Below are 1,153,433 nucleotides of genomic sequence, written 5' to 3'. Positions count from 1 at the left end.
GTGTGCATGTAACACAGAGCAGAACAAAGCAAACCAGAAAAAACACCATCCCCTTCCCTCAAGGTCCTTTAAGTCAAGTGGCGGAAGAGATATGTAAACACATCATCATCTTATAGTGTTACACAAGCAGTCACAGCTACACTAAATTACAGAAGCAGAACATGGAAGGGAGTGATTATTCCCACTGGACGGTCAGGAATGACTTTCTTTGGCTGTCGCTCCAGAGGGGTGCTGAAGGATGAACAAGAGTTTGGAGGGTGCACAAATAGAGGGAAAGCCATCCTAGAAAGTAGGGAGACCTTAGGATTGACCCAAATCAACCCATGTATTTTAAAAACCTGCTTGTCTAAAACTCACACCTAGTTATGACACCTCCCCTTTCGTTTAAGACCCTCAAAGGCTTTCTACTATCTCCAGAATAAAGTCCAAGTACCCTGCATTGGCCAGCCACTGGGATTCCAAAATCTGACTCAGAGAGCTGGGAGGAAGCTCACTGCTCTCCAGGATCTCCAGGCTTTGGTGCAGCAGGTGATGGCGCTCCACACTGGTGGTTCCAGACACCACAACACTGCTCTGCCTTTCACCTGGGAAACTCATTTCTTTGTGAGGAGACACACATTTAATTTCACTCTGATGAAGTCCTCCTTAACAGACCTGAGATGATTTCCTCTTTGGAGCCTTCAGTCCCTTTGTTGATACCCCTATTTCCACACATCTCACACCTGCATTGTACAGTGAATCCCCATGTCTGTCATATTATTTTCAAAACCCTTACTCTAATAAAACAGATAACAGGAAATAGGGAGATAGCTCTTTTGCAAAAGAGAAGTGGAACCAAGAGCTGAAGGAAGCAAGGAGGGAGGTGAGAGTAAGGGGATGAAAAATAAATTAAAATGTGTGATGTCATCTATGCACCAACTCCACACAACAAATGCAATCATTATGTACTGCAAATATGGACTAACCAAAATAAATATGTTTTAAACATCTTTGGTTGTAACTGGGAACATCAATGAGTAATTTAATGATATTTATTACTTTATAATGATATTTAAATAATAAATATTAGAACATACCCTATATCAAATTCATTTATTTGGTGCCACTGACTATCCTGATGAGCCAGAGTAAAGTAGCAAGTTACATGTGAGGCTCCTACAAAACCACTAAAATCGCACTGCTCTGGGCTGAACTGTGTGTCCCCGCTCTTGTATGTTGAAACCCCAGTGCCCAATGTGACTACATCTGAAGACAGAGCCTTTATGAAAGTACTGAAAGTTCATAAATGTGGGCCCGGATATGACAGTGCCCTTGTAAGAAACACCAGGAAGCTTGTCTCTTCCTCTTGCTTCCACGTCACACAGCAAAAAGGTGGCCACCTGCAAGACAGAAAGCCCTCTGACACCCTGCTCTAAGAGTTCCAGCTCCTAGAAATTTAAGAATATTGACTTCTGTTGTTTAAGCCACTCCATCTATGGTACTTTGTTTTGGCAGCCTGAACTAAGACACAGTCTGTAGGAGTCAAAGAGCTTAAACAGTCCATGAGTAAGTGGTGAGACTGATTTTTAAAACCTTTGGTGTGATGCTAAGTACATATAACTTTACACACGGGTTAATCTCCTATCACCATTCTGCAGACAGCCCCATGGCGGCCTGGAGCCTTCCATCAGCAGTCCCAACAGCAGGGCCACTCAGTGACCAGACCTGCAACAGCAGCTGACAACCTGGCCTTCTGACCCTGTCCTGCAAAGAATCCCCTTCCACATCCTGCAGGAAAAGAGACAGCCAGGCAGCCACCCAGCCCGGGGGCTCACCTTGGACTGCCTGTGCCTGGGACAGCTGACATACAGGGACAGTGCTGCAGGGCAGCAGAATGATCAAGACCCTGAAGGCTGCCTCCTCCTGAACAAATTACACAATTTCACTAGATGTCAGCTTCCCATCCTGTGAACGTGATTTCAAACCTTACTTCGTAGGAGTATTGTGAAGAATAAAATACAGAAGCACAAGGCCCACTGCTGTCATACAGTCAAGATCTGGTAATTAGTACTCTGCATGCCTCGATGTCACCTCCCTCAACTCAAAGCAGGGAGAGGGAGGCCATGATGCTGCATCAGCAGTGACCACTCATCCCTGCTTATCTGTTTGTTTGGCTTATTTGTTTGGGTGTTGCTGGCACAATTTCTACTGCCTTAGGGTAACAACAAGCTAACCTCCCTCTGGGGAGCCTTCCCTCCCTACTGTCTGATCATGTTCTAAGGGGTCTTATCTCATCCTCCAGCTCCCAGAGACCGGAGACCAAGGAGGAGAACGGGACTGTTCAGGGACTGGCTCTCATTGGCTCAGGAGAGGCTGTCTGGAGATTTGGGACAGACTACTAAAGAAAGGAATGTTTTCCTTCCCACGGGGTGCCAGGCTGATAGAACACAACCCTGGAGCTCATCACTGAGGAAGAAGATGAGAGAGACATTCCTATTCCACCCTTAAAGCACCTGGGTCAAGCTATACCTAAGGGTAAACTGGACTTTGACGTTACAGGAGACCATAACTTTCCCTCCTCACTTCACTCTGCAGAACTTCGGTTTCTGAAACCTGCAATTAATATACAACACGAATGTTAGCAAAAACTTGACATCTTTCAATGGCCAAAATGATACCTGAAATAAACACAAAGAAGTTAGGACCAGCTGTTTAGGAGGCTGAAGCAGAAAGATCCCACGTTCAAGGCTAGCTTATGCAATTTAGTGAGACATTCTCACACACAAAAACAAAATAAAACTTAAAAAGGGCTAGGGATGTAGTTCAGTGGTAGAGTATATGTCTAACATGCACAAGGCACTGGAATTAGTCCCCGGTAACACACACACACACACAAAGTTAGACTGGCCCAAAGCATCATTTTTCAGGAAACTTCAATGAATTGTTACACAATTCAAAAATGTTTGTTAAAGTAGTGGGATGAGACTGCTTGAGACATTGTTTAGCTTTTTACAATATTTTGGTAAACTGATTCTTAAATCAGTGGACTTGGTCCAAACTAGGTTTTCAGGTATCTTGCACATCTTAGTGAATTGTAGCATTCATGAAATGGGGAGACTTTTTGCAAAATTCTTACATATAAACTAATGTTGCAAACGTAGTATTTCCGATCACACACAAATGTCGGAGGTAGCTACTATTTTCCTATTTTGCTGATAAGAAAATTTAGGTTTAAAGATCTTGTCAAAGTTTTAAAAAGTAAATTATAAAGATGAGATAGAACCTCAGGTGTAGCTTCTTGATTTTCTTAAGTATTACCAAGAAAAGGCATTACTCAGAAACTTCACGTTGGCAAGATCCTCATTTTATGTTCTTATACCATCATGTGTGTGCCTTTCATAAAACTATTTAGCACAACTGTTCATCCTGCACGTGTTTCTGTGACCCTGTGATGTGAGGCTTTCTCCTCCCACAGACTGTCAGCTCCCTGAATGGATACTATCACTGGTTTCACACATCACTGTGTATGGCCTGGCAACAGGAGATACTCTGTAGGGAGAGAGGGGAGCAGGAAGGAGGGAAGGGAAGCAGGAGGAGGGAAGGAAAGGGCAGGGAAGAAGGAAGGAGAAAGAATAGAGGGAAAGGTAGTGAGGGAGGAAGGAGGAGAGAACTGAGAAAGGGGAGGAAGGAGACATGAGGGAGGATAATCCCACTACTCCTCCACCGATCCCAAGCCCTTTCTTGGGAAAATGAGGATCTATAATAGACAGCGTGGTACTATCCTCTACAGAAGGACAGACAGATGAGCTCAGAACCATGCAGGAATGCCAAAGGGTAGATCTTTATTGACTCCTCCCCAAAACCACAGCCCATAGGCAAAAGCATGATTAAAAGTTTCCCGTTTATAAAATTGTCTTCAAAACCCCTGAGTCTTTCATCTCCTCTTGATAAGTCTTAAGGGATTGAGTTAAAGTTAAAATCTCGTGAAAATTCTCTTTCACCTGTGCATCTGAGAGGCTGTCGTGCGGGGTGTTCAGCTCTGTGGCTGGGGCGTCTGCTGAGCTGAGGCCCACCAGGCCCCACTGCTCTGGGGAAGGGGCAGGAGGTGCAGGGGAGAAGAAGGCACTAGAAAATACTTGCACATAAGTTGTCTTTCTGTTTCTCTATGTGAGTTCTCTGATGAACAATAATGTCCCCAAGCTGCTCATATCACACACCTCTTAATCACGTGACAGTAATTTACCATTTTCAAATATAACTTTTTCGAAGAAAAGATCAAAGAAAAGGCAGGATTATAGCTTCCATTCAATAGGAAGAGGTATAGAGCCATAGTCTATGCCATTAAAACTTACGGTCATATGCCAAAGCAAACAATACATCGCTGGTGCTACTACCACAATCGAACTGTGCAAAGGCGGATGGGAACACTACCGAAAACACTGGTGTCCATTCAGCAAAGTCATGGCTTTCCATAGAAACAAAAAGAGTTGTGCTATAGGAAAAATTCCAGTATAAATCAAGAGTAAACATGCCAAGTTCTTCACTGGGTATACAGCATACAGAATTTTTTGATCAACTTATACAACCAATTATATTTAACTATGTGAGAAAATGAATTAAAGTTCCTAAAGTATCACCTTCTCTAGTTAAAACAAAAATCAACCAAGTAAGCCTACCGAAAAAGTTCATCCAAAAGAATTGGTTCCTCTGGACTTATGACAACGGACGGCAAATAGCCTCCTTTCTGAGGTATGCTTGGTGTTATCAAAGGTTTTTTGAAACGCTTATACACAGTACATGTCATAACAAATAAATATTGAATATTCATAGTTTACAAAAGGCTCCTGTTAGGTGACATCTATTCCCAAGGTAAGGTTAGGATGCAACATCTGACATTTTATATAAAGATTATAGCATTTTGCTTAAAAAAACAAACTAGAAACTTCAAGGAAAACCAGTCCACTGGTATTCCTTTGAAACACACATATAAAGGGCTTTACAGTGTTCTTCCTTGCCTTTGGGTGTGTGTTGTGCAAGAGAGGAATTCCGGGTGCAGTAACTGAATGAGGAATTAGAACCTTCTCTCCAAGCTTTTATCTAACTGCATACCAACACATAAGGAAGGACATGATATATGCACAGTAGCTAAAGAGTTAATCTTTAGCAACTCTGCTAAAAATCCTAATGGCAGTCTGCCCATCATTCTTTTAGACAGAGCTTGTCAGAAAAACTAGGGCAGCTTGTCCAGCTCAGCAGTCAACTGATTACTAGTGAACTCAATGGGGCTCCCAGCCAACCTCTGAGATTGCTGCCAGCCCCTTGGGTATTCAGAGGCCAAGTTCCAATGTGGTTTACTTTGCCAGAATCACATGATGTCAGTGCTATTTTCTCCTGACCAGAATAACCAGTCATTCAGGTTACTGCAAGTGGCATCCGTGAGCCCAGCAGCGGGCATTTCACTGCTAGAGGTCACACACACATCAAGGTGCTGCTCCTCTCTGCTCAGCCCAGAGTCTTGGGGCCTCCTGCAGGAGGGCAGCAAATCCAGGGCATCAGTTCCAATGACCCAGACCCTGCTCAGGTACACTACATACCCTGTTCCAATCCAAGACCAGGAATACACAGGCTCACTGGGCCAGGTACACTTACAGGTCCAACTTGTATAAATAATCAGCTGAGTAGGAAAACAACAGAAAACGAGCCCTGGCTTTCATTTCTATTACATTACTAGAGGTTTAATAAGCAGGCCACTCCAATTTGGTAGGGTTCAGTCACTTTATCAAGTGTTTAAAACTGTGGTTACCCTTATCTCTCAGTGAGAGAAACTATTTCCCTCTGCAAAACACAATGTAGAGAATAAAAACAACACCCACTGTTTAATTTTTCTCCCTCTAGGATAAAATACAAGCATCAGAAAGAGCAAATGGACTGGTGCAGCCAATGAACTCCACTGTCAGTCTCAAACATCCTGTACAATACTGAAAATATTTGAAATACTGTTTGAAAGAGTTCTAATTTTTCCCTTGATTGCTAGTTACTACCTCTTATGATATTCTGACTATTTATGAGTCCATTTTAACTTGTTTTTGAAGACTAAATCTTAAAAATGGTATAACATTTAAAAATATTATTGATTTTCTATTTTATCATTGTATTCACAGTGTTTGCCCTTTCATTCTATCAGTAAATAGAGCAGCAAAGTTGTAACTCCTGAAAAAAGAATATGCAACAATGTCAGACTTAGGATTTTCAAATATTTACATTTTTCAAAGAAATCAACTACTGCTTCAGTTATAATATATAAGAGAAAAGCGATTTAGTAATTCTCATAACTGTACTATTACTGTTAAAGATAATACACGTCTGATGAACAATAGAGTGAGTAGATCCACTATTCACTACCAGATAAATGTACTAACCACTCACTTCCTTGAGGAAGCCTTTAAGCAAAGTGACTGAGAGCAAGGTCCTGAAAGCAAAGTGTGTAGAGGTCTACTGATGTTGCTTTACATGTCCCTTTCTGCCACAGCTTCATGGTGGGAGGGAAACAAAATGCTTCCACACCTCTTCACAATAAAAGGCTGCACCTGTGAGAATCTTCCGTGTTAAACTGAGGTAAACTTCTCCAAGACGTCAGTATGTCAAAGAGCTTGCTCAGAAAAAAAGACTGGTGATGGATGGATGGAACAAAGGAACCAACCAAAAACAAAAGATAAAAGGAAAGGAATGTATATTGGTTTCTAGGTAAGAAGGAGACCAAAAGAATTATTTTTATATCAATGCTCCCTAATTTTCATTCATTCAACCTACGAAAAAAGTTTAAGCCAATTTGCAACAACTTCAAAGCCAATGTTATCACCATTTATTCAATCAAATCAGGTGCTATAGTTTGCTTTTTCTGATGGTGATAGCTCATCTTTGACTATTCAACATGTCTTTTGTCCTGGTCTTTAATTTCCTTCTCAGATGCATCATGTCTTACCTCTAGCATAACATCTTTAATGAACTAACAAATGTTTGAAAGAAAGAAGCCTGCTGGATACAAGTTCTCTGGTGCAAAAGGACGAAGCAGTCACCAACAATTAGATTATAGCTGGATAATTGGACAGTTCTCAAGGTGATTGTTCCAAGAAAGCCTGAAAATGCGCAGAGAAATGCATCTTGTTGGTGTGCATTTCTTTCTGACTGGTATAAATCAGTCCCCAAACATCCCAAAAGGAAAACGGCAAGGGAGATTTTTGTTCCTTTGACAGTGAAGAGATAATGCACAAATAAAATTTTTAAGTTGTCTTCAAAATTATTAATATCCTAGGAGTTTGCCCTAGATATCTTTGAGGAATTAATAATGAAATCTCTCAAGGTGACTTTCAAGGCTCTCCATGAGGCAATCTCAGTCTATTTTTCTTATATGGCCTCTTGGTATCTGTGGCCACCTACCACCATGGTTTCTGTATTCCAGCCACAACAGATAATTTATCCTGCATTTTCATGGCCTTTGACTTTTGCTCATGCTGCTCCCAGGTTCAAAATGCTTCTATCACACTTGACAAAACCCCGTCTCTGAGGTCATTTAGAACTACCCCTTCTCTGTAAGACGCTTCCTCCTCCCCCAGAACCAGCTGTGAGCCCCTGCACTGTGTCAGAAGCTCCACATTTATACTCCTCCTAAAGACCAGCCTGAGGAGGCCTTGCATTACTTACTGATCTTATCGTCTCCACCAGACATTAGCACATAAGCATGGAGACATTTGTCTTTGGGGACTTACACTCAATAATCATTTGCTGATTTGAAGTGAACTGATGAGGCTAATTTATTTTGAAGTACTCCAGTGCATTGGATCTCTAGCAGCCGCTCAAAGGCCTCCACTGACCCAAAACCTCATCTACCATAATGTTAATACTTATAATAAAACATGGGTTTCTGAGATAAATAATTTAATTATCATGTGCTCATCAATGTCTCATTAAGAGCCGAACAATTTACCTGTGTATTTGAATAAATATTTTTTTTAAATTGTTGTATAGGAATTCTGTGTGTGTGTGGCTGTAAGCATACATAGCTAGAAGTATATGTTAAAAAGCAGGGGCTAGAGAGCACAGCAATGACAGTGATCTTCCACCCCTGTTCTGGGAACTTCAGGCAAACACAGTCATACTGCAAGCCTCAAGGCATTAGTTTATGAAGCGACAACCACACTTCCAAATTTTAAAATGAAATCAACTTGGCTAAACCATGAGGACCAACACTTTTACACTTTTTGTTCTGCAACTTCAGGAAATTAGTGCTGAATTTCTGAACACTTTGCTTCTAACAGATTAATGGCATTTTTAAAAATGTAAGACCATACGGGACTTCAATCTCAATTGTAGTATATATCAACAATTTTGCATATCTAATATTACCTTGTTTTACAATCCTCATTAAATGAGAGTGTGGTCAACGAGTCAAGGGTGATAAATTTCATATTCACCAATCATGATATAAAAGTCAAGGGCATACTGATGATCAGATATGAGCTGGTAAGAATCAGATCTAATATAATTAATATGAACATGTTGTACCATGCTTCAATTTATATACTCTACAAGTGGGACAGATTAGCTCTCCTAACATTCTCTAAAAAGATAACAAACTATGATTCATTTTTGTCAATGGAACAGTCCATAGTATGCAAAGTTTTAGACCTTCCCAAGGTCATTATAAATCACCCATACACAATCCAGTTCACTTATGAGTCTTGGTATGTTTTGGAGAGTCTTCAGTTGACTCTGAAGATCTCATATAAAAAACTATCAAATAACAGCCTGAGTGCCTTTCCAAATCATTGAATGCAACTCTGTCTATTCATGTTGGTTAGTTCCAGATTCCATGGAGCCTTTATTTTCCTTCCCTAGTTTGCTAATATGGTAGTAATGAGGCATATCAATTCTGGAATCAAAGCACCTGGCTTCAATTCACTGTATGTTAGCTGTGAAGTTTTGGGAAGTCCCCATACTTCTCCTTCATGTATAAAATGCCACTTGCTCCCATGGGACTGCTGTAAAGGTAAAAATCGCACATTCTATGCAACTTTTGTCTTACCAAAAGCATTCCTTTGTCCTACTTTTCCCAAGGCAAGGCCTTTCTCTCCTTACCTTCACATGTAAAACAAACAAAAGTACTCATCAGATTCCAGAGCAGTGGAATTTGAGAGTGAGAAAGCTCTTACTGCATTTTGCCTTCATAATCTCAGCTTTAATTTTTTTTTTTTTTTGGTACCAGGGATGGAACTCGGGTCCTTGCGCTTGCGAGCCAGGCAGTGGAACCACTGAGCTAAATCTCCGGCCCTCAGTTTTAATTTTTATTCCACACCAATATGCAGTGACAGGATGAGGATGGAGAGTGTGGTCAAGAAAAAAAATCGTTAACCATATACTCACTCTGCACATTAGAGATACATAATTTCCCAACACATTTTAGCAAGACAAGTTGCCTTTCTTCCTCAAAACCAAATAAATAAATAAAATATCATCTTCAGGCTATGCTATCAATTTCATCGCTATACATAAAGAAAAAAAACATGTAAGGAGAATGTGATAGAAGAAAAATCAGGAAGGTGAGAAAAATGAATAGAAAAACATGGAGAAAGAGAGAAAGGAAGAAAGAAGGGGAGTGAAATGTGATACTCATAATCCTGCTTCCAAACCACTAACTTCCAGAAGGAAAGTGAATATGCCAGATCATTAAAATGTTTCAAAAATACTAGCCTGCTTGGCCGTCAGAGTCACAGAACCAAGAGAATCATGGTTGCTTAATCACCATGGGCTCATAAAATTGGACCTGAGGTGACAAGGCCCACTGACTGAGAAGGGCAAGAGGGACCTGCGTGGCCAGGGACCCGCTTCAGCAACACAGGAGTTCCAGAGGCTTCTGCAAAGCCCAGGACACAGCACAGCATCCTCGGGCTGTCCACCTCTTGACTGCCTTTCAGGAACTCAGCTTGTGCAGCTATGAGACGCTACTCTGCCATCGATGAATTGGGCATAGTTGTGTCAAACTGCCTCAACATGGCCTAGAAGCAGGAGCTCCCTGGGGAAAGGTTCATCTCCCAATCAAGACTCATTCACTTTTATATATGAGGCAGTATTGTCTGATGGTTGGGCACTCAGGGCTCTGAAGTTAAACTGTCTGTTATTATGAATATTAAATGAGATGATACACATATAAAATTGCAAAGTCCCAGAACACTAGTCCAGCTACTACACGACTGCAGAAGGACACAAATGACTGGACACTGCTCTTCCATAAGCTGGATGTTAGACTGTGAATTCCCTGCACCCAAAAGCAGCATCCCTAGTGCCAAGTCCAGTGCTAAACGAACAAAAAGAAAATCTCAAAAATCTTCCAGTGAGAGAAAACTGATGCCAGGAATGGGGAGGGAGTCAATAATGCACCTGTTATGGTTCCTCTGACTTTGCATTTATTAACATAGATAGGCAGAATTATTTCTTACAGTGCCAAAGAAAAATGAGATTTTAAAAATTGACAAGGTTTCCTTGTATCAGTCTCTCCTATAATTAGATTTTGCTTACATAACGCAATTTGCTGGACTGAACAGTGTGGGCTTCCCCTGCCCGCCCGTTTATGTTTTTAGTGGCTGAGGCTATTGCTGTCAAGTATCTTGAGTGTTCTTCTGTGGACATCGTAAGTTAAAAGAACCTCTTTGATGGCTCAATTTAGAACACGAATTAAATGGAAGCATAGGTACCGCTTCTATCACTGAGAACATTCATTCAGATCTACTCCAGTTTTATAACTGCTGTGATCTAACAAGGCAATTTATTCCATCATGCAATTTAACCAACAGGCTGTTTAACCTTGGATGCTTATTAGTAAAGGAACTATCCTTTCAGGATTATGCTGAATAATTCAGTCCTCCAGTCACAGAATTTTGGTAGTGGGTGAGACCCACATGCTGGAGTACATAGCCCAGTGCTGCTTTTCCAAGTCTATTCTTTTTTCTTTTTTTCCAAGCCTATTCTTATGGCCAAGATTTCCACCATGGTGTGAGGAGATTACATAAAACTAGCTCATAAACTTCTTGGACAAAGACAGATGACTTCTCCTGTAAATTCTTTTTCTGCTGCTGCTGCTGTTTGCTTCTGAATATTTTACTTTAAAAACCATTCCAAATGAGACTTTTGCTGAAGGTTTAGTAGGAACAAGGAAACTGCTCTTAAACTGCTTACTTTTATATACCCATTTCTAAACTACTTTTTTAAAAAGTTTTATACTTTGTCTTCATAAATCAGGTTAGTAAGGGCATCATTTTATCTTGAAGCATTTCGCACAAAAACTTTATAAAAATACAATATGTAAACACACACATGCACATGTACAAACATTGGTCAATTTGAAAATGATCCCTAGAACTAACAAACACACAGTCCCTGGCTCTTATCACTAAGTCTTCTTTCTGGAATCTGTCTTTATATGAAGGCTCAAATAATATATCATACTAATATCTCCCTCAACCATGTTCTAAGATTCATGAAATACTGAGGCTTTGTCTAATCAAATATGTAGTTTTGCCAACAAATTTGAATCACATATGTGCAAAGCTGTGAGGATCTCTCAGATATTGACCAAACCCTGACAACTAATCAACTTCCTCACCTCCGAATGGATCTGTTGTTGTTTCTCTACTTATCCTTACATATAAAGCCACTGAAGTGAAAACACTGCTTCACGGAGTGGGGGGAGGGGGGGCACTGAAAGAAAAGGCTTGTGATGCTGGTGGAAATGCTGAGAAAGGGAAAGGGCCCAAGGAAGTTATGGTTCTTGGACAAACACAGATGCCTGGGGAGAACATTACATTCCAAAGGGCTACTTGAAGCTTTAGAAATTCATGACCATCCCTAGATAAATCTCTCATAAATTCACGGATCTATTAGATATCAAGTGGCCCACATTCCTCACCACTGTGCCAATTAACTAGACTTGACCGTAGATTATACTCCAGCAAGTTGCTGTGACTGAGTCTGTTGTATTATGGAGGAGAAAGTTCTTCCACCAGCAGCAACCCAATGGGCTCAAACTTGGAAAGACAGTCCCCAGGAAACTGATACTGTAAGGCTGGTAGGCTCTTCTGTCAAAAAGCACTGGTGGGGCCGGGGATTTAGCTCAGTGATTTCACCGCCTGCCTCGCAACCACAAGGACCCAAGTTCCATCCCCGGTACTAAAAAAAAAAAAAAAAAGCACTGGTGAAAACCAGATATTCTGGTTGACAGGGGTCCAGGGTGAGAAGCAGGCCTCCAACACAGCCTGCAGAGGGATGTGCATGGTTACTAGCGTGGCTCCTGTAAAAAAGCCTGCTGTAAGAGATGAGAGTGAGAGGCTATAGAGGGAGGGCTCTCACCAACAGGTGCATAGGAGAACTGCTGGATCCTGAGACAACCAAGAAGTCACTGGAGTAGGAGAACACTCGGGGAGCAGCCAAAGTGATTGCACCAGGCATGGGGAGATGCACTTCAGATCTAGTTTCTTCCCAGTCAAAGAAAACCAAAGCCCAAGGGAGCACTGAGAAAGCCCTCTTGCTTCCCTCTGTGTGGTTTCCTGGGAGCCCAGCATCTGTGTAAATGTGCCAAGGGCCAGTCTCAGGGCTGATGGTTTATCACCAAAGATAAGAAATGTGTCCAGAGTCTTCCAAATAAACTCTCTTTAAAATCATGTAAATGTTCCTTCATATTATGTAGTTTATGTGGTTTTTATAAAACTTCTGTCACTTTCTAAAGAATTATTTTTGTTGGGCTCCTTGAAGGATAATCTAATTTTTCCCAAAATCTCCATAAATCTCCTGTGCTTCACATGATAGAAATTTTCTGGCCTCTACGGTTTTGATTTCCCATAGGAAAGAGCCATTTAGAAAAGTCACTTGCATGTAGATGCATGCTGTGGATGCTTTCTGGCTGCAGATCTAAGGCAACACATAGGTATGTTAGTTGAGTGTATTTAGCACCAGAGAATAGCCAAGGTACACCCAGAGAGACAAACACAATGTAGAGCCCTGAAGAGTAACTCAAAACCTACCAACTGGATAACCACAGATCTGTCTTCCACACAGGGTTCAGTCAGCAGCAACACAAGTATTAGTTCGTGCATGGGCTGGTCCAGTGGACCTGCTCTTTCTGAATTTGTGGACCATCAGGTAGAGACTTCCTCTGACACAAGGAAGCCTGCATTGCTAGTTCTTGCCTCTCCATGTTCCCTTGTCTTGGCCTTTTAATGGGAAAGAACAATTGGATGGCAGTAGGATCAAAGAAGGAGCAGAGGAGCCAAGACAGCAGCCTTTAAAGCTGGAAACTTGGTGGGGAGGAAGAAAGGAGGAACACAACAGCAATCACATCTCATACTTTCCTTTGAAAGTAACTATACACCATGCATATCACATTTCAGCCCCCAGTGAGGCAGTGCATGTGAGTCTATAACGTTTGTCCTTTTCTCACTCATCTACATAGTTCCCAAAGACAAAAATGCACCTGCCTTCAAGTGACGCCGTGTCCTGCTCTGCTCCCCACCTGGTCTCCTAAACATGGACCACCTATCTGGTGGGTATGTCAGTCCTGGCTTTGATGAGGGGTCAGCTTGGCACCCAGGTGATTCCCTTACAGACTAAGAACATTCGCTCTCTTCCTGCTGGGTCCCTCCCAAGAGATACCATCAGACCTCTACCTACGCAATTAGTTTTCACAGGTGGCTGTTTTGCCTCCAGTAAAACTACCTTCTTTCTCTTTCTGCAAGTCAAAGCAGGGCAAACGCGCATGAAAACGCCTCAGATATGAAATAAACACTTTCATAAAGGCAGCTCTGATGCAATGCATCATTTCTGATGGATCTGAACAGTGGAATGAACTCTACACACCAGGATTCATGTTGGAGGAATCGTTTCAGGAGGCAGAAGCACAATGAGATTGGCAGCAAGGGAGGGCAAAGGAAGGGAAAGCAGGCCGGAGATGAAGGGAAAAGAAAGAGGGGCCACATTTATGCTGGTTCATCACCTCTAGGGGTTTTCTAAGGTTTTGTTTTGTTTTACTTTGTTTTTTCCTTTAGAAAACTGTTACTATTGAAAGTCTGAATCTACCACACACTGAGCTGGGAGTAGAGAAAGAAAAGATGTTCATAGCCTGAACAGTAATGGCTGGGCCTGTTTGTTTTGTCCCTGTAGCTCGAGAACAGTGTCGATGTGCAACCAGAAAGTTTTGAGATGTAGCTGCTCCCTGGTTCTTTTTCTAGTAAAAAGCTCCCATTTTAGAGGCAGCCATTTCCAAAGGAGGGGAGAAGTTGATTTCGACACAGATGCCTTGAAGTAAGCATGTTTAAACTGTTTCTAGGTCAGGGGTCTGAAACTGTGAAACACTAGGGGTACAGGCCTGATTTCTTTCCCGAGGTCCTGGAGCACTGCGGCCCCGCACACATCCGGCCATATTGTTTAAACATCTGGCTCACTTCACCCAAAAGGAAAGGGCTGATAGGGAGGGCAGCTGTGGCTTTCTGTCTTAACCTATAACATAATTTTATTCGTGCGGCCTCTAAAACAAGCTACTACTACACAAGGCAGTGTTGCTTGTTGCTGCTGTTTTTTGATGTGTTATTTCAGGCGGATGCTTCAATGGCACCTGAGTGGCATCAGAGGGGCTGTATGTCAAGCTGCAAACTGAAAGTCATTTGTGAAAAAATGGTTGAGGAACCATCAGCACTTTCCTAGAAAGAAAATTTCTTCCAGAATTTCCACTTTCAGCATTCTTCTTCCTTGGTCTAACAAAATAAAGTATGCACCCTTATTTTTCAAAGTCTATTAGTCTACCTATATTTTTCTATGAAAAAAAAAACTTTGTTTAAAATATTCAAAAATAAACTCATTCCAAAGAGAGCAAAAGGAGGGATCTGAAAGTGGTTTCCCACAGGCCTGGATCAAACTCCTTCTGCACGTGGAACTAAGCACCAGTGACCTCAGAGAGGTCTGAGGAGTTGTACACGGGTTTGATGTCCAGACTCCTCACATTTACTGCTGGAAAAATCACCCAGATAATTTGTACATGAAGCCATTAGTAAGAATAAGTATAGATCTAGAGGACCAAGTTCATGGTTGGACAGCTTAAACATGGCAAAGGGAAAAATGGAGCCCCGGACAGATGAAGTAGCCTGTTCAATAAAAGTGAAAGCAGACGGTGCAATCTATAAGATTTATCCCAATATCAAAGATTTTCCTCAGGGCTTGGTGGTTACTTATTTTCTCCTGCAACTCATCAAACCGCTTCCTGCTTCTCAGGTCTGCTATCCTAAAGCAGGCAGGAGGTAAAATACAAACACCACCCCCATCTCAGTTCAAGTGAGAGTGAGTTCATTGACATAGGGCAGAAATCGTCCATGGTTGTCAAATATAATAAAGGGATTAGAGTTTTCTTTTGATTTATTTTAATGTGCAAAGAAAGAAAGGAGACAAACTTCAAAGGTTTTGCCTCTAGCCCAGACTTCCGGCCTTAGGGGAGCCAATATCCCAGTGAACATTATAGAAATAGAGAAATGACAATTTAGAATTAACCAAAAGAGAAAAGCAAATAGATTTCCTACTAAGACCAGATATATATTATATCTCAGAAAATCAAATGCTACTTTTGCTTCCTCTCTCTCCTAGGAGTGCTTGTCTGCTACATACTCCTGCCTTGCTTCACTAGTCTGGTCAACACCCAGTCTCAGGTCCAGGGAAAGTCAGTTCCCTACTTAGGTAGTTTGTATTTTAATTCAAAATTACATGTCCAAAAATGACAATTCAAGGAATAAAGTGACTAAAGGAGTATTGTGCATAAAAAAATAGAGGCCAAAAAGTATCTCTACTGTCTATGTACCTCAGAGCATTTAAATGAGGAAAAAAATATTACCATCATTTCTTTAGAAAAGTGAAGGTAATCGGTGCTAAGTTTCTATGTATCTGAGGATTACCCAGGTTATGAGATAAAAAATATTTGCATTATCCATTTAAAGACTGTTTGGCTGTCTCTTCTCCTGCAACACTGAATATATATTCTTCACTGATCTGTTCTTATTTTCAACAGGCTATAATTCTAGAATGTAGAAAGGAACAGGATTTCAAACAGTCTGGAAAGCAGGAAGTTTTAAATTCCAACCAGAGACTCCTAAGGCCAATGAGAAACTTGAAAAAAAAATTGTGGCCCATCCTCCCACCTAAGACAAAGCCACACCCACAGCAGCCCAAGCAGATAATCACCTAATTTAACTTTAAATAAATTATATTCCAAGACTTCCCTCCTTAACACATTCCTGAGCCTGACCTGACACCCTTCTACTCATGAAATTCCTTTCCCAGCTATGCCCTAAGCACCTTCAGTTACAACCAATAGTGTTCCGTAAGTCGAAAGACAGGTGTGGTTGACATCATGAGGAGCTCTGGGAGACCAGCCAAGAGAATAAACCTACAGATCCACTGGATCAGAATTTGTTGATCTGGGTGAGGTATACAGTATTTGGGTCTTGGCAATCGCCTTTGGATAGGATCAAGGCAAAGGTGGACATCTCCCATTGTGAACTGGATATGTAATGTGTACACCCGGGAACAGCAATCTTTCCATCTACAAACCACAAATGGTATCCAGATATCTATCAGAGAAGTATGAAGCTATCAATATTTGTGCCCCTCCAAAATTCCTATGTTGAAGCCCAACCCCAACACAGGCAGAATGAAGCCCTTGTATTTGGAAATAGGGAGCATTTGCACAGGTAATTAAGGTTAAATGTGGTTAGAAGAGTAGAAACCTCATGACAGAACTAGTGTTCCTATCAGACACCAATGAGCTCTTTTTGCCCTGTGACAAACTAGAAAAGACAGCCACCCACAAGCCAAAAGAAAAGGTCTCAGAATGAAATTACTGTGTCAGCACCATGATCTTGGACTTCTCAGTCTCTGGAATTAAGAGAAAATAAATTTCTGTGGTTTAAGCTATCCAGTCTACCGTAGTTTGTTATAGCAGGCCACACTGTCATGAGCACCAGTATTTGGACTACCATGTCCTTCTCGCTCTAGAAACTCATGCATCTTTCCCTGACATCTGAGACACCATTCCTCTTCTATGGTGACTCCTAATTTAGTTCTTTACTTAACAAATGTCAACTGAGCACTAAGTATCTGCCAGGCATTGAGCTGGATACCAGAGATACATTTTTTGATGAGTTTGTAGAGTAGTAGAGAGAAGCTACTCATTTAGTAATGTACAATTTCAATATTCTGAGGTAAGTCTTATCATGGGGAAGTATGAAATCGCCTGTAGGAGTGACAACCAGTTTAGACATGGGGGAGGGGTATCTTATTGCTAAAGGAAATGGCTCAGATGGGCCCTGAAGGATGAGTCGGATCCCATCAGCTAAAGGATGGAGAAGATGATGTCTGGGTGTGATGGGGGTGTACAGAGGTCCTCAGGGCTGACAGCTGTGGGCCACTCACTGCAGACTCCACCAGGGCCCATCTGTGCCCCCAGAGCTTCCCCAGCAGCACCCTTCCTTGACAGCCCCACTGCTAGTCCTCAACATCTCACCCTGATTCCTAGTCATAACTTTTCTCTTGTCTTCTAAATGTTCTGTGTAACTGACTACCAGGTACTGCAGCAGGGCATATGATCAATGGCGCATCTAAAACCCAAGTCTTCATCTGTCCCTCAGATCCACTCCTCCCCCAGCATTCTCCTACTCTGTAAGCAGCTTCAGTGTTCATTCAGGAACAGTCGTCTTCTCTTCCTCAATCTGCCCTCCCCATCCATCCGTCCATCACAAACTTCCCATTCCTAAGTTTCTCCAGAATATATCCATTCCTGTTGTTTCTATTTTTAGATCCTAAACATAAAATTTGAAGACCAATTTCTATGTATTATTAAAAATAATAACTTGACACTTTATTTAATCAAAAGCTACACTAATCCACTAATGGAAAATGAAATACAAAATACAAGCAATGACCCCAACAGTAAACAAGAAATTCTATCATAGAATCCAAACAGAAGAAAACACACAAATTAATAGATTTTAAGCTCTGAGCTTCCCAAAATATAAGAAAAGAAAAGTAGATGGTGTAGTTTCCCAGAAGGCATTTTTCAGAGAAATAGATTGCAGGGGAGTTGAAAATATGTGTGTATATATATATATACATATACATATATATATATATAAAATTTTCTAAAGTATTTCTTCTACAGTGAAGCTCACCTAAGGTTAAATCATGACTCTACAAAGGCAATCTATAGAGTAACATGGTTAAATGCCTATTATAGTTCTCTGAACACTATAAAGAGGTGAGTTGTCCCTGAGGTTATCTCTATAAGTCCAAATGCCTTGCACACTGCTATATCCAAAGGCCTTCGAGGTGTCTCTGGAATGTACTGGGAACACAAGTAAAACTTTTAAAATAAAATTCATGAATAATCGTGTGTCCTGTGTCCTATTTTATAAATCTTTACATACACTATCCTATACTTATGGAAAAGAAAGATAATACAAATTTTTTATGAAGATAAAAGAGCCTGGGTTAAAATGACCTCTCTGACTCTGTTTCCTCCCTTCTCCAATTCTTCGTGCGTTTTGCTGACAGAGTTGTCTTCTAAGAGACCACTTAACTGGAACTGCTGGAAAACTTGAAAGGCCACCCTCCGGAAATTCTTCACTGGCACTTGACGGCTTCAGCAACCTTCAGGCTGGCCTGTTACAAGTCTCCTCCATGCCCCGAACAGGGTAAAACCCAGGCACCATCTTTGTGGGCATTCATGGCCCTGACTACCAGCTGCCACACCATGCCCAGGACCGCCCTTCCCACGCTGGTCCAGCCTCCAGGCCCCTACACCACGCACCTTCCTTTAAGGAAACTGCTCATCTCTCATGCACATTGCTTGAGTCATGAACATCTTCTCTGGATGCTGTGGATTACTGAATTGCTTCTGGGAGCGCTTGTTGTCTATCTGGATGGCACTATCTGCCATCTTCTTTATATGCATCAGACAGTTTTATATTTCTGTTTTCATTACTAGACTAGATTAGAAACTCCTTGAGAATAGCGATCAACATTAATTGGTCTCCATACTTCCCAACCTTTAGCACATGCACAGGCCTATGGCCGGCACTAAACAAATGCTCACTGAATTACATATCTGCAAAATTAGAAGTACTAGAAAAGTACTGATGCTTAAGTACCTCTAAGGTTGCCTTAAGATTTCAACTTTCTACAACTGAAGGACTGGGTACAGTACAATCATTTACTAGACTAGAGATAGAATTAATCTCCATCTTGTTATGTTGGTAATTGTTGCATACAGTTCTTGTTTTAAGAAAATAATATGTTCCAGTTTACATGTGTAGATCATGCTTTGAGGTGCTTTACACTATCAAAAATATTCTATAGACATTTTGTCTACAGACTGAACTTTCATTTTTAAATCTGGTATCACCTATAATATATTTCACTTTGTACAGATTTCAAAATGAGTTAGGCATTTTAATCAATACTTGCCAATAAAAAGACATGGATTTTTTCAAATCCTGTGTCAAATATGAAACTACTTTTTTTCCTGTTTTTAACATTGTAGTATATATAAAACCTTATCTCTGAGGATATCTTCTGAATCTAAGTACAAGGTTCAGAACTGTAATTGTGCTATTTCTTTATTACTTTCTATACTGTTTCCCTACCAAGACTTAGTTTGCCAAATTACAAATCCTTTCCGAAAGTACAACCAACAAATAGAGAGGACAATGAGTGAATTCACCCATATGTATCTGTGAGGCTATGGAGCAATAAAACACATGGGCTAAGAGAATGATATTGAGACATGCATGTTCTTACCATCTGTACACATTGCAGCGGTGCACTGAGCACATATGATATGCCTGAAATCTAATTTTACACATGAAAAAGAAAGGCATTTGTGCCAACCCTCAGCAAGGTTCACATCAGCTTCATAATCAGCAGCTTTATGTTAGCTACATGTAGCTCTGTGTCCAGTTTTTTTCTTGTGAAAAATTACTAAGACATAGAATCAGATACGTTCTTTAACCATGAGATATTGATGTTAACCTTATGCTAATAAAATCCCAGTCCCCCACTGAAACAGAGTACTGGGAACCAAACTGGCTTGCTTTCTCAGGACTCATAATTTTTACTTTAACCACTCCTCAGAAACTACAGAATGGAAGTTAAACTGAATTTTAAAAAAACAAAGTGGCAAGCTACATATACTGATTAGCTTTTACACTGCATATTTTGGAAGGGCAAATTCATTATTTATACAGGTGCCACCTGACCTCTGGAAGTGAGTTATTCACCTTAACCTATTAAAAAGCAGACCATAAACAACAATGAAAGGTATGTGACCTTCCACAGCTGTCTCAAGCCACTGCGTTTCCATCGTTAAGGAAACTGTTAGATGACCCTGTTGTCAGAACACACAAATCTGTCTGAATAAGGGAAAACAAGACTTTTCCTCCAATGGTAAAACAACAATCCAGGGCAGAGTTGTTGTTCACACTGTACAGTGACCACTGTTACTTATCATTTTCTATGTACCTGTGTTTTAGTACCAGCCTCCCAGGAAGCTTTTCTACTGCCTGGCAGCACATATTCAGTTTGCCTGTTGCCAAGGGAAGGACTTTTTCCCCCAGAAAGACAATCTGTGCACACACTAATCTGAAAGACAGGGTAGGTGCTGCAAGTGTTTTAATAGCCTATTATCAAAAATTATCCCTTGGCTATAAAATCCCCAGACCATTGGCTTGAGATCAGCTCAAAGAAAAATGAGATTACAGAATTTAATCTAGTGAAGGGGAGTGAGAGGCAAGTCTTAAAAAGGTTTAGATCACACACACAACACACACACACACACACACACACACACACAGAGCACAGAAACAAGATCAGCTTAGATAAAACCTTCCACACATTTAGCTCATAGAAATCTAACAGGTTCCAAGATTGATTTTAATTTTTAAAAGTAAGCTGTTACTTTGCAGCATTTTAATGAAGAGTAGGGACTATTCAAAGAAAAATTATGTAGTGAGGTGACAGGAAACAAAACAGCATTTTGTCCTAAATTTGCACAACCTAATATGCAGCAATAAAGCAAAATCTATGAGTTCTGGTAAATGTCATGTCCATTACATATGTGGATAGGTATGAGGCAATCTCCATAGGCCCTTCAAAAATCGCACACAGCCACTCTAATGCAAACCAGAAGTCTCAGGCTGCTGGATGAGCACTCAGATTCACTCCCCTGTGGATGTTTAGAGAGAGTCCCCAACCACAACCCAGCCTCTGTGTATTTCAGGAGACCAGGACCTTGGAGGTGGCGCATAAGAAGACACCTCCCACCCCCACCCCCAAAATCGAGCCCAACCCTTTCCCTGAAAGGACCGCAGAGTCCTGTAAAACCTGTCAGTCCCCACAACCTCTACTCTCCTTTCTCCTCCCCCTTCTCCTCCTCCTCCCCTCCCCAAGAGCATCTGCCTGGCCCAATCTCGCCTGGGCCAGCTCCAATAACAACATCTGCTTGGCAGCTTTTCAAGCCCACGGATAGTTATCTAACTGAGGCTTTTGTGCTGTACTGTTTATTCTATGTGAAGAAATGCCTCCTTAGTTGAAAGAGTACTTTAGAAAAACTGTGCAGCTATTAGCAAGTGAAGCACAAGGCTAATAACCCCCACCTGCTCATCAAATTAATTATGACATCTGAGTCATTATAACTCAGAAAGAAAACACGACTGCAAATTTGTCACATGTAGGAATAAACATGTATTAGGACCAGGAAAAAAATCAGACCAAGAGACTCAGCTGGACGAAACACATGCTTCCACCTTCCAGAGACTGGGAATACAGATCCTATCTTTCCAAGTGGTGCTAACAAAGAGGGATGGGTGGTTGGCCAGGCAGTCACACTGTTGCTACATGAAGCAAAAGGAGATAAAGTCAGGAAACAGATAAACTCAAGGGAAATATTTTAAAATTCAATAATAATTTCTTTAAACAAACTAAAATGCCCTACACAACCATCCTGCAGAGCAAAATGCACCGCTCATGGTGAACATGACCCCGTGTCATTCGATCCATCTTAGCTACACTTCCATGGGCCAAGGAGAGGGGTCCCCCACCCTGGTACAAAAGGATATTTTAATGGTGCTTTTAAATTTAGTAAGAAAATACATTAAGTATGAAAATAAAAACTGGTCATGAAGTATTGCATTTTCTAGCCATGAGTGCATAAACTAGCTTTGTTGAAAGGGAAATTCCATTCCGTGGCCATAAAAAATTACATTTAAGTCAGACAATTCCCATTGTAGCTCATAATCAATACTGCTCTGTTAATATTTCCTATTGAAAGTAACAAGTTTTCCTTATACATTCTTCTTCATATATTCTTAGCACTTGCAACTGCGACATATATTTATTAAAATCTTACTCTAAAATTTTGGATCTGTCACGTATCAGGAGTTTTAATAAAGTTAAATTGTTTCAAATAGAACATGAATTAATAGCAAGATGATTCCTTCACCATCCACTATACCCATGACATTTTTCCTAGCTATAATTTGAAGAAAATAACTTCTGAAAAGATATTTGCATGAAATATGATACACTTTTATTTTTTAAAACACTCCTATTAAAAAGTTTTGCAACTATAAATTTAATGCCTCTTTACCTTTCTGCAACTTTATTATTGAAAGAACTTTTTTCACTTCTGTGTAATCTTCTCGATGACAATGTTAGAAAACAGGAGTCCAGGCCTGGGGATACAGGCAGGAGTCCAGGCCTTGCCTCACAAGCTCAAGGTCCTGAGCTCGATCACCCCATACCAAGAAAGAAAGAAAACAGGAGGCCTTTTATGAAAGTATATCACCCTTTTGTTAGAACAACATCAACCTGCTGCACTTTTTACTCTTCCTCCAAAAATTGTTTTATCTGTTTTATAATAGCAAAACCCAGAAGACAGTTAATTGTAAAAACACAATGTATTACATTTCCAAATTCTTTGAGGTTTAATATAAAATGAAAACAAATCTCAGGAAGCAATACAATAATTTTTTTCTCCCAGTAAAACAATTTTGTATTAGAGTCTAGTGCTGAATTGATTTATGTAAATATGCTACTTAACCTCAATGTAAGATATAAATCCAGAGTAAACATAACAATGGCAATCCTGACACTCTTTTGCCAAATCAGAAGATTTAGTCAGCCTAGACTAAAAATGAATAGATTACATTGAGAGCGTCAGTCCTAAAGTCAAGAATACATGCCTCGCCACAGCTGGCCAGGGATGCGATCACTCATTAACCAGCCTACTAGGCTAGAGAGGTTTCTCTGGCTGGGAAAACACTCTCAGCTTTAAACTTCACAGCAAAGCAAGGCACTCTTTTCAAATGGGTGCACTCTCTGGTTTTTTCCTCTTCATCAATCCCGTAAAGAAACTCAGCTTTTCTGTCTATGGTCCACACAGTCCCTGAACGTGGAAAAGGTGTGGGCCTTGAATCTCGTGGTAGGTGGCAAGGTCAGTGTCCGAGGCGGCCTGCTTCATTCGGGAATGAGTTAATGACTCTTCTGAAAATAACTCTCAAGTTGCTTTTTAACAACTAATTCCCACAATTATTAAGTCCTTCACCATGAGAGTTAACATTTATGTGTCCCTCAGAAACAACTGTGGGGTATCGGGCAGCAGATTTTGCTTCCTCCAACATGTTCATGTACAGGTCACAGCCATACAGATCAAGCATGCTGTGCGGAAGGCAGTAGGTCCAAGCCTGAAATGTGAAGGAATTATGCTGTGAAGAAACATCCCTAGCAAGTATCAACAGTGCTGCCAGTCAGACTTGGGAAGTTCTGAAAGCAGGCCAGCAAAGGGCCACACACCCACAGTTCTCAGATCACACAGTACAGAAAGCCTCATATCCACTCGACCTCAGCTCACATCCCCACCCCTACTTCCTTCCCAATGGCATGTGTTCTTCAAAACACAAATGTCCAAGCTTCCTGAAGCTGGGCTGCAGAGGAAAAGTCCCCTCCCGAGAGGCAGAGCAGGAGGCTGCTCGTGCCCTGAAAATCTTTACTACAGTAGGACATAATGTGACACCCACCACAGTTAACCACAGGGAAGCAGTCTTTGTTTTCACCTGATGACATATCATAGATAAGACCCTGACTCAAGATCCTATCAGTGAGCAATGTGCATTTGTGAAAAGTCTGATTACCAGGGCTACCATTTTGTGAGGCTAACTTGTAGTGTCTAAAAGGCTAACGACCCACTGGACTACATCTTGACCAATAACCCAGAGGTGAAGAGCAAAGGCCAGACACAAATTATTTTTCAAAAATTAGACAATTTCACTGGTACTTTTTCATCATAGTAATTTTTTCTTCACTCTCATTCTCTCCCCTTCTCTCTCTGGCACTCTTCCTTCCCTACACACACACACACACACACACACACAAACACACACACCAGGCACACAGGAAGACATCCATTAATATTAAGAACAGTCTTCTGTAATGTTTTTCAGAATTTCTCAGGGGCTTAGGAGGGCTGCAGCCGTGCCAAAATTACAAGCTTTCCTTTAGTCAGAAGGGATGTCTTTTCAAAGCCCAGCCCTCATTTTTCAGTCTGATGTAAGTAAATTTACCTCTGTGTGCTGAGCTGAGCAGCTTTTCTTTGTCGTTTTTGTTTTTTTAATAGCTGCTGCTCTGGCAGAGCTATTCATTTCAAAGGGAAGTTAGAAGCATTCTTCACTCTTTCCCTTTTAGATTATTTGCAGTTACTGGCTCTTCTGAAATTTTAGATTTGAACAGAAACCTAAAGCACAGCACCATTTTAAAACAGCAAATCACCAGCATTCCTGGGATCACATTTCTCCAGAGCAAGTCTCCAACATGAGGCAAAAGAATTAAGGCTAAAATTCACAAAATAAAGTGGGGGCATTATCTTTTTTAAAAAAAATGGGGCCCACTCCATTCTGGTCAAGTACTGTACTCTTTTGAAAACACTGTTTAGAAACACCAGAAGAAAGATAGTGAAGTTATGTTTGCTTCATAGCTGAATTAACTGATTTCATGAAAGTCAAATGGAAGCCAGGTGTAGTGGACACGCCTGTAATCCCAGCACTCTGAGAGACTGAGGCAAGTGGATCGAAAGTTCAAGCCCAGCCTGGACAACAAGCAACATAGTAAGACACTGTCTCAAAATAAAAAATAAAATTTTAAAAAGGAGCTGGAGGGCTGGGGATTTAGCTCAGTGGCACCATGCTTGCCTGCCAATCACCAGGTCCTGAGTTCAATTCCAGTACCAAAATAATAATAATAATAATAATAATAATAATTTAAAAATAAAAAGGGGGCTGGAGATATAACTCAGCGTAAAGGCCCTGGGTTCAATCCCAGTACCCTCACTCACTACTGTACCCTAAAGAAAAGCCAAATGAACTATATCAAGGTGGTCAGCTTTTCAGACACATTGTTTGGGCAACAGATAAGAAAGAGACAAAGAAACATTTTTTTAGATAATTCATTTCATGAGAAAGTCAAATCAATTGTCTCAGACCATAAATCTGATGCGCCCTATAACAATATCCAATGGGTAAATCATTACAGAAGTTCTTAGTTTTCCTGTGCCTCGATCCATTCACAGGGCCTCAGTCTGCACTGGCAGGGTGTGCTGTTGATTCTTTTGTGAGAAATGTACTGGACTGGTCCAAGGTTGTGGTCTTTGTTTTCAGAGAGTGGTAACTATAAATTCTCTACCTGTGTCACGTATTTAAATGAGTAATCTAGAGTTCATTACTTTTATGTTTATCTAACGTCAATGTTTTTAACAACCCACTGAACACACTCAGATTTATAATGGTTCTGGAGTTTTGGCAACTGCCAATCTCCAAGTCATAGCAAGAGAAATAATGAAGGGATATCAGAGCAGCTGGAGTAAACAGTGAAGAAGCACACAGTGCCATGGTTAGGAAACCCTGCCAGCCAGGAAGACTCATTACTACTTCCTGAGTCATCCTGTTTGCCATTGTTACTTTGAAGAGAAATGTCTGTGTACATAAGTGAAAGCCCCATGACACACCAGGGCTTAAGTCCTTAACATCTTAACTTCCTGCTTGTGGGTATTACCCTAAAGGGCCAGGTGGATGAGATACTGTCTTCCATTGAATACTCAGGAATGGATGGGAAATCAAACTTGCAGAAGAAAGATGCTACATTCCAGGGGCAATTTTCAAATGTACTGAAAACAGAAAAATAAAGCAGTGAAAACTAACTCTTTCCTCCCCTTTTTTATCTCCAATTTTTCTTCTACTTGTGTGTAAATTCAGCAACCTCAACCTATTCAATCTTAACATGCCAAAAGACAAAAAGTTACTGATGTTCAAAACCCTACCAATACACCAAAAACTTCCTTGAAATTAGGGGGAAAAGCCCTTCTAATCCCATAATCAAAAATGAAGAATCTCTCAAGTATACATGAGTACTGCAACCAATTACCAATTTGAAATGGATTGTGAGAAGGTCACAAAGAACAACAAAGCAGGTACTGCAGAATTATTTTCTTAATGAAGCAAAAAAAGTTATAGGTTTGCCATCTCAATTTTGATTATAAGGTGACAAGTCAAGCATAAATATTCTTTGGATTTGAGAATGCAGTAGAAAAAAATAGGGAAGGAATGATATTATAACCAAGTCCATCCCAGCACTAAACTATCTTTTGGCTGAGTTATTTAATGATTCTTAGTCCCATTTTCTCAACTGTAAAGTATTTACCCCATCCAGTAGAAACAAGTATTAAATAACATGCTTTAAATGAAAGACCTTGGGCTTTGTAACTTGCAAAAATAAAATATAATTTAAATAACTAAATAGGAAATGTGTTGACACAATCTAGGTGCCTTCAGTGTAGTGTGGCTTGCAGTTTAAGGCATGGAGGGGAGAGGAATGGCTGAAAGGGTGAGTCTACTACTCAGCTCCCTCAGAGAAAGGTAGAAGGCACAATGTCAAGGGCATTATCTATGGACTCAGGCACAGTTCAGTTTACTCCTGTCTTTGCCATTGCCTAGCTAAGTGACCTTGGGCAGTTGATTTAAAATCTCTGATGTCTGATTTTCTCATTTTTAAATGAGGAATAATAGCATTTATCTTGAAAAGGTCTGTGGTAATAGTTTAATAAAATACAATACATAAAAAGATCTCCCCTGTAAAAATAATATTCATGGAAGAAAAAGCTGACTACATTAAAGATTTAGGGAGTATTTTATTTATGGAGTATCTGCTTTTCACATAGGTCTTTAATTCAACTTCATGTAGCCACCTTTTAAATATCTTTAAGAATTTTAAATTGAATTCAGATTATGTACTTTTCTAAAAAGCTCATTTTAGGAGCCAGCGGTTTAGCTCAGTGTTACCACTCCTGCCTCACAAAGCACAAGGTTCTGAGTTCAATCCCTCATACTGGAAAGAAAGAAAGAAAGAAAGAAAGAAAGAAAGAAAGAAAGAAAGAAAGAAAGAAAAGCTCATTTTAGCAAGGCTTGATGGTACATGCCTGTAATCCCAGCACTTGGGAGGCTGTGGCAGGAGAGTCACTGTGAGTTCAAGGCCTGCCTGAACTATATAGCAAGACCTTGTCTCAAAAAACAAAACAAAATAAAAAGCCCATTTTAGCCAGCCATGGTGGCCCGTGCCTTTAATCCCAACACTCTGGGAGGCTGAGGCAGGAGGATGGCAAGTTTGAGCTCAGACTTAGTGAGACCCTGTCTCAAAATAAAAAATAAAAAGGGCTGAAGATGTAGCTCAGTGAAAAGACTCTGGGTTCAATCCCCAGGAAAAAATGAGGGGGGGGGCAGTGGGGAGGAGTGGAAAGGAGAGGAAAAGAAAGGAAGGAAGGGAGGGAGGCGGGCAGGCAGGCAGGGAGGGGGCAAGTGAACAAAATGCTTTTGGAAAAAATTCTCAATTTAGGGATTTTCTTATGGCATTATGAAGAATTATTTTAGTGAGTTGCTATTTGTGATCTGTTTAAACAAAACTGAAAACACATTCTAAAAATAAAGAAAATAGGGGCTGGTGATTTAGCTCAGTGGTTCCAGAACCTACCTTGCAAGCCCAAGGTCCCGAGTTTGAACCCCGGTAATAAAGAAAACATTTTAACTTTCCTAGAGAACAAAATATATTACATGTTGTATTTGGCAGTGATTTCTTTAAAAAAAAAATACCTAAAGTTTGTACTAATTTTGAAAAGGGAAAGTAAATACCCTAACAACTTTATGTTTTGCTTTTTATAATTCAGAATTTTGAAGGAAAGTCCTCAAATTCCCAAAACAAGTATAATATACATGGTTTCCCAGCAGAATTGATTTTAGGCATCTTTGGGCAATACATATATCCATGCATGCACATACACACATGCACAAACACACATACACACACACACACACACACACATTTTTGAATCATTAAGTCATTTGGAAGACTCTCCAGAAGTGTGCCGAGGCATGTTTTTGGTATGTTGCCAAATTATGTGCTTCTGTTTGTGGCTTTCCAATATGGATTAGACAGACGCACAAGCATGTACCATTTGGCAAGTAGCAACAATGGTCTAGCCTGAATTTAGTAATTTAAGCTTTTCATTAGTCCTCTTAGGTGAAAGAAAAGAATTAGCAACAACTTGTTTGAGCTCTATCTTTATATCCCTTTGTCATCCATTCTTGTTCACCTGCCATAGACTAGAAGCCAGAAGAATTTCAGATGTCCTCTGCTGATAGGCCTAAAGCAAGGGCTTCACACACGGAGTTCAAATGTCAAGTACACTTAAACTGAAGCTGAACTTTCGTTCCCTGTTAGGTTAAGGCTGCAACTCCACTGCTCTGACTTCCCCATTGTCCTTGTGTATCCAGGGGCCCTCCTTCTTTCTGACAAAGAAGCAGAGACAGAAATTATCTAAAGAGGAAAAAGGTCACCTGAGACTGCTATACTTCTCCTGTTTTCAAATTACATGGCCAGGTGCTCACAAAGGTGTTTCTCCCGTGACTGTGTCTGGGAGAAGCTATGTCTCTACTGTCTTGTTTCACTCTAAACTTAAGAAGTCAGCTTCTTAAGGCCATGAACTTTGGTGCTAAATTCAGAAACAATTCCAAAGTGAAATTAATCCCAATTCAGCCCAGAACCATCCTGATGTCATTCTAATCAGAATCAAAACACCACTCTTTAGAGTTGTCAGCGCTTCTCCGGGTGACGCAGAGGACACCAGGGGAAGTCCAATGACTTGAAGTATTTAACACTGTCTTCTTTTGTGGGTAAGTATAATCCAGATGCCCAACAGAAAACTTCACAGGAAACAAAAGGGAAGAGGGGTTAAATGCTGACAGTGGTCCACTGTTAATTGAGTTCCCTGTGTGAAGCTACAGAAAGATTATACAGCTGTTGTTATTTGTCAAAACACTGCTAACATGATACATATGGTCAGTCTTACTTTTGAACCTCCAAAGCTGGAGAGTCCAATGGTCTGAAACATATGTGGAAATCAATAAGCAACACTCTACGAAAGGAAGACCAGGGCATGTCCTCAGGTTGACTCAATGGTCAAGGAAAGAGGCAAGTCCCTGAGTGAGAACATTCTAGAACATTTCGTTTGAGAAGCTAGAAATACACGAAAAACAAAAGTAGGCTGGTAAATGCCCAGAAATATGTAAGGAACATTAGTAAAATGTAATGCTATTGACAGTTGGTAATTTAGACCTTTAACCCAGCATGGTTCCTAAGCAGTGACTCTCTCTGAACAAAGAAAAAAATTCCAGTGAAGGCATAAATCTAACCATCTCAATTTCCCTCCTGTACTTCCCAGAAAAAGAAATCTATTCTGCTTATAAGCTACAGGCACACTGATGAGGGAAAAAATGTGTTGATTAACTACAGGAGGCTTTTACTAACACATTTAGACAAGCTAAAGGTCTGTGATAGGTTAAAAAAAATCAACACTATATATTAAGCAAGATGTTAAGAATAAAGCGTTTCTTATCCTCAGGAATCTCCCACTTTAATGGGGTAGGTATTTGCACACATTACACATATATGGAGAGAGACTGATTATAGTTTACAAAGCCGTTTTTACACACATTGTCAAAATTTAGCTTCAGAAAAAAATTGTTCCTAACACCACCATTTCACAGATGGTAAAGCTGAAGCTCAAATCTCAATAACTGCTAATGAAACAAAAATGGAAGCCACATCTCCCCACATAGCCTTATATCCAATAGAGAATATTATATCTAATAATCATTATGAATCCCATTTTTAATGTTAATAAACACATTCTTAAAGTTCTATCCCCTTCCCATCACCTGTCACACATTTTACAGAACACTTGCCTACATAAGATTGAAAGCTTACTGAAACTCCTGCAAGAAAGAGAAGTCAAGACTAACAATGATCAGACTGCTCCACTGAGAAGGAAGGTCAAAGGCACAACTTCAGGAAAGAGTTCTGAGGTGGCAGAGATTAAAATAACTTGAGCAAAAACTGTAAATCTGGTTTAAAATACGTTGCTCATCTACAACTCAAAGCACCTCAGTTTTCAGAATGAATACTGCAACATTGCTCCCAGTCTAAATTTATTCCTCTGCAGAGCCCTTTCATCCTTTTTCTGTAGTTCTGTCACATTATGAGTTGGCTGAAGAGACCATCTTGGACCTCAATGGAAGGTAGAATTATCATAAAGCTCCTGATTATGAACACCCATCTTATAATAATAATGCAAACTCAAGAGGTAAGAATGTTGTTTAGATTGCTGTTGCACATTTCTCACCTAAAACAATCCCTCTTTTCTCATATCTTTTGTGAATGTAATTAAAACACCAAAATACCCTTTCAACGTAAGTAGTAGGATTGCTTTACTAGCAGCTGAAGTGCCCATTCCAACTTTATTAACCTGATCCAAGATGGTGCTTCAAAATGACACACGTTGGGAGTGACAAGTAGAATCCAGTATTTTATTTCCCAGAAAGAGAAACTAATCTTAGTCTTGTATGCCTAGTTTAGTAGAAAGTCAGCTAAACAAGTTATTCCTTTTCAGATTAGTCAGCTTAGGATCTATTCTAAGATAAGAGTTTAACAAAACGCCTATGTTCAAATTCTGATTCCACCACTTACCAGTTGTGCGACCTTCGGCATATGTTTCTGTCCTCACGTGGAAAAAGGAGAAAGGAAGGGCCGGTATTTAGCTCAGTGGTTCCTTCGCCTGCCTTGAAAATGCAAGGTCCCAAGTTCAATCCCCGGTACCAGGAAAAAAAAAAAAAAAGGAGATAGGAAGAGAGCTTACCTCATAGGGCTGATGTAAGGAATAGCCGAATACCTATGTTGTACATACACATACACACACACACACACACACACACACACACACACACTCTCTCAAGGATTTAAAGAGTACCTATAATGCACCACCCCGTCAAGTCTTTAATCAACATTGGCTCATTAGTAAAACTAACCCTAACCATTATTAATACTTCAATTTTCCCTGTTTCCTTTACTCTAAACCTATATTTAAAACAGTATTTCCATGCTCGTCGGCAGAACATATACTAAAACAGTATTTCCCATAAGACGGACGCTATGTTCAGTGCTCAATTTATAAGAGGACTTTTAAAACTTAAACCCCGTGTTGACTAATGGACTCCTGCCCTAATCAGCTTGTTAAGAGTTCCAACCATACCTCAGACAATGTTAGGAAAGGTGGCGCCCACAAGGCAGCTCAAGTGAGTACAGGGAGGGACCTGAGGCTCCCTGGAGGATACATCTGTTTTGTGAACAATGGAACACACTTCTCAATGAACAGCAAAATAGGGGAGAAAATCCTGAGGTTTAGGAGAAGGTGTGAGAGGCCTGAGACACAACTGTAATTGCTTTCTTTGGGGGAGGGCTAGGATTCTCTTTCATATTTTGTATCATTGTGACCAGTAAAAAGGTAAGTCGTTCTTATATTTTTCAAAAATCATTAAACTGTAATACTTTATATGCAAAACAAATTACGGTGATCCACAACTTGCATAACTTCTTTCTAATTGCTTTGCATTGCCACACTACATAGTGAGCCAAAATGGAAAAATTCTGCAATGTTTTTCAAGAAAAATCATTTTTATCCTCTCAAATAATCACAAGAGTAACAAAAAAAAAACCCTTGAAAATCTGTACTGTGCTTGCTAACTTGAGCCATGCCCATGAACATTCAAAAGATTAATCAAAGACTTGACAGTTGTTAACAGTTCAACATGGTTCCCATAATTATCCAATTAAACATATAATGCAAATAGTAGAAGTCTTATGAGTTCCATAGAGCATGAATATCAGGCTGCTTCAGAAAACTATTAACTGTAATGTACTGTCTGTTGAGTCAGAAGAAAGCGAAAGGACAGCTACTACATTTACAGAGGAAGGCAAGGAGAAGAAAAACAGAGTGGGGAGCCACGTAACTCAACTACTCTTTATGTGGTCACATAAACACAACAGACAGTGGTAAAATCCAGAAAACAAAATTTAAGTAACAATTATTGTAAAACCAAAAGAATGCAAAGCAATGACTTTACCCTGTAATTCCTACTGGCTGCGCTACATCCACAGCATACTTCAACCACACTTCTCTCGCTTGCTGCTAAGTTAGAAACATGGATGTAATTATAGTTGTTGGCTTTTGACTCTGTCTATAAACCATGCAGAGATAAACTGCTATTAGTGAACATACCAACTCCATATAATTGTGTTTTGACATTATAGGTAAAAACAGTGAGAAAGAAAACTAACCACAGCAATTATAAACAGCATGCTCAGGGGCATGTCAGGTCACTTATGACCTTGACTAAACTGTTAAAATCACTAAGCTGGGTTTCACACATTCAGATGCACACACATACCACACACCTGTCTTCTTCAGGAAAATGAGGTTAGTGAACATCCTAACTACTAAATTACTAAATTATATATTCCTAAATACCCAAAGGAATATAAAATGTATGCTGTATGGGGGGAAAATATTTGGGTTTTTGTAATCTTACTATATTTTTAAAAACCAAATGTAAATTTTAGAACAACTTTGTGTTAAGTGTTCATTCTAAAAATATTTTATTTTGCAGCTGAATTTACTTAGGGGAAAAGTAGAATTGAGGAAATCTGATTCAGTACAAAAATCTCTGCTACTTCTATTTTAAATGCTTAAACTATCTCCTTACACTGGTAACATTTATGATTTTCATTCAATTCTGTACTTCATTTTAGCTGCTATAGATGGTTATATTATATCCACTTATTTTTGTAACAGTCTTCCTCTTCTCACTAAAGTGGTATCAAAGGATATTAAGAGGGCAAGAAGTGTCCAATAAATATTATCTAAGCATGATGCTCTATGGTTAAACATAGTATTATATTCAACAACTTTTCCTACAATGGGAAAGTCTAATCAGCAACAATAAAAATATGAAACTCATAATATTATACTAAATGTGGTAGCACACAAGTCTAAATTATAGGTGAGGTGATTTTTTGATAAAATTATTCATAGAACTGGCATGTATTTACATGATCTTTAGAGTGTGTTAATGTCATTAAAATAATTCATTGATGTGCACATTTCTTACAAAGCATACATAAGTTTTTTTAATCTCCTTTACTTATTTTGTCTTTTTAATAACCTGATCAGTAAGGCACAAGTATTTGAACACAGGCTCCTGAAGGTGGGCTGACTTGCCTTAAACCAACAGCCTCACGAGGTTTTACCGAGCAGTTCAATCCCCAGCCCAACAACAACAAAAGATGATAATGATAATGGTGATGGCTTCCACATAAGCTTGCTCTGATTAAATAAGACACAATGCCTGGCATACAGCAAGTGCTTAGTGAATATTAGATGTTGTTGCTGTTTGTACTGTTATTGTCATCCTAAAGCTAGTCTGGCCAAGACAATTTTGACATGGTTAAAAGATTAAACAAACAATCACATAAATATCAAACTGAGACAAAGTTTGGCATACATCCTAAAGGAAAACTAAGTGACTCTACTGTATAATTTTTTACTGAGGGGTCATGGGAAATGAGTTGCGTCAGCTGTTCATAAATGTTTTCTAACAAAATGCTCACATACTTATATCATCACACCACTTGCTGGACACAAGTTTAAAGACTTTATTGATTTTTTAAAAAGCTATTCAAATTAAAACTGTGGTAAAATACAACAGTGTACCAGAATCTGTACCCACTTTATCTTGAAGATCAAAGTTCTCCTGCTTTAACTGCCACATTCCAGGCTGGACAGAATAGTTTCTGTGTAACTAACTGGAGAGTCTAGCATCCTGACTGAAAGTTCACAGTTAAGGGCTTTAACATAATGTCTTTGAGAACAATAGACTCCTCATTCAGGGCAAGAGCAGTCCTGATAATGTTCAGTGCTGCATGAACTCAAGTTGATTTGGCCTGGGCCTTCACTGTTCTTTTTATAAAGCATCTCTGAAAGGAAACAACAGGAAGAAAGAAAAAAATCTACCTTCATGTTTGGAGACAAATATATAAAGTCAATATATTTAAATATTCTACACTAGCATCCAGGAGCCACAGAAAAGCTTGCTGCTTGTTGCTCACTGAGGGACAAAGCAGCAGTTCCTCAGCACAAACTGATGCGGATCCAGGCAGGCAGAAAGAAAGCCACACAATTATTTCTTCCTGTAGGCTGGGCTATACTCAGATGAGGTGACAACTGTTTCACATGTAAGCATGATTACAAAATGCAACTTCCAACCCATGGGGCACACAAGACAGACACTTTAAAGAGCTGTTTTATTGGGGAAGGTTGAAGAACAGGGTTTTATTTTTTCATTTTGATTTTTTGGTGCTGGGAACTGGACTCAGAGCCACGTGTATGTTGAGTACATGCTCTTATCACTGAACTACACCCAAGCCAGGAAAAGGCTTCTAAATGGAGAAGCAGTGAAGTTGGAATATGAGCCGGCATGGAAATAGTCATGGGTTCAAAGCCTGACTCTGTCCCTTAAGAGCTTTTTGACTAGACATTTCTTCAACACCCTTAATCTCAATTTCTCCATCTGTTTAATGATGTAAATATCTAGGTCTTTGAGTAACTATAATGATTATATTAAATAATTCAAGTGGGGCCGGGGATTTAGCTCAGTGGTTTCGCTGCCTGCTGCACAAGCACAAGGGTTCGATCCCCAGTACCAAAAAAAGAAAAAAAAAATTCAAGTGGCACACAGGACACTGTCAACATGCTATAGTTATTTTTATATTACTATTCTTACTACCAATTATTAGTACCATATACAATAATAATAAGAGAAATTTCTGCCTTTCTAAAGAGAAAAGGGAGTCATTTCTGGATCCTTCCACAACATTATTTTTTTAAGGTTCACTTTCTTATCTAAAAGACAGGCAATCCTTTAAGCCAAAAAGAAAATAAAACATATAGGAATGAGAGTGGAGGAATGTCTGTCTTCCAAATCCTAGGCTGGTATACAAATCTCATGAACTCTATGTAAATAAAGCCCCCAAAACTCAAAAAATAGTTTTTAATTAAATACTGACTGTTTAAAAAAACCCAGCAAAGAAATTATTGTTGAAAAAAAAATACACATCCTTTGTCACGTATCTGTTTCCTTCAGAGAACTCTTATAACAGAAATAGCCCAGAGTACATTTACTCAGATATACAGAAATGTCAATATACCTGGGGAAAAATCCTAATTTTTCAAATAAATAAGAATAGTAGAGAAAAATTACTCTAAGCCATAAAGAAAACCATTAATATAGCTTGGTGCGAGTGAGTGGGGTGGGAGAGTCTTTATCATAAAGTCCAAGATGCCTACTCTTCAAGAGTTCCATTACTATGTCTCACTATTGACTTGGTAATCCTCTCTTTAATGCTGTTTTATTTTTCTAGCATATTCTTTGTGTCCTGCACAACAAACACATCCAACTTCAGGGTCTCATACAAAAGCATAACAGAGGAGGAGAAAACAACAAATGAGAAAGACAGCTTAGTTCAGGAGGAAAGATTAGTTGGGAAATCACTATAACTTTACTTTGTATAGCATAATTAATAATCAACATTGAGATTTTTCTGAGGTGCTGGGAATTGAATGCAATAAATCAATTTTGAAAGAAATAACTTACAAATCAAAGATAAAACGAACAATCAATTTCAATCCTCTTAAAAATACTGAATAAAACGAGTTTATGAATTTCTTAAGTATGCAGAGGTTATCGCTTACTATAAAACATTTTCCTTTGTTTCTTCTACCTTACTGTGGATAGAGTAATTTTACCATCTAGAATTAGGGTTAAGAAAGAGCTCCAGAGACAAACTATATGTGTTCAAATTCAGGTTCTGAGAGTCAGGTCACTATGTAAGACCTGAAGGTCTTTAACTCATTTATCCCTCATTTAAAAAAAACGTTTTATCTCCATTTGCACAAGAAGACATGAAGCCTGGGCCGGGGATTTAGCTCAGTGGTTCCGGCGCCTGCCTCGCAAGCACAAGGTCCTGAGTTTGATCCCCGGTACCATAAAAAAAGAAGACATGAAGCCTGCTGGACATCAAAATACTTGTTAAAAATCATACACATAAAAGTGAGAACAGGGTTTTTGGCCCAGTACTTTTGGTCTCCAACCTTTTTGACACTGTTTCCATGGCTTTTTCCAACAAGCTCTAATTCATTACACCCCAGTGCTTCCTCCCACGATGGTCCAATACCACACTGATATCTAAGGAGCCCTAGGAATTAATGGGTGTACCCCAATGTCTCATTCCGTTCTTCTATTGTCCGACTAAGTGCAATTATCATTATGAAGCTGAACATGCACTACTCTTTCAAACTTCACTGCATTTCTTGACTTTCTCACTTCCGAACAGGACGCTGACAGTGTCGGTCAGAGCCCAACTGCAAGTGCTCCAGTTTGGAAGAAGGACAGAGCCCAGAGGTTCCCAATGTCCTGCAAGAAAGCTGCCTGCGGCAGCATATCATATCACAGGCTTGTTACTATTATATACACCCTACAAAAATGGTTTTGTCATATAAATGAAAAAAATTATAATTGCTCATCAGAATAATCCATTCTCATGATCTCATATTTTTCTCAAAACCTGACACAATTTTTCTAAGTTATTTCCTTGGAGTATTTGTACAATCCACTACAATTACTCTTGTCATAAAGTATTTAGTGAGCACTTAATGGCAATTCTTTTCAATTAAGAAAACAAGAAAATTCAGGTAATTCTTAAATTATCTTTCACTGCAGTAAAATCAGTAAATGGGTTGTATACATTGTTCTAACACCTGACACTGTGCTCAGTACACAGTGCTCAGTGAATATCTGTTGAATCGTGGCTTGTTTTTGATAAAAGAATGGCTTTTAAATCCCATAATAAAGTGGAAAACTGAGACAGACTTCTTTTTAAACTTCAGTGATCATAATCTTGTTACATCATTATCGACAACCAACTACACAATCCACAAAACCCATGACAAATATGTATGCACACACACATACACCACACACACAACTGTGTCTTCTTACGGAGAATAAGGAGAAATATAAAAATGAGAAACCCTGACTATTATCCTCTAAGAACTTAAGGTATTGACTTTTTATTTGGCTGAGGTGAGGAAAGCACAGAGAAACAGAATATCATGCACAAGGTTCAAATCTATCTGTGGGTGTTACTTTTTGTAAACTTAAAAGAGTGAAAGCCACTTTGCTTATTTGCTTGTTTGGGAGAAGTACTAGAGATTGAACCCAGAGCCTTGTAATTGGTAAGTAAATGCTCCACCATTGAGCTATATCCGTAGTCCTTTAAAAAAAATTGTTTTAAGTGTCTCACTAAGTTGTCTAGGCTTGTCTCAAACTTTTAACGATCCTCCTACCTCAGCCTCCCAAGCAGCTGGGATTACAAGAGTGCACCACTGCACCCAGCTGAAAGCCACTTTTTATAAAAGCTATAATATAGCTATAGTCACAAGATTGCCAGTTTTCATTTTTCTGTAATTATGGAAAAAAACACTATATTCTGAAAGAGGTTATTATTTACAAAGAGCAAAATATATTAGGGAAATTTAATATAGAAAGCTGGGTATTATTTTATTATTGGATGGTGTCACTATATCACTGCTTTTAGCAACAAAAGTATGAATTTGCATCAGCTCATACTTTAGGTCTGACAATAAAACACAGCTCATTAGATAAAAACAATTTTTTTCACCGAGTTGGGGAGCCATACTTGATTTTTAAAACAACAATAATAATAGTGATATAAGCTAAACCAAAAACTGAATTCAACTAACTTCAAATATTTTTAAAGTATTTTTCCAGAATATTCTGTTTTTTGTACTTTCAACTGCCTACAGAATTATCTTCTCAATATAAAATGTCTTAAAATATTCAAACACACACATTTTTTGCCCAAGATTATAAGCAGTCAAAAGACTACACTTAATAAAATAGACATTTTATAAAATACTTGTAAGCAATATATACGGGGTATACACAGAAATCTAAAAGCTAAAATATACATAAATGATTTAGACACTGGAATTCAATATTATTACCCAGTTAAAAAAAAAGTGAAACCGATCAAAGCTATTTGGTATGGAGTGTTTTAGCATCTGGCATAAAACCTCATATTATAATCTTCAATAATTTTTAATAAAACATCAAATTTGCCACCAAAAATACATATTCTCACTACAGTATATATCAGTGGTGGTGAACCTACGGCACGCATGCTACAGCCAGCTATGAGTTATCATTCAGAGTGCCACAGGATTGCCATCACTGGTATAGATCATTGCCAAATACAGTCTACTCATATGAGAAGCAGATTCCTGGTTATCTCTTCATTTTGTTTTGTTTTTGTTATAGAACCCCTGAAAAAACTCTGCTGAAGACTCACCTCCTCTCCGTGACCTTCCCATTATAGTCCCACAGGGTCACCTCCCATCAAGCCCAGCAAACCTAACTATATTTAGTAGCTGATGGGATGATTAGGTAGTTGTATACTTGTTCCACTATCTGTGGCATTTTTGCTGCTCATAAACACTGCAAATGATCATTACCCTATCTTTTCTACTTGTAAATTACTTGGGCAAGGCCATCGATACTTTCACTATTTGTTTAACTCCTTACAATATTGAAAACAATAATGCAGTATTCTTATTTGATAAATGCATCTCTCAACCATTTTTCCACCTTTATCCCAGATGTTTTATATTTTCTTGATACATGTTTAATAAATTCATAAATGCCTGCTTCCTTGACATGATATATAATCATATGAAGCAGATACCAGAATAAAAAATTAATATACTATATTTTATGATATATATACAGACATACATACTTTGGAAAATCTAATGACTCATAAAATGAGCAACAAGAAAAAAGAAATAACAAGATAAGGATCAGTGACTATTGAGGAAAAATTCCCGACACCAAAATAAATTTAAGCATTTAAAATATAAGTGAAATTATTTTTTCATGATGTAACATTTTTAGTAAGACAAAACAGTCAAAATTATTCTACAAAGCATAACTTTATAAATAATGTTGAAATATTTCTTCCCACTTTATTTGTGGAACTATAATTCAGTGCTAACAAGACAGAAAGGAAATATATTTCTAAATTTTATAAATATATAATGTATTATATACCATCATTCAAGCCCATAAAATTGTTTGAGTTTTTAAGTCTTATTTTCCTGTATAGATAAATATCATTGCCTCAAGTACTCTCTGCCACAGACAACAGTTGTGGGTATGTTCATCTTTGTTTCCAATTATGTTTATGCCTGTGATTTTCTTATCACTATTAAATGAGTTATGGAAAATTTAGTGAAGTACAGCATCCTGGATTCTAACCCTAATTTTTACAGGAATTCAGCATGGTTTTATGCTCCTAGGAAAAACTGTCTCCTTAAGTTCCCCCAAGATACTCAAATGGGTCTTATGATTTGCTGTTTCTACACCATTCATTTTTAGGGACTGAACTTTGAGATACTATAGAGCAAATACAGTATCTGAATTCTTGCCATATAGCTATAATATCTGAAAATTTTCCAGATCCAATATTGTTTTCTTGCCACTTTAGGTAAAGAATTGTCTTTAACTTAATCTTCTGCCCCACAAAAGGGAGACCCACGTCTTCCAGAATTCTCAGAGAAAGGTGGTAAGTATTCATTCACAGGCTAAGCACCTGTAGTTGACAGTGTACACATTCAATGAAGACACAAAATAATGTGCACGTACTGTGCTGGCTGCAGTTTAAAAGTCAGAACAATAACTGCAAATGTTTTACTGTGCATCTAAAATGTGACATGTGTCATGTCATTCTACAAAGATTTTCTCATTTTACCAGCAGAACTGCCAAATAAAGTACATACCCACTCTAGAGCTGGGGAAAATGAATTTTGGAAAATAAAATTGATTTAACCAACCACATAGTGAATGGTATTAAACCAGCCTTTAAACCCTCAGCATGGTCTAGAATGTGCTCTATTACTCTTGTGGACACTATATCATATGTTTTTATTTTATTCATTCTTAAACGTGGGAGTAACATTTCTAAACTGTGTCCAAACTAATACATGAAAGAAAACAAGTTATAGCAAAATGATCTGCCAGTTTGAGGAAATTTTCTTGTACTATCTCAGTAACAGTAACCTGATTTTCTCCTAAATGCTCAATATTCACTTTAAATAAGTCACCTTCTTTAATTCATTCACTAAATACCTATCTTCTATTTTATAGTATTCTATGGTATTTCCACTAATTTTGGTTTCATGAACACATCCCCATCTTTTTTCATCTATTTTTCCATCTACGATTGTGCCTTAGAAACATATCTTCAAACTTTTCCCATAACCATCAGACTAGCAATTAGCTACCAGAAATACATGCTTTTAAACTTTTTCTAATTTTGCTAATATCTCTTAATTTATTAATCTCTACTGTATTCTGAAGTACACTGCTATATCTAAGCATGTTACCAGGTACTCATAAATCATAAATTATAGACAAATCTTTGATATTATAAAAGAATTCTTACTTTCACAAAATATTCATTGAAGGAATCTTTTTAAAAACAAATTCCCCTTGTGAATATATTATATTTTGTTTCCTAAAAATTAAACTGAAAAATTTCTTAGAAATAGCTTTTAAAAGAAGGTATGTGGATATGTTTCAAACTTTAAAGAAAATTTATTTAACTGAGATTTACACTGCCCAAAGGAAAATGAAAATTATCAAGCTAATCTGAAATTATAGACATCCACAAGCAGAAGGTAAACTAGTTCCTCATTACTACCTCCAACTTCTTTAAATGTCTAACTTTTAGAGCCAAGCATTTAGCTCAGTTGCACTGTGCCTGCCTTGCCAGTGCAAGGTCCTGAGTTCAATCCCTGGTACTAGAAAAAAAAAAAATCTAACTTTCAGTAAAACAATTTTTTAACAAATTTCAAACATAACCTTTTATGTTACTGGCAATCTGGCAGTACATTTTTAATAGAGCCTTTCTGTTTTCCAACTACTATCAAATCCATGATATTATAGTTGTCTGTAACTTTAAGAGTTTTCTATCCACTGAAAAAGGGAAAATATTCTCATGAAAACTATGGCAATATTTTTTCATTAGAATACTTCCTATGAAAATGCTTAAAAGACTGAACTCAATGAATTTATTTCAACAAATCACCAATTATAATACAAAATATTTAATCATGGAATTGTTTTTGGTTGCTTTAAAAACTACTGCTGCTATGTTTTTACAAAATAACACTTATTGTTATTTATGCTTCTTCTTGCACCAATAGCAGTAAAACACAAACAACCAAAGTGGCTTTGGGTCTCTCTTAGATGGTATCTCACTTGTTGCAAACTGTAAAGTGAGATATTTAGGGATTCTCTCAGCTCTAATTCTCCTGAGTTAAAGACTACTTTCTTAAATAGTAACTTTTTAAATCTAGATTGAACCAAAGGATTTGATTATTGGACTTTGAATTGAGCAACATGAAAACATTACTCAATAGTCAGGTTACACATTTTCTATTTCTCTTTAATAAATAAAATGTACTTTCATACTCTTAACAAGAGTATGCTAAACCTCATTCCATATGGCTTAGCATGAAGGAGACATCCCTCTGCCAAGATAACCGGAAGTCAAATAGCTAGGATGCCAGAGCTAAGAGTGATAGTGGAAGTCTTCCAACCAATCTCACCTGACAGATAAAAAAAACCAAGTCACCGAGAGGCCTACAGTCCCCAGGTACTTGGAAGCAGTAAAGCCAACAATATTTTTTCTCTTACACTTCAGCAAGCTGTTTCAATAACTACGTGGCCCAGAGTAAAATTCTAAGTCAGTAAAAAAAGGAATAGAAGAAAGTAATTCCATTGCCAGGTCAATAAATAATTGAGAGCCTATTTTTTTCTTTTCTTTAATGCAAAGACCTTATGTTCAAAAACTTACAGTTTAAAGTACATCAAGTAAAATCATGTCCATATTGTAGATATGTCTTCTCCCATATGCGTCTTAAGAAAATAACAAACAAAAAAATAATTTATCCTCAGCCACTAGAAAACAAAAACTGAAATTAAAAGAAAGAATGGAGTAAATCTAAATTGTATATTTTTGTTCCTTCTAAAAGGATTAAATAACAGAATTCTAAATGGTTTGTTTGTACTTTCCTTGCAATATGTAGATTAACCATGAAATTCTGTTTGGGACACTTTGACATCTGTTTTCAGTGCATTACAATGAAATCTGGGGACTTGATACATACATTTGCTGTAATAAAACTGTCACTAATCAGTGTTTTCCAAAATATTGCCCATAACTATTACTATTCAGTAGTCTCATTTGCATGATCTAATATTGTTGCTACATCATGTATTTCCCTGACAGTGTGATAGTTGGTCCCAGGCACATGGTCTAAAATGGCTGCAAACCACTCAATAATCTCAGCATCTCCATACTACTCCACACACACATGCAATCTGTCCAAGACATGCACTCACACCTCACCCTTCACAAAATGCCTTTCCTGAAACTGGAACGCCAAGGCTGAATTCATATCCCAAATGTGAAAAACTCAACAACAATAAAGAAGCCCAGACCGAGGAGGAAATTATGCTTCCTGGGGTTTCAACCACAGGAGACATAAACATAATCCTAATTCAGGAATCCCCTCAGCAAATCCATAATGATGCTTTTTGAACAATGAATGTAGAGTCTTTCATTAGTTGAAACAATTTCCATGAACTACAGAACCAGACTAGGCCAGACTTTGAAATTGGGTTTAGTTCATCCTCCCAAGGATTAATAAGCAGCTGTATCCATGACAAATGTCCAGACCACAAGCTCTCAAGTTACTAACACAACCTCTAGATTCTAGAGTGAATATATCTTTCCATTTCATATTGTATATATCTTGTGCCTTGTGTACAAACAACATATCTCAGGGAAAAAAGTCATTCCAAAAGTTCAACATTTTACTCACCAAAAAATAAACACTTACAAAAAACAATCTAGCTGCTGATTCTAAATGAATTCCATCTTTCATTACTATCTGGAGCTACTATACATTCATACTGTCCAAGAGCCCATTATCATTTCATTTTGCCCTCCCATGAACCCACTGGAAACCTGAAATATGTTTCTCTATACATATGTTTTATACTATACAAATGTCAGATATAAAAAGCAGATTAACTATAGGTCCTAATGCTGTGTTTCTTAGTTCTAAGAAGTCATTTCAAATGTTCAAAAAGGGATTAATGTAGTATAACAAGTATATGTGATTACTGTAAGACCAGTGATCCTCATATTACTATAAGCTGCTTTTCCCTTATTTGGAAACCATTAAGTACAACGGAAATTATTATATGATAACTACAAGTCATATCCTAAAGCACCGATGCTTCACCATCAGGAATAAAACCATGTCAGCACCTCTGAGAGACTATGAAAAGCAACCAGCATTTAAGGCCCATGTGTATGCTCCCATTTTCAGGTCACATGAACTCATCATAAATATAAGCAAGGTTTTTCAAATGCATTAGAAAGACAAAACCAAATCCTTCAGCCATCAGCAGCATCCCAGTTTACACATTTAAATATTTTGGATCTACTCAATTTCATGCATACACATTTTTATTTTTTGTGTATCCCATGAACAGAATAGCAACACCAGTATGTTCTCAAAAAGAAAAAAAACATGCCACAGATTATTAAAAATTCTGTGCCAGAATCTAAAGCAGTTAATCAATGTTCTGATTTTGCTTTGTGCACACCCTAGTTAGCCTTTAACTAATAGATAAACAGTGAAATAACTTTTCCTATTAAGTATGGGCTAGAACACCTAGGTATATGGTAAACATTATTATAAAGTGCTGTGCTATTCACAGAATATGGTGCTTTTTTACTGTGCATCACTGTACATGTGATTTCAATCATTCCCCTTCTCGGGACTGTGGATGCAAGCTGTTTCTCCACTTTCCAAACCTGCTGAGCCAAGTGCAAGAGGGGTGCAGGAGAAGCAGCACCAGCTAGCTAGCTACCCAAGGACTGGCACACTGTGCCCGCTCCATGTCTGCACAGATAAAACAACTGGGTGCTGAGCTCCAACACTGTATCTGCAAATCAGTTTGGGGAGAAGCAAGTGTTTTCACCATTTCCCATTTGACGTCCAGTCATTCTGCATAAGAGTGTAATCACTCTATGTAATAAATAACAACTCCTTTCCCCAAGAGATCATTTAATTAATTAATTTTCTTAAAGTCATAAAAAGGGGAATAGGAAAGACTGACTTAAAGGAGAAGAGCTAAATGGCAATAAAATCCAAACAAATCATGTAACTAATTAAACAATTTGAGATTCTGAATCAAGCAAAAGTCATTTTTAAATAAGACATTTTCTGACTTAAAAGGAGTCTACAACCCAGCACTGTGCTCCTCTTATGGAACAACCCACACTAGCCATATCATTATTGCACTTCCGTCCAACCAAAGCTAAAGCATATATAATTCTCCTGAGCACTGGCAACTTAATTTTTTTGTACATGAAGATTTTATGATCTACTGGAGTGCAATGAATTACAATACTAGAACATCTGTTATTCAACACGAAAGTTGAGTTATTTAGAGAGCCACTAATAAAATTATGTTCTTTCTTCCTTTCAAATACTCTTTGATTGAGAACATTATTCTCTGGTAAATCAGAAGTGAAGCATTTCTAAAATTATATAGTGACTCTAATTTTAAAACTTTAAAACTATATACAACTAGCTAACTTCATATGCCTCCATTCAGAGTTTGCACTAATCAACGTCTACAAACCACCATAACTAGGACTTTTATTTTTCTCTCTGAAATGCCTTATCACCCGAAATGTGTATGAACTAACTGATAACCTGTGCTTCAACATTCAATTGTTACTTTTCTTCATTATTGGGTCATTTATCTGAAGTCTAGACTATGCTATATTTCTTCCTATGTGGTAATAATGGTTATTGTTAACACTACTGTTTTTTCCTGACATAAAGTATATGTCATTTATTCCTAGGATAGCCCATAAGTAGGCATTTTAATCCCAACTATAAAATAGAAAATCAAATCATATGGAGCATAAGTGACATAACCAAGGACACAAAGCTGATAAAGGGCAAGAGTGGGGTACAACATGTCAGGATCTAGGCACATTCCTTCTGTTACAGTCTGAAAGTCTGTGTGTCACCAAAATTCCTATGCTGAAGTCATAAACCCAATGTGATCATATTAGGAGGTAGGGGCTTTGAAAGATCATTAGGTCAGGAGGGTAGCGGAGCTCTCATAAATCAGATTAGTGCTCTTTAAGCAGACCCCAGGACCTTCTCCTCCTCACCCTGCCATGAGAGGGCAGAAGGAGAAGCAGGCATCTGCAGCCCAGAGGGAGGTCCTTGTCTGAACTGAACCGTGCCAGGATCCTGACCTGGACCCCCAGAAGTGTGACAAGGAAATTTTGGGGTTTGTAAGCCACCACATCAATGTTATTTCATTATAATAGTCCTAACTAAGACACTTTCTATGCTCTGCAAAACCTAAGGAGGTGTGAACCACATTCAACGCCAAAAGAAATACAAAATTCAGAGGATGACAGAGCACTTTAAATTGAGTATTACTCTCCAATCTATAAATAGGTCATCTTTCTTAAATAATTCCTGCCATATCTAAGCCTCACTTCTCTATTTTTCTAACTTCACTTCTCCAACCCTGGCAACAAGCTACACACACACACACACACACACACACACACACACACAACCAGCACCCACCAGTGACCCACAGTACAGGATCTTAACCTTTTTATAGGGGAGATCATTTCAAGTCTTTTAAGGGAAGACCTGGACAGACGTCTGGAGAAAATCACAGATTTTTTTAATTCCTTACAGTCCAGCTGCTGTTTTCATACCACAGTACCAATGCCCTGTGACCCAGCTCCTGGCTGGCAATGCCACTGGGATGCCAGTGAATGAGGAGGAAGCCAAGAGGGATGTTTCTATCCCACACTGGTATGTGTGGACAGGAGAGGAAAACTGAGTCTGGGGACTAAAGTCAGATTCGGTTCAGTTCCCTCTCCCTTCCTCTTCTGCCCTCTAAAACACTACATCATTAACATGATTAATTCTAAATGCATTTCAATTCCTCCATCTTTCGAGCATTGCTGGGGACAGGGGGGTGGTTTAAAACAACCACCACCAAAAGAAAAAGAAAGAAGAAAACCTCTCACCTGCTATTTGCAGATATTTTTAAAATAAAAATACAAAAAGTAGTTATTTTTTCCAAGGTTCTAGCACCTGCCCCACACTGTCTCTCATCCTGTGTGTCACACACAGGTATAAACAGTATGTGACACAGAAGTCAGGAAACGCTCATTCTAACTTACATCGCCTTTTTTTTCCTCTAATAATTTAAAAATAAAATGCAACAGCTTGGATTTTTACTATTTAATCTGGCAAATATAGGAAAAATCATGAACGATAATGTCATATTTGGCAAAGAAAGGTCTGGTAGGATAAAAATATATATGTTTTAACATTTTAGAAGACATTTACAGTATTTTAAAAATAAAATTATTTCACTGTTTCAAAAGAGAACGGAGGTAAAATTCTCTATTTTTGCACATGAGGTATTCATGAAGAGTAAAAAATAATTTCATATTCATTAAAATAAATGGTTATTTTACCTTCTGGCAGAAGTCCCCTCAGAAATAAAATCTCCATATTTACCAATTGTTCACTACTCTGCCATGAAATTTAGCTACTGAAGTCAATAAGAACAGGCTTTTTTAAAATTATGATATAAATCATAAAATAGTATACATAAAGCTACCACATTATTTTCATGTTTAAAAAATTGTTTTTATCCTGAAGGTTTAGTTTACACATTTTGCCAATACTGGACAAAGATTTATAGCATGAAGTTTAAAGTCATTTGTTTTAGGACTTGTACATCAGTAACCAAACACATAACTAATTTTACCACTTTAACCTTATATACTTACAATATTTTATTGTAAGAGCTGAAAATGTTGAAAAGTAATTATTAAGGAAATCATAAATACAAAAGGCTGAAAAGTCAACCTCAGGAGAATGGAGAGAAGAAAACTGTGATATGTATCATCATAAAACCCAGCAACTGAAAATCTTAGCAGAATAAATTCAAATCCTTCCAAATTCTATAATGCTATCCCCCACCTCCTGTAGCAAGGAGGGCTGAAATTGTATCCCCATCACTGTCAGCGAACAAAAGAAAGTCACTTCTCCAGCCAGACCATGTCAAACAGAAGTCTGGCTACTGCAGAGGGATGCCCAGAATCTACTGGTGTGTAAAGTATGGGCTGGGGCTTTTTTGTCAGCTATTACCATAAAAGAATAAGAGGAAACAGTGACATTACTACACAATAGAAAGGTCAAACAGCTTGCAGCCATTTCATGACCCAGACACGTCAAGGTCAAGGGACTCAGGTAGCAACTTAGCCAGGGCATAAGTTACCACACAAATGAATTGTTTTAACACATCAGCTTTGGTCAATTAAATCTAACAAGGCAAGTTGCATCACGTAGCAGGGTTCCTGACACCAAGGCCAGAAGCTGAGACCGACCTCATAAAACAAGGCTTTTAACACAGCATAGCAAATTTAAGGTAATCCATCCAGAAACTGCAGATGTCAGAATAATAAAATACAAGTTGTCTTAAGAACATTTTTCACACTTTAGAATTCACTAACAGAGGGATATGGACTTCATATTGACAAACTCATGTTATTAACATAGGCCTAAATGTAATCCTCTAATCATGTGAAGTACAGAATACACCCTATTTCAAATAACTTTTTTAACATTTGTGCTCATAATTAGATCTTTATCCAATGCTCTAGCATTCCCTGTTAACACTAATATATTTCTACATGCATTTTTCAATGTAAACACAGAAAATCTAGTTTTTTAAAAAAAAAATCTTGGCTTTCATTCAGTATCAGAATGTACATTACTGCTATTTAATATAATTGGTGCTTATTAAATGCCTTTATACAGCTTTGCAAAAGATATACTTATTTTAAAAATCAACAGAGTACTATTTATTCAGTTTCTTATTTTGAGAAACATTGATGCTAACTAGAATTTTTAAACTGCACATATTTAACATTAACAAATATTTTTCAAAGGCAATTCTTATTTTATTTTGTACTTGTTCTTTAAAAATTCCATTTTCAACTGATTTGTGCTTAATCAGTAACTTACTGCATGCTCTGAAGTGCCTTAAAATGAGATTCTAAAAACATACAACCACCAGGCAACTTTCACTGGTAAAATCACTTCATCCATCACTCCATATCTTCAATTACATAGTCTTTATTCAGAGTTCTTTAATTTGTCTGTGATTCATCAGTGCTGTCCTGTTTACCATTATAAATAGAGAAAATATGTACACCTAAGGGTTTTATTATAAACAATATATTTATGCACAAGGATGGCTTGCTGTCTCTTCTTAGAATATTGCTTTATTTAAATTTTAAATTTTTTTTTTTTAACTATGAGTGGCCTTCAAATTCAGCCTCAAGGTCCTTCCACCTCATTGGTTAATTGGTAGCTATTTCTTCCAATTTTCTGAACAATGTAACAACCAAAATGCTCAACCATTCAACTGTTATTAGTCTCACATCCTGTGAAGTTCAGTCTAATAGAAACTAATCCCGCAAACTCACTCTTTGCTACATGCATTCAGTTTTCTAATTCTCTCCAATTTGATGATTTTTTTCTCTATGCCAAATCCTAACAACTGAATTCAGTTAAATTAACCACATCACATAATTGATGAGTTCAAGGACCTAAGACTTTACTTTAAAATGAGACAGCATACCACGATGCCACAGAAAAGTGAGCCTAATCAAGAGGAAGCGCCTCTTCTTGCCATGCTTGGTGCTAAGGCATGTGCTGTAATAACCTGAGTTTCCAATCACATGACCAGCAGTCCTTGAGATTTCTAAAATTATTTTTCCTCCACAAGGATGGGGGAAAAGAGTTGGAAAACCTGCTTTGAACACTATGCTGGCTAATCATTTGCTCTGCTGTGTATATACACTGAAAAGTTCTTCATGTGGCACAAGTTCTACCCTGATCAACTTCACAATGGAAAACACTATTCTTTCATAAACTACAGAGAAACAACTAACCAAAGCTGGTTTCAGAGCAAAGGACTGCCTGTGCTTTGGCCCATCATTTTCAAATATTTAATAACTGCCTGTTTTAATGAGTGTTTCATATGCTATTTCTGCTCTCTGTAAACCTTAGTTTCAAACAATGCAAGAATAATTCCTTTGATTATAAGGTCAGTTATCATGTAGGCCACAGTGATGATAGAAATCAAAACTTATGTCCATTTTTAAGGATTCCTCTAGAGAATTGTGACTCTTCTTGGGTCCCTCTATCTACGGGTGCTGAAATTCTAACAGGCCAACAGAGATAGCAAGAGGAGGACTGACATAGAACAAATAGTATTTTTTCCAAGCCTACCGGCCAACTTCTTCAGTTTAAGCCAGCAGAACGCATGCTTATGAGGAGAAAGACCTTACTAAGTTGAATATTTTGCACTGTTGTTTCAAATTAGAGTGCCAAATCCAAAAGGAAGAAGTTAATGGAGGATTAAAACTTTAATTTCCTTTTGGCAGCTTCCTCCTAAATTCCAAATTTAGGGAAAAACAACTAAGTACATTTTAAAAATCCTATTAAATCTTTTATAAATATATATTACCTCTGTGCTTGGATTGCTTATGTACCACCGTAAAAGACAGAAACACTAAGAGAACTAGGGCACTGGCAATAGCCTCTGGAAAGGGGTCTTGCCCCATTCTGAATTCCCTGGTACACACGGCAATTGTGTCTAGCTGAGCAACACAACTGTCATCGTCTGTCACTGCCACGCACAACCCAGAGATGACCCTTAGTCCTTAATGAAGAACATGATTTTGATTCTCACACAAGATTCACCACACAAGAGACATAGATAGTAAATCCGCAACTCTAAACAAAAAACCAAATAAATATATTTTTATTCAGAATGTGTAGTGCTACAATATAGGGAAAGGGGATAAAGCAGGAAATGATGTCTAATGCTCTCAGGCTGTTGTACCCACCTTTCTTATCCCCACAAGGTAGTAGACTATGTACTGTTTTAAATGTTTGAAAGTCAGAATTATTGTAACAAATGAGTGATCCCCCCACCCTGGCTTTGAAAAATGAAATCATAGTAACAGCAATGCAAGAGCTTCCTTCACCATATCAGAACACAGTCACCAAGCTTTCCCTGCTGGCAACCAGGGCCTCAGAGTTTAACTCTTGAGTTGTCTTGCAAAGCTATCTGGTGGCAGGGATACCACTGGCAGAGAGTGAACTTCTGGACTCTTAAGGCTCTTTTCTTAACAGTGAGAAAATGACAAAGAATCTTATCTTGCAATATATGTTCCCACAAAGGTCTCATTAAGCCTAGGAGCAATACATGCCAATAAGAGCCCTTCTTTATCTTGTGAACTGTTAAGAACTGTGTATAAGAATGCAAACAAATGTGCACTACGGGTCATGAGTTCAGTCAAGGACAGGGTGCTAGATGGGAAAACCTAACAGGGTTCCCCCAAATGCGACATGCATAGAGTATTTCTCCCACACATAGACTTCATGCCCTCTGAGCATTTCACAATGCAAACAAACCAAATCATCCTGCAGAGCAGCTTCACTTTAACAAGTTATGAAAGCTTATTTCCTCTATAATGGGAAATACCTGCAAATGAAGTGAAATTTATTAAAATGTTAAAATGTGCTGTCAACTTGGCAAACAATTATCTACTCAAGCTTTTCATAAAGAAATAATTGTTACCCAAAGGATTCTGAAACCCAGTAAATGAAGGAGGAAAATAGTTCTTAGCATTTGCTTCCTCACTAATGACATGCGACAACCAGGAAGGGTTCTATTTCAAAAATCATAATAATGATTACAACTTCCCCTGTAAACAAGTCACATTTTTCACAACTTCAAAATATACTTCAGTTATTGTAACATTTAACAATAAAACAACCAAATTTTCCACCCAACAAGAGATCACAATTTTAAGAGCTCAAGGCTGAAGGAAACTGGTTGTTTATGATAGCTATGAGGTTACTGAACTCTGTGTAGCACTCCAAAACATGTTTAATAAGAGTGCAAAGTACAGTCCAAAACTCAGGTAGCCTGACTTGGTTTAAACTCCAATCTGTTAATTTCATGACAAGGGTCACTATCTCTTGAAATCTTTAAAATTTTTTTGGTGTGTTGTTACCTCTCTGTTTCTTCAAAACTCCCCTTGCCTCTGGGATGCCCACCACCCCCGCCCCCACCCCACCCCACCCCTTCTCTTCAGACAGGACACAGTCTGGCAACTCCAGGCCTCCCATAGGCCAGATTTCCTCCTGTGCAGCCCTCTGGGTAGAGCTGCTAATCCTCCTTATTAATTAACGAGATAATGGTGGTTAACCAGAAAGCAATATTAATGCTAACTATCCAGGAAACTTTAAGCAAAATTATTTCAGGCTTTTCGTTGTTTTGCCTAGTATGGAGAATCGGGCACTGGGAATTTGGCAACATTTTCATGCAGAATTGAGAAATCTAAGAATGAATGATTTATATCAGACCTTAACATGTAAGTTTCCTCATTAATGTTTTTTTTTTCACATTTACACTTTGACACATTACTAACTAGAGAGGAGAGTAAGGTCCTCTAACTGTTACTACAGAATTTGGAAGTGTGGAAACTGAGGGAACTAAAAATTGCATAAGAAATAAGCAGTGATGTAACTGAAAGCAAGTCAGTCATAATGGATGCATCACACAATACATCACTACATTCAGCATGTCCTTCACACACTCGTCACAGTACACACTGCATCCCACAGAACACGTGTGTCCCAGGAAGGTGTGTTGTGCAAGGCTTGCCTGGTTTTTGTTTTGTTTTGTTTTGCTTTGCTTTCATGAATGCAATAACAAAGACAATATGGGGAATAGGTACCACCTGCCCAAGAATCATTGGACATCTTTACTATCTTTGGGAAAATGGAGACCACCTTAGAGCTATTTTTCCTGAATCTGTCACAATCTTTTTTAAAAAACTAAAGAAAAAGAGGGGGAAGGGTTTTATATTACCTAAGGTTTGCTGCAGCAAACAAGCAAGCAGCTTTCATTCAGGGATTGTCAAAAACTTTCCAGTGTGCCCACTGCAATGCGGATGCCAACCAACGAATCAAAGGCATTCAGCAACTAGACAAAGAGGGTCTGATGCCAACCTCGGTGCCACTGGCAACCATTATTGGCATCAAACACAGTGTCTGCCTTTTTTTTTCCCCTTCGCCTGGCACTTCACAAACAAAATGGCGGTTCTTGTAGCAACGAAACAGCCGAAGCGCAGCCCTCTGAATCAATAACGTCAAATGATTTTATGGATTTAAACACAGTTACTCCCAAATGATGTGTGCATTTTAGATAAAGTGAAGGGCATATAATTTTATAAACAATTATATTGAACATGACCTTTCACTAATGTAAAGAAATAGTAAAATGGACTGAATTGCGGTCAACCAGACTGTATGCATAGAAGAAGCTGGATAACAAAGACATTGAGCTTTAAGAAAATACTGCCCAGTGATGCAAAAGTCTAATAAACGCTATATCAAAAATGATTTTAAAATGTATAAATTTTTCTCAAAACCATATTAGATGCAGATATAACACTATATCTTATGTCAAAGCCGTAGTAACTCTTTCCACATTTCAGAAAAGATGAGACTGCTGGACATGAAGAAGGAAAATTGAACCAAAAGAGACAGAAGGGGAAAGAAAAGCATGTGAAGTTGGTCAACAATGGAACTTTATTATATGTTGGTCTTTATTTCATCCTCCAGAAGAGATGCAGTATGTGATCTTGTATAAATAAGCAAGAGGACTATTGACATTTTTAGATCTGGAAATTGTCAATATATTGTAACATCACTCCACACTGCAATGCGGATGCCAACTAACAAATCACAGGCATCCTGAGCTAAACAAAGAGGGTCTGATGCCAATCCTGGTGCCAGTGGCAACCATCTTTGGCATTCTCTCTGTTCTCATGTTTTTCTCCTAATCATTTAGAAGTGGAGAGAGAGAAAGTAAAAAGGGGGAAAGTAATTCTGCTGCTCATTCTGTTGCAACCATTACATTTTTCCTTTCTAATTTTTCTTTCATGTTTTTCCTTATACTTTTTTTGCCTAATGTATAAAGCAGACTTACGTAGGTTTTCATGTACTTAGAAGGATAGATAAAAAGTCACGATGTAAGACATGCAATTCTCTGATTAACTACTAACTTATCTTTTAAAAGCCTTCCTTCTTTAATCAATTGCACTGCAAAATGATGTAATTAAACTACAAGTGACAAAGAAAAAGATGTAAGTTTTGAAAGCACAAAAGCACCCTGATGTGAATTTTTTGAAGAAAGAGCTCCTAGATTTCACATCTGGTTAAATCTCACTCAGATGCTGCATAGTAAGGTAGCTAAAGATACAATTATTAGATGCACAGATTAAAATGATGAAAGGTTCAACAGAGGCTGCTGAGAGAACAACAAAATCAGTGTTTTATCTTAAAATATGGCCTCAAAGAGTTGCTTAAAACTTTATGATTATCATGACCCATAGTGCAATGCAGGAGGAGTTTATGCATTTTTAAAACTCTATCTTCACAAATCCAAAGGAAACGTTCTTTATTGTCAGTTCATCACAACTAAGAGTTGGCTGCCTGCCTTGGAAGTAAACACGTGTGCATGCACACCTCAAGGACCATCCTTCCAGCAAGGTGAAATGAGAGCAGCAGTGAGAGCCCCAATCTTCCTTCTCCACAATGAAAAGTTACATGACCCACTTCTTAAAACTTTCCTTCCAGCCTTGACTTTCTCGACATAGTTACAACACATTTATAGTCAATCTAACACATATATACATCCCACCTTAAAACTGTCACCTCCTAGACAGCTGTCAATCAAATTAATTGTCATGTGTTAATGAGCTTTTTATTTCAGGACACACAGGATAAAAATACATTTTCTCTATCATTATCTGGACTTTAGTTCTTAAATACACAGAAACAGTATGTGCACTGTTTCATTTTTAAAAGAAATATAATATTTCCAAATGAGTGACGTCCAAAACCATTATTTCCAATCAGAATACAAATTTTCAAATGACTCATAAGCATATCTCTAACACTGTATCATGGAAATATCAATACAAAAAGCACATAGTAAGTACCTAGATTTCAAAGTCAAAAGAGTAAGTTGTATATTTTACTCTTTTGGGTAACAATAAAGTGCATAGCAATTCATTAATCCCATACTTATATAACGGACATCAACTCACTGTCTGCCACCTGGCTATCTGCAGGCCATTCTTCCCTCCCGCCAGACCATGCTCAGAAATGATCCCCCATCTCCACCATCTGTGACTTCAAACTTCAGGACACTTTTGGTATGCTGTTTTTTAAAGTAATGTTTTACCATGGACTGTTACTAATGTAAAGTCATCTATTTCTTGATACATTGATTTGAAGAAAAGAAATTCTCACCTACTTAAGGAAAATATATTAAAAATAATAAAGAAACATTTCATTAGCTCAAAAAACACTCAGCAACAACATCACCTTTTTTGAATTGTTCAGGCAACATTTATACCACTCTCTGTATGGAGCATTTTAAAACACAGGTATGGTACGTGGTTTCTGCATTCTTTTTGAGATTTATTTTAAACCAGTGTAACCAGTCTACTTTCTGTTTTTGCTCTGTAATGTTTTGTAAGGAAAGTTGTGACTTTCCTCCTTGGAAGTTTCACGAATTTACATTCAAGTAAACTAACAATATAAAGTGTTCCCAAGTCATTCTGGGAAAGTATTATAAATTATTTAACCAAGGACTATCTTCCAATATATCTACAATGAATATTCCACAATCAAAAGTAGGTGCTGATTAAGGTATTAAAATTAAATAAATTCAGGTCTACGTAAGAGACACATAGTGGCTATCTTATGCATTTTGTAATAGTAAACATTAATTCTATTTTCAGTCCAACAGCACTATCTTCCTAAACAAACTTCATCTACCTCATTAGTTAAGAGGCTTATACAAAGATTATTAAAGAGTGGTTTGACTCTGCATAAGGTTGTATTTTCAAATCAGGAAAAGATGACTAGATAATATAAGAAATGTAGCCTAGCACAAAAAGTGAAGTGTAATAAACTGTATTTTTAGACTACTCTTTCTGCTCGCGTGTAAAAACGTGTGTCTTTGTAACCTTTCCTGAAGTATGGCAGCCTTTCCGGGTACAAAACCCCCGTGTCTACCCCGGGGCTCACACACGGCAGTGGACACATGAGTGGGAGTGGGCACACCATCTGCACCCACAGAGGGCAGAAGAGCTCTAGGCCCCGGAGACCACCTAACCGAGCCAGAGATTCCATATGCGGAGGTTGTAGACATTGTTTTTGGGTAGAAGAAAGAACAATGTGCTCCTACCTTGCTCCTGCACGTAGTATGCCAAAAACAAATCAAGCTCCTTAACTGATACTGTGATGTGGTGTGGCTGGACACAAAGTGCTGGGTTTGTGCAATGTGGGGATTTCATGAGCCGCTCTCCATCGGTACTTTCCAAAGGGATGCCTTTGAACAGGATCACCATGACCAGATCCAGACGCCAGACTTTGTCTGCCTGTCGCAGGCAGTCGATTCTCCTGATCTTACCCTTCTGGTCAGGGTTGGACAAGACACAGCACGGGTGCTTCTTGCCAGTCACGGTGAGCACAAAGTCCTCCCGGTACTCCTGGCGGATATCCTTGCGCAGTTTGGCCAGGAGCCTGGATGCCCACTTCTGTTTGATTTCAGGCTTCTCGCTAAGAAGCTCATCTTTGACTGCTCTTTCTTCATCCTTTGACATTCGCTTCTCGTGCTTTTTAAAGTACTTGCGTTTTCGAGCCTGCAGGTTAAACCAAGTATAGGCGATTGCACGGACATGTGGAAGAAGTGCCTCAATGAATGGGTGAAATTCATCCTGTGGAAGGTAGGGTGGGAGAAGAAGAGGTGCACAGTTTAATTTTAAATGCTCAAAAATCAGACCACAATCCATTCCCAATTTGGCATAAAAACTTATGCATGAAAACAGCACTGTTTTCTTATTTAAAATGCTCAAAATAGCAGGACAAGAAGAAAATAAAGTATGCCATGCTGCCCCCTCTCCAATAAAATTCACAAGTTAATTCTCCCTCCTACAAAGGAAATAAGGTTTTATTTTGTATTTCCACTCTGCCCCCACCCCGCCCCCAATACCATGCATTCTGCACTCTTTAAAATATATGCAACCAAGGTGCTTGGCACCTAATTTATATTTAAATATTTGATTGACTAACACTAAGCAGTACCATTTTACACAGAACAGAATAAGGGGTTTTTTTGTTTTGTTTTGTTTTGAAATCAGAGCAGAGCTGTTCAGAAGGCAGGAGCAATGCCACAGTTCATTTCTCTTCTCTGTGGCACAGAAACACAAAGCATATAGATGCTCAGTGTAATGCCACACAGTTCCCGCTTTTGGAGCATGCTCTCAGCAAGAGGCTGCTGGTGGCACAAAGAGCATGCGCCATTAAACTTGATCCATTTTCTTATCAAACGTCCAACATTCCAACACTGAAACAGCACCATTCCAAAAGTGGTAACTAGAGAAACCGGTATACAGTGAGGAAAGTGGGCAAAGGACACAGCTCGGCATAACAGTGTCCTGAACAGTCACTTTCCATACTTTGAGCAGTGCATTTTCTCCCGGCACCACCACCACCAGCACACACACACACACACACACACACACACACACACACACACACACACACACACACACACACACACACACACACCCCAGCACTCTTGTGCTCTCTCACAGACACACACTCGAGTTTTTAAATAGAAGTTTTAAAGTTGAAAACAAAATTTACACAAATGTTCTTCCCATAGCTTTCCTATCGAATATGCAGCCCAACAGTTACTCAATTTGTTAATGGATCACATGAGTATGACAATTATTCTAAATCGCTTAAAAATCAATCTGAGGTGAACAATGAAAAATGGCAACTTGGCACCAACGTCACATTCTTTGTGTCTCTGCATGCTACAGCGGGGGCCTGGCCAGTCAGTTACTGCTTTTGTGGAATCCATACGATTCTTTTGCCACATAGATGGATTATCTGACAGGACTTTGGGAGGACATATTTTTCTGCTGTGAATCTGCAAGTGCACATCTCTAGAGAGCCCATCTTCTGAATTAAGTGGTTTACCTTTAAGGTCCTGCATGTTTCCTGCCTTTCATCAAAGACTTTTTTAAGGGAGAAGGCAGTGAGGAATGGAATATCATTCTACCCACAGATATTTACAGTCACTTCCAAATGTAGTCAGTGCTTCAGTACTTCCTGTCTTAGGTAAACTTATCTTCAAAGCTTAGGCCCAGGCTGATCTGAAAAAGAACACAAGGTCCCACGTACATGCACTATATGCATGTGATGAGCCAAGGACTGAAGCACAGGAGAAGTTCCACTGCAACCATTTTTCGGATCACACTGACTACAGTGTCATCCCAACAACAAAGTAACTTTCTCTACCTGATTTTATCCGAAGTTAGAATTTACATACTCATAATAGTCAGCCTGAACTCCGTGGAATAAATTCTATTTAACCAGCAGATTGAATAATTCCATTAGGTAAAGATGATGAAAGTAAAGTAATGACACTCCAACAAAGAAGGTGTCAAAAAAATTCCATATAACAATGACTGTATTTTAAAGAGGAAACTCAAAAGTTTTAGCACTAAAGACTGCAGCACGTCAGCAGTTTGTAGTTTTGACACAGAAGAGGTGTACAGCCCACCCAATCAATAATGTAGTTATCAAATGTTCTAACATATTGTCCTAAAATGCTCCTATACCAGAATAAGTATGAATCAAAATTTCATAACAATACAGAATGCAGATGATTACATCACAGCACGAGGCATAACCAAATGCCGTAGAGGAAATCATTAAACCGATCAGTAGTTTCCAGCAGAGATTTGAACAATTCAGTTACTATGTGAGCACATTAAACTAGGCCATGGAAAGAGTTAAACCACAATCTGTTCTTTGTGTGGGAAGCCAGCCCTGCTCACAGCAACCATAGCCCACGATAAGACCTCCCTATCTACATACAGTTTCTGATGCCATGCTTTTAGCATTCACTGCAACTACAAAAACTTTGTTTATTCTCCCTCAAAATATATGCAAAAGGAAAGCCTGTTCAAGGAAATGAGGACTTAAAATGTGCTATGGAAACTTGCTTCCTATGATATGACTTTTACTATGATTTATTGATATGACTAAAAAATATGCATATATGCACTCATAAACTAAAACCTTCAGAATGTAAAGAGTCTATGGGAGTAGGTACTTTGTTTCACTCATATTACCCTTGCCACATTTTTTTAATTCAATATTATTTCAAAAAATATTAAGCAATTCGAAAATACTTGAGTACTTTCACCTTTAAGTACTATGTTCAGTGACATTTCATTCTTATTAAAAAGTTAAACATAGTTTTGATAAAATATGCTCTAGTTTCAATATTGGACCAAAACATCATCTACTACGTAACAAATCTCAAAATTTTAACAAACCATTTTAAGCACCCAGAAGGAAAATTTGAAGGTTAAATCTGGAAACTGTTAGCCAATGCCCACGAAATATTGTTGCTTAAGGCTCACTCGAATTTGCTCAAAGAGGCCAGACATTCTTTTTAAATATACAGCCTTCTTTATAGATAAGTTGAAGTAGCAAACTTTTTCAGGCCGCCAATTTGCCTTGTTAGTAACCCCCCTCCATGATTGTAAGTGGAGATTTTCTATATGTCAGAGACATTTTTGCATTAACATGGCCAATTGCCATCTCCCAACTATGACTGTTTTCTAATGCTGAGAAGCCATATATTCCAAATGATTGTTAGTGACAGGACCATGGAGCTCAGTAACTGTCCTCAGCCAAACCAAAAAACGGAAAGAAAAAGTATTCACATATTCAAATGTTCCAACAGAGTAGCACTAAACAATTATACAAATTATTTTCAAAAATTATTTAAGATCTAAAAGCTCTACACTAAGGTAATATACAAGTTTGCTCTTTCAAAATTTTTATTAAAATACACTAACATTTAGTAATCCTTTGTCTTATAAAACTTCTTTTAGTTGAACTCAATTGATAAAATAACCAAATTACAAATTTCAAATATAAACGTAAGCAGCTTAATTTGACTAGAAAAATTAATTCCTATTCATGAAACAATGGTTTCCTTGCAAGGGATGGAAAAATTAGACCAATATGGGGTGGAAGAGTAAATAATACTAGGTGTTCTTAGAGTATCATCACTATACAACAATAAACCATGAAAAAAAATGTTCCTGAAAAACCTGAATGACAACAACAACAAAATAATTCAATGTCATTATACCAATTGAAAGTTATACTATTAAGGGCTTACGTTATATTACCAAAAAAGCAAACATTAAATCATGCCTGACAGTTCTTAATTTTCCTTTTCCATCTGATTTATACTCACGTAAAAGTGCTGATTTATATTGATGTACTGATACTACAGCACACTATTTTGCTGAAAATCAACTTTATCGGTAGCTTCTTTTAAATTAAGGTTCTTTATAAAACCTAGGTATTTTATTGCAATAACTGAGATACTATTTAAAGTTTTCAACAAATTAAGAATGTTACTTTATTCTGTATTTACTGTCTTAAAACATGTTATGTTACAGTTATCAGACACTTACGATACAAAACTAAACTACTGATCCAATACAAAAGTACCGCTCTTCACTTTTGCAATACCTTACATTATCTATAAAGTCAGAGGGTGGTTAGGTGAGAATTCTAAAGGTAAAATTCCTTCTTGGTATAGGCCTTAATTCCCCAAAACAGTTTTAATATAGTAACCGAGATTTATATTATTAAAATAGTAGAGAATATGAGTCATCGTGAATTAGAGTAAGTGTGCACCCTTGAATATTAATGTGATAATTGAATGATTATATTATACATGTCCTGGACACTCTATATGTTAGGATGCTGCGATATTATTTTTAACTTACACAAATTAAGATAAAACTAGTGACTTTTGAATACATATTTAAGAGACTAAAAATGCAATGGAATCACTATCAGTGTTTTCAAAAAGCCAATCCTGGAAATATAAATTCAGAAAAAACAATTATTCAGTACCTTACAGGTGAGAATCAGTGAAGCAGTGCTTGGTAAATGAAAAGCTTACTTCGATTTGTTGTATTTGATCCCAATGTAAGAACAATGTAAATGGATGTAGATTACCAGAGAGAAAAAGAAAATCCTGCTGATGGGCAACAGTAAAGGTAACTTTTACAATTAAAGGCAGTACATTAGACCTGAAAGTTTCATCATATTCATTGACTATTATCATCCATAGCTTTTAAAATACAAATAAGTCAGCAACTCATTTTTCCAGTTTTGTTAAAGTGCACGTTTACTTGCTTAAAATAGCCATATCTAACTTAATCATTCTCAGATGCCAAACAAAATATAAACAATAAAAAAATGTGTCAGCCAAAAAGCTACAGGACTGTATCCAATCACTGAATAAGCCTTATCATTGTTTTCATCTTCATTCACAATTTATGAATGCCTCAGTCCTTTTGAATCACAATGGCTTCTAATTGTCATACAATTGAAATCTTAATTATTTGTCCATTATAAAAAAGCATCATCATTGTGATATTAGATTTTTTTAAGGGAACACACCCAAAACTAGCCAATACGTCTTTAACTGTTTCGTTTTCTGCCAGTGTCAGAGAAAATGGTTATCGATTACCAATCGTGGCGATTACTTTGAGGTAAATCGTCCTAGACCATTAGAGGTTTAAATATTATTTCAAATAACAATTCTAGGCTAAGCTGTTTAGTTAGTTCATGAGTTAGCTCGCTGAGCAGCGGTAAAAACTGTGCCCAGGTAAGTCTGTTCGGTAACGCCACTTTTCCCTTTGACCGCCTGGTTTAAAGTGACATAAGTCGTGTTTCTTAAAGTTAGAGAGCCAATGTGTTATGTCTCAGGACAAGGTGCAAAATGAAAAAAACAAAAACAAAAACAAAAAACCCCTCACTTTTGAGCATGACTTTCTGTCTCAGGCACTGCGCCCCAGCCTCGTCGCGGGAACGGCACAGGAGCGCCGGACCCTGGAGCTCCTCACCATGTGCGCGACCGGCCACCCTCGTGCCGACGTCCAGGCGGCCGCCGAGGTGCGGTCCCGGGAACCCCAAATGCGGCGCCGGGGGCCGGGTGTCCGTGCCCGCCCGGACCACAAACTGGGCTCGCGGGCCGCCTACAGGCGCCCGCACCGCGCGCCCACGTCCCGGCTGGGTCCGCACCGGGCCCCCGAAGCCGAATCCGCTCCGCGCGGGCGGCCGGGGAGCGACAGGGATCGCGCCCAGGCGGCCCTGCCTGCCCACCGACGGCGGTGCGCGGCTCCTGGCGCCCGGCTCCCGGCAAGGGGCGGCAGCGGGCCCCGGGCGCGGACAGGCCGGCCGCTCCGCGGAGAACGGGATGCGCGGGCCGTTACCCGTGCGCACGGAGGGAGCGGCGGCACGAGACGCGCCAACAAAGGCGCGGACCAGGGAGCGGCGGGAGCGTACCTGAGTGAGACAGATGGGCGAATACATCATGACTTCGCCTGCGGACGCGCGCCGGAGATGCCCGAGGACCGGCCAGCAGCGAGGCACATCTATTCACGTCCCAGTCATCCGCTCCCGCAGCCCGGCCCCTCAACTAGCGCAAGCCGGAGCTCCCGCCGCTCCCGCTGAAATCCAATCTGCGCTTCAGCCCCACTGCCGCGCGGGCCCTGCTGCCGCGCTGCCGCGCCGCCGCCGCCGCCGCCGCCGCCGCCGCCGCGCGGGCTGCTCTGCCCAGGCTCGGGGTTGTTTCTCTTTGCAGTGGTTGTTGTTGTTGTTGTTGTTGTTGTTGTTGTCTGGTGGGCTTGGGGTGCGGAGGCTCGGGGCCGGGGCGCAGAGGGCGGTGGCGGGGTGAAATGCTTTTGTAAAAGGCGGGGAGGGGGCGCGGGCGGAGCCGCTGGCGGGGAAAGTTCAAGGTTACAGCCCCGCGCGCTGCGGCGGGAGCCCGGCGCGCCAACCACGGGCCAAACTTTGCGGCGAGCCGCCCATGTGTGCGCGCAGGGCGGGCGGGGGCGCGCGGCGCGGGGCCGCGGCGAGGCGAGGCGGGGCGGCCGGCGGCGGGGGGCGCGCGGCTCCGGCGGGAGGGCCCAATGGCCCGGCGTCCCCGTGCGGCCCGGCCTCGCGCCGCCGCCGCCCGCCCGGAGCGAGGCTCCCCGAGGATTCCGCGCTGCGCTCGGCGCCCGCTCCGCTCGCGGCTCGCCGCTTTTTTTTCCCTCCCTTCTTCGCTTTCTTTCGTTGCAAAACTTGGAAGTTGAAAAATTCACCGGTTCCACCCTCCGGACCCCGCTCGAGCTCTCTCCAAATCAGACTTAAGGATTGTTTTATTATTTAATTACACAATCACCGCTTTACTCCTCCTCCTGCAAGCGCGCATTCCTTTTGCACCAGCCTCTCCACACCCCGCCCCCGCCTTCTTCCTCCTCCCTCCCCCTCTCTCTCCCTCTCCCTACCCTCCCTCTCTCCCTCTCTGCCTCTCTGCTCTCTCCCTCCTCCTCCCCCGCTCCCCTCCCCCTCCGTCTTCCCCCGGCCTCTCTCCTCCCCCCTGGTTTGTTAAAGGTATCTGGCCGGTGCAACAGTAACATGACTTTTTTTTTTCCTCCTCCAAAATAGCTCTTCTCTCCCCCACCCTTCTCGCACCACGCGCACACACACCCCCGCCCCGGAGAGCGGGGTCTCCGAGTCCGCTGCGGACTTTTCCGCGCAGTGGGAAAGCGGCGCCCGGGCCGGCGGGAAGGAGTGGAAAATTCCCTCGCCGCCGCGGCTGGGAGCGACCCGCCCGGGAGCGGGCGAAGGCGGAGCGGGGAGACCGCGCGGGCCGGGCCGGTTGGGCGCGAATAGTGGGCCGCGGCCCCTCCCGCGGGCGGCCCCGAAAGAGCGCAGACTCGGGGGGAGAGGCTGCGCGCCCCGCGCCCTCTCCGCCGCCCCGGCCCCGGCTCCGGCTCCCCGCCGGGTGGGTGGGAGTGGCGGAATCCAGGCCGCCAGACAATGGAGAAAGGGAAAGTGAGGCCGAGCGCCCGCCGGGCCCCGCGGAGGCGGCCGTCGGGCCGGGCGCGGCCCCCACTCCGGCCAGCACTCGCTCCGCGCCGCGCTGAGGCTCAGAGGCTCCTGCCGCGTGGGAGCCGCCCACGTGGGGCATTCGCAGCGACGCCCAGGAAGGGCGGCAGGTTCAAGTCAACCGTGAAATGGTCACTGTTTAAACCAGTCCTGTCCTCATTAGGCGCGCGGCCGCAGCCCGCCTTCCCCCGGAGGCCCCTAATGAGGCGCGCGGGCGGGGGCGGGGCCGGGACAGGTAGGGTCGGCGCAGACCCCAGTTAACCCTCGCCGGCCCGGCTCCGTGCCGGCACCCATCAAGTTGGCAGTCTTCAGAGGTGAAAGACGCGAAACGACACTTGACTTCGTCCGCTGCATACTCATTCCTTTTCCTAAACCTGGGCAGCCTCGTTTTAGATTAGCGCCCTGAGGACCCAGAGGCCGAGTCCCTCTCACCCGGGGTCTGCCGGAGGGGCGGGACGCTGCACGACGACACTGCTCTAACTACCCAACTTTCCCTCTGAACAAATATTCAATTTAACTGGAGTTAATTCACCATAAAAGACGGTCCCCTTAGCCGAACGAACCCCGGTCCTTGAACACACTTCTGAATGCCTGGACTCAGAGAAGCCACCCGGTCCTTGAGCACACCTCTAAACGCCTGGACTCAGAGAAGCCACCCCTCGGGGGTCTCTTTAAAACTCCAACCCCTGTCTCTCCCTCCTCCCCTCCTCATTACACCACCCCCAGTGAAATCCTGGCTCCCGGAAAGCGCTCCTTGCAGCCAAGCCCAGAACCAGCCTCGTCCCTAGGCAAAAGAGGCCCAGTGCGCGTCGCTGAGAAGCCCTGGGCAAGTGTCTCCAGGCGTTGCTCCCCTCCTCCCCATCACTTTCCCTTCCCTACAGAAACCATTTCCTTTTGCCAACAAAACTAGGTTGCATCCAAAAGTTTCTCACAAGCTTAAAAAAGAGAAAAAAAAGAGAAACTGACAACCATTACACAGAAGAATTCACAAAAGCCGCAAGCAACATCATGAGCCAAGAAGCAGCGCCAGATCCAGGTAAGACCCCAGAGACGGAAGACCCTGGGGCTCCCGGGCCCACGCCCGCGGAGCACCCCTCTGGGAGGTGCCCCGGGCTGAACAGTGCTTAGGACTGGGTACACTCTGTACCATGGAGGATACTTGGTGGACTTGGGGTTTTCATTTGTTTCCAAGGAAAGAGGAAAATGAAGGAGTAGTGGTGAGACACGGAAAAGCAAACAGGAGTGAAGAGTGAGCAGAGACGCCCTGGAAGGGAGCGCTGAGGGTGCTCAGGATGTGTGGCTGCGACTGCTAGGCCTTTGAGCCAGTCAATGAGGCTGAACCCGCCCCAGCACTGCTTCCTGTCCAGCCAAAGCCAAGGTCAGGGTAGGTCTTCCAGGAAGAACTCTAATCTTCTGTAACTGAGGGATCGGTGACTTTGGATCCATGGAACATCTGGCTACTCTTTCTCTCAATTCTTGTCAGCCACCTTTGATTTGAAAATAACAGTCCTTTGAATTCCAAAAAGTAGAGAAGAGGAACTGGGAACAAACCTGCATTTTATTCACCGTCCCTTCCTCCTAGCATGCATGTGCTATGGTACTAAAAGTGGGTTCCCAGTATCTGACAAGTTTCTGACACTGTCCAAATGGGCCAAGCACTCAGGTGTCAGTACTTAGCTCTTCTAAACTCTCTCTGCCTCCTATCAGATGGAAGGGGGTAAAGCAGTGGTGTGACAGGCCACTTACGTTCACCCCAGACCTGGCTGAGGAGCTGGAAGAAGTGAATAGCTCCCGCAGCAACTGCAAAATCTGATCTGCTAGTCCCCTAACGAGCTCCCCTCCATCACCTATTCCCTGGCACCTCAGAAGGGGGAAAGTTTCCTTTCTGACAGAAAAGTTTGATTTTTTGTAATTTCTAAAAAGAATGCAGCGCCTTAGGTGACTGAATTTTTCAAAACCCAATTGTGTATTTAAGAATAAACATTGTTACCCAGTTTGAGTCTTTCACTGACTTCCAGAGAGGAGTGTGACATCTCAGCTATCTCCTAATACTGCTTTTCTTTCACCTTTTCAAAGAAACTGCAGGGACAGGTTGCAAGGCCTGGCCAATTTCATACAAGTTTTCTTAGAGCAAAAAAAAAAACAAAAAAAACCCTGTAGTTTTCAATATATTCAATGCCCCTTTTATTTTTTAGCTCTTGCATGTGATTTGCAGGGAGGCTTAATTGCACACACCCTGACTGCATCACCAAAATCAATATTTAAAAACTAAGTACAAAAGCGACAGATGACCTCCTGACCCCAGAAAACAGGCCTGCAAAACTGCAAGTATCCACTGCCAGCTACCTAGGGAACTATCTTCGCATTAACCACACACACAAAACTCATACATCTGTAGCCTGGAAAACACAAACTAATATCCACAAAGAACAACACCAAAATCCACTCAAAAATACATACATAAACAGCCAACAACTACTGAAATTGCCTGAACTTGCTGGGAATTGCAAAATCATACCCAGCTCTCTCAGCCCTTAAAACTACTACTGTCAAATTAGGGTAGCAGTGTTTCCCCCCTGGAGAATTCACAGCAGATTCCTTCTCCACCCCACCCCCAGCCAGCCCTCTGCCTTTCACCAAAATGAATAAATAACCTTGGACTTTTTTCCCTCCTCTGGGAGCTGTTTGGTCTCCCCTGAGGACAAAACCAAATGAGAGAAATGACGCCCTTAATAATGTCACTGCAGAAATGCCTATACCCGAGTATTTTTTTTAAATCCCACTAAGCGTGTATGTCTCCATTTACAAGCAGGGCCAGAGTCCTCCGTGCAGGTTAATCAGTTTTCACTTCTCCTCAGAGATGAATCTGTTTCATGGCGAGATGCCCGACTTCGGAAAACATTTGCTCCCCTAATTACAAAGTCAGCAGTTGGCCTGTAACTTGTACAGGATTTAAACTTTGCAAATCACAGTACTCAGTTGCCTGGCTTCCTTCACAGTGCTACAAAGGTTGCATGCACTCTCTGCATTGTGTTCCCTGCTGTTGTTGACAGAGTTGTAGTTACAGTGTTGTCTTTTTCAAAATAGCTAACCTTTAAAGTAAAACTATGCACCATTTTATTTCTATATGTGAACTGGATTTTGTTACCCATCCACACGTGCTTTGTGACACGTGAAAATGATCGGCTATAAAGACATTTAGAAAGCTCTGTCCAAATGGCCAAGTGGTCCTCATATTCTGGACTTAGTAAAAAAAAAAGTATACTGCAGACCAGCTTAAACTTTCTGTATCCCTTTCTCTAAATCTTCCTTTGAAAATTGCTATTCTGTCTCAAAATCAAAACAATCTATAACAGAATTGTGTCTTTTCATTAAAATTTAAGAAAACTGCAGTTACAAAGAGAAAGCACAACTGGGCCTCTACAAAATACACGTTCAGTAAACTTATCTCTAAATGTATCTAAGACATTTTAACAGTACAAAAGCTAATAAATTTCAAAACAATAGCGTCAAATTGTGTGATGCCACGAACTCCAAAAGCAAAGTTACAGATGTTGGTGACATCACATTCACTCAAAATTATGCTGCTGCCATGTCTGACCATATTAAAATTAAATGGATGCCTATGTCTGTTAGAGAATAAAAGGAATTTATTTTGGACATCAAACAATGAATCTGTCACCATTTATTGTAGGAAACACTCAGCTAATCAATTTCCTATTAAAATAGCTTTCAACAATACTCAGCTTTAAAATTCATCAAGGCCAGTAAAAACCTTTTCCCAGTGCACAAGAATGCAGTCTCAACCAGGGCGATAATTACTGTTCTAATACTTTTATTGCCCAAGCACTCTTTCCTGTGCTCCCATCCCCAGACGGGGATCTGCAGACTATTGTATCAGTGAGTTAGGGTGCGCGGTCTCTGCTCACATGTTATTTAATAGGGACTTTCAGCGCTAGCGCTTTCTCTATCTCTCATACCATTAAGTGAAAACATCAAACCTCAAATGTAAAACTGGAAACCACAACGTTTTGTGTTTCACAACTCTTTGCAGTTTTTACTTAGGCCGCTAAAGGTCAGCTTCTTGGCCTCCCAGTGCTCTTCATCCTACAGTAAATGCTCTGGAAGTCACACTAATTGTGATCTTGATTAAAATTTGAGCTCCTCCATCACCTATACATGCACCCTGCTTATTTACAAGTGCATTCTTTTGTAACCACATAAGCAAGCATGTATGGTTTTCTGGACTTATTCCACTTTAGGGCTGATTTAAATGTCTGCTCAAGTATGAGTTCAAAAGTTAACTTTTTCCTGCGTGTTGGAAGTTAAAGTTTCAAAGGATGGTGCTATAGGATCTGTTCAAAGAAAGTCAGAGTTAATCTTGTGTATTTTGGCGCCTTTTCCCTGCCAGCTACTGTACTTGGGAGGGGGAGGGGACTTGGTGATCCTGTCTGTCCAGTCTCAAGTTCGGGAGCAGTTCTTGCAACCTGGAGAAGATGGCCATGTTCACAGCCCTGATAATAATTCCAATCACGCCACCTCGGCATCTTGTGTCAAAGTCCAAACTGGCTTCCCTGCCCCCTTCAACCTGAAAGCTGCCAAGTGCTCACACACTCTGCATTCAACCAGGACTTAATGGATGGGATATTGTGCATTAAAATGTGTCCCAGACGCACTGGCAAAGAGAGGACAAGGGAAAAGGCAGACACACAGACCCACACACACAGACTTATGCAGAGGGGGTAAAATCCTAGAGCAAAACAGCAGGGTGGGAATAAAAAGTATTAACAGGAGCTGGAAGAAATCCATCATAATCTTTTTTTGAGAAGAGGGGGCCACTAGGCAATGGGGAGGGGTGGGTGAGGGAACTAAACTTTAGAATGAACACCGATTTTAAAAACGCCCACACACCAGTCAGTAATTCTCACTTTTAAAGTGAGAATATGCAACAAAGCTGAACTTTAAAGTGAAGAAAAGAATGCTTCCAGAAAGGGAATGAGCTACACGATGCAACTAAAGAATTATTTGTATTGTAATTTTTTTCCAACATTGAGGGGGTGGGGAAAAGTAAGGAGTCAAGCAGGAAAAATGCTAGATTGCAGTGTTTGGATTCACAAAATCATTCACTGCTTCCCGCCATAAAAGTGTGTCACATGTTCTAAAGTTGCCAACACTTAAAAAATACATGTTTTCATTAGTTCTGGAAATCCAGCACCGTGGCTCAACCTGTAAAGCAGAAATGACCCTTTGGAAAGAGGTGAAACAATCACTTTACAACTCACAAACAGGAAATAAAATCTATCCCCGGGGCGGAAAGGGGTGAAAGGACGGACAGACAAGCAAATAAACCCATCATTTCAAAGCCACATACCATCGCACTGTACGACCCTAAATAAAAGGTCTTGAGTCTGTTAACAACCCTGGGCCGCCGACTTCGCGTGTCTCAGGCACAGATTTGTGGATTTTTCTCAAGGGCTTTTTTGGTGTCTCTTTTTGTGTTTTTAAAGCGATCCAAGAGAAGTCCTACATTGTTTAAAAGTATTATTTCTGCACTGCCACAATTCTTGGCCCGGGGAGGATAGGAGGTCAAAGTCAAGTCTAAGAGCCGACCGGCGCAGGCAGCCTTGGGTCTGCAGATCTGGCTTTCCTTCCTCTCACTTGCAGGCGCCTGTTTCTCCTGGTGGATTTGAACGCCGTCCAGAGATGCGGCGCGCGTGCGCGTGTGCAAGTGTGCGTGCATGTGGTGGGTTGTTGTTTCAGCGAGGCTGCTCGGGACCGGAGCTGTGCCGCAGAAGCGGCCCAGACAGCGAGGTCGCGCCCTGCTCCGGCGCTGGGAGCCGCCCCTGGCCGCGCCCCGCCCCAGCTTCCTCGCCCCGCCCCGCCCCACCCCACCCCGCCCCGCCCCACCCCACCCGGCCGCCGCAAGCGGGTAGCGCGGCTCTCCGCTTCCTCCTGGCGGCGGGAAGGCGCGCGGGAGGCGGGGCGCGCGGGCGGGGGCTCGTGCCTTTGTGCTTCGCGCTGCGTGCGGACCCTAGGGAACGCGGCGACCACGGCCCTGGCCCGGCTGCTTCCCCGCTCCCCACCACGCCGCGCCCAGCTCCGCCAGCCACGTCGGCAGCGGGGAGGGAGGTCGCGGGAGGAGCACGGATTTGTGCTCCCGCGCCCCTTGTGGGAGTCCGCGTATGCCAGTGGGAAAGGGCAGCACCTTAGAATCCATGCCTGGTCCCCAGAAGTAGTAGGCCTAGGCTTCTGATATGTCTGGAGTTAAGGGTCTCAAATGAAGCAGTTTTAATTAGCATTTGTTAAAGCGGAATATAGTGGAAAGGTTTTTTGGTTTTTTTTGGGGGGGGGGGGTTGCCTCGTTTTAAAGTAATCTAATTATTTTCATTTTAAGTATCTGTAATTGCCTGGTAAAATAATGCTTAAGGATCGTTATGTAACTTTGCCTTGAAATTTAAAGTATTAGAAGTAAAAATACAACATCCCCAAATTTACTTAGTACTAACCCACGTGTGTTTAGAAAGGATTTTATTACAGAGATCCTGGCTAATTACGTAATTGCACAACAGACAACAATAGCTTCAAATATCCTCTAAAAACCCTGTTCAATTATGTGATTACCAATGAGACGAATAGCTTCCAATGAATTGTTCTTATCTCTTTACTAAATGTGAGCATGTCAGTATTTTAATCCCAATTATGTTTACACTCGAAGTCTTGGAGAATTTAAACAATATTGTTCAGGTTCATAGTTCCTACAATACACATTATAAAACAAAGAAGACCTTTGGCTTCATTACCAAAGGGGGAAAAAAAAAAGAAACCCCCTCCCCATTAATAAATACACATTTTATTGATGTTTGGCTGTACACAGATGACATGCTCACATTTTCAGTGATAGGTAGGATTTTTCAATTCTAAAAGTGAGTTGAACCACATAGACTTTAGACAATGCACAACTTTAAAAATGAGATGTTTCCACGTTTAACAGTTCTCACATGCCCCTCCAAAATAACTAGCATGCTATTGTATATATCTATGCGACAATATAGCTTTAGGAAGGGAGGTGAATAATTGGAGGAAGATAAAATACATGTGCATCTTCAATTCCACATTCAGCTTTAACTTCCTAGGGAAAATCATATTTAAGGTCTATCTTGCTCCAAGTTAAATAATTTTAACCACTTAGCTAACAGCAGCTATTATTTAGTCTACATAGTCAATTCAAGTGGGTAACAAATAGACCTGTTTCCATCTTAAGAGTTCCCAGTAGTAGCTCATGGTCAAGTGAATCATATTTATAAAATAATTTATGAATTTTATTTATAAAATATGAAAAGTTAATGAACTACAATAATTATCCAGGGTGGCGAGGCAGAGTTTTATACAGGCGGTGTTACCAAATGTGCACACTTGTGTGTATTTGCCCCAGAAAGTCTTCTCTCGTGTTATTTGAAATCCACAGCAGAATTACCAATGCTGCTCTGTCTATTTCATGCACAGGAGAAATGACATTATAGAAAGAATTTAATTTTATTGAGGAAATATCTTAAAAAATGAGAAAATTTCCTCCACTCTCACAGTGACCTGGAGGGTTACAATGTTTGTCATCTGTTAGTGGATTGCTTTCCAAGTGTGTTGTTTAGCACTAAAATGTAGCAATGCATGTCATGTTCAGGCTTTTTTAGCTTATCTTTTTTTTAATTTGCGTGTCATTTGTCTCTTTTGACATGTGACGCTTACAAGAATACTTATTCCTACACAGAGCACTCATCTGTCTGTCAAATATGTACACATATCATCATTAGATGATACTCCAGGTTTATCAAATAAGGCAATGGAGTTTTCAAGTGTGTCTTAGAGAAATCTGTCCTGGTAATTTATAGTCACCTTAATATATTGTTGCTTCTAAATTTTTTAAATGGCAAATGATCGTTGTCTTTTAATCTACAAAATCGGCCAATTTTCTGGTTTTCATTATTTTTTATGTAAATAAATGTAGAAATTAGGGGATGTTTTGAAGTAGGTTCTTCTATGTCAAATAAAGCTATGATTAAACCCTTCCTAAGAATATAATTAAGAGCTAATAAATTTCTATATTCAGCTTTTGTTAGAAATTATAACTTTATTTAAAAAAATAAGTCATTTTTGACCTCAGGCATATCTAATGGAAGTGATTCTAATAAATAAAAAGTATTTTTTCTCCCTAAAATTGCAGATACAATTCATTCCATAGAACTTACTGAAAGTTCCAAAAGTACATACATGCTTTAGATTTTGTGGTTCTTCCTATAGCAAATTCATTGGTAATGCAGTTTCTGTAGGTTTTCTTCAAATAAAGAATTTTTTAAATGTACTAGCAGCATCTGTGTGTGTTTATCTCTGAGAATAATCTATATAATTATTTCTAAAAGGCACACATTATTACAATGCTTTATGTCATAATTGAAGTAATTCCTCTATCGTATCCAAACCAGTAATTTTCACTCATTACCCCAAAGGTGTTTATTTTGTCTTCTCTATTTCTCAAAAAATAGGAAGTGTGTGTTTTTATTTCCATTATTTTATACTAAAGGATATACACTATGAGATTATTATGTCTAGACTATTATTACATAAAAATTTGTGCAAATTGAATGTTTATGATAGAGTGAAATATTTAAGACAATGCTAAATAAAACATGCAGCACTTTTTAAAATAATGAGATAATTATTTAGAATTTATGTAGAATTTTAAATATATATAATATACTAACCAATATAAACATTCACTTTTCTTATTGCCGACAGGCAATAGTTTCAGTTCTTTCTTAATTATTTAAAAACTGGGACATGTATAAATTGCCAGATTGGAGCATTTCGTTGGAGTTAATAGAGGAGTGCTGTCTATCTACAGCTTTTATCAAGGAAAGAAGAATGAACCTCTAGTTTATTGTCCCGTAAGAGGAAAATTCAAACATAAGTCACAAGCCTTGATAACTATTTTTTTTTCCATTGGTTGTGCAGCTGTAGCTGTAATCTGTTACGCCTCTTCTTGAAAGATTGAGTGTAAAAGCAAGCACAGTGTCTTTCCCACCATCCAGAGTTACTGGGCATGCAGAATTGTCTTTGTGGAAAAGACAGAGCTTTGCAGACAGGCTCTTGCGATGGAGTTCAAGCTTCTCCTGGTCCAGAACAGCCCCCTGGGTTGTTTTCTAACCCCTGAGTGTCCAGGTACAAGAATAAACACACACATGCAGGGTTCTTCCTCTCACCAGCAGCACAGTGCACCTGTGCACACATGTCTGATGACATCTGCTAACATCATAAATCTCAAGTGGTTTGTGGTGTCATCGAAACCCTGAGACAGAGGCATGGCTCTCAGCCTCACCAACCCAGTCTATGGCCTTGTTATACTTCCCAAGCTAAATAGAGACAGACTGGAACTCATTCCACAGCCAGAGGTTTTCAAGAGCAGGTTGAAGTGGTTTCCACAAAAAAACCCTGGAGTTGTGACTCAGTGTGAAAAATCTACTCTCTGATTCAAGGATGATGTATCAAGGATGTCTCCTAGCTTCAAAAAGAATCATTTTTATCACAACCAAGAGGACTTCTCAATTTGAAGTAATAAGCATTTTGTATGTTTTTAAGATGAACTTCAATTAAATCTTCATATCTTATTTACTCACTTTTATATAACTTTAGCATTTCATTTTCAGTAAAAATGCCAATAAAAAGAAACAATAAATCTGAATCAATTTCAGCTGTAATGATGACTAAATCGAGCAAAGAAAAAGCAAGTGTTTTCTCAAAAAATTTTCAAGATATTTTGTGCCATATGTAAGGTTTCTGAAACAACAGAATTACTAAGGTATTTTTTAAACCATTAAAAAAAAAAAAGAGGCATCTGGCAATCCAGAAATTAGTGAGCAACAGGATAGAAGAAAGCGCTAGACAGTCTTCTAATCCGTCAGTGCAGTCCTGGCAGAGGACCGTCCTGTCCTGCCTTTTGCTCAGTGGGCCACTTTGAATAAAAACACTGATGTCAACCCCCTGCTCTCAATCCTGAGGCCATTTGCCTTCAGTGTCCCAGATTCCTGTGGGCATATCTAGATTGTCCATTACTCAATGGAGATCAATAATCATAGTTTGTGTCTTTGTTCCATAACTCAGGAACACTAGGTACAACTCAGGAGGTAGAGGAATAATTTATTTCTTCTAGAAATATGCATGCAGGCTTCACATGGGTCCAGACTAGGGCGAGGTGTGCCAAGCAAGGATGGGTCGGCTTTGGGGGTCTTTGTGTTTATGACGCAGAGGCCCATGTGCTAATACACTCCTTCCAATTTGTTGAGAAAAGAATAACTTTCATGTGGGCATTTTGAAAGCTCTAAATAAGCACATCAAATAACAACCCATGATTTTCTGCTCACTTTACATGAAGTTGGTTTGAGTTTGTAGAATGAAAACAGTCTTACTAGAAACCAAAGAAAAATTTAATTAGGGACAATAAGTCAGCTGCCCTTCCTGTCCCACCTCACCTGCTAAAACCAAGCGAGACCCTCTACAATATACTCAGAACCTCAACTGAGCTGGGAGGTTTTTGATACCACCAGGCTTCACGCTGTGGGAATTTTAAAAAAATAAACAACAGAGGGAAAAAGAAGTGAGAGAGAGGAGCAGTATTAAGTGAGGAACTTTTGCGCCCTAGCACTGACCTGGCATGCAGTTAGCTTTTAATGCTGCTACCAGCTCACTGTATGACAAGGGGCCACAGGCACATGCAGAGCGTGGGACAGAGACACAGTTTCAAGAACAAACCAAGTATCACCCTCTCCCCTTTTCTCTCCAGTCTGGTGCCATCTTAACTTACCATAAATATTTTTATGCCACTGTCATTTGGTTTTTGTATACAAACAAGAGTAGAAACATTTTGAATGAACAAGATAAAAAAGATAAAATAGAAATACATCTATAGTGCCTTTACCTAAAAATTATGGCACATTAGCATGTATTAATATTTAGTATTTGCTTAGGTATATTACTACTTGCCTCGTTACAGTCTGTTTTTATGCATGTGGTAGCGGGAATTGAACACAGGGCCTTTGCACTCAGCTACATTCCCCAGTCGTTTTTATTTTAATTTTGAGACAGGACCTCCCAGGTGTGGTGGTGCACACCTGTAATGCCAGCATTTGGAAAGCTGAGGCAAGAGGATCCCCAAAAGCTCAAGAGCAGCCTACAGAGTGACACCCTGTCTCAAAAAAAACAAAGAAAAAAAATTTTTGAGGCAAGGTCTCGCTAAGTTGCTAACATACCTAGTCGAGGTTTGAACTTGGAACCCTTCTGCCTCAGGCTCCCAAAATGCTGGGATTACAGTCATGTACCACCATGCCTGACTTATTTATAATTTTTAAAAAACATTATGTTTGTATATATGTCTTTAATTTATTTGGTGCTAGAGATTGAACTTAGGGCCTCACACATGCTAGGCAAGCACTCCATCACTGAGCTGCATCCTCAGCCCTAGCTACAGTCTTAAAGTGGATAGATTTTGTTTTTTAACTTTTCCACTTGACTTTCTATTTGCATTGCTGACAGTAGTAAATAGTCACAAAGCTCTAAAATGTGAAAGCTATAAGAAACTTTGAAGACTTTTAGCTAAGAGATTAAAAAACAAAACTGGCAACATCTTTTGTTTTCCTTATTATTGTCAGGACTCACTGTCCACTTTTAAGGGATATTTTACTTTAAAATCTAGATGTCCTGCTTCTCTTGCAACATTTCTAGAACACCAGGAGGCAGGAGCAGAGCGGCTGCTGCCCCGTTAGCTAGGGCTTTTCTGCTTGGTCTTCACCTCCCCTGGCTGCATTATAATGTCTGACTCTCCTCAAGTTGGTTACAATCCTTGATCTACAGTAGATCTCTTCTTATAGATAAAAGATAAAAACAAGGTTCTGAAAGCTAAAGCGACTAGCTTGCCCGAGCAGTGCCAGTACCACACAGGAGGCCTTCTGACTCTGAACAAGTGCTCCTAGCATCGCTGCTTACTTCCAATAGGTGGGGTGTGGGTTCCATGCACAAATGAGTGCCACCTCACCAGAACCACAGCAGCCACGAGCTCCTCTACAGACTAATTGTCCCAAGGTGGTTACTCACTGCCTTCATCCTCCAGCCATGATGTACCTTTGATGTCCCCAAGGCAGATGCCTGACCCACATAAATCCTAAACCCCTCACCGGGACCCCTTTTCCTGATTAAAAAACAAATAACAGAATGCAAGTGAGAGAAGATGATCATCTTATGAGGGTAACATCAAATCTTCTCTAAGTGATAAAGTAAGTCTCTAATTAAAAATTTAAATACTTTATTATATTCTTTTTTTTCCGTACAGGGACTCGAACTCAGGACCTTGTGCTTGACAGGCAGGCATGGTGCTGCTCAGCTACATCCCCGGCCACTTTATTATTTTCTTATCTGATATCCTCACAGAGATGTGACAATGGGCCAACATCCCAGTAGACAAGCGCCAGCCTAAAAAACATAAAACATTCATCTCTGTCCAGAGACCATATTTTCTGATCACTAAATCAGGTTGCATGGTACAACCAAAAACATTTTCTTTAAAAGAATCTAAGATTTTGAAAAGTTGTGCAAAAGGTATTTTAAAAAGAATTATTCTGAGCTACATTGTAACAACTGGTTAAAATCACAAGTGTATAATCCATCTTGGAGTGCCTGGTTCATCCCTCTATGTGATACAATTTTTATAAATTTACCTGAAACACAGGAATTGATGACAGTTACTGCCATCCCATCATTGCCCTAAAGGATCCTGCGCAATTTGCAACAGCTTGCAGAGCTTTGCTCTGCAGACAGGACGCCTTTTCTCTTGGTTTTCCTCCCAAATGGAGGGGAACCGAGGAGACGCACACAGCATCACGGAGCCCAAACAGTGAATAATTGAGAGGCTCGTGCATTATGTACACACTGAGTCTACAGTTACCCTCCTGGCGGGCCAGGAACCAAGGGCAGGTCCACATGCAACTGGGCTCCAGGTTCATTCACAGAAGCATCAGTGAGGCCCTGCTTCAGCCAAAGCACTGTCTACTCGTGCACCGTGCACGCTCTCTGCTCCATACTTAGGCATCCAGACCTTGGTACTGAGTTTCCCCGAGGCTTCCTTAGGAGAATTTTAAGTGACTACCTACTGAGGACTAGAACTTCGCCTTTGCTGCAGCCAATTTACATCAAGGGCAGCTAGGGCCTTCATTAAGCAAGGCTTTCCTGGAGCATGGTTTCCCAATCTCGGATTAAAAGGAGTGTCATGAAGAGTGACAATAATCACCGTTTCCTGAGGTCTAACTATACCTCTGTCATTGCTCTGGAGGTCACGCATAACATCTCAGTTCTTTCAGTGACAAGGAGTCTGAAGCTCAGAAAGTTTAGATCACCACTTAAAAGTCATGGCACTCTAATCCCAAAGGCCCCTGCCACAGTGAACCAATCCCTTCAGGCAGATTCACCATGAGGCTGTTGCCTCCGGATGAGCTGGGTCCCTGCGAAGCAGTTGCCTTGGGAAGCTGTGTGCTTGCCTCAAAGAATTTTTATCACTCTCCTTTGAAAATTTCCTTTAGAACCCCAGGCACGCTCTTGTAAATATCAGTGGAGCAGATCTTCCTCCTTTGATTATAAATGTGAGTTTTGGATGTAGTCACAACTCATTCACTGACCTGTGGTAATTTAAAAAACTTAGGATCTGGGTAAACCAGGTTGGGTCGAAAATAAGGCACAACAAAATGTGACAAGATGTTTTTCATTCTCACATATGTTCTGAAAGGAATAGAATAGGGACTTTTACCTTGGACTGAAAGGAAGACACTGGCATTTTGAGTTCAAAACTTGACTCAGCTGCCCAAAACCTATGACTTTGGACAAGATGTGCCATGATTTTTAGCTATGGCTCCCTTTCCTTCAAAAAGAACGTTAAAAAAGAAAGCACTGTTCGGTGTAGTTGTTTGTTTATCTAAAAATCTTCACTTACCAGAATATGTAATACTCTTCCTGAAACAGTGCTTTCTCCATAATTATTTCCTGACTCTATCAGATTATTGTCTCATCCTCATCCTTCAAATGTGGAGAGAGACAATAAACAAGAATATATATGGTCCTTACCAATGACCATCTGAGGGCCACTGGCCTGATGGGTGTGATTTCTTTGCCATCACAGGTTGACAAGCAAGAGGTTCACCCTAGTTCCCTGGCATGAAGAGAGATGGACTGAGAGGAGATGGAGCTGCAGCTTGGAGTTCTTGCAGTCTCTATCTCAGGTTCACTCCTCCATTCTTTTTAGAAGGGCAGGGAATTTAACAGCATCTTAAGCAAGTGCCCCTTTGTAAACACTTATGGAGTGGCTGCCCAATGCCAGACTCTGTGCTCCAGGAGGGACAGAGCAGTGGAGACCAGAGCAGGGCACCCTAAGGTCTACTGTGGAAAGAGACATGAAGTGACAAGAATGGAGAGCGTCGCAGAATTCCTTAGTCATCAACTGAAGATGTTGTAGTCAACAACTGAACACCTTGTATGTACACAGAAGACAGAGTATGAACAGAACAAATGATATTTTACCACAGAGTAAGGAGACCTGGGACAGGGAGGGGAGAGGAATTAAGGGACGGCTAATTAAAAGAGAATCTGTGTGCTGGTCCTTTGGTGTGTCCGGTGTTCATTGATGTCCGGAGCATGGTCTGAGGATCTGGAAACTTCACAGGAAGGTGCTTATCAGAAGAAGGAAAGAGGAGCACGTCAAACTTCTTTCACAGCAGAGTCAGTTGGGGCTACCTAGAGAGGAGAGCAGGTGGGAGCAGCTTCCGGGGAGGTGTCCTGCAGCTGAGGCAGCTCTCCTAGGAAGCACTTTGTATGCTTAAATGCTTGCAGTGGCATTTCCCTTCATGCCAGCTAACATTCACTTCCACAGTGTAACCCTTACTAAGCACCTTAACTTATTGAATCCTGACAACCCTTTAACACATGTACGACACTGTCACCATTGGACAGATGAGAAAACTAGGGCAAAGAAAGAGTAAATAACTCAGTCAGGTGTCAGAGCCAAGGTTTGAATGTGAGCAGTGTAGTTCTAGATTCTTGGCTTACAGCCATGAAAGACACAACCTTTTTCCACCCTTGCACACCCTTTCTCCTGCCCTCACCAACCAGAGTAGCATCACTGAACCTTGGCATCTCTCCTTCTTCCTTTAGGCCCCACAATTTCCTAATGGGGAGGCACAGCTATGGGCAACCTCAGCACAACTATGCCACAGCTACAAAGGCTAGTCAGAACTTAATGACCAAGGAGAAAAGGGCGCCTCAAATGTCTTGGCGTGAGTCTTTGGACCTTACTGAGTGAGCCCCAGGTCTCACTTTCTGTGCTTTAAAACCATAAATTGTGATGCAATAGAATATTACACAGTAATGAAAAGACAATCTTCTGTTAATGCGCACATAGAAAAGTGCATATCATAAGTGTATACCTAGATGTGTTCTCTATGTTAGAATTATCCATATTAAGAAATGAACAGGGCCATGGATTTAGCTCAGTGGGTTCCACTGTGCAAGGTCTTGAGTTCGATCCCTGGTACCAAAAAAAAAAAGAAAAGGACAACTGGCTATCTAGAAGCCACTTTCCATTTTTCTGACAGTTACTGCCCCTACCATTCTTCCTATAGATAAGCACTATCCTGATTTCTAACAATGAATACCTATATTTCTTGTTTTTGAACTTTGTATCTAAAGGGAAGCACACAACATTTACTCCTTTATGTCTGAATTGTTTTGGGCATATCCTGTAAGATTTCTTTCTGCTGTTGCTGATAACACTGTTTTTTAAAAAATTTCACATTGCATATGTAATTTTATTGTATATGCACAACACAATGTATCTGTTCTATATATGAAAACCCATGGATAAATAACAATTTGGGGCCAATAGAAATAATGATAGGAACATTCTTCTACATGTTTTCTGGTATACGAATGTATGCATTCTCTCGGGGCAGAAACCTATGAGTAGAATTTCTGGGATATGAAATATGCCTATGATCTGTTTTAGTAGACAATGCCAAATAGATTTCTGAAGTAGTTGTATTAATTCACACTCCCACCAGCAGAAAGAGTATGACTCCAGTTGTTTCCTATTTCTACAAGACTTTGCATAATTGGACTTTATGTTTCTTTGCATAATTGTAACTTTTTTGTATGTTAGTATCGCAGTGTAATTTTAGTTTGCATGACTAATGAGGTCGAATGCCTAACCATCTGTTTTTTGGCCATTTGGATATCCTCCTTTGTAAATATCTCTTCAAATATTCTGCCCATTTTTAGTTGGGCTCCTCTATTTTTTTTTCTTGACTTGTAGGCATTCTTGATATATTCAAAATATGAATACTTTGTCATTTATATTTATAGCAGATTTCTCTTCTCGCTTTGGGGGCTTATGATTTATTTATTTATTTATTTATTTTTGTGAGCATGTATGTATGTATGCATTTCTGTGGCACTGAGGATTGAACCCAAGGGCCTCTCATCAAGATATATTTGCAGTCCTCTTTTTTTTTTTTAATACATTTTTGAGACAGGATCTCACTGAGTCACTTAGTTGTTCTGCCTCATCTTGCCAGATTAGTGGAATGCAGTTTTATTATTTTAATGCATTACTTTTGTATGTGTATTTGTAAAAAATTATTGAAGTACAATTGTCATACAATAAGCTGTACATGTTTAAAGTGTACAATTTGATAAGTTTTGATATATTATACAACCATGAAACCCTTACCAGAGTCAGGTTAGGCAATAATTCCTATTTACTTCTTGGTAAATCTTCTCTCCCATCTCTCTCTCTCCTGAAACTACTGACCTGCTATCATTATAGCATGGCTTGCATTTTCTAAAATTTTATGTAAACAATAGTGTTTTTTTCTGGCTTTTATCTTTGAGCATAATAATTTTGATATTCATGTATGTTGTGTGTATCAATCATTGACTTCTTTTTACTACTGAGTAATGTTCTGTTTTGTGGTATAACAATTTATCTGTTCACCAGTTGATGAGCAGTAGATTGTTTCTAGTTTGGGGCTATTACAAATAAAGTTGCTATGAGCACTCAAGTACAAGTCTTTGTATGGACATATCCTTTCAACTCTCTTGGATTAATGCCTAGGAATGGAATTTCTAGACATAGGGTGGGTGCCTGTTTAACTTTTTAAGACAATGTGGAACTGTTTTCCAAAAGTGGCTGTGCACTTTTACAATGTATGTGCCCCCAACAGTGTACGAGAGTCTGTTTCTCCACTAACACTTAGGTGGTCCCCCTTTTTGGTAGCCATTCTAATAAGAATGTACTATGTCTCATTATTAGTTTAATATTTATTTTTTGAATGACTAATGCTGTTGAACATCAGTTTGAATGCTGTTTTACGTGCTTATTTGCCATTCTGATATCTTCTTTGGTGAAACATCTGCTGAAATCTTTTGCTTACTCTAAAAATTGGGTTGTTTTCTTATTGTTGATTTTTTAGAATCTTTTGTATACTATGGCTACAAAGCCTTCATCAGATATTTGATTTGCAATATTTTCTCCCAGTCTGTGGTTTTTGTTTACAGTTTTCTAAGAATGGCTTCTGAGGAGCAGATTTTAAAAATGTTGATGGCGTCAAAATTATAGATTGTGCTTTTGGTTTCTTAGCTAAGATATTTTGCCTAATCTAACATTACAAAGATTTTTCTGTTTCCTTTTAGAAGTTTTTTTGGCTCATATTTTACATTGAGATCTATAATTTGAGTCAAATTTTGTATTTAATCCAAGGTATGGATTAAAATTAATTATTTTTCCTATGAATATCCAACACTCCCAGCAGCATTCACTGAGAAGAATTTTTTCTCTCTCTGAATTATCTTTATGACTTTGTTGAGATTCAGTTGTTCATATACACGCGGGTCTGTTGCTGTATGCTCTATTCTGTTCTATTGGTCTTTTTATCTAAATTGGTGTCAATGTCAAATGTCTTAATTACTATAGAGGTTATAATAAGTGTTGAAGTCAGGGAGTGTTAGATCTCTAAATTTGTACTTTTTAATATGAGTACTGTCTTTTGATAAACTATTCCGGAATTTTTTAAGACAAGTTTTCTCCAAGAAACCTTGAATCTGGCTCAGGCAGACACTACAACTTGGATCTGGAAACAACACCTGTGGGTTATAACTTCTTTATTCCTTAGAGCCTAACAATCATTGTCATTCAAATATTTTTTAAATGCATGAACCCCAAAGGAGGTGGGACTGTGGTAGTATTAGCCAAACAGTTGTCAACTATTATAGTAACTGACAGCCACTGAGAATCTGACCTTTTTGGAAAAATATTCTACAGACTTGTTTTTTGGAAGTGGGGAACCCAGGTTAGAGGAAGGAAAAAAAAGGAAGGAGGGAAAAAAGAGAGGGAAGGAGGAAAGAATGGAGAGGGGGTGAGGGAGGGAGGTAGAAAGGGAAGGAACCTTCCAATTTAGAGTAAAACCTAAAAGTTACAAGGCATTGTGCTGAGTATTTTTATATACAGCCAATTATTTTGAACTAAGATGCTTGCAATTATATTTCTAAATACAAGCTGTAGAGCAGGGACGAGCACCCATCTCCGTAGTACTAGACAGGGCCAGCGTCGTGGGCCCGAGCCTGTGCAGGTGTACAGACCTGAGCTTTGAAAGTCTCGGTTGGCTAAAGCTCTGCTCTCACTGTATTGAAAGTCAGGAGTTTTTAGCTTATTTTTGGATTTTTAAAATAAGAGGCCCTGGATTTTCATTTTAACATAGGCATTAACTAGCCAGTCCAAATTTTATGCTTTGCAGGCTCTGATGTAACTTCTCAGTTCTGCCAAGTTTACACAAAAGGCACCAAGAGCAATATATAGGAAGTGACGTTGGGTGTACTTTGTAGCATTTTATTTGTGAAATTTGAATTTTATATAATTTCTAAATATAATGTAGTGTTCTTTTTTTTTCTCAAACATCTAAAACTTTAAAAACCATTCTTAGCTCTGAAATCTACAAAATCAGTGGGTCCTGTTTGGCCTGAGGATAAAAGCTTTGCAGCTCTATCCTGGGGAAACTCCTGCAACTGAGCAGCAGGTAACATACACAAGGAGTTCTCGGCAGAATTTTCATAAATGCTCCAAAGGAGACACAACCAAAAGTTCCCTCAACAATGAGAATACACTATAATTTATTTATATACAACATATGGTTAAAAGAAGCAAGTCATAAAAGAAATGCATGCAGTATGATTTTGTTTATATGAAGTTTTTAAAAAAGCATATAGAAGTGCTGAGACCACAATAGAAAATAACAGCAAAAGAAATAACTGTAAGAAAAAAATCATGTATAATAGATAATGTGAGGGCTGGGGATTTAGCTCAGTGGCACCACACCTGCCTCATAAGTGCAAGGTCCTAAGTTTGATCCCCGTACCCAAAAAAAGATAATGTGAAATAGGAAGAAAAGGCCCAAAGGGGAAGAGAAAGTGGGGTGGGGGAGGAAATAAGGATAAGAAAACAATATGAGAAAGAAGGAAAAAATGGAAGCAAAGTTTTTGTAAATAGGAAGGGGTGGAGGAGTGGAAGGGAGAGGAGGATGGGGAAAAAACAAGAACCAAGATATATCATGTATAGGTAGAAATTCCCATTGATGAATGTGATCATAATGTATAGCTAAAATGTACCAAGAAATTTCATGAATGAAAAAAAGAAAAATCATGGTACTGTTGCCTCTCTGGTGAAGGAGGTGCTTCTGGGTCCTAGCAACATTGCATTTGTGCACGAGCCACGTTACACTGTTGTTTGCTCTGTATGTTCTTTGAATCCCATATTTCATGTGCAGAGTTACAAGTGCACATCTCATCATTTTAAATCTCAGTCTCCTGTTTTTAAACCTGAGTTGGCATTGGATCCCGACTTGGGTGGGAAAGACACATGTCCAGGCCGTGTGCTCCTGACTTCCTCACTCTCCTCTGATGTCCTTTTGAAGACCTTTGGCACCCATCTCGCCCTGAGCTTCACGTTTCTCAAGAAAGGCCTGGCTTTTATACATCCAACTGTTTTTCTTTTCAATTTACTTCTGTCTCAGATAATGCTACTCTTTGCCAAATTCCCTCAAGGTCAAATTCACATTGTTACATGTCCCATTGTCTTGAAGCCTTTCTTGTTTACAGATTCTGTTTTTCCTAATTTCAAAATACAATTATAAATAATTTTAAAACATGGAACTGGGCAGTGAATATCTGTACTTGCCACTTTCCCTCTGTCCCTCTGCTCCTCAGTGTTTGTTCTCTTGTTAATATTTCTACCCTCTGGCCCTCCATGTGTGACTGTACAGTGCCTCTAATCTTGGCAGGGCTACATTGGAAAAAGAAAAGGAAATGTGTACTTGTGGTTGGAAAGGATATGAGTTCAAAAGTAAAATGACTAGAGTTTGAACACCTACTCAACTTAGCAGCTGTGTGTTCGTAGTGAGTGACCTAACCTCTCTGAGGTTGGTGTTTTTTCATTAATAAAGTAGGACAAATAATGATTATTAGCAAGAGTCACTGTGGGAATTAGATGCATAAAGTTTAAACAAGAAAATGATGACATACAACTAGCTTAACACCAGGAACTACTATGCAACTTGTCATAGGCATGTAATAAATTTGAATTTTCTTTTTTCCTCCCTCCCTCCCTTCTTTTCCTTTCCTTCCTTCCTTCCTTCCCTCCTTCCTTCTTCTCTCCTTCTCCTATTCCTACATCCCTCTCTTCCTCCTGTCTCCCTCCTGCTTTCTTCCTGAGCTTTTTCAAGATTTTCTGTCAGCTTTCACCTTCTATGGTAACTCAGCAAGCAATTAAATAAAGAGAGAAAAGCAAGTTAGGAACTGGGACAGTCATATGTAGAAAGATTCTGTTCACGAGTCTGGGGAAAGAGATCCTATCACACTCTTCACTTTACCTGGTCATCTCTTTATACTTCTCATTTACTCTTGAACTCAGGTCTGTTTTCAGTGAGAAATTCAAGATCCACAGTAAAGGCCTCTGCCAGAATCTATACAAGGCCTAGGAGTACTCCATCATGATTTTAGGGCTAAAATCACTTTCATGCAAACTACTTATATCACTGTCTGACATATTGGAAGCATTCAATAAATGTTGAATGTTATTACTGTTATTGCTGTTATTACTATGATTATTATTGTTGTTCAGATCAATATCCCAGAACACAAAATAGGAGTTGTGAGGCTCATAGCTTCCACGCATGCTAAATGCACACCAAGCTACCAAGGACAGAGATGATTGTTCCTTTTAGCATTTCGCAGTTCCTCTGTCATTTTCGCCCATAAAACATTTCATTCTGTCTTTTCTGGAGCAGACATCATTATAATCACTTCTTGTTCACATCTCTGGTATCCCCCATGGCTCTTGCCGTTCTCACTGGTAGAAGCAACACCTCTGAATTCACCACCATCTGCAAATATCATTAGCTATTGTTTATTCCCTCTCCCACACTATTAATGAAGATGTTAATTAAGACCAGAACTAACACTGACCCCAGCAGCAATCCACTAGACATTTATCCAACTGGATAAACTTCTGTTAGTCATTACCCACTGCTCATAGACATTACCACTGCTCCATTCTCTTCATCTGCTAATTTGTAAGAGTCTGGGGGAGAGAATGAAGGAAGCCCAGGATTATTTAAAAATTAATGCTCTGACACTTAGGGTTTTGGGAAAGGGATTTGGTGGAACATCAGAAGGAGGTTGTCAGTAGTATGCATGAGTAAGTGAGTTGGCCTCCAAAAGGATTTGGTAATTGCCTGGATAAGCTTATGAGTTTCTGAACATTTAGCAATGTGCAGTAGGACTGGAGTATGCCAGCACTAATTATAAAGTTTTCAGACCAGCCACTTCTTTTTATGGACGATTAAACTGTGGCTCAAAGAGGTGGAATGACTTGTCCAAGGCCACCTCCCTTGTTAGTGGGAGTACCTGAACTGAAACTCAGGACTCTTAACTTTCAGTCCTATGCTCTTCCTAAGAATTCAGAAGCAAAGGGGATCTTGCTTCATAGAGATTCTATCCTAAGATCCTTAGCATTTGCCTATTAACTCCTAAATTTGTTGAGCACAGAGTCCACCAATTTCATCTTTTTGTCTTCAATGAACCATGTTCCACCCACTATAAGGATTCATTACATACTTAGTAAGGGAGTAAGCATTATGTACCACAATGCACTGCTTTCATGACCTATAAATTAGTATGTAGTTCCAACACTAGCTAAACATTAACATCACTTATGAGAGCTTTAAAAAGTACTAATGGCCACACCACCACCCCTAAAGATTCTGATTTAATTGGATTGAGGTGAGGCCCAGACACTGGTAATACTTTAAAGCTCCCCAGGTAATTCTAATGTACAGATGGGGTTGAGAGCCACCTCAGAGGACAGAGTATTTTTCCAAGGACTCCTACGTGGAGAGGTGCCTTGTTCTGTGGAAAAGGACAGCACAGAACTGTTGTAACTTAGCAGTTAGAAGCAACTGTCTCTCAGGCAGGACACTGACTGCTCCTTGCAACTCTTTGCCTGCTGTAGAGTGCAGACTGCGCTGCCAGCTCAGAGTGATATGGTTCTGGACGTGTTGATCTGGTGGTGGGATTTACACCGGGCAGTTCTGGTAAACTTTAGCTCTGCAGGCAGCAATGTCAACTTAAGAATAGTGCCACATATCCGCTGGTCCAAAAGTGAGTAGCTGGCTCAGTATAAAAAGTGGCCAACTAGAAACAAAGTCAAAGAACAGTGGTGTGTGTGTGTGTGTGTGTGTGTGTGTGTGTGTGTGTAAGGTAGGGGTTCTTACTAAGATATTAATGCCCACTCTACCCTTGCAGTGACGAGAGCCTTCCTGCCATTGGTATGGCAGTGAAACCTTAGTAGATGTAGACTGTAGGTCAAAGACAAAATAATAAAATATAACCTCAGGCTTCTTCCTGGACAAGAGCCCAAAAAGGATAAAGGACAAAGCTTTGGAAGGCTACAGAAGCTGCTATATTTCTAACATCACAGTTTATGGGGATTTCCATTTCAGGGGACACTGCTAAATGACCAAGTACCTACTAGCACTCCTGTCTTCAGAATGGGCAGTACAGAGCCCATGTTTGGCTGTGCAGCTTGTTCACTGACCAAGGGCATCTGATGTATGTGTGGCTGAAATTTCTACTGAGAAGTGTTCCCAAGAAGGATAGACAGCTGTATCTACAGTTCACAGAAAGGTGGTATGTGCACTTTGGAGTGCCCACGAAGGAAGAAAGATGAAACACATTCCTATATCCATGTCCTAGGTAGCAGAGGGACTTAATGAAAAAAAAAGTAGAGAGAAGACCAAGATGGTCAGAGGTGCTGGGAAGGGACTGAAGGATTTCTCCCTTCTGACATCTGCTGTGATACCATGGTTGTTAAGGCCATGATACAACAGGAAAATAGCACAGGAAGCTGGGGAAGTGTGGACATGGAATAATGTGCAGAGCAGACAGTAAGACCCATGGAAAAAGGAAGCCAGAGGTATTTTTAAGTGTTTGTTCTCCTAACAAATGAAACTTCAGCCCCCACTATGGCTCAAGGGCTTGTTCGGCTTCTGGGGAAGACAAAGAACAAGAAGGAATCCCAGCACCAGTCAGGGCAGGCCAGGCACTTCCAACCAGTGAGTGCTTCCAGATGCACGGGTATGTCCTCCCGAACACTGCTGCAGAAACATAGCTTAGCTAGCGAGTGACTCCTTCAGAGAAAAAAAAGAAAATCAGTCATTTTGACAAGGTCAAAATACCAAGAAAACAGCATTCCCAATCGGGAAGTTGTGGGTCAGCACTAAAGTTCACTGAAACATATTCTTTTCTGCTTCTCCTTTCTTAGGCCTTTTGGCCCTGAGGAGATTCTAATGGGGATGGGAAAGCATGTAAGTGGTTGGATATTGATAAGGGTTGGATATTAAATGACGGTCTTCTCCCTCTTGACTTTTGAAAAGAAAGAGCCGACAGGATGGGAGGGAAGAGTGGAGTCCAATAAGCCTGAACAGACTATCAAAGGCAGTGTTTGGGCACAGAAGGAGTAGGCGCCCATCTGCCCGAGATGTCACCATACTGGGATCAGGGAGTAACAAAGTTTCCCTTGGGATCAGAAATTAGGGCAATTTGGAAGACTTGTCCTTTGCTTGTGCTTTTGGAAAGTGTGAAGAGAAAGCCAGTGAAGTGAGGAGGGAGAAAGGATAAAAGGAAGAAAGAAATGAAGGAAAAGAGGAAAAGGGGAGAGACCATTTATGGAACACAGGCTGCACATCAGATTTCGCTCTTGGCTTTTCCATGTACATAGATGCCATTTAATCTTTAGAACACCACTGTGAGGTGTTGGGCCTGCCCATAGTGACTGAGCCATGTGTCTGATTTCAAGCTTTTCCTTTTTCTTCTGAGTTGTCATCACCAACTAAAGGCACATATATATAAACAAGTATGTATGCATATGTGCGATTTAAGCAAAAACTTTAGTGGTGCTGGGGATGGAACCTAGGGTCTCCTCATTTTAAACATGTACTGTCACACCAGGCGTGTCCAGTCCCATCTATGTGCTTCATAACATCAGTGTTTCTTTGCATTTCCCCTATCTCCAAGCAACCAAACAATGGGGGTAAATGTCCTATTTCTGCTTTTATACTCTTCTTGGGCTAAATGGCTCTTCTCCCTTTAGGGCTGCCCATTATGGGTTTTCATCTGTTTGTTACAGGAATAAAATAAAGGGTGAGACCAGGGGAATCCCTTGTCCTGGTTGTGTTGCCTACTGGCATGGTTTGTGTGTGTGGATACCTGGGGTCATCGTTTTGACAACCCTGTACTATCTGACTCTGGGAATTCTCAGATCCACCCTAATGAACAGTTTAGGACTGTTTTTCCCACAATTTCCTGAGTCAAAATTTCCCCTTGCCTGCAAAACTAGAGTCCTCTAGAACGCACACACTGTTTTCTGGCCTTGGGAGAAACATCTCTCCTGTGACCATCCTGCACTCTAGGGGGACCCTACCTCCTGTCCATCAGGCAAAGAGGCCAGGGCTGGGTGTGGGAGGCCCAGGCTTCGGCCTCCTGCCCTGCACACCAGGCTCAGCCCTGCTACCCTGCACAGTGCAGAGGGACACAGCCAAGCTTTCCTTAGAGCAGACGCAGATGCCTCGGGAGGGGTGCTGTCACCAAAGGGCTTACTGGAAAAACTGTAAAAGGGATGAGGCTGTTGGCAGGGATGCTAGCTCCATGCTAGAGCTGCTGCTGACTGGAGTGGCAAAGTATGGATTCTTTCCTTTCTCCATTTCTCAATTTCCAAGGCTTTAAACTCACTCTGTAAAGAAAAGCAATCTGCAAGCAGAGATGTTTATAGTGTTTTATTAAAGTTTGGTGGGGAAGGAAAAAGAGAAAGAAAAAGGCTGGATTTACAGGCAAGGGGGAGGGGGCCGGCGGTGGAGAGAGAGGAAAAGAGGGAGTGAGAGAAAGAGAAGCAGGCATGCATGAGAGTCCCAGGCAGTGCCAAGAAGCAAAGAAAGGGCTGCTTGGGGACTTGGGGAAGTGGTGGGGGGGTGGGGGTGTCACAGCCTTACAGAAAAGGAGCAAAGAGCTGCTTGGGAGGAATGGTTGAAAACTGAAGTGCAAGTGGATTTCAGGATCCTCTTGGTAAAGACTGCTGCAAACAAAATGCAAAATAGGCCACAGTGACCACTCAGCCACTCAGAGAAGCGCAATTTAGAAGGAAGCAGTTAGGAGATGGCACAGAAATAGCCCAACAAATAAATAAATAGGTAATATATAGTTAAATAAACACCGGTCCACTACATGGTGAGAAGAGAGAGAGAGAGAGGGGATAGTGACATCAAGTGAAAGCAAAAACAGGACAAACACAGGCAGCGCGCACACACACAGCCAGACCCCAAGAGAGACACAGAGAGCCACACAGAAAGCAGAAAGAGCTGGGGGTGGTGGTGGTGGTGGTGGTGAGAAACTCTTTAGCCAAATGCGGAGACTTGGCAGGTGGACAGGAGCAGCCGGCTGGGCAGTAACTGCACTCTGTGTCTAGTCTATTGTTGTCTGGGGGGGGGGGGTAGAGGGTTGTTTGTTTGTTTTGTTGTTTGGCCTCTTTGTCTCTTTTGTTCCAAGCAGTTAGTTTGCTTCTTTCCCAGACACTGGGCTGATGGAAAACCTTTATGGATTTCTCTTAAAGGGACAGGATTAGCTAGTTCACCAGGATTATCAGTTTCCCAGACCTAACCGGTCCCTACCTAAATGATTGTTTTATTTTATAAAAGGATTCTATGAAGAATGGAGTCAGTGTTTGTGTTGTTTTGTGCTTGATTAACAAGAATAAACTGGTCAGTTTTACTCTTTCCACTAAGCCTCCTCCCCCAGGGTTGCCAAAACTGCCAGGGAAGAAAGGAAAGACAAAAGAAAAACCCTACAAAGAAAAACAAAAGAACATACATACATAAAGACCTGCAAACACACACTGCTCCCTTTGAAAAAAATAGGCCTCAAAATTAGAAATACGTCTTGAGCAGACAGACAGATGGACTTTGAAGGAAGGACAGTTGGTCCTTCTCTCCCATCCACAGCCAAGGAACTGCATCTTTCCCAGAAGGCCCACCACTGAGGCCTGCGGCACCTGGGGTGCTGGGAACCCCTTTGGGTCGCACCTATGTTTGGCTTTCCTGGAGAACTGATGAGGAACCATTGCTGCCCAGGTGATGCTGTGGAAGGAAGGTGTAGGGAAGGGGCATCCTGCCAGCCTGAGACAGGGAATCCTGACTTCCTATTGTAGCAGTAATTTAAATAGATTGTGGTGCAAAGAAGCTTCTGAGAGAAATGAAATGTTAAATCATCTCCCAGTTTCTGTACCCTTGATTTTCACTTTCTCTCCAGTCGTCCCTTAAGAAGCAGAGCCAATTCTTTTTCTTAATCTATTTTTCTCCTCACTACTTCTGCTTTAAAATCTCCCAGTGAAATCTAGGGAGCTAGATATTAAAATAAATGCGTGCACACATACATGCATCCCATCAAAGGGCCACGGACTTTATGCAGGGTACTTGGCTGGGGACAGGGAAGGTACTGGCTCCTTTGTGAATGAGCCTCAAATACAAATCAGAGTCCAGCTTCTGACCTCCCGTGTGGCTGCCTAAGGGGAGTGCGGGCTTTCTTCCTCCCCATCCCTGAGGAGTTGGAGCTTCCAGAGAGGCAGTTCTGCCAATGGAGAGAAGACTGGAGAAGCTAGGCTGCGGTGCTCTCACAACTGTCTGCACTCTCCCCTTGATTTTCCTCTGCTCGTGCCCTTCCTCTAACAAATGCCCCTTCCCAAGCCAGGATAAGGGTCCCCAGTTGTCCCCCCCAAGCATGGTGTTGCTCCCAGTAGGGTGCCACTCAGAGTGCCCTCGAACCGTCTCTTCTGTACCGGGAGGCCCTCTGTACTGCGGTGGCAGGTTTGGCCATTTCTTGCAGGGACCGGGTTGGAAGAGGAGGGGCGGCCCGGGCAGCTCAGGCGCCCAGTCTGAGCCCGGCCGGGCCTAGAAGACCCGGCGAGTAGAGGTGGCCGCTGCGCACGTGCTTCCCGCGCGGTGGAGCCTTTCCAGAGGGGGTGGTGGGGCGCATCTCCCTCCTCACTGAAAGGAGGGGCGCTGGGGATCTGAGGACATCTTTGCTTTGCGTAGACATGGACGGTTCGCGTCCGCCCTCACGCGAGGTGACCAGCACCCCACTAGCCCAGAGCTAAGGCCAGCACGATTCTGATTGGGAAGAAATTGACGGAGCCTAGCTGAACCTGCCGGCCCTCCCAGGACTTCCGGGCAGGGGTGAGCCACCGACCTGGGAGCCCGTCTGCCATGTGGAAGAAGCGAGGCTACGCGGGGGCTCGCAGCCCGAGGAGTCAAGTCCCAAGCGGGGTCACAACGGCCTCGGCGCCCAGGCCCGGGCGGCCGCACCGCGCCAGCGGGGTTCGTTTCTGCTAGGGCTCGGGGTCTCCTGCGCGCCCCGAGGTCCAGTTTTGCCTGAGCATTGCGCTGCTCTGCTCTATGGGTTTCAATGGTGATGTCCTGAGATGGCGAATTTGGACCCCGAACCTCGCTAATCCTAGACCAAATGAAAACATAACGGCCGCGGAGCAGCCAATCACAGGGCTCCCTCGCGGCCGCCCGGCAGAGCACCCGGAGCCTTGGCGGCGCCCGAGGGAGCGGACGCTTGCGCTCTGCACCCCGCCGCGCAGGCCCGGGTCGGGGGGCTACCAGGGTGCTAGGCTGGGCGCGCTCCCGTGCGAACCAGTTCGACCGTGACCCAAAAGGAGGCGGAGGAGCCGGGCCCCGGGAGGCAGCGGGTGGAAACTTTTTAAAAGAAAAAAAAATCTTAAAAAAAAAAAAAAAAAAAGGAACAAACCTAAACTACAAGCCCGCAGGTCTCAGCCGCAAGGGAGGAGGGAGGAGGGGCGGGAACATGGAGGACCGACGGGGAGGTGCGCTCCGAACCGCCGGCGCTCGGGCTCTGCCGCCGCCCGCGAGGTTTGGACCCGGGGGAGGAGGCAGGGACGCGGCGGGGAGGACCTGCGCCGAGGGCAGCTCCGGCCAGGGCCGGACCGAGGGGGTGGGATGGCCCGAGGAAACTTTGGGAAGTTTAGGCACCGCGACTGGAGACGGCGCAGGGTGAGCAGTAATGGGGAGCGAGCGGAACCCGCGGAGCAAGGCCAGGCCCCGGGGAGACTGAGCCCCGAGTTTGGTCTGCGCGCCGTTGACAGGGTTGGCGGAGTCGGGGCCTCGTCAGAGACGGCGCGGCGGGGCCAGGGTCCCACGGGTCGGTCGGTGTGGACAGCGCCAGCGAGCGAAGGCTCGGGGCGGAACGGTACCGGTCCTCCAGCAAGGGCCCAGTCCCCGCCGTCCCCGCCCGGCCCGGGCCATGCGCAGAGTCCGCGACGCGCATGGCTCCCGCGCAGCACATGTGTTTCTGTCCGGGGCGCCCGCCAGGGAGAGGCCACGCGGGCCTCGCAGGTCCTCGCCAGCCGCTCGCAGGGCCCGGCCCAGCCCTCCCGCCGGCCGGAAAGGGGCGCGGGCACCCGCCGCAGCGCGAGGCCGCCAGTCCAGGCCGCATGCGGCCTGGCGTCGCGCTTGGTGGAGCAGCTGTGGTGCCCAAGTCCTGCGCAGCGCGCCCTTCCCCGGTGCTCCGCGTCCAGGGTGTCCCGAAGGGAGTTTCAGCGCGGACTGCCGCTCTAACCCCCCGGGGGACTGGGGACCAAGTCGGCGGACCGATGCCGAGGGTTTAGCCTCGTCGAACGCCATTCCCAGCGGAACAGCTCGCGGCATTTTAGGGGACGCTGGAAAAGGGAGAGGAATGGGTTCTTCAAAGTGACTCCCAGGGTGCGACTTTCGTTCCCCGACTCCTGCTGTGGGTCGGCGAGCCCGCCTTGGGCCACACCAGGCCGGAGCCCGGGAACTACCTGTTGGGGCCCTGCAGCCGGGAGCGCGAGCCGGCGGCCTGGGGCGGAGGGGAGCGCAGAGGAGCACGCGCCCAGTCCTGCGGTTCCCCAGGACTAAGCGGCCCTGAGTCCAGGCCGGTCCGGCTGCTGGATGATGGGCCGCGGCTCCACCCGGTTCTGCAAGTTCGGAACCCGCGAAGCAGGGTCTCGGATGCTCGCCTACCTTCCCAAAGGTCTAACTACAAAACAAAGTCGGGGCGGCTTCCTGGCTCCCGCCCCTACCTTGCACTCCAAAACCCAGCCCTTCTCCCCGCGCCGAAATTCACTTTACTACTAAGCTCGCGGAATCCCGCCGAGGCGCGGGCGAGCGCACCCGGGAGCTGCCCGAAGCCCCCAGCGGGCTCCGGAGGAGTCACTCCGGTCCGGCGAACACTCGCCCTCCGGGGTCCAGAGCGGCCCGGCTACGGTCTCTGCGGTCTATGGGTGGGGTGCTGGAAGCCGGAGGCTGGGGCCTGGGAGTCCCAGGCAGCCGCGGAGAGCGCGCTCCGGCCGGCCAGGTGGGGCGCGTGTACCCCGAGACCGCGGGCCGCCTGCGCACGCTCTGGGGCGGCGACGCTCGCGGGGCCGCGCGGGCTCCCCGTGTCGAGCGCGCCCCGCGTTTAGTCTACGGCGCGGATTTCTTTCTGCGTTCGGGTAGCAGACTCCACTTCGTTTTGGGAGCAACGAAATTCGAGGAGGGCGCTGCCGGGGACCGGACCGGCGTCCGCGGGCCCCAAAGACTCTGCCCGAGCTCCGCACGCAATCGGCGCTACGGCCGCGAAGAGCCCGGCCGAAAACGAAAAGAGGACGAGCGTTGGGAAACCGGGGCGGGCGCTAGGTCAGCCCGTCTTTAAATGCTCATTTTGCCCGCCGTGGGGCTATGCGGAAACGAGGGTCGCCAGGGAGACTTTATTACATGGGGCTCGGAGTGGCTCCGCGCGCAGACCCATTCGGAAACCGCTCCAGCGCCCCGGCCGGTCCCATCTTCAGCCCCCGTTCCGGTCCTGGCGGCGGTTCCCGCTCCGTGGCCTCGCGCTGCGCAGTCGCCGGCTGTGGGCCGGGACCTCCCCGTCCTCGCCCAGCGGGACGGGTGGGTCTGCCGGTCGGGAAGCCGGTGTTTCTCCCATCGCTTCACGCTGCGCTGCTGCTTTATTTCGGTGCAGTCCCAGGGGCACGGACCCAAGGATAATAAACAAATGCTGCTTATTAGAGATACAAACGCGCAGAAAAGAACCGCGCGGAAAAGCAAGCACAGAGGCCTTGAACAAGTGGTCAGACATTCTGCACTGCCTTTGAAAGTGACTTGTAAAATACAACGGAGGGCTTTGCTCTAAAAACACCAAATTTCACAAATTTATCAAAACATGACCGTGGAGGCTGTTCTTAATTATTTGGTTTTGCCTCTGAGGGTCTGGCGCAGTTGTTGCCACCTGCCCACGCGTGGATGCAAACCGCCTCCGCCGACCAGCCCTTAGAGGTCAAGGCCTCAGGGAGGGAGGGAGAGAGGTGTCTGCTTACTCTGATACCGTTATTCCAGATCTTTCAAGATTTGAAAACACACCTCCCTTTTAGGGAGTGACAACATGGACTTTGGTGGGAGATGCAGTTTTAACAGGCGCGGCCAGATAATTCCTAGATATGAAAACTACGCACCCTCCTGTTCAGGGTGAAGGCCGGTACCTTTTGGGTGCTGACCAGAGAGCCAGGGATAGGGATTCCTGCCCGGGCGAAGGTATAACCGCTCTGCTGTGCCCGTGGCCTTGGGAAAGGGCTTCCCATCTGCTCTGAACGCCTTCCCGTTTATAATGTCAGAAAATCTTCCTGCCTGCAGATATTGGCACGAAGCTGACACGACAGGCGGTGCTGCTTTAAATAGGAAGGGGACCGCGGGGCAAAAAGAAAGTTGCAACCTTCCTACCGGGAGGCTACCTGCTTCCTCTCCTCTGAAGACGGAGTTCTGGCAAAGGAGACTACAAGGAAAATCTCCTCTTCCCAGAAGTGTGGGAAAGGAATCAGTTGTATTCCAGGAACAAATCTCTGATTGATTTTCAAGAGCTGGGATGCACCAAAACACGTCTCCCCAACCAGCTGCCATGGGAAGAAAGGTTGGAGTCTGAACGTTTGCACTTCCTGTGCCCGGGTCTCTCCACTTGGCTTTTGTTCAGATGAAACTGGCTGCTGAGGGAAGATTTAGAGGTGTTTTAGCCCAGGTCTTGTGCGTAGTAGGTTACTTCTGTGGTGATCTGAAAGGCTGCTCCGCTGTCAGCCTTGTGCCGCGCACGGAACCCCCATCTCAGTGAGCAGGGCTGGGGCTGGCTCTGGTGTGGCCAGGGATGATGCTCACTTGAATTATGCCCTTTCACCCCCCTCCACGCACAGTGAGGGCATCTCTCTTGTTTGGGTATGACCATGATCGTGTTGCCAACCGCACCCAAAGAACAGCCTACACCTTCCTTTCCCACCTGCCACCCTAAACTGATGATACCGCACATTGTCCACACACCATTTGTTTCCTAACTTTCTCTACTTGGTCTAAGTTAAGTGTGCTCAGCTGTCTGCAGCCTTTCTTCCTGTCTTCAGTGGCAACTTCTCCTAGGAAGGGCTCTGCCTGGGGAGCACAAGCCTGATAGGCCTCCTCTGGCAGCAGCTGTGACAGTTCTGAAAGTGCCTGGGGTGCTGGTGGTGGTGATGTTGCCTAGTCTTTCCCACTGCTTCCCAAAACAGCTGACCTGTGTCTTGTCATTTTCCAGCTGAAGAATCTGAGGTGCAGAGAAGGAACTTGACTTACTGAAGGGCATGCAGGAAGCTCATGCACGGTCTGCAGCCGCCCCTGGCTCTCTCCATCTGAAGTCTGATGGATTGCTCAGCTTTTTCTGTTAGCACAATAAGCTACTATTTAGTGAGCATCAGCTGTGCACTGGGCCATGTGCTGTGCCAGACATGCTCCATAAGTCATCTCCCCACAGCTCAGAGGAGTCGCATCAGCCCCAACAGGAATGTAAAAGTAAGTTTATAAAGGGAATATACACATAAATAAAAATACGGCACATAATACAGAAGAGCATAAAATGAAAGTAAAAGTGTCCCCCTACACTCTCTTTCCCAGGGGAACATTTTGAATTTCTATTTACAGGGGGCCCTGCATATCTGATAGATGTAATCATTTATGAGTGGGCAGAGGAAGACTCAGGATCAGTCTAAGCAGCCAGGGCTGCCTGTCCCCAGACTCAGCACTCCCCAGGACTCAACCCTAGCTCAGGTGCACGGGAGGAAACAGGAGTGAGTGACCACACAGGCCACAAGGAGGGTCAGGGCAGAGGTGACTTTGGCTTCTTTCCCCTTCCTCCTGCCTTATCTAAGGTCCCACCAATGCTGCGTATTTTCAGGAACTGAGGGCATGAACTTCTTCAGTGCATGTAACCTAATCACAGAGGTGGCTGTGTTCCCTTTGGGCCTCGGAGCCATTGGACAAGTGGCCCTCCACCGCACCCAGTGTTGCCTCCATTCTGTACTGGGTCGGGGACTGGAGGTGGCCTCTTAAGATTTGGATTTCCCTGTGTATCTCTGAGGATGGTTGAAAGACAGAGAGCTGACTGCAAAGAAACACCTCTCTTATGTAAATATTGCAGCAGCTTTTCAAAGGCCCCAGGGACTCTGTGGCCCTTCAGTTTGAAGCAGTGAAGATTTAGGGTTCTTTGTAAAATGGGTGTTTTTGGCACTTCAAGGTTTGCATTCGATGTGGGATTGTGTACAGGGTTAGGGTTAGGGATATATGGATAAGTGGAAGAAGGGTGTTTGTTTACATATCTGCCAAGAATGGGAGCACTGAGTCTTTGGAATCAGGAGATTTTGGCAAGTTCCAAGTGGATTTCTTTGTTGGAACCAAGTTGATAAGGAATCAAGGAGCCATGTATTCTGTATGGGGCAGGGCACAGGAGGTGGAACTGAGAGCAGAGGTATGGCGGGAAGGTGCATAAGGCTGTGCCTTTGGTAGGTGCCCACTCCCAGAGGTTCTCGGTGGATTCAGGGGCAGGTAGAGTGGGCTGGGAGGATAACCTCAGGTGCCGCAAGCTTCCCAGCTATTTAACTTGTTGCTTTCTGTGAATGGAAAGGGGAGGGATAGAGGATGGATGCAACACTTCTCCCAGGAAGTTCATCTTGCCTTTGATGGTTCTTCATTCTGGGAGAATTGCTAAAACCATCCCCAAGTGAGGACCAATGAAAGGTCACAGCTTCGGTCTCCTAGGCGTTGCAGAGCTGAAGGACCCTGTACTGCGTGCACATCTGAGATTGTGAGGACAGAGACTGCTGTCCTGTCAGAAAGGACAGAGAAAATGGCTGTAATATGTGGAGGGGGCTGGGAAGTGAGCTGTTTATAATGAGAAACTGAAAGAAGGGAAAGTCAGACTTTCTTGAAGACCCTGCCAGGCTCCAGAGCCTGCCTTCTAAGTCTGTCAGGACAAAGGACGCTGCGCCCCCTGGTGTCAGGCTGGCAGCCAGTGCCAGCTAGCGGCTTGGAGACCTGCGGGCATCGGGCAGAGAGCAGGGGACCAGCTGGAGAGGGCTATGCATCAGACGCCTTTTCCCCAGTTTGCTATGGGAGTCGAAACTGAAATAGCCCTTGCTTTCTCAACTCTGGAGTCTAAATAGAGATTCCGATGAAGAGAGAGGAAGCGCGCGCGTGTGTGTGTGTGTGTGTGTGTGTGTGCGCGCGCGCGCGCGCGCGCGTGTGTGTGTGCGCGCGCATGCACTGTGTTTTTGCATGCAATTTAGGCTGGCAGAACAGTATCTTTAAAACGAGCCCAGTGGGGTGAGAAGTGCATAGGCCTGAAAGAAAAGACCTGAATTTTGTGTGGAATGCTGGTTTGGGCTAAATCATTCAACATTTTAGCCAAGGAGTTTAGAGTAAGATGTGTTTAAGGCATCTTGTAAGCTTTAATATTGGGACTTATTCAATAATCATTATACTGCACCCTTTTTTCTCAGAACCTTGCAAATGCGACTTTAAAAAATTTATATGCAGGTGAAAATGTTACATGCTTCAGCATTATGAACTTCCTGATTCTGAGCAAAGATTTGAAAAAAGAAGAATGCAGCTCTTTTCAGCAGAGAAGCTCCCCTCTGCCCCGCCCCCAACCTTTTGTGGGGGGAGCTTTCTGCCGGAAAGCTGCAGAGTGAGCAGAACTTCAATCTCTGCTGTTTCTTTTAAAAATAAAGCACTGGAATGTTGTGCTGGAAATTCTGCTACTAAGTGTCGTATGTGGTAGGTGTGAATATATGCTTCAATAGTTCCAGGCATAAGACCAAAATCTTCCCCCAAATTAGCAGAGTTTTTAGCTATAATCTAGCTAACATTTTTCTACAAATAGGTACAAAGACCATTTGGGAGTACATTCTCTCTGAGGGGCTACCTCATTGGGTTTCCATTGAAATGTAGGGCCATCCCTTATATGGCCTGGCAATTGAAGTAGAGCTAGTCCTGGAGAATCGCCCTGCTGCTGAGTTTTCCACTCCTAAAGTCTTTGAGTCTCATTTCTGAGGTGAGCAGTTAGTTATACCTCACCACAGTTTCTTCCTTGTCCCTTCTGTATTGCACTTGAAGTATTATCTCTGTGGAATGGGCACAGTTGTTTTTTTTTGTTTTTTTTTAAGAAATTGATTGTTATCCCAGGAAGAGTCACAGGAGCAGCAACTCTAGCCTTACAGGTGTGGATGGAGAATGCAGCTGTTGTTCTACAACAGTGTCATCCCTCCCATATGCTGCAGGGGAGGAGCAGACCCCTCTGCAGAGATGAGCCAGGCTGGGAGGAGCAGCCCTAGTGAGAGGGCCCTGGGCAGCTGACTCTTACCTTGGGAGGGGGAGACCTTGTGTATGAGCACATTTTGGGGGAGGGGAGAGTGCAGTGACTTAGAGCACTAAGCCTCCCTTTAAAGCTGAGTTAGGGACTGAACCAGGTACCTCCAGAATTCATATGTTGGGGTGCTAGCCCCCAGTACCTCAGAATGTGAATGTATTTGAAGACAGGTCCTTTAAAGGGATAACTAGATTATAATGAGGTGGGCCCTAACCTAGGGTGAATGTGGGAGTCCTTATTAGAAAAGTTTGCAACGCAGACGTGTCCAGAGGGAAGACCATATGAAGACAGAGGGAGAAGGCAGCGGGCAAAGTCTTGGAAGACACCAACCATCCTGATACTTTGATCTCAGATTAGAGCCTGAGGATTGTGAGAAAATAGATTTCCTTTGTTTAAGCCACCCAATCTGTGGTGTTTTGTTATGGAAGCTCCAAAGAATGATATAACTTACTACTTGGAACCAACCAATTATGTGGGGCCATTTGGAGACACAGACCTTTGGTCACCAGATTTTCTAGTTTAAGAATTTTTTTCTCCTTAAGTATTGACAGCAGGGTTAGCTAACTTCCTGTGTGATCTGTGGAATGACACACAGGATCCCATACTTAGAAGTGGCTCATGTTCCTGGTCTCTCTCTGCCCCATACTGGAGAGTGTATCCAGGAGTCCCTCAGCAACTAACATTCCAAGACCTTTTCAATCTTATTTTTGAGACAAGGGTTGCAGAGCTGAACAGTTTGGTCTGAAACTTGTGATGCTCTTGCCTCAACCTCTTACATAGCTGGGATTACAGGTGTGTGCTGCCATATCTAGCTCGGTGTTTGTTTTAATACTCTACTATTATCACCTTGACATTCTTAAATTTTCAAAAAGGGACTTGCTTTTTCATGTTGCACTGATCTCCAGTAATTAAAACCAGCCCTGGTTGACCAAGAACATAAACTTTAAACATTGTGTGTTATGATTTATATCTAAATGTCCCCCCAAAGCCTCATGCACTTAGAGGCAGGGAGTTTTGGAAGGCGATTGGATTATGGGGTGATTTAGCTGACTTGCTGTTAGGAGGTAGCTCTGGTCAGAAGAGGCAGGTCCCTGAGAGCATGATCTGGAAGGGCACGTCTCCCTCCTGTGCCCTTTCTTCTCTCTCTGCTTCCTGTCCACCATAAAGTGAGCATCCTTCCTTTGCCCAGGCCCTTCCACCATGCCAGCAACCATGAAAAGACTGAAATTTCTAAAACACAGTAGCCAAATCAACTGCTCCTCCTTTAATTTATTGACGTTGGGTATTGAATCCCAGCAATGAGAAATTGACTAAGAAGACATGCATGTTGAACTTCAGGGTGTCCAAACAAAATGTGTCCAGTGCTAGAAGTAGCAAGGGACACTGCCTTGCTTTTTTCTTTTTCTTTCTTTTTTTTTTTTTTTGATACTGAGGATAGAACTCAGGACCTTGCACTTGCGACCCAGGTGAGGTGCCTGAACTACATCCCCAGCCTGCTTTGCATTTTTTTATTGGGAACTGGATCAAGACTTCTCATTCCTTGATAATCACTGGGAAAGAAATTATGATGCCCAGAAGTTTTCCAGGGATGGAAAGGCCACAGACGTTCCCCAAGTGTCACCCACTGAGATTCACATGGCCTCAGACTAAGACTTTTACTTCACGATGAGCCCTGAGGGTGTCACAATATGAATATTCTCAAGGGAAGGCCCAATAAAGGACTAGATAGCTGGGGTTCAGGATGAGCTCGCCCTTTGTGTGGTGGCTGGGGAAGCTCTCCCAGGCTCGGCCACCCATGCTTGAGCTGGGCTCTGGGAACCCAGAGCTGAGGATGCCAACCAGGATACCAGGCTGATATTCCAGGGCAGTGGTGCCCTGTGGGAAAATCACACACACAGCAAGAAACAACAGTGGGATGGATTGGTCACCAGTTTCCAGCTAGAGTTTGTAGGCAGGACCCTTGTCCTTTGTTGAACCAGCCCTAGGATTCTTAGATTCTCATTTGAGGCTGAGTTAGGAGGTCTCACGTGGAGAGGAAAGCCTGGACTGTCAGCCTGAGAGTCTTGGCAGTCCTGAGCACTTCACTGTAAATAAATGATGTCCTACCGTCACATGGCGTGTGCCCTTCTGGCTGATTCTGATTTGGAAGGGAAAGCTGTGCTCTTGGTGAGAGGAACAGGAGTAGAGTCATCAGTGAGTAGAGTCTTGGGGATGTAATGGGAAGGTCCTGTTTTTAAGGATATACCTTGATTTATGGAAGTTCACTGAAAAATATTATAGTGGAGTGTTTGGTCAGGAAGTTTGCTCTTCTAGTTCTATTTCTGCCCAGGACTGACTGACTGAAAAGTGTAAATTTTCAAAGAAGTCATTTCTTATGCACCTTATGCAAACTACCTTAGGGGAAAGAATGAAAGACCATTTGACACGCTCTGCATTTCTTGGAAGAAAGTTGCTATATGAATTAATATAGAGCCCTCTTTTTTTATTGCAGGCCTGCAGGACACATGGAAAGACTTTCCCAAGTCATGCTCCCGAGAAAGGAAACGCTGCTGGCCTGTATCAGGGAAGCTAATTTCCCCCTTCTTTTCTGCAAGTTTTCCAAATCTTATGACTCTAATTTCCAGATCAGAAAGTAAGATTCTACGTTTATTATTCTTTGTACTCTGCATATGGAGGGCCCCCATGGGAACACCGTGATGGGCTAAGTACCCAGACTCAGGCGTCTGCAGGAAATCCAGCCACATCTGCTTTGGAGCCTGCAAGCCCCAGGTCAGGCCTTCTCCCACTTTCTCCTGACAGACACCCCCTTTTCCTCCCTACCAAGAAACAGTAGGCTCGGGGGTAGTGATGCAACAGTTAAGCTTGAAATTCTATATGTGGCATTCTGAGTTAAGTTCTGATAGTTCCCTTTATCATATGGAAAATAAGAAAATTAGCTAAAAATGTTAGCTTGAAAGCCATTGATTCAAGAAAAACAGAAGCTTATGCCCACATAAAAACTTGCATATGAATGTTCATAGTAGCATTTTCATAATAGCCAGAGAGGGAAAAGAGTTCCACTGCTGTCAACTGATGCATGTGGCATAGTGATATCCTGGAATATTATTCAGCAAGCAAAAGAAATGAAATATCGATACATGTGACAACATGGATGAACCTTAAAAAACATCATGCTAAGCAAAAGAGCTTGGGGAAAGGATGGGAGTGCTGGAAGGTGACAGCAAGGCAGGGGGGTTCTTTTGGGGGTGATGAAAATGTTCTAAGATTGAGGTGTTGATTGTCTAACTCACTGAGTATATTAAAAACTACTGAATTTGATCCCTTAAATGGATGAATTGCACAGTGTGTGAATTATATCTCAGTAAAGCTGTTAGTATTATTTAAATCTCTCTTTTCCTGAACTTAATCACCTTGGAATAAATGTGACCAGGTTGAAAAACAGATTTTCTAAAAGATAACTAAAATGAGAATGCAAAAAACAATGACTTTTCCTTAGATGGAAAGACTCTGGTTTGCGAGGTCGTGCATACCCACAATATAGATTTTATGTTTTGAATTTTGCAGACTTTTTCCCTTAGTTTGAAAGCATTAAAATATGTTTAATCAATGATACTGAGGTGGATTTTTTCCCCTCATTTTTCTTTCTCCTTTAGGCAATAGCATTCCAACTTTCTGTTAAGGAAACAGCAACCATATTTTCAGTTCCTATGTTTGCATATTGCTGACATTGAGCCATAGGCGCTATGATTCAAGCCTTAGCAATGGGCATATTCTATCCAGTTCACACCAGCACATCCAATTAATCCATTGGTTAACCTTCAGAAATTTGGTGAACCGGTTGTTAAACACAATTGTTAAATTTTAAAGCATATAAACATAATTAAATGAATTATATTAAAACTGAAGGCAATATTCAAACATTATTTCCTAATCATTCAATTACATTTTATTATTGTCTAGGCTCCTCACACTACTTGTACCTATTGGATCTGTACAGTGGAAATTGATATGCTACTATGTATCTCTTCCCAATTCCATGTTCAGTGACTTGCCCTCGATAACTTAAAGTAGGCTATGGTGGCAGTACTTATATGATACAACTGGCCAGTGTTATTTATCTAGGCTTTCCCCTTCCCTTTTCCAAAGAGACTGTTAAGCATTTACCAGCTGCAGTAGGTTGAATGGTGTTCCCCCAAAACATATCCCAGTCCCTGGAACTTATGAATGTAACCTTATTTGGAAAAAAGGTCCTGGCAGCTGTAATTAAGTTAAGGATCTTGAGATGAAATCATCTTGATTTCTCCCGGGGGCCCTAAATACAGTCACATGTGCCTTTACAGGACAGAAGCAGAGAGTGATTGGACAGAGAAACACACAGAGGGGATGAGGAAGCAATGTGACCACAGAGACACAGGCCGGTGATGTGGCCACAAACCAAGGAATTCCTGCAGCCACCGAAAGCTGGAAGAGACAAGAAACAGAATCTCCTCCATAGCAGCTGGAAGTAGCATGCCCTGCTGACAGCTTGAATTTGGACACATAGTGCCTAGAAATGTGAAGGAATAAATCACCGTTGTTTTAAGCCATGCAGTTTTTGGTGATTTGTTATTGCAACCACGCAAAATGAATGCACCATCACTACCCTGCTGTGTGGTGCAGGGATGGGACGAGACCCAAGGCTACACTGTGGAAAATCAGCAGGGGAGGCAGAGTTGGTTCCATCCTTGCCACTGTATCTGTGTAAGAATAAAAATGGCACAGAAAGTGGTAAAGTATGGGTACAAGGGGAGACATTCCTGTCAATGTTGTTTGAGAAACTGGATCTTTTTCACCACTGGATTTTTTTTTTTTCTTTTGGTACCGGGGCTTGGGACCTTGCACTTGCGAGGCAGACAGCAGAACCACTGGATTTTTTTAATTTACACAAACCACTTAATTTTTCATTTTAAACCAAGTTCCTAACTGTTACAGACATGTTAATTGTTGAAATTGCTCATTTAAAAAACTAAAAATATATAACTTACTATAATATGATCAGTTACTATTTAATTTAGGCATAACTATTAAAGATAATCAGCAAAATGTATACCAGTTAGTGAAAATCTGATATCTATCTCAATTCAATGTTTATTTGTTCCACAAACACCTACTGAAAGCATTTTATTCAGATAGATATCCATCCATTTAAGAGCTTACAACTTATATTCCAGTAGTGAGTTTAGTACAACTTAACGTTATTGAAGTCACTAGTGGTACTGTATTAACTTCTCAGTATGTAGTCCATAATTTCTGGATCATTTTAAATTCATGTAATTTCATTATTTTTCCTAAAAAGCATCTGTTTGTCGCACAATTTAAATACTTAAAATTTTGTCTGAGATAACATTGAAGTACATTCACAATTCATACAAAAAATCTTTGGTAAATGAGGTTGAAAAAAATATTTTGTAGTGATTTGCAATGATATTGTAATTTTGATAGTTTTGTACTTTGGGGAATTTTTATTTGTGGACAAACATTTTTGTGAAAAGAGCATGTCACAGAAATTCTCAGAGATAGACATATTATTTTGAACTATTTTAAAAATAAAATTAAAATTCTCTTACCTTCTGCCCTTGCTATTGTTAGTTATTTTTCCAGGTGCAAGAGGTTTCAAGTTAATTTGCTTCTCTGTAATCTTTCCTCCACTTTCAAATACCTTCATTTTTTTTTTTGATGAACCCATTTTGGATGAGTTCCCAGTAAACTTTCTAATTAATTAAATGCAGATAAGTTTAACTCAGATAATATTTATGGTCAGTTTTTTGATAGTTGGCTAACTGGAAGCCCAGCTTTCAGAATTAAAAAGAAATATAACTCTAGAAGTAAGGTTTGGTTGTTGTTAAAAGAGCCCCTTATGAATACTGGTACTATTAACATCAATAAGCTGATACTCACTGGTCTTGAATTAAAATGGAAATGGATTTTCAAATACACATTCAATATATTATTGTTTAGTACTTTCATTTTGTTTTTGTTTTTTTGGTACTGGGGATTGAACTCGGGACCTTATGCTTGCGAGGCAGGCGGCGGAACCACTGAGCTAAATCCATGGCCCATTGTTTAGTACTTTCATATTTGCTATTAGGAGTGCTTATCATAAAGAAGATTATTTTGATTATTCTCAGTAACAAGCAAGTAAACCACACACACAGGCACACAGATGATTCCATTAAGGATGCAGAGCATACACTGATCAAACAATAGTATTAAGTCAAATCTATTCTGTGTAGTCCAGAACAATCCTCTCTTTGCTCTACAGCGGCAGCCATCAAAAGCATTGCTTATCAAAAAGAATCCTCTCATTCAGGAAATGAGGATCATTCAATATGGAAGTTAAAGGAAAACATGAGGAAATAAAAACTTAATTTGAAAATTCCCTGTTTTTATAGCCCCATAAAAGCCTAAAATGAAACTTGGGAACACATCCGGGTTTTCTAAAGACAAAGGCAAACAGATTCAAAATAAATGTTTACAGGAAAGACAAAAGTGTGCTTTATTTCCGTGAACAAAAATCAACTTCTAAATAGTACTCTTTCTTGATGCAGCCAAAGGAGAGTCTCTGTAAGTTTGTTTTTTCCCTAAAGCTAAAAACAAACTCACCACCAAAGTAGAAATAGAAGGAACTGGAAAAATTCCACGATTTGTTTCTTGATGGCAACTTTATGCCAGAGATAGAGGCTTACTGTACACTAAATTGTTTTCTTCATGGGGAAACCCCTGATAGAAATCTAGCTGAATGGATATAATGAAGCAGTTGTGCAGTGCCAGCCCTAAAATGCCTTTTCTTTTTAAGTCAAGTACATCAACATCTGCCCAGGAACTGGAGGAGAGGCATAGCTGAGGAGTTAGGCTCTAGAGACATTTCAGAGTGGCCTGGACAAAGGCTTGGAATGACGACAGTAGCAAGCCATCCTGCATTGGACCCGAATCCAGATTGATGACCTAATATATCTTTCCCAACACCAACTGCCACAGTTTTATGAGCATCAAGAACTGGGTGTCTGCCATCGGCAACAAACACAGCTTCTCCAGAGCACTTCCATCCTTGGAAACTCAAGGGTCCTGGAAGGGCCAGCTGGCCTCACAGCACGTGAGAGTGGAAACTGCTTCAGGGGGATGATTTTTAAAGAAAAAAGGGTACCTGTCACTGTCCCAGGGTATCTTCGTTTCAGAACTCTGAGGCAGAGCAGATATTTCCCTGGATCCTAGCGTGAAGCCAGCGCCATTCAGATGAAGCGACTCTGCTTCTCAGAGGCCCCTTCCAAAGCCTGGCACCAAATTTTATATTTGTAGTTTTCCTTTTAACTGTACAAGCTACAGACTCCTCCCAAGGGGAATTGATAGAAAAATTGTACCACATTTTATCCTGATAAGTAAAATTGAAACAGAAACTCCTTTTTGTCCTTTATGGACATGCCACCACCCCGTCAGCTCACCTTGGTGAGGGAGGCTAGTTTGAGTCTCCGGTTGTCAGCTGTCCTTTTTTAAATAAAGCGGTGGTTCAAAAACTGACTATGGTTTAAATGTATTTACTTTAGCTCCTCCTTGAAAGAAAACTTCATTGTGGACTAATTATTACAACTTCCTATGGATGTAAAGATGAAGAATTTTCACGTATGGTCCTCAGTCTTGTTACATGGTATCACTGTCCCAGTGTTGGCTAAACTTTATTTTATAGCAAAGTCAGTGGGTTTGGACTTTCCTGTGGATCTGCACATTCCTGTGAGACTCAAAGGACCAAGTCATAAAAATATTGTTGTTATTCTGATTACAAAAGTAATGGCACGTATACATAGTTGCATACATCTGCATGCATAAATAACTTGGAATATTATAACTTGCAACATAGAAAGTGAAAATCCTCCACAATCCCATATCGCTGAGAAAAACCATTCACTTTTTTCCCAAGACATACATTAACATTTATTATTTCACAAAAAGGGATTATGCTCTTACAGCCCAGAAGCATATTTCCTAGCTTGCAGTGTGTCTTAGACATCTTTCCATGTCAGTCTGTAAAAAGTGACATTGTTTTAAATCTTTTCTGTGGCTCCATGGTGTTGTGGTGTATGCTGAACCATACTTTCCTTAACCAATTGCCTGTTAATGCACATTTGGGTTCTTTCCAATATTCTTTGTAACAAATTTTTTTTCCAAACATCACTTTATACTTAAACATCTTTCAGCAGTTTGGGGAGTATTTCTTTATGATGAATTCCCAGAAGGTAAATTATTATTGGGTCAAGAGTTTGAGCATTTCATTTTAATAGCTGTTGTCAAATTGCCCTCCAATAATTTTTATGCCCATTTACACCCCAAGCCACACTGTAAGAAAGGGCCTGTTTCCCCAATCCCTTATTGACGCTAAAATCATGTCATTTGGGGATGTCTGATGTGAGTTAAGTGGTTCAGCCTGTGAAGTTGTTCCTCTTTGTGAAAAGCTAACAAAGAGATAAAAAGTCCACCCTTTCCCTGGTGAACTCTGCCTTGGGTGAGCCAACTACCTAGATAGGCAGCTGATTAATTGGAGATTGTATTTCTCTTTTTTTTTTTGGTACTGGGGATCGAACTCGGGACCTTGTACTTGCAAAGCAGGTGACGGAACCACTGAGCTAAATCCCTGGCACTAATTGGAAAGGCAAAAATTCTGCAACCTAATGCTGGCATCTGGATGGGTTTATTAGAGATTACTTGTCAATGAGTATGTAAAAAATTGTGTTAGAATAATTAATAACTATTAAAGAAATATAAATTGGTTCTGATTTTAAGCAATTTAAAAAATTATAATTAACACATATTAATAGTACAGATAACGGGTTTCCTTGTGACATTTCCGTACATCCACACACTGTGATTTGATCAACTCCCCTCTATCCTCTCTTGCCTTTCCTTCTCCCTACACTGCTGTTTTAATATAAACAATGCATTTAATCTAAGAGCATCAGAATGTTTATATTTGCACAGTTCTTCTATCTCATTGCTCATTTATTCAAAGTAGCTTAAAAATAAAAAAAAATTCTTCAAAGGTATATCAACAGTGACCCTATGCCCATATTTAAGGAAGAGCAATGTTCGCCAACACCAGGTCTTAGGGACCTGTTTTAATAATTACTATTGTTTACATCTCCAGAATTAGGGCCATTAGGCATAGACTGAAAAGATATTTTGGGGGTCATCTGGCCAAAGGATGGTTAAACTGCTCCTCAAAGCCTTGGGGCTGCTTCAGGGGATGGGGATGTTGATGGAGGAACGAGGAAGGAGAGGTTAAAGGTTTGTGTTCTTCCAACCCTGATGCCTCCATAGCAGCCCCACCTTCTGTGTGGCTATATATTCTTTTGTCAGGAGCAAGTTAATTTCTTATCTTGCTCATGTGTAAAATATAGTAACAATGCCTACTTTAGAGTGGTGAAGATTAAATTAGAGTGTACTATACATACGAAGGGCCAAGCTTAGTGCCTTGCACAAGCTGAGCATGCAGTAAATGTCTGCTATTTTATTATTTTAGCTTTTACTTTGAGAAAGGACTCTGCTGCTAACTATGTGAGTTTCAAAACCAATTTATTTTTTGGTCATCTTTCAAATAAGGCAGTGAATTCAGAGTTGAATTTTACTTCCTGTTTCTCCAATCCAACAGTTGTTCTTCACATTCTCAAACCCCAGTCCAATTCAGTGGATATTGCTCTGGACTCTGAGGATTAATGTGTCCTCCTGCACAACAGGTGGCTCCATTTAGCCACCGAATGTGACCAGACCAAGGCCACTCCATCTGCAATCCCACTGAGTTCTAGAAGAAACACAGCTGTATAAATGTTTTCCAGGACCCGTTGGAAAAACATCCCTGCAGACTGACCATGAGAATTGAATGTGAAATTTGTAAAATCTTAGCAATATTACCTAAGTGCCATCTTTTCTATAATGAAGAGGATACTTGAAGGGAGTTCAGAAAGAAACATGTATATTTTATAAGCCTGGCTGAATTTTCAAGTCTTGGCTGGACTTCTTCTTCTTCTTCTTTTAAACAGGAAGAATTCATCCAACAAACACGCTCTTATCAGTCCTTTTCTTAGGAAATCTCTTTGTGCAAGGGAAGTTTTTAAGTTTAACTAATAAATCACAGACATGAGGCAGGAGGGAGAGAGCATTAAGCATTTTCTTTTCACTGGTCTAACATGAGACCCAAAACTAAAGTAGAAGCAAAATCTCCCAAAGTCTGTATCTTTTCTCCCCAGGAACTCCTTCCATGCCAGTTACTACTGATGCCTGAGAGCCAGACGTGGGTTTAGGGAGGGGCTGCTCTATGTCAGAGCCGTCCGGGGTCTGTGGTAGACTTAGGAACAAGTAGACATAAAAACTATAGAATTAAAGGCTGAAAACAGCATTTAACGAAACCCCTCCCTCCAGATGCCCTTGATCAAAGTCTACCCTTGCACTAAGACAATCGATCTACAGTTGCATACATAAAATTTTGGCAACACTCTGTCCTCATTGCTTTCAACAGAGGCTTTAGACCCCTGAGTCTGGGCATCATCCCAGAACTGAGATCCAGTCGCATTACGCATACCAGAAGACACACACCACAGCCGAAGCCGAGCAACCACTTTCTTTTAACCTCGCGTCTGTGAGAAATTACTTTCCAACAAAATAAGTGAAACCCGATGTCTTCTCTGGGTGGTTATTTCTGCGCCTATGAAGTCAATAAAACTCTTCAGATTTATTAGACAGCCCTGCTGTGGAAGACAAGACCACTTCCTATTCCCTAGTGGAAATATGTGCCTTTCCTTTCTGTAACCTTCTGACCACAGATTTTAATTTTATTCATTTCTTTTATTTTTCTCAGAAAATTTTTCAGAACTCTCAAAGATAAGTGGCTTGGCCAGCACTACAGTTCCAATCGTTTGCCTCCAAAAGTGAGAAAAAAAACTTATTTCAGGCTCCCTGAGCTTTTCTTCTTCACTGCCTCTTGTAGGGAGACCCTCTTCTTCCCACCTGAAGGAACAGGGATTCTGCTTCCACCGCTGTAAACCCTGAAGTGACAGCTACCAACCAAACTCTTGTGAACGTCCACTAACCTTCCATCAGTGACAGTGACAGTGAAACTTGGTTTCCATTCTGTCCAGTGCAACAGTGTTTGTGGAGTCCCTACTCTGTGCCAGTGCTCTATGGTGTGGAAATGCAAAGATACAGAGGACAGTGTGTATTCTTTCAAGGAGCTTAGCATCTCCTAGAGGAAATGAACGTGTCAACAATTAAAAGTCATTAAGTGTGACAGATTCCAGAAAGAACAGAGTCTTGTGGACTGTGTGTCAACCTTGGCCAGCTATGACCTGGAGAACATTGCTAAAACAGTTCCTGGTGTAGTCATTCTGAGACCCCCACCAGCACTAGCTTGACTAGCTGCAGTGTTGATATCCTTATGTAAATATGCCAAGTTATTTCCACTTAACCGCCATCCTCATTTGCTGATGACTTCCGCTCCATTTACTCATATATCAGGTCTTTTGGAAAGAAGGTGTCCTTGTCTTCATTATTCATTTGGTTTTGGCAGGGGAAGGAAGATATAACAGCATTTGGGCAGTCAGATGACCTTCAGTTTGTTCTTTATGAACTTGGGCAAGGCACCTAATATCAGTTTCCTTAATTGTGTAATGGAACAATATGAATACCTACCTCACAGTTGTAGTGTAACGATTAAGTGAACCAATGAACAGAAAGTACTTGGCACATGGTAATTGACAGAGTTTTGGTACTCACTTTTGTCATGCACTGTGATGGTTCCTGATGTATAGCAGCTCTTGGAGTTTTTTTTAGTTTTACAGAAAATAGAAATTTAAGCTCTTTGAGGGCAATGTTTACTTATTATTGTATTTCCAGCCCCTAGTATAATGTCCACCATGGAGTAGCTAAGAGGAATTAAAGAGAAACTTATCCAAAGTCCTTTCACCTTTAGGGTAAGAGGTTATATTTCCTACTACATACTGCCTACTATATATTCTGAATTTAAAGCTAACCTCAGTTGGGATCTTTCTGCCACTCTTTTCTATGTCCTTGGCTTCAGCTATGCCATACCCCTTGCCAATAGCCAAACATCCAATAAATTATCTCTTAAAGAGAGGTTTTGTGTCTCTCTAAGCAGCTTCGTTTGCCTACCTGGAATGATCTTCACCTTCTTACCAGCCTTAGAAACTCCTGTTCCTTGCACCCTCCCTGGGAAAAGCCCTTTCCACCCTGTTCTCATCTGACTCAAGATCAATTAATGGTTCCCTCTTTGCATGTGTCACAGCACTTTCAAGTCACTCATTAAAGTTATGTATGAATTAATGGAATCTTAAAGTCAAGAACTACTTTATTGCATTTGGAATCCAGACACTGGATCCAGACACTGGAAAATAACAAGTTGGGGAAGAAAAGGAGGAAGGTGGATCCCTGGGACCCAGGAAGGATATGAAGGGAGAATCAAAACAGAGAAAGTGATGAGACAGACAATTATGCAGAAAAGGGAGGAAGCAAACTGCACTTTCTCCCTGGCTCCCAGCTTGCAGTATGAGAGAGGACTGAATCTATAGAGACACAGTGAGGGTGGGTGACTCCAGAGGCCTCCAGGGAGAAACACACCAGTGAACAGAGCAGTGGGTTCTGTGTGCTACAACAGCTGGTGAGTGACTCCAGTCCAGGTGATAGCTGTGTCCCCTGGAGAGCGTGGTTTGTCAGGAACCATTTTAGGGAGGAGCTAACTGAACCAGGACTCAGAGCAGTGTGGGTTGGCTCCATCTCAGGGCTTGCATTGTTGAAATCCCACAGTGACTGGGTGAAGGACAGAGTTAGGGAGCTGTGGTCAGGCTGGCAAGAAAGACTCGGAGTGCTGTAGGCTGAACAACCCAACCCCCAACCCCACAACCAAAGGCCAAGATCAGCCTGAACTGTGGAGTTGAAAGCACCAGAATTGGTACCGTGCCCTATTTCTACTGCAGGCTTGCTGGGATTGTGCAGTGCCCCACTCTAGTCCTACTGCAGACTTGCTGGGGTCATCCAGCCCAGACCTGGGCTCTGACTGCCTCCTCTGTCTACCAGTGACAGCAGAGAAAAGCCCTGAGTTGGATACTACCGTAAAGCTGGAGATCCCAGAAAGTAACCACAGGTGTGAAATTACAGAGAAATCTCTTTTTTCCCTTTGCATTTACTCTTTTCTTCTAGATTGTTTTTATTTTTTCATAAGTGTGAACATTTTTAGTTCTTTTTGATTTTGTTTTGTTCTTGTTTTTGTTTTCTCCTTTTTTCCCCTCTTGTCTTTCTTACCAGTTTCCTAAAGCTTGAATTATCTTCCTTTGTTTTTTCAGCCTTGCTTCTAATCTATTTCTCTTCTTTTATTTCTCAATTTTTTCCCTCTTATCCCTTTTGAATTTTCTCCCCTGAGGGTAAAATCTCTCTATTGAGTGGATATTTACTACACATAGTTTTCTGATTTGTTTTAGATTTTGTTATATAACTATAAATCTTGTATCTGTGTTTAAAGGTGGCAAACTAACATGTATTACAGTTTGTCATTTTCTAGACAGTGCTTGATGCTATTGTTATTACTGGTTGTACTACTTTAGCCAAGGTGACATAGTTGTGATCAGTTGTTCTTCCATATATACCAATACAGAGATTATCTGGGAGCTATAAACAATGCCATAGTCTAGTACCAAAGAACTGGGTGCTAGGCCAAACAGGCAGTAACCTCTCACCCCTGATAAATTAAAGAGGCAGGATTTTGGGACAGACTCAAAAGCCAAAAGGCACCTATGCATAGGAGACATCTCTGAAGAGTAGTCATTTCCTAAAGAAGTCTTGATACTAGTACTGAAGCTACCTACCATAAGCAACTTATGAGGAGCATTGCAGAAAACAAATTTTAAAAAAATAGAAAATGAGAAATCACAGAAGCAAGAAGCAACCCAAGATCTCTAGCTCACCCATGGCAAATCCAGTGGACATTGAGCCACCCAGCTGAACTTTCTGAAATGGTAGCAGTGGAAGTAACAAAGCTGATGAATGAGCCTCAAAAAAAATCAGAAATAATTACAGAGATAACTAAAGAGATGACTGTAATGAAGGACATGGTTAGTGAATCTAGAGTAAATACAGATGATAAATTAGAAGGGATTAAGAAAGTGATAGAAAGGATGAATGCCCAACATAGGAAAGAACTTAATTCCATAAAACAAATTCAAACAGATATCTAGGAGATTAAAAATTCTATTGAAAGTATACACAGCAGAACCAACCAATATGCAGATAGAATATTAGATCTAGAAACAGATTTGCAGTTACCAATTATCAAATGAAAGACTTCTTAAAAATAGCAATGGACCATGAAAAATCAATCCAACAGCTGCTAAATGATGACCAAAACAATAACATAAGATTAATCAAAATCAATGAAAAATCAGAAGACAGCACAAAGAATATAAGAAAGCCTGTTCACACAAGTAAGAGGAGAACACTTCCCAAGCATGAAAAAAGAATCTGATATACAGATAAGTGAGGCATATAGAACTCTAATTAGCCATGATCATAAAAAACTATACCAAGGCATATAATAGTCAAGAAATTCAAAACAACAACGAAGTATTAAAAAGCTTTTTGAGAAAAGAAATAAATCACTTGTAAAAGAAAATCCACCAAAATCACAGCAAACTTCTCAACACAACCCTTAAGTCAAAGAGAGTGTGGAGTGATGTTCTTCAAACCCTAAAAGAAAACAACCTCCAACCCAAACTGATGTACCCTGCAAAATTAGCTTTCAAAATTGATGGTCATAAAGAACACCTGAAGAAAATCATGCCCACCAAACCAGCATTTCAAAAAGTTCTGAAAGATATTCTAGAAAAAGACAATGAAGGCAACAATTCCACAAATCCCAGTAGAATGAACCCACCAGGTAAGGCAAACATTAAACAGAAGGGAAAGAAAGGGAACCAATAACAGAAAAATAATATAAGGATAAGGGAATACATATCAGTTATAATCATCAATGTAAATGGTCTCAATTTACCAGCCAAAAGAAACAAATTGTCAGAATGGATCAGGAGACAATTCAACAATATGTTGCATACAAGAAACACATTTAACTAAAAAAGAAATTCATAGACCAAAAGTTAAAGAATGAAAAATAACTTCATGTGACAGGAGCCTGTAAAAAAGCAGAGGTAGCTATTCTATTTGCAGACAAAGTGGATTTCAAGCCAACACTGATCAGAAGAAACAAAGAAGTTCACTATATCCTTGTCAAGGGAACAATCCAAGAGGAAGAGATAACAATCAGAAATATATATGCATCAAATACCACCACACCCAACTATATAAAACAAACATTAATGGACATGAAAAATCAGATAAGCAGTAATACAATTGTAGTGGGGGACCGCAATACCCCACTGTCACAAATAGGTCAACTAGACAAAAAATCGATAAAGAAATGTCAGAGCTGAACCAAACCTTTGAAGAAATAGACTTAGTAGATAGCTAGAGAGTATTGCATTCCACAACAGAATACACATTCTTCTCACATGGGACTTTCTCCAAAATAGACCACAAACTAGCTCATAGAACATGCTTAAGTAGATGCAAAGGAATTGAAATTATCCCATGTATATTATCAGACCATAGTGCAATGAAATTGGGAATTAATGGCAAAAGAAACCACAAGAACTCCATAAACACATGAAATTTAACACCCTTCTGAACAACCAATGGGTCACAGATGAAATTAAAGAAGAAATTAGACAGTTTCTACAATTAAACAATAATGCCAATATGACATATCAGAACATCTGGGGCACAATTAAAACAGGCTTATGAAGGAAATTTATAGCCATGAATTTCCAAATAAAAAAAACAGAGCAAGCTCATATAAATAACCGAATGTTGAATCTAAGCCTTCTAGAAAATGAAGAGCAAGTTAAATCCAAAGCATGTACAAGGAAGGAGATTATAGAGATCAGAGCAGAATTTAGTGCAACTGAGACTCAGAAAACGATACAAAGAATCGATGAATTGAAGAACTGGTTCTTTTAAAGATTAAATAAAATAGACAAACCTTTATCCAACTTTATAAAAAAAGGAAAGAAAAGAATCAAGTACATGCAGTTAGGAATGAAAATAATGAAATCACAACAGATCCTACAGAAAACCAGATCATCAATACCTACTCAAGAATCTGTACTCTAATAAGAGTACTTAGCAATTAGAGTACTCTAATAAGAAATGGACAAGATTCCTAGATACAATGAATTACCAAAGCTGAATCAAGAAGATATAAAAATTTTAAATAACCCAATATCAGCCAATGAAATTGAAGAAGTAATTTAAAAACTACCAACAAAGAAAAGCCTAGGTCCTGACGAATTCACTGCTGAATTCTACAAGAACTTTAGAGAAGATCTAATGCCACTACTCCTCAAACTCTTTAATGAAATTGAAAGGGAAGCAATACTGCTAACTCATTTCTGGAAGCAAGCATTACCCTGATACCAAAACCAGAGAAGGATAAGATCAAAAAAAGATAACTACAGGCCAATCTCCTTAGTCAATAAGACACTGACAAACAGAATGCAGCAAATCATCAAGACAATTATACACCATGACCAAGTATCATTCATCCCAGGGATGAAAGGATGGTTCAATGTACATGAATCAATAATATACCATTTTAATAGAACCAAGGACAAAAAGCACATGATCATCTCAATAGACACAGAAAAAGCATTTGACAAAATCTAACACCTATTAATGATAAAAATCCTACAGAATATTGGAACAGAAGGTCTTTACCTCAATCTCATAAAAGTAATCTATGACAAACCAACAGCCAACTATATACTAAATGTTCAAACACTGAAATCTTTCACTGTAAAATCAGAAACAAGATAAAGATGCCCATGATCACCACTCCTATTCAATATAGTTCTGGAAATATTAGCCAAGACAATTAGACAAGAGAAAGAAATAAAATGAATAAGGATAGGAAATGAAGTTAAATTATCATTAGTTGTGGAAGACATGATGCTCTATATAGAAGACCCCAAAACCCCACCAAAAGACTCCTAGATTCAATAACCAAATTCAGTAGCATAGCAAGATACAAAGTCAACACACACAAATCAATAGAATTCCTGTATCTAAATAACAAACTCACTGAGAGAGAAATTAGGGAAATAACACTTTTCACAATAACATCAAGGAAAATGAAATACTTACAAATAAATGTAATGAAGTAAAAGACCTTTATATTGAAAACTACAGTACTCTGAAAAAAGAGATCAAAGAGGATATCATAAAATGGAAAGATAGCCCTTGTTCTTGGATAGGCAGAACAAATATAGTGAAAATGGCCATACTTTCAAAACTGTTATGCATATTTAAAGTAATTCTGATCAAAATACCAACAGCATACCTCACAGAACTAGAGAAAACACTCCTAAAATTCTTTTGGAACCAGAAGAGACCTAGAATAGCAAAAGCAAAATGGGCAACAAAGGTAAGGCAGGGGGCGTTACCATCCCTGACTTGAAATTATACTACAAAGCTGCCATAATAAAACAACATGGTACTGGCAAATAAAACAGACTCGAGGATCAATGGACTAGAACAAAAGATGCAGAAACAACTCCAGACATTCTCAGCTACCTTATCTTTGACAAAGGGGCCAGTGAAGAAAGACAGCCTCTTTAATAAATGGTGCTGGGAGAACATGCCAAAGATTAAACCTAGATCTATATTTTTCACCATGTACTAAACTAAAATAAAAATAGATCAAAGATCTAAATATTAAAACAGAAACGCTTAATCTGCTGGAAGAGAGAATAGGTAGAACTCTTGAAGACTCTGATGTAGGCAAAGACTATGAACAAAACCCCAATAGCACAGGAAATATTACAAAGAATCAAACACTGAGATTTCATCATATTAAAAAGCTTTGGCACAGCAAAAGATCACCAACAGAGTGAAGAGACAACCCACAGAATGGGAAAAAGGCTTTACCAGCTATTCCTCAAAAAAGGCCTGATATACAGAATATATAAATTACTCAAAAAATCAGAGCCCCCACATTTAAAGACTGAATTGAAAAATGGGTCTCTGAAATGAATATACACTTCTAAGATGAAGAAGTAGAATGGCAAATAAATATATGAAAAAATGTTCATCATTATTCATTTGAGGAATGCAAATTAAATCAACTCAGATTCCATCTCACTCTGGAAAGAATGGCAATTATCAAGAGATTAATCAATAACAAATGCTAGTGAAGCTGTGGGGAAAAGGAACCCTTGTCCACTGTTGGTGGGAGGGTAGACTGGTGTAACCAATGTGGAAATCAGCGTGGAGATACCTCAAAACACTAAAACTAGAGGTTCCATTTGACCCAGCTATTCCCCTTTTAGGTATTCTCCTGAAAGAGTTAAAAGCATCATTCCACAGTGATATAGGTACACCCATGTTTATAGCAGTACAATTTCTATCAGCTAAATCTTGGAAACAGCCCAGATGCCCATCAATGGATGAATAGATAAAGAAAATGTGGGTTTTATATACAATGGAGTACTATTCTACCTTAAAGAAGGATAAACTTGGGACTTTTTTTGTAAATCAATGCACTTTGAGAACATAATTTTAAGTGAAATAAATTGTACACACATGTTTAAATATCACACTGTTTCTCTTGTGTGAGAAATCCAAAGGGTGAATAAGACCAAAATGGATGATAGATATTAGGAAGTAGGAAGAAAGTGTTCAAATGGGAAGGGACACAGCGAGGAGGGAGGGGGAAAGGAAGGGAGGGAATAACGATAAAAATAAAGAAGAATGGAAGGAAAACAATAGAAACAAAATTTTGTAAAGGGAGAGAGGAAGAGGATTGAAAGGGAGTGGGGAAAATAATGAAGATACATCGTGTACAGGTACAAATTCCCTATGATGACTGTGATAATTATGTATGTCAAAAGTGTACCAATAAAATGAATTTTTTAAAAACAACTATTTTATTCATTGATGTAACTCTAGTTCCAACACAAAGAGAATATACTTTTCTCTCCTGAAGGAAAAAGCACATTAAAAAAAATTTAAGTGAATAACATTGCAAGTGGTATGTAGAAGTCAAATCATGTAGCAGGTAGGAAAAATAACAGATGTTTGAGAATGCTGATCTAGCCCATAGTACAGATGTGTGTTAAATCCGTGAATATATTGATACTTCTTTGACTTTAGGTACAACTGTGCTTAATGACAAAGGTAAGAAATAACTGAGAGGTGCACATTAGTCTCAAGACTAAATGAAACAACCAATCCATGAAAACCACATCACTCCAAATATCCTGTTATGAGTATCCATTACCGCTGCTCATTTAAAATCTCTTCACCTCTTAGAGTTCTATCAATTACTTTGTTTATGTAGTATTTTTCGCCCAGCCAGAAGACCACCCTTTTCTTATTGTGCAAGGCATTAAGGAGTCTTTACCTTTCTATTGTGAGAGAAAACACTAATAAAAAGAGCTTTAATACCAAAAATATCCAAGTCCCTACTTCTTAGTGTGGGAAATCTACAGATTCTTCTCTGAGGGTCTTTAGTGGTATTGCTAGACCCACTTTGTAGAAATTTCCTACTGGATGGGGAGTGAAGTGTTCTAGGTCCCAATACTGACTCTGCTACTAATCACTTGAGTGACTTTTGGGTAGGTCACTTAGACTTTAGTCATCTCCTGAAAAAGTTTGTGAATTTAGAGCTCCTAGGCCATATCTGTGCCACCTCACAGTGTTTAAATGAAATGAGAAATAATGTACCAGGGAAACTTTACATAATGGCCCAGGTTTTCACTTTTTCTTGGAAAGTCAGAAGATGTGTCCACCTCCCTCCTGAATTCATCCTCTCTGCTTCCTTTAGTAGGGTGGCTTTCCTGGACCTCCACAATTCCATCAATTTCAAATTCCCTTTTCTCTGCTCTCCACAGAGACAAAATACCAGCTGCTGTATATCAATGTAGCACTTGCACTGAGGGATGTTAAAAGCATTTAACTACTCAAGTGTGGGCACTACCCTCTACACCAGAGCAGCTCCCTGTTCTGGACGGTCACAGGGAGGCCCAGGAGCCCCATGGACAGCAGGTCAGGGCATCACTCAGTGGGCTCAGCAGAGCGTCTATGGGCCAGTTGGTAAGGCCCAACAGCTGCATGTAAGCCCTTAACTGTTGCTTTCTCAGAGTGGTGAGAAATATTTCTATATCCATGTCTTTTTTATTTTTATTTTTGGTACCGGGGATCGAACTTGGGTCTTTGCAGTTGTGCAGCAGGCAGCAAAACCACTGAGCTAAATCCCCGGCCCCTCCATGTCTCTTTTTGAAAACAAGAACATTAAAGAAAAATGGGAAGAAATAGCAGAATAATTTTTCCTGCCACGGTTGCTTTGTTCATTTACCAACTGGCCTCAGAAAGCATCTGACTTTGATTTCCTGTTACTAACCAATCTATAAACTCTTTTCCAGCCTAGGCATAAGGAGACTAATTTTAGCCATTTTATAAATGGAGTGAAAATTTTGCAAATCATGTTGAAGAGAGGGCATCATACGGAATTTATGGAAGATCTGAAACACTGATAGAAATAATAAATCATCAATAAATTATCCCAGTTTTCCTATTGGACTTTTCAACTTTAAAAGCACTCTGGTACTCTAGTGTTCTTTTTTTTTTATTTTTAATTTAGCCATAGCTATTTTTTCAAATGGAATTAATGATCAAAATCTAGCTTCATTCTCTAATTACAGTAAGACACTAGACAGGAGTTGTTCCAGATACTGACCCATTTTGGCTGGGACAGAAGCTCTGGGCAGTTTTAATGTGTGCTGGCTTAGTACCTGGGGCCAGGAAACAGCTGCTACAATGTGCAGTCCAGCAGGCGCTCTGCTTTAATTATCAAATGGCATTTCAGTGTCCCTTCGGCCATAGCTCTCCATGCTGCAGTACCAAGGTAAAGGCTGACATTCTGTGAACTAAAGGTCTAACCAAGTGTGGGATCACTTTGAACAAAGTGAAAAAGTTAGACCTTGACCCTCAGGAAAGAGTTATGAGGAAAGACAAAACAAGACAAAAAATTCTTTCTAACGGAAGTTCAGAGGCTTAGATATGAATAGGTGTCCATTATGAAGGGGATAGGGAGCTGATTCAGGAATGACTCACGCTTCTAGAATGAGCTGTTTATACAGTGCTTCCTCCTCTTCATTCCAGGGATCCTGCTTGGAAGGTCAAGGACAATGACAATTGAGAAGCCAAGAGAAAACTTGAGAAAGGTGGAGGGAATGCTTGGAACATCACAAATCTCACTCACCTTGAATAAAAGGATACATTTCTGCAACGAGTTCATGCAATTGTTTATGACCCAGAATTTAGAACTTGTTCTTGGAACATGTGCACATGGGAACTCTCCCAGTGTCGTGGACCTCGTATTAGCAATTGTGAACACGTATCTTCCCACTCCTCTGCACACTGATGGGAGAGAGAGCCTATGGCCGGCCGTGTCTGCTTTGTAATATCTTTTGTTTCATGGAGTGTGTAATCACTTCCAGACCAGTGGTATATTTACGATTTACATCGTATTGCAGAGCAAGAAGTCTTAAGGATTTTTTCCCCTAAATTTTCTTGAATTATTATTTTAGATTCATTGCCAGTTTTTTTTAAAGGGGGAAGTTGATGAACTTTTAAACATGTTGTTACATGCACCAAAATGATGGCTCTTTGTTCTTCCAAAGTTTCTTATAGGAAAAACATTTAAAGGGTGCTGTGTGTGTCTGTGGGTGTGTGAATCTGTGTGTGTGTGTGTGTGTGTGCATCTACATGTGTGTGGTATGTTTAAAAACAGAATTGAAAGAGGTAAAAAAGGAATTCTTGAAATTCATATTTTGCATTTGTGTTAGAACAAAAGTTTGTAAATTTGGGAGACTCTTACCTTACATTTGGGGTGGATTTGAGAAGGGGAGCGTCACATTCACTTTTAGTTATATTTGAATAGCTAGAGGCAGCAACTGAAGGGTTAAACCCTAAAGCAAGGAAATATCTCTAAGTCAGAAAATGAAGGGAAACTTGCATATTTCTGAAGATGACATCGGATCAGCCTGTGGATTTCAAGCAATTATGTGATATTATGATTCCCACTGAGTATGCATTAGTTGGAATACTGTTCTTTTTATTCTTCCATGTCCCGGGGTTGTACACTGAAAGAGCCTCGTTCAACTTTGCATGTCAGGATTTTGAAGGAAAAATTATAGTAAAATATGTTTAAAACAGTGGGGCCTTGTGTGAGTGAACACAACATTTTCCAAGGCTTTCAAAATATCCTTTTGTTAAAAGTATGGTTTTTATTTTCCTTCTTTCTTTCTCTTAATTTTTTTTTCTTCATTCGAGCTTTCACCTCCCTGCCTTTTCAGAGAAAAGAAGAGAAGTTTCAAAGGATATCTATAGCACAAGCATACAGTTAGAACCTGGGGACTCATAATGGTTCTGTTTTGAATGAGGCACCCCACATGGAAAATAAACAAGCGGGAGAAGTTCATTTGTGCCTATAACCCCAGCTCCCGCAACTGTGGCAACAGCCTCAGCGTCTGAGGAACTGTCCCCCAGAGCCATCTTGGGAGTAAAATGATTATTAACTGAGCTTTCTGTGAGTTGAAAGATGGTTGTTCATGAAGAGCAGAAGCTTTTCTCAAGTGCAAAAGAACCAAACACTCAGCCCATGAGTTGTTTTAAAAGATGAAGTATTTTCTTACAACGGAACAAAAATAAAATGAGACAAAAAACAGGCACGGTACAGGGCACAGATGAGGGAAGATGCTGCATAAATGTCATATTCACTTTTATTCATTTCTCTCTCAAATGAAAGAAGTTATTTAGTCATCTATAAATTGAATTTAGCTCACAATGATAGAGAATTGAGCTGAGGAGCTTAATCATACAAAAGTTATTTCTAATAGAAAAGAAATCTGCCCCCGGCTGTCCAGAGCTCATATGGAGGCTCCTCACAGTCATGTCTTTTAGCTTTCTGCTCTTCTCTCTGTAGGCCACAATGTCTCTCTAGCCATCAGGTATTGTCTCTAGTCATGCATGAGCAAAGGAAGAAGGCAGGAAGTGCCTCTCTCAGCCTGGTTAGCTCCCTGTAAGGAGCTTCGCCAGGAATGCCACACACCATTTTTATTTACAACTCATTAGCCAAGCCTGGTGTCACATGGCCACACCTACCTTCAAAGAAGCCTGGGAGAAACAGCCTTTTAGGAGAAAAAATAACTGCCTCCAAAGAAGTTAGGGTTCTCTCAATAGTAGTAAAGGAAAAACAAGTATTGAGTAAGACGCCCGAAGTCTGTCATACTCATATAACTTACTTAAGGGCAATGCATCCTCTAAGGTTGACCGACTGCTTCTGTTTAAACTGTTTAAATTGTGTAAGGTTTAAGGCACCACCATGTGAACCCAGTTCTGCAGGGCACTATCTCAAACTACATGGCCAAAAAATGAACGGACTTTTTCACGTCATTGACCTTCCAGTCATTTAGAAGTTTAAGCTATGGAAGTTTTGGGGTGTATAACTAAAGAACAGAAAATTTCACATGCTCTTGAGGTTCTCAAGTGGGCAAATATGTTTTCTTGCCTAGAAACTATCTTTAGAAATGGCTCCATATTCTGCAATTTTTAAAATTCCATATATTGTGGGAGGTTAAACTTTATTTAAGAAAGTGCATATTTTGTGATATTTGTGGGTTCATACATGGAGAAAAGGAAGAAATTGTACACAGTAGCTCCAACTCAGGAAACGCTGTTTCATTTGGGAGTGACTGCTCTGCCCTCAGATCTCTACCACTTGAATTTCTTCACTTTCCTCTTTTATGCTTCTTAAGACTCCATCAATTAAGATTCCTCTCTAAACATGTCAATATTTTTTAATGAAGACAAATTACTCGTCATTGAAAAATACATGCTAACTGCTTTAACAAGTTGCTTTCCTACTGACTATGATAAAACTTCACCAGATGGGAGGTCTTTGTTTATGTGGTTTCCCCTCTCACTTGTGAAATAAAACATTAGGTAGGGCCAGGGATTTACCTCAGTGGTTCTGGCGCCTGCCTTGCAAGTGCAAGGTCCCGAGTTCGATCCCCAGTACCCCCCCCAAAAAAAATTAGGCAAAAAATCGTTGGAACAAGAAAGATATACGGGGTAAAGTGAGTCTCCCTTTCAGTTTTCATTCTGAGATTTCATCCCTCCTTGATGCCACAGTGAGCAAACTTGTTGTGTGTGACAGCATATAGAAATACAGACACACATAGACACACTATGCAATTATACAACAATCCTCTTGTTACCCAAATAATATACACCGTGTACACTATTCTTTGCTTTATAAATTTCAAAGTATCACTGGAGAATGTTTTTAGTCTCCCTATTAAAATAGGAACCTTGCATAAGAGAAGGGAATGCTGTATGTTTAGACATGAAGCATTTTACGTCAATATTTTATTGTTAAAACAATACCAGCTTGGAGCTTATGAAGGAAAACCAATGAGGAAGGAGAAGGGTGGATTGATCTGGAGCTCCAATGCCCACATTATGGCATTATTTTCACCAAGAATGATGTTCCAAGTTCCTAATGACTACACTGACTGCACATCTTTATTTTTCTAAGACAGTCTCCATTTATACCTATTGTCCTGGCATAATTTTTAATAGTTCCCAATTTGCTTCTCCAAACTGTCCCAGTGTGGATAACAAATTTGTGATCATTCCAGTAATAAATAATTGGCAAGCTAACTAGTTAGGATCAGCTGCAAAAATTATAAAGATGGTCTCTACCACTTGACAGTGAGGGCTTCTTGGTTTGGACAGCAGCAGCTTACCTGACCTAATTTCATAGGAGCTTCACGGTGTAGGTGAGCTAGTTACCATTTGTCTGTTTCCTCAGCTTTCTAAAAGGATTAGTAATTGCCTTACAGTGGTGTTGTAAGCATTTGATAAAGAAATGTAGGTGAAGGGCTTATCTGGTTCATATTTAGATTCAATGTCTGGTTCATATTTAAGTCACAATAAATGTAGTTATTTATAGGACTTATTATTTTTACACCCCTCTCCCAACTACTTTATTTTTACACTGCATAAAATGTAACTGATTGAGATTTAAGTTACCAGACATCATCTTCTTAAACTCGATCACAGTATATTCACTTAAGAAGAAACAGTGTAAGGTGGTTGTTAATTTGACAAGCTCATAATCCCTGTTTACCTCCTAGGCCTACAGAAGAGAAAAATCAGAGTGTAGCTTGAAAACACAACAGCTCTTTGAACTTCTGATCTGATTTAGGCTTTGATATTGAGATTTTTGAAAGTTCAATAACATGAGAGGAAGATGCAAGCATCCCACATTCACCAGAGGGAAAAGGATGAGGGACACCACTGTAGCCGTTTTTGTTACACAATCAGAGTTGTAGTCATAGCCCTCTGATAATTGAATTACTACGAAGAGAGAGCTTGGAACTTGGAACAAGTCATCTCTGAAACATCTTTCTGTCAACTGTAACTTTCCCTGAATTTAGCTCCCCCAAGTCTTGCGGTAATGTAAGGGGGGCAGCAGCTGCAGGCCAAACAATGAGCAACAAGTGTTTGTTAAGACAACCTGGAAACTCCAGAGGCCTCTCAGGGAGAGATAAAGGAAGTTTGACAGGGAGAGGGAGTGGGAGGAAGACAGAACTATTGAAAGGGCAGGAACAGGTATTTTCCTTCACAGTCATTTTCTTAAAATTGAATTAGGTTTCTGTGAAAAGCCTTTTGTAAAATAACAATCTCTTTGTGGTTTTACCAACTGAGACAAAGAAGACCATTTATGGGTGTGCTATAATTTTTGAATGCAGGTGAAAACCCCCTACTTGTACTGGTTATTTTAATGATAATAAGAACTATGGTTTGTCACCTGGTATTATATCTTAGCTTAGCTGTAGCTCTGGGTAAGAGAGTCAACAAAAGGCTAGACTTATTTTCACACTGCAGAATTTCCTTGTCTTCCTTCCTTCATATATTTAAGGAAAAACCACAAGGGCATCATTTGGCCCTTTGAGAAGAGGATATGCAAATACAGTGGACCCTTGAGTTGCGACCAGCCTGACATCCGAACAACTTGGGTTACGATGGGAATTTAGTTTTAACTTATAATCAAAGTCTTGAGTTATAACCCGAATGACGGCCACTTGTGTTTCCAAATGGTCTCAGATAGAGATTTAACCCTTAAAGAGTTCTGGAAGGAACATGACAGCATCCTTTCCTGTGTGGGGTTAACTGAGAAATTCTGGACCAATGTCTCTCTAAGGACACTGAGATCTGCCTGGAAGAAAGTGGGGCCTAAAATTACACAGGAGAGACTTTGAAGGCTGTGTAGAGGAGCCTGAGCCTTCAATTGACCAACCTGAGTCACAACCAGCCCTTGGAAAGGAACTGAGTTTGTAAGTCAAGGGTCCACTGTACTTCTAGATTCTACTATTATTTCTTATGCACATAAAACACAGTTTTCTAAGCATAATTAAAATACTAGGTTAAATCTAATAACTGAACTCACCTCTGTTCTATATATTAATGGAAAATTTTAAATGGTACACAGCACCACAAAAACTCCTTTTTACTCAGGTCTATAATATTCTGGATCTTCCACACGAGAAGCCTCACAGAAGCAAGGAAAAGTCAGGTCAACCACAATGACTGAGGCAATGTAGGCGGGGGGGTTACCCAAGGCAAACTGAGAGCCTGAGGACTTATGGCAAAATGTACAAACAAAACAGAGACTGGCTCTTGCCTAATACTTCGATCAGATTTTGATCTAGTAAGCTGGTGACGTAAATAGCAAATGTATTAGGGCAGGTTGGAACTGAATGGAAATGTCTTCCCTCACTTTGAGCTGATTCCAAATTTATCTATGTGAAAAACAAGGAAAGAAAGTAATCCCCCTAAAGTCAGACCATTGAAGCATAGTGGGAATGCTTAGCCTGAGTTTTCATTTGTGATAACGAATTACAGGAAGTGGCCCATAAATGCCAAAAGGTGTTTTTATTTTGCCTACACCACTCCCATGTCTCTCCTTGAGCCAGAATATTGACTGGCCTTGGAGGATGTCAGTGCTTGGGGACCGTGCAGCGGGCTCTGTGTCTGTGGGCTCTGTATCTGTATCCAGCCAACTTCATATCAAAAGTATGCAAAAAGTAGCATCTGTATTAAACTTGTATAGATGTGATGTTATTCTCGTGCCTATTCTGTAAATAACATTTTGCATCGTATAAGTAATCTAGAGATGCTTAGCATATATGAGAGAATGCATGTAGATTATATGCAAATGCTATGGCATTTTATATCAGGGTTTTGAGCATCTGGACTTCAGTGTGCGTGGTGGTACACCAGGTCTCCACCTCTACACAGAGAGACTGCACTTTCTAACCCCTACAAATCACTCTCCACAGGAGGCATTATCACCCCAGTTTCTTTGCGGAGACTGAGTAACTGCAGAAAACCACACAGCCAGGGAGGGCAGAGTGCGGGTTTGGTCCCTGGCTGTTGGAAGCTGAGTACTCACTGGACTGCTTCACCTACGCTCTCACCGTCCACGTTTCCTTCATAGTGAGCATCCCTGCTCCTCAACCTGTATTTTCTCCTTGTGTTCATTTGATTTCCTGTGCTTCAGATGTCACCACATCTCATCTATAGAATAAAACTCTTCTCAGTGGCTTTGGTCACATGTAAGAGTGTGACCTACAAATACTGAACTCAGGACCTTCACATTCAGCTACATCCTCAGCCCTTTTTAAAATTTTGAGACAGGGTCTTGCTAAGTTGCTCAGTTACCCAGGCTGGGGTTGAACATTCAGTCTTCCTGCCTCAGCTTTCAAACTGAGCCACTATGCCTGGCTCACAATCCAATTTCCATGTTAATATTTGTTCCTTTCAAATGGAGTACTACTCAGCCATAAAGAACGAGAAACTAGAGACATTTATAGCTAAATGGATGCATATTGAGGCCATACTCTTAAGTGAAATAAATAGGACACACATGTGTAAATACTAAATAGTTTCTCTAGTGTGAGAAACTGAAAGTGTAAATAAGGATTAAGAAGAATAATTGATAATTTGAAATAGGAAAAGGTCCAACAATGTAGTGGTGGTGGGAGGGGAAGGGGAAAGGGAAGAAGCAAAAGGAAAAATTATGAGAAAAGAAAAAAAATGGAAACGAAATCTATGTAAATAGGGAAGGGTGGAGGGGGTGAAGGGCACACAGGTAATGGGGTAAAAAATAAGAACTAAGCTACATCATGTACAGGTACAAGCATCCAATGATAAATGTAAATGTATTGTATACCTAAAATGTACCAATAAAAGTATTTTTAAAATAATATTTGTTCCTTTCTTTCTTGGTTACCAGTTCTTGCTCTTTGCTCTTCTTATCTTAGTCCATTTGAGCTGTTGTAACATAATACCATAGGCTGGGTGGCTTCAACAACAAACATTTATTTCTCACAGTTCTGACAGTTCTGACAGGATCAAGCCACCAGCATCATTGTGTTCTTGCTGAATGCCCTTTTTCTGACTCCCAGATGGTTGTGTTCTCATTATATCCTCACATGAGAGAGAAATCTATTTTCTCATTTCTCTTCTTATAAGGGAACAAATTCCATCCATGACCTGATAACTTCCCAAAGGCTCATCACCTAGCAGGACGGCATCTCAGCAGATGAATTTAGCAAGATGGTAGAGTAGAAGCAGAACATAACAGCTCTCTCTTCTTTTATTTCTGGCCAGCACAACCCTCTTCCTCCTCCTCCTCTTCTTCTTCCTCCTGTTTCTCCTACTTCTTCTGTTTCCATTTGGTTTTAAGCTCATGGACCTCAGCATATATCCTTCCATTCCAATATGTATTTATGACTGAAGCCCCCTTCAAGCAAGTGTCTGCCATACCAATTCCAATAGGGATGTAGAGATTGCTATAACTAGCACTGTCCACTAAAACTTTCTGCAATGATGGAAATGTTCTATAATCTATATCATCTTATGATAACCACTTGAAATATGGTTAGGGTGACTAAGGAGCTGCATTTTCAAGTTGATGAAATTTTAATTTTATTGTAAAAAACCCCACATGTAACAAGTGGTTAAAATATTGGACAATACAAGGGTAAGCATTCAAGGAAGGTTGGAAGCTGGTTACATTTCTGGATGTCTCAGAATCTCAGGAACTTCCATAAATGGGGCCACACCAGGGCTTCACATTTTACCCAGTGGGAGCCCAAGTGAGTGTCCTGATAAGTGGTCTGCAAAGACCCAGAATCACGTTTACAAATTAATATCTGGGTAGTATGGAGCAGGTGGGGTTTTAGGAAAGGGCTAGAGCTAGAATTGTCTGTTGGGTTGAAAGATGGGTCAAATTATAAAGGAAAACATGAAGTGTAAGACCTTGATCTTGTGACTTACTGTGTGATTTTTGGCAAGTTACTGACTCTGAGTCTTAGATTTTTCACCTATGAAATGAGTAATCCTATAATAATGACAATGTTTTTCTGCATCCCTTCTGTGTGGTGTGGATCTATACCATCATGTCTATGAAATCCATTTTCTACAGTGATGTCTGAGAGATCTCAGGAGATCACAGACATACATGGAGCAGCTGCTGTGACTTTCTGACTACCAGCAAGTGAACACCATGGAGATAAGGGTATCATCTATGCACACTAAGGAGAATTTTTAATCAATAACTCAGGCAGATCAGTAAAAAACTTGTGATTCTGGACAATTAGAGCAACTTAAGACAAGCACAGTATCTAAAGAGGCAGTGAGAGGCCCTTGGGGAAACCAAGCCCATTAGAATATAAGCTTCAGAAGAACACAGGTTGGGGATTTAGCTTGGTGGTTCCAGCGCCTGCCTCGAAAGCACAAGGTCCCAAGTTTGATCCCTGGTACCGAAAAAAAAAAAAAGAAAGAAAAACAAGAGCAAAGGATCAGAATAAAGCAGCTGCTTAATAAATATTTATTGAATGAATAAATAAACACAAAATTTACTGAGTGCTCCTAAATCGATTCACTTACAGAGAGCAGTAAAATAGTGGTAGTAAGGTTTTTTGCATAAAGTGCTAGATGTGCATGTCTACTTTAGCTGGAGAAAAAAAAATAAAGACTTATTTTTCTTCATTTTCTCAAGAGGAAGTAAATTGGGCATCTCTAGTTTGTTTTGACTAGCTTGTCTACTCCATTAAAATCTAAGATTCCTGAGGGCAGAATGAAAGGCACCTGGGTCCTAATAGGTACTAGTTGCTACTTGTTATATGATTGAATTATTTCCTTAAAAGAGTTAATGCCCCAGAGATGTCTTCCAGAAGCAAATGGTTTCCAAAGCAAAGAAGAAGCTTCTGAAGGAGCAGATGGATGTTTGAGAACACAACTGGGAAGAAGGAGGGGAGAGGGCAAAAAGAGATGGAGGAGGAAGCAGAAGAGGAAAAGAGAATTTCCTCCATTTCTGGTCTCCATTCATTTGGAAGATGGCTTCACTGCCTCACTGTTCTTACTGGAATGCAAGTGGGCACTGCCAGAAAGGGTTAGCACTGTATTTTGCTGGACATGGGGCCAGGTTAAAGGCTGACACATAACCTAGATCATCAAGGAATTACTTGGAACAACTATTTTTGGAAAAGAGTTTGGCGTTATCTAGTAAGACATGCGTATCTCCATGGCACAGCAATTTTACTCCTCAGCTTGCACAACTGTGTCAAATGACGCATCCAAGAAAGTTGATAGCAGTACTGCTTTTAAGAATCTGCAAGTGGAAACAACCTAAGTACCTATCAATAGGAATGCAAAAATAACCCAGTGGAATATTGCATAGCAAGAGACATGATATGAATACATGAGCTGCAGCGGCAATGCCAGAGCAATGCAGCAAGCAGAATGAATTAAAAGTCCGGGATGAAAATCCAGAAAAGAAAAAGCAAACAAGAAAAATAAGAGATGTCATAAGGTTTTGTAGAAAGGGCTGCCTTGGTGATACTAGAATTCTTGAATAGTGAATTTCTTGAGCTGATGTCTGGAAACTTCCCCAAAGTGTTTAGCTCAACTTGGAGAGGTGTAACTAAAGGACATTAGCTTAGCCTAGGCTCAGTGAGACTATGTGGAAGTCTTAAGAAAAGGCCTGTAGGCCAGAGAGAGGCGACAAAAGTTGAAATCAAAAGGAAACAGGTGCATTGTTTTTGAAACCTTTATCCATAGCTTAATAAAGGAGGCTTACACCCCCACGAAGTCACTGTTCAGAGTTTGTGGTCTCAGTCATTCGTGGAATTTTCCTTAGAACCTCATAATTGTTCGCAGAAACCCCTGCAATTTCATGGAATCTGCAATTGGTGTGTTTTTTTTTGGCGGGAAGTTTGCAAGTAGCCAATCCGAGAGCCTTATTCAGTTCTCCTTGCTGTTGATTGGCTGTGGCAGACGCACCAGGGTGCCTGTGGTTTAACAAGCTGCAGCACCAGTGTAACTGTCCCCGGTGCTTGTGGTTTTGCTCTTCTTAAAGCCATAAGATTTCTGTTTTGGTGCCGGTGATCGAACTCGGGTCCTTGCGCTTGCGCAGCAGAAACAGGAGGTGAAACCACTGAGCTAAATCCCCGGCCCAAAGCCCTAAGATTTCTAAGATGCTACCAAAACGCCCTGCACCTTCTAAGCCTTTATTAATACAGTGTTTTATTAAATTAAATTACATAACTGCAGGAGACTTACTATATTTAGGGTTTAAACTATAAAATAGGCATTTGTAGGCATTTGTTTTTCTGACCATATCTGAAATTTGCAGTTTTTCACAATCCGCGAGTGCTCTAGGAATGGAACCCCCATGAATTTCGGGGGTTCACTGTATCAGCAATTTATCATCTATGGGAGCTTTAACTGGTTGGTAAATCGGTTTACAATTTTTATTCATTGAGTAACTGTCAAATAAATCTGCTTTAATTGAGGGCCCCAATTGTGAAATAATATTTGTACTATATGGTATTCCTAATAGCCTGAGAAAAAGAATACACTAAGAGACAGAACTAAGAGAGAAAAAGCGGGGCGCCAGGGCGACCAATGCTGGTGCAACCAACAAAGCTTAGACTGGACAGTCCAAGCCACTGATTTTATCAGTAATCAATTGGGGTATAGGTAAGCTCCGTGCAAGGGCAGGAATACAGGAGAGGATGCGAAATAGTACGGTTTTTATGGGAACTAATGTAAGCAAGACTCATAAAGGACAAGACAAAGCATTCTCAAAATAGGAACAGAATAGGCAAAATATATGGTTGTAATTAGAACACGGTCCTTCTAGTTAGGTTTTAGTTGTGGGAATGGAATTTGGGTGCGAGTTACTTTGACCTCAGCACATAGGCTTCAGCCAGACTCACTTCTGAAAACAAGCCAGTTGTGGGGTTAACCCTTCACAGCCTGCTTTGGGCACAATCAATGTTGCAGTCTCCCGCACCTAATACATTGAATATATTGTTGATTACTTTTTTTTGGTGCCCAGAGAAGGTGCTCCATCTGCTTCCTAGGCTGAGAGGAAGGTGGTGCTCTAGAATTAATCATCTAAACAGGGATGTTACACCAAGAGGGGGAAAGAGTGTCAAGGCAGTGTTAGGAATCTGGGAAAACTGCCAGTGCAGTTTGCATGATAAGGGTGGGTAAAACATACAAAGAGCACTGGCCCAGCACTTGATCTAGTTCCTTTTTGTTCATAAGGGCAGTTTACTCTGAAACAAAACTGTGTGATTTTCAAGTTCCTTGAAGAACATTTAAAAATAGTGTTGCTGCAAGGTCGATGCCTGACCACCATGAGCAGGCTTGAGCCCCAGGCTTCCATGGCACAGTGTGCACTCTGAGGGTGCACATGGGGCTGTCTATCTCCCGCCACCTCACGCAGTGCTACCTGTCTTGCCATAGCTCAAGGGGAGCCCATTACAATTTGTAAATTAAAAGCCAGTGGGAAAGAACATAAACTTGGCAACTGCCTCTTGGGAAATCTTACAACTGCAAGATCACCGTGAAGAGTGCTGTAAAAGCCATTGCAGTTCATCCCAGCTCTTCATGATCGTACAGGAGGACATGTGGCCAAGGCCAGGCAGGGAAAAGACTCGAGCTCAGGGCTGGCTGGGGGGGTCATGATGCTAAGTGAAGAACTCAGCCTATTCCTGCTTCCTACAGAGCATGCCACATGCACATTTGCACATTCTTTTAAATCCATGTGTGGCTGGCATTTGGGAAAATATCGGCTACAACCAGATGCCACAATCAGACACCGCAATCCTGATGACAGCTCCTGAAATCCTGCCTTTCTCCCAGGAACATCTACTGTCAGCTCCCTGTCCTGTTACAAGAGAGCAGTCCCCACCCAAGTTGTGCTCCACATAGAAAGAATTTCAGATGTGCGTGTTTGGCAGCTTCCTCTCAAGGCCTTGATGAATATTCAGGTAGTAAATAGCCCGAGAAAAATGCTACTGATAAAATTAGTTCAAATATTTCCCAGAAAACAAATCTGATACCACTGACACTTGATAGTTCAGTTTAGTCCTTAGGAACCTTTGCAGACTGTCCAAGCTTCAAAGCCCAGAGGTCTTGCTTTAAATTGCCTTTATCTTCTCCTTTCCAAAGCTGGTCATTGTCACTTCCTCCTCTAAAAACAAAACAAAGAAAAACTAGACTGTCCATTTAGGAGTGTTTATAAATGACTACGTAAAGCTTAATATTCAAGGTCAGGTGTTATTAATATATATTTGCACTTTGTTTTTGGTTTTGGTTTATGATGACATTTGAGCACCTCATTGATTTATACATGGTAATCCCAGATTATCATTTTCCTGAAATTCTATTCAAGGATTGGTATCAAACCCTCTCTTTAATACCCTTTTGGTCTTTGACTGATCAGTAGCTTCAGAACCCTGTTTTTATCTCCTTCCCACAGTTAACATTATAACTGGGTTGATTTTATCATGTCACCCTCTCTTTTTCTTAAATCGTATTATACACTGAAAACTTAACCCATCTATTGAAAAGCACTTCATAGTACTTCTCTCCTCAAAGCCAGCTGTCCATCTTAGCGTTCAGGTAAAAAGCCTCTGTGAGGCCCTAGATGGCTGCTTTGCCTGTCTCTCCAGTGTGAGGCTATGGCCCTCAGGACTTGCTACAAGTTCGAGGCCAGCCTAAACTACATGGTGAGACCCTGTCTCAACAAACAAACAAAATGAAAGTAAGTGATTTTGACAAGGTCAGACAATAGCATTTGGCAGACTTAGGATCTAAGTTTGGTCTATTTAATTCTGAAGCTCAGAGCTATCACTACTTTCTAACTATCTTTCTCTAATTGTATGATGAAAATTGAAGGTGAGTCATTTTTATGATACTGTCATTATACAAAATGGGAGCTCACAGACTAATATAACATATACAGCTAATATATTAGTTATACATTTATAACTGTATCTGGTATACTTATACAAAGTATTTACCTTGTATATTTCACAATAAAATTAACTTTCAAAAAATCATTTGAAAAGCAGCATATACTAATATGAATAATACAGAAGTTCTAAAATAGTAAGAAGGAAAAAAACCATCACCATTCTTAGCAATTTAAAGAGCACCACAGTTAACATTTTGCTATATATACTTCGTGCCATTTTTCTACAGTTTATATACCTATAATATTCTGTGTATAAAAATTTGAATACTATGATTTCCCCCTTGAGATTATAATAATCAGTTCTTCCAAGGTATTTTCTACTTTTGTTGGTTGTCATACTTTCAAGTGTGGGGTCAGAGGTGCTGAGATCTTAATAAACATGTGCTGATTCATAAGATGAAATCTAGTCATTCATTATTAATTTCATTGGCTAAGGTTTTGAATAGATAACACATACATGTTAAAAACTCAATCATGGAGAAAGATATATAATAAAAATCTGCCTCTTCTGACTGGTAAAGACACTTTACTCTTCCAAGTTTGAGGACCCGAGCTTCCAACTGACTTGTTGGACGTTAGCACCTTTTTAGGAGCATGTGTTCTTGTATTACTGTTTCTTAAATTCTGAATCCTAGAGAACTAAGTTCAGAGAGAAACTTTGTTCTGAGCAAAGATCCAACTTCTGAGTTCCTGTCTTCTGCCTTTGGATCCTCCCAAAGGACTGTATCTTATCCTATAGGACTCAACAAATCAACCACAGTCCCACACAATGCAATCATTTCCACATTATTTAACCAAGACACACATAAGGGTGAGGGGAATAGTTTCAGCATGTGTCTTCATAGAGTAACTCATAAGACTCCACTAGGGAACAAATTTGGTTTTATTGTTACTGCTCTAAGCTGGTTGAGACTCTCTACACCAGTGCTTATAGTTCAATATGATGGATGTGAGTACTTTTATTTTCATGCATTTACTAGAGTGTATAGAAAAATACAAGCACAGAATGAGACAATTTTGGAGATTTGAGAGGAAAGGTTTCAAGTATAGATAGCAAATCTATTCTATAAAATTCCTTGGGATGTTACTAGGAAAGAAGGGTTCCACACAAATAAGTATAGAAAATTCTAGTTAAAAGAAAGTCAGCTACTGTTTTTAACTGTAGGATTTAATAGAACTTTTAATATCAAACAATAAAACTTGAAATTTTAAAAAGCAGAAAGAATCTTAAAAATGACCAGAGCATACAATACTTTTTAAAGACTAAGGTTCCAAAGAGTACACTTTGGGAAATGGCATGGGATTTTGGTAGGTTTGGCACTAAATAGATATGACGTGTGTGTCTCTGATTAATCAGGTAGCTATTTAATTACTGTACAAAATTATTTTTATACCATAGTTTTTCCAGAACTAGGAGAAACAGGTCTAGAAGATCTGGGATTCACATCAGTGTTCTTTTCAACCTGGCTACACTGCTATCGAGTGAGAAGCAGGTGAGGACATTTGGTGCCATAGTATTATTACTCTACAACTCTGAGCCTCAGTCTCTTCACTTGAGATATAAACTAAAACATAAAACTTTTTAATGAATAAATGATCTTAAAATAAGATTAAAACATAAACCAGAGATTGGAGCAAAATATTTATAAGGTTTATAACCAACGAAATAGTAATATCCAGTACACAAGCAGTCATTACAGATCTGTAAGGAATAAACAAAAAAAAAAACTGAATAAAAAAGTGAGCAAAGGATAGAAACCAAGGATTCACAAATTACAAACATATGCCAATAAACACTAGAAGACTTTCTGATTTATTTTTAAAATGCCAATTCAAATAAGATATCATTTCACATATCAGACTGGAAAAAAAAATTTCAAGTCTGGCTAAATGGTCATATTGATTGGTACAATTATTTCAAGAATAATTTAGCAAGAATTATAGAGTGAAACATGTGCTTACTCTACAATGCAAAATGACCACTTCTAGGAATATTTGCTTGGGCAGTGTTTTTCCGCTTCTTTCCCATTGTGACGCAATGGAGAATGATAATACATATGACACACTGAGGGAGATCTGAGAAGGCGGTTCCCAGGAGGGGGGACCCCTTAGGGAGCTGGGGTAACCTCAGGTCCCACCTGGCCTTCCAGTGGGCTGAGAGGCTCCATGTCATCTACCCAGCCATGAGACATTGCTATCCAGCATGGTTAGAAGCTTGGCCCCAGAGAAGCTGTTTCTGTGTTCAAGGAGATAGGTACAAAAATACACCCCACAACATTTTTATGTTACCAGAAAAAGTAAAAAATGAGAACACAACTTCAATGCTCTTCAGTAGGGGAATGGAAAAATAAAATCAGGTATATAATGACACACCATACTGCAGTTAAAGTTGACGGACTTAAATAGTCTAGCTTTTTTGAAATATATACATCATTGTTGGTTTTAGTCACCCAACTGTACAACAGAACAGAAATTATTCTTCTTATCTAACTGGAATATTGTGACCCCATCACCAATTAAATACTAAATGCTATGGATATGCTAATTACTCTAAACTGGTCACTGTACAATGTCTATACATTGTCATCAAAATATCATCTTGAACCATATAAATACGTACATATGGACATTTAGTATAGGTCAATCCAAAATAAAAAATTAATGAACTTGAATTATAGAAACGAATTTCAAACTGCAAAATCAAATAAGAACAGCAAAATGCAGAATGATACCTTTTCTATAATTCTATGCGTATTAATTTATTTAATCTGTTATTTTAGTGAAATTGCTGAGGCAAGCTAACTTTATAAAAAGATTTATTTAGTTCAAAATTTAGGAAGCTGTAAGTGCAAGGTTTGGTGGCTCTATTAGTTTGGACTCTGGTGAGAGCCTAATATAGTGAATGACAGGAGTGGGGGGGACAAGAAATCAATTCACAAAAGAGGAAGCCAAGGAGACACAAGGGTTTCAGTGTCCTTTCTGAAAGCACACCCCCAACTGACCTAAGGACCTTGTACTAAAGGCACACCTGAAAGGTTCCATACCACTTCCCAACAATCCTTGCGACCAAACTTTCAACACACAAACCCTTGGGGGACAGACTCAAACTGCATCCCAGCCACAATATCATGGATGCAAACTTTTCAAACCAACAGAATGATGCATAGCTACGTAGTAAAGATGTAAAAATATAAATAAAGAAGACATCGCTAACTTCAGGGTAGTGATTACTTCTGGAAAAGGAGGGAAGACAATGGGATTTGATGGTGGATGAGAGAATCTAAGAACATTTGTGACATCATATTTCTTAAAATAAATTAAACAAAGGTGACAATAAGTTTATAAGTTAAGTCTAGTAAATATATAGGTATTAATATATTTTTACTATACTTTCTATGTATTTGAAATATCTCATAGTGCAAAAAAAAAAAAAAAAAAAAGCAAAAACTGAACAACTAGCACAATGGTTTCAAGCTTGATCACACTGGAATTACAGAAATCAGAGACTTAAGGGGCGGGGGTCTGGACACCAGTATTATTTAAAAACTTTCCCAGTGATTCTATCGGGTAGGTCAGGGTTGAGAACTGCTGAATTAAAGGATCTCAAGGTTTCTTTTCAATAATATTTTCTGTTTCTAAACATTTTAATTGTACTGTTTTCTCATATGATTTCACATGAACACAATTGTGTGAAAAACAAGATAGTGGGCACTTGAATGTTCACCAAAAGCTTTTTCCTGTATGAAAACCACTTATCTTTTCCTGGTGCTAATGTTCTCTTGTTTCCTAGAATCACATGCTTCTCTTCTCCCATTTAAATTGTTGTTAATCCCTCCCCCTTCCTCCTCCCACCTTTCTGAGTCCATCCCAACCAGCAATTCATCCAAGCTCAACATACTTAAGCTCTGAGTCTTTCATATGCATTGCTTTTGAACATATTAAATAGATCTCCATATGCTTATCCACAGTGATATAGATTTTTCCTTCAGAAAACAGAATACAAAAAAATCATTCCAATGTGTACACTTCCAATATTTTAAGCAGGCATCTAAAACGAAGCAGAAATTAAAAGTAACTTGGACAAGAATTTTGAACATTAAAACATTACAGTAAATTGGTAAAACATAAACCAAATATATAGATGTCTACTTCATATCCAAAAAAGTTACTCTTTCCCTGCCACACACACACAGACAGCTCTCATAATGGCTCCACTTCCATCAAAGTTGGATCACAGGTAGAACAGTAATGAATATGGCCTTTTCCAACACTGTTACTCCCAAAGATTCTTTATTAACCTTTCCAACTTCAGAAGTTCCTATGATGTCATCATCAACCAATCAGACCCTCTAATTATTTGGAGTAACTATTGTTATAGAATCAAAGTTGAGTTGATATAGAATCAAAGAAACCTGACGGTGTCATGGATAAACATATGATTTCCATTAGATTTCTTAAAACACGGAAAAATCCTTCTACCTCTGGGGATACTTATTTTAGATTAGAACTACTAAAGTGCCACTGTGCTGAATAAACACTACCAAAATCTGATCTCGGGACAGTAAGAGAAGAAATGCTGAAATACAGTATCGGTCAACCAGGAAAACTTTCAACACTACTTAACTGTAACTGGAAGACTAATGTACCAAGGGAGGGGGGATAAGGAATCATGCCACAATAACAAGAAAAGACAGACCTGAATTTTAATCTGGATTATACAATTTTCTAAACCATGACCTTCAGTAGATCACTTAGCCATTTTAAGCTTCAGTTTCCTTGTGTATAAAATGGAGAACATAAAATGCTACTTCCATACCCGATCTTGTTGGAGAAATGGTTAACTCCAACACTGGGCTTAAAGGTGAGCTTGAAGGATTTGCAGTGCAAGAAAGTAAGGAAGTTCTCAAAAACAACAACAACAACAAAAAAACCCCAAAACAGTAAAACAACAAAACTGAAACAAACAAAAAGCAGGGAGTATTAAGAGTGGATGGAAAATGCTTCCAATGGCCAAAGCTAGTATAATGTGATCAAAATATAAATCACATGGTATCAGATGCAATAGACTGAATTTTTATGTTCCCCTAGAATTCATATTTTGAAGCCTAACCTGGAATATGCTACGATTTGTAGGTGGAGTTTTAGGAGATGAGTAGGCCATGAGGGTGGAGCTCTTGTGAATAGGATTAGTGCTCTTGTAAAAGATATATAAATGCTTCCTTTCTTCTGCCGTGTGAGGATGAGGTAAGAAAAGGCCTATCTATAAGCCAGGAAGGGGTCCTCCTGGAAGGAAATCTGCTGGCAGCTGGATCTTAGAGTTTCCAGCCTACAGTACTCTGAAAAATGAAATAAATTTCTGTTGTCTATGTACCATTTAGTCTATGGTATTCTCTTACAGAGCCTAAACAGATTAAGACTTTTGATTACAACTAAAAGTAGAAAATAAATATTCTTGAATCCATACAGATATAAAGAAATGATTAGATGAAATTTTTTAAATAAGAGAGTATAGACAAATCTCACATTCCGAAGAATTTTGAATAATATGTGTACCAACTGCCCCCTCAAAGAAGTGGAACATAACTCCTACCCTTTAAGCACAAGTTGTATTACAGTATCCCCTTCTCATTTGAGCAAGGGAGGGAGAAGCGGGAGAGGAAAGAAGAGATGAGGTAAAAATGGAAACAAAGCTTTTGTAAACAGGGACGGGAAGAGGGGTTGAAGGGAGGGGAGGGGAATGGGAAAAAAAGAAGAAGCAAGATTTTCACAGGTACAAATTCCCTATGATGAATATGATCATTATGTATATCTAAAATGTACCAATAAAAATACCGTACCATTTGAGGATGGTAACCCTTCAGTGGAGAAAGCTGATAAACACCCCTGAGCAGTACGTTCAAGCTTAATACAATTGATGGCAAATTACACCGATAGCTGGTACCCTTTACAGCATGTGAATAGTACCTTACTTCTGTGATCCTCTTCCCAAGAACCCATAACCCTGTACAATCATAAGAAAAATCCAAATGGAAGCGAAATATACAAAATGGCTGACCAATGTGCTTCAAAACCTTCAAGGTCGTCAAGAACCAGGAAAATCTGAGACACTTTCTCAGCCAAGAGAATGTCCAGAGACATCACAACTACGTGTAATGTGGTGTTCCGGATGGGCTCCTGGGACAGAGGAGGGATCATAGGCAAAAAGTAAGGAAATGGGAGTAAAAGGTGGACTTCGGTTAATAATTATGTATCAAGATTTGTCCATTAGTTGTGAAAAGATAGAGCATACTAATGTAAGATGTCAGTAATGGGGAACTGGGTGGAGAGTGGACAGGAAGACTGTACACTATCTTCACAACTTTTCAGTAAGTCTAAAGCTATTTTCTTTCATGGAGAAGTAGTAAGAATTAGGTTAAATATGAATTTTTTTGCATTTAGCACAGTGCCTGGCACACTACATATTAATACTGAGTAAATATTATTGGTTAGTTTTATTAATCAAGGTTAATTCACATGCTGCCTCACAATCTGTTTCAGAAGTAGACTCCTGGTATTACTCAGGGGAGCATTAAGAAAGATCTGATAACTCTTACTACCTCAAGTATTAATTCATGTTCTTTTTTTCAAATCAGTGATCTTAAGAATTTTATCATTTTTAATCTTTGCTAGGCAAGTCTATTTCCATCCCTTTTATTTTTATAGCATTATTCTACATTCAAGATAGAACTCTGAGTAATGAATTGGATCATGCTTCTGGATTATTAAACTTTCTCACACTTCTGCAAAGAGCTGGGCAATGTGCCTTCTAATAACTTTCTTCCAACTCTGTCTTCTTACCCAACACGTACAACATGCAGTCATTTTGTGAGAAGTGTGCTGTGTGCACCCCAGCACCCTGGAGCATCTCTCTGTAGCATGCAGCATAGTGTGGCCTACAGAGATGCATTTCGCCATCTGGTGTTTTCTCCCCATAATATTTCTGTGTCTATGTTCACCCCCTTCAGTTTCTTCACTAATCCTCTTTGACCTTGCTTCCAACTCAGTTTCAAAGTTCTTACATGGCCGTCCTCTGGGAACTTGATTCAGATTTGTGTTTGAGCAGTGGCGGCATGGCCCTCCCATGCCAAAGGTATGTGCAGGCACTGTGTGCAATCTCTCCCGGTTTGTCAACTCCTTCCAGGGTGAAGACACCTCCTGCTCCACCTGCTAACCTTCCCACACTCAGCACCAACTCAGCCAAGGGGCTGGGGATTTAGCTCAGTGGTTCTGGCGCCTGCCTTGCAAGCGTAAGGTCCCAAGTTCGATCCCCGACTCAACCATATACAGTATTCCCAGCAAACATTTATTGAAGTGATGTTAATTTGGATGTCATCCACAAAAGTAACTGAAACACTAAGATGTGCCTCCTAGGAGGGTTCATTTCATGGCAAGACAGCTCCAGAACTGGGGTCGCTGAGTTGTCTGCAGAGATAATTCCCAATAATTGATAATGAAATCAAAGCCTCCAATGATTGCCCTCTTTTCCTCCATCAGTTTTTGTGTAATTATAATTCCCTTTCGTCAGAGTTAGTCATCTTTTCTTTTTGTTTCTTATTAGTGGAAGTTATACTATTTTTTGCAAATTAACAAAGAAATTGTTAAACCCAATTTCTTCCATTTTTTTGGCACCATAGAAGAGAGTTTTGAGGTTGAGCTGCTGGTTGCTAAAGTATACAAATAACTAAAATAAAACTTTCATCATCATCCATCCATCCATCCAGCTATCCACCCATTTTCTAGCCATCTTACTTTGATAGATGTTTACTGATTGCTACCACATGGCGGGTATTATGCTGGGTACTGAAGATGCAGGGATGAATAAAAAGCCCTTTCCCTCAAAGGTCTCCTAGTCCAGTGGTAGAGAAAAACCAAATAAATGAGTACAAATGCAACATGACAGGTACTACCAGGAGAGTAGTCATGGACTTCTAATCAGAAGGTCTGCTTGGACAGTAATAATTCCTTAGTAGAAAACAGAGTGTGGATCATTTCATGGGTTTCTTGCAAAATACTTAGAAGGGTAAGGATGGTGCCTGACCTCTAACATTTCCTGTCTTTAACCGAGTAAATCTCTGAACTGCCCCAAGTCTGTTTTCTTCTCTGAACAATACTGTTAGTAATATTGTTATTGTTGCCTAAAGTAGATCAGATTTCCCGGGAGGATAATGTGAAAAAATTTTCATAAGCTTCCAAGGGCTATAAGAATATAATTAATTGATCATTTGATTATTGTATTTATTACAAGGCTCAAGAATATGTTTCCCTTACAAACTGCCCAGCTCCACTCAAATTCTGCAAGAATTGAAAATTTTAGGTGGATCTGCTCTTTCTCTTGAATGATCCATTCAATTAAGCTCTCCGTGTAATGCTTACCAGAGACAGGTATCTGGTGGTGCCTTTACACTCCCAGTTGCTCAGATAGCAGTGAATGCTGGAAGACTGGCCTGACAGCACCATTTTTTTTTTTTTTTTTTTTTTTTGAGACAGGGTCTCTCAATGTAGCCCAGGCTGGCCTCAAAATCATGGTGATCTTCCTGTCTCAGTGTCCCAAGTGCTGAAATTATGTGTGAACTACCATGCTCAGCTTTGAAATACATTAATTTTTTTCAAAAAATTTTTTTTGGTAGCACTGAAGTGTAAAGCCAGTCACATTGACCTTCATCCCCAGCGTTTTTCATTTTTTAATTTTGAGATAGGATCTCACTAAATTGCTCAATTGCCCAGGCTGGATGCAAACTTGTGATGCCCCTGTCTCTGCTCCCAGAGTGCTGGGGTTGTAGTCCTGGACACCACTTCCGGCTGGCCTACAGCACCATTTTAAGCACTGCTCTGTGTGCTGCCCTGTGGCTTCTCAGAGGAAGATTCCTGACAGCAGTTGTGAACAATGTAACATTAGAACACAGTTTTTCAGTCCAGTCAGAAATTGACTCATATTTTGGGGCTTCAAAAAACATAATGAAAAATATCAAGGGATGCTGTATCTTAAGAGAGTCTGGATCCTATTAGAAACAAACAGGTAGTGCTGACTGAGAGGGGCTGGTGTCCACGGTGAATCCAAAGCAAACAGGCCCACAGGACATGAAGCCACACGCTTCTCTTGCAAATGTAAAGCTCCCTTAATCCACACAAAAATAAAACTGGAATGTAAGCCTGCCCTCTCTAAGCGCAGCCTGACCTCTTCCTCCACCCAGCCAGGTCTCCTGTACACAGGCCTACCCGGCCTGCCTCGCTGTCCACTCCCCAAATCTCCCCTTGCCCTCCTGGGCCCCTCCCAGACTCTCCTGACTTTTTTTGCCACCGAAATGGCATCCCAGAATGCCTCACTGGGTGACATCACAGGTAGCCACGGGTTGCTTCTGCCATCCCATCTGTTCCTGCAGGCCTCGCTCCCCAAGCAGGCAAGATAGGGAACATGGCCGGCTGGGGGTGGGGCTGCGCTTTGAAGCTGTTTTCCATCAGGGCCCGCAGCTGTCAGCGTTGGCTGGGAAGCCTGTGATTGTCCTCCCAGCTCCTGTGGCCGGCAGTGCACCATGCCTGCGGATATTAATTGGGCTTTCATTATGTGAACGCACCCAGAGGCTTCTGCAGTCAATTTCTATGTCTATATTGATTCATAAAAAATGCCAATAAATAACAGCTCTTTCCAAGCAGCTTTTAATGTTCTTGATAATTAGTTGGTTTATGTATTTTCCTCCTTTTCTTTTCTCTTCTTTCCTTTTCTTTTTCTTTCTTTCTTTTTAAAACACATTACAGCATAATAGATCACAGAATCTTAGCGACAATGAATAGGCACATTGGCTAAATCACCTTATTACAGTTCCACATAGTTGAAAAGAGGCTTAATGCTGAATTATCAGATTCCAGCTATTGTGGAAACCAAGGAAGAATAATGCTCCAAAATAATCACCATGGTGCCTCTGTGCCCCCCATTGTCCCAGGAGTGGTTGGCACGCCTTTCTCAGAGCTCTCCACAGATCCACAGTCCCCTGAAATGAACAGTGGGGCCAAATTCAGGCCGGGAAGGAGGGAGTCTCTCTACATTTTGGTGTGCTGTGGTTGCAAGATATATTTAGACCTAGGCTTTCAATCAAAAATCTTATATTTGTGTGTAACTCGGAGCAAAATTATGTTATTTGCTTTGGAATGCCCCAAGTTAGGCCCCCAGAATCACTGTATATTACCCCACATAAAATGGAGATGAAAGCATAAATTGCACAAACCTTCAATTTGCTGAAACTTTCCAGAGGAAGAAAAGGTGTTTGCTAAAAGTTAACAGTGACACAGCTGCGCAGAACTCACTGAAAATGTCACTGCCACAGAGTCTCATTCTCAGTAGTGGAATCTGAGGGCCCTGCGGTCCACTGAACTGTTACTGGTATTGAAAAAGAAGAGCATTGCCTGGAGAGAGGATCCAGAAGGGTTCTGGAAGATCACCATTCTAACCTCCACACCATAACTTTAACGAGAAGTAAGTGGAACCGTGATCCCAGCAACTGGGTAGCATTGAAGATCCTAAAGAAGCTCTTCCTCTCATTTCTAGAAAGCTGAGCAAAGAATTTCTTTACAAGACTATTTCCAACTAATTCTCTCTCTTGTTTGTGTTGTTTCTGAACCTTCCTCTATCTCTCTTCCTCTTTAAATAAAAGGCCCACTGCTATAAGATGGGGAATAGTGGAAACATTAAACAAGCAAAATCTCCAACTGCAGAAGCATAACCTTAACAAAGCTGTCGTTATTATTCTCCTCTGCAGATTGTTTCTGCATTGTGATATGCAGTGTTTCTTCTGGTTATTTCTAATACAATATCTGAGGGAAAGCAAGCAAATAGTGGCTTAGGTAAATATGCAAAGATAGCTGTGCATCCACGCCAATAGATAAACTGCTCCTAAACTGCTTCGTGGAACTAGCCAGTGATGGGCATAGAACTGTGGATAGTAAAGATATAAAGTGCTAATTTTGGAGAAAATCTAGATTTCTTGTGTCCAAGAAATTTAAAAATATTGATATAATACTTTACTTCACAAATTGAAAAATGGGTAGAGAATAAAAATCTATTCCCCCACTAAATTCGAGAAAAATTTCACAAGTCTTTAATCCAAAACCAAGGAGGGACCCAGGACCATCTTAAAGAAGACTATTAAATGTCTGTTCAAGAGCACAGGGAGTCATGATACTACCCTTGTGCCAATATTCTCTTTCAATTTAATAGGAAAATAACAAGATAGCTATGAATACCATGCAAAATTTTTATTTCAGCAAAGTGTTCTGGTTTAATAGCTGTACGAACATACCTGTACTAATTAAGGTGTGTTAATAAGGAAAAAAATAAGATTTCATTCAGAGGGCTACAAAGAAGATACAGCAGGAATGCATTGCCTTTTACAGCCAATGAGTTCGAACAGCCAAGATATAGCTATAGGAGAGATGGTGCCCTTGCACTGTTCCTCGTGTTTTCCCACATTGCCTGGATGGCTTGTCAGCAATATAACTTTTCTAATAATGACCTCCACTGATTTAGGGTCCATTCTGTTCCAGCTTCTATACATGCTTAACCTAATATGAGTATTTCTCATATCATTGAAAGGTCTGTTATTGGAAGTGTCAAAAACCAATTTTTCCTTAGTTTTAGTAAGGGCTTTGGAGTGGGGTAAAATAGAGAGATGAAAAGGGACAAAGAAGGACACTTATCTGCATTTTGTGGATTCTTTTACATTTTTCAGTTTAATTTCTCTCTTGACTATCCTGGAGTAATTTAGGGCCTGGGGGAAGGGGATAAACTTCAGAATACCTGTGGTATTTCTTCTCCTTGAAACATTTACAACTTATCCCTGGTCTCCTCTATTCGTTCCATTTCCATTTTCGAATTTTTCAAATAATCCTAGCACCAGCTCCAAAAGTTCACCTCATTCAGCAGTCACTCTGATTTGGAAAACCAGCCCTGCAACAGGCAGAACCTGCTTTAGAGGGGCCATGTTTTCTGAACCTCAAATCAAGACACATTGTCTAAGAAGTTGGGGCTTATTCAAAAGAAAAACTGGTCGAACTATGTAAAATTTAGACGCTCCCAGAAAATCCAAGCATGGAGTTGACATTCTTTTCAGAATCCCAGGGTTACATTTCAGCAGTGCACACCAGACAGCCCGAAAGTAGACAAACTGGGATATTTTCCATGTCTTAACAGCTCTCAGACAGGAATCCTGCAGGCTCTGCCTCTCCCAGTTGGGCCATTTTAGAAGGTTTGCTCCAGGCCACCTGCTCCACGGTGACACCCTTAGCAGTCTCAGCTGCACAGAAACACCGTTCTCAGGAACACACAGAGGTCCAGCAGCTTGAGGGTGAGTGAAGGGTCTTCACAGAGCAAAGTAAGCCATTAAAAACAAAACAGAGCAAGAACAAAGGATTCCTGGGCACTCAAGGAGTTTGCACCATAACAATCATGCTTGGACACATGAGGCTTTAGGCCAGCATCAGCTCAGTGATGATATTCCACAAAGTCATCTGGGGTAGAAACTTGACCCTCTTGACTTGCACTATCTAACATAGCACCCCCAGCCCTAGCATGCGAAATGTGGTTAGTGTGCTGCAATACAACACCCAAGGGGACTGCAAAGCCTTCGGATGGAGAGAAAAAGCATGTAAAATATATCATGTGTAGTTTTAAAAGGTTAATTACATGTTAAAATAATATTTTAGAAAGGTATTATTGGTGTTTGCCCTGTTTCTTTTTATTTTTAAAAATGTGGCTACTAGAAAATTACAATTACAAATGTGGTTGTTTTAAGGCTCACATTCTCTATTTCCATTGTGTGCTCCCGTCTAGATAGTTGGGTGGTAAAACAGGACATAATTTTATAGAACAAAATAATGAATTTGCACTTAATTTTGCAGTTGATATTAACACAGGAATCCTAAATACAAGATAAGAAGATATTTCACACTTTTGGGGGGCATAAATACATTTTTTATTAGCATTGAGTTTCTTAATTAGGTAAAGAATGTTTAAGCAATTAGATAACAGCTTGAAATACAAAGTTACAAATGCTTTGTTTTTGGCTTTTAATTTTTAACATTACAAACAATTGTAAATAATTTATTTGATCTCACTGCCCCGAGAAAAGTTTGAAAATAAATTTACTGAGATTTTAAATCTTTCAACTCAGAAGTTATATTTACACGGAAAAAAACTCACTGTTATACATCTGGTGATTATAGTCATTAACTTGAAAAGAAATAACTACTATAATATTCTGTGGAAGTTTTTTTTTAAGTTGTAATGCATTCTAGGCTGTATTATTTTTAATAGAACAGGAAGGTTTTTGTATGAATTAAGCAACTTGGTAAACAAATATTTAACATTTACTCTAAGTGACAGCAAATTGCCTAAATATACTCTTGGTCTGGGAACCTCACATGTCAGAGTCTTTCACAGCATGTTGAAATCATAAGACAATTTTACCTCTGAGCACATGACAGCTGATCAGCTATAAGAAACAGTACTAGATCAAAAGGGAAAGAACACACATCTTTTCTCATTAGCAAGTTCTAGATTTAAAATGTCAATAACAACCTTAAAGTGTGCTTTTTTAATAAGCAGTATGTTACAAACAGCAGAATGCATTATACACAGTAGCTTTATATTGTTTCCTTAAATCCTTCCATTCACATTTAGGGTAAACTACATAATCTTTAGATATAACAGGTTTTTCAGTAAAGGATAAAATTTATTGCTCATTAAATGCATGGAGATACTATTTCTTAATCAGAAAACTAAAAATTATATGCATTCAGAAATGATGTTTGCTGAAGTCCTTGAAAAACTCCACTTCTTCCTAAAAGAGACATAGCCAAGATTGACACCATGGGTATGTTTTTGCACAGTAAAAGCTACATGTTTTTCCTTTAGGTTTTTTATTGTCTTACTTTGGCTTTTTGGCCTAACTCTGGGTTATTGAGGCATCAGGTAAAAGCTGTAAAAACGTGCATCATACCCACAGTAAGTAACATACAGACCACAGCTGTAACTCAAGTTCTGCCACCAGCTAAGAATACAAGCACCAGAAAACAAACCAACCAAAACCTAAAGCAAACAACCTGCTTATCATATAATAACTATTGAATAATGCAAATATTAACAAAGCAAACCAGGCAGGAGGTCTCCATCTCAGGAAGAAGAAAAGCCAGCAAATAGAAGGTAGTGATTAGGAAATCAGATCGGCTCTTCTCCCTCGTTCATTACTGAGAAAAAGTGGATCAGGACTGACATCTGCTGGCCTTGTTTATGGGATGTACCCATTGAAACAAGGGTCTTGGAGAACAAAACATTCTGGTGGGCTGATATTGCATCATGAGATGGGGAGGAGGAAATGGCTTGGCAAAGGCGATTCTGGTGAGTCACCTGCAAAATGGCCAATCGGCAGCTACTCTTCAAACCAAAGCATAGCCTCAGTTTTTCTTTCTCTTCGATATTTTTACCTTTACAACCGGGAATGGTTTTCTAGTCACCACACGCAGGGACAGAATACTAAGTAGGTGCATTTCTAGTTAGAATGACTCAAGTTCCAAGAAGCAGTAGTCAACTGAATGCTCAATAAATATCACAGGTAATTCCAAGACTTTATCAACAGGCTCATTGAAGAAAAAATTAGTTTAAAAAGCCAAATGTCTGTGCAAATATTGACAAGCTCAGTATATTTCAACAGTACCATGATAAGGGATCAGCTTCTCCAATGTTCAGAGGCAGTGTCCTGAATCTATTTGACTTTTGCCAATCTTTCTTTGACTTCTGTCATTTCCCACCAGAATCCATCTGGCTGCACAGACAAATTGGATTTGTGAGGTTTTATCTTCATGAGGCCTTGCTTCCAACCTCTGGGGTCTTAGTTTTCTCTCCTCTAGGGAAGACAGTTCCCCACTGGCTTGGAAGGTACAAGACATCCAGTACAGTGTCTGTCTTACTTAAGTTATTTTCACAGCACTTGGCAGTTTCTATCACATAAAGAAGCACTCAACAAATATTCACTGACTTAGATAGTTCAGTACTCTATAGGCTCCCATGTTGCTTTTAGGAATGACACTTCTACCTGTTTGGGGTTTTAACAGAGCTCAGCAGTCTAGTATTTAGTTAGAAATACTAGTTTTAAGTGGAGATCGGTTATTGGAACATCCCACCAGTGCTCATTTTCATACCATTTTAATCTTACCTATGAGGGGAAGTAACATCCTAGGATTTTATTAGTAGAGTTAGAACATGGGTCATAGGAGTTCTTCAGAACAATTTTTAGCATGCTTCATCTCACCACTAAAAGTGAGATTTGTGGGCCAGAAGTCTTTTCTCCTCACCCTTTGGTGAATTCTAAAGTACTATATGATTGCTGTTCCTCTCAGTTAAGTCTGTGTGTGCCTCTCCGTATAATATGCATGCATCTCTGGACACAAACAACATTTTTTTTTACAAGACATATGGAAGGAATGAAGCCTGGAAAATGTTCCCCAGAAACAGAAGGGGGAGAAAGCCTGAAACCTGGAGTGCCAGAGCACTACAGAGGCACACTGATCACTCACTCTCTTTCAAAACACTCACAAAAATCACCCCGTCTAGATGGAGCTGTGTCAAATAGGTCAGACAAAGCTGAATTAAACTACATGGCAGTGGGGCTGGGGGGAGGAGCCAAACTAGTGCCTAGGAATCATTAGCTTTAAGGAGAAAATCATTAGCATACGCTTGACACAAGTGTATACAAGTCCCATTTTGTCTCTTCACCCTCTCTGAGCTTCTGTACTGTCCTCCCAGTTCGTGCATAAGAAAAATGAAATAGTTTATATATACCCTTAAAATCTTCTGAACCTCAGGGTTATGCTCAGATTTAAAAAATTAAATCATAAAGGAAAAGATAGGGCTGAAACTATTGAGTACTATCATCTGAATATTTATAATTAATTTCAACAATTTTGTTGGGAGAATGAAAATTTACATTGTGAAAAAAACTGAAGGGGGAAACAAATAAAAGTTATCCTGCTCAAAAACTTTACAAAGCATTTTACTTTTCCTATACCATGGTAAGCTAATAAAGATAGCACCACTCGGCAGATGGTATGGCACATTAGTCTTGAAATGAAATACTAGATGCCAAAACTATTAACTCCAATGTGCTCAGAAATCAATGACAAAATTTTTTTCTCCCTTCCTTCCTTCTTTCTAATATTTTTTTCTCTCTCATCTCATCCTTCAATAAAAGATGATCAACTTGCAAAAAACCTTCAATGCCTTCACAAAGGCCATTTTAAAATACCAGGAGAATTTGAAATATTGAATCTGGATAAAAACACCCTGGCTATTAGTCTTAGTCTTATTTAAAACCATTTCAGCCAACACTTACAGATGGTCCACTTCTGCATTGCTTGAGCAGAATGCTTCTTTTGTCTTGTTCTTGCAGCAGCATCTAAATCCCTCTCCAAATATATAATGTTTAGAGTCACCCAGCTGTCCACTCCTGACGTCTAAGCATCTGTGGCCATGGAAAGGTGCTTATGAGGCCTGGCTCTTTGGGCCACAGTAGGCTCTGTTCTGACACAGTCTTGTCTCTTTAAGAGAGGACAGACTTTTCAGGCAGCCTCTGCAAGCAATGCAAGTCTCCATGCCAGGTGGCAGTGCTCCCAGACCCTTGTTTCAGGGTGTAATAAATGTGGGGCACCCTCTTCCCTGAAATTTCCCATTTTTGGAGTGGTTAACATCCCTGCTTTGTAATTTTTAGACTCTTCTTTCTAAATCTAAGTTTCACTGGAAAGAAAGGCCATCATTCCTTCCTTCCTTCCATCCCCCTCCCCTCCCTGTCTACTCCCTTTCCTCTCCTTCCTCATCTCTCTCTTTATTCCTAAAGGTCTCATAGAATGCATAACTTTTTAACCTTCTCTGTATCAGCACAAGTAAACAGAGACAGGGTAATGCATGTCATAGTTTTTCTTACTAAAATAACAGAATGAAAGAAGACTGTCTTTTACAGAGGAAAGGATTAAACATCTTTGCTTTGTATTAGCTGGCTGTCTTTTAAAGTATTGTCATGTAATTTTAGTGCCACTTAAACTGTCTATAAAGGCAATCTCTCTCTGTCAAATGTCATCATTGTCATAGTCAGAAACAAATTCTACGAAGACAGGGGACAAACACAGATTCCTACGAGACATATTCAAGGCCATGAACCTGCTAAGGAAAAAAAAAATGCCTCAAAGGAATATCTTTAGATTAAAAAAAATTAATTGTCACATTTAAACTCCAAATGTCCTTTATGAAAGAAGATATTTTTAAACTCTGAAAAATAATTTTTAAGAATGCTTACTGGTCTTTCCTTCTATCTCTGGTTTTCACCACACCCATTATATAATTGAAAGAATCCCCCACAGCCAGAAATCAGGAAGGAGACAACCTGGGGTGTGGCAGACATTGAATATTGAAAATCTGTTGGCCTTATTGTTATCTGTAAGTTTCAATAGTTCTTACCAGCCATCAGAAGAGTCAGAAACAGAAGCATAAATAAACATATTTGCTGGTCCAAGAGTTTTTTAATTCAATCAATATTTATTGATCGACTACCAAGTACTGGCACTGTTCTAGGCACAGGGGGATGTAGTGGTGAGCAAGACAGCTCCAAATGAGGGCAAAGACCTCAGAATTCTTGATGGGGAGAACCAAGGCCACACACAGATACATAAGAGAATAAAGTAGTCTACCTCCTGAAATACTCTTACCTACCAGTTTGCCATTTTTTGCTGAAACTCCCATGATTAAACTTATTCCTTCTATTTAGATTGGTTTTCCATCTTTGCTTGGAGAATTTCTTCTCTTTATGAGTTATGACTGGGAGAATAATTTGTTGCTTATCATATAAGCTAAAAATGCATACTTTTTTTTCCCAGTCCTTTCTACAAGAGAATTGGCCCATGATCTAAGCTCAAACAATCTCTCATTTTAATTAGGGAATGAGGGAGTTAAAGAAACCAAGACCATGGAGAATCCATTCTGGCTGTGTGTAGTGGGAATTAGCAAAAGTATTACCTCTCCAGCAGCAGATGTTACACCAGCATCGAATTTTGATGCTGGAGGTGTTGGTGACACAGGCTTCAGTGCCTGGGCTGCACTGGAATATGGGTGATACCCTTGTCATCTATCGTGTGGTGTGATGTTGGCTGTAGCTCTAGTTTGTGGAAGAGACTGTGTTGTTTTCATGCATTTTCTTATTCTTTTGGACTTATAGCTGCACTGCATCTTTTAGTCTTCCTTCTGAGTAAGGTGGGAGCTTACTAAGTTCTAGCTAATGGGTGAGATCAAAATAAAGTATCTATCTCTATAGATCTATATCACTTCAAAGTCTGATCCATGAAGGCTTCCTGCCAGATTCTCCATATTCTTTTTCTCTCCCACTGTTACCTGGCTGGTGATGCCCAGTACAACCTGAAAGCCAGATGCTGAATTAGAACACAGCTTAGGTCCCTGAATGGCTGCGGGGAGTAGAGTTCCTCACCAATTAGATTTTATTGGAAGAGAAATAAATGTCTATGATATTATACCATTGAGATTTCAAGACTTACATGTGTAACAACTATAGTTTCCCTAATTCTAGCTGGAATATCACCATAACAAAACCTAAAATGCATAGCATAGCTAAGCAGTGAGGACAGGAATGACAAAGAAACTGATTATACAGGCTGGAAAGATGAAGATCTAGGTAACGCAGTGGCAAAGCCTTTGATAACACTTGATATAACTCAGAACACAGGCCAACTGCATGCTGACTCTTAGCTCTAGGGGGAAGAGTTGGAAAACAGAATGTTAGTAGCAATTTGCAAAAATGTAGATGAACTCAGGCAAGAATTGGCTGGTTTTCAAGCAAAAATAAAACTGAATGTCAGAAACAAGAGGTGTTGAAAAATTGGAAAAATTGACTCCTTCCAAATCGAAGAGTAAGAAGTAAGATTGAATAAGACTCAGCCTTGCAGTTAAGATCAAATCAAGAGTGAGATTTTCCTGTCTGTTCGAAGATAGCCTCAAGGCAGGAGACAGGCAGCATAGCAAGAGGGCCAGACAGCAAGACAAATCAGGCCTGAGACTTATGAGTAGGGACGAAGCTGTGTGTAAGCAAATAGGTCGGAAATCTACTAAGTTTTTGAAGGAAGTGTTTGCCAAAGAAACTGTAAGCTTGGATTCAAACAAGTCTTTGAATATCAAAATAAGTTTTGGGCTTCCAAGTTTTTCTTCAGAGAGGAGCTCTGAAAGCCATCAGCCTCCAGTGGGAGTGTATTTCCCTTCACCTGTATTAGAAGTGGTCTTGAAGGCAAAAAACCAACAAACCTCTGGATAGTGGAGCCAGGAACCAAGAAGAACAGAAAACAAGGAAGCAGTTCTATGGTGTATTCCAGAATTTTCCTCACTCAGCAGAAGGTTTCTCTCAAAGATTGCCTGGTAAGAGTGGACATTTTACATACTAGTGACCCTGAGTACTGAATATATGGCTTCCTCCTTATGGTAGAGTTGCAGAATTGTTAAGTTAAACCATCACAAGTGGAGGGCTGTATGTGTCTCCACTCACTCTTGTGCCCCATCTGCTGTCAGAATGAGGCTCTAGTTAGAGTGAAGGTCATGAGATGAAAACATCAGCACTCTCATTAGCCTGACTTCCATAGTGACTTCATGGCGCAAAGTAGCACTTCCCTTCCCTCAAACACGAATTGAAATCTGAGTGAGAAACAGACACTGAGATTGTACAGTGTGTCTGCCCATGTAGATGCTGTATCCATGTTAGTTATCACTGATGCTGTCTTATCTTTATTCCTGCTCATTTCCAACAGGATAATCCTGCAAGCTCTCAAATACTTTTTTAGTTTCTTTCTTTTCTGTTTTTCACCACCTTGCTTGATGTATTAAATATTCTACAAATATTAAATTTTCATTCAATGTAACTGGAACAGCCTGTTTAAAACCTCCACATCAGCAACAGAATATAGAATCAACTATTATTCAGTGCAAATAAAATCATTGTCTCTGATTAACTGGCTACTTGTGTAGCATTGTCTTCAGGAAAATATTACATGTTATTGGCAAGTTGTGATGGGGTGAAAGGAAAGTCTGAACTCAGAGGGAAACAAGCAACAAAAGTTGGAGGGGAAGCAATATCTGTTTACTAAATTTTTCAGAGAACGACATTGATCACTAGTAATATAGAAAAATCTAGATAGTGTGGAATAAAAATTTAGAGGCTTTTCAAGGTGGGAAAGTGATAGGTGGTCTTTTAGATTGCAGTTTGATATTTAAGGACCACAAGAGGACATAAGACATTTCAAACAGAGAAAACTTGTGGTGCAAGTTTGTCTGCATAGGAAAATATTAATGCACAAAATAAACACTTTTAGGCAGGTAGAATTGTATCTTCACAGTTGTCTTGTAAACCATTAAGTTCAGTCAGTTTCAGTCTTAGTTGCAAGAAAGAGTCAAGTACAGTAGCTCCTTTCATGGAGGTTTATTATAGATATGCAGATAGCAGTGAGAAAGAATTTTCTAGAAATTCAAGAACATTAGCTATAGTATATAGGTCTTGTGAATCTGGAAATAGAACATCACTCTGAGTTTAAATTTACCTCTAAAATTTGAATCTGTATATCTTTATTCTCATTCTAACCATGAATATATTTTAGCCACTTTTATATATATTTTGCTGTCAAATGTGACTAATTCTTTTCACCTTTCTTTGCTCAATTTTCTATTATCCATAGAGTATGGATTTCTTCCTCATTGGTCTAGAATGGCAGCTAGAAATCCAGGGATCACATTCAACTTTTAGAGGCCAGGATGGAAGATGGGTAAGACTAAAAGGGGGCAAAACTTTTATTTAAAGATTGATTCCTGGAAGCTACTACATAATGAGCTGTTGATATCCCCTTGATAAGCATTTATTCACTGCAGGCTGAGACATATAACGTGCATTTTAGGTAGTCACATATCCAACAAAAAATGGATATTTTATTCAGGAAGGAAGAGTGGAGTTGATTTTGAAAAAAGAGATGAGACAGAATCAAAGAGGGGAACAGCAGTTCTTAGAATAGTATTTATTTTATTTAACAAATACGTAGCATTTGCTAGTTTTTAGACACTGCACCAAAGTTCTTTAAAAAAATATTAACCTTTATCCTTCATAGCAACCCCAAGAAGTAGGTTCTGTATCACCCCGATTTTAGAGATGATGAAACTACGGCCGAGAAAAATTAAATAATGTGTCAAAGTTACACAGCCAGAAAATGGTAAAGCTTCCATTTAAACCTGGCAAGTCTGGCTGAGGTATTGCCACAAAAGGTGGAATTAAAGGAAGATGCTTTTAGTGAAACGCTGGGGAATGTTTAACATCTGGTCCTATGGCAGGAAGAAGCCCCGTATTTGCTGACATTCACAGTGTAAACATTCCCACTATCAATCACGTAGAGAGCATAGACAATAGCAAAATGATCTCATGGGCCGAGCCTGAAGACAGTCCTTTCTCCTCCCTGCTCCCTTTCTCCTCCATAGATTAGAGGTCTCATATTGGTCTTATATCCAGGGTCTCATATTATAGACCCTGGTATGAGACCCTGGATGGCACAGCTCTGGGAGACGGTTACATTGTATCCTTCCTTGGTCCCTTCCTGCGCATGCCTCGATCACTCTACATCCGCCTAGGCCATGTAGGCCAGGTAGCACTATTTGCCCCGCCTTCTCTTCCTGTTTGCCTTTCACTCTGAATAAAGAGCGTGTGGTGCTCCCGGAGCCTATTAGCTCCCCACAAGCTATGGTTCCACCTGGTCCCAGCTAAGAGTAATCTTGGTCTTTGTTTTCCTTTTTTCATCCCCACTGCTCTCCCCGGTTTTGGACCTTATGCTGTATGGGTGGCGGCAAAATGTAACAAAAACACTAGAAAGTAATAAATTTTGAGTTATCTATTGGCTTCGTTTTTAATATTCTTTGTCACTTTATATAATTTGATTTTTAATACTGACTCTCTTTAACAATAGTCTAGAAAATTTTCTACAGATTCATCAACCCATTATTACAAGCAAACCAGCTCCAGAACAGAATTGGACATTCGGTGGCTAGAGACGAAGCCAGGTGGGAACAGAGGAGAAACCAAAAGCAAGTAAGTGGAAGAGCAGGAGCATCAGTGTCTCCTTCCTCTTTGGCACTGCCCATGCCATCTTTATTTCCAGCCCACAGAGCAGCCACACCTGGCTCTTCTCTCCCACAGAAGCAGTCACAGGGTTTATATGTGGCTTGTCCTCCAAAGCTTTGTGTGCTGGAAGCTTGAAACTCACGGTGCAGCTAGAAGCTCTTCACAACAGCTGGCACCATGCTGTATGGACTTCTGTCCTCCAGAGTCTGAGCTAAGTAAAAGAATTTTCTCAATAAGTTACCTAGCTTCAGGTATTTTGTTATCATAACAGAAAACATCCTAAGACACTCTGTGAGGAAATGAGAGCAGGAGCACTCAGAAACCAGACACTTAAATAGCCTGTCAAAGACATATCTTACCTTTGCCCCTTTCACTAAAACAGAAAAATCCAGCAGCTTCTTTCTCCTATTCAACAGCAAGGTTGGAAGGGGAGGAGGGTATCAGCAATCACAGACAGAAAAAAGTAACACTCAAGAAAAAGAGGTGCTGCAGAATGGGGTCTGACATGTAATTAATATCTTTCATGTAATTAAGGACATTTAAAAGAAACATGATTAAGGGAAACAATCATTTAGAGATTTAGGATATGAAAAATTAATGCTGACACAAAGCAATGAATATTCAATATAATAGTTTGGAAGCATAAACAATTTGGTGTGTAGCACCAAACTTAAGCACTATTAACTTTCTATTGTACAACATGCATTTTCTGGCAATTTCTTTTATGACCTGTGGTCACAAAGGGAAGCTACTAGAGTTTCTAGGAAGATACTGAGTCATTTTAAAGTTAAAATCTAACCTTGAGCAAAAATACCGTAAGTTACACAAAATGATACCATCGTTCTCTGGTGTTCTACATACCTACACCCTTGCACCCAAATCTTTTCCAAATGAATAAGCAGATCCCACGTGGTGTTAATGCTTAGAGTCTCCACATTTTGCTTCCTATATTTCCATATTTTCTTATTTTTTCCCATTGTAAGTTTTTGTTTCAGTTAGACTGTTATATTTTGTATTCAATTGTCTTACATTTTGAATCATTTATTAGAAAGACACTAATACTAATTTCAAGGCCAGAGTACACTAGTGTTGATAGGTAGAATAGGTAAAGTTTTGAAAAAAATTGAAGCTCATTACAGTATGACTACCCTTGTCATTGATAATCTCCTAAAAATGAAAAGCAGAAGAAACAGTGCTTACAAGTCAACCTAGCACTGGATGTTGCCAGAAAGTCAAGAGTTACAGAAAATAAAGAGATTAAGGATTATGAACAAAGAGAGGATATTCTTGAGTCTTGAGATACTCTTTTTCTCCTGTTGGTTGATGTACTCATACTCTGTGGTACTGTGGCATTTGTACTTTGGTAGTATTTCATGAACTCCTATTCTGCAAGTACTCCAGGTACTCCTATTCTGCTAGTAGTTCAGGTACTCTTAGTTTCCCAGTACTTGAGGCACTCATTGTCTGGTAGTGCTTCAAGTTCTCCCACTCAGCTAGTACTTTGGGAACTGTTCTGCTAGCCATTTCCTAGTACTTCAGACACTCAAACTCTGGTGGTAGTATTTCAGGTATTTTTACTCTGCTGCTAGTTCAGGTACTCCTACTCCTAAGAGTATCCATGCTCTGTAGGCCACTGTCTGACACAGAAGAGCTTCCATGCTCCTGAGGTCCCTCCTGTGCTCTGGGACATAAAGTTCTTGGCTTTCTTCCTTAGATCCAAGCCACAGATAAATTTAAAAATTTAGACTCATTAATTTCCTTCTCAATTATGTTGATATAGAGAATTCAGAGATAACACATCTCTGGGATTAGTCTTTTGTCTGAGTTCTATTGTATCTTTGACACCCTGCAAATATCAGCATCTTTTTTACTTGGAAAGAATATGTCAGTTTTTGCCAGACCTGTAAGTGACACTTGAAGCATCAAATTAGTGATAAAGAGTCATGAACTATGGTTCTTGTAGATTTCTGTTTCCATTTTGATATTGCTATCAATGAGCAAATATATGAAGATCTTATTTCATTGAGAAATATACTCATCCCCAGTCTTCAAATACTTCTTATAAGGTCACCAGTAAATCAAGACAAAGATAAGTCTTATTGAATGAGCATGTCTGGATATTAGCAATTTTGGTTGGCCATTCTGGATACTGATGTTTTGGCTGGCATCAATTCGGTCTCCACATTGCCTAGGTAAGGAAGATGCACATCCATATTTATGACCCCTATTGTTTGATATATGGCAGAGGTCTGAGTAGAATCCAAATAAAGCTCCTCATGCTGAAGAGTGGGGTCAGATTGGTCAGAGTTTATTATACTCTCATCCCACTTTCCTCCTGCCTCAGAAACTGATCGACTTTGGGAGTGGATGAGCCCAATATGGGGGCACCTGGAAGCATCCAGGAAAAGCGATCATGGCAGGAGAGAACCCATACCTGTTAGTAAGCTGGAGCACTTCTATAACTCTTCATGAGGTATAGAAAGATAGTGGGGCTCAAATTTTGCCCTTGTAGTTTTGGTTTCTTTTGGGCCTTCTCTGATGTTCCTTGACTGGATATCATAGCACGTTACCTTAATGGCCCTTGTGAACCCCTCCCGTCATTTATGTCTCTGTGCAATCACCTCCCACAGTGTATCAATGAAAAATTGACTTTCATCACAGTATGATTACCTTTGTCACTTCTGAGGAGAGGTTATAAAATGCATTATGGCATCTGTCTGTCTGTCCATGTCTGACTGCGTGCCAGGTGGTAGAGGGCAGATGGCTGCCATGTTGTGACCAGCCCAAAGGAGGGGCCTCTGTGGAGAGGCTCTGAAGCCAACAGCCACTGAGGGTCCTTGCTTGGCAGAGGACCCTGCAGCCCCACCCAAGCCTTCAGGTGCTGGCAGCACTGGCCCACATCTTGATGGCAATCTCAGGATGCACTGTAAGTATCATTCTAGACTACAATAACATATTCATGTGTCTCCATTGAACTACTTATGCCTTGAGGTATCCAGTTGATGGTTACACCCCCGGTACTTAGCATGGTGTAAGGAGCCAGCAGTGTCACTAAATAAATGAATAACATGAGGAGAAATAATGAACACGCTTTCAGATGGGACTACTACGAGATCTGCCAGCTAGCAAATGAGTTTGTAGAGTTCTAATTAGATTATTTTTTCCAAGAGTGAGAGATTAAAAATGAAGCCTTGTTCTTTTCCTGCTGCTGTTACTGGCCTCTCTGCCATCCTCCCCATGCCCCAAACTGGTTCTGAGTGAGAAGGAAGAGTGATTTCAGTTCTCTAGGCACAAGAGGCTCAGACCCTAGAGGCCTTGCCCCAGGAGACAGCTGAGGGTAGGGATGGAAAATTCAACTAGAGGAGGGACAGAGCAAAAGTAGAGGTGAACACAGGGGTTTTTACTTTTTTAATTTAAGAACTTTTGAAAAAAGTTTGTTCTGAAAAATGTTTGTTCAGAGGAGGCTAAAAGTTCAGTTGCTGCCCTAAGTGGTGCGGTGTCTGGTTACAAATGTTCTAGCCGAGGCGCCTCCACTTGAGGGCTGAGCCCTGCCCTCTGGGGAGAGCTGTGGGACACGCGACCTCCCTTTCCCTCAGATCCAGTCTGCCTAACTGGCAGCCCCCACCTCCACCCGGAAGAAGACAGGAAGGAAGGTTTTCCTGCTGGCCCCGTCTGCCTCCCCCACAATGCTCTCTGTTCTCGTAATCCACTGACGAAATCTGAATGGAATTTATGAAGATTTAGACAAATCTTTAGATCCAAAACATGAGGTGTCCAGTGGAGTGAATGAACATGGAGGCAGTCTGGGCAGGTGACGCTGAAAGGGAGCTAAAAAATCACAATTTGGGGCCACGCTGCCTAGCAAATTTAAACCTATTTATTTTTCTACATGTTCAGGAGCAAGGAGTAGAGGGGAAGCATGGTCCATCTTTCTCTCATTTCTCATTAAGAACCTTTTTGGAGGAAATACATGGCGCTCAGCTCAGTATAATAAACAGGGCCTTCAGCACGGAACAGAATAGCTTGAGTCCAAATCCCTCATCTGTTATTTCTAATCGCTTAACCACAGACAGTTCAGCTTTTCTGAGCCTCAGTTTTTTCTGATCTGTAAAGTGCAGACACTAGTAATTAACCCCCAGCACTCCCTGAGAATGTGTCAGCTTAATCTGGATGGGGCTTTCAAGGCCAAAGGAAACGGACAGGGCAAGCAAAATTTGGGAATGCTTGATTACATTTAAAGCATATAGAAAAAAGTAAATCATAGACTTCCTACAAGCTTGGGATGTTGTGCTGGTATTTTGAAAGGAAATTTAAAACCATTCCAGGATGCATAAAAACCTGACCTAAGAGAGCCACAAGATGTACTTGTACCGAGCACCTCAAGCTCAGTCTTTTGTTTCTACATTTGCTAAAGAATATTTAGTAAAGCTGAGCGTGTAATGAAAAAAGCCACTAAAGTGGAGCCAGGGCTGCAGATAAGTTGCCAAAAGTAAATAGACTTGCGGAAATCCTACACAGCTCAAGGGTCTGCACCTTTATACAATTACAGAAGTGTTCCCTCCTGTCTGCGTGGTCTTATTATCATTAGTAAAATATTTTTATGATAGATTTATACAGGCTCTCTCTGAAGTCTAGTGAGACCCATGCCATGCTCAGTTTTCATATATGGAAACATGATTGGATGTATTTGCACTCAAAAAGACCAGAAGTCTTTTTGACTTTAACTTTTTTTTTTTCAGTGCTAGGGATTAAAGAGATTGATCCCAGAGCCTTTGCACTGAGATATATCCCCAAACTTTATTTTTAAATTGAGACAAGAAGATTTTGTTAAGTCACCAAATTGCTCAGGCTGGGCTCAAACTTGCAATCTTCCTGCCTCAGCGTCCCAGAGTGCTGGGATTGCAGGTGTGTGCCACCACACCTGGCTGGAAAATTCATTTAATAGTTTGTGACCTTGAGCAGATGGCCTATGCTTCCATTACCTCATCTGCAAATCGGAGTCTTGCCTATTGACAGAATAGTTAAAAAGTGAAATGAACTAATATATATAAAGCATTTTAAAGTTTGATTGGTATATAGTACATGTTCAAAAAATGATAACTGATGCTATAATAATATTAAATTTTGGCCAGTCATGATGGTGCATGTGTGTTATCCCAGCACTCAGGAGGCCGAAGCAGGAGGATTGCTTTGACTTGGAGGCCAGCCTGGACTACACAGGAGGACTTGTCTCAAAAAAAAAAAAAAAACCCCAAGTGATGATGATGATGATGATAATATTACAGTTTAAGATAAGGTATCTTTTAGGAAAATGTTATAGAAGGTTTGGAGCTTGGTTCAAAATATTTGCAAGTGTGTAACTACGAAGGTTCCCTTTGAGCCTGATGCCCAGCCTAATTATTTTAAAGGAGGCCTTCTCTCAAAAATCCTTGAGGTCTGATACTGACTAAATCAGATCCAATAGCTTAGTTTTCTCTTGTTGACTAATAATTTAGCAGGTTAAAACAATAGCCAATACTTGCTATCTCAGTTTCTGAGGGTCAGGTGTCTGACCCAGGCTAACTGGGTTTTCTGTTCAGGATCTCAGAGGCTGTGCCCAAGCTGTCCAGCTTTTTTTCTCCAGGGCAGACTTGCCGGGGAGGAGTCTGTTCCAAGCCCACCCAGGAGGGCGCCAGAACCCACTTCCTTATGGGTTGCACAGAGCGCCCAGTGTGCTGCTGGCTGCTACTTGGAGCCTCTGGCAGCCATAGGTCTCCCATTCCGGCTTTCCCAACATAGCCACTCACCGAGTGAGCCCAAGGAGAGCTGCTGAGGCAATGTTTGCTAGTGAGACAGATTGCAGACTGAAGAGACAACTTACATCGTGTGACATGTAACACATGCTGGAGCGTAACCTAATTACCCATATCAGTTATTGATTAGGAGCAAATCACAGGTTCCGGCTCCACTCAGAGGGAAGGGATAACACAAAATATGAATGCAAGGAAGACACATCGAAAACTGACCCCAAGAGGCAAAGGCATTGCCCACTTTCCGTTTTAATTTCCTGATTCATTTTCCATGCTAACCACAGAAGTCAGGGATGGTTTTATAGTCTATTAATTAGAGGCAAAGAGAAAATGAGGGAAAGTATTGAGTGGAAGAGAAGATAAAAGAGAAAAGTACTTTCTCCAGTGAACTGTGGAAATGGTAATGTCAGTGTTCAAAAGTTGTTTCTGCAATCCCTCTGCCCTGTGACCTGGCTCTGAGGAGGTGCCCACTGCAATGCAGGTCTTGTGCAGGCGGCCTGGGCCTTACCGATAAAAATTGGCCCCTGAGCCATGAGCATATCTGCCTGCTGTGTAGATTCATGGGGAAATAACTCTGACCTCCTTTAAAAACATGCAGAATTATTATCAGGAAACCATCCAACTATTCTCTGTGCGTTCTGAGGAAGGAATGGGAGGAAATAGCCTCAGATTTCAGTGAGAGGAATCTGTACAGACCTAAGGAAAAAAAATCTTAACACCAATGGTAATTAAGCACTGAAACAGGCTATAAAATGAAGATATGAAATATCTATTCCTTAAATTTTTTTTTTTTTAAATAAGCTAGAGACACAGTGCTCCAAATGCAATGAAGTAGAAAACTTTCCCCTATGCCCAGGACACGGTGGCATATCAAAAATAAACTTTTATTAAATGTATTAAAGTTTGTTGCCACTGAAAACTGAGATCCTGAAACCACTTTCCTCAAAGTAATCTGGGATATTATTAAAAATGCAGTTTCCTAGGTCCAGCAAGGGGGATGATTAGATTTGAATTAAAGTCCCTTGAGGTAGGGCCTAGGTAAGTATATCTGTTTTTAAACAGGCACCTCAGAAAGTGTTTATGTACTCATTAAAGTTTGAGAACCACTATAAATGAAATATTGTTCATATCAGAGCTTGAATTCTTTTATTCAAATCTTATCTCTACACCACCACCCTCCACCCTAAATTTCAAAGATGTGAATGTTGCCTCCTCCTTTAATCAGCCAACAAAAAGCATTTTCCAGCCCCCTGGCTTTCTTTCCTAAATACAGCCAAGCAACCAAACTCTAGGACAGATACAATGGCTGCTGCCACACAGGGCCCTGGGGAAATTACATAATAGGCTCCTGGCACATACCACCGTTATAGAATTACAAATGAACCTCGCTCAAGCCTCTGGAGGAGTCCCATGTTTTGAGTAAAACCACAATATCCCTGCTGCTTAGGGCCTGGGGTTAAAGGGGAAGGGGCACTCTTGCAAAGTGTGTGGGGTTTGCAGCCTGAAAAACGCAGGGCACACCTCCTCCCAACCGACCAACTGACCGCGGAGTCCCTCTAAGTCCTGTGTCTTCGAAGACTGCACTTGGATTTCTTCAGGACCCTATTAGGGCCCCCAGGAGGGGTCTCATATGAAGTCCAAGAAATCTGAGGAAAATGTGAAGCTTACATGATGGACTAATTTCATTTCAATAAAATTCCCATATTACATCCAATGCGCCTGGCTTTATTAAGTTTTGTCATAAAAGCTGGGAACTCTTCCAAATTTAGGCTTGCACAATTATTTTTATTGGTGCGTTAACTAAAAATGGTATATTCATAAGTCAGAGTGTACATTTGACTTCATCTGGGAAGCCAAAATGAGCTTTAGGTTGATTTATAGTCATTTTACCCCTGTAACTGAGATACAGGAAAGAGGGGCTGCAGTTTCTGATCACAGCGTTTCTATCCCCTCTGCCAGCTCCACCCCCAACTCTGACATGGATCTAATGAATTTGAATTCCAAATGTCTATCTGAAACCCACAAAGTCACCAAACAAAGACACTGGTTTACTTTCAGACCCAGAGCCATCCGAACTGGGCAAAAAAATAAAAAATAAAAAAATTAAAAAATAGAGATCTGTTGCACTAAAGTGGGACTGAGGAACTCCCAGTGCTTTGAAAGGTTTTAATTGCCATGGAAAAAATCCTTTCAAAGATTTCTTGCCCTTAACATGGGCCCCTTGGAAACTTTTCATAGGGGAACTGTAAAATATTTATACAGCTAGCAGTACTGTTAAAAAAAAAGCAAGCAAGAAAGAAACATAGTACTGAATGAAAAGCAGACTTGACTTGAAGTGAGCTCAGCAGACCTGGCGAACCAGGGAGGGGAGTTACTGTGATCTCAAACCCTGAAAACAGGATTTATCCCAACTAGCCAGGCCTGCAGCTGGCTGTCATAGGTGTCGGGCCCTTACTGTCGCAGAGCCTGCATTTGAAGGGCTCTGCCTTTGCTTTCATGCTCTGCTGCTGCCATTTTGAAATCCTTCAGTTTTGGACAAAGCCCCACATTCTCATTTTGCAATGGGCCTTGCTCAGTATGGAACCAGCCCTGCTCACAGAACTTCCCCAAGGCTGTTGTTTCCAGATATTTTAGGATAATCTTCCATTGCTTCTTCCCTGTCAGCTTTCCTTTTGTTTCTCTTCTGTTCTTTTTTTTCTTTCTTTTCCTTGTAGGAATTTATGACTCCTACCCTTTTACAGTTCTCAGTGGGACAGGCTGTGCTTCCCACCAGTGTGTTTGGCCAGCAGGCATTCTGCTGGAGTAGCTTTATCATAGGAAGCAAGCAATCCACATTCAGAACCCCAGAAAACATGGCACTCAGTCCAGGCCAGAGAGTGTAGAGGTTTGGAGTTAAAGGAACTGTGATGATTTCATTTCATAGAGTAAATTAAGTCCTGAAGAGAGCTAGGAAGTTTCCCAAGGCTACTTCATTTATTAATATCAGGTTAGGGACATGACCTAATACCCACGCTGCTGTCCCATTGTACAGCACCTGCAATTACAGGTCCCAAACAGCTCCCCAGTGCAAATGGACTCCTGTTTCAGTCTGTTCTCAACATTTCAATCGACAGTGGCATTATTAAAGAAAGGGCTGACAAGATAATCACTTTCTCCACGTGAACTCCCCAAACATTTTTATTTCCTCCACTCTATCTTGCACTGGAGAAGATTTGTGGTAGTAAAAACAACAGACGTCAAACGCATGGCCTCCTTGTGGCTGCAGCCTACCCTTCGATGCTGTCAACCCGATAACCCTACAGAAGGGAGGAAAGGATCCACAGGCCCAGAAAACCCACAAAGTGGATAATTAACATCAGAGAAATCAAGATTTGGCTACACCATGATAGCTAAAGTACTGAGGGGCAGGATGAGACTCAGTCCCAGAACTTTCTAATAGGGCAGGATAGTTATAGCGTCTCCACAATCTCGTCAATCAGAAGGGACTCTCTTGTCTCAAGGCTGATTTAATTGCTATAATTCAATTAACATGCTTCCACTAATTATATAAGCTTTTAGCTGACAGTTCAACAGCAGTACCACTGAGAGTAAGCCAATTTCTTTTTTCATTTTTAACTTAGTCTTAAGTTAATTATAAGTAAATTGCATTGGTTTCTTTTTCACATCCTGTCTTCAACTGTTTTGTTGCAGAACACTAGCAGATAATTTACAAGCTTTGGGTCTTGGGCAAAAAGGGGCATTTGTACCATGTGAAATAACTATAGGTTTCATAAGTATGAAGAAGTAGGCAGTACTTCCCTTCCTTCTTTCCTTTCTTTCCTCAGATGACAACTTTTATCAAATGTTAGGTGAAATGAAGAATCCTCGCATCAATTGAAATGAACACTTATTTCCAAATTATGAGACCTAAAAAAGCATCTGATATATGCCAAGGGATCAATAAACATTGTTAGATAATTATCAGTATTAGCTGTTGGATGATCTGCTTCCAGGCATGATACAGAAGGGCTGGCTAGAAAGCCCTAGTGCCTAATTGCAAAGAGTACATATGTTCTTTAACAAGACAAAGTGTACAAGATAAGTTCTTTTCCAGATTGATACATACCTGGAGTTGAAGACATTAAAGAGGAATGCATAGCACACATTATAAAAATGGTAAATCAGGTTAGCTTTTCTACTGTAGAAGATAAGAAGATGGGCTTTCAATATAAGTTATTATATCTGCGCACAAATGAAAGTTGACAAATAAAAATTATCTGCTAAAAAGCAATGGACAGTGGACCCATCACAATTGGAAACATTTCAACAAACCAAAGGATGCCCCACTAGGATTGGCCTAAGTCAATGATGATGAACCTATGGCATGCATGCCACAGTGGGGTTGTTTGTTATTACTGAAAGCTCTACAAGGTTCATTGTCACTGGCCAGCTGCTAACTTGCATAGCAGAATAGATTCATTTTTATATACCTCTAGAGTTCACTTAAAAAACAAAACGTAGCCTTTGTATCAAACCATATTGAGTTTTTAAATATTTTCATGATTCTTGATTCAGTAGAAATCTATCAGTGTGTCATAATTTAAGACTCCAAAGATAATTCATCAGAGAAAAATTAGAATTGCTACTCTTCCCCTTGAGGGTCATTTGTCTCACTTTTTGCCTAATACTTCATTTTATTTAAATCAAAAGTTCTCTTGTGCATTTGCTACTTGATGAGGTTCCAGGAAGTATAAGAATTAGAGAGAAATCATCATATTCCCTCTAAAATTAAATAGACAGACTGATATCAACTCACTTAGTGGGGAAAAAAAGACATTTTAAAATGTAAGTAGTCACCATGCTTTGCAGAATTAGAACAGCAAAGGAGACATCAGCTCATGGAGATGTCCAAACTAAATGTCACCTCTTTATAGAAACTTTCCTGCCTTTTCCCCAAGACACTAGGCCTCTGATTTGGGGGGGTGGGGGGCTACTTTTCTTAAAGAACATTGAGTCCTTGAAATTCATTAATTATGAGCAGCCACTGAATGCTGATTCATCCCAATAGGCCATAATCCCCTGATGCGGGTACAGCTTATGTTTGTTCACTGCCATGTGTCTAGTCTGGAACTCATATGCTTTCTATACACATTCTTATGGAGTGAGAGAAAGAAATCGAGGCTTCCTGTTCACTCTGCCAAGGTCCTTGTATTACTTGGAAGTTTTTCAATTGCATGTGATAAGCATGTAGCGTGAACTACTTTAAATTTAAGAAAACAATAGCTTAAAGGGCAACAGCCTTATAAAACAAAACCTTGGGATGGCAGGTCTAGAGCTATACCCCCACTTTCCACTCAGGATATTCCAAGGAAGGGCTGGGAGTGTCTCAGCACAGGGCTTGTGCTCTGGCTCTAAAGAATCTTATAGTAAATTAGCCCAACCTGAGTCCAGTGATCACAAGGGGTGTAGGGCTCTGCGTTCCTAGTCCCACCAGCCATATTTCAGGCTATAGGGGAGCACGAAGTAGGAAGAAGGGTTAGTGGGGCGTTGGACACAGCAAATAGGGCTGCTCACAGTCATTCATCTTGGGTTTGGAGGAAGATGAAGCATTCCCACAGTTCTGGATTCTCAGTAACGATAACCTTGATATGGGAAGTTTTTAAATTTATTTTATTTCTTAAGAGCTGTATGAGTTAAGGACCCCTACCTCTTGGAGGCCAAGTTAGCATTTGTATCTCTGTCGAGTCTTCCATAAGGAAAGAAGTATGCCCACATGCCAGTAGCAATAGTTTACAATTCAATTCAAAGAGTGCTACCAGTTGTTAGTTTTGATGGATTGACTTGGGAGATAATGCATATATCATGTTTTATTTTGAGGAAAAGTCTGAGGGGCAGGAGTGGCAATAGGGCTGGCATGAACTGTGTCCTCCTACTTTGTTCTTAAGGATGCTTTATTGCCTCTCTACACGAAAGCTCGCAATAGCCAGTCATTCTTCCGGGGCCCTGGGGCTCCCTGCTTTCCTGTGTGCTTGGGATGTTTTCTTATGCTACATCTACACGTGTAAATCAATCCCTTTTATTCAGAGATGTGCACAGTGGGACTGATTCTTTTATGAGTTATACCTTCAGCCCACATGTAGCTACACATGATATATCAATTTTTCCCCTTTTTCATTCTGTGTGTCAGGTCAGGCCTCTCCTCTATTTACACAAGGACAGAAGAAAAGTTTGAGGAAGGGAAAAGGGTCAGTGGGCCCATCATCCTGGCTGTCTATAGTTTTCTCCTGCCATTTCCTCTCATCCATCACTGTCCTCCCCAGAAACTCATCCATATCCCTGGAGCTTTGACTATTTTTCCTTAGGTAGTGTCCCTTTTACAGAGCCTACTTTAAGGTCATTTTATTCTCTGTGAAGCAATTTGGCCAGAACTGTCCTGTTGATTCCAATTTTCATTCTCCTCAGATTCTATTTTCCTTGTTCCCACCATGCAGGGAATATTTGCATTCCTCCTGATTGTGGGGAGCTGGGCAGCAATCTTACACCATACGTATTTTTATACTGAAAGTCATAAGATCCTTCTTTTGCATTCCTTTACCATGAGCCATCCTTCACTTCCCATCCCTCCCAAGGGCACCATGGGGCAGCCTGCAGCTCCACAAGAGGATTCCCAGAGAAGCTTGTGGATTTGGTGCTTCTCTTTCTCATTTTGGCAAGGATAGGAGAGCAGGTTATGCTTGTTTACTAACTTTGAGAGAAACACTTTTAAATTCTTGTCTCTCCAACTACCTAACTCCCAGACACTTCACGCTTACATGTGATGGTAGCTGTAGCTAAAAGAATAAATAAATAAATACACACAGTTCCACAGAATTAAAGGAGGACCTTGGGTGGGAAACACATGCAAGTGGAAACCCTTTTGCCTCAGTTGTTCATCTTTGCTTCCTTCGTGAGGAAGGGTTGTAGTGACGGGGAGTATTTGGGGACTCTGGAGACAGGATCCTCGGTGTCTTCCACCCCAGTGTTCTGCAGAGCACTGTGTCCAGGAGATATTAAAAAAGTGTTCTATAGTTAAATAAGTTTGGGAAATAGTTCTGCACAGAACACATTAGCATAGTGAAGGCTCTGATGCTTTCACATTATATAAACCTACTTAACTTTGTCTAACTCAGCATTCCCTAAAATTATTTGAGCTTGAAACCCTTGCCAGGGTCTATCAGAGGCGACCTGCAGAACCACATTCCTGGGACCCACCCAATTAGAGGACAAAGAAATACAATTCCATTATCTTGAAAGTGACATGCTTTCATAGCTATTAGATACATCAATTTAATTTCCTTCTGAAATCATTGTTCCACTGGCATCCTTCAGAGGCCGGAGGCATGGGGGTCGCTGACACTGGCAGCACTTGGAGGGCAGTTCCTGACATTTTCTCAGCAAGACGTTGAGCAAAAGGGGCAGGCTTTGTGGGCAGGGATAGGAATTGTTTTTAAACATTCTTGAATTTCCAGCTGGACATACCTGGGAATAAGTTTGAGGGATGGGATAGGGTGTTATGCAAGCCCAGTCCTCGCTGAGCTGGCAACACTGGGAGGACTGCAGTGGAGAGGGAGGGAGGGTGGAAATCAAATGGATTAGATCTGACCGGGTGTTGGAGGAACATGGATGTGCTCCACTGCCTGGCTTCTCCTCGGGAGACCCACCGTTTAGCCTGCAGCATGGACAGGCAAAGCACATGCTTGGCACTGGCCTTACTGCTCTGCTGCATGGCACAGATGGCACCCACAAGTTCCCATGGCATCAGAGTCAGGACAAGAGGATGATCCACCCAGAAGGACTGCTAGACCCTGGAGAAGGTGAGGAAATCCAGGGTACAAGCTTGGCCAGTCTGTCTCTAGTGTCTGTGCCACTTGGAACAGAGGGCAAAACAGGGGGGCAATGAGGTCACGTGAGCCCTGCTGCCTGCGCCGTGCCCCATGCATGCACCTGATAGCATCTGGAGAGAATTTTGGGAAAAGGGACAGAAATAACTGTGACTGAATCACTACTTGGAAGAAGTAGAAACTTTACTTACATAGGGTATTTACAATTGGGAACTGGACTGAAATACAAACTAGACATTTAGTTATTTCTCACCAGCTCACCAAGGAAGCAGGGCTTTTAAGAAAGGCCAAACTGAGCCCGATGTGGGGGTACAGGCCTGCAATCCCAGCTTCTCAGGAGGCTAAGGCAGGGGAAGTTTGAGGGAAGCACGGGCAATTTAGTGAGACTCTGTCTCAAAATAAAAAATGAAAAAGGGCAGTAGATCCAGCTTAGTGGTTGAGCACTGCTGAGTTTCAGTTCCCAGCACTACAAAAAAGAAAAAGGAAAAAAAGAAGAGAAAGATCAGATAGACAATAAGCAGCAGAAAGAAGCTACATTTTCTTGCACATTTGAGGTTTAACTGGAATAGAAGTTTGCACATTGCTGCAATCCTTTTATAGCACTCGCAGAATCTGATGGTGGAGCTACATCACCTCCGGGCCCTCGTGTCCCTGTCAGGTGCAGGACTACCGTGCTGCCTCCAGAGGCTCAGCCCCTGCCACTGAGACTTGCTCTTTCCAACCAGGAGCGACTGCAGTGCAGAGCCCTAGTTTCATTCATCTTTTCTTCTGACACTTAATATAATACACATTCAGTAAAGGCTCACTGGAAGGAAGGAAGGAAGGAGGGAAGAAAGAAGGAAGAAAAGAAGGCAGGAAGGAAAGGGAAGGGAAGGAAGGGAAGGAAAGGAAAGGGGGAAGGGAGGGAGGACATTCAGGATCTGCATCTCAGACTCCAGGGGAATTCTCCTGTGTATCTGTTCGGAGCAAAGAACAAAAAGCAAGGGATTCTTGGAAAGTTTGGTGAAACCCACCTTTCTTTGTAGGCACAACATCCTTTCTTCTTTACCTTCTCTATGTGCTCAACTATTTGCTTTCTTTTTCCTCTGCCCTTCTTTTTGGAAATGCTTTGGAAGTGGCGAGGGCTGGCACCCTGGAGGAGCAGCCCTTGTCTTTGACGGTTTCCAAATCTTCCTGAACTATGACTCGGGGTCAGTCTTAAATTTATATGACAATCCTTGGCTTAAAGAAAAAAACCTCTGAGGTTTCTGCTCATAGTTTGAGAATCTTACTAATCTCTGCATGGCTTTCCTGTCCCTTTTCGCACCCTCACCCTTCTGCGCGGCAGGCAGCCTCCTCCCCGGGGGGGGGGGGGCGGGCATAGCTTTCTCAAATCTTTATGATGACACACTTCTTGGGCTTATAATGGAGCTCGGTGGACCTCTCCTCCTACAGCAGTACATCAAAGAGCCTTCCTCTTCCTCGTTGTATCTCATGTAATATGTGTTTGCTGACTGATTGGAACAGATACCTTACATGGTCACACACAGGTCTTCACATTCTCCTGTCACAGCCAGCTCTTCGAGCCTGCTAGATGTCACAGCACATCTGCCTTCCCTCCTCGACATCCCTCTAGCTGCAGAGGTGCCTGGATATCTCATCTCAGAGGGAGACCGCCCAGACACAAGTCCCTTTCCACCCTTCTGCTCTGGCTGCTGATTTGTGCTCCTGTCACTCAGATTCAGAGATGCACCCAATGCTGTGGAAGCCTCTGACATCCTCAAGATGCAAAACCCTCCAGTGGCAAAGTGGGGCTGAGCTCCCATCCTGTCACTGCCCTGGGGACCCACGCAGAGCCCACTGGAGATGGGATCAGGGCTCCCTGCTTTCTGCCCATCCCCTTCCGACGAAAGCAAGGGGAGCTGAGTGTCCGGTGGTTGTCTTTGTAAAGACTCTGCCTTGGTCTCTGGGTCTCAAGGCTAGGAGGAAGTTTCTCTCTGGATTCCCAACTGGGGCCCAGATGTCTATATGTACTCATTAAACTGTAGCTCTACTTTTCATAATCTTACACTAACTCGTAAATGCCAGGTGACTTATCTGTGTTTTTTTCTTTAGCCAGAAAACTCCATGAAGAAAAATTATCATTTGTGTGTGTGTGTGTGTGTGAGTGCACATGTGCATGTGTGTGTGCACTGGGGATTAAATTTATACTAGGCAAGAGATGTACCACTGTGCTACATCCCCAGCAGGTTTAAAAATTTTATTTCGATACAAAGTCTCACTAAAATGCCCAGCCTGGCCTTGAATTTGCAATCATCCTGCCTCAGCCTTCTAAGTAGCAGGGATTATGGGTGTGTGCCACTGCTCAGCCCAACAACGTCTGTTGGCTCACTCCTATATTCCCTTTACCTGCCATGACTAGTATATTGTAATAGTCATAATAATTATGATATTAATTCAGAGTCATGGTGAACGTTCATACTGTACTTTCTTAGAACCAGGTATTCTCCTAAGTGCTTTACTGAGTGCAGATTCAGTCCACACATCCATCTTTAAATGCCATTGTCATCCATATTGTATACCTGGGTAAACCAAGACACAGAAAGGCCATGAAATTGTCCAAGGTTAACCCAGCCAGTCACTGGTCAAGCTTATATTTAAACATGGGACTCTGGCCCCAGAAGTCACACGCTTAACACCGGTACACTCCATGACACTCGCCCTGATGGCACTGGCAGCATCCTGTGCTTTATTACTCTGGGTAACAGGCTCACTGGGAAGCAGGCATGCAACTGGGCTGAGGGGACTAAGAGGACTCCCACTTCACCAGGGAGTAGAGAGCTGAAGTTTATGGGTGGCAAGGGAATGTGAACAGGAGACAAGGGTGGGAGAAATGTGGCTGGGCAGAAACCAGAGAAGAGTGGGGTGTAAGTGGGGAATTTGAAGGAGACAGAGAAATATCTAAAGGAGATTTGTGGACAAATTTCTTAGTGTGGCAGTCTCTGAAATAACCACAGCACCTTTTCTAGAACACCTCTACTATAGATCTATGTTATTTTCCAGTTCATCTTTTTCTTTAAGACTGAGTGAGGCTGTAGAGGAAGAGGAGCCCTTCTACATTATGGGTGGGACTGTAAACCAGTACAACCACTGTGGAGATCAGTATGGAGAGTCCTAAAAAAACTCAAACTTCCATTTGACCCAGTTCTCCCCTTTCTAGGTATCTTTCTAAAAGAGTTAAGGACATATTACAGTGATACATGCATACCTGTGTCTATAGCAGCAACAATTCATAATATAAGCTAAATCCTGGAAGTGGCATATATGCCCATCAGCAGATGAACTGATAAAGAAAATGTAGTGTTTACACACAGTGGAGTATTACTCTGCCATCAAGAAAGGTAAACTTGAGTCATTTGTAGGAAAATGGATGCACCTTGAGACCACAGTGTTAAGTGAAATAAAGCAGACACATAAGCTTAAATATCACAGTTTCCCTTATGTGAGAAACCCAAATTATAAATAAAGAGCAAAATAAAAGATAGATAATAGGAAGTAGGGAGATAGATCTTTCTCAAAGAGGTGGGGGATCAAGAGATAAAGGAAGAGGGGAATGGAGGAAAAGAAGATGAAAAGAGGAATTGAGTTGTACCATGTACAGCACCAGCTCCATACAAGGATGCAAGCGTGTGCTGCAAATGCATACTAACAAAAATAAATAAAAAGACTGAACTGTGTGGAAGCCCAGACATGATCCATGTTTAATAAACAATGAGTGAGTGTGTGAGCTCAGCCTCAGCCCCATGTCTGGTCTCCCGGGGAAAAGGAGAGGACGGCTCCAGCTGGGCAGTGCCACCAGCTCTACCTAGGGCTTTAAGTCGAGTTCTTCCTGTTTTGGATTTGGGGTACATGCATTCAAGAAGATGCAAAAGGGGGCGGGAGAAAGTCATGATGGTGCAGAAATAAGAAGAGAAAGGGAAAGGATGCAGAAAAACCTGCTTCTTTGATTTGTGTGGTGTGATTTCTGAAGTTGCTCCAGCCTCTCTAGAATTTATGCAGCTTCATTAATCACACTTTCTTCTGAAATGAAATTTTCTGCCTTGGAGCCTTTGAACATTGACATCCAAATATATTCTTTTAAAATCATCTCTGAATAAACAGCACTGTTGAGGTAATTGCCCCCACTGTTGAGGATGGTAGGTGGAGTCTGTTTGATCTTCTCATCTTGATAATATGCTGAACACAGGACCGCCCTTGGGAGAACAGAGGGTTCTGGTGTGCTTAGGATCCCCACTGCAGATAGATACCCTGGCCAGGAACCCAGGGAGGAAAAAACGAAGGAAAGAAGGGGGGGGGGGGAGAGGGAGAGAGTGAGAGGGAGAGAGAGAGAGGGAGAGAGAGAGAGGGAGAGAGGGAGAGAGAAAGAGGGAGAGAGAAAGAGGGAGAGGGAGAGCGAGCGAGCGAGCGAGCGAGCGAGCGAGAGAGAGAGAGAGAGGGAGAGAGGGAGGGGGGGGAGTGGGAGAGCCCAAGCAGTGCCATCTAGTGGCCACTCGAGCTTATCTGGGTGTCAGCTTGACCTGGGAGTGCAAGCTCCCCTCTGGTGGCCGCGCCGCCCGCAGTCAAATGACAGAGCTCTGGGGAAGACCTCGCTGCGGTGTGAAACCTGCTGCTGATGGGAGCTGCAGAAGCCAAGACATGTTTTTGTTGTTGTTTGGTTGAGTTTGCATGCTGGGAAGCCCACACAAACAACACAGAAAAATAGAGTGCGTTCTTGGAAAGGCGAGGAAAGGAGGATCACTGGTTTTTGGGATTCATACCAGGAATAACAAAACCTTATCTTACTCGTAAAATCTCCTGGCTTGCTAGTGAACCAAAGCATAAAGAGATCAAATTCATAGTCAAGCAGTCAGAAGTGGCAAAGATGAGATTTAATCTGGCTCTCTGCAGTCTTTTATTCCGATTTAGCTTTTGTTGGGAATTTCCCTTCCAGGAAGGCTCACAGTTTCAGGCCCCCACAGATCTTCGGCCTTTTGGATAACGTTATTGAGATAAGAAGCGCGGACTTGGGACAGGTCGGTGCCCTTCCACGTCACACTTCATGTGGCTCCCGACTAGGGAAGAAATCGCCCAGGCTCAGCGCCCAGGTCCTGCTGCAGTTGTGTGTGTGTGTGGGGGGGGGGGTCTATCTGTGATCTCTTCACAGAGTAGCTTCCAGCTGCTTCTCCTGGAGGCTCCTCCTCCCTTAGCTGGGTGTCAGGACCCTTCCCTGACCCTGGAGCTGCAGCCACAACCCCCTGCCCAGCACCACCTCCTGGAAATGAGTTCCATCCACTCGATCCTGTTTCAAAAAAACGGTTTTTATCCATTAGTGTATTTTAATTGCACAAATAAACTAAATATATTTTCCATAGTTAGGGAATAAGGTTGCTTTTTACATATGAAATGTATTATTATTTTATAACTTATTTACTTGGGTTTGTTCAATTTATGACTCAAGCAGAAAAAGAAATATGAGTTTCTTTTATGTATGAGAGCTCACCAAAATACAGGCATAGGAAATATTGGAATATAAACCCTCTTCAAATCAATAGGTTAATGGTGGAGATTAATAAGATAGTTCTGCACCGCTATATTGTAGACAGCAAGAGAGGCATTTAGCTAAAGCCATAAGCTTATGGTAATAGACCAAGGATATGTTAATTCTGATTCTTCAATTCAGGCACCCAACTACAGTTACATAAGTTTAGAAAAAAATTTTTTTGGCTTGAACAGACTCTGATGGACCACCGCAGGTATGCTAACATGAGGGACACAAAGCTACAGGCTGGGCAGCAAATGAAATTTATTGCTGTTGTTGACTCCTAAGAAAATAGAAAGATTTCCTGACTTTTCAATGAGCAAATGATACCATAAATTGAATGAATAAGAATCTAGGGGGTGACAGTATCACTGACTGATAAAAACAATAGCTGTCAAAGCCATGTGATCAGAATCCTGTTAGTTCTCTAATGTTTCATCATCAGTGTTAAAAGGTTGACAGGAAATCAAGTTTAAGAATGGCTTATTTTTTCCCCTGAAATGCTTTATAATTGACATTTTGGAGAGATGACTTTTGAAAGATTATATTGCAATCACCCTGATTTCTCATTAGCAAGTACTGATTTTTTAAAAATAAAATATAGATAATGTCCAAAAATAAATAAATAAAATACAGATAATGTGGGCATGGAAATAACATTGGGACCTGCTAAGATATTTGTAAAAAGGCTTCTATTAAAAATGAAAAGCTGGGGCTGGGGATTTAGCTCAGTGGTTCCCTGCCTGCTTTGCAAGTGCAAGGTTCTGAGTTTGATCCCTGGTACCAAAAAAAAAAAAAAAAAAAGAAAAGAAAAAGGAAGAAAGGAAGAAAGAAAGAAAGAAAGAAAGAAAGAAAATCTGACAGTATTTCAATGTTAATGTACAGTAATTAAAAATTGAATTAATTCCTCAGATAACTTGGGTTTTAACAGTTTTGAAAATAAATTTGATATAAAGTTGGTTTTAACTAAAAGTGCAATACATTTTTAAAAAACTTCAGGAAGTTCAGTGTCAACAAATTGTTGATGAAAATAACAACTGATTTCTGTGACACTTGGTTACGGTCACTGTGTGAATATGGGTCTCATCAACTGACCGTGCTGCCTCTGATCTGGAGTGTGCTCTATTTTATTTATTTACTTTCTGAAGTGCATGATGTGGAGCCCTTTTCCTAAGGGCAACTCATTCTTGGGTCTCTACAAAGGGAGGTTGGATGTTGAGGAAATGTACTAGGCAGTTCTGGAATAAAAGGATAAAATTATTTGTTGTATCCAAGTGCCAGTGCTTCATTTCTGCTACGGGCTAGGTGGATTTTAGTTCTTTACTGTTCATTATTCTTCTAATTCTTTTTTTTTTTTTTTTTGGTACCAGGGATCAAACTTGGGACCTTGTGCCACAAGGCAGGAGGTGGAACCACTGAGCAAAATCCCCGGCCCTCTTTTAATTCTTGAAGTCATGCACACTCCTGGTTTCTGTGAGATCTTAGATAACTTCCTCAATTTGAAGTTGATTTTCACTGGCAGTCAGGAGTATTTTGTGCTCTTCCCTGACTAAGTTAGAAGTGTAGTCATCCAGGGGCAAGGAAGCCCCCTTTGGATGGTGATGGAGAAAAGAAAACCCAAGGTGCTGTCAATGTTCAGTCGGTTGCCGTGCCCTTGCTCCTATGCTCAAAGCTGAATGCACACTAACTGTAATATTTTGGCTCCCTTCCATTGTGTTTTTGTTTTTCACAAGCAATAAAGATGCTCATAGTGTGGGAGTTGCACTCACAGGTTTGTAGAAGTAAGCAGACACCACACGTTATGCTCTAGTGATGCACTGAGAAGAGCTCCCAAGAGAGATCACTGAGGTGGCTCAAAGGCTGGCAAGTCACTCACTCTGGGACTGACTTCAAGACAGGGCAAGGGCTCTCTTTTGTGCATCCTGCTGTCAGCATGTACTGTACGCAGCTGGCTGGCTCAGTGATGGACACCTGACCAAAGCTAAGCCAATCAGATCCTTCCCCGGACATGTGAGTGTGCGTGTGTGTGTGTGTGTGTGTGTGTGTGTGTGCCTTCCCACTGAACTACACCCCCAGCTCCTTTAAAAAAATTGTTTTAGACAGTCTTGCTAAGTTCCCCACGCTGGGCTTGAACTTTCCATCCTCCTGCCTTAGCCTCCCTCAGTGCTTAGATTGCATAGATGGGCAACCATATGCAGCTCTCAGGACTTTTGAGTAGTAGCTACAAAGATCTTCTACTTGGTAATGTTTAACATATAAAGAGCAGAAACAGCTACCTGCTGGCTGCCGTATTTCCTGCCATATAGAAGTTAGTTTAAGAGAATGAAGGTAACGTGCAGAAATAAATACGGGATGAGCTAGAGAGGGTTTGTTCTGGTCATCTTCATGACCTGGCTCTAACAGTTTTTGAAGCTTCCTGTCCCTGTGCCTGGGTACATCCTGTCTTTAAGTCAGTATATGTTGTGTTTATTAACACTGATTTCCTTCCGACTGGCACAACCTTCTTCCTCAAATAAGTAAATTATTGCTTTTTTAACCTCTCAATGAAATGCAAAACTATGGACAAGCTTATCTAACTAAAGGACAATTGCAATTCAGCTGTCTTCTAGAAGTGCCATTAGAGCCAGGTGCTGAGACAGCCCTGTGAAGTCGATGCAGAGCCCAGACTGGACCCTTCGGAGAAGAAGAGATGGGAATAATAATAATAGGGAATGATGGGAAGGGGAGGGGATCCACCTTTGGAAGAAGAGGCCTGGGAGTGAAAATGATCTTGCAAATGAGTCTGGAGGAGACAATAAATACATTTCACTCACTTCATAATATACTAATTTGACTCCAATCTTTCTGCACCCTTAACAGAGACTGCTCTTTTTTAAGGAAGAAGTCATATTTATTGTAATTTATCTAGGATATTATTTCTAAAAATGCATTGGCTCTGGAAGGACTTATAGATTCTGCCCATATTTTTAGTTGAAAAGTTTTAGTATTTCATAAATAACAAATAAGAATTATTGCTTGGCCATTGGCTAGAGGTATTAAAATGTATATTCTAGGATCCCTTATTTAAAACATGGGAGCTCTAATTTTAGAGCAGTAAAACCTCATTATAACCTACTTATAGTTGACATTTTCAGGCTGCATTGTTCATATTTTTAAGTCCTGGAGAAAGGCCCATTAAAGCAGTGTTACTCACATTAATTCAACATTTAGCCATGTATAATACAAACCCTAGTCTTTTGGAAAATGTCATTAAAAAAGTTTTACCATATATGGACATTATTTATTACTTGAGCCCTATTGTCTGCTTATAATATGCTCTTTATCAGACCCAAATGCCCACTTCAGAGATTTTCATTTTGAGCAACAATTGGCTTCTTATATTGTCCAATGATGCAGGAAAGTTAAATTACAGCCAGTCCATATCATAGAAACAAAATGTTTCCTGCAATTACTGATAAGGGACAGTTCATTTTCTCTCTGTCATCCTGGAAAAAACCTCCTAACAACAATTCATGCTTGGTTAAACAGGATTTCCACATCTACTGCTGACATCTTTCCAAATAATTCAGGGTTGTTAGTACTGTACAGCCCTGGCAAGGCTCAAAAGCAAGCAGACTTGACGAGTCTGCTCAAAGCAGAGCTTAAGTAGTTGTAATTAATAATAATTACATGCCCACTACACTCCAGTTTTATCATATTGCCCGTCAATGCAAATTAAAAAAAAAACATACACAACACACTTGCAACAGGATTAGCGCATTAGCAAAGCCACTCTGCAGATGCCATCTTCCTAAAGTTTAAGTTATCTGAAGTGGTGTTGGTTTATTGGTTTTCATTATTCTCTGTCTGCTTGCAAAATATTTGGATTCAATGCAGTGTGAGCCCAGTGTTGTTCTCGTCCAAAAACCTGCCCCCCTCCTGCCGTGATTCGGATTCGAACCGAGGTTGCTGCAGCCATAAGGCAGAGAACTAACCACTACAGGATCACGGAGAGCCATGGAAGAAGGGAGTATTCAGTTTCCTTTGAGACCCACTGTAATATTAAAATCTGCAGAAACACTGCCATCTATTGCCTAAGTGGTACATTTTTTCATATTGGAAAAGAGAAACCATGTTTTGGTTATTTCTAATTATTTACAGGGACAACAAATAAGTTCCGTAACCTGAAACCAACATCTTCTGACTGATTGGACAAATTTTTATAGGAAGAGATTCACTAGATTCACTGTCCAGAAAATGGTAATCAAGGTAACAATAGGAAGAGGAATTGGTCTGCTTACTCTTAAACAAGATTAGCCAAAGATTTCCCACCTCCGACCACACCACCAACGACATATGGATCTGTGCCACTTTTGTGTTTTTTCTGCCTCCAGTCTTATTTCCAGATGCTTAGGTAACATTAAAAAAAGTACAGCAAGAACAAAATGCCCAGACGCTCAGGAGAATCGAGAAAGCTAGTTTCTCTTAGCAGAGGAAACAGAATAAGCTTTATCTCAACTGAGGAAAAGCCCTCCTCTAAATAAAACTAATGCTCCTCCTGTCAAATAAATAGACCTAAAAGGAAGCATAATCTAAGCAAACAAAATAAAACCTCACATTAACATTAGCAACATCACATAAAGAAGCTAGAGTGTTTTGTGCTGGATACATCTCCAGGCGAAATTTATTATAAACTTCCTTGTAAAAATTAGTCTGCACAAGATATTTCAAGGGCTGAAAATCTTCAATTCACACCGAGAATTCTGTTTCTGGAGAATGGATCATTATTTCAAAGCCCTCTAAGCAGAGTGGACCTGCAGCAGCTGGATAGCTGGCACCGTGGGTGGGTGGCAAGAACCGAATCCCTGGGCTGATTGGCTGCCAATCGCTACAGGGCTTCTGGAAGGGGTGTATCTCTGAGAGTCAACGGTGATGTAAATGGTCATTCATCATCATCCCCCTCTGACTATCTAGAGCCCCTTCCATCTCCCTCCACACTCCCACAAATACCTCTCTTTCCATGGTCACACAGAAAGTTGTTGCCCTTGTTCTTGAGCCCACATGGTCTGTGCAGGTCCAAGGCAAATTATTTTCTGGCCTAAGTAAAAACAGGTGGAGTTGGCAACGTGTCACCCTGTGGAAGGGGCAAAGCAGATCTCTGGGTGGTGAAGGAGATCACTTCTCTAAGTCTGATCAGTTTTGGGCCACCTTCTTAATTTTTGCTGTAGTCACTTAACAGGTGAACAATAAGAGATAATATTTTAGAAAATCAACCCTTAAAGGACAGATGATGGAATGAGACTGCCTGTATTTGAATTCTGACTTTTGCTTACTAATGGGGGAAGGGGTTGAGGCAGTAGCTGGGCTACTTCCTTAACCTCCATGCCTGCTTTCCTATCTTTTTTTCTTTCTTTGGTACTGGGATTGAACCCCGGACCTTGGACTGAGCTACCTTTCCAGCCCTTTGTATTTTTTTATTTTGAGACAGAGTGTTGATAAGTCACTAGGTTGCTCAGGTTGGACTAGAAATTCAGCCTTCCAGAGTGCTGGAATTACTGGTGGTGTGTGCCACCACATCTGGCATTTTCTCATCTATTTAGGGGAGATAATTGTAGGACTTCACAATTTTGTTATTAACTAGGTAAGTGCGTGTCAGTAACTTAAAATACCTCCGTCACATAACATATACTATAGAAATGCTAGTTATGCTATTATAATTTAAATAACTATATTGTGTTGCACCCTCTTAAATTATGTTACATATTGTGTCTGTCAGCCTACAACAAGGCAGCTTTTCCCCTTATGTCGCCGCACTCAGGGACCCGGCTGAGGGAACAATTGTGCTCTAGAACTCACTGCTTTCTGAGCAGTCACATTGCCTGGCAAATGGGAAGAGAACTCTGGAGATCCTAGAGCCAGCTCTAGAAGCACTTTCGATAAATTAAACAATTTGTCTTTATCCTGTCAACCAGCTATTAGGTATTTGGAAATTGTTGGCAACCATTCTGTCCAAGCTTTGCTGCCTATTCTGCAACTCGTGGGTCAGCTGGTTCTATCTATAGTTCACTCTGATTTGTGGGCTGTGCATCATATCACAGCCTCTCCTCAGCTTCCCACCTGCACAGGTAAGGATGAGCCCAGCTTTCATTCTGTTACCTCTTGATCACATAGCCCAAGTACGGAGTTCTACTGCAATGAATGTAAAACAAAGCACAAGACCAGAGAGGAGACCGTTCAATATGATGCACTCGTATGGCTGAATTTATGTGGCATGATAGATTTGGAAATAATGTTTCCAATTTCCTTTTAATGCATAGATCAGAACTATTTCCTGTTAACCAATATGATATTTTAACATTTGGTTTTAGTGTTTTAGTACAAATATCCAGGAGCAAATTCTTCATCCAAATACATTGAAAAAGAAATTTGTTCAACAGATCTAGGTAGGGAAGGCAGAATGGGAGAGAGAGATGGAGGGAGGGAGGGAGAAAAAAAGAGAAATGAGAGAGGGATTTGCTTTTTCTGGACTCTAGCACTTTCCCTAACCCTTCTTTCCATGTAACTTGGGCTGGTCACTTGAATCCTCTGAATTTCTATTTCCTCATTAGAATAATTGTAGGAATTGAACTAGATAAGGTCTCAGATTCTTTACATCTCTCAATGCCATAAACTCAATTTAGAGACATGTATGTCTCTAAACAAACCAATGTAAAATATTGGGAGAAAAAAGAAAGATTCAAAGCAGGGGAGATTTTCAGCTATTGAAGCGTGTTTTTCAAGTTCACAGAAGCTGTCACTTTGTCAGCTTCCAAATGCTGCCAGCCTTATTCTCTGCCTATGGTAACATATTTTAACTACACAGGGATTGGTGGTTTAAGCAGAGTGTAAGAAATAATTTATTCTCCTTTTCTTTTTTAATACTTAATACAATTTTATTTTATGAGAGATCATTACTATATAGGCCAGATACATACATACATTGTAGATCAAATTATTTGCAAACTACCATAGCAAAGAGATCCAAAGATGGCAGGAATTTCTTGCTTGTGAGAAGCATTAAACAGTGGAATTCATTTCCAAAGATGACTGTTGACTTCCCTTTTCAGTCTTTAAAAATAAGATTGATGTTTACCAGCATCTCATTGTTTGAGAGACAGCCTTGTGCTTGACTACAGCATTCTCTCTCTGATGGGGATTTTATGTTCCCTAGTTGTTCAGAATGCATTCTCAGAGGAGCTGGGGCTGACCAGGAGCCCCGATGGAGGAGTCCCCACTTCCCAACTGAGTCCCTGTCTCCAGTGTCACCACTCCTCCCTGTTTTCCCAGATCCAGCTCTGTTTTCTGCTCCTTGTCCCCCTTCTCAGTTTGCCTCCTGCCTCACTGGGCGTGGGGAAATGACAGTCAGATCCATCACTGGGCTGGAGGCCAAGAGTGGCAATCCACTGGGCTGAGGCTGGCCGCGTGCCCAGCTTTCAGACAAAGACAGGTTGGGAACCCCCTGCAAAGAAGGCTCCACAGTCCCTTCCTCCTGGGGCCTTGTCTCCTCTTTCTTGGGTTCTCTCTAGAACACTCCCCCCACCAAACCCAGGGAGCTGTGTGTGTGTGTGTGTGTGTGTGTGTGTGAGAGAGAGAGAGAGAGAGAGAGGAGGGTGGAATGGAAAAGCTGGACAATCTGGTACAGGAGAGGGAGGCGAGGATCACATACACACCATACACACTCCTGGGAACAAATCATATTTTTAGGATGAAAACTAAGTTAACTGCAAGCAGAGGAAGGGCAAGTCAACAGTAGCTCTAGGTATCAAACTTCCACCCACGTCACCACAGTAACAAGCACAGAAAGCTACACCACTGTAGGTTTGACCTGCTCCTTAAGTTTTCCTGTGTGTATCAGAAAATCTTTGATTCTGAGAAATCATGAAACACTGGAGAAAATGCACAATTTTCAGAATGCCTGTAAGCACAAAATGTTTTAACAGTTTACATTTTCAAGAGTAAACTGCCTGGAGTGATTTTCCTCCTTGCTTATTAATGAATTGTTTCACCAAGTCAGAAAGCTTGCTGTGGGGAAAGCTGGAGTGGTGGGGGTGGGGGTGGGGAGGGGTTGTTGGTTGGTGGTTTAATTTTAATTTTTTTTGCCTGAAGGCACCATTAGAAAAGTCCAGATGCAAAGCTTTCTAATAGAATTCCTCATCTGACAGAGCCCTCTGGAATATAGGGCCTAACCTTTACGATCTGGTAGGCCAGGCCTCTGTTTGGAAAGCTCAGGAGGGGGCAGATCCATTAATGATAATAGGCAGTAACAAGGAGGCCCAAGCACAGCTGAAGGCCCCAGGGCAGCAGAGAATTCATGGAGGGAAAGGGAGGCAAGGGGAGATTCTGAGGAAGGGGGTGTGGCAAGGGAACTGTAGAGAACCAGTGAATGTCCCCTGGCCACATTTCTCTCCCCATCACATTAAGACCCTGAGGCTTTAAGAAAGAGAAGTTTTGGCAGGCAGGGGACCGTTAGCCTTCTGGATTTATGACTGAGAAGTTTCTTACCGATCACTTTTACTTATTTATTCAGGGGGTTCTGGGGATGGAACCCAGGGCCTCTCTCAGGGAAGGCAAAGGCTCTACTGCAGAACACTCCCCCAGCACCAAGGAGCTACTTCTCTAAAAGAAGCTTCAACACAGTGTGCTCAGGGGATGATAGTCTTGGATAAATGATTTTATCTTTCTGTGTTTCCTTCCCTTTGTGAAAAGGAAAAATACTATCTACTTCTAGGCTTGTTGTGAGGATTAAATAAACACACAATGCACTTGAAAGAGTGCCTGATACTTAGTATAAGCTTAATCTATATTAATCTGTATTTTGGTTGCTTCAAACATAGAAATGAGCTGCTCGGAGCCTCATGCCACAGTGAGGAGGAGCCACAGAGGTCGGCCAGGGCGGCTGGACACCAGAGCGAGGCACATCTGGGGTCTGAGGACAGGAGGGCGACTGGGAATCCCCATCCCGGGAGACTAGAGAGGCCCCGCACGGCGCAAGGATCCAGAAGGCCCCGAAGCAGAAGTGCACGTGACCGTCAGGCTGACAGGCCTCTATCACCCCAAAGGAGACAGGATCTGCACCAGCTGAGTTAGGAAGTAAGAGTGTCTGAGGAGGACAAGGGGGAGGACGAGGGGGAGGGGGAAGGGGAGGGGGGAGGAGGAGAGAACTGGGGTGCAGGGGGGAGCCTGAGGGAGAGGCGCTGGCAGGACCCATGGGCCCCAGGCTTCTCTCCTCAGGCCTTCGCTGCGCAGTGATCTACCTACAGTGACCAAGCAGGTGCCCTGCTCTGCAGAGCAGGTTCTTGGCTCCAGTTAGGTAGGGTGAGGCAGCTGGTGACCACAGAGTGAAGGCAGGCCCAAGCTTTCAGGTCTTGCTGTATCACACACACTGTGCCTTAGTGCCTGGTGCAGACTGAGCCTACTAGAGGGCAGAGTTAAACTGGGCTGTTGTGCTTAGGACCCAAAGTTTGTTCTTGGGTTAGAGCTGCAGAACGAGCAGATAATTTAAGAGCTCTGTCACTGGTCTCTTTTCCTTATGGTTAGATGTTTTGTCATTGATGGTTTTAATTTTTCCTTTTCTGAAATACATTTCACAGGTACACTTAGTTGGCTCACATGGACTGCATATCCAATTCTGAGCTTCTCTAGGAGTGCCAGGAATCACTGGGGCCACGATTTCTTCTGATGAAAGTGGCTGAACGTCCACATTACATAGGAGAAAAAGACTGTTCCCCAGCTGATCTGACCGGGATAATCTTTCAATTAGAAATACACGGAAATACTGCTAGCACCCCTGATCAAAATTTAATCATCTGAGAATAAGACAGAAAACAGGGAACTAGATAGGACAATGGAATGAACACAGTGCGAATGCCCTACTACCCACTCATGTTTGGTTCTGCTTTGTTCACGGTGCAGTGTATAACCTGTGAATGTCTGTTTAACCTTCTTTGCTTCATCGACTTCTACAAAGAACAACGAAACTTCTCCTTATCTACTACACAGGGGTGTTAAGAGAAAAATGTGAAATATTTAGACTGGTTTGAGAGGTGTTGCATAGAATGCATAACTACAATTATTCTCACTGTTACCATCATTGTGATAACCATTACTGATGCAGAAGATAGAGATTATGTTTACAAGCCAGATTTCTATCCTAGGTAACCCTAGAACCATAAAGATATCTTGGATGAAAAACCTGGACACAAGACAGTTTTCCCTTAATTATCATCAATTCTTTGAGTGAGTTGAAAAAAAAAAAGAGAAAGAGAAAGGGGAAGAAGAAGAGAGAAAACTAGCCTAATTGAATGTAGGATAAACTATTCATTAGCAAGCTAAATAGTTATGACATTTAATAACCTATAGTGCCTCCTGGAAAACCCAGTCCCTACCAAAAGTAATTGAAGTTTGTGATTCTCCAAACTAGTATTTAAAGCAGGATTGGCAAGGCTCTGTAGGTCTGTACCAATTTTAATTGCATTTTTAAAATTCAGGGTGGAGATTGCATTGCTTGACTCATTATTTGCGTAGTGAAATCCCTTTTATGGTGAACTTGCTTATAGTAAAACCTTGCGCAGTGATCTTAAAGTTCAAAGCATGTGGGATCCATCTATATCAAAACCCACCCTTTACATTCTGACCTTTTAACTGATTAATTCCCAGTTGCATATAACCTCCAATTTGGCCTCTAACAAGGTGGTGAACCCCTATTAAGTGCCACAGAGAGCTTCTTGGGGGGTCAAGGTGACCTTCACCTGTGGACACCTCCCCCCCAGTGACCCAGTGATGACTGAATGGGCCCTGGAGGGGCATCACCAAGTGACCTGTGGAACAAGCCAGGCCCCTACCCTCCCTCTGGACACCCAGACACCACTGAACCCCCACAATGCATTTAGTACAGATCTTCTGTACAAAGCATTTACGAGAGGAAACTATGATTGTGTTACACTCAAAAGTATTAATGGGCTTCTCCACTTTCCTGTAATTTCCTATGGATAATTATTTTTAAATTGCTACCATTTGTTGAACATGGATTAATTCAGCAGGCAACGTGCTAAACATTTCAAGGTATTAGCTCATTGAAACCTCAGAAGGACCTGAGATATTATTATTTTCTCCATCATACCAAGGTACAGAGTTGGTTAAGGAACTTGTTCAGAACCAGGCATCAGGGCTGTCAGAACAAAAATTCAGATGCAAGCAGCTGACTGGATCCTACCTGCGTCACTGCCACTCTGCCACAATGCTGTGGACCCCTGTGAAACTTACTGATTGTTCCCTTTGGAAATCACCATGTCTCAGGTATTATCCTATAGGAATCTGAATCTCGGGTACTTTTAGTTTCACGCACTGTAAAAAGAATCATTGATAATGCCTTTCACAGGGTCATAGTGAGGATCCAATGAGAGTGAGCAAAAGATGCAGTTGGTAAAATGTCAAGTAACACATAACTAGGTGGCTGCTGGCTGGGGCCGCCCTAGCAGAGCCCCACAGCCTCCTTGTCTTACAGCTCTGCAGGCTGGAAGGGTCAGGAGGGTTACTCCTTCTGAGGGCCTAAGGGGACTGTGTTCTTTGTCTTTCCCATGGCTGATAGTTTACTGGTAATCCTTGGGATTCCCTCCTCTTCACATGGCATTCTTCTTGTGTGTGTTTCTGTGTCCAAATTCCCCCTTTGTGTAGGACATCACTTGGATTAGGGTGCACTTCACTGACCCTGTTCTAACTCAGGTACTGCTGTAAAGAAAGACCACATCTCCAAATCAGGTCGAATTCTGAGCAAGTACTGAGAATTAGGACTCCAGCGGGTCATTTTTGGAGGACGCAATGCTTAGCAAACATAAGGTCCTATTTTTTATTATTAACAGTAGGATGAATAAATTTATAAATGTGACCATGTGACTTCTATCAGGTACAGTGCTTGGGATCTGTCAAGGGCTGCTGAGCATAACACTCACCCAAGGCCACGCCTGTGATTCAGCCAATCCCAGGTGCAGTGACAGACAGGCAAACCTTTCAGAGATGTCTAAGTCCTCCCACCCCAGGACTCTTCTGCCTAGAGGTGGTATTGGCTTTGTCCCTCCCAGGACCAATCATGGGATCACAGAAGGCAGACTCATAGAACTTTGGGAGAAGGAAGTCAGGTTCATAGCTGATTATGGCAATGTTAAAAATACCTTGGTTAGCAGTGCTGGTGTTTTCTCCTTGGGTGTGGTATCAGTGCTCATTTTTGCTCTCCTTGGCAATCTACATGCTCCCTACCTCCTTCCTCTACACTTGATTATTGTTCCTTTGTGGACTCCCAAACCAATGTTTCCACCTGCAGCTTATCACCCAAAACACATGCCCATATTTCTAACCAGCTGCTCTTCTTCCTTATTGAAGGTCTCAGTCATCTCAGGTCTGCAGCCTGAGCTGAAGTCAGGTGCCTCCTTCCCACTCACCCTTCTTCTCTTGCTGCACCACCTACTCAGGCAGACACTGCCAGTCCCCAAGTCTCCTGAGCTAGATGGACATTTCAGTGCCATCCTCAGCCCCTTTCTTACCACACTGCCCCTTCCCACTCATTCTAACCTGACACCCATTCCAACACGGTCTTCGTTCAACACCTTCAGGAGTCTCTCTTCATCTTGGTTTCCCCATACTTTAGCTCAGCATTTTGCCTCCTAATTTTTCTCTCTAGTCTCACTCTTTAATTCATCTTCCACATATGCAAAGTTATCATTCTAAAATGTAAATCCAATGGCATAACTCTTATGGCAGGATCATGATACCGAGAAAGAGTCAAATGTATGACCCTTCATCCTTAAGCGGGGCTAAGGATGGGAGCAAGACATGTGGAAGATGCCACACATTGATGGTATTAAAGAGAGAGAGGGAGAGAGAGAGAGAGAGATTTGTTTTCATGATGAGATGAGATGTTGGAAAATTCAGAAATGCAAAGTGATGGGGTGGGTGGGTAGTATAGCTGCTATTTCCTTATGTAGGTAAGCATTTAACATTTGTCAAATTTTGTCCCTATTTCCATTCACACTTTAGCTTTCTAAAAATAGTGAAATGTACCAGAACAGTGTAGACATATAGGTACATTATTAAAATTTTTTAAATGAAACTGAGGTCCACCACATTAATAGAGAATGTGATAGGGACCAACCATGCCCTTACTGAACGCTCTGCCTCCCTCCCTTGGGAGTGGCCAGCATCTTCTCTCTGTGAGGATCACTCCTGGCTTTTCCTCATTGCCATCACCACCCATGTGTGCATTCCTTAACCACACACTGCTTAGCTGTGCTTATTTCTGAACTTTGAACAAATGAGACAGTACATTACACATCACTCTGTGGCTGGCTTGTACTCATCACTGTTTGTGAGGTTCATCTGTGTCCACACAAACAGCGGCAGTTTATTCACTTTCACCACTGGATACTGCTTCTTTACCTCACTCATTTGCTGGAATGCGGTTGATTTTTCTGTACTGGAGTTTTTCTGGCAACTTTACTAAACCTTCTTATTAATTCTAATAATTAATACGTACATATACTTTTCTGAGTTTTCTAGGTCGATAATTTATATCATACAAATAATAATACTTTTTATTTTAAAATTATAACTTTGATCATTTCCTTTATTTTCTATTTCCTTTCCTTGTTTAGCTGTGCTGCCTAGGATTGACAGGACAAGTTTGAATAACAGGGTAAAAGTAAAGTACACATTCTTACCATTTCCTTGATTTAAAAGGGAGTGCTCTTAACATTTAAAACATTGAATATAGTATTCATTGTAAGTTTTTACAGACACCTTTCATCAGGATAGAGAAGTTACCTTCTGTACTCTGGGAGGCTGAGGTAGGAAGATTGAAAGGTTGAACCCAAGGCAACTTAGTGACTTAGTAAGACCCTGTCTCAAACACAAAAGAAAAAAGAAGAAAAAAAAAGGCTGAGGATGTAGCTCAATGCAAAAGCCCTAGGTTCAATTCCCAGTACCACTCTCCACTCCCACCCCCTAAAAGGTTACTGTTTACTGCTAGTTGGCATAAAAATTTTTGTTCTTCAGATTTCAGGTCATGGAATGGCTATGAACTTTTAGCAGGTACTCTTCTTTTTTTGACATCTATGAAGTGACTGCATTAGTTATCCCCTTTAGTCTGTTAATGTGAACATTAATTTTCAAGTGTTGAACCAACCTTGCATTCCTGAAACAAACCTAACTTGGTCTTTAATTCTATTGTTTGAGATTGGCTTGCCACTATTTATTGTTTTATGCAGCCAATATTTATTTCTGTTTACTTCCATATTTACTACTTTCTAAATTCTTCTTTCCTTCTTGCATCTCAGAAGTTTGATTTGGGAGCATTTAATTGATATCTGAAGAACAGTGAATTTAAAGTTACCATTAGTCAGTTTGCTAGTAACAAATTAACAAACCATGTAAGTCTGAAATGTCTTGATTGATTTCTTCTTCATTTCTCAGTTACCTACAGACATAGAATCTGAGGTTGTCAGTTACTTTTCCTTGGCATTTTGCGGACAGCCTTGCACTGTTTTTCAGCTTCCTTTGGGAGAAAGATGCTCTCAGACAGTTGCTTCCCTGATGAGTATAGCTTTGCTATCTAGCCCTTTACAAGGTCATGTCTTTTTTGTTTTGTTTTTTGTGTGCTATACTTTTCTTCTGTTTTAGTTTCACAATAATGTATGAATTACACTATTAATTATACTATTTGGGATTAATTAGCCTTCTTGAACTTGAATTGGTACATTTTACTAATTCTGGAAATTATTAACCATTATCTTTTCAAATATTCATCCTACTTAATAGTCTTTTTCCTATTCCTTTGGGTCTCTAGTCAAACCTATGTTATACTTACTCATTATCCTACCATGTCTCTTTGTTTTCATTTGTATTTACTATTACTTTGTTATCCTGTGCTGCTTTCTGGATAATTTCTATAGATTCATTTTATAGTTCACTAAATTTCAATTTTTAAACATCTACTGTCAAACACATTCATTGTTTCTATAGAATATCTATAGATATTATATATAGATACAGTTTGAATTACCCTGAGAAAATTGATATAACTGTCATGCATACAGTAAAATGATTAAAATACTTAATAATACATTTTAAAATCGTACTTTTTTTTGGCACTGGGGATCAAACTCGGAACTTTGCAGTTGTGAGGCAGGCAGCAGCACCACAGAGCTAAATTCCCAGCCCTTAAAATCATACTTTAAAGACTTAATTTAATGAACATAATGAAAATATCTGGAGCAAAACTACCTAGGTAAAATTGCTCTCTGAACCTAAATAAACTTATTACCATATAAATTTGAAGACATAAAAAAGAGTGGAGGGAATACTATAAAAATACTTCATATGCCACTTACTCAACTTCAGTATTACCAACACTTTAATAATCTCATTTAATATTTTTACTTACATATTAAATAAAATTTTCTTAGAAAAAAATTTAAAGGACATCATGTGCTTAAATTACATCATATAATTTGATCTGAAATGACATTTCATCTAGACATACCCTAGTACTTATCATCCATTTTTTGTGTATATGCAAGAACCAACATACTATTACCACATTTATAAAAACCAACGGGAATTCCTTATGACCTGAATTTCTTATTTTAAGATATATTTTACTTCTAAAAGTTCAGTTTAGTTATTTAAAAATCTTCTTAGCCATATTTCACAGTTTATTGTTTCTTGCATATATTTTCAAGTTTATAATTTATTTCTTTGAAAATGTTAGTTTTTTTTAATAGTCTGTGTCTGAAACTTCTATGAAATGAAATCCTCGTGAATCTGTGTATGCTGTGTTTGTTTAAATTATTTCTCATGGTGAGTTATTTCCTTGTAAATTTAGTTAATTTTGTTGTGGTATATCTTTGGCATTGTACTCTTGGGAATTCTTTAGAGCTTGGGATGAAGAAGTGTTCTTGAGAAAGGGTTTGCATTTATTTCTATCAAGCATTTGGTGGCATAGCTAGTCTGGGGGTTATTCTCAATTAAATTCTTGGCCTAAGGATTTTTAAATGACTCAGGGAGTATGAATTCAGGCAGTAAATCTGAGATGAGCTATACTTACAAGTTCTCAGTAGTGGTTTATTTTCCTTTTCTTTCCTTCACTCGCAACTAGTTTAAAAGCAGTGTACTACTTTGCAGTCCTGTTGTTAAGGGTTGGGGACTAAAGAGAACTGGCAGGACTATTTTCAGTTTGTTTTCACTCTGAGGGGATAGCTCCTTGGGATGCTGGTTGTGGCTTCTCCACTTCAGTGGGCTCTGAGATTTGTTATGTACTCCCTGTACCACAGAAGTGGTAAAAACAATAGTTCAAGCTCATCTGCTTCAACAATGACCTCAGGTCCTGGACTGAACATTCTATCCTTTTGGAAGAACCCAGTGATGGATTGAAGATGATGTTTTCCATAAACTAATTTAGACAAGATTTTTAATTGTGCATAGAAGGAAGGCTAATCCAGGTACCTACCCTGGAAATGGAATTCCTCTATTTATTCTATAACCCATCTTGATCTGTCCTGACCAGTGAAGCTAAAGAAAATCTGACAAGAATTGAAAAAGTATATAACTCGTGGTTTGACTGTATGTATAACTACAAACAGGATTTAGAAAAAAGCTGGATCCTTTGCAAACATGCAGTTTGAAAACATGAACCACAGCAAGGTGACTATCAATGAACTGAAATAAATTCTTAGAGACTGAATTCATTGGATGCACAATTAAGTTCCTTGTGTTGTAACTTAACTGTGTCACATATGTCTGTTTTATGTCCTCAACTATATAAATTCTTGCTGGAAGATTTTTTCACCCATTTAGTTTATATTTCAGCATCTACCACAGTGCATGTAATTATTGGATGAACTAAGGCACTAAATTATTGTGACAGAAAAGGTATTTTTATTCAAAGCTGATTTAACTCTATACATTTTAACAAACTGGGGAAAGACTGTCCAATTTCCCATGGCAGTGGCACTAAATTTTGCTGGTGCTTTCTTTTCCTTAAAGAACCTAGTAGGGATGAAGAAGGTGGTTTATGGAGGAGACGCTTCATTATACACAAAAGGACATGAATGAGTCTGACTTTGCAAAGGAAATTCCAAAGCTGAGTGTAGGGATAAGTCTGCAAATAAGGCGTGCTCTGCAAAAGACAATGGTAAGAACTGTGTTTGCTCTTGACAGAGGGGCAAAGAAGAAACAGCACAAGTCCAAAGGTAGATAGGTGTGGTAACTGTATAGCAAGCAAGGTAGTCGAAGGACTTTTCACACCCTCAATATCTGATAGTTAATATTTTACATTAAAGTTCTTGTGTTTCTACAATGTTCCCATCCACCTTCCCAACCCCAGCAAAGCCTGCTACATTTACAGAAGTCTTATGTGGGACAGGGTGGGGAGGGTGGTGAGTGCAAACCAAAGAAGCAGAACTGCACCCAGTTTGGGTCAATGCCAGAGTTTAATGAAGGAGCAACTCCTCTGTGAGCCAATGAAGAAAAGAAGTTGGTGAATTGATATTCAAAGATGATCACCATGAAACTTTAAGTTCCTAAGAAATATTATGGAATTTGAATCCAGCCCTTAAAGGGTAGGATAGTTGCACATAACACTTGTCATTGCTGATATTTATATCAAAAAACAACATTAGAAAGTGGCTCCAACTTTCAAGAATCAGAAGTTTCAGAGTCTTACAATTTCCCAGTCAAGGTTTTATTTCTCCAGCTATGCTTCAAGCAGGGGTTTTCAAACTTAGATGCACGCTGGAATCCCTGGGAAAGCTAAACTACTGATACCGAATGCCAGATATTCTGATTGATTGGATTCCAGGTTGAACCTGGGCTATAGGAGTTTAAAAATCTGCCCAAGTGTGTCTAACGTGCAGCAAAGATTGCAGACCACTGGCATGAAGCTCCAATAGCCTTATGAAGACAAGACTAGGGTACCCAAATGAGATGGTAAAAAGCAGTAGAAAATATGGAAGTGAAATTGTGATCACAAAGAAGTTAAATTTGCTGAATGCATTCTTACATAGTCCCAGTTCATGTTGGAGCTGAAATATGAAAGTAAAAAAAAGAAAAAAAATTGTGGAATCCCTTATATAAATGAGAAAGAAAATCTATTCTCCTGCTCTGCTGTCAGATTAACATTTACATAAACTCAGTTCTACTATTGGAACTGTGTTAACCTGACTTTCCCAGGAAACTCTTACCTAGGAAGCTGAAGTGGCAGAAAATATAATTGTTTGTGTCAAGGACTCCCCCAGATCTATGTATTCTTTCTCCACTCATCTGCCCTTCTAGGGACAATAGAGACCCTGTCTACTGATCCTGTCCACTGGTCTTTCACACTGACATAATAAGCTGCACCCAGTTCTGATAAAGGGTTCCCTACATTGAGTTGGAAGACCCACTTTAAACTAGAACCCTTCCCACCAATCTCATGCCTGTTTCAACTTTCTCTACCTCACTCCTGGACTCTACTAAAACTCTTTTCAGATGGATCTCCTTTTCCTTTGATAAACAACAACTCAGGCTTTGTTACAGCAACTGATCATCAAGTATTCATTTACTGTTTGTTCAGAGATGCTCCTAGGTTTCAGCTCGGAGCATTCAAATATCTTCTTTTAAAACATCAAGTGAAACAGCTATGCTTCATTCGCTGTTGGCTATGTGATATACAGACATGGTAAACCTTCACTACATGGTCAGGGTTGGTATTGCTCATCATCTATTTTACAGAGGTCATGGCACTCAGAAAAGTTTGGAACTGGACCAGGGGTCACACAACTGTGTGTAGAACAGGGATTCCAGTCCAGGTGTTTTTGATTCTCCAGCCTGAGGTAGCTGCATGGCATCACACTGCCTCAGTGAAGCCTGAATACTGGTCAGCTCTGGCCCGCTGGAGTGAACATTTCCTGTGTTTCCCACTTTAATGAGCAGACGCCAGGAACTACCCTCACAGTGCAACATCACAAAGGTACAGGTAACTGAGTTGCTTTCTAGTTTTTTCAACTATGTTGTTATGTTTTAAATCTTCAACAGATTAGGTGGTAGGTAAGGGTTTATCAGATTATTCTTCATTAAATCTTTGTATACTTGATGTATTTTATAATGATGCTCTCTTTTAAAATTTTATTATGAAGCATTTTTAACATATACAAAAGTCAGAATAGCATTCTGCATACTAATGTGCCCTCACCCACCTTGAACACTCATCAGCTATTTGCCAGTTATTCATAAACATTTTGTATATGCCTCTAAAAGATGAAGACTTTCAAAATAGGTATCCACAAAAGGTAAGTAGTTTCCAAAAAACTCACAAGACCATTTCAGGCCTAAAATAGTGGACCGTAGTTTGTCATTGAATGTAAAGCCAAAAGTCCAAATATCCAATTGTTACATAAGAATCACAATATTTTACAATTTGTTTGTATAATTTGCTTAACTTCAGGTGTCTCAAGATTGTTCTCATCACCCATTTAAGTTAGGGTCTGAAAACTCATCCTACCGGGGATATTTCCCGCTATAAGGCAGCTACTCCCTTACTCCCACTGTGGTCTCAGTTCTGAATGTTTTTTTGTGTTACCAGGATCAAACTAGGGACCTTGCACTTGCGATACAGGCGGTGGCACCCCTGAGCTGAATCCCTGGCCCCAGTTCTGAATGTTTTGATGTGAGTTTTCATGAGAATGTTTATATTCAGGAAGCCCAATTTCCTCAAGCATGATCTTATTTCATTCAAGTTCTAGTTCTGAACCTACAGTCCTTTTTCAATTTGTAAGTCTGGATGGATAATATCTTCATAATACCCAAAGCTTCTGGGGGAGGGAGCAGTTAAGAAGCATTATCAATATGTTATTCCAGAATGTCTGCTCCTATTTTTATATTTTAGTCAGTAAGAACTTTGACACATAAATCTGACTTTTTTCCAGCAGCAGTATACATTTCTGTTGTTGTTGTTGTTCTTCTTCTTTTTTTTTTTGCTTAAATTCTTTTATTGGTACATTTTAGTTATACAATACATTTACATTTATCATTGGGTGCTTGGACCTGTACATGATGTATCTTGGTTCTTATTTTTTCCCCATTACCTGTGCACCCTTCACCCCCTCCACCTTTCCCTATTTACAAAGACTTTGTTTCCATTTTTCCCTTTTCTCACAATTTCTCCTTTCCCTTCTCATTTCTGTTCTTATAAACATTTCTTTCTTTGTCCTTCATGATTATCAATGTTTCTAACAACCAATAAAGGAGCTGTCAGCATTAATGCAAACCAACTGATAAAGCACTAGGGGATTATATAGTTAGAGGTGTCAGCTGCTATAATTCTCTAAGTCCACCTTTAATCATTATGTCTGTAGTATTTCTGCATTAAAAAGAAGAGAAAGAGAGGACTGAAAGGAGGGAGAAGGGAGACAAGCAAGGAGGGAAGAAGAGAGGAACCAAGGGAGGAGAGAAGGAAGAAAGCAACAAAAGAAGCAAGGGAGGGAAGGAAGGGACTCGCAGGTGCTTTGAAATGAGGTAATGATACATGAATCTTGTCTTTCTTTCTTCAGCAGTGGTACAGGCAGGAGCTCTATAGGTCACCTGTGAAAACATAATTAGGAAATCTCGCTCCTGGAATTTTATCTTCCTCCTTATTCCTTAGTAGACATGTCTATTCCTGATGAGGAGTCCCAACTTGGTAGTAGCCCCGCAAGCTAAACAAATATCTGCCAAAACATTAGGCAGATGGTTATCAAATGATTTTCACATTCCCTATATGAAGATCACTGTGCACTGCTGACGACAGGACTACCCAGGGACTAAAGCAAACTCACTGGAGGGGGAGGAGAAGAGGGGAAATCCTATTAGTTTGGACCACACATGTGGTTAAATAAAAGCAGGAACAATCATAGCACTGGTCTATATTTAGATCAGTATGTGCTTTCTCAAAGGGACTGAAAGTATTTAGGAGGTGAATTGTCCTTTTCTCTTCACACTGACTGCTTTGTAGCATGGTGCCCATTAGGAAACCTCAAAGCCACCATGTTGTGGTGTTTGCTTTAGAAGTCCTTTGAGGTATCTTCCTGCTCTGATCTCAGAATACTTTGCTCTAGCGCTCTCCCCTCCCCTCTCTCCCTCCATCCCTCCCTCTCACCTTCCCTCCCTCTCTCCCTCCCTCCTTCCCCTTATAAAAGACAACTGGTCTTTCACACTATTCCTGCTCAGAGATAGGACCTCTGCAGCTACTAGTAGCAAAGGATAAAGAACAGGCACTATCCAGTTTGGAACTGTATAACAGACCCTAGGTAGATTTCTTTTTCTGTGCTTAACTTTAACATGAATCTAGTCTGTAATATTGTATTTGAAGATCAAATGAGATTTTCACCAACCCACTACTAGATAGGGAGGATTTATCTACAACCACACTATGATGTTCCCTTAATACCTTTCAAAAATACAAGTACTTACATCCTAATAGGTTTTTAGCTTAAGATCTAATCATCCACTCTTGAATTAAGATGCTTGAATGAAGCCAACTCATTTGGAACTAAGCACTTTAATGTCAACAGAGACATATGGTATGGAGATGGAATTACAAAGGCTCTCTTCTGAGGCATCCATTAAGAAAGCAAGACTAAGACCCCAGCATCCTTATTAGTTTACTCATTTATTTCCCAGTAAATGATTGAGAATAAGATCATCTTATGGAAGTGAAAATGGTCTAATAATTATATGTTTGAGATAGGGTACATGCCCATCTGAAATGATTAAGCTATTTCCTTGCTGTATGATTACTTCTTTTGAGAATAGCACCAAGTTTTCGGCTGAAAGAAAAAAGACTGCATATATTATGCATATTGTACAAAGATATAGATAATGTGAATATAGAGATGCAGGCTACCATCTGTACGAGGAACAACCCATTCCAAGTACAAGTTGCCATTTAGGGCCCCTTAGAACCAACAAAATTGTGAAAATGTTAACTCAATTATAAAGCTATCTTTGATTTCTCACACGGGAAACATTAGTCAGGAACTGTGGAATACTGAACCTTAGAGAAAATTATTTTGTTTGTTTCAGGTGCAGATACTCTGCAAAATAGAAGTATGCTAATTCTGTGCTTTTTCTACAGCTTGGGACCAAAATATCCCAGATAGGGTTGCTCCTTTAACCAGAGATGAAATGAGTCCCAAAACAAAGATCTAGAGCATGGAGTTGAGTGGGGAAGTACATGTACTTTGAGCAAAAATAAACCTTTATAGGTATAACCTTCTGATGGAAGGTTATTTGTTATTATTGTGTACCTTAAATTAATTTGACTGATACAAATGTCCTGTAATTATCAGAGGGCCTGGCACACAGTAAGCCTGTAATACATATACAGTGATAGATTGGATGAAAGAACAGAGCTATATGATGGAGACACACAAGAATTTAAAGCATATGCAGGTCCAAAGTAATAAAAATCTGAGTAGGCATCATGATTTCAACCACAGAGATTTGGGGTTTAATGTGATGCAATTAAATGTTTAATTATCTGTTTTTGAAACTTAAGTCACTCAGGTTAAGTATGTGTGGTTAGGAAAAGTCATGCATAATTCAGTGTTTCCTTGTGAGGTCAAGCTGTGATTTCCTGGGAGGGAGAGCAGACTGGAGTGTCCCACTGGCCAGTGGGGATTTCACTTGAGGACAGGGACTGAATGGACAAATGGATTTACCAAGGGTTTTGGTTACAACATAGGTGAGAGGAGGACATGACAGGTTTCTGAAGGGTGAGAGATGAAAACAAAGACAAGACACAGATTAGGAAATTCAGGGATATGAGCTAATGAAGAAGATGTCTGAGGCAGATTAGTCAGGTGGCAGAATGCAGAATGAACAGATTAGAGAACTTGGAGGCTGGAAACTATTAAGAGTCCAGTTCAGAAAATGTACTACATAATAAGGGCAAAAATCCTGCTAGGGAATAGCTTAGTGGTAGAGAAATTTGCCTAGCACCTGTGAGGCCTGGCTTTATCTTCAACATTATATAAAACACATACAGAAAGAAAAAGAGAAAGAAATTAAGTAAGAAAGAAAGGGCAATTCCCTCACAGTCTACAAATTCAAAGTGATCTTAATAAAAAATGCAAACAAATAATCATTTGTTTCTAATTCACAAGCAAAAATAAACAAGAGGGACATTCTGAAAAAGAATAGTAAAAGGATATTAAAACATAAAACCTAACTAATTGTCAGCAATTTGAATGGGCAGGCAGATCAATGACAGATTTTTGACAGTCAGAAACATAAAACTTTATTCTCAAAATAAGTGTCAAGAGGTGGCATTAATAGTCAGTGGGGAAAATGGTTGAGTCAGTTGAATTGACACCTCTAAACACGCTGAGTTGGACTTGACCTCATATCTTGCACGAGAATAAATTCCAAGTAGATCAAAGCTTAGAATGTGCTAGATTGAACCATATGAACTTTTCTGTAGATCAAAAATTGTCAAAGGGGAGCTGGGGATTTAGCTCAGTGGTTCCGTGCCTGCCTCTCAAGTGCAAGGTCCTGAGTTCAATGCCTGTTCTGGAAAAAAATTGTCAAATTCTGGTGATTTCATATGATCAACCTAATAAAAACAGAAGTAATGGAAGAAATCATATATATATATATTTTTTTTAGTACCAGGGATCGAACTCAGGTTCTTGTGCTTGTACAGCAGGAGATGAAACCACTGAGCTAAATCCCCGGCCAAAAAAATCATAATTTTTTATACTCTTATGCTAAGAAAGGCTTTTAAGCTGTGACAGAGTTTAAAGACCTATAAAATAAAAGATGGCTAAAATTAACTACTTAATAAACTTTTTCTGAAAGACAAAAATCAACACAGTCAAATAAATAAATACAAATAAGGAGAAACAAGTAATTACACAAGCGATTATACAAAATAAGTGTATTGTACTGTATTTATATATTAAATAAATGAAACAAACAAATTTAGACAAATGACAAACTTGGAAAAAGATTTTCAGTGCATAAGATATATGTTTGATTAGTTTTGATAATAGTGAAAAAACATATATTGATACACAAAAGACCAATAACCCACTAAGAAAGTCAAAATGGGTTATGAACAGATAGTTCAAAGACAAGAAAATTAATTGGCTCATATTCACATGTAAAGATATTGACCTTTCCTCACAATATGCAAATGCAAATTAAAATTAAGATAACATTGTTTTACCTATCAGATCACAGAGAACACAGTTTGATTATACATTGTGTTGGCACACTCAAGCATGTCTGGTAGGAGTGTAAATCCACACAACTTTCATGGAGGAAAATTTGGCCATATGAATCAAAATTACTAAAAAGCATCTTCTGACCCAGCCATCCTATTTGGAGGGATTTATCCTACAGATGAGCTTGCTCATGTGTAAAATGACAATGGCATCATTATTAATTGTACAACTGTTTGCAAAATCAAAAGATTGGAAATGACCTGAATGTCCATTGTTGGAGAGTGAATAAATAAATTGTATCAAGGGTCCATAACTGAACACTATACATAAAAAGATGTCCAAATAAAACTGTCACATAAGAAAGAGAAGGCAAAGGACAATGTGGAGTATATATTACTACTGATCTGTCAAAGTCTAATAAGGAATGGATGAACATATATTTTTATAATTATAAAATTTCAATAAAGGAACTAATACCTTTGGTGATTATGGGAAGAGGAACTCTGATGGCCAAGGAACAGGGTGGAAGTCACCCTCTTCATTCTATCTCCTTTGTGCTTTTTTGAGTCATATTAATACTTTACCTATTCACAAATAAATAAAAATGTTAGTTAATTGATGCCACTACCCTTTGAAACAGAACTATTTCTGCTGCAGATAGTTATATACCTCATTTGAAAAAAAGAAAAGCATACAAAATCCCAAACTCAATATAATAAATAACCATAATATGTAATTATCATGTTATTATATGTAATCATAATTAATTTTTAAAAAAATGAATATGTAGATAATCTATTTATAGCACTGCAGTTAATGTGAACATCCTAAAACAGAAATTTGATAATGCCATGCCCTTACTTTAAATCTTTCCATGGGACTTCATTGCCCCAAGGATAATGAACTCTAAATTCCTTAGAATAATGCACCAAGCTTCTCATTGTCCTGGCCTTGCCTTGATACACCAGCTTCATTCCTCACCCCATTCTTATCTTGCTCCATTTACCCTGAACTTGCTATTATCTTTAGGAGCTAAACACCACACCTGACCTTTAAATCCATCTGCTCTCCTGCCCCGTCCATTGGCTTAAAGAAGCCCACCTCCTTCTCCCCTTCTCCCAACATTTTTCTGTGCATGAAGAATTACACAGCATGTCTCCCTGACCTTAGGAGGGGTAAACCCAGTCTTTCCCTTTGTCCTATAACACCCTACACTGCTGGTCCTTACCCCATTATTTAGTAATTGATCCTTCATTTTCCTCCCTCAGTAGACCTTGATTTCTTTGAGGGAATTGTATGCTTGTAACAGTAATGAGCATAGAGCTGACTGTTTATTGAATGAAAGCATGAATGAATGCATCTGCTAAAGAAATACGATGAGATGGCAGTGGGAATTGAAGGACATGGTGTTAAGAAGAAATAATCCAAAAGTAAAACCCAGGACTTGGAGACAGATATGCCATCGCCAATGAATGAACTTTCTAAAATTCAGTCTGGAATTGGTATTTGCCATACTTGGCCTCACAGAGAAGCCTCTATCAGCAGTAACCAGGAGGCCTTCTAGACCAGCACCCTTCTTCCACAATGAAATTTCTTCCAAAAATGTGGTGCTCCCTCTCCATGTTTCCCTGCGCAGCTCCCCACTTCTGTGTGCAGCCCCAACACTGTACACAGGAAGCTAAACATTATGTGTTGTAGTCCAGTGCCTGTACCCTCTTGGCTGTGAGTGGCAACTTTGGATTTTGTATGATCTTAAGTGGGGCTTTAGGGTCACTGTAATTACAGATGTTACAAAGATGTACAAAAGCATTAAGGTATCTTTCAGGACAGACTTATGAGCAACTAGGGGACAGCAAAAGTAATGGGGAAACTGGACTTAAAGGGGTTGATGTGTACATCTTAATGGATGTTTTGTCCCAGGTCATCTCAGACATTCCCCAGAGAACACCAAAGGCAGAGGAAACCAGCTGGGGACCTTTGAGAAACCTGAGAACTGTGCCCCAACATATTTTCTTAAGTATAAATGCAAATTTTGTGTTTCAAATTATTGCCAGTTAAATTAGTCAAAAATCTTAGATACAATCGATGCTTTAGCACTGTTCAGCCTGATATACCATGAAGCACACAGCTGAAGTCTTCAGGAGTTTGAGGAATCAGTAAGAAAAGCACAGGTATATTGGATTTTTATCCTTAGCTCTTGGAGTTCTTGATTCTCAATTGAGAGAAATTTCCATCCCCTAAAAGTGAGAATTTTCTGGCCCCTAGGACTGTAGAACCTCTAGGCTCATATGATAGGACAGTACTCCAAGACACTGGAAATTCGAGGGACTCCAGCACAAGGCCATAGCAATCAGTATGTGAAATTAATTACACTTTTAGTTATAATCATGTGTAAAAGTTCTGCTGCACTTCCCAAAGGCAGAGAGAATGTCACATTTACTTGTTGCTAAGGCTGACCACAGTGGTTCCTGCGTGCTAGCTATGTGGCCTGTAAATGTTATGTCAATATCCTGACAATAATATAGTTTTTACAAAACCCAAGAACATGAAACCCATGATAACAATTTAAATTAGAATACACCTATAGTAATAGCAAGAACAGCTGCAACTACCTAGTAATAAACCTAATTAAATACATAAAAGTTTTACATGGGCATAATCACTAAAGAATAAAAGGAAGACCTGCATGGAGAGCTATACCTTGTTACTGGGTAGAGAAATTCAATATGTAAAGATATTACTTCATTCTGAATTAATTTCTAAAATCCATGTGATACCAATGACAATTTCTAGTATGATTTTTTCCTAATATATTTAATAAATACTCTAGAAAAAAGATACTTCCCTCATTTGTCAATGTCAGGACAGTAATGTTGTAAAAGCAAAGGAAATCTGCAATCTCTCCCCACGTGGAAGGACAGCAAAATTAAGTAGATTACCCCATGTTTATTCAAATCAGTATTTTGTGGGATATATGATGCTATTCAAACAGTTTACATGGCTGAGTCATTGGTGTCTTTCCTCTTTTTTACAACCATTGGTGGGGTCTAGGCTGCTGGAAGTACATAGCATTTTTACAGCAGAAGTCCTGAAAGCAGAAAAAGGCTGTTTCTCTCCCCCCATCACCAATGACTTGCTCTATCCATGACTGAACAAGACTGCGAGTAGAGAAGAGAAAAACGAAAGTGATAAAAATTGAGGACAAGGATGATCAACACTTTACATTCACAAAGAGTTTTCACTTTTATCATCTCATTTACTGATTATAACAACCATGTAAAGTGGACTGGGTGTTTTAATTTAGTCTATTGGACTTATTTTGTCAAAGGAAAGGAAGTACAGAGGCCTCAAATCGTGAATCCAGTGAATGCAAGAGAGAGGTTACTTTCCCTGCTTTGGGCAATGCCATGTTTGGAAAGAGCCAGAACTTCGGTTTGGAAAGGCTTTTATCCAAGCCTAGACAATGCACATTCTCAAGATGGAAAAGGTTAGCGGAGGCTTCATGGTGGTGACAGGAACTGGGCTTTGAACAAAAACAGAATGTGAAATGTTGGGAGGAAAAGGGAGGGTGTTTCCGCTGAGGAAAAGGAGCCCAGAGATCCAAGTCGAGAAAGCACAGCTGATGCAGCTCTGCCAGGCAGTGGCCTCGGGATGCAGGATTTCTGCAGAGAGGATCTCACTCCAGAGTGGAGGCTGGCAGAAACCCTGAAGGCCAGAGGGTGAGGGATCCCATAGACCTGAGCTGTGGACTTGCCAGGGGGTAGACAGCATCTTCGTGACCTGATAGACCATGATTCCTGTTCCAGTTTCTCACTTGCTGGCTCACTGAACCATCTTCTTATGTCTCCAGTTCCCCATTTGTGCAATGCAGTAACATTACCCCATATGAGTGTTACAAAGAAAAGACAATAAATGTGACACAGTACCTGCGAGTGAAATTTACTCAATGAATATTATTATCATTTTATTATAAACATGGGAGTGACATGATCACTGGCTACTAGATAAATGAGAAAGGTCAGTTAGATTTTAAGTAATCCATTAAACATTTTGCTTGGCTGGAAAACCAAATCATCTGTCATAAACAAGTTATGGTTTGTGAAGTCCTTGCGGGCATTTGTGTGACTGTGCAAGGTTTGCTCTAGTTCTGGTTCATAAGGCCAGAATTGGTATGGAAAAAAGATCTCCCTCTTGCTCTCTCTTATCTCTTCCCTTGATGAAATCTAAGTTGTAATCATCTACAAGCTGTCTATCCTGGAGGTTCCTCAATGTTCTGTTTCTAAAAGGGGGCAGGGAAACATGATGGGAGCTTTTGGAGTTTCCATTTAGGAAGAAAACAAACAGAAAGAAATCACATAAATTCACACTCAAGTGCTACTCTCAATGAGAACATATTTCAAAAAACAAACACTGACTAAATCAGAAGGAAATCTGCTCTCTCCGTTCAAATGCTTCTGCATGGCGATAACAGCATGGTGGAAAGAAAATGGCTCATTAATGATTCATGAAAATTGCTATCAGCATTAGCTGAAGCATATTTGTGATGGATACAATGACTTGTTTAAAACACACACACACACACACACACACGCACACACACACACACACACGCCTCCTGCAGCCAGGGACCCTTCTCTGCTGTCAGTGTGGGAGTCACCACTCGAGGGAGCCCAAGTGTCTTTGGTCCTGGCATTACTGTAGTCACCAGGATGTGCTGGAACCTGACAGGGACACATCTGCCCCTATGTTGCTCTGCTACATGGTGAGATAGTGATCGTTGTGAGGGGCCGTCTTGCAATATTGTAGGACAGGTAGCAGCATCCCTGACCTCTACCCATTTGATGCCAGTAGGAAGAGCACTCCACCCTCTCAGTTATGCCAATCAAAATGTCATCGGGACCAAACGTCCTTTGGGGCGGGGCAGTGGGAAACCTTGCTCTAGTTAAGCATACAGAGCTTCTGGGCCCCCTAGATGGTGGACTTCAACAGGAAAGTGTGGCCAAATGAGCAGAGACACCAGCTGTATCTCCTCACTCTCCCGAGAGCTGCCCAGTGAGTGCAGAAAGGAGCGTTCTGGTCGCCTGCAGGCCTGGCAGGTGTTACCAGAGGGGCTACATCTTGGTCAGCCTTTATAAAGAGGAGGAACACCGTCGAGGTTGTCAGGGTGGCGTGAGCTGAAGCAATGATATTGTCTTCAGGTTTTTGGTAGCAGCGCAAATGATTAGTTAATTATTCATTACTATTTGTCATAAAATGCTGAAGGCCTGCCAAGTGGCAGCATGTGGGCAGTACTAAAGCAGAGGACGTGTCTTTTCTTATTTTCCAATGAGAATCAGACATGGGCTGCTTTGAACACACACACAGGACTGTGGTGCCCACCCACGGGATGCACACAGATGGAAGGTAGGGTCTGAGGAGTGGCTGCTCTGAAGGGCCCTATCCTCCCGGGCCTGCAGTTCACATGCTCTCTGCATCCTCCCCCTCTGTGGGCTGTGGAGATCACAAGGCCACAGGGGAAGCAACAGAGGCAGGAGCTTCCAATGTGGAAACAAAAACGAAGGCTCAGTCAGCACTAAGACCCCTGCTTGTTCATGGGGTACACTATTCTTCCAAGAGTAAGGGGCTCTCTCGTTCCTTTCCCTTCTTCCTCTCTCCTCTATCCTCCAAGGCTCTTTCTGTGATGTTTCCTCCCCATTTATTCCCCTTTATGGTTGCCTTTGATATTCATTTTAACCAGATAAAAATATGTGGATGATTAGAGAGCTGGGGCTGAGGTGACAAATGGCAGAGTGTGATTTGCTCCAGATCTGGCAAACATACAAGGGATGGCCTGGCTTTTACCCTATTGCAGGAAACCTGGCAAGGCGTACTCCCTCCCACCTAAAACTCAGCAGGGATTCTGAAGTTTGGTCAATTTCACTGGGTTAGAGAGTTAAATTCCAGAGTTACAAAGATTCACCAGCCCAGGATCAGAGCTAAGGTGGTAAGGCTCTGCCATGTAGGAAGGAGCTGTGAATCCCTAGCCTGGGCCCCAAGGGTGGAAGAACTCACTGCAGCCCAGCTCATATGAATGAAAATGTTTTCTAGGTCTGTTCTGTGAGGAGCTGGGAGCAATTAGTGTCTGCTTTCTTGACAACTCTCACTTAGGATCTAAATAGATTCACCACTCAGTAAGTGCTTTGCACCATGGGCAGTCCTAATGGGAAGGAAAGGGATTTCTGGGTTAAGAGGAACCAGCTTCACTTTTCTCCCAGACCCATATCCTATCTAGGCCACTGAAGATTGTCTTGTTCCCAACACAGCCAGACACTGTAGCTGACCAATTCATAGGTGGATTCAGATACACCAGCAAGGCATTACAAAGCCTGTACCAACTGGGATGCCTAACTGGGAGAACAACAACAACAAAAAAAACCAGAGGACAGGAGAGAAAGAAAATAGGCTCAGGATTGCCAAATGAGCCACCTGTGGCCGCTAGTCCCATATGATGTTTACAGTGTCTGTCCCGAAACTATAGGGTTTTATCCAGTCAACAGTTATTGTTTATTTATTTATTCAATCATCATTCATTTGCTCAATATGCATGCATCCATTCTGTATCTATTGATTAATAGAAATTCATTAGTTTCAAATTTATTTAATAAGTATTGCTGAGCACCTACCACAAGCATGTACTGTTTAGGGTGAAAGAGAAAACCTGGGGTTGGTGAGGCCCTACAGGGACCCAGCACCTGACATGTGATTCAGTACTAACAATAAATGTACACACAGGACATTATGGTCCTGTTTCACAGATGAAGAACTGAGGCTTAGGAAGATCAAATGACAATGTAAGTTTTAAATGATGAAAATAGTAGCCAAATCAGGTCAGAAAGATTCCAAGTCTGCATTCTTCTCAACCATGCCCTTGATCCTGTAGACTTCACTTTACCATAGAAGACTGTTATGGTTTTAATCTTAAATGTCTCCCCCAAAAGTTCTTGTATTAAAGCCTTGGTCCCCAGTGCAGCATTGTTCAGAGGTGGAACTTTTGGAAAATGATTGGGTTGTGAGATCTCTGACCTCAGCAGTGGATTAATCCACTAACAGATTCAAAATCTGATAGCATTTTGGGGAGGTGGTAGAAACATTGGGAGGTGGGGCCTCACTGGAGAAAGTAGGTCACTGGGGTGTGCCTTGGAAGGCTATATCACATCCTTGGCCTCTTCTTCATGCTCTCTCTGCTTCCTGTCTGCCATGAGATGAGCAGATTTCCTCATTTCCATCATTGTTATGCCTTGCCACACTTTCAGAAACAGCAGAGCCAAGAGAACAAGGACTGAAACCTCTGAAACTGTGAGCCAAAATAAACCTTTCCTCCTTTACATTGACTTTCTCAAGTATTTTGTCACAACAATGAAAAGTTGACTAACACAAGGAGTAAACAGCTTTGCAGTAGCAATTAAATAGTGTTTCCTCAGAAATTATATATAATTATCTTCAGAACAAACAAAATAACTTACACACAAAGAACCAAATGCAGGAAACTAACCAATTCAGTAAAATTCTTAACCCAAGTATACAGGCTATGTTCTTACTGAGAGACAGGAGGTCATCAGATACTGGTTGCCCAAGACAGTATTTAGCAAGACTTGAAGAGTGAATGAAGAAAGAGCTTTTAAAAAGGACTTCTCAATTTTACAGAAAGATAACCAATGGAAATAAAATACTTCTGGAATGTGCTAGTTAAAAGAAATATTCTTGTCAGAAAGTCAAGGCAAGGAGATGGCATGGACCTAGGCGTTCAGACACAGCTAAGGTAGCCACTTCCAACAGCTAGTGTAACACAGACCCAAGAATTATGCATTAATTTTAAAAGAGAGATTCATTCTTTGTTCACTGACACACAGCTGGGGTGGGTGTTGCATTTGGCTGGCTGCTCTGTTCTGAGTGTGTGAAAATCACTGCCCATAGCAACTCTCACTTTGTTCCTCTCCTTGGTGCTCCTATCAGGTAAGGGTTGAATGTGAACTACAATCTACTTTAGTAAGAAGCTGGCAGGAATTACACAGAAGGATGGATGGAGCCTGAGAGGGAATTTATGAAAAAGGAGCCAGCATTTGTGAGAGCTTTTTCATGCGAGGTGATTTATAGACATATTTCATTAAACTTCAAAGCAACTTCCAGATGTATGTATGCCACCATCGTGGATAGACAAGAGAAATCAAGACTCTAACAAATGAATTGTCCAAGATGTCAATCAGAAAGACTCAGAATTACAACTCCTCCCTTGTTGTTTGCTCAAGGAAATCACAGGTCCTTTTCCTTTTAGGGATGCTATTATGAATCACCATAAGGAAATAAGCAGTCACTCCTAAAACAAGCATGACTCAACTCATACAGTCTCTTCTAGTCAGAGGTGGAGACGGGTCACTGGTAACTTCTCACTCCTGGTCCTCTTTCTTCCTGCACCATGATCCTACCTGCATGCTCCCCACTCACAAGTCCAAGCAGCAGAAGTGGCAGTGGGATGTGGAGACAGCTCTAACCAGGCACAATTCCCACACCCTGCACACCCTACCCATTTGTGCTCCTGTGTCTACATTTCTTGAGCTTTCTTTCCCCTCTTCAACACTATTTTTGGATGTACATCTTCCCCAAGTTGGCGGACAGGAAAACACTGGACAGGGGGCTGTCAAGGTGAACCGATGAAGGCCCCGAGTCCCTGTGAAACTCCCCCTTTCCCCTTCTCCAACAGAGGCAGATAAGCATATTATCAACCTGACAGCCTGGTATGAAGATGTGGGAGGTGTTTCTCACAGTGCCCCGACAGTGAGACTCCCTGAGCACTGCTGGTGTGGGGATCCCTATAGTCCACTCACTGATGAGGTGTGGAAGCTGAGTAGGGGCTCCCTATGCCAGGGCCACATTCTAAAAGCTCCCTCTCACACCATGGCTGGGCGGACACAGTGCTGAGCATTCCATCTCCTCACTCATCTAGAGAGCTCCTAGATCATGGGTAGAACCCCTATGGGCACTAGTTAGAAGCTACCCCAAGGGTCTCTTCTTGTTCCAAATGAATTTTTGGATTGTTTTCTCAAGGTGCATGAAGTATGCTGCTGGGATTTCAATTGAGATTGCATTGAATCTATAGAGCAGTTCTGGAAGTATGGCCATTTTCACTATATTAATCCTTCCTACCCAGGAGCAGGGGATGTCTGTCCATTTTCTGATATCATCTTCAATCTCTCTTTTCAGAGTGCCATAGTTTTCAGAGAAGAGGTCTTTGATTTCTTTCGTTAGGATGATTCCTAGGTATTTCAGTTTTTTTATGCTATTGTGAAAGGAATTATTTGCGCTATTTCTCTCTCAGTGAGTCTGTCATTCGTGTAGAGGAAAGCTATTGATTTTTGTGTGTTGACCTTGTAACCAGCTACTTGACTGAATTTGGTTATTAAGTCTAGAAGACTTTTGGTGGAGTTCTTGGGGTCTTCTATAGAGAGTATCATGTCATCTGCAAATAATGACAATTTGACTTCTTCGTTTCCTATCTTTATTTCTTTAATTTCTTTCTCTTGTCTAATTGCTATGGCTAATGTTTCCAGAACTATATTGAACAAGAGTGGTGATAGTGGACATCCTTGTCTTGTTCCTGATTTTAGTGTGAAGGATTTCGGTTTTTGACCATTTAGTATGATATTGGCTGTTGGTTTTTCATAGATGGCTTTGATCAGATTGAGGTAGAGACCATCTATTCCAATTTTTTGTAGGGTTTTTATCATAAATGCGTGTTGGAGTTTTTCGAACATGTTTTCTGCATCTATTGAGATGATCATATGGTTTTTGTCCTTGGCTCTATTGATATAGTGTATTACATTGATTGTTTTGCATATGTTGAACTATCCTTACATCCCTGGGATGAATCCCACTAGACCCAGAATAGCAAAAGCAATTCTCGGTAACAGAGACATGGCAGGGGGTATTACAATTCCCAACTTGAAACTATACTACAAAGCTACTGTGATAAAAACAGCATGGTACTGTCAAAGAAACAGACCTGAGGACCAGTGGAACAGATTAGAAGATGCAGAAACAACTCCAGACACACTCAGCCACCTCGTCTTTGACAAAGGAGCCCAACACCCTGACTGGAGGAAAGATAGCCTCTTCAATAAATGGTGCTGGAGAAATTGGGTTTCAACTTGCCAAAGACTAAAACTAGACCTATATCTCTCACCATGCACTCAACTAAAATCAAAATGGATTAAATATCTAAATATTAAAACAGAAACGCTGAACCAGCTGGAACAGAGGTTAAGTAGAACTCTTGAAGATATTGGTGTAGGAAAAGACTTTATGAACAAAAACCTCAGTTGCCCGTGAACTAGCACAATCAACAAGTGGGATCTCTTCTTATTAAAAAGCTTCTGCACAGCAAGAGAAACCACCAACAGTGTGAAGAGACAACCCAAAATGTGGGAAAAGATTTTCACCTGCCATTCCTCAGACAAAGGTCTACTATCTTGAATCTATAAAGGACTTTAAAAAATCAGATCTCCCAAATTTAAAGACCCAATCCAAAAATGGGCATCTGAAATGAACAGACATTTCTCACACAAAGAAGTATAAATAGCAAGTAAACATATGAAAAAATTTTCAACATCACTGGTCATTCGAGAGATGCAAATGAAAACAACACTGAGATTCCACTTCACTCCAGAAAGAATGGCTGCTATCATGAAATCTACCAATAACAAATGCTGGTGGGGCTGTGGGGAAAGAGGAATACTGCTCCACTGCTGGTGGCAGTGTAGACTGGTGCAACGACCGTGGAAGTCAGTATGGATATACCTCAAAGAACTAGGACTGGAAGTCCCATTTGACCCAGCTATTCCCCTGCTGGGTATCTTCCCCAAAGAATTAAAAGAATCATACCACAGTGATATATGTGCACCCATGTCCATAGCAGCACAATTTGTAATAGCTAAAACTTGAAACAGCCCAAATGCCCATCAACTGGAGACTGGATAAAGAAAATATGTGTTTTTTAAAAAAAAATGGAGTACTACTCAGCCATCAAAAATGAGAAATTAGAGACATTTGTAGTTAAATTGATGCACATTGAGACGATACTCTTCAGTGAAATAAATAGGACAAATGTGTAAATACTGAATAGTTTCTCTAGTGTGAGAAACTAAAAGTGTAAATAAGGACTAAAAGGTATAATAGATAATGTGAAATAGGAAGAAAAAGGGCAAAGGGTAAGAGGAAGTGGGAGGGGGAGGGGGAAGGAAAGAAGGGAATGGAATTAATATGAGAAAATGCAAAAATGGAAATAACATCTTTGTAAATAGGGAAGGATGGAGATGGAGAGATGGAGGGGTTGAAGGGAGGGCAAGGGAAGGGGGAAAAAAGAAGAACCAAGAGAGATTATGTAAAGGTGCAAATTTCCAATGATGAATGTCATTTCATTGTATACCTAAAATGTACCAATAAAAGGATATACAGTTAAAAAAAAAAGAAGCTACCCCAAGTGTTCTTGTGAGTGTTATAATGAGTACGTAAAAAAAAAAAAAATGAGTATGTACCGGAAAAGCTCTAAGGACACTGCCCGGCAGTGCAGTGATAACTGTTGGTGGCAGTTACTGTCATTATAGCCTGGCCATGTGTAACTGCATGTCCTCTCCATTTTTCTTTCACTTAACTCATTGGCTTCTCTGCATGCTCTTTGTCCTTGTTTTCTCACACTCTGAATGTATATACTTTTGGTTTGTCATAGTTGTGATCTTTCAATACACTCCTACTTTGATTTCATGATCCCACCTACAAAGGGTAATGTCCCTGTTTCTTGGTTCACACTCTTGAGAGTCTGAAGATTCTACCTAACTGTTCAATGGACTAACTCAGTAAGGGCTGGGTAATCTCTGCTCTAAAGAACAATGGTGGGCGTGGAGGAGTCACTTGGCACAGCATCTGCTGCTCAGGCAGCAGGACTTGGGCAGGTGATTTCCACTGGGGAGGGCATAGTCAGAAAACAGGCAATGGTTAGTGTCTTATAGTGTGGATTCACGACTACCCACATGTCCACAGCAATTCTTTTCAGAACTGTCATTTCTGCAAAAACCAGTGTATAATGTCTAAAAGAATACTGGATGAAGAGCCAGGGAAATGGAAGCCCTAGTCCCCCTGTAATTTGTTGTAAGACCTTGGATAACTCATTTCAACCTCACGAGCCTTAGTTTCCTCAGCTGTCAAAAGCATGGGAGAGGGCAGATGAGGTCTAAATTCCTTTATACTCCAAGATCAAAAGCAGCACAAATGAAGAGGGGTGATGCCTAAAACCTGACTGTGGAGCAGAAATGCCTAGGTCATTGAAACTGATCCATAATTTAAACCATTAATCATCTGAAAAATTCTGTATGTATTGATTTTTAGGAGACAATTATCTATACAGTAAGCATATGTTGAATTAACATAAAGTTGCTACTAAAAAGAATGTGAAAATGAAATACAAACTTCATAACCATAAGAAGTAACAAACTCGAACACCCAGAAGGAAGCTCCCCTGCCTCCATCCCAGGCTCCTAGGGCAGTGAAGCTCAGCTGGTCCCAGCACCCAGAAGGAAGCTCCCCACCTCCATCCCAGGCTCCTAGGGCAGTGAAGCTCAGCTGGTCCCAGCACCCAGAAGGAAGCTCCCCACCTCCATCCCAGGCTCCTAGGGCAGAGAAGCTCAGCCAGTCCCAGCACCTGGAAGGAAGCTCGCCTGCTGCCATCCCAAACTCCTAGGGCAGAGAAGGTGAGCCGTGCAGGTGCCAGAAGCCCCCCCACCATGGAAATGAGAAGACACATAAACAAGCCTCAAAAACAGACTTCCAGATCACCTACAGCAACCCCAAAGGGAAACGAGATGGAACACTCTGATACTCAACCACCTGGACTCTCTGAACTGGCAACAAAAGAGGATCTGGGAAAAATGAAATCAGAAATAATTACTCAGATAACAGCAAAGATTTTGGTCATGCTGCAAGACATGATTAATAAATCTAGAGAGGACACAGATAAAAAAAATAGAGGATCTGAGGAACATGATGGAATCCCAACATAAGAAACAAATGGAATCCATAAAACAGATACAAACAGATTTCCAAGAGATTAAAAACTCCATTAAAAGTCTGCACAGCAGAATGAACCAATGTGAGGATAGAATTTCACATATAGAAGATAAAATTGCAATTAGTGAGGAGGGAAAGAAAAATTGCTTTAAAATTGTAAGGGAACATGGGAAATCAATCCAGCAGCTGCTAGACTATGCAAAGAAGAATAACATAAGACTGATTGGAGTCAATGAAGAAAGAGGAGAGAGTGCCGATGACATAAAAAAACTCTTCACAGAAGTGATGGCAGAAAAATTCCCAAGGAGGGGAAAAGAACTGGACATACAGGTAAGTGAGGCATATAGGACTCCAGCTAGCCTTAATCAAAAAATATCTACACATAGGCATATAATAGTTAGGATTCCAGAAATCCAACAGAAGAATAAAATTCTACAAGCAGTGAGAGAAAAGAAACAAATCACATACAAAGGAAAGTCCATCAGAATCACAGCAGACTTCTCAATGCAAACCCTCAAGGCAAGAAGAGCTTGGAGTGATGGATTTCAAGCCCTAAAGGCAAACAACCTCCAACCCAGATTGATGTACCCTGCAAAACTATCTTTCAAAATTGATGGAGAAATAAGATACTTTCATGATAAAGAGCACCTCAGGAACTTCATGAATACCAAAACCGGCACTCCAAAAAATTTTAGACAATACCCTAGGAAAAGACAATGAGGATCACAACCCCAGGAAACCCAGCAGAATGAATCCATTGGGCATGACAAATTAAATGCAAAGGGGGAGAATCCAACAAAAATAAAAAGTCATGACAAGGCTTAAAACTTTTGACTTCATCTCCCTAATGAGTGTATAATTCAATCTTATTATTGTACTGATTAGTATTTTTCTGATTAGAGTTCCACACCATTCCTTGTGCTATACTGGCTATTTATCATCTTCTTATGTCTACATTTTAATTGGGTTGTCTATTAATGAGCTCTAAGAATTCTTTATATAGTCTGCTCATAGGTTATATGCATTGTAAATATGGTCTGTTTAAGGACTACTTTTCATTTTAATGGTGTCATTTGAAGTTCTAAATTTTGATGGAATCTCATTTATCAAGTTTTTTTCTTTTATACATCATGTTTTTTGTATCCTAGGTAGTTCTTGCCTACCCTGAATTCATAAATAATTTCCCTTATAATTTCTTCTTCAAGTTTTATACTTTTAGGCTTTCTTATTTAGGTTCATAGATCCCTTCAAGTTATTTTCATGTATGGAAAAAAAGGGTTGAGGTTAATTTTTTATATACCGATACCACGTGTTCTAGTGCCATTTGCTGAAGACTCTCTTTCTCGGCTCTTGAGTCGAGTTTATATTCTATAAAATGCTAATGTTAAATAATCTTTCAAAACTCAGTGAACCATATATGTGTGGTTCTATTTCTAGATTCTCTGTTTTATTCAAATGATCTATATGTTTCCTTACACCAACACTGCCTTGATTACTGTAGCTTTAGAAGAAGTCTTAAAATTGGGTGCTAAATGTCTTCCAACACTGTTTTTGTTTTTGTTTTTGGCTTTTCTGGGTCCTTTGTACTCCTACATAACTTTTAAATTTCAATATCCAGTTCTTCATTTATAGCAAGTATACACAGACCTGAATTTTTGTATATACCTTGTGTTTTCTAATCCTGCTAAATTCAAGTACAAATTCTAGGGGCTCCTAGAGATTTCTTAGTATTTTCTCTGTAGATGATCATTTCATCTACATATAAAGATTTTGCTTCTGCTGTGCCAATCCTATCCTAGTTGTGTCATTTTATTGCCAGACTATTTTGGTGGGGACTAGGTTTCAAAGTTCAATGGACAGATAAAAAGTATGCATATCTGCCCTTGTTCCCCACCTTAGGGAGAAAGGATTGTATCTTCTCCATTCATATAAGGTGTTCTCACTGGAAGTATGGAGTACATGCCTTTAATCTGTTGAGAAGGTTCTGTTCTACTTCTAGTCTCCTGATAGCTTTTACCATGAACACCTGTAGAATTTGGTCCAGTACTTTTTCTCCAACTAGTGACAGGATCATATGGCTTTTTCCTTTCCTCTGTTTAAATGATGACTTTTGGGGCTGGATCTTCCAGTGCTGAACCAGCACTGCCATCCCTATAACAAAACCACTTTCTACATACTGCCAGATCTAACTTCTAATAGTTTGTTTTGTTAAACAATTTTCTATCTATGTTCATACTTTTTTCTTCTATTATCTTTATCCAGTTTTAGGGTTAGAACAATGTTGAGTTCCTAAAATGAGGGGAGAAGTGTTCCTTCTTTTTTCTGCTTTAATTGTTTGATATAATTTATCAGTTAAAATGTTTATGAGCCTGCTGTTGTCATATAGGTAGGTTTTCAAGCTAGGAATATACTTTCTTTAATAGGTGCTATTCAAATTTTATATTTCCTCCAGAGTTAGTTTCATTAATTTGTCTTCTAAGTTACTTCTTAGAAGTTGTCAAATTTATTTCAAAACAGATTTTTGTAATATGCTTTGTATATCCTTTTAAATTCTGTAAAATCTGTGGTAATGTCTTCTAGATCTTAATATTGTAATTTTAAAAATGTATAACTGATATTGTGTAACAGGAAGAAAAGGTCTAAAAGAGCAGGGGAATTGGGAGGGGTAGGGGAAGGGAAAAAAGGGAAAGGAAAAAATATGAGAAGAGGAAAAAAATGGAAACAAGGTCTTTGCAAATAGGGAAGGGTGGAGCGGGTGAAGGGAGGGCAAGGGAAGGGAAAAAAAAATAAGAACCAAGAGACTCATGTAATGGTACAAGATCGCAATGATGAATGTAACTGTATTTTATACCCAAAATGTACCAATAAAGTTAATGGGGGGGGGGAGAAGTAACAAACTCATAGTCACTGATCCAGTCTTTTATTTCCGAGGGACGGATGACTAAAGCTCTGAGTTCCTTCCTGCTGCCACTCACAGGACACAGGAGAAGGAGAAGTGTGCGGGAAAGGTGAACCGTTTCTCCCTGAGGTCGAATGTTGGCTGGTCTTTAATCACAGTTGTCCTGTGCTCAGTCTTATTTATAAACAAGCTGCACAGTAAAATGGGAACCACATGTGGAATGAATCCCAGGCATGTTGTCATGGTTTGGGCCAAATCTTGATTTTATAAGAATAGAACTGTGCAGTAAGTGATATGGGGAGAAGGGAGATTACATTTTTTTAAATAACCAAGTTAGTAGAAGACTGGAAAGATAATATTATAGCCATTAATTAGGAGGAACACTAGATTTGCTAATCTTTGGACAGTGGACACCTAAGACAGAACTTATCCATGTAGTGCTTTTTACCAGATGGGAGTAAGTTGAAGGTTTTCCTGGTTCCATGTTTTGCTCTTCAGTCTCCATCTCTTCCTTGTGCTTGCCTCTCCCAGGGCCGTGGAAGTCATCTGTAAGTTTAGTCTGCCACTTTACCAAACCAGTTAGTGATGTTCACTCTCAGCTTGGCCTGACAGGAAACTTGGTACTTCCCAGCCTACAGCATCTCCTGCTAGGACAGACCAGAGAGCGGGACCGAGGCCCAGAAGTGATCAAACCACCCAGGTGAGTCAGGTGGGTGGTGGTCAGGGTCTTACTGCCCCTGGCGACTTGGCAAACCCTCCTAAGCTCACCCCAGCCCAGCAGGTTGCATTTTCCTTTCATGAGCTCGCTTGCTCTCTTTGCTGCCCCCAAAGCTTCTGTAATAGGCAGTTGGACACACAAAAGACTAGTGAGGGCACACAGTCATGCAGCACAATTTACAGTTTATCATGTTAATCAGACTTTTGAGGTCTAGTTTGTGTTCCTTTCAATAGAATCCTTTCCAACACAGAACCTTGCTGATAACAGGATCATTCGAGTGAGCACTGGCAAAGGCATGTGTTTGTGTGCTGAAGCCTCCTGGGCTAGGCTGTGTCACAGATGAAATCCACTCTGCCAAGCCATGGTTGGTGCACTAGTGATTCCCCACCTAACCTTCAGCTCCAGGCCCACAGCGGGACAAGGGTTTGAGATGGAAAGCGCAAGTGTGGAAACACTGCGGCAAATTTACAGAGTGATTTTATGCTGTTGAATCTACTAATTAAATTAAAGCTTGTATTTTATAAGGCATGATCTTTACTTTCATTTTCCTAGTTTTCATTTTTCTTACAACTTATAAAATATTGGTCTGCAACAGATTGAATACAACAAACCAAATTCAAACTAGTTTTCACCGCGGGTAGTCTGAGAAGCACTGCATTAGAATTACTTGGGTTTTTTCAGCTTCCAGAACCATACCAAGCAAACCTTGTTAACACTCATGCTTTGAAAAGAGAATCGGCACTCAGCACCCCACCGCACAGGTGCCTGGCAACACCACCTGTTACCCACGGTAGGAAACTCATCATTCTGCAGTGAGGGCTCTTTAGCTCTCCAAAGCCTGCAGCACAGCAGAATCCCCTCTGTGCTAAGCTGTGGAAGACCCAAGAACAGGTTATGTCTCAGTAGGAGCCCCTGGGACAACCCAGTTGTATGATAAACATTGTTCATAAGTAGCCTGTCACCAAGAAGTATACTTTTGGATCTGGTGGTTGATAATATGACACATGGCCAGGATTCTGAGACTAGAATTAAGTCTTTTGAATTCTGCCCTTGAATAATGCACAGTGAAGAAAGCCATGTCAGTTTAGTAGAGAAGAAAGTTGTCTACTCTTGGGCTTTTCATCACTCACTACTGTGCTGGATTTTTGTAGCTTCCTCTCCCAACACAAGGATCCTGCAATTCTTGTCCCCTACATTCCTCCGTTTCAATTGGGCTGTCTGCCCCACCTCTGGGCCTGCATCCCACTCTGTGCCATCGATCTGGTCTGAAACCAGCTTTTTGTATTTACTACAAGGCATCTGCCACATCTGCTCTTCAAGAGTACTTCATGAAAAAGAATCCGCATGCCTTTAACTCCCTTTTCATTTTATCTAGCACATATCAATTTTTTTATGTTACCAATTTGGCTGAAAAAACCCATAGATGTGTCTTCTAGGTATAAAAGGAAAGACTTCCAACAAAGAGTGAGTAGCTTTTTGTTGGCTGCTATGCCGTTTTCAGTGTCACCTCCCAAGTGTTCCCTTCCCACTGGCTCCACTTCACGTAGGAGTCACTGCAGACTCCTGGGGGCCCTGGACAGGGGATGAGGAGGGCAATGTGACTGTGAGACTTGGGTGTCAACTCTGCACGATGAGGACACTAAGCAAGTATGTTCTGTTCTCAGAGGATCTTTTCCCTGTCATTTACTGAGCACGCATCGCGTGTTTGTCATAGATGGAGATACTATAACAGAATACCACCAGCTACTCATAAACAACAGAAACTATGTTCACAGTTCCAGAGCCTGAAAAGTCATGGTGCTGGTAGATTTCATGTCTCACGAGGGCCCACTTCCTGATTCACAAACGGCCATTTCTTTTTTATCATAATTAAGTTTATTGGTACAATTTAGATACACAGTGGACCCTTGACTTATGAAATAGATTGGTTCCCAAGGGTTGGTTGTAACTCAAGTTGGTTGTAAGTCAATACAGCTGAGACCTGGATGTTTACCTGGATACATGCTACAGATAACAAGAGGCAGATGAATCTTCCATTAACCTAATTAGCCCAAGTTGTTCATATGTCAGGCTGGTCATAACTTGAGGGTCCACTGTACATAATGATCACATTCAATGTACAGAATTTGTACCTGTACATGATATATCTTGATTCATATATTTTCCTATGACTCTCTCTTCCCTTCTACCCCTCTTCCCTTTCTTATTTATGAGAGCTTTGTTTCCAATTTTTCCTCCTTTTCTTGTTTTCTTTTCCCTTTCTTCCTTTCCCTCTCCCCCCTCCCTTGTGCCTCTTCCCATTTGAACATTTTCTTCCTATTTCAAAATATCTATTATATATTTTGGTCCTTATTTACACTTTCAGTTTCTCATTCCAGAGAAACAATGCAATATTTACACATGCGTTTCTGATTAAGAGTATGGTCTCTAGGTGCATCCACTTAGCTATACACGTCTCAAGTTTATCCTTCTTTATGTCTGAGTAGTACTCCACTGTAAAAAAAAACCCCACATCTTCTTTATCCATTCATTGGTTAATGGACATTTGGGCTGTTTCCAAGGTTTAGCTATTGCAAACTGTGCCACTATAAACATGGGTGCACATACATTGCTGTGGTATGATTCTTTTAATTCTTTTGAGAAGACACCCAACAGGGGATAGCTGGGTCAAATGGAACTTCCAGTCCTAGTTCTTTGAGGTATCTCCATACTGATTTGCACAGTGGTTGCACCAGTCTGCACTCCCACCAACAATGCAGAAGGGTTCCTTTCTCACCACATCCCTGCCAGCATTTGTTATTGGTTGATTTCTTGATAGCAGCCATTCTTTCTAGAGTGAGATGGAGTCTCAGTGTAGTTTTCATCTGCCTCTCTCAAATGACCAGTGATGTTAAACATTTTTTCATATGTTTATTTGCCATTTGTACTTCTTCATCTGAAAAATGTGTGTTCATCTGAGATACCCATTTTTGGATTAGGTCTTTAAATTTGGGGAGTTTGATTATTTTCAGTTGTTTATATATTTTAGATATCAGTCTTTTGCCTGAGGAACAGCTGGCAAAAAATTTTTCCCACTCTGTGAGTTGTCTCTTTACTCTGTTGGTGATTTCTTTCGCTATGCAAAAGCTTTTTAATAAGATGATATCCTAGTTGTTGATACTTTGTAATATTTCCTGTATGATCAGGGTTTTGTTCATAAAGTCTTTGCCTACACCTATGTCTTCAAGTGTTCCAACAATTCTCTCAACTAGAAGAGTTAGTGTTTCTGTTTTAATATTTAGATTTTTGATCTATTTTTATTTTAATTTAGTACATGATGAGAGATATGGGTCTAGGTTTAATCTTTGGCATGTTTTCCAAGCACCATTTATTAAAGAGGCTATCTTTCTTCAGTAAAGGTGTTTGGCCCCTTTGTCAAAGATAAGGTAGCTGAGTATGTCTGGAATTGTTTCTGCATCTTCTGTTCTATTCCATTGATCCTCAAGTCTGTTTTATTTGCCAGTACCATGCTGTTATATCACAGTAGCTTTGTAGTATAATTTCAAGTCAGGGATGGTAATGCCCCCTGCCTTGCCTTTGTTGTCCAGAATTGCTTTTGCTATTCTAGGTCTTTCTGGTTCCAAATGAATTTTAAGATTGTTTTCTCTTGTTCTGTGAGGTATGCTATTGGTATTTTCATTGATATTGCATTAAATCTGCATAACAATTTTGGAAGTATGGACATTTTTACTATGTTGGTTCTTCCTATCCACAAACAAGGAATATCTTTCCATTCTCTGATATCCTCTTCAATCTCCTTTTTCAGAGTACTGTAGTTTTCAATGTAAAGATCTTTTACTTCCTTTGTTAGATTGATTCCTAAGTATTTCATGGTTTTTTGTTGTTGTTGTTTTTTTGTACCGGGGATCTAACTCGGGTCCTTGCACTTGCACAATAGGTGGTGGGAACCACTGAGCTAAATCCCTGGCCCATCATGTGTTCAATGCTATTATGAAAGGCATGGTTTCCCTAATTTCATTCTCAGTAAGATTGTTATTTGTGTACAGGAATGCTATTGATTTTTGAGTGTTGACTTCATATCTAGCTATATGACTGAATTTGGTTATTAAATCTAGATAGAAGTCTGGTGGAGTTTTTTGCCTCTTCTATGTAGAATATCATGTCATCTGAAAATAATGACAGTTTAACTTGTTCCTTTCCTACCTTTATTCCTTTTATTTCTTTCTCTTGTCTAATTGCTCCAGCTAATATTGCCAGAACTATATTGAATAAGAGTGGTGATAGTTGACATCCTTATCTTGTTCTTGATTTTAAATTGAAAGCTTTTGGTTTTTGATCATGTAGTATGATGTTGGCTGTTGGTTTATCATAGGTGGCTTTTATTAGATTGAGCTAGGGACCATCTATTCCAATTTTCTGTAGAGTTTTTTTTTTTTATCATGAATGGGTATTGTACTTTGCCAAATGTTTCTTCTGTGTTTACTGAGATGATTATGTGATTCTTCTCCTTGGCTCTGTTAGTATGGCGACTTGTTCTTTTTCTAGAAATTTGAGGTTCAACATCAGGTAGTTTATTTGAGCTCACTCTGTTTTCCAGATGTGAGGATTCACCACTAAAAATTTCCCTCATTGGACTGCTTTCTTTGTATCCCATAAGTTTTGATATGTTACTCTGGCATTATCATTTAATTGTAGAAACTGTATAAGTTCTTCTTTAATTTCATCTGTGACCCATTGGTTGTTCAGGAGGGTGTTATCTAATGTCCATGTGTTTATGGAGTTTTTGAGGTTTCTTTTGCCATTGACTTCCAATTTCATTGCACTATGGTCTGATAATTTACAGGGTATAACTTCAATACTTTGCATTTACTTAAATATGTTCTATGAGCTAGTATGTTGTCTATTTAAGAGAAAGTCCCATGTGAGAAGAATGTGTATTCTGTTTTTGTGCAGTGCAATACTATCTAGATGTCTACTAGGTCTATTTCTTCAAAGGTTTGGTTCAGCTCTGACATTTCTTTGTCGATTTTTTGTCTAGTTGACCTATTTGTGACAGTGGGGTATTGAGGTCCCCCACTACAATTCTATTAGTGCTTATCTGATTTTTCATGTCCATTAATGTTTGTTTTATATAGTTGGGTGTGGTGGTATTTGGTGCATATATATTTCTGATTGTTATCTCTTCCTCTTGGATTGTTCCCTTGACAAGGATGTGGTGACCTTCTTTGTCTCTCCTGATCAGTGTTGGCTTAAAATCCACTTTGTCTGCAAATAGAATAGCTACCTCTGCTTTTTTATGGGCTCCTGTCACATGAAGTATTATTTTTCATTCTTTAACATTCGGTCTATGAATTTCTTTTTTAGTTAAATGTGTTTCTTGTATGCAGCCTATTGTTGAACTGTCTCTTGATCCATTCTGACAATTTGTTTCTTTTGATTGGTAAATTGAAACCATTTACATTGATGATTATAACTGATATGTATTCACATATATTATTTTTCTATTATTGGTTCCCTTTCTTTCCCTTCTGTTTAATGTTTGCTTTGCCTGGTGGGTTCATTCTACTGGGATTTGTGGAATTGTTGCCTTCATTGTCTTTTTCTAGAATATCTTTCAGAACTTTTTGAAATGCTGGTTTGGTGGGCATGTTTTTCTTCAGGTGTTCTTTATCACCATCAATTTTGAAAGCTAATTTTGCAGGGTACATCAATTTGGATTGGAGGTTGTTTTCTTTTAGGGTTTGAAGAACATCACTCCATGCTCTCTTTGACTTAAGGGTTGTGTTGAGAAGTTTGCTGTGATTTTGGTGGATTTCCTTTTACAGGTGATTTATTTCTTTTCTCAAAAAGCTTTTTAATATTCTGTTCTTGTTTTGAATTTCTGGAATCTTAACTATTATATGCCTTGGTATAGTTTTTAAATTCTTTTTTTTCTTTTTTTGCTATTGACTTCCAATTTCATTGCACTATGGTCAGATAATATGCATGGAACAATTTCAGTTCCTTTGCATTTAATTAAGCATGTTCAAAGAGCTAGTATGTGGTCTATTTTGGAGAACATTCCATGCACAGTTGAGAAGAATGTGTATTCTGATATTGTGGGGTGGAACACTATGTAGACATCTACCAAGTCTATTTTTTTTCACAGATTCTGTTCAGTTGTGATATTTCTTTGCTTTTTTGTCTAATTGATCTATTTTTTACAGTGGGGTATTGAGGTCCCTCACTACAATTGTATTAGTGCTTATTTATAAAGTTGGGTGTGCTGGTATTTGGTGCATATATGTTTCTGATTGTTATCTCTTCCTCTGGGATTGGTCCCTTAACAAGGATGTAGTAGTATTCTTTGTCTCTTCTGATCAGTCTTGGGTTGAAATCCACTTTGTCTACAAATAGAATGCCTACCACTGCTTTTTTCCAGGTTCCTGTCACATGAAGTATTTTTTTTTTATCCTTTAACTTTCAGTCTATAAATTTCTTTTTTAGTTAAATGTGTTTCTTGTATGCAGCATATTGTTGAACTGTTTCTTGATCCATTCTGACAGTGTTTCTTTTGATTGGTAAATTGAGACTGCTTACACTGACAGTTATTACTGACATGTAGTGGCTTATCCTTGTCATGTTATTTTACTGTTATTGGTTCCCTGTCTTTTCCCTCTGTTTAGCTGCTTGACCTCATTCTGTTGGTGTTCTTGGAGTTGTGGTGTTTGTTATCTCTTACTAAAATATCTTTTAGTACATTTTTAGAGCTGGTTTGGTGGTCATGAATTTTTTTCAGTCATGGAAAGTATCATTTTGTCGTGGAAGTATCATTTCTCCATTGATTCTGAAAGATAGTTTTGCAAGGTACGTCAATCTGGGTTGGAGGTTGTTTTCTTTCAGGATTTGAAATATTTCACTTCAAGCTCTCGTTGACTTAAAGGTTTGTGTTGAGAAGTCTTCTGTGATTCTGATGGGCTTTCCTTTATAGGTGATTTGTTTCTTTTCTCTACCAGATTTTTATATTCTGTTCTTGTGCTGAATTTCTGGGATCTTGATGATTATGTGCCTTGGTGTACATTTATTTTGGTCATGGCTGATTGGAGTTCTGTATGCCTCACTTATCTGTATGTCCAATTCTTTTTCCATGCTTTGGAAGTTTTCTGCCATTACTTCTGTGAACAGGTTTTTTATGTCCTTTGTGCTGAGTCCTGCTTTTTCATCAACTCTAATCAATCTTATGTTATTTTTCTTTGCACCCTCTTGCAGCTATTGGATTGTTTTTTGGTTTTGGGGTATTTTTTTTTGGTACCAGGGATCAAACTCAGGGCCTTGCATTTGTGAAGCAGGCAGTGGAACCACTGAGCTAAATCCCTGGCCTTTCTTTTTGTGATTGCTAACCACAATCCTGTCTTCTGAGTCTGATACTCTTTACTCACTTTCATTCATTCAACTTTGCAAACTTTCAATGGAATTTCTAATTTCCTGGATATCTGTTTGAATCTGTTTCATGTATTCCATTTCTTTCCTAGGTTGGGCATTCATGGTTTCCATTATTTTCCTAAGCACTGCTATTTTATATATCTATGACTACTGTAGATTTGCTGAGCAGGTCCTTCATTATGATCATCATCTTTTTATCTGAGAGATTATTTCTTCTCTGATTTTCTCTATAGCCTCATTATATGTTTATTTACTTCTGCTGCCATCATTTCAAAAAATTCCAGTGGGTGGCTTCTGATTTCCTCTGTCTGGTTGTCCTGTGGATTTGTCCTGGGTGGGCTGGAGGTCTGGGGTTGCATTTTGCTTCCATGTCTAGTTATTTTCTATTTTTAAAATTTTAATTTGTTTCTGTGTTGATGCTTATAAGTTTTTTTATGTAAGGGAGCTTTACCACTAGTATCCAGGCTTCCCTAGGAAATGTCTATTCCTCAGAGATGTCTTCTAGGTGTAGCTGGCTTTTGGACTTTGTGTCTGTCCCAAGATCTTACTTTCTCAATTTATTAAGGATGAGAAGTTTCTATCTATTTGGGTCAGCAAACAGTCCTTTAGTACTGGACTGTGGTGATAGTTGTGAACACAGACAATCACAGTGCTGTCATACAAGAGTGAACAACTGATTACCACAGGTATGGCATCCTGGCTAAAGTAGTACAATTATCAATAACAATATCCTCAACCATAGCCTAGAAACTGACAAACTGTTATAAATGCTAATTTGGTACTTTTAACCATAGGAGCATGATCTATAGTTATGTAACAATAGCCAGCATAAACGAGGAACTTGTATGCAGTGAGTTTCCCCTTGGCAGAGTGCTTTTACCTTGGGTGGGGGAGACGATTTAAGAGGGATAGGGGACAAAACAGAAAGACAACTGAAAAGAAATATAGTAGAAGCAAGGCTGAAGGACAGAGGATGATCACCCAAGCTTTGGGAAACTGGAGAAGAAGACAGGAGAGAAAGCATGAAGGAGAAAGCAAAAAGTCTATTAAAGTGAAACAGAAAGACTAGTGACAATGTTTATTCACATGAAAATACCAAGAAATCATGAAAGACAGCTGAGGAAAGAGAGAAACAGGATGGGGAAAACAAAACAAAAATAAAAGTCAAAACCTACCCCCCCCCAAACACACACAGAACTGACAGAAAAAGGAAAATGAAACAATAGACAAAGAGAAAGAAGGAAAAAAATTCCTCTGGAGCCCACAGTTCTGTGGTGGGTTCAGGTCAGAACCCAGACCTGTGCCCTGTGACCCTGCCGATCTGCAGCGGGATCAGTGGGGCTGGTCTTGGCCTCCGGGTGTGGGCCTGGGGGCGTCTTCAGCCAGTGGCTTTCTGCTTTTCCCTTGACCACCACCCACATCTCCTCACCCTGTGTGTCTCTGCCTGGCTCCCAGTTGCTGTGGCCCCTCAGACAGAGGCAGGCTGTGGCTGCTCCCATCTGCATACAGTTGGCCCCTCCGGGTCCTTGCACAGCCTCCTCTGTCCCACACTGTGGGCTCCTCTCATGTGCTACTCTCCTTGTCCTACTGCCCTGGCCCAAGGTTTGTTGCACCTGCTAACTTCCCACTCCTTGTCCTCACTGCCCAAGGCTGCTTGAGCAGTCCAGTCCCTCTCTCACACTGGTCCTGGGACATGAGGGGTTGTGCTGTTCCACATGCTATCCTCAACACTGCCACGCTCCCTAACCTTGTTGTGGCTAGAGGTTCCATTTATAGACTATGGTGTGCCAGGTGGCCATCAGGGAGGGAGCAGCATCCTGGTCACTCGCCCCTGTGTACCAGTGAAATTTGCTGCCAGGCCTCAGTGTCCTCTGTCTGCAGGAAAGCAAAAAAGGCCAGGGGCCTTGTACCCCAGATGTATCCTGTGTGGACTGCATTTGCCACACATTTGCAGTCTCTCTGTGTTTGGGGCAACTTCCCAGTAATGGCAGTTTCTGCTCTGCGTGCAGGTGTTAGACCCATGGACAACCCTGTGGGCTGGATAATCGTTTCATAAAATCTTATGAATATGTTTTTGTTGTTGTTTGTTTTGTTTTGTTTTTGTGGAACTAGGGATCGGAACTCAGGACTTTGTGCTGAGAGGCAGGTGCAGTGCCACTGAGCTATAACCCTGGCCCCTCTATGCCTGTTGTGTTTGATCTAAAAGTCTCTTATCTCAGATTGATTTGGGCATCGGGATGCAGGATGCCCTCCCTTTCTGCCAATTTCCTGTGTTTTTAGTTGATTTTCTGAGTAGCTCCAATGTGGCTCCTCCTCTATTCAGCCAGTTCTATGTGGCCATTTCTTATTGTGTCCTTCTTCAGCAGAAGGCCAGAGGAATTTCTTTTAAAATAGCATGAATTCCTCTTTTGTGGGTTTCCCCTCCCAAAGACTACCTCCAAATACTATCATATTGCTGATTAGGTTTCAACATAAGAATGCCAAGGGTTCACAAATATTATTTATAGCATTTGCCCTGGTCCCCCGAAATTCATGTCCTCTCATACAAAATACATTTGTTTCATCTCAATTACCTCCAATTACCTTAACTTATTCAAGGATCAGCTTTTAAAAATTAAGTTCAAAGTCTTGTTTAAATATTGTCTAAACTAGATATAAGTGAGACAGATATGATTCATCCCAAGGCAAAATTTCTCTCAAGCTGTTAATTTGTCAACCTATAGAAGTTATGTCCTTCCCAAATATAATGGTGGAGCAGGTATAGGATGGATATCTCCATTCCAAAGGTCAGAAATTGGAAAAAAGGAAGGAATAACAGTTGCCAAGCAAGTCCAAAACCCAGTGGGGCAAATTTCATTAGACCCTAAAGCCAGGAGCTTGGGGTGGTTTGCTGATGCAAGTTCTCAAGCCAACATTAGTTCCCACTTCTCACTATGATTCCATTCAATGACACTCCCATCTCCCTGGGCTTCCTCAGTCCTTACAAGGGTATATACCAACACACATACTAAATTATTGGATTCTTTAAAAAAGAAAAAAGGATGAATTTCTCAAAGAATTTAGTGATTTAACTTACTATTACCTTCACCATCTCCATGCCTAGGTAATATAATTAGCATGTACCTTGTTTTTAACTAGAATCCACTGGAAAAGGTGATTGAATCATAGATTTTCCTTCATTTTACTCACAAATTCTCTGAAATCTAAAGGATCTAGATCATCAATCAGCAATATTATTGGACATTGACAATTTTTAAAAATGAACTTAATAAATTCAAGTTCAAGAAACACATTTCCTGACTTGTCAGTACAAGTGGAGTCATTTGTCAATAAGAAGAAAATTTGAGAACAACAACGAAGTCAGTTCAGTATCTATGAGACTTCTGGCCTGACTCCCTGAACCAAACATTAAGAGTTCAAAAGGAAGAAATTTTTTTTCTAATTGATATGAATATGACAAAGATAAGATCAATTTCCTGGAGTTTTTCTAGGCAGTTTTTTTTTCCCTTCACCCAGGGAGATCAGATGGAAAAAAACACTCACATGTAGTTGGTTTAATCTAAAGAAAATAATTTTGAAACAGTTCAATATTCCTTTATGCGGTTAGATAATGGAAGATACAGATAACATTCAACTACAGCATCTTGATTTTTCTCCAACTGTGCCAGTGACCAATTCCCAAAGTCGGCTCTGTCTTGCCAGCCTATTGATAAGCTAAAGCATATGTGCCGGGGTTCAAAACCCCATCTGCTACAAAGTGTAGTCCTCTGGCTACTTTGGGCAGGATTTTGATTGCATGAGGATTCTTTCTCCTTGGCAGGTCATCATGCAAAAGTCTTGATTGTTTCTTACTATTAACATTACAAATGGAGGTAGGCATCTGTACAAACTTGAGCTCTTGAAATGAAAACCACCAACCAACCAAAAGACAGCAAGAAACCCCCACAATTTCTGAGAATGAAACCTTTGGGCAAAAATGGGTACTCACAATCTCCTGAACTGTTAAGACACCAGGATGATTTCTCATATTTAAATCTGGAATGTGTTCAGAAGAAATGAAAATATTCCACACTCAAAATGGTAAGAATAAACATACGATAAAAATATCAAGGTTCATGCACTCTGGCTCATGTTTGAGCTGGTAAAGATTATAATTACTTATTATATAAGGAACTGAAATTTCATTGTACTTTAAGGAAGTACCAGAAATATACTTTTCTCTTTCCAATCTTTCTAAGAATAAGCGGGTGAAATAGTACTCCATCATGACACTGCATTAAGAGAAGGAAGTGACTGCCAGCAGAGAAGGGGTGTCTCAGCCGTACTGGAGAGCCAAAGGGATGTTTCTTTCTTTAATTATGAAATAATATGTCTATAATAAAAATAAAAAGTAGTATGTAAAATGATGATAACAGTTGCATAAGTTGCATTTCGGAAAATTGGAGGCTGCTTTTATCTTGTTCAAACTGTTTGAAACCAGACTCCACTCAGGCCTACATGAGAACTCAATGGGTGACTTTTCAAACCCCAGCAGGCTGGAAAGCCTGCTTTGTGGTCATGCTAAAGCCTGCATTTTCCGAAGATGCATCTGTGAAGAACCATGGGGCTCATGCACGCTCAGACCACCAATACTTCACTTTGCCTCCAACTGCCTTTCCTCCCTCCTAGGCCACGAGGTTTCTGTATCCCATTAATACCTTTAAGTCCATCCTAGGGGAGCTGGAACTGAGGATTGCAAGAATTGAGCTCGAACTGAGGAGAGCAATCTTGTCACCACACTTACCTGGCTCATCAATAAACCCTTTCTCTTTTGCAGAATGCATTGTTTTCTGTGACTGGCATACTGTGTCAAGTGCAAAATGCCCTTGATTCAGTAACATGAGACGGGATCCTGTATTACATATTGTTTTGCAGTTGCAGGCTGCTTTTTTTTTAATCTCTCATCAGAGTATTATGGAGGACATTCTATGTCTTTTTGAATCTACCTTATTCCTCTTCCTTGGTAGTATTCCCTTGTACATTATATTGGAGTCCCTCCATCAATTTATACTTAGTGTTTCCCTCCAAATTTTCACTACCATAATGATGCAACAAACCTTACACACATGTATTGCCACATTTGTGAGAGTGGCTGCTGTAGGAAAAGCCCTAGAAGTAGAATTATAGCTCAAGAAATAAAATATTTAAAATTTTGATAAGACTCTTTCCAGTTGTTTAAAAAAGCATATTCATTCCCATCAATAAGGCATGCATTCACAGGAGATATTTATAAAGTATCTTATAGCAACTGTGAGCATTTGCTAACATATTTTATTATCGATGCTGATACCAAATAGTGTTAGACCAAGATAGGATTTCAAAATACTGCCATTGTAAGCCCAGTGCAAAGCTGCTGATTGATTAAAAATATGATTGAATAGAGGCTCAAGTCTTTGACCTAATGAATGAAGAGAATCTGTGTCTAGTTAAAATTTGAGTGGGAGCTGATCTTAATGACTGTGAGTAATGGAGGAAAGGCCCAGACAAGCACCCACTGGCAGTGCTGCTGGAGGCTCTGGCTGTGTAGACACTCCCACAAGCAATGGGATCAACTTCTTCTCTTTTTCTATGGGAAACACCTCATGGTGCTGAAACCCAGAATAAGTGGATGAGAGCATTCCATAACAATGTGGCATTAAGAAAAGTGACTGCCTGCAAAGTATGGGCAACATTAGCTATACCAGAAAGCAAAGGTACACTTTTCTTTCTTTAATTTCTTTCAAGTTTATAATAAAAACAATAAAGTAGTATAAAAGGAGACAACAGTTGCATAGGTTACTTCTCAGGAACTTGGAGGCTGAGTCCAGAATAAAACCCCTACTGAGAAAGAGCTGGAGGAGTAGCAGAGGCCCCCTGGATCTGTGTATGACTGTGGAAGACCATGTGACCACCTTCCTTCTGATAATCTGTCTGTGGGCAAGTCTCTGAGACGTAACCCTTGGAGCTCCAAGCTGCTTTATGCACAGGACTGTGTTTGCACACCTGGCACAGCTTCTGGAGTACCCTGCTACCACAGAGGACCATGTGGGGAATGGAGACAGGAGAACTGAGGTCAGATTCAGACCCTGCCCCTCACTGACCTTTTGTCCTTGGGTCACCTTTCAGTGCCTGACTTCCTTCACCTGTAAGATGGGCTATATAATGCTTTACATACTTTCCAGGTAGAGATCACCTGAGTTCAGAGGTATGAATACAGTCTATAGCACAAATCGGACTTAAAACATAAAGTTTTACTAGTGAAGGAAGCTCTCCCGCAGCTCCTTGAAAACACCATGGGGAAACAAAAAAACAAACTCATTGCCAGTGACCCAAAAAGAAAGATCTAGAATTAGTGGCTATGCCTGCTTAGCGTTGGAGGTGGAGAGTAGACAGCTTTCTAAATAGGAGACACAGTGGAAGATGCAAGTCAGGCCTTCTTCATTTCCATAGATGTGGGGTCCTTTTTTCACCCTCCCTATAACCTGAGATCTAGAAGTTTCACTCAACGCCTTGGGAAAATGAAAGAGAGAGATTCAATACCTTGCCTAAGGTCATAAGGCAAACATCTTGCTCAGGATTCTGATCTAATTTTTCTTTACTCTTAAATCTGAGCCCTTCAACTGTATGTGTTGCTTCTTGACTTCATCCATACCTCAAAGCAAGTGCAAGATCAGTCAGGACATCAGGTCCACAGGTTCAGTCTCCCTTCAAGAGGGCCTCCCTTGATGTCAACCTCAAAAGCTAAGTGCAGGGCCACTCCCGAGAAGGACAGTTGTTATAGCCTAGTGTTTATACACTCACCATCACCCTCCCAGTCTATTTGCATTTTCAGCCCAAAACCCTGTTTTGTTTATTGGCTTCCAGCTTAACATAAGCTCGTATCTAATCAGTGTAGATGTTGAAACAAGTTCCATGCTGGCAAATTCCCAAAGCAAAAGGAGGTAAATGAGAACAACATGAATGAGACAAACAAGAGAACCACCAAGGGGGAACGGTTTAATCAACACTTACAGAAACATGGCTGCCTCCTGCTGAGCTGGAAATAAATCTGTTCTGTGCATGTCCTGATGTCTCTAACCATATCCCTCTCCCTCTAGTACAACATCTTTCTCCTTTTACACCACTCCAACTGGAGGTCATTTTAAAAAACAGAAGTTGAGAAGTCTCATATCCAGGTTTTAAAATACATTTTAAAGAGCAAAGAACAGGAACAGACCCTGCCGGTGCCTTGCCTATCACACCCAGGTGCTGACTGAGAGCCTCATGACTGCGTTTTGAGGATTTTGTCATACTGGGCGGAGGGCCCAACAGACTGGCATGCCAGGTGAGAGAGAGGAAGTGATGGAGAGTTACCTCTAGAAGCTGTCTCCTCGGTGACCAAATTCATGGGTAACTCATTTAATGGACAAATAGAGACTGATATATATATATATCGCTCAGCATCCTAATTCCGTGGCTGGGATAACTCAGAGGTGTTTTATATCCCCCACCAGAGTTCTCAAGCTCCCGTTGCCTGGAGCAGTCACAGGTTTGATAAACCAATCTTATCCTTATCCTTCCTCCTTAGCTCACTTCCCAGTCCCTGCAGACTGTTTCCTGGAATTCTCTACCGGAAACACTGCTTATTAGAATCTTTGTGTCGGTCTCCTTTAAGAGGAATGCAAACCAAGAAAAGAATGACTCATACTCTGGATGAAAAAGAAAATAATCATTAAGAAAACAAGGTTTTGACCCTTCTTTTTTATTACTCTTGTTGACCTTGGACCTCCTTCCTTTTAGAACCTTTTCTCCATTGACTGACTCTCCATGGTTTGGCCATCCACCTGCACACTCAGGGGCTCCCCTGTGCTCAGCCACACCTGCAGAAGTGGTAGCATTCACCAGTTCCCTCTGGACATTACCAGCTAGAAAGTTAAACACGGACACACACAGGATGCTAGAACCGGGCAGGACAGAAGCTAAGACCTCTGCCAGTAAGAAACTCTCGGAGACTGCCAATGAGACTCACTTCAGATAGAAAGGGGATCTTTGGTCCCTAAGACTGCCCCCGTGGCACTTATACAGTCTTTCCCCTCACTTAGTCGTAGCATGAGTAACATTTTAACCCTTGGCTGTCCTGTTACCAGCTGAAGCCCTTCACAGTTGTCTTTCTCCAATGACCCTTCTCCCCCATCTTCTAAGAGTTGAGATATTGACTGGGGAAACTCCCAAAGGAAATGACCACTAGACTCTTCTTGAAATGTCAGCTTCTAGAACATCACTTCTTTCTCCCATAAATACGACTTTTTTGCTCTGAGCTGAACAATTCTTCCTAATATGTGTCTGTCACCTCTACCAAATTCCTTTGCCTGAATCAGAAACAGCTCCCTCTGTTTCTCTCCTTTCAAACAAATCCCTGCTAAAAAATATTGCCACAGCCAAGGGCACAGTTAACCATAAAATCACCATCCCTCTGCCCATCCCCCACGTGATAGCACTGAGGTGGGAGGGTAGACAGTGCTCATGCCCTGCTCCTCAGCCTGGGGTCCTCCCCTGGAGCAGTCAACTGCCTTCAGCAGCCACGGTTCAGGGGAGACCCTGTCCCCAGATGCTCACTGACAATGCCCTGTTCTTGAGAGGAATCAGGAGCACACAGTTTTAGACATTATAGCACTTAGGTTCTCTCTTGATTATATAGAACATAAAGAACTCTTGGGAAGAGTGATACAACACATTACTCAAGTATGTTGTTCTGTGCAAAGCATTAAGGGCCTGAATTGTTTACCTAAGCAGTTCCTTCTAGTTATTATAGGGAATGATGTTTACATCAATATTTAAATATTCTATTTCCCCCAAATGAACCACAATAGCCCCATTTAAAGTTATTTTATGATGATGAAGAGATACTTGGACAATTTAAAACTGTATTCCACTCGCTATACAAACAACTCCAATGATGCCTTAGTTTAACATGTAAATACATATTTAAACAGTTTAAAAACACACTGACTACATAATTTATATTTGTAACTGCCTAAAATAAAGGATTTTATATTTAGTATGCCAAATAATTGGAATTTGCATGCATTTTGAAAGGATGCATTATTCATATAGAAGATAAATAAAATCAATAAATGAAAATTCAAATAGAAATACAAACCATTATGGCTCTGCCCTCAGACAATGATCATCTTGTGCATTAATTACTCAAGGAAAAGACAGAGGGAAATGGCTTTTTTGGACCTGGGCTAGGGCTAAATCATAAACTCCTGCTTAGGTTGTTTGGAAATAAACAGAATTGTATGTTTCTAGCATCCTATTCAGTTTCATTGAGTTTGGACTAAAATTCTTTAAAAATTGAACAACAAAATACATTTGGGAGATAAGATGTGAAGATTCTATTAATCTTAGAGGTAAGATGTTATATTCTACTATTATCATGTCACTTTTTTCTTTGCTACAGGGTATGTGGAATACATTCAGGGCCTGGCTGGGGTTCTGGCAAAATCATGTTTTTGTATCCAGAGAGCACTGCTCAAGCATGTTAGTTCTGGGTGGGACAGAGGCCAAAAGGTGTATGGCTTCAGTATGGCTCTGTTGAAGCTTTATTAATGTCCACAAAGTCATCAGAAGTCAGACTTGAGGATCAGATATCCTGATCAAATCTTGCCACTGATACTACTAACTCTGTAATTTTCATCAATAACCCCTCGAGGCCTTGGTTTCTCACCTGTAAAATGGGTGTTTAATGATAGCACCTACATCATAGGGCAGTTGTGAGGATTAAAGGAAACCTTACTTAGTCTAGCTCTTGGCCATGGAATTTACTCATCTGTTGCAGTAAGAATATCTAAAACCTTTCCTTTCACGCAGTTGATGAGCAAGACCTACAGCCATCTTTTCTCAGCAACAAAGAGCGCCTGCACCTCCTTCTGAAAAATAGTGTGTTAGCTCCCCAAAGTCTATTTCTTAACATATGTTATGAGAAATAGCCTTCATGAACCATTGCCTAAAAATAGTCTACATTTTTCTTTGGCTCAAATTAGGTGGTCTATACACTACAATGAGATGTACTTACAGAAAAGGTATTATACAATTGGTTTTGTAGTACATTTGATGCCAATAGCATACACTGAAGGTTGAAGAGAAAACAGCTCTAGGGAACTATTTTATTTATCATAGGGATGTCTTGAAGATGCTTTTAATTTTACACAGTTTTCTTTTTTTTTTTAATACCTCAGTTTTTCACAAGGCAACATTCAGAGTACTAGAGATATAATAATAAACAAAACAGACAAAAATGCCTATTCTGAGTAACTTCCTCTCTCCATGGAAAACTGGTTTACTTTTATGTAATAGATATGGAGCATCTTCTGACAGACTCAGTGTAACTCTGCCTTGGATTTCAGGAAGTTTGGAGGCCAGTGATTTTGGTTCCTCTGGCAGACATCCTTGTGTACTAACTTTACTTCTGGATTTGTTTTGCCATTTCACCCAATTTTCTCATCTATTTCTTTATTCTGCTGTAGTAAAATATGTCTTTCTATAATAAATTCAATATCTACTGGGAGGAAAAAATTAATAATTTATAAATTCACCTAAAAATTAATAAACAAGTAAATGAAACAATAATATAACATAGGTATGTTCCTACATCTTGAATGGCCAACTTGTTTTGCCTCTCATTATGTTCCTCCTACCGCCTCAGAGCAGTAATGCACCAAAGCTTATTCATTAATTTATTTGATCCCCATTGACCACCTACAATATACCAGCCTCTATTCCAAGCGGACAGATATATGGTTAAGAAGACAGACTAGGTGGAGGAGGCTTCCAGGTAGGTGTGCCACTGCTTCTAGCACAGAGGAGGCTTCCCGGTCAGCGTCCCAGAGCTCCAAGCCCAGAGGAGTCTTCTGGGTAGGCTTGCCATGACTCTCAGCATGGAGTCTTCCGGGTAGGCATGCCACAGCTCCCAGCAAGAGGAGGTGAGCCATGTGGGCACCCGCAGCACACCAACTCCATCCATCAAAATGAAAAGACACATAAACAAGCCTCAGAACCAGACTTCCAGATCACCTACAGCAACCCCAAAGGGAAACCAGACGGAACACTCTGATACTCAACCACCTGGATTCCCTGAACTAGCAATGAAAGAGGATCTGGAAAAAATGAAATCGGAAATAATTTCTCACATAACAGCAGAGATTGTGCCCATAGTGCAAGACATGATTAATAAATCTAGAGAGGATACAGATAAAAAATAGAGGCACTGAGGAACATGATGGAATCCCAACATAGGAAACAAATGGAATCCATAAAACAGATACAAACAGATTTCCAGAAGATTAAAAACTCCACTGAAAGTCTATGCAGCAGAATGAGCCAATGTGAAGACAGAATTTCAGATATAGAAGATAAGATTGCAATTACTGATCAGGAAAAAAAAATTTCTTTAAAACAGTAAGGGACCATGAGAAATCAATACAGCAACTGTTAGACGATGCAAAGAAGAATAACATAAGACTGATTAGAGTCAATGAAGAAACAGGAGAGAGTGCAGATGACATAAAAAAAATGTTCACAGAAGTGATGGAAGAAAACTTCCCAAGGAAGGGAAAAGAACTTGATATACAGATAAGCAAGGCATATAGGACTCCAACTAACCTTGATAAAAAAAAAATCTACACATAGGCATATAATTGTTAAGATTCCAGAAACACAACAGAAGAACAAAATTCTACAAGCACTGAGAGAAAAACTAATCACATACAAAGGAAAGCCCATCAGAATCACAGCAGACTTCTCAACACAAACCATCAAGGCAAGAAGAGCTTGGAGTGACATATTCCAAGCCCTAAAAGAAAACAGCCTCCATCCCAGATTGATGTACCCTGCAAAACTATCTTTCAAAATTGATGGAGAAATAAGATACTTTCATGACAGAGAGCACCTTAGGAACTTCGTGAATACCAAACCAGCACTCCAAAGAATTTTACACAATATCCTAGGAACAGACATGGAGGATCACAACCCCAGGAAGCCCAGCAGAATGAACCCCTCTGGCATGACAAGAAATTAAATGTAAAGGGGGAGAACCCAACAAAAAGAAAAAGTCATGGCAATGACAAGTCAATACCTTTCAGTTATAACCATCAACGTTAATGGTCTCAATTCACCAATCAAAAGAAATAGACTGGCAGAATGGGTCAAGAAGCAAAATCCAACAATATGCTGCATACAAGAAACACACTTAATTCAAAAGGAAACTCATAGACTGAAAGTTAAAGGGTGGGAAACAATACTGCATGCGACAGGAACCCGAAAAAAAGCAGGATTAGCTATCCTCTTGGCAGATCAAGTAGATTTCAAACCAACACTAATTAAGAGAGATGAAGAAGGACACTACCTCCTTGTAAAGGGAAGAATCCAAGAGGAAGAGATGACAATCATAAATATCTATGCACCAAACACTAGTGCACCCAACTATATAAAACAAATACTAACAGACATGAAAAGCCATATATGCACTAATACTATTGTAGTGGGGGACCTCAACACCCCACTGTCACAAATAGATAGATCAACTAGGCTAAAAATAAGTAATGAAATACTATAACTCAATCGAACTCTTGAACAAATGAACTTAACAGATGTTTACAGAGTCTTCCACCCCACAAAATCAGAATACACATTCTTCTCAGCTGTACATGGGTCATTCTCCAAAATAGACCACATACTCACACATAGAACATGTTTAAGTAAGTGCAAAGGAATTGAAGTTATCCCCTGTATATTATCAGACCATAGTGCGATGAAATTGGAGATCCATAGCAAAAGAAACTCAAAAAATTTCATAAGCATGTGGCAATTGAAGAACACACTTCTGAATAACCAATGAGTCACAGAGGAAATTAAAGAAGAAATCAGACATTCCTTCAATTAAATGACAACAACAATACAACATATCGGAATCTATGGGACACAATGAAAGCAGTCTTTCGAGGGAAATTCATAGCAGTGAATACACATATTAGGAAAACAGAAAGAGGCCAATTAAACAACCTGATGCTGAACCTCAAGCTTCTAGAAAAAGAAGAGCAAGACAACCCCAAAGCTCATACAAGGGAAGAAATTATAAAGATCAGAGGAGAAATCAATGCAATGGAGACTAAGAGAATGATACAAAAAATCAATGAAGCCAAGAGTTGGTTCTTTGAAAGAATCAACAAAATTGATAAACCTTTAGCCAACCTTGTCAGAAAAAGGAAAGAAAAGGCCCAAATCCATGCAATTAGGAATGAAAAGGGTGAAACTACAACAGACCCAGCAGAAATCCAGAGGATCATCAATACCTACTTCCAGAACCTATACGCCAATAAGATGGACAACACAGAAGAAATGGACAGATTCCTAGATACATATGAATTACCAAAGTTGAATGAAGAAGACCTAAAAATTCTGAACAACCCAATATCATCCAATGAAATGGAAAACGTAATTAAAAACTTATCACCTAAAAAAAGCCCGGGCCCTGATGGCTTCACTGCTGAATTCTACAAGACATTTAGAGAGGAACTGTTACCACTACTGTTTAAACTCTTCAGTGAAATTGAAAGGGACACAATACTCCCAAATTCATTCCTGGAAGCAAGCATCACCTTGATCCCCAAAGCAGAGAAAGGCCCAACTGAAAAGGAGAACTATAGGCCAATCTCACTAATGAACATAGATGCAAAAATCCTTAATAAGATACTGGCAAACAGGATGCAGAAGATCATCAAGAAGATCATACACCCTGATCAAGTGGGATTCATCCCAGGGATGCAGGGATGGTTCAATATACAAAAATCAATTAATGTAATACACTATATCAATAGAGCCAAGGACAAAAACCATATGATTATCTCCATAGATGCAGAAAAAGCATTTGACAAAACCCAACATGCATTTATGATAAAAATTCTACAAAAAATTGGAATAGATGGTCTCTACCTCAAACTGATAGAAGCCATCTATGAAAAACCAACAGCCAATATCATACTAAATGGTCAAAAACTGAAATCCTTCACACTAAAATCAGGAACAAGACAAGGATGTCCACTATCACCACTCTTGTTCAATATAGTTCTGGAAACATTAGCCATGGCAATTAGACAAGAGAAAGAAATAAAAGGAATAAAGATAGGAAATGAAGAAGTCAAATTGTCATTATTCGCAGATGACATGATACTCTCTATAGAAGACCCCAAGAACTCCACCAAAAGTCTTCTAGACTTAATAACCAAATTCAGTCAAGTAGCTGGTTACAAGGTCAACACACAAAAATCAATAGCTTTCCTCTACACCAATGACAGACTCACTGAGAGAGAAATAGGGCAAATAATTCCTTTCACAATAGCATAAAAAAACTGAAATACCTAGGAATCAACCTAACAAAAGAAATCAAAGACCTCTTCTCTGAAAACTATGGCACTCTGAAAAGAGAGATTGAAGATGATATCAGAAAATGGACAGACATCCCCTGCTCCTGGGTAGGAAGGATTAATAGAGTGAAAATGGCCATACTTCCAAAACTGCTATATAGATTTAATGCAATTCCAATTGAGATCCCAGCAGCATACTTCATAGACCTTGAGAAAACAATCCAAAAATTCATTTGGAGCAAGAAGAGACCCAGAATAGCAAAAGCAATTCTAGGTAACAGAGACATGGCAGGGGGTATCACAATCCCCAACTTGCAACTCTACTACAAAGCTACTGTGATAAAAACAGCATGGTACTGGCAAAGAAACAGGCTTGAGGACCAGTGGAACAGATTAGAAGATGCAGAAACAATGCCAGACACACTCAGCCATCTCATCTTCGACAAAGGAGCCAAACACCCTCACTGGAGGAAAGATAGCCTCTTTAATAAATGGTGCTGGAAAAATTGGGCTTCAACTTGCCAAAGATTAAAACTAGACCTGTATCTCTCACCACGCACTAAACTAAAATCAAAATGGATTAAAGATCTAAATATTAAAATAGAAACTCTGAACCAGTTGGAACAGAGGTTAGGTAGAACCCTTGAAGACATCGGTGTAGGAAAAGATTTTATGAACAAAACCTCAGTTGCCCATGAACTAGCACAAACAATCAACAAATGGGATCTCTTCTTATTAAAAAGCTTCTGCACAGCAAGAGAAACCACCAGCAGTGTGAAGAGACAACCCAAAATGTGGGAAAATATCTTCACCTGCTGTTCCTCAGACAAAGGTCTACTATCTCGAATCTATAAAGAACTTAAAAAGATCAGATCTCCCAAATTTAAAGACCCAGTACAAAAATGGGCATCTGAAATGAACAGACATTTCTCAGACAAAGAAGTAGAAATAGCAAATAAATACATCAAAAAATGTTCATCGTCACTGGTCATTTGAGAGATGCAAATGAAAACAATGCTGAGATTCCACTTCACTCCAGAAAGAATGGCTGCTATCATGAAATCAACCAATAACAAATGCTGGTGGGGCTGTGGGGAAAGAGGAACCCTGCTCCACTGCTGGTGGGAGTGTAGACTGGTGCAACCACTGTGGAAATCAGTATGGAGATACCTCAAAGAACTAGGACTGGAAGTTCCATTTGACCCCGCTATTCCACTGCTGGGGATCTTCCCCAAAGAATTAAAAGAATCATACCACAGTGATATATGTGCACCCATGTTCATAGCAGCACAGCTTGTAATAGCTAAAACTTGGAAACAGCCCAAATGCCCATCAACTGGAGACTGGATGAAGAAAATGTGGTTTTTTTATAAAATGGAGTACTACTCAGCCATAAAAAATAAGAAATTAGAGACATTTATAGCTAAGTGGATGCACATTGAGGCAATACTCTTAAGTGAAATAAATAGGACACAGATGTGTAAATATCGAATAGTTTCTCTGGTGTGAGAAACTGAAAGTGTAAATAAGGACTAAATGTATAATAGGTCATGTGAAATAGGAAGAAAAGGGGCAAAGGGGAAGGAAGTGGGAGGGCTAAGGGAAAGGATAGGAGGGAATGGGATTAATATGAGAAAATGGAAAAATAGGAACAAAATCTTTGTAAATAGGGAAGGCTGGAGGGGTTGAAGGGAGGGCTGGGCAAAGGGGAAAAATAAGAACCAAGAGAGACTATGTAAAGGTCCAAATTTCCAATGATGAATGTCATTATATTGTATACCTAAAATGTACCAATTATTAGAATGAATAATCGATAATGTAAAATAGGAAGAAAAGGTCCAAAGGGGTAGGGGTAGTGGGAGGCACGGGAAAGGAAAGAAGGGAAAGGAAAAAATGATGAGAAATGGAAAAATGAAAATAAAGTCTTTGTAAATAGGGAAGGGTGGAGGGCGTGAAGGGAGGGCTAGGAATGGGGAAAAAACAAGAACCAAGATGCATTATGTAAAGGTACAATTCCCAATGAGAAATGTAATTGTGTTGTATACCTACAATGTACCAATAAAAGAATTTAATACAAAAATAAAATAAAAAATAAAAAATAAAAATAAAAATAAAAAAAATTAAAAAAAGAGAAGGGAATGGAATTAATATGGGAAAATGAAAAAAAGGAAACAATTAAGAAAAAGAAAGAGAGAGTGGCTGAGTGACTTGGGGTGAGTGGATTTTTGTGCTTTGTTTTGTTTTTGGTACTGGGGATTGAACTCGGGTCCTTGCACTTGCCTGGCAGGTGGCAGAACCACTGAGCTAAATTCCTGGCCCAATGGGGTGAGCAGTTTTAACACAGTGGTGGTGGAAGAGCTGAGGTTACACCTGTTCCCATTTACCTCATTGGTCACAATGGGAGGGAAGTGGAGTGGACATCAGGCCTTCCCAGGAGATGCCTCTGTGTGCAGATGAATGGTACACATGCATGTGAACACACAGATAAACACACACTCAAGTACACTCAGAGAAGACCCTAAAATATCACCCGTATCCTCTCTGTGTGGAGGAGTACATGTGACTGATGGAATAATAAATAGTTTGGGTTGGGTTTTTTTAGCCTCTTTAATATTTTATATAGTTTCCACATTGGAAATTATTATTTTATAATTATAAAAAAATGAAAATAAAAAATTTTAAAAGCTGACTTATAAAGGGGTTGTGATGCAGGCATCAAAAGTTCAAAGCTTTTACCGTAGCTTTAACTGTGAAGCAAAACCTACATGGAGTTTTCATTTCATTATCCAAATGCTTTTTTCTTTCTTTTTACCCCCTCCTTAACCACAGATGTCTCTCATGCTTAGAAACCAGGAAAGGCTTTGTCTGAATAAAAACAAACTAGTTTTATGAGACCAAAGGATGTCTTCGGCTTGAGATAATTATTATATTGAAAATTTTTCCTAGATTCAGACAAACTTCAATCATATTCAAAAATTACCTTTCACTGCATTTTCCCCCTTAATGCAGAGCCACACACTTAAAAAAAATAAACTCTTAAGGTAACATTTGCATCACTGATCAAAATTGGCAAAAGAGCAGAAAAATCAAAACCATTAGTTTGCCTCATGGCTGCCATGTTTACCAACTAGAACATGTAGAGAAAATATACAACTGGATGAAATAAATGCTGCTCAAATCTAATGGAATTTAAGATCTTTTGGGAAACAAGCTGGTAGTAACACTCAGTCTGAAGAACACAGGCAGTCAGGACCCTGCTGACTGAAGTAGCCAGAATACCTGATGCTCAGCATCTCACCTCCCCTTTCCTCCAACACTTCAGCTAACTGGAGGGGAGGTGACAACTGGGTGAGTCCAACTGGAAAGCAGGAAATCAAAGAAACTGAGTATCTCATCCAAACCCATGAGGCATGTGATTAAAAGGAAAGCAGATTTCTTTCTGTCTTCCTTCTACACCCCACGTATCACCCACAGCTAACAGCCAGCACCATGGCTTTCCAAGCTAATCATTAGATCTTACGAGCCTACAGATAAAAATATCTTCCTGTTGAATTTTCACTCACAGGCAAGCTCCTCAGAGATGTCAGTACAGTATATGCACTAGACAGAGGGCACAGGATTTCAGGCGCAGAGAAGGCACAGAGTAGTGTGTGGAAGGCAAGCTACTGGGAATCAGCCCTCAAATTGTGGTTTAAATCAGAAACCTCTGATTCTGAGGCCAGCAGAGGTCTAGAGAATATGACACAAGCCAGCCCTGAGGACTCTTGGATTTCCAGATAGGTTCAGAAAGGAGATGTAAAATCAAGAAGACACAATGCATGTATCTGGGCTTCAACTTACAAAAGAATCAGTTAGAAAACTTATTAAAGATCTAGGTTTCCGGTCACCATCCCCAGAGTTAGGTTCCATTTAATAAGGGATGAACATCAGGAATTTGCTTTGTAAAACAACATCCCGAAGTTATTCTGATACAAGTGGAGAAATGCTTACAATTTTCATCCTACTCCATGCTGGTATTGTTTTGATCAGTGGGCTCTTGGAAACAAAACATAATCAGGTACACGGGATTTTTGACTGTACAGATTGGATAGGTTTTCTCTATTCTCTGTCTCTAGTGGAAAAATTGAGAAGCTATGTTACTAAGTGGCACTATGTATATCATGGTTAGTTTCCTCATCCAAAAATAATCATTATAACATCTATCCCCTGGAATTGTGGGAAGGCATAAGTAAGATAACACTGCTCAAGCCCTAACCCTGTCTGATGTTCCAAAGATGATGTTCCATAAATCATTTTTCCTATATGTGTTACTTTTCCCTCGTTGCTGAGACAAAATACTCAACACCTAAAATTAAAAGGGGACAGGTTTACTTGGCTTACAGTTCATAGAGGTTTCAGTCCATAATCGACTGGCTCCAAGGAAGGGTTGGCCCACAGGCATTGCAGAGGAGAAACAGCATGACACACACAAAATAGCAAAAGCAACAAGCGACCTTAACAGAGTCTTTCTGCTCCTTTTATCTTATTCAGACTACCTGGATGAGGGCAGTGCCAAACCAGTCATTCATGTGTAGTGGTTTAGTAATCACACACCCTTAATCCTAGCATCATACACTCTAGATTTACCTACTTAGGACCGAATGAGGCTTTGGGGGGATATCTAGACCCAAACCATAACACTACAGTAAAGAGAATAAATGTCTAGATTGAGGGGAAATTGTCTCTTTTCCTTCAATATGTGAACTCTGAAAGATCTAGAGTTTTTTCTTGGGGATTGACAGAAAATGGTTAAAAGCAACATTAATTTTCATGTAAATATTCATAAATAGAAAACATAACAAATATAGGGTACAGTTAAGTTTATTTAATCATACTGAAGGTAAAAAATAAAAAGGAGAGAAATAGTGTACATGCAGAAGGTCAGCAGGAAGACATTATTCCCTTCTCTGAACCTTTCTCTGACACTTGCCATTTATCTTCCCAACCTTTCGCTGTTTCTGTGTCTACTCTTTGAGTGAAGACATCACAAATTGCCTATCTTTGTGTTCGTTCATTTTTCATTCAGCTAAGAGTAATACAATTTATAGGTAATACATGCATGTGTTAAACAAAATTAAAGCTACAAAAAGGAAGAATATTAAGAAAGTCTCCCTGTAGTGGGCAAAGATCCTCATTCTTCTCCACAGGTTCAACTACTATTCCAATTCATAGACAAATAAATCACATTTTACAAAAATAATAGTAAAGGGCTGGGGATTTAGCTCAGTGGTTCTGTCACCTGCCTTGCAAGCGCAAGGTCCGAGTTCAATCCTTGGTAACAAAAACAAACCAAAACAAAAAATAAAAAATAAAAATAATAGTATGTAAGACTTAACTTTTGTAGTTTTTATATTTTATAAAGTTATATATTTTAGTACCTATGCATATTTCATTTTATACCTTGTATACTGAGTGTATTTTTATATTTTAGGTAAGATCTCATCTCAGTGGATAAGAACTACCCTATCCTTTCTAAACAGCTGTCAGATATGTACTTTAGTTGATTTAACCTCCTGAGAAACACATAGGTTATTTTTAATTTGGCTGGTTTTGCCACAGTGAATGATACAACACTATGAACAGTGTTAATGTGAACACCTTTATATATATGCCTCTATGCATATTTGAGAATGTATCTGTAAGATAAACTCCTAGAAGTAGGAAGAGATAAAAACTGCCAAACTGCTCTTCATTAAAGTTATGCTAATTTCCTCTCTTGCCAACAATGTTATTAACCAAAATTTTACTAATGTTTGGTGTCTTATCAAAATTTAACAACCTAATGAATCAGCATTTCGTATGAATTAAGGAAAGTTTTCATTGATAGAATAAGGACTTTTATAGTTCTGGGACAATGCCTATTTGGACATATAGACACAAAAAGTCAAATCCAAATAAATTTGAACTCAAATGTGGAAAGGTCAAACTACAGAAATACTGGAAGAAAATATGGGAAAGTATCTTTCTGATGTCAAAGTAAGGAAGAATTTCTTTAACATAATCATAAATAAACTAGCCTAAAAAGTTAGTAAATGTTAGGTGAAGAACATCTGATTATTAAAAAGTGCTATGAAGAATTGAAAAGATGCTGAAGTCTGGAAGAAGATAATGAAACACTTATATTTGGCAATGGCTTAATATCTAAGCTATATAAAGAACTTCTGCAACTCAACCAAAAAATGAATAAAAACCATCATGAACAAATATTTCACAATAGAGGCAACATGCATGTGAAAAGAGCTCAATTACTATTTAAAGAAATGCAAATTAAGATCTCAGTGCGATACCATCTTATTCTCAGACAGTTCCATGTGTTGGACGCACAGAGGCTCTTATACAATTGGTAAGAGTATGTGCAGCTACTTTGAAAAGCCACTTGAGATGATTATTCACTATCCCACAACATACTAGGTGCATATTTTATGATTCATTTTTATACCCTGGAGAAAATCTGTGCAAAGAATGTTCATAGCAAAATTTGGAAGCAACTCACATGTTAATTGACTAGACAATGAATAACTGTGTTCTGCTTTTACACAATGGAATACTTTATAGAAATTAAAACCAGCCAAAATGTGGACTTGAAAGCTAGTCCATGTGGTTTTAAACACTGGCTTTGCCACTTACAGTGTAACATTAGACAAGTTGCTCAGTTCTCTTTATCTCCGTTTTCTCAGTTATTGTTCCCTGTGATGAAGATGAACTGAGTGAATCCAGAAAAGCTCTTAGGACAATTTCTGGCACATGGTGAGTGTGGCATACAGCTATTATTACTGAAAGAGTGGAGGCAAGGTTTGGATGGATCTAAAAACAAAATCAAGAAATGGAATTTGTAGCGGAGTTTGACTGCACAGGGGAACGCACGCACTGCGGATAAGTAGAATGGCGAAGGTGGGAGGACCCAAAGGCAAAGTCCCCGGAAGTGTGAAAGGGCATGATGTGCCAGGCCCAGGCCCGCCACTCGCCAGGAGAGCACGTGGGCGAGAGGAGAGGCGAGGCAGGGGCCTAGCGGGAGAAGCACTGGCTAGAGCAGGAAGTCACCTTGGGAGCCCAGCGGGTCAAGGGCTTGGTGGCGTTCCCAACCCACGCCTTTGTGTATCTGAAGGAGGGAAAATCTTGGTAGGATCACCTAGAAGTTTCCCTTTACCTTAAGAATTGCTTCTTGAGGTTTATTGGGGGGAGGGGTCATTTTTGTTTTTTGTTTGTTTTTTCTGCCTTCCTGGCCAGAAGTGGGGTTTTTTGTTTTGTTTTGTTTTGTTTTGGTTCCAGGGATCAAACTCCGGTCCTTGTGCTTTTGAGGCAGGAGGCAGAACCACTGAGCTAAATACTCGGCCCCAGAAGTATAATTATTAATTTCAGGGCCTTCCCTTTCTTGTTGTTTGGGATTCCAAGATAATGAGATGTGGCCTAATCTTTTACATGACCTCCAAAATCTAGGCCCACTTTTTTCATAAAGGAGACCCAAAACACCACAAGTATGATGATGAATGAATAAACTAATCATGATCTTATTTCTGAGCCCATGTTCTAGAAGCTCTTCATTCATTGAATAGTGCCTCAGAATCTCATACATCACTACGGCATTTCATAGTGTAGCTTTTTCAAGTTCATTACTGCATTTAAATTATTATTCTCTAACAAGGGTATGAAGGAGGGCTTCTTAGGTTCCTTTTTACAGGTAGAGACAGGGCCATGATGTGGAAAAAGAGTGTGTCCACTATGAAGAACTTTCACCTGGTTGGCTCTGAATTTAAATCGTGATTCTGCTACCTATTAGCTGGGTAAATATTCCTAGAGTTGGATGAGGCATGATGACCATCCATCACAGAGTTTGGTTAACTTTCCATGAGGCTGTGGCCCATGACAGCATGCCCTGAATGGCTACACTGAGTGGTATTACTGTTCAGGGATAGACCCAGGTGAAAACTTCCCAGGGTTAGGCAGCACACACTCTGGGGTAGGTCGGGGGGAGAAGGAGTCAGGACCTCATTTGTTAGCGCTGCAAGAGATCTGACCAGGCTCCTATTCTTACAGCTTATTCTTTCCTACAGTGTCTCAGGGGATACTGCCATGAGTTTAACGTAAACGGTCATCCTATATTATGCCAATGGCTAGAAGTTACAACGTTTCTTTTAGTTTTGGGATCGCCAGGACTAAGCACTGATGGGTGAAGCAGAAGCATTTTTGGTTCCTAATTGTGATCTCACAAAAGGAAATGACAGTTTTCTACGTAACTCCATCATTAAAGCCTTTAAAAAAAAAAAAAAAAGGAAAGTCCCTGAATGTGCTACATTGTTAATTCTCTCCCACCAGGGCATAATCTTAAAACTTAAATCATTAATTTCAAAGCTGTATCAGATTATGAAATAAATACCCTGGCAAGGATGTCATAACTCCTTTATGTCTTAACTCAGAGTAGGTGTCAGTAAACATTTCTTGGGTGAATATTGAATCTTGAATGAAAATCTGGCTGAATAGACCCTTCCCAGAACCAGCATGTGCTTTACTGTGTCCCGGACACATTACAAACTATGAGAGTCTTTCTAGTATATGTGCTGCTGAAGCAAGCAAGTATGAAAGGCTTTCTTTAATCTCCATGTGGGGCTATTTCCCTTCTCTTTCCTCCTTATTCTTCCCCTTGCAGGCAAAAGTTGTTTTACATTATGAGGAAGGTCTTTTGAGGCAAAAAGATTATTATTTATTTCTCATTAAAGTATCAAAATCAGAGAGGACTAGATTTTTCCTTTGAAGTAGATCAGTTCTTTCAAGTTAGATCAGATTTCACATCAATTAAAGGCACTATCCCTGGGTATACCTGGGCAATACAAGTTTTCTTCAAATATATTCAAAGGTTTGCCTGATGCATGGGAGGTTTTTTTGTAGGGGGAGTTTCCTGGTTTGTTTTTCTTTTAAGAGTTCCTGGTGGGATGTTGGAGTATGATTTTCATTTTCAGTCCTCCATTGAAAATAGTATTTTCTCATGTTTAAATTCAGCAATAACCCAAAACAATAACAACAAAAATCTCTTCCTTCATCTAAGGACTTGGTATCCAGATAACAAATGGCTTTCTTACATTTGACTCAACATTCTCAAAGTTTCTATTAGGAAACTCAGGTTTGTTTTTGTTTTTGGCTCCTTAACATCCTATAGATCAAAGACATCCACACTGCCCTTTCATATTCCTTCAGCATTGTGAATCCACTGTGAGGTCCCTTCCATTGCTGCTGTGTGGGAAGGGCTGGCTTCCCAAGGAGTGGGGGTGGGGGGTCCAAGATACCAGGCTCTTCTCACATTCAGGATGTTCCTAAGACAGAGTGCTAGCAAGCTGACAAGGGAGAATTTCTTAGAGTGTCATCCCATGGTTCTGACCCTTCTTACCACTTCTGAGACCTTTGCCTCTGGAGGAGGGACCCATCCTTCCACCCAGCCGTTTTATCTTAGCAAAGCTATGTGGGCTCCGAGGCCACCTGTTCCTTTCCTTCAGGCATGGACACTTACTTCAGAAGGAAGGGCTGTCTCCTTGTTTCTCCTGGGAATTGCACTTCTGAGGCCCTTCAGATAGGACATGTTCAGTGCCCTGGGCTCCCTCCCACCTGATCCCACTGTGTCCCCCTGCACTTCAGCATTATTCAGACACTCGCTGAGACCTCAACAGCAGGACTGGGGTGCCTCAGTTTCTCCTTTCAAACTGTGGCTGTGGCCCTCCATTTTTAAATTCCACTTTTTACAAGAGCATTCTTCTTAAATCGTTAATGAAAAAGACTTTTAAAACTTCAGGTTTTATCGATGTAGTATCTTATATTGTTTGTGATACAGACAAAAATATCTGCCTCCTGGTCTTTTCCATACACAGCTGATGTTCACCTCCCATAGAGAGGCTGTGGCCCAAGGATGGTCACTGTTGTAAGGAGAATCTAACTAGAGCTTATAGGAAACCAGCCTCAGGATGAAGGGAGAAGGATGCCTGGTTCTGAGATTCCAGAGGAGGCTTATGCTGAGGTTGAGGTGAAGGAAAAATCAAGCTAACCTCATACATCTCAAATATGTCTGCAGGTCTTCATGATCAGCAGACTTTCTCAGCACTTCGCCAGCACTGCAGCAGCAAGAATTTGAAGAGGAGAGAAACAAGCTTTGTGTGTGTGAGAGATAGAGAACTAGAACCCCACTTTACTGCTAGACTACTTGGATTTGGCCAACGCATAACTTTCTGGATTCTTCACTAAAGACCACTTGTCTTTTGAGGGCAAAGCCTACCATTGCAAGCATTGGCTGGAAGCTGAGATGAATCTGTACATTCTTTTGGGTTTCCAGGTGCAGTGTAATTAAGAATAAGAAGGTCTGGTTGAACCACAATGACCCTAATTATCTTTATTGAAAACACAAATGGGGAGGCAATAGAAGCCAGGGTACAAGAAAAGCCTGTTCCTATCCCAGAACTATGTTTAAAGAAAAACTAAGAGCTTGGAAAATTCCATTATTGGTGTATTGACCTGTATTTAATTTTCTCACAGGTTGAGTATCTTAAATTCCTCCTGCTCTGATCCAGGAGTTATCAGGGCATCATGGTTAAGGCTCTGGGATCAACTGCCCGAGTTCATGGTCCACATTCTCTGCTTACTGGATGTGGACTATTGGGAAAGTTACTTCAATTATCTAAGCCTCAATCTCATCACCTATAAAGTGAGAACAATAAAAGCTACTCACACAGCTGTTATGAGACTGATACGAGACAATGTGGCTACCTTGTCAGGCTTTGAAAAGCTGTAAGAGCTTAATGAATATGCTCTACTATTGCTTTATCTAATTTGGATGTTTGCTGTTGACTTTGGCAGAAGTGAACCTACGTGAACTGAACTTCATCTTCAACCTCAGAGAGCTCTCAACCCTGACCTTTCCACCAACTTGGGCACAGTGACCCTGAAAATCCTCAGTAATTGTAGCCAACCTGAGTTTCATAATTCATCCAAACCATTTTCAAAGGGAGATACCATCACAATCGCTATGACATTTCTTCCCCAGAAAAGAGCATGTCTACTTAGAAACACAAAAGACTTGCTCTTCCGGAGAGAGACCCCCCTCCCAAGGACTGCTCATGAACACAGCCAATAACCATTGGCAGGGAAGTAATTAGACACCTTGGGAAATGAAATATCAGTAACTGCACAAGCTTTGTTGTAGATGAACATAAAACGGCCTACACTTCTGCTTAGTGTGTGAGACATAATAACGAGGCCTGTGTATCTCCTTCCCTAAAAACGGAGGTGCTCACCATGTAGACAAATCTTTGTTCATTATAATCTCTCAAGAACAAACTGTAGGATGTTCCATATGCTCAGAGGTACTATTTAATAATTTCATCACTTACAAGGTACCCTCAAAGTCATGAAAATCTGCATGTGGAGTTGACTGTCTCTAAATTGAACGATGAGAATGGAATGTCAAATTTTATAGAAAATATACTTTGAGAAAGAGAATCTTAGATCATAGTCCAAATATCTAGGTTCTTGTTTTTTATCTTGTTAGAAGGAAGCAATGCTGCTGAATGTTCCTTTGTCCAGGAACATATGAGCTGACACAAGACAGGTGCCAAAGGGCACATACATGGAAGTAAAGGTCCTTACAAACAGTGCCTTGGTGTTCAAATCATTTTGGCCACGTCGGTGTCTGGGATGCCATGTCCCAAGGGGAGTTACTCACTCATGGTTCACTGTGAAATCAATCACTGAGATTCTGTGACCTTAGAAAGGCAGTGGAGAAAGGGAGGAAAAGAACTGACACCAAACACAGTGTGTCTGAGACCATTTCCAAATGCTATCTCATAACACGTAAGGCTGCTTATGTGAGCCTCGTAAGAATCCAATCAAAGGGAGGCTGTAAGGAACATGGATTCATCTCCCAGCACCCCTTCCATGAGGTAAGCATTAGCCTGAGGGAGCTGTCAGTAACCAAGCTGCAAGCCTCTGGCCGCAGCAAGTACTTGATCCAGGCTGGACTAAGGAGATTTCACTTGTGAGTTATCCCTTACTGGCAGAATAAGAATCTCTTTGTTACGATTGGCTCAAAAAAGGACAAAGCTTGGGACTGTGGTGCCATTTTTTTCTTCTACCTCTGTCAGGCAACCTCGGGATGAAGTCACACAGAGAGACCGAAGTAGAACTGAGCAATGGCAAAAGTACCAGGAATTTGAAAAGTTTGTTAGAGGACCTGGATCTAACCTTGCCTCATGCTGGGAATATTGCCATAGATCCTCTCTTTTTTCTTAAGCACATCTGAGAGGAATTTATAATGCTTGCATCTAAGAGTCCTAAACAAAAGGTAGAATGATGACATTCATTTTATGAATGAGCAAATCCAGCCTTACAGAGCAAAATTATCTTTCCCTGAAAGTAGCAGTGGTGAGATTTAAATCTAGATTATTTTATCTCCAAAAGTTTTGCTGTTTCTATCCATTACCTCCTTGGAAGTTCAGAAGAAACTACAGAACTCATTCTAGATGTCTTAATTATCCAAGCATTGTAATATGACTGTGTAACATGACAAGGTGTTTGCCATAGATTTCTCATTTGATTTAAGCTAATATGAGTTTGAGTGGAAAAGAACTGCTGACAATAGCTTTGGTAAGGGACCAATTTTGCCTGCACTGAGAGACTCAGTGGTCCGACTGGGCAACTTGGGCAAGCAGGGAGCACAGGGACCAGCAGAATACTAATTCCAAGATTAAGGGCAAGTGGGTACCGCTACTTTTTGAACAAGATGGAGAAAACCTTATAAGGATACTCCCAAGAACAATATCACATGAAGAGAAATAGTTCCTGCCAGCCCAGAATATAGACTACAGAGGAATGGAGGATGAATTTCAGAGAAAGTGGAGGTCTCACAAAGTTCCAAATCACAGGAGGTAACATGGAGTTCTTGGTAGAAGGAGAGACACTGGAAAATAGTGGCTACAGTAGCTACTCCAAGAACTGTCCCCAACCACGAACAGCAAAACAAATACTCATTGTTATGTTGGTCATTGCATTCATTTATTCATTTCCTCCGCAAACATTTAGTAGGCAACTACTATGGACATGTGGGATTCAGCAATTAAAATAGGTTTCTGCCTTCAGAGTTTTGGAGTTGGAGGTCATGTATAGGAGTCATTGGTTGTTCTGTGAGTGAAAGCATGAGGGGGAGGGCAGAAAGTGAACTGGAATGTCAAGATTGAGGAGTTCACAACCACCACTGATGCCAGTAGAGAGACTCTGTTCCTTTGGAGAGCCATCCACATGACAAATACACCTAGAAGGGGTAAAGTCTTATGCAATAACACCTGGGTGAGAGGAAATTTTGACAGGTACCGAAAGCTTGGAGAATGAGGACAAGGATGGTGGAAGAGAAAGAAGAGGGGACTCTGAAATGGAAGTCAGGAAGTTGCCAAGGCAGCCACACCCATGCCTAGCTTCCTGAGGTGGAAGCCCACACGTAACTGACCCCAATGTAATAGGATGTTCGACTTGGGCCCCAACTGCTAGAACAGGGGCTGGAAGAAGTTAGCTCTCAAGGAGTAACTGGTCACTAACATCACATGCTGCTTTAAGGGCTATGAAATTGGTTTATATATTTATTATTTCAGATGAGATTGGAGTGTTGAGGGTGATATGGCCATAGGCTACATATTTATTATTTCATCTGGTCTTCATAGCAACACTGAAAGACAGTTCTGACTACTGAGCTGTATTTTTTTCGGCGTGACTCATGGAGGGAATGGAATCACCAGGCTTACACAGACTAAAACACTGCAGGTTTGGGACCTGAGCTTCACGTTTTTGTGTGTGAAACATGTCTTCTAGCTCACTGCATTTGCTTCTTTTGCTCTCACTCAAGAGGCTTTGCCCCTGGATCCGGAGCTTCTCTCCTTGGGTCGGCCAAGCAGCCTGAGGCTCCTCGGCTGTCCACAGCACGGTGAGGTCCCGGGAGTGGCTTGGAGCCCCGCCTTCATCCAGTGCTCCGCTTAGCCTTGAGGGTGCCTGAAAGGCCCAATTCCATCTCCCCCGCCCACCTTACAGCTCTTCTGCTACCTGGTCCCTTACTACAGAGGCACAGGGGATTATACTTCACATAGTTAAATGTGATAGATTAATAACTACCAGAAATTGTCATTGTCTAAGCTGCGCTTGATGCTATGGTATTGCTGACTGTAACATTTGGCCTAACATGTTGTGATTGGTCTATTCAGTTTTCTTTCCTGGTATAAGGAAAATAAAATAGCCTCAGAGTCATTAGAGCCTCAAAACCTAAACACAAGCCATATCTGGAAGACACCTCTGAAAAGCAATCATTCCACAAGAGTTTTAAACACAAGCAACAAAGATACCTGCATTAAGCAATTTTGAAATATCAACCCAGGAATTAAACCAAGGACAGTACCAAAAACAAAAATGAGAAGACATTTAAACAAGGCACAAACGCAGGCTTCCATGCTGCAAAAAGGAAATTCTGGGGGAAATGAGGTGGAAAAGTCTGATAATCAACCACCTGGATACCCTGAACTGATAGCACAAGAAGTAACAAAGCAGATACATGAAGCTCTAGAAAAATTCAAACCAGAAATAATCTCCCAGATAAATACAGAGATGGTGAGTAGAGTGAAAGACATGATTAGAGACTCTAGAGCAGAAACAGACAAGAAAATAGATGAGATCAGAAACATGCTGGAAGCCATGAATGCCCAGCATAAGAAAGAAATGGAAACCATGATCGCCCAACATAAGAAAGAAAGGGAATCCATGAAACAGATTCAAACAGATATTCAGGAGATTAAAAACTCCATTGAAAGCATGCAGAGCAGACTAAGAGAATCTGAAGGCAGAATATCCGATATAGAAGACAGGATTGCAGTTAAGGACCATGAAAACAGAGATTTCATAAAGATAGTAAGGGACCATGAGAAATCAATCCAACATCTGCTAGATGATGCAAAGAAGAATAACATAAGACTGATAGGAGTCCATGACAAAACAGGAGAAAGTACAATTGACATAAAAAAAACTGTTCACAGAAGTAATAGTAGAAAACTTCCCAGACAGAGGTGGAGAATTGGACACACAGATAAGAGAGGCATATAGAACTCCACCCAGCCACGATCAAAAAAAATCTACACCTAGGCATATAATAGTCAAGATCCCAGAAACCCAACAGAAGAACAAAATTCTACAGGCAGTTAGAGAAAAGAAACAAATCACCTACAAAGGAAAGCCCATCAGAATCATGGCAGATTTCTCAACACAAACCCTCAAATCAAGGAGAGCCTGAAGTGAAGTATTTCAAGCCCTAAAAGAAAATAACTTCCAACCTAGACTGTTGTATCGGCAAAATTATCTTTCAAAATCGATGGGGAAATTAGATACTTTCATGACAAAGAACACCTGAGAAAATTCATGAACACCAAACCAGCACTCTGAACAATTGTATGTGATATCCTAGAAAAAGACAATGAAGGTCACAACTCCATGAAGGCCAACAGAGAGAAGACACCACACAAGGCAAGGCACTAAAGGGAAAGGGGGAAAAATAAGAAAAGATCCAACAACAATAAAACATCATGGCAAGAATGAGTCAATATCTCTCAATTATAATTATCAATGTTAATGGCCTCAATTCACCAATCAAAAGAAACAGCCTGACAGAATGGATTAAGAAGCAAAACCCAGCAATATGCTGTATACAAGAAACACACCTAGCTCAAAAGGAAATTCATAGACTGAAAGTAAAAGGGTAGAAAACTGTTCTCCATGCAACAGGATCCCAGAAAAAAGCAGGGGTAGCAATCTTATTTGCAGACAAAGTAGATTTAAAACCAAAACTAATTAAGAGAGACAAAGATGGTCACTACATCCTTGTGAAGGGAACAATCCAAGAGGAAGAGATGACAATCCTAAATATTTATGGACCAAATAAGAATGCCCCCAACTATACAAAACAAATATTAATGGACATGAAAAACCAAATAAGCACTAATACAATTGTAGTGGGGGACCTCAATACCCCACTATCACAAATAGACAGATCATCTAGGAAAAAATTAACAATGAAATTCTAGAACTGAACCAAGCTATTGAACAAATGGACTTAAGAGATGTTTATAGAGTGTTCCACCCCACAAAATCAGAATACACATTCTTTTCAGCTGCACATGGGTCATTCTCCAAAATAGATCACATGCTAGCTCATAGGGCAATTCTAAGTAAATGGAAAAGAATTGAAGTTATCCCCTGTATATTATCAGACCATAGTGCAATAAAATTGGAGATCAATAACATAAGAAACTGCAGAACACCCACAAACACATGGAAATTGAATAACACTCTCCTGAACAACCAATGGGTCACAGAGGAAATTAAAGAAGAAATTAGACAGTTTCTACAAGTAAATGATAATGCCAGTACAACATACAGGAATCTATGGGACACAATGAAAGCAGTTCTATGTGGGAAATTCATACCAGTGAATGCCCATATTAGGACAACAAAGAGAACCCAGTTAAATAACCTAATGCAGAACCTCAAGCTCCTAGAAAAAGAAGACCATAACAAACCCAAAGCTCATACAAGAAAGGAAATTATAAAGACCAGAGCAGAAATCAATGCAATGGAGACTAAGAGAATGATACAAAAAAAAAAAAAAATCAATGAATCGAAGAGCTGGTATTTTGAAAGAATAAATAAAATCAATAACCCTTTAGCCAACCTTATCAAGAAAAGGAAAGAAAAGACTCAAATCCATGCAATTTAGAATGAAAAAGGTGAAGCCACAACAGATCCAGCAGAAATTCAGAGGATCATCAATACCTACTTTGAGAACCTGTACTCTAATGAAATGGAAAACACAGAAGAAATGGACAGATTCCTAGATACATACAAATTGCTAAAGTTAAATGAAGAAGATATGGAAATTCTAAACACCCCAATAACAATGAGTGAAATTGAAAATGTAATAAAAAATTTACCAACAAAGAAAAGCCCAGGTCCTGATGAGTTCACTGCTGAATTCTACAAGATGATTAAAGAAGAACTATCACCATTACTCTTTAAAATCATCAAGGAAATTGAAAGAGAAGCAAGGCTTCCAAATTCATTCCTGGAAGCAAGTGTTACTTTGATTCCAAAACCAGGGAAAGACCCAACCCAAAAAGAGAACTACAGACCAATCTCCCTAATGAACATAGATGCAAAAATCCTCAACAAGATACTGGCAAACAGAATACAGAGGGTCATCAACAAGATCATACACCCTGACCAAGTTGGATTTATCCCAGGGATGCAAGGATGGTTCAACATCCATAAATCAATAAATGTAATACACTATATTAACAGAGTCAAGGACAGAATCCATATGATCATCTCAATAGATGCAGAAAAGGCATTTGACAAAATCCAGCACCCATTCATGATAAAAACACTACAGAAAATTGGAATAGAAGGTCTTTATCTCAAACCTGATTAAGGCTATCTATGAAAAACCAACAGCCAACATCATACTAAATGGTCAAAAACTGAAAACTTTCATGCTAAAATCAGGAACAAGACAAGGATGCCCACTATCACCACTCCTGTTCAATATTGTTCTGGAAACATTAGCCATAGCAATTAGACAAGAGAAAGAAATAAAAGGAAAAAAGATAGGAAAGGAAGAAATTAAACTGTCATTATTTGCTGATGATATGATACTTTACATAGAAGACCCAAAAAACTCAGTCAAAAGCCTTCTAGACCTAATTGACAGATTCAGTAGAGTAGCTGGATACAAGGTCAACACTCAAAAGACAATAGCCTTCTTACATGCAAAAAGCAGACCCATTGAGAGAGAAATTTGGGAAATAATTCCTTTTACAATAGCATCTAAAAAAATGAAATATCTAGGAATCAACCTAACAAAGGAAGCAAAAGACCTCTACACTGCAAACTACAGCACTCTGAAGAAGGAGATCGAAGAGGATATAAGAAAATGGAAAGATGTTCCTTGTTCCTGGTTAGGAAGAATCAGTATAGTGAAAATGGCCATACTTCCAAAACTACTATATAGATTTAATGCAATACCAATTGAAATGCCAACAATATACTTCACAAAACTAGAGAAAACAATCCAAAAATTCATTTGGAAGCAGAAGAAACCTAGAATAGCAAAAGCAATTTTGGGCAACAGAGACATGGCTGAGGGTATCACAATCCCCAACTTGAAACTATACTACAAAGCTACTGTGATAAAAACAGCACGGTACTGGCAAAGAAACAGACCCAAGGATCAGTGGAATAGATTAGAAGATGCAGAAACAACTCCAGACATACTCAGCCACCTCATCTTTGACAAAGGAGCCAACCACCCTCATTGGAGAAAAGATAGCCTGTTCAATAAATGGTGTTGGAAAAACTGGATTTCAACCTGCCAAAGATTAAAACTAGACCCATACCTATCACCATGCACTAAACTAAGATTGAAGTGATTAAAGAACTAAATATCAAGACAGAAACAGTAAACTTCCTGGAAGATAAGTTAGGTAGAACTTTTGAAGACATTGGCATAGGAAAAGACTTTATGAACAAAACCTCAGTAGCACAGAAACTAGCACAAAGAATCAACAACTGGGACTTCATCTTATTAAAAAGCTTCTGTACTGCAACAGAAACTACTAACAGAGCTAAGAGACAATGTACAATATGGGAAGAAATTTTTAGCAGCTGTACCTCAGACAAAGGTCTACTATCTAGAATATATAAAGAATTGAAAAAAATCAGACCCCCCCCCCAAATTCAAAGACCCAATTCAAAAATAGGCATCCGAAATGAACAGACATTTCTCAAAGAAGTAAAAACAGCAAATAAATGTATGAAAAAATGTTCAACATCATCGGTCATTCGAGAGATGCAGATGAAAACAACACTGAGGTTCCACCTCACCCCACAAAGAATGACTGCTATCAAGAAATCAACCAATAACAAATGCTGCCAGGGGTGTGGAGAGAAAGAAACCCTTCTACATTGTTGGTGGGAGTGCAGACTGGTGCAACCACTGCGGAAATCCATATGGAGATACCTCAAAGAACTAGGACTAGAGGTCCCATTTGACCCAGCTATTTCCCTACTGTGTATCTTCCCCAAAGAATTAAAAGAATCATACCACAGCAATATATGTGCACCTATGTTTATAGCAGCACAATTTGTAACAGCTAAGGTTTGGAAACTGCCCAAGTGCCCATCAACTGGAAACTGGATAAAGAAGATGTGGTTTTTTTTATAAAATGGAGTACTACTCAGCTATAAAGAATGAGAAACTAGAGTCATTTATAGCTAAATGGATGCCTATTGAGGCCATACTCTTAAGTGAAATAAATAGGACACACATGTGTAAATACCGAATAGTATCTCTAGTGTGAGAAACTGAGAGTGTAAATAAGGATGAAAACAATTAAAATGAATAATTGATAATTTGAAATAGGAAAAGGTCCAGAGGTGTAGGGGTGGCGGGAGGGGAAGGGGAAAGGGAAGAAAGGAAAGGAAAAATTATAAGAAAGAAAGAAAGAAAAAAAATGGAAACAAAGTCTATGTAAATAGGGAAGGGTGGTGGGGATGAAGGGTGCATAGGTAATGGAGAAAAAAATAAGAACTAAGATACATCAGGTTCAAGTACAAACACCCAATGATAAATGTAAACATATTATATACCTAAAATGTACCAATTAATATATAAATTTTTTTTTAAAAAAGAGGCTTTACCCCTGGAAGTGGCTGACAAGACACTAATTAATAATCAAGAGCTGTACAGGCACCACAGCTTCTTGTTGGAGAAGAATGGTAGCCAGAGGCCCTACCCAGTCAGCCTTGGAGGAGCACAATTGCTTTTTACTCAGTCATTTGGTTAGTGAGCACTGCCTTGAAGAGAAGCAATTCCCCTGAGAGGACACGTGTGAAGCTTGCAACACAGGGCTGGTCACCTAGTGAGGACTCAGTTACTGCTAAATTCAAGACTTGCCTCCATCAGCCTCTCCAGCCAAGTGTCACTTCGGTCCCACCAGCCACACTGGTCTGTCTCAATTCTCCCAGCACATGTAGGTAGTATCATGGTCCCAGCAACACAGATGAAGAAACTGAGGCATAGTGAGGAGAGGTAACTTGGATGGGTCACATAGCAAGCCAGTGTCATGTCAGTCTGACTTCCCAGCCAGAGATCCATGCCACTGTCGTTCTCTAAGCAGAAAGTGGATGAATAGAAAATTCTAGGGAGAGGCAAGAACATGTGTTCTCCCCATTGTGAGGCTGACATCAATTTATATATGTAAAAGCAACTAGAAGACAGCTGGGTTAATTAGCATTGGCCACTGCTGTCAGTCATTACTCAGAGTTCATGTCCAGTGTGAGTTCCTCAGGGAAAGCCCAGTTCCCATTCTATGGATCAGTTCCTCTTATTATATCCTCTTATAAAAAGTCCTATTTCAGTTTACAGTGACATACCCATTTGAGATTTTAGTATTTCATATTATTCAGTATCCCAATGCCCAGGCCTGATAAAAATCAAACAAACAAATAAAATCTCAACTCGATAACTCTTTCTTGAATGAGTGGATAAGTGAATGAAACATTCCTTGCCGCCCTAGAGTCCTACATTTTTCTCCCTGGTGGGAGGAGAATATTCCTCTTTGTTTCCCTTCATGCCATCCTGAGACTCTCACGCATTTCCCACAGCTAATCTGCATGATGTTTACAGGTGCCTTCTGAAAGCCGCCCACTTCCCCTCTCCTAAACCCAGAGAAGCTGTGTCTCCAAAATGTCAGCCTCTCTTGTTAAGTTTCCTTCTCAAAAGAAGCGAGAAATGCAGACAAGGAAAGTTTTCAGTTCCTCTCCTTATCGTGCCAATTGTATAATGAATCTGTGGGATTGAGTTTATTTCCAAATTTAGACCCACTCTGAGCACAATGGAAGCTTCTAAACTCATCTTCGAGGACGACCTCAAACCCACTTCTGACTTTTAAAGATTACAGATTTTTTGGAGTTTTGATGAGTGGTGAGTGGGAACAGAAAGTTCCAGAAGACATGCTGCCGAGTTTCTGTTCATCATGTCCTTTCCCATCCAAATGTGGTTCTTGGGGACCAGCACACCCTTTCCACTCTTGTGAGCAACCTCTTCATAGGCAAATATTTCCGTTGCCTTTCAAAGAAGCGATTTTATTCTTGGCTCCACAATTCCTTCTAGCCCATCTTCCTGGCTTCCTTGCTGTACAGATATTTTTTTTTAGCAGTCTCTTTGTGATCTTTGCCCCCTTAATCTTCGGGGGTTTTTTTGGTACTGGAGATCAAACTCGGGTCCTTGCACTTGCGAGGCAGGCAGCAGAACCACTGAGCTAAATCCCTGGCCAATTTTTGCATTTTCATTTTCACTCTTTGGAAATTAATCGTTGGCAAGAGTCAGTGTGAGTTTTGATCCTTGGTTTGGTCTTACCTTGGGTTTTTTATCTGTGCGAAACTGGCAATACTTACTTCCCAGGTTAATCATTAAAAATGAGATAATGAATGTGTAACCATTTAATATCCAGCATTTCTTTGCTTCCAGTGAAGCTCCAAAGTGAGAACAACAGGTGGCAGGAGCCCCTCATTCTAATCAGGGATACCGGGCCACCCAGGCAGGATGTGTTCCAACCCCCCTGGCCCTTGGACCCATTTTCTCCTATAGGCAGCCTCACGAACACCCAGGGGCAGGAGGACTATTTCAGAAGAGTCCAGGGGAAGACCCAGGAGAGCCCTAGCCTTCCTTCCTTATCTCCCTCCAGTGTGGAGACTCAGAGCTACTGGGGAGTAGCGGAGGGTGACAGGAAAACAACATGGAAGAGCAATTACCAGACGGGTGGGATCGTGCCCCTCTTCCCACTCTACTGCACAGATTGTGAAAGTCAGATCTACACTGGCCAGGGCAGAAGTTTGGGACTGAATGAGAAATTGAAGTTTTTATATTAGAACAGACTGACAATTCCAGTAGAGGTCCACTGACTCTTTCTTATCCAATACCCTTGGCCCCAATGTATTTAGGATCAGATAGATTTCAGAATTCAGAACTTCTTCAGTTTTTAGAAAGGGCACACCACGTGCATTCTATTGTGCATGAGTGTAGGGAAGCACCCCTAAGCCAATATTTCTGCAGCACAATGTACTATTATCCACCCAAGGCAGGGCTATGAAAAGGACTACAAGTAGCCACACATCAGGTTTTGCTACCTAATGACTGTAGCAAACTTCAGACACGTTTTGACTTCTCAAGGTCTGGGTAATTCAGAATTGCAGGTAACAAATTAAAGGAATTTCCCAAATGGGAGTGTTCATTGTGCATGAAAATGACATGAGAAGATAAAGAATCTGCCCCAAATCTCTCCCAGGGCCAGGAAATCTAACAAACAGAGTGAGTTTTTCCATTCATTTTCAGGAAGTAATACAAAACCTTTTCTCCTCAAACCCCACTGAATTAAATGCTGCTCATTCAAGAAATCAGTTACTTTTATAAGTGTGTATCGTGTCATCTGTGTATTTTTCACATTTTTTACAGGAGACAATTTATGAATGTTAACTCTGTCTCCTCTTCCACCAGACCCTCCACTTCTTCATAAATACTGTACTGGCAGAGCTGCTCAGAAGGGATCAAGATCTTTTCCCAGAGAGAGACATGATGGAGCTTGAGTTGCAGCTTTGCACTTTACTGGGGAGTTTGCTTAGGATGCAGGCAGAAGCAGCAACCAGAGAGCACAGCCTTGAGCATGACGCACTGCTGGTTCACAGGTCAGCATCTGAGACCTGGGGCTGGCGACTGCTCCAGGCAGGTGAACTGACAACACAAACCCCATGCACTCCACCCTCTCTGCAGTGTCACTTGCCCCTGAGAATGCAGACTTTACAAGAAAGATCAGCAGGATCTGGAATTCTTCAAAGCCCCCTTACCCAACCTCCAAGACTTTGTGGAGGGGGTGGGGATGGCAATGCAAACAGGAAGCAGTAAGGATGCTTTGCAGCTTGAGTAGCTATAGCTTTCTCATGGGGACACTGCCTGGGATCAAAGGGCTGGGATTCTTCAAGGGCTTGGTCCCTAACTTGCACCAAGTAAGACTACCTGAGCAAGAAACTGCAGGGGAAGTTACAAAGGTCTCAAGACCAACAACAAGTTGTGACTTCTCTAGAAAGTAAATGATAGAGTTCTAAGCCACATGACTAGAAGCCTGAATTATCTAGAGAAATGGTCTTAAAACACTGCTACCATGGAAAGAGGCAAAAAAAATATATAGTCAAATATGAAAAAAAGGAATTATAGAACCATGCCAGGCAAAACACAAACATTATGTTATTTTTCTGGATATGGTAAGATTTTTAGTATTTATCAGGCAACAAAGTTGAAATGTGATATTTTTGTTTGTATTCAAAGTCATTTTCATGTCCATATCTAACTTTGTACTTGTAGTATTTTATTTTATTTTAGCATTTTTGAAAAGAGACTCCCAAACTATGTAAGTTGCATATGTTACAAACTCTGAATATATCCAAATTCTCACTTTTTTTTAATTGCCACTGACATAGTCTTAGAGTTTCTTTTGACCATTTTCTGTGCTGGCTGGGGGAGGGGAAATTACTGATGGGGGTAGGATTAGGGTGTGTTGCGGGGAAGATACTCAGCTTCTGAAATGCACATACTTGCCACCTATAAGAGCACCTACCAGACAGCAACCATGTTAGTCCTCAGGAGGATGGAACCATTTCCCAGAGCCAGCCCTTCAGAGAGGAGCCCCTTGTCTCTTGAAGATGAAGGGATAGGCTACTGTCAGAGGTTTCCTGCTCATGTCTCCTAACTCTTTGTTGAGAAGAAATGAATAGGATAAGAACCCAGAGATGGTAACACTGAAGGTTTCATAAGGGTCATGACATGAAACAGTAATGCAGGGAGTCATGTTTAGAGAAGCTGTGAAGGTAAATGAATATGGGAAGATGCTAGAAGCATATATTTATTTAAAATTTGAGTGTGTAGATATGGCAGTTAAGCTTGATTTCAACTTGATTGACTTGGGAACCACCCATGGGAGCAGTGAAGCATACTTCTGGGTTTTTTCTAGTGGGTGATGGAGGTGTGGCCTTGGGGGGTTATATCTGGTCCCCAGCCCCTTCCTCTCTGGCACAGTTACTAATCCATTGATGAACTCAACCACACACCCATGATCCAGTCACCTCCCCAGACCCTCACTTATGAGCGCATGAGACTTTGGAGGACATCTAGACATAAACCATAACAATTAGACTTATTCTAAATAGCCTCACTCTTAACTTTTCTTCATTTCCCCTCCTTACTCTTCCCTGAAATCAAAAGGTTAAAAAAAATGTTTTAACTGAACATTTTTTTCTAAAACTTAGGAGAGATTGTGGAGGACATTTGACTGAAAGAGGAGAAAAGAAGTGTTTCCTGAAAGACAAGTTTGGGGGTAGTTGTTAATAGAAGAAAATGAATACAGGCTAATTAGACTTTTTGAGAAGAAAAGTTGGAGTGCTGAAACTCATTCCTTGATTGGATAACAGGAAGAAATAAAGGAACCATTAATCTAGGACAGTTTACCTCAACAGATTAAAAACTTCAGGGAGGGGACCTGCAATGGACATGATATCTGAGGCTATGTGTCAGCCTCTGTCATAGTGGCTGCCCATGTAAGAAATGAACAGACAACTGTAAGCAATGAACAGCTGACTGTTTTTCCTTTTTGACACATGTTAAGCACACGAATCCAAGCCATTTGGTATATGCAGACATTTGTGTAGAAGAACAGTGATTGGTGCCCATGTGAGGCAGCAGGTGACTTGGGGGCATTGATGAGATTATTTGCTAGGAGCCCCTTGAGGTAGAAAGGTGGGGCATGGCAAAGCTGGTTGTGGAAGTAAGTGTGATCAGATCCCACACATGAGCCAAACAATTCTTAGGACCCCATGTGGAGTTCTTGTGGGTTCCTGGGATGTGTGGAAGGAATAAAAGGACACAGAAGTCATGAAGAGTTTGCTACCCCTTCATGGTAGCCCGCCCTGTGTCCCCCAGGGTGCACTTTTATTTTATTTTGATTTTGATTTTCTTTCTGTTTTACTTGTGCCAAGCTCAGTCTGAAGAGCCAGTTTTTCCCTTACTTTTCATTTTTAATTTTTCCTACCTCGATAAATGTGAAACTTTGCCACCATTTTTGCTTGTTTTGTTCAGTTCTTTGTTTGAGATGGAAAGAACCTTAAAACCACCTCTAGAAGGAGACTCTCTAATAACACCTTCTCCCATTTCTCCTCCAAACTGACCACTCCTTGCCCATAAATTTTGCATTGGGAGATCATATCATCTTATAGCACCTCACCTTTCTGGAAATTGCTGTTTGGTCTAGGGTGAGGATTTAATCAAACCAATCTAGTAGAACCCTTCCCACCAATTTAAAATTTAAAATTGTCACTGTCAGTTTCTCTCACATGGTGAGAATTGTGTAGCCACAAAATCCAGGAACCATTGTGTCCCATGTCCCACCTCGTGGAGAAGGCCAATCTGTAGTGAGTGGGGATGAAGCACTCAGGAGCTGGTACATGAGTCCACATCCCAGGTGGTGTTGGCGTCTAGAGCCAGCATGGTTGGCCCACATGCCTCTCATTCCTACACTTTGGTTTCTCTACATTTCCTTGGATCCCATGAACCAAAAAAATCTCCCCTTTACCTGTGCTAGTTCAAGCTGGCTTGGGTCACTAATTACTAATGAAGTCGTCTAACATGCTGCTTAATTAAAATATTTGACTAATTAAGAATTGAAACTGCTTTACTTCAATCCTTTTCAGAAATTAAAGCTTCTTAGTTTGGTTTCTTGCCTTAGAAAGTGAAATGTACTGAATGTAATGATTTATTATTTTCTTGGGGTCAATATTTGGCACACTAGTTATTGAGAACAGTAAGAATGAAGGTATAAAAAACACAGACATCTGATCCCAAGAAAGAGAAGTATTGTTTATAATAAGCATGTGAAATGAGTTTTCTGGGACTGCATTGTCTCATTCAGTAAGCATTTCTTCAGAGTTTGCTCAACATCCAACACTGATCTTGGTGCTGGGAGGGTCAACCAGTAAAACAGACCAAAACCCCTACACTGATAGAGCTTTATAGGTAAAACTTCATAGAGCTTCTACCCTAGACTAATTGTCCTATAGGATTAGGTCAGACACTTTGTGGATCATTTAGAATGCCAGTTAGCTATGTGCTAATCAATTTGGAAATTCAGGCATCTTTGTCATTGAACAGCCACACAATGAATGATTATCTCCCTCCACCTGTTTTCCCCACCCAACATAATATGGCAAAGATTCATTCCTTAAATTCTATCAGTGTAGAACATGCTTAAACCATCTTCTGCTTCTGCTAAACCAAGCTCCATGTCATCCAAAATTTAATGTTAAAAAACTAAGATCTCTCATTTTCCTTTTCCTTTGATACTTACTAATGCATATTTTTATCATTGTCACGGTGCTGCTATCATAGGCCAGTAAAAATCTACTTAGCAAATTGTAGATATAACCTGCATTATGTAGGGAATAAACAGTAGTCTCTGCCCCCCTTTCTCCCCAGCTACTTTTGTGGCCCAGTGTGGAAGATATTCTGTCATGTCAGGAGTAGTGAAACTGCCTGCTCACTACCCAGGCACCAGGCAAAATGTAGCTGGTTAGAAAAAGAATCAGAAGACAGAGGGAGTTGGGGAACCCAGTCCTTGGTGAAGAGGCTCTTCCTGTTTAAAAACTAGCAGGTGTGGGAGGTTTTCAGTGCACTGTTAAGGAAGCAACTTCTCTTCATGTGAAGTTCGTAAAGGCAAACTGCATTTTAAATCTGAGATGTGACTTAAAAGGCTTTGAGTTATCTCCAATTAGCAATAAAAACCTCAATAAAAGAAAGTAATAGTACAGATTGACAAAGGCTGGGATAAAAACAAGGAGGAATAGAAAAACCAGAAAGAAGGCATCAAACAATACACTAGAAATCCACCTGACACTGGAACAGACCATTTTCTTAGACACTTTTGACTAAAGTGTGTGTGTGTATGTGTGTGTGTGCGTTGTGTGTAATAAAAGTTTTACTTTAAACCAGAGTCTTGGAGAAGAAATTGGTTACTAATATCACAACCACAATTGTAGAATCTGTAGCTTTTTTGCATATAACATGTATCATAACTGCACGGGAAACTGTAGGTTTCATTCCATAGAATACAGTCACCTAATTTCTCTCTTGTCTTTATACCAGTTTTAAAGTATTTTTCCCATTACAAGGTAAATGCATTTTCATTGTTTTCTTATTGTACAAAATTGAGGAATTCAGAAAAGTACCAAATTTAAAAAATAATAAAAGCAAAAACCAAGCCAAACCAAACCAAAACTCTTAGTTACTTTCTCGTTGCTGGGACACAATACCCAACAACCAGGACTTAAAGGTGCAGAGTTTATTTTGGCTCACCGTTATAGTCCATGGTTGGCTGGCTCCAGGGCAGGAACAGAAAGGCTGAAGAGCAAAGGGGAGGAAAGCGGCCTATGTCATGGTGTCCAGGAGGGACATAAATGCTTCCGGGTCACAGCCAGTGCTGCCGCTTCCAGCCAGACCCCACCTCCCAGCAGCAAGTCAGCTAAGAGCCCCATCATTCAGTCACCTCCCAAAAGCCCTGCCTGCACTTGCATGAGGCCTCTGGGAGAACATTATTGATTTAACCCATAACAAAAACCCAAACACTGCATTTTAGGAAACCAGCCTCTTTATCCCATTGTGCAGAAAGAATCATTATTAAATATTTGGCATGGGTACTTTCAGTCTTTGTATGTCTTTTTGTTTCTCCTTAGTGAACATCTTACAATATTACATTATAACCTTTTCACTTAATGGTAGGATATCATCGATATGTTGCCCAGTATTATTATTTCAGATGCTTCCAGCTTTAACAACACTGCTTCAGTTACTTGTAAATAAATTTCTGTCCCATTTTGAGACTGCTTTCTTCAATTAATTATGAAGTTAAAAGATGTACCAATTTTGGGGCTGTGGGCATATAGCTTAGTTTTAGGGCATTTGTGTACCATGCACAAGGGCCTCGGGTCTATCTTCAACACCACACACACACACGCACACACACACATGCACACACACACACACACACACAGTCAAATATTTTGATACAGGTTATCAATTTGCCCTCAAAAGAGTTTATGTCATATCTAACAATTTATACTCCCTCCTAGGGCAGTGAAGCTCAGCTGGTCCCAGCACCTGGAAGGAAGCTCCCCACCTCCATCCCAGCTTCTTAGGGCAGTGAAGCTCAGCTGGTCCCAGCACTCAGAAGGAAGCTCCCCGCCTCCACCCCAGGCTCCTAGGGCAGTGAAGCTCAGCTGGTCCCAGCACCCAGAAGGAAGCTCTCCCGCCTCCATCCCAAGCTCTGAGGGCAGAGAAGGTGAGCCGCATGGGCGCCAGAAGCACATCCCCCGCCGTGGAAATGAGAAGACACATAAACAAGCCTCAAAAACAGACTTCTGGATCACCTAGAGCAACTCCAAAGGAAAACGAGATGGAACACTCTGATACTCAACCACCTGGACTCTCTGAACTGGCAACAAAAGAGGATCTGGGAAAAATGAAATCAGAAATAATTACTCAGATAACAGCAAAGATTTTGGTCATGCTGCAAGACATGATTAATAAATCTAGAGAGGACACAGATAAAAAAATAGAGGATCTGAGGAACATGATGGAATCCCAACATAAGAAACAAATGGAATCCGTAAAACAGATACAAACAGATTTCCAAGAGATTAAAAACTCCATCAAAAGCCTGCGCAGCAGAATGAACCAATGTGAGGATAGAATTTCACATATAGAAGATAAAATTGCAATTAGTGAGGAGGGAAAGAAAAATTGCCTTAAAATTGTAAGGGAACATGAGAAATCAATCCAGCAGCTGCTAGATGATGCAAAGAAGAATAACATAAGACTGATTGGAGTCAATGAAGAAAGAGGAGAGAGTGCTGATGACATAAAAAATCTCTTCACAGAAGTGATGGCAGAAAAATTCCCAAGGAGGGGAAAAGAACTGGACATACAGGTAAGTGAGGCATATAGGACTCCAGCTAGCCTTAATCAAAAAATATCTACACATAGGCATATAATAGTTAGGATTCCAGAAATCCAACAGAAGAATAAAATTCTACAAGCAGTGAGAGAAAAGAAACAAATCACATACAAAGGAAAGTCCATCAGAATCACAGCAGACTTCTCAATGCAAACCCTCAAGGCAAGAAGAGCTTGGAGTGATGGATTTCAAGCCCTAAAGGCAAACAACCTCCAACCCAGATTGATGTACCCTGCAAAACTATCTTTCAAAATTGATGGAGAAATAAGATACTTTCATGATAAAGAGCACCTCAGGAACTTCATGAATACCAAAACCGGCACTCCAAAAAATTTTAGACAATACCCTAGGAAAAGACAATGAGGATCACAACCCTAGGAAACCCAGCAGAATGAATCCATTGGGCATGACAAATTAAACGCAAAAAGGGAGAATCTAACAAAAAGAAAAAGTCATGACAAGGCTTAAAACTTTTGACTTCATCTCCCTAATGAGTGTATAATTCAATCTTATTATTGTACTGATTAGTATTTTTCTGATTAGAGTTCCACACCATTCCTTGTGCTATACTGGCTATTTATCATCTTCCTATGTCTACATTTTAATTGGGTTGTCTATTAATGAGCTCTAAGAATTCTTTATATAGTCCGCTCATAGGTTATATGCATTGTAAATATGGTCTGTTTAAGGACTACTTTTCATTTTAATGGTGTCATTTGAAGTTCTAAATTTTGATGGAATCTCATTTATCAATTTTTTTTCTTTTATACATCATGTTTTTTGTATCCTAGGTAGTTCTTGCCTACCCTGAATTCATAAATAATTTCCCTTATAATTTCTTCTTCAAGTTTTATACTTTTAGGCTTTCTTATTTAGGTTCATAGATCCCTTCAAGTTATTTTCATGTATGGAAAAAAAGGGTTGAGGTTAATTTTTTATATACGAATACCAGGTGTTCTAGTGCCGTTTGCTGAAAACACTATCTCTTTCTCGGCTCTTGAGTCGAGTTTATATTCTATAAAATGCTAATGTTAAATAATCTTTCAAAACTCAGTGGACCATATATGTGTGGTTCTATTTCTAGATTCTCTGTTTTATTCAAATGCTCTATATGTTTCCTTACACCAACACTGCCTTGATTACTGTAGCTTTAGAAGAAGTCTTAAAATTGGGTGCTAAACGTCTTCCAACACTGTTTTTGTTTTTGTTTTTGGCTTTTCTGGGTCCTTTGTACTCCTACATAACTTTTAAATTTCAATATCCAGTTCTTCATTTATAGCAAGTATACACAGACCTGAATTTTTATATATACCTTGTGTTTTCTAATCCTGCTAAATTCAAGTACAAGTTCTAGGGGCTCCTAGAGATTTCTTAGTATTTTCTCTGTAGATGATCATTTCATCTACATATAAAGATTTTGTTTTGCTGTGCCAATCCTATCCTAGTTGTGTCATTTTATTGCCAGGCTATTTTGGTGGGGACTAGGTTTCAAAGTTTAATGGACAGATAAAGAGTATACATATCTGCCCTTGTTACCCACCTTAAGGAGAAAGCATTGTATCTTCTCCATTCATACAAGGCATTCTCGCTGGAAGTATGGAGTACATGTCTTTAATTTGTTGAGAAGTTTCTGTTCTACTTCTAGTCTCCTGATAGCTTTTACCATGAACACCTGTAGAATTTGGTCCAGTACTTTTTCTCCAACTAGTGACAGGATCATATGGCTTTTTCCTTTCCTCTGTTTAAATGATGACTTTGGGGGTGGATCTTCCAATGCTGAACCAACACTGCCATCCCTATAACAAAACCACTTTCTACATACTGCCAGATCTGACTTCTAATAGTTTGTTTTGTTAAACAAATTTCTATCTATGTTCATACTTTTTTCTTCTATTATCTTTATCCAATTTTAGGATTAGCACAATGTTGAGTTCCTAAAATGAGGGGAGAAGTGTTCCTTCTTTTTTCTGCTTTAAATGTTTGATATAATTTATCAGTTAAAATGTTTATGAGCCTGCTGTTGTCATATAGGTAGGTTTTCAAGCTAGGAATATACTTTCTTTAATAGGTGCTATTCAAGTTTTATATTTCCTCCAGAGTTAGTTTCATTAATTTGTCTTCTAAGTTACTTCTTAGAAGTTGTCAAATTTATTTCAAAACAGATTTTTGTAATATGCTTTGTATATCCTTTTAAATTCTGTAAAATCTGTGGTAATGTCTTCTAGATCTTAATATTGTAATTTTAAAAATGTATAACTGATACTGTGTAACAGGAAGAAAAGGTCTAAAAGAGCAGGGGAATTGGGAGGGGTAGGGGAAGGGAAAAGAGGGAAAGGAAAAAATATGAGAAGAGGAAAAAAATGGAAACAAGGTCTTTGCAAATAGGGAAGGGTGGAGCGGGTGAAGGGAGGGCAAGGAAAGGGGAAAAAAAATAAGAACCAAGAGACTCATGTAATGGTACAAGATTGCAATGATGAATGTAACTGTATTTTATACCTAAAATGTATCAATAAAGTTAATGGGGGAAAAAAATACAAAAAAACCCCAACCAATTTATATTCCCACCAGTAATGCAATGCATGTAGTACTTCTTTCTCCTAATGCTAGGAATCATGCCTTTTTAAAAACAATTTTAAATGAGAAAAAAATCATTCTTTGTTCAAATTTGAACTTCTCTAAATGTTAGTGAATACATTCCTATATATTTGTGGTCCATTTATATTTCCATTTTGTGTACATTTATTGCTCTTTTAAATGTTTTTGTATCTTTTGAGGATTTTTAAAATGATTACCTTGTACAGGAATCTTTATCATCTTTTTATTACTAGGCAATTCTTCCATTTACTTTTTAAATTTATGCTTACATATACACATATATGTATTTGATATTTTATATAATCAAATGCATTGATTTTTCTCCATAATAATTGAATGTTTCCTTAAAATACCAATTTCATTGTATTTTACTAACAAATTCTTTAAGTACTAGGGTTAGTTCTACTTTTATACATGAGAAACTGACTCTCAGAAAGGTTTATAGACTTGCCCAAGACACACAGTCAATAAGGGGCAGAAGTGAAATTCAAACCCCGCACTAGCACTGCAGAAGCCCACACCCCGCAGTCAGGTAGCAGCTCTGTTTCAATGCATTCTGAATGCTTTCAGGTTCTTTGGCTCCAGTTCTGAGACTGGTGCCCCATTAGTTGATCTGTCAGATTTCTTACTCCAAAACCATGCTGCTTGAATCATCACCAATTTATAAGAAATTTCAATAGGCCAGAGTATCCATTTTTTCTTGGATTTCTTGACTGTTTTATCACATGAACTGTAGAATCATTTTGTTAAATTAGAAAACAAAACTGCCTCTTGCATTCAAAATATTTAATTTATAAATTAACTTTGTAAGTACATTTGCATAAAATTAAACTGTTTTATCTAAGACTAGAGAATGAAGTTCTCTATATTCAAATCTTTCCAGAGTTTCTCAGTAAAATTCATATTTATCTTTCCATAAAGCATGTATGTTACTTAAGGTTAGTTTATTCCTAATTATTTTAATTATTTTATATGTATATTATTTTCACTATAGAATTTCTTCTCATTATGTTTTCTAACTCAGCATTTACCAACATGTCCTCTATGGAATACAAGTTCCAAGAAACTATCTAGAAAGTGTTCTATGGCCTACAAATTTGAGGTGATGCTTCTTAAACTCTGTGTACATAGGGCCAATGAAACTCCCAGAGGGGATCACAGTATGAAAGGTTGCCAAAGTTTATTTCATATAGAAATTTAATTTTGAGGAGCATTTTTTTTGGATGAGGAGCATTTTTTAATTTCAGAGGGTCTACCATTTTAAAGACCACAATCTGCAAAGTTCTGCTCTACATTTGCACCACTAGGAATGTTTTGTGTATTTCTCTGAGGCAGATATTTATAATCACATTTTAATAAAGCATCTTCCTATTTCTAAGCATATTGTTATTGGTAAGCAACTATATGAGATCTTTCCTCTTTTGGAAAATGAATGCAATAGATTCAATAATAGAAGTCAATATTAAACTAACTCAACATGCCTACAAAAATACTCTATTTGATCCATTGATTTATTATGATGTTAATATAATAAAGGGTTCCATTTCTTAACATTTCACTTAGCTTTTTACAACTTTTTTTCCTTCTTTTTCTATCTCTTTCCTCATCCTTCCAGTCTCTCTTCTCCTTCTAGCTTTCCTTGGATTTTAAAGCAAGAGTTGTACCATCTTTATAAAATGACTAGATCACCTCGGTACCTTTCTATGCTCTAGACATTGCAATTCTTTAAAACTATGTAAGAATTTTCCCATAAAGTCAAGAGTTGTAAAACTTAAAAATTAAAGAAAAGTTTAGGTTAACTTTTAAGAGGATTTACATGACAATATGGCTGATTTGGTTTAGTAGTTCTACATTCCATTTTTGGTAGCTCAGATGTCCCTTACAAAGTGTCTGTTCCACCCAGATTTGCAAATGTGCCCAACCAAAGCTGCACAGTGTTCTTTTATTATGAAAAACACCCCCTCCTTCCAAATGCTTTTTTATGCATTCACAGTTTTTTCTCTCTGAAGATCGACTCTTTACTTCTCAGGTCTATTGTATTTCTTCTAACTCACTAATTTATATATTTTTAAAAACTGTTTTTTCCACTTTCCTTGGGTTTGTGTTTTAACTGGATTGTCTTTATAAAAACTTAATTCATTGATTTCTATTTTTAAAAAAATAGCAATCAATAATAAATGAAAAGGTATAGTTTTTTTCTTTGCTTTTGGTTTTGTCCAAATCCCATAAATTTTAATACTAAATATAGCACAGAAGCGAAAAGTGCAAATTCTGCATTCAGATTATTTGTTTCAAATCAGGCTCTATCACTTGCTCTGTGACTCTGACCTCTCTGTGCCTTATTTTGTTTATGCACTGAAGAAAGATAATAATATCCACTTTAGGGAATGTAAAAGGATTCAGTAAAATAATTATGCATAATTACTTTACATATATATGTAATAATATATGCAAAGTCACATATACATATAGTAAGAATAAAATAAATGCCTAATGCCTAAATGTTACTTTTTTATTTGCTAAACTATCTGAAATTTATTTTGAATTCAACTTACCTCAATTATTAGAGTTTTAATTATTTTCATTAATTCTAGAGAATTTGGCTTGTAAAATTTGTGGCAATGTAGCTTTCAAAGTAAATGGATGATTAAGAAAGGAAACTGCATTCACCATGCACTGCTCAACACAGGTTTGTTTTCAAGGCTCTAACCAGGCAATGTGGGAACCTGATATGTGTAGGTTTCTTACCCAGTCCCTCAATTTCTGCACTATGATGCTATGCTAAAATTTTCTGGTATGTATTTTGTTTTTGGAACACACACACACACACAGACACACACACACACACTATCTTCCTAGGCTTATAAACCTGCTTGGCTCTTTTCCAAAAGGTAGCTTGATGAAAATGAGAAAAAGACATTATGGAATAATTTAGGCACTAAACAAATATTCTGCAAGCTCACATATTAGTTTTTATGAGGAAATAGTTTTATCAAAAAGCTTTTTTTAAAAAAAAGTTTTTAACAATTTAACAAAGAAGATTTCTCAAAGAAGTGTGGAGACACACACCTAAAATCTCATAAACCCAGTATGCTGAGAGGCTGAGTCAGGAGGGTGGCAAGTTGGAGCCTAGCCTTGGCTGTATAGTGAGATCCTGACTCAAAATTAAAACCAAAAAGGGATGGGGATGTTGCTCAGTACAAAGTTTCTGGGCTCAACCCCATTAGTATAATTTTTTTAAAAATAGAATATCTTTCCCTTAATGCTAATTCCAGCATGCAACTCTCAAGGAAAACCTGAATAAGGGGTCCGGGTGTGGGTCAGTGGTAGAGCACTTGCCTAACATCCAGGAGGCCTTGGTTCAATACTCCACCCCACATAATAAAAAGGAAAAAAACCTGGAGAAGTGAAAGATGTGGGTCAATATTTAGCACCATTTCATTTAAGGGATGGCTGAATCACTCTAATCTGATGTGTGCTGAAAGGTCTTTCTCAAATATTCCTTACATGGGCTCCTGGATTCTTTTTGTTAAGACAGTAGTTCTCAAAACTGGCTGCTCACCTGAGGAACTTTAATACCGGTATCTGGGTCTCACCACAGCCATGTGAATTAGAATCTTTGTGGATTTGGGGGGATTGAGCCTCCCAAAATGATCCCCAGATGACCACCTGTAGCCGCAGTCAAGAACCACTGGCCTGGCAATGTGTCCTCCGCGACACCCAACAGAAACGCTATGTGTAAGCCACTGCCCTGTCTTGGCTGGCAGCTTTGCATCCCTTCCAACTTAGTACAGAACAGAAAGGCTGAAAGAGCAGCCATGGGGAGGGAGGATCCTGTGGGAGTGAGGGAAGCCTGGAGACAGGAGGCTGGCCAGAAGGACAGGGTGGGGGGAGCACGGCAAGGGACGCTGGCCAGTGACTGCTGGGCCGGGACGTGGTGGGCACAGGAAGGACATGGCAAAAGGCAGGGAAAGAGCACTGCTGAGTCCATGGCGGGGGGGGGGGGGGGGCACCAATGTGGAAAAGGCCAGAAAAGGAAAATAAAACATAGGATGCTGTGTTAAAACATTTTGTTTCCCTGCACACTCAGTTCTTACACCAAACTCTAACACAGGAGCTGTTTCTTGATATGATGGTTAGGAACTGAATGTCTGAGGCCCAGGGTCCCGGATCCCCGTGCTTTCCAAACTTTAACGAAGCCAGGAACACCCCAGGGCTCAGGGAAAAGGTGGATTCTGACTCAGCAGGCCTGAGACTCTTCATTGCCAACCAGCTTCCAGAAGGTACCAAAGCTCTGGTCCCCGGAACACACTTTGAGAAATAAATTCTCATGCTGTGCTGCCTGCGTCTCATCCATGCTCCGTCAGAGCCCGAATCCCATCAGGATCCTGCGAGCAGCCGCACTCGCCTGGATGTCCCAATGCGTGACGGCTAATGGTTGCCCAGCTGGCTGCCCGCCAGGGAAGCAGGCTCTGCTCACTCATCTGTCAGAGTGAGAAGCCAAAGCCATTGGGAGCACCTGCTTGGAGCCTCAGGAAGCCAGCCCTGACTTTAGCCCCTCAGCAGCCGAGCTGCGGAGAGAAGGGATTTACAGAAAATCGCCTGCAACCACAGTCAGACACCAGCCCAGTACACAGCCTATAACCAGCCCTACTTATGCCAAATGAATGGACCTGGGAAATCGAGAGGAAAATAGCTAACACCAGGAGGTGGGGGTTGGAGCATGTTATTATTATTTTTTTAATCAGCACAACATTTGGGATTTATTACAGTGGGTTTTAGGTTTGCCCAGTGTGTGGGCTTTCCCCTTCATTTGGTAGTATTTCAGATTTAAGATCTGAATTCTGTTACCTTCTTTCCTTGATCACAAAAACAAAGGCATTGACTGATAACTTCTTACTCCACGAGAAGAAATTGTATGTCTCTGTTGTCTCAAAAAAGAGCTTGACTCTTTCTGAAAAAATTAAGCACTCTATCTTTTACACAATTAAGCTCCTTGGGCAATGCATGGGAAATTATCTGTTCCACACTTGAATCAAGCAAAGACAAATCTATATTCGTAGCCCTTAATCTCTTGTCGTTTTCTTCCAATTAGATGCAATCTTTTTCCAATACTCTAATTAATACTTCCACATTAACTATTAGGCCTTGTAAGAGAAAAATCATCTGCAATACAGTCATATGAAGCTAAGCAGGATTTTCACGCTCTTGCCCTTAATCTTTCTTTCAATTTTCTGCCATTTAGAAACAATTTTTTCCCAACACTCTAATGAATGCAAATGATATTCGTGATTAGTTAGTATTATGCTAATCTGAGCCTGGAATTTACCTAAATCTGCATGGTGTTGTCTGAGCACCAGATTGCTTTGGGTTTCTGAGGAAAATTACATTAGCCTGCCAGATGCACAAAACATGATAGAGTAGAAATCTGAGCAAATAATCAAGATTACATTAGTTTTGTTTCTTAATGAACAACTGTTGGCATTAGGGATTACAGACAAATTATGGGTTTCCTCTCTGAGCTCAAGAAGCTAAGCAGCTGTTGTGGAGGTCCCCTCTTCCTGACTACCCCTAAATAGATTGGGAGCTGCTGGGGTAGGGGAAAGCATCTAAAATTTCACATAATTTAATTTGTTCCATTACAAAGTAATCATCACTCCAAGGCCCAGAGCTAACCTCCACATTCCCCCCACCAACCCCTCTCTGGAATGTGGGAGTGATTCGAGCGAGGACCTGGGGCAGCTTATGTGTTTTTCTTCTCTCCCAACTTGGGGGATGTGGCTTACAGGCCTTCAAGGTGTACCTGCTTTCTGTAGCCTTGGGCCGCCTTCCAAAAGGGTGCCTGCCGAACCCCTGCAACTTGGGTGACACAGATGGAATGCCCCTGATAAGGACTCTGGATGTGACTCGGGATGTCTGGCTGCAGCCTCAGAAGCTGAGTAAACCAGACACTCACAGAAACGACAGCCATCTGAGCTTAGCCCTGTCCTGGGTTATTTGATCTGTGTCTGTGAAGTCTTAACTATAATGAAATCCTTGTCCTGCAGTGGATGTGTTGTGCTGGTGGTACTGCAATGAGTGTGTGTGTGTGTGTGTGTGTGTGTGTGTGTGTGTGTGTGTGTAGGTAGGGATAATTCAACAGCCTATGGCCCTATTCTTGAACATTTTTCCCTGACATCAGTCAGCAAAACAGCAGGGATTCAGAGCTATGGAGTTTCCTGCTCAATTTATGTGCCCTTACTTACAACACAACACTCACTCATATTCACACCTGGAGAAACTACACTGTCTTCAGGATGAACTACCAGTAGGTACTTGTGCTATGTAGTTCCAAAATAGCCCATCCCTCACCAACCAAACCTTATCACACTGCATGCCACACTTGATGCTAGTCCATAGGTGGGAGCTGAGTCTCTTGTTCATGTAGCACTTGTTGAAAATGCTTTGAAAATGTATTGACAAAATGAGTAGATTTACATAGTTGCCAATATGTGTTGAGAAGAAGAGGAAAGCTGGGTCTATACACCATTGTAAACATGGGTGTTCCACAACCTAAGACACTAGCAACAAGGTCACCACACAAACTTTTTTGTATAGGGGTCAAGCAGCCCTCAATCCCTGGCTCTATGGTGTGTGGTAAGATAGGAATGAAGGACAAGTGTAGTTAATGGACACAGGCATTTCTTGACTTATTCTGCTGGCTGAGCAAGGCTACCTTGAAAACTGAGCTCCTTTTCCTGCCTTCTGTGCCTAGGGCTATGAGCACCTCTACAGGTATACAAGCCTGGTGCTGGTAAGTCTCTGGGACCAAGCCCAGCCATTATTTAGCTGAGTTCCTCATTATTCAGCCCAGGTTCCTCAGCTGTCACAGCTCTCACGGCATCCAGGGGTAAGAGTGGGGATGGACTGGTGCGACATAAGGAAGAGAACAGAAATGAGAAAGGGGAGTAGGAAGAAGATGTCTATTAGCCCCATTTCTAGTCCTTATCCCCAATCCACTCCTTTTGTCCTGCAGTTTCTAGACCTAAGAAAACCAAGAGAAAGGAAGCTTGAGAGAAAGGGAGAACAAGCCACAGAGAATCATAGGCGCAGAACTGCTCCCTCTTTTCCTTGCCAATAATGGGAAAATGAAAAAGAAATAGGTTGGGAAATAGGAAGAGGAAAGTGCCCTTTCTCCACTCTAGTTGCTCTCTCTAGGAGGCCCAGGCCATGTTTCCAGATCTCCACTCACCTCTGGACTGGGGCAGTGAAGCCCATGAAGTCACTGGGAGAGGGAACTCTCACTTCCCTGCTGGAAACATAGCTATCAGAAATATTTGGAAGGTAAGGTGCTGTCTCCAGCTCTGGTTGCTTAGAAACATTATTGCACCTGGTACACTGTGAGTGAAACTGTCTTTGACAGGGCCTTTAGGAAGCACCGTGGATGATATAAAATTTCTATTGAATATCTTAGAATGAGCTTTTATAACTCAACTCTGTAAATGTTGTGTGTTGAGGTGGGTGTCTCTATGAAAGGCAAAAGATTTTATTTATGAATTGTGTGTCCTGAACTCAATTATAGGCCAAGAAACTGGAACCTACAGCAAGTTTAACCTCATCCAACATGTCTTAGGAATGGTTCCCTGTTCACCGATGCTGAGGCTTAGAGAAGCTGAGTTAGGGAAACAGGAAACAGGAGGCTAAGTAAGGTGGGATCTCCATTCTCCACAAGTTTAACATTGAGCCTGCTCCATTAGTAGTAGATAGACTAAAATGGACAGGAGCTCAGAACCTAGAAGAAATCATTTTATTGGAACAAATGGTAAGTGAAGTCTTTGTAGAACTCAATTGAGCTAGTTGTTCACTTGCCTCTAAACCCACTGATTTGGTACCAAAATTCATCTCCCTGGAATGTAGTATCTGTTGCGGTGGAGGGAGTGTGATTTTTGTTTTTTAACCTTATTTTTTGTCTTCTCCTAGTTGTATAACTTATTTATTATAAAGCATTTTATTGCAAAGCACTGTGATTATACTTTATTTGCAGTTAGTTAATATGAATGTGAGGACCAGCCATATGGCAGGTAAAGTGCTTTGTGTGTATGACTCATTTAACCCTTGCCACAATCTTACAAAGCAGATCTTCTGTCTGCATATTACAGTTAAGAGAACAAGCCACAGAGTGGTTAAGTCACTTCCCCAAGTTTACGCAGCTGGCTAATAACATATTTGGGATTTGAGCCCAGGTACTCCGCCCTTAGAAGCCCAGGTCCTTAATCACATTGCTATTCTGCCTCTCAACATAATTTAAAGGACTCTCCAAAAGATATTTTTATACCCTGAACTCTCTCCCATTTTAATTTTAGCTTCCCCTCTGTTCTCTACTCAATAAACATCATAAAATGCAGGATGGTGAGAATATGAAGTTTGTATTCTAAAACAAATATTTACAATTTTTAACTTTCCTCCATTCACACATGGACACATGAAGTGCAGTAGATATTACTTTACATGGTGCCTATGATTTCCTTCTACTAAAAGCTTCAGGGGTGCTGGGACTCTTCAGGAAAACCCCATGCTATTCATCTGCTTTGGTTTTTGCCAAAAGGTTAGTTCTTTACGTTTCCAGTGAGCTATTAAACATTTTCCCCTAAAACTCTTCTGCCTCATTCTACCACATTATTTACAAAATAAGGGTCTGTCCCTAACAGGTGTCACTTTCCCAAGGAAGATAAGAACTGGACAAGGATTCTGAACAGGGACTGAGTCCAGCAGCAATTCTGCTTCCTGTCTGACCTTCTGGAGCTGACGGCTCTTCTGTACCTAGCAAAGCATCCCAGTGGAATGTTCTACAGGGGCGCCACAGACCGAGGCCATGGTCCTCAAAATAATCACTCTCTTTTACTGAATGTGAAAGGCCTTTAAAAGGTGGGGCTCCCATCATTAGAGACTTCTGGCAAGAATCTGAAGCGTCTTTAGGTAAATACTGAATTTCACTCTTAAAGAGAACTTTCACATTCACCTAGTATTTCTCAAACATTGTATCACAACTCATGAGTGAGTCAAGATATCAATTTAGTGAATTAGCACCTTCATTTTCAAAAAAGAAAGTGAAAACCTATTAAAAGAGCATTTCAAGTACTAAGAATAAAGATTGTTTATGAATATTTTTAGTCCCGTATATGTATATGTGTGTGCCAGGCAAAGATGAATGGAAGGCTCAAAAACTTAGAAACCACCACATTTCATTTACTTCTTACACTGAGTCAAGAAAGTAGGCAGGACTCAGAGGTCCAGCGGATTGCTTATGTGTACAGACCAGTTTTGGAACATCCATCTGTTTCTGTGGATTCTCAGGGTGCTGTCTCCACTGCCTCCACTGATTTAAGACAAGAAAATGAACCAAAACAAGACCAGCGATGGCACCTTGTTAACAAAGAGGCAGATGAGCCTTCCGAGTTGACAGGGACAAGAGCAGGATGAAGGAGAATTCAGAGGTCTCCCACCTTTTCAAATTCCTTAAAAGTAGATTCAAGAAAGATACTCAGGAACTCTTTCTATATATTTCACAAAGCCTCTCAGAAATGGTAGGTTCATCAAGAAAAAAGCTTTACCATCTTACTAACATGCCAAGTTCCTCTGCTTTTAGCTAGAAGTATATGAACCCCATGTGGTACTATGTGGTAGTGTGCTGTTCAGAAGATCTCTGTCTTCCATTGATCATGGGGGCTTTTAATCTCAGGGGTGTCCATTATCAGCTGGGTAAACTTGGACTATTTAAACCCTATGAGTGCCAGTGTCTGCTGCTATACAATAGGATTCCATATACTTTTTAGTTTTGTTGCAAGACTTCAATAATATATACAAAGTACCTAGCAGAGAACCTGGCACATAGGTATATACTCATATGGTGGTATCAGAAAAACTCATCTCACAGTTAAGTAAGTGCACTTTGTTTAGGTAACAGTCTTCTGAAATGTAGGTTGGGGATGAGAACATAATCAAAGCAGCATCATTTTGGACAATGTTGGGAACTGGTACCACAGAAGTCATTCCATCCCTATAGGATGCCTGTTTGCCAAGAGACTGGGATGCTATTACAATACAGTATTCCTTGCCTGGGAAGAACAGAAAGCCATGTTTCTGAATGCTCAATAAGTATTCCTTTTACTCTAATAGCCTTATGGCCAAGAGTTTAGAAGATATCGATCAATATATCAGCAACATCTCTTTACACCCATGCTATTGCTTGGAATTCCCAATCTAGCCAGTCTAGCACAAGCAAATGTTTTTCAAGTGTCTAATAAGAGAAGCACGTGGGAGGACAGCAAGAGGAAGGGAAATAACACAAACAAACAAAGATGGCTATTCTGCCCATTCCAAGAAGATTGACTGATTTCTTAATTAATTTATGATGACACAACAATAATTACAAGCTTCCATTTGTCAGCCAAATCACTTGTGATGAAGTCAAAGGTTCACATCTGTGCGAAGGTCCCAAGGATCAATGGATCAAATTAGCTCTGTTGGCTTTTTTTCCATTAAAAACTAACGTGTCATTAATATTCCAGCATTTGTCTGTGTAAACTAATTGATTGAACATTCATGCTACATAAACATACAGTTTGTATTATGTGGGGTACCATTTACAAACATCTTTGGTGCCAATCAAGTGAACAGCTCCACATAAGATAAAAAATATCTTACTGGAAAAAGAAAATGGCAATTTGTGTTATTCCTTCTATTTATGGATAAAAAAGCATTACCATCTCTTCCAAAGTCCAGGGCATTATTGTATCACAGAACATTTGTTAATTCCACCTAAGAGCAAAGCAGAGGAAATTTTACAGAGAAAGTGAAAGAAGATCCTGTGGGACTATTTGGATCTATCAGTAACAGAAAACTATCTGTGACTCTGGAAAGTCACAATAGTTACAGTCCTTGGCATTGCATGCTATAGCATGTATGCTATTTTTAGTCTCATATTCTCCCACTTTAACCTGCCTGAAGTCCAGAATGGAGAAACACACGTTTAACTTCTTCATAACTTCCCCTAGATTACTTGTCAGTACCAGCGTGGAACCCTGAAGCTTGGTAAGAACCGCTAAAGACCCTTGGAAAGCAAAATGGAGGCTACTTTTCTTGTAGTCACAGCTCTTTCCCAGCTCCTAAATGCTGGAAGCTCTGTTCTAGAAGGGGAGCTATGCTCCTGGTTGTACTGGCGAGGGGGCGAGGGGTGCAAAAGCAGTGGTCCACAGCCAGTGTCCCTCATGCCTCTTCAGCGTCACATCACACAGAAACATCTGGAATCAAGCATGGGAGTGTTAAGTACACGAGAGGCTGGGCTAGCTGTGCACCTGGTGCTTGTGTGGAGGGGCAGTGTCTGGCTAGGAGGGGTAAAATATTCTAGAATACTCTCCCACATTTCCTTCATGAGCCCCTAAGAGTGCGGGTAGCTGGTCCCTGAGCATAAATACTGAGCTGTAGGGTTTCGAACACCTGAACACCCTTGGTGCTGTGCTGGGAGCAGCTCTCTGAGTGTCACTCACAGCCATTTTACAGGGCTCAAGGTCCAAGGAGCTTATTTTTTCACTTTAAAAAAATCGCTTTTTCACCATCATTTAGAAGCCACCGCTTATTACAAGTGCTTGGGTACTTTCTCTCCTACCTTCCCAAAGCCCCACAGCCCTCCACACGCTTTCGGTTTCATTTCAGATTTCTGTCGTTCCGGGCTGTTCCCCTGAGTCTTCACCAAGACACAGAAGGTTAGGGTGCCAGTCCGGGGCAGGGCCTTTCCAGCACGGCAATCAAGGCAGCGAATGTGGAAACAACTGAAACTCTAGAGCGGAGAAATATTCGATCCTCTCAAAGGAAACTTATTTCATCAAAAATAAGACACTAACTAAACAAAAAGCTCACTTATTCTAATGTCACCTTGTCTAATCATTAATCCCCGCAATATATTACCCTTTTCCAAGTTCTCTGACTTACTGGAATGCTGAGAGGTTTTAGTCACTGTGAGAAAGGCAGAACGGAGGAAGTGGAGGTAAGGGCTGCTCCCAGGGTGCTTTGCCGTGTTACCATTCAGTCATCACACTATTAGCCCCTCTGCCTGAAGGATGCATACATGTGCTGCCTTGGCTTCTGGGCCTCCTTCTCACTCTGACCTTCCAATTTAAACCTTTGCTGTTAATTTCTAATTCCAACATGCTTCTAACACACTTCAAGTCTCATTGTGAGAAAGACTGCTGGGTAACCTTGGGACACAGGCTGGGAGCTGGAGGCTAGCTTACTGAGGTCCCACTAGTGAAACTGATGGCAGCAGACTTACTGATTATTCGTCAGGGGCCCTTTTCGTACAAAATTCTGCTTAGTGTTGGTAAATAAGACCTGGTCCCTCTCCTCATAGGGCTTCTAATTTAGGTGTAGAACTGAGCAACTAGGTAAGATAAATTTTAAATCTACACATAACAAATGCTGTGTAATAGAAGAGATTCATTCATATTAAACATGAATACATATAGCCTGCATATGAAGTTGTGTTGGAGAGTTTAATTTTTTTTTTTTGGTACCAGGGATCAAACTCAGGACCTTGCACTTGAAAGGCAGCTGCGGTGCCACTGAGCTAAATCCCCAGCCTGGAGAGTTTAATCTTGAACAGTTGCTGGTGATTCACTGTTACCTCTAAGAGTGAAAAATAAAGACCAATAAGAAATCTATTTACAATATAATGGGCAATTATGCGATCAGCTATATCTTTCCCATCACAATGCACGCTAAGTTAGGATAGTAACTTCATTGAAGAATGATTATGGGTCTTTTGTGGTACAAGCAAAAAGAGCAAGCATATCACAGTGAAAGAATTTCAGAGCCAACTGCAAGACAATATTTTGGAAAATTTCCTCATGTCATGCTTTCCCATTAAATGTACAAAGAAAGTGGTAGGTATTATTATTGCATGAGATGTTAATGAAGTAGTAGCACAATTTTACCCAAACAATTAACCTATTGAATTCAGCAGAGTTGGAAAAGAACATCGTAAAATGTTTCGGATGGCATTTTCTTTTACCTGACTGAAATTTGCCATTATGTCACACTCCAGAACACTTGCAAAATTCTGAAAAGTTCTTTACCAACAACCTTCCCCCAGTATTTAACACTATCAGGTAATAATATTTATACCTTAGATTTGTTATGTATTATACAGTTTTCAAGTTATTTACTGTGTGTTATCTCATTGGAGCCTCATAAGAGCTCCATGAAGTAAACAAATATCATCAAAACCCAAAAATGAAAATGCTTTGCTCACCAACTGCTTTCCAAAAAGTTTCCCCCAGATGGCTCATGACTATAGCAAGTCTAATTGTCTTGAGGAAAGATGAATGGAATCACATTTCCAAAGAAGTCAGGCACTTCAATTCCAGACCTCTGTAATTCTCAGACTCAGCTCTGGAGCTCGAGTCCTGGCCCATTTAACATGGGGACAGAGCAGAGCCTCCGAAAAAGGCAAGAAATGAAGCTAGAGGGTAGGCAGGTGCAGAGCAGGCAACGGCAAACACCTTATTGTAGTTCCAAATAATTAGGAACAACCCAGGTCATATGGATGGAATCATCGATCGCTGGTTCTGGGAAAGGAACAAATCCTGGACCTTGTGGTTTTGCTGTCCTCCCTCCCTTCCTGCCTTGCTAATAATGCAGGGCTCTTTGGCAAGTTGCTTAACCTCCAAGTTCAGTGGCCTCATCTGTGAAGTGGGGCTGGTAATGCCAATTTTATTGTGCTGTGCTGAAGACTGAATGAGATGATTTATATAAATTGCCTCCCCAAGTACCTGGCAAACACCTGGCAAATAAGAGCCCCTCAGAAATCATTGGTTCCTTTTACCTTTAAAAATTATAGTAGTTAGAGTTTAAAATTAAGCTAATGTGTAATATTAGCCACTGGATCTTGTTAAGCCTAAAAAAGACTTCAGGAGGGTTTCCTTTTAAGAAATCTGCTTCAATTTGAAATGGAAAACACTAAGTTTTTATGGTCCATTTAATGTATGCAGTTCCTAGAAAAATGTTTATGTGAATTCAAAAGAAATCAGTGTAGCTATGAAAGCCCCATGGTGTTACAGCTCCATTCAATTAACCCACCCTGTGGATTTTTTTGAGCACCTACTAAGTGTGCAGACCCGAGCCTCTGTGAGCCGTATTCACCCCCAGGGGTGCGTGTCGTGAACCCGGTGTCTCTGCCACAGTCACCAGGTGCCTCCGACTCGATCTCATTCATCCTCACGACAGGTTGGAGCGACAAGTAATGAGTGTGATTATCTGCACTTTACAGCTGGCTCTACCAGCCGGGAGAGGAGCACGTTCACTTGCCAGAGGTCACCGAATCTACATTTCCCAGGATCCAGCCTGTTCTCATCAACATATCCATTATGTTATAGGCTTGAACAGGAGCCCAGCACTTGAGAAGTTAAAAAAAAATGCTCTCTGCATAAAGTCATTTCTAAGGAAGTGATGGGTTAAGATGTATTTTAGAACAGTGAGAAACAGAAACAGTTATTAAAACTGTCCATTACATGATATGCTAAATCTGCCCCCTTGCTTGGCATGCCTAGTATAAGCTGAAATAATGATGATCTTTCCTAACACTCATGGAGCACTTTCAATTCTCCTGACTCTTTGCTAAGCATTTAAAATTCTTTAGGTTAGTGAAATATATAGTATAACTACATAGATCCTTAGCAGGACTTCTTGTAAGAAGAATTCTGCACTGATTCTCTGTATCCCAACTATTTGCACCTTGAAATGCAACAGGGGATGCAATTCCCTTTTCTTGCCCTGGTATAATTTTCTATAACTGAGTACACTGTCTCGGCCCATTGTGGGACTACATGTTACAAATCCTACCTTAGAAAATGTCACAAAATAACAATCTAGGAGAATTAAAAAATTCCTCAAGGTAGTGATTGACACAGTTCAGCCATGTTACAGAAATGTGCTATAGTTTCAGTGACGCTGTGGGCATCAGATATCTGTCTTTGTTGACTGGTCTCTAAACTGGAAAATCAACACCAGCTTTCCCAGAGATGGAAGAGATAATGCTGCTTGAGAACATGACCCTTTGCTTCCAAAACAGAGCTAGAAAAGAGGATAGGCAGGCGCTTGTGTTTCCTTACTCTCTGATTAAATTAATAACCACCTAATCACTGTTTATTAAGGTAGGATCTAGGTACAGTTTTTCTTACCCAAAGTTTATATGTTGCATTTGTTATGTAAGCACTTAAGTGAAAAAAATCATGGAAAAAGAACTAAAACTTATTTCCAAGTAAGAAAGCGTCTTAAAAGAATATTCATGTGTTTTACCACATCTTTCATACAGTTCACCTTGATTTAAATATGCTGCTACATATTTAAAATGTACTACAAACTAGAATACATCACTAAAGAATATAGGCACAGAAGACATAAGGAAAAAGGGTGCAATCTGTGACAAAATGTGATAAATTTAAACAGCAGTGACATTATTTACACATATTGAAATCATTTTTCCGTGGAGAGTCATAATCACTGTCATTACAATGGTAGATGTTGTTTTACTCAGGATCTGCTATTTGGAATAGTTCAACGATGATCCTTTACTCATGTCATTAATTGTACAGGAGATGGCTCGGAGGTAATTATAATGCTACCTTTCACCTGTGAGTCTAAGAAAGCATATCAGAAAGATGTGCATGCTACCTTTGACAATCAGGGACAAACCTTCAAGAGTAGTATCTACATATTTACCAACATAATAGGAAAACAGAAACGACAAGGGAGATTCATTAATAAGATGGCGTCCCCTCCTGTAACACTGCATCACGGGTTTGAGTCCAAAGTGAAGACATAGGCTTGATCCCCCATGCGCCTGGAATAGAGCCTCATGTGCAACATGGGCCTAACACATATTTGTTGAATGAAGCATACCTTTATAGTTTCTAATACTACAACCGGACTCAATGGTTGATACGGCATCTTCTGGCAACAACTTGATATGATTATTTGTATGGTGTCTATTCACTTTAATTATGTCCCTGGAAATAAAATTTGAAATTAAATAATACTGGCTAACAGATTAGGAGTCTAAACTTAGGTTATTAGTCATTGCATTATTAGTCTAGTCACTAGGCTAACTAGGAGATTTTTCATATATATATTTTAACATATTTACCAGACTGTTTAGAAATTTTTGATTATGGTAAAATAAAATAAATTTCTAAGGAGATATATTAACTTTAAGATTGTCAGATAAAACAAAAATAAATTATAAATCTAAGCTCACCTCAATTTCTAAAACACTATTTTTTTCCAAAGACTAGGTAAATATTTGCTGTGACAACAGTCCCTGCAATGTGCTCATACATATATTGATATTTGTTGTCAAGTTATGTAATTAAAATTAGCATTCAGAATAAAATTTGTTATTAAAAGTCAAACAAGTGATGCATTTATTATTTTATTAACATTGTCTTAAGCCAAATAAAAAAAGTATGTAAAGGCACTTGCTTCAACTTCTGAAAAAAGTAAAAATTATTTACTTCCAAAAAACTCTATTATAATTAAGTATTGGTATTCAACAAAGAATAACGGTTGTGCCTTTGATAGTATAAAATTATTTTTATTTGCATGTTAATTTACTTTAATATTCAAAGAACTTCAAGTTGAATAGTCTAGAAATTTGTTTTTCAAATTAATTTTATGGATTAATATTTGAATAATTACCCTTCATGATTAAGGTAAACTTACAAATGTTCTGGCCTGGTTCTGATGAGATCAAAGGATTAGACTTATGAAATTTAGAGGAAAAAAAGTCTAGTGCCTATCCACTACACTGAAGTTCTAAATAGCTAACAAAGAAGTCTTAATAAATCTTGTGGAGACCCCTAAGTAAACAGTACAAAATAAAAATGGAAAACCCCAAAATTTTTTTTATTAATTTTATTCACCAGTGGTTTCAAAGGAAATATATAGCATCCTTAATAACCATTAATTAAATGTGCTATTTATGAGACACATCTTTAATACACTTCAAGTGGTATTTTTAAATAATGTGAAAGGTCATCCATCAACAGAATTCTAAATATAGCTAACCAACTGTAACTGAAGCTGCTTATATGATTTTTCTTCTTGAAGGAAGTCACATACAAAATCATCTAAGGAAGTAAAACATATAAGAAAGCATCATTTGAAAAACCATGTACATAGATGGTATTTAACACACAACACACACACACGAGTTTACTCTTCTTGTGCTTGTTTATTTTTAGCTGTCTCAATAAAACATTTTTCCTCCCTCTATTTTACTAAAACATGCCCATCTAGGAAGGAAAACAGATGTAGAATTGAACAACTACATCTTGCTTGGGCTTTTTCCCTGTCAAGTAGAATTTATGATCATTGTCACACAATAAGAGAATCTAACTGAAACAGACAATAAGTCAGGAAGCAATTGCCGGGATACTTTAACACTGCAGCTTTGGAATTCAGGGTTTGGTTACTAACATTTCATTTGATTAAGCCAAATAAGGATACAATATCCTTTCACACACACACACACACACACACACACAAACCTGGAGTATTGTAGAAATGAAAGAATCAGTATCCCAATGAGAGAAGAATCATAATAAACTAGTTTGTAATAACCTTAAAACATCTTTAAAAATATTCCTGACATCAAAATCTGGGGAACCACATTAAAGTAACCCATACGTTTTCCTCTCTCTTCTAATATATTACTAAAGATAAGCAATAATTTAGTTTGATTAATTAGCTTTTCCACAAAGCATCTGTCATTCTAAGTGTTCAATGAAGCATTAAAGAATAACCTCTTAAACACTTTTGTCCCAGATTAACAAACTTTATTAAAACAAAATTGTCAATAACAAACTTGCACACTATTCATGTAACTTAAGAAAGATTAAATATGAAAATAATTTATGCAAACATTTTTAACTTAGTATTTTTACTTCTGAAACTGACCCTGTACATATTCTGCAGCATCTCAGCAATGAAATAACATAAATTTTTAAATGGGAATAATCAGCTTACACAAATCTTCATAGATAGTATTCACAACACTTTTCTCTAGGGAAGCTGCACTCTATCTCTACAAAAGTAGAATGATGAAATTTAATGACAAAATATTTACAATGATTAGTTTTCCACACTCATATTGACCTCAGTTTTCAAGTAAAATTTCTTAGAGCAAACCTTTTGATGTTTTTTCCCAACAGAAAAAAAAATTTAGTGAAATTATTGACTTCTTAGAGCCTCCCAAAATAATAGTTTCAAGAGCCTATTTCAGGGTGACTTATTAAGAGATCACTTCCAAGCCTTGGTATAATCACACAAAGCAAATCTTTTACACAAACATTTTACAACAACTTTCCCCAAAGAACTGCCAGTTATTTTGAGTCCACTGCACCATGTACATGTACAGTTCTGATGTCTAATGAGAGATACGACCACAAATAAAAATCTGTCACTTGTAAAACGTACTCCAATGGGAATAAAAGGGGGGGGGGGGAGAGAGAGAGAGAGAGATCCTTGAGGAACTAGCCTTCTGAAACACAGTATTCAAAACAGCAACAAGTAGCAGCAGCAGCGAAGTTTTCGGCCCACACACCTCTCACATAATGGGAGCAGGGCAGCTGCCTGCGGGAGCTTCTGCCCATGGAGCCCTGGGGAGACTAGAAGCAACAGGGTAATATCCACTCTTCAGGAAATTCAAACACTGTACTAGGAAACCCTCTTGCCCAGCAGTGCCAGAAGCCAGAACTAAGTAGAAGGCACTCATCTCTCCTGTCTGGCACCATGGATGGGCTGACCGACCACAGCGAGGACAGTACCCTCCCTACCTCGAGGAAAGTGCCACTGTCTCCTGCTGTACTAACTGTGGGGGGAAAACAGCCTTTGCAGTAAGCATAATAATCATCAAAACAAAAAATCCAAAGCAACCAAGACATAAACGGTAGTGGCAAAAAAACATGAAAATAACAGAAGGAAGAGAATAAATGCTCAGATAAATTAGCCCAATGATGAACCCCATAGTCATGGTAATGCTGGCCAGTGAGAGGGGTCCCCATCCCTGGCAGACTACTGCATACAAGAGACCATTGTCCACAGCAGAAATCAGTATATTGACATTTATCACATAGTACTCTTTTTGATCTGAAAGGTTTTCTTTGCCCAAAATACCACCTCTAATCCCAGCACTCTCATTTCTAAAAGTTTCAACTTCTTTCTTCCCAACATTGCTTTTAAAGTTGAATCCTAGGACTTGTCAATGTCCTGAAGTTTTATATTTTTTCTCTCTTCCTCACATTTGCAGCTGGACAAATATGAGGGGGGAAAACAGCAACAACAAACCCACACACATTTGCCTGAGCAAAGAAAAATAATGAACTGAATATGCATATCCTCATTAACTAAATTTAATTACGCTGAGTGGCATAGTAATCAGTGGTTGCTCCAGTTACAGTATTCATTGAAAGGGAGGTGGGTTCCAAATTAAGGCAAAGCGTGGGGGACAGTCGCATACTGATGAGGGAGCCGCACACACATGATACAATGCACTATCTAAATCATTATTCAGAGAAGCCGAAGAAATAAGTACATTACTCTGTTTTAAGACCAATGCAAGAACAATTAGCCAAGAAGGCTCCAGTCCCCTACTGACTGCCCCACCTCCACAGATTTCACAGCAGCCAGCCTGGGACCAACTGTACCATTTGCATTTTTTTTCTTTTTTTAAAAAGTGAACAAAAACTCATGCTGTCTTTGAAAAAGAAGGCCTATGCCCCTGGCCACAATAGCAAGGAAATCCTATCTTGCACACTGGTGTCCGAAGATACCCCAGGCTCCCACAACTCCAGTTTGAACTTTCTGAAGGCAGCAAACTTTCCAACATGTGTGTGGAACAATAAAGGAGGAGCTCAAAAGAAAGAAGTGGGGGGGGGGGGTTGAGGGTGGATGGAAAATAAAGGTTATCATGCCGCACTTACCATCCACCAGGTCCTGGCTGACATGTCATAGCATAGCTGCCATTTTATGGAGCTGTCCGACGTTTTCCCAGCCATTATGCTGTCAGCAACCTTCATCAGATGCAGCTCAAGGGAAGATAAGACACCTAATCAAGAAAACATCAGCGGTGGCTTGCTGGACTACATGTAGGCCAGTCCTTATCACACTGCATCATGGGAAAAAGCTCCTTTATTAGCAGGAGGAACTGCAACCTCACAGATAGAAAGACAAGGATCAGTTCTTTTGCCTTTTTTTTTCTTTTGGTCTAAAGGGATTGGCGAAAGTAGCTAGCGTTCTTTGTGTATCATGTGTACAAGAGTTAAGTATCTTGCAAGTGGGCGGCTAACTGCTTCACTGGGCGATGCAGACTCAAGTTTATTTGCATTCTTCTCTGTTGTATATTGTTTGACATGGTCCATGGTCCTTGCTGAGCAGATGAAGGGAGGGGCAGGGTGGGAGGGAGTGAGGGGAGAGAGAGCTGTAATTGCTCAGAATTAATATCTCCCCAACAAAGACATAACAGTTTCATTGACACAGTCAGAACACGGTTCAGATGTCACTGCATGCACGGATGTGTGTGAGAGAGAACACACACACATACACACACACACACACACACACACACACACAGTGGAACACACAGGTAGCAGCTGCAGCTGGATTCAGCTGAGGTTGCCAAAGGCTACAAACTCCATTCTCAGGCTGGACATATGGAAGCAGTTTAACTCTTTGAAACCACTGTTCAAGAAGAGCCTGCGGTCTGCAAGGATAAAACAGCCCTGAGAACAGTTTCTGGGTCCCAAGGCAACTGGCCTGGTGCTGTGCACTTCCTTCTGAAGGTGGTCAAGAAACAGCCTTTCCCTCATGCCGGGAAGACCTGATAAAAATAAGAAAGGGCCTGGCCGAGGCTGCACATAGTCTCACTCTAGGCCTGCCCCTCGCTTTGTCCCTCTCTGTCTTGCTCTTAGCCAGGCCATTTCTTCATCATCTCCAACTTGCTAGTTCTCCCAACAAGTGCAACAGAAAGCAGGGACCAGCATTTACAAACAAAACCACCTGTTCCCCCTCTAGCCCCCCTCCCAAGAGTAAAACTGAATACTGCAGGGAGAACCTCAAAAGGATCATGCCACTACAATAATATAAAGAGGTAAGGTGCATAGGAAGGTGCATTAAATTTGGGGGCCCTGTGACACACCCCCAATCCCAGGCAACCCCTTTGTATTGGCATTTTGTCATTCTGCCTTTTGTGTGCTCTGCCAGTATTCCCTGCTTGACTTTTAGGGTTAGGATTTACATTTGTTGCATATATGGTTTTAAAGACCAAACTCATTTGAATCAGTTAAAGTGAAGGGGGAAAAAAATCGCTGTATTACCCGCGTTTTCTTTCCTCTGCATGCTGTTTGGGTGAAGCTGGGAAGGCTACTTGTTTCAGCCTGGAAACTTCAAGCATCAAAGCAACTGCAGCCGAAGCACGGTCCTCCGGGTATTTTTATATTCACCTGGGGAGACATGTCAGCCACAGTGTCAGACAGGACAGGAGCTTAAGGTGGCGTGACCCTGGGCTGGCAACAAAAGAACCTGCCTTTCAGGACCAGCTTATCCTCTAGGGCCAGAGCTTTCTGCGGCTCCCTCCTCTGGGGTTTTTTTTCCTAATTCTCACGAGGGAGGGGCTGTCGGGGACTGGAATGCCCCACCCAGGCCTCTGCCTTTGAAGTACCCTGTGATCCCACTGCTTTCTTTTTGTCTCTGGCTCTCCCCTACCCCATTCTTCAAGTCTTGTTTGTTTTTGGTTTTGGTTTTTTTGTCTTTTGAGCAATGTTTGGATAAGAAGCCCATTCAATTCTCTGTATTAATTTATGAGAGTACAGCAGCCACGCCAAACGCCTACTGTGTGCCGGACGCACAGTGACCGCTGGGGTCAGAGGTCAGAGCACTACAGTCCGTGTCTACATTTGCCTCAGGCCTAATGGGCAGGGTCAGCTGTGCGGCCCGGGCCAGGGAAGAGAGGCGCCCACACGGGACCTCCTGGGACTGCCCGGCCGCGCTCGGCAGAGTTTCCAGGGCTCTGTTTTGCGGTAGCTGTCAGGCCGGGCAGAGGCCGGCTTGGCCTCTTCCTGTCCTCTGTATCCCTGGTAATCAGTCCCTCGCAGCCCTCTCTACCCTTATGCTTAGTATGGAGAGGGCTCCCACCCACCTTGCTCTGTGCGGTGCCCTGCCCTGCCCTGCCCTGCCGTTCCCTCCCGTTCCCTGCCGTGCCCTCCCATTCCCTGCCCTGCCCTGCGCTACTGTACTGCGCCTCCCCCACAGGGCTCTTTCAGAGCAGAGGCCAACGTGGGCACCGGCTGAGAGCACTGCACCCACCAGCACCGCAGACTGCCGACTCCTCTGGTCTTGGCAAGCTGCGCGTGTGTGCAGGGAGGCTCCATGTCACTCTCCCACCGGGGCCTCTCCTCTGATGAGCTGACCACACAGGGAGCTGGTAAAAGATAGCAAGCAAAGGGAAGGAGCAGCCAACTCGAGAGGCCTGCAACAGTTATGCACAGATACGAACTCGGGGAACGAAGAGGCGGGATAGAAATGGCAAATCTGTGTGCGTCCCTGGTATGGGGTCATCGGCTGAGCTGAAGGGGACGAAACAGCACTGGGGCTGGCATTCACTACAGGCATGGCTAGGGCTGACCACTGTCCACCGGAAGTCCTGGGAGGGACCTCACCAGGCGGCGTGTTCCACAACAGCAGGCTCACAGTGGAAGCGGGATGACCGACGGCTCTGGGTGAGACGACACAGGTCTACAGGTTAACTGGGTGCTAAAAACCAGAGTTACACACCGACAGAGTGAAGGACAAGGGAGGACTTCCCTGAGCTTCAGGCGGTGGTTATAACTGGCTTTGGTTCAATCTCAAAAGGGCCCCAATCTCAGCTCTGCTCCCCAGTTCCTTTCTCCATAGCGGCTGCCCTTGCCTCGGTCCCCTGTGCCCATCCCGGGGTCCCCCGCTTTGACCCTCTTAACTATGCTGCCTGTAGCAGCCTCACTCAGTGGAATGAAGTCTTCGGGAATTCGGATCCTTTGTCCAAAGGGATCACCAGTTGTTGCTCAGTCATGCCCTGGAGTGCTTTCATTTCTGTCATCACTGGCAAATAAAGTGGGGATCAGCCTGGAGCTGCACCTGAGGATGCTAAGTCGGCAGGCAGCGAGACTCCCATGCGCCCCCACGGGTTCCGGCGCTTCTTGGCCTCGGCTGTGAGCAGCAGGCCCCAGCCTGTGTGGTTGTGGGCACCCAAGGAGGAGCAGAGGGCCTGGGCTCCACGACGACGTCTGGCACGGTGCTTAATCTCAGTGCCCACGGTTCACTCCCCATCACTTAAAATAATTAAGGGAGCATAGGAGAGCAGGCAGAGAAGGGAAAGGTAAAAACGGCCCCCTCCCTTCTCCCGGAACAGAGTGAGTACGCAAGCTAACCTGAGAGACAGGAAGAGTGCGGGACACACATGGAGAAGAAAAGCGCGCAGTGCCTGAGGGTGAGGGACTGAAGCGCTTGCGGGTGTCCCCACTGCTCTGCGGACAGCTCTGGGGCTGTCACCCTCCCAGAGCCCCGGGCTTCTCCTGCTCGGCCGGTGCAGTTTGGGGGCAGTCACCACTGCGGAGGGGTCTTGACCCCTGGCGCCTGCAAGTTTAAATGCTATTTGGAGATTCATCTGAAGTATTTTATTATTGTTGATTTTATCCTTCGGTTTCTTCGTCCTGATGCCAATTTGAATCTGATTTTATGCAGAGCACCTGATCCCCTTGCTCACTCATATACTAAGGGAGTTCCCATTTGGAGAGTTAGTCCTGGGTTCTGCTCAGCTGCTGGCCAGATCCGAGAGTTTGAACAAATTATTTCAACTTCATGAACCTTGGTTTCTTTGCCTATTAAAGGGGATCCAAGCTGGACAGTGGTAAACATCTGTAATCCCAGCACTCTGGGAGGCTGAGGCAGGAGAATGGCAAATTAGAATCCAGCCTGCACAATTTAGCTACCTTATCTCAAAATAAAAAGTGAAAAAGGGTTGGGGATGAAGCTTAGTGCAAAGATCCTGGGTTCAATCCACAATACCAAAGAGGGGGTGCGCTGAGATTAGGGTCCCTTAGGGACTGCTGTGAGAATTAAATTAGATCATGTGTAGACATGCCTAGGCCTCAGTGGTGGTGATGGTTTCACAGATGGGTATTTATTGCCAAATTCATTCTTATGCCCAGCTTTCCATTTTCTCTGAGGACTCCAAGAAACCTGTGGCCGTTTTATGAGCTTGTTCCCTCATCCCTGGAGCTGCTCACACACTGCTGTCCCCTCCAGTGAGGGCTCCGAGCTTGGTAGAGAAGAGGTGGATCTAACAGGAAGGTCATGGTGGTTTCCTGCCCCTCAGTCAACTTCTCCAAACAGGCAGTCACAGCCCACTGTGCTCCTCTCCACCGAAGGGGCAGTAACCTTAGCCTCTCCTTCGGAAGGAAGTCTGGGCAAAGCCCATCCCAGGACAGGTGGTGCCTCCCTGAGGGTTGGACACCAGGTTCTGGTGGCCCTTCCCACTCCTTCCCACAGAGCGCCCTGGGCCTAATGGGTCCCAAAGGAAGGCCTTGGACAAAAGGCCATTTTGGAGACAAATAGCAGACTTTTTACCTTCTCAGACAAGAAGAAGCACTTAAAAGAATGCAAACAACTGATTATCAAAGTTGGAGACATATGGGTGATATTATTCCCCTCCTCTTGGAGGCAGATATTTGTTCACAAATAAGGATAATTCGGTTAAAATCAGGAGCGCAGTCTGGGTCTGGAATCAGAGTGCTCACAATTAACTATACTAACTTTTCCCTACCAAGTTCCCAAAAGTGCCATGCTTTCTGAAAATACACGTTTGAAAGAGTTTTTGTTGGTGGTGTGTGTGTGTGTGTGAAGAAATGTGGCAGCTATGGCAACTGGCACAGGAAGTTTTTACTATGATTCTGGGTAAAAGAAAGCTGAGTGGGTAAGATGGCATCCTATTTGATAAATGAGCTAACTAGATCCATATATTTACTTAGCCCCAGAAAAAATACTAGGATATTGGCCTAATTATAAATATAGAGGAACAGGCACTTTGTAGGCTTTTGTGCTCTTTGAAATATTTTAGAATTCTCATACCCTATATCTGTAAATAAAACAACAAAGTGAGGGGAAAGGTGCATAGCACCTCCCTGTAGCTCCTCTCCTTCTCCTCCTCCTCTTCCTCCTCTTTCTCCTTTTTTTGCAATTTCTGTGAATCTACAATTACAGATGGTCTTCAGCTAAGATGGCTTGACTTTTATGATTTTTCAACTTTACAGTGATACCAAACCAATGCTCATGTAGAAGCAGCTATACCACAGGTTTGAATTTTGATTTTTTTTCCCCTGTGCCAACAGTGTGATATCTAGTGGGATCGTCTCTCCCGATGTTGGGCAGAGAGCGAGCCCGGCTTGAACTCAGCCATGAGATCCAGAGGGCAAATGACTGATCTCCAGGGAGGATGGCGCTGCTGACCTGTGATGTTTGGTGAGCAAGGTACACTCAAAGCATTTTCAACTTAATTGCATTGTCAGCGTACAATGGGTTTACTGGGACATATACATCAAGAAGTCATATGACTATATTAAAAAGCAAAAAGTTAGAGAAGTAAGTAAACACATTTTGTCTAAGTGTTTGAACTTCCGAACACTAACGCCAATGACAGTTCCTAGGCTGCACGGTGCCATAAGCATTCCCAGTCCACAGTCCTAGTTGGCTTCCCCCATCACACTTGCAGAAAGCAGAGAAAAGAGATGCAAAATGAAAGCAGCAATGAAGGCAGAGTAACAGTACGCTGCCGTGTTACCCATCTGACAAGGAAAACCTTGCCAAAAGATAGGGTGGTTTCACAAATAAGGCTGCTGAAACCACTCAGGGAAGCTAGTGCAAGATCAACACATGAATAACACAGATAAACATGACACCCAGAGAGCGATGGGACAGGAGATAGTCTGGAGTGCCCTACAGGCCTTTCCCCTGCAGGCCAGCAGATTTCTTAGTGACTGTGTCAGAGCCTCCTGCTGTGGCTCCTGAAGGCCGGGGTTATCTCTCTGAGGCTGTCATTACCAGACAGGTCTCCCCTTGCGCCAAACACCCTCCCCTCCGCACCCTTTCTCGAATCTTTCCCCACAGGCGTATATTGTAGGAAGTGTAAAATTTGGTATCAAATGACAAAGGGGTAAAAAGGCCCCCCCAAAGGTAGCCTGGGGTGTGTATATGTGTGTAATTAGAATTAAAGGAGGGAGAAAAGGGTGGATAGTTTTATGGTTTTGCCAAAGTGAGAGAGGAATTGATTATAATAAAAATTTCCATTCATCACGCAGTCCTCATTCCTGCAGCAAACATTCATTACTTATTTACCAGACGCCAGATAGTGTACCGAGCACTGCTGAGCGGAAGTGTGCATGTTCTTTGCCATGGAGGAGCTCTCTGTCTAGTGCAGGCAGGAAGAGCAGGGACGGCACTCATCACATACATAAATACAAAATCACATCAATGAAGGGAGCTTTGAAGAAGTGCAGTGCAAATGTGTGACTGGGAAGGCGGTTGGCTGCCAGAGCTAAGGAAATTGGGAGCAGCTTCACAGTGACTAAGGGGGAAATCTTGGCACCGTTCCTCACAATAACCTTCAGGTAAAAATGATTACCTTCATTTTACAAAACCAGAAGTCAAGGCTCAGGACAAATGAAACAGTTTATCCCAGAGGGAGTGCTGAAACTTGGAATCAAAACCAGGACTATCCTTATCTAATACCAGTCATGGTTGCTTTAACTGTGGAAGCTGACGATATACACAGCCTGAGGTCTTCCCCAGAACCAGTGACTGGGCACAATGTGGACCCGAAGAAGGTGGGATAAAAGCACCCTCAGCTCACCAAGTTCTACAGACAGTTCTGCCTCAAGAAAATGAAGATTAAAACTGGAAGTTTCTGCTAGGGGTCCTTCAAATGTACTCCTGTTACGATGCACTCAGGAGAACCGCAGTCCACAAAAAGCTCCTGCCATCATCTGTATGATCTTAGTAAAGTTAAATCAGGGTCTAATTTATATACAGTGTCCTGAACAAATCTGAAGTGATGTGGTTTTACAGACCTATCCACCTAATTCACACACCTAATAAGACATAGAGAATCTTTTATTGCCCCCGTTGTCCTCTCTAGGTACACCTTCTGTCCCCAGCCTGTTCACAATCACTGTTTGGATTTTTATCACTATATACAATGGCTTTCTAAAAATTCATACACATGAAATATATCACACCTATTTACTTGTGTCTGGCTTCTTCACTCAACACATGCTATTGTGTTTTAGTAGTTTGTTCTTAGCTGGTGTTGGGGAGATACCTTTCTGTCCTGTAGGTAGCCAACATTGTTGGAGGCTATCATCTTAGATAATAGAAATGCACAAATCAGAGCAAGGGTAGCACTAGACAAAACCACGCAATTAGACATGGACATGTGAGTCCACAAGGCTGCCATGGAGGCAGGCACAGGTGTCAGTGCCTCCCGGCCAGGAGTGAAAGCCCTACAGGCTTGGGGTGGGGAGGCAGAGGTTGGTTCCTATTTTGAATCTTTACACACACAATCGATAAGGACTCCTGATGGTGCTGCAGGAGGCTTGCTAAGGGTTTCCTCTCTTCTTGAAGATTTTGATTCTATTTTCATCATTCGTGGTCCCTTTGCTTTGGGTAAATTATATATAAACCAACACAGTTTCCTCATTATGCCAACACTGCTTTTCTTTGAGCAGTTATGCATAAGTTAATTCACACACACGGCAGCAGGACTGACCACAGGAAGAAAGTAATTGTATTTAGAATCAGAAGAACCTAAATTCTAGTCCTGGTTCTACAGCTTCCCAGCTTTGCCAATATCATACATCATTCAGCATTTCTAAACTGCAGGGCCCTCTCCTGTAGGAGGCTGGCACTAACCTACACCTGCTTGCTGAACGGATCTGTCGTGAGGCCCGGATGAAGAAACTGCAAGAGTGCTTCACAAATATAAGGATTTCCTGGGAGGACAGTGTTTGTGGGTTTGTCTCTGACAGGCTGCAGTTTAGCTCTCAAAGTTCCAACACAATTTAGGAGGCATGTGGTCCTCCTTTTTATTTCCTTGCATCACCGAGAAATCCGGCTCCAACAACACCCATTCCCATTCTTTGTGCTTCCCAGGTGCCTCTGGAGTCTTGGAGTAAGGGTTTTATTAAAACTTCCACTAATGTTTGGTCCAACTGAGACCCATTTGGGTTTTCATTTATGCATTTTGCCATAAGTTCTGCAAATGAAAAACACAGGGTCGGGGGAACCTTCCTTCCTTTCTTTACTTCTCTACTCTCAGCCAGATCCACTCCACAGGCCCACTGGGCCTCTGGCTCTCCAACAGAGGGTCTCTCTCTGCTCACCATCCTCCTTTTTCCTCCACCTCCTGCTCTGATGTCCCCACTTTGGTCATCTCAAGCCAAACCCACAGAGAAAGTAGTAACCCTGCCAGGAAAATGGTGTTTTCAGAAGTACAGAAGGAAAGCAGTCACTCGTTTGTTGTTTCACAGAGGGACATGGCACAGAGTCTAGAACATTTCAGAAGAGGCCTGGTTTCACCAGGGTCTCCCTTCCTCTGTGTCTGTCCATGTCACAGAGCTGTGTCCAACCTGCAGCCCAGCTTGTTTTCACCCTCTTCTTAAATGTTAAAATAAAAATATTTTTAACGAGAGAGTTTTGTCACATATCTGTATTTCTATGTGGCCTAACACAATTTCTCTTCATTCAAAAAACAAAACCCAACACAGCTGCAGGTTTGGGAATGCATTTTACTTTACTCGTTTTTGTGAATCCATGTGATACTATATGTAAATGAAAATGGAGTGAATACATATTTCTTATCAGAACACCTGCTCTGAGTACTAGGATGGTAGACTTCTCTCCCACAGGCCTCCAAGTAATCTCATCTACAAAGTTAGGATGGTGAGCAATGCAATAGTGATGATAGCATTTAATGAGCACATACTATGTCCCAGGGCCAGTGGTAAGCTTCTTATAAGTGCTGCCTCACTAGTATTACTCATCTACTGAGAAGGAAGCTTACAGAAGAAGAAGGAAGGGGGCCTGGTAGAAGTGAGATTGGCAAGCAAACTTCGGTGTCTATGATCACCAGTTCTTCTCCCAAGACTCCTTGACCTTCTCCCAATGCTGACCGGAAATGGTGACTGTTGTAGTCAGGGTCTTGGAAAGGGGATACATTAAATATAGGACACATAATTTATAGGATTATTTTATGATAATTACCCAAAAAGTGAATTGCAAAGGAGTACAAGAGATTAAACGCAGACTAGAGGCCCAAGGAATCCAGCTGGGGGCCTAGATCCCAGCAATGTTCTGCACAAGTCCAGCTAAAGGCTTAGAGTCCAAGGCAACGTCCTCCATGAGTCCAGCCAGTGGCCTAGAGCCCACGGCAGTGTCTCATGCATGTCTGTATCAAGGACCTGCACTGGGAAGGCCCAAAGGCCAGTGGCGGAAGCCAGAAAACCTGCACAGGGGTGGGGGGGTGGGGGGGGGTGTCTGAAGGATTTGTGCCACCAAGCTGAGGGATCCACACTGGAGCCAGGAAGTGACTGTGACGGTGAAGATCAGAGCTCCTCCTCCAATGAGAACATCCAAGTTCGCATTAGGAAAACCATTGCAGCAAGCTTTTCCTAGAAAATCAACAGCCCCCATCTTTCCCTCCAGTTCTTTTTTCACAGCTATTGGTACAGTCGTCAGGTGGATCCTCCACACCTAGACCATGTTGACTCAGTTCAGCTGGATGTTACAAGTTGACCATTAGTCAATCCACCACCACAGTGATGCACACTTTTCTCCTTGGCCTTCACTTCTTACCCTGTGATGTGCCTGTGCCTGCCCACCTGTGTCTCCAGTTAGACTCCAATCACATCACCTGGAAAACAGGCCCTAGGAGCTGTATCTAGAGCACACACACAATTCTTGATACATAATATATCATACAAATGCGATAACCAGTAGTTTGTGCTGTCATATTTGAGAGCACTTATTTAATGAACTGGCTCAACCTTTCCTCCCCAGCAGTGGCTCCTAACTTCTCTCCTGCGGAGGGGATGGGAAGGGAGTAGGAGCAGTATGAACGTCAGAGCTACGAGACAATTTCTGTGTGATTAGAAAAGACAGTGCTTAGCCTGAACCACTCTGTGTTAGTATGGTCTTCATAACTGTTTTCTCCTTCAATATACTTACAGTTAAAAGTGTTAAGTTATAAAGAAAAGCAGTCAGAAAAATGAGGGGCTCAATAAGACACAGATTTCTAACAAAGACTTGAGAGGTGCGGACACACTTTATAGAGTGCATTTAAGGTAAATCTGCCTTAGTCTGATTATATGTAGTAACTCTGAGGAATTTTTTTCCATACCTGCTACATGTTATTAAAGAACTTAAGATAGATAAATCTTTGGTTACCCCAAGAAAGGTGTTTCAACTGTGATTATGGATTAACACCTGGGCACAGTCAATAGATGCTGCAGTTTAGCATCAGTGCAGCCGTTTACATTGATAATATATTAAACAATACTTTTTTTTTTCCTCAGGCACACTGAATGGCTACCAGGGCAGGATTACCTTCCACTAAGCAGATTTCATAGTTCCAAGCCTCTAATCGCTTGTACCATTAGGGAAAACATGGGTCTGAACCAATTAAAAATCCAAAAACTATCCTGAAGCTCACAAAACTATGTGATTACACTGCACCAGTTAGCATTTTGATGGAGTGTTTGGAAAACCTGATGCAAAGGCTCAGGAGCTTCCCCAGAATGCCTGGGAAATGCACTGGCCTTCTCTGAGGACTCACTGTAGCATATTTGTACCCACGGTCCATATGCAGGGAAGATGGCTGAGTGATAGGAAGATACATGGGAAAGTAGGGCCAGACACTACTATTATTTTCCACAACTATATTCACTAGTTGCTACTTTTTCACTCCTTGGTGTTTTACATTTTCAATAGCAAAATCAGAGTTTTGCTTGTGGAAAAACGCAGCAGCATTGTCACACTATTCCTTTCAGAGTTTCTGTTTGTGAAAGCTTAAAGTACTTACCTCTGGGTGTAACCAAATGGTGAAGTTTAAAACTAGATTTTCCTCTGCCCTGAGATCTATCACTTGATCATTCCGGTACTCAGCTTTTCCCTCTGTTAAAGGAGCTGTCTCCGTACCTCAAGATCAGTCAGAATTTAAAAAGCACCCCAGAGTAGACACAGAACACCTTAGTGAAAGTCATAATGAAAATACTTAGCAGGTAAGGGGGGAATAGGACGCTCCGTGTGCATCCTCCTGTCTCACAGTTGTCCTGTGTGTGTCTTTCCCTCACGCACTAATACTGCATCTCCTAGCCCCACTGTCAGCACCACCGGGAACATTCCTGCCACCCGGGCCTTCTCACATTACTTGGCCGACTGAGAAGACAAAAGTCCGTCTGTAGCCAAGTGCTCTCAAATCTCATTCACAAACACAACTCCTTCCTGGGAACCCGAGTAGAGACAGAAAGGGGGTAAGAATGAATGTTTCATGGAGGCCAACAGCCACAGAAAGGGAGGTGGAGAGGGGGAGACATGTAGAAGAGGAGCCGGAGGGCAGAGATGCAAAGGAAATTCCACAAAGCAGAGGTGAGGAGGGAGGAAGAAGACTCTCCCAGGGAGCAGGACATAAATGCAGACAATGGCTCTTTCAGTAGGTAATTAATTAAAACATTGCCTACAGAAATCATACTGGATTTACTATCTCTTCTATGTATAAAACATACTCATTTCTTTTAATTCAAACAAATAGATGAGACAACAGAGATAATAAAAAAAATTAGTTTTAAAGTGAAAAAACCCAACTGTCAGAAATAACCACCATTAACATTAGAGCATAACCTGCCAGACATACTCACAGCTTGTTTGGCTTTTAACACAAAAGAAAATCATAGTCTATGCACTGTTCTACAGGTGTCCTTTTTACCTTCAGGGCACAAGGAGAATGACTTCCCTGTCAGTAGAATGGCACCCACAGCCTCACTCTTAGTGTCAATCTCATGCTCTGTGGTATGAGTGAATGATATTCCACTAAACCAACTATATGTCCTTTTGTTGGGAATTATAAATAAGGTCTTATCAATCAGTTTTCTCCAGGTAACAAATTATGCCAAAATTTCATGGTTTAAAAGAACAATCTTTTTTTTTTCCTCATAAGTCTGTGAAGAAGTTGGGAGAACTAGCAGAGCTGAGAAGGTAGGGCCTCCTCGTGTGAGCTCTGCTCTGGTGGGCTGGCCTGGCCTCCTTCACCCTGAGGTCTCGGGCCTCATGAAGCCAGTGCCCTGTGCAAGTGCTTTTCCAGTCTCTGACATATGTGCTGATGTTGGCTAACTCAAGACACCTGACCAACCCAAATTCACGATGTAGAGAAATAGACTCCATCCCTGGTGGATGAATCTACAATGACACAACTCCAAAGACTATTTTGCTATCTTCCACAGATGTCCTAAGTATTCTGGCTACTTATATGAAATAAGTTCTTAGAAAATAAGTTCATCAGTAAAAGGTAAGAAGATTTTAAGGTTCAGATTTATATTGCCAAAAATGGAATTTAAATACTCATCAATTACATTTTCAGCAATAAGAATCCAATGGCTGGTATAATGTATAACATACAACAAATATTAATTAAATAACAATGAATGAACAAACAAAACCAAATAAATCAACAAAAGTAAGTTAATAGCCTATACACAGCTGATGTTATAATTCTTTAGGTATTTGTCCATTGACAGGGGAAAATAAGACCCTATTGTTTAATTCATATCTTTTAAATTACTAATAGCAGTTATATTTAATGGTTATTCGTTACTTTTCTACTGATTATAAATTAACCATATATTTGGGACCAGCTCTGACTTACCTAATTTGTTTCATTCCCCTGTTTATCTATTCCTAAGCTATTGGCCTCATAATACTATCATATCTAACTTATTATTTTTATGACTGTGTAACACTCTATTGAATAGAAGTGTTATAACTTTCTTAATTGATCTTTTATTTATAGAAAAGTGTATTGTTCCTAGTCCTTTGATATTAAAGCAAAGTTAAAATGAACATCCTTTACACATATGCCTTTGTTCTTGATTAAAGGTATATCTTTAGGATAAATCCCTAGAATGAGAAATACTCAATAAAATAATATGCTCATTGTTTTGGTTTGAGTCTAGATGTCCCCCCAAAGCCTCAGGTGGTGGCTAAATCTGGAAAGTGTGATGCTGGTATTAAGGGCATGTGAGTACTAAACCACTATATGTGAGTGATAGGCATAACCCTAATCCCAGTAGTCTGGATGGGATAAAAGTGGCAGAAAGATGTTGTTAAAGTCTCTTGTTGCTTTTGCTGCTTCTATCACCATGAACTGTTGCCCCTCTGCCACCCTGTCTTGGAGCAGCCAATTATGGACTGAAGCCTCTACAAACTGTAAGCCAAATAAACCATTCCCCCTTTAATTCTGGGTGTCAGATATTTTGTCTCAGAAATGAGAGCAAAGTAACTAACACAGAAATTTGATACCTAGAGTGGGGTTGTTGCCATGACATTACCTGGCGATGTGGCTCAAGAGCCTTTGGAACTGGCTTGTGAAAAGGGAGAGAATTAGAAAAGGTTCGGAGACATCAGCTGACAATGTAGAGCTGAAACACCTTTTGCTATATTGTGTGGGAGATTCTGCTCAGAGCTCAGAAGACCAGAAAGCCGGTGAAGAGCAGGCTCGGAGCAGAGTTTCCCCCAGAGCAGAGGAGATGAACCTTCTGGGCCTCCATACCACTGCCCTCAACACTGAGGAGGAGCCTCCTGGGCTGCCATACTACTGCCCCCACCACTGAGAAGCAGAGCCACCTCCAGCACCAAGAAGGTGAGCCACGCTGGTGCCAGCAGCACCCCCCCCCCACCTTGAAATGAGAAGACACATGAACAAGTCTCAAAACCAGACTTCCAGATCACCTAAGGCAACCCCAAAAGGAAATGGGATGGAGCAATCTGATACTCAACCACCTGGACTCCCTGAACTGGCAACAAAAGAGGATCTGGAAAAAATGAAATCAGAAGTAATTTCTCAGATAACAGCAGAGATTGTGCCCATAGTGCAAGACATGATTGATAAATCTAGAGAAGACACAGATAAAAAAATAGAGGAGTTGAGGAACATGATGGAATCCCAACATAGGAAGCAAATTGAATCCATAAAACAGATGAAAACAGAGTTCCAGGACATGAAAAACTCCATTTAAGGTCTACACAGCAGAATGAGCCAATGTGAGGGCAGAATTTCAGATATAGAAGATAAGATTGCAATTAATGAACAGGAAAAGAAAAATTTCTTTAAAATAGTAAGGGACCATGAGAAAGCAATCCAGCAGCTTCTAGACAATGCAAAGAAGAATAACATAAGACTGATCGGAGTCAATGAGAAAACAGGAGAGAGTGCAGATGACATAAAAAAAACTGTTCACAGAAGTGATGGCAGAAAATGTTCCAAGCAGGGGAAAAGAACTTGACATACAGATAAGTGAGGCATATAGGACTCCAAATATCTCTGATCATAAAAAATCTACACATAGGCATATAATAGTTAAGATTCCAGAAACCCAACAGAAGAACAAAATTCTACAAGAAGTTAGAGAAAAGAAACAAATCACATACAAAGGAAAGCCCATCAAAATTAAAGCAGACTTCTCAGCACAAGCCTACAAGGCAAGAAGAGTGTGGAATGACGTATTTCAAGCCCTAAAGGAAAACAGCCTCCAACCCAGATTGATGTACCCTGCCAAACTATCTTTCAAAATTGATGGAGAAATAAGATACTTTCATGACAAAGTGCACCTTGGGAATTTCATGAATACCACACCAGCACTCCAAAAATTTTAAACAATGTCCTAGGAAAAGACAATGAGGATCACAACTCCAGGAAGCCCAGCAGAATGAATCCATCGGGCATGACAAGAAATTAAACACAAAGGGGGAGAATCCAACAACAAAAAAATGTCATGACAAAGATAAGTCAATACTTATCAGTTATAACTATCAATGTTAATGGTCTCTATTCACCAATCAAAAGAAACAGACTGACAGAATGGGTCAAGAAGCAAGATCCAACAATATGCTCCATACAAGAAACACATTTTATTCAAAAAGAAACTCATAGACTGAAAGTTAAAAGGTGGAAAACAATATTCCATGCAACAGGTACACAAAAAAAGCAGGAGTAGCTATCTTCTTTGCAGATCAAGTGGATTTCAAACCAGCACGGATTAAGGGACAAAGAAGAACACTACATCCTTGTAAAGTGGACAATCCAAGAGGAAGAGATGACAATGATTAATGTATATGCACCAAATACTATTGCACCCAACTATATAAAACAAACACTAACAGATATGAAAAATCATATAAACACTAATACAATAGTAGTAGGGGACCTCAGTACCCCACTGTCACAAGTAGATAGATCAACTAGACAAAAAATAAACAATAAAATACTAGAACTCAATCAAACTCTTGAACAAAGGAACTTAACAGATGTTTAGAGTGTTCAACCCCACAAAATCAGAATACACATTCTTTTCAGCTGCGCATGGGTTGTTCTCCAAAATAGACCACGTACTCGCTCATAGAATATGTTTAAGTAAGTGCAAAGGAATTGAAGTTATCCCCTGTATATTATCAGACAATAATGCAATGAAATTGGAGATTGATAGCAAAACAAACCACAAGAATTTCATAAACACGTGGAAATTGAACAACACACTACTGAATAACCAATGGATCACAGAGAAAATTAAAGAAGAAATCAGACAGTTCCTACAATTAAATGACAGTGATAATACAACATATCTGAATCTATGGGACACAATAAAAGCAGACTTATGAGGGAAATCCATAGCAGTGAATACTCATGTTAGGAAAACAGAGCCAGCCAAATTAAACAACCTGATGCTGAACCTCAAGCTTCTAGAAAAAGAAGAGCAGGACAAACCCAAAACCCATATAAGGGAGGAAATTATAAAGACCAGAGTAGAAATCAATGTAATGGAGACTAAGAGAACAATACAAAAAAAAATCAATGAAGCCAAGAGTTGGTTCTTCGAAAGAATAAACAAAATTGACAAATCCTTAGCCAACCTTATCAGAAAAAGGAAAGAAAAAGCCCAAATCCATGCAATTAGGAATGAAAAGGGTGAAACTACAACAGACTCAGCAGAAACCCAGAGGATCATCAATACCTACTTCCAGAACCTATACGCCAATAAGATAGAAAACACAGAAGAAATGGACAGATTCCTAGATATGTATGAATTGCCAAAGTTGAATGAAGAAGACCTAAAAATTCTAAACAACCCAATATCAATCAATGAAATTGAAAATGTAATTAAAAACTTACCAACTAAGAAAAGCCCGGGTCATGATGGCTTCACTGCTGAATTCTACAAGACATTTAGAAAGTAACTACTGCCACTACTGTTGAAACTCTTCAATGAAATTCAAAGGGAAGCAGTACTCCCAAATTCATTCCTGGAAGTAAGCATCACCTTGATCCCCAAAACAGAGAAAGACCAAATCGAAAAACAGAACTATAGGCCAATCTCACTAATGAACATAGATGCAAAAATCCTTAATAAGATATTGGCAAATAGAATGCAGAAGATCATGAAGAAGATCATACACCCTGACCAAGTGGGATTCATCCCAGGGATGCAGGGATGGTTCAACATATGCAAATAAACCAGTGTAATGCACTATATCAATAGAGCCAAGGACAAAATCCATATGATCATCTCCATAGACACAGAAAAAGCATTTGACAAAATCCAACATGCATTTATGATAAAAACCCTACAAAAAATTGGAATAGATGGTCTCTACCTCAATCTGATAAAAGCCATCTATGAAAAACCAACAGCCAGGCCAGGGATTTAGCTCAGTGGTTCTGCGGCCTGCCTCATAAGCGGAGGTCCTGAGTTCACTCCCTGGTACCAAAAAAAATAAAATAAAACAAAACCCAACAGCCAATATCATACTAAATGGTCAAAAACTGAAATCCTTCACACTAAAATCAGGAACAAGACAAGGATGTCCACTATCACCACTCCTGTTCAATATAGTTTTGGAAACATTAGCCATAGCAATTAGATAAGAGAAAGAAATTAAAGAAATAAAGATAGGAAACGAAGAAGTCAAATTGTCATTATTTGCAGATGACATGATACTCTATATAGAAAACCCCAAGAACTCCACCAAAAGTCTTCTAGACTTAATAACCAAATTCATTAAAGTAGCTGGATACAAGGTCAACACATAAAAATCAATAGCTTTCCTCTACACAAACAGCAGACTCACTGAGAGAGAAATAGGGCAAACAATTCCTTTCACAATAGCATCCAAAAAACTGAAATATCTAGGAATCAACCTAACAAAAGAAATCAAAGACTTTTTCTTTGAAAACTAGAGCAGTCTGAAAAGAGAGATTGAAGATGATATCTGAAAATGGAAAGACATCCATCCCTTGCACCTGGGTAGGAAGAATCAACATAGTGAAAATGGCCATACTTCCAAAACTGCTATATAGATTCAATGCAGTCCCAATTGAAACTCCAGCAGCATACTTCACAGACCTTGAGAAAACAATCCAAAAATTCATTTGGAACAAGAAGAGACCTAGAATAGAAAAAGCAATTCTAAGCAACAGAGACATGGCAGGGAGTATCACAATCCCCAACTTGAAACTATACTACAAACCTACTATGATAAAAAGAGCACGGTACTGGCAAAAAAACAGACCTGAGGACCAGGGGAACAGATTAGAAGATGCAAAAACAACTCCAGATACACTCAGCCACTCATCTTTGACAAAGGAGCCAAACACCCTCTCTGGAGGAAAGATAGCCTCTTTAATAAATGGTGCTGGAAAAATTGGGTTTCAACTTGCCAAAGATTAAAACTAGACCTATATCTCTCACCATGCACTCAACTAAAATCAAAATGGATTAAATATCTAAATATTAAAACAGAAACGCTGAACCAGCTGGAACAGAGGTTAAGTAGAACTCTTGAAGATATTGGTGTAGGAAAAGACTTTATGAACGAAAACCTCAGTTGCCTGTGAACTAGCACGATCAACAAGTGGGATCTCTTCTTATTAAAAAGCTTCTGCACAGCAAGAGAAACCACCAACAGTGTGAAGAGACAACCCACAATGTGGGAAAAGATTTTCACCTGCCATTCCTCAGACAAAGGTCTACTATCTTGAATCTATAAAGGACTTTAAAAAATCAGATCTCCCAAATTTAAAGACCCAATCCAAAAATGGGCATCTGAAATGAACAGACATTTCTCACACAAAGAAGTAGAAATAGAAAATAAATACATCAAAAAATGTTCACTGGTCATTCGAGAGAGCAAATGAAAACAACGCTGTGATTTCACCTCACCCCAGAAAGAATGGCTGCTATCATGAAATCAACCAATAAGAAATGCTGGCGGGGCTGTGGGGAAAGAGGAACCCTGCTCCACTGCTGGTGGGAGTGTAGACTGGTGCAACCACTGTGGAAATCAGTATGGAGATACCTCAAAGAACTAGGACTGGAAGTCCCATTTGACCCCACTATTCCCCTGCTGGGGATCTTCCCCAAAGAATTAAAAGAATCATACCACAGTGATATATGTGTGCTCATGTTCATAGCAGCACAGTTTGTGATAGCTAAAACTTGGAAACAGCCCAAATGCCAATCAACTGGAGACTAGATAAAGAAAATGTGTTTTTTTATAAAATGGAGTACTACTCATCCATCAAAAATGAGAAATTAGAGACATTTATTGCTAAATGGATGCACATTGAGGCCATACTCTTAAGTGAAATAAATAGGACACACATGTATAAATACTGAATAGTTTCTCTAGTGTGAGAAACTGAAAGTGTAAATAAGGACTAAAAGTTATAATAGAAAATGTGAAATAAGAAGAAAAGGGGCAAAGGGGAAGTGGAAGAGGTAGGGGAAAGGAAAGAAGGGAATAGAATTAATATGAGAAAATGAAAAAATGTAAACAAAGTCTTTGTAAATAGGGAGGGATGGAGGGTTTGAAGGGAGGGCAGGGGAAGGGGAAAAAAAATAAGAACCAAGAGAGTATGTAAAGGTGCATATCTCCAATGATGAATGTAATTATATTGTATACCTTAAATGTACCAATAAAAAGATATACCAAAAAAAAAAGAAAAAAGAAAAAAGAAAAGGTGGCCTGAGGGTATCACAAGAAGCAGAAGAGCTTTACTCTTTGCAGCCTCAAAACTGCAAAAGTGAAAGACTTTGCCTTGAAAAGAGAGCCCCAAGTCACCATGTTCCAGAATGGCATTGGTCTAGAGAATTTGTTCCTTGGAATTGGGTTCCTAGTGCTCATGGATCTAGGCACTCAACCACTATAGCCAAGAGAGAGGGAAGCCTGGCTACTGCTCCAGCTGGCAGCAGACCATGGCATCATCCATGTGGTGCTGCCTTTAAGTACATGCAGAATGCAGGCATTGTGGGGTGAGGAAGGTGTCCACCGAGATTCAGAAGAAGGTCTGGGAGGCCAGGCAGTGCGTGCCTGAGCGGGCAATGTGTGAAGCTGTGAGTGTAAGGGTGAAGGACCGGTGGAGGCCCCAGAAGTATGGAGAAGCCAGAAGCATGGATTCTGTGAGGAAAACTGCAAGGAGGGAGCAGAACTGACCCAAGAGAAAAGCTGTGGGAGCTAACCAGGAGCAGTGCCCAAGCCCTTTGGAGTTCACCAATTGCCACAGACTGCCTGGGATGCTGGATATGGAACTACAGGATTAATGTTTGCCCTGCTGAATTTTGGACTTGTCTTGGTCCCATTCCTTTGTATCCCCGTTTGTAACTTTTGGAATAGAAATGTCCATCTTGTGCTACCGAATGTTGGAAGTATTCAACTTTCTTTTCATTTGTACAGGGGCTTGTAGGTAAGAGTTTGCCTTAAATCTCAGAGAGACTTTGAACTTGGACTTTTCAGCAATGCTGAAATTGTTAGGTCTTTGGTAACTCTTAGAGATGGACTAAATGCTTTTGCATAAAGAGATGTGCATTGGGCTTTGGGGAACCAGTGGCGGAATGTTATGGTACTGGTCTAGATGTCCCCCTAAAGCCTCATGCGGTGGCTGAATCTAGAGTGTGTGATGCTGTGACTAAGGGTGTATGGTTACTAAATCAGTACACTGATTGGTTTGGCACCGCCCTAATCACAGTCCTCTGAGTAAGATAAAAGGGGCAGAAAGACGCTGTTAAGGTCTCTTGTTGCTTTGTTACCTTTGGGCCACCATGAACTGTTGCCCCTCTGCCACCCTGCCTTGGAGCCAGCTGATTATGGACTGAAGCCTCTAGGCAAATCCAATAAACCTTCCTCCCTTTAACTCTGGGAGTTGGGTATTCTGTCTCAGCAATGACAGAAAAACAACTAACACACTCATTTTAGTGGGAGGGGTAGGGGAAAGGAAAGAAGGGAAGAGAAAAACTATGAGAAAAGGAAAAAATAGAAACAAAGCCTTTGTAAATAGGGAAGGGTGGAGGGGGTGAAGGGAGGGCAGGGGCATGGGGAAAACATAAGAACCAAGATGTATCATGTACAGGTACAAGAGCACAATGATGAATGTAACTGTACTGTATACCTAAAATGCACCAATAAACTTAATGAAAATTTAAAAAAATATTTAGTACATGAATCCCTTCAAACAACGTCAACTACAATAAGTAGGCAATTCCCATTTTTTCTATACATGGATAAATGTGCCCATTTCCCTAAACTCTTACTTAACACAAAATACCAGATCCTTGCCTAACTGATATGTGAAATGAAAAATCATTTTTTAAAACTTTGTATTACTATCAGGGTCACAATAACCTTTTAAAAATGTATAAGCTACATTTCTTTTTTTTCTTCTTCTTTCCTTTTTCTTTCCATGATGAACTGATTCAATGCTTTGTCATTTGTTACCTCGTTGTTATTCTTTTCAAAATTAACTCCGAGCTCTTTCTCTCTGAAGGATATCAGCCTTAGCATTTTCTATCCATGTTATCTGTGGCACTTCTCTGCAGAAGTGCTTCATTTTTATATGGTCCTGTTTACTATTTCTTTGTTGTTTCAGATCATTGGGTGTTTATTTTAAAAACATTTCCCTTATTCTCTTGTAAATATCTCTCATATTTTCATCTGGTATCCTTATTTAATTAAGTACTAAGTTATTTTAAGTTTAAGTTGTTGAGCTCCCAAGACTTATTTTATATCATAAGTTTTAATTTTTTTCCAAAGGGCTAACCAAGGCCCTTACATAATTTTTTAAAAAATACATCTGATTGCACTTTATTATATAGAAAGTTGATGTTCACATTTGACTCTGTTTTTCAATTGTATTTCATTCCATTCCTCTGATTGTAACTATAAAAATCTCAACCTTTTAAAATTATTTTAGTTTTTAAATACATTTTAATACTAGAGGTACCAATTTACTTTACTCTTTTAAATTTCTTTTTTAAAAGAAAAATTTTTAATATTTTCACATATATATCTTTGATATAGACTTTAGAATCAATTTAGCAACTTTCATAAAAGGAGTATATTAAATTTATAGATATTTTAGAGACAACAGTTTTACACTTTGAGTCTTCATATTCAGAAGTACATCTTTCCAAATATTCAAATCAATTTTATTTCTTGTGTAAAGTTTTAAGCTTTTCTTTCACTCATATTCTGTAAGTTCTTTTAATTTTATTTCTACATATTTTATTTTTAAAGTTATATAAGATTGGTATTTTCATTATATATTGCACTTACAAGAATGCTCTATATTTTAAAAATCAATTCTCTTACCAGACATCTCGCATTTCTAATAATTTTTTACTGGATCCTCTGGGTTTTCCAGGCATGTTTATATCATCTTTAAAGAAAGAATTTTGCCTTTATATTTCTAATTTTTATGTCTGACTTACTAGAAAAAAAGGCATTTCCAACTTGAATAAATATATGTGGAACGGGTCTTTCTTCATTTAAACATGTAATATATTCCCTCTTTTAAAGATTATGATGCATAACAATTTGGACACATAACCTAGAATTTAGCATCTCTCAACTGTTTAAATAAACAGTTCAGTGGAATTAAGTATATTCTCTTTCTGGTGCTACTGTCTCTTCATCTTATAAACTAAAACTCTACTTCCTAAACATTAATTTCTCATTCTCCCCTCAACCCAGCCTCTGGAAACACCATTCTTTCTATCTATAAATTTGACTGGTAGCTTCCTCATATATGTGGAATGTTACCATATTTGCTTTTTGGTGACTGGCTAACACTCTTTAGGGAGTGTGGGGATACTACGTATAAAAACTCGACAGAAAATATTAACATGATATTTCCTGATTTTTAAAAAAGTTATCAAGAACCTGTTGTTTCCAAAGTCAAATATTTTTATTTTACCAAACCAAAAATAGCCACTGTATTATGCTATTCCTTGTTAAATTTGTGTTTATATTACTCCACGTTCAATTCTGTACATTTCCTTTGCATCTGATAAACCTTTTCACATCTGTGTATAATACACATTTGCCCTTAGTACAATCCTTTAGATCTGAAGGTAAACAGAGATATTCTTATCTAGCCCTCTTTTTTCCTAAATGATGGAAATGCTGATTCCGGAGAAGATAGGACAAACATTATAAAAAGGAAACCAAAAGCCCAAGGAAGTGTCCCAGCCATAGTGAACTATATTTCAAGAGTACTCAGAGAAATAGAAGATGTAAAATCAGAATCACTGTTAGCAGTTGTTTTTTGTCTGTTCAGAATGATTAAGGTTCTAGAATATTGAGCAAACCATATGCCCCTCATTTAAATTTTTTTTAAAGGAGAAAATGTTAACTTTAAGGGTAATTCTGTTGTTGGTAGAGTTCATAATTCCAGAAAGGCAGGAATTGAATACCTCTCATTTCTGTTGCCTGGTTATAGCAATTAATATGCAATGATAAAATCTTCATCCAACTGAGTAAATAGTGTCATCAATAGAAGGAAGAGAAGCCCTGGAGGACTGCAGAAAAGCCAAGGCTAGGTCTGCCAGATCCCTGGACAACATCTGGTACCTCGTGGGCTCTTAGTAAATGCCTGGTAAGTGAAGAACAAATAGGTCTAGTGGACTGACAGGTGAGGAGAAGAGAAAAGACACTGTGAACCTTGACTTTGATAAACAACAGGGAGTCTGTGATTATATCCTGTAGGTAAGATGCACTTATCTTATGGGCAATACTTTCATTATGTATATTTTTACCTGATTGACTCTATATTCAAACTCTGGTTTAATAGTTTAAGGTGCATGTCATACCACTCTGTCCTGGTTTTATCTCCTATAATATTTTATATATTTATATTATGATATTTTATAATATTCAATAAGATTTTTAGATTGGATTTCTGTAATTTACACCTTTTTAGAGGATTTTGATAAATCTTCAATGTTTGACTCAAAAATTTTTATTATAATATTATCTAAATATGGGTGCATACAAAATTAAATATTGCTTATGGTTTTTATACAATTATAACACTAAAATTGAAAACTACAAGGCAAACCGTGTAAAAGCCAAATAATCAGCGTTAAGATGACAGGTGATGTTCCCTGGGAGATGTGGAATCACTAAACTCACGGTCCTGACTGCTGTGGTACAGGTGCGTTTGGGCCCCTGCTGGCTACACAGGCTGCGGTGACACCGAGGCTGTGCTCGTGCTCAACTCTGACACGGTGCCAGCGCCTTCGCTCAGCACACACAGTTGGCACACTAAGTTGACTAGTTTCCTTTTCTCCCTGTCTCAAGCACAATCCTAAACACTAATGCAAATGTGTGCAACAAAATCTCAGGATAACTAGAATGTTTCACTTTTTATATCATCATTGAAAAGAAAACAGAAAATTTTACATTCTTACAGAGCAAGGATTCAGTCAAAAAATAATGACTGAGCGCTTACCGGGCACCAGGCTGCAGCTAGAAGTCCAGTGAGATGCATTTGATGTGCACACCCCTACCCCAGGAGGAACTGTAGGAGAGCTTCGAAGTCATGCAGGCAACACCAGACAGGGAGGAGATACATGTGTGAAAATAGGACCTTGATTATGAAAGATTCGTGCATGTTTTCTCATAATATTTTGAAACTCCTAAATGACTACATATTATTTTTTTACATTACAATTGATTTAGAAGTCTGTAAGTGAATAACCAAAACCCACCCCCAGTCCCACTCACCAGTGGTCCAACTGTTTTCCGAACCTTCCAGATCTTTTTGTGAAGAGGCTCACTTGGTGAGCATAATTTCTTACGGTGCCTCTGGCCTTTGCCTTTATCCTGCGGTGTTTCTTAAAAGATGTGCTTATGTGAGAGAATCCAGAGAATCCACCTCCATTGCAGCTAAGGGGATCAGGGAGACAGACTGGGAAAATGCCTTAATTTTTTTTTTTTTTGGTACTGAGAATCGAACTCCGGTCTTTGCACTTGCGCAACAGGCAGCGAAACCACTGAGCTAAATCCCCGGCCCAAAATGCCTTAATTTTGAAGATTCCTTACCTTGTTGTGAAAAGGGGTAAAGGTAGTGCACCTAAGATGCCTGGCACATAGTAGGCAATTAGCAAACAGCAAGTGCTATTAATACAATTTAAAAATATACATATTTTGAACCATGACAGGCTTCTCCAGTTGCAGTATACTGTGTCCAGATTATGAAGTGATGCAGTTCTTTTTTGACAAGCTGAAAAAAAACCCTATCATTTAATGTGGCTGCATACTGGGGATTACAGGTTTTCACAGTCTTTGGAAAACCACTTCTCAGTCTTCCTTCCCGTTAGCATAATACCCGCCCTGTTCTCATGGAGGAGCTGCTGGAGGAGAGGGAGAGTCTGTTCATTGGAAGTGAGGCAGGGCATTGGTGTCAGGACCATATTTCTTTTCCAACTCTAAAATCTAATTTCCTCAGAACTGTGTTTAACAGTTCTGCATTTACAGCTCAAGTTCCTGGCAGCCCATTCTTCACCTATCCTACATCACTGAGGTAATGCTTGGAAAGGACTTGGAAGGAAATGGCCCAGAAGTGCTAAGTAGAATTACATGATAGGAGTCAGCAGCGGGGAGCCACAGGAATAGATAAAATCTGTCTGCACAACATTTCATTTTCCCTGCTAGATTTTATGGAATCCTCATGTGTTACACTGGAAATAAAGCAGGAAGTCACATTTTTATGAGTATACGTATGTTGAATATTGAAAAAGAATAACAAAGTAGTGGAATAGAATATGTGCACTCAGTTGGGTATAATAAAAATAGTCAGAAATTAAGAGTCAGCCACTTTCCATTATGAAATATTTTAAAATAAATAACAAAAATAAAGAGAGGAGAAGGTAAACCATGGAAGGAACAGTTTGGGGACATTTTCTTCTTTGGGGAAAGTAGTTCTGGAGAATTGCAAGGTTCTTGGTTTGCAGAGAAAGTTTACATAAGGATAATCTCCATATAGTCACCCACTGACTTGGTTGTTCATTAGTTAAATAATCTTACAGAGGGCCAGCACTGTGCTACACACTTGTGCAGACAGTGCTGGGACAGGCACAGTGGAGGCAGGACAACTTTTTGTCCTTGTGAAACACAAGAAAGAGAAGGAACTCCTCTGGGGTAGCCATGAAACAAAGGGGTGTGTCTGGTGTCCTGAGGGTGAGTGCCCGGTCCATGTCCAGGGGGAGATGGGGCGGAGAGGCTTTCATACTGTGGAATCTCATGTGCAAAAGCACAGGGAAGACTTGGCGAGGTGAGGGAAAGACCACAAGTTCTGATATCTTGGAAAACAGAGAGAAAAACTGGCTCCGATTTACAGAACCTTGTAAATAATACTCAGTATGAATGTCCTTCCTGTCTGCCTCGGACAGAGAATATATGCTGGCCTGAAGGTAAAAATGATGGACTCTACTCAGTTACATTCAGCAAATAAGCCCAGCAGTGCTCAGCTGTCTGATGCTCGCAGTACGGTTGGCACCTTTGCTCCCACACACCTTTGGTATTCTCCTCAACCACCCTTTACTCTCTCAGCGGTACCACCCTCCACTTATCACCACTAAGATAAGGAGCAGTTCCCACAAAGGGAAGCCCGGGGCTCTTGAGACTTCCTAGGCTCATAAACATTGGCTGTGTGGATCTGGGAAAGCCTCTTAGTTCAATCCCACAGGGCGGATCCACTAATTACGTGAAGCAGTACAGGTACAGTGCATACATATGGCAGTGCCCAGCGAGGTGTAAGTGCTGACGAAATGGAAGATTGATTTTCGCGTGGGCACCTTAATATATGTCTGTGTTCCACTGAAGAAGTGCATGTCTTCTCAGAGCTTCATAAAAAATAAATGAAAAGAGGCTGTCTTTGCCAGTGGTTCCTGTCCTGTGTTTTCTGTATCCTTTGCAAGATCAAAACAGGTGTAATTTGGAGATGTTTGTTCACTGCCTCTGTGGGGTCATTACCATCATCGATGCATGATCTTCATCCCATCATATATAGATGGAAGGCACTACATTGTGTAAGTGTTTTGCAACTGCAAAATGGACTAGTTCAACTGAAAACCTTAAGCTGTGTACTCAAGCAGACATGCAATACCTTGACACAGGAAATGAACTAATATGATTTTTTAAAAAATAAGTAGGATGAGGTCTGGAGAAAAGCGTTTTCTCTTCCCTCCAAATGCCAGAGTGATATATGTATTCTGCTTCTGCATACCTTCTCCTGACTTCTTTTTCATTCTTCCCAAATGAAAAAATCAGATGAGACAGAGGGATTCAAGAAGACAGAGTCCATGAACATAAATAAAACAGATGAATTACCTGACAAGTGTAAACATATGAGATGATGTTTTAGCTCCTGGCAATGAGTTTAGGACTGAACCACTGATTAACATAAAGGAAAGTAAACAGTTTAAAACTTATGGCAATTATTAACTCAAACAAAAAGTTGCTCAAGAAAGGAAATGTAGTTCCCAATATATAACATAGCTCAGTGACAAGAAGCATTCACTTAGTTTTGTATCACTGTAAAATCTGAGTCTGTATCAAAACTTACACTGTACAGTGAAAGGGTGTGGAAGGACAGTGCATGTGAATCAGGCAGGCAGGAGGCTGGAAAAACGCTCGACCTGAGAAGTTTGAACATATGACTTCCATGTCTTTTGCAAGATCAAAATAGATATAATTTGTAGATGTTTGCACAAAGGCAAACCTAGAAGAAATAGGAGAGCTGAAAATGGCTACTTCCAGAAGGAGCACAGAGGCGACTTTCTCACAATGAACCTTATAAAATAAGTTCACTGTAACAACTATTTCATAGGAACAAACATGAAATATTTTGAGAAGCATAAAGAGAGAGAATGGTGTTCAGTTGGAAGTGCCTGCATCAAGGACTGCCTTGAAAGAAATGAGACTGCACAGCAAGAAAAATGATGTAAGTTTTTAAGCAGAGGTACAACAAAATCAGATGGCCAAACAGTACTCTGGAAAAACTCCTATGTATATTTATACAACCAATAGCTAGACCAACAAGTATGTATTCATACACCAACATATTTTCTGTCTGGGTCATACAGATAGAGATAAATTCAGTGGGTAGCATTGTTTGAAAGCACAGGAAAGTAACCTAAAAAATGGGAATGCTGAACATATCAGGTAGCATCAGCTTCTGGGGCCACCAGAAGGGGTGGGAAGAGATGGGATTGTGGGGTGAGGGGGAAGGAAGAGCCCCTCTGAGACAGAAACCAAGGACAGGAGCAGTTCCATTTAGTTTAGAAGGAGCTTGAAGAAACTCACCTCATGCTGTATTTTTTTCCCTATTAAGTGGGAGGCAAGACCATTACTGGAAGGGGTTTAAGGTGAGAGAGTCTGGAGAATAGTTTGGAGTCACCATCACGAGCCAGGACAGTGAGAGTTGACTGGGATCAAGAATGCAAGTCTTGGTTTCCTCTCTTCTAAGCACCATGCCCTGGCACAGTGCATTAACATATGTGAAAGTTATCATTGCCAAAGTATGTGTGTGCTGTTATTATGTGTAAGGATATTCATTTACCCAAAATGAAGGGCATTTCCATAACCAGTCCTTGGTTATGTAAAGGGGTGGTGACTTTTCTCTGTAAAGAGCTACATTGCAGATATTTTAGACTTCTGGGCTGTATTAGTCTCTGCCATTGTAACACGTAAAGCAGCCATAGATGACATGTACTTAACTAGGGGAAGGGGTATTTCCATAAAACTTCACTTACAAAACAGGCTGTTCGAACAACCTGATCAAAAACTGGGCAAAGGACGTGAATGGACACTTTTACAGGAAAGACCAAAAAAAAAAAAACCAGCCAAAGAGCACATGAAAAATGCTCGCAATCACTAATCATTAGAAAAATACAAATCAAAACCACAATGAGCTATCCCCTCACACTCCTTAGGACTGCTGCCATCAAAAACACAGAAAATTAAAAATATTGGCAAGGAGATAGAGAAATTGGAATCCTTACACACAGTTGGTGGGAATGTAAAATAGTCTCTGTGATAAAAGTAATATGGCTCCCCTCAAAATTAAAACTAATTATACGATTCAGAATCCCACAGTTAAGTATACATTCAAAAGAATTAAAAGCAGGGTCTTGAAAGATATTTGTATGTCCATGTTCATAGCAGTAATATTCATTACAATACATAACACCCATGTTCATTCACAGTAGCCAAAGGATGAGGACAAGCCAAGTGCTCATTACCAGAGGAATGGAGGAACAAAATGTAGAGAATACACATACAATGGGACACTATTCTGCCATAGAAGGAAGGAAACTCTGGCATAGGCTACCACATGGATGGATCTTTAGGACATCATGATCAGTGATATAAACCAGTAATAAAAAAATACCGTGAATTCTACTTATGTGAAGTGTCTGGAGTAGTCACAATCACAGAGACAGAAAGGAGAAGGTGGATGTGGCAGTACACACCTGCAATCCCAGAACTCGGGAAGACGGAGGCAGGAGGGCTGTAAATTCGAGCCCAGCCTAGGCAACTTAGTGGCTTAGTAAGAGCCCCTGTCTCAAAATAAAATAAACAAATGGATAAATAAGCAAATAACTAAAAGGCTGAGATGTGTGAAGGCAGTGGGTTTAATTCCCAGTACCAAACAAACCCCAAAAGTAGAGTAGCAGTCATGGTGGTTGATAAGAGGTATGAGGAGCAGAGAAGGAGCCTTATATTATGGGTGTAGAGTTGCAGTTTTGCAAGATGAGAAGAGAGCTGGAGATGATAATGTGAACATACTGCATACTACTGAGCAATGGATTTAGGCTAAGGTTGCAAATTTAATTGTTTAAATTGAACAACACAATTTAAAACAACAACAACAACAAAAAATGAAAAATAGACCATTGGCCAAAGCTTGCCTTTGGTTACAATTTGCCAACTCCTGAGCTAGAGATGCAGGGGATAATTACTATCAAAAACTAAAAATAAAACTTCTGCTTGGTCTCAGAGCCTATGGGTCTGAGAGCCTATGGGTCTTGAGCCAATGGATGTTTTTCTCTGCATCACCCATGCTTGGTGTTGTGGGTGGAAAATTAGGGACCCAACACTCATGTGCTGAGTGGAATCGGGCGTGGGTTCTCTGCCTTTAGCTTCCAGGCAGGGCTGCTCCTGGCTGTTCCTGTAGGCAGGAGCAGGAGGCAAGCTAGCAGATGCCATTTCCTTCAGGGGAAAACTAATTCCAGCCACACCGAGGCTCCTCCAAAAGTAAAAGTTCCAATCCCCACAGTGAAAGTATGCCAGATCCTGGGTCCCTGCAATGAGCCTCCAAAAAGCTGCTGTGTCCATGCCCTCACAGTGCTGCTTTGTTTTCAGAGTTGTTTTTTAAGGTGTACCTAAGATATGTTTTTAAATCTTTCGATTTTTTTTTTTTTCTGCAAATGTAAGGTTTCCAGGCTTAAAAGAAGAGAACAAAGTTGCCTCTGACTTTCTGCCGGCATTCTGCAGTTCTCCTGGGAGCAGGTTACCTGAGGTGGAGGCTGAGGTGAGGGAGGTGGCTTGGTTTTCTCCTGTAAGAACATTGGCCACTGTCTTCCTCGGAGATGGCTTTGACATCCATCCGTTTGTGTCGGTTCTCTTTGAGGATGACCTATGCACAGAGTAGTTTTACCAAGCCCGTCTGTTTACAGGAATCCTCCTCCTGAAGTCTGGAAATTGTTTTAGTGAGAAGTGGAAGAGAACATAAGGCCGTCAAATTATCAGGGGCATCATAAAGGGATTTCTGGAGCCTTTGGAACCAATGAGCAGATCTCAGCCTTCTCTCACAAAGCCAAAACCTGGGCGGGCAGCTGGGAATTTCTCAAATCCACCTTCAAAACTGAAACCTGCTCGTATTTTATAAGGTTAAATGTTGAAAGTGAAGGTTTGATTGTTGGCTCTGTAAATATGGAAAGGGAAGAAAAGGGACAAAAATGTGGCTTTGCAGGGTAAGACTTTTATCTCAAGCAGGTACATTGTACAACTCCAAGCTGGAAAACAAAGGGCACCTTGTGTACTCTCCCTCTGCAGGTCACTGTAATGCTGCGAGGGGAGTAAAAGGAGTCAGGGAAATGGTTTTTGTGTGCTGTGGAGAAGAAAGAGCAATTCATGAGCACTGCGAGCCGAGGCTTGCTCCAGGTGTGCCTCAGGCCTGGCTTGGCACTCATGTTTCACGTAAGGGAAGAGGCCTGCTGGAAACTGGAGCCTGAGCATCGGACCACAGGAGGGACTGCCATTGCTCCCTGCACACATAAGCCAGAAGCAGGCCACAGGATCTTGTCCAGGACTGGCTGTGCCCAGGGGAGACCCTGGTGATAAGAGGTTGGTCCCCTTGCCTGACAACCCAGGCCAGTCTAGTACTCCACCCAACACAGCAGCACAAGGTGGCTTCTGAGGCCTTGAAACTGGCTGGTCTGAGTGAGGTGTGTTGAAAGTTTAGAAGATACATTAAATATCAAATACTGAGTACCCAAAACAAGGGAAAATATCTCAGTAATTTGGGGGATACTGGGTGTGTAGCTCAGTGATATCCCACATGCCTAGCACACATGCAGTTCTAGGTTCAATCCCAAGTACCCAAATAATAATAGCGATGATAATATTTTTTGTATCAGTGGCATACTGAAATAACTTTTTATACATCTTGGGTTAAGTAAAAATATTATTAATCTTACCCACCATTTTTTCTTTTTAAAAATGTGATGGCTAGAAATTATAATATTATGTATGTGGTTCACGTTACAATTCCTTTGGCTGTGTTACCCTGAGAACCCAGAATGTCTCTAACATTCTCCACTAATTTTCTTTTTGGTAATTGGCTAAAGGAGGGACTGAAAGAGAAAGTGCCATGATAAAAGCATCAATGGCCCTCAAGCTTGCAGCCACTGATCTGAAGAAGCCTTCAGCTTCCTGACTAGCCTGAGTTCTCAGCTGCACGTAAGACAGAAATCAAACACAGGCTGGTTTTTGAGCCTGCAGACAAGTGCTCTCTTCTTCAAGGACCCCTAAAGAAAAGGACCCCTGTACCACCTTCTGGTATGTTATTAATCAGCTGAGGGCTCTTGTTCAATTCATAAAGAAATCACAAATTTAACAAACTATAGCTCTTTAGTGTTAATAGTTCTGGGCTTTGCGTTACTCTGGGTACCAGCTCTTTTAGTGTTAGCAGCTCTCCTTGCTGCTCAGAGCCAGCAGTTACCGGATGTCAGGCCCCAGCTACGGAGGCACTTCACTGTTCTTCATTGCTATCCATCATTCTCTGCTGCTAATCACTTTCAGGATTACCAGTCCCAGGTGCTGGGGGCTTTTGGCACCAGTGGCCTTTCATGTTATCACCTCAGCACGCTCTAGTCAGCACAGAAATCATGACTAGGCAGAAATATGCTGTCCCACCAAAGCCTCATGTACTCATAGGTGGGTCTTCGGGTCGTGATTGGATCAAGGGGTATTGATATTTATCAGTAGATAAATCCACTGATGAGTTTACAGCTAAATGTGACATTGGGAGGTGAAGCCTGGTCTGAGGAGGGGCATGGCCTAGACAGGTCTATCTCCCTCCTCCTTCCTTGATCACTCTGATTCCTGCCACCATGCCATGAGCTGTTTCTTCTCTGCGATGGCCTGAAGCCTCTACAAACTCTGAGCCAAAATAAACCTTTCCTGCTCTAAACTGTGGGTGTCAAGTATAGCAATGAGAAAGTAACTAAGACATATGCCACCCAGAAAGTCTTTATTAGGACTTATGATATAATACAGAGGCTGAACTACTAAGGGTATGAGGGAATTGCTTATAAATGACAAAAGGTGCTCACACATGTGTAGTGTCCACTTTCTGCTTGGTCATAAGTAAAGGAGAGGTCCTTGTGGACCCAGTTGAGGAGGACTGCACAGAGGCACAAGCATCCAGGATAGTCATCTGGGATGGGTCTGTGACCAAGCCTGCCTCAGCCAAAGTGATTCCCTCCTGGAGAGGCCCTGGGCACCTGAGGCAGCCAAGTGGGCTACAAAGCTTTTGTGGTGGCTGCAGAAAAATAAAATGTACCTCTTGGTGGGTGCTGGGGCCTTCTCTCCTGTCTCAAAGCCAGTTCCTTCCCTGTGTGAGAGACAGTACAGATTCACATGGCTCGCTTCTTGCTGCCAAGCCCTTTGTGTCTGACTTACAGTGTGTTCTACCACCCAGGCTGGCAGAAAGAAGCCCCTGCATTTGGCCAAGGAACAATGTGGCCAGACGGGGGAATGACTGTTCATTTTGCTGGGATTTTCCTATGGTTTCCCTACTCCCAACTCATGAAGAAAGAAACCTGAGAACAGACGGGCACTTATGATTGCTGTACTTACTTTAGCTGAGTTCAGGGAAACTTCTGTGTGGGACAAACCCAAAACACAGGTGGCACTGGGCATGGCTTCAGCTCCGCAGTGTTGGTTGATGATGTAGAAGGATCTGGCTTAGGATGCAAAGGCCTCTGATATAACACAGTTTCACTAACACTAACCACAGGACTCTGGGTGTGTAACTCAGCACTGAGGCCTTATTTTCCTTTTCTGTCAAACAAAAATTCTAGTGCCCTGATTCTCAATGAGGACAGCATCAATAAGTGAACACACTCATTCTCGGGTGCATGATAGCATTTGGAATATGAACAATTAATGTTACTTAGTGTTGAAATTCTTTTGAATTGAAAAGTAAATGATCACAGTGCTTCCTTCTGAGGTAAGAAATGATACCCAGCACTGGTAAGAAGGCAGGGCGAAGAACTTGTGCATAGCTGAACAATGAAGAAACCTAGGGGTTTTTTGAAAGTATGAAAAAGGCTAATTTTTACTGAGATGGCATTGTGTTTAAAAGGAAGGAAACTGTTAACAGGTCGTTTATTTTCTCAGTGCCAGCTGAGTGCACAGTAAGTGGCTACATGTTCCCGAGCACTGTGTCCCTTGTGCATGGTCTAAGAAATCATTCTAGCTTCATCATAGAAAAGTTCAATTAACTTTTATTGACCCTCAATGGTTTTTAAATCCTAAATAAAACTTAACACCTATCTGCAAATCATCCAGGTTTGCTACTTACTGTAGCTGCAAGAAGCTGACTCCACCAGCGGAGGGGGGATTCCATGTTTAGCAGCAGACAGGGGCAGACTTTCAGGTCACCCAGAAACACCAAAAGGTGTTGATTTTGTGTCGTGAGCCTGGCACCTCCAACTCCCAGAGGCTGCCTCCTGCACCCCAACCAACATCCTGAGCTGGGAAATACTTGGGTTCTGCCATCTGCCTTACAGCTTTTGTCTGATGTCCCAAGACAACTTTTTCCTAAGACAAAAACAGGTTATACAACATGGATGTGGTGAATGGAAAGTCTTCCATCTTCTCTCCCCTCCCCCCTGACATCCACAGTGGGGTTGAGAATGAGAGAAGGCTGTTACAAAGACTTACTATTCAATTTGAGAGCTGGAACTACTGTCATTCATAGTGAAGTCCTCAGCAAGGAGGAACTAGCTTGGGCAACTTGGGCTTAAAGGAAGAGTATTCCAGATGACAAATGATAGATGTCAAGGGCAGAAGGCTAGGGACTTCTAGAAACACTGGTTCAGACAGTCTTAGAAATCAGCAGCTTTAGCAAGATCTAATATGACACATAGCTACCAAAGAATGCTGGAGACTAGCAGTTGTTTATCAGAAAACCCAGAGTGCCGCAAACCAGTGATTTGAAGGAAGTGAGAAAGCAGAGTTGTTTCCCTTTAAGATTGAGGGATAAAGACAGCTCAGATTCAATGACCCTTTTCTGTAATAACCAAGAGTTCTTGGAGAGCTAGGAAGTAGATCTGAAAATGAGTGTGAAAACCAGAACCAGCAGTGGGTTTCATGGCTAGTGACAAAGCTGGGCCTGAGATTTGTGAACTTTAAACGGAAGGCAAGGAAAGGGAAGAATGGCAAATCCCAGTGGTGAGATGGCAGGCAGAGAGAAGAATTTTTTTTTTCCAGAGAGAAGAATTTTGAGGAAGAAAGTGAGGCACTGTAGTGGAAGCAGGAATAAACAACTAAAGCCACAGCAAACCCCACTGAGAGACAGAATTTTCCACCCAGAAGGGACCTTGAAGATCTCGTGTAGTAGTTCTCAGCCATTGGTGCCTGAAATATGTGCTGGCCTAGTAGTTCAGACTCACCAGGGAACTAAGGAAAATGAAGGGTGAATGGTTATTTTTAACAAGCTCTGAGGTGATTCATAGGTGCAAAGAAGCTTGAAAACCACTCATCTGGCCCACCTCCTGGGCAGCGAGGCTGAGAGTAAGTAGCTTGCCATCTGTAAGGACACACAACTAGTTGGGAAGAACTAGAATCTGATCTTATAATTTTAACCAGTATTCTTTCTTCCTTGGCTTCATAATACTCAAATTTCTATTTGGGGGCTCTATTGATTAGCTCAGGTTGAGTGGCAAACCACCTCCAAACAGCCACGTAACCATCACACGTTTAGCTCATCATCCAGCAGACTGACAACGCAGTTGGGTGGTCTTTTTGGTCTCACCTGGGCTCTCTCACATGTATGATCTCACATGCATGATCTCACATGTATGATCACATGTATGATCAACTACAAGTCAGACAAATATCCACCTGGGGAATGACTGGCTTCTGCTGGGGCCTTAGGGGATGTCTGGGTCATATGTCTCTCCTCCTGTAGCAGCCCAGTTGAGTTTGTTCTATGGCAGCTGGATAGGTTCTAAAATAGCAAATAGAAGATGCAAGCCTTGTGATGTAGGCAGAACTGTACATCGTTCCTCTGCCACACTTTTCTGGCCAAAACCATCACCAGACAAGCCAAGATTCCAGGGAGTGGGAAATAGACTTCCATGTAATGAGGAAACTGTAAAGTAACATTACAAGGGATGTGCATTGGGTGAGGGAAATAATTTGGGCCGTTCTGGTGACTGATCTATACAGGGGCTTTGTCTATTTCCCTTAGACAACCCTGTCCATTGTGCCTGACACTCTAGCCAAACTGCAATTCCTATTTACTAAACATAGTGCCAAATCCTTTTAGACTTGGTATTTCCTTAAATTAAAATGCCCTTTTTGCTCCTCCCATGACTTTATCCTTATATTGTCCTTTAAAATGTAATTTCTGACTCCAAGAAAAAAAGAGTCAAATTGAGGATAGATTTTTCTCCTTTATAAAAAGTCAGCATAAAGACATAAAAATGAAGTTTTTATAAAGATGCATTAACCCACAAGGGCAAAGACAAGAGAAGAGGGCAGGCAATAAAATAGTTCAATAAAATGCTGGGATGCAAAAACCAGATATATAGTAACCAACTTAGCAGAGCAGAAACAACTGTGTGTCTTCAGGTAACTGGAGCTGACAGCAGTGCATCTCACCCACCATGGGGCCCAGAGACCAGGGAGCAAGGCAGGCTGGGTGCCCTGGAGGGTAGGGGAGAGGGCTGAAAGCAGGAGTTGCTGAATGTACTGAATGCACAAGAGGCAGTGGGTGCTGGGTTTTTCTTCATGCTCCCCACAGCTAGACTCCACCTAGATGCTAGGCCTTTCATCCTAAAAGCTGAAGGACTCTGGGCTTTGAAAGAGCAGGCATAGCCAGGCCAGTAGCAGGGTAAAGGGAAAGTCTTCACACCAGGTTAAACACCAGCCTGCATGATAGAGCCAGTGACTGAACACACATATTCCGTCCAAGAGGCTGTGGGATTCCTATTTAGGGAAACTGACCTAAAAATACTGGTATCAGTAAAACTCCAGAGTATTTGACTGAAATCCCCATGGTGAAGCCTCCTACGAAGTGGCCAGCCCTTCCAGGCAGAGCTTCCAGGCATCTACACAGCAATAATCTGCAAAGCTCCTACTATGACAACAACAAAACCAATGATCCAATAAAAGAAATAGGGTAGGTACTAGAGGTTGAATTATAAGAAAGTAAAATCCACGTTTCCCATAGAAATAAGTCACAACACATTTACCACTGAAAATGTCATGAGATAGCATTATATTCATATTATTTAGAAACACAATGGTAGCAGAACTAAAACCAAAAAGGGCCAGAACTTGTTGTGGAACTCTAGGGAGGAGAGAGCAGGGATTGCTGGTTGTATGAAAAGCCTGTAAAGCTGTTAGCCATGCCAACTATATGCATGCAATACTTTGCTGGAGTGAAATGTTTTAAATAAACAAAGCATATTTAAATGCTTTTCTTTAAAGATTTCTCCATTTGGGCCGGGGATTTAGCTCAGTGGTTCTGCTGCCTGCCTCGAAAGGTCCTGAGTTCGATCCCCAGTACCCGCTGCACCCCCACCCCCACAAAAAAAAAGATTTCTCCATTTCCCAGACAAGCCCACTGCTCTCCTCTGTGTGACTGTGTTCACAGGACTAGTGTATTGAAACATTCCTAAGTTCACACACCAATGAGGAAATATGCATGTGATAGCCTTTAACTCCATCTCTTCTGTAATTTATTATCTCTTCCCTACTAGGCTTTAAGCTCTCTGAGGTCAGCACTAAATCCAGTGCTGGGCATGTAGAAGGTGTTTTCTTTTTTTTTTTTTTTTTGGTACAGGGATCAAACTCAGGACCTTGCGCTTGCAAGGCAGGCGCCAGAACCTAGAAGGTGTTTTCTACACATGTGTGAAGTGAAGGAGAGTGGAAACTAAATCAGAGCCAATTCATAAGGCAAATTTTCCATATATATATATTATTATTAAATTACTTTAAATTTCTCTATTTATAATTATACTAGTTCCTAAAAAAGAGGCCACATTGACTTAAAAAAACATGTTCAAATTTATAATAAATTCAAATTTAACAAAATGGAAGCCTGTGTTTTTTTAAAAAATCACAAAAGCAGTTCTTTAAATTGAGATGAAAGGAAGGAGAAAAACTTTCTTTTTAATTTAAAAATTTTCACTTTAGAATTAAGGATGGATCTGTAGATTTTTCACTTATGATTTCTTGTGCTATCCATTGTTGCTTTGATTCTTTAGTTGCACATGAGCAGCATTTACTGAGTTATATGGCAATTATATTCAGTCATTGTTCAAATAAACAGCAAACTATATCACCCAGTTCATCCAAACCCAGAAGTTTAACTTGAGCCAATTCTAAAATTTTCAGTTAAAAATTATTCTAATTAAAGCTATGAAAATATTTTATAATGAGCATGGTGATGCTGGGGTCAACCACAAAAATTCATGTTAACGCTCCCAATTTTTAGTCCATAACTTTAAAAAATTCCCACTCCTTTTCTAGATTTTAGATTTAGAAAATTAAAATACAAGACTGACTCATAATTTTTTTAATCATAAATCTGGATTTAGCAAAGTCAAACTCATCAATTGCACTTACATGTAAAATCCTATGTGCTTGATGATCTTGGGACTGGAACTGGAGAATGTTAGACTAGGAATGTGCAGTGTTCTCAAACAGGAACCGAGAAGGTACTGAGAAGGTGATTCCCCTCGTATTGATGTCAATTTCCCTTCTGCAGCCTGGTTCCAGAATATTCACGATCAGATTTGGAATGATTGACAGATGTGCAGATTGAAGGAGGAGACATCTCTCTTAGAGAAGGAGAGGCTAAACAGCAGTGTTGGAGGGAGCACTGGCGCACAGGTCACACAGGCCAAGAGCAGTTCTCTTTGCTGCCCAGAACCCAGGGTGATGCACGGCCCTTTGCACACATTCTACAAATGCCTGTTGACTGTAACTAACTATGCCTGGGAATACACAGTCAACTTCTGGTTCAGTGGCAACCCCTTTTCTGAAGCTTCCATTAGCAATCGTATCTCTTTTAGTTGACAATCTTTCTTTAAAATATGCTTACACAGGCCCAGAGATTTAGCTCAGTGGTTCTGCTGCCTGCCTCGCAAGCTCAAGGACCTGAGTTCGATCCCTGGTACCAAAACAAACAAACAAACAAAAAGCCAAAAAAACTATGCTTACACATTAAATTAGCAAAGTTTGCTACCTTGAAAGCCATTTGAACGAGTTTCTTTAGCACATTTTTTTTTTTGGTACAGGGGATCAAACTCTGGACCTTGTGCTTGCAAGGCAGGTGGCAGAACCACTGAGCTAAATCCCTGGCCCCTTCTTAGCACAAATTTTGTAGGTCCCTGCTCTGGGTGTCATTATGTGTGACTTTCACAGCTAAATTTTCTGAGGTAATTTTATTCCTCTAACTTTTAAGTGTGGGTGGGCCCTCCTGTACAGCCCACTGAGAAAATGGTATCTATTTCCTCCTGCTATGAAGAATATATCAGATAATGTACACAGAGTATATGATGTATAATAGGCTTTAAGTAAAGATTTCTCTCAAGGGACGGCAAATCTTAGACACGTGTGCCGTAAGTTTCTTCCTGCATCTGGAGCTAGATGATCATGACACACCTACTGAGTTGAAACATACCTCAGATTCTTCACTTGGTAAAACCACTGTGGTCTGGTGAGAAACAGAAATTAACCCTTATTTACCATCCTTGTTACAAACCACACAACCCATGGCATGGTTCTGAGCTAATGCTGAGGTGAGGTATCATCTAGGTTCCAACCCTACTTTTAGCAAGGACAGGGAAATACATCTAGTGGGCAGGCATTCACAATGGTGTAGAGAGAGAAGTGAGAACATATTTTCTCTTCCGATCTCCTGCAGATAAAAGAATTTTAACCTTGTTGAAGGACAGGTGAGTAGGCCTTTCCATGGTGACATGGACACTTTGTTTGAAGGAATTAGAAGAAAGGTAATCAGCCTACAGTTGGATTAAGATCCAACCAATCAGTGTGTTTCCTTCAAGAGAGAATGATGTGTCTCCTTGTCAGCCTTCTTGCCAAAGAGGGAAATCTTTGTGTCAGTCCCTAGGATGAAGCAAAGAGGGAGAGTGTATGAATCACAGAAAACCTAGTGAAGAAGAATGCAGAACTGTATTATACCATGAATACATACGTGCATAGCAAATAAAAGACTGAATGGAGATACACTAAATATCGTGCTCTTAGGATGAAGTTATAGGTAATGTTACTTTTGGATGTTCTATAGTTTTATTTAAAATAACATTAAAATTAATGAGGTGACTTTCACATTGTATACTTTTCTAAATAATGAAAATGCTTAAGAATAAGGCAAATAGGTCTCTCAATTTGAAGGCCCTGAAGGACAGAGATCAGGCAAGTGAGCAATGAGGTTTTTCCTTTCAATTTTTGACTCTGTATAGGAAGAAAGAATGACTAGTCACTGCTTCAACATGAGAGCTAAAGATTGATTCTCTAACTGTACTTTCTTTTGTGTATGCATGTGTGTGTACAGACTTTTGCATCTTTTGTATTAGTGCATATTGATTGGTTAAACAGATTAATGGATTTCATTGCGGCAGATTTGTACGTGTACATAACATACTTTGAACATTTTCCCCTTATCGTCCCCTTACCCTCTCTTCCCTCCTAGTTTCACCTTTCATGGGGGGGGGTTCAATGCATATAAATATATTTATCACCTCCATCACTTGCCCTTCCAATCCCTTAATTCTACCCCCACTCCCTTCTTCTTAATAGTAGTCTCCCTTCCACTTTCTTGTCATCTTTTTTAGATTCCACATTTTAGGGAGAACATGCAATGTTTATCTTTCTGAGTCTAGCTTGGACATGATGATTTCCAGATCCATCCATTTTCCTGTAAATGACAAAATTTCATTCTTTTTATGGCTAAATAACACTCTATTGTGTATATATACCACATTTTCTCTATCCATTCGTGTGTTGATGGGCACGTAGGCTAGTTCTATATCTTGGCTATTGTGAATTGTGCCATAACTAACATGGATATCCAGGTATCCCTATAGTGTGCTGATTTTAATCCCTTTGGGTATATATCAAAGAGTGATATTGCTGGATCAAATGGTAGCTCTATTTTTTTGTTTTTTGAGGAAACTTCATGCTGATTTCCATAATGGCTGTACCAATTTACAGTCCCATTAGCAGTGTGGAAGTGTTCCTTCCCCCACCCCCACATCCCTATAAGCATTTATTTTTTGTAATCTTGATGATAGCTATTCTGACTGGTGTGAAATGGGATCTCAATGTAGTATTGATCTGCATTGCCCTAATGACTGAAGATATTGAACATTTTTCATATACTTATTGGCCATTTGTACTTCTTTTGAGAAGTGTCTATTCAGTTCATCTGCCCATTTATTTATGAGCTATTTGATTTTTTGGTGTTATTTTGAATTCTTTATACATTCTAAATATTAATCTTCTTTTGCAAGAGCAGCTGCCACATTTTCTGCCATTCTGTAGATTGCCTCTTCATTCTGTTAGTTATTTCCCTCACTGTGCAAACTTTTTGATTTGATGTAGTCCCATTTGTGTTGATTACCTGTGCTACTGGAGTCCTACAGGAAGTCTTCACCTATGCATATGGATTCAAGTGTTTCCCCAATGTTTTCTTATAGCAGTTTCAAAGTTCCAGATTTTATAGCTAGGTGTTTGATCTATTTTGAATTGAATTTTATACAGGGTGAGAGAGGTATCTACTTTCAATCTTCTACAAGTAGATGTCCAGTTTTCACAGCACCATTCATTAAAAGAAGCTGTCTTTTCTCCAATATATATTTTTGTCTCCTTTGTCCAGAATCAGTAGTTGTGTGGGTTCATTTTGTGTCTTGTATGTTATTCCTTTGGAATATATGTCTATTTTGGTGCCAGTACCATGCTATTTTTGTTACTACACTTTTATAGTGTAATTTGAAATCAAGTATTATTCTTTTTGTTTAGAATTACTTTGGCTAGTTTAGATTTTTTTGTGTCTCCTTATGATTTTCAGACTTTTTTTCTGAATGAAGAATGTCATTGGTATTTTGATGGGAGTTGCATTGGATAGGCAGATTGCTTTTGGTGATATAGTCATTTTAACTATATTAATTCTGCCAATCCATGAACATGGGACATCTTTCCATCTTCTAGTGTCTTCTTAAATTTCTTTCTTTAGTGTTTTGGAAATGTCATTGTAGAAGACTTTCACCTTGGTTAGATTGATCTCTAGGTATTTTTGAAGCAATCTTTTCTTAATTTCCATTACTGGTGTATAGAAAAGGCTTTGATTTTTAACATTGATTTTATAACCCAATACTTTGCTGAATTTGTTTATCACCTTGAAAAGTGTTTTGGTGGAGTCTTTAAGTTCTTCTAAGTATGGGATCATATTATCTGCAAAAAAGAAGAGGGTAATTTGACTTCTTCATTTTCTATCTGTATCCCCTTTATTTCTTTATCTTGCCTAATTGCTGTGGCTAAAATTTGAAGAACAATATTGAGTCAGAGTGGTGAGAGTAGACATGCTTGCCTTGTTCCCTGGTGTGGTGTGGTGTGTGTGTGTGTGTGTGTATGTGTGTGTGTCGAGGTCAAAGTAAGTAAGGATGATCTAGAATTAGAGTATAGCCTGGTTTTCTTTGTAGGACCTGATTTTATTCCCAAAGCACATGACAGAGTTACTACACCAATATAGCAACACTATGGACTGCTTTTGTCCATTTTAATCTGACCCTCATTGTGACATGTTACAGAGATAGCAGTTTTCAAAAAGAAAAGAAAAAGGAAAGCACTAATTTTTATAATAGTAATAAAGAAAAATGAAAGGCTTTTGTCCTTTTATTGTAATCTTCTGGAACACCCAAGATAAATACCTTTTCACTGTGAAGAAGCTGCCATGTTTTCCTACAAGATGAGGGCCATGTGTAGTCAGCTACATTGTGACTTATTTCTAGAAAGTCAGCGTCTGACTTGGAAAGGACATAAGTACCTTTTTCCAGAGGCTGTAGTTTTCTCTCCTCTGATTACTAATGGAATGTTGCAGTAAAGCCAGAATTGTGATCTTTTCTTAAGTTGTAAGTTCATTTCCATCCCGTGGCATTGCATTTTCATACATCCTCTCTAAAACTGTCTTAGAAACCTCCCTCCTGTAGAATCCTAACACTTATTTTTATTTTCTGGTATATTAAAAGGACTTATACTCCCTTTGACTTGCATGCAGTATGCCATTTGAGATTGCAGAACAGGTTGGAACTGGTCTTGTCTCTGATCAGATCTCACTGGAGATGAGGCACTGACTGCCCATTCATTCCACCCAATCTGCTCCCTCGCCTCTGGCTCCTTGATTTCTTGGCTCTGCCATCACCAACTCCTACTCACAACCAGTCTGGAATCAAACATGCTCTTAAGATCTTTTCTCTGATTTCTACTCCCTTTCTTACCTGGAAATTTCCTAATATTAATCATTTCCTTTTGCTGGAAACTCCCTTATTAAAAACTTGCATGACGTTGTTCTTTCTTGATTTTCCTCTACCTCTCTACCTCCACTCTTACCTCCTCTAAGAGCTTCTCATCACTTGCCCGCTGTCTAACTGGAGGAAGGCACAAGGCCACACTTTGTGTCTCCTCTCTTGGTGATTGCCTTCCATGGTCTCATCCACTTTCCACTTCCTTTCCTTCTCCAAACTATGTATTTCACTCAAATTGATGTAGTTCAACTTTAATGACCTGTCTGGGCCTCAAAAATGAGTCCATTCTATCCCCTCCTAAACTAATTCATCTTCCTTTCCTAGTTTTATGTGTAACAACTTAACTCTTTTAACTACGGAACTATATTTAATACCTCACTCTCTTTGGTCCTAACATCTAGGTAGCTGTTAGGCTCCCCCACCTCCACATGACTAAATTTTCTCACTTTTCCCCTTCCACACCTTTGACACAGTGCAGATACTACAAGGGCCACTGCCATGGCCTTCTCCTGGCCTCAGTCTCACCTTTCTCAGTGGTCTTCCTTAAAGATCAACTTTGATCATGACAGTATTGCTCGAAAACCTTCAAAAGCTCCCCATTCATCAATAGTGCAGGAGCAAACCCTTCAGACTGGCTTGCCTGCACACATGGCTTTCTGTAGTCTTCCAGTGCACTTACGTGTGCCTCGTACTATGTGAACTCAGTATTTGTTGCTTTCTCAGATCTCCAAGTCTTTTTGTCTTTCTCATTCTCTTCCATTCATCTGAAATTCATCTTCCTGATTATTTCTATTTCTAGAAATCTTATTCATCCTATGACACCTGGCTTACTCTCTTTATTCACCCTTCCTCATGCCAAGAGACCACACATTTGTTCCTATTTCCTTTCCTATTATTCTGTCTCCCAAGGCTGTTTGCTGTTTCATCTTCCTTTGTCACTAAACGATGGACATTTGATTTCCAGTCCGGCTGTGACATATGTAACTCACCACAGCTGTGGCTTCCTCCTCCAGAAACTTCAGATGATGGAATAGAATCAGTGATCAAGATTTTGGGAGGTAGAGGCACACAGACTTGGAAGTGAGTTTGCACACTAGTACTGCACTAGCTACAACGGCCTTATCTGTAAAATACGGACATGGACAGGACCCACCAGCTATTTTAAGGACTAAATGAGACAATGTGAGCTTCTTATCACAGTTCCTATCAAACACCACCCATCACTAGTATTACTAGTCCTTTTATAAGATTGTTGTGACCAATGTAGAGAAAAACAATTTTCTGTTTTCCCATGATTTCAAAAAAAAAAAATCTCAGTGCAAATTTATGCCCTTTTTTTCTTTTTTTTCTAGTGTTTAAGCTCTAGAATTATAACAATTTATTGAGATATTGGTAATTCTAAGTGTTTTACATGTGAAAATCATCTAATCCCCAAACTACCCCATAAAGTAGACAATATTCCTATCCCCTTATCAAAGGTTACAAATAGAAGGCACAGAAAAGTACACTGACCAAGGTCATGCAGCTACCATGTGGCAGGGCCAGTGCTGGGATCTTGGTTCTAGAGTCTGTTCTTATCATTTTTTCTTTTTACTCAGGACCTTTTGCTTGTGAGGAAGGCAGAGGAACCACTGAGCTAAATCCCCTGCCCTGTTCTTGTAATTTTAATACAAAGGCTACATTCAATGTTGCATTTTAGAAAGTACTTAAGTACTGGTCCTAGCTGCACATCTGAATAACCCATGGACTGATCTATGGATGTGATTCTCATGTGCTATGAAGACCTACAGAATTCAAGTGAGGTCTTCAGGTGAGGTCTGGCTGTATTTTGGAGGCATCACTGGAAATTCTGTAAGGTAGAGTAGAAGGATCCTAAGGCTTGGCATGAGGCCTCCAGAGCCTGTGGCAACATCACTGAAGACATGGCTCACTTCCTCCTCTAGGTGTCAACCTAGAAACATCAACACATCTGAAACCGAACCAATTCACACACACATCCTCTCAGGTGTAGTTATCAGGCTCTGCAGCATGTGCAGGAGACTGAAGTCACTGAGAGTGAAAGGCTCTGCCGGCCACTCTTCCGGTGCCTCCTTCCAGTAACACTTGTGCCAGGCGGGAAGGCCCTACCAGGTCCCGGCAGCAGAGCCCAGACACACACTGACTACAGATGCAGTAAGACGCACTTTCGGGAGGCTGCCGCCAAGGTACCCTCTGTCCTCCTCCAGCTGCCTGTGCAGCTTGGTGGTTGTATTTTCCTGAGGGTGGGAATTCTTTCCCTTGCTGGGGGTGGGGATTGGAAACGGTGCCCATTTCTATATTGCTGTTATTGCCACAAAGAGGTAAAGTTGGAGTAACTGCCAGCAGCTTTCCCTTTCTCTTCTTTTTATTTGCTCCATCTGTCTGGACCAATGCACCAGGAAAAAAGGCAGCCAGAATGGCCCTCCAGAGCTACACTCTGTCTTAAAGCTGATGAAGGGTGTGTTTTCCACAGCTCAGGACAAAAAATATATTATAAAGTGCCTGAGCAATCAAACAAATGGTATTTGCAAACATCTGCCATCCAGCACCATTTTCTGTGTCCAAACAAAGCCTCACAGTGTCTTTGGCAAGCCGGAGTGAGAAAAGCTGGGTGCCATTGCTGAATGAACTCTCCCAGATTACAGTTCTGTGGCCTGAGGGAATTAATTCAAACCCACACAGGGAAACTAATTCCCAAAGAGCCAGTTAGCCCCTCAGAGAACAACCAAAGAAGTGAGAACCTAGAATAAAGTTGGCAGTGATTCATGAGTGTTTTACTAACCTCTACTAAACCATATTTATTATTTATGGCTGAATCACAGAATCCTTGAGTGAGAGACTGAAAGGACGGAGTGACACTTGTGGCTGAGAAAGGCTTCTGCCCAGCAGCCCCAGTGTACCCCTCCCATCTCCTCACTTGATAGCAGCAAAGACACCCCTGAAGATGGCCACTCAATAACATCAACTTCCCAAAGGCACAATCCAGGGAAAACACCTCTCGTGGTTAAAAATATAGACCCTAGGTCTGAATTTTGGCTTTACTACTTAATAGCAGAGTGACCTTAATTTTCTCACCTATAAAATAGGCATAATAGGGACAAGTGTGCAGACTTGTTCTGAGGATTAAGGATGATGTCTGCAAAGGTCTCAGCACCATGCACGACACCAAAGTACTCAGTAAATATTAGCTATGAGCAGCAGAGTTTCTGGGTTGTTATTGTAAAACAGGATTTCCCCCATTGTCCTGAAAATGTGTACAATGCATAAAGTGAGGGCAGATGTGTACCACCACCACCATGACCCCCTGCCATCCAAGTAAAATAAAGGAAGAAGCAACAGGAAATGGAGAATATTCACAGAAAAGGCTCTAACCTTCCTTCCCGCTGCGGGAGGACACCCAAGTTTACTTCTCCCTGGAGCTAAGGAAGAAAGAGCCCATGAGAAATTCTAACTGTCTGGGGTGTTTCAGAGCCCTCAAGAGACTAATGCACACCTTTCCTTTGAAAGTTGGTGAACGTAGGCCAGCTGAGTACCTTGTAAGTTCCCTGGGCTTGGGAGAATGAGTAGGAAGGAGAGGGAGAGGCTGAGAGAGAAGGTAGCTTACAAGCTGCTTACTTTCCAGTGTTTGCATAACACAGGTCCTGAAATTTCCCACGGCTTAGATACCAGCCGTGGATACCAGCTAGAGGTTGTTAGTCAGCTTTCCATCGCTATAAAAATACCTGGGATAATTAACTTACAAAGCTTTACTTTGGCTCATAGTTTTAGAGGTTCTAGTTCATGGCCCATCAGCCCCACTGCTGTGGGTCTGTGGAAAGGCAGCACATCATGGCGGAACCAAGTGGTGCAGCAAAACCACTCAGTTCATGGTTAGCAAGCTCGAGAGAGAGAATATCTAAAGTTTTAAATTCACTGTATGGGATGACAGGAAGATTAGACACTACAGAAGAAAAGATAGTGAACTTGAAGCACAGAAATACAAACTGTTTAAAAAGAAGAGCAGATGAGCTGGGGATTTAGCGCAGTGGTTCTGTTGCCTGCATTGCAAATGCAAGGTCCCAAGTTTGATTCCTGGTACCAAAAAAAAAAAAGAACAGAAAGAAAATGAAACCTGAAAAAATGAACAGAGCCTCAGTAAATTATTGGACACCATCAAGTGATAGAATATGTGTTTTGAAGTGAGAGGAGTGGACAAAATATCTGAAGACATAATGGCCCAATTTTCCAAATCTGTTGAAAACAATAAACTCTCCTAGCCTTAACCACAAGCAGGATAAACACAAAGAAAAGCACACTAAAACCCACCATAATAAAACTGAAGATAAAGGGACCATTTTAAAAAGAGAAAAGTGACACACTGAGGAAAAGGAAAAAGTAACAGACTTCTCAATGGAAAACATGTACACTAGAGAATAACTAAATGAAAGGGGTTAAATGTGGGAGAGAAAAAAATCCATCAGCCTAGAATTCTATATTCAGCAAAAACATTCTTCAGAAATGAAGGTAAAAGAAAACTTTTTCATGCAAACAGATGCTGAGAGAATTTATCACCAGCAGGCCTGAATCACAAGAAATGCAAAAGGAAATTCTCAGACAGAAGGAAAATGATACTATATGGAAACTAGGATCTAAAAAAGAATGAAGAGCACCAGAAATGGTAAACATATGGGCAAATTTAAAAGATACTTTTCCTACTTTTAAATTCCTTTAAAAGATAATTGGTAGAAAGAAAAGTAATAACAACATATTGTAAGGTATACAACACATGTATCAACAAAATATATGACACTAGTATGCAAAAGGACAGAAGGGGAAATGGAAGCAAAATGTATTATTTTCACATCATACATGAAGTGGCAGGATGCTATTTGAAGACACCCTGTGATAAGACAGACATATTAAAATCCTGTGAGGGGCCAGGGATTTAGCTCAGTGGCACCGTGCCTCCCTCATAAATGCAAGGTCCTGAGTTCAATCCCCAGTACAAAAAAAAAAAAAAAAATCCTGTGAGAAACCACTAAAAAATTAAAGGAGGTACAGCTAATCAACCAAAACTGGGGATAAAATGCAGTTTTAAAAAATGATCCCCAAAAAGCAAGAAAAGGGAACAAAGAACAGATTGGTATGTTTGAATGCCTATGTGCCCCAAACTTGACACTGGATCTGGATCTCCAGTGCAATGGTCTTAAGAGGTGGGGCCTTTGGGAGGTGATCCGGCTGGCAGAACCTGCCTGCATGAGTGGATTAGGGACTCACAGTGGGGCTGGGAGAATGAGCTCAGCTTTTGTCCTCCTGCACCCTTCTGCCAAGCAAGGACCCTGCACCTGCCCGTCTGCTGTGTGAGGGCACAGGCGGAAACCCTCCCTTATCAAACTTCCCAGGCTCTAGAACCAAGGGGAAAAAAGTCACGTCTCTATACATTTCCCAGTCTACGGTGTTTTGTTACATCAGCACAAACACACTAAGTATGGGACAAAGAGCAAAGTTGGCCAAGTGATGGGGTGGGCACGGTGGTGCCGGCCTGTAGCCCTTGTGTTACCCAGGGTGCTGCCAACCCCTCCAGAGATTTCTCCAGGTACTTTCTGTCCTGAACAAAGAACTAGTCAGCACAGGTGCAAAAGACAGTGAGGTTTCACATTATTAAAGGTAGGAAAGAAAAGAAACAGCTCTGCAGAGCGAGTGCGGGCCAACTGAAGTGCACTCTGTGGGTGGGAGCAAACTCTGCAAGACAGAGCACAGTGGCCAGGAGGCTAAGGGCTGCTGTCTTTCCTCTCACTTCCCAGGCTGATGTCAGGTCTAGGTCATCCTATCAGAAACCTGCTGAGTTCTCCCGCAGAACTGAAGACAGCACTTTCTGATTGGTTCCAGGTGCAGGGCCTGAGCACATGTCTCCTGGATCTCCATGCTTGACAGGTCATACTCACTGGCCCAGCCAGCTGGTCACACCCTAATCTCCTGCCTACCAGCATTCTGGGAGGCTGAGGCAGGAAGATCCCATGTTTGATCCTTGCCTGGGAAACTTAAGGACTTAGTGAGACCCTGTGTCAAGTAAAAAAATAAAAACTAAATAAAGGGAATGGAGCTCAGTGCAAAGGCTGTGGATTCAATCCCCAGTATGAAGAAAAAAGGGAAAGACAATGGATTTAAACTCAACTATAATGATAATTACATTAAATGCAAACGGCCTAAACAGCAGTTCTAAAATTGTCCATGGCCCCATGGCACAAACCAAGACCTAACATCAATCCCTGCTAGCAATCACTGTACCATGAAAACTGCAGTGGGAAAAAATTTTGCTTCAGAAAACCCTTCATGAAGCAGTAAAATTATTGACATTCAATTATAATCCTTCGGTATATTGCTCATCACTCTAAAATTCACTTTCTCTCTAAGAATGTTTTCTAGCATAAAATCTGTTTCGTCTGATATCAAGATAGCTATTCTGTTATTACTGCCTGCATATTGTTTTTAATCCTTTTCCTTTCAACCTGCTTATGTCTTTGAATCTAAATTTGGATCTTAAAGACAGCACACATTTGGATATTGCTTTTATAGTCTGACAACTTTCCTTTTTTTAGTAGTCTTTGCTCCATTTACATTAATTGTCTGTATGGTTGGACCTCTGTGTGTCATTTTACTATTAGTTTTCTGTGCCTTACATCTTCTTTCCTGCTCCCCTGCCTTTTGTTTTAAACATGTTTTAGCATACCATTTTAATTCCCCTATTGATTTGTAAGCATAGTTTATTAGATGATTTTCTTAGTGAGAATGTCCACTGAGAATGTCCATTGTAACTCATCACCATCTACTATGGATTTATACTTCCTTAACATAGTAAAATATAGAAGGTCTGTCCTAGTACAACTCTCTCCCTCCCATATATATGTACGTACACACACACACACACACACACACACACACACATATATATATATTCATGAAGTAAATAGCTTTTACTGCTTCATGAAGGATTTTCTTAGGTGGAACTTCATATAAATTTTCTTTCTTTTTTTTTTTTTTTTTTGAGACATAGTCTGACTGTATAGTTCAGGCTGGTCTAACTCCCTATGTAGCCCAGGCTGGCCTTGAAATTGCAATGATCCTCTTGCCTCAGTCTCCCCAGTGCTGAGATTACAGGCATGTTCCACCATGCCTAGATATTTTCTGTTATAAATTCAATAGTACAGTATGTGGTCAGGACCATATAGTAATGATAAATCCACGTGCATCTAATATTAGAGCCCTAAAATACAAAGAAGTGAAAACAGCAAGAATTAAAAGAACAATTCAATAATATTGGGAGAGATATTGGAGATTTAAATATTCTATTTACAATAGCTGAAAGAAGAACTAAACAGAAAATCAGTTAGGCTAGACAAAATATATCAAGCAACTTTCTATGCCTGATAGTTATAGAACATAGTATTCCCAAACCATCAGAATACACATTCTTTTTAAATACTCATGGAACATTCTTCAAGATATATCATATACTCATCCATAAAATAAATCCCAACAAATTAAAAGGACTGAAATCATACAAAGTGTGTTTTTCAAACACAGAATTAAAATAGAAATCAACAGTAGAAACAAATTTGAGAAATTTCCACATTTGGAAATTAGGCAATAAACTTACTTTTTTAAACCCCTTAGTCAAAAAACACAAAGAAAATTAAGGGATTTTTAATTAGCTAAAACAGAGTATAATGTATCAGAATTTATATGATATAGCTAAAGTAATGCTCAGAGGGCAAGTTATAACTTTGAAAATCTATGTTAGAAAAGAATACAGCTACAGTGTGATGTGCTGTAAGAAAAAGTACAGAGAACAATGAAACCTAATTGAAATTCTCAAAAGAATCTTTAAATTTATGATCAACTGATCAGCAAATTGGCCATAACAATTAAATCAAAAGGATAGTCTTTTTCAAACAACTGGATGACTATGTACAACAAAACAAAACGGGAAAATGTAGATTCTCACTCCACACAATATACAAAAATTGACTCAAAGAGGATTACAGACCTAAACGTAAAACCTAAACTACAAAATCTCTACAAGAAAACAATTCATGACCTTGGGTTAGGCAGAGTTCTTAGATGACAGCTCCAAAAGCATGATCACTTAAAAAATGATAAACTAGAATTCATCAAAATTAAAATTTTTGTGTTTCAAAAGACCATTAAAACAATGAAAAGACAATATACAAACTGGGAAAATGTGTGCAAACTATAGGTCTGATATACATCTTGTATTGGGATATGTAAAGATTTCTTACAATAATAACAGGCAAACACAATAAGCAAATTTTGAATAAACAGTTCATCAAAGATGTGCACACAAAAAACACATTCAAATATGTTCAGTGGGGTTTAGGCTGTAGCTCAGTGGTAGAGTGCTTGCTTGGTTAGCATATGAGAGGCCCTGGGTTCCATGCCCAAAACTTCAAAACAAAAAAAATCATCATTAGTCATTTGAGAATAGCAAATTAAGGCCGGGGATTTAGCTCAATTGTACCGCACCTGCCTTGCAAATTCAAGGTCGTCAGTTCGATCCCTGGTACAAAAAAAAAAGAGAGAGAGAGAGTAGCAAATTAAAACCACAATGAACATCACTATAATTCATTAAAATAGCAATAATAATTATTATTATGATAATAATAACAATAATACCACTAAGTGTTACTGTGTATCAGTTGGTTCCCTGGGTGTGAAGGAACTTTCTACAATGATAGAAATGTTGTAATACTGGATTTGTGTGATGGTTGCAGAACTATAAACTTATATCAAAACATTCAATTGTGCACATACAGCTGAATCTTATGACAAATAAACAAACTGTGAAAAAACATATACTGGATAAAGGCATAGTATCTAAGATATATGATAAGCTCTTTTGACTCAGTACAAGGAAATCCAATTTAAAATGGTCAAAAGATTTGAAAATAAAATGTAAGATTAGGGGCCGGGGATTTAGCTCAATGGTTCCACCGCCTGCCTTGCAAGCGCAAGGACCCGAGTTCGATCCCCGGTACCAAAAACAAAAATGTAAGATTAGGTAAAATACACATATAAGATGCCCAAAAACTTTAGCTATCAGGTGTATGTCAAAATTGTAATCAGATCCATTGGAATGACTAAAATTTAAAAAACTGATAATATCAAGTGTTGGAAAATATGTGGAGCAACTGGAACTCATACATTGTTGGTGGGAATTTAAAATGGTACAATCACTGGCAATTTTGGTGGGGGTTTTTAATAGGTTAAATATACATTTTATGGACATTTTTTTCTATTCTAAGGCATGAATCCAAGAAAAATGAAAACATGTCTATACCAAGATTTGTATGTTCATGGCAGTTTTACTCATAACAAAAAACACTGAAAGCAAGCCAACATTTGTAACACATGAATAGATAATAGTTTGTTCCTTTTGCCACAACATGAATGAATCTCAAAACCACCAGGCTGACTAGGAGCCAGTAAAAAAAGAGGACATATGTAATTTCACTTATGACAAATTCTGGAAAAGGCAAATCTAACCTTTGGTGACAGAAAGTAAATTAGTGTTTCCTGAAGTAGGTACAGGGCTGAGCTGCAAAGGGACCCAGAGGAACCTTTTGGGTGAATGTTCTATATCTTGATTGTGTAATTATATGGATGTATACACTTTTTAACATACAATGAAATGTGCACTTGAAGTGAGTACATTTCATTTTAAATAAACCCCAATAGATTTTTTAATGAAATTATAAAACAATAACCTTGTGACAGCTCTCCAAATTATATCCATTAAAAATGCAGGAATGGAGAAAAATATGAAAATTCTGAAATATGAAAATTGTTTCAAATGGTAGGATACTAAAAGATGCTATTTTTTACATAAGGATTACAAACAATTAGAAAAATATAGGTGATGGTTTCTGAAATTTCAAGCAATACCATTAGAAGAATTAAATGCATGCTATTTAACTTCAAGGATATAAGTTATACTACAAATCGATATGGAAAAATGGAGTAAACAAAAAATTGTTTTGATGATGTTTTTCCCATTACAGTTTTAAAATTCTATGAATACCCAGTAGCAAGCATATTTTAACATGAAAAATTTGGATTCAACTTTTATATAAAAGCAAACAGAGCTCATTAACTTATCCTCAAGTGATGTATAAATTATTGAGCTAATCTTCATTTGTCAGATAAATAGAATATGAAAATATGATCTCAACAGGCATTACTTATTAATTACTATAAGGACTTTTAAATGTCTATCTTAACTCTGAAAGGAGGAGGAATTGCAGCTCTTTACTAAGGAATAAATATCATCAAACCAGTTGATCCCAAATTTTAGAAATAGGTGTTGAAATTTAAAGTTTCTTTAACATTGTTTTATCTTTGGCAACTTCATATGATTTTTGACTCATATTTATACTTTTAGATTCTGATTAATCTTTTTTATGCTTTAACTTTATCTCTTAAAGATAATCTTCATGAATTATTGAATTCTTAGAAGCACATTTTCATTCACTCTTGTTATTTTTATAAAGACTTTTTTCCCACAAAATTATAACATCAGGTTCCTGGAAAATGACAAAATTAGCAAATGACTCAGGAAGATGTGAAAATATGCATCAATAACAAATTTGAGAATATATAATGATACCAAGTGTTAATTGGAATGTTGAACAAGATGGAAACCATGTAATTTTGGTTGAAGTGTACGTTGATTTAACTTTGTGGAAGAACAATTTCCGAGTACTTTGTAAAGTTAAAGATGCATACCCTACTACCTCACTCTTCCACTTGTCTGCCCTAAAAAAACCTCAGGAATTTGTGCACAGGGAGATTCTTTAACATATTTATAACAAGTGAAATAATAATCCACTTAGTGAACAAATATATAAACCATGATTTTTCCAAACAGAACATAAGATAGCTGTTTTTAAAAATAGCATGCTGAGTGAATATTAGCAAGTTCTGAAGGATAAAGTATATGTTTATGTAATTTTAGAAAATAGTTCTAGCTATGGATGAAACATAAAAATACAAAAACATGCATGAAAATAACACATACCAGGTTGAGGACAGTGACCACTTCTGGGGAGGAAAATGGCAGACTGGGAATATAGATGTATCTGTGACATTCCACAGTTTAAGAAAACACAGTGGAAAAACTGAAGTAAAGAAAGCAAAGTACTACCCTGTGCAAAATCTTGGTTTCTCTAATTATATGAATTTAATATACTTGTTTTTATAATTCACTTTTTTATTATGGCAAAAAGCATATAACAAGAGATCTAACTTCTTAACAAATTTTTAAGTGTACAGGACAGTACTGTTAAATGTTAAGTATAATGTGGTATGATAAGCACCCCTGCTCATATTTTGTTTTTGTTCAAGTTCTAGGAACTCTTTATATGTTTTCATTATTAGCCCCTTAGCAGACACATGGCTTGAAACAGGCTGCCTTTGCCTCCTGTTGATGGTTTTCTTGGCTATAGGGAGATGCATTTCACTTAACTGCCGTACCACTTGTCTGTATTTGCTTTTCTTGGTGTTGCTTTCAGGGTCATTTCCAAGAAAACATTGTCAAGACCAATGTTATGAAGCTTTTCCTTTATGTTTTCTTTTAGGAATTTTATAGTTTCTAGTTTTACCTGTTGGTGATATTTTGTCCATCTGAAAAAATTTTAGTTTCCCACTACACATTTACTGAAAACTAAAAGTTTATGAGATAAAACACTGAACTTTACAAAAAATTACATTTGAGTTTATAACGATAAATTCCAAATGTGTTCAGGAGCATAATGTAAAAACTATCAAAGTTTTCTTTTAAATAAAGGAAAATATACTATCTTTAGAAAAGGCTTTTAAAAAATAAAGTAATAAACACAGATATCATAAGAAAACTATTGAATTTCAAGGAACTGAGTTTTTTTACACAGTATTACCATTGTGGCAAATTTTATTTTCCAAAGATGTCACTCAACGATGCTGCCCATCCTGTGTTTTTGTGAAATGTGATTTTGATACTCTGTACACAAGGTGGATACTGTGTTCTCCCACTAAGTCTGGGAAGCTTGTGATTACACCATGTTGTGAGTCCTGAGACTAGATCATAAAAGATCATGATCGTAGCCTCTTCCTGGTTGTCTTGGCCACTTTTTTGTGGAACCCAGCTATTAGGCTGTGAAGTAGCCCAAAAACACGTGTGGTGGTGCCTGCAGGTGTTGTGGATGACAGCCCCTGCTGAAGGCTTGGTTGATGGCCCACCAGACAAGCAAGTTACAAAAGGCTTCATGTGATAGAAGTTCCCAGCCTAGAATTCCCTCAGTCATTTAGCCTTTCTTGCTAAAGCCCGAGTGTCCATAAAACACCAAAAAGCTGCTGTGCCCTTTCTGATTCAGAGAAACTGTGACCTCCAAAAAATGTTCAGTTGTTGGAGCTGTTACACAGCAATAGTATAATAATAATAACAATAGAATAATGAAGAGTGATATAATGGTAATGAATAATAGAATAATGAGACAAAGAAAGAGGGAGAGACAGAGTCACAAGGAGAGGGTAAAGGGGAGGGGGAGGGGAGAGGAAGGGGGAGAAGGAGAGGTACACACACCAAATTATGGCCAGTAGCTAGCTACCTTTGGGGGGAAAGTGGGAATAAGTACTGGATAATGGGTTTTCCCCTAAATTTTGTTCTAGTTGATGATACATGCTACAGAAAGTTGGGGGGGGGGAGCAAAGAAAAGGATTTCTGTGGGACGTGTGAAAAACTGATCGAATAATATTTTTCATGTTTACGTAAAGTAAAATCACCAGCATGGGAATGACTCTGGAGGAAAAAGGAGGAGATTCTATGAGGGTTTGAATACAGAAGATGGGGATCACTGAGGACCCTTTTTGAGTGATCATAAAAATTATCATAGACCTTCACATGGGAAAAGTGCACATAGAAAATAAGTAGCAAAAACTATAGCCTTCCATAGTCCTACTCGAGTGAACTGTTATTTTCCACATTGAGAATATTTGAAATGCTTGGAACATTCAAGAACCATGTCAGGTATCAAATTATAACAAGTGTACCACCCAAAAAACTTTAGTATTGGTTACAAACCTGTTCAATAGAATGAAGGTATTTGGCTACAGCTACACAGCATATATAAACTATAGAATAAATTTCATTAATTTTATGGTCACTACTTACTCATCAACAATTGCCTAGTTAAAGTTTAAATGGGGAACTATAAATACTCCACATCACCTTAGGCCCTCAGCCATTTGTTTTTTCTCAAAAATCTCAAGTTAGATGTAGAAATATGCCTAGTTTTCAAAAATTATAAATTTCCATTTTAAGGATAAATATCCAGACCATGCCATAGTCCTGCTAAAGATAAATTTATGTGCATATGTACAGTAGCATCTAAATATTTATTTGTGTATTCTGACTTCCTTATTTTCTGAATATTCTGGTTTTTTTAAAAAATGCAATACACTGCAATTTGGTTTTGGATCTTCAGGAGTACTTTTCCATTTGTGGAAGAGAGGTTATTTTAAAAAATTAGGCATCCAGAGGACATACAAAGAATGTGCTGTGACTGATACAAATATTATTTTAAGTTTAGATTTTTTCCCAAACTGATACATATCCTCTATCCTTCCTCAGTCCTGTTTGCTCAGCTGGATGTCCACAGGGTCCAATTTTCCCTCCAATTGCCCTTGCACACTAATATAATTGCTGTTCATATGGGTAATTGGTCAGCCTAGAGCAGTATTTGTATGCACTTGCTCATGTACAGTATCTGGCAGCTTCTCAAATAATGCTGCATTCTTACAATACTATCATGAATTTTTAATTTTTGTCTCCTTATAACAAGGCTAAATGAAGTGAATCTGTAAGGATGTTATATGTTAAATGTTCAAAAGCTTGGTTATATAGATATAAATTGTCTTTTTAAGCAGCCAGTGTTTCTGCTCACTAATACAGTACAGATCAAATGAAATGCAATGTCACGTGCAGATGGTTCTGTCCCGCCTTCTTCCATTACCTCCCCAACAGTCAAGTTAACTACATTCAGACATACTGGCTTAAGTGTGACGAGCCAGGTTCATTTAATAATATGCCCTTATGCAATCATGCAGTGAAACTATTAATTTTATTAGATCTTTCTCATCTATTTAAAATATTTTGATAAAATGGGAGGTACACATAAAGCACTTCAGGCGAATTTAAAATTGATTATTTATTTTGAGGAAAAACACTTGTCCAATTGTTGCAGTTGCAAGCTGAACTAGCCACTTTTTTTTTTTTTCATGAAATGCAACTTTACAGTTGAGAAGACTGACAAACTTGTTTTTTTTAACTTGACTATTGGGCAAACATTTCCTCCAGAAAGAATGAAGGTAACTTGTTACTTCGAGGTACGGTAAAGCAATAATAGTATGTAGTTGCTGAGGCTAACATACATGTTTTCTAGAGAATTCTGAAAAATGTCATTAGGAGCTTAATGGCTTTCCACTGCTAACTTTTTTGACAAGTTCAGAGGTGCTACCACTGAATTTTATTTTATATGATGAAGAGAACTTTTGAGACCCATGACTTAATGAATAGGAAAAGTTCCTTGGTGGTGGTTCTGATTCCACATTGCAACTAAACTTTTAGAAATCATCACTTGTTGAGTTTTTGTGTAGTATCAAATAATAGTCATAGTTAATTAAAAAGACTAATAAAACACTCCCTTTTTAATTACTTAGCTGCAGGACATCAGATTTCTTCAGATACTTCACTCATAATAATGCAATTGATTTAATACAGAAGCAGTATGAAAATTGACTTTCTTCTATAAATAAGGATATGAAAGAACTTTGTAGAAACATAAAATCCTAGACCTTTATATTTGTGTTAACATGTAGTTTGCTTAAATGAACTATAAAAGCATCTATTTTTTTTCATTTTAACTTTTAGAATAAACTGATAACATATAAAAGATACTATGTGGTCTACAATAATTTTTGAGTATAAAGGAGTCCTAAGATCAAAAAGTTTGAGAACTGTTGTAATTTATCCTTATGAAAGCAGTTATTATAAAAGCTGCTTAGAATTATAAAGATAACTGCAGAAAACCAAGGTTAAAGTTTTTTATAATCCTTCAAAACTTGTCTTAAGGCAATGATTTGCTGGGATTTGCCATCTACAGCATAATTTATATTTATCTACAAATAATTTATCTGTTAACCAAGAATATTTATCACAATTATTTTTCTATTAATAGAAAATTAATTTTAAAAATTAAAGTAAGAATTGTCAGTCTCAGGGCTTATAAATTGTTTTATTTTTTCAGAAGTGATTTTTTTAACCAATTCACTACATATACTTCTCCTTTGTGACTTCTTGCATGTACAAGTTACTGAAAACTTAAGAAATCTGTCCACAAAAGCCATTAGTCTTGGAATATAAATTCATAAAAGCAAACGTTTTAAGTAATTCAATATCTTTATATTTCGAGAAAATGGAAAAATAGGAACAAAATCTTTGCAAATAGGGAGGACTGGAGGGGTTGAAGGGAGGGCTGGGCAAGGTTGAAAAATAAGAACCAAGAGAGACTATGTAAAGGTGCAAATTTCCAATGATGAATGTCATTATATTGTATACCTAAAATGTACCAATTATTAGAATGAATAACCGATAATGTAAAATAGGAATAAAAGGTCCAAAGGGGTAGGGATAGTGGGAGGCACAGGGTAAAGGAAAGAAGGGAAAGGAAAAAATGATGAGAAATGGAAAAAATGGAAATAAAGTCTTTGTAAACAGGGAAGGGTGGAGGGCGTGGAGGGCTAGGAATGGGGAAAAAATAAGAACCAAGATGCATTATATAAAGGTACAATTCCCAATGAGAAATGTAATTGTGTTGTATACCTACAATGTACCAATAAAATAATTTAATACAAAAAAACCCTTTATATTTAAAGGTGCCTGGATATACTTTATTTTACATTTTATTGCATGTAAATTATTCCCTAAAGAAAAAATATCTCCATAATACAGTGTCTAGCACAACACATATTAAATAAATTGGGTGACTGAATCTATTTGAGGTAGAAGAAATAAAAGATGGCCAAAGGAGACAACGAAATCATAATTAAAAGTTGTACTTCTAAGAAGTCTGCAGCTTCCAGGACGCAGTAGTTACCCAAGGCAATCCATATCAGCATTTTACATTTAGGCTCCTTCCCTTCCAAATGCCATCACACCCGAAATTCTTCAGGAATACTGAAAGCCCATAAATTGGCTTGAGCAAGTAAAGAGCATGATCCTAAGATGAAGAAACAGGTTGAGAGAATCTTAATAATATTTAAATTACCTATCCCCTACTCCCTCAACCCACCCCTCAAACAAACTGGGCTCATTCCTATAGAATGGGAGGTACTCTTCTGGGAGTGTAGCCTCCTTTTCCCCGGGTTTCCACCCCTGCAAGAGAAGCATAAATGTTCCCTGTTCCCCATTCCAGGAAATAATGCACCTCATTTCTCTAACACCCGCACTCTACTGGAATGTGTACTAGAATTTCTGCCTACTAAACCCTCCCTTTACCTCTGACTAGTCTTGAAAATCTTTCTGTGACAGGAGTAGGCACACTTACAGATATCCTATGTTTAGGTGGGTTAGGATCCTTAGCTTTGGGAACCTCCATCCATGTGGCTTGGCTTATCTCTAAGATAAGTATTCCTAAGTAGAAATACTATTTGTGTCAATTTCATACCAAGTTCTTTGTGGACACAATGAATTTTGTACTTATGCAGAATAATACTGTAAGGCTACTAATTGATGAATACTCATCAAAAATGTATAAAAATTTTCAAAAACTTATCATACTGGTGGTGGCACTGAAATCTAGACTTTTGGGTTGATTTTAATAAAGAGGTAAAGGGAAAAGGGTCTTATGTTTTTTAAAAAATATTTATTTAAAAATAAGATTTCTAAAAATACAGTACATAATACATTTCAAGAGAAGTAGAAATTCCACAATTTAAATTAAAAACAATTTGCAAAGAAAACAGAGTATTACATGACAAAAACCAAATCACTAAATTAAAAACAACAACATTAACGTTAAGGTAGATACACAGCTTTTCAAGAACCAGTGTAGACTTTACATTTAAACAAGTACATCTCAGATATATGATTACCATTTTTACCCACTTTCCTCCCTCTTCTCAATATATTCTTAAACTTCTCAACTACTATTTTCCTTATTATAATTAGCATTAGAAATGTAAGTGAAGATTTTCTTTAAATGTTCTTACGGTGACAAAGTAAAATAGAAAACAATGCAGAAAACCAGCACTCAGATTTACACATCTTATGCACTGAATTAAAAAAAAATGCCTGACAAATTTAAAAACAGGATCTTTAAAACACAAGAAAAGCCAAGTTAAAAAAAAAAAAGATGTAATACTGGACAGAATTTAGGGTTAACAAATTTTAGGAGCCTCAAAATAATATACATTTTGTCTATTAAATTTGCCAGTCAGATTAAACAATCACACGAAAGATGAATTCGAGACATAAAACATATATTATGGTCACATGTGCTGTCCTCCCAGAGCCTACCATCACGTCCCCATGTCAGATTTGCAACTCATTTCAGGATCTCTGACTGGGAGAAAACGTTCCTACTGTACCTTTAGTTGCTTTTTCCAACCTACGCTAAAGTAGTGTTGTTGTTGTTTTTTTAACTTTTTAATATTCTCTCTGGGAGATAAGTGGATAGTGAAGAATTCTCTACTATCCATAACTTGAAAAATAACTACACTCAGCTATGATAATTTAAACCACACTTAAACAAGTTAAATTACTCAGAACCAATCCAGTGGCAACACAAGCTAGGAAATACTGCTTCAGATTAGACAGACACAGAATGTTGCTCCATCCCAGTTTGCTTTCAAACAGATTTTTACTTTCACCTCTAGTATGTTTATCTGGATTCTTGCCTATCACTCATATGATCTGAAATCATGTTTCACATAAATTTCAGACTTGATTCGTTTTTCCATTCAGAATTCACAGCAAAACCATATATTGTACTGTATCTACATCAAGGAGAAACTTAGACTATCAAAAATAGTGCAAACATTTTCAAATGTGATTGTCTACTTTTCTAATATATATATATATACTGTTACCTTCTTGCCTGAATTAACCATTTCAATTTCAGTTTTAAGGATATTAAATGATAGTATTTTTAAACTTTAGAAGAAAGAAATAGGGAACCAGTATAGTACACATAGCAGTGTTACCACATTAATTACATTTGAGTATTTTTCTCCACTTTTAGAAAATGAATCACTAAGTAAAATTAGTTTTCAAAATAATCTTACTCTTGAATTTTCATGTAAAAGGAATAAAAATATTCAGACATTTTTTCATGAAGTTCAATTTTCTATTAGTAGTTTTGCTTAAATCAAGATACATTTACATTTCCTACCGGGAGCACTTTTAAAATGTTCTTTATCTTTACTGGCAAAGTAGACAAAGTAGCACTATCACTCTTTAATATCATTAAGGATTATTCACATAGAGATGTTAAATTGTGATTATTAAAATGGACCCGTTATCAACCTTTTATTTTAGCATTTTGTTTCAGTATTCATGAAAGTACCCAATAAATAATCATTCATTTTCAGAAATAAAAGTAGTTATTTTTAAATTCATTGTTGCAGAAATAAAAGCAAAAAACAACCTATGAAAAGTGCTTCAATTATCTTTAGTGACTATCACTTTTAAAGTAGCCAAACTGTATTAAAATACAAAGTTAAAATCCTTACCAATCTGCTAACTGGGCAGGGTGGGGGAGGGGTCTAAACAAGAGATTTAAAACAAATCAAACTGAAGCAGCAGTTGCAAAAAGAAGATCTGGTAAAAAAAAAATTATTCTTAGTACCATTCATTTCTGCTTTACAAACATGACGATGTGAGACAGAAAACTTTCAGTCAAGCAAAAAGAAAAAACTCTTTGGTACAGGAATTTAAAATGTCACTCAATGCTACAGAGAATAGCACCAGGATGTTTTAGTTGCTGAGGTTGTAAAACACTAACTTCAGGCACCAGGAGGTTAAAATATCATGCATGCATACTGGCAAGAACTTGCAATATGCGGACAAGATTTCCCTTTATTTAACACCCTACAAACAATTAAACCCTGTATTAAGTCAAACAGGCCAGCAAAGCCACAAGAAGAAACACACCTTTTGTTGCTGCTGTTTTGTCCATATCTTTATGTAATATAAAGCTATCAACACCAAAAGGATCAAAACTGTGAAACTGTTTCCAAAACTGCTGAAAAACTGTGGTAAGCACTACATTACATGCCATAGGAGCTCAAATACTAACAGGGAGACCCTTCAAGGTATCAACTCTAAAAGATCCCAAATGGTAAAGTGAAAAAACCTTTGATATTAAAATTGCTGATTTTTCTCTTCATCATTTTTTTGCCTTAAGAGACCCGCAGAAAAGTCTCAGTTCCTTCAAACTGTGGGCAACTTTTTCATTTCTCCTCTGTATTAAATAGCTGCATTTCCACACTTTCAATACTGCATGTTATCATACACTACACAATTACTCATTTAAAATTAAAAATTACTTCTCAAGGTACTGACCAGCTAAAAAGAGAGCAATCTAAACTCCTTAGATCAAATACCACCACCTAAATGCTCCATGCATAACAACTCTAAGGGTAAAATGGCACCAAGGAGAGAAAAGGCTGACACGCTGAGCGCAGAGGGTGTGCTCTGAGCACAGAAAGGGTTTCCCCATGCTCATTGTTCACCTCATCTAGCCTCTCCAGTTTATGAAGGTCCCCCATTCCCGCCATACAGTTTGTTGGCTACTTACTACTCAATTGCACCTGTCCTCTGGTGTCAAGGGATAAAGGATACGATATGGTAAAAAAATATGATAATGACAAATACGTCATATCAGTGACTAAAGAATTTTAAAATGATGTTATTTGTTTCAAATTAGTACTAGCAGGCAGTATTGAAAAATCTGAATAAAAGACAAAAATGTAATGAATTTTATTGCTAAAAAATGCAAATGATAATGAAAGAAGCCAGAGAAAAGTCATTTTCCCAAAGTTATACCATCATTCCAAAAGTAGCAGACTGCTAAATATTGATAATAGTAAATAATGATATTTGTTCAAAATACTTCAAACAAGTTAATTTCTAATACTTTCTCACATTCTACTGTAGAATATTCCAAAATTGAAATGAGAATAGCCAAATATGGAGCATACTGAAAATTCTGATTTACAGATAAATTCAGAGGATAATTCCTACTATAGAAGGCAAAAAACATGGACATTAAGCAATTCACTCATTCCTTAATTACATGGTTAATAACACTACCAAGTAGAACACACTAAATGTACATGACTAACTACATTTGCCAATACTTATATTTTTAAAATAGCAGTAGAACTGGATGAAAATCTATACTTATATCAAACTACTTTGTTTATAAGTGTAAACTTTACCAAATAAATTCTAGATATATCTATGTATATTAGAGGTCATGTAAAAAATTTAATGAAGTAACTACAGTTTAGTAAACTTGAGCTACTATGTAATTTAATGATACATGAAGCATAAGAGAATTAGTAAGAGACTAGAGAAAGTCCACAGAGAAACTAGCTCTATTAATGAATACTGATGTCATATTAAGCCACAGCTAGACACACTGTGATTTTACAGTACATGGGGGAATAACTCAAAACGCCCCATAATCTAACACACAGAAAATAGTGTAAGCCATAATCGAAATTAGTTCACACTTCCTGCTTGAGAGTGGGTCCTAAGTCTTCTTGATCCTTATTCAGAATATACCTTTTGAATGAAACATATCTCCAACTAGTTACTTGTGTAGAGGTGACTTGAAGTCTAAGAAAGAACAGGTAGAATTAGCCACCATCCTTAGAAAAAAAGACTTCTATTCATTAGTAAAAATATATTAATTCTGACAGAAGTTTCAGCTCAGCTGTTATGATGAATTTTGTGTACACTTATTCCTCTACTTGCTTCTACTCATTCATTCATTCATTCACTCATTCATTCATTCATTTATTTTTTGGTGCTAAGGACTAAACCCAGGGCCTTGCCTGTGCTCTTCCACCGAGCTATACCCAAAGCCCCTACTTCAGTACTATTAAAAATAAACTGTTTTCTTCTGAAAAAAAGGTTAATATGTTAGCTGCAATTTTAAATGGCTGTCCTTATGTTAACCACTAATACTTTTAATACAACTCTTAAACTAAATAGTATAATATTTTTATTATAATAGAACATCAGGTTAATATTTTTAAACTCTAAGTCTGCGTTACAAGTACCAAGAACTCTTTAATTAAATTCTCATTGCTTGGGGGATTCTCTAAGTCTATTTCTGACAATGATTTTCAGCCTATATTAATCCCCAAAACATTTCTGTTTACAGAAAGCAACAAATATGAGTGTTCAGGAGGTGTAACTGTATCCTGGTAAAAACTTTTCATCTTCAAAAGCCAATAAATGTTGTTAATGTAAAAAACATCTTGCAAAAATTAAATGGAAAGTTTTTAAAGATACACTTTGTTCAACATCAGACTGTATCAGTAACCTCACTGCTAATATTTATTTTCTAATGTTGAACACATTTAGTTATTTTCATGGGTATTCACAATACATATTAAACTGGCTACTAAAGCTACATGGACAACTCTGGGAAAGTTAAAACAAAAAAGCACAGAAGGAGTATTAATCTCTTCTTAGTTGTTTTAAGATAGTAGCGCCAATAAATAAATTCATTCCAAAATCGAGATAGAAAAACCTATATGCATTTTAAAATACTCAATAAAACACATTGCACAGGTGGTTGTCATTGTAACTATAATAAATTTCTGTTTTATAATAAACTACAACTTTAAAGAGCCTAATTCTAAAGAATTAATTTGCCAAAGTAAGGATTAACATAAAATACATTATGCCTAGTTTATCCTGATCTGATATAAATATGTATTGTTGGTAAAAAAAAAAAATACATGAAGCAAAGTAGTCAACACATTTCTATGAATTAAAATAAAATCATAAATAGATCATTCATTTTCATAAAATTTTACATTATAATACATATATTTTTCCTAATTGTGTACCTCTGACATGTTCAAAATTTGTGTGTAAAATTTACAGGACTGGAAACCTCTAGAACCAATACAATTACATCAATACAATTACATCAATTAGCCAAAAGAGGGCGCAGAAAGAACACCAGAGTTTATGTAATCCCCAGGAAACTGCCAATGGCTTCTCTCTAGTAGTCTAGAAGAATTATAAATCCCATTGTAGGGTTAAGAGTGCTAACTTGAGAACACTGAAAGTTACAGCATAAGTATATACAGATGTTAATTAACACGTTAATATGGATTTTTATGCAAATACAGTGACAGGTAGCATTTCTGCCATTCACAAGAAATTAGCATATGGTTTTCTAGTGCATTAGTTTTCAGACCCATAGCTCAGAGGAACTGGATATAGAGGGAACAGGACCAAGGAAGGTAAAGAAAAAGAAAGGAAAAGAATGTGCCCCAGAAGTGGTAAATCTAAGAACACCCAAAACACAAGCCTTAGAATAGGAAAGAGACCTCCCCCATTACTTCACTATAGCTACTGCTACTACATGAATACCTCCATAAAGCTCTTTAAGGCCTTCACTTGGCCCAGCTGTTTTCTCAAGGTTCTCATGTGAAGGGAATGTATGCAACATAAGGCAGTCAACTGACATCTACTTATATTACATAGTTTAATTCTTTGTACTAGTTCTGTTGCCACCAAGTTTGGATAATTAGCTTTCATAAAATCCAACCAATGTGTCTAATACTAATTTTATGTTTCATTAATCTTTATATTTCTTATATTAAATTTACTATATACATTTTATCAGCACCAATAAATACTTTCATTTGCCACATCTAACTTTTTAAGTAATAAACATAATTAAAACATGAAAAACATGACATTAATATCTCTGAAAGAGTTTATTCTATTATTTCAGAATATTTTAGAGGGTATTTACAATTTCTGAAAGAATTAGCCATAGTATAGCCAATTGGCCAACAATGACAACCGTCTGCTTCATTGTATCCCAAATATGATACCTTATTTTCAAAACTAAAAGTATAAATATGGTCCAGCAGACTCTTTCAATCTTCTCTTAAAGGAAAACTGTAAGTATATAATGTTTTTTTAAAAACATATGGATTTTGTAGTATTCTAGTGGAAAAACTAAAAGCTAAATTTTTTCAAAGCATACTAAATATCTTTTCACACAAATGTTCTTTGCTTTCCAAGAGACCATTACTATTAGCAATTTAAATTTGTACAAGGCTAATGATAAATATAGATCATTATTATTGTTTCATTATTGTAAGAAAATTCCCTAACATTTTAAGGTCTCTAGAGCAACACAACTTCTATTTGGTCAGTGGAAATTTAACTTCATTTTAGGTGATTATTGGTACATAAAAGTTAGTGACCCTTACTAGTAACTTGCTAATTATGAGTTACTTACTAGTTATTAGTAAGTAAAATTTCAATATGAGTTGCCCAATATCTATATATCTATATTTATAAATCTTCAGTGTGTAATTTTACATCTACTAGTAGATAAATACAAGTAAAAAGTATATATTTTTAAAAAGCACAATATTCCTCTTTACACTGTACATTATATATTATTTATACAGCATTTAAAAAATGTATGCATCCTAACATATCACACTAGAAAAAGTAACTGAAATTACTGTAGATTTTCTATTACTTTTGTTCATTAAAACCTTAGGGTAAAATAGGAATATATGACCACTGGTAGCAAACAATAATTACAATAGTAAAGGGAAAAATTAATGCGGAAAAAATTAATCTTTTCTTTATACTAAGGTAGTTGATATTTTCCTTTAGTGTGTTTTTGTTTTGATTTTGGTGAAGAGAGGAGGACACATTAGAAAGCTGCTCTTATGAAAACACTGCCCTTTGTTATCGTTCATCCTCAAGCTGCATTTAAAAAATCTTGCAGCACATACAAAAAAAAGTATTAAGTATTTTAACTTGTATTTAAAAAAAATTTACATATAAGAAGGCATATCAAGTTTTGTAAAACCCGAAGAATTAAATTCAGATTTGGTAAGTACTGCTTAAAAGTGAAAATTTAAATAAACATCAGAAATTTCCCACAAATTAAAATCTATAACACTGTCAGTACTAAAAGAAATTTATGTAGAATTATTTCTCCCAATCACTGCCTTTTGAGTTTAATAACAAAAGCATTTAAAGAAATCCCTGTGGAAAGCTAATTTGAAAGTAAACATGCTTTAAAACTTAAATATAGATCTTGGATTAGTCCCACAACAGGATCAAGATCACTATTAAAATAAAGCCTGGGGCACATTGTGATGCCTAAGATTGGTGGGTGGATTTTAACTGACTTGAAGACTGTCATAGTTCTATTATCATAAAACCTGTAACGCATTTCCAGCACAGAGGACCCATCTGTGCCCACCATCCATCTGTTTAGACGTGATTGGCAAAGTGGTAGGGAACTCGCAGTGGTTGCCTCTGCCTGAAAGGAATGAACCACAGGATCTTCCAACGAGTGCCAAAAACTTCTGAGAAGGTCTGCTGCCATGGCTTGCGGGGCCTCGATCTACAGAAGACAGCATTATTAGTGAAAGACAGCACTCCCATGGTGCACTTCAGTCAGCTAAAACAATACAGGTTGGCTGGGGATCCATTACTGGACTCTGATGAATTGTGTCCCAGCATCACAAATACAGCTTTGCTTTCATTGTGGCATGCAGCTGAGTTTTAACTCTGGATAGCAGATATTGTATCTGCGTCGTCAATCAACCTAGGGCAACTTTTGAAGCAGAGGAGAATCTCAGGATTAACAGAATATGTGTCAACAACACAGAAGCAAATCTCTTTTGATGTACTTTCAGAATAAATAATTTAACTTTAGTCAGACAAGGAACAAAAATGATCAGTACTTATTTTGTTTAAAAATTATCATGTGTAGAGGAACGTCTACTGTAAAACAGGGGTATTCTCATTTAGCCAGGGCCTCAGACTAGGCACCAAGAAAGTCATCATTATATTATCTTTCCACTACATGCACACAGTTCTCAAATGCAGCTGGTTATTCAATTAAATAAGAACACTACAACAGTACTTTTATACTTACACTTCTTCACAACAGTTTGACATCTTTTCAATAGATGTTGTATCCTATTAAAAATAAAAAATATTTAGATGTAACAAATTCATCAAATCTTCATATTTATTTTATAATGTTTTAATCTCCTTCAGAGAATAATCTAAAGATTTTAAAACATTATATATGGGTACAATTTTAATTTCTCCACCTATATCACTCACTGGAGTTCCCTAAAAAAGCAAAATCAACATTACATTATTCCAAAACAATTTTCAATACAAAACCTCACAAAAAGTGTGGGTATATCATGTCATTAAAAATAAAATCTTTTATTATACTTGCTTTTTGATAATTCTTTTTAAAACCTACTATTTATTTTCAGCTCAACTGTCACTGAATATATGCTAAAAAACAAATAACAAAATGACATATGAAAGACACTAATGAACAATAAATTACCAAGAGTCAAAAGAGTGCTTCTGGTTCTGGATTTCTGTAAACAATAAAACTCAACAAGGCAGTCTATGAATTTGCCATATTACATCTGTCACTCTAAAAACTAAAGTTAGCTCATTAGTATTCTTTAGTAAAAATGATTTATTTTTTAACATAAAAATCACTCTTCATATGAGTAGAATATCTTATTGTGTGTTTTTTATAAGGCTGTAATACAAATATATATAAACAACTCAGCAAACAAAAAAGATAACTTCTAGAAATGCTAATTTAACTGTCAAAAGGACCTACCATTAGATTGACAAATTGTTATAGGCAGTATCTAAATAATCAACATAAAATCACACAATCTTATTTTTAAACAAAAGTTTATATTCTGAACATACTTTAAAACATCACAAAATTAACAATAATTTTTCCAATATCAGAAACATCAGGTATTAGCTTTCCGGTCACTGGGACACTATACCCAACACCAACAACTTAAACTAGGAGAGTTTTAATTTGACTAATGATTCAGGGGATTCAATCTATGGCTGGCTGGTTCCAAGGCAGAAATATCATGGCAAAAATGCATGGGGAAACAAAACCGTTCATGGGGGCCAGGAAGCACAGCAGGGGGACAGTGCCAGAGGAATGGGCTAGGGATCATATATAGTACCCAAGGTCATACCCTCACATCCTACTCATACATACCCAGAAGGATGCTAATCTACTAGGCATTTCTTAATCCAATGAAGTTGACAAGTCAGGAATAATGGTCACAATTCATACCTCATCAACTTCATCTGCTTAAACCATATTTAATCTCCAAATAAAGATAATAGCAAGTTTATAATTCTGTCCAACATAATACAACTATCTCACCTCCAACCAGAAACATAATAATCTCTTCCCCAGAATTTCAACAGTTGAGCATTTTTCTAAAGTCCATGTCTTTTCTGAGGCTCAAGGCAGAATCTTGGTTAAAAATCAAAACTCTTAGTAAAAATCAAAAACAAGTTATATAACCTCAAGGTACAATAGTATTGGGTAAACATTCCCATTCCAAAAAGAAGGAATAAGGGGATAGAAAAAACTCAGACTGAAACCTAGCAGGCAAACATTAAATCCTATAGCTTTGTATCTAGTATCTGGGACAGTGGCAAAATGTGAATTCCAATGGGCTGGGTGATGCCGCCCCTATGGACTTGGCCATTGCAGCCCATGGGGCCTCTCCCTTAGGCTAGCCCCACTCATGCTTGGCCTGTGGCTTTCCTGAGAAGATAGTCCATTTTCCTGGCATCTCCAACTTCCTGGGGGTCTCCAATGCACCTTTGGTTTCATTCCCACAGCTTCATGGACTACCCTGTCAGGGGCAATATAACCTTCCAGGCCTTGCTCTGAAATCTAGGTGGAAGTCTCTTTGACACCACAACTCTTGGCATTCTACCTGCCAGTAAAAACAGCACCATATGGACAAGGCCAAAGCCAAGCCCCTTTGGACCATGGCTGCAGTGCCCTTTGAGTGCTTGGATGGCTGGGTATAGTAAAATGAATCCTGGGGAACTAATTCTCTAGGAGGCAATTTTCAAGGAGGGGTCAAATGAAATGTGCTGCAATCGGTGGCATCTTGCTGTTCCTGAGATGCTCTCAAGGCATCTTTCTTCTTGTCCCTATACAAAGTACTTGGTTTATTTTTAATGGTGCTAATCTCCTTAGCAGCCATACTTCCTTTGGCCCAGACTTTACTTATGGTTCTTTCTGGGCCAAAATTTAAATTTTGCAAATTTTTCTGTTTTTGCCTTTCACCTCCAATTCTCATTATAAATCTGGGTAAAAGTAGCTTGAAATACCCTTGCCACAGCCTGAATGTTGGGGTGCTTTAAAATTTCATCCACAAAATTAATCTACTGCTTTTAATCTCAGTCTCCTACAAAGTCTCAGAACGTGGGCAAAATAGAGACAGATTTTTCTGGTAGAGTGTAACACAATGCCCCCTGGTCCAATTGCAAATGGAGTCTTTGTTCACAACTGAAAGCTGCCTGCATTCCTATCTCCATGCTGGTCTTTTGAGCTCTGACCAGAATCACCCATCAGGCTGTGTTCACAGCATTCTAGGGCTTCTCCAGCCCACCCCTCTGAATTTTTTCAAACATCTCCCTCAAGCTAGCTCCAAAGGTTTTTAAACCATATGGTCAGGTACAGTCACACAGTTGCACCACTCTCAGTACCAATTTTTTGTATTAATCAACTTTCCTATTGCTGGGGTATAATACCCAACACCTACAACTTAGAAGAGTTTTAATTTCGCTCATGGTTCAGGGGATCCAGTCCATCACTGGCTGGCTACAAGGCAGAAATATCACAGCAGAAGTGTATGGCTGAGCAAAGCTGCTCAGTTCATGGGAATTGGGAAGCAAGGCAACAGAACAATGCCAGAGAGGAGCGAGCTCGGGAACACATACAGTGTTCATGAATGCTTCTGTTTACAAACAATTCAGTTCTCAAACAAAAGCGTTCAACAAAAATTTGCCTCCCTCCACAAACTCCACATTAGGTGACAAACACAACTGTTGCCATCTTCCTCACATAAACACAATCATGGCCATCTTCTCCCAAATTGTAAACAAATTGAATTTATGAACCAAGGTACCACTGTAAAGTACTGAAGGTCACAGACCTACCCAGACACATGTAGGAGCACACTTTGCTAATCTCCTAGATGTTTCTCAATTCAATGACACTGACACATCAGGATTTTAATGGGCATAGATACATTCCTCCCCCCTTACCTTAATACCTTGCTCACCATATGGTAAAAGGTGGACAGTACTATTATTAAGGAGTACTGTTCACACAAATACTTGTGGGTGCAGCTCAAATTTGAAGAACTTGGTTGGCTGTAGAACCTTTTTCCAATGATGCTAATAAATAGCATCTTTACTTTTAACTCCTTAAGAGATGTAAGAAGAACAGCTCACAATATTAAATTCTCACGTAGGTACAGTTTGCCCTCATAAAGAAAAACAGATGTTTTCTGGGTGGCTAGCAATGATTCACAACATTTCCTTAACAAATTTTCCAGGGATATGTAAAGAAATTATAGCACGGGCTCACACACACACACGTCTTCCTATCTTGTTTTGAAATTAAAGGTGTTATGGTTTGAGTCTAGAGTTCCCCCAAAGCCTCATGTGGTTATAAGTGGGGCTTTTTCAGAGGTGACTGGATCTAGAGTGTGTACCGCTGGAATTAATTTATAGTGCAATGCTAGGGTCAAGGGCACTCATGTAAGGATGTAGGTGCTACCCACTCTAAGTAGTCTGGATAAAAGGGGCAGAAAGATACTGTTCAAGACCTCTTGTTTGCTTACTTTGTTACCTTCTGCCCACCATGAACTGTTTCTCCTCTGCGATGCCTGCCTGCTGTGCTATCCTATCTTGGAGCCAGCCACTTATGGACTGAAATTGCTACAAACTGTGAGCTAAATAACCCTATTCCCCTTTAACTTTGTGTGTCAGGTACTTTGTCTCAGCCAAGACACAAGATATCTAATGACAATTCTATTTATAGCTAACCTTTCTTGGGTCTGCTGCATAATTTCCTCAAAATAATTTTTTAGATGAAAGCACAGTATACAGACACACGAGAACATTAATTATGGACCTGGAGGAAATCTGTGCTCCACATCTGTAAGGAAGTTAATGAAGTCACTTTAATGGTTTCTTAAGAGTCTGGTGGTGACAGGTTGTTCCAAAGCAATTACGACAACTTGTACAAAAGTAAAAAGGAAAAGATGGGATAGAAGTCAAGAAGTACTATCAGGAAAAGGGTATGAATGGCCTAAAATCACAGCTCTGGATAATACTTAAAACCTTCTTCAGGATAAAGAACTCAATCGCAAAGTCAGATTATTATCATCAGCTAATACGAGAACTGTTACTATATAGAAATTTACAACTTGACTATATCTCAAGGAATTTATTTTTAGCATTAAAAAAACTGTAAATATTTCAGGTTTAGATTTCACATAGAAAAAGCTTGCATTTTCAAGCTTTTTTTTTTCCAAGCATTTTTGACACCTTTTTAGAACCTATTCTAGGAAATAACTAAAATGATGCCTTTTAAATTATCATGAGCAAATGGCTATTCTATCAAAAGATGTGATATTTGCCATCACTTTATTAATAGGATTTATGAAGCTGGCCAAATAGGCTATTCCCTCCACACTCAAAATAGCAAATGCTCATCTCTTTGAAATTCTGTGATCCAGAATATTGTTATAAGAAAAAAGTAGAATTTGAATTTGAGCAGCCAATATGTTATCAAGTTTTTGTGCTGGTGCTTATACAACATAACCACGGTAACACAAGTTATGCTACCACATTCACAAGCAAGACAGAAATAGAAAACAAAAAGTTACTACCACCAGAAGAATGGAACTACAAGTTATTGTCAAGTGCTAAATTAGATTTATTTCTGTTCTGTTCTACAAAGCAGAGAAATGTAGACTTTAAAAAATAATAAAAATATTTTGTTGCAGATAATTTCATTCCATATAGAAGACTGAACAATTTCAGTGCCCATCAGGAAAGGACCAACAACATAGCTTCTATTTTCAAGGGGATATAAATATAATTTATATACTCAGCTATCTAGAAAAAAATTCATTCTTCCAGGAATGATGAGAAACAAGTATTTTCTGTGTATTGCTACTATTAGGTTATCTTATTTCCTGAGAAATATTTATGCTAGGTATGATCTAATGACCAAAATACCTGAAAACTTCCATTAGTCTGCATTAACTAAGAGATACAGGAGAATGCTTCATTACTTTAAAGATGAGAAGTCTGGGTTTTTTATAAACGTAAAATGAGTAAGACTTAACAGAAATATAGATCTTTCCTACAGCCAATACTTTATCTTCTATTGATGATTGATGTTAGCCTATGAAATTATCTTTCAGGTTCAATCTAAAATTAAACTTGACTGTAAAAGAAAATGTATCCCAACCAATAAGATTATGGGGGTGGGGGTTCCTAGCAGAAAGGGAGAGAAGTATTTAATGGCCAGAGGTGAGGAAAATAAAGGGTGGAGGTTATGAAGAGCAACTTTCATTAAATAAAAATACAATTCAGAAAAGAAAGCAAAAATGCTATACAGAGCTCCCTTTATAGAAATGTAAGAGAGCTGGGTTAATAATTAGCAATGATTTGCATATCTACAAAGCTGACTTGGAGTTGAGTAGACCAAATATAATTTGTGTAAAGATTGTACTAAACGCTGCTAATTCACAGCTTTGATACTTGGCAAAATTTAATTACAAGGATTAATAATCTCAAGACTACATTTCTGAGTACATATTAAAAGGCAAGCAAATCCACTAATTGATTAATGAAATGCTACTTAATAATCTTTTAAACTGATTTAACATTTTGAATGTAAGATAATTGTCATTGCCTAAGATAATCAAGTTAAAATTAAATCACCTCTGCATTTGTGATTCTTTCTATACAGCACTTATTTAGGCAAGCATTAACTTTGCAAGTTAAACACAAGCAAGTGTACTTGGGGAGGGAGGAGTTTCTCTTTTAATTTGAAAAAGGTTTGTTTTAAGCTATCTTTAGTAATTCAAATAAAATCCAACATAGTACCAGTGAAACCTAATGAAAAACTTTGCTAATTTTTTCTTTGTGAAATTAAACCCTTTTACAAAACTGCAACTAAATAATCTTCCTCACCATCCTGACAACCTCAACACAACTGAAAATGCACTAAGCTCCAGAGATAGCACCAAAAGATTATGCTGTTACATAAACTCCACAGTGCCCAGGAAACAAAAATGCTTGTATACAAAATTGAGATAAACTGTCAGAGGAGTGTCACAGTAAACAATAGCTCCCTGTCAGAACCTCACCAGAATGCACTGGACCAGCTGTTACAGCACTCCTGATGAACTCTCTCCAAGCCCAGTCACTGAAAACATGACTAATATACAATCACCCAGTACTGTTAGTACTGGTGTTCTTCAGAATAAACATTATTCTTGGCTGTGTGAGCTACTGCTGCATAATTCTGACAACATCTGTTATATTAATAACAATATCACTATTTCACTCAGAAACAGCAAAAGAAAAAAGTGCTAACTAGTCTAAGTAAGGAATAGTTAAAATAACCTGATTCTCTAAATAAGAATATCACAAAGGAAATTGTTTTTGAAAACATTTTAACACCAGCATAAATTTTAGTAAAAATGCACAAATATGTATATTTAAATTTTGTTCAAAATTAAATCTAAAAATAAAATAATCCTTTAGAAATGGACTTCCGATTAGTCTATTTAACAGAAACATCTGGTTGTGTTGAGATCTTTTAACCTTGGAAATGAAATTAGAAATCTCAAGTTTAAGTAATTTCTAATTATTTTATCTGGGTCACAGATAATCTACTCTTCATAGGTCTAAAATGACATCTGATTATCATTACTATGATTATCCTGCTACCTCCTACTACTAATTTGGTATACTGCCTCCCTAAAACCTCACGTTTTTTAGAGACAGCATTTGTTTTGCTTATTTGTTCTCTCATATGCCTATGTTTAAGCTATGCCCTTAAAAAGTTTATAGTAGTTGACAGTAGCAGATAATGAAATGACAGCCTCATTAGTGTTTTCCCAAAGTGTCTCCTGGATTTTTGGGGTACAGAGGTTAGGGAAAGAGAAAGACTCCCATGCAATGATTAAATTTACTGATTCCTTCTATTTTTTCTTATATAGTATTACATGACAAATCCAGCACTTCCCTTACACTGCAGAGAGATCCTTGAATTTAGATTATAGCAAAAACATGTCCAGATGTAAAATTTTCTGTAGGTAATCTAAGTTTCATCATTAAAATGAAACAAAAATGCATTTTGTAAGGAAAGCAAGCATAATCTATATCATTAATTTTAATCAAAACATTAAATACTATTTTATTTAGATGCTAATTCATTAGATTTAAAAATTAAACACTGACTACAAAATGTTAAACAATCAAGCCTTAAATAACTTTGAATTAATGCACAGAGGAGTAAATTCTGGACCTTTTATTATTGCTATTATTAGTATTAGTATTATTATTAAATTTAAAAAGAACTTTAGTACTTAAGGTTCACTATCAAAGTCCAGGCAAATGTAAACTGATAGTAATTTTTGTTATTTGTATCCAAGAGAAAGTACAGTGACTAAAGACCAGACTAACAGATATATTCCATTCTCTCTCTTTCTCAATACTTGGACTCTTCTTGAATGTTTTACACATGTCCAATTTCTACAGACATAACCCTGTCTAGTACAGAGTGCTCCAAAAGAGTACTTTACCTATGTAGAAAGAGGTGAAACGTTTGGAGAGCATTATTTAACAAATGTGGCTTCTACTCGGTTTTAGAAATGTCACATCAGAAGTAGATCTATTTATACAATGAAATGCTGTTCCATATTATAATAAAAAGGAAAACTACAATTTGGGAATATTCACATGTTGGCTGAGTGGAACAGTCAGAATGGAACCCAATGTACAGTATACTTTCAAAATAATAATAAGTAATTACTCATCATGTCTAAGTCAGACTAGAATGCTAATTTTGTTGGGGGTTTTTTGGTACCTTTTGCTTGCAAAGCAGGCGGTGGCACCACTGAGCTAAATCCCTGGGGAGAATGCTAAAATTTCAGATTGGAATACTTAAAAGATCTTAGAACCCTAACTCTCTGAGGCTATCAGGGCTGCTAGGTGGGAAGGGAACCACACATTCAGCTATAACCCCTGACAGCCCTGATTGAGTAACGCGCATTCAGCTGCAATGCTCCGAAATGTCCATTTCCATTCAGAGTAAGAATCTGTGGAAATCTGAAAAATTTTGTAGTACTATAGGCTATAAAAACATCAATGTTTGGTAAACTCAAAAGATACAAGCATAACCTGGCAATTTTGACATGATTTATAAACTGGATTAAGTTTATTATCATAAAGTAATTATGAATGAGCATAAAAGCAGAGAAAAGATTTTAGAGGAATACCCTCAACTTTAGCATTATTACTAATACCATGCTATTTATCATCATTATTAGAGAAATCACAAGATTAGAAAATATTTCAAACTGAATTAACAATATATATAATATATAATGAATATATATATTCAAGCATATTTCACAAATATCCATGAATAGCCAATAAGCATATGAAGAAAGTTTTAAAATTATTACTCATCAGGAAAATGTAAAACAAGATACTATTAAAAGCCACCAGAACAACAATTGAAAAGACTACCAACAGAAAAAGATAATGAAGCTATAAAACAACCAGAATTCTCATATATTGGCAGGAATGCAAAATGGTGTAATCATTTTAGTAAAAGGTCCAACATTTTTCGTAAAAAAATGAACCGATCTTATGTAACACAGTAACTTTATTTCTACAATATGTTCATTGTCCCATTAAAACAAACAAACAAACAAACCCCGCACCCTTTAGCTATCATCTCAGGCCCCCAGCACTAGGCAATCACAAGTCTATTTTCTGTCTCTGTAGATTTGCCCATTCTACACATTTCATTTAATGGAAGCACGTAAGTGGTCTTCTTCAGTTAATAGGCTTCATGCCACTATATTCATCCATGTTGTAGCAAGGATCAGTACTTCATTGCTTTTTGCATTTTCATGAACAAATAATATTCTATTGTATGGCTACACCACATTTTATGTATTCATTCAGTTTTAGGCCATTATGAATAATGCTGCTATATTCATGTATGAGTTTCTGTGTGGACATAGGACTGGAATTGCTGAGTCTAATGCTAACTCTAACTTTTCAAAGAACTGCCAGAGTTTTAGCATTGCATAAGAGTTCTGGTTCTTCTACATCTTCACCAGTGATTGTTTATTAACTGTCTTTTTTATACAGCTGTTCACATGGCTTTAAAGCAGTATGTCATCATGGCTTTCACTTGCATTTCCAGGAAGACTAATGAGGTTTAGCATATTTCCGTGTGCTTACTGTTCATTTATATATTTTCTTTAGATTAATCATTTGACTATATTTGAATTGGGCTCTTTAGTACTGAGTTATAAAAGTTCTTTATATATTCTACATACAAGTCCCTGGTCAGATCTGTGATTTCCAGATATTTTCTCTCATTCTCTAAGCGGTCTTTCTGCTTTCTCAACAGTGTCCTTTGAGGCACAAATGTTTATACCTTTAAGTCCAATTTATCCATTTTTTCTTTGGTAGTTTACGCTTTTGGTGTCATATCTAAGACAATACCATTGCCAAATCCAAGGTCACTGAAGTTTACTCCTATGTTTCCATATACTGTGAAGTAGGGGGTCAACTTCAATTCTTTTGCATGTGGATATCTAGTTGTCCCTGCACAAGTTGCTGAAAGACTGTTCTTTCACCACTGGACAGTCCTGGCACACTTGTGTAAAACCAAATGACCATACATATGTACACGGTCTATGTACAGTTGGCCCTATATATCTGTGGCTTCCACATTCATAGATTTAACTAAATGTGGATCAAAACTATTTCAGCAATAATTTACATATACATACTGTTTCTCCTGTCATTATTCCCTACACAATACAGTTTAGCAATGACTTACATGGCATTTATACTACACTAGGTATTATAACTTAATAATCACTTAGCATATTAATAAATCAATAAGTACATACAAAAAGGAAAAAGACATAATGGCAGGTAAGGTGCTGCATACTTGTAATCCCAGCATTCTGAAAGGCTGAGGCAAAAGGATGGTAAGTTTGAGCCCAACTTAGGGAGATCCTGTCTCAAAATTTAAAAAAATAACAAAAAACAGGCTCAGTGAAAAAGCCCTGGGTACTGTAAAAAAACAAAACGGATCTGTATGTACACTCTACACCTACTATTACCTACTATAACTACTTTAAAATTATATAGGCACATGAAACTGAAAATAAGTCTTATGGGTAATTTTCTCCTTTGATTTCTAAGTTTTTTGTAACTTTCAGAATTAAGTCCCTGATTAGGTAATATGCTCATACAATGCCATTTTACATTAAAAATATACTTACAGTGATGATGCCAATTAGTTGCGTATAAAAGAGTCCAGTTATTCCAACAAACATAGTAATCCCCATAAAGGCAGCGAGCCTCATGATGGCCAATTCATGTCGAAAAACAAAGAGGTCCTATAAGGAAAAAGGAAAAGAACTCTTAAGAACAATTCAAATAGTTGCTTAGTGTTGCCATAATCATCAGATTTGAACTATAACACATGTCCTTTATTATCACAAAAGAACTACCGCCCTCCCTCTCTTTTGAGAGCATTCCACTTAACGTGTAAACATCTGAAATTTTGAAAACTAAATTTTAAATTTACAGTAGAAAGCTGAAAAATATAGGGTGTTTCTGCAGGCAAGGTGGTGCACGCCTGTCATCCAGCACATGGGGGGCCAAGGCAGGAGGATCACCACAAGTCTAAGAGGCTCAACTACATAGTGAGTTCCAGGCCAGTCTAAACCACAGAGCAAGACCATCTCAAAAAAAAAAGTAGGATTTTTTTTATTGTGTCAAAAAAAACTCAATCTCACAGTTTCAAGTTGCCCTTATTTGAATCTATCTGTGACAGACAAAACATACATTATGTAATATTTGGTTTATGAAGAAAATTTCATTATTGTACTGCTAAAAAATTTTGAATGCACAAGCATAAGTCACTTTAGCAAAGGAACAATACTAAGGTCATGCCTTCAAGTGACCAGAATACCTAAATGTTACCTACCCTTACACTTTTCCATCCCAGCACTCACCCAGCACTGGTGAGGGCTATGAGATGTAATGGAATTGCACAAATAGAAAGATACGGTCCATGCTATCACAAGGTATGCGGTTTATTAGAGAAAACCCAACTTTGCAAGCTTCCAAAACACAATCCGTGCTGTGATGGGGCGATCCCCCAGAGCACTGCAGAAATCAAAAGGAATTTGCAGAAGAAACAGAAGTGCTAGCTAGGGCTGGGGATGTAGCTCAGTGGCACTGCGTCTGCACTGAAAGTGCAAGGCCCTGAGTTCGATTTTCTACAAAAAAAATTTTTTTTTTTAAAGAAATGGAAGTACTGTGAGGAAGGGCTGATTTTACAGGTCTGGGTACAAAAATGAGTCCTGAATGTGAACAGATACTCTAAAAGGACAGGAGAACAAGCATTTCATTCAACATTACTGCTACTAACCAAACAAACCAGAGGAGAGGAAGAGTCAAAGAACTAAGGTTTCTCTGGAAACCCACTGCTTCTAAGCTTTGCAGTAAACAAGCTACAGCTGATAAAAGTGTGTTGGAAGACAAGTGTGCTGGAAGAACCCCCAAATCATAACTACCCACACACTTTCTTTCAAATTGATCTAAGTTAAGGATTAAAGGTATCCTGGTAGCAGTATCAAAAGTTAGAGGTCACTGAAGAGAATTTGCTACCTTGAAACAAAAGAACTGATATCTTCTGTGTATCACATTGATAAGCTACTAGTCTGAAGCAAATATCTGGTTCTACATCTAAATCACTTATTTTTTTAAGCCTGGAAAAACTTAAAATTCACTAAGAGAAAGTGTTGTGTAGCAAATATTAGGAAATCATTTCAAAATGTCAGTAAAAAGATCCTAATTCAGAATCCTTATAAAACACAAATGATAACATGGGACTGGGAGTAATATAAAATGTAACTACAGTTAAGTTCTGCTGTAATACAGAACACAAATTTGTTCCAACCTGACTAATATGTGTTTCTTATGCATGATGTTATCTGCAAGAAACCCTAGACGAAAACTACCCTGGCATGTAGGGATACACAAACCACACAGTTCTCCAGTATCCCCTAGCTCCCTGCATCTGTCATGTGTGATCAATCAGGCCGATCTGCATGTTGCTACAACTCTCCCTCCAATTTCAGAGACCTTCCTTCCCTCACTACAACAACTTACAGTGTGCAACCCTTCTGATAGCCACTTTCACAAGAGGCGTCTCTCAAAGTGAAGTGCAACATTTATCATGTCTGTATTTCTTAACTATGTAACATATATAAAACTGTGCTGCCATTTTTTTTTTTTTTTTTTTTTTTGTTCCAGGGATTAAATTCGGGACCTTATGCTTGCGAGGCAGGTGGCAGAATCACCAAGCTAAATCTCCGGCCCTGTGCTGCCATTTTTATTTTTTTATTTTTTATTTTTTTATTTTTTTTTTTTTTTGGTACCGAGGATCGAACTCGGGTCCTTGAGCTTGCACACCTGTGCTGCCGTTTTATTAGGTTATTATCCTCTTATGTGTCATTGACAAAGTTTTTGAGTGTTGTGTCTCCATTTTTCCATAAGATCTGTGCTTTTATTACATGGTTTTATATAGGGAAGTGGCTTTAGAACTGTAGACACTACATTATAGCACAGCTTACTATACTAAAATTATTACTTTACCAGATAAAATCCATCCTCTCTTCTCCTAATGAAAAGATTTAAAAAAAATTTTTTTTGACCAACTACAATTTATAAATGTCAGGAATGGTGAAGACACTAAAAAATCTAATTACAGGAGGGAGGGGAAGGGTGGAAAGAGGATGAAAAAAGGAATTCAGATGTGTTATATACATGTACAAGCTCCACGCAAGGAATGTAAACATTATGTACTACAAACATGTACAACAAAAACAAAAGGAAGGTGATCAAGAGATGGATAGAGGTTAAAAAGGAAGAAAGAGAAAAGGCATGAAAAAAAGGAATTAAGATGTATTATGTACATGTAACAACTCCCCATAAGGAATGTAAACATATACTACAAATATGTACTAATACAGATAATGATCTGGGGGGAAAAAAAGAATGCAGAGCCCAAAAGGACTCAATCAGAGGTAATCAAATATGATTTACTGCCACTACCACAATTCCATCCAGTGCTGGCCACTCAGAGGTTTCGTTGGTATGATGGAAGAAATTGCTTTTTATCACTTTTATATTTTGAAAAAAACAATTGTATTCCACGTTCACACATGTATAACTAACATCAACACTGAATTCATATTTTAAGTCATTTAACACTGTTTCCACAGCACATTTTTACTTCTGTCTTACATATTTTTAGAGACTGCACTTTCTGAATCTTAAAATTGCCTTAGGAAATTTTATCAAAATCAAAAGGACCTATGTGGTATTTAAAATCTTTATTATATAGTAAATCTTATAGGCTGGACTTGTCCACTCAACAATCATATGATAAAGTCCTAACCTCCAGTAACTCAAAATGTAACTATATTTGGAGACAGAATCTCTAAAGCAGTGATAAGTTAGAATGATACCCTTAGGGTGGGCACTGATCCAAATAGACTGCTTCTTAGAAGAAATCTGGACACACAAAGGAACTCGAGGACTATTTCCTCAGGGAGGAGACCATGTGAGGACACAGTCTCATCTGCAAGCCAAGGACAGAGCCCCAAGGTGAAACCAAATCTACCGACACCATAATCTTGGACTTCAGGCATCAGAACCCGGAGAAAAATGAATTTCTGTTTAAGCTACCTGGTCTGCGGGTCTCTGATATTTTGTTATGGTAGCCTCAGCAAAGTAAAATAATCAGTAACTATACAGTATTTATATGGTTTTAATTTCTTACTCTTTTACACACAAAAATAATAACTGACAAACTACCAATATGTTAACTTAGAAAAAGTACTAAGTTATTTTGCAACTCTTAAAAAAAACCCATATTTTTATTATTCAAGCTAACTTACCTCCAAGTTACAAAAGCTACAAATTTTGGTTTAAAAACCTCTTCTCTACAGCTGCCTCGATTTATTTTGCTATGCTTCTTACTCTTTCTTAACAATTATGCCTACTTACAGATAAATGCATAAAACATGTTCATTTTAAAGAAAAGTAATTCTGTTCCCTCCAATTTGAGGACATTTGAAATCACACACAGCCTTCCATGCATTCTTTCCCCATCACAATCTCCCCCACCCTCAGCCTAAAAGTAAAGGTTAGTGATTAATTGTTCACACATTTCAAGTACTATGATTCAGATGCATATTGCAAATACAGTATCTTCTCCTATTTTGAAATTATCTGTCCACTCTCTTTGTAGTATCTCTTGATAAATTCAAGTTCTTGATTTCACTGTAGTCCAATGCATCTTTTCTATTAGTACTTTTTATATCCTCTTTAAGAAATCTTTCTTGACCCTGATAATATTCTTCTATATGTATTATCTTCCAAAGCCTTTTAAAAGCTTTAAAAGTTTGTCTTTTCTTTATGTCACTAATCCCCCTAGAATTGATGGGTTTGGTGCTTTTATTTCTGTTTTCGCAGAGTGAAAGGCAGGGATCTAAATTTTATTATATAAATATTCAATTGTTCCAGGATCATTTAAAGTTGTTTTTTATATACAGATATCAAGTATCATACATGTATGGATCCAATTTGGCCTGGGTATTCAGTTCCATTAGTTTATTTATTCATCCCTGTACAAGTGACAAGTGTCTTGGTTACTATGGCTTGAGAATAAATCTTGGTACTAGGTAGGACAAGTGATACTATCCTACTGTTTTGTAAGAATATCCTGGTGACTCAAGATAATATACATTTTTACAAGTTTTAAAGTTAGATTTTCTAGTTACAATACACATTCCAGTATACTTCCACAGAAAACATACTCTCTCCATTAGGTTTCCAAAATCCCCTTTAGAAGTCTTGTACTTTTTTATCAGGTTTAATTCAAGAACTTTTTTGAGTCAGCAGTTATTTTGCTGCTGCTGTTTTGGTCTGCTTGTTTTTGAGATAGGGTCTCACTATGTAGCTCAGGCTGGCCTTGAACTCATAATCTTGCCCAAAGATCACAGGCATGCATCATCATGACCGACTCTTTCTGTTTTGTTTTTTCTATTAATAGCATTTTCTATTAATTTCACTGACTAAAGGTTTGTTTAATATACAGACATATGGTTTTTATAAATATTGATTTGAAGTCATATTTTTAAAACTTTCTTTAAAATTCAAAAGTTTACAATTATTTACACTTTTTTAAAAAAACTGTAAGCAATGCGTTTTCTTTCTTTTTCTTGCCCTACCGCACTGGTTGGAACTTTTAGCACTATCTTTAATAAAAATGGTAAGTGAGCCACACTATCTTGTCTGCCCCAACTCAGAGGGAAAGTTGTCAACATTTTATCTTACCATCCTATAATTAGTTTGTCTAAAGGTTTTTTTGTTTGTTGGAAACCTTTTACCTTTTATCTGCTTAATGAAGTTCTTATCTAGTTGTACTATGCTAAGGGTTTGTAACATGAATGTTGAATTTTATATAACTTTTTTTTAAACTTTTAAAAATCTATTCTACTAATGTGATAAAATTATAATGACTGATTTTCAAATGCAAAAATCATCTTTCATTCCTAAAATCAACTCTACTTGGTCAGGCTGGTTATTCCTAGGATATACTCAACCTGCTTTTACTTGTTAATATTTTATTTAAGAGTTGTTTATCTGTTTATAGTCAGATTAGTCTATAATTTTCTTTTATTTTCCTTGATAGGTTATGTATCAAGACTTAGTATACACATAAAATGAGGAGGGAGGTCTTTTTCTACAGAAAAGGATGAAAGAGAAAAATGGAAAGAGAAGGAGAGTCTGATGGATTCTGACCTCATCTACCTTGCTCATTCTGATCCAATCTCACTGATTTCCTTGCTATTGCTCAAATACATCTAGCAAACTCTTATATTAGGGCCACTGTATTTCTCCTTCCAGAAGACTCCCCAGATACCAACTCCCTTGCTTTCTCTCTGCTTAAATATCACTGTATCAGAGACTGTTTCCTTGACTAAAGCAGAAATCACAGCACTCCCTATCACCTTGTCCTATTTTACTTTTTCCATAGCAGTTATCTCCATCTGATATAAAATTATTTACAGTCGTCTCAGCAGCTAGTATATCTCTTGAAGATGAGGATTTTTGCCTACCTTGTTCAATCATGAGTCCCTGGATCCTAGAATGGGTTCTAGCTCACAGCTACAAGCATTCTCTTCCCCCAACATATGAAGAGACAGTGGGTATACTTAACTTACAAAGACTGTTGCACAGAGATGTTATAAAACTAGAGAGTAGCTGGGGCATCACTGTTTATGCACTCTAAATGAAAATAAACCAAGGGTCAGATGAAGCTACTCATGATCTAGAAAATTCTTCTGATACCTGGTCTATGAATTTCTGGAATCCATTTCCTCTTGTAATCTTATCTTCTGTCCTAGTATCAATACAAATTCTGGCCCCACAACATAATTGCAGTTTGACATATGCCACCTTCTGAATAGCGTTAACTTCCAGTAGGTTGCCAATGCTAACAAGTTCTCAACCTCAATGTGATCTCCAATTTGTGGATCCAACCATCATTTCATTGTCCACCACTGGCTTCCGCCAACATATTCATTCAATTCCTGGTTTATACTCCATGGTTCAGGCTAACAACTTCCCTGGTCCTCACCATCCTGCTTCACTGGCTACTCCTCAGTCAACTGTTTGCTCTTCCTTATCTTTCTGACTTTTAAGAGTGGTTAGGGCATGGTCTCCAGACCTCTATTTTCTTTATCTATACATACTCTCTAAGAAATCTCCAATTGGGCCGGGGATTTAGCTCAGTGGTTTCGCCGCCTGCTGCGCAAGCGCAAGGACCGGAGTTCAATCCCCGGTACCAAAAAAAAAAAAAAAAAAGAAATCTCCAATAATGCACCATTGCTCTAAAGCCATTTTTTATGCAGAAAGCCCTAGATTTATCGATCTATCTGGGAATCTAGATTTATCTATCTGGGATCTAGATCTATCTATCCAGGACCTAGACCCCAGTCTCACTGCTTACTACCTCTCCTTTGATGTCAAACAGGCACCTAGCGGGTAAACACACGTGAGACCAGAAGCTGCGATTCATTCCAGACCACCTCTTCCCTCACGCTTCACCTTAGCAAACAGTATCCACAAGTTTCCAGCTGGCCAAGCTCTGAAATTTTAAAATCATCCTGACTCTTTACCTTTGTCCCACGCTCCACATACAAATCACCATCAGAGCATGTTAGCTCATCACACTCAGACGACTTAACCCTTCCCAACCACTCTAATCACCTCGTGCTTATGGAATGTATTTTAATGTCTAGTGAATGGTCTCTCTGTTGTCTTCCTGAGCCCTCAGTTCATTCTTCACAGTAATCAGACTTTTGTTTCTAAAATGCAAATGATTTTGTACATCTACATAGGCCCTCAATAACTCCCAAAGTCCCAAGAACTACGCATTTTCACAAAACAGTCTTCACCTCCAGTCACTGCTCTCAATTCATCTATTATTCTCTCCCCAGTTCTCCACTCAAGATCTACTGCTCCCTTGAAAATGTCAAGCAAACTCTCATATCAGGGTCTTGGCCTTAGTTTTTGCTCTCCCTGAAATAGCTTGCTCCTGGTAACAGTGACTTGCTTAAGTTCCAGGTATTTGCTCAATGGTCAGTATGAGAAAGGCCGTCCCTGGGTACATAATAAATTAAGTCTCTCCATCCCAGTACCCTGCCTTACACACTTCATAATATTTATCCTGTCTACTATGTGTTTGCTTACTGCCTGTCTCCTCCAATTTGAATGCAAGCTCCTTAAATCCAGGAATTTAATTTTATTCATTGTTGCACCTTCAGAGCCTAAGACAGGGACCAGTGTACATAGTAAATACTCAGTAAATATTTGGACTAAATTAATGTTTTTCACAATTGTTTACAATAATTAATATGTTTTACAAATAAAAATTTAATTTTAGTTTTTCTATCAATTACATGTGACCATTCTCCTATAGAGTTCTCAATCTCAGCACTGTGGACAATCTGACTGTATAATTCTGCTGTGAGGAGGTGGCCTGTACCCTGGAGGATCCTAAGCAGCATCCCAGGCCTCTTCCCACCACATGCCATGACACTCCCTGGCTACAACATCCACGGTGTACCTTGATTACCACCAGATGTCTCTGGAAGGCAACACTTCTCTCATCCTCACTGAGAACTAGAGTGTTAAGGGACTTGGTTTTTCTCTGGTTTGCAAGAAGAGAAATTAGGTTATAGCTGAGATATCTAATGTATACAGATAGGAGTCTTCAAAATGACTAAATAACCTTACACCCTGAGGACAGGTTCAAGTGACAGTTACTCTCACATTAAAATGTTTTTAATTTAACCCTAAAATAAAATTTTATTATATTGTCAAGCTTACTAATACCAACAGACACTGAAGTAGAGATTTATTCTGTTCTATGGTCTCCACACACCTAGCCCTGGGGCAAAATGTCTTACTAAAATCCTGATGACAATTAGTATCTAAAGGGAAAAAAAATCACTCTTTCTACTTCTCTAGTGACCATCACTGCGTGGTCAGAACTAAACATTGCCTTTTGGCACAGATGTGTATGCAACTGTCATACAGAGCAAATTTCACTGGCACCCAACTGCCAGGCTGAAGGTAAATATTTCCAAAAAATTACTTTGCCTGCCTTGCCATATTTTAGCAGTAAAATCGCGAGAAGTTGAAGTAATTCAATAGAAAGCAGGATTACATTTTTTGGTTAAATTACCATTTAATGCAGGGCTATAGTGTTTGATGAAAATAAAAGAAGAGTCACAGTAAAAACTGCTGCCAGGTTTTAACCATTTAAACTCAAAGAGACTAAAACAGTCTGACAGAGAAGTAAAAACTGCTAAATCTTCTAAGCTAAGAGGTATTAAATTTACTAACTAATATGCTGAATACTTAATGAGGCCACCCATTCAGCCAGCCAGATATTACATGGTAAGGCAAGATTATGTATCATAAAGTTTTCATGTTCCACCTGTCCTTAAAGCACAAGGGTAAATGACAGTTGTTAGAGTTTCAAAATTTTTCTATAAACATAAACTGTATGTCTGACACTTTTCCTTTCAAGCAAAAAAAAAAAAAAACCCAAAAATAAGGAAAAACATTACCAAAATTACCAAAGGATAGTATCTCTGGTAGCATTTCAGGATACATAAACAAAAAAGTCAAATTACTTTCATACTCGCATTAAAAATAATTTTCACCTTATATTATCTCATATTCTATTCTTGGCTACTCTTGTTAAAAACCTGATATGCTAAATACATATTTTGGCAATTTTATCCACTTACCAGTAACCACAATAAATAAAAGAGCTGATACATAAAACAAATAATACAACAAATAAATGACCTTATAGATAAAAATCAAAATTACTAAAGCCTAAAATACTTCAATAGCAATAAGTAGATGAAATACTCAGGCTACTTTATGACTGATTATACAAAAAATTAAAATAAATTATAGAGATTTATTAACATTCAAAGCTACCTACAACCAAATCTTCTGGCTATTTCTATTCTTTGTTAGCCAAAAGCCTAGGAGAATAATTCAGCGGCACAGTTCTATTTGACATCAAATCCCTAGCAACGCTATTAGACATCAGCCAATTGGAATAATAATAATGTATCTTCTTAGCAGAAGAGTTGGCTGGGCTACTAAACACTATTTATTTTTCTTTTCTGAATATTGGCAGCATATCCATTATTGAAATCTCTCTCCTCTCTTCCCCTTCTGTCACCCTCTGCTCTCATAGCCTTAAATGCAGTTAATATGTTTATTTTTGCCCGTCACATAAAAATATACAGGAATGAATTAAAAATTATCTGACTCTGCTTCATCTTAAAATATATACAGCTTTAGAACTAAAGTGGTAGGCTAAAAATTATTAGTTGCATAACCTTGGACACTAACAGCCACAAATAAAAAAATACCTTGCATTATAGAGAAATAGTAATTAATGTCCACCATATCTGATTGCCAGTAGAAATATATTTTTAAAATACTTTAACCTACTATAATGCCTTTATAGGATTATTGGGCAGTATTGGATGAAATACTAAAACTGGGCTGCCTTAATAAAAAAAAAATGAAAGCATCAATGTATGAATCTACCAATCAGGAGGTTCAATGAACATTCTTTTAAGAGGAGAATTTGTGATGCATTAGTATTTTTAAATCTGTACTTAAAAATTCTAAGTGCTACAATAATATTGCTTAAAATTTTTCCTCAGGGAAAAATAGAGGAAGTATTTGCAGCTTAATTCTATACCACAAACATGACCTAGGAGCAAACAGAAATCAGCCTAAGTCATGCCTTTACCAAGCAGTCACACTAAGAATGGACAAGTTATTATATCTTTCTTAATCTCTGACCTGACCTGTAGAATGCGAACCATACTATCTGTTCTCTTGGGGATATTTTTTAAAAGATGTTCTCCACTGATCCAAGTAATTTACAATTCTAGAATAATAGTATATAAAGCAAAAATCATGAAATATGACTAATTAAATATTCATGGGTCAACACATAACTTTTAAAAAGTATACTCTTTAAATATAGGTACCCTCTTTCATATTTAAATTAAAACCTTCAATTTCTCATATTGGTTTTGCTAAACAATAAGCATATAATAATTATTATAATTCAATAATATGCCAAAAGACTAAAAATTTACTTGTGAACAACTGAAGTATGAGAAACAGGAAAATACAAAGTTTAGTCAAAGATCAAAGTTCATTTTCTTCAATATCTATCTATTTTATTCAATTAAAATGCCAAATCATTCTCAAATCTACAGGTTTTAAAATATTTACAATAATTTTCATCCCAATAACTACTTAAAACATTAGTTTCCAGAAGGGTTTTACAAAACATCCAAAACTATACTGGTATGATAATACAAGTGTCAAATGAGACTAATGCCTAATATTTTAAAAACTTCCTCAAAGATCTCAAAGCTTATAACCGCATTAATTTTCTGATTCTATCAAAAATGTTTAATTTATACCCATTTATTTAGAAAGAAATCTATTACTCAAATTTCTGCAATTTTTCCACATTTACTTACTTGCTTCTTACACTAACTGAAAATTCTGGCATTTTAAAATTATTCCCATCTTCAAAGAAGGCAGTATATAATAATTCTTTTTAGGGTCAAAGGCTTTCCTTAATACAAGATCCAGGATATAAGTCAATGTTTACATCTTAAAAAATAATAAGAACCAAGAAAGACTATGTAAAGGTGCAAATTTCCAATGATGAATGTCATTATATTGTATACCTAAAATGTACCAATGATTAGAATGAATAATCGATATGTAAAATAGGAAGAAAAGGTCCAAAGGGGTAGGGGTAGTGGGAGGGGCAGGGGAAAGGAAAGAAGGGAAAGGAAGAATGATGAGAAATGGAAAAAATGGAAATAAAGTCTCTGTAAATAGGGAAGGGTGGAGGGCGTGAAGGGAGGGCTAGGAATGGGGAAAAAATAAGAACCAAGATGCATTATATAAAGGTACAATTCCCAATGAGAAATGTAATTGTGTTGTATACCTACAATGTACCAATAAAAGAATTTAATACAAAAATAAATAAATAAATAAATAAATCCTAAATTTGGGCACCAATTCACGATGAACTACAAATCCCTTACCTCCTATACCTTACTCCTTCCTTTCCACAACAAAGGATACATTTACAAAACTACACAAAGTAAAAATATGCAAATCTTTACACATCCATGATAGATATTTTAAAAGTAAAGGTTAACAAGAAATCTAAAGGCTAGTGGGGATAGTTAAGTGATAAAGTGTTAGCCTAGCAACACTGGGCTGATCCCTAGCAGGCAGGCAGGCAGGCAGGCAAGAAGGAAAGGAAGCAGGGAGTGGGGAGAAGCAGCAGGAGAGGGAGGGTGGGAGGGAAGGAGGCTGATCTGAAAAGCAGTTGTACTGTAAAAAAGGAGGGAGGAAAGGAGCAAATGCAAAACATTTCAAGTAATCCAGCTCAGAAAGAGCTCTCCTGAAACACAAACTCTTTCCCATGAGTTTAAGCATAATGTCTCAGTTGTGAAAACATTGCAATAGTAAAAGAGCAGCCTGCTTTTTCTTTTGTATAATGAATAAACATTTTTGCATTAAACAAACAGATAAATAAGAGTTTCTTTTCTGAGAAGATAAGCACTCAGCTTTGGAATTTAAAGATGAGCTAGAAAAGATACTATGGTGCCATCTATCTACCAAAAAGGGTATTACAAAAAAGGAAGGCTAAATATTTCACTTCATTCTGAACCGAATAGAGGGTCCAAGTTCAAGGCACATTCCACTGCATTATTATTCCCTCAAGATGCACAATAACCATAAATATACTCTCCAAAGTTACTCGGGGACTTTTAGGGATCTTTATTCCACATCCCAAGTAAAAGAATAACAAGGTAAATGAATGAGGTTTCTGACACTATCTGTCCAGCTTTACAGGCATAATCAAGAGAACATAGTTTTTTGTTTTAGGGAAAAAAGGACACAAAGAAGAATTTATAAAACAAACACTGAGAGTATAGAGTTGTTTGAAGAATATTTCTCTGTGACATGTTTTAAATGTCAATGGTAGTAACTATGACTTTTGTACTAAAATTAATGGTATTTTTCTACCTTTATAAAATAGTCACCTTCAAAATAACTACTATATTAAGAATGGTCTATTATTTAGCCTTAGAAATATTTGCTACACAGTATTTTGTAACAGATTTAGCCTTAAAATAGATTAGTGCATTCCTGTCTAAATCCTTTGGATGTTTTCTCATTCAGCAATGACTTCCTTCATCTTTCCATTTGGCTAACCTCTATTTACACCATGCACCATAACCTAAACCCTGCTCATTTTCTCAGACCTACGGCCACAGAAGTTTTCACCGCAAAACTCCACAGAACACCATTTATACAGATTATGACATGAGTGTTGCCTCCTGGAGCCGTGCAATTAGGCAGCAATGATTAGGATCACCTGAGAAGACATTTTAAAACAAAGTGCTATCACTATTGACATCTATGAGGGAATCATTTGTGTGAATCTCTCCCACCAAGAACACTATAGAAAGCCAGATACAATCCAATTAATTAATATACTGCTGCTGCAAGTTACTGGAAAGTAGCCAAACTAGTCAGAACTTAAAAGGCTAAGATCCCAAGGAAAGTAGAAATGCATTAAGGTGAGCCCTACATCCTACAGTGCCTTTTAACTTGGGCTCAGTAAACAACTAGAGAGCACAATCTACAAAAAACACTTCAGTTTTTCAACTAAGACCTCAAAAGGATACACCATAGGCATAAAGGCAAACTGAAACTAGTCCTTCACAAAAATAAACCCAGCAATCATAAATCCTTATAAAATATCAATAAATACAATGTCATCTTCCAAAGAATTGTTATATCAAGACCAATGTCCTATTATTTAGCATTAGAAAAACATGTTTTCAAACCCTTGACTAGACCAAGATGAGCCCTCTCTTATATACTGCTATGGATGTGTCCAGATGTTTCCCAAAGCCTTATGCAGTCATAGGTGGAGCTTTTCAGAGGTGACTGAATCTAGAGTGTGTGATGCCGGTATTAAGTGTGTGATGCTACTAGGATCAAGGGTGTGTGATTACTAAATTAGTCCACTGATTGATTTGGCATAGTTCTGGATATGGATAATGGGAAGGCTCACCCAGGATGTGAGTGCTACCTGCATTAAGGGTGTGCAGCCTGGATAGAATATAAGGGACAGAAATAGGGGTGCTGTCCTCACTTGCTACCTCACTACTTTGCTGTCTGCTGCCTTCTGCCTGCCATAAACTGTTTCTCCCCTGCCATGTCACCCTGCCTTGGAGCCAACCAACTATGAGCTGAAACCTCTACAAACTGTGAGCCAAAATAAACTTGCCCTCCTTTAACTTTGGGTGTTGGGTATTTTGTCTCAGTAATTAGAAAAGTAACCAAGACATATACTATACAAAAAATAAATGTAAGAGTAAATCATATCTAGAGTTAGAACACATCAACCAGATCGTCTATAATTTGCCATACAAAATGCACAGTAGCCAATAAAACTTTAAGAGGCATGTCAGAACACAGAACCAAACGTCTAGAAACTAAAGAGAAAATAAGTCAACAAAAGGAGATCTCAAAATTAAACTTACTAGACAAAGACATTAAAATAACTGATTAAAATGTTCAATAAAAGACTAGGAAAAGCACCAATGTGATATCACATTATAACATATAAACAACAACAATAGTCTTGTCATGCAGTTTCATTCTGCATGTATTATATACCAAAAATGATAATGATAGAGGATGGTCTATGGCCACTGCATTCAGTATATAAGCAATGGTTACAGTCTAACTTATGTTAGACTTCAAAAAAACAATTAAGGAAGAATGGTTTCATTTCTGGAAAAAACCTATTTTTTAAAAAAAAGAGTAAAAGAAAAAATTCATCAGAAGAGATATATGGGAATTTTTTAAAACTGAAGATTCCATGACAGGAAAGAAAAGGAGAAAAATGAGAACAAAGGATAAATAAACCAAATGGAAAATGGGAAAATGACAGAAACAATACCAGTTGCAATATTTTATTTAAATGTACTAAATATTTTCATTAAAAAACAATGACGCAGGCATGGTGGTGCACACCTGTAAACCCAGCACTCTGAGAGGCTGCAGTAAGAGGTACATTCAAGCCCAGTAACAAGACCTGGGGATGTAACTCAGTGTAACGCCCTGGGTTCAACCCCCAGTACTATCCCCCCAAAAAGAGGCTTATTAGACTAGTTTTCTTAAAATTGAAGTATCTGCTGTCTATAAGAAGTATGTAAGAAAGGTTGATAGTTAAAGGATAGAGAAAGACCTACCAAGAAAGCACTAACTCAAAGATAGTTGATAAAAACAGTTCAGATAAGAATCATTACTGCAGATCAAGAGGTATATTTGGTAATGATACAAGTCAATCTATCAAGAAGATATAACAAATCTGTTTCTATATGCCTAATTCTAGAGCTTCAAACTTTCAACATCTAATCAACGAAATGACAAAAATTCATTTCAATGTACAGTAAGTGACTAACATTCATTTCGCTTCAGATCCTGGAATATCTTGAACTATAAAAATTATAAAATATTTTCTCCAAGTATAGTTATAATCCTGGTCCTAGGATTTAGAAACATTGATAATAAACATTCTATTTGTATGCACTTAAATTTGTCTAATAAAACTTCTGTTGGACAATACTATGATAAAGCTCCACTTTATATGAATCAATTTATTCAAGGAATATATCATAGGGCTGGGGATTTAGCTCAGTGGTTCCGCAGCCTGCCTTGCAAGCGCAAGGACCCGAGTTCGATCCCTGGTACCAAAAAAAAAAAAAAAAAAAAAAGAATATATCATAAACAAGATTTTAAAATATTAAATCCATGGAAACAAAGCTTTTGTAAATGAGGAGGGGAAGAGGAGTTGAGGGAGTGGAGGGGATTGGCGAAAAAAGAAGAATCAAGATGTATCATGTACAGGTACAAATTCCCTATCATGCAGGTGATCATTATATATACCAAAATGTACCAATAAAATTAATTTTTAACAAAATTAAATAAAATTTTAAAAGGAAATAAAAAGATACTGATTCAAGAAAATAGCCATAGTTAAAAATACTGATTCAGGAAGAAAAACAGCACTTTTTAAATAAAATTATTATTTTAAAAAAACAACCAAAGCTGGGCATGGTGGTACATGCCTGTAATCCTAGCACTCTGGGAGGCTGAGGCAGGAGCAACAGAAGTTAAACCTCAGGCTGGCCAACTTAAGAAGATCCTGTCTCAAATTAAATATAATAAAAAGGGATATTCACACTCAGTGTGAAGGCCATGGGATCAACCCCAGTACCAAATAAATACTTTAAAATTTTTTAAACAATAATTGACTCCTCAGTGATGATCTTGGAACAATCAATAAAATGATCTTGAAAGGGTCATTACATGAACTCTGATATTATCTCTAACATTAATAATAAATTACAAAAGCATCTCACATAATTCAACCAGGATACTGTAAGACTTAGGCATAGAGAACAGCACTTGTTCAGCACCACTACACATGATAAGCCTATCAGGTGCCTACGATTATAGTTTTCTGCTTATTATCTAAATACCTTTATTACAACCAATGTGATCTAATTATCTGATTTTCATTTGGTAATACAGTACTAATGACTATAAAAAATAACCTATATTGGGCAGGGGATTTAGCTCAGCAACACTGTGCCTGCCTTGCAAGGGCAAGGTCCTGAGTTCCATCCCTGGTACCAAACCAAACAAAACAAAACAAAAACTATATTGCTTTGACAATTAATTGCTCTACGGAAAACCTGGTAGTTTTCAAAACCCAACCTGTACTCATTTTTCACATATTTTTTTCCTCATATTTTTAATCACTTAAGAAACATTTACTATGCTGCTAGTAACATTCAGTTTGGATGTAAAAAACATATATATATATATATATATAAGTATGCATATATACACATAGGTAAGTATATTGAAAAAATACCTATAATATTTGGCAAAAAACAAACAAACAAAAACCTGGCTCTTCTTTGACATGATTTTCTACAGTTTCTAATTTTTATTTCAATACAAAAATCAGTTTGTAATTTCAAATGTCTTAATCCTCCACTTAATCTTATTACATTTCTATTTGATTACTGGAATTTTTTTGGTCTGTCATCAATCTCCCAGTAATAGTACAAAACAGTCTGTAAAATTTCATAAAAATTAATAGGCAAAAGAAAAACCTCTTCTTTTTTGACAACTTTCACTAAAATATAACATAAATTGAATACCTATGATATACCAGGTACTTTACATATATTATTTAATTTCATTATTATTCATATATCTCAGAAGGAGAAATTACAATCACAGAGGTTAAACATCTGTCAAAGGTTATGCACATAGTAAGAAAAGCCAGGTTCTGCTATTGGTGTATCTTTTTACAATGGTAAAACCCACTGCAAGAAGGTTGTCAAACTTAAGAGACAGAGGTATCTCTGGCCAGTCTACCACAACTACTCAACTCTGCTATAGCACAAAAGCAGTCACAGACAATATGCAAACACATCAAAGTAGCTGTTCTCCAGTAAAACTTTATTAATAAAAACATGGAAGTAGAAGGCTAAATGTAATCCAAGGACTGCAGTTCGCCAATCTCTCCACTATACTACAATGCATTTCATCTTACAGATCTTTAGCTTTTCATTGACACCACTGAATTTCCTTTTCTCTCACTTTAAAAAAAATTATGACCTTAATCCCACTGAGAAATTATATTTTAATGCTTTTCTTATGAGGTTTAATTATATGAAATTTTACTCAAAAGACTCTTTTACATGTTCTAACTATAATACCAATTTGCCTCAAATTCATCTGTAAGTGAAGCACTCTTAAGACTATATAGTATGAGCATGCACTCACTATATTCTCAGTGTGAATGTCAAGCACTTACACTAAAAATTGTTTTGATTTTTCTTCAGTTATTAGTATCTAATTTTAATTGCTCAACCTGTATTTAATCAGCATAATCACAAGGACCCATTAATATATACACCCAAACAGCAATAGCAAATATTCAAATATTATTTGAAATGATCATGTACATTAAAACCACACCAACACATAGAACTTGAGACTTTGTCTCACTCTCTCCCTTGTTCCCTAATTCAACTGGAATCTCACCATGGAAATTTTTTATGTAAAAAGATTTATACATACACATCGGAAAAAAAATCCTTCCTCCATCGGAGGTTTTATCCCCCACCTCGCCTTGTGTCCTCACTTACATACTTTCATGCTCTGCTCTCGTCTTCCTCTCAGTCACACACACACTGTATCTTAAAAACCCCAATTCAAGTCCAAATAAAATGGAAATAACAATCAAAAAACATACAAGATCAGGCTCAAACATAGCTCTAAAACTAATAGTCACTTCCGACCTTTGTGCCTTCTATACTTTTTTAACCTCTATTAGTCTGTGTTTCTGCCTGTGGGTGTTCTGAACATTCAAAAAAGAATTAAGAAGAGATGTCCACAACACAGTGTTGACACACAGTCAATGAATCCAAAATTCCATTTGCTGCTATCATCACCACCTCTGCACTCTCCATTCTGGGCAAGTCTTAACACCTACTACACTTCCTCCACAGAAAAAGAAAGCATGGCCACAGATGGCATAAATATAACTCTGTAAAACACCATTTTATTATTGTTCATGAAAGACAGGGGTGGAAGGAGTCCTTTTCCTCCAAAACTTAACTGTTCCTTTGACAACCTTTAAAAAATTAACCTGGCTGTTTTTATTCCTGAAAAATAATAAATTCAACTTTTTCCTTTGTTTTCCATTATTTCAAGCATTTTTTAAAGCAAGACACATATAGGTAAAGATCTTCTATGCTGTTTTCTAAAGAAAGCCACTAAACACAAATACTAATATCAGGATTTCTTTTAAAGGAAATGTCACACTATGGTGTACTTTCTCAATTCCAACATACTTAAAAATTCATCAATTTGGGGTTATTTTTGCTTTTGTTTTCAATCTTCTGCAGTTAAAGGAACCACAATGTTAATCACATGCTACAGCTGATCTAACATGAGTGCATACAGACATTTCTTACCAAATTATGCTTTTTTAGTGGAAGAAAATAATAATAGTGGCAGAAAGAAAACATCAGTGCGTAGCAAGTAAGAAGTTCAGTGTAGAAACACAACTGCAGAAAAAGCCAATGATTATCTTCACCAACACAATTGTTAATCCTGAAGGGGAAAAAAAGAAAAAGGAAAGAAACAACATTTTAAACTTTAATAAGATGCTCACTTCACGATCAGTAAAACTAAAGATAAGCTCACATAACTTCACATAAACTTAATTTCATGGAGCTATACTAAAGCCACTGACCTAAAAGCCAACTGTGTAAAGATAAATACACCATCCAACGTTAGTAAAGCACTTTCCACCCTATGAAGGAAGTCCACATATATACAACCCTCCTTCCATTCACAACAACCCACCGAGGCAAAGCAGATGGTAGGAAGTCTGCTGTGTCACTGGTATGGAAACAGAAACAAAGGTCTAAGCCACCAGCCAGAGGACATACAGCCAGAGGAGAAAGGGGCCAAGGCAGGAAGAAGAAAGAACCCTTGTCCTGCACAGCATTCTAGCTGTGAAGAACAACTTGAGTGTCTTAAAATAAAACAGCTTAACCTTGGCCACTCTGAAATACTTGATGAGTATTCACAGTTTTTCTTATGTTTTTAAAAAACCTACTCCTGGTAGCTAAAAATCAAAATGTATTCAAAACTACTTACAAACACTCACAGCTACACCTCTACCAATACAACAGTGAAGTCTAACTAAAAAAGAGACTGCTACAATCCTAGAATTATCAAGGGTAATTTAAGCTGAGTATTCTACTCTTCTAAATTTACTGTACTCAAGTTTTCAATGTATTATAAAATTCCAACAGATAAATCTAGTTTAAAATTCCAGCAGAAAACTCTATTTCAAAATTACCTAGTATGAATGTTTTCAATTTAAAATAGTATTATATTCCCATTAGGGGACAAAACGGTATAATATGTTCTAATCCTAACTTAAATTATTGTTTTTAAGATGTGTCACTAATCTCTATTTTAAAATCAAATATAGCTGAGTGTGGTGGCGCACACCTGTAATCCTAGCTCTTGGGAGGCTGAGGCAGGAAGAGTGCCATGATTTCGAGGCCAGCCTGGGCTACATAGTGAGTTCAAGACCAGCCTGGACTATACAGCAAGACCCTATCTCAAAAAAAGAAAGAAAATAAATAAAACCTAAAAAAGAAAAGAAAATATAGAATTGCAATGAAAACTTTCTGGAAGAATATCTTAGAATTAAGTGCATGTGATTTATAAACAAAAAAAATAGTATTTTTGTTATCTGCAAGCAGGGCTGTTAAGTGAAGTGAGCTTAAGAATGCCCTAAAAAATGCTCTTTAAAGAGCTGCTGCTTGGAAGATGACATTCTTGTCCCATCCTTCCTGTGCCTAGGAAGTTTGAAAAACTGTTGTGATCACAGACTCCTTAACCAGAGAGCTTTAAGAAACACTAAGGAACTCAATAAATGAGTCCTTTTTTTAAATATTTCAGCTCCTTAGAAATATGGTCAAAGCTAAAAATACAGAAAACCTTGAGGCAATCTGAGAACTGACTTCCAAATCTAAAGCTGCTGGGCAGTTAAAATAATGCAATTTCTGAAAATATCAAAACTCATCCCTGCTTCCAGTTTATACTGCACATTTCCTTCCCTCTCTGAACATTTCAGCAGTGCTCTATTAGGGAATTAAATCAAGAAAATTCCTAATTCTACCAGGTGTAATAAAAAAATATGGTGGATGTTTACATAAAAATTTTTAAAGAATTTCTTACACTAAAAAACACATTGCCATTAATCTCCCTCAGGAGACTCTCCCTCACTTTGAACACACTGATTCCACCATTCTTGCCACTTTCTGAAGCAGTTCTGGAAGTCTTCTTTTGTGAGCGTCTTTAGTTGTCCCTTCATAGCTGCCTCAATACCCTAAATAAATTCAAAATGTTTATGACAATTTCTGTCAAAAACATTGTGATTTATGTCCTCATCCACGCAGTCACCAGATCTGGCACCACGTGACTTCTAGCTCTTCCCCAAATGACCATGAAACGTGAATGTTTTGAATGAATTCAGGACACGGAGGCAGCCAAGCCAGGATAACTAAAGATGCTCACAAAAGAGGACTCCAGAACTGCTTCAGAAAGTGGCAAGAATGATGGGATCAGTGTGTTTGAGGCAAGGGAAAGTACAGTATTTTGTAGAGTATTAATGATAATGTGTCTTTTGCTGTAATAATTTTTTAAAACTTAAAACATTTACCATATTTTTCAATCACACTACATACGTAGACCCATGTTCACCCTTGTTTCCAATGTTCTGGTCTTTTTTAATTCCTCTCTTCCTGTTACTAGCATTCTAAAAGTTCACAAAGGCTATGGAAGTGATAAGCCCAGAAAGAGAAAAATCACCCCAGTGTTAGAATTTAGGTGGCAGAGCATCTTTATTTGGTCAGCAACAAGCTAGTCTTTACTTCCTTTATTTTTTTTCTTTTTTCGGGTACCGGGGACCGAACTTTGGATCTTGCACTTATGAGGCAGCCAGCGGCACCCACTGAGCTAAATCCCTGGCCCCTTTATTTCTTAAAAGTAAGTATCATTAGTCTCTACATTTCTTAGCTGATTTTTTTACACCTTTAAACTATGGCATTCTTTTGCAAAACAGCACCAATATCCAACTGTACCATGAACATTTACCATATTTTTAATCAGAAATACTACTACAAAAAGTGTTTAAAAGTAAATGTACTTACCACCTATCTGAAAACATATTTCACATAAAGATTTGAAAATTCTATTATTATTGTGATTGCAAACATCATGGAGATTTATAGTTACTTGGGAATTAATCTGTTTTAATTTAAGGTACATCTTTTGAATACTGTATGTCATGTACTATCTTGTTGACCGATTTAGACAATTATTAAAATTTTTAATACACTAACGAAGTGTTTTTTCTCTAAATTATTCTTATTTTTTCTAACTTAATTTAATCCTAATAGAAGGAAATTACCTTCTATTATAATAATTAGTGTATACTAAGAACCTAAGTTCTACTGTAAGTTTGTTAATTAGCAATGTCATCAAAATAAGTCATGGAAACATGAGAAACACTAAATTGAATAGCATTAGGCAAGGGTAAATTCTACTCTTCAGTTAACTTAAATAAATGCAGTTCTAAATTAAACTATTATGCAGCAAACTTTATCTATTCATGCCTACATGTAAAAACATAAATATATGTATACAGCTATATTTATAAAGTGCTATACTACACATTTTAAATATTCATATAAATCCAATGCTAGAAAAACAGAATGAATATAATATCTTGTTTTGTGATGGCTCTGAAATGAAATACAATACAAAATTCTCACAGCATTTGTCTTCAAATATTCTATTTTTCAACTGAGGATTTTCTTTAAATATTACAAGAGAGCCCTCTATTGACCAAAAATGTTGGCAGTGCAACAGAAATAGCTAATTACACTTAACACACATACAACATGCACAAAATGTTAATGCCTATATCCAATACATAATACTTTAAAAGGTTTAAACAGTAGAAGTGGGTTATCAGGGTATTTGCAATGTGTTGTTCTTTAATTGAACAAGAAAGGGGGAATATAAACAATGGGACGCATAGGGCTTATTACAACAAGAAGTAACAGCAACTACTTAAGTACTTCCTGCATGTCAGATACTGTACCAAGTGTTTCATACATATCGCCTCATTTAATTCATCCACCTTAGGCTTTTTGTATAATTCAGTTCATATTAATTATTAGTTTTCTGCTCAAACATTTCCTTGCTAGCAACAACAAAATGCCTGTGAAAAATGACTTTGGGGATTGACAAGACACCTACAATCAAAGAAAGATATCCTTATTAAAAGCTGTTTTTTTAAACTGAGTAATTTTAATATAACTTTTGTTTAAACCTGCTAGTCCTAAGATTTTTTTCTATTTTTTTTCCTAAAAGTGAATTATTCTTTTCTTACCATGGACAGTGATGATCCATTCTCCTTACACAGTGGCCACAGCGGCTGCAGTGATGGGAACGCTTTGGTCTCATCAAATTACACTTGTTACATAATTCCCAGAATTCTCTTTCTAGAAAAGGAAATTAAAATCCATTTAATGATGAAAAATGAGTAATGCTGAAATTCAACAACAACTGTTTACAAGATTTTTAGGAAGTCTTCAAAATACATCTCTAACATATTTTTCTAAGTCTCTAGTGTAAATTTGTTTGCCATAATGTAGCTGTTCTACACGTCTTATTTTGTATATTTCTAATTTTAAACACTATAAAAATAAAGTACTATTAACAGTCAATGTAAGGGATAGAAAACAGTGTATTTGGGTTGTGAACATATTGCTAGAATATAAGATCTAATAACAAAATCCTAATGTTCAACCAAATTTTATTAAAATAGCATTTTATTTAGACAAGTTAATTGATAGAAACTTTATTATCTAAAAGCACTAAAACAAACAAATAATGTGGAGTTCTGGTTTGAGGAGACTAAAAATTTGAAATTGATCCCATAAACTCATAAGGCAAACATACACGGCACTCCCCCCAACAAACACCATTTCCCTAAACCAGTGATGGCGAACCTTTTAGAGCTTTCAATGATACAAACAGCCGCTGCAGCATGTGTGCCATCCATTCACCACTATTGCACCTAAACCATTTTATTTTCCTATTATCAATGGATTAATTTGGGACTGTGTATAGAAGCAAGCTGGAGAAGGAGGTCATAGAAATTACAAAGGCATCAGAATAATTTTGGTAGTTAAGGTTACAAGAAGAGTAAATAAAGGAGTTCTTAAAAAAAAAAATCTCTGCCCTACCACCAAATGCCAATTTTCTCTGGCATATATTAAAAGAGAATACAATTAGGTTCTTGTGCTAAAAACATGAGATTTGCATAAAGAGAAAAGGCATTAGTTTTCATCGTAAGTTGCTCTAATCAGACCCATAAAAACTTTAAGAAAGTTTTTAAGTCAAGACAATTGTTTTTTATTATTTAAAATGTATCTTTTTAATATTTGCTGTAATGAAATTTTACTTCAATAAAATTCTTAAAATTTTCAGCACTTATGTTTATACTACTCCCCCACGTCACTGAAAGTATGGGCATAGTATTAAAGCTTAACTTAGATACAGTTAAGCTAGTACAGGTATTTAACTGTAAGTCAAATGGAAACTCATTTAACTCTTTACACATTACAATGACATAAGCATATAATCTTTCTTCTCACATAGCTCGATGCTCCCAAAAATCCAAATATTAAAACTCAGAATTCACACATAGCAAGGAATATAGTCAGGAAGGAGATCCTATGCAATGAACCAATTTTCACAAAAGGTAACATAAAAACTTTACATTTATATATCAATCCTTTACAACAAAAAGTGTTTTCATTCTCATATTTTCTGAGAAATCTACATACGATATTCTACAGAACAAATTTTATTTCATATCTAAAATGCTGTATCTTCAGAAAAGACAGCATTTGGTATAGTCAGAAAAGCCTCAATTCTATTCTCTGGACCACATGTAGCAAACTGTAGTCTGCATGCAAATCCAGTTCACCAGCTGTTTTTGTATGACCCATGATTTTTATAACTTTAAATGATATAAAAAATTAAAATAATAACTTGTGACATGTAGAAATCATGAAATTCAAATTTCAGTGTCCAAAAACATAGCTCTCTTTGCCATACACCCATTCATTTACATACTATCTTGGGCTGCTTTTGTGCTAAAAGGGTAGAGCTGATTGTAAGAGACCACATGGTCCACAATGATGAAAATATTTACTACTGGACCTTTATAGTGAAGAACAGTTTGTGATCTATAGACTGGACCACACATTTGTCCAAATAAATAGGCTGAAATATTCCTTTGGCTAAAGTGATGATACTACAGCAGCATCTGAAATGAGAAAGACTTCTATAACTTAGTTCCACACACACGCACAACCACATACACTCTGGGATCAGAGAACAAAGAAACTGACAATGTACAACTCCAGAATCATAATTAAAGTATCATCTGCAATGTTTTTGCCTGGTATAGGAAAAAAAATTCATTCATTTTAACCTGGCCTGTATATAAATAAAGTACTTCTTAGTCCTTGCCTTTTTGTCCTTTGAGATTTACTAATGTCCAAAGAGGATCTTAGTGACTGACACATTCTGTTGACTGATGATTACCTACAAGATTTTTTAATAGCCAGCTAATAATATAAATAAAAGCCTACTAATACAATTCAACTGATAATCTGTCATTTGCAAAAAAAATTCAAAGCTAATAGAGATACCATTTTTTAAGGAAGAGAAAAATCAAAACAAAACAAAACAAAACAAAGAGAAAAGACACTCCATAAATGACTGAGGCTGTGCAACGTAAGTGAACAGGATGACATTTGTATGACCTGGATTTTTACTCATGCCATAAATACTTCAATGAATATAAAGCAATATTTGGTTTGGTTGGCTTTGGTTTATTTAAGAAAAAAAGTAATCATTTTCTATTCAAGTCTTTTTTTTTAACTCCATGTTTGCAATACATAATGATTACATTCATTGTGGGGAACTGGTATGTGTACAAAACACATCTCAATTCTTTTTCTCACTTCTCTCCATCCCCTTTTATTTTGCCAGTATCAGATTTATTTATCCTCAAAGTCATTATAAAGTTAGTTATCATATATACAAATTACTAATCAGACTAATATGCCAAAAAAACATAGAAAACACGTATCTGAGTCTTAAAAGACTCTCATCTTATAAGGTCTTCTCTCAACTATTGTATTTTAAAACAAAAAGTTGTTTTAGGGAGAAAAACATTACTTGAAACTACCAAAAATCAATACAAGATTTGGATCCTACATAGAATACATAGAATACCTGACATAAAAGACTGTCAAAGGAGGAAACAAATGTCAAGAGGAAAGAATAAAAGCAAAACTGTGACCCTGATCATCAACAGCACATGCATTCTTATGGCTTGAAGTAAAATTTTGAGGGATAGCATTAAAACAAAAAACTTGGAAGATTTTGCTCTGAGACATTATTTCAAAAAATGTCTTGGGGCCAGGGATTTAGCTCAGTGGTTTCGCCACCTGCTGTGCAAGCACAAGGACCAGAGTTTGATCCCCGGTACCAAAAAAAAAAAAAAAAAAATGGCTCTAAGGATGACACTATAGAGTCAAGGGTGCAAAAGCGTGACAATACAAATGTTCTAACACTGATTATGGTGATGGCTGCACAACTCTGAATATACCAAAAGCCATTAAATCACACAGTTTAAAGGAATTTACACTCAAAACTTGATTAAGAGTTTGGATAAAATCATTTCATAAAATGTGAAAGTGATAAAAATGGTATTTCTAAAGTTAAGGTGCTATTTTATATTTGTTATATCAAATGTACATGTGAATAATTTGAATATTATAATCAGACATGTAACAATTTCATTGGACTATTTCCTCTACACACCCAAAGTGTTTAAAAGCAAATTCTGGGAATTTTTCATGGGAATATTCTCATATACTCAACATGCTTCACATTTAGTGGGTCACATGTATACTAAAGTTATTCTTTTAAAAAAGTAAAGAAAATAAAGGTAGATAAAATATTTCAGAGTACTTCAATGAAAAATGGTTAGAATAAAAAAAAAATATTAAGGCTAAAGCCTTTCTGAAGAACTCAATTATATAAAATTGCTCAACCTTCAAATAGTCCTGAATAAATGTCACCATTATATAGCTTCAACTTTTTAGTCATACTATGTTATTTTTAACTGTTAGAATTTTGTATTGTTTTTACTAAATTAAAACTATATTATAGCCGGGGATTTAGCTCAGTGGTTTCGCTGCCTGCTGCGCAAGCGCAAGGACCCGAGTTCGATCTCCGGTACCAAAAAAAAAAAAAAAAAAAAACTATATTATAAAAGAATCAGGTAACCAACACCAAAAAATGTGATGATTTCAATTTTCCCCAAAATCATAGCAAAAGAGCTAAAATTATTAATCTCTATACACCAGTAGGCCTAAGGTAAAACCACAGAGTCAAGGCTCCGGGCATCACGCCAGCTCTGTAATACTGCAGCTGTGTACTTTAGCATGTACCTTCCATGCTACTGACTACCCAGCCTACCTTCCTCAATTACCAGGAGGGTCATGTGATATGAGACATCTAAAGACTTTGGAAACATCAAAATATAATAAATGAATGTATTTTTTCCAACTAAGTAACAGGGAAGTTTCTTGGACTCAAGGAAGAGAAACAAGCCAACTGAGACCAAATAAAATACAGACATCCAAAAAGTCAGCAAGACTCCATGGTGTTCTCCAATAGCAGAGTCCATAATCTAAAGATAACACAGTGGTGTCATGCATCCAATTAGGCCTGCAAATATTTATTTCGTACTCCTGTTTTATAAACTGTGAATTAGTTGTTGACTTTTGTAAGTATGTGTGGTGCTAAAGATTAAATCTAGACATTTTTTTTTAATAACAGAATTTCTCGTAAAAATTGGGATTCCCTGTTGCAATGGTTTGGACGATATTTATCCCAAGGGTCCATGTGTTGGGAGCTTGGTCCTTCTTGTGGCGATGTGGAAGCTGATGGCATCTTTAAGAGGTAGGACCTGGTAGGAAGGTCTTGGTCACTGGCACACTGTCCTTGGAAGGGAATACTATCTTCCTAGAGTGACGTCTCAGGAGATCATGCTGTCTCCCCTCCTCCTGCCCCGGTCTCTCTCTAGCTTCCTGTGTGGCAATGTAATTTCTCATTGCCATCCACTATTACGTGACACAGCCAAAATCGCCCTCATGCACCATCATTCTTGAGCCTCCAGAACTATGAATTAAGTGAAACTTGTTCCTTCATCAACAGCCTACCTCAGGTATTTTACTACTGTAACACAGAACACAGAAAGCTGGACTCCAGAAGTACAGTAAAGTCATTACTGTAACTACGGTGGATTGACTAAGAGTCAACTGTTAACGCCCATATGAACTGAATCAGCGTGGTCTGGCCATGGAGGATCCACCTGACGACTGTTACCAATAGCCATAAAAAGAGAAATGGAGGGGAAGATGGGGGCTGTTGATTTTCTAGGAGAAGCTTGCTGCGGATGGTTTTCCTAATGCAAACTTGGCTGCTCTAGTTGAAGAAGGAGCCCGGGGCCTCACTGTCACTGGGAATGGCTGCTGTTTTTGTAAGGGGAGCTCTGATCTTCAGTGTCAGCATCACTTCCTGGCTCCAATGTGGATCCCTCAGCCTGGTGGCACAAATCCTTCATCTCACCAGTGTAGGTTTTCTGGCTTCCACCACTGGCCTTTGGGGCTTCTGGGTGTAGATTCTCAATACGCAAAAGCGTGAGACATTGCTGTGGGCTCTAGGCCACTGGCTGGACTCATGGAGGACATTGCCTTGGATTCTAAGCCTTTAGCTGGACTTGTGTAGGACATTTCTGGGACCCAGGCCCTCAGTTGGATTCTTTGGGCCTCTAGTCTGCGTTTAATCTCTTGTACTCCTTTGAATTTGACTTTTTGGATAATTATCATAAAATAATTCTATAAATTATGTGTCCTGTATTTAATGTATTCCCTTGCCAAGACCCTGACTACAACAATAACTGTACCTGAAAATGTGGACTGGCTTTGGAAGTAGGTTTCTGGCAGAGGTTGGAAAAGTTTGGATGAACAAGCTAGAAAATACCTAGAATGTTGTAAGCAGAATCTTGTGGGCAACTCAGGTAAGGCCTCTAAAGAGGATGCAACCAGCCGGTCAGACCTAGATGGAATGAGCATTCTACTGGGACTTGGACTAAAGCTTTGCCAGAGCATATACCATGTCATTCGGACTTTCAGTAACCGAACTTGGGACCTAAATAGACATTTTCTTTATAAAGTTAGCCTGCCTCAGGTATTTCACAGCAGTAACAAAAAGCTGCCAATAACACCTTTTTCTCCCTCTGAATTTTAAGATCTAACCATCTAAGTGCATGACAATTTCACAGGGGTAGAGTTCTGGCTCCCCCCCTTTAGAGACAGGTATGTGTTTTCAATAAGAAAACCTGGCCCCTTTTACTGACTGCTGCACCCGGAACCTACAGCCATTTGAGTTCATCAGAAATGGGTCCAAAGTTTTAAAAAATGCTTCTTTGTTCTGGGCTACTGGGTTTTAGTATTGAAGTAAATAACACATTTATGCAATATGCTGGGGTGGTTTTGGCTATGCCAGTTGGGAAAAGGGATTCTATAAGATTTCTGAGTGCCATCCTCCTCTCTGTCCCCACCGCAAAACACATACTAACTATGTAGTAACCACTAACTCGTGTAAGTTACTAAAAACTAAATATTTAATGGTGTTCAGAAATTTCTATAGCTATATAAACATAAGTGTAATCCTATTTGATCTCTAAATATGCTAAGCTCCAAAATGATAGGTGTCAAAAACATAAAATCAGGACGTACAGGAGGTTCTGTAAGTGATTTGGCATTTAATCTCATTACATAAGGAATTACTGTATTGGTTTCCAAACTTTGCTGTACACTGGAATTATTTAGGATCTTTCAAAACAACTAATGCCTGTGTCTATATTCAGATATTCTCATTAAATTAACATGGGGTATAATTTAGACACTGAAATTTACACTTGATCCTAGCCAAAAGGCCGAGAAGTGATTAGACACTGAAATTTTTAAGATGCTTCCCAGGTAATTCTAATGTACACTAAGTTTGGAAGCCACTAAGTTACTATAAAAAGCACTGGTTCTATCACATACTGCAAATACATATATAAATTTCTTACTCAAAATGCAGAGTTTTCAATGCTTATAGAGCAAATAATCAAAATATGAGACTCAGGAAAGGATAAATAGATTTGTGCAATATCTGGTACATAATAAAACAATACATTTTCATTCATTTTTGTGGTTTGAATGGTTAGGCATTCATGGTTAGGATAATCAAGTAACCTTTAAATAACACTAGCATAAAAGGTTTTCAGAGTTTTCACTGGATTGTTAGAATCTGGAGAATTACAGGTAATAGTGTCCATAATACTATAAATATTTACTCCAAGAAATATACTTGCAATATCATGAGGTTAATGGCATCAACAAGAAAATTCCTTCTGGAAAGAAAAATAGAATTTCTCAGCCGGGCCTCATGGCACATGACTAATCTCAGCTACCTGGGCAGTTGAGGCAAGAGGATTAAGTTAAAGGGCAGCCTCAATTTAGGAATATCCTGTCTCAAAATAAAATTTTAAAAAGGGCTAGACATAGAGCTCAGTAATAGAGCACCCTGGGTTCAATACCCAAGACTGCCCCCCAGAAAAAGAATGAAAAATATCTCACATAATTATATTCCATTCAAAAATATCTGTTGCACATCTAAGAGGCAGAGACTGCTGGGCACTAGGGTTACAGCACTGAACAAACAAAAGAAAATGAAACAAAAGTCCATAGCCTCACATAGCTTAGATACACAAATGTGGAGTGGTTAGAGGGAAACAAACGTAAACCACTAAGGACAGCAGGCAGTGAGAGAGGTGTGAGGGGCCAGTGTGCAATGTTAATAGAGAAATCTGGAAAGAAATATGTGAACAAATTTAAAAGTAGTGTTAAAAAGCAATGGTGTTAGATGACATATAACATATATTAAAGGTAATAAAATATATTAACAAAGATGGTAATTCTGGCATCAGCAACACTCATAAATTTGAAGAGGACCATACCTCCATGTGGAATCTTAGGGTTCTCGGGGAGTCTTCCTGGGTCAGTTATTGAGGCCCTCACTAAGGCAACCAGACAAAATATGGCAATGCTGTAGAATACTTCAAAATAAATAAATTCATTAATTACTTCTTTTAAAGCATTTTATCAACAAGCATAGTTACTTTAAAAAGTATATTTTATATAACACCATCAGAATAAATAATTTTCAAAAAACTGAATGACTAATTCATTTCATTCACCAAATAATACTATCAAGAAAACTATTAAGCCAGGCATGGTGGAGCATGCCTGTAATCCTAGCACTTGGGAGGCTGAGGCAGGAGGATAACCATGAATTCGATGCCAGCCTAAAATCCATAGTGAGTTCAAGGACAGCCTGAAGTACATAGTGAGACCCTGTCTCAAAAAACCAAAAAAAAGGGCTGGGAATTTAGCTCAGTGGTGCCGCCGCCTGCCTCACAAGTGCAAGTTCCCGAGTTCAATCCCTGATACCAAAAAAACCCCCAAAATGGAAGGAAGGATGGAAGGAAGGAAGGAAGGAGGAAAGAAAGAAAGAAAGAAAGAAAGAAAGAAAGAAAGAAAGAAAGAAAGAAAGAAAGAAAGAAAGAAAACTATTAAATGTACCAATTACGAATATTATTTTATACCTATTACATTTATTGTTTTAATAACTGATAAGCTTGCTACAAATGAATGGGTTCTCTTTTAATTACATGTACTTACATTTGAAAGGATTAAAATAGTATTTAAAAAATATTCTGCACTTAAACCTTTTCATTAACTCTATCTTCAAAATCACTCAGAATTAGTGATATTTACTTGCCTTTTGATGTAGTTTAAGAATTTCTAGAATAAAAAAATAAAAACTTTCGAATTCTAAAATAAGCAAAAAATAACAGTAGGAAAAAATAGATTCAGTCACCATAATTTCATATTTAAAATTAAAAGGACAGGCATTTTATTCACTCAAATGAAAAACAAAACATTGTAAAAGAACAGTTTGAGTGCTCACTTCAGAACTGACTGCATAGATTGACCAGTTTTATCATTTTTAAAACAAAGGTAATATTTCCCATAGTTCTTGTGAGACCAAAATGAGGTAAAGTATGTAAAAAAGTGTAAATGCCACATCCGTGTATCACTTGGATGTGATTTTTTAAATCATAAGCAAGTCATCGCCAATGGAATATAACAGAAAATAATTATCCAGAAGTTTGAAGTGTTTTCATAATCAATGATTTTCGTATCATGAAATCACATTTTCTAGCAATGTATACCATCTCCATTCTCACAACTTTCAAATTTGCAATTAAATGCAAAAAGGAAACATTAAAATTATACACACAAATTGTTGACACTGTCTCAGTTTTTCTTCAGCAAAACGGTCTTTATATATATTGCAGTTAGAAGACTATGGAAAGAGCACTTTTATCTAACTCTGCAAATAATCTTTAAAAGGTTATTTTTTAAACTTCTATAGTTTAGGAAATAACAATATTAATATCACTACTAAAATAATAAGTACACTAAACGGAAGGTTACACAGAAGGTGCATTACATTTGAAAAACATTCACAATGAGAAAAATCTTTAACTATACAGAGATCTAGAAACTTACTTATTATTAGTATGCCTGGAATATGCCCTTCTTCATAGTGCGGAAAGAGAACAATCTTGGGAATTAAAATAATATTGTATAACCAGACAAAGACAATCAAACCCATGCAGCACCAGCCGTGTGGGTCAACAACAAAGTGAATCCGGAGGCCCATTGTACAGTCCTATGACTGCCTGGCAAACGCACCAGAAAAGACAACCCTGGGGAAGAAAAAAGAAAAAAATTACTAACAGAAAAATCTATTTGACTAAAAACTGTATAAAACAACACTGATCTTGTGCTTGCTTCGGCAGCACATATACTAAAACGACACTGATCTTTGTATCTATTCTTTTGACCATGAACACCGGAAAACAAAAACTTCAGAATACTCAAATTTCACCCAAAGCTTTAAATAGATAAATTTTAATCTTTCATCATAAATTGATATTAAAGGTACAAACTGGCATTATCTCTAAAGTTAAAACACATTTGTCCTGGGGTGGGGATTTAGCTCAGTAGTTCGGCCGCCTGCCTCGAAAGCAGAAGGTCCCAAGTTTGATCCATAGTACCAAAAAAAAAAAAAAACACATTTGTCCTTAACTCAGCAATCTCATCTGTAAACTCAAAGGACATGAGTATACATATCCATCAAAACACTTGTGAAAAAAATTTTAGTGGCTTTAACCATAAGGCTAACTTATGGTCACGCAACTCAAAATCACGGTTATCTTGGAGTGGAAGAAGTAGGTACTGACTGAGAAGGTACTGACAAATCAGGAGGGGCTAACAATGCTCTGTATCTCAAGCTGGATCGTACTTTGTGGGGGTATCTGCACAACCAAACACTCACCAAGCTGTACACTTCACACTTGTATGCTTTAGTTTAATTTTAAACCACAATAAAATATTTCAAAGACCATTTTGAAAAGTAAAAGTTAAAAATGACTAAAAATATTAAAATTAGTGGAATGAAGCCCAACTAATCTCATTACTATCAACTCAAGAAGACTCTTGTTTAAATGGGTCTTTTTCAGTTGAGCAAAAACAATTCACAAACAGACCTCCAAATGAGACAACGAAAAAGTTAAGATACTTCTATACATGTGATATGGACAAAATGACTTGAAAAGTACAGTAGATACAACTTAAAAAAACTTGAACAATATTTATATGGTCTGGGGAGCATCTTTTACATAAAAAATAAGGTATAATAATAAATTAAGACAATGATTCTCACAGCTGCAAGCAAATCAAAATCAAGTAAGGAGCTTTTTAAAAATACACAGTCACAGACACCATTCCAGATCTACTGAATTCTTCATAATGCCCCCAAACCAATAAAACCCCTTAAACCGCGCTACAGGTGCTGATACAGCTGTTGTTTAGGAGCCACTAACTAAGGAACTTCACTGAGATGTCAATGTTACAGCACTGAGTTGAACTTAGTTCACAGCCTCTGCTATATATGTCACTTGCTAGATATTACAAATACAAATGTGAATATGACACCATCTTCACCTAAAGGAACTAACAATCTAATAGAGAAAAGTCATTTAAAAAAGCTTTAGTAGGATATGCTAAGTTCCAGATTTGTGGACAAGTTGTTGATAAGGGCACAGAAGATGGAAACTAGGTATATACAAAGTGTCATCACAAATCATAAACCTTTCTGTGGCTAGTGACAGGGAGAAATAAGGGACTATATATATATCATGTAGGCAAAGATGCCATGTGAATGCTGAATTCATTCTTATGCACAGGAAAGCTATCAAAACAAGAGGTTAACATGAGAAGATTTGTATTTTCAGTAAGTTACTGGAGCTCTGGGGTAGAGAATAAAGACAGTTTAAGAAAACACAAAAACCCAAATAAGTTTTAGAGAAGGGACCAACAGAAATAGAATCAAACCAGTAAGTCTTACTAATTGATTCTATACTACAACTTACACAGGAAAGCAAAGACTGACTCCTAGATTTCCAACTTAGACGCTAGAACATTCTAAGAATAATTTATCTTCAATTGAAGAGCCTCATGGTACCATCCCTTAAAGGCCTTGCCAATGCTCACCAAAGCCATAAAGTTACCAAAACAAAGAAAGATAAAGGAACACTAATGTCATTTTTAAAGAAGTACCCCTCCTCTCATTTCCAGATACAGCAAAAAGGGAGCAATAGAAGAAGGAGGAGAAGAGAGGAGAAGAAGAGGAAGATAAAGGAGAAGAGAGAAAGAGGAGAGGAAAAAGGAAGAGGAAAAAAACTCAAATGCAATATCATCCAATGGTTTAAATCAGATATGGTCCAAATCAGTACCTATGTATCAGGAATTTAAAATAGGAACAGTACCCAGACCTTTCAAAAGTAAAAGTCAAACTTCATTACCTTGCAATTAGCAAATTAAAAGACAGATCAGTATCATGAAAGTGAGGAAAGTCAGAGAGGATAAAGCATACTATGTAATTTAGGTATCATTGTTTTTAAAACTAAAGTAGCTCAGATACAAAAGGTAACCTATCTATACAGCTAAAAAGAAACATTCCAAAGAATGTTAATTTTTTTACAGCCTTGCCAATTATCAAATGGTAAAAGAAATGTTAGAAGAGAACTCTTTTAACACGTTTACTATTATTAACTTCATGTACCTTTCTTTTTTTTGGTACCGGGGATCAAACTCAGGACCTTGTTCTTTCAAGGCAAGCGTGATGCCACTAAGCTAAATCCCCGGCCCATGTACCTTTCTTTTAATGTTTTGGTTCTATTCAGTGCTAAAAAAAAAAAAAAAAAAAGTATGAATTCCAATAATTACACAGAATAGAGTAACTTTTATCATTAGAAACACAAGAGCAGATAAGCCAACAAAACAAGTGGAATAACTATCAAATACTTAGTTTTTGAACTCTATTTTTATTCCTTTACCAAAAATTAACATTTCTATCATCACTAAGAACTCTTGCAATAGGAAATATTACATAGTAAAAAATATCATTTAAAAATGTGCCCAGTTTTCCTGAATATAAACAGAGTCATGATAAACTCTAAAAGAACAGGCATACTCAAGGAAAAGTCACCACAAGATAAAAATAAATAAATAAAAACAACAAACAAGTAAGATTTTAAATATTTAAAATAAATACCTGATCAGTAAAACTTAGTGCCACATAATCTTTGCAATAGGGCTGTAGAAAATAAAGCAGGGTCTTCCACGAGCTCCAAAGCAGATCACAACCACAAGTATGAACTGGCCCGGATGCCAGGCGCCCTCCACTCAGCTGCTGTCTACAGGCTCAGGTGAGGCTGCCGGTTGGGCAGAAATTATTACACATCCTGAGCAGCAACCACACCGAGCACAATGCTGCTGCTTCATCTGAAGGATGGCACTTTTAAAATACTTCCATCAGCTACAGATTCCAAAACATTCATTTATATATTAAGTGGTGTGCCATAAGTCAAACTTCGATGTCACTAGTGGATGTACTGGTACTTCAACATTTTTTAAGATTGCCATCTGATAACTACACTTGAGTGCAGTGACTAACTTTATAATTATGTAAATTACTACAGCACAAACTATTTTTAAAGAAATTATAATTGAAATCTAATAAACTGAACTGAGTAAATATTTATGATGACCAAAGTATTCTGATGGTATACCACCTTTCCTTTTTTCCTCAAGGAACTATATCTTACCACATTATTTTCTACAGGAAGAATACTTAAGTCACTATGAAATAAAAATAACAGAAAACTACTATATGACAGAAAACTGTAACATCAGAATACAGATCTTAGAACATCAAAAGATTACACAAAATAACTAGCAAGACATCTAGCCAAATATGTATTTCTAAACTTGTATGATACTCCACCTCAACCAAGTTTTATTACTGTCCATGAATATGGAAATATATATTCTATCATTCATTCCTCCTATCTGAAATATGCCTATCACTCTCCTTACTCTATTTAAATTCAACTCATAATTCACAGCCAATTTGAAGCTCACTCTCTGAATGAAATTCTTCCTGAGGCCTCAATTCACAGGTATTTCTTCCTCTTCTAAATTTCAATAAGAAGCAAAACTATTAGAAAAAAATAGCAGTTGATTCTAAAAACTTGGAATGAGGATGCCCTCGACAACCAAGAGCCCTAAAGCCACATTTCACCACATAAAATTTAAAATTTGTAAGCCCAGAACATACCAGAAACAAAATTAAAAGAAAAAGTATCCTTGGAAAAAAACAGAACACATGACTTGTAAGAGGCATATAAAATTAGATATATACAGAAGCAATTCACAAATAGAAAAAAAATCCAATGGCTAATCATTACTGATTAGGAAAATGTGAAATAACTAGGTATATTTTGCATCTACTATATTGAAAAACTTGGAAGAGAAGGATGATGAGAGGGCAGAGGGAAAAGAATACTCGCATACATTACCAATGTGTATGTAAACTAATAGAACCGCTTGGGGAAGGTAAAAACTTTTTACACAGAAATTTACTTCTAGTAATACCTACACAAGTACTCATGAGTGTTCAAATGTATACACATACAAGGATGTACAAGGATACTGCATTTTTTGTAATCATAAAAATATGGCATAACTTAATGTCCATGTAGAAGAGGGCAATGATTAAGTCCTGGTACATCAATAGTACAGACTATTTCCAAGCTACTGCAATTTAGGAAGAAAAAAAAGAAGAAAAAGGGGAAAAAAGGAGGTGGATCTGCCTATGATTAGCCTATAATATACTACTGAGTAAATAAAACAAGTCACATAGGCAAAATCTATGGCTAGGGGTAGGAATCTTAGTGGTATTCAGTGGGGGGAGGGACAGAGACAGACTCAGAAGGCACAATGAGGGAACTTTCTGTGGTGCTAATAAAGACCTACATCTTGATATGGAGCTGAGTTATACAAGTATACAATCAAGATTGGTACACTTGGGCCAGGGATTTAGCTCAGTGGTTTCGCCGCCTGCTGTGCAAGCACAAAGACCCGAGTTCGATCCCCGGTACCAAAAAAAAAAAAAAAAAAGATTGGTACACTTCGTGGTATGTAAATTAACCTAAAAAACTGCAAGACAATATTGAACTCCTGTTAATGAGACGTATACTGAAGTAGGTGTGTGTGTGTGCACATGTGTGATTTGCAAGGAATGTACTGATGTCTGCAATTCACTCTGAAATAGAAGCAAAAAAAATAATAAAGTTGACTGATGGATTGTCAGAGAGAAAGATAAGGATGTCATGAAGATCAGTAAAACATTAGTTATGAAATCTAAGTGATGGGTAATCAGATATTACACTATAAAACTGATTTCTATGTTTCTGTTTGAAACTTCAAATTTCAAAATTAAATGTTGGGGGAAGCGAGGTATAAAATGGCTTGTATAACATTTTTTGTTAGAAAAAGTAATATATAAGTAATTTCTGCATATGCACAGAAAAAACCGCTGGAAGAAAACATACCAACCAAATTGCTAACAGTGTTCATCCTGGAACAACGCAGGAAAATAGTGAGGACTCATATTTTATTAATATATTTATGTGTTTTTCTAAGTGTATCAATAAATATGTATAATCCTAAATCATTTTCAACCAACTGAAAAGCAAAAATAGCTTAAGGGACACTGATAACCTTACAAACAAAATGTATAATTTGAGCCTCTCCTTGCTACTGTATATTAAATGTTTCTAAAATTAGTTGTTAAAATGCAATGGAGAAAGATTTCTTATAAAGCCATATAAACTTTACAATTTAGAAAGATATTTCTGAAACTTATATTACTTACATATTATTTTCCCCTTAAAAAAAGTCTTACTGAAAAAATGTTTAGTTAAAACTAGTATGAAAAATATAAATCAATTCATTTACTAATTAACAATTAATAGTATCTAAACATTAGACTCCAAGGATACTAAGGCACATAAATTATAAATCTAGTTCCATGTAAAATCAAATACAAACTTACCAATTGCAAGTTCACCGAGATGTGCTGTGATTTTTCTGGTTCTTGCATTTAGAAGTTTTATCTTGATTCATTCTTTTTTAAATTACATCCCACCAAAGGACCTCTCTTCAATAACAGTTCTCCATGAGAACCTATTAATGGTTTAACAAATAATAATTTCTCACAAAGACAAAAATCGTAAACAGCTAAACATTCTAACTGTGAAAATGTCAATTACAAAAATTTTAAATTCAGAAATAAGAAAAGATAATTTAACACTTGAGTCTATGTTTGGTATCCTATCTATTCCCTCAGAATTTGTGTTTGATTACCATTATACATGAAAGTTCTCTCTTTCGAAATCATCCAATTCTCATAAAATCAAACATTATGCATCTAGCATCTGGGCACATAGAAGTCCTTGACCACAAATCACAAAATAACAATAGATTCTGACATCACTAATGTGACACATGTACGGTAATGTCTATCAAGATGCGAGGCTAGAAGTACCTAGTTACAACTGATAGAGAATAAAGTTTGAAATAGAAGTTTGCCTAGATGCCCATCGACAGATGAAGGGATAAAGAAAATGTAGTATATACACGCACAATGGAATTTTATTCAACCATAAAGAAGAATGAATTCAAGTCATTTGCAGGAAAATCGACGGATCCTGAGACTATGTTAAGTGAAATAAGTCAGACACAGAAAGTTAAATATTCCATGGTTCCTTTTATGTGAGAAATACAAAATATAAATAAATTAAAAATCAAAATAAAGGAGAGATGGTAAGAAACACAGTGACAGTCTTTTTTGAAGATGGGGAAACAGATCAGGAAAAGTAGGAAGGGGAGGGGAGGAAGGAAGAGTAAAGATATAGAAAATGATCAAAAAATGATATGTATGTACCAATTCCCCAAAGGGAGGTCTCACTTTAAAATGTTCTAAGAAAAACAGCTATCCTCCTATAATTATATCATTAAGAGTCAACCACAAAAGTTAATTTCTATAGTACAAACTTAAAAAATAATAACACTGTAAAGAGTTTTACATAAAATATACCAATTCACTACTACATTAATCCACCCAACATTTGTTAATATATACTATTCTTTGGCACAGTGTATAGATGAGAAAGAAGACACTGTCCTTAAGAAAAATAGACTAGTAAAACAGACAAGATCAATACTACGTAAGACATTTGAAGACAGAAAGCAAGGGGTCAATGCACTTCAGAGTAAGGGTATTAGTTCACGAATTTTTTCCAGATTACTGCATACTTGACTGTATTACAACCACCTTATTTCTTATGTTAAAAATGTCATCAGAAAAAGACTCCCAGAGACAAGGAAGCCTGTGAATTAGCTAGATTAAAAATAGAGGTTCTTTTGACGAAAAGAAAAATAAGCAAAAGTGTAAAAGCAGACAAAGAAAATCTATGTGAGTAGCAATGACTAGAATCACTGCACAGGGACAAAAGGGGCAATGTACGCCAAATTCTTGGCCACAATCAACTCTAAAAAGTAAATCTTGTAATATTATTGGTACACACATAAATAGAGGAATAATTGAAAAAGTTTTACCCTTACTAAATATAATATACTATGATATTATTATTCTATTTTACATTAGTAAAAATATGTAACGCTAGTCACAGCTTACTGAGTTTGTGATGTGCAGGCAGAGAGCAATCCTTAGACTGAAAAACACTGAAATCAAGCCAATGAGTTTGGACTTCACCCTGAACACAGTGGAAGACCACTGAAGGATTTTTAGGGAGTAAATTTCAGGATCAAATTTGCATGTGGAGAAGTATAGCAACAATCTGAAGGCTGGTTTGGAGTAGAAGGATTAAAGCACCGAGATCAACCACACGCAGCAATCCAGGCTGAGTGTCATGCAGGTGAGAAATAAGGAGGGCACACAGTAAGCACCCCACAATCCGCATTTAAGAGGGTGTATGTATGTGTGTGTGTGTGTGTGTGTATGTGTGTGTGTGTGTGTGTGTGTGTGTTAGGAAGTGACAATTGGGACAGAAATAATGAAAAGGGACAGATCCAAGAGAACTAAATAAATAAAACTTATAGGATCTACCTAATGATCAACTGGAAACAAAAAGTAGAGCAAAGAGTGGTTTCCAACTTTCTGGCTTAGGGACTAAGTGAAAGGCGGTAGCATTCTTCAGGATAGGAAATAAAAATAAGTTATTAATTTGTTAAGCATACTGCTTTACTACCACAACAGCAAACTCTTATTACTGAGGATGTAAAAATTACATCAAAATAATTATCATTACATTTCTACTCCCCCTTATAAACTTAGGGAAACAAAAAATAAACCAAAAAAACACTACATTTTCTCCCAGGGTCAAATTTTTTTATCATCCAAGATTATCAGATTGTCAAATGTCACTTCTTTCTACTCTAAGGTTTTAACCTAATTTAAATTGGTCTCTTTGACTGCACCTTGCTTCTTAAGGAGAAAATACTTTATGACAAAGTTAAGGACCTACTACCCCAAAGGTAAATGAATGAATTACATTTTCCCAGGAAAAAAAAATTCAAATAGAATTAAATGTAGCACAACAAAATGTTCTGAAATATGGCCAAAGTCAGTAATGCTACTAAGGTAATGACTCCAGCTTGGCTTCCTGAGGACAGTAGTTTCTGTCAGTAACATTAGGTAACACCACAAGCCAATCACCAATGACTCAAACCCCAGTCACTCACTGGGTTAAAATCAAGAAAAATCTCACTTTACATTTACAGTTATTAGAGCTACACTGCAGACATGGCATCTGAAAAACAGTATTTCAAGCTAGATCAACATTGCCACCATTACCGTAGAATGAAATCTCACTATGTGGTATACAAAAGTAATGCTAGGTTCAAAACTCCAAAAAATAGCACGGCACACCTAGTGCATACCTATAATCCCAGCACTCAGGGGGCTGAGGCAGAAGGATCACCAAGAGTTCAAAGCCAGCCTGAACTACATACCCAGTGAGGCCCTGTCTCAAAAAAAAAACTCCAAAAAATTGTGGATAACAATATCCCAAAGTTTTAGAACTATAAAATGCCATTAATCATCTTTAACACTGCTATGTCTGAAAGAATACAATCAACAATTTGATAAGTTTTCAAATACACACACAAAAAAAGATTTCGCCCCTGCGGCCAAGAGACTATGGATACTATATTACATGGGAATATATGAAATTTATAACATTATTATGGCCAAAAATTAATGTAGAAAACAAAGTTATAGATGTACCTTTAAACATACTTATAAAAGTGTTTGTCATCTGATTATATTCTACTCTGAAAATTGGCTTATCACGAGTTTACCTAAAACATCAGGCTCTAGCTGCCTATACTTAGCCAGTGAGGGAATTCAAGTTTTAAAATATCACATAGAAATTCAATTTATTATCAATAGTAGAAAACATTATACATATGTTATAAATAAAGGCCCACATTTCCATTGTAACACAGCCTCTTATTCCCCTTCCAAAGGATAAAAATCTCCATTTAGGGGTTGGAAACTGACAGTGAGAAGTTGCCTGGCAAAGAAGTAGCATCTTCAAAATGGTAACTATAAAGGGAAGTAGGGAGGGTGAAGAGGAAGAGGAAAGGAAACTTAAGTTTCACTTCTAGTTTTAGAAACTCAAAAATGAAAAGTATTCCTGGGTTATCATCAAAGTAGTGATTCAGGGCCAGGGATTTAGCTCAGTGGCATGGCACCTGGCTTGCAAGCACAAGGTCCTGAGTTCAATCCCCAGTACCAAAAAGGGGGAGGGGTCCTTAAAAGTAGTGACTCAATACCCCAGCTATCTCCCATCTGCAACACTAAAGTCTGTGAACTAGTTAACAAAGGGAGAAAAACTTCAGATACACTGTACTAGAAACATGTGGGGAAGTTGTATTGCTACACATTGCCCTGGGATCTCTTCAGGACAAAAAAAAAGGAGCGCTTTGATCTAAAATACAATGATTAAGTCAGACTAGTGATGTGGGCCTGTAATCCCAGCTAATCAGAAGGCTGAAGCAGGATGGTAAGTTTGAGGCAGCCTGAACAACTCAGCAAGAGCCAGTCACAAAATAAAAGCAAAAGGGATACAGCTCAGTGGTAGAGTGCTTGCCTAGAATGCAAGGCTCTGGGTTCAATCTTCAGTGTGGAAGACACATACATACACACACACACACACACACACACACACACAAAGGTTTAAAACTAGAAGTCTGGTTGAGATCACACCTGAGCATTTTAAATTAGAACTGAAAGAAAAGTAAACAGTGAACTATAAGATACTAACTTTTTCCTAACTTGCCATTTTGTGAAAGGGGCAACAGATAGTGCAGAGAGAAAACATCCAAGAGCCTATGAGGCGAGGAAGGCTGATCACCCTGCAAGGAAGAGTAAGGGAAAAGAGGTCTCCTGCTAGACAGCCCTCCCCACTACAGGCAAACACCACTAACTTCAGTAAGAGGCATTATGTACTGATGCTTCTACTAGATGCTAAGCTTTCTTTTCTAGAACATTTGAAAAGCTGAATGTCAGTCCTAGTATTCTGCAGAGTAATAAAATGTCTACATTAAAAAAATAATAATAAAGAAATTTTTAAAACCTAAGGTACAATCTCCTGGCAATAAAAAGCTTTACCTTTGCTTTTCTCATTATGCCTGGTAGAACTGATGCTAATATGCTGAAGTTTTTGTTGACTCTTAGTTATAATCCCACAAAAAAACCCCAAAAAAGGCTCCAGAGACATTTCTAGATATCTGTTTCTTCAGTAACCCATGACAGTATTTTATTCATATGCTTTTTCCACAGATTCTGAATCATATTCCATGGATTAAATCACTGATTTAAACTGGACACTGGGCAAATAAGTAAAATTTTATGATTCACTGATTATTTCCTGTCTTAGGACCTACCTGTTAGGCTGATGATTATGTGAATCATTTAAAGCGCTTAAATTTCTTCTGTTATACAAAGCACCTCACAGATAAGTAATGTGACATAAATCTCATCATCTTGTTTAAAATATGCTGTAATTCATTTATCCTTATTATAACTTCCAAAGTATAGTTTAACAGAAACCTCAACAGTTTGAAGAAATCTAATGTAATTCTATTGCTTCACATCCAAAGTGAATTCTGGAGTTCATCTATGCTGGTGCTACACCAAAATTTTACTAGCATTTTTCCTGAGGTAAATGTTTTAAACACACCTACAACATGAGTCCTAAACTGTTTACAAATGTATTTGCAAATAAACATATTAAAGTTTTAAACATACACACCTTAATTTAATCTGGCTCTCTAGTGGTATAGATAAAAAAACAACTTGGGTCACTGACCTACCCTTGACCCCATAGTTGTTAAGTGACAGTAATGGGACTAGAATTTGGCTTTTCTTTCCACAGCACCAAATCTCATTTGGTTCTTTCTTTCCACTTGATTTTTTGTTCCCTCATCTCTTCTTCAAAAACCGAAGAGACAGCACATCTAAGGCAAAATCGAGAAACTCTCTGAATTTTATCTTCAAAATAAGTCTAAAGAGTTGGAATAACTTGAGATCCTGCACCAAAAGCCTTTTAATCTAGGAATGACACACACTAAGGAGTATGTTATCAAATGGTACCATGTTATTATTTTTACCACAAGGTAGGTAATTTTTTTAGGTTGCACATGCTAGCATAGTAGGCGGAGGACCCATTTGACAGATCTTTTTAACTTGCACTTAATTATCCTTATGTTTGTATTTTAGATTGTAACTTTACCCCGTGGTTTATGACATGCCCACAGTGACCTTGATTTTTTTTTCCTCTTGTACTTTTATGGACTGCTTCACTCCAATATTTTCTTGAAGTAATAATTGGGCAGGTCCTCTGAGCCCTGGAGACACAGACACCCTCCACTGACTCACAAGAGATCTTAAAAGCTGGACCAAATACAGCCTGAGAAAAACCACAATTTAAATGGTCTCTCCTGCTGAAATCCAACAACCCATCTTGGGGAATAGTACCAAATGCAAACTGCTGCCATGTATAAGCCATTTTCTGGAAACCACCCTCAGATAATAAAAGAGCGAACTCTCTCCCCTCCCGCTAATCCCACCTCTGCTGCTCCCCACCAGCGGAATGGAAATGAATGAAAGGCTGTCATCGCACAGGCGAGACCGGGGAACGCAGGAGCTGCCCTCCCCGCAGGGTGGGGATAGGGAAAATGCAGTTCACCGGCGAGAAACTCGGGGCTCGGGTGTTTTCATTACCCAAACCCTGTCGACCAGCGCAGAAAACCGCCCGCCTACCGCGGCAGGGGCACGCGCGGCACTGCGGTCCTGGCTAGAAACGTGCAAGCGAGCCAGGCCCGGGGGCAGGAGGCACCGCGCCCCGCCCCGCGCCCCGGGATCCCCGCCGTCCGAGAGCCGAGGGGCGGGTGTGCGAAGGGGCCGGGAGGCCCGGGGGCGCGGGCGGCGGGGGCGGCACTTCCCCTGGCCCCTCACTCACCCAGCCGCGCGCTCGCCTCACCGCCGCTCCGGCGACCTCCAGAGGCTCTTCCCTCGTCCTCCTCCTCCTCCCCGGCGTCGCCGCCGCCGCCCAGGCCCCGCCGCGCTCGCCTTCCGCTTCCGGGAGCCGGAACGCCGGGCCCGGCGGAGCGGGAGTCCACATACCCAAGCGCCCGCGCCAGGAGGGATGGCGGCTGCAGTAGCCTTCTCGCTTCGCGTCCAGGCCGCGATGGGAGCCGCCGAGGGCCCAAAGTCCAGAGATCTCGCCGCGACCCCAGCCGCGCTCCGCCATCGGCCGAGCACTCGCACCTGGCGCACCTCCGCTTCTCAGGCCTCCCCTGCCACCTCCTTTCCGGCTCTGCCCGGCCCCTCTTCGCACTGACCCCACACCCTCGCTGAATAGGACAGGGACCTATCTTTGAGCATGGCCTGTATCCCTCCCGCAGGGGGATTTGGCCCCCGGGGCCTTCCCCTGATGCGTTCTGGGTGTCCTTCCCATAGTACCTCGATTGAAAGTGCGGTCTGTACATCAGCATCCTCTGGGAACTGTTAGGCATAATCCCAGTCCTGCTGAACCTGTATCTGCTTTTCAACAAGATTTCCAGGTGATCCCTACGAGAGTGCACCTTAAAGACTGGAAAGTAGTGCTTGGTCTTACCCAACCCACTTCAGACCCACTGGGGGATGCTCCAGCCATCTTTTCTATACCACACCCAAACAAGCTTCCTTAGTACTTCAGGAGCCCTCCCAGAACTGCCAGTTTTCACATCCATATGGGAAAAGTAAACTGATTGAATAGTGCAAACAATCCATCTCCCAGTCTAAGTTGATGTGTTCCCATACACCAGAAATAAACTAAAACCTTTACTACTTCACAGCAGCTGAATAGTACTTTGGGACGCTTGAACTGTTTGCAGTTTTGGTGTGGCACTAGATCGTTGTGGCTGCATACCTCAGGAGATAGTGTGTGAATGGAAGAAATACTAGCTACTGTATGAAGTCTGAAGTCCTTATAAAATGGAATTGAAAGCCCTCCACAAATGGGTCCCTTCCTACCTTTCTAGTCTTTACTGCAGCAAACTTAGTTTATTTCCCCATTCTAGGATGCCCCCTTTTCTCTCTCTGATGCTATAACCCTGTGCAAACTTGGGAGTCCAGGGAAATCCTGCCAGCCTAGAGTTCTTGGTCTTTCTATACACTTGCAGTATAGCATCTTTGTAGCTTGTTTGTAGTCCTTATGTGACCTGGTACTGTTACCTCTTTTTAAATGTGTTTCGTCATCATTGAACTAATTGCCAACACTTTGTCACCTTAACGACATAGATGAGTTGTTCTCAAAGTGTGGTTCCCAGACCCACAGCTCAGCGTTTCATAGAAACTTGTGAGAAATCCTGTCCTCCAGCCTCACCCCAGATCTGCAGGATTAGACCTTTTGGAGGCGGAACCTGGCAACCTGCAGTCTAACAAACCTTCCAGGTGATTCTGATGCACACCTAAGTTTTAGAATTGCTGACCTGTACCATTGTATCCCAAAGAAACCCAGTGATAATGATTGATTTAATCATATGCAAGTTTTATTCTCTTTCAGTTTAATAAGTTCCCTCATTCACATATAGCTGGAATGGATGGCTGATCACAATTACTTTTGAAATAGTTCTCTTTGATTTTCATAATGCATTTGATGTAGTAGGATTTTATAACTTGGTTCAAATAGAAGGAAATAATCCAGATAAGAGTCACTTTGAAGAAAAACATACTCCTACCCAAAATCCTGCTACCTCAATTGTATATTAGTTTGCTGTCTTCAAATACCCTGTGAGAGGGAATCATTTGTGTCAAATAATCTCAACAAGTGCTAAAATGAGAATTGTTGACAGAGATGTGAATGCACATGACAATCGGAAGTGTGTGTATATTTTTCAATTTGTTTTTTCATTCATCTCACTCTATCATTCATGCTAAGCATTGATTGAATCCATACAGTCAGACACTTGTGTCATGATGGGGAAGTAAATATGGCACCAGAAAATCTTACTGAAGAGCCTTTCTATTTTGATGGAAAGAAGATATATGTCTATATTATATCTTCTTCTACAATTATAGTCTATCTCATAGGCCTGTGATGAACTGAAATATGATTATTAATCAAACATATTTCTCTCAGATGAGAAAAGGGCAAGTAGCATTGCTGCCACTGCCAACTAAGGCACTCAGGCATTTATGTAAATAAACTCAGCCAACTACTGTGCTTCTGTTCCGAGACTAGGAAGGACTGGATTTTATGGCAATTTCCAAAAGTCAGTGCAGTCCAGAGTTTAATCACCAGTGGCTAATAGCCCTTGGCAGCTTTGGGTGAATGGTGTTCTCCACCTGCCCAGCTGGGTACCATGCCCTAAGCACCCACATTTGATGCACATCCATGATTTCTTGGTTGCTTATAGTCATCTCCATCTGTTTGAGTGGCAGAGTGCCCATTCCACAATAGTCTAATAATCTAAAAGTTGATCTTAAGAGCGTGTGATAAAAGTTATGTACATATGTACATATATTTATATATAAAGTTTCACACATGCCCCACCTTCCCACACTTGAGTGGATCACAGTGAACTCATGCATTTCAGGCTAAGAACTTTGCCTAGAGTTTGAGTTAAGGTTCTTGTTTTGCTTGAATCCAGGGCAATGCTCCTTCCAACCAAGAGCCAAGCTGTGGGACAAGGGTAATGATACCCTCTAAGCTAGAAAAGAGTATGCGTGAGGGCAGTAACATCAGCAAAAGGCAGCTTGACAGGGTATTTGAAAAGACCTAAATATCCTAAATTGAGACCTAGTAGTTGCCTGCTTTTTGCTTTAGAAGTTTTTGTTAAGTTAAATCAAGTTGATCTCAAGAGTCTTAAACTTGGTGAATGCCAGTAGGAAAATGTATTCTGGTGAATGTTCACATGAGTTTAGAATCCAAGACATTGAAAGAGTTAAAATGTTTGAAACTGAAAAGAATGAAAAAATCAATGCGAACTAAAAAAAAAAAAAAAAAAAAAAGAAGTCCTGCCACTTGTCAGGCTGGGAAGACAGACACAGATAAAGCTGGCTGCAAAATTATCAGGAAACACTGCTTCTTTCAAGGTTGTACAGCAGTTATAAAATCCTTTAAGGAACCCTCCCCACTTTGGATGACTATGGACTTCTTACCAGTGTTACCTCAGACCCTTGCTATTCTCACTTAATTGGTGGCATGCAATTACCAATTTCGTCAGTCATCTTCACCTGCTTGACCCACACAACCCCTGTTCATTCCCTTTTTTCCTAATTACACCTCAAAACAACAATGAACCCCAAACTGATTCCTGCTCCCTTAGACTCTCCTCAAAATTCCTCAGTAGAAGCCCACCTTGCACATTTGCCTGCCTCTTCACTCTTGTGTAGTAGATCTGATTTTGTTAGGCTGGTTTCTGGTAGGCAATCTTTGGCTGATTAGGTCTTAACAACTCATTAAGTGACAGAAGTTTCCCGTGGTCAGGACTCATAGTCAAGGTCAAGTTTCTTCAGAAAAGAATCTCCCTTTCTGTGTCAATGGCACATCGAAGGAGCTGGCACTGCCAGTAACAGGGTCAGCAGTTCACACACAGACCCTTCCCATGCGGGAGGAAGGAGTTCTTAGAGCAAGTCACCCGATCAATCTCTCATTCTGTAGAGAATTGTGGGTCAAAGTAAGCAGAAGAGGGAGAGTGCTTTTTAAAAAAAGTGTTCTGAGTATGTTAACTTAGGTACAGCTTAACTGAAGTAAAAAGGATTAACAAGTCCCAACAGATTAGAGAAGTGGGGCTGGAGGTCAGCTCAGTGGGAGAGTTCTTGCCCACATGCTCAAGGCTCTATGTTAGATACCCAGCACCTCAAAAGTAAAAATTAAGGGCCAGGGATTTAGCTCAGTGGTTTTGCCACTTGCTGCTCAAGCACAAGGACCTGAGTTCGATCCCTGGTAGCAAAAAAAAAAAAAAAAAAAAGTACAAATTAAAAAGAGAGTAGGGATTCCACCACTCCCAGGGCAGAGGTGGTGAGCCAATCCCAGAGCCCAGGAGGAGGCTCCCTGGCCACCATTCCACCACTCCCAGGGCAGAGGAGGTGAGCCTCGCAGGCGCCAGCAGCACACCCTCCCTGCCCACCCCCCACCCCACCCCCCCGTCGAAATGAGAAGACACATGAACAAGCCTCAAAAACAGACTTCCAGATCACCTACAGCAACCCCAAAGGGAAAAGAGATGGAACAATCTGATACTCAACCACCTGGTCTCCCTGAACTGGCAACAAAAGAGGATCTGGAAAAAATGAAATCAGGAATAATTTCTCAGATAACAGCAGAGATTGTGCCCCAAAGTGCAAGACATGATTAATAAATCTAGAGAGGACACAGATAAAAAAATAGAGGAGCTGAGGAGCATGATGGAATCCCAACATAGGAAACAAATGGAATCCATAAAACAGATACAAACAGATTTCCAGGAAATTAAAAACTCCATTGACAGTCTATGCAGCAGAAAGAACCAACGTGAGGACAGAATTTCAGATATAGAAGATAAGATTGCAATTAGTGACCAGGAAAAAAAAAATTGCTTTAAAATTATAAGGAACCACGAGAAATCAATCCAGTAACTGGTAGGCAATGCAAAGAAGAATAACATAAGACTGATTGGAGTCAATGAAGAAACAGGAGAGAGTGCAGGTGACATAAAAAACCTGTTCACAGAAGTAATGGCAGAAAACTTCCCAAGCAGGGGAAAAGAATTTGGCATACAGATAAGGATATAGGACTCCAACTAGCTGTGATCAAAAAAAATCTACACATAGGCATATAATAGTTAGGATTCCAGAAACCCAACAGAAGAACAAAATTCTACAAGCAGTGAGAGAAAAGAAACAAATCACATACTAAGGAAAGCCCATTGGAATCACAGCAGACTTCTCAGTGCAAACCCTCAAGGCAAGAAGAGCTTAGAGTGATGTATTTCAAGCTCTAAAGAGAAACAGCCTCCAACCCAGATTGATGTACCCTGCAAAACTATCTTTCAAAATGGATGGAGAAATAAGATACTTTCATGATAAACAGCACCTTAGGAACTTCATGAATACCAAACCAAAACTCCAAAAAATTTTAGACAATATCCTAGGAAAAGACAATTGAGGATCACAACCCCAGGAAGCCCAGCAGAATGAATCTGTTGGGCATGACAAATTAAACACAAAGGGGAAGAATCCAACAAAAAGAAAAAGTCATGACAAGGCTTTTAAAACTTTTAACTTCATCTCCCTAATGAGTGTATAATTCAATCTTGTTATTGTACTGATTAGCATTTTTCTGATTCTAGAGTTGCACACCTTTCCTTGTACTGTACTGGCTATTTATCATCTTCTTGTGTCTACTTTTTAATTGGGTTGTCTATTAATGAGCTGTAAGAGTTCTTTATATATTCTGGTCATAGGTTATATGCATTGTAAATATGGTCTGTTTAAGGACTATTTTTCATTTTAACAATGTCCTTTAAAGTTCTAAATTTTGATGGAATCTCATTTATCAATTTTTTTCTTTTATACATCATGTTTTTTATATCCTAGGAAGTTGTCTACCCTGAATTCATAAACATTTTCCCTTATAATTTCTTCTTAAAGTTTTATAGTTTTAGTCTTTCATATTCAGGTTCATAGATCCTTTCAAGTTATTTTTATGTATAGAAATAAAGGGTTGAGGTTAATTTTTTATATACGGATACCAGGTGTTCTAGAGCCGTTTGCTGAAAACACTGTTTTTTCCTTTGCTCTTGAATTGAGTTTATACTCTACAAAATGTTAATGTTAAATAATCTTTCAAAACTCAGTGGACCATATATGTGTGGTTCTATTTCTAGATTCTCTGTTTTATTCCATTGATCTATATGTCTTTCCTTATACCAGCACTGCCTTGATTACTGTAGCTTTAGAAGAAGTCTTAAAATTAGGTACTAAATGTCTTCCAACAATGTTTTTCTTTCTTTTTCTTTTTACTTTTCTAGGTCTTTTGTACTCCTGCATAATTTTTAAATTTCAATATCCAATTCTTCATTTAGAGCAAGTATACATAGACCTGAATTTTTATATATACCTTGTGTTTTCTAACCCTGCTAAATTCAAATACAAGTTCTAGGGGATCCTAGAGATTTCTTAGTATTTTCTCTGTAGATGATCATTTCATCTACATATAAAGATTTTGCTTCTACCTTGCCAATCCTATCCTAATTGTTTCTTTATTTATTTATTTGTGGGGTTTTTTTGGTACCAGGGATCGAACTCGGGTCCTTACGCTTGCAAGGCAGATGGTGGAACCATTGAGCTAAATCCCTGGCCCCCTAATTGTTTATTTTTATTGCCAAACTATTTTGGTTGGGGCCTATGTTTCAAAGTTTAATGGACAGATGAAGAGTAGGCATATCTTCCCTTGTTCCCCACCTTAGGGAGAAAGCATTGTATCTTCTCCATTCATATAAGGTGTTTTTGCTGGAAGTATGGAGTACATGGCTTTGATCTGTTGAGAAGGTTCTGTTCTACTTCTAGTCTCCTGATAGCTTTACCATGAACACCTGTAGAATTTAGTCCAATACTTTTTCTAGAACTAGTGACAAGATCATATGGCTTTTTCCTTTCCTCTGCTAAAATGATGACTTTGGGGGTTAGTCTTCCAATGCTGAACCAACACTGCCATCCCTATAACAAAATCACTTTCTACATCCTGCCAGATCTGACTTCTAATAGTTTGTTTTGTTAAACAAATTTCTATCTCTGTTCATACTTTTTTCTTCTATTATCTTTATCCAGTTTTAGGATTAGCATAATATTGAGTTCCTAAAATGAGGGGAGAAGTTTCCCTTCTTTTTTCTGCTTTAAATGTTTGATATAATTTATCAGTTAAAATGTTTATGAGCCTGCTGTTGTCATATAGGTAGGTTTTCAAGCTAGGAATATACTTTCTTTAATAGATGCTCTTCAAATTTTATATTTCCTCCAGAGTTAGTTTCATTAATTTGTCTCCCAATGTATTTCTTAGAAGATGTCAAATTTATTTCAAAAAGGATTTTTTCAATATGCTTTGTATATCCTTTTAAATTCTGTAAAATCTGTGGTAATGTTTCCTAGATCTTGATATTGTAATTTTAAAAATGTATAATTGATATTGTATAATAGGAAGTAAAGGTCTAAAGGAGCAGGGGAAGTGGCAGGGGTAGAGGAAAGGAAAGAAGGGAAAAGAAAAATATGAGAAAAGGAAAAAAATGGGAACAAAGTCTTTACAAATAGGGAAGGGTGGAGGGGGTGAAGGGAGGACAGGGGAAGGGGAAAAAATAAGAACCAAGATACTCAGGTAATGGTAGAAGATCCCAATGATGAATGTAACTGTATTTTATACCTAAAATGTACCAATAAACTTAATGGGAAATAAAATAAAATAAAAAGAGAGCAGGGAGGTAAAATGGGTCTAGAAAGATAATGAAAAGTCTTGTGTTGGTAATATCAAATTATATACTGTATTAAAAATAAGGCAGGACTGGCAACATGGTCCAGTGATACACTGCTCACCTACCACACACAAGGCCCTGGATCTGATCCCAACACCACAAAATAAATAAGTAAATACTAAAAATAGTTTTATTTTAATAGTGCCAACATTTCTGCATGAAGGACAGCAATAGAGTAAAATTTTTGCTGGGAGATTTCATTATAAAGAAAATATTTTTTTAAATGTGATAGGGATGAGGTGAGACTCTAGTACTAATCTAGGGAAGCAAGCCCAAGATTGTTGTATGGTTTTGGAGATCTCTACCAGCACGCACAATTGAGACTGTAAGAGTGAATTAGGTCACCAAGGAAAGGGTTGTGATGTAAGAACACCCAGGAAAGAGCAGAATCTTGAGAAGCAACTTGAGTATATATAAGGATCAGAGAAAGAAAGAAATGATTCCAAAATCTTCCAAATTCCAGTTATTTCTAAATCAATATATCTAGCCCTGTTTTCAATTGAGCTTCAGACCTATAAATTCAAGGGGAAGCCTTCCTATCACCAGATGCTTGTTATGAGAGTTCGTATAGGTACAAAGTCTTTGGGATTAGCCTTGAAAAATGAAAAGGTGCCATTGTTCTTCAAAAGGAAGACCAAAGTTCCCTGCTTCATTACTTCTTTTTTTTTTTTGGTACTGGGCTTCAAAATCGGGATCTTGTGCTTGCAAGGCAGGCACCTGCTTCATTAGTTCTAAGAGACCTCTTGTTATCTGAACACAAGGACAATCCAAAACAATCCACCAAATTCTTGACAAATGTTTTGTTTATTCTTCATGTTTGCCTTTTAAATATATAGCTCCATTAATAGCTGAGGGAGAGAAACTTGTTACATTGTACCTCTGAGAAGTAAGGCAAGGGAAGTTGTATATGTTTTCATCATTGGCTCACTATTTCCACTGCAAGAAGAGTGTCAGTGAAATTAAAAAATAAGTTTCTAAAATCTTGTTTGCAAAGATTTTTCTCAATACAAAAAAGAAAAATGTCAACTTGAAGAGTTACAACCCTTCCCATCAAGGCCAGCAAACATATTTTATAAAGCAGTGATGGCGAATCTTTTAGAGACCAAGTGCCAAAGTGCAACCCACAACCCACTTATTTATCACAAAGTGCCAGCACTGCGATTAAACCTAAATACTAAGGATTTTGTTTAGAAAAAAAACAACTCTACATTAACATTTTTTGACTTAAAAGAAAAACACAATAACACATGTGCCATAGGTTCGGCCACCACTGCTATAAAGGATCAAATACAAGTAGTTTTGACTTTGTGAGCCATTATTACAGCTATTCAACTCTGGTATGGTATTGCAAAGCTCCCATAGTAAATATGAAAATGTGTGGGCATGACTGTGTAACAGTAAAGTTTTATTTTTAACAATAAGTACCAGGCCCTCTTTGGATTACACAAATATTCACATATCAGTTTGTGGATACTTGCTTTGTGAGTGATTGAAAGTTCAGTCTCAGAAGAGCATACTGCAGAAAGAAACCCTAGGTTTGTCCCCTGGATCTGACACCACTACATGTGTGTTATTTGGTTACCCAATCCCTCAGTTTTTTTCTCATTTGTAAAAGGAAGATAACATAATAGCTCTCATCATGGATGGCATGAGGATTAAATGAATCAACATGTGCCAAGCACTTAGACCTAGATCTGGCATATGAAATGATGCAATAATTGTCATTACTATCATCTTCAGCTGGAAGGTTAAAGAGTGTAGCATCTTCATATGGTTCAAACATTGCTTTGGATGAGGAATGGGGGTATATAAAGCCTTCTCGTTGGTTTTTATATCTTGCTATCCACCAAATTTCTACCTTATTGGAATTTTCAAAATCAAAAGAGACCTTTTCCAGAATAAAAAGAAAACTCTAGTTTTGGTAGGTCTTAAATGACTGTTCCACACATTCCTCAAACTTTGAAACTCAACATGTTCAACAACTAATATTTCACCACCATCATTCCAACTCTATCCCCAGCCCCCTACTCTCTCAACTCCAGAAATAACAACTGTTCAGGCTCTAATACTAAAACTATCTCTCCTCTCTCATCTCAATCTATCCACATCTAGTCACCAAAGCCATCAATTCTACTTCTGCAATATCTCTTGAAACTTTACTTCCTTCCATCCCTACAGAATGGTCTTAGCTCACACAATCATTATTTTCTATTGGGTGATACTCTCCCTGTCTCTAATCTTACTCTCACCCCATCCATTCTCCACAATGACACTGGTGGATTCTTTCATAAAAGCTAGTCTAACTCTTTTCATCACTCCCTGATTCAAGTCTTTATCATGAAATAAGACCTCTTTAGCATGGCATAAAATGTCCATCATGATCTGGCCTCTTCAGTCTCATTCCTGTAATGATCTCCCAGTTCCTTCCTCTCCTTCCCTCCAACACATATCATAATAGTACTGAACCACTTGTTAAATTGTCATTTTTCCAGATTTCCCAGCTACTAATTTCATACATCCTGCAGATATCCAGCAATCTCTTCCTGTGGAACAACCAGTTTCAGTTAGGACCTTCCTTTGCACTCCCATTGGATTCACCTGACTTATCTACCACAGCTCTTACCACGTGGAAATGATCTGTTTGCTTATACATCTTCCCCACAAGACAATGTGTTCCATCAGGGCACACAGTCCATCTTGTTTATCTTTCTGTTGCTTCCCACAATGCCATCATAGATGTTTGTTGAGTTGAATACGTGAAAGAGGAAACAGAAGTACAAAAGAAAAGTTAGAGTGATTGAGCAAACCTTGAGCAGGGGTCTGGGTCTGGTCTTGATTCTAAAGGGTTAGCAGAAGTCCGGGATGGGAGTGAAGGAATGAGAGATAGGCACAGGATGGTCAAGAAAATGAAAGTGTGAAAATTGATTGTGGGCCTTGGGGAAAGACCATTAGATTTTGAGGCTAGAATTTTCCTAAGGAACTCAGAATGAATTTTTAATAAGTGGATAACTTAAACTAAGGAGAGACTGGAATTATTTGGAAATAGATGCAGGAGACATTGATTGTAGCTGCGAGAATTTAGTAATAAAAGGAGTTAATTATCAGTTTGTGTTTCAGGTTAGGGAAGCCTGGGTTAATCTATAAAACAAGACCATGAAAAGACAAGAGAAGGCCAACTTAGAATTACAAGCTTAAACCAAGTAGAGTGCAGGAGCACCAGGAGAAACAGGAGTCCAATATGAAGGTTACCTCTGCTAAGAGAAGAAGCAATTACTTAAGTTGCAAAGACAGGAGCAAAAGACAAGGCAGAGGGCAACCAAGTGGGAGAGTTTGAAGGAGATAGGAGAAAAGCTTAGAGTATAAACTTAATGACTTTCATCTCTTCTATGTGGACAAGAGAACAGAAAGGGCTAGGTACTCAGAAAGATAAAAAGGAAAGTGCTCAGCACCATCCAAGGAGGTGCAAGGCTGGGGAAGACAATCCATGTTGCTCACATGCCGATGATGCAACCTAAGGGAATAAATCTGTGAATTCTGTAAGAAAAATCCAAGTACCAGAGATTAAATGAAGATGGTACTTTCGGCTGTATCTATAGATCTAGACTCTTTGGAGAATTAACTTTTGTTGATTTCCAAATATTGTATACTAATTCCACAGACCTGCTTTGAGTCTATGGCAGGCACATCAAATAAATGAAAATTTTAGGCCCCCCAGAACTTCTGTCACCAGCTTTTGGGTCCCAGAGAAATTCTTTCCAGGTTCATGGTGTCCTTAACAAAGAATTGGACAGGACATGCAGAAAAGGAAGTGGGACGTTCTTCTATTGAAGGTGGAAAAGAAATACAGTCTGCAGAGTGAACACAGGCCAGTGAAAAAGGATCACGGGGGCCACAAGGATAATGGCAAGGGGTCTTTTGTATCTGGAATTCTTGGACTGAGATCCTCCTCTTGCAAATAAGGCATTTGGGATGGTTGTCCTATCAAAAACTTACTTGGCCTGGCATCAGGTTTAAAGGAACCTTTGGAAGACTCACTTGGTTTCACGCCTAATGTAAATGAAGAATTGGAAATAGCACTTTTCTGATTGGTTCCATGTACAGGATTCAAGAGCTGCAGCATCATCTTGGATTCTGTGTTCTAGTCTTGTGCCCTGGGTCTCATGACTGACAAGTTACTCCCACTTGCTTGACCGGTTTTGCTCTAGCCCTAAACTCCTACCTCACTTCCACCTTTTATATAAAGTGGAACAGCAGGAAGCCTCAGCCTTGGCAGGTGCAGAATGCAGTTAACACAGTACAACCCCAAATAGATATGCCTGAGAAAATCCTGTAGGCAATGCGGCTTGGTATCACGGGGGAGAACAGCCTGGGGGCAGGGAAACACACAGCGGAGGAAATCAGGGGTGAAAGACTGACCAACTGCTTAGGAGGTACTGACCACATCTTGGATTTATTAAAAACTATGCTCCTTTGGACAGCAATATCTCCCAAACTCACACACATGCACACATACCACTTTTATTGATATCCTTGTATTTTGCTCTTGTAGACAAGTAATGACTTTCAGATGACTTTCCCAACAACTGCCTTACAAGAACAGAAAGGCTCTCCCAAGCTCAGACCTGTTCAAGTGAGCAACCATATCGCCTCCTCCTCCTCCTAACTCACGTTTTGCTTCTTGAAGAGAATCTGCTGCTATGATGCCAGGGAGCCATGCAGCAAATCATGGAAAAGGATCGACCTTAAGGTTAGAAAGTCCTGCACCCAGGAATCTTCCCCAGGGCTGATTTGTGAAAGCCATGCTCTGAGAGACTCTTCCTGGAAATCATCTGATCACAGTTGTGTTATGGTTAATGGTGATGGGCACTGCCAGCGGTCATTATGAAGCTTTTTATAGCCATGCTATAAATATCAACAGTGTATTAAAACTATACCATGTGCAGCAGCACCTGATGGTGTCTTATGGAGATTGTATCAGAAAGCATGCAGAAGTATCACACTCTGACTTCCATGATCCCCATTTCTTACAACTCCCCTGAAGCATGACACTGAGTCACAGTTTTAACTCTTTAATCACACTAGGGAGTCATTTGATCCTGTATACTTAAGCAAACCTTACCCCTTAGACCAGTAGTTAATGACATAGATGCCTTGCTGTAAACTCACCAGTCTAATTTCAATTCTAAAAATGAGGGCAGGAGAATATTCCTTGAAGTTTCCCAGGACAAAAAAGGACCTTTCACCTTTCTATTGTTCAGACAGTATATGGCAGCCTCTGAGGAGCAGTATGACCTGTTCACCTTGGCTTGGGTGGTGTATCAAGTGCAATGGACATTTTGGCAAGGTGAAACATTTGTTTGACCTGCTTTGTGAAATCTATCCTGAATTAACTTCTTATTTGGGTTGTCCTATAAGTGCTTCTTGTCCCCAAAGTTCTCCTTCATCGACTCACCATGATGTCTGAGAGAAACCACTGCACTTGATAGAGTGAACTAAATCCAGGAGGTGTCTGTTAGAAAGCAAATAAGTAGGTGATATCTTGGAAATATTGTTAATTTTCCTAGGAGTGATGGTAACATTTTTCTTAACACATCTGACAATATCCTTATTCTTAGGAGATGCATGCTAGAGTATTAAGAAAATGTCAAGATATCTGAAATTTACTTTCACTTGGCTCAACAAAATAAACATATGAAGTCACAATGTATGCACACATTCATATAAGTTTTGCTATATTTTGCAAATATAGCAAAACGCCAATTGTTGAATTACGATAGAAAGCTTGGAGGTATATTTGGCATTATTTTTTTCAGCTATTTTGTATGTTTGAAAATCTTCATTATGAAAAAATCCTTTCTAATTTAGATTCCTCAGTATTCCCCCCCAAAACCACTGAATCATACTCCCTGTATGTGGAACCCAGAAAGAGGCATTGTTAGTACCTGAAGCACATTTCAGAGAATAATAGTTAAAGGTTACGGAATCATGGGTGTGATAAAATATGTAAACCCAGGTCTACCACCACCACCACCAGCAACAACAATTGTGTTAGCAGAGTAGGAGTAATGTCACACCTTAAATGCACAAAACTAAAAACTAAAGAATTTGGTAGAGTTTTGGTAAAAAACAACAAGAGCACCAAGAATGGTTAAGAGAACAGCACAGTGTTTGCTTTCTAGAAGAAATCTGAGCAAGTGGTCAGAATTCCTAGCATCAAAAAGTTTTGTGATTCTCTACATCCTTGTTGTCTGGCCTTACAGCAAAACTGTTTGTGGAGTTTTAAAAACATACTGAACAATGTCTTCTGATCCTTAAGTTTCACCTGTACCCATAGAAACAGAATTTTTGTATTATAAAACCTCACAGGTAATTCTAATATACAGATAGGGTTAAGAGGCAGTTGCCTATGAAATTAAACTTGAAACTCTTTAGCCAAGCAAATAATGTTTTCTCAGAGGCAGGAGCCTGTCAAGGCCATCTTGGTGACTCAGTGAACCAACCCAGTGTCTAACACTATTAGTTTCTAAATAAGTATAACTCGAAATAATTCATCAATTGGCAAGAGATGAGTAGACATGAATGAGGAGCCCTGGGGGATTGTAGATAATCTGAATATCCAGAAACAAGGTGAGCAATGGGAAGGGAGCCCAAGAGAGACCATTGGGATTAGAAGTGGAAAGCAGAAAAAATAGATGCCAAAGAAAAGTTCACCTGCTTTGCAATTTTTCTTAGACTCATGGAAGGATTTATAATCTCCTTTAAGGAAAATCAGGAAATAGGCTATAGTATCTTTTTTTTTTTTTTTTTTTTTTTTTTTTTTTGTGGTACCGGGGATCAAACTCAGGACCTTGCACTTGCAAGGCAGATGCCGTGCCACTGAGCAAAACTCCCAACCCAGCTATCATTTCTTTTTTGCTCATATCTGCACATTTGAGAGCCCCTTCAGTCACAGGTTTACATGAGTTCCAGGGATCTGGAGCTCTCAGGGTGTTATTTCTGGGTGTTTGAAGATGCTAGCGAGTGAGTTCCATATATCCTGGAACTCCTGAAGAGTGCATCCATTCCAGGTCTTACTGTGCTGAAGTGTGATGTAGGATCTGTCTATCCATTTATGTTTTCACCTGCTTATTGTCTCAGGTTTGGGCAGGACTGACTCAGATTTCCTTCTTGTGATATGATTATGATGTATAAAACTTGCTTAGTGGAAATTCTTGTTCCTTGGCTATTTGTCACGAAAGAGGTGTGTCTCCCATAGCTAGGAGACAGGAGGAAGTTGTGATAATTTCCCTGAAGAACATTAATCCAAGATGCCACCCATAGGTGGGTCACTGGTGATTATTTCTTTTGGAGGAAAGAAGGAAACAGGATAAGTGGAAGGAAAGCAATAAAAAGAAAATCCAAGCCCTATTCTGGAAATGTGGGTGGGTAAGCAAGGGTTGGCTTTAGAAAACTAGTATTACAGGAAAGTCTATCCTTGGCTCAGGGTATTTATTATTAGTCACCTATTTCACCACTGCAAACTCCTGAATGTAAACCTTAGAAGAAACATAATGTTAAGTGAAATAAATCAGACACACAAGCTTAAATACTGAATGGTTTCTTTTATATGAGAAACCCAAATTATAAATAAAGAGCAGAATAAAAGATAAGAGGAAGTAGGGGATAGATCTTTCTCAAATAGGAAGGGGATCAAGAGATGGAGGGAGGTGGGAGAGAGGGAGAAGAAGGGGATGAAAAAGGGAATTAAGATGTGCTGTGTACATGCAACAACTCCACATGAGAAATATAAACATGTACTGCAAACATGTATTAATTTAAAAAAATAAAATTAAGGGAAAAATGCAACCTCTTCATGCCTAAAACAAACAAACCCAAGACGAAGACACAGTGGTGTGTATTTAAAATACACAAAAACCTGACTTTCCCAAGTTCCTGTTGTAAAAGGTTTGTACACACAATTTCTAAGATTTCTTTCAGCTCTCCTGATCTCTTTGCTTTCTCTCCATTCCAACTAATTATGCCCACTGTTAAAATCTTTGCTCATGGATACATTTGAGAAACAGGATCTTCCCTCTCCTGAACACCCACAATATTTGGACACATTTCAGGGGGCTTATAGGTCCCTCAGAAACTACTGTTGTAAATCCACACCATCCTAATCTGCTTTACAACTCCACATTGCCTACCAAATACATCTTAAAATCTGCCGGCTGCTATTCAAAACTTTCCACACCATGTGTGTTATCCATTCTTCCAAATGTTGCTCCTGAAATTCATTTATTTAGCTTATATGAATTGAACATTTACTCCTTATAAAACATGAAAATCATAAGTTTTATGTATGTTGATATATATAGGTAAATATAAAACAGAAAACAGTTCATTATAAGCAGAAAGGTAGCAAAGATGTATTATAGGCAAGACTTGCTGTTGAAGAGTTTACAGTCTAGAGAGAAAGATAAGACAGATAAATAAGCCGTGAAACAAAATTGAAAAGTAGCCCTGGCTATGCCAGACACTGTTGCCTGAAGAACAAATGCCCCGTCAGCATTTTCTTTTTATTCCTTGCCATCTGAAACTGATTTTTGTCTCATTGTTCCATTTTCCCTGGCATAACCAACTTCATGCCGACGTTTAAAGGGGAAATGAGCAGAAGAGAATTCCTCTTCTCTAGAGAGGGCATGGTGTGTGAGGAGCAAGACCTGATGTGTGGGCTGCAGTATCTACAGTGTGACCAAAGGCCTCAGCTGCAGAGGGTACAGGGGCCGGACGGAGAACAGAGCACTCACCGCCCTTCAGGCTTCTTAGTGAAGCAATGAATCCCTTAGCATTTCAGATATTCTGAGGTGTGCTTTCTGGTTCTTGAGTTGAAAGCATCCTGACTGTTGCAGGTAACTTAAAACAGGTTTGGATAATGTTCCATGAATTAGGAAGGAATTAACTTCTATGTTACACATGTACAAGAGTATATTTATATGCATATATGCTCATATAAAATTCTATATATTTACTTATATACATATTATATATTTTGAGTCATTTAGCTTCTGCTACTCTCTAGCACTGGGACTTTGGAAAGTTATCTTTATGAGCTTTGTCATCCTTATCTATAAAATGGTATGGTATTCCTTCATATGTTTCCATGAGGATTAAATTAGATAATGTATATCAAGTTCTTGGTGCAATACCTGAAAAATGACATATATGATATCTATTGATATTATTTTTATATGCAAATGAGAAATATTTATTGAGTACCTACTCAGTGCTAGATCCTTTCCTAGGCATTATATATAATGGTGAAAGAAAATCCAATATGATCTCTGCTCTCATGGAGTTACAATTTGATCAGTGATGACACACATCAAGTATAATTGGGAACTGAGATGAGTGCCATAAAGTAAAGAATGCAGTACCTTGAAATTATGTAGGAGGTGGACCTGGCTTTGCTGGAGTTAGGGAAGTCTCCACTGGAAAGCGGTGTTTGAGCTTGGGAACTGGGATGTAGGGGGCAGTTCATCACTCTGCTTTATATAGAAGAATAAATGGGAAGCAAGCCCGCATGATTACTTGTTACTGGATGGTAGACTTCTAAATATAGGGATTACATTCAGATAATTATCAATTTATTCTCATTTTATGTGCAGTGACTGGCACATAACAGGCACACATAAATACTGTGGACTAAATGAGTGAACTGCTCTGAGTGTCAGTGTCCTGTGACAGAGTGGGAGAGAGAAAGAGGGAGAGACAATGTAAAAGGTCTCCTCTGAGGAGATAAGGATCTAAAGCACCTGAACATGTAATAAGGGTTCAATAATTGTAGCTGTTATTATTACTGCTGTTGGCATTGCCTTATAATTTACATATATTATCTCTAATACTACATTATAAGACTTGGGGTAGCAAGAAATGTATCTTATTTAACTTTGAATATTCAAATGTGATTAGTACAAATGTCTTACATACAATAAATTCTCTAAAAGTTCAGAGAATAATTGATATTTTAAGTGAGGAATTCAGTTGAGAACTTAAAGAAATTATACATCCCACCTTGGTAGAGGATTAGAATTCATAACCCCATTGAAATCAGATTTGACATATAATTTGCTTTAGCCAACTAAATAGGACAAAAGTCATTTTGTGTTGCCCCTAGGAAAATCTTTAAGAAACTGTTCACCATATTCCCTCTGTCTCAGACAGGAAGACCATCATTATTCCAGGAAGGGTCTGCTGCAGTCCACAGTGTGGTCCCAGAGTAATGGAAAGTGGATATTCAGCCAGCCATGGATGAGATGTGTGAGAAATAAACGGGGGTCATCGAATGGCAAAGAGAAAAAGAAAACTGTGTTCCCTGAAAAAATAAATTATCAATGTTAGGTTAACTATTCTCTGTAAGAAATATTTTTTCTCTGTGAGAAATATTTAATGGTAAGTTTCTAGAATACAGATAAGATATATAAGAAAACCTCTAGAAATGGTTGTGAAGACAACCCAGAATCCTATGTATGAGGGAAACACACACTGTAGAACACTGATGTAGGTAATTAAAAATGTGGAGCTGTGACGTCAGCTTCCCCAAGACCACTCGATCTACAGGAATCAATGCCTATCATACGTTCCTGTTTGAGTTCTCTGCATGCCACTTGCAGCCACCTAATACTTTTCCCTGTTGGTTGATTGATTGATGTCTAAAACTATAACAAGAGATTGAAAGTATAAATAAAAGTCTCCAAGGAGTGTGATACAGACTCGGCAAGGGTTTGAGAGGACTCGGCATGGTGATCAGAAGAACTTAGACTGAAATTGTTTATTTCCTTTTAAAAAATAGGCTAAATGAAAAGATGGTAAAATATTACTTATTCTGGTGATGGGCATTTGTGTGCTTGTTAAAGTATCTTTTTGTCATTTACATTTCTCAAAATGAATTTTTAAAAAAGAAAGTCTGAACAGAGAAGAGTGAATTAACCCCTCATAATACTATGATATCTGAAACTCTGAAGTGCTATTATCCATCCTTGAGTATCATAATCATTTTGAGATAATTATTATCAACCTAACTTTTTATGAGAGGAAAACGAGACCAAGATTCATGGAAGGGCTTGCTTCATAGACCAATCAAGTCAGGGCAGTGTTTGGCTGAGCTTGACCTAGGAATGGTTTCTCTTTCAAGAGATGACTTCTAGGTAAGAGGTTACCTATATAGACAGCTAGGTAAGTTTTTAAAAAATAGTTCTGAGGCCTATAGGTAAAGACCTGGGAGACTTAAATCTAAATTGATGGAAAATAAATGAGCAAATATTTTAACACAAATAGAAAATATGCTTCATATGATCTTAAGCAAGTTTTAAAATTTTTTAAGGCTTGCTTTCCTCATCTGTAAAGTAGGGTGATTACCTGCCTCATATAGCTTTTCCAAGGATTAGATTGTATACTGCTTGTGAAAGACACAGCATAATATCTGGTGCTTATTAGATGTTCAATACTTGTGTGTTTCCTCTCACACAAATTACACTGAAATTGCCTTTTTTTTGCAAATAAAAATGATTGTAAATGGTCAATTTCATGAGGTTCATGCGGTTACTCCATAAATGTAAGCTCTGACCCTGCTATTGGCCAGCCCATCTGGAATTTACATGGGAGGGAAGGGAAGATCAGAGTTTGAATAAAAGATAATTGTCTGGAGCTTAGGCTTGAGAGTCTATTTGGAAGTATAGATAAAAGGGATTTTCAAGGATGTAAAGAGGAGTAGGAGATTTCAATTGGCAGAGATAGGTTTACATAATCAGAATTAGGCAGTTACACACTAGACAGCTGCTCAATAGCTTTTGGCACCAAAATATATTGACCAGCTGGGATATCATTAATGCTTAACAATTATATCCTATGACCACATCTTGGCCAATTAAGTTGTCTTTGACCACCAAAGAGTATAATATATTCTGTTGTAAATGCCACATATGTATCCGTGTAGTTCATATTATATTGATGTGTTGCATAATATACACTAAATAGTGCATTTGCTTCTTCAGAACATCATGTTAGATGGTGTAATTAAAGAGGAATAGAATTTTAAAATAAATTAATTTCTTTAAAAATCATTAGTCATTACACTTGGAAACATTTGTGCATGTGTGTGCATGTGTATGTACCGAAATTAAAAGATCCAAATCAAGTAATTTATTACAATGAATCTTTGAAGAATTATTACAGAAAAAGTAATCTGGCTGGGGAAAGTCAATTCTGCACGATCTATGCATACAAATAAATACAGGCAAGAAAGAGGCAATTACTAAAAGTCAGTGGTTGAAAGATTTAAACAGAGGCTGCTTGTGAAGTCAAAGAAACAGTGTCATAGTCCATGAAAACATTTCAAAATGCTTGCAACTAATCTCCCCAAAGTACTCTTCTCCTGAGACAAGGAAATCGAATAAGGGCAAAATAGAAGACATTTAAATCCACAAAATGCCAGAATGCTACATATACTAACGTTTCATACATTTAAACATTCATTCATTCATTTAAACATTCATGTTTTTAGAACTTGTGGCATTTGCTGGATAGAATTTGTCAAAAGTTTTATACAATAGTAAAAAGTCATCCAAACACAGAAACCTTATTTATTACCTAATCTGAAAGCCAGATGGATAAAGTATTTCACCTGTAAATTGTTTTAATTTTAAATCATTCACAATTTATTAAATTTGAACTCTACTGAATTTCTTGATTATTCTCATTAGATCTCAGGAGTGACCTTTAAATTTGGTCCTGGTCATATAGTTTTCCTTCCTCATAATGTAAGTACTCATTTGACTATCAGTGACTGTTCCTCTTTCTTGTGTGAACTGCTAAAAGTACAACCGGCGTTCTTTCTTCAAAGCCAAAGACCTAACATTAAGAACTTTATTTGGGGTATACCAAAAAGAAAAAAAGGCAATCAAATGAATTACTTCTCACATTTATGAAGGGAATCACCTGAGAGAAGCCCTGGTGGCACATGCCTGTAATCCCAGCACTCTGGGAAGTTGAGGCAGGTGAATCGCAAGCTCCAGCCCATTCTGAGCAATATAGCGACTTAGTGAGTCTCTGTCTCAAAAAACAAACAAACAAACAAACAAAACCAGCTGGGGACATAGCTCAGAGTGAAGACCTCATTAGGGTTTAAGCCCTAATGTCACACACACACACACATACACACACACACGAGTGTCAAAGCATTTCCTCAGTCACAAAGGCAGGTAAAACTATGAGGGATCCTTTTTGAGAATACCCTAACTTTTTGAGAATATCCTTCCTTTTTCTTTTTTTCTTCCTGGTAATTTGACAAGCTATTTAAAAGTCCATATTTTATGGTCCATGTTCTTCTTTTGATAGAGGGTTTTTTTGTGGGGTCTTTTTGTTTTGCTTTTTTGGGGTTTTTTTGGTACTGGGGATCAAACTCAGGTCCTTGTGCTTGCACAGCAGGCAGCTAAACCACTGAGCTAAATCCCCAGCCCCTTGATAGAGGGTTTTAATCAAAATTTGGAGAAAATAGATTATGGGCTTTAGTGTAAAGAACTTTAGCAAACACCTGAGTCAAGTTCTTCATTTATAGGTTAAAAAAAAACTTTTAGAACTCGTTAGCATTCTAGCCAAGACTAGATCCCAAACATATGCCAGTAACTAAATGAATACCATTTCCTCTAAAGGGTGCCATCTGTAGACCACCTTTCCTTTCAACATTGTGTACCCACTGAACATCCTCAAGCTGAATAGGCATCACTTTTGCTATTGTGATTTTGCCTTTCAGAGGTAACAATGGAATCGCTTTTTAAGTGGAAATGTCCGGGATGAAGGGGTCCTGGGAGCCAGGGTGGAGGCGGGGTCCGTAACCACGCTCTGTCTTCACCTTGCACTGGCATTCTTCCACCTGCATCACTACCTTGACCACAGGCGCAGGCCCGGTGCAGTTCAGCTGCAAGTGCAACGTGGTGAACTTGGCCGGGGCACAGTGGAAGCGGAAGGTGTGCGGGCGGGGTGCAGCTCCAGGAAAATGAACAGACCCACATTTACCAAAACAAAGGTTGTTCTGGACAACTACTTTTTCGCAGTCCTCATGGGTGACAGTCTAAAAGGCAAACACATTTATTTCTATTACATTATCTTGAGTCAGGCCCCTGATATGCATGATACAGAAGCTATAGTGTGTTTGTCAGGATAATGCCCAGTAAAATTTCCAAACCTTTCCAATGTTGGATACATTTGCAATATCCAAGTGATGGTATCTATTAGGGCATGAAGCCTCCTCAACTTAACTTAATTTATGGAGTAAATTATTAAATTAACCTTTAGAAAATTATCAAGTTAACATGAAAATAGCCTACATGATAAATATCAAACTAAAATGTTTCGTCTAGTTGGATATAACCAGTAGGAAAAATTCTAATAGCAATCATATGAGTATTGTGTCTTATCTTTCCTTTCTTTGTGTGCACTGTGCATTGCAAGTTGTCAATATATATTTGTTCAATTGATCATAGAATACACCAGAACACCATGAGTGTAACTGTATCTCATTTTACAGGGCCTGCAATGCATTCACATTTATGAAGTTCCGTGCAGCAGAAGTGCAGTGCCTGTGCATATTACATCATCTTTGCCTCTCTCATAACCCCATACACCTAGTTTTATGTGCTTTTCAAAATATGAGTCAAACTTCTTAACTTCTAGTTAATAAGCAATCACATTCAAAATAAAAATTTCAAAGGAAATTTGATGGCTTTATTTTTAGGAGCAATTTTGTAATTGCATATGGTCCAACAAAACAGTCCTTATTACTTTGACTTGTCATTGCTACATAACCTTGACCTTTCAGAAAGAATACTTAACTGCCTTCAGAGTCAATCCACTTAAAATAATGCCTACTTAATTGGGTAGTGTTACTGGACTGTAAAATCTTACTCTACCTTGCCTTACTTTTGGTTGAGTGTCTTCAGGTTTAAGAACCTGATGCATTTGTCAATTTCAGTTTAACATTTGCAGTGTGATAGTTACCAGGACTAGAGGAATTAGGTAGTAGAAAGCTCCTTTGTCTTAATAAGTAATATGGTATTGATCATGATAGTGATAAATCAGCCAAAACAACATGAATCAGGAAATAGGATGTGGGGAGATGTGATCGCACATCAAGATTGTTTTTCAAAATTTATGAGAAAAATCAGTTAAACTAAATCATTTTTACCATCATAATACTAAAAATGGCAACTTTGGGCTGAGAATCCCACATACTTTGAGGTTGTAGGGTAATTTTTTAGCAGTTAAATAGCTTTGACAACTGTTGAAGAAGATGTTCATAAAGCTATGAATTAGTTGGATGGGACCTACAGAGATTAAGAACATCATAACTGTATGTGAGCATGTCTGGGGAGGAGTGCAGTGTATCTCACCTATCTACAGATGGAGTGGACCTACTCGTAGACAGCCTCGCAGATGCAGAAAGAGAGTTACAGAGAGGTGATTGCCATAAATTCCCAATTTTCTGACTGAGGGTATAGTCTTACACTCCCAATATAAAAATAAATAAATAATACAAAGCACTAGATCAACAATATGATGATTACTGATATTGACAATAGCAGCACGCTCTTCTTGTAGCATCTCCAACATGCCAAGAAACAGTGGAGAGGTGAGAAGTCAAATCTAGGGAACATGTCCATGTTTTGCCAATCCTATGATGTGTGCCAAGGACCAAGTCCGGAGGTAGGTGAGACTCAGGCCCCCAGCAGCCTTGTCACCTCCACTCCACCTGCCCTGGCTGTCCTGCTCTCACAAACCCTTATCATGCCCTCCCTGGACACATACCTGGCTGAAGGGCACTGTCCTACAGGTCTCCTGATGCACTTCATGGCTTTTGATGGGCAGGACAACACCCTGAGAAGCTGGACCCTTTCTGAACATAAAGTGGTGCCAGAATCTCTTGGCTTCTTCCCAGACAGGAGATTTCTCCACTTTTATCCCATTCCTTGGCTGAGGGAGAGCTTGGGTTGTGAGTGGGAAGTACTCATTTTCCAAGTCCCTAGGAGGATGCAAGTCTCTCTGAGGCTTCTTCCAGAACCTGCCAAACCTGGACTGCATCTTCTCTCTCTGCCTCCGGCCTTCCTCTACCAGGCTGGTGCCTACCAGGTGTGGAACTGCGACAAACAGATCTGGCTTATCTTCAGCTTCCTCGGGGCTGGCCATGGGGAGCTCTCTTCGACTCCTTTCTAGGAACTCGAGGGAAAGAGCACTCTGACTCTGGTGGTCGTCCAGGCGCCAGCTGGCCTTCCCCAGAGGCAGGAGCAAAAGCATGTGAAGTAGGAGGAGATGCATGGTGCCAGAGGACAGCTCTTCCTTCTGGTTCACAGATGGTGAGGCTCGCTGCAGGATTGTGAACAGACAACATATATATAGAAACCTGCCTGGTGGGGGTGAGGGCAGGTGGTCAGTAGCCAGGCAGGGTAAACACATTGATTGTTTGCTTGAATTATGCAGTGTTAATGGAGTCCTGCCTTCACTCTAGTTTTGTGTAATTTAGAAGGCCCCAGTGAAAGCCTAGCACCCAGGGGGTATTTAGCAGACAGTTTAGCTATGGTCTGAGATTTAAAGGGTTGTGTTAGCAATAACAACTCATTCTTTGCCTGGATTTCCCAACCCTGTTATTAGAAGAAGATAGAGTCAGCTAACATTTGCTGAGCATCTGGATTGTGCTGGGACAGAATAGACATTATGTTTTTATGAGAGAAGTATAATGTAAAAATTAGGAGCACACATTAAGCAAAAACCCAGGCTTTTAGGAAAATGCACAGGGCTAAAGTGGAAGTATATCAAAATGGTAAGGGAGGGAAAGAGACAGAAGGGTATTAACTTTGTTGAGCAAGAGACCTACTGCCTTTTAATGATGTGTGCATTGGGCTTGGTGAACAGAGTAGAGGGATTCGGTGTCCTTTTCCACACGTGGAAATTCAGTTCCACGTTAATCCTCTCCTTTTAAGAACCAAATACCGGGTGTCAAATTTCACAACTGATCAGTCCTCAGTAAACCTTTCCAATTGTTCACAAATTTCTCAACAGGACCCTAAATAGCTGCGGACAACTCATCAGTCTTCAGTGAGGGTGGGGAAATGTCTTCTTAAGCTTTCTTATCAAATTTTCCTCTAGTTAAACAAAGAGCTAGACTTGAGACGGGGATTCTAAACACCACCATTGATAACTTTGGGCATGAAGCTGGCTGCCAGTTCCTAACCTCACTGAATCTACATCTTTCTTCATACTACAATAATTGATAACCAAGTTAAATGAGACCAAGATAAACAAGAGTCTTCAGGGATCAAGCGTAAACTTATTAAATGACTATTTGAAATCAGCCAAGGGTGTGAGAAACAAATCTACGTAACTGAAACGCCAGAACTGAATCCAATCAACCTGTGTCACCATTCCAGCAGTGTCCCCACTGGGAACCAAGGCAGTGCTTGCTTATATTTCCTTCCATTTTATTTTAATCAGTATCTTCTTTCCTTTCAGCCACACAAATAACCCTGGAATATGCCCCACACATACACCTTTTTGGTACTCATTAAGTTTTCTTCCAAGAACTGGTCTGCTGGAGTATGCTTTCCTGGCATTTGTGTTCTTGAGGTAAAGCCACAAGTAAGTTCCTCTACCTACAACAGTAAACTAATTGTAAGTGAATTGTCATTTTACCAGAATTCTGAAAAGAAATATATTTCCTTGTACCTAATATCCATAGAAACTGTGATAGTATTAAGGTGCCACTGATCCATACAAAATGAACATTAATGTTTGTCATTTCTTTTAAATTACCTTTTAAAAAATGCCTGCTATTTAAATTTCTTAAATTAAATGGAATTTCAGCCACTAGATCCCCTGCTAATAAAGGTGGTGTGAAATCCGGCTAAAATACCTTTTCTGATTCCCTTTAAACTACTTTTCAGCAACTAAAACTCCATTTCTATCAGTGTCTAGTAGTTCCCAGAATTGAAGACTAACCCAAAGTTTCCATCTGGGGTCTCAGGTTGCTCAGTTTGGGAACTGTTAAACATAGGATAAGGTTGAAATAATTTTTGTTGAATTGAAATTTGCGAAACATCCACTTTGTAAAGCCAAAAAATCTAAAATGTTAGATATAGGGAGATGACTGATAATACAATTTTGTTCCGTGTTCTCAAGCAGGTTAGATAGGCTAGTGATTCTATATGTTCTTTAACTTTATTGTATTATCTGTGGGGATTCAGTTACTCATTTTTAACCTTTCTTTAGACCTCAACTCTTCCATCTTCTGGACCTACATTTTGGTGTTTATAAAATCACTCCTGGAGACTTTTTGCTTTTCTGTCACTCCTGTTGAGAAAATGTATAATTATCCTGAAGGGTAAATCTAGCGAAATAAACCCTTCTGGGATGAGAAGCCTGCTCTGACTTCTGTCTTTTATAGCTAAAAGCAGGTGACTTTCATATTGGTCACTATTGAGTCCTCTCAGCAGTGCCAAAGCTACAAGAGTGAACAAGTTATGGTCCACTCTTAAGAGACTAAACAAATACGCCGTCGCATTAATGAAGCCATGCAGCTTCTGTCTCTTAGCTGACACAGACATTGAGTCCCCACTCAGCTTGGGTGGATCACAGGGAGACAGGTCTGGGGAGCCCTCTGGACACCGTGGAAGTTGTTGTAAGAGAGAATACCACAGTTGTTGATAGACTTTGTACCAAACGCCACTGTGAAACAGGCCCAAACCTGGCTGAGGAGCCCTGAGGGTCAGTTCTCTCCTCCTCCACCTCAGCCGTGGTGAGGGCCTGAGGGCCAGGATTTGGGATTCTTTCCCTCCAATTGAACAACTTGAGCCTAGTATAATCTGACTCTCTATTCAACTGGTCCTGGTTTTCAGAGGTTCTAACACATCCTCAGAATCCCTGGAGGACTTCATAAGATACCTAAATCAAATATGCTTCCTTATGCTAGTGACACTTACAAAACGGGTAGGCAAACTGGGCCACAACACCCAGTGTGAGTGTTGGCCTTTTGGAGCTGTCTGTGGGAGGACGGCTCCATTTCTGTCCTCCTTACAGTATCTCAGGTTCTGGAAAGAACTTAGAGCTCTCTGAGGAGAAACAGAGGCTGATTCTCTCCCTGAAAACTCCAGACTCAAATCAACAAAAGGTGAGAGAGGCGGCTTCGAGGCAGGAGATGAGCATGTGAGAGCTGGAAAAGGGAATCCACACTGATGGAGTTCGGGAGAAATCTTTGGAGTGCATGTCATTGCCTAATAACTACTTCTCTCTCTTTTTTTTTTCTTTGGTACCAGGGATCAAACTCCAGTCCTTGCGCTTGCGCAGCAGGCTGCGAAACCACTGAGCTAAATCCCCAGCCCACCCACTTCTCTTTTTAAAAGATAAAAGTATCACAGGCATTTAGATTACTTAAAAAAAAAAAAAGCCTTAAAAGAAGGCAGAATCTTTTTTCTTGTTTTCTAAAGGACAAGGAAAGGAGTAAAACGGTTTGCCCTTCAATCATTTTATCAGTAATTTACTAACTTATTTAAAATGTAGACCCGGTCCTGTCACACCCACCGCCTTCTTTGGAAGCACCCACCATGAGGGAGCCCCGACAGGACTGTCACTGGTTTACACAGCACTTTCTGAGTGCTGTCTCAGAAATGACTGGTAAGGGTGACCAGGATCAGGCCTAGTCTGTTTTGCAAACTGTACCAAGAATCTAGTTCAAAATAAGTTATATAAGGAAAATCTATACAAAGAAAACCACTCCTATACTAATCAGGAATTTTCAAGTATGCCAAATGCCAAAAACACATTCTGTGTGCTAATTTTATTCAGTAAATATTTGTTGAGTGCCAGAAAGCACAATTAACATTGTGCAATAAATTTCTTTTGTTTTTCAATAGGCAATAAATACACAGTAAAAATACATAGTAAAAAGATTCAATAATACCCCCCAAAAATGCACAATAAAAGGCAGATCTTCTGACACCTCTCCCCCATGCCAAGCTGTCCACCCCTGCAATGGCAGCAACCCATCCTTGGTTTCTTTTTCTTTTCTTTTTCTTTTTTCATGGAGGTAAAATCTCTGTTATTCTCTTTCTTCTTCATCTTTAAAATTTGACTTCATTGCTTTTCATTCTCCAGAATGCTGCTCTCAGAGGTGAGTAAAGCAAGTAGATGTCAGTTGGGTCTTGAACCCAGAAAAAGGAGATCCGATTCCTGGATCTGCCTTATGGCTTGTAAATGACAGGCTCTCAGGCACGAACTTGCATCCCTAAAATTACCAGGGACAACAATGTTCACCCTGTCTTGCTCATCTAGCCTATTGCTTTCTTTTCACCCCAAATCCTGCTATCATTCTGGGCTTCGGTATCCACAGGGATGGGGCCAACTATGGACACTATACCATGCCATCAGCCTCACGTGGACCCCCAATCAGTTTCCTAGCTGAAATCTGAAGATACCTACTCCACTCCCTCCCCATTTTCTTCCTATCTGTTCTTAGCAAGAACCAGTGCTCCTGAAGTGTGACACCCACTGCACTCTCACAGCGTGTTCTGTCCTTCCAGTTCTCACTCAGTTGCTCATGCGGCCTCTGTCTTCTACATTATCCCTGTCATAGTGCTACCACAATTGCCAATAAATAATATTTTATGTCAATGATTGCTTAACATCTGTCCCCACTTTCAATTTTAAAGTCTGAAAGTATTAGCTGGATCGTCTTAGACACTATCTCAGGCTGCCAACCAATTCCTTTCACATAGCACGTAAATACTCAAAACTACTGGCTCAAGAATTAATGGATGAGTTTATTCATTACTGGGAATCTATAAGTTCTCTGGTCTTCATTTTCTTTCCTATCCAGCTTGGATTTCAAGGTCCATCATTTTAAACTTCTGTAATATTCCCACCTTCCTTGTTCTTTACTCCTTATCTCGTGCTCATCTAGAAAAATTCCGGCCCTGGAGAGACCCAGCGGCCTAACTTCCCTGGGCCCACACCTGAAATCAAGAAAACTACCAGAGACAATGTGAAAACAGTGCACATTAATTCCATCTAATTTGTCTTCTGTCTTGAATGAACCCTGTTACTCACTGCCCAGCAATCTTTATTATTGCTCTAGTCAACTCTTCATTGTTCATATTGATTATTTAAAATCCCTAAGGATTTCAACCCACTGACTGCTTTACCTCTTTCATCAAAAGCAAATGACCTCACCCCCCTTTTCTGTGAGAAAGACAGAAGCCATCAGGTAGAGGAGTTTCCTCAAATGTGACCACAAAACCATGCTGGTTCATCTCTCCTTTGTCGTCTACTTTTAGATTTGCATCTTTTCCAACCTGCTTTATTGAATAATCTACCATGTTGTCAAACTCCCTCACCTCCTGGTTGCCTCCCATTAGCTTTTGTGTAGATTGATTGTTTCACATTTTTTAAAACTGTCTCTTTATACCAGAAAAGTGTTCAGGTTCTGCATTTCAGTGTTGTCATCTGCTTTCACAAGGGAAATGTTGGAAAACTTTGTTCAAACCTGACCTCTCCTTTCTCACACCCACTCACATAGCAACCCACTGGAGTCTGCCCTGTTCCAGCACTCCTTTAAAACCTCCTTCCCAGGATTGCCCCTGACTTCTTATAGCCACTTATACTCTCTGCAGTATTTAATTCATTTGTCACAAAATCAGTCCTGAAAAGAATGAGAAAGAAAGGGAGGTCAGAGTGGACAAAAAAAGCTAGGAGAATCCTCAAGTTTTAAGCTACAAAAGCTGCCTGCTTTCCAGCCAACACCTAGCTAGTGGAGGATTTATGAGGGAGCCCCTCACCCATAACGCCAGAGTTTATTTGGGGTTCTAGAAGCTGGGTTCCTTCTTTGTTTAGACAGTTAGTGATTCCTTGGACTCGGCTTAATTTGGGAATGCGTGTCTCCCTAACTGGGGTGTGAAGACTTACTCCAGGGCAGGGACTATGTTTGCCGAAGACTACACAGTTAGCAATTCTGAGCACAGAGATCTTGTTTAACACATGTTTCTGTTTCTTTCTTGTTGCTGGTCCCTTACTTTATGGTTAGGAGGCTAATGGATGTTTATTTTAATATACCAAATCTAACACAAATGTGGATAGAAATTTCTGGCAGAGTTCTTTGTCATACTTTACTTTTCAAGAGGTACCTCTTTGTCCTAGAGAACTTATCCTTCATTCTCTATGCTTAGATTGTGTTTTAAAATCAAATTTCTACTGAGTTTGAAAAAAAAAATAAGTCATTTTTTATTTCCCAACCAGGTCTTTGAACTTTGTCCCATTGCCACAATTCTTAGTCAAGTCTTTCCCAAAGGATAATGACACTCCTAAGAAAAGTGACTTGCGCCAGAGGACAATATGTCTGTTAGGTAACTCCAGGCAGCTTGAAAATTGTTGTGCTCCAGTTGGAAGATGGAGGTGGTGCATCACCAACAGAGTGAGTGTAGGGGCATCTGTCTGAAAACTGTTCGCCTCCTGGCCACCTTGCCAGTTTCTGCTTATACAGTGCAGGCAGCTTGGGAGAACCATATTGTCCCTATAAGCTCATAACACATGGACAAATGATTAAAAACACATGGAAAACAGTTCCACAGCTAAGTGAAAATTCAGATGGGAATGGAAAATCAACTTGCAAAGCTTTCAACTGACTCAGGGCCAAATGTAGGACAGAATGCAAGGAGAGTTGCCAAACGAGAGGAAAGTTGGGGGGGAAAGCTAGTTGTGGAGAGTATACCTAAAACAATGACACCTTGTATTGACAGCCATCTCTATGGCTGTCCAAGAGTAGGCACAAAAATCAACTCTGGAAATATTAAAACCTTCATCTCAGGAAAGATTTTAGACAGATTTATATTTTCTACTCTCTATAAATAAAAGTTGGCTTACCTATCTTGGCAACACCTATACAGAAACATAATCTTAAGTACCTGTAACATAAATATTAAAATATTACACATTTTCCCTCTGAGGTACAGGAATTAAGTAAAAAGGTGGCATGAGACACACTGTGAAAAATTATGACAATAAAATTCAAAAGCAAAGCAAACTTTCCAGCCAGGGTTTGCCTTCACTGAATAACTGATGCCGGGCTCATGTTTGCCATAAAGCTTAATAGGACTTCGACACATTTGCAAAAGTTCAACTGGACTCAAATATGAACCTCTTTCTAGAAGCCTTTCTTTGTGTCTAATCACAGTTACCCGAATGATTCTGCTGGGTAGGAAAGCTATAAAGGAAAGGATTTACAGAGCAAGCTCCTAGTGGTCTTTTTGTTAATGAGCTTCTGACCTGAATCCTTCCTGAAGCCCACACTGACTAAATCACTTTTCTCTCCCTTTCACATCATTCAGATCTTCAAGTGTTGATTGGAGCATGATTTGTAAACAAAAGTCTCTTCAATATACACAACCAATGTATTCTTAAATGCTGAATGCAAAAGGAAATTTTGAAAAGGTGGCTCCAGGGAGAAGCTATGCTTAGTAAATATCTATCGTCCAAGTCCAATCCGTTAGCAAAGCTAACAACTCTTTCTGTTCTGTGAAGAACTGCTCCTTAATTTGTCTCCTTTTAGACTGAGATTGGTATATGATAGTTCTTGTCTCAAAGCAAGGCATAGTTGGTTTTTAAAAGGGGTTCCTCAGTCATCTGGATATTTCCAAAAATTCAAGTTATCACCATATTCAATAAAAAATGTTCCTAAATGTGTGAAAGTTCACATTTGTTATTTACAACCTTAAAACCCCAATTCTCCAGCCTCCAGTTTCTCCTTCCTGCTAGTTATTCCCTGGTGAAAACAAGCACATTTGAAGTTGCTACTTTCTTCCAAGTGCAGATGCAGGCTTTGTATTACACACATGCATGCATGCATGCACTCACAGATGCACACACACACACATGCTTTTAAAAATGTGTCTTTTATTGAGTGCTTACTGTGTCCCAAGCACATTCTTTTTAGTTTTACATTTAATTTTTACAGTTCTTCCAGGAAGTTATTGGTGTCTTCATTTTACATGTAGTAAACTTCAGTTTAGAGAATTTAGGATATATGGCTAGTGATATATACATGAGATATTATCCCACCTCATGTTTTTCTCCCTTGGAATATGCCTGTTGTAATGTAGCTATTAAAATGGTACATGTTATTTTATATTCTATTTTAAATTAACATCATATGATAGAGTTATCCTTTTAATCAGGCCATGTAATATTCTATTAAACATTTTTCTATCATTGGCCATCTGAATCATGTAATTCTATCCTATTTATTGTTGAAATAAATATAGTTTATATGTATAGTTTTCATTTTCTTTTGAAAAATTTCTAGCTGTTGTAGATATTATTTTACTGTTTCTTTAAGAAGCTTTATTAAAGTATAATTGACAACTAATAAACACATATTTGATCAATTTTAATACATGTGTGTCTTTCTCCTGGCCCTTAAGGATTGAACCCATGGCCTTGCAGATGTAGGCAAACACTACCACTGAGCCACATTCCCAGCCCAGACTTTGATATATGTACATCTGTAACATCCTTATCATAATCAAGATACTGAATACATTGTCATGCTCAAAAGTTTCATGTTCCTTGTAATCCCTCTCTCTGCCTTTGTTATTCCTATCCCATTCCTACATAAGGCAACTTACTTTCTGGCACCATAGATTCTTTTACATTTTCTATAAATGGGGTATGTATGTGTTAAGTACTCTTTTTGCGGGGGAGGTCAGGCTTCTCTCACTCAGCAGGATTATTCTGAATATCATACATGTTGTATCAATAACTCATTTGTTTTATTCCATTATAATGTAAAGATAATTTCCTTATTCATTCATATGATAATTAACATTTGGGTTGTCTACTGTTCTGGCTGTTACAAATAAAGCTGCTATGAACATTCATGTATAAGTCTTTGAATGGAAATTATGCTCTTTTTTCTCTTGGGTAAACACATAGGAGAGCACTGGCTATATCATATGAGAGATGTATGTTTAACTTTTAAAGAAACCATCAAATTTTTGGTGAAAGTGGTTGTGTCATTTTATAGTTTCACCAGCAGTGTATGACTACTCCAGTTTTTCTATATCTTCACCAACACTGGACATGCTGACTTTCCATTTTAGCCATCCTATTAGGTGTGTAGTGCTACCTAATAATGATTTTGGACATAGTTTCATGCACTTATTTGCCATCTCTGTATCTTTTCTTAGTGAAATATGTTAAAATCATCTCTTCATTTAAAAAAAACTTATTATTGAATTTTAGAATTTTTAAAACTATAGTCTGGATATAAATCATTAAATACGTGCATAGTAAAAATTTTCTTCCCGTCCCTGGCTTATATTTTCATTTTCTCAACAGTGTCTTGGTCATGATTTATTGTCCATGTGTGTTCACTGTTGGGATTGAATTGGTAAAATCTTGTTTAGAATTTTTCTATCAATATTCATAAGAGATAGTTGCTCTGTAGATTTCTTTTCTGGTAATATTTTTGTGTAGTCTAATATCAGAGCATTATTGATAGAAAGTATTCTTTCCAATTTTATGGGTGAGTTTTTGTAGAACTTGTATTACTTCTTCCCTAAATATGTGTAGAACTCAACTGTGAAGTTATCCAAGCCTACAGTTTTCTTTGTGAGAAAGTTTTAAACTACAGTCAATTTCATTAGTTGTTATAGGACTTTTTCATATTATCTCTTTTTTATTGTACTTTGGTAGTTTGGTAGTTATTTCAAAGAATTTATCTATTTCATTTATGTTGTTGAAGTTATTGACACTAAGTTTTTAATGATATTCTCTTTTCTTTTTTTTTTTTGGTACTGGGGATCTAGACTTTGTGCTTGCCAGGCAGGCACAGTGCCACTGAACTAAATCCCCTGCCACTCTTATCTTTTTCAATAGCTATAGAATCTGCAGGGATGCAATCTCTCCCATTCCTAATATTAATAATTCAATTATTTATTTTTTCCCTAATCAATCTGACTAGAGGCTCTCTCTCTTTGTCTCTCTCCCCCTTCCCTCCCTTCTTCCCTTCCCTTCTTTCCTCTATCCTTCATATTCTCAAAGAATAAGCTTTTGGTTTCACTCATTTTGCTATTTTTCAGTTTTTTATTTCATTGATTCCTGCCTGATTTTTATTATTTCCTTGTTTGTGTTTTGTTCTATTTCTGTTTTTAAAATAGAAGCAATATCACTGACTTCAGAATTTTCTTCCTAATGTGAGCATTTGCTGCTATAAAATTTTCCCTATGTAAGTTACTGGCATTCCACAATCTTTAATATGCTGTTTTTTGATTGATTTTTCCTGAGCATTTGGCTGGGTGAAGGGGAACCAGCTATGGCTTAACCAGCTATGACTACCCAAGCTAGAGATAAAGCAAATGAGCCAGAAGATAAAACTTTAGAAGTAGAAGGCAGCCTACCTTTGGAGCACCGAGGAGCAGAGCCGCCCCCAGCGCAGAGGAGGTGAACCTTCTGGGTCACCATACCACTGCCCACAGCACAGAGAAGATGAGCTGCACAGGCACTAGCAGCACACACCCCCCACCCCACCCCAGCTGAAATGAGAACACACTTAAACAAATCTCAAAACCAGACTCCCAGATCACCTAAAGTAACCCCAAAGGGAAACAAGATGGAACAATCTGATACTCAACCACCTGGACTCCCTGAACTGGAAACAAAAGAGGATCTGGAAAAAATGAAATCAGAAATAATTTCTCAGATAACAGCAGAGATTGTGCCCATAGTGCAAGACATGATTAATAAGTCCGGAGAGAACACAGATAAAAAATAGAGGAGCTGAGGAACATGATGGAATTCCAACATAGGTGACAAATGGAATCCATAAAACAGATGCAAACAGATTTCCAGGAGATTAAAAACTCCATTGAAAGTTTATGCAACAGAATGAGCCAATGTGAGGACAGAATTGCAAATATAGAAGATAAGATTGCAATTAGTGACCAGGAAAAGAAAAATTGCTTTAAAACAGTAAGGGACCATGAGCAATCAATCCAGCAGCTGCTAGACGATGCAAAGAAGAATAACATGAGACTTATTGGAGTCAATGAAGAAAGAGGAGAGAGTGCAGATGACATAAACTGTTCACAGAAGTGATGGCAGAAAACTTTCCAAGGAGGGAAAAATAACTTGACATATAGATAAGTGAGGCATATAGGACTCTAACTAGCCATGATCAAAAAAAATCTACACATAGGCATATAATTGTTAGGATTCCAGAAACTCAACAGAAGAACAAAGTTCTACAAGAAGTTAGAGAAAAGAAACAAATCACATACAAAGGAAAGCCCATCACAATCACAGCAGACTTCTCAATGCAAACCCTCAAGGCAAGAAGAGCTTGGAGTGACATATTTCAAGCCCTAAAGGAAAATAGCCTTCAACCCAGATTGATGTACCTTGCAAAACTATCTTTCAAAATTGATGGAGAAATAAGATACTTTCATGACAAAGAGCACCTTAGGAACTTCATGAATACCAAACCAGCACTTAAAAATATTTTAACCAATATCCTAGGAAAAGACAATGAGGATCACAACCCCAGGAAGCACAGAAGAATGAATCCATCGGGCATGATAAGAAATTAAACACAAAGGGGGAGAATCTAACAGAAAGAAAAAGTCATGACAAGGATAAGTCAATACGTATGAGTTATAACCATCAATGTTAATGGTCTCAATTCACCAATCAAAAGAAATAGACTGGCAGAATGGGTCAAGAAGCAAGATCCAACAATATGCTGCATACAAGAAACACATTTAATTCAAAAAGAAACTCATAGACTGAAAGTGAAAGGGTGGAAAACAATGCTCTATGTGACAGGAACCCAAAAAAGAGCAGGAGTAGCTATCCTCTTTGCAGATCAAGTGGATTTCAAACACACACTGATTAAGAGAGACAAAGAAGGACACTACATCCTTGTAAAGGGAAGAATCCAAGAGGAAGAGATGACAATCATAAATATCTATGCACCAAACACTAGTGTGCCCAACTATATAAAACAAACACTAATGGACAAGAAAAATCATGTAAGCACTAATACAATAGTAGTGGGGGACCTTAATACTCCACTTTCACAAATAGATAGATCAACTAGACAAAAAAATAAACAATGAAATACTAGAACTCAATCAAGCTTATGAACAAATGAACTTAACAGATGTTTACAGAGTCTTCCACCCCACAAAATCAGAATACACATTCTTTTCAGCTGCACATGGGTCGTTCTCCAAAATAGACCACATAATATGCTGTTTTCATTTTTATTTAGATCAGAATATTTTGCATTTCCTTTTTGATTTCTTCTTTAACCAATGTGTTAGAGAAGTATATAATTTAATGACCACTTGAGGATCTTCCAGGAATACTTCTGTTACTGATTTTTAATTTAATTCCATTATTGTCAGAAACATGCTTTGTATGACTTTTAAAGTTACTGAGACTTGTTTTATGTCCTAATATGGGTCTGCCATAGAAAGTGTGTCATTTGCACTTAAAAATAAAATATATTCTGCTGTTGCTGGGTGAAGTATTCTATAAATTTCACTTAAGTTAATTTAGTTAATAGTGTCCACATTTCTATATACTTGTTGATTTTCTAGCTACTTGTTCTATCAATTATTGAGAAAGAAGTATTGATATTTCTGACTATAAATACAGATGTGCCCATTTTTCCTATCAGCTTTATTTCATGTATTTTTAAACTTTGTTATTAGATGCATACAAATTTTGGGTTATTAGATCCTCTCAATGTATTAGTGCCTTAACATAATAATGTAACCTTTTTTATCCCTGGTAATACTTATTGCTTCAAAATCTACTATGTCTAATATTAATACAGCCACTTCAACTTTGATTCAGTTTAGGGTGGTATATCTTTCTTCATTCTTATAATTTTAATGAATCTGCATATTTATATTTAAATTATATTTTTTATAGGCAGCATATAGTTTGGTCAGAACATTTTGTTTTTCTGTAGGGTAAGTTGAGATTGATTGCCTCTGGAAAGCAAAAGCACAGATGGAAATAGAAGCAAAAGGTGAACTCATATGTCATTGCTTGGAAAAAGTGTTGGAGGTTACCAGGAGCCCTTTAGTGGAAGTGCTGATTGATTTTTGTTCCTTTCTGTCTTAAGATAAACTAAACTTTATTGCCTAGCAGAGTATAAGGCCTACAAAAATTGTTCAAAATGAACAGTTATATGTGTAAGTTATGAGGATAGTATGTCCATTTCCTGCATGATCCTGCTCTACAAACTTGTAAAGTTAATTTTACAAAAATCATGGTGTTTTGGACATTACAGAAATCCAGACACACTCTGCCGTTAGTAACACTTCCTTTCCATGACTGATGGGGAGAGAGGAAGATCAATAAAGCAGTACTGTAAACTTACCAATGTGTCAAATCAGCCTTCTTTTCCTCTTAGCCAAGTGTGAACAAGTAAACAAAACTCTGGGAGAGACAGGGGCAAAAACAGGAAAATGTATCTTGGGTGAGTCAGATACACACACAGCAAGTAAATCATTCCCTTTATAGTTTTTGAAAATAAATTTTATATGGTGATTTTAGTAGCATTTTTGTTGAGATACATTTCACATAATATAAAATTCACCAATTTAAAGTGCTCAATTCAGTGGCTTTTAATGTATTTATTATGTTGTACAACCATCACCACTAACTCCAGAGTATTTCTATCTCAGAAAGAATACCTGTACCTATTGGTAGTTAGTCCTAATTTCCCAATTCCTCCACACCCTCATAAACACTAATCTACTTTGTGCCTATTTTGAACATTTCATACAAATAGAATCATACAGTATGTGGTTTGGGGTCTGTCTCCTTTCACTTACAATAATGTTTTGGTTTTTTTTTTTGGTACCAGGGATCGAACTCGGGTCCTTGCGCTTGCACAGCAGGCGCCAAAACTGCTGAGCTAAATCCCCAGCCCATACAATAATGTTTTAAAGTATACGGTGAATTTTATCATACTTACAATTCAAAGCTATTTCATTGCAGTGTAGTAAAACCATCTTACAGAATTATAATAGCTATGTAGAATAGTGAGAGGAGATTCAGCTACCATTGGATTGGGAAGACCTCAGTTCTGGTGCTGATTTCTTCACACTGAACTTTTGAGGACCTCAGTCTTTATTTTAATATTAGTGTATTAGATAACATGATATCAAAGATCTCTCTCTAATTCCTGTTACTCCAAGAATTTCTAAGATACTGACACATGTAGTGCTGCCATTTTTGAAAAAGTGATTGTTAACAAAACCAATTAAGTAGATTTAAAACTTAGAGCCTAACTGGACCCTGGAGACAGGAAACTTGAGGCAGCTGCTCTAAGTAACACTTTGATCTGATTATAAACTCAGGAAGTTAGTATCAGTTTCTTAATCGGAGAGAAATAAAGCAAAAGTCAGTCTGAGTTACTTATATCTGACTGTGCTTCCCTCTAATTCTGGAAAAGAATAATATCACCACTGCTTTTTCACTGTGACTTCCTCCCTGATAAATTTGCATATTGTGCTATGCTTTTATACTTTTATTTTTTGGTGTTATTGGGTTTGCACTAGGCTACATCCCTAACCTTTTATTTATTTTTATTTTTCAATTTTCAAGACATGGTCTTGCTAAGTCACTATGTTGCCCAGGAGGGCTCTAACTTGCAATCCTCCTGCCTCTGCCTCCCAGAGTGCTATGCTTTTATGCTTTTTATTTTCCTATCCCATTCAGTAACAGATCTCTAGCATTTAAAACAATGCCAGGTGCAGAGTTGACAATCTATATGTAATATCTTTTAACTGAATGATGTAAGGATGTGTGAATGTCATATGACTAAATGCAGGTCTAAACAGTAAAGATGAGACATGCTTATCATTAAGACCTCAAACCCATGTATTCCCAGGAAAAAGATAAATATGAAAAACTAAAAGAATAGTATCTGAGACCTACAAATAATTTCATTTTATTAATTATGATACAACACTAGTTATAGTACACTTAATATGCTGCTTTGTTGAAGAAATTAATCAGCACCGGTTTATGGCTGAAATTGCACAGAACCATGGTATTGATTAAAATAGGTACATATATTTTGGCTGTATTAAAAATAAGCAAAAACAAAAATGCAAATAAGTGCCACATGGTTTGTTTTAACCACTGCATGGAAGGAGATGACATGATTATCATATGCTTTTAAAATTTATTTTTATTTATTTATTTTTTGGTACCAGGGATTGGACTCGGGACCTTGCACTTGCGAAGCAGGCGGTGGAACCACTGAGCTAAATCCTCAGCTAAAATTTATTTTTAGCAAATACATTCTATATGTTTTTTAAGACCAACATTCAGAAGAGTCTTAAAAGTTACATGCCCTTGGGTACAGGGGAGCGTTTTATGAGTCAGTATTCAAGTTTGGGGAAGAAAACTGGTGACAGTTAGGACTGAGCTACCATCAGTCCTTTCCTGCTCAACCTTTCTCTCCAGGCTCTTCTCTTCTGTAACCTCCCAGTCCCCCCATTCTGCTCATCTCTATGTTTCCTTCTTTCCCATTCCCACTAGAACCAAAAGAGTAGGAGTGACCAATTAGGACACGAGGAACATTTGACAACTGTTTACCTCTTCTTCCGCAAGTCCAACCTCAACCATGATCAAGTAGGAAAGTCATGGTGAATCCTGCCCAGGACTCACACTTACCCAGATCTGTGTGGTCTTCCAATTACTTGGATTTCCTAACTTGATTACTATTGTCATGATCAGGAATATTTTAAAATATTCTACTGGTATTTCTACTGTTGTAAAAATTACAGCTTTCTCTTTGTATGCCATCATTTGCCATGATATTTGTATTATTTTTATTGCAGAACAGTGTAACAGATTCCCCACGCCAACCAAGTTCTACATGATCAAGTTGACATAGCTTTCAAATTCTAAATAATTTTCAGAGTTTCAGAATCTCAGTAGCAAGCAGTTGCCCTTGAATTTTTTAATCTTTCACTTTCCTCCTAGGACCTACTCCTTCTTTTCCTCATGCTTAATCCCACCTTTCCACACTGCAGAAGCCCTGAACCGCCCTGCAGCTGGTGTAGAGGATAGGTGTGGCATATTTGGTTGTATACTAGAGGATGCATGGGAGATCTGTGCATTATGCCAATCTAAAGGCCACCTTAGATATCTAAGGTAAGGAGCCCCCAGACTTTACAATTACTGCATATTTATATTTAAGTAAGAGACAGAAGGTTTGACTCTTATGCACCTCTCTGTTAGTCAAAACTTTGACAGATGAACAGAAATAAAACAAATGAACAGAAAAAACCAAGCCTGCCACGTTTTTATATCCAGAAACTAGAATGACTTTCTTAAATCACTTTTAGTGCCTACAATACTCAAAGTATTATTTAAAAAAGGCTTGCACCAAAACTCTAGTCTACTAGATAACCCAATTTTAATTCTGAAGTTACTCTGGCACTCATACAGCAAGTTACATTTGGTACAATCTTATTTTTCAATGACTATGAAAAGAGGAAAATCTTTAATAAACATTTTAAAAATAAAGTTCTGATTTCCTGTGAGTAAACCTTAATTTTAGTAAGGCATTCTGGGAGGGATACAATATGCTTTATTGCTACAAAAAATATTTCATGCAGCTAAGTTTATAAATTAATAAGGTACCTTTCCATTACAGAATCAAGTTAACATAACATTTTTGAAAGTAAAGATTCAAGGGCTCAAAATTACAACAAAATTCTGAGTAGATATTTTTTCAATCACTGTTTTCTGTGTTACTTTTCTTTATTGATCAGCTTAGTTCATGGGGATGCTTCCAAGGAAGCAGTATTCTTCTTACATATGCCAATCATCATTCACATGTACACCCTATTCCAATGTCCTTGAGAAATGCCAGTCAGTACGATAAACGCTGATGAAAATGAAGAGATTATGTTACTTCAAATTTCTCATGACTCTGAAAGTCTGGAGAAACCTGATCTTTAGCTTTAGATGGTAGCATAATGTTGACATTCATACTGAGAAGGAGGCATGTTTCATGAGTGATGCTGGGGAGCTTCCTGAATTCTCACTTTTGCAACTTTGAGCCTCCATCTCCAAGATTCAGCCATCAGAAAAACAATTCTTCTTTCCTTCCACAGCCTCCAATTTTAGGTTTCACATTTAAAAGGTACCAAAGGACAAGCAAACCATTTGCAACTCAGCCTTGGTTTAATGAAGTGGGAGGGTGCACTTCGCTTACACTACAATGGTAGTAGCACCAACAATAGACTTGAGAATGGGCTCATTCGAGGTAATGTAAATAAATCAAATCCAAGGAACATAAAATTGGTGCTGCCTGAGATTTGGAGAGTGGTGGTTATCTAGGTCTTCTGGAATAAGTCCACTGTACAATACTGCAGGCATTTATCATGAAAGATACTGAGATAAAAACTGTATCTCATTTTATAAGAAATATTCATTTATTAGCCTTCCTGGAATTATTACTCTAGGTTCTATTTTTACAAGATAGAATCACAAAAGTGCATCCATCCAGTCATGACAATTTGCTTTCTATGGAGCAACATTCATAAATCTTGTTAATAAATAGGTGAGAAATCTCAGGCAGGCACCCACAGAGCCAGTTACATTTAGAGTTTCCTAGAGCACACGAAATTGTGAGGTTTGCCTTTCCTACAGTTCTTTGTTTTCCATTTCCCCTGACTCTGAAACAAAACACAGTTCTTTCCAAACTGTGAATGTGGAGGGGACCTTCTCTTCCAAATGGTGAAGGTGAGAGGTTCACCGCCAATCCACACCCAGTGGCCAGTGCGCCCTTGGTCGTTCAAACCTAATGGGAGCCAAAAGAATGCACCAAAAATGTTAGTACATTTATTTTTCGATATCATGTCCATTCTATTGTTCTAAACACAAGTTAATGTGGGCTCAGGTTCTGAAACAGATAATAGAAATGGAAAATACTCCAAAACACAAAGATAAGTATAAAGCTTTAGCATCAGGCAGACCTACGTCCCAAGTCTAATTCCACTAGTTGCTGGTTGGCTACTCTGGGCACATAATTTACCCTCTCTGAGGTTTGTTTTCTCATCTGAGAAATGGACACAAAAATACTTCAAGTAAGGCTGTTCTGAGGATTAAATTAGATAATCCCTGGAAAATTCTTGACATACCCACTTATTTAAAAAATGGTGGCTTATTATTACTGTATCATCCTACAGGCAAAGCTCTTATCACATGAAAACAAACACTTTTGACCACTGTTCTTCCTCATTATTTCAATGTCTTACTTTTCATACCTGAAAATAGCTTACAATGTATTATTTTTAGTCTGGAGCTTAAACTGTTTCAATCTGCTACAACTCCAAGGAAAAGCAGCTTTGCTCTTCTTCCCTCTCTACTCCCACCAGCAATTTCTACAAATTACACTTAGTGTTGTAACGTGTCCAGAATGGTTTTTTAAAGAGGCATTTTCTCCCTTCTCTCTCATTCATAGTAGAAACAAAAAAAGGAAAGATAAGAGAGGAATCCTCTTCAGTAGCATAATCTGATATCTTGAAACTCAAATTTGACCATGAAGGCATTCCTAGTTACATACCATACTGCCTTCTCCCAAATGATGCTGTCAATATTTAGGGTAGAAGCAACTGAAATATTTTTGGTTAGGAATACCTCATTTTCTTCAGGATTGCTTACTTGGATTATCAATAAAATAACACTATGCCTAAGTACTTTGTGAAGGCAAAGCCATAACATCTGTCAGGGGGCTTGAAAAGATTAGTACATTCAAAATTAGAAAATATTAAAATCTTCAGAAACAAAGAGCAAAATTAAGACCATCTATAATTTTTATTAGAGATGAATCATTTCTAATTCTTCAATTTATAACTCTTTATATTTATGAATACACTGCATGCACATAAATTTAATTTATTTGTTTGTTTCCTTTGCTGAACTGGGGATTGAACCCAAGGCCTTTGCACTGAGCAACACTCCGAGGCCTTTTATGTTTTATATTGAGATAGGGTCTTACTAAGTCACTAAGGTGACCAGGCTGCGTTTGAAGTTTTGATCCTCCTGCCTCACTCAGCCTACCAGAATGCTGGGTCTACAGGCATGTACCACCATGCATGGCTCAAATTTCTTTTTTTTATTCTAAGTGATTTCATACTTCATATAACAGTAGACTCTGCTTTTTTACTTAGCACCTTGTTACAAATGCAATGGATTATATTTTGTATAGAATATATATCAATTTATTTTTGAATCAATTAATAGGTAAACATAAAGCATTTTTTCATGCTTATAATAGCTAAGGCCTTATAAAAGCATTAAATATTTTTATATGGCCATTTTATAATTTAACCATACTCTATTTATAGATGTTTCTAATATTTTCGTTTTAGAAACACCATTCTCTTAAATTTTCTTAGCTATCAATCTAACCACATCTCTATATCTTTGGGATAGATGTTGAAAAATGAAAACTACTGTGTCAAAAGGTTTAAGGTGAGTTTTATTTTCTGGTGCTGGGGGTTGAACCCAGGGGCTGGCACATACTAAACACATGCTTCTCCCTTGAGCTACACCCCCAGCACTTAGGACGAGTTTTAGAAGACAGATGTGTAGACTGACCATCTGACCTTTCCCTGTTATTATAAACCATAAGCATTCAGTCCATGGAAGGGCGCGAAGGTGTGGGACCCGTCCTCTTCCTGTTCTCGCCTCCCTTTTCAGTGGAGCACAGATACTTGCCTATCCAAAAGGGCTTCCTCCTACTGAGGTCCCACAGCCACCGCATGTGCTGCCTGGAGAACACTGTTACGAGGTTGCCCAGAAATCTAGGCACAAACAAAGGGAAAACAACAGTCAGCCACAGGGAGATAACACTTCTGCTCATGTGAAACACAATAGAAATAAAAATAAGTTTAAAATACAAAGAGTATATATGTCAAAAGAACTTTCCAGGACTTGAATACTTTGTTTTTACTTTCATACATATCTGCAAGGTAGAAGTGGGGGACAGCAAGGGAAGTGTTCACTCTCTCTTTTTAATAACAACTGAGCTTTAAGGCACAATTCAATAAGTTTTAAATATCTTAGTGGAAACTTAGCAACTGCCTACTTATAAAGATTAAGAATTCAATGCCAAAAATGCTACTTCTCTCATAAGTTTTTTCTAACTGGTATACATTTGACAATTATTCAGTTAATTTGATCCATAAGATAAACCATTTATTCAGATAAAATGATCTGAAGTCTAAATTTTGAAATTGGTGTGTTTAGTAAAATAACTCAATAATTATGAGTCTTTCATTATATTCAGTGAAATAACTCATAGCCCTATTGTCAAACCTTCATATATCTGACAGGAGTTAAAGCATCTGTTCTTACGAGGGCATACAAAAATTTCCCAACAAAATAGAATTCTCTATGAATTCGAGGCAGCTGAATTATTCCTATAAGTAATGTTTGATTGTGTGTAATTTCCCACTAGTGCTTATTAAAAGCTTTAAAATTTTTTAAATTAAAGGTCAATAGATCATTTTTCATCTTCCTTAAAAAAAAAGATTTCAAACAAGAAACACAGTGTATACATATAACACCGTATCCCATAAATATTCTAAATTCTTGTCAATTAAAATTGAATTAAAAAGAAATAACTTTAATACATTAAAAAAACAGACAAAAAAATCACGATTTTCTTACTTGGTCAATATCCATTGATATGAAAACAAAGAGGAAACAAAATTAACAACATTTCATATAAGGTCAGACCACTGTTGAACTAAATTTTATTCGTTTTGCCTATGTCTTTCCGAATTCAGGTCTATTTCTCTGTGTTTGTCACATATTGTGCATATTATTTATCTGATTCTTTTATTTTTTTATTTTTTATTTTTTTGGTACCAGGGATTGAAGTTGGGACCTTGCGCTTGCGAGGCAGGCACCAGAACCACTGAGCTAAATCCCAGGCTATTTATCTGATTCTTAATGGTTGTTTTTGCATGAGTACCACTACAACGGTGTCTTCCAGGTCTCTTGAGATATGTAATATGACTCTTCCCCACTGTCTCACCCCCAGTGGCTTCAGGCTGCTGGATTTGGGTTTCAAGACTTGGCTCTGACCTGTCATTCACCATCAGCTCCTCTCTGACAGTTACAGCAGGCACACTGGGGCATCTCCCTGCCCTGACTCTCAAACTCAGTATGATCATTTTATAAGGGGCATTCGAAACATATGGTAAATGCTTTAATTAAAAATAAACTCCCTACACATTGAGGCCATACTCTTTTTTTTTGGTACCAGGGATCAAACTCAGGTCCTTGAACTTGAGCAGCAGGCGGCAAAACCACTGAGCTAAATTCCCCACCCCTTGAGGCCATATTCTTAAGTGAAATAAATAAGATACATGTGTAAATACTGAATAGTTTCTTTAGTGTAAATAATAATCAAAATGTATAATTGATATTGTGAAATAGGAAGAAAATGTTTAAAGGAATAGGGGAAGTAGGAGGGGAAGGGGAAAGGAAAGAAAGGAAAAGGAAAAACATGGGAAAAAGTCTTTGTAAATAGGGAAGGGTGGAGGGGGTGAAGGGAGGGCAGGGGAAGGGAAAAAAATTAGAACCAAGACGCGTCATGTAAAGGTACAAGATCCCAACGATGAATGTAACTGTACTGTATACCTAAAATGTACCAATAAACTAAATGGGGAAAAAAAAATAAACTCCCTACAGTAAAAGACACATTGCAGGGCCAGGCATTTAGCCCAGTGGTTCTGATGCCTGCCTCATAAGTGCAAGGTCCTGAGTTCAATACCCGGTACCAAAAAAAAAAAAAAGACACATTGCAAAGAGCAATGAGATAAGTGTGTTTGAAACAAAGGGATTATGTTGAGGGAGACTAATGGTAACGTGACTTTTACTGTAATCAAATTTTAAAATTTGAATATTCACTGTATTTTTTATCATTCTTCCCTCAAACATTTACAGCAATTTCTGTCAAATATAACATTACAGTGCATTCCTCATCCACCTTATTCACTGGATATGGGTCTTCCCCAAAGTTAAAATGACCACGAAAGGTAAACATTGGTTCAGGGCATGGAAGCTGCCACAAGAGCGACAGCACAGCACTCATGAAAAAGGACTTCCAAACTGCTTAAGAAAGCGGCCAGCACGATGGGGTAAATGTGTCTGCACTGAGAGGGGGGATTTTGAGGGGGATTAATGGCAATGTGTCTTTCACTGGAACGCATTTTTCCGACTTGAATATTCACCATAGTTCTTGATCACACCCGGTTATGTGCTCTGGGCTTAAAACACAGAATTTAGCACTTGTATTAAACGTGGGCCACAGGAAGGCATGGGTGAGCACAGAGAGGAGGACCCCCCTCCTGCTCTGTCTCTCAGTTCCTCAAGGAACTCCCCCTCAATTCCCTCACTAATGTTTTTACTGAAGTTCACCAGCCTGGCACCCTCAACTTCCTCATCAGTGAGTAATGGATTTATTTAAGGATATTTAGCATCTCCTCTAGCTTGAATATTCCTGAAACTATTTTCAAAACAGTCTTTGTAAAATGCATTTTTGCTGCTTCAGTACATTTTCAGTTTTCTTTTTGAATCTCCAAAAACAAGTCCAAAAAAATTCAGATAGGAAAATAGCTGTGTTTAGATATGGTGTTAGAGCATAATTACTCCATGGATAAATATTTGTGTATTTATATGTTGATTATTCTACAAAATCATTCGATTTCTTTTTGCTCACATACCTATAAAATATGGTGGATATTATCTATTCAGATATGTGTATTTATTCACATAAAAACAAGAAACATGTAGATAATATAAAAATCCTTTCACAGCTCTGAAATTTGAAGGCATTTAAAGTATAGAATTAGAAACAGAAACCTGGTTATAGAAATAAACATCTACTTCTGTAAAGTCTTTGATTAAGTATCAGTACATTTCAGGACAACTCTTTAAGGCTAGGCCGGCAGGGGTTCCAGACACTCCTGTGGGAAGACAAAATGGTTTCACAGATAATGATCTATAATAATAGAATTACCAAATGTACAGTGACTGTCTTAGGAAATGAGCAGATGAGATTACAATATGTAAATTCAAGAAATGCCTACTCTAGGAGTCTGGCTCCTTTGGGTTAGAAAAATAATGCAACACCAATGGGGAGGAAAAGTGATTTCAGATAAAGACTGAGTTGAGTTAGTAATCTGATTAGGGACAAGGGGTAAAGTAAAATAGTCGTCTGTGAAGTCTTCAGAGAACCCCAGGAAAGAGCAAAGAATCAGTAATGGCTCCTAAGACCAAATCAAAAACATACTATGGGCACACGGATTCTAATAGTAGAATCTGAAACCATCTTCTAATGCCTGAGAAGAAGATAAATCCCCAGGTTACAAGATGTTGAACTGTGATCTTTACCTCACAGAGGAACTGACAACTCCCAGAGGGTTAGAGAAGGAACAATGAACTAGAAGGGAATGGATGAACAGAAGTAAGGAGGCCAAAGGACGATTTAAAAATAGACTGAATGGGCAGAGACAGACTTGGGGTTTAGGGAACACTTGTACTGCGTTGGTGACCTTGCACCCAAAAATGTCCCTCCTAAAATGATAGGTCCAAAGGAAGATAACTTTCTGTTTTGCTTTTATCTGCTAGTAAACTTTTAAAAAATATCTGTGACTAGTGGTACAGCTATGATCATTCTTCTTGTCCTACTGAAATAAAATTCGTATTAAAACATGGAAATGCAATCAAATTAAATGTTTATATTTATTATTTCAATTAACTATTTAAAATTACAGCTTCTATTCCAGAATACCATCCAAAATGATATTTGATAGGTGTTTTAGTTTTTGAATCACTATCGTGAATAAGTAACATGAAATTTGAGAGTTTATTTTACTGACACTTTGTGAAATATTACTAAAAAGCTCCAGTTATTCCTAAAATTTTTTTCTAATTGAGAGACCATTCTTAGTTTTATATCTAAAAAAGAGTAACAGTTTTACAGTTTAAAACAATTCCCTGAGATTAGAATTTATCAAAATAACTTTAAAATAATTTGAACAGTAATAGTTGTAAATCTTCTAGATATGATAATTCTGTTAGTTATAATCCCTTTGAATTGGAGATGGAAAGTTTTCAGGTATCATAATGGATTTTATAATGATTTAGTCCAGAACAAAATGCCTTTTCACTTACAGTACTTCTCAGTCCCATGCATGTTCTGACACATGCACTCAACAAACATGGCTCTCAACTCGTGCTAGTAGATTTAGGTGTAGGGATTTTTTCTTCTTCCTGCTGAGAATGGAACCCAGGGCCTTATGCTGAGCTACCCCTTATTTTAAGACAGGATCTTGCTAAGTTTCCCAGCCTGTCCTTGAACTTGCAATACCCCTGCCTCATCCTCTTGAGTAGCTAGGATTAGAGGGTATAAAGGAACTTCTTAACTGGACCTATAATAAGATGACAACTCAAAACTAAATTCTGTCATTTAAATTTAGCAAATTTCACATTCTTAAAAGAGCTTTGTGGGGTGGGGTTATGGAAGAAATCATCAGGATAGATAACATTAGTGATGTGTAATGTAGCTTTTAGTATTTACTGTATAGGACATTTGAATTTGAAGAATTATAGTATTTTCTTCCGTGATGAATAAGGAATTATTAAGTTATTTAGAACAGTACTTAAAAATGTGGTCTGGTCTAGACATTTGCAGTACAATAAGTGCCCAGGAAATAGCTGTTGAATGAATGAAGGCATAAATTCAGAGCTTGATTTTACCTTAGGTTTGCCCAGAAAGGTTAGCGTGATTCCAATCCAAAAAAAATTTAGGATCCATAATTTAATAAAAGTCTTAATTTTTTTTGCTGAGTGATACAAAATTTTCAATACATAATGTTAGAACATTAGATTAACCCAACACAAATTTAAAATAGACAGGCTTGTCAATACACTTGTCAGGAGAAACCCCCTAGATTTGTGGAGCTGTTCGGTACAGTATATTAGAATAGGAACCTCTGTCTTTTTCAGTTACTTATTTAGATGAATGACCAGGAGCAAGTGATCTTGCTTCCTTGAACCTTGTTTTTAATCTGTTAATTGTAACTAATAATACTTGCTTCCCTCACAGAAGTGATGGGAGGATCAAATAAGCTGATACATGTGAAAGAATTTGGGGAACTACAATGCACAACATAAAAGTAAGGCGTTATTGGCAAGGAGGCAGGTAGAACTAGGTCAGGCTAGTGTGGGTCATGGGAAACTGTGCTTCAAATTGCCGATGAGGTCTTAAGTCAAATAGGTAAGCTTTGAAATTAATTGGAGCCCTAAGTTTATCATTGGATGATCAAATGTATAGTATTAAGAGATCAGTGGAGAAACTGTAACTAGTCTTGCTACTCACCATTAACAGCTAGCTGCAATTAGATGGATCAGTAAAATAAAATTTTTAAAAATACTGGGAGACCAGCGTAGGTTGTCAGTAAGAATGCATTAGCAATATGACTGTCAGTTGCCATTATTTTATAAAAAATAACTGTTGATCCCAAAAAGCTAAAGGATCATCATCTCACGATACAGAATAGCCTTTCTAGTCAAAAATACTTGGCAGCCTCACACTGACATTTATCAAATGGAAGGAAAGACAGCTCTCAGTACATGATGCCTTTATTTTCTCATAACATTTGGCCAGTGAAAGGTTCATGAGAGACAACCACAGTTACTTGTCTTTTGAGAACCACTGGAAGATAAAGCTGCTTCCAAATTTGATGCTGGGGGTTCCATTGTGTTTATTTACATTTTAGCAACAAATGCTAGCAAAAAATTTAATCTTGATATCCCTCAATGGAGTACCAGTGCACTTGCCCTCATTTTGGTCAGTTGAGAAACCATAATCTCCCTTTGGAAGCACACTGATCAGACAGCATTAGGTTCTACGTGAAAGATCTCTCTTCAAGGAGTAACAAGACCAATGTATCTACTCCTACCTGAGCTTTCAATACATTAGAATAAGTTGTAAGTGACAGTGGGACATCTGATTATTTTTGTTGAAGAATGCCTTATTTAACATATAGCACTATGGGAATATGCAATGTATGATCAAACAACACAGTGAATGTTTAAACAAAAAATTATTACAGTAAAAGAATACTGCCATTAATTTCCCACAAAATACCATCCCTTATTTAAAACACACTTATTCCCTGATTCTTGCCACCTTCCGAAGCAGTTCTGAAAGTCCTCTCTCATGAGTGTCTTCAGTTGCACTGTCCTGGCTGCCTCGCTATCCTGAATTGTTTCAAAACATTTATTTTCATTCTCATTTTGACTTTAAGGAGGAGTCAGATATTGCATGATACTAGATTTGGTGAATAATGCAGATGAAGACGGTCTGTAACATTTTTATTTGGCAGAAATGACGTGCATAGAAATGTCCTGAGAAATGAGCAAAAGGTTTTACCCTCTGTCGTGACAATGCTGTATCACATTGCTTTTGGTGTGGCAACTGCTGTCAAGTAAAAACATCACAGCATGTCCACCTTACTCACTGGATCTGGCACCATGTGACTTCTGGCTGTTCCCCAAAGTCAAAAGGAGCACGAAAGGGCAACATTTTGAAGCAATTCAGGACAGCGAGGCAGCCAGGACAGTGCACCCAAAGACACTCATGAGAGAATACTCAGGACATGAAATACACCAGTGGAAAAAAAGTGGTTGATATGCCCAGTTTTTAAACATTTTATTAGATTTTTAAAAATCTAAGTATAAAGCTAAGAACAGTGTCATGAGCCTACTCAGATTCGTGAGGCTCAAGCAAGAGGAACTCTTAAACTCAGGAGTTGAAGGCCAGCCTGGGCAATGTATAGTAAGACTTTGTCTTAAAAGAAAAATCAAGGTATAATTTATATACAATGAGATTCATAGGTCTTTAAATATTCAATTTGATGTGTTATGGCAATGTATATACATCCATATAACAACTACCCAGAATAAGAGAACATTTGCATCACTCTAGAAGATTCCTTAGTGCTGTTTTCTAGTCCTCTTATAATGCCTGCTGCTGATGGCCTTTTATCACCTGAAACACCATACATTAGACTTTCCTATTCAAATCAATGGAATCATACAATATGCATTCTATTGTGTAATGCTGCTTTCTCTATATATTGTTTTGTTTTATCTATAGTTCATTCACATTTTTGGAAGTTTTCAATAGTTCATTTCATTTGTTTATAAAAGAATTTATATAAAATATAATTTATTTTCTTGTTTATGAAGAAAATGTCAAGTATTCCTACAAGTCAATAACAAAAAGACAAATAACTCGAATTGTTATTAATATGAAAAAAGTTATTATGAAATTATTTTGTATTTATAGCATTTATTTTTCTCTTGGTTAAATACCTAACCAGTAGAATTGCCAGGCCATAGGGTATATAACTTTCTAAGAAATTGCAGACAGGTCTACAAAATGGTTGTACCATTGCATACATCCACCAACAATATATGAGAGTTCTATTTGCTCTACACACTATTGACATTTGGTGTTGTCATTTTTATGATTTTAACTCTTTGGTAGGTGCGAGGCGGTCACTGTGGTTTTAACTTTTTAAAATTTATTTTGATTAGTAAGTTTTTGCAGCACATAATGTTTGCATTCCTTGTAGGGAGTTGGTGCATGTACAGAACACACCTTACCTGCATTTTTCATCCGCTTCCCTTCCTCTCTCCCCCTCCCTCCATCTCTTTATCTCCTTCCCTTCTAAAAGTGATCCATCTCCCTACTTCCTATTATCTACCTTTTAATTTGTTCCTTATTTATATTTTGGGTTTCTCACATTAGAGAAACCATGTGATATTTCAGATTGTGTGTCTGAATTATTTCACTTAAAATTATGGTCTCTAGTTATATCCAGTTTCCTACAAATGACTCAAGTTTATCTTCCTTTATGGCAGAATAGTACTCCATCCTCTGTAAACATCACATTTTGTTTATCCACTCATCTGCTGATGGACATACATGCTGCTTCCAAAATTTAGCTATTATGAGTTGTGCTGCTATAAACATGGGAGTGCATGTATCACTGTAAGACGATGTCTTTAACTCTTTTGGGAAGACATCTAGAAGGGAAATAGCTGAGTCAATTTCTAAGTGTTAATTTTTTGAGGAATCTCCATACTGATTTCCATAGTGGTTGTACTAGTTTACATTCCTATCAGCAATACAGAAGGGTTCGCTTTCCCCTGCAGCCTCACTAGCTTTTGCTATTATTTGATTTCTTGATGACGTCCATTCTTTCTGGGATAAGATGGACTGTCAGTGTTGTTTTAATTTTCCTAATATCTAATGGTCTAATCGTGTTGAGGACTTTTTCGTTTACTTATGTGAGGTCTCTAAGTCAATTGCTATTTTTGAGTTGGTTTTGTTGTCATTATTGCTGATTTACAGGCTTTTTTCCCGCATTTAAGGCCTTTATCAGATACTGACTTGAGAACAGCTTTTCCTGAATGTGGTGTGCCCTTTTATTTTCTTAATGTTGTCTTTAACTAACATAACTTTTTAGAATTTGATGAAGTGTAGGATCTGATAACTATCAACTAAAATTTCTCTAATCTCAATTTCCAGCCATAGAGGATATCAGTCTAATTGCATTGTTTGAATAATATCCAGGTTGGCAAATAAAAAGGAGAGTCAGTGATAGTTATGTGTACATTTTTAAAGTCCTGGACTAGATAAATTTTGATGTCATTATCTGACCACAAGTTATCTTTCATTGCCTTTTCTATTACCCAGTGAGCCTTTGTCCAATTTGTCAAGCTTTACGAGCATCGGTACCTCTTATATTGCGAGAGGCCCGATACTAAGGCCTTCATTACTATATATTTACAAATCAGTGAGCAGGACTTCCTCCTACATGAAGAACAAGGAGGAGGAAGGGGAAGAGGAGGAGAAGGGGAGGAAAAGAGCAGGGAGAGGGGAGAGGGAAGAGGGAAGAAGGAGAAAAGGAGGAGGGAGAAGGATGAGATCAGAAAATATAGTGCTGCCAACTCAGAAAAGCTCCTATGACTTTATTTTTAGAAACTGAGATAGAATAAAGAGATAGAAATGTGGCAACAGCATAGCTTTATTAACCAAAAAGACCTAAGTCAAAATATATCAAGGTCAGTCACAAATCCATCCTGAACTACAAAGCTCTCTCCAGGTTCCTAAAATAAAGCCAGATAGATATTACATTTATTCCTTGTTTACTGAATGAAGCAGACCTCCAATTCCACAAGAAAATAGAGAAATCATGGAAAATGCCAATCAAATGTGACACAGGGCTCCTTACTGTTCCTTGCAAGAGTGAGCAGCTGTGTTCCAGGTGCTTTTCTGTTCTGTGACCAAGGTGTGACAGTAGCCTGAGTGAAGGTGCCATCCAGCTGGGCAGGATCTGTCCTCTGCCTCCTGAAAAAGTTGTCTGTGTTCACATCATCATGGTCTTTACAATCCAGAGGCTGATCTCAGCACAAGAAGCCCCACACATCTCCCGACTTTAGTACTTTTATCACCAGAGTCAGCCTTATTCCAATTCTCCATCCTGAGAAATGCAATGACCTCCTACAGAAAACACTTCCTCAGTCATCAGTTTCAACTGTATGCCTCTGACATTATGATAATTCAATGAAATAAGTAAAATTCTTCTTAAATTGTATTGATGGAAATGTATTGATTTAATGATGTATTTTGTGATTTGGCCTTCAAGGTATAGTAAGGGCAGGCGGGCACAGCACAAGTTGGCAGATAGACACCAGGCCATTCTCTCTATTAGGCCACATAAGACATGTACCGGAAAGTGTGTACGGCTTCTCAGCCTGAGTCCCACCTTGGTTTGGGGGTTCCAGGCTTTCCAGATCATCCCATTGCATTGATATAGCTTTTGGGTGCTTTCTTCAAAATGGAAGAGTCCCTTCAATTCCACAGTGCAGTTCTTTGGAAAGGAGGGCAGCTGGCCCTATGGGGAGGAGTGGCAATTTGAACTGACTTAATGTAAGTTGGTTACACAATTAAATATCTTTAGGTTTTCATTTGTTGGGCAGCTTTTGTGTTGAGTAATCTGTCCCCAAGCTTGGAGGCTATTTTGTGAATTAAGTGTGTTCACGGCCCAGCAAACAGGTTTTTATGAGGTAGATAGGAAAGAAAGAAGATTTTCATACCTGTCTGGGGAGGTGTGAGCCAGTTGTGGATTCAACCTTATCTGCTTTTGGCAGCTCTGCCGCTCTGACTGTCTTCTGTGGCTGACGAATGAGGGCTACTTTGTCCTTCCTTTTGTGACTCGGGAAACTGTCATCCTCCAGTTTCAAGGAAACCATCCTATGATACTTAGGGAAACCAATCAACAACAATAAGAAGAAAAAACATCAAGATAGCAAACAAAGTTTTTTATAAAAATGAGCAGTTCAAAAATTGTATCTAGGGCCGGGGGTTTAGCTCAGTGGTTTCGCCGCCTGCTGCGCAAGCGTAAGGACCCGAGTTCAATCCCCAGTACCAAAAAAAGAAAAATTGTATCTAAGCAAAAAGATGAAAGGTTTTTTTTCCTTCACCAGTCTACTAAAATAAATTAAAAAAGAAAAATACTAGATGAACACATTTATAAAACATATACAGTAATAGTGTCACCAAATATTTTGCGTCCGTAAGTAAGGGAAGGGCAGTAATTCTCTGAGTATGCTTACAGTGTAGATGACGTTGGTCCCATTTCTATACACAGAGGATGGATGGACCTGAAATCCACAAAGGACAAGGAATGCCTTGAACAGTAATGAGCCACAGGGAAAACCCTTCCAGTGTGAGCTTAAGAACTGAAAAAATTTTAAACAGGTTTCTTAAGATTTTTTCCATGCCCAAATCATTGGAATTTTAAAAAATCAATAGGTCTAATCACATGGATAACTGCGTTGCTTTATGCATACATAGTTTCAAATTAGGGAGAAAAAATCTCTTTACTTTTTAGCACAGCCATAGTACACAAAGGTTCAAGAACGCACACGCGTACTTATGGGAATGTGCTTTGCTAGAGCACTGTGCTGTTAAGGTGAAAGCCATGGTGGTTTCCATACCCAGATGGATCCCTTAATCTCCTTTTGTTCTGGGGTCACTGATTTTTCCCCAAGTATCTTCATGACAAAAGGAAATTAGCAGAAATCATATCAATGAATCAATGTATTTACCACCTCAGTTAGAATATGTCGTGGTCTTTGTATACAAAAGGTACTGCATGCTTCTGCAGGGAGCCACGGCCCAACTCACTCTGAGCCCCAGGACAGCTTCTTCCCTTCTTAGAAGACTTGTCATGTGTATTGGACATGCCCCACCCCCACCCCCGCCCAGGAAGCCCATCCTTACCACTCTGCCATTCCCACGGGTCCTGAGCTTCCTCCCAGCAAGCTCTGCAGAATCAAAGCCCTGTGGGGAGTCTCCCCTGGTGACCGCAGGCTGCTCGGAAGATGGAGGCGGTCTTCTTTCCAGACGCAGGGAGCCAGAAGTGGTGGGTGAGTCGGACCCTGTGGACAGCAGGTGCCAGATACCCTTCTCCCATGCACTGTGCTTGCTCTGGCTGTCGGAGGATGAGGGATGGCACCATCCTGGAGGCATGAGGATGGCAGACAGTCAGTGCACTTTCCACACACAGATAAGGGATCACATTGACACAGCTCCTGGAGCAGCTTGTCATCAAACATAGATGGATGCATTTCCCACCAGATGTTGCCTTTTTGCCATTTGCCAGAAACACCTTTATTCCTCATCAGCTTCCACCCAGAAGAGTGGTGCCCTTCTGCACATCCACAGGGTGCTTATACAGTCAGGAAACTGATTTCATAAAGCACAAATGAAAATCATTGTCATGATTTTCTAATCATACGATATCATCATATGCTTTTCCTTTCTATTACAGTTCTCCTTAATATATCAGCTTTATTCATTGATCAAATATTATTCCACAAGCACTTCAAAAATATTTGGTTTTCCCCTGATTTTCCAGAGGTAGAAACTGGGTTTTTTAAAAGATGTCATCAAATCAAGTAACAGAAAAATCTGCATTCAACTGCTACAGAACAAATACCTTGTAAATCTTAACAGAACTGCTTCCATAGGAGATCTGGCCAATTAATATTTTGGGGATGGTGTAAAAAAATCTAAAGGGAGGACCCTCATCTCACTATTTTTTTAACTTATTTTTTGGTGTTGGGTTCAAACCCAGGCCCTTGAACATGCTAGGTAAGCCCTGTACTACTGGTATATCCCTAGCCCAGGATATTTTATATTTCATGTATAAAGGGTGTACTTCACACATTTTGTGTATTTAATGTGAGAAGAAATTTCTCCTGGAAAAGAAATAAAATTTGGTGAGGAAAAAGGTTGAAGGGAGAGGGGCTATGGAAACTGTTATATTACAGAGGGGCCAAAGAGGAGACTGCAGATTCCAGACAGGAAAGAAATATGGACCACAAGACATGGCAGGTACAAACATGGAGGAATAAAACGGAGCACAGGACTGGACATTTGTCAAAGGCTAAACAGACAAAAAACTAGAAGGGATTTGGCAGTAAAAACCCTGAGCACCAAATGCTTTGGCTGGTCTTTATTTTATTTAGCTCACAGGTTGTTCTTTAGCATCTACTACTCTGGGCTTGCTTGGCTCTGCAAGCCAAAGTCATTCATTAATACTCTCCAGCTGCTCCTGACTCCCCCAGCCAGCTGTATCTTCACATCTATTTTTCTCCCATTCCTTCCCTTAGGGTTTTCCTGGTACACTACAGCAGGGCTCGGGTTTTAGGCACTAAGAGCTCTCTTTAATAGAGGAAGATAATTACAGCCTTCCGAACTCTCGGGGAAAATAATTGTCGCTAGATTCTCACCAACACTGTTTCCCCCTTGGTGAGAACAACAAACGGTCAGGAAAAAAACAACTACGGCACTGACTTGTTGCTTTTCTCAAGCGATAGTTCTTAGCAGGAGGAAAACCACATGAAGCAGAAACTGGAATAAAGGGCCTACATCATGACTGAGGCTGCTTTCTTGACAAGAAATTAAGCATTTTGATTTGAAGGTGTTATCAAGCATACTGGCTGCTGAAAGCAAGCAGCCAAAGCGCCAGGACTGCTCCTGATTTCAAGATGAGGATCAAAAGAATACCTCCTTTTGAGTCCAAAATTTTCACTGCAGCTTTTGTCTTTGTGCCAAGAACTGCATTCACAGGGGAGTTCAGAATCACTTCAAAGACCTCATCATCTTCCTCTAATCCGTCATAGGTAATTGCTATATTCCACATCTTAGTTGACATTCCTACAAGAAGTAAACATTTTAATTACTCTTTAATTGCTATTTCAATCACCTAGGTGTCAGAGAAATATATTAATTAACATGTCTACAGTTAGACTGCAATAGCCTGAGTGAGCTATTGTACTGCCACCGACTCACTGACACCCTGCTGTTCTCCAAATATATGAAAAGACCGCATTTGTTCCTGGACAATGATGATTCCGTTTCAATGCAAACACTGTAACAAAAAGTAAGCTGCACCATGCAAGGGATGAAAAACACTGCTAGTAGATGAGATCTAAGATGTAATTTTTTTCCCAACCTGTCCCTTCTCTTCCTACGAATAAACAAATACTACAATTTTAAAATCTTCATAGTTTCAAAAATCTTAAGATGCTGATGCAGACAGAAGTGATTATTAGATGGTACTTCATGCTATTCATGGAACCCTTGAAATGATTGATTTCTCCAGACAGGTGCCTGCACTGGCTGCCGGCTTCCGGAGACCCTTCCAGTCCACAGATGCTTTCTCTGATGATGTAATGCTCAGCAGTTTGAGCTCCTCTGAGAGAGAATTTATGGGCTGGGGGTTCTAGAAACAGGCTAAGCCCATTTGTTCTCCCTCTGTCTGTCTGCCTCTGCTCACAGAGTCCCAATCGAGCTTGGTACCCAGCAACACTGTGACCCTAATATGAGACAGTTTTGATGTCACCAACCTAACCCAGTCATCCTATCACCCCGGAGAGTGGAAGCAAAGCAACCATGGCACAAAATAAGATGAAAGGAGGAAACTTCTGCCATGTCCTACTCCCAACCGATTTCCCTGATGTGAATTACAGGACTGTCTCCTTGAGTTTATTTAGAAGAGAAAGTGGAAGCAGGAAGTAAAGAGAATGCTGTTTAGCAGTGAAAGAAGGATCAAGCTTAAGGGGAAAAAGAGTAAATTTATGGTTTAACTTTGCAGTGCTAAGTTTGAAATGCTTTCTCCACACTTTACTCATTGAGTGCTTTCAGTCTCATAAACCTTTCTCTAGAAGGTAGTTAAACACTTTTCCCTAGCCTTTTCTTCTGAAAATAGGACTTTTTTTTTTTCCTTCCAGATTGCCTTCTACAGATTTATGCCCGTCGACTGTGCTATCCCCGTGACAGCCTTTGCTCCCCCTTGAGACACAGTCTCATTATTTAAGTCCAAGCTGGCCTTGAACTCGCTATGTAGCCGAGGCTGGGCTCAAACTTCTGGTCCTCCTGCCTCAGCCTCCCAAATGCTGGGATTACAAGTGTGTGCCACCATGCTGGGCTGATGGCCTCTTTCTTAAAGGCAAATTTTATAGATCTCACTATCTAATCAAAGTCTCATTAATTCCTTCCAGAATTCAGTGAAAAGAGGAAACCATTCACTTATCCTACGGAGGGAAAAATTAGGTGTATTTGGATTAATTTTATTTAAAAATGGGTTAATAGCTTACTACTTAAGCTTTCAGTATTGAGTCTGTTCCCAAATCAATTACTTTTGTGTTCTTTGTAAAAGCAGTTGAAGCATCTAATATAAAATTCATATAATTTCCATCCCATGAAGGAATGGCTCGATCCATCAAAACATATTTTGTGGGCTGAGAATTTAGCTCAGTGGTTCCAGCGCCTGCCTCTCAAGTGCAAGCAAACTCTCTACCTGAGTTTGATCCTAGTACCAAAACAAACAAACAAACAAACAACATATTTTGTACTTAAGTGCTTCCCTTTGCATTAGATACTACGGAGAATACCAAAGTGTAACATAACCTAAGTTCTGACTTAAAGGAGTTTCAAACTTCTTGGAGGGGACAAGATAAATAGTCACTCTGGGTATACACAGAGGGCTAATTCCAGATCTCCTTCAGATACCAAAGTCTGCAGTGAATATTCAAGTCCTCCATATAGAGTGCATGGATATCCTCCTGTAAACTTTAAATCATCTCTATATTGCTCACAATACCTAATTCTGTGTAAATAGTTGTTTCACTGTATTGTTCAAGTAATGATAACATGAAAATAAAACTCTGTGCACATTCAGTAGAGACACAATTGTTTTTTTGCTCAATTATTTTTGATTTGTGGTTGCTTGACAAGGTGGATACAGAATGTGTGGATATGGAGCTCTGGCTGTACCAGAAAGGTCAAAAACTATTCAGAACTGTGTATGATTACCTGCCAAAAGATATGGATTGTACAGCATATACCATACGTATAGGGGATCCAGAGTTGGAAAGATGCAAAAATGGGAAAACATGACAAGCAAATACGGGAAGCTAGTTAAGGTGAGGCCTTGATTAGGGAAGGGTGGGTAGCTCAGTTGGCTGGAATATGGAGACCATAGGCTGCAGAACATTTCTGCAGAGAGCCCTGGACACCAGGTGGCCACTTTCAGACTCTAAACCACAGGCAATGGGGAGGGTTCTCCAGAGGAGAAAGGGCATTCTGAAAGTGGATGTTTTAGCAAAATGAACTTTAGAGAGTTTTGTGTGCAGGCCTGGGCACTCAGGTAGACAGAGTCTACCAGCTGGGAGACCACATAAGTAACTGGTGCAATAAAATTGGCATGAGCAGTAAGAAGCTGACAATAAAGAAAGCATACAGATAGTTTTTGGAGAAATACTAGCCCCAACTAATTTCCCTCTTATTTTAGGAATCATTTTGTAAAAATTATAGTATCACTTCCCCTAAAAAAAATCTTAAAAATTTTCATTGGGCCCTGTGGAGTAGAAACAGATCGTTAGAGAAATTCTGAGTTCCATTTAAATGTTTCTGCTTTGTTGTCTGCACTTCAACTTGGTGTCTATCCCCAGCAGGTGTGGGGTTTAGATTAATGAGATTGGAAGTGAGGTCATTGTTGTTGTTGTTGTTTTTCCCTCTTCCTCTTGAACTTTCAAGGTGCAAAGTATGTGTTAAGTACCTGAGATATACCTACATTTTTAGAAGGCTTGAACTGCTCCCCTCCCTTACCATAAAACAAAAGGTGTCCCAGAGGAGAGGGAAGGTGTCATTTTGTACAGACAAATGCCACTTTACATAGTACGTGAATTCCTGGATATTTTCCTGCAAAGCAGATTTCCCTATTGAAAGACATTTTCTCAATGGTGTTTAGTAAATGCCACATTAGAGATCTGTTCCTTTGGAAAACATTTTGACTCTTGGGAATGATGAAGTTTCAATTAAGAATGCCACAAACCTTTCAAGAACACATATTTTAAAGGAAAACAATCATTTTCTAAAGAGCATTTAATCTTAGTCGCAACAGCTGAAAGCCAAGGAGGCGGGATTCATGTTTTGATTTGGTACCATAGCCAGAAGCAAGAGATCTTCGGCCAAGAGATCTTCAGCCTTGTAATATTCCACTCACTATCCTTGATTGCTTGCTCTGTGTCTTCGAGGTCACGGATGCTGCTATAGTTAGAGAATTAACAGACCATTTGGGCAGAAGGGATGGGAGTGGTGGGGGACCCCAGACCCAAAAGAAGCAAGGGATAGCATGATGAACATTCGCAGGACCCGTGGCCATGGGGAACTTCAAAATTCTCTAAAGCAACACTTGAGGTTATGAAACTCTTTCTGGCTTATTAAATTCTAAAACAAACATCCAAGCATGTGGTTTTTAAAAATTTTATAAGATATACTTGTACTATTTTTTAAAATGTCTACATAATCTCTAATCATAAGACTTGTGTTCCCTGCTCCACTGCTGGTGGGAGTGTAGATTGCTGCAACCACTGTGGAAATCAGTATGGAGATACCTCAAAGAACTAGGACTGGAAGTCCCATTTGACCCAGCTATTCCCCTGCTAGGGATCTTCCCCAAAGAATAAAGAATTAAAAGAATCATACCACAGTGATATATGTGCACCCATGTTCATCGCAGCACAGTTTGTGATAGCTAAAACTTGGAAGCAGCCCAAATGCCCATCAACTGGAGACTGGATAAAGAAAATATGGGTTTTTTAAAAATAAAATGGAGTACTATTCAGCCATAAAAAATGAGAAACTAGAGATATTTATTGCTGAATGGATACACATTGAGGCGATACTTTTAAGTGAAATAAATAGGACACACATGTATAAATACCAAATAGTTTCTCTAGTGTGAGAAACTGAAAGTGTAAATAAGGGCTAAAAGGTATAATAGATAATGTGAAATAGAAGCAAAGGGGCTAAGGGGAAGGGGAAGTGGGATGGGTAGGGGAAAGGAAAGAAGGGAATGGGATTAATATGAGAAAATGAAAAAATGGAAACAAAGTCTTTGTAAATAGGGAGGGATGGAGGGGTTGAATGGGGAAAAAACAAGAACCAAGATGCATTATGTATAGATTCAAATTTCCAAAGATGAATGTCATTATATTGTATACCTAAAATGTACCAAAAAAAAAAAAGACTAGTGTTCCAGAAGTCATTCAGTGTCTACTCAGAACAGCATGTAAACTCCTCTAGACAAATGGGTATTTATCTTATCCAATTGAATCCCCAAGAGGTAGATTTCCAAGCCTCCCCTACTGTGAAACATTCTAGTTCCTATCAATCCAAACAGAGCAGCTGGTGGGATGATCACACCCCAAGGAAAGCCAAAAAGCACCCTTGATCTTGTAGCAGACATTAATAATAAAAAGAAGTGATGGCAAAGACTCTCAGCATGCAGGATGGAAAGGCACATTAACATAAAGGTCAAAAAGGTCACAGTACAAATGTGTGTCTTTTCACAGTACAGTTGACCAGCACAGAAGAGCCTGCAGAAGCCTGAGGGTAAACATCAAATTCAGCCCACAATGAGCTCTTCCCACAAAGTGTGGTCAGGATGAGAAACCAACTTAGCAAGTTAGAAAGTTAAACACCACAGGAAGAACAATACAGCGGTGCCTCCATTCACGAACTTAATATGTTCCTCAATTCTGGAAAAGACGGCCACATCGTGGTTGCAGAAAGATGGCCCCAGTTGTGTTCATCACCCAATGCAGAGTTTGCAAACAAAAACAAAATTGGGCCAAATGCCTCTGTTTGCAAACCAAATTATGTGGTTCATGATCCGAGGTACCACTGTAATAATACTAAAGAGTGCTAGATTTAAGGCTCACCTTCCTATGCTGAATTGTATCACTCAAAGTTTTTTATGATAAGGGCTAGGGATCTAGCTCAGTGGTTCCAGCGCCTGCCTTGCAACCACAAGGTCCAGAGTTCGATCCTCGGTATGGGAAAAAAAAAAATCATGGTAGTATAGATATATATTTGATAAATGTGAAAAATCATTTGTGATAATCAATAGACCACAGATATGTGGGTTTATTTCTGGATTCTGAATTGTATACCATTGATCTGTAACATTATGTCCATATCATACATTTGATTACATATACAGCACTGTTAGTTTTGACATCAGACATTGTCAGTCTTTCATCAGTCCTGTGCAATTGTATATGAATTTTATGATCAGTTTGTCTATTTCTACAAAGAAAAAATGTGGTTGGAGTTTTGGTAGAGATCACAATGAATTTGCAAATCTGTCTGGGAAAGACTGCCATATTAACAATACTAAATCTTCCAATCCATGAAAAAAAAAAGTTTTTTATGTTGAAATTCTAACTCCCACTGCTTCACAATGTGACTGTTTGGTGATCACAGGTAAGCAGGTGTAATGAGTTAACATGGGGACATACTTGCATTGGGCAGGTCATTAATCTACTGTAGTTTGTGTTCTTAAAAAAGGGGACATTGGATTTTCCTGGAAGCGCACTAAGCACGGCTCACATTAACTGGGGCCGAGGTGGAAGAGAATTGTTTTAATTATGGCCACGTCCCAGGTTGGGGGGGATCCCAATGGCAGAACTGCAATCACTGTGCTGAAGAGGGCAGTGGAACTAGATTCGGAGTCCCGGTACCAGCAGGCCCTAGTGTGTTACCAAGAAGGGATTGATCTGTTTATACAGGTTCGGAAAGGCACCCAGGATCATACTAAGAGATGTTATCTCAAAGAAAAAATTACTCACTACATGGATAGAGCAGAAGACATAAAGAAATACTTGGATCAAGTAAAAGAAGATGGAAAATATCACAAACAAATTAAGATAGAAAAGAATGCAACAGGTTTTGGTTGTGAGTCACTTTTTAAAGAATACCTTAATGAGACAGTCACAGAAGTTTGGATAGAAGACCTTTACATTAGACAAACTCATCAGCTATATAACTTCCTTCGATTTTGTGAGATGCTTATTAAGAAACCATGTAAAGTAAAAATGATTCATCTTCTCACCTCTCTGGATATAAAGGGTTTGAGAAAGTACAACAAAGTAGCCTGGAAGAAATAAAGGAGTCACTTGGGAATCATGGAGTGCAGTTGGAAATAGAATATTCTTCTTCAATACATGACTGAGAAATTAGGTTCAACAATGGATGGATGATTAAGATTGGAAGAGGACTTGATTACTTTAAGCATCCACAGATGGCATCATGGGAGAGATGCAGGCTACCTAGAGAGAGCTCAGTTTTATAACAAAGCCACTTCTGGGAAGCAGAGCTGGTCATATTTCAGAAGTCCCACTTAGAATTGCTATTTTGAAGACCAAGTTTCTAACACATGAACTTTTGAAGGACACATTCAAACCACAGAAGTGAATACTGGATTTTTTTTAAATTCGAACATATTTTTATAATGTATGAATCTAACAATAAACTTTTACATTTCTACTAAAAAAAAAAGGGGGACATTGTCTGTAGATATGCACTCAGGGAGAGTACTGTGAGATAAAGGCACAGCCTGGGGTGACATGGCAGAAGCCAAGGAAAGCCAGAGACTGCAGCAATCTCTAGAAGCTCGAAAGAGAGGCCCAGAATTATTCTCCCTCACAGCCGGAGAAGGAATCCACCAGCCCACACCTAGTTCTGGACTTGTAGCCTTCAAAAATGTGAGATGATAAAGAATCTAATTTTGTAAATTACCCAGCATGCGATACTTTGTTAATACAATCACCAAGTGTCTTGCTACTATTTGTGGGGAACTACAGGAAGGGATTACTTTTGCTTAATACTAAGATGGTAGTGATTATATTTAAGCCATTTTGTTTTTCCTTTGCCCCAAATTTTATATTAGCAGTGGGCAATGTCAAAACTTCAGAGTTGGTGGGATGATCTCGCAATGCAGAACATCTGCTCTGAAGGGAAACACAAACCCACAGACCCTGGCTTCTACTCAAGGACCTTGGCATTTTTCCTTGGTAATCCAGGTCTATTTCCACCCCACAGAGCAGTGAGGTAGAGCTACCTGCCCTTCCACATACACCAGGGAAAGGATGAGGCCCAAGCTCAGCTTGGGGCACCTTCCCCAAAGGAGTGCCACTGCCCTTACACTGGTCTTTCACCCTGGAGTTTTCTTCTCTCTGCTATATACTGCTTCTCCTGGGAAGCCTTCCAGGATTTTCTTTAACAGAACAATGGCTCATCCTTCAGTCCCAATGTTCTGTTAATGGGTATTTTCATGTCTACATGTTTCACACAACACAACATTAGAACACCCTTGAGAGAGGGCACCATTCTTTTCACGGGCGTGTGTGTGTGTGTGTCGTGTGTGCACATGGCGTAGGTCCTAGAGATCTAACACAATAACTTGCACATTGTGGGCAAGCACTTTAGCACTTTCCCCCTGAGCTACATTCCTAACCTGGTGCTATATCTTTGTATTCCCTTTTGCACATAGCAAAAGTTTTCCACAAATTTAAAACAAAACATTTAAAACATTCTTTAATCAAATAATATTTTCCCCTTGCTTCAAGCTATTCCAAGAGGGATCATTTGGAAGTGCTCTTTAAGAGTCCGTGTAAATATTCTGAAAATTCAGGGCCAGGGGTGTAGCTCAGTGGCACTGTGCCTGCCTGGCAAGTGCAAGGTCCTGAGTTTGATCCCTCTACCCACCCCCCCCAAAAAAATTCTGAAAATTCCCATCAAAGTATGAAGCAATAAAATTATTACAGCTTTGTGTGAAGACTTTAAATAACTTTAAAGACCCTGGTTTTTGTGGTCTGGATTGTTTTGGATGGTTGCTTTGATATTTTGTATTTATTATGATTTTTTTCTATTTTAAATAAATATCCACTTTAATAAAATAATAGGAGAGCAGAATGTCAGGTCCAAACTTATCTGATTGAGAGTGGGTGATAAATTCCTGAGGAGCTTCTAGTCCAGTGAAGTTAGATAATATCCTGTCTTCGCTACAGCTTCCAGACTTGTTTATAAAAACATGAAACACACCGTAGATACAAAGCATACCTGGGTCAAACTGAATCAGTTTGGATGGAGTCACAGTGAAATCTTTTCCAACTGTAGCTGACACTTGGTTGACCTTAAGGGAAAATAAAGTCTTTTAAAAATAAAAATAAATATTCTATAATAGAAAAACATTATTCTCCCCATACTACACTAAACTCAGGGCTCTTAAATCTGTTTTTAATATTAAGGAAGGTTTTTAAAAAATTATAATAAACCATTTTGGATGCGGGCTACACAGATCTTTCCTAAAGTTAAATTTCTGCCTTTCCTCTTTAAACAATTCAATCATTGGAAAAAGCAGCATAAACTTAGATTTTTATTTTTCTCTGTTTTATGAGCACAATTTTATTTCACTGCTTTCCCTCTACTGCAAGTTGGTTTTAAAATAAAGGAGAGGGAGGAAAAGAAGTGAGGAGGAGAAGCCGGGGAGAGAACATTCACTCGTGAGGGATCCTGTAGCCCAGGTCACTGAAGCCTTGAGCCAGACAACAAGGTAAGTCTGCTGGTAAGTCTGCTCCACTTGCAGTATGGGTGCAGCCCTGCTCTTTCCACACCTGAATGGGAGCTGGGTTAATATAGTTGTGCATTTTCTTATAAAGGAGTGAAGTGAGCGCACAATTTGAAACTTTAAAATCCCCATTTCCATAGCTGCAGACAATGTCTCCATTTCAAGTCAGAGGCTTGAACATGCATTGGTGGATCTGCAGTGGAGACATTTTGTTGAAGGCTGTTCCCTCCTCGGCTTCCATTTGGTCTCTGTCTATAATCCCAAGGCTCCCTCCAGACCACCTTTCGCTGGGAAAAGGAAGCCATTGTATACCCGGCCCTGCCATATGCTAGAAGTTATTTTTCCCTTCATGGTCCTCACACATGCAATTACATAGTATTTACCCACCTCGGAGTCTACGGAATCCTATATGGTGGCAAGGTATTTGGAGAACTCAGTCAGGTAGAGGTGCACAATTCAACCTGGGCAAACACCCCAGGATGAAAGTACCTCCCCCATTCTCGGTCCCTGGCCAAGGGGCCGAGAAGCTCTTGTGTTGAGTGGCAGGTATGCTCTAGGTAGTTTTCTCCCAAGGACTCAGAGCCTGTGTTGGCTGAAGGCCTCCCACTCATTGGGCACCCTTGGGTGCACGTTCAACTTAAGGAGACACACGGTTACTTGGTTCTTTCTCCCCAGCAAGACAAGCAGCAGTGTGGCCCCAAACTCCAACTAAAGTGTGTGGCAGTGTCTATGGCAGACCAGGGATTATTAGAAAGCCACCCAGACAGATTCTTTCCTCTGCCATAAGCTATCTCCTGGAAAATGGTAGTGCATGCTGTTTTCTGCTGTTTAAGTCACAATAAAGTACCAGTGTGTCTAGGACAAAGAGCACCTACTTTCACTAGAAAGGCAAAGTTTGAGTCTGGATATAGTGGAATTTAGGTGCACAAGGTTCTCTGGGTGATCTGAATGCACTATTACAACTGAGACCTAACAGATACATCCTTTCCTCCAGGGGCTAATATCTGCCTTTTTCATCACATTGAGGAAGAAAGTCCCAAAGTCTCCTTCCCCATAATCAGAATGTACACCCTTTTCAATCTCATTCCCTTGATGAGCTGGTGTTATAAAAAAAACTCCTACAAATCCTTCAATTCTAAAAGCCATGGTTCTGCTCCATGGTAATGTAGGAATAGCAAACTGACTAATCCATAAGCAATTACCTGATTTGGGCAGGGGTGGGGGCAACAGCACTAGGGCTTGGACCCGTGCCTAGCAAGTGCTCTACCACTGAGCTACATCCCTCTGCCATTTTTATTTTTTACTTTGAGACAAGTTCTTGCTTAATTGCCTGGGCTTGGCTGGTGTTGAATTTGTGATTCACCTGCTTCGGCATCCTGAGTACAGTAGCTGGGTTTACATATGTGCACCACCATGGTCAGTTTTTGATTATCTGCAAATCTCTGTATTTCAGGGTATTGCACTAAGATATGCTTTCCTAATTTTATATGACATGGGTGACTTTTAAGATAGGTGAAAGTCTCCTGTTGTTTTCTGTTTTTTGTTTGTTGTTGTTTTTTGGTACTGGGGATCAAACTCGGGACCTTGCGCTTGAAAGGCAAGTGGTGGCACCACTGAGCTAAATCCCAGGCCCAAAAGTCTCCTGTTTTGCCTCATTCACTGCATCTATGGAAAGTGACTGCGTTGCACATGAGGAGACAGCCACTGGGGACTGAAATTGGCTCTGGGCACCTCTCAGCATGTATTGTATATGACTTTTCTTCCCAAAGTAGCAGTTAGCCAGTTTCATTAAGTTGGATACATCTCTCTGTAAAATTAAATTTTAAAAATTAAAGAATGTATAGAGACTAATGAGATGATTTCAAAACTAAAGATAGGTTTTTAAAAAACTATTATAGGGGTTGAGATTATGGCCCAGTGGTAGAGCACTTGTCTAGTGTGTGCAAGGGCCTAGGTTCAATCCCCAGCAATGCCAAAAGTAAAATAATAAAAACCCAACAATCTAGACATTAATGAACTTAAAAGAAACATGAGAGGACAAGGAAATTCTGTATGTGAAATCTATAGAATTTCACAAGCCGTGAAGTTTGAAAAATTTTTGGTCACTTGGAATTTTTCCAAGAAAATCATCAAAAGCACCAATCAATAACATGAGTATCAGCTTGACAATCTGCATTTGAGAGATGTTACCTTTATACCAACGAAGGCAGATTCCATGGTATATCCCTTCCTGGTCACTTCCAAGGGCAACACGCCCACATTCTCACAGACCTCATACTCTGTCTGTGACCATTCAACATGAGACCACTTCAATTCCAAACTGTGCATGAAAGGAAAAAAGAGATCAAAAGGCTATTATAAGATACGCACAATAAACTGGTGGATTTTCTGCTTCCTGAGAGAGTCACTGGTTTCCATTATGGTGGCAAAGGTGGTTGATCAACCTTCATTACAATTATTTGGTGACTTTTAGTTCCCAATGGACTTTTACTAACATTATCTCATTTGATCCCAATGGCCCTGGGAGGTAGACAGAGCAAGGATTAGAATTTTATTTAACAAATGAAGAAACTAAGATTAAAATACTGTGGAAGGTTTCGCTGTCACTAATGACCAAAAACAAAGAGACTCAAACTTGAGCACTCTCAAGGAAAGGAACCAGCAGTGGTTAAGTTCAAGGAGCCACTTATTTTTAGAAAGACACTAGTGTGAAATCTTCCCTTATGTTTCGGTCTCCCCGGGTGCAACAAGAGCTGTTCCAGACTTCTGTTTTCTCTGAACTTCGGTTGAGTTTAAAAACATTATCCTTCAGGATGTGCCTGGGAATTACAATGTACATGTTGCATAACTATTATGGGTTCCTCCTTTTGTGCATATAAAAGAGCCATGGGGCAAGAGGTGTAGCTCAGTCTTTTTAAGTGCTTGTCTAGAATGCAGCAGAGGCCCTGGGTTCCATCCCTAGCACTGTGAAAGAAAGAGAAAAAGAAAGAAAGAAGAGAGAGAGAGAAAAGGGAAAGAAAGAGAGAGAAAGAAAAGGAAAGCAAACCAAAGAGCTGTACTAGTAAGTAGTTTGGATGCAATTATAGTTATCCCTCAATATCCGCGGAAGACGAGTTCTAGGACTACACCCCCAAAGACACCAAAATCTATATGCAGTTGCTCAAATTTCTTATATAAAATGGTGTTATTACTTGCATATAACCTTGCCTATCCTCTGATATACTTTCTTTTTTTTTTTTTTGGTACCGGGGATTGAACTCGGGACCTTGTACCTGCAAGGCAGGTGGCAGAACCACTGAGCTAAATCCCCAGCCCCCTGATTTACTTTAAATAGTCTCTAAACTACTTATAATCCCTAATATAATGCACATTCTAAATTTTTGTTATGCTGTATAGTTTAGGGTGTGACGATAAGGAAAAAAATCTATACGTGTTTAGTACAAATGCAATTACTTTTTCTGGACATTTTTTATCTGTAGCTGGTTGAATCTATAGAACTTGTGGGATATAGAAAGTCACCCATATACAACTGAAGAAACCTGATAAATAGGGGGTGATCTTTTTACCTATAATATATTTAATAAGTCAAACATTTGATGGGAATTGTCTTCTTTAATCCTCATCAGCTAGAGAGGAACTTTATTTTTTTTCCAGAGAAGAAAAGAAAACCAAAATTGAGCCTTAGAGAGCTTAAATAACAAGCTCAAACCAAAAAAAAAAAAAGCTAATAGGTAGCAGATATGAAATTTGAGCAAAATCTGATGCCAAAGCATCTCTTCTTCCTTTTCCACTCCTGTTTCCAACTGAAATTTTTCATGGTTCTTCTTATTTGAGCTTAGGCAGAGCAATACAATTTAATCACATCTCTGAAGTATTTTCCTTTTTGAGGTAAGAGTACTTAAAATATTTCACTTATATGTTTCTCTCAAAACATGTCCTCACCATTTTTGCCCTTCTTCATCTTATAATGCAGCAATATAAAAACACCAGCAATCTTTATTGATCATTGAGTGCCTTGACATTGCTTTCGTTTTATTCATTTCTCTTTTATTCTAGAATTACAAAACCTTCAATGGTTACTGCCTTGTTATCCTTCCCAAACTTGCCATCAGATTTACACTTTGCTTACAATTTTAAAATTTATCTTTTACAGTTTTTTCAGATCTAGAAATTTCGGGTCCACTGTGTAAAACAGGCATTGATACGTTTCATAGGCTCCCAGACCTTCTTGGGACCATTCATATGAGAAAGTTAAGGTTAGCCTCAAGTTACCACTTTGTGTCCTTGAACAGATACTGTATCACAATCATGTCTATAGCAAAATAGAATCAGTATCACTGGTTCACACCTGAGGATCATGGACCAGGGGACAAGATAGCACTGGAGCAGGGAATTATTACAGAGGTTCAGTGTCTATATTCATCTCTAGTGACCATCAGTCAATAGACACAAAACATTGTTACCACACAGTTCATAAAAATTTTGGATATAAGAAGATCCTTATATTAAAAAATACTGGCTGTTCCACCACTTCCAGCACAGAGGAAGGGGCTTCTGGGCTGCCATTTCACTGCTCCCAGCACAGAGGAGGTGAACCATGCGGGTGCCAACAGCACCCCCCCCCATTGAAAGGAGAAGACATGTAAACAACTCTCAAAACCAGACTTCCAGATCACCTACAGCAACCCCAAAGGGAAATGAGATGGAACAATCTGATACTCAACCACCTGGACTCCCTGAACTGGCAACAAAAGAGGATCTGGAAAAAATGAAATCAGAAATAATTTCTCAGATAACAGCAGAGATTGTGCTCATAGTGCAAGACATGATTAATAAATCTAGAGAGGCTGAGGAGCATGATGGAATCCCGACATAGGAAACAAATGGAATCCATAAAACAGATACAAACAGATTTCCAGGAGATTAAAAACTTCATTGAAAGTATACACAGCAGAATGAGCCAATGTGAGGACAGAATTTCAGATATAGAAGATAAGATTGCAATTAGTGACCAGGAAAAGAAAAATTGCTTCAAAATTGTAAGGGAACATGAGAAATCAATCCAGCAACTGCTAGACGATGCAAACAAGAATAACATAAGACTGACTGGAGTCAATGAAGAAACAGGAGAGAGTGCAGAGGACATAAAAAATACTGAGATTAAAAAAAAATACTGAGATTGATGCAAATGAAATTAAATCTAGCATGATACAAATCAAGAAATACAGAATCAAAAATGCTTAAAGAATTGTAAGATAACACAACAAGGATATCATAAACGCCAACAGAAATAACGTTACAAAGAACTCCTGAAGGATCCGGGTAATTGAAAAGAAAAAAATATCAGCAAGAGGTATTAGGAGAGAGAACAGAAAGATGAAATGGGAAGGAAAGGAGGGCAGAGGAAAGGAGTGAAATTGATAAATCTGCATGGATTTGAGTTAAGTCTAGATAAGGTTCAAATGAGCTTCAGAGTCCAATTCTTCTGAGAATCTATTGATTGCTGATGCTAACCATCATGAGCACAACTCTTTTAACCCCCCCTCACAGATCCCAGTGACCTCAAGTCCAGAAATGAAATGCAATTTGCTTGCTGATCTAGGTGCAGAAGACTGTTCGGCTTCCAAGCATAACAAGTCTGGGTGTTCGGGAATGTGTGTGCATTTCCCTGACCCATCACAATGCTGCATGATGCTTACAGGTTAAGGTTGTCATTACATAATGTTCTATTTATTTTCTTTAAACTATTCACTACAAATAATAAAGACCTATTAAAAAGTCATGAAATTTAAGCCAGGCTATATATTTCACAGAGAAAAATAAAGAGCAAAGCCCTTGCATACCTACAGGATATGTGTAACATATGTTTGAATGTGATTTTTGGTTTTTGTAATAGTGTATCTGAGATCTTTCCTTACTGAGACTGTGATTACTTAACGCCTACACAAACACCTGGGAGAAAATCAAGAGATATAAATAATCACTTGGGAATTCTCCGTGCAAGAAGCTGCACAACTATATGCTTGAAAATAAGTAAATATCCAGATGAAGGAGTCCATGAAAGCAATCTGGGAAGTTCTGGATTGTAGGTGTCTGTGAATAAGGGGTGGTTTGTGTCTTCGTATTTTAACAATCCCTCCATTCTCCACTGAGTAAAGTGCATTCTATGGTCAGAAATGAAGTTTACCAGCACTTGTATGTGAAACCCATTTGGTAATCGTTTCATGTGTCTTAGTAGGAGGTGAAAACTCTAAGCCCTTAGTTCTGGTTCTCACCCTTAGCACCACTGACATTCTGAACCAGATCATTCTTTGTGGAGGGGGCTGCCCTGGCACTGTCAGATGTCTTCCACGCGTGGACGCAGTAGCACACTTTGCTTAGCTCATAACCACCAAAACCATCTCCAGATTTGCCAAACGGCCCTGTAAAGAAGAGTCATGCTAGCGGAGAATTACCTCTTTTAAGTGGAAAACCACGTAAGGCCTACACGTCACAAGAGAAAAGCTAATTCAAAGCAAAAGCTGAATGTTCATATGCAACAGTCACCTGGGGGAATAAAAGACATAGCACAGAGGAGTGGAATTAACACTGGATCAGATGCCACGAGGCTTCTGGTCTCTCTGCCACTAACCAACTGTAACTGGTCAGACATTTGAAAAGCTGTTTAGACTCCACATTTCACACTGCAACCTCATCACCAAAGCCCTGTACCTTCAATCACCCATATCTTGTCAATCTCTTCATTTTCCAAAGCATGTGTGATATATAACATATGCCTACTTTACTTAGATAGTAGCTATGCACCAAGAAAACATGAGTCTTTGGTTCACTGATGTTTCACAAGTCCCTTGCAGTGCTTAGGACACAGTAAGTGTCCAACAAACATTTGATAATTGAAGAAATGATTTTTTTTTTTTTTCAGTGCTGGGGATTGGATCCGGGGCCTTACACATACTAGGCAAGTGATCTGCCACTGAGCTACATCCCCAGCCCAGATGAATCTCATTTAGCGCAGTGTTTCTTGAGCTAAGGTGGCTGCCTTGGTTTCTAGCTAGATGTCCCCTGAAGCGTCAGGGCTCATAGGTGGGCTTTTGAAAGGTGCTTGAATCGTGGGGCTGAAAGGTCATCTTGCTGTTAGAAGGTGGGGTCCGGTCAAGACAAGAAATGACCTGGTTGGGTGCATCTCCCTTCCTGCTCCTCCTTCACTCTCTGCTTGCTGTGAGTTGAGTTAAGCCCTTTCCAGAATTGACTAGTGTCTGGTATTGAGTCTCGGAGATGAGGAAAGTGACTTAGACAGTGACTAACTGTAGGTTCCCCAACCTTATTAACATAATCAGTTATGTTCTTTTTAGTCCTGCCTGACTTTGGGTTCTTTGATTACTGTTAGATTTCATTAACAAGTAAGATGGCACAGGTAGAAAAGCATGAGAGAATAGCCTGTGATTTCTTAACACTCATTTAGTAGTTACAGACAGTCGGCAGTGTGTAGAGACAGCACTCACTGTTACCACTAGTGAGGGGAGGTCCTGAGGACAGATGTCAGGGATGTTGCTCAACACCTGCAATGCACAGGATATTGGCCCAAAGAATTACTGGTCCCCAGATGCCACTAGTGCCATGGTTGAGACTCTGTTTTAGAGTAAAAAATTTGTCCTGCCTGATATTTTATTTTGTGGCTACTCATTTTATTTATCACTTTGTTGTTATTGTTATTGTTGTTTGGAGACAGGGTCTCGCTATGTAGTTCAGCCTGGTCTTGAACTCACTTTGTAGCCTGGCTGGCCTCGAACTCACAGGAGTCCTCCTGCCTCAGCCTCTGAAGTGCTGGGATTACAGGCATGTGCCATCAAGCCCAGTTTTGATTCATTTCTATGAAGGAATAATTAAGTAAAAAAAAAAAAAAATGGGGGTTAAAGCACCAGTTTGAGATGCAGGACATGAATGCAGGTTAGTGAGAGTCTGTGGGAAGGGCACTTATCTGCTCTGAGCCTGTTTTCTCACTTCCCGAAGTAGAATAGTGGTGAGATCCGCACTTCAGAGGGACCAAGTCAGCCTCCACCGGGGCTCAACAACTACTCTGAGCTTCACAGTGAAAGACTTCATAGAAGCTAAAATTGTGATTGAATTATTATTTTTGTTTATCTGAATTTTTTGGGGGGGGTGCCGGGGATCGAACTCGGGTCCTTGCGCTTGCGCAGCAGGTGATGAAACCACTGAGCTAAATCCCCAGCCCTTGAATTATTATTCTTATAGATAGATCTCTATCATCAACACATGACTTGAGAAAACTGAGATGTTAAAATGCATGCTTCCAAATATTCAGTCTCAGTTTATCAATTTAAAACAGTGCTATTAAGCGGCACACGCTAATGCTCTGAACACCTGTGTCTGCAGCGCTTCCGTCATCTCTTGGTAATGGTGAAACTGCGCTTAGCCAAGAGGCGGCATAGTGAGTGCTGAAAACAAGTGCTCTGGACCCTAACACACCTTGTAACCACTTATTACTGTTCAAATATGGTCAGCTCCTCACTCTCTGGGCTTCAGTTTTCATTATCTCAAAATGAGGAGAATCACACTCTGTCAAATGATTACAATCAAAATCAGCTAATATGTATTCAGCACCTGTACACAGTGGGTGCTTAATAAGCACTGTTTTCGTTCCCTTCCTCTGTGCCTCCCCGAGATCTAGTCTGGAGACAAACATGCGAACTTCGGCTTGCAGGTTAAGTGCAGGCACTGGCGAGCTGGGGCTTTCAACCTCTTATGAAGGTGTTTCATAAAAGCTGTTAAAACATTGCAAACTTCGCCTGAAAAAAATTCCCCTTCTCTCCTATTTCTCCTGGACCCTCTCTCTTGAGGTCAGAAATGAGTAACAGGACAGCTAGGGCGGAGCTGCTGGGGAGAGGCCAGGAAACTGAAGGCACGGAGAAGCAGCTGCTGAGTTACGGAGAACAGGGGCATGGCTCAGCTTTTCTTTGGAAATCAGCTTGTTCAGGGCGCACTCAGGAAAGCTGTGATGGGGAAAGTGCCTCAGTCAGCGCTGCGTACTGTGATTGCAGAGGTGCACTTGGTGAGTCATGTGTGCCCCGTGTAACTTTGGGAGCTTTGACAATGACCTTGAAGGTGCAACTTGGAAGGGAGTGACACAGCCGGGCACTGCCGTGAGACGCTCGCTCTCTGCAGTCTGGGTTCACTCCCAGCTCCATCTCTCTTCTGATGACTTTGGGATAATCACTAAATGCTCAGAGCTTGAATTCTTTATTGCCCTTGAAGGACTGTATTTTGTAGGTCAAATGAGAACTCGTGAAAGTACCTAGCAGAGTGCCTAAAATTTAGGCATTCAGCCAAACCAAAGCTCTATGCAAATTTTCATGGATTTCAGTGTTATAAAGTACTTTCTATTTGTGATGAAGTGTTTCCCAAATGTATTCCATGAAGAACTTGTTTCCAGTGAGGAGGTGGGTGGTTCTACAGCTCAATTAGACTGAGATACACTGCATAGCGAACCTCTCAGAGATTCCCAGCACATACAAGCGTCTTGATTCTGGGATGTGGTGAAGTTAAGTTAAACAAGCATGCAAACTAGTCAGCTGGCAACAACTTGACTAATCTCACCTAAACCAACATTTCCGAACATTTTGTAAAATGGAACATCTATCGATCCTTCAGGACTGATCCTGCATAGAAATGCTGCGATAGCAAGCTATTGCATTTAGCTCTTTGATGAATAACCATATTGATTGTTCACTTTGTAAATTATCTCAGAATCAATTTCTACTTAGAGGTAGGCTTTCTAATCCACTGTATGTTTCAGTATAGTTCTTCGGTCAATTGAGTTTACCTGAATACCCACATGAATTAACAATAGTAATCACCAGCACAAGCTGCATTCTTTAAAGACTTCAAATACAGAAGATACGTTCATACATTTTATCTCACTTGTTTCTCTAAAAAAATTGTGTGATTGTTCTCACTTTACAGATGAGGTAACTAGGGCTTGAGCAATCACTAGGTGAATGACAGAGCTAAAGCTCACCCTGAGTTCAGCTTCAAGTCCAGTGGTTTATTAGCTGCCCTACATTTCCCCGGGTATTAGATACGCTATCCACGCTCATAACGATACTTGTGATTCACATTAAAAAAAACAAACAAACAACTAACCCTTAAGGTAAGTATCCTTTCTTTCTTGCTTCCTGGGTAGCCAATGTCTTCTGAAAAAGAAGGATGATAAATCTGCTGCTCTATTGCCCTGGCAGGCTTAGCAGTTGTTAGAATAGGCAAGAAGTTTGAGGACAGCCATACACTCTGAAGCCCCGCTTCCTGGGCAGGATAGCAGCTCCTTCTCTAATTAGCTCCGTGAACATGGAAGTCACTTCCTGCTCTGTGCCTCAGTGTCCTCCTGTGTAAATTCTGGACTATGATGGTATCTAACTCATAAGCATTAGCAGTGATGAAATGAATAGGATAGAATAGAGCAAAAATTTAAGTTGCAAATGCCTATAATTCATATTGTACACATAACTAGGCTCTTGCTTGCTGCCTTGGGAAGAAAAACCACTCACTATTCCTAAATTGTTTCTTACTAGAAAATGTGCATCTAGTTCCAGAAAACATCTGCTTTCAAATGAGGCTGGGAGCAACTATTCAACCCATAAATTATGAAGATAAATGTTGAGTAATTTCTACCTCCCAAACCCATTCTAAGAAAAATAAACTAAACTATGACAGAATCAAAGTCATTTTGCATTACTCCTAGTAATATAAATGCTACAGCATTTTGTTCCATTGGTTCCAATCATTTCAAGTTGAGTAGAAACGTCTCCAGCATCGGTACAGCGAAACTGACAGCAACACAAGCAGGGGACTATTTAAAATAGCCTCCATGAAGGTTATAATTACATTCGGTATATTCTCATGTAACTCTTAGGGTTCTTTAAAAACATTAATCCTCTCCAGAAAGCAATGTCCTCAATAACAAGGAATACAAAGGCCATGAAGGTGAGGCCGTAGCAATCTGGAGCCATTGCTGGGGAAAGTCTCTGTATCTGCATTGTGTCACAAGTGAAGGGCCAGAGGTCAGCACGAGGTCAGTGGCAAGTCTGATCAATAATAGGTTTTTTAGTTAAACTATTAAAAAAGTTATCGAACCATATATTAGTATTTTTTAGCAGAATTTAAAATTCTGAAGAATTAAAACATTTGTCTGAATTTTAAGTAGCTGACATATTTTCTTTAAAGATCATGATTCTGAGGAATCGTCTCTCTTAGGCAAAGGTAGTTTAATGGGAGGGCGTCATCCGTTTTAGTTTCATAACCTCGGAAATTTAAGAGGCCAGGTCTTTCTTGTTTATGCCTATTTTTCATCTCCAATACTGTGTGTCTGGCATATAGTAGCCGCTCAACAAAAATCTGCGGAGTTTATAAACCTGGGCGAGGTAGTTAGAACCATACAGTCACAGAGGTGGGACAATGGGAATGTGTTAAAAAGGGGGCGGAGGGGGGGGGGGCTTGTTTTTTTTTTACCGTGACAATGGAGCCCTCTGCTGGCAAATGTTGGAACTACAACTTGGAATGGGAAAGAAAAAGCAAGAATGAAGAAAAGAACAGAGTGGGCTTCACACTTTTTTTTCCTCTTCCTTTGTTCATGTTCTATAGAAAGGAACCATAGTAGGGCTGCACTCACTTAGGCTGGTTAGTATTCTAGGATATGATAATACTGAACCTAGACTAAACTAAAAACTTTCCTTTGACTTGTCCAGGAAAGACATCAAACAAAAAGCACAGCACAGAGCAGTGTCTGACCCGACTCTTACGACTGCCAGTGAGGAAACTTCCAAGGCCCATATTCAGGAAGAGTCTGGGACAGGGATGGAGCAGTGAAATTATTATGGTCTGTAGGTCCTGATCCTTTTGAGGCTGTGTTATTCTTCTTTTTCTAAAGGTTGTATGCTTTATACCTTTTCAACTTTCACTTAACGCCTGAGTCTTTTCCTCCATAGTCTGCTTCACCTAACCTGTGATGGGCTTTTTAATTTACAAAGACAGTTTTATTTCTTTAGTCAGGGAAAGAGATGTTTCGCCAGCCCTCCCTGACCACTTCCTTTTCCTGTTCCTAGTGTTTTTTTAGGTATTTTCAGAGCATCGTTTCTAACATGGTCCTAGAGTGACCTCTGGCTGCAGTGTGCACACGCACCTGCAAGCTCACGATCGGATGCCAGCCTCTCTACTCTGCGCGTCAAAGGGTGTGCATTTTTATGCAGAACATGAACGACACTATTCTACTTAACCTTTTAATGTTCCCATATCTGTAAAATGATTGGGTTTCCCATTATCAAACAGTAATAAAAAGAAAATCCTTTCTCCAAAATAAATTCTATGAGGTTATGATGTGGTCTATCAATTTATCTTCTTAGGTTCTGTTTGAAAAAGATCATTTCACTGCTCTAATCAGATACATGCTGAATGTTACAGGCAGGGAATTTACCTTTGAGGAGGAGCAGAGTTCCCTGTGGGGTCCATGACTTGAAATTCCACGATATCTGAATTTACTTCCAAAGATGGGTTTATGATATAAATAATGGTCTTACTGTTTAAGTCCTTTTGGGTAAATTTCTCACAGATAAATTCACCTACAAAAAAGAGATAAGTGAATCTCATGAGTTACCAAACAAAACATTGAGAGCTGATAAAATCATATGGCTTTTTATTGAAACAGCTTTATTTTATTTGAAACACAGTTTTAAAGAACAGCCAAAGTACATTTAGATAGTTGTGACTCTCTCAACACTCAAATGCAATGAACTAAAATTAAACCTTAAATGTACTTTGCTTCAGAAATATTTGCTTTAAAAATATAAAATAAAAAGGAAGTAGGAAGATATAAAAGTCTATAATTCTGTCCCACCCTGTTTACTATTATGATCACTATCTTCATAAAACCGAAATAACATATAATCCAGAGAACCCAGTAGAAAAAAAAAATCTTGGAATTTTTCAAAGACCTGATAGCATTTAGAATTCATGGTGGAAGAAAAAATCAGGTACAGATATGAATCTGACCCAGGCACTGTGTGTACTTCTAAAACCCGGTTGTTGAAAAACACTGCAAACAGTAAACAGCTGTGTATCAGGATTTGGTTCTCCCAGTCATGAATTCGTGAAGGCTCAGTTTCAACCCCTCTTTAGCACCAATACTGATTTATAAGCGGCAGCTATAAGTAAGCCCTGGGGAGTGTTTGCCACCTGGTTCTGCACTTAATTAAATTACTCTCCAGCCCTGCCAGCTACTGGGTATTTTAAAATGAGCAATTACAAGGATTCAGGAAGCCAGTACCTGTTGTTGTGTTCTCCAGATGTCCATGTAGTGGGCCTCGTAAAATCTTAAAGATGATCTCGTCATCCTTGGTGTCAGGGTCTGACACCTTCAGCACATGGGAAGTGATGTAAATCCCATAACAGCCATTTTTGAGGAGCCCCACTTGGGAAGGGGGATGCAAGCGAGTGATTCGGGGTGCTGTTCTGTCCACCTGGTCCACCTGAACCACCAATAATTACACACAGTGTTATCCAAAGACTCCTGCCCCCACAAGATGTCAGGCTGTAATGGCAACCGTGACAAATCCTCCCAAGTTGCAGATTGCTCAGATTCCTCTTTTTTTATATTTGTGAAGATTGTCTTGTTCACAGCATTGTCTGCAAATATCAGTGCCTGGAGCACAGGCCAACTCGCCATTGTACACCTGGACCCAACTTTGTTAACTTCCCTGATGTCTGATCTCCATAGGATACAAACTTCACGAGGGCAGGTGTGCTGCACACTCCTGCCCTGGCACAATGCTTCAACCTTCACAGAAGCTAAAGGAATATTTGTTGAAATGCTGAGTTAAAATTGACCCGGGAATTATATTGCAAACTTAATGTTAGCACCACAGAGGGGTTTCCCTATTTTCCCAATATTTAATGATTTATAGAAACAGAATTGGAAAGGTTTATATATATGTAGACATTTTTCTCACATACCAGCTTCAATGGGAAAAGTGTTGAATAAAAATAGAAGTATCTCAACAAGAAAAACCTGCAAGTAATTTGTTTTAGACTTGAATATCTGTTGTACTGAGGATGAGGAGCAGGTGAGTAGATGTGCTGGGGTGGTGGATGGGCAGTTAATCCTGAGGGAGAAAAGGAGCACAGACTCAGTGCGCAGAGGGTGTCCAGTCACAGCTGTCTGTGCGGAGCTCATCCTCCTGCAGAGGGCCGCTGCAGGCCAGGCAGGAGCAGGTTTTGACTGTTAGCACCAACTCATCACTGCCATAGAAAACAGGTACAAGGATACAGTGGACCCTTGACTTATGAACTCATTTGGTTCCTGAGGGCTGGTTGTAACTCAAATTGGTTGTAAGTCAGTATAGCTGAGGCCTGGACGTTTACCTGGGTACATGTTATAGATAACAAGAGGCAGATGAATCTTCATTAACCTAATTAACCCAAGTTGTTCGTACGTCAGGCCTGTCATAACTTGAGGGTCCTCTCTATACCATCATTCTCTTCATTCCTAATCTCTCAGTGCTTAACTTTATCTGCCCCATATGATACCACTTAATTCATGTTTCTCTTAGCAAGGAATTTATGTCACTGATAATATTATATACATGCTCTTATAGTACATTACTATATATGTTTCAAAAAAAACAGGGGGATGGGGTGTCATGGTGCATGCCCATAATCCCAGCTACTTGGGAGGCTGAGGCAGGAAGATCACAAATTTGAGGCAAGTTTGACCATGTTAGCAAGCTCCTGTCTTGAAAATAAAAAATAAAAAGGGAAGGGAATGCAGCTGAGTGGCACAGTGGCCCCAAGTTCCACCGCCAGTCCTGCAAAACAACAACAAGACTAGGGATTTAGCTCAGTGGCACCGTACCTGCCTCACAAATGCAAGGTCCTGAGTTTGATCCCCGGTACCAAAAAACAACAACAACAAACAACAGCCAGTGGTAAGACGATTCAGAAATGAAAGTGTTCCATAAATAAAGATGACTATAATACCATTTCAGTTCAAAGCATATATATGAAATTTTGTACAAAACCAGGAAAAAAATTATAGCTTCTTCATTTGTTTCTATTTGGAATTTGGTAACAACCAGTCATTTTCCCCTCTCAAAGTAGCAAGGTTGTTTTTATTTATTTATTTATTGGTACCAAGGATTGAACTTGGGACCTTGCGCTTGCAAGGCAGGCACCAGAACCACTGAGCTAAATCCCCGGCCCTAAGGTTTTTTTTAAAAAATAAAATTAATCATGATTCCTGATGGTAATTATATAGAGAAACATTTTTATATTTTACTGGTAGAGGAGCAAAATACTGAAACTTTCCTCTCCAGAAAATATCTTACAGAAACAGCTGTGTACACAAAAATGTGTGTGAATATATTAGATATATATCCACGAAAATATTTATAATGGCAATTAACAAAAAACATACAAGCCCAACAGGAGATTTATAAACCATCTCTACCTGTTACTGAGTCCAACACAACCTTTAAAACTCCTATTTGCAAGGAATATTTAATGACATTGAGAAATGTTCACAATACATGCAGAGTGGAAACAGGCAACATACATTTGTATTAGTACATATTATCTACTTATTATTGCCCAGAGTATTATTATTGCTTGAGTGGTGAAATTTTGAAAGACTTTGTCCCTGGTTCTTTTTTATAGTTTATGAATTCTTTCCAATAAACAATTATTTTATAAACTGAAAACGCAACAAACACTTTCAAAGGTTGCAGTCATTCTGGAAACAGAATCTCTTGGAAACTATAGCCATAGCTTTCAGAGCTGTGGAGATTGAACCTCAGCTGGGGAGTCAGCTGTTGTGATATTTAGGGAGAAAAGCTCCCACAACCATGGAGGACAATAAGAGAGATGCTCATGGAAGAGGAGGAAACATAAAAGTGCTCCAAGCCATGTGAGAAACTCTCAAAGATCATGAATAGCTGCACATAGGATGTTTGTTTTTTATGATTTGATGTTACAAGTATTGTAAAAGTACTTCATGCCTGTTTTAGTCATTGGTCATGTAAAACAGTATCTAAACTCTAGTCACACAGACTCTTGTGTCTCTGGCCATACTCGTGCTGAAATCTACTCTAGAATTATGACACCTCTGGCTTCTTCATAAGCAGGTCTTCTGACCAGGCAGACCAAAAGCACGTTAAAATACTGGTGCATGAGAGTTTCTAATAGAGAAGACTGGGGCCCTGTGGTAGTGCGTGTTAGATTTGTGAAAACCAGCCAAGACATGCCACAACTACAAAGAGCAATGGCAGGGTCTTTTGTCCTCCAACCTAAGTCCTGCCCCTGGACTGGACGACTACAGGTTACACTTTCTGGTCGGACAGACATGATTTCCTGCCAGGGGAATCTCAGGTTGTAGCTGCTGGCATGGGTCAGGTACAACTGTGTTCTGCATGTGCTACACCTAGTATTTTTGCCCCACTCACCCGGATGCCAACCCAGAATTTTTCAGTTATGCCTAGTAGACGAATTTGGACCAATTCATCACTCGGTGGCTAAAACATCATGTCTGGGTAGAAAGAGCACTTAAAAGTAAGATGGAAGATGCCATCTTTGGTTCACTACTAACAGGGTCAGTCAGTAAGTTGCTTGACCTCCGAGGAACCAGGGGTTCAGGGGAAACTGGGGACAAAGTCTGAGGCTTTCCTAGTGAGGTTTTTACTCATAATGATTGTCTGTCTTTCTTTGTGGGAAAATCTTATTCTTTTGATGAGAAAGAAACCTTATAACATGCATCCACTGTTTACCTATGGATAAATTCATCTTCTGGGCAGAGCTCTCGCAATAGCCACGCTCCCTAAGATGAGGGCTGGGAGACACCAACTCTGATGTTTCCAGCCCTGCTGCACAGCACGGGAAGGAACTGGTAGTGGCCGTGCTCAGAATGCATAACTCTTACACATCTGCAGCCAACAGACCTAGAAAATTATTTCTGGTGAAGAACGAAGTGACATTTCTCAACCTAGAGCAGGAAGCTGGAATCAAGAAAAAGATGCAGTACTGATAGCCTGAAGATCTGGATGGAACTAATAAGGATGAAGACATTATAAAAAATAAAAGCAGTAATTTTTTTTTGTACCGGGGATCGAACTTGGGTCCTTGCGTTTGCGCAGCAGGCGGCAAAACCACTGAGCTAAATCCCCGGCCAAAAGCAGTAATTTTAACAGCTATGTACAAAATCCTTCCTACGCCTTGCATCAGTGATATCACTCTCTCTCTCTTCTCTGGAGCACCAGCATTTCATTCTACTTCCGGGACCTTCTGGTAAGAACAGCTCACCCAGCACCTACCTACTCTGTGTACGGCGACTCCCCGCCTGGGAGACTGTTAGGTACGGATGGAAGGCTCACTTTGTGTGTCTGCTCTGTGAGGCTACAGCGTCTAGCTGGCGGATGTTTCTAGGAGGGTGTGCTTCAGATGCAATTAGCGATAAATGAGTGGATTCAGCGTAAACAGATTGCTTTCCATGGTGCTCGTGGGCCCCCTCCAACCTCCTGCCGGCCTGCAAAGACTGTGGTCCCCCAAAAAGGAAGGGACTTTATGTCCAGACTGCTCTCAGCTCTCAAGACCACACCAAGCCCTGCTGAAATTTCTAGCTTACCAGTGTGCCCTACAATTGAATGAAGCTCTAAAAGCTCTCTCTCTCTCTCTTTTCTACATATCTATATGCTATATAATAATGTATTGTTTATATATTATGTCTATATGTATTATTTGGAATTATGTAGGGACAGATATATGCATGGTATAGACATCATACCTTCATGCACACACATATTCTCTGTTTCTCTGGAGAACCCTAATATAGAGACTAAAGAACAAGAGAGAAACATGGATTATTTTACCAATCAGAAGAGACTATGACAAAAATTATATTTTTTTGTTTGTTGGTGGAAGTGTGCAGAACAGGGGTGAACCACATCCAAGGAGAGTAGATTTCAGGGCCTGAGAGCCAGAACATACTGGACCTGTTTGGACTAAAGTAGAAAGACAGGGCTGGGGATTTAGCTCAGTGGTTCTGCTACCTGCCTCACAAATGCAAGGTCCCGAGTTTGATTCCTGGTACCAAAAAAAGAAGACGAGGAAGAGGAAGAAGAAGGAGAAGAAGAAAGACACACTGCATTCTCTAAGAACCATAAAGAAAAATAAACTGGAGTCATTTGTAGGAAAATGGATGAAACTTGAGACCATAATGCGAACTGAAGTAAACACACACTTAAATATCACATGGTTTCTCTTAGATAAGAAACTCTATAAATACAGTACAAAATAAAAGACAAGAGGAAGGAAGGGAGAAAGAAAGGAAAGAAGGAACAAATCATTGTAATCCAGCACGAAAAATGTATTTAAAAGTGTACCCTGATTTAGTAAAATTGTCTTATGTGTTTTATAGGTTTTTTTGGCCTGTTAGTCTGGCTATTAATCTGTACCTGTGATAATTAACTTTATAAGGTCTTGTAAGATACTACACTTGATCTCAGTCAAAAGGCCTAGAAGCGATGTAAGATAAATGAATCTGATGCTGGCAAAAAAAAAAAAAAGGGGGGGGGGACAGTGGTGGAGGGGAAAGGGAAGAAAAAGAATTGAGATATATTATGTACAGAAACCAATTCCCCACAAGGAATGTAATTATTACATACTGTAAACATGTACTGATAAAAATTTAAAATATCTTAAAACACTTTTTAAAAGAATCATTGCAAGAGTCAACAAATGTAGCAGAACAGTATCATAGGAAGGACAGAATTTGAAATCAGAAAGATTTGAGGTCTTTGTGTGTATTTGATCAAATTGCTGAACTTCAAAACCTCACACCTTCCATCTATAAAATGTAGATAATAAAATTTACCTTGCAGGATTTTTATGAGAATGAAATAAGATTTCTGTAAAGTGGGTCTGCCCTTCAGCTGACAGTAAAGAAATGTAGCTTCTGCTCTTATCATCTTCATCATTATTATGTGGGTAATGTTGATACTGCCTGTAATTGTCATTTGTTTAGTTGAAAACCCTAAAATCCCAGGAGCTGACAGGGACCAGTAAGGATGAGCCCAACACAGCTCTGATGCTACGGCCGATCCTCACACACATTTCAGGCAGCACTCAAGCAAGCAAGTGCCTTGGACACTTCCTCTCGTTTAACCCCCGCCACAGTGCTACAGGCATGTTCTTCAAAGGAGGAAACGTAGATCAGAGGAGTTAGAAAACTCTTTTAAAGGTATAATAGATAGTGTGAAAAAGGAAGAAAAGAGGCAAAGGGGAAGGGGGAGGGGGAGGGTGAAGGAAAGAAGGGAATGGAATTAATATGAGAAGATGAAAAAATGGAAGCAAAGTCTTTGTAAATAGGGAGGATGGAGGGGTTGAAGGGAGGGCAGAGACATGGGGAAAAAAGTAAGAACCAAGGGATATTATGTAAAGGTGCAAATTTCCAATGATGAATGTCATTGTATTGTATACCTTAAATGTACTAATACAATAAAATTTTTAAAAAAGAAAAGAAAACTCTTTTAAGATCACACAGCTAAGAAATGGCAAAGCACCAGGCAAATCTAGGTCTCTCTGGCTCCCAGGCCCAGGGTTGGCTCCTTCCTGCATCACCACCGACACCCTTCCGTTCCCCAACTCCCAACCTCGTACCTCAAACCCCACGTGATACTGGGGATTGAATCCACAGTAAGCTGAGCTAAGCCCCAACCCCTCTTTCTGAGTCTAAGTTGCTAAGTCACTAAACTGCCCAGGCTGGGTTTGATCTTTCAATCCTCCTGCCTCAGCCTCCCGGAGTGCAGGAATTACACAAGTGGCTACTACCACCAACTTTTAAGGTCAGTCACCGGCCTGTATACGGGGACAATGTTCTTTCAGACATGTTAATGTGCCTAGCACGCTGTGGACGTACACAACGTAACTGAATGGAAGAGGGAAGGAAGTAAGAAGTCATAGCTTCTGAGTATTTCCCTCACCTCTCTGCACCATCTGGGTGTCTGCGATACTTGCCTGAATGGCGAAGGGAACAGGGTCCTCCCGGACTCTCCCATCCACAATGAAGCCTTGGTTTGTCCCATCTGCAGCCACAAAGGTAAAACAGTCGGCCTGGGAGTGGCCTCCCGAGTGCCGATAGGCCACGCGTCTGCTGTCCACGTCCTGCTGCGTGAAGTTGCCTTGCCGCAGCGCTGCTCCCCGCAGGTAGAGCTGGCCGTGCCGCGGGAGCTGGGCCAGGAGGAAAGCCAGGCTCTCCGCAGGCGTGTCGGGGTCGCTCAGCTGGAGGAGGTCTGGGGACAGCAGCCCCGTGGCGCCCGGGGCCAGCCTCAGCCCTCTGTTCCTAGCCACCACTGGCAGGGCTCTGTCCGCGGCCTTCAGTGTGATCTCGAACTCCCCGCTCCTGGTCCACAGCCCGTTGCTGAGGAGGAATCTGGCAAAGAGAGGCAAGGCACCCTTCAGCATGGGTTCTTGTGTCACCATTACTGCAATGAAACGATAACAACACACACCTTTACTAAAGGACAGGTCGCGCCGGTACGCAAAGGAAAACGCAAGGGCAGACCTTTCCAAAGAACACCTTTCTGTCAGCACACGGTCACCAGGTGACACATGGACTATGCCCTGCCCTCAGGTGTTTTCTCGTAACGCTGCTGGTGGACTCAGGGACTGGAGTGGGCAGGTGTACTCTGCGATATAGTACTGCCCCAGATAGAAATTTCATATCCAATTGAACAGAACATGACATTGAAAAGTACGTTAATTTTGTACATTTATAATATTGCATTTTGTTTTGTTTTTTGAGTCAAGGTCTCACTAAGTTGCCCAGTCTGGGTTTGAACTTGTGATCCGCCTATGTATTTTTTTCATGAGGATAATAAGCTAAACTTTTAAGACTTAAAATTACAAAACCAATACAATGAAGCATTGAATGGACTGAATTTGGTTACGTCATTATGCTCACGTTTTCACAATAAGTTTCTTATCGTCAGCCATGTGGCCTTACCTAGCTCACCTCCCTCCTCTCCTGTGGAATGAAGGGTGGGCCAGATGGTCACCGAGTATCATCCACCTCTGCGATATGATGTGAGGCTCTAACCTCCTACAGTGCACACAACTGCATCCACGTGGTTCCCTTCTGGATGTGTGGCAGTTATGCTAGACAAGGGTTCTCTCCCTGCTTTAAAGGAAGGTTCAGACACTTGGCGGGCGTCCTGGGGCAGGTGGGAGACGGAGCTGGGACTAGTGCCCAGAACTTTTGGCCAAATACCCTCTGTCCTACAGCTTTTAAGAAATGCCAGTTTAGAAATCCACCAAAAAGAGTATGGCACCTGAGTGCCAGTTCACAGCCATTTTACCAGAACTGAAATGACACACATTCCAAGTGAGCCAACCCTCTTACACTCTTGGGTCTGTGATACCATAGTGTGCTTTGGATTACACTCATCGCTAAATCACACTCTCTCTGCTGCAGTCACTCTCACAGTAATGCTACTTTAAATGATCTTTACACAATTTCAACATGTTATTTTAAGGAAAATTAAAAACATTATGAAATTATACATTAAGTAATTAATCAAAGTATTAAAACTCCAAAAAGTTAGAAAATCACTACTATGAAGTAAGATCAACAAATTCACCACAGATGAAAGAACTGTAGTGTACTTAGAATTAATTAGTTTTCCTCCATGTGCATAGTTGCTAAAAATATTTAGGAAGGATACACTCTTTTTAAAAAATTAATTTTATTGGTGTATTTTAGGTATATATATAATGATCACCTTCATCATAGGGAATTTGTACCTGTACATGATATATCTTGATTCTTCTATTTCCCCTCTACCCTCCCCTCCCTTCTACCCCTCTTCCCTTCCTTATTTACAAAAGCTGTTCCCATTTTTTCCCTTCTCTTCTGTTTTTCTTTTCCCTTCCTTTCTTTCCCCCTTCCCCCCTCTCTTGTTCCCCTTCCCATTTGAACATTTTCTTCCTGTTTCACAATACCTATTATACATTTTGGTCCTTATTTACCTAGCAAGGATATACTCATATTCCACAAATGTAAGAATTTCTAGAAATCATGTTTTTGTGGAATAAAATGTTAAATTATTTATATTTTTTCTTTGGAGGTTCTTGTTAACTACAGAAGGCATGGGGGTTATACTTATTTTACTAACCGGGCAAATTGGACTAACAAATTCCTTATTTTTTGCCAAACTATGTCTTATCCTTCAGAGTTTGAATGTGGATGCTTTACTTTTGACCACAAAGGAACTTGAAATCAGGTCAAGGATGTATCATCAGTCATGACCCTGCCTTGGGGCAGAGTCGGGGAGAAAAACAAGCAGACAAAACTTACAGGGAGATGATATTCATGGAGTACAGACTTTGCTTTGAAGGCAAAACAGAAGTTTCAAGCTTTCTAATCATCTACTTACGAAGACTACCTTCACCTTCACGGAAAATATAATGTGATACATAGAATAATGAATCTCTATCTCCTGAGTTAAAATTGCTGAGGGAAATATAACAAATTAAAATTTTGATATTTTTACACACCTAGTCTTATAAAGAATGTAACCTGTCTTTTTCCCTTTTTTCCTATAGCATCATTTCATACAGTTTGAATAAAGTCCTGAATTACCTGCAGAATTGTAGATTAAGCAAAAATAGCAGTTTCCTCAAACAAATTAATGTTTTCTTTTGGTAAAGAAAAACTTCTGATTAATATATTCTAAAAAATTGAGCAGTTTCACTGCTGGAGGATGAGTGCTAATGAAATTAGTTTTTTATTAAACAGAAAAAAGCACACCTAGAAAAACCAGTATATGTTCTTCACACTTTTTACTTTAGTCACCTTGACAATTTCAAAGGTTGAGGAAGGTGAAGTCTTAGATATGAAAACTGCATTCTATTTCTCAGGCAAAGCCTTTCACAGAACTCTACTATAATTCTGTTTTTTCCTGTTACTTTTTGTATTCCTCTCTTCCCCTAGATCCTATTATTGGACCCAGGGAAAAATGAGAAGACTAGGCCTTCCTTCAGTGCCTCCAAATTTTTTGTTTTTTTCACTTTACTCCTCCTGAAACATGTTTCATACCTCCCATTCCATCCTACTTCCCACACAACAGCTCTCTACTCCTTACCCAATGCCTATAAAAATGTCCTCTTAATGGGAGTTTTAAAACAGTTATTGATCATTTAGCACCAGTGTATGTGAAAGGACATGAACTTTTAGTATGAGCATTGATTGTGGAATGAAAGACTTTGTGCCCCATTAAAAGTCTATCAGGGCCAGGGATATAGCTCAGTGGTTCCAGTGCCTGTGATGAAAGGTCCTGAGTTCAGTCCCTGGTACCAAAAAAAAAGTCTATCAAAGATCGGCAAAGATGGAGGGAAAAAAAAAACCCAGAAAAGAAAGGGAGACACGAGGACCTGGAGGGAGGAAGGTTCAAGGTGCTCTCAACTGAGATACAGGCTCCATACCAGGTGGCCATTTTGAATATCTGACTGACTTTCTTCTCTGGAGACTCAATTATGAAAGTGCCCTGAGAGGACAGGATCCTCAAAGCTCAGCCTCAGGAACATCACATTTACCCTGAGTGTGTGTGCCCTCTGTGAGGATGCTGAAAGTGCCTCATGGTTCTGGCTGTCCATCTCAAACTTGTCCCTGCCTGATGAGTGGGATCTGGCTATGCTGGAAATAGGCAGTCTGCCATCAGACAGATGGGAGCGAAGGCAAGCAGGCCAGGGCCACAGAAGAGTAAGAAAGACGTTGACTGAGGGAAGCGCTCCCAGCTGGGACACCAAGGCAGATGTCTGCACTGACCTAAAGCTAATAAGCCAGGGGTGGAAAGGATGTAATTTCCAGACATGACTGGATCAAATACATCATTCCACTTTCACAAGTAGCAGTGCAAACTACTCACAGGCAGAGTCCTCACCAAGAGAGAGTCAGAGTGATGCTTATGGTTGGGTTCCCAGTTGAAATAAAGCTAGCAGAACAAGTGAAACAAGGTCAGTGCTGTTCATGTCTGCAAAAGTCGACCAGATGCTCTCCCAAGTGCTGCCCTCCCCACCAAATTCCTGTAAATACACATTCTCAAGGGTTAAAGAAACAGTGCCACGGCTATGTCGGTATCCATACTGTGGCAAGGAAGCAGTAGGACAGAGGGAACAGCGCCTTCTCCACGTCCACTTTGTTTAATATCCCTTCCTACAACACCAGAGAAAGAATGTAGCCAACATGAGCACCATCCTCACGAAATCCAGGGAATGATTCTCGGGTTTGTCTGGGGTGTCTGCCTGGTCTGATTTCACCATTACCACGGCGCTTTCAAGCTTTCTGCATTTCCTGGCAGTAGAGTTGGCTGAAGAATCTGCCATCTGTCATGGCATTTAAAAGATAAAAATGGAATCATAAATAGCGCCAGCTCCTCAGGAAAAAAAAGTCCAGCCGGCATGTCAAAATGGAGGACATTAGCATGTTCTTTTAGTGCCCGGCTGCCAGCAGCTGAAGTGAGCTTGCTAATCACTTGGTGTCATCTGTCCTAGAACAGGCTGCCAAATCTCTCTTCCAGGCCAGCAGCACCAAACAATGCAGGAGAAATTTATGATTCACAAAATATTTTTGCACAAGGTAAAATCTGACCATTAAACTCCCTCATTTAATTAATGCTGCCACATCTTACAGTAAAAAGGGAGAAAAATCCTCTGCCACAGAATTTATCTCTTCTTCTACCCTGCCAAATTTCTTGCCAAATTTAACAGCAAGCAACATAAATTTAGGTGATTAGATTGGTTGCATATATTTAATTTTTAAAAAGCACCGTGATCACACTTTCATAAAAACAGGCTTTCAGCTTTGGTTTAGCGCCACTTGACAAACAACACAGCAGCCATGATTGGATGAGTGAGATGACAAGATTAAGATGCAGGTCTCAGGCAGATGCGAGGTGCTTTCACTATAAATATGTAAAAGTGCTGGCCAAAACTCAAAATGATTCATTTAGGAGGTTCCTTTGCACAAATGCATAGTCTCCACAAATTTTTCATGCAAGGAGGTATCATGGAAAGAACTCTCCACAGAAATGAGCTCTGAGTCTCAACCTCAGCTCTGATACTCAGTTATGTTGATTTAGTGACTTCCTTCACCTTCTGGAACTTTGGTTTTCTCAGGCAAAAATGATAATAACCTTGTCCTCAAGGTGATGGGGTAAGACCTAAGAGAAATAATATAGTTCAAAAAAGGGTCTGTTACACACCCTGATGTATTGTAGATGTCCAAGCGCTGCTAACTTTCCAGCATGGAAATGAAGGGATTGGACCAATCGATGCTTTTCAACCTTTGTCTGTTTCTTTCTGTAGCCCTGTTTCCTACCCTTCTGGCATTCAAAGGCCACCATCACATTTGCCATGTCCTTGGACTACTGATACTCTTGTTATTTACTAATTTTGCTTCATATCAATTTACTTTTTTACTTAAATAAAGTAACCTTTAAAGGGAAACCTCTTCTCTATGAAGAACTTAATTCCATCGATACTACAACCTGAGACTTTCCCCTTACAGGAATCAGAAGGAAGGAGACCTCATACAGGGAGTAGTTTCTTGTTCCTGATTCCCTGTTATTGATTCATTCATTCCCTGTCCTGCCCACATCATTTTGCATCTTTGCATCACAGGGTACAAATCACTGGCTTCAGGAAATAGAGCCATGGTCTATTTGCTAAAAGAAAACCTTGCTCAGAAGACTAGTGGGCAAAACAAACTGGAAGACAAAGTGTAGAAACACAAAAGAAACTGAGGTGAGGGCCCCAGAGCCCCACCAGCTCAGCCTCCCGACATCTGTCTCTACAGATTCTCCAGCTCCTCCACACATATTTGGAACAACCAACTAGGCCGGCCCCACAACACACCAGATCCGCCTGAGAACTCTGCAAATATAGATTCCTAGGCCAGGAACTGGACTTACCGACGTTGCCTGGGGTAGGTCTAAAAATTGGTATTTTGTAATTCTTCCAGGTAATTCTGAGGATTTTGAAATGTAGAAATTCTTGGGATAAATAATTTCTAAAATACTCTCTAATATGACCTCCTATAGATGACAATTAGGAAAGGTTTCAGCACCACCAGTCCTTATAAATAGAGATTTTGTTTCTTACTCTCACCATCCAATTAGCTCCTCACCTTCATTTCTGAGCATTTACACACATTCATTCACTGGCTTCTCCAGAAGGGTCACGGGTCTCTCCAGCACAGTCATTACTGTCTTCAGCAAACTGAAGACATTACCAATGTTCTGGGGGGAAGCGGGAGCAGACAGGAGCAAGAAGTTCCAGAAACCTGTGTAAAATTAAAAGCTCTGGGCCTGATATACATGGCTTAAGCCAAGAATCATCCCACCTCCATTCACAAACAGGAGGAAAACAAGTACTGCTCCTCTCTGTAACTTCTTTCCTCCTTCAAGACTATGCTTGGAGCTGCAAAGATGGAGGTCAGAAAGCAGTCAAGGAAAGAATATGACAATGACAGTAAGAGTAATAATCCCAGCAGCTAACGTTTCTCAGTTCTATGCCTGTGCCATGTGTTGTTTTATGGACTGCACATGGAGATGCTTATTTAAATCTCCCACCAACCCTGGTTGGCAGGTGCAGTGAGCACCATCCCATCCCATAGAGGGGACAAAATCCCAGGAGGCTATGAGACCTGAAGACGGCAAGGAGAGCTGAGTCAGAGGCAGCACACAACTCTGAGCCTGCTCTTACCAACCACACCCCCACCTCCCCAACCCCGGATGTAGCTCAGGGAGGACGCACATCCACCTCTAAGGTTTCAGTTAGTGACTAGCAATGTTCAAGTGGTGATTTGGTTAAGATAGCAATCCGTTAAAGGATGATCTACTTGTTAAAGGACATTTATCAAGAGAGAGAAAAAATAAAGAGGACATTGAGCTGGGTGTCGTGGCAGGAAATCCCAGCTGAGATGAGAGGATTACAGATTCAAACCCAGCTTGGGCAACTAAGTAAGACCCTATCTCAAAATAAGAAATTTTTAAAAGGGCAGTGATGTAGCTCAGTGTGAAGGCCCTGGGTTCAATCCCTAGCTTAAAAAAAAAAAAAAAAAAAAGATTATTTCAAGCTTTTCTGGATTTTTTTTTTGGTTGGACTGTATATATCATCTTTCAGAAATCACTTTAAATTCTCAAAGGGCAAGCAAAATCATCTTTACTGCCATTTGGACAGTGTTTAGTACAACAGATATATTGAAGTTAGATAAGTGCAGTGGTACCTCAGTTCACGAACATTTTTGTTTTCGGACAATTTGGTTTGGGAAAATTTTTTTGTTTGTTTGCGAACTCTGCATGGGGTGACAAACTCGACTGAGGCCATCTTTTCTGCCTAAATAGGAACGCAGTCATCTTTTCCAGAATCATGGGACAAATTAAGTTCATGAACTGAGGTACCATTGTATATGACAGAAAGGAGTTGTGTTTAAACATAGGAACATTGGTAATACTTGATAGTTTATGAAAACCCACTGAGCAATATAGGAGTTTGTAACATTATGTCATTTTATAGTGTCCTGTAGAAGATTATCTTGGCCAAGGTGAAAATTGTACTGGAGGCTGGGAAGCCCTGGGTTTACAGCCTCCTTAACTGGTGAAATTCAGGGTTGGATTACACACCATGGTTCTCCATAGGCTAGCCCCAGATTGTCTGGTCCTCAACCCAGCTCAGAACCTGCCTTTCCACAAGACACCTCAAGCCTGGCCAGCTTTGAGGGCTGCTGGATGATGGATCTTCTAGCATTCCTCCTATTTATTGTGACTTGAAACAAATTTCCATATTTTAAGTGAATACAGATTTTCATTAATGTTGTATCTTTGCCTTTTCACCAGATTGCTATTCATCCCAATGATTTATTTGATTCAGAACCCTTGAACAGGTGCACAGTCCCCAATTATAACATTGTTTCCATGGGGAAATGTGATCCACTCTGTGACAACGTGATTTATGATACAGCGCCTACAGGAACACTTTGTGTCAAAAGGCAGTGTCTGCTCATGCCAAACTTATTATGCTAATAAGTGACTTTTGCTCAGTTAGAAAAATACACTCCTAAAAGAGAGAAATTCCTTTTCTATGTCTATCCTTAGTTGGGTACCCTCAGTTTTCACATTCCTCCTTTCAGAAGAACTTGCATTCAGATATGTTTATTTGCATTTATTTTTCAACACCAGTTCCTCATTTCTTGCTGTGCTTCTGGCATTTCAGTTGTGAGCCTCCACCTTTCATACAGCTAGGCAGGAGAAGAAAAACACAGCTAGAGTAAAGCTGGGGAAGGACTCACTGTTTTTCCTTTCTTCTTTAAAAAAAAACAACAAATTTTTATACTCACACTTAAGGCATGCAACATGATGTTATGGCAGTCAACAATGGTAAAATGCTTACAATAGACCACATTAGCATATTTCTGCTGCTCTAAGCGTGAACCCATCAACCCAAGGAAAGGGTTCAAAAACGTTTCCACAGGACTCACCTGAAGCTGTCCCTGGAGGCAGCCACCTTGCTCTTGTGGGCATAGCAGACTGTCTGTCCTGCTATGTCCACTTGGCTGAAGCTTGCAATGGGGACTCCGGGAGAGTGGACGTATTCCATCTGGCCATACTGCGGTGGGGAGGTGACGAAGTAGAGCAGCTCCTCATGCTTGTCTGTCCCGCCCAGTGCCAACAGAGTGGCAGTTGTCAAGATGCCTCTGCCACCTTTAGACACCACAAGTGGCTTTGTGAGAATGACAATATCATCTGCACGGCAGGAGAGGGGAGAGTCAAGAATCGTACTTAAAAATAGGTCATGTTCAAGGCAAAGGTAAAAGACCAGGGCCCAGCTACGTCAAAGTCAAATCTAACTTGACACAGAAAAGCTCAGGAACTATGACTCATACAAGGATTAGGCAAAAGAGATTCACAGCTATTTTAAGAGGAAACATGTGGTCAATAAGGATCTAAAAAGATGCTCGATATCATTAATAATTATGAAAATACTATACAAAATCACAATAAACCGCCATCTCATAATTCTTTGATGGGCAAAAATACAGAAGTCTGACAAGCGTTAACAAGCAGGGAGGTCAAGATAGTCCTGCCTACAACTGTAAAGGAAGTGTAGATTGATACATAACTTGGATTTATTTTGTAAAGAGTTGAATATTCACATTTACTATGATTTGGTGATTCTACCTCTCTGTGTACCTCAAAAAAACTCTTGCACTTGAACCCCAGAAGACACATACAAAGTGGTCACTGCAGCACCGCTTGTGCTGGAGTCAGCTCAAGTGCCTTTCCAAAAGGTGAATACATAAGCAAACCAGGGTCTATCCATACAACTGATTTCTGTGCAATAGCAAAATGGATGAGATACAGCTCCACACAGCAAGAGATGTAGCATATGAATAGTCATTAGCTGTGTAAGTCAAGAAAATTACAAAAATTAGAAGATGATACCAAATTCAGGATGGCAGTTTTCCAGGAGGATGGGAAAAGGACATAGGAAGATGTCAGTCTTGCTGATACTGTAGGCCCTGATGTGTGGTGGCTGCACAAGTGTTCATTGTGTTTTAAAAAGAAGGTGTGTTCAACCACCACGTTCATGGCAGGGCTATTCACCACAGCCAGAAGGTAAAAGCAATCCAAATGCCTTTCCACAGATACATGGAGAAACAAGATGTGGGATACACGGACAATGGAGTGTGACTCAGCCTTAGAACAGGAAGGGGATTCTCATGTGTGCTACAACACAGGGGAAGCTTGAGGGCATCCCGCTAAATGAGACTAACCAGTCATGAAGCATATACTGGACGATGCCACTTATATGAGGCACCTAGGATGGAGCCGATTCATAGAAACAGAAAACAAAGACAGTTACAGGGGCTGCAGCAAAGGAAAATGGAGAACTGTTATTTTAACAGGTACAGGGTCTTGATTTTGCAAGATGAAACATTCTGAAGGTTGTATGTACAACAATGTACATATAATTAATTAACACTACCCAATGATACACCTACAAAAGACTAAGAACAATCTTTGGTATGCATATTTTACCACAATTTTAAAGAAAATGCATAAATGGATAAATGAGCAAGGCAGAAATGGGTCCAGTATGGACCAATAATGCAGTTTCACCAACTAAGTGTAATAATCCAGTTCATTCACCCAAGGTCTATTAAAAATGACCATATCTGAATACAGAGTTTCAGCTTTGTGTCTGTCAGGTACAGGACTGAGGGTTCTTAAATCTTCACCCCAATCCTGTAGGGTGGGGTATTATGATATTCCCGATTATAAATGAGGAAACTGAGATATAGAAATGCTACTAACCTGCTGGCAGCTACACAGTAAAAGGCAGTTAGAATCTGCACCTAAGCCATTGAGAACACAGCCTCTGAGACACCACAGTATGCTTTTTTGCTCTCTCTCTCTCTCTACTACTTGAGAGTTCAGTAACAAACAGCTGGATATCCAAAAAGAAAAATATGTGAAGCAAATGCCCAGCCATTACTGGATTAAAAACAACAGATGGCCAACAAGAATGAAGATACTCAATCTCATGGGAAGACAAAAACTGGAAATAAAACAGCAAGGTGTTTTAGACCAGTGGTTCTCAACAAGGGTTAGTTTGGCCACTCCCTGCCCCATATATTTGTCATAATAAAGCTCCACCTATTGGCTTCTAATGGTAGAGGCCACAGATGCAACACAAAAGGGAGTCCCCTACACCCACGAATTGTCCACTCCAAAATGCCAGTACTGCCAAGATCGGGAGCCCTGTTTAGATGGCCAAATCAGACTTTTATCTCAAGTGAATCAAAGGCCATCCTCAATTTAAATAAAAAGCTGAGCTTCAGATATACAGAGGGGACCAAGATGACTACATGAAGGAAATAACATGAATGAATGAGGCTGGGGGGTTGAGAAACCCCCACAAGAGCTTTCATTGGGAGCACAGCAATGGATCTACCGGAGGGAAGAGCATGGGCTCAAGCCCTGGGCCACGTCTCACACTGTAAAGACAGGGTTTGGGTTAAAGTCACCCTCACCAAGCCTGCCTAAGCATCTTTCAAAGATATCATTTGTACCCCAGGCCAGAACATAACATACAGCACAACTGGAAGACTTAAAGTTATTTATAATAGTTCCCAGAGGGAATAACCAAATGCTCAATATTAAGGTTATAATTAAATCTAACTACACAACATAGCTTTACTTGAAGATAAACAATTATAGTTGCAGAGTTATAAACTTATGCAACTTAAGAAAACTCATGGTAAGTTTTAAAAAGAACAGCAGGAAAATAGCATACAACAGACGACCATGTAGAAAGGAAGGAAGGCAGGCAGGCAGGAAGGAGGGCAGGCTGATTCTGAGCTTCTGAGAATAGTAATAGATCAATGTAGCTACTTGGCATAGGTTTTCATAAAACCTTTTAGAAAACACTCATCACATGTCAATTGTGTAGTTTCTGCTGAGGCACTTGCCAGCCTTATTTAAGCCTTCCTTTCCGGGTGCACTGCCATACTTTCTGTTGCCCAGCATCCTTGTGATTCAGGCACTGGAACATGCTCGAGAGAGGCATCCAGCTTCCAAACCCAATTGAATGAACCCTACTCTGTGAAATTTTCCTTCACATCTCAATTTCCGAGGGATTCAAAGACTTTCCAAGACAAGGGAATGTCCAGATTGGAACAGTCCCCATACCACTGTGTGAAATAGAGCCCGCTTCCACAGCCGTGAAGCGGTGCTGAGCCAATGAGAAGAGAGCCTGCCCTGATAGACTAGTTGTCTCTCCTAATGTTACTTGTATCACTTGTGTACATTTTGCCTGGATATACATGGAAATGAGCATAATTTTTTCAGAGAGAAATAAAATGTGTTCAGAAATATCTAGGTTATTTGAAAGTCACTTATTTAACATTTTCAAGGGACACATTTTACACCAGAAAACAAGCAAATAAAGTATATAGTCAAAAATAAATATCACAAGATCAACCAAATAAATTTTTTTTTAATTCAGGACAATTTTAATTCTACCACACACACAAAGCAAGACTTTTATTGCACTTAATATCCAACTTAACTCTGAGCTTCCTAACAAACAAGGCAAAACACGAAAACATTCGATCAATGGATCCGGTACTAAAAATGTAAGACAATACTTCATTCAGGAATGCTTAGATCCTAGGACTATGTAGATGAATAAGATATGATTCTTGCTCTCCTCACACACAATAAGCAAAATTATGGGAAGTAACAGCTGAGCACCAAGGTGTGTGTGTATCTATTTCCCTTGTTGAACTTTTTTTTTAACTTTCCTCCACCCACCACTTACAAGCTGTTGACTCATGTTATGCAAATGAGTTGCTTAATTAATTCAAGAGAAACTTACTATTTTATAGTATTTTTCCTTGTCCCTACAGTGTGTACTAGCATTTTCACAGTGAAAAGAATAACAACTTCCAACTTTTCAATGACAAAGTCCTTTTTGTTATTTTTAAAATTTAAAGTACATTTATTCCACTTGCTTTCATATTATATTAGAAATATTTTTCCTTGGAAACTATTTTCCAATGATAATTCACTTCTTGGAGAAGAAATTAGAGTCATCACACCAATTCAGTACAATTTTACTTAATCAAAACCCCTCACCATTAAAGTAGCCTATGCTGCCATCCTGCGGGACAGACTGGCTAAGTAACAGAGAATACGACTGGCTGCCCTTGGGGACTCACGCGTCCCTAGAGGAACAGGCGAGAAGTCAAAGGATGGAGTCATAAACGGTGGAATTTCAGGGTGAAGGATGGAAGGAAGAAAAGAAATGAGGGAGGAGGAAAGAAACACATGTGGAATGCTTAGACCAGCTTGTTTTCAGTTATAAAAATCGATCCCAGCAAATACCGCAAGCATACCTTTCCCTTTCCCTACGCCCTCGATGATGATGTGACAATCAAATGCAGGTGATCTGTTGTCACCGTCCCAGAGGTAGAAGGTGAAGCTGTCTCGGTTCGGGGAGTCCTCCGTCCCGGTGTGTGAGTATCTCAGCAGGTTCAGGTCCACTTCCTCCTGAGTGCACTTCATGCCCAGCGAGAGGGGCGCCCAGATCCTCCCTATCTGAAAGGGGCCAGAATCAGTTGGCTGCCCACAGTTTGTTCTTCCAGCTGGGTTGGTGGACATTTTCCATATCCCCTAGAAACCTCCAACAGAAATATTTCAGGGAAATCCCAAACGACTGTTTTGCCATATTGCCTTATTTTTTCTTTTCAAGGAAGTATATTAAAATAATTTAAGGCTTTGGGAGAAAACTAGCTTCCACCAAAGGATTTTTGACAAAGTTGTGTGGCAATTCAAACAGCATCAATACTTCCAAGGTATTTATCATAAGCAATCACAGCTGATTAAATATTCCAAATAATGAGAGCAGGTGGGTAATTGAGATGCTGGGATGGCTTCTTTAGAAATTAAATGTGTTTCTTTTGGAGTTTCTTCTTTTTTTTTTTTTTTTTAGTTCATATCATTGTAGAACTAATCAAACCTATTTTCTTCCAGGTGGTTCATTACCAGGATTCACTGATAAGAAAAAATGGAGTGAATGAATTTATTCCCTAGTTCATTTTCTAGCCTTACTAAAACCTAAAGAAAATGATCAGGATCCCTATCACTCCCTACATTTATTTATATCATAAGTCAGCAAAAACTATAAGCTGCAATATCATACACTATTTTAATCCATATCTTCGAAAACACGCCAACACTAGTCAGGAATATATTCTCCACGTAACAGTGCAAAAAAATTGTGGCATTTCCAATTAAAAGCAGTTCTTGTGCCAGCAGTTAGCTAACAACTGAGAATATTATAAGTGAATTAATACATTTTATCTTATTAATAATCCCATTGCTATTGTCTTAAGATACACACATAGTTTTCTCTAAAACTATGTCATAAAAAGTCATTTCATGTAATGCAAGGAAAATATCAATTAAAACACTTACAATATGAAAATATCTTGTACTTTTCCTGTCTGGTTTAAAAGACTGAAACAGAAACTTAAATCACTCGCTTTCATTTCCCTTTGATACATTATGCTGCAGATTCCCACTTTCTGGCAAAAGAGCCAGGTCTTCCTCTCTCCATATTGTGCTACCACTTGTCTTTGTGTCATTCTGCTTCATAACGCTTCTTCCTCTTTAATATTTTTGCCCCTCTAGTGTTCACAGATGCATGTTCTGCCCCAGGATTTAGTGGGCAAAAGTTAACTGCACTATTATAGTTAAGTTCAGTATCTGTTTCTATTATAAGATCTATTTAAAAATATAAGTTTTCAAACAGATTCTCCTTCAGGTTTTAAACCAGACGGCCTGCAATTTTACTTTTTCCTCTTTGCAATCTTGTCCAAGAAAATAAATATAGAAGACACTGTTTGCTGTCTTTTATCTCCATCTAATTCCTCACTTACATCCCCACAAGTGAGTTTGACCTGACATAATCAACTGAGGAAGAAAATGAAACTCAAATGAAAGTCAGACTCAAAATGAGAAAACCAAAGAAAGCCCACAAAAAACAAAAGTCCAGGAGGCCTGAATTTCTGGTCCCCAGTCTGAGACAGCCTCGGGAGCCCCACAGGAGGTGCAGGGACTGCTGTGGAGCCCTAGTGGGAATCCAGACCCATCTGGATTTTCACATATCCAAAACAGTTCAGTTCCCAAGCTACCCAAATGTGTGAGCTTTCGCTGCATTTCTGCTTCATTACTCTTTGAAATGAAATAAGGACACAGCTGTACCTCAATTTAAATCAGTGATTGCTCTTCACTCTGATTCTCTATGGTGCCTACAATCTAAGACAATCAAGCTGCTGTTCCACACAGAATGAATCCTTGCTGCTTTTCTAGGACTGTGCCTACATTCATTCCATTAAGAATTAAGCATGCAGTGAAATAATCACATTGGGGATGGCTGGTGGATGTTGCTGGTCTTAATACACCACTAGGTGAACACTTTGATTCCTCAGCTGACCTTTCCAAGGGACTGATCTATAATTTGGGCTGGGCTAATCCTTGGGCATCATGTGCACAGTCTGAGTCAGGGTGAAATCTTGCTATTCTAGGACTATGCTGAAACAGAAGGTCTGACCCATGATCCAGCTGCTGGGAGAGTCACCACAGAGCCATGTGACCTGACCTCTGCTCTCTCCTGCAGTTTTCCTGCTTTTTTGCTTTCCAAGAAAGCAAGTCATTTCCAGGACATACACAAACCCATGAATGTCAGTTCACTGTGTAATGTTGGATTTTGCTGGATTCAAACAAAATGGTTATTAACATCAGACAGACTTTAGTGGGGTGGGATGACCCCCATGTGAAATTGCCCCAGATGTGCCTTTTGGTTCCAAGCTTTGCGCACACCAGCATCAGCCTAAGGACTCTAGAGCAGCAAAGGCTGTGGGGCTGCAGAACAAAGACACCAAGCTTTCAGCTTTTAAATTCACCCCAAACAAAATGCAGAATAACTTAGTGCATTTGCTATTTGCAGTGTGAGCTGTCTCCCTGGACAAGAGATCAGGCTTTTACCTGCTCAGGGAGCAAGACGAGTATTGGGAAAGAATCAAGACAGCTGTTCCTTGCTGCAGATCACTGAGAAGGCAGGAAGTGACAACACTCAGACAAGATTTGGAGTCTGAACAAAGAGGGTCCTCTGCCCTCGGTCCCCACAGTGTCACAAGGTACAGTGTCACAAGGACAGAAACATTATTTGTTGGGAAACCAGGGCAGAAAGAGCTTCAAATTTTCCTAGGCCTGATTGTCATGAAAGAATAATCAATTTTTATGGTTCCTTACCTAATGAAGGATGGGGGGGTGGTGCTGATTTCTTAGACTAGAAGTATTTCTATGAGGTAATGGATGCTAAAGAGGAAAGTCATATGGATCATACCTCCCACAAAAAAGCGGTGGGAATGAAAACATCTTAAAAGATGCTGGATTCTCCTCAGAACCAGATAACTTACTTTAGTTCAGAAACTCCCTCCCTCAGAATTTAGGGATAATCCAGGAAGGGAGCAATGAAGAATCTTAATACTGGTTGAATTTACTCTTAGTAGACTAAGAAAATTTAAAAGAGCATGAGTTCACTGTGGTATAGGAAAATTAAATTTTCTACTTCTGGGCAAAATATGGCTATTTAAGAATAAATACAATTATATGAATGTGTGTGTTCAGAAAATGTATGTGTGCTGCATTAGTTTTGAAAAACAAAGGGAAAAGGGCCACTAACCTTAAGCTGAAGTTGCCCATTTTGGGGAAGTTTTTCAAATAAATAGTAAATCTTCTCCCTAGGCGAGTCTTTATCTGTGGCAGAAAGAACAGCACTAGAAAGAATACGAGTATCACCCATATTTATTGCAATTTCAGCCTTCCTGTAAAAAAAGGAAAACACCTGAGTTGATATGAAAGTGGGAGGCATTACTTTATCAGAGCGCACTTGTACTGACTGCTACATTCCCCACCTTCAACGGTTAAGCAGTGATATTCAATATCCACTGTACTGAGTGACTAGTAGACACATGAAGTGAATTCTTTCACTTCACGTGTTCAAGTCTGAAAGAACAATGAGATAGCAACAATAAATAGGGTACTAGGTAACATTTCCAATTGCTTTTGCACATGTAGAACTTCTGTGCAATAACTTCTTTCCAATATTGCATTTGACAGTAACAGTGCCATGTAGTAAGCGGGCCAGGAGCCATCATTCTAATTCACAGACAGAAACTCACTGAGAGACATTAACTGACTGACTCATACTGCACCCAGTGCGCCGGTCCCCTTGGGGATATGGCATTCTGAGTTTGGTGCCGTTAGGTAATCTGTGACCCTGCATGTTACTCATCCTCTCCCCACTAATGCTCTGGAAGCTTCAGTTTGCAGCAAGGCACCTCATCCCAGCACCAGGGCTGTCAACTGGTTGATTCCTGATATAGTGACCTGTAGACTGGTGCATCAAGCAGCCAGGCAGGGGCAGCTGCTGCTTCCACCCTGGACACTGCTTCTGCAGGGCCTCTGCACTCACAGATGATTCAGCATCTTCTCTGGTATCAACCAAGTGGGCAATGGATCTCTTTCCACCAGTGTATCAGGCTCTGGGCTGTGGCTGCACTCTGGCAGCTTTGTTTCTGAGACACTGGGTACCTGGATTTCTTGGGGCCCAAATCAAGGACATTGAGTAGCACCAACTGGCTCCAGCCACCTTCGGTTCCTCTCCTGAGAAGCCAATGCCTGAATATCTCCGGTAACAGCCTCCCTCACTCAGGGAGGGGTTGTTTCACCCACCCAGGACTAACGTTTTCCCAGGCAATAGTAGATTTTCACCTACCTCTTTACTGGAGAATACTAATCCCATAACTCTAGAAAACTAACGAATCTGTTGGTTGGGAGCTTACTGAGATTTGTGGCACCATTTATACAAAGAAATAGATTAATGAAAACAGGAAGCTGATGTGCTTAAGAAGATAAATGGTTTGGTAGGAAAAAGTATCAGAGAAGACAAGAGTCCCAATAATCTAGGTTACCCTAAAAGGGGCCTTGGGACAAGGATGGTGGTGTGAGTAATTTATTTTGAAAGTATTCCCAGGAAGCTATATTTTTTTAAGAAACAGAATCCTGCCCAGGCTGGCCTTGACCTCTGGGCTCAAGAAGTTTTTATGCCTCAGCCTCCCATGTAGCTGGGACTACAGGCACATGCCACTATGCTCAGCTACTGGGGATCATTTAACAAACCATGCAGAATGTGACTCAGATTAAGCTTCCGGAAGCGAGGAAGCTGGGAAGTTTATCTTATCCACTTGTCCCCAGGGATAAAGGCAGATCCCACAGAGCTCTCTGCTATCCCTGGGTGTGGACTGCACTAGCCACTGCAGCTCAGAGACAGCCTGCAGTGGAAATGTGCAGCAAGGCACCACGGGCTCCTGGGGCCGGGCATGGACCCTCCTCCTCCTCAGGATGTGCCACTGGCACGCGGAAGAAGAAAGGGGCCAAGTGAACCAGAGCACCTGCCGTAGGACCTCAAAGAACTACAAAATAACCATGTCAAATGCTGCAGCACTCTCTAGTATGGGAGAAGGGCAAGAGACTACATGGGGAAACGGAAGGTAGTTTAAAGGCAACAGCTTTAATGGAGAGGTTGGAGGCAGTAGGCAGAAATCCAAGAGGCCACACAGGTTGCTCTTCCAAAAGGTGTGGCATGGGCCGGGGACTGAGCTCAGTGGTTCCGGCACCTACCTCGCAAGTGCAAGGTTCTGAGTTCGATCCCTGGTACCAAAAAAAAAAAAAAAAGGTGTGGCAGTGAAATGAATGAGAGCGACGGGGCTCCTCTGTATTTTTAGAGTGAGAATAGCGGCTTGCAATAATGATGACGTGAACATTTATGGTCGCTCATGTGTACTAGCTGGTCTTTCAAGCACTTTTACATATTTTGATTCATGTAGTCTTTGCAACAACCCCATGAAGAGGATACTGACAGCACCGCCATCAACACAGAGCTTAACAGAGATGCAGACCGAGCTGTTCTAGGTCTGATCACTGGTAAGTGGGGAATTTGAGCCAATCTGACTCCAGTATTTGCTCGCTTGACCGCTAACTATATCCGTGTCTATCAGCAGGAGGAACAAAAAGGGAGAAATCAAAGATGCAAGAGGGAACAAATAACAGAATACTAAAATGTGGAGGAGATGAGGTGTGATCTACTCAAGGACACAACTGGAAGGGAAAGGGAAAGCATCACCTCCTGTCCACAGGAGAGGAAGAAATAAGAAGGCAAAGGAAAGGGAGAGATTTTGAAAAAAAATGATAATACCTGAGGTGACAGATATCCCAATTACCCTGACCTGACCCTAAAACATTGTAGACGTGTATAGAAACAACACACTGCATTCCACAAATAGGGTCTGTTGTGTCAATTAAAAATAAAAGATAGGGGTTTTTTTTGTTTTGGTACCGGGGATCAAACTCTGGTCCTTGCGCTTGCGCAGCAGGCAGCGAAACCACTGAGCTAAATCCCCGGCCCATAAAAGATAGTTTTGTAAAGAAAAGAATAAGGAGAGTTTTAAGTAGATAAACTAATCTTTTAGTTTTTATAATTGTACTTCATATTTTGAATCATAATGCAAAATAACAATGAGAATATCATGTTTAATTTTTCAGTATTAAATGACTAAAAATCACTAGAATTTACTAATGAGCTTCATGATCAGATTTTATTGCCATGTTCCAGAATGAGTAGAATACGTTGCTAACACAGTGTATTACGTGTAAACTTACTAATGAAAACAATGCAGCTAATATAAAAAGTTACACTGAAATGGATAATAATGTCAGACAGTCTTAATGCTGAGCAATATTACATTTGCTGAGTCTTCTGCTTTTCTTAAATTTATTTTTTTACTGCTTTCCTATTATTTTATTATGGCTGGTTTAATACTTCTTCTTCCTTTTTTCTTCCTTAACCAACTACATAGTTAAAGACTGTATGCAGAAATGCACTTAATTGTAAATAAGAATGCCTGGTAGTAAACATCTACTGGTTTTTCCTAAAAGTAGGAGAAATAGTTATAACCATTCAAAAAATAAGAGTTGGTTGATTACAAAAGAGAATCTGGTATGAATTCAAGGGGGCTCCTTGAGGGACCTTTTGTCACTTTGTTATGCACAGTAGCGCAGAATTGAGCTGGTGACTGTATGATGGGGGAAAGAGGTGGCTATAGCCTCCTTAAACATTATTATGGTTATTTAATCAGATTAATTGTACTAATTAATGGAGTTCATATGACATGTCCATACACATACATAACACGCTTTGATTGCATCCACCCTCCCTACCCACCCCCGAAAAAGGATTAACTGGATCCATTCTCCTCTCCTTCTCCCAGTAGCCCATCATCTACTTTCAGGTCATAAAAGAAGGGATTTCTGAGGCAGAGGCTTGGTGATTTTGTAGATGTGGCTGTCTCGGGAGGTTTGGTAGCACGAATGTGGCCTCTGGGGTCAGTCAGTCAGAGCTGAGGATGCCTGGTGTGAGCAGCTTTACCTCTCTGATCCCGGCTTTTCTTGGTGAGGACAGTGATACCTGATTTCCCCAGTTTGTGTAAGGATTTAATTAAATAATATGTGAAAGGATCTAACACAATGTCTGTCATAAAGTAAGCACTTAATAGATGCCAGTTGTCACTCCTTGCCCTCTCATAAAGTAAAATAATTAGGGAAAGGATCTGCAATATTGCAATACCCTTAATATTTTCACCTATGTAAATCAAAGCCAAACCAGTCTGCCCTTCCAACTAGGGAATAACGACTTAAGAAATTTGTGGTAAATACTGTTGGTCAAGTCGATGTCTGTAAAACAATCCTCCAAAAACTTATCATCAGTATTTCCCATAATGCTTTTCCATTTTTGTTTTTGTTTTGTCACCCTGGGCCTCAAACCTAGGGCCTCCTTCATGCTAAGAAATCCATGATGATTTTTAAGGACCTACCTGATGGCTCACAAGGGAACAGTGAGTGAGCAGGCATGATAAGGAAGGGACTTCTTTGAGGTCTCCTTCTCTGCAGCATGCAGGACACTTTGGAGTTCTATGTACTTTCAGGAAGTTGTTCAGTTCCTGATAAAAACTCAGACTGCCCACCTGATGCCTCTCACTGGTGCACCATTGAATAAAGAGGTAACGCTGTCTAGGAGCCAGACACTTATCTACACCTAGCCCTAGAGAAGAGCAGGGCTTCCTCACATTCTGCACAGTTCTGTACAGTTGCCAGGTGTGAAAGTAATGGCCAGAACTAGACATACGCAACTCTGAACCTTACAGTCAAACTCTGAGTAGCTAGAGAGGGAGGTCATGAGAAAGTCTGTGGTTATGAACAGCAGAATGTTTAAAGTGCTCATTTTGACATGAGGTACAGGGGTGTTGATTCTGATATGGAGCACAGCAGAAATGTGGGAGTGGGAGACCAAGGGGCACAAGATGATGAAGGAGAGGGACTGAACACACAGCTGCATGCCTGACCAAGCCGATGTGAGGACTAGCTGCAGCTAACAGGAGCACGCTTCAGTTGAATCTGTCTATCAGCTGCACTTTGATGAGCGTGTGCGTGTGTTTACATGATTAGTAGAATGCACATTCTATCCTGTATGTTCAGTCGTTCTTACTTTTCATACCTAATTCGAATTTTTAGAGAAGAAAATCAGATAATTAAAGGATTAATCACCATGTGTGGTGGTATGCTCCTGTGATCCAAACTACCATACTTGGGTTCAGTCCCCAGTACCATCCAAAATCTAACTGTTAAACAGAGATAATGTTAAACCAGCATTTGCACTGAAGGCTCCCAGTGTCTCGGGCAGAGCACAAGTGACAGCAGGGAACTGTGGAAGAGGGGCTGCTTCTTAGGGCACACACATGCCCTCTATACGGAGTGCTCCAGACTTCATAGGATTTTACAGAAATCTGAAAGGAACTCTTGTCAGGAAGCTTACTTGCTCAGTGTTGGTTTCTCATCATTGACTGGGGTAACCTCTACTGAAATGGTTCTAAGTATCTTGTGTTTCCCGTCAGACAGCTGGATTGTGAAGTCATCAGCAAGGCTCTCCGAGTCATCATGCATGTATGTCAATCTCATTCCTGCAAGAAGGAAAAGCCAGAGGGAAAGTAAATCTTTCTCATGCTTGAACCATCCCAACACATCACAAGTAATCTGTTCTAATTTCTGAAATTGGTTTGTGAAATAAAGGACTGACTTCATAGCCAATTAAAGATTTTTTGCTTAAATAATTTAAAATTTAATAGGGTCTTAATTTAAAATCAGTATGGAAAGAATTTATTAGTTGTTGGTGTGTTTAAATGAAAGTAAAAAAATGAACAACTGGAGGAAAATTAGAAAATTAGAGCCCTATCTTGAGCCAACTACCAGCTACAAATTCTAAGTAGATTGAAACTTAAATACAAAAACTATATTTAACTATATTTTTAAAACCTACCTAATACTCATATAGAAATGCAAGAAACTCTGAATATCCAAAATTATCTTGAAAAACAACATAGTTCTACTTGTATTACATTGAAATCAAGTTTTTTAAAAAAATAGGAAACTGGGACATAGATCTTTTGTGAAAGGGAAGGGGACCAAGAGTGGCTAGATGGGGGGAGCATGGTGGGGCAGGGGGATGGAAGAAAGATTAAGGTGCACTCTATGCATGTGCCAGTCCCCATGCTGAACATAGTCATGTACTGCAAACAGGTACTAATAAAGCTTCTAAAGGAATCCATTAAAGAATAAAATTACAGTTCAGGACACCCATAGAAACACTGTAAAATGAAACAAGAAAGTATACTTATGAAAAACTATATTTTCAATTAATATTCAAAATGTAAGAAAATTCTTATATTTCATAAGGAAAAAAGATTACATGAGATGGTAGCAGTTTTGTAAGTTCTACATATTTATGTGCAGGGATGTTTGAGAGAATATCTAGGGTTTTTTTAACATATGTAAAAATGAACCAAAGATAAAGTAGAGGTAAAAAATCTAATTTCTAGACTGTCACTAAAATATTAACCTAAGTATTAATGTATGTGAACATTTTTCATTTTTCTTCAAAGCGATTATGTACACAATGAGGATGTAATACTTATTTAACCTGATAATAGCAAACCTGATAACACTTTTCCTGAGAGTAAAGTTTGAATCATTATTTTTTTCCTTTGTCTTAAATTTGAAATTAAAGTATATTTGTAACATTATATTCTATTTTTTGCATTATGCAGTTTTTGGGTCATATCATCACTTGAGCTCCAGAACTTATTTCATTGCAATTGATAGAAACCAAGAAATATATGAATTAGCTTTTCAAATTCAAACATGAGGTGATATTGTGCAACTATTACAAAATAAACTTGGCGGGGGGGTGGAAAACCCACACTCTGATTGCAGAAACAAATAACTGAAAGGCAATAGGAAAACGCCAAACAAGTGCTAACATGAAGCCAGTGCAGAGAAGAAGGGGTCTGGGGATCCAGGAGGAGCTGAGCAGAAAGCCACATGCAGAAGGCACTGTCTTGCTAAACCAGAAGGGCCAGGACCCTCCAGGCTGAGAAGACAAAACACGAGGAGGACAAGGAAGAATGTGAGTAGGCAGACATTCTAGAACACTTTGCACAATTCAACCAAATCTTTGAAAGTCTTTTTATATGTAGAAAATGAGATAAGACCATTTTCTTTAAAACAGTGATTAAGAAATAATTCAGGTTTCTATTTCAAATGTTTCATTTCCCTCAAAAGCAAATTATCTTCTGAGAAGCTCATGAGTGTTTGTTATATATGGTTCTATATTTGTTTCAACTGTGGAAATTTTGGCAGACAAATTTCTTAATCCCAACTATTGATCCCAATAGTTTTTAAAAGGAATTTTTTATTATGACATTAAAAACTTGCACTAAACTACCAAAATCACAAGTGAAAAAAAACCATGTTATTACTTTTTAAATTATCTATTATTTCTAACTGGGGCTTCATGCTCTATGTTAATTCACAGCTCAAAAATAACCCTAACAGTGATGGCAAACCTTTTAGAGCTTTCAATGATACCAACAGCCTAATGTGGCATGCGTGCCATAGGTTCACCGCCACTGCTGACAGATAAATAAAGCAGGAACGTTATCTCATTACCATATATCTCTAAGATTTATTATTATCTTCTATGGGCTAAATTATTTTTAAATTGACAAAAAATTGTATGTATTTATGGTGTACAACTGTATCTGTATCTTTATCCTTGTGATATGATTAAATCAAGCTAAATAACATGTTATTTCATATACTTGCCAATTTTTGTGGTAAGGACACTTAAAAACTCCTTTCTGAGCAATGTTCAAGTATGCAATATCGTGTCATTAACTCTCGTCCCCAGGATGATCAGCAGGTGTCTTCAGCATACCCCTCCTGCCTAAGTAAAACCGTGTACCTTTTGACCACCTCCCACACCCTCTGCTCGTCAGCCTCTGGTGGCCACCATTCTATTCTCTGCTTGTATGAGTTCAGCTTCTTTAGGGTCCACGTCCAAGTGGAAGCTAAGTTATTAAATCAACAACAACTGAGTAAAAGTGGGATGTGAATTACCACACTTGAATAGTTCCATGGAAAAGTTGTGAACGAGCTCGTGTTTCTGGTCAGGGCCAGCCAGCTGCTTGTTCTGAAGCGAGTCTTTGCTGAACACCCTGTTGACGAGGAGGCCGTGATGGGGCTGGTGAGTGACAATGAACAGTAAGAGGTCTTTGGGGACGTCAAGGTCAGCAGCGCTGAGGACAGACGAGTCCAGCTCGGCCATCTGACCCTCAAACACCTGGATGGAACAAGCAGGAAGTCCATTGTATGTGAAACAGAACTTGTCTATTAGTTTCTTTTGACAAACTGCTAAAAAATTTCACTTGAAGATAAGCCTATTGCAGTTTTTCAAAGATATATATATATATATATATATATGAATCTCAAAAAGAAATTGCTGATTTAATAGGAACATAAAGAGAAATATGAAATCTATTAAGTGCCCTCACATTTTTCTAAAGATTTCAAAGATTGTAAAGTTGAAACTAGAATCTCCGCTTTCAGATACCAATCTATTATTTTAATCTCCTGAACTTCTATGATTTTCAATGTTTCTAACTGCTCTAGAAATAGCTGAAATATCTGCTACGCACACCAAGTATAATTGGTGGTTTTCATTTTTATTTACAGTACAAACTTCTTATTTCATTGCAGTCAACAATCAGGAAGGATATTTCTAGTGTTTCTTTTGATTCTGGCTCTCTCACCCCCCTAAACTCTCTCTTCTGATTCTCCTGAACCATTTCTCCAACTCTCCTTATACCTCACTTCAGGCGTCACAATCCTTTAGCCACAGAGAGAGTAGAATGCTTTTCATTTCACGTAGGATCTAGTCATTCAGAACTTGACCAGGTGGTACTTAGCTGTCTTGACCTTTTCTTCCTCTTATGGTGAGAATAGAGAGAACAAAGGAATCATTTTATTTTCTATTTTAAAATATGGCTAGATCGAAGTAATAGAAGTATACAAATTCTACACACTCCTCTTGCGAATCTACGCTGTCACCATGCTGCACGCTGTACTCTCAAGAATAAGCGTCAGGGGAGACTGAAGGGCTGCCTGTCCATCATACAGCACAAGGAAGAAAATGTCTAGCACTGATAGGCATCGACAGACAAGAAGCACACGAGCATGGAGGATATTGGAAGTCTTCAGGGCTGAGGGTACCACGGTGCCATCTTGAAGGATACATATGGCGCAGAATTGTGAAAGCACCCTTTCTTTTCACCTCTCTCGTTGACTTTGAAGGGATCCTTCCTGCAATCACTTTTTATGGAACTTCATAAGGAATTACTCACCACGAAGGATACTTTGGCTAAACTGATACTAATTCTTTTTAACTTATTACGACTAAGTCAGCATCATCGATTAATTCAGAATGATATATTCATGAAATTCTTTGATGGTAACTCACCTTTTTCCACATGAACTTTAATAAAGCCACTTAGAAACACATTGCATTATTCTTTGCAGAGCTTGACTATAAAGATTTTATTTACCTTAACTCACAGTGTGGCAACATTTCTGATTTACAGAACAGTGACTTTGTTCACAACATTACTAGGAAATGTTATTGAAAAAAATGGGATTGGGGGGAATACAACAATAAAAAATTTAGATCAATATATATAAAATGCCCCTTACTAGTAGATAAGTTTAGAATGGATTATAATTTAAACTAACACCTTTAATCTCTTTTGCAGCACAATTTGATGAAAGTCCAACTACCTACATCTTAGTTACTCTTATTGCTGAGACAAAATGCCCAATACCCAAAGTTAAAGGAGGAAAATTTTATTTAGCCCACAGTTTATAGAGGTTTCAGTCCAAAATCGGCTGCTCCAAGGTAGAGGGGCATGGCAAAGAAGAAACAGCTTATGGCAGATAGAACACAGCAAAGCAACAAGGGACCTTAACAGCATCTTTCTGTCCCTTTTATCCAGACTTCTTAGGGTGGGTAGCACTCACATCCTTAATCCCAGTCCCTTTGAACCTACAATTGCACCACGAATCAATCCCAGCACCACACACTCTAGATTTAGCCACCTCTGAAAAAAAAGCCCCACCTATAACTGCATGAGGCTTTGGGGGGGCATCTAGACACAAGCCATAACACTACACAATAAACAGATTTTTTTTTCTCCAGAAAGCAAAAATATGGTTATCATAAAAAATAAAATCCTCTGAAGCTTAAATTCAGCTCTACCAATGAAACAAGGGGCTCTGTATTTGTTACTCTACAACAGCTTCTCTGAGGAGCACACAGGTAAGAAGCATGAATCCTTCCAGGGGAGAGCAAGGTACAACTTCCCAGTGGCCTAATTATTTCAGAAGCCCCTACCCTAGACAGATACAAGACAATAGAGGTAGGCAGAGAAGAAATCATCTACAGTTTTCTTTTCTCACATATAATTACTGAAGGGCTCTCCAGAGAAACCCATGTGCCAACAGAAGAGGAGAGGCAGGAAGGAGCCGGCTCTGAAATTTCATGCTGAGGTGACTCTTGTACCATTAAGCTTCAGTTGGAAATTAGAATCAAATAAAGACTCTCATGTTTACAAAGTGATTGTTTTTATTTTTAAAAAAGGCAAATGAGGGCTTTGATCACTATCATAAAAAATGACAAAGATAGCAATGATGGCACATCTTCGTTATGGATCTACGGTGCTTGGCCATCTTGGTCAACATGACTACACCTCAGAAAAACTTGATAGGCATCTGCAGGTGAGGAAATGGAAGTGCAGAGAGAAACAGCCTACCCAAGATCTTACAGCTATTAAAAGCAACAGCCAAGTCTCGCTGTTTCCAAAGCCTGCATTCATTTCATTTCACTAGAATTTGCTAATACATATATCGGAACCAAATAATCACAAATGTTATATAATTGTTTAAAAAGAATTAAATAGTGATATGAAAAGATTTCCACTATACACAAATTAGGGTTTTTTTCAGAAAGTAAAAGGCAAAGTAGTACAAATTGTATTATCCCTTATTTGTAAGTAAAACACAGAGAAATCACAATACACGTACACATTTCAAGAATACACAAATTACTCAGGCTACTTAGTCCCTTTCTGCCTCATTTCTTCAGTTATGAAATAGCTATAAAATAATGCCATCCATCTCCTTAAAAGCCTAACACAAGAATTAAGTTGAATACATGTAAAGTTTTAGAGCCTACAACCTAGTAAGTGCTCCATCCTATATATATAGGTAATCAAGTAGTAGCATACATGCAATTGCTATAAGCTAGTAACTACTTTTATTATTATTACTATTGCTATTAATAAATTAATACATAGTTTCCAACTGATTGCATTACATGGCAGGATATGCCTTCCCTACTCATCACCAATTTAATGTGTTAAACACACCTACAACAATGCAAATGGACTAGGTGAAAATAAAAGTCAGAAAACAGTAAGAGAAAGGGAATATTCCAATATGTTTCTTACACTAATATTCTGTACTACGAAGTCAGGGGCTTCATCATTGGTGGGGTTGATCATAACATAAAACGGTGCCTCCAGGGAGCGGTGCTTCCCATCTGTGACGTACACCACGAACTGGTCGGCAGTAGGTTCTATCCTCAGATGCCTGGATTGCACATAGTTAATGTGCAAAGCTTTCATGTCTTTCCACTGAAAGGAAGCTAGAGCACACCAACACGGAACAAGGAAGGCAGATAAGAGATCAGAGGTTGCTACAACACCCGCCAATCACCAAGATAAAAGCAGATACCCATAGATCACACAGAAGGGTTCAAATTTGCATGAAAGACACAAAAGCAATGACTGCTAACCAAGATGCACAGGGACTTTATGACCACTCTTCAGAGTGCTGGAATGAATGCCAGGGACCCTGCCCCTTGATTAAACCGCTGCCTCTGCATGAGCAGTGCTTGTCATACTTGGGTGAGAAAGAGAGCACCTTTCACGCTTGGCGGGCACATCAAGCAACTGATGTGCCTTAACTGGGATTAGCTGACCTGATATTTAGATATCATGATGTGGACTGAAATCAAAAGAGAAAAAATACTCTAAGTTGTGGACTAAGTCACAGGAAAAATTGGGTAACCTTTAAAGCAATTAATCTGAAATCCAATTATCTGTCACACTTAAAAAAATATGCCTCAAAAGGGACTGGAGAATCCTTTACTTATACAATGTTGCCTTTGGAAAATTTTGCTTTTGCTTTCTATTTTTGTTTTGTTTGTTTAGTCTCTGCCTGAAATATAAGAGCTATTTAAATATGAGACGCATTTTGGTTTCAAAATTAATGTCATCTGCTCCAATGTCTCAGGCTTTCTCTGTGGTAACAATCACTATATATTTTCCAAGCTTTTGTACCAATATCTATTAAAAATGCTAAAAAGCCGTGAGACTGACACCTTGTGAGCTCCCACCAGATTAATTCTATGAGAGCCTTTAGAAACATTCTCTTCAGCATTTATTCTCATATTTTCCACAAGTGAATTTGCGTTTATCTTGGTATAAACTTGCATGCATGGAAAAGTCAGAATAAAAATTAAAATGAACAATAATAAGATGTGAAAGTATCAGCTATAATAATGTCTTGAGTGTATATGGTGCTATGAACATTTCCGATCTCCTTTCATTCTCCATACTAGATGTGATCTGACCAATCATATCCATAAAAAGTGTTATCACGGGTCATGCGACCATGACTTACCTATGCTGATCCCCATATTGCTTTTCTCAAACCCCACAGAAGGGAGCGTGTTTTCAAGGTAGCCAAACTGCGGAGGTGAAACCAAAACAAATTCCAAGTCATCTGCAACAGTGTCCGGGTCGGTGGCAGACAAATGGTGAATGGTAAGGGCCACTGAGGACCCCTCATCTACGACAAACATGGAACCTGTGCACAAATAACGATATAATTAGGCCTTAGCACGAAACCTTCTGACCAGAAAAGTGAGGACAAAGGGAACCATCGAAATTTCAATTCCGAAAAGCCTCCCTCATGCAAACACATTTCTGTGGGAGATGTTCATTTCCTTTGGCATAATTCTCTTTACAGTGAAAATATTCAGGGATAATGGGTGGAATTTAATTTGACTTGTGGAGATGTTGTTTTTCTTGTACAAGCAAGCCACATAATAATGGTAAGACAGAAAAAAATACTGAATGCTCCAGTACAGCACTTCACCCATTCTCAAAGAACTCTGATTTCCCTCGAGTCTCTACAGAGGTGACAAATGAAAATAAGAATTGCCAAACTGTTTTAATGATAAGCCGCTAAATGTAGTGCATGTACTCTTCAAGATCAGTTGTTACCTCTGTTTGTCAGAGTGTTAATTGCCTGAGAGCTATTATGAATTGCTCATAACGAACATTTTTCGTGCCTGGTGCTTAATTATTCTGCTGGGATAATGCTTCCTTTCCAGAACATTGCTTGGGAGATAGTTTGCAAATTACAATAACATTCATACATATGCTGATTTTTTTTTTCTGAGAGACAGAACATATACATAACGCTTATGAAGAGACGACTTTCTAAAAAGCAAATAAGGTTAAATGTATATAAACGGTCTCTCTGGTATACTCATTCTAATAGAAATTATTATGGATAAAATAAATCACTCTCCAGCAGGCAGAAATTTATATTTTCCCATGTGAAATAAAACCAGAATATTTTAGAATTCCAGTGTTGTCCTTGTCCCAAAGCATGTGTGTTCTCTGTCTCCTTCTCTCTCCTTTTCTTTCCCTCCCTCCTAATATTTAACTAAGTAATTCTTTTGCCTTGTAAGCTTTTATAGATTTGGGGTTTTCTACAAGTTTCTATTGAGGCAATTATTAGAAGGCAATTGTTTATGGTATTTTGCCTGTAAATAAAGTATATTATTTCACTGGCCCACAGCTACAACAGTAGGTAAGATAATAGTACTTTAACAACAACAAAAAAATTGTCACCTATTGCAATTGAAGGAGGCTGATTGTCTACTGGATGTACTGTGATGTTGAGATCATACATTGGAAAGGACTCATGAAGAGGAACAGATGGATTAGGTCCATTGTAGCAACAGTCATTTACAAAAGGGCCAGCTTCTTGATCCGAAACCACCAATGCAATGGTGTCAAAACAAGGCACCAGGCCAACCTCGCCACCTGGAAGATACAATGATGGCCGAAACCTGACTTTTTTAAAATATAGAAAACCAAGGTGAAGTCTAGTTACACCTCTTCTGCAAGCACTGAAGACAAGGGAAGGAACTTATGTGGATAAAATGTAAAACCCAATTTTATCACTATGACATTAAATATAGTCGTGAAAATAATGCAAAAATGCCTGTCCATCTGTTGCCTCCAGTGAAAGCTCTGCCAGCCATCTACCACCATATGGAGGGCAACCTAGGGCTAACAAGGGTCTGACAGTTCACAGATGAACAAGGGAAAGGCACGAAGCTTGACTGGTGGTGGTTTCATTCTTCCCTCATAATCCTTTAGCATTAGGATCAAACTCAGGGAGAAGTAGAAAGCACCCTTGTCACGCCCTTGTCCCTTTGATGATTGTCTTTCCATTTGTATTAACCATCTTAAATAAATAACCAGCAACCATACAGTGGTTACACGAAACAGAGGTCTCTGAGTAGGTGAAGAACAATGGCGACCCCCATTTTGGTCATTTATTTCAATATATCCATTTCATATAGTAGCCAAGATTTTTTTTTTAAAGTAGCAACTATGCCTGGAGAAGAAGTGGCATTTACTTTCATTTTCTTCTCTGTGCTTTATTTTAGTCTTACTGTGTAAGATTCAAAATGACCCCAGCTTGAACAGCAAGAGGAAGAAGGCAGAAAATTCTATAACTTATTAGCACACAGGACGTCTCCTGAACACAAGGGCATAGCATAGGAGCACTTGCTCTCTGGGGACAGGAAAGCCCTGCTCATGCACTCTTCAATTCTCAGGCATCACCTTTGACCTGCCAAGAGGGGAGCAGTTAGTGCTGTGAGCTCCCATGAGCCTAGGAACCAAAAGATCAGTGACTTCATCTCTTCTCACCAGGTACACTGGACAAATCTGCAGAGTACGGTGCTTGATATCATTTTCCCTGTTCAAAAAACATGACAAAAGACATCCTACAGATGATTTTATTGATCAACTAAAAGATTAAAGGATGATAAACTGGAAAACAGGGTTGAAGCTCAGAGAGTTAGAAAGAAACAATCTGTGTTCATCTTTGGGAGAAGTCAAAAATAAGGAGGCTCTCCCCTCTTCACGTTAGTAAAAAAAAATGGCTTGAAATATTTATTCATCACTTATTCACTTGATAAACATTTATTTAATGCCTAAAATGAAACAGTGTCCTGGGTGCTCCCACAGAGAAAAAGGCTGATATTTCATAACTGTCAAAAGCATTTCAGGAGAATTTCAAACGTCAAAAGATTGTGTCAGACAGTCTCAGGGTGAAGAGGGACACACAGTGTGATCAGAGTATCACAGATGTGTGTGTACTGGGTTGAGCCATAGGAAATTCTACTATTGAACCTTTTTAAAATCTGTTAAGTGACAATTTCATTTACTGAAGTTCTGATAACTAATGAAACCATTCCTAAGACTGCATGCAAATAAAAGGATAGTGAGACATCACCTAAAGAAGAGAAGTCTGACCAAAAGAGGAGAAGCTCCTATATTAACCAACCACAGGACAACTGGTTCCCTAACAAATCACTGTTTTCCAAAATACATATAAAATATTATATCAAAATGTTTTCTCCTATTTCCAAATTAATCCTTAGCAGTCTCTATCCCTCCTCCTTCAGATCCCTCCCTACCTCACTGCTTGAATTCTCTCTCTTCAAATAAAAAAAGTGACTTGAATTCTGGTAGCCCTTTCTTCCTGTATCACTCAGCTGACCTAATCCACTCTATTGTACTTCCTCTACGGAATTTTCAATTTAAAGAGGCATATGAATGAGTAAACAGGAAGTTGGAATAGTGTATAATTAATTCCAGCAAGAGGAAATATCTGGTATTATTACAGAGGAAGTATCCTACCCCAGACCTCAGAGGATGTGCAAGGGGAGATAATATGATGATGTGCAGATATGTCCCGCTGGCATTTTTGCATGTGAATGGGTTTGTCCACCCATTTAAGTCAAAATCTTTCACAGCAGGGCTTGATTACACTCCATGTAGATGCACAGTTCCTGGGGCTGTGCCTTGTATGAAACACTGAATTAGTTTTTTCTCTAGTTGTTCTCCTTCACATGGAGAACAAATATCACCTGAGTAACAATATACTATGATGCCAGAAATGTAAGTGTGGTGCTGATGCACAAGTGTTTGTTATAGATCCATCTAATCTGTGTTCACACTGTCATATGCTGCAGGCAAGAAATGGAAGATACCGTCTTTGCTTTTTAAGAACTCAAAAAGTGGACTAGTTTACTTCTTAGGAGCTAGCTGATGATCAGCAAACTTTGGAAATTAATAATATTATTTCCTTGATTAACTTCAAACATTTCTATTTAAATTGAATCCATAAGGTACAGTGGCCAAAAAGTCTTCTTCAAATTGAATAAAAGAGAAGCAGCAAGTGACAACTGTTGTTTCTCCACTCTTTGAAATTCTCTGTAATACTGAGATCAGAAAAGCTTCTGCATATGATGATCATACTTGAACATGGGATGCAGGCTGCAGATGTATAATTTTTTATGTAAACCAGCATGAATTATCATTGTCAGGTTATGGGAGCCCACACCAAGGAGTAAAGTTAGGACTCCCATGCTGCCTGCACCCCCTCACTCCTCACAATGCTGTCACTTACCCGTGTGTTTGTACGTCACGGCTCCTGAGATGACATCTCCCTGAGAGAACTGATCCACTTTGACTCCTGCCTTCCTCACCACCCCATGCTGGGGTTCTCGGGCAATCAAAAACATCAGTTTGAAGTCATCACTGTCCATGTCAGTAGCAAAAACAAATTCATGAGTGATGACCACCTCTCCACCCTCTGAGCAATGCATCATGGGGATGAGGCCAGCCTTTAGGATGGGTGGCTCATCATTTACAGGGAATACCTATGCAGAAAAAAAGATGCACATTTTCCAGGAAACAAAATGAAATGACAAATTGTCCAACTGGTAACCCATAGCTCATAGTCCCAATGACAGGTATTTTCAATCTCCCAGTCATAGGAAACAACAGCCATGGAATACAGCCAAGCAGGCTGCATTTTCCAACTTTCCCCTTATGGACCATCTTATAGGGAATGGCCCGTGTGAGAGGCAATTTAGGTAGGAATGGGAGAATCTGGTTATGGTTTGGGACTCCAAGCTCTCATTCCTTTCCAAACATACTAAAAATAAAATGTAGTATAAAGTATTTCTCACCACAGCCCCTGCTGCCATTGTTAAATCACGCATATTCACCAGGAATTCTGATCCTGGTGGTCTAATGCATAAACATTCACAGCATTGTGTCTTTTTATTTCAAAAGATTTAGTGATTACAAAGCTTTCTTCCACCCTCAACTCCTGCTACCCTGCAAGTTTCCCTGGCATCACACTAAGCTGCAGGAGCATTTCAGATGCTTTGAGCTGCATGTGAAATTGCATAACCAAGTTTCAACTTGACACACATGGGAACAACCTGGTGTGTGCCACCAGAGCTTTGCTTTCTGTCAGGTTTGTCTGGGAGCCCTTTATATTTCTCTCCCCTACACTTCAGCCAAAGGGATCTTTTTCAAATGTCACGGCTCTGCAGGGACCTTCAGCGGCTTCCCAGTGCTCCTCCGGTGGCTCACTCACACCATTCGTGGGGTGCCTTCGCTGCTGCCCTCCACTTTCACTCCTGCATACGGCCCTCACTGTCTCAGGCCTTTGCATTGTCTCTTGGCCAGCATGCTCTCTTTTTCTCAGCTAATTACTACTTTAGGTTCTATGTGGATTCCCTGACCACTCAAGCTAATTTGGGGCTCCTATTATTTACTCTCTTTTAGCACCTGTTTATTTTTTAGAATACATATAGTTTTTTAATGAATTAATTATTTTGGTGCTGATTTGTTGAATTCCTATCTTCATACTTGGCCTGTAACCTCTAGAAGACAGGGACCCTTTTTGCCTTGCTCATTATTGTGGTCCAAGCATCTGTTCTAAGACATGGCATAAAGAACACACATAAACATTTGCTGAATAAAGGAATGAATGTGTACAAATTTGAATACATGCTCTAATTATCCTTCTGTTTAAAGAAGCTAACAAGTATAAAACAAATACACATGAAACTATTTTGACAGTTTCCTTCAATGGGTAGAGGGATGGGCTGATAAGAACCCCAGCTTAATTATTTAATCAAAGGTATAAAAACAGTATCTAATATCTCTATTTTTCTGTTGGCTTAGTAAGAAAAAAGTCTTTGTTCCTGTCTTTCATGTGAATTCATTAAAGACTTCTATTATTGTTTTGACTGTAAGGAATTTCACTGATCAATTCAAATGGATAATAAAATCCAAAGGAAAAGAATCAAAACATTCCTTTTAGATGAAAAGACCACAAACACTTGCCCCAAAATTGTGCTTCCAGCTTCACAGACCATGCCCATTTTTTTGAAAAGTAGCAATAAACAGATTCCTTTCCCAAAATGAACTGCATATTACCAGTAGTAATAAGAAGATGGTCAGAGATAGAAAACAGGGTTGGAGCTTTTTCCCTTGAAATTTGTTTTTTTGGGAAAAAAAACTCACTTCAGTTGAGCTTTCTGTGTATGTAAGTCTGCTGAAAAAGAGAACACGCCTTCATGAAGCTGAAATAACACATTGCTCTTCGCCAAGACCTCAAAGGCTGTTATGAGGGTGAAGTAGGGAAATAAAAGGAAAAGGGTCCATATCATCCCTGGTCCAGAAAGGTACTAGGACCTGTTGGCAGTGGATTCACCTGGCAAGGTAGAAATGTGGCATTGGTGAGGAGGATGCTGGCCTAGGTATCAAGGAATGGAGACGCCAGGCCAACTTACATTGTCAAATTCTTGACTTCAGACAAGTCACCTTATCTTCTTAGGCCTAAGAATGAAGCAAGGATGATGTCTTCCCCAGCCTATCTTAAAATAATAGATGTATGTGACATTATTAATGACTGTTTTAGTTACTTTCCTCATTGCTGAGACAAAATACTAGACACTCAAAGTTAAAAGAGGAAAGGTTTATTTAGCTCACAGTTTACAGAGGTTTCAGTCCATAATCAGCTGCTCCAAGGCAGGGTGGCATGAGGGGCACTGCAGAGGAGAAACCGTCCATGGAAAGCAGGCAGGCAAGAGTACATTAGCCCTATTTCTGTCTCATATTTTATGCAGGCTACCTAGCCTAGGGCAGGTGTAGCACTCACACCCTTAATCCTAGCCAGACTATGCCAAACCAATCAGTTAACTAATTTAGTAATCACAGACCCCTGATCCCAGCACCATACACTCTAGATCCAGCCACCTCTGAAAAGTGTCCCCTGCCATGACTGCACGAGGCTCATGGACATTGATAGATACTCTACAGAGGAATGGTAGAGTTCTCAGAAGTGCTTTCAGCATGTACTCAAGCTGTATGGGTATATTTTTCTTTATTTGTCAAAAAGGAGAAAAACAACCTCAAGTAGGCTGCGTGACAACATGGTCCAGAAATTCATAAAAGAGCTGCACACACTTGCATATATGACTTCTCCAAAAGCAAGGAAAATCTCAGTGATACAGTACTAGGCTAACTTGCCAAACTGATAAACAATCTTTCTGAGTATTACAATTCAAAATAATTACAAATAATTTAGACACGTTATGGCTTGTGTCTAGATGTCCCCCAAAGCCTCATGTAGTCATAGATAGAACTTTTCAGAGGTGGCTGGATCTAGAGTATCTGGTGCTGTGATCAGGGATGTGATGCTAGGATTGATTATTCATGGTGTGATGCTAGGATTAAGGGTGCCCCACCCTGGGTGTGAGTGCTACCCCCCCCCAAAGAAGGGTGGGTAGCCTGGATAAAATATAAGGGACAGAAAAAGGATTGCTGTCATCACTTGTTGCTTTGCTACTTTGCTGCCTTCTGCCTGCCATTAATGGTTTCTCCTCTGCAATGCTCCTCTGCCACGCTACCCTCCCTTGGACCTAGCCGATTATGGCTGAAACTGCTACAAATTGTGAGACAAATAAATCTTTCCTCCTCTAACTTTGAGTATTGGGAATTTTGTCTCAGGAATGAGAAAAAATTAACTAAGACAACATGGGCTCTATTACTTTAAAAATTAAGTATATGGTTTTGAGGTCTGAGTATTTATATCCTTAAATGGACTGGAGAGAAGAATATGCCCTTTGGAGAGAATAACATGCCCATTTCACCAACATAACCATGCCTAGCTCAAGGTGTAAGCAAGCATTCTTTTTTTTTATTTTTATTTTTTTGGTACTGGGGATCAAGCTTGGATCCTTGCACTTGTGAGGCAGGTGGTGGAACCACTGAGCTACATCCCCGGCCCAAGCAAGCATTCTTTTTTTTTTTGCTTTGGACTCTGTATGTTTTAAGTTATATCTGAGAAGTTTCCAAAACAGATACTTTATTTGAAGGAAAATCTTCTACTCACCTCAACATGTAGAACAAATTCTGCCCAATTTGTGCCATCTGTGACCTGCAAGCATATGTCATCCTTAAGAACTTCAGATCCATCATGTTGATACCTGTGGGGACAATATTTGTAACCAATCTTTCAAGAACACTGTGAGAGTAAATTGAGATGATGCATGACCAGAGAGTTCTTCCATGGTTTTGGACATGTGTTGAATGAATGAATGAGCAAAAATAGCATAATGATAAAGTCACACATTTAACTACACAAGTATCCCTCAATGTAAAATTGCTCTACCCTGGGAAAATGTGTTGTATATGTTGGTGATTTGTCCCCAAATCAAAAAGCAGGACTTCAATGACTGTGTGATAATGGGAACCACTTTGTGCAGCTCTGCCTACTTAAAAGCCTGGCTGGGGCCAGACAGACCCCAAAGTCCTGTCACAGACAAGGAAAAGTGGAATGCTATGTTGATCTGATGATTCCCTCTCCCACTTTCAAAACTAATTCTTCTGCCATACTCTCAATCTACCCAGCTGCTCTCTAAACCTTGACCCATGAATTACGTATTGCCTCCCCTTTGCCATTTCCCCTCTTCTATTTACTAGCTCTCTTCCTCTCAACCTATAAAGGTTCTTGAATCTCTCTCCCAGATTTAAAAACACCCTTCCTTGATCACCCTTGGCCCTATCGCCCTTTAATTCTCAGCCAAGTTCCTTGAAGGGATTGTCTAATTCTAGGCTTTCCATGGACTTTCCAGCCCACTGCAATTTATGCCCAGTAAATTCTAAATAGCTATTGAATTCATTGAGCCAAAATTTCAATAATCTGTTCCAGATACTAAGAAATGGAAGTCCCAGAAGTTGAAAGTAAAAGTTGCATTAAAGGGCCAGGGATTTAGCTCAGTGGTTTCGCCACCTGCTGCCCAAGTGCAAAGACCCAAGTTCGATCCCTGGTACCAAAAAAAAAAAAGTTCCATTAAATACAGTAGAGAATATTGAACGTATAAGATATTCATCAGTGGAAAAAAATCAGGACTGCATTTTACTTGGGATTAGTCTTCACCAGCAGGCTGAGTAGGAACTCAGGTATGGATTCTGATCCAACTGTGGGAACCCTCAGGCTTCTCACGCTTAGCCTCCTATGCTCTGTTTGGCCATACTCCCTGCTGTTTCCATCAAAGATAGACTGATGAGTGATAATGTGCTAATCCTGTTTGACTCTATCAGTACACTAAATGGTCAAGTGGACCTCAGGGCATACATCCAAAAGTGTGACTGTGGAGTCACGGAGATCTTCTTTCAAAACGTGACTCCTTCATGTGGGTACCTAGCTAAGTGACCTTGGGAAGCCCTGTAGACTTAGTTTTTAACTATAATATGAGAATTGAATCCTCTACCTTGCCAGGTTTAATTACTGTGAAAAAAATAAATAGTTAATTGCAAATCTCTAATTAGAGTACTTTAACATATAGTTCTAGCAAGTTCTGGTACTTTTTTTCTATCATTCATTCCCTAGTACAATTGCCTAAACAGAATTCTCTGTCTAACATATAGCTAAGACCTGAGAGCTCAAAATGAAAAAAAGAAAACAGAAATTTTAGTAGTAATAGGTATATAGTGAAAAGAGGTCAAGAAACTGGGAACTGTTAATCAAGGATGCAACTAAACTGTCAGGATTAAACAGATCCTCTTGCACACAAATCTTAATTCCTAGTCAACTATGCCTAATATTTCCTACTACATTTATCAAGAGGGTCAAGATTTTAATTTATAATTTGAGTTTATAACTGAAAAATTAGGTTGTCTGTTCACCTGATCATTCTTCTTAACTAGTTTGTATTGTTTTGTAGAGATGTTTTACTAAATTTTGTAGAAAAATGTCTTGCAGAACTATACTAGAGGAAATTTAAAACCTTAAGGTAAGAACTGTGTAGGCACATGAGGTAGAGATTTCTCCATCCCTGGCTCTTCGAAATCTGAGTACTACTCCATAGCCCACCTACCCACCCTGCTTGTTCACCTACAAAATGAAATAATAGGTTTCACTAATGACATTGATCAACAGAGTTCTATCCCAGTTTCCAGAGTTATGAAATTGGCTTTTCTTAGAGCTGGGAGTTTAATTATGTAGATTAGCCTCACAGATTATTTCGATCTCTATTCATCTTGTTTGACTGTTACCCCCTGTGATATGTGCAGTTGCAGCAAATTTAATATTCATAGCAATTAGTTTTTGTTATTCAAATATTCACAGAGCCATCCCCAGTGGCACAACAAGCCAAAGGAAAAGCAACTATTTAGAGGAAAAGAAAAATTTTGTCATTTCTAATTTTCAATTCACTCTTTAAAATTAGTAGATGTTACACTGGTATCCCTGAAAGAACTGTACACATTTTGTTTTCCTTACCCTGCCTCGTGATTGATCCAGAAGGGAGCCCAAGTATGTAAAGAAAAAGCCATGAAATATTCTAACCTAACTTTTAGGGTATGGAGGTCTTCCCAAGAAAACACATCCCCTGCATTCAGAGGAAATCCGTGTAGCTCCACCCTTCCACTCAGAGGCAGACCCTGCAGGGAGAGCCGGATGCCATCCAGCGTGGTGTCCACATCAGAAACCAGAATGTGTTCTGTGCTGATGATGCATCGATCTCCTTCTGCCACTCTCAGGCGGTTGGTGAGGACCTGGAGAGGAGGAAGGGAACGGTCAAAGACTTATTCCATGAGGAGCCCTGGACACAGAGCTCATTCATTGCTAGAAAACTTTCAATACCATCTCCACACATCAACTAATTGTTCCAATGTGTGGTAGAGAGAGAAATTCATACCTACACAATTTGGCCAAAATTTTTTACTATCTCCAGTTCTAAGCATTAATGTATACAAAGAAGTAAGGCAAATCCATAAATATGGAACGTTCTACATTTCATTTCTCTCAGAGCCTGTACAGTAGAATTAGCAATCAAATCAAATTGGTCACTGCCTGCAGTGCCAAGGTGAGGCAATAATCCTATTTAGAGCAACTTTCTAACAACAGAAAGCATAAGACTTGTTTGCCCCCATTTATTAATCATTAACTCTTCAGCCCCTGGGCTCTGGCCCACAAGAGTTCAAGTGAGTATGCCAAACAACATCCCAAATAACCACCACTCAGCCCAGCTCTCTGTGTTTATTCACTGTTCCTGTGGCTGGTTTCACTGAAGCTACTAATTTAAATTTTATTTCTCACGTTTGGTTCTTTAAAGTACTGTTTTATTTGCCCTGCACTGTAAATAAAAGAGAGAAGCCGTTATGCTATTTTAGCCTCATATCTTCTCAACTATTCCATCTGCCTTCAAGTGAAGTTAACTATTCCCTTCACCCTTTATAGTTTCCTCGCCAGATCACCCTTCTCTAGAAAGAGGCTTGGACTCCTTTGCATAAAATATTCTCCATGGTTGTTCTGGAAAGAGCTTTGACTTCTTTAGATGCTAGGCTATTTCATGGTCTGAATCTCATGGACAGAAAAGGGTGGTCTGACTAAAATCTAATCTGATTAACGCCAGAGAAATCTTAATCCACTTCACTACAGGGAATACAATCTATTCTCTACCGGGAACAGTGTCAGGGAATGGAACTAATTTAGATTCTTTGGTGTGAGCTCTCTGGCATATCTTCTACCAGAGTTCTCACCAGCATGAGAGATCAGGTGGGTGATACAAATGAGTGTGGTGAGCTGGGGGGAACTTTGGTGGCCAGAGAGCCCCACCACCTCACGGCTGCATGAGCTACATGGGCTCAGTGTTGCTAGAATTTCCACATTTTCAAGGGAACCCAAAGTCAGACTTGATAGGTAATCTCTTGAACCTTAAACAATAACAATTTGTTATTTTACAATATTGTTTAGGTCAATAGACCACTTCTGCATGTTGAGTAAGCCCCTGGGGCCCTAAATAAGCTCTCTGTTCCACAATCTTAGGCAAGTGTGAGGATGGTGGAAAACGACCAGGAAAGAGAACATCAGGGCTGACTATATTTCAGGTAGGTACCTGGAGAAGGTGACCTTGTTTCTTAGGATGAGAGACCTTGTTGGTTGATAATGGATGGGAACTTTTCCTGTGTCTTTATACTTCTGAGGGGAAATGAGCCCACTTATAGTCAACTAGTCAAATGTAGCACTCTAAAAGGGGAGGGAGGACAGCATACAGTACAAACTTGGTGTGAACCTTGGCCTCACAGAGAAGATTCACAAGCTACTACCTATTGTCTTTACAGTTTGGTTTTAATGAAAGACCCATGTCCTTTAAGATTTACATAAACATTGGGAAGCTGGACAGGGTAGGGCAAAAGCATCCATCTCAATTCATTTTGGAAATGAAAGAGTTGCTTTGGATTACACAGCAGCATGGTTGGCCAGTGCTGAGAACAAATCAGACCTTCTGGTTGCTAAGAGACCCCTCATTTAATCCTCTTCCTCTGATCAACATGTGAAACTCAGCAGAAAGAAAAGGAAATGAAAGAGATTTTGATAAAGCTTTGAAAACAATGCCAAATTCAGAAACTGGAAAAGTCTCACTTTTTAGCTAGAAAGTCTCCTGGGAGGTGAAGAAGGCCCTTTTCCCCTAATTTGTTTCCTATACAGCAGCTGGAAAATTTAAAAAGTGAGTCCTTCCCCTCCCTTTTCATTTTCCATATCAAAAATTGTACCTACCTTGGGAACCTGATTGTCCACTGGGAGAATCGTAATGTTAAAACAGATTCCATGCAAAGTGCCACCGTGTTGGTTACTGATAGAAAATTTGAACTGGACCTGTCGAAGATGGGGGCCTATGTCTTCCATGGGTGGCATGTAGGCCACTTTCAAATAGTTCACAGCATGCTGCAGAGCAGATTAAGATGGACATGTGAGTGTTGATTTGCAAAGGTCAGACACTTTCAGAGACCTAGGTCCAAGAGAACCACCTTGTTACATGATAATAAACACTGCAAATGTCACCATAGTCAATTTAAAGATTTCCAAGTTCTATTTTATGAATCACATATTCTACCTACAAGGAGGTAAAAGAATAAAGAAATTAAGTTAATATGTCACCAGGCAAAGATACATACACCTGTAATCCTAGCACTCTGGGAAGCTGAGGCAGGAGATTCCAAGTTCAAGCCTAGCCTAAGCAACCTAGCAACTTCATGAGATCCTGTCTTAAAACATTTTAAAAGTGCTCAGGATATAGCTCAGTACAAAATCCCTGGGTTGAATACTCAGAATTGCAAAGTGAGAAAAAAACTAAATATGTCAGTGCTTGAAAACAGCCAACTCTAAAAATGAAAGGAGACTTGTGTTTCCACTCAGTTCCACCATACAGTAGCTGTGTGATGTTGGTCAAGCTGCTTAAACTTGTTAGGCCTCTGGGTGTAAAGTGGACAAAATAATAGTCATTATCACTTGGGATTGACATGCTCATTTACAATCTCTAACTATGGAGAACTAAGCATAATTAGCTCCAAGTACTTGTCACCACTGCTGCCTGAGCACTTGCCACCATTACTGGGACTTCCACGAAGTCTGTAAAGCAGAGTCCAAGGGAGTAGGCAGAGAGAGAGAGAGAGTGAAGGATTTTGGAAGGTAGTAAATGTGGTAAATTGTGTTTCCCAGAAAAGACATGCTGAAATCCTAACCCTTAGTACTTAAGAACATGGGCTTCTTTGGAAATAGGCTCATTACAGATGTGATTGGTTAAGGTGAGCTCATGCTGGGGTAGGGTGGGCCAGTGTAGGATGGGCCCGTAATCCAACATAGTAATTAGTGTCCTTATAACAGGAGGAGAGAGACACAGAGGGAGACAACTGCCATGTGATAACCCAGCCACATCACTTCTGTGTAAGCACGAGCCATGGAATACCAAAGATCTCTGGAAAGCCACTGGAAGCTGAAAAGGAGCAAAGAAGTTGCCCTAGTGGGTCTCGGAAGGAGCACGACTCTGCAATACTATGATTTCAGACTTCCAGCTTCCAGAACTATGAGAAAATAAGTCTCACACAGGCTGTGGTACTTTGTTATGGCAACCCTAGGAAATACTACAGATCACCGAATGAGCTGAATTTAGTGGAATAAAAACTCAAGCATGGGGCTGGGGATTTAGCTCAGTGGCTCTGGTGCCTGCCTCACAAGCACAAGTTCCCGAGTTCAATCTCCAGTACCAAAAAAAAAAAAAACCTCAAGCATGGAGGCTCCAGAGTCCTGCTCCTGGTAAAATAATGCAAAAAGCCGTGTTGAATTATAATATGATTTTGAAATTTTATCCAACTTGATAAAACACTTTCAAATAAATGCCACATGCCTCTTGGAAACGTGCAAGCAGAAAGAATAAAGACATCAAGCATTTATGGCAGATTTCATTGGCCAACATTCTCAGGGGTAATGCTAGCCCTATCTTCTCAGAGAATATTTACATCATGTTTGTCAATATTTTAGCAAATCGTCATACCTGAGTAAATGACCTCAGTCCCAAGGCTGTAGGATTTTTTGTTAGCTTTGGTATGCTGTCCACGATGAATAGCTTCCCAGCATCCAAATGTCTGAAGAGAAATACAGGAGAATACATCAGCTAATTTCCCAGATAAGAAAAATTAAATCAAATAGCCCATAACCAAAATTGCAAAAGGTAAGAGAGCTCATCATGAGAAGAAATTAGATATTCCATCCTTATATTCTCTTTTTATGCTGGAGGATCCTAGTATTGCTCAGTATCATCAATGCCATCCTCATCATAACTGCAAAAGGCATGCCCAAACTTCCTGTCATCATGAAAGGGAATCATAATCTTAAAAATGTTTCCTTGTTATTCTGTACAGGAGACTAGTCTGAGGTAGGCACTCCACCTTTCTGGAATGAGATCAGACAAGATGGCCATTCTGTGGTCTGTAATATCTAAAAATAATGTTATGAAGACAACTGTAAATTTTACTAAAAATAAAAATAAGCATTTTATTTTTAAAAATGGGAATTAAAACCGTTTTTAGCATACTTACTTTGAAAACATTATAAGCAACAGATCACTAATTAACACAGCTTTTGAAAGGAGGTATGAGAAAATCTGAGATGGAAGTAAATGCTGAATCGTGTATAAGTCCATCTTTGGCCACTGAAGCAATCGAACTATAGTGCTATTGACACTTTGACTCTCCAGTCCTTGAGCTAATAGATTATATGATGACTTTTTAGATACCTGTGGCTGAAGGTAAAAAATGGAGGAGTTGTTATTGTGTAGAGCAGCTCCCCATCATATGATTCCGTGTCTAGGAAATGTAGATGTTTCTTAGTTATGTAGGCCACCTCTGTTTCCTTGACAACCAAATGCCGAGAAACTCCAGGAGCCTCCTGTGGGAGCTGGTCATCCACAGGAGTGACTTGGATCATTGCTACCTGGAATAAAAATATCTGTATTATTCACTTCAAATACCAAGAAAACACACAGAGAAAGCCTTACAATCACCCCATTATCATTAATGTAATTTTCAAAACCTGTCATTTATATCACACTTTTGTCAAATGACTCAGGAGCTATTAAGAGTTACCTTAAAAATGGAATGTCCTTCACACACTCGGTATCATATTTTAAGAATACAATTATCCCAATTATAGTTAATCCAGTCAACAGTCAACAGTGGGAAAACAACATACTTTGTATGTTTGTGATTTTATTTTTCCATTTCCCTCTTACCAACAGCAGTATTTTGATACTTCCCTCTATTTGATCATCAATCTTAGACACCTTGACATAACTCCTGGTTCCTTCTCCTCTACTTACATATAACCATCACCAAGTTTCTACCTGTAAAATCTCCTAGACAGAGACTATGTCAACCTTCAGGTCATCCCTACTGCTGCTGGCCCAGCTCTCATATTTTCTTTCTTATACCATTACAACAGCTTCCTGTTAATTCTAACTCCAATTGCTAATCTAGACTTTTTATACCTCTAGTGTACCTCTAAAAAGTACAAATCAATTTAACTCGCCTTCTCAAAAATCTTAACCACGCAGAAAGTATAGAATTACTCCAACTCCTCAGTATGAAATCCAAGATCCTTCAGAGTGTAGACACACTCTGTGTGTCATATATTTTCTACTATACTTCAACATGAATCCAACACTCTAGTTGCATACCATGTTGTTTACCTCAAGGGTGCCCCTATGCTTTGAATCATGTTGTTTGTTCAATCTAGAATGCTCTGCTCTTGCTTTCTCTAAAGGTCTTTCTCACCTTTAAAGGTTCTTCTTCAAACATCCCCCAATTACTCTGCTAAAACTGTTTCTGAATTTTGCTTATTCCTTGCTGTAGTTTGAATATTTGTACCCCCTCCAAGATTCATGTTGAAGCTTAATCCCCAGTGCAAAGTAGTAAGTAGTGGGGCTTTCAAACGGCAATGTTTATCTTATAAAAGAGCTTGAGGGGTGAGCTTGTCCTTGTGTCCTTCTGCCTTGTGAGGACAAGTGCTCACTGATTCCAGGGTGCAGCAACAAGGGGGCATCCCAGAAGCAGAGAGCAGTCCTCACCAGACACCAAGACCAGTGGTGCCTCGATCCGGGACATTGCAGCCTCCAGAACCCTGAGAAGTAAGTGTCTCTTAGTTATAAATTACCCCTCCCCAGGCATTATGCTAGAACGCTATGAATGGACTAAGCCATTTCTTGAATAACATGCTTATTTCATTGTCTTGTCTTCTTAGTTTACCTGTCAATCCATGAGAACAGGATTATGGTAAAGTGTAAACCACATGGAGTTTGAGAGTAAACAGTTAAAATCTTGGAATGTACCATTTATATATTAGCAGCTATTTGACTTTGAAAGAGTTACTCAACTTCTTTGGTGTCAAGTTTCTTATTTGCAAGTTTAGCATGATATTAGCAATCTCAAAGAAGTCTACAAAAATTGAATATTACTATGTAGAAAAAACGTCTGGCATTTCATCATGGTTGCTGACTGAATAGGCCCAGAAGTGCTGTTTGTGCTTTTAAGCAGGTTTGGATCAAAGTCCACTAGAAGGAGGATTGGCCAAACAGCTTTTATCATCACATTTATTTCTTTAGAGTAATTCATAACTGATGACAAGAAAGCTAGTACTCCCACTCTGGAAGTGGCACATTGCTTGGCATCATGCGTCTCCGCACAGTCTGCCACATGAAAGTATTCCTATCTATACTGGTTTTGATTTATTTTGCTGTTGTCACCAAAGTACAGATCAGTAATGGCAATTTCGTCTACAGTAGTGTCCACAATACCCAACTTGAAAATGAAGAGAATTCCTTTTTAAATTGACATGCAAAACAGAAACTAAAACTAAGTTTTTGCTATGATATTAAAAAATTAAACATCAGCTCACCAACCTATAAGCTGTGCTCCCTGGGGGAAATAATTTAATACCTTTGGGACTCAGTTTTTTCCTTTTTTGTACATTAAGCATAATAACAATGGCTACTATCATGAAATATTATAATATTGTCATGATCAAACCAGATAGATAGCAGCAAAGTGAGTGTCTAATACTTTGTAGGTGCTAGGTAAATTAAATCCTTGTCTTTATCCTTTCGTTACTTTTACAAAATCATGTTTACTATCCCTTATGAAGCATTTCAATAATTAAAAATTAAAGCTAGTTATCAAAATAAAGAAACAATAACAGTCATTTTTCTAGTCTCTGGAAATCTGTGTCATGTTTCCTTTTTTCCAATTATAGTATTTTGCTAATCTGTGAAGTTCAGAATTCTCCATGGGATCTTCCAGCCAGTGTGGATCAGTGCACCTCTACTTAATTGAAAAACTGGATTTAATAAGGAAACAATAGTTATTGTACCTTCAAAGAGACCGTTTTCCACGCTAATTTATTCTCCAATGTGTTCTTTATGTAAAAAGAATATACAAGCATACTTTTTTTATACTCTTGTTGTAATTCTTTGTGGGCACATTTTTCAACATGTTTTATGATTGCCTTAGTTGATGTGTCTTTACATATTTATGCGTGTTCAAACAATTATTTTGTGTATGTCTATAGATGAGAAAAATCCTACTTTAACAAACTCCACAGAGAAATAAAGCATTCTCACTGTACTTCAACATGGTTATAATAAAGACATTACTAAACATACCTTCCTGGGCAAAAAGTGGAAGACTAGAGCCGGAGCCAATTCCTGGGCTCTTCCCTCTTTGGCTCCCCTCGAGGCCCCCCAATCTACTTATGGCCATGAGCATACACAGACACCCTTGCAAAGAATCAGAACACAAAATGAGGAATCAGTGTACAAAATGACAGTCCAACCTTGACCCTCAGACCTAGGCTCCAACCTGATATTCCATCTGCTGGGACCTCACTTTCTTGTAGACTTGAGCCTTTCCGAGCTCTAAGCTCTGAATCCTGCCTGCTCTTCATTTTTCTTCTTCCTTTGAAAATACTCACTATTATTTTTTTATCCACAAGAACTACTTCCAATGTCAATTTTTCCTACTGTATTAGGTACAGTAGTTTAAGATAATAAACTCACTCCCAGCACCCAGGAGGAGGCTTCCAGGCCACAGTACTATCACCATCACCCCCAGCACAGAGGAGGTGAGCCTTGCAGGTGCCAGCAGCACCCACCCCACACACTGTTAAAATGAGAAGACACATAAACAAGTCTCAGAACCAGACTTCTAAATCACCTATAACAACCCCAAAGGGAAATGAGATGGAACAATCTGATACTCAACCACCTGGACTCCCCGAACTGGCAACAAAAGAGGATTTGGAAAAAATGAAATAAGAAATAATTTCTCAGATAACAGCAGAGATTGTGCCCATAGTGCAAGACATGATTAATAAGTCCAGAGAGAACACAGATAAAAAATAGAGGAGCTGAGGAACATGATGGAATCCCAACATAGGAAACAAATGGAATCCATAAAACAGATGCACACAGATTTCCAGGAGATTAAAAACTCCATTGAAAGTTTATGCAGCAGAATAAGCCAATGTGAGGACAGAATTTCAGATATAGAAGATAGGACTGCAATTAGTGATCAGGAAAAGAAAAATTGCTTTAAAATAGTAAGGGACCATGAGAAAGCAATCCACCAGCTGCTAGGTGATGCAAAGAAGAGTAATGTAAGACAGATCAGAGTCAATGAAGAAACAGAAGAGAGTGCAGATGACATAAAAAAACTACACAGAAGTGATGGCAGAAAACTTTCCAAGCAGGGGAAAAGAACTTGACATGGAGATAAGTGAGGCATATAGGACTCAAACTAGCCATGACACACAAAAAAAACCTACACATAGGCATATAATAGTTAAGATTCAAGAAACCCAACAGAAGAACAAAATTCTACAAGAAGTTAGAGAAAAGAAACAAATCACATACAAAGGAAAGCCATCAGAATCACAGCAGACTTCTCAATGCAAACCCTCAAGGCAAGAAGAGCTTGGAGTGATGTGTTTCAAGCCCTAAAGGAAAACAGCCTCCAACCCAGATTGATGTACCCTGCAAAACTATCTTTCAAAATGGATGGAGAAATAAGATACTTTCATGACAAAGAGTACCTTAGGAACTTCATGAATACCAAACCACACTCAAAAAAACTTTAGACAATTTAGACAATATTCTAGGAAAAGATAATGAGTATCACAACTCCAGGAAGCACAGCAGAATGAATCCATCAGGCACAACAAGAAATTAAATGCAAAGGGGGAGAATCCAACAGAAAGAAAACATCATGACAAGGATAAATCAATATGTATCAGTTATAACCATCAATGTTAATGGTCTCAATCCACCAATCAAAAGAAATAGACTAGCACAATGGGTAAAGAAGCAAGACACAACAATATTCTGCATATAAGAAACACATTTAATTCAAAAAGAAATTCACAAACTGAAGGGTGGAAAACAATAATACATGGGACAGGAACCCGGAAAAAAGCAGGAGTAGCTATCCTCTTTGCAGATCAAGTGGATTTCAAACCCAAATCTGAAACCCTCTGGTCCCAAGAATTTCCAATAAGGGATAATCAACTCATATGTACAAATCTATTGTGAGCATGTGTTTTCATTCCTCTTAAGTAAAAACTTAAGAACAGAATCTTAACAGTAATACAAGAAATTTCTATATTGTCTTCCAAAATGTTTTTATCATTTTACATTCACATTAACAGTATTAGAAAGTTCTAACTGGTTCACACCTAAGCTGACATATGTTCTTTCAAAACTTTTAACTTCATCTCCTTAATGAGTGTATAATACGATCTTATTATTGTACTGATTAGTATTTTTCTGATTCTAGTGTTGCACACCTTTCTTTGTGCTGTACTATTTATCATCTTCTTGCATCTACTTTTTAATTGGGTTGTCTATTAATGAGCTGCAGGAGTTCTTTATATATTCTGGTCATAGGTTATATGTATTATAAATATGGTCTGTTTAAGAACTACTTTTCATTTTCTTAATGATGTCATTTAAAGTTCTAAATTTTGATGGAATCTCATTTATCAATTTTTTTCTTTTACACATTATGTTTTTATATCCTAGGAAATTCTTGCCTACCCTAAATTCATGAACATTTTCCCTTATAATTTCTTAAAGTTTTATAGTTTTAGTCTTTCATATTTAGGTTCATACATCCTTTCAAGTTATTTTTATGTATGGAAATAAGGGTTGAGGTTAATTTTTTACATATGGATACCAGGTGTTCTAGTACTATTTGTTGAAAACATTATATTTTCCTCTGCTCTTGAATTGAGTTTATGTTCTATAAAATGTTAATGTTAAATAATCTTTCAAAACTCAGTGGACCATATATATGAGGTTCTCTTTCTAGGTTCTCTATTTTATTCCATTGATCTATATGTCTTTCCTTATACTAACACTGCCTTGATTACCATAGCTTTAGAGGAAGTTTTGATATTAGGTAATAAATATCTTCCAACACTGTTATTTTTTTTTCTTTTTACTTTTCCAGGTCCTTTGTATTCCTACATAACTTTTAAATTTCAATATCCAATTCTTCATTTATAGCAAGTATACATAGACCTGAATTTTATATATACCTTGTGTTTTCTAATCCTGCTAAATTCAAATACAAGTTCTAGGGGCTCCTAGAGATTTCTTAGTATTTTCTCTGTAGATGATCATTTCATCTACATATAAAGATTTTACTTCTACCTTGACAATCCTATGCTATTTGTTTATTTTTATTGCCAGACTATTTTGGTTTGGGCCTATGTTTCAAAGTTTAATGGACAGATGAAGAGTAGGCATATCTGCTCTTGTTCCCCAACTTAGAGAGAAAGCATTGTATATTTTCCATTCATATAAGGCATTTTTGCTGCAAGTACGGAATACATGGCTTATCTGTTGAGAAGGTTCTGTTCTACTTCTAGTCTCCTGATAGCTTTTACCATAAACAACTATAGAATTTAGTCCAATACTTTTTCTGCAACTACTGACAGGATCATATGGCTTTTTCCTTTCCTCTGTTAAAATGATGACTTATGGGCGTGGATCTTCCAGTGCTGAACCAACACTGCCATCCCTATGATAAAACCACTTTCTACATACTGCCAGATCTGACTTCTAAGAGTTTGTTTTGTTAAACAAATTTTTATCTATGTTCATACCTTTTTCTTCTATTATCTTTATCCAATTTTAGGATTAACACAATGTTGATTTCCTAAAATGAGGGGAGAAGTGTTCCTTCTTTTTTCTGCTTTAAATTTTTGATATAATTTATCAGTTAAAATGTATATGAGACTGTTGTTGTCATATGGGTAGGTTCTCAAGCTAGGAATATACTTTCTTTAATAGGTGCTATTCAAATTTTGTATTTCCTCCAGGGTCAGTTTCATTAATTTGTCTTCCAAGGTTCTTCTTAGAAGTTGTCAAATTTATTTCAAAAAGGATTTTTGTAATATGCTTTCTATATCCTTTTAAATTCTGTAAAATCTGTGGTAATGTCTTCTAGAGCTTGATATTGTAATTTTAAAAATGTATAATTGATGTTTAATAGGAAGAAAAGGTCTAAAGGAGTAGGGGTCAGGGAAAGGAAAGAAGGGAAAAGAAAAAATATGAGAAAAGGAAAAAAATGGAAACAAAGTCTTTGCAAATAGGGAAGGGCAGAGGGGGTGAAGGGAGGGCAGGATAAGGGGAAAAAATAAGAACCAAGATACTCATGTAATGCTATAAGATCCCAACGATGTATGTAACTGTCTTTTATACCTAAAATGTACCAATAAACTAAATGGAAAAAAATCATTTGAAAAAAGATAATATAAACTCACTGTGTTTTGGACAAAACAACTTTAAAATGCTGCTGAGAGAAATATACAGATACAGAGCTAAGTTCATACACAAATCTGAGCTGGAGAAATGCCATCATTCCTTGGAATCCATGAGAATAAGCTGTCGTGGGTACTAGATCTAGGGGTGCTCAAGTCCCTTGTACAAAGCAGTGCAGCATTTGCATATGACCTATGCACAGCCTCTTGCACAGTTTAGATATCTCTGGATTGTTTATAACATCTAATACAATATAAATGCTGTACAATACTGTTTCCAAACTAAAGATAGGAAAAATTGTCTACACGGCTTGAGTTCTAATATTCTCTAGCCTCAGTTGGTTGGACCCATGGATGTGGGGCCTACAGATACTGGGGACTGACTGTGATTAGGAGCCAGAGGGGTGCATGGCACAGGAAAGCACAGCAAACTCAATCTCTCCCTCTCTCCTTCTGTCTCTCTCTCTCTTTAACCAAACATTAAAAAGATGGAAGTAGAGAAAAATGTGATTGTGGCTTCTTCAAAATCTACTATAGAAAATAAATTTATAACCAGATCTACAGAGTTTAGTCTGATATATTTGCCCAAGTTTAGAAATAATTCTCCCTCAGTAGTGTTAATTACCTTGGTCTTTATTATAGAGAGAGCTGACATCTGTATTTGTGTGTATAAAAAATAAAACATATAAAATACATATAAGACAACAAAAGAAGAAAAAATAAGCCCTGAAATTCCCACCTTTAAAAGGACAGAGTCTGTAAAAAGTGATATAGTAGTCTAGAAATATAGCTCAGGTTGAATAGATGCATAGATGATTTAGAAATAAATCCTACTAATAGTTCCCATTTTGAATTATCAAGCCAACTAAGGCTTCAAGAAAATTTAACCCAGCAATGGTACACTGAAGACTTCTTTTCTTATCTGAAAAGAAATCGGCTTCTTCGTCAAAAAGCAGATAAATTCAGAGTTTTCTCATTCATTCCCTACACTGTCTTAAAAGGGATCACCAACTTCCTTCAGCTTCTGAATGCATATCATTCTTTCTGATCATCCCCTCTGTATTAGTCAGCTTTCCTACTGCTGAACATGCCTGACGTTCACACCTGAAAGGAGGAGAGGTTTGATTTGCTCATGGTTTCAGTCCATGATTAGCTGGGCCCGAGGTAGAGACATCATGGTGGAATGGAACTACTCCGTTCATGGTGGGCAGGAAGCAGAGCATGGGAACAGCACCAGGAAGGGTACCAAGGCTGTGCCACCACAACCCACTCAGACACACCAAGGAGCATGTGCTGCCAGTCTGCTAGGTATTTCCTGCTCTAGTGGAGTTGACGTGTCAGGATTAATGGTTACATCTTCCATTATATTCATCTTAGCCAACAGGGGAATGGTTCAATCATTTGTGCCCTGGCTCAGGCCAGTGATGGTGACATTGTAAGAAGACAAATGGTGAACAAGACACACCCTGTAAGTAGTCCTTCTGGAAGAGGTGTGAAGCTGTTGCATTCATATACATGTGGCTTTCCAAGATAATAGGTATAAAATATATAGCAAAATAATGTACATACTGATCACTTAATTTCAGCTGCCTATTTTAAAAATCCTTAGTACTATCCTCTTTTTGCCAGGAGCCCACACTTCTATACTTGTCCAACCACTATATTGACTCCATTTTCCTGTACATTCTATATGGCAATGTTTTCTTCAGCTTATTTCTGCTTTCTATATCTTTAAACTATACCCTGTGGTGGTAGTAAAACTGTTAGATCTTCAAGTACAACATTAACAGAAATTTTATTTATTGTGCATTTACCATGGACTAGAAAGTTCAGTGCTCCATAAATATTGTGACACTTACCTTCACAATAACTCTGTAAGGAAGGTTCTCTTACTACCTGTCTACAGGGAAGGACAGAAGGGTGCGAGTTGACCGGTTAGTGTCAAGATCAAGAAGAAAACTCAGGCACTCTTACTATAGAACTTCCACTTTAACCACTACTTATAAAATAAGTGCTTCTCTTGAGTGCTAGAAAGTGTGGGATGGTCTACATAAAAGGGTCTTGTGATTAAATAACCTTAAAAACACAGAAATTCATAGCACTTTTTAGCTATAATAGCTCCCAGGCCCGATATCTATTTGTGAGACTATGGAGAAATGTTCAGAAATAGTCTCTTACCTGTGGCACTGAAAGATTTGGAGGTTCATGGCTGTCCCACATGACAAATTCAAAAGAATCTTCAAAAATTTCTCCACCAAAGTGACGATAGTAAATGATCCCATTAAGTAAGTCCCTCTGAAGGAAGCCAGGGACAGGATAGCCTATTGGGTCCACAAAATAACAACTTTTATGTTACATTGAACTGATCTCCAAAAACTTTCTGGATTAGTTCGCTGTATGTGCCCAAGGAATCTGCCTTAAATGTTTTAAGCAGAATATTTATAAATAATAAAGCAGAAAGATTAATATTGCTACTTACCCCTGTTTTAATAATGTAGAAAAATTAGAGGTAGAAAATATTTCCAAGAGACATCTTATTTTAAATATATGACATAACACTAACTACTTATTTGATTTCTATTTTGTCAGACTCTTGACCTACCTGCTTTAAGAAGTAGTCATGAAATTATTCTACCAAAAAGATAAAGAAGTGACAAGTGAAATTGCTTTGTCAGTCATCTAGAATAGGCCAAACCTCTCTCTTCAGACTTATTTGTTCTATCATCTTGTAGGTAAATTCAAGTTTTATTAAAGACTCAGCTCTAGAACTTTCTGGATGTACAGGCAGATTAACTTTACTTATCTGAATCTCAGGCTTCCTGTCTATAAAATGAGAAGATTAGTATCTTATTTTAGAAATGTGGTGTCTACCTTAGCACAAATCCTGGCACAATTTCAGCCAACTCACAGTTGCATAGAAAGTTCTTAATGGAAGAATCCATTCCATTCGAGCATCTGGAACTTACCTATCAGCCCTGGCCCTGGCTTCTTCATGATCTCTCCAGCCTTTGGGGGTCTTGTGATATTAAAGAAGATGTAGTCATCACTAGAGTCCATGTCTGAGGCTCTCAGCATGGACCCCTGGATCAGGATGGTCTGCCCCTCCTCCAGCTCAATCACAACATTGCTTATGAGGAACGGAGGGCTGTCATCTTTGGGCAAAATGTTGATAGGAAACTTGTGACGGATGCTGTGATATCCATCGAATATCCTGAAGACCACAAAGTCTTTGGTGGAGTCACTGTCATCATGGTGATAGCGAACAACTCCATCCTGAAGGTCTGACACAGTGAAGAGAAATCCTTTCCCCCCTGATGAAGAAAGCAGAGGTGGAGCAGCTTGAGGGAGGGAGTCCTCAGTCGGCAGCTGCAGGGAGGGCTAACACTGGAAGTGTACAACCCATGCTTCCTCCTGCAGAAACTACACAGGTACTCCCTGCCACAAAATGGGATTTGGGGCAGAAAAAGCCACCATCAGCTGAAAATATCACTACTCAAAAATGCATTTAATAGCCCTGACGAGCTCCTCATAAAATAAAAAAAATATAAACTGTCTGTAGATTGTTTAGTGGGCTCTGGGACATCACAGCTCTTTGAATACTGGCTCTACCACTTTCCTGTGCAGCCTGAGGCAATGTATTTATTAGAGACTCATCTGTAAAACTGGATAGTCATACTGCAATAGTTAAATTTATATGTCAACTTAACTGGCTTATTCCCCAGGGTCATAAATAAATAAATAAATAATAAAAACATTATTTTTGCATGGTTCTGAGGACAGCATTTGAATTAGTATGTGAATCAGCAGTCTGAGCAAAGAGAGTGTCCTCATCTACCTGTTGAGGGTCACAGAAGACAAAGATACAGAGAAAGGGTGGACTCTCTCTAGAGTAAGAGAATCTATCTTTCTCCTTAGACATCACAGTTCCTGATTCCCAGGATCATGAACTCCGCAACTCAAACCAGCCCCCCCAATCTCAGCCAGCCCCTTGCTCCTCAGACCTCTGGCCTAGAACTGGGATGGAACCCCAGCTGCCCTGTTCTCAGGCCTTGGTCTGGGATGGAATTACTCCACGAGTTTTTCTAGTTCTCCAACATATCATGAGACTTCTCAGTCTCTGTAATTTCATAAGCCAATTACAATAATAAATCCCCTCATATATATTTGTTTACATCCTGTTTGTTTTATTTATTTGACTAACACAAAGACCTATCTATATTCCATAGCAAAGAGGAAGGAACTTGAATAATAGCAAACCTATAAGAAATACTGATTATTCTCTAACTCATGGTTATCATCCCTCATGGCAAAGTTCTTAGGGGAGTGATCATGAATGGGCATCATCAACCCCCTCTGGGAAGCTGTTAGAAAGGAAAGTTGTCAGGCCCTGCCCAGACCAATTAAGTCAGAAATGTTCTTTCAGGAGGGTCTAATCCATGCTAATGTTTGAGAGTCACTGGCTTAAGGGCCAAGAGCTAGAGCTCTAAAATAAAACAGACTGGTTGGAATCCCAGTACTGCCACTTTCTAGGTGTATGACCTAGGCAAGTCAACTCCTCTAAGTCTCAGATTCCCTACTTGTAAAATGGGAATAGTAACAGTATCCTGCTCCATCAAGCTGAAATGAGAGAAATGATAGGCACAGTGTCACACAAAGTAAATGGTTGATTACTGTTAGTACTATTTTTTCGCCTCTCCTAATCCCAGAACAGCACTGCTTCATGGCTACCATTCCCAATTTCATTTCAGTAGTATTAATAAGCATTGCTTCGAGTTTTGTTCCGAATCTTACAGTTCTTGATGGCAGGGGTACCCTATTACTCTTCTCACACCACATAGCTCCATGAAGGACCTCAGAAGAATAAATGATTAAACATTTGTGTAAGAGGCACTGCTATTTTCTTCCTTTCTTTCTTTCTTTCTTTCTTTCTTTCTTTCTTTCTTCCTTCCTTCCTTCTTTCTTTCTTTCTTTTTTGGTACCAGGGATCGAACTCTGGTCCTTGCACTTGCGAGGCAGGCAGCAGAACCACAGAGCTAAATCCCCGGCCCATCGCTGCTATTTTCTAGTCCGATAGCTACTTCCACTTCTTCCTCACCAACAAAATACTGGTTTTATTTAGCATGGCAGTGTAACCAATTACAAAAACTCCAGTTCCCACTCTCCCATTGTGCCAAGGGGCTGTAAACAAGGTAAGGAGAGTAAATGGAAGTCATTGTACTGGGCTCCTGTTGCCATGAGAGCAAACTTAGCCAGTGTAACTTCTTACATTGTCCCATCTATCTCTTTTAGTCTTAAAGACATTAAAAGGTAACTTTAATTATGAAGCCACTAGAGTTGGATTGCTTTTGCATGCAACTGAATATCTACCCTAACTGGCAAACACCAGTTTAAACTGGCCTCCCACCATCCTGGAATTGAGCAGGAGAATTTATTGTGATTTCTCTTTCTAAAATTTTATAATTCCTTGTCAAAATGATGATACATGAAAGTTCTCTTTTCGCTTTACAGTTAGACAAACTAAGAGACTAACTGAATTCCTCTGTTATAAAGAACAGATTATTTTATCATGAAGTATGAATATTAGAATTTTTAGGATGATACCTTGGTAACTATCACCTATATAATTATAATTATAAATTCATTTCATTAAAACTTTGGCAACTAATAATAATAGCATCATAACATTATTATCACTGAAGTGTTAAAAAAAGTTTTTCTATTTTAAATATGTTCCCTGAAACCAAGAAACCAGAAGGAACTATTTTGTCTTTCAAGGAGAAAAGATAATCAGTTAAGAAGCATATCTAGAAGAAACCCTACATGGCATCCAGAAAGCAAAACTGTGCCAAGTACGAGACACTGTTCACAAATGATTATGCATCAACTTGAGCATCCATCCTTCACAAAACCAGACAATTTCAAGATCTCTAAATTTTCTGCATATGACAATTGCATTTGGAAATTAGACCCAAGAGATGCTATACATATCCTGCTGAATATGCTTTGGTCTTGAAGAAAATCCTTGTTGGGTTCTTTTTTAGGTTGCACAGGTAGATCATTCACCTCTCACTGTAAGCCATCCGTGCTGCAGGCCACCAACAGTGACCAACTGGACAGTACCAATGTTATCATTGTCAACAATCTGGAACTGTTCCCATGTGATAGCCCGAGACTGCCCCTCCAGGAGATTCAGACCTACATGAGCAAGCAGAAAAGTGTCATGCAAAGTTATACCCATCCAACATATCTTGAGGAAAAGATTAATAAATTTTCATTCATGAAACTATCTGAAAGTTATTTCTCAAATGCTTTTCAAGAAACTTGAATGTAGCTTGTGTTTTTAGTAATAATTTTATTTTTAGTACTATTGCTTCTAATCTGACAACTTGAGAGCTACAGTACATCTTTTTTTTTCCCAGTAAGTTTATTGGTACATTTTAGGTATACGATAGAGTTACATTCATCATTGGGATCTTGTACCTTTACATGACTTATCTCTGTTCTTAATTTTTTCCCATTCCCCTGCCCTCCCTTCAACCCCTCCACCCTTCCCTATTTACAAATAATTTGTTTCCATTTTTTCCTTTTCTTATATTTTTTCTTTTCCCTTCTTTCCTTTCCCCTACTCCTCCCACTTCCCATACTCCTTTAGAACTTTTCTTCCTATTGCACAATATCAATTATAAATTTTGATCCTTATTTACACTTTTAGTTTTTCACACCAGAGAAATCATTCAGTATTTACACATATGTGTCCTATTTATTTCACTTAAGAGTATGTGCATCCACTTAGCTATAAAGGTCTCTAGTTTCTTGTTTTTATGGCTGAGCAGTACTCCATTTTATTAAAAAACCACATCTTCTTTATCCAGTCTCCAGTTGATGGGCAATTGGGCTGTTTCCAAGTTTTAGCTATTACAAACTGTGCTGCTATAAACATGGTTGAGCATTTATCACTGTGGTATGATTCTTTCAATTCTTTTGGGAAGATACCCAGCAGAAGAATAGTTGGGTCAAATGGGATTTCTAATCCTAGTTGTTTGAGGTATCTCAAACAGTGGTTGCACCAGTCTTTAAAAAGCAAATTAGGGCCAGAGATTTAGCTCAGTGGTTCCACCACCTTCCTCAAAAGTGCAAGGTCCAGAGTTCGATCCCTGGTACCAAAAAAAAGAGAAAATTAAACACTGAAGGAAAGAACAGATGTTGTGTCCACAGTGGTCTCTGCTTCAAAAATGTCCACAGGGAGTTTTTCAGAGAATATATCCAGATATTTTAAGTGGACAAGAGTCATGAAGTACTTTTTACATGTAATTTATGAAAGTATACATACCCCACAGGACAGATCATGTAATTTGGTTCAACATATTTAGACAGAGCTACCATTCTCAGGATGTTTAACACTGTTAAATGTACTTAGTGTAGACTCCAATAAGAAACTAAAGTCTGTAACTAATGGTCTAAAATACAACCTTGTGCTTGAAATCTACATGCCAGAGGTATGGAGAATTTGCTTGCTTGTCATAGCAAGAATATGGACTGGATTGGATGATTAGGGTTGAGACAGTGAGCTGCAGCATCATCACCAACAGAGCTGGGAACTGACAAATTGTTCACCTTTCCCCACCCGACCCCCATCTCCTCCCAGACACAATGGCTCCATCTGCACCCTGAAAACATCAGTACTACAGAATGATACACTTCATTTGACTGAAAAGTTGTGACCAGCTTAGCCATCCCACCTGCTGTAGCTTGATCTTGAATGTCCTCAAGCCTCCATAAGTTAATGGTTTGATTCCTGGGGTACACTGTTGGGAAGTGTTGGAACCTTTAAGAGCTGGAGCCCAGAGGGAGGTCCTTATGTCATTGGAGGTGTGACCCTGAAGGAGACGGTGGGACTCTGATCTCTTCTTCTTCATCTCTTTTTTTTCCTGCCCATGAGGTGAGCAACTTTGCTTGGCCATCATACTCCCACCATGATATGCTGTTCTACCTCAGGCCCAAAACAAAGGGGCCAACCAATTATGGACTGAACCTCCAAAACTGTGAGTTAAAATAATCCTTTCTCCCTATAAATTGATTATCTCAGGTGTTTGTTGTAGTGATGGGAAGTGAACTACATAGTACCTTTTCATTTGCTCCTTCCTGTACTCTTTTCAGTATAGGGTTAGTACATATGATCTTCCTCACAGTTTGTTTCAGGGAAACTAGGTTAAGACTTTCAATAAGTGAATGAAAGAAAGTTGAAAGCTGTTCTTTTGGCTTATCTCCTACCAAGGAAATAAAGTGACCTCAGAACACAATGATGCTGAATTTAAATTTCTTAGCTTGCCCACTAGGAAAAAACAAAATAAAAACAAGCAGAAAAGATCTATCTGATGTCCTTAATCTATGTGTTTCAATTACCTCATTCATAAAATGGGAATAAAATTACCATTCCTTCCTGATCCACCCTCTTTCTTACACTCCCTGCAGGTCCCTGTGGCTTGATGCTTCCTACTGAGCCTCACCTGTATTCCAGGACACTCGTGGGGCATTGGTATCTGCTGTTCTGATGGAGATGTGGACCATGATGGGTGCGCTTCTCTCAAAGAAAAAGTCATATACCTCTAGCTCCACCTGGAAGTAAACAGATGAGTGTGAGCCACACACTGACGAGTTGAAGTGCCATTTATTCTCATTTCATACACATAGTTGGATGCAAAAATGGATTCAGGTTTCTACTGTTTCCAGGTCTTCCTCTTTTTTAATTATAAATTCATTTCTATTTTTAAATAAATTTATTTTTATAACAAATTGAGACAAATTTTACATATTATATAAATTACTCATTTTAAGTGCACATTTCTATGATTTTTACCAAGTTGTATAAATTTCACATAAGTAAGTTTAAGTCATTTCCATTGTATCCATAAAATCCTCAAGCTCATTACTGTTAATTCTCCTCACCACCCACTCTACCCAGATACCAATCATCTGCTTTCAATCTCTGTATATTTGCCTTTTCCGGCAATTTCATTTACGTAAATCTTTATTCTGTGTCCAATTTTGCTAAGATATTTGTGTTAAAGTTTGGGGTTTTTTTCCTGTAAGAAGTGAATCTTTTTTGGATAGGTAAATTATTTTATTCTTAAGCGTTGTACTTGATTTTTAAATAATTGACCCATAATTGCACATATTTGTAGGCCCCAGCATGGTATTTCAATTTGTGCGTATAATATGTGATGACCAGATCAGGATAACTAATATATACATCCCCTCAAACATTTATCACTTCCCTGTTTGAAACAGGCAAAATCCTCTCCACTAGCTATTTTGAGATATACAATTAAATGTTGTAACCACACTCACTTTATTACACCACAGAACATCCCTTTATCCACCTGGCCTCTGCACTCACCAGCCACCCTCTCCGTCCTCCCTGACCTCCCCTTTCCCAATCTCTGGTAATCACTATCCTACGTTCTGTGTGTATTTCTAACAACCTGCTTTCACTTTTTCAGGCTCTAGACTCTGTTCCTTAGCTCAGTGCTTTTAATTTTCTTCTCCACAAAAAAAATTTATTACTCTGAACTTGGCACATATGGTGGAGTAGTGTCCCCTCATCAGCTAGGATTGTCTTACTGAAATATTAGTCCACTCCACTCCCTCTTTAAGGGAGTGGCTCTCAAGAGCAAGTCTGAGGGGATATCTGGGACTGTTAGAGACATTTTTGGTTTCACAAAATGTCTGTTGGCGGTGAGTGGGCAGAGGTCAGGGATGCCAACAGCCAGCCACTCAGAGGACAGCTCCCCATACAAAGTATTACATGACCCAGAATGCCAATGGTGCCAAATTTAAGACACTCTCACTTAAAGATATATTTTCAAATATCTAGAATATTTTTGCTGTCATGAAATCTACAACTAATAAGTTGAGGATATATGATAAGATCTGATCTTTACTACATGTTATGTATATATTGCACCAGATATTGACAGAGGAAGATGAGATATAATACATAAATACAAGGCACACTTCCTACTTTTGAAGAATTTGGAGTCCACTTGAAAGAATAAGAGAAATAAGCAGACAGCCACGTATCCATAAATATTAAATAAGGAAAGAAACAGCCAAAGTAACAAACTAAAAGCGAGACTAATGGAGGCAGCATATGCTCTTTGGGAGTTGTAATGTGAAATATACATTGGGTTGGGCCATAGGCCCGGGTCATTCCACCCATGTGCCTGAGAAGCACATAATCTCCACTGAGAATATTAACAGTTACCTTCTAACAACAACAACCAAAAAAATCACACATTTGGAGAGGCTCTTCTTTAAAATTACATTATACAATCCAAGAAAAATGCTCCCAGAAAACAGTCAAAAATAGCAGTGTTTAATCAGGAGCTCAAGGTAACACTGGTCCTATAATGAGAAATTCCCTCATAATAGGGAAAGAGAAATGACAGAAGGAAAGAAAAAACCGCTGCCATATATGTACTATTACAAAGAGAAAAAACAAAAGCAAAAGGCGAAGCATAACATTTCTAGTCAGAAGTCTTCTGACTGCCCTTGAGGGTAAATGCTGAAAATGCCTAAATTACAGAGGACAGTTTGGTAACCCCAGGGACACTCATGCTCCTTAATAAACCTGAACTCTAGACTGTATCAATCTGCTCGTTACAATTTTCCATCCTGTTTGAATCAACTTGCTGGTGGGTCTTTAAAGATGGGAAGTGTTATTATGTGCAAGCCTGCAACCAGCTGTTCTCCACTAACACTGAATGCAAAACAAGAGGAAAGAGGCTGAACCTATGACAAAACAGATTTAGACCAAATAGGAGAACTTCCTACATGGAAAGTTTGACAGTGAAATTTGTTATTAGATAAGACCATGGAATCTCTTGCCCAATTTAGTGTTATTAATTAAAAATTAAGCGCCCCTCCTAAAAAGCTCTTGCAAACAAAAAATGTATTAATAAGAAACCATGAACAAATTCATCTCTCACATCAGCAGTCTATGTAACTCAAGAAGGTTACTGAAGGACACCAGAGCTCCCAAACTACAAAGCCTGGGCTAAGGGTGGCCCTTCAAAATATTTAGTAGTTGGCACAATATATTTTATAATTTTAAATTACTTTTTCATATTTAAAAATTGAAAAACAAGTTTACAATAAAGGGTTTCCAAATGACAAATGACAGCCAAAGCAGCCTGGGTCCATGTGAGTTCCTGTGTGGCAGCAAGGAGTTGGAGTTGAATGGCAGCTGCGAGCTGATGCTCTGGCTCCTTCAGTGGCCACACCCCCTCGTCCTCTGTGCAAGTTTGCTGATTTGTATCACCTGCCTGGCTCTCCTGGCATTTAGTTTGCATTCTGATTTACGGTGATTCTTTTCTGAAGCAACAAACATACAAAGGAATCTGAGGCTGAGGGTTAATAAGTGGCCTCTTAAGTAACTCTGTGAGCACCAACTAGGCTGGATCCTTTGCCTCTCTTCTTTCTTACCTCGTAATGTCTCCTCTCCGAATGGCTGTTGTTTGGTGGCTGATAAGCAATCTGCATGTCACTGAGATCTCTCCAGGTAAATGAGGAGACAGGTCGGGTGTGATCGAAAAGGTGAGTGACATAGCCCTGAAGTGGAGTTTTTGTGATGTTGAACACCAACAAGGGTTTAGGGGTCTCATCCTCTTCACAGTCCAGAACAGATGTAGTCAGAGAGGTCAGGATGAACTGATCCACTTCCAGAATGAACACGGACATGAATGCAGCCCTTGGAATCTGGTTTGGAAAGCCACCTCTGATGTAGACAGGCAACCACACACTTTCTGACTTTTGAAGGAGAAATAAAATATAAAGGAAGAGATAATACAAATGAAGCCATAATATACAGGGTTAATGGCATGAAGTGTGATAAAGCTACAGCCTAGCATGTATTCAGCTGTGATCTGAAGCCTGACTGCACATTAGAATCACCTAGGGAGCATTAAATATATACTGATAATCAGAACCCCTCTCCAGAGGTCTAACTGCTCAAATGAGGGAATAAGAAGAGTGGTATTTTTAGAACTCCCCAGAGACTCCAATATGTAAGAAGGAAGCACCTATTTTGATATCAAAAAGAACTGTGCTTGTGATCCTGCCTCCAGCACTTGTAATTTGTGTGAATGTAGACAAGTTATCTAACTCCTAAGTTTCATTTTCTTCACATCTATAAATGGAAATTCCATACTCCCAAGCATTAAGTAAAAACTAAATGAAAGCCAAAACAAAGCAGTGTCTGGCACAAGCCACAACCTCCCCTGGTCATCCTGCCCATCTCTTGCTATGTGGCTTTAAAGGATGAAGGGAAAAAATGTCTTTATAACTCTGCTCATGCAACTGAAAGAGGGTTAGTCAGCTGTCTAGTAGAGCAAGGGCATTGCAAGTGAACCCTCAAGCTACAGATGCATCCTCCCAAAATAAGATAGCTATGAGTAAAAAAACCTCCCAAAGAAACCATGCAATGGCTTCATGGAACCTGAGGGCTCAGTAAGTGCTGTGGGTGGGAAAAATCCCCATGACAAAGTGTCCCTCTGTTGAGAGAACCTGGCTCAGTTATCAAAGCCACATTCATTTCATACTGCTGAACACTAGAAACTAGACTAGGTCTGATCATCTGTATGTTCCAGAATGGTAAGAATGGAATTCTTCTTGGCTCAGTCTCAATGGAATTCCAAGAGGAGACAGGAGACTTCAAAATGAACGTGCACAGATGCTGTGTTTAAAATTTACACAGCAGACTCCCTGCCGAGGTCCCAAGTGGCGCGGAAGACGCTGAATCACCCCGCTGCAGACAGGCAGGTCTGCCCACGCCCTACCGAGGTCCCCAGTCATGCAGAACATGACCAATCATCCCCCTGCAGACAGGCAGGTCTGTGCACGCTCTACCAAGGTCCCAGGTCGCGTGGAAGATGCCAAATCACCCCACTGCAGACAGGCAGCCACCTGGTTCCACATTACAAAGACGCAGAGGACACCAGACCACCAGACCAAGGTACTGAGTCCTGCTGCTCCCGGCCCAGAAGTAGGGGCTTCTGAGTCGCCGTCCCACTGCTCCTGGTCCAGAGGAAGGGGTTTCCCAGTCACCATCCCTCCCGCTGCTCCCAGCCCAGAGGAAAGGGCTTTTGGACCACCTTCTCTCCCGCTGCTCCTGGCCCAGAGGAAGGGGCTTCCAGGCCACCATCCCTCCCACCACTCCCGGCCCAGAGGTAGGGGCTTCTGAGCCAACATCCCACTGCTCCTGGTCCAGAGGAAGGGGCTTCCCAGACACCATCCCTCCCACTGCTCCCAGCCCACAGGAAAAGGCTTTTGGGTCACCATCCCTACCACAGCTCCTGGCCCATGTCCAACCTCTCCCAGCTCAGAGGAAGTAATCCGTGCAGGCGTTAACAGCCCCCCCCCACCCCGTCGAAATGAGAAAACATGTAAATAAGTCTCAAAACCAGACTTCCAGATCACCTACAGCAACCCCAAAGGGAAATGAGATGGAACACTCTGATACTCAACCACCTGGACCCACTGAACTGGCAACAAAAGGGGATCTGGAAAAACATGAAATCAGAAATAATTTCTCAGATAAGAGGAGAAATTGTGCCCCTAGTGCAAGACATGATTAATAAATCTAGAGAGGAGCTCAGGAACATGATGGAATTCCAACATAAGAAACAAATGGAATCCATAAAACAGATGCAAATAGATTTCCAGGACATGAAAAACTCCACTGAAAGTCTACACAGCAGAATGAGCCAATGTGAGGACAGAATTTCAGATATAGAAGATAAGATTGCAATTAGTGACCAGGAAAAGAAAAATTGCTTCAAAATTATAAGGGAACATGAGAAATCAATCCAGCAGCTGCTAGATGATGCAAAGAGGAATAACATAAGACTGATTGGGCTCAATGAAGAAACAGGAGAGAGTGCAGATGACATAAAAAATCTCTTCACAGAAATAATGGCAGAAAACTTCCCAAGCAAGGGAAAAGAACTTGACATACAGATAAGTGAGGCATATAGGACTCCAAATAGCCTTGACCAAAAAAAATCTACACATAGGCATATAATTGTTAAGATTCCAGAAACACAACAGAAGAACAACGTTCTCTAAGCAGTCAGAGAAAAGAAACAAATCACATACAAAGGAAAGCCCATCAGAATCACAGCACACTTCTCAACACAAACCATCAAGGCAAGAAGAGCTTGGAGTGACATATTCCAAGCCCTAAAAGAAAACAGCCTCCAACCCAGATTGATGTACCCTGCAAAACTATCTTTCAAAATGGATGGAGAAATAAGATACTTTCATGACAAAGACCACCTTAGGAACTTCGTGAATACAAAACCAGCACTCCAAAGAATTTTGCACAATATCCTAGGAACAGACATTGAGGGTCACAACCCCAGGAAGCAAAGCAGAATGAACCCATCTGGCATGACAAGAAATTAAATGTAAAGGGGGAGAACCCAACAAAAAGAAAAAGTCATGGCAATGACAAGTCAATACGTTTCAGTTATAACCATCAACATTAATGGTCTCAATTCACCAATCAAAAGAAATAGACTGGCAGAATGGGTCAAGAAGCAAAATCCAACAGTACGCTGCATACAAGAAACACACTTAATTCAAAAGAAAACTCATAGACTAAAAGTTAAAGGGTGGAAAACAATACTCCATGTGACAGGAACCTGAAAAAAAGCAGGAGTAGCTATCCTCTTGGCAGATCAAGTAGATTTCAAACCAACACTGATTAAGAGAGATGAAGAAGGACACTACATCCTTGTAAAGGGGAGAATCCAAGAGGAAGAGATGACAATCATAAATATCTATGCAACAAACAATAGGGCACCCAACTATATAAAACAAACACTAATGGACATGAAAAGTCATATATGCACTAATACAATTGTAGTGGGGGACCTTAACACCCCACTGTCACAAATAGATAGATCAACTAGACTAAAAATAAGTAATGAAATACTAGAACTCAATCGAACTCTTGAACAAATGAACTTAACAGATGTTTACAGAGTCTTCCACCCCACAAAATCAGAATACACATTCTTCTCAGCTGCACATGGGTCATTCTCCAAAATAGACCACATACTCACACACAGAACATGTTTAAGTAAGTGCAAAGGAATTGGAGTTATCCTCTGTATATTATCAGACCATAGTGCGATGAAATGGGAGATCCATAGCCAAAGAAACTCAAAAAATTTCATAAACACATGGAAATTGAACAACACACTTCTGAATAACCAATGGGTCACAGAGGAAATTAAAGAAGAAATCAGACAGTTCCTTCAATTAAATGACAATGACAATACAACATATTGGAATCTATGGGACACAATGAAAGCAGTCTTACAAGGGAAATTCATAGCAGTGAATACGCATATTAGGAAAACAGAATGAGCCCAATTAAACAACCTGATGCTGAACCTCAAGCTTCTAGAAAAAGAAGAGCAGGACAATCCTAAAGCTCATACAAGGGAGGAAATTATAAAGATTAGAGGAGAAATCAATGCAATGGAGACTAAGAGAACGATACAAAAAAATCAATGAAGCCAAGAGTTGGTTCTTTGAAAGAATCAACAAAATTGAAAAACCTTCAGCCAACCTTGTCAGAAAAAGGAAAGAAAAGGCCCAAATCCATGCAATTAGGAATGAAAAGGGTGAAATGACAACAGACCCAGAAGAAATCCAAATGATCATCAATACCTACTTCCAGAACCTATACACCAATAAGATGGACAACACAGAAGAAATGGACAGATTCCTAGATACATATGAATTACCAAAGTTGAACAAAGAGGACCTAAAAATTCTGAACAACCCAATATCAACCAATGAAATTGAAAATGTAATTAAAAACTTATCAACTAAGAAAAGCCTGGGCCCTGATGGCTTCACTGCTGAATTCTACAAGACATTTAGAGAGGAACTGCTGCCACTACTGTTGAAACTCTTCAATGAAATTGAAAGGGAAGCAATACTCCCAAATTCATTCCTGGAAGTAAGCATCACCTTGATCCCCAAAGCAGAGAAAGACCCAACCGAAAAACAGAACTATAGGCCAATCTCACTAAAAAACATAGATACAAAAATCCTTAATAAGATACTGGCAAACAGAATGCAGAAGATCATCAAGAAGATCATACACCCTGATCAAGTGGGATTCATCCCAGGGATGCAGGGATGGTTCAATATACGAAAATCAATCAATGTAATACACTATATCAATAGAGCCAAGGACAAAAACCATATGATTATCTCCATAGATGCAGAAAAAGCATTTGACAAAATCCAACATGCATTTATGATAAAAACTCTACAAAAAATTGGAATAGATGGTCTCTACCTCAAACTGATAGAAGCTATCTATGAAAAACCAACAGCCAATATCATACTAAATGGTCAAACACTGAAATCCTTCACACTAAAATCAGGAACAAGACAAGGATGTCCACTATCACCACTCTTGTTCAATATACTTCTGGAAACATTAGCTATGGCAATTAGACAAGAGAAAGAAATAAAAGGAATAAAGATAGGTAATGAAGAAGTCAAATTGTCATTACTTGCAGATGACATGATACTCTATGTAGAAGACCCCAAGAACTCCACCAAAAGTCTTCTAGACTTAATAACCAAATTCAGTCAAGTAGCTGGCTATGAGGTCAACACACAAAAATCCATAGCTTTCCTCTACACCAATGACAGACTCACTGAGAGAGAAATAAGGCAAATAATTCCTTTCACAATAGCATCCAAAAAACTGAAATACCTAGGAATCAACCTAACGAAAGAAATCAAAGACCTCTTCTCTGAAAACTATGGCACTCTGAAAAGAGAGATTGAAGATGATATCAGAAAATGGACAGACATCCCCTGCTCCTGGGTAGGAAGGATTAATAGAGTGAAAATGGTCGTACTTCCAAAACTGCTATATAGATTTAATGCAATTCCAATTGAGATCCTAGCAGCATACTTCATAGACCTTGAGTAAACAATCCAAAAATTCATTTGGAACAAGAAGAGACCCAGAATAGCAAAAGCAATTCTAGGTAACAGAGACATGGCAGGGAGTATCACAATCCCCAACCTGCAACTCTACTTCAAAGCTACTGTGATAAAAACAGCATGGTACTGACAAAGAAACAGATTTGAGGACCAGTGGAACAGATTAGAAGATGCAGAAACAACGCCAGACACACTCAGCCATCTCATCTTCAAAAAAGGAGCCAAACCCCCTCACTGGAGGAAAGATAGCCTCTTTAATAAATGGTGCTGGAAAAATTGGGCTTCAACTTGCCAAAGATTAAAACTAGACCTGTATCTCTCACCATCCACTAAACTAAAATCAAAATGGATTAAAAATCTAAATATTAAAATAGAAAAGCTGAACCAGTTGGAACAGAGGTTAGGTAGAACCCTTGAAGACATCGGTGGAGGAAAAGATTTTATGAACAAAACCTCAGTTGCCCATGAACTAGCACAAACAATCAACAAGTGGCATCTCTTCTTATTAAAAGGCTTCTGCACAGCAAGAGAAACCACCAGCAGTGTGAAGAGACAACCCACAATGTGGGAAAAAATCTTCACCTGCTGTTCCTCAGACAAAGGTCTACTATCTCGAATCTATAAAGAACTTAAAAAGATCAGATCTCCCAAATTTAAAGACCCAATCCGAAAATGGGCATCTGAAATGAACAGACATTTCTCAGACAAAGAAGTAGAAATAGCAAATAAATACATGAAAAAATGTTCAATATCACTGGTCATTCAAGAGATGCAAATGAAAACAATGCTGAGATTCCACTTCACTCCAGAAAGAATGGCTGCTATCATGAAATCAACCAATAACAAATGCTGGCGGGGCTGTGGGGAAAGAGGAACCCTGCTCCACTGCTGGTGGGAGTGTAGACTGGTGCAAGCACTGTCGAAATCAGTATGGAGATACCTCAAAGAACTAGGACTGGAAGTCCCATTTGACCCTGCTATTCCACTGCTGGGGATCTTCCCCAAAGAATTAAAAGAATCATACCACAGTGATATATGTGCACCCATGTTCACAGCAGCACAGTTTGTGATAGCTAAAACTTGGAAACAGCCCAAATGCCCATCAACTGGAGACTGGATAAAGAAAATGTGGGTTTTTTTATAAAATGGAGTACTACTCAGCCATAAAAAATGAGAAATTAGAGACATTTATAGCTAAGTGGATGCACATTGAGGCCATACTCTTAAGTGAAATAAATAGGACACACATGTATAAATACCAAATAGTTTCTCAGGTGTGAGAAACTGAAAGTGTAAATAAGGACTAAATGTATAATAGGTAATATGAAACAGGAAGAAAAGGGGCAAAGGGGAAGGAAGTGGGAGGGCTAGGGGAAAGGATAGAAGGGAATGGGATTAATATGAGAAAATGGAAAAATAGGAACAAAATCTTTGTAAATAGGGAGGAATTGAGGAGTTGAAGGGAGGGCTGGGCAAGGGTGAAAAATAAGAACCAAGAGAGACTATGTAAAGGTTCAAATTTCCAATGATGAATGTCATTATACTGTATACCTAAAATGTACCAATGATTAGAATGAATAATCGATAATGTAAAATAGGAAGAAAAGGTCCAAAGGGGTAGGGGTAGTGGGAGGGGCAGGGGAAAGGAAAGAAGGGAAAGGAAAAATGATGAGAAATGGAAAAAATAGAAATAAAGTCTTTGTAAATAGGGAAGGGTGGAGGGCGTGAAGGGAGGGCTAGGGATGGGGAAAAAATAAGAACCAAGATGCATTATGTAAAGGTACAATTCCCAATGAGAAATGTAATTGTGTTGTATACCTACAATGTACCAATAAAAGAATTTAATTTAAAAAAATTTACACAGCAAATTGTCTTGAACCAGTTCCAGACACTAGAGCTCTTATAACAGTGCAAAAATACTGAGAGAGGCAGAGTAGAGAGGAGCCACTTCTGTGATCCTTACATCACACATCCCAGAGAAGCAGGAAGGGAGCTTGAATGCCACATTCTTTGTCTCGGGGCCCAGGAGAAAAGATGTTTTGAGATCAACCTTAAAATGTGTTTCACAAGTGGAGCACACAGAGGACTGGCTCTGGGCTCAGACCCGAGGAAGCTAAGTGGCCAGAAGCAAAAGAAAAATGTTGTCTGTGCTGGAATCAGCCTGTCTTGCTTGTAGCAGCAGAGGACATGTAAGTGCCCCCAAATACAGGCCATAGTGGTCTTGGATCATCCTAGACCATGACCTTTAATGAGCATCCTTCAGACACCAAAAGTCAGCAGCCTAGAGCTGAAGACAGAAATTATATCCTAGAGGCTGCGGGGAAATTGTAAGTGACTTCTTAGGCTAGAAACTCATCCTCTCAAGATGAGAGCGCTTCGAGTGAGAGGCCCTTGTGACCAGGCTCTCTGGAGAAATTTCTCTCCAGAAAAATTGTCCCTGATTCAAAAAAGCAGCTTGAAACATCTGCTGGGCTCAGAGAGTATGAAATCATATTCCATCAGTGCCTGAGAAAATAAGAGCTTTCTCTCCACATTTCTTCTAAAATGCCAGCTTAAAAGTTTAGAAACTAGCCAGCAAAGATCAGAAGAGAGAAGTCCAAAAGAGAATCAAAGACTCCTCTTCCCATTGCAGAGTGACAAAGACAAATGAATAATATGCTGAAACACCCCAAGGACCAGAGTGTCTACATTTCACATGCCATTGGAAAACACTATTGGAGGATGCATAATTTGAAAACTCAAGAAGTGATAAATCATGATTTAAAAGGAATGATGCTGAACACTGAGACAAATTATGTCTAGAGTTAGGACTTAATACATGTTGTTTTAAATACATCAATAAAATGGGTACAAATGCCAAAAGTGCTTACTTAAAAGATAATTAATATAAAACATAATAAGGTGTAACAATTGTATACTAGAACAGAAATTGCAAATCAAATAAACCAAGTCTGAGGAGGTAAACAATTGGCAAGAGAAAGAATCAATCAGATCTATCAATCCTCAGCATATTTAGAAAGGAGCTGAGACCCCATTTCATGTTAGACTTTAAGTGTTTCAAACTACAGATTAAAAGATATTTTAAAAATTTAAATAAAATGTAAAATGAGAAAGAACTTTCAAATAAGTAAAGATAAAGGCAAAGAAAGAACAACCTATTTTAAGACGCTATTTAAATATTTATTTATTTATTTATTCAATGTTGTGATGCTTGAGACTGAACCCAGGATTTTCATATGCCAGGAAGACAAATTCTTCTAATTAGCAAGAAAGCATAAAATAAAAAGATAGAAAACAACCATGGGTATCCATTATTACCACAAATAGGATTTGTATTTCCTTTTTCAGGACAAATATTCAGAAACTCAGTGAAAATGTCCAATTATATCTATGTATCTAAAAGAAAAGGCACTTAAAATTATGTAGAAAGAGTAAAAGGATGATCCAATTTTATCGTGTAAGAGAAAAAAAGCAGAGTGACTACAGTAATTTCAAATAAAGATGAACTTAAGGCAAAGAGCTTTAAAAAGGACAATGTGGGCAGTTAATATCTATAAAATATAAAAGATAATGATTCTCATTATCAACACTATATTTAACATTATTCTGGTCAAACCAGTGGGGAATCAAAGCAAAAGCAGAGGAATAATTACAGAAAAAGAACGGACAAAATTATCATCATTAGTGAAAGATATAATTATGCTTCTTGAAAGTCCAAATAATTGAAAATTCCTTAAAATTATTGAACTCAGGAAAGAAGCCAGATAAAAGAAAACTATACCAAAAATGGCTTTTCTATTTATCATTAATAACCAATAAGAAGACATCATGGGGGTGGGTATTCACAGTAGTTCCACAAAAACAAACTGCCCAGGACTGGATTTTAATAAGCAGGCTCAATTTACATGAAGGGAACTATAATTTTACAGAAACATATAAAATCATATTTACCCAAATGAAGTGATATACCTCATTTCTGGATGACATGGCTCAATATGGTAAATGTTGTAATATTCCAACTCTTCCTCAAAGAATTTATCATTTAATCCAGGGCAGATAAAAATCTTAAGGGGGCCAGGGATTTAGCTCAGTGGTTCTGGAGCCTGCCTTGCAAGCGCAAGGTCCTGAGATCCATCCCTGGTACCAAAAAAATCCTTAAGGGTTTTAAGAAAAAAACTAATATAAATGATTTAATTATTTATCTAGAACTAAAAATAGGTGAGACGAGCTAAAAATTTTTTAAAAGGGGTGACAAGAAAAAACTTAATATATTAGAGTGCCATAGTTATTCTGTTTAGAATAATGTGATACCAGCATAAGAATACACAGGAAAATTTAATGAACAAAAGAGCTAGCCTTGAAAGTGTCCATTATATTTTTCTATACAATAGAACAATCAACAAAAATCAATGGGAAAAAAATTAATTGTTCAAAATAGAATTGAAAATTTGGCTACTGGGACAAAAAATGTTTTATATTTCACTATATAATAAAGTTTTTCAGGTGGAGTTAAAAAAGCAAATGTAAAGAGAATGACACTTAAAAATTCAGAAGAAGGGCCGGGGATTTAGCTCAGTGGTTCCGCCACATGCCTCGCAAGTGCAAGGACCCAAGTTCGATCCTTGATACAAAAAAAAAAAAAAATTCAGAAGAAATCATAGGTGAATTTTCAGTTAGTCACTTGATGAGGATGAATTCTAAAACTTAAAAATAACAAAAAGAAAAAGATACAAAACTTCACATGCTGTGTAAATTTAATTCCACAAAATAAAACCCACTCTTGTGTGCATGAGTCCCCCCTGGGTGCATCTGTGTATATAAAAGTGACAGCAATACAGCTAGTTTTACTTTCTTTTTATGTTGCTATTTTTAAATATTCTCTTTAGTGAGCATATTATCTTCTTATTCTAAGTAAACCTGTTTTTATGACATGCCAAATTGACTACAGAAAAGGTTAATGTTAAATAAAGACAGTCATTTAAAGGGATAAACTCCCAGTGAAACAGATCTAAAAATATAAACAAAGCCCCAACTCAATAAAGAGGAAAAAAGAAAAATCGATCAGAAAGAAAAATGGCTCTCTCGTGTTTTTTTTTAATGGAGATAAGAAATCTTTGAAAGTGGAAGGAGTTTTGTGTCAAAACAAACAAAATATTTACTAGGAGTCAGTAGACCTACAATTTTGGTCCTGGTCCAGCCATCAAACAGCCATGTATATATGGGCAAAGTATGCCATTTCTCTGAGCCACCACTGTGACACAAGAGACTTGGGCTAAACCAACCATTCCAAAGCTGGCTGATTATAAGTATTTTACTCAGTGGCTTTTTAAACCAGCAAAGTATGCATATACTTAATAAGCGTCAGGCTGTGTGCCAAGCACTTTACTCACGTAAGTATTGTCTCAATGTCTCATTTAATCCTTCCAATTACTCCAAGACGTGGGTACTATAATTATCATTTCAAAATGAAGAAAATAAGGTATAAAGTTCAAAGTAATACAGCTAGTTAGGGCGATGTTTGAACCCAGGTGATCTGGACCCAGTGTTCATGCCCTTACCTATTAACACCAGACGTGAGAATCTACCCTTAAAAATTCCTCAGCCGATTTTCCTCATCAGTTAGCCTGAACAACCTCAAAGAGTTTTTCCCTCCAGATCTTAAATCTAAAATCCTATGGTCCTATTTAATCATTTCTTTCCTTAAAGGATCAAGTCTTCAGGGTAATAACATTCACTATTTGACTAAGCCTCTTTGGAGAAATCCTAGTAGGAAGACAGACCATAAAAATGGAAGTCTTCCTAAATATCATCCTGGATCATCTTTACATAAGCACAGAATCTGAGCTGTTTCCACTGGTGCACTGTGGCCCTAGTTTCCCAAATAAACAAATTGTAGAGTACACAAATTAGTAGAGTAGCAGGCTAAATATTTCATAAAAGTTGACACCACTTTCAGTTATCATTTCAGTATGAAGAGATCAAGAGGACAGAGAGTGACAGAAATTCAAAGCTGTTGAAAGATGGAGGAAGCTTTTGGGAGCCTATCTCCTTGACGACCCTACCCTCCCTCCTGAAGTGGGAAAGAGAGAACACTGTATTATCTGTCACAACCATGAAAGTGGTACTGAGTACTCCTCCCTCCTGGTTTCCTGTGGCCTTCCAGAGTGGACCCCAATGTCAAGGAGAAAGGAAGCAATAATGAGAAATTGTTACCCAGAGTCAATCAACGACAGAAAAACTGTTTGGGGAGGTGGTGCTGGGGGTGTAGCCCAGTGGTAGAGTGCATGCTTAGCATGTTCAAGGCCCTGGATTCAATCACCAGAACCAAGAACTAAAAAAAGCTCTGGAGGTAAAGAATGAAGATGGTGAACATGTAAATAGTCCCAGTCCTTCCCAAGTTGGGATGTACAGCTAGCTACAAGAGAAACAGAGAGAAATTTGTGCTCATATTATATACAAAAGCTACTATTTTAAGTATTACTGACAGAATAAATGACCCTGCAGTTCCAGTGAGTCACTGGGCAGCTCCACCCTAATAGCACAGGACTTTTACTCGCACAGGAGCCAGCATGAGCTCCCCCGTGGAGGTGGCTCTCTTCCTGTCAATCAGCTGGGGACCTGACATATAGCCGGACTCTACCTTGTAAAGCATTTTACTCCTGCTGTCTGTAAGGTCCAGCTGGATGGAGATATAATCGATGTTGGGAGAAGGAGGGTGCATATGTTGATAACGAAGCCCCATCATCAGGAACTCCTCACAGCTCACTTTGAGACTTCCTATTTTCTTCAGTCCCAGGGTACAGCTTCTGCCTGGACACTTCAGTTCTGTTTCCAGTTCTAGAATGCACAGTGTGGCATTAGGATTGCCATTTAAATACAACTACTGTAAAAGTTGAACAAAAGACCTTCCTCCCATGGATGCTATTCCTTCTCACTGCCCAAGCACACTCATGTACACCTTCTAGCTACTCACTGAGTGGGCTGTCATTATGTTGAAAGCTGATAATTTCCTTTACTGAAGAGAATAATTGACCAGTTGGCTCTCCAAGCCTTAATGGCTAAAACTCTGAGATAAAAGATAATGAAATGTGTTTTCTGGTTATGTGAACACTGCTGACAAATGGGACGATGACTCACTGTAGGACTTCCCCAGTCCAGCTCCAATCCTCCCTCTAAAACATCAGCCTTGTGGCTCCATCACACAATTTCCCAAGACAGTTCTACTCACCCAGATCCTCAAATACACTCAAATCCTGTGTATCCTTCTAGATCCAATGTGTCTCTTCCTAAACCCTTTCTTAAACATTCTGTCACCACTCAAATCACCCTTCTTTGTCTCATTGAAAACCATAATTATTTCCCCAGGAGTCTTCATGTCTCTGCCCAACTGCATTTCTCACTCTTGTTGGGTCTATGATACTCATAGACCACTTATTTTTTGAGTCTCACTGATGTACAACATAGATAATGTATTTCTTAATCAGAAGAAAAAGATCAAATGAGATGTTTGTTCAAGCACACATTCAGCTGTAAACTTCTGCCCAAATTCAAGCTATTATTTACAGCTATGATTATTCTGTACATTTCTTGGCACACTTCCTATGGAAGAACACTTTTATAGATATAGGAAGTGCCCACAATGTATTGGCTGGATGACTAACAGAAGAAACATTATCCATCAACTCTCCTTGAATTAAACTATGGCTGTTGCCTATCAGCTCTACTTCAAACTAGATCATAGTCCAACAATACTTAAGGAAATATAAATAAATTACTCTCACTATTGCTGCCATTGCTATTAATAACAGCTGTCAAGTGATTAGTACTTACTCTGAGTCAGACACTGTGTCATGCTTTGTGTGTTTGTGTGTGTGCGTGTGTGTAGTTTCATTTACTCCCATCCTCACACAGCCCTATGGAGCAGCTATTATCTACTTACATTGGCTCATATCAGTTAAAAACTAAAAAAACACAGGAAATAAATAGCAGAGGTCATTTTCAAATCTAGGTCTTTCTGCTTCCAAAGTTTAGGCTTTTAATCACTACTCTACACTTTTCAACCAGCCAAAAGTTGCACTCGCTCAGCAGAAATCTTTGTCATAGTGGAAGATGACTGCCTGGATATTCTGATCAGCTTTAGTAACATTCTGATAAGTATTGAAGGATATCATACGGGACTCAGGAAAAAAACTGTGTGGCTGATCTCCACGAGGTTCTTCCGGTTGAGGCTCCACCACGACCATCTGGCCGTGAGCTGGCAGATGAGTTCTCATGGGGTCCAGCTCTACAGTGCACTCCAGACCAGCCGTCCCATCATAATCAAATTGGAGCAGGTTCTTATCAATTGCTTGGGACAGGCCATAGAATTCAGACACCTCCAGCACACGGCTCCTCCTCCGGATGACACTACAGTCTGGTTCCAGGAGATAGACCCGCAGAACAAAGGTTTCCATGAAGGTGTCTGTTTCGGTAAATCTGTGGACAGGACAAAGCAAAAGCAATATTTACTGTTCTCAGATACTTCTGACCCCTGTGCACTTAGCTTGAAACTTAAAGACTGACCTCCACAGAATTCGTACATCAAGTGGAGTTTGAACTTTATTTCATGCCCTACTCCCAACCTATTCACAGCTCTTCTCTTTTCCTTAAATTTAATGCCTTTTCCTGCCACTTCCCCCTCTGAACATCCATCTTTCAATACCTGCTTTCAATTCAGCATCCACACTGCTATTTAATGACTGCAGAGACCTTAACGTCTCACTTCCAGCACACATGTAATTGAAGAATACAAAGCCTGTGTAATTTATGCATTCAGTGTTAACTCAGGACTGAAGGGTGAAGGGTTTCTTAAGTACCATGGCCTTTCTGTTCTTCAGAAATGCCTCTAAATGGGTGATCATTTAACTAGTTTGGGTGCTCAGCTCAGATCTTGCTGTGTAAAATCGATCAGCAGTTGTTACTGCCATCCCTTCCAACCCCCAGTGACTGTGCTCAGAGTACCGAGGGTGCTCTGATCTCTGTGTTTGCAGATGCTAACAGAGGTGGGCCATTATTTAAAAAATCAGTGATGAGTTTGCATTAATAATGCAATCCCTAATAGATATGCTTTTATTACGGTCTGGGCATTATGCTCAACTCTACAACAGAATCTTGTCCAATCTGTACAAGAATCTATAACAGGCATTGTCAATCTCAGTTTACAGATGAGGAAACTGAGAGATAAAGAAGTCCCACAGCTTGCTAAAAGGGCTATGAGAGAGATAAGAGGGAAATAAACATGCTCTCTGACCCTCTGCTGACAATTCCTCTGAATAGTCTATTTCACGGTCCTCAAGACCAAGAGCTGTCCCGGCTCCCCTAACCCTGCCCTTCATGTGTACTTTTCAAACTTTCCTGCCCCTAGAAATTCAAGAAATGATCAATTAGAATTCATTGACTTTTCAGCCCTTCCTGGCAAGCTCTTTGAAGTCAGTTGTTTTTTTTTTAAAAAGTTTTAGAAAAAAGTTTTTTCTAAAGTTTTGGAAAGATCAAACATCCCTGTCTGCTGACTTTATAGCTTTCTAAGGAATTCTGGGTTGCCACTCTGTGTTCTGTGCCTTTGTTTTGGCACTTGGGGCTCTGCTTCCTAATTATCTGCCCATGTTTTGCATTAGATCACGAACACCAGACGAGTCTGTGTATCTTCATCCTTTTGTTTCCTATCCCCACATAGAGCCTTACCTACAGTAGGAGGTCACAAATGTTTCAAAGTCTTCCTCAAAAGTCTTCTGCATTAGTTCGTGATTGAAGGAAATTCACACCAACATATTTTAAACAAATATTCTCAAGAGTAATAAAAGACAAGTAAACTATAAAGGCCTACTCCACCTACACTGAGTTCTCAGTTGCTTTAATTAAATCAGTAATACTATGATAACCTTAAAATTAATTTTATTGATCTATGATCCTATACGTGAAATTCATTCTTTTACATGGTGTAACTCTGTAGCTTTGGGTATATTCACGAAGTTATACCACCATCGTGACTATCTAATTCCAGAACATTTTCATCACCCCAAAAGTGACCCATTAGTAGTCACTCCTCTGCCTGCTGCAGCACACATCTACTTTTGTCTCTATGGCTTTCTGGACACATCATATAAATAGAACCACACAACATTTGTTCTTTTGTACCTGGCTTCTTTCACTTAACGTAATATTTTAAAGGTTTGCTTATGTTTTAGCATTAAGCAGGGCTTCATTCCTTAGTATGGCTAAATAATAGTTCATGGCATGAATGTATATTTATCAGTTGGAGTTTTTCAATATTCTAACTGTTATGAACAATGCTGCAATGAACAGTCATGTACAAGTTTTTTTATAAACTTAGAATTTTATTTCACTTGAGTACCTAGAAGGGGAATTACTGGTCATATGGTCACTCTATATTTAATTATATGATTGATTTTAAACACATCTGTATTGTTTAATTTTTAAAAATGAAAGATTGCATTTCTTTAGACAGCCAGTAATTAAAAAGAATTTCACTTAATTTTGGAGTATATTTTTTACCTGATTCTCATTAAGAATTTGTAGTTTGTAATTTCTATTTCCCATAAGTGATGGGTTTAAATACTAGAGATAACCTGTATAAAAGTGCTAAAAGCAAAAAGAATGAATAATTTGTGGAAAAGCCCCAGTGAAGATTATGCAAATGAAGATAATTGAAAGTTGGCTGCAATTCTTGCCTCAAAAACACACAGAATGATTATCTGGCAAGAAATAAACAATACTCCTGTGCCACTTACCTGTAAACTCTAAGCTTCACGGTGTCTTCATCAAGAATTGGGCAACCATTGTGAGTATACCTTACTTCATTGGGAAGGAAATGGCAGTCAAAGACCTAGTTCATTTGAAGAAATGGATAAACATCTATGAGAAAATTGGTACGAAATTTCACTTTTTCTAGCTGTAAGTGCTGTCTGGAAAAACAATGGTTTGCTAGAGGTGTGAAAGTGTGTGTCTGTGTGTTTTAAAGACCAACAATAATCTCTACCCTACCCCCATTCCTACTCACTCTCCTGCTTGTACAGCTGTGTCTTGTTTTAAGAATATCTAAATTACAAAACTCCAAGCAGGTCAAGAAAATGAATTAAGGGATGACTACTTCTCAAAATAATTATCTTTTCACAGACATTCTGCTCTTAAAATATGGGTCCATTTGTCAAAATCTTATTTTCTCTCTAAGAAATTGAGTTAGGTGTGTGTCTGCATCTGCATGAAAAAGCATGCATCATCCCACCCACAAACAAGCTGTATTTGTTCTGTATATTTTTGTTTTCCTTCACGTCTTTCTTTTCCAGATAGAATTTCCATATTAAAAATGAAGCCACGGGCCGGGGATTTAGCTCAGTGGCATCGTGCCTGCCTCGCAAGCGCAAGGTCCTGCGTTCGATCCCTGGGCGGGGGATGAAGCTACTGACTACGGACACTATTCAGAGTCAAAGGTGATCTGGAGTTGTTTCCCATGTAGTCACAAAGACTATGTTGATTGGTTGTGTAATGTAATGGCACAGATGGCTGATGAGACAGAGTTCCAAAGACGATCTCCTCTGTTCAGATACAGTTATGATTAACTGTATCACCTCAGAATTATTAAGAAAATTACTCTTTTAGTTTAAGAACCCTTTTTTTTACTTTTTCTTTTTTTAACCTAGTTTGGGAATGCTAGTTTTTGAAGAAAAGTCTTTCTACCCCCTCTGACTCCCGTTCTACGCAAGCTGGACCAGATAGAATTTTGAGAAATACCTTTAAGATATTTACACATCCTCACTGTACAGTTCATGGTGTCTATACCTTTTGCAGTTTCAAACATCTTCAGAAAACATAATGCACCTGAGAAAACTCTATCACTAATATAAATTATTTTCTTGTCCCACAGATCTCACGGGTTCCTTTTTAACTGACAAGTAGGAGGGAGATAAAGGGAAGTCCTTCCCCATATCATTGACAAATAGTTGTGGTAATAAAGAGACAATCTGCTTCGTTAAAAGAAACATCTGTTTTGTGCTTCATAATATGCTTTCCTTTTATAAAAGGCGACAACCATAATTGTCCATAAATTTACTAAATAAAACAAAGGAGAGCTAAATCCTTTTCTAATTACTGTCTAGCTTTGTTTTTTCCACTTCAACTGCTTTTCAATTACAATTTATAATTAAATTGTCACACATTCCTAACTCATTACTCACTTTAATAACAGTAAACTGGTTCAAACTAGAGAAATTTTCTTACTGCTTGCTGTATTTCCTATTCAAAAGGGCAAGCTCAGGGCTAAACTGGGGTGCTTTTCCACCTGGGAAATTTCTTACTTTGGGACAGGTGTGAGAAGGCTGCTATGGGGAAGTCTTTTCCTAAAACACAAGGCAAACATATTGCCACTGACCCCGTCTAATTGCCTATACCAAGGGGGTTATCTAGACAGAAGGTGCTGCCACGCACTCCCTGAAGCCCCTTTCCAAACATCCAATAGGAAAATGAACCTGTTGATTCTAAAACAAACTTCAGTAATGAAATGAAAACACTAATTGAACAGATGTTAAACAAAACATTTTCTGTGCAAATCACATGAAACTGTTCATTACACAGCAGGGTGTTGTTAATGCTGTCGTCTCTCTAGAAATGAGTTGACATAAGCCTAGCTTTTGGCTTACTATTAAATTCTATTAAAGAACAATGTTTAGGCTGTGTGTGCATGTGTGTGTGCATGCATGCATGTGAGTGTGTGTGTGCACGCACACACACACTGCACTTGCCATGCTTAATTTCAAAGACTCTAAATAATAAATCTCTGGGGAGGGTTAAGCCTACCTAGGTTAAAACTCAAACTAAAATTCCCCTCAGGCTCAGAATACTTGGGAGTCTTGTTTTTGTTAAATTTCAGAATTTCAAAAAAAAGGAATAATCACCAAGCTGTTTGAGAAGCAAAGTTCTTCCACAGTATAAATTTTTCAATGGCAAAATTTTAATATTTGGTAAAATGATGATGAAACCTCACATTTTGATGGGCTCTTCTGGCATAAAGTAAATTTTAGAAGATATAAATCACATGCCCACTTTAGATGATGCCAATCAGTTTGGAGTATCATATTCACCTTTGGAAATACACTCAGTGAACATCCAGGAGGAGATTCTAGTTTCTCAAATGAGCAGCAATAAACTAGAGGATCAGTATGGAGAGGGTTTTTCCTAGTCGAGCATATCCTACATCAGCCAGGCATTTTGTTGTCTCTGTTCCCTGTTATCTTCCTAATAATGAGCTTTTTGCCTTAAAATCAGAGAAAATTTAAGATGGAGATGACTGGAGGTCTATTCCGACCCTCAGACCTTGGGATCACATTTTTTTTTACCCAGTTCCAGTCCCCTGGATCCCTTTTTGTTCCCCAGTGCCTCAGAGCAGGCCAAAGGATCCAAACCATTAAAACATCACTGAAAGTGTATAACAAGGCAATTCGTGATTACCTCAGAGTGTCAGAAGTCACAGGCCGCCTGGGCCAGAGAGAGGATCATCCTCAGAGGCCAGAATAGGTGACAACAGATCCTCTCCAAATTGCCTTCTCAGAGCAGAAACTGGCAAACAGCAGGGATTTGGTTTTGCTCGTGGGCTCTGCTTTCCCGGGGTCCCAGCTAGATATACTGGATGACAGCATAGAGAGCTTGCCCCTGCTGGCTGTCAGCGGGGATTTTGTTTCTTCTTTTCCCCCAAAGTAATTCTACTCGGCCTCACTCCTAAATAAGCATTGAACACCTTTAAAAAATATATTGCCCTGTCGTATCAAAGTTTCCAGTCCTCTAAACTCAGCCGAGCTTGGTGGCACACACATGTAATCCCAGCACTTGGGAGGCTGAGGCAGGAGGATTGCAGTGAGTCTTAGGACAACCTGGGTTACATAGAGTTCAAGGCCAGTCTAGACTACATAGCAAGACCCTGTCTCAAGAAGAAAAAAAAAAAGTATGCTACCAGTCCTCTAAAATCGGGGCTCTTTCTTACTGCTCCTCAAAATTCTAAGGATTTATACTTTGCTTTTGATCTCAGACCCTGTAGTTCAGGCTCCCACTGTTAAGGTTACTCATATCACCTAGCCATCCTGTTTACTGCACCTGGGATCTCCTTGTGCCCTAATACACACTTTCAGAGTGCAAGCAATGTTGAGAGAAAAGTGGGAAGAAGTTGCAACTACCAAACACTTGGGAAGACAATGTTACAATATCCACCAACATTATTGTATTCTAACACTTTTAGATACCCATCTGAAGCTCTTTAACTCTTCAAAAAGTCTTACAAGGGTTCAGAAAACTAGAGGGAGACATCTGGTTACCACGACATCAGGAATAGCCCTCATATGAGACCCCTTTCCATGAACTTCGGAGGTGTTTCAGAATTGGACCATAACTTTAAGTTAGGTAAATAAAATATCTACAGATATCACTGAGCTAGCATCTACCCAATTCTTTTTGTTCAGTGTTTACAACATGAAGTAGTACCATACGTAACTTTATAATATATGTATCTGTACCTAAATGGAGAAGAAATAATGTTCATGGTTTAGCAATTGGACTGGTACATTTTTCCAGGAGTAGCAGCTGCATCTAGAATTGCATACTCTCAAGACTGTTTGCCTTGGGAGCAAAGAGAAGTCACAGTAGGAACAAGTAACCAAACCAGAAGCAACTTTCTATTGTGTATGTATTAAGCAAAAGCAATATACAAAAATACAAACTTAGAAGGTGACTTCATCCTATAAAAGAAGTGACCATGGAATACCCTTAATAAGCAGGTCCCTGGAGTTTTGATGAAAGGGGAAAATATTTATGCAAGCGTTTTTGAAGAACTGTGAATGTTTAGAGTTCTTCACATCTCATTTCTACTTCCCTTACTCAAGTGAACACCTAAGTGACATTAATAAATGAAAATGCCAGGGCCGGGGATTTAGCTCACTTGTTCTGCCGCCTGCCCTGCACACTCAAGCACTGGAGTTTGATCCCCAGTACCAAAAAATAAATAAATAAATGAAATGAAAATGCCTTCGTGTTTTACCTTTGCTATTCTGAGGGTCACAGGTATGTCCTTAAAATGTCTGAAAATCTCGGTCTCTTACCCAAGGCACTCTGTCAATGATTGTGGGCACGAATACTTCTATAGGACCGGTCACAGCCTACCCGACAGGGAACTGCCCACTCTGCCTTCGGAAGGCTACCCACCCATGGTGTCTGTTTGAATCTCAGCCTGCTTCTCTTACAGGCAGACAGACAGACAGACAGACACACACACACACACACACACACACACACACTCTCCTGAACAGAGACTCAGATGTGACCCACCTGAGGAGTGAGTTTCCCAACCCTCTGGGTTATGGGCTCGTGCACCACGACTTCCACTTTGCAGGCGTCTTTCTCTCTTGGAATGGCAAACTGCAGGTCCTCCGCTGACAGGAAGGCCGAGCTGCCCTTGGTCACCCTCAGCCCGCGGTTTAGGCTGACGAAGGTGGGATGGGTCGCGTGCAGGAGCAGGGGGAGCACCAGGGCGCAGTGCGCACTCCAGCCTGGAGGGCTCATGCCGGGCCCTGCCTGCAGCACCAGCGAGCACCAAGGAAGGCGCCTCCTCCTCCGGGGTTTCTCCCAGGGCCAAGGGGCAGGGCCGGGGTCACACAGGGAGGTCTCACCGTGCCCCTCTCATCTCAGGCTCAGACAAGGAGGCATTTCAGGCAATTCCGGGCTTTTCATAAAACTCGCTGATCGCTCCTGACAACGCCACCGCGAAATGAATGTGCCTCCCCAGTGCTTCGCTAATCCTGGAAGAGAGGGAAGGGTTTGGGGAAAGAGGGAGAGACCTCCGGGTTTGCCTGCTATTCTAAAGACCACTGTAGACAAAGGGACCTTTCAACCAGCCCATAATTTCAGCTAAATTAAAAACAAATAAACTAACTTGACCTCCAGGCCCATCTGAAAGGCAAGGCAGCCATTCATTACCCTGTTGTAGCTGCTGCTTCCAGACGCAGCAGACCCCCGTCCAAGTTGTCCTCTGTGTGGTCCACAACCCCCAGGCCTCCCAGCTCAGAGAGCTTCTGAGCGCTCTGCCTCGGTTTCCCCGTTTGTTAAGCGGAGAATACATTCTGCTCTGTTACAAGGAACTAATAGGATTATTTGCACACTGCTTGAAAATTAATTTTAAATCAATACAACCCTACTAAGAAACAAGCTTAACATTTGTCACATGGACTGACTTTGCCAGGCAATGAAGACACCTAAGAAACACTTGATGGAAACTGGAAAGAATATTTGTCTTTTAAGCAAGCACACAAGTTTTTATTTATGTGTAAAGCGGCCCATGAACCCCGTGACATAGTTTCAATACACACAGCTAAGGCACAATGTGTGTAGTGTATATTTACAATACTGATAATGCTAATTGCAATGAACTCAGTTTAGACAAATGGAGGCTTTGTTTCTACTTTAACCACTCAGAAGTCTGTGATTATTTTTCTGTTCTGTAGAACTGAAAATATTTATCCAAAGCCAAAGGTATTGAAATATATCCTTAAATTCCAAGTATGCAACAGTGGTTTGTTTGGCCCACAGAAAAGCCTTGGATTTTAATGATTTTAGTAAATTTCTCTATGTAATACAGCAATACTAAAATAAATGTCCATTTTATGGTGTTCCTAAAAATGCCTCTGTGACCCCACACTCCTCTGACCAGATCCTGCTCCCCACATTCCACACACATGCCAGTGCCCACCGTGGCCACCACCCCACAGCAGGTAGGAAGGTGGCTGGGGTGGGGAGAAAGATCCCAGTGAACATGGTCAGGAAGCCAAGTGGGAGTGGCTATTCAAAAAACGGGGACAATGGCCAGATTTTGCAGCAAAAACCTTACCATAAAAACTGAGACACCTTGAAAAGTTCGGTTTTCTTATAACCTAGAAGAGAAGTTTGAAGAAACTACAGTTGACAGCAGAAAAACTCAGACTATGCACTATTTTATAAATGGTTCAACACCAGCCATGAGATGAGAAGGAAAGTGCAACAGTAAGAAAATTGGAAGACGGAAAATCAGTGGTAGGAACTACTATGAACTATGTCCCCAGTTCTCACATCTATGAAAAAATAGAATGAAAACCCCATCATCACTTTGGATGGGAATTAACTGAGAAGATGAAAATGCTCACTTCGATAAGCAATCACCATACCAAATCGCTTTTTCTCTTCCTTCACTGTTGTGTTCAGTTACCTTCATCACAAACATTTTATATGCAACTATATTCAAAGTGTTCATTTAATTAGGATTACCCCTTTGATTAGTAATAAATGTGTACTGATTTTTAAAATACCTCTATTATCTACTTCTAATACATTTAGGGAAGTCACATTCCTGTGTCACTCTTGAAACCCTCACTTTGGAGGCAATGAATGAGCTGTGTCATTGGAGGGGTGCATGCTTCACAGATTGGCCTCCTTTATGGTGTTAGTCTCAGAATGGAACTGCTCACACACTCCCACTGACCATGCTGCCCACACACACACGGAATTGTGTTAGCTTATTTGTGCAAAAATGCACATTTGGTCATTAAACTTTCACAGCAAAGTAAAATCTTCTTTCCATTTACATTTAGTGCCCAAGAGCACACAGAAAAGTAACCCATTCCAGGATGGGAGAGGCAACACGATAAGCAGGTTATCTCCCTAAACTGGGAGATGGCAGGGAAAACTTTCCTTTCTGAGATTTAAATGACTCAACACAGAAAAACTTCAAGGGCCCACCCCTCCTGCATTCTTATCTCACTTAGTCTCTTTCACTGGTTCTTTCTCTACTACCTGACTTTTCAGTTTGGGGGACCCTAGCATCTAATCCTCGGACTGTCTTAATATCTACCCTCATTAAATGGTGATTTCATTTCTTGGTTTTAAATGCCACTTACATGCTAATGAGTCCCAAACCTGTCAGTCTATCATGGACCTCCCCTCAAATTAGACTCACGTATTCGACTCTGCTTGACATCTTCATACACATCTCCTTCTCCCCTTTTTTTCCAGCACTGGAATTGAACCCAGGGTCACTCTGCCACTGAGCTCTGCATCCCCAGTCCATTTAAAAATAAATAAATAAATAAATTTACTTTTGAGAAACTAGGGATTGAACCAAGGGCCACTGCACAGAAAAACAACCCCAGTTCTTTTTTTAAATTTTTATTTTGAGACAGGATCTCCTTAAATTGCTAAACTGCCCAGGTTGGGTTTGAACTTGCAATCCTTTTGCCTCAGCCTCCAGAGCAGCTGGGATTATAGGTGTACACCACCACACCCAGTGATGAGGTGCCTACATCCCATTCTTTGAGTAGTCAAAATCAAACGCTCGATCTTCTTTTTTAGTCTTCCCTAAATTAACGGCAACTCTGACTTTGTGGTTGTTCCTGACATTGTCACACTCTGTACACTCAAACGGACAAAAATCTCTGTTGGTTCTCTGTGGTGATCAGACTTTAGGGTGACTGCCAACAATTCCAGCATCCTAGCATCTAGAAGTTCCTTCCTCTTGAGTGCCAACAGAACCCGTGAGACAGGGGACGGGCTTCGGAGACCCATGAAAACATTTCCTTATTTATATTGCTCGTTAACATTTCCCTCATGGAGATGAAGTTTTTATTTTTTATTCATAGATTTATCCCTAGTACTTTCCAGTGCCTGATATATCAATAAGTATTTGTCAAATGAGTGAATAAACTGGAGAGCCAATACCTTGAGTTCCCCTATATAGGGCTACAGTTTAATCGGAAATGTTAACAGAGAGAAAGAACTGTCATTGTAAGTGAGCACCATCAGTCATGGATCCAGATGTCATGTGAACTCAGGGTCTGAAAGTTATCCCAAAAAGGCAGATTGTCCTGAGATGTATGGATGAAGTCCATTTTCTGTACCTAGAACATTGAAGTTGAGTTTACTGACTCCGGAAAATGTCACACTTTGAGACTTTCTGACAAATCGGCTAGTGAGCCAACTAGTCTTACCCAGGCAGCACCTCGGGTGAAACACTAAAGTAGAAGAGATATGAAGACTGAGGTGCTACACTCTGTCTCATCATTCCATGCAGCACTGAGCCTCTTCTCCAACACAGATAAACGAGGAGGAGGGTGTCACTTTCAGCCTTGCTCATAGTAACAAAACTCCATACAGAGCAAATGCCCACCAGCAAGGAAATGGCTGGATAATTTAGATGTATTTGTACCAGGGAATATAATATAGCCTTTGAGATTTGATTTAGACCTTTATCACTCATTGGAGGACTTTCCACAAGATGTTGTGTTTTTAAAAAAAGCAAAATGGAGAAAAAGATATATGTTTTGCTTCCCTTTGGTAAATAACAATAAAAGCTGCAACTGTGTATATTTACAGATGTTTATGGGGAGGTACGTGTTGTATATCATGATGTAGGCATGGATAAAAATACGGACTGATGAGCCTTAGGTCATTAATAGGGATTACCTGGAAGGGGTGATGTATTATTATGGGCAGAGGAGAAAGGAGAGCAGGAAGGGCACTCCAGATTGGGTACTTGCGCTCCACACTCATCCTCACTGAAGCACCTGTGAAAGCCCTGACCCCACTGTGGGGGGTGTACGTGAGATCATGAAGGCAGCGTTCTCGGGAAGGGCATCTCCAGGCACCCTCATCATGAACTTCTTAGCCTTTAGGTTTGTGAGGCATAAACTTCTGGTATTTAAGCCACCCGGTCCGTGGTATTTCTGTTATTAACATTCCAAGCTAAAAGAGTAATTAAAAAAAAAAATGGAAAACCATGCAGTTAAAAATTCAACAATACAGGGCCAGGGATTTAGCTCAGTGGTTCCACCACCTTGCCTTGCAAGCACAAGATCCTGAGTTCAATCCCCGGTACCAAAAAAAAAAAAAATCAACAATACAAAAACCACATATGTGTATTTGTATAAAATTATGTGTGTGTGATGTAAAGAGAAACTTAAAAGCAAATTTGACTATATGTAAAGGTCTTTTGAAAGTATGTTTGTAGAGAACTTAAAAATAAATATTTTTATGAACAAAATGTTTTTATGGACATAAGTATACTAAGTAATTCACTGACAAAGGCCATTGTAAAATAAATCAGTCTCATAGTCTCATGAATTATTATTATTTCACCATGTTGCTTAACAGAAAATAAATTTAAGAATATCATTAGCAGAGCTGGGCCTGGTGGCAGCATGTGAGAGGCTGACACACGAGAATCATAGTGAGTTAAAGGCAGCCTGGGCTACAGAGCAAGACCCTGTCTCACAAAAACAAAACAAAACACAAAGAATATCATCAGCATAATTAGAGACTTGGTACTAACCATCAAGGGACAGAGGGACAAAGGGAAGTTATATCTTTCTTCTTGGGTGTGGCCATTCACCTAGTGGGAAGACTGTGAATCCCAGAAGAAACCAAAGAGAGAGAGGCCCGCACACTTCACCCAGACCCCAGCCCCAAAGGGTGAGGCAGCAGCGCACACTGAACTCTACTAAAACAGTCCTTGGCAGAGGTGGGTCTATGTGTGCTGTGCCGAAATTCTCTTCCCCTGCCACCCACTCAGCAACAGCTGGTGTCTTGTGTTCTACGAGGACACATAAAACAAGAGCTTTGCAGGGTGCTGGGGATTTAGCTCAGTGGTTTCGCCGCCTGCTAGGCAAGCACAAGGACCCAAGTTCGATCCCCAGTACCAAAAAAAAAAAAGCAAGAGCTTTGCTGCAGAGTCAGATTTCTGGTCTTGGCACATGTTGGGCCCACTGGTTGGCCTATCTCTAGACCAGCTCTATCTCTTGTCCCTGGCAGCAGCCATAGCAGGGCCCTGCGTTCACATGTGTGGAGCCAGACCTGGGCACAGCGTGAGTAAATCAACATCTGTGGAAGGGAAGCTATCTTAGAGGCTTTGCCGTAATTCACAAATTTGTGCTTCATAATTTTAACATGTTTGGTTTAGCAATATCTAAGAAACGAAGTATGAACCAAAATGAAACAAATAATCAAATCTTCTGTTTCATCTTAGCAAATTAGAATACAAAATAAGATCCCTTCAAACAAATTTTAAAAATAATATAGTGAACGCCTCCTTCTTTTCTCATAAGGTAACTTACTACCTGTTTTCCAACATCTATTAAAGGCAAGAATGACTCTTTGTCCCACAGTATCCACTTCCACCTTTGGTGGAAAAAGAAACATTAACGGGGTACCCGCTCACCCAGAACACAGTCTCTCTGGCAGCTATTTGTGGCCATATGACCAGCATCTGGACAACAGAATTTAAGAAGAAATGTCACACGGCAGCTCTGAGAAACTTTCTTTTAGAGGTATTGTTTGTCCTTGGTCTTTTTCCTTTGCCCAAGGGAAATGTGCCATGCCATTGAGGCTGGCAGAGCTGCAAGCCAGAAGGAGCCCAGTCCCTGGGACATTTGTAAAGCAATGACCATATCCACCTATTTCTCCAGAACTTTACGTGGTAAGGAATTTAAACCTTCCTGTTTAGTTCATTATTTGGAGGTTTTAATTGTTGTTACTCATGACTAAATCTAACAATACATTTGTTTGTTTGTTTGTTTTGCATTACTGGGGATTAAACCCAAGCCCACACTGAGCTACAACCCTAGCCCTTTTTTTATTTTTTGAATTTTGAGACAGGATCTTCAGAAGTCACTAAACTTGTGATCCTCCTGCTTCATACGCCTTTACTAATCACCTTATTCTTCAGGGGTTTGTAGTAATTTACTTTAGTCCCCCCTCAGTTAATGGTTGTGACTTCTTAGCTAATAGCTTCTGGGGTTTAACTGTGGGATACGGTAAAGGTCTTGTCCTGATGCCCATCTTCTAGGAAGAGATAAGAGGCTAAGCAGAAAATCTGTCTCTGTGCTGGCTCCCTGTGGCACAGTGTTGTGGAGAGATTAGAGCTGAATTCTGAAGCTCTGGATTGTAATCCTAATGCTTATTCACAGCTATTTTCACTTTCAACAATGGATCGCCCACCTTGCCTTCTCAAAAGTTTCCCTGTGAGACTAAATGAAACAATCACTGTGGAAATATTTTAACCATAAAGCCTCAACCAAATGTAACATTATTGTTACAAAATATATCAAAGAAATACCCACTCAGGAAAAACAAAATGGCAGGAATTGGGCCTTGTGAAGGTGGCAAAATTAGGCTCAATAAATATCAAGCAGGGTTTGTTTCATTGATCTTACTCTTTAGACAGGATACACAATTTTTAAAATCCCAATACTTCAAAAGCAACTGGAAGCAACACAATTGGGAAGGAAAAAAAGAATGCAGGGGTAGCAATTTACAAATTCAAAATCAAATGAACTTAATCCTTCACTCAACAGAGCCTGAATGATGGCTACAGAATTACGGGCCACAGAGATTTTTTTTAAGTGTGCTTTATTTGTGTTTTATTTATATTCTAACTCTGCTCCTGTATTTTTTCCCTTGGTGTTGGAAACACCAAGTATGTGAACATTGTAATAAGGAAAGAATTCAGCTGAACTGACAGAGAAAGAACAGGAAAGAAAAACGGAACAGTGGCAAACCAAATCAAGACGATAAATCAAATGTGATTTCATAGGTGACAATGGGTCTTTTATCTCCCCACAAATCAGATGATGGTGATTGTCTTGTCCCTGATTCAGAATTAGGATCCCAGTGGCAGCCAATACTTACTTAACAAAGCCTTAATGGGAAGCATAGTACATCTTGAGAATGTCATTCTCTTGGTCTCAACAGCAGGCCAAGTCAGGCCTCAGGAAACATCTGCCCACGGCTTGCTCTAATTGCTGCCGTGGACACACACCAGCACAACTATTGGGGGCAGTTGGAGGTGGAAGCTAGATTCCCCAAGGAAGCTTATAAAATGGTTTTCAGCCACTCCAACCTTACTTTGATTCTGTAGTAGAAAAAAATCCTGTCTTTGCTTGCTTGCTTGCTTGCTGTTTCTCAGCACTCTGACATCCTCACATTTCGCCTGCAATCGGTTCTGCTTTCCCTCTACCGTCTTTTTCCTTCATGTGAAAACCATGTGCTCAAGTATAACTTAGCAAGCTGTGCAAGTCAGTAAGAACGTGTGAAAAATGTTCTGAAAAATGGAAATCTTCCCTGCTTTGAATTTATCCTTATTAGGATAAAGTTTACTTTATCCAAACTATCTTTCTTAAGAAATTTCCTAAAAAAAAAAAAGAAAGAAAGAAATTTCCCAAACAGAAGAAAATAAGGTAGTAACATTTCATTTGGTGGAGGAGAAATGTGTACTTGTATTTATTGCATAGTTACACACTTAGCTTAAACATAGGAACATGTATTCTTCATGTTGATGTAAATGTGATACTTCTGTCAGTAGTCTGAGATATTCTGTGCATAAGAAAAAACCTGGATCCCAGCTGTGCTCCAGCTTCTCAATGAATGAAAATTCTCAGTAACAAATAGTAATGATATGCCCTGTTGAGAATGACATTTAATATTCTGTGTCTCTGAGCAGAAAAAGCCTTTGACAAAATCCAACATCTTTTCATGATAAAAAACACTGAAGAAAATAGGCATAGAAAGAACATGTCTCAATCTCATAAGAGCCATGTATGACAAATTTACTGCCAGCATCATATTAAATGGGGGAAAACTGAAAGCTTTCCCTCTAAAATGAGGAACAAGACAAGGATGTTCGCTATCACCACTCCTGTTCAACACAGTCCTCAAAACATTATCAAGAGCAACTCGGTAAGAAAAAGAAATAAAAGGGATATGTACAGGAAAGGAAGAAGCCAAATTATCATTATTTGCAGATGCCTTGATCCTGTACCTGGAAAACTCAAAAAAATCCACCAAAAGTTTCCTAGACTTAATTGCCAAATCCAGCACTGTAGCAGGATACAAAACCAACACACAAAGATTAATGGCTTTCCTCTACTCCAATAATGAACCCACTGAGAAAGAAATTAGGAAAAAATACTATTCAAAATAGCACCAAGAAAAACTAAATACTTGGAAATTAACCTAACTAAGGAAGTGAAAGGCCTCTATGACACAAACTATAGTACCCTAAAAAGGGAGCTCAAAGAGAACATCAGAAAATGGAAAGATATCTTCTTTTCCTGGATAGGCAGAACCAATACAGTCAAAATGGACATACATATTTTCCAAAATTGACGTACAGACAGTGCAATCCCAGTCAAAATTCCAACAGCCCCCTTCACAGAACTGGAGAAAACAATCCTAAAATTTCTTTTTCTTTCTTTTTTTTTTTTTTTTTGGTACCGGAGATCGAACTCGGGTCCTTGTGTTTGAGCAGCAGGCGGCGAAACCACTGAGCTAAATCTCCGCCCCGATCCTAAAATTTCTATGGGACCAGAAGAGACTCAGAATAGCAAAAGCAATCCTAGGTAAAAGTGCAAAGCAGGGACCATCAACAATCTCAGACTTGAAGTTATATTACAAAGTTACAGTGATTAAAAACAGCGTTTGCATGGTATGGGCACAAAAACAGACATGGGGATCAATGGAACAGAACAAAGGATGTGGAAGCAACCCCAGACACAATCAACTTCTGATCTTTGACACAGGGGCCAAAAACATACACTGGAGGAAAGACAGCCTCTTTAGTAAGTGTTGCTGGGAAACTGGCTCTCCACAGGCAAAAGATTGTGTCTAGATGCACATCTCTCCCAGTGTAGTACTAAATTATTATCAAAATAGATCCAAGAGCTAAATGTTAAAACGAAAACACTTAATATGCCGAAAGATAAACTAGGTAAAACTCTCTCAAAGACATAGGCATAGACAATGACTTTCTAAACAGAACCCTGGTTGCCCAGGAAATATTACAAAGAATCAACAAATGAGATCATATAAAATTCAAAAGCTTCCACACCCCAAAAGAAACAACCAAAAAAGTGAAAAGACAACCTATGGAATGGGAAAAAAATTTTTGCGAGGTATTCCTCAAAAGACTGATATCTAGAGTATATAAAGAACTCAACTCCGTGGTTCCGCCACCTGCCTCGCAAGCGCAAGGTCCAGAGTTCAATCCCCGGTGCTCACCCCAAAAAAAGAACTAAAAAAAAAATTAGATCTTCCCAAAATAAAAGACAAAATGAAATAATGGGCAACTAAAATGAATAGATACTTTCACAGAAGAAATACAACCGGCCAATAAATACATGAAGAATGTTCAACACCAGTGACCATTAGAGAAATGCAAATTAAAACAACACTGAGATTCCATCTTACCCTAGAAAGAATGGCCATCATCCAAGAACTCAAATAATAGCAAATGCTGGTGAGGCTGGAGCAGAAAAGAAATCCTTCTTCATTCTTCGTGAGAATGTAAACAAGTGTAAATACCATGGAAATTAATATGGAGAGCCCTCGAAAACTACAACTAGAAATTCCATTTGACCCAGCTATTCCCCTTCTATGTACCTTCCCAAAAGATTTAAAGTCATCATATTATAGTGATACATGAATACCCATGTTTACAGCAGCACAATTTATAACAGGTAAATCTTGGAAACACGCTAAATGTCCATCAACAATGAATGGATAAAGAAAATGTGGTATTTACACACAATGGAGGGAGTACTACTCTGCTATAAAGGATAAACTTGAGTCATTTGTAAGAAAACAGATGCACCTTGAGATCATGATGCTAAGTGAAATAAATCAGACACATAAGCTTAAATATGGTCACATGGTTTCCCTTACATGAGAAACCCAAAATACAAATAAAGAGCAAAATAAAAGGAAGATAATAGAAAATGGGGAGATAGCACTTTCTCAATTGGGGAGAGGATCAAGAGGTGGAGGGAGGGAATGAGGGGGAGAGGGAAAGGCAACAAAACAAGAATTAAAATGTGCTATGTATGTGCAACAACTCCACATGAGGCATGTAAACAGTATGTATTGCAAATACGTACTCACAAAATTTTTTAAAGGTGTAAATTAAGCAGTAGTTAATATACAAAAAAGTATCTGTCTCCAGAATTGTGCAGTGGAAGCTACACATCACAAGGCAAGGGCTCCTCCCTCCTGTGCCCAGCCCAGGTACCAAGATAACAGTTGTCTAGCACAGCTTGCTGTTTGTCTGCTTGCATTTTGCAGAATTCTCATGTGGCCTGCTGTTCTCATCATCACTCTGAATAGTTACTGCCGTCCAACCGAAAATGATGTAAGCAACTGATCCTATTTGTTTTCTCTGAACACATGCGTGTGTCCTGTGTATGTCCCCATGTGTGTATGTGTATGTGTCCTGGCTCTCACAGATTCAGATCTAACAAGTACTCTAAAGTCCTTTAGAAAGAAAATAAACTAATAGGAAGATAGCATTTAACATAAAAAACACCCAAGTCAAGATCAGTCCATTCCCACCCACCTAAACATATGATTTTTAAATTTTTGGCTAAAAGGGTGAAGAAAGCCTGGGAAAACTTTCTGACTCTATACCACATTAAACTCTTTAAAATTCCAGTCAGAATAAACGTAGAAACCATCATGGAATTTTTGATATGCTTTTTCAATCATCATAATTTTCATACAAATAATTTCCAAAGTAATCGATACAACATATTAAAGTTGCAAGCATAAACTTGTAGCTGAACATAACTATCACAGGACAACTAAATCCAAATCATAGCGACATGAGTTGATTCACTATGGGGCAGGGAACTGGAAGCCAGGAAGACTACGTCCTTGGGGAAGAGCCGGCTGTCTAAACTAGACAAACTGGTTGAGGAAAGAAGACTTATGTAGACTTCACCAAAAACCAGATCCACTGCCTCTTATGACCTTAAAGCTCCCTGAGGTAGAGAAATGAATTGTTTGTTGGGGAAACAGGGAGGGAACTTTCTAATGCATGGCCTCGCGTCCCAGCAGGAGTCGATGTGGATGGAGCATCTTCACCTGGGGCTCCTTCCCCCTCATCCTGAAGATCTCATTTCATTTCCTCCCAACCACAGCCCGAGAGCAGCTGTGCTAGGAAGACACAACTTCCAAGCAAATTCTTCTCTTTCAAGAACCTCTGAAGGAATCTAAATTTCCCAGTTGCTTCTCAAAGATGGAAAATCCTTGCAATCTTTTGAACATAGGATTTTCAAAGTGCATTTGGGGGTGGAAGGGGAAATAGCCTGCATCCCCTAAGATATTTTTCTATAATAAGTTTTAGTATATCCAACATATGTCCTCCTTTTTCTCTTTTTGCTTATTTTCTTGCTATGTACAGGTACTGAGTTATATAGTTTATACACATCTTTTCATTTATTTCTCCTAACAAACCTATAAACTAGTCTGTTATTTTTCTGATTTTATAAATAATGACTTTAAAAAGTCACCTAGCAAAAAAAAAAAAAAGTCACCTAGCAATCATAATAAAAACTAACACTTCTTAAGTGCTTACTATATGCTGGACATTGTTCAAAATTCTCTACATAAATATTGTTTAACCCCTGCAATGGTTTTATGAGGTAAACAGTAATTTTTCAGGTTTGGAAAATGAGAAGCACAGTAGTTAAGTAACTTATACAAAGGCATTACTTTGACCTTGACCTTGCACAAACTGGACTCCAGTTTCCCCAAAGCCAGGAACCCTGCACTAAGCTGCTGTTTTCTCCTGCTTTACTTTACACCAAAATCTTACTCTCTCTGCAATTCCTTCACTGGCCGCCATGTGTATTGTCTGCAGTATGCAAACCCTTCACACCCTCTTCGTGTTCTAGGGAGCAGTCTATGATAGTGGCCAGAGCTGGTTTCACTGGAGGCAATGATCTCTACAGGAAGTCTCTGCACACCAGGGCCACACCCTGTCTCTCAGTGTAGTGCTGATTCCACTCTGTCCACCACAAGCACAGTTTGCAGTCCCCGAGGCAAACAGGCTACTTCATAATTCCAGCCTGTTCAATCAGTAAATTACACATTGATTCTGCCTTTATCATTCTATGTCCCCCTCTCTGCAATGTTTTTCTTCACTGTGTTCTAAATCACAGAATACGTGACTTGAGAGGATCCTTAGAAATCAACTAGTCCATATCCTTCATTTTATTTACCAAATTATTCACTTTTTTCTTATTTTTGAGCACACATTTATGAAAGGACAAAGATACAGAAACCTATCAAAAAGAAAAAAAATACACTTCCCAATACCCAGAGAAAACACTCTTAGGCATGTGTGAGTGGGGCGTGTGTGTGTGTGTGTGTGTGTGTGTGTGTGTATGTATGTATGGTTAAGTGACTACCAAAATTACACAGCCATCTGGAACCAAGCCTGGATCCAACCCTCAGTTCTGACAGCCCAGCACTAAGCCCATTATTCATGCAGCTTCCTTCAAGCATAGATGATGCTCAGTCCAGAAAACATCCCTTCCAGTGTATCCTACCCAGGTCCTCAGGATGCACTGGCTGGCTCAGTGCTACGGAGAAGGAGCCATCCTCTGGCCACATCCTTACCCTGAGGGGAAGAACAACCCTTTTCCTTCTGCCCATCATAGGTTCACTGGCTGGATCCTGTAAATCAGACTTAAAGAAATGACAGATGAACAAGAGAAAAACATATTGATTTATTTAATGTAGGTATTACGTGACACAGGAGAATTCAGAAGGAAATGAAAACCAGACGAAACACTAAGTCTCAGCATTTCTGTACAAAGTTTGATGGAGAGTGAAAAGTCATGCAGGGCTGAGCCAAGGGAAATTTAGCAAAATGTGTTTGGTCAGGCTCCTCTTGGTGACCCTCCATCTTCACAAGTGAGGATGCTCTTTTCCTTTGGGGATTGGAAGGGTACCCTCTCATAAGGGTCTTAGGGTCTGCTATTCAGAGAAGGGCAAATCCTTTGAGCACCTGCCATTCCTCCAATCCCTATGGTTTAAAATATTCAGTATGCCAGGGTGCTATATCTTGGGGTGGCATGTTCTGCATTCCATCATAACAACGGTTGTAAATTCAGGTGGACTTTTGACTGCTACACAAAGCTCTTTAGTATTCCTTCCTCATGTCAACAATTCAACATTCATCCTCTAATGAAGGCCATGTTTTGCAAATTATGCTTATGAAAACGCTATTTTGAAGATATTAAAAAGTGTTTCACAAAAACTCTTCTAGATTCAAATATGTTTGAAGCACACAGCACTAAAATCTCCTTTTCAAGAGTCACAACATAATAGGAACATAGGAAAGACTCCAAGAAGACAGGAAAAGAAAACCTGAAATTTAAGCCTGAAATAGAAAGATTTTTTATTCTTTTTCTAAATAAACACCCAATTTCTTTGAAAAATTATTAAAACACTATATTAGAGAATTAAAATGACTGCAATATAGGATGGTCAAATGATACCTACCAAATTTCTGACCATTCCTGATAAATCCATTCTTACTGAATCTCTATCAGAAATCTAGACTGCCCTTTGGAAACTAGACCTGGGCTGTCTCTACAAAGACCTTCTACTAAAGCTGCCTTCAAATCAGGGAAGACCAAACACTGAGGGAAAAGGTTTTGTGCTTGCTACTTACATTGTTTCTAATGACTATTAGTTTCATAAACCATCAAAAGCATTTTTTGGCCCAGGGATTTAGCTCAGTGGTTCTGGCACCTGCCGTGCAAGCGCAAGGTCCCGAGTTCAATCCCTGGTACCAAAAAAACAAAAGCGTTTCTTTAAAAATTAGGAAGTAACCATGGCTTAAATTACTTTTGCTTTCAGAGACCAATTTTCATGACAGGTTACTTTAATTGAATAACAAAGAAATGAAAAGCACTTTCATTCACTGTTATTGTCTATACTCCATTCTGTACCTGGGACCACATGGGTAGGAATCCAAATTCACATGGAAGACCTTCCCAGCCAGAGTCACTGTGATTGAAATTGCTTTTCCTCTTCTTGAGTGAAGAGGCATTTCTTAATTTACAATGAAACACCAAATTATTTTTAATTCATATTAATCATGCTGAGGAATTCATTTTTTGAGAACAATCTCATATTTATAATACATCCTGGTTCTTTATGTGGACATAACATAATCATTTGTTCATACATCTTGCAAATAATTGTTGAGTAACCACTTTGCAACAAGTCTCATACTAAATGCTGGGATTATAAAGACAAAAAGAAATTCCTGCCCTCTGTGAGTTTATAGTGTAATTCAGAAAGACATACATATAAATTAATGATCCAAAAGAGTAATAAGGGATATAATGGTGGAGTATATTGTGTACTAGAAAAATAAAAAGGAAGGCAGCATATCAGTCAAGCTGGGCCTGAGAATACTTCCTAGGAGGGGAAAGAGTTAAATTTCAGAGAATAGGATTTGGAAAGGTAAAAAGGAGAACAAAAGGCATGTTTGAAGATGAAGAGAAAAAATAAGGTACAGTCAAAAATAAACAAGTAAATGTTATGTCGGAAGCGAAGCATTTTTGTGTGAAAAGATACAGATACTGTGCAAGTCAAAGTAAACAGAAGGTAATCCATGACCTTGAGAGATCAGAGATTTTTGGGAAAGAAATTTATGTTCAGGTACATGAAAATGCAAAATGGCCTTTGCTGTGACAGCATATAAGCAAAATGCTCTACTGACCCCACCAAACTCACCGGAATACAATTTAAAACAATTAATGAATTAAGAAACATCCATTCTTCCACATGACCCCCTTGTGAAAAGGATTGCTCAGACCAGAAAAGCAGCCAGCACACTTCTGGTGCCGTGTCACTGACCATGCCACTTGCATGCCATTGAATGATACAACTCAAACTCATACAGGATGCATAACAATGTATAGTCATTATTGTTATTTCCATTTTGCAGCTAAGGAAAGAGAAGGAACCTGTCTAAGACAAATGACAGTGGTGTCACTGAGATTCCAACCCCAACAGACAGGCCTAAGAGCCCAGGTGTCTGACACCCAGCACTCTGCTCTGGCACATGGTGAGCAAGACAAGGAATCAGGGGCCCCAGCAGTGAAGGATTTGTCAAAGGTTAGCAATTAGCTGATCTGCTACTTTATCCACTGCTGCAAGCAAAGTGTGGAAGGTAAAGCACAGTATCAAAATTGCAGTACTTAAACCAACAAATAAATTTAACGGAACTCTAATGATAATCTGGACATTCTTCCTGCTGAGGTTCTTAGCACGATTCCGATGTCTTTAAGCCATGACCTACACATCACTTTGTAAAATAACTTAAAAACATAATTTTGTAAGTAATTTGATTTAATAGTACTAAAAAAGACGGTGTTTTTTCTCTGAGGCAGGATTGGAGCTGAAGAGAAAGAATGCAGAGGCCAGGCTGCTAACCAGAGCCCACAGACCTGTGCACCTGTCTCCATTCCAGTTTCCTTGAGGAAGAACTTACTCTCTTTGGACTCTGTTTCATCTTTAGAGTGAAAACAATAATCAGCATCTTCAGGATTCTGAAAATTGGTTCATGTAACAATATCCATACATGTAAATCCCAGTCCCTGGCACACACATAGGGAGGCTCAATCAAAGTTGTTTTCCTTTCTTCTCCTTTCTATCCCAGACCCATGGAAGAAAGTTTTCCCTAAAACTTACTTTAATAGGGAGATAGAGCTTTTGCAAATGAGAAGGAGATGTAGAGATGGGGGGGAGGGGAAATAAAAAGAATCAGATGTTTTATGTACCTATAACAACTTCTCACAATGAATGCAAGCATTATGTACTGCAAACATGCACCAATAAAAATTTAAAAGTTATTTTCAGAGTTACCATTGTAGTGGTACGTGTCACTGGACATTTGTCAACACCCACGGAATGTACAAGACAGAGTGAACTATATAAGGTAAACTATGGTCTCTACCTCATAATGACTGGCTCACTCATTGTAACAGATATACCACACTAAGCAAAAAGCTAATAATAGTGGAATCTAGGGATCACAGGTGAGGAGGTAGGTCAGGACTCTGGACTTTCTATTCATTATCCACCAAGCCATCTTTTGATGAGTCTCATGAGTTAGGGCGAATCGACTTGCCTGTGATCCCCAGCCAGAGCCAGAATGCTTTCCATGCAGCAGTGCAGGGTGTCAGCAACAGAAAATAGTCAAGACAACCACATTGGGGTCCCATTCATCATGCTTCCTGGTGTAGAAGGAATGGGCATAATTTACAGCTCCATCCCTTCTCAGGTGTTCATATCCTCAGCTATGCTAGTGCCATCAGGCCCCACTGGCTCACAGGACACTTCCCCATGCTGAGGCCCCATGTACCAACACATCCTGTGTGTGTGTGTGTGTGTGTGTGTGGGTATGTACATGTGTGTGTTCCACTGCACATGCTCAACTCCTGATGCAAGCCTAATGGCATTAAGAAATGTGAAACTTGCTTAGGAACTCCAAATGCCAGTGAGTCAGAGAAATCTTTTAAAAGACAAAAAAGGAAGCAACAGCAGTCTTGGCTCAAACACTTTGAGTTTCCAAGACACAAATAATCTATATTCAAAACGTTGGTTTGCAGTCTGTCTAGAAGTAGGAATATATTTATCCCAGGCACAATGTCCAGATTGGCTGATAAATATCGTTCAAATTGTGATGTCTCTGAGCACTGCATAAGCGTATCATGGTGGAAGATACTTCTGTGAGAAAATATACCAACCTATCTGTCCTGTACCTTGCTGGCCAAAGTACTGAGACAGCCTTACTGGGCCTTGCCCAGTCCAGTGCACCCTGCCAGGCACAATGCATGCTGTCAGCTTGCTCTAGACCACAGTACCAACACAGTGGCCTGGAGACAGGCAGTGTGGTGGTCACTGCTACAGGAGAAGTACTGGCTGCAAAGAAGACAGCAGTGTCCAGTGTCGGTCACTCTCCACTGCCCCAGAAGAAAGCACACAGTCCTGACAGCCTCCGAGGTTCTGCACTGCTAATAACGATGAGAAACACACCCAGAAGAAAAATTACCTCTAATGACTCTCAAAACTAGCAGGTCCATCTCTAGCTTCCTAGTACAATGGCCCATGCACCACTCCTAGAGTCGCTGGGTTAGGGTGGAGAAAGGTAGTGGGAGCGGGACAGGGAATGTGACCAGCATAGGAATGGGATCAGCATAGGAAGAGCCTGAAGGCACTGCCCAGTGTGGAGGGGATCAGGGCGGGTTAGGGTGGACAAGAGAGAGATAGGACAGCTCAGGCAGAGGAGAGCTGACACACATGAAGTAAGGAAGGAAGCCCCAAATCTGGTGTCACAGGGGAGCTTTTTATTGAGACCCTGTAAGTGACCATTCCTAGGAAGCCAGCACATGTGTAAGGTACACATAAAAAGTAAGTGGATTCCTGAACCAGTAAATTTGCCAGAAAGAAATCAAAGTCTAAGATTAAAGAAATTACCATGAAAGTTTTACTAGAAAGTTGCGCTTCCACTTTGTTGCATTTTAATTTTATCCCTTGCTGTGAATTGTATATGTATGTTTGCTGTACTGGGGGTGGAACTCAGGGTCTTCACACTAAGCTACACCTCCATGCCTTTTCGTTTTTGAGACCAGGTTTAATTCTGTAGCCCAGGGTGGCCTTGAACTTGCCACCCTCTGAGTAGCTGAGAATTACAGGCATATGCTACTGTGCCTTTAAAGACAAAGGTAAATATTTATATTATAGCCATATATTTTATTGTTCACAAGGCTAATGCTTTTCCTTACTTTTTTCACAGTATGGTATTTTAAGATTTAAAAAAGAAGTGGGTATATTTGGGATTAGGTAAGGAGTAATAGCTGTCCCTAAAATCATTACTTGCAAAATCAGTTTTGATAAGATTAGAAGAGAATTTGAGGCTATCTGCTTTATCATCTGCTGCAAAGCAGAAAAATTCAAACAGCCTAGTCTAAAACTTGAAAATCTCACACATCCTTCCAAAGTGTCATTCCTATGTGCTTATGCCAATTGCTTCTCACTGATTCTTAGTGAAACAATGGCCCTTACTTTAACACTTTAACATGAACCCTTGTGCCTTCTCGGTGGGAGCCCTTCTCACTGTCTGCAATTTTAGCTTGGGATAAACAATCTGGCTAGTTCTACTGAAGAACAAAACCAAAGATCAATCTTTTGAGGCACCAAAAGCTGTCAATTCCTTTCTTTAAATAAAATGGACATTCTAATATTAAGAAAAAGTGTAATAACACTGCATGGCATTTGTGTCATAACCTGTAGTTCATCAGTCTCTGTAGGCAGACTTCATTTAAGCATATGAACTAAGGACACCTAAACTGCTTACTTTTTGAAAACTTTAATACCTGTGAAAAGACCTCAATCTACAATATAAATATACAGGTTAATTAAACTTTCTCAGCCTTCATCCTTTGTATGGTGCAGATTCGTAATATTTACTTCACAGGGTAGTTGTGAATAGAATTTCTGTGCTTTTTTAAATGAACAAATTCCTCTGCCCTCACTCCTGGCACATGTAGGTCATGACACTGTCTTCAAGCCTTAGGGTTTAAAGTCTTGTTTTCAGGCTCTCTGGACACAGAGCTAGCAATTCAAATGGGAGGCTTTAAAGCACTGGACATGCTGTGCCTCAAGCCTGCTGTGAAAGCAAGCGAGCTCTGACCAGGTCTCTGGTAGCTCAGGTTGTCATCATTTGCCTTTCTAATGTAGGCAAACACTAACCCAGGAAAGTGATGGGGAGGACATTTCTCATAGCCTGATTCCCATGCACTATATGAGGCTGGCCACCAAAGCAACTTCCACATCCCAGATCAGGAAATGCCTCTTTATTGGGTGTAAATGAAAACCAATTGTTCCCAGTGAAGCCACTCAGCAGCATCAATAAGGGAGTCCACATAACCTCTGCAATCCAGAATGCTGTATGCCACACACTGCTCCCTCCCAGTTAGAACAGTAAAATCAACACCACATAGGTTTTATGGCCAAATGAGAAAAATAAAATGGGTTCCATCTGAAGCTTTTGAAAAATTCCATTGAAGTGCAAAGCTAGTCCATAGCCCTGCCTCAGAAAGTTTACCTGCGACCATACTCTGTAGCCAAAAGCTAAGTCCAGAGCATATTATGAATGGATTATTAAAATGTGAGGCTTTTGTGTGTGTGTGTGTGTGTGTGTGTGTATGTGTGTGTGTGGTTACAGGTTTTATTGCAGTACTGTTTTAATAATTTGGAAGATCAGCTAACACTAGTAGGAGGTGGTGTTGACAGACACACGGTGAGCAGGATGTGAATAGGATTTAAAATGCAATGTTAAACTCCTTGAGCACTATTTAAAATAATCACGTATCTCTTAAATCACCCTCAAATAACCTCTTAATCATCGATCAGTACCTAAAGCAGCTTCTTTTTTTTTAATCATTCCAAAATTTCAAAGGGCTTGAGATATTAGCTACTTTTCATACTTAAGTAAAATCATTTTTATAAAAAGCTTTGTAGTTTCACTCCAATCTCTGTGAAGATAGGTACTAAGGTAGCAGAGGTGATGTCAGCCAGGACATTCAAGTTGCTGAGCCATGACAGGTGGTGAGCAGAAGTATATTTTCCTTAAAATGCAAAAATTATTAGAAGAAAATAAAAAGAAGGTAAGAATAATGAAAAGTGAGAAAGCAAGAAAAAAGACAATTAGGACTATAATTTGAAATGAGTTATTTACTCATGCTTTCACTGCTGGTGAACTGGTCATTGCATCACATACTTTAAGTGACAGTGAATTCATGCTAAAAGGACTGTTTTACATTGCCTGCCATGTCTTGCTTCCATCCTTCCTGAAATCCTTCCTACTTGATTAAGGCCCTGTCAAATGCCACTTTCGGGATGACCTGAGACTGGCTCATCTCATTTGGAAAGACTCCCTTCCTGCCACTGCAGGAGATTATATTTTATTTACAGGGCATTTATCACCCCCTCTCTGGCAGTACTGATTTATCCATGTGTTTTGAAGGCAGAAGGACAAAATTGTCTGTGGCATTCAACATGTGGATCAAAAAGTGAAAACACCAATAACTGTGGCTTTAGCATTCTTGTTAAAACAAGAACACCAAGAACACACTGGTACCTTTGAGCTCTTCCCATTCAAATCAGGACATTCCTATGACTGTAACTAGTTTCCTCTTTCAAAAGAAATGGGGAGCTAGAGATAGCGTTTCTCAGAGGAACATCTAAAGGTATACCTCATGGGTCTTTTTTTTTTACTTTTTTTACTTCCTTTAAGTCCAACATTTATTTAAAAATCCTTCACCAAAGATATAATAGACAAGCCTATTCAGTTCACAGATCTCACAAATCCAAGCAGGTTCACTGCTATCACTGAGGACACAGTCAAGATGCACAGCCTTGATAATCAGAGGCTGGAATGATGGACAGAAGCCAATACATTAGCTTTCAATAAGCAAAAATGTGTAACTCTATATTTTCCAAAATTAACTGCACGTGTATATGAGAAAAAGCAGATCTACTTTGGCAGAGGTTTATGCAAGAAAGAGAAGTGGGGGCAATCTGTCCTCAAGTACTTGAAGGAGGACTGACTTTAGCCTGTGGTCCAGAGCACAGAATCGGAAAGAAAGAGTGGAAATCTCAACTTACTTTCAGAGAAAAAGATCCCTAGGTGCTGCCCAGCAACAGTAAGGGGTGAAATATAAACACAGGGCAGGGTTCTTTGTTTGGGGGAAGAAATGTAGATCATGTGCTTCCTAGGGTCCCTGGGTGTCCCTGCTTGGTTGCCCCTCCCACCTCTCCAGAATGCTCCTGCATGGCTCCCTCCGGGCCACTGATGTGTTAGTCAAACCAGACTCTCCCTTCCTTTCACACCCACACTGCCCATGCAGCTTTTGAGGCTTTGTGACCTTGATCTGTGCTGTTCCACTGGCCATGAATACCCTTTTCCCATGCCACCAGCTGCTCTGTTTGCCTGGCTGAATTCTATCCTCATCTTTCCCGTCTCAACCTCCCAGACCAGTTTTTTCTGCCCACATAGAATCCTGCAATGCTGGACATCTACAGGCATTTTATTATTTCTTGTAGTTTTTTTTGTTCTGTTTTGTTTTTTGAAATCTGCCTTTTTTCCTGGTCTGTAAGCTCCTTGAAGATAAAAAGCATGACTATTCTGTTCACCCAAGTGCCTCTAGGGCTCATCACTGGATCTTGCATAGAGAAGCTCAGAAAATATCAGTTGAGTGGCTGAACCCAAAACAAACATCAGATCTATAAGAAAAAAATGGGGGGGGGGGCCGCAGAGAGGCATACAGACAGAATGTGTGTTTGAACACCACTGTCTTTCCTTTTGGTGATAGTTCACAAGCTCACTATGGTGCGAACCCAGGGGTTCAAATTCTCAAACAAACGTTTCTCTCTCAAGTTGAATCCCTCGACACAATGGAGCAAAATCTAGAGAAAAAAATGATTCATCTCTTTATATATTTACCTGAAAGAACTATAAAAGTCTTAAATTCTGAGAATCAAGAAGAAATGAAGGCAGAATGATTTTCACACTACCCTTGGTTCTCCACTCAAAGTCACCTAAATAGCCTGTAAGTTCATGGATCTGTTGCAGGCCACTCAAACGATGAGAAAGAATCAAGTGAGAACTAGACTGCTGGTCAGGGTCGAAGGTCAGGGGAGGATGTGCAGTACTGAGATCTGCTATGCCCAGGAAGTAGGATCTGGAAGAAACCTTTACTGCTTATTTCTTTTTCCTTTTCACCTATACATTAGGTAACTTGTCACATGTTTGCTTCTTTCCAACTCCTCACCTGTATTTGCCTTCTCCCAAAGCATCATTTATTGAGCACTTGTACACATTTCACCATGCACAGATATCCAATAAGTATTAATACCCTCATTTTACTTTCAAGGAAGCTGGCAAACTTGTAAGGTTACAAAGGAAACGAACATTGCAGCCCAGGGTTAGTACTTACTTGAAATGTATTCAAAGGCCAATCTTTTTTTCTACTACACCTCTCTGATTTAACAGTCAGGCTCTTGTATTAATGCTATCTTTTAGTTTCAAAACAATCACTAATGTTTATTAAATGAAATAGAAACTTCCTACCATGTTATAACAGAAGAGAAAGTTTACATAAAACAGAATTAAAGTATTGCTGTTGTGCCGTTGCTGTGTTGTCTAAGAGGTAGGATCACTTTTTTTCTTTTTTTTTTTTTTTTGGTACCAGGGATCGAACTCAGGACCTTGCACTTGCAAGACAGGTGCAGTGCCACCGAGCTAAATCCGCGGCCCAGGATCACTTTTGACGAAGGAAGACAAATTTGGGTTATGAGAGCAATTGACAGTAAATACCCCCAAATTTTAAAATGTTTGGATGTGTCTTCATCTGTAGATTTCTATCCTTTCTGAAATCTTCCCAACTTTATAATGGTTTGGGTCTATAATTTATAAAAACTGAATTTTTTTTCTTTTTGCCAATAAGAAATTGAGGCCCTGGAATGAAGAAACCATGCCATAAAGCTCAAGCTCAAGAGACAAATATGTGGTTCATTTATTCTAAGGGAGGAGTGCAGGGAGTGTTCGTAAGCACCAGCACCGAGCAGCTGATAACACTTGATGGAAGGCAGAAGTGGGTCCCAGGGAGGTAGGACACCCAGTGGAAGGCCTCCGGGCTGAGCCTGGTGTGCTTATCAGTCCCTGTCCCTACAAAGCTGATAGGAAAGTTGCAAGAATGAAGTTGAGAGTGAAAAGTGACATGTAATCTTAGCGGCCTTTAAGTGATACACAAAAGGAGTATTTTGGGTATCATCTTTTAATACACATTTCCAAATATCATCAAACCCATAAAAATAAGGAAGGGTAAGGATGAAAACAAAACCTGTTTTTGTCTTCTCCTGTAAAAACTTACCAATGAGGGGTGAGGAACATTCAACTTAAAAGATCATAACCTAGGGCTGGTGGTATGTCTCAGTGATAGAACACTTGCCTACTCTGTTCAAGGGCCTGGATTTGATCCCCAGCACAGGAAAAAAATCCTGACTTTGCAAGATCCCTCCCTTGTCTTCTGATCAACAGCTTCCCACCTACACACAGCATTTTCAGTCAGCTTGGGGCTGCATTTGTCAGAAAAGCATAGATCTTTCTTATCTCGATGGCCAACTTTTACAGCCCTTTGAAGTAGGGTCCCATCACGGCAGTAAGAGAAGCTAGTTCACAGACAAAATACAGTGCAGACAAGGTTTCATTAGGGAGTGAGTTTTTTTGTTAGCTTTTTGTGTTTCCCAACGCCTCAAAGGCCTCTGTTTGAGCCTCTCACCTGGAGTCACTTGAATGAAAGGGTCAGGTTGCAAGCTGTGCACTGCAGAAGCAACAAGCCCTGTTCAGACCACCCAGCTCTCCACAGGGGCAGCAACATCAGATTCAGACAAGATAAGGCACTGCCCTCCCAGGTGACCTGGCCCAGAGAAACCCCTTCTAGGAATTACAGGATCCCCCTGGGAAGAGGCCTGTGCACTCTGAAAAGGTGACATTTGTTTCCTCAGGAAATTGGTGGTCTCGGCTCTTTGTGAGAGGCAGAAAATTTATTAGATATACTTTTAAATTTTTGCAGTAAAATAGTAAACCAAGTCTTTGTGCCTATTCGCAAAGCGAACACTAAAAAGATCCCATACTCCACATCTGCATTTAAAAGACTGAATCCTTTCCACCAGTGCAGGATATCAGAGATAGAAAGATCCCAAACTCATTTAATCCACCTCATTTTACTGACAGAGGAACTGAAGTTTAGAGCAGTTAGGTGGCTCCTTTAAGACTGGTTGGCACCAGCTAAGACTGGAAATGCCACCGAGACAAGACCTTGTCCGTACTATTCACATTGGTCATTTAGAAATCCTTTAAAACCAACACTGAGCCTAGCATGTAGCAGGTACACTCAAATTCTTGAAACAAGGAGAGGGAAGAAAGGAAATGGCTTTAAAATACACATCATGTTTTATTTTTTCTGCAACTATTAAATGCCATAAAATATGGGGATAGCACAGCAGCAGAGTTCTGGCTTTCAGATTTTGTCAAGTGAGGACTTTCAATGTGATGGATAAACCATTTCTGTTTCTTCACTCTTGTTCCTTCAGTCTCTGTTGGCCCAATATAAACTTAGTTTCTAGGGGTAAGATTTCTCCTGACCTATTATCCCAAGACATTCAGCTCAGTTCAGCCTACACTAGCCCCAGGATCAGAGCATTCTCAGAAGGCTGATAATTAAGTAGAACATCCCTGGGTTTTTGTGGGGTTTTTTGTTTTGTTTGTTTTGGGTTTTTTTGGTACTGGGGATCAAACTCAGGTCCTTGCGCTTGTGCAGCAGGCGGCGAAACCACTGAGCTAAATCCCCGGCCCAACATCCCTGGGTTTTAATTGTCCATGGCAAACACTGCTTAGCCACAGAGAGGAGAGAGGGCTGAACAGCTCAGCACCTGGCAGCAAGGTAACAGGGTATCTAGGTACCCGGCCCCGATTCCTTTCTCAATCATGGGAGTAGGAGGGCAAAGTTGGACAAAAAGAGCAAGAAAAAAGAATGAGGTTATTGAGAAAATTGGTTTAAAATCTCTACTTTAGCAACCAAGAATGCAAAACCATGTTGCCTGTAAAGTGTTTAACATCAGCTCAACATCAGGTTTATTATTTAGATATGAGGTTTGATGTTAATGGAACACTTGACAAGAATTTAACTGCCAAAGACAATGTAGAGCAGTTTTAGTGTGGTATCATCTGCAACAGATTCCTAGCCCCACCCTGGATCTAAAATCCTTTAAGTGGTGGGGGCTAGGTGTCTGCTTTTCACCAAGTAAGGAGGTTCTTACCCACCTTAAGTTTTGGGGATCCCCGGTGGGGAAAAAAGCAATAGTAGTTAGCATTTTCCCAGAGTTACACAGAACGTACTTTCACCAAGTCGAAGGAGGGATGGTGGGGAAAGATGCATCTCCTTCCTAACTAGAGCCCTAAAAGGTGATCATTTTCCAGAGCAGAAACCTGAAGAGCGGCTGGGTCATCGGGACCAGCTGGGAAGCAGCCCTGAGGAAGTTAATGTCTCAGCAAGATTTCCAGCCTAGAAACAGCAACCTGTCCCTGAAAACGCTCTTTCTAAGGTTTGTAATTCACACCACATGACAAGACTGAACACATCAGTAAAACAAAACAAAAAAACAGAAACTAACATTAAGTGCCTTGAAAATGATTTTAATGATTTAGATAAAAACTAAAAGAAATAATTTACTACATCTGCAAACACTTTAAGCCAAATCTCAGTAATGAGGGGAAACTAAAACTCAGACAAAAATTTCACAACAATGTGATTTCTTTGCCTCCCCAACATCCCACCCCTAAATTATAGAAATCGTGCTTTTAAAGAATATATCCAAATATAACTAAAGCAAAAGTAACCAGAAGTCATTTCCAAATTCTAGACTCTGATACACTGAAGATATTATCTGTTCTATTATTTTTTCCATCTCTTCCCTTTGCCATTTCTCTTAGCTGAGAAGAAACATTCTAACTTCAGCGTAAATTTTGCAAAATTAAAAATGTTTATTTCATTGGCAAGTGCCTTCAGGATGTATTCAGAAGAGAATTAGAAATGTACATCAACCCTGTTTTTGGCATTTGGCTGGTTAACAATACTGTCCACTTTCTGAGTTAACACAAGAATCAAACTTTTGCAAGCCGCCTCTGCAGACTTCTTGCATTGTTACTCAGCATTAATGCACCAAGCAAACAGCCTGTCTGGCGTTCAGCTCACGGAACACTCACAGGATGAGAGGAATCACATAAAGCAGATACTTACATGTAGTGGTTTTTCTTTCTAAGCCAAACAAGCTGGAAACCTTGGAACTGGCGGGCTGAGTAAGAGTCACTGACCCAGTAATCTGGTTTAAAGGGCTTAGAGAGGAAGGGGGAGGAAAAATATCCCAGGGAAGGAAGAGAGCTGAAATTCCAGTCTTTCAGGTCAGCTGAGTTTGAGTTTTCTTTGTACTAAAAATCCATTAACCCACACATCAAAAAAAAAAACCCCAACCAGAACTAAATTTCACACACACACACACTCCACTTCATTTGTTCCAAGGCTGCTGCTGCGGCTTTGCAAACTTCAGGAGCACCAAGCTCCAGGACTCCTCCTGAGAAGGACAGGATCGGGATGCCTGCCACTGTTTGCAAGGAGCTCCAGCTCCCAGGCCGAGAGCCACGTTCACCCTTCCCTTCGGCTGGTAGGTCCTCCGGGACAAGACTGAGCTTTTGTTAATAGGACGGTTGTTTCCTTCCTAGCCTCTTCCCAGCTTCCTTTCTCACTATTAGTGATGTTCTAACTGCTCTGTCACTGGCTGAGCTGAAACAGCCTCTCCCGCCTGAAACACACACACACACACACACACACACACACAGGCAAGTGCATTCCCAGGCATGCACACACACTGCCAGATGCTTATACACATCTGCAAGTATGTTCACGCGTGCTGTCTACACAGACACCCACACGCGCACTTGCACAGGCTCCTCCAATATGCTTTTTGCCTGCATTTCTTTACTTTGAACAAATCCCTGCCCTGAAAGGTTTGTGTTCAAATTCAGAGATGTCCAGTAGTCACGACGGGGTAGGAGGATTGGCTCCTTTTCCTTTCGTATGGCATTTAAAGGAAAAAAATGAAAGAACAGTCAAGATTTTAGGATGCCTCTTTTCAATACCACCTTAGCACTTCATTTATAAAGCTTTTATGTGTCTGGTTCTTTTCAAAAATCCACAAAACAAATCCCATTATTCAGATCCTATTTGCATATAGTTCATGATCACACTCACTCAGACACAATGTGTCAAGAACTGACCTCTCCACAGAGACGGATTTAGCTGCTCTTCTGAGTGGGTGAGTGAAAGTCTTTCCTTAACTGTTTAATGAAATACTTCTCTGTGTTTCATCCCTACCAGGAAAAAAAAATAATGGCATACCATCTGCCTAACTTTTTAAGTATCCATAAATAAAGAAATTGAAATATTTTCTCACTTTGGGGGAACAAGTGATATTTGAGACTTTTCTGGTAGTCTAAACCTTAGACCAAAACATAAGACACTACACATTCAACTCAACCTGGATTGTGCTTTTCCCTAACAGGGCCCCATATATGCTTTCCTGAGAAGCAATGACGGAAATAGAGGAATGAAAAAGAAGGGTAAGAAAAAAACAACAAAGAAAAAAGAAGGGTAAGAAAATTATGTGATGAAGAAAGAAAGCAGAGGAAGGAAGGGAGGAAGGGGGGAGAAGGAAAGATATAAAAAAGTGTAAAAGGAGAGAAAAATTTTATGTCAAAAAACATGCTTTATGGATACTTTAGCAATGAGGTTACATAAACACTTCCTCAATGTCACTAGAGATTTAAAAGCTTCAAGAGTCTTGATTCATTCCAATTACTCTAAGAATAAGTGAATAAGACTTGAAAATAATTAAGCCTTTTATAAATAAATAAGCACTATTAAAAACATAAGTCATGAATTAATCTTGAAAGGGCAAGAAATAAAGTCATGATAACAGATGTCTCTCATGATAACACAGCATGAGAGACAATTTTGTTCTCCAACTGAATTTAAAACTGCCCAAGTTTTGAATATCTCACCTGCAAAGAAATAAAGACCACTTGAATGCTACTACTTCATAAGGGAGTAATATGAATCTACTTCATAAGGGAGTAATATACTGCTACATACAGGTGGTTGCATAGGTGCACCTCTACTAAATAAGGTTATGGACTAGTCTAGAAACAGAAATAAATATTTTATAAAATTCCATGGGAAAAAATACATTCAGTGTTTTAAGCAAAAAAATAAACTTAAATTGCAACATATTTCAAGATATCTGCAGTAATTGTGGTCTTTGTAAAGTTAATTATGTATATTTGGCATAACTGTACATATTCTGTATTCTAGAATTGGTAGAGATAGTCAAAAGGTCCTGAAATCTAAATTTATATATTTATGCAAATAAATCAGTTTCTCTTTTATCTTCCACAAAAGGGAAAGAATCTCTTTGTTTTATTTATTCATTAAGTTTATTGGTACATTTTAGGTATACAATATGCTGACATTCATCATTCTCAATTTGTACATGATGTATCTTGGTTCTTATTTTTTCCCCATTCCCCTGCCCTCCCTTCAACCTCTCCACCACTCCCAATTTACAAAGACTTTGTTTCATTTTTTTCTTTTTTCATATTTTTTCCTTTCCCTTCTTTCCTTTCCTCTACTCCTCCCATTTCCCCTTCCTCTTTCCACCTTTTCTTCCTGTTTCACATTATCTATTATACATTTTGATCCTTATTTGCACTTTCAGTTTCTCATACCAGAGAAACTATTTTCTATTTACACATGTGTGTCCTATTTATTTCACTTAAGAGTATGGCCTCAATGTGCATCTATTTAGCTATAAATGACTCTAGTTTCTCATTCTTTATGGCTGAGTAGTACTCCATTTTATTAAAAAAACCAAAAACAAAAAAACACATCTTCTTTATCCAGTCTCCAGTTGATGGGCAATTGGGCTGGGGAAAGAGTCTCTTGAAATAATACAACTAACAACTTTAATCAATAAAATATTCTTTGAAGAAGCTAAAATGCAAAGCCAAGGTTTTTAAAATGCACCAAAGAAACAAGGAAGAATTCTTCCCCTCAAAGCATATGCTGCTGAACTTAGTACTGAACAAATGCATTTTAAAGAAATAATTTTATTTCTGACCTTGGTTGGAATGATATGAAAAATACAAAAAGACGTGTGTTAGAGATTGGCATGCTTTTTTGAATTGTAAACATGCATGGTTTTTGTTGAATTGCTGTAGAATGTAGCATTCTGAGAGGCGCAGCTAAAAGCTCAACAACAACTCAAATGAAAGAATTAGGAGTGTGCCCATTACTTTTGCTGATGGCCTTAAGCACAGAAGTGTTATTCATGCACTGGGAAGGTGGCTGCTTTTCCGAGTCTCTAAAGCTGGATGGTTGTAGAACACAATACTGTGACAGAGAATGTCAATCCCAGAGTAGAAAGATCATGCATTCCACACTCTAAGTAGATAATCATTGAAACAAATATAGTAGAACCAAAATAAACACCTCCATGCTCCAGAAAAGAACAGAAACACAACTTGAAAAGAGTTTAGAGAGGAAGGCTGGCTGACCTCAGGTTTCAGAGTTGAGAGAGTGGCTGGGGTATCATGGGGGATAAAACAACCACTGAGCAGACAGAAGAGCAGTATGTGCTGCCTGAAATCAAAAGAGTATAGACTAATTTCACTTTTAAACATCAGTGCAAAATCCAAAATAATATTTGCAAATTAACTCAAGCTATGCACTTTAAAAGATATTGTGACCAATAGGGTTCTTTTTCCCCCAGGATTGCAAGGATGGATCAAAATTAGAATATCTAGCAGCTTAACATATTAAAGAAGAAAAAAGAATCTTAATTGTTACACCTTGGATCTAGAGTGTCTCCCAAAGTCCAGTGTGTTATTAGCCAAAATCAATAATGATTCAACTTACACAGAGAGGTGGGATTCAGCCAGTCCTCAGAATGAGCTGAGGAATACTTTGTGATGTTTCACTTTAGACTACTGAAGTTGAGACTTGTGTCACTGTGTTTATGGGAAGTTAAACCCTGTGTCAAATACAGGGATGACATAGTACTAGTTACCATTAAGAGTTATGGTTACATTTTTATTATAGAAAAACATAGTTACATGTTTTTGAAAATAGTCCTCTCAGAAATTCCAAACACTTAAGAGAATCTGAGTTTGGCAGTTCAGTATGTAGAAAATGAGATTGCCCTAAAGTGTTCATAATGCTTTAGTTAAACTTCCTCTGTACAGGACCTAGGGCAGTTCCAACTAATAATACCAAGCTTCCTGTGAATATACTAGTTTACAAAGAACTTAAAGTTCAGGCAAGGATTGGAAACAAAAACTTTAATAAAAAAATTTTTTAAACTTAAAATGGTTTTAGTTTGAAGTGACTGGCTCACAAAATCTATTTCTTTATTTCCTTGCTCTCTTAAATTGACAAATTTTGTTGGTCAAGCCTGAAGTCCTGAGCTCACTTGTGATAATTTACTGATAAAAATCGCTGCTTAATTGTCTGAGAAGCTGCAGTATCATAACCTTTATTAAACTGTCTTTGTTTTTCCAAATATCCAGTCTGACCATCCAGATTTTATTTGATTAAGTTAGAAAAGCATTCTGCAAGTGAATGTTCAGTTTACCAAAGTGCATCACCTGCTGAGGAAGGATACATCTTCCCTGCTCTAAGAGAAGCCCTTCATCTCCTGGATACATGTTGTTCTCTTGGTATTAGCGGAGGCTGTGTTCATGAGATGGGAAGCCTTTTGTGCAGTTCTTAGAAACACCTGCTTTCTAGAGAGAAGCTTTTCTATGATTAGGTTATGAGTGTGTTTTCTCTAGGAGCTTTCTTTTTATTTCAATATCAATTTTCAAATTGACAGATGCTTTGTAAAGTCTCTCACATTGAGAGTAGTCCATTAAATTCTTGAAAGTTGCACTGTGTTTCATCTTTCAGATACCTGAAATGAATGACATTGGGTATTTGGAAGATCATAAACTTTATTCATTATCTTCCTTGTACAAAATGATGGCTTCTGATGCTTGTATTTCAAGGTATTTTTTAAAAACCAACAATCCTTGATAGAGTAACATTTTATTTTGATCTAAATTCCCAATAATATATTTAATTGTTCTGTTGTTACTGGTGACTCCTGTCGCATCAGATAGAGACTGCCTGCCTCTTTGTAGGGCACCCTTATGGCACCTTATCTCCAATCTGGAGGACAGTATATGGCTTCTTTGTGCCTCTGCTATCTTTTCAAAAGTCATTTTATAAAAATCCTAGTTAGCCTATTTTAATATTTAAATATATATATTCGTGAAAGATACTTTCATAACAGACTTTTTTACTTTATAATTCCTGTATCCCCATTTTTCAGAGTAAATTTAAGCTTTTCCAGTATTAGGAAGTATTCTTTTTCCAGTATTTTTTTCAATGTGAATATGTTTTTCCAGGACAGCATAATAAGAAAGTCAGATTGAGATAATAGACCAGAATTCAGTGATAGAAGAAATTAATACTGGTTAAGGGAGATAGATTTGAAAGGGAAAAATTGTTTTGAGGTAACAGACATGGGTTTTTAAATAAAATCATGTTTCTGTAATTTCATATTTGCTGCTGTAAGCAGCTCAGTATTTTATAGGGCTAATGTATAAATCTGGCTCTATTTAAAATGAGTCCATTTTAGTGCAAACAGCCTAGGTGGAGACTGCACCAGTCTCCCCAGGGTGCTGGGTGCTCTGTGTAGCTAATGCATGCTTTAGTAGTCACCCGCAATCTGGCAGCAAGGAAGTGTGGGGCAACTTTTTACTCTGCCAGCTCTAGCATTATAATTTTGGGGAGCACTGACATCTTACAAAACCCTCAAGGGATGTAATGCTAAGGAGGAAACATGAACTAAGTTACGCAGGTGGGTGTTTTTATGTCCCCTACCCTCCCAGAATCAGTACAGCTGTGCCAGTCTGCAGCTCCGCAGCATTGTGTCCAGTCCTCATCTCATTCAAGTATGGCTTTACTTGGTGACAGTGGCCATCACTGTTACTTGGCATGTTTGATTTTGGACAATAACAAAAATGGTTTTGGAATTTATTAAAAGTATATACAATGTCAGAACTTGCATTTTATATACTAGTATCTGGCTATTAATATTTTACAGGAACCATAGTTCTTGGTGACTACACACACACATATATATATATTTTTGTGACTTTTTTGTAAACTAAGTGCTGTTTCAACATTACAATCATTTTTAGAGTTATTGTAATCAATGTGAATATGTTTTTCAAATCTGTTCTGAGCCTATATAGTGTTTGCTTTGTGAACATATGTGTATTATATATAATCTGTATAGTTACATTTTATTGAATTATTAGCTTGTTTGATATAAGGAAAGTATGTATTGAGTACCTTTTTGCTAGCGTGATTGTTTAATCTTTTTTAAAAAGATTTAAACTCTTTTTAAAAAATCTTTAAACTGACCTTTATTACATGGTCACAAAATTGCATTTGGAAGTAATGGACAGGGAAAAACTAATCTTGGGTGCCTTTGGACAGAAACATGAGACTAAGGCTTGTTTTTGTTTTGTTTTCTCCTCATTAAAATATCTTATTAATGCTTTATGGAATTAAAAAAAAAAAAGTCCAGTGTGTTGAAGGTTTGGTCCCCAGCCTGCGGTGCCACTGGGAGGTAGTGGAACCATTAGAAGGTGGGGCCTAGTTGGAGGAAGGTAGGTCACAGAGGGTGCACCCTTGAAGGGGATACTGGCGCCCCAGGTACTTCCTCTCACAATCTTTGCCTTCTGGACAGAGGAACAGGGACAGCCAGCATGGACTGAAACTTAGGAAATGAGGAGCCAAATTTCCTCCTTTGGGTTGTTTATATTAGGTATTTTGTCATATTATTGAAAAGCTAACAAACTAGTAAATTTAGAAAAGAGACATTCAGGAAAATTCAACACCAATTTATTTATTGAAAAACAAACAAATAACTATTGGCCAAATAGGAATAAAGGAAGTTTTTAACCCTGGTAAGAACATCTTGCCACGACTTCCACAATTCAACATTGGTTTATGTGCTGCCAAAGCAAGCACCACAATTCAACACCGGATAGGAAATCCTAACCAACATAACTTAGGGGAAAAGTGAGACGTGGTGATTGGAAAAAAGAAAATAAACCTTTTATTATTTGTAAAAGACATGTCTTTATATAAAATATCCAAAAGAGTTCACTGTTTGAATTATTAAAATACTTCAGCAAATTTGTGGGACCAAAGGTCAACACACAAAAATCCAAAGCACGAATATATATCAGTAACAACTAATTACTACTAAGTAAGTTGTTTAAAAAAGTTTTCATAATAGCAAAACTTCAATGACCCTGGGAAATAATCCAAATTCATTAATTTTAGATAAACTTTTTATGAATAAAATTAAAAAGATTAAAAAGGATAAAAGATCTAAATAGATGGTTAGTGTATGTAACTGGATGAGAAGATTCAATACTATAAAAATCTTAATTCTCATCACTTCTCAGCCTTTTGGCTAAGAGCAAGTGTAAAAATCTTAATTCTCTCTAAATTAAAGTTCCAGTGCAATGACAATTGGCCTGCAAGTCACATGTGACAAAGTCATCCTAAAATTTATGTAGAGCACTAAAGCCTAAGAATGCAAAGACAAACTGAAGATAAATTTAAGGATGAATGTACTCTACTAAATATCTATATGTTATGTCATAAAGTTTTAGTAGTTAAGAAGCTATGGAATTAGCACAGTGACAGAAAAAGAACAAAGAGACCAGAAAAGCTCAGACTCAGCTCAGTCATGTATAGGAACCTGATATACAGCAACAATCAGAATAGAGGTCAATGGAAAAAATGACAGACAATTTAATAAGTGGTGGGAAAACAACTGGTTATGGTAATGAAAATATAACATTAAGTCTTTATCTCATACCAAATATCAAATTACACCTGGGTTAAGCATCAATTTAAAAACAAGGCTTTTAACATTTGGAACAATAATAGATCAATATCTTCTTATTATCAAGTTAAGAATTTCTTAACTAAGACATAATAAGTAAAAATTATTTTTAAAACTTAAAGTTTTCCATAAGACAAAAATTTTTTAAATCCACAAATTGGGAGAGGTTACTCACAGTGAAAATAAAGTACAACAACTTTGTGTTTAGAATCTTAGAGAACCTTTAGAAACTGATGCAAATCATTAAAAAAAAACAGTATCTAATATAATTTCTTCATGGAAGGAGACACAAGTGGTGAGTATGATCAGTCATGTGCTGCATAACCACGTTTTGGTCAACAGTGCTCCACATACACAAAGCCAGTCCCATCAGTTTACATCTCTGAGTGACATTCAGCCATCCTAAGGAACATCCTGTGATGTCCACAAAGTGATGACATCACCTAACCACATATTTCTTGGAACCTATCCGTGTCATTGAGGACACATGACTGTACCTGAAAGTAGCCACAACCTCACTAGTAACCAGATCATGCAAATGGAAACTGAAAATAAGATTCCATTAGATAGGTAACAAGTTTTAAAATCTTGCAATATCACATTGGGTAAAAGATGAGAAGAGAAAAATATCTTACCACTAGTTTTAGTTCTTCAAATTCTTACCAGAAAGTTTGTAAGTAGTTGCACTTAGTAAGCAAGTTTCTAATATATATAAATACTCAAAAACTTTCAATTAAGATTCCAATTTCTATATCCATACTTAAGGTCTCATATGTGTACAAAGAGTCTTGTACATGATGTCCCTTGTCATTGTGATTTTAAAAGATTTGAAATAACCATCATCCAAAACCAAGAGATGTGGACTGACAAAATCAAGTTGCAAAAACATAGGTGCAGATTTTATTTTTTTAATAATTTTTATTATTTCATTTTTTGGAAACAGTGAGAATTCCATTTTGGTGGTATTAAAAAGAGGTGAAGAGGCCCACCATACCATTGGTAAGTGCACACAGATCCTGAGGAGCAGCTGTCTGGATCGGAGTGGGTGCAGCTGCAAGAGGATCCCAGCCAGGGCTCCCCTACCCCCACACCAGAGTCTCAGGCACACCTGCCCAAGCCAAAGGCTTCCCAGAAAAGAGCTGCACAGGTGCACAAGCTTCAGCCAGAGACCCGCCATACCATCTCCCACAGTCAAGGACTTGCTTGGAAAAGACCTACACAAGCACACAGGCAACAGCTAGAGGCTCACCCCGACATGATTGATAAGTGCATGGAGACCCTAGCCAGAAGCCTGCACAGACAACAGGAACTGGAGTGCACATCCCAAAACCAAAGGACCTCCCAGACAACAGCTACATAGAGGCCCCAGTGAAAGGCACACATAGATACCATCCTAAGTGTGCACAGGCCCCAGCCAGAAGCCCACCCAGAAAACAAGTCAGCTCAGGGATCCAGAAGGCCACCACTCTGAACCCAGGAATTGGTGTACTGGTGAGCAGCAAATTAAAGGCTGCTTGGTGGCTTGCTGAGAATTGAAGACCACTCGGGGAGCAAAGAGTCACCTCAACAAAAGCACAGCAGGCTGCATCTGTTGAAATGAGAAGACATGTAAATAAGTCTCAAAACCAGACTTCCAGATCATCTAAGGCAAACCCAAAGGGCGACAAGATGGAACAATTTGATACTCAAAAACCTGGACTCCCTAACTGGCAACAAAAGAGGACCTGGAAAAAATGAAATCAGAAATAATTTCTCAGATAACAGCAGAGATTGTGTCCATAGTAGAAGGCATGATTAATAAAACTGAAGCAGACACAGATAAAAAATAGAGGAGCTAAGGAACATGAAGGAATACCAATGTAGGAAACAAGTGGAATCCATAAAACAGATGCAAACAGATTTCCAGGAGATTAAAAACTCCATTGAAAGTGTAAGCAGCAGAATGAGCCAATGTGAAGACAGAATTTCAGATATAGAAGATAGGATTGCAATTAATGACCAAGAAAAAAAAAATTTCTTAAAAATAGTAATGAACCACAAGAAATCAATCCAGCACCTGGTAGACAATACAAAGAAGAATAACATCAGACTGATTGGAGTCAAAGAAGAAACAGGAGACAGTGCAGATGACATAAAAAAAAACTGTTCACAGAAGTAATAGCATAAAACTTCCCAAATAGGGGGAAAGAACTTGACATACAGATAAGAGAGGCATATAGGACTCCAACTAGGTGCGATCAAAAAAAAAAAAACTACACATATAATAGTTAAGATTCCAGAAACCCAACAGAAGAACAAAATTCTACAAGCAGTTAGACAAATGAAACAAATCATATACAAAGAAAAGCCCATCAGAATCACAGCAGACTTCTCAGCACAAACCCAAAAGGCAAGAAGAGCATGGAGTGATGTATTTCAAGCCCTAAAGGAAAACAGCTTCCAGACTGATGTACCCTGCAAAACTATCTTTCAAAATTGATGGAGAAATAAGATACTTTCATGGCAAAGAGCACCTTAGAAACTTCAAGAATACCAAACCAGCACTCCAAAAAATTTTACACAATATCCTAGGAAAAGAATTGAGGATCACAACCCCAGGAAGCCCAGCAGAATGAGTCCATCAGGCACAACAAGAAATTAAACCCAAAGAGAGAGAATACAACAAAAAGAAAAACCCATGACAAGGATAAGTCAATATGTATCAGTTATAACCATCAATGTTAATGGTCTCAGTTCACCAATCAAAAGAAACAGACTGACAGAAGGTGTCAAAAAGCAAGATACAAAAATATGCTGGATACAAGAAACACACTTCATTCAAAAAGAAACTCACAGACTGAAAGTTAAAGGGTGGAAAAATACAATACTCCATGTGACAGGAACCCAACAAAAGCAGGAGGAGGTATCCTCTTTGCAGATCAAGTGGATTTCAAACACACACTGATTAAGAGAGAAAAAGAAAGACACTACATCCTTGTAAAGGGAACTATCCAACAGGAAGAGATGACAATCATTAATATATATGCACCAAACACTAGTGTGCCCAACTATATAAAACAAATACTAACAGACATGAAAAGTCATATATGCATGAATAAAATAGTAGTGGGGGACCTCAATACCACACTGTCATAAATACATAGATCAACTAGACAAAAAATAAACAACGAAATACTAGAATTCAATCAAGCTCTTGAACAAAGGAACTTAACAGATGTTTAGAGTGTTCCACCCCACAAAATCAGAATACACATTCTTCTCAGCTGGACATGGGTCATTCTCCAAAACAGACTGCATACTCACTCATAGAACATGTTTAAGTAAGTGCAAAGGAATTGAAGTTATCCTCTGTATATTATCAGACCATAGTCTGATGAAATTGGAGATCAATACCAAAAGAAACCACAAGAATTTCATAAACACATGGAAACTGAACAATACACTTCTGAATAACCAATGGGTCACAGAGGAAATTAAAGAAGACATCAGACAGTTCCTACAATTAAATGACAATGACAATACAACATATTGGAATCTATGGGACACAATGAAAGCAGTCTTATGAGGGAAATTCATAGCAGTGAATACTCACATTAGGAAAATAGAGCAAGCCCAATTACACAACCTGATGCTGAACCTCAAGCTTCTAGAAAAAGAAGAGCAAGACAAACCCAAAGCTCAAACAAGGGAGGAAATTATAAAGATCAGGGCAGAAATCAATGCAATGGAGACTAAGAGAACAATACAAAAAAAATCAATGAAGCCAAGAGTTGGTTCTTCAAAAGAATCAACAAAATTGACAAACCCTTAGCCAACCTCATCAGAAAAAGGAAAGAAAAGGCCCAAATCCATGCAATCAGGAAGGAAAAGGATGAAATTACAACAGACCCAGCAGAAATCCAGAGGATCATCAATACCTACTTCCAGAACCTATACGCCAATTAGATGGAAAACACAGAAAGAATGGACAGATTCCTAGATATGTATGAATTACCAAAGTTGAACAAAGAAGACCTAAAAATTCTAAACAACCCAATATCAATCAATGAAATTGAAAACATAATTAAAAACTTACCAACTAAGAAAAGCTCAGGTCCTGATGTCTTCACTGGTGAATTCTAAAAGACATTTAGAGAGGAACTGCTGCCACTACTGTTTAAACTCTTCAATGAAATTGAAAGGGAAGCAATACTCCCAAATTCATTCCTGGAAGCAAGCATCACCTTGATCCCAAAAGCAGAGAAAGACCCAACCGAAAAGGAGAACTATAGGCCAATCTCACTAATGAACATAGATGCAAAAATCCTTAATAAGATACTGGCAAACAGAATGCAGAAGATCATCAAGAAGATCATATGCCCTGACCAAGTGGGATTCATCCCAGGGATGAAGGGATGGTTCAACATATGCAAATCAATAGATGTAATACACTATATCAGTAGAGCCAAGGACAAAAACCATATGATCATCTCAATAGATGCAGAAAAAACATTCAACAAAATCCAACATGCATTTAATGATAAAAACCCTACAAAAAATTGAAATAGATGGTCTCTACCTCAAACTGATAAAAGCAATCTATGAAAAACCAACAGCCAATATCATACTAAATGGTCAAAAACTGAAATCTTTCACACTAAAATCAGGAATAAGACAAGGATGTCCACTATCACCACTCCTGTTCAATATAGTCTTGGAAACATTAGCCACAGAAATTAGACAAGAGAAAGAAATAAAAGGAATGAAGATAAGAAATGAAGAAGTCAAATTGTCATTACTTGCAGATGACATGATACTCTATATAGAAGACCCCAAAAACTCCACCAAAAGTCTTCTGGATGTAATAACCAAATTCAGTAAAGTAGCTGGATACAAGGTCAACACACAAAAAATCAATAGCTTTCCTCTACACGAACAACAGACTCACTGAGAGAGAAATAGGGCAAACACTTCCTTTCACAATAGCATCCAAAAAATTGAAATACCTAGGAATCATCCTAACCAAAGAAATCAAAAACCTCTTCTCTGAAAACATACCACTCTGAAAAGAGAGATTGAAGATGATATCAGAAAATGGAGGGCCAGGGATTTAGCTCAGTGGTTTCACCACCTGCTACGCAAGCGCAAGGACCTGAGTTTGATCCCTGGTACCAAAAAAAAAAAAGGAAAGACATCCCTTACCCCTGGGTAGGAAGAATCAACATACTGAAAATGGCCATACTTCCAAAAGAGCTATATAGATTCAATGCAATCCCAACTGAAATTCCAGTAGCATACTTCACAGACCTTGAGAAAACAATCCAAAAATTCATTTGGAACAAGAAGAGACCTAGAATAGCAAAAGCAGTTCTAGGCAACAGAGACATGGCAGGGGGTATCACATCCTCCAACTTGAAACTATACTACAAAGCTACTGTGATAAAAAGAACATGGTACTGACAAAGAAACAGACCAGAGGACCAGGGGAACAGATTAGAAGATGCACAAAGAACTCCAGACACACTGAGCCACCTCATCTTCAACAAAGGAGCCAAACACCCTCACTGGAGGAAAGATAGCCTCTTTAATAAATGGTGCTGGAAAAATTGGGTTTCAATTTGCCAAAGATTAAAACTAAACCTACATCTCTCACCATGCACTAAACTAAAATTGAAATGGATTAAAGAGCTAAATATTAAAACAAAAATGCTGAACCAGCAGGAAGAGAGGTTAGGTAGAACTCTTGAAGACATTGGTGTAGGAAAAGATTTTATGAACAAAACCTCAGTTGCCCGTGAACTAGCAGAAACAATCAACGAGTGGGATCTCTTCTCATTAAAAAGCTTGTGCACAGCAAGAGAAACCACCAACAGTGTGAACAGTGTGGGGAAAAAATCTTCACCTGCTGTTCCTCAGACAAAGTTCTACTATCTAGAATATATAAAGAACTTCAAAAAGATCAGACTCTCAAATTTAAAGACCCAGTCCAAAAATGGGCATCTGAAATGAACAGACATTTCTCAGACAAAGAAGTAGAAATAGTAAATAAACATGAAAAAAAGTTCAACATTACTGGTCATTTGAGAGATGCAAATGAAAACAATGCTGAGATTCCACCTCACCCCAGAAACAATGGCTGCTATCATGAAATCAACCAATAACAAATGCTGGCAGGGCTGTGGGGAAAGGGGAACACTTCTCCACTTCTGGTGGGAGTGTGGACTGGTGCAACCACTGTGGAAATAAGTATGAAGATACCTCAAAGAACTAGGACTGAAAGTCCCATTTGACACAGCTATTCCTCTGCTGGGTATCTTCCCCAAAGAATTAAAAGAATCATACCACAGTGATATATGCACACCCATGATCATAGCAACACAATTTGTAATAGCTAAAACTTGGAAGCAGCCCCATTTCCCATCAACTGGAGACTGGATAAAGAAAATGTGTTTTTTTCATAAAATGGAGTATTATTCAGCCATAAAGAACAAGAAACTAGAGACATTTATAGCTAAATGGATGCACATTGAGGCGATACTGTTAAGTGAAATAAACAGGACACACATGTGTAAATACCGAATAGTTTCTCTAGTGTGAAAAACCGAAAGTGTATATGAGGACTAAAAGGTATAATAGATAATGTGAAATAGGAAGCAAAGGGGCTAAGGGGAAGGGGAAGTGGGAGGGGTAGAGGAAAGGAAAGAAGGGAATGGAATTAATATGAGAAAATGAAAAAATGGAAACAAAGTCTTTGTAAGTAGGGAGGGATGGAGGGGTTGAATGGGAGAAAAATAAGAACCAAGAGACTATGTAAAGGTGCATATCTTCAATGATGAATGTCATTATATTGTACACCTAAAATGTACCAATAAAAGGATATAGAAAAAAAAAAAAGAACCAAGAGAGATTATGTAAAGGTGCAAATTTCCAGTGATGAATGTCATTATATTGTATATCCAAAATGTACCAATAAAATTAATTTTAAAAATATAGCTGTTTTTTAAATATATGGGTAGAATAATATCATGTAACTTTTAGAACACAAAAAGCAACATAATGCATTGTTTATTGGTATATTCATAATAAAAATACAAATGAAAAAGATATATATCAATTTCAATATGGTTATTACTTTTGAAGAAAGAAGAAAGTGGTATGGAAAAGCAAGAACTTTTTATTGCACCTATAATATTTCACATTTATAAAGATTTGAATATAACAAAATGTCATATTTATGTAGAGGTGATATTTCACAGACTTAATGTACTGTGTTTCTTTTACATGAAAAAATGTTTTGTAAAACATTAGTATCATTCTTGAGTCAAAGAATCTGGGATTAAGACCTGGCAATTACACAGTATCTGTTATTATCTTAGTCACTTAACCTCCCTCAGCCTGTTATAGTATCTGTAAAGTGAGAACAGTAATAATAGTACTAACCTCCCAGGGTTGTTGAATGGCTTCCATGTGTTAATGCATACCAAAAATCACTTATTTACATTAAGGAAGCAATAAGAATCCACTGGAATTTCTCAAAACTGATATAATCAGGGACAGATTTTACTTATCAAGAGAATCTTCCAGAAAGAGGAACTGCAAATTGGAAAGGGAAAAAATAAGGCTAGAGATCCCAGGAAGCAGGACATTGCTTTATTTCAAACAAGAAGCTGTAAAGAACCAACTGAATGCAGGCTTTGGAAAAGGATGTTCCTGCCTGGAGAGACACTGGAGGAACAGATTTTTCCAAATATACACAACCATATAAGCACATAGCTGTTAATAACAAAAGAGTCCTTCTCTCCACTCTGTTTTATTTCTGGAGCTAACTGTGCAGCTGGAGTTCTGAGAGGATGAAGGACTCAGGTCCCCAACGTTATGAGGGCCAATACCCAGGTCATATTCTCCAGTGAATCTATTTGAGCAAATATTTCCAAACTTCTATATCTAAGAAAATTGCCTAGAGCAACTTCAGGCTGAAAATTCTGCTCATCATACTATCATTTCCATATTTTCCCACTGAATTCAGGCAGGAAATTGCAATAAACAAACTCATTCCATTCCACTCTACCCTCACAACTGGAATCCAAACAGACCAATGCATTTTACTAATAATTAACTTGAGCACACCTTTAAATTCTAGCATTAAGCAGACATTTGTATTTTGCAAGGGCATTAAAAAAAATCATCAGAAATCCTTTTTATCTCTGTCTTTTACAGAAAAGGGGGAAATGTACCAAAGGCAACATGAAGACTATAATTTTAAGATGCTTTTCATTTTAATCATCTTTGTGGGGCCTGAGTATGATATGGTCTTTTCAGAGCAGGAGCAATTTTCTTTCCAAAAAAAACTCATAAAGTGGAGAGTTTCATTCACTGACCTTTTTAGTTTTGTTTTTTAAATGTAATTTTAGAAAAATTTCCTAACCCAAGTTCATTCAAAAGACTTCATTTTTCATGATGAAAAATTTAAAAAGTTGTTACATCAAAACATCATTGCTTAGAGACATTTATAGCTAAGTGGATGCACATTGAGGCAATACTCTTAAGTGAAATAAATAGGACACACATGTATAAATATCAAATAGTTTCTCTGGTGTGAGAAACTGAAAGTGTAAATAAGGACTAAAATGTATAATAGGTAATGTGAAATAGGAAGAAAAGGGGCAAAGGGGAAGGAAGTGGGAGGGATAGGGGAAAGGATAGAAGGGAATGGGATTAATATGAGGAAATGGAAAAATAGGAACAAAATCTTTGTAAATAGGGAGGAATGGAGGGGTTGAAGGGAGGGCTGGGCAAGGGTAAAAAATAAGAACCAGAGAGATTATGTAAAGGTGCAAATTTCCAATGATGAATGTCATTATATTGTATACCTAAAATGTACCAATGATTAGAATGAATAATCGATAATGCAAAATAGGAAGAAAAGGCGCAAAGGGGTAGGGGTAGTGGGAGGGGCAGGGGAAAGGAAAGAAGGGAAAGGAAAAATGCTGAGAAATGGAAAAAATGGAAATGAAGTCTTTGTAAATAGGGAAGGGTAGAGGGTGTGAAGGGAGGGCTAGGAATGGGGAAAAAGAACCAAGATGCATTATGTAAAGGTACAATTCCCAGTGAGAACTGTAATTGTGTTGTATACCTAAAATGTACCAATAAAAGAATTTAACAAAAAAAAAAAATCATCGCAATGTTGCTCAGTGGTAAAGCACTTGCCTCACATGGTCAGGGCCTGGATTTGATCACCAGCATGGCAAAAAAAAAAACAAAACGAAAAACGTCTTTTATCAGCTTAGTCAAAACACTCTGATATTAATAAGACCTCAAACAAAAGATATTTCTCATATCTTACAAGGAAGTGGCATAAAGCTATGAACAAAATCACGGACTTGTTTAGAAAGATGAGGCTGGAAGCAGACACTGGCTGTGTCTCACAGGAACCAGAATGTGCTGATGCCTTCACTGAGGTTTAGTGAACCTTAAAATATGCCAGAAAGTGCTAATCACTGAAAGGGCAGAGATGAACAAAACCTAAGCCCACTCTGAAGCAACTCCACAGTCTAGCTGGAGAAGTAAGATAAGAATACAGAGAACTGGGGAGGGAGCTCAGCAGTAGAGTGCTTGCCCAAGCATGCACAAAGCTCTGGATCCTGAATAAGTCTGTGGGCCCTATCCCCAACTCCATAAAACAAACAAAAAACATAATACATAAACATTATACATGGAGACATAATTGAGGACAGATAGCAATTGAACATGTATACTCTAGTGTATTTTATTTATGTGCATTTATTAGTTCATTTGATCCTGACAACCCTAATCCTTTCTCTCTCCTTGTATTGCCAAGCTGTCTGTTTCTACCTTATTTCATCTTGCCCTTATTCTTCCCTGCCATATACAAGATTTTTCACAGGTAAAAGGACACCATTAGCCCAAGCCTACATTCCTGTGGCTTACAATTCAAAAGAAAAATTGTGCATATTAGTTTTAGCAGAAAAATCCCAGGAAAACTGGGGAAGGATGGAAGTCATGAAATAGGCCTTAGAGATTTTTCTAATTTAAATTAAGGGTTTTCTACCTCTTTAGAAAGGTTCAACCTTTTTATAACCATTGAAATCTGTTATGATTTACAGTCAAACATGACTGCCCATAGCCTTATGTGTTCAGAGGTGGGGCTTATGGAAAGTGACAGGATCATGGGGCTTTATAGCTGACTTTTAAGAGGTGGGACCTGGTCAGAGAGGTGGGTCACTGAAGGTGTGAAATGAAAGGGTGTACTCCCTCCCGGCTCCTCCCTTCTCTCTCTACTTCCTGGCTGCCATGATGTGCGCAGCTTCCCTCCATGGCAGATCTTTCTATCATGCTGTTTCTGCATTTGGGCCTGCCATTCATGAACTGAAACTTCTAAAACCGCAAGCTAAAATAAATCTCTCCTCCTCTAAGTAGTGGGTGTTAGGTATCGTGCCCCAGGAAAGTCACTAAGACAGAATAATTTTATAAATAAAATCTTTTATCATACCTAATACACAAAACACAGATAGGTGAGGCTCTCTATTTGGAAAGTTAGAGTAGAGAACCAAGAGCCCCGTCTCTTGAATTTCCACATTCTGCAGTTCAGGGACATCTGCTAGAAAACCCAGGGCCCCACAGATTACACCATTTGGGAAAAAAGTTTTCAAATATGGATCTTCATTTTACAGTTGGAGAAACCAAGGCTGAGAGAATAAGTGAGCTCCCCCCAAAAGGGCAACTATTTAGCAGTGATTCTGAGTAAAAAACTCATGCTTCCTCACTCTGCAAATAACTCTCACTGTACCACACTTCACTTGTTTATTCAGTAAATATTAAATTGCAATACCTTAGGAGCCAGCTTCATCACTAAAACAACTGCAGTGATGAAAAAATTTCCCTGGCCTCATATAATCTATGTTATGGTCATGATCATTCCCTGTATTTAAAAACACCACAAAGTAAATACTTAATAAAGACTTGGTAAGAGCCAGAAATAAATGTGCTGTAAGGCATGATAGCATGTGCTTCATAAGACTAGGATCGCATATCACATGTGAAACATGAAGATTGTGCCTTAAGAAATTATAGTCTTAGTAATTTGTTTCCCCCATATCATATATGTTTGTTCACTGTATTGTATTTGTATTTTAACAAAGATTTTTCATTATTAGATTCATGTTCACACAACTTCTTTGTCCAAATGAGGTGTCCTGAGACCTCTTCCTAGTCTTCCAGTGTTTACCCTGCACCTAACTCCTGGTATTTTTTTCTCTGTTGAACAGATATGGAGGTAGCTCTCTTCTCTTCTTTTCTTTTCTTTTCTTTTCTTTTCTTTTCTTTTCTTTTCTTTTTTTAGCAAATGCATGTTTGTGGTTAGAACCAAAGTCACATTCTTAAGCTGAGCATGGTGGCGCATGCCTGTGATCCCAGCACTCAGGAGGCAGGGGCAGGAGGATCACTATGAGTTGGAGGCCACCCAGGGCTACATGTGAGTTCAAGGCCAGCCTGAACTACATAGTGAGACCCTGTCTCAAAAAACAAAACAAAACAAAAAAGTCACATTCTTCAGTCAGATTAAAACTTGATGGCGCCTCTTGTCACAGTCTCCAGAGTCTGTAAAAGAGGATAAATGGCCTTAAGAATTCCACAGGAGCCTGTGTACATTGTCGGTGGGATTATAAAATGGTTCAATCACTGTGGAGAAATAGTGTGGAAATCAAAACTAGAACTACCATATGATCCAGCCATTCTACTTCCAGGTTCATCTAGAAGAATGAGAAACAGAGTCTCAAAGAGATGTTTGAATGCCCATGTTCATCACAGCATTATTCACAATGGCCACAATATACAAGCAACCTAAATATCCATATGGGCAAATAGATGCACATGCGTGACATATACAATGTGATATTCCACCTCAGAAAGGAAGAAAATTTTAGCACATACTGTATCCTGAGAACGTTATGCTAAAGGAAAAAGGCAGTCACAGAATGCCGAATACTGTTGGGTCCACTTACAATCAAACTCATAGAAACCATGGGTATAACAGTGGTTACCAGAGGTTGGGGGAAAAGGAAAGGAGAATTATGGTTTAATGAGTATAAATTTCCAATTTTGTAAGATGAAAACTTCTGGACACCTGTTTGACAGCAATGTGAATGTACTTAACACTGCTGAAATACAGACTTATTTAACTTATTTACCAAATCTTTTTGCACAGGGGTACAGAGGATGTGATGAAAAGTTGTTTTTCTTAAACTTCTCATTGTTCAAAGTTTCAAATTATCTTGTTAATTCTAGATGTCAAAACTAGTAGCACTCATTTAAATTTTTTAAATTAAGTATTTTTAACAGGAAGCATTTTCCCACACCTAGAAATCTTTTAGGGATCTTCCATGAAATAAGATCAAACAAACTTCTCAAACTCTTTTGTCTATGCTGGCATGGCAGTGCACACCTGAGATCCCAGCTATGTGGGTAGCTAGGGCAGGAGGACAAATTTGAGGTCAACCCAGGCAAGTTAGTGAGACTGTCTCAAAAAAGTAAAAAAATAAATAAGTCTAAAACCAGCAACATTCAAAAAGAAAAATATGATATTCAAGTGAACATAATGAACTGAGCCTCAAATGAGAGGTGTAAAAAGTACAAGCTGACTGTTCCACAGTCTACAGACCCTCTCCCTGGTTCTTCAACTCAAAGGAGTAGACGTTATCCTTCTCACCTAAATTCATGACTAAGGTGTCCACTATTAAATAGGAATGAAATAAGAGTACACCATTTCCAGAAGTCACTCAGTATTTCAGACATATGTTCCATGCACTGAGCTTTGTTGACAAGAGGCAGATTTTGTTTTGTTTAATCCCCTGCACTGTGTAATTCTGTGATTTGCACAGCCTTTTTAATGTACTATGCTTTAATGTTGTTTATTTTTAAGCCTAACAATTCAAAGGAATTACACGAACTATGTAGCTTCAATATGTGAAACTCATCACTGCATCCTGCCCTGGTGAGCACATAAGAGATTCATTGATGAAGCCAAATCCGGTGGTGCATGCCTGCAATTCCAGAACTCTGGGGAGGTCACAAGTTGTAACCCAGCCTGGGCAATTTAGCAACTTAGTGAGAACTGCCTCAAAATATAAAAGAACTAGGGATGGGACCCCTGAGTTCAACCCTCAGAACCACAAAAAAAAGAAGAAGGGGGATGGAGGGAGAAGGAGAGGGACAGGAGAGGAGAGGAGAGGAGAAGAGAGAAAGAGAAAGCAGCGACAGTTTGGGTTCATGCTCCAAATCAGTCTCACAACAGGGTCTGACCTCTCTTCTGGCATCAACAAAATTGTAGCTAGGAAAAAATTCCAGGTTGGAAAGGCATGGAAGACATATTGGAAATGGCTAAACAGAAATACAGGCACCATTTAAAAGATGGTCTAAGACACACACCGAATCACCCTGCTGCAGACAGGCAGGTCTGCCCACACCCTGTCAAGGTCCCCAGTCCACAGAACACACGCTGAATCAGCCAGCTGCAGACAGGCAGGTCTGCCCATGCCCTATCTAGGCCCTGAGTCGCACAGAACACTCCGAAACAGGCCGCTGCATACAGGCAGGCCTGTGCACGCCCTACAGAGGTCCTGAGTCATGCAGAAGACACTGAATCAACCCGCTGCAGACAGACAGCCACCTGATTCCACACTACAAAGACACAGAAGACACCAGACCACCAGACCAAGGTAATGAGTTCCACTGTACCCAGCCCAGAGGTAGGGGCTTCTGAGCCATCATCCCACTACTCCTGGTCCAGAGGAAGGGGCTTCCCGGTCACCATCCCTCCCAGTGCTCCCAGCCCAGAGGAAAGGGCTTTTGGGCCACCTTCTGTCCCGCTGTTCCTGGCCCAGAGGAAGGGGTTTCCCGGCCACCATCCCTCCAGCTGCTCCCAGCCCACAGGAAAGGGCTTTTGGGTCACCATCCCTACCGCTGCTCCCGGCCCCTGTCCCATCTCACCCAGCTCAGAGGAGGTAATCCGTGCAGGCGTTAACAGCCCCTCACCCCAGTTGAAATGAGAAAACATGTAAATAAGTCTCAAAACCAGACTTCCAGATCATCTACAGCAACCCCAAAGGGAAATCAGATGGAACACTCTGATACTCAACCACCCGGACCCATGGAACTGGCAACAAAAGGGAATCTGGAAAAAAAGAAATCAGAAATAATTTCTCAGATAACAGGAGAAATTGTGCCCCTAGTGCAAGACATGATTAATAAATCTAGAGAGGAGCTCAGGAACATGATGGAATCCCAACATAAGAAACAAATGGAATCCATAAAACAGATGCAAATAGATTTCCAGGACATGAAAAACTCCACTGAAAGTCTACACAGCAGAATGAGCCAATGTGAGGACAGAATTTCAGATATAGAAGATAAGATTGCAATTAGTGACCAGGAAAAGAAAAATTGCTTCAAAATTATAAGGGAACATGAGAAATCAATCCAGCAGCCGCTAGATGATGCAAAGAAGAATAACATAAGACTGATTGGGCTCAATGAAGAAACAGGAGAGAGTGCAGATGACATAAAAAATCTCTTCACAGAAATAATGGCAGAAAACTTCCCAAGCAAGGGAAAAGAGCTTGACATACAGATAAGTGAGGCATATAGGACTCCAAATAGCCTTGACCAAAAAAAATCTACACATAGGCATATAATTGTTAAGATTCCAGAAACACAACAGAAGAACAAAGTTCTCCAAGCAGTCAGAGAAAAGAAACAAATCATATACAAAGGAAAGCACATCAGAATCACAGCACACTTCTCAACACAAACTATCAAGGCAAGAAGAGCTTGGAGTGACATATTCCAAGCCCTAAAAGAAAACAGCTTCCAACCCAGATTGATGTACCCTGAAAAACTATCTTTCAAAATGGATGGAGAAATAAGATACTTTCATGACAAAGAGCACCTTAGGAACTTCACGAATACAAAACCAGCACTCCAAAGAATTTTGCACAATATCCTAGGAACAGACATTGAGGGTCACAACCCCAGGAAGCAAAGCAGAATGAACCCATCTGGCATGACAAGAAATTAAATGTAAAGGGGGAGAACCCAACAAAAAGAAAAAGTCATGGCAATGACAAGTCAATACGTTTCAGTTATAACCATCAACGTTAATGGTCTCAATTCACCAATCAAAAGAAATAGACTGGCAGAATGGGTCAAGAAGCAAAATCCAACAGTACGCTGCATACAAGAAACACACTTAATTCAAAAGAAAACTCATAGACTGAAAGTTAAAGGGGGGAAAACAATACTGCATGCAATAGGAACCTGAAAAAAAGCAGGATTAGCTATCCTCTTGGCAGATCAAGTAGATTTCAAACCAACACTGATTAAGAGAGAAGAAGAAGGACACTATATCCTCGTAAAGGGAAGAATCCAAGAGGAAGAGATGACAATCATAAATATCTATGCACAAAACACTAGTGCACCCAACTATGTAAAACAAATACTAGCGGACATGAAAAGTCATATATGCACTAATACAATTGTAGTGGGGGACCTCAACACCCCACTGTCACAAATAGATAGATCAACTAGACTAAAAATAAGCAATGAAATACTAGAACTCAATCGAACTCTTGAACAAATGAACTTAACATATGTTCACAGAGTCTTCCACCCCACAAAATCAGAATACACATTCTTCTCAGCTGCACATGGGTCATTCTCCAAAATAGAGCACATACTCACACATAGAACATGTTTAAGTAAGTGCAAAGGAATTGGAGTTATCCTCTGTATATTATCAGACCATAGTGCGATGAAATGGGAGATCCATAGCAAAAGAAACTCAAAAAATTTCATAAACACATGGAAATTGAACAACACACTTCTGAATAACCAGTGGGTCACAGAGGAAATTAGAGAAGAAATCAGACAGTTCCTTCAATTAAATGACAATGACAATACAACATATCAGAATCTATGGGACACAATGAAACCAGTCTTACGAGGAAAATTCATAGCAGTGAATATACATATTAGGAAAACAGAACGAGCCCAATTAAACAACCTGATGCTGAACCTCAAGCTTCTAGAAAAAGAAGAGCAGGACAACCCCAAAGCTCATACAAGGGAGGAAATTATAAAGATCAGAGGAGAAATCAATGCAATGGAGACTAAGAGAACAATACAAAAAAATCAATGAAGCCAAGAGTTGGTTCTTCAAAAGAATCAACAAAATTGACAAACCTTTAGCCAACCATGTCAGAAAAAGGAAAGAAAAGGCCCAAATCCATGCAATTAGGAATGAAAAGGGTGAAATTGCAACAGTCCCAGCAGAAATCCACAGGATCATCAATACCTACTTCCAGAACCTATACACCAATAAGATGGACAACACAGAAGAAATGGACAGATTCCTAGATACATATGAATTACCAAAGTTGAAAGAAGAAGACCTAAAAATTCTACACAACCCAATATCAACCAATGAAATTGAAAATGTAATTAAAAACTTATCAACTAAGAAAAGCCTGGGCCCTGATGGCTTCACTGCTGAATTCTACAAGACATTTAGAGAGGAACTGCTGCCACTACTGTTTAAACTCTTCAATGAAATTGAAAGGGAAGCAATACTCCCAAATTCATTCCTGGAAACAAGCATCACCGTGATCCCCAAAGCAGAGAAAGATCCAACTGAAAAACAGAACTATAGGCCAATCTCACTAATGAACATAGATGCAAAAATCCTTAATAAGATAATGGCAAACAGAATGCAGAAGATCATCAAGAAGATCATACACCCTGATCAAGTGGGATTCATCCCAGGGATGCAGGGATGGTTCAATATACAAAAATCAATTAATGTAATACACTATATCAATAGAGCCAAGGACAAAAACCATATGATTATCTCCATAGAAGCAGAAAAAGCATTTGACAAAATCCAACATGCATTTATGATAAAAACTCTACAAAAAATTGGAATAGATGGTCTCTACCTCAAACTGATAGAAGCCATCTATGAAAAACCAACAGCCAATATCATTCTAAACGGTCAGAAACTGAAATCCTTCACACTAAAATCAAGAACAAGACAAGGATGTCCACTATCACCACTCTTGTTCGATATAGTTCTGGAAACATTAGCCACAGCAATTAGACAAGAGAAAGAAATAAAAGGAATAAAGATAAGTAATGAAGAAGTCAAATTGTCATTATTTGCAGATGACATGATACTCTATATAGAAGACCCCATGAAATCCACCAAAAGTCTTCTAGACTTAATAACCAAATTCAGTCAAGTAGCTGGTTACAAGGTCAACAAACAAAATCAATAGCTTTCCTCTACACCAATGACAGACTCACTGAGAGAGAAATAGGGCAAATAATTCCTTTCACAATAGCACCCAAAAAACTGAAATACCTAGGAATGAACCTAACGAAAGAAATCAAAGACCTCTTCTCTGAAAACTATGGCACTCTGAAAAGAGAGATTGAAGATGATATCAGAAAATGGACAGACATCCCCTGCTCCTGGGTAGGAAGGATTAATATAGTGAAAATGGTCATACTTCCAAAACTGCTATATAGATTTAATGCAATTCCAATTGAGATCCCAGCAGCATACTTCACGGACCTTGAGAAAACCATCCAAAAATTCATTTGGCACAAGAAGAGACCCAGAATAGCAAAAGCAATTCTAGGTAACAGAGACATGGCAGGGGGTATCACAATCCCCAACCTGCAACTCTACTACAAAGCTACTGTGATAAAAACAGCATGGTAGTGGCAAAGAAACAGACTTGAGGACCAGTGGAACAGATTAGAAGATGCAGAAACAAATCCAGACACACTCAGCCATCTCATCTTCAAAAAAGGAGCCAAACCCCCTCACTGGAGGAAAGATAGCCTCGTTAATAAATGGTGCTGGAAAAATTGGGCTTCAATTTGCCAAAGATTAAAACTAGACCTATATCTCTCACCATGCACTAAACTAAAATCAAAATGGATTAAAGATCTAAATATTAAAATAGAAACTCTGAACCAGTTGGAACAGAGGTTAGGTAGAACCCTTGAAGACATCGGTGGAGGAAAAGATTTTATGAACAAAACCTCAGTTGCCCGTGAACTAGCACAAATAACCAACAAGTGGGATCTCTTCTTATTAAAAGGCTTCTGGACAGCAAGAGAAGCCACCAGCAGTGTGAAGAGACAACCCACAATGTGGGAAAAAATCTTCACCTGCTCTTCCTCAGACAAAGGTCTACTATCTCGAATCTATAAAGAACTTAAAAAGATCAGACCTCCCAAATTTAAAGACCCAATCCAAAAATGGGCTTCTGAAATGAACAGACATTTCTCAGACAAAGAAGTAGAAATAGCAAATAAATACATGAAAAAATGTTCAACATCACTGGTCATTCGAGAGATGCAAATGAAAACAATGCTGAGATTCCACTTCACTCCAGAAAGAATGGCTGCTATCATGAAATCAACCAATAACAAATGCTGGCAGGGCTGTGGGGAAAGAGGAACCCTGATCCACTGCTGGTGGGAGTGTAGACTGGTGCAAGCACTGTGGAAATCAGTATGGAGATACCTCAAAGAACTAGGACTGGAAGTCCCATTGGACCCTGCTCTTCCACTGCTGGGGATCTTCCCCAAAGAATTAAAAGAATCATACCACAGTGATATATGTGCACCCATGTTCACAGCAGCACAGTTTGTGATAGCTAAAACTTGGAAACAGCCCAAATGCCCATCAACTGGAGACTGGATAAAGAAAAAGTGGGGTTTTTTATAAAATGGAGTACTACTCAGCCTTAAAAAATGAGAAATTAGAGACATTTATAGCTAAGTGGATGCACATTGAGGCCATACTCTTAAATGAAATAAATAGGACACACATGTGTAAATACCAAATAGTTTCTCTGCTGTGAGAAACTGAAAGTGTAAATAAGGACTAAATGTATAATAGGTAATATGAAACAGGAAGAAAAGGGGAAAAGGGGAAGGAAGTGGGAGGGCTAGGGGAAAGGATAGAAGGGAATGGGATTAATATGAGAAAATGGAAAACTGGGAACAAAATCTTTGTAAATAGGGAGGAATTGAGGAGTTGAAGGGAGGGCTGGGCAAGGGTGAAAAATAAGAACCAAGAGAGACTATGGAAAGGTGCAAATTTCCAATGATGAATGTCATTATATTGTATACCTAAAATGTACCAATGATTAGAATGAATAATCGATAATGTAAAATAGGAAGAAAAGGTCCAAAGGGGTAGGAGTAGTGGAAGGGGCAGGGAAAAGGAAAGAAGGGAAAGGAAAAAATGATGAGAAATGGAAAAAATGAAAATAAAGTCTTTGTAAATAGGGAAGGGCGGAGGGGGTCAATGGAGGGCTAAGAATGGGGAAAAAATAAGAACCAAGATGCATTATATAAAGGTACAATTCCCAATGAGAAATGTAATTGTGTTGTATACCTACAATGTACCAATAAAATAATTTAATACAAAAAAAAGGAAAAAAAAAGAAAAGGTGGTCTAAGTGAGCCAGTCATCTTGTACTACTCTCTTTTCCCATAGCATTTATTCAGATTGATCATTAATGTAACATTAATTAGACACATAGTAAATTGTAGACAACCACCTTGGTCCTGGAAAGTGTAGCAGTGCATACAACACGTATAAGAAATTTGGAGAGTCTTGGGTTTTTCCTCACATAAGCCAACAAGTTATTCTGCCACAAGTATGAATGGCAGCAGAAAACACAAGACTTGTGGGTCTGAAATAAGGGACATTACTCACAGTTACTCACAGTGGTATACTCACAACAATAGCACTGACTAGTGTATTAACACTTGCATCACTTTCTAAACCTAGATGTGAAGTTCCACAAGACAAAGAGAAAGTTAGCCAATTCCTGCATTTGCAGGAGTATACACTATAAGAGAGGATACTTGAATTAAGGAAAATATTTTTATGAGCAATATTATCACCTTGCCTGCTCTTTGTTCTGGAGTAAAACATTATATTTATTATACTGAACAGTAAACAAATCTGTCTTTGCATACAAGGGAGCAATTCCCTAACGTCAGTGGTGGCAAACCAATGGCACATGTGTTTTGTTGTTGTTGTTGTTGTTGTTGTTGTTGTTTGGGTTTTTTGGTACTGGGGATCAAACTCAGGTCCTTGTGCTTGTGCAGCAGGTGGCGAAACCACTGAACTAAATCTCTGGCCCACCTGTGTTTTTTTTAAGACAAAATATATTAATATATGAGTTGTTTTTTCTAAACTAAAGCCTCAGTATTCAGGTTTAATTGCTGTGCTGGCATTCTGTAATAAATGAGTGGGTTTTGGGTTGCAGTTTGGCCACTCGTCTCTAAAAGGTTCGCCATCACTGCCCTATGTCTACCTGTGAAGACCTCACCCAAGCCTTCTTGTTTGTAGGGCAGTCTGGACCCTTACTCATGAGACATGAAGAAATATGAAAGACCCACAAACAACTGCCTTCCTAAAATATAGTTCCTGCCCTCAAGAAGTTCTGAGTCTAAAACAGGGAACAGAAACATTAAAATAATTATAATTACAAGCTGACAGGTAAAATGATAGGATATATCCGAGATGCCATAGGAGAATCAAGGATGAGCTCTTTTGAAAAGCCAAAATTGTGGGAGAGGAACATTCAGAAATGACTTCTCAGAAGTCACTGTGGATTCTGAATAGAAAGGGGTAGATATGGAAAAGAAGAGAGGTCATTTAACCAGCAGTCTCTGCAACATCAATGGTATGCAGAGGACAGTTTGCCACAAGCAGAAAACTACAAGTGGGTGTCACTGAGGCATCAAGCAGAAGGCAAGGGTGATGGGAGATGAAGTGAGACAGCCAAGCAAGACTCAGAGTCCTGAGAGCCTGTCTTGCCAAGGGGCTTAGTCTTTGCCCTGTAGGCACTGAAAAGCCACTGGTGGATAGAAGTAAATGGTTAGATCCGCATTAGATAGATCCCTCAGAATAGAAAGGGGTGCATTTCTGGCATATGATTGTGATTTTGGTATGATATGCCCAGTTCCCAGGAATCTCTTACAATCTCTGATGACCCATAATGACGTGCATGGTTACCATCAGCTCCCCTTGTGTACACTTCTTTAAAAATGCAATAGGGCTGTTTGCTCTTCTCCCCTAGTCCTAATCAGTGTGCTCACTCTCACTCTCCAACAGTGCACTGTAACTGAGTTTCTTATAGTGTACTTATCAGTCCCACTGTCTTCTGAGTAATCTTATGCTTTGAGTTCTACAGTCACTGAAAAAGGTCACCAATTCAGCATTTTTCCATAATCTAATTTCCTCCTCTGACAAATACTGTCACTGAAAAATGATGGAGAATTTCCTGACGCCTTCTGTTTCCCTTACTGTGGTCCCTCCAGGCCACTGCAGCATGTGCTATTAATGAGACCACTGGATCCCTGGAAAGTGTACTGACACCACAGTCTCCAATCATGGATAGAAGGGACACTGTTGATCAACTATTTCTGAGGAATGGGAACGTAAGTCTTTTTAGAGTCCATGGACATGGATCGGTGAGACATTTAATTTTACATCACCAGCAGCTGCTTGGACCTAATATATACTCTAGATACTTCATTAATGGCACAAAACAGCACCTAGACTTACCACAACTATGATTACTGGGGATCAAAATGACCAGGCACAGTAGTGCACATTTGTAATTCCATCTACTATAGAGATTGAGGCAGGAAGAGTGTAGGTTCAAAACTAAGAACCAAGATGCATTATGTAAAGGTACAATTCCCAATGAGAAATGTAATTGTGTTGTATACCTACAATGTATCAATAAAAGAATTTAATACAAAAAATAAAAAAAATAAAACCAGCCTGGACAACTCTGTCTCAAAAGAAAGAGAGGGTGGGGAAGAAACGAAGAGGAAGAAGAAGAAAGAGTGGGTGGGGGAGGAGAAGGGAGGGGAGGAGAGGAGAGGAGAACTGGAGAATTCAGCTCAGTGTAAGGCACTGGATTTAATCCCTAGTAATGCAAAAAATACAAAAACAGGAAAGAAAAAGACTTGAATGGGTGCCAAAAAATTCCATGCCCCATTCCCAAAAATTTCAACATCAAATTTACTCCACAGGACACTCTTTCTATGTCACATTTGTCCAGCACCATTTTAGGAAAATAAATGCTCACTGGGATAGTGAATGGAGTAGAAATTTATTATCTGTCTAGTCTATGCATCTTCACTGAACTGCTATTTTCTCAACTTCTGCCACAATCTCTTAGAACCAAGGGGTATTTGTCAAAGTGTTCTCATCTTCATAGGTAGTCAATCCTCTAGAATTCATTTTTCACTGTCATTAATAGAAATGTCAAGTGTATTATCTGCCTGGGTTCTTACAGGGCCCCTAAGGATTTTAAATTCATCAATTGCAGCTTATCCATGGGGAGCTCAGTTCATGAAAAGGTGGATTTAAAGGTCTACACTACTCCAGGATGGCTGATCTCAAGTAGCATTAATTACTCTAGTTGATTACTGCAAAGAATACACATAATACAATCTTTCCATTTCTTTTTCATTTTCAAAAATTACTTCATAGACATTAAATTGTTCATTATAAAACACTACAATTTTGGCATTTTTATGTTCAGATGGAAGAATCGCCTACTTATATCTGTATCTCTGCAGTAAGAGGCTGACTGTATTCACTGTGTTTCAGGGACATTAGCAATGAACTGGCTACAAGTGAACTGACTATGGATCTTCTTTTCACAGAAGACAAATTCAAAATCCAGAAATAAAGCCAAATTCCCAAACTAATGGTAGAACTGAATCATAAATTCAGATTCTTTGGTCTAAGCCAGTCTTCCACATTATATTGCTTATTCCTTTGCAATATAACCCATAATTTTCCAACTTCCTTGTGGCAAGACAAGGGAGAAGATCCAGCTGATCTTAACATTTCCCTGCAGGCTGATTTCAATGAATCTTCAGGGTGTCAGTGGGTTGCTAGTGCTCTGATCTACTGAATTATGGGGCACATGAGCATTTCAGATCCCAGATCCAACAAAGCCCCTGTCGTTGACTCTCAGGGGCAAGGTTATATGTCATCTGTTCACAGTAGAAGAACCTGAAGGGTTGATATTTAAAATCCACCAGATTAGTGTCATTTCTTAGATCCATAAAAGGACAACAGAGTAGCTTGGCCATGCATAGAGTCATGGGCCGAAGTAGTAGTGTAGAATTAAACAGTAAGGGCTTGAGGGAAAACTTTGGCATTTACAAGTTATGTGAACTTGGAGATTTGCCTTCATCTTTCAAAACCTCAATTACTTGATACATAAAATGGAGGTTATTCATTTACATATCCACAAGAGTTGACATGAATTCTAAATGGAATAATATATCCAAAAGTCCTCTATAAATTCTGTAAGCTCTTAAGTGATGATCAAATGTCATTAATATATGTAAATCACCCACATAGTGAATAGAGCATAATAAACATACTATAAATATAAATAATTATCAACAGTAATCACAATATTTATGTGGAAAAATAAGATACTTTTGAAAATTTTATCACAGCAAATTTTTCTCCACATTATACATTCAAAATGGCTCCTAGAGAAAGTACTAGTTTTAGGATTTTCTAAAAACGTATTTTGAGGTATAATATTAATGTAGTGAGGTATATTCAGCTTAAGTATAGACATTAATGAATGCATATACTCCTCTACACTCATGTAACTATAATACAGATCAAGATATAAGATACTGTCACCATCCCAGAGGTCCCCTCATTTCCCTGTCCAATCAATACTCCCACACATCCACTCAGAGGTGACCACTCTTCTGGCCTCAACCACGGTAGATTTGTTTTGGTTATTCTCTCTCTCTCTCTCTCTCTCTCTCTCTCTCTCTCTCTCTCTCTCTCTCTCTCAGTGCTGGAGACGAACCCAGGCCCTTGGGCATGCTAGACAAAGACTCTGCCACTGAGTTACATTCCCAGCCCGCTCATTCTTGAACTTTGTAGATCTGAAACCATGAAGTATGTATTGTTTTGTGTTTGGCTTCTTTCAAGTAGCATAAGATCTGAGATTCATCTATCTTTTTCATGTATGAATTGTTTCTTCTTTTATTTCTGTGTAAAACATTATTGTGGGACTACTCAACATTTTATTTATCCATTCTCTGACAATAGGATATTGAATTGTTTAGTTTGGGGCCTGTCTTGATTAGAGTTCTGTAGAGGATAGGATGTGGGAAAGTCCACAATGGCCATATACATGCTGGAGAGCCAGAGGATCCAGTACTGACTTTAGTCCAAGAAGCTGGAAGCCACAGAACATGAAGGATCAAAGATGCAGTGGTAGACCAAGGTTGAAAGCCCGGCAGCTCCCTGGAGAGAGTGCTGGTGTGAGTTTGTATTGAAAGGTTGAAGAAACAGGAGTCTGATATCCACACGTCATGGCAGTAGCAAAAGATGTCCCCTCTCAAGCAGAATGGGGCTTTTCAAATGCAGGCAATTCCCTTCTTTTTCCCTTTTCATTCCAGCCTTGCTGCAAGCTTGTTAGATGTTGTTACCCACAATCAACGCAGGTGTTTCTGCCTTAGTCAGCTGGTCTACCTGCCAGTCATCTCTGGAAACACCCTGCAGACACAGCCAGAAATGTGTTTTCGAGTCTGTTAAGTATTCTTAATCCACTCAAGTTGACAATCACAATTAGTAGTCACAGGGCCATTGTCAATACAGTTGTTATGAACATTCTTGGGCCTTATGTACATGTTTCTCTTGAGAATATCTTCAGACCTGAAATTGCTATGTCATAAACAAGTTATAGGCTTTAGCCACAACATTTTGATGAAGAATTTTAAAAATAACATTACCTTCCATGTTTAGTCAATCATAACCTGTCTCTAATTCTGTGCATTTATTACAAAGTTATTAATTCAGTAAATATTTGTTGGGCGTCTATGTGTCAGAAAAGTGATGGCTAATTTTATAGTGCAATTTGACAGGACTAAGGGAAGTCCAGATAGCTGGTAAAACATCATCTCCAGAGGTATTGGCAAGGGTATTTCTGGAAGAGATTAGCATTTGAATTGGTTAACTAAGGAAGACACACCCACGCCAATGTGGGTAGGCATCATTCTGTCCATCCAGAGCTTGAACTCAGAGAAAAGGCAAGCTCATTCTCTGTTTGAGCTTGTTCTCTTGCCCTGCTTTCAGATATTGGTGCTCCTGGCTTTGAGGCCTTTAGGCTCAGACTGGGACTTAAACCATCAGTGTCTCTGGTTCTCAAGCCTTTGGATTTGAAATAGATCTGTCTACTGGCACTCCTGGGCCCCCAGTTTGCAGATGGCAGATCATGAGACTTCTCTCCATAGTCTTGTGAACCAGTCCTTCCTAATAAATCTTTCTGTATATCTATCTCTGTTCTTCTCTGAAGAACTCAGTAAAATACAGGACTATACCAGCAAAGAAGGCAGATGTGAGCTCTCTTTCATGAGGATTACCATCTGGGTGGACACTGAACTAGAAGTTAGAACATGATGAATGTTATGCAGGGAAGTCACTATGAGAGCATATACTGGGGTTTTGACCTGGTCTGAGCTCAAGGCTGTTTGTCTTTTCTCCTAGAAGCTAACTTTCTCAATCAAAGGGGCAAGAATGAACTGTGACAAAAAGCACTTTGGGTTCCATTGCAGTTTTCCCATCAGTCTGCTGTGACCTGGGCAAATCCCTCCCTCCCTGGGTCTTATCTGCAGTCAGACCACCACCTTCCATTTGTATCATTGTCCTGTTGCTCTAGGACTGTAGGAGGAATGAGTACATAATCTAGTCACCAAATACACAAACAAGCCAATAGAAAAGTAACTCAGACAAGGAGTCCTATTGCTTTTCTGACCTCAAAAAGATACTTGGTCTCTTTTTTTTTTTGGTACCAGGGATCAAACTCGGGACCTTGCACTTGCAAGGCAGGTGGTGGAACCACTGAGCTAAATCCCCAGCCCACTTGGCCCCTTTTTATACAAGGAAAATAACAGAAAACTTAGTCCCCCAAAAAAGAAATTTGTATCTTTAGCTATAAAGATTCATGCAAATTCACAGAAAATTTTCATTAATGTATTGGGTTGCTAAATAACAGTCTAGTAAGGTTTGCAATTACTAAATGAGGAAGAACCACACTCAGGACACAGGATGCAAAGCATCCCAGCATAGCACGAGGCAGTCAGGGACACACCTTCCCGAGACATTTCAGGGAATCCATGAGGTTAACAATATTTTCATAATACTAAGATATTCTTTTCTCTGTTCACTCGCATTCTCTCATGAGTATAGAATGTAATTTTCCAGAGGCTACGTGACATGTGCTATTACAAGAGACTGAATACAGAACCAGATGTGAAGATGCAGCTGTTTTCCATTAAGTCAGACATTAAAGAGATTTGCAAAAATTAAAACACCACATTTTAATTCATATTTTGTTTTTAAAAATAGTTACTGTTCATCAAAATATTTGTGTTTATATGTAATAAATGTGTTGTTCTTTTAAAATAATAAATGTTTTAAGTATGTCTCAACTTTTTTTTCTAATACAGCAAACAGATTGTTATGACTCAAGTAAGCAAAAACTCCTTGGAACCTTCAATAATTCTTAGGGTAAAAGGCAACCCCGAGACCAAAGAGTTGAGAACCACTGCTCTAAGCAAACATCTTGCAAATGTTCTCACACTCCTGACAATATAACAAGCTCCTAAATCACAAGGCTGGCTTTAGCCATAACTGTATTAGCCAAGACTGAACCACACAGAATCATGCTTAGGGAAACAAGAAACAATACAGGGCTTACAATATTCTAACAACAATTATTGGACATGCTCTCTCTCCATACATTTTGCCATGTTTCCTGATTTCATATTTACATTCATGATTTTGTTTAATTCCCAGAAATCAACAGTCTGGACTGAAGTTAGAATATAGGCATTTTTGCTTCCCCTTCTATGTTTTTTCCATGTAGCAGAATGAATAAAGGAAATTTACCTAAATACTCTCTAAGTTAACTTTGGACCTGAATACTTTATAACTCTGATGTTTGAAAGGTTGCAGAAGAAGCAGGGCACACAAGGACGTTCAAGCAAGCTTTATTGGGGCAGCAGTCTTCAACCTGCTGGGCTGACTCACAGAATGGAGACCAGCAACTGTATGGGCTGAGCTGGAAGCTTATGTAGGGATCTTGCAGGTGGGAGAGCACTAGGCCATTGGTGGGGGTGGGGGATTGGGGCTGGGGTGTGTAACAACAGGTTTCAGTCAGGGGGGATGGAGTCACTGCTTTCGGGAAGCCCCTGTCTCACTGGAATATCTGACTAAGAACCTGGTGGAGCAGAAAAACCTTAACTAGGCTGAAAGTCACTAACAAAGGGAGGTCAGGCCTTAGTTATGCAGAAGTTCCCTGTTCCCTGTGGCCAGAGTGGGGCAGGGGGAAAGGAGAGGAGGGGGCTTGCTCTGGGGGGGCTCTGAAATACCTAACAATGTTATCCTCCTGACACACGTTTTCCTTCAAACATGTCAACTTTTTTTTTCTCTCTAAAACCTACTTGTCACCAAATCTAAAAGTATCTTTAAAAAAGCTGATTTTCTGGAAGTATCCTTATTCTTCTAGGATATTTTGAGGCATTACTGAGTTATCTCTCATTTAAAAAGAAGTTATCATTAATGTAAATGAATGATCCTCCATTTTATAGATTAAAACTTAGGAATTCAGAAATGAGATACCAGCCAAAGAGGATTGGAATTTCTCTTTCTTCAAACCATGCTCTATGTCTAGTATCAAATCATCAATGCAATGCCACATTCTCTTCCCACTCCATATCAGAAATTTATAGCATATGTTTTCAAATTATTTACTAGCATGCATAAATATTAATTAGATGGATGGTTTCTTCTAAGATTAGATTTAATTTCAGCATAACATAAATCTTGGCCAAGTAAATATCTTCAGACTTTTATGGCAGATTCTGCCCAACAGGCTAAGCTCTCTTGAGCTCTGTTTGGGGGAGTGTAGCATCTGCTTACTATCAAGAGGCAAGGGAAAGCATTTTATGGTGACTGCTTCCTGGAGAGATAAATAGAAAGAAAAAAAATAATTTTTCAACATTCATTCCTTGAAACCTTAAATTGGCAGCATTTCTTACAACTACTGATCCAGTTTTCCAATGAGAAACTCTGGCTGGGGGAAGTGTATTTCATTTACAGCATTTAAAGGGGACCAGTGCTCTATTAAGATATCTTCTGGTGGTGAGATATATCAGAAATCTTTTCAATCAAGGTAAAACTGATTTAAGGAACTTGAAATACCCACATATTTTCAAACATGTCTGATTCCTAAGTGATATAAGTGCTGTTTTACAGCATTTTTATGCAAACAAAACTGCCAGTTTTGTTATCTTCAGAATCAAACCAAATGAAAGTTTGTCTATGTCAGAGTCTCAGCTCAGAATCTGGTCAGCAGGAGGCTGTCCTTGGTGGTTTCCTGGGCATATGCAGGGATGTGGTCAAGCATTTAGGATGTGATCATTTGGCAAGCAAACCTTTGCTTCAGTGCATTACTAAGACAGCTTATAACCTCCAGGAAATTTACTTTCTGTGGGTAGCATTTTGGCAGAGTTCTGATTTACATGACAGGATATTATGTTAAACAAATATCAACTATTTTATTTATTCTACATTGTGGCTTTTGTAAATATCATTAATGGCATGATAATTTTTTTAAACTAATATTGCTACAGCATTTAGTATGCAACCATTTTTTGTAATAAAAAGATAAACTGAGGCACAATAAGACTAAAGGAAAAAAGAGGTTATTTGAGCAAACAGCAACTCATAAATCAGGCAGGTTGAAATCAGGAGTGGTTCAGGAGTTTAGGGAGGGAACCCAAAGGGGAGGCTTTTATAGAACAACACAGAAACAGAGCAGTTTTTGATAGAGCAATATTTGATTGCTTGCAGTTCTGTAGTTGTCTTGTTTGGTCTATCTCATTGGAAAGCTCCTAGTTGTATCAGTTTGCTGACTGCTTCTGACTGGTGGAGCCTAAGTTCTGTTTTTCTTTGTTGTAGGCAGTGAAGTTTGCTTATGTTTGCAAATCAAGCAAGGTTAAGTACGATCTTTTAGGAGGTCTGATGAGCTTTCTCTGCTCAGAGAATCTTCTGGCCCAGTCTTCATTTTAATTTAGGATAATGCTCCCATTGTGACAGGAGATTAGGGCGTGGCAAAGCCAACTGGGAAAGTAGGAGTGACCTGTTAATTACAAAATTCCAGAACACATGCACAGAACAGTTTCCAAAGCCCTGCATGTGGTCTTCTCATGAGAACTCAAGCAGGTTTTCGATAGGATGGCCTGGACCTGACTTCAGCCTGAGGAGTGGGAGATACAAAAAGGACAGTCGCCATTGAGTTTTGCATCATGTTCTCACTTCCATGGTGGCCCACCCTCATGCTGTAAGGTGCACTTTTTTTCCTACTTATATGTGGCATTAAACTGGCTCTGCAGAGCCTGTTTCTTTTCCTACCTTTAATAAAACTTTGTTAGTTTGCATTTGCCCTGACCAATTCTTTTGCTCAGGGCAGAAGAACCTAGAAACCACCTCCAGAAGGAGACTCCAGCACCCAAAATCTGGTAACAACACCACTGCATTTAAATGTCCCAACAACCCTGTGAAGAAGGCATTTTAATTCTGATTTTTGCCTCTTGTAAACAAAGACTTAACAAGGTCTCAAAATTTGCCCAGTATCAGAAGCTAGTGAAGGAAAAATAATCAAGACTTGAACCCAGATGCCTCTGGCATCAAAACCCAGTTACCCAGCATCTGAGATACTCCTGACAAAATCATCTCAGGACTAGTCACCTAAAGAGACAATTGTCCTAGGGATCAGCATATTTTCCCTTAGGAAACTGAAGACCACACAACCACACTGATTCTCTCATTACTTTGGCCAACACCAAATTCTTCTTTTTTAAAAATTATTTTATTGATTGTCTTTGTAATTCTTCTTAAGAAAACACAAAGCAATGCAGAAATGTACAAAGTAGTATGTTTTAAAAATTAACAAAATGACACTACCTAGAAATAGTTCAATTCCTGAAAATCAATTTTGGTGAGGAAAACACTTAGACAGGTATATCCCTATCTTGCTATTACAAGAGAAAATCCTTCTGTCTTATGTCTTTGCAATGAACTACAGAGTTTTGAAAATATTTGTCCCTTTAACTTAACAAAAATCACTTAAAATCCAAAAGGCAGTTTAGCTATTTAGCTCATAAATAGCTAGCTAGCAAGGGACAGGGCCCAAGATGGAATCAGCCTGGTCAGCCTTGCAAAGAAAACATGTACACAAGTTAAGAGTTAAGCCATATAGTTAAGCTCAGAGATGTAAAAGTAAACATAGGAAAAAATGATAACAATTAAGTTAAAAACTGGTAGTAAGGCAGAATAGCATGCACCAAGGCAGCAGCCACTCCCTATAACCCAGGAGAGTCTGATTTTGAGTAATTCAGGGCCCTGAGTAATGAATTTTTCTTTTCAACTCTGCATCAGGAAATCTGAATCTCAAATGGGTGTTTGGGCTGGTGAAGACACCTGTGATGAATAACCAGTGGGCACTGGGAAATTACTCATGAAAGACTCTGGACAAAAAGCCCAGGTGGCACCCCCACTTTTGGGACCTCTCCTGACTCCCAGGAGCTTTCTTTCTTCTTAAACTTCCAGTAAATACTCCTCTTAACTCCCTTCTTATTGTCTGCGAGTTTCTTCTTTGCCTTTGTGAGACAATGGCCCAGTTTGCATGGTATCACAAGGACCTTGCCATAAACCATCAGGAAATGGGACAAAAGTTTATAATTTTAATAAATCATTTTATAAATTGATAATCAACCCTTTATATAATACTATGGTCATCAAGGTATTATTTATTTAAAATAAAGAAGGGACAAGAAAAAAAGAGAAAATCAAAGGAAAAAATGGAAACATAGCTTTTGTACATGGGGATTGGGGAAAAGAGAAGAACCAAGATATATCATGTACTGGTGGTATAAATTCCCTATGGGGGATGTTATCATTACGTATAGCTGAAGTGTACCAATAAATGTTTTGCTAAAAAAATAAAGGAAACATAGAAATAATATAAACACCTAAAATTAGAAAAAAAATTTTTTTGTAGTTTGTGTCCTTTTAATAAACACACTTGCATAGTTATATTACAATGTTGTAAAAATAAAAACATTATCTCATGCCAAGCGTGCACAGAAAAAAAAATTTTAATTGCAGACCTGGGGATGTAGCTCAGGGGCAGGGCACTTGTACAAGGTCCTGGGTTTGATATTCAAGAACACAAAGAACTGTAATAGAGGTCATTGATCAGCCCGCTGCAGACAGGCAGGTCTGCAGACCTGGTCCTGAGGTCACCAGTCACATGGAAAACACCGCATCAGCCCGCGCCCTGGCAGCAATCCACTGGAAATCCCGCCCCCCCCCCCCCCCCGCTCCTTTGGCCTCTTCTCTGTACAGCCACCTGGTTCCACACTACAAAGCCGCAGAGGACACCAGACCACCAGACCACTGTACTGGAGCTAATCAAGTTCTCACCATTTAAAGAATTCCTGCCCAGAGGTAGGAGCTTCTGAGCCACCATCCCACTGCTCCTGGTCCAGAGGAAGGGGCTTCCCGGTCACCATCCCTCCCGGTGCTCCCAGCCCAGAGGAAAGGGCTTTTGGGCCACCTTCTGTCCCGCTGTTCCTGGCCCAGAGGAAGGGGTTTCCCGGCCACCATCCCTCCAGCTGCTCCCAGCCCACAGGAAAGGGCTTTTGGGTCACCATCCCTACTGCTGCTCCCGGCCCCTGTCCCATCTCACCCAGCTCAGAGGAGGTAATCCGTGCAGGCACTAACAGCCCCTTACCCCAGTTGAAATGAGAAAACACGTAAATAAGTCTCAAAACCAGACTTCCAGATCACCTACAGCAACCCCAACGGGAAATGAGATGGAACACTCTGATACTCAACCACCTGGACTCACTGAACTGGCAACAAAAGGGGATCTGGAAAAAATGAAATCAGAAATAATTTCTCAGATAACAGGAGAAATTGTGCTCCTAGTGCAAGACTTGATTAATAAATCTAAAGAAGAGCTCAGGAACATGATGGAATCCCAACATAGGAAACAAATGGAATCCATAAAACAGATGCAAATAGATTTCCAGGAGATGAAAAACTCCATTGAAAGTCTACACAGCAGAATGAGCCAATGTGAAGACAGAATTTCAGATATAGAAGATAAGATTGCAATTAATGGTCAGGAAAAGAAAAATTGTTTCAAAATTATAAGGGAACAAGAGAAATCAATCCAGGACCTGCACACTCAGCCTTCTTATCTTCAATAAAGGAGCCAAACACCCTCACTGGAGGAAAGATAGCCTCTTTAATAAATGGTGCTGGAAACATTGGGTTTCAACTTGCCAAAGATTAAAACTAGACCTATATCTCTTGCCATACACTAAACTGAAATCAAAATGGATTAAAGATCTAAATATTAAAATAGAAACTCTGAACCAGTTGGAACAGAGGTTAGGTAGAACCCTTGAAGACATCGGTGGAGGAAAAGATTTTATGCCCATGAACTAGCACAAACAATCAACAAGTGGGATCTCTTCTTATTAAAAAGCTTCTGCACAGCAAGAGAAACCACCAGCAGTGTGAAGAGACAACCCACAATGTGGGAAAAAATCTTCACCTGCTTTTCCTCAGACAAAGGTCTACTATCTCGAATCTATAAAGAACTTAAAAAGATCAGACCTCTCAAATTTAAAGACCCAATCTGAAAATGGGCATCTGAAATGAACAGACATTTCTCAGACAAGGAAGTAGAAACAGCAAATAAATACATGAAAAAATGTTCAACATCACTGGTCATTGGAGAGATGCAAATGAAAACAACACTGAGATTCCACCTACACCAGAAAGAATGGCTACTATCATGAAATCAACCAATAACAAATACTGGCAGGGCTGTGGGGAAAGAGGAACCCTGCTCCACTGCTGGTGGGAGTGTAGACTGGTGCAACCACTGTGAAAATCAGTATGGAGATACCTCAAAGAACTAGGACTGGAAGTCCCATTTGACCCCACTATTCCACTGCTGGGGATCTTCCCCAAAGAATTAAAAGAATCATACCACAGTGATATATGTGCACCCATCTTCATAGGAGCACAGTTTGTGATAGCTAAAACTTGGAAACAGCCCAAATGCCCATCAACTGGATACTGGATAAAGAAAATGTGCTTTTTTTTAATAAAATGGAGTACTACTCAGCCATATAAAATGAGAAATTAGAGACATTTATAGCTAAGTGGATGCACATTGAGGTGATACTCTTAAGTGAAATAAATAGGACACACATCTATAAATACTGAATAGTTTCTCTGGTGTGAGAAACTGAAAGTGTAAATAAGGACTAAAAAGTATAATAGGTAATGTGAAATAGGAAGAAAAGGGGCAAAGGGGAAGGAAGTGGGAGGGGTAGGGGAAAGGAAAGAAGGGTATGGAATTAATATGAGAAAATGGAAAAATAGGATTAAAATCTTTGTAAATAGGGAGGAATGGAGGGGTTGAAGGGAAGGCTGGGCAAGGTGAAAAATAAGAACCAAGAGAGATTATGTAAAGCTGCAAATTTCCAATGATGAATGTCATTATATTGTATACCTAAAATGTACCAATGATTAGAATGAATAATTGATAATGCAAAATAGGAAGAAAATGTCCAAAGGGGTAGGGGTAGTGGGAGGGGCAGGAGAAAGGAAAGAAAGGAACGGAAAAATGCTGAGAAATGGAAAAAATAGAAATAAAGTCTTTGTAAATAGGGAAGGGTGGAGGGGTGAAGGGAGGGCTAGGAATGGGGAAAAAATAAGAACCAAGATGCATCATGTAAAGGTACAAGTTCTCAATGAGAAATGTAATTGTGTTGTATACAAAATGTACCAATAAAAGAATTTTAAAAAAAGAACTGTAATATATACAAACAATAAACTAGCACAGCTGATTAAAATAAGTTATGATATAATTTTAGTAAAGGAAGCAAGCTACAAAATAATTATTCTTAAGAAATATTATTTTAATAAAATTATTTACTTTCATGACAGATATTGATATATTTATTAATAACATTCGGATATAATATTGATATATCAAAGCTATTATATAGTAACTATAATAATAGCTAAAATATTAACATATCAGTTTAAATGTTTAATGTTAATATTAATTATTTATATTGATGTCAATTAATGTACCAGTTAAACATTAATATGCTAATATTAATATTAATATTAACAGTAGCTAGCAGTTTCATTTTTCCTCCTATGCCAGGCTTTGTAAGAAGTACTTTTTATGAATTACTATGGTACCTCGGTTCACAGACTTAATTCATTCCATGATTCTGGGAAAAATGGCTGCAGTTGTGTTCATCACCTAATGCAGAGTTCCCAAATAGAAGTAGAATTTTGCAAAACGCTTCTGTTTACAAACCAAATTGTTTGCAAAGAGAAGCATTTTCATCAATGAAGGTATTACTGTATTTCATTTTGTCTTTATAACCATGCTATAAGTACACTTATTTTCTCTTTTAAAAACCCTAAAAACTGTGCCTGGGATTCAGTTCAGTGGTTCTGCTGCCTGCCTCACAAGCACAAGGTCCCGAGTTCGATCCCCAGTACCAAAAAAAGTAAAAAACAAATAAAACCCCTAAAAACTATTTTGAAATAGCTTCTTACAGAAATTTTGTAAAAATACAACACAGAACTCCTATGACCTCCATATACACATATTTTCTCTGCTTGGGTGAGTTGCATACATAATGCCCCTTTATACCCAAATACTTCACTATGCTTCCCTAGAACAAGGGCATTCTGCTATTTAATCACAGGATAATGATCAAAATCAAGAAGTTCTGTACTTATATATCTTAGTTACTTTTCTTGTTGCTGAGATAAAATACTCAACACCCAGAGTTAAAGGAGGAAAGTTGATTATTGTAGCTAGCATTTGTAGAGGTTTCACTCCAAAGTAAGCTGGCTCCAAGGAAGGGTGGTATGGCAGAGGGGCATCACAGAGGAGAAACAGTTCATAGCAAAGCAGGGCAGGCAGAAGGCAGCCAGTAATGGAATAGTAAGTAGCAAACTACAACAGTAGCCCTCACTCTGTCCTTTATATTCTATTATGCTATAGCCCTTAGCGGGCCTTCCCATTATCCACACCCAGAACTTTGCCACACCAATCAGTGGACTAATTTAGTAATCACACACCCTTGATCCCAGCATCACACACTTAATCCCAGCATCACACATCCTAGACCCAGACACCAACAGAAGAGCCCCATCTATGACTCCAAGAGGTTTTGGGGGGATGTCTAGACACAGCCATTACATTATACCATACAATTTTATGGTATATTGTCTCAATAATTTCCTTTATAGCACATTTTTTTCAGATCCAGTCATTGTATTCAGGATTACTCACTACATTCAAATGTTACATATCTTTAGTCTCCTTTAATCTAAAAGTTCCTCAGTTTTTGTTTTTAATGGCATTAGCATTTTTAAGTGTGTGGACATGCATTTTGTAGATGTCCCCTCAATTTATTTTTGCCTTGATTTTGGCAAGAATGGTACATATGTGATACTGTGTTCTCAGAGCATCACACCAGAAGGCAAATGATAATTGTTTGTCCCATCACTGATGACGTTAAACTTGCTCGAAGCCACCTGGTATCCACATCAACTAGTTTTCTCCACTGCAGGTATTTTTTCATGCTTTAAAAGTATGTACATGTGCACTGGCTTATTAAACTTTCACTCAATGGTGTAATATTTATACATATTTATCTGAATCAATTATTAATATGATGTTTGAAAATAAACTTTTAACTCATTTCTGGCTATTTCCTCTGAAAAAGGGTATTTGTTTCACTGTTGTTATTGTTTTTCTTTGCTTCTTTATTATAACTAGGGACTCACAATTCTTATGTTATTCAATAAGTTATAATGCATTGTTGCCTTTATTTTCTTTTTTATAGATCCTGGGATGACTAACTTAAGGTGTCAGCTTAACTGGACCATGGGAGACCCAGATATTTGGTTAAACATTATTCTGGGTGTTCTGTGCAGATGCTTTTGGATGAGATTAACATTTAAACCAGTAGCCTGAGTAAGACAGATTGTGCTCCCTGGGTGGGTGGGCTTTGTCCAGTCAGTTGAAGGTTTGATTAGAACAAAGACAGCTGACCTCCCCCACATAAGGGAGAGTTTTTCCTGTCTGATGGCCTTTGAACTAGGACACCAGTTTTTCCTGCTTTCCTGAAGGAAAGGTGCTCCTGAAGCCCTGGCTCTCCCTGCTATTGAGACCATGACCATAGACTGCTTCTCCACCATCAACTCTGCTGGGTCTCCAGCTCCTCAACTCACCCTGCAGACCCTGGGACTTTCCAGCGTGCATTAGTAATGAAACCAGTGCCTTATAATGAATCTCTTTATATATTTCCATTCATCCTATGGGCTCTCTTTCTCTGGAGAACCCCAAATAACATAGATGCCCATTATTGTTTAAGTAGACCCCTACTTTTTAATCCAAAAAGATTTGCCAGATTCATCTTGGGTTTTCTCTTCTCTGGCCCAGGAATTAGGCATGAATTCAAAGTTTCACTAGCTATTAACACAGCGTGATATCTGAAAATAAAATCTGCTGCTCTTGTTCTTGTTTTCTTCTAAAGTCTTTTCTGTGACCAGTTAGGCAGTGTGTGTATATACATTCATATATGTGTATCTATACATACCTACATATATGTTAATATACATATATATAGAATAATGAGTTTACATACATACATATATATAAATACACACATTCTATATTCATAACAATATCTCCAAGTACAATCCAACACCAACCACTGTAGTTTTCTTCCCTGTCTTTCTCTGTTCCATCCCTGTGTGTGGTGAATTAGTTAATGGTCAACTTGGAACACCCAGCTAAACCAAATCAGAGTAGTTTGGGTGTGGAAGACCCACCTAAGGATTGTTGCCAATGGCATAAAAAGAGAACTGGAGGGGTTCATCGGGGGCTGTTGATTTTCTAAGAGAAGCTTGCTGCGGTTGGATTTCCTGATGAGAACTTGGCTGTTCTTGATGGAAGAGGAGCTTGGGTCCTCACTGTTGCTGGGAATGGCTGCTGTTCTCATTGGGAGAGCTCTGATCTTTGCCATGAGCATCACTTCCTGGCTCCAGTGAAGATTCCTCAGCCTAGTGGTACAAATCCTTCACCCTGCCAGCGCAGGTTTTCTAGCTTCCACCACTGGCCTTTGGGCCTTCCCAGTGCAGGTCCTCAACACAGACTTCCATGAGATATTGCCGTGTGCTCTGTGCCACTGGCTGGACTCATGGAGGACATTGCCTTGCACTTTAGGCCTTCAGCTGGACTTGTGTGGGACATTGCTATGGGATCCAGGCCCTTGGCTGGATTCTTTGGGTCACTAGTGTGCAGTTAGATCTCTTGCACTTTTCTGCACTGAATTTTTTTGGTGACTATCATAAAATAATCCTATAAATTATGTATCCTGTATTAAATCTATTCCCTTGCAAACCCTGACTACAACATTGTGCCTTCCTTCTCTAACTGTGAAAATCTGGCCACCAGCACAATTAATATATTTATTAATTTGCTCAGTCCTACCCATACCCAGAAAGTCATTGCAAAATCTCTAAATTCATATGTTAAGAAAAACAAACCTAATAAATGTCAAGTTTCCCCCTCATCCTTATTGATTTAATTTTTTGACAATGAAAAATATTAACATGGTGCTAAAAGTCAAAACCACACAAAAAGTGCACTGGGTGAAATGTCACTTTCCTGTACTTTCCACATTGTTTTCATTGGCCCCCCTGAAAGTAAGCAAGTCATATATATTTTTATTATTTTGTTGCTTACACAAAAGGCAGCATACTATACTCTTACACATTCCTTTGCACTTCCCTTTTTTCAGAGGAAATGCCTTCGTCTCTGTTTATGAATATATTTTTCCTTTCCCACCTGTTACATAGTTCCTCATGATATGAATGTTCCAGTTATTAAAAATTTCTATATGTATGGATACCTAGGTTTTTCTAATATTTTATAATTATGAATAATGCTCCAATGAATAACCTTGTGCTTATCTGTTTCCACATTGGTGAGATAAATCTTCAGAGTAAATTCCTTGAAGTGGGTTATCGTGTCAAAATGTAAACCATGTGTGGTCTGGTTAGACACTGCCAAATTTCCTTCCATAACGGTGTGGCATTCTGTGCTCTCGCTGGCAATGTATGACCGTGCCTGCTGTTCTCCTGACTCACAGAACAGTATGTTGTCAAGCATTTTGTGTGCTATTTACTTGTGATTTTTAGGAGTAGAATTGAATATTTTTATGTAGTGTGTGTGTGTGATCTGTCATGCCTTTGGCCCATTTTCCTGTCAGGTTTTTATTACCATTCCTCTTTGTTGTATGAAGCAGCAGATTCAGAGATGTGGAATAACCCCAGGATCATTCCTGCAGGAATTGCTGGCACTGGAATTGAATATTAACTATATAAAAACCCTGCAAAAATTGTCTCATTGTTTTGGATCTTTATTCCTAACATTCCAAACTTCCCACCACACTATACATATATTACTTTGAGGGAAGATAAAGGTTAAAAAGATAAAGCAAGAAGGCTGGGGGTTTAACTCAATGGTTCTGCCACCTGCCTCGCAAGTGCAAGGTCCTGAGTTCGATCCCCAGTACTCAAAAAAAAAAAAAGATAGAGCAAGAGAGAAGAAAAACCAGCTGCTCCTCAAGTCACAACAACTTCCAACAGTCTGCCAGCAAGATCTGCACCTCAAAGGTAGGGTCAGCCAAGCACGCAGGCTGCCAGCTGCCAGAGGCTGTAGGAGTTTGCCATATTTGTGTTTATTTTAAATGGAAAAGTAAAAACAAAGAAGAAAATATTGATAAGGTGACAGTTGAGAAGACTGATACTGGATGCTGAAACCAAGCAGTGATTAGAGAATAGACACACCTCTAAAATGGATGCCTGTGACCCAGAAGGTGAACACGAGGTGAACAAAAGGGGAGTTCGCCAATACAATGTCAGTCTTAGAGCCTGTAGTGGGGGTGCAGGTGTAACTGGGTGAGGTTTTTTTTTTGGTACCGGGGATCAAACTCGGTTCCTTGCACTTGCGAGGCAGGCAGTGGAACCACTGAGCTAAACCCCCGGCCTGGGTGAGGTTTTGAGTACAGAGAAGAATATAGAAGAAAGGCACCAAATCTCCTATCTTGTGGAACTGAAAAAGTGGCAAAGTCTGGAGAGATGAGCTGTAACTCAAGCCTTCTGCTAGGCTGCTAGTTCTTGGCCTGATAGAAATTAATATCACTTGAGAAATGACTAAAGGAAATCATGCCCAGGCCTCACCTTAGAAAATTAAGAATATCAGGAGTGGGATCCTAAAATCTTGTTAAGAACTGCAGGTCTAGCCAAGTGCGGTGGCGCATGCCTGTAACTCTAGCACTCGGGAAACTGAGGCAGGAGGCTCACCACAAATTTGAGGCCAGCCTGGGCTATGTAGTGAGTTCAGGACCAGCTTGAACTACACAGCGAGACCCTGTCTCAAAACACACACACACAAACACACACACACACACAAATTTAAAAACCCACAGGTCTAGCCACTATGCCACTATACAAGAAGGGACCCTTATGGGAATTTTCAAACTTTTGTTCAAAGAAGAGAGAAAAGGGTCAGCTCTATACTGTAATTCACCAAGTCTAATCATCAATGCACATGAAGAGATTATAATATCTTTTTTTTTTTTTTGGTACTGGGGATCGAATTCTGGACCTTGCGCTTTCAAGGCAGGCAGAGGAACCACTGAGCTAAATCCCCAGCCCTATAATACCTTCTTTATCATCACCATCCTCACTATTCTCATAGCTCCCAATTAGTAAATACTATTCTGTTCCCAAGATAGTATGTTAGCTACTTTATAGTTTTTATTATTTTCATCATCAAAGCAACCCTGTAGGGTAGGTATTATCTTTAGAGTTGATGAAACTGAGGTTTAGAGAAGTTAAAAGATTTACCAAAATCAGTTCTTGGCAGATTTTCTGTTCCATTTAGCATTGTGACTGTACCACATTGGTCAGCTACACTCTACAATAGTAATTCCACTCCCAGATACACACCAAAGGAACGGACAACATGCATCTACAAAACACTTGTATAAAAGTCATAGTGGCTCTACTTGCAATAACTCCCAAATAGAAACAACACAGATGTCCACGAATAGAAGAAAGGGGAAACAAACTGTGGTGTAATCATTCAATGCAATACTACCCACAATTTAAAAAGAACAAACATCTAAAGTGATATACAAAATGATGTGGGTGAATTTCAAAAACATTTCACTGAACAAAAGAGGACAGACAAAAGTATATATACTGTATAATTCAATTTCTATGAATTTTGAAATGTAAAACTAATTTATGGTGTTCGAAATCAAAATGATGGCTATACTTGGTAGGGCATTTATATTGTCACATAGGTGCATAGGTATGTAAAATGATTACTATATATTTGAGATCTCTACATTTTGTTGCATGTAAATGAGGCCTCAAATATTATAATTTAAAAGTATATAAAAAGAAATGTATTCACAGCCAAAAAACTAATCTTAAATCAAGAATAGAATCCAGGCTTATCTGAGATAAAAATCCTAAATACGTATCAATTACTTCATTCAAATATCACAGTTACTACACAGAATTGAAAACAGCCCGAATATGTAACCTTAGAAGAATGATTAAGTAAATTAAGGTATGCCCACTTAATGAAGTATAATCCAATCACTAAGTGATGAGTATGAATGTTTTAAAGTAGTAAAGCTAAGTGTTTATGAACTGTATGCATTAATATGATTATAACTATGTAATATTAGTTACATAAGGACTAATATTAATACATAAGAGCTAGAGGGGAGCATTAAAAACTCCTAATTTATCATAATTTATGGATTATGGATGAATTTTTGCATTTAACTTCCATTATTGTTAAAATATTATATTAATAATAATTTATAAAGAACTCAAGTTTGAAATATTTATTTTTATTTTTTACTTTTTTAAAATTAATTTTATTGGCACATTTTAGGTATACAATATTGTGACATTCATCATTGGAAATTTGCACCTTTACACAATCTCTCTTGGTTCTTATTTTTTCCCCATTCCCCTGCCCTCCCTTCAACTCCTCCATCCCTCCCTATTTACAAAGACTTTGTTTCCATTTTTTCATTTTCTCATATTAATTCCATTCCCTTCTTTCCTTTCCCCTACCCCTCCCACTTCCCCTTCGCCCCTTTTCTTCCCATTTCACATTATCTATTATACCTTTTAGTCCTTCTTTACACTTTCAGTTTCTCACACTAGAGAAACTATTCGGTATTTACACACGTGTGTCCTGTTGTTATACTACGCGCAATTATGCTGGCAAGTGAGAGGGCTCTTAAAACAAAAACTCCAAAACTCGCATCCTGTAACTGAATTATTTCTAATTTGTTTTAATCATAATACATATATATATATCCACACACTAAATTAAAAAGCAAAGTCAGAGAAGAATCAAATATTTAAATCATGCCATTTGGAAAGTCAACCCCAGTTCATGTTAATGACTATAAGAATAGACACAGTTCTGATAAGCAGTGCCAGCACTGTGTTTATCACTTTTGATTGTAGGTTGTTAGAGGATAGGTCAATTCTAACTTGTGTTATATAAGCTCAAATTTTTGTGTATTTATTAAGCAGGAGAAGCACAATATATCTGTATTATTAATTTTAAAGCTATGGCATACACTTTTGAATTAAACATAGCTGAGTGAACATATAGATTACTCTGATTTTTTTCCCAAATCTTACAAACATGTCATTAAAGGAATAAAATGTACAAGTCCAGCCAGGCAAACAGAATAGTATGACAGCAGCAGATGAATGGATAAACAAAATGTGGCATGTCCATCTGATAGAATATCATCCTGCCATAAAAAGGAATCAAACAATAATATATGTCACAACCCAGATGAGCCCTGAAAACACTATGCTAAGTAAAAGAAGCCAGACACAGCAGTTGTACATTTTATATGCTCATTAATAGAAAATATCCAGAATAGATAAATTCATAGAGACAGGAAGCAAATCAGCAGTTTCTCGGGCCAGATGGGGGTGGGGTACAGGGAACTGCTGCTCGAGGGTCTGGGGGATTTGGGGGCTGTGATGAAGGGTTTCCAAACTAGATCGAGTTGGTGGTCGCTCAACATTGTAAATGTACTAAATGCACCTGAAATGTACTTTAAATGGTTAATTTGATGTTTGGTAAATTTTATCTCGATTTTAAAACACAGATGAGAGATAAACTTAAGATTTAGAAGATGAAAAACAAATGGACAAATGGCAATTGACTTACCAGAGCTGAGTATGTGGAATCTTACATGTGGGATCACAAAGATTTCTTCTCTAGGGAAAATAAACACCAAGAAGAAAGAACTACCCTTCCAGTCATACCAGATCTTCACTTGTCTGTCAGTGAGCCCTCCACAAAAATGAACTTAGATGCCTCCTTCTTCGTTATGAATGAAATCAGCAGCCAATAATTACAAGATATTTGAGGAAATATTGCATCCAAGGAAGAAGGGAAAAAAAAGACTATGTTTTAATAAGCATTAGAAAAGCAAGAAGGAATCTTTGGAAATAAAATATATGACAGTTACAACTAACTTTTCATAAAAAGGGTTTAGAAAATATGAGAAGACAAAAACAGTCCATTAAACTAGCCAGGACTTGAGAAACAGAGAACAAAGACAGAGGATGAGCTAGGCTAAGTAATGGCCTGTAAAGACGTCCAGGCGCTTACTCCTGTAACCTGTGACTCTCACCTGACATGAGACCAGGAACTTCCAGTGTGATTAAATGAAGAATTTCGAGATAGGGAGATTGTTGTGGATTATCCAGGTGGGACCTAAAGGCAACTGCAAGTGTTGTGACAAAAAGGGAGGCCAAGGAGGATCAAACACAGACAGGAGAAGGCAGCATGACCTCAGAGCTATGTGGCCATAAACTAGAGAAGGCCATCAGCCACCAGGCATGCAGGGTGGAGGGAAGGAAGGGCCTCCGTCCTCCAGAGCCTATGCTGAGGCCAACTACAGTGGAAGGAAATGTGTATCTACATTAAGGAATGAAGAGCCCCGAATGGTAAATACATGAGGAAATGCATAAAGGTTTTCTTATTATTTAGATTTCTTTAAAAGATAATTGTAAATCAAAATTAGTAACAATGTGATATGATGTGGGTTTTTAACATACAGAAATAAAACATGATAATAACATACAGAAATGTAAGTTTCTAGAACTACACACGAAGTGGCATATCATCGAAAGGCAGATGCAACAAGTTAAAGATTTACACCATAAATTCTCGGCAAGGCTTCCCAAAAGCAGCATGATGAACACATTTAGACTTTAATTAATTTTCACAGTTCTGAAAAATTTGATTCTGACCATTTTCCGCAGTGTTCTTGTTACTTTTATGAAGTTTCGTTCATTCTTATTCCACTATTTTGGTAAACTCACAGGAGTCTCTTTATAAAGTTCAGCTTTGTTTATCTCTGCTATAACATCTATTGATGCCTTCCTTCATGGGTTAGCATTTAGAGAGCAACCTAACATTCTTTGTTTCCAGATCTGGAAACTTCGCTCTCCCTTTACCCTCAGGTATAGGCTACTATGGAAATGCTGTAACTATTTTAAACTATGGTCTCTAAGAGACAGAAGTCAGTTGTAACCTAAGTTATTTTGACCAGTTAGAAGAAGAGAAATTTCATTAATATAATATATAAAGGCAAATACTATTAAAGATAGCTGAGGAGCAACAAGTTATAAAGTGCCTGAAGCTATTGCACTTACCACTCCTGGGCAACTGTAAATTCTGAGTGGTTGTAACCAGCGAACCGTGGCAGGGACTTTTCATTGAGTGATGGTGCCATTTGTTTCGTCCTCTGAAATTGGGATTGTTCTTATATAAAGCAATAGTGAGAAAAAATGTTGCCTCATCCCCTTAGGAACTGGGGACATGTGGGACAATTTTGTTTGTTTTATTACTTTTGTTTTTTTCTCGGAGGGGGGGTGTTTTCTTTTTCTAAAAAATTCCATCAGTAAAAGAATTCAAGAAAAAGCTAACAATTTGGGGGGGGTTCGTTGACTTCTTGAGCTGACTTCTTGAGCTTTTACCTGCCCTTTATGTTATTCTCTCACACTACTTTATACAAACTCCTCCTCAAAAGTCCACTGCAACATCTCTGAGTTATTAAGTAGTTATTAAGTGGCTGTTGAGTAGCACAGCCTCCAAGATTGCTCAATAAATGAAGAAGCCTGTGTTTAATGACAATTATAACAATGATTTCCTGCTTAATTCTTTAACACTTGTAAGCGTTATCTACATACTTTAATAATTTTGTACTGAAAAATACAGTGTAACAAAATCATGAACCAGTAAGTACATTTCCTGAGATACAAATGAGACTATTGCTCTCTTATTTAAATGACTAGTAACTGTCTATTTCAACAAGTAGAAAGAAAGAACAAAATTAGTTTGCTCATCAGTTCAGGCCAGTCCTGCACAAAAACATGTTGAAAGAATCACTAGTACAGTTTATGAAATATATAGAACTCAAGTCACAAACTTAAAATTTTCTTTGTGATGAAGATAACAACAAGAACTCTATTAAGCCTCTAGCCACAGACTGTAACTTGATCTCAAATGTCATACGCTGGAGTCATGTAGGTAATTACACAGAGGGGAACTACACAGACAGGATAGGAGACCCTGCACCTACAATGATGGATGTGATCTCGGCTCCCCATCCTCTTCGTGACATGCAGGATTTCATCACTTTGGACCTCATGTCCTTCTCATTGTTTGTGCCATTCTGTGAGAAAAGGCACAATCAAAAAGGAGGAGGAGGAGGAGTGGGAGGAGGAGGAGGAGGAGCAGGAGCAGGAGGAGGAGGAGGAGGGGAAGGAGGAGAAATACACCAACCAAGCACTTTAGGAGTACTTCTCATTTTGTCCATTTTCATGTAATAAATGGAATTCGAGGGGACTCAGGACTGCTGGTATTTGATGGAATTTGGGTGAATACTTCTCATTACAAAACAAAGTCTGTGAACTGTCTGAGTTAGAAAAAACAAAACACAGCCTTGCCAGAAATTCCTGCTTATTCACTCAGTATGTATGTATGTGCATATGTATGTCCACCCTCTTTCAGAAAGAATTCAGTACATCCATGACATTTCTCCATCTGTACAAAGTAATTCGCTTTTTAGTTCTTTTCACAAACTGTAAATATTTACTTCAATTCTCAACCCAGGATACTATAACAATAATATATGAATCTTCTCGACGTTTACTATCTTGGAAGAAAATATTTTGTCTTTCTAAATAAAGAAATGTGAAGAATGAAGAAGGCTGGAGAGATAAGAAGTGTTGAGAAATGCTGGCTATTATATTAAAAAAAAAAAAACCTTTGGAGAAAACATGTTAAAATATTGGGAAATTAACAAGAACCACTGTCACAATAAGCACAATAGCTAAGATACAGAATCAACCTAGATGCCCATTAATAGATGTGTGAATAAAAAGAGAGAGAGAGAGAGAGAGAGATTATTTGGCCATAGAAAAGAAAGAAAATGGAAGGAACTGAAGGACATTGCATTAAGTGAAATAAACCAGATGCAGAAAAACAAATAATGTATGTTCTGTCTCATATATGAAAACTTAAAAAAAAAAGGTTGGGCCAGGGATTTAGCTCAGTGGTTCCACCGCCTGCCTTGCAAGCACAAGGACCCAAGTTCAATCTCTGGTACCAAAAAGAAAAAGATTAAACTGAATGTGGAATAGTAATTAGTAAAGGCTGGGAAAAGTGATGTGGGGTAGCAGGGATGGAGAAAAGTTGGATAAACTACGGTTCCATAGAAGGAACAACTCTGATGTTTGGCAGCATGGCGGATGTCTATAGTTCAGAATGACCTTTCATATATTTTCTGAAGATCTAGAAGAGAGGAGCTCAAAGGCTCCAAATATAAAGGAATTACAAGGATGGGGATATACTAATTACCCTGATTTGATCAAAACGTAATGTATGCACATGTTGAAATATCACACTGAACCCCATACCCCATTAGTACACATTAATCAAATTCACCTTAATACATTAATATGTTAATTAAAATGAAACACAAAGAAGAGGGAAGCATAAGTGTCAGAAAACTACTATTACAAATAATAATAATAATGGCCATTATCAAATGAATACAAGACCCTTATAAACTTAATGTACAGGATTTATTCTTAAACAAAATATACTGTAGATTCTACAAATGATTATATTATAGCTATGTATTTATGCTTCCAAAGATAGGTTTAAAAAATAGACTCTTGGAATTGGAGCCGGGGATTTAGCTCAGTTGTTCTCCTGCCTGTCTCGCAAGCGCAAGGACCCGAGTTCAATCCCCAGCACCAAAATTTTTTTTTAAAAAAAGAAATAGACTCTTGAAATTAACTACATTTCCTGGAAGATATTCACACCACCAAAGGCTGTGGAAATGGTGAGATCCAAGTCTGTGTCTCTAAGAAAACCAGACCAGGCACTATCTGGATTTTGGATGAAATAAGAATAAAATTGTACAAAGAATTTATATACACATAAATTCTAGTGGCCATGAGTGGGTGGTCGAATATGACAGGCTGAATGATGGCAAAGGACTGTAGGTTCACTTTCCTATTTTCATCTCCTTGTCCCCTTAGCTGTTCAAAAACAACTCTGTGGCAGGGTCTGGAACCTCAGATGAGAGCATGCACCCTCCGTACCCCATTTCCTGAGACAACAATGTACACCAGGTGAGCGGCGTGGGCTGGGTTTCTATATTTGAGTGAGCCTCAGGCTTTAGTTCCATCTTTTTTTTTCTGTGTGACGTTGGAATCTTCTGCCATGTTGTTACTGGATTCAGGAGGAGGAGAAGACAAAAAAATATATCAGGAGAATTAGCTGACACGATTACAGAGGCTAAGATCCACCCTAGGCCAGCAGTAAGCTGGAGAACCAGTGAATCTGGCAGCATGGGTCAGAGAAATTCTGAAGATGTCCAAACCAAGGAAGCCAGGGGGTGACTCTCAGTCTGAGGCTGAAGGCCCAAGAGTCCGGGAGCCATGAGTGAGAGTGCTGGGCTCCAAAGGCAGAAGAACCTGGAGCTCTGGATTCAAGGGCAGAAGAAAGGCATACTGATTTGAGAGAGAGAGAGAGAGAGAGCAAGAATTCACTCTTCCTCCACCTCCTTTATTCCATCCAGGCCCCCAGCTAATTGTAGATGATGCCTGCCTGTGCTGAGCACTGATCTTCCCTGTCAATCCACTGCTTACCTACCACTCTCCCCTGGAAACACCCTCACAAACACATTTGGGAAACCTAGTCATTCTGATCAAATACCAACCCACCAAGTGTCCCTTTTAGCAGAAGAGAGATGGATGGGGTCAGTGCCCACTGAAGCACTGAGAATAAAAATGTTTTACCAATGATCTGGGCAAACTTTAATTCAGTTAGAATTACACTCCAAATCAACGACTGCAGATAGTTTCTGTTGTCTGCAACCAGTATCGTGGTTTAAAATGTGAGTTTTTAAATTATGCTGCCCGAATTGGGGCCTCTGTTTCTTTAGGGGGGGTTTTGGTACCAGGAATCGAACTTGGGTCCTTGCGCTTTCAAGGCAGGCAGCGGAACCACTGAGCTAAATCCCCAGCCCTGGGGGCCCTGTTTTAACACTTAAATATTATTCAGTGAGTTAATCTGTCTAGTTTTGGTTTTATTCATTCATAGAGAAGGGAAAAAGATAGCATCTACCCCAGAGAGCATGTGAGGATTAAATAATACTGGTAAAACACTTGATACAGGAACTTACAATTTGTTCCTTCTTATGCCAGTAGTTTTTGTTGCCTGCAGAGTCCCAGTTAACACCCACTCATCCCTTGAGTTTTGGATTACACATCTGTTATCCAAAAATTACTTCCTGGTCCATTTTAACTGGGCTCACTCCCTTACTTTTCTCTCAGAATAGCAATTTTCCCTCTTAAAGAAATTAGAAACAAAAATTAGAAACCGTATATTTTTATATGTTTATCAAATGCTAATCTCCTCACAGCTACAAGTTCCATGAAGGCAAAAGCCATGACTGCATACTCCCCAATATAGAGCCAGCACCCAGACTGACATTTTCCTTGATATATGAAAGAGCTCAGTAAACATTCCTCGAATTGTTATGGCTGTGTCTAGCTGTCCCCCAAAGCCCCATGCAGTCATAGGTGGGGCTTCTAGAGTGTGTGATGCTGGGATTGATTCATGGTGCAGTGCTGGGATAGAAGGCACTAGGATTAAGGGTGTGAGTGCTACCTGCCCTAAGTAGTCTGGATGAGCTAAAAAGGGCAGAAAGGTGCTGTTAAAGTCCCTTGCTTGTTTTGCTACCTTCTCCTGCCATGTACTGTTGCCCATGTTGCTTTCTGCTGTCTTTGCCTGCCACTCTGGCATGTGCCACCCTGCCTTGAAGCCAGCCAACTATGGACTGAAACCTCTACAAACTGTAAGCTAAATAAAATTTCCCCTTTAACTTTGAGTGTCGAATATTTTGTCCCAGCAACAAGGGAAAAGTAACTAAGACACTAACGAATGAACCATTCATCCTAGTGGCAAATGTCTCAGAAGTTGCCGAAGATGTGGAGAAGCAACAAGTCTAACCAGACTCTTGCAGAATTCTTGTCACTAACAAGTTCTAACATAGGCCTCCCAGACTTGCTTTGCTACTCAGAAGTCCAGAATGAGTTTGAGAAATTATCTGCAAATACTCTTTATAATGTTAAGTTAGACACTGAGAGCTCTCTAGTGTTTTCTAAGCTCTTTTAGATATATTAAGTCTTTTAATCCTTATGACAATTCTCTTTTGATCCAACAGGAAAGGCAACAAGTCTACAGCACATTTCACAGATTACTGGGAGAAATGGGCTCCAACTTGGGCTTTGCTACTTGCTTCCTTTGTGGCCTTGGGTACATAAATTACTTACCCTTTCTGAGACAGTTTCTTCATCTACAAAAGGACATAATAGTACAGTACCCCTGTTATTCAGAAGATTACAGAGGATTATTCAGATAATATCTGAGATTTTACACTGGATATAAAGCAGAATGGATAAAGAAAATGTGGCACTTACACACAATGGAGTACTACTTTAACATAAAGAAAGATAAACTCCAGTCATTTATAGGAAAATGGATGCACCTTGAGACCATAATGTTAAGTGAAATAAATCAGACACACAAGCTTAAATATGGCATGGTTTCTCTTATGTGAGAAACCCAAAGTATATATAAAGAGCAAAATAAAAAAGAGATAATAGGAAGTATAGAGCCAGATCTTTCCCAAATGGGAAGGGGATCAAGACATACAGGGAGAAGGGGAGGGGAGGGAAAGAGGATAGAAAAAAGGAAATTTTATTTGCTTGTTTGTTTGTTTTGAGACAGGGTCTCACTATGTAGCCCATGCTAGCCTCAAACTTGGAGCGATCCTCCTGCCTCAGCTTCCTGTGGGCTAGGATTACAGGCTTGTGCCACCACTCCCAGCGAATAAAAGGAATTAAGGTGTGCTATGTACATGTGCCGACTCCACACAAGGAATGTAAACATTATGTACTGCAAACATGTACTAATAAGAAAAATTTAAATAAAAATAATTTTATTTTCCCTGAAGGCAAAATTTTTTAAAAAGCAGATGGTCCAAGTGTTATCTCTATTACCATCACCATTAAGCCACACAGTTCTATTCAGCAAGATGGTGAGCTGCCTTCTCCATGAGAGCCTCAGAGTCTGGCCCCTGATGCCCTGGATTTACTCTAAGCTGCACCATGCTCCACCCTACGTCTTATTACCAGAGAGACTGAACCCACACTACCAGGCACAGAGACAGGAGTCTGGCTTTCCTATCAGTTATTCCATCTACAATTAGATTGTCACTCCTTAACTGCGGAACTTGAGTCTCCTTTTTCAAGGTTGCTTTGGACCTAGGTCTCAATTATTTTTTAATAGATGAGTAATGAGAACAATAAAAGCTGTGGTCAGGAAGTCCAAAGGGCTTCAAGAGACAAATCCTACAAGAGACAAATCCTACTTCAAAAAAAACATTCTGTATGAGAGATGGTCCAAATCAGGGCCAAGGGTCCTGGCCCCACACTCTGAACTTTTTAAAGCTTGAGGCCAAAAAACCCTAAACAGTCCTGGATCCTGTTTCTGTGAGGAAATTGGAAATCAGCTCTGCCAAGGAGACCCTCAGGCACCTTGCCGTGAACAGCAGTCCTGGGTGTTGCTATCATTCAGAGCAACCTGGTCAGGCATGAAGAGCAGGTGTGACCCCATCACAGGGAGCTCAGTGAAGGGAGGAGGACAAATGGCAACAATTAGGAGGCCAGCAAAGGGGTGACAGGCGTCCTCTAGATGTTATCTGCTACCACCACGACTGCACATAAGGAATGCTTTCAAGGGATTGTAAGCATCGGATTCCTTCCCCTAGGCTATGACTTCAGCATCTTGAATATCCATATTCATAAGGATCCTTGGTTCTAATTGGCCACATTACTTCTGTCTGCAGTTCTGCTGAGCACAGCCGATGGGATTCTGAACTCTGACTGCTGGATCTGAAGAACAGGTCTCTGTCTCACTGACCGTCCCATTGAGTTTCCACACTGACAAGGAAAACTTCTCCTTGCAGGAGAGAGGCTGCTTAGATATGCAGAAGACACAAAAAGCAGTGAATCTGTGGCCAAACTGGAAGTGATGAGGAACCAGGCTTCTTACAAATTTAGACCAATCTCTGAATTATTCTTTCAAAATTTTTTGTTTTAATCATAAAAATACCAGCTGCTATGCTGGGAAAATAGATAATGTCTTGAAATGATGGCAGTTAATATTTATTTAACACTTACTCTTTGCCAAGAACAGCATTAGGCTTCTGGGAAGTTAGCTCTTTAATCCTTATCACAGCCACGTAAAGCAAGGGCTATAATCATGTCCATTTCACAGATAATAAAATAGAGGCTCAGAGAACTCAAGCAGCTTTTCTGAGTCACACAGCTAGTCAGCAAAGTAAGAGATATTCAAATGCAGGTCAACCTGACCTCAAAGTCATCTTTAGTGGAAATTTACATAAGGTCCTTTCATTCTCCTAGCCCAGGGGTGGTGAACCTTTGACACACGTGCCACAGCAGGCTGTTTGTATCATTGAAAGCTCTAAAAGATTCGCCATCACTGTAGCCTAGGCCAACTAACACTACAGCTAGCTCTAAAAGAATCATATTCCTCCTACCTTATCATCCTTCAGGTGTCAACTTGGAAGTTTCCTCTGTGCATCCCACAAATTACCATTTGTAACATCTCATCTCTTTCACTGGACCCCGAGCTCAGGAGCCAGGCCTGTCCTGTTCAGTTAGAACCCCAGTGGGTAAGGAAGTGTCTTCCACTTCATAAGTACTCAAGCAATATTTGTGGGACACACGGATTCGTGGATAAAGGTGACACTGTACCACAGTTGTGATAGTTAATTTTACCTGTCAACTTGACTGGACTAAGGGACGCCCGGCCAGCTAGTAAATCACTATTTCTGGGTGTTTTTTTGAAGGTGTTTCCAGAAAGGGTGACTATTTCAATCAGTAGAATGGATAAGAAGATCCAACCTCACCAACGTGGGTGAACAATATCCAATCCATTGGAGGTGTGAAGAGAATCGAAGGTAGAGGAAGGGTGAGTCTGTTTCCTGGTGAGCTGGGGTTTCCACATCTCCTGCATTTTGATATCAGCACTCCTGGTTTTTCAGGCCTTTGGACCCGGGCTTAAGCCAGCAGCCCCCAATTCTCAGAACTTTGGGCTTTACTGGAAGTACATGACTGGTTTTTATGGGTCTCCAGTTTAAAGAGAGCATACTTGGGACTGCTCATTCTCCATAATCCAGTGAGCCAGCCTCTTATAACAAATATCCCCATCTCCTATTGGAGGTCCTTGCCTGCTCCAAAGATTCTTTTTATAACATGAGACCAGAGGATCTCACTGCTTTGTGTTAGGAATCAGAGAAACAGGTGAAGCTGGGGTCATGCTTTCAAAAATGCTAGAAATTCTATAATGACACTTTGATTTTAAAGGAGTTCAAATCTTTTTGTGAAAGACAGCTATGCCTTAAACATACCACACAGCAACTGTTTTTTGGCTCTCTTGCAGTGGCAACAGACGGAAAGGAAAGTTGGTGTCCGAACATAATGCACAAAGCAAAATCTCTAGGATTCTGAGCATCATGTTATTGTCAACAATGATAATTGAATTAGAAGACAGCACTAGCTAAAAGAATGGTCTCCTCTCTGACAGCTAACTAGGTCTAGCTCCAGGATTTGTGAACGCAGGTACAAAGTGAAAATATAGGCTCCCTTGTTCAAAAATTAAGAATTTAAAGAAAGTGACAGCAGAGCATCATACCCAGTGTGGGTCTCTTCTGAGCCCGGGTCCTTGTACAGTCTCCGTGTGTGAAGACCCATGGAGCCAGCCCTGCAGCAGATACTTCCACAGCTCTTCACAGTGTGATTATTTGCTGTTACAGGAGTGTTGTTATTGACTGACTTTACGTGATTTCTTCCTCACAACAGCCATTGGTGGGAGCTACTCAACAGACCACAGTCTCGCATCAGAGAAGGAAAATTTAGTTCTAACCAAAGTTGGGAAAGGGACTGACAACAACACCAGAAGAGGAAAAAAAGATATAAGATGGAAACCAAGAAGCTGAGGATGCTGTACCATTTTAACCAATTCCAAATAAAATTGAGGGATATCCTTCCTTCTTCCACTTGATTTAGAAAACCAAAGGGGAAAAAAGAATTGAGATGGAATAAATGGTTGCAGTTTAACCTAAAGAAATAATTATTTTTCAGTAAAGAGAACAATCTATGCTATTAATCATGCCCTTTTCTTCCAAGAGGCAGGAATCTTGACAGTCACACATATTCTTCCCCAAGCCAGTTGCTGGCCCAGCCTCCTTGCATAAGCCACTGGTGATCTGAGTGACTTCAACCCCAACAGTTCTCTGAAGCCATCATCTCGTAAATGTAGGTGTTGAGGATGGGAAGAGGAGAAAACCAAGAAAACAGAAACCGTATCACTCTGACTGCTATTTCTCATCCTGCAGCTGTGCACCCCACCCCTCCAACCACAGGTTAAACAGAAGGCCTGGGCAGACTGGGGAGTGAGCACTTTCTTCCTCTCCAGAACCCTGCACCTTTAATTAAAAGCTCTGTTTTGGCAAGGAACAGCCGAGCCGTCAGGTACTTACAAAATGTAACAAACAAAAATATTTCTAAATAAGCCCCAGTGATGTTTATGATGAGATTTACACAGACTCATAAAGTTTAACTAAAGAGTAGTCATTAATAAAATGCAGTATCACCCCTGGTCTCTAAACACAGCTATCGGCCTAAGCCGAATCCTGCAGTAAGATTGAGAAGAATCCATCATCCACAGCAGTGTTGCTCCCTCACCTACAGACTGATTCCAGCAGAAGCTCTTCAGGCTGCCTCATAACTAAAGACTAAGTGTGAAAGTCTACAATAAAAGCCATTAGACATGAAAGAGTTGAACAGGATGAACAGCCTGCTTCCCTGCACCCTTGCTTCATGACTTGGGGCAAGTCATCCACTGCTCTAAGCCTCAGCTACCTCAACTGTAAAAATGAGATAATCACATAGCATAACAACACCACATAAGGTGCCATGAGGATTAAATAGGATAATTAGGTAAAACTCAGATATGGCAGCTGGTACACGACAAGCACTAAACAATGGTTCTCTGTATCATCACTACTATGACCCTGAGGTTTCAACTTACAATTTCAAGTTTGGTTAATGGTCTTGAAGTTAATACTTCTCTCATCTTTACCATAGTTGCCTAGAATCCAGATAAGTATCTGTCAGTAGTAGACACTTAAAAATACTTGTTGAAAAAGATAAGTCACTAAAAATCAATGTCTGTTTACAGCACTGGATTCTAATCTTCATTGAGACTGAGACCAAGAATTAAATATTCATCCCCTTTTCAAAATGTGTTGATTGAGCTTTTGTTGTTGCTGCTGTTGTTCCAGGTAGTATACTCTTGTGTTTATTTTAGAAAAAGCTGGTGCTCAATAAAATTTTGCTTGAAATAGAGCTGTTGATCCTTGCTCTAAAACTCACCTGCAATACAACAGCCCCAGGCCTTTAAAAGCTCCTGCTTGGCTCCTTTCCATGTAGCCCTTGGTTCCCTGCATCCCAGAGGAAGCAAAAGCCTATGCACCTATCCCTTGAGGATAGGGTAACCTGCCCTAGTATTCAGCACATGGTACATGCTTAATTAATACATTTTTGTTGACTAAATTAATGACCTACCCCTGGAGCTTTTCCTGGTCACACAGGCACTAGTCCAATTTTTAGTAGTTGTTGAGTGATACCAAAACCTGCAATCTTTCTTCACTTTTTTTTGCTTCCTTCTTTCCTTCCCTCTATCTTCCATTTTTCTTCCTTTTTCTTTCTTTTTGGACAAACGACAGTGTCTTGCAGTAATCCCTATGCATTCTGGCAATTTGAATTGGATTAGAATTAGAACGTCCAAATATATATCCGCCTGACTTAGCCAGGCTCAGCTTCAGAATGCATGTAAGGGGTCTGTCTAAGCAGGGGCACCCTGCGAGGCAGGGGTGCTTCTGCTCATCGGACTCTAGGAGCTCCACAGGGCAGATGGAGAGTAAGGTCAGTTCCTCCACTGCACTACAAGTGGGAGCAACATCGCGTTAACATGACCATCCAGACCATTCCCATAAAAGGGTGTTTTGGTAAACACACTAGGTATTTTTTACATTACACTTGCAAATCTTACAACTTTTTTTTTTTTTTTTTGGTACCGGGGATCGAACTCGGGACCTTGCGCTTGCGAGGCAGGCAGCGGAACAACTGAGCTAAATCCCCTGCCAAATCTTACAACTTTTAAGCATTCCCGAAAGTAATCTATTATTGGAAAAACAGGGTAGATAAACAAATGTGAGTTTGGGGCATTCTCTGGTTTGCTTTAAGGAACTAGTTTAAAAGGAGAGCAGTGAGTCAATGCAGGGTGTGCAACATTGTCCTCTTTATTTACTTTGGTGCCTCGATTTTGTTCATTCTCAAGCCCAAGTACAAAACGGAAAGATGAGAACTAACTAAACATTTTCCCCTGTGGTTTCAGCCAGAAACTTGTGCCACCCTTTGTGGCACCCACTGTACACCCACTGTAATTTTAAATGTATGAGTAGTAAGACCAGGCTTTGTGCACAGCGGGAGTGCTCAGTGAAAACCCTGCCTGGGGACCAGTGAAGGAAGGATAGGTTTTCATGTTTACTGTAGCTGTTCAAGTTGCTTTCAGCTTTGGCCTACCATGTGGCTTCTCGGCCTCTAAACAGACATAAGTGTCGAGAAACACACACTCGCACACAAGAAAGGAGAGAGGAAAGACCTACAAAGGTAGTGTGGCCAGGGTATAGAGCACGGGATCCAGAATCCAAACTCTAGATTCAAATCTATGTGTGCAGACAGATTTCCTGGCTATGTGATCTTGGGTATGTTTGCCATGCTCTTGAAAGACTCATTTCCATTATTGAAAATGTAATGTAGATAGTACTACTTACACAGAGTAGGCAAGAACTTTTCAAAATGGAAGCAGCTTCAGATTAGCAGGTGGAAACACCAACTGAAGGTGTTAATAACCAACACTGTTGCAAAATAAAATAGTACAGAGTAAAAATATCTAGGGCAAATCACATATCATAAGAGTATTATTTCATAAAGCTTTTGCTTTAATTTTTACACATATATAATTACATATTTCACAGATCCATAACTAAAATCACAGGCAAAGTTTAAAATTTCCTCTGTGTTTCCTAAGGCTTAAGAAGAGAACATTTAGGCCGGGTCCTTACGCCCCGCGCCCACGCGGCCAGTCCTGCCCCCCTTCTTAGGGCGCCTGGCTTCATCACTCAGTAGTTCGCATGTGCACACTGGCGCCCCTGTAGCGAGCAGGGGCAGGGCGGCAGGCGGGACCCAGACACTCGCGCACGCTCAAGACATGCGCAGTGCGGGGCTTGAAGCGCCGCTGTCGACTTGGAAGTTCTGGGGAGGGAGCGCATGCGTGAGCGTACGCGTTGCCGGCGAAGAGGGGAGTCTGACCACTCGGAAATTTGAATACCACAGTAGCATGGAGTGTGACCTCATGGAGACTGACATCTTGGAGTCGTTGCAAGATCTAGGTTATAAGGGCCCCTTGTTGGAGGATGGTGCCCTGACTCAGGCAGTCTCTGCTGGAGCCAGTTCCCCCGAGTTCACCAAACTCTGTGCTTGGCTGGTATCTGAATTAAGAGTGCTCTGTAATCTAGAAGAAAATGTACAAGCAACTAACAGTCCAAGTGAGGCCGAAGAATTCCAGTTTGAGGTGAGTGGGCTGCTAGGGGAGATGAACTGTCCGTATCCGTCGCTGACGTCTGGGGATGTGACCAAGCGCCTGCTCATTCAGAAGAACTGCCTCCTTCTGCTCACATACTTCATCTCAGAACTAGAAGCTGCCAGAATGCTCTGTGTGAATCCTCCTCCAAAAAAAGCTCAAGAAGGAGGTGGTAGTGAGGTCTTTCAAAAGTTGAAAGGGATATGTATTGCTCTAGGAATGTCCAAACCTCCAGCCAATATAACTATGTTCCAATTCTTCATCGGGATTGAAAAAAAATTAAAGGAAACATTAGCAAAAGTTCCACCCAATCATGTGGGAAAGCCCTTACTGAAGAAGCCAATGGGACCGGCCCACTGGGAAAAGATAGAAGCAATTAACCAAGTCATAGCCAATGAATATGAAGTCCGAAGAAAGCTGCTAATAAAACGTTTGGATGTCACTGTACAGTCTTTTGGCTGGTCTGACAGAGCTAAGAGTCAGACAAAAATTAGCCAAGGTCTACCAGCCAAGGCGTTCAGTCTTACCTCCTAAAAGTACTATTTCTGTTGCCCATCTTTTGGCTGCAAGACAAGACTTATCAAAGATTTTAAGGACAAGCAGTGGTTCTATAAGAGAAAAGACAGCTTGTGCCATCAATAAGGTGTTGATGGGCAGGGTGCCTGACAGAGGTGGTAGACCCAATGAAATCGAACCTCCACCCCCAGAGATGCTGCCATGGCAGAAAAGGCAAGATGGGCCCCAGCAGCAAGCAGGCCAAGGAGGAGGGAGAGGTGGTTATGAACATTCCTCATATGGAGGATGAGGAGGTCATGAACAAGGAGGAGGGAGAGGTGGACGTGGTGGCTATGACCATGGTGGCCGAGGGAGAGGAAGAGGAAATAAGCATCAAGGAGGCTGGACAGATGGAGGGAGTGCAGGAGGAGCTGGCTACCAAGATGGTGATTATCGAGATTCAGGTTTCCAACCGGGTGGCTATCATGGTGGCCACAGTGGTGGCTATCAAGGCAGAGGTTATGGTGGCTTCCAAACATCTTCGTATACAGGAAGTGGATACCAGGGTGGTGGATATCAGCAGGACAGTAGATATCAAGATGGTGGGCATCACGGTGATCGAGGTGGAGATCAAGGTGGTGGTCGTGGCGGGAGAGGTGGTCGTGGAGGCCGAGGTGGTTGTGGAGGCCAGGGAGGAGGGTGGGGAGGAAGGGGAGGCCAGACTTACCACCAGGGGGGTCAGTTTGAACAGCACTTCCAGCATGGAGGCTATCAGTATAATCATTCTGGATTTGGACAGGGAAGACATTACACTAGTTGAGGCTATGGAAACGTATGTTTTGCTAGAGCTCAAGTAATAAAATCTTAGTTTCAGAATCGAGTCCAGCATCTATTTTGAATTTGTGTATGACCACAGGTGGCAGACAGACTCCTGCTTGCCATAAGCATTTGTAGGTCTTCCATCAATTTTTTTTAATGGATTTGCATAATGCAGTTTATTTGAAAAACACATCATCTCTCCTTTCTATGAAGAAAAAAAATGGAAGGTAATTAAAATTGCCTTTAATTGACTGGTAGACTAATTCCACAGTCAGGAATATGCGTACTTTTTGAACAATTTACTTGAATAAAGTAGTTTGAAAATGAGGATTCACCTAGACTTTTTTAGATTTACTACTGGGGAACATTTCTCATATTAACCCATTTATATATTTTTTACATAAAGTGCTCTAATGCCTGTTTTCTGAGCACAGGTCTGCCCCCGGTTGGTATTATTCAGAAGGGCTGTGCCACATTTGCTTTATATGATAGATTGGTTGGGTCAGTTCCTATTAAATGAGCTCTTTTGCAGATAGCACATTCAGTAGCCTTATTCTCTTTATGGAATACTGTACCATATGCTGAACTCTGAAACCTTGAACACAGCCAAAATCCATGAAGACTATAAAAGCAAACTAAGTTGTGAACCTATAGTACACGTAGCCATTTAGTTAAGTGTAGCAAGTCAAACTGACCTGCATCCATCCAAAACAAGTTCTTCCTTCAACCTTATTTTTACTTGAAATCTGCTAGAAGAAATAGCAAACCGAAATTTGTTTTATGCACGAGTTAATACCACTGGCTCAGCAAATACAAGTTAGTTCGCTTTAGGTGGGAGACGATTTTTGTACCGGAAGAAATGCACTACAAAGTAAGATAGATTTTTGCTTAGTGCAGGAGGCCCTTTATTATTGATGCAGAAAACAAAAGCCTGGCTGAGCTGATGTTTTACATTCTCCTTTACTGAAATCGACAACGTGACATGATGCTTCTTGCTGGGTTTTTGTATACATAAACATTGTCAAGCTGTGAAAGAAAATGGCTGGAGGTGTGCTTTGTGTGCAAGGTGAGCAATAAAGTATCTGTACGTTCAAAAACAAAACAAAAAAAGAATAGAACATTTATACGAAAGCACCTTCCATGTGGTAGGCATTCTGTTATTGGTGGTTTCCTTTCCAAGGAGAAGCAACATAATTGAACAAATTTATAATAAAAATCACCATTTTATGCATATGCTCAGAGTTTCTTATTTTCTTCCTTTTCAGCACTGACTGAAACTTCTAGCATTTTGTTAAAACTAGTTTCCATAAGATATGGTACATCAAAACTAAGGAGAAGCCACATTACAATAACTCAGGAAGGAGTTCATAGAATAAATCTCCTAGATTTCAGAAAAATTTCATGCCATTTATGGGGGTGTTTACTAGAGGAAATCAGCTCTTGTAAGTTTTGTTATACCATTTATCTGAATGTTAGCTTTACTTTTTGCAAAGAAAATCAACATCTGTAACAGGAATCCAATAAGGGTAAAAAAGAAATTAACATCCACTGAGCCCTTCCTACTGTCCAGACCATGGACAAGCCTCTTTTTATAATGCTGTGAGGCAGGTAACTGCCTGTGTATTGCTGAGAAAGAGGTAAGCAATTTGCTAGCATGTCATAGAGCCTGCACTGAAACCCAAGCTGAACTTCAGCATGCCTTTCTTATGCACCCTATAATGGAACCAATGATCCTTCATTTCCTCAAGAAATTCGTTATTGCCTTTTACTTGAAGTGGAAGATGCCTCTTACCTACTGGAGCAAAGAAGGAATTCCAGGGAAGGTCAGACTTCTATCTCTTCTCTTATTTGTACCTGAGGTGAGATCATTTGTTCTCTGTCATAAAAAATAATTTGATACTGATTTTATGAAGAGCTTTTGGGACTTTATGTATTTCTCAGCACAAAGATCCCAGCACATGAATAAACTTATGTTTATTTCCCAATGAAGGTATTAAACTAAGATTTAAAGAAATGGAGAAACCAAACACCTTACATACACACATCCCTGTTATGGTTTGTATCTAGATGTCCCCCATATCCCTGTGTGGTAGGGAGCTTCAAAGGTGGCTAGAATAGGGTGTGTGATATTAGGATTAAAGGTGTGTGATTACTAAATTAGTCTAATGATCAGTTTAATGTAGTTCTGGGTGTGGATAATGGGAAGACCCAACCTGGGTGTGGGTGGCACCACCCAAAAGGCAGGTAGCCTGGAAGGGATAAAAGGGAGAGGAAGGCTGCTGCTGCTTCTACTGCTGCTTCACTATCTTCTGCCCACTTGCTATGGACTGTTTCTCCTCTGTCATGCCTCCCTGCCATGCCACCCTGCCTTGGAGCCAGCCAAATATGCAATGAAACCTCTATAAACTGTGAACTGAAATAAACCTTTCCTCTTTTAACTTTTGGTGTCAGATATTTTGTCTCAGGAACAAGAAAAATAAGTAAGATACTGCCCCAAAAGTTTTTCTCAAAGTACTCCCTCTCAGGATCATAAAATCAGTCATGGTTCTCTCACAGGCAACACACAGAAAGGAAACATCTATAAAAACCAGTCTCAGGAAAATAAAATATTCTTATCACTGAAATGTCAGGGGATGGAAAAAAATCTTGACTTAGCTTACCAGAAAATAAAACAATCAAATTCTGAAACAGCTCACAACAGAACACACTCATAAATAAATAAGGTTGGTCCTATACTCTGTCTGGGTGCAAGTGGAAAACACGTATTTGTAACAATAAGGTCAAGCCCATTCAGTACCTTCAATAAGAAAGGGATTAAGTTTATTTTCCTAACTTCTAATTTGTACCTTAATTGTGTTAATCAGCTTTTCAGCTCTGTAATAAAATACCTGTGAATAACAACTTAAAGGAGGAAATATTTATTTTGGCTCAGTTTCAGAAGATTCACTCCGTGGTTACTTGGCTCAGTTGTTTCTGGACTGTAGTGAAGCAGAGCATCATGGTGGGGAGCCCATGATGAAACAAAGACGTTCACCTCATGGCAGCCAGGAAGCAGAGAGAAAAATTTGAAAGGAAGGAGCCGGCAAGCAGATGTAATCCCCTATGATTCACTCCCTTTATTTAGACCCCACTTTGAAGTTCCCATTACTTCCTGTTAATGTCATTAAATTCAAGACCATCAATGATGGAGTTAGAGCCCTCAGAATCCAATCACTTACTGAAAGCCCCACTCCTGAACACAGGAGGCTATTTGAGAACAGTTTAGATCCAAACCACAACACTGATTATGGATATTTTTGCACTCAATATTTCTTTTCTCCTACTATCAATACCAATTCTCAAAGGAAGTATTTTTATTCATTTGTTCCCACTACGATAAAAATTAATGATACAGCTCAATGTGATATTTCTTCTAGGGGTTCTGCTTCATAATCAGAGACATGAACAAATATGGTGGTTATGTCATTTTAATTACCTCTTATTTTTATCCTTTTTATAGAGAACCTAGGTTGTTTTTTTTTTCCTTGATCCTCTTTTGCCACGAAGATTAAATAAGCAAGGAGGCTAGAAAAGGTTAAATAACAAAAGCAAACTCTCACCCACATAGGGAGGAAAGACACAAAAATATCTTCCCTTTCTGAATCAAAGGCTAGTTGGAATAGGGAGGAAAACTGAGGCAAAGTAAGATTAGGTTCCAGGCATCTTTTCCTTTTCCACTGACTACAGAAAAAATATAGTAATGAAAGATCTAGAACATCAAGGCCAGTGGGCCACCTCACTCAGCACAGTATTAAGTAGGTCATGAGTCTAGAGATGAACCTTGAGCTATTCAACACAGTGTAGAAAGAAGGCAGGCTAGGTTGGGGTGTCAGCAGATGCTGACAGACCCCAGGATAAAAGAGGCTGAATTATTATATCAGGTTGAATTTTCTATTGGATTAACCATAAAAATATTAATATGCAACATTTTTGGACCTACACAAGAGCAATTTTATATGATCCTTCCTGAAAGAATGAAGAAGGAATTTGTGTCAGTCAACTTTCCATCACTAAAAAATACCTGAGACAATCAACTTATAAAGAGAAAAGGGTCATTTTTGCTCAGTTTGAGAGGTTCTAATCCATGATGGGTTGGACTTCTAGCAAGGCAGCAAATCAAGCCAGGGAGCAAAGAGAAAAAGAAGACAGGACCAAGGTCCCACAATGCCCTTCGAGTGCATACCCTCGTGACCTGAAGAGCTCCACTGAAGATCCCACTAACCACCACCCAATCACACCATGCCTGGGACCAAGCTTTCAATACACGGATATTGGGGGACATTCAGGATCCTAACTGTTATCAGGGTTCATTAGGAAGATGAGATGAGTAAACTACATTTCATTTCTTTGTATGAGTATAGTACATTAGGTGATGAACCTTGGCGTGTAAAGGAAAGGCATACAGATTATTATCTGGTGTCCATGTCACCCAATTCATTTCCCTTCTTCTCTATTGCTCTGTAGCCTGGAAAGCTGACCTGTTTGAGTTACAGCAGCAGGCCCCTGAGCCTCTGGTTTCATGGCAACAGAATCAAACAAAATGAGGCTGTGGTATTTGCACTTTAGGATGGCTTAGCTATGTACATATGTGATCAAAAAATATGATATGTGCTTAAATTTTTAAAATTTATTACAATAAAAGACATATTGTCATTAATCCCCCTCAAAATACTCCCTTAACTTCAAACACACTTATCATTCTTGCCTCTTTCTGAAGTTCTAGAAGTCCTTTGTTGTGAGTGTGTTTAATTGCGCTGTTGTGGCTGCCTCAATGCCCTGAATTGATTCAAAATGTTCATCCTTCATGGTCATTTTGACTTTAAGGAAAACCTAGAAGTGATAGGTGCCAAATCTGGCTTACAGGGTAGATGTGGACACACCATACTACTTTTATAAGCCTACCTTTCCCTTGGATGGCACTTGGCAGCAGTGTTCCTTAGATTTTTTTTATCACATCTTATAAAGGCATTCATAAAAGATGACTTCAAGAACTCTTCAGAAACTGGCAAGAATAATAGAATAAATACATTCAAAGCAAGGGGGAATACTTTGAGAGGATTAACAGCAACGTATCTTTTAGTGTTAATTTTTTTAAATTTTAAACATTCCCCATATTTTTCAATCAGCCCTTGTACCTTCACCATAGGACACACTACTCCTCTCAATGAGATAGGAGATTAGGGCATGCTAAAGTTGGCTGAGGTAGTAGGCATGACCTGTTAATTACAGGATCCCAGACACATGTGCAGAACAGTTCCCAAAGCCCTCCATATGGCCCTCTCCCAAGAACTCGAGCAGGTTTTCAATGGATGCCTACATCTAACATCAGCCTGAGGTGTGGGATCCCAGCACCACCTCTCAGGACCTGATGTAAAAGTTTTCTCAGGTTTCCTCATGATTTGGACAGAATAAAGGATATACCAATGCCAGAAGAGCTTGCTGTAGTAACTTTCCACGATAGCCCATTCTGTGTTTCCCAGACGCAGCATGTACTTTTATTTTCACTTTTACCCTCTTTTAATCCACCCAAGATCGCTCTGCAGAGCCAGTTTCTCCCACACTCTTCACTTCTACTTTCTCAAATAAAGTTTACCACTGCTTTTTTGCTCGTTTTGTTCAATTCTTTGTTCGAGATGAGAAGGACCTGGAATCTAACTCCAGAGGAAGAGGCAAGCAACTCAGAACCCGGTAACATTTAGTTGGTGAACCACTTTCAGAAGCAGGCTACCTGCTAACATCAAGGTCACCTTGATCAGCTGACTATGAGTCAGGATTCCCATACTTCCCCCTCTCTTTCCATAGCTTGCTGAAATGTCTCATAGAACTGATACTTTACTTACATTTACCAGTTTATTCCAAAGAGTACAACTCAGGAACAGCCAAATGGAAGAGATGAGTAGCACAAGGCTTGGGATGAAGGAACACAGAACTCAGAGAGCTCTCTTGGCAGTTCCTCACCCAGAACCTCCATGTTCACCAACCCAGAAACTCCCATTCCAAAGCTCCCTAGTGCTTGATCACTCAAATCTCTCCTTCCCACTCCCCTCTGCTAGAGGAGCTCAGTGGGTGGAACTGAAAGTTCCAGCCTCCTGATCACTTGGTCTTTCTGGTGAGTAGACTCTCTGAGGCTGTCTAGGAGCCCCACCCTAACCCAGGCATCAGCATAAGTTCAGGTGTGAACAAAACCAGCTCTTTATGAAGAGCAAGTGACATTTCTATCAATCAAGAAATCCCAGGGTTTGGGGAGCTCTGTGCCAGAAACTGGAAGAAAAACAAAATGTACTTCTTATACCATGTACACGACAAATTTTTCAGTGTGTGGTGCAGAAGATGAAATCTAGGGCCTCACACCTGCTAGACAAGCACCCAATCACTGAGTTACACCTCCAGCCCCAGCATTTATTTAGTAAATGAATTAATGAATGAGACTTCATGGAGACCGGAATAAATGTCTCTCCAGCTCTGGAGAGAAAAGAACTAAGAGACAGTCTTGTCAGGGTGGGACCCTTATGTAAATATGCTGCAGCCACCTCAGTTCCCAGGAGAGATTGGCCCTACACACATTTCATGCCTCCATTTGTGCTGCCAGAGAGTGGCTGCCACTGGGTATGAGAGAGAGCAAATCCCCCATGGAGGACCTGTTACCGGAAGAAAGGGGAAGGAAGACAGGACTGCACTCACTGACTTGAGCCTGGCTTCTTAAGGAGACTGGTTCCCCAGGCAGTATAAACAAGGGGAGTCATTCATTTTAGTAATGGACCCTGGTTACGGTGAGTCCCTTCCCCATTTAGTGGCCCCTTGGACAGATGGTACACTTCCCCAGTCACTCTCTGCTATTAGAACTTATTTTTAATATTTAGGACTTGATCCCATTCACCTGAAGGTTTTAATCTCAAACTCATACCATTTTGGATTGAATGAAAAAAAATCTTCATATGCAGTCTTCCCTGTGGTGATAGCTAAAGGTGCAGAGGTGGCAAGGTCCTATGGGCTGCGTTATAATCGAGGCGACACTGAGGGGCGGAAGACGGAAGTGGCAGACACTTCTGCAGCAGCTGTGCTCCAGACAGCTCCAGAACAGAAGCAGAAGGATTGCTCCTCAGAAGGGACACAGCAGTCAGAGGGGACTTTCTGAAGATGGCAGCATCCAAATGAAATGCACAGAGGTCGCCAAGCATTCACAGAGAGGGAGACATTCCAGATGCAGGTTGTCAGGAGAGGAAAAACTGCTCCACGGGGTTTATCAGAACAATGTTAACATGGATCCTCGGTATAGGTGTGTGGAGGTATGGAGAGAGGTCCCACAGCTACTGCAGAGGACACAGAATAGTCTTTGCCTTCCATCAAATCTCCAACTGGGAGCAGTCATAGTCAAAGAAGATGTTTCAGTGGGGAACTATGTGAAGGAAATTGTAGCATTTTGTTTTCAGGAAATCTCACTGGGTACATGGAAAGTTGTGAAGACTTAGGCACTCTCACCTTCGTCTGGTCATCCTAATTTTGCTTTTAAGAGGAGCAGGACCACAATCAAGTTAAAATACATAAACTAGTGAGTGTCAAAAAGTCATGTGTTCATTTCAAAATAGGACGCACATTAGGCCCATGTGGCTCATAACTTAAGCCAAGAGCAGAGACACTTATTTTTGTTCTTTTACAAAACATTTCCATTTATCTGGAGGCCAAGATGCAGAATGTTTGCCTAATATGTCACATAGTTACATGCTTAAACCACTTAAAAATATTTTCTTATCCACGAAAGAGCAAGAGATTGGCCCCACCTCCTAAACTGACCAGTTTATCATAGCTAAAATTATTTATGAATAGTGAATGTCCAGGTTATATAGTTCCTTGGTTACAATCCTCAGTAACTAACATTTATGAACAATTCTCACATCATCTGCTGGATATAATAACCAAGAACTTTACTAATCTTTAGGACTAATAATCTTAAGTTTTATATGATAATAGGTCTACATCGTTTTCCTGAAATAGAAGTGTCATTATCACATTTTCCTGTATGTAGGCAATTGTGTGCATTTGAGCTGTTCATCGTCTGCCTTCTTTCCTTAGTGAGGTCTCAGGGAGCAGGAGTCTTGTGTCTATTCAATCCGTACCTCCAGCACTTAGGTTAGTGCAAGGCGCATAGTAAAAACTCAACAAATATCTGTAATTCAGCAAATGAACAGCAGTGGTAGACATATAAGAGGTAAGGCTATGGAATCAGAAACCTGATCCAAATCCTAGTTCTACCATAAATTCTCTGTGTAAACTTGAATGAACAAGTCACTTAATATCCAGGAGGCTCAATTTCCTCTTCTTTATTTATGAAATACTTCACTGGATAATTTATCACTGGATAATTAATGTGAAATAATGTATTTGAAAAAGCCTACTGTGAATGGACAGAATCAGTAAGTACTAACTGAATCTAAACCTTGAACAGTGCTAACATTATTATTGCCTGTGTATTGCCCTAGGATATCATATTGTAATAATTTGACAAGGCCAAACTTCAGTTAATACTGAGTGATAGGAACTATGGATCATAAACTTAGATGTATTTACTAGGAACCTTGCTAGATTTCCAAGCTCTACCAGTAGACATGGGGATTTCTTAACACTGCTGGATACCTGGGACTCTGCATTTCTAGCAAGCATTGCAGGCTTGTACTTGGACAAACAAAAGCAGCTACGAACTTTAATCAGAAAAAAATTTAGATAAAGAGATTAATAGCTCCATAGAAAACTTACATCTTAAAATATAGAGAGCTAGAGGTGGGGAATAGATGGGAAGGAGGTAGGAAAGTTTTCCATAATCCACAAATGACCAGTTTGGGGACGTGATGGCATGTAGGGATTGCTCAAAGACGAGGCCATCTGTGCTGCTTAAGAATGTTTCTAATTGTTTTGATGTTAAAAGAGCCTGAAATGATTTTCCTCCTCTCCCATGCCACCACCACCACAGACAGGCCTTAGAGCAACATTCATTTCAAAACCAAATCTAATCCATATGTTTGTCTTATTTAGACTTGAGTCAGAAATGTTTTTTCATATTAGTTTATAAGCAAGAGAAAACCTTTACCATGAAGATAGCCAAGAGGAATTTCTCTCTACCTTTGGTAAATATCTTTAAACAAGCAATCAGGACTGAAGAATATAGTTTTAAAATAGGGGAAAGTGGGGAAAGGGAAATATGAGTTCAAAAGTAACTGAGAAGGAAGGATTTTTCTAGCTGTGTGTGGTGGTGCATGCTTGTAATTCAGCTACTTGGGAAGCTGAGACAGGAAGCTATCTTGGGCAATTTAACAAGATCCCATCACAAAATAAAAATAGAAAGGGACTGGAAATGTAACTCAGTGTGAGGCCCTGGGTTCAATCCCCACTACTGAAGAAAGAAGCAGGAGGAAAAGGAGGGCAGGGGAGGAGGAATATTTTTCTATGGATGCTTAATGTCTACCTCACTTCAAACTGAACATGCTTGACAGCTTTGATCTTAATTCACTGCTCTCATGTAACCATTCATTGTGGGCATAGGAAAGGGTACAGTATAACCAAGAGTAAGTTAGTTTTGATACCTCATCGTGATTGGTGGATTGATTTAAACTATTTCTTTAAATAAACTTTTTCATGCAAAGAACTAGCTTTTAATCACTACCAAGTTACAATGCTTTTATGTTTACTTCTTGAGAATGGGCCAAATGCATTAGAGCAGTAAGTAGGGCAGCTGTAGTGTCCTGAATGGTTGTGGTCAGAAGTCTGTCTATTTGGGGATTTCCTCACTGGAGTGAGAGAGAAAGGGAAAGGAAGAGAGGCAGGAGAGGTGCACTGGAGCAGACAAATACTGGGTGAAATAATGGCTGATAATTTATCAGTTTGGTGACAACCACACATACAAGAAATTCAGCAACCTCTAAGCAAGGTATTTATAAAGAAAACATTACCTTGACACATCAGTGTCAAACTGCTGAAAAACTGAAAATAAAAAGGAATAAAGAGCACTTCAGATGATAAGTACTGTATGTGAGTAAGCATAAAAGATCAGAATTTATTTTTTCCTATCATATTTGTTAAAATATATTTGTTAAAACAAAAATATATTGCATTATATGGATTATAGCATAAGTATATGTAAAATAAGTGACAAGAGCAAAAAGGATCAAGGAGGAGCATGTTATAATTTTTTTTTTTTTTGGTACCGGGGATCGAACTCAGGTCCTTGCACTTGTGAGGCAGGCAGCGGAACCACTGAGCTAAATCCCCGGCCCCAACATGTTATAATATTAAACATTTCTTAAATTTATAGGAAGTGGCAAAATATTAATCTTAAATATACCTTAGATTCATTCTATAATCTGTAGAATCACCAGTATAAAAATCTAAAAGGAAATAAGTTTAAAAGACCATAGAAGGATTAAAATGGAATATTTACAAAGTTTTTAGAAAAGAAGGTTTAGATGAACAAAATGGATAAGGCAAATTAAAGGCAAATGTCAGATAATAGACTTAATCTCTGTCATACTAATGGAATATAAACAACAAAGACTGCACTTTCAAAGCAGTAATAGTAAGACTATATAAAAAAGCAAAGGCCAGGCTAGGGAGTTAGGCCAGTGGTGCCACTGCCTGCCTCACAAGTGCAAGGTCCTGAGTTTGATCCCTGGTACCAAAAAAAACAAAAAAAAAGAAAGAAAAGACCAACTATATGCTCGCTGAAGAGATATAACACTTTAAGTATAATGATAAATATATTGCTATTGACAAAGATGGAAAAATATATAATGCAAATGATAAGCATAAGAATACCAGTGTGACTATGTTAATATCACAGCAGCTCTAGATACAAGATGTCACCACAGATGAGAGGCCTTTCATAATACTTGATGAAAGTGGTCAACAAAGACAAAACAACCAAAAGTGTGTATGCATCTGATAACAGAGACAAAATGCATGAAGTAGAAAATGACAGAACTAGAGGAAGAAACAGAAAATTTTTCAGTCATCTTAAAAAATGTAACTCCCCTCTCATGGCAAATTGATAGAACAAGTAAACAAAAAAGCAGGTCTTAGCTGATCTGAATAAACTATCAACTTCCTCAACACCACTGCCATCTGTAGAACACTCCACCCACCAGTATCAGAACAGATTCTTTACAAGTCCCTGGGGAAACTTCACCACCAACTTAATAACATGTCAGTAAATTTCAAAAGAATGAAATGTTCAAGTGCATGTCCTCTGACCACGGAAGAGTTAAATTAGAAAACAAAGATGATTTTCTTTTGTTTTCCTTCCCACAGAGTGTTTTGTGTGTTTGTGATCAGGTTCTTGTTCTTCAGCAGAAAGTGAACTGGGAAGAGAAAAAGATCATCCTAGTTTACAGGTGGCTCTGTGGAATAGTCTGGCAACAACTCAGAGTCCACTGCATCACAGGTGGTCCTGAGGGGTAGAGAGGAGGCCTCTTTCAAGAGGACAGAACTCAAAAGAGTTTATATGTGTCCACTTTGCCGGATGGACAGTTGGTTTAAGGTAGGTCCTATACCAAATTATAAGGTGCCTTCTTATTTAGCTAGGTAAAGAAGATTTGAAAGATGGACGCATTGGAATGCATCAAAGGTGGGAGAATTGCTCAGTGCAATCTCCATGCTGTGCTTGGGATCCATCAACCTCTACTGGAGCTGGAAAGTGCAGTGGTCCCAGGCAGAAAGCTGGGCAGACATGGCTCTCACTCCTTCCTTTCCTTCTCAAGAACCACAGTCCTGTACTGTCACTTGGGCCAAGCCTACAAGAGGTGTCCATATATCCATCCAGTCCTATAGTCATTTATAATGGGAAGAAAAGTCTGGTGTGAGTCATTCATCATGATCAGAAGCAGAAGATTTTTTTTTCTTTTTTTTTTCTTTTTAATTCTTTTATTGGTGTATTTTAGGTATACAATACGTTCACATTTATCATTGGGTGCCTGTACCTGTACATGATGTATCTTAGTTCTTATTTTTTTCCCCATTATCTGTGTGCCCTTCACCTCCTCCACCCTTCCTTATTTACATAGATTTTGTTTCCATTTTTTTATTCTTTTCTAATTTTTCCTTTCCCTTCTTCCCTTTCCCCTTCCCCTCCCACCACCCCTACCCCTTTGGACCTTTTCTTCCTATTTAAAAGTATCAGTTATTTGTTTTAATCATTTTAATCCTTATTTGCACTTTCAGTTTCTCACACTAGAGAAACTATTTGGTATTAACACATGTGTGTCCCATTTATTTCACTTAAGAGTATGGCCTCAAAATGTATCCATTTAGCTATAAATGACTCTAGTTTCTCATTCTTTATGGCTGAGTAATACTCCATTTTATAAAACCACATCTTGAGTCTCACTGAAAGCACCGAATCAGCCTGCTGCAGAAAGGCAGATATACAGATGTGGTCCCGAGGTTGCCAGTGCCGCTGAAAACACTGAAGCAGCCCCCACCCCGGCAAGAATCCACTGGACCCCACCCCCCACCCCACTCCCGCTCCTTTGGCCTCTTCTCTGTACAGCCACCTGGTTCCACACTACAAAGCCGCAGAGGACACTGGACCACCAGACCATTGTACAGGAGCTAATCAAGTTCTCTGCTTTTAAAGAATTCCTCCCCAGAGGTAGGGGCTTCTGAGCCACCATCCCATTGCTCCTGGTGCAAAGAAAGGGGATTCCAGGCCACAAATGGCCCTGCCACTCCCAGCCCAGAGGAACGGGCTGTCGAGCCACAATCCTTACTGCCATTCTCGGCCTCTGGCCCACCTCCCCCAGCTCAGAGGAGGTGAGCCACACGGGCACTAACAGCACCACACCGCCCCACCACTCGAAATGAGAAAACATGTAAATAAGTCTCAAAACCAGACTTCCAGATCACCTACAGCAACCTCAAAGGGAAATCAGATGGAACACTCTGATACTCAACAACCTGGACCCACTGAACTGGCAAAAAAGGGGATCTGGAAAAAATGAAATCAGAAATAATTTCTCAGATAACAGGAGAAATTGTGCCCCTAGTGCAAGACAGGATTAATAAATCTAGAGAGGAGCTCAGGAACATGATGGAATCCCAACATAGGAAACAAATGGAATCCATAAAACAGATGCAAATAGATTTCCAAGAGATGAAAAACTCCATTGAAAGTCTACACAGCAGAAGTAGCCAATGTGAGGACAGAATTTCAGATATAGAAGATAAGATTACAATTAATGACAAGGAAAAGAAAAATTGCTTCAAAATTATAAAGGAACATGAGAAATCAATGCAGGAGCTGCTAGACGATGCAAAGAAGAATAACATAAGACTGACTGGAGTCAATGATGAAACAGGAGAGAGTGCAGATGACATAAAAAATCTCTTCACAGAAGTAATGGCAGAAAACTTCACAAGTAGAGAAAAACTAATTGACATACAGATAAGTGAGCCATATGGAACTCCAAATAGCCTTGATCAAAAAAAATCAACACATAGGCATATAATTGTTAAGATTCCAGAAACACAACAGAAGGACAAAATTCTACAAGCAGTTAGAGAAAACAAACAAGTCACATAAAAAGGAAAGCCCATCAGAATCACAGAGAACTTCCCAACACAAAACATCAAGGCAAGAAGAGCTTGGAGTGACATATTCAAAGCCCTAAAAGAAAACAGCCTCCAACCCAGATTGATGTACACTGCAAAATTATCTTTCAAAATGGATGGAGAAATAAGATACTTTCATGACAAAGACCACCTTAGGAACTTCGTGAATACAAAACCAGCACTCCAAAGAATTTTGCACAATATCCTAGGAACAGACATTGAGCATCACAGCCCCAGGAAGCCCAACAGAATGAACCCATCTGGAATGACAAGAAATTAAATGGAAAGGGGGAGAACCCAACAAAAAGAAAAAGTCATGGCAATGACAAGTCAATACGTTTCAGTTATAACCATCAATGTTAATGGTCTCAATTCACCAATCAAAAGAAATAGACTGGCAGAATGGGTCAAGAAGCAAAATCCAACAATATGCTGCATACAAGAAACACACTTAATTCAAAAGGAAACTCATAGACTGAAAGTTAAAAGGTGGAAAACAATACTCCATGCGACAGGAACCTGAGAAAAAGCAGGAGTAGCTATCCTCTTGGCAGATCAAGTAGATTTCAAACCAACACTGATTAAGAGAGATGAAGAAAGTCACTACATCCTTGTAAAGGAAAGAATCCAAGAGGAAGAGATGACAATCATAAATATCTATGCACCAAACACTAGTGCGCCCAACTATATAAAACAAATACTAATGGACATGAAAAGTCATATATGCACTAATACAATTGTAGTGGGGGACCTCAACACCCCACTGTCACAAATAGATAGATCAACTAGACTAAAAATAAGCAATGCAATTCTAGAACTCAATCAAACTCTTGAACAAATGAACTTAACAGATGTTTATAGAGTCTTCCACCCCACAAAATCAGAATACACATTCTTCTCAGCTGCACATAGGTCATTCTCCAAAATAGACCACATACCACACATAGAACATGTTTAAGGAAGTGCAAAGGAATTGAAGTTATCCCCTGTATATTATCAGACCACAGTGTGCTGAAATTGGAGATCCATAGCAAAAGAAACAAAAAATTTCATAAACACGTGGAACTTGAACAACACACTTCTGAATAACCAATGGGTCACAGAGGAAATTAAAGAAGAAATCAGACAGTTCTTTCAATTAAATGACAATGACAATACAACATATTGGAATCTATGGGACACAATGAAAGCAGTCTTTTGAGGGAAATTCATAGCAGTGAATACACATATTAGGAAAACAGAACGAGCTCAATTAAACAACCTGATGCTGAATCTCAAGCTTCTAGAGAAAGAAGAGCAAGACAATCCCAAAGCTCATACAAGGGAGGAAATTATAAAGATCAGAGGAGAAATCAATGCAATGGAGACTAAGAGAATGATACAAAAAAATCAATGAAGCCAAGAGTTGGTTCTTTGAAAGAATCAACAAAATTGACAAACCCTTAGCCAACCTTGTCAGAAAAAGGAGAGAAATGGCCCAAATCCATGCAATTAGGAATGGAAAGAGTGAAATTACAACAGACCCAGCAGAAATCCAGAGGATCATCAATACCTACTTCCAGAACCTATATGCCAATAAGATGGACAACACAGAAGAAATGGACAGATTCCTAGATACATATGAATTACCAAAGTTGAACGAAGAAAACCTAAAAATTCTGAACAACCCAATATCAACCAATGAAATTGAAAATGTAATTAAAAACTTATCATCTAAGAAAAGCCAGGGCCCTGATGGCTTCACTGCTGAATTCTACAAGACATTTAGAGAGGAACTGCTGCCACTACTGTTTAAACTCATCAATGAAATTGAAAGGGAAGCAATACTCCCCAATTCATTCCTGGAACCAAGCATCACCTTGATCCCCAAAGCAGAGAAAGACCCAACCGAAAAACAGAACTATGGGCCAATCACACTAATGAACTTAGATGCAAAAATCCTTAATAAGATACTTGCAAACAGAATGCGGAAGATCATCAAGAAGACCATACACCCTGATCAAGTGGGATTCATCCCAGGGACGCAGGGATGGTTCAATATACAAAAATCAATTAATGTAATACCCTATATCAATAGAGCCAAGGACAAAAACCATATGATTATCTCCATAGATGCAGAAAAAGCATTTGACAAAATCCAACATGCATTTATGATAAAAACCCTACAAAACATTGGAATAGATGATCTCTACCTCAAACTGATAGAAGCCATCTATGAAAAACCAACAGCCAATATCATATTAAATGGTCAGAAACTTAAATCCTTCACACTAAAATCAGGAACAAGACAAGGATGTCCACTATCACCACTCTTGTTCAATATAGTTCTGGAAACATTAGCCATGGCAATTAGAAAAGAAAAAGAAATAAAAGGAATAAAGATAGGAAATGAAGAAGTCAAATTGTCATTATTTGCAGATGACATGATACTCTATACAGAAGACCCCAAGAACTTCACCAAAAGTCTTCTAGACTTAATAACCAAATGCAGTCAAGTAGCTGGTTACAAGGTCAACACACAAAAATCAATAGCTTTCCTCTACACCAATGACAGACTCACTGAGAGAGAAATAAGGCAAATAATTCCTTTCACAATAGCATCCAAAAAACTGAAATACCTAGGAATCATCCTAACAAAAGTAATCAAAGACCTCTTCTCTGAAAACTATGGCACTCTGAAAAGAGAGATTGAAGATGATATCGGAAAATGGACAGACATCCCCTGCTCCTGGGTAGGAAGGATTAATAGAGTGAAAATGGCCATACTTCCAAAACTGCTATATAAATTCAATGCAATTCCAATTGAGATCCCAGCAGCATACTTCATGGACCTTGAGAAAACAATCCAAAAATTCATTTGGAACAAGAAGAGACCCAGAATAGCAAAAGCAATTCTAGGTAACAGAGACATGGCAGGGAGTTTCACAATGCCCAACTTGCAACTCTACTACAAAGCAACTGTGATAAAAACAGCATAGTACTGGCAAAGAAACAGACCTGAGGACCCGTGGAACAGATTAGAAGATGCAGAAACAACGCCAGACACACTCAGCCATCTCATCTTTGACAATGGAGCCAAACACCCTCACTGGAGGAAAGATAGCCTCTTTAATAAATGGTGCTGGAAAAATTGGGTTTCAACTTCCCAAAGATTAAAACTAGACCCATATCTCTTGCCATGCACTAAACTAAAATCAAAATGGATTAAAGATCTAAATATTAAAATAGAAAAGCTGAACCAGTTGGAACAGGGGTGAGGTAGAACTCTAGAAAACATCGGTGTAGGAATAGATTTTATGAACAAAACCTCAGTTGCCCATGAACTAGCACAAATAATCAACAAGTGGCATCTCTTCTTATTAAAAAGCTTCTGCACAGCAAGAGAAACCACCAGCAGTGTGAAGAGACAACCCACAATGTGGGAAAAAATCTTCACCTGCTTTTCCTCAGACAAAGGTCTACTATCTCGAATCTATAAAGAACTTAAAAAGATCAGATCTCCCAAATTTAAAGACCCAATCCGAAAATGGGCATCTGAAATGAACAGACATTTCTCAGACAAGGAAGTAGAAATAGCAAATAAATACATGAAAAAATGTTCAACATCATTGGTCATTCAAGAGATGCAAATGAAAACAATGCTGAGATTCCACTTCACTCCAGAGAGAATGGCTGCTGTCATGAAATCAACCAATAAAAAATGCTGGCAGGGCTGTGGGGAAAGAGGAACCCTGCTCCACTGCTGTTGGGAGTGTAGACTGGTGCAACCACTGTGAAAATCAGTATGGAGATACCTCAAAGAACTAGGACTGGAAATTCCATTTGACCCCGCTATTCTACTGCTGGGGATCTTCCCCAAAGAATTAAAAGAATCATACCACAATGATATATGTGCACCCATGTTCATAGCAGCACAGTTTGTAATAGCTAAAACTTGGAAACAGCCCAAATGCCCATCAACTGGAGACTGAATAAAGAAAATGTGGTTTTTTTTAATAAAATGGAGTACAACTCAGCCATAAAAAATGAGAAATTAGAGACATTTATAGCTAAATGGATGCACATTGAGATGATACTCTTAAGTGAAATAAATAGGACATACATGTATAAATACTGAATAATTTCTCTGGTGTGAGAATCTGAAAGTGTAAATAAGGACTAAAATGTATGATAGGCAATGTGAAATAGGAAGAAAATGGGCAAAGGGAAAGAAAATGGGAGGGGTAGGGGAAAAGAAAGAAGGGAATGGAATTGCTATGAGAAAAATGGAAAAATAGGAACAAAATCTTTGTAAATAGGAATGAAGGGAGGGGTTGAAGGGAGGACTGGGCAAGGGTGAAAGATGGGAACCAAGAGAGAGTATGTAAAGGTGCAAATTTCCAACGATGAATGTGATTATATTGTATACCTAAAATGTACCAATGATTAGAATGAATAATCAATAATGCAAAATAGGAAGAAAAGTTCCAAAGGGGTAGGGGTAGTGGGAGGGGCAGTGGAAAGGAAACAAGGAAAATGAAAAATGATGAGAAGTGGAAAAAATGGAAATAAAGTCTTTGTAAATAGGGAAGGTTGGAGAGGGTGAAGAAAGGGCTAAGAATGGGGAAAAAATAAGAACCAAGATGCATCATATAAAGATACAACTTCCCAATGAGAAATATAATTGTGTTGTATACCTAAAATGTACCAATAAAAGAATTAAAATAAAAAATAAGAAAAATTAAAAATTAAAAAATTAAAAACCACATCTTTATCCAGTTTCCAGTTGATGGGCACTTGGGATGTTTCCAAGCTTTAGCTATTACAAACTGTGCCACCATAAACATAAGTGCACACATATCACTGTGGTATGATTCTTTTAAATCTTTGGGGAAGATACCCAGCAGCGGAATAGCTGGGTCAAATGGGACCTCTAGTCCTAGTTCTTTGAGGTATCTCCATACTGATTTCTATAGTGGTGGCACCAGTCTACACTCCCACCAACAATAGAGAAGGGTTGCGCCTTCTCCACACCCCCACCAGCATTTGTCATTGGTTAATTTCTTAATAGCAGCCATCCTTCCTGGGGTGAGGTAGAATCTCAGTGTTGTTTTCATCTGCATCTCTCAAATGACCAGTGATGTTGAACATTTTTTCATATATTTATCTGCTGCTTTTACTTCTTTGTCTGAGAAATGTCTGTTCATTTCTGATGCCCATTTTTGAATTGGGTCTTTGAATTTGGGGGGTCTGATTTTTTTCAGTTCTTTATATATTCTTGATAGTAGACCTTTGTCTGAGGTACAGCTGCTAAAAATTTCTTCCCACATTGTAGTTTGTCTCTTAGCTCTGTTGGTAGTTTCTCTTGCAGTGCAGAAGCTTTTTAATATGATGAGATCCCGAGGTAGATCTGCGGAAACAGTTCCGAGGTCGCCAGTCACACTGAAAACACTGAATCAGCCCGTGCCCTGGCAGAAATCCACTGCCCCCCAACACTCCTTTGGCCTCTTCTCTGTAGAGCCCCCTGGTTCCACACTACAAAGCCACAGAGGACACCAGACCACCAGAACACTGCACTGGAGCTAATCGAGTTCTCACCATTTCAAGAATTCCTGCCATTTGTAGGGGCTTCTCAGATGCCGTCTCACTGCTCCTGGTCCAGAGGAAGGGGCTTCTGGGCTGCCAAAATCCTGCCACTCCTCGGCCAGAGGAAGTGATTTTCAGGCCAACATCCCTACCACCAAACCTGGCCCTTGGCCAATCTCTCACAGCTCAGAGGAGGTGAGCCACACAGATGTCAACAGCACTCCCCCTGCCGCCCAGTCAAAATGAGAAAACATGTAAATAAGTCTCAAAACCAGACTTCCAGATCACCTACAGCGACCCCAAAGGGAAATCAGATGGAACACTCTGATACTCAACCACCTGGAACCACTGAACTGGCAACAAAAGGGGATCTTGAAAAAATGAAATCAGAAATAATTTCTCAGATAACAGGAGAAATTGTGCCCCTAGTGCAAGACTTGATTAATAAATCTAGAGAGGATCTGAGGAACTTGATGGAATCCCAACATAGGAAACAAATGGAATCCATAAAACAGATGCAAATAGATTTCCAAGAGATAAAAAACTCCATTGAAAGTCTACACAGTAGAATGAGCCAGTGTGAGGACAGAATTTCAGATATAAAACATAAGATTACAATTAATGACAAGGAAAAGAAAAATTGTTTCAGAATTATAAGGAAACATGAGAAATCAATCCAGAAGCTGCTAGATCATACAAAGAAGAATAACATAAGGCTGACTGGAGTCAATGACAAAATAGGAGAGAGTGCAGATGACATAAAAAAAACTGTTCACAGAAGTAATGGCAGAAAACTTCCCAAGCAGGGGAAAAGAACTTGACATACAGATAAGTGAGGCATATAGAACTCCAAATAGCCTTGATCAAAAAAAAAACTATACATAGGCGTATAATTGTTAAGATTCCAGAAACTCAACAGAAGAACAAAGTTCTACAAGGAGTTAAAGAAAAGAAAAAAAATCACATACAAAGGAAAGCCCATCAGAAACACAGCAGACTGCTGAACACAAACCATCAAGGCAAGAAGAGCTTGGAGTGACATATTCAAAGCCCTAAAATATAACAGACTCCAACCTAGATTGATGTACCCTGCAAAATTATGTTTCAAAATGGATGGAGAAATAAGATACTTTCATGACAAAGACCACCTTAGGAACTTCGTGAATACAAAACCAGCACTCCAAAGAATTTTGCACAATATCCTAGGAACAGACATTGAGCATCACAGCCCCAGGAAGCCCAGCAGAATGAACCCATCTGGAATGACAAGAAATTAAATGGAAAGGGGGAGAACCCAACAAAAAGAAAAAGTCATGGCAATGACAAGTCAATATGTTTCAGTTATAACCATCAATGTTAATGGTCTCAATTCACCAATCAAAAGAAATAGACTGGCAGAATGGGTCAAGAAGTAAAATCCAACAATATGCTGCATACAAGAAACACACTTAATTCAAAAGGAAACTCATAGACTGAAAGTTAAAAGGTGGAAAACAATACTCCATGTGACAGGAACCTGAAAAAAAGCAGGAGTAGCTATCCTCTTGGCAGGTCAAGTAGATTTCAAACCAACACTGATTAAGAGAGATGAAGAAGGACACTACATCCTTGTAAAGGGAAGAATCCAAGAGGAAGAGATGACAATCATAACTATCTATGCACCAAACACTAGTGCGCCCAACTATACAAAACAAATACTAACGGACATGAAAAGTCATATATGCACTAATACAATTGTAGTGGGGAACCTCAACACCCCACTTTCACAAATAGATAGATCAACTAGACTAAAAATAAGTAAAGAAATACTAGAAATCAATTGAACTCTTGAACAGATGAACTTAACAGATGTTTACAGAGTCTTCCACCCCACAAAATCAGAATACACATTCTTCTCAGCTGCACATGGGTCATTCTCCAAAATAGACCACATACTCACACATAGAACATGTTTAAGTAAGTGCAAAGGAATTGAAGTTATCCCCTGTATATTATCAGACCATAGTGTGATGAAATTGGAGATCCATACCAAAAGAAACTCAAAAATTTCACAAACACGTGGAAATTGAACAACACACTTCTGAATAACCAATGGGTCACAGAGGAAATTAAAGAAGAAATCAGACAGTTCCTTCAATTAAATGACAATGCCAATACAACATATCGGAATCTATGGGACAAAATGAAAGCAGTCTTATGGGGGGAATTCATAGCAGTGAATACATATATTGGGAAAACAGAACAAGCCCCATTAAACAACCTGATGCTGAACCTCAAGCTTCTAGAAAAAGAAGAACAGGACAACCCCAGAACTCATACAAGGGAGGAAATTATAAAGATCAGAGGAGAAATCAATGCAATGGAGACTAAGAGAATGATACAAAAAAATCAATGAAGTGAAGAGTTGGTTCTTCGAAAGAATCAACAAAATTGACAAACCCTTAGCCAACCTTGTCAGAAAAAGGAAAGAAAAGGCCCAAATCCATGCAATTAGGAATGAAAAGGATGAAATTACAACAGACCCAGCAGAAATCCACAGGATCATCAATACCTACTACCAGAACCTATATGCCAATAAGGTGGAAAACACAGAAGAAATGGACAGATTCCTAGATACATATGAAGTACCAAAGTTGAATGAAGAAGACCTAAAAATTCTGAACAACCCAATATCAACCAATGAAATTGAAAATGTAATTAAAAACTTATCAACTGAGAAAAGCCAGGGCCCTGATGGCTTCACTGCTGAATTCTACAAGACATTTAGAGAGGAACTGCTGCCACTACTGTTTAAACTCATCAATGAAATTGAAAGGGAAGCAATACTCCCCAATTCATTCCTGGAACCAAGCATCACCTTGATCCCCAAAGCAGAGAAAGACCCAACCGAAAAACAGAACTATGGGCCAATCACACTAATGAACATAGATGCAAAAATCCTTAATAAGATACTTGCAAACAGAATGCAGAAGATCATCAAGAAAATCATACACCCTGATCAAGTAGGATTCATCCCAGGGACGCAGGGATGGTTCAATATACAAAAATCAATTAATGTAATACCCTATATCAATAGAGCCAAGGACAAAAACCATATGATTATCTCCATAGATGCAGAAAAAGCGTTTGACAAAATCCAACATGCATTTATGATAAAAACCCTACAAAACATTGGAATAGATGGTCTCTACCTCAAACTGATAGAAGCCATCTATGAAAAACCAACAGCCAATAGCATATTAAATGGTCAGAAACTTAAATCCTTCACACTAAAATCAGGAACAAGACAAGAAAGTCCACTATCACCACTCTTGTTCAATATAGTTCTGGAAACATCAGCCATGGCACTTACACAAGAGAAAGAAATAAAAGGAATAAAGATAGGAAATGAAGAAGTCAAATTGTCATTATTTGCAGATGACATGACACTCTATATAGAAGACCCCAAGAATTCCACCAAAAGTCTTCAGACTTAATAACCAAATTCAGTCAAGTAGCTGGCTATGAGGTCAACACACAAAAATCCATAGCTTTCCTCTACACCAATGACAGATTCACTGAGAGATAAATAGGGCAAATAATTCCTTTCACAATAGCATCCAAAAAACGGAAATACCTAGGAATCAACCTAATGAAAGAAATCAAAGACCTCTTCTCTGAAAACTATGGCACCCTGAAAAGAGAGATTGAAGATGATATCAGAAAATGGACAGACATCCCCTGCTCCTGGGTAGGAAGGATTAATAGAGTGAAAATGGCCATACTTCCAAAACTGCTACATAGATTCAATGCAGTTCCAGTTGAGATCCCAGCAGCACACTTCACAGACCTTGAGAAAACAATCCAAAACTTCATTTGGCACAAGAAGAGACCCAGAATAGCAAAAGCAATTCTAGGTAACAGAGACATGGCAGGGGTATCACAATCCCCAAACTGCAACTATACTAAAAAGTTACTGTAATAAAAACAGCATGGTACTGGCAAAGAAACAGACTTGAGGACCAGTGGAACAGATTAGAAGATGCAGAAACAACACCAGACACACTCAGCCATCTCATCTTTGATAAAGGAGCCAAACACCCTCACTGGAGGAAAGATAGCCTCTTTAATAAATGGTGCTGGAAAAATTGGGTTTCAACTTCCCAAAGATTAAAACTAGACCTATATCTCTCACCATGTACTAAACAAAATTGAAATGGATTAAAGATCTGAATATTAAAATAGAAATTCTGAACCAGTTGAAACAGAGGTTAGGTAGAACTCTTCAGGACCTCAGTGTAGGAAAAGATTTTATGAACAAAACTTCAGTTGCCCGTGAACTAGCACAAACAATCAACAAGTGGCATCTCTTCTTATTAAAAAGCTTCTGCACAGCAAGAGAAACCACCAGCAGTGTGAAGAGACAACCCACAATGTGAGAAAAAACCTTCACCTGCTCTTCCTCAGACAAAGATCTACTATCTCAAATCTATAAAGAACTTAAAAAGATCAGACCTCCCAAATTTAAAGACCCAATCCGAAAATGGGCATCTGAAATGAACAGACATTTCTCAGACAAGGAAGTAGAAATAGCAAATAAATACATGAAAAAATGTTCAACATCACTGGTCATTCAAGAGATGCAAATGAAAACAACGCTGAGATTCCACTTCACTCCAGAAAGAATGGCTGCTATCATGAAATCAACCAATAAAAAATGCTGGCGGGGCTGTGGGGAAAGAGGAACCCTGCTCCACTGCTGGTGGGAGTGTAGACTGGTGCAACCACTGTGGAAATCAGTATGGAGAGGTTTTTTGAGGTCGAAAAACTAGGACTGGAAGTCTCATTTGACCCTGCTATTCCACTGCTGGGGATCTTCCCCAAAGAATTAAAAGAATCATACCACAGTGATATAGGTGCACCCATGTTCATAGCAGCACAGTTTGTGATAGCGAAAACTTGGAAACAGCCCAAATGCCCATCAACTGGAGACTGGATAAAGAAAATGTGCTTTTTTAATAAAATGGAGTACAACTCAGCCATAAAACATGAGAAATTAGAGACATTTATAGCTAAGTGGATGCACATTGAGGTCATACTCTTAAGTGTAATAAATAGGACACCCATGTATAAATATCAAATAGTTCCTCTGGTGTGAGAAACTGAAAGTGTAAAGAAAGTTTAAAATGTATAATATTTAATGTGAATTAGGAAGAAAAGGGGCAAAGGGGAAGGAAGTGGGAGGGGTAGGTGAAAGGAAAAAACGGTATGGAATTAATATGAGAAAATGGAAAAATAGGAACAAAATCTTTGTAAATAGGGAGAATTGGAGGGGTTGAAGGGAGGACTGGGCAAGGGTGAAAAATAAGAACCGAGAGACTATGTAAAGGTGCAAATTTCCAATGATGAATGTCATTATATTGTATACCTAAAATATACCAATGATTAGAATGAATAATTGACAATGCAAAATAGGAAGAAAAGTTTCAAAGGGGTAGGTGTAGTGGGAGGGGCAGGGGAAAGGAAAGAAAGGAAAGGAAAAATGCTGAGAAATGGAAAAAATGGAAATAAAGTCTTTGTAAATAGGGAAGGGTGGAGGGCTTGAATGGAGGGCTAGGAATGGGGAAAAAATAAGAACCAAGATGCATTATGTAAAGGTACAAATTCCCAATGAGAAATGTAATTGTGCTGTATACCTAAAATGTACCAATAAAAGAATTTAAGAAAAGAAAAAAATATTTATGATGAGATCCCTGTTGTTGATTCTTTGTGCTAGCTCCCGTGTTACTGAGGATTTGTACATTAAATCTTTTTATGTGCCATTGTCATCAAGAGTTCTACCTAACTTATCTTCCAGCAAGTTTAGTGTTTCTGTCTTAATATTTAGATCTTTAATCCACTTCGATCTTAGTTTAGTGATAGGTATGGGTCTAGTTTTAATCTTTGGCAGGTTGAAATCCAGTTTTTCCAACACCATTTATTAAATAGGCTATCTTTCCTCCAATAAGGGTGGTTGGCTCCTTTGTCAAAGATGAGGTGGCTGAGTATGTCTGGAGTTGTTTCTGCATCTTCTAATCTATTCCGCTGATCCTCGAGTCTGTTTCTTTACCAGTGTCATGCTGTTTTTATCACAGTAGCTTTGCAGTATAGCCTCAAGTTAGGGATTGTGATACCCCCAGCCATGTCTCTGTTGCCTAGAATTGCTTTTGCTATTCTAGGTTTCTTCTGATTCCAAATGAATTTTTGGATTGTTTTCTCCAGTTCTGTGAAGTATATTGTTGGAATTTCAATAGGCATTGCATTAAATCTATATAGTACTTTTGGAAGTATGGTCATTTTCACTATATTGATTCTTCCTACCCAGGAACAAGGGATATCTTTCCATTTTCTTATATTCTCTTCAATCTCCTTTTTCAGAGTGCTGTAGTTTTCAATGTAGAGGTCTTTTGCTTCCTTTATTAAGTTGAATCCTACATATTTCATTATTCTAGATGCTATTGTAAAAGGAATTATTTCCCAACTTTCTCTCTCAATGAATCTGCTATTTGCATATAAGAAGGCTATTGTTTTTTCAGTGTGAACCTTGTATCCAGCTACTCTACTGAATCTGTCAATTAGGTCTAGAAGACTTTTGACTGAGTTTTTTGGGCCTTCTATGTAAAGTATATCATCAGCAAATAATGACAGTTTAACTTCTTCCTTTCCTATCTTTATTCCTTTTCTTCCTTTCTCTTTTCTAATTGCTGTGGCTAATGTTTCCAGAACAATATTGAACAGGAGTGGTGATAGCGGGCATCCTTGTCTTGTTCCTGATTTTAGCATGAAAGTTTTCAGTATTTGACCAATTAGTATGATGTTGGCTGTCAGTTTTTCATAGATAGCCTTAATCAGGTTGAGATAAAGACTTTCTATTCCAATTTTCTGTAGCATTTTTATCATGAATGCATGTTGGATTTTGTCAAATGCCTTTTCTGCATCTATTGAGATGATCATATGGTTTTTGTCCTTGACTCTGTTAATATAGTGTATTACATTTATTAATTTACAGATGTAAATAAATGAACCATCCTTGCATCCCTGGGATAAATCCAAATTGGTCAGGGTGTATGATCTTCTTGATGACACTCTGTATTCTGTTTGCCAGTATCTTGTTTAGGATTTCTGCATCTATGTTCATTAGGGAGATTGGTCTGTAGTTCTCTTTTTGGGTTGGGTCTTTCCTTGGTTTTGCAATCAAAGTAACACTTGCTTCCAGGAATGAATTCAGAAGCCTTGCTTCCCTTTCAATTCCCTTGATGAGTTGAAAGAGTAATGGCAATAGTTCTTCTTTAAGTGTCTTGTAGAATTCAGCAGTGAAGCCATCAGGACCTGGGCTTTTCTTTGTTGGTAAATTTTTTATTACATTTTCAATTTCACTCATTGTTATTGGGGTGTTTAGAATTTCTATATCTTCTTCATTTAACTTTGGCAGTTTGTATGTATCTAGGAATCTGTCCATTTCTTCTGTGTTTTCCATTTTATTAGAGTACAGGTTCTCAAAGTAGGTATTGATGATCCTCTGGATTTCTGCTGGATCTGTTGTGACTTCACCTTTTTTGTTCTTAATTGCATGGATTTGAGCCTTTTCTTTCCTTTTTTTGATAAGTTTAGCTAAAGGTTTATCGATTTTATTTATTCTTTCAATAAACCAATTCTTTGATTCATTAATTTTTTTGTATCATTCTCTTAGTCTCCATTGCGTTGATTTCTGCTCTGATCTTTATAATTTCCTTTCTTGTATGAGCTTTGGGTTTGTTATGCACTTCTTTTCTAGGAGCTTGAGGTTCTGCATCAGGTTATTTAACTGAGTTCTCCCTGTTGTCCTAATATGGGCATTCACTGCTATGAATTTCCCTCGTAGAACTGCTTTCATTGTGTCCCATAGATTCCTGTATGTTGTACTGGCATTATCATTTACTTGTAGAAACTGTCTAATTTCTTACTTAATTTCATCTGTGACCCAATGATTTTTCAGGAGGGTATTATTCAATTTCCATGTATTTGTGGGAGTTTTGCAGTTTCTTATGTTATTGACCTCCAATTTTATTGCACTATGGTCTGATAATATACAGGGGATAACTTCAATTCTTTTACATTTACTTAGACATGTCCTATGAGCTAGCATGTGATCTGTTTTGGAGAATGACCCCTGTGCAGCTGAAAAGAATGTGTATTCTGATTTTATGAGGTGGAACACTCTGTAAACATCTATTAAGTTCAATTGTTCAATAGCTTGGTTCAGTTCTAGAATTTCATTGTTAATTTTTTTTCTAGATGATCTGTCTGTTTGTGATAGAGGGGTGTTGAGGTCCCCCATTGCAACTGTATTAGTGCTTATTTGCTTTTTCATGTCCATTAATATTTGTTTTGTATAGTTGGGGGCATTCTTATTTGGTGCATATATATATTTAGGATTGTCATCTCTTCCTCTTGGATTGTTCCCTTCACAAGGATGTAGTGACCATCTTTGTCTCTCTTAATTAGTTTTGGTTTTAAATCTACTTTGTCTGCAAATAAGATTGCTACACCTGCTTTTTTCTGGGTTCCTTCACGTGCAGAACTGTTTTCCATCCTTTTACTTTCAGTCTATGAATTTCCCTTTGAGTTAGGTGTGTTTCTTGTATACAGCATATTGCTGGATTTTGCTTCTTAATCCATTCTGTCAGTCTATTTCTTTTGATTGGTGAATTGAGGCCATTAACATTGATAGTTATAATTGAGAGATTTTGTCTCATCCTTGTCATGATGTTTTACTGTTGTTGGCTCTTTTATTTCTTATTTTACCCCCTTTTCCTTTAGTGTCTTACCTTGCCTGGTGCCTTCCTTCTGTTGGGCCTCATGGAGTTGTGACCTTCATTGTCTTTTTCTAGGATATTGCACAAAATTGTTTGGAGTGCTGGTTTGGTGTTCATGAAATCTCTCAGGTGTTTTTTGTCATGGAAGTATCTATTTTCCCCATCAATTTTGAAAGATAATTTTTCAGGATACAACAGTCCAGGTTGGAAGATATTTTCTTTTAGGGTTTTAAATACTTCCCTCCAGGCTCTCCTTGATTTGAGGGTTTGTGTTAAGAAATCTGCCATGATTCTGATGGGCTTTCCTTTGTAGGTGATTTGTTTCTTTTCTCTAACTGCCTGTAGGATTTTGTTCTTTGGTTGGGTTTCTGGGATCTTGACTATTATATGCCTAGGTGTAGATTTTTTTTTGGTCTTGGATTGTTGGAGTTCTATATGCCTCACTTATCTGTATGTCCAATCCTCCACCTCTATCTGGGAAGTTTCCTACTACTTCTGTGAACAGTTTTTTTTTAATGTCAATTGTATTTTCTCCTGTTTGTTCATGGACTCCTATCAGTCTTATGTTATTCTTCTTTGCATCATCTAGCAGCTGTTGGATTGATTTCTCATGGTCCCTTACTATCTTTAAGAAATCTCTGTTTTCATGGTCCTTAACCACAGTCCTGTCTTCTATATCTGATATTCTGTCTTCAGATTCTCTTAGTCTGCTCTGCATGCTTTCAATGGAGTTTTTAATCTCCTGAATATCTGTTTGAATCTGTTTCATGGATTCCATTTCTTTCTTATGTTGGGTGATCATGGTTTCCATTTCTTTCTTATGCTGGGCATTCATGGCTTCCAGCATGTTTTTGATCTCTTCTATTTTCTTATCTGTTTCTGTTCTAGAGCCTCTAATCATGTCTTTCACTCTGCTCACCATCTCTGTAATTATCTGGGAGATTATTTCTGGTTTGAATTTTTCTAGAGCCTCATCCGTCTGTTTTTTTACTTCCTGTGCTATCAGTTCAGGGTGTCCAGGTGGTTGATTATCAGACTTTTCCACCTCATTTCACTCAGAATTTACCTTTTGTGAGGTGGAAGCCTGAGTTTGTGCCTTGCTCAAATGTCTTCTCATTTTTGTTTTTGGTACTGTCCTTGGTTTAATTCCTGGGTTGATATTTCAAAATTGCTTATTGTAGGTATCTTTGTTGCTTGTGTTTAAAACCCTTGTGGAATGATTGCTTTTCAGAGGTGTCTTCTAGATATAGCTGGTATTTAGGTTTTGAGACTCTAATGACTGAGGCTATTTCATTTTCATTATACCAGGAAGGAAAACTGATTAGATCAATCACAACATCTTAGCCTAAATGATACAATCAGCAATACCATAGCATCATGCACAGCTTAGAAAATGACAATTTGTGGTAGTTATTAATCTATCACATTTAACTGTGTGAATTAAATCAAAACTGAGGACCAACCCAACATGTTTATAGTGAATAAACTCTTTAATACAGCAACTTTACCTTTCAGGATGGGGAGTTAGAAGGAATTGGGGAGGGAAGGACAGGTAGAAAGATCAGGAAAGATTAGCAGTGAGGCCAGAAGACACAGGAAGATCACACAAACTGTAAGAAATTGTTAAAGGCAAGAGGAAAAGGCAGAATGAAAGAACAAAGATGTGAACAGAACCACCTAACAGCAATAGGGAGGCTAGATACTGTATTTACTTCCCTTTAAAACTAGTGATAATCAATAGAAGGAAAAAGAGAAGAAAAGAGAAATAGAGGAGAAATCCAAATTCAGTCCAGAAAGGAACAAATAGGGAGATGAAGAGCAATGTGGGGCAGCAAGAGAATGAGAGAGAGAGAGAGAGAGAGAGAGAGAGAGAGAGAGAGAGGATAAATGAAAGAAAAAAGAAAGAGAAAAGTAAAAAATTTGAAGAGAGTAGAAAAAAGTAAAAATTAAGAATTAAAAATAAGAGAAAAAAATTTTTTTCTTTTTTGCAAATAACAAAAAATAAAAATGATGGGCCTGCTTCAGGGTATGTCTCTGCTGTCACAGTAGGCAATGTAAGCAGCTGTGTGCATATACAAGTCAATGAGTCTCAGCAAGCCAGTAGCAGATCTGTGAGATTCAGACAGATTTCTGGCTGCTAGTCCCAAGTTCAGCTCCCTGTTCTCCTGCAGGGTTGAACTCTGCAAAGTTCTACTTCAGGTTCCAGTTACCCTTCCCCTGAAGATAGTGCAGGTTTTGATGGGAGGTGATTATCCCAGCTGATGATCCCTCCAACTTACCAAGTACGGTGGTCTGGTGTGCCTTTATCGTAGAGATTCTCTTTACTTTTCCACTGAGCTTCAGTTTTTATCGAGGAGCCTGAGAGACCCTTTTTCTGTTACTAACTTCTGCTCTATCTTGTGGCGCTCAGGACAAGGGCCTTTATAATCCCCTGTGCCTCTGTAGTGTGGAACCAGGTAGCAGAAGAGCCAGGAGGCCAGAGGTGGGGGGGGGGTTGACACAGATGACAGGAATGGAGGGGAGCAGGACTGGGCCTTGCAGGTGCCTGTGTGACTAAGTGGATTGTGGGATGGGGTAGGGGTTCCAAGCCACACCTGGGACCTCACTGTGCTGTGGGTGGAGCCCATAATGGAGCCAGGGGCTTCATACTGCCTGGCTCCTCAGCTTGTGCTGTTTGGTCATGCCAAGCAGAGCACAGGACGGGTCAGAAGATTTTCTTCACAGCGTTAATAGTAGGTAATTCAAGACATGACCCACTTGGCCAGCAATAATAAAGCAGTTAAGTTATACTAAGGAAAGATTAAAATCCTATCAGGTAGAAAATTGTGCAGAAAAATCCTTACAACCTCTTTCAAAAATTTTTAAATGGATTACTGCATGGATATTTATTTGTTACTGGGGACACTAAGTGCTAATCAGACATGGGGGAATAGAAGGAGGAGGATGAAAGGAAGAGACAAGGGAGAGGAAGGAGGAGAAATGTGGGGAGAGAAAGGAAAAGAGAAGAAGAAGGAGGAAGAGGAGAAGAAGGGGGCAGAGGAGGGGAGGAGAAAGGAGAAGAGAGGAAAAGAGGGGAGGGGAGGAGAGATTGATTCTGGTTAGAGAAAACACCTGCTTAGAGGTACTAGCACTTGGACTCTGTGGAACACTGCAAATAAACCAACAGAGCTAAAGCAAAGGGTTCAGTGAGTACACAACAGAATCTGCTGGAGAAGCTATTAGAAATAAGATCAAGGGGTACCTTATGTGTTGTGCTATAAATTTTCTTTGCTATTAGCCTTAAAAAGGAAGGAAGTTCTGGCACATACTAAAATATGGATGAACCCTAACAACCCTGTGCTAAGTGAAATACGTGAGTCACACACACACACACACACACACACACACACACACAGAATATGGTTTCATTTACATGAGTTACCTCAAGCAAATTCATAGAGATGGGAAGAATGGTGATCACCTGGGGTTGGGGGTGTAAAGGTGTGAGCAGCTACTTCAGAAGCCAAATACAAATATTAAAGATAGATCTTCAAAGCAAAAATATGTCTATGCAATAAAACAAATTAACTAGGTATTTATTATTCCTCATTATCTAAATGGTAGATGTTTGTGTATATATTGTAATATTAATCTCAATTATACTAACTTTTTAAAATATGGCATGACTACAATAGGCTTGATTGGATTTGTTGGCCCATTTGGCAAAATCTGTCACTATAATCAATACCTCACATATCCATTTCATAAAAATCAAAAATGGAAAATTTAGAAAATGCATATAAGCAAAAGGAGAAAAATGAAAATTACCATCAATACATATCTTTTCATATCAATGTTATTCTACAACATCACTTTATTGACTCCACTTAAGCTATTAAAATTTTCCTAACCAGCTAGCACAAAGAATTAATAACTGGGGTCTCATCATGTTACAAAGCTTCTGCACTGCAAGAGAAACCACCAACAGAGCTAAGAGACAACCTACAATGTGGGAAGAAATTTTTAGCAGCTGTACCTCAGACAAAGGTCTACTATCGAGAATATATAAAGAACTGAAAAAAATCAGATCCCCCAAATTCAAAGGCCCGATTCAAAAATGGGTATCGGAAATGAACAGACATTTCTCAGACAAAGAAGTAAAAGCAGCAAATAAATATATGAAAAAATGTTCAACATCACTGGTCATTTGAGAGATGCAGATGAAAACAACACTGAGATTCTACCTCACCCCAGGAAGGATGGCTGCTATTAAGAAATTAACCAATAACAAATGCTGGCGGGGTTGTGGGGAGAAAGGAACCCTTCTCCATTGTTGGTGGGAGTGTAGACTGGTGCCACCACTATGGAAATCAGTATGGAGATACCTCAAAGAACTAGGACTAGAGGTCCCATTTGACCGAGCTATTCCCCTGCTGGGAATCTTCCCCAAAGAATTAAAAGAATCATACCACAGTGATATGTGTGCATCTATGTTCTGGTGGCACAGTTTGTAATAGCTAAAGCTTGGAAACATCCCAAGTGCCCATCGACTGGAAACTGGATAACGAAGATGTGGGTTTTTTTATAAAATGGAGTACTACTCAGCCATAAAGAATGAGAAACTAGAGACATTTATAGCTAAATGGCTGCATATTGAGGTCATACTCTTAAGTGAAATAAATAGGACACACATGTGTAAATACTGAATAGTTTCTCTAGTGTGAGAAACTGAAAGTGTAAATAAGGATGAAAATGATTAAAATGAATAATTGATAATTTGAAATAGGAAAAGGTCCAAGGGTTTGGAGGTGGCAGGAGAGGAAGGGGAAAGGGAAGAAGGGAAAGGAAAAATTATGAGAAAGAAAAAAAATGGAATCAAAGACTGTATAAATAGGGAAGGGTAGAGAGGGTGAAGGGTGCACAGGTAATGGGAGAAAAAATAAGAACTAAGATACATCACGTTCAGGTACAAACACCCAATGATAAATGTAAATGTATTGTATACCTAAAATGCACCAATTAATATATAAATTTTAAAAAATAAAATAAAATTTTCCTAACCATGATTCATAAGCATACAATGTTTAATGATCCATGGATGGATAGCTACAAAGCTTAAAACTGTTGCTTTTAATAGCTGCCAAAGTATATGTCTTTAAGAACAAAAATAAAATTCATAGGGAAAAAAGCAACCTTACTGCTCAGTACCTAATTAAGCAGTTTAATGATTTCTCAGTAACTTTTCAAAGGCCAGTCTTTGCATGATTTGCCTTACTCACACGAACTTCCTATTTCCAACACAGGAAATCCTATGTTACTGAAATGTCACTAGAAAATTAAAGGGTAAAAATTTTAAATGTATGGCAAAAAGCTGTATGCTTTGTTTCCATATTCAAGCAGATAATTAAGTATATACTGCTTGCACACACTAAGTCCCACATAAATACCTGTTGACTGATAAGTGAATGGCTGCAGAAGCCATTAAGGAAAACTATGACCTATTTTTGGCTGTACAGTTTGAAAAATTCAAAGGAAAAGGAAAAGAAAGAGTATTGTGCCAGTATTTCTCTATCAGACCTTGTGGAAAGTAAATGCAAGGGAAACTGTCTATCTATAGATAGATAGTGCTAAGAAGATAGATAGATAGATATAACCCTCCACTGTATCTTAAAATAGTGCTTTGAATATTTTAAAATATCATTTTCTTAATTGCAAGATAACAATATCAATAATGAGTCTGCTAAGAGTTGAAAAGCAAGACAAGGAATATGTGCAAGGGAAGCTTATGGTAATGGTGGTAGCTCTTGTGGCAGAGCATCTTTGGAACTCAGTTTCCATTGAACCAAGGTTGACAGACTATTCATGCTATTTAGAGCAGCGTCAGGTGGAGTAGAAGGAGGGTCTTGATACTCTACACAGGGGTACATAGCTGGGGTTTCTCAAATAACACAAACTCATAAACTTTATGTTTGGAAGTAGTTTCATTGTGGGAAAGTGAGACAGCTCAGTGTTACAGCCAAATGTTACAGCTCTGTGTTACAACTACAGAAATTTGAAGACACGAGAATTTGAAAGTCACTCAAAGAGGTGGAGAAAAAACAAACTTTATTAAACTGGCTGGTCCGGAGGAGTTTAAGCACTCCAAATTCTGAGCCCTGAACAGAAATGGGAGGAACCTTTTACAGAACTCTACAGGGTAAGAGGAGTGAGCTCATCTACCTGGTGAGCATGTTCATTGAAGTAGATGGGCAGAATTAACAGAACATCCTTGAAATCTTAGGTAGAAACACTGTGCAGCACTACAGTTAGATTGTCTGAGCAGAACACTTTGATACATTGGGCAGGAACATCCTGCAGCACAACACAGTTACATTCTTTGAATAGAAAATTCTATGGTAAAAACATGAGGGAGGGTGCAAGGGCAAAGGCTTGCCTTGATGTGCATTATTTCTTCATCAGTTTCAGAACTTAGGCAGAGGAAGGGGCTTCTGGACTGCCATACCACCGCTTCCAGCACAGAAGAGGTGAGCCATGCAGGTGCCAACAGCACACACACACCCTGCCCCCACCCCATCAAAATGAGAAGAAACGTAAACAAGTTTCAGAACTTAATCATTCTAATATACCCAACTGAAGAATCTACTCAGTACAAGGGCTACATGTTGGTTGGTATTCATGGAAGTCTCTGACAGAGAAAAGTGTATGAAGATTAGCAGAGAGGAAAGAAAATCTTGAATCCATGACAAGAGAACAATATTATAGACAACTAAGCTAGGCAGAAATACTATAGGCAGTCAGACAGGGCCAAGCCCTCAAGAGAGTCAGGGCAAAGGTAAAAACACATTACAACTGTAGCCAGAGGCACATCTGTTGGAGGCCAGACCTCAAGATACAGAAGAAATGGGGGCCACGGAGTCAGCTCAGTGGTTTCACCAACTGCTGCGTAAGTGCAAGGACCCAAGTTCAATCCTCGGTACCAAAAAAAAAAGAAGAAGAAGAAGAAAGAAGAAGAAAGAAGGAGGAGGAGGAGGAGGAGGAAGGAGGAGGAGGAGGAGGAGGAGGAGGAGGAGGAGGAGGAGGAGGAGGCGGAGGAGTAGAAATGACCAGACCTAAGTGGTAACAACTGTTCTAATGAAATCTAAATAGACATCAGTCACCTCGGTGAGTGACAAATTCATCCCTTCCTGAAAAGTTCCTTGTTCTTTCCATGTTTACTTGCTGTGTGACTTACTTCCCCATTTGATCAATATAACCTAAGTGGCTATATTTATAATCTTACTGGTTGATCATAGCTGTAACCCACATTGTACCCATGTCGATGTGCTCTATAAAACTTCCCCTGAGAAGTGGAGTTGGAAGCTCCTGCTTCTCAGGACCTGTATCTCTCCTCCTCGATAGATATTTCCTACTCTGAACCTCTGTAGTTCCTTAGAATTCATTCTTCAATTTTTTTAAAATTTTATTTTATTGGTACATTTTAGGTATACAATATAATGACATTCATCATTGGGAATTTGCACCTTTACATAATCTCTCTTGGTTCTTATTTTTCCCCCTTCCTCTGCCCTCCCTTCAACACCTCCATCCTCCCTATTTACAAAGTCTTTGTTTCCATTTTTTCATTTTCTCATATTAAGTTCATTCCTTTCTTTCCTTTCCCCTATCCCTCCCATTTCCCCTTCTCCTTCGCCCATTTTCTTCCTATTTCGCATTATCTATTCTACCTTTTAGTCCTTATTTACTCTTTCAGTTTCTCACACTAGAGAAACTATTCAGTATTTACACATGTGTCCTGTTTCTTTCACTTAAGAGTATGGCCTCAATGTACATCCATTTAGCTATAAATGGCTCTAGTTCCTCATTTTTTATGGCTGAGTAGTACTCCATTTTATTAAAAAACCACATTTTCTTCATCCAGTCTCCAGTTGATGGGCATTTGGCCTACTTCCAAGTCCGAATTGTGCTGCTATGAACATGGGTTCATATATATCACTGTGGTATGATTCTTTTAATTCTTTGGGGAAGATACCAACCAAGGGAAAAGCTGGATAAAATGGGACTTCCAGTCCTAGTTCTTTGAGGTAGCTCCATACTGATTTCCACAGCAGTTGCACCAGTCTACACTCCCAACAGCAGTGGAGCAGGGTTCCTCTTTCCCCACGGCCCTGCCAGCAATTCTTATTGGTTGATTTCATGATAGAAGCTGTTCTTTCTGGAGTGAGGTGGAATCTCAGCATTGTTTTCATTTGCATCTCTCAAATGACCAGTGATATTGAACAATTTTTCATATGTTTATTTGCTATGTCTACTTCTTTGTCTGAGAAATGTCTGTTCATTTCAGATGCTCATTATCAAATTGGGTCTTTAAATTTGGGAGGTCTGATCTTTTTTAAGTTCTTCATAGATTCGAGATAGTGCTCCTTTAAGAACAGAAGGTGAAGATATTTTCCCACATTGTGGGTTGTCTCTTCACACTGTTGGTGGTTTCTCTTGCTGTGCAGAAGCCTTTTAATAAGAAGAGATCCCACTTGTTGATTGTTTGTGCTAGTTCATGGGCAACTGAGGTTTTGTGCATAAAATGTTTTCATACACCAAAGTCTTCAAGAGTTCTACCTAACCTCTGTTCCAGCTGATTCAGCGTTTCCATTTTAATATTTAGATCCTTAATCCATTTTGATTTGTTTAGTGCATGGTGAGAGATATAGGTCTAGTTTTCATCTTTGACAAGTTGACCCAATTTTTCCAGCACCATTTATTAAAGAGGCTATCTTTCCTCCAGTGAGGGTGTTTGGCTCCTTTGTCGAAGATGAGATGACTGAATGTGTCTGGAGTTGTTTTGGCATTTTCTAATCTGTTCCACAGGTCCTCAGGTCTGTTTCTTTGCCAGTATCATGCTGTTTTTATCACAGTAGCTTTGTAGTAGAGTTTCAAGTTAGGGGTTGTGATACCCCCTGCCATGTCTCTGTTACCTAGAATTGCTTTTGCTATTCAGGGCCTCTTCTTGTTCCAAATGAATTTTTGGATTGTTTTCTCAAGGTCCGTGAAGTATGCTGCTGGGATCTCAATTGGAATTGCATTAAATCTATATAGCGGTTTTGGACGTATGGACATTTTCACTATATTGATCCTTCCTACCTAGGAGCAGGGGATGTCTTTCCATTTTCTGATATCATCTTCAATCTCTCTTTTCAAAGTGCTATAGTTTTCAGAGAACAGGTCTTTGATTTCTTTTTTTAGGTTGATTCCTAGGTATTTCAGTTTTTTGGATGCTATTGTGAAAGGAATTATTTGCCCTATTTCTCTCTCAGTGAGTCTGTCATTGGTGTAGAGGAAAGCTATTGATTTTTGTGTGTTGACCTTGTAACCAGCTACTTGACTGAATTTGATTATTAAGTCTAGAAGACTTTTGGTGGAGTTCTTGGGGTCTTCTATATAGAGTATCATGTCATCTGCAAATAATGACAATTTGACTTCTTCATTACCTATCTTTATTCCTTTTATTTCTTTCTCTTGTCTAATTGCCGTGGCTAATGTTTCCAGAACTATATTGAACAAGAGTGGTGATAGTGAACATCCTTGTCTTGTTCCTGATTTTAGTGTGAAGGATTTCAGTTTTTGACCATTTAGTATGATACTGGCTGTTGGTTTTTCATGGATGGCTTTTATTAGATTGAGGTAGAGACCATCTATTCCAATGTTTTGTAGGGTTTTTATCATAAATGCATGTTGGATTTTGTCAAATGCTTTTTCTGCATCTATGGAGATAATCATATGGTTTTTGTCCTTGGCTCTATTGATATAGCGTATTACATTTATTGATTTGTGAATGTTGACCCATCCCTGCATCCCTAGGATGAATCCCAGTTGATCAAGGTGTATGATCTTTTTTTTTTTTTTTTTTTGGTACCAGGGATCGAACTCAGGATCTTGCACTTGTGAGGCCAGCACCAGAACCACTGAGCCAAATCCCCGGTCCAATCTTCTTGATGATCTTCTGCATTCTACCTGCCAATATCTTATTAAGGATTTTTGTATCTATGTTCATTAGTGAGATTGGCCTATAGTTCTCTTTTTCAGTTGGGTCTTTCTCTGCTTTGGGGATCAAGGTGATGCTTGGTTCCAGGAATGAATTTGGGAGTATTGCTTCCCTTTCAATTTCATTGAAGAGTTTCAACAATAGTGGCAGTAGTTCCTCTCTAAATGTCTTGTAGAATTCAGCAGTGAAGCCATCAGGACCTGGGCTTTTCTTAGTTGGTAAGGTTTAATTACATTTTCAATTTCATTGGTTGACATTGGGTTGTTTAGAATTTTTAGGTCTTCTTCGTTCAACTTTGGTAATTCAGACATACCTAGGAATCTGTCTATTCCTTCTGTGTTTTCCATCTCATTGGCATATAGGTTCTGGAAGTAGGTATTGATGATCCTCTGCATTTCTGCTGGGTCTGTTGTAATTTCACCCTTTTCATTCCTAATTGCATGGATTTGGGGCTTTTCTTTCCTTTTTCTGATAAGAGTGGCTAAGTGTTTGTCAATTTTGTTTATTCTTTCAAACAACCAACTCTTGGCTTCGTTCATTTTTTGTATCATTCTCTTAGTCTCCATTGCATTGAATTCTGCCCTGATCTTTATACTTTCCTCCCTTCTATGAGCTTTGGGGTTGTCCTGCTCTTCTTTTTCTAGAAACTTGAGGTTCAGCATAGGTTGTTTAATTGGGCTCGCTCTGTTTTCCTAACATGAGTATTCACTGCTATGAATTTCCCTCATAATGCTTTCATTTTGTCCCATAGATTCTGATATGTTGTATTGGCATTGTCATTTAATTGAAGGAACTGTCTGATTTCTTCTTTAATTTCTTCTGTGACCCGCTGTTTACTCAGAAGTGTTGTTCAGTTTCCATGTGTTTATGAAATTCTTGTGGTTTCTTTTGCTATTGATCTCCAATTTCATCACACTATGGTCTGATAATATACAGAGGATAACTTCAATTCCTTTGCAGTTACTTAAACATGTTCTATGAGTGAGTACGTGGTCTATTTTGGAGAATGACCCATGAGCAGCTGAAAATAATGTGTATTCTGATTTTGTGGGGTGGAAGACTGTGATAACATCTGTTAAGTTCATTTGTTCAAGAGTTCGATTGAGTTCTAGTATTTCATTACTTATTTTTTGTCTAGTTGATCTATCTATTTGTGACAGTGGGGTATTGAGGTTCCCTACTAGAAATGTATTAGTGCATACATGACTTTTCATGTCCATTCGTATTTGTTTTATATAGTTGGGTGCAATAGTGTTTGGTGAATATATATTTATGATTGTCATCTCTTCCTCTTGGATTCTTCCCTTTACGAGGATGTAGTGTCCTTCTTTGTCTCTCTTAATCAGTGTTCATTTGAAATCCAGTTGATCTGCAAAGAGGTTAGCTACTCCTGCATTTTTTTCGGGTTCCCGTCACATAGAGTATTGTTTTCCACCTTTTAACTTTCAGTCCATGAGTTTCTTTTTGAATTAAGTGTGTTTCTTGTATCCTGCATATTGTTGGATCTTGCTTCTTGACCCATTATGCCAGTCTATTTCTTTTGATTGGTGAATTGAGACCATTAACGTTGATGGTTATAACTGATACGTATTGACTTATCATTGTTATGACTTTTTCTTTTTGTTGAATTCTCCCCCTTTACATTTAATTTCTTGTCGTGCCTGATGAATTCATTCTGCTGGGCTTCCTGGGGTTGTGATCCTCATTGTCTGTTCCTAGGATATTATCTAAAATTCTTTGGAGTGCTGGTTTTGTATTCAAGAAGTTCCTAAGGTGCTCTTTGTCATTAAAGTATCTTATTTCTCCATCCATTTTGAAAGATAGTTTTGTAGGGTACATCAATTTGGGTTGGAGGCTCTTTTCCTGTAGGGCTTGGAATACGTCACTCCACACTCTTCTTGCCTTGAGGGTTTGTGTTGAGAAGTCTGCTGTGATTCTGATGGGCTTTCCTTTGTATATGATTTGTTTCTTTTCCCTAACTGCTTGTAGAACTTTGTTCTTCTGTTGAGTTTCTGGAATCTTAACAATTATATGCCTATGTGTACATTTTTTTTGATCAAGGCTAGCTGGAGTCCTATATGCTTCACTTATCTGTATGTCAAGTTCTTTTCCCCTGCTTGGGAAGTTTTCTGCCATTACTTCTGTGAACAGATTTTTTGTCATCTGCACTCTCTCCTCTTTGTTGACTCCGATCAGTCCTATGTTATTCTTCTTTGCATCATCTAGCAGCCGCTGGATTGATTTCTCATGGTCACTTACAATTTTGAAGCAATTTTTTTTCCTGGTCACTAATTGCAATCTTATCTTCTATATCTGAAATTCTGTCCTCATATTGGCTCATTCTTCTCTGTAGACTTTCAATAGAGTTTTTTAATCTCCTGGAAATCTGTTTGTATCTGTTTTATGGCTTCCATTTGTTTCCTATGTTGGGATTTCATCATGTTCCTCAGCTCCTCTATTTTTTTATCTGTGCCTTCTCTAGATTTATCAATCATGTCTTGCAGTATGGGCACAATCTCTGCTGTTATCTGAGAAATTATTTCTGATTTCATTTTTTCCAGATCCTCTTTTGTTGACAGTTCAGGGAGTCTAGGTGGTTGAGTGTCAGAATGCTCCATCTCCTTTCCCTTTGGTTTTGCTGTAGGTGATCTGGAAGTCTGTTTTTGAGACTTGCTTACATGTCTTCTCATTTCCAGGGGGGCGGGGGGGGGAGGGGATGGGGTATGCTGTTAACGCCCACACAGCTCACCTTCTCTGCGCTGGGAGCGGTGGAATGGTGGCCCGGAAGCCCCTTCCTCTGTGCTGGGAGTGGTGGGTTGGCAGCCCAGAAGCCCACACCTCTGGATCATTCTTCCATTTTGAGAAACAGGAACTCAACATGTCAGACATCTAACAGGTTGGGAGTTATAATATTTCCCCTATGTCATATCATTTCCTGTATCAACAGTTTATAAGAAAGGTTTTTATATTGGGAGAGTATCTAGCTTTGAGAAATGCTAATGATAGTGATCTTCAAGATGATTTTTTTCCCCCCTCAGGGTACAATCAGTTTTCTGAATACCCACAAATGCCACAAAAGGAAAAACTGTAAATGATAAGGCATGTTATCCTCTTTTTCATTTTATTTAAATTAGAAAGAGATAAGTGCCCTAACAGAGAAAAGAAAATATCACACTGAGCTCCCAAGGGAATATGGTTAAACTCATTCTTGGAATTGTTTGAAAACTGAATTGATTTAAATATAGTCTAAAGGAAAGAATGCCTGGATGATCTCTCTAAGACCCCAGGAATCTCCTTTAACCTCTCAGTGACTTTCATAGGACTAGAAATAATTCAGGAAATTCAAGGCCTTTAGAGATCAAAGCTAAGTTGTCAAGAATTCTATAGTGTTGCCAAGAATCTGAGTTCATTAATGAATTTTAAGGATGGCTAGAGAAAGAATGTGCTTCAGTAAAAACTCAAGCTTTTCCAACACATGTCTGCAAACTTTTTTGTTCTTTTTCTTTAGGGTTTAAGTTTGGGATTTGATTCTAACCTACCTACATTTCAGTAAGTTAGCCTATTACTGTTGTGTGCATGCTGGCAGAAGGCATAGGACTTCTAGTTTAGGGACAAAAGTCTGTATTTCTCATGGCACAGCAAGCAGCCTAAGCTGCCTTGCACAGGAAAGGAACACTGAGCTTGGGGGACTCATGTTACAGCAAATAATAAGAAGCTGGGTCTTACTTTCAAAGGGAGGGAACAGCTTTGAGAAATGGTCTGAGTATAAAGTAACAATGGCCTTGCACCCAGCATATGCAGCAAAAAAATGTAGGAGTGCAAGACACCTGTGCAAGACTGTGCCTCCCATGACTTTCTCTCATGGTCCCGTGCTCTTGCCTCATTCTTCTTCCTCTCCTGAAACTGTGGAGAAACAGAAATTCCAGTGAATCAGCTCAGACCCTTCCCACACCATAATCCATCACATCTTTGTGTTCTATGGCTTGAAAAAAATACCCAACTCAGAAGTTCTTGCACTGTATCTGATTCTGTGAAGAATGTCATTCTATCACGTACTGTCTTCCATGAGCACCCAGGAGGAAAGTTGCCTGCTTTTCCTTCTCTTGGCTTCCTTGAAGACTGGCTCCCCACACTTTTAATCTGTTCCCCCCTTAGTATCTAACTTTCATCTCTGCCTGTTGTCTTAACAACACTAGAAATATTTTACAATACTCCTTACACAGATCCATGGAAAGATTCATTTTCTTAGTTCTGCTATTCATGCAGTCCCTTAATCCATGAGTATTTCTGAGGAAGATAAATTTCAACATATAGAACCTTGAATAAACTATCTGGTTGGAGTAACAGAACTAATAATTACTGGGAGCCTATTAGATACTACCAGATACTGTACCAGGTAATTTCTTCCACAGTGTCTTAATCACTATTTGTGATGGTTGACTGATTGTGTCGACTTGAGTAAGAGAAGCTCAACTAAACTGGCTCTGCAAATCTACACCTTAGGGTGTGGAAGGCTCACCCTAGGGCAGCTCGTTGCCTGGATGGTATAAAGGGGAAATGAAGAAAGATGGATCTGCTTCTGTTTCTTTGGAGGAGCTCCAGTCTTCACCTTCATCTTGGATGTCATTTCCTGGGTTCTAGTGCAGACACTTCCAGCACAGTAGACTATCAGCCTTCCTGATTTGGGCTCACATACTGCAAGGAGCTCCAGCCCTTCGACTGTGTGCACTGGAGACCCTCTGTACCTTTCCACATCCAACTATGCATGGCCATTGTATGCCAATCTTATAAATTCATATACATTTGTATATCTTGTATTATATCTGTTTCTCTAGTAAACACTGATTGATACACTATTTATAACCCATAAGGTAGGAGTTAGCCCTATTTATTTCAAGTAGAAAAATAGACTCAGTGAAGTAAGTATCCTACCAAAATCTCACTGTCACTGGAAAAAGTCAAAAAGATATGAACACCAACCCATGTGACCTACTCTACTTCACCATGTTTGTTCAAACATACTGTGGGGATACATGAGTGGAAGTGACTTACAAGTATTCCCTCTTGTTCTGAGCTATGTTATTACATGCTCAAGGTCATGCAAATATGAATGCCAAGTACAGTGCAAATTAACCACTTGCCCAAAGGAAGATATTTTGGATTCTTACCCTACACATACACACACACACCCTTTTGAATCAGTTTTGCATCCAAATCTAATTATCTAATTACACTCTACTAAGTATTTGTTCTTTTTTTTTTTCTAGACAATGCTATGTGTTCTCTACAATATCACAATGAGAGGCTGAAAAATCAGCTAGAGATGTCACCTAAGAAGGAAGTAAATCATTTCCAAGGCTTCTGGTCTGACTCACATGCAATTAAATAATATCGACCCAAGGATAAAGTCAGGCGTCTGGGTTGATCATTATGAAGCTACATTCAGTATTTAGGCAGAAACAGAGCCAAGTTACCTTGGAGCTTACAGAAGTTTCTGGCAAGGAGTAATCCACAAAAAAGCAGCTCAAAGGTCTGCTGAATTAAGTTTAGAACTCTAGAAGGCCCAAGCTTGCTGACCAACTCCTACGTGGTTTCTGTCTAGATCCATCAATATTGGTATCTTATGGGAATATACAAGTACACAGATTTTTCAATAGACTTGGATTGCAAATCTTGGGCCTGGTCTACACTTTTGAGCAGCTCATATCATTGCTCTGGCAGGTAACCTCCATAAGCGCACAGACTGCCTCTGTCCCTACCACTAACATGCTGAGCATATGTCAGGGATGTCACCAACATTTATTGAACAGTAATTTTCTCTGAGCCTTAGTTTCCTGCAGGATACCTGTCTCAGAGATCACTGTACAAATATAATGAGATACCACCCTAAAACCCCCTGGAAGAGGGCTCAACTTATCAGATTCCTCATAGCTGCTAGAGTCCACTTCATTCCTCTATAGACTGATACAGGGTACTGAGAGGGTACAAATACCCGCAGAACTCTCTCTGCCCTCTCCAACCTTACTCCTAAATTGGACAAGGTGGCAGAAATCACTTATTAAGGCACAAGAAATGAGGTGAGGGCTTTCTTGTTCAAACCCAAATTAGAGTATGAAAATTATGTGTTAAAAACTGCAGTCTTAGGGCTGGGAATTTAGCTCAGTGGTTCCGCCGCCTGCTCCTCAACCCAAGGACCCGAGTTCAACCCTCAGTACCAAAAAAAAAACCATGTAGTCTTTTAAAAACAGGAATACAAGGGTCTTTTTATTTTATCAATTTGCCCCTGACTCAGGTCAAAGAAGGTTCTGGTTCTTCTTTAGAATCAACACTGGCCTAACACATCATGTTTTCTTCCAGGTTCTACTTTACATGAGCAGCTCCTAGAAGCCATAACAATGATGTTCACACCTTGGGTCAGGTAAAACTCCCACATGCCCACTATAAGGCTACCCTCTTTTTGTGCACCCAGGAAAATGTAACAACAGGAAGTGAAAGTGATGGCATTATAGAGAAAATTTTGAATTCATTTTCTTTTGATTAGATAGTGAATCATTTGCAAGCTTCACTACTTTAACTATTTTTGGTGTTACTCTGAAACTGTTGACAGCTCAGCTCACACAGCACATGAGGGACACTGATATGCCATTAAAACTATTGAAATCTTCAGAGTGTAACCAGTAAAAACTTCTTGACTAGATCACTTTTGGCTTCAGCAACTTTAGGTTGATCTTGATAAAGTAATAAGAAATCATAACAGCTTTTTAAAATTGTGGGGCCCATTGATCTTTTACTAAGAGAAGGGTTTCATTCTATAGGCTTATTACAAGGACACAGATGCATACATGCCCACACTGACACTGTCTTGTGTGACACTCAGGTTTGAAAGAGATGATTTATCACACATGCTTAACTTCACCACCAGCCAGCTTATGCAATGCCTGCGGGGAGGACAAGCCCAGGGGAAGGCCCTCTTGCTCAGTGTTTTGAAGAAAGTTTCTCAGCAGATTATAGGCCCACTACTACATTGGAAAGCTCCCTAATTTGAATCACCAGCTACCAAAGGGGTGACATGTTTCCGTTTCACCCTCTCTGTCTCAAAATCAAGTGCTCTTTGATCTCTGATTTTAATGTTCCCTGAGTGCACTTATTATTTGTGGACTGTGTGGAGGTGGGGAGGAGAATGAATCTTCTCCTTTCTTGTGTAATCATTAGCATTCCCAGGAGAGAAATCCCCCATGCTGGGTGTGGGTGTGTGTGCCTGGGTGTGTCTGGAGCTCCAGGACTTGTGCTGCTGCTTAGCAGATCCTACCCAGTGTCAGTACACACAAGAGCTCTGTCTGCTTGGTCTTCTGCAATCATCACCAAGGTCCTCTGAGTGTTTCCCAACAGACAAGGGGATGGGTCCCCAGAGGGTGGACCTGCTTTGCCTGGAGACCCAGCATCAGGCTCCAGAGCCCATGCTTTGTCCATGAGAACATAATGCAACCTACAAGAGAAGGCAGCCTCAGCAGTTTCTAGAACGTGAAGTGTTACAGCAAGGAGGTCATTTGTCCATTTGTTCTTTCTGTTACAGCTCAAACAAACAAATACAAACTTAAATTACGTGGTAAGTAAAGTTGGTACAAGTCAATAATGATCCACTGAAACAGAAAGTGGGAGCCCCAGAAGTGGCATCCTAGAAAATGCCCCAAAGTCAATGGCAACTGGCTTAAGTAGCTTATGGAAACATAAGAGATCTCTTGGTGGACCCAAAGGGAAATTTTTCATTAAAGAATTTTTTTTAGTACCAGGGATCAAACTCAGGACCTTGTGCTTGCAAGGCAGGCATGGTGTCACTGAGCTAAATCCCTGGCCCAAAGAATTTCTACTTGCTAAGATTTCAAATAGTATTTTTCTGTATCAGACCATGCAAGAGCTTTGCATTAGGTAAAGGAATTCAAATCAGAAAATAGTGAAAGGCAACTGCTTCCTTGAAAAATAAACATTCTCCTCAAACTACTTTAAAAATTACAAACAGTAACACTCAAATTCACAACTAACATCAGAATAGCACTTTCATCTATGGGCAATTAAAAACTGTGTGGGTGGGAAGGGGGAGAAGAAAGAGGAAATAATAAGAGGCAAAGCAGGTAGTAGTGGGGCAAGGGGAGCAAACAGAATGTTAGTGTGATGTTAGTTAGATCTGAAATGTCCCCTGGAAGTCTCCCATGTTCAGAGATGTGGCTTTTGACTGAATTTCAGGACACAACAGTCATTAGTGGATCAGTTTACTATAGACAGATGAGTTAGGTAGAAATAGGCAGTCAGATAGGACTGGGTCCTCGAGAGGGTCAGGACAAAGGTGAACCACACCACAACTGCGGCTGGAGACACATCTGTTGGAGACTGAGCCTCAAGATAAAGACAAGATGACCAAGCCTATATACTTCCTCAAAGGACAAACACTGGGCCTAATGAAGTCTAGATAGAGATCAGCCACACTGGTGGGTGACCAGAGACCTCTGGCTCCACCACTTCTTAGGAAAAATCCTTGTTCTTTCCATCTATGCTTGTTACGTGACTTGTTTCCCAACTGAATCACCATTTCCTCAGTGACTTGTAACTTTATTGGATGATCACGGCTGTGACCCACATTGTAGCCACATGGGTTTCACCCCATAAAACTCCTCTGTAAAGTAGGGTTCTCCGGCTACTCACTTGGGTTGCCCTCCTGCCTCTCAGGCGCTGTCCTATCAATAAATGTCTTCCTACTCTTAACCTTGGTTGTTCCTAGAATTCATTCTTCAATTTTTAGAGAACACAAGCCCGGCATATCAAACAGCTAAGAGGCTAGGAGAGGTCATATTTCACATTTCATCTCCGGTATTATTTCCTGTATCAAGTCCATTGATGAGTTCATAGTTGAATGTGCTGTTAGGAGGTGTGTCATTGAGGGAATGCCTTGGGAGGGTACATGCCTCATGCTCTCTCTGATCTTCCCCCACCTTTTCCTGGCTGCCATGAGTTGAATTGTTTTTCCCCAGCCATGCCCTTCTTCCATCCATTTCTGCCTTAAAGCCAGGGGACCTCTTCTCTTTTAAATTGTGTGTCTCAGGTACTTTTTTTTTTTTTTTTTGGTACCAGGGATCAAACTCAGGACCTTGTGCTTGTGAGGCAGGCGGCCACACCACTGAGCTAAATCCCCAGCCCCTGTGTCAGGTACTTTGTGCCAGTAACAAAAAAGCTAAGTAACAGAGGGAAAGAAAGAAAGAAAAAGAGAGAGGGAGGGAAGGAGGGAGGGAAGAAAGAAAGAAAGAAAGAAAGAAAGAAAGAAAGAAAGAAAGAAAGAAAGAAAGAAAGAAAGAAAGAAAGAAAGAAAGAAAGAAAAAGAAAGAAAGAAAGAAAGAGAGAAAGAAAGAAAGATAGAAAGAAAGAGAAAAAGAAAGGGAGAGAAGGGGAGAAGACGGGGAAGGGAGAAGACAGGAAGACAGAGGGGAAGGGAAGGGATGCAGAAAGGAAGAAAATTTCAAAGGTGTAAAAGTGAAGAAAAGAGGAAAAACAGAAGGAAAGAACAGAAGAAAAAGTTGAGAGGCAAATAAAATAAGAAAAGGTAAAGGAGAGGAAAGCCTAGTAAGAGTATTCTTGCTGTTCACTTCGGTTGTGAGTACACTTTAGGTCACATTATCAATGGGTTACTTCCTCAGCAATGCCTAAGTAACTGTTTAACCATGGTCCATAGGTCTTCTATGTCTCTTACCAAATATGAACAGTCTTGGCATCAACTGGTATAACAACAGTAGTTATTAGGAAAAATTATTTTCCAGGCCATTCTGAAGGTAGCCAGGGACTACTGCTTTCACGCTGAATGAAACCAAAATGAAAAACAAATTGATCCCTGTATGAGAAGTTACTTTAATATTGTCTAAGGAAGTGGACTGAATTATATTGCTAACATTTCAATACAAAGATAAAAAATAATAAAATCTATATACAAGCATAATATGGTGATATATTCTCAATGGAGAAATAGCTATCCTTGGATAGACTCTCGATTTCTTCACTGTGTGGAACAATCCTTTGCTACATCTGATCCTCAAGCTACTCAAGGTCTCTCCCTTCTAGTGAGTAAGCTCTGTTGGCCAATCTCATCACCTCCTTAAAGAAGTTTTCTGAGGTATTCACCCCATCATAGCAACACTTGAAGGGCTCTCCTAGCCTTCCACACAAGCTACAGAAACTGAGTAATAGTAGCACATTTTTCACATTAAGTTGAAGTCTTTTCATGTTCCCTAAGTCTCCACAGGCAACTTTACAGATTTGTATAACACAAAATGGAATTTTGAAAGCAGAGTGAAACTGTGTTGGAATAGTCAGGAAGTCCCCAGATGTTGCTGTTACAGAGAATATAAAATGCTTTCTTCTAAATGTGCATGTGATTAGATCTTGGGGAACTACTCTATCATTATAGTAATGGGGAATTTTTTCTTACAAAGTTGCATTTTTCCCACTCAAAGTCTCTTTTGACTAAATGAATTTCATATGTGTAATCAAAACATTATGCATGTCATTGTACTTGAAGTTAATTTGAGCAATTTTTGTTAAAATTTACCCACATGGCAAAACACTCTTCAAAAACAATTTCATGAAAGGGACCTTTAAAAGTTATTATTTTAAACATAACCATGCATCTTTAGCTGCAGCACTTTTTTTCTGATGAAATGGTTGCCCTTAGATGTAACATGTTTTTACATCAGTGTACAAATTACAGATTTTGTTCTTGAGCAGTGAGTAGAAAGTTTTATTCTACTCTGCAGAAAAATTTATAACCTCTTAGAAGAATTTTTTAAAATATGATTAATAGTGAAAATTTGAAAATAACTTCAATAACATTCATTCATCTATTCAAGCAATGTTTGTTGAGGACTTATGTTAACCTTGTTCTAGGCACAGGGAAACACAGTAACTGGAACAGTTCCCCTCTCACAGAGCTCATGTTTTATAAAAACAGAAAATTTGTTACATAAATGACATCATATTCAAACAATGGACTATTGTAGGCTTTATAAATTATGTAATATTTATTAACAAAAATTGTATTTACAGAATAGTAAATGAAGAAGGTAGGTTACAAAGAGGATTTTTGTGTGATAATTTTTATTTAAAATATACCTGGTGAGGGGCCAGGATTTAGCTCAGTGGTTCTGCCACCTGCCTCCAAAGTACAAGGATCCAAGTTCGATCCCCAGTACCAAAAAAAAAAAAATTGCACAATAGAATCACCAAAATTAGTGAATAATCTCATACCATACTATTAACTAAACCATCAGTCTATTCATATGATACCAATTTATTCATTAGTTAGTGGCCTTTTCTATTCTAAGATCCAATCCAAGATCCTACATTTCATTTATTGCCATGTCTCCTTTGTCTCAAATATGTGATAATTTCTCAGTATCTCCTTATCATTAAGAGTTTAACATCTGTGAAGAGCATTGTTTAGTTATTTTTGTAGAATGTCCCTTAGTTTAAGTTTGCCTGAAGTTTGGTCATGTCTAGACCAGACTGAGGTTATTATGTATTTGGGGTTATAATAGCAAAGAAGTGATGTTCCTTTCTCTCTCAGAGTATCATATTCAGAGGAACATGATATTGATGTGTTATTACTACTGATGCTAACTTCGATCACTTGGTTAAAAAGTTATTGGATTTTCCCACAGCAAACTTACTGTTCTTTCTGTTGAGGTCCTCTATTATTTTTACAAGAGATGCTTTGAGACCGAGAAAATATCTTCATTGTCCTCAAATTTTCAGCCACTAATTTTATATCCATTGGTAGATCTTGCTTAAAGTAATTTCACTGTGGCACTCTAACAATAGCTTTATATCCTCATTTGTTTTATATTTATTCATGAATCACAATTCTTCTGTAAAGAAAAGCTAGCTTTTCTTCCCTATTTTCATTTTTTCAATTTTTATTTATACCAGTGGGTACTCATAGATATTTGCTTTATTCTATGGGTTCTAATTCAATAATATTATTTATTTTGGTGCTCAAATTGTTCCACCTTTGGCCATTGGGAGCTCACTGAGATTGGCTCCTATGTTCCTTTTACGCCCTTTCTCCCTCCTTCTCTCCCTCCCTCTCTTCCCTCCTTTCTTCCTTCTTTCTTTTCTTCCTTCCCCAGCACTTTTTACTTTCTGGCATGAGATGCTCCAAGCTCATCTCATATTTTCCTTGCACCAGGCCTGGAATCAATCACTTCTCTAGAAGCTCTGATTCTTATCACAGCAAAATGTCATTTAGACAGCAAGATCAGGTTATTGTGTGACTCATCGTGTTGCTCCTAGGCCTTCATTGCAGGGGGGAGGGGGGTAACTGATACCTCTGATCCTACAATTTGGCTGACTCTAGTCACCCCCCACTCTACCATTTTACTAACCACAGTTCTCTGACAGTGAGAAGCTTGGTTTAGTCTACTCTATATTTACTTATTTGTTCAATCCTGGTATACACAAAGAAATCTCAGAATTTCTAACACATACCTCTGTAGGAAATAAATTTATTAAAGGAGTAAAGTATTTATATTCAGATCTTTTTGCTTTAGCCTTACAGTATCCATCAGAATGCTACTAAATAACTTAAATCGATCTCCTCCCTGCCCCTTTTAGTATTAAGTTGTTCATTCATAATAGAGTTAGGCTGATTTACTAGTATTTGTATTCCACTTGGCCTCCCCTTACATCCTGGCAGATTTTTATTACAGATTTGCATATAGGAAACTTCATTCTTATGGTATATACTTCTATGGGTTCTGACAAATGCATAGTCATTAATCAACAACCATAGTTATATTATAGAACAGTTTCATAAATCACCTCAACAATTCCCTCCTGCTATTCATTTCTAGTCTAATCCCTCATCTTACTGGTAACAGCCACTGTTATTTTTCATTCTTATAGTTTTGTTTTTACCAGAATGACACACGAGACACCCTACCGAGGTCCCAAGTCATGGAGAACACGCCGAATCAGCCTGCGTCCCGGCAACAATCCAGAGGACCCCACCTGCTCCTCTGTACAGCCACCTGGTTCCACACTACAAAGACGCAGAGGACACCGGACCACCAAACCACAGTACTGAGTCCTGCTGCTCCCGGCCCAGAGGTAGGGGCTTCTGAGCTGCCATCCCACTGCTCCTGGACCAGAGGAAGGGGCTTCCCGGCCACCATCCTCCCGCTGCTCCCAAACCACAGGAAAGGGCTTTTGGGCCACCATCCCTACTGCTGCTCCCGGCCCCTGTCCCACCTCTCCCAGCTCAGAGGAGGTAATCTGTGCAGGTGCCAACAGCACTCCCCCAGTGGAAATGAGAAAACACATAAATAAGTCTCAAAACCAGGCTTCCAGATCACCTACAGCAACCCCAAAGGGAAATCAGATGGAACACTCTGATACTCAACCACCTGGTCCCACTGAACTGGCAACAAAAGGAGGATCTGGAAAAAATGAAATCAGAAATAATTTCTCAGATAACAGGAGAAATTGTGCCCCTAGTGCAAGACATGATGAATAAATCTAGAGAGGACCTGAGGAACATGATGGAATCCCAACATAGGAAACAAATGGAATCCATAAAACAGATGCAAATAGATTTCCAGGACATGAAAAACTCCACTGAAAGTCTACACAGCAGAATGAGCCAATGTGAGGACAGAATTTCAGATATAGAAGATAAGATTGCAATTAGTGACCAGGAAAAGAAAAATTGCTTCAAAATTATAAGGGAACATGAGAAATCAATCCAGCAGCTGCTAGATGATGCAAAAAAGAATAACATAGGACTGATTGGAGTCAATGAAGAAACAGGAGAGAGTGCAGATGACATAAAAAATCTCTTCACAGAAATAATGGAGAAAACTTCCCAAGCAGGGGAAAAGAGCTTGACATACAGAAAAGTGAGGCATATAAGACTCCAAATAGCCTTGATCAAAAAAAATCTACACATAGGCATATAATTGTTAAGATTCCAGAAACACAACAGAAGGACAAAGTTCTACAAGCAGTTAGAGAAAAGAAACAAATCACATACAAAGGAAAGCACATCAGAATCACAGCAGACTTCTCAAGGCAAGAAGAGCTTGGAGTGACATATTCCAAGCCTTAAAAGAAAACAGCCTCCATCCCAGATTGATGTACCCTGCAAAACTATCTTTCAAAATGGATGGAGAAATAAGATACTTTCATGACAAAGAGCACCTTAGGAACTTCGCGGATACAAAACCAGCACTCCAAAGAACTTTGCACAATATCCTAGGAACAGACATTGAGGATCACAACCCCAGGAAGCCCAGCAGAATGAACCCATCTGGCATGACAAGAAATTAAATGGAAAGGGGGAGAACCCAACAAAAAGAAAAAGTCATGGCAATGACAAGTCAATACGTTTCAGTTATAACCATCAATGTTAATGGTCTCAATTCACCAATCAAAAGAAACGGACTGGCAGAATGGGTCAAGAAGCAAAATCCAACAATATGCTGCATACAAGAAACACACTTAATTCAAAAGGAAACTCATAGACTGAAAGTTAAAAGGTGGAAAACAATACTCCATGTGACAGGAATCTGAAAAAAAGCAGGAGTAGCTATCCTCTTTGCAGATCAAGTAGATTTCAAACCAACACTGATTAAGAGAAACGAAGAAAGTCACTACATCCTTGTAAAGGGAAGAATCCAAGAGGAAGTGATGACAATCATAAATGTCTATGCACCAAACACTAGTGCGCCCAACTATATAAAACAAATACTAACGGACATGAAAAGTCATATATGCACTAATACAATTGTAGTGGGGGACCTCAACACCCCACTGTCACAAATAGATAGATCAACTAGACTAAAAATAAGTAATGAAATACTAGAACTTAATCAAACTCTTGAACAAATGAACTTAACAGATGTTTACAGAGTCTTCCATCCCACAAAATCAGAATACACATTCTTCTCAGCTGCACATAGGTCATTCTCCAAAATAGACCACATACTCACATGTAGAACATGTTTAAGGAAGTGCAAAGGAATTGAAGTTATCCCCTGTATATTATCAGACCATAGTGTGATGAAATTGGAGATCCATACCAAAAGAAACTTGAAAAATGTCACAAACACGTGGAAATTAAACAACATGCTTCTGAATAACCAATGGGTCACAGAGGAAATTAAAGAAGAAATCAGACAGTTCCTTCAATTAAATGACAATGACAATACAACATATCGGAATCTATGGGACAAAATGAAAGCAGTCTTATGAGGGAAATTCATAGCAGTGAATACACATATTGGGAAAACAGAACGAGCTCAATTAAACAACCTGATGCTGAATCTCAAGCTTCTAGAAAAAGAAGAGCAGGACAATCCCAAAGCTCATACAAGGGAGGAAATTATAAAGATCAGAGGAGAAATCAATGCAATGGAGACTAAGAGAGCGATACAAAAAATCAATGAAGCCAGGAGTTGGTTCTTCGAAAGAATCAACAAAATTGACAAACCCTTAGCCAACCTTGTCAGAAAAAGGAAAGAAATGGCCCAAATCCATGGAATGGAAAGAGTGAAATTACAACAGACCCAGCAGAAATCCACAGGATCATCAATACCTACTTCCAGAACCTATACACCAATAAGATGGACAACACAGAAGAAATGGACAGATTCCTAGATACATAGGAATTATCAAAGTTGAACGAAGAAGACCTAAAAATTCTGAACAACCCAATATCAACCAATGAAATTGAAAATGTAATTAAAAACTTATCATCTAAGAAAAGCCCGGGCCCTGATGGCTTCACTGCTGAATTCTACAAGACATTTAGAGAGGAACTGCTGCCACTACTGTTGAAACTCATCAATGAAATTGAAAGGGAAGCAATACTCCCAAATTCATTCCTGGAAAAAAGCATCACCTTGATCCCCAAAGCAGAGAAAGACCCAACTGAAAAAGAGAACTATGGGCCAATCACACTAATGAACATAGATGCAAAAATCCTTAATAAGATATTGGCAAACAGAATGCAGAAGATCATCAAGAAGATCATACACCCTGATCAAGTGGGATTCATCCCAGGGATGCAGGGATGGTTCAATATACGCAAATCAATCAATGTAATACACTATATCAATAGAGCCAAGGACAAAAACCATATGATTATCTCCATAGATGCAGAAAAAGCATTTGACAAAATCCAACATGCATTTATGATAAAAACCCTACAAAACATTGGAATAGATGGTCTCTACCTCAAACTGATAGAAGCCATCTATGAAAAACCAACAGCCAATATCATACTAAATGGTCAGAAACTGAAATCCTTCACACTAAAATCAGGAACAAGACAAGGATGTTCACTATCACCACTCTTGTTCAATATAGTTCTGGAAACATTAGCCATGGCACTTAGACAAGAGAAAGAAAGAAAAGAAATAAAGATAGGAAATGAAGAAGTTAAATTGTCATTATTTGCAGATGACATGATACTCTATATAGAAGACCCCAAGGACTCCACCAAAAGTCTTCTAGACTTAATAACCAAATTCAGTCAAGTAGCTGGTTACAAGGTCAACACACAAAAATCAATAGCTTTCCTCTACACCAATGACAGATTCACTGAGAGAGAAATAGGGCAAATAATTCCTTTCACAATAGCATTCAAAAAACTGAAATACCTAGGAATCAACCTAATGAAAAGAATCAAAGACCTCTTCTCTGAAAACTATGGCACTCTGAAAAGAGAGATTGAAGATGATATCGGAAAATGGACAGACATCCCCTGCTCCTGGGTAGGAAGGATTAATAGAGTGAAAATGGCCATACTTCCAAAACTGCTATATAGCTTTAATGCAATTCCAATTGAGATCCCAGCAGCATACTTCACGGACCTTGAGAGAACAATCCAAAAATTCGTCTGGAACAAGAAGAGACCCAGAATAACAAAAGCAATTCTAGGTAACAGAGACATGGCAGGGGGTATCACAATCCCCAACCTGCAACTCTACCACAAAGCAACTGTGATAAAAACAGCATGGTACTGGCAAAGAAACAGACTTGAGGACCAGTGGAACAGATTAGAAGATGCAGAAACAATGCCAGACACACTCAGCCATCTCATCTTCAAAAAAGGAGCCAAACAACCTCACTGGAGGAAAGATAGCTTCTTTAATAAATGGTGCTGAAAAATTGGGTTTCAACTTGCCAAAGATTAAAACTAGACCTATATCTCTCACCATGCACTAAACTAAAATCAAACTGGAATAAAGATCTAAATATTAAAATAGAAACTCTGAACCAGTTGGAACAGAGGTTAGGTAGAACCCTTGAAGACATCGGTGGAGGAAAAGATTTTATGAACAAAACCTCAGTTGCCCATGAACTAGCACAAACAATCAACAAGTGGGATCTCTTCTTATTAAAAGGCTTCTGCACAGCAAGAGAAACCACCAGCAGTGTGAAGAGACAACCCACAATGTGAGAAAAAACCTTCACCTGCTCTTCCTCAGACAAAGGTCTACTATCTCAAATCTATAAAGAACTTAAAAAGATCAGACCTCCCAAATTTAAAGACCCAATCCAAAAATGGGCCTCTGAAATGAACAGACATTTCTCAGACAAAGAAGTAGAAATAGCAAATAAATACATGAAAACATGTTCAACATCACTGGTCATTCGAGAGATACAAATGAAAACAACGCTGAGATTCCACTTCACTCCAGAAAGAATGGCTGCTATCATGAAATCAACCAATAACAAATGCTGGCAGGGCTGTGGGGAAAGAGGAACCCTGCTCCACTGCTGGTGGGAGTGTAGACTGGTGCAAGCACTGTGGAAATCAGTATGGAGATACCTCAAAGAACTAGGACTGGAAGTCCCATTTGACCCTGCTATTCCACTGCTGGGGATCTTCCCCAAAGAATTAAAAGAATCATACCACACTGATATATGTGCACCCATCTTCATAGGAGCACAGTTTGTGATAGCTAAAACTTGGAAACAGCCCAAATGCCCATCAACTGGATACTGGATAAAGAAAATGTGGTTTTTTAATAAAATGGAGAACTACTCAGCCATAAAAAATGAGAAATTAGAGACATTTATAGCTAAGTGGATGCATATTGAGGCAATACTCTTAAGTGAAATAAATAGGACACACATCTATAAATACTGAATAGGTTCCCTGGTGTGAGAAACTGAAAGTGTAAATAAGGACTAAATGTATAATAGGTAATATGAAATAGGAAGAAAAGGGGCAAAGGGGAAGGAAGTGGGAGGGCTAGGGGAAAGGATAGAAGGGAATGGGATTAATATGAGAAAATGGAAAAATAGGAACAAAATCTTTGTAAATAGGGAGGAATGGAGGGGTTGAAGGGAGGGCTGGGCAAGGATGAAAAATAAGAACCAAGAGAGACTATGTAAAGGTGCAAATTTCCAATGATGGAATGTCATTATATTGCATACCTAAAATGTACCAATGATCAGAATGAACAATCGATAATGCAAAATAGGAAGAAAAGGTCCAAAGGGGTAGGGGTAGTGGGAGGGGCAGGGGAAAGGAAAGAAGGGAAAGGAAAAATGCTGAGAAATCGAAAAAATGGAAATACAGTCTTTGTAAATAGGGAAGGGTGGAGGGCATGAAGGGAGGGCTAGGAATGGGGAAAAAATAAGAACCAAGATGCATTATGTAAAAGTACAATTCCCAGTGAGAAATGTAATTGTGTTGTATACCTACAATGTACCAATAAAAGAATTTAATAAAAAAAAAAGAATGACACATGAATGGAATTACATATACTATGTAGTCTTTTGGATCTGGCTTCCTTCAATCAGAAAACTGCATTTAAGATTCAACCCTACTGTCTTTTGAATCAATGGTTCCTTCTGTATTGCTAAGTAGAATTCCTCTGATCAATGTTCCTCATTTTATCAGTTCACAAGTTGAAGGACATATGGATTGTTTACCATTTGTTTTTGTTTTTGTTTGGTTTGGTTTGGTGATACTGGGAATTGAACCCAGGGCCTCACATATACTAAGCATGTGCTCTATCACTGAGCTACATCCCCAGTCCAGTGTTCACAGTTTTTGTGGAATATAAACATACCAAAATCATTTACACATAGCTCTTTGTGTGAACATAAATTTTCATTTCTTTTTAATGAATATCTAAGAGTAAGACTGTTAGGTGATGTGGTAAGTCTATGTTTAACTATACAAGAAATTGCCAGTTTTTCATAATGATTGCACCATTTTGTATTGCAATAGTAATATATTGTTTGAATAGCCACAAAAATCTTGTAGATGAGTACTGATGGGCAGAGAATATGTTTGCAGACATCACAAAATTTTAAACTGGTTTTCACCCCAGAAAGAATGGCTGCTATCAAGAAATCAAGCAGTTACAAATGCTGGCGGGGTTGTGGGGAGAAAGGAACCCTTCTCCATTGTTGGTGGGAGTGTAGACTGGTGCAACCACTGTGGAAATCAGTATGGAGATACCTCAAAGAACTAGGACAGGAAGTCCCATTTGACCCTGCTATTCCTCTGCTAGGTATCTTCCCCAAAGAATTAAAAGAATCATACCACAGTGATATATGTGCGCCCATGTTCATAGCAGCACAATTTGCAATAGCTAAAACTTGGAAGCAGCCCCATTTCCCATCAACTGGAGACTGGATAAAGAAAATGTGGTTTTTTTTATAAAATGGAGTACTACTCAACCATAAAGAATGAGAAATTAGAGACATTTATAGCTAAATGGATGTACATTGAGGTGATACTCTTAAGTGAAATAAATAGGACACACATGTGTAAATACCAAATAGTTTCTCTTGTGTGAGAAACTGAAAGTGTAAATAAGGACTAAAAGGTATAACAGATAATGTGAAATACGAAGAAAAGGGGCACAGGGGAAGGGGAGGGAAAGGAAAGAAGGGAATGGAATTAATATGAGAAAATGAAAAAATGGAAACAAAGTCTTTGTAAATAGGGAGGGATGGAGGGGTTGAAGGGATGGTAGGGGAAGGGGGAAAAATAAGAACCAAGAGAGATTATGTAAAGGTGCAAATATCCAATGATGAATGTCATTTTATTGTATACCTAAAATGTACCAATAAAATAAATTTTTTTAAAAATACCATTGATGAGCTCAATCTAGATCTCATTGAACTATTTCATGTCTTTCTTGATATCTGTGGCTGTAGCAATTCTAGCCATTGGCCTACTAAAGCACATACATGTTATATGTTTTGGTATAGAGGAATTCTATCATCTTTCTCTCTTTTCCACAATGTCTGCTTATAGTAGGTGCTCACTAAATGTCTGCTGAATTGATGGATAAATGATGCTATGATTTTCTTTGGTGATGCCAATAAACTTTTCAATGAAAGATAGTTTTCAGATAAAAGATTCTGAAAGTGAATGTGAGCAAAGGGCTCTGATTTCCTTTAGCAGAGGATGAGCAAGTAGCTTTTCCTCTCAACTTCCTAGATGAGGTAAGGAAATTCATCTGTTGGTGTTTACTAAAAAAAAAAAAAAAAAAAAAAAAAAAAACCTGAGAGTTCCATTAGATTCCATCTAACAAAAAGAAAATGTTTTGTATTTATTTTAATAGCAAAATTAAATTTCTAGTGATTATTATAGATCTCATTTTTAAAATATGAAGAAGGGAAAGATTATCCATGTCTATCCACAACTATTACCTCTGTATTCCTTTTCCCAATCCCAAACCTAAGTGGACTTAACCCAGTTCACTTTTCCCAATGTTCTTCAAAATAATTTTTTCATGATAATAAAATTCAGCATGATCAAAAATGCACCAAAATCATAAGGGAACACAATAGTAAATGAGAAGGCAGGCCCACAATAAGGTCAATTTCCATCTCATAAACCTCCTACAAAAATGTCCTACCCTCATTTACATACCAGCATGGCTTATTTTCCCTCATTTCCTTATGTTTTTTACATTGAAATTAAGTATATATTCAGTATATTCTGAAATGCTGTCATTTCTGCAATTCCAACTCTGTACCAGAGAACAGAAGTATTTCCCAACCATCTTCCAGATGCTTAAAAAAAAATCTGTAGGAGATGAACTTTAAAGCAAAAGAAAGAAAAAAAGAGAAAAGAAAAGGAACTGGGATCTTTAAATAAAAGGAAACAGCTAATCTTCCTAAATGTTTAAGTTAGAACATAAATTACAGGTAACTCCCACCATAAACACAGCTGCACTATCTCCTCTCAAGACATTAAAGACAAACACTCTTCCATCAGAATCTTAGGAAAAGCAACAGAAGTCTGCCTTTGTGAGGAGCAAATTAAAACAGTCCTTCTGGCATCCCCAAAACACAGTGTTTGAAGATGTGAGCAAACAAACTTCTCCCTCCCATCCACTCTCCCTAGCTTTGAGATAAGTAGGAACACTTCTTTAAACAGTGTCTACATACATGAAAGACAAAGCTTTCCAGCTGGAATAGGAGCCTGTGTGTGGATGACAAACACATGCACAAATGTCAACAACACAACAGTATGAAACATTACAGGAAGCTCCTGAAATGACTCTTCCCGTCATTACAAAGGGCTTATAGACACAGCCACAGAGCTGCCCCATGCAACAAGAGACTGGGCTGAGTTCATGCAAGGAGGCCATAGACACAGTAACTCATTCTCCAATAGCTCAGATAATCTTGGTGTCACTGAGATAGTTTCAAAGCTCTTAAGGACAACTGAAATAAAAATAAAGAGAGAACATTTTGTATTTGCTTGTAGTAGCAAAAATAAAGTATGTGCTTCTAGCAATTCTTGTAGATCTCATTTTTTAAAATATGAAGAAGGGAAAAACCATTCATGCCAGTCCTTAGATGAATTTATTAACAGAAAATTAATTGACAAAATTATTGCATAAAATAAAAGGACCAGCTTAATTTCAAAATAGTTTGTTAAATTTTTTGTGACATTCAGAGAAAGCTATTTCAGTGAAACACATGAAATTATATATGATAGACATGATTAGAAAGCTAAAGGATCTAAGACCATGAACAAAGGAGGTAACATCAGTAATGGAGCCCCAAAAACCAAATCCTCGGTGTTCAATAACAAATTCCTACAAGGTGAATAAGCTATGTAGCAACAGAGATAAGTGAAGTCACCCTGAGGCTGACAGTAATGAAACACTGCAATGTGGTACATCCAGTCAGGAAATGTTCTCTTTAATACACACCAAAACATCTCCACTGTGCTGCTTTATGATCTGATTAGAGCTTTTCATGTCATTCATGTAGGAAAACACAAGAAAAGTATCCTCCACAGCTAATTCTTCCTATGCATCCTCTGGTATTCAGTAAGTCACTGCCAGTTGCTCCCTGGATGCAGACAGCAAGCCTTCATAATCTGTGAAAATCTGCCCACAGTGTTTTGACATATTACCCAAAAAAGAAGAACAGAACTAGACAAACAAAACAACTCTGAGTTTTACCTGGACCCATCAAGTTTGTTCCATGCAGACAGATATTTCTACACTGAGAAATTAAATATTTTTTCTTGATGTATTTCATTATATCTTTTTTAACACTGCATGGTGCACTGTAGCCTTGCATTGGTTCTAGTTTTGACATAAAATTATCATGAATCAGAATCCTTCACCAAGTTCATAGACACTTAGATTTGGACAATTGTAAGACAGTTTAGTCCAAGACACTCAGATCTGAATAACTGTAAGACAATTTAGTCCAAATTTCCTTCTACATTAGGAAGTCTTGGCAACCTCTATCAGTCTATTACTTTGTCTCAGCTAAAACATTTCCAAAGTCGGGAGCCTGTGCAACCATGTTATATTCTGATACTCTGACATGCTGCCTTTTGTTGAACAAGCTCTCTCTCCTTACACACTTCTTTTCAGGAGATTCATTTCCTTCACTGGGCTAAAGAGCTCCTTTTACAAAGTCTCCCCTACCACAAAGTCAGCATGCACTTGTCAGGGGTGTAATTTGTGATCGCTTCAGTAGAGAATATATAACCAGATATCCTCAGACCACTGAAGGCCATTCAGAGTCCTTTCTTCTCAGATACAAAGCAAACCAGAGTTCTGTAGCTTTTTAAAGAAATTCTGCCTGGCCACTACTAGAAAATTGAGTGTTTCTATAGCACTTCCCACTTGTCCTAGAATAAAATTTCCTTTCTACTTACTAGCTTCTCTTTCTAGGCCCCAAAGTCAGTAAGATGCCTCCTCACTATTGATTCTGTGCAGAAACAGGGATGCTCAATACTGTTTTCATCTCAACATAACATTCATAGAGGCAGTGGTGTTTAGCTGAAATCAAAGATGGCTTAGTAATTTCCTAGTGCTTTTGTTCTTAAACTTCTGTGGGGGAAAAATAGGGTTAAAAGTGGTATCAGCCAGATGGAAGAATAGAAAGCTACAGGCCTGTTCCTGTCCCAAGGCACAAAGTTAACAATAGTTTATGAACCAGAATATGTCCATGAGAAGATCAACTGAGAAACTACAGAACCTAGGTCACTACAAAATGAAGAAAACATCCCACAAAAAGCACACAAAAAATTCTCCAACATTTGGTGCACAGATTAATTGTCCTCCACCTACATGTTATGGCATGGAACAACTGAGATCAGGAAATCTCCAGGTGAGAGCTCCACCCTCTGGACTGAAAAAAGTAGACGTTGAGCCCAAAGATTTGGTTTATCTAATCTCACATGATATGAGGCACCAGCAAAATCACTGCCCGATTTTGAAAGCAGCTAAAAACAGAGGCAAGCAGCACATTAGAGCTGTAATTTTATAGGAGGTTGCCAAGGGAAGCAACAGATCAGAAAAGATTTAATAGGCCCTAAAACTTGCAGCTGAACTGATTGAGGAAGGAATTCTGCTGTATGAAGCTAGTATGCATTTTTTTCAAGTGCTCAAATCCCAGCAAAAACATTACATAGAATAATAAGGAACAAAAATATGAACCAATCAAAAGGACAAAATCAAACTTAACAAACCTACCCTAAAGAAATGTATATCTATGAATTACATACCATAATATTTAAAATACAGTACTTGTCATAAAGATGCTCAATGAACTAAAACAGAACACAAATACTAGACAACTAGATGAAATCAGGAAAATAATATATGAAAAAATTGAAATGTTAACAAAGAGAAAGTATAAAAAAGAACTGAACAAAAATTCTGAAGTTATACATCAATAAATTGGATGATAGGAAAGCAATAGATAAATTCCTAGGACATAACCTATCAAGACTGAATGACAAAGACCTGAAAAACTTGAATTAATCAAAGCAAGAAGATTATCCAATCAATAATCAAAAGCCTCTCCAAAAAGAAAAGTCTAGGACCAGATGGCTTCACTGGAGAATTCTACCAAACATTTAAAGAAGAGTTTAAAATCTTCAAAAACATTAAGGAGAAGGAACATTTCTAAGCTCATTCTGTCAGCATTATTCCAATACTGAAACCAGACAAAGACATTACAAAAAACTATATACCAATATCCCTGATGAATACTGATGCAAAGATACTCAACAAAATACTAGCAAACTGAATTCAAAACCACATATAGCATGATCAAGAAGGATTTACTCATGGGAAGTTAAGATGGTTCAATATAAAAAATGAATCAATGTAATACATCACATTAACAAAATGAATAAAAAAGACACATCATCATCTTATTTGATGCAGAAAAAGCATTTGAAAAAATTTTTTTTGCACTTTATTAAATTCTTTCATTGGTACATTGTAGGTATGCAACACAATTACATTTCTCATTGGGAATTGTACCTTTACATAATGCATCTTGGTTATTTTTTCCCCATTCCTTGCCCTCCCTTCACGCCCTCCACCCTTCCCTATTTACAAAGACTGTATTTCCATTTTTTTGATTTCTCAGCATTTTTCCTTTCCCTTCTTTCCTTTCCCCTGCCCCTCCCACTACCCCTACCCCTTTGGACCTTTTCTTCCTATTTTGCATTATCGATTGTTCATTCTGATCATTGGTACACTTTAGGTATACAATATAATGACATTCCATCATTGGAAATTTGCACCTTTACATAGTCTCTCTTGGTTCTTATTTTTCATCCTTGCCCAGCCCTCCCTTCAACCCCTCCATTCCTACCTATTTACAAAGATTTTGTTCCTAGTTTTCCATTTTCTCATATTAATCCCATTCCCTTCTATCCTTTCCCCTAGCCCTCCCACTTCCTTCCCCTTTGCCCCTTTTCTTCCTATTTCATATTACCTATTATACACTTAGTCCTTATTTACACTTTCAGTTTCTCACACCAAAGAAACTATTCAGTATTTATAGATGTGTGTCCTATTTATTTCACTTAAGAGTATTGCCTCAATATGCATCCACTTAGCTATAAATGTCTCTAATTTCTCATTTTTTATGGCTGAGTAGTTCTCCATTTTATTAAAAAACCACATTTTTTTAATCCAGTCTCCAGTTGATGGGCATTTGGGCTATTTCCAAGTTTTAGCTATCACAAACTATGCTGCTATGAACATGGGTGCACATATATCACTGTGGTATGATTCTTTTAATTCTTTGGGGAAGATCCCCAGCAGTGCAATAGCGAGGTCAAATGGGACTTCCAGTCCTAGTTCTTTGAGGTATCTCCATACTGATTTCCACAGTGCTTGCACCAGTTTACACTCCCACCAGCAGTGGAGCAGGGTTCCTCTTTCCCCACAGCCCTGCCAGCATTTGTTATTGGTTGATTTCATGATAGCAGCCATTCTTTCTGGAGTGAAGTGGAATCTCAGCATTGTTTTCATTTGCATCTCTCGAATGACCAGTGATGTTGAACATGTTTTCATGTATTTATTTGCTATTTCTACTTCTTTGTCTGAGAAATGTCTGTTCATTTCAGAGGCCCATTTTTGGATTGGGTCTTTAAATTTGGGAGATCTGATCTTTTTAAGTTCTTTATAGATTTGAGATAGTAGACCTTTGTCTGAGGAAGAGCAGGTGAAGATTTTTTCTCACATTGTGGGTTGTCTCTTCACACTGCTGGTGGTTTCTCTTGCTGTCCAGAAGCCTTTTAATAAGAAGAGATCCCACTTGTTGATTGTTTGTGCTAGTTTACGGGCAACTGAGGTTTTGTTCATAAAATCTTTTCCTACACTGATGTCTTCAAGAGTTCTACCTAACCTCTGTTCCAACTGGTTCAGAGTTTCTATTTTAACATTTAGATCTTTATTCCAGTTTGATTTTAGTTTAGTGCATGGTGAGAGATATAGGTCTAGTTTTAATCTTTGGCAAGTTGAAACCCAATTTTTCAGCACCATTTATTAAAGAAGCTATCTTTCCTACAGTGAGGGTGTTTGGCTCCTTTATCAAAGATGAGATGGCTGAGTGTGTCTGGCATTGTTTCTGCATCTTCTAATCTGTTCCACTGGTCCTCAAGTCTGTTTCTTTGCCAGTACCATGCTGTTTTTATCACAGTTGCTTTGTAGTAGAGTTGCAGGTTGGGGATTGTGATACCCCCTGCCATGTCTCTGTTACCTAGAATTGCTTTTGTTATTCTGGGTCTCTTCTTGTTCCAAACGAATTTTTGGATTGTTCTCTCAAGGTCCGTGAAGTATGCTGCTGGGATCTCAATTGGAATTGCATTAAATCTATATAGCAGTTTTGCAAGTATGGCCATTTTCACTCTATTAATCCTTCCTACCCAGGAGCAGGGGATGTCTGTCCATTTTCCGATATCATCTTCAATCTCTCTTTTCAGAGTGCCATAGTTTTCAGAGAAGAGGTCTTTGATTCCTTTCATTAGGTTGATTCCTAGGTATTTCAGTTTTTTGGATGCTATTGTGAAAGGAATTATTTGCCCTATTTCTCTCTCAGTGAATCTGTCATTGGTGTAGAGGAAAGCTATTGATTTTTGTGTGTTGACCTTGTAACCAGCTACTTGACTGAATTTGGTTATTAAGTCTAGAAGACTTTTGGTGGAGTCCTTGGGGTCTTCTATATAGAGTATCATGTCATCTGCAAATAATGACAATTTAACTTCTTCATTTCCTATCTTTATTCCTTTTCTTTCTTTCTCTTGTCTAAGTGCCATGGCTAATGTTTCCAGAACTATATTGAACAAGAGTGGTGATAGTGAACATCCTTGTCTTGTTCCTGATTTTAGTGTGAAGGATTTCAGTTTCTGACCATTTAGTATGATATTGGCGGTTGGTTTTTCATAGATGGCTTCTATCAGTTTGAGGTAGAGACCATCTATTCCAATGTTTTGTAGGGTTTTTATCATAAATGCATGTTGGATTTTGTCAAATGCTTTTTCTGCATCTATGGAGATAATCACATGGTTTTTGTCCTTGGCTCTATTGATATAGTGTATTACATTGATTGATTTGTGTATATTGAACCATCCCTGCATCCCTGGGATGAATCCCACTTGATCAGGGTGTATGATCTTCTTGATGATCTTCTGCATTCTGTTTGCCAATATCTTATTAAGGATTTTTGCATCTATGTTCATTAGTGTGATTGGCCCATAGTTCTGTTTTTCAGTTGGGTCTTTCTCTGCTTTGGGGATCAAGGTGATGCTTGCTTCCACGAATGAATTTGGGAGTATTGCTTCCCTTTCAATTTCATTCATGAGTTTCAACAGTAGTGGCAGCAGTTCCTCTCTAAATGTCTTGTAGAATTCAGCAGTGAAGCCATCAGGGCCCGGGCTTTTCTTAGACGATAAGTTTTTAATTACATTTTCACTTTCATTGGTTGATATTGAGTTGTTCAGAATTTTTAGGTCTTCTTCATTCAACTTTGATAATTCCTATGTATCTAGGAATCTGTCCATTTCTTCTGTGTTGTCCATCTTATTGGTGTATAGGTTCTGGAAGTAGGTATTGATGATCCTCTGGATTTCTGCTGGGTCTGTTGTAATTTCACTCTTTCCATTCCTAATTACATGGATTTGGGCCATTTCTTTCCTTTTTCTGACAAGGTTGGCTAAGGGTTTGTCAATTTTGTTGATTCTTTCAAAGAACCAACTCCTGGCTTCATTGATTTTTTTGTATCGCTCTCTTAGTCTCCATTGCATTGATTTCTCCTCTGATCTTTATAATTTCCTCCCTTGTATGAGCTTTGGGATTGTCCTGCTCTTCTTTTTCTAGAAGCTTGAGATTCAGCATCAGGTTGTTTAATTGAGCTCATTCTGTTTTCCTAATATGTGTATTCACTGCTATGAATTTCCCTCATAAGACTGCTTTCATTTTGTCCCATAGATTCTGATATGTTGTATTGTCATTGTCATTTAATTGAAGGAACTGTCTGATTTCTTCTTTAATTTCCTCTGTGACCCATTGGTTATTCAGAAGTGTATTGTTTAATTTCCATGTGTTTGTGACATTTTTCAAGTTTCTTTTGGTATGGATCTCCAATTTCATCACACTATGGTCTGATAATATACAGGGGATAACTTCAATTCCTTTGCACTTTCTTAAACATGTTCTACATGTGAGTATGTGGTCTATTTTGGAGAATGACCTATGTGCAGCTGAGAAGAATGTGTATTCTGATTTTGTGGGGTGGAAGACTCTGTGAACATCTGTTAAGTTCATTTGTTCAAGAGTTTGATTGAGTTCTAGTATTTCATTACTTATTTTTAGTCTAGTTGATCTATCTATTTGTGACAGTGGGGTGTTGAGGTCCCCCACTACAATTGTATTAGTGCATATATGACTTTTCATGTCCGTTAGTATTTGTTTTATGTAGTTGGGCGCACTAGTGTTTGGTGCATAGATATTTATGATTGTCATCACTTCCTCTTGGATTCTTCCCTTTACAAGGATGTAGTGACTTTCTTCGTCTCTCTTAATCAGTGTTGGTTTGAAATCTACTTGATCTGCCAAGAGGATAGCTACTCCTGCTTTTTTTCAGATTCCTGTCACATGGAGTATTGTTTTCCACCCTTTAACTTTCAGTCTATGAGTTTCCTTTTGAATTAAGTGTGTTTCTTGTATGCAGCATATTGTTGGATTTTGCTTCTTGACCCATTCTGCCAGTCCGTTTCTTTTGATTGGTGAATTGAGACCATTAACATTGATGGTTATAACTGAAACGTATTGACTTGTCATTGCCATGACTTTTTCTTTTTGTTGGGTTCTCCCCCTTTCCATTTAATTTCTTGTCATGCCAGATGGGTTCATTCTGCTGGGCTTCCTGGGGTTGTGATCCTCAATGTCTGTTCCTAGGATATTGTGCAAAGTTCTTTGGAGTGCTGGTTTTGTATCCGCGAAGTTCCTAAGGTGCTCTTTGTCATGAAAGTATCTTATTTCTCCATCCATTTTGAAAGATAGTTTTGCAGGGTACATCAATCTGGGATGGAGGCTGTTTTCTTTTAAGGCTTGGAATATGTCACTCCAAGCTCTTCTTGCCTTGAGAAGTCTGCTGTGATTCTGATGTGCTTTCCTTTGTATGTGATTTGTTTCTTTTCTCTAATTGCTTGTAGAACTTTGTCCTTCTGTTGAGTTTCTGGAATCTTAACAATTATATGCCTATGTGTAGATTTTTTTTGATCAAGGCTATTTGGAGTCTTATATGCCTCACTTTTCTGTATGTCAAGCTCTTTTCCCCTGCTTGGGAAGTTTTCTCCATTATTTCTGTGAAGAGATTTTTTATGTCATCTGCACTCTCTCCTGTTTCTTCATTGACTCCAATCAGTCCTATGTTATTCTTCTTTGCATCATCTAGCAGCTGCTGGATTGATTTCTCATGTTCCCTTATAATTTTGAAGCAATTTTTCTTTTCCTGGTCACTAATTGCAATCTTATCTTCTATATCTGAAATTCTGTCCTCACATTGGCTCATTCTGCTGTGTAGACTTTCAGTGGAGTTTTTCATGTCCTGGAAATCTATTTGCATCTGTTTTATGGATTCCATTTGTTTCCTATGTTGGGATTCCATCATGTTCCTCAGGTCCTCTCTAGATTTATTCATCATGTCTTGCACTAGGGGCACAATTTCTCCTGTTATCTGAGAAATTATTTCTGATTTCATTTTTTCCAGATCCTCCTTTTGTTGTCAGTTCAGTGGGACCAGGTGGTTGAGTATCAGAGTGTTCCTTCTGATTTCCCTTTGGAGTTGCTCTAGGTGATCTGGAGGTCTGGTTTTGAGACTTATTTACTTGTTTTCTCATTTGCACGGGGGGGGGGGGCTGTTGGCACCTGCACAGATTGCCTCCTCTGAGCTGGGAGAGGTGGGACAGGGGCCGGGAGCAGCAGTAGGGATGGTGGCCCAAAAGCCCTTTCCTGTGGGCTGGGAACAACAGGAGGGATGGTGGCCAGGAAGCCTCTTCCTCTGGTCCAGGAGCAGTGGGATGGCAGCTCAGAAGCCCCTACTTCTGGGCCAGGAGCAGTGGGAGGGATGGTGGCCCAAAAGCCCCTTCCTCTGGGCGCAGAGCAGCGGGACAGAAGGTGGCCCAAAAGCCCTTTCCTCTGGGCTGGGAACAGCAGGAGGGATGGTGGCTGGGAAGCCCCTTCCTCTGGACCAGGAGCAGTGGGATGGTGGCTCAGAAGCCCCTACTTCTGGCCCGGGAGCAGCGGGACTCACTACTGTGGTCTGGTGGTCCTGTGTCCTCTGCATCTTTGTAGTGTGGAACCAGGTAGCTGTACAGAGGAGCGGGGGGAGGGTCCAATGGATTGTTGCCGGGGCGCAGGCTGATTCGGCATGTTCCACGTGACTCGGGACCTACGTAGGGTGTCCGCAGACCTGCCTGTCTGCAGCGGGCTGATTCGGCGTGTTCACGACTCGGGACCTCAGGCATTTGAAAATTTTCAACACCCTTCCATGATAAAAATTATTCAATAAACTAAGAGTAAGAGAAAATTCTCCTAATATAATAAAGCCTATAGCTAGCATAATATTCTAAAATAAGGAAAAAGGTTCACCACTTCTATTCAACTTAATTTTGGAAGTCCTAGTCAGGTCAATTAAGCAAGAAAAAGAAATAAAAGGAATATAAATTGGAAAGAAAGAAATAAAATACTCACAGTTCGCAAGTAACATTACCTCATATACAAAAAATCTTAAAGATTTCACACCAGGAAAAAAGACCTGTAAGAACTAATAAATAAATTCAAAACCTGTTCCTGTGCCTTTATTTGAATAGAGTTTTTTGATTATTGATTAAATAGCATGCTAGCTTTGATCTATTCATATTTTCTAGGTCTTTGTGACTCAGTCTGGATAGGTTGTGTACTTATCCTTTTATTTTATATTATCTAATTTATTGAGGTATAACTTCAGAAGTTCTAAACTTTTTAGTATATGTGCTGCTGAAGCAAGCACAGTTCTATGCTTTTTGATAGTTTCTCTTTCCTGACTTTATTTTTCATGCATTATTTTCCTGATTTCATCTAGTTATCTATTTAGTTGCAGAATGCAAAACTGATATTTAAATGAGTTGCATTTTGTATATACTAATAACCAGCAATCTGAAAAGGAAAATCATAAACAAGTCTATTTACAAGCATCAAGAGGAATAAAATATTGAGGAATAACTATATTAGTTAGGGCTCTCTACGGGAACTGAATCAATAGAACATTTATATAGAAAGAGCATCTATAGTAAATATTATAGTTATATATAATAATAAAGTGGGATTTATTAGATTGGCTTAAGAGATCAGAAGCTGGATAGTTCACAGTGGCTTCCACCTGCTGGAGACCCAGAAGATCCAGTGGATGCTCACTCCAAGAAGCTGGAAGCTGCAGAACAAGAGGGATCAAGGATGAGCCCCAATTCAAAGCTGAAGGTCTGGATGCTCCCTAGAGAATCAGTGGTGTAAGTCTGTTGAAAGGCTGAACAAGGTGGAGTCTTGTCCATATATGATGGCAGCAGCAAAAGATGCCCTTGCTCAAGAGAATTGAGCTTAAAATCCTAGAATGACTTCCTTCTTCTGCTGCTTTCTGGCATAAAGACAGGCAAACAGACCGATAACATAGAATAGAGAGCTCAGAAAGAAATACACATATATATGGTCGAATGATGATCTTTGAAATGGTATCAAGACCACTCAGGGCAGAAAGGATAATCTTGCCAACAAATGGTATTGGCAAAACTAAATATCCACATGCAAGAGATTGAAAATAAACCATTATCTTAACCATACACACAAATTAACTCAAAATGGGTTAAAGAACTTAATGTAAGACCTAAAACTATAATATTTCTAGAAGAAAACATAGAAACAAAGCTTCATAACTTTGGACCTGGTGATACTTTCTTAGATATGACACCAATAAAAATATTTCTGAGAAAGGAATCAAAGAAGTAATGCCATTCACAATAGCCACTCTACCAAAAAACAAAAATCTATGAATAAATTTAATTCAGGAAGTAAAAGATTTCTACAGTGAAAATTGCAAAACACTGATGAAAGAAGTTATATAGGCAAAAAAAATGGAAAGACAGCTCATGTTCATAAATCCCAAAAAATGGTAATATCAAAATGTTTATACTACCAAAAGTGATCTACAGTTTCAACACACGCTCCAGGGCTGGGGATTTAGCTCAGTGGTTCCAGCACCTGTCTTGCAAGCACACGGTTCCAAATTTGATCCCCGGTACCAAAAAAAAAACACAAGCTCCATCAAACTCCAATGACAGTGTTCACAGAAACATAAAATTAAAAATTCATAAAACTTATATGAAACCACAGAAGTGTCCAAATAGCTACAATAATCCCTGCACAAAAAGAACAAAGCTGGAGGCATTTCTAAACATATTACAAATCTATAACAACCAGAACAATGAATTGCTGACATTAAAACAGGCACATAGACCAACAAATAAAGTGGAGAATCCAGAAATAAGTCCACATATTTACAACTGACAGATTTATGACAAAGGCAGTAAGAATATACATTACAAAATATATATATATATATATATACATTACAAAATATATTTTCATTAAATGACTTCAGGAAAATGATTTATTCATATGCAGAAGAATGAAACTACAACTCTTATATCATATACAAAAACCAACTCAAAATTGATCAAATATTTTAAATTTAAGACCCAGCACTATGCAACTACTAGAAGAAAATAGGGGAAACATTTCAGGGCATGGATCTGGCCAAAGATGTTTTGGCTATGACCCCAAAGGCACAGGAAACAAAAGCAAAAGTTGACCAATGAATTTACATCAAACTAAAAGGTTTCAGAGGTCAAGAAAAAATGGAGGAGTAGTGATCAGCACCAAAGAGAAAAAAAGAAGTATATTTTTGAGACTTGTGAAGGAACTGACAGGAAAATTAGAAGCTATCAAAAAGTTGGAGAAATAGACCACAATCCAGAGAAAAAAACAAAGCAGTCTAGAACTTTAACCTAGCCCTTGAGAAGGGGACAATGTCTCCACAGATACAAGGTAAGCCTCCAGGACCAGGAACTCCCACAAGAAATGGTGGATGAGGCCAGCAGCTCATGGCTATTATGGACTGCAAATGCAGTGTGTGGTTTTGCTCTGAGGTGATTTTTTCCACACTACAGGCAACAGCTGGAGAGGGACCAGTGAGAAGTCCACCGTATTGCCAGAGAGTGTTTAATCAGGCATTTCAGGAAGGGGTTGAATATTTGAGACTGAGACTCAGAACAGCCAAAGAACAACTTCACTTCAGGGTTCTCAGAGTAACCCTTTCACAGTGACTTGGTAAGAGACTCCCACAGGAGATAGTCACAGACTAAACACAGACCTTCTGAGAAGTTTAAACTCAGACCAGGAAGGATAAAAGCTCTACCCTTCATGATGAGAAGCTAACTTGTGTTGCACACAGAAACAGCTGGGCCTCAAAGTGGTGGCATTAAGTACAGCAGTTACTTGAACCCTTGCTCTACTGACTACATCCAACACAGATCAGAGGTCTGATTGCTTTTCCTACTACCAATGCAAGTACAAACCTCAGCTTGGATAGTTGCCACAGCCTGGAGTAAATGAACAGAGGAGTGTCTGGAATGGGGTGGAGGTGGGGGAAACCTCACAAACCCACAGGATGGAAAGCTAGGCAGAGAAAAACATGACTTGTAGGACTCCAAAACTGTAGATCCTGGAATGAAACCCCTCATTCTAAAATACAGGGAATTTTTTTTCTTTTTTTCGACTAATTTTTGCCCTATTTCTTCTTTACTGGTGGGGGGGGGGTGTCTTTTTTCATCTTTCTTTTTTTTTCCTTTCAATTTTTTCTTGTCTCATTTTCCTTATTTTTTTTCTTTCTTTTTGTCATTTATCTTCTTTTTATTGTTTGGTCTTTTCTGTTATCTTTATCTAATTCTAGATAGGATTCTTTATCTCACTTAATAGGCTCCTTTATCTTGCTTTTCTCCCTTGACATCTTTCATTTGTTTAATTTTTCAAATTTTTCTTCTTTTGTTCTTTTGTTCCTCATTCACTCTATCTTTACCAGAATAATAATTAAGTATTATTAATCTTTAGACAGTTAGTTAACTCTATGTTATTACTGTTAAATTCTTTTCTATTGTTAGTAGAGGTGTAGTTGTCCAATTTAGTAGATATTGTGTCAATATTTGGTTTGTCTTAGTGTTTATACTATAATTATAGGTCTCTTTCTATGATTAAGGGTAGTACAATATTGTTTCTTATGGTATGTCAATATTCAGTTTATCTTTGATGATATTACTGTTGTTGATTTACTTATTTTTGCCACAGTGGGATAGCTACAGGCTTTGTATATATACCAATATCCAAATTACCTTTAGATCATTAACAATTATCCAGCCCATTCCCAGAGTACTGGATGCTGAGCCAATTACACTGTACCCTCCCTCCCAAATTAATGCAGGTGTCTGAATCTTTGGACTGAAGCAAAGGCCTACAGCTAGCCATACCCAGAATGCATCACTGAAAAGCTGAGACTAACTAAAGAGATCTCCATAGTAGGAACAAAGTCTTTCCACTATAAGTACCCACAAACCTCAGCATAAAACAAAACAATGAGATGACAAAGTAACAAAATGCTTCCTTCCTTCAACTGGAAGAGATGACAGTATAAACATATATGCACTAAACACTGACTTGCCCAAGTTTATAAAACAAATACTACTGGACACAAAAGATCAGATAAACCGCAACACAACTGTAGTGTGGGACCTCAATAGTCAGATCAATTAGATAAAAAAATCAACAAAGAAACATCAGAGATGAACCAAACTTTTGTCAAACAAATTTAACAGATATCTACAGAGTGCTCCATCCAGCAACAGCATACCCATTCTTCTCAGCAGCTCATGGACTTTCTTCAAAATTGGCCACATGCTAGGCTATAAATCATGCTTAAGTGTGTGGAAAATAATTAAATTTATACCATTCATATTATCAGATCATAGTGTAATGAAACTAGAAATCAATAGCAAAAGAAACTACAGAAATTATGCAAATATATGAAAATTAAACAATACCCTCTTGAATAATCAATGGGTCACAGAAGAAATCAAGGAAAAAAATTAGACAGTTTCAAGAAATAAACAATAATGCCAGTACAGCATACCAAAACCTAAAATATCTATATGACACAATGAAAGCAGTCCTAAGGGAAATGGATAGCTGTGAATCCCCACATCAGAAAAACAGAGTAAGTTCAAATAAATAACCTAGTAGTGCACTCTAAGGTCCTAGAAAAATAAGAATAATCCAAATCCAATGCTAATACAAGGAAGAATATTATGAAGATCAGAACAGAAATCAATGGAATTGAGACTTTAAAAATTACAAAGAATCAATGAATCAAAGAGATAATTCTTTGAAAGAATAAACAAAATAGACAAACCCCTAGCCAATCTTACCAAAATAAGGAAAGAAAGGATCCAAATCAATGCAATTAGATTTTTTTAAGGCAAAATCACAACAGACATTGCTGAAATCCAGATTATTAGCAATTATTTTGAGAATCTGTACTCTAATAAGTTGGAGAACTCAGAAGAAATGAATAGGTTTCTAAACACATATGAATTATCAAAACTGAACCAAGGAGATTTAAGTACGCTGAAATCCAATAATAGGCAATGAATTGAAGTAGTGAAAAAACCATCAACTAAGAAAACCTCAAGTCCCTATGGATTCACAGCCAAATTCCACAAGAACTTTAGGGAAGATCTAATGTAATACTCTTCATATCCTTTAATGAAATTGAAAGGGAAGGGATATTCCCAAAGTGATTCCTGTAAGATAGCATTGCCCTGATTCTAAAACTAAAAAAGGACCCAACTGAAAAAGAGAGCTACAGGCCAATATCTTTACTGAACATAAACACAAGTCTTTAATAAGATACTGACAAATAGGGTGCAATAAATCATCAAAAAGATCATACATTATGGACAAGTAGTATTCATCCAGGGATGCAGAGATGGTTCAATATATGAAAATCAATATATGTAATATATCACAAACAGAAGTAAAGATTAAAAAATGAGAAAAAGCTTTGACAAAATCTAACATCCACTCATGCAAAAAAAACCTTCCAAAAAATCATATAAAAGACCTTATCTCATTCTGATAAAATCCATTTATGACAAATCTATGGCAACATGGTTTTGGAGTTGTCTTACCCTCCAAAATCAGGAATAAGACAAAGATGTCTACTACCACCACTCCTGTTTAATATAGTTCTTGAAACATTAGCCAGAAAAGACAAACAAGAAAAACAAATAAAAGTGATATGTATAAGAAAGGAAGAAAGTCAAATTATCATTATTTTCAGATGATATGATCCTCTACATAGAAGACCAAAAAAATTTCACAAAAAAACACCTAGAATTAATTACCAAATTTGGTAGTGTATCAGGATACAAAGTGAACACAAAAAAACTATAGCATTTCTATACATCAATAACAAACTCACCAAGAGAGAAATTAGGGAAACAATACCATTCACAATAGCATCAAGAAATGTTAAATATTTATGAATCAACCTAATGAAGGAAGTGAGGGACCTGTACAACAAAAACTACAGTACTCTGAAAAGGAGATCAAAGAGGACATCAGAAAATGGAAAGACAACCTCTGTTCCTGAGTAGGCAGAACAAATATTTTCAAAATGGCCATACTTCCAAAACTGATATACAGATTTAATGCAATCTCAATCAAAGTATCAATAACATTCCTCATAGAACTAGAGAAAATAGTTCTAAAATTCATGTGGAACCAGAAGAGACCCAGAATAGCAAAAGCAGTCCTGCACAATGAGAGCAAAGTGGGAGGCATCAAAATCCTGGACTTCAAGTTATACTATAAATCTACATTGACAAAATCAACATGGTATGTACAAAAAAAGTGGACATGTGGCTCAAAGGAACAGAATAGAGGATTCAGAAACAACTCCAGGCACGTTCATCTATCTGATCTTTCACAAAGGAGCCAAAAACCTACACTGATGGAAAGACAGCCTCCTTAACAGATGGTGCTGGGGGAGCTGGCTATCCACATGCAGAAGATTGAATCTAGACCCATATCTCTCATCAACTAAAATCAAAGTAGATCAAAGATCTAAATGTTAAAACAGAAATAATCTGCTGGAAGATAAAAACAGGTAAAACTCTTGAAGACAGGTGCAGGCAAGGACTTTCTGAACAGAAAGAAATAATTCCAAGAAGCAACAAATGGGATCATATAAAATTTAAAAGTTTCTGCACAGAAAATTAAACAACCAACACAGTGAAAAGACAACCTACAGAATAGGGAGAAAAGTTTTGCCAACTTTTTGCCAAAAGTTTTGCCATTCCTCAGATAAAGGACTAATATCCTAGACTATAGAAAGAACTCAAAAAAACTAGGACACACACACACACACACACACACACACACAAAGACGCAGTTTATAAAAATGGACAGCTGAAATGAACAGACACTTCTCAGAAGAAGTATAGGCTGGGTATGGTAGTGCATGCCTGCAATTCTAGTCTTTGGGAGGCTGAGGCAGGAGGATTGCTGTGAGCTTGAGGCCAGCCTGGACTACATAGTGAGTTCAAGGCCATCCTGAACTACGTAGTTAGACCTTTTCTAAAAAAATTTTTTTAAGTACAAATGGCCAGTAAATACTTGACAAAATGCTCAACATCTCTGGCAATTACAGAAATGCAAATTTAAACAACACTGAGATTCCATCTCACCCAGAAAGAATGGATATTATCAAGAAATGAAATAATAAAAAATGCTGGCAAATCTATGGGGAGAAAAGGAACCTTTCTACATCATTGGTGGGAATGTAAACTGGTACAACCACTATAGAAATCAATATGAATATTCCTCAAAACACAAAAACTAGAGATTCCATTTGACCCAATGTAGCCCATTTGACCCAATTATTCCCTTCTAAGTATCTTCCTGAAAGAGTTAAAGACATCATATTAGAGTGATACATGCACACCTATGTTTATTGCAGCACAATTCATAATAGCTAAATCTTGGAAGCAACCTATATGTCCATCAACAGATGAATGGATAAGAAATATGGTATTTATACACAATGGTGTACTACTCTGCTATAAAGAAGGCTAAATTCAAGTTACTGGTAGGAAAATGGAGACCATAATGTTAAGCTAAATAAATCAGACATACAAGTTTAAATATCACATGGTTTCTCTTATATGAGAAGCCCCAAAAATAAATAAAGAGCAAAATAACAGATAGATAATAGGAAGTAGGAAGATAGTCTTTTTCAAGTGGGAACGCGATCAAGAGATGGAAGAAGATGGGAATGAGGAGAGGGAAAGAAGATGAAAAAAGAATTAAGATGTCTTATGTACATGTACATATGTGTTATGTATGTGTATGTGTACATGTACCAACTCCACATAAGGAATGATATCACTCTGTACTAAATATTTGTACTAGTTAAAAAAAAGAAAAAATTGAAATATTTCCACACAATGAAATAAACAACAGAATGAAGAGACAACCTACAGAATAGAAGAAAATATTTATAAGGTATTAATCTGACAGGGTATTAACCTCTAAAACATATAGGAAATCTAAACAAGACAACAGCAAAAAAATCAAATTTTTAAGTGCAAAAAGGTCCTCAATAGATATTTCTCAAAAAATATCAAATGACCAACAAGTATGTAAAAAAGTTCAACATCACTAATTTTCAGAGAAATGCAAATTAAAACCACAATAAGATATCATCTCACCCCTGCTAGAATGGCTATTATCAAAAAGGCAAAAAATAACAAATTCTGGTAAGGATGTGGAAAAACAGAAAATCTCTCACACTGTTGGTAGGAATTTAAATTAGCACAACTATTACGGAAAATAGTATGGCATTTCCTCAAAGAAAAATAGAAATAGAACTACCATATGATCCAGCAATCCCACTTGGATATATATTCAAAGGAAATTAAATCAGTATGTTGAAAAGACATCTGCACTCTATGTTTATTGCAGCACTACTCAGAGTAGACAAGATATGGAATCAACCTAGGTTTATATACACAATAGAATATGATTCAGACATGAAAAGAACAAAATTCTGTCATATGCAACAACATGGAGCAACTAGAAGATGCTGTATGAAGGGAAATAAGTGAGGCACATAAAGACAAATACTGCTCATTCTCATTTATATGCAGAAGGTAAATAAGTTGATGTCATAGAACTAGAGTAGAATAGTGATTACTAGAGGGGAAAGTACGGGAGATGGAAGAATGCAGTTACAGTTGATTAGGAGGAATAACTTACAATGTTCTCCAGCATAGTAGAATAACAATGGTTGACAATTAATTGCATATTTCAAAATGGCTAGTAGAGAAGATGTGGAATATTACCAACACAAAAAAATAAAGTCTGAGGTGGTAGATATGCCAGTTATCCTGATGTGATCATTACACACTGTGTACATGCAATAAAATGTCACACTGTACCCTATAAATGTGTTAATTACTATATGCCAATTAAAATAAAAATATATTTGAAAAATTATGGATCCCTTTGAGAAAATGATGAAAGTTATAGACCTTTGGCCTCTTGTCAGAAAATACAGAGATGTTGCATCAAAGGATACCTGTGGAGGAAGATCCATAGATAAGAATTGCTGATGTAAGTCAAGCTTTAATACTTGAAAGACAAGAAAAACAGAAAAAATAAATTACTTGTCCAAGAGCTTAGAGCTCAAGATTAACAAAGCCTATAATAGACTCTGGGTGTCCAGATTCCTGGTCTGGTGCCTTTTCTCCTCTTCATGGAATCAACCTACATTTATAGACACAAGGCATATGCTTCTTATTTGGGAGCTAAATTACTATTAAATATTGTACAGAAAATAGAACTGCAATTTAGTTGCAACAAAGGCCTCTGGAGACCCTGTGAGGTGCTTTGGAGCTGGGATGACCATTCCTAGTCATCCTGAGTTGGGCAAAGAGTAGAAGATGGGATGGGAGCCTGGCCTTTCATTCTCCCCTCATTGACTGACTAGTCAATAGATGGGGCTACTCAGAAGGCGACTGACCTTTGGCTAGAATGATCTCTTCAAGAACTCAGCTGACAGCCACCAGTTACTAATGCTTACACCAGGATAATAGAATGGGTACCTGGATCTTGAAAAAGGATTGGGGGGTTCTGCTCAGGGTACCACTTCCACTACAGTAGGTGTGGGCATGCTTGCAGCCAGCCCCTCACATTTTTAAAGTAACATTTTCCTCTATTTCATATTTTTGAAGAACTAAGATCAGCCTGTATATCACCAGGAGCAGAAAGAATGCAGCTCTGATGTCCCAAGCTTATCTGAGCAAGACTGAGGACTCCTAAACACTGTTATGACAATTGACCTTGTCAAAATTGGGGGGGGTTATTTCAGAAAACAGGCTCTAGAGTATCCCAAGAGTAATGAGATGAAATTGATTGAGCAATGCACTGTTTAACTTTATAGCTTTTCCATTTGTCATACAAATTATAATGAATAATTATTTCTTGATTTACATTTCAGCCTTCATGCAATTTTCAGTTCCTGCCATGTTTACATGCACCATCTGGAAGAACTAATGAGCCAAGGAACACCAGAAATTATAACTTGCTTTGACTAAATATAAAAGATTTTTACTGGCAATAAAATAATTTTAATTTTGATTTTTTTCTTCTGAAATTACAAGGAGGTTAAAACATGAGTTTCACTGACTATTGATATCCAAAGCTAATTTTAAGAGAATGAACCTGAAGGCATCTGGCATTCCTAATCAGTGAAGACTAATTTAGTCATTATAGCACTGGTCTCATGATATAAAGTCTCTTCTGACATTGGAATTCTTAAAAATTATTACCTATCCTATACATAAAAATCACAGTGATCTCAGTGGGCATACAAGGGACACACAAGAATGCTGATCAGAATAGATTTTAAAAACTTGGACTCAGGTCTCTCATGGCCTGAGTCCATCTCTGGTGCTTAATTTGATATGACTCAGGACAGGTTATATATCCTCTTTAGATATCAGGTACTTCATATATAAAACATAGATGATAATAATAGGAACTACACAATGGGGTTACTGTGAGAATTTAAAAAGATAATGTAAGCAAATTACATTGAACCTTTAGGGACTGACACTAAAGAAGTTGTTATGGCTTGTATCTAGATATTCCCTCAAAGCTTCATGCATAAGTAAGGATTTTCAGAGGTGGCTGGATCTAGGGTGTGTGATACTAGGATTAAGTTGTGTGATGCTGGGATTAAATGTGTGTGATTAATTAGTCCACTGGTTGGTGAAGCATAGTTCTAGGTATGGATATTGGGAATGCCCACCCTGGATGTTGAAGGCACCACCCAAAAGGCAGGCATCCTGGAAGGGATAAAAGGGAAGGGACTTCTGCTTCCCTGTTTGCTGCCTTCTGCCTGCCATGAACTATTTCTCCTCTGTGATGCTCCTCTGCCATGCCACCCTGCCTTGGATCCAGCCAACTATGAACTGAAACCTCTACAAACTGAGACAAAATAAACCTTTCCTCCTTTAACTTTGGGTGCTGGATATTTTGTCTCTGCAATGAGAAAAGTAACTAAGACAGAAGTGCTCAATAAAGATTAGCAGTTTTTTCCTGTCCTAAGAGAATTTACCAAAACATAAATTTAAAAGACAGATTCTTCTTTCAAGTGCAATTTTGTCTCTCTTGGATCAAAGCTGCCCTGGTAAAGGATAACTAAGGATGATGTGGATGAATTAAATATATCCATAGTTAAGGGACTATTAATTTTTACCCCTTCTCACATGGACAAGCAAGTCTGTTGAGGCTGCCTTGACCCTCTTGGATCTCACCAGCATATCCTTGTTTTCTTAGATCAGAGCCCAGGCAACAGTTAGTAAACCATAGTAGTGTCCAGTGAGCAGCAATCTTTCATTGCCAAGTGCAAAACACATAATGAAATGTATAGTGATATTATAACCGATGTAAAGAAATGGAAACACTTAGGAAAGAGGTAAGGATTTCAAGGCCTCAGCAAATTAATATATTCTAGAAATCAGAGCAACTCACAAGTGTGACTCTTGTCAGATTCCACATTCTTCTCAGAAGTGTGGCTTTCCCCGCGCAGCTGCTGCTTCCAGGCCCTTCCTTCCTCCTGGCCTCCTTTCGGTTCTCCATGCTTCTCTGAGTCTGGGCTTCCACAGCCACTGCCCAAGACCCGCCCCTGACCCGCCCTCCCAGCAGTTGAAGGGGAGCAGAGCACTATCCAGGCAGGTGGACGAGCGCACACAGCACACACGGCACCGAGGGCCAGACAGCATGGACCGTGGCGCCCAAGCAAATTAACAAGGACCTTAGTGATTTGGGCCACGACGCTCTACACAGTGTCCTGTAGGCCTGGTTGAGGATGGTATGTTCCAATTGTGGGACCTATTAGAAACTATATGCTAGATCATTGAATATTCAGAATTATGGATACCATCTAAGAATTTCGGAGAATTAGAGCGCACTAAAAACATCATGGGAATGACAGCCCGTATGAAGGGAGTGTATTCTTTTTGACAGTTCATTTTCCTACAGATTACGCCTTCAAACCACCTAAGATTGCCTTTACAACAAGAATTTATCATCCAGACAGCAATGGGTGCATTTGTCCCGATATTCTGTGATCACAGTGGTCTCCTGCTTTGACTATTTCTAAAGTTCTTTTATCCATTTGTTCACTACTATGTGATCCAAACCTAGTCGACCCTCTAGTGTCAGAGATTGCACAGATCTATAAAACAGAGACAAGTATAACAGAATAGCTCAAGAATGGACTCAGGAGCATGCCATGTGATGCTGCCTTAAAATCAGAATAACTTGCATTATAGCTGGAATAAACTTTAAATTACTGTCCCATTTTTTATTTTCTTATCTGGCTGCTCCCCTATAAGACCTCAACCATTTTATTTTTTGTTTGCCTCCCTCCATTCATTCACGTGCTCATCTGAGAAGTTTTAAGTTCTTCCAGCTTTAGAAAATAACTGCTTTTATTTATTTTTTTCCATTAAGTTTATTGGTACATTTCAGGTATAAAATACAGTTACATTCATCATTGGGATCTTGTACCTTTACATGATGTATCTTGGTTCTTATTTTTTCCCCATTCCCCTGCCCTCCCTTCACTCCCTCCACCCTTCCCTATTTACAGACTTTGTGTCCATTTTTTTCCTTTTCTCATATTTTTTCTTTTCCCTTCTTTCCTTTCCCCTACCCCTCCCACTTCCCCTACTCCTTTAGACCTTTTCTTCCTATTACACAATATCAATTATACATTTTCTTAAAATTACAATATCAAGATTTAGAGGACAATACCACAGATTTTTACGAAATTTAAAAGGATGTAGAAAGCATATTACAAAAATGTTTTTTGAAATACATTTGACAACTTCTATGAAGTACCTTGGAAGCCAAATTAATGAAACTGACTCTGGTGGAAATATAAAATTTGAATAGCACCTATTAAAGAAAGTATATTCCTAGCTTGAAAACCTACCTATATGACAACAACAGGCTCATGTACATTTTAACTGATAAATTATATCAAACATTTAAAGCAGAAGAAAGAAGGAACACTTCTCCCCTCATTTTAGGAGCTCAATATTGTGCTAATCCTAAAACTGGATAAAGATAATAGAAGAAAAAGGTATGAACATAGATAAAAATTTGTTTAACAAAACAAACTATTAGAAGTCAGATCTGTCAGTAGGTAGAAAGTGGTTTTGTTATAGGATGGCAGTGTTGGTTCAGCATTGGAAGATCCACCCCCAAAAGTCATCATTTTAACAGAGGAAAGGAAAAAGCCATATGATCCTGTCACTAGTTGGAGAAAAAGTATTGGACTAAATTCTACATCTGTTCATAGTAAAAGCTATCAGGAGACTAGAAGTAGAACAGAACCTTCTTGACAGATAAGCCATGTACTCCATACTTCCAGTAAAAGTGCCTTATATGAATGGAAAAGACACAATTCTTTCTCCCTAAGGTGGGAACAAAGGCAGATATGGCTACTCTTCATCTGTCCATTAAACTTTGAAACATAGGCCCAAGCCAAAATAGTCTGGCAATAAAAAGACACAATTAGCATACAATTGGCAAGGTAGAACTAAAATCTTTACATGTAGATGAAATGATCATCTACAGAGAAAATACTAAGAAATCTCTAGAAGCCTCTAGAACTTGAATTTGAATTTAGAAAACACAAGGTATATATAAAAATTCAGGTCCATGTATACTTGCTATAAATGAAGAATTGGATATTGAAATTTAAAAGTTATGTAGGAGTATAAAGGGCCTAGAAAAGTAAAAAAGAAAAAAAAACAGTGTTGGAAGACATTTATTACTTAATTTTAAGACTTCCTCTTAAGCTACAGTAATCAAGGCAGTGTTGGTATAAGGAAAGACATATAGATCAATGGAATAAAACAGAGAATCTAGAAATAAAACCACACATATATGGTCCACTGAGTTTTAAAAGATTGTTTAACAGGGCTGGGGATTTAGCTCAGTGGTTCCGCCACCTGCCTGGCAAGCTCAAGGTCCTGAGTTCAATCTCCAGTACCAAAAAAAACAATGAAAAGATTATTTAACATTAACATTATAAGGAACATAAACTCAATTCAAGAGCAGAGGAAAAGATAGTGTTTTCAGCAAATGGTACTAGAACACCTGGTATCCATATGTAAAAAATTAACCTCAACCCTTTATTTCCATACATAAAAATAACTTGAAAGGATCTATGAACCTAAATATGAAAGACTAAAACTATAAAACTTTAAGAAGAAATTATAAGGGAAAGTGTTCATGAATTTAGGGTAGGCAAGAATTTCCTAGGATACAAAGAAACATGATGTATAAAAGAAAGAAATTGATAAATGAGATATCATCAAAATTTAGAACTTTAAATGACATTGTTAAGAAAATGAAAAGTAGTCCTTAGACCATATTTATAATACATATAACCTAAGACCAGAATATATAAAGAATTCTTACAGCTCATTAATAGACAACCCAATTAAAAAGTAGACACAAGAAGATGATAAATAGCCAGTACAACACAAGGAAAGGTGTACAACACTAGAATCAGAAAAATACTAATCAGTACAATAACAAGATCATATTATACACTCATTAGGGAGGTTAAGTTAAAAATTTTAAAAGAACAAATGTCAGCTTAGGTGTGAACCAGTTAGAACTTTCTAATACTGCCAAAGTGAATGTAAAATGATAAAACCATTTTTGAAAACAATATAGAAATTTCTTGTATTACTGTTAAGAACCAACAGTTCTGTTCTTAAGTTTTTACTTAAGAGAAATGAAAACACATGTTCACAATAGATTTGCACATACAGGTTGACTGTCCCTTATCTGAAATTCTTGGGACAAGAAGTGTTTCAGGTTTTGGTTTGGAATCCACTTGATCTGCAAAGAGGTTAGCTACTCCTGCTTTTTTTCAGGTTCCTGACGCATGGAGTGTTGTTTTCCACCCTTTAACTTTCAGTCTATGAGTTTCTTTTTAAATTAAGTGTGATTCTTGTATGCAGCATATTGTTGGATCTTGCTTGTTGACCCATTGTGCCAGTCTATTTCTTTTGATTGGTGAATTGAGACCATTAACATTGATGGTTATAACTGATATATATTGACTTATTGTCATGACTTTTTCTTTTTGTTGGATTCTTCCTCTTTGTGTTTAATTTCTTGTTGTGCCCAATGGATTCATTCTGCTGGGCTTCCTGGGGTTGTGATCCTCATTGTCTTTTCCTAGGATATTGTCTAAAATTTTTTGGAGTGCTAGTTCCTAAGGTGCTCTTTGTCATAAAAGTATCTTATTTCTCCATCCATTTTGAAAGAGAGTTTTGCAGGGTACATCAATCTGGGTTGGAAGCTGTTTTCCTTTAGGACTTGAAATACGTCACTCCAAGCTCTTCTTGCCTTGAGAGTTTCTACTGAGAAGTCTGCTGTGATTCTAATGGGCTTTCATTTGTATGTGATTTGTTTCTTTTCTCTGCTTGTAGAATTTTGTTCTTCTGTTGGGTTTCTGGAATCTTAACAATTATATGTCTATGTGTAGATTTTTTTTTGATCAAGGCTAGTTGGAGTCCTATATACCTCCCTTATCTGTATGTGAAGTTCTTTTCCCCTGTTTGGGAAGTTTTCTGCCATCACTTCTGTGAACAGTTTTTTTATGTCGTCTACACTCTCTCCTGTTTCTTCATTGACTCCAGTCAGTCTTATGTTATTCTTCTTTGCATCGTCCAGCAGCTTCTGGATTGATTTCTCGTGGTCCCTTACAATTTTAAAGAAATTTTTCTTTTCCTGGTCACTAATTGCAGTCTTATATTCTATATCCGAAATTCTGTCCTCACATTGGCTCATTCTGCTGTGTAAACTTTCAATGGAGTTTTTAATCTCCTGGAAATCTGTTTGCATCTGTTTTATGGATTCCATTTGTTTCCTATGTTGGGATTCCATCATGTTCCTCAGCTCCTCTATTTTTTTATCTGTTTCCTCTCGAGATTTATTAATCATGTCTTGCACTATGGGCACAATCTCTTCTGTTATCTGAGAAATTATTTCTGATTTCATTTTTTCCAGATCCTCTTTAGTTCCCAGTTCAGGAATTCCAGGTGGTTGAGTATCAGATTGTTACATCTTGTTTCCCTTTGGGGTTGCCTCAGGTGATCTGGAAGTCTGGTTCTGAGACTTGTTTACTTGTCTTCTCATTTCAACAGATGCAGCCTGCTATGCCTTTGTTGAGGCAACTTTTTGCTCACCCAGTGGTCTTTAATTCTCAGCAAGACACAGAGCTGCCTTTTCTCTGTTGCTTGACCAGTCCACTAATTCCCGGGTACAGAAAGGTGGCCTTCTGGATCTCTGAGCTGATCTGTTATCTGGGTGGGCTTCTGGCTGGGGCCTGTGCACACTTGGGATGGTATCTATGTGTGTCACTGGCTAGGGCCCCTGTTGTCTGGGAGAGCCTTTGGCTGGGGGCTATGCACCCCAGTTCCTGTTGTGTGAGCAAGCTTCTGGCTAGGGTCTCGCGCACTTACTGATGGTATTGGGGTGAACCTCTGGCTGTTGCTTGTGTGCCTGTATAGCTCTTTTCCAGGCAGGCCCTTGGCTTGGGCAGGTGTGCCCCACCTTCTGGGGTCAGGGTGGATCCCTGGCTGGGATCTGCTTGCACCCGCACTGCTCTGGTCCACACCGCTGCTCCCCCAACTAAGGTGGTCTGGTGTGCCTTTATTGCAGAGATTTTCTTCATTTTTCCAGTGGGCTTTAATTTTCATCAACAGGCCTCAGAGAGGTCCTCTTTCTGTTGTTCACCTCTACTGTATCTTCTCAAGCTCAGAACAATGTCCTTTATGACCCCTGCAACTCTGTGGTGTGGTTCCAGGTAATGACTCAGCACAGCTCTGTGTGTGTGTGTGTGTGTGTGTGTGTGTGTGTGTGTGTGTGTGCGCATGCTGGCACCCATGCAGCTCAACTCCTGGGCACTCTGGGGCAGTAGTATGGTGGCTCAAGAGGCTTACCTCCTCGGCACTCTGGGACAGTGATACAGTGGCCTAAGAGTCTCACCTCCTCAGTGCTCTGGGGCACAATAACTGCTTTTAGAAACTGTAAAGTAGTTACAAGAGAACAGTTGCCCAAGATTCAGAATTTTTTTAAAAAATGGAACATGTGTGTTATGTGGCCTGTGTCTTCACTCTAACTTCGTTATGAGACTAAACCATTCCTCACAGCTCTAACTACTGAAGAAGCCAGCTGAGGTGGGAGATGGATGCTCGGTTGTCATGGCAAGGAAGCAGCATTATTCTAGCAGCGTCCATCCTTGTTAAGCCTTCTACTATTAGAGATTTGAGTTTACATGATATACTTTACCCTCATAACTGATGTGGCTGGAGAATTGGTATTGAATTTATAGCATTGGCAGTACAGAAAATGTAATATATTTTATGCATGTCAATAAAGGAATGACCTGTTCTTGTTCTACATAGAATGGAAATTGGAACTCAAACACCCTTTGTATTCCAAAATAGGGTCTCAAAACATTTTGTAATTTTCATTTAAATTGTTAGGAGGCTTGGAGCTATTAATTAATCTATCTTCCAATACATTGTTTAATATAGCACTGAGTAAATGATACAAGTTGTCAGGGTATGAGTGATCAACTAATAGCTCTACTAGTAATTGATTTATTTTTCTTCAATAAAGTTGCATAGACCAATAAAAAAAAAAAAGAAGTATGGCTTTATCAGACTCCAAATGTTCTTTTCCATCACAAGTTGCTGAAGGCCACGACACTCTTCACAGGATTTCAGAAACCACCTCCTTCCTTTCTTAGAAGCTTTAGCAACCATTTTCTGGTGGTGCCATTATATAGCTGAAGGAGAAAGGGAGAAAGAAAAAGGGAGAGGAATGGGGAGGCAGTGTTCTCTAGTGTCTTCTTATAGAGGGCATGACTCCTTTAGGGAGACACTACCCCAAAACTTCATGTAAATCTAACCACTCCCCAAAGCCCCACATCCTACTACCAGCACAATGAAGGTGGTGGAAAGGAGCCTGCCTCTCCCTTCCATGTCACACAAGATGGCCCTGCTGTTTGGCACAGTGAGAATCAAGATCCTTCTCAGCTGGGACAGCTACTGAGGCAGAGGCGCCCAGGGGAAGGTGTGGGCTCTGATTCACTAAGGAGAAAGAGAAATGGTGGTTAGAACTGAAAGTGCATGTGAGACATTTCTCGAGACCTTTGTATGGCTTAACATGACTTTTGCTGTCCCTCACCTATAGGGTGGCATTTTATACCTCGTGGCTCTGACACACTTACACATCTGCATTTTATCAGTTACCTTCTTTTGGTAATTAACCACACTCTCTGGAATATCTTTCAGGTAATGCAGTTTTTCAAATACATGACTTTCCCTTCAGTAAGACTACAGGCTTGTTTGTTTGTTTGCTTGTTTGTTTTAGGCCTTCAAACCATTTTGTTCAATTTTGTCTAAAAACTGAGGAGCAAGAGAGTATAATTTTTTTTCTGAGGCACAGAACAAAAACTCACGTCTTACACGGTGGCCATGTGGTGTACATCAAATGCCCAGTTTACCAACTCTAATATAGAACATATTTGAAAAGACTCCCAGCTAATCCACACCAAGAATATTTACGTACTTTCAGGGGGATTTTGGCACGGGTGTTTCTTTTCCGGAACAGGTGGTAAAGCTAAATTTGTTTGGTGTGCTTGACATACTTGAAGCCTTATAGTACAAGACTTCAGTATCTGCAATAAACAGTTCTCTTCCTTGTTTACAATGAGTCGGGATTTTCTGTGGGGTCCTCAGTTTCTGTTTCTGCCCCCCAGGCAGACTGGAAAGCATTCCACGTCTGCATCCTTCCACAGAACAAAAAGCTGGGGTGGATTTGGCCTGGAAGCCTTGTTGCTTGGCAGTGAGATATGGCCCCCTGGTCCTGTCACTGGGTCAGAATTGATTTCAGTAATTCCTTCATATCCAGAGAAACAAAAGAAATCCACTTAATTTCATCAGAATCGTCACGTTTATACCTAAGTGTTTCCTCACTGTGTTTCAGTGGCACAAGGCTTCAGGGAGGGTGTGCCGAGGGTGTGGCAGGAGTGTAGATATAAAAACATGTGGGAGTGCCCACTTGCTGGACTTGATTATATTTCAGGTCTAAAAGGGGCTGATTCTGTTTTTGTTTGTTTGTCTGTTTTGGCTAAATCAAATGAACATCTCCAAAGCAGGTTTGTGATAGAAATGAAGCTTTGTTGCTCAGGTTAGTGTCCCTTGCTTAGGTCCTTGAGGTAGCCTAGTTGGTGAGGCCAGCCCTGACTCTTTCAGTGTTTCAGGTTCCACGGGGAGCTACAGGGGGTGTGGCTTTGGAAACCCCTTGGATGGGGCTGAGGGTGTAGCTCAGTGGAAGAGCACTTGTTTTGCATTCTCCAAGCCCTCTGGCCACACCCTCCCCCCTGGGTGCCTCTGCCTCAGCAGCTGTCCCAGCTGAGCAGGCTCTTGATTTTGCCTGTGCCAAAACAGCAGGGCCATCTTGTGTGACATGGAAGGGAGAGGTAGGCTCCTCTCCACCACCTAAATCTAGGCAGTGGGCCGGAGCTGCAGGTGGAAGTGGGCACACAGGGGAGACGGGTCACCCCCACAGCAGCCTCCCTTCCCTTCTCTCTGGGATGCCCAAGAATATCTACAGTGCCAGATGTGGGTGGGTACAAGGGCCAGCATCAGCAGCAGAAGCCCTCCTTGCTGTGTCTGAGCTGGGTAGGTGTCCCCCCTTTCCCCCCCACAGGAAACCTGCTGGGAGCCCTTGCTCCAGGGGTGTTTCATCCACCAGGTGCTCTAGGCACAATGCCATGTCTTTCCAGGTATTCAGTCAATGGCCTGTGCAAATGTTGAGACCTAACAAAAATGTTTACCAAATGTAACCTTTTATCAAGTCAATATTTGCATATTAAGGACATTTATTCGGTTTTTTTTAATTAAATTCTTTTATTGGTACATTGTAGGTATACAACACAATTACATTTCTCATTGGGAATTGCACCTTTACATAATGCATCTTGGTTCTTATTTTTAAGGACATTTATTCTTAAGGATACATTATCATTTGCTAGAATGACATGGGGTGGTGTCTCCAAAAATAAGTGCTGAAGGTCTCTGAAGGTCAACAGAATACTTCTGTTACAGAAATGTTGCACAAAAGAGTACTATCAATCTACCTGTACCTATCACCCAGCTACAACATCAACCCATCCAAATCCATACATCCTTCCTTTTCCCAGGAAAATTCCAGATATCATATCATTTCATAGATAAATATTTGAGAAAAAAAATATTTTAAAAACTTTTTTATATATAAACAATATTGCCAGGGATTTAACTCAGTGGTTCCACCACCTGCCTTGCAAGCAGAAGGACCAGAGTTCGATCCCTGGTATCAAAAAAAAAAAAAGAACAATATTATTGAAACACAAAATTAATAATTCTTAGCACCATCATATATCCAATCAATATATAATCTAAGATACCCCCTTCGTTAGCACTCAAGTCAGTCAGTCAGTGGAAATAGTTGAGTTCTAGCAGAGGGTTGCTTTTCTTTATCCAATATCTAAAGCAAGATCTATTTCTAGCCCAGGAAAACTTCTATTAAGACTAAAACAGAAGGAAGGAAAAGACAGATGGGAAGGGGAGGGCAGTATCTCTAATTTAGGCAAGGGCTGGGGTTTACAGCAGAGAGCTGGGAATTTTGGAAAATGCGGGAGATCTGGGAAGAAGAAGAGAAAGAGCCACAGGAAGGCCTCAGCCAAGCATTCTGGTATCCCTGAGCGTCTACTGTCTCGTTCATCACATTTGTCTGAATCAGGCTCAATCCTTCAGCTATGAGAGCAACACAAGAGGCTTCCTCACTCTAGGAAATCACTGACGGTGGTCTGTGAGGCACCAGCGCCTTGGCTGGTGTGATAGATTCGCAGGTCCATTTCTCTTGAGGAGAAAATACACTTTTGAAGTGGATTTCATTTCACAGTGGACTAGGAGCTCAGCACACAAAGGCAGGAAAAAATATTAGCATCCACAGCAAGTTTCATTTTGATCCACATTATACGAAAGAAATTGTTTGAAGTACTGAGATTTTTTTCTTTCATGGAATTCTGATTGAAAAAGTAAAAACTGTTCCCCTATTTCTGCTAAGAAAGAATCACAAGCCCTGTGGAATGAAACGGAACTCTGCAAGGTAAAGAAATGTCTCCATGGTAAGCAGCTGTGTTACTCTCCGGTCTCGGCGACAGTTGTGATCAGAAGACTTTCCTCTGTCAGGGCTGTGGTGGGGCCCTGAAAGCCTCCCAAGCTCTCGGGTGCTGCAGGCTTGGTCCCCAGGGCGGCAGTGTTCAGAGGCGGAGCCTTTGGGAGAGGCCGGATCTTGACCCCTGAATGGATTCACCCATTTACAGGTCCAAGGCTCAGTGAGTTTGGGGAAGGAGCTCTGTTCCAACAGTGAGAGTACCCACCTCCTCCCCTATCTGCTTCCGGCCCTGAGTAACTTGAGAAGCTTTGCTCCCCTGCACACTCTCTACCTTCACATTCAGCCTTGCCTGGGACAAAGTGACAGTGCCAAGCACCCATGGACTTTGAAATGGTAAGCCAAAATAAACCCTTGCTCTCTTTAAGTTCATTTTCTGGAGTATTTTGTCATAGTAATTCAAAGCTGACCAACACATTATGAAATAAGTCCAGTTCCTTTAGCCTAGAACCCAATCTATGTGCACCTTACCTAGCTGACCTAAATAACTCAAGAAATACTCCTCTACAATGAGTCTCATCATCTTACTATTCTCCCTCTCATTCAACCCACTCCCAAACTGAAGCTTTGTCTAAACCCTTCTCCTCAGCTGGTATTTCCAACCCATTCAAGTACAGTTAAATTACATAGCTTTTTAGGCTGATCAAATCACACCCTTCCCTTCTTCAAAATCCTACAACATAGAGCTTTATACCACAATTTAGTCCTCTGCCTGTTATCTCAAAATTGCTTTTATTTACATCTCATAAATAAGATTCTTGATTTTGTTGAAGGAAAGGATTGTGAGTCTGTATATTTATACCCAGCACACTACTAAGCACCTAATAAATATGTAATGCCAACATCTTCACTTGCTCTGAAATGTCTGAAAATCTGACATAGGAACTGCCATTTCAGATTACTAAATGGGATTTCATAACTTCATTAATATACAAGTACAGATTTGGATGGGTAGCATTGTGACAGTAAAGTATAGCAGTATCTTTTCATCATAGTCGATTTGATACATTTCCATTTAAATACCTCACCACTGCCACATTGAACAACTCATTTATTCAAGTTACAAAGGACTGTACCAATCTATAAGCTGACCTGCAAGTACAGAACCCCACCCCCCTCCTTAGGGAATATGTCCTAAGACCCCCAGTGGATTCCTAAAACCATACATTTTACCAAACCTTACACATGCTATGTTCTTTCCTATACATACATACAGTATAGCACAGATATGCAAAGGGGAAGAATCCAGCATCTAAGCACAGAGGGAAAAATGATAATAAAAAAAATCCAAGTCATCTGTAGAACCATAAAAAAGAATGGAAGTATCCAGAAAAGGCAAGCAACGTGAGATCAGGAAGGAAACTGTAAACAAAGTAGAAAATGATCCAACACTATAGGATCCTATTCTGGATCCTATAGGATTTTCCTTTCTCTTATTTTCTTGCAGCAAGGCCACTGGCTTTCTCCCTATTGCATAGGAGACTGGAAAAGTGCTCTCTGGAAAAAACTGGACCAAAGAGATTCAAAAGGAACTGGCAACAGAGGGATGAGCTACAACATGGAGCTAAAATAAGGAGCAAAAGTAAACCTTTAATAGTAAATATTAGGGCTACATTTATTTGTCCTGCTGCTGGAAAATGTATGCACTCTAGGACAGCTATCCCCAAACTTTTTAGCATGAAGGAACAGTTTCATAGAAGACAATTCTTCCATGAACCAGTCAGGAGGAGGTATAACTTGGGAATGATTCATGCACTTTACATTTATTGTGCAGTCAAACCTCTCTGTTAATGTTGATCTGAATTTGCAGCTGCTTCCCAGTGCTAGCATCACAGCCTCAGCTCCACCTCATACCATCAGCTATTATATTCTCATAAAGCATGCACAGCCTAGATTATGCCTGTGTGCAGTTCACAGTAGGGTTTGTGCACCTATGAGAATCTAATGTTACTGACAGTAGGCAGAGCTCAGGCAGTATGCAAATGATGGGGAGTGGCTATAAACACAATAAATTTTGATAGTTCACTTGATGCTCACTTCCTGTTATGCAGCCCAGTTCCTAACAGGCAGTTGGAGTCCCCTGCTCTAGGAAATATGTATTCTTATCTAAAGAATTAGAACCACATGAAAAACATCTCCAGACTTTGATATTAGAGAATCTCTTAATAAAAAAATGTCAAATCACAAATCAAACCCCACATACTTCCAGTTTCCAATTCGTTGTTGTTGTTGTTGTTGTTTGGTACTAGGGATTGAACTCGGGTCCTTGTACTTTCGAAGCAGGCAGCGGAACCACTAAGCTAAATCCCCAGCCCCTCCAATTTGTTTTTAACTATCATTTTAATGAGAAGATAAACAGGGATCCCCCAAAACATCTGACCAAGTTGGTAGCCTTATTCAGCTTGATTTCAAGACCTATGATGTGTTAAGCAGCAACAAAACTGGTATAAAGATAGACATATAGACCAGTGAAACAGAAACAGACCCATGAACACATGGTATCTTCTTCCATTGTCTGCTACTAAAATAGAATACCAAAGTGGGTAATTTATAAAGAAAAGAAGCCAAATGTGGTGGCACAAGCCTATAATGCTAGCACTGTGGGAGACTAAGGCAGGTGGATCATAGGTTCAAGCCCAGCCTGGGAAATTTAGTAACTTAGCAAGACTCTTTCTTAAAATAAAGCAAAACATAAAAAGGGCTAAGGATATAGCATAGCATGAAGGCCCTGAATCCAAGCCCCCAGTACAGAAAGGGGAGAGAAAGAGAGGGAAGGAGGGAGAGAGACAGAGAGAGGAAGAGGAGAAGGTAGAAGAGGGGAAGGAACAGGAGAAGAAAGGAAGGGAGGAGAGGAGAGGAAATGAGAGGAGAAAGAGGCAGAGTGAGGAGGGACAAGGTGAGGTGAAATGTAATTCGTTTCTCCCAGTTCTGAGACTGAGAAGTTCAGGGTTGATCGGAGGGCCATATCTGGTGAGGACCTTCTTGCTGTATCAAACATTTTGAAGGGCATCCCATGGCAAAACAGCAAAAGGAAGAGAACGCAGTGTGTATAACAAACTGCTCTCTAAAGAACTAACCTACTCCCAAGATAAAAAAGGTACTGATCCATTTGTGAGGGTGAAGCATCCATGACCTAATCACCTTTTAAATGTCCTACCTTTCCACAACAGTCGCAGCTGAAAATAAATGTCAACATTGAGTTTGGGGGGAGACACTCAAGTCATAACACATGGTCAGACAATTCTTAGCAAACATAACAAGGTAATTGTCTGAGAAAATTATAAACTTATAAGTGAAATAGTGCTAAAACAACACGATATTCATATTGAAAAATATTAAAGTCACATTGCACCAAATTAACTCATAAGAGCTAATAAAAACTCATAAAACTTATAAAACTTCCAGAAGAAACATAAAACATACTTTGTACCACCCTGAAATGGGCAATGATTTTTCTTACACAAAACATGGGAAATACCAACAGTAAGTCAAATAAAATTTATAGGAGCCCATTGTTTTAGACCGAGCTTCTGCATAAAGCTCCTACCGACCAGACAAAACCAGAACAGCATAATCCGTGTTAGGTGCCACATAATCAAACTGAACAAATGGTCTGCTTTTCAGAACAAGTGCTTTGCCACATTTAATCAGAGGCCAAGTAGACTTGAGCCAGCATAAACAGGAAGCCCCCTCTGCTTTATCTATAGCAGGAAAGTAACCTGAAGTAACTTGATATTAACCGATCCAGTTTTTGTGAACATTTAATCAACCTTCTTCGTTATTCTCCCTCAAGCTACCTAACAAAATACCTCTAGTCTATTTGTAGAATACTACTGGGTTCAAGAATCACTAACAAAGGGGCCGGGTATTTAGATCAGTAGTTCTGCCACCTGCCTCAGAAGTACAAGGTCCCAAGTTCGATCCCTGATACAAAAAAAAAGAATCACTAACAAAAACCAATTCATAGGGCTGGGGATTCAGCTCAGTGGCACTGTGCCTGCCTCGCAAGTGCAAGGTTCTGAGTTCGATCCCCAGTATCAAAAATAAATAAATAAATAAATAACCAATTCATTCATCAAAATTCAATTTGCTGAAACTTTGTTCTTTGACATATAAAAAAAGAAACTGATAATATATTTTAAGTTGAAATTTTGTAAATAGCCTTGTTTTGCAATGTGTGTCTTTACTTGCACTGTCACGGCTGCCTCAATATCCTGAATCAATTTAAAACATTTACCTTTCATGGTCATTTTGACTTTAGGTAGCAGCTAGAATTAGCATGATGCCAGATCCAGTGAATAAGATGGATGAGGACACACCATAATGTTTTTATGAGCCTGCCTTTCCATTGGATGGCACTTGACAGCAGCATTCACTGAATTTTTGATCATACCTTGTAAAGACACTCAGGAAAAGAGGCTTCCAGGACTGCTTCAGCAAGTGGCAAGAATGATGGAATAATTATATTCAAATCTACAGAGAGTATTTTGAGGGGGGTTAATGACAATGTGTCTTTTACTGTAATAAATCTATTTAAATGTAAATATTCACCATATATTTTGATCTCCACATATATATAATGTACTACTTATTCAGCGATAAAAAGGAATAAGATAGGAACTGCACCATGCATGAATCTCAAAAAACATGATGCCGAACAAAGGAGCCAGACATAAAAGACCACATAGTGTCTGATTTGAAATTCTAAAATAGGAAAACTAATCCATCATTACAAAAAAATAATTAGTGGGTGCCTGGTAAAGTATCCGTGGATGACTGCAATGGGGTATGAAGAGATTTGAGTGGTGATGGAAATGCTCTACGTCTGGACTGCACTTATACTTGGTATATTTTATTATATGGAAATTATACCTTACTATAGTTGATTTCTTAGGAATTTCTTGATACTACCACTTTGTCCAACTGATACAGGAGATGAAATGTGAAATGTTATATCTCCCAACCTGTTAGATGTCTGATACGCTGAGCCTGTGTTCTCTAAATATCAAAAAGTGAATTCTTAAGAACAGCAGAGGTTAAGAGTAGGAAAATATTTATTGCGAGGAAAGCTCCTGAGCAGCAGGAGGGGTCCTGAATGGGTACCCAGGGACCCTACTTTACAGGGAAATCTAATAGAGCAAAACCCACATGGGAACAAAGTGGTTTGCAGCTGTGATTAACCAATAAGGTTGCAAGTACAGTCACTTAGGTAATAGTGATCCAGTGGGGGAACAAGTCACATAACAAGTGTGCATGGAAAGAACAAAGGCTTCTAGGAAGTGGTGGGTCCAAAGGTCTCTGGTCACCCACTGAGGTGACTGATGTCTGTCTAGACTTCATTAGGCCCAGTGTTTGTCCTTTGAGGAAATATGCAGGCCTGGTCATTTGCCCTTATCTTAAGGCTGGGTCCCTCACAGCTGTGTATCCAGCTGCAGTTGTGGTGTTTCACCTTTGTCCTGACCCTCTCAAGGGCCCAGCCCTGTCTGACTGCCTATAATAACTCTACCTAACTGGGCTGTCTATAATACAACTATTGTTCCTTTTCTCTGATCCCATGCAGCTACACTTTCAAACAGAGTTATCTCTCATTTTTAACTCCATTTCTACTTTTCATTCTTAGGAGTCCACTCTACCCACTCTGAGCCAGGTATATGATCCCAGCAAGCCACACTATTCTTGTTAAATTACTAATGGTTTCAATATCCTAACTTATCTTTTTTCTTGTTGTGGTGCCAGAGTTTGGACCTAGTGCCTTGCATCTGCCAGGCAAGTGCTCTACCACTGAGCTGCAGCCCCAGCCAATTTCCTAATGTATTTATCAATTTTATACACCTTCTCCCTTCCTTCTTCTTGCCATGGTTAATGACACCTTGGTTCTCCTCCTACCCCACTGTCAGTTCTTGGTCTGCCTTACTGGTTTCTTCTCATCTTTCCCACCTCCACTCATCATATCTTCATGTTTAGAATCCTCAGTTTTTTCTCTACATTCATTTCCTAGGTTACCCATTCATTCTCTGACTTTAAATATTGTATATAAACCAGTAACTCCCAAAGCTGTATCTTTATCCCAGACCTCTTCCTGGACTCTACACTCACATTTCAGCTGTTATTTGTCATTCCACTTGGAGGATTAAGAGTTATCCCAAACTCAAAACGTCTGTGGAAGCCAACTAATGGCCTACAGAGGTATCCAGCCAAATGCTACCTTACTGACAAAGAAGGCTTGGATCTGATTAATGATCTTGAAATGAGGAAGTTAACTTGGATCACCCAAATTGACCCCAAATATCACCTCCAGCATCCTTGGTAGATAGAAGGAAGTGTGACTACAGGAGAAGGCAAAAAACGTTGGCCGGCAACAATAAATAAGAGGCAGGCTTTGAAGGTGGAGGAAAGAGCCACAAGCCAAAGCAAGCAAGCAATGCAGTTCTAAAAGCTAGAAAAGGTAAGGAGACAATTGCCCCATAAAGCTTTTAGAAGAAGTCTGGCCCTCTGTGCCTTGGTTTTGGCCCTGTAAAACTGATTTCAGGCTTCTAACCTTCAGAACTATCAAGAGAATAAAGCTGGGTTGTGTTAAGCCATTAAATTTGTTCTAATGTGTTAGGGCAGCAATAGGGAATTAAGGCAGTGTCCTACTGTGACCTCTAACCTCTCACCCCCCCCACACACACACCATTCTTGTTCTCTGACAGTGGCTCAGGAAAAAACAATCCTGGATAAATAGTGCACAAAAGGGAATTGGTCTTTTGCACAACTATAGTTCTCAACAGGTCAAAAACATTTTAAAAATGTTTTTGCTGAACACATAATAAAATATATTCAGAAAAATAGAACATAAAGTCAATATATAACAATTTTAATACCCCAAAGGTTAAGCATAGATTTTGAATCCATAAAACAAGAATGAGATAAGTAGTATTAAGAATCAATATAGGGGGCCAGAGATTTAGCTCAGTGGTGTCACCACCTGCCTCACAAGCACAAGATCCTGAGTTTGATCTCCGGTACTGCAAAAAAAAAAAAAAAGAATCAATACAGGGTTGGGGATTTAGTTCAGTGGTTCTGCCACCTGCCTCGCAAGTGCAAGGTCCCGAGTTCGATCCCCGGTACCAAAAAAAAAAAAAAAAGAATAAGTATAAATAGCTCTTTGAAACTGAAAATATATTGTCTAAAATTTTTAAAAATTCAAATAAAGAAAGAGTAAAATGAAAAAACTGAGGATAGCAATATACAAGATTTTTTAAAGTTAAGATTCACTTTTTTTTGGTACCGGGGATTGAACTTGGGTCCTTGTGCTTGCACAGCAGGCGGCAAAACCACTGAGCTAAATCCCCAGCCCCTGTTAAGATTAACTTTTAATGCTAATCCAAAATTAAGACAGAGGCCCATGATCCAATTAACAAAAGGTCCACGTACAGAGAACAAAGAAACAGAAAAGAAGTAAAAAAAATTAAAGAATTTTTTAAAACTGGGGATCTTCAAAAATCTGTGGGTCTTAGAACTGCTGAAAGAACTCACAGGAGCACTTATGATGAGTTATAAAAGGCCCACATTGAGGCACATCAGCAGGGAATTTTAGAATGCCATAGATAAACAGAAAATCCTAACAGGTTATACAGATTTAATAATATTGTCACTTACAATGAAAATGAGTTAGAATGAATCTGATTTATTTTTTAACCAAGTTTATTAAAGCATAGCTGACCAAAAAATGTATATACTGTATTACCTCTCAGCATTCTGGGAGGCTGAGGCAGGAGGTTTGAAAGTTTGAGCCCAGCCTGGGCAATTTAGCAGACAATTTAGAGACCCTATCTCAAAAAATAAAAAACGGACTGGGGATGTAGTCTAATGTGAAGGCTCTGGGTTCAATATTCAGTATTACCAAAGAAAGTGTATATTTAAGGTGATATTTTGATGAGTGTACCTTGGAAAATGATTACCATCATGGAGCAAATCAACATATCTCTCACCTCACATAGCTCCATTTTGTGCATATGTGCTTGTGGTAAGAATACTTAACATCTGCTCTCTTAGCAGATTTCAAATACACGGCGTATTCCTAACCACAGTCCCCATGCTGTAGGCATCCGACTTCTGAATAGCAGAGCTGTTATTACTGAAGGCTGTTGAGTGGAGAGTCTTAACGAAGCACTCTACAGCAAGCCATACAGTGAATTAACCCAGGTGTGACGCAGAATGAAGACATTTCAGATTGCACAAAAACTCAGAAAGCATGCTCTCAAGTACAGGCTGTGCTTCAAAACAAAATCATAGGAAAAAAGGGAAAGGAAATTCAGGAGACATGGATTCAGGACCCAAGAAGCCTCATGAAGACTCTCAAGCTGAAGATCTACTGAAAAAATAATCCCAGAGGGGAGAGGCGCAAAGGTATAGAAAGAGGGAGAGAGGGAATCAAGGGAATGGAAGCTATGGGTTTGTTTTGTGAACTTGGTTTAAAAACTATTAACAGATGTTTGACAAGTCTGCTTGAGCATTTAGAAACAAAATCATCAGTGCACACAACAAATAAAGCAAATGAAAAAATAAAGCAATTATTAACATCAAGACTGAAAGGTTACACAAAGAGAAGATGCAATCATCACATAACTTGCATCTGCCATTAGACAACTTGAATGCTCTTTGGGATATGGATGCTGGGCACTGATTAGACCAGTGCTGTGGCTATAACAACACTGTGAGACCAGGCAGGGGCTGAGCCAGCATGGGACCAGAGGAGAAAGAGAAGGACCTGAAGTTCCATCCAGTGACAGAGCAATGTCCATCACTGAAGAAATACAAAGTGCCAGAACATACACATCGATCAAGATATTACAATAAATTGCAAACTAAATAGCAAAAAGCCCAGTTAGGTGCTTCTAAATAGAACGCGATCACCTTGGGTAGATCAAGAACAGGGGCTGCTGTTTTCTTTGCTGGGTTCTCCTCCCCAATTGTGTGTCGCTTTGGTGTGTGAATAACACAAAGGTACAAATGAGTACAACTAAACAGAGAGCCAGAGCAGATAGGAGGAGGGGAGTTCCACAGAGAGCAGGGACAACGACACAGAATCCCACCTCACCACCTGGAGCAGAATGTGGACAGAAAGGACAGGTGACAGATGTCGCTTCCTCACACCTGGCTCCAGGTGCTCATTAATCTCTTTGGGAGGAAGGAATTGGAAATTAATAAAGCAATACACTCTTTTATCATTTTTAGGCTTTGCACATGAACTTTTATGTAAAAATCTGTTCATGGTTCTCTCATAAATACACAGCTTTAGTCATTCCAACATACATGCTCATCAGCTCAGGAGGTCCTGAGATCAAGTGCCCTGGGGCTGTCAGAGATGACCTACACTCCCAGGCTTTTTCCTTTTTAAATTTTGAGGCAGCGTTTTGCTAGGTTGATAAATTGCCTAGGCTGGCCTGGAACTTGCACTCCTACTGCCTCAGCCTCCCAAGTAGCCAGGATTACAGGCATGAGCCACTGCACCCACTCTTTTCCCTCCCTTATATTGGTTAATGCTAAGCTTTTTTTTTTTTTTTTTTTTTTTTTTTTGTACCAGGGATTGAACTCAGGACCTTGCACTTGCAAGACAGGCAGCAGCACCACTGAGCTAAATCCCCAGCCCGATGCTAAGCTTTTTTAAAGAGTGTTTTTAGGGGCAGTTTTAATGGCTCACAGCAAAACTGAGCAGAAGGTAGAGATTTCTGTACACTCCCTCCCCTGCATGTGCAGTCTCTCCCAGAATGGACATTCTGCCCAGAGTAGTGAATTTGCACTGTTGGTGCAGAACCAACTAATAAACCTACACTGACGTATTTGCACCAGGACTCACTCTCACTGCTGGACACTCCATGGGTTTGGATGAAGGCATAGTGAATGGCATGCGTCCAACACTACAGCACCATACAAAATACTTTCACTGCCCTAAAACTCTTCTGGTTGTACATCTTTTAATTGAACAACCAGTTTCTTCTTCACTAGATAAAAATATATTTTTAACTCTAAAGTTGGCCTTGGAGGTGGCTAAGTTAACAGAAATTGAAGTCGTTTTACCTACCCACACACTAGCAGTGTGGAGACCAGGGAATCATTCATCTAATGGCAGATACCAACACCGTAAGGATTAAGTTGTTTGTCCTAAAGAATCAAATGCAAAAATGTTTAAACCTATCTGAGGAGAGACTGGAGGAGGAGATATTAGTGTATCTGTTATGCCTACGATGATACAAAGTTCACATGGCAAATAACAGCACCTGAGCAGCACCAGATGCAAAAAGCACACACAGAGGGCCAAAGATTTAGCTCAGTGGCACCGCGCCTGCCTTGAAAGTGCAAGGTCCTGGGTTTGATCCCCATACCAAAAAACAAAAAACAGAACTCGAGCTCCACAGAATGGCCTGGAACTAATGTTATCCCACTAAAACAGGCTCTGAAATAAGACTAGAAGAGGAATTTTTAAAAGTTTTTCAGTCATGAAATCATCATTAAAATGAATACATGGTTTCCCACAATGGTTCTTTTGAAGAACACAATGTATATTTAGAAGTAGGCATTTCCTTTTGCTTGCTAAAATTTAGTCGCATGTCTTTATACTACACTTGATTTGTGCACATAATGAAAGGCAGTTGGAGGGAAAAATGACGTTAGAAGTTGGTGATCCAAGAAACACTACAGGAAGTAAAATTTAAACTGGTGACCCAAAGCTCTGGAGAGACACAATAAGAAAATGAGGTACGTATTTTCTAAGATGTCATTTAATGCCACAAGTAGTCAAAGTAGAAACTCAGAAAGAACAGTCTTGGGTACAACGTCCTTGTCATTATCCCAGAAAATGTTTATGTACCAAATATTATGTAGCAACTTCCCCATTTCATAAAGCTGTAGATTGTCAAATATTCTTGTTAACTAGAGACAGAATTCTGAGCAATATTCCCAGCTTTTTAGTCTCTTTGTTTTCAATTAGCAGTCTAGCCTTATGTTTTTAAAAACATCCTCTCTATTCTATTATTTTTAATGATAAAGATCCCTGTATAAAACTTTAACATTATCATCATCTCGTGAAAAATTAAAAATTACATGCCAAAAGTGATAAAAGAAGCATTATTCCCCCCTTATTCTTTGGGGAAAAATAATGAAGAGGGAGCATTGTTTTGCTATCTTCTGATCTTCCAAGCACGTGAGGGCTGGAAAATGGAATCACTTAAATAACAACCCAGATTGTTTCCTCTCACAAAACAGAATAATAGTGGGAACATTTTTGTGACTCCAAGGAAGCAAATGTTTCTAATTAGCGAACAAAATCGGCTGAGGTAACTGCTGTGGGTACACAAACAACAAAATCGCCCAAATTCTGTTTGTGAAGGTTGCCACCTACTGGAGAAGATGCAGTACTACAGCTGGCTTTCGGGGGTTGGCGGGGAGGAGCCGGGGATAAGGAGGGCAGCCGTGGGACAGTCACACAGCGGCAGAAGTCAGAAGCCAGGGAGGGGACCTCTGCCTGGGCCTTAGGGGGGTTTTAGGGCTTAACCAAGGGCAAATAGAGTCTGTGAAGCGGAAGCCATGCGGCCCAGACACAGAGGTAAGAAAAGCCATCGGAGGCCAGGGTTCAAGGAGCAGATGACTGGCTGAGGATTGTTAGCACTGGGAATTTGTGGGAAATGAGATGATTCCTAGGGCTTGGGTTGATAGGTAAGGACTTTTCCCCAAAGACAAAAAGAAATCATTGAAGGCTTATCAAGGCTTGCGTGGGCAAATGACCTTCAATTAAGAACCAATGAAGCTGGGTGTGGTGGTGCACGCCTGTAATCCCAGCACTTGGGAGGCTAAATCAGGAAGGAGGAAGGCTACGAGTTTGAGGCCAGCCTGGGCTACATAGTGAGTTCAAACCCAGCTTGAACTACATAGTGAGACCTTGTCTTAAAACTCACTTAGCCGATTTGCTCAAAATTGAACTAAAGCATTATTCATGTGGGAAGATGTGTTCCAATCCAAACTGAATTAACTTAACAATTTTTGAAGGCAACATGTTAGTATATTGGGGGCTGTCAATTTTTTTCACACAGAGTAATGCATGGAAAGCAGCTGAGAGCCGCAGATGACTAACTATCCACTGGAATAGACCACTCCTCATCATAGCCCAAGAAACAGTCGTGGAAATAATGATGGGGAAAACACCGAGGGGCTAGAGCTTCTTAATCTCTTCCTTTCCTAAATCCCATTAAACTGCTGCCCTTAACAAGAGGTATTTTCTCCTGTGTGTCTCTTGTTTTCTTCACAGGACCAACTGGGGTAGGGGGTGAAATTGGCAGAGATGTCAATGACTCTGTTTGACTAATTGGACAATTCAGGCAAATGTCAGGTTGGACCTTTTTGTTTTTTGAGACTGGGGCTCACCAAATAGCCCAAGATCTCCAACACAGTTTCCCAGATCCTCTTGCTCATTAGCCACATTTAATATAAGCAGTAATCCCTTTCACGAAAGGCTATTTCTGTCATAAAACATGCCCATACAGTTACATGGCCCATGTGACTTTTCCCAGAGAGCCACGCCCCGTAAAGCTGTAGCTTCCTGGTTTGTTTAATGTGATCAGTGCCAGGTGGACCAGGCACATCCTGTTATGTTACAAACTGCAGACTGACAGCCATCCCACCAGTGAACACTATGGGTGTTCAAGAAGAGATCTTTCATTTACCTGTTTATAATGAGACTTGACCAAGTCGTCTTTCTTTCCAGGGAGTCTCTCAATATAAGGGACAAAATGGATTGCAAGCTTGGTGCTATCCCTTTCTTCCCAGCCAACAAGTGAAGAATGATTTGTTTTAATTTGCTTCTTTTATTAAACATTTTTCCCATTTCCAACAAAATTTTGTTTCAAGAAATACAAATAAGCAAAATAAGAATATTTAAGTCAGTCTAGGGATGTAGTTCAGTGGTAGAGTGCCCAGCCTCTGAGTACATACTGCAAATGGGAAATAATTATTTTTAAAAATCTACTGAATCTCCATAGGAATGTTAAGAATTGATAACACCACCTACTCCCTGCTCAGCACGATGGAAGCACAAATCTAGGCTGGTGCAGCCAAGAATGTGGCCCCATTTCCCCCAGCAGGAAACCGGGAGGGCCAGGCCTTGGATGCTTCTCCTCCCTGGCTGTGCCCTGCAGAAGCTCCAGCCCAGGGAAGACTGCCGGGAAGGCCTCGTGCTGTCCCGCTCCCCTCCTTCAACTGCACTTATATGGCTGTCACCAGCTAGGGCCCAAGGAAGTTCCCCAAAGAGGAAACGGGACCTCAACTCTTCACCTGCAGACTAAGTCTCCACACAGAGAAATAATTTTCATGACACGTCAGTAGGAAACACAGAAAATTTTTAAATTTTTATTAGTACATGTTTACAGTACATAATGTTTACATTCCTTGTGTGGCATTGGTGCATGTTAGCAGGAAAAAATGCGCATACTCAGAAGGGAGTCTGGGCATTTGAAGCATGAGATGCATTATGGTCTGGAGCTGGATGTATTTGTGTGGTCTTGGGGTGCAGGGTGTGTACCTCCTGTCTGCTGGGCCCCCCAGTAGCCAGGCTGTGTTAGAATGCAAACCACTTACGTGTGCTGGAAGCTGACACAGGCTCCCCACTTAATGGTGCTGCATCCTTGAGGAGGAGATCTGTAGGAGGAAGAGCAATTTACAGGTGAAAAGCATGGGGCAGGGCCTCATTTACAGGCTTATTTTATCTTTAAGACCTTTTGGAATTTTTTGAGTTTCCTGGAGAGGAAGAAGGCCTTGTAACTTTGAGTGTGTCTTAAAGCTGCAGTTTTTCTTAAAAGTACAATTTAAAAATTATTTCCTTTTCTCATTTCTACCTATCATTATTTCTTCTATCCTACCCCAGCAACACTCCCCTTCCAGTTTACTTGTGGGCAGAGAGGCCACATGAGGAAAGGCAAGCTGAGGAGGCCACAGGCTCCTCCCCACTCAGTATCCACCAAGGAGCGGAAGGGTCCCCTGAGAGAAGTAGGCCTATGCGAAGCTCTGGATCAGCTGCATAGAGGATTTTCCCAGGAGTTGAGGCAAAACCTAAGAACAGAAATCTCAGAACCTCTTTTCAATCGAATGACTCTATTTGAAAAAGAACGAAGGGAAGGCCACGTCCAAGGGCACTGTTGAAAACCATTGATATTTTATCAGTAAACAATGAAGAGGAGGCTGGTAGCTTTATGACAGCAATAAGTTAAATCGTAGACACTAAGTAGGAGATTAACATAGAGAAGCAGGGGAAAGGATGGCTGAGAACAGCTGTCTTGGGGTCAAAACAAACCTCAAAGACAGGCCTCAAAGACTATTCTTGCACAAGGGCCCAAATTATGTTAGACTACAGAGCAATTCATGTTTCACTGCGATATCAAAACAGTTGGGCAGTCAGTCAGCTAGGAGTCAGGAGAATGCAGCCTCTGGGTGTGCCACCAGCAGAGCTGGACAGCCTGGCAGAGAGAGGGACAGAGTCATAGCCCCATTGCTAGAACCACCGTCAGCCAAGGCCGAAGCCTCTGGGGAGGAAATAGACTTTCAGCCAGATTGCTGAACAAGTTGAGAAAATGACAAGAAAGTAACTTGCACCCACAAGAATAATGAAGCAATCCAAAAGGAGTGAATGGAGAATATCAATAGAACAAACACTGTGGGAAAAGCGTCAAAGCCCTTTCCCGTGAATACTGGCCCTTTATTTAATGCTGGAGCTCCGACAACAGTGCTGAGGAATTCAGCTCCATGGAAAAAATACAGCGCTGGAGCCCAGCCACCTGTCTTTTGGTCTCGAGCTCACCTCATTGTATATCTAAGGGTGGTTGTCACTCCCAGTTTGACTTGTGGTTTAAACTGACCACCCCAATTCTTGATTGCTCAACGGGGAGAATGTCAACTGTGATCTGAAGCAGCAGTCCTTCATGATGAAGATGATTTCCTAGCTTGGAAAAGACTACGGACAAACTCCAAGTCCATGAGCAGACAACATACTGTGGGTTCCTTGAGCGCGGTGACTCTGGTAACTGGAATGTGACCCTGGAATCTTATTAAATTGTCACAAGAAATGATAAGCCACCGTAAGGTAGAGGCCTCCAGGCCAGGGGAGCTCTAGTCCTGCCTCATATGTGAACACCCCTGCTGCAGAGGAATGAGCTGCACCGCCCTGCACTTGTGCTGCTTCCTGCACGATGCCTTACGGGGCAGCTGGGCCACGTGCATTCTCAGATAGTCTTGGGGCTCCATGTTTCACGATTCTCACAAAACCCCTGGAGGACACTGCTGATACTTTACTCCACAAAAGTGAATCGTCCCAAAAAGACTGCTTTGGAACCCACTTTTGTGACTAACGTATGAAGGCCATCTTTTGGTATTAATTTTCTCTATTATTTGTAATGATTGCATAATATCTATTATATGAATCTATCATAATTTATTAAACCCAGTATTAGACATAAATGTTTTTTCCATGTCAAACCACACATTAAAAAATTATGCAAGATGCCAAACAGCCTGATGTATCCATGATTATTCCAGGGATGTTCATGGAAATGAAAAAGTGATATACATTCTGCCTGAACACAGGCTTGTCTTGAAATTTCTACAAAAGCCTTCTGTGACTATGTCTTTGAGGTCAGTGCTTTCTTTTAAGCTCCTCATTTCTCTAAGTAAAGGCTTTATTTTTCAATGATCTAGTACTATATTTGTAATATTACCTAGGTAGCAAATATTAATTTCCAGAAAACTTCCATAAAATAAATCCACTTGATCAAGATAGATATACCACTTAATAGCTTTATAAATCTAATAGCCATGGTTTTTTGGTTTAGGTGTTTTTTTTAGAATTTAAAAAAATAAAATGAGTTTATAGCCTATACATTTCTTTTTCCTTGCCAGTGAAATTGGAACAAGGAGAAGTTTCTATGGTTCCTGAAGCAAGTTTATAAACCTTTCTAAAATTAGAAGTAATTTATAACTGAATGTTCTGTACAATACAGCTGTGTATCCATCTGGCCCTGGTGCTTTATTACCTGATATGCCTTGTAGAGTACTTTCTCAACATTTCTTTTCATCCACCGAGCCTATTTAATTTCCCTTTGCCTCTGGCCTCAGTAATTTCAAAACTCTATTTCATCCTTATGGCAAACACACAAAATGAATCCCATAATCCTATATACTATCTTCCAGGAATTACATTTATAAGGCCCATAAATCAATGGGAAACCTCCAAAAGGATTTTTCTTAAATTCTGTTAGGAATTTATTCACCCTGTCTGTGAGCTAAACTTTCGCTGATATTGAAAATTAGCTTTTGTCCTAAGTTGGAATGTGTCTTTTAGAATTGTAGATCTGTCTGCAGAGAAGTTGCCAATGTCCTCCAAAATTTCTTCTCAAAGGAGAGATGGGAGGAGGGCGTTTCGAGGGAGTTATTCACAGCCTTTCAAGGAGCAATATGAATAAATCAATTCAATAAGCATTTCAGTAGTCAAGCCCTCTGTGACATTGGGCCTAACAGTAATAAGGAAATAGTGGTTGCCTTTGTTGGATTCCAACAAGGCTAATATGGACAGCTGTCTCCCGGAAAGACCATAAATCCCAAGCCACGGCTGCCAAGTGCAGGCTCTGTCATCAGAGCAGACCAAGTGAAAGCTTTTGGTCCAGGGCAGGTACCTGAAGACACTCTGTGAGGGTCCCACATCCACAATCTACCGTACAGAAGACACAGCACAACCACAAGAGAAGCAGCGAGGTGAAATTATTTTGAATGTCTCGTGTAAGTCCAGAGGAGAGGAGCTACATATCCACTGTGTGTAAAATGCGAGTACGCTCAGAATAAACTGGATACTGAACTCAGCAAAACCTAAGAAAAACAGCACAGAGACCTTGGCAAGGTGGCATGTCCAAATGAGAGACAGAGGGGAGTCTGTGGTCTGTTCAGGTCACTGCACTGTCCACAGCTCCAACAATAAAAGCAAATCATCATTTAGTCTCGATGCCTGTGGAATGAAAAAGCAGGTAAACTGCCTGGGGGGCCTCCTATACCTGGAGGTACAATATTGCACATTCTAAAATCAATCTTCACCACAAAGCGGAATCATCTACTTAAGGTTTGTGTTTAGTTTTCTTAAAATTTCACAAGGAAAAGAAGTTTGAAGGGGCTAAATTATCTACAGTGTTCTCTTCCACTCAAAGCAATTAACTACACAGCTAATAATGCCTTCCTTTATTTATTTAAGGCTTATCTAGTTCCAGACCATGCTGAGCACATCACAAGTAACATTTCTTTGACTAAATATCACAACTGAAAGTATAAAGGTCAAGTAGTATAAGACTACAAGATTTGCCTCTAGATTTCCTTTTGACAAAAGCTATGTCTTATTTATCTTTGCATCCCCATGATAGTATTGGGCACACAATTAATATTAAACTAAACCATCTAAAATGATAACTTGTACTGCTCATCTGTTTTTAGTAACTAAGCTTCATCTTCCGTTGATGATCTACAATACTATGAGAAAAATCAAGAAACTGGGTTCCAGAATTGAGCACCAATTGCCATGATGGGGACACGAAACACCTTCAGAGGTCCCAGGACTTACAGGCAAAGATAAAAGAGAAACCAAGGTAAGGGGAAAAAGAAAGCAGAAAGATACAAGATGAATAAAAAGAAAAAACTGAAAAGGTAACATCAGAATACATGGTGAGAAAGAATGTGAAACCACAAAACGTTGACACTCCACCTCCTACACTCACCAATCTCAGAGCTAAGCTAACTGTACACCAGCAAGGAGTTGGTGGATGCTCGGGGGCAGCTGACCTGAACAGTCTCTTCCCCAGGCCCCTGGTCTCTTAGCCTCCTTTTCAAGGGAAGTCATCTAAAATACACAGCACGTCTTTGCCGTTGCTGTGGTGTATTCATCACGTTTCTTGTTACTCGGGGCTCTATTTTCACCGTGTAATACTATACTAAAATGATTTGATCTTGACAAAATCAAAAGCACACAAATCTTGAGTGGTGAGCAGGACATTATCTGGCTTATAGTCACTAACACAGATTTTTTCTTCTGTGTTCTGAAATTTTCATTGTAGAGGTCATTCACCTCCCTGGTTAGATCAATCCCTAGGGTTTGAGTTTTTTCTTTCTCTCCTTCTTTTCTTTTCTTTTTTTCTTTCTTTCTTTCTTTCTTTCTTTCTTTCCTTCCTTCCTTCCTTTCTTTCCTTCCTTCCTTCCTTTCTTCTTTCGACAGGGTCTTGCTGCATAGCTCAAAGTGGCCTGGAAGTCATGGCAATGCTCCGGCCTCAGCCTTCCTTCTAAGTGCTGGGGTTACAAGGTGTGTGCCATGACTCCTGCCCCTGGGTATTTTTTTTTTAAGGTATTGTGAATGAAATTGTTTTCCTGATCTCTTTCTCTGCTAGTCCATTATTGCTGGGGAGTTTTTGTTTTTGTTTGTGTTTTTGGTACGGGGCATCAAACTCAGGTCCTTGCACCTGTGCAGGAGGCAGCAGAACCACAAAGCTAAATCCCTGGCCCTGCTAGTCCATTATTGATGTATAGGAAAACGTTTATTTTTTTAAGAGACCTAGGAAGCAAGCCTGTTTGGGTGATTGTGAGTACTTTTGTAAACCTGTTCTCCTCCCTGAAGACTGTTAAAGACACAGCTCGCCTTTTCCCTGCGGCTTCACATCTAGAGAGGCAGTCTTGATGACTTCTTGGAGTCTGTAAAGGGTTAGTAAAATACTTGCGCTGATGAAAACTGGGCAGTGTGGAATGCTACTTGCAATAGTGACATCTGGTGGCTTCCATACCTACTGCACCTTCTTAAAACAAAATAAAACCTGGATTTTCAGCAATAAATATTTGGTGAAAACATAAAGGTATTACATGAGTTCTGGAAAAGGATTCTGGAAACAGTAAGATTTAATAATCTCTGTACAAATGCTTCTGTTATTCACTATATTATAAATAATGACAAAAGAAGTCCTTGTTTATACAGAGGAGCAGCTAGGGAAACAGCTGCTCATTTTGTTTGCAAGGGGTATGGCACGTCCTGAGTACTGTCCTAGTTAAATTTGTTTTCCATGTTCTTCTCTGTGGCATCCCTCTCTAACACATCCAGTACCTGGGTAGCAAGCCAGGCAACCCTGTCCTGTACCCTTGTTTCCATGTCTTTTAAAATGACATAGACCATAAGCATTCTCTCCTGAGAATTCTGGAATTGGGAAAGTTGAAAATAATTTCTTTTCTCCAGGAGGTTGAAGACAGAAGTATCCCATGTAGTAAAGACATAGGCCATGTGGGAACTACACAATACAGTTTTGAAGAGCCAGGATCAATGATGACACAGAGTAAGTTGGCCAGGAGAGAAAAGAATGGAATAAATGTGCAGAGAGAAGTCAAAAAGCATAAAAGACAGAATAATCAATGGGAAGGGAGGCAGATAGTGTGACTTGACCCTAGCTTGGTTCTTTCCCTTCTTTGGGCTTACCTGTTCTTTAATTTTTAAAAAAAAGTCACAGAGAAAAATGAGTGATTTCCTAGATACAAAGATATCTTTGATCTCTCCTAATTAAAACAGCAAATTTTCTCACAAATATGAATTTTGCTTTTCATACAGTAGTAATTCCTAAGCTCTCTTGTTTCTTATTCTCCTAATTTATCTGCAATGCACAGCAGCATTGATAGAGGCTTTGTCTTAGACATCTGTTGTTGGGACACAACACTCAATAACCACAAATGAAAGGAAGAGAGGTTTATTTGGGCTCAGGTTTACTCCACAGTTGGCCACAGGGCACACAGCCAGGGGAGCAGAGAAAGAAAGGTCTGGAGTAGGAGATGCACTCTTCTGGGCCAGGCCCCAAGACCTACCTCCTCTGGCCAGAGCCCTTGTACAGCGCACATCACCCTCTTCATCCAGCCATCTTCAGGAAGCCCCACCTCTGAGCTCGAGGCTTTGGGGGAACATTCTTGGTCTAAACCATAATGGCTTCTTGCTGAAGTCATAAGACATCAGACACTTTGCTTTCAACTATTTCCACTAAAGATTTAGCTATCTGAGAAAAATATAACCTAAAGATTCCTTCCTGTATTGGTCAGGGTTCCCTAGAGGAACAGAAGGAAACGGAACGGAACGGAACGGAACGGAACGGAACGGAACGGAACGGAACGGAGTAGAGTAGAGTAGAGATACATATGCAGTTGTGTAAGGGGATTTATTAGGGAGGCCGACAGGATTAGGGCTGGGGTCCACATGGCCATCTGCTTCCTAGAGAACCAGGAAGATCTCACAGCTGCTCCATCCAAGTACCTGGAAACTGTAGAATGAGAGGAACCAGGTTGCAGCACCATGGCCCTGGGATATGCCCTAAATTGTGAACATAAATTATTTCTTGCCAGGTGTGGTGGTACATACCTATAATCCCCGGGCCCCAGGGACTGAGACAGGAGATCATGACTTTGAGGATCATGACTCTGAAGCCAGCCTGGGCTACCTAGTAAGATCCTATCTTCTAAAAAACTAAAAATAAAAATAAACTCCAAAAAAAGGATGCAACACCAGTCCAAGGTAGAAGGCCTAGAAACTCCCTGGAAAGTAACTAGTATGAGTCTGATGTCCACAGACCACCTCAGCACCAAGACGCACCCACTGGAGCAAAATAGAGCCTCACAAATGCAAGCTGGCTTCCTCCTTCCTTCCACTTCACCCAGGCTGCAGGCCAACTGGATGGTGCCAGCAGTCAGAATGGCCTTTCTCCCTCAGCCAGCTGCCCATGTGCCAGTCCTCTCTGGAGACACCTGCGGACACCCCACGTGTCCTTTGCTACTCTGCTAGACATTTCTCAGTGAAGTTTTACTCAGAAAGCCCCAGTTAGCTTCTGCACCAGTGCTAGTTTAGAGATAAACTTGTTATGTTCAAGTCAACTCACCCATCTTCCCCAGCTCACCGATCAGACCTGCTCACCCCATACTACCTGTAAGGAAAAGCCAGGAGGAAATCTTCCCATGAGTTCTGCCCCTTCCCACATTCTCTTAGCCTCATAACAATAACAATACCCTAACTAACTGGCCTGCTTCCTGTTTATAGAGCAGACTATTCCAGATCAAGAGGGCTTCGGCTCTAGAAGAACAGGGAAGTTTATGCAAACACGAAACAGACCAGTGACCACGGGCTAAGATGACTTGATCCCAGAACAGTTCGCTTCCAGCTCCCTCCTTCTCTGCCACCTCTTATAAGTCCCTTACCCTGTAAGAGACTGCTGTTCTGGTACTTCAGAGCCAGCAGCCCTTCAGGTCTTTATTTTAATAAAGTCTGTCCTGGCTGCACGTTCGTTCTCTCCATTTCTCTCTCTCTCTCTCTCTCTCTCTCTCTCTCTCTCTCTCTCTCTCTCTCTCTCTCTCTCTGCCTCTCTCCTGTTACATTACCAACCTCCTCCCTGGAACCTAAGCCACAAAGTGATACTACTAAATTTTTAAAATTTAAATTTGCAAAAGCTAAATCTTAGCCACCAACTTGCTTCACTTAAGTTTTCTTATTCTTTGTTCTCATCTGAACTAAAAATGCTTCTTAAATGCTTCTTAAATCTTACCAGTTTGATCATCATTGTAATTTAGTGGACATTTTTTCCTATTTAGGAAAAAATGGTAAACTGATTTAGGTATAAATCAAAGGGATCTTGGTTATAAGTGCACATTTACCTATTCAACAAATACTTTCACTAAATATTAGGTGTCAGGCCCTCTGCTGGCAGAAAAATAAGAAATATGATTAAGTATCTCATATTTAAAGAGACATACTTTAAAATTAAAAAAAAATTATGATAAGCATATTAAAATAAATAGATGAAAAATGTAAGTAATGAAGAATGAATCTTGTCTAAGGAATAGTCAAGAAAAGGATATTGAGTGTCACAAAAATGTAAGGAATATAATATCGTGTCTGCTGTTATGAAATGAAAAAAATCATTCCAGTACATGATTTGTATGTAAATGATGTGTGACGGAACCAAGTAGACATTAGTTCCAAGCTTCCCGGCTCCACCTGCCCCATGAAACAGGAGACATTTTTAGCAGAGAAGAGACTGGGCTTTTCTGAGAGGAAAGTGACAGCACCAACTACTTTCTAGAGTCCCGCAGGGTCTGAGGGTGCAGCTTAGCAGTGGAGCACGTGCCAAGCACACAGGCTCTGGGTTTGTCCCCAGCATCACTCAAAAATAAACAACAAACAAATACATCCAGGGCAGGGTGTGGACGGAGCCTGCGCCCTCGGCGGTGCCCCATGTGAGTGCCCTGGTGCTTGGCTCCCTGTCGTGGCGCTGGTAAGGAATCCAGACACTGCCTAGGGCCGAAGGAAAGGTCTCTCCCACTGTTGAGGTGGGACAGATTGGTTGAGAATTCTCCCGTGACCAGAGTTGCAGGAGACAAACTACCAGGGCCATACTATTTTTTTCTCGCTGGGTAGGTTGGTGTGATGATGGACAGCAAGGCAAAAATACACAGAGGCCGCAGGATTCTGCGCACAAGTGTTCTCGAGAGGACCAGATGATGGGCAAGCTCGGCCTCCCTGTGGGACAGAGGCTGTCTGAGCCGGAGGGTGGCCGTGCTGCCCCTGAGCCAGCCTTCCTCCTCAGCACCCCAGCAGGACGGGCTCCTCACACTCAGACCAGGCTTCCCAACAACATCAAAATCAGGTATTTAGTCTGTTTTCAAACTTTGGGAAATGTGGTTCAGGAAAAAAAATCTGTTTTCAACAAGGAAACTTAAGGAAATGAAGAAAAGGGAGAGGCAAAGTTTCGAAAGCCTCCTTTATCAGAGGTACCAAGCTGCACCTGAGGCATGTGAAATCCAGGCTTCCAGCCTCACCTTTGCAGATGCTGTGAAGCCCCGCCTGGGAAACCCCCATTCTTCCTGTGGGGCAGGAATATGACAATTAACATAGATATGGAATTTGAATAGAAAATAAATTGCACTGAATCTCACATATGGTGTCCTAAAAATGTCTAAAATGATGTCATCCAGAAGGAGGAGGGAGGAAGGGGAGCTGCAATTAGATGGATGAGGAAGAGGCAGTTGAGAAAACAGATTAATGATGCCTTTGACACAATCAGCCTGAGAGGAATGCTTGTTTCCATGACAACCAAACCACTTAACCTAAATTAACAAAGCTGTTAAAAAAAGGAAAACTTAAAGGATGGGGAGGAGGAAAGCCAGAAGATCTTCTTTGGGGAAATTAAGTGGCCTGTCCCTTGAGTGCCTGTGAGAGGTGTATGCATTAACTACCCACCTACAGGGTGTGTGCTCACTTACATCCCCTGTCCCAAATAATTAGTTTTCAGAAGCAGTCCAGAGACACTGAGAAACTGCCACTAATTAGCACAGTTTCTGATAGAACAGCCTTATTATCCTAATGCAGCCTGAGCTAGACAGCAAGGACAAGGAGTAGACAAAAGGCCACCTCTTGATTTTCCCAAACTTCGTATTGATGCTCACACACACCGTGACTCCCAATATTGTCCCAGAACTACTTGTGCAGAATTAGCCAGGCCAGGCTAGATTCTGGGATTTGTTTGTAGCATAGAAAAATGCACAGTCCATTCACGATGAGACAATGTCAAAATCAAATAATAAAATTCTTATTTTCACATAATTTAATGTCCCCTATGAAATAAAAGGAATTGTACTTTCCTGAAGGGCTCTTAAGTCAGTGCAGAACTATCTTCAAGTTTTCCTGGGTCTGAAGAAACTTTGTCTGAAACAAAATGGACATGCAGGGAGGCAAAGCTCGGAAAGAAGACAAAGAGCAGAACAGGCCCCCAACTGCAGCATTACTCCTCCACCGTCTCCCGACTGACCCCGAGGATCAGGGTAAGAAATAGGGATGTTTGTGGACTTTGTGTTGTCTCTGGTAAAAATATCTCTTTTTATGATGTTCTCCTATCAACATAAATAGTAAAAAATAGGGACCCTATAATACTGAGTGTATTGCCAGTTTTTTGTTTGGGGGGGGTGTTTTATTTTGGGGGTTTTTTTTGGTACTGGGGATTGAACTTGGGATCTTGCACTTGTGAGGCAGGCAGTGGGACCACTGAGTTAAATCCCCAGGCCCTGTTTTATTTTGTTTTGTCCTGGGAAATTAAACCCGGGGCCTTTGCACTGAGCTACACCCCACTAGCACATTTCTAAATTTTTATTTTGAGACAAAGTCTCACTAAGTCACAGCGGCTGTGCTCAAATTTGCAATCTTCCTGCCTCAGCCTCCCAGAGGATTACAGGTGTGTGCCACCACTCCTGACAAGTTTTAGCATTTCTTATAGGAAATGTATCTGACTAGTTTTATGGGAAGAAATATAGGTAGTGTATGATAATTAAAGAATGTTGAATCCTTATATTAAGTTTTGTGAAAAATTAATACATTGATTTTAAAACTAGAATTTCTATCAAGATAAATTTTAGTAATTAAATCAAAAAGTAAGAAATATGCACACTGGAATTTTTAAATGAAGCACACAATGTCTACAGTGGAGTATGGCCTATTCTACAACATAGTCATACATTTTTACTTACCTTTTGCTTTCAGTAATGCTAGGGGTTAAAATATTACCTTATATGTAAAAATATAAGACCTGTTAATCAAGTAGGACTACTTAATGGTTTAAATTTTATCTTTCATTTTTCATATGTTGATTTTTATTTCTTCCCTCATGAAATGCCCATGTGTACATTATTCTGCCAGTCTTAGTTTTTCCTTTGAGATTTTAAAACATTAAAACTAATAAATTTATGCCTAACATAAAAAATATCATCCCAGATTTTTATCATGTTTTGACGTATAAAAATATTCCATTTACACTATTTTCCTATGAGATTCCACCTTTTACTTTTGTGTGTGGAAACTTCACAAACTTTAAACAGCAGTCCACTGTGTATGTATCAAAGTAATGATTTAGTTCATCTGGATTTATGTTGTTTTATGCTCCAACTTGATACTGTCACCTGTATAGGCTTATCTTCACTGAGATGTGATGCTCTATGGTGTAGATATGGTTTGTGTGTGTTCCCAAAAGTCCATGTGCTGGAAGGATGGTCACAGGTGTGGGTCTTTAGAGAGGACTCAACCACTGAGGAGCCACCAGCCCAGAAGGGATGGGCTGTCTCCTGCACAACTGACCTCCCTCAGGAGCAAGTCTTATGAATGAACTTGGCCCCTGCTTGGGCTCTCATCTGCTCTCTCACACACGCTCTTCCTCATGCAACCATTCCTGCTTCTCCACCACAGTGTGTGACACAGCCAGGGCCACAGGAAGGGAAACCTGAAGGTACCATGCAGTTTGGACTTCTCAGCCACCAGAATCATGAGTCCAAAAAAACTTACGTAGTCATGATTTAATAAACCCAAACTTTGAAATACAGATCTTTATTTCATGTAAAACTGATATTTTTATAATTAGGATAAAACAAATACACATTCTTATCTTGAATCTACTATTTCAGGGAATTTATACCACAGATAACTTTGATGAATATGAGAGTTTCTGTCACTTAAATATTTGCCTAGGTACGTATGGGAAGCTTCTGTACCCTTTTCTTGCTAGGAATTCCAGTTCTTCTGAATTCTTCCCTTTCCTTCAGGTATTCCCTTTTGCATTCTTCATAAAAGGCTCCATCATTATAGTAAGCAGTTAGACATTCTTTCAATACTGGAAAAAAAATCACTTACTTATAAAATACCCATCCTTCTGCATTTTGTTATAGCAACATAAAACAGACCAAGACAAGGGCACATGACATAAAATTTGCCACTTATTGAAACTTATAATATCCAGTGTTTTTTTTTTAAATCTGGCTTCATTTACTTAGTATGTTTTCAGTACTCATCCATGTTGTAGCATGAATCAGTACTTCATAGTCTTCTTGGCTGAGTAGCATCCCACTTTGTCGATATACTATAATTTATTCATTTATTAGTTAATAGACAATCAGATTCTTACTTTTTGACTATTGAATAATGCTGTTATAAAGATCCACGTCAAAGTTTCTGTGTGGACATATGTTTTAATTCTCTTCAAATATATCTAGGAAAAATCTCAATGCTTTGTTTAGTAACTTATTTTCCAGCAATTTGTGATGTTTTCATCATACATATATATTAAATTCTTCTTTATAAGGGGATTGTTTTCAGAGCTCTTAATCTGTTCATCCTTTCACTTCTTTTGCAAATACTAAACTTTTTTAGCTTTAGTAACTTTATATTTTATTAGTTCACACCTTTAGCTCTCCTAATTTCTCAACTCTTTTTGCCTGCTTATTCTCAATTTTAGAATTATCACACCACAGTAGTTTTGATTATGGGAAACTGACTTGAGAAAATTGATACTGTAGCATTATTTTATCTTTTTGTCCAGAAATATGGTCTTTCTTCTTTCATTCAAATCTTCTACTATATTTATTACCAAATTTTGTGACTTTTCTCACATACAACTCACACATTTCTTTTTGAGGGAATAACAATAACTGTTACCTCGGAGGTAACAGTTGGACTCAATTGATGAGAGGAGGTTAATCAAGCAAAGACAACTCCAGCCACAATATATTAGTTAGCGTTCTCTAGAGGAACACAATGAATAGAAAATACATGCTTAACTACCCAAGAGGATTTGTTAGACAGGCATACAGCATCAGAGACAGAAGGATCCACATGGCTGTCTGTGTGCTGAGAACTGGAGGATCCAGCAGGTGTTCAGCCCATGACGATGGAAGCTTCAGAACAAGAGGGATCAGGGATGCAGCACCACTCATAGGCTGAAGGCCTATGAAGCTCACTGCAGAGTCACCAGTGTGAGTTTGCAAGGGAAGGTGGAAGAAACTGGAGACCAATGCCCAAAGGCAATGGCAAAGCTCTCCCCAAACAGAAATACTTCCTTTTTCTTTCCCTTCTTATTCCATCCAGGACATAAGCCTATTGTTTTGATGCCACCCATATCCAGGGTAGGTCTTCCCCACTCAGCTTGTTGGTTTACTTGTCAATCATCCAGACAGCCCCAGAACTATGCTTTACCTATCTGCTAGGTGTACCTACTCGTCAAGAGTTGACAGATCACAAGGGTCATACAGCAAGTGGTGAGTGCAAAGCTATGAAGTAAACACAAGTTGATACAAAGAAATAGAAAGAAGGTGACTGGGATCTAGTGAGAAAGGAAGAGGAAAAAGAATTAAGATCAGGCTTAGATGGGGTCCAGATCGAGTAGACACTTTGAGATGATATATGGAGCTTGGACTTCTGCCTCATGCACATAGAAGCTACAAGAGATTTAGAAGCAAGCGTTGACATGGTCTTGCATGAAGTTACCCTCCCGATCTAATCACATGGCTTCCTGTCCTGTGCACTGGGCCAAGATCTCACAGCTAGAAGAAGTTCAGGGGACTAGAAGAAGCCGATCCATAAACAGTCACCATCTTTGAGTAGTGGGACCATGAATCTCACTCAGGTCACCCAGCATCATTCACACACTTCTCATGCTACAGGCCAGTCCTGAAGCCCCAAGCACCACTAGGGAAACTAGGTCTAAGGGGAGGGAGGTCAACCTTCAAGTGCACAACCTCTGTCTGCCTCAGACACCTATGAAAGCTCACACGAGGGGCTGGGGATTTAGCTCAGTGGTTCGGCCGCCTACCTCACAAGTGCAAAGTCCCGAGTTCAATCCCTGAAACCAAAAAAAAAAAAAAAAAAGTCCACACGTGGACCAAAGCCGTCAACACTTTCGGAGGGAAGTTCATCAGGAAACACCCTCCTTCCAGCAGCTGCCCACACTCCTACCTCAAAGCTGCTACCAAAAAGAGCAATGCAAGACAAGGACTTCCAATATCAAGAAAGGTGCCAGAAAGCACTGAAACCACCCACAAACTTAAGGTATTCACTGTGGCTTCTCACTTACCCCAAGGGAAGCTGCTATGCTGTGGCAGTTATTACCTCAGCCTTGTTCTTGCTGTCTTCTGAGCTGCCCAGTTTACCTGAGAAGTCTGTGTGAGTCAATTATGCTAGGCACACCTGCCCAGCATCATCCTCCTGAGCTCACTTCCTGCCCCTTGCCAGGTAAGCCGAATCTGCTTCGAGCTCAGGCGACAGAGGAGATATGCTGAATCCTAGACAAGTGTTAACGCTGCAGCCAACCTAGCTTCCTTGTACTGTGCCTTTCTGAACCAATTTGAAAGCTAAAAAACCTCTATTTCTCATACATACTTACTGCCACTGATCTGGACATGAATTCAATTAGATGTCCTAATTCAATTCAATCTCCTAAGGGGACACTGGAAGACACAGGTGAAACAGACACCATCTTCATACAACTGAAGGATGCTTTTACAGGCAAGCAAGTTTTTGAACACAGAATTTTCTGCTGCAGTGTTCTGCATACCACATCTAGAGAGCAGGCAACTTCCTAACCCCAGTATTAGAAGCTACACAGTATGGTCCTGTGTGTATTTTGTGTTGTTGTTGTTGTTGTTTAAATTCAAGGTTTCAATGTGGTAGTCACTTAATTCTCCACCTTCCTGATTATATTCCTTAGTGAGTCATTTTCATGTTTGAGTCACCCCCAAAGGCCTCATGTAGAACCTACTTCAGCAACACTTTCAATGATTTTGTAAAGACCTAATTTCCCATATTAAATATTTTTCTTCTTAAAGTATCTGAAGTGATTTAGGCTGAACCCTAGTATTCAAATAGCCACACGAGAGTTGATAAGCATTTATCTCCTCAGCAATCTCCACAAGGGCCCACTCAGCCTATTCACCTTGCTTGGTAAGATCGTTTTGCCTGATTGCTGTCCTAGAGGGGAAACTGCCTCCACTCGCATCTCCCCCTCTGCACCAGGGCTCATGCCTATCAGAGCCTTCTAGACTTCTCTTTCTCAGTTCTTCTACACAGTCCTTCCAGAAGACAACACAACCTGCAGTCCACTAAGATGAGTAAAATCCAGGAAGGACTCTCAATACCAGTAATCAACCCCTGGGCTCAGTCCACATATTCTGAATGCCCATGCTTCACCAGAATGTTTTCGAGACACTACAAGAGTTCTGAAAGCCCCGAGGTCAACAAATTATTGCTATAAAGCAATATAAATATAAAGAAATCCTGCAGGACACCAAAAGGTAGCCATCACGCTCCCTGCTGATCAAATCTCCACTGACATTTCAAGGAAAAGAGTGCATCCATCAGCTGGAATGCAGCAGAAGCCTTGACAAAGCGGACTCAGGCACCTGCCTAAGGCCTGCTGGCCCACAGCTAAAACCAAAAGGGAGATGTTTGGTGGGGCACCTGCTTCCCATCGATGAAATTCATGTAGGAATATAACAGGGTTAGATGGTGGGAAAGCCATATAGTGACCCACTCAATCTTGCAATGATCAGAGTACTTTTGCACAAGACAGACACATTTTTGTGCACTGTGTGTATGCACATAAAAATGCACATACATGTGTACACTTTGTACTGGTAGGAAACTTGGGGGAAAGCAAACTCTTGTGGAGCCTTGGAACTCCAAGAAGATGCTACCTGATGATGTCATTTTTCCTTTTCACTAAGACGATTCTGAACTGGTTGAAAGTGATAGGCCTTAGCATTATGCCAGGCATGATGATACATGCCTGTAATCCCAGCACTCTGGGAGGCTGAGGCAGAAGGATCATAAGTTTGTGCCCAGCCTGGACAATTAGCAAAATCCTTTTTAAAAAATAATAAAAAGAACTGGGGATATAGTTCATATGAAGACCCTGGGATTAATCTCCACTACTGAAAAAGAAAAAAAAAGAGAAAGTCAATGATAAACCTCATTTATTTAAGGGTAAATTTCACTTAATTATGAATGAAACTAGGGTTTGGGCATGGTATTTACGTCCTGTGGTCAGGTAAAGAGAGCCTAGCCATTCTAGATGTGCTCTGACTACCACCAGCCAGACCCGGTCAGAAGGAACCTGCCAGTCCTCCCCTGAGCATCCGGGAATGACAGACTTTGGTCCCTGCTCTTTTGTGATCTGCTCAACGTCCCACTCACAGGATCAGTGTCCACCCTGAGCAGCGGTGCTGCTAGTGCCACCTTGGCGCTTTGGAGCACGAGAGCCACCCATCCACATGGACCTATGCTGCAGCTCCAGGCATTGACGGAGGAGTGCTGCAAACTCTATTCCTATCTTCCCTCCTCCCCACTGTGTCAAGGATGGAGCTGAATAGTGATAAGCTTGTTTTATTGAACCTTTATCTGATGATCTAGGTTGAGTAAGGCCCACTCAGAAAAGAAGTTTCTGCACTAAGAAACACCCGTATACAGTGGCAGTAGATGGAAGTGTTGCATGAGGACCTTTCCCGGCAAAAAGAGTGGAATTTTCTGACTTTCTACTCTTTTCTCAACATTTCATTTTTAGTATGTGTGATTTCTTCTTGTAAATAGCCATTTCATCTTTTTCATTTTGTGTAACTGCCTACCATTTAAAAGCCTTATTTCAGTAGGTATATAGTCATTTGTACCCAGTATACTTGAAAAATTTACTATAACAAAAACAAAACATATTATAGAGCAGGAAAAAAGCATATAGTTGTGTGAAACAACACAACAAAAATAACAGTCACCGCAATCTTTAGCTCTCTACACACTGAGGTCTAAATCCAGGGACTTGCAGATGGGATAAAAGGCCTTTGGAAATTGCCAGCTTTCTTTCTATCCATCACTGTCAATCTGTAAAAACTGCAAATAAGATTTACCTTCATAAAGTGAGTATCAGGGCAAGGTCTAATACAGTCTCCCTTAGCAGTTCTGAATCCTATTTTAAGATTCTTACCAAATAAGCCACAACCCAAAACAAGGAAGCAAACCTCCATTACTTGTCCAGACAGCAGCGTGCAAGCCCAACCCTCACGCACTCGCCAGCTTGTGCACAAACTACCAAATCACTCTGTAGCCGCATGTCCAACAAAGACAGGAAAAGAAACAGCCTCAGCGTCATCTCCACATTTTCCCCAAGGAAGGTGTTACTGCCAAAAAAGCTGAAAGAGCTGAAAAACCAGTGTTTTTAGTGATATGCTTGGAAAAGCCATCAAAGGCACACCTGAGGACAGAGGCAGCTGGCTGGCTGCTAGAGGCCATCTTGGGGGGGGGCGTGCTGCCCTTGGACAGGAGCACTTTCCTTCGGACTAACCCTGGCAGACCTGTTTGGAGGGCAGAAGATGGCTCAAATAAATCAAGAAACCAGCTCTGGGATGAAACAAGAAAGAAAGAACAGGGTGAAATCCAATCAATTATGCTTCCTAAGATTTTGTAAGACTTTCAGGGACCATATTTAGGAGAAATGAACATTGAACTTTGGATGTTACTAGAGGGATATAGAAAAAGAAAGTCAATCTGGAAGGGAAAAGAGACGAATTGTTGAGTCTGCACTTCCCTGTGGCTTGCACATTTACGGAGTAAAAGCCACTGTGATGGTTAAGCTGGACAGTCAACCCTGGCTTGAGTACTGACCAGGCGAGCAGTGAAACACACTTCTGGGTGCATCTGGGTGGGCCGTAGAGGTGACCTTGGGTGCAGCCTCTGGTCCTAGCCCCTTCCTCTCTGGCTCTGTTCCCTGCTCTGCTTCCTCTATGAAGTGAGCAGCTCTGCTCCGCCATGCCCTTCACCCATGTTTCTGCCTTGGAGCCAGCAATCATGATCTGAAAGCTTGAGCCAAATAAACTATTTGGCAATAGAAAACCTGACTATTCAGCAATATAAAACCTGACTGTACTGCTATAAGAATAGATTCTAAGTGTAAGAGATTCTGTTGAACTGGCACTGACTTGTTCCTCCATGACCAAATGGGGCACACAGAGTTTTAACAGCAATTATTGAGAATTTGTGTTCCTTCAGTTGCCACATTCTACCCAACAATATCACTTTCATTGACTATAGAATATGGACTTCCTTTTTAAAAATAGTGGATGTTTACTATTTTTACTGTTTTTGTAAAGTAAGCCTAAGGACACAGAGCTCACCTAGAAAAATTAGGAGGGCATACTGCAGGTGTACCATGCGAAATGCTGCCCCTTCCCATGCCATCTCGATTTGTGCTTAGCCAGCGAGCGGTAATTTAAATATGGTTTTGGTGCATTCTCAACTCTACCCTTATCCCTCAGAAATGTTTGTAAATTTAAGATGTGGAAAGTTCAGAACCACTACACTAAACCACACTGTAGGCCAGGACACCATACACTAGTTGCTAGTAGTCAGGTGCTAACATGGCAAGCAAACAAGGAAACAAGATTCCTTGGTTCTTGTATCTTCGGTGAAGGAATTCAGATACACACTGGCAGTTGTTCAGAATATAGGCAGAATTTATTACAAATAATAGATTCTTCAGAGTGGTCGACAGAATACATCTGTAAGTGGGAGAGTGGGCAAGGGCTGAGGCTCAGCCTATATTTACATGATGACAGGATGACATTTCCTTTCTCTGAGGTCGCTGGTGTGTTATGGGGGTTAGGGGACTGCGCCGAACTAACTTCAGAGGGAAGCAGGCTCCTGTCTATTCCCTAGGTGGAATGCTTCTGCTGAAGTTCATTTTGAGGCCTTTTTCAGTTCCTCCTCCAGTGGTCTGGACTTTGTATGGTCCCTGAAGTTCATCTGCATGCTCCGAGGAAGCTATGTTCTCTTTGGCTGAAGCTTTGAAACTATAGCTTGTTTAGATGTCAAGTATAGCTGATGATTAAGAAAACAAAGGAAAGGGGAAAAAAGAAAACACCTTTTATTTCCACGTAGTCCCCAGCCACCTGTCTCTAAGCCCGTTAATGTCTAACTCCTGCCTCACACAGTGGTGGAGTAACACTGTCCAGTCCTAGGAAGGAATGAAGTAAAATAGCTAACACAGCACCACACCAGCAAACCTGTCTTTGTGCCAAAGATGAGCTGAACTTCCTCAAGATTTCTAAACATAAGGCCCATAGCCACAGTTCCACTGACAGGAAACATCACGCACTCTCTTTAAAAGTAGCACTCCTCAAGAAGGGAAAGGAAAAATTATGAGAAAAGAAAAAAAAATGGAAATGAAATCTATGTAAATAAGGAAGGGTGGAGGGGATGGAGGGTGCACAGGTAATGGAGAAAAAAATAAGAACCAAGATACATCATGTACAGGTACAAGCACCCAATGATAAATGTAAATGTACTGTATACCTAAAATGTACCAATAAAAGAATTTTTTTAAAAAGACCCAGTCCAAAAATGGGCATCTGAAATGAATAGACACTTCTCAGATGAGGAAGTAGAAACAGGAAATAAATATATGAAAAAATGTTAAAAAAAAAAAAAAAAACCTAGCATAAAACCACTAAGATTTAACTTCTACTTTGGGTCTTCATTTCCTTATAGAAGCTTTCATAATACAAGTTTTAATATATATATATAAAAAAGTAGCACTCCTCTTTGTGATCTCTGTCATTTCCTAGAGTTACACTGTGCCTGAGAAAGAGCACCTGGATGAGAAAGCATGCAGTGGGAGTGTGTTCACACCGGATGACAGTTATGTATAAATCTCAGTTGAGAATTAAAATCCAGGAGTCTGAAATGTCAGAATATACACATTTCCCCCTAGATTAATGAACATCATAAATATTTACATGTTCTCCACATATGCCAAAATTATGATGGAATATAGAGCAGAAGAAGCTAGGCAAATATAAAGAAGGATTTGTAAAATAACTGTACTGCAATCATTTAAACATTTTCCCTGAAATAAAGGATTCTCTTTTCAGAGAAGCCATTTTATGCACAAATGGGAGACAGTTGAGCTCCACTGCTACATCAGCTCCCTATCACTTCCTCTGTCCCCATGTTCAGCACATTTGCCAAACAAATGTTTTGCCAAATTAAGACTGATTTACTTGGTGATGGAAGGCAGATGAGGAAATAATCAGTGTCACAGAACTTTAAATAAACCTAAAGAAAAATACAGTCTCCATATTATTAAAATGACTTCATTTTTAAATTATTTAAAAAGAAGTCCTCTGTTTAAAACCATTAATAGTTTATTAACATAAATCATTAATAAGTGAAGGAGGCCGCTGTACCACCCCTCCCAGCTGAGAGGAAGGGGCTTCCAGGCCACCGTAGCTCCACTCCCAGTGCACAGGAAGGGGTATCTGGGCCACTGTAGCTCCCCTCCCAGTGCAGAGGAAGGGAATTCCAGGCTGCTGTACCACCACTCCTAGCAGAGAAGAGGTGAGCCACATCAGCACCAACAGCACACACCCCCACCCCACCCCCCAGTCGAAATGAGAAGACACCTAAACAAGTCTCAAAACCAGATTTCCAGATCACCTACAGAAACCACAAAGGGACATTAAGTGGAATACTCTGATACTCAACCACATGGACTCCCTGAACTGACAACAAAAGAGGGCTGGAAAAAAATGAAATCAGAAATAATTTCTCAGATAACAGCAGAGATTGTGCTCAAAGTGCAAGGCATGATTAATAAATCTAGAGAGGAGCTGAGGAACATGATGGAATCCCAACATAGGAAACAAATGGAATCCATAAAACAGATGCTACCAGATTTCCAGGACATTAAAAGCTCCATTGAAAGTTTACGCAGGATAATGAGCCAATGTGAGGACAGAATTTCAGATATAGAAGATAAGGTTGCAATTAGTAAACAGGAAAAGAAAAATTGCTTCAAAATTGTAAGGGACCACGAGAAATCAATCCAGCAGCTGCTAGACGATGCAAAGAAGAATAACATAAGACTGATTGGAGTCAATAAAGAAGGAGGAGAAAGTTCAGATGACATAAAAAAAACTGTTCACAGAAGTAATGGCAGAAAACTTCCCAAGGAGGGGAAAAGAACTTGACATACAGATAAGTGAGGCATACAGGACTACAACTAGCCTTGATCAAAAAAAATCTACACATAGACATATAATTGTTAAGATTCCAGAAACCCAACAGAAGAACAAAATTCTACAAGCAGAGAAAAGAAACAAATCACATACAAATGAAAGCCCATTAGAATCACAGCAGACTTCTCAGTAGAAACTCTCAAAGCAAGAAGAGCTTGGAGTGACATATTTCAAGTCCTAAAGGAAAACAGCTTCCAACCCAGATTGATGTACCCTGCAAAACTCTCTTTCAAAATGGATGGAGAAATAAGATACTTTCATGACAAAGAGCACCACAGGAACTTCATGAATACCAAACCAGCACTCAAAAAAATTTTAGACAATATCCTAGGAACAGACAATGAGGATCAAAACCCCAGGAAGCACAGCAGAATGAATCCATTGGATGCAACAAGAAATTAAATGTAAAGGGAGAGAATCCAACAAAAAGAAAAAGTCATGACAATGATAAGTCAATACGTATCATTTATAACCATCAATCTTAATGGTCTCAATTCACCAATCAAAAGAAATAGACTGGCACAATGGGTCAAGAAGCAAAATCCAACAATATGCTGCACACAAGAAACACACTTAATTCAAAAAGAAACTAATAGACTGAAACTTAAAGAGTGGAAAACAATACTTCATGCAATGGGAACCAAAAGAAAAGCATGAGTAACTATCCTCTTTGCAGATCAAGTGGATTTCAAACCAACACTGATTAAGAGAGACAAAGAAGGACACTACATCCTTGTAAAGGGAACAATCCAACAGGAAGAGATGACAATTATAAACATATATGCACCAAATACTACTGTGCCCAACTATATAAAACAAGTACTAACAGACATGAAAAGTCATATATGCGCTAATACATTTCTAGTAGGGAACCTCAATACCCCACTGTCACAAATAGATAGATCAACTAGACAAAAAATTAAGTAATGAAATACTAGAACTCAATCAAACTCTTGAACAAACGAACTTAACAGATGTTTACAGAGTCTTCCACCCCACAAAATCAGAATACACATTCTTCTCAGCTGCACATGGGTCATTCTCCAAAACAGACCACATACTCACTCACAGAACAAGCTTAAGTAAGTGCAAAGGAAATGAAGTTGTCCCCTGTATATTATCAGACCATAATGCGATGAAATTGGAGATCCATAGCAAAAGAAACCACAAAAACGACATAAACACATGGAAATTGAACAACACACTTCTGAATAACCAATGGGTCACAGAGGAAATTAAAGAAGAAAGCAGACAGTGCCTTCAATTAAATGACAGTGCCAATACAACATATCAGAATCTATGGGACACAATGAAAGCAGTCTTATGAGGGAAATTCATAGCAGTGAATACGCATGTTAGGAAAACAGAGCGAGCCCAATTAAACAACCTAATACTGAACCTCAAGTTTCTAGAAAAAGAAGAGCAGGACAACCCCAGAGCTCATACAAGGGAGGAAATTATTAAGATCAGAGCAGAATTCAATGCAATGGAGACTAAGAGAACGATACAAAAAAATCAATGAAGCCAAGAGTTGGTTCTTCGAAAGAATCAACAAAATTGACAAACCCTTAGCCAACCTTATCAGAAAAAGGAAAGAAAAGGCCCAAATCCATGCAATTAGGAATGAAAAGGGTGAAATTACAATAGACCCAGCAGAAATCCACAGGATCATCAATACCTACTTCCAGAACCTATATGCCAATAAGAGAGAAAACACAGAAGAAATGGACAGATTCCTATGTACTTATGAACTACCAAAGTTGAATGAAGAAGACCTAAAAATTCTAAACAACCCAATATCAATCAATGAAATTCAAAACATAATTTAAAACTTAACAACTAAGAAAAGCCCAGGTCCTGATGGCTTCACTGCTGAATTCTACAAGACATTTAGAGAGGAACTGCTGCCACTACTGTTGAAACTCTTCAATGAAACTGAAAGGGAAGCAATACTCCCAAATTCATTCCTGGAAGCAAGCATCACCTTGATCCCCAAAGCAGAGAAAGACCCAACCGAAAAAGAGAACTATAGGCCAATCTCACTAATGAACATAGATGCAAAAATCCTTAATAAAAGATACTGGCAAATAGAATGCAGAAGATCATCAAGAAGATCATACACCCTGACCAAGTGGGATTCATCCCAGGGATGCAGGGATGGGTCAACATACGCAAATCAATAAATGTAATACACTATATCAATAGAGCCAAGGACAAAAACCATATGATCATCTCAATAGGTGCAGAAAACATGTTTGACAAACTCCAACATGCATTTGTGATAAAAGCCCTACAAAAAATTAGAATAGATGGTCTCTACCTCAATCTGACAAAGCCACCTATTGAAAACCATCAGCCAATATCATACTAAATGATCAAAAACTGAAATCCTCCACGCTAAAATCAGAGACAATTCAAAGATGTCCACTATCACCACTCCTGTTCAATATAGTTCTGGAAACATTAGCCATGGCAATTAGACAAGAGAAAGAAATAAAGATAGGAAATGAAGAAGTCAAATTGGCATTATTTGCAGATGACATGATACTCTATATAGAAGACCCCAAGATCTCCACCAAAAGTCTTCTAGACTTAATAACCAAATTCAGTAGAGTAGCTGGATATAAGGTCAACACAGAAAAATCAATAGCTTTCCACTACATGAACAACAGACTCACTGAGACAGAAATATGGCAAACAATTCTTTTCACAATAGCATCCAAAACACTGAAATACCTGGGAATCAACCTAATGAAAGAAATCAAAGACCTCTTCTCTGAAAACTATAACACTCTGAAAAGAGAGATTGACGATGATATCAGAAAATGGAAAGACATCCCCTGCTCCTGAATAGGAAGGATCAACATAGTGAAAATGGTCATACTTCTAAAATTGCTATATAGATTTAATGCAATCCCAATTGAAATCCCAGCAGCATACTTCACGGACCTTGAGAAAACAATCCAAAAATTCATTTGGAACAAGAAGAGACCCAGAATAGCAAAAGCAATTCTAGGCAACAGAGACACTGCAGGGGGTATCACAACCCCCAACTTGAAACTATACTACAAAGCTACTGTGACAAAAAACAGCATAGTACTGGCAAAGAAACAGACCTGAGGACCAGGGGAACAGATTAGAAAATGCCAAAACAACGCCAGACACACTCAGCCATCTCATCTTCGATAAAGGAGCCAAACACCCTCACTGGAGGAAAGATAGCCTCTTTAATAAATGGTGCTGGAAAAATTGGGTTTTAAGTTGCCGAAGATTAAAACTAAACCTATATCTCTCACCATGCACTAAACAAATCGAAATGGATTAAGGGTCTAAATATTAAAATAGAAATGCTGAATTGGCTGGAACAGAGGTTAGGTAGAACTCTTGAAGACATTGATGTAGGAAAAGATTTTATGAACAAAACCTCAGTTGCCCGTGAACTAGCACAAACAATCAACAAGTGGGATCTCTTCTCATTAAAAAGCTTCTGCACAGCAAGAGAAACCACCAGCAGTGTGAAAAGACAACCCACAATGTGGGAAAAAAATCTTCACCTGCTGTTCCTCAGACAAAGGCCTACTATCTTGAATCTATAAAGAACTTACAAAAACCAGGCATCCCAAATTTAAAGACCCAATCCAAAAATGGGCATCTGAAATGAACAGACATTTCTCAGACAAAGAAGTAGAAATAGCAAATAAACATATGAAAAAATGTTCAACATCACTGGTCATTCGAGAGATGCAAATGAAAACAATGCTGAGATTCCATCTCATTCCAGAAAGAATGGCTGCTATCATGAAATCAACCAATAACAAATGCTGGTGGGGCTGTGGGAAAAGAGGAACCCTGCTCCACTGCTGGTGGGAGTGTAGACTGGTGCAACCACTGTGGAAATCAGTATGGAGATACCTCAAAGAACTAGGACTGGAAGTCCCATTTGACCCAGCTATTCCCCTGCTGGGTATCTTCCCCAAAGAATTAAAAGAATCATACCACAGTGATATATGTGCACCCATGTTCACAGCAGCACAATTTGTAATAGCTAAAACTTGGAAGCAGCTCAATAGCCCATCAACTGGAGACTGGATAAAGAAAATGTGCTTTTTTTATAAAATGGAGTACCACTCAGACATAAAAAATGAGAAATTAGAGACATTTACAGCTAAATGGATGGACATTGAGGCCATACTCTTAAGTGAAATAAATAGGACACATGTGTAAATACTGAACAGTTTCTCTAGTGTGAGAAAAGTGTAAATAAGGACTAAAAGATATAATAGATAATGTGAAAAAGGAAGAAAAGGGGCAAAGGGGAATGGGAAGTGGGAGGGGTAGGGGAAGGAAAGAAGGGAATGGAATTAAGAAAATGAAAAATGGAAGCAAAGTCTTTGTAAATAGGGAGGGGTGGAGGGGTTGAAGAGAGGGCAGGGGAAGGGGGAAAAATAAGAACCAAGAGAGATTATGTAAGGTGCAAATTTCCAATGAAGAATGTCAGTATATTTTAAACCTAAAATGTACCAATAAAATAAAATTTAAAAAAAATAAGTGAAGGAAAGGAGAAAAATAATAAGGAAACTTTCAGGGCTAGAATAAGCTCTTTTTTTCCTCTTAATACACTATATTTGGGTAGGAACAATTCTTGGAAATGATCACAAACACAATAATTACTAGCTTAATTCTGAATAGATTTGCAGCCATTCCTTTCCATGTTATTTCTGGCACGTTGGATATGGCAGTGTTATGTCGTAATGTTGATATAACTGGTTTCTCAGAAAACAAGATTTGTGACAGTTTGTGCCATTCTGCTTCGAGGACAATCTGAGGCTTTCAAAGCAGGGCTAAAAATGTACACAAATCTTCCTTCTTGCAGCTGTTAACATTGTTAGATTTCCTTAATTAAAATTTGAGATTTTTTTATGCTTGGACCCTCCACCCCTCCTAAAGCTCAAATGATACTCTCCCTCTTTTAGAATATGGGAGTTTTCAAAAAAAAAAAACACAAAGGCCCCAATTGTTTTATCAGAAGACCTCATTTTTAAGTTTGTGCTTAGTACTATTCCCCTATATTTTATGCAATCACAATCCTAACGCAATTCAGCTTTAAGGTGAAGAGAACATATAATTAAGCCCAAATCATGAATATTAATGAAATATGACAGGCAACTCCTTCTCCTAAGCCTCCAGTCACATGGCTTTTGATGTCTTAGGCTGAGGACTCCCAAATTTTTAATCCCATCTCTCTCCCATATTCATCATTTATCCAACTGGCCCCATGATATCAAGATATCTAATACCGATTTTAAACTCATTATGTCCAAAACTGACTTCTGAACACTCCTCCAAAACCTGCCTGGCCCAACACCTTTCTCACCTTAGCTGATGCAACTCCATCCTTCTAGCTGCGAAGGACCAAACTCCAGACACCACCTTGACCTGAACCATCACTGCTTCTTATCTAGATTCCAGCAGCGGTCTCCCGACTGCCTTTCTGCCCTGTCCACCACACCCTACTCTCACCATTGCAGCTAGGGAAATCTTTTCAGTCTCCTCATGCCACTCCTTTGCTGAAAACTGCCATGGTTTCTCACTTCACTCAGAGTAAAGGTCAAAGCTCTTAAAATGGCCCTATTATCTTGTACTCGGGATCGGCAGACAATTCTCCAAGGGTATCTTGGTTTTCTGCACATCTTCAAGGAAAAGGCACTGACTAGCTTTGTTTTATTCCAGGATGCATTTTCAAAACTGTTTGAATAGCAAGTAGGGAGGACAGACAGAAATACAGTAGAGTCTCACTTTGGAGGAGTCAGATTTGCTTACTCTCCAGTGACAAAGACAATGTCTGGCACGGAGGGCAAGAAGGTTTGCTTGCGGTTCACTGTAACAAAATTCAGGTTGCCTCAGCTTGGAGTTCTCCAGCTATGGCACAAACCCACTGGGGATGCAGCATCAACCTGGTCCCTCCGTGTCACCCATGGGCCCTGGAAGGCAAGAGGAACTGATGTGAATATGCTGATGTTCAATGCTGCTTGCCGTCCCCTAAGTAATAATGTATTTTTGTCTCTGACTCAGGGGTCTCACGTCTTCTGCCAGAATCCACAAAACTGTGCAGGCTAAACTTGGGAACTCACGAGTAGGGAAAAATCCCAGAGCCTACAATGCTTCACAACCTATCTGCCTCCAACTGCCGCCCCTCATCCCATCCAGCCAGCCACATGATCTTTCTGATGCTCTCTAAACACACTGAGTACATCCTTTCTTAATACCTTTGCACTGGCTTTTTCTGCCTAACTCTTTCCCAGATATTATTTGGCTCCTTCTCCCCTCTCTCAAGCCTTTGCTTTAATTTTACCTTCTCAATGAAACAGACTCAACCATCTTATTTGAAATCATAACTGACACCCTTCTCTACCTCCACATTCCCAGTTCCTTTACTCAGCTTTCTTTCCATTGCACATATCACACTCTCTGCAGATTATACAGGGGTCAGTGAATGTTTCCTCAAAGGAGAAAATTAATATTTTCAGTTTATAAGCTCTGAAGTCACTGTTGCAGTTAGCTTACAATTGTGGTGAAAAAGCCATTCATAGGGCCGGGGATTTAGCTCAGTGGTTCTGCCCCTTGCCTCACAAGCACAAGGACCCGAGTTCGATCCCCAGTACCAAAAAAAAAAGCCATCCTAGACAATACAATAAATGAATGGGTGTGGCTATGTTCTAGTAACACTACCTGCAAACAGGCCTGAGATCTTAGTTACCAAACCCTCCATTATATATTTTACTTACCACATTTGTTAATGTCTTCTCATTATACTTGAAGCCAAGTTACATGGAGGCAATCTTTGTTTCTTCACTAGTATTTCCCAAGTGTCTAGAACAGTGTTAGAAATAGTAGAAACAATACATTTTGACTAAACAGAACTACAACTGAGGAACATATACTTGTGGAAATGAGAACATTCCAAACCACAGATATTTTGGGGGTGACTTGAGTGGTTTATAATGACCTTTCCACCTTCGTTGTGTGGCTCAGTACATCACAGCAGCAGACTTCCAACAGTTACGTGTCCCACAAAACCTACTCCCTTGGTCCCAACTGTCTAAGGGGAGGCTCAGCACCTCTGCCAGCCAAGACCAAAAGAAATTTCCCCTTCACAAACTTGGAACCTGGACTGAGAATAGTTGTAAAACCCTAACATGTGACTCTGGAACCAGGGACAGATGTAGTGGAATGGTACTTACCTGTTTCACTGAAGCTGGGCATAACCACATGACCTATAGAATAAGCCACTGTGCTTTTCAATACATGTTGATGGGACAACTGGATATCCACATGCAGAAGAGAAAAGTGGGACCCCAACCCAATACCATGTATAAGAATTAACACAAAACCAGATGTGGTGACACACACCTATAATTCCAGAACTCAGGAGGCCGAGGCAGAAGGACATCCTTGAGAGTTTGAGGTCAGCCTGGGCTACAAAGTGAATTCAAAGCCAGTCTGACTTATTTAGCAAGACTTTGTCTCAAAAAAAAAATTTTTAAAAAAACACACAAAATCATTCAAAGACCTAAATGTAAGAGCTAAAATTATATAAAACTCTTAAAAGAAAACACATATAAATTTGTGTGAGCTTGAATTAGCCTATGTTTTTTTTTTTGGTGGGGGGTACCAGGGATCAAACTCAGGACCTTGCAAGGCAGGAGTGGTGCTGCTGAGCTAAATCCCCAGCCCTAGCCTATGTCTTCTTACATATGACATTAAAATCACATGTAACCAAAACAAACAAACAAACAAAAAGGGACTTCACATGACCAACAGAATGAAAAAATGCATGGAATAGGACAAAATATTTTCAAATCATATATCTAACAGACATCTAGAATCCAGAATACATAAAGAACTAAACAATAAACAACCTAATTATAAAATGATTAAAAAATTTGTATAGACGTTTTTCCAAAAAGAATACATACTTGGGCCGGGGATTTAGTTCAATGGTTCTACCACCTGCCTCGAAAGCACAAATTCCTGAGTTCAATCCTAGGTACCAAGAAAAAAAAAACCAGTAGGAAAAGAATACATACTTATAAATAGTCAATAAGCATGTGAAGATGCTCAACATCCTTAATCATTAGAGAAATGCAAGTCAAAAACCACAATGAAACACCACATCATACCCATGAGGATGGCTATAACAATAAGCTGGGAACAGGTGTTGGAAGAATGTGGAGAAGTTGGCACCCTCGTACCTTGGTGGGAAAGCAACGGGGTGCAGGTATTTTGGAAAGCAGTTTGGCAATTCCTCTAAATGTGAAAAGTTGAATAACCAACTCACAATTTCTTTCTAGGTACAATATATACCCAAGGAAACTGAAACCATATGTTTAAAAACCTGTACAGGGTCCCAGCACTATTATTTATGTAGGAAAAAAGTAGAAACACCTTAATATCTTTCAACTACTGAATACATAAAATGTCACACAAATACTATTCAGCCATAAAAACAATTAAGTATTTGTTACATGGTTACATGATACAACTCAGATAAAACTTGAAAACATTACACTTAGCAAAGCAAAACACAGAAGGCTGTATTTTTTTAGGGGGGTACCAGAAATCGAACTTGGGACCTTGCGCTTGCAAGGCAGGCAGTGGAGCCACTGAGCTAAATCCCTGGTCCGAAAAGGTTGTATGTTTTATGGTTCCATTGACACGAAATGTTGGAATACACAAATCCGTATAGCAGAAATTATGTGAGTGGTTGTCAGGGTCTGGAAGGAGGGCACATCGAATTGACTGCTAGTAAGTGGTTTATTTTTGAAGTGATGAAAATACTCTAGGATTGATAGTGGTGATGGAAGTATAACAGTGAATATACTAAAACCCACTGAATTGGACACTTTTAAAGGTGACTTTATGTATGTGCATTATAACTTATTTTTGGTAGTAATGGGAATTAAACCCAGTGTCTTCACACTGAGATACATCCTTGGCCCTTTTTAATATTTTTTTAAACAATCTGAAGACAGGATCTTGCTAAGTTGCCCAGGCTGCACTCAAACTTGCAATCCCCCTGCCACAGCCTATCAGAGTGCTTGGATTATAACATGTGATTTTGCACCTGGCTTTTTTTCCAGAATGGTTCTGCAGTTTTTAAAAAATTAATTTTATTGGCACATTTTAGGTATACAATATAAAGACATTCATCATTGAAAATTTGCACCTTTATATAATCTCTCTTGGTTCTTATTTTTTCCCCATTCCCCTGCCCTCCCTTCAACCCCTCCACCCCTCTATATTTGCAAAGACTTTGTTTCCATTTTTTCATTTTCTCACATTAATTCTAATTCCATTCCCTTTCCTTTCCCCTACCCCTCCGACTTCCCCTTCCCCTTTGTACCTTTTCTTCCTGTTTCACATTATCTATTATACCTTTTGATCCTTATTTACACTTTCAGTTTCTCACACCAAAGAAACTTCAGTATTTACATGTGTGTCCTATTTATTTTATTTAGGAGTATGGCCTCAATGTGCATCCATGTGGCTATGTCTCTAATTTCTTATTCTTTATGGCTGAGTAGTACTCCATTAAAAAAAAAATCTTCTTTATCCCGTCTCCAGTTGATGGGAAATTGGGCTGTTTCCAAGTTTTGGCTATTACAAACTGTGCTATGAACATGGGTGCATATATATCACTGTGGTATGATTCTTTTAATTCTTTGGGGAAGATCCCCAGCAGGGGAATAGGTGGGTCAAATAGGACTTCCAGTCCTAGTTCTTTGAGGAATCTCCATACTGATTTCCAGTGGTTGCACTAGTCTACACTGCCACCAGCAGTGGAGCAGGGTTCCTCTTTCCCCACAGCCCCACTAGCATTTGTTATTGGTTGATTTCATGATAGCAGCCATTCTTTCTGGAATGAGGTGGAATCTCAGGATTGTTTTCATGTTTAACATTACTGGTCATTCAAGAGATGCAAATGCACCTGGCTTTTTATAACTCAATTAAAAAAAATATTTATCAGAACTCCAAGATAGCATTTCACACATACTAGAATGGTTAAAATACTGACACTGCCAAGTATTGATGAGGTCACAGAGGAAGAGGAATTCACACAATACCCCTAAGAATGTACAATGGTATAACCCTCTGAGGACAAGTAGTTTCCTCAATAAAATATACTCACATGTGACCCAGTTTTCCCTGTAATACAAAATTGTTTTTTGATATTTGTACCCACACATTTATTGTAACATTATTCCTCTTCTCATATTTTTTTCCTTTCTCTTTTTTCCCTTCCCCTACCCCTCCCAATTCCCCTGCTCTTTTAGACCTTTTCTTCCTGTTACACAATATCAGTTATACATTTTTAAAATTACAATATCAAGATCTAGGAGACATAACCACAGATTTTACAGAATTTAAAAAGATATAGAAAGCATATTAAAAAAATCTTTTTTGAAATAAATTTGACAACTTCTAAGAAGTACCTTGGAAGACAAATTAATGAAACTGACTCTGGAGGAAATATAAAATTTGAATAGCATCTATTAAAGAAAGTATATTCCTAGCTTGAAAACCTACCTATATGACAACAGCAGGCTCATAAACATTTTAACTAATAAATTATATCAAACAATTAAAGCAGAAAAAAGAAGGAACACTTCTCCCCTCATTTTAGGAACTCAACATTGTGCTAATCCTAAAACTGGATAAAGATAATAGAAAAAAAATGTATGAACATAGATAGAAATTTGTTTAACAAAACAAACTATTACAAGTCAGATCTGGCAGGATGTAGAAAGTGGATTTGTTATAGGGATGGCAGTGTTGGATCAGCATTGGAAGATCCACCCCCAAAAGTCATCATTTTAACAAAGGAAAAAGCCATATGATCCTGTCACTAGTTGGAGAAAAAGTTTTGGACTAAATTCTACAGCTGTTCATAGTAAAAGCTATCAGGAGACGAGAAGTAGAACAGAAACTTCTCAACAGATTAAAGACATGTACTCCATACTTCCAGGGAGAATGCCTTATATAAATGGAGAAGATACAATGCTTTCTCCTTAAGGTGGGGAACAAGGGCAGATATGCTTACTCTTTATCTGTCCATTAAACTTTGAAACCTAGTCCCCACCAAAATAGTCTGGCAATAAAATGATACAACTAGGATAGGATTGGCACAGCAGAAGCAAAATCTTTATATGTAGATGAAATGATCATCTACAGAGAAAATACTAAGAAATCTCTAGGAGCCCCTAGAACTTGTACTTGAATTTAGCAGGATTAGAAAACACAAGGTATATATAAAAATCCAGGTCTATGTATACTTGCTATAAATGAAGAACTGGATATTGAGATTTAAAAGTTATGTAGGAGCACAAAGGACCTAGAAAAGTAAAAAGAAAAAGAAAAAAAAAAACAGTGTTGGAAGACGTTTAGTACCTGATTTTAAGACTTCTTCTAAAGCTACAGTAATCAAGGCAGTGTTGGTGTAAGGAAAGACATATAGATCATTGGAATAAAACAGAGAATCTAGAAATAGAACCACACATATATGGTCCACTGAGTTTTGAAAGATTATTTAACATTGGCATTTTATAGAATATAAACTCAATTCAAGAGCCGAAGAAGAGAGAGTGTTTTCAGCAAACGGCACTAGAACACCTGGTATCCGTATATAAAAAATTAACCTCAACCCTTGTTTTCATACATGAAAATAACTTGAAGGGATCTATGAACCTAAATAAGAAAGCTTAAAAGTATAAAACTTTAAGAAGAAATTATAAGGGAAAATATTTATGAATTCAGGGTAGGCAGGAGCTACCTAGGATACAAAAAACATGATGTATAAAAGAAAAAAATTGATAAATGAGATTCCATCAAAATTTAGAACTTTAAATGACATCACTAAAATTAAAAGTAGTCCTTAAACAGACCATATTTACAATGCATATAACCTATGACCAGAATATATAAAGAATTCTTAGAGCTCATTAATAGACAACCCAATTAAAATGTAGACACAAGATGATAAATAGCCTGTATAGCACAAGGAATGGTGTGCAACTCCAGAATCAGAAAAATATTAATCAGTACTATAATAAGATTGAATTATACACTCATTAGGGGGATGAAGTTAAAAGTTTTAAAAGCCTTGTCATGACTTTTTCTTTTTGTTGGATTCTCCCCCTTTGCATTTAATTTGTCATCCCCAATGCATTCATTCTGCTGGGTTTCCTGGGGTTGTGATCCTCATTGCCTTTTCCTAGGGTATGGTCTAAAATTTTTTGGAGTGCCAGTTTGGTATTCATGAAGTTCCTGAGGTGCTTTTTGTCATGAAAGTATCTTATTTCTCCATCAATTTTGAAAGATAGTTTTGCAGGGTACATCAATCTGGGTTGGAGGCTGTTTTCTTTTAGGGCTTGAAATACGTCACTCCAAGCTCTTCTTGCCTTGAGGGTTTGCACTGAGAAGTCCGCTGTGATTCTGATGGGCTTTCCTTTGTATGTGATTTGTTTTTTTTCTCTCACTGCTTGTAGAATTTTGTTCTTCTGTTGGATTTCTGGAATCCTAACTATTATATGCCTATGTGTAGATTTTTTTTGATTAAGGCTAGCTGGAGTCCTATATGCCTCACTTATCTGTATGACAAGGTCTTTTCCCCTCCTTGGGAAGTTTTCTGCCATCACTTCTGTGAACAGATTTTTTATGTCATCTGCACTCTCTCGTTTCTTCATTGACTCCAATCAGTCTTATGTTATTCTTCTTTGCATCGTCTAGCAGCTGCTGGATTGATTTCTCATGTTCCCTTACAATTTTAAAGCAATTTTTCTTTTCCTCCTCATTAATTGCAATCTTATCTTCTGTATGTGAAATTCTATCCTCACATTGGTTCATTCTGCTGCGCAGACTTTCGATGGAGTTTTTAATCTCTTGGAAATCTGTTTGTATCTGTTTTATGGATTCCATTTGTTTCCTATGTTGGGATTCCATCATGCTCCTCAGATCCTCTATTTTTTTATCTGTGTCCTCTCTAGATTTATTAATCATGTCTTGCACCATGAGCAAAATCTTTGCTGTTATCCGAGTAATTATTTCTGATTTCATTTTTCCCAGATTCTCTTTTGTTGCCAGTTCAGAGTCCAGGTGGTTGAGTATCAGATTGTTCCATCTCATTTCTTTGGGGTTGCTGTAGGTGATCTGGAACTCTGTTTTTGAGGCTTGCTTATGTGTTTTCTCATTTCCACGGGGCCGGGGGGGCGGGGAATACTTCTAGCGGCCACACAGCTCACCTTCCCTAGGGAGCTTCCTTCCAGGTGCTGGGACCGGCTCACCTTCTCTGCCCTAGGAGCCTGGGATGGAGGCGGGGAGCTTCCTTCTGGGTGCTGGGACTGGTTCACCTTCTCTTCCCTAGGAGCCTGGGATGGCAGCAGGGGAGCTTCCTTCCGGGTGCTGGGACCGGCTGAGCTTCTCTGCCCTAGGAGCCTGGGATGGAGGCGGGGAGCTCCCTTCTGGGTGCTGGGACCGGCTGAGCTTCTCTGCCCTAGGAGCCTGGGATGGAGGTGGGGAGCTGTAATACAAAATTTGTATTAAGTGGAACCATACATATAGTCTTTTGTTTCTGGATTCTTTCACTTAGCATATTTTTAAGATTCATCCAAAACAGACATATTCATAGTTCATTTTTCTCTTGGAGTTGGATTCCATTGTATGAATATATAAAATGGTTATCCATTTGTAATTTGATGGATATTTGCATTGTTTCTGAGTTTTTGCTTTCATGAATTACATCATTATCAACATTCACATGAAAGTCTTTGGACAGTTTTTGGTTTTTCTTGGGTAGGTGATCAGGAGTGGAATTCCTGGAGCTGGGACTGAAAATAGGGCAGGAGGGAAGTTCTAGAAGGATAAAGCAGAAAATCTGTATTGTGGTGATGGTACCACAAAACTATGTAGCTACTAAATGTACACATATATATTTAAAAGGAGTATGTATGTGTGTGTGCATATATATATATATATATATATATATATACACACACATATTTTTTTTTTTTCATACCAGTGACTGAACTCCGGTGCTTATGCTCGTGAGGCAGGCAGCAGAACCACTGAGCTAAATCCCCAGCCCAAAAGGAGTAGATTTTTAGGTATTTAAATTACACCAAAATAAAGGTTTTGGGTACTAAGCCTGTATTCAATTTGTCAACCTCCCCTTGCCACTGCAATGTGCACCGTTCCATATGTGGGGTTCTGATGGCCTCCACGACCCAGCACAGTGCTTCCCAGCTATCTACAGGGCACTTATGCCACAGTATAGACAAGAGGTCAACCAAGACTTGGGTTTGTCAGTCACCACAGCTTCTTCTAGTGCATCAGCACAGCACTGGTTCCAAAGACAGCATTAACCCATAGTAAGTCACTTTCTAAGAAAGCAATGTCTTCCATGTACTATACGGGTGGTAATCTGCCATGACACAGAAAGACAAAAATCACACTAAAGAGAATTATGAAAAAAAATACAAAGCACTATGCTGCTGAAGAACAACTCTGCACTGGAAAGACTTCTTGAGACTTAAAATGATCCTTTAGCCCCGTGTGAGGCAGGAAAGGGCTGAGAAAGGCAATTTTCTGGCAGCCACTTCAGATGTGACTTAAGGTCTTTTTAAAAATTAAAAATCTCTCTGAAGGTGAAACCAGGTGTCACCAAAAACAATGGATGAGAACCCTCCTCCCAGGAAAATGGGAGCAAGACCTAACTGAGGCAGATTCCCTATTCTCAAGATAGGGAGGCTCGAACTTTGGGATTTCAGTATTGCCACACTTCCATGTTGTTTCCCCACTTCCTTTTACACTGAGATTGAGTTTTAGTGGTTATCCTACCTCAGTTCAACCAGTACATATGATTTTGCACAGAAGACAAACAATTTTTAATTCATAATATCCATAGGAATTTGGAGCCACATTTGGATGTGAAATAAGATACAAGGCATGGTGCAGAAGGGATTGGGGGTTACAGTTGTTGGGACACAGTATTCTGTGTGCAGGAAGGAAAGTGAACCAGGCATCTGGTAACCTGAAAGGCAGTCATCAGTGCCATTATCAGCTATTTCTGGTACTTCCCCCCAACACATGTGGCACACTTCCATGCCCAGGAGAAGTTAGATAAAACTGATTTGAGTGGACAGGAAACGTGTTTTTAAGACCCACATTGAGTACCATGTTCCCTTCCTCCTGCCATCCCAGACAGGTGGATGCTCTGGTAGTCAGCACCAGGATGAGGACAAGTGGAGCTGATCCCTCACTGGCCTGACGTAGAGATGGTCTAACAAATAAGCCTCCGTTACTGTGAGCCACTAGCAGAAGTTCAGCTGCCAAGGACATGCTGTAGGTGTACCAAAAGACAGATGCAGAAGAAATGCTCCCTAGGTCTCAAAAGATTTTCCATTATGTACTGAGATACTTCCAGGAATCTCCCACTTTCTTGCACCTTGACTCCACAAGACACCCTTCATCTATTCGGCAAATACCCTCCAAGTTTTTGCTGTTTAGAAAAGCTCAAACTGAGTATTTTCAACCTAAAAAGTTGTAACTAATATATGTACAGATCTATCAAGCGCTCTATACCAAAGAACAAGGCAAAGACAGGTAAGGAAAGACGGGGACACACTGAGGGAACCAAGGCAGATCTGGGCCAAATGGAGATTCAGGCCGCGTTCACCACATCCACTTCCTCTGCCCACAGCCCACAACTAGACTGTCTTTCTCTTCCTCTTCTGTCGTTTGTGAATCAGATCACTAAATTCTAACCAAGGGGGCTGGATAGGAAACCACAACCCGGGGGTTTAGATTAGCTCATTGTGGTTCTTGCATACCTTTTCTTTCGATCATCTTGGAGCTAAATGAGGTAGGAGAACTGCCCTCATTTTACAGAGGGGTAAGGCACAGCTCACAGAAGGCAAGCAATCATATGCTGTGATCTAGCCCACTTTAGTCTTAAATATGGACTTCTTGATTCCCAAAGACTAGTACTGTACTTTGTCTACTATGCTACATAAATGCTGAAGATTCCTCCAGCTGGACATACTGGTAGCTAATTTAAATAGATTATAAAGTGATGAATGGGACAAATGTACAATCCCATTTACCTCTTCATGCTCAGGGCTCAGCCAATAACATAGCACAAAGAAGACCTCTCATAATTTTCTGCTAAGTTGAGGCAGGAAGTCTTAGCAACAAACAAAAATTTAAGTTCATACCACATGAAAAAAACCAGCAGAAAAGATGTTGCACACAGCTTTTACATGTAGACCAACTGGAGTAGGCTGTGATTCCATCAAATGTCATTTATTTAAATAACAATTCAACTAGAGTTGTAGGTAAACTGGTTATAGCAATATGAAAATACAGAAACCTGAAAAAAATCTTGGCAATTTAAACATATATTTAACAATGCAATGTATTCTGTACTAGGAGGAAATGAAATATAAAACATGTTGACTTTCAAATTGGGATGATTTATTTGCACTTAAAATACAATTTCTAAGAAGACATCTGTTTTCAAAAACAAATTACAAAAATAGACTACAGGAATTGCTATATTAATGGTGAAAATTTAGATCTCATATCACTATGAACTTACAAGTCATAGATCATAACATTAACACAAAGTCAGAAAGAAAACAGTCATTTGGAAACATAATTTTTATATTAAAAATATTAGAAGTTCACAGTTTTCTTCTTTCCTCTTGATTTGTATTGATTAGATGCTTTTATGCCTACAATCTATTTCACTGTGTGGTACCATAAACAATGCCTATGCGATCGGCAGATGGATGTTCCTAACACATTCATTCTACATAGAACTCACACATCTTCCATTTCTAAAAACGTTTTTGCTCTGTAAAATTGTGACCACTGAGAATGAGAATCTCAATGTAGTGAGGAAAGAGGAAGACACTGACAAATCTTACTATCAGGATGGTGAAGGTACATACAAGTGTGCCTAATGACACAACAGGAAACTGCAAACTCAGAAAACATGATGGCTTCAATTCAATTCAAAACTCAATTTTTGTTTAATCCAAACAAAAGTGAAAAACAAATGTTATCAAACGATTTCAAAATCCTCCTACATGTAATATTAGGGGCTTTGAGGTGGCTACATCACAAGACAGGTTTATTCCCTATTTTTGAGATAAAACAAAATTTTCCAAGTGAAATACCTACAAAACAAATTTGCTTTGGAAATAAATTTCAGTAATAAAATAATAATTCTCACCTATTAAATATATAGATTTGCCTTCATATATAATTTAGCAAATTGCATCAAAAATTTAACTGTTCTATGAATATTTGCAAATAGACATTTTAAAACATTAATATATAAATGAGTCAGCTGATATTCATTCAGGTGTTTACGCTAAGTCAACAAGGGGAAAAATTAAAAATAAATTACAGAATTTCTACAATATGAGAATGCAACATATTGTTGAGAATTAAATAATTTTTCTGGACAGCACATATCAGTGAAATACATGTGTTCTCCTTCTGCAAATCTTGGTTAAATAGAACCAAGAGTTCTGCTTTCTTAAGCCATTAAATCATAACAACAACCTAAGATTTAAAATATTTATCATAATCTCTCTTTGCATGTAAATTTTTTAAAAGAAAAAACAATCATTCTATAGAAAGCAACTGTTCACCATGAAGAATAAATTACTTTGGGTAAAAAAATAACATTGAAAATTATTTAATATCATTTACTACACTATCTTCCAAATTGTTACTTGGACACTTGGCTCCATTAAAGATATGAATGAATTAAAATGTATAGTGCCCAAGGCAGAAAGTGTCTTGCCTTCAAATTTCAAAATAATGCAATTCTTTTAAAAATTAAATAGTAATTTTTTTAATGTGTCCATTTCTACAATTTCTCTGGCTATCAGTTCTGTTACACTAAGAGCAACTTTTTTTCTCTTTTTTCCCCCCAAATGGTACTCAACAGACTACCAGTAATTAAAACCAATTTAAGGACCAACAAAACAAAAGCTCACAGTGGGATATGCCAGAATCCCATAAATCCTGGATTACCATGTAAGGTGTATTCTATGTTAATATTCAACAGTTTTACATAATAAAATTTGATATTAATGTACCTTGATTTTTCCTACTAAATATGCAATTTGTGGGCATTCTTTTTAGTTAAATATAGTGAGGCTCCTGCTTTGATTTTTATAGGCAAAGTCCAGTTACACTGCTACTAGGCTGAACACATGTCACAGGTACATAGCAAACAGGAGGGAACCCCATTTAAACTTCCTCAGAAGCTAGATCCATATATCCTTCTAGATAGTTCAGTGATGGCAAACCTTATAGAGCTTTCAATGATAACAAACAGCCAGCTGCAGCACATGTGCCATGACTAGGTTCCCACCACTGGTTTAGGCTAGGACCTGCTTAGCCATCTCAACACACTGACTAGTTCTAAACTCATCTCTTTCTGTGATGAAGTTTTATAAACAGACTGGAATGAACTGCATCCATCCCTTCTTAAGAAGGCCTAATTGTTAAGATCAGATAAATCTAACACCAGATGTGGAGAAGACAAAAGTTCCAACAAGGGAAGTAGGAACAGGGTTTACAACAAGCAATGTTAATACTTCAAAAAAAAAATTCATTGGGCTGAGGAAGGGAGAACAAGCTGGAGAAAATCCTGCATTCCTGAAAGAATGATATAAAACAGTATCTATTTAATATCAGTAAGTTGCCTTGTATACATTTATAAATGATCAACAGATGTATCTAATCAAGATATGTCTAGAAGATTAAAATACAGTATGTCTTAGTTATATTTATGCATATCACTTAGGTATCACACACATTTTAAAATAGTAATAGGCAGCAAAAGGCATTAAATATATCTTTGAATAAATCATCTGCCACATTTTCTAAGCAGATAACGTGTCTAAAAACCATTAAACAGTAATATTGAGCTAGCTGTGAGATTCGATGTTGAAACAGTGATATAAAGGGACTGAAAAGGGTTTACTAAACTATTCAGAATAATGTTATTTAAGAAGTTTTCATTTTAATCAGTAAAATCTAAAATTTCAAAGGTGAATCACTCTTCTATAATCCTAAGAGTTGTACATTGTGAAAAGGCAAGGAATGTCTACAAAATCAGATTAAATAGCAATCTTCAAAGTAAGAATTTTTAGTGTGGTACATAAGGAGTTTACCGAGGGAGGAAGAGGGAGAGACCGATGTTTAAACATGCCAGTGACCTCAATCATCTGCAGAACAAACACAATGGCATGAAAGTGTAAGGACACTTAAAACCGAAAAAGTACACTTTACAGATAGATACTTGAAGCCCACCTGATGATGAAGTGTGGTGACTACATGGTCACGGCAAGAAGCGGGTCAGCCCCAAAGTACCTTCTGGTCAGTGCCCGGAGCCGGGCCCTGGAGGCCTCGCAGCCAGGATGAAGGATGGCTCCCTAGACGCTCAGCATCGCCCAGGTGCCCTAACGTTTTAAGGCCTCACATGGCACATGCCTACTACACTGAACAGATAGGTCAGGAAGAGAACCGATACTGTTTAGAAGCTGAAAAGGACACAGTAATTTCCTATGAACCATGCCAGCCCGATGAATCACAAAATCATTTTAACTAAATATATTTGAATTTAAGATTTATAAATTATAAATCTAGAAAAAAAAGATATAGGAAAAAAATAAATCAATGGGAGCATTAATCACAGAAATACCAGAATATTTTCCAACTGTCACAAAGACCATGTTTTAATTATTATTTTTATTGTCCTGCTATTCACCAAAATCAGTAGCTTCCCCTTCCCAGAATGGATGGAAGGGCAATCATGGTAAGTTTCAACAGTACAGACCACTAGCGCCTAACACATGGAACTTCAGAAGCAGCAGTACTCACTTTTACTTGAAGGGGGTATGTTCTTCTTTGTACGTCACCCCCACTGATTTGAAGCCCTGATCAAGGAATCATAGTGGGATCTCAAATGCAAATAAATAGTCCAAGCCAGGGCAGGAGTAACAGCCATATGGTACTGCTAGGCCATCCCTTTGCCACAGAGTTGGCCGGACTACTGGATTGTGCCAACGATTAAACTCTTCTTCGCCACTGATTAACCTGGAATTTACCTCCCTCAGCTTCTACCCACTTGTCTCATCTCTGCCTCTTGCAATGTTTGCTTTTTTTTCAGTGCTGGGGAGCATACGAGGCAAATGCTTTACCCATGAGCTAAACCCTTGGCCCGTATCTCTGTCCTCTGAAAGGAAAGATAATCCATAAAGTTCTTTTCCCTATAAAACTCAGGACCTTCTTATATCCACAGACATAAAAAACATAAAAATACAAGTCAAGAGTGATGCAGTGCTGGGTGTGGTGGTATATGCCTGTACTGTAACCCCAACTACTCAGGAGGCTGAAGTAGGAGGATCTCAAGTTTGAGGCCAGCCTACCTAATAAGGCCTTACCTTACCTTAGTAAGGCCCTGTCTCAAAAGAAAATTTTAAAAGGGCTGGAGATGTAGTTCAGTGGTACAATACCTGCCTAGTATGCTGAAGGTCCTGCGTTCAATCCCCAGCACTGGCAAAAAAAAGTTGATAAATCTTTCTTTATTGTCCAGTGACAACCACCATGCCGACCATGCCTTGTCACCAATCCTATGAAGCACAGCATTTACTTAAATTTACAAAGCACCAAACAGAACACTGACTCTCCATTAAAAATTAATTAAGGCAATTATTCCAGAAACTGCACAAACAACTGTCAGACACACTGGCAACCCAACCCATCAGATATGACCCAGAAAGATTAGGTAAAACATTGTCCCTTAAGTACTCACTCTTCACAGAACACCTTAAATCACAAACAAAGTGCAAAAATGCAGTAGCTGATGTCACAAGAAACTGGTGCCAGCACAGTATCTTGAACATGACAAGAAACATAAATATTCATAGCACAAATTCTATTACAGTACTTAGAAATCCCCTGGACAGATTATCCACAATACCAGGAAACTATCAAAATAAGATGTAATAATAAAAAAGAAACAAGAAAAAACAAAATAAGAAAAATTTTAATTGTACAGATGGACTTCTTTGTTTGATAATCCAGCTAAAATCAAGTCACTATTAGCTTTAAACTTATTTTTATACCAATATGAAAAATTTTAAATTATCCACTCCAACTTATAGCTTCTCAGAAAAATAATTATGTGTATATATGCTTAATATGGACATTTCTGCCTTAAAAAAATAAAACTACCAAAGCTCTTCTAAATAACTTATAAACTTTTTCCAAAGTTATACACAAAATAATTACTGAACATATTTCCCACTACTAATTACACATGACAATTTATTTCCTCTTCTGTCTGTACCTGAAGTTGTATAATCTGTACCAACAGTGCATACTGACATCTGTCAGCACATCATCTGAAGGGTGGTGCTCTGACTCTGCTTGTGTTCACATCTTCCACGGGAAACACTTCCTCAGGACTGGCCAAGAATCAGTACCTTAGAAACAACAAAGTCACTGCTGGGCACAGGGTCCTGCAGCCAGACACAGCAAGGAGCAATTTCATAATCTGTGCTATTGTCAGTGCCAAATACATGAAGAAATTCCTTTTTTTTGTTGTTGTTCCAGGGATCGAACTTGGGACCTTGTGCTTGCGAGGCAGGCAGCAGAACCACTGAGATAAATCTCTGGCCCTACATGAATAAATTTCAATGTTCTTAAATTTCTACACTTCTTTCATTTACAAGCAGAGACCACAGATTCAGCCAATAATATTCTGTTGATATTGTAATCCATGCATGAAAACCATAATTATTACAATTATTGTTCTTACTCTGTAGCCACTGGCTGCCTCACATCATTCAGTTGAGCCTTCATGACACATGTGTCATCTTGCTATCCCCACTAAGAAAACTGAGCCCAACAAGGAAGGTCACTCACTCCTAACCCCTAACAGGAGCCTGGGAGCTCTTTCTGTGAAAACTCAGAGGCCTTTCAGACAAGGTACTGTACTCGTCTTCACAAGAGAAACAGAAAGAAGACGAAATCCAACTCAGCAACTCATGAACTGTTTCTCTGCACTCAGATACAATCTAGTCCTAAGCTGCGACACGTACAAACAGTTGGAGGGAAAGGCAGCGACTGAGATGAAACACTCACAGGGGGAATGGACATTCAACACTGTCTGTTGAAAATACATACCTAATGTACACACCCACAGTTATAAAACTGAAAGAGACCTTGGAACTCGCCTGTTCTCCCATTCACAGATGAGGAAAACAGTGAAGCAGAGGGAGAAGGGGCTTCCTGAAGGTCACCCCATTAACCATTCACTGGTGGTAGAGCCAGGGCTTTTTCCTGGCCTGACTCTGTTTCCCAATTAAAGGACAGTCCAAATATTGTAAGGAACCATCACAATGCTAGGGAGATTAGAAAACGGGATCTCACCAACCTCACAAATGTAAAAATTATTGGCGTTTTACATATCATTTAAAGCAGCAGGAACTTACTTTGCTTCCTATAGGAAAAATAATCAATGTATGTATTTTAGGCTTTATCATTACAGTTAAGAATAATCTCTAAATTATGACCTTTCTTCCCCTTAGATACACAGGGTTTTTAAAAATTTTGTTATTATAATAGACTTAAGCACATTCAAAAATAAGTCTCTCAAAATGTCACCACTTTTAACTAACATGAACAGTAAAAACTCAGTCATTTAGTATTTCATCATCTGATAGGTACAGGTCGCTCTAACCTGTGAAACATATTACCCTAATCCAGTTCACGTCTTCTGCTCTTTTTCAGTCTTCACATATTCATTGTTAAGTTACTCTGAATGTGGTATTTCTTTCCCTTCTGAGATTTAAGCAATAGGCAACAAAATATCTCTGAAGTTGAATAGAGCAACAAATCTAAAAATGGCTTAACCTAAGCCATTTGCTACTTAATATTATTTTCAACATAAAAAACAATCTAATTAAGACTCTTATGGGCCGGTGATCTAGCTCAGTGGTTCTGCCTCCTGCCTCACAAGTGCAAGGTCCCAAGTTTGATTCCTGGTACCAAAAAAAAAAAAAAAAAGACTCTCGTACCTGTGGGTCTTTTAAAAGACTTCATTCCTCAATTAAAAATTAACATGAGGGCCAGGGATTTAGCTCAGTGCTTCCACCACCTGCCTCACAAGCGCAAAAACCCGAGTTCAATCTCCAGTACCAAAAAAAAAAAAATCTAACATGAAATTCTTTTTGGAGAGACAAATATAATAATTTTCTAGGTATCACTTAATGCCATTCCGTAAGAAAAAAAATAAATTTATGTAGACCAATAGTTAACCATCCAGATGACAGAAAATATTGACAATTAAAACTGGTTTTGTGTCTCTTATTCGTGAGATCACTTTTCCACTTTAATACAAGGACTGATCTAGAGCAGATGCCAATGCTAATGGAGAGGAATTCCATTCTTCACGTTTTGATCAATCTGAGGAGGGTTTTCTCCAGAGGTGAAGAGCTGCCTGAATTCTGAAGTGTAGTCTGGACTCCAAGGAGTAATCTTTGTAGTTGTTTCTGAAGACAATAACAATAAAATCGTACAGTCAAAATTTCTTTGAATACCAGGGCATCACAACCCTCCTCTTCCTCTCTTCAGTCTCCGTAACTGCTTTCCAACGTTAATATGCCTAACAGTGAATCTTAGTAAAATGCAGATTCTGCTTCCAAGTGAGAGAGGAAACTGCACATCTGTATTTCCAAAAGTTTCCTGATGGTGACTTAAAGAACATACTTTGAGTAGAAACATTCTATTTAGTTACTAGATCCTTCACAAACACAGCAAGGTTATGAGGAGGCTCTAAGCCTGGTGAAATATCCTTATCTTTAAGTTGGAAAATATTAAGGCAGGCTCACACACACATACTGAACCTGATCCATCACTCAGAAAAGGAAAAATACCTTGAAACGCCCATGAAACAACTACAACAAAGACAAAAGGATTATTTAGTGACACCAAAATTCTCACATGCCAATATCAATGGTTTGGCCAACAATTATATAACAGAAGAGACCATAGAACTCCAAAGATTATTTTAAAACTTGATTTACATCATTCATGTTGACCGCCCTTTTCTACAAGATTCATCAAAATGGAACAGCTTCGGCTTTGGTCTCCTGCTTTCATACTCTGCACTGGCCAGCATGCAGTAACTTCTTTGCCGTATCACTTATTTTTACAGTGTTTCATTTTACACAGATCTAAGGGCTATTTACTAGTAACTATGATGAGAGTTAGCAAATGTATTATTCACAAACTAAAGTCAAGATCTTAAAGAGTTTACCAAAGGATGTAACCAACTATTTTCTTAAATGTCTGGCCACCAATTTTGGCAAATTCGCAAACTCCTACTACATAAGGGAAACTACAGGTAACAGTCTTGAAATTACCAGGGAGTATTTTGTATCATCAGTACTTTTTTGAGTTAGTGGTGACTTCTGGTTGATTTTTAGAAGGAATAATTAGACTTCTATTTTCTTCATTATACAGTTACTTTATTAAAGTGCACTTATAGCACTGAATGTGTCCAAACAATGAATATTTGGGACAACAGCACTTAGAGTAATTTTCCAATATCTAGGTTTGAAGATATACAGATATTCCAGATGAAATCTTAGTCATCCTCATTCTCAACAATTTAACTCTAAGTGACCTGTTGCCATACCAGATAGACAGACAGATAGTTAGATAGACAGACAGACGGAATTTTAATAAGTCCTCCTTGGCTACACCATGTTCCTGAAACTTCTGCCCCATTACTTACTATGCTCTATACACAGCAAACATTCTAAAAGCCTTCCCTAAAGTAGCTGACTTCATGTCTTTTCTCACCTCACTTTGTCAAAGTCACCACAATTTTCTTGATGCCAAATTCAGGAGCCCCTTCTACTGGTCTTATGTTGCTTGGCCTCTTGGAAGCTGCCCTTGTAACTGATCATTCTTATCTTTTCCAAAAGTTTAGTTTTACCAGATGTCTTCCTAACTCCACTTAATCTTATTAATAAGATTTTAATCTTAATTTTATTGATTACCCTCTAAAATGATGGCATATCCCAGGCACTGTGCTAGACCTTCATCTCTTGCTCTATAACTTTCCCCAAATGACCTCATCAAGTATGATGGCTTTAAATATCACTATCTCTGTGCTGGTAACTTTGGAATTGCTACATTGTTTTCATCCTACTACTAAATTCCATGACTGTGTATCTGTCAACTCACCATCCTGACCTGGGTACCTAATAGCCATCTCAAAGCATCATGGTACAAAGAGAAGTGTGCTTCTTTCTCTCCCCAAATCTGTTTTTCTTAATACTCCCTATCTCAGTAAAAATATCATTGTCAACCTAATGGTTCAAACCCACAATCCAGTGGTTCCTCAGCTGTGGTTTCTGCTAGGAATGCTCCCTACCCAGTTTATGGTGACTTCTGATGACTGCCTCAAAGCTAGCTTTAAGTATGCAATTATCCACTATAGTATCACCTTCTCAAGGAAATTTAGAACCAATCCAATCTAAAGTAACATGCAGGTACCCTTCTATGAACAGTATACCTTTCAACAAAACACACAGCACTGCTATTTTTCTACTTGATTGTTTATTTACTATCTCCTTCCAGCTAAGATAGCAGAAATGCTGACTATTCAGTTTACAGCTGCCTCTCTAACACCCTTTAGAATCTGAATATAATAGGCACTCAGTGAATATTTGCTTAATTTGAAGAAATGAACAACTAAGCTATTTATGACCTAGAATTATCATGGTGTTCTTTCTCCACTGCATGAAGTGCTCAAGGCAAACAGAACATGGGAGTTTTTACCTCACCCAAGTGGGCCATGATCACAAGTCTAAGAGCCATTGTCTACCAGAAATGATAAAAATACTTCAAATCTGCCGTGGTTGATAGAAAGGAGAGAGTCAAGGAAAGATCAAAGAGTTTCACTTGACCAATAGCTCTTCAAGGAAATGCTAGATATGACCGATTATGATCATATCTATTAGTAAATTATGAACCAATGGCCAAATCTAAACACACCCATTTACTTACATATTATCTTCTATGGTTACTGTTTTTTGGGGGGGGTACAGGGGCTTGAACTCAAGACGCTGTGCTTGCAAGGCAGGTGGCGGAACCACTGAGCCAAACCCCCGGCCCTATGGCTACTTTTTATAACTGTGCAATGGAGGCCCTATACTGTAAAGCCAAAACTACTGTTTGGCCATTTATGGTATAAGTTTGTCAGCTCCTGATATAAAAGAGATTAAATTAGAAATCACTGAGACACCCACAATAATACCCACAAATATTCACAGGGTGAGGCATTAAGAGGTTGAAAACAGCACAATTACAGCAAAATCTATGAGCATACACAACATAAAAATTAGAAAAAGGGGCAAAATTATTAACTTTACATAGACTTACTAATTTTTAAGTGTTTAGTGTCATTGTTTTTGTAATGATATTGATATACTTGACTCTATAGAAATCAAGGAAAAGCTGCTTTCATCACTTACCTTGCAGTCTCTAGGACCTTTATGGCTTTGTCAATTTCCCCTTGGCTTTTATACAAAAAGGCCAACTCAAACAGAGTGAATGGCACTAAGTAGTGGTCATATTTTAGCAGCTTTTCGCTGAAAGAACAAATGGAAACCAATTAAATCTTAACAGAACAAAAACCATATTGTTTTTCAAAACTTTATTTCTCATTCCTGAGAAAACAAGCGTAGCCTTAAGCCTATTATCAGAGAAAAGCTGCTGTTATATAGTTATGAAACTTAATAAACTATGGCAATAAATAGTATGCTTTTATATATTAATCACTATTCCTTAATGTAAATCCAGCACTGATGATAGTTTACTGAACACAGGCAGACCTTTAAAGAACCACCCTCAAAATGATGAGATTATCCTTCTGAAAGTGATGTGTGTTCAGTCCATTTGTAAGCAAAAGTGCTGCATTTTTTTTCTCAAGTTCAATTCCCTTTAAAGTCTTATAATGCTTGCAACGATCATAATGGCTCTGTTTTCAGCATCATTATGAAAGTCTCAGCTACGAAACATCTAAAGACTCTGGAAAAAAAATATGAGTAACACCATTTCAATGTTCTGCTTAGTTCAGGAGAACATAAGAAAATCTCTCAGGTGTCAAAAACAGAGCTATAACTAAAAAAACCCAAACTCTAGGTATATGAGATAATGCTGAATGAGTCCTGGAATTGCTTCCATCTGAACCATGCAGCGCTTTGGGTCCTAATGTCCATGCAGGAGAGGAGGCCTTGGGCAGGTGGTGGAGTCCTCTATTTAAAGCATGCTCTTGGAAGACCTTCAACAGGTATTCCATTAAAGAAGGATTAGAAGAAACCCACTCACTGGCATAGACAAGAGACAGGACAGTGGTTTCTTTGGCCTGCACTTTTAGTGAGGGAAAAAAACCAAACAAACAAACAAACACATCCCTTCAGAAATCAATAGCCAATAGGTCTGTATTCACATGAATTTGCAATTCAAATTTACATTGCCCAAATGACCCAAGAGCCAATAAGCAATGAAATTAATATGAAAGTGGTCTTTGGATACAAAAGCCTTAGGACACTTGGTAGAAATAAAAGCAAAATTACTTTTTTTTAAGAAAAATTACTTTTTAAAAGAGACTCTTCTCAATATTGCCTCATAGGAATCTGAAGATAAAACCTCACTGAGGGTGAGTTCATAATCCAAAATTATAAAATACATGAACAAATAATTCACTGATTCAATAAACATAACAAAAGCATAAATGGGTCATCATTTTGACTACCCTTTTGATCCTTAAAAGGCTCCAGTGAAAGAGAATTGCATACCTACTTCTTGAACATATCTACTAAATACAGTATATCACTTATTGGGGAAACAGACATTGCCTCTTTCTTCTTCGTATACAAATATCAGTCCTCCTACATTCCCATAAACGCTGTCCGGAGGAAGGGGATCAGGTGGCCATGGGTGCAAAGTCACATGATATGGGAAGTGGGATGTCAACTGCAGTCTATGGCTGTGGTCTTTTTAGCTTGCACGATGTTATCAAAAACTATGCACTAATATTTAAAAATCATTTATATAAAATGTAGCTTTCAGTCTTCTCATGAAAAACAGTAAGGACTATCGTCACTGGGCTCACACTGTCCTGAGCAATAATCAACCAGACCTGAGGAGGGGCTGCACCCTTCAGACTGAACACATCCCCCAATCTGGAGTGCCCATCAAGCCCTCTTCCCACCACACAGCCTTTCTCCCCTTCCTTAAGGCTACTTCTCTGGCCTTAAGAGATCTGCACCGTGACAAAGAAAAGAGGGTGAGGCATTTCACCCTTGCTTGAATCAACTCTTACAATTAGTAAAGGAGTATGACATCATTACTGCTATTGGGGAAAAAAAGTTACATGCAGAAAAAATGCCTTTTGCCAAGAAAGAAGCAGGTGCTTGTCACATGTTTACTCAACTCTGAATCCCTAGGATCCAGCACAGTATCTGGCACACAGTGGGTACTCAAATATCTGTTGAATATTTGAATGGATTAAAAAAACCTATATGCATGAGTTAAAAGTGCATCAGGGGGCCGGGGATTTAGCTCAGTGGTTTTCGCCGCCTGCTGCGCAAGCGCAAGGACCCGAGTTCGATCCCTGGTACCAAAAAAAAAGTGCATCAGGTCCAGGGATTTAGCTCAGTGGTTTCGCCACCTGCTGAGCAAGCACAAGGACCCGAGTTTGATCCCCAGTACCAAAAAAAAAAAGTCAATCAGTGGCTCAGTATATCACTTCCACTCTGGACAGACATCTGTAGCCAGACCATAAATTTAGTTTTTGTGGGTCATCTTTATACACCAAGTACTGCAGAAATGCATACGCCAGCTTCATTTAGACTGTACTTTGTTCATGAGTAATAAAGAGAACACTGCTGGATTCTTTCCTTGGTTAAAACCAAGTAAAGTTCAGTAGCTAAAAAGCATTTGCAATACTTGCTCACAGCAGTTCTCTGGAACTGCATTCAGGCTGTCTTTGTTTGTCCTTACCTTTCCACAACATGATTGAAGCACAGTTCAGCTTGCAAGGGCCGCTGTAAGTTCTTCAGGCAGCACCCTTTAAGTAACTTCACCAAGCACTCGTCATCCACAGAATAATCGCTAAAGCCTTAAAACAAGAACATAAAATGGAAAAAATGGTTTTTATTTTTCCCTTTTTTCTCCAGTACTGGGCGTTGAGTCCAGGGCCTCATACATGTTAGGTAAATGCGCTATTACTGAGCTAGCTAAACCCCTAGCTCAAAAATACTTTAAAAATCCTAATTAAGAAGAAAACTAACAGCTACTGGCTTCAGGGGGATCATTTGTGTTTTTAGCATTTGTTATGCCAAAGTAAAACACAATGAAAATATTTTTAAATAAAAAGAATGTTGAGCTTACTATATTAGTATTACCATTTTATCAAGGAATCCACTTAAAATTTTTTTCAAGTGATCACATTCTCAGTTTTTTAACCTGAGATATAACAACGGGGATTCTGAACTCTAAAGAGCTTTATTAGTTCTATAAAAGGTAAAGCCAGGATGAACAAGAAGGCTGCCTCCTCCTGTTATTCTGGCTTCTAACTGTGTTGGCTTCAGCGCAGGAGAGGATAACGCTTCCATATGGAGAAGCAGATGGCCTTATTCCCATTAAAAATTCAGGAAGTAGAATACCCTCTCCAGATCATTATGTTTACAGCTTATCAATTCTCCCAGGTTATGTTCTTTTGGGGGGAAATTATGTCATAAAATTAGACAAAACAGTTCTGAAATACATGTAAGTGGCATCTAAACCCCACAAACTTCCAAATATGTGTGGGTTTTGATGTAAAAGACATTCTTTTAGTATGTTTTCGCTTTTGAAAATGATTCTCTGCCTTCTACAGTTTAAGTCAAATGCTATGTGTGACATCTGACAAAGGTGGTCACTCCACATTTACCACTTTTGAAGGTTTTTCCCCTCTCTTTTTTTCAAGTTACATGCAACTAAGAAGCCATTCCAAGACAGACTGCTAATTCACACATCTCAGGTAAGACGGCAGGAGGAGGAGCAGTAAAGGGAACTAACTGAGGCCCTGGGAGTCCCTCAGACTGAAACTCTCTTGCTTTAGTACAAATCTAAAATTCACCAATGACACACAAGCTACTTATCTCTGGGAGGTTAACAATGCTACTTAGTTAACTAGAAGTGGGTCACTTTACTGCTACATGGTGAAAACAGCTGAGGTTCACCTCTAACAAGTACTGACAGGTCACTTATTAAGAAAAATCAGAAGCTGGAGATTTAGCTCAGTGGTTCCGCTGCCTGCCTCGCAAGCATAAGGTCCAGAGTTCAATTCCTGCTGCCAAAAAAAAAAAAAAAAAAAGAAAAGAAAAATCACAGATACCAACACCCCATACTGTTCTTATTACTTATTGAGGACACTTTTTTTAAACCTCCCCCAAAACATTTATCTATATTCCTAATCATGGATGTTTGTTGAAATATATATGCAAGAAGGAATATTTTTCAGGGCCTAGATCTAAAGCCTTAGGGTCCATAATGGATGCTAGTTTTTAGTGTCACTTTTGTGCATCCTATTGAGTTTTATGTAGCATTTTATTGACAGTTTGTGTTATGACAACATGCTTGCTGATTGGTTTTTGATGTGGAAGGAACAGACATAGCACCATGGAAAGGCAACGTACAAGTAAAGCCACACATAACTTCTACGTAAAACCTGAGTTAGGAATATGCCAGATGGGTTCAAAAATTTCACACTCCTCTAAAAACCTTAAAACCATTATTTCCTCAGGCCACAATTTGTCAGATGATTATTTTCCCTAAAAATATGAATGCTTTGTCATGATTCTTAACCTCATGAAAGAATTCATAGATGAAGATTTCCAGTTTCCATGAGAAGAAAATTACATGATGATGTTCCCCAAGTAGAACTGTAGCACAAAAGACCTGTCGGATTTAGTAAGTCAGTGCGGTGTGTTGAGGACAAAGGAAGTTTAAAGGTCAAACTACAAAAAAAACCTATCATGAACTTCTTAGAAATTAACTGAAATGAACAAAAAATTAAAATGTGAACAGATTCAGAAAGTGAAAAGCCATCAAAGTGTTAATACTTTGCCTTTTATGTAATTTAATTATATTTGCTATATAATTTCACCAAGCAAATTAACTTCAACAAATAGGCAAAGTGGATCTGCCGTACCAGCATCTGGATACTTGGTAAATTTAGTTAGATTCCAAGCAAAACACTACTGGAATTAACACCAAATGGTGACTCTGGGCATGCTACCAAGTGCTTTTCTGTCTTCAGAGTTCTGCCCTTTGTCTCAGTGATGGCCTTTAACAATGACGGCAAGAGCACTGCCAGAGTAGAACAATCATGTCTTCTACCATCTTCAGACCCACTTTAGAACCACCTGGCAAACCAGAAGCAAAAACACTCCACTTCTAATAATGGGGTGGGGAGGAAGTGGAGGTCAATGTAACCTCAAGTTCACAACTTCCCTCCATCTGCCAATTATGAGTTTGTTTCCCCTGATTTGAGAGATAGGAGATTAATTACTAAAAGGTCGTAACAGGCCAGGGCTTGGTTACACACTACTTTTAGTATGAGAAGGCAATATTATTCACCCCTTATCAACAGATAAACTTTTTCTGAAATGCTTTTTCTACAGTGGGTAGACTATTTCACTCACTATATTGACTTTGTTCGCAGATAAACCCATGGATTCAGCTTTCATTTTTTTTATATTTCTGTTCCTCTTGATGAAATCTAATGCCAAAATTATTTTAAATGGGAAGAATAATCTAAATACCCAAAAAAACTCAGAGTGGATTAAATTATGATACATTACCTCCATGGAATGCTATGAAGCTTCTGAAACATATAAAGGCCATTTACCAAAACTTAAAACATTTATGATGTATTAAGTGAAAAAAAAAAAAAAAAACAGATTAGTATATATCCAGACACCTTATGTTTGTAACTCTAAAAATAAAGCCAGACGGAAAATACAAAAATTCTAAATTGTGCTACAGTAGCAAAAGTATGGGTGACTTTTCCCCACTTATACCTAAAAATTGTAATTATGTGTTTAAAAAATAATTGTAAAAAGAGGCTTCATTAAGCATATCCGCTTAGTAAGAAAGACATCAGTACAAAAAAGAGAAAACAAATTAAATGGCAAGATCTAAGCTTGAACACAAACAACTCACTGAGAACCATCAAGAATAATGGAAAGAGTAACAGCAAGTTAAATCAAAAGGAAATGCACATGTACCCTGTGCTGCTCTTACTTTCCAGTGCCTGACATCCTATCTTTATCTTTCTCCTAAGTTTTCAGATACAATTCACATACCATACAATTCATTCACTTAAAGGATATAATTCAATGGTTTTTGGTGTATTGCAGAGTAATACACTACTGTAATTAATTTTAGAACCACCACTGTAATTAATTTTAGAACATCTTCATCTCCTCCCCAACAAAATACTATACCATTCAGCTATCATGCTCCCACCCCAGTTGGTCCATCCCTAACCAGCTACTTCCTAATCCCCTTTCTGTATTTAAGCATTGGCCCGTGCTGGATATGTCATACAAATGGGATCATACAATGTATGGTCTCTGTGAGTGGCCTCTTTCACTTAGCCCATGTTTCCAAGGTTCATCCATGTTACAGAGTATGTGTCATTCCTCCTTCATCTTGGTTGGAACCACTCAGATAACTGCAGCTCAAGCTCTTTTGTCCTCACGATGCATAAAAATTGACGTGGACATGCAGTGAAAAGACAGAATAGAAACGTAGCAGAGACAACAATTACTATCTGTTTACTTTTCATACTTACTTTCATTTTCTAAAGCTGCCTCAGCCTTTTCAATGGTTACCAAGAGATTTTCACAAAGGTCTTTTCTTTTCCCCACTATTGAAAAGCCATTCCAGACATACATCATTTCCTAATGAAGAAGGATGAAAAATCATTCAATAACCACAAAAACTATGCATAGGTATATTTTGCCTCCGTTGCCAGGGATTTCAAGACAATACTAGAGATCATGTTTCCTAGCTTCATTTGGAGTTTCGTAATATAATTTCCCCTTCTTTTGATTATATGCTTTTTGCCTTTTGTACATTTTGTGCTTTTTCTGAAAAATTAATTTATTTACTCTTTTAACAAGTATTTATTAAGTACCTACTAGTATTATACTCTTTTAGAATATACAGATTTTAAAAGTAAATATAGTGCTGGGGATGTAGCTCAATGGTATAGCACTTGGCCAGCATGTGCAAGGCCCTGAGTCCAATCCCCAGTACATATGTGCATCCCACATGCATGCACACATGCACACACATGCACACACACACGCACATGCACACACACAGTAAATAACTGTAAGCTGACACTGAACAAATCCATTTAATGTAAATTTTTGTTGTTATTTTTAAGTAAAAGGAAGTATTTTTAAATGTCTGCCAGTTGTTTATATAAAATGTTTCCAAGCATATCCCTGGAAATGAATGTTGGAATATTTTATTGGGCCCAGGTTCTTTCATACCATTAAAAACATGTGTTGGTCCAGTAATGGAAACCAATATGCAGAGAACACATTCACTTAAAGGCCATATGGCTGAATGACAGCTTCTGAAAATGTAAACTAATGATTTCTCATTGCAGATTATATTTAATGGACGAACAGATGAGAAATTTTTTTGGACCAAAAGCAAATGTGCTTTTGCCTGAAAATATTTTTCTAATGCTCTTGACAGTGCAGTTCATATTTTGAAGGGCATACAATAAGCAGGGTAATTCATGTCTTCTTGGACATAAATGAATTTTAAACTGATAGTTACTGCTTGAAAAGCCTCTTACCAGGGAAGCAGTGGATATGAGGAAGACATATCCAGTCAGAGTGGCGATAATTTTACTATATGGCACTGAAAACTATGATCACAACATGGGACAATTTCTTACTGCTACCAAAATAAGAGATCAATTCAATAACATTTCAATTATTTTGAAATTGATAGTGATTTTTTTTGAGGTTTTAATCAATGGACTATTTTATCAGAAAGAGGCAAGTGTGTGTCTTTTGTTTTGTTTTTTGGGGGTTTTTTTGGTACCATGGAGCAAACTCAGGACCTCATGCTTGCAAGGCTGGAGCAGGGTCACTGAGCTAAATCCCCAGCCCCTTGCATGTCTAAGATTTTATGAAACACAGGCTTGTGGTAAAATTCCCAGGTACCACCAATTCCGGCCATTTTCCTGTTTCTTCCCCAGCAACAGACTTGGAGAAGGAAGTATAGTTAAGTTAGATCTTTCTTAAGACTATTAATGGTCAAAGCAGGAAACAGCTATGTGCACATAGTACGAAGGACTAGTGCATGCAAAGAACTGGATGGTTTAAAATTTTTTCTAGAAAGTTTTGTGAAACAGAAACACTTTCCCAGTGCAAATTAGCTTGTTTTTGCATTTCAAAAATGCATGAGGAGGGGCCGGGGATTTAGCTCAGTGGTTCCAGCGCCTGCCTTGCAAGTGCAAGGTCCTGAGTTCAATCCCCAGTACCAAAAAAAAATAATAATGAATGAGAAGGGCTGGAGATTTAGCTCAGTGGTTCTGCTGCCTGCCTCACAAGCTCAAGGTCCTGGAGTTTGATCCCCAATACAAAAAAATAATAGTAAATGAGGAATGGAACTGAAGTTAGCTAGTAAGGCAGCAGCAGTGCACTCTCATATAAGTTGGGAGACAGATGTGTGGTTATCTGTCAGCTGTCCTCAATATGACTGCAGAATAGTTACACTTTGTCTACTCCATCAGAGTCAAAGAGCAACCTTATCTGAAAGTACTGTTCTCTAAGCTGCCAATGTTAAGTAGGGAACACCTGGGCCAAGGTGCCAGGAGCAGGGTGGCTCCTATCTGATACCTGTCAGGCCTGCATTTTCTGTTCTCATAGAATGCACAAAAAGCTCTGCAAGTCAGTAACAAAATAAGAAGCAAGAAAAACTAAGGAAAGATGAGAACAAGTCACAAATGAAAAACTAAAAACAAACAGAATAGAAGATGCTCAACAGCACCTACAAAAGAAATGAAAATTAAAAGAATAAAACATTGTAGGTTTGGAGAGAAATCTGGTAATATCTACCAAAATATATCCTCAACCAGAAATTCTATTTTTTGTTGTTGTTGTTGTTGTTCCAGGGATTGAACTCAGGACCTTGCGCTTTCAAGGCAGGTGGTGGCACCACTGAGCTAAATCCCTAGCCCTTAGAAATTCTATTTCTAAAAATCTTCCCCAAAGAAGTATATATAAATGTAAAAAAAAAAAAAAAAAAGTACATTCATTGTAGTGTGTGTGACAGTAAAAAATGGGACAATTTACACAGCCAGCAAAGGAGAATGATTAAATAAACTGTGGAATTAAAAAAGAAGAGGACAGCAGACACTGGCTTCAACTGACCAGCTTTTCTTTACTGTCTACCTTCACAAAAACTAAAGCCCCAGGATATTCCTGGTAATTTGATATATCCAGTGTTTTTAAAGGAAGATATCATTAAGAAGACTTTTTGTTGAAATAGTGTTTTTCACAGGTGGCTTGCCCAAAAGGTACAATGAGTAGAGAGAGCACCAGGTGGACCAGTGCAGCCACCAGCCACTCTGGGTCTGGAGCAGTGGAACACTGAATGTCTTGTAAGTGTGACAGACACATTAGGGTTCCAAGAGGTAGTACAACATAAAACGATGGGAAGTATCTCACGAATAAGTTTTTATCTATTACATGTTGAAATGGCAAAACTTTGCGTGTACTGTAAACAAAATATACTCTTAAAATTAATTTCAGGTTTCCTTTTGTATTTTTTAATATGGCTATTAGAAAAGGTAAAATTATATTTACGGCTTGCATTTTAATTCAATTCAAGTTCAATAATGGTGACTTTGCCTCTCTCTGCCTGAATGTCCTTATCTGTAAATAGGACTAACAAGACTACATTCAGAGTTGTTATGAGAGCTAAATGATATATTGTTTTAAATAGCTTTTATGAGAATGTCTGCCACTAGACAGCAGCATTAGCTATAATTTTAATTATTTGTTAACTCATTTGTAAATGTTTACCTTAGAAAACCTAGAATGGTTTCTGAGTTAATTACCCATGCAATGATATGCTCTCTGCTGCTCTAAACTAGTGATTTATTTCTAGTATACAAATAGTAAATAAAAGCAGATACCAGGGCTGGCAAGACAAGCTTCACAGGGCCAGGCAAGGAGGGGGAGTAGCGCCGAGCCTTCCTCACAGCAAACTTCTCAGTCGGGAGAGATTTACCAGCAATTCTCTGCTTCAAGCCATCCACCTGTCTGTGAAGATCCCCAGCCCCAAAGAAAGATCAGTAAATCCATCCAGCCATCTATTCATTCATTTGTGGCACTGGAATTGAACCCAGAGCTTTCCACTAGCTACATCCCCAGCCTTTTTTTTTCATTTTTTCACTTTGAGACAGGATCTTGCTAAATTGCCCAGGCTGGGCCTGAACTTACAGCCCTCCTGCCTCAGCCTCCCAGAGTACTGGGATTACATGGGTGTGCCACCACAACTGGAAAACACATAATATTATGTACACCTGTGGTTTTTACACTGCAACACACAAAACAGCAGCGACACCTAGGAGCCTGTCTGAAATGCAAATTCTCAGGCCCTACCCCAGACCCACTAAATTGGCAACTCTAAGGGTAGAGGGGCAATCTGGCTTCTGATACAGCCTGCATGTAAGCCTGGTGCACACTCATGTGACTACCACTAACTGACATGTTTTGTGCTAGTCAGCCTAGCCAATGCTTCTATCACCACATTCCAGGTAACCTAGGTGTAAAATTGGCAATTTCCTTAAGAAAGCAGTATTTACTTATAGTGTGGATACTCAGAGAAAGAGTATACTGGTACATTTCCTGTTTGTATTTGCAAGTATGACAGAGATTTATACAATAATGTAACTCAAAAGTCAGCCATCAATTAATGTATAACTTGAGAATAGGTGATTTTGGAAATAATTTAGGACATGTACCATATTTACAAACTTCTTAAAATTGTAAGAAATTCTACTTATGAAATTCATAAACACAGGGCTTTGGGGCATGTAGATCAGTGGTAGAGCACTTGCCTAGGATGTCTACTAGGCCCTGGGTTCAAGTGCCATTTTTTTTTTTTTTTTGGTACCGGGGATTGAACTCAGGTCCTTGCGCTTGCACAGCAGGCGGCGAAACCACTGAGCTAAATCCCCAGCCCAAGTCCCAATATTTCTGAAAGAAAAACAAAGAAATTCACAAGCCTGTGAAAATGAACCTGGGATGAAGACACTACATGTTCTTACATAACTGCATACTACGAATGCATCAAACAGGTTGCTAAGAAAGGAGTCAAGAAAATCTAATTACATTACTGAAAGAAAGAGTAAGATTAAACGTAAGGGGAAAAAATCAGCTTAACTGCAACAGCCAAGACTCCCATAATAAAATTCTAGTTCCAAAACATAAATAAAACAATGTGTTCTCAAGATGCCCAGTCACACAGCATATCACAAAAGCCTGATGTGACACTGTAACATGTGGCTAAATGTACTGTTTTAAGGGTTTCTATATCAAATAAGTAGAGGAATTAAAGAAATAGGAAAGCAAAGCAAAGAGACCATTACAGAAAAGACAGAGGATGTATCTGTATCTTTATACATCCAGAGTCTTTATTATAGAAACAGTGTCCTGCTTACCTGAATAAAGCTATCACATTCTCATTAGTTGCTAATACATCTTCCTCTGGAAGCATACTCAAAATTGCTGCCTTCAAGAATACATATGTTGCCTTGAGGAGAAAAAAAAGCTGCTAAAGAACATCTTTAGGTCATGACATTTCTATTTGCAAATCAGAAATGACCTACAAAACTTCCAGATTCAATGTTAGGAAGCATCAAAGAAGTCAAAAGAAATAAAATCTTAAACTGTCTGTTCCAAATGAGGATAACAGTTTTCAATTAATTTAGACCAGTTCCTATCATATTCAAGGATCATTATCTCATTATTCTTTTATTCTATTCTTCTATTTATTCTTTTATTTTATTCTCATTCCAACTTTTCACAAATGGATCAAATTAATTTTAATTATCACAAAAGTCTATCAGGGCACTGGGAAGTCTACAGAAAGTATTAACACCACATTACGGATACGTAATAATTGTAAATACAAGTGAGTTCATCTTTATAGTAAAATCTTTGTTGGAAATTCTTTGGATGGCTTTTAATTTTTTTTTTTAATTTATTTATTTATTTATTTATGGTACCAGGGATTGAACTCAGAACCTTGCGCTTGTGAGGCAGGCACAGTACCACTGAGCTAAATCCCCGGCCCTTTGGATGGCTTTTAAAGCATGCAATGCTGAAGACTGTGCTTGTGATTAAGTAGTTAGTACTTAATGCAAATTTCCTCTTGCAGATATCTGCACTGAGAAAAGTGTCGCTGAAATACTACTGAACAAGTATCCTAGATACTTATTAGTAAACATTAGTAGACACTGATGAAGGCACCTTACCTTGGACCATTTACTCTCTTTGCAAAGGAGATCTGAATAGTAATACGCCTGCACCCAGTTTTGTAGAAATACATTAATCCACATTTGCTCCCAGTAACAGAGATGGTGAAACTGTTTCCATTCTTCTTGAACTGAAATGCATTTTTGAAATATCTCTTGTGCCTATAAGTCAATTGCATAAAGCTGATCATCCAGATATTAGATAAGGAGATAATAACCTAACGGGAAAATACATAAAACACTGCACAAAAAGAACAAAATCATCACTCATTAAACCACTCAACATGATGGATGGTGTGTTTCTTACACAGAATGATATAGTTAAGTTCCATGTCTTTAAGTTTGTGAGGGGATACTGGCACTTTATAACACAGGACTCGGGAAATTCCTTTCCAAGAAAGGTATAAAACACCAGTCCTTTAAGAAAAAACTGACAACAATATAGTGAAAACTTCCATTGGGCAAAATAACACTTTAAAGTTCCAGGCACTGGATAGACTAGGAGAAGATATTACTACCCACATAATTAGCAAAAGGTTAACTATCCCCTGGTCAGACAAAAATTTTACAAAATCCTTTAAAAGACAACTCAATGGGAAAATTGATAAAGATAAACAGGCAAATCAAAGAAAAGATATACAAATGACAAATATACATATGAAGAAATTTGGTACCAGGGATTGAACTCAGGACCTTGCACTTGTGAGGCAGGCGATGGCACCCCTGAGCTAAATCCCCGGCCCATATGAAGAAATTTGGAAATGAGGCAATATACATTTAAAAATTAGACTATCATTTTTTTTCATTAGCAAAAACAGAACAGACAGAAAATTCCCAGAGTTGACAAAGAACACTAGAAACAAGGATTCTCATTATCTCTATAGGAGCTTAGCGTGTAAGAACCTTAAGGAGAGAAACACAAATCAAAACAACACTAAAATTCCATCTTACTCCAGAAAGAATGACTATCATTAAGAAACCAAATAACAACAAATGCTAACAAGGCTGTGGAGGAGGGAAAAGGAACCCTTCTACATTGTTGGTATGAATGTAAACTAGTAGAACCACTATGGAAATTAGTATGATGATTCCTCAAAAAACTAAAAGTAGAAATTCCATTCAACCCAGCTATTCCCCTTCTAGGTATCTTCCTGAAAGAATTAAAGACATCATATTACAATGATACATGCATTCTCATGTTTATAGCAGTACAATTCATAATAAGTAAATCTTGGAGGTGGCCTATATGTCCATCAACAGTTGAATGGATAAAGAAAATGTATTTATACACAATGGAGAACTGCTTTGCTAAAAAGAAGGATGAAGCTAAATCATTTGCAAGAAAATGTATGCACCCTGAAACCATAAAGCTAAGTGAAATAAATCAGACACACAAACTTAAATATAGCATGGTTTCCCTTATATGAGAAACCCAAACTATAAATAAAAAACAAAAGAAAAGAGGAAAGAGGGAGACAGATCATTTGCAAAAGGCAAGGGAACCAAGAGATGGGGGGAGGGATGAAAAAAGAATTAAGATGTGTTCTGTACATGTACCAACTCCCCACAATGAATGTAATCATTACGTACTGTAAACATGTACTAATAAAAATAAAATTCTGGGGGTAGGATTTAGCTCAGTGGTTCTGCCACCTGCCTCATAAGCACAAGGTCCCAAGTACAATCCCTAGTACCAAAAATAATTTAATTTTTTAAAAAGAAGTTTGGCTGGATTTATCAAAATGCAAACTTAACACAGAAACCCTAATGATGGAATGTGCCTTCTATCAATATGCCCGTGCACACATGTATGCACAATAGTGTTTACACTACTACTGTTTGTAGTGGCCATTTTATTTTATTTATTAATTATTGAGGCAGGGTCTTGCTATATAGCCCAGGCTGGCCTCAAACTCAAGATCCTCCTGAGTGTAGGGGTGGCGTGTGTCGCAGCACCAGGCCACAGACCACATTGCTAAGTACAGTGCATCCTTCCCATGAAATGAAGGCCAGCCATGAAAGAGAATGAGGGAAATTTAGACACACTGACCTAGAGAAAGATCCAAGTTGTATTATAGACAGAAAACAAAAACAAAACAAAACCAAAAAAATAAAAGAAAAATACACTGGATCCCACTTGTGTGAATGAAACTTGTGAGTATGCGTCTATAAAAGGCTCTTCCTTCTCCTTCCTCTTCAAGGGGATCAGTGAACAAGTCCCCCTGATGAGAAGTCCACATGCCACACAGTTCATTGTATCTTATCAGGGTCTGGACTCCAGCGTCAACGAGGGATGCAGAAATTGGTAACAAAGTCTTTGGAAAGCAGTTTAGACTGGCCACTTGTTTTATACATATATTCTACCCCCATGTACTTTATGTGCAAATTAGATTCAAGGAATCTAATAGATGGTACAGTATATATATATACAAATTAAAATTTTGGCTTAGTCATTACATTATTTTTTTCTAGACCATACAGCCCAGTTGACTTATGTTGAAGGGTTGTGTAAAGCAACTCTACCACAGAGATGACTCCCTCAAGTAACTTTCGCCAAAAAAAAATTACCTCTTCAATATTCCCTTTCAGCAGCTCAATCCGCGCATGATAAAACAACATGAGGGAGCCCTGCAGAGAAAGGAAGAAAGCACTGCTCAAGAGGCGATGCTGGCTGATTAATTATGGCTGAAACACACACTTGAAATACTAAGCATACATTTGGAAACTGCTGGAGGAAGGGTGCAAGGAGATTCTCTGCTTCCACAACATTCACTTCTCCTGTACCTAGAAATTTAACAGGAAAAGCCTCAGTCTTCAGGAAACATGGTAAGTACTTACAACTAACTCTCCCAATTTCATTAACAGATAGCAAAGACTATTGGCGGAAAAGATGAAAACTACTATTTTGTTGTTGCTGTCATTTTTAACTCTAGAAAATAAAGACAAGTCCCATCAATGACTGGATTTTAAGACAGCTCTAGAACAGATGAATTCTTTTTTTTTTTTTTTGGTACCGGAGATCAAACTTGGATCCTTGCACCTGTACAGCAGGCAGCAAAACCACTGAGCTAAATCCCAGGCCCAGATGAATTCTTAAGAATAGAAGTGGTTGGGCCGGGGATTTAGCTCAGTGGCACCATGCCTGCCTCGAAAGTGCAAGGTCATGAGTTCGATCCCCAGTACCAGGAAAAAAAAAAAAAAGAATAGAAGTGGTTAGCTTAGATTTCTAACTGGAGTTTCTGGTTTCAATATACAATATTAACTTATTTTAGCCAATATTTAATTTTCCACAGAAACAAATTTTATATGAATGATTAAATCAAGCACCTTAATGTGTACAGAAATTTTAACTGAGGATAAAAAATGTCAATGAAAGAAACAAGCACTCCCTCTGCCAAATGTCACTATGATAAATGTCACTGTTTTTCATGCTTACTCCAAAAGAAGTAAACAAAGACTACCAGCTCTTTTTTTTTTTAAGAATACCAGTTCTTACTGATTTTTCTAAATTTGTACTTATTCAGAGTAAAGATAAACAACTTTCAATGATAAGGCACGAAGTAAGGTAGACCGCAGACCGTACCAAGTATCAGAGAGATGTAGGTATGGAACGCCAGGATGGTGAGGCAACACAGCGGAGACCGCATGCTTCTCCCTGACGCACCTTCCCGAAGCTGCAGGAGGCCCAGCTCCTGTAGGAATCAAATGCATTTTAGAAAGACAAAATTATGACTAGAAAATTAGATTCAAAAACATTCACATGCTAATCCATAGTATCCCCATTCTCCCCAAAGGTGGGTTTATTTTTTTAAGAAAGCTTTATGGAATAGATGGCATTTATCTCAAACCTAATAGAGCAGCTCTTGAGAGAACATAACTTCCAGGGAAGCTGATTAGGGAAGATGTCCAAGTCAAAGCATAGCAGAAGCACAGAAACAGGACATGTTCAAGTAACCCCAACGGGCCACTTTAGAGGAGGTACTAGGAAAGTAAAAAGTTCAAGTAGTAAGGCTGAGAACACTAGCTACAATCAGACCATGGGGCCCCTGAAGCCATGTGATAGTCTGGACTTTATTCAAGAGGCAAACTAGAATCACAAGGAATACAGTGAAAGATGAATGGTTAAAGAGAAGAGTGAACAGCAGGACTGGGGAATGGGGAAAAAATAAGAATCAAGATATATAAAGGTACAAATCTCCAATGATGAATGTCATTATATTGTATACTGAAAATGTACCAATAAAATTTTTTAAATGGTGACAGTAATATAAAAACAAAAAAAGTCAAAATAGAACATTTCATCTGGGTACTTAGCTCAGTGGTTTCACCGCCTGCTGTGCAAGCAACAAGGACCCAAGTTCAATCCCCGGTACCAAAAAAAAAAAAAAAAAAACCAGAACATTTCATAAAAAGAGCACCATACATACATAATAGCCTATGAAATGGAAAAATTTCGTAGCTTCTAGTACTTGTTCTTATTACATGTCTTAAAATCTGCTTTTTGACTAACAGAGAAAGCTCTTGGGATACAGCAACTCTTGTAAAAGCATTTTGAATGTTGTGATCAATGTTACATATGCACTAAAAAAATTCATGGGAAACAAATTTCCTCACTTTGTTGTATAGTGAAACTTGTAAAAAAGAACAAATGGGGCTGGGGATTTAGCTCAGTGGTTCCACCGCCTGCCTCGCAAGCACAAGGACCCAAGTTCAATTCCTAGTACAAAAAAAAAAGAACAAAAGGAAATCCAAAATATTGCAACTGTGTTTGATCCGTGCTATTTCATCTGTTAGAATTATAAACTATTAAAGAAATCTAGCCTAATTTCTTCACTCTAAAGAAGATAACTGTGGCATTAATGAAATATTAAGGAAGGATATTTTCACCACTAAAGAGTAATAAAGATCCAGCAAGCAGCGTAATTTTTAACTCTAGAATTCAGGTAAGACAGGTGAGATTTTTAATTTTCAACAAAAAAGCCATGCCTAACTCCTGAAATGACCAAAAACCAATAGTTCTTTATTGGCCTGGAAACAAACTGCCTACAATTATCATGTCAGCTGTGAGGACATGTTAACACTGTCCTCATGTTTGGTAAATAATGTCTTATCTTCCCTGTGAAAGTAAGATAAAATTAAATTTATACCCTGTTTCCAGAAAATCCAATAAATTCTAGCAATCTGATAATCCTTGCTGGTAAAAGGGACAGCATCTGTAAGAAAAGAAATACAAGTGTATTTATGTGTTAGTGTATTTAATTGTAGACAAATAGCAAGCTGCAAATTATTTACAAGTTTTTATGCTTTAGTAATAAGAAAAATTAGAAATGAGTTTATTAAACCACTAGATAGGTCTCAATCATCACACTAATTAGTAATACTGTAATTATTATTTATGAATTAATGTCGTGACAATGAACCTAAAAAAACCACCTTTCTTCTAAAAAGGAAAAAAAAAGTGCCTGTTTTTTCCATAATTCTGTAAGGAACTTTTATGTGTAATGACTAAGTGACAAGAAAGCAATTCCTCAGCACCCATTACCAGACAAGGTTCCATTTAGATCCCTTTCCTGGAAAGTAAAAGTGGCTGTATTCTGGACACCAATGCGGGACCCACCTGGAAGCAGACGGCTCTAGCTCTGCTGCTTCTTTCTGGGGCATCCCCAAAGCCTCCAAGTAGGCAGAATCTGCAGCATTGCACCTGCTTAGACACTGTGCTCTGAAGCACAAGTGGCCGGATGTGCAAATGTGCAGATTCATGTGGAGTGGACATTTGTTTTGCCACATGATCAAGGATTTGACTGAAAATTTGGTGAAAAGGAAGCCTGGGGAAGAGGTTTGTGGACAGAACTCTGAACAGACAAAAAATATGAAGATATTTGTGTTCCACGTGGGCGCTGAGGATTTCAATGGCCAAGTGTGCAGGGTGACCCATTCTATGGGTACCGGTCACCCTCCTTCTCAAGCCGCCAGTCATCACACAACAGCCTCACAGTAAAGCAGCCACAGCAGCCCATGTACCTGTGTGCATGATTCTCTACTACTTTATTTTCTCACCAATTCCAGTCAAACCTTAATGAAATTTCTAAATCTCTAAGTATGTAAGAATTTTTTCCCTAAGACCTTCAGACTGAGCTATATCCCCAAGCCTTTTTTTTACTTTTAAGACAGAGTCTTGCTAAGTGGCCCAGATAGGACCCTAACTTGCAATTCTCCTGCCTCCAGCCTCTGCCACCATGCCTGGCTTAGACCTTAACAGATTTCTATTCAGACTTTATAGCTTCCCAAAGATCATCAAAAAATCATTCCTCAAGTTATACAGACTCTTGCTTATTTTCAATTCCAGAGCCTCCACTGTCATAGCAACACTATTTCTGGTAAGGAACTGGAACTAGATTCCAAGTTCCTTGTTACTTAAAACCTCACCCATACATGCAGAATGCTCTCCCTTCCCTTCCTTGTACAACCCAAAGCTATTCTGAGCACACGCAGAACTCTGCAATACCACAGGAAAACTCACCCACTTCTGCCATGTAACAAACCAGGTGGAGGTGTAGGATGAGGTTCGAATGCAACAGAGAACCTTGGGTTCTTCTACAAAAAGGTTCTGGGTTCTATATAATTATTTCCTTACCAAATTAAAGGCCCCTGTTCCAAGCTTGACGCCCCCTTCAAACTCATAGAAGAACTCTTGTTCATGTTTGTTCTTCTGAATTACATGCAGAATAGAAAGACATTCTCTGGATTGAAAAAAAAGGTATAGTGTAAGTTTCCTATGACTCTGAAAATAAATGTTAAATCAAATTTCATGCTTACACACTATAAATGTCATCACACATAATACTACAGAATTTTTAAATGGATCACCTTATGCTGTCTTTACATTGAAAGCTACAGAGCAGTAATCATTCAGGAAAAAAGGGAAACCCATTTTTACAGTGTTTAGCAGGACCACTCTTTCTGAGCTTAAGGAAACAGAGGGCTCGAACATCAGCAAGCATAAGCCAGGCACCACAGGGCCAGAGCTCCTCACCCGAACAGCTTCCCAGCGGCCATTCACAGGAGTTCCCCGGGTGCTCAGTTCCTCTCAGCTATGCTCACTGCAAACCCCACCCTCCACTGAGAACTGAGCTGCTGCTAGCAGAGAACTGAATTTCAGTGCAACTTCCAGGGTCTCAGGTAGACCAGGTAAATTAGAACTTGTAAGTGGGAAAGACTGAAAGAAGAAACCAAATTCCATCACAACTACATCATCTTTTTATTTTTTCCTGCTCTAGCTATGCACATCTTTCTAATTTCTCTCTTTAATTTCTCTTCTATATACAGTTAAGTCTTCAATTTACAAACATTTGAGTTGCAAATTTTCACAGGTGTACTGTATTAAGACATACTTTGTAGGTTAAAAATGAATCCGACCTAAAAACGTTCTTCCGGAATGGAATTCGTTCATAAGTTGGGGATTTACTGTATTTCTCTCTTTTCCATTCACATCATCTTCTAAAAGCAAATATTTAATCACAGGAATACAAATTAAAACAATGACCAAGATATAAAAATTGGTATTGAGAATTGCTTATCGAGTGGACAAATACATTTTTTAAAAGTAATAAGGAATAATGAGACATGTATCACCTAATATGATGCAACTATATAAAACACGAAACTTCACTTACAATGGTTTTCTGGCCAAATACATTTAACCTGAATCTAGCCAGTTTAGAGACCTCAGTTAATAAGAACCACAACGGCCACAGGATTCCATTTAGACTCCCACCAACCCATGAGCTTGCCATCCAGTCACTGGGCTATTCACATCATATTTCCACTTCGTTGTTTATATGGTGCACTGTCACCATAATTAAATTATGAATGTTTATGTGGCCAGGTTAATCTCTTATGGTTTCTGATTTTGTCATACCTAAAAATGGCCTTTAAAATTGACATCATTTGCCCACTAATATCACTTCTATGATATTTCTGCTGTAAATTCATACCCTAAATTCTATCACTAAGCAACATCAGGTTAAGTTCACATTGAAAGATGTCCTATGAAATAACTGCCCAACATTCATTTAAAATGCCAGGGTCATGGAAGACAAAGAAAAACAGAGGAACGTTCCCAGATTAAAAGAGTAAGGAGACCTTACAGCTAAATGCAACACCCAACATCCTAGGGTAGATCCTAGACCAGAAAAGGAGCATTGGTGGACGACTGGAGATTTGTGAGCAAGGGCAATAGATGACATATTGTGTCAATGCTGGTTTCCTTACCTGAGTAATTGTACTGCGGTTCTGTAGGGTGTTAGCAATATGAATTTTTCCCCCCTGGTTCCGGGGATGGAACTCAAGACCTTGTACTTGCAAGGCAGGCAAGGCGCCACTGAGCTAAATCCCTGGCCCATATGAAAATTCTTTGTAATAACTCTGAAATTATTTCAAAGTAGAAAATTTAAAATAAAAGTTCAAGAGCTTTATTTTAGGACTATAAAAAATATTTTGTTCTCTAATGATCTTTTAAAATATTTTAATATTAAATCTATATGGCCTTTTTTTTCCTTAAAACAAAGTCAACTTTATCAAAAATATTTATTTAAGATATTTGTCTCTTGGGCCAGGGATTTAGCTCAGTGGTTTCACCACCTGCTGTGCAAGCGCAAAGACCCGAGTTCAATCCCTGGTTCCAAAAAACAATTTGTCTCTTTTCACTATTTTGAAAGACATCCACACATATATAGGGATGTATTTTTGAATTCTCAAGTAAATGTCTGTGTTTATATGTACATAACCACATGTCTGCACACATATCCATGTAGTCTGTTTCAAAACCCTGTGATCCAATCCAGTGATATGCCTTTGACATAATAGCATTATTTTAATTATTTTGGTTATTATTTTAATTCATTAAGTTCTGCTGACTGAAAAAGTAATCTTTTAGCCTTCTTGTCTTCTAAAACAATACTTGAAAGCTGGATGTGGTGGCACATACTGGAAATCCCAGCACAAGGGAGGGTGAGGCTGGATCTGGCTCAAGAGGCTGAAGATCATCATGAGTTAGAGGCCAGGCTGGGCTACACAGTGAGTTTGAGGCCAGCCTAGACTACATGGTGAGAATAAAAATAAATAAAAAAAAATAATACATGAAGAAGAAATCTAAAAACAGTACATCAGGTTCCCAAACTCTACAAGCCCTCCCCACCACCTCTGCAGGACTTGAGTGGGACACAAATTTATAAAACGATTTTAGGTAAAAGTAGCTCTTATACTAACTGTTAACTCTGCCTCCATGGCAGGTCAGCTTATGTTACATTAACTCTTCCACAGATTAATAATTATAAATTCTCAAACACATGCAATCTATATATTTGAAGTATCTTCTACAGTTTTATAAATGAAGGAAAAAACAAATAGGCAGAAGCTAGAGAAGAGCCAAATTTCAAAGCAGGGTTAACTCTTGAATGAACATTACATTTGTATGGCTATGCACCTGAAAGCATGCCTATTCTATTCAGAGTGGGTTACACGAGTTCAAACAGAAAGCCACAGTTTTACTGGCTTAAAAATCAGAGTACAGAACTCAAGACTGCCAGAGTGGTGTTCAGTAACAGAGAAATTTCCATATCTGGAGGACCCACATAGATTGGAAACTCAAATCTGTGTTGAAACACTCAAATTCTTGGCTGACCCATATACTATGTGAAGACTAGGGAAATTGCAAGGAAAAGCAGAAACAAGACAGGAAAAATAATGAAGCAGAGATTTCAGGTGCTGCTCACCCCAAGAACAAGAGGTTGCAGTCCATATCTGGGCAAATTAAATGCTTCTTAGGACAAAAATCTACACTGTTCAGAGAGGAAGGATAACAGAATTCAGAGGCTCTGTTATAGCTCAATATCTAAAGTACAATTTAAAAAATTATTGGACACAAGAAGAAACAAAAAAAACACATTTTGATACACACAAGAGAAAAAGTGGTCAATAGAAGCTGACTCTAAGTGACCCAGATATTAGGTACTCTCCAAATTGAAAATCAAAAAATTGTTTTTAACAAAGAGCAAATCAGCAACACATTAAACAGATTAGGCAGGCTAATATATAACTGGAGTCTCAGAGAGGAAACAGTGAAAATGGGGCAGAAAACATAGTAGTGGTTTGGTTCATGAACTTAATTCATTCCACAATTCTAGAAGAAATGGCCACATTCGTGTTCATGTGGGAAAGATGGCCATGGTCATGTTTGTCACTCAATGCAGAGTTCACAAACCAGAACAAAAATTTTCCAGACATGTCTGTTTGTGAACCCATCTGTTCAAAAACAAAATTATCTGTGAACCAAGGTCCTACTGCAAATATTTGAAAAAATAACGACAACAAATTTCTCAAAACCACACTTAGATTTATCACAGTTAAACTGCAGAGATTCAAAGATACAAAAGTCTTCAAAAAGAGGCCAGAAGAAATGTTACTAATATCAGGTAAGGAAAACAATACAAATGACAACTGATTTCTGATTACAAACAACGGAGGCCTTAATACAATGAAATGGCAATTTTAAAGGGTTGGAAGAAGAAAAAAAATATCCTTAAAAATGAAGGGAAAAAGTAAAGGCAATTTCAAATAAATGAAAATAGAATTTGTTGAAGCAGACATATATGATAAGATGCTAAACTCTGAAAGTAATCAAGTATAAATGAAAAATATAAAAATGATGAACATTTAGGAAAATAGAAGACTATAACACATGATTATTTAAAGCAAAAGTTTGACACAGTATTAGAGATTTTTAATATATATGAGTACACCATGTATCATAAGAATAGTATAAAAGACAACAGGTAGAAAATGAAACCATACTTGCGCCAAGTTCATGTATTTTATGTGCAATGGAACAATATTAACTCTAAGATAAGTTTAAAATCACATATAATCACTACCACAACTGCCAAAAAAATGAGATATAATTAAGAAGACAATAAAGGATTATACTAGAATTTTAAATTTTTTATTAAAGCAAAAGAAAACTGGAAAGGGGCCGGGATTTAGCTCAGTGATTCTGCCGCCTGCCTCGCAAGCACAAAGTCCCAAGTTCAATCCCCAGTACCAAAAAAAAAAAAAACAGGAAAAATGGAGAGGGACAGGTGAGACAAACAGAAATAGTGGTAGTTACAAGTATAAACATACCAGTTATTCAACTCTGTGCATCTATAAGATATGCAATTTAAATATTTAAAAGAGACTTAAAAGAATATATACTATGCAAAGAAAATTGCTCAAAAAATATGAGCCAGCACAGTGATACATGACTGTAATTCTAGCTCCTCAGGAGGATAAGATAGAAGGACTGCAAGTGCAAGGCCAGCCTGGGCAACTTAGCAAGACCTTGTCTCAAAATAAAACTTTAATAAAAGGGAAAGGGATGTAGTACAGTGGTAAAGCAACCCTCAGTTTGATCTCTAGTACTAGAGGGAAAAAAAGCCATGAGTAGCTAGATCAATATCAGAAAAAAATAGATTTCAAGACAAAGACTATTACCAGAGTTAAATGGGGACGTTTCATAATATGAATGTTAAACTGATTAGGGAAACAAAACAACTATTAACATATATGAGCCTAACAACAACGGACCTAAACATATAAGGCAAACACGGACAGAACTAAAGCAAGAAACGCATGATTCCACTTTGAAAATTGGAGATTTTAACATTCTCAGTAAATGACAGAAAAACTGGATAAAAATCAGTAACTATAGAGAAAATAAGATAAGAAAAACATTATGAGCCAACCTCAGTGAACATGTCCATCCTCTGCTGAAAGTTTTGTTGGGTAGAGCTACTCTAAAAATCTGTACCAAAATACACCTGTCATTTGAAATGTATAAATTGTTCTTAGGAGATAAAAATTAAGATTATATGATCAGAAATTATGTCAAGCCATTTTCTCTTCCACTATTTTGCTCTTAAACTGTAAATTGTTATTCTGCAGCACAGAATACATAAATCAAAAATCAAGTACATTTTTACTAACACCAAAATGAAAAAATAAAACTAGTCAGAGTAAACTTAAAACTTTCAAAAAACAAAGCAGTATAAGCACAAGAATCATGTAAAACCACATTTTACTTTTTAACTTACTTATATATTTGGTAACTTGTTCTAATTTTCAATCCACCTTTGATGAAGTTGATCATATTTTCATCCTGAAAATAATTCAATAATTAGAGCACTTAGTAAAAAATTTTAAACTATCCTGACAGTTGCATATTTGTGTAATTAGAAAAAAAATATTTTGAGGACATAATTTTTCAATTATGCAAGATATAGCATGTACAGGTACAAATTCCCTATGATGAATGCTATCATTACGTATATCTAAAATGTACCAATAGGGCCGGAGATTTAGCTCAGTGGTTCCGCCACCTGCCTCGCAAGCTCAAGGACCAGAGTTCAATCCCCAGTACCAAACAATAAAATAAAATCAAATGTACCAATAAATGTTTTGCTTCAAAAATAAACAAATAAAATTAACACATTCGTCTTGCTTTATATTTGAAATGCCTTTTTGTTATTTTTCTTAAACGTTAGAAGACAAAAAGAAAAAAATTTTTAAATCATTGCATTACTTTTTATTTCTGAGGAAGTAAGCCTTACTAATCAGGGGCCCAATGAAGTTCAAACCTACACCTCATCACTTAACTGATCAATTTTCTTCTGGTTTCAATAGAATCTAAAACAACTGACTTTAAGGATCCAAGGCCAAACTTTCTAGTTCACCATACCAAGTAAAAGGGTCTATTTCACAGGGTACTTGAGCAGGTGGTCTATTTAATATTGTGAATTTCATTCATACACATTTCCAGATCAAAAATACCTGGTCTGAATATTAAAATGCTTGTCACTAATAAGCAATTCTGTTTTAGTGGGGTTCAGGGTGGAAATCACTTCTTCTCTTTGTCTAAAGATCATGACTTAACTATAAAATTGAAGAAGCTGGTCTAGATGAATGCCATTTTCATAATCAGCATTCTAAGAGAGTCTCTTAATGATTACATTAAGTAACTACCTAAAGAAGGTCACCCTGATAGTGCTAATGGACACAGACCAGTGCTCCACACTTCCAGGCACACGCCTGTAATCCCAGCACTTGAGAGGCTAAGAGGATCTCCACAAGTTCAAGGCCAGCCTGGGCTCTACAGTGAGTTTCAAGGCCAGCCTGAACTACACAGTGAGACCCTGTCTCAAAAAACAACAAAAGTGGAATTTTTTCAGTTAGACTAAAATCTGACTCTAGAGTATTTCATTTCATAATTCACCAGACATTTACTGAATGCCTATTCTATACCATGCACCTTAATGTAAGAACAAACAAAAGCAATGCAGTGCTATGGGATGGAAGCACGCATAGGGGTGGAGGCACGCACAGAATGAGAGCAAGAAGAGAGCCAGAAAAGTCTCCTGGAAGCACCCAAGCTTAAAGCACCAAAAAATGACTGGAAGGAGCTAGAGAAAGGGGGCAAAACAGAGGCAAACACTGCAAACAAGAAAAACTCAGGTGGAAAGGCCGGAAAGTCATGGTGTGCCTGGCCACCTGTGTGTATATACATCAACCCTGCTGAAGAATCTACTGCGAAGAAGGGAGTGGCCAACAGAGAGGAAAGCCACCTCTACCTGTGCCACACAGACCCCAGTCAGCAGCACCTGAGCACATTTGTAAGTGAGGGATTTGGTAGGAGGCACCAGTTCAGTTCAAAACATCTTCCCCACCTGTGATACTCTGACACAGACACTGCCACTGTTGATGCAAGCTACTAACTACTGAAGCACCAAAGGACAAGGTCAGAGTCCTACTTCTGAAAGGGTTCGCAATTTCAGAATAAGGAATGAGTTGAAGGTAAAAATAAATTAAGGACAGAGTTGAGAGACTGCTTACAGTCCAGGCCCGGCAAAAGCTGCTAAGCATTTCTACTAGAACAATGGTCAGAACAGACAGGAAGAGACAGTGCTTCAAAACTGTTAAAGATTAAAGCAGCATGAATATGAAAATGACTGGATGTGGGGTCATGATGAAGTGAGAAAAACCACAGATATCTCTAATGTCTCATTTCAAGTCAAAAGATTTAAAATAGGGGCCGGGGATTTAGCTCAGTGGTTCCGCCACCTGCCTCGCAAGCGAAAGGAACCGAGTTCGATCCCCGGTACCAAAAAAAAAAAAAAATTTAAAATAAGCTTTAAAATCTAATGTCTGACTGTCAAATCCCTATTTGGAAAATACAATAGAAAAAAAAAAACTTGGGGCCTCTGTCACCAGCAGAATAATGTCCTAGCCTATACTGTGACTGTTGTTATCAACCAGCCTTTGTAAAATACAAAGCCTTAGGGAACACCACGGGGATTCAATTTTACTAAACCAGAGTACAACCTAAGACATCAATTTCCAGAAAAGAATAGAAGCCACTCTCAAAACAATGAAGAAGATTGAACTTAAAATACTTCCCATCTTACAGTTGCATTTTCTTCTGCTTCCTTATAATCTCGACCCCACCCCTACAGTCACCACTGCCACACGAGGCCACCACGTGAACATCTATGCTTCCTCAGTACTGGAGGATGCAGACATAGGAAAGATATGAGTGTAACCGTTCTTAGAGGTGAAATTAAAGAGTCTCATAAAAATAATCCACTGTTTTGTTCAGTGACTTTAAAACTCTTCTTCCAAAGGAAAAAATAAAAACTCAAAAGAAGAATGAGAACAGAAAGTGGGAGAAAAATAAACCCGAAGGATGCATGAAAGTGTGCCTATCTATGCACACATGATGAGCTTTGCTGCAGCCTGTGGTCCAAAAAAAGGGACGCTGTGGGTGAGGAGCCTCCTCCGCTGGCCTCTCTTGTGAAGGTCCTCCACCCCTTCAAATGCAGACTGGAACAACCTCACAGTGGTGTCTACACAGAGAAGTAAGATAGCATTTGCAAGGTAATTTCTTTAGAAGTAAGTGATTCCCAGTAGACTGAAAAACTTGAAATAGATTATGCATTTGAATAGGAACAAAGCTCTCTTGACTCTTTTATCAGAGAAAGCTTATCAAAGTAACAAGTAGATTTCATTACCACTCTTAAGTCTAATGAACTAGAGCACCAACACAGAAGGGACCATATGGTTCCATGGAGTATTTCAGGTAATACCAATTCTAAGCCAAATGTTCATTACCTGCACAAATGTGAGCGCTGCTTTCTGTAGGAGACACTCGGCGTAACAGATTTCAGCATGCATTTCCTCTATTAAAAGCAAATAAAATTATATTAAGGAAAATCTGACATCCACAGTAATTGCTCTGAAATGTCCAGAAGACTGGTAGATAAATGAACCTGAGAGAGACACAAAAACCTAGGTTGCTTTGGTGCTTCCATAAAAAGGAGAACGATAACATGTTCTTGGTCCTACCACAGAATTTCTCGACAAAGTGTGAAACGTTCGGGGAAGTCCTCACTGGTCCCACTCAAATATAAACGCAGAGTCAGATACTTGGTGTCAAGAGACCCAAATTCAACTTGTAAGGGGAAACCAAAATTTAAAAGTCTTTAAAAAAAAAAAAAGAAAGAAAACCAAGCTGGGTGTTGTGGTTCATGCCTATAATCCCAGCACTCGGGAGGCTGAGTCAGGAAAACTGCCATGAGTTCAAGATCAGCATGGATTACACAGTGAGTTCAAGTCCAGCCTGAACTACACAGCAAGATCCTGTCTCAAAAAAAACAAAACCAACAAAAAAACCAACCAACAAACAAAAAAGACCCAAAGGAAAAGAGATCCACTTTTTAACAGTGATGTGAAAAATTTAAGAGTTATGAAGACTGAAAAAAAATTAAATTTATGAATTCTAGCTTCTAAACTATGAAGGAAAGGGAATCATGACAATGACTACACTTTTATTCATCTGAAAGGAAAGCAGCAACTCTCTAGGGTTCTCTGAAAAGGCACCACCCTGCACACCCAAGCCAGGACTCCACAAGCAAAAGAAGACTTGACACCAAGTCAGATTATCCCACTTCACAGTTATCTGATCATTCAGATGTCTAGCACAAGTAAGGATACTCAAAAAGGGGACCTGAGGGCCGGGAATTTAGCTCAGTGGTTCCACCGCCTGCCTTGCAAGCACAAGGTCAGGAGTTCTATCCCCAGTACAAAATGGGGGGGGGGGGCATGAGAGCTATGCACAGCCCAAGAATATGTAAACTGGCCCAAAAGACAGGCCCTGTCTTCCTAAACAATTCACTGTATGTGAAGAAAGCAAGGACATAAACCTTTGCATTTTTGCATAAACAAAATCAGTAGATTCCCACTTTCTCCATGGGACACAAATTGGCACGCCAGTTAAGAAAATGAGCTTGGAGGAAAGGCTCTACCACGTACTAGCTATAGGACCTTGTATAAGCTACCCTTCCTCACTCTGCTGGTTTCTTCATTTATAAAGTTCACTAATAATGTCATTACTTTGCAGCTGAAGAATTAAATGAGGCACTGTAGTACAATTTACCATACACAGTAAGCACTTGAGGGCCGAGGATTTAGCTCAGTGGTTCCATCACCTGCCTCGAAAGTGCAAGGTCCAGAGTTCGATCCCCAGTACCAAACAAAAACAACAACAACATAAAACACAGTAAGCACTTGATAAATGTTGGCTACAAAGGGGCTGGGGATGTAACTCAATGGTGCCGTGCCTGCCTGGCAAGCGCAAGGTCCTTAGAGTTCAATTCCTGGCACAGAAAAAAAAATGTTAACTACAAGGATCACTGCCCCCATCATGTCAGTGCTTTCTAATAAAAGCTGACAGTAGAAAACATTTTTTTTTTTGGTACCGGGGATCGAACTTGGATCCTTGTGCTTGCACAGGAGGCAGCGAAACCACTGAGCTAAATCCCTGGCCCAGAAAACATTTTTATAGCAAGTAATTGATGGAAAAAGTGTATTTCTGTGTCACTGGAAATGCTGTTAATCAAACTAGGTAAGAACATGTTTTTTCTTTCATTTACACACACACAACCCACTGGCTCTCATATATGGGTTCAACTTCTTGCCTTGCTCATATTCCAAATATTCAATTTACAAAGAAGCAATTATGCACCTAAGATCCCCAACAGCTTGCTGACAGCCAGGGCTGCACCCCTGCCAGGCAGAACCTGAGGACATACAGCCACCTGCACACAGGCTGCCCGGCAGCATGAAGTCACGGTCACAGTTCTCCGAACCGAACCTCAAAGTGTGTCTTTTATTTTTCTCATTGCCTTCAGTGGGGTACAAACCAGGGCTTTAGTCTTACTGAGTCACCTAGGTAACTCTGTAACAAAGTGAGAACTCTGAAAATCAGCCTGGGAACAGACTGCTGAAAGGGGACACATACAGAGGAGAGGACGTCAGGGCCAGTCAAGGGCAGCAGGAACCAAAGCGTGGAGCAAGGAAAACCCAGGCTCCTTTGGGGTAAGGGCAGCGGGTGGCCCTGGCTGGGAGAGGGCTATGAGGCTTGAAAGGTCAGCTGAGGCTGAATTATGACTGTCTCTAAATATCAGTCTGGGCTTGATTCAGTAGACTTTGCTGAGATCTGAGCAGAGGGTGAAGAAATCAGGGTAAGCAAGTAACAAAAGAAGGCAACACAGAGGACATGACAGGAAAGCAGAGATAACAGGCACACAAGTGGGAACTCTGTACTCTGAGTGTATGTATTCTTCATGTTCAATCCCTCTCACATTCTAGCCACTGCATTTAAATACTTCTTTCCTTTTTTTGGTACTGGGGATCAAACTTGGGTCCTTGCGCTTGTGAGGCAAGCGGCGGAACCACTGAGCTAAATCCCCGGCCCTTAAATACTTCTTTTTAAACTCAATTTCAAACCCAGTCTCTGCAATCCACGGCCTTGAGAGAAGAGCAGGTGTGTTCCACATTAAGCTCATGAACAGCTTAATGAAATATACTCAACTCCTGCAGACAACCTAATGGTGGAGGATGTAAATGAAAATTACCAAGAGTAAAACAAATCACATACTAAAGCTACAATGTTTTGACATGCTCCCGTGAACACAAAGTCTGTTTGGGTTATAGTAACAGCCAAACTTACTGGGAATAAATGTAACTTATTTTATAAAAGTCTTACATTTCTTTGTGATTGATTTATATTGGGCAGTTTCTTAGCTCTCAATATCAGTCATTGGGCATTTATGAGTAGACATGTGCCAGAATGTGTCTTTTTTTAAATACATGTTTGAAGTACATAGTTATTACATTTATCGTGGGAGTTGTACATAATAGTGCTCTGAAGGAAATAAATTCATGAGGCACTGAAATGTTAACTAAGCATAGCTTTTAGGTATAAAGTCTAAATAAACATATTTATGTTTAATTAGTAAAAAGCAATTTTTTACTTTATTCCAGATTTCCTAAAATGTGCTGTCGAAACACATTAACATAGTAACAGATAACATAGTATCACTTATTTTCAAGATTTTTAACACAGGAATAATTCAACATTTCCGTCATATATAGGCAAGATATTTTGTACCCACCTGTAGGAGAAAGTGTGGGTTCAGTGGAAAGACTTGTGGTTTAGGAAAAGGCAGATCAAGTTTAACCCTGCTCTGATATACAGGTGACCCTGGCCACTTATGTATTCTCTCTCAACACCAGACCATGATCTACAAAGAGCAGGTTACACAGATTAGATTGGTTAATGCTAAAGAAAACACCAAGAAAAGTTTGTGGTTCTTGTTGTTGTTGTTTTGTTTTTGTTTTGTTTTTGTTTTGCACGCAGGTGGTTTAACGGAACAAAACCTGTAATAAAGGAATCTTGTATGAGAGTAGGGAAAGCAGGACTGGGCAGAGAAAGAGCTGAGAAATTTTGTTTAATTTTTGGCAAAGATTAAATATTATTGGATATATCTTTTTTGGAGGGGCTACTGGGGATCAAACTAGGGACCCTGAAGTTGTGAGGCAGGCAGCGGCACCGCTGAGCTAAATTCCCGGCCCAAAGATTAAATACTATTAAAGGTCTCATAAAAATAAAACCATTTACAATTCTAGTGTTTAAGATCTAGCTGCTAACATGAAAATTCAGTACCATATTTCATGTATGTTTGACACAATATTTTTTGATCTTGTCTAGTCTTTAGCATTTTGATTATGATGTGTCTAAGTGGGAATTTCTTTGTATTTATCCTTTTCAGGTTTCGCTGAGTTTCTTGAATCTGTGTGGTCTGGTCTTTCAGCAAATTTGGGGATTTTCAGATATTATCTCCCCAAATATTTTTCAGCTATTGGGACTCCCGTGAGGAGAATGTGAGAGCTTTTGTGCCATAAGTCCCTGAGGCTGTGCTCATTTTTGCAACCCATTTTCTCTCTGATGTCAAAATTGGGTAATCTGCATTGATCTTCCTCTGATCTACATTCTGTTATTGAACACATTCACTGAGCTTTTTTTTAAATCTTGGATACTGTACTTTTCAGTTCTAAAATTTCCTTTTGATTGTTTTTGTATCTTCTATTGTCTAAATTTTCTAGTTTTCCATTTGTTCCAAGAGTGTGCTCATAACTCCTTGTGGAATAGTTGCTTTAAAATCTCTGTCAGATAATCTCAACATTTATGTCACCTGGGTGTTAGTATCTATTGATTTATTTTCTCATTCAAATTCAGATTTTCCTTGTGGCTTTTCTAAGTAATTTTGTATTATATCTTATAAATTGTGTGTTATGAGATGGTGGTTCCTGTTTAATTTTTTCCCACTTTATTAAGTGCATACTGCTTATACAAATTAACAAGTTTCATTCTGGCAGATTTGTGCATGCATATAACATACCTTAATCATCCCCTCCAAGTAATCCCCCTTGCCCTAACCTCCTCCTTAGTTTCACATTTTTGCAGGGAGGTTTCAACACATATGCATTTTCATCATTTTTTTTTTTTTTTGGTACCAGGGATTGAACTCGGGTCCTTGCGCTTGAGCAGCAGATGGCAAAACCACTGAGCTAAATCCCTGGCCCTGATCATTTTTTAAATCATATCTTTTTTTAAATGAGGCATTATTGTTATTGTTTTTAAATTATTATTTACATTCACACCAAAAATACCATGTCATTCTTCCTAAAACTAAGGTAAAAAAAAAAAATCACCAATGTCACTTTCATACTACAAAGAAAAAGGGAGGCAGGATCACTGGGCCCAGAGAGAAGCCATATAAAAAGTAACAAAGGGGACTACAAGTGTTAAAGAGTCAGATTTCTTGGGCGCCTATTTAACCTCCCACTGACCCTCCCTGGAGGACTTCAATCCTACTAGTGCCAATTTTCATTTGTTTTCCCTCACATCTGACAGCTAATGTACTGACACTGTAACAATATCTGAGAGAGGCACATCTAATGCATATGGCATAAACACACACTCATTTTTAGTCCTATAGTACTTGGCGGTCAGTTTCTGGAGACAAAGAAGATGGGTTTCAGCTGCCTGGAGTGACCAATGAAATATCATTTAGTTCTATCGTGGTTTGGAAGTCAACATTATATTCTCCTAGAACAAGCCCTGAAGATGTGAAATTTGTCATAATCCTCTTCACAATCAATACTCTAAACTCACACCATGCAAATGGTCCCAAGTTCTCTAGTTTCCATAACAAGCTGATAGCATTTGCCTAACAAAATAAACAAAACTTTGTAATAAAACATAAAAATGTGTGTCCCATTTTTCCTTGACCATTAAGAATACCTCTGACAGCAATTTCCGGAACTGTTCTTGCTTTAATTAACCAGACCTAATGCTAGTGTTTTGTTTCTTCCAGAGAACAAGCTGGATGATGAAAACATAAGCACAAATTCTCCTAGTATGGTAGAGACTTTTGAAGGACATACTGTCTTCTATAGGATAACCTGCATGCTCCTTCTGGTAAGCCTTTCTTACTGGAGTACAACATTAATAAAATAGGGCTGATCTTGAAATTTTTACTGTAATCTCTATAGGCATTCTTCAGTGTCTGATTTTCTTAAATGTCCATAAATTAAACACCTTCCATTCTGTGAAGCATTTTCACTTTTTAAAAGGTATCAAAGTCACTTTGTCTTGGGAAAAAATTTGAACAGACTGTAGGAAAACTGAAACTCTAATAGAAGGATGATTAAAATATAAGATAGTTTTTAAGTTTTATAGAAAAAAGCCAGGCCAGGGATTTAGCTCAATGGTTCCGCCGCCTGCCTCGCAAGTGTAAGGTCCCAAGTTTGAACCCTGGTACCAAAAAAAAAGAAGAAAAAAGGCAATACTTGTAAATATTTTAAATTTTCAAATCATCTAACCTAGTAATTCTACTTTTAGAACTCTACCCTATGGAATATTTGAAAAATGCATGAAAACACAGGTACAAGAATTTTAGAACAGCACTACTTGTTAACAGTGAAAAAATAAAAACTATGTAACAGTCCTCTGACAGAGAAAAAGCAAGTAAATTAGGATATAGCCATCCTATGTAATAATACCTACTACATAGCTGTGAAAACACTACAAAGTATATTTGTATGTACTGACCTGGGAGAACATCATATTGTGGAACATGCATGATATGACTCTATGCTTGCATAAAGTGAAGAACACAAGAACAGTAACACAAACTCTGTGTGTTCCCTAGATGTACTTTTGCATGTGCTCACTGTAAAGCCTGCACAGCTTCAAAATCAACCATTAATGATGGTTACTCCTGGGGGTGAGTGTGATGGGGAAGAGAAAAGCACATTCCATTTTCTTTCTATATTTCAGTACTGAACTTTATGAACAAATGCACTCTTTCATTTGTTTAAAAAAAGGAAGCATTAATCATGAGAATGATTCTTACCTTCACTCAGCTGTTCTAGTGATCCTCGAGAAAGGAGACTCGAGAAAGATTCTACAACTGTGCATTTTTTCCTGTATCTGCATTGGACAGAAGGGAAGATGGGAACCGAAAGAAAATATCAACAAATCAGACTGAGCCCATTTGCACGTGACATTTATTCAGTCACGATCGCACCAAAGAGTCACTAGCTAGAACCCTAAACCCTGAGTATTCAGGGCAGAAGCCACCTTCTTCCAACAGTGCACAACCGGCTCTTGGCACAGCGCTGGCAACTGCGGACACTCAATCCATGTCATTACACACACATGTGGACACACACACACGCACCAGTCAGCACTAACCCTATAAGGTACCTTCCCTTACCTCCATGGCTAAAACCAGTATTTCTCTGGTGAGAGTATCCACCAGTTAAAATTTAGACCTAAAGTACACTATTTGGAAATGCTCTCATTTGAATGACTCACAATATAATTGCCTAAGGATTAATTTTACCCATGTTAATATTCACCAATACCAGTAATATCTTCTACTAGGGCTTTCCTAGGCACACAGTAAAGCTTAAAATAAAACTAAAGAAATCTACCTCATTTCACTCATCAAAATTGGCCAAATATGACTGACCATCTTGGGTGAATGAACATTCTCTCCTGAACCTGCGCATCCCCCACATAAACAGCTAGCTATGCCCTTGCTCGACTTGGCATGGCACGAAGCACTGCTACTCTCATCAACCTGGGAAGTCCTCAAGAGATGCCTACAGCTAACCCCCCTGAGCCCTCCTCAGACTTTCTCCATGGCTCAGGTCCCAAGCTATCAAAAACAAAGTAGAAAGGTCAAGGGTGGTGGTACACGCCTGTAATCCCAGCACTCCAGGAGGCTGAGGCAGGAGGACTGCAAATTCAAATCCCATCTGGGCAATTTAGCAAGATCCAGCTCAAAAATTTTAAAAGGACTGGAGATGCAGCTCAGCGTAAAGGTCCTGGACTCAATCCTCAGTACCAAAACAAAGGAAATACAGATGGCAAACAGGAACCATAAAACAATTCCCATTAAGAATTTCTTTAACTATATTATATGAAACTGCATGAGCCCAAGAAGCTTTGAAGCTAAAGTCCTTTTCTTTTTGCTTTTCCTTTTTTTTTTTTTTTCAGTACCAGGGATCGAATAAAATCCTTTTCTGCAGCTCTGTCCAACCTCCACCACAGAGCTCTCAGTCAGGCAGACAGCACCCATTTTGTTACACAGGCGTAAGGGTTTGGACTCTTATCTCAAACACTGAATCCCTGGGTCTTACTTCTGGCAGGTTTGCAAGGCGTCCTTCATGGCAGAAATGCCATTTTGAATGTCCTGCTGCTCAAAAGTCATGACAGCCTGCAGCACCACAATGGTACTGTAGCCCAAAGCGTGGTACATACTCTCCTTGGCCCTGGGGAGAACACAGGAAATCAGTTCATCTCAACTCAACAGGAAAAAAGAAACATTCCAGGTTTTGTCAGATGCTAATCCTAGGAAATCCTAGTAAATACATACCCTGACTTTCACAGAAGCAGCCTTTACTCCTTTACCACAATCACTGCAATGACATGGACTGAGAAAGGTACGCTCTTAAGCACTCAGGAAGCAAGGGCTTTCCGATTCAAACCCACTACGGGCTGAACAAAAGGCTCAGGCTGAAGCACGAAGTAGAAAGCATGCTTTTCCCTGCTTCAGCACAAGGGGGCAGCCTCCGGACTCATTTCCTAAGAAAAGTTTCAAAGCAACCAATTTTTCCCAGTTGAGCAAGAGGCAATGTATTAAGATCTGAAGTAAAATAAAATTAAGGCTAGTGGAAATGTATTTTGTGACAGATTCTGATATGTTTTTGAAGTAAAAAGGATCTTTTAAAGGCATGCCCTCTCCTCTCCAGCCAAAGGCCAAGAGGAAGCAAGATTTTTGCAATCAGATTAGCCACAAAGGACAAAGCAGATGCTTGAAACTTCCATTTGATCTAATTGAATTATCAGAGATTCCTGATGAAAGTTCTTGATAATTCAAATTATCAAGTTATCAGTGAGAACAGCTTCAGGAATCTAAGGATATTCATTCTAATATATGGCAGATTCCCAGGCTGTGAAAGCACAAACATCTCATCTCCAGACTTTTTATGTTGTTTATGTTTAAAATATCAATGCACAGGCCTGGGAGTGTGGCTCAGTGGTAGAGTGCTTGCTCAGTGCTCAAGAGACACAGGGCTGCAATCCCTAGTACTGCCAAAAAATTACTGCATGGTTTTGGATTTTAACTTTATTAATGCATAACAGCCTTCAGCAGTGTAACACAAACATAAGCCACAGGCCACACTGTTCTCTTCCTCATAGAATAGTCCAAGTATCACTGGGTAACAGGCAGTGTCACGTAAGTCAGGGCACTGCCTATTCAAAAGAACCACAAGGAAAAAAAGCTACCCGAAGTTAATCATTAATTGTGGTTCCCAACTTCATATACTTAACTGAAAATTCTTGCAAGAGGAAAAAAGGAATTCAATTGGAACAAAAGTATTTTTAATAGTGCCTCAAGCATAAATATGAAGAGAATATAAAACTTGACTGAACACAGAACTAAATGTTTTTCATTCTATATTATCACTAAGTGGCTATCAGTGGAAGAGAAAAGGAGACTTTCTTGAGTAAAAACAAATAAAGAAAATTGAAAGGTAAAATTAGAAAGAGGACAGCAGAAGAAAAGAAAAGACAAGCAAATGGAGACGACAACAAAGGGAGGCACAGGCCAAAGGAAGAGACATGTCTGAGGAACATAGAGAGGGGAAAAGGAAACCAGACAGAACAGGAACGCAGAGGCTATGAGACAAGGGTCAGAGACAACACTGGGTGATTTCCCTTACACCACGGCTTTACCATCTATTTTACCATTTCTCAACTTCTGAAATATTAACTGACAGACCCATCATGCTCACAGCTACTCTGAATCTTACAAGCTCCTCAGCTGGTAAATTAATTCTGATCAGGTTGCCCTACTGCACACTCAAAGTAGAGGATTAATGTGCCCAAGTAATTGTCTAGAAACTCATGATAGGAGTCCTAAGCTTCACCTAAGAAAGTCACCGTGTTTGAAGGTACAAAATAAGATTATTTCTGTCAAGCTATAATCACACATTGCCGAGTTGGTGACTGTGGTCAAAGTGAGGATACTAAACAGGTTGAGTTTGTTTGGTGTGTGTGTGTTTTGGTTTTTGTTTGTTTTTTGAGACAGGGTTTCACTATGTAGTTCAGGCTGGCCTTGAACTCACTGTGATCCTCCTGCCTCAGCCTCCCGAGTGCTGGGATTACAGACATGCACCACCATGCCCAGCTATCTGAGCCAAAGTTCTGTTGACCAATTTGAAAAATTAACAGTTACTATCAATTGAAATTAAACTGCTATTGATTGAAATTAAATTGCTTAGCTTATTTATCACATAAATAGGGGATCTCAATAAAATTCTGATTATCTTAATTCTTTTTAGTATTGAGGTTAGCATGTTCTAGTTCTTCCCCTCAGTTCAAAGGAAACTTTTTAAAGTGGCATTTAAGAGAAATACCCATAAAAACATTTCACTGAAGAAAATAAAACTGACCTACAAGACAACACATTACAATAACTGAACAAGTTTCTACTTGTTAAATTTGAAATAACAGATTTCCTTTTTTTCTAGTTCATGTTCTTTTTCTATTGATATACGTTTGTGATATAATTACATAATTTAAGTGAAATAAATCAGATACACAAACTTAAATATCACATGGTTTCTCTTACATGAGAAATCCAAATTATAAATAAAGAGCAAAATAAAAGAAAGATAATAGGAAGTAGGGAGATCCTTTTCAAACACAAAGTGGAACAAGAGATGGAGGAGGGGAAGGGGATTTTAAAAAGAACTGGAAAAAGTGGAGACAGAGCTTTTGCAAACGGGAAGGAACAGGGAGGGAAGGGTGTGATAGGGAACAAAAAAAGAACTAAGATGTGTGATGTCCATGTACCAACTCCCCACAGTAAACGTGATTATTCTATACTGCAAAAGTGTCTTAAAAAATAAAACAATTACATTCATGTGGGGAAGTGATACATGCAGGTACTGCATCCTCATCATCTACTTTCCCTTTCCCTCCTCACCTTCCCCTTCCTCAGAGTCCCTTCTCATCACCATGAAGTCCATCTCTCTGGTTCTATCATTTCATCTCTTTTATTTTCTTTATATATATTGGGAGTTTCTCAAATAAGAGAAATCATGTAATATTTAGCTTTCTGTATCTAATTTATTTTACTTAGTATCATGGTCTCAAGATTCATGCATTTTCCTATGGAAATCAGTATAGAGATTCCACAAAAAACTATAAATAGAAATTCCATTGAACCAGCTATACCTTTTCTAGGTATTTTCTCCAAAGAATCAAAGACATCTTTTCACAGTGATACATGCATACCCGTGTATATACGTACTAGTACAAGTTATGTTAGCTAAATTATGGAAGCAGCCTATAAGTCCATCAACAGACGAATGGATAAAGAAAATGTGGTATATACACAGTGGAGTACCACTCAGTCATAAAGAATAAATTTGAATCATTTGTAGGAAAATGGATGGATCTTGAAATGGCATTCCTTCACTGATTTTAAAGCTGACCAACAGTAAGGAGACTCAACCATGTTAGCTTATAAATATTCAAGAAGAAACAGGTAAGTTAACTTACAAGCATGACATCAAAGAACTATCTGGAAAAAAAATTATCTAAAAGAAATAATTACCATGGACGAAGCAATTCTAAAGCATCTGTAAATTTGTTACTTAGAAATAAGTTCAATGCCACTGCGCATTCTTCTAGACCACTCTTGAGATCCACCTTGGTTGATGATGAACTAAAGATCAAGAAAAAAAATACAAAGAATTGTTATAACTTTCACTATTAGCACACTGTCCAAGGGAGCATGTATGTGGACTCTGGAGAAAGAAGCTGTAATTCTAAATTTGCCACTCTCTAAAGGAGGGGCTAAGGTAAGTTTCCTGCACCCACCCTGTGAAGGTCTGATCATCTGTCTATAAAAGTCAGCTATGAAAGCCAGGTGCAGAGGCACACGCCTGTAATTCCAGCTACTCTGGAGGCTGAGGCAGTAGGACTATAGTTCAAGGCCAGCAAGGGTAATTTAGTGAGACTCTATCTCAAAATAAAATGTAAAAAGGGCTAAGGATATGTACCTCAGTGGTTGAGTCCCCCTGGGTTCAATCCCCAGTACCTTAAAAAAAAAAAGTACGCTGTCACTTGATTCATTCATCCTGTTTCATTCCCACCTCTCATGTGTGGCCTAGCGTCTGCAGACCAGCTTCTCCTGCTGCCCCGCAAATCTGTCACTAGAATTCATTCAACTAATTCTTATGGACCACATGCCAGGCACCTGTCCGGGTGCTGGCCACACAGCAACAAACAAGCTGCACTGAATCCCAGGCTCATGAAGAAAGGAGAGCAGACATACACAATAGGCCAGTGACTAAGACTCTCAGACTGGGGTGAGAACTCTGAGATAGAGTCTGAGGTGGGGAGCAGCGGCAGGGATCTGAAGAGAAGACCAACATGACCAAGGACAATCACAGAAAGCTTTCTCAGAAGGTGACATATGAGTGCTGTGCATGGAGTCAGCTGTGGGAATTTCTAGGTTAGGAGCAGAGGGGTTCCAATTACAAAATGGCAGGCGAGGCAGAGTGGGGAAAATGAGGGCTGAAAACAGGCAAAAGCCATGACAGTAGAGAGGATGGGTTTGTTCTAAGGATAGGAGGAAGTACTACACGTTGCTGCAGAAGTCTCCACTCCCTTTCTAACCACTCCTCTCTGACTCTCAGGGTTTTTCCAGTCTTACCTCTCACCTGATCTCTATCTTCATTCCCACCATCTCTCCCTAAGGTTACACCATATCCTGTCACCAGGAAATAGGCTGTGAGCAGATGCTGGCGCCCTTGCCAGCCACACCACCACCCCTGCACCTCAGCTGGCCGCACTGTCATTGGGGGACACATCACACCTGTCCCAGCTCAGAGGGCCTAACTCCAAACATGTCAACCTCAGTCCTTCTAAGTGCTTCACTAAGAAACAGCCACCTCCACCACCAGTGTTTTGCACCCTTAATCTTGTACAGGACTTCTCTCAGACACCTCTCAGAGACATCTGTTCCTCTCCATTTCCACAGTCGTCACATGAATTAATGTGATTCATGCCAGGTCTGAATTCTGAATACTCCCCAAGAAGGTTTTCCTCACTCCTACTGCTTGGCGTCCATGGTCCTCAAATTCAGGTACAGCAGACTCACCTGCAGGGCTAAAACAAACTGCTAGGCCACACCCTCAAAGTGTCTGACTCAGGCCTGATATGGGCCCAGGTCACCAGATGATACTGATTCTGCTTTCATTCATCCTGGAGACTGGGACGGATTAAACAAGGAAACAGATGTTTGTGATACTGCTTCCTTTTGTGAACACCTGCCACATAAGTACAAACTGCTCTGCCCGGCTTCCAGGCCTGGAAATCTGGTCACACCACACCTGTCCAACCAGCCTGTCCTGGAGTGATGAAGAAAGCTATTTAAAACTGCAAGAGACTCACTAATGTGGCATCCCCCTCGAGACTCAAGTGATGCAGTGAAAAGATCCTGGATTAGAAATCTGAAGTCAACGCTGCCTTTCTCCAGAGTCCTCAATCTCCTGGGTCCCTTGCCCTGTCTCTGAAAAGCTCCAATGCTCTCCCACTTGACAACTTGTATAAGAGAAACAAAGGCAATGGTTGCTATGAGCATGTTGTGTGACCATTCTTCTACGCAAAGTAACAACCATGCCAATTTTCCAAAAGCCATGGACACAGGCCACACACATTCCAGGCCTACTGGAGCCTGCTCAAGTGCCTTTCTTTCTTTTTTTTTTTTTTTTGGTACCGGGGATCGAAGTCAGGACCTTGCACTTGTGAGACAGGTGCAGTGCCACTGAGCTAAATCCCCGGCCCCCAAGTGCCTTTCTTAATATCCATGCTCAGTGAAGTGAGACTCTCCATTTCTAATTTAGAAGACACAATAATGTAAGGCAGATTTTAGTCTTATTTTTAAAAAGACACAAAACTAGCTGGGCATGATGGTGCACGGCTATAACCCTAGCACTCTGGGAGGCTGAGAAGAATTGAAGTTTGAACCCAACCTGAGCAACTTAGTCACTTAGTGAGACCCTGTCTCAAATTTTTAAAAAAATTTTAAGGGGTTGGGCTATAGCTCAGCAGGAAAGCCTTGGGTACAATACCCTGTACCAAAACCCTGTACAAAAAACTATCCATAACATAAAAATTTGGCACTATGGGACAATGCTACTCTTACATTCCAATTCCACTTCTTCTCTTATTAATAACTTAATAAGCTTGGTTGAAAAAAAAAATACAATTACTGAGTAGATAATAAGGATGTGGGCTCTGGCCACCAGATCATTCTATCCACTTCCTGACTTCACTCCTAAGCAAAAGTGGCCATAGCAAGCCATTTTTCTTTCCTAGTACTGCTTCCTTATCTGTAAATGGATCTAGTAAAAGGGTCCACATCACAGGCTGTACTATCAATACACAAATGTACTTAGTGTCTGAGATACAAAGTTTCCAGTAATGCTGACTATTTATTGCCACCATCTTGCAAATGTTCTAAATAGCTTTCCATGATTCAGTGGTGTCAGGTATATAACAATTAAAGGAATTTAGTAAACTGTTCATTTATCTAATCAATTAGTATACTACCAGACAAGTTGGCAATGTTCACTGTGGGGACAGAATAAATGTCAAGATGGAAGAGAGAATGAATAAAAATAAGCACAGAAAATCTGAAGCAGTATTTTCTTGTTTTTTTTTGATAACGGGGATCGAACTCGGATCCTTGTGCTTGCGGGGGGAGGTGGCCGAACCACTGAGCTAAATCCCCGGCCCTGAACCAGTATTTTCTAAAGAGTTGTTCTTATGAAAACCTCCAACAGAAGTAGAAAACCTAGTCATCCGGCACATATTAAGTTATGTTCCCTATCAAAGAATCAACATGTCAGAATTTTGTTTACGAAAATTTGAAAATGCAAATGTGGGTGGGGAATAATTATGGACCAGGAAAGCAGAAAGCAGACAAGGATGCTAGGCTCAGCACATCCAGAGACACTTTCCACATTCCACAGGACTCCAAGAGCCCCTTTGCCTCAAGAGCTGCAATCAGAGATTTCCATTAATGTACTGGAGTCCACTGAAATTGTGGTCCTCCATATCCAAATCAGAGACTCCCAGTGCTACTTTCAATTACTTTCTGGGTATTTTGTCTCCACCCTCTGAGAACCACAATTTGTAGGGACCTATGCTGGGTAGGAGAAGCTGGATAGACAGTGGACAGTCAGAGTAAGCGTGAGCATATGAAGGGGGCCTGCGCTAATGGTAACAAGGGGGAACTTAGCAACTTAGGCTTCCCAGTTTCTTTGGAACTTCATTTCCTTATAAAGGCTCCATGTCATATAACACATGTTAAATGAACTTGTATATATTTCTCTTGTTAATCTGTCTTTTATTACAGGTGCTTCAGTCATGACCCTAGCTATGGGTGAGAAAGGAATTTTTCCTGTCCTACCTTCACAGCCATGAGAGAGAAGCACTTCCTCTATGCCCAGCTTTCCTCACTAGGGGCTGCGCTGGATTGACAGTACTGGATCCCCTCCCCTCCCCTCCCCTTCCCTCCTCTTCTCTCCTCTTCTCTCCTCTTCTCTCCTCTTCTCTCCTCTTCTCTACTCTATGTTCCTCCCCTGAGTAAGGAGGGAGCTATCTGATGACTTGCAAAGGAAATCTGGGCATGCATCACTGGTGCCTCTTGTTTTGAGGCTTTCAGCATCTTTGAGCAGCTACCTGTTTCTGGTTCCCCAGCATACAGACTGCCAGCTTGGAACCCGTCAGCCTCTGACCATAACAACATGATCTTTTGGAAGTGAGAGGCTGAATACTATAATTTGGATGTCGTGTTTCCCATAAAGAGCCATGTATGTATTAAAGGATTGGTTCTTAGGATGGCACTGTTGGGAGAAGGCGGGACTTTTTAAAGATTGGACCTAGTGATGACCACTTCTTCTCACATGTGTTATCACCATGGTGTCATCTCCTATGGAACCTTCACCAGAGCTTAGCCAAGACCAGTGCAATGCCCTTCAACTTCCAGAACTATTCTGGAATCAAGATATCTGGAAAATACCAATTTAATAAAGAGGGAAAAAATAAAGAAGTATATTTCCGAGAATTGGTAGGAAGCTGATAAGAAAACTAAAACTACACAGAAGCTGGAGAAATGGAGCACACAACACAAAGAAAAGAATGAAGTCTGGAAAGCTCACCCCAGCTTCCAGGAAAGGGGACCTGTCTCTGCTGACACAAGAACCAGGTGCTGGGCTAATTGCACTGTACCTTCCCCTCCCAAACTAAAATAGGTTGTCAGATCTTGGAACAGAGGTAAAGGCCTACAGTTAGCTAGCTATGCCCAGAGGAAACCACTGAAAAGCAGACATTAAATAAAGAGACTTCCAGACTAGCAACAACATTTTCCCACTATAACTGACATGCAAACCTCCATACAAGAAAAAATAAAATAGAAGCATGATAAGACAAGGCAATAAAATGCCCCCAAAACTACCAACTCCCCCAAAGCTGACTAATGGAGCAACAAAATGGAGGAAATAAAAAGCCAAACAATTGAATTATACAAAATGATATGAAAAGAGACAAAAGAAGATCAATAAGGTTCTCACCAAGCTCAAAGATATAACTAAACAGATACTGAACATAATAAAAAAATGATCAATGAGCATACAGACGACACTAATAAAAAGCTGGCTGAGCTACACAACATGAAGGACCATTTAGCAAAGAATCATACAGGAGTTCTATCGAAAGTATGAGCAGCAGAAGTGACTAGTGTGAAGGCAGTGTTAGAACTAGAAGATAAGACTGATGAAAGAAAGCACATATTCAAAGATACCTTAAAAAGCAAAAGAACATAAAAAGGGGTCAAATAACTGCTGGATGACACAAAGACGACTAATCTATGACTAATTAGAATTAGTGAAAAATCAGAAGACAGCACAAATGGCATAAAATACTGTTTATAGAAATGTTAGAGACCAGGCTATGTGGGCCAGATTGTGTCCCATGGTCCAGAGACTGACGTGATCTACCTTGAAAAACAGAAAAGCATGCAGAAAGCTGCATTCTTTTTGGCTGTATGTAGGGATGCTTGTAATCACAGTACTATCATGGCAAGATAACATCTGCTGAGGACAATGTAAAGAATACAGGCATCCAAGTAGAAGGATGGACCTGTTCCCCATTAACTAGTTATGCATTCACTACTGCTGCTGCTGTTCCATGAAAAGTACACTACTCCTTCCCCTGAACTTCTAACTAATAAAAATGGGTCTACCAGAGAGATTGTTGAAAGAGTCCACTAGAGGCATATCTCCTCCTGATCCCCCTAAACTTTAAAAAAAAAAAAAAAAAAAAGAAAGGCAAGCTCTACAACCCCACCCTCAAAGGGGGCCTGCAACTCAGGGCCTACGTTGCATCCAGGGGAATGTCAGAAGGGCCACTGCTCCACACGTTAAAGCTGTGTTCTCTAACATAGCTTTCGGGAATAATAAAGCTGAGAGTGTGATCTTTATAGGTCTACCCCTTCACCAATATCTCAACTGGCTCTAAACATAGGCCAAAAAGCTCTTTCAAAGCAAGGACTAGACAGAATTTTACACACAGAACAGTAGTGGGACTGGAGTTTACTCTTTGGAGAACTTTAGTCTTGGAGTATTTAGGGCTTTTCCTCAAATCCCAGAACCTGAGAACTCCAGCTCTCCTTCCCTCAGAGCACCAGGCCACAGCCCCTCAGATCCTGACTTGGCTGCCTGGAGTCAGGAGCTCAGAAGCATCCACAGCCGGACATCCACAACCAGACGGCCGGACTACAGGGACTCTCACTATACTTTCTCATTAACTGCTGAAGAGGGAGGAAGGCCCTCCATGTTCACCAACTACCATGGGCTGTGCTGGGTGATGAGATTGTTGTGCGAGCTATTCCCTCATCTCTACAAAGGATATGAAGATGTGGCACTATCTGCTCACTGGTGTTAATACTGCTGCTATGAGAATCAGAAAAGAGAAAAACATGAAATACAAAGATGCAACTAAATAATGCACTAGAAGGAGTGAGACAAGTATTATATATATATATTTTTTAGCAGGGATCAAACTCGGGACTTTGCGCTTGCGAGGCAGGTGGCAGAATCACTGAGCTAAATCCCTGGCAAGTATTATAATTTTTTAAAAAATAAAATTGCCTAGTTTTGCCTCATGTTAATAGTGTGCTCACCCTTTCAACCTGAACAGGAGATGAGAGCTCTGGTCCAGAGATGCCCTATGCACCTCAGAGCAGCACTTCACATCTGCTGTGTGTGACAGAGCAGCACTTCAAATCTACCGAGTGTGGAGCATCTGTTCATTACCACAAGGAGTGGGACTTTTATTCGTCTTTCTGGAAAAACTAGAGTAAGATATATAAATTCACTTAAATTACCCAAGCTTCATGCCTTTTCTTCCTATCCTGACTGGTTAGGAAGTACAATCATGAGCTGCTCTTTAATGGTATGGTAATATTTTTGCACTGCTCAGTATGTCTCTAATAAAAATTATTTTAAAATGGCTTCTTGGCAAATACTGCTAACTATCCTGGTTTATCCTATTAGCAACAATGCTGGACAAGCAGGAGCAACCAGGCCAGTCCCTCATGTGAATGCCAAATGAATGAGGAAGACGCAAGAAGAGCACGGAAGAACAGTGAGAAGGTACGCCAAAACCTGCCTCAGCTTTCCTGAGCTCAATGCAGAGATTTTCTCCTTACCCAAAGAGGGACCTTCCCAAGATAGAATGGTATAGATGTCCTAACAGCATAAAAGATATACTTAGCACAAAGAAAGAGGTTTAAAAAAAAAAGAACTAGGTTAACTTTACACAGTATGGGCAAGCCAACCTGCATTCTTTCCTATTTTTTTTTCTTTCCTATTTTTAAATTGTGGTAAAATACATACAAAACTGACTCTCTTAATCACTTCAAGGTATATACTTTAGCAATACTAAGTATATTCACTTTTTTGCACCATCACCAGACCTTTTTCATCTTGCAAAACTGAAACTATACTTGCTAAACAGCAGCACCACTACCCAGCATTCCTTACAAACCAATGCAACCCTGGCCCCCTCACTAGACCTAGTCAAATTTTTGCCGTAATCTTAATGATTTAGCAATTTGGAAACTGCACCCCACTAAAGAGTCTCTGGAATTCAGCTTCCCAAATGGCCAGAACTCCCTGCGTAACTCTTGCATTCCCCTAGTGAACCTTTATGAAGTAACTCAAGGTAGGAGCACTCTGTGCTTACACCAGGCTGACACATCTAAGCTGGGAAGTGAAGAGGGTAAGTCTACAAAAGGTTTTCTCTATTCCTTTATTGTGAGACTCAAGACTCCTGTTTTCTGCTTTTATGACTCCCTCAAATAGATTTTTTTAAAAAGATAAGATACACTTTATCTCAGAGATTTTAAAATGGGCAATCTGTCAGCCCACTTCCTAAGTGGGGGCGTAACGAGCCCCACCTACAGTGAAGAACTGTAGAAGAGGAAGCAGGGATGAGAAAGCTCTTGGCCCAGCACGGAGAGCCATCCTCATGTCCGAAGTGACCCTGAGCACAGCTGCTTCAATGACTAGTGCATTAACAGACTTGACGTCGTGAACACAAAGCTTACAGATGTATTAAGGTGCCATTTAAAGGTACCCACCATAAACTCAAAAGAATTTCAGAGCTGTAAGGCATCATGTACTTCTTCAGACATTAAGATCTTTATACATAAAGATTCTCACCTAATCTTTCTAGGTTAAAAGAAGAATCAAAAGAAACCAGGACTGTCAAAAGCATTTTCTGTTTCTTGTTTTGTTTTGTTTGCTGTACTGGGATTGAACCCAGGGCTTCACCCTGAGCTACATCCCTATGCATTTTTATTTATTTTGAGACACAGTCTCTAAGTGACTAGATTACTCATACTGGGTTCCAACTTGTGATCCTCCTGCCTTAGCCTCCCCAAGTGCTGGGATTACAGGCACATGTCACTATGTCTAGTTTCAAAATATTTTTTAAGATTAAACAAATGAGAGATTATAACCAAGGTGGAAAACAGATTCAGGAAAGGTACACAGCCTAGAAATGAAAAGACAGAGCATCAGGTTACAATTCTATCATAACCTGGCAGTGTATCTTGGGTATGTCACTTAATATCCAGGTGTTTCATTTGTTAAATGACAAAACTCCCTCTTTGCCTGCCTCACAACTTTGTTTCAAGAAGCAAATAGGTACTGTGGAGGGGTAACATGGTGACATATTAGGCAGGGCCCTGTTATTTTCTGTGTATCCTAACTACCTAAGAGCCACACCCATATACTTCAACATGTATCTTCACTTGCTAGTGTCTTTGGGGTTGTTCCACAGTACATTTATAAATGCTTATTTTTATTTATGTCTTTCCTATTGCTTAAGAGGCAGAATGGGAATTTTTACTGTTTACTTTTCTGTTTTAAAGGCTATAAAATCTGCCAATATTAATACTATAATGAAATTATCTCTAAATTATCCCTTACATTTCACCATTTCTTCTTGTATATGTCTTTAATTTCCCTCTGACCCTTCCCAGCTCACAGACACGTGCAAATCTCAATCACTTCTATGTAAAGCAAACTCAGTGTCATGGCTGTGTTTCAATGTCCCCCCAAAGCCTCACACAGTCACAGGTGGGGCTTTTTCAGAGGTGGCTGGATCTAGAGTGTGTGAATGATTCATGGTACAATGCTGGGTGCTAGGATTAAGGGTGGGTGATTACTAAACCAGTCCATTGATTGATTTGGCCCCACCCTAGTCCCGGTAGATAACTCCCCTCAACCTTGCCTTGTGTCCAAACACACAGCTTTCCTGCCATAGTCTGGAACTACGATGTCCCCCACCAAGGCCCATGTGTTAAAAGCCTGGTCTCCAAGGAGGTACTACCAAGAGATGGTGGGATCTCTAGGAGCAGGGCCAGTGAGAGGTCTGTGGTGATTGCGGAATGTGCTTGAACTGCTCCTTGGCCACAAAATTAGTGGTTTTGCTCTGCCACTCACTCCTCCATGCTGTGCTGCCTCACCACAGGCCCAAAAGTAAGGGAGCCAAGTGATCACAGACTGGAACCTCTAAAACTGTGAGCTAAAATAAACCTGTTTTCTTTATATGGATTATCTCTGGAATTTGTTATAGTAACAGAAAGCTGATGAATACATTCTCTTCCCTTCTCTTTCTAGACAAGAGCTTCAAAAACAGTTGACATCTTTACCACCACCGCCAAGCTCCTGCTCCAACTTCCTTCATTCCCTCCAAGTCCACAATCTCTGATACACTAACTACCATACAAAAATGCAAAGGACATCCAGGTGTGCTGGGGTATGCCTTTAATCACAGCTACTTGGAAGACTGAGGCAGCAGGATCACAAGTTCAAGAACAGGCTGGGCAACTGAGACAGATACTCTAACTCAAAGGGGTTGGGGGGCTGGGGATGTAGCTCAATGGTAGACTGCTTGCCTGGCACGCCCAAGGCCCTCAGTCCAATCCCCAGCACCACTTTACAGAAGAAAAACAAAAATGCAAAGGATCCCATCAGCCTGTCTCCCAGCAGATCTGCTGGTAGCACCTGGCTCTGTGACCGGATTCCAGAGCTCTTCCTTCCCCCAGATCCCTTGCCTGGCCTGTGGCCACTATCTCAGTCTCCCCTCTCTCACACATCTCTGCAGCTCTTCTTAAAACTCTCATTCCTTCCATAATCCTTCACTGTCTATATTCCCACAGGTTCCTTTCTCTATCCATAACCTCTCTTCATTTGCTTTATCTTAGAAACAGCATTTGAAGTTCCCAACTTTCATAACTACACACATGCCTAAGATGCCCCGTATACAAACCCAGCTCAGTGCTTTCTATGAATGTTTTCAGTAATTTTTATTACCATTTCCACACTCAGCTCTATAAATGATGATGCAGTAGTTATCTAACAAACTTCTGAATTAGAGGATAAACTATTGAATTCAAGGATAACAATGAAACATTTCTTTCTTTTAAAAAAAAGATTTCCCTGAGAAGGACATATGGAATAAAAAAGTAATATGGAAAATAAATGCCTTAAGATCCTTAGAAGTTATTTTCAAATTCATTTGTATTCCTCAACACCTTCCATATATTAAGACAAATTGTCAGATTCATGAATATAATGAAATTTCAAATGCAAAATCTGAACTGCTAAAGATCTGCTGTATAATTTTAAAAGTTTAATAAACCTGCAAAGAGGGATGGAAATCACTTTCTCATGGCACTAAACAGCTTTAACAGAGTTGTCTTAGTAACTCAGAACAACTTACATGTTCAAGAAAGAACTTTTTAAATTAATTCTAGAATGGGCTGGAAAGGAACAGTAATTAACAAATATATTGTAAAACATATCTAATGGAAAGGAGAAATGTCATGATAATCAAGTTTTAAAAAGATTACTGGCCAGGGATGTAGCTCTGTGGCGCCTCACCTGCCTGGCAAGCGCAAGGTCCTGAGTTTCATCCCCAGTACCAAAAAACACCCGTATTACTAAATAGTGTATTTAATGCAATTCTAACTAAGAAAATAATTAGCATCTCTACACATGAAGGGGGAAAGAGAGCTGGTTTGGCTGTGATTTGTATGCTGCTCTCTTCCCTGGGGAGGGTGTGCAGCAGGTGCTGCAGTGAGGGGATTGGGCCCAGCCCTCATTCTCTTCTTCATCCATCCTAAAGCTCTGGAATGTTCTCAATGGATACATTCCTTCAAGTGCATTTTTAAATCAAAGTCATGAGAAATGTAAGAAAGAAAAATAATTTTAACATAACATTCAGTAAAAATTTCATTATGGTTAAGACTAGATCAAGAAGCACATGCCTATGGAAACACTGGAATGAAATACACTGAACGTCTAACTCTTAATTATGGTCACAGTTACGGGTAATATTTTTCCTTTCCTCCACCTTCTCTAGTGTTTGGCAATGTAGTTATATTATGATAATAATCATTTAAAATGTTTAAAAAGGGCCGGGGATTTAGCTCAGTGGTTCCACCACCTGCCTCACAAGCACAAAGGCCCAAGTTCAATCCCCGGTACCAAAAAACCAAACAAACAAAAAATGACTCTAAAATGTTTAAAAATAAAAAAGACTCAGACAAAAGCTGTGTCCCGGGGAGTGCTGACTGCAGCTCTGTCCCCACTCAGCAGCCACTGAGCAGCTCCTCACCGTCTTCGCACCTGCACTGTGGGCGCTGCAACTGCCCAGGACCTCCCACCTCGGCACCATGGGCATGTCCGCAGCCTTCACCAGAAGTGGGACGCTACCCCAGGGGCCCCGCCTGGAAAACACCCACACCCCCTTCTTACCTGCTCACATCAGCTCCTCTGCCCTGTCTGGGTGTCCGTCTGGGATCACATGATGAAAAGTGAAAGTTGCTTGTTGCCATATCTGAGTGAGAAGATCTGTTAATTAAAAAAGCAAAGTGAGGGTTTTTGTCTCTGATTCTGCAATTCTAGGATTTGAATCCAGGGCCTTCATACTGAGCTACAACCCAAGACTATTTTTTGGAGACAGAGTTTCACAAAGTTGCCCAGGTGGGCCTCAAACTTAGAATCCTCCTTCCTCACCTTCCCAAGTCTAGGATTACATATATGTATCACAGTGCCTGGCTATTTCTTTGTTTCTTTGTGAGAAAAGTCTACATAAATACAAGTACATTATGAAAATATACCTGATCTTTCTTTCCTTCAATTTTTTTGTACATCTCACTTCCATCTCTCATCAATTTTGAAAATCAAGAAACACAAATATGTACTGAACATTCTTCAAATAAAGCCAGGAAAATACTTATTTTTCTTTGTATTCTTACATACAAAATATAAACTGAAATCTCCCCACAGCTTCCCATCCAAACACTGTAACTTGTATCCTTCTACATTTTTCCCAAGTAAACCTATATATTTTTTTACTGCAACTTTTTGAAGATAATTATATTTTATTAAAATGGACAATTATATACTTTAATTGTCCTAAATCTTTTCTTCTCAAAATACAGAGCTGCTTTAGCATAGCTCCTGCACAATACCCTGCTGCACAGAACTGCCACAACTCGTCGCCTACCCCAGGCACGTCAGCAGCACCGAAAGGCTCACTACTATCCTCTGCTGTGATAAACCCCAGGACATTCTTGCCTAATTATCTCCCAGACAGAAATCCCTGAAAGAACAACATGTAATATATACAATATTTTCTTTGTAATAAACAGCAGAATTTCCCATTTTATATACCTCACAGACAACAAAAGGGACACAGAGAAGGTGAAGACCAATCTGGTTTGCAGAATCTCAGGCCACTTTGACCTAGAGACACCCCACAAACACACCAACAAGGCAGGTTCTCCCAAAAACAAACTTCCTAAGAGTAAGCCTGCCCTGAGCCGGATGTGGTGGTGCACGCCTGTGAGCCCAGCACTCGGGAGGCTGAGGCAGGAGGATCACCAGGAGTTCAAGGCCAGCCTGTGCTACACAGTGAGTTCAAGGCCAGCCTGAACTACATAGGGAGACCCTGCCTCAAAAAACAAAGGATTAAGGGCTGGGGATTTAGCTCAGTGGTTCTACTGCCTGCCTCACAAGCAGAAGGACCTGAGTTCAATCCCCGGTACCAAAAAAAAACACAAAGGATTAAGCCTGCCCCATGTCATAATAGAATGCCAGTCTCCTTCAGCTTCCCTTCACTTAACAGTGCACAACCCATAAAGAAGACGGTGACAGTTCCTTTGTGGAAGCTTTTTTTAAACTCTACAGTGACCTCAATTAAATAGTTTGATTAAATCCTACTGTTCAGACTTCCCAGTGCCCTGTAATATTTTATATTTAGCATTCATCTTCTATTCCATGTATCAAGTTTCTTAAATTTTCTATTTGTCAGAGTATTAGGGGTTCTTCCTATAAGGTGATTACATGTGGGGTAGTAGGAGGAAACAAAGCACACAAAATGGGAAATGCAGCTTTGAAGGCTTCTTTTCCAACACAAAAACTTCTTCCCCAGAGAACAGAGGGAACACTATATAAACACAGTTGCCAAGCAGTAACTATGCACCATTCCCTGCCCACCTGTTCTCTCACAGCCTCATTTATAAGGGCTGGAAACAGCTTCTGAAACTTATGGTACTGCTTAAATGCCCCCCTTTTCAAATATAAAAATTTCCCCAGTGGTTACAATTTATATTTAATCAAAACTATAATTTTTTAACATTTCTGATTTTGAGGGCATACGTAGATCACATCTTTCCCTCGATGATTTGATATGCCATATAGTTAGAACACTAAGTCTTTTGTGCCAGGTAAACATGTTACAAGGTGTTAAAATTAACTGGGGCCCCACGGGGCTAAGAGGGCTCCAGCATGTGGGTTCCTACATAAGCCAAACCAAAACGACTCAATGTAAACAATATAAAGGACACTTAAGTCTAACCAATCAGGAAGCGCCAACTAACCTCTAACCACAGACTGCCACAATCGGAAATTGCAAAATACCTCTAAATAGCAACTTGCTACTTTAAGCAATCAAATATTTTCCTTGTCTGCTTCTGTGAACATCTTATGAAGTTTCTCCACTGACTGGGTGAGGAGTCCTAAGTGTCTGCAGCATAATTCATGAATTATGAATGCTCAAACCCATTAAAATTTTAATGTATCTAAAGTCTTACTTGTGTCTGTGTGTGGACAGCAAGAGTGAGAGCCAGAGAGAGGCAGGGACCAGACAGACGTTAGGGACTGAACCCACAGCCTGCAAAATGAGCTACCTATCCAATACTTTTTATTTTTAATTTTCAGATAGGGTCTTGCTAACTCATTACACTGCCCTGGCTGAGCTCAAACTTTCAATCCTCCTGCCTCAGCCTCCTAGAAGGCAGGAATTACAGCTGTGCACCATCACACCCAGCTCTAAATTTATCTTCTAAAAAAGTCTATAATTATTGTTATCTATACATCACACAACATACTTGAATTTAGCAGAATGTAATGATTAACAAAGGAGAGTGGGGCCAGGGATTTAGCTCAGTGGTTCCACCGCCTGCCCCTCAAGCGCAAGGACCTGAGTTCAATCCCCGGTACCAAAAAAATGAAAAATTAAAAAAAAAAAAAAAAAGGACAGTGGACCCTCAAGTTACAACTGACCTGACATACGAACAACCTGGGTTAATTAGGTTAATGGAAGATTCGTCTGCCTCTTTTTATCTATAGTGTGTGCCCAGGTAAACATCCAGGTCTCAGCTGTATTGACTTAAAACCAACTTTGAGTTACATCCAGCCCTCAGGAACCAATTGAGTTCATAAGTCAAGGGTCCACTGTACTGTATTAGATTTTAGTCATCTTTTCTTAGATATGAGTTTAAATTAGTTCCTTCTAGTCCTTTATGCCTTTATACACACTGAAGTCTCAGAAATTCCACAATATTTTTTAAATTTACATTATTATCACAATAAGCATATCATGCCACAAATCGCTTTTTACTATTCAACAGTATTATTGTTTTCTATGCTTAGTTACTGTTATTAAGGCAAGTCCCCTATATGTTGTCTAACTTCTTTCACTTGTCAGCATGAATGGTGGGTGTCCGAGTCTCTCCCTCCCTCAGGCTCATGGGACTCCCAGGGTCTGGTCACAGTCTGCCCTCACAGCTGGGGCAAATCACTTTCGTTTTGGCCAGGGGCAAAACTTCAGTCTTAGGATTCCGAGGGTGGTTGGTGGTTTCCTCCTGCAGCTGCTTTACCTCAGCCTCCTCCACCCCCACCTCCCCAAGCATCTCCAGTCTACTTCCTCTAGCCAAAGTAATCAGCATACATTGCCTTCCCAGTGCTCCAACCACCATCTGGGAGCCTCGAAACACATTCTCATAAAAGCCATCCCAAGGGGAGTCAGAAAAGATACATGGCTGTGGGCCCAGCTGTTAGGAATTTTCCTCACCTGGGTGGCTTTCATTATACGTATCTTTTTCACCCTTTCAATTCTTCAGAAAGTGTTCATCAAACAATGTGCCAGGACTTGTCCTTGAAGACACACTAGGACTAGGGGCACCGTGCCACATGAGAAAGAGGCACCTTCCATGGCCGGGACACAACCACCACCTGCTCAACTTCAGCAGGCGCTCACAGTATTTTTAAGTGTAGACCTAATACACTGATTTAAACTACTGTCTAGTACTTATTCTAGTATTTCATCAAGAACCTAACTTCTCAGGGAGAGACAGAGAGAGGCAGTTTTTGTTCACAGTGTGAGCTAAATTTAATTCCACCCCATATATAGGTAATTAAGTCACTCTTCAACTACTTGTTAGCATGAAAACGAGACACCTTGTCCTCCCAAGGTCATCCCAGAGTATCTTGGAGGTCTGATGGGTTAGGGATTTCACTCTGTGGGGAATTTACCTTTGACTTGACGTTCTCTACAAAGATCTACACACTGTAAAATTAGATGTCAACCTATAGGTATTTTTTGGTCTGGTAAATATACAAATAAATTCTGCCTGAAAGAGTTACAACTTTACTGCCTTTCAGGAGATAAGACCATTTTGTATAGGGCAAAACTTTTTTTTTAAGACAGTCTTGCTGTGTAGCCCAGCCTGGCCTGGAACTCATGATCCCTCTGCCTCAATCCCACATGCTGGGATTACAGGTGTGCCCACAACACCTGGCTTGTGTAAAACAAACATTCCAGAATTTTTCTTCAGTTCCTCAAATGCTCTTTGAGCCAGTTTTACCATCCTATGATCTCACTGATAATTACATATTTGACAGGTGTTGATTCTGTAATTTCGACTCTGCCATATTGCGTTCTACCACCATCTCCAACACAGAGCAAGTCTCCGTGTGTATGCAGACTCAACTCTGGGCTGGCTTTGTTCTATACACACGGCCCCCTCTCCCTCTGTACCAGCCTAACAGTTCCATTATCGTGGCTTTCCAGTAGCTGGAAAGCAGTTAAATAAGTCTTTTTTAGGGAGTGAGATTGCTATTATGCCTCCATTCCTACTGGTGAATTTTAGAATTAATAATTATAAAGCTATAAGAAAAGTGCATTTAGAGTTTGACTGGGGCTTCATTCATTACATTACTAAGGAAATCTTCACATCCACATACATCAATGTCGTTCAGACATGGTTTGAGTCATATTAGGAGTTGGTAGAAGCTTCGAGGAGTGGGGCCTACTGGACGTCTTCAGTGGGGGCACAAGGTGGTTCAAGTGCACCCCCTTCACCCCAAGCACTGTCAGGAAAGGAGCTGGCCTGGCCTGCCCGACCACCTGCCCGCCCGTCCATCTGTCTCACTGCTCCTGTTCAAGATGCGATTTGCACGACTCCTCACAGGCACCCAACAAGATGTGCTGACCATCTGCTACCCTCACCGGGGCCCAAAGCAATGGGGTCAATCTTGGACTCTGAAAACGACAAAATTGTGAGCTAAGTAAACTTTGTTTCCTTCTCTCTCTGCACACTGTTGTTTCTGGGTTTTGTTGCTGTTGCTGTTCTTTTTTGTCAATCTATTTTTGCAGCACAGTACTGGATACTGTCTCTCTCACTTATGTGGCAGTACTGGGGACTGAACCCAGGGCTTTCAAACTCACACACATCCCCAGCCATTTGTTTTAGACCAGGTCTCATTAAGCCACAAAGGAACCCAGGCAAGGCTCAAACTTGTTTTCCTTCTGCCTCAGAGCATTTTTTTCTCTGTAAGTCAACTGCCTCGGGTATTTTGCTGAAGCAACACAAACCTAATATACATGTTTATCCAATTCTTCCTTATTTCCTTCAATAAAGGTTCTTAAAGTATATATACACTACAGTGTGTGCATGAATTAATTAAAAGAGCCAAGGTATACCTTTATAATGATCGGGAGCTTTTTGTTCTGGTTTGGCTTTGGTTTTGGCTTTTTGAGACAGGATCTCGCTATGTTGTTCAGGTTGGCCTTGAGCTCACTATGTGGCCTCAAACTTGCAGTGACCCTCCTGCCTCAACCTGGAATTACAGGTGTGTACCACCACATCCAGCTAGCTCGTGTTTTAGACTCTGTGCCACCAACATAAGCAAATTCATTAGAAATACAGGCAAATAAAGGACCTGTTTGCTCCATTCCTGAATATAACTTGGAATTTATACTCACATGTTGGAAGAAACGTATTTTTAACTAATGGAAAAATATTATTTGGCTGAAAGAGGCTAAAGAAAACAACATACCATATTTCTATTACAGATATTAGTGCAATGGAAAATACACCCTTATTTTGCCCAGTTATACTGCTCTAATTTTTTCAAAATTTTAAATGGCTTTATTGAGATATAATTCAAATCTAAAGCTCACAGTAGTTTTGGGGGTTTTTGATACTGGGGATCGAACTTGGGACCTTGAGCTTGCAAGGCAGACACAGGAACCACTGAGCTAAAACCCCAGTCCAGTAGTTTTTAATGTATTCACAGAGGTATGCAACTGTCACCACAATGTAATTATAGCACATTCTGCCACGCAAATGTGTCCGTCCATTAGCAGTGCTGACTCTCCATTTTCCTATTACCTCTAGTTCTCTAGTAGGACCAGTCTACTCTCTATATCAACAGATTTGCTTTTTCTGGACATTTCATGTCAGTGGAATCAAAAAATATGTGGTCTTTCATGACTGGTTTTTACTTAGTATGTCTTCAAGATTCATTCATGCTATATAACATGTGACAATACTTCATTCCTTTTTTGCTAGATCATATTTCATTATTTAGCTTACCACACTGTTTATCATTTCATTTGTTGATTGTATAAGGATTATTTCTAATTTTGGACACTACGAATAATGTTACTATTAACATGCATGGGGAAAGTTCTCATCTGTGCACAGAACTGCTAGGTCAGAAGGTACTCTACACCTGACAATTTGGAGAACTGTCAGACTGTTTTCCAAAGGGACTGTGTGGTTTTATATTCCTGCCGATAATGTATGAGAGTCCCAATTTCTTCAGTTTGGTGAATATCTTTAATTGTTCATTTTAGTGGGTATGGTGGTATCCTCATGGTGGTTTTGACTTGTATCTGTCTCATGACTAATAGTAGTAAAAACCTTTTTAGGCACTTACTTGCTATTTATCTTGAGAAATGACTATTCAAATTTTTCCCAGTTTAATTGGTTATCCATCTTCTTATTTCCCTGTCCTAATCTTTAATCACTAGGTAAAACTATTTTCAAATAAAAAGTTCATAGCTGGGCCAGAGATTTAGCTCAGTGATTCTGCTGCCTGCCTTGCAAGCACAAGGTCCCAAGTTCGATCTCTGGTACCAAAAAAAGGTCATAGCTATCTTTTACATTTTTTCTTTCAATCAAATCAAAATCAGCAGAACAAATTCAAATTTCATTCTTCCCTTTAAAAAAACCCCAACACAAAGTTCTGCATTTCTGTACAATGGTATAAATGTCAGCCCATTTAAAAAAGGAAAAAAATGAAGTAAAGTTTCAAAAATGAATAAACTATTAAATTATTAAATTAATAATTTAATGCTTTTAGAATATTTTTATGATTAATCCTTACGGGGAAAAGGCTTTAGTGTAGACAGGCCAATTGATCTGCTCTAGGACAAACCATTTCCACATTTCCAAAGCCCACCATCTAAATAAGTGTCCTCTTCAGCTGCTCCCAGCCCACGGGAAAGGGCTTTTGGGCCACCACCCCTACCGCTGCTCCCGGCCCCTGTCCCATCTCTCCCAGCTCAGAGGAGGTAATCCGTGCAGGTGCTAACAGCCCCCTGCCCCAGTCGAAATGAGAAAACAAATAAATAAGTCTCAAAACCAGACTTCCAGATCACCTACAGCAACCCCAAAGGGAAATGAGATGGAACACTCTGATACTCAACCACCTGGACACACGGAACTGGCAACAAAAGGGGATCTGGAAAAAAGGAAATCAGAAATAATTTCTCAGATAACAGGAGAAATTGTGCCCCTAGTGCAAGACATGATTAATAAATCTAGAGAGGAGCTCAGGAACATGATGGAATCTCAACATAAGAAACAAATGGAATCCATAAAACAGATGCAAATAGATTCCCAGGACATGAAAAACTCCATTGAAAGTCTACACAGCAGAATGAGCCAATGTGAGGACAGAATTTCAGATACAGAAGATAAGATTGCAATTGGTGACCAGGAAAAGAAAAATTGCTTCAAAATTATAAGGGAACATGAGAAATCAATCCAGCAGCTGCAAGATGATGCAAAAAAGAATAACATAAGACTGACTGGAGTCAATGAAGAAACAGGAGAGAGTGCAGATGACATAAAAAATCTCTTCACAGAAATAATGGCAGAAAACTTCCCAGGCAGGGGAAAAGAGCTTGACATACAGATCAGTGAGGCATATAGGACTCCAAATAGACTTGATCAAAAAAAATCTACACACAGGCATATAATTGTTAAGATTCCAGAAACACAACAAAAGAACAAAGTTCTACAAGCAGTCAGAGAAAAGAAACAAATCACATACAAAGGAAAGCCATCAGAATCACAGCAGACTTCTCAACACAAACCATCAAGGCAAGAAGAGCTTGGAGTGACATATTCCAAGCCCTAAAAGAAAACAGCCTCCAACCCAGATTGATGTACCCTGAAAAACTATCTTTCAAAATGGATGGAGAAATAAGATACTTTCATGACAAAGAGCACCTTAGGAACTTCGCAAATACAAAACCAGCACTCCAAAGAAATTTACAAAATATCCTAGGAACAGACATTGAGGATCACAACCCCAGGAAGCAAAGCAGAATGAACCCATCTGGCATGACAAGAAATTAAATGTAAAGGGGGAGAACCCAGCAAAAAGAAAAAGTCATGGCAATGACAAGTCAATACGTTTCAGTTATAACCATCAATGTTAATGGTTTCAATTCACCAATCAAAAGAAAAAGACTGGCAGAATGGGTCAAGAAGCAAAATCCAACAATATGCCACATACAAGAAACACACTTAATTCAAAAGGAAACTCATAGACTGAAAGTTAAAGGGTGGAAAACAATTCTGCATGCGACAGGAACTCGAAAAAAAGCAGGAGCAGCTATCCTCTTGGCAGATCAAGTAGATTTTAAACCAACACTGATGAAGAGAGACGAAGAAGGACACTACATCCTCGTAAAGGGAAGAATCCAAGAGGAAGAGATGACAATCATAAATATCTATGCACCAAACACTAGTGCGCCCAACCATATAAAACAAATACTAACGGACATGAAAAGTCATATATGCACTAATACAATTGTAGTGGGGGACCTCAACACCCCTCGGTCACAAAGAGATAGATCAACTAGACTAAAAATAAGTAATGAAATACTAGAACTCAATCGAACTCTTGAACAAATGAACTTAACAGATGTTCACAGAGTCTTCCACCCCACAAAATCAGAATACACATTCTTCTCAGCTGCACATGGGTCATTCTCAAAAATAGACCACATACTCACTCACAGAACACGTTTAAGTAAGTGCAAAGGAATTGAAGTTATCCCCTGTATATTATCAGACCATAGTGCGATGAAATTGGAGATCCATAGCAAAAGAAACTGGAAAAATTTCATAAACACATGGAAATTGAACAACACACTTCTGAATAACCAATGGGTCACAGAGGAAATTAAAGAAGAAATCAGACAGTTCCTTCAATTAAATGACAATGACAATATAATGTATCGGAATCTATGGGACACAATGAAAGCAGTCTTATGAGGGAAATTCACAGCAGTGAATACACATATTAGGAAAACAGAACGAGCCCAATTAAACAACCTGATGCTGAATCTCAAGCTTCTAGAAAAAGAAGAGCAGGACAACCCCAAAGCTCATACAAGGGAGGAAATTATAAAGATCAGAGGAGAAATCAATGCAATGGAGACTAAGAGAATGATACAAAAAAATCAATGACGCCAAGAGTTGGTTCTTCGAAAGAATCAACAAAATTGACAAACCTTTAGCCAACCTTGTCAGAAAAAGGAAAGAAAAGGCCCAAATCCAAGCAATTAGGAATGAAAAGGGTGAAATTACAACAGACCCAGCAGAAATCCAGAGGATCATCAATACCTACTTCCAGAACCTATATGCCAATAAGATGGACAACACAGAAGAAATGGACAGATTCCTAGATACATAGGAATTACCAAAGTTGAACGAAGAAGACCTAAAAATTCTGAACAACCCAATATCAACCAATGAAATTGAAAATGTAATTAAAAACTTATCAACTAAGAAAAGCCCGGGCCCTGATGGCTTCACTGCTGAATTCTACAAGACATTCAGAGAGGAACTGCTGCCACTGCTGTTTAAACTCTTCAATGCAATTGAAAGGGAAGCAATCCTAATTCATTCCTGGAAACAAGCATCACCTTGATCCCCAAAGCAGAGAAAGACTCAACTGAAAAAGAGAGCTATAGGCCAATCTCACTAATGAACATAGATGCAAAAATCCTTAATAAGATAATGGCAAACAGAATGCAGAAGATCATCAAGAAGATCATACACCCTGATCAAGTGGGATTCATCCCAGGGATGCAGGGATGGTTCAGTATATGCAAATCAATCAATGTAATACACTATATCAATAGAGCCAAGGACAAAAACCATATAATTATCTCCATAGACTCAGAAAAAGCATTTGACAAAATCCAACATGCATTTATGATAAAAACCCTACAAAAAATTGGAATAGATGGTCTCTACCTCAAACTGATAGAAGCCATCTATGAAAAACCAACAGCCAATATCATACTAAATAGTCAAAAACTGAAATCCTTCACACTAAAATCAGGAACAAGACAGGGATGTCCACTATCATCAGTCTTGTTCAATATAGTTCTGGAAACATTAGCCACGGCAATTAGACAAGAGAAAGAAATAAAAGGAATAAAGATAGGAAATGAAGAAGTCAAATTGGCATTATTTGCAGATGACATGATACTCTATATAGAAGACACCAAGAACTCCACCAAAAGTCTTCTAGACTTAATAACCAAATTCAGTCAAGTAGCTGGTTACAAGATCAACACACAAAAATCAATAGCTTTCCTCTACACCAATGACAGACTCACTGAGAGAGAAATAGGGCAAATAATTCCTTTCACAATAGCATCCAAAAAGCTGAAATACCTAGGAATCATCCTAACAAAAGTAATCAAAGACCTCTTCTCTGAAAACTATGGCACTCTGAAAAGAGAGATTGAAGATGATATCAGAAAATGGACAGACATCCCCTGCTCCTGGGTAGGAAGGATTAATAGAGTGAAAATGGCCATACTTCCAAAACTGCTATATAAATTCAATGCAATTCCAATTGAGATCCCAGCAGCATACTTCATAGACCTCGAGAAAACAATCCAAAAATTCATTTGGAACAAGAGACCCAGAATAGCAAAAGCAATTCTACGTAACAGAGACATGGCAGGGGGTACCACAATCCCCAACCTGCAACTATACTACAAAGCTACTGTGATAAAAACAGCATGGTACTGGCAAAGAAACAGACTTGAGGACCAGTGGAACAGATCAGAAGATGCAGAAACAACGCCAGACACACTCAGCCATCTCATGTTTGACAAAGGAGCCAAACACCCTCACTGGAGGAAAGATAGCCTCGTTAATAAATGGTGCTGGAAAAATTGGACTTCAACTTGTCAAAGATTAAAACTAGACCCATATCTCTCACCATACACTAAACTAAAATCAAAATGGATTAAAAATCTAAATATTAAAATAGAAACTCTGAACCAGTTGGAACAGAGGTTAGGTAGAAGCCTTGAAGACATCAGTGTAGGAAAAGATTTTATGAACAAAACCTTAGTTGCCCCTGAACTAGCACAATCAACAAATGAGATCTCTTCTTATTAAAAGGCTTCTGCACAGCAAGAGAAACCACCAGCAGTGTGAAGAGACAACCCACAATGTGGGGAAAAATCTTCATCTGCTCTTTCTCAGACAAAGGTCTACTATCACAAATCTATAAAGAATTTAAAAAGATCAGACCTCCCAAATTTAAAGACCCAATCCGAAAATGGGCATCTGAAACGAACAGACATTTCTCAGACAAAGAAGTAGAAATAGCAAATAAATACATGAAAAAATGTTCAACATCACTGGGCATTAGAGAGATGCAAATGAAAACAACACTGAAATTCCACCTCACTCCAGAAAGAATGGCTGCTATCATGAAATCAACCAATAACAAATGCTGGCGGGGCTATGGGGAAAGAGGAACCCTGCTCCACTGCTGGTGGGAGTGTAGACTGGTGCAAGCACTGTCGAAATCAGTATGGAGATACCTCAAAGAACTAGGACTGGAAGTCCCATTTGACCCCGCTTTTCCACTGCTGGGGATCTTCCCCAAAGAATTAAAAGAATCATACCACAGTGATACATGTGCGCCCGTGTTCATAGCAGCGCAGTTTGTAATAGTTAAAACTTGGAAACAGCCCAAATGCCCATCAACTGGAGACTGGATAAAGAAAATGTGCTTTTTTATAAAATGGAGTACTACTCAGCCATAAAAAATGAGAAATTAGAGACATTTATAGCTAAGTGGATGCACATTGAGGTGATACTCTGAAGTGAAATAAATAGGACACACATGTGTAAATACCGAATAGTTTCTCTGGTGTGAGAAACTGAAAGTGTAAATAAGGACTAAATGTATAATAGGTAATGTGAAACAGGAAGAAAAGGGGTAAAGGGGAACGAAGTGGGAGGGCTAGGGGAAAGGATAGAAGGGAATGGGATTAATATGAGAAAATGGAAAAATAGGAACAAAATCTTTGTAAATAGGGAGGAATGGAGGGGCTGAAGGGAGAGCTGGGCACAGGTGAAAAATAAGAACCAAGAGAGACTATGTAAAGGTGCAAATTTCCAATGATGAATGTCATTATATTGTATACCTAAAATGTACCAATGATTAGGATGAATAATTGATAATGTAAAATAGGAAGAAAAGGTCCAAAAGGGTAGGGGTAGTGGGAGGGGCAGGGGAATGGAAAGAAGGAAAAGGAAAAATGCTGAGAAATGGAAAAAATGGAAATACAGTCTTTGTAAATAGGGAAGGGTGGAGGGCGTGAAGGGAGGGATAGGAATGGAGAAAAAATAAGAACCAAGATGCATTATGTAAAGGTACAATTCCCAATGAGAAATGTAATTGTGTTGTATACCTACAATGTACCAATAAAAGAATTTAATACATAAATAAATAAATAAATAAATAAGCGTCCTCTGTAATAGGGCGTAGAGGACTCTGACAACCCCTGCACATGACCACTTAACATTCCTCGTCACAGGGTCACCTTTTCTTACTAAAGAGACTACTCAGCAGCCCCAATTCTGCCCAGTAGATGGCTGCTCCAGGTAGCCATTCTTCCAGCCCACAGTCAACAGCAGGGAGGAACAGCAGCAGCCAGACTCCAGCAGACGTGCCCCAAATACTATTTCACTGTCAACCTAACCTTATTTTACCTGGCCTGTCACCAGTGCTATCAAAATGAGAAGAATGTAATTCCAACTTTTTCTCCCTACTCACAATGAGCCTTCTGACAAAATAACTAAAAAGCTGAGAAGTGCCAAATAATGATAAGAATATAACCATTCTATAAATGAGAAACCTGTGAGCTGCTTAATTAGATAGCCTTCCCCTAAATAATCTACACACAGATTTATACGAAGACTTCCTTGATCAAAACTATAACCCTTAATATTATCTATAGTGCTAAGGGTGAGTTTAGATTCTTTGTGCTGATCTACATTTTTTTCAAATATTGAGAATGATCATGCACTGTTTCAATAATAAGGCAGAAAAGTTAACTATATACGTTGAGCAATTTAAGTTCAAATTCTGAAAAGAATATTCAAATGTTAAAGTAAGGAAATACCCTTTGGTCATCCCTTTTACATCAAAAACACATCAAAAAAAAAAAAACCAACAACAAAAAAAAAGGCCAGGGATTTAGCTCAGTGGTGCCACCGCCTGTCTCTAAAGCAAAAGGTCCCGAGTTCGATCCCCAGTACCAAAAAAAAAAAACCAACAACAAAAACACATAGTTTAAACTGGTTCTCCTAGAAAGCGTACAAGAATAGTACAACTTATTTTTAGTCCTTTCCATTGCTTCTTGGCCTTTTGGCTAAGATCAAGTGTAGTCCTTTCCATACGAAGTCAAAACTCATCACTACCCAATGTTTCCAATTTTTTTTTTCTGGTACCAGGGATGGAACTGAGGACCTTGCACTTACAAGGTAGGTGCGGTGCCACTGAGCTAAATCCCCACCCCACCAATTCTTTTTTTTGTTGTTGTTGAGCATGTATTTTTTTACTGAAAAAATCACTCATAAATTAACATACAAAAATGTACCAACATGAGTAAATAATGTAATGACAAAGAACAAATTTTTGTGAAAAGTGTTTTTAAAACATCTTTAGATTTCAGTGCAAAAAAGTACCCCTGGCATCTACTGAAACATAACAGCAAGGTCAAAAACACGTAGTGATGGAAATAAGCCAGCTCCATCCCATGCAACTGTGGAAGGAGGGAGGTGTGGGCACCGTACTTGGCTCCTGCTGAGCTGCTGATGCCATGGGAAGGGGCTCTGGCTGAAGTCCCCGCTAAGTCATCATGAGTATTTCTGCAAATATTGCTTCCCGAAACCAGCAGGAAAGGGGAGCCTTTCCTGCATGCACCAATCAAAGACTAGGTTGATGTAAGGGATCACCTGTCAGTACATTAGAAGAATTTCAGCAGCATAATATGTCCAAGTTCAGTGTTATTTTAGACCTCTTAGAAATCTTCCAAACTTTTACTACTTTGAAAATCAGTTTCTTAATGTTGTGTTTTTTTCTAATTACACTTTTCCTATTTCCTACATTGATAACATGCTTCAGTTCTATCTTAAGTTTTCTGGGGAGATAGTGGTGGTGGTTGTTTTGAGACAGGGTCTCACTATGTAGTTCAGGCTGTCCTTGAACTATGTAGTCCAGGGTGGCCTGCTATAGTCCAGGACAGCAATCCTCCTGCCTCAGCCTCCCAAGTGCTGGGATTACAGGCGTGCACCACTGCACGCCTGTATTAAGTTTTTAGTATTTTAAGTTTTATACTGAAATAGTTCTATTGTTATAGTCCTGAATTGTTTTCAAATTTATTACTTTATATGTATTTATCATCTCAATCTGGTTGTTAATATATCTACCTTTGCTGAAAACCCTGATTTAATACACCTTACTGAAGAAATTGCTTTTATAGGGAGCTAAGTGGTGGCAATCAAAAGACACCAGCACAAGTTCTCTGAAATCAGCCTCATTTCCTGTCTTTAGAGATGAGGAAAATGCAGTACACTAAGCCAGTATAAATGTTAGCCATCTGTCAGCAACCCCACAGCCCTGTATGAAGAAGGGGAGAGACCAGTCCATTCAGTCGCTCCTGATCCATGGGGTACTCCAAGAGCCAGACCTTTATAAACCAGAGCACTGACCTTTATAGATGTATACTATGCTCCCTATACATACCTATAATTAAGCTTAATTTATAAATCAGGCACAGTAAGAGACACATACTATGTATTCCCTATACACTCCTACAATAAAGTTTAATGTATCAACTAGGCACAGTAACAAATCAACAATAACTACTACTGAAATAAAACAATTATAGCTTGGCATGGTGGCCTATGCTAAAATCCCAGTACTCTGGGAGGCTGGGGCAGGAAGATTCCAAGTTCAAGCTCAGCCTGAGTAATTGAGTGAAGCTCTGTGCAAAGGCCCTAAGAAGTTCAATCCTCAGTACTAAAAAAAAAATTTTTTTAACAATATACTGTAATATAAGTTATATAAATGTGCACTGTCTCACTTTCCTTCCCTCTAAAGAATCTTAGTTTCTCAGTGGACTATAGTATTTTCAGACCACCGTTGACTGCAGGTAAAGTGAAACCACAGATAAGTAAGGAATGCTCCATGTGGACTCATAACTGTTTAAACTGCTCTGCTCAAAAGATACTTTCCTTTTCCCACTCCTGTTTCATACTGTTATTAGAAACTGGGATTAAAATAGAGAAAACAAGGTGAAGCACTCTGAAGAAAACAGTGTGGGTGGGAAAGATAGCAGGTAATGGACTGATGGATCAATGGACCACAACCTAAAAAGATAACGCTCTAAATGGATGGATTATGTTCAGTAATCCAAAATTTAATTTTCACCTATATATACTGTAGGAACTCCATATTCCAAAGACCCTATCAGATTTGGCGGGGGGGAGGCTAACTGGGGCTCAAACTCGGGACCTTGTGCTTGTGAGGCAGGCACTGGAACCACTGAGCTAAATCCCTGGCCCGACCCTATCAGGTTTTAAAATATACATAATCATCCAGTCACTGCTCTCAAAGATAATACTTGAGAATAAATTATAAATTCCTCGATTTGGATCAAAAGCTCAACTGAACAAAAGCAGGATAAAAGAAGTGTGAGTTAGCAACATGAAGCTGTGAATTATTTAAAAGCAAGCTGATCAACACAACAGAATGTTAACAAGGATGCAGTGTAAGCTTATTAATAGAAACTTAGTATCTCAAATTAGTCTGTCCTAATTTTCATTTAATTGGATCTTTTTTTAATAATCATCTCTTGAGGTCAGGTTGAATGTTTGCTTAGCAAGTATGAGGCCGTGTTCTATCCCCGGTACTGCAAAAAATAAAAGTAAAAAACAAAATCTTTTTCATCAGGGTATACAACCTTCTTGTAAGCAGAATCTCCGCACAGCACCTTCTGGAGGAAACCTTCTGCAACACAGTACTGACTGACTGCGTAAGGGAGCAATGGCGTGAATGAGAACAACACCCTCCTCTGGTCAGGCCACCATAGCTGGCCTACCTCATGTTGGGAGACCAGGGGGAAACGCAACCACAAGCCAAGCCCAGGGAAAGAAAGCACTCAAATTCCACTGAACAGAAGGAAGAGTTAAAGTGAAGAAGCTTAACTCAGAAAAAAGAAAGCAAAAAGCAGAGAAAAGGAAACAATATGATAGCTCTTTGTTCACTTAGACAATTCAAATTCATCCTTCTAGACCACCTGTTCTTCAGCTGCATCCTGTTCTCAAATGGCACAGAAAAAAATACATACTAATATATATGGAGAAAATAATAAATGTGACAAAATACCAAAACTGGATTAAGAGTATTCACAAGTTCCCTGAATTAGTCTTGTACATTTGCTGTAGGTTTCCAATTTTCACAAAATCAGACTCTTTCAAACGATAGCTTAGTACCAAAGGACAGAGACAGAGATCACCTAGGAGTAGACACTGGATCTCAGGCACCTGTGGACCAACTAACACCAAGGGGACGCCAAGCCCTTAGGGTCACAGGCTCACCAACAGCCCCAGAGATACCGAGGCTACCAATGCAAAGACCAAGGCTAGGCCCTCAACCAGGGAGCAAGCAGCTCTCAGCCCACAGCTCCACCCTATACCACTGCTTCCAGCCCCAACATCATCTTGGAAAAAGGAGAGAGAGAACCTCTGAGAGGGGAGACAGGACTGATAGAGAGTTTAAATTTTTAATTGACTGGCCATTTACTTTCCCTCGCCTCCCAAAACCTGGGTCACTCCAAAATAAACTGAAATTGAACAAATGTTATGATCTTTAACTGACAACTTAAGTGTGCTGGGGTTTTGGTTTTGGTGTGGATTTGTGTGTGTGTGTGTGTTCATCCTCAAAGGTGACAGCCATTCGAGAGCAGAGTGAAAAAAGCTGAAAAGAACAAAAGCTCATTTTCATAAAAACCATAAGCCATTTTCAGGCTGTACTCCCTAAGAAACTGAAGATGGGGATTGCTGTATCTTTTGAAAAGAAACTCTCCCCAGAAGATGCTGTCCTCCTTGCCCACAGTCACAGCACCTCACTAACACAGCAGGGAACTGAGACCACAGCTGGCATGTTGGGCAAAGCAAATCAGATTCCTTCCATTATTTAAAACAAACAACAGCGGAATGTTGGATTGGCAACAGATGTATAAGGCTCCAGTTTTATTTTGATGTGTTCTCTTTCCTGATCTTTTTTTTAAAATAAAAAACAAATCCCTAATCTATTAGAAGGCTTGCTCACTCTTCACAGAAAACTTCCTACCTGATCTGTGGCCTGCCTTTCCTCTCCACAAGACTGCAGTGTCTTAGGAGAAAGCATGTGGACACTCAGCACTCTGCATTCCAGCCCGGGTGTGCCAGCCCCCCAACCAGTGTGAATTCAGATCACCCACTCACCTCTGAGGGCCACAGTGTTCTCCTCTGCAAAAGCAAAGGACAGACAATCCCTGGCCTGTTTACCTCACAGAGATATTATGAGGAAAAAGTGTGTCCATTTTACAAAGCCACCTTTTACACTGAAACATCACACATCTATGAGGGACTGTAAGTGGCACTGATGTTACAGAAGAGAGAAGTGATGTGCACAAAGGACTTCCCCCTGGAAGGACCATGACCCTGCCGCACCTCAGCTCTGCTTCGAGTTTCCAGTAGTCAGGGCAGAGACTGCCAAAGCAGCATTTGTCAGTTCTGCCATGTTCCTCCAAGGAAGGACCCAAATATCCTCAGGACACAGAGCAAAGGCAGGTTTTCTGTGTGACACAAGCTGTCTTTTAAAACATTACAATCTAAAACAAAAAATAGTAATTTTTTTAAAATGACAAAAAACAACTTTTCCTTTCACCTGCCTCATAATCCATGAGGAGGACAAGAAATTAAGGCTACTGAGAAGTCATTTTCTCAGACTAGACAGTGTCTCTCCTCTGGGTTCTTGGCTGGAGCTTACAGCTCAGCACAGGATGACTCTCAGTCGTCTTCATGGCTGTGATGAGCAGCTCACGAACTCCTAAGGACAGGAACTGCCTTTGTCCAACAGGCTCAGTGAGGGTCTGGTAAATGAATTACTTTTCTATTGATTCTGTTAGCACTCTGGTCCCAAACAGTCTTCCCATGTGGCATTTTACATCATGTAGGCAGATCGTGGAGCACACCTACAGGTTAATTATTCACAGGGACCCCCATTCACAAACAAGCAGCCTGCAGTAAACTCAAGGGCTCTCCCTACAAACATTTATTAATAGGAGAAACAAATGGAACAGAATGAAAAGCACATATACACTCTAGTAATTAAACCCCAGAGCTTAATCTTCTTCAGCTCTTCAATGCATGGCTATTTTCATAGTTGAAGTTGATGCAAGTATTTATTCAGCCTGTGGTATGAAGCAGGCACATAAAATGATTTTGCTATACAGGGATGCTAATGCTTTAAAAAACAAAACAACAGCAACAAATGTAAGCTAGCTATGAGGCATAATGGCAAATAAATGCTATTTGTCAAATTCTGGTTTGCTGGTCACAGAAAGGCTCAAATTCTGCCCCACCCATTAGCTAAGAAGATAATGACTACAGCCCCAAACCACAGGAGAAATTCAAATCTGGGACTTCTGTTTTCTAAAATGCAGTCACCTGTAATAACTTCAAATAAGCTATTCTATAACCCCTAATCTAAAATGATCACCAAAGAAACCCATTCATACCATACCTGAATGGTCACTAAAGACTTTCTACACTTGTGAACTGATGGAATATCAAAGAAAAAGTAAACCATGTGTGAAATTCCCATCAAACTCACGTTCTGTTTGGTCTTTCTCAAGCACCTAAGTCCCTCTGGATAATATGGTGGAATAGCACAACTGGGCATTGCTTATCGGATTAAGTCCCCAGAGCCACAATACATTTTGATGAATGCCTCGATGTTAGTTTGGTGAGACAGCTCTAATACACACGGCTCTATCCTGCCAGCTCCCAGGAACACTGCTTTGCCACCTTCCAACATGATGATGGAGTTGTGGTCAGCACCCTGAGTGACTCTGAGCACAGGATTTAACCTCTGTGTTACTCATTTTCTCCCGTAAATCTGGAGTAACAAGACAGTTGCTAAAGATTTTTAAAAGAACAAAATACAGATTAACCACAAGTACCTGGCCTGGCACAGAAAACATCTGAAAGGGATCTAGTTCATTTCTTCACCTCTAAGCTGGAAAAACGACCACAGAATGTATGAACATAACCAACTTCCCTTCCTCTCCTACTAGACTTTGAGCTCCTGGTCCAAAGCAGGGATCATTTCTTATTTACTAATCTAAACCCAGCACTTAAAGTGCCTATCACATGCTTGTTAAATTCATTAAATTATTCCTACCATCTCTTTCCAGCTCAAATATTCAAAGGATCTGTGGCTTCAGATCTGGAACAGAATCAGTTGCAAGTATTTATATATGTCCTGTGTATGGGCACAAATTTCCTGTACTTCTACAGCTGAAAAAAATTACAATTGTTCGATCACCGATACCAAAAAAAAAAAAAAAAATTACCACAACTGTAAAGAATTCAGTAGTTTTTAAATGACCCCCCAACCGCGCACAGTAAAACTATCTGCTCCATGAGACCACATATATTTTGCTCAGCATCATTTCCTCAGAGCTGGGTAAGAGCTTTGTAACAAATGTAAACATTTGTTGAATGAATGAATGATAACTGAATGAACAGAAGTTTGCCAGGGATTTAGTTCAGTGGTTCTGCCACCTGCCTCGCAAGTGAAAGGTCCCGAGTTCGATCTCTGGTACCAAAAAAAAAAAAAAAAAAAGTTCTTTGCAAGTCTAAGTAAGGCAGAATTTACTAATTTTAGCAGCCTTTTAAATTAAATTCAAAGTAGCTGCATTTAGGTATGACAAAATGTTAAAAAATAAAAACAGATGTTTGATCCCTGGGTGGTAGAATAAAATTCTTTTTGGGGGCCGGGGATTTAGCCCAGTGGTTCCGTCACTTGCCTTGCAAGCGCAAGGACCCAAGTTCGATCCCCGGTACCAAAAAAAAAAAAATTCTTTTTAAAAATCCTACATTTATGTTATGCTTCAGGAAGTTAACCAAAATCTTGGCACCCAAAAACCTCATATAATATGTCAGCCTAATCCAAACATACTCTGCATCTGCAAAGATGACTGTTACCATTTGGTGTTTACAAGTATTTTGACTACTAACCTCTAAACATATCAATTTTTTAAAGATCATTTTAATGTGGTTTTAAGATACGGGAATGAGATCAGTTCATTAAAATAATATGATTCTCTTTTAACAAAGACAAGAACATACAAGGGTTATGCTGGAATAAAAACTCAGCCTCTATCCTTACAAAATATTCAAAATTTATTCACTCATAATTCAGCAAGGATACAGTTGTGGCCGCCAGTGAATTCCAAAGGCTGAAAAGTGGGACATGATGACTAAGGACAGATGTTTAGACTTCAGGGTCTGCGTCACCAAAAAACCAAAATAACAGAACTCTGGCACTGACTCCACCGCACAAGTGGAAAAGGGTGGTCATACAAAAGTCACTTGTGGGAAGCCTGCATTTATTATAACCAGCTACAGAGTCTGGCTAAAGCCAACTCCTTTCAGTCAGAGGTGAAGGTCTTGGACGGTCAGCACAAGCTATTTATGAGGGCATGCAGGCTTTACTAATCATTAAGACTATAGTCATCCTAACAAAACAAATGCCACAAAGAAGCCAGCGAGGACACAAGACAACTACAAAGTCAGCCATCATCACCCTGCCATTGTTCTGCAGCGGGAGCCTCAGCACCCCCACAAGGACACCTTGCAGCAGCAGTAAACCAGCATGGCATTCCAGAAAGACCAGACTCTGCACTGCCAGAGCCGCCAAGCCATTTTCTCCAATTATAGCACTCAGCTTTGGAAAGTTAAAGAAGGGGAGGAGGTGTGGGGAAACCCTAGCAAGCTTGACAAGAAGCTTTTAATGAAGACGTCACCTAACAAAACCTGTGGGTGCCCCATGACATTTAATTCTGGTTTAAAATTTTTACATAGCTTTCCCTAAATCCTCACATATTTAAAGAGAACCTTGTAATCATGCCCCCGGGAACTGCTGAATAAATACCACATACTCACAGATTTAGAGCAGCTGTAACTTTGGAGGAAAGAATACAGTTCCACTATGAAGATGTCTTTCCCTCTCTTATATCAGATATTTAAAAAATGCAACAAGAAGAGACAATCTTCAATATGAGAGCCGACAAAAAGATTCAATTTCTGTTTTATTTCTGAGTCTCCAACGAGACTCTCAAATACCAGGTACAAGCAAAGAAGTTGCCTCAGAGGCGGCTGCCAGCATGCCCGGGCTTTGCAGGGCAGAATTTAAGACATGTCAGTTAAAGCGGCAGCTGAGCCACACTCACTGCTACAGCGGATGCTTCCGCAGGAAGGCATGCTGGGAGATTTTCTCGCCGATCTCTGCTGCAGCTTGGTTCTAAATCCATCACTGCTTAATTACCCTTGAGAAACAAGCAAGAAAAATACAAATGGTCTGAATTTATAAAAACTACAGGATCTTCTAAAGATTTTTCACTTAATGTAGGGACTGATCTCTCATCTAAAAAAGGGCAATTAAAGGAAAAAAATGAATTCCTTTTTTGCTTTAAGGAAAATGTAAGAACAAGCTGTTATTCCCAGGTTAGACTTAGATTTTATATACCACAGACTTTTTTGAGAAAATCAACTTCTTCAGTTTCTGGTGTAACAGGTTAAGTCCACAAACATTAAATTAGTGAAATGAATTAAAAACACATATGACACAACAGTCATACTACTGCAGATGGAAATGGCACTTTTGAATTAATATTTGATAATATTACTTGAAGTGGTTTTGACAAAACTAAAAAAAACAGACTTAGATAAGATGTTCAAAAAGCTTAACATGACCATAATTGTGAAGTTCAGCTATATTTTTCTGCTTTGAATAGCTGATAGCTCTCCTGCAAAGGAGACATTCAGTGACTTGGCAGTTATCATACTTTATTAAAGGCTCTTGTACAAAAAGTGAAACATTTTTCTTATGGGGCTCACTACCTACAGAATGGGGAAAAACTTTTGCCAGCTACTCCACAGACAGAGGACTAATATCTAGAATATACAAAGAACTCAAAAATATTGACCTCCCCCATAAAAGACCCAATCAAAAAACAGGCAACTGAAACAGTCACTTTTTAGAAGTACAAATGGCCAATAAATACATGAAAAAACGTTCAACATCTCTGGCCTTTACAGAAATGCAAGTTAAAGCAACACTGAGATTCTGACTTACTCTAGAAAGAACAGCTATCATCAAGAAATCAAAAAATAAACACAAGGAAAAAGGGAAAATAAATGCAGGGAAAAAGGAACCCATCTACATTGTTGGTGAGAATGTAAACTAGTACAAACACTATGGAAATCAGTATGGAGGAAAAAAACTAAAATTAAAAATTCCATTTGACCCAGCTATTCCCCTTCTAGGTATCTTCCCAAAAAAGTTAAAGACAGCAAGGGCCGGGGATTTAGCTCAGTGGCACTGTGCCTGCCTTGCAAGCACAAGGTCCTGAGTTTGATCCCCAGTACCAAAAAAAAAAAAAGTTAAAGACATCATATTACAGTGATGCATGCACACACATGTTTATAGCAGTACAACTCATAAGAGCTAAATCTTGTGAGTGTCCTCTATTTCCATCAACAGATAGATAATGAAAATGTGGTGTTATACACAATGGAGTACTACTCTGCAACAGAGAATAAGAAGCTTGAATCATATGTAGGATAACAGATATATTGTGAGACCATAATGTTAAAATAAATCAAACACACAAACTTAAATACTTCATGTTTTCTCTTATATGAAAAAAACCCAAAATATAAAGAGCAAAAGAAAAGACAGATAATAGAAAACAGACAAGATCTTTTGTAAATGGGAAGGGGGCCAAGAGATGGTGGGAGAGGGAGGGAGAAGGGAAGGGATGAAAAAAGAATTAAAATGTGTTCTGGATAGTGTATACCAACTCCCCACAAGAATGTGATCATTATACTGCAAATATGTACTAATAAAAAGTAAAAATTGAAAAAAAGAAAGTAATACCAGGTAATATATTCCGATAGCTCCAAATTATAAATAAACTCCTTAAAATGAACTACAAAACCAAGAAAATAATTAAAATCTGACATAATCTCATAACAGAGATAAGCACGGTAGTTTGTGGTAATTTACTTTTAGGCATCTTTTTCAATATATATCATATACATACCATATCTTGTGAACAGACCTGAAAACTAAGGAGATATGACAACTACATGTATTTTTTTCTTTGATACTGTTGTTCTACATGTTGTATATTACCCTTTTCACAAAGATTTGTTGAGATTACATGCCTGTATATGTGACCTATTATTAACCACTTACATTTCTAAAAGTGCTCTAAGGAGGTAGCATAACTAATTCAAGTGAGTGCACAGGGGACACAGCAGGGAGCATGGTTCCTGCTCCCCTGAGGCTTCTCAGTCCAGCAGGGAGTCCATTCACCAAATGTGAGTCAATATGAAGGGCACTGTACTGCATGAGAGAACTACAGACACATCAGAATCCCAGTGGGACCTCAGCTCACAAACTTAATTCTTTCCACAATTCTGGTCACAAACCAAACTGGACGAGAACTAAATTCAATGTTGACCTTATGGGGAATGGGAAAATCTGATTCAGTTCTCATCCAATTCAGTTTGCAACCAGAATCATGGAAAGAATTAAGTTTGTGAACCAATGTACCACTGTATAAGTAACCAGGTCTTGTGAAGGCCAGAGTTTCACAAAAGGGGAAAAGAGAAGAACAAGCCCAACTTCAAAATGATCACTATAGTGTACTTCACACCTTCACTTTTGATCGATATAAATATCTCTCATCAAATATTTATACTGTTTTCCTATATCAATAGAAATTTTAAGTCTAGCATCCAACTATTTTTGTGAATAATTAAGAAATTACAAAAGACAGGGACCAGAGATTTAGCTCAGTGGTTCCACCACCTGCTTTGCAAGCACAAAGTCCCAAGTTTGATCCCCAGTACCAAAAAAAAAAAGAAAAGAAAAGAAAAGCTACCTATGTAATTTCAGATACCCCTAAAATAGTCAGTTTCTACAGGTTTCTAAGCATCTCCAACTTAAAATTAACTGCTCAGAATCTCACAAAGGCGCTTTTGATCAAACACGTGACAACTTGACACAGATTTTTTAACATGATCATTGTCACACAATCTAAGAGGGGGGGAAATGTCCAAATTATTTAGGTAGACACCCTGCTCTAAGGAAAGGGGAGCACAACTCCCTACACTCCTTAAGAATGGGTTGCACATGTTGACTTCCTTCTAAAGACGGTGATAGGGAGAGGGGAGGAGCAGCTCTGCAGTGGAGAGACCTGACAAACAATACCCAACTATGCACTCTGTAGAGGTCAACATCAACAGTGATAAATCATGTTGACATTATGTTTGCCTGATAGGATATGATGAAAATGGCACTTTAACTCTCTCATCTTCCTTCCAAAAACCCATACAAGACACCAGTCCAATCATGAAAACATAGGAGACAAATTTCAGTAACAGAGCATCCTACAAAGCACATGACCAGTACTCTTCAAACCTATCAAGATCAGAAAAGGGGACAATCTGAGCTAACACAACCAAGAGGAGTCTGTGGAGACCTGACAAATGTCCAGGGATATCCTGGATGACATCTCGGAACAGAAAAATGTTATTAGGTAAAAGTTAAGGAAATATGAAAACAGTATGGACTTTAGTGATAATGTAGTGACACTGCTTTACTAACTCTAACAAGTATACCATACTAATATAAAATATTAATAATAGGGGGAAGTCTGTACTAATTTTTCTGTGTATCTAAACCTGTTCTTTAAAAAAATAAAACTATATGAGCCAGGTATGGTGGGACGTGCCTGTAATTCCAGCACTCAGGGTTACAGGTATGTGCAGGAGGATCAGAGTTCAAGGCCAGCCTAGGCTACCTAGCAAGACCCTGTCTCAAAAAAAGCAAAAAATAAAAATTTTTTTAAAAATAAAACTATGAGCCAGGGATTTAGCTCAGTGGTTCCAGCACCTGCCTCGAAACTTCAAGGTCCCGAGTTTGATCCCTGATACCAAAAAAATAAAATAAAATAAAATAAAACTATGAAAAAATATCTCCCAAAGTGAAAGCAACCTTGCTTGTTCTGATCATCAATAAAATATATCCTAAAAGATACTCTGACAAAACACTGGGACTTATGGTGTATGTCTATAATCCCAGCAGTCAAGAGACTGAGGCAGGAGGATTGCTGCAACTTTGAGGCCTGCCTGTGCTACTCAACAACACTCTGTCTCAAAAATGTGACAATACTGAAAAATTATAGAAAAGGCTTTTAAAAACTAATAAATACCTTATAATCCCAAAACAATGAAATAAGCAATGCCAAACACTCTATGTATGTATGTCCTTGTGCAGGCTTCCTGCACACACACTGAGATGTGTATCTGTGTACTGTTTCCTAATACATGCTATTCTGTACCTGTGGTGAGCTGGATAGTGGCCCCCAAAGATACTCAGAGGTCCCAACACCTGGGGGAGGGTGACCTGGGCAGACATACCCCCCTCCCCAGCTCCTCCCTTCTCTTGCTGCCTTCTGGCCACCATGACATACTTCCTATGACAAAAGACACTTGATAGATGTTAAGGATCCTAAAATGGAGACAATCTTGGGTTATCCCATGGGCCCTAAAGGTAACCACAACTTTCCTTTTAAGAGAGAGGCCACCCTTGATGTGGAAGACAGAAGATGATATGACCACGGAAGCAGAGTGATTTGAAGATTCAACACTCCCAGCTTTGAAGACAGGAAGAGCACGAGCCAAAGAATGCAGGAAACACAGTTCTAGAGGCTATGAAAACGCAAAGTGGACTGTCCCAAATCAGGGGTACAAGCCCATGGGACACTGTGATGGTGACCCATGGGGCCCATTTTGGACCTCTGACCTCCAAAACTGTAATAACCATAATAATCTGTGTAATAAAAAAAACTGTAATATCTGTAATAATCCATGTTGCTTCAAGACACCAAGATCATGGTGATTTGGCATAGCAAATCACATGTTTCTTAGCAGACACATGAAACTAAATGCAGTAGGCTTTCTAGCCTGTGTTTCTTTTCCATTCTCTGCTTGTGTCACTTTGGCAATTTTTACATCAAAATGCTTTCTTTCTTGGTTTGTGTTGTGTTGCTGCTGTTGTTAATCTCCTTTCATATATGTTCAAGCATTTTCTCAGTTCTCTTTATTTAAATGGGTTCATATGGGTTTTCTCATAATTATCCTTCCTTTTTCTGGTTGGTGTCATGCTTAAAACACACTAGCCTAACTGAAGAATATAGAATTATTTGCCCTAATTTGCCCTTAACATTTAAACAACAAAAAAATTCTTTTTGTATTTCAGTATTAAAACTACCCATCCCCAAACCTGTGAGCCTCAGTGTCCACCTCAGCAGTGTCACACACATGCAGAAGTGTCCCAGCAACAAGAAAGTGACTGAGACACTAGCTCAACACCTGATGTACAGAATGAGCTTAACAAATGTTTGTTAAGCCTAGAGTGTCTTACAAATCCATAAAGGTAGAATTTTTTAAAAAATGAAAGAAGAACTAGGCAAAGCAGGCATGCTGTCCTTTTCCCCAGTTTGATGAGGGAGGTCTCAGAAATGAGCACAAACAACATTTACTTTCATTTGTTATATTTAGAAAATATGCTTTTTCAGCCGGGGATTTAGCTCAGTGGTTACACCGCCTGCTTCGCAAGCGCAAGGACCCAAGTTTGATCCCCAGTACCAAAAAAAAATTATATATATATGCTTTTTTAAATTTTTAAAAGGTATTTTATATTTTAGATAGTCATTGTAAAGCTACATGAAAATAACTATATCACCAGGCATGGTGGCGCATGCCTATAATCCCAGCACTAAGGTGGGAGGGTAGCTTTGAGTTCAAGGCCAGCCTGGGCTACATAACGAGTTCAAGGCCAGCTTGAACTGCATGGCAAGACCCTGTCTCAAAAAACCCAAAAACAAGAAAAAAAAATAACTATATCAAAGTGTCTTGCACCTTAGGAGGAAAGATTTTACAGCAGTAATGCTTCTTAATACAACACTGGACAATAGTTGGTATATGTGTGTGTAACATTACATTTGTTTTTGCACTTTGCAGCTTTACAAAATGCTTTCAAAAAATCATTTCACAGGTTAAAGACATGTTACAAAATAAATTTTTATTTATATGTAATATATGAAAAATCAATGCACATAAACAGAAAAAAAAAGAAAAACAACCTTACACTATTTTAGTGATGAGTTCTACTGAAAGTATAGGATCCATCTATGTATCTAAACAATATAGTTGTATTTATCTAATAAGAATGCTCTTTTAAACATATATGCTTTAAACAGCCAATCATGGAATTTTCTTATTGTGATTATACAAATTTATTTTAATCAAAGCAAATACACATTGTGCATATGATTTCTTTTAAGATGGGGCTAAAATTTATAAATGGCAAAGAATCTTTTAAATTAAGTGTGGTGGATTAACAAATGGTCAACTTGGAACGTCCAGCTGAAATGAGTCAGCGTGGTTCTGCACCTGGAAGACCCACCTGAGGATTGTTGCCAATAGCATAAAAAGGAGAACTAACTGGAAGGAAAGATCGTTTGCTGTTGATTTTCTTGGAGAAGTTTGCTATAGATGGTTTTCCTGATGCAAACTCGGCTGTTACTGTTGGAGGAACTCAGGTCCTCACTACCTCTGGGAATGGCTGCTGTCCTTGTCAGGGGAGCCCTGGTATTTGTCTTACACATTGCTTCCTGGCTCCAGTGCAGATCCCCCAGCCTGGGGGCACAGATCCTTCACCTCGCCAGCCAGGCTTTCCAGGTTCCTCCACTGGCCTTTTTGGGCCTTCCCGGTGCAGATCCTCAATATGGACAAACATGAGACATTGCCATGAGCTCTAAGCCTCTGGCTGGATTGGGCTCTTGGCTTTCAGCTAGACTCATGCAGGACATTGCCATGGGATCCTGGCCCTTGGCTGGATTCTTTGGGTCTCTAGTGTGTAGACAGATCTCTTGTATGCCTCCACATCTGACTTTTGGGGTGAATATTATAAAATAATCCTACAAAGTATGTGTCCTGTTTTAAATCTATTCCCTTGCAAACCCTGACTACAACAGAAAATGAGATATGCAGTACAAAATATTTGTACACACACTTTAAACTGCATTAATGCAAAGTCCAGTTACCCTTGCAGAAAACTTTCTTAACGGCCAAAATAAACAGAAACCAAAGCTTACAACTTCATTGCCTATAGGGAAGACCAAAACTATGCCCACACCTCTCTGAACAAGGTGACTCATCAGAGCTACAAAGAGCTGGAACATTTGTAGCTCTAGTTGTACATTCTGCTTACAGGTAATGAAAAATAGACTCTTTACTGACTTGAATACTTCCATTTGGGACAATAAAAAAAAATAATATAGAAATTATTTTACTTAATAATAAGTTATCTATAAATCCCCAAATATCTCTTCCATTTCAAGGAACTGCCCAGTCCTTCCAATTCGTCAGCAGCTATTAAATCGTCAGACCATTTATTAAACATATATTGCACATGATACTGAATCATATAGTATATAGAAATGTGCCTAAACCAAGGACCACTATTCCTTTGAGGAGTTCTACAAACATACTCAAGAGACAAAAAGGGGAGGGAGGAAAAAGCGAGAAAATTTAGGAATGGATTAATTTTCAAGACATTAGTGGCGAAGTTTGGCACATTTGGAAAGATAAGCCCCCAAGACCTATCTGTTTTTGGCTGTTTCATCAGTCATTTTAAGTTGCTATTTTTATTAAGAGGGAGATGAAAGTGGAATGGATGGAAGTGTTGGGGGAAAAGGCAGAGAAAAGATGGTAAGAAGTTCACAAAGGGAGTTAGCTCGCTGTGTCACTACTGACAGCTCATTTACATGAACTTCAAATGAAAACTGCTATGGCTGAGAAATGGCAAAAGAGACCCTAGCAATCTTGAACGATGTTTACTTAGCCCAAACGACTGGACATTACTAAGTTATATATGTATTTGAATTGATAACACAAATCATTTTTAACAAAAATATACTTACTTCCCAAAGACCCATCTCCTCACTCACCTTTTGAACGGCACAACAATCTTCAATGTGCACCACACAGGTAAGTGCTCAGTGACAGCTGCATTTTTAAAAATCCACTGCAAGACCTCGAATTCTGCTTTGACTTTATTTTCTGAATAGTGCATGCTATCGTCTGTACAGCTGGGCCCTTTAAAATTCCTATGTTGACACCTAGCTCCTAAGGTGCTGTACAAGAGGTGGGACGTGTGGGAGGTGATGAGGCTGTACAAGGGACCGAAGCCCTCAGTCCTGACTGTGAGGAACAGACCCTCCTCAGACACCAGATCTCCAGGTTCCTTGATCTTGGACTTCCTGGCCTCCCAAAAGGTGAGAGATCTGTTATTTATAAATTACCAGGAATTCTGTTATACCAGCCCAAACAGACTGACAGTATATTAATTTAACAAGTACATATTGAACACCTGCTGTGCACCAAGCCTGGTGCTTCAGTGCAGACTACACCATGATGGGCAAAGCAAACCAGGCCCATCCCGATGGAGGTCGGAACCCAGAGGAACAGACAAGCAAAAAACAAGTAACAATTAATTACAACCTTGAAACAGAGTGAGACAGACAGGGTCCCAAGACAGGGGCATGGGGAAGAAGTCACGTATTTCAGTGCCGTCATTAAGAAAGAGGGAAGAAACACCAAAGTGTAGCCAGCAGGAAGAAGGCCTGGAAGGGGAGGAGTACACACGCTGGAGGCAGGAGACCTGCAAGCTCAAGTCCAGAGCACCAAGGGGACTGTCAGTCAGAAACTGGATGAGGCCAAGGATGGAAGGCAGTGAGCAGGGGGAGGGCTACCCAGACCAGGGACAGGGACGTGCTAGCCCAACTCAAGCCTGCAGAGATTAGGGCATAGGGCCTTCATCCTCCGAGAATGCAAACCAGGGACAGGTTTTAAACAGGGGTGATATCATCCAGCTCGCTGAAAGGGTCACTTTGTCCTAGTTCAAATGCACTATTAGGAAATATATGAGACAGGGAAATGTGAGAACAGCCAAAAATCCATGAAAATCCATCTTATGAACAAGATATGATTTATCCGTACAAATAATTATTCAGCCATAAAATGAAATGAAGTACTGCTACACACTACCACATGGATGGGCCTCAAAAGGCAGACACAAAAGAGCGCACACTGGGTGACTGCACCTATGTGAAACGTCTACAGACAAATTTACAGACAGAAACTGACCAGTGGTAGTCGTCAGCAGAGTGGGGATGGGGAGAGACAGCAGAAAGGGCAAGTTATCTTTTTAGATCAATAAAAACATTTTAAAATTACAATGCAGTGACTGCTGTATAGTTCTGAAGATGTAACAAAATTCATTCAATTATATACTGAAGGGATATTTATGGGATATAAATTAATATTATTATAATAGTTCTGTTAGTATAATAGAGCTATTCTTTAAAATTTTTCGGTAAGGAAAATGGCATAGGAAATTTATTTTTCCTCCCCACCTTGTACCAAGGTTGAAATCAAGGGTTTTTTTGTTCTTTTCTTTTCTTTTGTTTTTGGCAGTATTAGAGAACAAACCCAGGGTCTCCACATTGAGCTACATCCCTAGTCCTTTTCTATATTTTTTTATTTTGAGACAAGGTCTCATTAAGTCGTTAGGCTATCCAGGCTGGGCTCAAATTTGTGATCCTCCTGCCTCAGCCTCCCAGAATGCTAGGGTTACAGGTGTGCACCACCATCCCCCACTACATTTCTTTAATGTACCTTCCTATACAGTTTTACTTTTTCTTTCCCTTCTGTAAAGTCTTACATAAAATTTCCCATTGTATCTTTTCCTTTCTTAGTGATATATAAGATAATATCAATACCATCTTGGAGCTAACAAAATAACTGTCGACCTGGTTATGAAGATCACAGTAGGGAGGAGGGGAAAAGTCCCTGCTCAGATCTGGAGGGAAGAGTTGGGGCCAAAAATAGCAAGGAAAACTGAAATCCAATGCTGTCTGTACTTGTCATTCATAATTTAACTCGTATGAAGAAAAGTAGTAACTAAATATTTTTCCAAATATCATTCACGGATACCTCCTGTGATAGTTAAGCGATTGTGTCAATTTGAGTAAGAAATGCCCAACTAATTGGATTAGCTTAGTTCTGAGCGTGGCTGAAGGGATTTACTGAAGACAGAAGACCCGCCTGGGTGTGAGTGGCACCGACCAGTATCTTTATTAGTCCATGTGTGATACTCATCATGGGGAGTTGGTGCATGTGTGCAGCACATCTTAATTCTTTTTATATCTTCTCACCTCCCTCCCCCATTATCAAACGTAAGTGAAAATTTATATCATCTTCCCAATAAATCTATGACAAGCTGAGAAACCTAAGGCTCACAGAATCTGCTCCAGGGCCCTCAGCCAGTAAACGGCAGACTGGGACTAGAGCTCAAGTAGTCCTGTCACGCAGTGAAGCCACACTGTGTGCTTTGGGGTGCTATGGTTGTGTGTAATTTTACTTTATTCTTTCGCTGCCATATCTTACCATTACCAATAAACTGGCCTCTAAAACCACCCCTCACAACACCTCCCAGAACTCTGTATGATAACATTAGATTAGAATCAGATGAAACCAGCTGTAAACAGACTCAGGCAGACATCTCTACAGAGGTAAAGTGTTGGCCCAGGGATTAGCTCAGTGGCACAGCACCTGGCTGGAAAGCATGAGATCCTGAGTTCAATCCCTGTTACCAAAAAAAGAAAAAAAAGAGAAGAAGTGAAGTGTTAGGTCACAGCGTGGGCTATCCTGCCTAACTTGGCTGCCCCTTCTGCTGCTCCAGGCTCTATTAAGTCAAATGCTACTACAAGGTACTGCTACAGCCAAAGTAAAAACTCTCTCTCTACTGGGGACATTTCCACAACATGAAAAGGGAAACACAAAAGTGTTTCAGAGACAATTTTAAAGAACATTAAGAAATAATGCATGCCAGAGAACTAGCGATCCGCCGAGAGCGGTGCGGGGCTGTGGCTCAGCAGGCCGGGCCTGGCCGGAGGCCTCGGGACTCGGCTGTGGCGCACTGCCTGAGCGTCGGCGTGCTCCATGGGCAGCAGCCAGGGCCGCGATGACAGACTACAGCAAGGAGCAGCAAAACAAACTGGAGGCTCTGGAGTCTATCTACCCGGACTCCTTCACAGTATTATCAGAAAATCCACCCAGCTTCACCATCACTGTGACATCTGAGGCTGGAGAAAATGTTGAAACTGTCCAGACTACCCTCAAGTTTACATACAATGAAAAATACTCAGATGAAGCTCCTCTTTATGAAATATTTTCCCAGGAAAACCTAGAAGATAATGATGTCATAGACATTTTAAATTTATTAGCATTACAGGATGAGGAAAATCTTGGTATGGTCATGATCTTTACTCTAGTGACAGCAGTGCAAGAAAAATTAAATGAAATAGTAGATCAGATAAAAACGAGAAGAGAGGAAGAAAAGAAACTAAAAGAAAAAGAAGCAGAAGAAGCAGAGAAGCAATTATTCTACAGCACCCCTGTTACAACTGAGAATTTCTTATGCTGGAAAGCCAAGTTTGATGCAGAACTCTTGGAAATTAAAAAGAAACAGATAAAAGAAGAGCAAGCAGGAAAAAATAAATTAAGTGGCAAACAGCTGTTTGAAACTGATCATAATCTTGACACATCTGATATCCAGTTCTTGGAGAATGCTGGAAATAATGTGGAAGTAGATGAGTCTTTGTTCCAGTGTGGGACTGCATAACCTTTGTTCCTTTTCTCCAGCCCCATTGTGATTAAATGTGAGTTAATGGATAAAGATGCTTGTTAGTTTTGGGACGCTAGATAAAAATCTGTAACAGACCTAAAGTCCCAGAGTAAACTACTCAACTCCTTGTTTGCCTGAACTGATGTTCCGGGCACCACAATTTTTAGAACAAGCTGCAAATGTCTGCTGACCATCAATACGTGACAGTCGACCACTAACCTTTGTCCCCTTTTCTTTAATTCTATATGTTAACTTCCCCCTCAACCCCCTATAAAAACAGCCTCGGATTCTGAGCCAGTTGCCTCTCTAAGCTATTTTGCTTCGGGAGTGCCGTCTGGCCAGACTAATAAAGGTCTGTTTTCCAACTTGTCCGGTGTGTTCCTTCCCGGGTGTTCTTCGCTGTAGTCAGCTCCTCGGAGCCTTTGGTAAGGCTCTTGGTCTTACATTCTGAAGGCACCGCTGGGATTCCTGGGTGTGCTTCACTAGTCAGCTCCTCGGAGCATTTGGTAAGGCCCTCGGTCTTACACCAGGAACTGGATGACTTGGAGCTGGAGGATGTTGAGGACGACCCAGACTACAAACCTGCTGGCCCAGGGAGTGACTCAGAGGACTGATGCACCATCTCCGGAGAGCTCCACAGGTGCTGAAAGGCTTTTAATTTTCCTTTCTTTTTTTTCTAAGAAAAAATAACTCTGAGGAGACTATTCTTCTGATAACTTTCACTATTGAACTTAATAAACTGACCATAAAACTTCAAAAAAAAAAAGAAAGAAAGAAAGAATGCATGCCAAAACCTAAAAGAGCAAGACAAACTCTAGAAAGGGTACATGTTTTCATATGTACCCTGATTGCCCCAAAGACCCACGTGCTTAATGTGTGGTCTCAGGGTGGCGCTACTTCTAGGACAATGGTGGCACAACTGTGGCACCGATGGGCTGTACCACCAAACACTGCTCTGGGAGATGGGGCCTGGTCAGAGGAACCAGATCACTGGGCTCAGAAGAACCCATCCCCTTCCTCTTCTTTGCCTCCTAGCAATGTGGTGAGTTGTTTTGCTACACCACATGCTCCTGCCATGATGTGTGCATTTTTCTTTCTCTTTCTTTCTCTCTCTCTCTCTCTCTGTCCTCTGTCTCTCTCTCTGTCTCTCTTTCTCTCTCTCCCCTTCCCTTCCCTTTCCTTCCTCCCCCTAGGGACTCCCAGCCTCAGTCAAATCATACAAAAAACTCACCACCACTTAAAAGTCTTAAGGTCATCAAAAACAAAGTTTGTGACACTGTCACATCAAGAGAAGCCTAAGGAGACATAACAACTACTAAATGCAGTGCTTCATGCTGAGACAGAAAGAGGTGAAACTAAAGAAACCTGAATAATGTTTGCACTGTAGCTAATAATAATGTATCTGTTAGTCTGTTTTTGTTACTGTAATAAATTTCAGAGGTGGGTCAACCTAAAATGAGGAAAGGTTTATTTTAGCTCACAGTCCAGGGAGGTGTCAGTTGGGCCCACTGCGTTTGAGCCTGTGGTAAGGTACCACGTCACAGTAGGAGCATAAACATTCAGCATAAACACTAAAACCTCTAGGGCCAGGGACTTAGCTCAGCAGTTCCACCACCTGCATTGCAGGCACAAGGTCCCGAGTTCGATCTTTGGTACCAAAAACACAAAAACAAAAAACCTCTGAACAAAATAAAACTTCCTAATTCTAACATAAACATATCAGTTTGAAGAAAATACTGAGTAAATATGACAAAAGATTAGGGTATACATAATTTAAAACTATCAGAACATAAGAGAAACTGAAAAAAGTTAAACAGGCTAGAAGACTAGAAGTCATATGAAAGGAAATGTACTAAATAATGATAATAAAGAAAAATTTAAAACACAAAAGAGGCATCATTTAACCAGCAGAACTATTTCTCAAATAATGCTCAAGTGATGGCAATGGTACAGTTTAATCTACTTCATTACATAGTACTGGCAGCCAGGTAAACAAATGAAACTCTTTGCAAAGTGCTATGGACTGAATTGTGTGTCCTCACCACCACCTATAAATTCAGTGTTGAAGTCCTCATCTCACAATGCGGTAGTATTTAAAGATGGGGCCTTCTGGATGAGGTCACAAGATGGGCCCACAATGTTGGGATCGCACACTTACAAAAACAGACTTTCAGTTTGTCTGCCCCTCCCCACAACCCCTGTGAAGATACAGCAAGAAGGTGCCTTCTACAAGCCAGGAAGAAAGCCTTCACCAGAACCCAACCACGCTGGCACCCTTGTCTCAGACTTCTAGCCTCCAAAATGCCGAAAAATTACAAACTATTGTTTCAGCCAGTCAGCCCAAGCTGACCAATACAGAAAGGCAACTTGAAATATGTAAAGAATAATAAATGGGCCAGGGATGTAGCTCATTGGTGCCACACCTACCTGGCAAACGCAAGGTACTGAAAAAAATAAAAAATAAACATATTCAGTCTAACCCAATAATCCTATATCTGTAATGTTAACCTTTAGAAATAATTCAAAAAATAATGACAAGGCTACACACACCCAAAAAAGGTATCATTTAGTTTTTAAGTTGTTAAACCAGTAATAACCTTAATGTCTAACAATGGAGCACTAAACTGGTATTCTATTTGATCTAATGTAATGCCATGCAAAACGTCATTGATCTAATATAATGTATTACAAAAACTATATAAAGTTTATATCATAAGTGCTTATAAAACTGAGTGCAAATCAAAAGTGAAAATCTACAATATGAGGCCAACCATCTAAACAAATACGGACAAGTATTAAAATAATTTGTTGGAAAACATTTTCTTTTAATTTAATGTTTCAAGAAATAAACTCAAAAATGTATTTGAGAGTAACATTAGATTCTTTTTAAGCATGATCATATCCAAACTCTTTAATTTCCCAGTGACTTTTTAAAAATTGTGACAGTGAAAAGTACTCCTAAAAAAATACGAATGAAGTATTTAGATTTTATATACAAGAACCATCAAATTTTTGCTACAATATACTTTTTATTAAATCATTACTTACATAGGCATGATTTCCAAGGCATCTTCAAAAATGTCCTGGTGGGAAATAAAAAAATACAATGAGTTTCTCAAGAACCAAGAACTGTAAATGTAAAAAAGAAAAGTATATGTATGGGGGTTGTTGTGGGAAGGTGAGGTACGCAGTACAATTGCTCCACTCGAACCACTGTGTGAATTTAATGAGTTTTATTTCTATTGTCACTAAGACTGGTAAAAATAGCCTGCAATCAAAGTGGGCTTACTTCAGGAGAGTTACATTTTACTCCTCAGTCCCGTTCATCCCAGACACAGGATATAATGAATAAAAAGCAGGATCTGCCCAATTCCGTCTTTCCTTTCTCCAGCGCTCCACACCCAACTGCACCACCCTATGAACAGTCCTTCCTCCCACAGCCTTCCCCTAGCTGAACACGTGCTACACGTCAACTCACTAGTTCAGAAGCTATAACAGGAGACAAACCCACACATGCACATGATTTACATGCACTCACAAATCCACACATGCACTGCACACTCGTATACACTGATACACACAAACACATACATCCTCACTCAGAAACTCACACATAACACAGCAGTTTCCACAGCTTCTCACCCGGGTGTGTGTAACCTCCAGAACCCGGCCTAAGCTCCAGCACCCTTCTTACTACATCCTTCCCACGATTACTGAAGACCAAGCCACCAGGTCCTCTGTTTTGGTTTTTGAGGCAGGGTTCTTCTACATAGTCAGGCTAGCCTGGAATCCCGGGGGACTCAGCCTACCGAGTGCTTCCTACACCCTTGTGTTTTTTGAGTCAGGGTCTCACTATGCAGCTCAGCCTGGCCTCAAACCCACAGCAATCCCCCTGCCTGCACTTCCTGAGTGCTGGCATGGCAGGCATGCTCCACCGAGCCCAGCTCCCTACTCCTATTCTTGACACCTGGGTTCAATTCTTCATGTGATAGCTACAGCCTCTTCTCTGAATAAGTGCATACCAGTCCTCTGCTCCAGACCTCTTGGAGAGCTCTGCACTACACTTGAGAGTAAACCCAAATTCCTTCCCGGAATCTCCATGGCCCTCACAGCCAGTGGCCTCTGATCGAATGTCACTTCACTGGGCCATAACCTCCCTTGCTGTTCCTCGACAGGCTTCCTCCTCCCACACCTCTCGTGGTGACACTCTTCCCAGAATACTCTTCACTCAGCCCTCCCAGGACTGACTCCTCACCCCTCGATTTTCAACTCAGAAAGCCACTTCCTCAAGGGTGTCCTCTCTGATCACCCTACTTAAAATTGTACTGAGAGCAGCAGCTTATTCCGTTTCTATCTTCATCTCTACTTATCTCGTTTCCTTGGTTGCTGTCTGTCTCCGCCAGGGCAGGCTGTTTTATCACACACCAGAAAAAGTCACCCGGGCTCTGCAGAGGCTGCTCAATAAATAGTTATTGCCCAATGGGTAAAAACTGAGCTTGGACTGTCAAGGTGCTTCTCCTCCTTCCTCACAAACCTCAACACAAAGGCACCAAACGCTTCATGAGAGGACTCCACAAAAGATAGGGAAACCAGCTCTCTATAAAGGAGGAACGACTAATATTTTTATCAAAACAAGAAATACCACCTTCAAAACATGAAAGGGCTGGGGATTTAGCTCAGTGGTTCCGGCACCTGCCTCAAAAGCTCAAGGTCCCAAGTTTGATCCCCAGTACCAAAAAAAAAAACCCACTCAAAAAATCAAGTAAGAAATCTTCACTTAAGCACTTCACTCTCCATTTTGTTGAAACAGTACTCACACGCTGAGAGTTCTATGGCATACCTGACTATGAAAACTAGAAAAAAAGGTGAAAATTTTTTAATTTTAAAGAAAGGTAAAGAACAAAGATTTACTGAGTAGCTATCATGTTCCAGGAACTTTACAAAAGCTACGTCATGTGCTCGTCCTAATCTACAGCAAGTAAATTTGACTGTAGGTAATTACCTGCCCAACTTTACACCCTGACAAGTGAAGGAACTGGGACTCAATCTCAGGTTTCTTCAACTCCAGAGCATTCTTTATAATGGCAATAAAATCTATTCAAAGCTTGGAAATGAGGCATCAATGGGGAGGAAGTAGGACTGGAGGGATTAGCATATCCTCTCAACATCACAGTACAGCATGTTAACAACCCATCCTAAAGTTGTCTTTTTTTCCTAAAGCTTTTTTAACACTCTAAAAAGGTATACTTGTGTTTGACTTGCTATTCACTAACTGATCAGTCCAAACACTATGAAGCTACATGTACATTTTTTTTTTCTTTTTGGTACTGGAGATCGAACTCGAGTCCTCATGCTTGCGCAGCAGGCAGCGAAACCACTGAGCTAAATCCCCAGCCCTACATGTACAGTTATGGAATTCGGAATGACAGAAAAGTTTACCATAAAGATTATAGTTTCATTGCTCTGCAGGATACTACCCAGCCTTATGGACTGGAAATCTTAATCTAACATTCTCTTTTTCTGTAAATCCTATAAACAACCAGCTCCTCACATACTCTTTGAATAAATTCACCATGTCACTAGTTTCCTCACTGATAGGTTAAAATGTTTACATATTCAGGCCAAGGATTTAGCTCAGTGGTTCCACTGCCTGCCTCACAAGCTCAAGGTCCCTAGTTTGAGCCCCAATACAAAAAAAAAAAAACTTTACATATTCATGGCCAGGCATGGTGACACACACCTGTAATCCCAACACTCAGGAGGCTGAGGCAGGATCTCGATGAATGAGGCCAGCCTGGACTACATAGTGAGTTCAAGGCCAGCATGAACTACACAGGGAGACCCTGTCTCAAAAAAAAAATTTTCTGCACAAGCGCAAGGACTTGAGTTTGATCCCCGGTACCAAAAAAAAAAAATTTTTTTTACATGCTCATTTATCTTTATGAGTCATATTTTTAATTTTGTTAAAGTATAATTTGATATCAATAGTGACAAAATACTCCCTGGGTCCTGAAAATACAAGTTTCCCAGCTCCTCGGGAAAAATAATGTGGATCCGACCTGAGGGAGGAAACGGCAAGGTCAAAGTGGCTATGTACTCTTACCTCTTATACCACGTTCCCTGGGTGTCACTCATGGTCCCCACATCCAAATCTACTCCTATCCCTTTTGTGTGGCTGCCTCAGGGAAGGGCACCCCCAGGACTCCCTCCCATCAGGATCCCTAGCTGGCACTCAGTCCGCACCTACTGCTATTCCACACACTCCTGCCCAGAACTGAGAACCCCTGCATATACCCTTCAAAGAGCATGACTAGATTTTTCCACCTACAGTCTTTCTGCTTCTCCACACTCAACTTTCCAGTACTATTCCAGTGTAGCTTCTCATTTCCAGTGACTAATAATATGATTTCTTTAAACACCTCGCTACTGGGTAGGCTCACCATGTATACACACTAGTGAAAACACATACAGTCACCTGGCACAGGGGCACACACTGCAACCCCAGCTATTAGGAAAGCCCAGTGGAGGATCACAAGTCTGAGCCCCGCCTGGGTAACTTTTAGGGAGACCTTGTTGATAGGTTTTGATAGGTCTTCCACTACCTCAGCAGCTATTATGTATAGTAGCTGCCCTCTTCCTATGGTGCCTTGCCCCCTCCCCTTTGTGACGTCACGCCAAGATGGTTGCTCCCACCAAAGAACAAACCCTTCTTCCCAGCATGGCCCTGGTCCCACCTAGAGAGTAACCTAATACTCGCTTACCTCCTACCACCTAGTAAGGTCACCGGTTCCTCCACTCCCTGATCACTACCTCACTCAACCCCGGCTCAGCCCCTACAAACCCCACCCGTCTCTATAAAAGACTCTCCCTGCCCTGGCCATGTTGCTTTTTGTCTCTCCTTTGTTCAGAGACAGCCCGGCAGATCTATTCCCCTAATAAAGGCTTGTTGTGGCCTGGTCTGGTCTTGGTCTTAGGCCCTTTTACCTGACAGGTTTCCCACCACCTCAGCAGCTATTATGTATAGTAGCTGCCCTCTTCCTATCGTGCCTTGCCCCCTACCGTGTGACGTCATGCCAAGATGGTTGCTCCCACCAAAGAATAAACCCTTCTTCCCAGCATGCCCCTGTTCCCGCCTAGAAAGTAACCTAATACTCGCTCACCTCCTACCATCTAGTGACATCACCAGCTCCTCCATTCCCTAGTCACTACCTCACTTAACCCCACCTCAGACCCTACAAACCCCACCCCAGTCTCCCAGCCCCAGCCATATTGCTTTTGTCTCTCCTTTGTTCAGAGACAGCTCGGCAGATCTGTTCCCCTAATAAAGGCTTGTTGTGGCCTGGTCTGGTCTTGGTCTTCGGCCCTTTTACCTGACACTCGTCTCAAAACCTAAAAAGGGCCAAAGGTGTACTTCTGTAGTAGAGCACTTGCCTAGCATGCAAAAGTACCTGGGTTCAATGCCCAGAACCAAAACTAAAAAGAAAAGAAAAACATGTAGTTAAAGATATACCCCCCAGGGCCCAGGATTTAGCTCAATAGTGCTGCTGCCTGTCCCGAAAGTACAAGGTCCTGAGTTCGATCCCCAATACCCAAAAAATATATATATACCCCCCAAAAAATGTACCCACTTTTCTTCCAGTTCAAGAAAAGTAAAACAGGAAGGCCAAAGCTGATGACAAACAGGATGTGCTCATAGGAAAGCCTGTCTTAATTCTTTCCCTGAAGGCAGCTGCATCTGGCTGTCCATTTCCATGGTGGGACCAACCCTGAGAGACTACTTCAAACACTTCCATCCACCAGATCTGTCTCCTAATTTACTCCAGGTACCCACCTTTCTCAAGGGCCTATTGTGACTTCCTGGCTGGGGTCAAGGGCCATGATACACTCTGCGTCCACTGGACGGGCCAGCACAGTACTTTATTTCAAAGACTCTCAGCAAATAATTCTTGGCTGACTGGTGGCTGAGTACTCTTATCTTAAGGTGGAAAGTCTTTACCTTGAGCAGTTTCATTTTGCACTTTAGTAAATGGTTCAGGATTCCCAGGGAGAGATCCCAGCTGATGTACTAGCACCCAGGGCCTTCCCTACTGGAAGGTCATCTGAAACCTACCTGGTCACAGACACTGACCCAGAGTGAGGGAGAGGGGGTACTGCATCAAATTCTATGGTAATTTTAATCTTAATTTGTTAACTTTGTTATCTTCTGAGTAGCAAAAATGTATGCAAGTTCATTTAAATGACAGCAAGTTCTGAATAAATGTTTAAGAATCTTAATAAAGGTACTAATGAAAAAAAATCTTTACAGTATTTTTATCTCTAAGGGAAAAGAGCAAAGATGACAAATATCCTAACAGTATATATCAATTTCCAGAGAACAAACAGATTTACAAACTTTTCAGATCTACATACTTTTAATTAATTCTGTGGTGTTAATAGGAATTCAGAGCAAATATTACTCCATGAAAGAAAAGAGTAGGAAATAGGAACTGAATCACTACATATCCACAAACTTCAACTGCTGGTGTAAGATCTTCTCTTCCTCCCTCCCTTACCTTTTCCTCCTCATCATCTTCATCTGTTCCTACCTCCATTTTCCCCTTTTTCACATGGTTACCATCATGGTCCCATGAACAGGTGCTAACATGTCCTCATCTAACCATGCTCTTTAGCAGAGATGATGAGGGTGGACGGGGCTTGCAGGCACCTTTGTCCTCCACGAGACCCAGCCAAAACCACCTCCACAGAACCAGTCATCTGCCCGGGCATGTTCACCCAAAATCCCGTCCTACCAAACAAAGACACTGGGTGTCTGGTACCATGGCTCCACAGAACTCTAGAGCTGCTGAGAACTTGAGAAGTATAAATTCTACATACTTTAGGGTACATGTGAATCATTCCCAGGAAGATGAGACTTGAAAGCATGTGCTTGCTTCCCCTGGGACAGGGCAGGGATTAAGAGCCATGGCCTCTGGAGTCCTACGCACTCCAAACACTCCCCACTATGGCATTTACCTCTGTGAATCAAGACACCCAAAATGAGATGCCAGGGCCAGGGATTTAGCTCAGTGGTTCCTGCACATGCCTTGAAAGCACAAGGACCCGAGTTCGATCAACAGTACCAAAAAAAAAAAAAAGAGATACCAGACATCAGTCAGTTATTATACTTTATCACTATCATGACACAACACAATTCCTCAAATACTAAGGAACAGAGAGGGACTATTGCTAGAGGAAGGAACCATATAAGAAATATGTAAATTTGGAGCCAGGGATTTAGCTCAGTGGTTCCACCGCCTGCTTCCAAGCATAAGATCCCAAGGTCGATAACCAGTAACAAAAAAAAAGGAACAAAAGAAAAAAGTAAATTTAAGTGACATCACTCATTATAATTTGAATAAAGTACTGATTTATCTAAATCCAGATTAATTTGAAATACATCTTTATCATGTGCCCATGAAGTAACATTTACAAAAATTGACCAACCAAGGCAGGTCTGCGCACACCCTACCGAGGTTCCGAGTCACGCGGAACAGGGTGAATCAGCCCGCTGCAGACAGGCAGGTCTGCGCATGCCCTACCAAGGTCCCGAGTCGTGTGGAACACACCAAATGAGCCCGCGCCCTGGCAACAATCCACTGGACTCCGGTCTCCACTCCTCTGTATAGCCACCTGGTTCCACACTACAAAGATGCAGAGGACACCAGACCACCAGACCATGGTACTGAGTCCTGCTGCTCCCGGCCCAGAGGTAGGGGGTTCTGAACCACCGTCCCACTGCTGCTGGTCCAGAGGAAGGGGCTTCCCAGCCACCATCCCTCCCACCGCTCCCGTCCCAGAGGTACGGGCTTCTGAGGAGCCATCCCACTGCTCCTGGACCAGAGGAAGGGGCTTCCCGGCCACCATGCCTCCCGCTGTTCCCAGCCCACAGGAAAGGGCTTTTGGGCCACCATCCCTACCGCTCCTCCCAGCCCCTGTCCCACCTCTTCCAGCTCAGAGGAGGTAATTCGTGCAGGCGCCAACAGCCCCGGCCCCCAGTCAAAATAAGAAAACACATTAATAAATCTCAAAACCAGACTTCCAGATCACCTACAGCAACCCCAAAGGGAAATCAGATGGAACACTCTCATACTCAACCACCTGGGCCCACTGAACTGGCAACAAAAGGAGATCTGGAAAAAATGAAATCAGAAATACTTTCTCAGATAACAGGAGAAATTGTGCCCCTAGTGCACAACATGATTAATAAATCTAGAGAGGAGCTCAGAAACATGATGGAATCCCAACATAAAAAATGGAATCCATAAAACAGATGCAAGTAGATTTCCAGGACATGAAAAACTCCACTGAAAGTCTACACAGCAGAATGAGCCAATGTGAGGACAGAATTTCAGATATAGAAGATAAGACTGCAATTAGTGAGGAGGAAAAGAAAAATTACTTCAAAATTATAAGAGAATATGAGAAATCAATCCGGCTGCTGCAAGATGATGCAAAGAAGAATAACATAAGACTGATTGGAGTCAATGAAGAAACAGGAGAGAGTGCAGATGACATAAAAAATCTCTTCACAGAAATGAGGGCAGAAAACTTTCCAAGCAAGGGAAAAGAGCTTGACATACAGATAGGTGAGGCATATAGGACTCCAAATAGACTTGATCAAAAAAAAAATCTACACATAGGCATATAATTGTTAAGATTCCAGAAACTCAACAGAAGAACAAAGTTCTACAAGCAGTTAGAGAAAAGAAACAAATCACATACAAAGGAAAGCACATCAGAATCACAGCAGACTTCTCAATGCAAACCCTCAAGGCAAGAAGAGGTTGGAGTGACATACTCCAAGCCCTAAAAGAAAACAGCCTCCAACCCAGATTGATGGACCTTGCAAAACTATCTTTCAAAATGGATGGAGAAATAACATACTTTCATGACAAAGAGCACCTTAGGAACTTCGTGAATACAAAACTGGCACTCCAAAGAAATTTACACAATATCCTAGGAACAGACATTGAGGATCACAACCCCAGGAAGCAAAACAGAATGAACTCATCTGGCATGACAAGAAATTAAATGTAAAGGGGGAGAACCCAGCAAAAAGAAAAAGTCATGGCAATGACAAGTCAATACCTTTCAGTTATAACCATCAATGTTAATGGTTTCAATTCACCAATCAAAAGAAATAGACTGGCACAATGGGTCAAGAAGCAAAATCTAACAATATGCTGCATACAAGAAACACACTTAATTCAAAAGGAAATTAATAGACTGAAAGTTAAAGGGTGGAAAACGATACTCCATGTGACAGGAACCCGAAAAAAAGCAGGAATAGCTATCCGCTTTGCAGATCAAGTAGATTTCAAACCAACACTGATTAAGAGAGATGAAGGACACTACATCCTTGTAAAGGGAACAATCCAACAGGAAGAGATGACAATCATAAATATCTATGCACCAAACACTAGTGCGCCCAACTATATAAAACAAATACTAACGGACATGAAAAGTCATATATGCACTAATACAATTGTAGTGGGGGACCTCAACACCCCACTGTCACAAAGAGATCAACTAGACTAAAAATAAGTAATGAAATACTAGAACTCAATCGAACTCTTGAACAAATGAACTTAACAGATGTTCACAGAGTCTTCCACCCCACAAAATCAGAATACACATTCTTCTCAGCTGCACATGGGTCATTCTCAAAAATAGACCACATTCTCACTCATAGAACATGTTTAAGTAAGTGCAAAGGAATTGAAGTTATCTCCTGTATATTATCAGACCATAGTGCGATGAAATTGGAGATCCATAGCAAAAGAAACTCAAAAAGTTTCATAAACACATGGAAATTGAACAACACACTTCTGAATAACCAATGGGTCACAGAGGAAATTAAAGAAGAAATCAGACAGTTCCTTCAATTAAATGACAATGACAATATAATGTATCGGAATCTATGGGACACAATGAAAGCAGTCTTATGAGGGAAATTCATAGCAGTGAATACACATATTAGGAAAATAGAATGAGCCCAATTAAACAACCTGATGCTGAACCTCAAGCTTCTAGAAAAAGAAGAACAGGACAACCCCAGAACTCATACAAGGGAGGAAATTATAAAGATCAGAGGAGAAATCAATGCAATGGAGACTAAGAGAATGATACAAAAAAATCAATGAAGCCAAGAGTTGGTTCTTCGAAAGAATCAACAAAATTGACAAACCTTTAGCCAACCTTGTCAGAAAAAGGAAAGAAAAGGCCCAAATCCAAGCAATTAGGAATGAAAAGGGTGAAATTACAACAGACCCAGCAGAAATCCAGAGGATCATCAATACCTACTTCCAGAACCTATATGCCAATAAGATGGACAACACAGAAGAAATGGACAGATTCCTAGATACATAGGAATTACCAAAGTTGAACGAAGAAGACCTAAAAATTCTGAACAACCCAATATCAACCAATGAAATTGAAAATGTAATTAAAAACTTATCAACTAAGAAAAGCCCGGGCCCTGATGGCTTCACTGCTGAATTCTACAAGTCATTTAGAGAGGAACTGCTGCCACTACTGTTTAAACTCTTCAATGAAATTGAAAGGGAAGCAATACTCCCAAATTCATTCCTGGAACCAAGCATCACCTTGATCCCCAAAGCAGAGAAAGACCCAACTGAAAAAGAGAACTATAGGCCAATTTCACTAATGAACATAGATGCAAAAATCCTTGATAAGATAATGGCAAACAGCATGCAGAAGATCATTAAGAAGATCATACACCCTGATCAAGAGGGATTCATCCCAGGAATGCAGGGATGGTTCAATATACACAAATCAATCAATGTAATACACTATATCAATAGAGCCAAGGACAAAAACCATATGATTATCTCCATAGACTCAGAAAAAGCATTTGACAAAATCCAACATGCATCTATGATAAAAACCATACAAAACATTGAAATAGATGGTCTCTACCTCAAACTGATAGAAGCCATCTATGAAAAACCAACAGCAAATATCATACTAAATGGTCAAAAACTGAAACCCTTCACACTAAAATCAGGAACAAGACAAGGATGTTCACTATCACCACTCTTGTTCAATATAGTTCTGGAAACACTAGCCATGGCAATTAGAAAAGAAAAAGAAATAAAAGGAATAAAGATAGGAAATGAAGAAGTCAAATTGTCATTATTTGCAGATGACATGATACTATAAAAGACCCCAAGAACTCCACCAAAAGTCTTCTAGACTTAATAACCAAATTCAGTCAAGTAGCTGGTTACAAGGTTAACACACAAAAATCAATAGCTTTCCTCTACACCAATGACAGACTCACTGAGAGAGAAATAGGGCAAATAATTCCTTTCACAATAGCATCCAAAAAACTGAAATACCTAGGAATCAACCTAACGAAAGAAATCAAAGACCTCTTCTCTGAAAACTATGTCACTCTGAAAAGAGAGATGGAAGATGATATCAGAAAATGGACAGACATCCCCTGCTCCTGGGTAGGAAGGATTAATAGAGTGAAAATGGCCATACTTCCAAAACTGCTATATAGATTTAATGCAATTCCAATTGAGATCCCAGCAGCATACTTCATGGACCTTGAGAAAACAATCCAAAAATTCATTTGGAACAAGAAGAGACCCAGAATAGCAAAAGCAATTCTACGTAACAGAGACATGGCAGGGGGTATCATAATCCCCAAACTGCAACTCTACTACAAAGCGATTGTGATAAAAATAGCACGGTACTGGCAAAGAAACAGACTTGAGGACCCGTGGAACAGATTAGAAGATGCAGAAACAACACCAGACACATTCAGCCATCTCATCTTCAATAAAGGAGCCAAACACCCTCATTGGAGGAAAGATAGCCTCTTTAATAAATGGTGCTGGAAAAATTGGGTTTCAACTTGCCAAAGATTAAAACTAGACCCCTATCTCTCACCATGCACTAAACTAAAATCAAAATGGATTAAAGATCTAAATAATAAAATAGAAACTCTGAACCAGTTGGAACAGAGGTTAGGTAGAAGCCTTGAAGACATCAGTGTAGGAAAAGATTTTATGAACAAAACCTCAGTTGCTCATGAACTAGCACAAACAATCAACAAATGGGACCTCTTCTCATTAAAAGGCTTCTGCACAGCAAGAGAAACCACCAGCAGTGTGAAGAGACAACCCACAATGTGGGGAAAAATCTTCACCTGCTCTTACTCAGACAAAGGTCTACTATCTCGAATCTATAAAGAACTTTAAAAGATCAGACCTCCCAAATTTAAAGACCCAATCCGAAAATGGGCATCTGAAATGAACAGACATTTCTCAGACAAAGAAGTAGAAATAGCAAATAAATACATGAAAAAATGTTCAACATCATTGGTCATTCAAGAGATGCAAATGAAAACAACGCTGAGATTCCACTTCACTCCAGAAAGAATGGCTGCTATCATGAAATCAACCAATAACAAATGCTGGCGGGGCTGTGGGGAAAGAGGAACCCTGCTCCACTGTTGGTGGGAGAGTAGACTGGTGCAAGCACTGTGGAAATCAGTATGGAGAAACCGCAAAGAACTAGGACTAGAAGTCCCATTTGACCCCGCTATTCCACTGCTGGGGATGTTCCCCAAAGAATTAAAAGAATCATATCACAGTGATATAGGTGTGCTCATGTTCATAGCAGCACAGTTTGTGATAGCTAAAACTTGGAAACAGCCCAAATGCCCATCAACTGGAGACTGGATAAAGAAAATGTGCTTTTTTATAAAATGGAGTACTACTCAGCCATAAAAAATGAGAAATTAGAGACATTTATAGCTAAGTGGATGCACATTGAGGTGATACTCTTAAGTGAAATAAATAGGACACACATGTATAAATACCGAATAGTTTCTCTGGTGTGAGAAACTGAAAGTGTAAATAAGGACTAAGTGTATAATAGGTAATGTGAAACAGGAAGAAAAGGGGCAAAGGGGAAGAAAGTGGGAGGGGTAGGGGAAAGGAGAGAAGGGAATGGGATTAATATGAGAAAATGGAAAAATAGGAACAAAATCTTTGTAAATAGGGAGGAATGGAGGGGTTGAAGGGAGGGCTGGGCAAGGGTGAAAAATAAGAACCAAGAGAGACTATGTAAAGGTGCAAATTTCCAATGATGGAATGTCATTATATTGTATACCTACAATGTACCAATGATTAGAATGAACAATCGATAATGCAAAATAGGAAGAAAAGGTCCAAAGGGGTAGGTGTAGTGGGAGGGGCAGGGGAAAGGAAAGAAGGGAAAGGAAAAATGATGAGAAATGGAAAAAATGGAAATAAAGTCTTTGTAAATAGGGAAGGGTAGAGGGGGTGAAGGGAGGGCTAGGAATGGGGAAAAAATAAGAGCCAAGATGCATTATGTAAAGGTACAAGTTCTCAATGAGAAATGTAATTGTGTTGTATATCTACAATGTACCAATAAAAGAATTTAATAAAAAAAAAAATTTAAAAAATTGAGCAACCACACACACAGCTCTTCTGTCAGGAATTTTTTTTCATTCTTTGTTTTGTTTGTTGTTTTTTAGAGGCAGGGTCTCCCTTTGTAGCTCAGACTGGCCCTGAATTCACTATGTAGCCCAGGCTGGCCTCAAACGAGGTGATCCTCCTGCCTCAGCCTCCGGAATGCTGGGATTAGAGGCGTGCACCACCTCGCCCAGATGGGTTATTTTTCATTCTGCTCCCATCTGTCATCCAATTCTTTGTAATCTACTTGTTATGCTTACAATGAAGCTCACTGCCTTCTGGAACATTTAAATTCTCCAACTGGATTCCAAGGGCTACCTCCAGTTGCATCTTCTAGGCACTGTTATAATTTTTTTTAATTGAAAGAGGGAGCCTCAATGCTTTCTGAAGGCAAATGTAAAATCAATTACAGTGTCCCCTCCATCACTGGGTCCTGGGCTGGACAGACACAAACATCAGTCAGACCCCTCTGCTCCTTAAGCATTATTACCGTAAGTGTAATATATACACTGCCAATGTGGCCCAGAGGAATGCACAAACTCAGATCTTGAAGGTAGATCTGTCTGGCTCTGAACCTTGGCTCCACCCTTGAGACCTAACCCTTTTAATCCTCCATTTCCTGTTGGGGATTCTAATCACTTCCCAGGATTGCTACAAGGGATCAGGTCTGACTCAAAACAGGCTCCCTAAATACAATTCCATAAAATGATGTTAAATTCTGAGATAAGGGATAAAGTAGTACACTTACTGTAGATAGTTAAATTAATGAGATATCTTATAGGCAGTTAGATAGGGCTGACCTCCGAAGGAACCAACAAGGACAATCAAGGGACATTCACTGAAGTCCAGCATTGTAAAAGGAGAGACGCTATCACATCCATGTGCTTCCCCTAAGGATGAATAGCAGTGATTGATATTCTAAATAGGTATCAATCCCCTAAGTGGGGGACGAAGATCTTCCAAGAAAGATCCCTGACCCACCCCTCACCACTGAAAATCCTTGCTCATTCCTTGTGCACTTGCTACGTGACTTGTTTCCCCACTGGATCCCCGTTTAATGAATATTACCCAAGTGACTGTACTTGTCATAATCTTATTGGTTGTTCATAGTTTTGCCCACCTTGTGATTTCTCATTGGATCAATACTGCCTAAGAGACTGTACCTGTAATCTTACTAGTTGACTATAGTTTTGTCCCACCTTGAAACCACCTCACCTCATGGCTTTGTCCCATAAAACACCTTTGAGAAGTTGGGTGAGCGGGTAACCCACTTTCCAGGCCCCCATCTCTCTTAGGCAGAAACTATCATTCTCTCAATAAAATTTCATAAAATATTAACTGTCTTCCCTGCTCCCATCTTATAATGCCCTTGCTGCCTCTTCTACACACTTACTCCTTCTTACTCCTGAGCAGCACAGACAGTGTGATTCAGGGCATGGGCTCTCACAAGCCTCACAGGACTCCACTCACCAGGGAGCAGCGGAGACCTTTTGAGTGGCCGCCTCAGAAGTAAGGCAGGAAGGCTGGCGTAGACTCCACCCCCTACTCAAAATCTTAAATGCTTTTATTTAAAGAGAAAATGTCCCCAAGAAAGTAGCCCTTTATCCATTACTCATACCAAAACAAAATCCCACAGGGAAGACTATCTTCAGAGGGACTATTCCAAATGGAGAGCTGGGGTTCCCAAAGTCTACAGCAAGGTTAAGTACCAAGCAAAGGGAGCAATTCACACAGTGATTCTTTGGAATTTCTGACAACTTCTAGCCAAGAACAGAGAAACCATGAGAATTAAAAATGAACCACCAAACCAGCCATGGAAGCAAATGCCCTTAATCCCAGCACTTGGGAGGCTAAAAAAGGAGCATTAAGATTTAGAGTTCGAGGCAAGCCTGGGTAACACGTTGAGAGACACAAAGAGGCAGGGGGCACCCAGACATGGACCAACAGAAGAACCACCAGATGTCGCTCTCACAAAGAAATTGAATTGGGTAGCATGGCTTTAATTTCTACTGTACGTAAATAAGGTTGTTTTAAAAATGAAAGTTAATTTTATAATTTTACAAAGAGAAAATCGTTTCTCCCTTTTGCATCTCAGTACAAATATAAAGTGAAGTTACAGCTTAAGGTAGAAGCTAAGCTCTAAGGTCAATTACTTTTAAAAATTATGTACAGCTAAAATTAACATTGAGCAAAGACTTTTTTATGGTAATTCCTGTTTCTTTTTCCAATTTTTATTCTACATCAGTGCATGTTTGCAGTACATAATGGTCACATTCCTCTTGGGGAGCTGGTACATGTACACAACATGTCTTAGTTCTTTTTTCATCTGCCTCTCCCTCTTCCTCCCTCCTCCATCCCCTGGTCACCTTCCCATTTACAAAAGACCCAGCTCCCTATTCCCTACTATCTGTCTTTTATTCTACTCTCTATATTTTGGGTTTCTCGTATATAAGAAACCATGTGATATTTAAGCTTGTGTGTCTTCTTTATTTCACTTAAATTATGGTCTCAAGATGCATCCATTTTCCCACAAATGACTTGTTTATTCTCTCTTTTTTTTTTTTTTTTGGTACCAGGGGTCGAACTTGGGACCTTGTGCTTGCTAGGCAGGCAGCGGAACCACTGAGCTAAAATCCCCGGCCCTACTCGTTTATTCTTAAGGCAGCACTCCATTATGTGTAAACACTATGTTTTCTTTATCCATCTGTTGATGGACATATAGGCCACTTTCAAGATTTAGCTATTATGAATTGTGCTGCCATAAATATGAGAACACATGTATCCCTGTAATATGACGTCTTTAGCTCTTTTGGGAAGATACCTAGAAGGGTCAAATGGAATTTCTAGTTTCAGTTTTTTGAGGACTCTCCATACTGATTTCCACAGAGGTTGTACTTAGTTTACATTCACACCAACAATGTAGAAGGGATCCTTCTTCCTACAGCCTTGCCAGCATTTGCTATTATTTGATTTCTTGATGGTAGCCATTCTTTCTGGAGTGAGATGGAATCTGTGTTGTTTTAATTTGCATATCTCCAGTAGCCAGAGATGTTTTAAAATTTTTTCATGTATTTACTGGCCATTTGTACTTCTGTGATGTGTCCAATCATTTCAGTTGCCTGTTCTTTGATTAAATCTTTTATATTAGAAAGTCTAATGTTTTTGATGAACAAATGCTTTAAGTTGTCATTATAACAGAGTACACAGTTTGGGACCTACCCCCCAAAATAAACATAAAATGCACTGAGGTATGATGTAATACAGAGTGCATATGTAAAATATAAGTTTGGTACACTAGCACATTGTTGAATTTATTTAACATAAATGAGCAAATTATTTTGCTCCCTTGTGCATAATTCTCAGCTACTGTTTTTATGGCTGTGAAATGAATCTTATAAATCACTTACTGTGTCAAGCACCATTGCTTTCTAGTGCTAACACTAGGGCCGAGGATTTAGCTCAGTGGTTCCGCCACCTGCCTCACAAGTGCAAGGTCCCAAGTTTGATCCCCAGTACCAAAAAAAAAAAGTGTGGGATCTAGTGCTAACACTACCTGACCTCCTGTCCCAGCAGATATGGGGCCACTCAGAGCCCAAAGCCCCCGCTCCCCAGGGGCTCAGGGGGAGCCTCGTATCTGCGAAATGAAGACCCCAAGAGTCAAGCGGTGTCCCAAATGCAACGGCTTACTGAGCATTAGAGGGGAGCTCACCCATGGCATGAGCCAGAAGGAAGATGGGGTGCCAAAGGTACAGGACCTTTGGGACAAGGGGACGGCTGGGGCTGGAACTCACTCGATCCGGGCACCGAGCACGGGGCCCACAGGGACCCAGCAGGCAGCATGCTCCTGATGCAGAGTGAGCACAGACAGCTGCTGAGCTCCAGCCCTGCAGAGTTCACTGTGCTGAGCCAGAGCACCAGCTGAAAAGCAGCCAGGCTTCGTCTGTGCAGCCGGGGTCTGATAGGAACAATCTGTGCTAGCCTTATAGCAGAGTACAAATAACATGTGCTTAGCCTATGATGGTAAAAATATATTTTCTTTATGATAAAAATCTATTTTTAGAAAACATATTTCCTCAATTTCTCAAAAAGGGTTCACAAGATAAGCTTGGCACACAGGCTGGTTACCACACAGGTGGTTACATGGGCACACAGGCTGCATGCTGATCACAGGAGTCACACGCCAGTGTAGACTCGCCTGACAGAAGTGGAAGATGGCTTCGGTCTCGCTCACATCACCCATCTACAGCTGACAGATGAATATCTAGGAAATACAATTTTTGCACGGAAATAATTTTACACAAAGCAAACAACAAACCGAACCAACAGACTTAATTTTAGCATTTTAAATTAATATTGAAACCATTACTAATCGATGTATTTTAAAATTAAAAGGGGCTGAGCGTGGTGGCATACATATGTAATCCCAGCGCTCTGGAGGCTGAGGCAGGAGGACTGCTGTGAGTTTGAGGTCAATCTGGGCTACACAGTGAGTTCAAGGCCAGCCTGAACTACACAGCAAGAACCTAAATAAATAAATAAAACAGTTTATACAGCTTCTTCCCATGCCTAATAAGTTCCATTTATTAACACCAGAGCACTGTTGGATACTTATATGCTTATTTGTAATTCAAAAATAATCATAAAAAGTAAGCATTTCACCTCTATTCTGATAATAGAAATAGCAGTAACAGGTAACACTACTGAGTAACAGCACTGTTATAAACCCTTAGCATGCATCTCCTCATTAAATTTCCATCACAAGCTCTAAAATAAGAGTGTCATAATGTTCAAATGGGGAAACTGAGACTCAGATTTAATTAGCTCATTCATGGCCCAGCTTCAGTTTTTCCATCTATACAAATGGGAATACAACGACTTGATTTACAGCATGTTGTGAAATGAACCTTAGAAATGAGGAATTTGAATGAGGTAACATATTTAATGCACCCAACCCAGTGTTGACACGAGACAATAAATAATCTCAATTGCTATCATAAAGTGGTTCTAGAACTGAAAGCGTCCAGTGCAGCCCAGGGATGAATAGGACCCCTCTTACATTCACTGATCAAGGCTCCAACGGCAGCCAGCATTCCCTCCCCTCGGGCTCTGCCTTGAGAACACGGAGCCCAGTCACACAGCAGGTGTGCTCAGAGGAGGCTACAACAGGGACTGCAGCCTGAGAGCCACCAGTGCAGGGAGAGTCGGAAGAGAACATGAGCCCTGCATGGGCTCATCCGCCTGGGTGCAAATCCCAGCCCGCTGGCTGGGCTCTGCAACTCAGGCACTCGTCTCCTGGCTGTCCCAGACTGGGAACACACTGCCCAGTAAGAAGCACCACTGTCACTGCTGGACTTGACTCCCCCAGCCCTGCTGGGTGACGCGTCCTGGTGGCCCACAAACATCACAACTGCCGAGGTCAGCAAGCAACAACCAGAAGGCCAAACCGTGCCTGCCGACAGTTTGGTACATATTGTTTTACTGGAATGCAGCCACACCCAATCAAGTCACATATTGGTCCAGGCTGCTTTCCTAGAGTTGGGCAGCTACAACTGAGACCACATGGTCCACAAAGCCAAAAACATCTACTATCCGTCCCTCTACAGAAAATGTTTGCCTACCCTTAAATAAATGGATGAAACATTCAATATCCTCCCCCACCCCACCGGTAATTTTGAGGATAGAATGAAAAATAGATGTGAAAACTTTATAAATGTTCCGGGTTAGCAAATATGAGAAATTATTCACCCCAAAAATACTTCCCTGCTTCCAAGCTTTAAATCCAAGGGGAAACTACTGCCAAGAAGAGGGACTGCCAAGTCCCACCACCGGCTCCACCACTACTAACTACCTGCTCTGGGCAAGATTCTCAGCTTCCCCCACCTGAGAATATCCATCATCTGTCCCCAGGAACAATGTCAAACGTGTGGGGCTGAAGGATAAATGGGACAGAGGCAGCTTTCAGCAACCTCTAGCAAGTATCAGGCAGTGTCAGCTCTTGAACATTATTATCCTCACTGTAGCCACTACAGGAAGGTTACCTGTTCAGACACTAGACATCCTCTCCTAGTATCTATCCTCGCAGGAATTATGGGTGTCAGACAGGCAGAAAAGCTGCAGAATGCAATCTGTTAGGCAGTCTAAGAAAGAAAGAGCTAAGACTTTCCTATATTCTTTTGTGTCAAGACTGAATTTTTCCCTTCTCCCACCAACATTCTCCCCTCAACAACAATAAATTTTGAGCCGAGTGTGGTGGCACATGCCAGGAAACCCAGCACTGGGAAGGCTGAGGTGGGAGGACTGCTTCGAGTTGAGGCCAGCCTAGGCTATAGTGAGTTTAAGGCCAGCCTGAACTACAGAGACCTTACCTCAAAAAACCAAACCACACAAACACACACACACACACACACACAAAAGAAGAAATTTTTAGAAAGAAGCTAAATGTTTACTTCCACATTTAGAAAAGTAAGCTTTATAGAGTAAAACAAATTAACTGAATCAATACCATTACAAGTGAAATGCTGACATTTTGGTATCTAACAAGAAAAAATCAGCCAGGCATGTTCATATATGCCTATAATCTCAGCACTTGGGAGGCTGAGGCAGGAGGGTCACTTCAAGTTCAAGACCAGAATAGGCTACATAGTGAGTTCAAGGTCAGCCTGAACTGCATAGCAGGCCCTATCACAAAAAAGAAAAAAAGTCTCATAAAACAAACACATTAAAAAGAAGGTACTGAGTACCTGAAGGTACTGGGGGACTTTGGGGCTGATGGAAATGCCCTTATCTGGATTGTAGTGATGGTTATGTGGGTTTATACATTTATGATACTTAATCCATGCACTTAAAATGGGCATATTTTATTGCATCTAAATTATACCTTGATAAAGTTGGTTTTTAGCAGGGTGTGGTGGCCCACACTGTAATCCCAGCACTCGGGAGCCTGAGGCAGGAAGATCACCCCGAGTTTGAGATTGCATAGTGAGTTCAAAGCCAGCCTGAACTACATAATGAGACCCTGTCTGAAAAAAAAATAAAGTTAGTTTTAAAAAGGTTCTTTGTGCTTGCTGCCTTATGCTGCCATGAACTGTTTCTCCTTGGTATGCCTCTCTGCCATGCCACCCAGTCTTGGAGCCAACCGTGAACTGAAACCTCTACATACTGTGAGCCAAATAAACCTTTCACCCTTTAACTTTGGGTATTGGGTATTTTCTCTCAGCAATGAAAAATGTAACTAAGACAGGTGGAAAACACTGTGTGATGTGATCCTCATGGTCCAGGAGAGAAAGATACCTGCTCATCGTGTTGTCCTTGCTGCAGCCAGTCATTTTTTTAACTTAATGTTCACAACTAACATGCTTGAGTCAAAGTCTTTTGAAGTAGAACTCAAAGATGCTGAACCAGATATTATTGAACAACTTGTGGAATTTGCTTATACTGCTAGAATTTCTGTGAATAGCAACAATGTTCAGTTTTCATTAGATGCAGCAAACCAGTATCAGATTGAACCTGTGAAGAAAATGTGTGTTGATTTTTTGAAAGAACAAGTTGATGCTTCAAATTGTCTTGGGCTTAAAGAAAAGGGAAGAAGATTGGAATACTAGGAAAGCAAGGAGCAAAGAAAAGTGGAATCAAGGAAATAAGAGAGGCCTGGGGATCTAGTCAAGACTAAGATTTTTTACCCAACGGAATATGTGTGCTTGCAGAGTGTCTGGATTGTCCTGAATTGAAAGCTACAGCAGATGACTTTATTCATCAGCATTTTACTGAAGTTTACAAAAGCGATGAATTTCTACAATTTGATGTCAAGCGAGTAACACATCTTCTTAACCAGGACACTCTTGACTGTGAGGGCAGAGGATCAGGTTTATGATGCTGTAGTCAGGTGGCTGAAATACGATGAACCTAATCACCAGCCATTTATGGTTGATATCCTTGCTAAAGTCAGGTTTCCACTTATATCAAAGAATTTCTTAAGTAAAATGGTACAAGCTGAACCACTTATTCAAGACAATCCTGAATGCCTTAAGATGGTGATAAGTGGAATGAGGTACCATCTACTTTCTCCAGAGGATCGAGAAGAACTTGTAGATGGCACAAGGCCTAGAAGAAAGAAACATGATTACCGCATAGCCCTATTTGGAGGTTCCCAAGCACAGTCTTGTAGATATTTTAACCCAAAGGATTATACCTGGACAGACATCTGCTGCCCCTTTGAAAAGCGAACAGATGCAGCATGCGTATTTTGGGACAATGTAGTGTACATTTTGGGTGGCTCTCAGCTTTTCCCCATAAAATGAATGGACTGCTACAATGTAGTAAAGGACAGCTGGTACTCTAAACTGGGCCCTCCAACACCTCAAGACAGCCTTGCTGCCTGTGCTGCGGAGGGCAAAATTTATACCTCTGGAGGCTCAGAAGTAGGAAACTCAGCTCTGTATTTATTTGAGTGCTATGATACAAGAACAGAAAGCTGGCACACGAAGCCCAGCATGCTGACTCAGCGCTGTAGCCATGGGATGGTGGAAGCCAATGGCCTGATCTATGTTTGTGGTGAGAGCTTAGGAAACAATGTTTCTGGGAGAGTGCTTAATTCCTGTGAAGTTTATGATCCTGCCACAGAAACATGGACTGAGCTGTGTCCAATGATTGAGGCCAGGAAGAATCATGGGCTGGTATTTGTAAAAGACAAAATATTTGCTGTGGGTGGTCAGAATGGTTTAGGTGGTCTGGACAATGTGGAGTATTATGATATTAAATTAAATGAATGGAAGATGGTGTCACCAATGCCATGGAAGGGCATGACAGTGAAGTGTGCAGCAGTTGGCTCCATCGTTTATGTCTTGGCTGGTTTTCAAGGTGTAGGCTGATTAGGACACATCCTCGAATATAACACTGAAACAGACAAATGGGTGGCCAATTCCAAAATCCGTGCTTTCCCAGTCACAAGTTGTTTAATTTGTGTTGTTGATACTTGTGGAGCAAATAAAGAGACCCTTGAAACATGAAAAATGAGTAGGCTTCAAGACTCATCAAGACTTGGAAATATGGCCACCAGGGCTTTGTTCCATGAGTTAGTTACAAAGTTCTGGTTTGGTGTTTTGGTGAAGGAAATTTCAAGTGAGTGAAGTAAGATCCCTATAACATAATCCCTCCTTCCTTCCCCACTCTTGGAGATTGAACCCAGAGGTATTCTACTGAGCTACAGCTCCAGCTCTTTTATCTTGAGAGAGGGTCTCTACATTGCCCAGACTTCCCTCCAACTTGGAATACTCCTGTCTCAGCCTCCTATGTAGCTGAGGTTACAGGTGTGCACCACCACACCCGGCTAAATATTTCTTTTACATGGATTTCCTTACTTAACTCTTAGACCATCATTTAGCTGGCCACATAATCAGGAACATATCTAGCAAGAAAACTTGAGAAATTATAAGCATTTGTTGGATATATTAATTTCTTGAATGAATTTTACATTTGTAATAATTATGGCAGAGTGAGGGATGCTCATCACTGAAGCAACCTCATCATGGCTCTAGATTCTATTTTCATATACATGTAAGTACTACGTAGTTAGGTCTGTTTGTTCCTGTTTGGTCCACAACTGAGAAATACGGTAGTATGACTTGTAAGTCAAGATGGGTAGCTCTGATGGAACAGTTTTGTGTCTCATAGTTTTACTTGTCTTGATTTGTTTCATTTACTGCCAAATGTATTCCATTTCAAAGAAAGCAGAGTAAGTCAGGGTATACACATACTTTCCTACAAAACCTCATAAACAGATTTTTAGACTCAACAATGTGTCCAATCCTCATGAAATATATTCAATTCAACTCAATATATTCCAACAGTTTAACATAAGATGTTAAACTTTGTGCCTATCATTATTTTTTTTTTTTTTTTACTCAGTGGTCTAAAAAGTGTTCTATAGCTTCAGTCCCCACTGTTAAATAAAATCCAGTCATAATGAGTGATTAGCAGAAGACAAAGGTATTTAAAACTTCTAGATCATTAGAAAAACAGTGACAGCTTTATCACAGTATCAATGTTGACTTTGAACCTCTTATTAATTAAAAAGATACGTGATTTCTTTTCCCTTAGAACACATGAGAGATATTTAATACTGTTGTCTCTAAAAGTTTTGTAATAATTTAAGTGTATGTCATCACCTGTTAACTGCTTTTATGTGGTCAATAAATTATTTGCCAACACAACTACTAATTTCTTTCCCAGTAATGTTTTACCCTTTTCATTACGTATGAAATGAGCCATGTAAAACTGTCATCGTCATTGTTTTTATCTGGTATTAAATATTTTTTACTTTAAAAAAAAGTTAGTTTTAAAAAGAGTAATAAATATTATTTATATTTATATAAGAAAAATAAATATTGAATTTTTCCATATAAAATTTTTAAAATTATGACAGCTAGGCATGGTAGTACATGCCTATAACCCCACCACCCAGGAAGCTGAGGCAGGAGAATCACAGTGAGTTTGAGTCTACTCTGGGATACATAGTGAGTTCAAGGCCAACCTGAGCTACATACTGAGACCTTATCTCAAAAAGCAAAAAAAAATAAATTTTTAATTATGCCAAAATAAAAATGCAGATATTGATGGTATTACAAAAATGGCTATCACTTGTACAGCATTCTATGTGCCAGGCATTACTCTACATGTTCGTGTATCTACTAACTCTTTAGTTCTTCATAACACCCCTCTGAAGGGGCTTGGTGTTACCCCCAGTTTACAGATGATGAAACCAGGGCATAAGGAAAAACTCACTGTTACTCTGCCAAGACCACAAACCACAACTGAGTGACAGACAGGACTCAGTCTCTGACACAGTGCAACCTCAGTGCCTGTGAGCTCAAATCCTCCCCTCACACCTTCTGAAAGGTTTGAAGAAACAGAATTTGTAAATTCAGCAAAGTGAGCTGTGTAACAAAGCGAAGCTCATCACAAAGAGCCAGAGCTAGAGACTTCTCATCACAGGATGCATCTCAGTCACAATTACAAAAGTAGGTGTGTGGTTATTCCCCAGATCCACTCTCCCTCCAGGCAGAGGTACAGGAGCCAAATCCACAGCTACATTCACACGACCAAGCCCATACCTAGCACCAAAAACGCTGCCTGAAGGAAGGATAAGGAACAAGTGTGTGTCCAGAAATTCACTAGCACATTTATTTAATACACCAAGTTTCCATTGATAGAAATTGTGTACGTATGTGTATACAAGTATACATTACTGCTTCTTGAATGCAGAGGCTATTCTGATTAATAAGTTATAAAACTGTTACTGAACATATCACTGCTCTGTCACTGTGGGAACATGTAGAATATTCCTCAGCATACCTATGAACCAAGCATTACACTTTTGCATGTTATTTACTGTCACATATAAAGCTGACAATTCTCTAAGCTAGGAGCAATTATCCCATGGTTTACTCCATAGCCTGAGCTCCCATCCAAGTCAAAACATTATTTTCAGTGAACCTGACACATAGTTCTAAAGTTTTCTGGAAGGAAAAAAGATTTATAGGACTTGTCTTGACAAAGCAAATCAAAACTATGGAATTGGGATAGGAGTGTGTATTAGCTAAAAACTGACACTCCAACTCTAGCGTTTCCTCCTTCTACTAAATGCCTTTCGCATTCTATTAAAAACAAAAGCCCTCTGTCTCCCTCATTTATCTAGTTATTTCTCATCAAGATGTACTCAAGCATTCTTACTACTTTTAGTGCTCTACAAGGTGTGATCAAAATATACAGTGAATGCTTAAAATTTTTTTTTTATGCATTACACACAATGTAAAAGAAACACTGCCATTAATCTTGCTCAAAACACTCCCCCTCACTTCAAACACACTTATCCCATCATTCTTGCCACTTTTGGAAGCCATTTTGGAAGTCCTCTTTCATGAGTGTTTATAAGACATGATAAAAATATTGTGAATACTGCTGCTGAGTGCCATCCAATGGAACGGTGGGCATATAACTGACAGGTACCCCAAGTCGGACCCCCACCCAAGCAGACCTGCTACCCACATGCACAGGAGCACAGAGATAACAAAAAGCCAGCAGCCGCCCCGCTGCTCCTACCACAGCCCTGTTTATCAGCCAGCCCCCAGCCCTGCTGCTCCCACCACAGCCCAGTTTATCAGCCAGCCCCCAGGCCCATCACCCATGGGACTCTAAAATTTTCCTCTCTTGACCAGTGCCCCCTCCCTACCTAAAATGCCCCGGATTAAACAAGAGCACCCTCCCCTCAGTGCCAACAGCCTTCTCGCCCTTGGCCTATTTGCACCCAGATGGCAATAAACTCTTCACATGTTGCTTAGACTTCGCCTGCCTCAGTAGTCTCAATCGTGCCTCGGTCTGACCTTACATTTGGTGGCCCTGGGGCTGGCAGATAAACAGGGTGGTGGTGAGAGCAGCAGAGGGGCTGCTGGCTTGTAATCTCTGTGCTCCCGTGGATGCTGGCAGTGGGTCTGCTTGGGCAAGGGTCCAACTTGGGGGACCTGTCATCCCTGCCTGCTATGTTATAAAGAAGAAGAAAAAAAAAGAGTAGAGGCATAGTTTCTCATGACTTCTTCTAGCGTGACTGGGGACAGCATGAGCCTCCTGTTGGGGGGGGGGGGGTTCAGTCCCGGAATGAGGCAGCAGAGGTGTCAGGGTCATGATGACCTTCTGGCTCTTTTTAGGGGTCAGCTGGAGGCTTTCATGGAACAGCAGTGTAGTGGGCAGTCAGGCGGAGTTGTCTGGATATCATGGATCAGATCTGTTCCTGGATAAAATCTGTCAAAAAATTTATTATGTAGGGTCCAATCAATAACAGTAGAAAGATTAGGACAAGGGACCCTAACATGGGGAGAAGCCAGGACACCCAGCCTGCTCGGAAAAGACTTTCCTAACCATGGATAGGACCACCTTTTGCCTGTTTTCTGTACCTGATGGCTTGATCCTGGGGGGCTGGTGAAGCTAAGCTGGCAGCAAATGTGAGGACCAGGGGTATATACGTGAGCAGGAAGGGAAGATGGCAATACATAAGGGAGTTAGGCTGCCAGTGTGGCTAGAAAGAGGATCAGGAGAAGGGTCTAAAGGTAGATTTTGTGTCGGGAGAAGTCACAGAGGGTTTCCTGGAATAGGTCCTCGATCCAGTGGAGGAACTAAATGTGGGAAATCGATCTGAGGGTGGGGGAAAAGGAGGTGTTCTGCCCAGAGCAGAAGGGATTCCAGCAAATCAGCCTGAGGGGAGTGAGGGGCAGTCTTTGGCTAAGGAAGGATTCAGGGAATGAGTATAACAACATTAGGATCATCACCCATCTTATCCACTGGATCAGCACCATGTCTTCTGGCTCTTTCTCAAAGTCAAAATGACCATAAAAGATAAATATTTAGAATCAATTCAGGACATCGAGGCAGGCATGACAGCACAATTAAAGATAGTCATGAAAAAGAATTTCCCCAACTCCTTCATAAGGTGGCAAAAATGATGGGATCAGTATGTTTGAAGAGAGAGGGAATATTTTGAGGGGGAGTAATAGCAACGTGTCTTTTACTGTAATAAAATTTTTAATTAAACACTCACTGTATTTTTTATACCACGTACACTACAGTTCTTTTTTTTTTTTTTTTGGTACCAGGGATCGAACTCAGGACCTTGCACTTTTGAAGCAGGCACAGTGCCACTGAGCTAAATTCCCGGCCCTACAGTTCTTTTTCTTTTTAATTAAATTCTTTTATTGGTACATTGTAGGTATACAACACAATTACATTTCTCATTGGGAATTGTACCTTTACATAATGCTTCTTGGTTCTTATTTTTTCCCCATTCCTAGCGCTCCCTTCACCCCCTCTACCCTTCCCTATTTACAAAGACTTTATTTCCATTTTTTTCCATTTCTCAGCATTCTTCCTTTCCCTTCTTTCCTTTCCCCTGCCCCTCCCACTACACCTACCCCTTTGGACCTTTTCTTCCTATTTTGCATTATCGATTGTTCATTCTAATCATTGGTACATTGTAGGTATACAATATAATGACATTCCATCATTGGAAATTTGCACCTTTACATAGTCTCTCTTGGTTCTTATTTTTCACCCTTGCCCAGCCCTCCCTTCAACCCCTCCATTCCTCCCTATTTACAAAGATTTTGTTCCTATTTTTCCATTTTCTCATATTAATCCCATTCCCTTCTATCCTTTCCCCTACCCCTCCCACTTTCTTCCCCTTTGCCCCTTTTCTTCCTGTTTCACATTACCTATTATACACTTAGTCCTTATTTACACTTTCAGTTTCTCACACCAGAGACACTATTCGGTATTTATACACCTGCAGTTCTTAATTATTGCACTACTCAAACTGTCCCAAACTATTATGTAACTTTTTTTTTAATTCTCATAATTTACTCCCTCCTAGACACCAGCTTGATCACCAGCCCAGAACCAACCGCTCCTTCCATCCTTCTGCACACTTTTTGTTGTAAGCACCTAATTCCCTTCTTAAACTCTTCTTCCTTAAACTACCTAGATAGATGGCTCCCCAACAACTGCAACTCCACAGAAAGGGACAGATGACAGAGAAGACTACAAACAAACAAGGTCCTACAGAGAGTGATCAGTAGCTAAGAGGAAACAAACAAGACACACAGTAGAGAAAAGGGAAAGATTGCTTTGAAGATAGAATCAGAGAAGGGCTTCCCGGTGAACCTGACCTTCATAGTGAGGATGAGAAGTTGAGGAGTTGAGTGGAATGGAGTCAGCCAGGCCAGGAAAAATCCAGGCAAAAAGGGGGAATGAATTTGTCATGTTCAGAAAATTGAATGGGAGCGAGGCAGCTACAGCAGAAAGAAAAGGAAAGAAGGGGCAGAAAACAAGCAGGAAGGAAGGCAAGAGCCAGACTATTCTGGTCACAGGGAAGACCATGGGTTTTCTTCTAAATGCTATGGATAACTACTGAAAAGCTGTAAACAAGGGAATAACAGTAATTAATGTCTGAAAAAGAGCACTTGGACTGCAGAGTGGACACTGAATTGCAGAGGGCAGAGAGGAAGCGGAAGGCTGGGCATGGTGGCACACGCCTGTAATCCTAGCACTGAGGTGGTGAAGCAGGAGGATCACTGTTACAGGCCAGTGTGGGCAATTTAGAGAATTCAAGGTCAACCCAGACTACATGACATGAGCCTGTCTCATTAAAAAAAGAAAAAAGGAAGGAAAAATGGGACACCAGCAGGACACTCTCCCAAGAGTGTGAGCAGGAAAAGACGGTGGTGCAGAGCTGTGGCGATGGAAAAAGAAGGCAGAATGGAGCTGTGTTCCAAAAGTAGACTTGACAGAACCAGCTACAGGCCAACACGTGGTGGCAAAGGAAGGGTAAGCTGAAAGGAATAGAAAAGGAGAGGCCAGGAAGAGGGAATTTTTTTGTTTTAAACAATACTGTTTTGGATCGACCTTTGAAGCCGTTTGCTCCTGAAATGTTATAGAAGGTCGACTGTCTCCAGTTGCCACAACTGAACTGGAATTGTCTTTAACAGACAAGAGTTCATTAATTAAATCAGTCTTAAAACGTCCCAGTGTAATCCATCACCATGTGATACCTGTTTGTCTTAGTCACTTTCTCATCACCAAGACACAATACCCAGCACCAACTTAAAAGAGGAGAGGCTTATTTTGGTGCAGTTTGCAGAGGTTTCAGTCCATCTTCTGACGCCACGGCAGGGGGCCTGGCAGAGGAGAGGGGAGAAGAGCTTCTCAGAGCTCAGCACTGGGAACTTGGAGAGCAGGAAGGGAAGAGCAGTAAGGGAGAAACCCCTGCAGGCCCCGCCCCAGTGACCACCTCTTCAGAGCAGACCCCACCTCCACTCCAGGTCAGCTGTAAAACATAGAGGAGGAATTCACTGATGAGCATCACACGGCACAAAACCATCTTCCCCAAAAGCTCCACCAATGTGCGTGCGCAGGGGGTTGGGGGCACATCGAGAACTAAATCCTAGCACTGCTTCTGCAAACAGAGAGGTCTCAAATTATCACTTGCACTGAGCTTGTATACTTCAAACAGAGCACTCTGACCTAAGTTAAAATGTAACCTTCTTCTCCATAAACTAAAGGAAATCAAACAGGGAAACCTACAGAAGAAAAAAAATAATTCTTTCTAAGATAGTAGCTTTACTTTTTACATTTCAAACTTACTTGGCTATATGATTAGACATGTAGCACCTCAGACCTTAATGAATTCATCTCTAGTATGATACATAAAATCAAACTAGGTTTGCTTTATCTTAGATGAAAAAGAATTTCAAAAACTTTCAATGTTTTCTATCCTGAAAAGTTGTGAGAAACAAACACATATGCTCTTACTACTAAATGTGCAAACTGTCAGAAAGTGAACATTTGGACAATGCTCAGGAAAGCAAGGTTAGGATAAAGTGTAGTCACCCTCACTGGCTCACTGGGTAAGTGCTCCACCTCTCCCCCAGCAGCAGGCGTCACACACTACCTCACTTCACCCCAGGTAGTGAGTCCCGAGGCTGTGGCCCAAATACCCTTGCTCTTGGTTCCAGGCTTGGGTCATTCACCAATGTTCATATTTAAAAATAAAAAGAAAACAAAGCCTTTCCTTCTCAAAGTAGATCTTAAATCATATCAGCAAATTAATATTTAATATATAGTTGCAGTGTTTGAAACAACCATACTGATTCCTTTCTGCTCTATAAAATCCTTCTCATATGAACGCACTTATAAAAAACAAAACTCCCCCTGGATGGGGATATATACAACTATAGTCCAGCTACAGCCTCAGGAGGCTGAGGCAGGAGGACCACAAGTTTGAGGCTAGCCTGGGCAACTTAGCAAGACCTGTGTCAAAAAATTTTTAAATATCTTTAAAAAGGGACCTGGGGATGCAGCTCAGTTGTAGAACACCTACCTAGCATACTCAAGGCCCTGGGTTCAATCTCCAGAAAAGGAAGGGGAAAAAAACAAAATCTATACCTGCTAATCAAGTTAATGGCTGCAACTTAAGTGTGCCAGGCACTGAGTGAAGTGCCAGAGCTGCACACAGCAACGCTGAGGTGGGCAGGGGAGTCCCAGCTGACATGAGGAAACTGACATTCACCAACAGGCTAAGGAACCTACGGAATTTGTCACAAGGACAGCAAATGGCAGCACTCCACCCACGTGTGCTGGTCCATCTCTTTTCTTTCTCCCACATTTCTAGCTTGGAAAAGATACAACAAATCTGAAATTCAGGTGTCCAGGTGGCACAAAGGCTGACAGCTGATTCACTGTCCTCCTGAGAAGGGATACAGTGACAGTCCCTAATCCAGCTCCTTTAATTAAACCAGCATTGACTTAGAAATCCAACTGTCTGTACACCCTTCTAACAGGAACCTAAACATGCTAGATGAAGGAGCTGCCTTGAGTTTTAAAAAGTCAGAGGGGAAAAAGCATAATCCACATGAACGATACCCTGCTTAGAGAGCGTCTTGCTACGTAGCTCAGGCTGGCCTTGAACTCACAATCCTCCTACCTCAGCCTCTCAAGTACTGGGATTACCAGTGTGTGCCACCACACCCGGAAACAAATTATTCTTATGGGCAGGAGTAATTCAGAAAGCCCTCAAGCCAACCACTGACCCAAATGTGCCCTGTTCTCCAATCTTGCTTGCTGGTACCTAACACTTGTGCTTTATTCTTGTCACTATATAATAGGTGCAATTTTTTATTTCTCTCATTATACAACAGATGCAAATTGTTATTTTTTATCACTAGATTTTACTTTCTCCTAGTGATATCTGAACTAAGGTGGGAAGGAAAGAGCACAGGGATTATTCTAGGGTGATGGAAATGTTCCTGTTGGATTGTGGTGATGGTTACACAACTCTGCAAACTGACTGAAAATCATCTAGCAATTAAAAAAAGTGGACTTCGGGCCGGGGTGCAGCTCAGCGGTGCAGCCCTTGCCTAGCAGGTGTCAGGCTCAGGGTCATCCCCAGCACTACAAAAACAAACCACAGGCAGGGGGGAGGCCTGAACTTTATGGTGTTTAAAACATACTTCAATAAAGCTGGAGTTTTGTAAATATACCGCGATAACACTGGTGGACTATGAAAGTAAATTCTCTCTCCTTGTAGAGAATATAAAAAATAGGGGCTGGGGATTTAGCTCAGTGGTTCTGCCGCCTGCCCTGCAAGCGCAAGGACCTGAGTTCGATCCCTGGTACCAAATACATACATACATACATACATACATACATACATACATAAATAAAGAGAATATAAAAAATCAGTGTTAAAAAGCACTATAGGGAGTTCCTTTGCTGCAGAAGAAGGGCCATCATTTCTGGCTGAATAAGGCTACATTCTATCCCAGGTGGATGCCACAGCATAAATGCCAAGGAGGGGCAGCCAGAGATGCTAAATAGTTTTTGAGCACCTAGAAGGGACGAAAGGAAGTAAAATCTGAAAAGTGTAGAGGACTGGTATCTTCGGATCTTAATGAGAAAGGGACTACCCAGGTGAGAAAATCGTAGACAGAGGGGCTGGGAATAATGTGTCACCTTTGCAGGAGCCTGGGGGTGAGAACAGAAACCACAAGCATTTCAGAGTGGCTGATGTGAAGATTCACGTCAGGAACTCACCCCACACCTGCCAAGAAGGAGCTGCAGGGAGCAGGAGTCAGGGATGTGCATCTTTTTTTTTTTGGTACCAGGGATCGAACTCAGGTCCTTGTGCTTCCACAGCAGGCAGTGAAACCATTGAGCTAAATCCCCGGCCCATAAGGGATGTGCATCTTCATAAGACACTCGTCCCCAGCCAATGAATTCCATGCACACTGAAGTGTAAGAACCCCTGAGCTAGACCTAAGTAAGACCTGTATGTGTGCCAACTAGGACTGCATTTTACCTCCAGGAAAATGAGAAGCTGTGGAGAGATTTTAAGAAATGAGGTAAGACTGGATCAGACTTCAGAAAGAGCAGCCCAGCACAGCACAGCGCTCTGCCATACAGCAAGACCCAAGAATCCTCTCCAGAGCTGGGGGGACCTATACAGTCACTTCCTTCACCTTCTCAGCTTAAGATGTGCCCCCAGAGTGGATGTATTGGCAGCCTAATTCCTAGTGTTACAGTGTGGAGAGGTGGGTTTCTGAAGTGGTAAATAGATCATTAAAGAGTGATGACATTATCACAAGAGTGGGTTAATCATCACGGAAGTAGTTCCTGACTAAAGTGGGCTGCTCCGCCCTCTTCATTCTCAGGCATGCTCTCACCATGTGATGCCACATTATGGCCTGGCAAGAAGATCCTCACCAGATGCAGGCGCTTGATCTTAAATGTCCCTGCCATCTACTATAAGAAATAAATCTGTTATTCATAAGTTACCCAGGCTTGGGTCTTCTGTTAGAGTGGCACAAAATGGACTAATCCAGTGACCAAACATAATATGCCTCTTACAAGTCATGAAAATCCTTTAAGAACACTGACACCACTGCAGAGAGAAGAGCACACAGAAAAATGTTTAGAAAAACCAGTGGTTATAACATTTGTGTTATAGACAAATGCCATTTCCAGACTATTTTCACTGCCACTTCCCTTGCTGGTAAACATGAAAGCTGCCTAGCTGTAGAAGGGGCTAGAGGAGATGGCCCCGTGAGTCTCTTGTGTTTTATGGTTTCCCCTCTCCCAGCAGGGAAGGACAAGTGGGGGCTGCAGATTCAGCACTGACCCAGCCGGTTGCCTGGGTATCTGCCCAAGAGGTAAATGCATTTGTCCCACAGGACTCACCCAGGGGAGGAGGACTGGGACAGGGTGACCTTTACAGGGTTGGAGAAACAACGCCAAGTAGCTGCACAGAGAGGCTTAACAACCGTGCTGAGAGCCAGTACTTAAGCCCCATATGCCAAGCAGCATCCAGTCCTTTAATCTTCACAATAACCACGTGAAGTAGGTCCCATTGTCTACACTTTGAGGACAAAGAAATTGACACTTAGAATAAGTAAAATATCCAACTCTGTAAAGGAGAAGCAAGGGCCCAAACCCATGTCTGACTCCAAAACACTTCATGGGATGTGTCAAACAGACTTTATTTTTCCTGGATTTTGATACCCATATAAGTCCTGTATTGAGGAAATAAGCAAATTTAATTAATAAGGCTTACAACCCATAATAAACAAACTTATATACACCTCTAGAAATCACCTACTTAAGAGTTAGCAACTTCAGAGGACTACCAGCCTTTAGACATTATGAACCACACAGGCTATGCCCCAGCTGTTCAGCCATACCACTAAGATGCAAAAGCAACCACTGCAGCACCTAAACAAACGGGTGGGACTGTGTTCCAACAAACTGACAAAAATGGGGGCAGTGCACTTGGCCTTCTAGGAGTTTTCAGCCCCCTCGTCTAGCACAAAGGACTCAGAATTTAGAGCTCCAGCATGTGGCCTCTAACCCTGACTCATGTTTAAGCAGCTGAGTGACCTTGGGCCAGTCACTTCCTTTCTGTTTCTGAGTTGTAAGTCCCTACAGAAGTTCCTTATTGGCCAGGCATGGTGGCACACACCTGTAATCCCAGCACTGGGACTTCTGTGAGTTCAAGGCCAGCCTGAACTACATAATGAGACCCTGTCTCAAAAAAAACAAAAAAAAACAAAAAAATCTGCAATCAATCTGCAAAAAAATAAAAGTAAAAATCTATTTTAATGCACCAAAACATTAGCTGCAGACTATTAAATCTGTAAATAAAACAGTGGTGAAAATACTAAACCCTAAGAGAAAAGAGAACTAACATTTTAGGAGTATTTCCATGTGCCAAGTGCTCTGGAAAGCATAGTCTGATGTCCTCCTTCATAAATGAGAGGTCAGAGAAGTTACATAACGAGCCCAAGGTCAACAGCAAACAGGAAGCCAGACCCTGGATCCTGGTGGCTGCTCCCTCAGGTCAGTGCTGCTCTGCCAGGGCAGCAAGCATCCAATCCACACGGTGAGAGAAAGGCTTCTGGGAGGGAATCTGCAGCCAGGACTCACTTCCCTCCTGAGGGCTCTCACTCTATTCTCATCTACCTTATCTACATTTTGCCTGAAAACTAATGTAAGAACCTGAAGTTTGTTACTTTAGTTCTGAGTGGAAGGACTTCATTGAACAAGACCAGGAACCCTAGAAGGGCAGGAAGCAGGGCAGGAGGACAGGGGGCTGAGCACAGCCTCAGGGAACCAGCGAGTGGCTCTGCTGAGCACAGCTGTACAGTGTGCCTGAGCTCCTTCTTCTCCAGAACTCCAGAGTCTGTGTGATGACAGGGGCCTATGGAATTCCTCAGCTGTGTCTGACCACACACATCTCCTTACCCACTGCATTTTAGTTTACGGTCATCAGTTTTCAACTGTGATTGAGAAATGTGGTTGAGAAAGAAGTGAAACTAAATAGGATCATACTTGTTTCCTTTATCAAAAAGAATATTCTCCAGATACCACTGGATATACACATCTCTCCACTGTCAAGAAAGAAAACAGGAAGAAAAAACATACAAACACCTTAGCAAAACTAGTTCAGGACTATCCAGGTCTTGCGGGAACACACACTGAAGCTCTCACCTCACCTCTGGGGCAACCTCACTCCTGTGTTCTCTCTGCCTGAGGATCACTGCCACTGAAATCCCACCTAATGCCCAGATCAAATGTCACCTTCTATGGGGCCGGGGATTTAGCTCAGTGGTTTCGCCACCTGCTGCACAAGCACAAGGACCCGAGTTCGATCCCCAGTACCAAAAAAAAAAAGTCACCTCCTAGATGAGAGATGTCACAGCTGAAAGGAACCTTACAACAGATCATCGATTTCAACTCCTTCCTCCTGCCCAAGAAGATACCAAAGCCCCCAGGATGAACAGACTTGCTCTGAGCCCCAGCTGATCAGTCAGCATCGGGTCCGGAAGTCAAGTCAGCTGGCCTGGCCTCCCATGGGCAGGAGCATCACCCTCTTGGTGATGTGCTGGCTGGATGCCCCACGGAGCCCTCTTTCTTTCTCCGTCGGACACGGGCCACTCCCACTCTCTGGGCTCCCCATGTCACCATGTTATCCGAGTTGTTCACACATCTCCACATTTCCAACTCTTCTCTAGAGGGGTCAAAATCACACCTTACCCATCCTGCACCAGTCAGTACTTAAAATAGCTGCCCTGGCACAGACTGGGCCTTCAGTGTATCCAAATGGCCACACAACAAACAAAAGACCAGAAAACCACCTGCCCACCTCTGCCCTTGTCTCCCTGCTGCCTCCTCACTCGTGATCTCTACAGTCCAGCATGAGAAACACTGAAAGGCCTTCACTCTCAGGGTTGACATGGCTGGATGAAGAGATGTTCAGAGCTGGTAGAGCAGCATTTCTGGGCACATCTGTGAGGTGCTCCTGATGAGGCTGGCTTCTGAGTCAGTGACTGAGTAGATTAGATACACCCTCACCAGGGCGGATGGGAACTACCCAATTAGCTGAGGTCCAGGACACAGCAAGAAGGTGGGGAAACTCAAATCTTTGAGACACCCGCCTTCTCTTGCCACTAGATGTCAGAACCGAGGTTCCAAAGCTTTCAGACTCCAAGACTCACACCATGGCCCCTAGGCTCTGGCCTCCTGCCTCCAACTGAGAGCACCGCACCAGCTACCCCTGACCCTGAGGGCTCCAGCCTTGACTGAGCCACACTACCAATTTCCCTGGTGCTCCAGCTTGAGACAGCGTATGGGGGACTTCCCAGCCTCTAGTTCCCCAGGAAACCCCTTCTCTTCTAAGCACGAGTTATTTATCTATCTACGCCATCAGTGCTGCATCCCTGGAGAGCCCTAGCACACCACCCCTCCAACCTCATTTCCTGCCACACCAGGCACCCGAAGTCCAGGTGCTCCCCGTCAACCTGTGTCCTGCAGCTCCCCTCATCTTCAAGTTGCTTCTACTCAGTGAGGTCCTATTCCCACGAAATGGCCTCCTCCAGGAAACCCTCTCCACTCCCCTTCCCCCAGTGAGATGCCCTTCTCTGCTCCCAAAGCACACCTCTACAGTTCTCAGCACACTCCTGCCCCACTCCTCCCAGCACCTGACACAATAATCAACACACTAAATCAAACTGAATCATTCTCCTATACCAGTTACCATCAGACCCAACAAATATAGACGAGGTACTATTTTACTGGAATATTTTAAACTACTTTGCCCTTAAGTATATGTCAGTATAATATGAGCAATGCCAAGGGGCTATGTCCAGAAAACACAGCAAAAAAGTGCTTACTACACATACACACACCCACACGCACACACACTTCCCTAAATAAACAGCTCAGGACTATGACGGCACTATGAATGCCCAGCAGTCCCTTTAGAGAGGTGTCCTCACCAATGTGGCCATGTGGTCACAGTGGCCCAGGGTGAAAACAGATTTGATGCATCAGGAGGGAACACAGGGTAAAAGTGGAAAGTTCTGACAGAGCGGGGGAGCAACAGGAAGCCTCCTCCCACCCCAGAAAGCCGCACAGGTGCAAAGAACACCTGAGAGAACCTCAGTGGCTCACGGAGAGTTTCCTCATCACCTGGAGCATGGGCCACTGGTATATGAGATTCAGATCTGGCAGGGTCAAGATGAGGTGCTGGGAAACTGGCAGTGCAGATTAACGGGGGCTGTCCACAGACGGAAACCAGAAGCCTCACCATGTGTCAGACTCAGCTGCAGGTGATTAGGGAATGAGATGTGACAGACAGCTACCACAGACCTGAGAGCTGCCTAGTACTCTACCCAACTTCAAACAAAGAAAGGGGAGATCTAGGTACAAGAGGAGGGGAAGAAAACATAAGTGAAAGTTTTGCTGAGAAAATAATATCCCAAGAATGAGAGGCAGGCATGGTGGCATATACCTATAACCCTAGCACTACAGGAGGCAGAGGCAGGAGAATACCAAGTTTGAGCCCAGCCGAGGCAATTTCACAATGTAATGAAACCCTGTCTCAAAATTTTAAAAAAGCGGGCTGGGGATTTAGCTCAGTGGTTTCCCTGACTGCTGTGCAAGCACAAGGACCCAAGTTCGATCCTCGGTACCAAAAAAAAAAAATTTAAAAAAGGGCTTTGAACATAGCTTGGTGCAATCCACAGTACCACAAAAAAAATTCAAAAATAATAGATGCAATTTCAAAAGAAATTCAAGACTGGACATTTCAGCAAAACTGTCTGTTTTTAACTCCTGAGCTGGAGTTGAGACTAACTGTAAACTGATGCTGTTTCCCCCCACTAGTTTGCATTACCAATTTACAAACATCCTTCCTAGCTTTACTCTCATACAATAGTGACCCGAGTTCCCTCAGTAAGAAAACTCTAGGGAGCTACAGGGGTTACTCTGCTCGCCTGCATTCCTCCCGGTCCTCTGCACCCACCCAAGGGGACAGGATTAACCCTTCTGTCCCTCCTTAGCTGACATAACCACCACCCAAACCTGTGGTCACTCAGGAACCCAGAATTACCACTACAGGGATTCTCCTTCCCTCCCTACACCATGGACCCGAAAGCTAGGAGACTAGCCATCGAACCGCGTCGTTCTCTGCGTTCTCACAGTTCTCCAAATCTAGACTCTCTACTTCAACCCCAGAGCCTTTGCTCTATTTCAATCCTCATCACCTCCCACGTGAACTGATGCAACTAGGCCCTCACCACACCTGCTGCCAACTTGACAAAGTGGCTACATCAACATCACCAGATTTATCTTCCTAAAATGAACAATCTAATCATACTTGTCTAGTTAAAAACTTTCTGGATTCCCACTGTTTAGCAGAGAAAACCCAAACTCCTAGGCATCAATCCTAGACCCTGCGCCACACGGCCCATGCTGCCTTCTCAGTACCAGCCCTCAAGCTGCCTTCCCACAGGGCTATTCGCTCTGCCCCCTCACAGCCCACCCCCAGCTGCCACCAAGCCTGCTCCTCGTCCACGTGCTCTGCCCAGCACACTCCCAATCCTCCTTCAAGACCCACTCCAAATACATCTCCTCCTTAAACTCTGGACTAGCCCTACACTAGCCTGGGCAGCCACCCTTTTCACACCTACAGTGCTGTCACCATTACGGGAAGCACCACACAGACTCACAGTCCCCTGTTTTGGACCCTAAGTCATGTGGCCCTCCTACAGGAAGTGCACCCTGCCCCAGAGGGAACTCATTACTTGTGTAACTGTCTTTTGCTAAACTGTATATTCAATGACAGTAACTATCTTGTTACTGTTACAGGCAGTGACAAAGCCTGCAGTCCTAGCTAGTCCAGACACTGAGGCCAGAGGGTCACTTACATCCATGAGTTCAAGACCAGCCGAGGGAACATGGCAAGACCCCTATCTCAAAAAAATAAAAAAATAAAAAAGCAGGCCATGACAGACATCTGTTACATAAACTACTTCTTTCCTTACTCAATGAAAAAAAGCTGAGAAAAACTTTTTTCATTGCCACTGCCCTGAGGAGTCTCTTAGATTTTTACTCCTAATTGTACTTCCTCAAGAAATTTTAATCCCACAGATACAGACATACATACATATATGTGTTTTATGCATATAACAAGTGCAGCTTACTTTTTTTTTTTTTTTTTTTTTGGTACCAGGGATCGAACTCGGAACCTTGTGCTTTCGAGGCAGGCGCCAAAACCACTGAGCTAAATCCCCGACCCTACAGCTTACTTTTTAAATTCAATAATAGGTTCAGAACTAGAAAGAAAAGTATAAAAGTTAAATTCAAGATATTAAAGCTATTAGCATTTAACCTATAATTGTATTTACTGAGTAACTTTTAATTTAAAATATAACAAATATATATAAAATTACTAATTGGTATAACTATATACTAGCAACATAAGCAAATTTTTCAAAACATTTAAAACTTATTTTCCCAGCAAAAAGTTTTAAAAATTATTTATCTAAGTTATTTTTAGAGGCCAAGAATACAACTCAACGGTAGAGTGCCTGCCTATTATAAAACAGGTCCTTGGACTGATCCCCAGTATCACAAAAACAATTTTAGTAAGTTAACTTTTTGTTTCACATGAGAAAATAATTTTTAACTTAGCTACAAGGTATTCATTCAAGTACTGTCAATATTGCCTCTTTTCATCACTTGACATAATTGTTGTTGAGTGCTAAAAAAGAAAATGTCGACTGATTTTAATGAAACAGTAAAATATAGACTACCTTTCATTTAATCCTCTCAAGTTCATGCTTATAAAAGCACTGAGGGCCATCAATGGCAGCTCATGAGTACACTACCACACTGACTGAGACACAACTTTAAGGCCAAGAAACTGATTGAACATCTTCCAATCCTAGCCACATAGGATTTCTTACAGACTTCTACTGACCTTGCATACATTCTGTACATCTTCCATGAGCTCTAACCTTCACCCTAACCATCCCGAGCTATTTTCTAGAGCTCTTGTTCACATGTTGTACCTCCCTACCCAGAATGTAAAACCTAGAGAGTCAAAACTGCCTAATCTTTCTAAAAGAACCTACCAAGTCTGAGCACAGAACAAATGCTCCATAAATGCATGCTCAATTTATACCATCAGATATGCTACTCCATGAATGGACATGCCATGCAAAGCGCTATCTGTACTTTGCTCATCTCCTATGGATGGCATAGTACCTGACATATAATAAAGTTAGTGAATAGACAATAGGGCAAAAACCAAGATGTTATCAAGCAACATCTTCTCTTCGGCAGTTTTCCATTCATTCAACAAAGATGTATTTATCAAGTGTCTTTGTGCCAGGCTGTCTACTGCTCTGAACCTAATTACCCCCACAGAGGCAGAGCCCTCCTCACCATCAAATACATCTCAAAGCTCAGTACCTCCTGGAGATGAGATCACGGCCAGAGCGACCACACATCTCAGTATGTCACCAAGTCCCACTTCATAACTACTGTACCAGTTAGTGTGAGTAACAGCATCTCATCAGTGCCATAGTCCAGCCACAGGCATAAAAAACCTTTTTCAACAAGCAGAACTTGGATTCAGAAATTTCACTGCACATTTACAAACGACTCTCAGTCTGGTTTGTAAATACTATGGGCTGGGGATTTAGCTCAGTGGTTTCACCAACTGCTGCACAGGCGCAAGGATCCGAGTTCAATCCCCGGTACTAAAAAAAAAAAGCTAGTTTAATCACATGTGATTAAATTAAATGGGTATATATAAGAAAGCAGTCGGGGACAACCCTAGAACATGAGACTGATCTCATTCTACAGACCCTTGCATGACAAGAACATGGATCTTTAATACTATACAACAGGGAGCCGTAAAAAGGTGAATGTACAAGCACTGGGAAAGGGCGATTACCTTGATTACAGGGAAGACCACAAGAAGAACGAAGAAAAGCAGCTGGCCCCAGGTCACACCAAAGAGAGCCTACAGCTATAAAAAAAAATTGTCACAGAGGAAAAGAGCAACAATATGCTATTTCATCGTGTGCCCGTACGTGCAATTTAGAAGTTTCAGCAATACACAGATGCATCTGAGCAAGCTCTAGTTCGCTGGTCTGTGGTCTTGGAGTTCTTACTGCAAGGGACAGGCGTAGAAGGGAGCTGTAATTCGGTTTTTGTTTTGTTTTTATTTTAAGCCCCACGTTTAAAGTACAATTAATGCTTGTTATCAGGAGCCTCCTAGCATTAAACAGACGGACCGGAATCCTAACCCGCCTCCTCCACATCCTGCACTGTTGCATCACTTGAAACCCAAGTCTTCTGCAGCAGCGACTGAATCCGTCAGTTGAGACGGCAGAGCGGCGGCCGCCGCCGTGACAGTGGCTCTGGTCGCGTAGTGGCAAGCGCAGAGAGGACCCGTCGGCAAAGCAACAGGTCCGCCCCGGGCGCGGCAGCGGGAGCAGACCGCGGAGCCCCGGACCGAGAGGACGCTCCTGCCCCCGGGCCGCTTCCTCCCGCGGCCCCTCCTCACCACAGGGAGACTCCCACGGAAGGCGCGGTTCCGGGCCAGAACGGGTCCACGGAACCGGAGGAACGGCGTGGGACTCAGGTCCGCGCCCGCTAGCCGCCCGGGGGGGGACCCCGCGTCCGTCCCCCCCCGACCCCCCCGCGCCAGGCCCCTACCTCGTCCGCTTCCAGGTCCACTTGGTTGCCCACGAGCGCCATGTTCCTCCTCCTCCTGCCGCCACCAAAAAGCCACGCGGGGAACTGGGACGCGACGACTTCTACTCCTCGGGCTCAGGCCAGCAGGGCGAAGGAGGAAAGGGGCGGCCCCGCGCGCCCGTCGGGGCCCAGGCGGGGCCCGAGCGCAGCAGAGAGAGCACTGTCCACGCCCCCGGCGCCGGCGGCCAGCGGAGCTTCCATTTCCTCGGCTCACGCCCGCCGCAGGCTCCGCCCCACCTCGCCCCGCCCTCCGCGGGCGGCCTTGCCGCGCCAGCCAATAAGCGTTCCGCGCCCGCCGCCCGGCCCGCGCATTGTGCGCGCTGACTCGCTGGGCGGGGTGTCCGCCGGCATGGCTTGGGCTCCGGCGGTTCCCGAGGGCCGACACTCCCGGAGTGGAGCTGGCTACACCGAGGCCCAAGACCGCCTCTGAAGCCGGCGGGCGCCACGTCTCAGAGGGCGGGCAGAGGCAGCTCGGGCCCAGGTGGAGAACATCCTCGTCGAACGCCGGACCGCACCTCTGGGTGTGCTGGAGTTTGTGCCACCTAGAGCTCCCCCGCCTCTCGCCCGCGTTCTTCCTGCGGCGGCCCTGCACCCGTCTCTTTTCTCTTCCAGACTGGAACCCGCTCCTGAGACCGCACCCCCGGGACCGGAGCGCGCCCCGCATCGTGCAAACATTCCACTCAACAAATATTTGTGGGTTGTTCAGAAATTGTTTCCTGCTCTGACCTGTGAAAGAACTATCGAAGTAAAAAATTTAAAACTTGTTAGGGCTTGGGTGGGCGAGGGCCAGCTTTATTTTACGTACAATAAAGTTGACCAAGTTTAAGTAATTTTATGACAAATGTTTACAAAACAAAAGATTCCCTGTGACCCATTGCTGTCCGTTTCCTTCCCTTTTTCCTGGAAACCATTGATCTGTCACAGGTTCCTCTATTCTAGAATTTCACATAAATTGGACCGTAGAATTATGTCATCTTTTGTGTCTGGTTTATGAAATACTTTCTAATAGTCATCCAGTGAAAAATATAAAAATGGCTACGTTGGGCCGGGGATTTAGCTCAGTGGTTCTGCCACCTGCCTCGCAAGTGCCAGGTCGAACTCAATCCCCAGTACCAAAAAAATAAATAAATAAAATAAAAATGGCTGCGTTGTTTTGATCGAGTATTTACCGTATGCCAGGACTAGGAGAGCCCTTACATATATTATTTACTCTTCATAACCCCGTGAAGTACGGTCCTTTCGTCTTACGGATGAGTAAACTGAAACAGTATTGAGCAACTTTCCTGAGGTCACATGGCTATAAAGTGAGCAATTTCCAGCAGTCGGAGCAGTCTGAGGAGGGCCTGACTGACAGCCAAGGCTTAGTACCTCCCCACCCTCCACCTTTCTCCCCGGGGATTTTGGAAAACAGCTTCCTGCACATTTTCAATGAGTCACCTTTGCAGCCTTGGTAAGTGCTCTAGGATTTTGTTGAGTCACCATGTACCTTTGTACAAGAAAGATAAATGGTCTCCACCCAGAAACAAAACAGAAAAAATGGGTTATACTGTGGTGACGGCTGCACAGCTTTCTGAATTTACTAAAAAATTACTGAACTGTACACTTACAGTGGAATTTTGTGATTATGTCATTATATCTCAATAAAGGTGCTGGGGAATCAAACCAAGGCCTTTGGGCATGCTAGTCAAGCTCTCAGCCACTGAGCTACATCCCCAGGCCGATCTGTTGTTTAAATCTTGACACATTCTTTGGGTGCTTCAAAACCAGATATATGGTACTATAGGGAAGGTAGAAGTTGTTTAATTCTAATACCCCTGATATTTTCTGTCATATCCCCCACCCCATCTTGTTTATGCTCCACTCTGAGCCCAGATTTCCTGTCTAGGTCCAGATTCTACCCTGTATTACTCATGCTTGGTGCCATTTTTTTTTTAAGTTCATTGGTTCCTAAATTCACACCAGTTATCTTGTTAGTGACTTCCTTCCCATATGCTTTGTTATTCTGTCTGGTGAATTTCAACTTTTCAGATTTTCAAGAGGGGGAAAACTTGACTCTAATTAGTTACATGATAATATGTTATAATAATCAAATTTGATTTTTCAAAAGTCTATGCTTATCGATGGAGATTGATAGGGTTTTGGTTGGTTTTTGTTGTTGTTGTTGTTGTTTTGGTACCAGGGATCGAACTCGGGTCCCTGCGCTTGTACAGCAGGTGGCAAAACCACTGAGCTAAATCCCCGGCCCTTGGTCATTTTTTTTTATATCAGGGATCAAATCTGAAGCCCTGTATGTTGTAAATTCATGTCACTGTATGGCCAACACGCTTGTTTTAATTATAACCACTGGATGAGTAAACATGTTCTAGCCACTGAACATCTAATCAGATTTGCTCTGCTCCTGGGAGATGTCAACTTTCTTTTCCCCTGTATGTGTGATTTTACAAGATCAAGGACCACAAGTGCCGGGTGTGGTGGTGCACACCTGTAATCCTAGCACTCGGGAGGCTGAGTCAGGAGGATTGCTGTGAGTTCGAAGCCAGCCTGGGCTACATAGTGAGTTCAGGGCCAGCCTGAACTACAAAGGGAGACCCTGCCTCAAAAAACAAACAAAAAAGAATCACAAGTATAAAACAACTTTCTTCAAAGAGCAATTAGAATAGACTTATTTTTAATTTTCCTTGGCAGTTTCCTGAAATCCTTATACTCTACATAGTCAAGTGAGATTATTACTCAGATGTCCTATGTCCCAAAAGTAACTAGCATTGGGATTAAGCAAAGAGTAGTATCAGAATTGTTTCATGTTTTTAATAACGTCGTTTAACATTTCTTTAGTTATTTTATTGTGAGATTAGTCTTTTTTTTATTAGTACATGTTTGCAATACACAGTATTTACATTCAGCTTGGAATCTGACACATATACCTGTCACATCTTGATCATATTTACTGTGTCCTCTACCCCAACCTACCCTCTCTTTCTTCCCCATATCCAAGGTCCGAGTTTGATTCCCAGTACAAAAACAAAAAAAGAATACATAGGGACTCTGTAGCAGAGGCTGTCCATTGTCACCTGCTGTTCATTCACCCCTTGCTCCATTAGGAAGAGAACCTGATTTTATATACAGCAACATAGTGCCCAGCGAAGGACTGTTTGTTTCCAAGGACTCCTTTACAATTAAGGAAAGCCAATATAGCCAAATGCAGGCCAATAGAATGTGTTATGTTGTATTTGACTTCCAGGAAGGCTATCTGAGGGAAATGACCCAACTAGGCCATGTGTCCTTGTGCCCTGGTGCTCTCCTGCCACCCCTCCTTCCCATAGCCTAAAATAGTTATGATGATAGGAGCTGCTGCCACCGTATTGGGCCATGAGGAAACACCCTGAGAATGGAAACCATGATCTAGAATAACTGAACAAAAACACAGGACTCTGTAATCCCAGCACTTGGGAGGCAGAGGCAGGAGGATTGTCACAAGTTCAAAGCCAGCCAGCACTACATAGGGAGACCCTGTCTCAAAAACAAACAAACAAAAATTTCTCAGTAGGAATTAAATTTCAACCCAAGAAACCTTGTCGGACACTGAAACCATAGCAGTCAGAGGCATGGTTCTCCAGGAGCTAGGAAATGAGGCTTTGCTACTGTTATCTGGTATTCTAGTGTCTGTGGGAGTCAGACTGTGATTTGAAGTGGTTAGAATATAGCCTTTTTCCCACACTGCTCAACTGGGCAAAATAAAAATTTACAAAAATGGGACCGGGGATTTAACTCAGTGGTTCCACCGCCTGCCTTACAAGCGCAAGGTCCCGAGTTCCATCCCTGGTACCAAAAAAAAAAATTGACAAAAATGAAATTAAGTGGTATTTCTGAGTTGCATAAGAAGAGATACATTCTTACCATTTAGATTGCTTTCCTTATTGTGGGAAGAATATCAGAGAAGATTGTCACAGCCTTTCATTTAGATCGAATATTAACATTAGACCTATGTGCTAAGTAGCAGCATATCATAGTGTGTTAGGGCTGTTATAACAAAGTACCTTAGACTAGGTAATTTATAAATAATAGCCATTTATTACCTTTTTGGAAGCCTGGAAGCCCACTGTCAAGGTACTGGTGGACTCAGTGTTTGGTGACTGCTCACTCTCTGCTCTGTACATGGCATACTTGCCAGGCTTTCATGTGGCAGAGGGGCAAGACAGGTCCTCTGCTGTGTTTTATTCAGGAGATGACCCCATGTGTGAGGGCAGGGCCTAATGACCTTATCATCTCCTGAAAGGTCCCACCTCTCCGTGCCATTATAATGAGAATGGGGTTCTAGCATATGGATTTGGGAGGCACCAACTGTATTACTCAGGTTTCCTGTTGCTGAGACACAATACTTGATACAACCAAAAGGAGGACAGATCTAATTTAGCTCATGTTTGGGGGGATTCAGTCGTGGTTGGCTGGCTCCAAGACAGGAATATCAAAGCAGAGGGGCGTGGTGGAACAAAGCTGCTCAGTTCATGGGGTCCAGGAAGCAGAGCAGGGGAGCAACACCAGAGAGGAAGGGTCTAGGCACCATACACAGAGCCCAAGGCCACACCTCCATGACCCACTGGGACATACAGGAGGGTGCTCCACCCTCCCTGGGCCGGATCCCAAAAGCAATCAAGTTGACATTCTACCTGAACACCATCCCAACATTCAGACCACAGAACAAGACAAAAGTACACCTGGCTTGTGAGGTTTTAAGTGAGTAGAAACTTTGTGGGGTGATTAAGATTAGATAAGAATAGAACCCCCATGACTGGATCTTTGTAGCTTTATAAGAAGAGGGAACGAAAGAAGTGGGTAGTACGGATGGAACATACCTGTAAGCCCAGCTACTTGGGAGACTGAGGCAGGAGAATTACGAATTCAAACCCAGCCATGGCAACTGTCTCAGTTACTTTCTCGTTACTGGGACAAAATACCCAGCACCCACAGGTTAAAGGGGCGAGGTTTATTTTCACTCACAGTTTATAGAGGTGTCAGTCCATAGTCTACTGGTTCCAAAGCAGGGTGGCATGGCAGAGGGAGATACATGACAGAGGAGAAATGTTCATGACACGGCAGCAAAAAGCAGAGGGATCAAGGGAGTAGGACTGATATATATTTCCAGGCTGCACCACCAGTGACCCACCTCTTCCCACCAGGCTTCACCTTCCAACATCCAGCTATTATCCCATCAGTGGCCTGATCCAGTATCACACACCCACAATCCAGTGTCACACATCCACAATCCAGTCATCTCCCCGAACCCCCCACCTATGAGCTCATGAGGCTTTAGGGGAACATCTATAAGCCAAAACAGCAATGTAGCAAGACTTTGTCTCAAAATTAAAAACTGAAAAGAGCCAAGGATGTAGCTCAGTGGTAGGGCACTTACCCAGGGTGCACAAAGCCTTGGTAACCCTAGTACTGCAAAAAGGAATGAGGAAGAGGAAAGAAATACATACACAAGTGTTGCCTATCTCATGCCACGTGATGATATGGGCCATCTTGAGACTCTGCCAACAAGAAGGCCGTGACCAGATGAGAGCCATAGACTGCACCTCCAGAACTTCGAGCCAAAATAAACATCTTTTCTTCCTAAGGAAGCCTGCGTCAGCCAGGCATGGTGGCACCCCCTGTAATCCCGGCACTTGGAAGGCTAAGGCAGGAGGATGACAAGTTCAAGGCTAGGTTAGGGTACATAGCAAGTTCAAGGCCACCCCTGACTATATAGTGAGACTCTATCTCAAAAAACAAAGGAGGAGGAAAAGGAGAAGCCTGCCTTGGGTATTTTATTACAGTAATTAACACTCTGACCTTTACCTTTGTGTGTTTATATCAAGTATAGAATACAGCCTTGGAGGCTAGGGTATAGCTCAGTGTTAGAATCCTTTCCTAGTCCTGGGTTTAGTCCCTAGCACCATTAAAAAAAAAAGATGAGTTAAAGTATAACCTTCCATATCTAAAAGATTATAAATTGAAGTGAAGTAAGACTTCCTTAATACAGACATAGTGGAGAGTGACATTATAGTAACTGGAAGTAGACAAGTACTGCACATGATTTTACACATTCCCAATTTATCTCAAATAATTTCACCAGAATGACATACTAGCTAATGTGCTAGAGGGTTAAAGAATTTTAAAATAACATAATTTATGTTATCCTATATATTTTACACTGTGTATATACATTTGCCTGTTTACCTTTCTGGAAGTTTCCAACCAACTTGGCATCCCCCTTGGTTCCTAGCAGAGAGCTCCATCTGTAAACAAACTTTGGTGTTGGAAACAGGATCCAGGCCTTCGGGGCTCAGGTGCAGCTGGGAGCCTCCAAGTGGCTCAGTGGGCCTGCCAGCTTGGGCAGCACAGGATTCTGTCCAGATTCACAAGCTGTTTTAATCAGTGTTTCCTGAGCCCATCATGGGACCCTTGCGAGCCAGGCCAGACTTCCATCTTACAGATGTAGAAACTGAGGCCTCAAGATGTTAGGTGACTTCCTGAAGGGCAACTCACCTACTGAAGGATATTTTATGAAGAGTATAACCACCATGTGCAGGGGGGTTTTTGTTTTTTTCGTTTGTTGGTGAGAGAGGGAGAGATTAGGAGAAATATAAATATCCTCCTTCCTCAGCTTCCAGAGTGCTGGGATTTCAGGCCCAGATCTCATAATGTTGTGTGGGGTTTTTTGTTTTGTTTTGATTCGGGTTTGTTTGTTTGAAGCAGGATCTTGCTGTGTAGTTCAGGGTGGCCTTGAACTCACTATGTAAACCAGGTTGGCTTTGAACCTGAAGCAATCCCCCTGCCTCAGCCTCCCGAGGGCTGGGAATACAGGTGTGTGCAACCACACCTGGCTCATAATGTATTTTAATGGCACTGTTCATGTACAAGGAATCTTTAAGAATCAAAAATATTTGATTTGTACTGTTGAAATAATTCCAGAAAAGATAGTAAAAAACTACAGGATTCTTCAGGAGGAATAATTAAAGGAGAAAGTCCTTATTCTGGGCAAAAATAATAAGATATCTATATTAAAGAGAAGAAAGAGCTCAAACTGGTAACCTAGCTTTATGCCTTGAAGAGATAGAAAAAGATAAAGATAAAGTTAGCAAAGGGAAGGAAACAACAAAAGATTAGAGAAGGGATAGGTAAAAAAGAGGATATAAATATAAAGAGTTGATTCTTTGAAAAGATCAAGAAAAGTGACAAACCTCCAGATTGCCTAAAAAAGACAACTGAAATTACTGAAAACAAAAGTGAAAATGTGAACATTGCTTCTGACTTCATAGAAATAAAAAAGACTGTAGCACCAGGTCTGCCTCACAAGCACAAGGTCCTGAGTTCAATCCCTGGTACCAAAAAAAAAAGACTATAAAAGAATACTATGAGGGCCGGGGACTTAGCTCAGTGGTTCTGACACCTACCTCGCAAGCACAAGGACCCGAGTTCGATCCCCGGTACCAAAAAAAAAGAATACTATGAATAATGCTATACCAACAAATTAAATAAACTAAATGAAATAGAAAAGTTCCTAGAAACACAAACTACCAAAACTGCAAGTAGAAAGCCAAGTGTCATGGTGCAGCTACTCAGGAAAGTGAGGCAGGGAGACCATTAGTTTAAGACCACCTTAGTAATTAAATATAGAGTTGCAGTTTATGAAATATATTGTTTCCTTCTCAATGAAACTGCTCAATAGTTAGCAGCAAATCATCTTGCAGCTATGCAACTTTTTGAAAATACAATTAGCAATTTTAAGTGCTGCCAGCTACAGTAACTTTCTTTTAACAGGTAGCTTGTTTGTTTGTTTGTCCTTTTCATATACATAATTATTTTGGTGAGCTTTTCATCTCTAGTTCCCATATTAGGTAAAATGTTTAGCAGGTTGTAAACTTAGTAACTTATGAAAAGGGTCAAATAAAAATTTCTGGAGTGGAAAAAAAAAGACCACCTTAGTACAAGAACTCAAGAGCTGTTTGTCTTTTTTTTTTTTTTTTTTTTAAATCAAAAACAGCTACATTGTTCTTTAGTTTACAGCAGTTACAGTAAATATTGTGGGTGTGCTGGGACATGGTGGGACAAAACACCTGGGTGACCTAGCAGGGCCCTGTGGTGCATGTGTGGTTGTCTATGCTGATTCATTGTTATATAATGAAGTCCCATTGTGAGCCTGCACTAACCAGTGGAGGGTTGTATTATAGGTGTCCTCAGACACCTGGGCTTTGCTAATCAGAAGTGGTACCCGTCACTAGGCAATCTCACTTAGCAGCAAGACAAGGCTAAGTTTTACTCAAAACCCACCCTAAAATTTCTGTCTCTGAAACTGACAGGTTAAATTTATACCCATTGCCTAGCAACCACAATTTTTACATGTTAGTAGAGGCATATTTATCAGTTTCCTACATGCACTGAAAGAAGAGAAAGGCTGACTAAAATACCTTTTTTATTCTAGTTAGCATATACAAGACGTAAGTGTAAACTGCCAGCTGATAGCTGTTCTCAGTGAAAGGCAAGCTGTCTCAGCTTGACTTCCTGGAGGGAGGGGTAGATTAGCTACAAGGTGGTTTAGCTAATCAAGATGTTCTAAAGTTAACTCTCAGCAAGTTGGAGAAAAACCTAGTGGAGAGTTCTAACTTACTAGCAGAGAGAAAAGTCTAAACTTGTAGCTCAACTCTTTTTTTTTTTTGGTAGCGGGGATCAAACTCAGGTCCTTGCATTTGCAAGGCAGGCAGCAGAACCACTGAGCTAAATCCCTGGCATGTAGCTCAACTCTTAACGGAGGCTTAAGAGAGGGCTCTAACAGTGTTGGGTCTGGTCACTCTGGGACAGAGGATACCAGAAGGTCACTGAGAGAGTTACCTCTCACCTCACTGAGGAGTGCAGGTGGGGACAATGGGTAAGTGGAGATTTCTGCTGGTCATCCAGTTGAGCTGTCCTGACCCAGCTTCCACTGAAGAATCTTTGGGTATCCGCCAGAGAGTCGAACTGGCCATGACCCTCAGTTGTCCTCTCAGCTTTCACTGGTTCCAACCAGTGATCTATCTCCAGAAAGGAATCCAAGTGTTTGTTAGAGTTCACTAAGGAACAGATAAACGGCTGAGCTGTCTTCATCTAAGATGACTTCCCTGTCTTCAGCATTAACAGTCATTTTCTATGGACTCAATTTAAAGGCTCTTTGGAGGAGAAAGTTGGGACACATTAGGACTCCTTTGTCTCTAATCTTACATGCTTCCAAAAAAAGGAAAATACAAAGTGGCAGGGAAAGATGATCAGAAATGAGATCAGAAAAAGAAAGACTTTCCTTCTCATGCTCATGGTGCATTATTGAGACAATTTGCTCATGAGTCATCACTCTGAACATGGAAAGGGAAGAATGGGGAATCTCAAGAGCTAAGATTGCCTCCTTACCAGTGGAAGATCAGACCGAAAGGAAACTGAGGCAGAGCAGGCTCAACATTCCCTCTAGGGTATTGAGGGGTGATTGGGGCCAGTTTGTCCCCATGAAACCTGTCCCCAAAGTCTTAAGAACAGATGCTGGGCTATTACCTTTTAACTAGCAGATGGGGTCCCATGATTTATTAATATGCATGTATATTTTCTAAATATGAACTAGATTTCATTAAAAGACCCATTTTAGAGCATTTCTTATCAGAGTTTACTAGTGGACACTCTAAAGTTATTTTTGCCTGGCATTGCTGCCTAAGATAACAAACCACAACAAACAGGTCAAACAAGGAACAGTAGGAAGTTCAGCAGCTAAATCCAAATACAACATGTACAAAACAGGAATAAAATGTCCCATCAAAGAAACATCATAATCTTCCCACGTTCTCGATTTAAATTTAAATCATTTTAACAATAGACAACACATAAAAGAGAACTGAGACATAAAAATTCAAGACATAAGCAATTGACAAACAAGGATGACAATTTTCAGTTACCTAAGGGAGTCACAATTCAGAATCTGTGAAACAAAAGCGAACTCTTACCTCCACCCAATTATCTCAGTGGAACCTCCAAATGATCTTGGGATAATGTAGCAACTCCAAAGGATATAAGGGAAATGTTATGACCCCCAACCTGTTAGATGTTTTATACGCCAAGTTTGTGTTCTTTAAAATCAAAGAATGAATTCTAGGAACAATGGAGGTTAAGAGTAGGAAATAATTATTGAGGGAAAGATAACTTCTGTCTAAGAGAGACAGAAGGAGACCCAGAAAGTGGGTTGCTTGGAGTCCACTACAGGGGAGAATTTATAGAGCAAAATGAGGTGGGCATGAAATCATAATGTAAGTATAAGGTGGGACAAAACTATGGTCAACTAATAAGATTATAAGTAGAGATGAAGCAAGTCATGTAGCAAGTGGACATGGAAAGAACAAGGACCTTTCCTGGAGGGGATGGGCTAAGGTCTTGGTCCCCAACCCAGGTGATTAATGCCTATTTAGAATATCAGTTATTATTGTTTATCCCTGGGGAAATAGGAGTAGTCATTTCATCTTTGTCTTGAGACTTAGCCTTCAACAAATGTGCCTCCACTCACAGTTGTAATGTGTTCTCATCTTCTGTGCTGCCTTCTTTGAGGGCCTGTCCCTGTCTGACTGCCTATAATATTTTTATCTAGCTTAGCTGTCTATAATAATACCACATATAGTAGTAGTTTATACAACCAGAATGGTAAGACAAAACATTATTGTTTTGTTTTATTTTATTTGTTTGGTTTGATCCGCCCCCCCAATACTGGGGATCGAACTCAGGACCTTGTGCTTGCAAGGCAGGTATTGTGCCACTGAGCTAAATCCCTGGCCCTTTTTTGTGATTTTTTTGTTTTGTTTTGTTTTGAGATAGAGTATCTCTCTGTACCCCAGGCTGGCCTCAGACTCATGGCAATCCTCCTGCCTCAGCCTCTCAAGTACTGGGATTATAGTTGTTTTGGTTTTTTGAGGCAGGGTCTCACTATGTAGTTCAGGCTGGTCTTGAACTCATTATATAGTTCAGGCTACCCTCCAGCTCACAGCCATCCTCCTGTCTCAGCCTCCCAAAGGCTGGGATTTTTTTTTTTTTTTTTGGTACCAGGAATTGAACTCGGGTCCTTGCACTTGCACAGCAGGCCGCGAAACCACTGAGCTAAATCCCCAGCCCCCAAAGGCTGGGATTATAGGTGTGGGCCACCATGCCTACTTTATATCTCCCATTTATTTTGTTTTGAGACCTTGAGGTTTTTCCACCCTCACACATACACTTAGAGGATGCCCCCTTTTCTTTGTTTTTTAAATTTTTGTTTCTTTGTTTTGTTCTGTCCTGTTTTGTTTGTTTTTTGAGTCAGAGTTTTGCTATATAGTTCAGACTGGCTTTTAACTCACTATGTATCCCAGGCTGGCCTCGAACTCATGGCAATCCTCCTGCCTCAGCCTCTCGAGTGCTGGGATTAGAGGCATGTGACATCACATCTGGCTGGGATGCTACATTCTCTTACACTAAAGTTTGAATCCACAAGCTTGTGAGGATTTTATCTATAGCTAATAATTGAGAAAGAGAAGGGGGGACAATTTTTGACTTTTTAATTAGCCCCCAGCCACCTGACTCCAGCCTGCTAAATGACTAACTTTCTGCCTGACATTTCCTCCCGAGCAGTGGAACCCTAAACTCATTGTGTCATTCTGGCTACTTCCTGCTCAGAGCAGGTGTTCAGGGAAGGAAGTTAAGGTGCCACTCTTGGTGACTTTCAGGTTTGGAGAGTAAGTCAGGGGTCCTACATAGATATGGAGATCAGGACAATGCAGGGTCATCTGGAACCAGGTAGACTATAAGCGGAAAGAAATAAAGATCAGGAGACAGTTTAATATAGAGTCTAAGGCCAGGGATTTAGCTCAGTGGTTCCGGTGCCTGGCTCGCAAGTGCAAGTTCCTGAGTTTGATCCCCAGTACCAAAAAAAAAAAAATATATATATATATATATAGAGAGAGAGAGAGAGAGAGAGAGAGAGAGAGAGAATCTTAATGCAAGGATTATAAGAATTGATACGGAAAAGTTTTAGATAACTTAATAGATTGAATATTAAGGTAGTTGTAAAAGCAAAATAAGTAATGTGTTCTTTTAAGATTTGCTCTTCCCATAACTCCTTGTTTAAGGTGAGGATTATCAGACTCTAACCGGTAACTTCATTAACCTAACAAAGTTACCATGCCAGGGTGAACCTGTGTCTGTGACTTGTAAATAGGAATTGGAATTGTATTTACATATCAAAGACCACTAGGGATGAGATAATGGCTAAAAAGGATATAAAAAGGGAAATGCTGAACAAAGGGGGCAGTTACTGACCAGACTGGTTTCTAGCATTCCTGCCCGCTCTCCAGAAGAAATATTATTTTATCCAAATTCTGTGTCTCTGTGTATTTCTTTCCAAGATTTCTGCAACAGAACAAAAACTGTAATGGTTGTGAACCTTTTTCACCAAGCTGATCCAGAAAGCCAAGCCCATCAGAAACAAAAGGTAAAATATATTTAAGCAAGGGGAATGGTAACTCAACACCTTATGATCAGATTCAAAGGGCCTCTTTTAGGCACTACTGGGTGAACAGTTATTCCCTGGAGGCCCAAATGAGCAGAAGAGACGTGGTATGAAGGCTCTGATTGGGAGACTAGCCAAGGCGCGTGTAGCCCTCTGTTGGAGGTAGGGCCTATGATGTGGTATTTGCTTAATGGAAGTGTGTGTGAACACCAGCAGTCAGTGTTCTCAGGACAGTGTGGTGCTTTGAAGGACGCCTGCCATCCAAGGTTTGACTCAGGAATGATGCAACCAGGTAGCAGTTTCTGGGGCCTTAGTAGCTGTGGGAAAAGAGAAAAGAACCAGGAAAGAGCTCTTCCAAAGAAGGACTGAATTATTGACCTTGTGGGCCTTCCGTACATGTTTTAATGAGAACTCGTGTCCTAGGTCAGTCGTGGCAAACCTGTGGCATGCATGCTGCAGCAAACACTGGAACCCTTTCTGTTGTTAGCCATACAAGCTAAGCTAATAGAGGAGCATTTGAGTTTAAAAGGAGTCAAGTTAGATTTCAGGATTATTGAGTAATAAAGCTCGATAGTGTAAAATATGAGAGCCTGTGAGCCAATGAGATCCTTTAACAGAGAAGTCACTTGATGAGGAGAGTGGACAGACAGGGAAGGTCCCAAAGTAATCATAAGGGATTCCTCTACTAAAAGAACAGAGTGGCTATTGCCCAGATACACCCTGGCAACTGCTCTGCTAAATGTCTAGTAGCCCTTTGAATGGGCCCTAAATCCCTGAAGCCAAACTGAGGTGCTCAGTTACATACAAAAGCTTGTCAAGTTGTGCCAGTCTCAAAGCATGGTTTTTAGGAGGTCATTATAATCCTGTTGCTGTTCTTGCTCCTAGAAAGGAGAGTTTGACCATTATTTCCTTTCGGAAAGTCATATAGGAGTTTATCAATAGGCCATATCCCGGCATCCACAGCCAACAGTAGCCAGTTAAGCCTAGGAAAGCACAAAGTTGCTTTCTGGTGGTAGGGGCTGGAAAGGCTTGGATTGTCTATATATGCTCTGCTGAAAGGGCTTGATGCCCTGGGGTTAAAACAAACACTAAGTAGTGGACTTTTGGGGACAGTAATTAGGCTTTAGATTTAGAGACTTGACATCCCCTGTCAGCCAGGAAAGTTAAAGTCCGAACCAAATGGTCTTGAGCCTTTGTTAGAGAAGGAGCACAAATAAAATCATCCACATATTGTTTAATAGCCCATTTGTTAGGGTACCTATCCAAAGCTTGTCCAAAAATATGGGGACTGTCCCTGAATCCTTGGGGAAGGACAGTCCAGATAAGCTGTGTGTTCCTGCTCAGCTCATTAGTCTACTCAAAGGCAAAAGGGAATTGGGACTCAGGGGTCATTAGGATGCAAAAGAAAGCATCTTTAAGATCTAGAATTACAACCATTGGGCATCTGAATGAATGTGCCCCAGCGAAGTATGAGGCTTTTGGACTACTGAATGTATAGAAATAACTGCCTCATTTATAACACAGAGATTTTGTAATAAGTAGAAATCACCATTGGGCTTCTTCATGGCTAAAACTGGGGTATTACAAGGTAACTGACAAGGCACTGAAAGTCCATAATGAAGGAACTTACAGTATTTGTTAAAAGTTATAGCCCTGCCCCAGCTTCTGGCTGAAGGAAATACTGTTTACAGTGTGGGAAGCCATGAGGGTCTTTTAGCTCAGTTACTGCTGGGATAATAGTGGTAGCTCTCCTAAGCATAATGGTAAACCATACTTGCAGTTTAATAGGAAGCCCAATACAGATAGAGTCATTATCAGCCTTGCTGGGAGAGCAGATCATTGCCATAATTGTGGAGCTGCTAAGTGAGCCAAAGATAATTTGAGCTCCCATCTATGTTAGTAAGTCTTAGCCAAGTAAAGGGTCTAGACATTCAGGCTTTACCAAAAAAAGCATAGGTAAGGAGAGAATTATTCCATAAACAGCATAGAGGAGGGACTAAAGCATTTGGTCACTGGAGCTCTCCTGATGCCCATAACCTAACAAGAGTCAGAAGCCAATTGTCTGAAACAAGAGGTAAGAACAGAATAAGAGACCCTACTGTCGAGGAGGAAGCTTAGGGTCTTACTGTGACATCTGATGTTACCAGAGGCTCCATCCCACTGGTGGTGATGATTGGCTACATGTCAACTGGAGCCGTAGGCCCTCTCACTCCTGGTCACCAACTGGGCCTCTGAACTGGGAGTCCTTCGGTCCTCAGGACAGTAAGTCCTCCAGTGCTCTTTGGCCACATACAGCACAGAGTGACTCTGGAGGATCCCAGCATGGGCCAGTCTTTCTTCCAATGGGATGTTTGCCAGCAGATATGACACTTGTCACTAGTTGTTTCCCTTGAGGGAGGAGCTGGGGGTAACCTTTTGTCACTCTGTAATGCAGTGAGAAGCTCTGTGTGCTTTGTCCTCTCATTCTCATTTAACCTTAGCTTCCTTTTTCCCTCTTTGTTCCTCCTCCATATACAGGTTATAGAAAACAGAATTAGCAGCATTTAGTACGTCAGCAAAAGGAGTGTCAGGTCCCAAAGACATCTTTTGCAATTTCTTCCCAATATCTGCAGCTGACCAGGTAAGAAATCTGTCGTTAGGGTCGGGGATTTAGCTCAGTGGTTCCGGTGCCTGCCTCAAAGGCGCAAAGTCCCGAGTTCAATCCCTGTTACCAAAAAAAGAAAGAAAAGAAAAGAAATCTGTCTTTAAGGAGGATTCACCCCTCCTAAGACTGAGGGTCCATCATAGTAAGCTTTTCCATGGCCTTCTTCCATCCTAAGAGAAATGCTGTCAGGTTTTCACCTGGGCCCTGATCAATAGAAGCCAATTTAGAGCAATTTACAGGTTTGACTTTACTGGTCTTTAACCCTTTTAGCATGCAAATTACAGAATATCTGTAGTTTCACATATCATCAGCGCCATTATCTCATCCAGCAGGAGCTATATGTACAGCTTCAGGCCACTATAGGGTACCTATATCTATAATCTAGAGCACATGCTGCAGCAGGCAGTTTGTATCATTGAAAGGTTCACAGTCACTGATCTAGGGTATGTATGTTAGCAGCAGAATATCTGACCCTTGTGATTACTCAAGACCTTTCTGAATCTCTGGGTCTGTCCCAAAATAGCACTGACATCCTTCCAAGACAGTTCGTGAATGGGGCCAGGATTTAGCTCAGTGGTGCTGTCACCTGCCTCATAAGCACAAGGACCCCAGTTCAATCCCTGGTACCAAAAAAAAAAAAAAAAAAGACAGAAGCAGACAGCCTTAGACCACTTTTTAGTTCTGCAAAGTTTGAGACCTAGTGAGCCAGAAGCAGGTACTAGTGGGCTACAGACTCTCCCAAGGAGAGAAAGAACAGTAGAGAGCCAGATTCCTGATGTTCTTATGGAAGGGGACTCTCCTTACAAACAGTAAACACCTTCCATTTCACCCTCCATTCCTGCAAGCCAAAGATGTCAATCTGAATGGTGAGTACATTATGAAACTGTCGTTTCTGGTACACTAGGCACATTTTATAACTCTTAGGTGAATACACTAGGAAAATTATTGGTGTTTCTGGTAAATTATGCACATTATACAACTCTTTTTTATTATGAAAAGGTTAGTTAAGGGGTGCTTTGGGAGGTTCAGAACACATTATGGGTATTTTCATTATTTCTTATTTTAAAAGTCTTGACTTAAACCAACTTGAGTTACAACGAGCCCTCGCAAATGAATTGAGTTCGTAAGTCAAGGGTCCACTGTACTCCAGTTAGAGATCTTTTACAAAAAGGCAGAGAAGTGGTCAGGTATCTTAAATGCAAGCTTTCTTTCTGAGATAATCTTGACTTATGTTCCCAGTGTAAGTTCCCAATGGCACTTGTGAATAAAATAGAATCACCTTATCTAGGTGACTTTCCATCTCTTAAGCCACAGCCTAACTGGAAAGATAACTCTGATATTCAGAACTCATATAAGAAGGGGCCTGCTCCTTACCCAGAGTCCTCAGCAAATGCTACATCCCCCACTCACATGCATGTGCCCACTTCAGGAGCTACTGGGCGAATTTGGACCAGTTAGAGCTCAACAATCTTTCTCTGTGCAGGACCTAAAGCAAATCAAACAGGATTTAAGTAATTTTTCAGAGGATTTTTAGAAATATATAGAAGCCTTCCAGGATTTATTCATAGTCATGAACTGTCTTAGACTCATTTTTTTTTTTTTGGTACTGGGGATCGAACTCAGGGCAGGCGGTGGAACCAATGAGCTAAATCCCTGCACTGATTGATGATACTCGCCCTCCTCTTCAGAAAGCTCAGCTGCTATTCTCTGTGGCTCAGCCAGAAGTTGATGTAGACAGTTCCTCTGAGTATTCCTCCACCAATTCCTCAACATCACCACTGTCTACCTGCAAAACTATGGACTGCTATAGTGACACTGTGAACCACAGGGTCAGTTAAGGGTCAGGCTCATCTACACAGCCTTCAAAGTCTCTCTCCCGTGTAATTTTAGGCCACACTTTCTTCCAGGCAGATCTCAGTGTCCCTAGAGAGATACAGGCCTAGGATTTTTCAATTAAACCTACACTGGAAAGGATGTTGTAATGTTCCTTCCAGAACCCTTTAAGGGTTAAATCTGTATCTGAGACCATCTGGAAGCACTACAGGAACAGCTCCTTGGTGTATGGCTTCTTAAAGTTAGCTATAACCTGCTGGTCCATAAGCTGCCATAGAGAAGTTGTATTAAGTGGGAGGTACTCAATTGAGAGCCATGGGAATTTTTTAGCCAATTCTTCTTCCAAATCTTATGAGTAAGGAGGACCATCATCCATGATGAGGAGAGCCTTGAATGGTAAACCTCTGTCCTCTAGATATTTCTTAACAGTAGGACAGAAAGCCTTCCTAATCTACTCAAGAAAAAGTACTTTTGTTAACCAGGCTTTTGTGTTAGATCTCCTCATGACCCCTAGCCTATTCTTCATGACTGTATGTTTTCTAGGGGTCTGAGAGTGATAAACAAGGAGAGGCTTTATCTTGAGGTCAGCACTCGCATTGGCACATAGCAATGAGGTTACCCTATCCTTCATAGGCTTATGGTCTGGCATTTTCTTCCCTTCCTGGGTAATGTATGTTCTCCTGGGCATTTTCTTCCAGAAAAGGCCACTTTCATCACAGTTGAAAACTTGATGAGAGCAAAAGCTATTTCTCTGTGTCATGGTTTCTAAGGGGTGTATGTAATCTTCAGCAGCCCTTTTATCAACACTGGCTGCTTCACTGTGCCTAGTTACACTATGAAATCCAGTTCTTTCTTTAAAATTGTGAAACCACCCCTTTCTGGCATGAAATGTTTTACCATTATTACGTGTTGACGGATTGTCCTTTATAAGACCTGCATTTATAACTCTATCATTTTTACAAATTATAGACTCAGATAGGCTATAACCTGCCATCTGCCTTTTGTCTATCCACACTAATAATACCCTTTTACCTTGTCTAATACTATTGACTTACTAATTTGAGTAACACCTTTAACGGCACTAGCTTCCTTATACAAATCTTTTTCTTTATGATTGTTGATGGTGGATTTCAACATGCTGTACATATTAGCAAGATCAGTCACATGAATGCCACTCTCTTATTTCTCCACAATTTCCTTCTTCTTTTAGATTGTGATTGCTTTTTTTACCTTCCCTTCTTTCCTTAGCTTCTTTTCAAGCTTTTTGGGGGCCATTTTGATAGCAGTAATCATAGTGATTATATAAAGCACTGACTGAAATCATGTCCACAAACACATGCATCTGGGCTCAGACTGATGCTTACATTCACTTACGTACACTTTTCTGGCAGTGGAAGTCTTTGTTTACAACTGCACAAGTAGCTAGCTCTTGAGTCATAACTCAAGACTTTGGTCATAAGTTAAAACTAAAATTCTGGTTATAATCCAAGTTGTTCATATGTGAGGCCAGTTGTAAATCAAGGATCCACTTTATAGTCATAGGATGCTTCTGAGAGATGAGTCAATAGGACACATCTAAAAGGAAAAGAACACATGGCTCAGAAAGGGCATTGCTCCATCAGCAAAAAAGGAAACAAATCAGTAGGAGTTGAAGAAAAGCATCTCTCTTTGCCCACAAACAGACCAAGGATTGAGTGTAACATGTCTTGCCCAAGTCCCAATCTAAATGGTTGGCCAGTCTTGCCTAGCCTTTGTGTCCTTTTTGTAGCTAACAACTGACCTAAGATGCCTCTCATTAGCTGACACATTGGTTTGTATTCTGCAGATACCTGTGTGGATGGAGGCTTGCCACTCATTTCCCAGTGCATAGACCATTATAGCTGTCACAGAACCCATTGGCCCAAGATCCAGACTTAATTGACAATCTGTACAGGAAGAACTACTCTCAGAACAGTATTGCATGTCACAGGTAAGCTATTCACAGTATGCTGTCTTTTCACCAAAAATAGCTTTACTCTTGAAAGTAGTAGAAGAGACAACAGAGAAAGAAAACCCTAAGAATAGAAGCTGGTACAGAATGCCAAGCAAACCTAGGGGAAAACAAGATTCACAAACACACAGTCCTGAAACATCACATTGCCTATAAGGCCATCTTACCTGAGCCAAAAACTCTCCCATATTTCAGAAGAATTTTAAGCCTATGGGCTGCTGCAGCATAGCATAAAGAGAAGAAAAAGGCTCATGATCTTACTCCAAGGATGAGGCAATGGGGAGAGCTCATCTTTCTACTTGATGAATCAACAATCCAGTAGACAAGTCTACCATTGTTCACAAGGCAATAATACCTGTTTTTGTACAATATATTTTTTACAAAGATGTGCACAAGGATATGTTATATGCACTTTTGTTGCCAATCAACAACAGCACAATAACCGAACTACTCCAAGAGAACTGAATGGACCTATTTTTTTTTTAGACAAGATATTGCTATGTAGTTCAGGCTAGCCTTGAACTTACTATGTAGTTCCAGGCTGGCCTTGAACTCGTAATGATGCTTCTGCTTCAGACTCCTAAGGGCTGGGATTACAGGTGTGCACCATGACACCAGGCCTGTATTGGTCATTTTATGTCTATAAGTTAATGGTCTCAACTCTCCAATTAAAAGATACAGACTGACTGCTCCCAGGGCAGAGGAGGTGAGCCAATCCCAGTGCCCAGGAGGAGGCTCCCCAGCCACCATTCCACCACTCCCAGGGCAGAGGAGGTGAGCTGCATGGGCGCCACTAGCACCCACCCCTTTACCCCTGTGTAAATGAGAAGACACGTAAACAAGCCTCAAAAACAGACTTCCAGATCACCTATACAACCCCAAAGGGAAACGAGATGGAACACTCTGATACTCAACCAACTGGACTCCCTCAACTGCCAACAATAGAGGATCTGGAAAAAATGAAATCAGAAATAATTTCTCAAATAACAGCAGAGATTGTGCCCATAGTGCAAGACATGATTAATAAATCTAGAAAGGACACAGATAAAAAAAATAGAGGATCTTAGGAACATGATGGAATCCCAGCATAGGAAACAAATGGAATCCATAAAACAGATACAAACAGATTTCCAGGACATTAAAAACTCCACTGAAAGTCTGCACAGCAGAATGAACCAATGTGAGGACAGAATTTCAGATATAGAAGATTGCAGCTAGTGAACAGGAAAAGAAAAATTGCTTTACACTAGTAAGGGTCCATGAGAAATCAATCCAGTAGCTGCTAGATGATGCAAAGAAGAATAACATAAGACTGATTGGAGTCAATGAAGAAACAGGAGAGAGTGCAGGTGACATAAAAAAAACTGTTCACAGAACTGATGGCAGAAAACTTCCCAAGCAGGGGAAAAGAACTTGACATACAGATAAGTGAGGTGTATAGGACTCCAACTAGCCTTGATCAAAAAAATCTACACATAGGCATATAATAGTTAGGATTCCAGAAATCCAACAGAAGAACAAAATTCTACAAGCAGTGAGAGAAAAGAAACAAATCACATACAAAGGAAAGCCCATCAGAATCACAGCAGACTTCTCAGTCCAAACCCTCAAGGCAAGAAGAGCTTGGAGTGACATATTTCAAGCCCTAAAGGAAAACAGCCTCCAACCCAGACTGATGTACCCTGCAAAACTATCTTTCAAAACTGATGGAGAAATAAGACACTTTCATGATAAAGAGCACCTTAGGAACTTCACGAATACCAAACCAGCACTTCAAAACATTTCAGACAACATCCTAGGAAAAAACAATGAGGATCACAACCCCAGGAAGCCCAGCAGAATGAATCTGCTGGGCTTGACAAATTAAACGCAAAGCAGGAGAATCCAACAAAAAGAAAAAGTCATGACAAGGCTTTAAAAACTTTTAACTTCATCTCCCTAATGAGTGTATAATTCAATCTTGTTATTGTACTGATTAGTATTTTTCTGATTCTAGTGTTGCACACCTTTCCTTATACTGTATTGGCTATCATTTTCTTGTGTCTACTTTTTAATTGGATTGTCTATTAATGAGCTGTAAGAGTTCTTTATATATTCTGGTCATAGGTTATATGCAATGTAAATATGGTCTGTTTAAAGACTATATTTCATTTTAACCATGTCATTTAAAGTTCTAAAGTTCATTTATCAATTTTTTTCTTTTATACATAATGTTTTTTTGTATTCTAGGAAGTTCTTGCCTATCCTAAATTCATAAACATTTTCCCTTATAATTTCTTCTTAAAGTTTTATAGTTTTAGTCTTTCATATTTGGGTTCATAGATCCTTTCAAGTTATTTTTATGTATGGAAATAAATGGTTAAGGTTAATTTTTTATATACAGATACCAGCTGTTCTAGTGCCATTTGCTGAAAACACTATCTTTTCCTCGGCTCTTGAATTGAGTTTATATTCTAGAAAATGTTAACGTTAAATAATCTTTCAAAACTCAGTGGACCATATATGTGTGGTCCTATTTCTAGATTCTCTGTTTTATTCCAATGGTCTATAAATCTTTCCTTACATCAAAACTGCCTTGATTACTGTAGCTTTAGAGGAAGTCTTAAAATTAGGTACTAAATGTCTTCCAACACTGTTTTTTCTTTTTCTTTTTCTTTTTACTTTTCTAGGTCCTTTGTACTCCTACATAACTTTTAAATTTCAATATCTAATTCTTCATTTATAGCAAGTATACACAGACCTAAATTTTTATATATACCTTGTGTTTTCTAATCCTGCTAAATTCAGATACAAGTTCTAGGGGCTCCTAGAGATTTCTTAGTATTTTCTCTGTAGATGATCATTTCATCTACATATAAAGATTTTACTTCTGCCTTGCCAATCCTATCCTAATTGTGTGATTTTATTGCCAGACTATTTTGGTTTAGGCCTGTGTCAAAGTTTAATGGACAGATGAAGAGTAGGCATATCTGCCCTTGTTCCCCACTTTAAGGAGAAAGCATTGTATCTTCTCCATTCATAGAAGGCATTTTTGCTGGAAGTATGGAGTACATGTCTTTGATCTGTTGAGAAGGTTCTGTTCTACTTCTAGTCTCCTGATAGCTTTTACTATGAACAGCTGTAGAATTTAGTCCAAAACTTTTTCTCCAACTAGTGACAGGATCATATGGCTTTTTCCTTTTCTCTGTTAAAATAATGACTTCTGGGGGTGGATCTTCCAATTCTGAACCAACACTGCCATCCCTATAACAAAACCACTTTCTACATACTGCCAGATCTGACTTCTAACGGTTTGTTTTGTTAAACAAATTTCTATCTATGTTCATACTTTTTTCTCCTATTATCTTTATCCAGTTTTAGAATTAGCACAATGCTGAGTTCCTAAAATGAGGGGAGAAGTGTTCCTTCTTTTTACTGCTTTAAATGTTTGATATAATTTATCAGTTAAAATGTACATGAGCCTGTTATTGTCATATAGGTAGGTTTTCAAGCTAGGAATATACTTTCTTTAATAGGTGCTATTCAAATTTTATATTTCCTCCAGAGTTAGTTTCATTAATTTGTCTTTCAAGGTACTTCTTAGAAGTTGTCAAATTTATTTCAAAACAGATTTTTGTAATATGCTTTCTATATCCTTTTAAATTCTGTAAAATCTGTGGTAATGTCTCCTAGATCTTGATATTGTCATTTTTAAATTATATAATTGATATTGTGTAATAGGATGAAAAGGTCTAAAGGAGCAGGGGAAGTGGGAGGGGGAGGGGAAGGGAAAGAAGGGAAAGAAAAAATATGAGAAAAGGAAAAAAATGGAAACAAAGTCTTTGCAAATAGGGAAGGGTAGGGGGGGCGGTGAAGGGGAAAAAATAAGAACCAAGATACTCATGTAATGGTACAAGATCCCAATGATGAATGTAACTGTATTTTATACCTAAAATGTACCAATAAACTTAATAGAGAAAAAAAAAGATACAGACTGGCAAATGTGATCAAAAAACAAAACATTCACGTATTGCCTGCAGGAGACACACTGCAACTAAAAGCAAGTACATAGATTTAAGTGAAATAATGGAAAATGATACTCCACTCAACCAGAACCCAAATACAACCAGGACTGGCTGTCTTGTTTTGAGACATAGCAGTCTTCAAGCCAAAACTGATCAGAAGAGACAAAGATGGCCACTAGATTCTGGTAGAGGGAATAATTCAACAGGAAGAGATAAAAATGTAAACCCAAATCACTTGTGCAACACCCCCAACTTCATAAAACAAAAACTACTGGACTTAAAAGGATAGACACCAATACAATCACAGTGGGGGACATCAATGCCCCGCTCTCACAATTAGGTCAATCAGATAAAAAATTCAACCAAGAAACATCAGAGTTAAACTAACCACTGATCAAATGGGGTTAACAGATATCTACAGAGTGATTCATCCAACAGGAATGCACTTCTTAACAGCACCTGGAACTTTTCAAAAAATAGACCATATCTTAGGCCATAAAGCATGCTTAAATAAATACAAAAGAATTGAAATAATCCCTGGCATACTATTGGATCATAGTGGGGGAAAAACTAAAAATCAGTAACAAAAGATGCCACAGAAACTATGCAAATACATGGAGATGAAATAATACATTATTGGATAATCAATAAATCACAAAAGAAATCAGAGGAGAAATTTTTTTAAATCCTAGAATCAAATGACAATGTAAGCACAACATATCAAAACCCATGGGACACAATGAAATGCACACATAAAAAGAATAGCATAACACAAAATAAATAACTTAATGATGTATGTCAAGGTCCTAGAAAGACTAGAACAATCCAAATCTGAAATTAAGAGAAGGAAAGAAATTATAAAAATCAGAAGTAATGAAATTGATACTAAAAAATACAGAGAATCAATGAATCAGAGTTGGGGTGTGTGTGTGTGTGTGTGTGTGTGTGTGTGTGTGTGTATGGTTTTTTTGAGACAGGGTGTCAGTATAAAATTCAGGCTGGCCTCAAACTCACAGCCATCCTCCTACCTCAGTCTCCCAAGTGCTGGAATTATAGGCGTGCACCACAATACCCATCTAAAGAGTTGGTTCTTTGAAAAGATGAGGAGGAGACCTTGGGAGAGGGTGTGGAGATGGGAGGGAAGGGAAAGAAAGGAGAAGTAAAAATGGCCAAGATGTGGTATATGTACATACCAGTTCCCCAAGATGAATGTATATACTATGTATCACAAACATATACTAATAAAAAAATTGAGGAAAAAAAATTATGTTTGAGACAACTTCAATCTCCATATGTTCTTCATTAAAGTCAAGACACAATATGAAATATGGCCACAAAAACAATCAACAGCTTGCTTCCATTTCCAACATCTTATCTTTGTGAAGCAGGGTTTCCTACAGTGACAAGAACCAAAACAAGATCATGGAGTAGACCGCACATAAGAACACACTTCAGGTGTCACTGTCTCCCGTCAGTCCCAGATGGGACCACTTAATCGCAGGAAAACAAGCTCAGGACTCCCACTGATTGTGTATTGGGTGAGTTATATAATTATTTCATTATATATTACAATGTAATAATAGAAATAAAGTGCACAGTAAATGTAATTTGCTTGAATCATCCTTAAATCACCCTCCCCTGTTCTGTGGAAAAACTGTCTTCCACTAGCAGCAGCTGCAGATGCTAAAAGGTTGGGGACTGCTGAGATACACAAATAGCTAACAAGTACATGGCAAGGTGGTCTACATCATTCATCACTAGAAAAATGCAAATTAAAGCCATAATGAAGAGCATTTCACACCCACAAGAATGACCATAATTTTTAAAAAGAAGAAAATGTTGGCAAGGACATAGGGAAATTAAAACTGTCATACACTGCTTGTGGGAATGTAAAATGATATAGCCACTGTGGAAATCAGTTGGCACTTCTTTAATAAATCAGTTTGGTAGTTCTTTAATAAATTAAACAGAAAGGTAACAAATGACTTAGCAATTCCACTCCTAAGTAAACAAAAAATTGAATACAGGGCCGGGATTCAGCTCAGTGGTTCCACTGCCTGCCTCGCAAGCTAAGGACCCAAGTTCAATCCCCAGTATGAAAAAGAAAAATTTGAATACAGGGCCAGGGATTTAGCTCAGTGGTTCCACCACCTGCCTCGAAAGCACAAGGTCCTGAGTTTGATCCCTGGTACCAAAAAATTAAAAAAATTAAAAATTGAATGCAGGGCTGGGGATCTAACTAAGTGGTGCTGCTGCCTGCCTCACAAGTGCGAGGTCCCAAGCTTGATCCCTGGTACCAAAAAAAAAAAAAAGCAAATTGAATACAGATGTTCAAACAGCTATGGTACACAAATGTTCATGATAACTATTACAATAGCCAAAAGGAGAAAACAACTCAAATGTCACTGAATGAAAGGATGGATAAATAAATGCTATATATTCATATAATGACAAATTATTGAGCTGTAAAATGGAATAAAGAATGGATATTGCTACAACCTGGATGGACCTTGAAGACATAATGTTAAGAGAAAGAACTTGTGTTATACAATTCCATTTAAATGAAGTGTCCAGAACAGATAAACCCACAAAGACAGGAATCAGATCAGTGCTTACCTGGGCAGGAGAAGAGGAGAACAGTGAGTGACCTCTTAGCACAGGGGATGAAAATGCTCTGGGACTAGACAAACATGGTGAATACGCAGCACTGAAAATGTCTAAATGCCACTGTGCATTTTTAAATGGTTTATGTTATGTGAATTTAACCTCAGATTTTAAAAGAAAACAGGAAAGATTCAATATTTTCAAAAAGACAACTGTCCTTTTTCCAGATTCAGTAATAGGAACATAGCATCATATGGCACCTCTGTGCTCTCAGAAAAAACAAAACAAAACACTTGGCAATGCCAGGCATGGTGGCATACGCTTGTAATCCCAGCGTTATAGGAGGTTGAGGCAGAGTATCACAAGTTCAAGCCCAGCCTGGGCAATTTGGCAACCTAGCGAGATCCTGTTACAAAATAAAAAGTTTGAAAAAAGGACTTGGCTCAGCTCTTTCACTTGATACTATTAGGTGGGGCTGACATTCGGCTCAGTGAGTTATGGAGGCACTGGTGTTGGTGGCAGATGTCCCCTCCTGCCTAGATCTCTTTTTATGCCTTAATCATACCAGTTGTTAAATACGTTTTTTATATCACCTCTGCCACTCTGTCAGGCACTATTCTGAGCACTAAGAATGGACCAGTGAACAAATCAGACAAGTGCCCCATCTTCATGGAGTTTAAATTTGCATTCCGGGGGAGAAATGGTTCAAAATGTAATTATGATATGTAGGCTATAGAAGAGGCACTATGAAGAGAAAGTAGAAGGGGGATAAGAGGTGTTGGAAATTGTATTTCCAGTCATAGCTGAAGAACTCCTATGAAACTGGCCCTGCTGCAGGTAACATGATAAACTCTGACCAGACCAGGGTTGGAGGCGAGGGTAAGGAAACAACTCAGAACCTACCTGAAGGTTCTGTAAAAAAACAAAAAAAGGTAGATTCCAAAAGTGGAGGGACTTTTAGCTTTTTTGGAGATCCTAGTTTGCAGCAGAGCTAAGCATGGAACATGTAGAGTTTAACTGGCTCAGAGAAACAAAGGATGGAGCTCAGGCCAACCTCAGCCGCTGGAAACGGAGCTCCAAACTTGGGGGAAGCTCCTGCCCAGACCTGTGGGTGGCCTGTGCCACCCACACAAGAGGCCAACTCCATGCTGCCCAGCAAAGGTTAAGAGAGGCAAAGTGACATTGAAGCTTCTGCTCACAGCACGGTAAACAGTGCTATCTTTACTATCTGTGTCCCGCCAAGTTAACCAGCTGATATTTTAAAATTCAATACTCTTCAGAGTGCACTAGGATAGAAGAAATAAAGATAGATATAAAGGAGACGAGGAAGCCAAGGCCTGAGCACTAGCCCAGCATGGGCTACATAGCAAGACCCTGTCTCAAAAAAACAAAACAAAAAAAAAAGAGAAAAGAGAAAAAGGAGACAGGGCTGGGTATTTAGCTTAGTGGTTCCACCGTCTGCCTCGCAAGTGCAAGGTTCCGAGTTAGATCCCCGGTTCCAGAAAAAAAAAAGGAGACAAGGAAAATCATAATTTAAAAATTGTACATTTAAGAAAAACTGCAGCTTCAGGACACTAGGATACATTGCTTTTTTCCCTTCTAGGAAACTCAGGCCAGAGTAATTCTTTTCCTTTGAGACAGTATCTCACTAGGTAGTTCAGGCTGGCCTCAAAGTCATAACAATCCTCCTGCCTCAGCCTTCCCAGAGTTGGGGTTACAGGCATGCACCACCATGCCAGGCCTAGAATAAATTTTTTAGGGTTTTAAAGACACAATAAGCCTGTGAATAAGGCCCATGTTTCTACCTGTAAATTGAGTCTGTGCTCTTCCCGCAAAGACTTCCAACCTTAAGGAAGCAGCACTATTAAGTGGGCAGCAAATTCCTAAACTTCAGACACATGCAAATGTCTGCACTGTAACCTCACCCACCACATGTGTAATCTGACAAACTGCATGAATGCACATCCTGGGTCACCAAGACACCCCCAAAAGCACATTGAACCCCAGCCCCAGACCATGGTGTGCTCTCTGGGCCCTGCATGCTACTCTCCCTGAGTGTGTACTTCTTCACTTCTGATGCCTCCACTGATGGGTCACTTTCCTGTCACTGCAGTCAAACTGCTCCACGTGTGGGGTGAGCTGTCCCCATCTCCTCTTTGGGGGACCTCCTCAGACCACATCCAGTGATAAGAGGATCTGAAAGAATCCAAATCAGTCTCGGTGTGCAAAGGCCACTTTCCCACCTGCTGCTCTTTGTACCTCCTCACAGTCTCTAGCAGTCTCTTCTCAAACTTTTTTAATAGGAATGGGAAGATGAGCACATCCTCCTGGAAGAGGTTGGCAGCCAAATATCAAGAGTTTAAAAGTTTGTATACCTTTTAATCCAATAATGGATCTTATCTTTTAGAGATAAACAGACAGGTGTGCAAAGATATATGTACAAAATGAAGGATAGCAAGGCCAGGCATGGTGGTGCCTGCCCATAATCACAGCAATCAGGAAGCTGAGGCAGAAAGATTGCTGTGAGTTGGAGACCAGCCTGGGCTATATAGAGTGGAACCTCAAGTTACAACTGGCCTGACAGATGAACAACTTGGGTTATGACCAGAATTTTAGTTTTAACTTACAAACAGTCTTGAGTTATGACTCAAATGCCAGCCACTTGTGTGGTTGTAAACAAAGACTCAAGGGCTGGTCAACAGAAAGAATAAAGACATCAGAATTGTGTCAGGAGGTGCATCTGAAGGAGGCCAGGCCCCAAGCTAAAGATGCAATGGCCAGGTCTCCATGCCTCCCTGAGGCATGTAAGTAAGTTAAGCAGTAACTGGAATTATACTGTAATTAACACCACCAGGTCCCAGAAGTCCAGATAGACATCAGCTACCCAGGTGGGTGACCAGGGCATCTGAACCCATTCCTTCTAAAAAATCCCTTTGTTCTGTCCATGAACCCTTGCTATGTGACCCATTTCCCTCTTGGACCGATATTAGCTAAGCAGCTTGGTTGATTATAGTTTGACCCATGTTGTACCCACATTCTCACTTTGCTGTATAAATCACCCCTGACAAAGGGCTTCGATGGCAACCCACTTCTGGGAAATCTCTTATCTCTCAGGGGTTATCTCTCAATAAAACTTTCCAACTTTTAACCTCATATGTCCTTTGGAATTCATTCTTTGATTTCAGGGGACACGAACTTGGCACGTCTGACATCTAGCAGGTTGGGCATTATATTTCTCCTATAGCAATACGTGGGACTTTTGGCAGGTAGTTAGGTCATAGGTGTGCAATACTGGATTATGGAAATGATAGTTGGATTAGTCCACTGATTGGTTTAGCATGATTTTGGGTGTGGATAATGGGAAGACCCACCCTAGGTGTGGGTGGCACCAACCAATAGGCTTGTAGCCTGGGTAAAATAAAAAGGGAAAGGGAGACTCACTGCTGGCTGCTTTCTACCTGCCGTGCTGTGGACCATTTCTCCTCTGCCATGTCCTTCTGCCAAGTTGCCCTGCCTTGCAACCAGTCTTGGACTAAACCTGCTACAAACTGTGAGTTAAAATAAACCTTTCCTCTTTTAACTTGTGGGTGCCCAATATTTTTCTCCCAACAACGAGAAAGCAACTATGATAACCATTGACTCTGGATTTTAGAAGACAGGAGGTGGTATCTTTTTCATCAATAAATGCCTAACAGCAAACTAAGTGCCTATTTATATACTTAATTAACATTCTTTCTTGCTGTCACTTGCTTTTCTGAATGACATGCTTACAGTCATACAAAGAATTTTTTCTCAATCCTATAGTGAAATTCTATTTGAAGGTTACCTAGTGAAAATAGGAGCCACTAGAGTAGACATTTGTCAGTTATTTGTGTGTGTGTGTGTGTGTGTGTGTGTGAATGATTGCTGTCCTAGATATTATTTCAGATAATCTGATGTACAGCAAAATTTCTAATTTTAAAATCATAAAATTCTAAATAATATAGAATATTCTCCATTTTCTTTTCCTTTTTATTTTTATTTTTTCTTGGTGCTGTGGGTTGAACTCAGGTCCTTATGTATATAAACACAGAGTCCCGCACTGAGCCACTTCCCCAGGAAGATTTGCTATTTTCTGACTGAAGGCGCCAAGGTTGGAAATTAGTCCAGCAAGTTTGAGTGGTGCAGATTCTCAAGGTCACTACAACCTGAGTACTTCCAATTTGTTGCTTCCCCATACTTGAGGGCAGTGGTGGCAAACCTACGGCACATGTGCCTCAGTGGGCTGTTGATATCATTGAAAGCTCTAAGAGATTCACCATCACTGCTCAAGGGGGTTGTCCTAGTCCACACAGTCAAAGATAGTAAAATATCTGGATTTCAGACTGCAAAATTGGGCCAGAGAACATGGAAAGCAAACAGTATTCTTTTAAGCACATGACCTAGAAATTATGCACATTAGTTCTCACATCTCATTAGCCATAATTTAGCTACATTCAAAGGAAAATGAGAAATTCAGTTTTTTCTGGGTAGCTATATGCACAGCAAAATTCAAAGGGTTGTATAAAAGCAAGAAGTTGGAATGGATATGGGGGCATGAAGTCTTGATTATATATTTATAATCCATAAATACAGTTATGCATTGTGTAACATTTTGATCAATGACAAACCACATATACATATACCGTAGTGGTTCCTTAAGATTTTAATGGGACTGAAAACTTCTTGGTGTCTAGTGACTTCATAGCTATCATAATGTCATAGCCCAAGATATACTCATTTGTTAATGTTTATTAACATTATGTGAACAAACCTATTGTACTGCCAGTGATATAAAAACATAGCACATAAAGTTATGTACAGTACATAATACTTGATAATAAATGACTCTTGCTACTTTATTAACGACTATATTTTTATCATTACTTTAGAGTGTACTCTGTTTGTTTTAAAAAGTTTTTTGCTGCAAAAACATTTGCTAAGTTATACAGGCAGCAGCCCAAATACCCTGTGTTTACCCCATTTCTTGATTGCATCAAAAGGCCACATCAAATGATTGACCTATGTCATGTAGGTTTGTGCAGGTACACTCCATGATGTTTGTACGATGATGAAATTGCCTAACCCTGCATTTCTCAGAACATGTCCCCACTGATCACAGCTGTTAGCATTTGTGGCACATGGGCGAAGTACCCAGTAGTTCTTGCACATTATCTGATTGACCCTGTATTGTAGAAATGTCTTGGATTCTCATTTTATAAATAATTAACCTGAGCTTAGAAAAACACAACAGAACGTGCAGTTGCTACTTCTATATCCATTCTCCTCCTCATCCTTAACAGTAGAAAACTCAATTTTTATCAGGGCACAAGCCACCCAAGATATTTACATCTTTCAGACTTAATTTGTCCAAGCTGTGACAATGACTAAACTGATATGTAGCCAATGGTTTATAAGCATAATCATTGTGTAGTTGTTTCTGAAACTCTCTCCTTTTTTTTTTTTTTTTGTACAGGGATTGAACTCAGGACCTTGCACTTGCAAGGCAGGCACGGTACCACTGAGCTAAATCCCCAGGCCTTCTGAAACTCTCTTAAAAGATAGTTGACCTCTATGCATTCTACACTGGCCTTCGCCCTTTTTCTCCTTCAATGTGTTGTCACGCAGAGCTCAAGTACTTTTCCCGCACTATGCAGTTACACCTACAGATGTTGTGCTTGCAAAATGTAAAGAACCAAGGTCCCTCCTGATCACTATTCATCAGCCACCATATCAGCCCTCTACTACCTGTATCTGGATTTCTTTTATGTCAAAGAGAAATAAATCTCTGTCTTGTTTAAGTGCTGCTAATTTGGGTTTTTCTGTGGATGCAGATGAACCCTAACAAGCATCAAAGATCACTTGGCCCCACTCATTCAGCCAGTAAGTGATGAGATTGGAAACAAAATAACACCAGTGCCTTTGGCCACTGTATTGTAATAGATTATGTCCTACATTAAGTTCTGGAAGATCTAGGAGAAGACATTCCCCGCTGAGAACTTCGTAGGAAGAGTGTCTATTTGGAGCTTGACAGTCCTCTCAGTTTTTCTCAGGATAAAAAGAGAGAATTAATCCTTCCTCCTCCAAATGTTGCCAAAATTCTACTCTGTGACTTTTCTCCATCTCAAATAAAATAAAACTAACATCATCATATACTTCCAGAGTAATCAGATCTCAAAATGACAGGCTACTTCTCACTCCAAAGCCAATAAGGATTCACACAGGAAATAGAGACATACATTTATTTAAATATTTATTTACTATAAATCATGAAAATTGAATGCAATAGTACGGAACACAAAATATGCCATTTTTCTTGAATCTTTTTGGTTTTTGTTTGTTTTTTGTTTTCTTACAAGGCGGGCTGCAGAACCACTGAGCTAAATCCCCAGCTCTGTTTTTTGTTTTCTGAGACAAGAGTCTCACTAATACTTCAGGCTGGCCTAGAACTCACTATGTGCCCCAGGCTGGACCTTGAACTCAAGGTGATCCTCTTGCCTCAGCCTCCCAAGAGCTCTGGGATTACAGCATGTACCATCATGCCAAGGCTAATTTTTTTTTTTTGGTATTGGGGATCAAACTCAGGACCTTGCATTTTCGAGGTGGGTGCAGTGCCACTGAGCTAAATTCCCGGCATCAAGCTTAATCTTCTTTTTATACTTTTTTTTAATAAAATTTTTTCTCTAACCCAAGTATGTCTAGACTTGAAAAGAGTATAACTTTCAATTAACTCAAACTTATGTTCCTCAATGTTTCTCATCTTATCTTAGTGGCATTTTTATCTACTTTTAATTCTAAAAATACAATTTGTAATGACATTAAATATATCAAATACATAGAAATAATCTTTTTTTAGTTTTCACTCTAAAGTCAGAAACAAGACAAGGATGCCCACTGGCACCACTTTTGTTCAATATAGTTCTGGAAACATTAGCCAGAGCAATCAGACAAGAGACCAAAATAAAAAGAATAAGGATAGGAAAGGAAGAAGTTATCATTATTTGCGGATGACATGATACTCTACATAGACGACCCCCAAAACTCCACCAAAAGACTTCTAGATTTGATAACTAAATTCAGTGGTGTAACTTGATACAAAGTCATCACTGAAAAGTCAATAGCCTTCCTGTACACATCAGACACTAAGAGAAAAAATAGAAAAATAATCCCTTTCACAATAGCATCCCAAAAAACTAAATACCTAGGAATCAATCTAATTAAGGAAGCAAAAGACCTCTACACTGAAAACTGCAGAAAAAAAAAAAAAGAAAGAAAGAAAATCACAGCATTCTGAAAAAGCAGATTGAAGAGGAAATCAGAAAATGGAAAGGTATTGTTCTTGGATAGGCAGAACCAATACAGTGATCATACTTCAAAAATTGTTATACAATCTTAATCAAAATCCCAACAAAATATCTCACAGAATTAGAAAAATCCATTCTAAAATTCATTTGGAACCAGAAGAGACCTAGAATAGCAAAGGCAATTCTGGGCAACAAAAGCAAAGCAGAGGGTATCACAATCCCTGACTTTAAATTATACTACAAAGCTATGGTGATAAAAATAGCATGGTACTGGCAAAAGAACAGACCTGAGGATCAATGGAACAGACTAGAGGATGCAGAAACAACTCCAGACATACTCAACCACCTTATTTTTGACAAAGGAGTCAAACACCCTCACTGGAGGAAAGATAGCCTCTTTAATAAATGGTAATGGAAAAACTAGCTTTCCACATGCTAAAGATTGAAACTAGAGCCATAACCTAAAATCGAAATGGATCAAAGATCTAAATACTAAAACAGAAACACTAGATCTGCCGGAAAAGAGAATAGGTAGAATGCTTGAGGACATAGGAGCAGGCAAAGACTTCATGAACAAAACCCAGACTGCATGAGAAATACTACAAAGAATCAACAACTGGGATCTCATTAAAAAGCTTTTGCACGGCAAGAGAAACCACCAACAGTGTGAAGAGACAACCTAGAGTGGGAAAAAATTTTTTACCAGCTATTCAGATAAAGGACTATTACCTAGAATATATAAAGAACTCAAAAAAATCAGACTCCCCAAATTTAAAGACCCAATAAATGGGCATCTGAAATAAAAAGACACCTCTCAGATAAAGAATTAGAATGGCTAATAAATATATGAAAAAATGTTCAACATCTTTGGTCATTAGAGAGATGCAAATTAAAACAACACAGATTTTATCTCACTCCAGAAAGAATCGCTGCTATCAAGAAATCAACCAATAACAAATGCTAGAGGGGGCTGTGGGGAAAAAGGAAACCTTCTCCACTGCTTGTGGGAGTGTCAACTGATTTCCACTGTGGAAATAAGTGTGGAGATTTCTCAAAAAGCTAAAAGTAGAAGTTCCATTTGATTCAGCTATTCCTCTTCTTGGTATCTTCCCAAAAGAATTAAAAGAATCATACCACAGTGATATATGCACACCTATGTTTATAGCAGCACAGTTTGTAACAGTTACATCTTGGAAACAGCCCAAATACCCATCAACTGACAAGTGGATAAAGATGATGTGGATTTTTTTTTTAATACAATAGAGTACTACTCGGCCATAAAGGATGAGACATTTATAGCTAAATGGATGGACCTTGAGACCATACTCTTAAGTGAAATAAATTGGACACACATGTGTAAATACCGCATTGTTTCTCTGGTATGAGAAACTGAATGTAGAAATAAGGATGGAAATGTATAATGGATGTTGGGAGATGGGAAGAAAGTGTTCAAGTGGGAAGAGGAACAAGGGAGAAGGGGAGGGGTAAAGGAAGGAAGGGACAAGAAAAAAAGTGAAAATAGAAGAAAAAAATGGAAACAAAGCTTTTGTACATAGAGAGGAAAGGGGAGGGGCCTTAAGGGGGAATGGGATAAAGTAAAATTTATCAATAATAAAAAAGAAATAATCTTTTTAAAAAATGTATAAAACTATTACATGAAAACTATACATCAACAATGAGAGAATTTTGAAAGACCTGAATTAATGCAGAAAATAATGTAAAGGACTGAAGCGGCCAGGTTGTAGCTCAGCGATAGAGCACATGGGTCCTGGTTTTAATTCCTAGCATACACACACAAAAGAGACCATGGATTAATTAGAAGATGAAATCTTTATTTTGTTTTCTTAGTCAAATCTTTAAAATTTACAGAAACACAGAAGAAAAAAAGTAAATTGAAGGAAAAAATGGAAACAAAGCTTTTGTGTATACGGGGGGATGGGGAAAAAAGCAGCAAGATATATCATGTACTGGTACAAATTCTCTATGATGAATGTTATCATTACATGTATCTAAAATGTACCAATAAGTGTTTTGCTAAAAAAAAATCCACACAAACACAAAGCTAACCACAATAAGATACCACCTATTACCTATCAGAGTAGCTATTACAAAAAAGACAAAAGATAACAAGCACACGCTGGACAAATGCACTACCCTGAGCTATACCCAACCTCATGTGCAACTCCCATAACTGTCATCTAAGTGCAGGATTCTCAAAATGACAGGTCCCGCCAGCCCTGCAGCCTGATTCCAAACCTCTTTCCATCTGCCAGTTTGACCCCACCCCCCATACTTCTCAAGGTGCACCCAACCCCACCCAGTCAGCCTGAGAGGGCTCGGAGTCATTGCCAGCTCATCCTCTGCTTCACTCCCACATTTCCTCGACCATGTTCTAGCTCTGCACCTTTGGAATGTTTCTCCTCTTTGTCAGCCTAGGATCAGGCTACTCACAACAGAATTTTTAACTGATCTCCAATTCCTTGCTTTAGGCCTGTGTAAAATAAGCTGTTTCTGGTTTGATTCTGCCTCCATAGTCCGAAAGGGGCAGACTCCAGAGTCCTGTGCTTTTGCTGAGACTCCTCAACTTTGCCAAATGCTCCAAGCTTTGCCATTCACGTGCTATGTGGACCTTGCCAAAGGTTTATCTGTGCACACTTTGGGGGCTTCCTAGGAGTTGTGTTCTTGCATAGCAGGGAATCTTGTTCCAAGACATGACTGTTTCCCCTATAGTCTTAGGGACAAGTCCCAAGGTAAAGGGACCAAAAGGGTATTTTTCTCTTCCCAGGAGCCCCATGTAAAGTGTCATGAGTTCCCAGAAGAAAAAAAAAAAAGAATCTCATTAGGAACTGCTATGGCACAAAGTAAGCAGCTGAGTCCAATTAGCTTTGTGACCCTGCCAAATGTAGCTTCAACTTCTTCATGCAGAACATGAGGGTCCAACCTCTGCTTACCTCAGTTGCACTGAGTAAGGAGGAAATGTTATGGCCTCATGTGGCCAAGGTGGGGAGTTTTGAAGGTGGCTGGATTGGGGTAAGTGAATGTGGATTAAGGGTATGATGCTAGGATTAAGGGTGCCCAGCCTGGGGTGTGGGTGGCACCAATCAAAAGGTGTGTAGCCTGGATGGGATAAAGGGGAGAGGCAGGCTTGCTGCTGCTGCTTCTGTTTCACTGTTTGCTGCTTCAGTGTCCTCTGGCTGCCTGCCATGGACTGTTTCTCTGAGATATCCCTTTGCCATGCCACCCTGCCTTGGAGCCAGCTAACGATGGACTAAAACCTCTATAAACTGTGAGCTAATTAAACCTTTCCTCCTTTAACTTTGGGTGACAGGTTTTTTTGTCTCAGTAATAGAAAAGTAATTAAGGCAGGAATTGTCTTGGGGTGCATATAACATATATAAAATAGTTAATGTGTATAAGAAAACTATTTTGACTTATTTTAGCATTTGAAGTTATTTTACAAAATAACAAAACAAGCCCAAGTTTAATGAGTAAGAAAATTTGCATGTCTACTTAATACCAGTAAGCACCTGTCTTCTTCACAGGCACACTTGTATTGGTAGGTTGAATTATTGGTGATTGCTGGGCTTTACTCTCAAGGGCATGTAACATCTGCCACAGGTCTGGATTGTACTGACTGAAGGGCATGGAAGGCAGAGTTAGTAGAGCACACTATCCCCTTCTAAACAGTGTTCCATCATTGCCTACACAGCCCGAGCTCAAGCACCACACAATCAAATCATGAATAACATTGTTAAAAAGTCACATAATAGATGGGCATGGTGGGACAAGCCTGTATTCTCAGCCCTGAAGAAGGCTGAGGCAGGAGGATTACAAGTCTAAGTCCCATCTAGGTAATTTAGTGAGACTCTGTCTTAAAATTAAAAATAAGAAATGGATAGGCTGGGGATTTAGCTCAGTGACACTGCACCTGCCTTGCAAGTACAAGGTCCTGAGTTCGATCCCCGGTACCAAAAAAAAAGGGATGTAGTTCTGTGGTAGAGCGCCCTTAGATTCAATCCCTAGTACTGGGGGGGGGGGGAATACATAATAATGTTAAACATTTACTATCCTTTGGGCTGCATTACTAATTATGGACCAGGACACAGGTTGAACACACCTGAGAAAATAGGGGCCATTATGACTTGTGAAGTTGTTGTAAGGAGTACATAAAATATATGTAAAATGTCTAGTACACATAAGTACTTAGTACATTTTACCTGGGTTTTTTGTTTTTTTAGAGACAGGGTCTCGCTATGTAGTTCAGGCTGGCTTTGGACTCACTACGTAGCCCAGGACAGCCTGGAACTCATAGTGCTCCTTCTGCCTCAGCCTCCTCAGTGCTGGGGTTACAAGTGTGTGTCACCACACCTGCTTCATTTTACTGATCCTTATTAAAATTCTTATCAGAGTTATATTCTAAAGATATTCATATATCTTATATAAGGCTTATACAATAAGCCTTAATGTTAGGTAGAGTGATTCCTTGAACTTTATTCTTCCTTTTTAGGATTTAGATATTTGAAGGTGTATGGTTTTTCCATATAAATTTTTTTAATATGAAAATGTATTACTAATGTCTTTGCATCATCAAAATTTATGATTTTGGTCTAAAAATATGGAACACTTCATGAATTTGCATGTCATCCTTATCCAGGGGCCATGCTAATCTTCTCTGTATCGTTCCAATTTTAGTATATGTGCTGCCAAAGCAAACACCTGGGTAAATTTTTATTTGTTTGTTTTTCACAATACTGGGAATCAAACCCAAGGTTGCTCTGGGAAACATTTCCAGACCTTTTATTATTTTTTGAGACAGGGTTTCACTAAATTGCTAAGTTGCCCAAGCTGGCCTCAAACTCAAGATCCACCTGCCTCAGTCTCCCAGGTAGCTAGGATTAGAGGCATACGCCACTACACCTGGGTTTTTTTCCCCATATACATTTTTTGAGGCAGGGTCTCGCCATATAGTTCAGGCTGACCTTAAACTCACAATATAGTCCAAAATGGCCTGGAACTCACAGAGATCCTTCTGCCTCAGCTTCCTGCATGCTGGGATTATAGGCATGCACCACCACACCTGGCTTCCATATACATTTTGAAATAACTTCATCTATAACTTCAGAAAAGTTCTGGGCCGGGGATTTAGCTCAGCAGTTCCACTGCCTGCTTTGCAAACAATCCCCGGCATAAAAAAAAAGGAAAGAAAGAAAAGTTCCAAAGATTTTGATAGAAATTACATTAAACCTATAGATCAACTTAAGGAAAACAGATATCTTTATAATGTTTACTCTTCCGATATATAACATAGGGCATTTCTCACTGGTTTAAATGTTTTTGATCTTTAAATATTGGTGGCATTTAGTTTTCACACAGATCTTGTAAATATTAAGTGTGTACCATTTTCATCATACCAACACTTAGAGTGGGCCAGAATGCTATGGCTTGTATGATGTCCCCCACCATGTTAGCATAGTTCTTGGTGTGGATAAAGGAAGCCTCAGCCTGGGTGTGGGTGGCACCAATTGATAGGTGTACAGCCTGGATGGAATATAAGGTAGAGAGGGAAGGCAAACCTGCTGCTCACTGCTTGCTGCTGCTGCTTATTGCTTCCTGCCTACCCTGCCATGGGCTGTTTCTCCTCTGCCATGTCCTTGTACCATGCCACCCTGCCTTGGAGCCAGCTGACTATGGACTGAAACCTCTGCAAACTGTGAGCCAAAGTAAACCTTTTCTCTCTTAACTTGTGGATGTCAGGTATTTTGTCCCACCAACATGAAAAGTAACTTAGACAATTAGTATTTTTTAGTTTTCACACAGATCTTGTAAATATTGTGTATAATTTTCATCATACTAATATTTAGAGGAAAAATATTTTCTTTAGAGAAAATGTAAGTGGTGTTACATTTTAATATTCGGTTTTTGCACATTCACTATTAGTATATAGAAATGTGACTTGTTATTCTTGTTATTGTTGTTGTTGATCTTGTATCCCAGGACCTTTCGGAACTTGTGATTTTCCCTTTCTTTTTTTTTTTTAAACAACAGGTTTATTCAAATGCCAGAATATTTGTTTTTTGTTTTTTCGGTACTGGGGATCGTACTTGGGACCTTGCACCTGTGACGCAGGCGGCGGAACCACTGAGCTAAACCCTCGGCTTTTTCCCTTTATTTCTACCACAGCCCTCAGGGTGAAGCCCCATCTTGCTCACCTCTTCTACTTTGGCAGCCTTCTAACCAGTACTCTGTTTTAATTTTTTGTTGCCATCTAACCATTCTCCACACAGCAGTCAAATATGTTTTCAAAACAAAAATTTAATTTTGATGTTTCTTTTCTTAATAATCCTTCAGTGGTCTTTTGTGCACTCCCAAATAAAAGCGCTTATGTCCCTTATGTGGTCTACAAGGCCCAGTGTGATGGAATCTCTCCACCTCTTACAGCTGCTAAGACCACTCCCTGGGCTCCATCACACAAGCCTTGCTAGAGTCTGGGTGTTGAGTGTGTGCTGAAGGCCCATGTGTAAAGATGTGTTCTCCAAGTGGACTGCTTCAAGTGACAAGGCCCAGTGGGATGTCTGTAACTGGGGTTTGCCTTTGGAGGAGTTTGTGAGACCTATTTCCCTTCCCTTTGCTCCCTTCTGGATCCTGGCCAAGAGGGGAGGGTTCCGGTCTACTGTACCCCGACACATTGTGCTGCCTTGACACAGATCCACAGCAAGGGGGCCGATGGCTCATGGACAGAACCTCCACAAGGCCCGGAGCCAGATATCTCAGCCATTTCATTGCAGGGATGCACCTTGGAGCCTTGGTGTGCATGATGCCCACAATTTCCTACCCACCCCTTGGCCAGGATGGCTCCTTCCACTGCCCGGCCACTGCCCCGCCACTGCCCCAGAAGCTTCCTGAACTGTTATCTCGGACTATGTTTTGCTCTTCCATAGCCTCCCTTTTCCTTCACAACATTTATCATCATTTGTAGATGTATATTTATTTGTATGATTACTTTATTAATAGTAATATATTCTAACACTGTACAAGCTTCATGAATGTAGAGACTATATCTATTTTGCTCAAATATATATATATATATATATATATATATATATTTTCTTTTTTTTGAGATAGGGTTTCACTATGTAGTCTCAAATTCAAGGTGATCCTCCTGCCTCAGCTTCCCAAGTGCTAGGATTACAAGGGTGTGCCACCATGCCCCAGGCCTTAAAAAATATATTTTGAATAAATAAATGAAGTTAACTTACTTAGTTTGCCAGTATGTATTTAACTGAATATTATATGTGCATGTACCTTATCAGAGCAATCCTAATTAAGAGATGGAGAGTAACAGCAAGATACTATATATAAGAGAAAAATTAATAGCAAATGCTTATTAGGTACATATTACATAGGCCAAAACAATCCTTATATGCTGTGTCATATAATTTTATTAGGGCTAAGGATGTCACCTGATAATTTTTTTTTCTTTGGTACCAGGGATTGAACTCAGGACCTTGTGCTTGCCAGGCAGGCACTGTGCTGCTAAGCTACATCACTGGCCCTGCTCATTTAATTAGAAAAAAATTACTATACTTATAATACTTATAGTGCTCAAAGTCATCTCCAAGTAATAGGAATCGAATAATTTTTATTTTCTTTTTTATGTTTCTGTATTCTTTTCCAAATTTTGTTAAATGAAAGCTGGGGATTTAGATCGGTAGTAGAGCACTTGAATGGCCTTCTGGAGGCCCTGGGTTCCATTCCCCCCAAAAAGAAAGGAAAAAAACCATAAAATGAGCACATATTACTCTTTTAATATAATAAAAACACCATGGAGAACTCTTAGGAAATGTTCTCACTTTGTCACTGGCTGGTGGGGCCAGGGGGAATTCCTTCCAGGTGCATAGCGTCCTGAACAAAGGACTGCACAGGATGCAGAGAAAAGGTTGCGGCACACACATTTACTGAAGGTGGAAAAGAAGTTCACTCTGCAGGGAGAGAGCAGCTGGTGAGCAGACTCACATCGGCCACAAGGATAAGGGAAGGGGTCTTTTATATCTAGAATTCCTGGATTTCCTCCTCATCAAATTAAGTACTGGGATGGATGTCCTATCAAAAACTCACTGGCCTGGTGCCACATTTAAACTGTCTTGTGGAAGACTGGCATGGTTTCCTGCCAGATGGAAATGAAGAACTGAAAATAGTGCTTTTCCGATTGATTCCCTTTCCAGTCCTCAGGCTGCAGTGTCACTCTGGATCCTGTGTTCTGCACACGTGACCCGGACTCTGACTGCCATAGATTCTGTTTGACTGGCTTTGCCCCTGCCCTAATCTCCCACCTCAGCTTCATTGACCTTTCTTCAAAATTAGACATAGCAAACTTCAAAAGATCTAACCAGTCAGGTGTCGTGGTGCCCACTGGTCCCTGTAGTCCCAACCACTCCAGAAGCTGAGGTGGGAGGATTGCAAGTTCAGGTCTGCCTGGGCAACTTAGCCACTAGAGATTCTGTTGAATACACTCATCTTCAAGTAATGCTAGAATATTAAGAATTTAAATTATATCCCTGGGGCCGGGGATTTAGCTCAGTGATTTCGCTGCCTGCTGTGCAAGCGCAAGGACCTGAGTTCGATCTCTGGTACCAAAAAATAAATAAACAAACAAAAAAATAAATTATATCCCTAATGATCATGTCCCATCGGGGGGTGTACACTGTCATGACCCTGCTCTGCTGGTACATGCAGATACCAGGATCCTACCTGGACAGCAAACTCGGCACCAGCAATGAATGAAAGAGGCAGGGTTTAAAATAAAGGAAGATGGTTTGTGGGAGACCAGAGGAGCACTGAGGCCTCACTGGCCTCCTCTGAGCACAAAGGAGAAAGGCTGCACTCGGGGTGACTGCACATTGCAGGGAAAACCCAAGACGTCTGAGGCTAAGTTGTTTACCTGAGATGTCCTGATGGGTATTGGAAAGCAGATGACTCTTGTGTTACTTTGATCAGGGGGCTCCTCTGCTTACTAAGAGGCAAGAGCCCCTGGCTGCCCACATGTTAAATGGACTCCATCTCTATCATTCATCCTCATTCGCACCTGGGTCAGGGAGAACAAAGTACTGGTCTGCGTCCTGGAACAAGGCTGTCAAGGATGGGTCAGCTACAGTTGGCACCTGGAACAGGAACTTGAGACTGAGGCTGGGCTACAGTGGTTTATTTGGAAAAGGGTGGAAAAAGAGAAGAGTAGGAGGCATCAGAAAGCGAATATCTGTGGATTTTTGTCCTGACCCCTCCACTTCCCCTCGCCCCCAGGATCAAACTTAGGACCTTGTGCTTGCCAGGTAGGTGCAGTGCCACTGAGCTACATCCCCAGCCCCCTCAGCTCCTTTTTATTAAGACTAGTATCCCTGCCTCACATTGGGCAGGTAGAACTTGTAACAGTCTGAATGGCTTTCCAGCTGTCTTTGACCCTAGCCTGGCACCTCTGTCTACATTCTCCTGCCCTTTTGTGATGGAGAGAGGGAACCCCAGAGAAGGGCAGCTTAGAGTTAGAAATTAAATAAAGGGGACATGTATGTATCTAGTGTGGTGGTACAGTGATGTCAAAGTGAGAATATAGATATAAATATATAGTTGTGTGTGTGTGTCTTTTATATATCAAACAAGAATAAGGGTGGCTGCCCTTGTCTCCTTTGTATTTTATTGGGTGAGTAGGAGGCTAAGTACCTTGGTCTTCCATGTTCCTGGCTACATCCTTGTTTTGTGGACTTTTTCTGCTAAGTTCTTATGTTAATTGTGTTACCTGGCACCTTCCTGGGTCTGGCTTCTCTCTCTTTCTTTGCCTTTGTCTTTCTCATTGCTGGAGCCTGTTGAGGAAAATCTGCATTTAGTAAGATTTCCTATTAATTTTTTTGTTTGTTTTGTTTTGTTTTTTGATACTGGGGATTGAACTTGGGACCTTGCACTTGCGAGGCAGGTGGCGGAACCACTGAGCTAAATCCCTGGCCCTCCTATTAATTTTTTAATTAAGCTTAATGAGATCCTATTTTATCCTTTTTCCTGCCTAGGACCCCGTCCCTACAATCAGTAGCATCAGAATGAATTGAACTGAATTGTATTTTCATGAAAACGTATTTCAATTTAGAAATACTTTCATAAATAAGTACAAAAATGAAACTGATTCATTCTGGAGTAAGATAGGATTGGATGGACAGGCACGGTGTGGTAGTGTATATCTATGCACTCAGGAGGCTGAAGCAGGAGGATCACCATGAGTTCAAGGCCAGCCTAACTACATTGAGACTATCTCAAAAAAATTTAAAAACAAAACAAAAAGATAGAATTGGAGCCAGGTATGGTGAAACCCTGTCTCAAAATAAAAAATAAAAAATAAAAAAGGGCTAGGGATATAGCTCAGTTTGAAGGCTCTGAGTTCAATCCCAGAACAGGAAAAAAAAAAGATAGGATTGGATAACTGCATTATATCAATATTGTTTACTTGAACATGTATCATTTCGTATCTTTTGAAATTATTTTCATAATTCACTTGGAGATCTTGTTAAAAAAATGAGGGAATGAAATTAATATGAGAAAATAAAAAAACAGAAACAAAGTCTTTGTAAATAGGGCGGGGAGGAGGGGTTGAAGAGAGCAGGGGAATGGGGAAAAAATAAGAACCAAGGTAGATTACGTAAAGGTGCAAATTTCCAATGATGAATGTCATTATATTGCATACCTAAAATGTACCAATGAAATTAATTTAAAAATTTATATAAAGGGGCCAGGGATTTAGCTCAGTGGTTCTGCTACTTGCCTTGCAACCGCAAAGTCCCAAGTTCAATCCCTGGTACCAAAAAAAAAAAAAATTTATATAAAAAAAGAAACAAATGACATTATTCCCTGTATCCCTACCCCGGCCTCTCCTTGTCACAGACACTCATCCATCCCCCCGTTACGTGGACCAGTCTATTAACTATGTGGTAGAGGAGGAAAGAAATTGTTTTGGCCCTTTCCCCTCCATGCACTTGAGTTTCGCAAGGAAATGAGACAGATGATTGAGGCTTATATATCATTTTAGGATAAACAAAATAAGTTTGGGGCTTCTGGGTGGGGAAGGCAAACTCTGGAAAAGAGGAGGGAAGGAAACAGTAAATAAGGGCTGTCTTGCTATGTCTTTCAAGTGAAAAGAGTTGTCTCCTAGAGTAGCTTTCTTCCTGGTGATTTAGGATAAACAACTCCCAACCTGCTAGATGTCAGATACACAGAGTTTGTATCCCCCAAAACTGAAGAATGAATTTCAAGAAACAATGGAGGTTAAGAGTAGGAAAAATTTATTGAGAGAAAGCTCCTGAGAGCAGGAGGGAACCTGAAAGTGGGTTACCACCAAGGTCGTTTCTCTAAGAATGTCTATAAAACACTCTTAGAAAAATCACGGGGTGAGGAAGTAAGTTCAATGTGAGTCAAACTATGATCAACCAATAAGATTTCAACTGTAGCTGCTTAGCTAATATTGATCCAGTGGGGAAGCAGGTCATGTATCCAGGGTATATGGATAATATAAATAAAGAATTATTCCCCAGAATAAAGGCATTCTGGGGAAGGGATGGGTCCAGATGCTCCTGTCACCCACCTGGGTGACTGATGTCTATCTGGACTTTACTGGAATCACAGTACAATCTCAAGTTACTGTTTTTCCCTCAGACAAGCATGCAGCCCTGGTCATTGCATCTTTACCTTGAGGCCTGGCCTTCAATGGATATGATACACCTCCAGCCACAGTTCTAGTGTGTTCTTGTTTTGCACTGACTCTCTCAAAGGCTCAGCCCTGTCTGATTGCCTATTAATTTCTACCTAATTTAGCTGCCTATAGCATTGGAACAGTGATACCTTTACAAATGGAAATTTTCTTTATAAATGTAAATTTCTTTACAAAAGGGGGAGGTGAAGAGCTTTTCATTCAGCTATTTATTTTCAGTTGCTTTTAGCTCAGAATTATTCATGTCAAGCATATTTTCAGGTGGCTTATTCTGGCATCCTTTAATGCCAATGTCAAAAATAATAAACAAGAAAGAATTGAGATGTGTTATGTACATGTTCCAACTATCTATGATTAATGTAGTTTGTTTTTTGGGTTTTTTTAGTACTGAGGATAGAACTTGGGTCCTTGCGCTTTCCAGGCAGGTGGCAGAACCACTGAGCTAAATCCCCGGCACTTATCTATGATTAATGTAACCATTATGTACTGTAAACATGTACTACAATTTAAATTTAAATAATATAAGCAAATGACATCTGCTTAATAAGGTCCAGACTTATCCATCTGCTTGAAATGCCTGAAAATTGTGTTAGTAACAATTATGTGTGTATAGACAATGGTTTTCCACCACTGAGCATCAGGCTGTACAAGATGGTGGCTCCTGAGTGATAGGAAAAGACCAACTGAACCCATGATCACCCAAGCTTCCTGTCTAGAGTTTTCAGGCTGCAGTGGCTTGGGGTGAGAAAAACAAGATGAGGCCTGTGTCTCCATGAATTGAGGAGACGGGGGAAGTCTCTGGCAAACAGAATTCACAGGGCAGAGGACTAGACAGGAAACAACTGGAGAAGAGAGAAATCTGAGGATCTGAAGAAGAGCCCCTGAAGTCCTCACCTAGTTGCTTATGAGTACTTGAGTGATTAAGGGAAGGCCCAGGGAGGCCGCACAGCTCTGATAGTAGTTCCCGTGCTCATCAGACATTAACTCATAGGGAGGTAGGAGATTGGGGCTGGGGGAAAGGTCTGGCCAAACAAGTGGGTGTGACCTGTCAGTCACAGAGAATGTGCACAGAACACTGAATCAGGATAGCTGTACAGCTCAAGAATCCTGCTAGATCTGTCAGAAAAGTGCCATATTTGATTCTTTGTTTACATCTCGTGTAAAACTAAGCAGGCCTCACTGTCTCATTGGCTTTGAGTTGGGGCATCAGTGTTCTCTCAAGTCTGGGTGCAGACTGGGCTTAGAATTTATGCCATGATCTCCTCTTGCTTTCAGCCCTTTAGATTTAAACTGGAACGATACTGTCACTGGGTGAGGGCCTGCCAAAAGAGGGATGGAGACTTTGATTCACCACACCTGTCAAGCAGGCCATTGTCACAGAAAATCATTGCAGGCTGCGGCAGTGAGAGGCACAGACAGATCTGTTACATAGGATTTGAGGAGTACACACTCAGGAAAGAGTGCAGGCCCTCAAAAGAGAGAGACGCATTACAGTCTGGGGCTGAGGCGTTTACAAGTTTGGGGGGTTGGAGATCTGTGGGATTTGTGAATCCATAGGAAGCAAAGGCTCAACTTACAGTGATAAGCAATGGCCCATCTTACAGGTGAAGGAAGAAAAGGGGCCTATTTAGGCTTATTGTATCTTTAGGACTCTTAGGAATTCCTTAGAGTGAGTTTCCTGAAAGAGACAAAGAGCAGGATAACCTTGGATGTGTGACTGGTTCCTGTCACTTCTTGCCCTTTTGGCCAAGAACAAATACAATGACTTTGATTGTGACTTGAAACTGCAGGTTTTTAAAAGAGCATAATTATAAAATTCTGATTTTCCTTGTCTCCTTTTTACCCATCTTTATTTCTTCTCTCCTACCTCTATACCACCAGGCTTCCTGGGCCTGAAGCTGGACAGCTGAAGCTCTTGAGACTCTTCTACCTCTAAAATTGCATGACTCAATTTAATCAATCAGTTAACCCATAATTAAACCTGTAAGAAATAAAAACTTAAAGTGGTCTATTTTCCAGATAAGGTCTTTAACTCTGAGTAAAAACTATTAGCCTGCAACTGTTACTGAGGTAATGCATCTGAGAGGGTCTCTAAAGAGAAGGGGAAGGTAGATAGTCAATAAAGTATGGTGTTCACTGTGCAAACTCTGACTGGAAAAGCACTGGCAGTAAAGAAGTTTCCCCCTGTAGTTTTATCATTTTCTTGTTTGTTTGTTTGAGACAAGGTCTAACTATGTAGTCCAGGCTGGCCTGGAACTCAGTGTGTAGCCCAGGCTGGCCTTGAAGCAATCTTCCTGCCTTAGCCTCCCGAGCACTGGGATTACAGGTATGCACCACCACACCCAGCTAATCATTTGTTTTTATAACCCACAAAATGTGTATAAAGGGTGCAGGTCAAGGGTATAGGCATCAACCTGGGAAAGTTGTACCCTGCACAGTTCTCAGTCAGTGAGGAACCTGGAAAAGAAACCTGTGTGTGGGGATAAACTGCTTGTTGTGGCCACTCTGGGTATGCCTGTCCATCAGACACCTAACCTTACAAGTCTGAATAAACAACTCTGATATGCAGTCCTTCCTACCTCTGAGGTCCATTCTTTGGGTGTGAATAAGTGAACTCATTCTCACAGTTATCTTCCTCTGGAGAACCCTGATAAATACAATAACATGTAATGAGGAAAAAAAAAATCTGTCAATAGACACTGACCCAGAAATGACACACATGAATTAGTAGACAGATGCCTCAGCATAAGCCTTAAGGCCCAGAGGGGTTAAAGATTTTTAAGCCTTAAAAGAAAACAATTGACAGCCCAGAAATTTGTATCCTGCAAAATTAGCCTTCGAAATTGTGTTCATTTCTATTCCCAGCTCTAAGGAGACTGAGGCAGGAAGAGCACTGTGAGTTTGAGCCCAGTCTGTGCTACATAGTGAGTTCAAGGCCAGCGTAAACTACACAGTGTAGTCTCAAAAAACAAACGAACAAGGGCTGGGGATTTAGCTCAGTGGTTTCACTGCCTGCTGCACAAGCACAAGGACCTGAGTTGGATCCCTGGTACCAAAAAAAAACAAACCCCAAATTGATAAAGAAGTAAAATCTTTCCATGACAAAGAAAACCTAAAAAATACATGACCATTAAACCAGCATTGCAGAAAACACTTCAGGGAATCCTAGACAGAGGGGAAGGCCACTGGTATCAAAGAAAAGTATACATCAAACTGGGACAGTACTGTAAGTTAAACCAAAGGTAAAGTTAAGGAATCTGCACTGGTAAAATAATATAATGACAGGATTCAATAAACACTTTAACTCTCAATGACAATGATCTCAGCTCCTCAATCAAAAGATCCAGACTGGCAGATTTGATCAAAAAACTAAAATGCAACCATATAATGCCTACAAGAGACACGCCTCATACAAAAGGAAGTTCACAGACTGAAAGTGAAAGGATGGAAAATGATACTCAAATCAACTGGGGCCTGAAAACCAGAGGGAATAGCTATTTTACTTTCAGATGCAGCAGACTTCAAGCCAAAACTGATCTGAAGGAACAAAGATGGTCATTATATACTGGTAAAGGGAACAATTCAACAGGATGAGATAACAATTATAAACATTTCTGTGCCAACTGTCAGTATACTCAACTTCATAAAGCAAAAATTACTGGACTTAAAAGGACAGTAATGCAGCCATAATGGGGGAATTCAATACCCCTCTCTCACAATTTAAGTCAATCAGACAAAAAATTCAACCAAAAAACATCAGAGCTAACTATGGAACAAACGAATTTAACAGATATCTACAGAGTGTTTTATCCAACAACAGAATACACATTTTTCTCAATAATACATGGAACCTTTTCCAAAATAGACCATACCTTAGGCCACAAAGCATCTTTAAATAAAAAAAAAAATTGAAATAATCCCCTGCATACTATCAGATCTTAGTGGAAAGAAGCTAGAAATCAAAAGAAGCCACAGGAACTATGTAAGCATTAATATATTATTAATACATTATCAATGCACTATTAAATAATCAGTGGATCACAGAAGAAATCAGAGAAGAAATAAAAATTTCCTAGAATGAAATGACAATGGAAGGACAGCCTACCAAAACCTATGAGACACAAAACAGTCCAAGGAGGGATGTTTATAACTATAAATGCACACATAAAAAAATCAGACTGATGGGCCACAGATTTAGCTCAGTGGTTCTGCCACCTGCCTCGAAAGCACAAGGTCCTGAGTTTGATCCCCAGTATCAAAATAAATAAAAAAAAATAAGACTGATCCCAAATAAATAACATATTGACACATATTGAGGTCCAAGAAAGACAAAAACAATCCAAATCTGAAACTAATTGAAGGAAAGAATTTATAAAGATCAGAGCAAAAATTAATGAAATTTATATTATTAAAACTATACAAAATGGGCTGGGAATTTAGCTCAGTGGTGCCGTGCCTGCCTTGAAAGTGCAAGGTCCTGAGTTCGATCCCTGATACCAAAAAAAAAAAAAAAAATCAAAGAGTTGGTTCTTTGAAAGGCTGGGAAAGGAATCTGGGGATGGAAGGGATGGGAGAGAGGAGAGAGGAAGGGAAAGTAAAAAAGATTGAGATGTGATATGCATATGTACCAATTCCCCATGATGAATAAATTTACTTTGTATTTATATTAATAACAATATTAAGAGAAAAAATACAATAACCCTTAATGAGGAAAAAAATATGTCAATAGACACTGACCCAGAAATGACATATACAAATTGATAGACAAGGACATTAAAATAGTTATCATGGGAAATTTGAATTTTATTTTTGGGGGGTACTAAAAAAAGGACCTTGTCTTGCAAAGCAGATGGCGGAACCACTAAACTAAATCCCTGGCCCCATTTGAATTTTTTTAAAAACAAGGTCTTGCTATATAGTTCAGGATGGCTTTGAACTCACTGTGTAGCCCAAGCTGGTGTCAAACTCGTAGCCATCCTCCTGGTTCAGCCTTCTGAGTGCTGGAATTACAAGTGCCACAAAGCCCAGAATTCCTGAATTTCTGAAGATGAAAAACACTGTGTTTAAGTTAAAAACCACACTAGAAAGTAGTGACAACATATTGAATACTGCAGAATAATGTATAATAAACTTAAAGATCTAGTGATAGAAATTATCTGAAATAGAAACAAACACAAAAAGAAAAGGACAAAAATATGATAAACACTGTATCTGTGAGTTGTATTGCAACTGCAAACACCTAATGTATGTATAATTGAATTTGATGAAAGAAGAGAGAAAACAGAAAAAGTATTTGAAGAAAATTGTCAATGTTTATCTAAATTTACCAAAAACTATAAAACCATAGATCCAAGCAGCTTGATTGACCCCAATTTAAAAAAAAAAAAAAAGGCTGGGGATTTAGCTCAGTGGCATAGCACCTGCCTTGCAAGCAAAAGGTCTTGAGTTTGATCCCTGGTACCAAAAATACAAAACAAAACAAGAAAAACAAACAACTTTAAGCTAGGGATGTAGCTCAGTGGTAGAATGCTTGCTGAACATGAGCAAGGTCTTGATTTCGATTCCTAACACTGCAAAACAAATAAAATTTAAACCTCCTCCTGGTTTTACTAAATAATATAGATATTCTTTACTTTCAGAAGCATAATATATTAATTATTTGTTGCTAATTAACAATTACTCCCAAACTTATGACTGAAGACCCTAGTAGCTGCGTTTTCTTACACAGGCTCAGAGTCAGGAGTTCAGAAGTAGCTCACTAGGCAGAGTTGATGCAGTCCCAAGAGGTTGCATCACATTCAAGCTGCAGCTGCAGTGACCTGGGTTTTGTCTGAGACTCACCGTGAGACAGGAGACTAATAGAACACGAAGTTCCACCTGATTGAAAACAGGCAGGCAGCTGTACTTTTGTGTGAAAAGAGGCAGAAAGAAAGCAACTGATTAATCAAAGGAGAAAGACGAGACCCCACAAAAGTGAAATGCATTCTTTGTTTGCTGCTCCACCTCAGGTAAAAATCATTAAGAATCATCTTGTAGTTGGCTACTAAACCCAATAGTTGAGAATTAAAAATTCCTGGAAAGCCAAACAAAGAATGAAGATGCACATGAAGCAAACATTCACCAAAAGTGAATTATTATTATTTTAAATAAAAGCCTATTTATCACTCATAACATATGACTAATTTTTAAAATTGAACATCTGACTAACTTGGTGAGTATCCATTGCTTAAGTGAAGCACACCTACAAGGGGCGGCGAGGACAACACAGTCATGTATCCCTGAATGATTGGTGAACTTCCTGAGAAATTCATTGTTAAGGGATTTTTCTCATTGTGCAAACATCATAGTGCAATTCAGACAAACTAAGACAGCTACAGCATCTCCAGGCAGTATAATTCCATATCTGCAGTCCATTGTCGATCGCATGTCATCATGAGGTTCTTGATTATGCATCCTTTCCCTGAGTGACTTCACGTGTTTGCCTTTGGGTTGCAATGTTCTGGGAACTTTCCTGTGCAATTTAGTTCAGGCATCTATAGAAACAAAATGTTGTGAACCATAGAATATATTTGTTTGTTTACTCATTTACCTGTGTTAAGACTGACGTTCAATTACTCCACAATAGGATGCTTTCAACATTAATACACATCTTATTTCATGTTCCTAACACACTTTGTGTAGATTTTAGTCTTCTTAACTTGGCCAGTGTTCATTTTAAGCTTTTATATGACAGCCACATCTGCAACCTAATATCACGGTGGAATGTTAGCATCAGCCAAGGTGGCAGGGAAAGTTGCTTGCCTTCTCCTGTGGTGGCACTGCCCTCCCTCCTCCCGGTCAGTCTTCTCATGATCCTGTTCCTGTCCCTGGGGCCCTGGAGCTTACCATCAACCCACCTCACCCTGGGAAGTCCATTTGACATGACTTGGCAGAGCCCAGCATCTCCTTTTCACCTTCCTGCTTCCCTTCTCCTTACCCCAGGGCAAGGGGTCCACTGATGTTTTCACCTCTCTAGAAATAGAATGCTCTTTATAAGTTAGTTACTTGACTTTCAGATACTCAATTTATAAACACATGTCTAAGACTATATCACATACAAAAGCAGATACCGCCAATATTAGAGATTGCAAAACCTGGCCTAGAGAGCCAGGTGTCATGGTGCATGCACCCCAGCTACTAAGAAGGTTGACACAAGAGGGCATCATTTGAGCCCACATTTGAGACCAGCCTGGGCAATACAGCAAGACCCAGTCTCAAAACAATCAAACAAAAATCCCAAAACTTCCCAACTAAGAATATTTCCAATTACACTCAAACAATACCAGCAAAAGCTGGGAATGATGGTACATGCCTTTAACCCCAGCACTCTGGGAGGCTGAGGCAGGACGATTACAAGTTCAAGCCCAACCTGGGCAACTTACTGAGGCCTTGTTTCAAAATTAGAAAACAAGGGGGAGGGGGTGGTCTGGTAATATAGCTCAGTGCGAAAGTCCTGAGTTGAATCTCTAGTAATTAAAGAAAAAGAATATCAGCATATTCATAAAATCTTAACCAAGAAACTTAGAATACCACACACACACGTTTATATACTTACTCATTGTTTTGTTTTAAGATTTCCAGGCAGCTTTGTGGGTAGGATTTGGAATAGCAAAAAAAAAAATGCAAGCATTAGCATGTGGGAGTCAGGGTTTGGCTGCTGATTCAGATGTAGTCACCCTCTGTGGACAAACACCTCAGTGCCCACTGTCAGGCTCAAGGCTGCACGTGTGCCCTGGGTGAATTCACACCCCCATTACAATTTCTTCTCAAGGAGACGCAGTCTCTGCACCAGCTGGACCAAGTGTGACAGCAGAGAAAGGGCAATGAAGGCCAGTCCTGCGCTCCAGGGTCTCCAACTCTGATGAAGAGCTGCGAAACCAAAGTGAAATGGAGCCCCCTTAAAAGTAGTGGCTCCTTCCAGGGCCGGGGATTTAGCTCAGTGGTGCCACCGCCTGCCTCAAAAGTGAAATGTCCTGAGTTTGATCCCCAGTACCAAAAAAAAAAAAAAAAAAATGGGGTTTTCAAGCTAAGCCATTTTTCTAGTTTCCTACCCTTGTCTGAAGCAGGGAGTAAAAGTCCCACCCCTCCCTGAAAGTTCTCGGCACGAAGAAACTTTCAACCAAAGCAGACTCGAAGCTTATGTCAGGCCCTGGCCGGGTGCACTCAGAGTCTGCTGGATCTACACATGCCTATTTTCTGACTTTTGATCTACTCATCCTAGAAGTCCAACTGCTTCCATATGTTGGAGGAGGGCAGATTAGCTGTCTCCCCAGTTTGGCCAAATTGTGAATAGACTCTTTTTTTTCTTTTTTTATCACTTTTCTCTTATTGGCAGTCAGGTGATAGAATCCAGATAGATAGTTAGGAACCAGGATCCGGCCTTTAACTAGTCCCCAGTAACAAAACGGGGAAGGAGAGACCCCAGCAGACATTCCTCTAGTTCTGTCCCTGGGGTGTGGATAAAGACTATAAGTCATTTGCAAATAAACGGGGTTCCAAAACTATAAGAGGATTTTTTTTTTTTTTTCAGTATTAGGTATCAGATCCAGGGCCTGGCTCATGCTAGCCAAGTACTCTACCATGGACATGCATTCCCAGCCCTTTTTAATTTTATTTCAATATGCGGGGGAGGGATGTCTCACTAAGTTGCTCAGACTGGCCTCAAAATTGTGATCCTCCTGCCTCAAGTTGGAATTACAACTGTGCACCACGGTACATAACTAGAAATGATTTCATTTTAAAAATAAGAACAGTTGGGCCAGTGTGATACTAGTTGCAAAGGGTTCCTGGATGAAGCAGTAAAACTTTCCAATCATTTGCTTAAAATAAGCTATGATGACTCAGATATCTTTTGCCTGATAGCAGGCACCGTGGCATCATTAGCAAGCTGTGGATGTCTGACTCTGTGGATTGGGGGTGAGTCATAGGGCTTGTTCACACGAATGTCAGTGTGGTATGACTGATAATTTGCATCTTACCTTTTAGAGGTACACATTGTGTTGGAGATGAATGCTGGCCAAACACTTTCTTTTTACCTTCTTTCCCCAGAAGAAAACAAAGATTAGCCCACCTTCTAGTGTTGTGTTTTTCCCAGCTCTTAGGTAGATGTCCTCCATATTGCTTTGGACATACACAGCATCCTTACAGGACCTCTGTATAAGAAGGGTCCATAGCTGTAAAGTCAGTGACTGAAACTTTACCAGTTCCCATCCTAGTCTGCATTTCCACTTGCCTTTGAGACCTCTGTCATTTGACCTGACTTCTCAGCACCTGCACCACTCAGGCCAATCTCCCTGAGCACCGGAGACACGAGCCAGAACCTGGGTACTCCTACGAATGTTGTCCCTTCCTCTGAAAAGTCCTTTTCCTCCACTCCTGAGACTTCCTCCTGCCATCAATGGTCAGTAACGCAGTACACTTGTGTTCCACAGACCCTGGCTGTCAGGTGCCCACTGCTTTTCCAAACCTGGTTTAAAAAGTGATGTTTAAGAAGAGCTGTAGTCGAGCCAGTTGTCCGGAAAACAATAGCCACATTCTACCCTCCCAGCAGCCTTCCACACTTCCCTGATTCTTACATATGTATTCATTTTTGCTGTAATGCAATCAAAGAATTTCTAGAAAAAGGAAAGTAAATAATTTAAAATTAAGCCTAAGTCATAATTTCTTTATAAGGTCAAAATTTCATAGATCATCTAGTCCAGTAGTTCTCAACTCTCTCACACACACACATACACACACACGTGTGCACACATTTACATTCTGATTTATTAGTTGCTTTCTCTCTCTTTTATTTATTTTTAAATATTTTTTATTTCTTTATTTCTTTTGGTACCGGGGATCGAACTTGGGTCCTTGCACTTGCACAGCAGGCGGCGAAACCACTGAGCTAAATCCCCGGCCTCTCTCTCTTTTTTTTAAACTCCAAGAATAATTTCGATAGCTGGATTTGTGTACCAGTAGCTTATTTTAATTATCTAATTTCACAATATATTGAAAGGAGAAAGATGGTACTAACATTTACTAAATACCTACTATGCTATTCCCTGCTTCCATTCTTTATTTAACATGGGGTAAACTCAAAGCTATGATATCAGGGAACTTGCCCAAAGTGCTATAATGTGTTTCCCTGAAAATGAGACCTGGCTGGAAAATAATCAGCCTTGAAAACTAGAGATCAAAAATGCCAGCACCCATCAGCCCATCCCAGTCCAAGATGGACAATGTGTGTTTCCTGGCCTCCATGAATCCTGTCTTCTGGAGAAGAGAGAATGAAGTAGGTGCATTTGTAGACTAGGTCCATAGGGCTGCTGGGAAAAGAGAGCACTGCAATTGTCTATGTCTGAGAGAATCATGAAGATGGTAAAAGCTGTCAGATATGCTGGATCATAAAGGATTGAGTAGGAATTCATCAAACCCCCTCTAGCCAAAAGGGTGTTCCACCAAGGGAACTGAGTTCACACAGGCTCTGCCATGTGAAGCAGCTATTATGGTGAGGTCTGGAAGTGAGCTATTAGTGTGACTAAAGCCAGAGGTGAACATGATGGGCTACAGAAAGAAGAGCTGAAAGGAGAAGAACCAGGCTTTTGTGTGGCAGTTTGGTGTAATGACAGCTGACACTGTCCCATGGAGCTTTCTGTGTCGATGGAAATGAAGGGAGTGGTTCAAGCAAGAAAGAGGATGGGAATTGCAAGAGCAGACCTAAACTCAAAGGGAAGGCCCTGGACCTACATCTAGAGTTTGAGAAATCAACCAGATGTGGTGGTGCATGCCTGTAATCCCAGTACTCTGGGAGGCTGAGGCAGGAGGATCACAGGTTTTTGCCAAATTTGGGTAACTTAATGATTAGTGAGACCCCATCTAAAAAAAAAAAAAAGTTGAGAAACCAATATATGATTAAAATATGTTTTAACAGGCTGGGGATTTAGCTCAGTGGTTCCGGCGCCTGCCTCGCAAGCTCAAGGTTCCAAGTTCGATCCCTGGTACCAAAAAAAAAAAAATTATGTTTTAACTTAGATGAAATATAAAATTTCACTTGTGCCTTTTAAATATATTTAAATGATACATAAAAACAAATATACATATGTATGGGGTATCATGTGATGGGTTGATTTGTATATATTGTGCATATTTTTAAAATTATCAATCTAAACAAAGTTTTTGTGTTCACAGATCCATCACAGACCAGGCACTGAATTTCTTTGCAATAACACAGGTAGGATGTGGCGGCACCTTTATGGAACCACGCTACCCTCAAGAGTATAATTTCCAGAGCCGGGTGTTCTGCATGCCTGTAATCCCAGCACTCGGGAGGCTGAGGCTGGAGGATCACTGTGAGTTTGAGGCCAGCCTGGGCTATATAGTGAGTTCAGGGCCAGCCTGAACTATAAAAGGAGACCCTGCCTCAAAAAACCGAAAAGAAAAGAGTTTAATTTCCCTTTACTTAACTTTATCACTCACTCACCGTTAATAACCCACTCCACTGCAGTCTTCCTAACCTGCTGCTCACTTTTTAGACTGCCTTGGTTTGTGTCTGTCACTACCCAGCATTCCAGCCCCCGTGCTCCATCTTGTTTTTCTAGCTGTAGACTCCACTTCACCTGACAGTTTGTTTCTCCACTGCACTATTTGTCAGAGGAAAACACCCTTCCTGCTTTGAATCGGCCTGAAATCCACCCATCCTGGAGCCGCTCTCACCTGTGGAGATCCGACCTGGCTGGCCCCATGTTCTTAAGAAGTTGAGGCGAGAGAGAAAGGGACTCCGTTTCTGTCTGGGAAGACTAGGTGGGTAGAGGTTACCATAGACTGTGGCTCCTCCAGTGGGAGGAAGATAATCCAATCAGTCTTAGATGTATTCATTTGGAAACATTTTTCTACCGTTCAGGTGGACGTGTAGCCCATCCAGTCTTTCTATAGGGAGCTTTCCCTGAGATCCCTTCTGCCACGTCTTCTTCCCCTTTCTATTTAGTTCTGATTTAGCTTTATCATCAAAAGAATGAAACTTCGGTTTGAACTCCTTAAGGTCTGAGGCTCTGTCTTCGTCTTTGTATCACACTGCAGCCACAGTGTGTAGTACATAGCATGCACAGTATTAAGTACATTTTGATGGATGAATACATGAAAATTGCATGATGATTAATTGTAGCTCTCAACTTGACAGGCTTGAGTGATTTTCAGACCTTCAGTGAGACATCTCTGGGTGTGTCTGTGAAGGTGTGTCCAGAGGAGATTAGCATTTGAATCACAGTGCTGAGAAAAGAAGACCTGCCTCACCGGTAAGAAAGGGCAAAAATAAATAAATAAATAAATAATAAAAATAAATAAAAATTTAAAAATTTAAAAAAAAGAAAGGGGAACACTGAGTCTACTGAGGATCCAGATAAAAATAAAAGGTGTAAGGAGGGCAAATGTGCTCTTTCATAACCAGAACATTCATCTTCTGCCTTGGGGTTCCCAGCTGATTCCTTTGGCCTTGGACTGAGTGACACCATTGGCTCTACCACTTTTCAGGCCTTCATGTCAGACTGAAACGCTTTCCTTGTTCTCCAGCTTACCGAAGGCATTGCGTGGTACGCTTCTGCCTCCATAATCATGTAAGCCAATCCCTGTAATGAAGGGGGGGTGTCTATTTTTCTGGAGAATCTTGTGGGGGTTTTTTGTATGTTTGTTTGTTTTTGGTACCAGAGATCAAACTTGGGACCTTGCGTTTGCGAGGCAGGCGGCAGAACCACTGAGCTAAATCCCCAGCCCTGGAGAATCTTGTTTAATACAACCTGTTTTTGTAACAGTGGCAGGGATTAGGCTCCAACAAGAGAAAAACAAGACACCTTTTCCATAGAAAGAAACAGTAAAGGTAAATTTTAAAGAAAAAGCTGATATCCTTTTGATATAGGGGAGATAATATAACTCTCAACCCGCTAGATGTCAGATATGCCAAGTTTGTGTTCCCTAAAACTGAAGAATGAATTCTAAGGAATAATGGAGGTCAAGAGTAGGAAAAATTTATTGAGAGAAATAGCTCCTGAGAGACAGGAAGGGACCCGAAAGTGAATCATCAATAATCCCACTTCTCAAAGGAAGTTTTATAGAGCAAAATCATGAGGTGGGTACAACATGGGTCAAAACTATGATCAACCAATAAGAGTATAAGTATAGCCCCTTAGGTAATATTGATCCAATGGGGAAGCAGGTTACATATCAAGTGTGTGTGGAAAGAACAAAGACCTTCTTAGGAAGGGATGGATTAGGAGGTCCTGGCCACGCACCTGGGTGACTGATGTCTAGCTAGACTTTATTGGACTAGGTGATACCAATTATGGTATAATCTTCAATTTATTGCTTATTCCTTGGGGAGGCATGTAGGTCTGGTCATTCTTTTTTTATTATTAAGTTTATTGGTACAATTTAGGTATACGTTATGATCACATTCATCATTGGGAATTTGTACCTGTACATGACATATATTTGTTCTTCTTTTTTTCCCATTCCCCTTGCCTCCTTTCCACCCCCCACCCCTCCCTATTTACAAATGACTTTGTTTCTGTTTTTTCCTTCTTTTCTCATCATTTTTTGCTTTCCCTTCTTTCCTTTCTCCTACCCCACCTTCCTACTTCCCCTTTCCCCTTTGGACTTTTTCTTCTCATTTTTCTTCTCATTTTGGTCATCATTTACACTTTCAGTTTCTCACACCAGAGAAACTATTTGGTATTTACATGTGTGTCCTATTTATTTCACTTAAGAGTATGGCCTCAATGTGAATTCATTTAGCTATAACTGTCTCTAGTTCTCATTCTTTATGGGTGAGTAGTATTCCATTTTATTAAAAAACTACATCTTTATCCAGTCTCGAGTATGATGGGTATTTGGGCTATTTCCAAGATTTAGCCTTTACAACTGTGCCACTATAAACATGGATGCACATATATCGTTGTGGTATGATGCTTTTAATTCTTTTCTTTTTTTTTTTTTTTTGGTACCAGGGATCGAACTCAGGTCCTTGCACTTGTGCAGCAGGCAGTGAAACCACTGAGCTAAATCCCCAGCCTGGTGCTTTTAATTCTTTTGGGAAGATACCCAGCAGGGGAATAGCTGGGTCAAATGGGACCTCTAATCCTAGTTTTTTGAGGAACCTCCATACTGATTTCCACGGTGGTTGCACCAGTCTGCACTCCCACCAACAGTGGAGAAGGGTTCCTTTCTCCCCACAGCCCTGCCAGCATTGGTTATTGGTTGATTTGTTATTGGGTGATTTCTTGATAGCAGCCATTCTCTCTGCAGTGAGGTTGTCTTCATTTGCATCTCTCCAACTGGTTATTCCATCTTTACCTTGAGGCCTGGCCTTTGACAGATGCGCCTCCAGCCACAGTTACAATGTGTTCTCATCTTCTGCAAGGGCTCCCTTGAGGACCTAGGCCTGTGTGTGCCTGTCTATAATACCTCTACCTAATTTACTGTCTATAATACTTTCATTCTTTTTACTAAATGAAGCTAAGCATATATGATTCACTTTTATTAGGAAATGTTCTAAATTGGCTAAGCATACACTGGTAAAGTTGAATCAAATTCCCTTGACCTGTTTTCAGGGTTTTTTTTGTTTTTGTTTGTTTGTTTTATCGTACTGGGCATTGAACCCAGGGACTTTGCCCTGAGCTACATACCATGTTTTTTGTATTTTTTGTTATTTTGAGACAGGGTCTCTCTAAGTCACTAAGTTGCCCAGACTGGGCTGAAACTTGTGATCCTCCTGCCTCAGCCTCCCAGATTGCAGGGATTATAGGTGTGTGCTGCTGCTCCCCCCATGTGCTTTCAGGTTCATCAGCACAAAGAATACAGTGCTCACATAATTTTTAGCAATAGTGATCAACAGGAATCACATTTAGGAATCTCCTGGGCTGAGGGTTTAGCATTGGTAGAGCTCTTGCCCCACACTTGTGCGGCCCTGGGTCAATCCTTAGCCACACAAAAAAGGAAAAATGTAAGCTCCTTGTTAATAACGTTGAATAAATGAATGAACAACAACAACAAGAAGACAAAAAACAAAACTTCCAACTTCCCTGGGGGAATGTATACACTAGTAGCAGGAAGGCACATTTTCAAATTAAATGGATTTATCAAACCAAATCCACATACTTACTTCCCTTATTGGCATTCCTAAAAGCTGAGTGTAAACTAGTATTTTATGAACTTCCTTAAAGCCTTGAGGAATCATTTAAATTTCAACAGTACAAGACCCATTCGACATTAGCAGATCATTTCTTATTTCATAAACTAATAAAGAACAAGATGCAATAGGATCCTCTCAGGAACTTGAGAAATATTATTCATGAAAATACTTTGTTACTCTGTTCAGCTCACCAAATTTGAAAATATGTATTTATTTGCAGAGGGATGTTTTATTTTTATTTATTTAGTGGTGCCGTGAATCAGATGCAGACCTTGTGCCTGCTAGACAAGCATTCTGCCGCTGAACCATATCCTAGCCCTGCAGAGTGTGAGTGTGTGTGAGTGTGTGTGAGTGTGTATGTGTGTGTATGTGTGTGTATGTGTGTGTTACTGGGGTTTGGACCAGGGCCTCAGACATGTTAGGCAAGTTTTCTAGCCCTGACCTACATCCCCAGCCCTTGTTATTTTATTTATTTACTTAAATGTATTTCTTTATTGGCAATAGTGGGTATCAACCTAGGGATACTCTACCAGTGGGTTACATCCCTATTCCTTTTTCATTTTGTGAGGCAGGATCTTACCAAATTGCCTTGGGTCTCCTGTAACTCAGATCCTCCTGATAGAGGAGAAATATAACTCCCAACTGTTAGATGTCAAATGTACCAAATTCATGGTCCCACAACATCGAGGAATAAAGTTGTGAACCAAACGAAGAAGTTAGGAGAGTTTTATTGGAAATAAGGAGAGAAGAACAGCTCCTGTATTTCCAGGCAAGGTCTCCAATGGGGTGGTCGCAGAGGCCCTTTGTCAGGGGTGAGTTATACAGCAAAGTCACAATGTGGATACAAAGTGGGTTAAACTACAAGCAACCTATAGGATTACAGGTATATTCACTAAGCTAATGTTGATCCAATAGGGAAACGAGTCACATAGCAAGGGTACATGGAAAGAGCAAAGGCATTTTGAGAAAGGATAGGTCCAGATGCTCTGGTCACCCAGCTGGACTTATTGAACCAGGTGGTGCTAATTACAACATAATCTCAAGTTATTGTTTTCCCCTAGGGAGGCCTGGAGGCCTGGCCATTGCATCTGTATCGTGAGGCCTGGTCCTAAGATGGACCTCCAGTCACAATTCTGATGTCTATTTTTGTGCTGACTTCTTAGAGTGCCCAGTCCCTCTCTGAGTGTCTGTTAATTTCTATCTAAATTAGCTGCCTATAATCCTCCTGCCTCAGCATTCCAAGTCAATGGGATTACAGGCATGTACCACGGTGCTGTCTGCAGAGGTACTTTGTTTTATTATTATTCAGCTAACAGTAGAAAAGATACCTTACCGTACATATGTTGCACTCAGCCGTAACTGAAAACAGAACTAATGCAGAATACCGCAGACCCCAGCAAAGGACAAACAGGGACTGCTTTTGTCATGGGCAAGCCGGACTTGGTGATCAATCAGGTGGCAGTGTAAGTTCTAGGTCCATGAAGACACATTCTAAACAGCAGCATGCAGCTGGGGATTTAGCTCAGTGGTTCCAGTGCCTGCCTTGCAAGCGCAAGGATCCGAGTTCGATCCCTGGTACCAAAAAAAAAAAACAGCAGCACACAGTCTGATAACTTGCACCTGCATCCCCAGGCTTCCATAATCCTTATTGATGAGGGATTTTTAAATGAACTTTTTCATATTTTTGCTTTGTGTTTTTCTTCTTTGAGTATTATTTTGGTTTATATTTTCCCTGACATTACTCTCCTGCAGCCATACAGGGCAAGCACTTAATTTATAAGAAAGTAAGAGTGCATATTCAACAGAAAAGTTGACCCATCTGTTCTCAGTTGATCTAGGTTGCTTCTATGGAAACAAGTAAACTCATGGATACAGATAAAGCACTGTATTCTAGAAATTAGAACCCCTTTACAATTCTTTTTGTAGGGTCCTTTCCCTGGTTTAATGAATTTAAATGCCACTGTCAAGCAAATTTAAAGCTGGCCTTTCTCATTTACCTTTTAAAAATTAAAGTAACTTTATTTACTACTACAAAAGCAATGCTTTCCATTATAGAAAAGTCTGAAAAGGCAGATGAGCAAAGAGAATAGAAAATTACTCCTGAGGTAATTGGAGTCCCTGCTAATAGGTCAGTAGGGACTCAAGTGATTAAATAAAAAACAAAACAAAAAACATCTACACGTGACCAAATTCAGAATATATATCAGTGTTCTGCCACAGGCTTAAGTACTATATATATTTTTCAGGTCATGAAAGAAAATCCAAGCCTACTGCCTAGCATAGGAAAAAAAACCCCAAAACCTACCTACTATAAAAAAAACATTAACAACAATAAAAACTACTTTTTCCTGTTTCCTTTGAAAGAAGAGAAGGGTATTCTTGGCAGCTCTTTTCATCATTCAGCCAAATTCACAGAAATAAGTTCCCACTCAAGTTTTGTTGTGTTTTCCAGAAAGAAAAAAAATCTGTGGTTAAATTTAGCGCTTGCAATTCATCAAATCAGTTCTTTAGCCTGTGCTTCCCTAGTCTCTCATTTTCTTGACCATACTAGACAACTGCTACGATAACAAGGACACCTTTCTCACACTTTTTCAAAAGAAGTTCCCTATTTTCTTCCACTCATTTGTGTCTCTTACAAACCTTTGCTGGGTTTGTTGTGTTTTTCACAGTATCTTGAGTGTGTTAAGCAACTGCTCTGCCACTGAGCTACACCCCAGTGTGCTGTTCTTCTTACCTTCTTTTAAAAAGTCTGGCATTTCCCTTGCAGTTAATGTCACAGATGGCTTTTTACTTAGTCCAAGTAACAATTTCTCCTGGAACATGTACCTCTCTTAGCCCCGGGCTATGGAAGAATTTTGCTAAGAGGGGATTTCAAAACCAAGTGGGACCACACCCCCTTGATTTCCATAAACCACGTCGGGAGTTTATTTCTTTAGTGTTATACCCTCAGTTGCAAAACTCCAAACTATGGCAGCAACTTCCAGTGACCTTTATTTACCTTCAAAATACCTACTTCCAATTTCATTCCTGCTACACAACAAGTGATTAAGAAAAATTATACACAAATTAAAACAGTTTGAGTGAAGAACAATTCTCAGGTTGACCAGCCCTCAGCACCTGATGTTCAGAACTCCACTGCCAATGTGGATACTGAGAATTTATAGACAGAAAGCAGACATGAAGTACAGAAGCAGCTTCATGTGTTAGGTCTCTGTCCAACTTGAAGTTGGTCTGATCAGTTGATGACCTGTGGTTGACAAATGCCTGGCTACTGTGATTGGCTGAGACTTTAGCTATTTGTTACAAAAGTATACTTCTACTTAGGCTTTCACTTGTTTCCTTACTAACTTAGGTGGCATTTTATTTACTAAAAACAAAATATAGAGGCAAGATCAAGTCAAGTTTATTTATCACAATTTTATAGGCTAAAAATAGTTATGAAGGATAAGATGACAAGTCCAGCCTGGTGTGAATTTGCATATAACAAATTTATTTGTAAGCAAATTTTGGTAGGATCAACAGCCCCCAATTACAGTTATCATTTTGCAGGCCCAAGGAAATAACTACATATCTACTTTGTTTTGGAGCATTAATAGGTGTGATTGGAGGGTGACAAAGAAGGGAACAAGACTCATAAGTCAAACTGATAAGTCAAAAACCCTATAGTAGTTCTTAAGTTAAATAAAGTAAATCAAGGGCCAGGGATTTAGCTCAGTGGTTCCACCTCCTGCCTCACAAGTGCAAGGTCCTGAGTTGGATCCCCAGTACCAATAAGTAAATCAAGATAGCGAGTACTGCTGTAAGATAGGAAGGCTACCTGTCCAGCTTCAAATATATTATCAATTTGTATTTTGTAAGCTCTGTGGGGCAATGTGAAGGGAAAGAGGAATCTGTTATGGGTATAAAAATGTACAGTTGGCCTTATTCCAGAACTCCGTTTCAAGTGGGTTTTTTTCAACTTTTTTTGCCACTCTCTTGACTTTTATTTTATGACAAAAATAAAATTAAATTAAAAAATAAAATAAAATTTCATAACAAAATAATAAGAGAATAACAACAGTTAATAGACTATCATTATCTTCAAAGTAGTTGCTCAGAGTACAAGACTTTAACCAAAAAGATCCTTACAAAGAAGAAACAGATAATAGCACAAAACCTTCTTTTCAATGAACTAAGATAAATTAAGAGTATAAATGAAGCAAATTAACACACATATATATTAAAATATTCAGGGGCACCTGGGGCTGAGAACAACACATGGAACAGAGTATCTCTTGACTTGGGAAGGAAAAGACTTGGTTGATGATCCCACCATTTAAGAGTCATCTTAACCATCTGTCCTTTTTGGCAAAATCAATTAGTACAATGTTGTTTCCCTCCTCAGTGTTATTTTAAATAAAGTTGGGTAGGACAGTGTCTAAACGGGATGCTCTAGAGAACCACCAGTGTAATTTTTTTTTTAAACTTTTAATTTGTATTAGTGCATGTTTGCAGTACATAATGATTATATTCATTGTGGGGAATTGGTATATGTACATAACACATCTCAATTCTTATTTTTCCCTCCTCTCTACCCCCCCACCACATTTTGCCAGCATCAGATTCATTTATTTGTAAGACTTTATAAAGTTAGTTATCATACTACTGATTAACAACCAGACTAACATGACAGAAAACATACACAGCCACCAGTGTGTAATTTAACACATACTGGAGCACTTACTGCCTCAATACAAGTTACTAATCTCCTAAAATTTCCTCTAATTTTCCTTATTAAAAACTTACCCTGTGAAATGGTATCAGTTTGTTTTTATAATTTGCACTTTCCTGTCTACCAATGAGACTGTTCTGCCTTGCCTGGCCTAAACGAAACCTTCACAAGCAAACAGGACAGTCTTAGAAAACAACAAGCTATTCTCAATAAACAAGACTGACAACCATAAAGAAAATTTTAGATGGAATAAACAGTTTCCCCGATGCTGAGAAGTCCAGTGATTGTCTGGGTACCTGTACTGACTGTCCTTGGACTCTCAGTCATAAACATTCCTTATGATCATAGCCCCCTTTTCAAGCCCTAATCCCCTTCACAGATAGCTGCTGATCTCTCTCTCTCTCTCTCTCTCTCTCTCAATGTCAGCCCATCCACACAAGGATGTAATTAATGCAGCTCTTCCCAGCCTAGCTGCTGAAATCTGCTCCCCAATTTCAGTCTCTGTTCACTGGAATAAACCTTTATTTCTCACAAAGCCTGTCTCCGAGTGGCCTCATATATGCCGTTTATAACATGGTCCTTTTTTCAAGTGTTAATTTGCATCTCACTTCCTTTTTCAAGAATGTCATGTTCACATGTTTTGCCCATTTTTACATGAGATTTCTTTTCTTTTTAAAGTTAATTTCTAGAAATTCAATATATATTCCAGATACTATTACTTTCTCAGTTGCATCTGAGTTGTAAATCTCTTTGTCCTCCTTAAAGTGACACATTTTTACTTTATATTTGGGTCTTTTTTGTGCAGAAAGTTTAACTTTAATGTATTCAAAATGTTCAGTCTTTTTCTATATGTTTGCTTTATACTTATGTAACAAGGGCACCTTTAAAATTGAGCAATTTATCAAGCTGGATAGTGCAGGCCTGTAATCCTAGCACTCTGGGAGGCCGAGGCAGAGGATCGAAAGTTCATGGTCAACCTGGACAACTTAGGAAGACCCTATCGCTAAATAAATAACCAAATAAAGAGAATTGGGGAATTTAAAGATGTACCCAGTCATTATCCTGATTGATTGCATTTTTCTTTTCTTTTTTTTTTTTACATTCATGTTTTTTAATGAGAGATGAAAAAGGGGGAAAAGAAGCTAAAGATGGTCAAGACAGCGAATAAATATCATGTCCAAGGCCTAATGGATGTGCGGCTACAGAATTCACCTGAAGAACTAGCAGGCCTTGGGGGAAGGGGGGCAGCGGTGGGCGATGACAGTCCCAGAGAAAACGGGACAGGTTCGAGCGGCGATGGAGCTAGTGACAGTACAGACCAGGTCAAAAGAGAGAAAGTCGAGGGAGGACACCCAAGTTGAGTATCTGTGAGTCCTGGGGAGCGCCCAGGGGCTGGGGGCGAGCTGAGTAGTGGCGGTGAGAAGTCCAGAAGAGTGAACCTGCCGAGTGGGCGGACCGCAGCGGGAGGGGTGCTAGGGAAAACGGCTCAATAGAGAAGCCACCGGCCGCCTTACCTGTGCCTGGGGGTCCGGAGCTCCCAGACAAGCCTGCCTGAAGCAACAGCTTTTTCGTGGAGGAGGAGTCGGAGGTTAAAAAACAAAAGGGAGGGACACCAAGCTAGGAGCAAGCCTGCTCTCTCGCCTCCAAACAGGGACTGCATTTTTCTAATCTGTTCTCTTTAAGATTTTTTTCCTCCCCACCTCATCTCATGCTTGGACCAGAGAGTGTCCCCCAAGCCTCCCCAGCTCTGACACCCATGGGAGCAGCAGAAGAGGACTTACACACGTGTATTCTCACCTCCAGGTACTCAGGATCCCACATCCTACCTAACTGCCATGCTGTGTGGAACTCTTGGCTTCCCACCCTTTCTCTTCCCATCTATATTCCTAAAGCTGTTGTCAGTCCAGAGAAGCCAGATTCCTGGACTAGCTGTCTTCCCTGTGTGGCCAAACTGAACATAAATTCCTTTCTCCTTCACCACCACTTTTCTCTGTTAATCACACTGCTGTGGAGGCATCAGGTAACCAGATCTGACCCCTCAGACTCAGACCTCTGCTCAGGACTCGGGTAACATTTACTGTATTTTATCTAAGATAGCCTTTCTTGCTCTGAGAACATAATGTAAACTATATTAACTGCTAACTTTTTGAAGTTTTGCATTTAGAAATAGTTATTTAATTCTTCTATAATTTATCTATGGTATGAAATTATTACAGTGTAAAGTGGAGATTTAAAATGTCCACTTCTAGGCCAGGTGTAGTGGCACACACCTGTAAACCCAGCACTCAGGAGGCAAGAGGACCGCCTCGGAGAGTTCCAGGCCACCCTGGGCCATATAGTGAATTCAAGGCCAGCCTGGACTACATAGCAAGAACTTGTCTCAAAAAGCAAAACAAAACAAACAAATGTCCACTTCTAGTGAGTGATTAACTTACTTAAATCAGCTATGACTCATCAGGTATGAATATGGAATAAGGAATAATAATACTATCTGCCCTTCTATAGAAATGTGCTTAGCTCCAAGCTCAGCTGAACATTTATTACCATGGTAACACCATCCTTTGTTTGTACTCTAGGAAGTTTGGCCTGCATTCACTGATAGAAGAGTGCTACCACATTTGCATCAGAAATAAAATAATATTCCCCAAGAAAGATCTTAGTGACTAACATACCCACAAAGGCTGGGGGCAGAGGGACCATTAGCATGACCCTGACAGAAATGAGTAGAATTAGGCCCCTGTTTATGATATTCACCTTCAGCATCTCTCTGCCCTTTAAATGGATGGGAGGAGATCCATGACTCACCGTCAGTAGTAGTCTCTTTTCTCTGAAGAAGTAACAAGAGCTTTCTGTAGCCAATTGTGCCTGTTAAGTTTAATTGTCAACTCAATTGGCATGAAGTCACCTAGATTAATAAAGCACACTTCTGAGTGTGTCTGGGGGGCTCATGGGAATATAACCTTGAGGTCTATATCTGGTCCTTGTCCCTTTCCTCTCTGATACTCTTCCCTGGCTCTGCTTCCCAGCAACCATGAAGTAAGCTTTTCTCCAACATGCCCTTTTACCAAGATGTTCCTGCCTTGGAGCCAGTTGACCATGGACTGAATCTTCTGAAACCATGAGCCAGAGCTGGGTGTGATGAAATCACCTGTAATCCTAGAACAGGGAGGCTGAGGGAGGAAGAGTGCAAGTTTGAGCCTAGCCTGGGCAACTTTGCAACTTAGTGAACAAAAAAAGTTGTTCTTTTTTTTAAATTAAAAACAAAAAGGTCTGGGGAATGGATGTAGCTCAGAGTGAAGGCCCTGGATTCAATCCTTAGTACCACATAAATCAACAAACAAACAAACATAAAACTATGCATCAAATAAACCACTTCCTCTTTAAATTGGTATCAGGTACAGTATTTGGTCCCAGCAATGGGAAAGCTGACCCATACACAAGACTGTCAACTAGTCAGGACTGCTCCTAGCTACGTGCTACAGGACATGGTCACTCACTGTCTCAGAAAACTTTTTAAATGTTAGGCAGCTACTTGGTCAGAATCACCTCCCCTCTCCCTTTTCCCTCCCTCCTCTCCTCTCCCTCTCCCTCTCTCTTTCCCTCTCCCTTTCCTGGTGTTCTGATGGCTATTTGCTCAATGAACAGAATAAGATTATTCTATTACTTGCCAAGTACATTATAAGTTCAGAAATCCATGCCAAATCTTATTGCTTTCCAAAGTTCTAGAACATATATTAGACATATATACTCACTTATTTCTGTGAGAATTATTAAACACTATAATCATACATATCTTTTTCCTCCCCAATATGGGGGAATCAAATCCAGGGCCTCATGCATACCAGATAAGCACTCCTCCACTGAACTGCACCCCAACCCTAAATGGTTGTAGGCTATTGTTTGGTCAAAGGCTAGTCTACATGCTGCTGTTAAGGTATTTGTGAAGGTAAGTAATGCTTGTCATCAGCTAGCTTTATGTGATGTGGATTATCTTTTTTTGTTGTTTGTTTGGGGGTTTTTTTGTATTAAATTCTTTTATTGGTACATTGTAGGTATACAACACAATTACATTTCTCATTGGGAATTGTACCTTTATATAATGCATCTTGGTTCTTATTTTTAATGTGGATTATCTTTTTTTCTTTTCTCTTTCTTCCTTCCTTTGGCCAAAGCTCCAGCAAGGGGAGCTGAAGAGGAAAGCTCTGGGGAGGGTGAAGAGAGCAGTCAGCATGCACCGCACAGTCAAGTCTAGCTTACCTTCCCATGAGGGCACCTGCATCTGTGTTGTGCTCACGCTTTCCTAACTGCTGGGGAAAGAATCAGGTAACACTAACCACTTCCCTTGGTAGAGGTCCACAGAAAATGCTCACAAATATGATATAGACTATTTTGCATGATATTACCTATAAAATTTTCTAGTTCATATAGGACAAGTAGTGTCCTTTTACAACTAACATTTACCATTCATGGAGCTACTTGGTGCCAGCATTTGGTGGGTGCCTGGGGGCTTTCTCTTTACATCTCACCATAGCTCATTAGGGCAGTTGTTATCTTTGATTAAAGAGAAAGACTAGGAGATCGACTGGAGAGAATTCACCCTACAAGTGACTTATTAAGGCCACAAACTGTCTTTCTGTACCAAATGGCATCTAAGAAAGGAGAAAATAATACTCCTTGATATGTCATTTGTTTTGCTTTTACACCCTGCCACACCCTTGCCACTGCTATCAGTGTGTTTACTTTGGACACTGCAATCAGCGATGTTGGCTCTGAGATCTGAGATTTCCACTGGGAATCACTTTGTGTCAAGCTGGCTGAAGAAACCAAATCCTTTGAGTCCTCCTTAATTGCTGGCTCATGCTGTTAGCTCATTGGATGTTTTATGTGGAGTCTGTTAAGGAAAACTGCTCTTCTATCTTTCTCCTGAGCCCAAGGATTCTTTCATGCATTGTGACACAATTTATAGGGCATCTCCCAAGGACTGTGGGTAACATATAGTATAGCTATTTCGTTCAAGGAAATTCTGGAGTGGAAATGTTCCACTCTATCAAGAGATTTGTTTTCATTAACAAGCTGTCTTCCAAGCAGTCAGATCTTTAGGGAATCTCATGGGGGCCTACATGTTTAGCCCTTGGGGAATTCTCTAGTGCCAGCCAGGGCCTGCATGAGGCAGGTTCCCACTTAGGATGCTGTCTTGGGTTACTCCAGTATGGAGTGGAGTGAAAATCCCTAGCAACCTTCTTCTGCTTCTGATGTCTTAGTTGAACCAAGACAAACTCTGCAAGAGTAACTGCCCTGCTGGTGTGAAAAACTAAAAGTGTAAATAAGGATCAAAATGTATAATTGATATTGTGAAATAGGAAGAAAAGGTCTAAAGGAGTAGGGGAAAGGAAAGAAGGGAAAAGAAAAAATATGAGAAAAGGAAAAAAATGGGAACAAAGTCTTTGTAAATAGGGAGGGGTGGAGGGGGTGAAAGGAGGCCAGGGAATGGGGAAAAAATAAGAACCAAGATATATCATGTAAAGGTACAAGATCCCAATGATGAATGTAACTGTATTATATACCTAAAATGTACCAATAAACTTAATTAAAAAAATAAAGATTATAATAGTAAAAAAAAAAAAAAAAGGAGTAACTGCCCCATAACACCCTCTATTGAAAATGGAGCAAACCCAAGCCAAGTGTGATGTGTGGTTCAACATAAATGATCAATTACCAGAAGCCTATCTCTACCCAGCTTTTTTTTTTTTTTTGGTACCGGGGATTGAACTCGGGTCTTTGTGCTTGCGAGGCAGGTAGTGGAACCACTGAGCTAAATCCCTGGCACTACCCAGCTTTTTGTTTTGTTTTTTGTTATTTGTTTTGGTACCGGGGATTGAACTCCCGGTCTTTGTGCTTTCGAGGCAGGTGGTGGAACCATGGAGCTAAATCCCCAGCCCCGTTTTGTTTTTTAGAGACAGGGTCTTACCATGTAGTTCAGGCTGGCCTTGAACTCACTATGTAGCCCAAGCTGGCCTGGAACTTGCAGCGATCCTCCTGTCTCAGCCTCTCAGGTGCTGGGACATGCACTACCATGCCTAGGTTTAAGCAGCCTTTTTTATACATCTCTTTCTTTTTAGTAAGTCTTACAGAGTTTTACTCAATATTGTTTTATTTTGTTTTTTGGTCTCATCTGTGTGTGTTGGGGGGGTGTTTTGGTTTTGGTTTCAGTTTTTGAGACAGGGTCTCACTATGTAGTTCAGGCTGGCTTTGAACTCAGTATGTAGGCCTCTAGCTCACAACAATCCCCCCTGCTTCAGTCTCCAGAGTGCTAGTAAAGCAGAATGTAAAAGAAAATCAGTTCCCCTAGCTGAAAGCAGTCTTAGCTGCTCCCCACTCAGGTTCCACTCCCCTCTTTCCCTTAACTACTGACCCCTGGTGTTGATAAGGTAGGCAGTCATATTGTTTTGTAACCTCTGAGGAACTATATGCTCTGTAGACAACTATGCCCTGTAAACAAAGTTTAGGACACTCTGTTCCCATATGATTCGTAAGACACTGTCTTCTTAAAAGGCTAAGTTACAAAACTGTCTGCCCTTGTCCTGTTCCAGTAAACTCACTGTGTCACTGCAACTAAATGTATAAGAACTGGAACTTTCCTTTGCTCAATCGTCCAGCATTCTGGACCCAAGTTTGGCTGGGTCAGGTGTACAACTAATAAATCTTCTTCGTTCCCATTTGGTCTCTCTTGTACTGGAATTCTGCATCACAGGTGTGTTCTACCACATCCAGCTTACTCAGTCTTGTTAAGCACAACTCTAGGCTTTTCTTTCTTTGTTTCAAAAAGCTGTAGGTGGGCCAGGGATTTAGCTTAGTGGTACCGAGCCTGCCTCGAAAGTGCAAGGTCCTGAGTTCGATCCCCAATACAAAAAAAAAAGAAAGAAAGAAAGAAAGAAAGCTGTAGGTGCTGTTTGAGATGCTGAGGATAAAACCCAGTATCACACACAAGCTAGCAAGTGCTTTGCCACTGAGCTACACCTCCAGCCCAAAGTGCTTATTTGATTTAACTAGCAAAGAAAGTTATTCTTTTTTGTAAGGGTAAAATTTTTTTTAAAAAGTAGCTTTACTAGCTGGGCATGGTGCTGCACACCTATAATCCCAGCACTCTGGAGGCTGAGGTAGGAGGATCGAGTTCAGTTAGAGGCCAGCCTGGGCAACATGGTGAGACCTTGTATCAAAAAAAAAAAAAAGTAGTTTTACTGAGATATAATTTATACACTATAAAATTTACCCATTTTAAATATATAGGTAGATACATTTTGACAAATATATAGATAGTCCTGTAACTACAAACAAAATCAAGATATGGAATATTCCTAAACTGAACATAGTGGCACACACCTGTAATCCCAGCACTAGGGAGGCTGAGACAAGAGACTGTCATGAGTTCGTGGCCAGCCTGAGCTACATAGATCCTCTACCCCCACCACCACCAACAAAAAACAGATATAGAACATTCAATCACCTCAAAATGTTTCTCCTCCTCCAACCACCAGGCCCAGAAAATCTGTTTCCTGTCACAGTGGTTTTACCTTTTACAGAATTTCATATAAATGAAATTCTTCTTTCCCTTAGCAGCTTTTGTGATTCCTAAACATCTCTTCAGGTATCACAGTCCTTTCCATGTCACTGATGATAGTACTATATGGGATGGAATTATTTATCACATTTTGTATTTTTTCATATCACAATATGTTTAGTCATTTATCATTTGGTGAACACTTTGATTATTTCCAGTTTGGTGCCACTGTGAACATTTGAGTACAAGATTTAGAATGGATGAATGTTTTTATTGTTCTTGAATAAATACTAATGAGGTTGCTGGAATATATGGAAAATGTATATGAAAAACAGCTATTGTTCAGAAATAGTTACTTCACATCCTTAACAAAAATTAGTATTTGATTTTATCTTTGTAGTGTTAGCTTATCATAGTTTTAATTTATATTTTTCTAATGAATAATGATGTTAAATATCTTTTCATGGGCTTATCAATTTTTAAGTATCCTTTGGTGAACTATTCTTATCTTTTGCCCATTTTCAGTTGTACTTCTTTTTTTTTGGTACCAGGGATCGAACTTGGGACCTTGTGCTTGCCAGGCAGTCGGTGGAAGCACTGAGCTAAATCCCTGGCCCTTAATTGTGCTTCTTATTATATTATTGAATTGGAAGAGATGTTTATATGTTTAGATACAAGTCTGTTATAAGATATGAATTTGTTTTGAGACAAGATCTCGCTATGTAGTTGAGGCTGTTCTCAAGCTTGCTATGTCGCCCTACATACTGACACCCACCTCCATACCCAGCTCGGAAAGCCTGAGTGGGGGTTGCAGGTGCAAGCCTAGCCTGATCATTAGCAACTTACTGAGAGCTTGTCTCAAAAAAAAATCTTTAAATAACTAGAAGGGCTGGGCTTGTAGCTCAGTGTAAAGCCCAGCTCTGACTGGGAAACAAAATCACTATGTACCCCAGGCTGGCCTCAGACTCACGACCCTCCTGGTTCAGCCTCCCAAATACTGGGATAACAGGCATGTGCCACCATGACAAGCTATAAAATATAAGTTTTCAAACATTTCTGTGTGATTTACCATTAATTTTCTTTTTTTTGGTACCGGGGATTGAACTCAGGTCCTTGTGTTTGGGCATCAGGCAGTGAAAGCGCTGAGCTAAATCCCTGGCCCACCATTAATTTTCTTAAAGTATCTTTGCAAAAGCATGTTTTTAATTTTGATAAATTCCAACTTACTAATTTTTCTTCTTCTGTGGTTCATAATTTGTGTCCTAAGAAAACTTCTCTAGACTCCACATCACAATGTCTCTCCTGTGACAATCAGGGAGTGCTGTTGTATTAGCCTCATCTTTACATCTATGATGCAGCTCAAGTTATTTGTAAACAGTGTAAGGTAAAAGTCATGGCTCATTTTTTTATATGTACATATTTTTATATTAGGTTAGGGAAAGTTTTCTTAAAAATCAGGAATTACAAGTCTTCAAATCATCAATTTAAGGCCTTCTGAATTTGTTCTTTTTCAAGATTATTTTGGCTATTTTCATCCTTTGCGTTTCCATATAAGTTTGACAATTAACCAAATATTGTATGCATAAATGCTGCAAGGATTTCTTTTTTGGTACCGGGGATCAAACTAGGGACCTTGTGCTTTTGAGGCAGGCACCGGAACCACTGAGCTAAATCCCCAGCCTGCTTCAAGGATTTTGATCATGATTGCACTTAATTTATAGATAATCTGACATGAGGGAGAAAGAATTAACATTTTAAAAGCACTGAGTCTGACAATGTCTGAACATGTATACATCTCCTAAATAGGTCTTTTAAAAACTTTTCTCAACTATACCTTATAGTTTTAAAATTATAAATATATACACATAGTATTATACTGAGTATATCCTTAAGTATTTCATGTTTATTATGATATTTTAAGTCATATTGATTTTTTTTTTTTTTTTGGTACCGGGGATCAAATTCGGAACCTTGAACTTTTGAGGCAGGCGGTGGAACTACTGAGCTAAATCCCCAGCCCAGTTATATTGATTTTTAAAATGTAAACTGTAATTGTTCTTTACTATAATATAAAAATACAATTTCTTTTTTATTATTTATCTTTTGTCTTACAAAGTTGCTAATTCATTTGCTATTCCTAGTAGCTTTTTTTTTCAAAACTAGGGGTTAGACTCAGGTCCTTCGCACTGAGCTACATCTTCTGCCCTTTCTTTCTTTTTTTTTTTTTTTGGTACCAGGGATTGAACTCAGGACCTTGTGCTTGTGAGGCAGGTGGCAAAATCACTGAACTAAATCCCCAGCCCATCTTCTGCCCTTTTTAAAATTTCAAGATAGACTCTCATTAAGTCACTAAATTGACCAGACTGGATTTGAACTTGTGACCCTTCTGTTTCAGCCTCCCAGAGTCTTGAGATTACAGATATGCATGTACCACCATGCCCAGCTATCGTAGCTTTCTTTGTAGATTCCTTAGGAATTCCTATGTATACAATCATGTTTGAGGCACTGTTATTCTTCTTTTCCATTTTATACATTCTACTCCTTTTCCTTGCTTTATTAAAGTAGCTAAGACCCTAATACAATGCTGCATAGAAGTGGTAGGAGTGGATATCCTTGTCTTCTCACAGCTGTAAGGGAAAGCATTTGCTCTTTCATCATTAAGTATAATGTCAGATATAATTTTTGCAGGTGTTCTTGATCAGATTGAGGTAATTCCCTTCTTTTTGTAATTTAATGAAATTTTTACAGTAACTTTAATTTTGTGAATGGCTTTTTCTGTACCTATTGAGATTTAACTTTTCCTCCTTTGTTCTGGATAAACTTCAAACCAGTTATTCCTGTGGACCTGAATGTGGAAGTCCAAAACACTCAGAACTTTTTTTCAAAAGAAACTATTCTTTTATTCTTTTTTTGTTTAATCCATAAGTATGTAATATAGATACTGTTGGAAGAAATTGTGTGCTTATGCTGAGCTCAGTATAGAAGAAACTCTTTGGATAATCCACTTTTAAACAAAGAAATAACACTCATCCTGATCCAAGAAATGCATAAGATTTTATAACAAGAAAATAATCTTTTCTGTGTTTTGTGGTGATGTACAGATTGGGGAAAGAGTGGGCTCCAGGCACCACAGTGACTGAGACTAAAAAACCTCCCCAATTCAACGACCCTGAAGGTGTCTTGGACCTTGGGAAAATGGTTATGGGTGCATGTGTGGAGGAGTGTAGGTTGCATGTTTAAGAGAGAGAACACAAAATACCTTAATGAATAAGGAGCTAAGACTCATGCCTGGAGTAGTGCTATGGTTTGAATCTAGAATGTCTCCCCAACTCACCGTTGCATGTTTGGTCTTCAGCTTGCCACTGTTGGAAGGTGGTGGGATCTTTAAATGGTGGGACTCACTGGGAGGTCCTCAGTATTGGGGGTGTGCCCTCCAAGGAGACTGGAAAGTTGGTCTCTTTTGATCTCTTTCTCTCCCTCATTCCCCAGCCACCATGAGAGGAGCAGCTTCCTGACATTCTGATTGTAATTTATGTTTTCCCACCCTATGATCTCTTCCCTATTTTTCAGCCTACTAGTTTTAGTCTCATTATCTGGCTCTGCTCCTGTTTTCCACCTACCAGATCCTCCTAGCCAAGCACAAGCACATTCCTGTCCCCACCTGCAGTCTTCAGAGTATAGGCTGGTTATGTTGTAAATGGACTGTGGGTGGTAATTGGCTGAAAACCAAAGAAAACCAAAGAAGTTTAGGTATGAACTTAGGAACAAATTAAAGAGTCAGCGCATTGACAGAAACCTGAATCTGGCAATCTGGTATTATGGAAACAAAACTCAGGACTTGAATGCTGCTAGCTACTATCCAAATAGGAACTAGGTCCAGAGTGTGTCTTTACACTGGGAAGGGGCAGCCTACTGGCAAATCCTAAAATAGGTAGAGTTGAACAGATAGCAGACAAGGAAGTTGGAGGTGAGTAACAACTGATATAGATTACCCAGCCTCTGGGAACATTGGTGTCTTAGTCTGTTTGAAGTTGCTATAACAATGCAAGAGACCAGATAATAAGGAAAGGAAATTTATTTCTCACATTTCTGGAGGTTAGGAAGTTCACAATAGAAATGGGAGGTGTGATGGTTGATTGATTGTGTCAACTTGAGTAAGAAATGCCCAACTAGACTGGCTTAGCATAGTTCTGGGTGTGGAAGACGTGCCCTAGGGAGGCTTGTCACCAGAATGGTATAAAAGAGAAACAAAGATGGCTGCTTCACCTTGGACATCGTCTCCTGGCTTCCAGCACCGACCCTTCAGTCTTTCATCACAGATCCTTTGGCCTCCTGATACAGACTCATACGGGACACCACCCTGAGCTCCAGGCCTTCAACTGGATCCTTCAGATCCTCAGTACACAGACCTTTTGCCCTCTTTCACATCTGACTCTGCAGGCAGCCATTGTAAGCCAATCTTGTAAATTCTTATATATTTTTATATCTTGCATTAAATCTGTTTCTCTATAAGCACTGACTGATATAGGAGGGTAAGAGAGCCTGAGACAGCAAAAGAGAAAGAGGTGCGAAACTTGCTTTTATAGCAAGTCCATTCTCACAATAACTAACCCACTCCCACAATATCGACTGTTACTCCGTCATGAAGGCAGAAACCTCATGACCTAACCATTGATCATTAGGGCCCACCTCCCAGCATGGTTGCACTGGGATTGCATTTCCAACACATAAACTTTAGGGAACTCATTCAAACCATAACAATTGGGAAACTGTGAACAAAAATAAACCTTTCGGGCCGGGGATTTAGCTCAGTGGTTTCGTCGCCTGCTGCACAAGCGCAAGGACCCAAGTTCGATCCCTGGTACCAAAACCAAAACAAAACAAAACAAAAAAATAAACCTTTCCTCCCTCAAGTTGTAGGTGTCAGGTATTGTATCCCAGTGATGAGAAAGCAATTAAAACAGACACTAATCCCATTTATGAAGTCTCTGCTCTCTTGGTTTAATCACCTCCCCAGAGCCCCATTTCCTAGAATCACATTGGTGGGCTTTGACATATGAATTCGGGAAGGACACAAACATTAATACCATAGCAACTGCACACCCTATAGTCATCTTCCAGTTTAAGAAAAGTCCTCTGAAATTTTGAATTTTAGATGCTTCCCTTATAGAGTGTACAGTGCAAGATTTGGCTGAGGGTATAGCTCAGAGGTAGAGTACTTGCCTAGCATGCATGAGTCCCTGGGTTCAATCCCTACCACCACAAAGCATACAAGCTGGAAAATCTTTACTTTCCTCAAGTAATAGGTCTATGAATGTTATTAGACAGGGACAGGGTTAGTTTTATTTGATTTTGTTTTGCACTATTTTTTCATTCTTCCAAAACTATATGTACTCCTCTTTAAAAGAAGAACAATAGTCCCTTTTTAGACATTCCATGCCATCTAATTACTATAAACTTTGATCAGACAACCAAATGAAAGAAGATATAATTAAGTAAAAGATATGCACCTCAGCCCAGGTTCCTCCCGGAATCTCTAGGCATGATTGCCAGGACTGATTGACAGGGTGCTGTGTTATTTCAGGGCCTCTCAACATGCATACCTATCCCAGAATTCACTCTGATCTTTTGCATGCATGACATATAGTACATATTTATGAGCCCTTAATGAGGTTTGAGTAGGGTAATGGTGACTAAAGGTCTGGCTAGAAGATCCAATGCACTTGTGCTTTCACACAGAACATCAGAGATCTCCTAAGTTATTGTATGATTTTCAACCTCTCAGGAAAATGGAAGGAGGAATGGACCTAGGATGCTATTTAAAATTAAATGGGTGTAGGGGAGTGACTTCCTTAGCTTCATTGTTTCTAACTGTACTAGAATGGATAGGATTATTCTACCAACTGCCTTTATGAATAGTAGCTCTTCAGCTCTCTTTCCTTCAGTTCTCCTTCTGTACCTCAACTTTCTTTGGTGGATAGGAACTTCTACATGGCCCTCTGGCTTCAGAAGAAATATCAAGTGAAGATCTCCACTTTGTATCTTTAGAGTTCCCAGGGGCTGGCGATTTAGCTCAGTGGTTTGGCCGCCTGCTGTGCAAGCTCAAGGACCCGAGCTCAAGCCTTGGTACAAAAAAAAAAAAAACACCTCAAACACACTAACATTTGGGCCAGGGATTTAGCTCAATGGTTTTGCTGCCTGCTGTGCAAGTGCAAGGACCCGAGTTCGATCCCTGGTCCCCCCCCCCAAAAAAAAGAGTCCCCAATGTTTTGTTTGTTTTGAGATAAGGTCTTGATATATTGTTCAGGCTCACTATGTAGCCCAGGCTGGCCTCAAATTCACAGTCATCCTCCTGATTCAGCCTGCTGAGTGCTGGGATTATAGTGTGTACCACCATGCCTGGCTCAGTCTGAAATTAAGGCCATAGACTAAGTGATCTGGCAGAGAAAATTTCAGTGCAGCCCAACATACAGGGTATGGTATGGGTACTGCTGGCTACGTTTAGTCAGGTTTATAGTATGGACCAAGAGCAAAAAGCTGGAAAAAAATGGAAAAACTTAAATTTTGGCCAGCAGGAACCTTGTGTAAAACTGAGATCAAAGGATATGTGACTGCTAAAGAGATTAATGCTATTAAATGCTATTAAAAAGGAAGTAGGGCCAGAGATTTAGCTCAATGGTGCCACACCTGCCTCCCAAGTGCAAGGTCCTGAGTTTGATCCCAGTACCTGAAAAAAAAAAAAGGAAGCAACCCTCCTGTATCTAACCCCCCTGCCCAGTTTACTGGCAGGCTATAAGTGGTACAGGCTTCTTGCTTCCTCATAATTCAGCTGCATTATATTAGGAGTCCGACTAAAGCCCATGTGACTCATGTGGGCATGTCAGATGGTACACAGGGATGCATAGCCCCTCCCCCCATGGCTTTAGGAGAGGCCTAAATCCTGGTGAGTGAAGCTGCAAGGCTCTATTTGAGATAACACTGTGGTCAAGGACATGTGGTTCCAACTAAATTTCTTTCCTGAATTATGGCGTCCTCCACTGACCTTCGGGGTTACAGGTTAATAACAATCCAGTCTTGGTCTCCCTTTGTTCCTTCTCCAGGAATGCCTTGCCCCCCTTTTTAAGAGCCTTGGGTGTGTTAACTGTTATCCCCAGATGCCTCACACACTATGTCTAGATATCTCACATGCTGGCTGGCTCCAAGTCTGGTTGTTGGCATGGCAGAGGGGCAGTGGGGAGGAGAAACAGTTCATGGCAGGGAGAAAGCAGCAAGGCAGCAAGCAGCAAGCTACAAACAGCAACCCTCTTTCTGTCCCTTATATCTTATCCAGGCTACCCACCCTTAGCCCTGGTAGCACTCACACCCATGGTAGGGCAGCCTTAATCCTACCATCACACAACCTAGATCCAGCCACCTCCAAAAAGCCCCACCTATGACTGCATGTGGCTTTGGGAGGACATCTAGACACAAGGCATAACAGTATGTGATTAAATCATAATAAATAACTAGAGCTGGTTCTGGAAGACCTCCTGGGGCTTGGGGGGGGTGGCTTTCAGAGATACCAAAAGCCCCATTTAAGCTAGACCCATTGAATTGCAACCCTGCTTCTATTTGCTAGCAGTAACTCCTTCTGTAACAGCAACATGCATTTGACAATCTCTGCCTGGGAAGGTTGTGATTTTTGTGACTTGGTAACCCAGGCTAGCACCAAACTCGAGATCCTCTTGCTTCAGACTCTTGAGTGCTGGGCATACAGGTTTCCACCACCACATCTGGCTGATTGTTCCAATTTTTATTTGTTTGTTTTTTGATACAGGGTCTCACGATTTAGTTCAGCCTGGCCTTGAACCTACCAGGTAGCCTTGGGTGGCCTCAAAAGTGCAGCAATGCTCCTTCTTCAGCCTTCTAAATGCTAGGATTATAGGCGTTCGAGACTCCACCCAGCTTGTGACTTTTAAAAACCTGCATTACATTAATAATGAGAAGCTTAGGATGCCTAGTTGACACCCCATACATACTACCGCGCATGAGGACAGTAATGAAATCTATACAGTCGAATACGAGGCAGTTCACTGAAGAGGTTGTGAGAAAACCCGAGCAGGAGATACGATGGTGTCGGGTCCGTTGCAGTGGTCTCACCCTTTATCTCTCAGACTCTAAGACAGTGGGGAGTGGCGTAGCCCACGAACCCCGGAGTTCATAAGTGCGGCAATCCCCGAGGCCGGCCGAGAAGGGATTGCGGCCCAGGACAAGCCCGCCCCGCCCAACAGAGAGCCGGTACTCAGCAGGACCCGCCGGGGCGGGGCGCCCGGGGACTGCGACCCAACGCGCACGGCCAGCCAGCGGAGAACAATGCGCTCGGCCCTTCTCCGCGGGGAGTGGCCGGCCGCACCCGGGTGGCCTAGATGCCTGCCGGGAGATGTAGTGTGCCGGGCCCTTCGCGTCACGCCCCGCCCGCTGGCCAGCGGCGCGCGCGCAACCACAAGTCCCGTCACGCCCCGCGCGGTTGGAGCATCCGGCTCTCGCCAGGGAGGGAGTGCAGCGAACATGGCTGAAGACAGTCGTGGCGGCTTAGCGTGCGGCCGGGCTGGCGGCCCGCAATACCTGGCCCACACCCCCAGCCGCCGCAACTTCCCAGAGTACGAGCTTCCCGAGCTGAGCACTTGCGTGTTCCACGTGGGCGCCTTCGGGGAGCTGTGGCGGGGCCGGCTGCGCGGGGCCGCGGACCTGTCTCTGAGGGATCCCTCAGCACCCGCGCTGTCCGGGAACCCAGGGGTCGCGGACTCCGGTCGGGACCATGTCGCAGTGGCCAGGGATCTGGGCTGCAGTCTGGAGGCAGCGGCCGAGCTGAGCACGGTGTGCAGGTGAGTGCAGGCCCAGGCGCCGGCAGCTTGGCCGGAAGGGTGCCGCTCGTCCAGCTCTCCCCGCATCTCGCCCTGGCGGGGCCTGTGCCTCACACTCCGGTTCGGGCCGCTCTTTCCAGCCGCTCGCTCCGCCGGAGAAGTCCTAGGATCCAACGCACAATTCCTGCGAGTGAAAGGGACCAGACAGCTGCATAAGAGACTAATTTTTCCGTTCGTTATTTTCTAAGATGCATGTTAATAAAGAAAAGCGGCGGGGAACAGCGACGAAAATCTGCCACTGACAGGCACTTTGATAATGGAGAACCTGAGTAATGAAGCTGCAGGGCACTTAATCCGAGAAGCATTAAAACCTTGATTAACTATGGTCTCTTTAGGGGCCCTCCGAGTATGCTATTACTGAGAATTTCCTCCAAAATGCCCCATTTGCGGTGAAAGCATAAAAATAACTTTGATCTTTCACCATTTAACTGCACTAGCCGCTTTCAATTGGCCATAAAAATTATCTGTACAGAATCATTGCCTTGTATTTTCTCAAAGTAGCCTACTGGGTTTTGTCTGACTTCTTAGTGACTCAGTGGTGTATTCCGGACACAGCTTGTACTCTGTGGACAAGATGTATGGCTGACCTTAAGATACTGTTTTCCCACTTTCTGTTTTAGCCTCGATAAACTGAAATGCCTTGAGGAAGGTGAAGATCCAGAAGTCATCCCAGAGGATACTGATCTGGTGACTTTGAGGTATGGATGACTTTGCTTTGGTCATATATTACTCATTTATTTATTTTTGTTGTTGTTGTTTTGAGACAGGGTCTCACCAAGCAGTTCAGGCTGGTCTTGAACTCACTTTGTAGCCCAGGCTGGCCTCAAACTTGTGGTGATCCTCCTTCCTCAGCCTCCCCAGTGCTGGGATCACAGGCCTGCACCACCAATCCCTGCTAGTTGTATATTACTTACTTAATTAATTTAATTTTTGGTGCTGGGATTGAAACCAGCGCCCTGTACACGCTAAGCACTTCACCACCACTGAGCTACATTGCCAGCCCTTGTGGTATTTGTTTAAACTTGGTTTTGAACATTATAGTTTGAAAAGTTGAAAGTACAGTATTCTTATCCATATGCCCACCACCCCTTCAATTCAACTATTGTTAATATTTGGCCTTATTTGGCTTATCTGGATGAGTATTAGATGCAACTGTGTCTTTTTTTTCTTGCTATACTCTTCAGTAAATTGCAAGCATAACAATTTACTCCTAAGTACTCCAATATACAGCTCCTAAAAGTGCTTTGCTGCATAGTAAGAATGGTATTACTAGACATAAGAAAATTAAATATTTTCAACCTCTGGTATCCAATCCATATTCAAATTTGTGCTTACATTTTTGGGGAGAGGGGTTACTAAGGATTGAACCCAAGGTCTTTGCATAAAGTACATTTCCAGCCCTTTTTATTTTTATTTTTGGTATCGGGGATCAAACTCAGGACCTTACACTTGCAAGGCAGGCGAAATGCTACTGAGCTAAATCCCGGGCCATTTGTTGTTTATTTTGAGACAGGGTCTTGCTAAGTCATTAAATTGTCCAGGCTGGACTTGAACTTGCTGTCCTCCTGCTCAGTCTCCCAGAGTGCTGGGATTATAGGCGTATGCCACCATGCCTGGCTTGTGTTTACTTTTGAATATTTACACAGGTAGAGTTAATCTGCTTAGATTTGGGGTGAAAGCTAAATATTCTGATAGTGTTTCTCAGTATATGGGAAAGAATCAGTTGCTTTTGTTCTTTTTAATTTTTAATCGACAGTTCCATATTTTTGTACAATAATATAAAATTGAATTACTAGAAAAAGCGGAATTTTAAAAAGACAGTGTAAGTCCAAATATTTTGTTGTTATGAAATTCAACAGGCATAAGATATTGTCAATTTATAAAGAAAGTTTCTAAATGCTTACTCTCATTTTTTGCGAATATTGGATAACAAATAGCTCATAGATCAATACTAGTCTGCCAGCCACATTTTGAGAAGGGTTGCTGTATGGTAGTATTTGCTTTCTTTTTTCTGTACCAGGGATCGAACTCAGGTCCTTGCACGTGTGGGTCAGGCGATGAAACCACTGAGCTAAATCCCCAGCCCAACTGTATGGTAGTATTATAGAGAAATTATGTATATAGTAATGAAATATATAACTTCCACTTTACAGTCTACTGATTTTATATGACCTGAGTTGTGTTCTGTCATCCTTGATCCTACCCTTTCTCCTGTCCCCTTCAACTATTCAGGCAGTCATCTCAATGTGACCTTGGTTTTCTTTTGTAACAACTACTGAAATTGTTCCTGATTTCCACTGTAAACATTAACATTAGCAACACCTTGAGTGCTATGAAAAGCTCCTGTCTTCCTAAGTCCAATCTTTCCCTTTCTAATTTATCTATAATGTAATTGTTTGAGTATATTTTGTTTAGAAATTGTCAGTGAGTACATCTCCTGTTTGGAAGAATTTCAAACTTTTTAGGGAGGCCTTTTTTTTTTGGTAGGGAGACTTTCGAAGCCCCCTACATATATCCCAAGTATGCTTTTCCAGATTGATTTTCAACCACTTTCTCTTTCAAGTGTCTCAGAATATGCATGTACTCTGTACCATCTGAAACCTTCCCCATCTTTAAGCTCTTAAGATTGCTTTCCAGATTACCCTTAGGAAAGAGGCTCACTGATATTGCCTTCAGCTCTAACATGTCTAAAGTTTTGGTAGGCTCACTGAAAGTCCATACTCCTTGCTCTGAAGTCTACTGTAGTGCCTTAGCTCAACTACCCCCCCGCCCAGTACTGGGAATCGAACTCAGGACCTTGCCATTGCCGGTCAGGTGCAGCACCACTGAGCTACATCCCCAGCCTATCAATTGGTGCTTTGTAACTGTTGTTGATTAGTTGGATTTGCTTAAGATGTAAATCTGATTTTGTTACTTTCTTGCCTAAAATCCTCTAATATCTCTTTCACTAAAGTCCTGAGTCCTTAAGTGGCTCACAAAGGCCTCTGTGGATGGATTTTGTTAATGATTTTAGCTTTGTCTCTGAAGTGGTCCAGCCATACTGCACTCTGTTTCAGTTCCTGGAATGTGTTTCCCACTCCAGTTGTTTATCTGGCATACTCTTATTCTCCTGCCTTCCTATCCTTCAAGGCTTAGCTAAAGGATGAAGGATTCCATTTAGGTTCCTTGTGTGTTCATATAGCAACCCCCTGCTTCTCTGTTAAAATACTTACCACATTTATAATATGCTTTAAAGGTTTTATATCTTCCTTATGCTTGGAAGTTCTACAGCTGGGCATGGTAGCTCACACTGTAATCCTAGCACATGGAATGTTGAGACTTAGAGGAATTTGAGGATAGTGTGGGCTTCGCATTGAGACTGTCTCTAAACAACAGCAAAAAGTTTTCCCTAAGTGGGGATAGGGATGTAGCTAAGTGGTAGAGCACATGCTTAACCTGCTCATTTCGCTGGGTTCAGTCTCCAGCACTAAGAAAAAAGTCCCATAAGCTGTATCTGTTACACTTAACTGCTAGAACCCCAGTTCCTAGAACTATGGCACATAATAGGGAGCCAATAATTTGTAGAATGAGTGGAATAAATGAAACTTTTGTAAGACTTAAGAAAGTGGTTTTTAGAGAGAGACTAACAAAAAAGGTAATATGCACTTCCCCCTGACTGCTTTCTACTCCTTGGTTAGTCAAATCTCCTTGGTTGTCTTCTAATCTTTCCAAATTTAGGATATGTGGAACAAATTGTATGTATATATTCCAATGTAAAACAAGTCACTGGTGTATTTCCTCAGCTGGGATTATTTTGATGTACTGTGAACCAATTAGATTTATTTTTTTGATTTTTTTTTTTTTGGTACCGGGGATCGAACTCGGGTCCTTGCGCTTGCGAAGCAGGCAGTGGAACCACTGAGCTAAATCCCCAGCCAAGATTTAAAATGTGATTTACTATTAATAATTTGGTAAAACATTAGACTTGTGGCAGTAGCCTAAATTTATATCTCCATGCTTTTTCTTTCTCTGCCTCTGTCTAAAGGAGCTACTTGACTCACGTATGGAAAGGAAAAGAAAGGTGGTCGTTGAATACTGATTCTTTGGTACATACCACTCTCCTTACTTCATAGCAAACTAGATAACTGATTCAACACTTGAAATTTCTTGATCCTGGGACTCATAGTAAATTTTTTTAATAGTAAATTGTTAACAACTGTGCATAATACTAAACCCTTATACCTGTTTCCCAAAAGCTTTAGCTCCCTTACTTTTAATGTATAGCAATTTTAGTTAGATTATTTTGCTCATTCTACTCATTTCTGTAGCCAAGTAAAAGAGAACTACAAAATTAGAGAATTCACAACTCTCTTTTTGTTTTTGTTTTTTTTGTACCGGGGATCGAATTCAGGACCTTGTGCTTTTGAGGCAGGCACTGGAACCACTGAGCTAAATCCCTGGCCCCACAATTCTTTGGTACTGGGAACTGAACTTGGGTCCTTGTGCTTGTGCAGCAGGCAGTGAAACCACTGAGCTAAATCCCTGACCCCCACAATTCTTATCTCATAATGAAAACTCCACAGTTTTTTAAAAAACTAAACTCTTAATACTGTATCTGGACTTTGCTAGAATGACAGAGTACCATAAATTGAAAATCTTGTAACTTACTACCACCACACCCAAGTATCACGATAATAAACAAGTGAAAATAAAATCCAAGGAGAACTTATTGCAGAAAACTAGGAAGCAACTGTTTATACAGATCAGCTTGGAAGACTATTTCCCTGCCCCCAGAAAATAACCAGGAAACAAGGAAATTATGTTTATACTCCAGACAGAATTGACTATAGGCAAACAAACATTTGAGGGTATAAGAACACCTTGAATTAGAAATTTTAAAACAAACTGGAAACGAATAATAGGAGAAATGAAAATAAAATTGATGGAATGTAGGAAAGAACTAGGAAAAAAGAAAATTATACATGAATAAATTATAAGATAGATTCAAATGGAAATTTAATAGGCAGTGAAAGAAGGCATGAAGATAACTAAAAGAATTGAAAGTGACATAAAAAAGTAAAATGAGAGAAAGTATTTGGAATGGAAAACAGGAAAAGAAGATACAATATTCATATTTGGAGTCCCTCAATAAGGAAAATGAAGAAGTAGAACTGAATTAATACTTTAAAATGCAATCAAGTTTCCAAAGCTAGATGTGGTGGTGCATGCCTTTAATCCCAGCACTTGGGAGGCTGAGGCAAGAGGATTGCCACAGTTCTAGGTCAGCCTGAACTATGTAGGGAGACCCTGTCAAAAAAAAATTCTAGAAGTAGAAAAAACTAAATCTAAAACTCAGAAGGCTCCCTGGGTACCTGCAAAAATGAACAGACTTTTCTACTCTGAGATATAGCTTAATGAAGCTGTCATATTTCAGAAATAAAGGTGAAGTCATCCAGGCTTTGAAGCAGAAAGAATAGATAACCTAAAGAAAAATTTACACAAAGTATTGTTGCAAAGCTGGCATACAAAGCAGGGCTACAATGTAGCATCATCTTTTAGAAAACTCAATGAGGTACCAAAAAAAAACAACAACAAAAAAAAGAAAACTCAATGAAAGTGTCAACAAGGATTTTATATCCAGTTGACATATCCTTCAGATATCAAAGCTATAGGAAAAAACAACACCTTTAAACATGCAAGAAAATGTGGGATAATTCCTGCACCTGCCACCATTTCTGAGGGAAGACTAGAGGGTGAACTTCATTCAACCAATTGATGGCTCTGAAATTTCTAGCACACCATCTTAAGGTACAAAGGTTGTATGTTATAACAAAGTAATATTACAGCTAAAAAGATGGGAGGAGAATTTGTAGGCAGTCGGAGGGTTTTAAATAATAACCCTGGCAAACTAGATAGTAAAAAAGTAAAATAAGAAAGTGGCTTTTGGGCATCGTGGCTTATGCCTGGAATCTCAGCACTCTGGGAGGCTGAGGCAGGAGGCTTACAAGTTCAAGCCTAGCTTGGGCTGTTTAGCAGTTAGACCTTGTCTCAAAATAATAAAAAAATTTAAAAAGTTTTGGGAATGTAGTTCATTGTGAAGGCCTTACGTTCAATCCCCAGTACCATAAAACAAAGGGTAAATAAGGGCATTAAAAAACAATAATAACAACAGAATAACCACCAGAACAAAAAGAAGAATAACCAATCCTCCCTTCCAACTAATCTTCACCTCCAACTTCTTTTTTTGAGACAGGGTCTCACTATTTTTTTGAAAAAGCTTTGGGAAACAGGTGCTTTCAGATATCACTAATGAGACTGTAAACCCTGTCTTGGGGAAATTTGGTAATAGGTAATAAAAAACTGCATATACAATTACCTCTTCACTCGGCACTCCCATTTGTAGCAGTCTGCACTTCTCCAGTAAGAAAAGTAAGAGCTTATTCCTTGCAGTAGTGTTTGCAGCTGGAAACCATTTGAAAATTCACATACATAGAGTAGTGAAACACTGGGAAATCCACACAGTAGAATATCCTGTAGCTATAACAAAGTATGAGGAAAGGTGAACACAGAGAGAGTGACTTCCCTGACGTAGTAAAGTAAGCAGAGTCCCAAAGCACATGCTAGCTTTCATGTAAAAAAGAAGTTAGTGGGCCGGGGATTTAGCTCAGTGGTTCTGGCGCCTGCTGCACAAACGCAAGGTCCCAAGTCCAATCCCTGCTATCAAAAAAAAGTTAGGCTAGCTATAATTCATTGACTTTCATCTACAAATTTGCCATTTTGTAAAAATGGACCTCGAGTCTAGATATTTTTCCTTGGCCAGTTGGCACGTTGTTAGCTGTGCGGGTGAAGGCCAATGGAGAGACCTAGCAGTGCAGGGAGGGGTTTGTGTTTCCTGGCCTGACAGGCTGGCTCTGCAGTCCGCAGACTCTGCACCCAGCACCTTTCCCACCACCTGCTCCTCTGAACAGCTTTTCTGGGTGCTAGTTCCACTGATACAGCACCTGGCAACTTTTCTATCACTGAGTCAGCCAGGCTCTTCCAGAACTAAAACTCAGTCCTGGGAAGAGAATGGATAGACTTCCTTGAGCATTTTCCCGTAGGGGTAGGATGAACCTTATCATAGGTTATTTCTCTTTCATCCCTGAGCTAGATCTCCAGCCACTTTTTTTTGTTTTGGAGACAGATCTCACTGTTTAGTTAAAATTGGCCTTGAAATCACCATTGTAGCCCAGGCTGGCCTGAATTTGTGGTGGTCCTGCCTCACCCTTCCAAGTGTTGGGAATAGAGGCGTGTGTCACCACACCTCTCTCCCTCCCCCCCAATATATATATGTGTGTGTATGTGTGTATGTGTGTAATTTTTAATTAGGGCTCCCTAATTTTCCCAGATGGACTTGAACTTTTCATCTTGTTACACCCTTCCAGAGTGCTGGGATTACAGGTGTGTGCCATCATGCCCAGCTTCCTTTACTTCTCTGCTAATGCTACATTACTCTAGTCCTCTGTTAAAATGAGTAATACTTTAGATCAAGCTTTCTCTGTTAAAATTACTGTTCAGTGTTTTCCTCCTAATTGAACTCAGACTGATAACAGAAGGGGGTAAAATACACAGATATCTGTATTATTTGAATAAAAGAAGTGAAGGATAAAGCAGAAGTATAGTGATTGGCTGACTGTGGGGTGGGGGGCAGTGAGTGGGAACAGGTAGGAAGAAGGGAGGGAACTGGAACAAGTTAGTAGGGACCAAGAGCAGGATACTTTAGACTCTTTAGAGCCCGAGTAATGTTGTGCACATCTTCCACGTACTCTAAAACTAATCAGACAAAATCAACCAGCATGTGTGTAGGGGAACTGAAAATATCATACAAAAACTAATAAATGAGGGGTGGGGATGTAGCGCAGAAGAGAATGTGTGCTTAGCATGCTTGAGGCCCTGAATTTGATCCCCAGCACAGGAACTGGCAGCTGCCTCAGTGTAGGGGTCATGGTGGGGACTAACAGATGAGCCTGTGTATTACAAATGAATGACAGTACCCTGAAGAGGATGGAAAGAAGGAACTAACCTAAGTCTAGATAAGCATGTCTTGATAATAATGTTGTAAGGCTGAAGACTAAAAGAATTCTTCATAAGTTGGTATTCCTCACAGGAGTATAGGTTAGCAACTGTGCGACTGGTTTTATGTATTTTCTAGAATTGAACAATTAAAGTTGCCAGTCATACGAAAGTTGGGTTTCTCATTTGTGGAAAAAGAAGTTATAAACAAGGGAAAGGTTGAAGGCGTCAGTTGAATCCTGTGATTTTAGTTTGAGATTAGAAGTACCAATATAAACTCATTTTAAATATATAATAAAAATACAGATATTTGCACATACATGGGCTAGCATACGTATGTATATTTCCTGCCTTTCTTGGCTGAGAGGTGTAGAAGCAATGACCACAATAATGAGAGTACCTAGCACCCAGACACTGGTCTCTAAATACCCCTCTCCAGTAAAGGAACTAGTTGACTCCAAGTTCAAAACAGGAAAAATACAGGATGAACCTTGGACATTTTGTGGTTCCAAAAGTAAGGAAATGCTCAAAAGTAAAATGAGGTCCTATTGAATGAACAGAAGCCAACCTGAAGGAACTCCTAATGACCAAAGCTGGGATAGTATGAGGAACAAAATCATGTTTATTTAACTCATAGAGTAGAGTATGTATCTGTGGGTTTGTACTAACATAAATGGTAAAGTAAATAAACAGGTAGAGAAGGTCTTCCTCATAATAGAATTCCAGTGAATAAATGGAGGAGGAGGGAGATAGAGAATCATCATTAGGCATATACCATAGTAATGTTGAAGACAAAATTCCTGGGTGAAAAGTTTGAGGAGAAACGAGACTTTCCTTGTCTCGGTGTTATCTCCCCTAAAGTATTTTCACATTTAGATAGAAGAAAGTATTGTTTAGTGGGCAAACCTGTTGGACAGAAACTTAATTTAACTTAACAGGAACTTAACATATTAACATCTCATGAACCTCTCAAAATCCTTAATGAGAAGGAAAACATTCTTGTGGTATTCTTGCTACAAATGCCAAGTTTACTCCAGTCATGAGTAAACCAAAATGAAACCCAAATTAAGGGACATTCTACAAACTGATGAGAGCTTTTCCAGTGTCAAGAACTTGAAACACAGGTAGCCTGGGGAACTGTGACAGATTGGAGAGTATAAAGGAAAAATAAGCTCAAGATTAAAAAAAGGCATTAAATTAAAAATTGTATTCATGTTAATTTCCTCTTCTTAATCTGCGATAATATAGGATGTTAATTTAAGGAAAATTGGGCAAGAGATAAAATATATATCTTTGTATTAGTTTTTCAACTTTAATATATAATATATAAAATATGTATGTTATAAATATATGTTATTAATATATTTTGATATATATTAATATATAATATATATCTTTGTATTAGTTTTTCAACTTTAATCCTACAATTGGTCTGAAATGAAAAGTTAAATATTAAAGATGTTAAATATTTGAAGCCCCAGGAAAGAATGTCCAACTTTGATTTTTCATGTGTCTTCAACAGGGCTAGAAAAAGGTTCTTAGAACATCGAGAAGAAACCATAACGATAGATCGTGCCTGCAGACAAGAAACATTTGCTTATGAGATGGTAAGATTCTCGTGTTTCACCCTTGTTTTCCATGAAGCAGTAAACTCTGTTATTGGCTGTTAGTGATAATTGTGTGGTAGCTTATATTAGATATGCTTAGTTGAAAAAGAAACTGCTGGGACTGGGAACTAGTTAGAGAAAAGGACCCACAGAACTCACGGCACCATGTATTTGATTCACCTCTGCTCTATTTTGGTTTTAGTTTGGTCTTACCCTCTCAGTATTAGGCTGTGTTTATGTTTTCTGGCCTCCCTGTTCCTGATCTTTTTGTTCTGCTCTTGATTTTTTTTTTTTTTTGGTGCCAGGGATCAAACTCAGGATCTTGCACTTTTGAGGCAGGTGGCGGAACCACTGAGCTAAATCCCCAGCCCCTAATTCCCATAGACTCTTGTGATTGCTATTCTACTTTTTGTTTCTATGAATTTGCCCATTTTTTTTTTATTAGTATGTGTTGGTAATACACAATGGTTACATTGATTATCAGGAGTTGGTACATGTACATAACACATCTTAGTTTTTTGTTTTTGTTTTTGTTTTTGTTTTTGTTTTTTGGTACCAGGGATCAAACTCGGGACCTTGTGCTTGCAAGGCAGGCAATGGAACCACTAAGCTAAATCCCCAGCCCGCACATCTTAGTTTTTTTAATGGATTCTTTCCCTCCCCCAATCTCTTGGTCCTCTTTCCATTTGCAAGAGATCTACTCTCTATTTCCTCTTACCTGTCTTTTACTTTGTTCTTTATTTATACTTTGGGTTTCACATATAAGAGAAACTATGCTATATTTATTATCTATCTCACTGGTCTCAAGGTGCATCCATTTTCTTACAGATGACTCAAATTTATCCTTTATAGCAGTATTCCATTGGGTATAAATACCACATTTTATTCATCCTTTCATCTGTTGATATCATGTAGGCCACTTCCAAGATTTAGCTATTATGAGTTGTGCTGCTATAAACACAGGTAGGCATGTATCTTTGTAATATGATATCTTTAACTCTTTCGGGAAGATACCTAGAAGGGGAGTAGATGGATGAAATGGAATTTGTAGTTTTACTTTTTGAAGATTATCTGTATTAATTCCTACAATGATTGTACTAGTTTATATTTTCACCAACAATATAGAAAGGCTCCTTTTTCCCTTGCAGTCTGCCCAGCATTTATTATTAGATTTCTTCATGATACCTATTCTTTCTGGAATGAGATGAAATCTCAGTGTTGTTTTAATTTGTATATCTCATGGCCAAAGATGTTGAATATTTTGTAATGAATTTATTGGCCATTTTTACTTCTGAGAAGTGTCAGTTCATTTCAGTTGCCCATTTTTTGATTGGGTCTTTTATTTGGGAGGGGGTTTTACATTTTGGGGGTGGTTGTATTTTTTTGAGTTCTTCACATAGTCTACATTATTAGTCCTCTGTCTGAAGCGTAGCTGGCAAATATTTTTTCCCATTCTGTAGATTATCTCTTCACTCCGTTGATTGTTTTCTTTGCTGAGCAGAAGCTGTTTAGTTTGATATAGTCCCATTTGTTGATTTTTGATGTTATTTCTTGTGTATTTGGGATTCTGTTCACGAAGTCCTTGCCTATTGCTGTGTCATCAAGAGTTTTATCTATTTTATCTTCCAGCATATTAACTGTTTCTGTTTTACTATTTAGATCTCTGATCTGAGTTTGTTTTAATACATGCTAAAAATTATGGGTCTAGATTTCATCTTCTGTGTGTGTATAGCCAGTTTTCCCAGCACCATTGTTAATGGAAATAGTCTCTCTTTCCTCCAGCATGTTTTTCCTTCCTTTGTCAGAGATCAGATGGCTTGAATGTGCCTGGGGTTATTTCTGCATCCTCTCTTTTGGTCCATTGATCCATATGGCTGTTTTTGTGCTAATACTGTACTGTTTTGATCATTGTAGCTTTGTAATATAACTTGAAATCCAGGATTCTGATACCTCCTGCTTTGCTCTTATTGCTCAGGGTTGCTTTTGCTATTCTGAATCTCTTGGTGCCATATAAATTTTAGAGTTATTTTCTTTAGTTCTGTGAAGAATGCTGTTGGTTTTTAAAATTGGGATTGCATTAAATCTATCAGTTTTGGAAGTATAGACATTTTGGCTGCATTGGTTCTGTCTACCCAGGAACAGGGGATATCATTCCATTTTCTGATGTTCTCTTTGATTTTCTTTTGAGAGTACTGTAGTTTTTTTTGTTTTGTTTTGTTTTTTGGTACTGGGGATCGAACTCGGGTCATTGTGCTTGTGCAGCAGGTGGTGAAACTACTGAGCTAAATCCCCGGCCCAAGAGTACGATCGTTTTTGTATAGAGTTCTTTGACTTGCTTTGTTAGGTTAATTCCTAAGTATTTAATTTTTATTGAAGATATTGTGAATGATACTGTTTTTCTAATTTCTTTCTCTGGTGGATTGGTATTCAGGTATTGGTACTGGTATTGGTGTTCAGGAACACTATTGATATTTGTGTGTTGGTTTTGTATCCTGCTACCTTTCTGAATTTGTGTATTAATTCTAGGACTCTTTTGGTGGAATATTTTGGTCTTTTATATAAAGGATCATGTTGTCTGCAAACAAGGATAGTGTGACTTCCTTTCCTTGAGATATCCCTTTTATTTCTTTCTCTTGCCTGATTGCTGTGGCTACAGTTTCAAATACTATCTTGAACAGAAGTAGTGAAAGTGGTCATCTTTGTCTTGTTCCTGATTTTAGAGGAAAAGCTTTCAGTTTTTCTCCATTTAATAAAATGTTGGCAGTAAGTTTGTCATAAATTGCTTCTGTCAGATTGAGATAAAGTCCTTCTATACATGTTTTCTTTAGAGTTTAGAGTTTAATCATGAATGGATGTTGGATTTTGTCAAAGGCTTTTTTTTTGGCCTCTGTTGAGATTATCATATGATTTTTGTCCTTGCTTTGGTTTATGTGATGTATTACATTTATTGATTTACATATGCTGAACCATCCATGTATCCCTGGAATGAAGCCTATTTGATGATGATGCATGATCTTTTTGATGATTTGTTACATTCTGTTTGCCAACATCTTGTTGAAGATGTTTGCATCTGTGTTTATTTAAGAGATTAGCCTGTAGTTTTCTTTTTTAGTTGAGATTTGTTTGGTTTTGGAATCAAGGTAGTTAGTATGGCAGTAGTTCTGGGCTGGGGATTTAGCTCAGTGGTTTCACTGCCTGCTGTGCAAGCACAAGGACCTGAGTTCGATCCCTGGTACCAGAAAAGAAAAAAAAAAAGTATGGCAGTTCTTCTTTCCTTTCAGTTTCATTATAGAGTTTGAGGAGTACTGTATTGGCTTTAGATCTTCCCTGGAGTTCTTGCTTAATTTAGTGGTGAATCCACTGGGTCATGGGCTTTTTGTAGTTGGTAGGTTTTTAAAATTTTTTTACTGCCTATGGTTGGATTATTCAGTGTTTTTCTATATTCTTAATTCAGTTTTGGTAATTCATATGTATCTAGGAATCAATCCATTTCTTCTGGATTCTCCAGTTTATTGTATTAGGGTAGAGCTTTTAGAAGCAGTTACTGTCTTCTGTATTTTGGCAGTCTCTTGTGATTTCACCTTTTTCATTTCTAATTGCATGGATTTGGGTCTTCCTTTTGTGTAAAATTTACTAAGGGTTTGTCTATTTTGTTAATTCTTTAAAAGAACCAGCTCTTCAATTCATTGATTCTCTGTCTTTTTTTGTCTCAATTTCATTAATTTCTGATGTGATCTTTATAATTTCTTTCCTTGTACTAGTTTTTGATTTGGATTGTTCTTGTTTTTCGAGGACTTTAAAGTGTATTATTAGGTTATTTTGGACTCTGTTTTTCTGATGTGGGCATCCATAGCTAGAAATTTCCATCTTGGGATTGCTTTTATTGTTTCCTACAGTTTCTGGTATGTTATTCTGGGATTACCATTTGATTCTAGGAACTGTCTAATTTCTTTTTTGATTTCTTCTGTGACTCACTGATTATTTAAAAGTGTATTGTTTAATCTCCCTGTGTTTGCATAATTTCTGTGATTTCATTTGCCATTGATTTCTAGTTTCATTACAGTGTAATCTGATAATATACCCATAGAATAATTTCATTTCTCTCATGTTTAATTAAGCATGCTTTATGGATAAGTGTGTCGTCTGTTTTGAAGAAAGTTTTATGTGCTGCTGAGAAGAATATGTATCTGGTTGTTGGGTGGAACACAATAAATGTAAATTCCATTTGTTCAAAGATGTTCAATTCTGATATTTCTTTGTTGATTTTTTTTTTTTTTTTTTGGTCTAGTTGGATCTGCCTGTGTGTGAGAGTGGGGTAGTGAGGTCCATGTATAATTCTATTGATGTTTATATGGTCTTTTATGTCCAGTAGTGTTTATTTATTTATTTATTTTTGGTACTGGGGATCGAACTCAGGTCCTTGCGCTTGCGCAGCAGGTGGCGAAACCACCGAGCTAAATCCCCAGCCCCAGTAGTGTTTATTTTATGAAGTTCAGTATAGTGGAGTTCAGTGCATATATGTTTATAATTCTTATCTCTTCCTGATGAATTGTTCCCTTTACTATGATATGTAATGACCTTCTTTGCCTGCTCTGATCAGTTTGGAAGTTTGCTTTGTCTGAAAATGGGATAGGTACTCCTGCTTGTTTTCAGGCTCCCATTGTCATGGATTCTGTTTTCCATCCTTTGATTTTTAGCCTATGAATTTCCTTTTGGATTAAAATGTTTGTTATATACAGTCTACTGTTGGGTTTTGTTTTTGATCTGGTCTGAGTGTCTGTGTCTTTTGATTGGAGAGTTGAGAGCATTTGCTTTGAGAGTTATTGCTGAGGTATTCGATTGAAGTATTAATGCATTCTCATCATCACTCTCCCCTCACCCTTCTGTTTAACTGTTTACCCTACCTAGTGTATTTATTCTTTTAGACTTTTTGGCATTGTTGACTTCATTGTCTCTTTAGGATATCCTTGAGAAGTTTTGGAGTGCTGGTTTGATAGTCATGAGTTTCTTAAGGTGCTTTTTATCCTAGCACTAATTGCTGAATCAATTTTGAAAGGTAATTTACTAATCTGGATAGGAAGTTATTTTCTTTAAAGCTTGAAACATTTCAGTTCTCCTGTCCCTTAAGGTATGAGTTGAGACCTCTGCTGTAATTCTAATGGGTTTACCTTTATAAGTGATAAAGTACAGCTTTTCTTTATGAGCTTCTACGATTTTGTCCTTGTGTTGGACATCTGGGATTTTGACAATAATGTGTTATGGAGCAATTCTTTTCTCATTGTGACTATTTGTGGTTGTATATGCTTTGCTTCTCTATGTTAAAGTCTTTGTAGTTGTAAAGTTTTCTGCTAATTGCTTCTGTTTTATGCCATTTGTGTTGTCTTCTGATTTCTCACTAATTGTAATTCATCCTTTTTTTTTTTTTTTTGCTTAAATGCTTTTATTGGTACATTTTAGGTATACAATATGTTTACATTTATCATTGGGTGCTTGTACCTGTACATGATGTATCTTTGTTCTTATTTTTTCCCCATTGCCTGTGCGCTCTTCACCCCCTCCACTCTTCCCTATTTACATAGGCTTTGTTTCCATTTTTTTCTTTTCTCATAATTTTTCTTTTCCCCTCTTTCCTTTCCCCTTCTCCTCCCACTTTCTCTACCCCTTTGGACCTTTTTTTTCTATTTCAGATTACCAATTATTCATTTTAATCCTTATTTACACTTTCAGTTTCTCACATTAGAGAAACTATTCATTATTTTTACATGTGTGTCCTATTTCACTTAGAGTATGTCCTCAATATGCGTCCATTTAGCTATAAATGTCTCCAGTTTCTCTTTTTTTTTTTTTTGAACTTTTTACAGTTTATTAATCCTCTCGTGAAAAACCCGTAGTCACTGCAGACAGGCACTGCAAAATCTTTACTCCTTCGGCTCTTCTTCGATCTCCAGCTCACTTTTTGTCAGCACCAACATTGGCCTTTGCGGTGCCCCTGACTTTCTTCATTCTGTTCTTGTGTTCCTTCCGCTGCTTTCTTGATGTCTTTTTCTTCTCATACAGGCCATGTCTTGCAAGTCTGTGTTTGGGTTCATTTTTCTTCACGTAATAGAAAGAATCATATATCATGCTGAAGCCAGTTGGCTTGCCACCCCCGAAATGGGTTCTGAATCCAAATACAAAAATGACATCCGGTGTAGTCTTGTACATTTTGGAGAGTTTTTCCCGAATTTCTGTCTTGGGTACTGTTACTTTCCCGGGAAGAAGGACATCAATGACCATTTGTTTCCTTTGAAGTAATGCGGTTGGTTGTGAACTTATGGGTCCGGATAGTTACCGTGTTGTTCATGATGGCAACAGATCCAGTTTCTCGTTCTTTATGGCTGAGTAGTACTCCATTTTATAAAAAACAAAACAAAACCCACATCTTCTTTATCCAGTCTCCAGTTGATGGGCACTTAGGCTGTTTCCAAGCTTTAGCTATTACAAACTGTGCCACTATAAACATGGGTGCACATATATCACTGTGGTATGATTCTTTTAATTATTTTGGGAAGTTACCCAGCAGGGGGCTAGCTGGGTCAAATAGGACCTTTAGCCCTAGTTCTTTGAGGTATCTCCATACTGATTTCCACAGTGGTTGCACCAGTCTGCACTCCCACCAACAATGGAGAAGGGTTCCTTTCTCCCCACACCCCCACCAGCATTTGTTATTGGTTGATTTCTTGATAGCAGCCATTCTTTCTGCAGTGAGGTGGAATCTCAGTGTTGTTTTCATCTGCACCTCTTGAATGACTAGTGGTGTTGAACATTTTTTCATATATTTGCTGCTTTTACTTCTTTGAGAAATGTTTATTCATTTCAGATGCCCTTTTTTGAATTGGATCTTTGAATTTGGGGGGTCTGATTTTTTCAGTTCTTTATGTATTCTAGATAGTAGTCCTTTGTCTGAGGTACAGCTGCTAAAATTTTTTTCCTACATTGTAGGTTGTCTCTTAGGTCTGTTGGTGGTTTCTCTTGCAGTGCAGAAGCTTTTTAATAAGATGAGATCCCAGTTGTTGATTCTTTCTGCTAGTTCCCGTGCTACTGAGGATTTGTTCATAAAGTCTTTTCCTATGCCAATGTCTTCAAGAATTCTACCTAACTTACCTTCCAGCAAGTTTAGTGTTTCTGTCTTAATATTTAGATCTTTAATCCACTTCGATCTTAGTTTAGTGCATGGTGATAGGTATGGGTCTAGTTTTAATCTTTGGCAGGTTGAGATCCTGTTTTTCCAACCCCATTTATTAAATAGGCTATCTTTCCTCCAGTGATGGTGGTTGACTCCTTTGTCAAAGATGAGGTGGCTGAGTATGTGTGGAGTTGTTTCTGCATCTTCTAATCTATTCCACTGATCCTCGGGTCTGTTTCTTTGCCAGTACCATGCTGTTTTTATCACAGTAGCATTGTAGTATAGCTTCAAGCTGGAGATTGTGATACCCCCTGCCATGTCTCTGTTGCTTAGAATTGCTTTTGCTATTCTAGGTCTCTTCTGGTTCCAAGTGAATTTTTGGATCGTTTTCTCTAGTTTTGTGAAGTGTATTGTTGGAATTTCAATTGGCATTGCATTAAATCTATATAGTAGTTTTGGAAATATGGCCATTTTCACCATATTGGTTCTTCCTACCCAGGAATAAGGGATGTCTTTCCATTTTCTTATATTCTCTTTGATCTCTTTTTTCAGAGTGCTATAGTTTTCAGTGTAGATGTTGTTTGTGTCCTTTGTTAGATTGATTCTTAGATATTTCATTTTTTTGGATGCTATTGTAAAAGGAATTGTTTTCCTAATTTCTCTCTCAGTGAGTCTGTTATTTGTGTATAAGAAGGCTATTGTTTTTTGAGTATTGACCTTATATCCAGCTACTCTACTGAATCTGTCAATTAAGTCTAGAAGTCTTTTGGCAGAGTATTTTGGGTCTTCTATGTGAAGTATCATATCATCAGCAAATAATGACAGTTTAACTTCTTCCTTTCCTATCTTTATTCCTTTTATTTCTTTCTCTTTTCTAATTATTGTGGCTAATGTTTCCAGAACAATATTGAACAGGAGTGATGATAATGGCATCCTTGTCTTGTTCCTGATTTTAGCGTGAAAGTTTTCAGTTTTTGACCATTTGGTATGATGTTGGCTGCTGGTTTTTCATAGATAGCCTTAATCAAGTTGAGATAAAGACCTTCTATTCCAATTTTCTGTAGGGTTTTTATCATGAATGGGTGTTGGATTTTGTTGAATGCCTTTTCTGCATCTATTCAGATGATCATATGGTTTTTGTCCTTGACTCTGTTGATATAGTGTATTACATTTATTGATTTATGAATGTTGAACCATCCATGCATCCCTGGGATAAATCTGACTTGGTCAGGGTGTATGATCTTCTTGATGATCCTCGGTATTCTGTTTTCCAGTAACTTGTTGAGGATTTTTGCATCTATGTTCATTAGGGAGATTGGCCTGTAGTTCTTTTTGGGTTGTGTCTTTCCCTGGCGGGGGTGGAAACCAGGGAAAAACCTGGTATTGACATCTTAACGATACTGAGTCTTCTAATCTAGGAACAAGGAGGAGATGTCTATCCCTTTATTTAGGTCTTTACTTTGTTTCAGCAGTGTTTTATAGTTTTTGGTGTTCAAATCTTTTATTTGCTTGGCCAGTGCATTATTTGGCTTTTCATTTCCATAGAAGTATACTTGAGACAAACTAATGTTACAAAGAAATGAATTCTGTTTAGCTTGCAGAAATGGAGGGTCGAGGGCATGGCTGGGTTCTAGAGTGGGCCCTTTTGGCTGGATCTCATAATGGTTGAATACAGGGGTGGGAGCATGTGCTAGAGTAAGTGTTTACTTCTCCAGACAGGAAGCAAGAGCGAGGCTGAATGGGGCAAGCTCAGGGATTTCTAACAATCCTCTCACGAACGCTATCCAGGGTCCCACAAGAGATACTCTAATCCCTTTCCACATCACACCCTCAGCTGCCTTAAGGACCTCCTCTTAACCCCACCTTGTAATGGCTCCACAGCACTTCCCAGTGCTGTCACCCAAGGGACCAAGTTTCCAGCAGATGCACGTTTGGGAGACATGTGGACCATATCCAAGCCATAGCAGTTAAATTTATCTCTTAAGTGTTGCTGCTGCCACTTCTCCTCCCCCTCCTGTTCTTCCTTTTCTCCTCTTTCCCCCTCCTCCTCCTCGTCCTCCTCATTCCCTTCCTCCCTCCTTTCCTTTCTTCTTTCCCCCCTCCTTGTTTGAGACAGTGTCTCATCTTGTAGTACAGGCTAACTGTGAGCTTGCTGTGTGGTCCAGGCTGACCTCAAATTCCTGATCTTCCTGCTTCAGCCTCCAAAGTGCTGGCATAACAGGCACAGGACACCACATCTGGCTCAAGTTTATTTCAGTAGTATACAGACTCTCTACTCCTTTATTGTCTTTCTCATTTTATATTTTTTTTGAGACAGGGTCTCGCTATATAGTTCAGGCTGGCCTTGAACTCACACTGTGTAGCCCAGGCTGACCTCCAGTTTGTATGCTTCAGCCTCCTGAAAGCTGGGATGATAGACATGCGCCACCATGTCTAGCTCCCTCTATATATTGTTATTACAGATTACATCTTTATTTATTGTGGGTTCCTTAGCATACGTCTGTTATAAACACTGTTTTATCCATTTGTTTTTAATATATAGAAAAAATGGAGGAGTTATGAACCAAAAAAACCTGATATTTATACATGTTATGTAATTACATTTATTGGTGTTCTTTATTTCTTCTTTTGGCTTCAAGTTATTGGGAAGAACTCTACCATTTCTTTTTTTTTTTTTGGTATCGGATATCGAACTCGGGTCCTTGCGCTTGCGCAGCAGGTGGCGAAACCTCTGAGCTAAATCCCCGGCCCACTACCATTTCTTATAAGGCACATTGGTTGGTAATGAACTCATTCAGGTATTTTTTTTTCTTTTTTTCTTTTGAGACAAGGTCTTGCTATGTAGTTCAAGCTAGGCTGGCCCTGAACTCACTGAGAAGCATAGGCTGGCCTTGAACTTGCAGTGATCTCCCTGCCTCAGCCTCCCAATTTGAGATTACATCATGCTCAGCTCCTTCCAGCTTTTGTTTATCTGAAAATGTCTCAATTTCTCTTTCATTCTTGAAAGATAGTTTTGCCAGAATTCATCCAGGCTGGCCTTAAACTCACTTTGTAGCCCAGGCTAGCCTTGAACTTGTAGTGATCCTCCCAGAATGCTGGGATTACAGGTGTGTGCCACCATGCCTTTGCCACATTTCTGGGACAACAGTGTTCTCTTTCATGGCTTTATGTGTGTCATCTCACTCATTTCTTGTCTCTTGATTTCTGATAAGAAATATGCTCGTAAGTTTGTTGAGGAATCTGATTTCCTGTAGTTATTTATGGTTTCTTTGAGCTCACTGAACACATTGAAAGAGTTGAGAGTAATTTGTGAATCTCGCTTTTGCAAACAAGTAGGAATAATTAGGAATAATTAATGAACCTCTTTTACTAGTAATTTCAGTGTTTGGGCTTCTTCAGTGTGAGTTTCTGTCAAATTCTTATTTTCCTATGAATGGGCCATAATTTCCTGTCTGCTGTTTTATAGGTTTTGTTGGAACATTGCAAGTGTGCTTTTCTTGCTGAGGGTTAGCACTGCCTGTGCCTGTTCCAGACTTTTACTTCTCTAAGCTTTAGCTTCAACTTCTGTAAAAAAAAAACAAAAAACAACAAATTACTGATTTTGTAACTTGCAGGGAATGTGTACATATATCATCTAATGAGGGATGGGTGTGTAGCTCAGTGGTGGAGCATTTGCCTAGCATGGACAAGGCCTTGGATTTGATCCCCAGCACTGGAAAAAAAAAATCTAATGGGATAATCAGCATGAAGTGCTTAGCCACTGAGGATAAAACAGGAACAATTGACTAATAATGACATACACTGGCATTTCAAGTTATTCATACTTTTTTTACATACTCGAATGTTCTGTTTTAAAACTTTTTGAAATTATAATTTAAATCTTAAGAATAAAAGGTAAAAAACTATGCTCAGCTTTTCTAGCAATTAAGCACACCTGTTTCCCCCAGAGTCATAAGTTTATTTAAGCACACCTGAAAGTCCAAATGTTCTCTCAGTACAGAGCAGTCACTATATACATATAGAACACTTATTTGTTTTGTTTTGTTTTGTTTTTGGTACCGGGGATCAAACTCAGGTCCTTGCGCTTGCACAGCAGGCAACGAAACCACTGAGCTAAATGTCCGGCCCAGAACACTTATTTGTTAATGCATAAGTTCCTTGGGTCATCCAAGGTGCGGTACACATGACTCTGAAGGGTATAATTGGGGCAGCTGTACATGAACTGAGATAAAACACTGAAAGTACTGCCTTCCTAAATAGGTGAAGTAATTGCAGTTAGTCTGTGTTTACACTGCTGAACACCTCTGTACTCTCAGCACTTGGCAGTATCTGCCAAGCTCCAAGGACCTTATCAGGATAAATGATGGTGCAACATTTTTATTTTTTTTTGGTACCAGGGATCGAACTCGGGTCCTTCAGGGATCAAACTCGGATCCTTGCAGTTGCGCAGCAGGTGACGAAACCACTGAGCTAAATCTCTGGCCCTGCAACTTTTTTTTTTGGTACCAGGGATTGAACTCAGGTCCTTGTGCTTATAAGGCAGGCGGCGGAACCACTGAGCTAAATAAATCCCCAGCCCCCAACCCTACAGCATTTTTAAAAGGAGCCAATTAGTGTTATTCAGAGCCCAGAATCTGAAGTGCTAGGGATCAAATCCAAGGCCTTGCCCATGCTAGGGAAATGCTCTACCACTGAGCTGTATACCCATCCCTCATTAGATGATACATGTACCCATTCCCCATAACAGTTACAAAATCACTGTTTGTTTTTTTTTAAAGATAAAGCTAAAGCTTAGGAAAGTTTTAATTTTCCTAAGGTAGAATTAGACATCAAATCTAGAGCTGTCTGATTCAAGCCCTTGCCAGTAGCCATTATACCACAGAGCCTCTTAGCTAAATTAGTGTCTGATTTCAAGGTGTCATTTTTCTTTCTTCAGGAGTCACATGCAATGGGGAAGAAGCCTGAAAATCCAGCAGACATGGTTGAAGAGGGGGAGCTTATCCTATCTGTGAATATCTTGTATCCCATTATATTTCATAAGGTAAGTAGTAAAACCTTCAGGCTTTCCGGGATAATAAGATGATCTTTGGGGGGCTATGGTCAAATTCAGGGCCTCATGCAAGCTGTGCTAGACAAATGCTTTACCACTGAGCTGAAGTCCCAATGCTTATGAATAACTTTCTCCAAAGGCTTTAATTCCTTAACTAGATGCACATATATACTGTCTATCGGAAATCTTAACTTTTAGAGCTGACAGTCTTTGGTTACATAGGAATATCAGAAATAAGGTCAAATTTTAAACTCTTGACCAACAGGATTACAGTTATAATACTGAAATACATACTTTGATTTCTATACTAGAAGCAGCTGAAAGTATATATAAATCCAGAATGAGTCTAATTCTATGGACTTTTTAGGGTTTTTTTTTTCTTCTTTTCAAAATGGGTGGCTGGTAGAGGAATGGAGTGACCTTTGTTCATCAATTTGGAGTACTTGGGATAGTACTGAACTAACTAAAGACAGCCCTTAGATGAAGTGCCCTAAAGTTCACAAGTCAGAGTTATCCAGGGAGGTGTGTTTTTTTTGTTTTTTTTGCAGTGCTGGGGAAGTGCTCTATGCTGAGCTACATCCCCAGACCCAGGAATTTCGTATGAAATGAAAAGAATTATAGCCTAGCCGAAAGTATATGTCCTAAACAGATGTGTCCTAAATTTTGAGGAGGTCTGACTGAAACATTACTATACATAAATTCCATTTACATGTAAATAGACTAATGAATTTTCTGGGGGCCTACTTACTACTAACTACCTTGTTTCAGATCTCAAATTACCAATCAAAAAAAAAAGCCAGAAAAAGAACCTTTGAGTACATACCATTAGGATGTGATATAGATTGGTGGACTTTGATGATGTAACTTTCAGGAAACCTTAGAAGTCAGTGCTGCTGGGTGAAGTTATATCCCAAAAGCTCTTAGTCCTAGTGTCAGTTTAGTGGCATCATATTGTACACTTTAAACTACGAAGGTTCTTTTACCAAGTATCTCAGTTATATGTATGGAATTTTCTTTTTTTTTGTTATCAGGGATCCAAACTCAGGACCTTGCACTTGTGAGGCAGGCAGCAGAACCACTGAGCTAAATCCCCGGCCCATGGAATTTTAATTTGTGAGGGTGATCAAGTAGTGATACAGAAGTCAATGCCACCATAGTTGTTATCACTGTACTTGGGTTCCTGAGAGGAGCGTGCATGCCACCCCGCACAGGGCCCTGGGGACATGCACAGTCTCAGTGTGGAAGCAGAGAGGAGAGGGAAAGACACAAGACGACACCCTTTTGGAGGGTCCAACAGGAAAGGCAGTGCGGGACAGGGTAAACAGTTAGGACTGCTCAGTCGGAATGATTCCCGTGGGTCAGGGCATATGGCAGTGCTGGCGAGCCTTTTGGAGCTCTCAGTGATACAGATGCGCTCTGTGGCATCGTGCTGCAGTTGCTGCCACTTTATGAGGTCTGTCTGTGGTTGTATGTTAGCTGGATGTTAGGTCAGTTTGACTGTATGTTGGGAAAACAACACAGAACAACCGATTATGAGGGCAATTTATTAATAAAATCAATAACTTCATTTAGATCTGGTCTTGATAGAATTTCCGGTTTAACTGCTTTGTCTGGAAGTGGACACACTTACTGATTTACTGTTTGACTTTTAGCATAAAGAACATAAGCCGTACCAGACAGTGCTGGTATTGGGAAGCCAAAAGCTCACAGAACTGAGGGATGCCATTTGCTGCGTCAGCGATCTCCAGATTGGTGGTGAATTCAGCAACACTCCTGACCAAGCTCCTGAGCACATCAGCAGGGTAAGGTGGCCCTCCCCAAATAAAACGAAAGGAAGAAATAACTAAGGAGATAGTGGTAACGCAAGCAGGTGTACCAGGTTCCAGTCCATGCCTCTTCCCTGTAAGTCCATCGAAACTGTTGGCCTTCCTCGCCTTTATAGTCAGCTTTTGGCAGAGGCGGTACTCCATTTTCATTTCCCCTCTCATTTATTTCTCATTCTATGGACTCTGCTCCTTCCTAGGTAATGGTGACCAGCTAATTGTCTGTCTACTTGGTCTCTTCCATTTTCGTACAGTCTGACCTCACTGTACCTTTACTGGAGGAGTTGGGAGAGTGGGTTCTGGGGTTGAGCCCAAGGCTTCATATACTGAGCAGGAGCTCTACCACTGTGCTGCACCCCAGCCTCACTGTAGTTCTTGACTTTATTGTTCACTCTCCTTTCTCAGACTCTATCAAAACTACCACCAGCAAAAGATTGGAGTCAGTCAACATACTCAGTAAAGTTAGCCCCCTTCCATCACCTTTCACTGTGCATAGAAAGAGCAGGAAGTACCATGACCAGGACCAAACAGTACAAGGAGCTTATGCATGGAGATGGCCTTTGCAGGTGTGTGGTGCTCTCTACAGTACAGTGATATCTTTGGGAAGGAGCAGAGTGGCAGGCTTGCTGCCCAGAGCTGTCAGAAAGGATGCTTCCCTGTGCAAACAGAAGGCCCTGATCCTTCCGAGTCTCAGCTGAGGGAAGGTTGGAGTAGTTGTGTTACCTGATGCAGTCCTGGCAGAGGACCCCAGAGTCTGACCCACAGCAGGAGAGGGGCTGTCTTTCCTATAGATATGTGAAAGGGTGTTTAGCGCAACTAAGATAGAGTTTAGACAGAAACCCACAGAATCTCCTTTTTTGCTAGTTCCTTTCTTAGGGCTGGTAAATTTTCCTTCTTAGTCTGACATATAGGCCTTCTGTAATGATTTCCAGGTTAACACGCCACACTACTCACCCCCACTTCTACACCTTACGCTTGAGTCACAGTGAATTTGTGTGGTTATCTTCCTCAAACATTCCACACTTTACCTCTGGGGATTTCAGTGTAGTCAGACACCCTTCTCCTTCCTTCATGGATCTGGTGAGTTCATATTCATTCCAAACCCAGCTCAAAACTTACTTACTACAGTGTTGCTCAGTGTACTCTCTTTGCTTCCCTGGTGCCTTTTGTGTGTAGGTTACAGTCCATGCTGCAGTGGGGCTGGCCCTGTGTGACAAGTGTCTGGCCCACAGGCTGGCTGTTCTTGTCTTATCCGAGACTGACACAGACCCTGGCTTCATTACTCGGGCACATATTTCACTTAAATTTTTTCAGTTATGTTCAGAATGGTGTTAAGATATTTAGGTTCTTTAGGGCCAGGGATTTAGCTCAGTGGTGCCACCACCTGCCTTGCGAGCAGAAGGTCCCGAGTTTGATTCCCAGTACCAAAGAAAAAGATATTTAGGTTCTTTAGAGCTGCCATCTCAGTGCTTTTGAAATCAAGATGATAAATAAGCAATTTCAAGACTATATGCAGACCAGGAAATAGATTTTTGTGTGTGTGTGTCTTGGTTTTCTGAGATGGGGCTCACTGTGTAGTCTAGGGTGGCCTTGAACTATGTAGCTCAGGTTGGCCTTGAACTTGCAGCCGTCCTCCTGCCTCATCCTTCTGAGTGCTGGGATCAAAGGCATGTGCCACTATACCCCGGCAGAAATAAATTTAGCTTTGCTTCAAAGGAAAAGCAATCTTCTGCAGATTTTTTTTCTTGTAAGTACTGGGGAGTCAACCCAGGCCCTTTATAGTAAGCTACATCCCCAGCCCTTATGCAGTGTTTTTTGGGTTTTTTGTTTGTTTTTGTTTTGAGACAAGGTCTCATGAAGTCAAGTTGCCTGGCCTGGCTCAAACTTGCAATTCTCCTGCCTTGGTCTTACTGGGGTCTAACTCAGGTGGCATGGTGGAGGCAGCTGGTGTCAATGAACCCATATTTGGCATGGCTGAAGAAAGTGGAATGTGTTTTTAACATAAATATGTGGCATCCTGGTGTTTGCCCTGTCTCCCTCCCTCCACTCTGTCTGTCTGTACACACACACCCTGACCCACAGTACTCAGTACCAGTGACTGAGCCCAGAAGTGCACCACCCCTGAGCTCTTTTTAGTTTCTGACACAGTGTCTTGCTATGTTGCCCAGACTAGCTTCAAACTTATGTTCCTCTGCTGCATCCTCCTTAGTACTGGAATTACAGGCATGAGTCACCACCCCTGTCTCAAACATTACATATTTTAATGGCCCTTCATGCTATAATGTCTGATCGATCTATTGTTTTTATTTTGCTCAAATTATTCAGCCTTTATTTTATCAACCTCTTAAGGGTCTTAGAGGAATCCTAAGGAAAAAAACACATGTATTCTATTACTTATTATAAAGCCTCGGTAAAGGTAACATAAATCTAAGCTGTAGAGATGCCATTAAGCAGTCCTCTTCAGCACTTGACTCTGAGGGCCATTTGCATCACAGCAGATGGTAGAAATGTCTGGTAAGTTCTGTTACAGCTGATTTGAGTATTTTCAAGCAAGTAACTAGCAGGTGCAGTAAATTGCATGTAAGTAATGACTGTCAAATGATTCTAGTGATTAGTAGTTACTTTGTTTAAACAGTGAACATAGTAACCATAGACTCTGATTACATTAGATTAATAACAGGAGTAACTTTCTTCACTAATTTTCCATGTTGGTTGGTTATTTTCTCTCCTGGAAGTCGATCAGCTCAACTAGCAGAGTTACTGATAAAATAGGGAAACTAGTCTCTAGTTAGCATTGGAAATTAAAACTGTCACTGAGATCAGTCATATCTTCTATATTACCCATTTCTATGCTGTTACTAATGGATGCCATTTAGATAACCCATTTTTATTCTTTTAGACTTCACTTTGTAATAATGATGTCAATAAGCATTAAGTTGCTTAAATCACTTAATATGATGTGCTATAGAAGTGTTTTGAATGAACAAAATTTTATATACACTACCCCTCCCCCCAATTAAGGCAGTATTCTTCACAAATCTCTATTTTAAGACTCCAGCTTACTACTTTAAAGGTTTAGAAGTATATTGAGTGATAGTTCTTGTGTTGTAGCAGCCATATGTGGCGTTAATAAGTACATTATATCTTTTATTTGTTTGTTTTGAGTCAGGGTTTCACTGTGTAGTTCAGGCTGGTCTTGAACTCACTGTGTATCCCAGACTGGCCTCAAACTCTCAGTGATCTTCCTGCCTCAGCCTCCTGAGTGCTGGGATTACAGGTGTGTGCCACCATGCCTGGCCATTATATCTTTATCTCCACAACCACCTGTGCAGAATGTAATGGCTTTCCTCATATTTATGTGAGGAAACAGTTTAGTGAGATACAGTGACCTGTCCAAGGTGAACAGCACAACTGTCTTACAGGAGTAAGACATAAGATAATTTGTAAATATAAGAAAAAAGATAAGAAAGAAAAATAGCTTCAAAGAAGAGAGAAATTATAATATTATGGAAAAATTATTTGATATCTGAAACTTAAGATTTTAAAAAAATAAATCATTGTTTTTTATTTTCACTGCAGTCCTCTAAGGTACCATGGTGGATATGGTATTCTCACTTTCCAGGTGGGGAAACAGGTCTGAGAAAAAAATTGTTACATACTCAGAGCCAAAGCTAGTTAACTGGGTGGGACTGGTGGCTCAAGCCTGTAATCACAGCACTCTGGGAGGCTGAGGCAGGAAGAGCACAACAAGTTCAAGCCTTGCCTGAGCAACATAGTGAGACTATCTCAAAATAAATTTTAAAAGGTTTGGGGTGTAATTCACTGTGAAGGCCCTAAGTAGATTCCCACTGCCACCAACAAAATAGCTAGTAAGCTGAAGGTTAAGGAAGAGAAAGCACATTTCTGACCCTCATTCAGGAGTCTGTTTCTAAAGAGAGAAGGACAGGTAGCCCACTTTCCAGTCCCCTTCTGTCTCTCTTAGAAGCTGTCTTTCTCTCGATACATTTTTCGTACTCTTAACCTCCATTGCTCCTAGAATTCATTCTTCGATTTTAGAGAACACGAACTCGAACTCCGGACATCCAGCAGGGCCTCGCTGTGCCGTCCAAGCTGGTCTTGAATGCTTGGTGATCCTCCTGCCTCAGCCTCCCGAGTGCTGGGACTATAGGTGTGTGCCTCCACACTGGCTTATTTCCTGATTTTATTTATTTAATTTCCTGATTTTAAAGCAGCCTTCACTGGGATAGTTCTCCAGACTACAGGCAGGTGCTGAGGTGAGGCATGTGGCAGCTGCAGAGTTTTCCCTCACATAGGTAAAGAACAAGCCCTCGGGATCTTGCTGAGTTGCCCAGGCTGGTCTTGAACTTGTGATCCTCCTGCTTCAGCCTTTCAGCATGCTGGAATCACAGAATGGTTTCATCATCATCTTAAAACAACTCAAAAAAAGAAAAATGGAAGAAGGAAGAGTCCAGTGAAAAATGGATGAGTGCTTTTTTTGTTGAGAGAAATAAGGCACCCTTGCTTAATTTTCTAAATCAGTTTGTCTCACCAGGCTATAGCCAGATGAATTGAGGAAATGGGGAAATCTACTGAAAAAGATTTTAAGAGTGAAACTGCTAATTTCAAACTTTATTCTTTGGCAATAGATGAAAGTGCTGACGTGACAGATGTGGTTCAACTTGTTTTTAATTAGCAGTATTACAGATTATGAATATAGTTATCACTGAAGAAATGGCTTCTTTGATGCTGTTAAAATACAACTAAATCTCTTCATTTGTATGAAGCAGTAAAAATAACAGTGATTTTCTTCAGACTTTGTCAACATATCTGGTATAGCTACAGTGGTACCCTGTGATGGTTGGTAAAGAAGAGGGATTTAAACTGGGTATGGTGGCACATGCCTATAATCCCAGCACTCAGGAGGCTGAGGCAGGAGGATCTCTTCGAGATCCAGGCTAGCCTGGGCTACATAGTGAGTTCAAGGCCAGCTTGAACTACAGAGTGAAACCTTGCCTCAAAAAAAAAAAAAGAAAGAAAAAAAGAGGGATTTATAAATTAATAAGAGATGATGCATTTGTTGCTGGCAAGTCACATTTAATAAAATAGTGCTGCATCATATATCAAGGAAATTTATGTGAGAAAGCTTTAAAAATGGATGTGGTGGGAGGTAGGTGTGGTGGTGCATACCCATAATTCTAGCACTCAGGAGGTTGAGGCAGGAGAATCGCCATGAGTTCAAATAGTGAGTTGAAGACTAGCCTGAACTATGTAGAGAGACCCTGTCTCATAAAAACAGCAACAAAAGGATGTTATGCCAATCATCAAAGCTGTGAATTTCATGAAGTTCTGGGGATCGAATCATCGCTAATTCCACGAGGTCCTTAAGAGTAAGGGTGCTGATTATGGGGACAGCATTCACTTTTCTGAAATGAGGTGGCCAAACTGGAGTAAAGTGCTGAAAAGACTGAATTGTGAGATCATACTGTCACTTATGGAATTGAGGAACCGAAGGTGAGAAATTCCTCACCAGTTTTGCATTTTTTTGATTTGACTACTCATTTAAGTGGTATAAAACGTGTCATCAGGGTGAAAGTCAGTTTCTTTGTGCTGTATTCAACACCGTGTACACAATGGAGCGGGGATGGGGAAAAGGGCGGGATATCCTGTGTACAGGTGCAGATTCCCAGTGATGAGTGTTATCATTACGTATGCTTAAATGTACCAATAAATGTTCTGCTATTAAAAAGGAGTGAAGGAGAAGTCCAACAGAATAGTTCTCGAGTCTAGTTGCATACTTTTCCTATAGAGATTTGAGAAAATATTAAAGGCTTGGGTCACGTCCGCAGAGGTTCTGATTTAGTCTGAGATGAGAGTAGGTGCTTGGTGTTGTGTGACTCTGTGCTGCAGTGAGTGTTGATTGATGGAAAGTCTGAAGATTGAGACCAGTTGTGCCTACTACTGTGATACCTGGGGTAAAACTGCTTAAGTTCTGTCTGCCTGAGAGTTACTGAAAATTAAAGACAAATTCTGTACACATGTGAGGGCTGGGTGGGGTGGACAGTTCAGAAGTAGGTGCCTGGGAGGTCCAATGTCCTGTACTATGGGGGGTGAAAGAAGTTTTTTTGAAATGCCAAAATAAATAACTCAGTTATCTTTATTATTACTGTAGAAACATCAAAGATATGACTTTGTTTTTAGTTCTGTACACAAAGTAACTGTGACAGTTACTCTCCATACATATTATAAAATAACACTGATGTTTATTTGAATTGTAATTGAATTCCTTTCATAAATCTCAGAACAGATTTAAATTCAACCTAGTGATTAAAAGAAATAGTAGGGCCAGGGATTTAGCTCAGTGGTGCCACCACCTGCCCTGCATGCATAAGGACCTGAGTTCCATCCCCAGTACCCCTCCAAAAAAAAGAGAGAGAGAGAGGGTTGGGCATTTAGCTCAGTGGTTCTGTCACCTGCCTCGAAAGCACAAGGTCCCGAGGTCAATCCCTGGTACCATCAAAAAAATAAACCAAACACACACACGAGGGGGGAGGGAAGAAAGAGTATAAAATTGAAAATAGTCACAGATGTCATGTCTTTGTCTTTATAACACGTGGCATATAGTAGGTGCTTATTGAATTTTAGACTTTTTTTTTTTTGGTACCAGGGATCAAACTTGGGTCCTCACGCTTGCGCAGTGGTTGGCGGAACCACTGAGCTAAATCCCTGGCCCTAGACTTTTTTTGGAGACAGGGTCTCACTTTGTAGTTGAGGCTGGCCTTATGTAGCTCCAGGTGGCTGTGACTGGAGGTGCCAGGATTACAGGCATCCACCAGCACACCTGGCAAAATTATATATTTATGGGCTGTGTAGATTCTCTGAAGTTCCACAGAGTGACTAGAACAATACTACTGTGATTTTATGCTGTTATAAATTTTGAATGGTTAAGAGTAATTTCCTAATTGTTAAGAGCAGACTGTCTCTCAATATTGTATGTTTTGTTGTAGGACCTATACAAATCTGCCTTCTTTTATTTTGAAGGAGCATTTTACAATGATAAAAGATACCCAGAATGCAGAGATTTGAGCAGGTATAGTTTCCAGAAAATTTCCCAAAGTATTTAATATTTCTGTTTCTTAAGGTAGTGATATCTCCACAAATATCATTATTATTAAAGATCTTTGCCAAGGAATTACATGCATCTAAAAAATTAAATACTTATTAATCTCTGGTCTTTATATTTAGGTGATAGTGGTAAATTAATTTTTCACTGTTTTTTCTGCTTGTTTGGTGTATGCAATTGTTTTCCTGGGTGAATGGACATACAGTGTTGTTTAGGTGGATCACATAGAAAAGTGGCCTCACAAGGAGTATATACACACATATATATTTTTGAGTGCTTATATAAAAATGTTTTCTTTATGGCCATTTAAAATTTATATTCTAATCCAGCTGTTTTTTACTTGGTCTTGACCTCTTTAATAGTATAATAGAAGACTCTGAGGACGCCTTATGTGGGATTTAGTTGTTAATACTTGTCATATTAGTAATTAACACAAATATATTTGTTTAATCTCAGGACATTAACATCTTTGTGAAAAATGTCCAAAGTAAAATGAGTGTATTGTTAAATATTTTGCATTCAAGCTAACTAGGCACGAAAAACAGATTTATTGTGATCAGAGTTGGAAGGGGCAGGATAGTATTGCAAAGATAATTTTGATGTCAAGGACCACACTTTGAGAACTGCTACTCTGATATATGAAGAAAAATTCAGTGTTCCCAATTGCAGAATGCACAAACCAATATGGTGTTCCCATCAAGACAGTACTTAGCAGGTTAGGCCAGCCAGATTATGTAAAATACTGCAGTCACAAACTCTGATTTTTACATAAGTTTTTGTGGTGCAGTGACAGATCTTGCCTTTTTCTCCCCTCAGAACTATCATTGAGTGGTCAGAGGCTCATGATAGAGGCTATGGAAAGTTTCAGACGGCTAGAATGGAAGATTTTACCTTCAATGACCTGAACATTAAACTGGGTTTTCCTTATTTATACTGTCACCAGGGAGACTGTGAACATGTTGTTGTCATTACAGACATAAGGTAGGTGGCAGCACTGAGAACTGAAGAAAGAAAATTAATGTTTGACAAATGTGAATTCTTAAATGCTTTGATAAAGGTTAAAATTGGGAAGGGGATAAATAGTGTAACAGGTTTTGGTTGTTAGCTCAATATTTTGTAGAGGTAATAGCTCTTTTTCACTAGTAAGGCTCTATTCATTCCCTTATTAGGAAATCTTCATTTAAGAAGGACCAATATGTAGGAATAAACTCTGCTGTTATTTCTGGATTCGTTCTGAAAGACCATTAGAAGTTTGTTTTTTTGGTACCGGGGATCGAACTTGGGTGCTTGCGCTTGCGCAGCAGGCGGCGAAACCACTGAGCTAAATCTCCGGCCCACCATTAGAAGTTTTTAGTGATACAACAATGTTTTTATTATACCAGTAATAGAAACTGATGCTTTTAGAAAGTCCTTAACTTTCATTTTTGGTTCTTTATGGCCAGTCTCGAAACTTTTATATCCTCTATACAATTATTGTTAGGAAGCTACCACAGGAAGTACTTCACACACAGAGCAAATTGTGATGAAGATGGTGTGATGCAGAAGAGGCAATAGGACAAGCCCTCTCAGAATGATGGGAAAGTGAAGTCCCGATATGAAGGCTATTTATCAGACCCAGACAACATGTACAGACAGACTTGGAAAGAATATCTGGGGAGAAAGTCAGAGCCAAGGCCTCCTGCCCATGTTTAACCCCTATGGCTGTTCAGTCAGAAAATAGCTGAACCATTGACAGGTGCGCTGCAAATTAAGTAACTGCAAACCGGAGAGATTAATAGCTAAAAAAAGAAAATGTTACACAGTAAAAGGAAAGAGTACTCAATAGTATGGCTTAGGTGGAAGAATTAATTTGTCATAATTTAAACATTAAACATTCAATCAAAATTATTCTATAGAAGGAAGTTGAATAAGTTTTTTTGTTTTGTAAAGTTAAAAACAAGCTGGGCCTGGTCATGCATGCACCTAAGCCCAACCCTTGAGGAGCATGAGGCAGAAGGATTACAAGTTCAAGGCCAGCCTGGGCTACTTACTGAGAAGAATGGTGAGGCAAGAACCAGGAGAGCTGATAAATCTCAGGTTTATATGACCTTTAAGACCATCTATAGTACATTGATGTCTCTGTAATGTTACTACATTTTATATAATCCATTCTGCCTGTTTTTCCATTGAAATGAAGAAGAACGTGCCTGTGTCACAAACAGTGTGGAAGGGGGCTGGGGGTGGGGCTATAGCTCAGCAGTAGCTTATCTAGCATGACTGAGATCCTAGGTTTGGTCTCTAGCACCCACAAAAAATAAAACTAAAAAGTCTCCCTTAAAGTAAAGCCCAGAACCTAAGTGGCTTCACTGCTGTTCTCTACCAAAATTTAAAGAAGAATTAATACCAGTTCTCAAACTGTTCAAAAGACTGAAGAGGAAGGAATCCTTCCAAACTCATTCTATCATGCCGGTAATACACTGATATCAAAGCCAGATAAGGACACAGCAGTAACAACAACAACAAAAAAACTGTAAGGCAGTGTCCCTGATGAACATACCACAGCTGCAGAAATCCTCAACAAAACATTATCAATGCAAATTCAACAGCACATTAATAAAATCACTTACCACAGCCAAGCGAGAGTCACACTAAGGACGCAAGGATAATCCAATGTACATAAATGGATGAAACCATACTAACCTCTCAACAGACACATACAGTGCACTAGATGAAATTCAGCCTCCCCTCGTGATAGGGACTCTTGGCAGATTAGACACAGGTGGAATGTACCTCACCCAAATAAAAACCTGTAGTTCTTAAGCCAGAAGGAAGTTAGTATAGGGAGTTGTTTACCTCAGTGGTTCTGGCGCCTGCCTCGAAAGCGCAAGATCCCTAGTTCAATCCCTGGTATCCCCCCCCAAAAAATCTACAGTATAGGGAGTTATTTGCTGAAATGGAAGCTAGGACTAAAGAGGTGACAGTGTGACACTAGAGATTAACAACAGCGGGACGTAAGTTTAAGAACGTTTTTACTTTAAAAGGCACCGTTAAAAAATGTTTTAAAAAGGAGCATAATCCATTTTTCTCTGATGGTCTTGGTTAAGCTAAAGGATATAACATAGTCTTTAAGAGGAAACAACTTAATACAGTGGTAAACAAAAGAAACAATTATCTGTCAGTGCTAAAGAAAAAGCAGCTTGTACTTGTTAAAGAATTTGCAATGTTTTAAGTCATTTTCATCTTTTAGGTAAATTTGATGATTCAATGCCACCCTATAGTACCAACTGTCAAAAGTTTAATCATTTTTTTAATGTTTTGTGTATTGCTACCCTTTCTCTATTTTATTTTTGGTACTGGGGATCAAACTCAGGACCTTGTGCTTGCGAGGCAGGCGGCAGAACCACTGAGCTAAATGCCCGGCCCCTGCTACCCTTTCTTATAAAAAAAGAAACCAAAGTATAGGCTCGACAGGGCCCTTTAGGATCAACTTGTGCAGTCCTCTCATGGTTTAAGGAATTTACCCCAAAACCTGCAGCTGATGAGTGGGAGTGGAGAGTGACTTTCACTTGTTTCTTAAAACTTGTTTTGTAATTCTGACATCTCCAATTAAAGCCCTACAAATTCATGAGAAACTAGATTTAGGTTTTTAGTAAAGGTGACAAGAAAAGCAAGATCCATGTAACCACTAGTCAATCTAGGTGAAATATCACTGAGTAGTCTTGCTCAGACTGTGTTCCACATGGTACTAAGTGTTCAGTAAAGCAAGGATTTTCTGATGGATTACATCAATAAACACTGAATACTCTTAGGTCACAGTGCCCACACCATAAAGGGAACCAGGAAGTCTTTGTTTAATCCTAAATGTTCTTTGTAGAAAGAATTTGGGAACACAGTTTGGCAAAACCTTACCTGACAAGTCAGTTTACTTAAATCTGGCTTTGTTTTGTTGAGACAGGTCTCACTATGTACTTCAGGCTGGCCTCGAACTCACCGTGTAGCCCAGGCTGGCCTTGAACTTGCAGGGATCATCCTGCCTTGGCCTCCCAAATGCTGGGATTACAGATTTGTACCACCACGTGTGGCTGGCCCTTACCTAAATTTTTTATGAGCAAAAATTGAAAATAATATATACTATGTTCTTAATGTTAAATATGTGTTTAATTCTTTATATATCATAGAAATTTGCACCATAATAATCTAAATTTTATTTTCTCTTGAACAAAAGGCTTGTGCATCATGACGACTGCTTGGATAGAACACTGTATCCTCTTCTTATCAAGAAACACTGGTTGTGGACTAGAAAATGTTTTGTTTGTAAAATGTACACAGCTAGGTAAGTGATATTTATTTTTTCCGTGAGAAGTATTGGTTTTTGGTTATTAAGTATTTTGGCATTTGTTTTCCATTTTGGATCTAAGGACTTGTACTTTGGTTTGTAAATAGTAGCATAGTGCTGCAAAGTGTTCAGTGGGGTAAAGCTAGTGGGTTTTGATTTGGCTTTGTGACTGAAACACCCCCCCCACCCAGGGGCTTTCCACATACTAAGCATTCATTCCTGCCAAATTAGTGGGGTGTTTTGTGTTTTTTTTTTTGAGACGATCTCACTGTATAGTTTAGGCTGTCCTTGAACTCACGGAGATCCTCCTGCCTCAGCTTCCTGAGTGCTGGGATTAGTTATACACCACCATGCCCAGCCAAATTACTCTTTTTAAGCAAGGAAATACATACACAGAAATCTAAGGCTAGGTCGGACTAAAGGGCTGAAATGGTGCTTAGGGAGCCATGTTCATTGTGCTTCTTGCCTGTGATTTACAAAACCAGCTTTCCCACAGCTTTTCCTCAGTGCAAGAATAACCTACCACATCATATGCAATGAGGTCAGGATATTTTAAGAAAGTTTTTCCTTTATATAATTCTGCATGTTTAGATTATAAAGTTTTTCTTACTGTAGGTCAGAGACAAAAAGTTTTTGGAAACTACTCAGTGGAATAGGAAGGAGTTTAGTGTCTTCAGTTTGTTTTGGGCTCCCTACCACAGTATACTTTTCCGTAGGGTCAAGCCTTTCAAAATGAAAATCAAGGGATGCTAAAAGCAAACCTCCCATGAAATAACAGAGTTCATTCAGTTAGACTGGAAAATATTTTCAACTTACTATGACATCATCTTGGGTCCAAAACAATCTCAGATGAAAAACATTGCCTATAGTTCCATTCACACTGTAGGTTCTAAGATTTTAGTCTCAGCTCTGCATGTTTAAAACAGATGTGTTTCAAGTTAACCACTAGAGCCAGATGATTAGTGCTCACTTTGGCAGCACGTATACTAAGTGCAAGCCGTTACCGAGGTCAGCATGGTCCCTGCATGAGAATGACATTGACATTTTTTGAAGTGTTCCAAATGTTTTTCCACAGCACAGTAAGGCAACTAGTTTTAGAACAATTTGATATATTTCAAAATAACTAGAAGTCTGAAGATTCCTTAACACATTTGGGAAATGACCGTTTGAGATACAAACAGTACTCTCGCTTGCTCATTATGCACTGATACATGTATTAGAATATTGTATTTTATGTATTATACCCTATAAATGTGAATATTATCCATCAAATGAATGAAATTTTATAAAAACCTGTATTAGGCCTGTATTAGAAGTGTATTAGGCCTATAGCAATTACTTTTATTAGGAGTTTTCAAGATTGCCTATTAGAAGAAAATAACTATATCCTACTTGGAGGTCAGTTATGCCATGGCAAATGTAGGTAGGTTGCTGTCAGGTACAGATTTAGATTACTTATACTGTATTTAAGAGGAAGGCAGTCTTACAGTGTTCCACAGTGTACTGTTACCATGTATTAATGCACACCGATAGGATGGAAGTGTGAATGCTGTGTAACCTATTGCTACAGGTTGTGGATAATAGCAGCATGGAAAAACTTAATTGTAATGATGTACTTCTTTTCTTAAAAACTACAGATGGGTGACGAACAATGACAGTTTTGCACCAGAGGATCCATGTTTCTTTTGTGATGTTTGCTTCCGAATGCTCCATTATGATTCAGAAGGCAACAAACTAGGGGAATTCCTTGCTTATCCTTATGTTGATCCTGGAACTTTTAATTAAAAAAGGTCCAACAATTCATAAGTGTGTGTAAATATATATATATATATATATATATTTTTGTGGGGGGGGGGTACCGGGGATCGAGCTCTGGACCTTGTGCGCTTTCGAGGCACACGGCGGCACCACTGAGCTAATCCCTGGCCCAACATAAGTATATTAAATTTAGTTATTTATTCCACTTTATTTTTATTTGCTTTTTGCTCATTTTAAGTGAATTAATTTATAGAGTTATGGAAATGAAATATACGTCATTTTATATGTTGATTCTGTATCCTAAGTGATTTTTGCTAATGACAGTTCAATTAATGACTCGTCAAGTGGTGGTGGAAGTGTTTTGAAAAAAATGTTTGAAGAGTGAGAGCTACACCTTCTACTATGACGCTTCTTCCTAAGGTAAAGATCCTTCAAATGGCTGTAATAAAAATTAGGGAGAATATGTAAACAGCAGTAAATTATTTCATGAGTAAGATTAAGAATAGCTGTTGTATAATTTAATCTTATAGTGGGATCTTTTGTAATTTAGGTTTTGTTTTGATAGAACCTAGACATCCAAGACATTCTTAATGGATGTAAAAAGATCTTGAGTATATACATCTACCTTCACAAAAATTATACTTAAAATGAAGCCTCACTGACAAAACTTTATGTATCACACATACCAAATTTAAAATGTCAATATGATTAAAAGAAAACATTTTATATATTACAAAATGTGGAAAAATCAAGATCCTACAGACTGCTAGCTCCCGATCACTTATTCTTGGGTATTAACCTGCTGAGTATGTAACCATGTTCTATAAGCAGAAAGGGAAATGCTGTGTGCTGACCCAGCTGCTCTGTTCGTCTGGTCCTCTTACTATCATCACCCTAGCTATACTCTTCCTTCTCGACCAGAGAAAAAAAGGAAAGTTTCAATTTTTTTTTTTTTCTTTTTGGCACCGGGGATCAAACTTGGGACCTTGCACTTTTGAGGCAGGTGCCAGAACCACTGAGCTAAATCCCCAGCCCAAAGTTCTAATTTTTAATAAATTTCCTTATGGAAATATTTTCTGGAAACCTTTGTTTTGGAGCCAGGGTGTCGCTATGTAGTTCAGGCTGGTCTTGAACTCACAGTAATCCTGCCTCGGCTTCCCAAATGCTGGGATTACTGGTGTGAATCACCATGCCTGGCTGTTAAAGGTTTTAGCAATGCTATAAAATAATTTTAAATTTCACTCTCTCTCTCCTAGGTTATTTTTGAAATTCAACTGAATTCCGTATCTCTCTGGATGCCTAAGAACAGACACTTACCATGTCAATAAAAAAAAACTTAAGAAGCCTGTAAGACTGTTTGTTTAAAAGATTGACAGTGAAGGACGTCTCATGGACTTAACATGGCACATGTCCAATTAAGTCGATTGACATGGAAATTACAAGTCTCAGTTTCTGGTATGTCTAGTGATATTTTAATTCACCAATTTAGTACAACGATCAGCATACGGAGCTAGGATAAGAGGCCCCTCCAGGACTGCCTTACATTGTGCCCTAGTTCTCAAAATCCTGCCACAAAATCAGACTTAAGAGAGTGATTTACCCAGTTCCTAAAAGTCCACAGGTAAAACTCACTTTTGTTTCCTTTATTTTTTATACTGCATTGTAATACTGTTATATCTGGCATTAATATGCAAAGATCTGTTTACTTTGATTCACTTTCATTTCATGCTATCACAGCAGAACATCCCAGAAAGCTGTTTCTCATAAAGAATGATCTCATGTATGCTTCTGCTCAAGTTACTGTAGTGGACAAAGACAAACATCAGTGAAGCAGCACTGCGCTGGGATTCTTGTTTCATCACTGAGAATGTTACTCTGCTAGTTCTTTAGGTCAACTTTTCTGCCAAAACCTCAGATACCATTCTCTTATTGTATCCTGGTGAACCTGAGAGGAAAGGCTAACCAGATGACCACCACAATTTGCTAGTGTGTTACTCATCAGTTACTTGGGTATCCCACCAATGTGAAGAAATTCCCAACTTTGTATGTTTTGGAGCTAGGAAATTCCTGATCCCAGACAGTTTCTTAAACACCCATTTAAATTTATTACACTAGAACTGTAAAATTACTTGTATCATTTTATCCAATGAAGAAAAGCAGATATGAAAGTGTCATCACAAATGTCTCCATGAACATCCTGTGTAGTTAGAAATGAATTAATGTTGATGTTAACAGTAGATGCACGCACAAGATCAGAATCCTTTAAGGATAATTAGAAATTCCAGTTTTCCTGTAGCACGGTCAGGCATCTCTACCACCATCTGTTATACAACACAAATACAAGCACATTCCTTCTGTTATAGTAGCTCCATTCCTTAGGAATGTTAAGAAACAGGTTCGCTATTTTCAGTAGAGAGGGCAAAACTTGTTCAGGATGCCTCCCAGAGCTAGGGAGCCTCAGCTCTGCATGGATCCAATGGCAGACCTCAGACCTTCAACCAGGTAAGTGGCTGTGAGTAGGAGCACACTTCGTACACATATGATGTTATCACTGCATAACCAAAAATTGGGAACACTACTTGAAATCACTAGCTATAACAGCAATTGGAAGGCTTTAGGTACTCTGGCCGAATTGTTCCCAGCCAGGTTCTCAGGTTCAGGTGGTCTTCAATCAATCAAAACTTCTCTTAAAAAAAAACAAACCCACTACCCAAACATCAAAGTGCACTAAAAAAGTGTGCTCATGCATTCATATTATATACTTGTATATATTTTTGGGGGGAACTAGCTATATTTCACTGATTTGTTCAGATGTGAATTCATAACCAAATATAGCAATTGAGCCAATATGCCCTAAAGTTGATAATTCATAAGAAATTTTATGAGTTCTGGTATCTAAATTAGCTTATGACAAGGAAAAATTAAGATTAAAGGCAGCTATGCTTTAAGAGAACATCAGTCATCTGATGCAAGCAGTCATAAATTACCACAATGCTGCCAATATACCCAGAAGTGGTCTAGTTTGTGGTTTCTTGGGTCACAGGAAAAAAAGGAAATAGCATTTCCTGTTTTTACCATCTTGAGCTTAGTATTTAGTTAATCCTGTATCTATCCCCAAACAGCATCTCAATGACTAAATTAACAAAGAAATTAATTTCCTCAGCAGGAAATCCAGAATTCCTTTTACTCTTCTAAAAAGAATAAGGAAGTAATTTAGTAGAGTTTGATAGAAAAATTCTTTAATCAAAACAAGTTTACACATCAACACTTACAGCTTAACTAGAATAAATCAGTCCAAAACTCTATTATGGACAAAACATACGAGTGATATAGCAGAGTTCCCTCAAAACAGCTCTATTTTAAGACCTTGCAAAAGCAAAAATCCAGTTACTGAAATAATTCAGATTTTTTATGTACAGATGAAAACAACTGTCTGAGAGGTCAAGACATACAATTCCTGTCACACACAAGCACTGGTAATAAGTCATTTTTCCATATTCATGTAATTTTAAAACATAAGGACAAATCTACCTATTGAAAAACCACCAACTGACCTAAAATTTAAGATCTTAGAAATGTTACCCTTTAGTTAATAAACTCTAAATTTTGTGTTAATGTTGGTTCACCCTGATATAGTCCATATACATCAAAATACAGACTAGCATTGCCTTGGAACAATTCATGTTTCTACTTTTTTGTAATCCTGTTACATGTATGATAAATGATACAAATTCCCTTCTAATATAGCCATGTTTTCAAATACGTTAACTTTTTCATATACCCTTTATTCATATTTACCACATAAGCATCACACATTAATTTTTTCCAATTAAAAAAATACCATTTGCGACTTAATGAGTGTGACTCAAGACATTTCTCAAAAATAAATGCTTCGTTTTCAGGTTGAGTTTCTAGTGCCTTATGAAGGGTCTCCTACTGCAGAGCCCTAGACTTACTCATTCTCAGGTGTACCCAGTCCGTTCCCACAGGGAAGTTAGATGTCTCCACTGAACACCTAGCACATCGCCTTCAAAAGTTAATGTGTGCTTTGGACCGTATAGAACTACCAGTTCAATGTCCACTGACTGTCTAGTTATCATACAAAAGGGTGTCAGGCCACACAGTGTTACAGAGAAGCAGGAGAATGTAGCACAATGTGAGAGTAAAACTAACTTTTGATAAGAAGGAAGGAGTGAGTACTTGTATAGAAGTAACACTTTATCAACCATAAAAATGCTCGACTTCTACAAAACCCACAGTGAAAAGACAGTCTGGTAAATCCAAGATTTGTAAAAACTATGCACAAAACCCACAGAATCTGAGAAAAGGGAAATATTTATACAAGTAGAAGTTTTAAAAATGTAACTTTGTTCTACCAATTATACATTAATAACATACACACACTAACTGAAAATATGCTACAACCATGTCTGGAAAAGCAGTTTAACATTTTCTAAGTGGACTTCACTCCACATTTACTGGGTAATATAGCTGTTAATACTGCACAAGTACAATTAGCAATAATGTTTAATAACTTTTAAACAAAGATAAAGGGATTTTTTCCCCTCAAGTTTTAAACATCAAAACCTATGCTTATAAAAATTTAAAACTTTCAGCAGTCTAAATGTTTCAAATGAAAACTATTACAAACTTCTCAATTGTTCTTTGTAATCCAGGTACTGTATATCAATCAACCTAGTTATCCACTGTAGACTCCTTCAGAGATACTTCAGTCTCTCTGTCTTCATTGGATGGCCTAAAGGGGGAAAGAAAACGTGTGACAACTGGGATTAGGGTTTTCCCCCGAGAAAATTAGGCATTAAATCTGTGCATTGTTTTTTACACTTGATCTTAGCCAAAAGGCCGAGAAGCAATGTGTGCATTGTTTTTTAAATCATAAAAGATCAAACGAAATCCTTAAGACACTGTCATTATTTCCTGTTCACAATTATATTTCACCATATTGTATCTTCCCAAAATAACACAGATCAAGATAACTCAGGGAAATACTACAGATCAGCTTTCTGGCTTTAAACTGACTTCTCTTTAAAGAGATTAAATTAACATGGTATCTGTGACACCAACAAATTATATGTCCAAATCCTTCAAATGATTGAAGACTCAGATGTAGAGTTCTACAAGTATTTTAAGGTAGTGCTGATTATAGTATAAAACTGCCCATCATTCCACATTATACCATAAAAATTACAAATGGAGCTGGGGGTGGTGGTAAATGCCTGTAATCCCAGCACATGGAAGGCTGATCACTGACAGCCTGGACTACACATGGTGAGACCCTGTCTCAAACCTCAGAAAACAAAAATTACATATAGAATGATTTTAATACTATAATGTATAATCCTCAAAGTTCAAGTAAGTGTGAAAGCAAGCCAACATTAATAGTACAAATCACCTTTTTGGGTTTTTATTATTTCCCCAGGTCTTAGCCTGAGCTTTAACATTGAGCTGGTTAGGGCCAGGGATTTAGCTCAGTGGTATTGCCCCCTGCCATGCAACCACAAGGTCCCGAGTTCCATCCCCAGTACCAAAAAAACAAAAAAAATTGAGCTAGCTCCAGAACCCCTCTTTAGCTTTTTAATTTACAACTTAAGAAATTCAAGAATCAAGCACTCAATATAACCCCCACTGGGGGTATAGCCTGGCAAAATGCTTGCTTAATGTGTGAGGTCCTTAACCTTGTAACAGTCCTGTGAGTAAATATTTGAATAAGAAAAACACACAACTGGGAATAGTGGTGCATGCCTGTAATCCCAGCACTCTGGGAGGCTGAGGGAGGAGGACTGATCACAAGTTCAAGCCCAGAGCCTGGGCAACATAATGAAACTCTCAAAATAAAAAAGGCTAGGGCCAGGGATTTAGCTCAGTGGTAACGTGCCTGCCTTACTAGTGAAGACCCTGAGTTCGATCCCCAGTACCAGAAAAAATAAAGGATAGGGAAGGAAAAACACCGGACTGGCACAGTGGCACAGTGGCACATGTCTACACTGCTAGCTACTTAGGAAAAGCAGCCAGGAGGATCAATTAAGCCCAGCAGTTGGAGCCCAGGACTGGGCAACAGCAAAAACTTCAAACTTAGGGTCGGGGATTTAGCTCAGTGGTGCCGCCACCTGCATCGCAAACGCAAGGCCCTGAGTTTGACCCCCAGTGCAAAAACAAAAAAAACAAAAAAACCACTTCATCCCCCAAATTTTATTTTTAAAAAGAAACACACAGGGCCGGAGACAGCTCAGTGGTTCTGTCACCTGCCTTGCAAGCGCAACTGAGTTCGATCCCTGGTACCAAAAAAAACCACATGAAGAACCAGTAAAACATGTCCTCACTTTTTCTTGCTGCCAGCCTCATGGTTGTCTTTGCTTTCTTCACTGCTGTCTCCATTGTGCTGTGGCTGATTACTGTCTTGAGCATCAGAGCCTCCATTTAGAGTCTTTGAACCTTTAGGATTCAAATGGAAAACCTCTGTTAGAGCTCATAAGATGTCCTCAAAAGATTAAAAATAAAACATGGACCTCAAGTTCTAACACTTAAAGGTCTTATTATTTGAAATTATATTGTATTTCAACCCACTCATGAATTTTAGGGTTGGGCTTTGATGTCTTATTAAAGAGCCACTGTCAACTCTGAGTCACCACAGTCCTTAGTAGCTTAGGCACAGTAAGGAGCAAGTTTACTGCAAGTATTTGTGGGTAAAGGAAATAGATGATTAATAGGATTATTTAGCACATGATAATTTTTGGTTTTTAGAAGAAATTACTTGGCATTTATCATTACTGCATTTTAAAACATGTTAAAAGTAGTTCCTGACGTGATTTTGTCAATAAATAAATCGGGTTTTGCTATAAATATTACCAATCTTTAAGATCACCTATCATACCCTACACTAAATGAGCAGAAAATCCAACAACTGCTTTTGAAATGTTAGTTTTCACCTTAAAGCATCTGCCCAGTAAGATGTTTATTAACTTGGAATTGGGACCGCTATTCTGATTTTTAGAGTCCTTTTAAAAGGTATCTCTCACTGCTGTGCAAGGTGGTGCACACCTATAATCCTAGCACTCAGGAGGCTGAGGCAGGAGGATTGCCTTGAGTTTAAGGCCAGCCTGAACCACATAGCAAGAACTGTCTCCTAAAATAAAATAGGTAATTAAAAAAATAAAATATCCTAAATGGGTAAAAAGGTATGTTTAGGATTAGCTTTAAAATAATCTGCAGATGGGCTGGGGATTTAGCTTAGTGGTTCTGCCGCCTGCCTCGAAAGCACAAGGTCCCCAGTTCGATCCCTGGTACCAAAAATAAATACATAAGTAAATAAATAATCTGCAGAATTGGTAGCACAGAAAGCTTATGGGTACCAAAACAATCCCTTATTTTGAATGACTGAAATCAAGTGATTTCATATACTCCTTACACATATAACCTAAAGTTAGTTCAACACCATACTTGCCATCATTTTGTTTGAAGCAGAAGTCTGTGTACACAGCCATCAGAGGGCAAAGACACCTCAACACCTCAGCCACCTGGGTGAGATCTGTGGTTGGTTTGGCATTACCATCATTCCTGACTACATTTATATGCTACCCATAAGCAATCACTTTCTTATTCATACATAAACTGAACAACAAAAAATGATGATGTGTTCAGGGTAACTAAGCATAGCAGGACCTCAGACTATTTGTACCAGCCATCAGCAACAGCAGCAGCTTTCAGGCACCATCTTTGATATTACATTTGGACTGAAAGCTGTGATGGGTGCTGGGGGTGAGAAGAAACATCAGAAGGACCAAGAAGTGGGATGTTATGGGGATACAGGCTGGCTTAAGCATTCTGGTTGGCTTCCAGAAATACTTATCCAGGATCATCTGCCTCACTGACAAATCGTTTTTAATGTTTAAAAAAAAAACCCACCACCTCATGATTTCACAAACTTGACATGATTTGTTATGAAAGGATCCTGTTCTGATTCAATAAGCCATTGCAGGTTTTGACCACATAGACAGTAGGTGTTTTCTTTGCAGCAGTAACATTTAACTCCATTGACAAAATCACCAAAACCAAATTTATCGCCTCAAATTTATTACCACATACCTGTTTGTTCCTTTTCTAGCTTTTTGTTTGGCCCTTTCTTCCCTTGATCTTTGGTTTTATTTGCTTCCTCATGCTGTCTTTGTTCAGCAAGAGATTTATTCAACACTTGTGTGATGACAGAATCTCCTTCACCAACCAAAAACATGTTCTTAAATTTGTTGTACAACATTGTAGACTTTTCCATGATAACTTGACTAACTTTGAATCGTCGTATCTGAGAAAACAATATATATTTATAACTTTCCCTACTTGACTTATGTATGTTTTATTTTTAAGTGAAATAACAAAGTTTTTTAAAAAATCAAATGATCTGAAATAACTTACTTTTTTCAGGGTTGTAATCATCTCTGTGTGTTTCTGAGCTTGCTGCATTGTGACCTGAAGTGAAGCAAGTTCATCCAAGGCCTCAATGCATCTGTTCACATCCTTCACAACAAAACAGTAATTTCATAACTGTTAATTACCACAGCATATAAACTTTTCTAAAATTTTTTAAAAATCAAGGCAGTACAAAAAGACTAGTAGTTGTCCATTTTACCTTAGCATTTACATATTTATAAAATTATGTGAATCTTTAAAGGAGGTTAAACACTTACAAGATTATCAATTTTGAGTGAATTTTTAATTTCAGCATGTATCCTTTGAAGTCGAGAATCCATTGATGTTTCTATAAATTAAAATATGTGAAATACAGTAAATACCCTTTCTAAAACCAGTTTCTAAAACTCTAGGCAAGTATAATGAAATAGTGGCTTTAAGAAACTTATGTGGATGAAAAATAGCTCTAGAACAAGTTATATACTTTGAAAAATAGGTTTAGAAAAGCAACATGCAGCAAAAGCACAAACTGACCATCTAGCTGGATTTTTTTCCCCAAATAAGTCTGTATCCAGTAATGAACTCCTCTCTGCTCACCAGTCCTTTACCTTACACATTTAACCCCCTAAGGACTTGTAAAATGGGAAAGTGTCCAGCTTTTGGCAAGGGTTATAAAAATGTGACATCATCAAATAATGTTAAATATAAATACACTTCCTTAGCAACTTCATCTTGATCATGCTTAAAATATAATGCAACTTATGATGCGCCGGGTGTAGTGATGCACACCCCTAATCCCAGGACTCTGGGAAGCCAAGGCAGGAGTATCACAAGTTCAAGCACAATCCAAGCACTTCTGCCAAGACCGTCTCAAAATTTTTGAAAGGGCTAGGGACGTAGCTCTGTGTAAACCCTGGGTCCAGCCCCCAGTAACACAAAAATAAACAAGTGAAATTTAAATGGGATCCATGAAGTATTTGAAAAAGTATTTGTAAGGGCTGGGGATTTAGCTCAGTGGTGTCACCGCCTGCCTTGCAAGCGCAAGGTCCAGAGTTCGATCCCCGGTACCAAAAAAAAAAAGTATTTGTAGGATGAGACTGATTCTGAAAACAATCATAAAAAATGGTCTATATAACTTTCTAGGTATACTTTAAACATCTTAAAAAGAAACTAACCTCGCTTCTTCTCCACTTTCTTAACTTCTGGCTTCTTTCCTTCATCTTTATTCTGCCTATCAAATGTTAACACAAATATTTCAAAACATTGGAACACTGTGACTAATTACTAGATGACCACAATAATCCCTTTTGTAAAGGTACTGGCTATAGTTTTTAGAACTATCCTATTTCACAGCATTAGTATAAATACAAGCAAACTCAAAATCTACATACCAAATAACAATCTAATATATTCAATGACATCAGAAAATGATTTTGACGCTGTCACAATGGAATTTTTCTTTCAGCCACTACTGTTCTTAAAAGCTCAATTTCAAAGGAGTGGGCAAACAAGCCCTGACGGAAAGACAGTGCCTATGAATGTTTAATGGATTCTGCATCACAATAATTTTTAAAAGAAGCATGTCAAAATAGACCAATTTAATTGTTTGCCACATGTCCAAGGTGTAGTTAAATTTAAGGAGTCGAACTTCAAAATTAGACTGTTATAAGATGCTACTGTGATATTTTTTTTTTTAAATGGGGGAGGTCAGTATTTCAAATGACATCCACTAACATTTACCATACCATTTCACAGATGAAAAGGTACCATTAACTACAAATCACAAAAATAACCATTTAAAACTGAAATTTTAATTTGCAGTACCTTTGCTTGGAGTTCAGGCCATATTATAAACCAATTAAAATAGACAAGAACAAAAGTATCTAAAAATCAGGTTTTTTTAAAAAAAACTTTATTTTAAAATTTTGGTTACAGTTTCATTTTTTTTCTTAACAAGTCTACTGCTTAATCTGTCAGGATTAAAAAAACCAAGATTCTAAAGAATTAAACAACAAAGGAATGTCAAAGGAAGGGCACAGCTGCTCCACTCTCAGGTATAATAGCTATTCCAATTAATACCTAGCTTCAAAACAAAACGAAGTTTTGTATTTTCTAAATGAATAATGTACAACCACCATCTTCATCTAGGCTTGTTATAACTTTCAAACACAAAGCTTCATTTTAAGCTTAGTAAAAAGCTTAACAGGAATGATGGCTGACCTTAGTGTGTAGTGTGTACCTCACAGTAAACTTTGTTAACAATCAGAACACAGTAACAATGCCATTAATAATGAAGTCCTCAATTTAGAATCTGGAACATTCTTCCATCAAGGGGGGAAGGGGAAATTCAGTCCAATGAGTCTGTCTCAAGATCTTCATCTCTTGTTTGCTCCACTTGTATTCTCTTTTCAGTAACTGGATTAATGCTTTGAGCCCAAAATGAGATATATTTTTTATTACTGTAGATTACATGTTGTTTGGCTGGGAATACAATACAATAAACTTTATTTTGCATAATGCATTTCACACAAGTTGCATCTGAAATGCTTTACAGAGCAAAACTGTCCAAGTACAAAGTTTTGTAATAACAGGAGAAGGAAAGAAAACACAAATATTAGAATTTGAGAAAGTTACATTGGAGGACATTCATAAGAAACTGAAATACATAAAGATAATTTTGAGATACTAAAGAAGAACTGTGCTGATTTACTAAGCAACAACTAACTTTATATCTTATTTTTGGGAGCACAATAAAATTAAAGGCAACAAACAGTCCAACAACTTTCCACTGAAAAGATAGAAAAGGATACGTAACAAAAAATATTTACAGAAATGTTCAAAGTCATTGGGAGTAACATTTGTGAGCTTTAGATATTAAATTACTCCCTCAAGCAGCTAAAACTGCTCATAAATCCTCCAAACAATTAAGGATGCTGAGGTAAATGCTGGCCCTACAGCGATAGCTTACAGATGTAGTATAAAGGAAAAACTTCAAGAACTGTTTAAAAGTTTCACTGATTATCATTAACTTGTCTTAGCATGTTTTAAAAATTAGCTCCTGACTAAATAACAATAAAAAAACTTAGTGGTAAGATACTTCACAAGGAATGAAATGTTTCAGAGAAAATTCAGAAGGGACAGTCTAAAAGTAACTAGGAAAACAAATGTAATAAAGACAAAATCTAGTCATCATTTACCATTGTTGATTTCTATTAATAAAATTATACAATGAAGGGTAAATTCCCCATGGGAAGTAAATATCCAAGTATCAAACTTTAAGGGAAAACAGATCTGAATTGACTTATATTGTACACACTGAATGTAAACCCTGTTAGCCTTTGGATTTACTTTTACTGGCTTCCTGGGTTTCCAACTGTGCTTTTGCTGTTTCTGCTGTTCTTTAGGGGCAGGCTTGCTGGTCTGACAGGTAAAAGTATTTCTTGCATTCTTCCTCCACCAATATATTATGACTGTATATACATCAGACAAATAAATAGCAGAGGATATTTTCTGAAAAGCCACTAACAGTTAAAACATGCACTTTCGACTTAAATGGAAAAACAATTCACAGGATGACTGCCTCAGTGAATTTCAACCTCTCAGAAAATAATAAAACTTGAAACATGATCCTCAACATCATTATATATGGAAAATTTTTATAACATAGGAAAGTTTACTTTAAAACGCTGCATAAAATCAAAAATGGAAGTCTACTGTTTAAGAATTGCATGCTAGCCTTAAAAGAGAACCCAAAATTTAGAATAAAAAAAATACTCACTGCTCAGTTTCCATTTGTTCCTCTTGCTTGCGTTTTCGGTCTGCAGCTTCCTTCTCGTGCTGGCCTTTCAGCATATTCCTCCTATGAGCAGTCTGGAAGTTCCTTCCACCCTTTCTCTTCTGTTTTAAAAGTCAGGATGAATTTAGTCAACTATCAAGTCAGTGATTATTGATTGCAAGTATAATCTTGGAAGAAAAACACTAGTTTCAATTACATCTCTACTTTGCAAACTTAACTTTCCTTTAGGGTTCTATATTTAATAGTCCATTTCTTGCTCTGCTGTAGGTGATGGGTAAAGTATGCCAGGCTGTTTCCCTCTACACAATGATTTTCACTTGTACTGACAAGTACATGCTTCAGTCTATTTAAAACTCTGGTGTCAGGGCTGGGGATTTAGCTCAGTGGTTTCGCTGCCTGCTGCGCAAGCGCAAGGACTGGAGTTCGATCCTTGGTAGCAAAAAATAAAAAAATGAAAAAATAAAATTCTGGCTTCTAAAAATTAAAACACAAAAATCAGAAAAAATCAAGTATCTATGTGACCTGGATCTATACATATCTAAGATTAGGACACAGTTTTAATGAGATTCCCAAATAAGATTCAATGGCACCCAAATAAAGTTACAGATCCCTGAGAATACATACACTAAGTAGGCATGGAGATAAATTCATTGCCATTTAAAAATACATATGTGTGTGTGTGTGTGTGTGTGTGTATATACACATACACACCTCTTAAATTTGTTTTCAGTCATCATAACTTGCCTTATTTCTGACCTTTTTAAATTGGTGAGATTATTAGAAATACATATTTAATTTCCAGGTCATAATCATGAGAAGGTAAGATAAATTTAGAAAAGAAAATACAGTAAAGTTTCAAATATGCTTTTTTTAACGTGGCTAATATGGAAGCCTACTCAAAAGGTAAATCCAAGTTAATGTTCATAAAAATATCAAAAGTTTACTAGGTAAAGATCAACAATTATGTAAGAAACTCAAAACCAGAACAAATACTTTATTCATGTAAACTTTCTACCTTTTCACCTTCTTGATCATCTCCCTCTTCTTCAGAATCAGAGGTTGATGTAACCCCTGTTTTAGCTAAATTTTTCCTTTTTGATTCAACTTCTTTCTTGCCCTCTTTTTTGTCTGGCTCTTTCCTTGGTTTATCTTCTTCCTTCTGGCCCTCTTCATCCTTTTTAGGCTGCTTTTTAGGTTGTTTTTCCTCTTGCCCCTTTTTCTTACTTTTGTCTTCTTCAGCAACCCTATTTTTGAGAGTGTAACAATGGAAAATAAGCTTTCGTGTATCATTACTTCGCATTCATCTATAATCTTCACATTATGAAGTAATTATTTTAGATAAAAATTAGCCAGGTGCCTGTAATCCCAACTACAAAGACTAAAGTAGGACAACTTTTTGAGTTCAAGGTCAGCCCAGTGAACTAAGACCTTGTCTCAAAAAACAAAGCACAACTGCTATTTAAAAGTAAATCTATAACATTTTTAAGTAAAAATGTCTTAATCATCTTATCAAAAAAGGAATTCTGTAACAAAACACCCTCTTCATGTAAATCAGAACATACATTATCACTATCAGGTGAACAGAAACTCTTGATTTGAAAGTTTCCTTTAAAAGAAAAAAAAGTCTCACTATGCTGTCTAGGTTGGCCTCAAACTCAAGTGCATCATTGTACCCACCTTCTAAATTTTACTGATTCATCCATTCAAAAAAAAAAAAAATGTGAATATTAGCAATGTGCCAGGCATTCTCCTCAATTCTGGGGTTTTAGCAGTGTGTGACATGAGCAAGATCCCTGGCTCTTGTAGAAGGAAAGAGAATATGTATGGTTTTATTTTTTGTTTTTTGGTGCTGGGCGATTAAACCTATGGTCTTGTAATGCTAAGGATGCAGCCCCACTTATGGAGCTTATATTCTACATATTTTTAAGAATAAATTATGTTTTAAAAGTAGCCACACTGAGGGTCAGGGATTTAGCTCAGTGGTTCTGCCGCCTGCCCTGCAAGCGCAAGGACCCAAGTTCGATCCCTGGTACCAAAAAAAAAAAGTAGCCACATTGGGAAAACTCAAATTGCAGAAGTGAAAGCAAATAGTCATTTGGAATTCAAAGAAATGTTTTAAGCATATAATGGTAAATATACAGGCAATTAAGAATAACATCAAACAGTGCTGCACTGATTCCTATCACACCTAAAACAAGTCAGCCTATCTAAATTGCTAGTTACTGCTGAATGATATTTATGGAAATTTGAAAGCAGAAATACGGCCTAGAATGGAGTCAAATGCTAACATAATGTGTTTATGTTCAACCACAGCAATTCCTTTATAAAAAATACTTCGACTTGGGAGTTATTTTATTAAAAACTATGTTTTTACTATCCAGGGAATTTTACTGATATTTTCATAAATTAGACAATACGTTTAAGAGCTGGAAGGGACTTTATTCAGTTCAATGCTTTTCATTTGAAAAATGAGAAAATGATGGTGCAAAAGGTTACATAATATACTCAATATTTCTACTCTAAACCCAACTTTCATTACAACTAAGTGCTCCCTTCAATGCTTAAGAGACTAAATTTGAAGAAAAAAATTCAATTTTTGCTTCTTCAGAGAATTATCACTAGATGTGCTTATTTTCAAATGTCATACAGGATTCATCTTTTACTTTCAATCAGTGGAAGAAAAAGCATACACATAAAACTTAAGTACTTTAATAATTTCTTAGAAATGAGAATAGGGTCAAATATAAAAACCGTTTTTGTGGTTTAAGCATTATCAGCCACTTGCTTTCCCCAAACTGCTGTGGAAGGAAATGGCCAACCTGCCTCAGGTGGTGTTATTCTAGTGGGTCTATCTGTAAATGTAAAACAGATGACTCTTCTATGTGTGTTTTATGGTGCAGGGAATAAACCCAGGGCAAGTGCCCTGCCATGGACCCATGACCTTAGCCTAAACTATAAAGTATTTTAAAGACTGTACCCAAATATGGAGATCTTTAAAATTACAATACATGTATAGTGAAACACCATACAGCCTTTTCAAAAGTGACTTTAGGCATGTATTTTAAAAATCTGGGGCTGGGGCTGTAGCTCAGTGATAAAGCACATGCTTAGCATGCAGAAAACTCTGTTTTAAACTGAGCTTAGTAGTATGCACCTGTAATCCCAACATTTGGAAGGCTGAGGCAGGAGAATCTTAAGTTTAAGTCTCACCTGGGCAACTTAGTGAGATCCTATAAGGTCTCAAAATTCTAAAACAAGCTGGGAATGTAGCTCAGTGTGAAGACCCTGGGTTTACTCTCCACTACCACCAAAGAATAAACAAAACATAATAGGACAACCTATAGTTCCAGCCACTCAGGAGGCTGAGACAAAGGACCATTTGAGCTTGAGATCAGTGCCTGGGCAACACAGTGAGTCCTCATCTCAAAACATACACTCATAAGAAAAATGACTGTTTCAAGGTTTTCAAAAAGTAGCAAAGAATTTCCAATTACAAAACTATGCTTGCTACAAATGGGTCTTTCCCCAGTGATCCTTCTTACCACTTTCCATGAAATACCAATTCGTGCATGGTGCTGGGTTTTAACCTAGGGCCTTCAGAATACTAGGCAAGTGCTCTAGTATTACTGCGCTTACATTCCCCAGTCCAACATATTTCTCTTTACAATAGTTTAAGGAACATTACAAAAACTCTTAAGTTTCTTTAGTGTTCCAAAGACTAATGCAAAGACAAGCCCAAATATCTCAGTAGCTTCTCACAAACATTTCTTTACACAAGTATTATTAAGTTGGTTTCAGCTCTTCTAGATTCTATCCTATTGTCATTTCAGTACCTATTGCAGTCAGCAACAGACACATGCTGTTCCCATGGTGAAGAGAAGTACAGCTTAGCTCTGCAGCACTCCACTCAATATGCCCAGCCACACAACCAAAGGTAGCTACAGCCAACACACAGCCCTACATAAAAAGCATGAATAACAAACACAGTTGGGGACGGTGGTACATGCCAGTAATGCCAGGTCCTACTGAGGCCGAGGCAGGAGGAACCCAAGTTTGCAGCCACCCTGGGCAACTTAGCGATGCTTTCTCAAAATAAAAAGGGCTGGGACATAGCTCAGGTAGAGTGTTAGTGATCTGAAGCCCTGGGTTCAATCCTCATAAGTAAACGTTATAAATTACTTGGGTTATCTACTGCCTCAGCAAACTGGTATCAAGACCAAAAACCTACATGCGGCATTCACTTTGCAGCTGAGAAGCTGGAAACCCAAATTTTTTTAAAACCAATTTTTTTGAGTGCACTGTGGTGAATACTGAACCCAGAGCCTCACATATGCTCAATCAGCACTCTCCTACTGAGCTAATTCCCAACCCTTCACAGATTTCTGACAGAATACTTGTGCCATTTAGGGTTACAGTATAACAGTGAGTAATGATGAGATAAGCAAAATCAGCATCTCTGTCTCCTCAAATATTCACTTCATGCATTAGGGACTTTCACAGAACAGATTAAGTTATCCTTACTGCGCTCCAGAACATCAGCAGTACCCACTCCCATTTCCTGTACTGTAGAGCCTGTTCTCTAACCTTTCCACCTGCTTCAGTACTCTCCCCAACCCCGAGCCTGAGGACACCTTCTCTATTCTCTAATGCATCATTACACAATGAATAAAACTGTTGAACTATGATAACCTGAACAAAGAAAATGTACTCCATGAACTTGTGGCTTTGGTTGAAGAGGTTTCAAGGTAGAATATTGGTTATTCAACAGCCACTTCTTTTTCTTTGAGACATGGTCTATGTAGTCCAGGTTGGCCTCAAACTTGCAGTGATCCTCCTGCTTCAGCCTCCCAAGTCCTGGGATTACAGCCTGCACTACCACACCCAGATCAACAGCCTGTTTTCAAATAAAGATGGAGAATTTTCAAATTCAGACAGCTTGGGGTCAAAGATCTAACCAAGGGTATTGCTGTCCGGCTTAGGCATTCAAACTGGAGTTGAGCATGATGGTGCATCCCTGTAAATCCCAAGCACTCTGTGAAACTGAGGGAGGAGGACCACAAGTTCAAGCCTAGCTAAGATAACTCAGGGGGAAGCTGTCTTAAAATTTAAAAAAATACAAAGGGCTGGGGATATAGCCAGTGTGAAGGCCTCAGTCCCCAGAGTCTTCAGATGGGAACACGTTCCCAAGCCACCTTCACTCTTCAGTGGATGCATAGTTCTCAGGGGTGGTTATCAGGAAAATCTATAAACTCAAACTATGTGTAATTAAGTACAAAAAGATAAACACACCTGGGAAAGTCTTATGAGACCACTGCACACAAAGCTAACCAGAATTAAACCCACAATAAAATAATGCATTAAGAATGACACCAAATTGCATCAAAAGAATAACTCTAAAAAGCAATACTGGGATCCCCATATCCTTGCAGTCTGAAAGTTAGCTGAGAAAGCTGCTCACTGAATAAGAAAGGCAGTATTTTCCAACTACAAAGGATAGTGACTAAGTAGAGAAATTCCACAAGAATCAGCCAAAACCCATGGAGGGTCAGTACTTTCCCAAGATTTGAAAATTCCTAGGGAACAATGCCTGCAATCAAACTCACCTATAAAGTACAGAACTTCTTAATTTCACTGCAGTAATTAAACTGTGTTGTATATTTGTGCCATTAAGTTTTAACTGACAAGTAAAAGTTGTATACATTTATAGCATACAACATGTTTTGATGCATCTATACATTGTTTAATGGCTAAATTAAGTTTTTTGGGGCTAAGAATCCTTAAAATCTATTTTCTTAATTTTCAAATATACAATATATTGGTTTTACATGCTATTATTTGAGACAGGGTCTATGTTGCCCAGGTTGGCCCCAAACTCCCAAGCTCAAGTAATGCTCCTACCTCAACTGGAGAACTTCAAGTGCATGCCATTGGACCCAGCTTATTTTATTTTTTATTTGTTTTGGTACTGGGGATCGAACTCAGGACCTTGCACTTTCGAGGCAGGCGGTGGAACCACTGTGCTAAATCCCCCGCCCATGGACCCAGCTTATTTTTAAAACTACTTTAACAGCTAGCTTTGCAGTAAAATAAAGCCCTTTAAATACATTTTGGTTGAGGGATAGAGATAAAGCTCAGTAGTAGAATGTGTGGTCAGGATGTGAAACCTTGTACCAACCCTCAGAACTGCAAGAAGAGGGGGCTCAGCCGGGTATGGGGGTACATTCCTATAATCCTAGCAATTTGAGAAAGTTTAGGTAGAAGAATCACAAGTTCAAGGGCAACCTGGGCAACTTAGCAAGACCCTATCTCAAAATATAAAATACAAAGGACCAGGATGTAGCTCAGAGGCAGAGTGTCCCTGGATTCAAGGCCTAGTACCATAAAAAAATTTTTTGGGAGTTGAAAGTACCAGCTCTGCAGTATTGTTCTGTAATTTAAAATGTTCCTAAAAAACTTGTTCATTCAAAAAAAAAATCTGGGGCCGGGGATTTAGCTCAGTGGTTCTGCTGCCTGCCTCGAAAGCGCAAAGTCCCAAGTTTGATCCCCAGTACCAAAAAAAAAAAATCTGTTCATTCCAATGCATTGTAAATCTATTCCTTTTTTTCACTTATTTTTTTTTTTTTTTTGGTACCGACGATTGAACCCAGGACCTTGCACTTACAAGGCAGGTGCGGTGCCACTGAGCTAAATCCCTGGTCCTTAATTTTTTTTAGCCAAGGTCTAAATTGCCCAGCCTGACCACAGACTTGTGATCCTTCTGCCTGAGCTTCCCAAGTAGTTGAAATGTAAATCAATCAATTGACATATTTCACTTAAGCCTTCCTTATAAAATCTTTAATAAACACAATAGCCACAAAAAAGGTTTGCCTCCATTGTCTAAATATATATCCCTTCTGGTTAAAATGTTCCCAGAAAAGCCAAAGTAAACAGGATCCCTTGCGGGGGAGGGGGCGCCACCAAGGGGCAAAAATTTTTTTGCTAAGTAGTTATTTTACATAAGTCTTAAATTTTCACTACAAAAATACATTTAGTACTATTTTAAATAAAGTACTTATTCTGAAGGAGATAAAGAGATTTGTAGACATTACTCAAAATATATCTAAAATTACTTCAGCATAATATCTTGACCAATTTCCCTTTTACAGATTTACCCTGCGTGGCAAAAAGTAATTTTATGTCTCCCAGTACCAAGAAAAGGTCTTAAATAGATCAATAAAGTAATAATCACATATTTTGATTCCCTGCCAAGTTTTACTTTTTACAAAAATTTGCCCATTTACCCTTTATATTTTACAAATATCAAAATAATTATAGCAATACACATCCTATCAAACAAAACAGGTAAAAATGCAAAGTGATATATGCATATACCTGAAGGTCTCATAATTACACATTAAGATAAACTCACATGTCACTCTCTGAAGGGCAAGGCTGTTTTACCATTTTGGGTCTGCCTCTTGGTTTTGGAATCTTGACTTCTGTAGCTAACATTCATGTGGGGAAAAAAAATCATTAACTACCAGTTCTGGTAAAAATGCAAATCTCATATACGAAAGATTACAAATGATATATATACTACATAAAAATTATCATCTAGTGACTTACTATAGATACAACTTACAAGTTTAAAAACAATACATCTCCATGGATCAAATGAGTAAAAGAAAAGCATTTAAAGAACAGAGTAATTTTCAATTTGTCCTGAGTATGTCTGAAAGGGCTTAAAACAGCATTTTTCATTGTTGTTTTAATAGCGATGTCACAAATTCAACTGTAGAATCACTTGCAGTAAATACTCAGGCATACTACAATATTATTACGTATATTTACAAAGTCATCTTTCTAAGTCTGTATCAGAATTCACCAAGTTTCCTAACGGCATTAATTTGATCCATTACGACTGTACTGTGTTCCAAACTATTATGCAAATAGATTCTCAGGGTTTTTTTTTCTGGCTATTATTCATCTTAACTCTTTTCAGTAAGAATCCTATTATGAAACATAAAAAACTTGGCTCAATTTTTGTTAGTTTTCTTTTACTTTGTATTAGGAAGGTCCTCCCGTGAGATTTCCAAATTTGCCAAATTAAAATACTAAGTAGGCAATGAAGAGAGGAGCATGTTATATTCTTATAAACAGATAATGCAAATGAAAATATTAATAGCTGTTAATATTAGGCAAATGCTGTTTCTTTATGACTCCGAGAAAGCTTATGCCTGTGACATTATTTCCGACTTGAATACGTCACAGCAGAAACCATTTGTATCTGTATCTCTGTCATTAAGTGATAAGGCTGTACTCAACTGCCTATCCACTTCATTTCAGAACACTTGAGGCAGAAACACTTTGTTTTTTTGGTACCAGGGATTGAACTTGGGACCTTGTGCTTGCAAGGCAGGCGGCGGAATCACTGAGCTAAATCCCCAGCCGAGGCAGAAACACTTTTAATGCACTGGAATAATAATCACAAGCCAAACAAATATTTAAATAATAAGCCTACCTGCAGGTCGTCCTCTCTTAGGACTCACTTTTAGATTAACAGATGCTGTTGCTGTTGTCACTACTCCTTCCTCCTCGGTTTCTACTTTTTCTGCCTGAATCACAAACAATATTTAGCAAATAGTATGTATTCAAACTTTAATTTGATAGCAAAAATATACCAGTCTAACGTAAGCCAAGCAGGTATAAGCATAATTCCTTTATAATCTTCATTATCTGTAGACAGCTTATCAGAGCAACATCCTCAAACTCTTAGAAGCCTAGAAAATTATTTGTTTTTAAATATACCTTTTTAGGGAGGGGGCTTCAGGGGAAAGAGAGAAGGGGAAAAGAAAGGTGGGATGTATCATGTATGGGTGGAAATTCCCTACAATGAGTGTTATCATTATGTATGCCTAAAATGTACCAATAAATGTTCTGCTATTTAGAAAATAAAGGGCCGGGGATTTAGCTCAGTGGTTCCACCGCCTGCCTCGCAAGCGCAAGGTCCCGAGTTCAATCCCCGGTACCCAAAATAAATAAATGAATGAATGAATGAATGAATGAATGGCAAAAGCCAGGGATTTAGCTCAGTGGTTCCGGCGCCTGCCTCGAAAACACAAGGTCCCGAGTTTGATCCCCGGTAACCCCCCACCCCAAAATAAATCTCAACCTAAAAAACATCATTCCTAAAAAAAAGCTAATACTCTTTTTTTTAAGGTAATATTCTTGATATAATATGGGAACCAAAATACAATGTAATTATGCTATAGCAACTCACACATTGCTATTTCTAATTCTCTAACTTTGTTAATACGTACACATTTTATTTTTGAACTGAGACTGATACCTGACATTCTCCCATAGGAGTTATTCTTGTTTCCCATAAAGCAGGCTCTTTGCAAACTATAATGTCCTCTCATAAATTCTGGTGTAACTCTCCTGAGAAATGATTCCAAATGAGAATCAGTATTGCTGACTTAAACACTGCAGTGGAATAAGGGTTAAGAACCACAAATTGGACGAGAAATGCAAACATGAGGCAACAGTACTGATGGTAACTGCAAAAACAAAGAAACTGAAGGATGGACGGACCACTGAAGTGTTTTTTTTAGTACTGGGGATTGAACTCCGGTCTTTGCGCTGTGAGACAGGCGGCGGAACCACTGGGCTAAATCCCCAGCCCTGAAGTGGTTTTTTGAGACAGTTTCACTATGTAGTTCAGGCTGGCCTTGGACTCACTGCAGCCTCTTGAGTGCTGGGATTATAACCATGCGCCCTACTCCCCACCTATTTAGAATTCAGCACTAATTACAGTATTCAGCAAAAAACATAAGAGCAAGACAGAACTCAAAACATGCATAATTCAACCTTACTAATAAAAAATTTCCAACTGCCTTTTACTCAATGATCTGATTTCCAAACATGCCCAATGTTGATAAGGCTGTAGTATATCATTCAGATAGTAGTTACTGATGATTAGTAAACTACTACTACCTTTCTAAAAGGACATGGAAATCTTTGACTGGCTAAGAATTTATGCTGAGGGGGTCTCCCTGAGTTAAATTGCCTATGCTGAGCTTTAACCATTTGGGGGGGTGGTACCTGGGATCGAACTCAGGACCTTGCTCTTGCAAGGCAGGCGGTGGCACCACTGAGGTAAAATCCCTGGCCCTGGGCTTTAACTTTTGATCTTTCTGCTTCAGTCTCCAGAGTGCTGGGATTCTAGGGGATGTTCTATCATCCCCAACTCTGCATTTTTTGGGTTAGTTTTGTAAATATTTTTATTGCTTTTATAATCAGAATACAAAAAGGCATATTTGAGTTAATAAACTCATCTAAGATAACCCTTGAAATATTCTTGGGGAATACTGCAAAAATTCCTCCCTAAACATTAGCTCAGGTTAAGAATTTTTGAGACCACTATGCCCTGGCCCAGTCCTAACCTAATAGCTCTGGACCAGGGAACCAGGCATCTCCGCAGGTATCAGAGGGTGAGAATACAAGGCTCTATGAGAGCTCTTTTCCTGCTGATGACTTAAGAGAACAAAAATTCTTTAAAATTTAGTCCAAATGGGTCAGCTCTACAGGGCAAAAAAAAAAAAAATCCAAGAAACTCACTTATTACACTTTCTGATTTTGGCAAATAAAGACAGCAAATTAAGAACTTCAGGTATAATGGATCATTTGCGGAGAAACCAGTAACAAGTTCATCAATTAATGCAATAAAAATATGCTTACACTAATTACTAGAGAAAAGACCAGCTGTGAGCTTGGACTATTATTACAGCAAAATCATGCAAGTCAAAATCACTCCTTAGCCAGGGATAGACAGGCATGCCGATACAGTAATCCATGTACTCCAGGAGGCTGAGACAGGAAAACTGCAAATTCAAGCCCACCTTGGGTAACTTAATGACTTAGCAAAACTCTGTCTCAAAACAAAAAACTAAAAAAAGGGTTGGAGATTCAGCTCAATACAAAGGCCCTGGGTTCTAGAGTTTTGTAATTCCTAGACTGCAAAACAAAAACAGCAATAAAAACATTACTCATGAAAACAAAATTTAAAATAAGAATTATTTTAAGAAAGCCTGGTGATTTTAAATATACATCTAAATATCTTAAATATAAATATAAGTAATTTCTTCCATATTTTACTTAAGTTCACTGAGACTTCTAATCTTTGATTCGTTTTTTCCCTACTGATTGCCCTACTTTCTAGCTTTACTACCTTCCCTTATCTTGCCTAAACCTATACCACAGGCAGAAACCTCATGAGGTTGGGCATAGTGGCACATGCCTGTGACTCCAGCACTCACTGAGGCAGAAGGATTGCTAAGAGTTCCAGGCCAGCCTGAGCTACATAGAGAGTTCAAAGACCAGCCTGAACAAAACACCCAACATTACAGAGGCTAAGGGAGGACTGCAAACACAAGGCCAATCTGGAATACACAAGACCTTGCCTAACAACAAACCCTCAGACACAGTGGCACATAAGCTGAGGCAGAAAGATCTCAAGTTTGAGTCCCGCCTGGGCAACTTAGCAAGACCCGGTCTCAAAAAATGAAAAGGGCAGGGATGTTGCTCACTAAAAAGATCCTGGGCTTAATTCCCAGTACCAAAAAACCCCCTAAACCTCCTAAAACTACCATTGATATGCTTCCTCAAAGCCCTTTGCACCTTTAGTTTTGCTGTAGCTGTTCCACTATCCCCATGAGGATTATTACACAATTCTACCTTCTGTGTCCTATTATTCTCAAGCCGCTGCACCCTACTGGAGTGGCCTGAACTACACAAAGGACCGCAGAAACACGCATTCATTTTATGCAATCTCAGTTGGGATTTCAAGCCATTCATTACTCTGTTACTCTCTGCCTTTTATTTCAGGTCCTGAACAGCTAGCATAAATTTTCAATCCATTCTTCAGACCTTGTACCGTGCCTGAAAGTCTTGCTTTGGATTGGGTCTGAAGGAGGGAGACTGAGTCCTATAGAAGGAATTCCCTTAATTTCCAAGTCTCCCTAGAGATTTATGTAGCCTCCATCTTTCTCTGTGTTAAACAGGCTAAAATGTCCATCTTTTCCTTAAGTAGATTCCTTCAAATGTTCCTTCCCTTACCTCACCCAGCATATACTTAAAAAAAACAAAAACACTCAGGACCTTGTGCTTGTGAGGCAGGGCTGGAACCAATGAGCTAAATCTCCGGCCCTAAGAAAACAAACAAACAAAAAACTAATTTATATTGACTCATTTCATATCTTCCACCTTTCCTAGTTTTGCAAAAAAAAAAAAAGTTTTAGGCATCTACTGCTTTTTCCACTTTAAACACTTTACCTTACCTATGTAAATCCCTGTTAAATTGCTGTATTACTTCTTTTCCATGATTTCAAAAATATACTGTAACTTTACCATTAAACATTTTATTCTCCAATTCACTTCATTCTGTCCTTATCATTCATTCCCCTAATAAAACTATAAAGTATCTTGGGAGAAAGCCTAATTGTCAGTATCTTACTAGACGCTATCTATAACAGAACACTTAATCACTCTTTGGTTCTTGAAATTCTCCTCTCCCTTGTTTAGCTTGACATATTCCCTTGCATTTTTCCTGGCAGTTCATTCTCAGCCTAATTTTGCAGTCACCTTTTCTCTTCTTTATTTACTCAGAGGTTGTTTCTGCATGCATCCCAGTAAGCATTTTCTCTTTTTTTTTTTTTGGTATCAGGGATCGAACTCGGGTCCCTGCGCTTGCGTAGCAGGTGGCGAAACCACTGAGCTAAATCCCCAGCCCTAGCATTTTCTCTTGATATCATCTAGCTCATCTTTATTTAACTCAGGACCACATCTTTGACTTTTCACTTTTTCTCCTTTGGTGCTAGAAAGATACGTACTTTCATTACAATTCCTTACAGGTGCGTCACTTTGATCTCTAACAGTCTCAAAACAAAAAACAAAAACTAACATTCTCAGCCTTCCTGAAATCAATTCATCTAACCAAGTCATTCCAGATTCTGCCCCACTCTACCAACCACTTTCAATCAATAATCAACCTAACCTCTGTCATGCTTTTAAATCCCATCTCTCATTTATACTATTAAAAAAAAAAAACTTGCTGTCTTGTACTTCCAATCTCATGCCAACTCCTTAGCAAGTCTTTTTTTTTTATTTTGGTACTGGGGATCAAACTCAGAACCTTGCACTTTCAAGGCAGGCACTGGAACCACTGAGCTAAATCCCCAGCCAAGCAAGGCCTTTTCTAAACTGTCAATGCCCCACTTTAATGCTCCTGGTTTTATATATTCATAAGCATGCCTTGAAGATATTGTAGGTTCCATTCCAGACAACTGTAATAAAGTGAGTCACAAATTTTTTGGTTTCACAAATCTGTAAGTTATATTTTACATTCTGCTGTAGTCTATTAATAGCATTAGGCCTTAAAACATGCATATCCCTTAATTAAAAAGTACTTTACTGGGGGCTGGGGATTTAGCTCAGTGGTTCTGCTGCCTGCCTTGCAAGCGCAAGGTCCGGAGTTCCATCCCCGGTACCAAAAAAATAAAGTACTTTATTGGGCTAAGGTGTAAGTTGGTGGTACAACACTCACCTAGCATATGTGAAGCCCTGGATTCAATCCCTAGTATCACAAAAATACAAAATAAATGCAAAAATTGCTTTAAAAAAAATGCTACACTCATCTGAGCCTTCAGTGAGCCACAGCCTTTCTGCGGGTGCAGGGCCCTACCTTGATGCTGGTGACTACTGACGACTGGTCAGCCTGGTGGCTACTGAAGGTTATAGTGACTGCAACAATTTCTTAAAGTAAGACAATGAAGTCTGACCCACAACAGAGTCTTCCTTTCATAAAAGATTCTCTGTTCCATGTGATGTCTGATAGCATTTTACCAAGAGAACTTCTTTCAAAACTGGAGTCATTCCTTGCAAGTTCTGCCATTGCTTTATCAACTAAGTTTATTAATGAATTCTTTGTTGTTTCAACTATGCTTCTAATACCGTCACAGGAATAGATCACATCTCAAAAAACTCATTTTCTTTGCTCACACATAAAGGCTGCAAAGCGGATGTTGTGTTAGCAGTTATGAAAATATTAATCTCACAGAACATCTCCCCCAGAACTCCAGTGAAGTGCACTGTCAATGAGCAATAGTATTTTGAAAATAATCTGTTTTTCTGAGCAGTGAGACTCAACAGTTGGCTTAAAATATTTAGTACATCATGCTATCATCAGCTATGTTGTCATCCATGCCTTTTTGTTCCATTAATAGAGCAGAGTATTATCTAGTATAATATTTAAGGACCCTAGGATATTCAGAATGAAGATGAGCACCAGCTTCAGCCTCAAGTCACCAGCTGCACCAGACCCTAGGCAAGAGTCAGTTTGTCCTTTAAAGTTGTGAAGGTGGACACTAACTTCACCGTAGATGGCATCTTCTTCCATTGTAAGCTGTTTCCACTATATTGAAAGCTGGTTGTTTGGTATACTTCCTTCATCAATTATCTTAGTTTCATCTTCTGAATAAATAGTAATAACTTCAGCATCAGCACTTACTGCTTTCTCCTTGAACTTTTTAAGTAGAGACCGCTTCTTTCCTTAATTTCCTTCCAGAAGTTTTCCTTTTCATTTACAACTTGCCTACTAGCCCAAGAGGCCTAGGGTTCAACCTAGCTCAGGTTTTGACACTTCCTTACTAAGCTTAATCATTTCTAGCTTCTGATTTAAAAAGTGAGAAGCAGGTGATTTTCTTTTCACTTGAATACCTAGAGCCCAATGTTGTGATCACAGATTAGTGATCACAAATTCCCCTAACAAATATAATAATAAAAGTCTGAAATATTGTAATAATTACCAAAGTCTGACACAAACTGATCACATGCTGTTGGAAAATAGCACTGAAAGATTTCTTCAATGCAGGGTTGCCAAATCTTCAATTTGTAAAACATGCTTGGTATTGCAAGGCACATAAAGCCAAGTGCAATGAAACAAAGCCTATACTTTGTCTTGATAAAAACGTAAGTTCAATAACAACAGCAACCTGTCTTCCTTGCTCACTGTTCAACTCCATGCCTTGGTCAGTGAGCACCCTGAGTGAGTTTTCCAGTGAACCAGTCTCACTGGTCCAATCCAATCCCTATCATTATACTGCCTTAATAAAAGAGTATCTAAAATGTAAAATCATTCAGAGGTTTCCCATCACTTCTCTAAGTTCTAATTCTTCAGGATATCATTTGGATTTTATACCCATTTCCCTCTAACTTTTAAAGTCTGGAAATACAGGGGTACCTCAGTTCACAAATGCTTTTGTTTGCAAACTCTGCATCAGGTGACAAACACAATTGTGGCCGTCTTTTCCAAAATTGTAGAACAAATTAAGTTTGTGAATCGAGGCACCACTGTACTAAAATATAACACTGTAACCAGAAGAAATTTACTGTATATAATATTTAAATTGCCTCAGTAGTCCTCCCTCCAACTAGATGCCTGTCAAAATTCTGCTGTCTTTTGTTTGCTGTGTTATTTTGGTTTTTGAGATAGGGTCTTGCTATGTAGTTCAGGTTGGTATTGAACTCACTATGTAGTCCTGATTGGCCTCAAACTCAGCAATCTTCCTGCCTCAGCCTCCCTCGAGTGCTAGAATTACAGGTATGTGCCACCACACATGACTAAAATTCTGTCTTTTAAGATCTTGTTAAATTTATCATATCTCTTCCCAAATACGTATGAGAACATAAAAGAGTCATTGTGGTTATTTGTTTCCATACTTTCTCAAGAGAGATTCAACTCTTGGTTTTCTTTATATCTTTGACATATAATAGTCTGAGGTAGAAACGGGTCAGAAAAAGGTGTGAACAAAACTCACAGGAAAGAAGAAACACATTAAGACTACCAGATACCCAGCCCCATATTTTCACACTCACTTCACACATACATTGTGACATAACAGTAAACATCATGATGGCTAACACCTGTACAGAAAACACCAGTATTTAAGGACTAGGATTTAAACACTTTACAAGCATCCCATCACTTAGTCCTTTCAGTAACATTGTAACTATGTATGTATCACTACCCATTTTACAGAGAAGTCTGAGGCAGTCATTAAAATATATGAAAAATGAGCAATAGCTTTTTACATTTTATTTCCTTTATGATTCAACTCGTCTTAAGAGTATTATAGCTGTATCAACCAGAAAGTTTTGCTAAGTAAACAACATAACCTTTAAAAAGAGAATAAAAAGTGAAGTTTTGTCATCTCATATACAAATAAACTTTATGTTTTTGTTTCTGTTTTCCTTTTACTTTTTTTGGTATTGGGGATCGAACTCGGGTCCTCGCGCTTGCACAGCAGGCGGTGAAACCACTGAGCTAAATCCCTGGCATATGCAAATAAACTTTAAAAAAAGTTTTTTAAAGATTTCTATGGTTGGTCAATGAAATTACCTTTCTCTTTCTCCCTCTTCTGGCAGCTTTTGGAGTGGTTATGTCAACTGCTTTAGTCATATCCTAAGGAGAAAGAAAAACACCCACACACAGATGAAACTGAATAAATTATGCCAAGAATGAAAGCAGCTTTCTTAAACTAAAAATCACAAACACATTTCACTACAAGTGCTTGGCAAGTTTGTCTTGCTTCTCTGACCTTTAAAATTATAATTATTAACAGTCTTGGTACAGTATTATTAAAGGCCATGGGTTCAATCTACAGCATTAAAACAAAAGAACAAAACACACAAAACAAAATGCCTACCAAGTGTTAAAATTATAAAGTGAAACTAGCCTGCATCTTCCTCGGGAGAAAAAAACACTTCCACTGTCAGCTCAAATACAAAATGTCATATTTGCTAATACATCAGAACTTGTCTATATAAATTTATAAAACCACTTCTACAGGAAAATTCTGAATGTTATGGTTGTGAATTTTAAAAGGTGGCTGAGATTTTAGAGATTATCCAATGATCATTTCATGAAGTCTAGAAAGGTTAAATGAGATAATCACAAAGAGGTGGAAATCAACCTAGGTTTAAAAAAATTCAGTCTAATGCTTCTTCTAGTACATCTATTCCACAATATTCCTCTTTAAAAAGTATTCCTTGGGCCGGTGATTTGGCTCAGTGGTTCCGCTGCCTGCCTCATAAGCGCAAGGTCCTTAGTTTGATCCCCAGTACCAAAAAATAAAGTAACTGCAAATAAAAACATCCAAGGCAGGTATGGTGGCACACATCTGTAATCCCAAGTACTCAGTGGGCTAAGGCAGGAGGATCCCAAATTCAAAGCAAGCCTGGGCAACTTGGATTCTGTGCAAAATAAAAATTTTAAGAAGGGCTAGGGATATAACCTTAGTGGTACAGAGCTTGCCTAATGTGGGTTTAATCCCCAATACCACTAAAAAAATTAAAATAAAAATCCATGCACATCAAGGACACATAGACTATTTTATAATGTTGTATTTAATATGAGAAAATAAACCTCTTGTGTGTTCTCATTCATTTTTCAAGTACTTCAAAAATTACTTCCTGGGCCGGGGATTTAGGTCAGTGGTGAAGCTCCTGCCCAGCAAGCACAAGGTCCTGAGTTCGATCCCCAGAACCAAAACCAAAACCAAAACCAAAAAATTTTACTTCCTATTTTGCCATGCTCAACTCATTTTACTATTCCTTCCTTGCAACAAAATGGGATTAGGATGGGAGAGATGAAACATACCTCACTGCTTGCTTTTTCTTCATGATCACTGTCTTCCTTTGAAACACTAGTTTCTTTTTCTTCAACTTCAACATCAGATGATGCATTTGACTGTTTAGCTGATGCCTGTAAGCAATACTCTATTACTAATTTCACAAAGTAAGGTTCTCCAATTTAAAAATGTTGTACTCATGAAAAACCAAGAGCCTATTGCAATAAAGTCAGAAAAGTACCCTGATTTCCACAGGACTTTACTTTTTTGGGGGGGCAGGGGAGGACAGGACAGAGTCTGGCTTTGTAGTTCAGTCTGGCCTTGAACTCACTATGTAGCCCAAGCTGGCCTTGAACTTGCAGTGATCCTCCTCCCTCAGCCTCGACATTTTGATATATACAATTTAAAAATAATTTTGCCACATGCAGTGGTGCACACCTGTAATCTCAGCAGTGTAGGAAGCTGAGACGGGGACTGAAAGTTCAAGCCCAGCATGAGCAACTTAGCAAGGCCCTGTCTCAAAATAAAAAAAATTTTTAAGGTGCGTGTGTGTGTGTATGTGAGTGATACAGCTCAATGTGAAGTCTTTGAGTCAATCCCTGATATTGCAAAACGAAATTATAAGAACAGAAATAGTTTAATGCTACTACAGGTTTAGTATCCCTCATCAGAAAATTACTCACAGCACTACAGAAACTTTTAAAATTCATGACCAAATTTTTTTGCTTTCCCCAGACCCTACAAATGTGCCAATGGGGACATGTTTGGGCCTTGGAATCAAAATGCATCTGATCAGCACAAGCAGTCTGACTTTTGGTAAAGACAGAAAGTTACTTGGTTTTATCCATATAACCTACCAAAATTTTCATTGCGAAGTAGAAATTTGGATCTCTGACAAAAACTACCTAGACATTATGTGAAACCAAATGATGGAGTAACCAGAATGTGCAAGCTGGAAGAAAAGACCATGAAGGGCTAAGGATGTAGCTCAGCAGCTTGTCTAGCATCTGTTGAGGTCTTGTGTTTGATTCCCAGCACAACAAGGGGGAAAAAAAAGAGGAGGATGAGGAAGAGGAGAGGTGAAGATAGGCCTGGGGATATAGCTTAGCAGGGTAAGGCTCTTGCCTGTGTGTACATGGCCCGGTTCAATCCCCAATACTGCCCAAAAAAAGGAAAATATAGTTCAAGAGTACAACTGGTAATATAGAAAAACATTTTCAAAGTAATATCAGGACCAGCCAGTCGGATGCAGTGGCACTAGCCTGCATGTAATCCCAACTACACAGGAAGCTGAGGCAGGAAGATGTTGAGTTCAAGGCCAGCCTACACAACTTAGCAAGACCCTGTCTCAAAAATTTTTTAAAAGGCTGGAGATTTAGTGGTAGAGCACTTGCCTAACATGCACAAGGCCCTGGGTTCAATCTCCACTACCTCAAAAAAAAATCATTACTAGGACCAAAAAAATTTAAGAAACAGTAACTTCTGTTGTATGAGAAAAAAATCATATAAGTTAGGTAAAAGCAAACCACATCATAAAATGTACTATCAATATAAATTAATAAAACTTCTGATACACAATACAGAAAGGGAGGTGGCTCTTCTGGACATCGTTAAATTTAATTTGCAGGGTTAACAAATACTTTTGTCACACATTTAATTTAACCTGTTTAGGTTTATATTTTAATATGGATTAGAATTCTACCATGGATTTAGACATTGAGAGTAAGAAAAATCACACACCTTTTAAGTTAAAAACTTAACTTTAAGGGCTGGGGATTTAGCTCAGTGGTTTCACCGCCTGCTTTGCAAGCATAAGGTCCTGAGTTCGATCCCCAGTACCAAAAAAAAGAAATGAAAAACTTAACTTTAAGAGAATAATGTGGGTGGTTTTTTGGGGGGTTTTTTTGGTACCGGGGATCGAACTCGGGTCCTCGCGCTTGCACAGCAGACGGTGAAACCACTGAGCTAAATCCCCAGGCCAAGAATAACGTGGTTTAAAGTTGAAAAATTAATTAAACTTTCAGTCAGGAGAAACTGAGTATCTTCTGTTTTCTGAGATCTCTTTACCCATACAATTAATTTTGTGTGTATGTGTGTGTACTGGAAACTGAACTCAGAGCCTCCCCACTAATCTATATCCCCAGTCCCTTTTGTATATTTTGAGACTGAGTCTTGCTAAATTACTTAACTGCTTAGGCTGGGCTCATACTTCTGACCCTCCTGCACAGCTCCAAGTGCTGAGATTACAGGCATGTGTCACTCTACCCAGTTTGCAATGAATAATTTCAACAATTCATTTACACATAAAAGGAAAAGGCTTAATTTTCTAAGTAAGAGTATAATCTAATCTGAAATTCACAAGGCTGTTAGTATTTATTTTCTTATACTTAGGGCAAACATTGCTTTGCAAGATTGAACAAATAAATACTAAACTACATTTTATGTAAAATGACTCACCTGTTGGCTTGAAAATTTCACTTTGGGATTGTTGTCTATCTCCCATAAGCCTTCATTAAAACCTTTTCGTTTATTTGGTTTACCATACTTTTCCTTATTTTCTGAGTAAGGAAATATATCCTTTGGTCCTAAAAAAGCTCTGAAACAAAAGGGGAGGCTGTGAATACAAAGCAATCTCAATTCCATGTAAGTTATTAAACAGCACTATCCTAGGATGCATTTTGAATATATCAATCAAAGGGCAAAGTTTTAAATTTCTGTGATTTCTTTTCATGAATTGAGAGCGATTTCACAAGGGCATGAGAAGACTGATAAAGTGCTACTATAACAAGTGTTCTGGGCTGTTCTTTAGGTTCAGGTTGCTTAAAAAACAATAAATGTTCCATGCTGGGGGAAGACAAATTAATATATATAATTCCAAATACTTTTTTTTGGTGTGCTGAAACAAACTGAACTGAGGGTACCAGAGAAGCACTCTAATACTGAGCTACACCCCCAGCCTGCAAGTATTTTTTAAAAACTTCAGCAACAACTTCCTAAATAATTTTCTTCTTAAAAAAGATCACGGAGGGGCCAGGGATTTAGCTCAGTGGTTCCGACACCTGCCTTGAAAGCACAAGATCCTGAGTTTGATCCCGGGTACCAAAAAAAAAAAAAAAAAAATCACAGAAATTGCACAAAAATATGAATGTATATAATACTAATGAAGTGGCTAAAACATAGTTAATAATGTCCATTTCAAAATAGCTAGGAGAGATTTTAACTGGTCTTACCAAAGACATGATGGGTATATATGCTAATTACTTTGATTTACTTAACATATATGTGTAAAGTACCACACTATCCCAAAAAAATGTATAATTGTGTTAATTAAAAACTTGGTTAGGGCCGGGGATTTAGCCCAGTGGTTCCGTCACCTGCCTTGCCAGCGCAAGGACCCGAGTTGGATCCCCGGTACAAAACAACAACAACAACAACAAAAACTTGGTTAAAGCATTAAAATTAATTGTATAATAAAAAATAGAAAAAATGTTTGACACAATACCACTAATCATTTAATTGCATTCCACGTATAATTTCATTTCAACATACTTTGGTATCTTACACAAAACTCCCAACAGCTGTATTATTTAAATATATATACAAGTTTTAAATATAAAATAAATTTTAGTTTATTCAATTAGGGAAAGAGAGAGATAACCACTATATTCATTCAAATATGGTCAATTATTTGTTCCTGGCAGTTTTGTCCCTGTGAAGCCAGGTGTGATAGCGTACGCCTGTAATCCCAGCACTTGGGAGGTTGAGGCAGGATTGAAAATTCTTTTTTTCTTGCATTCAATTTTTATTTTACTTTCTTTTTGTGTTTGTTTTGTTTTTGGTACTGGAGATCGAACTTGGGTCCCTGCGCCTGCACAGCAGGTGGCGAAACCACTGAGCTAAATCCCCGGCCCTACTTTCTTACTAGTACATATTTGTCATACATATTGATCACATTCAGCATAGGGAATTTGTGCCTGTACATAACGTCTCAGTTCTTTCTTCCCCATTCCCCTCCCTTCAACCCTTCTTCCCCTTCCCATTTATACAGTTTCCATTTTATCCCTTCCATTCTTTTTCCTTTTCCCTTCCTTCTCTTCCCCTCCCTCCTCCCTTGTTCCTCTTCCCATTTGAACATGTTCTTCCTGCTTCCCAGTTATCTATCCTCCATTATGCTCTTCATTTACCCCTTGGGTTTCTCACACAAGTGAAACAACATGCTATTTAAATTTGTGTGTTGATTAATTTCACTTAAGATTATGGTTTCGAAAGGAAGGGAGGGACAAGGAAAAAAGTGAAAATGGAAAAAATGGAAACAAGGCTTCTGTAACATAGGGAGGGAAGGGGGCTTGACGGGAAAAAGGGATAAAATAAAATGTTTTTTAAAAAGATTATGGTCTTGAGGTGCATCCATTTTCCTACAATAATTCAAATTACCCTTTCTATGGTATAGTACTCTATTGTATGTAAATACCACTTTTATTTAATACATCCATCTTTTGATTGGCATATGGGCTGTTTCTAAGATTTGGCTATTATAAATTATGCTGCTATAAACATGGGTATGCATGTATCACTGTGGTATGATCCTTTTAACTCTTTCAGGAGGATACCTAAAAGAGGAAAAGCTGGGTCAAATGGAACCTCTAGTTTTAGTAGAGGATTCTCCACACCGATTTCCACAGTGGTTGCACCAATTTATACTCCCACCAACAATAGAAGAGGGTTCCTTTTGCCCCACAGCCTCACTAGCATATGTTGTTGGGTGATTTCTCGATGATCAGCCATTCTTTCTGGAGAGATAGAATCTCCATGTTGTTTTAATTTGCATTTCTCATTGGTGGGAGTGCAGACTGGTGCAACCACTGTTGAAATCAGTATGGAGATATCTCAAAGAACTAGGACTACAGGTCCCATTTGACCCAGCTATTCCCCTACTGGGTATCTTCCCCAAAGAATTAAAAGAATCATACCACAGCAATATATGTGCACCCATGTTTATAGTGGCACAATTTGTAACAGCTAAGGTTTGGAAACAGCCCAAGTGCCCATCAACCGGAAACTGGATAAAGAAGATGTGTTTTTTTTATAAAATGGAGTACTACTCAGCCATAAAGAACGAGAAATTAGAGTCATTTATAGCTAAATGGATGCATATTGAGGCCATACTCTTAAGTGAAATAAATAGGACACACATGTGTAAATACCGAATAGTATCTCTAGTGTGAGAAACTGAAAGTGTAAATAAGGATGAAAATGATTAAAACGAATACTTGATAATTTGAAATAGGAAAAGGTCCAAAGGTGGAGGGGTGGCGGGAGGGGAAGGGGAAAGGGAAAAAAGGAAAGGAAAAATTATGAGAAAGAAAAAAGAAAAAAAAAGGAAACGAAGCCTATGTAAATAGGGAAGGCCGGTGAGGGTGAAGGGCGCATACGTAATGGGAAAAAAAATAAGAACTAAAATACATCATGTTCAGGTACAAACACTGATAAATGTAAATGTATTATATACCTAAAATGTACCAATTAATATAAAAAAATTTGCATTTCTCAAATGGCCAGTGATGTTGAGCATTTTTTCATAGGCGTATTTGCTGTTTGTACTTCTTTATCTGAGGTGCCTATTCATTTCAGAGGCTCATTTTTAGATTGGGTCTTTAAAATATGAGAGAGCAGGGCCTGATTTTTTAAAAGTTCTTTATATATTCTAGATGTTTAGTCCCTTTGTTTAAGGACTAATTCTTGAATCAGGATTAAAAGTTCACATCCAGGCAATTTAGTGAGACCCTAGCTCAAAAAAAGTAACAAGGGACAGGGATGTAGCTCAGTGGTAGCACACCTCTGAGTTCAATCAATGCCCAGTACTACCAAAAAATTAATTTATTAAAAATATTAAAAGTCATTGAACAGTGAATACTAAACCAATAGTCCTATGCAACACAACATTTTCATAATCCAGTTAATACATAATATTGTTTTATGTGTGTTTCAGTTTAAAGATGCTTTTAAAATATGTATTAGTAGTTCATTAACACTGAACTCATTGCCTGCAGCTTATACAACATGTACTTTCTCTACAAGGTAAAATCATAGTGTTCTCACTCTTAGGAAACCTAACTGCATTTTAGCACTATGTGTAGGGATAGTTTAAGAAGGAAAATGCCAGGTGTGGTGGCACACACCTGTAATCCCAGAAAGCTGAAGGAAGACTGCCACAAATTCGAGGCCACCCTGGGCTACACAGTGAGTTCAAGGCCAGACTGAACTACATAGCAAGACCCTGTCTCAAAAAACAAAAAACAAAAACAAAAGTAAAACAACAAAGAAAAAGCAGAAATGCAAAAGCCCATCATACCAAGTAAACTGTAGTAAGGACAATTATTTACAGTATGAGAGCTAAAACAAGAAGCCAAAGAATTCCCTCATTCATAAGAATGTCTGTATCACAACTCAATTTTTTTGCTACTTTGTGCATGTCTATGAATGACCTCACAGATGCTACAATTAATGACTTCCAGGTTACAGGTAAATTTTAGTGAGTACACAATCCACAAATGTACAACTGTTTTTGTGTAATCAGATACATCTGTCAAGAAAGACCCCTTAGATTTTTCTTCTAGGTAAGTTTTCAGAAAGACATACACAATGTGTATTTTTTGCTGATAGTTTGTGTATGTGAATTTTCTAAAGCAACTAGGAATACTAAATTGATACTACACCTAAAATATGCTAAAACCAAAAATTCCAGATATATATCATAAATTTCTTATCTGATGAAATTCTGTAGTGACCTAACAATTATAGTTAACACTCCAGTTAGAATATTATATAGGACCTTAAAATAAAATTTGCAATAAAGGAGACTTACACAGCTCTAAATATAATCAAAGAATATCAAAATCAGTGTTATTAAATTCTGAAATTCAGGGATATTCAAAGTATCCATGTATTTTAACTAACCCAATTTCAAAACAGTATGTATTAGTATGTCAGAGTTAAAGCACACCAGTAACTTCATTTAGTTATGAAGATTTACTTCAAGGTAAAGCCAAAATGATCATGTTTGATCAAGGCATTCAGCTTTGTATTAGCCACTATTCACTCCCTGCCCAAAACCAATTCAACATATTCTCCCTCCTGAAATGCCAAAAAATAGCAAAGTATCAAGGTCAAACAAGACAAAAAAGAGACAAAAATTCGGGAAAAGAAAACAAGACTGAAAAGATTAGATCCTAAACCAATAATGTAGATAGGAAATCCGCACTCTCACTTAAGAGTTCAAATTCCCAAAGCACTCACATTTGGTGGCACCAGGAACTGCATGAAGTAGACCTGAGATAAGCTCACAGAAAAATGTTTGAAGACCTCAAATGCGAGGTGTTTTTAACTCACTCTAAACCTAAGCCATTCAGAAGAGAACACTAACCTTACTACAATATTTAAATATATAAGGATATGAAAGAAGTATTTTTACAAGGATCATTTTTATCTCGTCTTTGCATGACACTGAAAAACCATGAAAATGAGCACACAAGGCAATCGTCATAATCAACGGGGAAAATGACACCTGTCCCATGACACTTTAAAAGCTGTCAAAACTTGGGCCGGGGATTTAGCTCAGTGGTTTCACCACCTGCTGCGCAAGCGCAAGGACACGAGTTCGATCCCCGGTACCAAAAAAAAAAAAAACTAAACACTGTAACTGACAATTATAAACATGTAAAGAAACAGTAACACAAATACTTAGTACATTGTAACTTAAAACATTAGGAATACTGAGATTAGAGTATGCTATTTCTTTAAAAAAAAACCTTACAAACCAGCTGAACAATGTTTCTCACAACCTAGGACTTCTATACTTCAATGAATAGTCATTATTCCTAAATGTGGATCAACTTCCTGTATTTTATCTTTTGTTTCAAATGTTATAAAAATTCTTTTGTTTTCGTTGGTGTCATTTTCTCTGGGACACTATCCTTTCCACTTTCCTCATTTATATGAATAAGTTTGTTTTACTATTTCACTAAGTTTGGCTGGACATTTGCTTCTTGCCAAATGTACACATCTACATCTGTGAGGTTTATGTCTTACTTAATTGCTACTGGGACAAAAATACTCAACACCTACAAGTTCAAGGAAGAAAGGTTTATTTTGGCCCACAGTTTGCAGAGGTTTCAGTCCACAGTTGGTTGATTCCAACGCAGGGCGGCAGGCATAGCAGCCTTCCTTCTGTCCCTTTATATTCCAACCAGGCTACAAGCCTATTGGTTGGTGCCACCCACACCCACGGTGGGGCTTTCCTCTTGGGAAATTCTACCACCCACAACTATGCTAAACCAATCAGTGGACTGATCCAGTTATCATACACCCATGATCCAGCCACCTCCCAAAAGCCCCACCTCTGAGCACAGGAGGCTTTGGGGGTACATCTAGATATATGCCATAACAGTTATTTATTCTATTACTGCATTTATATTCAATTCAAATTAACTATTAGCATTGCTGTTTCTCTGTCATTCTTTCATCTTTGCTAGTCAATTCCCCCTTCTGTTTATTTTGTTAAAATGTCACGTGGACCTACCATTAGAAACAAAGCCCAATTACATACCCTGCAATCTAATTATGTTGAGAAACAAATGCATGATGACCAATCACCATGACACTTTCAAAGTGATATGCATCTTAATTTTTTATCATAATCTATGGATTGAAAAGTTAGCAGCAAATTTTGTAGTTTACAAAATTAACCGTTAATTTTCAAGATAAGTGAAATTTTTTTTTTTTTTTTTTTTGGCACTGGGTATTGAACTCGGGTCCTTGTGCTGTTAAGTGAAATTTTAACCGTGCTGTTGGGAGATGGTTGTTAACTGAACCACAGTAACTGAAATTCATGCATACCAGAACTGTGGAAAGCTAAGTAAGGACTGCTGTACCCTTTCTTCATACTTTGATTTTAAATTCTTTTATCAGACAGTAGTACTTTCCTTACTACTTTCTTTGTTTGAGGTTTTGTTTTGTTTTTTTTTTTTTGGTACCAGGGATTGAACTCGGGTCCTTGCACTTGCACAGCCAGTGGCCAAACCACTGAGCTAAATCCCCAGCCCCCTTACTTCTTTCTTTGTGACTGCATAATATCATTACTTGGTTTTGTTTGGACCCCAAAAGACACAGCTAGGCTATAAACATAATCTGAAAGTCAGAATTCTACCCACTCAGAATGCACTCAACTCATACGTGGTCTTATTAACACCATCTTATTTACACATTTTTTATCTTTATACTTCTTTTTGGGAGGGACTGGGGGTAAAACCCTGAGCCTTCTCACTGAGCTACATCCTCAGCACTCTTTACTTTTTGAGACAGGGTCTCACTATGTTGCCCAAGCTGGACTCAAACTTACCATCCTCCTGCCTCAACTTTTCAGAGCGCCTAGTGTGTATCACCACATTCGGTTGATGAAAACCTGGAAACTGATTCAGCAGTCTGGCCTGGTGACACATGCTTAATGCTCTGCGGGGGCTGAGGCAACCTGGGCAACTTGGTAAGAGCCTGTTTCAAAACAAAAATTAAAAAGGGGCCAAGGGATGTAGCTCAGTGTGAATGCCTTGGGTTTAAGCTCCAGTACCACACATACATACAAAAATTTGCAGTTGCTCCTCCTATCAGATTCAGACTAGGTTTCATCTTCTATTATTTTACTACTCATTATATTCCTGTAAGTCATACATAAATTCACATCTTAATATACCAAAAAATATATTATGTTCTTCAAATGAGTTCTTTCACACATGAAAAAATGCTCAACAACAATAGCTAGTCAGGGAAAAATAAATCAAAACCACCACAGGACACCACTTCACCACATTAGGGTTCCTATAATAAAAAAAAATGCAGAAATTAAACCCACACACACTGCTGAGAGGTATGTAAAAGGGTACAACAGATTTGGAAACAATCTGGCAGTTTCTCATAAAAAAGAACCCCACCCTAAAGAAATACAAAGTTAGCATTTGACCCAGGAATTCCACTCCTAAGAAAGGAAAACATATGTCCACACAAAAACTTGTACACAAGGGGTAAGGGTAGAGCCCAGTGGCAGAGTACTTGCCTAGCATATATAAGGCCGTAGATTCAACCCACAGCATGGAAACGAAACAAAAAAGACCAAACTAGTACACAAATGTTCATAGCAGCATTATTTCTAAAAATCAAAAGTAGAAATACATAGCCAGGCACACTGGCACATTGGCACGTCTATAATCTCAGTACTGTAGGAGACTGTGGCAGGAGGAGGAGTTCAAGCTCGGCAACTCAGCGAGACTCTATCTCAAAATTCTTTTTGAAAGGACTGGGAATAAGATTCAGTGTGAAGGCCAAAAACAACAAAAAGTAGAAACACTAAAATATTTGTCAAGTGATGAATGAATACAACGTAATATTAATAATACTTTGGAATATTTGGCAATAAAAAGGAATAGAAGCATTATGACATGCTACAACATGGATGAACCTTGAAAACATGCTGAAAGAACTAGTCACTGAAAGACTGTGTGTTGTATGCTTCTATTTATAAGAATTGTCCAGAACAGGAGATTAGTTTCATGGCTGCCTGGAGGCCAAGGCAGGGTGGAGGACTGGGAAGAAATGAAAAGTGCTAATAGGTATCAGGCTTCTTTGGGGTGATGACAAGTATTTTAAATGCCTCCTCCCTATTCTCTGGATATACTAAAAGCTGTTGACTTACATACTTTTATAAGTGGCTAAATTGTATTGGAAATTGTATTTCAGTAAGACTTAAAATTTTAATTTTTGGGGCTGGGCATTTAGCTCAGTGGTTCTGCCACCTGCCTTGCAAGCACAAGGTCCTGAGTTTGAGGCCCATTTTTTGGTACCTTGTGCTTGTGAGGCAGGTGGTGGAACCACTGAGCTAAATCCCCAGCCCGAAAAATTAAAATTTTAAAAAAAGAAATTCCTATAAAACAAAAATGACCATAATTTTATCAATTACAGCCACCTTTTTACATATAAAAATATGTAATTTCAATACTCATTATACATAGTTAAAATGAGCATCTTTCCATGTTTACAATTACTTAATACATATTCCACAAAATGGCTACATCAAAATTAGTTTCTTAGGGCCAGGGATTTAGCTCAGTGGTTCCACCGCCTGCCTCGCAAGTGCAAGGACCCGAGTTCAATCCCCAGTACCAAAAAAAATAAATAAATAAATAAATTTTTTTAAAAAATTAGTTTCTTGTTGGATGATTTTTAATTTCAAAAATTTTTATTTAAAATAATGCTGCTATAATAAACACACTGCTCAATCTTTGCACATATCTTCATAATCAGTTCTAAGAAAAGCTGGGTAAAAGGATATGCTCAAGACTGCTGAGTGCCTAATTAGACTCCAAAACAAAGGTGATCAATCAAAAGAGAATCTGCCCTGGGGATGCAACCCCACAGGTTTGGTTGAGGGCCCAGATCAGCTATGAGACAGCACTGCGAGTTCCCACAGGGCACCTTCTGCTGCTGTGGCTGACTTGCTTTCCAAAACATTCTACTTTAAAATGCCATACAAAAATGCTTCACATGCAAAATAAATGCAGGATTTAATGTCACATAACAGCAAAAAAATAAAATTAAATTAAAAAATATATATACATATATATATATATATATATATATACATAAAAGCAAGCCCAAAGAAAATACATCAAAATGTTAAAGAGGCTTAGGGACTGTTTTATAAAAATAGGACTAAAAGGACCAGGGATTTAGCTCAGTGATTCCATCGCCTGCCTGGAAAGTGCAAGGTTCCTGAGTTCGATCCCTGGTACCAAAAAAAAAAAAAAGGGGGGGGGGGGATTACGTGTTGTTGTTATGTACAGCTCTCTCATACTGTCTTTTAAAAATTTCAACAAAGAATAGATATACATTGCCAGGAATGGTGGCACAGCCATATAATCCCAGCACTCCAGAGGCTGAGGCAGTAGGATCACCAAGTTCAAGGCCAGCCTGGGCTACACAGCAAGACTTTGGGTCAAAAAAAATTAATTCAAGCAGTAAATTCCAGTACTGAAAGGAAACACAGGGATCACCAAAACCCTTATTCTACAGATGAGAAAACTGAAGCCCAGACGATTAACTCACTCAGGTCCAGTTACCTACTGTTAAGCAGTAAACACTATAACATACTCTATGAAACATCTAACAAAATAATACTATATTCTATACGTTCTAAAAGCAAACCTCAATACCAGCCCATGCAGCTGTGGAAGTTGTACAGTGGAGCTGGTGTTGAAGACAATATCCTACCCTATGACTTCCTGTAGTACTTTCTTACCACCACCACCACCAGTAACTCTCCATTTACCTTGACACTTAAAAAATACATTAGGCAGGTTTGTAACAGGCTATCATACAAATTTCTAAGGTTCTTAAACCTAAAAACCCAACTTCTTTATATTAAGATAAATAAGAGTAATAAGGAGACAAAAGCAACAAAATACTATTTTACTTCATTTTTTCAAACTTCAGAGAAACAGAGCTAGGTGAGAGTATTCCCTCAATTAGCCAAGATAATTAGCTAACAAAACTCAAATTATCTGCATTTCAATTTAATGACAAGTAGGAGTCTTAGAAAAATATGCAATGTTAACATTAGTTTATAACCTGCAAATATTGGTCCTAAAATGAAATAAAAGCTTGTCAAAGTTGTAGTTTTTAATTGCTGATACATTTATTTAGTTTAACACATGCCAAGCACTAAACATTTTTCATGTAATATCTTCTTTGCACCTCAAAATTTTGAAGATTAATCTCATTTTACCAATTAGGAAGAAAAGTTATAGTAACTTGCCCAAGGTCATATTACAGGCAAAAAGCAGTTAGACTTCTGATCTATTTGCATTAAGCATTATATAAGTATTAGTTAACACACAGCAAATTCATAACCAACAAATGACTGTAGTATACAGAGCTTACAATCATCAAATATTTATTTAACAGATATGTGCCAGAAACTTTAAGTGATGATAGGATAGACAAAATCTCTGTTGTCCTAGCTCTTCAACTGTGGAAAAACACTTTTCCCGTCATCATTGCAACAGAGAAAATAAACATGAAAAAAAAGTTGATCTAAAATCTAAGTGACTTCAAATACCTGACAACATAACCATTCCAGAAAAGGAGAAACGAGCAAGAAGCACTTGAGGCAAGATCAGGTGTATTTATAAAACAAAAAAGTAGTGAAAAAATGTGATAACATAGGTAAGCTAGGCTAGTTCAAACAGTCTTATAAACACCATTTGTATAGTTTTTATTCACTGGTCATGTCAACAGAAGTCACTGAGGATTTTAGCCAGGGAAGTGACATAATCTGTTTGGGATATAAAAATCACTTTGATTATACACAATGGAAATTGAGACCAAGACAGGATAAGGGCACTAATTACAGGAGTAATTATGGCATGGACTTGCGTTCTAATAGAGGAGCAGGAGAAGAGTGGGAAGATCAGAATGCATTGTAAAGAAAGAGTAAGACCTGCTGACTAATTAAATGTAGAAGGAAAAGGCAAAACTGTAATATGGAATCAAGGATAATATGAAGACTTTTGGCTTCATTAAAAATTAAGTCCAGGGCTGGGGATTTAGCTCAGTGGTTTCGCCGCCTGCTATGCAAGCGCAAGGACCTGAGTTTGATCCCTGGTACCAAAAAAAAAAAAAAAAAATTAAGTCCACATCAGAACTTACTAAGACATCAGTTTTGAGTATCTTAGGTTTAAGAGAACCAGCACATAAACACAGTTAGTATACCTAAGAATTAACTAATACTTAAAACTTGACTGCTGGAAAAATTTATTGCAAGTAACATAGAAAGGATAAATAAAGCACTGCTAGCTTAGGGAAAGAAATTGTATTTTGAAATTATAAAAGTGAAAAATTCTAAAGAATGCTCACTTTAACCTAAGTATTTCTAACCTTTGCACACATCAGAATTATCTAAAAGACTTGGTAGAACAGATAGGCCCTGTATCTCACAGAATGGGGTCTGAAGGGGCCTAAGAATTTCCTTTTTAACTGAAGCTCTTTGTGATACTCATGTTGATAGACCTGCCACCACACACTGCAAATATATTTTGTTACAGGGAATATGGTAGAGCACTTGACTTGCATGTGCAGCAAGCCCCTGGGTTTAAACTCCAGTACCTGAAAAAAAAAATTAGTGTAAATCCCAAATCACCTAGATTATGTAGCACTTATAAGGCTATTAAAGTTATGTGTATATAAAAAACAAAAATCTTTGGGAAGTAACGAGACATCCCCTGGAATAATCCCATGTACCTAGAATTAACAGTTCAACTTTCAGCTACAATTTTTGAAAAATGTACTGACTTCACCAAATCAGTTCTCTGCCCACACATCCACCGGGGGCAGCAGAACTGAAGAACATAGTGGCTCTGGTGACCGCAGAAGCACGGTGAGAACTGTCCAGCTGTCCTCTTCCAGTATGCAGGGCTACCCTCATCAAGCCTAAAAGCCTAACACAGGGGCCAGGCAGCACTAAGCTAGTAATTTCACTACGTGAGACTACTGAACGCCTTCTTACAACTTCCCCTTCATCCCTTCACCTAACATTCATTTCTGTGATTGCCGAGAGGATAACTTACTTTTATGATTAAGGAAACAATTTATTCTGGTAAAAATTAAATCTAAAGTGTCTTTAATCTGCACCTTAAAAAGAAGAGACTCCTCCCCCAGAAGTGCCAAAAAAAGAAAGTCGAAGACTATTTCAAAGTTCAAAGATGAAATAAGCTCTCATTTGTCTCTACAATAACAGGACTTACGTCTCATGAGTCCCAAAAAAGAAGATGGGCAGTTTGTTTGTGGGCGGCTTTACAGCCCCATCAGGAACTTCATCTACCTAAAAAAGATCAGATAGTAACAAATTTAAACCATACACACCTCAACACACATGAATAAATTGAGAACAAGACATCCAAAGGGATCACATGTAAAACACCCATTTTATAGGACCATAATCCCATATTCTCTATTTTAAAACCCAAATTCTACATAAACAAGATTTTTTTTCCAAAATTCATCTGGTGACAAAACCTGGACTATCACTAAGGCTAATTTCATTTCTTCTTTTATCCAATGTTTCTACTGTTCTTTCCCTGTGGAAATGTTGTATTACATTTTGTTATCCCAGATCCTAGCAACAGTACAATATATAGCATCTGTACCACAATCAACTTCCTAACAATCCCCCATTTCTGAATTCTTAAATATGTTTGCCCTTACACACAGGTCTGAATCTGTTCCATGGTCCTAAATGATTATTTCTGCAAGATGGCTACTTAAATACAGTAATGTAAAAGCAGGTATTACTAAAAGTTCAAAGCATATTTCCCAGAGTTTAAAACACATACTATAAAAAGATTCTTGAGCTGGGGATTTAGCTCAGTGGCACTGCACCTGACTGGTAAGCACAAGGCCGAGTTCGATTCCCTGTACTGAAGAGGAAAAAAAAAGATCCTTTACCTATGTGGTTAAACCACATGTGGTCACTTACTTCTTTCACAATTTTCTTCCAATCCTTGGGGGGGGGGGGGGCACCAAGACAGGGTCTTGCCAGGTAGTTCATTCACATGGCCTTAAACTTACTACATAGCCCAGGCTGGCCTTGAACTCTCAGGGAGCCTCCTGCCTCAGCCTCCCGATTATAGGTGTATTACATCTAATACTTTTATTAGTATATTTGTTACTTTCTCTTATCTCCCTTGTTCAAGCTATCAAGCAATAGCAGTATCTAGCCAGACCTATCATTTCTACCTCTAATTTCACAATTTCAAAAACCATTTTAACTCAAAAATTGGTTGACTTTGTTAATGGAGCTGACCAGCAGAGGATCTACTATGCCCTATAAGCATTATGGCATAGAAAAAAAAACACTGTAAGGATGACTATAAAGACTGGTCATCTGTAGGGACACTTAGAAGGTTTCACTAAAAGCATCACCACCCAACAGCTCTAGGGAACTTAATTTCTCCACCTATATAATGAAAATTATACTTTTCATTTCAACTTCGTGGGAAGGCCCCAAGAATTGCAAAAGCCTCTTTAGTCTTTAAAATAAGGGATACTGTGCCGGGGATTTAGCTCAGTGGTTCCACCACCTGCCTCACAAGCGCAAGGTCCCAAGTTCATTCCCTGGTACCAAAAAAAAAAAGGATATTTTCTGTCAACCTGGTTCATATGTTTACTTCTGCTACCAATCAGCTTTTAGAGTTTGTTCAAATGCTTATCATCTATAAAGTTTAATAAACAGGCAACATTTTAAAAGGTTGATTTTTTAAAAAAAGATTATTACTAGTAAAGGACCACAAAAATGTACAAGACTTAAAAATTAGGGGCCAGGGATTTAGCTCAGTGGTTTCGCTACCTGCTGCACAAGTGCAAGGACCCGAATTTGATCCCCGGTACACACACACACACAAAAAAAGACTTAAAAATTAATCAAATTGGGACTCGGTGTGGTGGTGCACGCTTGTACTCAGAAGGCTGAGGCAGGAGGATAACCATGAGTTCATGGCCAGCCTGGGACACATGGTGAGTTCAAGACCAGCCTAAACTACACAGCAAGATAGTATTAAAAAAAATTTAATCAACTTTGGGAAATGAAGACAAAAAATGTTAAAACCAAAATTGGAATAAGAGGTGTCATCTCTGCAGCTGAGACCTTAAAACACTCAGCACACTATATGGCAAAGATTCAAAGTTTTAAAACAAAAAGAAGTCAGGAAAAAATATGTAATTCTTAGACACAAGATGTTAAAACCAAATTCAGCTGCTTCTAAGAAAAAAATGAGAGAAAAGGAAAATGATAAAAAGGACCCACTCCAATCCAAATGAACTCGTTAACAGCAGAAATTGTTAAAGAAAATACTCTGGCCTCCTAAGGCTGCTTTATTTTTACTTTTGATAACACTCTTAGTCACCTAACATAAGATTAGGGAGGACAGTGTGGGGGTAGAAAATTTTCTAAGCACTTCCATTTGGCTCCTAATTACACTGTAGCATGGAAATCTGAATATAGATTTATCAGATAACCTCAGATTTTATGACACCTCAAAATAAGAAAGTCTCAAGAAAAATTCTCTTAGACTTTAAACCTGCCCAGGTCTCTAACACTTTTTTTTAAATATGAAAAACTGTTTTATAACTACATGATTATATAACAAGGACTATAGAGATATAAAAAATATCCAGTTTAAGGGCATTGCCTTCAAGAAGTTCATAATGTATTTGGAAGACAGAGCATATACAAAGAAAGAGTTAAGATTTTCCTAAAAAAAAAAAAAAAAAAAGGTTAAAAAAAAAAAGGTTAGAATACCAAATATTGACATGAGGGTTATGAGTAGGATGTTCAAGACAGACTCCCCTGAAAAAGTAGGCATGATAAACTAGGGAAAAGCAAGCTTTGGAAGCAAATATGAAAACTGGAGTAGCACTGGATGGGAGAAAGATATCAAGTAATCTTTTTTTTTTTTGGTACCAGGGATCAAACTCAGTCAAGTTATCATTTTATACTCGCGAGCACTCTCAGCTCCTCAGTCCAGTGATTCTGTTATCTAATAGATATTTCCGCCATTCTTCTTCCCAGCTGACATTAACTACAACTACAGAATTTATTTTTAAGCAGTTTCTTTTGTAAGGAGAATAAATTAGAAACAAGAGGCTTTTAGAAATTACACCTTTAGATCACAGAGTTACTCAAGGATCTTGAGCTTACCTTATCTAAACGATCTCAACATTCTTTAGGTCCTATCTATCATGGTCTTAGAACCTATGTCCCCCCCATAAACTAACAAAACCTCCTCTCTGAAAACAGAGCTCAGGTATTTACAGTCTCAACTCCTAAATGTCTTAAAATACCCTGGGTCCTCACTGATCTCTGCTATCTCTAGATGTGAAACCCAGGATCTGGTCCATTCATCCTTTTGCCTATGGGAAACAAAAAGGTAAAACAACTTCTTCAAGGTCATGAGTAAAAACGTGGCAATAAATTTTCTGGACCTTTCTTGCTACTCTTACTGGATATTTTTGAAGAGTAGCCGGTCCTAAATCTCTTTTATTAGACAAACCTAGGTCTCATCAATTGAGCATCACATGTATTTTTTAAAACCCTATAAACCCAATTTAATCACATATACTTTCTCTCTGAAATGTCAATGTTTCACTAATTTTTAAACATAAAATTTGTACTGGATTATTTCACTCACAATGGAATATTAACTGGCATGTCGTCTAAGTACTTTCGATGAAGAACTCCTGTCAGACTGTCAAAAACTAAGTCATAAGGAAATTCAAAGATAGTAGAAAAACTTGCATTTTTACAACTGCATGGGAGATTAGTAGACAAAACCTAAAATGAAAAATCAGATTACAAATTATACTAAAGGTAATCCAGGGAGAGAAAGACCACCAAAAAAAAGCACAAGAAATGGTCTGAAGGAGGCCCTCTGAGAATGAAGGCACCACCGCCGAGGGCAAAAGCTACAAATCACTTACTCGAGCTGGCCAATGAGGGTAACCTTTCATCTTGGCGAAGATGAGGTCTCCAGGTTTGAAATCGCGAGTCATGTTTCGGGGGCGAGGCTGGGGTCCCGAGCCCAGGAGTGGTGCGACGGCGCGCGGCGAGGGGATACAAGGCGCGGAGGAGCTCGGGCTCCCAGGCCGCGAGCGGGGAGGACGCCTCGGGCTGGAGGGCGCCGCGGCAGGGAGGACGTCTCAGGGTGTCCCGTCGCCTGCGAGACGGCAGGGGGGCGGTTAAGGCGAAGGGACCCGAGGGAGGGGAGGGGGCGGGGAGGGGGAGGGGCGGCCGCGAGGGTGGGGGGAGGGTAAGGGAGGGCAAGGTAAGGGAGGAGAAACGTAAGGGGAGGGGGAGGACAGGGGGAGGGGAGAAGGAGGAGGGCAGGAGGAGGGAGAAGGAGGGCAGAGGAGGGCAGAGAAGGGCGGAGGAGGGCAGGGGAGGGGAGGGGTGGGGGTGGGGAGGAGGCCGCCTCCCGCCCCTCCCCGCGCGGGCGTCTCCACAGCCACCCGTAGACACCACCACCTGAGGCGAGGATGCTGCCCAACCCCGAATTGCCCCTGCTTCCACCATCCTTCCCGAAGCTTTCTCCACGAGGCGCAAACCCAGGGAAGGGAGGCAGAGCAGAGAGAGAAGGGGTCCACATGCAGATTCCCTCACGCACACGCCCTCCGCCCTGCCGCTCCCGGCCGTAGCCCGCGCCCCGCAGCCCTTTCCCGCACAGGCAGCCAGGCCCGGGGGCGGAGCGCCGCCGCCGCTCACCTGCCGGGCCGCGAGCGCCGGGGCTGCGGTGGCGGGCCTGCCGCTCTGCGCGTCCACGCCGGCCACCTGCGCCACCAGCTGCCGCAGAGGAGTCTCAACGGCTCCTAACACAGCCGCCGCTGTCGCCGTCCCTACGCCGCTCCCGCGCGGCTCCCGCTCGGCGCCCGCTTGCGCTGGGGTGCAACCATCTGCTCCCCGATGTGGGGGACGCGGCTGCAGCCCCGGAGCCTGAGTGGCTCCAAAGCGGAGATTCCGAAGACGCTAGACCCACGGGTTCCCTTTGGACTAACAGCGGCATGCAGATGGAGAGAGACACGGACGTGAAGGAACGAAGGAGCCAGAGACAGGACCCGAGCTGTTGGCGGCTCCCCCTGCGGTTGGAGGAGTGGTCCAGCCCGGCCCGCCCCGGCTGGCGGCCTTGCGTGTGTATTTGTATGTGTACTGTATGTAAAAGGCGGGGAAAGAGGAAGCGATTGTTGTGGATCGGCTTTGGGGGCGGGCATCGAGGCCTGTAGCCTTGGGCTGCTCGTTAGAGAAACCCGCGGTCTAAGCTGTGTGTGCTCTCCTCGTTTCCCAGGATAGAGAGGATTTAAAGCTGTTCTAGCACGATTTGCATCATCCAAAAAAAAAAAAAAAAGCTATACAAAAAAACCATAGATAAAATTGGATCGTGAAGCACTGCAGCTTGTAGGCCTCTTGCACTTAGCTGAATGGGCCTTTCAAACCCCTTTTCCTTGAGATTGTAATACGAGAAAGCCCTATTTCTTTCATATTTAAGCACCAAGAACTGTTAAGAAAAATGCAGTCCTAATGAAATCAAAATGTGAAGGGTAGAAAACAATGACAGGAAAACCTAAGCCTGTTAGATAGGATGTGGGTTTGGGCCCGAACTCAATTTTAGCTGCATCTAAATTTCATTTCCCTACTAAAATAGTAGGTGGTAGAGTGGAGAAATGTTACCAAAACTCCAAGTATTTTTCAAGGAACTTTAAAGATTATTTTATTTTTGCTTCTTTAGCCAATGGATTGTTTAATATATTGGCATTATGCCCAGCCTTCTGATGTTAATTAATACTTTAATTAAAGCTACCTCACCAGTCTGATTTTATTTATCCATTTACATTCACCCAGATTCCCAATAAATATGTAGTAAATAAGAAGACATTTTGAGCATTAATAAGAATTAATCTTACGTTTTGTTTCATCCCTCATTGAACTCCCAAGAAAGTATCTGCTGTGTGTCAAGCCCCGAGTATCAGGCATACAGCTATGAACAAGGACAGACATTGCCTATTAAAACAGGCTGAAAATAGTTTTTTAAAAAACGTATGTATAGCTTTAGGCAAAGAGCTCCAACATGGGAATAAATGAAAAACTGAGTAGGCAAAAATTGAAAGTTTTTTTTTTTTTGAAAGAAAAACAATATGCCTTTACAAAAGAATGAAAGAGGACATTTCCAATGTAAAATGGCCTGCAAGGAGTCTCAAGAAACTAAATCATAGCTCAGCATTAGGCAGGGGGTTCCTTGTGGAGCAAAGAGAGAAACTGACTGGCAAGGGAGAGGGAGATGTTGGGCAGTGTCTTCAAGTTTCTCATCTTGAAATTAAAGTCCATATGTTGTATACCAGGGAGCTACCACAGGCTGCAGGACAAGAAAGGGGTAAAAATGATCCTTTAAAAAGTTATTCTTGGCCAGGGATTTAGCTCAGTGGTGCTGCTGCCTGCCTTGCAGGCTCAAAGTCCTGAATTCAATCCCCGGTACCAAAAAAAAAGTTATTCTTGCTGTTTCAAGGTAGAGAATAATAGCTGGAGAAACTGTAGTACTCACTAAGTGACCCATTTATGTGAGACTGATGGCTATGAAGAAGGTAAGGAAAAGTGTAACAAATTACACAGAAGAATAATTGTCACGTGTTGGTCCCAAATCATGTGTGAAAAGCCAGGTGAGGTGAGCGCTCCTATAATCCCAGCACTTGAGCGGCTGATGCAGTGGGATTGCTGTGAGTTCAAAGCCATCGTGAGCTGCTTAGTTCAAGGCCTTGGTTTTGCCACCTGTTGTGCAAGCACAAGGACCCGAGTTCGATCCCTGGTACCAAAAAAAAAAAAACAAACTTAGTTCAAGGCCAGCATGGACTACATAGCAAGAAAAAAATTTAAAAATAATCATTCACAAGAAAAGGGGCAAAAAGATATGTTGAAGAAACTTCGAATATACTGAATGTTAGAAACCAAGGCATCATCCTATGTCGTTTTTTGTGTACCTCCTTTGTTTTAAACCCTTTAATTGCAATTCCAAGTGTGGTCGGGGCCCAGCAGCCTCCTTGCTGTTTGTTAGAAGCTCAGTCCCTCCTCAGAGCTACTGAATCATAATCTGTGGTTTAACAAGATCCCCACATTACAAGTTTGAGAAACTGCTCTAGGAGTGCTACTATGTGGACTGTCAGAGCCTAAGATCTTGTGGGGAAGACAGGCATGTGATAGATAAATTATAACTAATATTTAAAGATAACTTTATTAGTACTAAATTACCATAGCAACAAGTAAAAAAAGGGGGTGCCTATTACGAGGGAGTTCTCAGGAAATGAAAAATAGATACTGGTATGTTAAAATCAATTATTGATAATTGATGTGTTAGTGTTGAACTAAATATGGTGCTTAGCACTTGCTGTCTATAAATTTTGGCAATTTCAACTCGTGACAATCTGTAGACAATAAACAATAAATCAAGGAAATCGGAAGGTAGTTTAAGCCGCAAGAGAACAAAAGCCCAGCATCTCTGGGTGCAGCAGTTGTGACCCTGAGTCCGAGGGGCAGGGGCAGAGGAGAGGAGAGGAGGTGGGGAGGCAGAGGGAGCATCCTGTCACTTGAAGAATTGTGCTCCCCCAGCCATGCTTGGTACAGTACACCCTTCCCCAATGGGGAAAAAATGTACAATTTCCAAATCAGGCGATCCGGAGAACCAGGCCACCTAAACGTGTGGAGGCAGGAGCTTGACCCATACATTCTCATGTCATCAGTGTTACTGTCCCTACTATACAGAAGTGCAAACAGGCTCACAGAAGTTAAGCAAGCTGCCCAGGATTACGTGCGCAGGCGAGTGGCCAAGGCAGCCTTCCACCTCGTTGGGTTCTCACAGGCATGGCTTCTTGTGACCCCACACAGCCTCGAGGTGGGGCAGGGAGGCAGCAAGGCGGAAGGCTGGATGGCTTTAAATTAGAAAAAGATTCTGGAAGTAAAAGCTGCCATGTACTTTTTTTTTTTTTTTCCTGAGACTGTTTCACTATGTAGCTCAGGGTGTCCTTGAACTCACTGTGTAACCCAGGCTGGCCTCAAACTCGTGACAATCCTCCAGCCTCAGCTTCCCCAGTGCTGGGACGATAGGCATGCTCCAGCTCAGTACTCTTATTCCAATTTTTTTTTTCCCATACCAGAGATTGAACTCAGGACCTTGCGCTTGCCATGCAGGCGCAGTGCCACTGAGCTAAATCCCCAGCCCAGTACTCCTATTCCAACTTCAAATATCCTAATAATTTCCCTATACCCTACCCTATTCCCCAGCTTTCCCTCACTACCAGCTCATTCTGTTTACCTCTTTCTGGACCTAAAGGACTCAACCCATAAATCACATTCTGGAAAGGCTCGCACCTTAACTTCCAATGTCCTAATTTCTTACAGTCTTTTCTACTTAGTCTTTAAACTACTTAAAAGTCGGTACTATTTTATTCATCAGTGCTGCCCTTTGCTAATATTCAATTCAAAAAAATTCTTTCAATAAATATTTATTTAACAAATGAGAGGAAGGAGCAGGTGATAAACTCTGAGTCCTAATCACTTAGGCTAAGGAAACAGATAAGAAGACACATGAAGGTACTTGTTTTGACTTTATGAATTTTTCATGTACATAAGGTTAACCCTTTAAAAGCACTAGTTTTTTTTGTTTTTGGTTTTTTGGGGGTCTTTTTTTGGTACCGGGGATCAAACTTGGGTCCTTCCGCTTGCGAGGCAGGCGGTGGAACTATTGAGCTAAATCCCCAGCCCTAAAAGCACTAGTTTTACAAATACATTAATACATTAATTTCAGTGGAAATCTTACTAAATGAAATTTCATGCTTATGATAGACTTAGCAGTGATATTCCATTCATATTTTTTATATTCTGTATCTTTTTATTTTTATTAGCAAATGTTTGCAGAACATAATGATTACATTCATCGTGGGGGATAATTCCCAATCTTGATACACAGTATTAGTAACACACCTTACACTTAATGTTGTTTACAGTAATTATTGATCTGCATGTGTGTGTGCACATGCACGTGTGTATGGCAGTAGGGATCAAACCTACCACTGAGCTACATACCCAGACCTTTTTATATTTTGACACAGTCTTGCTAAGTTACACAGACAGGACTTGAACTTTGAATCCTTCAGTCTCAGCCTCCCAAACGCTGGGATTACAGGTGTGTTCCACTTACCCTCATCATGGGGAAATAGTGAAAAGTCAGAAAGAATATAGGAAAAATAAAAAGCATTACTCCAAGAGCTATTTCCATCAGGCTGAGATGTGATAAACCAGTCTAGGCCTTCCTCCTCCTAAAAATCAAGGAGCCCATAAAGCCGTGGCTCTCAGGTGAGAAAAAACCGAGGTGTGTTGTCTTGTGAGAGAGTGACTGGTGTGCTCGTCCACTGGTTTACCAGTGTGCCAAAGAGAACTGTTTTCAGATTCACCTAGGGTCTGAGAAGTCTTACAATCTGGATGCTCTAGATAGGTTGTAAAGACGGACAAGGCAAGGACAGAGGCTCATAGGTGACCTGTGAACGCCTCTTGTGAAGGCTGCTAGCCTGTGGGCTATTCTAGTGGAATTAAAAAATCATTGCAGGGCCGAGGATTTAGCTCAGTGGTTCCACCACCTGCTTCACAAGTGCAAGGTCCCAAGTTCGATCTCTGGTACCAAAAAAAAAAAAAATCACTGCACACCCTGGTTGCCTCACCTCAGATTTTCAGTTTGCTTCTTTCTTACATCGGAAGTCCAGTTTCAATTAAGGTGCCTCCTACTCCACATGTTGGGGTATTACCTCCTCTTTATTCTTCTGCCTATTGTTCGTGCTTTTTGCCTTCCTCCTCTTACTACTCATTCTACTATAATCTTCAGTGTCTTGTATGCTCTCACTTCCTGATTTTGGTACTTAAGTGCAGCTTTGAAAGTAGAAAGGTCTCTTGCTGTGGTCAGCAGGCCCACTGACCTGATAATGTGATAATGCCTTTTAAAAAAATCTTTGTGCCTTTGATTTTTGTTTTTTAAGCTTTTTGAGTCAGGATCTTGCTGTGTAGTTCAGGCTGGCCTTGAACTCACTATGTAGCTCAGGCTGGGTTCAAATTCCCAGTAATCCTCCTGACTCAGCCTCCTGAATGCTGGGATTACAGGTGTGTGTCACAGTCAGACCCTGTCTCAAAAAAATTAAAATAACAGTACTGGGATGTAGCTCAGTGGTAACCCTGGGTTCAATACCCAGTTGTAGGGGGAAAGAAGTTACTACTTTTTCATTTCTCTAATCATTCTTTAGAAACAAATCATTGAGTCAAGCCTCCTCCCAGGAAGGTGGGAAATGGAAGGCACACAGGAGTTTAAGGGAGTTTCTATATATATACTTTGGAATTCTTCTATAAGGAAGATTTGTTCTATTTTTTCATTATAAATATTTTGGGGGTATACTGGGGATCGAACTCAGGACATTGCGCTTGCGAGGCAGCCAGCAGAACCATTGAGCTAAATCCCCGGCCCGTAAATATTGTTTTTAATAACTGTATTACTGGCTGTAGTATACTTAAATGTTCTTCAAATGTTGCACATTTAGGTAGTTTTTTTTTTTTTCATACCGGGAATAAAACTCAGGACCTTGTGCTTGCAAGGCAGGTGCGGCACAGTTTACAATTTGTTACTTAACAGTGTTTTGCAATTTAAAATTATATAATAGGAGTTTAAGCCTGCACATTTTTCTATTTGTTTGGTAAGTTGTTTTAGGTTTTTGTTTATTTGTTTTTACAGTGCTAGGGATTTATCCCAGGGCCTTTGCACTGAGCTTACTTTCCTGGTTCTTTTTCTTTTTCTTTTTTTTTTTTTGGTACCAGGGGTCGAACTCGAGTCCTTCTGCTTGCAAGGCAGGGGGTGGAACCACTGAGCTAAATCCCCGGCCCTCCTGCTTCTTTTTCATATTTTTAATTTTGAGATAGAGTTTCATTAAGCCTCGAACTTGAACTTAGTAGTTGCCTGGGCTGGGCTCCAACTTGCAATCCTCCTGCCTCAGCCTCCCAGAGAGCTGGGATTTCAGGTGTTCATCACCATGCCCAGCTTTTCTGTTGTATTTCAAAATACTGGGTTTGAGCCCCAACACAATACATACATACATACATACATAATACATAGAAGCTCAGTGCCTCTTGTGAACCTGCATAGGCCCACATAATTTATTTGGCAGAGAATGCCTTTATATTCAAGATTTCATGCTTGGAGCTTCATGCTATAATCACGATCTAAACAACCCCAGCACCCTTCTATGTGTTGGAACTTTTCTTCTGAACTTGTCTCCCGTGATTTTTTTCTCTCCCATTTCACCCAGCTCAATAGTATTGTATAGCTTCTTCTGATGCCTGTGACAATTTTCACCTTCCTTTGCTGCTATAATCTTCCTGCCAAATATTTTAAGTTGAAATCATACTTTTTCAATATATTTTAATTATTCCAATGGATTCAATTTTCAACATATTACATAGACATTTAAAAATAAAAATAATTACATGAAGTATAAGTACCACAATGATTGATGACTCCTATTACTATTTTCCAAAAAAAATGAATAAATGTTCCCTTGCCATTAAAAATTTTTTTGGCAGTGCCAGGGATCAAACCCAGGGCTTCACACACACTAGGCAAGCACTCTACCACTGAGCCACATCCCAAACCCTTAAATGTTTGTGTATTCTTATTCTCTTTGAAGTCCTGTTTTCATTGTATTTGCCCTGCAGAATTTTTTTTTTTTTTTTTTGGTACCGGGGATTGAACTCAGGACCTTGCACTTATGAGGCAGGCATGGTGCCACTGAGCTAAATCCCTGGCCCAGAATTTTTTTAAATGTAATACATTGTGTATTTGAAAATACCTTATTGATGAGCCCATTACAGTTCCCTGCACCAATAACATGTATTTAAATTGGCATAGTAAAATGTACATCTTTCTTCTTGTAATCATTAAGAAATAGGGGTTGGGCTCAGTGGTTTCGCCGCCTGTTGCGCAGGCACAAGGACCCGAGTTCGATCCCCAGTACCCCCCCCCAAATATATATATATATGTATATATGCAACAAGAAATAGGAGTTTTTCCCCCTGGATTTTGTTTTGTTTTTGCTTTTTGAGACAGGGTCTTTCTACATAGTCCAGACTGGCCTCAAATCCACAGTGATCCTCCTGGCTCAGCCTCCCAAGTCCTGGGACTACAAATACGCACCCCCACGCCCAGTTTCCTCAGATGGGTTTTTATTAGTTATATACAACTGATCAAAACAACCCAGATGTTTTGATAAATTATTCATTATGAAAGTTATAGTGAAAAATCTTCTCTTAAGCAGGAGAATCATGACCAATATATTTCTAAGTATAATATTAAATGATTGTACAAAAACATTAGCTTAAGTTCTTTCATTTGTACCATTCCTTCAAATAAATTTGGTACTCTATCCAGAATATATTTATATTATGAAAGGAAAAGACATATATGGTAAATACCATTTGACCCATGAGTTAGCAAACACTTTAATGTTTTTCTTACCCTGAGATAGAAATTTGTTAACATTCAGTAGGATAAAATAAGATAAATTGGAGCAATATATGATGTAATAGGTTTTGAAACATTATTAAATAATATACTCAACTTGAAAGAAACATGAAGTTTTAACCTGGATTTTAATCAGTGCATATGGAAATATCTAATAGTCCCAGGAAATGTTCCAATTACATTTTTAAAATTAAGCTTCTCTGATGGGAGTGTAGCTCACTGGTAGAGAACTTGCCTAGTATATACGAATCCCTGGGCTCAATCCTCAGCACTCCCAAAAGAAAAAATAAATCTCCACTAACTTCTACTGCTTTATCTGTGCAAAGGTAGTTCGTAGTTCATTTATCAATGAGAGACAAATCATAGAGATAAGTAGTGGGAACAACTAAAAAGAATTATCTTTTGGAAGAAAGAAGAAACCCTTTAATATTCTCTATTTCTCAACAATGTTATATTTATTTTGCTCATGTGGGAGTCTCCTCCACTGTTTTTATACAACTCAAATGATAGAAGAGACAGAATGGGGCTATCATCTGCTTTCTGTTCCCTAGGCTATAAGTGTTACTGAAGAAAATAGCAAAATCATGCAGCTCCTTTAAGTTAAAATTCATATTAACGTAGCAAAGTTAGATTTCACAAATGTAGCTGCATAAGAGACATTTTGTTTCTCCTTATATATGCATATATCAAATAACTCTTACTTTAATACCGAGTACAGAAATCCAGTCTCCCTCTGAAGTGCCATTTGTCCCTCTCACAGCACACTGAGTCCACATGGAAGCTTTCTAATCCCAGGTCATCCTGTTTGTCTGGCCCCTGGAATGTCTTGGTAGTCCTAAAGAGAGACAAAATACAGAGAACCATAGGAGGATTAATGCAGTTTAGTAAAGCATCCTACCACCTTTCCACTGAACCCTTAATGTTTCAGATAGCCCTTCATTAAATTATTATTTATTTACTTATTGGTGCTGAGAATTGAACCCAGGGACTCCCTCATGCTAAGCACACACTCTGCCACAGAGCTGTACCTCCAGACACTTCTTCATTAATTTTGTTTCCTTTTCATTATATATCCCATGGAAGCTTTTCCAAATCATGCTGATGCCTCTAATGTTCATAGTTAACCTTGAATCATCCTCAGTCTTGGCAGATGACCTTGCCCCCAACAGAGAAAATCTGCTTCAACCTCTTCTCAAAGTCAAAGTACCTGTTTTCTTTCTGTGTCCCTGTTGCCTCATCAGAAAAGATTTTCCCTTATTGAAGTCCAAGGTTAATTCTTCCATTATTTGAAGTGGAAAAGATGGTCCTCTGAATTGCAAAGGACCATATATTCATTGTATTTATTGTTTGTATTCTGTGAACTCCAGGAAACAAAACTCTGGGGGAGGGACCTTCACTGTGGGGATATGCATGTAAAATAAAGTATGTATTGTATGGGCCATGTGTCAACAAAAAAGCGGGAAATACTACAAATATTCCTCCCATCCCTAATACCTATGAACACAACAGATTTTCCTTGCTTTAAAAAACAAAACCTCTTGATCCTCAGTAGATAGACCTGGATTTTTTTACCTTTTATTTTGAAATAATTATGGATTCACAGGAAATTGCAAAAATAATACAGAAAGATCCCATGTACGCTTTACTCATTTCCCTCTATAGTAGCATTTTTCCCCACTTGGGGTTCCAAAGGTTACATTGAATATACTTACAGTACAATGACAAAACCAGAAAACCAAACTTAGCATGTGCTGATTCCTACAATCAACATATGAAGATATAGGACTTAATTTCTCATCACCAGAAACATCTTTAGTGCTAATCCATTTTATTTTACTTTATTGTGGTGCTGGCAGTTGAGCCCAGGGCCTTATTGGTGCTGGGCAAAGTACCCTATACTGAGCCACATCCCCAGACTCTGTGTATCTCTCTGGAGTCATCTCCTGTGTCCTCTTCCAATTCTTCACCCTTGGCAATTACTAATCATTTCCTCATCCCCATAATTTTGTCATTTCTAGAATATTAGATATATGAAATCATACAGTATGTGACCTTTTGAGATTGGCTTTTTTCATTTTTGATGCTCTTGAGATCTGTGCAGAAAAAGAATTTAAAAGAGGAGAGGTTCATGGGCCAGGGATTTAGCTCAGTGGTTTTGCCGCCTGCTGCACAGGCACAAGGACCTGAGTTCGATCCCCAGTACCAAAAAAAAAAAGAGGAGAGGTTCATTTTGGCTCATGGTCTCAGAGGTTCCAGTCCATGGTGGCTGGCTCCATTGCTGTGAGTCTGAGGTGAGGCAGAGAAACATCATGGCAGCAAGACATGATGGAGGAAAGCTGCTCACCTCCAGACAGCCAGGAGGCAGGAAAGGGCAAAAGAGCCAGAAAGGAAGGGGCCAGGGACCAGATAGAGTCCCCAAGGTCGACCCCCATGACCTACCCACCCAAGCCCAAAGTGTGCCTACTACTCCCCCGGGCATCTCGCAAGCCAATCAAATTGACGATCAAGATCAAGTATTACAGAGGGATAGGGTGTTTCTTCTTCCCATATTACGGTTGGGTAGGGATGGAAATTTGGATTCTCCAATAGGCCTCTGTTGACACCACCACAGCTAGGAGGGAGAATGTCTACTATTTCTCCTCTCTGGTTTCTACTAACTGTAAATTGGGAACAGTGCTGTTCAGTGGGAATAAAAGTTGTGGTTCCACACACAACCTTCCTTGTGACAGCACTGCAACAGAAGACAAAAGTAGACTGATTCATTATAGCCAAAGGAGAGCTTCAGCCATCAACCTTAATTTAGAAAACTTGGGGCTGGGGATTTATCTCAGTGGTTCTGCCACCTGCCTTGAAAGCGCAAGGACCAGAGTTTGATCCCCCATACCAAAAAAAAAAAAAAAAAAAAATTTAGGAAATTCAAGAATAGTACAATGTACTCTTTTTTTTCAACTATTTGTGTTGTTCTTTCGTCTTGATGTTCCAACCTCCCTTCTTTCATCAAGGTGGTAAGACCACACTTTTCTCCATGACGTGTGGTTAGGGTAAGATCACAGTTGTCTAAAACTTTTTTATCTCACCAGACTGACTCTTTCCTAGTCCATTGGCTAGTTGAAACAGGGTTTTCTAGAAGCTTCTTTCTCTTTGTGCCTGTTGGTATTTCCAGTTGCTGAGCTCTTCAGGACTCAGTCCAAGACATTTGAGGCAAAATTTAGAAAACCCAGCAGAAAACTTACTGCTGTGCCATTGCTTGATTGCCCAGATCCTAGTCAGTCTGCCTCTTTTCCTCCTTAAAGAGACTTTTATATTTGTTTTGTTTATAATGTCAAATGGACATATTTTTCTTTTTCCTTTTGTCATTAAGCTTTTGGAAGAAAACTAGTTTACATTATATGCCTCTGCTTCACTATTCACATGTTAACCTTCATGCCCAGTGGAATTTAACTCCGTGAAGGCAGGAACTTTATTTTATGACTGTATCCCAAGAATACACACATCCCACATAAAAGGCCTTTGGCAAATATTTCCTGTCACTGCACTTATACTAGTAACTTTCTTTTCTTTATATACTCAATGCACCAAATTAGTACAGAAACTCATTACCTCATTCAGAAATTAAGATATTGGTTGTTTCTTGTTTGTTTTGTTGTTGCTGAGGCCCAGGCCTCACACATGTAAGGCAAGCATTGACCACTAAGCTCCACCCCAGCTTAGACACTGGTTTTGTTTTATGCTTTTCTCCATGTGCATTTCTTCATACCATCATTTCCGTCTGAAATGTGCTTCACTTACTTTGTGCTTGTCCTTTTTTATTTTCCTCTTGAAAATCTAAATCTAGTCATACCTCTAAGCCGTCTTCTTCACCTTGACATCTTATACTAAAACCCTATATTCAAGACTGTCTGTAGTACTCATTTTTAAATTAACACGATGTCTCAGTTAAAAATGTTTTCGTGGGAGCCTGATGCAGGAGGATCACCTGAACCTAGTTCAAAGCCAACCTGGACAACATGGCACAAACCTATCTCCATCAACAATAATGCTTTCAGCTATAGTTAACAGGAAACACTGCTATACTGGTTTATGCAAAGGAAGTTCATTGGCTGAGGATAGCTCAGTGATAGAACATGTGCTTAACATGTGGGAGGCCCCAGGTTAAATCTCCAGTGTCAGAAAAAAAAATTAAGAGGCCAACAAATGCTGGCATTGCAGCTAAATAACTTGAAGGCCAGTGGCTCTGTAATTCACTTGACTTTTTCCTCTACTGTTCAGTCCACTCGTGAACCAGAGATAACTGATCTTCAGAGAACCATGTCTGAATTTCAGGAAGAAGGGCATGGGGTTAAGGGAGGCTTACCAAGTCTATCTTTTTTTATTAGAAATAAAGATGCTCAAGCCAGGGATTTAGTTCAGTGTTGCTACTGCCTCCTTCACAAGCGCAAGGTCCTGACTTTGATTCTGGTACCAAAAAACAACAAAAAAAGATGCTCTCCCCAAAGTTTTACCCCGCAGACATATTATGATTCCCTGGACAGAATTTCATTACACAGCCACACCTAGCTACAGAGTACAAATGAGGAAGGGATTATGAACAGGAATTCAGTTGGCAAAGCAGTGATATATGCTACACATATGCATAAATATCTATATAACCCATTTGGGTGAAACTTCTGTCTCCCTAACTAGTTCTTGATTAGTTTGAAAGATCTTCAAGAGATCCTATCAGAATTAGTAATTTCATTTTCCTAGAAAAATTTGAGTTGTAAGTATTTTCTTTGTTTCACATTCACCACCTTTTAAAAAGTAACTGTCATTGAAAATGTTAAAAACTGAAATTGAATTTGCAAATACATTTGATGTTAATGCTCTCATTACTGCCACTTTGACTTACTACTAACCACATGATTAAATAGTTGAACAATTTTGATAGGTTCATGTTTTCGAGTTAGGAATTGTTAAGATTTTTTAATCTCTTTTGTGGTCTAGAGGAAATTTAAAATTTATTTTCCCTTCCCAATCTTCTCTGAAGGTACTTTCCAAATATCTGAGTCCAAACAAAAACAGCAAATAAGTGCTCTACAAATTCTATGCTTAATAACTCTATTAAACTAGAATAACTCTAAAATCCATATGCATTTTCTTATTTAGAGGCAGTATAAACTACTTTCCATATTGACTTCAGGTTTTTCTCTGCAGCCCATGTGGGTATTGGCTGTACAGTTTTTATTCATTTTTTTGGTAAGAATCAATTTCAACTCATAATTAACAGAAAAAAATTTAAAGTTTTACTTGTTTTTTCTTACACTATAGACCTTTGTTGTTGCTGTTGTTACTTCAATAATGGTTCAATAAATAGTAAGCTCAGAAAATAAGCACTATGTTGAATCTTACGGCTCTTTCTTGATAAAGTTAAGTATTATTGGATCCTTTTAGCTCAATAAAGTCTGAAACAGCTATTCCAGATTTCTTTCATCTGTATTTGGAAATATAGTTTTGTAAAATTTGTGTCTTACCTTTTTGATACAATAGAGAATGTTTTGGTTTTATTAAATTTAATTTTATTGGTACATTTTAGGTTTTAAATATACTGACATTCATCATTGGAAATTTGCACCTTTACATAATCTCTCTTGGCTCTTATTTTTCCCCCTTCCCCTGCCCTCACTTCAACCCCTCCATCCCTCCCTATTTACAAAGACTTTGTTTCCATTTTTTCATTTTCTCATGTTAATTCCATTCCCTTCTTTCCTTTCCCTTACCCCTCCCACTTCCCCTTCCCCTTTGCCCTTTTCTTGCTATTTCACATTATTTGTTATACCTTTTAGTCCTTATTTACACTTTCAGTTTCTCACACTAGGGAAACTATTTGGCATTTATACATGTGTTTCCTATTTATTTCACTTAAGAGCATCACCTCAATGTGCATCCATTTACCTATAAATGTCTGAAATGTCTCATTTTTTATGGCTGAGTAGTACTCCATTTTATTAAAAAAACCACATTTTCTTTATCCAGTCTCCAGTTGATGGGCATTTGGGCTGTTTCTAAGTTTTAGCTATTACAAATTGTGGTGCTATGAACGTGGGTGCACATATATCACTGTGGTATGATTCTTTTAATTCTTTGGGGAAGATATTCCAGCAGAGAAATAGCTTGGTCAAATGGGACTTCCAGTCCTAGTTCTTTGAGGTATCTCCATACTGATTTCCATAGTGGTTGCACCAGTCTGCACTCCCACCAGCAGTGGAGTGTGTGTTCCTCTTTCCCCACAGCCCCGCCAGCATTTGTTATTGGTTGATTTCATGACAGCAGCCATTCTTTCTGGGGTGAGGTGGAAGCTCAGCATTGTTTTCATTTGCATCTCTCAACCAGTGATGTCGAACATTTTTTCATATGTTTATTTGCTATTTCTACTTCTTTGTCTGAGAAATGTCTGTTCATTTCAGATGCCCATGTTTGGATTGGGTCTTTGAATTTGGGAGGTCTGATTTTTTAAAGTTCTTTATAGATGCTAGATAGTAGACCTTTGTCTGAGGAACAGCAGGTGAAAATTTTTTCCAACATTGTGGGTTGTCTCTTTACTCTGTTGGTGGTTTCTCTTGCTGTGCAAAAGCTTTTTAGTAAGAAGAGATCCCACTTGTTTATTGTGCTAGTTCATGGGCAACTGAGGTTTGGTTCATAAAGTCTTTTCCTACACCAATGTCTTCAAGAGTTCTACCTAACGTCTGTTCCAGCTGGTTCACCATTTCAATTTTTTTGTTTTGGGCGTTTTGGTTGTTTTTTTTTTTTGGTACCAGTGATTGAACTCTGGTCCTTGCGCTTGCGCAGCAGGTGGCGAAACCACTGAGCTAAATCCTCAGCCCTCACTGTTTCAATTTTAATATTTAGATCTTTAATTCATTTTGACTTTAGTTTAGTGAATGCTGAGAGATATAGGTCTAGTTTTAATCTTTGGCAAGTTGAAACCCAGTTTTTCCAGCACCATTTATTAAAGAGGCTATCTTTCCTCCAGTGGGGATGTTTGGCTCCTTTGTTGAAGATGAGGTGGCTGAGTGTCTGGAGTTGTTTTTGCATCTTCTAATCTGTTCCCCTGGTCCTCAGGTCTCTTTCTTTGCCAGTACCATGCAGTTTTTATCACAGTGGCTTTGTAGTATAGTTTCAAGTTGGGAATTGTGATACCCCCTACCTTGTCTTTATTGCCTAGTATTGCTTTTCCTGTTCTAGGTCTCTTCTGGTTCCAAATAAATTTTTGGATTGTTTTCTCAAGGTCCATGAAGTATGCTGCTGGGATTTCATTTGGGCTTGAATGTAATCTATACAGCAGTTTTGGAACTATGGCCATTTTCACTATATTGATCCTTCCTACCCAGGAGCAGGAGATGTCTTTCCATTTGCTGATATAATTTTCAATTTCTCTTTTCAGAGTGCAATAGATTTCAGAGAAGAGGTTTTTGATTTCTTTTGTTAGGTTGATTCCTACATATTTCACTTTTTTGGATGCCATTGTGAAAGGAATTGTTTGCCCTATTTCTCTCTTAGTGAGTCTGTTGTTCATGTAGAGGAAAGCTATTGATTATTGTGAATTGACCTTGTATCCAGCTACTTCTACAAGACATTTAGAGAGGAACTGCTGACACTACCGTTTAAACTCTTCAATGAAATTGAAAGGGAAGCAATCCTTCCTAATTCATTCCTGGAACCAAGCATCACCTTGATCCCCAAAGCAGAGAAAGACCCAACCAAAAAAAGAGAACTATAGGCCAATTTCACTAATGAACATAGATGCAAAAATCCTTGATAAGATAATGGCAAACAGCATGCAGAAGATCATCAAGAAGATCATACACCCTGATCAAGTGGGATTCATCCCAGGAATGCAGGGATGGCTCAATATACACAAATCAATCAATGTAATACACTATATCAATAGAGCCAAGGACAAAAACCATATGATTATCTCCATAGATGCAGAAAAAGCATTTGACAAAATCCAACATGCATTTATGATAAAAACCCTACAAAACATTGGAATAGATGGTCTCTACCTCAAACTGATAGAAGCCATCTATGAAAAACCAACAGCCAATATCATACTAAATGGTCAAAAACTGAAACCCTTCACACTAAAATCAGGAACAAGACAAGGATGTCCACTATCACCACTCTTGTTCAATATAGTTCTGGAAACATTAGCCATGGCAATTAGAAAAGAAAAAGAAATAAAAGGAATAAAGATAAGAAATGAAGAAGTCAAATTGTCATTATTTGCAGATGACATGATACTCTATATAAAAGACTCCAAGAACTCCACCAAAATTCTTCTAGACTTAATAACCAAATTTAGTCAAGTAGCTGGTTACAAGGTTAACACACAAAAATCAATAGCTTTCTTCTACACAAATGGCAGACTCACTGAGAGAGAAATAGGGCAAATAATTCCTTTCACAATAGCATCCAAAAAACTGAAATACCTAGGAATCAACCTAACGAAAGAAATCAAAGACCTTTTCTCTGAAAACTATGGCACTCTGAAAAGAGAGCTTGAAGATGATATCAGAAAATGGACAGACATCCCCTGCTCCTGGGTAGGAAGGATTAATATAGTGAAAATGGCCATACTTCCAAAACTGCTATATAAATTTAATGCAATTCCAATTGAGATTCCAGCAGCACACTTCATGGACCTTGAGAAAACAATCCAAAAATTCATTTGGAACAAGAAGAGACCCAGAATAGCAAAAGCAATTCTAGGTAACAGAGACACGGCAGGGGGGATCACAATCCCCAACCTGCAACTCTACTACAAAGCAACTGTGATAAAAACAGCATGGTACTGGCAAAGAAACAGACCTGACGACCAGTGAAACAGATTAGAAGATGCAGAAACAACGCCAGACACACTCAGCCATCTCATCTTCGATAAAGGAGCCAAACACCCTCACTGGAGGAAAGATAGCCTCTTTAATAAATGGTGCTGGAAAAATTGGGCTTCAACTTGCCAAAGATTAAAACTAGACCTATATTTCTCACCATGCACTAAACTAAAATCAAAATGGATTAAAGAGCTAAATAGTAAAATAGAAACTCTGAACCAGTTGGAACAGAGGTTAGGGAGAACCCTTGAAGACATCGGTGTAGGAAAAGATTTTATGAACAAAACCTCAGTTGCCCGTGAACTAGCACAAACAATCAACAAGTGGGATCTCTTCTTATTAAAAGGCTTCTGCACAGCAAGAGAAGCCACCAGCAGTGTGAAGAGACAACCCACGATATGGGAAAAAATCTTCACCTGCTTTTCCTCAGACAAAGGTCTACTATCTCGAATCTATAAAGAACTTTAAAAGATCAGACCTCCCAAATTTAAAGACCCAATCCGAAAATGGGCATCTGAAATGAACAGACATTTCTCAGACAAAGAAGTAGAAATAGCAAATAAATACATGAAAAAATGTTCAACATCACTGGTCATTCAAGAGATGCAAATGAAAACAACGCTGAGATTCCACTTCACTCCAGAAAGAATGGCTGCTATCATGAAATCAACCAATAACAAATGCTGGTGGGGCTGTGGGGAGAGAGGAACCCTGCTCCACTGCTGGTGGGAGTGTAGACTGGTGCAAGCACTGTGGAAATCAGTATGGAGATACCTCAAAGAACAAGGACTGGAAGTCCCATTTGACCCTGCTATTCCACTGCTGGGGATCTTCCCCAAAGAATTAAAAACATCATACCACAGTGATATAGGTGTGCCCATGTTCATAGCAGCACAGTTTGTGATAGCTAAAACTTGGAAACAGCCCAAATGCCCATCAACTAGAGACTGGATAAAGAAAATGTGGTGTTTTTTTTTTTTATAAAATGGAGTACTACTCAGCCATAAAAAATGAGAAATTAGAGACATTTATAGCTAAGTGGATGCACATTGAGGTGATACTCTTAAGTGAAATAAACAGGACACACATGTATAAATACTGAATAGTTTCTCTGGTGTGAGAAACTGAAAGTGTAAATAAGGACTAAATGTATAATACATAATGTGAAATAGGAAGAAAAGGGGCAAAGGGGAAAGAAGTGGGAGGGCTAGGGGAAAGGATAGAAGGGAATGGGATTAATATGAGAAAATGGAAAAATAGGAACAAAATCTTTGTAAATAGGGAGGACTGGAGGGGTTGAAGGGAGGGCCGGGCAAGGGTGAAAAATAAGAACCAAGAGAGACTATGTAAAGGTGCAAATTTCCAATGATGAATGTCATTATATTGTATACCTAAAATGTACCAATGATTAGAATGAATAATTGATAATGCAAACTAGGAAGAAAAGGTCCAAAGGGGTAGGTGTAGTGGGAGGGTCAGGGGAAAGGAAAGAAGGGAAAGGAAAAATGATGAGAAATGGAAAAAATGGAAATAAAGTCTTTGTAAATAGGGAAGGGTGGAGGGCGTGAAGGGAGGGCTAGGAATGGGGAAAAAATAACAACCAAGATGCATTATGTAAAGGTACAAGTTCCCAATGAGAAATGTAATTGTGTTGTATACCTACAATGTACCAATAAAAGAATTTAATTAAAAAGAAAAAAAGAAAAAAAAAGAATCATTCAGTGTTGCCATCCACTCAGGCTTACTTTTCTCATTATGTAATTTGTAATTTAACAGTGTGAGTAAGCAAAATCCTGGGAGAGGTTTTAGAGCATTTCTCCATATTCAACATCATCACTGATGAATGCCTGAACAGTTTTTCGAGTATGTACTGAATTACAGAATTTTATTTGTTTTATTCAATTGTACATTTCCCCTTTGTGTAAACTAGACTGTAGTTAGTACAATTTCACATTTAGTGTCTATAGATAGGAAAGAGAAATACAGCCATCCTCATTATCAAGGTCAATTGTCCACTTAGGAATACTTACAGTGCCATAGTCCAAAGAGCCACAGGGCCGAGGAAATGGCCTAAAATGTACACAGCAGAGCTGAGAAGCTATCCTGTGTTCTTTCTGTTGGCATTTTAGTTGACAGGAAATTAAGATGTAGACTTAATTCTAAAGATCCAAAACTGAATTTCTCATTTGGTCTAATTTGTTTCAGTCCAGCTTAGATTGGTCAAACCTCTCACATTCAGTTATCTTTTTGCCCACTCCTGCTTTTTTGCCTACTGGCTAGGAGAGAAGGAAAAAAGAGGAATATGCCAAATGTTTATCTTTGTCTTCAATTCTTATTTATTGTGAGTATGGCACCACAAAGTTTTGACAGACTGTTTTTCTATTTCAGGGTGCTTTGCAACATCTGGGGTAGCTACATTAATAAGCACCTTTAAGCGCCTGCCTTGAAAGCGCAAGGTCCTGAGTTCGATCCCAGGTAACACACACACACACACACACACACACAATTGTGATAAATTATATATAACATAAAATTTATCATTTCATCTGGTTTTTTTTTTGGTACCAGGGATCAAACTCAGATCCCTGCACTTGCGCAGCAGGCAGCGATCATCTGTTTTTAAGAATATAGTTCAGTGGTATTCGGTACATTCACATTGTTATGTCATCATCACCATTCTCAATCTAAACTTTTCATCATCCTGAAAAGAAGAGATCTAGGGCTGGGGATTTAGCTCAGTGGTTTCGCCGCCTGCTGCGCAAGTGCTAGGACTCGAGTTCCATCCCCGGTACCAAAAAAAAAAAAAAAAGAGATCTTGTTCTAACTCATTAGTAGGAGAATAGGGTTATTGGAATAGACAGGAAATTAGAGGAAAATAGCATATTCCTGGTGTTACTCATGCCCCTTGTCTTAGTCATTTTCCTCATTACTGGGACACAGTAGCCAACACCCACAACTGAGGAGGAGAGGTTTATTTTGGTTCACATTTTAGGCCATGGCCTTCTGGCTCCAGAGAAGAAACAGCACAGCAGAAGAAAAGCTGCTCATGCAAGGCAGCTAGGAAGCAGGAAAGGGAAGCGCTGGGGAGGGAGAGGCAGCCTTCTAGTTCTGCCCAGTAACTGTCTCCTCCAACCAGACCCAGCCACCTGACAGCAAGGCAGCTATATCCCCCATAATCCAATTACCTTCCAGAATCCATGTCTATGAGCTCATGAGGCTTTTGGGGGACATCTAGATATAAACCACAACATCCTTGATGGAGTAAAGAGTAAGTGGGAGTTTGACCTTGGTCAACAGTCTACCACAAATACCCATGACGAATGGCAAGCAGCCTAGAAAATAAACACTATTCCTTGCTATAGTGTCATGGCTTTGACCCCCACGTGTAACCTTTCCGTCTATTATGCTGAGCTGGGTGGGTTTCATGTAGTCTTGTATTTTTAAAAAATATCATACCCCCAAACCTATAAATAGGCCACGCTTGGCCATTCCTAACAGTAATGAAAGCTTTTCTCTAGAATTGGGAAGGGTTGGGAAGATGAAGCCAAGAATAAATGTTAAGGGAATGGAAGCATTTTTTTAACGTGTAACTGTTCTAAGACATCTACACATTCCTTGTCTTCTGAATCTTGAACCTCACTCTAAACTCTTTGTTGTCCAGAGAAGGAAGGCGGCATGCATTTCCCTTTAAAAAGATAACTTTATAGCTCATCTCTGTTTATTTGAAAACATTGTTGTACAATTTTATGAAATTCCTGAGTAAGGCATTCTCCATAGGCATGAATAGTTTACCTATTTTCTGAACCATAGCATACAGCATTACCCTTGCTTTTCAGACCTCTTAGAAAGTATGCATTAAAAGCCTTGAATATAAAAGAAAGCAATCCAAATTTCCCCTTCAGCTTTAAAGTTTTAAAATTAAAATCAAAGCCCAGTATTCCTTCTCATTAAATCAGATCACTTTTGGGGTGGGGGGAGGAAATTTGTGGGAAATAATCCATCATAGGTAATATCAGGACTGACCCTGAAAGCAGGCATCTGTTTACTCCAATAACATATCTGCTAGCGGATACCCCCATAGAGTTGTCAAATGGTAAGATATTTTGCGACATTATGTGTCATTTGATATAAAGAATGATATTTTGATTAAGATTTTACCAACTAGCTCTATAGCAAAGGACCTTGGGGTTGAGACCATTAGTGTGACTTTCTGGTAAGATCTGAAAAAATTAAATCTTTGAGCATACCGCATCTATTTTTAAATTCTTTCCAAGCTCTATTTCTACTGGTTGCAAAAACTAGTTCCTACAAAAGTTCTCTGCAGTGAATTTTTCTCACTGCAAAGTCTGAGAGCATAGTCTTCTATAAAACTGCCCATACTTCAAATGCCAGCTACAAATTTGGGGGATGCCACAATGACTGTCATCCATGAACAGTGGGTTACAGATTCCCGGGTTCCCACAATCACCCTTAAGTTTGGTAGTAATTCACTAGAAAGACACAGAACTCACCAAAGTGCTATTCTTCTTATTATAGTTTTATTATAGCAACAGCATACAAATTAGAACCAGCTAAAAGAAGTATAAAGTCTGGTAGGTATCCAAGTCCAAATCTCCTGTTGTCCTCAGTGGTATGTTACCTACAATAGCATCAAAGTGTGAAAATAATAAGAGAATTGTCAGCCAAGGAAAATCACTTTTGCAGAGTTTTAATTGGAATGTCATTACATAAGCACAATTGATTGAATGATGGGCCCTGTGGCTGAACTGAGTTGCCAGCCGCCTCCTCCTGAGAGGCCAGTTTATGTTATCTGGCTCAAAGCTGTGACCTTCTAATCATATATTTGGTCTTCCTGGCATGGCAGACCCCAACTGAATCACCTCACTGGCAAAAGCTCTCAGGTTGGCTTGAGGACCTCACCATGAATAACAAAGACACTGCCATTACTTCGAAAATTTTAAAGATTTAAAGATCGCCTCCCAAGAACTGGGAACAAAGGCCAACCTAATTCTTTATGCAAAGTCCCTGAGTATTGTCTCTTTGGAGGGAAACATGATAAGGGGTTTTATATTTCTAGCTGTCTGCTCTGCTGTGTTAACTCTCAAAAAAGTTGTTTAGTGATTGAGTCCAATTACCCAGGAGCCACCAATTACAGGAACTGATGTAAAAGGAAACTCTAAGTACCAAATTGGAAAGAGAACCTAAACCGAATAATTGGTTTGGTTTTGTGTTTTAGCCAAGTCACTAGAAAATTGTGGAGAAGTACTGGACTTTTATTAAGGAGTGTCTAAGCATGCAAAAAGTGTTATTAAAGATAGGACCGTTACATCAGGGTTAATTCAAAACTTTAATGAAACAAGGGGAGTGGTGCTGCATTCCTGTGATCCCAGCACTGAGAGAGTCTGAGGCTGGGAAGATCCAAAGTTTGAGCTTCAAAGTTTGGACAACATAATGAGACTCTGACTCAAAATAAAATAAATCAATTCATTTAAAAAATGACTGAGGTTGTACCTTAGGGTTAAAGCACTTCTGGCTTTGATCCGTTATACTGAAAAGTAAAAGAAGAAGGGGAAGAAGAGGAGGAGGAAGGGCTAAGGGTAGGGAGAATAGGGAGATTAAAGCATGACCTTGAGTTGAGTGGCACAAGCCTGTAATCCCAGCACTCAGGAGGCTGAGGCAGGAGGATCACCATGAGTTTGAGGCCATAGTGAGTTCAAGGCTAGTCTGAACTACACAGTAAGACTCTGCCTCACAAAACCAAAGGGGGTTGGGGAGGAAGCATGACCATTTTGACTACAATCATGTAGATCTGGTTTCATAAGTCTCAGATGGAAGTTGTCCACTTCATGTAGTCATCTTCTTGATTTAAACATCGTGGGTGGAAACTGTCTACTCCTGATCTTGTGGTTTCTGGTCAGTAGAGTTTTCCAGTAATTTAAGGATGACTAAGTCTCTTTACTTGAGAAAAATTATTCTAAGCACCAGTACCCTTGAGTTCTGTTGTAGTGTTAGTGTTTACAGTGACTGATATGAGTCTTTTTCATCAAGGCTCAAGGGCTATTTTTCTCTGAGCTGTCTTATTTCAGATGAAAATTTCCAGAGTATTATCAGAGTAGAAGACAGTAAACCTTTTCTTAAGGTGTAAAAGAAAATTAAGACACAAGGATGTAGTCAGTGATTATTCTGGAAATAGATATGAACAGAAAGGAGACTCCAAGGCTTTGTGATTTGTACCAGAAAGTGTATTATAGCCTGGTATGGTGGTGCATGCCTGCAATCCCAGCACTCTAGGAGGCCAACCAAGGCAGGAGGGTCACAAGTTTTGAGTCCAGCTATGATCCTATCCCAAAATAAAAAAGAAGAAAGGGCTGGGGATGCAACTCAGTATGAAGGCCCTGGATTCAATCTCCATTTCATGGAAGGAAGAAGAAGAGGAAGAAGGAGAAGGACAAGGAGAAGAAGAAGATGAAGAAGGAGGAGGAGGAGGAGGAGGGGAGGGGGAGGGGAAGAAGAGGAGGAAGGAGAACAGGTATTACAGTGGGCCCTGATTGCCACTGAGACTAGAAATAAAATATTCTTAAAGATAGTGGCTGTACCAGTGATTGAACACATAAGTATTTATACATATTTTTTTCCCCAAGCAGATAGAGCATAGTCTGAAGGCACAGCTGGTGCTCCTGTGTTAGATTTTTGTGTTGAAAAATTAGAGGGCTGGAGACCAAAAATGTCTTCCTTAAACTGTGCCATGCAATGTCACTCCAGTGCCCTCTGCTGATGAACCATAATATTTCATCTGCTGGAAAAAAAAATATTATAAGGGTCCAGTATTAGTGTCACAAATCAGGGCAAAAACAGCATAAATTTGCAATGAAGTAATAATATTAAACTTATAACTGGATATAGGAAGCTTACAATAATGAAAAACAGTTAATTTTGTTTTCATGGTAAATTTGGTAGAGTGTTCAACAGTGTTCAATTAAAAATGTAAAAGGTGAAACAAACCTAACTATTTCCATTTCTTTTATAAATCGAGAGACCAAGACTTTAGAAGAACTTGTGGCTGTGCTAGTAATTTCAAAGAAAGTTTTGAATTATAAGGAATCTTAAGAGTCTGATTATTCAGAAGTTGGGGCCTGAATTTGGGAAAGACATAATCAAGAAGAGTTCAGAGGAGATAAGATACACACATACATCATTTTATTCAAAGGCAAGAAACAGTTATATGTAATAAACAGGATGCACAACAATAAATAATATTATTAGCAATTTAACTTCTTAAAATGTGTGTGTGTGTGTGCACGCACACATGCATGTGAGTCATAGGTCTCATGTGTGCATCCTCAGTCCCTTCAGCCCCTTTTTTAAGAAATTTTTTTGGGTCAAAATTATTCAGAAGTATCCTAAAGGTCTAGGGCAGGGTCTCCCAACACCTGGACCACAAATCAACACCAGTCTTGGCCTATTAGGAGCAGGGCTACACAGCAGGAGGTGGGTAGCAGGCAAGCAAGTGAGGCTTCCTCTGTATTTATAGTCACCCTCGGGGCTGGGGATTTAGCTCAGTGGTTTCGCCGCCTGCTGCGCAAATGCAGAGACCCGAGTTCAATCCCTGGTACCAAAAAAATAAATAAATAAAAATAAAGCATTATAGTCACCCTCTATTGCTCCCACTACTGCCTGAGCTCTACCTTCTGTCTGATCAGCGGCAACATTAGATTCTCATAGGAGTGAGCTGCGCATTCAAGGGATGGAAGTTGCATAATCCACACGAGAATCTCATGCCTAATGATCCAAAATGCCACTGAGGTGGTGATGCTAGCTATGGGGAGTGGCTTCAGACACACTAATAGAGAGCTTTGACTGCACAGAGACCATAATAAATCAATTGCTTACAAAATCATCAAAACCCTATCAACAAGTGGCAAGTGGCAGGCTTTATAATGGCTAGTGAGTTGATATAAAATGTGCAATTGTACAACTGCATCTGGTGGCAGGCTTTAAGCCAGAATCCAACCCTTATTTAATCCTGCCCATTATTTTATTTACCACTTCTATCCATGCCTCTTTCCTACATTGTATACTTGTCTCAGTCACAGTTTTGGTAAAGGCACAAGCTAACCCTAGCCAAAATGAGTAAAAAACAAATGTTACTGGAGAGCTTCTTTGAAAATGGGAAAAGAATGATGAGACAGCAGAAAACTAAGACTGCCAACAAAAAGAAAGCTGCGTTTAAAAGAAAATAGCAAGAGTTCTACTTAAATTACAGGTTCATTGCAACAAGTGATTCACATTCTCCATCCTGCTTTGTATAATATGTGATGACTAGCTATCCAATAAAGCCATGAAACTCTCAAAACAGATTCATCATGTGGAGACCAACTACCCTGCATTACAAGACAAGCCTTTGTAGTCTTCCAAAAGAAAAAAGTGAACACGAAGACCATAAGCAATTATTGAAGGCAATCACTTCATCAAATGTGTCTGCATTGAGAGCATCATTCTTAGTGGCTGACTGAATTGCTAAAGCTAAGAACCCCTTTAATGTTGGTGAAGAGTTGTTCCTGCCTGCTGCTAAAGACATTGTTGTAAACTTTAGGAGAGGCTGCAGTTGAAAAGGTATGTGTGTTCCTCTTTTGGTGAGTGTCGTAACTAGATAAACTGATGAAATAGCGCAGGATACTGAGGCACAATGGTTAGAGGATTGGTGAGTTACGGTTGAAAACAAGGCAGCAATGCCTGTTTTTGAGCCATCTATTTTTCAGGAGATGTACTTGAGAAAATTTCTATTGTCAATCAACACCACAGCTGCAGAATTATTCAAGTCTTTGAATGATTACACATCAGAACAACTGAATTGGTCATTTTGTGTCAGTATGTGCATAGAGCACATGCTAGGCTGCTAGGACTTGAGGGCTTTCTGGTTTCACTACTTGGGGCAATGAGATCACTTCTGAATGTGAGTCTACACACTGCGATCCATACAGAAATGATAGGTAGTTGGAAAATATCATCTGAACTTAACAAAGTTTTGCAGGATTTGATTAAATTTATCAACCACATTAAAGTATATGCCCTTAACGCACATCTGTTCACACAGCTCTGTGAGGAGATGGAGCAGAGCACATATGTCTTCTCTTATAGAGAGAAGTGAGGTGATTTCTAAAGGTAGATCACTGATCAGAGTTTTTGAGTTACAAGAGCCACTCCATAGATTTCTTTTAGAAAAGCAGGGCTGGGGATTTAGGTCAGTGGTTCCGCTGCCTGCCTCAAAAACACAAGGTCCTGAGTTTGATCCCCGGTACAAAGAAAAAAAGTAAAAAAAGAAAAGCAGTTACCACTGGCAGCACATTTCAGTGACACTGAATGGGTCACAAAACTTGCTTACTTGTGTGACATATTCAACCTGCTCAATGAACTCAACCTGTCACTTCAGAGGAGATGACAGCTGTGTTCAAGATGCCAGATAAAATGGATGCCTTCAAAGCCACACTGAAATTATAGGGGAAACAAGTGAACATTTGAATTTTTGACATGTTTCACCTATTAGCAGAGATTTGAAAGAGACTGAGCCAGGAAACTTCTTTCTCCCAGCTGGTGCATGATTACCTATCTCAGCTTTCAAAAGAGTTTGAGCATTACTTCCCAACCACAAAAGACCATCAAATTTGGAAAGAATGGATCCCTGACCCAGTTGGGAATCTGCGCTAGAAAGTGATCAACTGCTTGAGATCACAAAAGATTTTAAAGATATGTTACAGACGATTTTAAATCTCCATACATTCTGGGTTAAATTCGAGGGGGAATAGCCCAAGATTGCCACAAAAACACTGAAAAGCATGGCTTCCATTTCCAACATCCTATCTTTGTGAAGCAGGATTTTCTGAAGCAACAGCAACTGAAACAAGATCACAGAGTAGACTGGACATAAGCAACACTCTCGAGTGTCATTATCTCCATCGCTCCCATATGGGGCCATCTAGTTACACGAAAACAAACTCAGGGCTTCTATTATTATGTATTATGGTGAATTGTATAATTACTTCATTATATAGTACAAAATAATAATAATATAGATAAACTGCACAATAAATATAATATGCTTGAATCATCCCCAAACCATGCAGCCTATGGAAAAGTTGTCTTCCACTGAACCAATTCCTGGTGCTAAAAAGTTTGGGGATTACTGGTCTAGAGAGTTAACAGAACATTTGGGGAATGAAAAATAACAACTATCTGAGCAAGAACACCTAGGGTATATTTTAGGAAGAAAATGCAGATTTTTAAAAAACAGGGTATTGCTATGTAGTTTAAACTAGTCTTGAACTCACTATGTAGCCCAAAACGTGTGGAGATCCTTCTGCCTCAGCCTCATGAGGGCTGTAATTATAGGAATGCACTACTATTCCTGGCTTTTTATTTTTTAAATCCATATTACATTTATAGTAAATCATATATAAGCCATCAAATTTATCTTTAATATCTTTTTTATTTTAAATAAACTTTAAAAATTTATGTACATTAAGACACATTCATATGTAAATGTGCCAATAGATGACACTTTATCGTATGTTAAATAGAACAATGTCTGTATTCTATTATTTATTTATTTTTTTGGACAGATACTGGGTATTGAACCCGGGGGCTTTGCACTGAGCTACACTCTCAGTTATTTATTTATTTATGTACTTACTTATTTGAGATGGGGTCTTGCTAAGTTGTTAAATTCCCCAGTTGAGCTTGAACTTCCAATCCTCCTGACTCAGCCTCGTAGGGTGCTGGGTTTACAATTGCTACCATACCCAGATTGTTAATGAATTAACATCTTTATAAACTTCAACAACATCTTTAAAAAACAAATGGGCACAACATATTTGTTGTTTTTAATGTATATAGCCCTATTCCTATGTAATGATTCTCATTATTGCAAATTTTAACTGAAGTACATAATTGATTTTGGATTTTTCAGACACAAAAGAAATTAGCATGTGGGAAACTAAGAAATATTGTGCTGATTTTATCCATTGAACACATATATTATATTATCATACTTTTTAAGGTGACTGAATAATTTATATGCACATATATGGGCATGTGTTTGTATATATACCTAATAGCTACAAAATATTTGTACATCTTGTTAATCTATATCCTTTACATATATAAAAAGGATCAAGAGTCATTTAAAGCCATGTTTAGTGGATATTTTGTTTTGCTTTTAACATAAAATTATTTGTGTGTTCATGGTGTATTTGTTAATTAACTCATTTTAATATTAGTTTGGGTCTTGAAGTTGACTGAAAATCTGGACATTTTATTTTTGGGGGTGATATTTGAGCTTTAACCTTGGGCCTTTGCTCTGTGCTACATTCCAGGTTCCCAACCCCTTTATTTATTTAATTAATTTATTTTTGGGGGTACCGGGGATTGAACTCAGGACCTTGCACTTGTGAGGCAGACGCAGCACCACTGAGCTAAATCTCCAGCCCCCAACCCTTTTATTTTGAGGCAGGGTCTCACTAAGTCATTAAGTTGCCCAGGCTGGGCTTGAACTTGTGATCTTCCTGTCTCAGCCTCCCAGACTGCTGGTACAGAAATTACAATTTAAGTCAGCCCACTGAGTTGTTACCATTTGCAGTGTTATAGAATCTATGAGATTAAATTCTTTAAACATCCATTGTAATTTCATTGAGTTAAATACAATTTTATGTTTATATTCTTAAACCATTTGTGAAAATAATAACTTAGTAATATCATAAAATTAGTGTGGAGGGCAGGGGATTTAGCTCAGTGATTCTGGAGCCTGCCTCGAAAGCTCAAGGTCCTGAGTTCGATCCCCGGTACCAAAAAAAAACCCAACCAAAATAAAATTAGTGTGGAAATTAAAAATTTTTAAATAATAAGAAACTAAACCCAAGTCTTATCTTGTATTAAATAATATATTGGGCTAACATTTTTATTTTGTGATAAAGGGTAGAAGAAAATATAACAGTGCTTTTAAGTTTAAATTATATCACACAGTATGTACAAAGAATTATCTATCAGTAATGTTATATGAACTTTTAAATAAACCTCAGGATTTATGTACAAAACATTTTTTAAAGTGAGCATCCAGGTTTCTTCTTTTCTAGGTATCAAAGTCACTACCTAAACCCACCTCAGTAATTTCTCACAATGAGAAAGAAGTTAGAGAAAGGCCTTTGGTGAAGTGATTTTTAAATTTTACTTTGCTTTTTTACATCTTGGGATTGAACAGAGAGACTTATCCTGCTAGGCAAGAGCTCTCCCACTGAGTTGGATCCCCAACCTGAGAACAGGGTGCTTTGGTGGGATTTTGCTACCAAGGAACTTGTTGGGATCATTGGATTGCTGGGCACAGCAAGGTAGGTCTTGAAGCATGTTTTAAAGAGAAAGCTTTGGGGGATACTCAGGATTGAACCTCGGGCCTCATTCTTGCTAGTGAGCCACATCCTACATCTCTAGCTCTTTTAAAAACTTTGACAGTTCTTGCTAAATTGCCCACGTTGGCCTTGAACTTGGAATCCTCTTGCCTCAGTCTCTCAAAGCTGGGGTTACAGGCAGGTACTACTGTGCCAAGCTAAGAAAGCTGCTGATTCTTGACAAATGAGTTGTTTAGTTTGTTTAGTCTTATTTTCCAGGAATGGATATTTTCTGGAGAAAATGCCTAGTTATTTTTCTTGGTGTCAGTGTTACTAAACATGGGGATGAGAAAGCATGCTTGGTCCTACAATTAGGTAACACCCTGACAGGGATTATGTTGGTTCAATTCTTGCCTGTGTCTCCTCACTAAAATCCAAGTTTCATGAGAGCACAGATTGTTGTGTGTATTGTTCAATTTTCCATGCCCAGTTCCTTTAAGATCTAATAGTAAGTGTTTAGTAAATACTTGTTGAATGAATCTGAATTGATTAATGCATTTGTTAAATTAATTGATTATTTAAAAAAAAATTTTTTTTTTTCTGGTACTGGGGATTGAACTCAGGACCTTGTGCTTGTGAGGCAGGCGGCAGAACCACTGAGTTAAATCTCCGGCCTGATTATTTAAATTTTTAGGCAAGGTCTTGCTATATAGTGAGGCTGGTCTGGAACTCACTGTATATCCTAGGCTGGTCTTGAATTTGTGATCCTCCTACCTTAGTCTCCTGAGTGCTAGGATTAGAGGCATGCACCACCACAACTGTCATGAATGTATTTTAATAGTCAAGAACATTTTGAAAAACAAGAGATAATCTAGTAGTTTAAAAAATGTCCTACAAAGATATAATAATTAAACTGGACACAGTGACACACACCTGTAATACTAGATACTCAGGAGGCCTAGGCAGGAGCATTGCAAGTGTAAGACAAGCCTGGATAATTAAGCAAGACCTTGTCTCAAAATAGAAAATAGAGAGGACTAAGGATGTGATTCAGTGGTAAAGCTTCTCTGGTTTCAACCTCCAATGCTGAAAAAAAGGGCACAATAAGTAATATACTAGAACATAAACATATTCCTTGAACAGTATAAAATCTGTGCATGCATGTGTGAGTGTGTATTTATTCAGACTCACTTTGTTTTTCTGATGTGGGCATTCACAGCTATAAACTTCCTTGTTAGGACTGCTTTCATAGTGTCCCATAGTTCTGGTATGTTGTACTGGTACTGTCATTTGATTCTAGGAACTGCCTAATTTCTTCTTGGATTTCTTCTTTCCATTGATTATTTTAAAAAGAGTATTGTTGGGCTGGGGATTTAGCTCAGTGGCATAGCACCTGCCTCACAAGTGCAAGGTCCTAAGTTTGATCTCTGCTACCAGGAAAAAAAAAAGAGTATTTTTTAGTTTCCATTTGTTTATATCATTTCTGTGGTTTATTTTGCCATTGATCTAGTTTCATTACACTATAATCTGATAATATGCATGATATAATTTCAATTCTTTTGGATTTACTTAAGATTGCTTTATGAGTTAGCATGTGGTCTATTTTTGAGAAAGTACCATGTGCTGCAAAAAGACTATGTATTCTGTGGTTGTTGGGTGAAACACATTGTAGATTTCTATCAAGTCTATTTGTTTAAGGGTTTGGCTCCTCTGATATTTCTTTGTTGAGTTTGTCTAGTGGATCCATTTGTGTTAGTAGGGCATTGAGATTCCCCATTATAATTGTGTTGGTGTTTATCTGAATTTTTATGTCCAGTAGTGTTCATTTTATGATGTTGGGTATGCCAGTGTTTGGTGTATATATAAGTGTTATCGCTTCCTGTTGAGCTGTTCCCTTAATCAATATGTAGAGCCCTTCTTTGCCTCTTCTGATCAGTTTTGGCTTAAAAATCCACTTTGTCTGCAATTAGGATAGTTACTCCCTCTTTTTTTCTGGGTTCCTGTTGCATGGAATATTATTTTCCATCCTTTGATTTTTAATTTATGAATTTCTTTTTTACTTAAATGTGTTCCTTGTATACTCCATATTGTTGGGTTTTGTCCTTGATCCATTCTGCCAATCTGTGTCTTTTGAAAAGAATGGGGACTATCCACATTGAGCCTTATTACTAAAAGGTACTGACTTATCCTTATCATTGCTTTATTTTTCTGTTGTTGACTTCCTTTCCTTTTCTCCCTTTCTCCTTTTCTGCTTAACTGCCCATCTTGCCTGGTGTATTCATTATATTATAGTTTTTGGCATTGGTGGTTTCACTGTGTTTTTCTAGGAATACCTTGAAAACTTTTTGAAATGCTGGTCATGAATTTCTTGAGGTTCACTTTGTCATAGAAATACCTCATTTCTCCATCAATTTTTAAGAAAAGTTTTGCAGGATATATAAGTCTGCATTGGATGTTGTTATCTTTTTTTTTTGGTACCAGGGATTGAACTCAGGTCCTTGCACTTGTGCCGTAGGCGGTAAAACCACTGAGCTAAATCCCCGGCCCGATGTTGTTATCTTTTAAGTCTTGAAATACTTGAAGCTCTCCTGGCCTTCAACATGTTAGTTGAGAAATCTGCCATATCTAATGGGTTTACCTTTATAAGTGACTGGTTGGTTTTCTCTAATAGCTTTAGATTGTCTCTGTGTTGGACTTCTTATATTTTGACTATGATGTGACATGGAGAGGTTCTCTTTTGATTTTGGCTATTTGGAGTTCCATAGGCATGACTTACCTGAATGTTTAATTTTGTGCCTATATTTGGAAAGTTTTCTGCTATTATTTCTGTAAACAGGTTTTTATGCCCTTTACACTGTTTTCCAGTTTCTCACTTATTACAGTTAATCTTAGTTTAATCTTCTTTGCATTACCTAGGAGCTATTGGATCCATTTTTCAAATTATTTTCAAAGTATCTCTGAGGAATTACACTTTGAAAGCATCCCTGTCTTCTAATTGTGATATTCTGACTCACATTGGTCACTTCTGCTGCCCTTACTTTCAATATAACTTTTAATCTCCTGGA

General features: G+C 39.5%; 8 protein-coding genes, 3 long non-coding RNA genes, 2 other non-coding genes and 4 pseudogenes across 59 annotated transcripts in view; 9 read left to right on the top strand and 8 right to left on the bottom strand.

Annotated features, from left to right (window-relative positions):
- Positions 1-69,756, bottom strand: part of Nfib (nuclear factor I B) — a 221,236-nt gene extending 151,480 nt beyond the window's left edge. For 9 of the 12 annotated variants that reach the window (XM_021252857.2, XM_021252860.2, XM_021252859.2 and 6 more), the window contains exons 1-2: positions 62,384-62,623; positions 56,169-56,700 (exon numbers count right to left, since the gene is read on the bottom strand). In XM_021252857.2, coding sequence (XP_021108516.1) covers positions 56,169-56,700; positions 62,384-62,413 — 562 coding nt within the window. In that variant the 5' untranslated portion in view covers positions 62,414-62,623. Of the gene's footprint in view, positions 1-56,168; positions 56,701-62,383; positions 62,652-69,344 lie in introns of those variants that run through there. The other 3 variants (XM_087183933.1, XM_087183936.1, XM_087183935.1) reach the window with 3 other exon arrangements.
- A 21,811-nt stretch (positions 69,757-91,567) lies between these two features.
- LOC147825908 (uncharacterized) lies at positions 91,568-103,964 on the top strand. 4 transcript variants are annotated; one of them, XR_015440067.1, is made up of 4 exons: positions 91,568-91,881; positions 96,278-96,531; positions 101,874-102,151; positions 103,723-103,964. XR_015440067.1 is itself a non-coding variant. In XM_087183938.1 (4 exons), the coding sequence occupies exon 1, from the start codon at positions 93,968-93,970 to the stop codon at positions 94,379-94,381; it is 414 nt and encodes a 137-aa protein (XP_087040064.1). In that variant the 5' UTR covers positions 93,700-93,967; the 3' UTR covers positions 94,382-95,632; positions 96,278-96,531; positions 101,874-102,151; positions 103,723-103,964. The 4 variants fall into 4 exon arrangements, 1 of the variants encoding a protein (XP_087040064.1); XR_015440065.1 differs by lacking the exon at positions 91,568-91,881 and adding an exon at positions 92,482-92,580; XR_015440066.1 differs by lacking the exon at positions 91,568-91,881 and adding an exon at positions 92,592-92,721.
- Positions 103,965-354,274: 250,310 nt separating this feature from the next.
- On the bottom strand, positions 354,275-413,242 carry Zdhhc21 (zDHHC palmitoyltransferase 21). 3 transcript variants are annotated; one of them, XM_021252865.2, is made up of 10 exons: positions 413,110-413,242; positions 406,614-406,744; positions 403,770-403,929; positions 400,658-400,857; positions 399,040-399,138; positions 391,270-391,381; positions 387,263-387,401; positions 368,735-368,851; positions 358,231-358,274; positions 354,275-357,693 (listed from the first exon to the last, which is right to left on the bottom strand). In XM_021252865.2, exons 4-10 carry the CDS (start codon positions 400,809-400,811, stop codon positions 357,561-357,563), a joined length of 798 nt encoding a protein of 265 aa, XP_021108524.1. In that variant the 5' UTR covers positions 400,812-400,857; positions 403,770-403,929; positions 406,614-406,744; positions 413,110-413,242; the 3' UTR covers positions 354,275-357,560. The 3 variants fall into 3 exon arrangements, with proteins under 3 accessions (XP_021108524.1, XP_004838361.1, XP_087040057.1); XM_004838304.3 differs by lacking the exon at positions 403,770-403,929; XM_087183931.1 differs by lacking the exons at positions 403,770-403,929; positions 406,614-406,744 and having other exon boundaries at positions 413,110-413,194.
- A 19,952-nt stretch (positions 413,243-433,194) lies between these two features.
- Cer1 (cerberus 1, DAN family BMP antagonist) lies at positions 433,195-437,847 on the bottom strand. Its single transcript, XM_004838458.2, is given in 2 exon segments — positions 433,195-434,747; positions 436,481-437,847. Coding segments are annotated over 2 exon segments (1,125 nt in total). The 5' UTR covers positions 437,126-437,847; the 3' UTR covers positions 433,195-434,267.
- Positions 437,848-450,297: 12,450 nt separating this feature from the next.
- On the bottom strand, positions 450,298-819,927 carry Frem1 (FRAS1 related extracellular matrix 1). 5 transcript variants are annotated; one of them, XM_087183903.1, is made up of 38 exons: positions 819,781-819,859; positions 778,498-778,557; positions 582,312-582,781; positions 577,736-577,830; positions 575,122-575,423; positions 573,589-573,785; positions 561,393-561,716; positions 558,416-558,524; positions 555,972-556,103; positions 552,875-553,219; positions 552,087-552,229; positions 542,833-543,029; positions 542,092-542,182; positions 540,318-540,485; positions 538,104-538,312; positions 535,647-535,740; positions 531,858-532,110; positions 528,998-529,192; positions 527,757-527,942; positions 526,520-526,716; positions 523,080-523,302; positions 520,441-520,585; positions 515,194-515,335; positions 511,841-512,042; positions 507,419-507,683; positions 498,901-499,315; positions 492,167-492,368; positions 491,318-491,462; positions 481,024-481,153; positions 478,326-478,398; positions 469,923-470,072; positions 468,132-468,370; positions 467,462-467,509; positions 466,943-467,107; positions 466,612-466,740; positions 466,078-466,193; positions 456,473-456,558; positions 450,299-454,550 (listed from the first exon to the last, which is right to left on the bottom strand). In XM_087183903.1, exons 3-38 carry the CDS (start codon positions 582,543-582,545, stop codon positions 454,351-454,353), a joined length of 6,546 nt encoding a protein of 2,181 aa, XP_087040029.1. In that variant the 5' UTR covers positions 582,546-582,781; positions 778,498-778,557; positions 819,781-819,859; the 3' UTR covers positions 450,299-454,350. The 5 variants fall into 5 exon arrangements, with proteins under 5 accessions (XP_012925198.1, XP_087040029.1, XP_004838370.1 ...); XM_004838313.3 differs by lacking the exon at positions 778,498-778,557 and having other exon boundaries at positions 819,781-819,927; XM_013069741.3 differs by lacking the exons at positions 778,498-778,557; positions 819,781-819,859 and adding an exon at positions 608,720-609,577.
- LOC110347767 (MIT domain-containing protein 1 pseudogene) lies at positions 475,806-476,618 on the top strand (annotated as a pseudogene).
- LOC147825907 (uncharacterized) lies at positions 609,007-623,526 on the top strand. The gene is made up of 3 exons (XR_015440064.1): positions 609,007-609,140; positions 610,038-610,126; positions 617,446-623,526. It is a non-coding gene; the product is annotated as an uncharacterized LOC147825907 (long non-coding RNA).
- LOC101713174 (protein FAM98A pseudogene) lies at positions 672,890-674,581 on the top strand (annotated as a pseudogene).
- Ttc39b (tetratricopeptide repeat domain 39B) lies at positions 778,243-954,398 on the bottom strand. 23 transcript variants are annotated; one of them, XM_087183904.1, is made up of 25 exons: positions 954,121-954,377; positions 953,354-953,428; positions 930,215-930,280; positions 913,556-913,590; positions 876,965-877,060; positions 865,177-865,287; positions 861,689-861,820; positions 860,395-860,471; positions 853,745-853,812; positions 850,675-850,739; positions 845,181-845,286; positions 843,694-843,759; positions 842,130-842,238; positions 841,263-841,330; positions 841,115-841,174; positions 838,547-838,708; positions 837,731-837,822; positions 836,201-836,327; positions 832,826-832,934; positions 828,985-829,102; positions 826,452-826,568; positions 813,120-813,397; positions 806,607-806,691; positions 805,618-805,802; positions 797,236-797,623 (listed from the first exon to the last, which is right to left on the bottom strand). In XM_087183904.1, the coding sequence occupies exons 3-22, from the start codon at positions 930,257-930,259 to the stop codon at positions 813,238-813,240; spliced, it is 1,923 nt and encodes a 640-aa protein (XP_087040030.1). In that variant the 5' UTR covers positions 930,260-930,280; positions 953,354-953,428; positions 954,121-954,377; the 3' UTR covers positions 797,236-797,623; positions 805,618-805,802; positions 806,607-806,691; positions 813,120-813,237. The 23 variants fall into 23 exon arrangements, with proteins under 23 accessions (XP_087040042.1, XP_087040054.1, XP_087040030.1 ...); XM_087183906.1 differs by having other exon boundaries at positions 805,642-805,802; XM_087183913.1 differs by lacking the exons at positions 813,120-813,397; positions 953,354-953,428; positions 954,121-954,377 and adding exons at positions 807,232-807,297; positions 807,798-807,864; positions 819,781-823,457 and having other exon boundaries at positions 930,215-930,239.
- Positions 933,870-935,199, top strand: LOC101710376 (kelch-like protein 7 pseudogene; annotated as a pseudogene).
- Positions 954,399-954,538: 140 nt separating the features above from the next.
- Positions 954,539-978,666, top strand: LOC101714572 (uncharacterized). Its single transcript, XR_002392490.2, has 5 exons — positions 954,539-955,609; positions 966,576-966,661; positions 969,197-969,299; positions 972,982-973,125; positions 978,539-978,666. It is a non-coding gene; the product is annotated as an uncharacterized LOC101714572 (long non-coding RNA).
- A 4,346-nt stretch (positions 978,667-983,012) lies between these two features.
- LOC101714786 (uncharacterized) lies at positions 983,013-988,715 on the top strand. Its single transcript, XR_204914.2, has 2 exons — positions 983,013-983,304; positions 985,249-988,715. It is a non-coding gene; the product is annotated as an uncharacterized LOC101714786 (long non-coding RNA).
- A 2,970-nt stretch (positions 988,716-991,685) lies between these two features.
- LOC147825906 (U6 spliceosomal RNA) lies at positions 991,686-991,792 on the bottom strand. Its single transcript, XR_015440194.1, has one exon. It is a non-coding gene; the product is annotated as a U6 spliceosomal RNA (small nuclear RNA).
- Positions 991,793-1,034,792: 43,000 nt separating this feature from the next.
- Snapc3 (small nuclear RNA activating complex polypeptide 3) lies at positions 1,034,793-1,073,407 on the top strand. The gene is made up of 10 exons (XM_004838317.3): positions 1,034,793-1,035,148; positions 1,035,808-1,035,885; positions 1,044,741-1,044,825; positions 1,056,927-1,057,031; positions 1,058,693-1,058,842; positions 1,065,868-1,065,950; positions 1,066,800-1,066,964; positions 1,070,188-1,070,295; positions 1,071,936-1,072,476; positions 1,073,313-1,073,407. Exons 1-9 carry the CDS (start codon positions 1,034,832-1,034,834, stop codon positions 1,072,081-1,072,083), a joined length of 1,239 nt encoding a protein of 412 aa, XP_004838374.3. The 5' UTR covers positions 1,034,793-1,034,831; the 3' UTR covers positions 1,072,084-1,072,476; positions 1,073,313-1,073,407.
- Positions 1,050,689-1,051,127, bottom strand: LOC110347725 (small ribosomal subunit protein eS24 pseudogene; annotated as a pseudogene).
- LOC147825905 (U6 spliceosomal RNA) lies at positions 1,071,261-1,071,365 on the top strand. The gene has a single exon (XR_015440186.1). It is a non-coding gene; the product is annotated as a U6 spliceosomal RNA (small nuclear RNA).
- Positions 1,073,408-1,075,278: 1,871 nt separating the features above from the next.
- Psip1 (PC4 and SRSF1 interacting protein 1) lies at positions 1,075,279-1,121,429 on the bottom strand. 5 transcript variants are annotated; one of them, XM_087183896.1, is made up of 17 exons: positions 1,121,297-1,121,429; positions 1,120,516-1,120,751; positions 1,116,786-1,116,862; positions 1,104,397-1,104,535; positions 1,101,969-1,102,073; positions 1,100,709-1,100,771; positions 1,096,412-1,096,459; positions 1,092,774-1,092,867; positions 1,091,682-1,091,757; positions 1,085,289-1,085,517; positions 1,084,256-1,084,374; positions 1,081,653-1,081,708; positions 1,080,756-1,080,826; positions 1,080,484-1,080,585; positions 1,080,160-1,080,373; positions 1,078,398-1,078,509; positions 1,075,279-1,076,812 (listed from the first exon to the last, which is right to left on the bottom strand). In XM_087183896.1, exons 2-17 carry the CDS (start codon positions 1,120,585-1,120,587, stop codon positions 1,076,752-1,076,754), a joined length of 1,638 nt encoding a protein of 545 aa, XP_087040022.1. In that variant the 5' UTR covers positions 1,120,588-1,120,751; positions 1,121,297-1,121,429; the 3' UTR covers positions 1,075,279-1,076,751. The 5 variants fall into 5 exon arrangements, with proteins under 5 accessions (XP_087040022.1, XP_087040024.1, XP_087040027.1 ...); XM_087183898.1 differs by lacking the exon at positions 1,096,412-1,096,459; XM_087183900.1 differs by lacking the exons at positions 1,075,279-1,076,812; positions 1,078,398-1,078,509; positions 1,080,160-1,080,373; ... (1 more) ...; positions 1,080,756-1,080,826; positions 1,081,653-1,081,708 and adding an exon at positions 1,082,734-1,082,958.
- Positions 1,121,430-1,153,433: the final 32,004 nt, after the last annotated feature.

This window comes from Heterocephalus glaber, unplaced genomic scaffold (genome assembly GCF_053883595.1).
Source record: "Heterocephalus glaber isolate CG9 unplaced genomic scaffold, H.glaber_assembly_v1.0 deba00001481, whole genome shotgun sequence".
NCBI lineage: Eukaryota > Metazoa > Chordata > Mammalia > Rodentia > Bathyergidae > Heterocephalus > Heterocephalus glaber.
This window is presented reverse-complemented; position numbering and strand designations above follow the sequence as displayed.

Excerpts from the sequence above, each read along its gene's own strand:
- Zdhhc21 (XM_021252865.2), bottom strand. The coding sequence starts at position 400,811 with ATGGGCCTCCGGATTCACTTTGTTGTTGACCCACACGGCTGGTGCTGC. Across the intron at positions 368,852-387,262 it reads CACTAAAAAAGCATAATTTG|GACCTCTTTGTTTTTCGACA; the intron begins GTAAGAAATGTC and ends TTTTCCTTATAG. Across the intron at positions 357,694-358,230 it reads TCAAACTGTTGTGAAGAAGT|ATCGAGGCCCCGCAAGCCAT; the intron begins GTAAGTATAAAA and ends TGTCTTCTGTAG.
- Ttc39b (XM_087183904.1), bottom strand. The coding sequence starts at position 930,259 with ATGGGTGATGTGAGCGAGACCGAAGCCATCTTCCACTTCTGTCAG. Across the intron at positions 826,569-828,984 it reads TTCAATCATGTTGTGGAAAG|CGAAAAGCTGCTAAAATATG; the intron begins GTAAGGACAAAC and ends TTGTTCTTTCAG. Across the intron at positions 813,398-826,451 it reads AAGGTCCTAGAGACTGCAAG|CTCCCCACCTCCATCCCAGG; the intron begins GTAAGTGATGAA and ends TTTGTATTACAG.
- Snapc3 (XM_004838317.3), top strand. The coding sequence starts at position 1,034,832 with ATGGCTGAAGACAGTCGTGGCGGCTTAGCGTGCGGCCGGGCTGGCGGC. Across the intron at positions 1,044,826-1,056,926 it reads AAACATTTGCTTATGAGATG|GAGTCACATGCAATGGGGAA; the intron begins GTAAGATTCTCG and ends TTCTTTCTTCAG. Across the intron at positions 1,058,843-1,065,867 it reads CTCCTGAGCACATCAGCAGG|GACCTATACAAATCTGCCTT; the intron begins GTAAGGTGGCCC and ends GTTTTGTTGTAG.
- LOC147825908 (XM_087183938.1), top strand. The coding sequence starts at position 93,968 with ATGGGTGGGGTGCTGGAAGCCGGAGGCTGGGGCCTGGGAGTCCCAGGC.
- Frem1 (XM_004838313.3), bottom strand. The coding sequence starts at position 582,545 with ATGAGCCCTCCAGGCTGGAGTGCGCACTGCGCCCTGGTGCTCCCCCTG. Across the intron at positions 543,030-552,086 it reads CAAATCTTTCAGTGCCACAG|GTAGCAATGATCCAAGTCAC; the intron begins GTAAGAGACTAT and ends TTTTTATTCCAG. Across the intron at positions 468,371-469,922 it reads AATTTTGGACTCAAAAGGAG|GATGGTGCCATCCCTCATCC; the intron begins GTATTCTTTTGA and ends TCATGCCTCCAG.
- Psip1 (XM_087183896.1), bottom strand. The coding sequence starts at position 1,120,587 with ATGACTCGCGATTTCAAACCTGGAGACCTCATCTTCGCCAAGATGAAA. Across the intron at positions 1,092,868-1,096,411 it reads CCCTGCCTCACAAGCACAAG|GCAGAAAAAGTAGAAACCGA; the intron begins GTCCTGAGTGTT and ends TTTGTGATTCAG. Across the intron at positions 1,084,375-1,085,288 it reads ATGATCAAGAAGGTGAAAAG|AAGAGAAAGGGTGGAAGGAA; the intron begins GTAGAAAGTTTA and ends CTTTTAAAACAG.